Here is a 1,153,433-nt window from a genome sequence, read left to right as displayed (position 1 = left end):
ATAAACTCCCCAACTAGTGTCACCACTCTTCAAAAATGGTACTTTATATTTGTGCAATGACCTTCCCTTCAAAGGGAAGAAAAGACATCATCATAAGGATCCAAACCTTATTCTACACACATAACATTTGATTTTCATGGAGAAAGCTATTTTTTGCATCTAAATAAGCCATATGGACAGTCAGGTCAAAGGGATCACTATAATTATTGAAATCTGATGAGAATTAGCTTTCCAAAATGGTGATTATTGTGCTATGTAAATTATTTTTCAAATGGTGGAAGAGGAATCTATTAAGATTTTCTTGGCTACCAATGTCATTCTAGAATTCCCAAATGATGAGATCAGGGTAATTGTGTAATGATGAATACCCAATATGCATTGCTGCTTGCAGTGTCTTTAAAACATTTTTGTGACAATGAATCATTCTGGGTAAGGAAAGAGGACATAAAGGAGCACAAAATTTGGCAAAAGCAGTGAGATAGAGTGAGAATAAGTAAGCTTTTTCTACTATGACCATTCTATTGTTGAAGAACAGAGATGGATTATAGAATTATATCAGTAAATATTTTGGAAATGAAGTTATATTAGAAGATCATCTATTCCAACTTCTTCAATTTATAGATAAGGAAACTGAGTCTTGGAGATGTAGTTACTTATTTTCTTAATTTTGTGTGTCACTTTTATAAATGCAAAAGCTCTTCCAAGTCCTACCAAAATGGAAAGTCTTTGACCACAAGGCCATGAATAAGCCAGCTAAATTTAGGGAGATCACCAGCTTGACTATGAGGTGATGAATAGCATTGGTATCTCAAAGGTGTTCTACCAATTCAGAGAGAATTAAATCTGTGCAAGTGAAAGAAAAGCCAACACTGATAAACTCTTGGATCCATAATGAGGAAAATTAATGTTGAATTGTATTACTGATTAGAAATATTTTTATGTGAATCCATTCATTTTCTCAAATCCTGACCTGCAAAAGTAAGGTAATTTACTCTCAGGCCTAGGACATCTAACTGGGTTAGGGCCTTTTTCATTTCTTAAAGGCCAAATAAACACCTAACAATAAATAGAAATCCATCCTTTCTAAAGCATTTTGAAGAACAAATCCCTTTGTGCTTGTTGAACATAACATCTAGATTTGGGGAAACCAGGAGAAAGTCTCTGAAAAATTGGTTGAAACAACTTGTATATATATGACCTGTCTAGATTGCTAGAGGAAGCTGAATTTCATAAATTCACTAGCATTCCATTTCTTAAAATATTAAAAAAGGGTGGGTTGACCACATTTCCCTAGTTTAGTAGGGATCCACCTACCTGAAGAGTAATCCTTCACTCCTTTCTATGATTAAGGGATGAAGGAGGAATTGAGATCCTTAAGATTACCTTCCTTTTTAAAATATCCACCAATTGGGAGTGCCAGGGATGGTCCAAAGGATAAGCTGTCAGGCCAATCAGAAGGAAAAAACACCCTTCTTATAAAAGATAATGTAAGGATTTCATTTGGTGTCTTTTCTGTGACATCCATTCTTTAAGAATAAATCATATATCCCTATTAATAAATCATATTATACTTGTTATACTTGGGGAAGTGGCCTACATTTATTTATTGGTTAAAATACTGGTCACTACAAAAAGGAATGGAAATATTTTATTATGGAAATCATATTTGTGTCTTAAAATGGTCATTTAAAAATCTATTTACCAAGATTGTGAGGGGAAATATAATGTGCTATTTCTTAATTGGGAAAAGTAAAGGGAAGAAACAGCTTGAAGTTGTCATTATTTAATCAATGTTTGGTTAGCTAGATTATCAGAATCATTAACCAAATGCTTTAAGAGGTTACCAGATATACATGAAGAATGTCATATCTAAATTTCTAAGAATATTAGTTATCTAGAATAAATTAATAAATTTTATCCAAAATCCTTTCTGTGTATATACATTAGCCATCTGTTAAGATTCTAGTGAAGGCCAGTGAATCCAAGTACTCTTTAAGGGGATCAGCCTTGGAGATCAAGCTAGGGGAACCTGGAGGCATGCTACTGATAGAAATGGAAGTTCCATTATAGATAAATTTATCCAAAAATAGGCCTACCTTATTACTCATATTTTGCCTATCCTACCATTTGGTTGGTGGAGGAGAAGGAACCTAAGTTTTAGACAAAAATAACAAGCCATGTGATATAGATTATTAATTAATTAATCAATCAACAAGCACAGGAACATTCCTATATATTCAATTCAACAAGCATTAGTTAAATAATTACTATTTAACTGTTTGGAGCACTGGTATACAAAAGCAAAACAAAAATCTAAACCTTTTCTCTAGCTGTTTAACAGTGCTCTTCAGAGAGTAAAAAATGAAAGAGTAACTTGAATCCAGGGAAATCTTTTCTAAGGTGGTTTTGAAACTTTGATTTTCTCATAAGGCAAGTATCTCTTGCATCCTCTAGACCAGAATTTTTAAAAATAAACCCCTAAAATTATCTGATTATGACTTTCTTAAACCCCATACTCCATAGGTTTATTATCTTAAGAGATATCATTTATTTTGCTGAAGGTATTCTCTGGCCCTGAAAAGACGTCTATCAATGGTCCCATAACTATTCCTTTATAAATTAAAAAAATTATATTTGTGAGCTAAAAGTAAAAAAAATCCAAAAAACCTTCTTGTGGTATTGTTCAATTGAATCCATTTGCATTTCACACTGATTAGAAGAGGCATTCATTTTATTATTTGTCTATAAAATGAAGAAATCACAGATTTGGGCCTACCAGGGGACTGAGTAGCTAGAGAGCCAGATCTGGATATGGTAGGTCCCAGGCTCAAATCTGGCCTCAGAAACTTCCTAGCTGTGTGATCCTGGGCAAGTCATTTAACCTCAATTTCCTAACCCTTGCACCAATTCTGCCTTGGAATCATTCTATTATTCCAAGGCAAAAAGTAAAGGGTTTTAAAAAAGATAAAGAAAAGAAATTTCAGCTTTAGAGTCAGATAAAACCTTGTCACTCATCAAGTCAACACATCTCATTTTGCAGATGGAGAAACTAAGGTTCTAAGAGGTTAAACATATTGTCCAAGGTTGTACAATAGCAGACTGATCCAGAGCACTTTCCATTTCACTTACTGTCCCCATGAAGTCTTTCAAGTTATAAAGATAATTAGGTATGGAAGAGGCAAGATAAAGAGTAGAATGTCTAGCATGAAATAGATCTACATTTAACTGGTTGATGGACTTTCTGGTAAGAAAATTCAATGCAGTAGGATGCAGTAGGATGTTAGAATTTAATATGTCTTTGTTGAGGTTTGATAAGGATATTGGACAGTACACAGCAGAAGAGAAGAGGGTGGGATTTGGAGTCCAAAGATCTGGGCTTCAACTGTCTAAAATTGGGAAATTTAACTTCTTTGAGGCAGAGTTTCCATTTCTACAAATGGAGAAGTGTTAATTAGATCAGTGTTTTTCAGATTTTTTTTCAGGACCCAGTATTAATTTCTGTGAGGATTCATGGGAGACTAAGAGATTAAACTGGTAACAAAAATGTGTTCTTGAGTAGTGAGGCTTCCAGACCTAGCATCTAGGCTTAGCATGCCTTTGTTTCTGCTATCCCACACTTGCTTCTATATCTTATTTCTTTATTTTTTCAGGAAATTGAAGTTTTGTATTTCTATGGCATGCCAGGAAAAGGTGACAATAACCTGTCTTTGGAGTCTTAGAGAGGGAAAGAAAGATGTGGATGATGCTTTGCCACAGATCCAGCAAACCACTAGTGTATCTCAGCATACTCTTTCAGGAACATAGCACTAAAGAAGCTTTCAGGTCCATTTTAATTCTAGAAGTATTTTCTGCGAAATGTACAAAATGCAGGGAACCAGGTGGTATACTGGATAGTGTGCTGGGCCTAGAGGAAGAAAGACTCATCTTCATGAGGGCAAATCTGGCCTAAATTAGCTGTGTGACCCTAGGCAAATCCCTTAACCTTGTTTATCTCAATTTCCTTATCTATTAAAATGATATGGAGAAGGAAATAATAAATAACTCCAATATCTTTGCCAAGAAAACCCCAATTGGGGTCATGAAGAGTCTGACACAACTGAACAACAAAATGTAGTTTTGATTATAAGCAATTACCTATTTTCTATAATTTAATGAATATAATTACATACAAATTTTATACTTTGATATATTCATAATTTGATGTAATTTGATCTCGTCAATGTGAGTACTCCTTACAACTGGGCAGATCATAGCCCTTGCGTACCATTTCATTCTCACTAACTAAACCTGTGTCCTTGCACAGGTCCTCCACATTGTGTCTGCTCAACATGTTAGACCTTCCTCTAGATCTCTTGTTATTGCAGAGACAACACTGGGGCACAAAAGTTATTTATTAATTATCCTTTCCTTGCACTACATAAATCACTCATTTTCTTTTCAGTCATACATCTTTCCAATGTTGTTTATAGTCTTTTCCACACATTTCTTCATGTCCCTACATGTGCATGAAAACAATCACTTTTTATTTTCCTCTTCCTGAAAATACAACTTGTGAAGATGGGATTAACTCTCCTCTACAACTGGAGCAAAGTAACCTTTCTCTATGTAAATGAATCTCTCATTTCCATGAATATTCTTGAAGTAGTAGGCTATGTCTTGTCCCTCCTGGAAAAGTATAACAAATTCAAGAAAATACTCAATTGCTATATATAAAGGACTAATAACTACACTGCAATCCCATAATACACTATCAGTAAAAATAGTGGACCTAACTAAATTATAGATTTTCCTCCTACTTATCTTTATGAAATTGTTAGAAACGATCTTACAATCATCAGTATAAAGCTGAAAGGACTTCATAGTCCAATCACCTCATTTTAATAGATGAACAGATCGGAAGAGTGTCATTCAATATTATATAGAGAGTAAGCAATAGAGGTGGATTCTGAACTGAGGCAGGAATGCCAGAGCCAGGATAATTTCCACTGTATCAAAATGTTACACTGTCACCATGGGATTATATTTTTCACATTTTTAAAAATTTTCAGAAACTAGCATCAAATGCTACAAAATATAAACTATTTAATAATGTTGTTTGCAAACAGAATTACCACATAATGTATAAGCAAACCATGTTACATGAGGCAATATTTGTTTAGTATACAGAAGGTATCATACTTTGACTACTGCTACACTCAAACCATATACTATTATAAGCTGTATTTTAAGGAGTGCTATTATAATAATTATTGGCTTTAGAAGCAATGAGGTGGTCCAGTGATAGAAGTGCTATGACTAAGACTCAGGAAGATCAACATTTAAATCTAGTCTCAGATAATTACTAGCTATGCTATCTTGGGCAAGTCACCTAACCTCTTTTTACCTCAGTTTCCTCATCTATAAAATGAGAATTATAATAGCACCTACATCCTAAAATTGTAAGAATCAAATGAGATAATTTTTAAACCATTTAAACAAAGTTCTTGGCACATAATAAGTGCTACATAAATGTTAGCTATCAAATTCATTTCATTTCAGATCTAATTACATGCTTTCTGATACCTATCATTATGTATTCAAAATCCCTAAGTTAGGGGGCATATAATGTTTTTTTCAAGGGAAAGAAGTGAGAGAAATGAAGGGGGGGGAATTCAAGTGTTGTCAACAGTCATCAACGAATTGGAATTAAAGACAAAATTAGACCCTCCTGACATATTGTCCCCCACATGTGGGAAAAGAACAATGTGGTGCCTATGGTAAAGCAAGTAGTGTATTTTCTGTCTCCTTAAACCAAAGAAAAGAAAACACTATTACCACAAAATTAAAAAAAGAAACTATAACCATAAATATTTTGATAAATCTCAAATGTTATGCTGAACTTTCAAACATGGATAGAATTTTTAGTTTCCAGTTATGGCAAGACACCCAAGTAGTAATTTATACCCTACATGTCCTCACCCTAAATGAATAAGCTACAACCTTCAAAATAAAGAAATTTTGTTAAATGTAGAATGTGATCTTTTTGGGAGGTTTACTTCTCTACTTAATTTATTCAGAAGTTGTTTACTTTCCTCATAAGCTGAAATGAGCATAGAGAAAGATGAAGATGCTGACAACAGTGGCATTGTGGAGATAGAGAAGCCTCTACATTCCTATTTTCCATACACTTTCAGGTGATGCCTTTGTCTCTGGCTCTTCTGAGGAGATCAAGGGCATATGAAAAAAGTTCCCTCAGTCCCTTTGCTCTTGACCTTTCCAAATTAAAACCTTTTTTTATAATTTCACCCAACCTAGCCTTCTTTTCCAATTTCAAATTTAAGAGGTGGTTGCCCAAAGGGCTATAAAATTTCACATACCCTTTGATCCTGTAATACCATTTTTGTGTCTGTATTCCAAAGGAATTGCCAAAGAAGGGGAAAGCATCTACTTGTACAAAAAATATTTATAATAGCTTCTTTTGTGGTAGCAAAGAATTGGAACTTGAGGAAATGTGCATCAATTGGGAAATGGTTGGACAATTTGAGGTATATATTGGTGATGAAATAGTATTGTGCTATAAGAAACAATGAGCAGGATGCTTTCAGAAGAAGTTGGAAAGATCTACATGAATTGAGGTAGAAAGCAATAAGCAGAACCAAGAGAACATTGTATACCATAAAAGCAGTATTGTACAATGATCAAGAGTGCAAGAAGATGGCAGCATAGAGGCAGAGAAAGTTCAGACCTCTGAATACCCTTCCTTACCAATTAAAAACCAAATGCTCCTAGGGGACTGAAAACCAAACCTAACAACAGGACAAAGCCAAAGAAACCTTTTGCTGGACTCAACTTAAAAGGTATGCCCCCCAAAAGCCTGAATTCAAGAACAATCATGTTTAAGGGAAAGGAAGAAATAAGGTCCCAGGACCTGTCCCCTACCTACAGAACTGAGCCTCCAGCAATGGCTGGAATCTCCGGGCAGGCAAGGGTTCTATTCTGGAGGGAGTACCTTCAGGCAAAGCTGTGCCAGGCTCAAGGCTTGGAACACAGGAGGCTAGGAGGCAGCTGGAGGAGAACCTCAAAGAAGGTAACCCAATCGCAGCTGAGACACTCCATATTGCTTCCCCCCTTCTAAATTCAACTCCGCTAGGCTTAATCTTATCAAGCTTTCAGAGATCAGGGAAGCTCAAGCTGCAAAACCCCTTCCCCACAGTGTTTTCTGAGAGCCTTGTTAAGCTCCAAGGGTGAAGGTTAACAGAAAAATCCAAACTCACAGATCCAGCACATAATGAGAGGAGCAAGACTACAGGCAAATAAAGGGGGGAAAGATGGGGCAAATATGAGTAAACAACAGAAAAAGAAAAAAGAAATTACAATTGATAGCTTCTATCTAGGCAATGAACAAAGAGCAATTTTAACAGGAAGATAAAGGAACACCAACAAAAAACACAGAAACTTCAGCAAATTGGACACAGACTTTGGAAGAACTCAAAATACATTTCAAAACACAATTAAGAAAGGCTGAAGACAACTGGGAAAAGAAATTAAAAAGCAAAATAAGTCATCTGGAAACAGAGGCACTTGAACTAAAATGAAAAAACAATATCTTAAAAGTCAAAATTAATCAGTTTGAAAATGAGGCAAATGAAATGAAAGATGAGGCAAAGAAGATGAAAGATGACTTCCAAAGAAAATCAGAACAGAAGGCAAAGGATGAACAAAAAGCCAGGGATGAAATTTTGTTATTAAAACTGAGAATACAACTATTAGAAGCAAACTACTTCACAAGGCAGGAAGAAACTATAAAACCAAATGAAAAGAATGAAAAAATTGAGGAAAATATGAAATACCTCATTCACAAAACAGAAGATTTAGAAAATTGTTCCAGGAGAAACAACTTAAGAGGCATTGGTCTACCAGAAGATCATGACAAAAGAAAAAGCCAAGACATCATTCTACAGGAAATTATCCAAGAAAACTGCCCCTACATTCTAGAACAAAAGGGAAAAGTGGAGATTAAAAGAATCCACAGATCACCTCCTGTACATAATTCCCAACTGACAACATCCAGGAATGTTATAGCCAAATTCGAGAACTACCAGACCAAGGAAAAAATATTATAAGCTGCCAAGAAGAAGTCATTCAGATACCATGGAATTAAAGTGAGGATAACACAGGATCTGGCTGCATCTACACTGAAGGATCAAAAGGCATGGAATATGATTTTCTGGAAAGCAAGGGAAATAGTTCTACAACCAAGAATCAACTACTCAGCAAAACTGACTATATTCTTGCAGAGGAAAGTATGGCCATTTAATAAAATAGAAGAATTCCAAGCATTCATAAATAAAAGACCAGACCTGAACAGAAAATCTGATGCCCAAACACAAAACTCAAGAGAATCATCAAAAGGTAATTAAGAAAGGGGGGGGGGAAGAAAAACAAAACAAAAAAGTTTTCTTTAAGAGACTCAATAAGTTAAAATGATATGTATCCCTACAAGAAAAAAGAATATTGGAAACTCTTAAAAATTATCATCCTCTGGGTCACAAGAAGAATTATACTTAGATGGAACAGTGATAAACTGTATGAGATGAAATGCAAAGAAATAAATATGTATAGAGATACAAGTATGCATAAATATATATGCAACTAGAGTTTAAAAAGAGCTTAATACTAAGAGAAATGAGAAAGAAACAAAATGGGATAAATTGATATGTCACAAAGAAGTGCATGGTAGGAGGGAAGAGGGAAGAACATCAATACATTGGAAGGCTAAAGATGTTGAACATAGGAAATACTCAATTCTTATGTGCATTGAAATTGACTCAAAGACAGAAGAGCAATCAAATAAATTGGCACAGAGAATTGATTTTCTCCCTACAGGGAAGTAGAAGGGTAACAAATGGACTGGTGGGGAGGGAAGCAATACAAAAGAGGGAGAGGGTGGACGTAGTTTAAAAAGACTGTAAAGAAAATAAGAAAGTAATAAGAAGGAAGGGGGGAAGAAAGGGAAGTAAAATGAGGGGGAGAAATAGGAGGACTGATTAAAAATAAAACACTGGTGTAGAAGGAAATAGTGAAAGAAGAAAGGATAGGACTAGGAGTGGAAATCAAAATGTTGGGAAATATACAGCTGGTCATCATAACTCTGAAGGTGAATGGAATGAACTCACTCATAAAACACAAGCAAATAATAGAGGTTATTAGAAACCAAAAGCCTACCATTTGCTGTTTAGAAGAAACACACATGAGGAAGGTAGACACACATATGGTAAAAGTAAGCATATGGGAGTGAAATCTATTGGGCAACAACTGAAAAAAAGGAGGGAGTCACAATCATGACATCTAACAAAGCCAAAGTAAAAATATATCTAGTCAAAAGAGATAGGGGAGGTAATTACATACTGATAAAAGGCATTATAGACAATGAGGAACTATCAGTACTCAACATGTATGCACCAAATGGCATGGCATCCACATTTCTAAAGGAGAAACTAATGGAGTTCAAGGTTGAAATAGATAGAAAAATTATATTAGTGGGAGACCTGAAACTTCCTCTATCAGAACTAGCTAAATTGAACCAAATAATAACTAAGAAAGAGTTAAGAGTGGTGAAAGAAATCTTAGAAAAATTAGAGTTAGTAGATGTTTGGAGAAAAATAAATAGGGACAAAATGGAATACACCTTCTTTTCAGCAGTGCATGGTACATTCACAAAGATTGACCATGTACTAGGGCATAAAAACATTGCAAACAAGTGCAAAAGAGCAGAAATAATAAATTGTAACCTTCTCAGCTCACAATGCAATAAAATAATAATTATTAAGGGTATATGGAGAGGCAAATAAAAAATTAATTAGAAATTAAATAATATTATTCTCCAAAATCTGTTAAAGAACAAATCATAGAAACAATAATTTCATTGAAGAAAATGACAATGATGAGACATCCTTTCAAAATCTAGGGGATACAGCCAAAGCAGTACTCAAGGGGAAGTTTATATCCTTGAGTTCATATATTAACAAATTAGGGAGGGCAGAGGTCAATAAATTGGGCATGCAAATTAAAAAACAAGAAAGTAAACAAATTAAAAATCCTCAGTTGAAAACTAAATTAGAGATCCTATAAAGCAAAGGAGATATTAATAAAATTGAAGTCAAAGAATTATTGATTTAATAAATAAGACTAGAAACTGATACTTTGAAAAAACAAATAAATAGACAAAGTACTGGTCAATCTAATTAAAAAAGGAAAGAAGTTAACATTATTGACAATTGACAGTATCCAAGATGGAAAGGGAGACGTCACCTCTAATGAAGAGGAAATTAAGGCAATCATTAAAAATTGTTATTCCATGGCAATAAACATGGCAATCTAGGTGATATGAATGAATATTTACAAAAATATAAATTGCCTAGACCAACAGAGGAATGTAAATTTCAAAACTACTCAACCCTGTTTGAACCATTCTTTAGAGGATGGGATTTGTCTATTTCCTGATCAATAACAATAGAGATACTTGGAATGACAGAATCAGGTCTTAGAAATTACAATCTCCACCCTACTCAGGGTAACAGGATTTAGGAAGGGCTGCAGAAAAGCTCAAGATTTAATTATTTGAGAATATGGCCTTCAACAGACATGTGCAAAGGGGACAGACCTCTGGGCAGTCCTAGTTTAAGCTAGAGCCACCATTGGCACAGGTGAGACACAGGAAGTGAGGTAGAGGAGAGCTCAGGAGTGCTGGGATTTCCTGTGAAGGAAGGTGGAGGTTGTTGGAGCCTGGTGCTTGGAGTGGAGGCCCTCAGACTGTTTCTCCATTTTGGTCACGTGAGTGATAGGGACTGATCTCTTTTCTTTGCCTCAGCTATCCAAGACCTTCGGCCTTTAGCCCAGCCTAAGCAGAGTGGGTATTTAAGCCCTATTCCCTTCTCTCTCTCTCTCTCTCTCTCTCTCTCTCTCTCTCTCTCTCTCTCTCTCTCTCTCTCTCTCTCTCTCTCTCTCATACCTTTCTTCCTCCTGTTTGTAATTAAAACTCCATAAAAGGATGACTGCTGACTTGAGTTTTCATTTAGGAATTACATAGCTGAATTCCTTGGTGACCTTAAATTAATATATATCAGTCTTTTAAAGTGATTTCCATATCACAGGAAGAAATAGAATACCTAAACAACCCCATATCAGAAAAAGAAATTGAACAAGCCATCAAAGACCTCTCTAAGAAAAAAAAAACCCAGGACCTGATGGATTTACAAATTAATTCTATCAAACATTCAAAGAAAAACTAATCCCAACATTAATACAAACTCTTTGACAGAATAAGCAAAGAAGGAGTTCTACCAAATTACTTTTATGACACAAATATGTTACTGATTCCAAAGCCAGGCAGGTCAAAAACAGAGAAAGAAAACTACCAACCAATCTCCTTAATAAACATAAATGCAAAAATCTTAAATAGAATACTAGCAAAAAGACTCCAGCAAGTGATCATGAAGTTTATTCATTATCACTGGTAGGATTTATACCAGGAATGCAAGGATGGTTCAATATTAGGAAAACCATCCACATAATTAACCATATTAACAAGAAAATGCACAAAAATCACATGATTATCTCAATACATGCAGAAAAAGCTTGACAAAATATAACACCCATTCCTATTGAAAACAGGAGAAAGCTTAAGAATAGAAGGGTCTTTCTTAAAAATAATAAACAGTATTTATCTAAAACTGACAGCAAACATCATGTGCAATGGGGATAAAGCAGAAGCTTTATCCAGTAAAATCAGGAATGAAACAAGGATGCCCATTATCACCTCTATTATTTAACATTGTCCTAGAAACACCAGCAGTAGCAATTAGAGAAGAAAAAGAAATTGAAGGTATTAAAATAGGGAATGAGGAGACCAAGCTATCACTCTTTGCAGATGATATGATGGTGTACTTAAAGAATCCTATAGAATCAACAAAAAAACTAGCAATCAGTAATAAGTAATCAACTAAAAAGCTAGTAAATAATCAACAACTTTGGTAAAGATTTAGGATATAAAATAAACCCACATAAGTCATCAGCATTTCTACATATTTCAAACACATCTCAGCAACAAGAATTAGAAAAAGAAATTCCATTTAAAATCACCCTAGAAAATATAAAATACTTAGGAATCTATCTGCCAAGACAAACACAGGAAATATATGAATACAACTACAAAACACTCTCCACACAATTAAAAATAGATCTAAACAATTGGAAAAACATCTATTGTTCATGGGTAGGATGAGCTAACAATAAAAATAAAAATCCTACCCAAATTAATTTACTCTTTTTAAAATTAATTAATTCCATACCCATTGAACTTCCAAAACACATTTTTTACTGAATTAGAAAAAAAAAACATAACAATATTCATTTGGAAGAACAAAAGATCAAGGATATCCAGGGAAATAATGAAAAAAAAATGTAAAGGAAGGTGGCCTTGCAGTCCCAGATCTCAAACTATACTATAAAGCAGTGGTCATCAAAACAATTTGGTACTGGCTAAGAGACAGAAAGGAGGATCAGGTGAATAGACTTGGGGTAAGTGACCTCAGCAAGACAGTCTATAGTAAGTCCAAAGATCCCAGCTTTGGGCACTGAAATCCACTATTTGATAAAAACTTCTGGGGAAATTGGAAGAAAGTATGGGAGAGATTAGGTTTGGATCAACATCTCATACCCTACACCAAGATAAACTCAGAATGGGTGAATGACTTGAATATAAAGAAGTATATATAAGTACTATATTTACTATTAGTAAATTAGGTGAACACAGAATAGTATACATGTCATATCTTTGGGAAAGGAAAGATTTTAAGAACAAGCAAGAGTTAGAAAAAATCACAAAATGTAAAATAAATAATTTTGATTACATCAAATTAAAAAGTTTTTGTACAAACAAAACCAAGGCAACCAAAATTAGAAGGGAAGCAACAAACTGAGAAGCAATCTTCATAACAAAGACCTCTGGAAAAGGTCTAATTACTCAAATTAATAGACGAGCTAAATCAATTGTACCAAAATATCAAGCCATTCTCCAATTGATAAATGGGCAATGGACATGAATAGGCAATTTTCACATAAAGAAGTAAAAACTATTAATAAGCATGTGAAAAAGTGTTCTAAATCTCTTATCATCCGAGAGATGCAAATCAAAACAACTCTGAGGTAGTACTTCACACATAGCATATTGGCAAAGGAAAGTAATGAATGCTGGAGGGGATGTGGCAAAGTTGGGACATTAATGCACTGCTGGTGGAGTTGTGAATTAATCCAACCATTATGGAGGGCAATTTGGAACTATGCCCAAAGGGCGATAAAAGACTGTCTGCCCTCTGATCCAGCCATAGCACTGCTGGGTTTGTACCCCAAAGAGAAAATAAGGAAAAAGATTTGTACAAGAATATTCATAGTGCTCTTTGTGGTGGCAAAAAAAAAATTGGAAAATGATGGGATGCCCTTCAATTGGGGAATGGCTAAACAAATTGTGGCATATGTTGGTGATGGAATACTATTGTGTTCAAAGGAATAATAAACTAGAGGAATTCCATGTGAACTGGAACAACCTCCAGGAATTGATGCAGAGTGAGAGGAGCAGAACCAGGAGAACATTATACATAGAGACTGATACACTGTGGTACAATGGAATGAAATGGACTTCTCCATTACTGGCAATGCAGCGATCCTGAACAACTCAGAGGAACAACTTGGAGGGATCTATGAGAAAGAACACTATCCACATTCAGAGGAAAAACTGTGGGAGTAGAAACACTGAAGAAAAATAGCTGCTTGAATACATGGGTTGAGGAGGATATGGTTTAGGATGTTTAAAGGGTGAAATAATGGTTGAAACTGAAAAAAAAATCTAAATTTAAGTGGTCACCAAGGGAAATCCCAAATAAAAAATACTCAAGTCAGCTGCCAAATTTTATTTTGATTTAATTGATATAGTAGAGAAGATTTTAAGAAGAAGGAGGAAGGAAGGGGCTAGTACCAGGCAAGAAGATAGCAGATCTAGAAAGTAAGGTTTTGACTGTGAAGGAGGAAAGAATCAGCCTGACCTCCAAAGAAGCTTAGCTAAGATGCCCGAACCTGAATCATCTCAAGGGCAAAACTCACCACCCAACACTGCAAGATGTTGGAATGCCTAGCACACTCTCAGCCAGAGACACCTCTTCAGGGAAAGACCAAGAGGCAGGAAGTGATGTGCCTTATATGGACATTTTTACATCACTTTTCTGTGACTCATCTGTACCAATGAGGACTTACCTTTACTTAGGACAGCCCAGAGGTCTGTCCTTTTTTCTGCACATGTCTATTGAAGGCCATTTCCTTAGATAATTAAATCTTGAGTTTGATGCTGACCTTCAAAATCTTTTTAAACTGAGTAGGGTGGAGAATGTAGAGTTTCCAAGACCTGATTCTGTTATTCCAAGTATCTCCATTGTTACTGATCAGGAAATAGCTAAATCACATCTTCTAAAGAATAGTCTGATTAGGATGGAATAGTTTTAAAATTCATGGATGGAAGCTCTAAGTGATCATCCTAGTGCAAACATCAACAAATGGAAATAGGTTCTGATCAAGGACCCAGTGAAATTGCATGTCGGCTACATGAAAGGTGTGGGAGGAGGGGAGGGAAGGAAAAAATATGATTCTTGCAACCAAGGAATAATGTTCTAAATTGACTAAATAAAATTTTTGGAAAAAAAGAGTACAAGACTTAGCTATTCTCAGCAATACAATGAGCTGGGGCAGTTCTTTAGAACTTATGAAAAAGAATACTCTCCATCTCCAGAGAAAGAACTATTGAAGTTAGATGCAGATCAAAGCATTCTTTCTTCTGAATTATTTTATTCATAGTTTTATTGGAGTTTTGGTTTTATATGAGTATTCTCTTACAACAATGACCAATATGGAAGTATGTTTTGCATGATGATACATGTATAACCCAGATATAATTGCTTACTATCTCCACGAGGAAGGAGGGAGACAATTTAGATCTTATAATTTTGGAAAACATTTGTGTAAAATTATTATTTCATGTAATTGGGAAAATAAAATATCTTTCAAAACAAAAGTTTAAGAAATAGTTCTTGTTAAGGCTAACATTTTAAAACAAAGGTAAAAGGCTACACATGATGCTTAGCTTATTTATGAATATTACTCTAACATTTATTCTTTCATCTTCATTCTATCCACTCTGGTGGCTTTTTTCTCTCTACCTAGAAACATGGGAAGATTTCCTTCATTTTAAAAAAGTACTCTTACTTTGACTCTTCCATCCTAAAAAAACTACTCTCTAATGTTTGTTACTGTAAATCTTTTTTTTGGAAATTCTTACCCCTTTTAATACTGACATCTGTATCCAGTGTGTTGATTTGATACATTAGAGGCCAACTAATTACCAAATCCAATGGGATTTTTCAGCTTTCTTCTTCCTTGACCATTGTACAATATTTGACACTATTAATGACCCTTTCATTGCACATGCTCTTAGTTTTAATGACACTGAAATCTCTTGATTTTCTTTGTCTATGAACACGTCTCTATATAATTAACTGATATGTAGTTAATCTTCCAAATTCTGTTCCTAGCTTTCTCCTGTTCCTTCACTGAAACTCTTTGTCCATTGTTGGTTTTTACATACTTCCATGATTTTTTAACTATAAACATTAGGAAGAGGACTCCCAAATCAATATCTCTAGTCATACCTCAATCTCCCCTCCACTTTCTGTCTCACCCCAATTCAGTTTATTTACTACTGCTAGATTTACTGTTAAATATCTCTAGGTATTATCAAATGCCTCCATGGCTTAAAGATCAACAATAACAACAACAGAAATGAGCAGGAGCAAGAGATCCTCCAAAGGAAGAAGCAACAGCCATGCTACTTCTCTAGAATTCTAGAAAGCTAGCAGGATCTCTTGCTCCTGCTCATTTCCCTATAATACATCTTATATAGAAATGATTGCCACTGAGTTACAGATCTAGGAGGTGATTTTGTATTATGAACAGAAGAGATTCCCTATGGTTCCAGTAAAAGGTCTACATGTCCTCTTATTTAGGTATTTATCATTGAACCCCTTAGAAGTAAACCATCATCAAACTCTCTTCCATAATAATTCTTTACCTTATATTTTAAAGAACATTATTGGAGATTCTTTTTACATAGAAATAATTTTATAGAGTTGAATGTTTCACTATGCTAGGAAATGTCTCTGCATATGTCTTTGAGAGCTTCTAACATATTGAATTTATAAATTTTGTTATTGATATGATAATTCTATAACTGTTTTGCTGTATGGTTTCCATTAAATAGTTCTCTTGAACAAAACTGTATTTATATTGGGGGATAGTATTTTATTTTAAGGCACTCTAATGACTAGTCTTTACATACTGAGAATACTGGACCCAACACATTTGGATTATAAGCAGTCTCAATCATTGGGGCAGAGAACTTGAGGAGAATCTCTCTCCTCTTTCCCTCTTCTGGCAGGGTCAATAATGCCACACCCCCTGCCAGAATACCATTTTTGCTTCATTTCTTGTCTGGTTAATATGAAAGTTCATATAATCATAGATTTAGAGTTCTAAGGAACCTTAGATATTGTTATTTATTTGTATCTGATTCCATATGACCCCCTAGACCAAGAAAATGGAATTTTCTTGGCAATAATTTTGGAGTAAATTGCCATTTATTTTTCCTATCTGTCTCCATTTTAAAGATGAGTAACTGAGGCAAATAGGGGTTAAGGAACTTGCTCAGTCACACAAATAGTAAGTGTTTGATACTAGATTTGAACTCAGATCATCTTGACTCCGAGCTCAATGATATATCTACTGTACCATCTAGATTCCCAGATCTCTCATTTTGCAGATGAGGAAACTGAAACACAAAGGGGAAAATGATTCAGTCATTGTCCTACAAGTGATAAGTGGTTCACTAAGTGATAGAGTCAAAATTCTAACTTGGGTCCTCCAATATAGGACCATTTTTACCCAGTTATTTGTTGATATTTATTATCTCCTAGAGTATTCTTTAATGTAGGTACCTTGGGAAGATGTGAGAATTTTGTACATTAAGTTCATAATACATATTGTGAGGAAAGGGAGGTATACTTTTAATTATATGCCAGATTTTTTAAGGATAGACACTAAAGAATCCAGAAAAAAATACAGACAAGATCCAGAAATCCTATAAATAACTTTTAGAAGTTTAAAGGACTCTAAACAATCTGATCTAAATCCCTCATTTCTAGGCATGAAAAACTCAGAAAGTTAAAATTATTTAACTTTAGCACTGAACTCATTGGCACTTTCATGAGGAACAAAATTTATTCCGAGAAAAAAAAATCATTTCTCTCATTGCTTCAGGATAGAGCCTGATATGGAGGAGCAAATTCTGATAATATTGATGTTAGAAAATTTAGCAACCATCATCATGCCTTAGAAGATTTTAGAAACTCTTAGAAGAGTTTGGATAAAGTGAAACTACCAGTGAGGAGGAAGTACTTATTTGACCCTAATGCTTGAAGAGCAAGCATTCTCATGACTCCATCACCCCAAAAAAGGATAGTAGAGAAGAAGGGAATGACTTCTGATCTCTGGATAGTAATTCCTGCCTACTCCATCAATTTGACATTCTACCTTTCACCTTTGTGCCTTTGTACAATTATATGCCAATTTTGGAATTCAACCTTGATACATAACCCAGCTGAAAGTATCTTCTGATTTTCTTAAGGTATCTTGCTTGAAAATTTTTGTCCTCCCATCATTTTTACCTCATAATTTTTATAAATGTTCATATAGTATTCCCACCCACGAAGTTTACATTTTACTAAACTTACTAAGGATGGCTGGGAATACTATATGAACATTTATAAAAATTATGAGGTAAAAATGATGGGAGGACAAAAAAAATCAAGCAGCATACTCTACTGTAGTAAAGGGGAAAATATTTTACTTCAACCACTAACACAGCCTAATATGTGTCTGAAAATCCAAGAAAATTGGCATCAAATAAACAGAAATCAATCCCTTCCATCTACACATTGTCTTAAAAAATTAACCACAAATTGACAGTCTATGACTGAGTGTATTTTTAATTTTTTAAATATATTTCTTAATTGCATTTTAATCTTGTTTAGCCATTTTGGGGGTATATGTGGGGATAGTGATGGAGATGAATTAGGAGGAGAAATGGTACTAATGACAGATTTTAAGGGAATACAATATAGTGGCTGACCTAGGTGGAAAGATAATCTGAGTCATAAATGTCCCATTACAATGTTCATGATAGCTGAATGATGTTAACTACTGTAGCATATTGGTGTGAATCAGTCATAAAATTATGTTATCATGGGACAAGTAGGAAGTTACAAAATTTTTTCCAGTCCCCCTTCTTTCCTCTAATATGCTCATTATTAGATTATCTTACACAAATGGACAATCCATTTTAAAATGTTTAGGAAGATGATTCCATTATACCTATTACAGTCATACTTATGACCTTGACCATTAAGAAATTTTTCTGATATCTAAACAAACTTTTGATGCCATTTGCAGAAAAAATATCAAAGTTTACAGAAAATAAATTCTTCCTAATGCTTAAAGAGTAATCAAGAGGCACATAGTTAGAGACACTAACATGAAAAAGAGCAGAAACATGAAAACTATTATTAAAGAAACATTTGCCACCTGGACCTGGAATGCTTTCCTTATCTCATCTCTCTATTTCTGAATACAGAATCCCTTCAAATTTCAGCTCATGGTCTAGAATCAGGAAGACATAAGTTCAAATACTACTTCATACATATACTAGCTGTGTGATTGTGGACAAGTCATTAGCTTCTCTTAACCTCTGTTTCCTAACAGAAATGAGAAAATTGAGTTCCTAAATCTATTTCTCTTCCTCATTCAATAGTCCTTTCTCAATTTCCCACCAAACATTGTTAGTATTTCTCCCAAATGATTGTCCTTTGATTTTTGTACTTAAATTTCTGAAAGTAGTTTTCAGCCCCCTTCCCTCCTCCAAATAAAAGTATGAACCTTTGGGGGCAGGGAACATTTTTGTGTTCTCAGCACCTACCTCAGGCTCTAAGCATAGAGTCCATGGGAGGATGACATCTAGAAGTTGGAATAGACTGCCTTTGAAGGACTTAGAGTAGGACATAGACAAGAATTCTGCATTTTGATCTATACAGAAGGAAAGAATTTATGATGAAACAAGATAGAGAGTACTAGAAGATATAAGACAATTAAATCCATGTACCCAAGATTGGAAGGAAAACACCAAACTGAGTTAATTTTTTTTTAATTTTTTTAATTTTATAATATTTTATTTGATCATTTCCAAGTATTATACATTAAAGACAAAGATCATTTTCTTTTCCTTCCCCCCCACCCCCCGTAGCCAACGCGTGATTCCACTGGGTATTACATGTGTTCTTGATTCGAACCCATTGCTATGTTGTTAATATTTGCATTACGGTTTCCTATAGAGTGTCTCATCAGTCACGTCCTCTCAACCACTGTAGTCAGGCAGTTGCTTTTCCTCGGTGTTTCTACTCCCACAGTTTATCCTCTGCTTATGAATGGTGTTTTTTTCTGCTGGATCCCTGCAGATTGTTCAGGGACATTACACCGCCACTAATGGAGAGGTCCATTACGTTCGATTATACCACAGTGTATTAGTTTCTATGTACAATGTTCTCCTGGTTCAGCTCCTCTCGCTCTGCATCACTTCCTGGAGGTCGTTCCAGTTTCCATGGAATTCCTCCACTTTATTATTCCTTTTAGCACAATAGTATTCCATCACCAACATATACCACAATTTGCTCAGCCATTCCCCAATTGATGGACATCCCCTCGTTTTCCAGTTTTTGGCCACCACAAAGAGTGCAGCTATGAATAGTTTTGTACAAGTCTTTTTGTCCATTGTCTCTTTGGGGTACAGACCCAGCAGTGCTATGGCTGGATCAAAGGGTAGACATTCTTTTATCGCCCTTTGGGCATTGTTCCAAATTGCCCTCCAGAATGGTTGGATCAGTTCACAACTCCACCAGCAATGAATTAATGTCCCTACTTTGCCACATCCCCTCCAGCATTCATTACTTTCCTTTGCTATCATGCTAGCCAGTCTGCTAGGTGTGAGGTGATACCTCAGAGTTGTTTTGATTTGCATCTCTCTGATTATAAGAGATTTATAACAGTTCTTCATGTGCTTAATAATAGTTTTGATTTCTTTGGCTGAGAACTACCTGTTCATGTCCCTTGCCCATTTATCAATTGGAGAATGGCTTGATTTTTTGTACAATTGATTTAGCTCTTTGTAAATTTGAGTAATTAAACCTTTGTCAGAGGTTTCTATGAAGATTTTTTTCCAATTTGTTGTTTCCCTTCTGATTTTAGTTATATTGGTTTTGTTTGTACAAAAGCTTTTTAGTTTGATGTAGTCAAAATTATTTATTTTACATTTTGTGATTCTTTCTATGTCTTGCTTGGTTTTAAAGCCTTTCCCCTCCCAAAGGTCTGACATGTATACTATTCTGTGTTTACCCAATTTACTTATGGTTTCCTTCTTTATGTGTAAGTCACTCACCCATTTTGAATTTATCTTGGTGTAGGGTGTGAGGTGTTGATCTATTCCTAGTCTCTCCCACACTGTCTTCCAATTTTCCCAGCAGTTTTTATCGAATAGTGGATTTTTGTCCCAAAAGCTGGGATCTTTGGGTTTATCGTATACAGTCTTGCTGAGGTCGCTTTCCCCCAGTCTATTCCACTGATCTTCCTTTCTGTTTCTTAGCCAGTACCAAATTGTTTTGATGACTGCTGCTTTGTAATATAGTTTTAGGTCAGGGACTGCAAGGCCCCCATCATATGTGTTTTTTTTCATTATTTCCCTGGGTATCCTTGATCTTTTGTTCTTCCAAATGAACTTTATTATGGTTTTTTCTAAATCAGTGAAGAAGTATTTTGGTAGTTCAATGGGTATGGCACTAAATAGATAAATAAGTTTGGGTAGGATGGTCATTTTTATTATATTGGCTTGTCCTATCCATGAGCAGTTAATGTTTTTCCATTTGTTCAAGTCTAGTTTTAGTTGTGTGGCGAGTGTTTTGTAGTTGTGTTCATATAGTTCCTGTGTTTGTCTTGGGAGGTAGATTCCTAGGTATTTTATTTTGTCTAAGGTGATTTTGAATGGGATTTCTCTTTCTAGTTCTTGCTGCTGAGCTGTGTTGGAGATATATAGAAAAGTTGATGATTTATGTGGATTTATTTTGTATCCTGCAACTTTGCTAAAGTTGTTGATTATTTCAATTAGCTTTTTGGTTGAATCTCTAGGATTCTTTAAGTAGACCATCATGTCATCCGCAAAGAGTGATAACTTGGTCTCCTCCTTGCCTATTTTGATGCCTTCAATTCCTTTATTTTCTCTAATTGCTACTGCTAGTGTTTCTAGTACAATGTCAAATAGTAGAGGTGATAATGGGCATCCTTGTTTCGCTCCTGATCTTATTGGGAATGCATCTAGTTTATCCCCATTGCAGATGATATTAGCTGTTGGTTTTAGATATATACTCTTTATTATTTTTAGGAATGACCCTTCTATTCCTATGCTTTCTAGTGTTTTTAATAGGAATGGGTGTTGTATTTTATTAAAGGCTTTTTCTGCATCTATTGAGATAATCATGTGGTTCTTGCTAGTTTGCTTGTTGATGTGGTCAATTATGTGGATGGTTTTCCTAATGTTGAACCAGCCCTGCATCCCTGGTATGAATCCTACTTGATCATGGTGAATGATCCTTCTGATCACTTGCTGGAGTCTTTTTGCTAGTGTCCTATTTAAGATTTTTGCATCTATATTCATTAGGAAGATTGGCCTATAGTTTTCTTTCTCTGTTTTTGACCTGCCTGGTTTTGGAATCAGTATCATGTTTGTGTCATAAAAGGAGTTTGGTAGAACTTCCTCTTTGCTTATTATGTCAAATAGTTTGTATAGTATTGGGATTAACTGTTCTCTGATTGTTTGATAGAATTCACAGGTGAATCCATCAGGCCCTGGTGAAAGGATTAACCTTAGACTGAGTATGCCCTCAGGCAAGGACCTTCAGTGAGACTCAGATGGAAGGATCTGGTCAGGGGGCTACAGGCTCCTCCTGTCTCTCTCTGTTTCCCTGCTGTCTGGGTGCCCCCTTTACTGGGTCAGGTTGTTTTCAGGATTTGGCCTTCAGCTCCAAGGCCCTTTTGCCAGCCCTGAGGGTTACTGTTGTTTCAGATGACCCTGCACTCTGAGGGGGGAGGTGCCATAGCTTCCTGGAGCTCTGAGGGCTGGTGATAGGATTAACCTCAGACTGAGTATGCCCTCAGGCAGAGACCTTCAGTGAGACCCAGATGGAAGGTTCTGGTCAGGGGGCTATAGGCTCCCCTGTCTCTCTCTGCCTCTCTGCTGTCTGGGTGCCCCTGCGACTGGCTCAGGTTGTTTTCAGGAGGCGGCCCTCAGAACAGCCGGCTCCCGAGGCCCCCCTGCCTGCCCTGAGGTTCCTGCTGCTGCCTCAAACTCTGCACTCTGGGTTGGGGGGGATGGGTCCTGGGAAACTTCCCATTGGGTAAAAATTTTAGAACAAATTTCTCTCATAAAACATTAATTTCTCAAATTTATAGAGAACAAAGTCAAATTTATAAGAATATGCATCATTCCTCAATTGATAAATGGTCAAAGGATATAAACAAGCAATTTTCAGATGAAGAAATCAAAGCTATAAACGATCACATAAAAACATCTTCTAAATCCCTCTGGACTAGAGAAATGCAAATTAAAACAACTCTGAAGTATTGCCTCAAACCTATCAGATTGGCCACTATGACAGTAAAGGCAAGTGATAGATGTTGGAAGGGATGTGGTACAATTGGTCCACCAATGCATTATTGGTGGAATTGTAAACTAATTCAACCATTCTGGAGGAAAACTTGGAACTATATCAAAGGGCTATAAAACTGTGCATACAATTTTATCCTCTAATACCTTTACTAGGTCTGTATACCAAAGAGATTTTTTTTAAAAGGGAAAGGATCTATTTTTATAAAAATATTTATAGTATCTCTTTTTGAGGTGGCAAAGAATTGGAAATTGAAGGGATGGCTGAAAATATTGTAGTATATGTTGATGATGGTATACTGTTTGGCTATGTTACAAGGGAATCACTTTAAAAGACTGATATATATTAATTTAAGGTCGCCAAGGAATCAGCTATGTAATTCCTAAATGAAAACTTAAGTCAGCCATCAATCTTTTATGGAGTTTAATTACAATAGGAGGAAGTAATTAGAGATAGAGAGAGAGAAAAGGGAGAGAAGGAAATAGGGCTTAAATACCCCTTCTGTTTAGGCTGGGCCAAAAGGCCCAAGCCCTTAGATAGCTGGAGCAAAGAAAAGAGATCAGTCCCTATTACTCACGTGACCAAAATGGAGAAACAGTCTCAGAGGCCCCCACCTTCAGCTTCCTTCAGAGCAAGCTTCTCAGAGCCCACACGAACCACACCGACCAACTACTCAACCCTCTCCTCAAGTCTCCAGACCCTCCTATCTTTTAGGAAACCATCCAAGTTCCTCCCCTCAGTTCTCCCATCTACCAATCACTGTTCATCAATTTCCCTGTGCCAATGGAGGCTCTAGCTTAACCCAGGACCTCCCAGAGGTTTCTGGCTTTTGCACATGTCTGTTGAAGGTCATATTTTCAAATGATTAAATCTTTGCTCCTTTGCTACAGCCCTTTCTAAATCCTGTTAACCTGAGTAGGGTAGAGATTGGAATAATTAAATTTTGATCTAGGCTGCAGCCCTTACTCAATCCTGTTAGGACTGAATAGGGTGGAGATTTATTCCAAGTATCTCCATTGTATCAATTCTAAAATCAATCATGACTCAAAGAAATTCCTGTTCTATGCTTAAGCATAGGTCAAAGTCCTTTCCATTGTTCAGCAAAAGGTTTCTGTCTTAAAGTAATCTTAAGAAGGGAAGAGAAGGAACCTCCCATGCCAATGGGGTTCCCATTCCAATAGACTATCAGTAAGAAATTTTCCAAGTATGAAATATCCCAATGGTGAAATTTCCAACATTTATAAGTCTAAGGAATTTTGAGGTTTACAGCTATAAGAAACAATGAGCAGAATGATTTCAGAAAAAGCTGAAAAGTTCTACATGAACTGATGCAGAGCAAAATAAGTGGAACTGAGAGAATGCTATACACAGTGGCAGAAATATTGTACAATGATCAACTGTGAATGTATTTACTCTCAGCAATAAAATTACCAGGAAAATTCTGAGAGACTTATGATAAGAATACCATACACCTTCAGAGAAAGAACTATTAGAATCATATGTAGATAAAAGCATATTATTTTTTACTTTAGTTTATTTGGGTTTTTATTTTGGGGTTTTGGTTTTACATGAGTATTGTCTTACAATATTGATCAATATGGAAGTATGGTTTGCATGATGATACATGTATAAAGATGTAATTGCTTACCATCTATGAGAGGAGGGAGGAAAAGGAGGGAGATAATTTAGTTCTTATAATTGTTGTTGAAATTTGTTATTACATGTAATTGGGAAAATAAAATATCAGAATAAAAAACAAACCAACAAACAAAAATTCTGCATTGTAAGAAAAAATGGCTAGGCTGCTTCTCAGCCCTTTTGACGAAAATACCCACATTGATGCTTAACAAATTTTGTGTCTAATAAAGACATTTCTCATACATTCCAACACTCTTCCTGTGGTTCTTTGTTCTCTTTCTACTCAGTAAATCACTAAAACTTTATCAGGTCCAACTGTTGAAGTATTGAAAGTTACCTTATAAATAAAGGGTTTGCTTTGTTCTATTTGTTCCTAGTGAACAAAATTTGAACTAATTAGGTAGATGTTACAGTGTTGTCTGCTTGATTAAAGAAAATAAATTTTATACCATGGAAGCTATACTAAATTGCCTTTCCCCTATTGATTATTTCCAATTTGTTTTGTACATTGCTTTTTTGTATATAGTTGTTTATATTGTATCTCTACTAGATTACAAGATCCTTGAAGTCAGGGAGCATAAGCTTATTTCTATTTGCTTTTGCCTCTCTTTGTATATCAATTGCTTAGCAAAAAGTTAAACACACCATGGTTACTAAATAAATACTTGTTAATTTCTTCATCCTCAGGAATTCTTGGAAATCTTCTATATTGATGAATGTCAATTTTTCCCCTAAAAGAAATACTCAATTTTGTTGGATAGGTGACTCTGGGTTGTAAACACAAATACTTTTTGCCTTCCTGAATATCATATTCCATGCCTTTTGATCTTTTAATATAGAAGCCACTAGGTCCTGTGTGATTCTGATTGTAGTTCCATGGCATTTGAATAGTTTCTTTCTGGCTGTTTGAAGGATTTTCTCCTTGGCTTAGTGACTCTTGAATTTAGCTATTGTATTCCTGGAAGGTGTCATTTGAGGATTTCTTTCTGGAGGTAAGCTGTGAATTCTTTCAATTTCAATTTTATTATTTTATTTCTTTTTTAAGAATCTTGGGCAATCTTCTTTTATGATTTCTTGTAATATGATGTCCAAAGTTTTTGTTTGTTTGTTTGTTTGTTTGTTTGTTTTTTCTGGGTCACGGCTTTCAGGTAATTTAATAGATCTCAAATTGTCTCTCCTATATCTATTTTCTAGGTCAGCTATTTTATTCAATATGATTGTTTTTTCATTCCTTTGATTTTGTTTCATTGTCTCTTGGTTTCCCATGAAATCATCATATTCTAAAGGGTCAATTCTGATTTTTAAGACCTGATTTTCCTCTGTCAGTTTTTGGGTTTCCTTTAACAATTGACCCATTTCTCCTTGCATCACTTTCATTTCTCTTTCCCTACTTTTCCTATGCCTCTCTTAATTGTCTTTTCTTAAGTCTTTTTTGAGCTCTTCCATAATCAATGTCCAATCTGTATTTTCCTTTGAGACTTTGTTTACGTTTTATTTGTTTTCACTGTCCCCTTCTGTGTATATACCTTGTTTTTTCTCTCCATAAAAAATTCTTGAGTTAGGTGGGTTTTTTTGTTGATTGCTTATTTTTCCTATTTAATTTTATGTAATCTCTGTTTTCTGGGGATTTGGGGTACCCTTCTAAATTTCAGTCCTTCTTTGGTGCTATTTTTAGCTTACTTTCTGGGGCTTTGCCAGATTCATTTCTTGGAGGCTTATGTGATAATATAAGGGCTGAGAGCTCTTAGAACCCCTTCTTCTTGTTGATTCAATTGACCTTTTAGATGCTGATGGCTTAAGGACTTGCCTCAGGCTTGGGCATAAGCTTTTGATCTTACTCTGAACTTGATCAGGTCAAAAGATGATCAAATTCTAGCCCTAGGCTTAGGCTCAATTTTTTTTTTGTCTCACTGTGTCTCACTGATTTAAACAGGCATACCCTTTATTGCTCTGTCCTGGAGTTCTTCCCTTAATGTTGGGCAACAAGAAAGGGGAGCACCCCTTTTCAACTGTGTCCTCACCACAAAGTGTGAACTATGATATAATTCTAGGCCAGACTGGGATTCCTAGCTTTGCTTTGGGCCCATCAGTGATCAACCCACTACTGCCCATACTGCTGTCAGCTGGGATTCTAGACTTCTCCTCAGATTTGAAATTTCAAAGGATGTGAATTGGTTTGTACCACTATTTGCCCTGGTGGGATCTTAGGGTCTGAATTTTGGCATGGACAGCAGATGTAGTGTGTGGAATGTGGCTTGCTCTTCACTCCTTGCTACAGACTCTTGCTGGCTTTGTTATCCTCTCACCCCAGTTCCCCAGATGTTCTCTGTCTTGGGTTTTTCTTTTCTTAAAAGTTATTTCAATTTGGCTTTTTGTTGTTTCTTTCTCTTCTGTTTTTGTTTTGTGGTGATATTTTCATCTTGGTCAGAGAGGATTCTCATGGTGACATGGAGCAGCTCTGGTTCACTCCACAATCTTGGCTCCATATAAATAATATTGAAAGGGGCGAACAGATACAATTTATGCCAGTATTCCTACTCTCTGAGGATAGCACCATCACTAGCCAATACTGTTAATTTCAGTAATTAAACAGGCTAGCATGAAAGGTAGTAAATTCACAGCCATTCATAACCTATTTTCAAGTGAAAGCTAGAAAGTTTCTAAGCAGAAACAAAATGTAGGTTGATAGTGCCCAGGCAAATGATAGTGATGATATGAACTGGGATGCTGGCAAAGAGTATGATAATTAGAAGTAAAAAGAGAGAAATAGTATGGAGGTAGAAGTAGTATTACATAACCATTTATATGAGGACGGGGAGAGGTGAAGACAACCTATTACCTAAGCTTGGTTGATTGAAAGAATGGCATTCGGAAGAAGCAATGATTCAGGTAAATATTGGGTTAGCTGGCCTTTGAGGTCTTTTCTAACTTTTAGATTCTATTATTCTTATAGAAAGGAAACTTCACAGTTTCTCATTTATCTCATTCCTTAGCCCATAGTTTAAAGTTGATGATTGTATTGGTATTCATGAGTACATTGGGAGAAAAAAATTAAGAAATTAAATTACTGTAATTATTTATATAGTAGAGGAACTTCATTGAATTCTTACTCCTACATCCCTTGGGGACATGAGTTCAGTGTATATTGGATGGGTGGGTAGGTGGGCGTATTTGGGATGTATTCAAAGATTAAGGGCGTATTTTTATTATTTTGTTCTTTATATATACTCCCTCAGTACCACTTAAGGGAAAAAAAAAAAACCTTTTTTCTTCCAATAATCATTGTGGAGAGTTTAATCATCAGGCATCCCACTCAAGAGAGAAAGTTGGTGACTACAAACAACCTCTTGATCTTTCTTATTGCTTTTTTCCCTTGTTGATGAATCATCTTAGACATATTAATTTTCACTTAATGTGTAATTGAAAAAGCAATTTGGAAACTTCAGAAACAAATGTATTGAGCTTATCACTTAAAGCTGCTACAGCCTTTTGTATTCAGTCAACAAATATGAAATCATTAGTTTTATTGAGTTATATTGATGAGCATGCCCCAAAGTAACCTTATTTCAGTTTTATTAAGTGTTTTATTTTTCCTGAATGGAAATTGTAATTTCTCAAATGGCAACTGAGTCATCCACTACAAAAGGTAGTGATATTATAAAAAGAAATCCTGGAGTGCTCAAACGTATAAATATAAAGATAGCTTAGGATAAGTTGGCCAATTTGTTTTTTGACAGATGAAAGAGCATCAAAAGCAAATAGGAGGGACCGAGACTCTAAAGACAAAAGTAGAGAAGATATGACTTCTCTACAACCTACCAATGGCTGTTCCCAGAACTTAAACTGCAGTAAGGGGTTTAAGGAGCCATAGATAGGGAGAAAAAAGCTTTTGATAAGGTAGAAAGAATTGTTTCAAAAGGCAGAATACTTGACTTAAAAATGCCTCTTTTACCACTTACTTCCTTTATGATCTTGAGTAAGTGATTTATACTTTCTGGGCCAGTTTTCTCATGTGCAAACTGAATTGAAATAGATTTGCAACTGGAAGGGATCTCAGAAATCATTCAATACAACCTCCTTCATTTTGCAGGTGAGGAAGCTCAGTTGAGAGCAATTATCTCACCACATATCTTTTTGACATCCCCAAATTGCCATAGGTATCACAGACCCAATATGAGCAAAACAGAATTGGCTTCATTGCCTCAAACTCTCTGCTTTTCCCAACTTCTCTACTATAGATCTGGCCATGTCACTTCCCCTTCACTGGTAAATTCCAGTGGCTATTTATTACCTCTGTGATCACATTTAAAATCCTCTATTTGGCACTTAAATTCCTATCTCCCCATGCCTTTTTTTGGAAGATTATTCTTTATATCTGGAATATTCTCTCTCTTCACTTCTATCTCCTAGCATCCCAGGTATCCTTTAATATTAAATTCAAAACCAACCTTCTTTAAGGGGGTTTTCTAACATTTTGTAATTATTTTGCCTTTATTTGTAGGGATTTTTTCATAAATACTTAACTGTCTAAACTGCCCATAGTATTTCATGTTTGAATTAGGATTCACATCTAGTCTCTCATTTAATAGGTACCCTTGCACCATATTGTTTCCCTATTGCCTCATCTACCACTGTATCTATGATCCTATATTTAGATGCAAATCCAGACTGTTCCCAAAGTCTATATAACCCATTTTACACTGAAAAATCATCTCTGGTTACTTTTGCTCCATGACTGCCCTGACATTTCGTCTGAATCTTGCCCACAGCCATAACCACACCTGAGTGTTGGGATATACTCTTAGCCTTCAATCCATTTTTGTTGTTCAATTACTTCAGTCACTTCAGATTTATTGCAGAGATCCTATTTGCTTGACAGAGATACTGGAACTGTTTGCCATTTCCCCAGCTCATTTTACAGATGAAGAACTGAGGCAAACAGGATTAAGTGAACCATGATCACACTGTTAGGAAGTGTCTGAGGCCAGATTTGAACTTGGGAAGATGAATCTTCTTCCCTCCAGGCCTACTACTCTAACCACTGTGTAACCCCTGTCGATCAGCATGGGTGTCCTAAATAGCTCCAAGAGCACACCATCCCAAATAATTTCCCAATTAACGTCACACAATGAGACCTCAATTACATATAATCCTAGAGTATCTTTATTTGTTCTATAATTTAATAGTACACCTATAAAATAATTACATTATACTTATATCTTTTTTTCTTCATTTGTAAAACAAAAACAAAATAACACAAACAATTAAATACAGTTTGAACCATTATAAGGTAAACTTAGCTTTTACATACAATAACCTCCAGAAGGGGCTTCACACTGCAGCATATCCTATTGCTTTCATTGATACCCCTGGAGAGTGTGCACGTTTGTGTTGTGTTTCAGTATAGCTTAATCTGCATCATTTTTTGCTAACTTGGTCACAGGGATTGGCTTTGCAAGAGGAAGTCACTAAAAGATGCCATGTAGGGTCCTCAGAGCTCCTTCTTTGCATCGCCTTTCTGCTGACCTTCATAATTCAGAATCTTACTTTGAATTCATCACTAAGTATAGAATGTCAGTTCTGAAGTGTGGTAGGATGAACCTATCCTCCTCCCCTTGCTGCTCTAACCTGCCCACTTCCACCCCTCAAACCCCTCTAGCTTTCTTCACCAAGACTGTAATTTAGTGCTGCTCCTTGTAGAGCCACCAAGTTTACTTGAGAAGCATGTCAAAGGCAGGTGCTGAAGCCAATTACCTTTACAGTAGCACATTCCCCATCCTCATAAATATGAATCCTGGCTAGAAATTAAATCAATGAGGCTGGAAAAGGAAACAGAATGATTTCAGGATCTCCAAGCCTCACCCTGAAATCCTGTGAAGATGCTACTAAACTCAATAGGTCAATGTTGGAAAGAAATGAATTCTCACAGTTTCTGACAGAGCACTTCTCGCACAAAACAGGAACTGAGCCATTATAAACCTCCTTGGCAAGGAGCTCATAATAACTTAATTGGAGGGGAATCAGGGAGTCACTTCTTGAAAATGACTCCAAATTTTTTCAGAGGATGCTGTCAAATAAACATGCAACTCTTTACCACCTGTAAGATATTTAATAAATCCTTTCCCATAAAGAGAAAGGGCGTATTGTTGCAATCTAAAAAGGATCCTATAGGATATCAGCTCCTTGAGGCCAGGGACTTCATATTTTTAAAATATTATTGATAAAATAGTTTATATTTTTTTGTCTTCCTAACTCTAGTGCCTACCATGGAAACTTATAAGCAAATGGGCACTTATTAAGTACTTGTTGAACTTAAATGAGTCATTTCAGATGCCTAAACTCTTATTAGCCGATTGACTAATATGGAAATTCATATATGTCACTGTGAAAATGAGGGTCTACTTGGGAAAAGTTAAACCTTTGTCTCACTGGAATTCCCAAATATCTCGTCGTCTTTAATACAAGGACTTCTAATCTGGAATCTTGTGGGTAGGTTTCAGGGCATTCCTGAAGATGTGTGTATATATATATATATATATATATATATATATATATATATATATATATATTACTAATATCCAACTGAATTATGTTTCCTTTCATTACAATTAAAAAAAATCTATGCTGAGGATCCATAGGCTTCATTAGACTGCCAAAGAGGTCTACCATATGCGAAAAAAAGTTAAGAATCCCTGATTTAATGGCTTAACTTATTTTTAATTGCATGTATTTCATTGTTCATTTCTCTCTACATAGAAAAATGTCCCAAATCCTTTATCTCTTAAGTTCCCCTTTCTAATTAGCAGGAAAGGTCTTCGCTTAGTGTCATGGCAATGAAAATAACATTCTTTCTTGTATCTAAACACCTTAAAAGTTAAAGGAGTTTTTGTTCTTCAGTTTAACAAATAACCCCATTCATTCTTGCCCTAATTCTCCCCACCCCCAACCCCCACCCTGTGCCAAAATGCTCTAGTACCTTAAGTGAAATTAATGTTTCACCCACCCTGCCCATCCCCAAGCATAGATACTTAGCAATGAATGGCTGTCTGGGAAATATTTCTGAGTGGCAAGCTTCTGCACCTCTAACCACCATGAAGCTTATCTATTTAGGGGGAAGATTCCAACCCCAGCAACTTGGTGTTTGTCATCCAATACCAGTCAAAATTGACACATGAAACAATAAATGGATATGGTGATTATACTTTTAACAGTTATTTACTACAGGTTGATTATAAAAACCAGCGTTAATGTAGAGACCTTTGTGTGTAATAATATTCTAATTGCAGGAACAAAGCATGCAAAACCAAAATCTGTCTCGAATCCATGAATTGTGGGGAAAAACCAAAAAATAAAAAGGTGAGGAAGCTAACACCAACCCATGTACTAGGGTAGGAGGGAGAAGGCAGTATGGTATAGAAAATCTGGAATCAGAAGACCAAGTTCAAATTCTGTTTCTAACACTATTTGTATGACCTTGGCCTAATCACTTTGCCTCTCACTCTCAGTTTCCTCATTTGTCAAATGAAAAGATTGGACTAGATGACCTAAAATGTCCCTTCCAGCTAGCTCTAGAGCTACAAGTTTAAGATCCTATGACTTGAGCAAGGTCCCCTGGGGAAACCAAATCCTTGGTTCAAAGGGCGCCTGGTGTCTTCTTGCAATCAGGCTTGTCAAGAGAGTCCCCATAATTTTGTTTTGTTTTTATTTGAACCATGTGCATGTCTACATCACAGCCTCAGGCAGCAGTGGTGGCATGAAATCCACAAAGTGAAATGCTCCCAGTTGGGAAATCCAGGGACAGTGAGCCATAGAGGCATCCTTCACCTCACGTGGATATGGTTGGAGTATAGGGTTGGGAAGGAGATATATTTCTTTTTCCTTTCTTTTTTTCCCCACACAGTGGAAACATTAATGCTGGATTTAAAACAGTGCATCATCTAAAATATCCTTCCAATATCTTTCTTTCTTTTTGGTTGATGACTATTTTCCATCTTCTTCCTTAGGGCTTGCTTCACAGTCTGGTCTTGGATGCAGGAATCTTGCCAAGGGGCACCTGGGAACAACATAAGCCAAGCTTCTATTTCTGGTCTCGGTGACACAGAAATCTGATTCCCCCGAGAGAAATGCCTGCTGAAAGGGAGGGGATCAGCCAGTGCGTGAATCTGCTCAGAGGAAAGGGATAGAGGCAGCAGCAAATCTGACAGGAGGTGGGGTGAGGGGTCGCCCCAAAAGCTGAGCAGCATTCTGCCACTGAGGCCATTCATTGTTTATCTGAGTCACTGAGGTTCACAGACATGCAGCGGCATTGCTTTACCTTCTGAATCTTTTTGTGTCGGAAAGGTGGGACCAGCCCTGGGCATTCTAGCTCTACTAGTACAGAAGTAACCCGATGCGGCTTACAGAAAGCGCAAGACTGGAAGGACTCTTCATCCTTCTTCACGTGCCGAGGGATGTAGAAGGAATTGCACTGGCCATAACAAAAGCGGTTGAGGATGGTCTTGCTCTTGCAACCCTCTTCACTGACCGTCTGCCTCAGAGGTTGGGTCTTACACCAGTCACTCTTCAGATATTTGCGTTCAGTGACGACTAAGGCTTCCTGGCTAGAAGCCAGCACTTCTTTGATATGATGGTGCCACCTTTCGGAATTGTTGCTGCTGCTGTCCTTGTAAGGGGAGGGTATGGCTCCTGGGGGCCGGTTCTTCCGGGTTTCAGACACCTTCACCAGCATTGCCATCAGGAACAAGGAGAGAGAAAGTTTCCAAAACATCCTGCAATGGGAAAAGAGTGAAAAGCATGGATTAGAAACGACAGAAAGGACACATACTTCCATCATAACCTCTGTAGAGTTCAATGAAAAGCAGCAAGACTTTCAGAGAAATTGTTCAGGACATAAGAGATTTGTAGGTCTGCACTAATATTGGTTTCTCAGTCTGCTAGTAAACAAGAATTTAAGTGTGTCAAGCACTATGTTGAGTACGTTAGAGATTTAATGAAAGGCAGAAATAGTCCCTACTTTCAAGGAGCTCACATGCTAATGGAGTAAACAACTTGCCAATAACTATGTCTGTACAGGATTTATACAGGACAAGTTGGAGGTGACCTCAGAAGGAAATCACTATCACTAAAAAGGAGCTGGAGAAACTTCTTGCAGAAGGTGAAATTTTAGCTGAGATATGAAAGAGGTCAAGAGGTATAAGTTAGGAGAAAGAGAATCCTATGAAAGGAAAAACTCAGAGGTCTACAGGAAAATTCACTTCATTGAATTCATTTGGCTATAACAGAAGTCATGGAACAAGGAAGCACTGATAGAAGGTTGACTGCTGGCAGAACAATTTCAAAATTTGAATGTTCTAGACACTATTATGTAAGAGAAAATCAAAATGTTTCAATAAATGAAAAAAATTAAAGCACTTAACTTCGCTCAAGATTGAGTGCATGGTTCTTGTAAAAATCAACCTCTGTGAAACTCACTTTTCTCACCGATAAAGTCAAATAAATTAGAAACTACCTTAAAGCTTTAATTAAATATAAATTATTAAGTGTTGTTGTTATAGTCTTGGACATTACTTCCATTTCTTTCCACAAACAGAAGCATTATTATTGTTACCTTCTAATGTATTTATTAAGTATAATCATATATTCTGTACTATTCTGGGTGCTACAGGAGGTTAATAGAGTTCTTGCCCTTCAGAAGCTATTAAGGAAGATGCATGGCCTTGATACGCTTGAAGAAACTAGTTGGGGGCAAGGGCAGATATTTTTAGAATGAAGAGATCAGGATCATGGACCTGGATGTAAAAAGACTTCAAAGGCCATCTAGCCCAAACCCTCTCATTTTACAAATGAGGAAACTGAGGTTAGATAAGTTGTCCTAGTTCAGTTACTTAACCCTGTTTGCCTCAGCTTCCTCAATTGTAAAATCAACTGGAGAAGGAAATGACCAACCACTCTAAAAGTCCCAAATGGGCTCACAAAGAGACAGACATGACTGAAATGACTGAAACACAACAGAATGGGGCAGCCTGGGTATAGATTTGTCTCGCAGTCAAGGCAAGGGGAAAAAAAAGCAGGTGGTCACAAGGGAAAACAAGCAGGTGGTCAGGCGAGTTTATATGCTGCACTAAAAATATATAAAGTAGTATTAAAAGTCTTAGAGAATAGCACATGGTATAGACGACTTGTCTCAGAAGCTTTGTAGAGGGTCAATGACAAAGGGAAGGCATAGATATAGGTTATCATCTGTAGCACTAGAGGGATTGCCTACATGATGGTAGAATAAAAATGGTGAAATATTGAAGAGAAGACTGGATTGACAAGGCTAGACAAAGGGGCAGTGTTAACAGTTAGGAGGCTATTACAGCAGTCCAGGCAAGAGGCCATGAAGACCTAGAACAGGGAAGTAATTTTTTCTAGGAGAGAGACAGGTATAAGAAGTGTCCTCAAGGTAGAATCAACAGGACTTAGCAATGTATTTGATATGGTGGCATTGGTAGCTTAAAGGGAAATGATAGGCAAATGATTGGTCTCCCAGGAATGTTTGAAATAGCTACCATCCAGAACAGCAAAGATACTTTATTCTGCCCTCATGTCTTGAATTCAGCTGTTGTCTGGAGAAACTCATAAATAAATTCTGCTAGTTTTATTAACTCTCCTGCTGGTCTTACAATGTTGCCAGTCAGCAGGGGAACCAGGGCTATAAAGGCAGATGGCCTAAGCAGACTGGGATAGACAAAGGTGCTTGTGCAAACAGAAAGACCTTGGGGTCCTTTCATCCTGAGGGTTGCCTTTAGTTCAGGTTATTTAACTACCACAGGGAGGATTGGACAGTACCAAAGTTGCCTTGCCTCTGAAATCAGACTGCCCAGAGTAAAGGAAGCATTTTTCAAGCCTTTGTAATTGTAGTCATTTAAAACATTATCCACCATCAGGAAGTGCCATAGCCCAAGGCAAAAGTCCCCAGGAGCCAGGGACAGTGAGGCAATTCTGATTGAAACCTCTAGGAAAGGAAACAAGAACACTGAGTCATCATTCCTTGACAGGTGTGTATTTCTAGGGACCCCTTCCTTTCCAGAAAATATTGCTGCAACTATGAGATAAATCTTTTGGCACACAGCTCAGAGCGTAGGCATGTCTATGACTTCTCTGCTCTGACCTGAAAGAATAAAGAAAGTATCTATTAAGGACTTACTAGGGGCACATTGCTGTGCTAAGCCCTAGGGATGCAAATAGAAAAGTAAGACAATCTGCTTTCAAGCAGCTCATCATCTAATAGGAAGACAACCAATAAGGAAGGTTTCAGCTGCAAGTTCCTATAGTCCATGTACAGCAGCACAGCAGGTGTTAATATCTACCAAGTTTTCTTTAATGTCATTTCAACAGATAAATTGATATCAATTGCTCATACTGAACCATTTTACAGTGCCATCTTGGCTTATGTGATGGATAAGGGACCTTCTTCTGATACTCTGCACTAAGCTTCTTCTGTGCCATATTGCTCCTTTGTCAGATAAATATTAATCTTCTTGCCAAGTCCTTATTTCTCTAGACATGAATGTATCTGTGTTTTCCTCTTACTGACATTTACATGGTGTTTTTGTGTTTTGCAAAGCACTCTAAATATATTGTATATTATTCTCAAAATAAACTTTAGAGTTAGGTTCTATTATTAATCTCTATTTTATACATGAGAAATTTGAGGCAGATATAAAGTGATTTGACCAGAGTAGTACAATTAGGAAGTATTTGAGGGGGAGTTTGAACTCTTCATTATTCACAGTTTTGGAGTCACTTTGGGAATGAGAAAAGAGATATTTAATGATCAACACCTCTCTCTGAAGGAAAAGGGGGGAAAAGGACACAGGATTTAAATCCTGAGTTTGAGGGTGCTGTGGTTAGCTGAAAAGGAATAGGTAAATTTAACTTTCTCTCATAGAAATAAAAATAACAGGAAATACAAAATGAGAAATATTCATTGTAAATTTATATGATGTGGGAATGACCAGGGTATCCTGCATGACTCAAGAGAAAGAATTGTAAAAATGCATTCATCTACTTTTTCAAGTGATGCTGCCCCAGTGGAATGGGGAGTGTTACTTCCCTGATGGAGAGATTTGATCTCTCCTTGGAAAATGAGGTTATGTTTCCTAAAAGAGCCTCCAGCCACATAAGAATCAAACCCATACAATAACCTTCTGTTTCTGAATATCAGGTGAGCCACCACACTAGTATCTCTCACCTATTGTTGTTGTTATTTTTGAAATAACAATGTTAGGAGTGGAGGAATCCAATAAATATTCATATGCCCTATCTATCTATCTATCTATCTATCTATCTATCTATCTATCTATCTATCTATCTATCTATCCATGTCTCTCACACACGACTGAGTAGAGGAAAGTTAGATGGGCTTCTAAGCAGGATATGATGAAATGCAACAGAAGAAAGAGGTAGGAGAAAAATTTCTATTCTTCCATCTGCCCAATTTTGTGACCTTCTATGAGTCACTTCTCTGCTTCTTGGTTTGCTTCTCTGTAAAACAGTGTTAGTGGTACTTGCTACCACCCTATTCTATGAGGATATGAGGAATGTGGTATTGAATCCTGGGGTAATCCAAGAACTCTGAGGAGAAAAAAGTGTCCTTACTTTTATTTGAAGCAAGAATCACAATGGTGGTAAATTCTCTGAGGAATTTTTTTTGTTGTTGTTAAGGGACATTGTTTTCTGGAGCTGTGGGGCTGTATAATTTTTTCCAATAAAGAGTTTTTAGGATCTTTCCTGAGAGTATAATGCTGTTGAAATAAGAGGGATGGCAGGGGGTATGGGAAAGCTATCCTCTACCAATGTACTCCTTTTTCCTCTAGTATTAGTCTTTGTGCTGAAGACAAGCTTTTGAACAACCATTTCCACTTGGCCTGGAGCAGACAGAGATTTTTCTACATTTGTATATGTAAAAATTATAGAGGCCTGTTTAAAATGTTTTCCACAAAATCAAAAACATCCTACCCATGCACCCTGTCTGACCCACACGGTATGCTCACTGCTTCACGCTGCATTTGCTTTGTATATAGTGTGACCAGTCGTGGAGATGGTGATAAACCAAGGAGTGGCAGAACCATTTCCCCTTTGTACTTTCTCTGCTATACATGAAGAATTCTTTGCCTTGCCTCTTTTTCTTGGTTCAGCACACCCCAGTAAAGTTGACCTTTGTGTCCTTCAAAGCAACTTGCAAGAAAAAAAAATCTAGTGATTTTATCCACTGCCTGACAGCTGTGAACCTTTCTGATAGGTTTTAAAAGATAATAGTATATTATAGGAGACAGCTGTGGTGTCACAGAAAGATCATGAGCTTGGGAGTCAGAAAGGCGTAGGTTCAAATCTCACTTCTAAGGCCAATTGCCTACATGAATGTGGAAATAATAATAATTTCACCCATATTTCTGTAGCACTTTTGTCATAACATGCCTGTGAGACAGGTAATGTAGCCATTATTATTTCAGTTTCATAGATGGGGGCACCAACTCTTAGAGAGGAAGGTACTTAATAAAAGTTTCACATAGTTGAAGGGTGAACAAGAAGAGACTGGAACCACAATCCTTTGATTTTATGTTTAGTGCGCTTTCCAGTAAACTACATGAGCTTCACAACCTTTCATGAATTTGGAGCTGCCAATTACAGATGGCATAACAAGCCCAGAAAGATTAAAAGACACAGTTAAGGTTATAATACTGAATAGATGACTGCAATATGCTAAATTCCATTTATACATCAATAAAGCAGGAATTAATATATCTGCCCTTAGCTACTTCAGGCTTGTTTGGAAGATCAGTTAAATAATATGCATGCAGAGATCCATATGTCTTAAAACACTATGCAAAATGGATTTTCATATTTTTGCTATCCATCTGTTTGGAAAAGACAAACTCAATCATGTACCCCCGACCACTTTTCCCTCAAACAAGACTCAACTGTAAGAATCCAAAGACCCTATTCTTATTCACCATTTACTGATCTCTTTAAACACTATTTTCACACCATAGACATAACAATTTTGTGGAAAAGAGATCATGTTTTTAATACCTCAGTTCCCAAAAACATAGTTACAACTTTAACATTAAGAAGAATCCTGTAACAAAAATGAAATTAAACTCTCGATCCTGATTTAATGTCCCCATACATTGATTTCAGTCTAAATTAAGACCCAGTTCAACTGGTTTATGGATTAAATGAATACCAACAGACCCTTGATTAAAGGAAGTAAAAAGGATATCAATTCAGATGCTTTGAGCTAGTTCTTAGTCTCAGAGGCCAAAGTGAAAATAGCCTAAAGAAACATGGGTTTTTTTTTAAACCCGTACCTTCTATCTTGGAGTCAATACTGTGTATTGGTTCCAAGGCAGAAGAGTGGTAAAGGCTGGCCAATGGGGGTTAAGTAACTTGCCCAGGGTCACACAGCTAGGAAGTGGCTGAGGCCAGATTTGAACCTAGGACCTCCCGTCTCTAGGTCTGGTTCTCAATCCACTGAGCTACCCCTGAAACATGGTTTTAAATGAACATATTGATCAATTATGGTTAGCATGGAAGGTGAATGAGAAATCCTAATGCAAGAGGGCAAATTTGGGTTTACAATAGGTTAAATAGTGGAGGGGTTAGAATAGCATGAAATATTAGGAAAACAGACCAATGAGGAAATCTAGAAACCAGATTTTTTATTTTTGTGGGGGTGAGAATAATGTGTAAAACTTTTGGGTACGGATAAACAAGAGTAGAAACAAAAGTAAAATTGCCACTGTTCAAAGCTACAGGTTTTTATACAGGTATAAAGAATAAGAAAATAGATGGGAAGTTTTGCAAAAAGATCATAAACATGAAGCATGGTTTCAAGATGATGGAGTTCTGCAATTAATCAGTCATTTGTTGACTGTCTCTTTGGTTTTTTCTCTCCCTTTCTGCTGAAAGCAGAGCGGCCAATAATATCTTGAACCTCATTCATGATAATTTAATTCTTCAAAAGGTGGAAAAACTCAACAAAGAGAACTTATATTATAGATCTGATATATGTACAAAAGATGAAATTGATTGCTGGGACAGAAATGGTGGAAATCTCAGAGCCATATAATCTCTGTACCTTGGAATTTGAAATCAAGGAGATCATTAATAGTTTAAAATGATTACAAACTGTTTAGAGATAATTTTGATCTGATAGACAAGATAGCCAAATTCTATTGGGAAAGTAGAAAGAAGGGATAAGAAGCTCAAGAATTAAATTAGGTAGCCATGTGTCAGAATTATCTAAAGAAATTAAGTAGCTGTGTAGGGAAGTGACAGATCAACTTTGATTCCATCTTTTTTTCTACATTATCCAGGTTAATCCCTTCCCTCTCCTCCCTCCTATCATTAAAGAAGGCATCATTTGACAATAAGATATATGTATATATAAAACTATGCTTTCTTTATTTGTATTAATCAGTTTTTTTCTTTGGAGGTGAACATAACAAGCCATTATTCAAACAATATTTCTATTGTATATAATGTTCTCTTGGTTCTATTTGTTTCATTTTTCATAATTTCAGGTAGGTCTTCCCATGTTTTTGTTTTTTATTAACCTACTCATTATTTCTTATGGCACAGAAATATTCCATTACATTCATATGCCCAACTTTTTTAACATGTGTTTTCTTTTTCAACATGGCTAATAAATATATTTTGCATAACTCCTCATTTATTATCAATAGCATATTGCTTGCCTTCTCAATAAGCAGGGTAAGGGCATAAAGGATGGAGAAGTGGGAATTCAGTTTTTTTTTTTTAATGAATGTTTAAAATGTTAATGTAATTGCAAAATACTTAGTGGAATATATTTAAATATATTTCAAAAAAGATAGTAGAAAAGGAGAAAAAGACTATAGGAACAGAGAAGGGCAAATAACTGCCCCAATATTTTTAAAGGTTCTAGAGAATGGATTCTGCAATCTATTAGTAAAAGAAAGATTTTGATTGCCGGCCAATTATAGAATGAACAATTGAAAAGGGAGAAAGGGACAAGTGATTATTAATCATTTACTATGTGTCAGTGTGCCATGCATTCTGGAAAAAAATTGTCATTTGTTCCAATTTAAACAAATGATTCCAAAGAAATGGATGGTGAATATCTAAAAAAGAAAGCCTTGATCACAAAGAAATATGACTTCATTAAGAGCAGGTTAGTCTGACGTAGCTGCTTTCAAATATTCGAAGGGCTGTCTTGTGGAAGAGTGATATATTTAATTGTACTTCTGAGCTCTAGAGCAGAGCTAGGAGCAAAGAGTGGGCATTTGGAGGGGGAAAGACAAATATAGGCTAGATTTAAACAAAAACTTACCCAGTTTTAGAGCTACTCAAAAGTAAAATGAATTGTGTAGGGAGATAGTAGGTTTCACTCACTTGATGTCTTTAAATAAAATGGACAATCATTTCTCAATGTTTTTGAGGACATTATTTTTCTGGCACAAGTTATTCAAAGGGATACCCCAGGCCATTTTCAATTCTAAAATTGTGTTTCTAAATTGGATCCCATGAAGATAACATTCAGGGGATTTGGCTTGCTTGAGACTAATCCATACTTCTAAACACATAAAATAATATATTTGAGTCTTTGGCTCTAATTCAGTCTTACTGACACTAGTAGGACAGGTGATGACCCAGTCCAATAAAGAACACATCCATTGTGAATCATTGTAGATTTTTGAAGCCTAGATTCCTAATCTGCAATCAGATTTGGAGTATAGGAAGTATCCACATGAATTACCTATCTATAGCATAACAAACTCCAGAGATTAAAAAAAAAGACAGAAAAAAGTGAGTTTTTCATCCTTTTCAACCTTTAGTTTCTGTGGCTAGGAAGACCAGTGGAAGTGGTATGGATATATGCAATCAGGCCTCTAGGCTTATCCTATTATGTTGTGTTTCTAGAGATAATGAAGTCACTACAGAGCTTGCATATAGACAAAGGACTGCTAATATGAAGAAATTGAGAAAATCTATTTCTATTGGAAAGAATGTTCTCAGACAAAAAGTGAAAAATACCTGTTCAACTTAAAGTGATTTGTTCTTAGAAGTCCAATCACACCATGTTTCCTATTTACTATTCCTTCGATAATTTCTAAATTTTATATTACTATCCTACCTCCCATTTATCTTTTACCATGCCCAATTTATTATTTGTCTTTTAGATAAAGATCATTAATTGGCTAATCGTACTTCACCAAGAAGAATATGACTATGCAATCTGCTTGACATGAAGGGATTAATCTCTCTTCACCACCCTTGTGTAAACAATAAAAATACCTTAGCTAAGTAGAGGAAATTCAGAGTACTGAATTAATTCTTTGATATATCTGTGCCTCCTATTGTCAGAACTGCCATCTATTGAAATTCAAATATATTTCAATGAAGAAACAATTGAATTTATCATGAAATTAGTATAGTGCTCCTCATAGAGGTAACTGATTAAAACAGGAAGCTGCTTAATGGTATATTTGTTCCTAACACCTGGGTACATTCATTCATTGTTCACCTTCTCCTACTACTCCCTTCCCAAACAGAATTCTTTTCATTTCCTTGGATCCTAGGTGCTGTGGTAAATATGATGAGGTTCCCTTGCCCACTTCAACTGAATTGTCCTAGCCACAAGAGTGCTAGTTACTGCTATGGCTCTTTCATTTCAGGAAATTAGACTAATACACATGTTTAAAAGTGATTAGTAATGTTGATCAGTTCTTGTACTATTTAAGGCCCATCCTTCCTCATAAAGTTCACACTTCAAGTCCAAACTCTTAATAAAGAAGGAAATGACAAATTCTTTCTTATCATTATATCTAATTATCTTCCAGCTATTAAGAACTCTGTTTCTAAGTCTGGTCCCCTTCCTGAGGAGTAAGAATTTCGAAATTCTAGTTTGGTAGTCTGGGAATTGATCATCTGAAGTACACCCAAGGGAGATTAGTCAAATCAAGTACATTTCAAAGAGCCTAGATGAATAAAATGACAAATGCAACAATCCTGTTATTGATGAGGTTTTAAGGTTGTAATCAAAACTATCATTCGATAGAATATTCAATATATAATATCAAGAATAGTCTCATATAATCCAACATGTTTCACTGAAGAAACTGTACTTAGACAAAGCTCGTTGATGGCAAGGATACAGGTTTCTAGATTTGATAGTCTCACCTTAGACTCATTAAAGAGAATCTGGAATCACTATCTGTGTTCTCAGGAGAAGATATTTCCTTTACAATAAAAAGAAATTGGGGGCAGATAGATGTCTCAGTGGATTGAAAACTAGGCAGGAAGTCCTGTGCTCAAATCTGGCCTCAGATACTTCCTAGCTATGTAACCTTGAGTAAGTCATTAATGCCCATTACCTAGTCCTTACGTTCTTCTGCCTTGGAATCAATACACAGTATTAATTGTAAGAGAGAGAAAAGGGTATTTAAAAACAAATAAACAGAAATTTAGCATCAAAATGTCTGAAAGCTTAACCCACCAATGCTCCTAATAAAGCAATAGCTGGTTTATGTTAACACCTTGTTAAGTTGAATTGGCTCTGGCTTTAACATGCTTAGTTACTAAATAGTTCCCTCTTTCCTGCTGGTAACACAACTAGGAGGAGTTTCTTTCCTACTTAATTATTGTAACTGGGTTTCTTGAAAATATTATGACCAGTACTTTCACTTACCACAACATCAATTTCAGACACCACTGCATCTGTTAGCATTAGTATCTGGAATAAATTGTAAAGAATCACAGATAACCCTGAAGCTGAAAAGCCGCACTGGCTAGGACTGTCTCTTTTTGATTTTATGTAGAAATCATAAAGTTTAGAAAATGGGAATCATGGTAGATATTTGTAGGTAAGAGGTCAACCATATTTGCTGTGGTTATGAAGTGAAGAGATTATAGTAGGCATATTTTTTTTTCAAATAGTTTGTCCTAATATTGAAATTAAACAGGAATAATTCCCCAGTTCACTAGAACCAAATAGAAGGATATTCAATGGAACTTGTAATGCTATACAGGCTTTCTGACATAATTTTATTTTATGTTTGCTTACTGGAAAAAAACAAAAAAACAATGGATTTAAATTCATCAGATAGGTGTTCAACTCCAAGCTCTATAACTTAGTCAGTCTGTGAAAGAAATAAGGATAAACACAGTGGCTTTTCCAAATCTTTTCATTCTTTCTCAAAACTCTTATAGCTTCCCTCCCTCCCCATCTATCCTTTGAATTGAAATCTTCATTCCAAATTTCATTGAAACTAGTCATTCAGAGAGGATTCCATTTACTCCCCTCTTGCCCATCTCAGTTCCCTCAGATATCTTCCCCTATTATCTAGTCCTTTACACTTATGTCACAGGAAGAGGTAGCCTTTCTTTTTGAACAAAAGCTCTGATATATCTCTATTTCGAGCAGATTGTCACCCCCACTCTCACTACAACTTTTTACATCTTTCGAGACTACTGGCTGCTTTCCTGTTGCCTAGAAAAATATTAAGCTCTCCCCTATCCTCAAAAAAGAATAGAACAAAACAAAAACCCTCACTCAATCAGTCCAATAACAATATCTATCATTCTATATCATACCTCCCTTATATGACTAAACTATTTGAGAAGGCTATCTGCATTCTGTGCTTCTACTTCCTTTCATCTCACTCTTGTTATTTCTCTCCAGTCTAGCTTTAGACCTCATTATTGTCCAAAGTCGCCAGTGAACTCTTAATCTGTAAATGTAATGTCAGATATTCAATCTTCAGACTTTATCTCTATGTAGCCTTTGACACTATCATCCATTCATTTTGGTCCCCTCCACTCTCCTGTTTCTCCTCCTACTTTTTGGCCACTTCACTTTGCTGGATCCTCATGTAGGTCCTGTCTGCTAACCATGGATGCTCCCCATGTTATTGTCCTGGACTCTCTTTTTTTTCTCCTTTTACACTACTGTCTTTGGTGATCTCATCACTTCCTAAGAATTCAATCAAAGGTAATCTCTACATAAATGATTCTTAGATCCATTTATCTAGCCCTGATCCTTCTCAGACTTCAACTTCCTGTTACACATCTCAAACTGAACTTGGTATATCCAAAACTGAACTCAGTCTTCTCAAAGTCTCAAAGACTTCCCTCTTTCTAACTTTTCTTTCACTGTTGATGATACCATCATCCTTCCCAGGCTTCCAACCTAGCTTTCAACCTCAACTCCTCACTATATCTCACCTGCTGTATCCAGGTGAAAAGTCTTATCAATCCTATCCCATAATAGTTCTGTTATATACCCTCTTATCTCCTCTGACACTATCACCATTCTGGTGCAGGCCCATAATATCTCATACCTGGATTATTTACTGCAATAGCCTTCTGTTTGTTCTCCTTGTCCTAAGTTTCTTCCTGCTTCAGTCTATCCTCCACACAGTTATCAAACTAACAAGTCTGATCATGTCACCTTATTATCCAATTATTTTATGGGATTCCACTACCTCTAGAAGGAAATTGCTCTTGGGATGGCACCACTTTTGGAAGAAACCAGAGATTGGTAGAGGAGAAAGTGAGAAAGAAGAGTATTCCATGCATGAAGAATACTGATACAAAGATATTAGAAAGCCATTGGAATAATCCAAATGAGAACTGATAAAAGCTTCATCTAGGGAAGCAGCCATATAAGTGTAAAATAGGGGATGGGTGATAGGCATATTGCAGATGTGGAATTGGGGTCAAGGAAAGAAAAGAACTCTAAAGGTGAATGCCTAGAAAACTAGAAGAATGGTGAGGTTCTTAATTTTTAAAAAATGGGAAATTTAGTGAAGAGAGATGTCTTGGGATAAAGAAAATGTTTCATTTTGGATGTGGAGAATTTAAGATCTCTATGAGACCTTCAAGGCAGTGATATCCAGCCTGCTGTTGGTGATATGACCAGTTAAAGACAGATCAGGAGAGATGAGATCCATGGGACATGATATAGAGAGATTAGAGTGTTAAGGACAGAACCTTGGGCAATATCCACACTTATGAAGTGGAAGACTCTTGGCAAAATATTTCCAATTGCCTGACTAGTCTGGGATGGTCATTTGAAGTGAATTTCTCCTCTTTTAGAACTATATTAAAAACATTCATCCTAAAATAGCTATCTTTTAATTAAGGTATAAAAACTGATACAGAATGACAACAATTGACAGATCGTTTTGTTCCTGATTGTTTTGTTCCTGATTATTTGTCTTGATGCTAGATCGTTCACATTGTTCTCTCTTCTAGTATTTAAATCATTTTAGGTTTCTTCAAGTTCTGATCTATATTTGCCCTGATCTCTGCTTCTTTCTCATCAGTCATCTGGGTCTTGACCTAGTCCAAGGCACTGCATAACTGAGCCAACATCAATACCTCACAGCTTTAATATGGTGTTGCTTTTATTTTTATTTATGATCATCAAAGTGATATCATCTGCCATCTACTCCCATTTGAAATATCAGTTAGCTAATTTCTATTTTCACAAATCTTCCATTATCCTAATGATCAAACTTTTGAGGTCTTATTTGAATGAGATTGATAAAACAGCCACAATACAATGGAAATGGTTTTCTGGGATGCAAAGCAACAAACACAGTAATGTCACCCTGAGGTTCAGAAGAAAATAAAATATGTGGGCAGACCTGCTTTTCAAGCAGGTGTGACTCTACCCTTGCATTAAAAGGTAGTCTGGTGTTCTGAAAAAAAAAATAATACACGTTCCCAAATACATAGCATAAGATCAGAAATTACATAAGGCACTATAGACAACAGCATAATGTTTAAGAGAGCTTTGGGAGACAGTGTGTGCCAGGAGCCATACAGCGAAGGCACTGCTTTACATCTGTCATATACATAGGAGACCATCTGGAATGTGTGAGGAAAAAGTTTCTCTGCCTTGGAAACTGTAGCAGAATGGATTAAATTGTTTTTGCATGTGATACATTTATTGACTGCCTATGATATGCATATTCTCTAATCCCTAGTGCATATTGAACCCCCTTCCTCTAATCTAAATAAAATGCTTTGCAAACCTTAAAGAACCATATAAATTCTGTTATTGATCCTAATTACCTTTAAAATATTTCCACTGAACAAACTAAATTTTAAATTAGGCAAAATGATGGAAATTATTCTCTTTTTTGAGGGGAAAGGGGTAGAAGGGTGGGCAGGAGTCAGGCCAGCACAGTATGATAGCTCATACCTGTAATCCTTGCCTATGAGGAGGGCTAAGGATGGAGATTTTTCTGAGATCAAAAATTCTGAGCCATAGTGAGGCAAATTTGGCATTAATATGATGAGCTCTAGGATAGGGAGGCTATCAGTCTTGCCCTATTGTCCTATTCCACCTCAATCAAGTTGGAACTGAACATGTGAAGAGCTTTGTACCATATCTTAAAAGAATACAAACACACACAGAAAACAGAAAAAAATTAATTCCATATATTCTCTCTAAATGACATTTGTTTTTTCCTTTGTGTTTGCCACTTTTGTTATAATTTGAATCATTTCTGATTTAATATTATTAGATGAGTTTATTTTATTTGAATATGCTTTAAGTAAACATAAGAGAAAATAGTCGAAAATCTATAACAGAGTATAATATGAACACAAGAAATGATACATTTCTTTAGAAAAACTTTTGTTGAAAACATCTGCCATATGTATTAATTTATTCTCCCTATTATTTTCAATCTAAGATTTAGAAAGGGGAGAATTAACACAATATGTGTATCTTAACTGGCTTTCCCTGGAAACCTTAATTGTTTTTGTTCCCTCTCTATAAGGGACAATGACTCATCTAGTTATGTGGCAATCAGTGACAATTAATTGTGATTTATGACATTTTCCTTCCTTACTCTTTCCTTTCTCTTCCTCATTATTTAGTGAAAAACACTGCATTAACTTATTTTCTAACAAAAATTCAAGGGAAAGGGGAGGATTTGCAAGTGATTAAACTGTACTAATTTAGATTTAAGATTTTTTTCCTCCCAACATTTATATAAATATCCTCAGTTTGGCCAATAGTATTATTTGGATGATTCAAATACTGTAAAAATATCCAATATTCATAAAGTCAGGCCAGGCCCCAGTTATACTCTTTAATTAAGAGAGTTCTTTATATTCTTCATAGCTTTTCTATACAATAACTTATTCAATACTCACAATATCCTTGTGAAACATGCAGGATATGTTTTCAGTCCAACTGTGGAGGCTACTAAGAAAAGCATTAGGGGTAGGTAGGTATTTGGGTGGATAGAGAGCCAGGCCTAGAGGTTCAAATCTATCTTCAGATACTTCCTAACTGTGTGATCTTGGACAAGTCACTTAATCCTAATTGCCTACCCCTTTATGTTCGTCTGCCTTGGAAATAATACTTAGTATCAATTTTAAGACAGAAGGTAAGGTAGGAATTAGGGAAGAAAGGAAGGAATGAGGGAAGGAAGTGAGAGAAGGAGGGATGGAGGGAGAGATAGAGAAAGGAATAGACAGAGACAGAGAGAAAGAGACACAGAGAGAGAAAGAAATTGACAAATGACAACATGACCAGGGTGAGTGGAGTGGTTGGTAACCCAGCTTTACCATAAATTCATAAAGAGTATCGGCACTAAAGGTATTTAACTTCACAAAACAAATAAACAAACAAACAAATAAAATAAATAAATAAAACTAAGGGAAAAAAATTGAAGCTATTTTTACATTGATGATGTGATTTACTCTAGAAGAGGTAGTATCTATTTGGGATTGTAACAAGAGGGATCAGAAAGGGACCAATAATTAGAGGATGTAAGGATACAGATTTCAGATCAATGTAAAGAAGAATTTTCTAACCACAGAATGGGAAACCATGAAACGTACTCTTGTATGGCATAGAGGGAATTAGGCAAAAAGTTCTATTAGTTAAGAATGTTTTTTCCAGATCTGATATTCTATGATTTGGGATTTGGAGTATGTATAGCTCAGGGGAATATGGACCAAAAAAACTTCTGGAGCCTCATATTCTCTGTTGGCATATAACAGAATTAAAGATACATTAGAGGGTCAAAGCACTTGTAACCCAAGCTCAATGGAGGCATTAGGGGAATGAGGTAAAGCAACTGAGCAAAAATGGAGGTATGAATGCTAAGTTCTGTTTCTTTACACACACACACACACACACACACACACACACACACACACACACACACGGAGACAGCTGTTTTAATTTAACTCTGCTGTAGTGGAAACAAAAGATACTCTAAAGACAGGTCTCAGTTGGCAGCAGTGATTGCTTTCTTTAAAATAGAGTAGTATGGAAATGAGGGAATTAATGGAGAAATTTCTTCTAAAAATGGGATGTCATAGGAAAAAGACTTGAGGTAGAGAAAGGGAAAATATGAGTTTAGTGCTCTTTTCATTTTAATGTCAATATAAACTACTAAAGAAATATTTTAGATTAAGACAATTTCTGTAAACCTGCCAGAAAAATATCTCATTATCCAAAAAGAAAAAAAAATCTTTGCCAAGAAATATGTCAAAAAGATGCAAAGTAATCAGATGACATATCTAGATTGCTCAGTAACTCCATAGTAGAAATCAAGCTAGAAATGAAAACTGGGGCACCTCCCTCTATGAATCTACCATTAGTAATCATTAGTCATGCCAGGAATTTTTTCTTTTTTATACTAAGAGAATGAGAATGACTAATGTTAGAAAATAAGTACTTTCATAAGCATATACAAGATCACAGATCTGGAAGAGACCTCAAAGACCAACACTTTCATTTTACAGTTGAACAAACTGAAATCCAACCAGAATTTGAACCCAGGTCCTTTGACTGGAGAGTAATGTTTTTCTACCTTGCCATAACCCTTTCCATGTGAAATAAAGCTGTTTCTTTCTAGTTTACAACTTATCTATTCTCCCCTAAATGTAAAAATGGTTTAATGTCTGAAATATGACTATATTTAGGTGCATATCTAGAAACTGACTCAGAGATTCCCTGATGTGATGAGCAGCATTACTCATTTTATAGATAAACAGAAAAATAAGTTATATTCACATTTTGGTTTGGCCTAAGGTAATGATGGGAGAATGGATGGAATCAATGACACCCCAGGCCCTAGTACTCTTTCCTAAATTCTTCATTTAACTACATTTGTGTCCTTGCTTGAAAATTCCAGAGCATGGAAGGAGTGAAGAGCATATACTTAAGAACATCCTTTATTGCAATATGTAATGTGGTTAAAGAAAACTTGTAAATTCTGTATTTAGGCCATTCTTTTGTGTCTGTCAAGTAGGACTTTCCCTTTTTCTTTTTCTCATTGTCCCACTCCTACTTATTTGAGATGTTTAGATTTATTACTTAAATTTTCTTTTCCTTTGTTACTTCATCTATAAAATAAGAATATTAATGTCTGATGGTTTTCCATTTCAGTAGGATTAGAATTAGCACAGAGAATTCCATATCCCATGGAGAAACACTATATATAAAAATGGTTCCATTATTACCTTTCCTCATTTCCTTTCTCTTCCTGGGAGGGCATTATCAAGATTATATGGGATTGGAATTTATGAGTTAAACAACACACTTAACAATACACATAGTACTGCTTAAGGGAAAAGGGATAGGGGTCATTGCAAAATAACCTAAATTCTGGACCTAACAACTTGGTTTTGTGGGTTTTCTTTCCTGAGGTTATGTTTCAGGGAGGGTAATAAAGGGTAAAACTCATTAGTGCATCATTATCTTTTGTCTGAAGGGAAACAATGTGTGGTTTTTTTAGTCAGCCCACTTAGTGTTTGCATTGGTCCTGGATGGGTTTCAAACCAGCTATATTGTTTGCACAATGTCCCACACCCCCCACTCCCAAACATGAAAAAGCCCACCACTAAACCACACAGTTGATGCTAAATTACTAGGTGATGACTCTTCTGGCTCCTAAAGGTTTCTAAGATCTCAGTCACTGAAATCATGAATCTTTCATATAATGAGAAAAGATCTAAGCCTTTATGGTAGACCTCCCATGGAGATAGAGCCTCCCATCTATTTCATGAGCTCCTTAGAACTGCAGTTTAGATTCAGGTCATGGATGTATCTCCAGTCTTTCACTTAAAAATACAATGTACAAAGGTTATAGGGTCCTCTGATGCCAATATTTCAAGTCCACAATTTTCAGAGGTAACACTGAGGTATTATTGGTAAATTTGTGCATCATACCATGTGCAGTGACCTAATCCATGAGCTCTTTACAAAAATTGTCAGATATCTATGATTTGGGAGTTAAAATGAACAGCTCTCTAAATGCCCTTATCTTTGATTGGGCCTTGAATGTTAGTTTGTTATGCTAACCTAAGTGGGTCATCCACAAGGAAGGCAAATGGAGAATTCTGAAAATTTCCAATTCCAAGATGGATGGATGCATTTTGGAAGTATTTTTTTAATAACAAAAATAATCATTTGCATAGTTCTTTAAGTTTTGACCAGGGCTGTATAAAATTGTTTAACTGAGCCTCACCTGTGAGGTGGGGACTATATTGGTTCCATTGTACAGATGAGGAAGATTTTAACTTAGGTTGTGACTTCAAGAACAGCATTCTACCTACTATGTAGTATTGCTTCTGGTGAAACTTCTTATGAAGCCAATTGTGTATGTGATAAATATTCAAGTCAATTTTACAGGAATTTTGCCTTGATTAATATAGCTTTTGTGGCTTAAAATATTATTTTTGGAAAGCATTACTGATAAAGTTTAAATCTTACCAATGTTGATTAATAGCCTAATTTGAGTAGAAAACCAGTATTCAAAAATAAGAAATGCCAGTTCTTACTTATAATCCAGTTGTTAAGTAGAATGAATGCTACAAGTATATAAGGGACAAATAGAAAATTAAGTAACAAAAATTGTGCTGAAAAAGTAAAAGGAATCTCTGAAAACCTGTCTATTTTTAAATATTATTTGCTTTCAGACAATCCAAGGACTCTTTCTTTTCCTGGGCTCAGATGTTCTCTCTTGATACTTCCCTCAACCTTCATGGGTTCAGTTTTCACATCCATGTAAACAACTCCCAGATCTTTAAAACCAACCCATAATCTTCAAGTCTTGCACTACCAATTGACTGCTATATGTCCCATACATATCCTAAATTCAACATGTCTGAGGCAGAATTCATTGTCTTTTCACCCAACCCTCTCATACTCCCTAAGACCTCCATTTATGTTGAGGCCACCTAAATATCAATCACTCTGTTGCTCAACCTCAGAATCATTCCAAGTTGTTCCACTTATCTCTTATTTCTCACATCCAATGAGTAACTAGGTCTTGTCAATTCTACCTCCTTAAATTTATTCTCTTCTCTCTAGTGATCATCATTTTGGTATGAACTACTACAATAAAACTTCCTATTGACTTGGTCTCCTTATCTTAATTCTCTCTTCCTCAACCAACCCCCCATAATTCCCCATTAAACATCAAATTTGTATCCCCAAAACACAGGTCTAACAACTCAAAGAATCACTTTTCGTTCAAGGTGCTCTCTTGATGCTAACGTACAAATTACTTTGCTTTTAAAGCCCTGAACAATCTGACCCCATCTTTTTCAGGCTCACCAGATACTACACTCCTGAATGTACTCAATGTTCCAGCCAACCTGACCAGCATGCTATTCCCCAGGAAAACAAAAACAAAAAACCATCCTACCTCCTGTCTCTGCTTTTGCACATGCTAGAATGCAGTGGAATGCACTCTGGCTTAAGCTCTGCTTCTTAGCATCCTCAGCTTTCTTCAAAGCTGAGTTCAAGTGTCCTCCTACAGAATGCCCATATTGATCTCCCTTTCCTCTGTTGTTGGTCAAATTGCTCTGTATATATTTGATATTTCTTTTCTCCTCTGAACATGTTGTTCCCCCCCCCCAGAAGGATATAAACAAATGAAGGTAGGGATAGTTTCATCCCTAATGCCTAGCCTAATGCACAACATAAAGAAGTGGGGACATGGTAAATTCTTCTTTTAATTAATTATTTATATTTTTTTATAAATAACCTTTCGATATAACTTTCAATTATTGTTCTCTGACATTTTATGATTTGTAAGTTCTTCTTGAATTAAATTGAAAGATCAAAGACCAAACTCGGGTTTTTCCAAAGCCTAGTTCACATTAAAACTTAATGTTAACACCCTCTTATTAGATTCCATAATAATTAAGCCTAGGAAGCAATAGAAAGGCCCAGGAAGATTCATTTGGTTTCCTCCTCTTCAGTTTTTGAGTGTTTATTTTAGATGAAAAAATTACAACTTCAATCATAATAACACTACACACCCCAATCAGAAAAAAACTCCTCTTACCTAGGCAAAGGTGAGGTTCTCCAGCTAACATCACCTTTATTTTATTTCTAATTAACATTTGGCTTCTGTGGTAGAGGCAAAAATTGATTTACTGGAAATATTTGGAAAATGAAATAGTAGATTAAAAATGATAGTATCTGTGAAGAGAGGTATCAGGAGAGGGAGTTGGGGAAGGATCCAACCTTTTTCTCAGGTCTTCTTTCATCCTGTATCTTCCTCTCTGTGATGCCAAAACTTTGTGAGCCCTGGATTCTTCTGAGTAATTCCTTTCTTTGCTACACTTCTGTCTTCTCTTTTCCCTTGTTTGGCATTCAAAATCTCTTCCCTAATTTTGAAAAGGTATCTTCACACAACATTCTAGAGTGGGATCCAGGCTCTCACTCATGACTGTGATTGATGCAAGGAGATACATAGGTCTTGTTATAATTTGTTTCTGTTTGCTTGAGTCCATCAATAAAAAAGGCTTTGCACCTAGTCAAACATGAAAGCCAAATGGGGTAATGTCCATTACCCTTCCTTTAACATTTGTTATCAAGTTCATAATCTACAGCTGATTTTTCTGCATAAAAAGGGAATTTACTTAAAAATAAAGATAATTTCAATAGACTAGTCAAGAAACTCATGTTTTGGGATTAAAAAATGAATCTAGGGAGGTGGGGGCAGCTGGGTGGCTCAGAGGATTGAGAGCCAGACATAGAGATGGGAGGTTGTAGATTGAAATATGGCCTTAGATACTGCCTAGCTGTGTGACCCTGGGCAAGTCACTTAACCCACATTGCCTATTCCTTACCTCTCTTCTTTCATGAAACCAATATGTAGTATTGATACTAAGATGGAAGGTAAGGGTTTAAAAAATGAGTCCAGGACTTTTTCTCTTCCATAGAACTATGGGGTTACAAGACAAATATAGAAATATATCTCTAGAAACTATTTTTTTATGAATTATGGCTTTTATCTTTCTTGTGATCCTGTTCAAATCATTTAAACTCTCACCTTAGTCAGTGAAACTAAATTCTGAAAATGCATCCAGATATTTATGAAAAACATCAAATGTGTAGAAATATTTAAGTATAAAATTTGAGAACTAAATTATTTTTATTTATTAAAAAAGAGAAAAATCCTGTTTCCTTAGTTTGAATAATTTGATATGCTTCTGATTTGACTGTGTGTGTCTTTATTAGTTGAACTTGAACACTGATAAACCATCTGTCTCCTTGTAGTAACATTTAGTCTAATATTATTTAATCCAGAGTCATGGAGAAGATTGGAGAAAAGCTGCTTTTTGAAATAAGCTTTAAAAAATTCTCAATAACTGTTCTGGAATTGAAAAGCTAAGTCAAGATTTGCTCAAAGAAATGTACTTCTGTTAGAAAGATAAGGTGTGGGATCAGCTACCACTCAGTAGATTGAGAGCCACCTCCAGAGATGGAAAGTCCAGGGTTCAAATCTGACCTCAGACACTTTCTAGCTGTGTGGCCCTGGGCAAGTCACTTGACTACCATTGCTTAGCCCTTACCACTCTTTTCTGCCTTGGAACCAATACCTAGTATTGATTCTAAAACAGAAAGTAAGGATTTAAAAAAAAGAAAGGATAAAGCTTGATGACTTAAAACAAATTTTGTTCACAGGAAGGCAGTCAGATAAAATAGCACTTATCTCAGGATGCTCTAACAAATACTACCAGTTTCTTTGTAATACATTGGAAATCAATGCATTGATGTTTTTAAAAAGATGCTAAAAAGAAAGAAATAAAGTGTGTAGTGATTTAAGGAAAGAATACAATCAAGGCAGCTGGGTTTGCTGACAGCCTACTAGAAACTATGGTCTTAGAGAAATCTCTTGGCTTTGGGGGGTCTTAAGTTTCCCCATCTATAAAATGAGAACCAGAGATGAGATGATATCCCATGCTCCTTCCAGATATAACATTCTGTGAAACACTAACATTTTTGCAGAAAAGCACAACATTCCTTTTCTTTCCAAAGAAATACAAGTTTTGATCAATAAAAAACAAAACTCAAAATAAAACATTGAGCTGTTTTTAATCAGGCCATAGACTTTCAGCATCAGAGCTAGCTTTAATTTAATATTGAATATATCCCAAATAATAAGCCAAATCTATTGCTTGAACATAAGATGGAAATGTGGACCATTTCTTGAGCCAAATATTGCAGTAGGCAAATTGTTTGCACCTGCCATAATTCTCTTGACTTCTCACTCACTTGCATTTCCAATTGGCACATATGACCAAAGATTTTTTACAGTCAGAGAAACAAACTTTTAGGAAATCACCACTACCAGGGGCAGCTAGATGGTTCAGTATATAGCGAGTAAAGCCTGGAGGTGGAAGGACATGGATTCCAATTTGGCCACAGATAATTCATAGCTGGGTGACCCTAGGCAAGTCATTTAACCCTTATTGGCTAGCCTTTACTACTCTTCTGTCTTGGAACCAATACACAGTATCAATTCTAAGACCAGACATAAGACATTAAAAAAAAAAGACCACTACTAATAAGCAGCAGAAGAAGCAGCATTTACAAGCACTTTAAGGTTTGCACAGTACTTTGATAAACATCATCTCATTTTATCATCACATAAAACCCTATGAGTAAGTGCTATTAATGTCCCATTTCACAAATGAACAGACTGAAGCAAACAGTTCACTTGACTGGCTCAAGTTTACACTACAGGTAAGTATCTGAGATTGGACTACATGACACTTGGAGAATCTTCTTCCTATCTTTGCCCTTGCCATTTCAATTCCCTGATGTGACCTTCCTCCTCATCTCTACCTCCTGAAATCCTGCTTTTCTTCAAGAAGTAGCTCAAGAACCTCTTTTTTGCCTGAGACTTTTTCTTGTCTCCTCCCCCCAAAGTAACCTTTATATGTATTTGGTATTATCCTACATATTTAGATGTTGTAGTCCCTTTACAATATATATATATATATATATATATATATATATATATATATGTATTGTATCCCCTGATTTCTGGCAGAGAAGTGCTTAATAAATGTTTGCTTACTTGATAATGGTTCTAAAGTCTTAAGTGAAAACAATGTCAGCAATTACAATTATGTCACTAAGCAAAAGTTAATTAAACATTTCTAGCCTAATAGATAGCAATGTTGTTCCTTTTACAGTATAACTCCTTCCTCTTATGTTGTTATAAATAAACGAGTTCCTTGGTTTCCTTAAGGTTATGGGAGAAATGGTAGCTAAAACGATGATGTTGATATTGATGATGATGAAACAGCCATTAATAAGGCAGTAAGAAATCTTAATGAACATATACTATGCCAACAACAAAAAAGAAAGATATTGACTTTGCTCTTACTCTTTTCCTCTGTTTCTAATGACAAATATTTGAAAGAACACTGGACTAGAATCCTAAATTAGGGTTCCATTCTCAGTTCAGCATTGACTATGATCTTAATTAAGCAAATTGTTTCACCCTTTGTGCATCTCAGGTTTCATACCTGTTAGTACACTTACATGGAAAGTTCCTTCCAGATCAATGAAACAGAGGCACAGACAAGTTAATGATCTTCCCTAGGTTCACACAGCTGGTATACATTTAAGATTGGATTTGATCATACCTCTTTCTGACTTCAAGTCCAGAGTCCTATCCTATGAAGTCCCAATACCTGCTAAGTATTGTAGATATATGATTGCCTTTATGTACTTATTGTATATATCTGGGAATATCAATATTCAATTATTTGATATATCTTTTTATTATTACAGACAATATTTCTCTTTCTAAACATTAATCTGTTTTCTGTTATAGTTGAGAAATGCTTATTTTTATGCTTTTATCATTTATTCCCAATATTCTCTAAAAGCTATTTATTTAATTTTCTTGGTTTTACAAAAAAAGCTTTCATCATCTGAAAACACAGATGATATGAATTCTTCTTAATTTCTGAATAATTACTTATTTTTATTTACTCAATTTTACTAAAATTATAAATATACTCAATTTTTTCATTTAGAGTTGAATTACTGAAATTCATGAAAAAATAATAATGGTGATATGGCCATGCCTTTAGGATCAATGTCTCAAATGTTTCTCTATTACATGCACTGGTAACTGTTGATTTCAAATAAATTATGTTTAGTATGTTTTGATAAACTCAATCATTCCTTAATCTTAAATTTTTAAAAGCATAAATGGATGGTGTATTTTTTCCATCTCATTTCTGCATTTATTTATTTAACTAAAATTAATGTTTTTTATTGACTGAAACTGGGAAATTTTCCAATGTTTTGGATTTTGAGGCAATTAAATTATTTTCTATAAACACATTAATAACCTCATCATCAATACAGAATCCATTTTCTGCTCCTACTCTTCATTGGATGTCTACCCTTGATAGTTTCTCCTAGAAATTTCAAGCAGTGTAAAGGTAAGCATAAAATATCGGCAGTAATTTTTATTTTTTTTATACTCACAATTTTTCTATTATTAAACCATTCCTGTTTTTTGGCATGAAACCTATTTTAAAATAATGCATTGGGAGGGGGGAGGCAACTGGGTAGTTCAGTGGATTGGGAGACTGGCCTAGAGATGGAAGGTCCTAGGTTTAAATCTGACCTCAGACACTTTCTAACTATGTGGTCCTGGACAAGTCACTTAACACCCATTTCCTGGCCCTTACCACTCTTCTCTCTTAGAACCAAATCATAGTATTGATTCTAAAGTGAAAAGGTAAAGGTTTTAAGAAAATAATTAATTAAAGAAATTAATATAAGAAAATTAATTTAAGAAAAAATAAAAATTAATTAATTACATAATACATTTTTGTTATGTTGCTTATTCTACTCACTAGCATTCTATTTAATAGTTTCTTATTTATATTTATGCTTTAACTTTCTCTTAAATATCTTTTCTAAAATTTGGGGATCAGGATCTTTGTATAGTTTTTGAAATAGCCTTCAAAATAAAGGGATTTCTTATTCAAATATTTGATATAATCAGGAACAATAAGAGGCAGCTTGCATGGCACATTAAGTAGAATACTGTCCCAGGGAAGCAGGAAAACCAATGTTCAAATCTGGCTTCAAACACTTTCTAGTTATAGAACCTCGGGCAAGTCCCTTAACTGTTGATTGCCTCAGTTTTCTCAACTGTACAAATAGGGGTCACAGAACTTTTTCACAGAGTATGTTAGGACCATATGAGATAATATTTATAAGGCACTTAGCACCAAGCCTGAAACATAGCAAGACTTAAATAAAAGCTTGGTTCCTTCTCGTTTGGTCCTCATGACTTTTTAGATGGAAGCTTGTCATCTATCTACTCAATTTCTCTCTTTTTCAGATTATATATTATTTATCATGTAGAGATAATACTGGGCTTAGAGTCAACAATAGCTGGGTTAAAATCCTGCCCATGACAACCAATATGTTAATTTGGGCAAGACATTTATCTTGTCTAATTTTTGTTTTCCCCATTTGCCAATAAGGATATTAAATCTGTATATCCTATGTCACATGTATTTAAAATATTTTGAAAACTTAAAAATATTTTAACAAAAGTGATAATCATGATGCTAACATAAGTAATTAATAAGTTTCTGATTGTTCCAGTGAATACATTCATATTTTTATTTATTGCCATATAGTTGACTATATCTACTATCTGTCTGTAACCCCTCTTCCAAAGTTTAGCCAAATTTCAAATGTACAATGGGGGATGAAGGGAGACTATATAACTTAAGAGCTGAAACTCATGGCTGTATATCTATTTTTAGATAAAATTTCAACATTTCCTCTCTCAACCATTGATCATGGCTATTAACAAGGAATGAGGTTTGCTGGCTTCAATTTAAAGTATCTAAGACAAAAAAAGGTTTAAAAACAACCTTCCCCTATTCAGAAGCCTGCAGACAACCTTCCTGTGATGACTTTCTTATTTAATGAGACTGGTCTGGTCCTCATATTATAGACATCCAATCCATTGTGGGCCTTTACCTTATTGTTTCACTTATTGATATTTAAAAAGAGGAAGGATGAAAAAACGTGGACTAACATAGAAATCAGATCAAAGAGGAAAATCAAACTTTCACGCTAAAAACTTTAATATCTACAAGAATCTTTACAATGCTCCTCTTATTACTTGCATCTTCCCTCTGAGATTAGCCCCAATTTATATACATATATAAATATGTAAATATATATTTATATAAATATATATATATATATATAGAAAGAGAGAGAGAGAGTTTATACATAGTTGACTCATCATATTGTCTCCCCCATTAGCCTGGGTACTCCTTTAAAGCAAGGACTGTTTTTTTTGCTTATTTTTGCACCCCTAGAACTTAGTAAAGGATCTGACACATATTAGATGCTTAATAAATGTTTGTTGACTAACTAATCTCACAGAAAGACTAAAGGAGGAATAAATATGAGTATAGTCCAAGATTCAACATAGATAAGAGACAATAGAAATATTGAGGAGAATCAAAATAAATTCACAAAGATAATGGTTTTGTAATACTTACAATTAATGGCAAATCAAATTAAGTTGTCTTAGAATATCAACAAAACAGAGCTAATCAGACAAATTTAATTTCTTAAGGCTATTCTTTAAATTTTAAATGGATCTCAAGCCAGGTGAATTACAATTTATTCCTTTCAGGAATATTTCTTTTTCTTTCATTTATTTCTATTTCTATTTCTTTCATAGTTCACCTTTATTGGTTTCCTAAAGATTCCTTTGTTTCCCCTAGTTAGTCTGGAAACTCTAATACTTGTTTTCTATCACCCTGATGCCTGGTGCAAGACTGATGGCATGTCGGAGGAGCTCAATACATATATACTGGCTTCAGGAGACATCAATTCAATCTATGCGAGAAGAAAAGTTGAGGTGTTTTTTATTAGTTATAGAGTCAGGTATCATTTCTTCTGGTAAGTTAGAAACTCTTCTTTCTCATTGTCCCCGAATCTTCTGAATAATAGTATTTCATTGCTTTCTTTTATAAGATGGACCATAAAAAAATTTAGTGGGGTTGGGGGGTGGGGAAGAGGTCGGAAAGATAGGGTGGAAAGTGGGTTGGCAGCCAGGCCTAGGAGTGACTCAGGGAATTAGCAATAAAATCCCAACTCAGTTTCTCTAGACCTATTCATTTAATTTATGAATGTTTATATTAGAAAATGTTGTCTTTTCAAGAAACTGAAGCTTCCCAAAATTTCCTTTAATAGTATTAAACATTTATTCAACCCAGAAAAAACTGGCACTCTAATGGTGAGTCAGGGAGGGTCCTACAAAAAAAAAATTAAGAAAGATAAATCTTTTCTGTTTTGGAATTTACCTGTCCTTTATTTTTATTTCAGGATAAATAAAGATTTATGGTTCCAGCATTTTTTAAGAGCAGAAGGTTGGAAGAGTGAATAGAGTGAATAGCATTTTGACAACAGCAAAAGAAACAGCCATATTCAGTTTTGGTTGTCAAATTCAGAGAGTTGACTGTAAATAATAATAGAATTGAGGAAAGGTAGAAAGTGAAGCCAAAGGAGGAGATTTCTTCAGAGAGCACTAGAGTCACATAATATAACTGAAATCACCCTCTTTTGGATAGCTAAGTGGCAGACACTGAACAGAAAACTTAATCAGATGGAATCAAACAGAAAAGCAGGCATTGTTATTACCATTAGAAATCCAGCTCTTTCTTTGGAAGTGGTAACAAATTATAGAATTCAAACCTGGAAAGGATGAGAAATCATCTGGCTCAACACTTCATTATACAAATGAGAAGAAATGTAAATGATTTGCATGAAATAGCAAGGGTCCCAATTCACACCAAAGTCCTTTGATGCTAAATCCAAAGCCTCTTTCCCCAACTACACCAACCTAAGCCACAACAATCTGAATCACTATATCAACTAACAGAATTCATCAGTACATATAGACTCCTTCCTGGATCACTGCCCTATTTGTGGTAGAGGTGCTTGTGTAGCTCAATGAAAGTATGAGCTTTGCTGTGTAGGATTACCCAAGACAGAAAGGTCATAATGGGGCATTCTAACAAAAGATGATCCACTGGAGAAGGAAATGGCAAACTCCTCCAGTACATTTGCCAAGAAAAACCCAAAGGCAGTATTGCTTGGATAGATTTTGGGAGATAGTGGAGAACTGAAGGTCTTGTTCTATTATTTATCATGTCACAAAGAGTTGGACAAGACTAAACAACAACAAAAAGTAAAAACAGGAGCTATATAAAAACATAAAAATCAATATAAAAACCCACCCCTTCAGTACAAATGAGGATTGGAAAGGTTAAAAGCTTAAGTTGTGCCCAACTCTTTGTGACCTTGTTTGGGGTTTTCTTGGCAAAAATCCTAGAGTGGTTTGTCATTTTCTTCTCCAGCTCATTTTACAGATAAAAATTCTGAGGCAAACAGTGACTTGCCCAGGGTCATACAGTATGAGGTCTGATTTAACTCATAAATCTTCTTAAAGCAGGTTCTGTATTCTATCCACTAAGCCACCTGGATACCAAGTGGTCTCCCCTACAAATACTAGCCAGGCCCCACCTTGCTTGATTTTCTTGATCAGATGAGATGAAGCAGATTCAGAGTAGAATGGCTATAGGCAGAGAAGAATTTAAATCTGGATATTCTGAAATTCCATAATAACACAATACTTTTCAATGTCCTAAGCAACAACTTCTTACTAGGATTTAAGACAGAAGTAAAGCAGGAGTGTTCCTATTCCAAATGGCAAGGGTTTTGAATATCAATATAATGAGAGTTCTCAAAATTCATTCCTCAAATGCAACACAGATATTATTAAGAACTCCATTGAAGGGATGAAATTTGCTGGCAAGTTTTCTGATTTGTACCTTTTCCTCATGGAAAACACTTAAGGTATTATGACCAGCTAGGGGCCAGCCAAAGGTATCCTTTTCTGGTCATCTCAAATTTTCTCCTTGGGCATCTAATCAAAGGAGATTGGGGAAATGGTGGTACAAAGTTTTGTCGTTTTGTGTTTGAAACATTGTAGGAAATTCAGCCAGGGTACAGAAGAGTTGGCATGCCTCCTCTTGATGAAATTCTTGCCTTAGTTCCCCTTAGTCCCAAATCTCTGACTGGGGTTACATAGATGATACTGATAAGAGACCAAATAGTTTGTAGGAGGTATAAAGTTCTATCTTTTCAAAGGATCATAGCTTCACAGCTAGAAGAGATCTTAGAAATCATTTAGTATAATCTCCTCATTTTAAGCATGAGGAAACTAAGATCTCAAGTTTCTGAATGATCCATGTTTTACTGATAATATATGGTAGAACCCAGGATTAAGCTGCTAATAAAATAATAATAATAATGATAATGATAATAATAAACTGTAATGAGCATTTCTATATCTCTTTAAAATTGGCAAAGTATTTTATTGTATTCAATTCTCAGCACAACTCAGGAGATAGGTGCTATTATTATCCCTATTTTGCAAATGAGGAAACTGTGCCAGACAGAAGTTTAGTGATTTGCCCAGGGTCACTTGCTAGAAATTATTTGAAACTGGATTTGAACTCATTTTCTTGACTCCAGGTCTTTAATTATAACCACAGCATCATCAGTGTATGCTAGATCAGTGAGCTCTTTGTATCATACCATACCTCTTCCTTCCCCATTTCATTTGTTGGTATCATCTCACATAGGAATCTAAGCCAGAAAAAATTTGTAACAAGAAATGCAAATCTTTGACCAAATTGTAAAGGGGAAAGCTGAAACAAAACCACATTAAGTAGGAAAATCATTGATGGACAGATGTGAAGTGAAACTATCAGGCCAGGGTCAACTAAGTACTCTCTGGTATTCAGGGAGCAAACAAAGATTTGGGTGGGTTAGAGTTGGTTTGCTCCATGGCCTTTGCTCATTTATTCACACTAAGGCTTCAAGCTCAAGCAGGTTTTTTTTTTTCAGTTTGTCTATGCCTTGGCTTTGTGAATGCCTATGCCTTTGCTAGCAAGAGACTTGGGCATGGGGAAAAAATCTGACCTCCAAAATATATTATAGTGGGTTTCAAAATACTCAGGGGCAGTTTGATATTATATATTAACAATGTTATTGTGAAAAGACAGATGTATTGCTATTATACCAATATGCTAAATAGTGTAAGCTTAATAAAACTAGAGCCTCTTAAAAGATATAACAGTTTATCTAGATTGCTGAGTGAAATGCAAAATACAATTCAGAATTTATTATTTATTCATGATGATGAAGATAAAGACTCTTAGTCTAGAGCAACATTTAAACATTTGGGTCTCCGAACCTCTTTATATTCCTAAAAATTACTGAGAATCCCCTCCCACCCAACCCTTGAATTGTTGTTAATTTAGGTTAGTCAGGTAATAATAATTTCTGAATGAGCCAGGTACTGTCCTCAGCACTAAGGATACCAAAAAAAAAAAAAAAAGGACACTGCTTTCAAGGGGCTTACAGTCTTTTGGAGAGTGACAATAAACAAATATATTGTACGTATTAACAAGCTTTATAAAGGATAAATAAGAAATAATTAAAAGAGGGAAAGTACTAGAATTGAGAGGGACTGGGAAAGGCTTCCACTAGAAGGTAGAATTTTATGTAGGACTTGAAGAAAATCAAAGAAACAATCAGACCATAAATGCGAAGAGGTCATTACAGGTTGGGGGGAGGGAAGGACAGCCAGAGAAAATGTCTAGAGCTGAAAGATTGACAGTATCTTGTTCCAAGAACATCAAGGAAGCTGAGTACCACTTGATGGAAAAGTATATGGAAGGGAATAAAGTATAAGAAGGCCAGAATGGAGCAGAACTTAAATTATGAAAGGCTTTGAAAATGGAACACAAGACCTTGTATTTGATTCTAGAGAAGATAGGAAACCTCTCGTTTATTGAGTAGAGGAGTAACATGGTCTTAGCAATTTATATTTACCACATTAGAAATTTAAATGTCTCTGTATTGTTATGAAAGTAGTCTTAATGCTGGAAAGTATCCTATAGATACCCAGAGATCCTCAGAGTACAATTTGAGAAACACTCGTCTAGAAAATGGAGGTCATTCTCTCTAACCTATAAAAATCTTTCTTCCTTTTCCTTCCTCACTGCATTCCCCACATCGAAATCCCTCCATGAATATATCATTTTTAGGGAAGGAGAACTACCCTTAATGTTGATCTTGATAGTTTTACTGCCCTCATTGTCCCTCCCCTTAAATACATGGCTCCATAAAACTGTGGAAGTAAATTATAAAAATAATATTATGAGCAAAAATATTTTGGCAAAGATTCCTTATAGAGTATGATAATGTTAGGTAATTACCAGTGAAATTTTCTTTAATCGGTCAGTCAAGTTCAAGGGACTGTTGAGATTACTCTATGTATTTTAAAATATTCTGTGAAAATCTTAAGAATTTTTTGGCAATGAAAATAGTACTAAAATATGAAATGGGACCCCAGAGAACATGTACCTCCTTTATTCCATTGCAGAGTTGAGAGACTAAATACTCCATGTACTGTAAGAAAAGATGGCTATGTAGGTTAGTTTTACTTTTTACTTTTACTTCTATAATTTTTGTTATAAGAAATTACTTTCTTGGTGAGAGGAGGGATATGTTTGAAAATGAATATGGTGGAAAAACAAAAGCATTCATATTTTTAAATAATAGAATAAAAGCAAATAATCAAAATAATAATTTCTAGTTATAAAAACTGGTATTCAGTTTGAAACTGAATCAAGCAAAGATATTGTACCAAGAACTCATTACTCAATAAGGTAGAAATTGTGGTATTTGAAATACTGCTTTCTTCACAGATTGTAATTTTCCCAGTTACCAAACACCCCAATAAATACAGCTTTAATTCAACATTATTTCAATGGAGCTATACATGGTAAAAGGCTCCTTTTAACAACAGGTGTTCCCTGTCAGATATGATGCCAATTTTCTTAATACTGAAAATGTCTCAGTGATTTCTGGAAGTCTTATCAATACTTGTTTTTTCTCATGTACCAAGGAACTGGTTTTATGTATCTTGAGCCCCGTTTTCCCCAGATACATGCTTCCTCAGAGAAATTAAGCCATAATACACTTTTATATTATGGAAAGGAATATGCATTCTTTAAGAAGAGACAGCTAGAATTACTAATGCAGAGACTCTCTTAGAAATTTTAAAATATATCACTACATAAAATATTGTCAGTCAAACAGACTAGGTTAATTAGGTCTATTATAAAGGCCAAATTAAAGAAGAATCAGATCTACTAACTTTTAATTAACTGTATCTTTCTCCTTCTTACAGTAGAGGCAAAGAGTTTTTATTGAAAAACAAGTCTTTGGTAGATATTACAATGAATGTAATGTAGTCATTTTTATATATTATGTATTAAAACCTAGATTTCTATCAATACTAACACTTGTAAAAAATGAGACTTTTAATTAACTATTTGATAGAATTTACATGAGAAAAAAGTCTTTAATTCAATCCCCATGCAGAACATTTCAAGTCAAAACAGAGAAGCCTTTTCAAAAGTCATAGATTACATTCTGTCCTGGTCATCACAAAAATGTCACTGGGGAATTGGGTAAAATGCTTATGGCTCAGTATAGTCTATCATCACTGACAAAACAACTAATCTCTGTATATGAAGACTGACTGAACTGAATTTGTTGACTGATCAATAACCAAAAATGCATATTAGCTCTCAAGTTTAGTATGCTTGAGTTTCAGCAGCAAGTATGGATGTTTTTGTATCTTTTTTTCACATCTCTAAACAGTTTATCTATTTGTAAATCATCTTTTTATACCCCTCTCTCTCTTTCTCCCTACGTCCTCTCTCATCTATTGATCTTTTATTCAAAGGATGGAGATTTAGCATTTTGAGGAAAGAATGAATTTCTCTCTTTTACAAACCATCTTAAAATAAAGATGTATTTTCACTTTATAAAGCATAGATATTCCTAGAAAAGAAAGTGATGTGTAAAGTGTTTTGCAGAGGTTTGCAGGGGAATTGGGGGGTAGGGGTCATAAATTGTTGAAAGGAGTGTAACTAAAGGAAAGTTTTGATGAATTAATAACTTTGAACATGAAAAAGTGACTGCAATAACTTATCAATTTTATAAATATATATATTATATATAAATATGTATCATATAAATATATAGCAATTGAATCTAAAACAAGATATATTATTGGTGTGTATGTAAAAGTTGAATTAAGTTTCTAATGTGAGCTGATGTCTGATGGGGGAGATGTTATTTCAGTTGTGTCTGACTCTTCATGACTACTTTGGGGGTTTTCTAGGCAAAGATAGAGGAGTGGTTTGCCATTTCATTCTTAGAATGTCTTTAGAATGTGTTTCCACATTCTAAATTAATTAAATAAAATTTTTTAAAATGAATGTTTTTTTTTTTTATGGCCCACATGAGAATTACTTTACACCGAGAGTCCTGGTGAATCTTCCTATTATTTCATAGATGTAGCTTATTCACAGCTGTTACTCTAGTCCAGAGTTTGGGTTGTTGTTTTTTTTAACCTTGTACATGGATTTATGCAGCAAGTAAAAGTTAAAAATCCTACCTCCCACCTCTTCCCATTCAAATTCATCATACTGATGTCAGAAAAAAATAATCTTTCCCAAGCATCATTTCTATAACATCATGTCCTCTCAGGGACCTTTCTTCCCTATTGTTGAATCAACCTAAGTATTCCGGGCTCTCTACCAAATCTTTCATACTTCCCATTTTCCTCATTTCAGAAGCCTTCTACTGTCATCCCAATTCATGTCTTTTGCTTCTTTAAAAAAACAAAGAAATCAATGTTGGAGGGGATGTAGCAAAATTGGTACACTAATGCATTGCTGATGGAGTTGTGAATTGATCCAACCATTCTTAAAGGCAATTTGGAACTATGCCCAAAGGGCTTTAAAAAACTGCCTGCCTTTGACCCAGCTATACTGCTGGGTTTGTACCCCAAAGAGATAATAAGGAAAAATACTTGTACAAAAATATCCATAGCTGTGCTCTTTGTGGTGGCAAAAAAAAAAAAAAAAACCTTGAAAATGAGGGGGTGTCCATTGATTGGAGAATGGCTGAACAAATTGTGGTATCTGTTGGTGATGGAATACTATTGTGCTAAAAGGAATAATCAACCAGAGGAATTCCATGTGAACTGGAACGACCTCCAGGAATCCATGCTGAGTGAGAGGAGCAGAACCAGGAGAATGTTGTACACAGATGGATACACTGTGGCACAATCGAACAATGAACTTTACTAGCAGCAATGCAATGATTCAGGAATATTATGAGGGACTTATGAGAAAGAACACTATCCACAGTCAAAGAAAAACCTGTGGGAGTAGAAATGGAGAAGAAAAATATATAATTGATCAAATGGTTCAAAGGGGATATGACTGGGTATATTGACTTTAAATGATCACTATTGAAAATAGTGAAAATATTGAAAATAGGGAAACAAAGCACCAAACTCCAAGCACAGTCTGAGCCTACAGACTATGGTAGTACCAAAATCTCCTTTGATTTTCATGATATATTTGTAGTAATGCAGTCTAAGTTTGCATTAGCACCAGAATACAATCATAAGTTTATAATTATTAAAATACTAATTAAATAATTGACTAACATAATGAAATAAGCTGTAATCAAATATTATCTTAATGTTTATTCCCTAATAGCATAGGAACTGGAATTAGACCTGTGATTTCACTAATATAGAGAACTCCCAGGTGAATAAGCATCCATTATGGGTGTATTTCAAAACATTCTCTACACCTTACATTCTTAGAGAGTTTCCTAGAACATTATGAGGTTAAGAAAATAGCTCAAGGTCACACTACCAGTCTATCTCAGAGACAGAACTTATATCCAGGTCTTCTTAGTTTCAAGGCCAGTTCTCTATTACCCCAATTCCCTCTCATCCCATGTGTCATAGAGCCAATCTTAAGTTCTTAAAGGCTGGTCCAGATAAAATATAAGCTCTTGTGGCTTCTAACTTCCAAGTTCCAAACTGAAAAGACATCAAGAATAGATCTGGTGATGAACCAGATATCTGAAGATAAATAAATCTTGCTGAAGATAGAAAGACTCATCAGTTTAGCCTCTGGGTGATGACTTTTTAAGTAACTATAACTCAACAAGTCATAGAAGGTTATGACCTAAGTTGAAACACATACATTCATTAAATCATATAATTCTTCGATATTCTATCACTTACTACTAACAATATGTTCTTATGGAGTAGAGTAGAAAGAGCATAGAACTTAGATGCAACTTAAATTTGAATCCTCACTCTAAAATTCATCTGCAAAACTTGGATCAAGTCGTTAACCCCTTTGGGCCTCAGTTTGGCCATCTATAAAATGAGGCGGCAGGATTAGATGAACTTGAAGGTTCCTTCCATTTCCAGATCTATTACTTCGTGATTCCTAATATGCTGGATAACTGTTTTCATTCATCAATGCCCTCTCCGTAGCTTGATTATAATCTTTGGATGGAAAAAATTCTTCCAGATTTGCTTTCCACCTTCTCAGAGAGGCTAGTACTATATCCTTTGGCCTTTGCACACTCAAAAGGATTTATACTACATCTCCTGTCACTCTATTTTCCCATTTATATCTAGCAAATGTTGGGTATCTTAAAAGTTTGAGGAATTAAATCATTAGAGGAAGACTATCCCTAGGAAAAACTGTGACTTATTTTTTTTCCCTTTCTGGTACTATTGCTTTCATGATCTTTATCCTGTTCCCAATGAGTAGGAAAATAGCCAATAAACCCATTCCACAATAAGAAATTTAAGATGTTACCTCTTTCTTTTGTTTTTTCTTAAAGAATTATCTGATGTATATCTATGTATAACATCTCTATAATATTATACAATCCATGCAGATAGTTTCCCATTTGCTCTACCATTAAATTTCTGTAAAATCTGTCTTCTTCCTCTTTATTTTCTTTTTCTTTCCTTCTTTTCTTTTTATTGCCATGAAGATATTTCTATGACTAGCACAGTAATTTAAAACATTTTTCTCCCCATTAAGTGTCCTATACAACTCAAAGCAATCCAATTTCCACTATATCTTTATCACTAATACAGAAAGCAGTTATAACTCTAGAGTCCCTGGATTTCTTGACAGTTTGATCAAAGAGTCCAAAGGGTTTTTCAATGCAGCTGCTCATATTATCATCAGTGCCAGGATCATAGATCAGGTTTCTCCTGTCTTCTTTCTCTGACTTGGATTCCTCCCAGAAAGTACTTTGATTTAAATATTCTATTACTGATCTACCAAGTTCACTTTGACCTGGGCCAGGCTCATTTTTGCAGGTCTTCCAAAAAGAAATGCTTGTGTACATATATGTGAAGGGATTCCAGGGAAGATATCAATGTTGCTCTTTCTAATATCTATTGTCCTATTGAAATGTCCCAATTCTTGTATTGAGAGAAAAGCCACGTTGTTGCTACTTTGATTTAAGTTGTCTATTATTTATTTACCAAGCCCTTTTGTACCTGGGCCAGCCTTATTTTGCAATTCTTCCACATGGTATTATTTGTGCATGTGTGTATACACTTGTGTATTGAAGACAGCTGAGAAAGAATATTGACATTGTTCTTTCTTTTGCCAAATAAATCAACTGTCTTATTGAAATAGCTCAATTTTTGCATTGTGAGAAAAGCCACCCAGATGATAGCATCGTGAAAAAAGGCATATTTCAAATTTTTACTTCACTGGGCATTTGCAGATATAGCCCAAGTACCCTGAGAACAGGGGTCAATTACCTTATTACCGCTTTAACCCTAATAGCTGGAATTCTATTAGCTCAGCAATGTCTTTGGGAGCCAAACACAGATTTCAGGCATTAGCAGAAAAGGAATAGAAATAGGGAAGAAGTCAGATTCTACCATTTATTAAGAAAGAAAACTTGGGCAAATTACTACACATTTTTGGGCCTCCTCATCCTTAATATAAGAGAGGCGATCTTAATTATTGGTCAGTTTTCTTTCAGTTTTAAAACTCTGATTCTCTGTGGGAAGGACAGAAGTGAGTAATATTGGGCTCACTAATCATAGATTCAGAATTGGAAGGGATCTTAGAAGTCATGTATCTAGTCCAACCTCCACTTTATAGATGAAGAAATTGGGACCTTTCCAGCCATTTAACACAAATATCTATTTGTTCATCTCTGATATTTCTTCTCAGTGCATTTGAAACCAAAAAGAAGCTAACCCTGTATAAATTTTAAATTATCAAGATGCAGGTAATTATAACCAAGCATTGTCCTTATACTCCTAACTTGAAAATACTCCAATACCTCACTGAGAACCTTTTGAAATGTTCCCTTTTAAAGGATTAGGGAATTTTCATCACTAATAAGGTAGATTCTTATCTGGCTTCTGGCCTTTTGGATAAGTTCAAGGGGGAAGCATCTTTCCACCCTTGCATATTTTAGTAGAGGTACCTTCTATTGGGGATTTATAAGAGAATGAGGGAGGGCAGAATGAGAATGATTTATATTTTTACTTCTTATGTTTCTATTGCAAAAGAGACAAAGGCTGTATAGAAGTGGAATTTTAATAAGATTATTTTTTAAACAGTTCTACCATTTTTCAGGCATGCCCAACACTTTGTGACTGCCCCTTTGGGGTTTTTCTTAGCAAAAACACTGGTGTGTTGTGCCATTTCATTCTTCAGCTCATTTTATAGTTGAGAAAATTGAGGCAAAGATGGTTAAGTGACTTGCCCATGATCATACACTAGTAAATGTCTGAGGTCTACCAATTTAGTTAATCCAGAATGAATACAAAGTAAATACAAAATAATTTCTCTGTATGGGAATAAAGGAAAAAGCACTAAGAAGTGGGGATATTTGGAGGACATTGAAAGCACCAAATGTGGGGTCCTTCTCAGAACAGGCCTTGTTCTAAAACTGGCTTCAGACACTTCCAAGTCACTTAACTCAATTGCATAGCCCTTGCTACTCATCTACATCATCATCATAGAATTGATGCTAAAAGAGAAGGCATGGGTTAAAAAAATTGGAAATACTTTTACATGGCAAGAATATTATTATCATGTAATTTGTAATGATTTGTGAAAGACTCACAGTAAATGAAATTCTGGTTTTAGAGTTCTGAAGACTTGTGTTCAAATCCTGCCTTTTACTCATACTAGCTTTGTGAACATAGGAAAGTCACCCATCTTCAGTGAGACTCATGCCATAAATTAAAAGGAAATGATTTATTGATGCATTATATTTATGAAATATTTACAATAATTTCTAAAGCATTCCTATATGTGATTTAATATTAATTAGAAATTCTATTATTCCTATTTTATTAATGAAGAAACTGACTTTAGAGTTTAAATAACTTTTTCAAGTTTACAGGACTTTTAAGTAGGATAGAACCAGGACTCTAATTTGAATTTTTGGATTCCAATTCCAATTTCTTTTCTCACTATGTCCCAATGTCACTCAATCCTCTGTGCTTTCAGGGAATCACTTCAGCAAATTCCTATTTGCAAATATACCTTGCCAATCTTCTCAGTGCTCATAAAAATATTCCTTTAAAATGAATTGGTCCTCTCTGTGCCAGTTCTTTGAGTTTTGCCAAGGCAATGATAAATTGCAAGACTGCTGGGCTTTTATTACTTTCAAGCCTTACAGTCATCTTTGCATCCACAGTGAGCTTTGAATTTAAGAGTAAGGGTTGCCAAATCAACATTGAGGAAAATCATTTAACCTGAGTTATTTTGATTTTCCTGTGGAATATTGCAAGGGCACCCAGGGTTTTTCTGAAGACAGAAATTGATGGATTCTTGTGTCCAGAGCCCAACAGTGTCTGCAGGTAAATAACAAGTGTAGAGACTTTGAGATCTCAATTTTGCCACTGTTATCTGTCAGGAACCAATGCATACTTTCAATTTCTCCTAAGGCTGTTTAAGGGAAACTGTATTGGGAAAGCAGGAGGAAAATATTGTTGACTAGAAATCAAAAGACCTGAGTTAAAATCTTAGCTTTGCCAATTACCTGTGTGACCTTGGACAAGGTAGGTAAGCTATTTGGGTCTCTTTCCTCATCTGCAAAATAAGGGTTAGATTAGATGGCTCTAAAGTCCCTACCAGTTCTAAATCTATGGTCTTATGAAATCTCTAGTAAGTCTGAGTGCTGACAAATAAATACCCTTGCCTGAAGCTGGGCTAGAATGATGTCAGTCTAGCCATATTTTGCCTACTTGACTAAACGATTAAAAATCCTCTGTGCCTCTCTTTCTCCATCCCTCCAATGATGAGTCTTTCCCCTAGAGAGTGCTAAATTTACAACTGCACATCTGTATCCCAGAATCCAGAGAATAACACTAGGGCATAGAAGGGCAGAGCCTACAACCAGAATTAAAAAAGAAAGACAATTCATTTAACAAAACATTGGCACCAACTCCAGGGCTGTCTTCATTCATGGCCTATGCCAAGACACTGACTACAATGAAACCACATTCACAGTGAGGTCCCTCAGTAACTAAATATCCTTGGATGGAGGCCAAAGCAGACCTGACTCATATGGAATTCCACTCTATAGCAAATACTCCTATAGTGAAATGCTCACATATTTGCCACAGATCTCCATTTATAAAACAACATGGATTTTGCTTTGTCAGAAGAATGGAAAAGACAACTCAGTACCACAGAGGCCTTATCAATTATAAAATTCTAGATTTATTCCTAATTGGCGTTAATTCATTCTTAATACTTCAGAAAAGTGGTCGGTAATAGAGACAGTATGTTGGATTTATAAATAGCTTTCAACAATCAGAGATTGAAAGGTCCAAGTGATATATCTCTCCACTGAATGTCAGTATTTTACTTATTTTGGAATGGTTTCTAGTTTTATTTCTACACACTCTAGAACAGATACATTATCTGATTCCTTCTAGAATCTGTATTTAATAAGCATATTGAAGAATTCAAGCATTCTTGCAGGCATTTAAAATGATTTGTTTTAAGATGGTTCTATGTTCAATTACTAGAATTTTCATTCTGAATATATCAAAAGTATGCAATAAATTAATATCTAGGTCCAAGTAATATATTGGATTGAAAGTGCTTTGAAAAGATCTAAGAATTCTATATATGTCAGCTAATTATTAATGCCTCACTATTTTCATCATTCTGATAAGGTAGAAATAGAAATGGTTCAGAGATAAGTTGTTATCCTGTTATTTTATTTTCAGGCAGCTAGGTGGCACAGTGGATAGAGTGCTAGTCCTGAAATCAAGAAGAGCTCCTGATTTCAAATCTGTCTTCAGACACTAGTTGTGTGACCCTAGGCAAGTCACTTACCCCTATTTGCCTTAGTTTCCTCATCTGTAAAATGAGCTGGAAACAGCAATGGTACACTAATATTTCTACTAAGAGAACTCCAAATGGTGTCATGATGAGTCAGACATGACTGAACAACAATTTTATTTAATTTTCTGCTTAGTCTATAAACTAGGCAGATGAACTGATTTTTGTAGCTGAATACAATTAAGATAATGATTTACTTATGTTGTCTCTTCATATCTAGCTAGCATTTATATAGCACTTTACAAATATTTCATTTAATTCTCGTAAAAAATCTAGGAAATACATGTTATTATTATTCCTATTTTACAGATGATGAAACTGAGACAGAAATTAAGTGATTTTCCCAAGGTCATATAGCAAGTCAGTGTCTGGAGCTATATTTGAACTCAAATCTTCCTGACTCTACATTGTACTATCTATCTGTCTCATTTTTAAAATATGGTTCTGATGGAAGTGGTACTGGGGCAAGTTGCTAAATTGTGGTTATTCCTTGGATAAAATCACTGTGTTAGCAGCTGAATAAAAATACTGGGATACAAGTTCATTTTCTGTATGATCCTGGAGAGTTCTCATGATAGATGGGTGAACCAAGAATCTATATATCTCATCCTGTTCCAACATGATTTGGTTTTGTCATCCTGGTCTCTTTACTTTGAAAGCTTTTAGATTAATGTATCTCAGAGACAGGGTAATTGGGATGATAGTATCTATGAAAAAAGAACATTGTGAAGATTTTGTGAGTAAATATTATATCCAGGTGATAGATGGGTAATAGATTTGTAGAAATGACCTAGTTACAGTATTGGTTAAGTTTATTATTTTGTTTACCTGTTTTTAACTGTTTTTCTTGTACTGAAGGAGGGATGCAACTTCAATATATAACTTTGTATTGGCTTCTTCCCCCCTGCTTAAAAAATATGTTTTTTTATTCTCTAAAAATAAAATTCTTCAATCCTACTTTTCCAAGCAAGCACTCCATCTCCAAATCCTAGTTCACTGAAAAATTTCACCATCAAATTCAACAAACATTTATTAAGTGCCAAATACATGAAAGTCATGATATTAGACACAGTGGATACAGTGAACAATGGCATAGTCACCTTCCTAAAAGAGTTTACATATTAATGGGGTTAAAATATGTAAATAGAACTACCTTCAAGTGAGAAAATTGAGTGTGTATAGGAGATGTCAAACACAGGGATCTGAAAAACAGAAGGAGGGATTACTTCAGTCTAGAAGAAATGAGGAAAGCATCATGGTGGTGACAATAATTTCTCTATGACTTGCAGAAGGATGGGATTGTAAATTAGCCTGGATAAAAAAGGAAATGTATGCAAAAAAGTTCAGAGAGTAATGTTTGGTTGTAACAGAGAATATGTTACAGAGGGGAGAGATGTTAATAGTGGAGATAATATGAAATACAGCTGAAAAGTAGGCTAAAATCAAATTCTGAAGGACCTTGACCAAGACATTTGCATTTTATTTAGTAGCCAAGAAGGAATCACTAAAGTTTTTTGAACATGGCAGTGTTATCTTAACTTCTATTCACTTGAAAGATTACTTTCCCAATGGAGTAAATGATGAATTAGAGTGCAGCCAGTTGAGAACTTATAATAAATTATAAGAGATAGAAATTGGACTGGGGGGCAGCTGTGGGAGTAGGTAGAAAAAGATAATATTTTGGTGGTTAAAATTCACAAGAAAATCAATTACATAGAAGGAAATGATAGGTGATAAGGTAGAGGGAAGGGTTAAGAATTAATTCTTATTTTTTAAGCTTGGGAGAATGTTGGCACCATCAAGAAAAATAGGGACATTTTGAAAAGAGGCTATAGAAGAAAGATGAATATTGTAACTTTGATGTTAAATCTGAGATTCTGGTAGAATATTCAGGTTGAGATATACAAAAATAGTTGAATCTGTGGGACTAGTGATCAAAGTAGAGCTTGTGGACAGAGGAAAGGATGTATTAGTTATCTGCATACAAGTGATAACTCAAAACGTAGCAATTGATAAGGTTTCCAAGGAAGAAAACATAGATGGAAATGAAAAGAGATGAGGACTGAAAACAAGCATATGCTGGGGCAGGCTTGAGATGGTGAGTAAGGAATATTCACACTTTGGAGAGTGATGGAGGAAAAAGAAACTGACCAAAGAGATAATATTTAAATGCATAACTGATTACAGATGCATTGAGAAGTAGAAGAACTAGGGCCAGGGAAAGGAGGGAATAGGATCAGAATATTAAGAGAAAATCTATAATCAAATTTACAGAAAAGGACATAATTCTTACAAAGAAAGATGATTATATATGTTAATGAATTCACTGATGAAAGAGTAATTTCAGTAGAGGTGTGAGGACAAAAGTCAACCTGCTGGAGTTTAAGGAGTGAATAGTATAGAGGTGGTAGAAACTGAGTGTGAAATAATGCTCCTTTAAATTAATATGTGAATGGGAGGAGAGAACATAAAAGCTTGAGATGGTAACAGAGTCAAGGGAATGTGGTTTGCATGACATCTTTCTCAGTCATTGTTGGCTTATCATTCATATCTTCTCTCCTTGTGTGACTGTACCCAAAAGTTCTATCCTGAGTCCTTTTTTCTTATCTATCCATACTTCCCTCCAAGATCCCATCAATCCTCATGACTTCATTTTTATATCTTCTAAACTTTACTTAAGCTTCTTCAGCTGCCTCTTGAATATTTTGAATTGGTTTCCCCACAAAAATTTCAAACTCATCACTGCTCACTCATCTTTTCTATATTTATCTTGAGGACATTACCATCCTTCCATTCACCCTGATTCATAAGCTATGAATTGTCTTTGAGTCTTCCCCTATTCCTTCCCCTTCATATCCAATCAGTTGCAAAATCTTATGGATTCTACTTTTACCACATTTTTATATTCACATCCACTCACCTGGTTACTAACTTATTCAGGTCCTCAATATCTGAACACCTAGATTATCCCCATAATTCAGTCTCCCTATTTCCAGTTTTACCACCCTCCAATTTATTCTCCCCAAAGTTGGTTAAATGTTATTCAAAGATCATTGATCTAACCCTATCATTCCTTTGCTCAAGAGGATAAAGTGGCTCCCTGCTGTATCAAAGATAAAACTCCCAACTCCTCTATATGGCTTCTAAAGTTCTTAACAACCTGACTCTATCCTATTTTTCTAGGTTTATTTCACATTTTTCTTTCTCTCATTCTCTACACCTCTAACAAATGGACCTAACTGCCACCTTTTCAGAATTTCATTGCTTATCTTTATCTTTACATAGAATGCCCTTCATTCTTGGAATGTTCTCCCTCCAAATATCTATTTTTGAACACCCTAATTCCCTCAATTTTCAGCTCAATGGGTACCTTGTACATGCTGTTTTTCTTCACCCTCCCCACCATTATTAGCTCCATATTAAATTATACTGTATTTATATTGTATATCTTTATATCAATTTCTCTTTTTAAATTTTTTCCATTCTAGTAGAAGGGTTGAATATAATTTCTTGAAGGCAGGGAATTTTAATTTGGATTTTTCATTATGAATTTTATTCTTGTACAATGCCTTGTATTCAATAAGCACTTAAAAATACTTGTTAATTGAAGCCCTTAAAGAAAAAAGAGTACTGGCAACCATGTTTCTCTTCTTTTCCCCCTCTCTGCCTGGTATTAATCCTTCTTTTTTTCTTTCACTTTCTCTCTGTTCTGTCTCCACCTCTATTTATAGAAAAGTGGCTTTCTCTAAACTGTAAGAACAATTCAGGAAAATTGATGTTATAAATACAATACTTTTTCTTTTTCTTTTATGAGATGACTCAGGGTGGGGGATAGAAAGGCAGTATAGTTAAAATGAGACAGAAATAGCTGGTAAGATTCATAAACTTCAAACAAGCATACCAAACCTGGGAAATAGAGCCTACGATGTCACTATAATTTTAAATCAGATTTGTGTATAATAGTATTTCATAATTTTCCACTGAGCTATTTTTCCTTTCCTGGGGGAGAAACCTTCCAAACAAAGGAAATTAAGAAACAAAATAGTATAGTGTATTTGGGTATGTGGCAAGGCTTCTCCGCCCATTTGGCATCTTGTCACCTTCTGACTAGGAGTCATAATCTATGTTTTATGGTCTTTCTTAAAATATAATGGCCACATGGGCTTCCCTCCATCATTGTAGTTACAATTACCTACTAAAAACAGGAATACATTCATGTTTATATATATATATGTGTGTGTGTGTATATATATGTATGCATATATAGAGAGAATATATCTATCTATCTATCCATATACATACTCATATATCCAAAACACACACACATCCACAGAGAGAGAAATGAAAAGAAAATATTGATGTTGATTCATATTAATATTTAATATTTATTTGTAGTCTTTATTCATCTTTTTATCATAAACCTCTTTTGCCATCTGATGTATACTTTCCATAAAAATAATTTAAATATATAAAATAAAGTACATAGTGTTACAGCAGAAACCAATCATATTGAAAAATAATTATCAAAATATTTATTTTAAAAACAATACCATGGACCCCAGATTAAGTACTTCTGTTTTAGGAGATGAAAGTATGGTCACATATATACTGGGCAAGAAGGGAAAATAACAGACCTAAGGAAAAAAAAACCTTCTCTTTCCTAGTTTTGGAAGTTGGTCAGTTTTGGGATATCTGTTGGTATATACTAGATTCAGAAAATAAAGGATCTTTAAAGAAGGCAAAGCTAGCCCAAAATATCCCCAGGAAGCTATAATTCCACTCAATTTGAAAAAGAATTTTTTTTTTTGCTTGAGACTATAATGAATTCATGTTATATTTCTAGAGGGGTGCAAGAGGTTCTATAGACAATGAATTAACTGAGGCAGGTGATACAAGTACTATATTGGCCACATGATAAGTAATAAATATTTGATAGTTTGTTCACTATATATAGTTGACAGATTACATGGTATAAATCTGGGCAGTCAGGTCAAATAGCATATACTACTCCATAAATTCTATACTTGTAAATATGCATTTATAAACAGTCAAAAAATGAGTACCTATATTGCATATACCTATATTTATATTTTCAAATGATATACAGGTATCACTATGCCAATAATGAACATTATACAACTTATAAAAATATATGTCAAAAAGATTAGATAAAGAAGAAATAATATTTGATTCTGAAAAAGTTTGTAATGCTTATTGTAACCCATGCAAGCCTGCTCATCCTATGTGTCTTAGTGTATTCTAACCAAGAGAAAAAGTGGGGCAAAAGGGTTCCTTTCCGTTGACCATTGACCCATAACAAAAGCCCTGCTTTCAAGGTATGACTGCCATAGCCAAGAAGTGATCTGGTGGGCAGGGAAGGGTTATTTTCCCAATGGCATCTGTGTAACTGCTACTGTGGACACTCTACTAGTCATATTACAGTTGTCCTGAAAAGCTGACTCCACTATATAAGTAGTAAATTTCTTAGGTTGAGCATCACATAAGAGTTACAGTGGAAGTGAACAGGTAATGAGCAAAAGGTAAGCTCAATTGGCTCTGTGACAAGTTCCATAACTGGCTGTTGCAGGAAGGAAGGGATCTAGCCCATTTTTCCAACCACTAACTGAATGATCGTCATTGCCTTACAGTGATGGTGAAACTTTTAGAGACCGTGTGCTCAAACCCTCTCTCCTACTCACCCCTTACTCCAGACAGATGAAGGAGGAATCATTCCCTTTGGGCTGATGGGTAGAGGGGCAGGTGATGTCCTTAAGTGCATGTAGAGAGGGAGAAGGGAGAAGCATGGCCCCTCCTCCTTCTGACTTTCTAGTAAAGAACTCTGGCAAACTCTATGTTGACACAAAAGTAGGGTCTGGCTGACATGACAAAGGTTCACCACCATGGCCTTAGAGTAATGCTATGATTTTCATTTTGGAGATCACTGGGTTAGGATACAATTTTTTTATTTAAAGAGAGGAATCTGAAAGATCATGAGTACTATTTCCTTCACATTCTATCTTTTTAGTACCAGTATTTTCCTGGTGATACTATATGACTGTGCACCATAAAACACTGATAGGAAAAGATTCAAGATTTCAATAGTTTCATAGTACAAAGTAATGACAAAAAGTAGATATAAGCAGGTGTATTGCAAATAATGACTTGCATGCAAGACAAAAAGATAGCATCATGACAGGCCTAACCAAAAGAAAGGAGTGCTATGACACTGAGTGTAAATGGACAACTTGCAAAGTTACTGGTATTGATTTGATGAAATACATATAGACATAATGTATGTGTTTATGTGTGTTTGTATACATACTAAAGTTAAAAACTAGTCAAATATATAGATTCATGATGGAGTATTTATAGAAAGATGTGAATAAGAATCAAAGACTTTGAGAAGATACAAATGTGGTCTATACTGATGGAGGGAATGTCAATAAAATCATAGAACTAATCTTAGATAAGTATTTTTGATATTTATAGTGACTTGAGATAAATCTTAAAGAATCTTGAGTGATATATTTCAAGTAATATCTTAAACTGCATTTTGTAATTAATTCAACACATATTTATTAGAAACTCACGGGGTAATCAAAATTAAAAATCATCTTTTAGACCTTTATGGAGCTAATGATTCCTTTAAAATGTTCTTCAGTTTCTTTGTGCTCACTTTTATAGGTTTAATGAAGCCCAAAACACAAGAACAGTTTTATTGAAAGCTAAATAACAAAAATTACTTTTGAATATAGCCAAAAATTGTATTACTTCAAACGAATATTCAGAAAAATTATGATCAGAACTGCCATGATATCTGTACTCTATAAGGTTTTACTCCCAACTTTGATCTTCAGTTTCTTGATAATATCTTTAAAAAGGACTGATATTTCCAATATAAACTGAGAGAAAAAATGAATCACAGTGAGTTTCATATGTTTAAAGTGTTATAGTACAAGGAAATCAAGGTCAATAAAATAAAGGGACATGTTGAGGTCAGATTCTAAAAAGCTGAATTTGTTGGCCTCTTTGACATTGACTACCACTACTCTTATTAATTATAGTCTAACCTCAAAGTTCAGAGGTTCAGATTGGGTGTGCCTCCAAAATTTTGTGGTTTTCAGATCAGACTTGACTTTCTTACTTTTTTATCCTTCCTAGTAATCTATCCTTAATTTTTTATTAGTTGATTTCTCCAATTTTGGGGGATGTATCTGTAATAACCTTGACAGTGTGGACTTACATAGTTTTGTTTTTTAAAGAGGCAAAGGTTTATTCTGCCCTCAATATTAATATGGAAAATAAGAATATGAGAAATAAGAAAATATGAATTCTTTTTAGAGCGCAATTAAATGAAAAGAACATTTTCCATGTCCCCTGTTTCAACCAATAAGTATTAATATCCCAAAATTAACATGACTATATCTTGCCTAAAGCAATAACAATACTTTCGGCAAAATCTCAAATGAACAGTTTTGGATGGTTGTATTGTAGGAATAAAATCATAGCATCAGATAATTGGCAGCAAAGTCATTTTCCCAAGTGTAAATGCTGAAATTATGGCAGCCACACATTATGGGTCAGAAGAAGCTAAGACACCATATCATGCATATACAATTTCAGAATTAATGAAATTTGAAGTGGAAAAAGATAGCAATATTTAACAAGCTAAAGTCAAACTATATATATTAAGCTTCTTTCATTACTGTGGTCAGTCCTTCCCTCCAAATTTGCTAGTCTCCCCTAAATTCCTTAGGAAAACTTAAGCCCTGTTAAAAGGACCAAAGTTGAAAATCCTGCTAAAGTTATATGCAGTTATCTTATTTCCTCTTGGTATGGTGATAGCATTTGTATGTATATTTATTTTCCTAGGATTGAAACCAATTTTAAGTCACCTTGGAAAACATTAAGCATGACCTGTGTCATGTCAAGATGAAAAAAAAAATGTACATTCTCCCCCCTCAATCTCTTGAAAAATCAATTCAGGATTCAACAAAATTTCCACAAAGTTTCTCGAGGGAGTTTATCCTTAACCTATAGCTTCTAAAAGAGATAAACCAAATTGTCTCCATTTCTCCTCTTCCCCAAACCCTGTAAGCCACCTAGCTATAGAAGGCTTTCTTTGTGTGGATTTATCTTATTCCAAACTCTGATCTGTGAGTGCATTAGATGACCAGTCTTGTTTTTAAAACAGCAATGGATGACCCAGAAATAAAGAGCATTAAAATGTCTGTTAGAACCCCAAGAATGTTTCAGTGCCTCACTAGAAGCATGTTGTTCAGAGCCACAAGATCATAAACCCTATAGATAGGGTGTAAAGGAAAGCCTGGAACTACCAATGAGCTTTGGAGGGCAAAGGGAAGAAAAGGGCAGTTTTATAATCATTCTAAATCATGGGCAACATGGATGATGCAGTTATTTTTCACTGAAATGTTACTGTAAATTTTCCAGTAATCTAGGTCTCCAACATTGCAAATACTGGAAACCAATTCAGTCTTCCTGCTTCACACTGACAGTGACACTTCGTTAGCCCACATCTGAGATCCTGTGGCTTTTGATTCATTCTGTTTGTTGATGCCTTCTCTCTTGTTTTCTCAGAATGTAAATATTTGTTCTGTCTGCATCCTAATTGGCAGTCTTAGTCTCTTATTGAATATGAGGGCTGCGGTAATTCTAAGGCCTCAGGATCTTTTGCCTGTGCTGGGATTTCATGTTTTATGACATTAGCTTGGCATAGCAGTCATCCTCCCCGGCCCTGTGCCCCTGACTGAATTGTAGTTGTGTCTCTAATTGAAAACCAGGATTATTTTATTCCTCTCTGTAGAGAGGAAAACCAGAACTATCATTCTGAACACACACCAAACCACAGGAGCCTGGGTGAGGGACCATAATGACAGGGCCTCCTACACAGCACATTTACAATCTTTCTGCTAATTAGCTTAATTTTCTTTGTCTAGACTAAGTTAATGCACTGAAGACCTCCACTTTTTTTTAAAGAAGCATCGTTAGTCCTTCGATTCCTGCCAACCAAGGAGGAGAGAAAAACATCAATAGGACCAAAACAACAATAACAACAACAACAACAACAAATAAACAAAACAGAACCACAGCATTTGTCCTTGAAGGAGCTGTTTCCTAGAGCATTTTCTTTTTTACAGGAGAGGGAGAGATCTTTATCTGATGTTGTGGAGTGAGGTGAGGGTGTAAGGCATAAAAGATACCAAAGTATTATTCTAGTAATAATAAAAAGTTGACATTTATATTGACTTTTGCATTTGTAAAGGACTTCATGCAATTTGTTCTTCACAAGAATCCTATGAAGTGAATTCTACAAAAATTGTTATTTCCATTATATATATTAGAAAATAGGCTTAAAGGAAATTTAGCAATTTTCCAGTAATCAGACAGCTGATAACTACCAGAAGTAGAATTTGAATCCATATTGTATTTGTCTCTGATAATAGTTTGAAAAAATAGCACTAATGAGAAAAATATTAAAAAGTGTGAAAGAGAAGGGGTGGCAGTAGCACAACCATTCCTTGCTAAAAGGCATTCATCAAAGGGGAAATAGCAGTAACTTGACTTCTTTCCTATGACTACTCTGGACATTTCCCATCAATATGGATTTTCTTCAGTTGGCTTGCCTTTCTTTGAGACATCTTTATAAATCTGGGTTCCTGGATAATGAAAGAATATGGATTGCATGTAAGATACTCAGGCCTCCCCTTGCCTTTTTGAGCTAAGATGTTAGGGGAAATATAATATTTTCTTGAAAACCATCCCTGGATAAAGGGGTGGGTTCAGCTTGAATCAAATCACATTGTCTCTTAACACTCCTTAGAAGGCTGAGGTTCCATTTAGATTGACCTCAGTGTGAAGATTAGAGCTCAATACTCCACAATGGCCTTGGGGAAAGGGAGGGGATCCACACAAGAGGCGGCAGATTGTCTATGGTAGCTTGAAATGGCTCCTGTGCCAAACTGGCTTCCCAGTATCTGGAGCAGCCACTGTGGCCCAGGGAGCCTCAAAATTGGATAGTGTCCATGGAGACTCTTGCTCACTTGCAGAGCTCTGCTTAGCCAACCCCTACCCCTTAATGCTGTGTTTCACCTTTCTGCTTAACGAGTTCCAATTCCAAAACATTCTAAATTGTTTGCCATGTAAAAAGACTGATTAGTTTGCTAGATGTGATGACAGGTTTCATCTTACCACTGCCTTTTGTCTTAAATATGTTTCTTTTGGTTGATGTCCTTTTAAGTTGAGATGAACTGACTGTAAGTGGGTCAATAAAGTATTGGAAGAATCTCTAAACCCTTTACTTGTACATAGTCAAGACATAGTCCCAAGGCAAATACACTGACTAATCCCCATTATGTTGGTTGAAAAATGGCAAGGATAAGGCTCAAGTTACCATTTATAAACTATAGGAAACTGTAAGTAGCGGGAGTGAGACTAATTTATGTAGCATTATACAGGTGACTCATCCCTTGTGGCCAAGGTTGAGCGTTTCATTAATTTATTTCCTAACAGTTCTTTACATTTTTTTCATCCCTATCAAATGTGATCACAGATTGTTATTCAAGCTTGCTCTGTTTATTTACTGTCTTCAGACTCCTTTATCTCTGGGTTCCTATTAACTATGATATCTAATAAAAAGCAACTGACTGATTTTATTAGAAATCATTTATTTTTGGTATTCAAAAACCTTTATAACCTAACTCCCCACTTCCCATTCCCCTAAATTTTTCAGTATTTTTACTACTCACGGCATCCTCCACACACTTCAAACCAATGATATTGGCTTCCTTGATGTTCCAAGAACAAGATACTCCATTTCTCTTTTTCATCTCTGGGCATTTTCTCTGGCCCTCCTCCAGTTCTCAAATAATCTCCCTCCTCATCTCAGGCTCCTGGCTTCCTTAAGGCTCAACTAAAATTCTTTTTGCAGAAAGCCTTAATTCTAGTGCTTCTCCTCCATTAATAATTTCCTATTTATCCTAAATATAGTTTTGCTTATTGTCTCTTCCATTAGACTGTGAGCTTATTGAGGACAATGACTCTTTTTTTGCCTTTCTTTGTGTTTCTAGCACTTGGCATAGTGTCTTGCCCATAATAGGTGCTTAATATATGCTTATTGACTGAGTGACTCCTTCCAAAAACCTAATCAAATCAATATTTTTCTGATGTTGCTAAAAACCAGACTGGATCGCATCACTCCTACTAGATGCCCCCTGGATCTGACTAGCCTTACCGAATTGGCCAGATGCTTTAGCACTGTATAAACACAGCTTAAACCAATTCCCTCTCTGCTGACCTTTTGCTATGCTTCTGATTCAGACCAAAATATTATTTCTGTGCCCAAATGCCCCCTTTTCTTTATCTTATGCTAAATCTGGTACTGAGTTAAAGTTAATGTTGGGACTGGTTATACTTTCAGGACATTGAGGAAATATATAACTACAAAAAGTGTTAGGATAATCATGTGATGAAAATTAATAATAGTAGAAGGAATTATATATATATATATATATATATATATATCTTGCAATCTTATAGCTTTGGAAGGAACAAAAAGACATCTGATTCAACTAATATGTGAAAAATTACATCTCCTATAACATATAAGATGAATGTTTATCTAAATACAGCTTTGAGTTCTCCAAAAAGGAAAAAGTTGTTGCCTTCAAAACAGACCATTACATTTTCCCATAGTTCTTAAGTTTTCATTATATCAAAACAATTTTTTTGTTCTTTGAAACTTCTATGTCTTACTTCTACTTCTATGGCTAATCCATTTAACAAAAGACGACTATTCAAATATTTGAAATCAGTTACTATATTTTCCATAAATTTTCTATTTTCTAGGCTAAGTATTTCCATTCCTTAAACTGATCTTCTTATAATATCAATTACTTTTTCTCCTAGATGGAATGTTACCTAGTGCAATCTTCCCTGTTCTTATAAATCTTTTACTATACATATATATATATATAAGTTGATTTTGGACTAAGTATAAGAATTCACATTTAATCTTATTGAAATTCATCATATGACAGCTTGATTATTGTACTGGTACCCATAAAATGTAAAAAGGTCTAGAATATGAACCCAACATGCTGGAAAGATGCTCTTGGGAGGATTAGTGGAAGAATATGGACAAAAATGGCACAAGAAGACATAAAGTAAAAAATTAATTAAATTATCAAGGTAAATAAACATACTTCTGAGAGCCACAGGTGGATGGCAAAGTGAATAAATCTCAAGGTCCAGAATCAGGAAGACCTGAGTTCAAATTTGATCTCAGGCACTTACTAACTACGTGAGCATGGACAAATCACTTAACAATGTTTGCTTCAGTTCGTCATCTATACAATGAGCTGGAAAAGAAAATGGCAAACTACTTTGCCAAGAAAATACCAAATAGGATCACAAAGAGTCAGAAATGACTGAAATAACTGAACAACAAAAATACTTCTAAGAACAGAATCTAACTATTTTCTTTGATTTGGAAGGGAAAATCGTATTAGCACCTCTTTATCTTTCATATAAATGTACAGTATACTTATCAGTTTGTCAATACAATTGCAAATTTACATTGATTTTTTTCATTATGAGTGATCAAATTCCAAAAGAATTAATGTAGGTGACTGGCATTTAAAATTAAAAAGTATAAATTCAGTAGCACCTTATACATAAAAAGTTTAACTATATACATATGGGTGTAGTTAAATATAAGTAACATAACTAAAGTTTAAGTATAAACACATAGACTGTCTCTGTCTCTGTCTCTGTCTCTCTGTCTCTCTCTCTCACACACACACACAAACATACAACTCGCCTATATGAAGAAGTTAAATTATAGCAAATGCAGTATGCATTTTAAAATAAGTCCAATAGTGATTTGGAAAGCCCTTACTAATACCTCTTGATACCATTTGTTAACCAGTCAGCTATTTGGGACCAACCTTCCTCTCTTATCATCAAAATGATTTAGTAACCTAAATGAAACCATAATAGAATGTTTAACTGAAATATTTGCCAGAAATTGAATATCCATTCACTATCTCATAAATAAAAGACAATAAACAAACTCATTTATATATATATATATATATATATATATATTTATGTTGTTCTTGTTCAGGTGTTCCAGTCATGTCTGATTCTTTGTAACCTCATCTGGAATTTTTTTTTTTTGGCAAAGATGCTGAAGTGGTTTGGCATTTCCTTCTGCAGCTCATTTTACAGAAGAAGAAACTAAGGTAAACATGGTTTAGTGGCTTGCCTAGGACCACACAGCTATTAAGTGTCTGAGGTCAAATTTGAACTCAGGTCTTTCTAATTACAGACCTCATACTCTAGCCACTGTTCCACCTAGGTGCCCACATATCTTCTAAAAACAGCTCTATTTTCCTGGATATTATATCCCTGTTTATAGTTCCTACACATAAATGATTAGTGGCATTTTGGAAGGTGTGGGGAATACCTCAAAGGGGGAAGGGAGGTTAGAGAGTATCAGAGTTCTTTGTAACAACTCTTTACATCTGTACTGTGACAAGGAAATCACTTTTTTCCAACATTTATAAGTCTAAGAAATTTTGAGGTTTACAGTACACAGCTCTGACTAGACTACAGAAGTGCCTGAGTCCCAAAACCCAGCTATGCCATACTAGGATCTTTTGTAAACAAGAACAAAACCTACATTTTTGGTATCATCAAAATGTCAATATAGTATATTTTTAAAAAGGAAAAAGATGATAATAGTTAACATTTACATAGTCCTTACCATGTTCCAAGCAGTATAAGCAGTTCATAATTATTATTTAATGTGATATTCACTACAACCCTGGGAGGTAGGTGCTATTATTGTCTCCATTATAAATAACATTTATTTAAACTTAAACTGAGGCAGTGCTAAGAATTTTATGAATATTATTTCATTTGCTCTGAGGAGCAATCCTGTAAGGTAAGTGCTATTATTATCTCCACTTTACAGTTGAGAGAAATGAGACAAAGAGAGGTTAAATATAAAGGGTTACATAAGTAGTATATGTTTAAGGCTGAATTTGATTTCAGGTATTTCTGAAACCAAGCACAGTGCCATGTGAACTTCCTCAATTATTCTCTATTTGTTGTAAATAAAACCTCCCCATTTCTGTAGTTATTACTCACATATATGCTTATAATACACTTTTTTTCTCTCTCCAGTGTATATCTCTTCTTCTAAAAATTACAGAGGCACTGTCCATGGTATTTATTTTTTATCTATAGATTGAGAAGTAAGGCAAATCTATAACTCAATGGTGGTAGCCATCATCAGGAAACATTTCTAAAATTTATACTGAGCATAGAGTACTATGAACACATAGGCACAGAAGCCTACCACCTGGGCACATAAGCAGGTCTCAAGGTATGGTTTGTAAAGATGCTTGAAAACTATTAAAAAGACACACTATAGATGCCCAATAATTCAATTCAAAATGTCATTGAGAACCAACAATTTGTGAGGGGAAATGCTTGTGTGTAAAAATACATGTCAACCCATGTAACTTATCACTTGCTTATTTGGATATATGTTTTCAGGTTTTGGTTATATATGATTATCCACCTGCAAAAATGAATAATATGGAAATATGTTTTGTGTGATAAAAAATAAAATTCTGAAATATAAATTGAAACATCATTAATTATTCTAAAAAATAAGTATTAAACCAGATTAATTACCCAATGAATGGTATGTATGACTAGCATTTAAGAGTTCAGAAGTAGAGAAAGATCAACAAGTGCTTTGGAAATTGGGGAAGATGATGGGAGAAAGAGTAATTAAGGAATACATCAAGATGTTAAGTTTTGTTTACTGGGATAAAGATGCTATTGTTATAAATAGGGAAATTAGGAGGAGAACTTGAGTGTATTTTTATGAAGACAAAAAAGATACATTTTGTTTTTGTCATTTTATCTGAGGTGATGGAAGGAGATTTTCATGAGGTTCGAGAAATGAAAACAAATCTGAGAAGAGAATTTAGGCCTGGAAAATAGATGAAAGGCATAATCATAGATTTGATGTATGATGTAATTAATAAATGTTGATGAGGTAGTGAATGAGAAGAGATAGAAGAGAGACAGATAGGCAGAGAATTAGAGATGATCTTGACCAGAAGGAAAAGATTGAGACAGTGTGCTGCCACACACAGAGTATGGGAAAAGGAACTGAACCCAATAAATGATAAAAAGCAAAGGACTTAGATGTAGGCAGTGAACAAGAACAGCATTGTATCTTGAAAGCCAAGGGAAGGAAAAGAGATGTTTCCAGAAGGTGATGATTAAGAATGTTGAATCTTTAGGGAGGTCAGGGAGAATGAATGCTAAGAGAAATAATTTGGAAAAAATGCTCCTTAGTGACCTTAAAGCAAAAGCCAGCTTGCAATGAAGTAAGCAAGGAGCCAGTGATAAGGAAGTTGGGGAAATAAGTTACCAGAGTATTCCAGAAATCTAGCTATTAAAAGAAAGAAAATGGAAAGATGAAGCCTGAGAAGGGAAGAGGGTCAAGGAAAGTTTTTTAAAATTACAAAATAAAACAATCACATACATTTGGGGTTATAAGAGAAGTCAAAAGAGAAGAAAAACTGAAGATTCAGTTAGTCAATTATTAAATAGACATTTATTAAATATTTACCATGTCAGGCACTATGCAAAATATTAGGCATATAAAAATGTAAAAGTATGATTCCTGTCCTCCAGAAGCTTATTTTATGATGCAGGAGATAGAATGCAAATAACTATACACATACAATGAAAAAGGAAAGTAATTGCAGAGGGAAAGCTTTAGCAGTAGGAGACTGAGAAAATTCTAATACAGAAAGGAAAATCTGAGTTTAGTCATGAAGGAAAAAAGGAAAGCCAAAAGGCAGAGGGAAGAAGGAAAACATACATTCTCATTCTTATTCTTTCTTCTTCCCTCCCTACCTCTTCTCTCTCTTTTTTTTTTCTCTCTCTCTCCTTCATTTCTTTCCACTTATTTCTTCTCTTCCCCCACCTCCTTGTCCTCTCTTTTCTTCCCCTATCTCAAATATGGGAAGTAATCAGTGAAAAATCACTGTGTGACGTTTCTTAAGTGAACAACATGTTGGGTAGTAGAGCTAGACTGTAGTTTATGGAGGTGAATATAAGAAAGCTAAAAATATAAGAAGACCATGAAGAGTTTAAAATGCCAATCAGGGTTATTTATATTTTATTCTTGACATAATAGGAAGCCATGCAAATTTATTGAGTATGAAGGTAATACAATTGTCTATGTACTTTAAGAAAATAACTTTGGCATCTGAATGAAAGATGGATTGAGGGACAAGAGATTTGAGGTAGGTATTGGTAAAACAATGATCATATCAACAGGTTTTTCTCTGAGGAATAAGTTAAAACTATCTTTAGTCATTTGAAAAAAAATGGAGAAATTCAAATTAAAACAAAGTATTACCTCACACTTCCCAGTTGGTTAATGTGACTAGAAAAGGTAAATTATAATTATTGGAGGGGATGTGGGAAAATTGAAACACTAATACATTGTTGGTGGAACTGTAAACTGATATAACTATTGTAGAGGGCAATTTGGAACCATGTCCAAGGGTTCATAAAAAACTTTGATCCAGCAATACCACTCTTGGTCTCTATACCAAAGAGTTCAAAGACAGGAGAAAAGAGCCTACTTGTACAAAAATGTTTATGGTAACTCTTTTTGTGGTAGCAAAGAATTAAAAACTGAAGGTATGTCCATTAATTGGGGAATGTCTGAACAAATTATAGTATGTGATTATAGTGGAATACTATCATGCCATAAGGAATAATAGATAGTACAATCACAAAAAATCCTCAAAAGATGTATATGAAATGATGCTAAGTGAAATGAGCAAAACCAGATCATTGTATTTAATAATAACAATAAAGTATGATGATCAACTGTGAATAACTTCACTATTATCAGCAATGCAAGGATTTAAGACAACTGTAAGAGACTCATGATGAAAAAGGCTGTCTGTCATTATAGAAAGAACTAATGGAATCTTAATGCAGATTGAAGCATAACATTCTCCATTTTATTTCCTCCAAGAATTTTCCTATGATAAGCAATGTGTCTTTCTTTCCCAACATGATGATGAACATGGAAATACCTATTGCATGATAACACATGTGCAACTTATATCATATTACCCACTATCTTTGGCTGGGGTGGGAAGAAGGAAGAAAACACCAATCATAAAATGTCAGAAAACAATTACTAAAATTTATCTAGTTGTAATTTGGAAAAAATATAAAATGTAAAAAATACTTCTAAAAAGATTCTTATAGTCATTTCAGTCAAGAGTTGATAAAAACCTGAATTTGGGAGGAAAATGTACAAATGGAGAAAAGATGACATAAACAGGATATATTATAAAGGTCAAAGAACAAGATTTAACAACTGATTGGATATGAGGGGTTAGATGAAGCTAAGGTGAGGAGAGGTGAAATGAGGTGAAGATCACAGGTGAGGTGAAGATGACACTGACTTTTCAAGTTTGTAACTACAGAGGATGTTGGTATCCTTTGTAGTAAAGAAAAGTTGAGAAGAAAGAAAATTAGTGCTGGATAACCAATTCAAGACTATGAGGGAGTAAAGCTGTGTAGTAGGCATAGCACTAGCTAATCCTGGAGTCAGGACAACTGAGTTCAAACCTAATTTGAGACACTGTGTAACCTTGGCCAATTCACTTCTCCTTTGTCTGCCTTAGTTTAATCACTGTAAAATGAGGATAATAGAGGGACCTAACTGCAAAGATTGTTGTGAAGCTAAAGTGAAATAATATTTGTAAAAGTGTTTTGCAAAAAATAGCAGTTGATATAAATGCAACCCAATTTATGATGATGATGATGATGATGATGATGATAATGATGATGTGCTTAAGAAGGACTCTAATCTGTAATCTTTTGTGAAGTTGATGAACAAAGTGTGACCACACTACATAAAAGTTACTGAAGTTGAAAATATTAAGAATTATAAAGGTGTCAGATAAACCTCTTTAAGGATGCTAGAATCACCAAGTTGATTAGGTAGAATAGTAAAACAGAGCAGAAATTCGTTGATAGTATTTAAAAGAAAGTCTAAGAAGAGGGGGCAACTGGGTAGCTCAGTGGATTGAGAGTCAGGCCTAGAGAAGGAGGTCCTAGGTTCAAATCTGACCTCAGACACTTCCCAGCTGTGTGACCCTGGGCAAGTCACTTAACCCCCATTACTGAGCTCTTACCACTCTTCTGCTTTGGACCTTTTCTTTAAAAAAATAAAGTCTAAGAAGAGGTCAGTAAGGATATAAGCAAAGAATCTCAAATCAATGTCATGCAATTAAAAAAAAAAACTTCTGTGAGATTATGATGGATCAGCATTTGGGATCATGAGTCAGATCTATAATTTTTTTCTACAACTAAATCAGAGGGAAGTAGAAATATGTGTAACCTGTTCTATCTTTGCACAGCATTTTAGGGAAGTAGTGTCATGTAGAGAAACACCTTAAATTATCAGTTTATTCTTCCAGTTTTTCTTAGTATTTCAGTACATTTTCCTTTACATATCTAAGTCATAGGATAGCCTTTTGGGGCCAATCTGAAAATCTTTTGGTGATGATGGTCTTTATTGTTAGATGGTCTAGCCCAAGTTAGATTGTTTTTATTAAACATTGTAACATTTGTGTAATAGTAATACTATACTCTAGTGTACAATGTCTGCCAATTTTCAAAACATTTACAGATTACTCACTTTAAAGAAGGTCCTGCATATTTTAACCACATTGCTTTAAATTCAGAGGAGTCAGGAAGGTTAATTGGAATGGAAACTTGGAATTAAAAAAAAGTAATAACTCAAAATAATTCTTTGGTAACCAAATGAAGGAACTAAAAATTGTTCTATAGTGTACAACATCTTTCTTAGTGTTCTAAAGTTTGATTTATATTGTTTTATTCTGAAATAGGAGAAGTTTCTCATCTCTTTCCCTAGAATTCTGTGGAGCTGATCCAAGCACAAAGCCTTCTTAAGTGTTAGAGGTGACTTTGTATTTGGACATCTTCCATGGAGGTTCAAAGCAAGATTAAATATTGGTCTTTGGGAGTTAGGTGGCTTGGAGGTCTTAAATTCCTGATGACTAAAAACACCTCACAGATTTGCGCTAGAAATTGAGTTTAGAGAAGAATGTACATTTCTGGTGAGTGAACCTGATACTTAACAGATTCATTTATAAGAAATGGACCAACTAGTTTACTTAACACACAAGGCTAGCTAAGAACTAAAGAGGAGCTCCTTCTGATTTTTGTCAATTATTAGTTTTCCTATTCTTTTGTACTCCCCAAATACCTAATATGGGTGCTTAATTAAAGTTGCTGAATTTTTTTAAATGGCAGAAAGCAAATGGATTAGATTATTGAGTGATGCATTTAGAGATATAAAGTTTGGTATGGGTTATCTGTTCCAAACTTTAAGCACCAGGAAAACAAATTATTTGTCCATTGTCACATGGTTAACAAGTGAGAAGCCGAGATTAGAATGCAGGCCTGCTGACTTCTATGTCACTAACAATATGGTGAGTTTCAAAATATCACCTAACTTTTTATTTTCTTAAAATTTTGAAGTTCTTTCACATAGTCTAAATTTCTCTTGCTGCAATATCAATGAAATCTAGGACTGAAACTTCAAAAGACCATCTAATCTATTCCTCTGCTTTCAGGAAGGAATACTAAAAAATACCAGATGGTTGAAATTATATGCTGATTTTAAAGATCCACACTGAAGAAAACTAGACACTTAAAAAAATTCAGTATGAGTATCTTTAATTTTGAACAAATGGTTTCTCATAATAAATTAAATTCCTTATGCTTTCATTTAAGCTTGTAATCTCTTAGTTAGTCTTCCATCACCATAAAGAATACCTGACGATCATCACCATATACACTTTTGAATATAACTATTAAGTTATCCAACTACAATGCCAACTTCTTAAGAAGTCTTTCCTAGTCCTTAATTTTATGTCATCCTCTCTCTGAATACCTCCCATTTATCCTAAATGACTATTTGTATGTATTTGTTCCCTGGTTGTCTCCTCCATTAGACTAAACTTCTTGAGATCAGGGGCTGCTTTTTGACTCTTTGTGACACAACGCAGGCACTTAATAAATACTTGTTGACTTGATAGGAAGGCCTTGACCTTCCTTGATTAGAAAATTTCCAATGTAGCAATCCTAAGGAATATTGAAATTTTTTGCTAGTACATTATTTGCCTTTTAGATATTTTTCAAATCAATGAAAACCTGACTTGGCTTGTGCCAATTAAGGTCTCAGAAAACAAAGGGACTTTGCTATTTGATAGTTACATCAGCTACAAAGAGATGCTTATAATGAACTCCTCTACCTTGTTCCACCTCCTAAAGGAAGCCTTCTTGATCTTCTTAGTTCTTAGGGCTCTCTGGCTTCTCTTGAAATTTGCCTTTATATCTTAAGCACTTAACATTGTTACTGGCACGTGGTTATTGTTGTTGTTTGTCCTACATTTTCAAGAGAATCATGGGGTGTCATCTTGACTTCTTTATGAATTGTATTTAAGTGAGGCAGAGTTGCACCATGTCATTGACTTCACTTTCTCTTCCAGCCATTTAAGTTCATTAGCAAGATTCAAAAGTCAGAACAACTATGATGGCCCAGAATACACTGGATCTCCTTAGTGTCTTCGAAGTCTGACCAGGCTCTCAATGGTCCACAGTGCCTGCTTTAGAAGCTTTCAAGGATGTTGGAACAAATTGTTCTCATTTATCCATTCTACCAGGGAAAAGTCCTTTGCTTGGGGTAGACAGCTTCCCCCATCCTCTCATGAACATTTTTGTGACCCACCCGTTACCCGCCATCTTGTTTAGCTCATTTGTTGAGACTGATTACTGGAATGTGGCTGCTGTCATAATATAGTGTCTTAGATCTGCTTAGAGTGCCAGGTAGATGCCAAAGATGGATGAACAACCCTTAAAAGGGCTCAGCAATCCCTCATGCCAGAGGTGCTAGTCTTTCTTGAATGTCAGTAGGCATGGTAAGTGCTTAAGGAATATACTTATACATTTGAATATTGTGTTCCCCTGGTAGAATGCAAAGTCCTCAAGGGCAGAGGCTATTTCATTTTTTTCTCTGAATTCCAGCTCTTAGCCCAACCATTTGCAAACAGTAGGTATTTAATATGTGCCTGTTAAAGTGGGTGGGAACATTTGTAGTAAAGTTTCAAGACCACAAAACAAAGGGCACATTTCCATGCTCTTCAAGAGTCAGACTAAATGAAATTCTCTTTGGGTCCTATTTAGGGCTTGGCCCTTAAAACCTGACAAATGAATAAAAGTCTCCTGAAACCAATCTGAAATGTGGATGTTTACACAGTTTGACAGGCTCCACTTTTAATTATGCACAAGTCCCCAATTAGCAATCACAGACTAGCTTACACAATTTAAACAGTTAACACTTCATGTTTTAATGCAGTGTGAGGTCTTGGGGCTGCCAGAGTTTATTTATATATATCAAATACTTTTGAGACCAATTGAAATGAAAAGTGCAAGGAGACATGGGGGGAAAAGCCACACGTATTTAAACCAGTAATTTAATGCAGGGTTCAAACGCCTCTAAGGATGCCTTCTGAATTCTTATCTTTTCTAGGCCAGCTTTTATTTATTTATTTTTTTGTCTCATATTGTTCCATGGACAAGACTCCACTGATTTATATAACAATCTGGCTTGAGATGCTTTGACAAAAATGTTTAAGTGAATAACCCATTCCAGGCAGTTCTGGATTCAGAGTTGAGCTGTGTTAAAGTTATAGTGAGAAACCTGAAACCAACAGAAAACTTAGCCCTGACTGGTAGAAAATTTTGCCAGATTTCTACTGCCCAGGAGCAACTCTAAATCCTAAGAAGCAGTAATCATCATTTCCCAATCTGGAAATACACACAAGGAAAGAACCCATTCTATCTTTGCCTTAAGTGGTCTGTCTTTGATCCCAAAGGGACCACTGACCCCATTGTCTTTTAGTTCTCTTACTCTAACACTTAGAATAATTTTCTCACCTACCCCCTCAAAGCTGAAGTCCCCCAAGGAATTTTACTTTCTTTCATAGTCAGATCCCTTTCAGGAAAGAGAAGCATTAGTTTCCCATAGATAAAATGCTTCCTTGCAGTCCAGAACTCTGTTTTACAATACAGTAAATTAAGCATAACAAAGTAGATCTGCTGGTTCTCAAAAATCAATTTAATATCGGTGGATATAAAAAGGAAAAGGTAAGACTTTTCAGTTCAGGCTAATTTGCAAAAGAACAACAAGAGCTGAGAAGAGAATCTGGGTTTTTTTGTACCTCACAAACCAGCCAGTTTAGGAAATACTACAGATAAATTGAGCAGTGAGGAGGAAATGCATTAACCCAGATTTGACCCTTCACAAGATTGTGAAGGCAGAAAAATTTGTTTGGGGTACCAATACATCCCTTTAGGAATTTCCTCTCCTTTTCTTTAGCAATACCTCTTCTTGCCAGTACTGGGTGTCTTCCTGATGCCTAAGGCCTTTTCCCTATAGAACTTCTTCTTGGTACCTAGCCTACAATACCAAAAGGAGGCAATATGGTACAATGGAGAGAAGGCTGGCTGTCAGAGGAAGTGAGTTCTAATCTTATCTATGCTATCTAGTAACTAGAATGAACTTGAAGTTCATTCATTCTGCAAACATGAAATTCTCACTACTGTGCTATGTGACAGACACTGTGCTAAATGCCTCATTTCTCTCATCCATAAAATAAGATTGCTGGACCAGATGATTTCTGAGACCCATTTCAGCTGTAAGACTTAATTATCTTTTCCTGTAACCTACTCCCTGTCCCCAAAATACACATACACATACATACACTATATATAACTTCCCTTTTTCTTTTGAAGGACATACCATCCTTCTGGAGCATTATCTTAGACACCTTACTCTTCTTCACCCCCCATACACAGTTAGTTGCCAAATCCTGTATAAATACTTTTACAACACCTCTCCATCAGATCTCTTATCTTCACTCAAATAGAGACCACATTAATTCATGCCTTCATCATCTCTCACCTGTATTATTAAAATAGCCTCCTGAGTGGAGTACATGCCTCAAAGTCTCTCCCTATTCCTGCCCATCCTATACAATGCTATCAAATTAATTTTCCTTAAGCATAGTTGTAACAATGTGATTTCCTTGCCTAATAAAATCCAATAGTTTCCTATAGAATAAGTCTTTTGTTTAGATTTTAATCTCCCTCACAACCTAGACCAAATGTGTTTTTCAGCCTCATTATACATTACTCTTCCTTCCCTCTGAGATCCTGCTTTTCTTCTCTCTGTTCCTCAACCCCGTGCTCCATATTCTCTTTCCATGTCATCACACTGACCATCCCACTTTACCTGTGCCTCAGAGAGTCCTCCCCTTTTTTTTCCTCCAACCTCTTGTGTTCTCTCTCAAACTGCCTTAGATTCTGCCTGCTCCCTGCCCCATGTATATGTTCCCATTTATTCATTAATATTTGCACTGTATTACTTTGTGTGTATATGTTGTCTCCCCCAAATAAAATGTAAGCTCCTTTTGAGAAGGGATTATTTTCTTCTGTGGACTTGTTTCCTCAAAACCTAGTATGATGCCTGGCACATAGCAGGTATAAAAAATTATTAATTGATTGATGATACTATATTCCCTTACACTTTATACTCCTTTCTCCCAAAGGAATAACTAATTAACTGGTCAATTTCTTCCCTTCATATTTAATGTCCTAAATTAAAGAACCAGAAATTAAACCTTTGTTACACATTCCAGGTAGCACACTAACATTATGGGAGAAACAGTGTAGATAATACAAAGGAGAGGCTAATGGATGAAATTTCAAATATTTCAGCAGTGGTGACAACAGTGGTAGATGGGAGGAAAGAGGTCTTCCCCTGCCCTTCAAATCACACCATAATAATCAATCAACTATACTGCCTCTGGGTCAATCCCAAAGAATCCAGAGGTGTGATTCTATGTTATGAAGTCTGAAAAGTATGGGACTGATGAAGAAAAATTGAGGAGGAAAGCAGATTTAAGTTGCAATCTCTGAAAAGTCTTTTACATTAAGATTTCAAAATGAGTTTCAAGTTTTAAAAAAATCTCATATCAGACTATGTTAGTACTAAGGAAAAGTAAAACTCCAGATGAATAATTATTAATCAAAATTTTAAGAATGAGCTACAACCTCCAAAGGGCATGCAATTCTTCCTCTCTACCATAGGCAAATTCATAGGGAGACTGTAGCTTGTTCATTCCAAAGACTAAGCAGTTCCTTTTGTAGAAATTGGCCTAGTTCTAATCATCATCATTACTGGCTGAGTACAGAAACATTAATAGTTCAGTTACTACTAAAGACCAGGATTCCTTTATGTAATCCATAACAATTTCCTGGAGGATCAATTTTAGTTTTAAGTATTACATACATGTGGCTTACTAATTTGACTTCCAAACTTTATGTTTATGTTTATAATCTAGGTCTTCAGGCAAAAATTTGAAAGTAGAACTTAGTAACTATTGTTACAAAAATTCTTGAAAAAATTCTTTCCTTTGATGGCCACCTTTGAAGTATGGAGCTATGCTTCTAGGTAGTCAACCCTACACTGACATATATTAAAATGAGGTCAAATTTAGTTTCCAAAAATTGTTGCATTTTCATTCAAAAGTGAGGAAAAGCGTTTAGGCCCCAGTTAAATCAGCCTGGCATTAATACCAATTTATGGTTGGACAAGATCAAAAGAAACAAATGGTTTAGTTTTGACTTTGTGGCCTTAAGGATTTTGGACACATTCTTCAATGACTGAGTAAAAAAAAAAGGATGCTTTTTAGAGGAAAAAACTATTTATATACAAATTAAGAGTGATGCGTAAAGTGGACCCGGTGAGGGAATTACTAATCCTCAGACATGAGACATTTTTCTCAAATATGAAAAAAGAGGCCTGGAGAATTAACATGTAATGCCTTATCCACCCACCTCAGAAACTACTGAAAGACAGCAGAGCTAAGAAAATCACTGATTATTGGTTACAGATGCAAGAACTACAGCTTTCACTGGATACCATCCTAGCTCTTATAATGTGTAATTTAATTGGCAAGGGAGTTTAGTCACCTTGGCTTTGGGAGCCCGTGGTTCTTATTTTCCCTTATAACATTTATTTTTCTAAGATAAAATTATAGGCAAGAATTTACTCCATGACACTTCCTTGAAGTTCATAGAAGCCCTTCATGTGAAGCCACTCATCATCATGCAAATGTTTTTTGACAATGACAATAGATATATTTCACTCATCATTTATTATGTGTGTTCATTTTTCCCTTTTACTGGCACGCAAATGCCAATATATTTCAAGTGACTTTAAAATGAAGTACTTTAAAATTAGTAATGGCTTTCAAAACAAATAAAATAAAAATGTTTCTACCTTCTAGATAGAATGAAGTAGTAGAAAAGATGTAATAAGATTTAAGATTAAAACTAAATTGCTTTCAATAAGTATCCTGTAGTAATTCATTTATATAAAATTAATGTTTAAAAATAAATCCATATTTGAAGACTTTAAAAATCATGAATTCTAATCTCATTTTGCTTAGATATAAACTCCTTAAGAAATAGGGTTGTCTTTCATTTTCTTGTTTGTATCTTCAAATTAACACAGTACCTGGCACATAGCAGTTACTTAATAAATGTTTTCTTTATTTGAATAGTACATCACTTTTACTTTTATTCATAAAGATTAATGAAAAAATAAAAAAGTAATGATGCAGATAGTTAGATGGCACATATAGCCAGAGAAAAATGAAAGTATAATAAGGAATATATAGTCAAGCCCAGAGTGTATCTGAGATCTGTAGATTTACTTTAAAACTATTTTGATAATTTTAATCAATATAATTTGTCTGCTTGATAATTCTAGATATTTTATGCTATGTATTTATTTTCTTTCTTAAAGCCTTACCTTCTGTGTCAGAATTGATAAGAAATATCCATTCTAAAGCTGAAGAGCTGTAAGGGCTAGGTAACTGGAGTTATGTCTTCCTTGAGGTCACACTAAGAAGTGTCTGAGGCCATATTTGAACCCAGGATTCCCTGTTTTTTGTCTGGCTCTCGGTCCACTGAGCCACCTAGCTGCTACTTATGCTATGCATTTAAAAACATTATTCTGAGAAAGAATTAAAAAAAAGAGTTTGTTATTCACAATCAAGGTTAAGCTCTGTTCCAGACAAAAAGTTTAATTTTATATTTTTCCATTGAATACAGCAAATTCATTAGCCTAACATTAAAGGTCTTTTATAACCTGGAACCAAATTGCTTCTCTAAACCTATATTCCTTTGCTCCTAAAATAAAATTATTTGTCTTTTAAATTAAATCTAATTCTTTTCACTCCCCCACCTTTTATTCATGACAATATTCTGCCTATAACTTTTTTCTCCCTCTAAATGTTATCTGTCCTTTAAAACTTAGCCTAAAGTCCCCCCTCCTCAAAGAAAACTCCCTTGATAACTACTGAATTGTTACTGTTATTATAACTATCATTTCACCCTATCTGGAGAGAAAGCTAGGTATAGGGCCTCAAGGTAATAAAGACCTGGTTTTAAGCCCCTTCTCTGAAAGTTTCTGACTCTATGTCCCATTTGTATTTCATTTAATTCTTCTGAATTATAGGCTTCTAAGACAACAAGTTGCAGAGAAGGTGTCAACTCATTTTAGTAGGGAGTTTCCTCACCTGGAATTTTCTAGTTTCCTATAAATATAATCATAAGTCCAGTCTCTGTCCAGATCACCCCCACTAACCTTTTTGTAACACATCTTTAAACCCCTGATTATACTTTATAATTTATTGTTTCTGTGTTGTCTGATATTCAGACTCTAGTAAAATGAATAGAATGCTGAATTTGATGTGGGAAAATTTTGGATTCAATCTCATCTTTGATACAAAATAGTTGTGGAACCATGGACAAGTCACTTGACCACTCAAGATCTAGACAACTATCAGTATATTAGTTGCTGATCTGCGATTAAATGAAATAATATTTGTGAATCACGTAGCACAGTTTCTGGAACATAGTAGGCATTAAATATATGGTGATTCCCTTCCCTCTTCAGCATTGGTAATTTTGAGATCACATGCCCAAAGTGCAACTTCAAGCTGCCTGTGGGCCCCCCACATCACCCCAGATAGTAGAGGAAGTGAAGTGCTCCCATTGGGCATCTGGACAGAGGGGCAGAGCAGGCAAAAATGTCCTTGGATGCCATAGAGAGGGGGAACAAAGCAATCCTCCCCATGCTGCCCCAGCACCCATGCTAGGGCTTCACCACCCCAAGGAGAAACCTATAGCAATGAAATCCCAAGTATAAACCAATAGAAAAGTGTTCCATGTGTTAATCTTAACTCCCTAAAACATTTATAAATTTCTCAAAGGTGAAGGATTATGAATTATAAAGTGTAACTATAATGGATGAAATTGCTTGTCTCTTTGGCTTGTAAAATGTCTAATTACATTATGATTACATTGCATATATTCATTTAGTAAATAATAGTGCTGGAATATAACTACTCTTTCCATTCTGACTGGTTAACTTAGGTAGGAAAAAGGTTGTTAAAAACTGAGATTATCTACTGAGAGTTCGAGATGAGGGGACATTGATACCAGAGCTCCCTATACTTCCTAGTTCGCAATACCTTAGTGTTTCAGTAATAATTTCACAGCAACGAAAGGCCAAATGAATCCACTAATAGAATTGATTAAGTAGTTAGGTTGAAATAGCTTTTATTTATATCCTAATAACTTAGTAGTCATTAAAAATAATATTTACAAGTTGAAAGAATAAAATAACATAACATTCTTAAACACCTGAAATTGCTTGCAAATGGTCTGTGGGCCATGTAAAACCTCTCAAACCCATGAATCAGATTGGATCCTACCACCCTCATTTCCTGTTTCATACTGCACCTTCTCCTGAAAATCCAGCTTGGTAATAATATGACGTTACAAATGAGAAAGCTTGAGAAGTTAATAGGTGACAATTCAAGTAAAACATAAAATCTCAAACATTCAAGATCAGCATCTTGAATGTCATATGATCTAATGTTGAAACTATGAACTCAAGCTAGTTCTTGCAGTGGTATCAGCAGATATCAAATACTGCACATTTTCCCTCAAAAACTTCAAATATCCCTTTGCTCCCCTGTAAGCTCCCCAAGAGGGGACCCCCTGGGGAATAGTTTGGTAGCCATAGGACTGTATCATTCATCCAAATTTCAGCCTGGCTGAAAATACATATTTCAAAGTTTTAATATGAGAAGTGATATTCTATTTCCTTCCTATTTTCCTATAGTCATAGGCTTATATGAACCAAAGAAAGAGAAAATATGGCTCTGGGTCCTCTTGGATGCATGCATAGATTATATCACAGTGTTCATCTATTTTAATATGGTCAGGTTTCTCAGAATCATACATTTCTATTCCAGTCTCTTTCCAAGAAATATGCATTTCCTCCAAAGCAATTCCTAAAACTTGAGGTTAGATTAACATAATAAAAACTTCCAAAATGAAAAAGGGAAAAAATACTGCTTTAGGGTGTCAAGATTAACAAACAAGCAAACAAAAGCATTACTTTACTATTTGATGAGATATACAAAAAAATCAGACAGTGAATGACTAAATTAAAATGCTTTCTACACATCAAATATTATTGTTAAGGATAAATAATGACCAAAAGAATGTTTCCTACAGGTGGAGGAGGGGTGGAGTTTGAGGGGTTAAACCATTGTTATTAAGATTCAAAGGCTGGGGTGCAAAAAATTACAATTGACTTAGAAAGAGTGAATAATGGAAAATGGAGACAGTCCTAAAACTTTTATCCCTGCCGTAAAACATGGCACACACTAGCTCGGCAAACCTAAAGCAATAGTCCATTTACCATCAAAACCTTTTGCTGTATACCTTGTCAGGGTAATGAAGTTAGTGAAATTGAAAAATTACAAGGTCACTTCTGAACTTTAGAAGCGAGCCCTGTGTCTGAGACGCTGCCGTTCTGTGGCTCACAGGGATTATGATTCTTGCACTAACAGGTGGTGTCAGGAATCAAAACTTAATCCTCCAGGGGCCGTCTTGGTGTTCGATTACCCCTTTCACTGTAGGTGTAATCCTCGCCATTAGTTTAATGTTTCTCTGTGGGAAAGACACCAAGAGACAGGATCCTAGAGAATGCCCTCGGATTTCCAAGATTCCTGCAGGGAATTATTTATAACTGATGTAGGGTTTTTCCTTGGGATTTACTATTCAGTATGCTGGGAACTTTATAATAGGAATGTTGTTTTGTTTTGTTTTCTCACACTCTGTGTGTGTGTGTGTTTAGACATGAAGGAAAAATATTAGATATATAATGCATATATGTATATATAGATGTGTTCTTTATCTGCCACTCAGCAAACACACACATGTGTGTCAATGCACTGTATGTGAATAAAACACACATCCATGCATATATGTAAATACTGACTGGCGGAGATTTGTCTATTTTTCCATGAACTCTGTTTTATCTTGCATAATCTCTCCTGATCATGGCTGGGAAAGGAGACTTTAAGCCAGCCAGGAGAATCTACACACGTGGGTTGACTTTTTGTTAGATAATTAGGTTTGAACTTCTATTTCTTCTAGCTTATTTTCTTTCTACTTCAAGTGATTATTAATTTTTTTATAAAATATAATAGTTGTAGTTATTGGATATTAATTTAAATCTTACATTACATTATATAAACTACAAAGATCATATAGATCTTTAAAGATAGAGACATATTGCTCATTAGAGCTTAACTATATCAATGAAATTGTAGGTCAAATCAACAGCCAAAAATATTGCATAATAATAATAATACTCCTTTCTTACGATTTTCCCTCTCCTATTTTGCTATTATTTCTGGCTGCCTTAGTTTGATCATCTGTAAAATGAGGAGAGTAACACCTCCCTCCCAAGATTGTAGGAAAGACAAAATGAGATAACATTTGTAAAATACTCTGTCAACCTTAATGAACTACATAATAACTATTAATAGCATCTATTATCATTCTGTTATTGTACCTGAACTATGTTATATGTCTAGGGATGCTAGTGAAGAGAACATAAATCTGAATATATCTTTCTGTTACCATGTAATCTATCAATGCCACACCATGACAGTTAGACACATGATCTTTTTAACTCCTAGTTTCACTCCCCTAAAATAGAGGCATAACCTTTAATTCTGAAAATTATGGCAAGATATTTTATTCTCTTTATATATATATATATGTATATATATACACCATATTTATATGAATTTTTACCTTCTGTATTATAGCTCAAATGATGTGAAATTTTAAAATATCCTAGAAATGGAAATAGTTTAAGATAAAAAATATGTTCTAAGTTGTTTAAAACCTAGCAATTATTCGATTGGAGTTCTCAGATAACCTATTTTCAAGAATTAAGAAAATTCTATTGAGGCTTCAGAACAGTCACCTATTTACAACTTCTGTATAGTACAACTTGACAAAGTGAGCTACTTTTTTATTAAGTCAGAACAAGGCCACCCTTCCCACCCCTCTAGAATTTGTTACTAGAAAGGCAGAGGGATTCAGATGGAGCTCCTTCCCTCCTCTCAACCAAGCCTGATGACATTTTCCCCATCCCCTGCCCCTCTGCCCAGCAGCACATTGGGATGTGCAGGAGTAAGGTGGGAGGCTCATAGGAGGCAGAGCTGGAGAGGAGCAGAGTAATCAGGCCATTTTCCTCCCCTTCTCTATACTTTGTGAGGACATTCCTCACTTTACCCACTCCTCCATCCAGCAGCCCCAGCAGTACTTTCTCCTTTCCCATTGTGGGGTCAAAAGGGGGCAGGATGTGGCACAGGTTCTCAGGGGTGGGTCAGGGCACTTGGTCTGGGGGTGTGGTTGGGGGGGGGCTAGTACTCCATCTCTAAAAGGTTCACCATCACCGTTCTTGCCCATAGGTTCTCAATCTGTACTCTCTAAACTTAAAAATATATTGATAACTATATTTCAACATAATTGGTATCATTTGTAATCTATATTCTTTTTGTATTTAAAAACTTTTTCCCCTAAGAAGCACTCCACAGACCTTAATGTACTGACAAAGGAATATATAATTTTAAAAATTGGTTACTATCTCCTGTTCTAGGCCCATAGTATTATCTTCTAAATTTGAATAAATATCAGGATAAATTCTTGGATGAATAGACAGAGATCACAGATAGACAGATAGACAAACTAATAGATAGATAGAGAGATAGAGATAGATAGCTAGATAGCTAGCTAGCTAGCTAGATAGATAGATAGACAGACAGACATATAGATAAATGGTTAGATAGAGATAGATAAAAGTCAAATACCGACAGACAGGTGAAGAAATCAAGATGGATAGAGATAAATAAAGAGAAAGATTAATTGATTAATTGACTGATTTATTGGGAAAAGGCCATTTCAAGTTTCAGAGAGTCTAGAAATCCCCACAAAAATAATATCCAAGGATAACATGCCAGTAGAGCATCCAAGAAATTAATCTTTTTGAGATCCAAGGTGAGAAATCAGTTGAATTAAAATTATTATTGTCTTTTAGACAACTGGACATTTTAGTAATAATGCTCTAGGTGTCATAGTTGGAGGAAATGTCAATGGTTTGACACATTTCAATACTAGAATTTTATATAACTAAGCAAAATGATTCATGTGTAATGATAGTTCCAGCAACTGAAGCAAGGTACTCTTTTCCACCTTCCACTATTTTATATAATTAAAATATGCTTCTGGATCATCCAATTTATAAATGGGTGACATGAATACATTCTCTATTCAACTAGGCCTTTCTGATTCTAGTCCCTCTAATAAATTTCACCTTCCACAGGAAGGTATTATGAAAGAACAGAGAGTACATTGGACTGGGGATTAGGAAAGCTGTTTTATATTTCTACATCTGATACTAACTAACTACATGACTTTGAGCTAGTCACTTAAACCATCTTAATTTCCTCATTTAGAAAATTGGGTAGTTGGACTCTATGAGCTAAGGAGCCCTTCTCCTACGCTAAAAATTAAAGAATTTTGTGAATCCCTGATTATACCTCCTTTCCAATATATTTACATATTATTTAGTGTCCAGTGGGACAATGTAAGTTGGAAGTATATCAGGAAGTATATCATTTTCTTATTTTGTGATCCTGCCACCATAGCACCTAGAACAGCAGACATTTGATAAACATGACTCACAGTGAATCACAGGATATTGCAGTCTCAGAGTAGGAAAGATCTTCAAAGGTCATTGGGTCCTATCTAAATGTAAGCAACATCCAGCTTCCCTTTGAGGATCTACAGTGACAAGGAAGTAAGTACTTCCTGAGACAATTTATTCAACCTTAGGATAGTTCTATTTATTTGGAAGGCTTTTTTCATGCATTAAACTGAAATTTGCCTAGGGAACAACCCATTATTTCTAGTTTTGCCCTTGGCAGCTAAGTAAAACAAGTGAAATTCCTTATATATGTCAGGCCTTCAGATATTGAAATATAGCCTTCATGTGTACGTTTATATAATATGCATCTATAACCACATTCTAAATATAATATGTGTATATATCTATACACACAAGCATATGTAGGGTGTATGTATGCACACATATAGCAAGTATATATATATATATATATATGTACATATATATATACAACATGTATAAGCCTACTCAAAAGTACATATACATATATACTGATATGTTATAAATCTATACATATATACAAGCACATATGTGCACATACATTTAGGTATACATATACTAACATATATGAGGTATCTTTCAAATCTAAGGTTAGAGCAGAATTCGTGTACAAACAAATGGCAGAAGAGAGTATATAAAAGATAAAACTGATAATGCTGATTATATCAAATTATGATATGTTTGCAAAAACAAAATCAATGTAACCAGAATAAGGAGAAAATTGCTGGTGGATAAAATTATTTTCATCTCTAATTTCAGTTAAATGTCTAACATATAGATGAGTTCCAAGAGTCACAAATATATGACTAAGAACTATTGTCCAATAAATAAGGGCTCAAGGATAGGAATAGTTTTCAAAAGGAAAAAAGGCAAATCATCAACAAACAAAAAAGTTTCAAAATACTATTAAGGAGAAAAGTACAAATTGAAATAATTCTGAGATTTCACTTTAAACCCATAAAATTAGCAGAAGAAAAGAATCTGTATGAAGGGACTATTAAAAAACAAACAAATAATGTAACTCTAATACACCAGTAGTTTGGGCTGTTGTTCAAACATTATAGATGCATTCTACCTATTTGGAATTTTGAAAGAAATTATTAAAATCTTTCTTCATTTTGACCTAGCAATCTCACCATTGACTATGTATCCTAGGAAAGAAAAAAAAAACAGAAAGAAATGTTCTAACTAAAACCAAATATCCAAATATAATAAAACTTTCCATGGTAACTGGGAAAATGTGGGTTCCTATCAACTGAAGACTGGTTGAATATATTTTAGTGATAATTAATTTAATAATAATTAGTTTCAGGTGTGGTACTAAGCACTTAACAAATGTCACATTTGGTCCTTATAACAGCTTTGGGAAATGGATGCTTCGTTTTACAATTGAAGAACCTGAGGCATTTTATCTTCATTTCACAATTGAAGAAACTGAGTCATATGGAGGTTAAATGGCTTGCAGGATCACACAGCTAGTTAAATGTCTGGGGCTGGATTTGAATTTAGGTCCTCCTGACCTGAGGCCTGACACACTATCCATCACATAAGCTAGCTATATATCCTTCCATCTTGTTTACAAGCATACTGTGACAGAGTGTGAATACCCTACTAAAATCTGTTATACTATGCATTCTCCTGCTCTACTTGTCAAGTATCATTGTTAAAAAAAGAAATGAGATTAGTTTGGCCTGATTTGTTCTCCCCTAAATCAATGCTGCCTTAAGATGATTACCTCTTCCCCTTTCCAAGGGCTCAAGTGCCATGCCTATATGATATGAACAGTGAATGAGGGGTGGCTACATAATGACATAAAACTTCAGTTTTATGCAGCTCCATGTACAAGTGCTTCATCTTTGTGCATGGAGAGAAGTTCTGTTTTGCTACATGTTGCTGAATGAAACACATGATGAAGAGAATCAGAAAGACTGTAACCAAGTACTCTACTAGTTTTATAATTTCCCAGTATGTGCCATATCCTTTAGCAAATGAATCCATACAATGTTCAAATGGACTATGAAGGACTGATTAGGTAACCTCCCCAAAGCAAACTAGGCAACTTCCTCTGAAGATAGGCTATTTGACCCACACCCCAAGGGCAGCAATCCCTCTATCTTTCCTAGCTCTCTTGAAATATAATAATGATCATGATGAAGATAGCAAATATTTACTTCTACAAAGCACTTAAATATGAATTGGCTCTCATAGGTTATTATCAGAAAAATATGTGATTGTATCTGTGATAAGTGTGCCCTTCCTTTGCCAATGGCCACGTGGAGACTTCTCTCCTTTGACCAGACATAATGATGCCCAATTGAAAGCCTTGAACAGTTGTGAATGTTAGATACCTAAATGAGATATTTGAAATTCAATAAATGATAATTTCTTGGAGAAAGGAAAAGTTTTATATCAGGGGTAAGGTACAATATAGCTATGTTGAGAAATGCATTTGCTTTATAAGAGCAAATAATGACTATTTTTACTTTAGTATTTTTCATTTCCTATTATTTGTATTTCATCCATTCAGAAAAGCAGAAGTACCTCCCCAAAATATTTCTCACAAATTTTCACACAATTTTCATTTTTGTTGATATTCCTATTTCACTAGAAAAACAAAGTATGTCCTGATTGGGAAATCGAATACAAAATTTAGAAGACTGAAAACTCTATGTAATGTTAGAAGGCAGGTTATTTTCCCATCTATTTTTAAAATTCAGTTTCCAGGCCATCATACTGAAACAAAAGTCCACTTTTAAAAGTATATATGTACATCCAATTCAAGCACAAATTATTTGTATGACCTTATGAAAAACACTTAAACTTTACTGAACCTCATTTTTTTCTTTTGTACAAACAGGGAATTAGACTAAGTGTTATTTTAAGGGCTCTTCTACCTCTGAAATTCTATGATTTCTACTAATCTACTGGTATAGGAGGAACAGCTAAATGATGCAGCAGACAAAGAATTGAGTGTGGAGTCAGTAAGATCTGAGTTCAAATCTTACCATGTTTATTAGCTATGTGACCTTGGGCAAATCTCTTAAACCTGTTTGCCTCATTTTCCTCATCTGTAAAATAAATTGGGATAGGAAATAGCCAACCACTCCAGATTACCTTTGCCAAGAAAATCCTAAATGAGTTCTCAAAGAGTCGGGGAACATGATTGAAATAACTGAACAACATAAGAGGAGCCTCATTAAGTAACAGAGGGGTTCATTTCTTGCCCGTTATTCATGAGAAATCTTTCCCTAGAAAGGTTTTTTTGGGAAACAAGTGTAAAAGGGAATCGAATAGTCACTACCAGTGGCTTCTCAGCTTTCTCACTGAAGTCTCCTCATTAGCTTTCTTTGATCCATGAGCAAAATGGTAGCAAATGAGTTAAATGATCTTGCGGACTATCACCTCTGAAGAATCATTATTGACCATTTTGACTGCCAAGACCAGGCGCCATCACTGCTCTGGGGGGATGAATGACTGCAATGGGGGGGATATCTAATTTTGTATCTAATTACATTTTCATAGGGTCCCTTGAGGATTTTGACACCTTTAGATACAGGATGCAACTGAAGCTGAACAGAGGAGAATAAATAAGCATCTTCATCGTCAATTCTTGTGATCTTCCTGAGGTTTTAATTACAGCTGAAATATCTCAATAGAGTTCTCAGGATACAAGGAAGATTATAGCACTTTCTATTTAAAAAAAATGAAAAAAACATAATTATGTATTTGTAGGTGTGGCACCCTGTGCTTCTTTCACTGAAAAAGATATAAAAGCTTTTTCATTTGAAACTAGCATATGCAAATGAATTCCTCTTCTCAATTATGCATACTGGATTCATCTCTGAACCATTGATCTTAGTATATGATCCATGCATGCTTGAGTTTGTTGAGAGATTAAGTAGAAAAGAATAATTTAGCATTGGTATATGTACGGGTTATTTTTTTTTTCTTAAACTAGTATTGTTTCTACCCTAACTTGGAGCTAAAATAAACTACTGGGACCTCAAAATTCCACCTAAAAAGTACCAATTCTTCCCATTTGTTAACAAATTAGATCTCAGCTCTGACAGAGGAAGCACTGTAAATACCAAGTTCAACTTTCTGCTGACTTGCCTTAGAAATGATGTTTTTGGTTCTAGGCTACTGCCTGCCCTTACTCCAACATGTTTAAGTTATTTGGATAAAAGTATTCTACCTGCCCCCATAACTCAGAGGATATACCTACACAGAATACTGAATTAACCATTTTCACTGAACTACCTGGCAATTCCAATCAGTCAATTAACACCTCTAGTCAGACAGATTTTTCTTAAAACAAATTTGATTATTTGTTTTACTGAAATGGGCCAATCATTTTTTTTTTAGAAAAGCAGTAATAATTATGAACTTCAGCATCAATGAAACTAGCTTCTGTGAGTTTGTAGTGTCTTAAGAAATTTGCAATTATGTTGGCCTCAATCAAATAATATGAATTTTACATTGGAACTAGTGACTAATTGAATGTGTCCTCAAAATGAAAGGATATTTGAGGGCAGCTGGGTGTCTCAGGAGACTGAGAGCCAGGCCTAGACACGGGAGGTCCTAGGTTCAAATTTGACCTCAGATACTTCCTAGTTGTGTGACCCTAGGCAATTCATTCAAACCCCATTGCCTAGTCCTTATCACTCTTCTGCCTTGGAACAAATACACAGTATTGATTCTAAGATGGAGGGTAAGGGTTTAAAAAAATGAAAGCACATTTAACAGCTAGGTGGGTAGATAGATAGAAAACCAACAGTGGAGACAGAAGTTCCTGAATTCAAATCTGGCTTTAGATACTTCCCAGTTGTATAACTCTCAGCAATTCACTTAACTCCAACTGCCTAGTCTTTATTGCTTTTCTGCTTTTGTACCAACATTTAGTATTGATTACAGGATAGAAGATATGAATTTTTTAAAAAAAAGATATTTAGATGGTCACTCTCTTTTTCTCCTTTTTAAAAAGTAGTGACAAACTTGGTATTAAACATTAATTAAAAAACTTTTAAATATTTTGTTTAAACTATATGTAAATTAATGAATTTCAGCACATAAAATGTTATAACAATTTTTCAGTCACTGTTATGTCTCTCTGTTAGGATCCTTCATCCAGTCATGATTGCTTTTCCTTTTGTATGGTCATAATTAAACTGTACTCTGCACTCCTTTTTCTTTTTTTTTATGCATTGCATTATTTCTTAAGGCCTTTTCTATATTTCTTTATTTCTTATGCCTATTGATTTTAATTCTTTTCCACTGCATGAATGTGTCATAATTTATTCAATACCTCCCCTTTTGTTGGACTACTATAAAAATCTATGAATAGATATAACTTTAAAAAAACATTCACTTATGTTGGGTCAAAAACATGATTACTTTTTGAACTTGTAATATGTATTACCAGACTGGTCCCCCAAAATATTCCACAAATTTGAATTTCCAAGAATAAAGCATTAATGTACCTATTTCTCTACATTCCTGCTGGCATTTTTTGTTTTTAGTCATTTTTTCTAGTGATGTATATAACCTAAAAGTTGCCTTAATTTGCATCTCTTTAATTATTATTGAAACTAAGTATTTTAATATAATTTACTGGTGAATTTTTTTTTCTCTTTTGGAGACTTTTCATATCAATCACTTATCTATTATGTACTGAAATAGAAAATCACTTTTTTCAATTCAGTCGTCCATTGGAAAACTCATGCAAATGAAATTATGGACCAAAGTGAAAGATCTGGTTTTTCATTAATCTAGTTCAATTCTTCCATGGAAAAAATATTGTTCTATATCTCAGACCAGATAGTCTCTGACCTTGGAAAAGTATCATAGAATTTAGTTGGATAGAAACCTCAGAAGTTTTCTAGTCTCATGCAAATATGAACATGAATTAGCCCTATAACATTTCTGAAGCGACATTATTCAGTTTCAACTTCAAGATTTCTAATGCAGGGAAGCTCACTACTTAATGCAATTTATTATTGTTCTGCCATATAAGATCAAGCACTAAACTCTCTTCAACATAAAAACCATTTAAATATTTGAAGAAAGAAATTGTCTCTCCCTATCTCCATCAACATTACCACCATGTTTTCACTTGAGCCTGTCTTCATTTCTTTCAATTAAATTCATGGCATGATTTATTGCCTCCTCACCATCTTAGGCCTTTCCTTCTCTAGATGCTTCAGAATTTCAATATCCTATATAAAGTGTAGTATCTGGAATGGAATTTGGTACTCCACATGTGTTCTAACCAAAGAATAAAACATCTGGAATATGAGATGGTCATAGACAGGCACTTGCTCCAAGATACTAGAGACTGACCTCAATTTTAAAGGATGGCTAAAGTTGTCTAAAGCTACAGGAGACATCATTGCCAAATAACTTCTTTAATGTACTTTATCTGGACCTTGGAACCACACAATCCAACTCTGGATACACCCAGAAACAACATGAAAAAGCTATAATATAACCATTTAAGTTCAAAATTGTTTTTGTTCTTGTTTCAGTCATTTTTAATACTAATTCATTACGATCCCATTTGGGATGTCATTGGCAAAGATATTGTAGGAATTTGCTATTTTTCTTTTTAGCTCATTTTGATTGAAGAAACTGAGGCAACCATGGTAATGTGATTTACTGAGGGTCACACAGCAAATAAATGAGTTTTGAACTCAGGAAGAGTCTTCCTAACTCCAGGCCTACCATTCTTTCCCCTGGTTTAGTAGTCAGAGTCAAATAAAATTATTACTAATAGAAATGGGAAAGGATATTGGATACCCTAAAATTACCAAACAATTAAAAGTTTATGAGTTATCTGGTCATGTATTTCTACATTCTCCCTCACCAGCCTTGTAAAACACAAAATAGACAAAATTGTCATTTCTTTTTCATAATGTATTGAAATTACTACATATTTTCTCCTCCCTGATTCAAGTGTTAAGCAGAGCCTCTGGAACTTATCTGTAGTGGCTCAAACTTTGATCTTCCTTTAGAAAGATTACAAATGTTATTCTTCCATTTAAGGCCACTCTTCTAAGGAAAAAGGCTTTTTGACTACTTAGTGTTACTGGCAAACATTTCTAACTAATACACAAATAGGCATATCCACCACTTATCCCTATGACTAATCCTCAGAAATATGTTTTTCCTCCCATTATAATGCCTTTCTTATTGTTTACAATAAAGTATATTCTATGCTTCAAATCAATGTGAATAAAGCATTGTCATTCGCTAGTTTACAGTGGGTTCTGGAGTATATGTAAGTTTCAGGCAATGAGTTTCCCAGGATTTACATAATGTTATTGTGCCTGGCAATCAATCAACAAGCATTTATTAACCACCTACTCTTTGCTAAACACTGCATAGGAGAATTGCCTTCTAATTTTCTGAATCCTCATTTACACTATTCAAGAGCCTTGAAGTATACCTGTGCTGGTAAATGCATTTCTGGTCTCCTGGTTCCCATTAGGATAGGGAACCTCTAGTGATAGTTTACTCAGTAAGATCTGCAATCATGGTTTAAGATTAGGCAAAATAGGAGTAGTTCGAAGAATGGTAATTATGGAAGCATTTCTGAAAAGCCCCTATAGAGGCATGTAATATGAAATCAGTAAGAAATCAACATAATTAAATTTTTCCAAAGACAAACAAACTACATTATGTACAGGAGGTGATCCATAAATTTATTTGAATTTATTTAACTTGATACATGTATCATAGGATAGGAGCACAATCCACACTTCATTACATTATATATTTAGGCATGAGATGGACTAAATGGAAATGGAAGTTCCTATTAAAGCTGAAATTTTATAACCACAAAAAGAAATATTGGAGTAAAGTTCTCTCAGTTTTAATCGTGGAATGAAGATCTCTTCATAGCACCAAAAAAATTGCTGTGATCATGAGATTGGGGTAAAATGATAGTAAATATATCATCTTATAGACTGAAAATTGTTATAAAGTTTCAAAGGCATGACAAATGAAAGGAACCTGAAATTGGTGATAACTCCTAGAAAATAAAGGCTATTGTCATAATATAGTTCCTATCATACTGCTAAAATTTGCCCCATTTTAACATGTTTCTCACTGGTTGGGTTTTTTTTTTTTACTTTGGTAGATTTTTTTTAAAAAGTAGGACCAGGTGCAGCTAGGTGGAATACTGAATAGAGTACTAGGTCTGGGGTCAGTAAGACTTAACTTCCTGAGTTCAAATCTGGCCTCAGACATATATTAGCTGTGTGACCCTGGGCAAATCACTTAATTTTGTTTGCTTCAGATTCCTCATTTGTAAAATGACCTGGAGAAGGAAATGGCAAACCACTCCAATAATTTTGGCAGGTAAACTCCAAATGGAGTTTTCCAACAGAGTTAGATATGCCTGAAAAATTACTAAACAAAATATGGACTAGATCTTTTTAATTTTGTAATGGAGGTCACTTGAATACATAATCAAATCAAAAGAATATTATGTTTCAGCCTTGTGTCACATATTTAAAGAGAGATGAAGTAGCAATCGCTAGAATAGTAGGCCTGGAAAAGGAGGAATTGAGTTTAAATCTGGCCTCGGATACCTACCATCTGTGTGAGCCCTGGGCAAGTCATTTAACCTCTGTTTGTCTCAGTTTCCTCAATCATAAAATGGGTAAGTGAGCACTTACACTGCAGAATTGCCATGAGAATCAAATGAAATAATATTTGTAAAAGTGCTTAGCATAGTTTTGGGCACAAAGTATATACTACACTATGTAAGTGCTTATTCCATTTCATGTCATCATCTTCATCATCATTATCATTATTTATTGGACTCTGATATTTAATGGTGTAGGGCACTGGGATACAAAAACCTTAATGAATGAGTTGGAACCCAGGTGTTCTCCCAACTCTATCCATCATGCCACACATGACATTATGAATAAAACATTCAAATAAATCAGCATGAGTGTGATAGTCTCACTTCAAAGAAGTTCTAACATAAAGGCAAAATCATTAATAATGTCAAGATTTAGATTGTTTGTCCACATATGTCGTAGGGAATAAATGAGTAAAGAAAGAGCCTTTTCCAGGCAAATCAATAACATTATCATCAGTGGCAAAAACCCACAATAGGAACCAATATCTGCCAAAATAAACAGAAAAACATAAATCACATTACCATATGTCTCAAGGAAGTAAGCAGCTTTAACATGCCTTGGAACGTGATCCAATGGCACACATCCACACACCTTGTGGAAGAAGAATGCTAGAGTACCTCAGCAATGAAGGGGGAAAAATCATAGACTTGATGACAGACAAACCATTTCAGAGTTAAGACAGCATGGATATTTAGTCTGAAATTGGAAATCACATGCAGTTTGTTTTGCAGGAAGCCAAGCAACTAAATTGGCCATGCTCTGTCCTCACCTTGATTTGCACCTCCGCTTCCTTCCTCCCAAATTTAGTCTCTCATTGAACTTGGAAATGAATCTGCCTTTCCTCTCTAGATAGACTGAACTATTCCTTAACTGAGCTTCCTGGTTTCATTTGGGGATTGTAATGAAACCTTTGTGACAGCTGGACATCACTAGCCCATACTTCCTGTTCACATTTCAGACAAACCCACAAATCCCTTTGAATCGTGGCTTTGGTTCAGTTTCAAAATATTTTTTTTCTTTCTATCTTTAAAAAATAAAAATAAAAACACCATGTAACCACAAGACAAACCTATACCATAAAGATTTCTAGCAATGACTAGTTAGCCTAGTTAGAATATCAGTGAAAACATGTACCATTATGTGAAGAAAAAAGAGATAGAATTATTCTAATAGAATCTTTTCTATAATTAACCCATCACCTCATGGTCAAAAAGTGAAGTAAAAATATTAACAAATGCCAATATTCATATGAAAAAATTTCTATATGAAGTCCTGGATTTGCTGTATAGAACACACTGGAAATTTAATTGGCCAATAATGATATTGATCTCATTGAACTCTTCTCACCTTTGAATCATTTTAACTTTATTTTTCTCATTTGATAAAATAAAATAAAAATATGAAGAGTTGGCAAAAACTTTTTTTTTGCAAGAAATATTTGGAATTCTGATTGGAAGATGTGGGGTTTTTTTTGTTTGTTTGTAGCAAGACTGCTAACATTGAGGTGCTGTCATTCACTCCCAATATAGTCTTCAGGATGATATTCAATAAGCATCATTTTTGAAATGCTTTAATAATTTCCCAAAGAAACTTTCCTTTGTCTCAATTTCTAGTAGGTATTCACAATAGATCCTACATTCAAAGCCCCTACCTTTCTTTTTAATTCTCTTCCAAGATCCATGTAAAATCGAGCTCTCTCCTTTATCCAAACTTAAGAAATATTCCTGGCATTGTCAATATCAAAATAAATAGAAGTTTCTGTCCTAAAAACTAACATGGAACTGAGCCAACTTTAAGTGATGTTGTCGCAACTTATTTCAACAAAGAAAAGTTCTGAAATTAAAAACATGTTTCTTCTGTCATGTGTCATACAAGGAAGAAATGGGAGAAAAGGAAATCTTAGTATGTTCTTAATTTAGAGTCTTCTCCTTTACTATAAACATAACTTTCTCCAACAATGACACATGCATAAAGATGCTGAGCTACTCTGAATATTGAAAATCCTTTTTTTTTTCAGAATTGGTTCCCACCACTTGAATGTTGCTTGAAAAAAAATGAAGTTTAGAGATGCTTATAAACTAGTGATGATGGGAGGCGGATCTTGTATTTACACGCATATTTCTTGAATGTGGATTTCAATGAAGCACATTTCTCTTAAAAGAATAAAGTTGCATGAATTAGACTCACTGTCAAGTTTGCATACAATTTCATCAGATCCTAAATTGTCAAACTATTTAGTTACAAATATTAGTAACTGTTGAAATAAATGTATATTAAAACCACTCCATTCTAAACTTATTATAATATATGGAAGAGATAAACTTTATAATTTTTGATTATATATTCCCTCACAAAGTAAAAGAAGTTGATGTAGACTAAGTTAATATACAGCATGAGACTAATTATGCATAATATGAACTACGGTAAATACCAACACCCCCTACCCCAGATATAACTGCATGCAAGGATGCAGGGTTGCTTTTTTTTTTAAGTGTTATTCACCTTTGTCAATATGAGGTGTAGGTGCAAGTTGCTAAATTCTAGTTTGTTCTAGTCTATAGTCAATTGGATGAATTTTATTTATGCCTTTCCCAATGTCTTACCTTGGAAAATAAAATTCTTTTCCTTATGATTAGTTCATCACTAAAATAAAAATAAAACAGTGTTTTCTACTCTACTTGTTTGATTCATTGGGCACAAATTAGGCTATTAGGTTTGTTAAATCTCCCACCTTTCTATTTAGTTTTTAAATTATTTATATATGCTGGTCCAATCTCTACCGAGTTTAGATGGCTTATATCATGAGAATGATAAAACAAAATATAATGTTTACTATTACCTGGCCATTAATGGAAAAGCTAAGATATTATATTACAAGAAATTATCCAAGAAAACTGCCCTTATATTCTTGAAATAGAGTGTAAAATGGAAATTGAAAGAATCAACAGATCACCTCCTGTAATAAATCCCCAAATGACAAGTCCCAGGAAGGTTATAGCCAAGTTCAAGAGCTTCCAGGTCAAGGAGAAAATACTGGAAGCAATCAGAAATAATCAATTCAAATATAATGGGGTCCAAGACAGGATCATCTAGGATCTGGTAGCTTCTGCACTGAAGGACTAGAAGACTTGGAATATGATATTCCAGAAGACAAGGGAATTGGGTTTATAACTAAGAATCATCTACCCATCAGAACAATATAGTCATTAAGGGTAAAGTCTAGTCATTTAATAAAATATATTTCCAAAGATTCCTGAAGACCAGACTTAAACAGAAAATTTGATTTCCACATACAAAATTCAAAAGAGGCATAAAAAGGTAAATAAGAAAGAGATAAAATTTAAGGCCTTCAATAGGGTTAAATAATTTATATTCCTATATGGAAAGATGAGATCTGTAACTTAAAAATTATTACCACTATCACAGTAACTAGAAAAAAGTATTTATAGACAGAGGATGTTATAGCTATTTATATATAGGATTACATATAAAAATAAAACTTGGGGTGAAAAAGAGCATTGAACTAAGAGAAATGGGAAGAGAAAAGTAAAATAAGGCAAATTATATCACATAAAGAGTTGCAGGGGGTTAGAAAACTATTACAATGGTGGGGGCAATCAAGGTGGTGATAGGTAATACTTAAATCTTAGTCACATTGGAATTGTTTCAGAGAGGAAAGAACAGCCAGATTCATTGGATTATAAAATTCTATTTTATCCTATAGAGAAGTAGATAGGGAATAAGAAAAATAGTGGTGAAGATGGGAATAATATAAGGGAGGGAGAAGTTGGAGGGGATGCTTAGAAGATCCTACAGAAAAGTTAGAGGGAAATAAGAAGGGAGGTGGTAGGAAGGTGGGTAATATAAGGGAAGGAGAAAGGGGGAGTGATTAAAGGCAAAACACTGGTATGGAGGGCAAGAGTGAAAGGAGACAGGGCAGAATCAAAAGAGGAAATCAATTTGGAAAGGAACACACAGATGGCAATCATAACTATGAATGTAAATGGGATAAACTCACCTATAAAATAGAAGCAGATAGTCAAATAGATTAAAAACCAGAATCTCCCCATATGTTGTTTACAAAAAGGTACAAAGCTAGAGCAGAATCTATTGGCCTTCAACAGAGACAAAAACCAACCAAACAAACAGGAATACCAATCATGATATCAGACAGAGCTAAAGCAAAAATAGGTCTGATTAAAAGAGATAAGCAAGGTAATTATATCTTGATAAAAGGTAGTATAGATAAAGAAAAAAATCAGTATTTTAACATATACACACCAAATGATATAGCATCCAGATTTTTAAAGGAGAATGTAAAAAGAGCTTAAGGAATAAATAAATAGTAAAACCATAATAGTGGGGGATATCAACTTTCCCCTATCAGAACTTGATAAATCTAACTAAAAAATAAAAAGGAAAGAAGTAAAGGAAGTAAATGAAATTTTAGAAAAAGTTATATTTCACAGATATCTGGAGAAAATGGAATAGGGATATAAAGGAATATACCTTCTTTTCTGCAGCACATGGTACATATACAAAGATTGACCATATACCAAGGCATAAAAACTTCACAACCTAATGCAGAAAAGCAGAAATAGTAAATGCAACTTTTTCAGATCATAATGCAATAAAGTTATAATCAATGAAGGTTCATGGAGATGCAAATAAAATTAATTGGAAACTAAATAAACTAAGTCTTTAAAACTGGTGGGTCAAAACAAGTCCTAGAAACAAATACTGATTTCATCAAAGAGAATTACAATGAAGAGATGACATATCAAAATTTATGGGATAAAGACAAAGCAGTACTCAGGGGAAAAATTATGTCCCTGAGTGCTTATAACAATAGAGAAAAGACAATCAATGAATTGGGCATGCAACTAAATTTAAGATCCCCAGTTATATATGGAATTAAAAATGAAAATCACAAGAGAAATTAATAAAATTGAAAATAAAAGAACTCTTGAACTAATAAATAAGACTAAAAGCTGGTTCTATGAAAATACAAATAAAACTGAGCATTGGTTAATTTGATTTAAAAAAAGAAAGAAGAGAATCAAATTACCAACATAAAAAATGAAAATGGTGATTTCACCTCTAATGAAGAGAAAATTAAAGCAATTATTAGGAATTATTTAACCTAATTATATGACTATAAATTTTATAACCTAGGTGAAATGGATGAATGTTTACACAAATACAAATTGCTTAGATTATCAAATGATGAATTGGAATACTTAAAGATCAATCTCAGAAAAAGAAACTGAATAAGCTATCAGTGAACTCCTTCCCAAAAATACCCAGGGTCAAATGGATTCACAAGTTAATTCTATCAAACATTTAAAGAACAATTAATCCCAATACTAGGAAGACCAAAAACAGAAAAAGAAAATTACAGGACAATCTCCTTAATGAACATAGATGCAAAAATCTTAAATAAAATACTAGCAAAGAGATTATAGCAATATACCACATGGATTATTTTCTATGACCAGGGGGGATTTATACCAGGAATGCAAGACTGGTTTAATATTAGTAAAACCATCTGCATAATTGACCATATCAATAATCAAACTAATAGAAATCACATGAATATCTCAGTAAATGCAGCAAAGGCCTTTGACAAAATATAACATCCATTCCTATTTGAGAACACTAGGAAGCATAGGAATAAAAGGGCCTTTCTTTAAAAAAAAAAGTAGTATTTACTTAAAACCATCATCAGATAACATCTGCAATGGGAGTAAGTTAGAAGCCTTCCCAATAAGATCAGGAGTGAAACAAAGATGCCTATTATCACCACTCTTATTAAATATCGTATTGGAAATGCTAGCTTTAGCAATAAGAGAAAAAATAAATTGAAGGAATTAAAATAGGCAATAAGGAAATTAAACTATCTCTATTTGTGGATGATATGATGCTAACCTTAAAGAATCCTAGAAAATCAAGTAAAATAGTAGAAATAGTTAATAATTTTAGCAAAGTTCTAGGATATAAAATAAACTGACATAAACCATCAGCATTTTCATAAGTTTCCAATAAGACAGCAGCATGAACTAGAAAGATAAACTCCACTTAAAATCACCCTAGACAATACATAATATTTGAGAATTGATTTCCCAAGACAAAGGAATTATATGAACACAATTACAAAACACTTTTCACAGAAATAAAATTAGATCTAAACATTAGAAGAACTAACTCCTCATGGGTAGGCCAAATTAATATAATAAAAATGATATTCTACTTAAGTTAATTCATTTATTCAGTGTCATACCTATCAAACCACAAAAAATTATAAAACTTGAAAAAATAAAAACAAAATTCATCTTCAAGAACAAAAGTTCAAGAATATCAAAGGAACTCATGTAAAAAATATCCAAGATGGTGTCCAAGCAGTATTGGATCTTAAAAATGTACTATCAAGTAATAACCATCGAAGCATTCTTGTAATGACTAAGAAATAGAAGATCGACCAATGAAATACAATGGAATAGACTAGACATAAATGATCTTAGCAATCTAGTGTTTGATAAACCCAAAGAACTCACAATTTGATAAAAAAAAAACTACTGGAAAATTAGAAAACAATATGGCAAAAATTAAGTTTGGATCAATATCTTACAACATATACCAACCAAGATACAGTCCAAATGGGTAGATGATTTAAATATAAGAATGATATTATAAGTAAATGAAAGGAAAATAGAATTTACCTGTCAGATTTATGGAGAAGAAAAGCATTCATGATAAAACAAAAGATAGATAACATTACAATATGGAAAGTGGATAATTTTGATTATATTAAATCAAAAAGTGTTTGCACAAAAAAACCCAACAATTCAACCAAGATTAAAAGGAAAGCAACAAACTGGGAAAAATTTCTAATTAATTTATCCAATAAATTTCTAATTTCTCAAATATATAAAAAATTAAGTCAACTTTATAAGAATCCAAGTCATTCCCCAAATGATAAATGGCAAAAGGATATAGACAGTTTTCGGATGAAGAAATCAAAGATGTCAATAATTATTTGAAAACATATTCTAAATCCCTCTAGATTACAGAAATGCAAATTAAAACAACTCTTAGGTTTTTTTTAAATTTTCATTTCTTTAATAAAGAAAACTTATGTAGAAATTTGTTATTAAAATAAAATAAAGATAAAACAATGAAAAAAATTAAATGTCCATAAATTTATTGGTTTTACTTACATGGCTATCCTCAAAGATTAATTAATCACCTATAAAAATTCTTGAAAAGACCATAGGGTTAATTCAATTACATGTATAGGGATGAGTGATTGAAGACTTTAGATACTTGGATATCCAACCTAGTTTTCTTATTACCCAAAGCATATCAGTAAAAATTTTTACACTTGATTTAATAATTTCATTCTTCAATAAAAGTAGAGGAAGCAGATTCTGGATCTGATTCTCACCAAACTATCAGAAAGGCTAGAAATCTTAGAAATCTTAAGGGAAAGGAAACTTTCTAAGAATTTGTTCTCAAAGGAAAAGAAAACCTAGCATAGGTTGACATGCATGGTAGATTTTAGGAGAGATTTCAAAGGCTTCAGAGAAAGGATAAATAGGCACAATCACCTATGCAAAAGTTCTATAGGAAAAGTCAACCAAAGAAGAATGGGAAGCTCTTAAGAATGACATTCTAAAGACATGGAGACAAATGATTCTGAAGAAGTAAAGTGACTAATCCCCTGCCTAAACCTCTCATTGAATAGATGAGGAAGCTGAGGGCCATATGAAAATCAGTTGAAGGAAGCTAGTAAGGGTAGTTTGTAGAAAAGAAAATTTGGAGACATCCAAGTCATTCAGATAATTCAAGGGCTGTCACATGAAAAGAGATTAAAATTGCTTGATTGGCTCTGGAGGCCAGAATTGGGAGAAAAGCAAGTATAGACTAGATTGGCCAAAGCTTTATCCCAATACAGGTTTTATATACCTATGTAGTTTAGTATGACTCAAGAGATTTGTAAGTAGGATACTTTTGTTCAGTCCTACAAGGAAATAGACACTCTCTTTCCATCCTGACATAAATCTATAGATAACACAGTCCATAGAGTTTAGTCCACTATCTCTTCACTGCAGATACCTTTATGGAGCAAAGTAATATGCCAAAGCTAAGGGCCAAAGAATGACCCAGAGAACAAACAGATAGTAGATGCATTAATTATGGTTCTATTCACACAGTTTTCAAGACTTGTTTTAAATGTCTTGATTTAATTACACTAATAAGAAACCTTAAACAAATGCTCAATGATAAAAAAAGACTTTTATTGCAGAGCAAGCTTATGGAAGAAATAGTTGGGGGTAGGAAAGGGCTGACATCACATGAACTTCCTGGAAATGAATTTATTAAAAGGATAAGTGTTTTCTAAATAAAACATTAACTATTTCATTTCTTGAGTTTTTCATTTGGAGGTGCATACTTAAGATATAGTGACTTGACCAGAGACATTATATGCAACCCAATTATAACTGATGACACTATTATAAAAGTAAATTACTTCTTCATTTACTAGATTTGACTATGTAATTTTTTAGAAATGTTTTCCTGAAAACCAAATTCACTTATAAATTATGAACATGTAATACTTTTGAGTTTTTAAAAGTTTTTAAAGAATGTGACATAAAATCTAAAGGTACTTGAAAAATAATTTAATTAATTAAGGTCCATGAGACATATAATGGTAGCCTTAACTATTATAACTCTTTTATTTTTCTTTACTTCCATTATAGATTTTCCCTTGTATATGAATGAAATAGTAAGGTAGATCATATATATATATATACATATATATATATAGAGAGAGAGAGGTATTTTTAATTCCTGCTTTTAGTTAAAATTTTTAATTTACCATTTATATTTTTATCATATATATATTATGTATATAATATATTGTAAACCATTTATATTTTAATACACCAAAAAGCAAGAAAGAGGATAGTACAAGAAAGTATGACGGTATCTTTACAACTGATATATATTATAATATATAAAATATCTATATTTACAAAGTGGCCAAAACTTTCTCTATTGCTCCATATCTCATTGTGTACTTTTTTCTATAAATAAACAGTTAAATAAGACCTAGAATGCAAAATCAGTTTGAACAATGAGACCTTGGGAAAAATTCTCAATAAGGAAACATTTTTCTTTTGCTTACCCAGCCTCTTAATTATAAAAAATTTCTTTCTTTGGAAGTAATTCCTTTTCTCCTTCATTACCTTTAACTGTTCAATACTTTCATATTCTCTCAATCAATGCCTTTTTGTAAGACAGGAGCTAGAGTTTATTCACAATAATGTATAAATAACTGATAAAAATTTAAAGCATCATATCCTTTTTCCAGGTACATTTAATTATGTTCTATGAAAGCTTAATATTAAAAAAAAAGCAAAAAAAAGTTCTTACATAGGGGTAGAGGAGTTGGGATAGGCAAGGTTCCTTGAAATTATACCAGGTATAATTCTGAGATAATACTTGATGGAGGAAGAAAAGGAGGGATGGAGAAAAACAGGAAGGAAGAGAGGAGTTGAGAAAGGCAAGGTTCCCTGAAATTATACCAGGTTCAATTCTGAGAATAAAGGGGAGGGAGAGAAAAGAGGAAGATGGATAAAGAGAGGAAAGGAAGGAAGGAAGGAAGGAAGGAAGGAAGGAAGGAAGGAAGGAAGGAAGGAAGGAAGGAAGGAAGGAAGGAAGGAAGGAAGGAAGGAAGGAAAGAAGAAAAGGAAGGAGGGAGGGAGGGAGGAAGGAAGGGAGGGAGGAATTATATCAAGTATCTGGCAGCCAATTTTCTGTATGAATCAATTCAAATGAATTTCAAGTACTGGGAGCTAAGAAACCTTTGAGGAAGGCACTCTCTCATTCAACAGGAATCTGAAAGTCCTGAGTGTGGAATAATAGTTTTAGAAAGGGACCTCAGAGATCCAGACTCTATCCAAGGAACACTCCAGTCTGAGTGCCCCATCCCTTAGAATTTGCTTTAAGGCAATTATACTGCATTTAATGCAGAAGCCACATATTAATGACAACAACAACAACAACCCACACTCAATTAGGCAGAATTTCCAAACCAAAAACTTTTCTTCAGGACTTACTATGACACGGAGAGACTGTCACGCTTCAAGACAGGCTTTAAGGAGAATGCTGTCTCCATTTCAACATAGCATGAATACGAAGATTACTACAGAGTGACAAAGCTAAATCATCTCTAGAGGATAAAGTTACTTGCTCACTAATGACTACCATATGCCAAGACCAGAGATGCTATTAATATTTGTAAAAGCCCACTGGACTTGGAAGTCCATTACTAGCAAAAGGACAGGTTCGTGTTTATACCTCTCCTGGGCTCAAGCAAGCCCTTTTTGGTAGTTATACAAAATCTCCTTCTAGCAGAAATAAAAACTCCTTCCCCACCCCACTTTTCAAATAGAGAATTAGTACAATTTTAGTGATAATCTGCGTTACAGTATTTCTTATCAGGAGTTGGGACTGTATCTTGTTCTATTGGTCCCAGTTTAGTTTTTATAAAAACCTATGAATAGAGGATCATGGACTCTAATAATTCATACCAAAAAGGAAACTTACTCTTTAGAAGTAAAAAAGACTGATTTCCAATTAAAGATATTTAGAGCAAGATAGTTTGTTGCTTCTTTGGGTTTTCCCCAATAGACCTGGAGATTTACAAAATAGAAATTATAATACCTATCACAGTCCCCTAAAAAACATAAATAGCAAATAAAATTACACACACTTTTTATGATTTCCAAATGAAAGGATCCTACTTTATATTTATCGACAATTTAGGTATTTGTGATGATGGCACAATAGAGTTTGCAATAAAAATATTTAATAGTATCATAAACTGTTAAGCAATTATAAAAAAATTACTAGTAGTAATCTAGTGGTTTACTACCATAATAGTTCACATTACATTTGTTGATATAAAAAGGGAGTTCAGGGAAGAAAAAATATTTAGGAACCACTGCCATAGTGAATACTGCCTTTGGATTAATCAGATTGCCAAGTGCATGCCTCTGTTGCTTCTTTCAAAGAGAGCTAAAAGTGCATTTTTCTAGTTCTAAATAAAGTGACTTTTAAAGAACGAAGCTCAGAAGTTTTAGTTTTAGCTTTTTAGAGTACTTTTGACAGAGCATATCCCAAAATATATATGTGAGGTCACATATAAACATGGAGGGACCTAACTATTTTTCCCTCTGAAAGCACATGACACTCAAAGAAGAGTAGGGCATGAAGACAAACTGCTTTATGTGATCCTTGAAACAACTAAAGGGGAGTTATCAGAATACCATAAGATATTTCAAAGATATTGCTGCATCAACCCCCATTTACTCTTGAATCTGTATATTTGCACCCTTGTGTGTGTGTTTTCCTGCAAAGAACTAGGCATCATGATGTTATACGTAGAACAGGTTGAAGGTCATTTGAAGGGAGAAGTGTAGCTCCCTATTTAGACAGATTTAGAGCATGGACCACAGTGGAGAGAGTGTTGGACTTTGGAGTCAGGAAATCCTGGGTTCAAATACTAACCCTGGTACTTACAAATTGGGTGATCCCAGCTAAGATGTTTAATATCTATATACCCCAGGCAATGAGTGTAGGCCACTGCTCTATTATCCCCTAAGGAACTTGACTGCCATTCATATTTTCAATAGTGAATCTGTCAGATTAGTAGTGTGACTATTACTTTCTCTAGTTTATGAACAAGGAAAACTGAGGTCAAAAGATGAAATAATTGCATCAAGGTTACATAAGAAGCAACCATTGGAAATAGGATGCAAATCCATGCCTTTCAACTCTCAATTTTCCAGATAATGTGCCAAAATAACACCCTCTCTATTGCAGATGAGAATGGCACAGGAAACCTAAATTGTGATCACCTGTGAATGAATGTAAATCTTTGGATAGTAAGTATATGCATTATGAATTATTTAAAATTAAGGACAAATATGTAGAGTATTATTTTCTCCACAATGGAGAAATTCCACAATGGTGAAATTCCACAATGATGAAATATTGCAGTATCTTTTATTGACTTACTTGAGAAAAATGACATTTGGATTATATTGTCCCTCTTTAAACCAATGGGATGGAAAGAGAAACATGAACTATGTGTTGCAAACAGGTATCTTCCATAAAATACATTGTTAAAATTTGTCATCACAAAGATTCAATATACTTTCATCAAGACCAGACCGTGCCCTACTAAGCTAATTTCCATTCTGATAGTTTTGTGACAGGACTAAGATATTTTACCTGGTTTTTAATAAACCTTTTTATGAAGTCTCTAATGCCATTATTTTGGAAAATATGCAGAGATGTGAGTTATACACATATATAAATAGGTACATTTAAAATTATTGGTTGAACTAAATGAAAAATTAGAAATAGTTCACTGTAACCTTGAAAAGACATTTCTAGGGATCTGTGTTTGGTCCTGTGCTTCCAGATTGTTTTTATTCATGACTTGAATAAAGGAACAGAGTATCCTTATAAGACTTGTAGAATACACACTTAAGAATTGGACTCAGGATACAAATATATACAGACACACACACACACACACATATAGTTGGTCTAGAATATTGAGATAAATTATTAAGATGAAATTTAATGAGATGATAGAAAGTTTCATATCTGTGTCTAAAAATAATTTTCAAAAGTTAGATATGAAGGAGATATACCTAGAAATCCTGTCATCTGTAAAAAGATGACAATGATAAGTAGTTACATTATACTTTAAAGTTTGCAAGGTACTCTGCATTTCCATTTTATCCAACAACTCTGTTGTGAAATGGTTGATGTTTTCCCTATTTTCTAGACAAAGAAACTGAGGCTCTGGAGACATTAAGTGACTTGCTAGAGTCACACAGCTAGTTTGTGTCTGAGGTAGAATTTGAATTCAGATCTTCTTGACTTCCAGAGCAGTACTCTATCTACCTACCTTGATCTTGGAATTTCATACACTGAAAACTTAGGGTAAATGATAGGGCTGTCATGTTAAAATTGCTCACACAAGTACTTATTAAATGCCGACTGTTCACTGGGAAGTCAGATAAAAATAAAATAATTCCCTACCTTTGAGAAGCTTATAGAGTAGTGAGGGGAAACAACATACATGAAGTACATAGAAAATAAATACAGGAAAACTTTGGGAGGAAGGTTCTGGAAGCTAAGTCATTCAGGAAAAACTTCATGGAGAATATGGTCTTTGAGTTAAGCCCTGAAAAACATGAAGAGATTCTAAGAGGTAAAGATTAGGAGGAAATGCATTCTAAGCAAGGAAGAAAGCCATGGAGGCAGGAAAGGGACCACCAAATGGGAAGAACCAGATTGGCTGTACTACAGTGTGAATGGAGGGGTATGGTGAGTAATAGGACTAGAAAGGTAGGCTAGGGCCAGGTAAGCTAGGGTTTTAAAAAGCATTTCTGAAGGGGTAAAAAAAGCATTTTTGTCTAGATCAGGGGCATAATACTCCCATTATACTCTACGCCCACCAGATTGTCCCTAGATTATTGTGTACAATTCTAAGCATAATAATGGAGGAAGGAAATTAGAGAAGATGCAGAGAAGGACAACTAGAAAGGTGACAGGTGACAGACCTTGATATTCTACCATATTTGAATCAGTTGGAGGGACTGAGAGTGGTTAAAGTGGAGAAAATAATAATTAAGGAGAATAGGATAGCTACCTTCAAGTACCTTAAAGGTTGTAAGGTAGCGAGCAGATGAGACTTGTTCTGTTTAACTCCAGATGTCAGAACCAGAAACAATGGGTAGAAATTTCAAAGATGCCAGCTCAGGTCAATGTCAGGAAAAACTCCCTAATAATGAGAGGTCCTGAAATATGGAAGGAGTTTCTTTAATTAGGTATTAACTTTGTGCTTCATTGGAAGTCTTCAAGAAAAGAAAAGATTAACACTCATGATTTATTTTAGGTCTTTTTGTTTTAATTTGAATAGGATCCAATGGCCTCTGAGATACCTCCAAACCCTCAAGATAATTATTTATAGCATTCTGTATAATTTTTACCCAATAAATAATGAACTTTAAGTGCCCACTATATATTGTGCTATGTGCTGTAAGCAATAAAGTTCAAATTTGACTTGTTCTCAACCACAAGAGGCTTAAACTCTACTAGGGATAAGATACTAATACCAATAGCTATAATGCATAGTAGTACACTAAAAATGCATTAAACCAAATCTCTGATATACTAGTGTGAGGGGCCCTGGAAAAATCATTTAACTTCTCGCTGTTCCCAGATAAAATTCTAAAACTATAAATTGCAAGGTTAAATGCTCATTTTTCCTCCTATAGGAATTTTTCTTTGTCAAGAAGCTTTGATAGACAGTTGGACTTTTAGTCAGCAAGCATGCCTGTTCATTTTCAGTGCAACATGGGATTAAAGGCATCATTGGATCATAATTAAAGGAAGAAAAAGTACAGTAGAGATTCATACAACAAGGGTCCTGTGGAGTCTGAGGAGCAAGGTCATGACTAGTGGCAAGGATCCAGGAAGCCTCCTGGAGTAGGTAGCATTTGAATTGAGCTTTAAAGGATAGGTAGGAATTCAATAGGCAAAGATTGGGGAAAGAGGATATGCTAGACATTAGGGAGAATTTGAGTAGAGACAACATGGAAATCATGAATTCTAATTTTAGTTTTTACCCTGGAACTCCTACATTAGAGATGTTTTCTCAAACTTCAATTTGGAAAAATCACCCCAATCATGAAACCTGAAAAACACATTTTCATTATCCATTGGTGGATAACTTTTGGTAAACATTGACCCAATTCCATCATCTCAGAGGGAAGAGAATAAACTTTATATAAACATGTGTCAATCAACTGCAGCTATCTTATTTGGGGAAAATGGAATAGAAAATGTCTGTCTTCCTTATACACATTCTATATAAATCCTATACTTAACTTTAGAATGAAGTATATTATCCCAGCATTAATAGAAAAAGAATACCTAATAAGCTAAGTTATTCTCTCAGTATATTAGAGGACACATTCTTAATATTTTCTTTGTTTCATTTTTGGTCCCCTATTAGAATAGGAGACATTCATAGGGCCCTATATGTTTAAGACTATTGGAAACATTTTGTCCAATAATCTCTAAAGGAACTGATATCAGTTATTTTCTTCCAATTAAAAAATAATTTGAGTAAACCTTCACACTGAGATTCATTCTCATTCATAATTGTTTAATGAAATACTATGATTCTGGTTAAGCAATTTTTAAACACTAGAGATCTAGTGTGGGAGACATTTAGGGGAAATATCTTCAGTCCTTGTCAGTCACCAAGCACTTATTAGGAACTTACTATATGTCAAGCACTATGCTAAGGATTGAGGATACAAAAAATGGGAAAAATGCCTCTGTACATACTAATGGGAGAGATCAAGAGTAAATAAATTTTTAAAAAAGCAAAACAATACACAGGTGAGATGGAACGAATATAATCTGAAAAGGCAAAAATCAGGAGCTGAGGGGACTCAGAAAGGCCTCCAGTAGAAAGTGGACTTTAAGTTATTAGATAGTTGAAGGCATAAGTGTCAGCCAAGACAAAAGCACGGAGATGGGAGATGATGGAATTTGTGTTGCAGAAACTATAAATAGGTCAATATACCTGGATTATACAGTGTATGACAGAGGGTAAAGTATGAGTAGATAGGAATGAAAAAGGTAGAAAGGGGAGAAGATTTTTAAATGTCTAAGAGTAGACTTTATATTTGATCCTTCCATAAATAGGAAACTACTAGAACTCAATGGGCATGGCATCATAAAACCTCCATTTAAGAAGATGGGTTAAGATAGGGAGAAGCTTAGAACAGGGAGATCATTTATAGAAGTCTATTGCAGTCATCCAGGAGACAAATGATGAGTTCTTGAACTATGTCTATGGATACATAAGTACAGAAAAGTGGATTTATATAAGACATATTATGAAGGTTGAAATTACAAGATTTAATGATATATTGCTTATGTGCAGTATGAGTGAAGAGTTAGATATAAGGCCAAGGGGGAAAACCTGAAGGACTAGGAGAATCATGTTACCTATACAGTAATAGAGAAATTAGAAGAAGTAGGGAGTGTTTGGAAATAATATAAGGAATTCCATTTAGATTTACTGAATTTGAAATGCCTATGACATATTTAGTTTGAGATGTCTAGGAGTCAGTTGAAGATGCATGGCTATATAGCTCAGGAGAGAGAATAGGGTTGAATATAGAAATCTGTGTAGAGATAAAATAGTTATCCTATGGAAAGTGTTGAAACAACTGAATGAAATATGTTTAGAAAAGAAGAAAAAATAATGATAAAAATTTAGGAGATGCTTTCATGGCTTCTTTAAAATAATGCTGCCTATTGTAACCACTGATATCAAGGACTTTCTCTGATCCTCATGACCTCTAAAACCTCTAGAAAATAGGAATTATGCATAAAAGACAAAGTGATTTCCATTATCTCCAGAATAGGGTATGCAAAGATTATTGAGGTTAAAATCTGATGAACTAACAGAAAAGGAGACTAATTCCTAACTCCTAAGATACTAACTCAGCACCACCTCCCCCATTACTCACCATATGCTAGCATGACTGTATAAGCCAACTGATGGGCTTACAACAGATTTTAACTTTACCCCAATCCTCTTGCCAGTACCACAGAAAACCCAAATGCAAAAACTTGTCCTTGCTTGGACAAAAACACAGCAGTGCTTTATGCTATAGCAGAACTCAGCCAAAGAATTGAAGATCAGACAAAACTGACGAGGCACCCACATGGGTAGCCATGTGCCATTCCACTAAGCCCAATGGAAAGAGCCCAAGAAAAGTTCTGTCCCCCTCCTAAGTTCTTTGGGATAGAAACTGAGACTAGTAAAATGAGAATTTCTCAATATAGCAGAAAGTTGAAATAGTTCTTAGGTCCAGTCCCCAGAGAAACCACCATTAAAGGGGAAAGAGTCACAGAGGGAACAATAGGTGAAAATGAAGAACAAAACACAAAAGAAATATAATTTAAAGATCTTGAGCATTAGTAGTTAAAATAACAGGGAAGATATTAGTAACAAGGAGAATATTTCCCCCATATGAATTAAATGTGTCCATATATTTACAAATAAATATTACAAGTTCAAGGAAAATCAATCAACACTTCATGAGACAGAAGAATGTGTGAACTTGCAAGATCATAGGAACACTAATAAGATGTTTATGAATGGTTTAAGAGTAACATAAGAATCATGGAATCAAAATTTATAGTTTGCATAATTGGCAGAATAAAAAAACTAAACATGAATCTACAATGGAAAATATCATCTAGCAATTGTAGTAATAATAATATAATAATTATTATTGCTAACATTTATATAGTACTTCCTATGTGCTAGCTAGTACTCTGAGTATTTAAAATGCCTTACTGTCTCATTCAATCCTCATAACAACCCTGGGAGGTAGGTGATAATATTATCCTCATCTTACAGTTGAGGACCCTGAAGGAAACAAGGATTAAGTGACTTCCCAAGGGTCACACAATCAGTAAATGTCTTAAGCTGTATTTGAACTCAGTTCTTTTTGACTTTAGGCCTGGCACTCTGTCTACTACCCAGCTACCTCCCCTCACCAAAAAAAAAAAAGGATGACTGGGAATAAAAGTAAATAGACATGGAAATCAATTTGAAAGAAAAAAGGCAATAACATTCAAAGACAGCATGATATCGACTCAACCAAAATATATTTTTTTCTTGAAGACAAGATGCATAGAGACAATGTAAGGCTTATAGGTCTACTATAAGAATGTAACAAGTCAAAAAATCTTAGTACCACAATGCAAGAAATAACTCGGGAAAACTTACCAGGACTTCTAAATATGGAAACCAAAATGACCAAATTGAAAGAATCCATAGAATACCTCAAAAACAAAAAATCTGTATGATTTAAATTTGGTTTAATTTAAGAATTTAAATGGCAAGTTCTATAAGGAGTCTGGAGAAAGACTATCGAATACAAAAAAAAAATAAAATTCAAACAACACAAGACTTCTATGAATCCCACAGCAAATGCAGAAAAGAATAGATTCATGAGTTCCAAAGGTGCTGAAAAGAAAACCATGGTTCCCTATTCTACAAACCTGATTCTAAGAATAATGGAAAAGGATGGATGTTCAACATAACATGGGCTTAGAAGCATTCCTGTAAAGCAAATCAAAAGACAAGAAGACACAAGAAAAGAAAACAAATAAAATACCCAAGAATAACAACCAAAAAGAGAGATCATGAGACTATTAAGAGAGATTTATTTTTTAAGCTCACAAAAAGACAAGAGAGAAAGCAGAAATCATAAAAGTGATGGAGAAACAAGCCTGCAACATCATGACACAACAGCCCCTCCTATAGTGAATCAGTGTTTTTGTGGGACTAGATTACAGAATGAGAGGGTGAATTAAAAAAAAGAGAAGAGGAAAAAAATCATTGTCATTCCATTAACAAGCCAAAGATTAATGATTAAGAGAAAATAACTCCTTTAAATTCCTCGGGAAAAAGGGAAGCCACAGAAGAATGGAGAAGGAGGCAATGGGAGGTGAGATTTTTTCATTGACCACATACTAGGGCACAGTGATATTGCAAACAAATATAAAAAGGTGAAATCCTAAGAAACCCCTTGAAGAATATAATGCCAAAATAATTCAGGAAGCAAATGAAAGACAACCAAATGGAAATATAGGAATGAAATACTGGAAAGATAAAAAAAAAAAATCATTGAAACAATTCGTAATTATGTGAAGGAAAATGATAATAATGAAACAACATACCAAATTTCTGAGATAAAGCTAAAACAGTCTTCAAGAAGAAAATTATATTTTATAAACATAAATTAACAAAGTAGAAAAAGAAAAGATTAAAAAATAATATATGCATTTAAAAAAATAGAGAGCCAACAAATAAGCAAACCTAAAATAAGTGTGGAAAAGAAGATATTAAAAATTAGAAAAGAAAGAAACTGACTACCACTCAAAATCTAAAAATTAAAATAATAAATGAACCCCAAACTCATTCTTTGAAAATACTAGTAAAACTTATAAATTTTAACCAATCTGATTACAAGAAAAAGGGCAATTTCCACATAATGAAAATAAGAAAAAAATAACTGTAAAATACTTCTAAAGTTTATTTAAACCTTTAATGCTATTACAATGAAATTATGAAATGGGTACTATATATCTTGATAAACTTTAAAACATTCTAAAATAATAACAAAATTCCCTTGGAAAAATAAAATACCTAGCATTGTAAGGGAAATAATGAAAAATAAAAGTTGAGGATGAAGGAAATGAGCATTGCCAGACCTCAAACTATATTAAAAAGCAGCAGTCATCAAAATCATCTGGTATTAGTTGAAAAGAAGTAGATCAATGGAATAGATTCAGTGAAAGAGAATGAGCAACAATGGAACTCAATAACCCACTGTTTGACAAAGTATGAAACATAAAATACAAATGCCTATGCTATATTCCAGAATATCTTCTAAAAGGAGATATGACCTTCATATTAAATATCAAATTTTTAAAAAATAGATGAGAAAAAGACCACAGATCTTCCATAGCTATAGGTAGGAGATATAGTCTTTTTTTAATTAATTAATTATTTCAGTTATATGTAGACACAATTTTTAACAATTGTTTTCTAACATTTTAACATTAGGTCATTTCCCTCCCTCCCTTCTTCCCTCTCCCTAGAGGAGTAAAAGTCTGATATACATTATACTAGTGCTTTCATGCAAGACATATTTCCATATTGCTCAAGCTGTGACAGAAGAAATGCATCAAACATTCAATAAAAAACTCATGAGGAAATAAAGTGGAAGATAGCATGCTTTGAACTGCAATCAGACTAGATGTATTCTTTTTTTTAAACCCTTCCCTTCCATCTTGGAATCAATACTGTGTATTGGTTCCAAGGCAGAAGAGTGGTAAGGGCTAGGCAATGGGGGTTAAGTGACTTGCCCAGGGTCACACAGCTGGGAAGTATCTGAGGTCAGATTTGAACCTAGGACCTTCTGTCTCTAGGTCTGGCTCTCAATCCACTGAGCTACCCAGCTGCCCCTGAGACTAGATATATTCTTAACTAAACAAGGGCTATAGAAGCAATTGCAAGAAGATAAAATGGGTAATATTATATAAGAATGAACAATTTTTGTAAAAATAAAAGTAATATGTCTAGGGTAAATTGGACGGGAAAAAATATTTCTATTAAATTTATCTGATAAGATTTTAACATATAAGCTGTAAAATAAATTAATATAAATATATGTACATATGCATATTAAACATTTATGCATATATTCTCTAATGTTAATGTGGTCAAAAGATATAAACAAATAATTTTTAAAAGAAGAATTAAAAATTATTGACAAGTAAATGAAATAATACTCAAAACAATAAGAGAAATACAAATAAAAGCATTCCTGAGATTTCACCTAAGATATTTCATATTGGCAAAGATGAAAATGAATTAAATATTCAATGTTAAAAGTATTATAAGACTGAAGTTAATATATTGATGATAGAGTTGAGAATCAATACAACAATTTTGAAAAGCAATATGAAATTATGCAAAATGCTTAAAATGTCCATTCACTAACCTTGGGTTTTAAGACAAGGCCTGTAGCCAAAGGAGGTCACTGATAAGAAAACCCCCATCTATTCCAAAGTCTTTATAATGATATTTTTCTGTATGTGATAACAAATATTTGGAAACAAAAGTAGGTGTCTATGAACTGGGGAACGTGTAAAGAAATTGTGTTAAATGAATGTAATCAATAGTATTCAGCTGAAATAAATGACAAAAGTGATGAATACAGAGAAAGTTCAACATGAACTGATGCAAAATGAAATGAGAGTTCAGAAAACTATGCACAATGACAACAGAATGTTAATAGAAAGAACTAGGAAAAAATCAAAAGCAAATGTTGCAAAATTATAAAAGGTAAGCATAACTTTAAAAATATGAAAATCCCCCTATATACACATACTTCCCAGAGGTAGGAGATCCATAAGTATTACAGACTACACATATTTTCAGACTTTTTGAGTTGCATTTATTAATTATGATGACTTTTTTCTTCTTTTTTTCCCTCTTTGCCTTTAAAAAAATCCCATTTGTTTATGGAATGATTCTTTAGAAAGGAAACAGAAAGGAGAAATTTTGGTGAAAAAAAGGCATAAATAAAAATATACTTAAAATAATGCCATGTAACTTGTTTATACTTATCATTGGGCCTTGATGTATTTAGAGTGTCATCATATGGGTGATTTCTTGTAAAAAGGATGAAAGAGTCAGCAAAGATTTATTAATCACTTAAATATTTTCCAGGAATTATACTAAGCACTGAGGATTCAAAGGACAAAGACATTTATCTTTGTCCTTAAGGAGCTCACAAACCAATGGGAGTCAAAGCTAAAAGGAGCTGCAAAGATCATCTAGTCCAATTTTCTCTTTCTATACATACATGAACTGAGCCTTAGGCAAAAGAATTAAATTGTCCCAGGTCACAGATATAACTGATACTTGAATCCAGTGCTTCCCATTCCAAATGTTCATTCTACTACAACATGCTATTATGTAACATATATCTATATAAAAATTTGAGGATGCTCCCTGTTTTCCATCATTCATCAAATTAGCAGAGAGGTAAGAGCCCCAAATTCATCTAATTCATCCCAGAATTGGAATTCATTTTTCTGTACCAGGTAATTGTTTTCCTTTTGGGTAAAATGATCAGAAGAAAGCTAAATTCACATCAGATGTCACTTGAGGATATTCAGAACAAGCTGAAGCACACTGAGGAAGCCTATGTTAGGAAAGAGAATTTTCAGCTGCATCTAGTCACGTAGATGTACCCACACTTGTGCTCAGATAGAAAAACAAACATTTGGTTATCTCATTTTGCGCACTTGGAAAAAAGAAAAGGATATGACCTTTTGATATTCACTTTCTCCATCTTGCATTCTGGCCAACACACAAGTAAATAAAGCCTGGAAACTACAAGCCTGAACTACCATTCTTTTTCACAGCTTAATATCCTGCCAGGCCCAGATATGAAACCAGAAACATACGGTATGACTCTCCTAGTGCTCATTCCTTTTTTGCAGAACACATTTTCCAAAGAACTACACCTGAGCAGAGCTTGCTTGGATTCCAAAAATCACGTTTTATGACCATAGCTGCAATTCTTGGCTTAAAGAGAAATGCCAGGAATGAAACCAGTCTCTAGAGAGAAACAAGACTTAGAAGCCAGAACTTTGCAGTTTTCTGAGCTGTGTATGTCAGAGGTAGGATTCTGAGCCAGGAGAGACAAAAAAATCAGGAAAATATTTTAGATGCCACAGGTTAGGTCTACTTGTACTCTTAGAAACTAGAAAAACCATAGCAGAAAAATTTCTACTTTAATAAACAAAATATGGGAATGACTGATTTATGTACCTCAATCTATAAGGTTTTCCAAGAGTTTTGGTGCAGTTTTAAACTATTAAAGCTTTGAAATATCTTGTATTTTCTTGCCCAGGGCAATAGATGCTTCATTCCCTACGAAGAAAATCTCTCTTTCAGATTTACATTTTAGCCTTGTTACAGTCAAAATTAGCATCAATTAGTAAAAATATTGCTTAACGTAAAGATATCAGCAAAGGGGACTCTATGTCTCCACAAAGTCTAAAGAAGAATAGAATTGGTAGAGAATAGCATGGCCTCTAACTCATGCTAACAAGCATCTCTGATCTCAGTTTCCCCATATTTAAAGGAGGAAGTGGACTAGAATGTCAAAGACCTTTCTGATCAAAAATTCTATAACCTTATTCACTAAATCAGTATGTCTTCTTATTAGCCATCCACCAGAGTGAACATTTTTTGGTTGATTTGATCACTTTGCACATCTTAAATTGGCAGTCAATCAGATTGCCAATGTTGCATTCCAAACTGGCAACTCAGAAAACCCAAAACACCAGATGGCCAGAATTTTGATTTTACATATAAAGACTAAATTAGCTTTCAAGAAATAATGGGAATGAGTGATATATGATATTTTAATTTCCACAAAATGTTTTTTGTTGTATTATATAAAAGTTTATACTCTCCTTTAGTGACTTTTTAAACCAAAAGATTATTCTAGGGTGTTGAAATTTGGATCTACAAACTCAAATGACTTCTCTACCTTTGATCCTTGTAGTCAGAAGTGGTTAGATTTTGTACACTGAACTGATAATCTGAAAAAATGCACAGTCTCTTTGAAAGTAGATTTTTGTATCAGCTCAAAAATAATAATTTATAGCAAAACCACTGGCCAGGAACATGTGGGAGTATATTATCCTCAAGACAGCAGACAGTATTTTTACATAAAAAATTGTTTTCCTTCTCCATGTATCAATTCATGTACAGATTCAAACTTCAATCTTGAACTACTTGGCTCCATGCTATACTGAGGGCAATAGTCAGAATCCTCAGTTCTAACTCGAGATAAAGGGCACTTTTTATGAGGTGTTAGTATTAGTTTGGAGTTTTATCTTCCATGATCCAGCTACCAAAAATCAGTGGCACATAAACTTAAGCTGATATATAACAGCAGGCCTTAGCTAGTAGCCGTGGCATATGGTTTTTCTGCTTTGGAAACATACTGCTTGTCTATGCTTCTCTATGCCTATCTGTCTCTTACCTGTGTCAGGATCCCTGAGATAACTTTTTGGTAAAATACAGCATCCTCCTAAATAAGGAACAAATAATCCTATAGTGCTTTGCCAATTCTTTCTTTTGGATTTATAAATCATTTCAAAATGGCCACAAAAGGTGAATTAAAAATAATACTTTAATTCTATAGATGTAGAAACTAAAGTTCAGAGAAGTCATATAACCTTCCCAAAGCCATACAACTAGGAAGTATTGGAGCCAGAAATAGAACTCAGTCCTTCTGGTTCTAAGAGCAGTGTTCCTTCCAGTTGGCCATGTTGCAGGATGGCTGGAAACTGGGCTACACTGCTCCCACTAAAAGAAGTGCCATCTTTCCCACAGGGAAGGTCATCCTTTTAAAACATGACTGAGGATTTCAGGAGCCACAGATTCCACCTTCCTAGGGAGTTAAAGTTACTGTCTTAAGTGGTGGCTGAGGCTGGAAAGCGAGGGTAAGATCTGTTCCTCAACTGATAAGTAATCTAAGGCTATGAACAGGTAATTCTCAAAGGAAGAAACCCAAAATATCTGTACCCCATGTAGAAAAAATATTCCAAGTAACTAATAGATAATCGTCAATTAAACAACTCCAGAGTTCTCCTTCACACCCATGAGACTGGCAAATCTGACAAAGAAAAAATAGAACATGACATTTGAGAAAACAGGTACATTGATGCAGTATTAGTGGAATGGTGAACTGTTCCATCCATTCTAGGAAACAATTCAAAATTATTCTCCTAAAGATACTAAACAGTGGGTGCCCATTGACCCTAATTAAAACCCCCTAATAGTTTATACCCCAAAGATATCAAAGAAAAGGGGAAAATTCGATATGTTCAAAAATATTTATAGCTGCTCTTTTTGTTATGGCAAATGCTGGAAAACTAATGGGGTGTCCACTGACTAGGGAATGACTAAAAATGTGGTTTATAAATGTAATGGAATACAATTGTGTTATAAGAAATTAAGAGAAACTTTCAAAGAGGCCCAGGAAGTTTCATATGAGCTGATGTAGAGTAGAGTATAAGAAATAAGGACAATCAGAAAAACAGTCTATGCCAGGATGTCAATCTTATGAAAATGAACAATTTTTAAAGACCTGCCTAAGAACCTTAAATAAATAACTATGCTTGCAGAGGATTGATGAAGAAATATGTTGCCCATTTCATGATAGAGAGATGATAAATGAGTATGACCTTGCATAGATTACTTAATTTTCATGTACCTATTTCTTCATTTATAAAAATAAGGCTAGCCTATATGTTCTCAGATCCCTTCCTGTTATGAAATTCTGCAATTTTAGCCAGATTTCACATGTATATATAAATGAAACTGCCAGTCCTTTGTTCATTTCCTCTTTCTCTGTTTTGGCATAATAATATTAAATGCTAGCTACACCTGTAAATCTCTCTTCCTCCTCATCCATTAGAAAGACTATATAAATCGGGAAGTGAGTATAGAGGAAAAAAAAGTAGTAGAAATAAATAATGTTGCCTCAGACCCTGTATTGGCTATTCAGGCAGCTAAGTATGTGATCTATTGAAAAGAGTTCTAGGTTTAAAGTCAGGAACATCTAATTTTAAATTCAGCTTCAGACCCTTACAAGCTGTATGATCCTGTACAAAACACTTCATTTGCTTACTGTGGGGTTTCTTGACTCAATGCTATAATAATAGCAACCAACTCCCAGGGTTGTTGAAAGGATCAAATGAGATAATATTTGTAAGATGCTGAGCACAGTGAGGTGTAGGAGGTGTTTAGGGAGGACTAACACCACAGATATGAGGGCTCCTTAGGCCCTTTTCAGGAATGCTCATTCATCTTTGGTGTCCTCCTCGCCCCAAACTCTTACCTGTAGCTCCAATAATCTGTAACATGCACAGCAGCTAGTCTCTGGCAAAACTGTTTCAGCAGCAGAAGAAGGTTTTGAGTGTAATGAACAGACCTCAAGCCCACCCAATGAGTTGGGGGGGGTGTCTGTCTCAAGCGTGGGAAGACTTCTCCCAGCAGAATGGGCAGAGAACAATTTATTCCAATAGCCATAAAAGGGGCTGAACAGATATCTTGAAGTCCTTAGAGTTTGATAATATGTGGAAGATGCCAAGATCATCCATTGTGTCTCAGACCATCACTATCATTCTGACTGTCTTGCCACTCTGGAAGAGAGAATGTGGCTGGTGACTGTAACTTTTCTTCACTTAAATACAATTCACATGCAAGTCAAAACATCACCCAAAGATATCATTAGTCCTCTTTGAAAACAAACAGCTAGGTGGCTTAGTGGATTAAGAGTCAGATCTAGAGATGGGAGGTTTGGGATTCAAATCTGACCTCAGACACTTCCTAGTTGTGACCCTGGGCATGTCATTTAACTGCCATTGCCCAGTCTTACTGTTTTACCTTGGAACCAATATACAGTACTGAGTCTCAGACAGAAGATAAAGATTTTTTAAAAAAAGGAAAGGAACAATAAACCAGATCAAAATGAGTGAAAATACCAGAGCATTAATTTCATACAACCTTCTTAATCATGTATACATAATGAATACACTTTCATTTTTACTTAATTATGTTTGGTCTATTCTACACAATTTGAAAAAGAAATTCCCAGCTTCTAATACTGTTCTTGGCACATACTAGATGGTTAAAAAATTGCTGTTCAGTAAAACCATTTACTTTACCTAAGCCTGTCAGGACTGGAGGGGAGCATCCAGCTTCCATGGGTCAGCTATCATTTCTGCTTCTTTCATCCTAGGAGGCTTCTGATCCAACCATACCTCCATCTGAACCAGTTGCTGTACCCAAGCCTATACTTTCTTCCCTTACCCATCTTGACCCTTTGATAAACCAATTCAAGTTTACATTGTCATCTTCTCTCTAGTCTCTTGTCATTTTACCCTATCAGAAATTTTGCCTTTCTAAGCCTCAGTCTTTCATTACTCTCCATCACCCATAGCCATGGTTCCTACTCACATACTGCTGGATACACCAAGATAAAATTACAACACTTTGCTGACTGGGTCCACTACAAATTTATGTTGCTCAATCTCAATTGAGCCCTCATTGCAACAACCCTTTTACAATTTCCTGGTCAATTCACTATTCCTCTTACCAAAACAACTTTCCCAAACCTTTTCATCCCTCTTCAAATGCCCCACATTTTCTCCTCCTACCCCCACAGACTCAGCCCAGAACTTTTGTTCTCATTGTTTACTAAAAAAGTTGAGACCACTTGCAGAGAGCTCCTTCTTCTTTCCCTCTCCTCATCTTTCATTACCCAGATGATTTCACTAGTCATTTCCTCTTCAACCCATCTCACTGGAAGAGGTGGCCCTTTTCCTTGCTAATTCAAACCCCCTCTACATGCATAAGCGACCCACTGCAATTTGTCTTGTCTAATAGATTGTCTTATCGTTCTTACTCTCTCACTAATATTCTACTTCTCCTTGTTTAGTCACTGTTTGCCTATTGCCTATAAACATGCCCATAATAAAAAAAAATCTTTCCCTTCATTCATCTGTTTTACTATTTTTCTATATCTCTCTGCCATTACATGGTTAAACTCCTTGAAAAGGTCATGCACAATTTGTCTCTTTATCTTCTTTTCTTTTATTTTTTTTACTCTTTATGATCTATTACATTTGGGTATGTATTGCACTGAAGTCCTATTAAACTGAAAACCCCATGAAGGAAAATTTTCATCTTTCTATCTCTGAAGCCTGACAAATAGCAGGAACCAAATACACTTCATATCACAGGGATTAGGGATGCAGAACCCTTGAGATCTGGAAAATCTGTGTAGAATTTTTTGGCCTTCCCTTTGTATCAAAGAAGTTTGAACTTTTTTTCTTTTATTGGATATTTACAGTACCTTATGGAAATTTTTAGGTTAAGTGTATATTTCTGAGTTTCTAAGCTTTTCCTTGGTCATCTACTGAACTTCACATGGCATCTTCAACTTCCACAAAACTCTCAAATAATTCCCATTTAATTTCTTATCATGACCTGCAATATATGAAAACCTCAATGGGAAAAACTGTGATGTGGAAAGTCATGATGTGGAAGAGATAACTGCAATTATCTCTTGAATTTAATTGTTATGAATCAATTGGTTAGATTTAGATACTATAACTTAGTTCTTTCTGGGTACTACCTTACCATATGTTACAGACCGAATTAAGAGAAGCCACAGTCTAATAAACATAAACTCATGTCTTCACTTACAGAATTTTATCTTCAAGTTGAAGAAGGGGATGTTATGTTGGGTGCAAAAGTAAAAAGTATACCTCTACTGAGAGGTATATAACTATAAATAAAACCAGTTCTGGAATCACCTCCCTGGATGTACTTTAATTATTTTCTAACTTTTCACCTAGATTACATGAATTCTTCTTGATCTTGCTAGAAAACACTGAAATTTGAAACCCAATGACCCAGGAAAAGAGAACCAAATGACTGATAATTTATAAAGTTAATAAAACTTTTATTCATATAAAAACATGGCTTCTTTTTAAACTTCAATTAGTTTATTAACAGACTTTTTTTGAGCATCTGTAGTATACCAGCATTGTGGTTAGCTGTGTTGATAATATTTTTTAAAAAGAGATGATATTCTTCCTGCCTTTATATAGACTTAAATTTAATAGATTTAGTTACTTTGGGTTTCATAGTTTGTCCTAAAATTGGTACATCACGAAAACCTCTTCTTGTGCAGAAAAGTGATTTATGGAGGATTTAAAGTTCTTATGTTTGAATAATAATTTCTTCAAACAATATTTAAGTCTAGTGGTACATTTTTAAATTCTGGGGCTCAGAACAGTAGAAACTTTCAGGCATTTTCCTTTTAAAGAGGTTGCTTTTGTTGTAATTCTATTGTGTTCAACTTTCTGTGATTCTTTTTGGGGTTTTCTGGGCAGAAATACCAGCGTGCTTTGCCATTTTCTTCTCCAGCTAATTATGCAGATGAGGAAAACGAGGCAAACAGGATTAAATGACTTGACCAGATTCATAGATATATTAAGTGTCTGAGGCCAGATTTGACTTTATGAAGATGAATCTTCCTAATTCTAACCCAAGTGCTTTATCCACTGCGCCACCTAGCTGCCCAGTCGAGCATATCCACAAATATAATCATTCAGAACTTTAAAATGCTTTAGCTATTGAAACAGTCCTGATAATTACTTGGCACAGACAAAAGTCTCTACCAACACAGTTCTGTAATTTATTGTCTTAAAGAGCTTCCTGGGTTACACATTCACTATGTGAATCAATAATGTGATATACTGCCAATATAGAAGAGGTAATTTAATTCTGGGTGCACTATTAAGAGAGATGATTTCCTGAATTAGAAGATAGAGATCCATATACTTTTCCCTGGTCAGACCACACCTGGAGGATTGTGACCATTTTTGGACAACTTTGTTTAGGAAGGACATTGGTGAACTGGAGAATCTCCAGAAAAGAACAACCGGGATACTGAAATAGCAACAAAGATTTAGTTTGGAAAAGGAAAGATACAGAGGGGACCTAATATCTATCTTTAAGTATTTAAAGAATGAAAATACTATTGAGCCATAAGAAATGATAAACAAGATGATCACCAAAAAAAAAAACTTGGAAAGACATATGATGTGGTGCATAGTGAAGTGAGCAGAACAAGTGAGCAGAACCAGGACAATCCCAAAGCATGTAAAGGTCATAGAACTGAGGGGGTACAAATGTAGATTGAAGGATGCTATTTTTAATTTTATTTTCTTCATGAAATTTTCTCTAGTGTAAGCACTATTTCTTTTTTTAGAACATGATCAATATGAAAATATGTATTGTATGATAACATATATACAACATATTTCATATTATATGCCTTCTTGGAGGAAGTGAAGGAATGGGAGGGAGGGAGAAAACATGGATTACAAAATTTCAGAAAACTAGTATTAAAATTTGTATTGATATATAACCTGGAAAAATTAAAATTATGATAAAAATATTTAAAGAACTGTCATCTAAAAGGGGGGAAGAGTTGTTCTATTTGGACTTAGAAGAAGCATGCTTATATATACTAGAAAAGTTTCTAAAAAATAGACCTCATAAAATGTTCAATGAATTGCTTCCCAAGATTGTGGGTTCTCTATCACTGGGGAGTCTTCAAGAATAGGTTCATCATTTTCCAGACATGTTGTAGAGTTTTCATGTATCAAGATACAGCAATCTCTTCCAACTTTGGCATTTTGTGGTTTTGTGACTAAAGTTTTGACTGGATCAATTTGTTGTTAACATATTGATTTCTTCATTGAAGTAACTTTTTCCAGCTGCTTCAGGATTGTATACATAAAGCCAAAATAAATAAAATAATATTCCATAATAATTTTTCAGTATCAAAAAAACCTCAACTATTGAACTGGGCAAATGGCTCTCAGGAATAGCATTAGAGACATGTTGGTTAAGGCTATCTGAAAGTTATATTCTCTCATACTGTATCTAAATTCAAAATATCTGCATCTAAAACTTTCAATTGTGTTAGCATTACTTTAGCATTTTGTCTTTCAGGTGGTTAGAGTGTATCTAAAAGATTTGGCATCTTTAGGGTAGACAAGAAAATGATTTTGATCCAAGAGCCACAATTAGTACTACTATACTAAGTGCATTTAATTTTTCCTTCCCCAGATCAACCTGTCAATATGAATGAAAATTCGCTCAATAGAGTGCTTTTCTAAAGTAGTTTCCCATTCAAATGGATTTAGATCTAGGTGTTTTTTTTCAATTGCTAAAAGAGAAAGAGCCTATTAGAACCATCTCCACAATTTTGGATGAATTTAAAGATTTATTTGCAGAATTTATTATCCTTCTCAAGTTACAAAGAAGTTTAAAATATGCTTATGAATGGATAAGAAAGAATCTGACTTCAGGAGACAAGGTCACCATGGGCAACCCTAATCTGTGGGAATGTTCTTGTGATAAAATTGCATCTATACTCAATTCAGTTCATTCCAGCAAGCACTTATTAAGTACCTATTATGTGTCAAGCACTGCAATATAAGCTGGAGATACGAGGATTAAAAGAAAAAAGAAGATAGTCCTTGGCCTCAAGGAGCCCAGACTATAGGGGAAATAGAATTTGTAAAAATGAGTAAGAGACAAAAAGTAATTTCTGAGAATTGAGTTGGTAAGGGGTGGGGTTAGGGGGCAGGGGGGGGGGTGTGTGCAGAACAGCAGTAACCATTAAACAATTAGGGATATAAGGAAATTCATTGCATATGAAGGCACTCTGTAACCAAGCCTTGAAGGGAGGAAGACATTTCTAGAAGTAGAGGTAGATGAGGAGAGCATTCTAGGTGTGGGAAACAGTCTAAGCACAGAAGCAAGGGATATGCTGCTGTGTACAAGGAATACTGACTGAGATAGATAGTTCAGGTGGATCATGAAGAAATGGTCATGGGAAAAACAGGCAAGATATATAAATTCAAAATAGACCCTGAAGGTCTTTGAATGCCAAAATGGAGGAGTTTGGTGGCTTAGTGTCTCTGTAGAGAGAACACGTGACTTTGAATCGGGGCAAGTCCCTTAACAACTCTGTGGGTCTCAATTTCCTCATCTGCAAAATGAAGATAAAAGCAGCACCTATTTCACTGAGTTATTGTGAGGACCCAACAAGAAAATATGTGCAAAGTACTCTGCAAATTCTGAAGTCCAATATAAATGCCAGCTATTATTATTATTGTTATATTACCTTAACAACAGCAAAAAGCGAAAACAATTTCTTGAGCAGGCTAAACACTTTGGCAGCTAAATCAAAGATAGATTGGATTGAAGGAGAGACTGGAAGAGGTTATAACATCAGTTATTGATGGAGGATGGAGGAAAGCTGGGCACAGGCAAATGTAAGGGCAGGGAGGCTGGGGAAGCAACACACACACACTGTACATAAGTTTAAAACCTTGGCCACTTACTAGCTGTGTCAATCATTCAATCAATTAAACGTTCTATTCCAAATACTTTGCTAAGCTCTGGAGATCAGAAGAAAGGCAAAAGACAATCCTTGCTCTCAGGGAGCTCACATTCTAATGGGGAGAGAGCAACCCAATAGTTCCATAGAAACAAATTTGATGCAGGAATAATGGGAAATCATTCCAAAAAGGTAGATCCTAGAATGACAAATTATTTAGAAGATGGAATTTTAGTTGGATCTTGAAAGGAGGCTGGGAAGCTAGTAGGCAAAGATGAGGAGAGAGAACATTCCAAGCATGGGGAACAGTCAGCAAAAATGCCCAAAGCTTCTGTGAGTTGCTGGGCAAATGACTTAAACTCCCTGAAACTGTTTATTCATTTTTAACCAGATGATTATAATAGCCACACTATTTACTCTTCAGGCCTACTTTTAGTGAAAGCATTATTAATTGGTAAAGTACTATATAAATGTGAACCATTATCAGATATAATAAAGTACGAGAGACAGTTTTTTATGTAAACACTTGGGCCATCTATCTGAACCTTCTCTGTTACTTTAGTCATCCAAGATGCCTTTGGTCCTCTGTTTTAGACAGGGATGCAAACCTTATCCTATTGCTAGAGAAACCACATTTTGAGGGTCTTTGCAAAGGAGAGTGTAGTTAGCATTTCCTCTTACATCCTCCCAGAAACTAGTTCTTACCATCATGCTCTAACCCCTGACCTATAAAAAACAGATGAGCTGGGCTGGCGATCAATCTCTACAAATTTTTTTTGGCTTAGTTCCAGGATAAGCAAGAATATCACACATGAGATGGATGGACCTGGTAGCTGTATCCACAGAGGACTCCCAGGGATAAGTAACACACAATAACACTTGGCACCAGGCAAGAAGGGAATGTCTGTGTGTACCTCCACTTGACATCTATGTAGGAAGCATGAGTGCCAAACCTCTTTACGCTTTTATAAGACTCCCTGGGAGCTCCCTTCTTCTTGTCCCTAACCTGGGCTAAAACTGAAGAAGAGCTTATAGGATTTAAAGCTCAAAGAGGCCATCTAGTTCAGAAGTATCAAACTCAAAAAGAAACAGAAGCCACTAAACCATTACTAAGGTTAACTACTAACCACATAGTGGCTAAGAAAATCACATGTTAACATTATAGATGCTCTTTTGTAGTTTTATTTATTTTTCTAAATATTTCCCAATTCCTTTTTAATTGGGTTTCAGTGCTGGACTTCTCCAATCTAGTCCAACACCCTCATTTTATGGCCAGGTAAACTGAGGTCTAGAGAGGTTACACAACATGCCCAAGCTCATGATTGCATCCAGAGTCTACCGACCTCTTACTAAATGTGAGATCATGGACAAGTCTCTTAACCTGTTTGGTCCTCAATTTCTCTACATGAAAAATTTGGGGGTTGGGGGGGCTTGACATATAAGACATCTTTCTGCTTTAAATCTATGCCTGTGTGAATATACTGAGTGGAAGAGCCAAGATTAACACCCAGATTTTCTGATGTCATATATCTTATACTTTCCCCATATTTTTTAGATTCTCTTTGTGCAGACATGGTATTTTGGCAGTTTTCTACATATGCTTGATACATCATGTTTTGCTCTGTTTTAAAGGGTTTTTTTGTATTTGAATATTTGGTGAGTGTAATACCTTCCTCAAGGTAGACATTCAAAATATCCATATTCAAATGAATTCCTACTTAAAGAATTCTGTAATTTATTTTCTCTTTCTATGAAAGGCTGATACAATCAACTGTATGGGATCCTGGGGAAAAATAGTATCCAAAATCATTATACTCAGGGCAGTTATACTATGATATAAGCAAGGATCTGGGGCCTGATGGTCCAAATTCAAGTTCCAGTTCTGTGATTCACTAGTTGTAAAATCTTAATTAAGACAGGATCTCTCCAAGATACAGTTTCTTCATCCTCATCTGCAAAATGGGAATAAATACTTATACTACCTAGCTCATGAAGTTTTTGCAATAACACACTGAGAAAACTTCTTTAAAACACTTTGTAAACCTTGAGGAGCAGTGTAGATGTAAGTAATTATAATATATTGGAGATTTGTGGAGACGGGTAACTTGCAAGACACCTTCATTCCAGTAAACTGCCAATACTCAAATACCTTTCACACTATGGCAACATTAGGCTAGGTCACTCCTGAACCATAAAATGCCTCATAAAGGGAAAGTATTGCACTACAATCAACTGAGGCTGAAATTCAGAGCAGAAGAAGCTGGAAGGAAATCTCATTTCAGGGCTGCCAAATTTTTATGAGCCTTCAAGAAAAATATTTGACTGCCTACCTTCCTTAAAATGCTGCTGTTATAATAAGAAAATATAATGGATTACCCAGGGTCAGTGTTATAATTGCAAAAAAACAGTGAAAAGCAGCTAGCTTTCCATGGATGATAAGATTAGGTTCCTCCCAGCCCTTTGGAGTCTCAGTCTCAGCGCCAGGTTGAACAATATTTTTCATGCAGACAATGTTTGTACAAGACAAAGTCAACTTAGCATTTCACATGAGCTAGTCAAGTGTTCCCCAGCTCTCTCTCTCTCTGTGTATGTGTGTGTGTTTTTCTCTTTCCCACTGTTTAAATAAATTATGGGAGATGAGGATTTTAGCTTGGCACTGCTGGTAATCCATAACATGAATGTTGTATTCAGGAGTATTTGTATTCTAGGTGTTGTGTCCTTCAAAAATTGTTTTCCAACAGAATTTTTTCCATAAGTCACTGTCTTTGTTTTTGTTTCCTGTAGTCTTTATCCGAGAGTGTGCTCATAGTATTCTATACCTTGAAATAAGTTTCCTGATGAGATTTATGGAATTGGCCAGAACATTATTATCTTATTTACCCTTTTCCCCTTTCAAAGAGATTTATTCTTTAAGAATTAAATAGCTTTCTTGGAAAATATGTTTCAGAAAAGGAAAACTGGTGTTTCTGTCTCTGAAGAACAAACAGTTATTGAAAGGCTTACTTTATGTGCCAAAAATGAGGAGATGCAAGGTCTTTTGTGCACTGTTACTTCTTCAATTCTTCCCAGTTATCCACAACTGTTATTTGCCACATTCCTATTTAAATATCATGCTGTTACTACATTATCTTTGATCTTGTGGTGATGTAGGATAAGTTATTTATATTCAACAGAGCTTTCAGACTATCAGGGCAGTATTTTTTTTTTTACCAATCACTAAATCAGAGATGAAGGGAATGGGAGAAAAATCTTGTCATAAAGAAAGAACAGTGAGATACATCCCTTGCCTTCCCTTTCCTTCTAGATACCCTGAAATAATTTCTTTGTCCCTGAAAAAGTACTCTTTGCCAATTCTCATATGTGAGTGTATGTGTGTGTGTGCATGCACACGTGCACACACACAACAGAGCTCCCAAAAACAAGAGTGCAAAAACAAGTTTCACAGTATTGATCATGTTAACCATTTCAAAAGATTTCTGGACCTTCCAGACTTCTCAGAATTCACCACCCTGTAAGCTTCTAGGACTTGTCTTCTATATATCTTTCTTACATATATATCTGTCTTAGCTCCCTTTTGGGTCAGGAGAAACTCCAACCCTTTCCAACAAAATCTTTATCCTGGGAATTCTAAGACTTTTTAAAGTTTTCTTCTATTGGTCATGTTGGGATCCCCCACTCTATGATATCTGATTTAGAAGTGATAAAAGGAGAAAGAGTGATATTCCCAGCCCTTGGAACTAACCTGTCAGAAGATCTGACTACTTACTGACAGGAGCAGCATAATGTCATAAACATTAATGACAATTATCCTACATTTCAACCCTGATATATCCTAGTTAACTCTGGCTTATGACTGATCTAAGAATGGGAAGGTAAAGAAAGCAAGCAATTATTTTGTCTACCAGGAAGCACAAGAGACTCAGACATTTCTTTTCTGATCTAGTATTAAGACTGGCTACTTATTATCTTTCAGATGCTTGAATCACAACTCCCTAGTATTCACTCTCTAGGGAAAGTATGCTAATGATTCTTAAAGCCACTGTCAAAAACATGCTTCTGCTTATCAGAAACTGAGTACAACAAAACAAGCAGACTACTCAAGGTACTGGTGACTACTGGATGTGCAAAAATACTCAGCATTTCCTCTGCAAATATATATTTTGCCTTGGTCCAGTACTAGGAAGGGTGTTGGTCCATCCCAGCTTGAGACTATCTACTATTGATGGTCAGTATGAGAAGCCCCTTTTTTCTCTTTCCCTTTCCTTCCTTGTTTTCTTTATTTCTCCTCTAAGAGGATAAGAAAAAGACAAAAAGCAAAGCAGCTGGGAGAGACTAAAGCTAAGTATGTGCAAAGCATAAGTAAAGCTAGCTCTATTTTTAGTGTCTCTCACTTTCCTTTTTCTGGCAGACAAGGCTAATACCATTTGGGGAAAAAAAAGAAACTTAACTGCACTTGACATTAAGGAGCAACAGGGGTACATTTACTAGGACAGAAAATATTCAGATTGGCTGGAGACTGAGCTCTTCCTCTACTCTCAATGGCTAACTAGAGAGGCACTCACTTTTGAGAGCTGGAAGACTGCCCTCTTCTGGTCTTTATGTATAGGTGTTATCACAATTTGAGGTATTTATTTAATTGCCTACCTGAGCATGATGGGTAAGTGTATGAATAAAGCATTATAATCTCTAATGTCTCAGAAAATCTTCCAATGTTGTATTCTTTACAGGTGATGGATTTTTTTTACACTCATTAATTCTTTTACCTCTTGCTTTTAGAGTAAAAATACCTATCTTAAATTCCATAAATAAGTGAAACATATTTTATGCAACAGCCCTCTGTGAATACATCTCCTTCAGCAAATGAAGATGGGGCCTGGTTCTTCAAACAAGTGCTAAAGTATGTTTTCTGAATGACACTAATTGGCCAAACACCAATCAATGGTCCCTGTCTTATAGGATTTGGTTCACTAGATAGTGGAAATTCTGTAAATATTCAAGGTATCCAAGAAAGAAAAGTAGAATTCATACAACACAAACATGTAGCACTTTATAAAATGAATAATGGGAGCTAAAAATAACTCAGAGTACATACAAGAACATAAAGCATGCCATTGACTTAACATACTCTCCATGGACTCCAAAACATTTAGAAACTAGTAGTTTAAAATTTAATTAATAAATTGCAGCTAGGATAAGTGAATGAGAGCAATGGTCTTAGTTTAGAGTAAAGAAGATGTAAGTTTAAATCCCCTCTCAGTCATTTACTAGCTATATGACCCTCAGCTATAAAAAGTGATCATAGTAGCACCCACCCTCTCAAGGTTGTTGTAAGAATTAGATGAAATATTATTTGTAGGGTGCTTGGCACCGTGCCTGGTACAGAGTAGGTGCTTAGTAAATGTTTGTTCCTCTTCTCTTCCCATCCCATCCCCATTCATGCATAAGATACATTAAATCATCTCTAGTGAGTAGGGAGTGGGGTGGAATGAATGCACTTTACAGATCACGACGCTAAGGTGTAAATAGGGACACTCACTACCAAAAAAATGAAATTAGGAAAGGAGCCCAAAACAATTTACACTCATATAAATTTTCTCCAATAAACATGATTTTTGTGTTGTCTACCCCTTTTTTTTTCTTTTTTCTCTCCTGTCTCAGGCACAATTTTGTTGCACTTATCCTGGACAAGACAATAAATTATGGCTTTTAACATAAAAAAATTTTTAACAAAACAAATTCTTAAAATGCCCCCAATAAGGAGAAAATGAATATAAATTAGTTTTCCTGCATGTAACAGATTACAAGGTTCAACCTAATCGGAATGTGTACCCACAACTCCACAACCCTTCAGAGTAACTCTGTCCTTGACCCAGGTGTGTCAGTTCTACTCATATCAATAAGAACACCATGCTAAGATTGAGAACCTAATGTTGTTTCTTTGTTCCAGTGGGAGAAAGCTGAGGGAGGAAGTGTTTATTTTATAGCAGATTTCAAGGAGTGTACATTGTTTAAACTTTACCTCACTAGCAATTCAAGGAAGGTAAAAGCTTAAACTGTGGCTGACCAAGAAATAAAACTATAGAAAACTCTGCATTATCTATTCCAATGAAGAACTGTAAAAATAATAGAAAACAACTGGCAATTTGCAGATTATTGGGTTTTAGAGCTTGAATGAGTCTTTTAAATCAACTAGTTCTATCCTCTGCCTTAGACACTTACCAGCTGTGTGGCTCTTGGGGAGAAGGTTGACCTTGACATCCTCTAAGGCTCCTTCCAGCTATAAATATATGATCTTATAATCCTTATTTTACAGATGAGGAAACTGATATCCCAAAAAATTAAGTGACTGATTCAAGGTCATACAAGGTAGTTTCTGGTACACACATTACAAAATACAGGTATGCAGTATTTGTTTTTGTTTTTTGTTTTTTTGGTTTTTTTTGGTCAGAGAAGACTGTCATTCAGTCACTCCCTCTGTGCTCAATCCTGAACATCTTCCAACTTTGTTGCATTGTCAGTAGTCCAAGACCTACTATGTTTTATTGTATAAATTTATTGCATATAATCTATTTATTGTTGAGTTTACTATATGAAAAATGTCCTCTAAATCCAACTGATGATAATTAAGTTGGTCTTAGATACATTTATTTGCATTGTCCCTACCATCTTACCACTGAAGTTTCTTTTAAAAAATCCTAATGGTACATAGAAAGTACAAATAATGAACCAATGCTAGTAACCCCTGAGACAGAATTTATTTTCCATCTATTCCCCCATCCCTCCCTAAGGGAACTTATACTCCTTGTCAAATCAAACTGAGTAGCCATTAATGGAGAATGGAAGCAGCTTTCAGTCAATTTACATAATAGCTCAGCCTGTGTTTTCCTGCATAAAAAGGAGAAGCCTTCATCTGAAGAATCTAGGTCAAGGTAACAACAATACAAATTCTCTATTGTGAATGTGCAAAGACAAATGAAACAAGTATCATTGACAGAACTTGCCTGTCATCCCTGGACAGGCAAGTGGCACTGAATGGAGATGACACCTGAATTAAGCACTGGCTGAAGCTCTAAACAGATGGGAAATTTGCAGTGAATTAAGCATGCAGGGGTGTGGAGGGGTCTGCTATGCAAAGTGCTAATTAGGCCTCAGAGAACATATTTGACTTGCTGCTGCACCTGCTACAAGAACCATTCTCTATAAGACTGTGGAATCAGTACTACCTAATCTGTATTTTTTTCCACTGTAGAAATCACTCTTTCTATAGAGATTCAAAGCAGCTGAGCACGTGTACTTGATAGTTACTCAAAGCATTCAAAGCAGGCTTTTAACTGAGCATTCATTCAGTTTGTTCTGCTTTTGGCTGAGAAACACTAGAATCATAAAGAACTATTAATTTTACCCTGAGAAATTCACAACATTAAATTATATAGTCACCTGATTTAAAATAATATGTGTGTGGATTAGTCATCAGTAAACTGCAATGACAGCAAAAGCCAGACATTCTTCTATTATTAGGATCAAATCAAACAAACCTGTGTCATTTCCTTGGAAGTCTCATATTAATTAGAATGTCCAATCTTCTATTCCTAAAAATAATTAAATGAGCTTCTGGAAGTTATTCACTATGGAGATATGGAATGAAAATCTATCTTAAGTGTTAAATGTTAAAATGTTAAAAATCAAATCAGGTGCACAGAAAGAAAAGGGGGAAATACCTTTTTTTTAATTAAGTGCTATAACAAAAGGAGAGCACTATACTTATTATAGAGTTAATGCATCTTATCACATCCTGTTCTATTCAAATTCAAGCAAAGGACATTCCATTTCCCTGATCAAGAGAATAACAGAGATCTGATATTAACTTGACATATAATAAAATCACGAGGAATGCTAAAAGATTGCTTTACAGAATTCAGACAGCTATTTGCTTCCTATTACACATCATTAAAATGGAGGACATCAATATACCCCCCAAAAATGAGGGTCTCATGACAGCATAGCCCTTGGTTTTATTGGGGTGTGCAGAAGATGCTGCCAAGTTTGCAGGTTTCTAATTCACACTCCTTGAAAATCCAATAGGTGGATGGCAATACCATAAAACACTGGGTGAATAAGATATGAGAGCTATTCTATGTGTTCTCTTCTGAAAAGCTAAGGAAAGGCAAATTCATTACCCAGCAAAACCTCCAAACAAACGAACTAACAAACAAAACTTGCGAGTGAGAAACCACGTCATTGCCAGATGAGTTGTGATGAGCTCCATACCTGCAATGCTGTTGGAGTTCTTTGCCCAGCTCCCTTCTCGCTCTCCCTCCTCTGGGGGTGATATAGTCCAAAGGGGCGCTTAAGTTTGATCTCCTTCGGCCGGGTTCAGTTCTGCCTTAGCTGGGCTGCAGCAGATGCCCATAGGATAGAGCTCGGGCTAAATGAGCTGGAAATGGGAGATCGCGCCTTGCTTCGCACGGTCCCGAGCTGTCTCGGGCTGCAGATGTGAAAGGAGCACTGGAGTCTTAGCTCTGACTCCTCTCAGTCACTGCATGGCTATATTATCACAGTCTAGGCTTTCTATTGGCTCTGATCACCAAACAAATCACACCAGCCACCCCCTGCCCCCCTCCCTTCCTTCCCTGGTTCACTCAGCGCTTGTTTCTCATCTAACCTACAAACATTGCAGCCACACACACTTCAGTCGTTTGCAATGTTTCTCTTTTCCTCCTTCCAGTCTGTGGATTTACAACCTTGTGGTCAGCTAACATTATTTTTTTAGCAGACTTCCAATCCAAACCTTCTTGTTTATGTAGAGAAATTCTCCATCTCCTAACCCGCAAAAACCACTCGTTCCCTTTAGATCTTCTTCCTTCTTTTGTTGATGGGCTTGCAATGCGAAGAATGCTCGAAGAAGATTGTAGCCCGTTGTGTGATAGACCTGACACACACACGCACGCACACACACACGTCGTGGTCCTTTTGTTTTGAATAAGTGAGGCTAGTAAAATTAAAAGGCCAATGAGCCTCCTGACCAAAGTAAGGGCTCCTTCAGTAAAATCTTCAATTTAGGCGTCGCAAAGTGCTCATTGCTTGAGTTTTCCTTTGTGTTTCCAACAGTGATTCGGTCATTATTTTCCCTATTTTTGTTTATTGAATACAGAGGTTTCTAATGCAAATCAGACCCTGCAACATTGAGAGAAACTGGAACAATGACGCCGGACTAATTCTTCTGTTCAGTAAACTCAGTTGGTTATATCAGTGGGGCTAAGAGTGACGCCTGCTTAGTTTCCTTCTGTTATTTTTTCATCTTCTCTGTTCTTGGCTGCCTTTGAGGTGGTACTCTGACCAGAGGAGAGAGTTCAGCCTCAGCTGATATATGCTCCTGGATTCAAATATGTAATACATAGGGATGAAAAGAGATAGACCTTTGGCCTCTGGGTAGAGGAAGAGCCCAAGAAAGAAAAAAGAAAGATCTTTTAAGATTTTCCAAACTTGGCTGGAAAAATTCGGAAGAAATTCACAGTGCTTTGTAATAGACCCTCCCGAAGCCTTTCCCACAACATCAATTTCACTGGAGCTTATGGAAATTTTAATGACAGTTATTCTTGACAAGTAGCCACTGCTACACAAATTACTTTGCCCTATTTTGATTTTTGACTTAGAACAAAGTTTTCAACCTCCTAGTTATGCCTTTGGTACAAAAGTTATGCTGATTTTGTGAGAAGATGTGAGGCAAGTTCATTACCCTCATCATTATCATATATACATACATACATTCATACACAAAGAGTGGCAAGAAAGAAAATAGAAGTGTTCAGAATTGATCATTTTTGTACAGATTATTTGATTTCTTCCTCCAGCTAGGCAAATTCCATGAATCTAATAGAAGTGATTAATCTAAAAGAGACTGGAAGTCATGCAAACATTGCACAGTCAGTTAGCAGCCTTCATACACACCAACTTCATTTGACATTCCTTTATTTAATAATTAATATGAACCTCTTGTCAACATATGTTTTTGAAAAATGACCACTGTAAATCCTCAAATATGAATTTGTAAATATTTTTATGGCATGAATAATTTGGTGAAGGAAATGGGGAAAAAGTATCAATTTTATGTAGAAAAATGTTACAAAATGGTAATGGGAATTCACTTCCAGCTTTTACAAATAGTAGCACCAATCTGAAATGAAAATCTTGTATCTACTAAAAGTGCTTTCCTTCCTTCTTTCCTTCCTTCCTTCTTCCCTCCTTTGGGGCTTCCTTACCTCACTCTTTAGAATTAGCATGCTATATTTGCTATGAAAAGGAAAGGACATTGGAGACAAAGTACTATATATATATATGTATATATATAATTTTGAAGATCAATTGCATTCAAGAAATCATTTAGGCAACTCTGGAAATAATTACTTATGCACTATCCTGGAAATTAGTAGCCAAGAATTTGTCTTAATATTTTTGTCACTTATCCAGAAAGACTGCTCCTAAAAAAAAGGGATCAAGGTCTATTACATTTATTTTTGCATAAAATATGACTCAAATAATAGTTAATAGTAATAAGAATAAGAAGAATGAAGGCAACTCTGAACTTATTAATCACCAATTGAGAGAAATTGACAATCTGAATACTTCCTGGCCAACAAACTGTAACACAGTGTATGAACCCCCTGAATTTTTAATCAGAAGATTCATCTGCTGAGTTCAAATCCTACTTCAGACACCTGGGACCCTGTTCAAGTCACTTAACTTCTGTCAGTCTTAATTTTTGTCATCAGTAAAATGGCAATGACTGTAGAACCTATCTACCAGGGTTGTTGTGAAGATAAAATGAGACACTTTTAAATGCTTTGCAAAACTTTAAGTGCTATATAAATGTTAGCTACTTATAATAACTTAACCTTCATAATTCTCACTTTCCTCATCTAAAAAATACTCATTTATGGAACAAAAATAGACTTATTCTTAGAATCAGAAAATAAATTCCAATTCTGCTATGTAGTAGTTACATTGACAATTTTAACTCTCTTGGTCTGTGAATGGTTTTGGATATTCTATGATTATTTATGAATTAATCTATAAATACTGGTACTGCTTAACTTACTGTATTAATTCAAAAGATTAAACAAAACAGGGTAGATTTTTTTGTGACTGTAGCATACCATATAAATATCAGTAATCATTTGAAGTATTTCTTTATTTTTAACTTCTCCCTGGTTTCTGGAAATGACAACATGGCAGAGAAAATATAAAACTGGCCTTGGGTCCAGGAAGAAAATAAGTTCAAATCCTGCCTCTGACTGACAACTCAGTAGGTTCAAATAGAAAAGGGGTGCTAAAATGTATATAAGAATCCTCACAGGTGTACAATGACTTAAAAACATATGAACACTACATTTTTTATTATATATAATTAAATGTTTTCATATTACATTTTGATCTGGTTCTCAGCACACTAGGGAGTGTTTTGGTCTGCAGGGATCTAATCAGCCTAGCATTTGACAGTTCTGTTTTGGACAATTCTCTAAGATGCAGAGATGGTGCTGACCTATACTGGCAGGAAATTTTCTAATCTGGGAGTACTTGAATGCAATGAGATCCCAAGTCTGTCCTTTAGTCTATTTGATAACAAGAACTAAACAATGGATGACTGGAATCTTTACCATTTTGTATTCCATACTGGCATACATTCTGTAAGATAGTAATACTAAAAATTATCCAAGGTCTATGAAAAAGGGTAAGGAATGTAAGGCTTTGCCTTGTCAGGATGCTTCAGGATTATTAGAAATAACTAGTATTTATTTGACATGTTATGGTTTGCAAAATCATTTACAAATATTATTGTATTTGATCCTTACAACAAAACTGTGAGGTAGGTGCTATCATTATCTACATTTTATACTTGAGGAAACTGAGGTAGAAAGATTAAGTGACTTGCTCAGGGACACAAAGGGCCTTGCAATCATATCATATGAAGATCGATATGTAAATGAGCATTTCTTTTAAGGACCAGAAAAGAAAAGAGAAGGTATTGAGAAAGAGAATAGCACAGCTAACAGCTTCATTCAAGCTTTCATCACTGCTTGGCTGGACTATTCAATGGTCTTTAAATTTATTTCCCTATTTCAAGTCACTGCCCATTCCAATCCATTTTTCACAAAAGTTCCAAGTCACTCACCCACCTAGTAAAGTATAATGGTTCCCAATTATCCCACTCATCTCCAGGATAAAAAAGAATCACTGTTGTTTTAAAACCTTTATAGCTTAGTCTCAGCCTATCTTTTTAGACTTTCTATGAAAAAAAATATGTGTGTGTGGCATATATGTATGTATTTATAGTTTGCTAAATAAACAATTAACTCCAAGAAAACAAGTTCTCCATCAACCAAAACACATCATCCTATGAAGACCCTTTGGTTACAGCAAATGGAGAAATTTTGAATGCTATGGGCAAGTTTACTCACCTTGGCAGTATCCTTTTGCGGGATGTGCACAAGTATGACGAGGTTGTTGCATGCATTGCCAGAGCTAGCTCACTGTTTGGAATGCTCCAAAAGAAAGTGTGAGATAGAAGAGGTATTAAGCCACTGACCAAACTGAAGGTCTACAGAGCTGTTTTGCTGGCCTCATTTTTATATGCCTCTAATATCCGGACAGTCTACCAGTGCCATGCCAGGAAATTGAATTACTTTCATTTAAATTGTCTGAGAAAGGTTCTGAAGATTGGTTGGCACGATAAGATATTGGACACTCAAGCTGAACTGCCAAGCATTCAATTTCTATTGTAGAGAGCACAATTCCAATGGGCCAGTCACATTGTTCCAATGCCAAATGTATGGTTCATGCGGAGAACTCATACAAGGCAAGTGCTCACACAGAAGTCAGAAGAAGTATACAAAGACGCTCTCAAGGTTCTCTAAAGAACTACTGGTTGTGAGAAATGGAAGACATGGGCACAAGAGCTATCAGTAGCATGTGCTCATACTGAGGTGCTATGCTCCATGAGCAAATAAGATTGCAGTAGTTTGACAGAAAAGTGAGATGCACAAGTTTAGAGACATCTCCGTCCTAAATGTTCAAATAGGTTGTACGTGCCCAACCTCTGGTAGAGCTTTATAAACTCACTGGTCTGATCAATCACAGTCAATCAGTCACAGTCAGATACCCTGTATATTGATCCCAAAATAGTAATGTCATTTCTGTCCTCTTCCAGAATAAAGGACAACAACTCACCAACCAACCAACTTTTCCTTCCCATAGTCTACAGTCCAACCAAACTAACCATATCTCTATTACTTACACTCAAAATCTCACTCTCATTTTTTACCTTTACAGAGCCAATACTCATACCTAGAATGTAATTGCTTTTCACCTCTGTCTCACTGAATTCCTTTCTTTCAGAACTTTTATGCCATCATTCAACAAATATTTCTTAGAAAATTTAAACTGCTTTATATATCTATCTACCTATGTTTGTGGGTATATAAATATATACACAAATTTTAAAATTTTGTTGATGCTAATCTCTCATAAAAAGTTTTACTTTTAAAATATTTATATTCTTCAGTATAGGTTCAAGTTACTATACACTATAGACTTTAAAAAATTAAAAATGAGTGTTCTTCAGAGGCCTAGAAATATGTTATATGGTGGTTATAAGCAGGTTGCAACATATAACCAGAAATTAAGAAGTAGAACAAGAGTAAGCATGATCAAAGACATGTATTAGCAACAAAAACAAAACAAACAAACAAAAAGATGAGTTCTTTATCTTTGAAGAGTGAAAGATTGCAAATGTTTATGTGTTCTGCTATATACTCATAATAGCAGAAAGAAGTGAGAAAAGACCCCAGCATGTTGCCTAGACAGCCTTACTCCCAAGCCCTGGTGGTGACATAGAAAGATATTGATAAGAGTATGAGGACTAGAAAGTATTGATGGGTTCTAATCTGCATTATCAATGGTAATATCCATGTCAATAATGTCTCAGATTATTTTGAGTGTTGTATAAATGCTCATTATATGCTTTTTTTCTTTTATAACTATCACCTTCCTAAAGTCTTTTGAAAAAGATGTTTTAAGTAGTTGTGGCTTAATTTCCTTTAGGAGTTCAGAAGACAAACCTGTGATTTCATTTGCATAGAGGACTTGGAAGAAAGAGACTTCCTGTTCAGATCTGTAGCTACTCTGAAATTGATGTATTAGAAAGTTGTCTTCGGAATTGAGAGATTAGTAACATATTACTATTATTTCTCCAGGTTTTCCTAATTTCTCGATCAGCTCTGTATTCATTTTACCAGACTGATTTTCATAGTAGTATATAAGAAAAAATTTTTTTCAATTTCTCATTAAGTCATTAAATACTACCACAGTTTATCAGAAGCAGTTAAGTGGCACAGTAGATAGAACCAGAAAGTTCTCAATTCAATACAGACTTAGGCATTTATTAGTTCTGTGGCCTCGAGCAAGTCTCAACTTTCCCCAGAATGAGTTTCCTCATCTCTAAAATGGGGATGAAAATAGCACCTATCAGGATTGTTGAGAATATAAAATGAGATTTAATTTGTAAATTTCATTAAAAACATGAATGTGCTTTATAAATGTTAGCTGTTGTTACAAATGGGGCAGCAAGGTGGCATAGTGGATGAGGTCAAGAAGAGTGATCTTTCTGATTTTCAACCCAGCCTGAAACACTTACTGGCTGGATGTTCTTGGGCAAGTCACTTAACCTTGCTTGCCTCAGTTCTTCATCTGTAAAATGAGTTGGAGAAGGAAATGGCAAACCACTCAACTAACTTTGCCAAGAAAACCCCAAATGAGGTCACAAAGAGTTGGACACTACCAGAAAACAACTGAACTGAAATGATTATAACTAAATTTTATAGGGAAACATTTTCTCCATGTGCATAAAACTATAGTGTATACAAATGTTCTCTTCTAAAATATAATCATGTTTCATCTATTCTGATAAACAGAAAAATGCTCTTCTTGGGTAACAAAATTTTTGTCTAGAAAGTTTGAAAGTGTTAGGAAGTTACTCAATAAACAATTTTAACATTTTTCTATGATGTAGTCACTCTCCATGGGGATATAATTCCATCTTTTATTTTTATATCATTTCAATAGGACAGAGAGTCTAAACCAGTGCTGTATCAAATTCAAATTGATTCCTACTCAAAGCATATTGACTTGTAAAACCACAAATTAACATTATCTGTGCTATATCATATTTTTATTTATTTTGTTAAACATTAGCATTGAAGTATAAATGACTAGAGGAGTAAGAGTGTCAGACTTATACTTCAGAAAGAACAGTTTGACAGCTAAGTGTAAATGAATGGTAGTGGGGAGAGTGCTGAAGCAGGAAGCCCAAGCAGCAGACTGTTCCAATAATCCAGGAGTGAGGAAACAAGATCCTGCACCCAGGTAGTTGTTGTATCAGAGGGGAGAAAAATGTGAATATGAGAGATGACTTAAAGAGAGAAATGATGAGACTTGACAACTGATGGGCTATAATAGGGTTGGTGGGTAAAAGAAAGTAAGCAGCAGAGGATGACATCTATGTTGCAGTAGTGTCTTGACAGTACTAGGGAAGTTATGAAAAAGGCAGAGTTTGGGGAGGAAATCATGAGTTCATTATACATGTTGAGGTCAAGGTATCTGTGGGAACAGAGGAAGCAGTGTTATGAAAATCCAAAGGGAAGACAGTCTGGAGAAGTAAAAGGTGATCGATAGTGTGTTAAAGTCTACAGAGAGGTCAAGGAGGTTGAGGATTGGGGAAAGTCATTAAACATAAGAGTTAAAAAATAATTAGTAAATTTAGAAAGAGAAGTTTCAGTTGGATGATGTGATCAGAACCCAGGCTACACATAGAATTAAATAAGTGAGGGGAAAGGAAGTAGAAGCACCTATTGTAGACAGTCTTCTCAAGTTTAACCAGAAGAGGGAGGAGAAGTATAGGGTAAAGCTGGAGGAGTTGGACAAATCAAGGGAAGTATATGGATATATCTGTAGACACTAATGGAGTATTCAGTAAGCTGGGAGTATTTGAAGATTAGTGATAGAACATAGATAATAAATGGTGTAATCTGCTGAAGAAGATAGGTGGGAATGGAATCACTTGTGCATATAAGAGAGTTGGCCTTGGTAAGAAGAAGAGCCATCCTGGAGATATGAATGATGTGAAATGAGGAACGGGAGAGAAGAGGGAACTCTGAAAATGGCTCCATTAATTTTTGTAAAATAACAGAACTAAAGGAAGGAAACAAGCATTTATATTTTGTGCCTACTGTATGCCAAGCCCTATGCTAAATGCTTTATAAATATTATCTCAATTGATCCTCACATTAACCCCCAAGGGGTAGGTGTTACTATGGTTATAGCTAGGAAAATGGGGCAAACAGAGTAGCTATTTGAGTGCATCTTCTTAACTCCAGATTCACTTTTCTAGCCTGTGCTACCTGGATGCCCCTCAGAAGAGGCGCAGGTTAATCCAATTCCATAGTACTGCCTTCATTTTAATCTTAGATGTGTTGAGAAGAAATGAAAGAGCAACATGTATGACAAGGAGTACATAGGTTAGAGTTCTGTAGAGGAGAAATACGCATGCATTTATGTGAATATGCATGTAGGTATATGTTCACATAAAAGACACATTTACTAGGGAGAGTGGCCTTGAAGCCAGAAAGAACTGCTTGTCTAAGTCTCACCTCTTGCACATGCCAGCTGTGTGACCCTGGGAAAGTCACCATATCTTGGTGGTCTAGAAATTCTCTAAGAAAATAAATTACTGAGAAGGTACTAGCTTGAATTGATAGAGAAAGTTTCCCCACAGGTCACACACACACACACACACACACACACACACACACACACACACACACACCACTCACAAACATGATTAATGTTTTTGGAGCATCATGTATATATGAACGTACCTATATACGCATACATATTTACATATACACACATATAGGAATATAAATATATTTACATGGAAGCTTTGACTTCAGACTGGATGATAACTTTTGGGACACCCATTACACATATCCCTATCTCCAATAGATTCTAGTAACATAAAAGAATAAATATACCACTGAAAGAAATACATCATTAAAATATAATGATTTGAACATACTTTAAGCAGATATCTACTGGATCTCTTTCCTGGCAAATGGTCAGAGGAAACATGAAGCCAAATTCAAAATAACCATTTGAATTGAAAGAAAAAACTAAGTGCTCATGACAGAAATATCAAGAGTTGATATCTGGGAGACATTTGTAGGTTCAGGAAGTGCTTTATACATGTAAACTTTATAAGAACTCTGGAAGTCCTGGTGCCAACTTTTACTCTCACTTCCCCAAAATGTGAGGCAATCATATTCTTTTCCTTCCCTTCTGTTTGTTCCTCCCTTTCATGAAAGGAAACTTATAGAGAATTTCTTTGGGGAGATTGATAATTGCCTGTTCCCCAGTTTGAAAAATGGTATCTATTATCAATTAGCACTTGCCAAATATTCATATGTTTTATCAACTAATCAATCAAATGATAAGCATTTATTAAGTACTCACTATATGCTATTGGGGTAGCTGAGTGGTAAATTGAATTAAAGTGTCATGTCTAGAGTCAAGAAGACCTGAGTTAAAATTCAGCCTCAGACAGTTACTAGCTGTGTGACTGTGGGCAAGTCACTTAAGGCTGTTTGCCTCAGTTTCCTCATCTGTAAAATGATTTAGAGCAGGAAATGACAAACCACTCCATTATTTTTGCCAAGAAAATCTCAAAAGAGGTCACAAAGAGTCAGACATGAGTGAAAACGACTAAACAACAACAAAATGCCAGACACTATGATAAATACTAGAAATACAAAGAAAGGCAAGAACAGTCTATTCCTGCAAAGAATTTATTACATTCTAATGAGGGAGATGCCACAAATCAAATGGAATATATGAGACAAATACAGAATATTTGGAAGTTAATCTTAGAGGGAATGCCAGTAACAGGCACTGTGGAATCAAGAAAGATCTGGAAGAGGTGATACTTTAGATGAGTCTTAAAGGCAATAAGGAAATCTGTTAGGAGAGCACTAAGCATATGGGGAACAAATAGCCAGTGCTAAATCAGAAAGACAAGAAATGTAACATCATGATGAAGAACAATGAAGTCAGTATGCTTTGATTATTTGTAGGGCAGTGGAAATAATGAAATTGGAACAATAGTAAGGGAGAAAATTGTGAAGAGCTTTAAGTGCCAAATTTTAATTGTGGAGAAAAAATGGAGTGACTACCAAATACATACATAACAAAGATAATTCTAAGTTTCAGGAAGTCACTTAGGCAGATGAGTGGAAAAAGGGGTGATTGAAGGCAAAGAGACCAAATAGGAGACTATTACAATAGTCCAGGAGATGATGAATCTTGAACTAGGGTGATTAAGTGAGTAGAGAGAGAAAGTCATCATCTGTTCTTAGAGATTCACTGGCCAGGTGCCTGAAGTGAAAAACACCACTCACCATTTTGTATGAGTAGAGAATTCTTGCTATTCTGGACAATTTGTTGAATGTTTGGCTGCTTCCATCTATTGGACCTCAAAATAACGTCAGTGTCAGAATGGGAAATTCAAATTTCCCAAGGTATATTTTTGCTGCCTGGGTCTACAAACCATGATGTGCTACATTTTAATTAGTACTTTAAGAATGGTAGTAACCTATAGCGTAGTCATTTCCATTATCCAAATCCAGGACAGTTACTAAAAAACTTAAATCTTGTTTAACCAGTTTGTGAATTGGGGATAAGACATAGCAATTCTCTCTGTTCTTCTCTGTTCCCAAACTTACATTCCTGTTTTCTGTAGGTACCTGAAATAATACTCCCAGTAGATTTGAGAGGGAGCAGAAGGGACTATTTGCTGAATAGTATTCCACCTCTGCCTTGAATTAATGTGGATCTTAGTTTGTCCTGTATGAACTTCTGAAAATGATAGATCTCATTGCTAGATAATGACAGGGGAACAGCTGGCTAGCTTGAATATGAGCTCAGCACATCAGAAGTTTTGGATTACTATCCCATAAGATAATGGAAGCTGTAGGAAATTCCTCTGCAGCATAGAACTTGGTCTGCATTATCTTTTCAAGTGTTACTGTTTTATCCAAATTGGAGTCCTGTGGTCTATACCAGCATGAAGCTATGGTTAAAAAGTCATTTTTAGGGGTTGGTTGGTTAACTCAATAGATTGAGAGTCAGACCTAGAGACGGGAGGTCCTAGGTTCAAATCTGACTTCAGACACTTCCTAGCTGTGTGACCCTGGGCAAGTGACTTAACCCCTATTGCCTAGTCTTTACCACTCTTCTGCCTTGGATTCAATTCAATACAAACTATTGAATCCGAGGCAGAAGGTAAGAGTTGTTGTTTTTTTAAGTTATTTTTTTCTAGTCATGGTCAATATTGTGATTATCTGTAAGCATGATAAAGAGGGAATTAATAGGAATAATCAACCAATAACATTTATTAAAGGGTTAAAATCAAATCTCAAGTCAACAGATCTAGTTTCAAATCTTAACTCTTCTTTTTACTACCTGTATGACTGAATAATTCACTTTACTTTTTGAGAACTAATAATTCTCTTCTACAAAATGAATCATTTGGATCAGATGAACTCTGTAATCTATTTTTTGCCCTAAATCATATGACACTATATATCTGTACCTCATAACTAATCACCTTATAGCATACATTTAATAACTGCAGAGCTTGTCCTGTATGAGTAAGGTAATTTGTGTATGTGTGTTTTCTCATGCACTTATCATATTACTTTTCTATTTTACTTGGTTGTGTATGAGAGGAAATGTGGTATAGTGAATAAAAAGCCAGCCCAGGAACTAAGAAGGCCACAGGTCAAGACTTTTATTGGGACATAAACTACCTTGTGAATCTCCTTAAATTAAGTGCTTACTAGGTGCCAGGCCTTGTGTCAACTAAGACCAAAAGGTCTAGAGAAGTTTCTGACCTAATTTCAAACAGGGATTCCTTTATCCAGGAGTACCCTAGGGGAGTGAAATCAGGTACAATCTCTATCTCTGTCCCTAATTATTTGTGTATGTGATTCATGTCTGTGACTAAATTATAAGCAGGAGCTTTGGCATCATCATAATCATCATTATAATCTCCATCATTATCATCATTATCCTTGTCATCATCATCATCATCATCATCATTGACAACTAGCATTGAGGTTTGCAAAAACACTACAAATATCATATTATTTTATATTCAATAATTTTGGGACATATATACTATCAGTCATTTGTTCATTTTTCAGTCATGTGTAACTCTTTGTGACCCTACTTGGAGTTTTCTTGGCAAAGATATTTGTGTGGTTTACTATTCGTTTCTCCAGCCTTTTTTATAGGTGAGGAAACTGAGGCAAACAGGATTAAGTGATTTGCCCAGAGTCAAACATCTAGTAAGTATCTAAGGCCACATTTGAACTCAGGGACTCTATCTATTTTGCCACCAAACTGCAATAGGTATTATTATTATACCCATTTTATAGACGAGGAAACTGTTAGACAGCGATTAAATAACTAGCCAAAGACTAGAATACTAGTAAATATTTGAGGTTAGTTATGAACTTAGGTCTTCCTTACTCTAGGTCTCGCACTCTATCCATTTGACCAACTACCTATATCCTCCAATATCTTAGGCATTTGAAATTAAATTAAAACTGGGAAGAAGATATTCTTAGAAAACAGAATTACAACAAAATTGGGCATTGGAAATAAATTGAAGCCTGGCAAAGCATCATAGATCTCAGGGTTCAAAGTATGGGGATTTATTAGAGAATATATTCTGTTATTAATGCCTATCTAGCATTTAATAACTCTCAGAGAGGACTTAAGTAAGATCTGTAAAATTTAAATGTATCCTCTGTAATAGTAAATTGAAGTTTCAGAGTATTTATTCATATAATGTATGCAGCATTTGGGGCAAATTTGTCTACCTATTATTTCCAAATATCCCTTAGATTCCTATCTGAAACTTTATATATACATATATGTGTATATAATATGTGCATTTTAACATTATTATTTTTTTAACTTGAGTTCTCTTTTGTCGTCCTTCTCTCCTTCCCACACCAGCAGAGAAGGCAAGCAATATAATGTCAATTACATATGATGCCTTGCAAAATATGTTTCCACATTAGCCACAAAAAAAGAAAAAAATTCTAAATGGGAAAATGGTACTTTAATTTGTACCCAGATTACATCAGTTCTCACTGTGGAGAGAGATAGTATTATTGAATTGTCTTGGATCATTGTACTGATTAAATGAACTAATCTTTCATAGTTGATAATCTTTACAATATTGCTATTACTGCATATAATGTTTTCCTGGTTCTGCTAACTTCATTTTGCATCATTTCATGTAAATTTTCCTCAGTTTTCTGAAATTATCTCCTGGTCATTTCTTAAAAGACATTAATTAATACTCCATATTTCACAGCCTGTTTAGCCGTATCATCTCAATTTCCAATTCTTTGGCACCACAAAAAGGGCAACTACAAATGTTTTTTTTTTAATTTTCTTTTTTCTTTGATCTCTTTGAGCCATAGACCTAACAACAGTGAAAGAAAAAGGAGTTTTAGAGACATGTGGATGTAGTTTCAAATTGTTCTCCAGAATTGTTGAACCATTTCACAATTCCTCCAACAATGCATTAGTGTACCTCTTTTTTTTCACAGTCACTCCAGCATTTATCATTTTCCTTTCCTATCATGTTAGTCAATCTGATAAGTGATAGGTGCTAGTTAAGAGCTATAATTTTCATTTCCTTAATCAGTAGTCATTTAGAGTATTTTATGACTATCGATAACTTTGATTTCATCATCTGAAAACTTCCTGTTCATATCCTTTGATCAATTATCAATTAGCTAAACGCTCCTATTTTTATAAATTTTAGTTACTTCTCTATATATTTGAGAAATAAGACCTTTATCAGAGAAACTTGGTATTAAAATATTTATATTACTTCATTTAGTATGGTACCTTTTTGCAAATTGTAGTTTCCATACTTATTTCTCTTAATTAAGTCCATTTCTGCTTATACTTTCTCTGAGATCATGATCACAATTCCTACTTTTTTTTAACTTCAACTGAGGCATCACAGATTCTACTTTAGCTCCTTATTTTAATTTTATATATGCTTCTTTCTGTTTCAAGTCTGTCTTTTGTAAATATCATATTGTTGAATTCTCATTTCAAATTCAGTCTACTATTTATTTTTGTTTTATGGTGAGCTTATCCCATTAACATTAACAGTTATGATTACTCTGCATTTCCTTCTATCACATTTTCTTCTGTTTATCTTCTTTTTTCTATTTATTCTGTTACTCCTAAAAAATTCAATTTGTTTCTGACTTCTCTCCCTTAATCTGCCAGCCCTTTTTTAAATCTCCCCTCTTTTATCTTATTCCGTTCCTCTCTTATATTCATTTTGGAACTGATTGTGTTTGTGTAGATAGATAACTACAGGTATATCTGGATATTCTTCCCTTTTAAAATTAATTATGATGACTGAGTTTCAAGTATTGCCACCACCCACTCACCTGTTTTACCCTCTATAGTAAAAGTTCTTTCTTGGGTTCTTCATTCATGTGAAACGTTTTCCCCATGTTTCCTCTCCCTCCCCCCCCTTCTCCCTGTGTGTCCCAACCCACTTTCTTAGCCCTTAATTTTTTTAGAGATCATCCTAACATGATCAACTCAAATTTATGACTCTAATGTAAACTCTTCTTTCATTTTCCTAATAATGATGAAGTCCTTAGAAGCTAGATTCATTATATTCCCATATAGAATGTAAACAGCTTAACTTTATTCAGTTGCTTGTGATTTTTCTTCTATGTTTACCTTTTAATGGTTCTCTTGAGTCTTGTTTTTGAATATCAAATTTTCTGTTTCTATTTCTATTCTATTTCTATGGTTGTTTCATCAGTACTATTTGAAAGTCCTTGATTTCATTACATATTCCCCTTTCCCCTGAAGGATTATACTCTCTTTTACTGGATAGGTAATTCTTGTCTGTAATCACAGCTAGTTCATTTGCCTTCCAGAATATCACTTTCCAAGCTCTCTGTCTCATTAACATGGGGGCTTCTAAATCTTGTGTGACAATATCTCCACAATATTTAAATTGTGTTTTTTCTGGCTGCTCATAACATTTTCTCCTTGACCTGAGAACACTAGGATTTGATTATAATATTGTTGGGAATATTCACTTTGTAATCTCTTTCACGAAATTTCAGTAGATTCTTTCAATTTACAGTTTGCCCTCTGGATCCAAGATATCAGGATAGTTTTTCCTGGTAATTTCTTGAAATTAGATTCAAGGCTTTTTTATCATGGATTTCACATTTTCCAATAATTCTTAAATTACCTCGAACTATTTTCCAGGTCACTTGTTTTTATGATGAAACATTTCACATTCACATCTATTTTTCCCCATTCATTTGACTTTCCTTGATTGTTTCTTGATGTTTTGTGTAGTTCTTAGCTTCTACTTGCCTAATTGTACTTTTTTAAATAATTATTTTCTTCAGTGAAATTTTTCCCTTCTTTCCATTTGGCCTATTGTGCTTTTTAAGTTTTTTTTTTTTCTTCAGTGAACTTTTATGTCTTTTTTACCATTAGACTAATTTTGTTTTATAAGATGTTATTTTCTTTGGTATATTTTTGCACCTCTTTTACCAACCTACTAATTCTTTTCATATTTTTTCCATCATGCTCATTTATTTTTCCATTTTTCCTCTACCAATAATCTCTTTGTTTAACTCATTCAGGAATTCTTATTTGACTTATGTCCAATTAGCATTTTTCTTTGAGGCTTTCCTTATAACTGTTTTGGCATTGTTGTCTTCTGAGTTTGTGTCTTAGTCTTTCCTTCCACCATTATAATTTTCATGGTCAAGTTATCTTTTTTTGCTCATTTTTCTAGTCTATTTCTTGACTTCAAACTTTATATTAAATTTTGGCTTTTTCAGTCTATGACAAGCCCAAAGACAGTGTGGGAGAGATTAAGTTTGGATCAATACCTCACACCCTACACCAAGATAATCTCAGAATAGGTGAATGACTTGAACATAAAGAACGAAATTTTAAGTAAATTATGTGAACACAGAATAGTATACATGTCAGACCTTTGGGAAAGGAAAGATTTTAAAATCAAGCAAGACTTAGAAAAAGTCACAACATGTAAAATCAATAATTTTGATTACATCATCAAATTAAAAAGTTTTTATACAAACAAAACCAATGTAACCAAAATTAGAAGGGAAGTAACAAATTGGAAAATAATCTCCATAATAAAAACCTCTGACAAAAGTTTAATTACTCAAATTTACAAAGAACTAAATCTATTGTACAAAAAATCAAGCCATTCTCCAATTGATAAATGGACAAGGCACATGAATAGGCAATTTTCAGTCAAAGAAATCAAAACTATAAGTACATGAAAAAGTGTCCTAAATCTCTTATAATCAGAGAGATACAAATCAAAACAACTCTGAGGTATCACCTTACACCTAGCAGATTGGCTAACATGACAGCAAAGGAAAGTAATGAATGCTGGAGGGGATGTGGCAAAGTGGGGACATTAATTCATTGCTGGTGGAGTTGTGAAGTGATCCAACCATTCTAGAGGGCAATTTGGAACTATGCCCAGAGGGTGATAAAAGACTGTCTGCCCTTTGATCCAGCCATAGCACTGCTGGGTTTGTACCCCAAAGAGATAATAAGGAAAAAGACATGTACAAGAATATTCATAGCTTCACTCTTTGTGGTGGCAAAAAATTGGAAAATGAAGGAATTCCCTTCAATTGAGGAATGGCTGAACAAATTGTGGTATATGTTGGTGATGAAATACTATTGTCCTCAAAGGAATAATAAAGTGGAAGAATTCCATGGGAACTGGAACAACCTCCAGGAAGTGATGCAGAGTGAAAGGAGCAGAGCCAGGAGAACATTGTACACAGAGACTGATATACTGTGGTACAATCGATTGTAATGGACTTCTCTATTAGTGGCAATGCAGTGATCATGAACAACCTGGCTGGATCTATGAGAAAGAACACTATCCACATTCAGAGGAAAAACTGTGGGAGTAAAAACACCAAAGAAAAACAACTTCTTGATTACACAGGTTGAAGGGATATGATTGGGGATATAGACCCTGAAGGAACATTCTAGTGCAAACATCAATAGCATGGAAATAGGCTCTGATCAAGGACACGTGGAATTGAGTGATGAGAAATGGGAAGGGTGAGGGGAGGGGAGGGAGGAATAGAATATGATTTTTGTAACCAAGGAATAATGTTTGAAATTGGCCAAATAAATTAAAAAAAAATAAATTTGGGCTTTTATTGTACTGTCCCGAACTTTGAGTTTCTTTGTGCTGCTGTTTCCAGAGCTACTTCAGGAGTTCTGCTTTTAATATGGTGTGATCTAGAGACAAAGATTGTCAATGCTTTTCTGTCCTGTACTCTAATTTTCTCCCCAGCTATTCCTCTGCTCTCCTGAAATTCTAAGCATTAATGATGCTGTTGGCCATGGAACTATGACCTTTCCCCCTGATATCCAATATGGAAATGTTGGTGCTCCTCTTTTCTTTAGAACTACAACCAGCTCATTTTTCAAATATATAGAATCAAGAAAAAATTAAATATAAATCATTCTCTAATTGATAAATGATCAAAGGATATGAACAGGCAGTTTTGAGATGGAGAAATTAAAACTATCAGTGGTCATATGGAAAAATACTTTAAAGCACTCTTATTCAGAGAAATGTAAATTGAAACAATTCTGATGTGCCACCTTATACCTATAATATTATCCAATGTAACAGAAAAAGAAATTGATGAATGTTGGACAGGATGTGGGCAAATTTGAACACTAATGCATTATTGGTTAAGTTGTATTCTGATACAACCATTACAGAGAATAACTTGAAATTATGCCCAAAGAGTTCTAAAATGTGTGCATGCCTTTTGATCTAGCATTACCATTTTAATGTTTATATCCCAAATAGATTTCTAAAAAGAACAAAATCTATTTGTACAAAAATATTTATTGTGATATTTTTATGGCAACAAAAAGCTGATTGTCCATAAATTGGAAAATGGCTGAATAAGTTGTATTATGTGATTGATGTGAAGAAATGATGAACAAGACTACTTCAGAAAAATTCTGGAAAGACTTGCATGATGTAAAGTGAAGAATTGAATTGATACAAATTGAACAGGGCAAAAAATAAAAGAATTGCACATAGTAACAGCAATATTTTTTGATAAACAACTAGATGACATACTTATTCTCAATAATACAGTGATCCAAGACAATCCCAGAGACTAATGAAGAAAAATGCCCTCTGTCTTCAGAGAAAGAATTGATGTAGTCTGAATACCAACCAAAATACTACTTTTAATTTTTTCTTTCTATTTTTTTTTGTTTTAGATCTCTTCCACAACATGATCAATATGGAAAAATGTTTTATAAGATTGTACATAGAAAATCTATATCAGATTGCTTACTATGTCAGGGAGCAAGAATGGTTAGGAGGAAATGAGGAGTAAGAGTGGGAAAGAGAGAAAGAATTTGGAACTCAATGAATATTAAAATTATTTTTTACATGGAATTGGGGGAAAATAAAATATTATTTAAAAAAAGAATTGCAGCCAGGTCCCTAATCACTTATAACTAACTGACCACAGGAATTTATTTTTGCCTTGGAACTATGACCCAGAACTGTGTATCAGCAATAGACTTGCCAATCAGTGTCAGTGAAAGTCTTTTGTAATTTCTATTTGTTTAACTCCCTTACCATCTTTGGGTGGAGAACTCTCAAAGCTGCTAGTGCTGCTGGTACCTAGCTGTCTCTAAGACCTACTTCTAGTGCTTTCACAGTGTGAGCTCTGGACTAGTTCCCACTCTCATGTCACAGACCTCTCCTGCCAACCTCCGAAGTTGTCTCAGGATAGAAAAATGTCTCACTCTGACCTTTTGTTGGCTCTATTGCTCCAAAATTTAATTTTAGGCATTATTTTAAAGTTGTTTGGAGGAGAATCTTGGGAGAGTTTGGCTGGATTGTTGCCTTTATTCTGACATCTTGGCTCTGCCCCTATCTCAAATTTTGTTGATAGAGTTTTACATTCCTTTCTCTTTTAAAGGATCACAGAATCTATCATCTGCAAGAAATATCAGATATTGTGCCTGTATTTGTATGTGAAGTCCATCCTTTTACTATAAAAAACCTCAAATAAATAGCCAGTCATTCTCTGTTTGAAGATCCTCAATTGAGAGAAATTTGCTCTCTCCTGAATTAGCCCATTTATTTCTCTTTCTTCTTTCCTCTAGAGCCAAGCAGAATCAGTCTCTTCCAAAGCTAGTTCTTCAAATCCTTGAAGACAATTCAAAATCTTCTCTTTCCCAGGCTAAGTATACCAAATTCTTTCAACTTATTCTTATATGACATGTTATCATGTATTTTTCCCACCCTGATTGTCCTTTTCTAGAAAGACTCTAATTTGTCTATATCTTTCCTAAAATCTAGAATCCAAAAATAAAGATAGTATTCTAGAATTGAATCTAAGAAGAAAGGGTACATGAAGAATATTATCTTCCTACTCCTAGGCACTTTGTCTCTCAATGCAACCAAAAGCATTAACTTTTTTTAAACAACTGTGCCACAGTTGATTTTAAATATAGTCCACAAAAATCCCCCAAATTTTCCAAAAAATTGCTTTTTTCCAATAAATTTTTATAACAAAGATGAAAATTTCCACTTAACCCTAATTAATTTGATCATTTTTATGTGACCCACCCTTCTAACCTGTTGTGATCATTCTGCATCCTAAATCTTTCAGACAGTGGATTCATCATGCTTCCATGCTTTGGGTCCTCTATGGTCTAAGGTCATCTGTGTCTTTAATTGATTGGTAAAAGGTTCAGTAACATAAATATGGCTACAGTAGGCTTTGGAGCTCATAGTATGAATAATCTGGTGGCCTCAAGTTGGAGTCCAGAGCCAGAATAACATCTGAGGTGACTACAACCCACCAATCCAAGACTGAGAAGTCCTGTCCTCATAGCAGACTCCCACAGCAATGCTAGTTTCAAATGGTTCCCCAAGGCAGCCTCTACAACAGAATGAATTTCCTGTTGCAGAAGAGAAAATGTATTTTGAGTAATGGAAAATCACTTTTACCAATCATTGTAACTTAGTAACCAAACATTATAACAAATCAGAGCTGTTGGTTACATCTTCAATCTCTTGTGCAAAGCAAGGTACTACACTCTTAATTTTGTGTCAGTATATAGCTGGAAGCACAAAGATTCCACTATGAGCAGCTTTTATCTACATTTTCCTTTTCAGTCTTGCTTAAGCTGAGCAGTTAAATGAAGGCTGATGACAGGGAAGGAAGTAGAATGTGGGAAGAGGACAGTTCTCACAAACATTTACTGGACACCATGTTTACAAGATGAATAAAGAGAAAAGAGAAAGAAAAAGAGATTTTGAAGGAATGTCGGTTAGTTTTAAGACTATCCCCTCATATAATCTTTAGTGGCCATCCCTCTTAAGACATATTTCTGGTAAAGCTTTTATTGTACCATATTTGTTGAACCTAATCTGTGTCATTCAGTTCTCATAGCAAATACTATAAGGCAGATTTAAGAAGAAATGACCCAGGATAGAATTTTGGAAAGCAATAAATGCTCCCAAAACAAGGCTAACTTCTCTTGACTGCCTCCTATCAGATATCCTTAGTCATTCAACAAAAGAACAAGGTGAAGGGAAATTCTCATTCCAAGTTATAGCAGTTTCTCAAAAACATTTTTAATATATCCAATCCCAAGATATTATTTCTGACCTGCCCATGGTTAAATCACTATAAGCTCCAAGAAACCCTCAAAGCAATGTTTGGAAAATTAAGACCTCTCCAGAAAATAAGGAAAACTTTCGTAAGTCATTAGATCAAATATTTGAGACACTGGGGAACAAAAATTCTAATCCTGTAGAAGACTTATTTTCAGATATTAACAATTCTTATTATATCTTGATTTAGTATTAACAGCAATGATGAGAAACACAAAAATGGGACATTGTGATATGCTTGTGAGCTTCTTATCTGAACCCCAATTTCTAATTCAAATTGTAGCCCTAACATGAGTTTGGCCATATTATGGAAATCTTTGTTGAATCTTGAAATAGTTAAATTCTAAGCATGATTCTTTGAATAAATCAAGAACATTTGAAAAAAGACAAGGCTTCAAACAGCTTACTATCAAATGGAAATGTAATCTACATAAAAGATAAAGAGCAAAAACAAAACAAAACATTAGATCTAAGTATTGATCTCTGAGATACTACCTCCAAGGTGATACCATCTCATTTATGTCTTCTATTTGTGTCCAGTCTTTCAATCTATTTCAAAATTACCTCACTGTAATAACATCTAGATCCCAAATCTCCATTTCTTCATAGGAATCACATCTCAAAATGCATTGCTGAACTATTTATATCCTACATCTATGACCAGTCTGGTTATTCTTGTCCAAAAATTCTTATTTGTCTGGTTAAATTCGAGTCATCCTTTAGGGCCTCACTCAAGTTCATCTTTCTCCATAAATCTTTCCTTGATCACTCTAACACATCAAGATCACTCCATCTTACAAACACATAACACTCATTGTCTGTGTTACAGTAATGGGTTCCTTTTCATTTCTCTTATATGTATGGTACCTGACCCTTAATAAGCACTTAAATGCTATGATGATGATGATGATGATATGATTATTATAGTTTTGTTTAATTTTTCCTCTGATGATGCTGTCTATCTAACTATATTAAAGGTTTTTTTTTAATAAGGCACACTCCATTACTACCTTGTGCCACTAAGATATCTTAAAGTGTCTTTCACAAAGAAAATGTTTAATATTAGTATTTGATTTTATAGCTAAAATGAATGTGTGGGTGATATAGACATCAAATACTCAACTGCTATCTGGTAAAGTGCATAGAAATTATAGTAGGTGCTCAAGAAATGTTTATTTTCTTCCTTCTTACTGTTCTTAGATTTATTTTTTATATTTTAATTTAATCCAGAAATTAGTAAAAAAAAATATAAATTTTAGAAACATCTATGTTGGATCTGGAACAAAAAAAATGAGGAGCAAAGTCTTAGGAATATAAAGGGCACTCATTATTATTTGGATGATTGCTAATCAAGTTACACGAAAGTACTGATCTATATAGACCACATTTACTATTAATCCAAAAATCCCTTATCTATTTTCTGCATTAATCCATTGAAGTACTTATTATTTTACAGGCACTAAGCTAAGCAGTTTAAAATTTGATCCTTATAGCAAATCTATAAGGTATAGATTCTATTATGATCGCCATTTTATAACTGGGGAAATAGAGGCAGAGAGAAGTTAAATGACTTGCTTAGGGCCTCAAATAAAAGAATAGCTATAATTGAATTTGAAAATAGGTCTTCCTAGCTTGGGGTCCAGTACTTTCTCCACTGTGCCTTCTACCACTGAAATATTTGATGCTTTCATGAAAAGCTGTTCTTTATGTAGCTTTGAATGTACCATTAATGCAATGACATAGGAAATGTGGCATATTCTGGGAAGACAAATTATCTGCTATGATTCTGCCTAATCTTAAACTCATAATCACACCCCAACAGAACTGAATATGAATTTTAAGTTGAAGAAGGAACTTTACCAAAACACTTCACTAGTTACTTAATGAAAATGGATGACATGTGCCACAGCAAAGCATAATAAAGATCGTTTTCATAGTATGAAAACTTTCTCCAATGATATCAAGTGATCATTTGAACTAAAAAAATATGAAATTCTTAATGTGCACCAAGAAAAAATTTGAGCCTATACTTTGGATGTTTTCGAGAGAAAACAAATCAAACATGATGCTCACAGGAAGAAAACTAAAGACTTGCAAATTAAAGAATGATTAATACTGAAGTCAAAGCTTAATGGAAAGACTTCTTTCAAGACAATTTATATGTAGTCAATATGCATTTTAACATATAGACTTAGCAATATAACAGGGAAGACAACAGATCTAAAAGAAGTGTCCAAACACAAATAATGTTAATGAAATACAGGGTTCATTACACCAGGGTAATTATAAAAAGATTATCAAAAAGGAGAAATATGAATGATAGATATTCTCAGAGCACATGCCAAACTAATTAAATTCCATATAAATAACTTTGAAACCTCATTTCATGAATTAATAATAAAGTTTGATAGTGGGTTCAGGCCACTACATTTATCAAATGTACTCAACATATTTTCATTCTGGATAAAATATAAGAAACCACTTAGATCCAAGATTTGAATAAAAAGCCACTCCATGTGGGACATAAACATAAGCTCCACCAATAGTTTAGCAGCAAAAAGTCTCAGACTATGACAATATATAGTTAATACTTAATCAAGTCAATTTGTTTACAGAAATGAAATGATTTATAAGAGTGATTCAAGACCAGGTCATTACCACTATAAATTACAGAAAGGTTATCCTTAAGGAATCCAGTCTTGTTGAATGATACAGATTGTGTAATGGTGGAAACAGCAACTTTTCATAGTAAGTGTCATAAGTTTAAAATTTCTTAGATATCTAGAAAAACAGAATATGGTGGCTAAAATTATACAGTAGAAATGTGTTATCCTTTATAAGCTAACAGATGATAAATCCTAGATCTATAAATGCAAACTTTAAAATATTCTTAAGAATTTAACAAATAAAACACACTCAAACTGTAGGATCTGTCAGAACTCTTGCCCCAAAGCACATAGATATAATATTAATTCACAAAAATTTAAGAGATAAGAGATGTTAAAGATGAATGGCTAATATAAGGGAGAGACATGGACCAAAGGTGAAGAATGGAAAGCTTGATATTAGAAATCTTGGAAAAGGGCCTTTGTTGACATTTTTACAAGGCTCTTGAGGGCTCTTGGCAGTGCTTCTTGTGACAAGCTAATCTTCCTTCCTAGGAAAAGAAGATTTTCTTCAGTAGACTCTGTTCTATATACTCTATATATCATGCTTTCTGACCTGAATAGGATATATGTTACCTTAATATAGTAAATTATTTCTTCATTCTTTATGGAAACTAATTGTCAAGCAATGACAGAGAGAAATATAGGACTTTTTGAATTCTATGTGTATTGGTCATTCTTATGATGCTATGATAATTCCTCTATATCCTGTTCCTGATTTTCTTCTCTGGCAAGAACACTTTTCTCAGTTTTTGCTAAGTGCATATTTAAATTAATATTTCTTATTCTACTTCCATTTTGCCAAGGTACAACAGCATGTTATTTCACAAAGGAATCAGAAGGATGACAATTGAGGTTTATGAAAAAAAATAAGGGAAGGCTCTGAGAGCAGGAGCAGCTACTCTTTGTCTGCATACAATCTACATTGATTTCTAGGAAAACCTGGAAACAAAATTCTCCATACCAAATCTCATTACTGCTATTAACATTGCCTGGACCACATGTGTGTCTTGCTTGACCATGTGTTGTTTATTATCAAACAATGTCTATGTCTTGCAGGAGGCTGTCCAAATGGATTCACTAGTCTCCCACTTACTTTCTATTTTCTGTATTGTCCTGCTAAAGCTTAGTAGACACATATACAACCAATAGCATTATACTTCTTAGCAACTAAGAATGAAAGATGCTGGTATTCTCTGCCAAAAGTATTGATTCAATGCCAGATCAAAATAGTCATCAGCTCACCATTACCATCAACACCCTTGTCATCAACATGCTCATTATGATCATCATATATGTAAACATGAGTTTTTGATACACCAGAACTCCAATTAATATAATCCAGAAGATCCATATTTCTGGATTGAAATAAGCACTTTAAACTTATAAACAGGGTGCAAATAAGTCTTTGATCAAGTTAGGAAGAATGAAGTGCTTTGGTTGTTAAGAAAAATAAATTGATACTATGCAGGAAATATAGAATTAGCTGAAATGATCAGATAAACCTTTTGGTTTATTTAAATCACAAGAAGCCAGTTCAGAATTATGTATTCTAGCAGCAGGAATCAGTGGTAGTGTTCAGCAGTCAGTATTTTTTTTTTCAGTTACCTCAGAGCAGCAATGGATAATCACAGAATCTTCACTGGAAACTGAGAGATATTTGGAGGACAAATGAACAAAATAAGAAAAATCAGCTTCAGTTCTCTGTTAGGGCACAGAATGTCAGAGCCCAGCAAAGAGATGCAAGGACATAAGAGGGCTTCTTGAATATTCCACACAGAGAGAAGGCTTCTTCCAGTAACAAGGAGTTGTTAATATTTTTTTGACATGTACACAATGTTTGAGCTCAGTATGTGCAATGAGATAGAGTTTCTGATTTAGGGGGATGTTTCTATATTTATTTATTAATTTTTTTTCTAAAGGCTAATGAATTATAGCTAAAAATCAATGGGAACATCGCCTGTAAATGATAGTGTTAAAAACTCCTGCTCCTGATCAGCCCTAGAATCCTGAGGGGAGTAAGCAGAAGTCTTTTGGGCTCTTGGCACACAAATATGAGTGGGAGTTGGTGATGTTGCCCCAAATATGGTGTTACAGTTCTCATCAGTGGGGGAAAGGAGGTAAGAAATGTTCTTTCAGCCTACAAAAAAAAAAAAGAAATAGAATTTGGTTCTAAAGTTAGTCAAGGAATCAGAGGGACCAGAGGAAACATCTACATATACATATAATCTCCTTAGAATTATAGATTACTGGGAATTCTTCTGATTCAACTATTTGTGTTTCTTTTTTATGTGTTTATGTGTATGTTTGTGCTTGTGTGTGTTTCTGTATGTGTATCACATTTCTCCTCCTTATTGAGGTCATATTGAACTCCAGGTCTGTTGTTCAACCTGCCCAGGCCCATACTGTACATAAGTTCATTAAACAGATACTCTATGCTTTATACAGACAAAGGCACTATGAAAGAATGAAAATAATTATATTTAGCCTTTTCCATCAAAGAAGTTATACTCTAATGGTCAATAAAAAATTAACTACACGTGTAATAATTAGAGAAAGGGTAAGGGCTAGCTCTATTTTACGTTATATACTCTAAGTACAAAAGAATTTCAAAGAAAGTCACTATGGCCTAGAAAAGTCAAAAAATGCTTCATAAAGGACAGAATACACATTCTTCAGCTAGCTCCATTAGAGACCCCCTTATAAGTTCTCATCCAGATATCAATGCCTACTTTTGGGGTCTGGCCATTCAAACAATTTCATATCATAATTACTGTTTCATCCATATCCTTCCATTTTGTCTGCAAGAATAACATGAAAACTTTTTTTTAAATGTTTAAGTGAAATCTAGTTGAATTACATCTATAATCAGAAGGATTTCTGTTTTACACAACTAGTCAATCAATCAGAAAATTGAAATGAGTTAATTTTGGCTTAGCCTTTTCTTGATGAACTTTTTTCTTTGCAATCATTGATTTATTTTCAAGACAGTCAGAGATTTTATTTATATAAACTATGTACACATGTATCTATCTATGTATAATAAATGTGTCTGCATATATAGTCAATATCTGTGTCACACACATATTCATCATTAAAGTGTCTTAGCAATTATATCCACCAATTCTGGGAAATGGTTTCTTTGGGATAGGTGATTTGAATTTATCAAGCATGATAGCTGCTCTCTTTTCTTTTTACTTGCATTTGTTGACCTCATTATTTGCCAACTAGATCTCTTCATATCTCTTTCCCCATTCGTGTTAAATTTCTTTCATTTTATTTTGTGATATGCTAGATGGAAATTTCTTTATAGATTTGCAAAAAGCCCACCCAGACATTTTCTGATTTCCATTATTTTAAGTAAATGGTACATTTTTCAATTTCCCTTTGAAGTATACTTCATCAAATTTCCTGGTTGTAGTTTACCACTAAAAACTCCCTGCAGAATAATTTTCATATTCAAATGATAAAGAAAGAAAAGTATTGAAATATTTTCTTACTCTTATACACACTTCGGTTTTCCTCACCTAGATAAATTTATCATAGCCCATGTCTCTGAAACAGGAGAACTAGGCAGCTAGGTGGTGCAGTAGATTGAGTGCCAGGCCTGGAGTCAGGAAGATCTGAGTTCAATCTGGCATTAGATATTTAGTAGCTGTGTGCTCCTGGGAAAGTCACAAAAAACCCAGTTTGCCCCATTTTCCTTATCTGTACAATGACGTGGGTAAGGAAATGATGAACCACTCTACTATCTTTGCTAAGAATATTCCTAATGTAGTCACAAAGTGAGAAAAATGACTAAAATGACTGAACAGCCAACACGGGATCAAAACCAATGATTATTTATTTGAGGCTGTGTCTCCTTCTCTGACCTTGTCTGGAAAAGCAGCAGTTTTACATGAGCCAAATACCACTGCTGATCAACACACAACTTTGTTCAAACTGCTCTGCTTCCAACCTGGGAAAGATTGTCTCTTCCTACAAACCCTATTCATGCCTTTGTCCCCAGGAGCTGAACATTTACTATTTTACCATTTACTAAGGAATGAAGAAGGTTACATTCTAAAGTGGTGGAAAAGGTACCATCACTGATATTATAATTCTTTTGAAACATCAAACAGGCACAATAGAGACCAGTAATATACCTTAATGTTACCTCCTTATGCTTAGACTAAAGTTGTTGTCATGCAAGTGGGATCTGAATCATTCTGATGGACACTTTCAGTTAAGCCTGAAGTGGCTTTTTGTCATGATAAACTCTCTGCAAGCCCTTATCCTAAGCTACCATAGCTTATCAATGTTAACTAGATTACAAGCCATTCTGGAAATATTTTGTCACTCCCAGGAAGAGAGGGCAAAGTCTTTACATGATTGCACCAAGGATTCTTTTTTTAACCCTTACCTTCTGTTTTAGAATCATTACTAAAAATTGGTTCCCAAGCAGAAGAGCTGTAAGGGCTAGGCAACTGGGATGAGGACTTGTCCAAAGTCATATAGGTAGGAATGTCATTGATAAGGCTGGTCTTATATGGTCTGGAGGATGACAAGGGTCTGAAGATTATGCTATTTAGATTGAAGACACTGGAAACAGTGTGAATATATTTCTGAAATACATGATAGCTGTCTTCAATGATCTGAAGGGTTTTCCCATGGAACATGAATTTGACTCATGATTTCTTCTGTTTTGGCTCCAGAAAGCAAGTTCAGGAATACTGTATAAAAATTGCAAAGTAGATTTCTATTGAAGTATGGCAATATTTCTGAAGAATTAGAGTTGTTAAAAAGTGGAATGAACTACTTTAAGAGGTAATGAGTTTCTCTTATTCAAGTAAATACATATTTTTTGAGCATTCTATCACATATCAAGTTCAGTGCCTTGGTGAACATTCTTGATAAATGTTTAATGATTGACTAGATGACCAGGAGTTAGTTGTCATGGAAGAAATCCCAATTCAAGAACCATTTGAACTTTTCTCTGAAGTAAACCCTTTGTTCCTCTGAATGTAGAAGTGTGAGGAGCAAGTCACCCTAATGATAAATTTATTCCAATATATATGTCCAAAATCAGAAGGAAAGAACTAATAAAATATGGGACCATGTTCATGATTTCCAAGGTCCATGCACTGCTCAGGGAAGATGTGGTTAGGCCCTGGGAAAGGAGCTGACCCTCCTATTGTTTAATTTTCAAATTATTCCTCCAAGAGAAGTTTTTTTTTTCTATATTATATAAGGGTAGATTATAAAAAGGAGGGTGAGTAAATTTAATGCCAGAATTACTAGTTGATTGGCTAAAGGATAGAATTTGGTAGGGTGAGGAGGAATAGGACAGGCTCTTTCTTGCTTCATGGTTGGAATGGCATAATGTTAGGATCACATTCAACTGCAAGGGAGAAAAATGGAATGAATGTCTTCCAGGGACATCACCTGTTCCTCCACATCTGTGTGCTATAATCCACTGAAGGCCAGCTGTGCTTCCTTTCCCATTATGAGTGCACTATTAGCCCCATTCACTGTCTTTTATTACACAGCTGCAGCCATTTCCTAGTCTACTACAGTCTTTCCTTCTCTAAATCTGGGTTGCACTAAGCATTCCCTTCCCCACAACTTGTTTCTGTACTTCCATCAGCATCACCACAAGTAAGAAAGTGCTCCCAAACCACAGGCAGTGTGGACACGCCAAGATGGGTTTAAGCACAGACTTTGCCTGAGGTGTGAGGACCATATGGATGCACTTGAGCAGCAGAGCAGCCAAAACAATTCCCAGATGATGCCAGAAAATACTTTTGGAAAAATATTTTGGAAATTCCCAAATAGATGTCCCTGAAGGGAGAAAAGCCTGAGAGTGTGTCCATCTTCAAAGCTCAAGTCTCTCTGAATTGCGTGCTTCAGATCATAAACAGGAGTGTATTATTCCAGATTGACAGTCTCTAAGGGTCTTGTAAATTGCTGTAAACTATATGTACATAACCACAGATTTCTACAAATTTGAGAGCAATTTTCTAAATTAAAAGCTAAAACCAATCAATGTTTTTCTATGGAAATATTGCAATTTCCTTGGATCTACATGTTCTGTTTATAAAATAAGCATTCTACACCATTGTCCCCTGGCAGGAAGTCAGGGGGGCTTATGGTTAGATTCTCAGAAGATTTCTCTGGTTTTCCCACATCTTTAGAGGCAGATCATCCCTCATATCATATTTCTGAATTGGATAGGGCTGATAAGTCCCAGGAAATTTATCTTTTTCACAGATAATTTGTATAGAGATTCATTTAACAAAATTTATACAAAATATGCAAGAAATTGGACTAGGGGCTTTCATGGTTTTTAAAAGGTTTAAAGCAAGATCCCTTCCCTCTGGGAACTTACAGTCTAGTTGGAGACGTGGAATAGGGGTAGAATGAATACCTAAACTTATCAGTGACACTCTCTGACAAAGTGCAAATAAATCTTACTTGTCTGCAACTCAGTTTGCTCATCATAACAGTCCCAAAAGTTTTAGTGAATTTTTTAACTACACTAAGACTTTTGGGACACCCTGTACCAATATTTGCCTGTTTTAGGAACTTTAAACACTATAGGAATATGAGCTATTACTGTTATGTACTATTCTTCTTATTCATATTAAAGTCCTATGACTTGTCATAGTATAATCTTTGGCAGAATCTACCAAGATAGAAAGTTTAGGTCCAGAGATAGAGGCATAATTTTAAAAATTGGAGGCAATCTACCAAGTTATAAGAAGGTTATCATAAGATTATTGCTTACCTCAGATGAATGAGATTTTAGCCATGGCAACCCTCAAAATAGGAAGGAGGGAAAGAAGGAAGGAAAGAAAGAAGGAAGGAATGAAGGAATGAAAGAAGTAATGAAGGAACTAAGGAAACAAGTGATTTTTGAATCACCTACTATAAGCCAGCTACAGATGAACAGTAGCTACTAGAGGATGGACAATATGCAAAATATTTGGAAAAGATCAAAAGCTACATAAAGGTTTGTGTCTTAGTGTCCTTTTAAAGGTTAGGAAAAACCTGAAAGACTTGTCTAAACTGAAGGTGACTTTTGTCCAGTCAGAGAGTAGGAGATGAATTAATAGACAAGATTTCTCATTTTTATCTGATTCTCCAATTATGGATCACATAGGATACAGAGATTACCTACATTAGGTGACTTCATAAGACAAGGAGATGGAAGCAATCATCTGAGCTTTCAAAAGACCCAAAATAAGGCCTAAAGATGCTGAATTATATATCCATAAAATATCTAGGACCTAACTTTTCTTTTTTATTATTTTATTTTTATTTGGTCAATTTCAAACATTATTCCTTGCTTACAAAAATTACATTCTATCCCTCACTCTCCTCCCCCCCCCCCGCCCTTTGTGTAGCCAACGCACAATTCCACTGGGTATTACATGTGACCTTGATCAGAACCTATTTTGTTGTTGATGTTTGCACTAGGATGTTCATTTAGAGTCTATATCCCCAATGATATAGGACCTAACTTTTCAAAAATGACAATAGGTTACTATGGAAGTGCCATGGTTATCTAGCCACTGAAGAAAGCAATTTATAGTGTTTTAGGGGTTACATGTGAATAAGGTTACACATGTAGCCAGAAAATATACATTAGAGGAGTATGTAAGGTATACTATAATCAACTTTGATATGGATATTACATAGCATGTTCCTGAATGTGGCATTAATATAATGGTATGGTAAAAATCTACCTCCTTACCACCATTATCCCATTTAGTCCTGATGCATTTGTATGCATGAGGTGAGAACACATCTCAATTATTTACTAAACAGGAAGAAGGCCTGGTTATTCTTTCTATGCTACAAAAAGTGTCTTCCAATTAAACAAGGAGCATGATAACACTATGTGAGACCTATATAAAGCAAAAAGTTTGTTTAAAACCTGAAAGATTTGACCAAGTAGAGAAGAAAGTATTCTAGCAAAAACCACAGGGAGGAATTGAATCTGAATAGAAGGGAGAACCCTGATCTCAGCATTCTTTCCCCTCCTTTACTGATGTAATACTTTAATTTCGGAGATTCAGATTTTCCCATTGCTATTACAGCAGCTTGGCCAGATCTGCAGACATACTAGGTTCACAATCAAGACTATGAAGAACCCTACACCAAGATAAATTCAGAATGGGTGACAAATATAAAAAAGGAAACTATAAGTGAATTAGGTGAGTATAGAATAATATATCTGTCATATCTATGGGAACGGAAAGAATTTAAGAACAAGCAAGAGATAGAGAATATTAAAAATGCAAAATGAATAATTTTGATTAGTTTAAAGTTAAAAAGTTTTTGCACAAACAAAACCAATGCAACCAAAATAAGAAGGGAAGCAACAAGCTGGGAAAAAAATCTTTATAACCAAAACCTCTGACAAAAGTCTAATTTCTCAATTTCATAAGGAGCTAAATCAATTGTACAAAAAGAAAAAAAAAACAAACAAGCCATTCCTCAATTAACAAATGGGCAAGGGACATGAATAGGCAATTTTCAGATAAAGAAATCAAAACTATCAATAAGCACATGAAAAAGGGTTCTAAATATCTTATAATTAGAGAAATGCAAATCAAAACAGCTCTGAGGTACCACCTTACACATAGCCGGTTGGCTAATATGACAACAAAGGAAAGTAACAAATGTTGGAGAGGATTTGGCAAAGTTGGGACACTGGTGCATTGCTGATGAAGTTGTGAATTGATCCAACCATTCTGGAAGGCTATTTTGAATTATGCCCAAAGGGCATTGAAAGACTGCATATCCTTTGATACAACCATACCACTGCTGGGTTTATACTCCAAAGAGATAATAGGGAAAAATACGTGCACTCTTTGTGGTGGCAAAAACCTGGAAAATGAGGGGTTTTCCTCAATAGGGGAATAGCTGAATAAATTGTGGTATCTGTTGGTGATGGACTTATGCTTAAAGGAATAATGAACTGAAGGATTTCCATGTGAACTGGAAAGACCTTCAAAAGTTGAAAGAGAGTGAAAGGAGCAGAACCAAGAGAACATTGTACACAGAGATTTATACACTATGGCACAGTCAAACATAATGGACTTCTCTACTAGCATCAATGCAATGAATAGTTGGTTGTCTCTCGAACCGACGATGACAATTGTCTTTGTGCGTTTTTGTGCACAAAGACACCTGTGCATGAAGATTTAAGTGGAAAAGTCAATGCACAGAGACAGTCCCACTCTCTCGGCGTTGGAAGCCTGGGTCCATTGGCACAAAAAGTCGTTACACCTGGAAGCTTCCTCAGCTGCATTGGATGGCCATGTTGTCTTTTGTGCTCCATCACACCCTAAGCACTCCACAGTGCCTTGCTGCATCGTCATCTCATCCGTTGAACCTTCTTGTTGGTTTCTTCAGCCTGTTCTGCCGAAATAGTCATCACATGCTGGGTGAGCAAAGCCCTAGTTCACCAGGGGTCGACGTCGACCCGATGGCTACCCTCACAAGGTTTAGCCAGCCTGTCGAAGCCATTGCCCGGGGTGTGGCCGCTACAGCATGCTAGCAGCTACTAGGAGCCACAAGTGAGAACTGGATGCAGGTGAGGGTCAGTGGCTGGAGAGCTGTCCTAGAAGGGCACAACAAGCCCTCCATACCAGAGATATTACTCCTCCCTGAGCACCCCATACATCCCAATGCAATGAATGATTAAAGCTTCCTCAGAGGGGAGAGAAGCTTTAAGGTAGGAAAATAGAGACAGGATAGAAGTTTTAGATACCACGAGGGGGATGACGGAGTCAAATTAGAGATATGAGGTGGCAGGAATGAGTCTTTATTAATTATCCATAAACCACAGCCAAGCTTTGATCAAAGGACCACTCTGAAGGCTTTTACCAGTCCAGAGATCCACATTTAATACCACACAGGTCGGAGAGATGAAAGAGAGATAGAGAACGTTTAAAGATGGAGCTTGGCCAGAGGCCAAGCTCCTGCCAGGACAGCCATCAGCAAGCCTGAAAGAGAGAGAGAGAGAGAGAGAGAGAGAGAGAAAGAGAGAGAGAGAAGCGGAGCTTGCTGGGCTATATATAATCTTTGATATGCAAATATACACAGTACATAGGGATGATCATCATTGGTTAATGAAAAGATATAGGTGTGGTTTCTCTTAAATAGGTGAGCACAAAGAAACCTGTGTTCCTGCCTAACCTGGGGGAAACTGGGGTCAAGGGTCAGAGGCTTTCCCAGCCACGTGCAATACTAAGCATGCTCAAGACTGAGCATGCTCTCTTACATACCAACTGTTCCCCTTGCCCATAGCTAGGGGTGGACTGCTACAATGATACAGGACAATTCTGAAGTACTTATGAGAAAGAATGCTATCCACATCCAAAAAAAGAACTGTGGGAATAGAAACACAGAAGAAAAATATATGGTTGATCACATGGTTCATTGGAGATATAGTTGAGGATGAAAATGCTAAACAACCACTCTATTGCAAATATTAATAATATGGACATAGGTCTTGATCAATGATACATGTAAAACCCAGTGGAACTGCTCATTGGCTAAAGGAGGGGGGAGGGAGGAGGGAAGGGAGAGAACATGAATTGTGTAACTATAGAAAAATATTCTTAATTAATTAATTTTTAAAAAGATTCTATGAAGAGCTGAGTAGAAAATTTCCCTATATCTAAGGGGAAAATCATGAAGAATCTAGCAAAAAAGCTTTCCAACATCTTTGAACCACCTCTTTGTTTCATGTTTTCAAACACTAAATCCTTTTCCCCTGGATTTTGTAGATGTGAAGAAAATATGTCACAGATTTGCTTGGGCATGTTTTATATGAGCTTTTCTTTCTTTTATTATTATTATATTTTCCCCAGTTACATATAGATACAATTTTAATGAATATTTTCTGACATTGTGCAATATATCTTTTCTCTCCCCCAAATGTCAGATAATATGATCTAGGTTATATATGTGCACACATTTCCATGTTCTTCATATTGTGAAAGAAGACATATATCACTTATAAGATAAAGGGAAAAGAACTCATGAAGGAAATAAAGTGAAGAATAGTATGTTTCTATCTGTATTCAGATTCTGTTCCTTCTATGGCGGTGGATTGGCTTCCCATCATGAGTCCTTTGGAGTTGTCTTAGATCCTTGTGCTGTTGATAATAGTTGTTATTCACAATTGATTATCCCACTTTATTGCTGTTACTGTGTACAATATTCTCCTGGTTCTACTCACTTCATTTTGCATAATTTCATATGTCTTTCCAGTTTTTTTGTGCTTATCTTGTTTGTCATTTCTCATGTCACAACAGTATTCCATTACAATCATATATCACAACTTGTTTGGCCATTCCCCAACTAATGGACATTCCTTCAGTTTCTAACTCTTTGCCACTACAAAAAAAAAAAGAGCTGTTATAAATATTTTTTGTACAGGAGGATCCTTTTCCCCTGTCTTTGATCTCTTTGGGATAAAGATGTAGTAGTAGTATTGTTGGTTCAAAGGGTATTCAAAGTTTGATGGCCTTTTAAGCAAAGTTCCAAATTGCTCACCAGAATAGTTATATCAGTTCATAGCTCCATCAACATTGTATTAGTGTCCCAATTTTCCCATTTCCCCTCCAACATTTATCATTTTCCCTTCTTGTCACATTAGCCAGTCTGATATGTGTATAGTGTTTTATTTTTTTTAATCTCTTTGGGATACAAATCTAGTACTGGTATTGCAAAGGATATATACTATTTTATAGCCATTTGGGCATAGTCCAAATTGCTCTCCAGAATGACTGAATTAATTAACAACTCCCCCAACAGTACATTAGTGTCTCAATTTTCACATCCCCTCTACATTTTGTCAATTTTTCTTGTCATAATAGCCAATCTCAAAAGTGTGGAATGGTGCCTCAGAGTTGCTTTAATTTGTATTTATTTAATTAGTAGTAATTTATAGTATTTTTGCATGACTATAGAGAGCTTTAATTACTTTGTCAGAGAATTGCCTGCCAATATATTTTTACCATTTATTCATTTATCATTTATCAATTGTATTTGTATACATTCCATTCATTTCTCTATGTATTTGAGATATGAGGCTGTTATTAGTTTCATAAAAAATATTTTTACCATTATGTTTACCATGTATTACTCTCCATTCTAATTCTTCTGTTTACTTCCTCACCCACTAGATCCCCCAATATGCCCTTTGTTTTATCTGCTCCCTCCTCCACCTTTTTCTTATACCCTTCCCCTCCCACTTTTCTGTAGGGTAAGAGAGATTAATATACACAGTTGATTGTGTATGGTCTTCCCTTATAAAGCCAATTCTGATGAGAATATAGCTCACATGCTACCCCCCCCCAACCACTTCTATCTTCCCCTCCACTGTAAAAGCTCTTTTATGACTTTTTATGTGTGGTAATTTACTCCATTCTATTTTTCCATTCTCCCTTTTCCCCATATATTCCTTTCTCATGCCTTTATTTCATTTTGTTTTTTAGATATCATCCCATCATATTCAACTCACATCCTTGCCCTCTGTCTATATATATATATATATATATATATATATATATATATACTCCTTCTAACTCCCCTAATAATGATAGAGTTTTTAGAATTACAAAAAATTATCTTTTCATATAGGTATGGAAACTATTTAACTTTACTGAGTATATTTTGATTTCTCTTTCTCATTTACCTTTTTGTGATTCTCTTGAGTTTTATGTTTGAGAGTCAAAATCTCTAATCAACTCTGGTCTTTTGATTAAGAATATGTGAAAGTTTTCTATTTTCATTGTCTATCCATGCTCAGCTTTGCTGGATAAATGATTCTTGGTTGAAGGCCTAGGGTTTTTTTTGTTTGTTTTGTTTTGTTTTGTTTTTGCTCTCTAGAGTACTACATTCTAGGACTTCTGGTCCTTTAATGTTGAAGGCCTAAATTTTGTGGTATCCTAATTGTGGCTCCATGATATCTGAATTATTTCTTTCAGGCTGTTTGCATTATTTTTTTTTCTTGACCTGGGAGTTCTGGAATTTGGTTATAATATTCCTGGAAGTTATACTTTTGAGATATTCAGGGGGTGATCAGTGGATTCTTGCCAATTTCTATTTTACCTTCTGGTTCTAGAATACCAGGTCAGTTTCCTTAATAATATCTTTAAATATGTAGCTTAAGTTCAATTTGTTGACCATGGCTTTGAGGTAGTTCCATAATTCTTAGACTATATCTCTTTTATTTATTTTTAGGTCAGTTGTTTTGATTCAATTAGCTATTTTAGATTTTCTTCCCTTTTTTCCCCATGTTTCTTGAATGTCTCATTGAGTCATTAGCCCCCACTTGCCCAATTCTAGTTTTTAAGACATGCTTTTCTTGAGTGAGATTTTGTACCCCCTTTTTCATTTGGCCAATTTCTATTTTGTAGAGTTCTTCCTCAGTGAATTTTTATATCTCCCCCCATATGGACAGTTCTTCCTTTTAAGTTCTTCTCTTTAGTACATTTTGGTATATCTTCTTCTATTTGACTAATTATGATTTTAAGAAGTTATTTTCAATGATTTTTATGACTATTTTACCAATTGGTCCATTCTGTTTTTTAAGATATTAATTTCTTCAGTATTTTTTGAGCCTCCTTTATCAAGCTATTGACTCTTTTCTCATGATTTTCCCTTTTTACTCACATTTCTCTTCCCAATTTTTCTTCTACTTCTCTTATTTTATTTTTAAAGTGTTTTTGAGCTCCTCCATTAGTTCTTTTATATCTTGAAAGCAATTCGTATTTTTAAGGACTTCAGATGCAGCAGTATTGAATTTATTATCTTCTGAGTTTGTCTTTTCGTCATCTCTATCACCACAATAATTTTCTTTGTTGAATTTCTTTTTTTCTTGTTGTTGTTTGCTCATTTTCAAGCTTTTTCATTTCTTTTAATTTAAAATTTTAAAAATTAATTCAAATTTAATGTTACATATTTTAATAGTCATATATAATAAAATAAAATATTAAAATTAATTTATTTTTAACTATTAATGTTGGGCTCTGTAACTGTGGTGAAGGGAGTACAATTCCAAGTTTTAGGTTCTTTGTGAAGCTGCCTTAAGAATTAGCTCTGGGGAATTTATTTGCTTTCACTTCTTCTAAGGTGCTATGATATAAAAAGACATGTATTTAATACTTTCCCATACTGTGCGCTGATCCATGAGAAAACATGAGCAGTCTTTTTCTACCTTGACATGTGGCAAGGGTCCCCTGCTCCCCTGTGTGTACAGTGCTGGTGTATGCTGGTGTTCCTCCTCACCCTTAAATCCATGACGCAGGACTACAACCTGTTTCTGTTTATGGGTAATGTGACATGAGTCTTGTACGCAGAGGGAGCAAAGGGATCCCTGTAATTTCCTTCTGAAGTTGCTCAATTTCTCCTCTTGCTATCTGTGATTGAGAGCTCCAGAAGCATTTGCTGCTGAATGAGTTAACCCCAAAGCCTGTTGGTGAGAGTTCAGCCTTCCTTGGTTTGCTGCTTTGTACTCTACTTCTATTCCTGTACAATCAAAATGTTTGTGCTAGTCTTCTAAGTTGTTTGGAGCTGAAAAAAAAAACAACTATTTCACCCCATTTTTGAGGGTTATAGTACTCAAGAATTTGTTTTGAGGCATATCATAGTTTTTTTGGAGGATAATTTGTTAGAGATCAGGTAGTTCTATCTACCTTCACCATCTTGGCTTTGTTGCCTTCCACGACTCCCACACAGTTGATAACTAAATCATGTATTCATTTTTATTTTAGCTTAGTATATGGTGTGAGATATGAGAGGTCTACACCTCATTTCTGCCAACCTGTTTTAGTCTTCTTCCCAAACCTTGGATTTTTGTTTTTTATCAAATGATAGGTTACTATAGTCTTTTACTACTGCATGTTGAGTGCCTAATCTATTCCACCAATATACTGCACTATTTCTTAGCCAGTACCAGATTGTTTTGTTGGTTGCCATTTTATAATACAATTTGAAATTTGGAACAACTAGACTACCTTCCTTCATGTTTTAAAATTAATTCCCTTAATATTTTTGGCCTTTTGTTCTTCCAGATGGATATTTTTCTAGGTTTATGAAATAATTTTTAGTTGTTTTAAAGCACCTTAAAAATTCTGATTCCTTTAATCATATTATGTGGGATGATGGCAACCTTGATTTCTGACCAAGCTCCAAGTGCTCTATGGAGCCTGCTTCAGCTGCCTTCATGTCCATTGGAACAAATAGTTCTTATCCACCCATTCTGCTTAGGAAAATTTTCACATACCTGAAGTAGACATCTCCCTAACTCACTGAGGCTGGCTGATTACCCTCAATTAGGCTTAGCCCATCGGCTGTGACAGTTTTACTGAGGTGTGGTTGTTGCACTTCACTATAGCCAGATAAGAGTATGTAGACATCAAAGGTGAACAAGCAACTCTGAAAATGACTCAGTTTTATACCAGAGGTGATAGTTCTCTCTGCATACCCCATGTCCATCTATCTATTGATATATCTATATATATCTTTGCTTCTTCTAGATTGTGGTTTTTTATGACAATGAACAAGTTATATTTACTTTTCCAACTTCAGACCCTAAATCAGTGCTTAACACACTAGTTGCCTAATGTGATAGAACAGTAGTTTCCTGATGCATCTTCTCTTCCTATGACTTAGCTCTTTTCCCCACTAAAAACTACCTCAACTTTTGTGTTCAGTTTCCCAAGTGAAACTTCCTCCTCTCCATAAAATCTGATTGATCACAACTTCTCCAAAGTATTTCTTTGCCCAGGGTTAATATATGGCCAAAGCCACAGGATTCCAGGACTCTTAGCCTTGGTGGGTGCTCCATGAGTCACTTTACCTTGATGACTGATTTAGCCCACATGTACCAAAATGCAGACAAGATGGATCACATCCAGAGAAGCTATGTTGCATTGTCTCCTTGTTCTATATCCTCACAGTGTTAGGGGAAAGTAAACCTCCTTCTTTGTTAAATGTTCAGTGACTTTAGGTTGCTTCATTTCCTTTCAACAATAAACTTAAACTAAGCAGTACTGACTTTAATGCCCTGTGCCTAATTACTCTACCAACTAAATGCACATGGCACTGAATTGTCTTTACTTTATCCCCCAAACCAAACATACTATGTTCTAGGGCAGTGATGACTACCTATGGCACTGATGCCAAAGATGGCACTATGCCACCATCCCTCCCCACCCCCACAGTTTGTTATTAGAAAGGCAGAGGGACTCATGTAGAGTTGCTCCTTTCCCCCTCTCCATAACATATGATGACATTTTTTCACATCATTGACCCCTTTGCCCAACAGCCCAATGGGAGGGCACAGGGGGTAAGGTGGGCAGCTCATAGGTGACAGAGCTGGAGGGGAGAGGAGTACTTGGGCCACTCCCCTCCTCCTCTCTGCACTCCCTGAGGACATTCCTCATTTCATCCACTCTTTTGCTCAGTAGCACAATGGGAACCCTTACTCTCTTCCCTGTGTGTGGTGGGGGGGCAGGGAGCACCTGGAGCTCCTGGGGGGTGGAAGGGTATGGCCCTTGGTCTCTGGGGGAGTGGGCATGGTACTTGGTCTGGGGAATGGGGCCCACAATTCCCTTCTCTAAAAGGTTTGACATCACTATTCTAGGGCATCATTTCTCTTCCACAGCTGATGATCTGAGTGTCTCCTAACTTGGTTGGACACTTAGCTACACTCAAAAACACTCTCAAAGATGTTCAAAATATAATCATGTGCAAAGCCAAAACTAGAACCACTCTGACATCACTGTATGAGAAATTCAGAGGGAACTGACTAAAAACAAACTTCTACCCCTACCAGCATCCCCACTCCAGAGGTGATGATAGAAGCTTTCAGAACTTTGTGCAAGATGCTTGCTCTCCCTTCTGAACAAAGAAAACTTGTATCTCAAAGAGAGCTTCCTCCTCTTCAGCTGTTCATGAGTGCATTTATTCTGCATATGTTTAGATAAGTACATGGCATCCTTGAAAAAAAGGGAATCAAGTTTTTATTGTTGTTCTCTGCACCAAAAACATTATCTCATTTTTTTTTTGTAGTAGTCTCTCAGTAACCGAGGATGACGACTGTCTTTGTGCGTTTTTGTGCACAAAAACACTTGTGTGTGAAGATTTAAGTGGAAAAGTCGATGCACAGAGACAGTCCCACTCTCTCGGCGTTGGAAGCCTGGGTCCATTGGCACAAAAAGTCGTTACACCTGGAAGCTTCCTCAGCTGTATTGGATGGCCATGTTGTCTTTTGTGCTCCAACATGCCCTAAGCACTCCATAGTGATTTGCTGCATCACCATCTCATCCATTGAAACTTCTTGTTGGTTTCTTCAGCCTGTTCTGCCAAAATAGTCTTCACATGCTGGGTGAGAAAAGCCTTGGTTCACCAGGGGTCCATGAGGATCCGATGGCTACCCTCACAAGGTTTAGCCAGCCTGTTGAAGCCGTTGCCTGGGGTGTGGCCACTGCCGCATGCTAGCAGCTACTAGGAGCCACTAGTGAGAGCTGGGTGTCAGGTGAGGGTCAGAGGCTGGAGAGCTGTAGACATTTAATAAGTGATTGTTAATCGATTGATTTCATTTCACTGCAAATATTTTGCTATAAAGGAAATCTTTAGAAATTCTCAGGTTAAAGTCTATGTTGTTCCCTTCCATGATTCTGTCACAATGTTTGAAGTTGATCTTCATGAGATAAGTTATAATATTTCTCTTATTTTTTCTTGTTCCAAAGTGTCAGATTTCACCTTCCAGTTGCCTTTTTTTTTGGTGTGTTGCCTTTTGGTGCTCTATTCTAACTTTAAGCATACTTTTAGGAGGTTAGGTTATGACAGGAATAACTTGAATTCTGTTAGACTTGTCATGCTCTATTGATGGCCTTGTATTTTTTTGGCCAACTTTATGTACCTTATGTTAATTTATAAAAAATAAGCCAATCTCCCTCTAACAAATGGCCAAAGTGTGTGAGCTGGCAGTTTTCAGAAGAAGAAATCAAAGTTATCAATAGTCACATGAAAAAAATGGTCTAAATCATTACCAATCTGAGAGCTCCAAATTAAAACAACTCTGAGATATCATCTTATATCCATTATTTTAGCTAATCGATAGAAAAGGAAAATGACAAATGCTGGAGGGCATATTGGGACAGTGATGCCCCCTTGAAGAAATTCTGAATTAGTCCAAATATTCTGGAGAACAATTTGTAACTATGCCCAAAGAGCTATGATACTGTGCAGATGCTTTTACTCAACTAGACTATGATTAGATCTGTATTCCAAAGAAATCAAAGAAGAAAGAAAAGACCTATTTGTGCAAAAATATTTATAGCTGTCCCTTTTTTGTGGTAGCAATGATTCAAAAGAATTCCAAAGGACCCATGATGAAAAATGCTAACCATATCCAGAGTGAAAACTGATGAACTCTGAATGTAGATTGAAGCAGACTTTTAAAAAATATTTTTCCTTGTTATTGTCTTTCTTCCACAACCCAATATTGAAATATGTTTTATATGACTTCACTTGTATAATCACTATCAAACTGGTTGCTTTCTCAAGCAGGAGAGAGAGACTGGAGGTAGGGAAAGAATTTAAAATTTAAAAATTAAAAAAATGTTTTAAATAACTTAAACATATTTGGAAAATAATAAAATAAATAAAAAAATAAAAAATAAATGAAATAAAATTATTCCTTCCTCTTAAGCAATGAAAACCGTCTAGAAAAGTCAGGAAACAGAAAACAGAAACAATTAAAAACCCTTAAATACATATTAAAAATTATTTTAAGTCCAGCATTGATTGTTGACCTATTTAGTAAAACAGAAACTGAAAGTGTATATAAAATTGACGGTGAACTAAGGATCATTTATATTAGGCTGATTTTAATAGATATATTGCTTCCCTCATGTACAGCAGAATATAATTTGTGGGGAAAGGGAGAGAGAACATGTGTAAAGATTTTTGCTTGTTTCTAACAAGATGATTTTAAAATAGAAGTGACTAAACTGACTTCAGTATGGGCTTCTGTGACAATCCCTTAATTGGGTTTAATGATACAGAACCATCATAGAGGTTTAGACAGGCATCATGATGAATTTATAACACTGAATTAGATAGACATGTGAGACAATGGACTGTGATTTAGTCCCAGAAATAAAAAGATCATAATTATAACACTAAAGGGGACCTTAAAGATAAGCTTATCACAAGAAAAAATGACAGACCAGTGCAGTTAAATGGTTTGTTCACAAGTAGCAACTATGAGTCAGACACAACTAAAATGTGCTGAAAATTAAATACCAGTGCCAAAAATCAAACCAATATCCTTCAGCTTCAAATTCATACTCAATCCACTACAGAACATTACCTCTAAGTTAAGATTTAATCTTAGTTTGAAAGGTACTCTTGGCTTATCATGGTAGATACTTAGCAGAGTGTGGTGACCTATAGTCCCCAGATAGGTCTAAAGAGTTGCAAATCTGCTTGAATCAGAGAGAAACTTTATAATTATTGTATATTGACACAAAGGAGCTTACATGACTAGCATAGATGGCTCTGAAGAGATCAAATCTGAATGCTGATACTGGTTTGAATTTATCATATACGTAGTGGAGAGAACCAGATAGAGTGATAAAAAGGTGTGATCAAATAAAAGTAATTTAACAACAGCAAAGACTATGAATGCCTCTAGTAGAGAGTAAAGACAGTCATCAGAGATCAAGAAAAAGTGTCATAATGATGTTCTCCAAGACATCATGAGCATCCCCGGTTCAGAATTTTGAGCTTCTGGGACCATGAATGTTTCTTCACCAGATACGTCCTTCTATGTCCTGTCCAAATGGTATTCTGGAATTGATATTTCCATTAATAACTTCCAGGTATGTGTTTTTGCCATGTGTGACATTAATGTGTCATCCCTTCACATTAACATTTTCTGTAGAAGTGGCTCCCCCTACTAGTGTGGCAACTGGTGGTAAAGTGTATCTCATAAGGGGAAAAAAAAAGAGAAAGATTACCTTAACACTAGCTAACACAATAATAATAATAATAATTAACACATATACATATATTACTTTCTGTGTTCTGTGTATTGTATTAAGTGCTTTACATTTATTATTTCATTGATTCTTCAAACAACTCTGGGTTTTCTTGCTATTATCATCCCCATTTTACAGTTATGTTAAACAGCCACAGTGCATGAAAATATAAAATGGCTTTCTATGACACCAATATAATCTCTTCATATTCCTTTATATTTGTCTCACCCCTATTATTCTAATTTTTTATCTCTTATAACTCTTTTCTTTTCTGTTCTTTCACATGGTTTCACACACATGCCATCCATATATGAAAAGTTTACTCTTCAAAATTGTACTCTACCTCTCAAATTTAACTTTCTTGGATTCATCAACATTCCTGTACTTATATTTTTGATGTATCTAGCAATCAAAATCTTACTCTCACATATTCATGATCTCATAGTCATAATTTCTTACAGATGCTATAAATCTGTTGAATGTATATTCTCTTCCTATTTCATATGCAAGATCTTGCAAAAACTGCCTTGCTTTCAGACTCATTCAAGCTCACACACAAGGATTGGGGGCTTATAAGAGGTAAAACTTAAGTATGAAAACTGAAAGGGTGTGATATACCTAGGATATCAGAGACATAATATCACTGAATTGAATCAGTTTCCTCTGGTATATAAATACAATATAGCCATAATGTCCCTCCCCCTAGATAAAAGAACTAGCAAAAAGCTGAACTTTATAGAATTGATTTTGAGTCATTTTTTTTAGATATAAAATATCCAAAGACTCCATTTCAGGAGATATAGTGACAAGAAGTTATTGTTTCCTCTTCATCATGGCTCTATTGATGTCCAAAAAGACAGCCAATTTCTAATGGTTTGATTGTTATGAAGCCACAATGGAGGGAATGTGTCCAAAGGTATCAAACTGGATATGTCACACCAGAACATCTCTGCTTACGTGATAACCATTGTATAACTATAATTACAGTGGCAAGAACCCACCTGACCTACCTCCATAATTCCTATACAATGATTATTGAAGCTAATAATTAGTGAAAATGGTTATTAGGAGTGAAAAACTCAAGATTGCTATTTTTTCTCCTATTAAGTCCTCACCTCGGAACCATCTTGATAGAAATGCCCATGATAATTATTGATTCATTAATCTTTTAGTGATTTAGCAGGATTAACTCCTGTTTTTGAAATTGGAGTTACTTGTTGAATAATAAAAACATGAGATAATATTTTCCAGCTTTCTATAATCATGTTTTAGCATATACTTTGAAATTTTACTATCTTTCATTTTCTTTCATTCCTTTTACATCTCCTCCTATTCTTCTTTTTCTTTCTTTACCTCTCCTTTCAAAATAGATTTATATTTAAGAAAAACCTGGATTAAAAATTTTCTGAACCTGAAAAGAGGAGTTAGGGGTTGCCACAAGCAACTATGGTTCTAAAGTTAAGAAAGAGACACTGATCCTTTCATTCACCTTGGATTCAATGACTTTGGGAGAATTCAGTTTTGATTTGTTATCAATAATAGAATATGTATAGCACTTCATCATTTGTAAAGAGCTTTAAAATTTTCTCCTTTCATCTTAACAACAACTCTGGGAGGTAGGTACTATCATTATTCCCATTTTTGAAATGAGAAAACTGAAGCATGGAGAAATGAAGTGACTTCCCCAGAGTTATACACTTATTAAGTGTTTGGAGCCAGATTTTAACTCATCTTCCTAGTTCCAATTCTAGTGTTCTATTGTACTACCTAGTAATGCCCTTTCTAGAGAACTTTTCAACATAATGAGCAAATATTTTAAAAATTAAAAAATAATAGATTGTGGGAGAATTAGATTCAGCATTATACTAATAGAGCACAGTATCAGGAAGTATACTATTATATAAAACAATCAAAATGTGGTATCTTATATTTAAAAATATATAAAATAGAAAATTTTGATCATGTGAGATTAAAAAGCTTTAGGATAAACAAAAATAATATAGCTAGGATTACAAAGGAAATGACTAGAGGAAAATTTACATCAAATATTTCTAATATTCATGATAAATAAAGAATTAACAGGAATATAAGACTAAGAGTCATTCCTAGTAACTTTAAAACAATATGAAAATAGATTTCTCTAAACAATTATGAATTTTTAAAAAATATGTTAAAAAATCTTCCCAATCACCAATGATAAAAGAAATGCAATTCAAGAAAGTACTGAGACTTCATTTCATGGCCAATAAATTGAAATGGATGACAAAATTTGGGAAATGTCATTGCTAGAATATTACTAGATACATTCTAATGCATTGTTGTTTGAGCTATGAATTAGTCAAGTAACTAATGATAAATGAAAAATGATTAGAAGATGAATATAATTTTAGAAATGTCAAATATGATAGTTCTTTGGTCATTATAATGCTAATAGAAAGGATTAAGTTTGGGAGCAGCTAAACAAATTGTGCCATATGGATGAATTGTGTTCTGTGAGATAATGAGAAGATGGTTTCAGAGAAACCTGAGAGTATTTGCATGAACCAAATAGAATGAAGTGGATAGAATTAATACAGTAACAGTGTTTTTTTTAATTACTTTGAAAGAATCAAGAACTATAAACAACACACTGATCAAATATGATTCCAGAGGACCAATGATGAAATATGCTAACAATCTTCTGATAGACTCAGAATGGAGAATCAGACATATTTTTTTGGATGTGATCAATTTGGGAATTATTTTTCTTGCAGAAGTTATAAAGAAAGAAAAAATATTGTTCTCCAGAAAAATCAAGTGGATATGAATGGTTCGACTTCAAGGAAAACTTTTTAAAACTATTAGCTTATAACATGGAAGCAAATGGAATGACAATAAACTATACTTAATGCTTCTTCAGTATAGGAAAGGTGGCTCCAAAAGGGACACATTTTCTAGATCAATTATCAATGAATAATAAGTCCAGAAGCTTGGTCCATCATTCTATAGGTAGACAAATCAATAGCAGCTAATCCCACAGAAATCAGAATAAGTCACAAATTAATTAATTAAAAAAAGCAAAGTTTTGACTTATCCACTATCACACCAATTAAATAGCTGATGATTCAAATCCAGCTTCTCTTTCAAATCTACCATCATTCTGATATAGAACTCTGTCCCATTAATCTCTGAATCATCAGTCTCACAATATGGCATAATCATTTTTTTAGCCTGAGAGGTAAGGGGCCTTGCCTCCCTAATTAGCAGCAGGGTCGGAGTACAGAGTGCTTTTAAAGAACCAGTTTAGTGGACCTTTTGATTTTGACCCCTGAGGACTTTATCTTTTACTAATTTCTAACCTTCCCATATCATTAAACTCTCAACTCAAGGCGCCTAGTTTGCTCACTTTCTTCCATCCTTCAGCCTCTTTGGTTCATTGAGTTTAGAGATCTGATATGCTTTCTTAATGTACCTGATACTATTTTCCTTTCTGTCTTCTGGATTATAACTTCATTTCAAAGGATTTATTTACTTTGGAAAAAAAGGAAAAGAGATATAAATGTTGAAATGATACTAAAGGAGAATATAAGTATGAATTAAAGAAACTCTTTAGTCCCAGATTGGTGGATATAGAAATCCTATAACTGTTTCAGTCTGCTAACCATATCGTGATGAGGAATTCTTTTGGATTGACTGTAGAATCAAGACTGAAAATATCTTGAGCCCAAGTCAGTATTACTTCACTCTTCTTGTCCTCTTTTTCTTGTGTTTGGTGCTTGAGGGGATTTTGTTTACTCTCAACTTAGTACTCCAGTAAAAAGACAAGACATAAGGGTAGAGGTTTTTTGTACCAACTTAGACCTTGGTCCTTGGCCTAATCAATTATTCTTTTTCTGTTTTAAATGAAGGGATTGACACTTCCAAATCTGTGATTTTTTTTTAAAGATCAGGAGGATATCTTGGTATCGAGGAATTTCAGAGTTAGGGCTTTTTTAGGTAACATAAACATTAAAGCCCCAAGGAACCAAGAGAGACATTCATGACTACTCATTTCAACCCAATTTAGGAGTACCTAAAAAGAGAATTCATCTGGTCATCACTTATGTACATGAACTTAGAAGTACTAATATTATGTAGGAACTGAACTAAGAATTTCTTCCTGAAGGTGAGTGAGATCTACCTATCTCCATTACATGTGCACATATATGTACATATGTACCTCATTTTTGGGTATATCTTTTAATTATATATACATATATATATATACATATATATCTTTGTAAATGGTAATTAACATTAATTGGAAAAAATGGACTGGGTTGCTAGTCACTGGCCCCTAAAAGTTGAGGGAATATAGCTAGTGGGGGCTCAAAGTTATGAAAGCAGAGAAGAGACAACCCTAAGTCTGCCCAATGTCCTAGAACCTAAAATTTCTAAAGGGCAGATTTTCTAGATTGCTCAAGGACAGTAAGCATTGGAAAAAAATGTTGATAAGCTAAAGAAATACCCATAGGAAGACAAAAAAGATGATGAAGGACCTAGAGTTTAGGCTATATAAGGATTGATCTAAGGACTTCTGGATATTTAACAAGGAAAAAAAAAACCTTTGGGGAACATGATAATTATTTTCAAGTATTTGAAGTACTCTCAGGTTAAAGAGATATTAATTATTTTATTTGTTCTGATATATGAAAGGAAGAACAAATTTGTACAATCTACAAAGAAGGAAATCAAGTAAACATTTTCTGACAATTAGAACCATCTAAAATGGCTATCTTAGTGGAGGTTGTGTGTAATTATCCATATACAGAGAAATTTAAGTAATAGCTGGTCCTGTACTAGTTGGTTTTTATGTTGTAGAGGAGATTGTTTATGAGGAATAGATTGACCTTTAAAGTACCTCGAGAGTCCTAACTTCTGTGATATTTTTGATTAACCAAAATCCTGAGGCCAGGGGATGGGAGCAGTCATGATAGTCCTTGAAATTCTATGTGCTATATTACAAATATTTAAGTTTGCCAGGAATTCTCTTTGTGCTTGTAACCCCTTCTTTCATTGGCAATTTTCTCCTGGAATCTCCATTAGGAGGAAAAATTCAGGTCAGCTAACACTCATGCTGTATTTTTAACTTTCTGGACTTAAAAATCATGCCTTCCCTCAGGCTTATCCTGAAATATCCATTGCCTTTATGATCTCTCCAGAGCTTCTTTTGGCTATGCTTGCCTTCTTGTCCCATTGATACATTTTCCCTGGGGACTCCCTGACTCAAACCAGCCAACCTCTAGTCTCTTTTTGAATTTGAACACTATGTCTTCACACCAGCGACTTTCTCATCTTCCCTTCCTTTTAGTGAATTGTTTCATTTTTGTGACTTATCCCATTAGAAATTGTAAGCTCCTAAAGGACAGGACTTTCTTTTTACTTGTATCTATATCCTCAGTAGCCAGCACAGTAGCTGGTACATAGTTAAGTGCTTAAAAATGTTTTGTTGCTTTACCTTACCTTTCCTTACTTTCCTTTTACTGAGTCTGCAATCCTAAATATGTCCACAGAATGTCATCGAATCAGTCTGCAGTCTTAGCAGTGTTTAGAGTTTGGGAGATGATCTGAAAACCATTTGGGCCTTCTACTTTTTATGTTTTTCAAAGTCTATTATCCAGAATTCCATCCTTACAGTTATCCAAAGCACTGATTAGAAAAGGTGCTCTTCTAATTTCTGTGAAATAGAAAACTTATTTATTTTATTTGTGACCACATCCTACAATGAGAGGATTTAGAAGTCTCTTCACTTTACAAGTGCAAAAATTTACTTGAGAGGCAAATGTCAAATGTGTTTCTAGATTTATTCTATAGTTTTTACTATGAATTCCTTTTTACATCACATAAGTCTGAGATCCTCTCAAAATTTCAATATTTAGATAGATAGCCCATTTCTTGAATAGATGTAGCAATGACCTTACCATTCAATTGATTTTGGACTTAAAATTAAATCTCTGAACTTAGACTGATGATAAGGATGAAAAAGGTTGACATGAGAAGAGTACCAGACTAGGCGTCAAAGAATGACTTTCTTCTGTTTTCTACCTATGTACTTCAGGCCAATTATATAACCTCTTTAGGCCTTAGTTTCCTCATAAAAAATGATGAGGTTTGATTAAATAATTCTGAAGTCTCTTTGAGGTCTAAATCCTAAAGAAGCATTCTTTCAGTAGCATCAGAAAATCAAGTGACTTAATACCAGAAAAAGCCAAATTATGATATTTTTAGGGCATAACCTTGAACCCTCTGGACTATCAGAATTAGAGCTTCTTTCTACTGAGGACTTCCTACTATGTTTGCTTCAAGATAGGATAGTTGCTTTGGAGAAGAATGCTAGAATGCGGGCTGACTGACATCAGCTTGTCCAATAGGTCACAAAGCAATCAGTCTATGTCCAAGCCTGCTCAAATTTCATATTAAATTACAAAGAATTAGCACTTAAGAGTAGATTTCCAGTGACTGCTATTCAAATTTAATACCATCATAGCTTTTTCAGTGAAATTCAATTTTATATGATTCAAAAACATATATTAAGTGCCTACTTTGTTTGGATAAGATATGCAATTTACCCTCCACTAAGGAGATAATTTGCATAGTATGGAGGACAAGGGTAGATTAGAAACTTATGAACTCAGTTCAATAGGCCCATCCTGTACTGATTCCATAACCATGAGAATGGCCATCATGTATCATTCTTACTGAGTTCCTGCCTTCCTCCCAGAGAGATAGGCTAGGCACGTACTTCTCATTCTGAGCCCCTGCTTCCCTCTAAAAATACTCTACCCAAGGTCATCCTGGGGAGGATATCACCTTATAAGACAGTGATAAAATCCCTAGCCAGGGTCATAAGGCTTGGCTATACTTTTCCATCCTGTGGGAAATTCCATATCACATTGACTCCTACAGTGGGGGTGAGGATGAGGGGAAAAGGAGGATGAACACACACACACACACACACACACACACACACACACACACACACAGAAAGACAGATAGACACAGAGACAGAGACAGAGAGTCAGAGACAGACAGACAGAAACAGAGACAGAGACAGACAGAGACACAGAGAGAGACAGAGAGAAATAGAGAGACAGAGAGGCACAGAGAGAGAGACAGAGAGAGAGACAGTGAGAGAGAGAGAGAGTACTTCAAAGTAGTTTCCTACCTGGCTTCTGTAGGTTCCATAATTTTACTTTCCTGGTCTAATTGCGGGTCACTCAGCTTTGGGGAACCAATCCTAACTACCAGAATGCAGTCATAGTTTATATTGGTCAGTAATCTGAGGACTGGGATGGCTAAGAACTAATCTTGCTTCTTTACTAATGTGTACAGAAACTAGGCTGTCAAAAGGACTGCTGATCAGCATGTTCTCCTGTGAATCTTGGCAATGCAACTTCCTTTACTCTGAAACAGTTAATCTCCTAAGTAATCATTGCCTGAACCTCTTAATTTCAACATAAATTCTGATTGACTGGTCTGGCAGATTACTCACATGCATAAATAATTATAATTAATATTCACTGATTCATGATAAATAAATTAAAGAAGTATAAAACTACATTAAGAGGGAAAAGTCTCTTATGGAGATATAAGGAAATTTTTCATGTAGAAGCTTACATTTGAGTTGCTTTGAACATGAAAGGTAAGGTTCAAATAGGGGAAAAAAGGATAGATTCAATAAATAAAGCAAAAAGAGGATAGATTTCAGTATTGACAATGGCATAAGCAAAAGGCACAAAGCAGGAAAACACAGGACATATTTAGAGAATAAAAAGTTTATTTTGGAGAACATAATAAATTTGTAGAGAATTGCATAAGAAAAAGTAGAAGGCAGTAGGTAAGAAGTCAACTATCTGCCCATTTGACAATAGCCTACTATATGCCAGGCAAGGAAGGTATAGGCAGCCTTTCACCTTGAGGTTTTTATTCTAAAGTGTGAGACAACAGCTTTGTACAAGCAAATTAGTCTGAAAGGAAATCTGTCATCCAGTTTGAAGCAGCTTTGAATGGGGAATTGATGAATTAAGACATTACAGTACTCAATGAAGAGTCATTGAAAAATTTTGATTAGAGGGATAATTGCACTTAGTCTATCCATAAAAGAGGGGCAGGAAGATGGCTCACTGGATAGAAAGCCAAGCCTAAAGTCAGGAAGACCTGAGTTCAAATGAGGTCTCAGACATTTATTAGCTGTATGACCCTGGGCAAGTCACTTAAATTTATTTGCCTCAGTTTCCTCATTTGTAAAATGAGCTGGAGAAAGAAATGACTAAGGAAATGACAAAGACACTTCAGTGTCTTTGCCAGGAAAACTCCAATATTTCCATAAAAGAAGTCCTTTCTCTCATAATCATTGAGGTTCCTTGAAGATTTACAATCTATCTTTTTAATAATTGATCAAGTTCATCAAATGCTTTGATAATTAAGAGGAAAGCAGAGAGAACCTTGTCCTCCTATATTTGCAAGTACCAGAGTGGTAATCACTGAGAATCAGTGCAGAATACCTTGGAGTGACATCCAATGCAGCCTAACTTTATAGATTCTGTGAATAGCTGAATCCTTTTCTTCTGTGTGCAGAGGTGATCATAAGGTTAGAATTTTTTTCCTCCAGTAGAATGCAAACTTCCTAGGCATAGAGACCATTTCATTTGTATTATTTAATAGCTGGAGCACCTAGCAGAACATCTGAGACATAGTGCTATTGTTACTGTTGTTGAGTTGTTTCAGTCATTTCCGATTCTTTGTGACTACATTTGAGGTTTTCTTGGCAGATATGGAGTGGTTTGACATTTCCTTCTCCAGCTCATTTTATAGATGAGGAAATGGAGGCAAAAAAGATAAAGTGGCTTACCCAAGGTTGGACAGGCAGGTTGCACAGCTAGTAAGTATCTGAGGTCACATTTGAACTCATATCATCCTGACTCTATCCACTGAGGCACATGGGTCACCACAAATTGGGATGTAGTATGGATTCAACAAATGCTTGTTGAACTAAGCTGAATTTAATTTGAGCACATAAAATGCATTCTTTGAACTCCTAGGTTTCTTCTGTTTTAGTTTATAGATCAGTGGTGGTTGCTTAATATGTTTAGATTTATTCCTGTTATGGTTTTGAGTAAGGAGTTGTATATATCTCCCCAATAGATGCCTCCTCCCTAGCTATTAAGCCTAATATTGTGGCTACCTTCTTTAATAGTGGGTGAACATTTATAATTCCCTCTGGCATACTGTAAGATAAGGAGGAATAATTATACTTCTTGCTCTTCATCTGGCACTTTTTGACTCTCCTTCTTTAGTTGAGAAATTCTCTTTCATTGAATTTCACTCAATTTATTTGTTTCACCCTAACCAGAACATTGCTGAGTATGTCATTTTGTCCCGAGGTCATTCTCATTCCTTCTTATATTGTTTTTTAGTTTTCCTAAATGTTTTTATTGTATTGTATTTTATCCTACTTTCAACACACACACACAAACACACCCACATCAGGATGAATCCCAGTCTAGTACTTCATTTTCTCATTTATTGAATGGCTCACTTATTGAAATGGCTTACTCCAAAACCTACTCTTACACTAGGAATTGGGAGTGTAAGGTAACAAGAAGGAGGCCCTCCATGTAATCTGTAATTGACTCAAAGGATTCTGGTATATTCTGGAAAATTCTGGTATAGTTAAAAAAGATTCCTACTACTCTCTGAGATACCTTTAAACTTCCATCAGTGGACTTCTCATTTATCCATAAAAGAGTCACAATAACACCAATAACTACTAATCATGAGAATCCAGTAAAGTAGAAGGTAAAGGCAACAACAATTTTAAATATCTACAAAATAAAAAGAAAAAAAAAGAAAAATGAGGAATGATAAAAGCATGACAGCCCATCCATGAATATAGGTCAAGACTCCCCATGAATACAAGCAATTCCTGTGGGTTAGAGTGGTCATATATTTATGGAGCATATGAGCTATACAAAAAGGATTAGCACCTCTTCCCTGAGGGCTTGCCAAACCCTTTTCAGGGATACCACTTATCCACTTCTGGTATCCACTTAACACTCAACTTTCACCTCTTGTCTTGATAAACTGTAGCAAGTTCATTAGTCAACCCTAGTAAAACCCTCTCAGCAGATGGGCTAAACCAGGTTGAAGTTAACTAATCTGCCTCAAACCTGTCAGTGACATAAATACGATTGTCTACCACAAGATTGTGAAGACCCCAAGCAGAATAGGTGAATTACAAGAATTGCTTCTGATAGCCATGAAGCATCTGAAGCAGGAACTATGGAGTGCTTAGAACTTGGAAAGACATACAAGGCAACAAGATCATCCACTGCATCCTGGGCCATTGCTAGCCATTCTTACTTTGATCTTGCCATTGAACTTTAATAATTCTGGAAGAAAGTGTGAGGCCAATGACTTTGTACAATTCTGCCTCACCTATGTTATGATTAAAATTCTTTAGAGACCATATAATAATTTATAATTATTCATTAAATTATAGAAAGTGGAATAGAGAAAGAAAAGGCACCAGTCACCTATGGCCAGCTGTTCTCTTAGCTGCCTTCCCCCACTAGGAGTGCTGAGCCAGACCACAATCCCCCTCAGTACTGGATTCCAAGGAAAAAGGCCTACTTATTCCCTCTACTCCAATTTATGCTCTTTATGATGTCCTGTTCCTCTTTGATGGGAGGAATCTGACCTGAGAGGTCAGGTCCATATGTCAGAAGATACCTGTTACTTCGAAAGGCCTCTATCCAGCAGGCATGTCCCATTTTCTTTGCCTAATTTGTTATGCTTATCTTATTTAGTTGCTTCACCTTCTAAGAGGCTTATTTAGAAATAAAAAAGAACTTGACTCCACCCTGATTCAGCAAAGGAAAGAAGCATGTTGTAGCTTCAATCTTAAAATCAAACTTTTTCCCTTTTAAAATGCAAATGTTCTCTTAGAGTGCAAAAAAGGGGTACAGATTAATATTAAATTTCCACAATTAATTCAATTCATGCATGTCATCACCCTGTGATGTCACTAATCCTTTCTAAAATGCAGAATGAACATGTAATTTATAGAAAAATAGCAGTAAGGCAAGAGACAGGCAATTCTATTTATCTATAGCAATTCCCAATGGGTTCCTGTGGGACCTGATATTCTTGATCTCTTTAAGGCACAATCTTCAACATGCCTTGCAAGGCAAAACCATTTCTCTACTTACTGTTCTATGAACAACTGTTCATACTTGCTATAGTGAAAATTTCACCCTTTAAGATTGTTATAATATTAAAACTATGGCCGCCAAGGAATTTACTTATGAAATTCCTAAAATGAAACACTCAAGTCAGAATGGAATTTATGGTGGTTTTAATCACAATGGGAGTAAGAAAAAGGAGAGGGAAAGAAGTAGAGAGGAGAAAAAGGGAAAGGGTTTACTCAACCTCTAGCAGGGAGCCAGAGGGAGTTAGGCCCAAAGGGGCCAAGGTAGAGAAGGAAACAGTCCTTGACTCACGTGACCGATCTGAAGGGAAGCTGTCTGCGGGCCTCCACCTTGCTCAAGCTTCTAGCATGAACTCCTGTCTAGCCCTGTCCACAGGAAGTGAGCGAATTCCAGAGGCTGCTTTCTCCATTACTTCCTGTGCCTCTCAAGTGCCAATGGTGGCTCAAGCTTGGCTTAGGACAGTCCAGGTGGACAGTTAGTTATTTCTGATTTGTCATTGACTAGCACATGCCCATGTAGTATGGATGTGCACAATTTTGGGGTGCTAGACCAAGATGGAGATTTTAAAATTCACAATCCCCCCTGATGATGATTGGGGGACTAGTCTCCCCAATTGATCACTAAACATAAGCGTACTGCACCCAAAAAATTCTAACTGTAAGTGTATACAAAATTTTTACCCACTAAGAAGAAAACTATAATAGTTGTAGATATGGGGAAATAGAGGAGAGAGAAAGACAGCAAACCAATGTTTTGCTGGGCGCATTGACAAAAGCCAATTAGGGGGCAGTCCCCTTTGGCATAAGAGTGTACATTCAAAAAAATGTTCAATCAACCACATCCCAAGGTTCATTCTGGATCTTCCTGTAGTGAAAAGGTTTAGATATCTTTCTCCAAACAGTTCATTCTCTGGATTCAGTTAGTTAGCAAACTTCTTCTCTGAAGATCTATCTCGAACAAAATTTAAATCTTGGATTTTATGAAATACAATCCCCCCTGAAGAAAGTGTTGAAAAAACACTGAGTCCAGTTGAGGATGCAAGTTTTAGTTGTGGGGGTGTGTGAGTTAATCCAACAGGAAAACAAAACAAAATGAAAACAAAAAAAAGAAGAAGAAAAAGGGAAAAATTAAGGGAAAAAATATAGACCCTTTATATATACATATATTTATAATAAAGAAGAATTCAAAATCAGTATCAAAATATCAAAAATCTATGTATACAAAATTTTTTAGAAAGCAAGAATAAAATTTTCTCACAGGCCCCTGTATTAGGGTCCAGTTAAGTAATTTCTAATCCCAAAAATCTGTAGGACAGAATGCATCAAATTTCACTTACCCATTTGTAGCCAAGCCTACAGGAAATTGCCATACTATGGGAGAGAAAAAAAAAAGGACCAGATTTTTATTTTATATCTAGGGAAGTGTCATTCCCTCATCTGATTTTTCTGTCATTCTCAGGGATGGAGGGAGCCAGGATGGTAGCCAACCTTTGGTTATTTGTCTGTAGGTATTTTCACGAAGAGTGTGGATACAAGGAAGGCCTACATCTTAACATCTGTCAAGTGTTGCAACCCCGAGTCTCACACTAGGTTCAAGTCCTTAGTATTGGCTTAGAAGTGCATCAATCCTACCTGTATTGGTCTTTGATTTTTTAGACCTGTGAACTCTTTTGGCATTATCCAGGTCATTTCTGTGCTCCTTTCTTGATCCCTGTTAGATTTAAAATAGTTTTGAGCGTTAAATAGTTGTAGATAAGAGAGTGGTAGCCATAAACTGTGATAATTAAAATGTTTGGGAGCAAGGGAAATATATAACAATTATGACCGCTGAAATATGTTTTCTACTGTGTCTTGGTTTTATATAAATATAAGATGGTCGCCAGGGAATATATTCCCAATTTATGAATATGCCCAAGCTAACTGGGTTTTATAGAGAAATTTAATTTATAATACACTGATTAATCAATAGAAAAAGAGAGAAAGTAAGAAAGGAATAAGAATGAAGAGCCTCAAGCCAATAAGGCCTAGACCTCAGTCCTAAGAGATAAATCAGTCAGTTGGCTTTATCACTCACCCAAGATCTCTCTAGATAAGGCTTCTCATGCCAACCTCAGGCTCCACCTTCAAGAGAGCCTCCTTTCAAGAAATGTTTCCAGAGAATTCTCCTCCTGACTCCTCCTGAGTTCTCCTTCCACAGCCTCCTTCAAGACCTCTCCAGGAGCTCTCCCTCCAAGACCTTTCTCCTCTCAGACCTCCTCCAGAGCATCCCTCCTCTCCGACCTCCTTCAGAGCACACCTCTTCTCTCAGACCTCCTTCAGAGCAAACCTCCCTCAGTCCTCAGACCCCCTATCTCTAAGGAAACAAACTAAGTTCCCTCCCCTCAGTTCTCACATCTACCAATCACTGTCGATGTCTCCCCTGTGCCAATGGTGGCTCTAGCTTAACCCAGGACCTCAGAGGTCTGTCTCTTTTGCACATGTCTGTTGAAGGTCATATTCTCAAATAATTAAATCTTGATCTTTGCTGCAGCCCTTCCTAAATCCTGTTACTCTGAGTAGGGTGGAGATTGTAGTTTCCAATACCTGGTTCTGTCATTCCAAGTATCTCTATTGTATCAATTCTAAAATCAATCATGACTCAAAGAACTTCCTGTTCTATGCTTAAGCATAGGTCAAAGCCCTTTCCATTGTTTAGCAAAATGTTTCTGTCCTAAAGTAGTCTTAAGTAGGGAGGAGAAGGATCCTCCAATGCCAAGGAGTTTCATATTCCAATAGAGTTCTTACTATCAGTAGGAAATTTTTTCAAGTATGAAATTTCCCAATGGGGAAATTTCCAACATTCATAAGTCTAAGAAATTTTAAGGTTTACATCCTGTTCCTAGAATCAGACACAAACATTAATCATAGTCCCAAAACAATTATCAATAAATGGCAGGTTCCCATAGTCTGAAGCTGTTTGGGTGCGTTATGTTTTTATGATCCTTTGGGGAAGGACTTCTTCCCAGAGGATCAAATGGGGGGAATGTAAAATTGAGATTTTAACTCTGGATTCCATTCCCCAGGAGTCCTTGCTAGCTCCCAGAATGCCCTCTAATCTCACTGAATTATCACCTGGAAGGAGAGCAAAATTTTATTTAAAGAGTCTTCCCCATAGGCAGGCTCTCTTTTCTTCCTGTTTCCACTGGCAAACAGACGTGCCTCATGATGTGAGTGAAATTTTGGGTGGGCCTTATGCCCACCCGGCACCTGCCTTTTCTTACTTGTATATTCTTAAATTCTCAACCTTTAATAAACCTCATAAAATGTAATACTCCTTGCAGAGAGAAACTAATTTCCACCTGCCTAAGTCTCCCCTAAATTTTAACTGTTACATAGTCCTCTTCCTAGGGAAAGCCATGCCTCTGTAACTATCAGGACACTGAAATAGGATCAAGTTCTTTTAATATATAATATCCCTCACCAGGGCACTGAGAAAACATTATGCTTTTAAAAAAACATATGAGCATTTTTCTCAGTAAGACAATTTCAAACCATCTTTCCTTTCTCCTTCCTTCTCTCTTAAGTTGTAGAAGGCTGTAAAGGGCATTATATGCATCCCTGACAAGTTTTTCCACTCTCAAATTGGAAATCAATGACAACTCAACCAGATTTTCAGCAGCAAGAGCTCCAGGAAGGTTCCAGTGTTTACTGAGAATAGGAAATACAAATCCTACTGATCTTCAGTCAACTGATCCCAAATACTTGTGCTTATCTTCCAATTCTCATCCATTTGGCTCAGTTTAAGCAGTAGGAGATAATATCATGTGTTGAATTCTCTCTTTAGGTATCTGCTGCCCAATGTTGCTATATGCTCCAGTGGATGAAGGACTAGGGCTAGAGTCAGTAAAAAATCTTCCTGAGTTCAAATTTGGCCTCAGACATTATTGGCATTACCCTGGGCAAGTCAAATGCCTGTTTGCTTCAGTTTCCTCAGTAAAATGATCTGGAGAAGGTAATAGCAAGTCACGTCAGTATCTTTGCCAAAAACACACAAAACAAAAAAGGATCAGAAAAGTCAGACACGACTGAAAAATTATGGAGCAACCATAACTACAAGTACAAAGTTGTGCTGGAACTAGCTTAGGAGATCTCAAAACCTGATTATTAAATTTTTAGTATAAAAATGTATACCTCAGACTCACTTAGCACCACAAATCACAGCTTGGTATACTGTTTTGTTGATTTTCTAAAATTAAGAAAGTGTTAGAAAATGTTAATAATGTGGATTAAATTCTCAAGCTTATCATACATATTTTAGAGAGCTAGTTTGCTAAACATTTTTCAACATACCATTGTTGCTGTAACTTCTCAGGCTTCTGATATCTGACTTTTCATCTATCTTCATATGCTTTTCTATGATTTCCAATATCTCAAATTAAGAAATCCTCATGAATAATGACAATATTTAACTCTAGCTAAACCCCCCAAATTTCATAGTTCTATCATATGTGTGTGCATATGGATATACACATATGTATGTATATATACATATATGTGTTTGTGTTCATTGTTTGGTAATGTCCTACTCTTCGTGATCCCATTAAAAGTTTTCTTGTCAAAGGTACAGGAGCAGTTTGCCATTTCCTTCTCTAGCTCATTTCACACATCAAGAAGTGAGACAAACAGGGTTAAGTGACTTGCCTAACACAGTAAATAAAATGTATGAGGCAAAATTTGAACTCAAGAAGAGTTTCACACTCTATCCAATCCACCAAGCTGCTCTGTAGCAAGTGTAGTGGCCAAATCCCAAAATTATCTTGGTGGATGAGCTAAACCAGGTTGAAAGCAACCAACAGGTCTCATACCTCTCTGTGAGTTAGGTGGGTGTTGTGAAGATTAAATTTAACTCTCCTATGATTGTGAAGATTTAAATTGTAACCCAGGCCTGTTTTTAGATTTTAATCCCCAAAAGTGTAAACACCCTACTTAAAAGTTGAGTATGAAGATCTTCCCATTTTAGATTTAATCACCAAAGGTGCAAACACCCTATTCACACTTGAGTGGGAGAGGTCTGTGACCTATGTGTGTGATAGTGGGTGATGAATCAGAATCAACTGACTGCCCTCTGGGCAGTCCTAGAGCAGAGCTTCTACTCTGATTGGTTGACTTATAATTAGGAAAAGACAAAGGAAGTGTTGCAAAGAGAAAATGTCTTTAAAAGGGAGTGACAACTTCCTGAAGGTGTTCAATTCTTCATGCTTTCGAGTTGAGGCTGGTGAAGAGGGACTGACTGGACTTGAGACCCTGTTCCTTTAGACTGACACATGGTGAGTGAAAAGCTGACTCTTAGCTGCTGGATATTCAGAAGATACTAACCTCAGGAGAGACCTGTCCTCTTGAGAGAGATTCCCTATATCCCCAGGGCCTTGACTACAAGGGCCAAGGCCCCTCCAATTAAGAACTTACTTTCCCTGCCAAGGGGTCAGGAGTAAATTTAGGCTAGATATCTTACCTTATTCTCTCTCTGATTTCTTACTTCATTCTTTCTAGATTTTGTAAATAAATTTTAAATAAAATCTCTTTGGAATTTATTAAATTCCTGGAGACCACACTTTTAAATAATCAAGTCCAACCCTTTTAAAATTAACTTAAGAAGACTGGATTTACCTCTTCCCTGATTATAAGAATGAAGATACTTAGCTCTTTCCTTTATTGTGATGATAAAATTATAATCTCCTGATTGTAACAATGAAGATACTTAGCTCTTGCTTTATATTGAAACTAAAATTGTAACCCACAAAAAGGTGATAACTTAGTATGTAAGTAGATCTACCCATTTTTAACCACAAAAATGTGTTAAGTAACTACAAAAGGTGAACTTGCCAAAAGAAGTATTAAGTAACCCAAAAAGATATAATCTAACCAGAGAAGGTAAGACCTAAAGAGTGGGCAGTCCTGGAGAAAAGCATCTGCTGTGATTAGTATATGTGAAATCTAGGGGAGGTGACACAAGAGAAAAAGGTCTTTAAAAAGAGGACCAAAAGACAGAAGAAGATCATGCATTTGGATTCATACATTCAGACAGTCATTCAGAGATTTGGGCACTGACTTGGAGGAGCTCCTGGAAGACAGACCCTTGAAAAGCGTCCAGGAAGGCAGACACCCAGATTTCTTTTAGACTATCACCATTGGTGAGTGAAAAGCTGACATAATGACCCCGCCTTTCTGGAGACATGAAACCTCCAAGTATGGCCCATTTTCTTGAGACTCTCTTCACCTGGCTGGGGCTTAGAGATTCTAACTGGTATCAGAAGAAGCTAGAGTTCTCTCTCTCTCTCTCTCTCTCTCTCTCTCTCTCTCTCTCTCTCTCTCTCTCTCTCTCTCTCTCTCTCTCTTTTTCTCTCTCTCTCTCTCTCTCTCACATTCTTTAATATCTTCCTTCTATTGTAAATATTGTAAATAAACTACCATAAATTCCATTTACCTTAGTAATTCATTTTGGGATTTAGAAATTAAATCCCTGGCAACTACCTAGTTAATAACATATTTGAGTCCAACCACAAAAAATTTAACATAAACTCCATTTCCCCCTTACAGCGTCTACCCCAAGATGTGAAGATGTAAAGACTTCTGCAAATTACCAGGGTGAATAAACAAAATTTGTTCAGTGGCCACAAAAGTGGCTAAATAAGGTACTATGAAATACTTGGTGAGACATTGAAGATACCAATGTCATCCACTATATCCCAAGCCATCACCAATCATCTTGACTTTTATCTTACTACTGGACTTCAATGATCCTGAAAGAGAGAGTAATACTCACAAATGTTGCAACTGTGCCTCACTTAAATGCAATTCATGCACAACATATTATGCTGGGAGGTCATTTCTCCTCTTCAGAAATAAAGGACAAAAATAATATATGTATATTTATATGTGCATTATATGTATAGATATATGTATCTACATTATGTAATATAATTTTCCCATAGTCTCCAAGAAATTTGTTGACAAAATTCTCATCTCTATATTTTTTTTCAAAATTTTGAAAAGTCACATATAAAATGATCAATGGACAATAATGCATTATAGGATCCTGGTCTTCATAAAGGATTTTTTTCCTGTAAGAGAGACCATTTTTCCTCTAGTCCTTTCATAATAGTTTTTTAGTTCTCCTCAAGGACTTCTATTTGATAAGCAATATTTCCTTACAAATTTTTAACAGTGTTGCACACATTTTTTCTTTTAAAAATAAAAACTCACATATAAAAGAAGGGAAAGCATTACACATGTACAAAAAATTTTTAAGCATTTTTGTGTATGAATCAATGAATCTCTAGTATTAATTAGTTACTTTAAACAAAAGTACATAAAGGGGCAGCTAGGTGGCTCAGTGGATAGATCCAGGTAGGAAGAGGTTCTAGCCTTGGACACTTCCCAATTGTGAGACACTGGGCAAGTCACTTAATCCCCATTGCCTAGTCCTTACATAGCCAATACATGTTATTGATTCTATAGAAAGTAGTGTTTTTTAAAAGTATATATTATATGAAACATGCTACTTTCATAGCTGTCCTGCTTACCTGCACTTTGTTCTGAATTTCACGTTCTCTCTCTCTTTTTTTAATGGCTCTATAACTTTTTACCATCTTTGTTTTTTGTTTGGGAGTGGGATACAACAGTATTGTTCTCTCTCTCTTCACCTGCCTCTCAAATCTCTCCCCACTGAAGAACAGAATAACAAAAGCATTTAGCAAATAAGCAGAGTCTAGCAAAATAAATTGACACATTGTCCAAACCTTAAAAAGTGTGATGACTTGAGTCTATCTTGTATCTGTAAGTAGATGGGTAGATTATCTTTTGGAGTTGTCATTACATTGAGAAGTTTTATATAATTTAAAATTGTTATTGTTTTTCTAATTCTAAGTTTTGAATTCTACTAAATTAAAATTAAATATTTAGAGATGGAAGGGACATTGAAGACTCTTAAGTCTATCCCAAAAACCATTGTTCAGAGGAAAAGACTAGGCACAGAGAACTTAAGTGATTTGGCCAGAGTTGTTTGTCTGTCCTTTTTGAAAGAGACTAGTGACACTATGGAGTAATGTCTTCACTTGTGCTCAAATTGCCTTTTTGAGGCAGTTATTTATAGTCATCAGTCTCACACTTCCTTCCAGAGTCATTAAAATCTCATGGCAAGACAAGTCAGGTGTAAGGATAATTTTAAGGTTGTGACCTAATCTAAATTAATTCAGTCACTAGAGAAAATACCAAATAAAATACCCAAGTCAGTTTGTAAATTTATGGTGATTTTAATTAATATAGTGGGATGGAATTAAGGAGAAGAGAGAGAAAGAGGGTATAGGATTTCTCCTGCTTGGCCTGTGCCAGGAAGAATTCAAATACCTCCACCATGAGACTTTTCTAAGAGAATAGTGTTTGAAAGGCAAAGGAGAAAAGAATCAGCCTAAACTCCGAGAGAGCTCAGTGAAGATGTCTCACCTGATCTAGGTTACTAAACTTCTCTCAGTATAGTATCAAGGAAAACTCACTGCCAAACCTGAACCATGCCACCATGCCAAGAAGCTGAAACACTCAGCCAGAGCCTCCTCTCCACGGAAAGAGACCAGAGAGAGGAAGTGTTGTGAAATATATAGACCGTTTTTACATCTCTTTCCTGTGTCTCACATGTACCAATGGTAGCTTAAGCTTGACTTAGGACTATCCAGGAGTCTGTCAGTTGTTTCTGATTTGTCATTTGCTAGCACATGTCAGTCATAGTCCATCCTCCTAAATACTTAATCCTTAAGTATGAGTGTATTCCTGTTTTTGTTAGATTAAGTAGGGTGGAGTAATCTAAAGTTCACACAGGATACCTCTTATGGCCCACAATCCAGTGGATAACATTGGTGTCTTTGGTGTCTAAACAACTCTAAGTCCTCCCCAGTGTCTATTTGAGCCACTTTCATGGTTGTTGGAACAAATTACTCTAATTCACCCATTCCACTTGAAAAACTCCTAATGTGCTTGGGGTATATTTTCCCTGAATAGGCCTGTTGGTTGTCTTCAACCCCATTTAGCCCATCTGCTGAGATGGTTTTACTGTGGTATGGTTACTGTGCATTCTAAGGCTTCTTAGAGCCACAAGTGAGGATTGAGTGAAAGGTGGACAGAAAAGGTGATTGAACAGCACTGAGAAGGGTTCAGCAAACCTTCTCACCAGAGGTGCTAGTCTTCTCTGAACAGCCCACATAGATATTGTGAATTATAGTTTTACTCCACCCTGCTTAGTCTTTTAAAATCCTAGCCATGAGGAATGTATACACCCCTACTTAAATATTAAGTGTTAAGGAGGATGGCCTTTGACAGACATGTGCTAGCAAGTGACAAATAAGAAACAACTGACAGACCCCATGGACTGTCCTAAGTCAAGCTTAAGCTACCATTGGTACATGTGAGACACAGGAAGTAATATAAAGAATGGTCCATATATTTTGTAGAAGGAAGGAAGGAAGTATATTCCATATACTTCCTCTCTCTGGCCTCTCTCATGGAGATGTTGGGCTCTTTCAGCCTTGGGAGCTCAAGGAGGCATCCTTAGCATGCTTGGTGAATGGTTTAGGCTGATTCCTTTTTTCCTTTACCTCCTAAAATATTATCCTCCTAGGAGGCCCCTCATCTTGGAGGAGGCCTCATGGCTGGAAGCCTAGTTAGTTTGAGAATGCCCCTTGGCCTAGGCCTCTGAACTCCTGTCTGGCTTGCCAGAGCAGTTCAAATTCCTTTTCTCTCTCCTCATCTTAATTTTAATCTCATCTTTCTTCCCTCTATTGTAATTAAAACCATCATAAAAATGTCAAACTGACTTGAGTAATTTATTGGGATTGCATTAATCCCTGGTGAGCACTAATATAATATATTCAGTCAATAACCCCCATTTTTACCCCTTAACAATATACAACTAGTCAATATCTGAGTTTTGAAACTGTCATCTTCATTCAAAGTGAAGTATCCCATTCACTTCACTATACTACATTCTACAGCAGTTAGGGGGGGAAAGGGGTTATTTATATAAAATGGTTGGACTGGATTATATTTAAATATAGGGTCACCAGGAATTTCATTTATTCCAAAGATATTTTTTTTTACAATTTATTTACAAAATATAGAAAGAATGAAGTAGGAAATCAGAGAGAGGATAGAGAAAGCTATCTAGCCTAAGCACTAAACAATTTATTCCTGGCCCCTGGCCCAACCCAGGCAGGGAGAGTTAGTCCTTAGGACCTCAGCAAAGCTGAGGACCTGAGAAGAGGTAGGTCTTTCCTAAGGATAGTTGTTTTCAGTCAATCCAAAAAAGGACTCAGCCTTTTCATTCACCACATTTCAGTCCAGAGGAAGATATTTAAGAACAGCCTCACCAGGAATTGGGCCTCAGGTCCAGTCAGCAGATTCTCCTTCAGCTGAAGATGTCAGATAATTCTCCCATGAATCTCATTCAATTCTCTCTCCAGAGGAAGTTGTAACTCCCTTTTAAAGACACTTTCTTTTGCATCACTTCCTATGCCTTCCCCTAATTTTCTGTCTATCAATCACAGTTTAAGCTTTGCTTTATGATTGCCCAGGGTCAGTCATTTTAATTCTGATTGTTCACCCACTATTGTACATGTGGGTCACAGACCTCCCCCACTCAAGTGAGAATAGGGTGTTTACGCCTTTGATGATTAAATAAAGGCATATCTCTCCACGATTTTAAGTAGTGGGTTTACACTTTTGGTTATTAAGTCTAAAAATGGACAGGGGACTTAATTTAATTTTCACAATCAGGGAAGAGTTAATTAATTTCATTTTCACAATAAGGGGAGAGTTACATTTAATCTTCACAATCCCCCCTGATGATCATTGGTAGACTTGTCTTCCCATTGATCATTTAACATTGTCTTGTACCCCTAATAATTTTGCAATATTTCACCTTCTAAAAGGAAACCACAATAGTTGGAGATAAGAGGGAAATAGAAAAGATAAAAGAAGTAAAACCAATTTTTTGCTAGGTGCATTGACAAAAAGCTAATTAGGGGGCAGTCCCCTTTTGCATAAAAGTATACATTTACAATAAATGTTTAAAGCCCTTTAGTTCAATCAACTATACCTCAAAGTTCATTATGGATATTCTTGATGCAGTGTAGGTTTCTGCAGGTATCTTTCTTCAAACAGTTCATTCTCTGTATTCAAAGAATTAGTAAGTTTCTTTTCCTGACATTTTTCTCAAACAAAATTTCAAATCATGGATTTTTATGAAAATACAATACAGTCCTTCCTGAAGAGGGTGTTCATCAACACCCAGATCAACTCAAAGTGGTTGAATTATGGGGTGCATGAGTCAATTATCAAAAGGGAAAAACAAAAACACAAAAATAAAAAAATATGAGAAAAAATTAAACTTTGGGAGAAATAAAAAATTCAAAATAAAAAATATAAAAAACTATGTATATAAAATTTTTGAATAAAACAAGAATAAATTCATAATAAGCTCTTGTACTAGGGTCCAATTAAATTAAATTTCTGTCTCACAAATCTGTAGGTAAAAAAAATTCAGTAATATTGTATTTATCCATTTTATGTCAGGGCCACAGGAAGTTGCCATACTATAAGAGAGAAAAAAGGACTAGATTTTTGTTTAAAAGGGAAGTGCCATTCCCTGATTTGATCTTTTGTCATTTCTCAGGGATAGGGGAGCCAGAACAGTAAATTATTAGGTACTTTCATAGAAAAAATTTTACAAGGAGTGTGGTTTAAGGAGTCCTGCATCTTAACATATGTCAAGCACCACAACCTCAAATCTTGAACTAGGTTCAAGTCCTTTTGTATTGGCATAAAAGTTCATCAATCCCACCTGGATTGGTTTCTTTTTTGAATTGTGTGCTCTTTTTTGGCACTATTCAGGCACTGTTGAGATAAAGTCTGTGCCCCTTCTTTGATCCCATTTCCTAGAATCTGGCACAAATATTAATCATAGTCCCATTATATTTATCAATGAATGACAGGTTTCCATAGTCTAAAGCTTTTGGGTATGAATTTATATACTAAGAAAATGGATATCTTAGCTCATTCTATTACAAAAATTAAAAAATAGTTAAAAGAAAGCCTCACTACTGGTGACATGTGCTTCAAATGCAAAAAAATAGAAAAAAAATCAAATACCCTATGGCACAAAAAAGTGCCACAAAATAGCACAGATCCATCAATAGGGAAGTCTTATCATAATCAATGATCAAATACAATCAGTACAAGTAATTATTCATTATCAATAGTGGGTACTCCTTTTACCTGACTACAATGAATCCAGGAGTCCCTCTCCCCAATTTAAATGGCTGTCAGAGTAGTTAATAGTACTTGGAATGGTTCATAAGCAGTTTCAGTTGACACAGTATGTTTGAAATTCTTTATATACACACTATAACTGGGGTTAAATCATTAAGTGAGAAGTCTATGGGACCTGTTTGAACAGCAGCTCTAGAGTAGTGGAGTTCTCACAATTTTGTTTGTAATTGTCTGATATATGCAGCAATTGTTGTATCACCTCCTAACAATGAGGTATAGGCAGGGGTTAATGATTGCGCCTGAATAGGTGGAGGTCCCAATAGAATCTCAAATGGTGAGATGTATAAATCACCTCTGGGTCTGCTTCTTAGATAAAATAGGGCCAGAGGTATAATTTCAGGACATTTTAAATGAGTCTCCATGTACAATGTGACAATCATGGTTTTAAGTTCTTTATTCATTTGTTCAACTTTGCCAGAGCTGTGGGGATAATGTGGTGTATGAAATTTAGGAGTTATCCCCAAACATGAATACATTTGAGATAAGACTGAATTGGTAGAATGAGTTCCTCTCTCCAAGTTGGCAGGACAAAATGGGGAATAATTTCTTTTAAAAGGACTTTGGCAACAAAAGAAGATATGGCATGAGCAATAGGGAATGCTTCAGTCCACTTGGTCAGCTGGTCAACTATGACCAGACAAAATTAATACTGTCCAGATTTTGGCATAAAGATAAAATTGATTTGTAAATGTTCAAATGGTGTGCAAGAGAGAGGACATCCACCAAAGGTTTTGCCATGAAAGGCATGTAAATGCCTGGCAGGTAGGGCAGGCTGTACATACTTTAGAAGCTATAGTAGTTATACCAGGGTCTACCCATACTCCTTTAAAAGAGTCCATGATGCCCTAGGTGCCAAAGTAACTATTTTTATGAATAGATTGGAAAATTTGTTGATAAAAACTTCTAGGGATCAGGGGTTTTCCTTCAGATGACACCCATACTCCATTAATCTGTTTCATTTGAAATTTTTACTTTCATTTTCCTACTTCCTTGTCATTATATGAAACAGATAGACCCAATTTATCAGTAATTGTTAGTGGCAAAATTAATTCAGGTCCTTTTAAGGCTGCTAGTTTGGCTGCAATATCTGCTTGGTTATTTCCCCTTTTATTAAATTTATTTGTGTGTGTGTGTAATAGGGATATATTAATCGGTGGTCACCAGGGATTTAATTTCTAAATCCCAAAATGAATTATTAAAGTAAAATGTAATTTGTGGTAGTTTTATTTACAATAGAGGGATGATATTAAGGAATGGGAGAGAAAGAGACAACTCTGGCTTCCTCTGAGCCAGGTAGAAATTCTAAGGCCCTAACCAGGGAAAAAATGTCTCAAGATGTTGGGCCTTTCATGGAGGTTTACACCAGTTCCACAGTCAAGTCTGAGTGTTCATCTTCCAGTCTCTCCTAGTGAGAGTCCTTCAATCTAACTTGAATCAAATCTCTCTTCTTCTGGCCTCTGGTCCTCATTTCAAAGATCTTTTTCTCTTGTATCACCTCCCCTAAATTTCATGTCTGCCAATCACAACAGATGCTCCTCTCTAGGACTTCCCACTCTTTAGTTCACACCTTCTTTGGTTAGATTATACTTTTTTTGTTACTTAACACTTTTTTTGGTTAGCTCACCTTTTGTAATTAGTTAACACCTTTTTGTAGTTAAAATGGGTAGATATACTTCAAATACTGAGGTACCACCTTTTTGTAGATTAAAATATGTGAACTTCAATCTTCCCAATAAAGGAAGAGCTAATTATCTTCATTGTTACAGTCAGAAGATAGCTAAATCCAATCTTCACCCCCTGGAGACTGGGTCATTACCACCTGTGTGTGCAGAGCAGTGAACAACAGTTATGGCTTTGGGGAGATGGATGACAGAAAGAAGTTCAGTAATAAGGTTGGCATTGGCAATACATTTTCTAGCTGATGTTAATAATCCCCTTTAGAGCCATAGCATGCCAACAATGTGACGTATGCCAAAGGCATAGCAGGAGTCTGTGCAAATTGTAATGCTTTTATACTTTGCAATGATACAGGCATGCTTCAACGCTGTGAGTACTTTTCCTTGTTCACTTACATTTGTAAATTTTAAAACTATTCAACCCTAATCAGACAATTCTTTAGAAGATGTGATTTAGCTATTTCCAGATCAGTAACAATGGAAATACTTGGAACAACAGAATCGGGTGGTGGAAACTCTACATTGTCCACCCTACTCAGTTTAACAAGATTTTGAAGGTCTGTGTCAAAATCAAGATTTAATTATCTGAGGAGATGGCCTTCAACAGACATGTGCATAAAAAGGACAGACCTCTGGGCTGTCCTAAGTCAAGCTAAGTCCTCATTGGTACAGATGAGATGCAGAAAAGTGATGTAAATTGTCTATATAAGGCATGTCACTTCCTGCCTCTTTCTCTTTTCCCTGGAGAGGTGACTCTGGCTGGCAGCATGCTAGGAGTTCCTACATCTTGGGAATGGTGGCAGTTATTGTCTGGGTTTTGGCAGTGAGTTTTGTCCTTGACCTGATTCAGGTTCAGGCATCTCAGCTGAGCCCCTTTTGGAGTTCAGGTTGATTGCTTCCTCCTTCACACTCCAAACCCTTACTTTCTAGATCTTCTAATCTTCCCACCTGGTACCAGCCAGGTGGGGGGAGAATCCTTCACCCTTTCCTTCTCCCTTCTTCTTAATCTTCTCTGCTATATCAATTAAATCACCATAAAATCTGACGGCTGACTTGGGTATTTTATTATTTGGGTTTTTCATTAGGATTTTTATAAATAAAATCCTTGGCAACCTAAATTAATTATACATTCAGTCTCAGCCATAATTTCACCCTTTACACATTTGAGGGTAAGGAAGCTGACCAGAGAGTATTAAATTTGATAACTACCACAACTGAGCCAATGGAATTGCAATCTGAATCAGGTATATTCTTTAATACAGACCTGGAAGCTCCAGTGTCCAAAAGACAATCATAATACATGTTACCAACCTTTAAGGTAACATGGGGCTCATCAGTATGGGGGGAAGGCAGTGGATATGGACAACAGGCAGTAAGCCATTGGGGTCCAGAAAATCAAAGATTGTACCCTATGATTCCTGTGCCCCAATCCCCACCCCCTGTACACATTCATGATTTTGGGGAAGTTCCTTGGGCCCCCCTGAGAGGCATTAGCACCCTGAGTATTTTTTGGATGAGCTCCACTTAAGTTATTCTGTTGTGAACTTAGTTGGTTTGAGTTATCATTTTCCCAATTTCTATTCCTAGAATTATTATCATTCCTAAAATTGTGATTCCTATAATAATTATTATAGTTATTTCTATCAGTCCTAAAGTTGTAATTTCTATAATCATTCTTATAGTTATTTCTATAATAGGTATTTCTATAGTTGTTATTAAACTGCATATCATTTTTGAATGCATTGAATAAATTTCTACAGTCCATCATTTTGTGGCCCTTCTCACAGAAGTGGCAGGTAATGGATTGATAGCTAGATTCTTCGAGAAGGGCAAGTGCCATTGGTTGAGTATCATTTCAGGCCACCTTGGGCAATGAGTCTTAAAATAATTCCTGGTCATTTTGCAAGAATTATTGACAAAGTGTCTTCTAATTTGTCTCATGCCATTTTCTTTAGAAAGGTCAAAGTTTAGGGACCAATCCCCAAACTTAATGTGTCTATCCATGAATCTGGACGGTGTCTCATCATCTGATTGCTTAAGTTTTTCAAATAATGTCCATTTATCTATGTTTTCAGAGCAATCTCTCATTGCAGCTAGAATGGCCTCCCTACAACAATATAATTGTAAATAATCTTCAGAGTTGTTATAGTCCCATTCAGGATTGTTATAGAGATTTTATGGAGAAGGGGAAAGGTTTGTAGGAAAGAGAGAACACACAATTAAAAATTATGTTTATTAACAAAGAGGGAATGATGGGGATGGAAAGAGGATAATGGACCAACTTATTAATTAACCTCAGTTACTTAACCCATGATAATTATTTTCTAAGCTTGTCTAAACTAAACTTAACTAAAACTAGCTAAGGATTGGTGCACACAAAAAACCCAGATTCTCACAGAGTCCTTAGTGGGTCAGGCAGCAGAGATTTGGTTGCAGAGTCCTCAGAAGCTTCAGAGAGGGAGAAATCCTCTTCCAAATGTTAGATTTAAAATAGTTTGAGCTTTAAATAGTTGTAGATAAGAGAGTGGTAGCCATAAACTGTGATAATTAAAATGTTTGGGAGCAAGGGAAATATATAACAATTATGACCACTGAAATACGTTTTCTACTGTGTCTTGGTTTTATATAAATATAAGATGGTCGCCAGGGAATATATTCCCAATTTATGAATATGCCCAAGCCAACTGGGTTTTATAGAGAAATTTAATTTATAATACACTGATTAATCAATAGAAAAAGAAAGAAAGTAAGAAAGGAATAAGAATGAAGGGCCTCAAGCCAATAAGGCTTAGACCTCAGTCCTAAGAGATAAATCAGTCAGTTGGTTTTATCACTCACCCAAGATCTCTCTAGGTAAGGCCTTCTCATGCAAACCTCAGGCTCCACCTTCAAGAGAGCCTCCTTTCAAGAAATGTTTCCAGAGAATTCTCCTCCTGACCCCTCCTGAGTTCTCCTTCCACAGCCTCCTTCAAGACCTCTCCAGGAGCTCTCCCTCCAGGACCTCTCTCCTCTCAGCCCTCCTTCAGAGCATCAACTTCCTCCTTCAGTCCTCAGACCCCAATATCTTTAAGCAAATAATCTAAGTTTCCTCCCCTCAGTTCTCACATCTACCAATCACTGTCGATGTCTCCCCTGTGCCAATGGTGGCTCTAGCTTAACCCAGGACCTCCCAGAGGTCTGTCTCCTTTGCACATGTCTGTTGAAGGTCATATTCTCAAATAATTAAATCTTGATCTTTGCTGCAGCCCTTCCTAAATCCTGTTACTCTGAGTAGGGTGGAGATTGTAGTTTCCAATACCTGGTTCTGTCATTCCAAGTATCTCTATTGTATCAATTCTAAAATCAATCATGACTCAAAGAACTTCCTGTTCTATGCTTAAGCATAGGTCAAAGCCCTTTCCATTGTTTAGCAAAATGTTTCTGTCCTAAAGTAGTCTTAAGTAGGGAGGAGAAGGATCCTCCCATGACAAGGAGTTTCATATTCCAATAGAGTTCTTACTATCAGTAGGAAATTTTTTCAAGTATGAAATTTCCCAATGGTGAAATTTCCAACATTCATAAGTCTAAGAAATTTTAAGGTTTACACAAACCACTCTGTCCACCAGAATGAATGGGAAACTTCCTCTTCACCTTTGCTTGATGTTATTATAAGGCAGGCAGCTTGATAGATGGGTTTGTCCAGGGAAAGTCCCAGATCCACACCTTCAGGCTTGAACTCCAGAACCAGACTACCAGTTGGAAACTGCACCTTCCAACAGCTTAGAATGTTGACCCAGTCAGCTCTCTTATAGAAATCTAGCCTTGAGGGCTGTCAATCAATCCACTTTGCACCTTGCCTTGCTACAGGATCCTGTGATGGTCAGTGTTCTGCATTGAGCCTCCAGACTTCATTGACATGAGAAATTATTTTATTTTTCTCATGTTCCATTAGGAAAACCTGGTATAGATTTTCAACATCTTTGTATATGTCAGCCATCTTTTTCATTACCACAAAGGGATCTTCTTCATAAATAGAAACATTGAATGTCAATTCATTAATATCTTGGAGAGTAAAAAGTATATGGTGTCTTAGGGTCACTACATCCCCATTGAAAGCTATTTTAAGCAATTCCCTTAAGAGGAAAAGCACTTTATTTGAATTAGGTAAGGGTGAGGCAGCTTGGGGAGGAACAGTTTTGTTGGAAGGACAAGATTTCCTTGGGGCTGGAATTGGTTGTGGGACGGGAGAAGGAACAGGAGAAGATGGGATTTCAGGAGAAGGATCAGGGGAAATAAGGTTAGTCAAGAGTTGTAGAGCATAAGAGAGGTCATTCTGCAGCTGAGCTCTAGGAGAGGGGTCTTCCATCTCTATTTTGGGGGAAGGATTTTCCTCTCTTAGTAAAACTTGTAAGCTTGTAAAAATCAGACCTGTTTTGGATGGGGTCAGTATTTTCCATTTGACCATGTAATAAATATTTGAAATTGTCCAATTGAATTTGTGTCTCTGCCAGGATTTCATCTTTAATTTTTTGTATGGTAGCATTTCTTGTCACAATATTTAGGGAATAGAAAAATAAAATTACCTAAAAAATAAGGAATAGGAGGCATTCTGAAACCTTTAAGGTTTATAATTGGACAAAAGCCAGAAAACTTTCATGTAGAGTAGCATCCATTTTTATTTATTATATATATTTTATTTGTTAAATTGCTTATAATTCTGGTTATAGTCAGTAGATGGTGCTATTGGCTAGGGGTTAAAGTCAGGGTGTGAAAATGAAAGGATGTCACACCTTGATATGATTAACTTCTTGGTTGGAGGGTGGGAGAGGAAACCTTTTGTTGAAGGATAAGTATAGGGGGGCTGAAGGTAAGTAGCTGATTTCCCCCTCAGGGTGAAAGGCTAGAACTACATGTTTCTACTTCATGTTTTTTTCCAGGAAGCAGCTTCTGGACCACTTTTTTTGTATGGCCTGGGGTAAAAAAATGATGAATTATATTTTTTACCTTATTTGGGCTGTAAAACCTCTTAGGGTAAAAACAACAACAACAGCTTTTTGTTGTTATTGTCATTACTTTAACACTACTTTTCCTGACTGATCTCCCTAGGTTTTATTTCTCACTTAAGTTAATGCTAGAGACAGTGTGGTTTGAAAAAAAGAAAGTAGATTTTCTATTGGGGCAGGAGGAGGACTATTTTACCCCTCTTAAGAGGGAGTGAAATCTTTCCCCCAGGTGTTTGCCCTCACAGCTAATTAAGAAACAACCTATATGCTTCTGTCAAGGCAAACCAGCTAAGTATCTGAAAGACAGAATCCTCCCCAAGATGAAAACCTGAGGGTCTGCTAATTGAGCTGTTTGTGAGATGAGGGATAATTTGGGAACAATTTTCCCTGGAGAGGACTCAGCGTCCAGCTGCTAAGATTAAAAATGGCTGTGTTCTTAGTTATTTTTAAGGGAAAAATGAGAGAAAAAATTGAACTTATCTCTCACAGCTCACCACAGAGTGTGAAATGTAGACTCAAACAAACTATTAAAAGCTGACTTAGAGATAGTAACAAAAGCAAATGGAAAAGTCAAGAAAAGTTAGGAAGATTGAGGGTATTTTGTCACAACCACCCTGGCCAACCAAATAAATGTAAGGGGAAAAAAGGTTAATTATATAAAAAGGTTGGACTGGATTATATTTAAGTACAGGGTCACCAGGAATTTCATTTATTCCAAAGAGATTTATTTACAAAATATAGAAAGAATGAAGTAGGAAATCAAAGAGAGGATAGGGTAAGATACCTAGCCTAAGCACTGAGCAATTTACTCCCAGCCCCTGGCTCAACCCAGCCAGGGAGAGTTAGTCCTTAGGACCTGTAAGGTAAGAAAGAGAGATTGAGGGGGTTACGATGGGAAGCCAAGCAGAAGGAGAGATCAGCTGAAGAGCAGTGGAGGAGGCATTGAAAGAGAGAAGTTCCCACAGTCAATGTTCTTCCAGCTTGGGAGGTGGAGGAGGAAGGGAGGTTTTCCTGGAAGCTGAGAAACAGCCCATCCATATGGGAACTGTTATTCCTTCTGGGACCCAAAAAGCACCACCACTAAGACTCTTCAAGAACAGCTACCAGAATTCTCAAGGGGGGTTTGGATTTGGACTCAAACTGGCCAGAGCCATCTAGAACTTTCCTTGAGATTTCTTTCTCTCCCTCCCTTTTCTAGATTCCTGAATTAAAAACTAGTTAGCTGAGGAATAGGGATCAATCAGCAGCTGGCCAGAGTAGGATTCAAGGTATTTAGTCTTGAACCCTGAGAACTTGGGGGGGCAACCTGCCAGAGGGGACCAGTGTTAGGATTTCCTACTCCCCACTTTAATTTCCAACCTCTCCTTCCCTGTGTGAACCTAAATAAATTGTTTACTACTTTAGAATTAGGTCTGGTTGGTTTCTGATGCTAGGAAAGGGAACAGAAGATTTGGGGAGAATCACATCTCTCCCCAAAAGGGGAAGGTTAGCTCAGGATCCCAGGGATCCAAACTGCCTAACCCAAAGAACAACATCTCTTGATAGTGGAGTGACCCCAGGTTTCTGAAAGAAAGTGACAGTGGGTGTCCTTCATCTCCCAGAACTATTCTCTGAGGAGAAATATTCCCTCTGTCAGGAGGACAAGACTGCTACCTCTCTTCCAGAAAAAGAGAGGGGAAGAAGAATATTCTCACTCCCCATTTCTCTCTCTCCTTCCATTCCCCCGTTCCCCTTCTCAATACTTCCCTCTCAAATCCTTCTATTACAGACCTCAGCAAAGCTGAAGACTTGGGGAAGTTTCTCTCCTGAGGTGGGTCTCTCCTGAGGCTAATTTTTTTCAGTAAATCCAGGAAAGGAGGCAGCCTTTTCACTCACCACATGTCTGTACAAAGGAAGAGATTTAAGAACAGCCTCACCAGGAATAGGGTCTCAGGTCCATTCAGCAGGTTCTTCTTCAGCTGAAGATCTCAGAAGATTCTCCCAAAAATTTCATACAATTCTCTCTCCAGAGGAAGTTGTAACTCCCTTCTAAAGACACTTTCTTTTGCATCACTTCCTGTGCCTTCCCCTAATTTTCTGTCTATCAATCACAGTTTAAGCTTTGCTTTATGATTGCCCAGGGTCAGTCATTTTAATTCTGATTGTTCACCCACTATTGCACATGTGGGTCACAGACCTCCCCAACTCAAGGGTGAATAGGGTGTTTATACCTTTGGTAATTAAATCTAAAAATGGGCAGGGGAATTAATTTAATTTACACAATTAGGGGAGAGTTAAATTTAATCTTCACAATACAAATCTTCCTAGATTTCTTTGATACTCTCCATTTCTGAATATATTAAACTAATAGAATATTAATGATATCTTCTGGTATATATTTTATAAATATATTATAATTTGCCCCTTCATTGTTGAAGTAATAGACACCCCATTATTTTCTAGTTCATTGCCACCACAGGAGCTGCTATAAATATTTTTGTGCACATGAATCCTTTTCCATTGAATCTGATTTCTTTGCCATATAGGCCTGTAATAGTATAATGGACTCAGAGCACACTTTGGAGATTTTAAGGGTATAATTTCAAATTGTTTTCCAGATTGTCAGGATCAATTCAAATCTCAGAATCCTCGCAAGAGTACTTACATATTTGTATCAATATCTATCTACACAAACATAAGTTCAAACATATATGATAATACATGAATCTTAAATATAATTTTAATATATAAAATATGGTAATATTTGTACATATTTCTTGTTTGGCCCCTTCAGCTATGTCTAACTCGTTGTGACCCTATTTGGGATTTTCTTGGCAAAGAGGATTGTAGGGTAGTTTGCCATTTCCTTCTCCAAATATTTGTAAAGATGAGGGAACTGAGGAATATAGGATTAAGTGACCTATGTAGAGGTTATATGGTAAGTCCCTGAGGCTAGATTTGAACTCACAAAGATGACCATCCAGGACCATCACTCTATTCACCATACCATTGAACTGCTCTACTTTTATACATACATGAAAATATATATGTATATATGTAATTATATATCTATATTTTATCTTCCCTGAATCTTCCCAATTACTATAGTTTGCTTTGTTTCGATTATTGAAGGGTCTATTTTTTGCCTTATAAGATAATTATATAGGATGTACAATTATTCTCTCATTAATTTTAATATTTTTCTTCAAAGACCCTTTATTCAAGCAAAATCTTCAAAGTCATTCAGCTGATGGTAAAATAAGGCAAACATATAAATTATGATGTCAGATGAGGCAAAACCAAAATAGACTTAGTTGGAAAAGAGAAATGAGGAAAATACATGAAAAAAAAATAGATATCACAATGAATAGCATTTAAATAAGGGAAAAGTTAAGTGAATTAGAGGGAGAAAGAAATAATAAAATATTTTAGTGGGGTCCCCTAATAAACCCCTTTCAAAGCTAGAAAAATCCTATAACAAATAGACAAGGAAGAAGTTATAGACCTAAATTTAATTTTTAAAATGTTGAATATGATTAGTCTCTGGTGATAATTTTAATGGAAAAAGTGTAGTATGCATATCTGCAATGTGTAACACCTGTACAAAAATATTATCTGCTAGGGTTTCATTGTTGTATGAAATTATATTTATTATTTCCCACTTAGCCATTTATTAATATACTCCCAACAGTGGCTATTCTAAGCCTTCTTTTCTTTCAAGCCTATGCTACTATTTAATTCCCCCTATTGTTTAGTCTTCACTTCACTCCAAAAAAATTTATATTTAATGCCAATGATTTATAGGAGCTCATGAAAATATGAAGAAACATAAAGCTTACAAATAGTGTATCAATTTCCCCTTGAAGGTAGCTAAACATGGAGTAGCTATGGGAGCAAATTATTTTTTTTAATTTTCCCTCCAATTACATGTAAAATAATTTTAGCATTCATTGAAAAAATTGAGTTCCAAATTTTCCCTTTCTTTCCCACTCTTTTTCCCACCTCCCTCTCCCCTCCATGAGAGGATGAGCAATCTAATATAGATTTTACATATGCAATTTATACTCGTCATTGTGAGGAAGAGATCTCCAAAAAAGGAAGAAGTAATAAAATGAAGTATGCTATATTTCAGTCTACATTCAGTTTCCATCAGTTCTTTCTCTGAGGGCAGATGGCATTTTTTAGCATGATTGTCTGTAATTGTCTTGATTTAATATATTGTTTGAATCAGTGTATTGCTATGTCATTCACAGTTGTTCATCAAAAAATATGGCTGTCAGGGCAGCTAGTGGTTCAATGGATAAAGAGCCAAATCTGGCCTTAAGACACTTCCCAGGTGTGTTATCCAGGTAACTTCACCCCAGATGCCTAGCCCTAATAACTCTTCTGCTATGGAACCAATACTTATTATCAATTCTAAAATAGAAGGCAGGGATTTTTAAAAAATTGCTGTCACTATGTACAATATTCTGGTTCTGGTCACTTCACTTCAAACCAATTCATGTAAGTCTTTTCAAATTTTTCTGAAATCATCCTCATCATTTTTATAGCACAATTATATTGTGTCATACTCATATAGCATAAGTTGTTCAGCCATCCCCCAGTTGATAGAAAACTCCTCAATTTCCAATTCTTTGCTACCATAAAAAAAAGAACTGCAATAAATATTTTTGTACAAATAGCTCCTTTTTCTTTAAAAAAATAAACAACTTTACTTACTAGTGGTGCTTCTAGATCAAAGGGCATTAAGGGTTACTATTGGAACAAGTTTTAATCATTTTAATGTATCTTTCCTTTAGCCACAGATAATTTCCTCAAATCATATAGTCTTATCCTATTTTTTAAAAGATTCTCTTTGAAATAAAAATTCTTCTGAAATTGCAAAATAGTAATTCCATTTCTGCTTAACCTCTTTTTGCTTCAGTAACTTACCACCTTTACCTAAGAAAAATTTGGATTACTTTTCCTTATCAAATGAATGCGATTTTTCTAGACACTATAAAACCTAGAAAATCTGATCCAAGAACTTTAAAAATGTTGGGACTCTTGAATTTGAAATTATCCATGAAGCAACTCACAAAACTATTGTGAGCTAGGAACCTTTTTTTTTTTTTGACTGAAAGCTTAAATACCAAGATTTAGAGAATTTATACTATCTTTTTGATGTTAAAGGTTGGGGTGCAGAAAAAGTGTTTTCAAATATCCCTCTCAGGTCAAATAGAAGTATATCTCCACCACTACCACATAGGTTCAGAAGGAACTCTATCAATGCTCTAGTAGTTGTCATTTTTCCTGAGGAACTCAAAACTCTTCCTTATTTTTTGTCAAGAAAATGAAAACTCAAAAAGACAACCAAGAAATTGAATTCCAGACTTTTACCAACCAAGCAACCTGACCAGGCTTTATTGCTTAATGCTTCCTTTTCAAATCATCATGGAATGAAAGTAAACTCTACTATGTATGTATGTGTATGAAAGAGAGACAGAAACAGAGACAGAGGTGGAGACAGAGAGTGACAGTGACAGAGGCAGAGAGAATGGACAAATTAATCTCAAGATGAATTTTCATTTCTAAATTAATGAACTTTTACTCTTCTTCTTTCCTTTTCCTCAGTCTGCCCATCCTGCTGAGACCAGTAAATGATGCTTTCATTTACTCTTTTTGGAAACAAAATTATTTTCCTGGTGTTCCCTTTGTTAATTCCTTATAGTCATTAAAATAGAAACCAACATCTTTATTTTTCTCTAATGTCCGGAGGACTAGTTTTTTTTTTTGGTTTTCTAATTTAAAACTCTTACCTTCCATCTTGGAGTCAATACTGTGTATTGGTTCCAAGGCAGAAGAGTGGTGAGGGCTAGGAAATGGGGGTCAAGTGACTTGCCCAGGGTCACACAGCTGGGAAGTGTCTGAGGCCAGATTTGAACTTAGGACCTCCTGCCTCTAAGCCTGGCTCTCAATCCACTGAGCTACCGAGGTGCCGAGGTGCCCCCAGGACTAGTTCTTGAAGCAATTCTTCCTACTAAATTTAACAAGGTAACCATTTTGGAGTCAGGCCTTTTCTTTGAAAAATAAATCAATTTGTGGGTATGATAGGCATGCTCATCTTCTGTGATGACATCTCCTTAATCACCTCCAAAGACACAATCTCTATATTGCCCATTGATTGGAGAATACTTGAAATTGATTAACGACTGACTCATAGCTTCCCTGAGTTTCTTACTAACTTTAAACATTTTTCATTTTCATGTCTACTAACTTCTGATCTTGAAATAGATTGAATTTATAAGCTAATAGATTCTTTGTCACTATGTTGTCAGCTCATTTTATGTATTAGTAGTGACTATCTCTGAGACACAGCCATGGAGTAGTTTTTCCTCAGAAACTTTCATCTTGTCTCAGATTTGAAAAGCTTATGTTGCACATTCAAAATAAAATCACATTGACAGTTAATCATAAGCTTACACATCTTTTTAGGATACTTTAATTCAGGAACAAGAATATAACTTTCTAACTTCACATAGCAGAAATTATTATTTTTTGCACTAGAATAATGACAGCATGTGTGTATGTATACAATAAAGGGAAATAACATCTTTAAGAGATGAAAATTCACATTTCTCTTGATTTACTTGCATTTGTCTTCTTTTCTATGAAGCCAAATACCCTAAGAGTAAGAACATAAAGAGGAGGAAACAGATGCCAGTCCAGTTTTATTTTGAATGGTAAATATAATTTTATTTTCAAATGTAACTCTAGAAACATTTTAAATAATCCAATTACCATCGATACTATCATGTTAGAGGAGGAAACTCAATTCAGGAACGTTTGACGTAAAACTAGGTTAAGCTTATTTTGTATGCTATAGTTCCTCAAAAGAAATACACATGCACATACACAAACACATGTACAAGCATACACACATGGATATATCCTCAAGCAGTTTTCCTCGTATGCCTACACTCATCGTTGAGTCAACAGAAGGTACTAGGTAAAACACTCAGAGTCCGAAAATGGGTTAGAATCCCAGTTCTTACATTTACTTATGTGACTTTTGCAAGTCACTGATGCTTTCAGGAACACAGTTTTCTCATCTGTAAAATGGAGATCAAAACTACACCTATTTTATGGGCTATTCATGAGTAATAAACCTGTAAAAATTCTCCCATCCTTTTAGGTAAGAAGCAATACTATAAAACCATATTTTTTTCTAGATTGCCTCCCCTACTTCTTTTCCATATCAATGGAAGAAATATGTATGAAAATTATTGATAATAAAACTATTATTATTCTTAACACAGTATAATTTTGATTTTTAATATTCTTCTATAACATTATATTTTCTGTCCAAGCCTTTTCCTTATTCCTTTTTCTTGACATTATTTTATACTTTACATTCCTTGCCCCAAAGCAACGTCTAAAATTGGATATTTAAAATTGAGGATGTGGACTCCATCTTGTCTAGTAAACAAAAGTAGTTTTGGCCAAATTTGTCCATGGGAAGCATGACTGGATCCTTCCTTTTTTACCTTGCTTTCTTCTAGGATGAATAATGAGAGTCAAACTTTACCATACCTAATTTGATTTTTCTAGCTAGATCAGCAAGGTTAATGGAATTCTGTAATCAAGCACGTGATTCCCCTTCTCTTCCCATCATGAGGGATTCAGGGAGGGACAGGAAAATATTAAACTGCCTTTTCATTTGATATCTATGAATTAGAGGTATCTTGGGTTGTCTAGGGAAGGGCTGAATAATGAGCTTTCAGAATTGTATTTAAATGATTCAGGATGCTAAATGAATTGTATTATCCCTGAAGAAGATCATGGACCATTAATTTATTGGTTATTGCTAGACTAATGAATAAATTGATTTTTCTTACCCAGAATCTGATCTCTTGGAATTTTTTCCCTGTCACATTAAACTGAGCAACTTATGAAGCCTCTCTGCCAAGGCAAAAAGCTAAAATCTGTTTATGGATGCTCTATCCACACAAATGATGAAATAATGGATTCTTAAAATTTTAAGTAAATATTTGAGATTAAGACTTAAGTCCTATTGGCAATGTTATTTGCTCTTATTTTGGAATCCTAGCCTAATACCATGCACAATTAGTATTTAATTATTTGTTTCTATAGCCATTGGTAAAACTTTGAAAAATTTCTGTAACAAAATGCTAAATTACTGAAAAGTTGGGGCCCTTAAAGGGCCTCTTAAAACCATTGTGTTTTTAAAAAAATATTAAATCCAATTGGATTGAAAAGAGTGGTGTCTCAATTTTCTCTTTCTAGTTTAAGCCCTTCCCCATTTGTAGCAGTCCGCCCCCTGGCTATGGGCAAGGGGAACACAGTATGTGCAGATTGCTCAGTCTTGGGCATGCTCAGTAGTGCTCATGGCTGGGAAGGCCTCTGACCCTTGACCCCAGCTTCTCCCAGGTTAGGCGGGAAAACAGGTTTCTTTGTTCTCACCTGGTTAAGAGAAACCACACCTATGCCTTCTCATTAACCAATGAGAATCATCCCTATGTACTGTGTATATTTGCATATCAAAAACTATATCTAGCCCAGCAAGCTCCGCCTTCGCTCTCTCTGCTCTCTGCTCTCCTTCTCTTTCAGGCTACCTGATGGCTGTCCTTGCAGGAGCTTGGCCTCTGGCCAAGCTCCATCTTTAATCTTTCTCTATTCACCTCTCTGACCTGTGTGGTATGGATCTCAGGACTGGAAAAGCCTACAGAATTGGTCCTTTGATCAGAGCTTAGCTGTGGCTCATTGATAATTAATAAAGACTCATCCTGACCACCTCATATCTCTATTAGGACTCCGTCACTTCCCTCGTGGTATCAAAAACTTCTATCCTGTCTCTATCTTCCTACCTTGTGGCTTCTCTCACCTCTGAGAGAGCCAACAAATGGCGCCCAGCGTGTCAGGACCTGCCCCCTGGCACTTTCTCGTGGCATTCAAACCTTTTATTTCACACAGCTAATGGGAGAACGCGTTCCAGGACACGAGGCTAAAGAGAGTAGGCAGGTGCCGGAGTTCCAGGAAGGTTGCCGTTCCTCTGGCCAAGGACGGTAAGTCCTCCTCTGCTTGAGGTGGGTCTCCCCTCTGAACCCTGCTCGACTCTTAATGTCGTAGCTTGATGGGGGAGAAATGGAAGTCTCAAGAGCTTAACTGCCTGAGACTGAATCAGGATGAGGGAAGCACACGGTCGGTCAGAGCGGGATTCTTAAACTATCTCTGTGGGGGGAAGTGCAGTTTCCCTCCCCCACCTGGGCCTGCTAGTACAATACTATGCGGAGGCCTCCTCTCTCGGACCTGGATCTCCGGAGGTTAAGAAACACCTGAGGAGCGGTCTGAGGGGGAGGGGAAGGAAATAGAACATTTGACCCAGGGAAACCCTCACTAGGGGCGATTGAGAACTTGAGAAATCTCAGTCTGAAACAAACAGTTGCTAGAGCATAGTGAATTTCAAAAGGAGCAACTGGGAAAAGAAAAAGCAGGAGTTAAAATTTCATCAGGAACGTGCAAAGTCAAATTTACCAGCTCCTGAGACAAAAAGCTGAAAGAGCCAGGCTGCTATTCATAGGCAAAACAGTCAGTTTAGCAAAAGCGGGAAAGGCTAGCGAAGAAGCAAGGTAGAAACTGCTGCAGAATGCTAAGGAGTTCTTTCTTAAGCATTTCTTATTTCAAAAGTTTTGCAGGGAGCAAGCTGATCTTTACAAGAAAATCCCTGTACCTTTTCAGGAGAGGTCGGACTCAGATGCATTTGAAAGGCCTATCAGGAAGTGGTTGCTTTAACTCAAAGCAGGGCATTTAAAAGATCAGAATTACTTGGAAAAAACGGATAAAAAACAAAAAATTTTTCTAATAAAACCGTAGGTCTCAGCAAAATTAAGGAATCAAGGCAATAATCCTGAATTAGGTTAAATTCGGAACAGCCTAAGTTGTAAAAAGATATTGCCATTCTGTAACCAAAGGCAGAAGATTTTTTTTAAAAAAAAGCAAGCCTCCAAACTCATTTAGCATTTGAAAAAGGTCCTAGGAACTCTTTTGTTTGAGGTCTGGCCAGGTAAAGGCAGGCTTTACCTGGGTGCTTGCAAATGATAAAAAGCACAGTGAAGTAAGATCTGGGAATTTGAATCGTTTTAATTTAGGTTGGATATAGGCAAAATTATAAAGGAATGTCTGCTTATATTTTGATAAAGGAAGTTTAAAAAAAGGAGAATTAAAAATCTTTCTCTGACTTTTGTTATATGCCATAGCATATCAGGACTAGAAATGTTTTATCTGTAGAGAAATTTTGGTTTAAATCACAAGGTAATTAAAGTGCAAACAGAAAACTTTTAAGGTTTGGGCTTAAATCTGAAGCAGCTTGAATTTTTTTTTTCTCTACCGGCCACGTGGCCTGAGCCACGTGGAAGATAGCATCAGAGCAACTGAGGTTGCAAGCTTTATCACTAAGGCTGTAATTGGCTAGAAGGAAAACTTTAATACTAAGATATAATAAGCATGAATTGGAATATGATTTAAAGGAATTTATAAAGCTTTCTAATTTTAACCATGGAGGAATTCTTAACACTTTTCTAAGCAGGACATAAAGCAACAGGATGAATCTTGAGCAGAGCTTATTCAAACAGCCTGTATGCAGTTCAGAAACTTTTTTACTGGGCATATTACTATACCTGTATCCAGAAAGCAAATGATTTATAACTAGAATAGCTTTTACTATGGAAAATTAAGACACATGCTCAGCAGAGTAAAAGCATGGTTAGAAGGATTCAATCTGTTTACCAGTGGTTAATTATTAAGGTTATCAGGAACTCTGTTACTCAGTACAGTAATTTATTAAGGATTTGAAAGAGGCACTACTATCATGTATTGAAATTGCAGATATTGAAGCTGATCATGATATTGAAAAGAGACCTATGATAATAATGCAAATTCAAAGGTTACTGGCATAATTTGATTTATTTCTGCAGGGAAGATTTGCAGATTTAGCAGATGAAAGTAATGATTTTAGTCACAGTATTAAGATCTTTTCAGTTATGAAGCTAAGGGCAGTAGTTCAGAAATAACAACTTCTGTGCAATTGTTTGATAATTCTGTGCACATTTTTCTAGCATAGGACAATGCTATAATTTTAATAACTGCACAAGGTGGAAATTTTTCAAAAAGCAAAAATTGGGTGCAGGCAGACAAAGGCTTAAGATCCCAGCACACATGGGTCAATTCACAAGTGATTTATAGAATGATATTTTTATGATTATGGGTTTGAAAAAGCAAATATTTAAGCATCTATACATGCTGCTTTGCAAGATCTATGGTACATCTATATCCTGAACAAGCAGGTGATATCGCTTATCAATGCAAACTGCTGTGGATTAATTTCACCCCTGAGGGATATCCATGCATATTTTGGAGCAAAAGGTGCATTTCAGTTTGCTCCTGGCACAAAGGTTGAACTGTGAAAAATGATGGGAGATACTTACTCTCCTGGTTTATGGGTTCAAGCTCAAATGAAGAAGTGAGCAAAGTGATTGCAGATTTTATGAATAACTGTGCACAACTGTCTATTCCAAACAGCTTGGAATAGCAGGGCTTTTAACAGCAATGCAAAGGCTAAATTGCATAGCTCATGGCTTACATGCAAGCTATGGTAAATAGAGCTCAAAGGAATTCATGAGCCCCAAGGTTCAAAAACTGAAGGTATATATGTTCTGTCACTTTCTAACTTTCTAAGACCCAATGAGGCTTTCATTTGGGGTCGAGGTTTTCTGTTCTATTTTCTCAGATACATGGAGTCCATGGAAGATGATCAAGAGCATCTGATGGCAAGAAAATCTGCCCGGAAGAAGGACAGAAGGCAGAGGTGTCTGGCACAGGACACCAGAAAAGCAGCACATGGACTGTAAAGACTGCCCTATAGGCAGGTTTAACACACTATGCACACACACATGCAATTGTATGAGAAACAATGTACATGCAGAAGAGTATCATTGAGTCACTAACAGATATTCTGTTCTAGGAATATATGGGTATTTGGTAAAAGATCTAACTTTATTACATGCCTGACAATTTTGAATGGTACTGGTACAATGTGTAACTTGAAATCATATTATTGGAATTGTTCCATGTTAGCCAAATTTGATCAAATATCAAAAGGGTATAATTGGGAATATTATGACAGTATAAGGAATGCTGTCCACTTGCAGCACAAATGGGTATTACTATCCAAAATGTAATGATGATTATGATCTTAAAGGGTACATTATATTTGCAAACAACATGTCTCTATTAGAATCAGACTTATCTAGAAGTCAATTTTGTCTAGCTGTGACTGTTCCACTTTCTTAAGGAAAGAGGTGGATATGGTATCACTAATCATCTATCTTTTCTACACCCCAAAAGGAAGATAAGTTAAAGCTTTGTAGTAATCAATATTGAATGTAATGATAAAGATCACATTGTGTGAGATACCTGAATTGGGTTAAATATATCAAGATATTGAGACTGTAAGGGACCCAAGGGGATGATAATGTTGGGTCGAGGTCTCGTTTGTATGTTCACAGATAATGAAAACATCTGGTCACCCACGTCATGCTTCATGCCAGCTGATACAGACCAGGAAGAGAAGCAGACGGAAGGTGATGGCATCAGCTACCTACATGCCAGCCACAATCCAGACACGCTGGAAGGACACTTCTTTGGTGACTAATATCACTCTAGAACAATGACATTACACTATTAGAGACATTGGCTATTAGGCCACTGATGGACACTTGTCATGCTGACATCCGTTGAGATGGGGTACCCAGAGCAACATCAAGTATGCTAATTCAGAAGGACTAAATCACACTTGTGTCTGTACAAGACACCAGATACATCCCACATTCCAAAGACTTTGCGATGGGATTGAGATGAAATAGCTACAAATTGTCTAGCTACTAAAGTATACCTTGTATTTTGTATATGATACTGTCAAAGGGAATTTTGTATGCATTATGAATTGTATGCATTGTAAAGCTACCACTTGTATTGTAAGAAATGCTGTTATCAACAAGGGTATAGACCTTGGTATGACTCTCCAAAGAGTAGGAGATAGAAAACTTTCATTCATAGGATAGATCTGATATTTCTGACATCAAAAATGAGGTGCTAAGCAGAAAATGCTGCACAGCCATGTTTAATGGACAGATGACACTGATGTTACTCTCAAGAAAGGATGAGAGATCAGGGAAAAGACACTAGAAAATCTTTAATCAGGAACCTGAGTTATTGTAAGAGATCATTGACATCCAGGCAAAGATTATGTTCCTGACAATACCAGGATGGACATTAAGGGCTGACTACCAGAGATGTAGTTGAGTGTTAATACCATTGTTAACCATTACTCCTGATACCCTGTCTTTGTGGGTAATATCTTAATAGGAAAAATGTCTTGCTCTCTTCCAACAATCCCAGAATTCAGACGGCCGCTGGATTCGGGATCTATTGGCTTCCCTTTCATATACTGGAAGACGTTCTGGTATATGAAAGTAAGACCTCAGGAGCAAACTGAGGACTCTAGGTTTGACAATTTCTGTGGACGCGCAGTCATTGTCTCTCCTAGGTGGAAAAAATTATTATTGCACAAAAACATGGAGCAAGGGCAAAGTATAATCTAAGTTTTACTGTTTTGAAGTATGGATTGAAAACATGACACAATAGGCACAGATAAGCTTGCAGAAAAAGCACATTGAATATTATTCACTGACGATTAGGAATGAAAAAGCTATGTCAAATGCTGTAGGTACAAGAAACTGTAGAAATTGTTTCTACATGGGAAACAACTTAAGCTTCTATTTACCCAAACATTGGTTTGGTGGAAAGAATTTTGCAAATATTGGTAATGGTATAGGCTTGGTTATCATATTGATGGGTTTATTTATACAAGCAGAGATTTAAAATAAGGAAGACATTAGGAATATGCAGTCAGAACTTGAGATATTACTTCATTATCACCATCATGGTTATTTAAGTTACAATTGAGAATGTAAAATGGATGGGAATATTGGTATTTGTTAAAAATTGCACTGTGATTGATGTATTGATGTTTTTGCAAAGCCTGTAAGGGTGCAAAATTATGTTCATATACAAGGCGAATTTTGATCTATTTAGATCAGGAATTAGAAATCATTGTGTAAAAAATAGACTCGAATACAGGACTACAATCCCCATGAGCCTTTGCTCCACTTCCCCAGAATGCCTTGTAATCTCACCTGGGCCGAGATCGAGAAGATATTTAAGCAAAGGCTTTTGAAGGGCTCGGGCCTTTTTTGGACTTCCGTTTTTTGGAGCAGAGAGGTCTCTTCCATGATGTGAGGTTATTTTGTCTAGGCCTCTGGCCTAGGCACATGTTTCATACTTGTATATTCTTAATCTTTAACCTTTAATAAACCTCTAAAAAATATATATTCCTTGCAGAGAGAAACTAATTTCTACCTGCCTCAGTCTCCCCCTCTCCCCTAAATTTTATTCATTACAGTTATGGCGACCTAATGGGAAAAAGAACTTTCAGTCTTCTGATTTCTTTTCTGATCTTAAATTCAATTTTAATAGCTAGTACCTAGAAAGCGGCCCCGCCGCTTCCTGCCTGCAGCCTGCAGCCCTGATCATCCTCACCTGGTACCTGGTCCCGGCCTTGCCCACCCCTGCAGCCGCTCCTGCTCCTGGCCTCTCACCAGCCGCTGCCTGCCTATTTCTGTGCCCCAGACCCAGGAGCCCGACCCAGCCGGCTCATCACCCAGATCCTTGGAGCAGATCGCTCAGGACTCATTGCGACCAGCTGGTAACAGTATTGGCCACATGGGCGGAGGGGAGAGACCAGAGGGAAAGGAGATTTTCCCTTAGGCTAAGCCTCCACGTGGCTGGGGGTATTGGCTGCAGGGGTATCAGAGAGGGGAAAGAGAGAAAAGACTAGAGAGAAGAAACAGATCTTTTCAAACAGAAACTTAATAGCAATGGGCTGTTTAAAAGGATTTTTGACTCTTCTGACAGTTTCATTGATTTTACCTGCCCGTCTGGGAGCAGACTCAGCCCAAAGATTCAACTTTAACTTTGGGGAGGAAAATGGGTGGCCCAGCGAACTGGAAGCCAGGCCCAGAGAAGGGAGGTCTCTAGCTAAAATCTGGCCTCCGATGCTTCTCAGCTATGGGGCCCTGGATGGATCCCTTGAACCCCATAGCCTAGCCTTTACTACTCTACCTTCGGACAATAGACATTTAAATGGATAAATAAAAACAAACAAAAAAAAAAACCCAAGGAACTTTGAAGAGACTAAAGGCTATATTCTAAGGCATTTCAAACTCCAATGGTTTATAAACATCTCTGTATTCTATTGCATTGTTTTGTTTAAGGTTTAACTTTGTGATTTTAAGTTCATATATTACTGGATTGAATATTATTCTGTGAACTGAAGGTTGATTGAATTTATTTTGAATGTACTGAGTTTTGAAATTCTGTTGTTTTTCCCCTATAACTATTGAACAAATATTGTTGTGAATAAGCCCATATATGAAAAAAAAAACAGCTTTTTTCTATTTTGCTGAGGATAGATGGACTTCAGAACTGGTTATAATTGTATTAACAACCTTTGGAATTTAATGTGCTAAATACCTCAAATGATTTGATTTTAAGGGTTTTTTAAATATGATTTTTGGAATTTTTTTTAACAGTCTGGTTATTTTTGCCTGCCCCTACCACGAGGTAAGGCCCATTCTAGTAGCTGAAGTGAAATGTATTTTATAACCCCCAACCTTCCCACATGTGAATGGAAGTTGGGCAGTTAATTTCAGGGCATTTGTACCCTTGGGAAAAGCCTCCAAGAACAAGGAGCACCCCTTTATTTATGCTCTTCAGCTCACTATTTTACTTCTACCAGGATGATATATAGATTTCTTGATTATGTTCTAAACCCAAGATGAGTTTTACTTTGTTTTAAAATATGTTTAAATACCAAGGTTGAAGGATTGCTCTGTTTGTAAAAATTGTGACAAATGTCCATCAATTCATAGGTTTTAAAAATGTCATACAGCAACTTATGTGAAATGTGAAAGTGTGTTTATTTGCTATTGTAATTAATTGGGCTATTGAGAATTTTGGGGATTTTGGTAACTACATATTTGTACTACTGTATTTTTAAAGATGAAAAAATTGTTAACCTTGTTCAATTCATTTGCCTTCTACTCACAGTGATCATGGCCAGATACAAAGAGGAAATGGATCTCATTTTTTGGTGAGAAAGCCTTGTATTTTATATTTTCTTAACTGACACAGAGTGTCAATGGTTATAAGCTTTATTTTTGAATTTTTTAAAGCTCTTTTATTGTTATATTTTTCTTGCATGTGCAATATACTTTTTCAGTTTTTTAATTATTTTTTCTTTCCTTTTTATATTTGAAGCACATGTCACCAGTATTAAGATTTTCTTTAACCTTTTGATTTTCAGTGCTACAAGTTTAAGATACATTTTCTAATGCATGCCCTAAAAAGCTTGTGACTATGAAAATGATGCCACTAATTATTTAAATAAATTATGGGACTTTGCTTAATGATTCTGTCTGATTCCAGGACAAGATATACACAAAAGAGCCACTGCATAGTGCCAATAGAGCATAAGGTCAAAGAGACCAACCAATCCTGGTGAAATTGATTTCACTTTGAGCCTAGACAAAGAGGGCTTGAACGTGTTTGGGGTTCAAGGTTGCGGCTGTTTAACATGCGTTAAAAGCAGGTCTTCCTTGTTCCACATTCTACCAAGTACCTCAAACTTGGCTCCCGGAACCTTGGTTTATATACTCTGGTCCCCTTTTCTGCCTCTCATAGTGTGGTACCTTTCTGTAGTCCTGGCACTGACTGGGTAAATGCATCATTACTTAGATCATTTTGATTGGGCCCTGATTCAAGGACCTGTTATAGATTTATTTTTCTTCTACTTGGAATTTTTACATATAAGACTTTGATAGTCTATATTTTCATCCAGAAATTTTTCTTTTCTTTTGGATTTTCTGATGTCTTTTTAATATCTCTTGCCAATTGATTCATATACCTCAGCCATGCATCCCTAACTGATTCTGAATCTTTCAATCACCCACAACACGGGGGAATGTAAAAAAATATCATTATTTAAATTGCAAAGTTTAAATTCCCTTTGAGAAGAATTTTAGGTAAAGAAGATGCTACCTCTCTGAATCCAGAACTGAACTGTTGGAGAAGCCACCATGAGGAAGCCTCCAGACCACAAGTTGCAAAAAAAAATTGAACTTTGGGTGTGGTTGATTGAACATTTATTTGTATGTATACTTTTATGCCAAAGGGGACTGCCCCCTAACGGCTTTTTGTCAATGTGTTCAGAAATTATTGGTTTTATTCTTTTTTCTCTTATCCTCACACTATTGTAATCTTTTAAGTTTATTATGTTTTTATGATCCTTTTGGGGAAAAATTAATTTTTCCACAAATGATCACACGGGGGGATGTAAAAAATAGACTCGAATACAGGACTACAATCCCCATGAGCCTTTGCTCCACTTCCCCAGAATGCCTTGTAATCTCACCTGGGCCGAGATCGAGAAGATATTTAAGCAAAGGCTTTTGAAGGGCTCGGGCCTTTTTTGGACTTCCGTTTTTGGAGCAGAGAGGTCTCTTCCATGATGTGAGGTTATTTTGTCTAGGCCTCTGGCCTAGGCACATGTTTCATACTTGTATATTCTTAATCTTTAACCTTTAATAAACCTCTAAAAAATATATATTCCTTGCAGAGAGAAACTAATTTCTACCTGCCTCAGTCTCCCCCTCTCCCCTAAATTTTATTCATTACAATTGGGAATGTAAGTTCTGATATTTTACATTGGCTCAGTTTCAAAGATACCACATAGACAGTGAGCCAAGAGAATCTTGTATTAATTTTGGGATCAGGTTTCCAGGATCGATTTTCTGAGATCATTTGACATGTGATAACATGATCCTCCAGAATTGTTAAGAGAGGATGTTTTTCTTTGAAGGGATCTCTCCCAACACACAAACAAAAAGAAAAGGGAGAGGAATCTCATAGAGATCAGTATGTTCATTTGAGAGAACACTTTTGATTCATTTTCAATTATTCAACTTTGATTTTTCTGTAGCACAATTAAGGCCAGAATTTTTAAGTACAAGGAAAGTACTGTTAATGCTCTGATCCAGAATTATGAAGGTGCAAAGATTTCTAGAATTACAGTCACCTAACAGTCGGTGAACATGAGAACATGACAGCAATTGTTAATTTTCAGATGACCATACTGGAGAGTGATGTCTGATTGCATGTAAGGGGAATCATAATGAATCTTTCATTATGGACCAGACAGCCTCAGCCACGATTATACACTTTCCATGTGAAATGGATGTTTGAGGTTGGGAAATGCAGAGACATGGCGTACTGACACCCTCAGTCGCTGGATGTCCTGGCATCGAGCTACCAACCAGATTCTTAATGTGGCAGGCATCTGGCAGTGAGCACGGAAAGATCCCCAAGATGCAGTATCAGGACGAGAGAAAGGAAGGACTTATCCTTCATCTCCAGGGATAGTATTTTGCTAACTGTTGAAAAGGCTGACAACTTCTGATAGTCCAGACTGTGAATGGTGGCATGTTTGGTTATTGCACCTGTCATGTGAACCATGGAGTTCTACCTCATTAGACCAGGATCAGTAGTGTGGAAATTATTTTCTTAACATTTTTATATCTACTAAGACTGTTGCATTGATCTTGAAATGCAGACAGGCAGATAGAAAGATCAGTTTGGGAATTTTTAAGATTGATCACTGAATCAGTTTATGCTGATGTTCATTCTTGATTGGGACATCTAAGTTATACAATCAGGATGGGTTTTTCATCTCTGTATCAGAATATGATTATGCACCAGAGTGTTTGTATTTGTTAATGCTGTAATGTTGCTACATTTTGATATTACACTATTCATTTGTGTGTAAAACAAAAAGGGGGAGATGTAGCAGTCCGCCCCCTGGCTATGGGCAAGGGGAACACAGTATGTGCAGATTGCTCAGTCTTGGGCATGCTCAGTAGTGCTCATGGCTGGGAAGGCCTCTGACCCTTGACCCCAGCTTCTCCCAGGTTAGGCGGGAAAACAGGTTTCTTTGTTCTCACCTGGTTAAGAGAAACCACACCTATGCCTTCTCATTAACCAATGAGAATCATCCCTATGTACTGTGTATATTTGCATATCAAAAACTATATCTAGCCCAGCAAGCTCCGCCTTCGCTCTCTCTGCTCTCTGCTCTCCTTCTCTTTCAGGCTACCTGATGGCTGTCCTTGCAGGAGCTTGGCCTCTGGCCAAGCTCCATCTTTAATCTTTCTCTATTCACCTCTCTGACCTGCGTGGTATGGATCTCAGGACTGGAAAAGCCTACAGAATTGGTCCTTTGATCAGAGCTTAGCTGTGGCTCATTGATAATTAATAAAGACTCATCCTGACCACCTCATATCTCTATTAGGACTCCGTCACTTCCCTCGTGGTATCAAAAACTTCTATCCTGTCTCTATCTTCCTACCTTGTGGCTTCTCTCACCTCTGAGAGAGCCAACACCATTATACTTTTACTTTCTCTTCAGCCTTATCCTTTCCTCCTGGCTTGCCTTTATCTTTCCAATCCTTTCTTTAATAGCCCTTAATCTCATCACTCAACCACACTACTCCTAAAAGTATAACAGTAAGATACTAAATACTTTCAATTTGATATGGGTGAACCTGCCCACATCTGGAGATTTGATTTAATGTCTTAAAGAACCTTTTTTTTCTCTTTAAATAATTCTGGATTCATTAACACTTCAAATGCATTTTTGTTAAGCAATATCCTTAGGAAACCCACATGTATTTCAGGAGAAATTGTTTCAAAGGTTCTGATTCATTTACACTTCATTCACCTAAATGGTATGATTACTCAATAACCTGTGAGTACTATGGCAAAAGAGAAAGAAAGCTCTATTTTCATAGATATAAATTAATAATAATGATGATATTGATATACATTTGTTCATATATAGTCATAAATGGAAAAATATGGAAGCAAATGCATGGATATCTGTTTCTACTTTCCATAATACTGAAAGATATATTGTCCCTCTGAAAATAGTGCTAGATTTTTTTAAAGACTTGTAAAGATGGCTTTTGGAAGTTGACATCAATAAGAAATAGAATACTTTGGACATTAGAGACCAGATCTATGTTTTTAATTGGTAAATGGAACTCCCAACTTGGCCAGGTTAGCAGGCCAATAAGGGTTATGGTCAATGAAGTTAACTTGAAAAATTACTGTTTCAAGGTGAAATTTTGAAGTAAACAAAGTTGTTTTGGAGTGATGAATCCTTGCATGTCTCCCTTCAAATTCCACTCCTACTTACTTCTCCTAGCAGCCTTGTCCATTCTCTTCAATCCAGTCCTTTTAAAATTTGCTAAGTTGCTTGCTCTCTAACTCTCATGTGTTTATACCTCTAATAAAGTAGTATTATTCCCCAGGAATAAAGTAATGAAAGCATATGCCCTTTGGTCAGAGATAATACAACTGGGTCTATACTCCAAAGAATTCAAAGAGGAAAATGTTGTGTGTGTGTAAAAATGTGTGTATGTGTGTGTGTGTGTGTGTGTGTATGAGAAAGGTGGTCTCAGAGAGACCTAGGAAGACATATGAACTGATGAAAATGAAATGAATAGGACCAGATCAGATTACATCAATTTTAAAACACAGTTTTGAATACTTTAGAATTCTGATCAACTAAATAATTAACCATGATTCAGCTAGCAAAAGTTAAAGAGAACAATAGAATTGGCTATTGACTTTATTCAAGGGTATTGAGGCAATTATTTGTTGATATGATAAAAATAAGTCTATTGTATTCCCGGACTACATATCTAAGATTTAACAGAGAAAAAAATAGCATTTAAGACACAAAAGTTTATAGGTCAACAGAATCCAAAAAGGAAACTATCAATTGCAAATGGCTGCATACAAATTAAACAACTACAAGATACAAGAGTGATCCATGATTGTCTAAATATTTCTCTCTTTCTGTTTTTTTCTGTCTCCTTCCCTCTATCTCTCTTTGCCTTTATGTTTTCCTTTGAAGCTGTCTTTAAAAAAACAAACAAACACCTAATACATTAAATTGGCAAAAAAAATTAAATTCATTCTTTAAGGGTAATTAACAAGAGGAAATCCTATTTCTCTTCTGATTCTCACTAAAATTGTGGGAAAGGACTTGGCCAGTTCTCACAGCAGAGGTCCTAGTCTTCCCTGAACATCCCAGTATCTTTCTGTCACCAGTTCTCATCTGTAGCTCCAAGAAGATGTAGCATGTACAATGTCCACTCTAGTAAACTCTCTTGGCAAACAGGCTAAATCTAGTTGAGTCTCAAACACATCAGTGAGTTAGTGGGGTATATACCCTAGGCATGTAAAGACTTCCCCTGGCAGAAAGGACCAATGAGAACAATTTGTTCCAATGACCATAAAGGCGGTGGAAGGGGCTATAGAACACTCAGATTTTTGTCCAACATTAATGATACCAAGGTGATCCACTGCATCCCGGATCATTGACAGGTACCCTGACTTTTGTCTTACCACTAGACTTTAGTGATATTGTTAGAGAGAGTGAGGCTTATGACTTTGCAAAATTTTGACTCACTTAAATCCAATTTATGCATGAGTTGAGAGACATCAACAGAGTTGTCATTTTGTTTTTGTTTTTTTTTTTTAACATAAAGGACAACCACCAACCACTGATAAGAAGAAGGTAATTTTAGTGGCAGACATGATGGGAACTGTGAGAAGAAGTGACAATACCTCAAATTTATGATAAAGGAGAGAAAATCAGTCATCATCTAATTGAGTATAGATTCTGGGACACGAGATTTCAAAGGGTTCAGAAATACATAAGTAAGATGCCCCAAAATTCTAGAGGGAAATCCAGCCTAGAAAATATGGGATACACTCAAGTATGAAATGCCTTAAGTATTCTATCTCCAGGTTTCCTCCATGTCACAGTTAAATCCTACCTTTTATAGGAAGGTATTTAAGTGTGAAATGCTGGTCATACACAAAGAAAGATTTCTGTTGAAGGAAAAAAACAAAACAGGAGCTGTCCAAAATGACCTATGTGGATGCACAGAGAAGTTACCATCCAAATGATATTTGTCCAGAGAGGAAATTGAAGCAAGGGACAAAAGATGGATACATATGTATGACTTAGTAGTACAGAAAGAATTGAGTCAGAAGTGTTAAGGATCATAGTAAGCAATTGAGGAAAGGAAAGGACAACAAAAAAGCTAGGTTGGTGAGATGGAAGAGCAAAAAAAGAATAGGACTGCTTTTCAGGGTAGATAAAATGACAATATCTGACCATAGATTGAAGACAAAGCTGCTTGTTTCTCAAATTTTCATAATGGCAGGAAAATGAAAAGAGCACTGGGATTGTGTTCAACTTGGAGGTCAGTAGTTATTACCTGTGTTAATTAGTTATGGACTAATTAATAACTTGTCTCTTAATCTCAGTTTTCTCATCTGTAAAATGAGTATTGAATTAGAATGACTTATGAGATATCTTCTATCTCTAAATATATCATTTCACAATAAAAAATAGAAGTAATAGGTAACTGAGTCAGGATTTAATATATCTTGGATAGCTCAAAATGATGTATTAAATCTAAAATGATGAAATTTAATATAGCTCAATCATTCAATGAGCAAATATTTATTAAATGACTGTGTGCCAGGCACTATCCTAGGTCATTATATAGTTAACTAATAAATATAAATTAATATGCTTTTTTTTTGCAGAGTCCTTAACTTTTAAGGTATTGCTAAAAGCCTAAAGGAATTAATAGGTAATTAAAGTGAGTAGGATGTCATCAAAATACCTACTCTAGAAATCCCAAGTGTGTTTCACTTATGGAAAAGTCTCAGCCATTAGTAGAACTTTATAAGGAGGGAGTGAGACTTTGCTTTGATATTCTATGGACACCTATAAGTTATTTGTATCTTGTATCCAAGTTTAAGGACTTACTCAAATACTGAGTACCTTTTACCCACTTCTCTAGTGTATGGTAAATGAGATAAATACTTTGATATTCTCAGGGAAAACTGAGTGGGTAATGAACCAGAGTAATTTGTAAAAAGTCTTCCAATATTAAGACTAGTTTGTATATATATATATATATATGTACATATATATTATGAATATAGAATTTCAAGATATCAATTGCACTTAAATTTTAAAAACCACTTATGCAAGTAAAAACACGAAGTATTGGTTAGAAAGCAGATCATCTGAAAAAGATCTGAGGACTTTAGTCAGCATGAATCATGTCAGTCATTTTTCAGTTGTGTCTGGCTCTTTATGATTCAATTTAGCGTTTGTTGGCAAAGATACTGGAGTGATTTACCATTTCCTTTTCTAATTCATTTTACAAATGAAGAAACTGAGGCAAACGGGTCCAAGATTCACAGAGCTAGTAAATATCTGAAACCATATTTGAACTCAAGTCTCCCTGAATCCAGGCCTAGCATTCTATGCATTCTACCACCTAAATGACTCCTATAATACAGGAAGGGGAAAAAAAAAGCCTGAATGTTATCTTTCAGTTTTATTAAAAGAGGAATAGTTTCCTATTGAAGAAGGTATAAGACTGCTGCATCTAGCCCCATTCAGACTACATCTGAGGTTCTTTGTTCAGTTGTGATTGTTGTATTTTAAGGAAGGAAAATAACATCATAAATTTAGAGCTGAAAGGAACTTTAAAGGTCATTGAGTCCAATCACCTAGTTTTACAGATAAGGAAATTGAAGAACAGAGAAGTTAAGTAACTTACCTAGTCACATAGTGGAATTGATAATGTGGAGAGTGAAAATGGCAGTGAAGCAGCTCAAGATCATGACATTCAAAGTTGGCTAACAAAACTAATATTTAATCTAAAGAAAAGCAATGTGATAGTTGTCTTCAGCTATTTAATTGTCACATTGAAATCGCATTAGACTTTTGTTTGATATGTCAAGTAAAAACTTGGAGCAATGAGTGGAAATTAAATAGAAGCAGATTATGAATGGATGTAAAGAAATTCTTCCTAACAATCAGAGCTATCCCAAAAGTGGCATGAGCTGCCTTGGTAGATAGTGAGTTTTCCCTCAGTTAAGATTTGCAGACAAAGGCTAGATGATCATTTGTTGGGGATGTTGTAGAAGGAATATGGGTTCATACAAGAGTTAGACTAGACACTCTCTGAAGTCTCTTCCAACTCTGATTCTGAAATTCTTTAATCAGTACTTAACCATAAGGAAATTATAATTTTCTACTATTGTTAACTCCCAGCCAACATTTTTGGCTTTACTCCATCTAGTGGTTAAAAGCAGACATTTTTATTTCAAATGTTCTCTCAGCTTCCTTCATTATTGCTATTGCTTATCTCTTTCTTGAACTCCTTTTTCTTGCATCTTATACATGGGTCGTATATCACCATCCCCTATACCCCCAGCCAATTAAGACAGCTATTTAATTTAACTGTAGTTGTGTGGGATTTTTCTTTGAATCATCTTGGAGAAATAAATGCATATACTTTAGAGCTTAAATCTCTATAACATATTCCTAACAGCAGGAAGTTTTTTTACTCATAATTCCATATGTAGCAAGGTATTGCAGTGAGGACCTGGAGTCTGTTATGGGTATATTTTAGCTACTTTGGGTGTTATATTGATATTGATCTCTATCAATTATGTGAGATAACTAATGATTAATTAAACTCAACAAGTCAAAAAGACAAATTTAAATCTAGTCTCATAAACCTACTACTGTTGTGATCCTGGATGAATCATTTAATGTCTGATTGCCTAATTTTCCTTAGTTTTAAAATCAGAATAATAATAGTACCTATCTCCAGGGGGCAGCTGGGTAGCTCAGTGGATTGAGAGTCAGTCCTAGAGACGGGAGGTTCTAGGTTCAAATCTGACCTCAGACACTTCCCAGCTGTGTGACCCTGGGCAAGTCACTTGACCCCCATTGCCTACCCTTACCACTCTTCTGCCTTGGAGTCAATACATGGTATTGACTCCAAGACAGAAGGTAAGGGTTTAAAAAAAATAGCACCTATCTCCTAGGGTTAAGAAAAATTAAACATTATTTATAAAGGATTTTGTAAGCACTGCATAAATTCTATTATTATCATATCCAAAGTGTTAAGAAATGCATTCTTCCCATATTTGTGCTATTTTGTTTTGTTTTGACATTCAGAATCTAGAAAGTATCTAGAGAAGGGCAATGAAATTGATGAAGGACCTTGAGAACATGTCATTGAAACTGAAAGACCTGGGGATGGTTAGCCTCCCATTTACCTTCATGTCACATCTAAAATCCCATCTCCTGTTTAAAAAATCAGTTTTCCCAATCCTGCTTAATTCAATTTTATCATATATGTGTTTTTATAAAGTTATTTGCACTTTGTCTCCACCATTAGATTGTGAGCTCTTCCAAAACAAAAACTGTCTTTTACAATTCTTTCTATCCCCAATTGCCTGGCACCTAGTAGGAGCTTAGTAAGTATTTATTGACTGACTCATTAAATACTAATTTTGTTCTCTTGAAGTATTTGGGGAACTATAAGGACAACAGATTGAACTTTTCCTGCTAGGGTGCAGAGGGAAGAAGTAGGAACAAAGATGGAAAATAGAGGCAGGCAGAATTTGGCTAAATGTCTGGGAGCATTTCCTAACAATGACATCTAAAGTTGAAATAGGGCAGGTAAGAGGGACAGCAGATAGAATGCTAAGTGCAGAGTCATGAAGACTCATCAATTCTAGCTTCAGAGATTAACTGTATGACTCTGGCAAATTACTTAACCTTTTTTTGCCTCAGTTTTCTTATCTGTATGTAAAATGAGCTGTAGAATGAAATGGCAAACCACTCCAGTATCTGCCAAGTAAAACCTCAAATGGGGTCTTATAATCAGACATGAATGAAATGACTGAACAACAACAACAACAGTACAAATTGGAATGTACTTCTGGAGGTAGTTGAGGGGAACCCTCCAGTAGAGGCCTTTTAGCAAAGTCTGGGTGAACATTTGTTAGGGATATTTTAAAAAAGGATTTCCTTTCAGATATGAGTTAAATGGTAAAACTTTTGAGATTCCTTCCAACTTGGGACTTCTATGATTCTGTAATAAGCTACTTCCTCTACATTTGCCCAGCAGAAGACTCTTGGGACCTTCAAAATGATTATAAATTATATTACTAAAAAGAAAGATGTTAAGATATACAGACTTAAATGGGAAAATGGTAATGAGAAGAGAAATATCATATGAATAAAGAATAATTTATGAACACCTTGTCTTATACAATATTGATCCCCTTGACAAAGGTGTAGGTCAGATAATATTGCTCCTTTGATCAAGAAATTTGCACAGTTCCCCATTGACAGCAGGATAAAATACAAACTCTCTTTTGGCATTTAAGTCCTTTTCTTATCTGGCTGCAGTCTACCTTTACAGTTTATTTTTCGTTAACCCATTTTGTTCTCACAATATTCCAGGAAGTATGACTTTCTTGCTATTCCTTATATATGTCATTCTATCTCCTTCCTATGTGCCTTTGAAATAGGCTTCTTCCTATGCCTATAGTTCTTATGATCACCTACCTAGACCTCCACAATCCTTTATGTATAGCCTTCCAACATCAGATATCTGCTCTGCTTTGAAGATTTTAGTTCCCCATTGAAAAATGTTTTTCTCTTCCACATAAAAGCCTACTACTTGGAGCACAGTAGCTCTGGGAATATTTTTTTGGAATGAGGAACTGAAGAAATGAACAGAAGATAGAATCTACATAATGATTAAGTACTGTATCTCATACAATTTACCTATAAATTAGCAGGCAACTTATGTGGGATGAAATTTGAAATATATTGGTGAAAATCAAATTTTATGTCTCAAACATTTTTTAATATATTCACCACATGAGGGAATTCAGTTGGCTCTATAAAATATATTATAATTATTATTGCTATTATCATTAATCTCATTCTACACATCTTTTGATGGAGTTATTGGGTGTTTTTAATGGAAAAATGGCCCTAAAAGTCACCATCTTGCTGTTTTTCTTTGAAAGTTAATATTCTATAGATTATTGCACAGGTAGACAAAGTAAGCATACATCTCAATACTTCCATTTAATCACAAAGAGAATTTACTTTATCCAACTGTGCCCCCCCAAATGATAAATATTAGAAGGGTTGTGTGTTTGAATTTGATCAGTTAGAAGACTACCATGAGCCTGAATATATCTAAGTAAAGAAAAAATGAAGTGGTGTCTAGTGAGATAGTGTGTGCTTGTATTCCAACAGTCCAGCATCATATCTTACTTACAGAAAGTACTTATATATATATATATATATTTCTTGAGTTAAATTGAATCTGCAAAAGGCAGCTGCAGAGATCCAGCCATGGACATATGAAGTGAATAATCTACAGTCACTCAAATACTCTCTGGTGAAGCCAAGAAAAAAATAAATATCTGGAAGGCTTATCCCATGGTGCTATCTACCCAAGTGACTAGACAGCTTCTTAAAGCAAATAAATAAAAGTCCCCTCATCTTCAAAGCATGTCCAATATTTCTCAGCCAGCTTCTCCCTTTGCTATCAGCAGGAATTATATCTCACTTGTTTCCAATCACATTTTGATTGTTCTACTGCTAAATTAGAACAAGTGGTTTGGAGAGGGTAAGCTGCTGTTTTCTTTTGCTCTCACTGAATGTTTGGATTACGCGAGCCATTGTGTTTGCACCATTCTTTGCTCTTCAGTTTGTTTATCCAGTCCCCAATGTGACACCACAATGTTTGCTTTTGTTCATTAAGTTGTTTGAATGTCGGAGAAGCATTATGACTAGAAGAGGTCCTTAGCAGAAGAATAAGGCAACCCAGCAAGTAGATAAAAGTGAAAAGAACATCATTTAATTGGCACAGTTCTTAAAAAATCCCAGGGGGAAAAGATATAATCACTGAGAAATCTTGAGTTCTCAGTAGAAGTTTAGCTTTTGATGTGAATTCATTATCAATTTTAATTATTATCATATCATATCATAGAGTTTTCATGCCAATGACTAAGCAATATGGTATAGTTGGAAAAGCCCTGACAAAAGATGGTCAAGAAAGGAATATCACAAAGATTGGAGAAGCTGTAGAAAAACAGATACATTGATTTACTCTATTTGGAAATGTAAATGCATAAATCTTTACTTTATTTAAAATATATTTAAAATTAGGTTTTAAATTCAACTTCTTTCTTTTTTTTGTAAATCCTTACCTTCTGATGTAGAATCAATACTAAGTGTCAATCCCAAAGCAGAAGAGCAACAAGGGCTAGGTAAAAGGGGTTAAATGATTTGTCCAGGGTCACACAGCTATTAAGTGTCTGAGGTCACATTTGAACTCTGGACTTCTTGTCTCTGGATCTGTTTCTCTATCTACTGAGCCACCTTGCTGCCCCCAACTCCTTTTTTTGTCATCTGAGATAACTAAATAGTAAAAAAAAGAAAACTCATAAAGGACTATATATAAAGCATTTTGAAATGAGGTGTTTTGCTTTACTTCAATCTATTGTTCTATACCTATTAAAAGTTTTGCGTGAAAATAATTTTAAAAGTCTACCAAGGTAAAAAAAATTGGCCTGATACAGGGGCCAAGGGGATATGATTGGGGATGTGGTCTCTAAATGAACATCCTAGTGCAAATACCAACAACATGGAAATGGGTTCTGATCAAGGACACACATGTAATACCCAGTGGAATTGCATGTCGGCTATGGGGGTGGTGGCAGAAGGGGAGGGAGAAAAAGAAAATGATTTTTGTATCCAATGAATAATGTTTGAAATTTACCAAATGAAAATGTTTATTTTTAAAAATTGACCTGATGTAAAGACTCAGATCAAATTTATTACTAGCTCAAATGAAATTCAAGTATATATAAGTTCTTGAGATCAGATCCTGAAGACAAAAGGAGCCAGAATATAGTACTTCAAAGTAATAAAATGGATTAGTAAAACATGTTAGAGTATCCCATAACTCAACTAGATGAACTTGAACCCTTGGGAGTTTGAGTTTTTTTTCTTAATAAAGATATAAAAAATAAAAAGTGTAAAATCAACCAAATTTAGCTCATAGATATATCCCTTTAAGTTACTGGATTTGGAAGAGTCTCCTAATCAGTCAACTAACATTAATTATGTCCCTACTATGTGCCAGGCATTATACTAAGCAATACAGGTGGACTTTAGTTGAGATTTGAAGGAGGGGAGAAGAGAAGAGGAGGCAGAGGATTACAGGTGTGAGAGAAAGCTAGCTAAAAAGCCATTAGACATGGCAATTTTGAAGAGAATAAATTCAATTAAACAAAGAACAGGATCTAAGATCTATGATCTTTAAGGTACCTCAAATCTTTATACATGAAAACCAGTAAAAATAGAACTACAATGTTGTATTCTTTTCAGATCACAAACACTACTACAGGGCAGTGGGAGGAGAGAAGTATTTTCATTTCCTATATCCTGTGGTTTTGTGTATTGATAAAGTAATTCAAAGAAATATGTAAATGGATAAATTGGTTACCTGGCCAAGTAATATCTTATGTAATCATTAAAAAGATGTGCAAATAATTGGATTTCTGGTTTTTTTTTTCACTTTTGAAAGTGATCCCTTTCTAAATGAGCTATTGTGTAAAATGAAGCATAGCCAGGTTAAACTAAGTAATAGAAGCAATTAATTTTATGCAATTTTTTTGAATTACATAAGAAAAATAAAAAATCAGGAAGATATCAATTCAATGAAAATTAATTTAGTTCAATAGGTAGTTATGGAGCACCTGCAATGTGTAGGGCACTGTGCCAGACTTGGTGGAGATACATTATGTAATCCAAAATCTTGGTGTAAGTAGTACAAATAGTATATAATCAGCTCAGGACTCCAAGTTAGAAGATTTGGGTTTAAAACTCACTTCTGCAAAAGTCACTAAGACTTTTCAAGTTCTAGTTCCTCCAGTTTTCTCTCCTGATTGGTTATCTAGAGCAGATTATGTTTATAGTATTCCACCTAAAATAGCATCATGGAGTTTCCCAGAAGGATTAGGAATAAAGACTCAACCTCCAAGTTACAGAATGGATGACAGGTGCTGGATCAACACAACAGATAACTGGAACTACAACTGGAACAACTACAACAACAACAACAAAAATAAAGATATATAGATATAGATATAGATATAGATATAGATATAGATATAGATATAGATATAGATATAGATAAATGAGGCCATGAATGCCCAAGTCATAAAGCCAGAACAGAATAACTTTAAAACAGAAACAAGCAAAAATATAAGGAAAAATGTACCATGACCACAAGATCAATTAACATTTTTCAAAGAAATAATACCAATTTTAAAATGAGTTCTAAACAATATTATAAATGTAATGAGGAGAGAGGGGAAAGAATAAGAAAAGAAAATTAACAGGTTGGTACGAAAGGTATAAAATCTTGCGCAAGTAACTGACCCACTGAAGATTAGAATGGATCAAACAAAAGATAATGACTCCAGGTGACAAGAAGAAATAGTAAAGTTAAAGGATTAAATAATTAGATATGAGTATAAAGTATTTCATTTTAAAAATAACTGGCTTGGGGAAAAGATCAAGGCAAGATCTTTTTGTAAATCACTGGTCTCTCTCAAAAGCATTTCCCAAAAAAGAACCTGAACATTATATTTCAAGAAACTGTGGAAGAAGACTACAAATCTTTAGAATAAAAAGACAAAGTAAAAATAGAAACCCCTATGCATGCATTCCTGAAGAAAACCACCAAATGAAAACTCCTTGGAAGGTCATAGCCAAAATTACAAGTCAAATTAAAAATAATAAATATTACAATCTTCCAGAATAAAAAAATATTCACAATTAGAATTGCTCAAGATTTATCAGCCATCACTCTAAAGTAGTAGAAAGCATGGAATATAATATTCTAATATCTAAAAATAGGTTTATAACCAAAAATCACTCACAATAAAATAGTATAATCCTTCAGAGGGGAAACAAATCTGTAATGAAATAATGGATTATAAAAATTCATAATGAAGAGTCAAGTTTAGTAGAAACTTTGAAATGCAAACACAAGAGTAAGTAGAAACTTTTTTTAAAGTAGCATAAAAAGTGAACAAAAGGAAAACACTATAAGCATAATATCTTTGCACTCTAATGAGGGGAGATGATTCAATCATCACTTGAGAACATTGATATCAGCAGGAGCTATAAAAGTGGTCAAATAAAATAGAGGGCTTGGGAATGATTTTTGTTATTTTTTGATGCTTTGAAAAGGGAAAAGGTATATGGATACAATAGAGAAAAATGTAGAAGAATTGGGGTGGGGGCTTATATCACATACTGAAGGCACACAAATGGAAGTTTGCACACAAATGGGTCAGGAGTAAAGGAGGAAATGTCATTTGAGTATCACTTTGAACTAACACAAAGTAAGTTGAACAGATGCAGGAAGTTTTTTTTTTTAACTACATTAAAACAATGAACAATTTTCAAAGACTTAAGATATCTGACACAATGATTAACCATGAATCCAAATGAACAATGATTTAGAATATTGCCCAACACCTGGAGGTGATGGACTACATATGCAGAGTATGGGACTTTTTTTCAATATGGCCAGTGTAGGAATGTTTTGTTTGATTATATTTATTAATTGCAGGAATTTCCTTTTTTTTTTTTTCATTTTTTCAGAGGAAGAGTTGGAGGGAGGAAGGGCACGTGTTTGTTATTTGAAAAAATATATATACATATCCTTTCAAAATCTTTTAAGTGAAGATCTCTTGAGAGCTCAACAAAGTATAATCTTTCAAGATGCAGTATAGAAGAAACTTGATGACTTGAGAAGTGTCTGTACATAGATATATGTATATTTTATCATGAATTTATTAACTCTCTGGGTAGCAAGGAGGTACAGTGGATAGGTCACTAGACCTGGGGTCAGGAAGACCTAAGTTCTAATCTGTACACAGACATTAACTAGTCAAATCATTTAACCCTACTTACTTTAGTTTCTTTATCTGTGAAATGAACTGGAGAAGGAAGTGACCAACCCACTCCAATATCTTTGCCAAGAACACCCCAAATGGCATCATGAACAATTGGAAACAAATAAAACAATTGAACAATCCCTACCCATTTGGAGGCATTTGATCTTGGATGGAACTTCCTTCTACTGAGAAGTAATGTGGCTGGGACAGAAACCACATGATTAAGACTTAAAGAAGCCATGTAATGAAGATTCAGAAAAAAAAGTTGCATGTTTATGCACCTGAATTGCAAAGAGGCTATATGAAGAGATCCAGAAGTGAGAGAATTAGACATTTCATTGGTGACAGAAAACAGGAGAAGACATGTGGAATCAGAACTATAGTGTCTCAGAATGTGCATGAAGATGAGGAAGGATGCAATTTGAGTAGAAAGTCAATTATGATTGGTGAGACCACCAAAGTATGTCCTGTATTATATCTTCCTACATTGCTGTCTCAGGAAAACACACACATGCATGCACAATTTCCTCTTATCTTTCTGATCACTTCATATTTTTCCCCTCTATTTTGTGAGAGAAGGGTTGGTTTGGAAGAGGTTTATTTTCCTAATTTCAATCATCATAGCTTGAAGTTGGAAGTCTATTCCTATGAATGATTATTTGTATTTCTAAGCTACTTGAAATTGCTGCTGAAGGGTATGGTGATTTACAATATTTTTAGTTCCAGTCTATAAGAGTGTTAACTCAAAAGAGAGTTTCCTCAGCTCTGATTGAGGCGGGAGTGTGGTGGTGAAAGGGAGATGATGAACCAAACAAATAGAAAAATAAACTTTGCCATATATCCCTGAGATATCCATATCCCAGATTCCTTATGAGCACTCAAGAGAGAGCAATCTGTTTCAGTAACCATCTAGCAGGTGGCACCCAGCCAATGGCCTTCTTGGCTTTCAAGAGATAAAGAAAAAATATTTTATTGATCTCTAGTCTGACTTCTGGAATATTTCTGATGAATTTTAAGGAAAAATCTGAAGAAGAGCAAGACAGACATACATGCTCAACACTACCAAATACCACATCCTTGACCAATAGAGTCAAGAAAAAGTAAACACTCTGACATATCTGTACATACCCCTTTGGCATTTGAGACATGTTGCTTGGCATTTATAGACTCTTCATTGTAAAGCTTTTACAGGTGTCTTGATACAAAGTCCTGCTTGCTTTGTTTCTTAGTGTGTGATAGCAAATGCTGATGCCTAGAAGGATGAGGTTTAGTAGAACCTAGAAAGAAAGAGCAGAGCATGAATATATTTTTGTAGTGTTTGATATGTGTTACTCAGGGACAGAAAGAAAACCAATGCCAAGTTGTGAGATTGCTTACAACAGGGCTGGCCAGAGCCAAGTATCTCCAGCTTACAACAATATCTTTATCTCAATGTAGAAAAAAAGCCAAATTCATCCTCTCATTACATGTTCTTTTCATGGCAAGTAGAGGTTCCTGATAATTCTAACAGAAGGAAAAGAATACTCAATTTAGAGTCGGAAGACCTGGCTCAAATCCTGGCTTTACTACTTTACTACATGTATTGCTGGCAAATCCTTTATCCTCTCTGGGCCTCAGTTTCTTCTTCTATAAATTGGGGGAGGGAGATTGTTGGATTATAACTTCCTTCTGTCCCAACAGTTCTAAATATTTGATTCTGGTTTCTTCCAGTCTGAGACAGTTTGAAGAAAGTAGGAGATAAGTATTTAGAAGTTATATGAAAACTTTCTATCTTGTCCTAGGCTGCATCTTATTATTCATTTTTCAACCTTCCTTTCTTTTTTCAAGGACAACAATAAGGGGAGTTACTGTTACTGATAACTCAAGTATATAAATATCTCCCATAAGGCACATAACTACCTATGGGACCTTAGGAGAGTCAGTTTATCTCTGTAGGCCAGTCTTTACAAATTGCCTTTAATGCTGGTGCCTTCCACTTTGAGATTATCTTCAGTTTATCCTGAAAATATCTTGTTTGCACATAGTTGTTTGCATGTTGGTCCTCCCATTAGGATATGAGTTCTTTGAGAGGAAGGACTGTTTTTGTCTTTCTTTTTTATTCCCCAGGGCTCAGCACAGTGCCTGGAAAATTAATGCTCATTGACTTGTCTTATAAAGTGAGAGGGCTAGACAAAGGGATCCTCTTGGGCTCCTTGGATACCCATGCTTCTAGGAGTCTGTAATTCTATGAAGTTAGGAACATTAGAGTGTGACTCAATATTTTAAAATATATAACCAAATGATAGAAATCCAGCTTTGAGTCCCTTCTCTGTTTCCTCACTATGTGATCTTGGATAAATCATTTAACTTTTTTTTGTGATAATTCATTTTTATTACCATCATAATGGTGACTTATTTTTCATGGGTGTTAAGTAATATAGGATAGCAATCTGTTAGTGAAAAGTGCTTTATGCTATTTTATAACCCTGAGATTTCCATTGAATTGATATTGCATTATATTTAGATGGTAGTTTTTAAAAATAAAAAATAACTTTGTTAGCATGTATTTTACTGTTTGGACTATTTCTCCATGAGACCATTGCTTTGGGGACTGTATGGGATGTGTTTGAAATCCCGTGCTTTGGCAAAATCATCAAATTCCTTTGCAGAATATTGAGGCCCATTGTCAGAGATAATCTTTTTCAGGGATTCCGTGATTGGCACACACAACCTTCAATTTGTAGACTGTTGTGGTATTTGTGGTATTGTTCAGTCTTTCCAATTCAAAGAATCTCCTAGAGTAAAGTTCAGTTATAATGTGCCCTTTGTTGTTTCACACAAATGGATTGGTGCCAGTGGTCGGCCATGGTCCTATTGGCATATCATGATGCATTATTGGCTCTTTAGAATTTACTGTACACCTATTAGAACCGATTGGACATTTTGAGATGTCAGTCAATTTGCTGACACAAAACAAACCACAAGAATAGGTCCAGATTGTTGGTTTGCATTTTTCCATGCCCATGGGCTGAGGGTGGATTTGTGCTAACACAGCTAATCTTGATGCATGTGGAATACCATTTTCATCCTGGCATAGAACAAAAGCTCATCTCATAGTATTATAAATTTGTAATGCTAAAAACCTTTCTTGTTAGATCATTATCTAAATTAGCAATCTCCCATAATTAACCCTAATCCCCTTCTTACAGAAAGGAGGGAAAGGGAAGATTCCTGGAATTGCCTAATACACCTATTTGTACCCTGGGCAAAGTGGACCTACAAATAATAATGCCCCACTGGATATATCTCAGAGAGTCTAGCCTAGGGCCATGATCACAGGAACTAAGAACACCATTTCTTTTAAAAAAAGATTGTATAATATAAAACCCAATGAAATTGAGCTTTGGCTACCTGAGAGGGGGTGGCAGGAGGTAAGGGAAAGACCATGAATCATGTAACCATGGAAAAATTCTCTTAATCAATTAAATAAAATAACAAATAAAAAAGACTGTGTACTTGCTGAGATTGATTCTTTGATCAAACCTGATATCAGGATGCTATATATATATATATATATATATATATATATATATGTATGTATGGTTCTTTGTGTTGCTATTATTAGAACTTAATAAGGTGCTTCATACAGAATACTAAGTGCTTAATAAAAGAGATGAGAGAATTTATGCCCTCCTCCAATAGGACAGGAGAGGAAATGCATTTTCTTAAATGGTTTAAAAACTTGAAATGTCCCTGCCTCAGTCATCTCATTTGAAAGGAGAAGAAGAAGAAGAAGAAGAAGAAGAAGAAGAAGAAGAAGAAGAAGAAGAAGAAGAAGAAGAAGAAGAAGAAGAAGAAGAAGAAGAAGAAGAAGAAGAAGAAGAAGAAGAAGAAGAAGAAGAAGAAGAAGAAGAAGAAGAAGAAGAAGAAGAAGAAGAAGAAGAAGAAGAAGAAGAAGAAGAAGAAGAAGAAGAAGAAGAAGAAGAAGAAGAAGAAGAAGAAGAAGAAGAAGAAGAAGAAGAAGAAGAAGAAGAAGAAGAAGAAGAAGAAGAAGAAGAAAAAACCGAGACCTAATAATATCAACTTACATGAAGTAGTGTTGAAGGTTAATATTAGACTATTGGAACCCACATTTCTTGAGTGTCAGGCCCATCATTTTGCATTTAAATTCCATGTCCTCTCCACTCTCCCTTTTTTTAACCTTTTAATATTCTGTTTCAAGTGTTCTCATCACTATGTTTTCCTTGCCTTTTGGAATAAACCAGTAAAAGATCTACCGCCTCCATTCAGAAGGCTGTATCAGCAGTTCCAGACAGCTCAAATCCCACCTTCGGCAAAAGGGCTTTCCTCATTATGCTCGGTCAACATGGAATCTAGAAACCCCATTCTTTTAGCCTAGTAAGATCTGATGAACCCCAAATTTTAGGACTAGCTTACAAGTTGGAGACCCCAAAGCTTGTACCTGTTCCCTTTTCCTCTGAGAATCCACCCAGAAGGGAATCTCAGTACAAGCTTTGGGGTCACCAACTTACAACTAGTCCTAAAACTTGGGGTTCATCAGATCTTACTAGGCTACAAGTGTGCGGTTTCTAGATTCCATGTTGACAGCCCCCCTCCACACAGCTGGTACCTTCTCTCTAAGACTACTTTCCATTTTCATTTATCTATATACGGTCTATATATAGTTGCATGCTATATATATATGTTATATATAGTATATTTTGTATATAGCATATATAAATATATATATTTGTATGCTATATATATATATACACATGTTATATAAAAATATACATAATTGCATCCCCTTTTAGAATTTTAGCTCACTGAGGGCAGGGGCAGTCTTTTACTCTTTTACCTGCCTTTGCATCTTTCATTTAGCATAGTGCCTCGCAAATAATAGGCACTTAATACTTGTCAAATGAATAATAGAAGACAAATGTATCAGAGTACTTTGGGGTCAGTGTCTAAGTAAATAAATTCACTTCTGATATTTAACTCTATGTTGACCTTGGGCAAATGTTTTGACCTGGCCTCTGTTCCTTCATGAAAAATGAAGGAGTATTTAGATGCAATATTTGGACTCTGTGGCTTCTGAGGTCCCTTCCACCTTTACTTCTATGAATATGATGCTTTAAAGTTGAGATCTGACTGAATTATATATACTAAGGTCTCAAATCTTTTTTTTTTCCTACTGTGTGTGTTTGTGTGTGACTGTGTGTGTCGAAAATACCAGGAAGTGTCTCCTCTGAGAAGCGAAACAGATATTCGACGCTGCTCTGCTCTGAGAACTCTTCTCACCATCAAGTCAAACCAGTGTGTGTGGTCCATCTCTCTGGCATCCTTTTGATCAACAGATACCAGGCCCAATAGACTGTTGATTGATTTGCCTGAAATTTGTGGCCACCTTTCACGTAGAAACAGCCCCTGCTGCTTTTAGTTTCAGTCTGAAATCCTTTCCCATGAGGTGCCCTTCCAATGGAAACTGCAGTTGTGCCAACTGGTTTGGGTTCCATTGCCAGCTGCCGGAGCGGGGCCCACGCCCTGCCTCGTGCTGAGCGCTCTCCTCTCTGCAAGCCAGCTGGGCCCGAATTACACTTCTGCTAACAGACTACATGGCAAGGCTGGAGTCCCAGATAAGCTTCATTATTTATCAATTTAGTTGTTTAGTGGCATAGTACAAAGTTGCTTGGACAGGCAAGAAACCACTGTTATAAAATCACAGAGAAGATCATGAGAGGGGATTCTGTCTTGTCTTCTCAGGGGATCTAAAAGCACCAATACGACTTGTGCAAATAATGGGAAATAAATTGGTGTTTCAGTTCATATTCTCAAAGGCATTCATGGCTGAAGTCAATTTGAACACATTATTCTCTGGGGCTGTTAGGTCATGCCCAATTTTTGTTGTTGTTGTTATTCTTAGGTTTTGGATGATACTATTGCCTCCATCTTTGGGTTTAAAAAAAAAAAAAGGATGTGGCATAACTGGCATTCAGAAAAAAAAAATTGTTGCTGGGTTGTAGTTTAGTTACCAGCTAAGTGGTTCTACAGCCTTTTGCTGACTTTTTCATAACATTTGCATCAAAAAAAAAAAAAGATTTGTGCTCAAGGCAGCAACACATGTTTCATATTTACCAAAGAAAGTTTTTAGTACCTTTGCATCTTTTTACTGATCTGATGTGCATCTCTTCCTTTTTCTATCTGAGTAGCAGTAGTAAGTAGCTGCACCCTGCCCCTTCAGATTGTAATCTTCAAATGACCGGGGAATACTGACTTCAGAAGTTGTCTGAATTTTTCTGTGCCTCGGGAATGCTGCCAAGACTTTCAGACCATTCTGAGTGCAAAAAGGCTAAAATAATAATAATAATTATATTAGAGAAGTCTGGGGTTGTAGTCTGACATTAAGGCAACAGGTAACCTTTGGAGTTGTGTATGAATCACATTTGAGAATAATAAGCCCTTGATTCTAGCCTTTAAAGTTGCAAAGGAACATTTTGAAGATGGGTTACAAAGGAAAAATTCCCCTATATAGTCATGGGTTGAAACTCAGGGTTCAAATACTGCCTCTGACACTTTGTGACCTTAAATTAATTACTTAATTTACTTCGACCTCAGTTTCCTTATTTTAAAAATAAGGAGGAGACTGGACAAGATGGACTTTGGGATCTCTTCTAGCTCTAAATTTTTGATTCTATAAATGTACTAGTTAACCAAGTAATATCCATCCTTGGCCAAATTATTCAAACTGTTTGGTCTCGGTTTTCTCATTTGTAAAAGGAGAAGGTTGGAGTAGATGAGATCTGAGGTCTTTTCCTTTTCTAGATCTATGTTCCTATGCCAGTAATGCAAACAAAATACCTCTCCTAAATATAACTCATGGTAGAAGCTCAGATTTTATAACACTTTAAGTTTAAAATCTTATTCACGATAGCCTTTAAAGATTGGCTGTACAAAAGTATTATTAAACCCATTTTGTAGATGAGGGTTTAGAGGCATGGAATGTTGAAAGGACTTGCCCAAGGCTCCATCACTAGGAAATATGAGTCAGATTACACATTACAAAAATTCTTCTGCCTCCAAGTCTACGATTTCTTTCATTACAATGCTTTCCCTCCCTCCTAAAATTTTAGGTCTCACCACAATTGTATTAAGATTTTTCATTCTTCATCTTTCCATTGTATTAATCTCTTTTTATCTTCCATAAAATCATGACTGTTTAAAGTTTTTTCTTTACATGAGTGGTGATGAGCCATCATCACTGACATTTTCTGTAGGGCATAGCTACCTCACAAGTCTTGCTCTACCAGTGCCAGATTTGGAGTCAGGAAAATCTGGGTTCAAATTTGACCACAGATACTTACTAATTGCATGACTACGGAAAATTCATTTAACCTCTGTTTACCTCAGTTTGTTTATCTGTGAAATGACCTACCTCTCAGGATTGTTGTGAGATTCAAAAGAGATAATAATAATTCTGTAATGCTTTACATATATATCACAAAGTGAATGCTAAATAAATGGTAACCATTGTTGTGATTGTTATTACAATTATTACTGTTGTTATACAATCATTTCAGTCACATACAACTTTTCATGACCTCATTTGGGATTTTCTTGGCAAGAGGCTTGAGTGGCTTTGCAAAGTGTAGTTAGAATGTTGTACCCCAAGACTATGTTCCCCAGAGTTCCTTTACTCTCTCCACTGTGTGGCATGCACTCACGTTTTGTATATAATTGAATGTTTTCCCGGCTCTCTCTTCTCCCATGTGTGCAGTCTGAGAAAGCCTGTCTTTATTGTCTTCAACTTCAAGTAATTATTAATAAATCTTATAAAATATATTATTTGGAGTATTGGATATAATCTTAAACCATTTTTTTCTCTAGCTTATTTGACAGATTTGGAAACTGAGGCAAACTGAATTAGGCATCTTGTCCAGGGTCACACATCTGTTAAGTATCTGAGACCAGATTTGGATTCTGGTGTTTCTGATTTCAGGCTTGGCACTTTATCTACCATACCACCTAGCTCCCTATTATTATTATTTTTGCCTATGATATCTATTATTTTACCTATGTTATTATTATTATTATTATTATTACCTCCAAATAGAGATCTATTTTCCTAAGCAGAAAATTTTTTTTTTTACTTATTGACTCTGCCTCTTTTTTTCCCCCCAAACAACAGGTATGGCTTTTATCTCAACTATCAAAATTATTAGTCTTAGCTTCTCTCCTAAACTACCTTCATGCTTTCTTATTCTATAAAATAGGTAAAAGTAGAGTGAACTACCATATTCCCTCTTAGACTTCTTTTCCTGCCCACATTACCATTCTTCTTTTATAAAACCAGAAACTCCGCAGTGCCTGGAATTTCATCTTAATCTTTGAGGGCTGGCTAGAAAGTCTTTGCCCACCCCAGTTTGTTGTTCCAGTATCCTACTGTTATCCATCTCTGGGTGGCTTTCTACTGGCTGGTCTTGTCTACCGCTTTCATACATCTTCCAGCATCCTCAAGTAAGAGGAATTTGTGTAAACAGGAACTACTCCTGGGCTTTCAGACGGATAGGTTCTGGAAATCACATTTCTACTTTCATCTTGTCATTTACAAACATGCATCCTGATTTCTATCTTGATCAAGGAGCATTGACCAGTCTTCCACCTTGGTGGAAATTCTGTATGCCAAGATATAGTAGAATAATTTGTGATTAGAACACTAGATGGGTATTGGGATTTTTTCCCAATTCAATTAGCTTTATTTTCTTGGCCTTGAAGTCTGGATGACCAATGAAGGACCAAGTCCCCTGACCTATTTCCTAAATCTCCATAGACTACTACCCACAAAGCCACCCAGGCAGCCTTCAGCAGGGCTATAGCCACCATAAACTTTGTTTAAACAAAGATTACAAGGCTGGGGCCACACATGGTTTTCCCACCAGGTCTACTGAGGAGACAGTTTTTCAAGAATTTGGCCAGAACAGAATGGTTTGTGCTAAAATTCTGATGGATTCAAAGGTACAGTGTTGCTATTAGAATTTAAAATATTCTTTTAAGAAGTATGAACTGGTCAATGGGAAATCACCTGGGGTATTAGGATTTTTTTCAAAATTTGAAACTGGTTAAAAATATGGATAAGAAATATATTGCTCTGTGATTCTACATAGAGAATTGAAGAAAGAATACTTATTTAGCTAAGACTAATGAATTTCCTTAATAAGTCTTTTATAGCACACATAGGCAATATTCAAGGAACTGGATAAGGGGATACCATAATTGTCTCTTCATAGTCAACTTCATCCTAAATACCTACAGCTTAAAAGTCCCTCAGTTGTGTTAAATTAAAAAAATATTTGGAGGTTTGCTTTCTGTTACCAGAACATTATTTTTCTATCTAATTCTGAAGGTGATGATTTAGAAATGTGCCAAATAGATTCTTTTTTTAAACCCTTAAGTTCCATCTTGGAATCAGTACTGTGTATTGGTTACAATGCAGAAGAGTGGTAAGGGCTAGGCAATGGGGGTTAAGTGACTTGCCCAGGGTCACACAGCTGGGAAATTTCTGAGGCCATATTTGAACCTAGGACCTCCCAACTCTAGGCCTGGCTCTCAATCAACTGAACTACCCAGCTGCCCCCAAATAGATTCTTAATGGAAGAATGGTTCTAAGTGGCATGATGGAAAGAGTCCTAGTTCTTGAGTCTGAAGACATAGGTTCAAATCTTGTCTACCATTTACTTTTACTTCCGGTGATACCTTACACCAAGATAAATCAGGTAAACAACCATTAATCAAATGCTTAATATTTGACAGACAATTTACTAAGTCTTAATATCTCTGGGGATACCCTCAAGAACTCTAATGGGAGAGATGACATGCTAACAGATAGGTACATTCAAAATCATATTATAGGATAAATTAAAAATAAGCTCAGAGGGAAGGCACAATCATTAAAGGGGAATGGAAAATACCTTGCAAAAGATGAGATTGTAGTTGAGACTAGAAGGAAGCCAGGAAAATGAAATGAGGAAGAAGAGACAGATCTCTCAACTTTCCCATGTCTAAACTAAGATCTTCATCTGCCATATGAAGGTTTGACCTGGACTGTGCCTTCCTTTCTTAGCTCTAGATCTGTGTTCTTGCGATGTCCCACAATTATGGTATAAAAGTCCAATTGTATGTAATCCTTAGAAAATCAATCCAAAGACAGACTGGAATATTTGACTTTTAGAGGGGATAATTTCTTTTTATTGAATGAACTTTATTTGATCATAATTTTCTTCATTATCTGAAGAGGAAAGAAACTCAAGAATTACATATTTGAATCCTAACTCCTATAATATAGGAATAGGAGATCCTTTTGGGAATCTGATTTAACTTCAAAAATGACAATACTCCTAAAAAATTTAAGGCTATTCTCCTTTAACAGAGATAAATAGACATATTAATGTCAAAAGGAATTGTGAGTATTCATCCAAAGAATATATATTTGTATTTTAAATTGCAAATTGCATTATCCAGTTCATTCTTAGGATGATAGTGGTTTACCTTTCCAAATTCCAGGCATCTGATTTCACATAAATAGGGAAAATTTAAAGATAAAAGCCACAGTTCATAACCTTTTAACAGATATGATTTTGTCTGCCAAGGCAGAATTAGTAAAACCCATATCCATCTTTGAGAGAGAATGCTGCTGGGGCTACAGGATATGGGTCTTCTGTTTTTCTATATTAATTGAAAGCTTGGAGAATACAGGCCCTAGAAAGCCCTTGCACTTTCTCTAAGCATCATGGAATAGTTCTTCAAATCATATTGTTTGGCCACAGATGAATGTTTGCAGATATGGCTCCAGTACATTGCTCAACAGCTCAACAAAGGCCAAAGAGTATCTGCCATGACATCAGTGCAATTCCTGGATAAGTCATTTCAGGCTTAAGTCCAATTCAATTTGTATGGTCTAACTTGGGGGTTTTCTATCTTCTGAATGTTTCCAATTTGCAGTGCTTCTGTGAAAGAATGTCTTTCTTTATCACTAGGATGAAAATCAAGACAGTGTCAGAATTAGAGTCAGAAATAAGCAGGCTATCACAAATCCACTCTTAACTTGACCACTCTTCAACCACCCTTTTCTTTGCTCACAAACAAGTTGCTAATGATCCTGTAAAAAGTATCACAGCTGCATGCTGCCATCTGCTGTATTCATAGCTTCTAGCAAGCACCTGAGCCAAGGATTGCCTCAAGGAAGAAAGAAAAGTTACCCTGTTGGGCAAATAGGGCTGCACATAGGAACTTTTGGCACCAAGGAAGCAAAACTAATAATGAGTTCTCTAGGGGCCCATACCACACTTCTATCCTTGACCACTCCATGCTGGAGTCATTGTCCACACTTAAGCAGATGGCATGGGTTCATTGGTTCTATATGTAGCATTTCTGATGTAGAAAGATATTTGTGTGTTTATGTAGGAAGAAATATGTTGTACTCATCAAAAAGCAATATGTTCTTCCCTCCAAGAGGGGGGATTTTCATGACTCCATTGATAAGGGCATGCTTCATTGTATTTCCCCCTAGAGATGGTGGAGGAGTTACTTTAAAATGTTCAAAAAGTGCATTTAGGAGCAAAGACTTAGAAAGTTCAAGCTGCTCCATTTCTGGGAAAACCAGCTCTGACCATTTACCTTCCTAACTGCAGTTCTGCTTTTCTTTTCTCACTTAGCATCAAATTTCCTTAATCACCTCTATTTCTTCTTTGTGAACTCATTCATTGTATACTGAAATGTAACTCCAGTTCTTATGCTATGAATTAAATTATTCTCATAAAATTAATGAACCATCTTTTGGGTTTTTTTTTCCCTATCTTTAGGCTCCTATCTTGGATCTGGCCCTGTAAAGTATGATCTCCTTAAGATTCTCCCAATTCATGCACAAGGATTTAGTGATCTCTTCATTCCTTCCTTACTGCTTTGATTTTTCTATGTCCCCCTTGATTCTTTCCTTAATCCTTCCCTTCCCATTAACAGAGGAAATTCCTCTCTTGGACTTGATACTAATCCCTCTGCTTTTCTGTTTTTCAATTTACTGCCTAGAAGAGTTTGGGTCATTGATGTGACTTCAATGATTATGTGTTTTCAGTTGATTAATTCTGAAGATTCCTATTTTCTAACTGGGCTTACATTTTTCACTGCCTTTAGAGGACTTGGTGAAATAAAATTTCTTAATTTTGTGACAGTTGTGTCAATGCATCCTTTTTTAAAAATTGAGTCTAGTGTTTAACGAGTACTATTTTCCTTTACAAAATTTCACTGAGAGTGAAGCAGATTTGACTCGGAGCTTCAGTACTAAGTAGAGACAAGCAGATATTTTCCTGCTCCTGAAAACTTATAGAGATCTATTCTTTGCTAACTCATTAGAGCAGATCATTGACTAAGTTAAACATTAGTATTTCAATGTCTTTATGAGGAATGACTGATTTTAGATTCTAACATCCCATTGTGAAGCTGAAAAGAGGAAACATGTTGCTGCAGTTGTCAGGCATCTAAGTGAATGGAATGATTTTAAAACGAACTATGTGCCATATGCCCATACCCCTGCTGAGAAAAAATGTTGTTTCATTTAATCATTCATCTTTTATCTACGAATGTCATATATTCATAACATTGGAATCTATCTAATTAATTATGAATTCCATATTTTAATAATGAAGGAAAACATAATTTAGACATTGAAAATTTCATATACCAAATAAAGCATTTTAAAATTTTTCATACTCCAAATATTAAATATTTATGATATAAGGAGCACTGTGTAGGCTTTTGGTCTTCTAGGCATTATCCATACCAACATGATACTCATAACAGGATAATTGTGAACTTTTAAAATTCCTACACTAACAAAAATCTCTCTTGAGACCTGGGATGACTGTATTCCACATTCCAAATTCAAGATGAGGAATACATGGCATTCCTTTGGAATTTCACACAGGATCACAGAATTAGAGCTGGAAGGAACCTTATAGACTACTAGATTTAACTCCATCATTTCACTAAGAGGAAAGTGAGGCTGAAAGAGGATTTATAACTTTACCTTTCCAACCATCTTTTACCCCTCTGAAGATGCAAGGTAAGATTAGTGATCAGGTGATGACACATAGCTACTTACAAAAAATATAAGCATATCTTCAAGAAAATGTCACAAATTTTGGAGTGTACATTTGGAAAGAGTTTGAGATCGCTCACATAGAAAATCATATGAAAACTCACTAGTGTGAAATTCTGCCATTTGAAAAATAAGCAAGTAGAAATTCATAATTTGTGTTCTTCATGACTTCCATTCATCTCTAGGTTCTCTACTCTTTGCTCTAACCTTTTCAAAACTGCCAACATATCAATACAGTTAAGGGGTTGTCTTGGAAGTAGATTGATCACCATTCCCAGGGAATTTCAACCAATATCCAGTAAATTTAGCATCAGTGCTAATTAAATCCAGCATTTCTCACATTTTCTCTCTTGACATAGTTTAGGACTTGGTTAAATATTTACCCTAGGATTTCTGTGAAATGTTTGAATGTTGTCCTTCAATTTTCCCAACAGACTAAGTTGTTGACCATTTATTCTTCACTTAATTACAGAGGTTGGAAACACTTATTCCTAGTGAAAATGTGAATTCCATTATCAAGCTTTCATTTAATGATATAACTTTACCTGGTGTTTATATAGTAAAGCCATACAGATGAAAGAAAAAAAGGCATACACACATGCTGCTTTGATGTTCACCAGCTATGTATGGGAGTGGAAAAGGGCCAGAAAATAAGGAGTAGTTGTAGAGGTCAGACTGATGCATCAGTTTACTTTAAAGGAGGCTGAAATGGTGACTAAGAATCAAGAGTTTTCAAAGCAGTAATAAATGGTGGTTAGTTGTTAGAACAATAGTATTTATTCACAAACATCAAGATGAAGTCAATCTTCAAGTCTAAATGCACATTTTTATTGGATTGGTATAGTAGAAAAAGTACAGTGGTCAAGATACCATGAAATGAGTTCTCATGTTGACACTATCATTAATTAGTGATATGACTGAATTAGCTAATCAATCTCTTCTTTAATTTCCTCACTTGTAAAGTATGGAGATTGGATTAGATAAAATCTAAATTTCCTTTCAGTTCTCAAATCCTAAATTTTAGGTAATCCAGATGGCATTAAGGATAACCAACATACAGTGAAATAAGTGAAAGTTAGTATTTCCATTTTGTAAATAAACAAATAATTACTCATAAAGATATAGTAATACCTTTTGAATGAACTGGTGATCTAGCTGTTCCTGAAATCTAGGCTTTTTGTTTCAAAGTCAATATTCTTTGTGTAGACAATCTTTAATTTTCTTTCAAATATAAATCCTTTGACTTTTTTCTTTTTAATAACTAGAAGGCATTTAAATTGATTTTTCATTTAGCATTATTATTAATAATAATACCTAATAAGAGCCAATATCTATATTGTGCCTTACAGTCTGCAAAGCATTTTTAAAAATATGATCTCCCTCAAGTAATGTAACAACTCTTGGAGAGAGGAAACTGAGGCAGACAAAGATTACATGTATTGCCCACAGATGCTCAGTGTGTCTGAGGCCATATCTGAAATTATATCTTTCTGACTCCAGGTAAGGAGCTCTATCCACTCTATTTATTAAGCACCTACCATGTGCCTGGCTATATGTATTGAGGTTACAAAGACAAAACAAAATAGTATCTGTCCTCAAGAAGTATATATTTATCTGGTTCTGTGAGTTTCTTTTTCACTGAATGGAAAATCCATTCACCAGTCAACAGACTAGTTTGCAACAATAGTTGGCTAAATCAGTCACCTGTAGCTCATCTTTTAATGAAACTGCTAAAAATTAGGGTGGGAAATGCCTTTATAGAAAGTCCAGGATTACAAAGAATGTAAATTAGGAATGTGACCCTGAAGGTCCTGTTTAAAAAAAACTATGCTCCCCACATTATTCCAAATAGGTAAGAAAATCTTTAGAACTATACAAGTTTCTTTAAGAATTCAAATCATAATCAAATAGTTAAATCTAACTATGTATAATTTTGAAAATACTAGCATGAAAGTATGTGATTAAAAGTCATTGTGATTAGGCACATAGACGTATATGCTATATTTTCTTTAGCTTGGGAATCCACCTAATTAATTACATATTTTGTGTTTTAACAAGTAAAGTTATTAGTTTAGACACTGAAAATTCATATGCCAAATGACATATTTTAAAATTTATATAAACCAAACCTTGGGTGAATTAGATTTCCTGCAGTCTTTCTCTGCCAAATTTGAGTGCAAAGGAATCTTCTCTTTCAAACTAAGAGGTATAAACTTTTGGAAATGAGTTTTGTTCATAAAAATGCCAAGGGTAGCTTTGTTATAATATGAAGATATCCATGTCACTATTAACATTCTAAGTGTTTACAAAATTCAGATCAGTTTTATATAATTATGTTAATAGCCTTCAAGAATTAGGCTATGAAAAAAGATTTTCTTTTTAGTTAGGACTAACTGTGGAAGTAGAAACCCAGAAGAAAAACATATGATTATTCACGTGGTTCAATGGGAATATGATTGGGGCTTTGGCGTTAAAAGATCACTGTATTCAAGTATGAATAACATGGAAATGGGTTTTGAACAATGATACATGTATAACTCAGTGAAATTCTTTGTCAGCTCCAGGAGGGTGGAGAGAAGAGGGGTGGGAAAAATCATGAATCATGTAACCATGGGAAAATATTCTAAATAAATGAATCAATTTTAATTTTAAAAACGTTTGCCATTCACAATAATCTCCTTCTTTCTATTTATTTATGTCACATACCTCGGATATTGATTCCCATTATCTACTCCTTTACTCCAGTCTCTGAGAAAGATGTATACCTCTTATCTGCCAAGGCCAAAGTTATTCTCCTTGATCTACCCCTCCTGTCTTCTACACCAGATTGCCTTGACCATCATCTTTGATCTCTCACTAATCTTCATCTATCTGCTGGTTCCTTTCCTGCTGCCTACAAACATTTCCAAATCTTCCCCTATCTTTCAAAAGCCCTCATCTGAGCCTCCCATTTCTAACAGTTATCATTCTATAACTTTTTCCCCTTCTTAGCTAAAATTCTTGAAAATGATGTCTATACTCAGCTCTTGTAATCTCCTTTCAGTCTTCCAAACCCTCTACAATCTGGATTCTGACCTCATTACTCAACTGAAATTACTTTATCTTTTTCAAGTTAAATGCCAAATCTAATGGTTTTTTCTCAACCCTCTTCATTCTTAACCTCTCCTTCTGAATGCTTTCTCCCCTCTGGAGTTCTTTGGTATTTCTCTCTGGGTCTTCATTCTAATTGTTTAACAGCTCCTAAGGCTCCTTGGATACATTTTCATCCATGCCTCATTAACTCTGGGTGTATACCAAGCGTCTATCTTAGATCATCTTCTCTTTTATTTCTATATTCTCTTATTTTTTAAACTCATCAATTTCCATGAATTCAATTAACATCTCTAAGCAGATGATGTCCAGATTTATATATTCAGTCCTGATATCTCCTCAGTTTCAGACTTGAATAATGCATTTCCTATTGGAGATTTCAAACTAGATGCCCTTTAGGAAACCACAACCTTTCCAAAATAGAATTTATCTTCCCCCTCAAACTTACCCAAACTTTATTATTGGTCTCGAGGGCACCATCATTTTTCCTAACAGTAAAGTTTATAACTCAAATCCTCTCTTTTACTCAACCCACATTATTCTAATCACTTGCCACATCTTAAAACTTCTATATACAACTTCTCTCATAGAAAGGTAGAAAGACAGACAGATGAAAGACAGACAGACACACACACACACACTCACATATATCCCCTTGTCTCATTTTATAGATGAGCCCTTAAGGCAAACAGGGCTAAGTGTCTTGCCCAGGGTCACATAGATGGCAAGTATCTGAGGCTTGATTTAAACTCAGGTCTTCCTGACTCCTGGCTCAGTGATCTGTCCACTTTGCCACCTAGCTGCCCCTTATATTGCAGCCCCAAATAAGAGTTCATAGATACTAGATTTTAAGGATCATATCCTCTAGTGAAAGAAGATTGTGCATAGAATTCCTGATGAATATCCTGCCTCAAACCAAGAAGACTGACAACATGGCCTCTAAGCTGAAGGAACAAAGAAGTAGACTTATGATTTGGGACCTTGCCATCCATCACTATTACAATGAGTTATGCAAACAATACAGAGTTCAGTTTAAAATACAATTGCTTATTTGGTCCTAAAACAGATTTATCTTTGGGGAAAGTATCTAAATAATTGCTGCCCTTAATCTTAGAAGAGATCTGAACTTGAAGTTGCTAATAAGGAAACCCTTCAATATGTTGGTGAGTCTTTTCCCAAAAAGTTTTTAAAAGCCCACCACCACAATTTGATCCAAGTTATATATGTGCTATACTTCCCCAAAAGGGGGCTACCAAACAATTCCCTTTCAATTAGACTTGGTTTGTATGAATAACTCCTTGTAATATTCAAAGTAGTGCTGGTAAGATCTGGATTTTGTTTTCCCCCTGGCTATGGTACAGCTGAATCCATCAGCTAAAGGGTAAGACTGTTTCTTTAAGAACAATGCTTTTTATTTCCCTAGAATTTTCAGTGACTGAATTCTGAAACCTAAGTTCTTCCATGAAGTAATCACCAAGGTCAGGAGTTTCCTAGAAAGTCCCTTCCTTGGCTAGAAGATTAAATTTCACACTCATACCATCTAGGAAATTTAAAATTCTCTCCACCAATGAAGATTAGCCCCTCTCCTGAAATCACCTTGATAATATTAGAGACCGGATTTGATCCCAGATATTTCTGAGTCCAGTTCTACAACTAATATATTACAGCTTCCTCCATTTTGTTAATAGATGATAAATTAAAAGTGAAATGTTATCTATTCTATCCTTAACAATCACTGTATTAAATTTTTTTGTTTAACCTTTTGTATGCATACTTAACTCTGCATATGTGTGTAAGAATTTTTTAGAGGAAGGGCAGAGTTGTTGACTAGAGAAATAATTAATCTGTCAAAATTAAGTACATGAATAAAAAAATTGACTCCAAACAACGGAGTATTTTCTTTGAATGTGCCATAAATTCCTTTCTTCATTTTTTTATAATCAAACTGTTCCTTCATGAGTGCTATCTATGGATTTTTTTCTTTTTATTTCAACTTATTCTCCAATTATCCATTGATAAAAAGTTTTTCCATTTAATTACTTATGGATCATCTTCATTGCTGCCTTTTAAGATCATATCTTGGAAAATATACAGATAAATAAACTCCACTAGCTTCTTGGCTTAGTCAGAAGCAGAAAACAATTATTCCCAGAACTCTGAGTTCCAAGATTCTGAGAGAAGTCCTAGCATTTAAAAAAAGATTTTAAAAATGGAGGATATGACTTGTTCCTTGTATCCTTTTTGGAATAATCTCTAGAAGGTGACAAAGGCTATTTTTTGTTTTATTTCTTCAGATTCCTACCTGAAAACTATGCAAGAGATCCAAAGAAAAATATGCTTTCCTTGTATGCAAAAAAAATACCCTTCCTGTTTATTCTTCTCAGTTATGACTCCCAGATCTTTGACCCTCTTCATGATCCTTTCATCTTTCCCCTCAGACATGAATATAAGATATTCATGCTCTTATTTTGAAGTAAGTCAAAGTAGTAAAAATGCTATCTTTAATATGTAAATGCCAAGCATAATGTTCATATTCATCTATCTTCCCTTGCCATTAATTGGTTCCTCAAAGATCATATTATACACAGAGCCTGTGCTACCAGAGCCAAATTATATATGGTTTAGGTGAGAAAATGGCTAAGCTTCCTCATAGTAAGGCTTTATAACTTTTTAGTAGAGATGCGATATTGATGCATTAATAATGCTACTTTGAAAAACGTTATTTGCAGTTATATTAATCATTCAATGAATCAAAAAACACCCATTGCCTAAAATTCTTTATAATTAAAGATTGTTTCATGATTTGTATTTCTTTCTGTAGCACATAGTAGACAACAGGGGAGGGAAAGAGAATAAGCATTTCTATAGCACCTACTATATGCCAGACCCTGTGCTAAGTACTTTTTTATATTTTTTAGTTGCTTTTTACACAATGTCATTTGATCCACATGACAACCCTATGAGTTAGGTGCTATTATTATTGACATTATGCAGTTGAGGATACTGAGGATAAATGGTTAAGTGATTTGCCTAGGATTATAGAGCTAGTAAGTGTCTGAAGCTGGATTTAAACTCAGATCTTCTTTACTCTGGGTAGAGGCCCCTATCCATCATACTATCAGCTGCCTCAATAAATTTTAAAAAACGAATGCTACATTGAATGATTTACTAATTAACATTTTCAATTCCTACTATATGATAGACAGCTAGTTGAGAAATTTCTTCTTTCTAAGTTTAAATATGGCCTCAGACACTTACTAGCTGTGTAACCCTGGGCAAGTCACTTTAATCTGTTTGCCTCAGCTTCCTCATCTGTAAAATTAGCTAGAGAATAAAATGGCAAATCACTCCAGTGTTGTTGCCAAGAAAACCCAAAATGGAGTCAAGAAAAGACTGACATGACTGAAAATTTACTGAATACTAGTAACAACTAGGCACTATGCTTGGTGATTAGGATACAAAAAAAAATTAAAAATCTGTCTAATGAGATGTATTCTATTAGGGAAGACAGTATGTGAATACATAAATAGACAAAACAAATTCCAAGTAAGTTTGAATAAATATCCTGAGAATACCTGTACCAAAATATAATCAAGTTTAAATGGACTAGTATACTTATCAAACTGAAATTTAAAGGTTTTTAACTTAAACAAATCAAAGCATTATAGGCTTAGAGCTAGAAGTTTTATCTCAGAAGCAAAATAATGCAACTTCTTCATTTATAGCCAAGGAAACTGAGACCTAGCAGAAGATATTGAAGGATGTCATCAATGAAATGTATGATCAGAAAAAAGATAAGTTGCTCACATACTGAGATTGATGGATTACCAGTAGACAACCCATTTGTTTCTCTAATACAGCAACAATGTCAAGGACCCTAGAATAAGCCTTAAACATCATGTGCTGAACATGGAAGGAAGATATCTGGGAGGACAGAAATGCAAATTGGTCAGGCAAGGCAAGCATGGACTACAATCTGCATGGTTAAGTGTATCCATAGGGATTCATTCACAAATCCATCAAAGTATACAATTATCGAGGCTTCAAAATATTTTATAGTGATTGTAAAGATAGTGATATTATTATTTGTTCTGAGAGAAAGAAAGAGACAGGGAAGAGATACACACAGGGAGGGAGGGAGAGAGAGAGAGAGACAGAGAGAGAGAGAGAGAGACAGAGACAGAGAGAGACAGAGAGAGAGAGAGAGAAAGAGAGAGAGAGAGAGAGAGAGAGAAAGAGAGAGAGAGAGAGAGAGAGAGAGAGAGAAAGAGAGAGAGAGAGAGAGAAAGGAAGCAAGAGAGAAAAGAGAGAGTTAGAAAGAGAAGGAGGGAGAGAGGGGGAGAGACAGAGAGAAAGAGAGACAGAGAATTTAAACACAAAAATGTCTGATTAAGGACTTGGGATAAGGGAAAAAATAAGCTAAGTCAACTCCTTTGATGTAAAGACAGGAGACTACTAGAAAGAAAGATAACTAAAATAATTAAATGGAATTCTAAAATATAGAGAAGAAATTGATGAAAGAATAGAATATTGATGGCAAAGAAATGAATATTGCAGGAAGTAAAGACCACAAAAAAACTCAGTACAATGAGAAGAAAAAGCATGCCTAAGAGATGGAATGAATCCAGTGAAAAAGAGACACATGAAAGAAAAAAGTAACTGGAACAGAATAATTGGAAAAGAACAGGAAAACCAATAAGAAGTCTGGGGCTCAGAGAGAGCCAGCACACCACAAAGATTAGGAAAAAAAATTTTTTTTGCAGCTTTCTGTGCTATTAACATGATGACTTGCCTTTTTAAATGGGATTGGGGAAGAGAAAACATTTTTTCATACTACATTGGCAGAGGTTTTAGTTTCTCAGGATGCATCTAGGGTTCCAATGACCAATGACATCCTGGCAAGAAAACTTAGGCCATTTGGGAGTTCAGCCTTAGACATTATTTCTGCTTGATGTCTTACTATCCAATAGTCAGAGTTCTATAGATGTGTTAATTTACTTTGATAATTTGGATGTTAGTAAAGTTGTGTGAATTGACTCAGATTAACCGAGTCTGACTGCATGTTTGTATTTCACATATTTGTCAAAGTTTTCAGTAGTCCTTGACTGCCAGGAAGAAATACCAGAGCATTCTCCCTGGCTTGGCTCTTCTTTAGCTTCTCCTTCTTCATAGACATAAAGCTGGAAGACAGCCAAGCATGTCAGATATTTGTGTCCATTTCCTCCCAATCCTTGTTTCTCTAACCATCTGATGTAGGAGATTCAATAGCCTGATTGAATTTTTTCTTGGTGTCCTATTAAAGAAAGGAATGGTTTTCCCAAATGAATATACCATGTTGGAACATATCTTTCTTTCTATGATATAACTAAGGTCTTTGTCAAGTGGGATGAGTATTTAGTATTAAGCACCGAAAATCTATGCCTTCATAAAAGACTAACAATTAGATTATTACCATCATCTTTAAATTTGTATGATTTCTTGTGATTTTCAATGAATTTTTACATATGGTTTCTTATATCATCCTCTTGGAAATATTGTTAGGTAGGTGAAACAGGCATTATTATAGTTGTTCCAGTTTTATAAAAGAATCATGGAAAACTTACTCCCATCACTTACCTCTTTTTTGTTATTCATTAGATTAGAATCTTCTTTTTTAACAATGAAAATGTATTTATATCTTCAGGATTTTGTGGTTAGTTATTTATTATGCATAAATACACAGTGGACTTTTCTACTTTGATGTTTTTTTTTATTTCATAGGATTCATAGCTTTCATAGGGTTTAGAGCTAAGAAGGATCATTCAGATCATTTGGCCCAATCCCTTCAGTTACAAAATACAGAAGTTCAGTAAGGGAAAGTGATTTTCTTTTTAAACCCTTACCATATGTCTTACAATTGATATGAAGTATTGTTTCCAAGGCAGAAGAGCGGTAAGGGCTAGACAATTGGATTTAAGCTACTTCCCAGGGTCACACAACTGTTAAGTGTCTATAGTAGAATTTGAACTCAGGACCTCCCATCTCTAGGCCTGGCTTTCTATCCACTGATTTACTTAGCTGTCCTGAGGGGAAGTGTTTTGCCCACATCCTTCAGGTAGCACGTAGATATAGGATTTGAAGGTCAGAGATGGGATTTGGACCCTCATCTTTTAACATGACAATGTGCCAGAGAAGCAACTTGGCATTGTAAAAAATACATTGGACCTGGAGTTCAGGAAAACTGGTTTTGAATCCTGCCTCAGATACAAATTAACTATGGTGACCCTGGGTTAGAAAAGTCATGACAAATCCTTGATAGCCCTAAGTGCCTTAAACTGACTTCTCTATCTTTCTTAGAAAGATTAGATAGCCCTGAAGTCTACCAAGAGATTTACCACAGGAAAAATTATGGAAAGGACACACGATTCTCTGTAGTCATTGTGCTTCCTTGAGATACTTTAAAAAACCCCAAACACCTTACATTTATATAACACTTTCCAGTTTCTAAATACTTTCCTAAGGATAGTCCTGTGAGGTATATAGTAAAAACAATGACAGAGTGGAGATGGGAAAGTGGATAGTGAAAATATTGGCAGGGGTGGCAATGCTATTGTATTGAAAAGAAAACCAAGAAATGTATATTTTGCTTTTGATCACCTAGCAGATGTGTCTGAGTTGGCATTATGCTATGTTGCCCCTTGCTTTCATGATGAAGCCAATATTACAGTCTTTTAAGCCTTTCAAAGAAGTGTTTGAAAAGAGAGAGTGTGTACTGGAAGTGGTGCTATTAAGAGTGATGCAGGTGATGAAGAAGAATGTGAGAGCACTATACACTTTTCAAATTAGACATGTAATTTATTTCCTGTGTAATGCTGAATCTTTTGAGCAGCTATAATAATTTATTTAGCATTTGTAATTTCTAACAGTGAGATATTTAAAAAATAGAAGTGATTTTTCGTGTTCTCTTTTTAAAATCATTATAAAATAAGCCTGAGCCACAGAATTGACTTGATTTATTCAGCTTGAAATCAAAAGAAAATGTTGGGGCTGCAAGAAGTTTGGAAGGCAGAATTATAATCAAAAGATTTGACAATTCTGAAACAGAGGCCCCAAAGGATCAATCTCCATTTGAGGATTACTTGAAGGAAATTAGGGCAACTAGTCCAAAGCGGACTTAGGAGATATTCACCTGGAATTCACTCCTTTCCCTCTTTGGCCTCATAGACTCACTTTCTTCCTTTGAGAACCATCTTTGACACGAAGTCAGATTTTCCTTCTTCTTTCCTTCCTACCAACCATTATTTCCAGTTCTATGACAGAAAAATGGCAAGGGCTAGGCAACTGGAGTTAACTGACTTGTCCAAGGTCACATAGCTAGGAAGTGCCTGAGGTCAGTTTTGAACCCAGGTCCTCCTGAGTCCAGGCCTGGCACTTTATCCTCTCTGTTACCTAGCTGCCCCCGAGAGAATTTTCTTTTTTTTTAATTAATTTATTTTTATTTTAAAATATTTTTCCATGTTTAGATGATTCATTTTCTTTACCTCCCCTTTTCCATCCTCCCTCCCAGAGTTGACAAGCAATTCCACTAGGTTGTACAAATGTTATCATTTGATACCTATCTCCATATTATTAATTTTTGCTATAAAGTAACCTTTAAAAGCCTAAACTGCAAATCACATACCCATAAATACATGTGACAAGTGATGTCAAATGTTTTTTCTTTTGCATTTCTATTCCCATATCTCTTTCTCTCAATGGGGCTAGCATTTTTTCCCATAAGTTCTTCAGAAGTGTCCTGCCTTGTTGCACTGTTACCATTAGTAAAGTCCATTATATTGGTTTGTTCTAAAATGTTCCACTTTCTTTACAGTCTTTTTAAACTACCCTCCACCCTCTCCCTCCCTTGTACTGCTTCCCTCCTCACCAGTCCATTTGTTACCCTTCTACCTCTCTATAGGGCACCAATCAATTCTCTGCCCCAATGAATTGGATTGTTCTTCCCTCTGAGTCAATTTCAATGCATGTAAGAGTTGAGTATTTCCTATCTCCAACCTCTTTACCCTGCCAGTGTATTGATGTTCTCCGCCCTCCTAGCATGAGCTTCTTTGTGACATATAAATTTACCCCTTTTCTTTTCCCATTTCTTTTAGTATTGACCTCTTTATTAGCTCTAGTTGTATATGTATATACATATATATGTATTTATGCATACATATATCTATCTATCTATCTATCTATATTTATATCTTGGCATTTCATCCTATACAGTTTGTCACTATTCCCTCAAATGTAGTTCTTCTAGTTGCCCAGGTGATAATAACAATTTTTAAGAGTCACCAATGACCTCTTTTCTTATAGGGATACATATCATTTTAACTTATTGGGTCTCTTAAAGTTTTTTTCATTTTTTGTTTTGTTTTTCTTTTCCCTCTTTTTTAATTACCTTTTGATGATTCTTTTGAGTTCTGTGTTTGGGCATCAAATTTTCTGTTCAGGTTTGGTCTTTTCTTTTTCTTTACAAATACTTGGAATTCTTCTATTTTGTTAAATGACCATACTTTCCCCTGTAAAAATATAATCAGTTTTGCTGGGTAGTTAATTCTTGGTTGTAGACCTAGTTCCCTTGCTTTCTGGGATATCATATTCCATACCTTTTGGTCCTTCAGTGTAGATGCAGCCAAATTCTGTGTTATCCTCACTGTGGTTCCATGGTATCTGAATGACTTCTTCTTAGCACCTTGTAATATTTTTTCTTTGGTCTTATCATTCTTGAATTTGGCTATAACATTCTTAGGTGTTGTCAGTTGGGGATTAAGTATAGGAGGTGATCTGTGGATTCTTTCAATCTCCACTTTTTCCTCTTGATCTATAATATTGGGACAGTTTTCTTAGATCATTTCCTGTAGTATGATGTCCAGGATTTTTCTTTTGTCATGGTCTTCTGGTAGACCAATGATTCTTAAGTTGTCTCTCTTGGAATGATTTTCGAATTCTTCGGTTTTGTGAATGAGATGTTTCATATTTTCCTTATTTTTCTTCATTCTTTTGATTTTGTTTTATAGTGTCCTGATGCCTTGTGAAGTCACTTGCTTCTAATTGCTGTGTTCTAGTTCTTAATGACTGGATTTCATCCTGGCTTTTTGGTCATCCTTTTCCTTCTGGTCTGATTTTCTTTGGAGGTCATCTTTCATCCTCTTTGCCTCCTCTTTCGTCTTCTTTGCCTCATTTTCAAGCTGATTAATTTTGGCTTTCAAGACACTGTTTTCTCTTTCCAGATGAATTATCTTGATTTTAAAGTTGTCTTCAGCCTCTCTTTATTGTGTTTTGAATTGTATTTTGAGTTCTTCCAGAGCCTGTATCCAATTTGCTGGGTTTTCTGTATTTTTACTTGGAGTTCCCTCATCCTTCTCTGTTTTATTTGCTCTTTGTTCATTGTCTGTATAGAAGCTGTCGATTGTAATTTCTTTTTTCTTTTTCTGTTGTTTGCTCATATTTACCCCTTCTTTACTCCCTGCTGTTGCCTGAGCTCTTGCTCCTCTCATTTGGGGGGGGGGGGGTGTTGGGATTTTCTTTCCACCTTCACCCTTAGAGTTTTGTCAGTAATTCTCTCAGTGCAGTCTGTGGGGGAAGGGTTTTGGAACTTGAGCTTCCCTGTCCTCTGGAGGCTTTGATGGGATTAAGTCTGGCTGGGTTGCTGGATGTGTCCTGGTGCCAAAACCTCAGGAAGGGGGGGAAATATGGAGTGTCTCTGCTGCTGAAACTATACCTCCCCCTCTGAACTCTGTGTTTCTCCCCTATCAGCTTCCCCACTGTCTGTATTGGACACTCTGAGCCTGGCACAGCTTTTCCCACAGGTTACTCCCTCCATACCAGTGCCTTTGCCAACACAGAGGTTCCAGCTACCACTGGAGGCTTAGCCCTCTAGATGGGGAAGGAATCCCAGGACCTTCCTTCTTTCTTCCCCTTAAACCGGAGTATTCTTGAATTCTAGTTTTTGGGGGCATACCTTTTAAGTTTGTATTGGGTCAATAATTTTTCTAAATAGTAGTCTTTTAAAAAATAAACCTTTCTACACAATAATAATAATAATAATAATAATAATAATAATGTAGTGGTTGTAAATTCATGAACTGTATTATGACAGAATATAGAACACTGATGACAAACTGTTTTTGAGACCAAGTGCTCAAACTACTACTGCCACACCATGTGTGAAACCCCCTTTCCCCCACCCACTCCTTACCCCAGACAGGGAAGGGAGGAAGTGTTCCCAATTGGCTGCTGGGCAGAGGGGCTGGTGAAGTGAGAAATGTCCTCAAGTGGGAGTGGAGAAAGGGAAGGGAGCAACCCCCTCCAGCACACATGCCATAGGTTTGGCAACATGGATATAGAAGCAACCTCTGGACATTTTGAACTCATAAGGTCCAGGAAGCTCCAATTTCCTTAGGAAGAAGAAGAAAAGAACAAATGCAAAGTCCAGGGACATGGGCCATTTTCACTGAAATCCCTCCTTATATCATGGACTTTCATTGAATTCTATGGATGAAAAAGCATCAAGATTGCCCAAGAGATAATGAGGCAAAAGAAGAATGAGCTAAAGCTGACAGGCCTTTCTGAGTACCTCTATAATCAATGAAAGAGCATCTCCTGAAGACTTAGGACTTCTGGTCAAGATGGCGGTGTAGAAGCAGTGAAAGTTCAGACCTCGGAAACCCTTCCCTACCGATCGCAGAGTGCTCCTAGGCCACCGAAATTCAAGCTGAACAACAGGATAGACCTGGGGAAACCTCCTCCTGGACCTGGATCAAAAGGTACCACATCCCAAAAGCCAGAATCCTAGATCACTCGGATCTAAGGGGTAGACAGAAAGAAGGTCCCAGGACCCATCCCCCCCAACCCAGAGTGCTGAGCCCACGGCAGCAGCGGGAACCTCAGGGCTCTGAGGACTCACCTTGAAAGCAACCTGAGCCAGTCTCCGGGGCGCCCAACACAGATGGCAGGGAAACATAGAGAGAAGGGGGAAGCCTGTAGCCCCCTGGCTGGGTCCTTCCATCTGAGTCTCAAGGGAGGTCCCAGCTTTAGAGCACCAGCTGAACCCAATCCCATCAGGAGCCCTCAGAGCTACTGAAAGGACAGAAAACTCAGGGCTGGCAAAGGGGTTGCTCAGAAGAGCTTACCTTGAAAGTAACCTGGGCCAGTTTCCGGGCATTCAACACAGACTGTGGAAGAGGAGGTTGCTTCTTTTTTTTTCTTCCTTTTTTTGGCTAATACTAAGACTAATACACTGTGGTATAATCGAACGTAATGGACTTCTCCATTAGTGGCAGTGTAATGTCCCTGAACAATCTGCAGGGATCTAGGAGAAAAAACACCATCCATAAGCAGAAGACAAACTGAGGGAGTAGAAACACCGAGGAAAAGCAACTGCCTGACTACAGTGGCTGAGGGGACATGACAGAGGAGAGACTCTAAACAAACACTTTAATGCAAATATTAACAACATGGCAATGGGTTCGAATCAAGAACACATGTGATACCCAGTGGAATCATGTGTCGGCTACGGGGGGTGGGAGGGAGGAAAAGAAAATGATCTTTGTCTTTAATGAATAATGCATGGAAATGATCAAATAAAATACTATAAAATTTAAAAAATAAAAAAATAAAAAAAAGAAAGAGCATCTCCTTCAACATGTAGGTAGTTAAATGGAACCACTTTCCAAATGTATACATATGTTCTTGACTCTCAGGTCCTTCCATTCTTCTTCATGATTCCCCATGAAGAAAACTTTCCAGGGTGTCCTGTTGAGAAATTACATCAGCCAAGAAAATTAATGTGGTCTATACATGACTTAAATTCCAGTTATACAAACTTTACAAATACTAAAGAATGAGAGCATAAAGGAGAGAAAGGTTTCTAGGATAGTTAATTGTGAACTTAACCATGAAAGGTGTAAATGATAGAGAATATGAGGAGATGAAAACCAGAAAAATCAGAAAATAGGAAAGTAAGACTATTTGCTTATCTGAGGCAAAGAAATCATAGTGGATGCATGGACAAAATAAAAGAAAATCGAGTCTTGATCAGTCTTTTTTTCTGTCTGTCTCTTTCTCTGTCTATGTCTCTCATACACACATACACAGAAAGATTTTAACAGACAGCACTAAACCACAAAAGGTCATTCTTTTTTTTTAAAAAAAAAAAACTGAAATAGTATATTGCACAAGCAAGAAAAATATAATAAAAGAATTTTTAAAAATTAAAAATATAGCTTATAATCATTGACACCCTGTTTCAGCTAAGGAAATATAGAATACAACATTTCTCACCAAAAATGAGATCCATTTCCTCTTCATACCTGACCATGATCACTGTGAGTACAAGCAAATGAATCAAAAGGTCATTCTTATTACTTTGAAGGTTAGCAAGTATGAAGTCATGAGATCTCAGAAGTTCTAAGTTTAAGAATTTTCAGTGAAATGAATGAGGATTGGAGAAAAGTGTCATTGGAACATTAAAGTTATCATTAAAATATTATGACAAAGGCAAATATAAATGCAGAGGAAAATAGTGGGAGGAAACATAAAAAGGACAAATGTGTCCTTAGAAAACCTTAGTCAAACCCTGGTGGCATCATACACATTCTTTGTGACTTTGGAGAAGTCATAAAATGTCTGTACGTCTCAGATTCCTCATTGTTATGGAAATCAAATGAGATGATATATGTAAAGTACTTTGCAAACCCTAAAGACTCTATATAAATACCATCATCATCATCATTAGTGATATTCAGATGTTGGACTAATTAACCTCTATACTCTTTTCTGGCTACAAATCCCATGTGTGATCCTGAATGAGTTCCAAGACATTCACTTTCCTCCCAAAAGAACAACAAAACATTATTCTATCAGCAACTAAAACCCTGAAATAGTTTTTAAAGTCTCCTATGGGAGGGGCAGCCAGGTAACTTGGGAGATAGTGTTGAGCCTGTAGTCTGGAAGACTCGTCCACCAAGGTTGGAATCTGATATTGGACATTTACTTGCTGTGTTACCCTGGGCAAATCACCTAACCCAGTTTGTTTCAGTTTCTTCATCTGTCAAATGAGCTGGAGAAGAAAATGGCAAACCATTTCAGTATCTTTGTCAAGAAAACCCCAAATGGGGTGACAAAGAGTCAGATGACTGAAAATTACTAACAACAAAATGAGCTGTTATCTTTAATTATGAACTGACAGAAATGTTGACTTTTTTTAGAAGAATGTTGACTTTGACCTCTCATTTATGATAACAGATCTCTAACTTCCAAAAGTATAGACAATGTTCAAACTAAAAAGCCCTGATTTATGAATCAGTGAGGTAATTTTCAGGAAGGAGAGTATCCTGAGTTCCATAATAAGGGGGCAGGTACTATTTTTCTTTGAAAGGGCAATTTAGGAATTTTATGTCATGTAACCAGACATGATGTGACATTTCATTGGCAATACCCTTGTCTTTCGAATCACTGAAAATAATGTGCCTCTCCTGTTATCTTTTGAAAATGGCTTGAGGAAAGTATTCAAAATGCCAAGAGAATACTGTTTTTTTTTTCTATTAAAGACAAAATTTCCATTCTATTTCTTTACAGACAGGCTCTCACTGAAAAAAAAATTGATTGTGTTGCCAATAAACTTAAGTTTTTTTCAGCTTTCAAATTAAAAACAAACAAACAAAAAAACTAGCCATCTCCTTTCCATCTTTCCTTTTACCCTTTCCACTAAGGAAATTTAAATATCACATTCTTTCCCAGTAAACCAGGAACAGCATAAATAAGAAATGCTACCAACATTCTTAATAGAAATAAATGAGGCCAAAATAACAATATTTCCTCCTCAACCAACAAAATGTTTTCCATTTTTAAACTAGAAACCCGGCCAAACCCCAGATTTTAAAAGAAAATTTGGTTACATGTTATTAGGATCTCCCCATTTATTTCATAAATCCAACCAATTCTCAGCTTTTTGTGTTGTATCTTTCTTTCCATTGCTTATGTCACTACCCTAGTCTAGTCCCTCATGAACTTTTACCTATAGCTCTATAATTATCCCCTAGTATATCTTCCTATCTCCAGTTTCTCCTTGTCACCCCTAACTTCATCCTGAAAACCTCACCCATAGTATGGTTTTCAAAGTCACAAACTACTTTGTGGGATATATGTAATGATTCCTTTTTCTTATCCTAGAATTAAAAACATTCCATTATCTACCTCACCTTACAAATCCATCTTTATTTTCTTTTAAACATTATCTGTCTTCCTTTCCATTAAGTTCATTCTTGTGTCTCCTTTTACCATCCCTCCAGTCATTTAATTTACACTTCCACCATGATTCACTCATGCTACTCTCCCTACAAAGAATGTGTTCATAATTCTTAACATTGATTCTTCTCAATGAAATCTTCCCTGATGATACTTGCCCTGGCTGATCTATCCCCATTATTCTTCTTCTTACAATCCATAGGAATATAGATACCAAGAATGGAAGCAATTTCCATGATTAAACAGTAAAAACCTTAACTGAAAAAAATGAATCAATAACATTATTGCCAATTGATGATCAGGGCTCCATTTGGAGATCTCCAGCATTAAAAATCCTACAAGATTCCAAAGACAACCATTTCCTTTAAAATAAATGGTGTGAACTTTAGATTACTCCACCCGACTTAGTCTAACAAAATCAGGAATGTCTACACCCATATTTGTGACTGTGAAAATGTGAGTTTCAAGACTGTGAATTGCCAAACCTGTGAAGGTTTTGGCCAAACTGTAAAGATAATTTTTAGTGTCTTGATTTTTTAAATTAAAACTAAGTGGTTGCCATGGGAAAATTCCCAAATATGAAAATACCCAAGTCAGCTGGGTTTTTATGGAGATTTTAATTAATACCAATGAAGGAATTAAGGGAAGGGAGAGAGCCAGAGTAAGAGGAAACAGCTGAGCTTTAAGAGAGACTAGTCAGTCTTTTATCCACTTACCACAAGATTTGTCCCAAGCAAAACTCCAGCCTCCATGGCAAATTTCAACTCCTCCAATTCAATAAGTCCCTTCCTTTTAAAGAAATTTTCTCTTATGTCACCTCCCCTAATTTTTCATTTCTATCAATAACAGTATATGCTTTTTCCCAGGACTGCCCATTCTTAGTTCTCACCACTCTTTAGTTCTCACTTTCTCTGGGTAGATTATACCTTCTGAGTACTTCACCCCTCTTTTGTTAAGCTTGCCTTTTGTAAGTTGCTTGACCTTTTAGTGATTAATTTAACCTTTATAAGTACTTAGCATCCTTTTGTATTAGATCTAAAAATATACCTAGCTTAAGGTTCTAGCTTTACTATAAGTATGAGTTAGGGACTTTTTCATTGTTCCATCAGGAGTTTACAACTTTATCTTCCCCTAAAGTATGCCTAAGTATGGATGGAGTAATGTTAAAATTCTCAAAGATTCCTGATCAAGTACCTCCATTTGTTACAATAAGAGAATAGCCTTAACCAAATGTTCTAAGGTAGAGTCTGTTGACTACATCAAATTAAAAAGTTTTTGTACAAACAAAACCAATGTAACTAAACTCAGAAGGGAAGCAACAAATTGGGAAATAAACTTCATAAAAATATCTGACAAAGGTTTAATTACTCAAATTTACAAAGAGCTAAATCAATTGTACAAAAAATCAAGCCATTCTCCAATTGATAAATGGTCAAGGGACATGAACAGGCAGTTTTCATATAAAGAAATCAAAACTATTAATAGGCAAATGAAAAAGTGTTCTAAATCTCTTATAATCAGAGAGATGCAAATCAAAACAACTCTGAGGTATCACCTCACATCTAGCAGATTGGTTAACATGGCAGCAAAGGAAAGTAATGAATGCTGGAGGGGATGTGGCAAAGTAAGGGCATTAATTCACTGCTAGTGGGGTTGTGAACTGATCCAACCATTCTGGAGGGCAATTTGGAACTATGCCCAAAGGGCGATAAAAGACTTTCTGCCCTTTGATCTAGCCATAGTACTGCTGGGTTTGTACCCCAAAGAGATAATAAGGAAAAAGACTTGTACAAGAATATTCATAGCTGCGCTCTTTGTGGTGGCCAAAAATTGGAAAATGAGGGGATGCCCTTCAATTGGGGAATGACTGAACAAATTGTGGTATATGTTAGTGATGGAATACTATTGTGCTAAAAGGAATAATAAAGTGGAGGAATTCCATGGAGTCTGGAACAACCTCCAGGAAGTGATGCAGAGCGAAAGGAACAGAACCAGGAAATCATTATACACAGAGACTGATACACTGTGGTAAAATCGAAGGTAATGGACTTCTTCATTAGGGACAATGCAATGTCCCTGAAAAATCTGCAGGGATCTAAAAAACACTATCCACAAGCAGAGGATAAACTGTGAGAGTAAAAACACCGAAGCAACTGCTTGACTACAGGGGTGGAGGGGATATGACTGAGGAGAGATACTAAACAAACACTCTAATGCAAATACCAATAACACGGAAATGGGTTCGAGTCAAGAACACATGTGATACCCAGTGGAATCATGCGTCGGCTATGGGAGAGGTGGGGGGGGAGGAAAAGAAAATTATTTTTGTTTCCAATGAATAATGTTTGGAAATGACCAAATAAAACAATGTTTTTTTTTAAAAAAAGAAATTCAATCTAAAAAAATGAGGTTTTTTTTTTTTTTTAAGTTGGACTGGATTATTTAAGGGTTGCCAGGAATTTAATTAATTCCAAAGAGATTTATTTAATATTTATGTATAAAATATAGAAAGAGCGAAAGTAATAAAATCAGAGAGAGGATAAGGTAAGATATCTAGACTATACACTAATTATTTTGCTCTGACCTGTGGCTCAACCCTAGTCCTTAGCCCAGGCGTCCCCAATCTATAGCCCATGGGCCACATGCAGCCCTCTGAGGCCATTTATCTGACTCCCACTGCACTTTTGGAAGGGGCACCTCTTTCATTAGTGGTCAGTGAGAGGAGCACAGGATGAAGATGCTGGAATACTGTATGTGACAGCCATATTGGTTAGGATGGTACTATGGAATAGTTGTCCAAAACCCAGAAAAAGTGCCTTCTAATTTCTGTGATCAGTTTCATGTCTCCTTAAAGTGGCCTAAAGGGTGTCTCCCAGCACAGGGATAGAAGGATCCCAGTACAAAATACCCATTGAGTTCAGATTCCAAACCTGATGCACTTTACCTTTTATTTTGGGTTATGCACTTAAACTTGGTTGGCCTTAAATTGCTCATCTTTAAAATCAAAAGTAAAGACTAGATGACCACTAAGATTTTGGGGTGTCTGTATTCATATTTCTCTGAAAATAGTTAGGGAAGTCAATTACATTACTGCATATTCTTCTATTGCTTCATGTCATTAAGGTAGCCAACACCTCCTTCTCCTGCCCCTCCCCCACCCGTACATCTCTACAGCAGAAGTCCACTGCTCTGGAAGGGCCATCTGAGCTGTAGTAGTCTTGGAAATCAACAAAAAAGGGAACCCATCAATCCCTGTGGCCGTTTTTGCCTTTCGTGGTTCAACAGGGATTAGAATCTGGGAGAAAGCATTTACTCCATACTCTGGAGTTATTATTACCCTCCATTCTTCTCTCAGAAGTGAGGCTGAGAAGAGTCTGATTCTCAGTTCAGGGCTGGCATTGCATCCATTCCAAAGTCAGTGGGCAGACTCCCAGCACATCTATTTCAAAGGAATGGCTGTCAGAGGCAGGGCTGCTGCTGTGTAGGAGACCAAAACACAAAAGGAAGCCACATATTTCAAGATCTAACACAGTCAGAATGCTGTCTCCTCTGTGACAGATGACAAGATTCCACAGCCTGCTAAACAAGGCTTAGCAATGTGTCTCTTACACCCTACTGCTCAGAGATGGGCACTTTGCACACTGTGGGCGGACTTCTGCTTTCTGCCCTCTGAGGATGCCCTGATTGGTGATTAATAGAAGACACAGAAGGATTTAGGAGGTGTGTTGTTATAGGGAAATGGCGTTTTTACTGAGGTCTCCAGGCAAACTGCCTAAACATATTTAATTCAACAAGTTTTCATTGAGCACCTACTCTGCCCAGGACTGTGCCAGAATTACAGAATCTCAGAGTTGAAGGGACCTCTGGAGGCATATAGCCCATCTCGTACCTCTATGAGAATTCATTTTACAACACCCAGCCTGAAGCTGAAGATCTCTCCTGTGGCAGCCCATTTTAATCTTGGATTGCCCTAATTTTTAGACAGTTTTCCTTACCTGAAGCTTGCTACAATTTCTTCCCACTGCTCATAGTTCAGTCCCCTGGGGCAAAACAGAATAAATTTAATTCCCTTTCTACCAGACAACCCTTCAAATACTTACAAGGCAGATATTTTCTCCTGTTTTCTTCCAATTTGCAAAGTAAACATTCCCAGTTCCTTCAAGCAACCCTCACTCTATTTGGAATAGGTCATTTTTTTTGGTTTAATCCCCAATATGCCCCTACCAGGATAAATGCAATCACTTCTAATCTCATTACTATGCTGTTGACTAAAGACTTCTATGCTACATCCTTCAACCTCCTCTCCTCTAATTAAAGGGTCAGAGAAGAGAATACTAAACCCCACCCAATACGTTCCTTTTTAGAGGGGAGAACTTGGACCTCCAACTTATAGGCCAATATGAGAGTGAACAGGTCTTTTCCTTAGGTGAGATGGATGACTGCTAGACCTTAACATCTACCCTGACACTGTCTCCTTATTTTTTCCAGGTTTTGCAGTATGCTCTGCCTCTATATCCTGTGGTTCCTCAGGTATTGTCCTGGGACGTACTTATAGAATGTAAGGATGTTGGGACTCTGCCATCTTCTCTATTGCTAGATTTTTAGTATTTCCAGGTTTTTTCATTTGCCTTACAACTAAACTTTCTTTTCTGTGTTCTTTCCTGCAGTTAGGGCATTAACTCTAAGAGAAGAAACTTGTTTTACTATTTTAAATTTATTAATTTACTAATGCTGAATGCTATGCCTCTCAGAATTTAGTGTGTAATTTCATTTTCTTTTTGGAGGCTATCTTATCAACTATTCTTAGCTTGCAGTCCACACAAAATCTCCAGCTCTTTTGTTTCAGACAAATTGCTTGTGGCTGTCCCAAATAGCTCCAGTCTTTTACTTGTGACATTTAAACCTGATGGGACTGCACATTGATGCAAATACTGTGGCTGATTCACATTTCTATAGCAATTAATGATATTAAAATGACTTAAAATAATTTCTCATTTGAGTTTTACAACTCTCTGGGGCATATAATGAAAGTACTAATTATACCTGTTTTTTACAGATAAGGAAACGGACCCAGAAAATCTAAGGCAATTTATTAAGTTCCTAGAACCAGTATGTGACACAGTTGAGATTTGAATCAAGGTATTTTGACTCCAAGTCTGGAGTTCTATTTCTACTATTTCATGTTGTCATACCAAAGAAATCACTTTTATTGAAGAGGTTATAATCATTTGAGGAGACAGTACTAGAAATATAGGAAACAATTATACTCAAAGGAATGAGAGAATTTAATAAAGTCTTAAAATTAATATAATTAATTTCCAAAATTTATGACATATACAATAAGTACTATGGGGTTGTTAAATTTCCATGTTGTTTTGAGATAGTAATAACTCATGTTTTTATGACTATGAACTGGGTCAGGCCATAGCACAGACACACAGCTTGGGAAAACTCATTTCAGAGGGATGCTCTCTAGCAAAGGTATAGTCAGACAAACTTTTTGATAGGGAAAAGCCTCCTTCCAGTAGATCAGGGTTTCTCTGCCCATTCTGGGGGCTTCTAAAGTCCATTAAATGGGGCTTCTTATATGCATGTATGTGTCACAGGTCAGCATAAGAAATTAAATGAGAATTTTGGGAGTTTTGTGAAAGTCTCCCTTGGCATGCAAAGACTAGCAGAAAACGCCCCCCCAAAATGAGAAACTCGGGAATCCATAAAATATATACATGTAGTCTTGTATAACATCAACATATTTTATCCTTTAATACCACAAATATACATAATTTCTTTTTAAAAATTAAAATAACTTTTTAGTTAAAGTTTGCAAAAATAACATGAAAGCCAGAGGATGACACACAGCTAGAAATGTAGGCATCTCTTAAAAAGTTTAATAATTCATAAATACATATAAGGTACTATAAATGCCCCATTAAAGAAAAATAATAAATTCAGACTTCTCTGGTACAAAAGGAGAATCAAAAATTTTCATGCAGATTTTCCAGATCACAAGAGCTTTGTGTCCCTAAATCTTTTGAGAAGAAAGAGATACCTGTTTTCAAGTTTGCAGAGCTTTTTCCTCCATACAAAAGGAAATCGGTTTTGCTATATTATAAGCTTATAGAACTTATATATCTTATCTTCCTGAGTTCAAATCTGACTTTAGGCATTTACTGGCTGTATGACCCTGGGCAAGTCACTTATGCCTTTTTGCCTCAGTTTCTCCATCTGTAAAATGAGCTGGAGAAAACATTGGGAAATCATTCCATTATCTTTGACAAGAAAACCCCAAATAAGATCATGAAGAGTCAGATATGAATGAAAATGACTGAACAACACCAACAAAATATCCCAAGCTCCATTGAATATAAATGAAACTGAAGCTCAGAAAGCTTTAGAAAGTTATTTTTTGAGACCGATTGTAGCTATAGAATATGTCAGAGCTGGTATTTGATACCAGGATCTTTTTCAAATCTAGTAATATTTCCATTATTCACATGGTCTCCTATGTTAGGGAAGGTTTCATTGTAAAGGAAGGATGAGTCATTTGAAGAAATCTAGAAGAACAGGTACAAAAGAAAGCATTTCAAGGTAGGGAATGCAACTTAATGAAAGGTATAAAGACTTTCAAGTACCTAGATGAATTAATAGTTACCCAGAATTATGAATTATAAGCTTCTTTTTGACCAAGATTATCCTTAGGTAGAAAAAAGCATCAAATTTTATTTGAAAAACTTTTGCTTCTCTTCTTACTTTAAATGAAACTCTCTGAGTGTTGTGAACAGATTCATTATTAAATATTGTTTGGTTAATGTATAGTTAAATGAAAAGAATACTAGATTGTCTGACAAAAACCCCAGGTTTTAATGCTGATTCACTTATGATGTAGTTGTATGACACTGGAAAGGTCACTGGATCACATCAGGTGTTTTCTCATTTCATCTAACAAGTGAAGCACCATAGGATTTCAAACTATAAAGAAGGGGTCTTACAAATTAGCTAATATAATCCCTTCATTCCACATATTTCGGAATTTTAAAGTTTTGAGTAACCATAGTCAACCTATTACTAAAAAGACTCCCCACTCTAATTAATCCACAAATGTTCCACCTACCTCTGCTTAAAGACTTCTACAGAAAAGGAATCTGTCATCTCTCTCTGTGGTTCATTGCCCTTTTGTATGGTTCTAATTCTTAGTAATTTTTTTTCTTGACATTAAGTCTAAATTTATTTCTTTTCAACTTCTACCAATTGTTCTTGGTTTTTCCCTCTGAATCTAACAGAATATGTCAGAGTCCTTCAGGTATTTGAGGACATCTATTATTTTTCATGTGAGTCTTCTTTTCTTCAGGAAAAGCATGCTCAATTCCTTTAATCAGTCCTTATAACTATTTATCATACTAGGGGCTCTTCTTCGGACATTCTATAGTATATCAATACCTATCTTAAACCATTGTACTGAAAGTGAACACAGTCCTCCAGATGAGGTCTGATAAAGACAGAGCCTAGTGAACCCATCACTTCTTTCTTTCTGTAATCTATGCCCAACTTACTACAGTCCAACCAGAGGTTAGCTGTTTTGGTAACCACATAACAGCTGATTCATACTGATTTTATATTCCACTACAACTTTAGATCTTCTACAGATTGCAGTCGAACAATTGTTCTCATCTCATACTTCTGAGGTTGAATGTCCTTGTAATCAACAACAATGCTTTATACTTATCCTTATTAAATTTTCATCTAATTAGATGAAGCCCATCTGTCAAGGTTCTTCTATCATGATTCTGTAATCCACTATACCTATCTGCTTTGTGTCATCTGTAAATTTAATAATACTCTCTATGCTTTCATTTAAATCACTGATAAAATTGTTAGAGTACAAGATCAAGAAGGGCTCTCTGGTGTACTCCACTAAATATGTCCTGTCAGGTTAGCACTGAACCATTAACAGCTTTTTAAAAAATATTATCACCCAGTCGGTTGTAAATTCATCCAATTATATTATAATCTAATACAGATATCTCCCTTTTCTGTATAATTATTATGAAAGAAACTTAATTAAAAGCTTTGCTAAAAGTTTATCTACAGGATTCCACTTATCTACTAAACTTATCCTATCAGAAAAGGAAATGATATTAGTCTGAAATGATATGTTCTTTTTCTTTTACATTAATTAATTAATTATTTTTTCCATGGTTACCTGATTCTTGTTGTCTCCCTTCCCTCTTTCTTCTCCCCTCCTGGAGCTGACAAGCAATTCCACTGGGTTGTACATATATTATCACTCAAAGCCTATTTCCATATAATTCATTTTTGAAAGAATAATCTTTTATAAACAAAACACCAAATCATATAACCATACAAACAAGTGACAAATCATGTGTTCTTTTGCATTTCTACTCCCACATTTATTTTTTTTAGATGTGGATAGCATTCTCTTTCATTAGTTCCTCAGAATTGTCCTGGATCATTGCATTGCTTTTAGTAGCAAAGTCAATTATATTTGATGGTTACAAAATGTTTCAGTTACTTTGTATAATGTTCTTCAAGTTCTGCTTATGTCATTCCAAATCAATTCTTGTACGTCTTTCCATTTCTTATAGAAATCAAGCAGTTTATCATTCCTTATAGCCCAATAGTATTTCATCACCATCATATAGCATAGTCTATTCTTGATGAAACTGTGCTATTTCATTTCTCTTTTTTCCATGTTCACAAACATCTCCTTTATATTTTCTTCCAGATTTTTCCCAGACTTCAAAGAAAAGTCCACTGGCCTATAATTTGGAGATTTTGTCTCTCTGACTCTTATAGATCCTCTTCTATTTTCCATAATATTTCAATATCACTGACTGCAGCTCAACTAATATATCTAGCAGTAATTTCAGGACATGAGGATGTAGTTTTTCAGATGGATAGTTATATGACTAAATAGCCAGATGGACAGATAGATGGATGGAAAGACATAAAGACAGACATCTAGAAGAGAGATAAATAGAAAGATTTAAATAGAAAATAGCAAGATATATGCATTGATTAAATGCTTAATAGGTGTCAGACACTGTACTTAGCACTGAAGATACAAATATAAGGGAGACAGCCTCTGCTTTCAAGAAGCTTGCATTCCAATAGGGGAAGACAATACATAAAAGAGCTGAAAAATAGAATAAGTGGCATTTGTGGCATATAAATGGAGTTATGCATGGTGGTGGCCTATTTTGGGGGCAAATGAGGCAAGAGCTCACTTATAAAAGTCCAGTACGTCAAAGGAGGAGTCCAAAGTTGTGATGGGAGAAGGGTGAAAATAATGGGACGGAGGAATAATACAGAGATGGCTGGGAAGTTGTGTTGAGGCATGGTTCTGACAAAGATGAAACACAATTTTACCTAGTGAGGTACTTGAGGCAGATGTCTTGAATAATGAACAAACTATGACCCCAAAAGATTAATTGAATTGCCTAATGTCATACAGGTAGTGAGAATCAGAGCCAGGATTTGAACTGAGATCTTCTGACTCTTTGTCTAGTGGTTATGACTATACTTTGTCTTCTATTAGACATTCCAAAATCTCTTCTGGCTCTAAAATTCTATTTTTCTACTTTTGTACATAGAAACCAAAAAAAAAAAAAGCATTCTTTGTATACAAAAATTACCTTCAGATATATTTCTAGAAATTACCATCATTAATTTATGACCTCAACAAGTCTTCAAAGTAACTCAAATAACTTTTCTATAAGATGGCTTACTAGGGTCATCTTATAATTTATTAAGTTCTATATGGTCAATTCTGAATTTTAAGACCAGATTTTCCTCAGTCTAATTTTGGTTCTTCTTTTTCAATTGGCTTGTTTCTTCTTCCATCACTTTCATTTCTCTTTCCCATTTTCCTCTGCCTCACTTATTTGGTGTTTGAAGTCTTTTTTGAGTTCTTCCAGAATCTATGTCCAATCCATATTCTTCTTTTGGACTTTGCATGCGTTTCCTTTGCTTTCACTGTCCCCTTCTTTGTCTGTGCCTTGCTCTTTGTCTCCATAAAAATTCTTTATAGTTAAGTGCTTTTTGTTTGTTTGTTTGCTAATTTTTCCTATCTAATTACAGGTAGACTTGGGGGGATGACATGATGATCTGAGGGCTCAGAACTCTGAGAACTCTCTCCAACTGCTGGTTCAATTGACCCTTGAGATGCTGATAGTTTAAAGACTTTCTTCAGGCTTAGTTGTAAACTTTAAATCTCACTCTGATCTTGATCAGGTCAGGGGCTGATCAAATTCTAGTCCCAGGCTTAGGCTCAAGTTTTTGGTCTCACTGTGTACTTTGCCTTATAGAATTCTCTATTTTATACATGATTCTGAAAAAGAATTCATAAGCTTAAGCAGACTAATGTATTGATTTAGAATCTTGAATCCTAGAAGCTACATTTCCCACAATCCCCTTTTCCTTTTCCTGTTTGTGCCTTTAGTGGATAGAGGTTTGGGGTTTCTGTTTTCAGCTTGTTATCTCTCTCTTGCTCTCACTCCCAAAACTCTGGCTGGCATTAGCAGCATGGAGCTAGGCTCGATTGGGCTTTTCTTTAGCGTTTAATTCTCCCTTTTTGCTCTAAGTCGATTTTTAATAAATAGTATTAATGATACTTGGAGTATCAAATTATTAACTTTTAATCTTTACATATTGGCTGACTATGAAGGGACCTGAAATGAGAATTATTTTTAAGAACTCCCTCTGCCAGGAGTTTTCAAACCAGGCTGCTCTTGCAGCCACCCCAGCTGGGGCTCATTCGTCAGTTTAAAACCTGCTACTGGTTTACAGCCAAAGCTGCTTCCTGCCAGCAGCCTAACCCCAGCTAAGGGGCCAGCTTGCGAACCTCCCCCCTTCCCAGCTCACACAGCCTGTCTCCACTCTCTGTTGGCCTCCATGCCCATCAGGGGAGTTTCTGCTGCTACTGCCTTGCCCACTAGTTCTAGCAGTTACTGGAACCCAGCCATGCTCATGTTGGCTTCTCTTGACTGGAGGCCCAACCACTGGCCCAGTGGCCAGGCTGAGAACCTGACCCTTTCCCTGTGGATTTCAAGCCTCTGCTAGGTTGCACAGCTGAAATACCCCAGGGCCACCACCTGTGCTGTTGCTGCCTCTCCCACTCCTGCTGATCCCTGCTCCTGTTGTGCATCTACCTTAGTGCCAGTTAGTGAGTGAAGGGACTCCCTTCCCCATCCCCAGCCCAGCATGGAGGGCCCACCCAGCAGCTAGTTGCCTCCTATCCTCTATAAGAATCCTTGCCTTGGCAATGAGTTCCTGACCTGCTGTCCCCCACCCCAACCTGCCTTATTTCCATCCCTCTCAGCCTCTGCCTGGTTTTGTAGTCATACCCTCTATTTTGTTTTCTGGCAGTCACTAACCACACCCCTTGCCCTGAAACACACCCCTAACCACAACCCTAACCCCTCCCAGTTGTAGTGCTGCCTCTTGGCCACTAGAGGTCAATATTGAGCACTCTTTTTTTCTCTACTTTTTTTCTCGCTTCTTTTTTTTCTCTTTCATTTTTTCTCCTTTTCCTGCTTAGCTACAGTGGTTGTTTGCTGTCACTAGAGGGCACCAACAAATATAATTAAATGATTTCCCCCTTCTTTTTTATGAATAAAAATCCAATGAATCATAAAAAATAAAAGAAAATAAGCTAAATACCCACACATTACTCTACCCTACCCCTTTCAACAATAATAATTTAAAAATAAATTAATAAAAATATATACATTAATCTTTTTTTTTCTTTTTGATCAAAATGCTAAGAAGCATAAATGCTACCATGCATCAAAGTCTTCTGTTTTTTGCCCAATTAGAGGCATGTAAGATTCTGATTTACCTCCTTCTCCTTGTACTTCTAGGAAATTTTAATTTTCTGATCTTCAATATTGTGACAAAAAAATGTGACTATATGAGAGATTAAAGCAGAAATGCTGGCCAACAGGAGATTCCAATCAAAAAATTTCAAACACTTACATGATCTAATGAAAAATACTGATCCCATCAAAAACAAATCTGAATTTTGTGAGCCTGTTCCTGAACTATAAATAGAGCCAATCCTATTTCTCCCGAAATGGAGATGAGACACCCCTCTCCTATACATCAGGTGAAGATCCTCTCTCTCATGCTCTGCAACTCCTGGTTGATCTTACCTCCCCTGATCCTTCTTCTAATCCCCCATTCTCTCCTGTCCTTTCTCCTACCCCACAACCAGCCCCAATTCCAAAGATATCTCATCCTTATACAGTATCTGTTCCTATTCATGTTGCCTCAGCATCCCCACAGTCAACTTCTAAGGAATCACAGTCATCTAATGACTTGTATGAAGTTCTTTTCCCCTTTAGGGAAGTACCCAAAATAGGAAGCAATGGGGATGTAGTAACCCTAAGACACCATATACCTTTCACTCCTAAAGAAATTAGAGAACTGAAATAAAATGTACCTCATTTTGAATGCAAAACACTGGTGGTGCCCAAGAAGATGGCTGATATTTTTCATCAATATGACCTGTCCTTTAATAATGTTGAAGAATTTACTAAATTTTGTTTTAGGGAATGTGAAAAAAACAAGATCATCTCTCATGTTAGCAAGGTCCGGGGGCATGGTGCAGCACACTGGCCAGCTCAGGATCCTGCATGGGATTATAACAATCTCAAGGACCAGTTGCAATTAAATAATTGTAAAGAGGCCATTATAATAGCTGTATGAGAATGCTCTGAGGATATGGAATCATAGTCAAAATTTGAAAGCCTTAGACAATCTGATGATGAGACACCCTCAAAAATCATGGATAAGCTCATTGAGCTTGGGGGTTGGTATCTAGACCTTGATATTTCCAAAGACAAAGATATTAAGCAAATAAAGAGACATTTTGTCAACAACTCTTGCAGGGTGGTCTATGATTATTTTAAGACACATTGACCATGGTGGCCTCAGATAGACCTTGAAGAGTTGAGGAACACTTTTGCTTATGTCTTTAAAGGCCAAAAAGAAAAAAAGGAAGAGGTTAATATCAAAGAAACCTTGGGAAAAGAAATCAAATCTGTATAGGATAGGTTTGATAAATGAGGCAAAGGGCATGATGCTCAACCAATGGTACTAGCCCCTCTCCAAGAATCTATCAGTTCCTTACCTGCCACTTCTGTCAGAAAGGCCACATAATGATGAACTGTAGGAATTTTCCCCTGGAAATGATGAACTATACCAACTGGAGAAATTCTCATAGGAATAATTACAGGAATCATAATTATAATGGTAATTTCAGGAATCAAAATTTTAGGACTGATAATAATTCTAGGGACATAAATCAGGCACCTGACAACTCATACCAAATGACCCCACAGCAATATATCTTGAGAGGAGTTTGTCCCTGAACTACCCAGGGTGCTACTGCCCTTCAGGGGGGGGAGCCTGATGTACTACTCAAAGATTATGAAGGTGTATGGGGGTGGGGATTGGGGCACAGGAATCAGAGGATACAACCTTTGATTTTCCAGACCCTTATGTCTTACTGCCCATTGTCCCTATCCACCCCCCCCATACTGATGAACCCTATGTAACATTAAAGGTTGGTAACAGCTATTATGATTGTCTTTTAGGCACTGGAGCTTCCCAGTCTATATTGAAGAGAAAGCCTAATTCAGATTGCAATTCCATTTGCTCAATAAATATCATGGGAGTATCAGGGACACCCCTAAAGGTTCCCCAAATTTCCCTTTGAATAGTGTCTGTAGGACCCCTTAATGTAGAACACTCTTTCCTCTTAATGCATGGTTCCCCTATAAATTTTCTGGGGAGAGACCTTTTTAGCAAGCTTAGGGCCACAATAACCTACTCTCCAGATGGCTCTATGACACTGAAACTGCCTGAGGAATCCTTAACTTTTCTCCCTATACTTCTTTCAGATGCTCATGAAACTAAGAAGAATCCTATTTTTGAGATCCCAACTGATATACCTGAATCTCTCTGGGCCACATCACCTTCTGATGTTGGCTTACTTAAATCAGCTGTCCCTGTACAAATTCAAACACAATCTAGACCACCTCCTTCCATTCCTCAATACTCTCTTTCTAAGGAGGCAACTGATGACATTACTCCAATAATAAATTCTCTGATTGACCAAGGCATCATATTTCCTTGTAAATCTGAGTATAATATTCCCATCCTGCCTCTTAAAAATCCAAAACGTGGGCCAGTGGCAAGCATCTCTATTGCTTTGTCCAGCAATTGAGAGCTGTGAACAATCACATTATAAAGAGACACCCTGTAGTTTCTAACATAAATACTGTTATTTTTTTTCTATTCCTATCACAGCTACATACTTTACAGTAATAGACTCAGTTTTCTTTTCTATACCCATATATGAGAACTCCAGGCATATCTTTGCTTTCTTCTGGAAAGACTCCCTTGGACCTGGGTTCATTTGCCCCAAGGGTTCATGGACAGCCCGACCCTGTTCACACAATTCTTAACTGCTGGTACAGATGTTAAATATATGGATGATTTCCTCTTGACTTCACCAAACGCTGATGCATGCCAAGAGAATAGCAAATACCTCCTCTTAGAGCTACATAAGAGAGGCCACAAGGTCTCCAAAGACAAAGTTCAGAGGTGTCTCCCCAAGGTACAATATTTAGCATTCATTTTGACTGCTGGGTCCTGTTTAATTTCTCCAAATTAAATTTTGTTGGCAGTGGATCCTTTGCTATGGGGAAATCACTAAGTCCCTTATAGCACTCACAAAAAAACTCAGTCCCTGAACCACTTAAACTGGAAGCAGAACACCTAACAGCTCTTTCAAATTTAAAACAAGCTCTCCTGTCTGCCCCTGCTCTAGGCATCCCAAATTATGATAAACCATTTACCTTATATGTTCATCAACAAAAAGTAGTAGCTTCAGGTGTTCTAACTCAACTTTTTGGACATGTTCAATGCCCAGTAGCCTATTAGTCAGCCCAGCTTGACCCAGTATCTGGCAAAGCACCACCATGTATTAGAGGAGTAGCTGCCACAGCTTTACTAGTAACCAAATCTGCAGATCTGATATTGGGATGCCCTCTGACCATAATATGCCCACATGAGGTCAAGGCATTTCTATTAAGACATATGAAAGAAGTATTTACTGACCATAGGATTACTAGGTATGAGATAACCTTATTGAATAATGAACATATCACACTAAAATGTTGGGGAGTTCTTAATATTTCAACCTTGCTCCCTTATTTGCCAACTTCTAGAGAACCTTTACATGATTGTACATCTTTAGTGTCCACTGTCAATGAACCTTGTAATAATTTACTGGACACCCCTTGGATAATTTATATTTAATATTATTTACAGATGGTTCTTCATTCATGAGAGATGGTCTATGCTATACAGGAGCTGTAGTAGTTACCAAATTTGATACTCTGTGGTCAGCTTCCTTACCTTCAAATGTAGTTACACAAGGGGCAGAACTCATAGCTCTGAAACACACCTGTATCATTGCAAAGGATAAAAGAGTCATAATTTACACAGACTCCCCCTATTTGACATATGTCATGCTGTTGGCATTCTATGGCTTCAGAGGGGATTCTTAACATCAGCTGGAAAATGTATTGCCAATGCAAACCTTATTACTGAACTTATTTCTGCCATCCAATTCCCCAAACCATAGCTTTAGTTCACTGCTCTGCACACACAAGTGGCACTGATCTTGTCTCCAGGGGAAATAGTCAATCAGATATGGCAGCCAAACTAACAACCTTAGTAGGTCCTGAATTAATTATGCCAGTAACAATTACTGATAATTTGGATCTATCCCTTTCTTATAATTACAAGAAAGTGAAAAAATGGAAGCAAAGATTTAAAGCAAAACAGATTAATGGATTATGAGTATCATCAGATGGCAAACCTTTGCTCCCTATCACTTTCTATAACCAGATTTGTCACTCTATTCATAAACATGGTCATTTTGGCACCCAAGATATTGTAGACTCTGTTAAAAGAGTATGGATAGCACCTGGAACAACTAGAATTGCCTCCAAAGTATCTACAGCTTGTCCTACCTGCCAGGCCTTTAATCAACATATCTTTTGAGGGAAAGTCTTTGGTTGACATCCTCTTGCTTACACACCATTTGAGCACCTACAAATTGACTTGATTTCTATGCCACAAGTTGTACTGTATAAATTTTGCCTGGTCATAGTTAATCAACTGACCAGATGGCCTGAAACATTTCCTATTGCTCATGCCACAGAGGCTTTTGTTGCCAAAGTCCCTTTAAAAGAAATCATTTCTCATTTTGGCCTGCCAGCACATATTGATTCAGATAAGGGAACTCATTTTACTGATTTGGTCTTATCTCAGATTTATCCATGTTTTGGGATAACTTCTAAATTTCATACACAATATCATCCCCAGAGCTCTGGCCAAGTTGAATGAATGAATAATGAACTAAAACCATGATTGGCAAATTGTGCATGAAGACTCATTTAAAGTGGCCTGAAATTCTACCTCTGGCCCTATTTTATCTCAGAATCAGACCGAAAGGTGATTTACACATCTCACCATTTGAGATGCTATTGTCACATCCCCCTCTTCAGGCACAACCATTTGCCCCTGCCTATACCTCATTGTTGGGGGGGGGGGGGATACAACCATTGCTACATATATCAGGCAATTACAAACAAAATTGTGAGAACTCCATAACTCTGGAGCTGCTGTTCAGGCAGGCCCCATAGATTTCTCCCTCATGATTTAAACCCAGGTGATAGTATGTACATAAAAATTTTCAAATGGACTGGGTCAACTGAACCTGCTTATGATGGACCATTCCAGGTCCTACTAACTATACCAACAGTCATAAAAATTGGAGTGAGGGACTTTTGGATTCATTGTAGCCATGTAAAATAAGTACCTTCTATTGATGATGAATAATTGCTGGCACTGATTGCATTTGACTATTGATTGTGATAAGACTTCTTTATTGTTGAATTTGTACTATTTTGTTGCATTTTATTTGGTTGATGCATGTATTAGCATAAATTGCCTTGCAGGGCAACACATATACTACCTCATAGAAGAAAATGTGTATTAGTGACCTATATTGACCTGATGTGCCTTTTGTAACATTTTGTGCCTTTATTATTTTTTTGTATTTTCTTGAATGTATTATTGCTTTATCCACCTCATTTGCGCTCACATTGTTTTATCTACCTCATTTGCACTCACACTGCCAGTCATGTTAAGTCTAAGAGGAAATGAATCTTGTTTTTTGAAAACTATTCTCTATACTTTACCTCTGTAATTGTGAAATATAGACAATTTTGATATTTTGTTTTATTCTTACATGTGTCATACAGTATTTGAATTTTTCCCTTTTTTTCTCTTTTTTTCCTTTGAAATACACGTCACTAATTTTGGAAAGTTTGTTTAAATTATTTTTGCTTTTTGCAATTGCTTAAACTAAGATGGCTATTTTTCTATCATATAAAAAGCAGATCCAAAAAAGCTTTGGACTATGGCCACCTGTGACTAGTTTTTTAACTATTATGAGACTTTTGCTTGATGACTATGTCTAGTCCAAGGATAAACAGACCACAAAGGACCACAGAACTTGACTTGCAAAGTGCCAAACAAGCACAAAAAACTGAAAGAAACCAAGCCAATCCTACAGGGATTGATGACATTTGTTATGACAGAATTAAAAGGAAACATAGGGAAAACACATAAGGGATAACATTTAAATAGTAATATTTTATTGGAGGTTGAGTAAAGGATTTTGGGGAGGAGAATGAGTGAGGAGGCCTTATCTTTTAAAACCTTTAATATTGTAACTAACACTTAACAAACCTATCTGACTACGATACAATTCTAAAGGCCAGTCCAACAAAGATCCAGAAATCTTACATAAACAAGTCCTGACAGGAAGTTATTGAGGTTCAGAGTATAGCTGAGGTCTTCCTCTATATTCCCTTTAGTGTAGCTAAAAGAAGTGGGAAGACTTCTACTTTCTCTTGATAGTAGATCTACCTGTCCAAAGTCAAATAGAGTCCAGGAAAGAGGGATATTTACCTGTTAACTCCAACGTCAGCTGGGATTAACTCTCTCTCTCTGTGTAACAGCTTCAGGACCATCACCCTGTCAGCTCAGAAAAGATTCTCTAGGATTCTGTGTCTCATGGCCATGCCTGTGGACATGTGGACATGCCTGTCACTCATTCCCTGACATTAATTCCCATTGCAATGATCCCACCTTTGCACAAAGCCTAAATTGTGTTGAAAACACTATTTTGGCATTTGGGCACAACTAACTTACTGATAGAGTACCTAAACTAAGATATCTCCCCCAAATAACAAACAACCTGCACTCAACTATCTTAATCTAACTAATACTAACCTATTCTAGGGATTTTAATAAACATAAACAAAAGCACAACAAGCAAATAACATCAAAAGCAAAAGATGAACATAACTTCCATGCAAACATCAAACTCACAAATACTACTCTTATCAGCTAATACAGAACATTCTAATACTATTGCAATATATTAACATCAAACTTAGAGAAAAAATTTTGAAAATTATAATAAATACAACCTTGAATAAGTTTTACAGAGAAATTAAACCAAAACATTAAACTCACTTATGCAAACTACATGTAACAATAGATATAACTGAGCTATATACATTATCAACATGCATATATATAGTATACACATATAATATATACATGTATGCTATATATATGCACTTATATACACTTAATATTTATACATATATTAAAATATGGTACATATGTACACATACACTATAATACAATTAATTTATAATCCTATTATACACATTATTTATTTATATATGTATTTATAATTTTGTTTGATATGTGATATCATATGTTATTTGTGTCATGTAATGCATGATGTTATGTATGTTGTAATGCAAGTCAGTATCTAATTTGATCTTATCTACTTAATCTAAACTAATTCCCTAACTTCAAAATTCTTCTGCCTAACTAAATATCTATACTAAAACTAAATATCTAAGTAGCTAAGTTTTGTTAGTAACTAACTAATCTATAGCTAATTATAACATTGTTAGTACCCTAACTATACATTGTTTCACTCATTTAAGGAGTAATTCAGTGTTACCTAACCGTGTTTATATTTTGTGCTTATGTTTTGTTATATTTTTACTTCTGCTATGTTATATTGTTTTGCTAGTGTAATGTTAGTGTTACTGTTTAGTGTTATGTTACTGTTGCATGCAATATACTCACCACTACTTCAGATCTTTCCTTCTTTTCTCATCTCATCTTGCTTGAATAATTCTTCTTCTCCAACTCCATGGTAGTATATATATTTATGTTCATTTGTGTGAATATGCACAAGAAAGCACAATGACTTGATCATGTAAGAGACTCAAGGTTGCAGCTGTTTAACATGTGTTAAATGCAGGACTTCCTTGTACCACACTCTATATCAAGAAAATAACATCACTTAGTCTGGCTCCATTATCCCGAAAAAGTGAAGAAAAGGGTTGAATAGTGGAATTCTATTTCCTATTTGTCTCGAGATCTGGTCTTTTTTTCTATTTTCTCTTATGATTTGACAATTTACTGTAGTCTGGACTGCTAAATTGGGTTAGTGACTGCTTGTTGTTGTACACTTATGAAACATGGATCACTACAAAAACCTGTTGTGAGTTGTGATATTTTTTCTTCTTTTTTTCTTTTTTCCTTCTTCCCAAAATTTTCTTCAAGTTTTCTTTTTATATTTTATATCTGACTCAGAGATTGTTTTTAAAATTTCTTTGACTTTTTTGATGTTTTTGATACTTAATTCATATGCCTTATGACTCGATCATGTATCCCTGTGTAATTCTTACATCTATCCCTGTATCCTCCTCAGGGGGTGGGGGAGAATGTACTATTATTTTCCTCAGGGAGAAACTATGTTATTGTTGTGAACTTTGACTTGAATTTGTGCCTAACTTAGAACAAGAGACTACCTCCCCAAATCTAGAAGGTGCTGTGAAGATGCCTGCAGAGACCCACACACTGTACCAGAAGGTATAGATTAAACTTTGAGATGTGGCAAATTTGAACTTTGGGGCAGTTGAAATGCTTTTGTTTTGAATGTACACCCTTATGCCAAAAGGGGACTGCCCCCAATTGGCTTTTTGTCAATGCACTTATTATTAGTTTTTTTCCTTTCCTTTTTATTTTTCTCTTATCCTCAAATTATTGTAATTTTCCCTTAAAAACTGTAATATTTGTATGTGCCTTTAGTTCAAGTTATGTTAGTTATTTTTTCATGATCCACTGGAAAGACTGGTCTCCCAAAAGATCACAGGGGGATTGTATTTATTTAGAATCTGGAACCTTAGAGACTACATTTCCCACAATCCCCTTTTCCTTTTCCTGTTTGTGTGTCTCCTTAGATGGATGGAGGTTGGGCTTTCCATTTTTGGCCCTCTCTCTCTCTATCTCTTGCTCTCCCTCCCAGAGTCTCTGTCTGGAGATAGTGGCATAGAGCTAGTCTTGGCTGGGCTTTTCTCTGGCATTTAATTCTCCCTTTTTGCTCTAAGTCAATTTTTAATAAATAGTATTAAAATAATACTTGGAATATCAAGTTACTAATTTAATCTTTATAATAACAAATGGATTTAAGAACCCCCAAAATGTTAAGAATCAAGTCTCATAGTGTTTCCTCATGATAAGTGCATAAATGACTTGCTGAGAATGTCATAATTAGATAGAGGCACTTCTTCCAGATTAATCCATTGTCTCACTCATAACACTATTTATTCTTGATGGATTTACTCTGTGTAGTATGTAACGGGAGCATGTTCCAGGATAACTAGAGAAGGATTGGATGGGCAGAGTAAGGGGTGCAGGAAATTCAAAGAATTGAATCTTTTTTTTTCTCATTTGTTTTCTTTGTTATATAGGTATTGAACTGGAGGTCAAAGTCAAGAACCTTTTATTGTATAGCCTGTCAAGTTGATGATACCTGCCATGTGAATTATTCTTTTAATCAAGATCTAGGTCTTACTTTAGGGGAAATTCCTAATGTGGGTCTGAGGTTTGAGGTACATCTTTTGCTCTCTGACTGGGGTAGGAGCTTACTTCTCTGAAAGGAAGAAAAAAACAACTTTTCTTGAATCTCTAAGTTTTTGAGTTACCAAACAAGTATCATTATTATTATTATTATTATTTTGTGATTCCTACATTTAATAAAATCATTACCAAATTTGACTTATTTCAAATCCAGAAAAGAAAAGTTTTAATATTCAGGGTGCTTTGTGTTATAAGATTTTTATGTTAATTTAAAATATTAATATATTTGAAAATAGAATCCTGAAATCTCTAGGAGAGAAAGGGACTTATTTTTAGATGTTCATCATAGCATACTCTCTTTATATATGACAAATGTTAAATAGTAATAAGATTGATATCTTAACCTTTCCAAGCTCTGGGGAGTAATGTTTCCATATGTGTTCACAAAGAAGCAATGACCAGCATGTGCTGAGGACAGTATTGGCAGCTGAAAAAGTCCATGTTTTTGACAACTGTGAAAATAAGTCCCTGGTGCCCTCCCCCACCTCCACATTCTATCTATATCCTGGAGATCTTTAAAAATACTAAAAAGGAGGGGGCGGAGTCAAGATGGCAGCTTAGCAAGCAGCAAAAGTTCAGACCTCGTGGAAGACCCTTCCTTACCGATACAGACTGAATGCTCCTAGGGCACCGAACCTCTGAGCGGGCAAAGGTGCTGGTTTGCAGGATCTACCTTGTGAGCAGCGGGGTGCTGGGCTCGGAGCATCCAGCTTAGACAGCAGGGAGGAAACCAGGGAGAAAAGGGCCATGGCTGGGTCCCTCCATTGGGCTGCAGTCAAACCCTTGCCTCGGGCACATCCAGACCAATCCAGTTGAACTAATCCCATCAGAACTCCTCAGAGTTTAGGGAGGCTGGCAAAGGCACTTGTGACAGAGGAGAAACAGCTGGAGAGAACTGGAGAGAGCCTGGGAGGCCCAGTCTTCCAGGAGTCTTCAGAGCCTCAGTGCTTCATACCACACACAGCCCAACCCAATTGAACCTAATCCAATGAAAAGCCTCCAGAGGACAGGGAAGCTAACATTCCTCTCCTACAGACTGTACCAAGAGATCTGATAAAGCTCCAAAAGGGGAGACTGACAGCCCCAAATACAAAACAAAATGAGAGGAGCAAGGGCACAGCTAAATACAGGGAGCAAAGAAGGGATAAACTGGAGCAAACAACAGAAAAAGAAGAAAGAAATTACAATAGACAGCTTCTGCACAGGTAATGAGCAAAGAGCGAATGAAACAGAGGGGGAGGACCCAGCAATGGAAAAATCAGAAATCCCCGCGAATTGGATACAGGCTTTGGAAGAACTCAAAATGCAATTCAAAACACAATTAAGAGAGGCTGAAGACAATTGGGAAAAGAACTTAAAAACTAAGATAAGTCATCTGGAAACAGAAAATAGTGTCTTGAAAGCCAAAATCAACCAGCTGGAAAATGAGGCAAAGGAGATGAAAGATGATGCAAAGCAGATGAAAGATGAGGTAAAGAAGATGAAAGATGACCTCCAAAGAATATCCGACCAAAAGGAAAAGGATGACCAAAAAACTAAATATGAAATCCAGTCTTTAAGAACCAGAATACAACTTGAATCGAGCAACCTCACCAGGCAGCAAGACACTATAAAACAAAAACAAAAGAATGAAAAAGTTGAGGAAAATATTAAACATCTCATTCACAAAACAGAGGATTTAGAAAATAGTTCAAGGAGAGACAATTTAAGAATTATTGGCCTACCAGAAGATCATGACAAAAGAAAAAGCCTGGACATTATATTACAGGAAATTATTAAAGAAAACTGCCCCGAAATCCTTGAACAAGAGGGAAAAGTGGATATTGATAGAATCCACAGATCACCTCCTGTACTTAATCCCCAACTGACAACACCCAGGAATGTTATAGCCAAATTCAAGAACTATCAGACCAAAGAAAAGATATTACAAGCTGCCAAGAAGAAGTCATTCAGATACCAAGGAACCACAGTGAGGATAACTCAGCATCTGGCTGCATCCACACTGAAAAAAAGAAAGGCATGGAATATGATGTTGCAGAAAGCAAGGGAACTAGGTCTACAACCAAGAATCAACTACCCAGCAAAACTGACTATATTCTTATAGGGGAAAGTATGGTCATTCAACAAAATAGAAGAATTTCAAGAATTCGTAAAGAAAAGACCAGACCTGAACAGAAAATTTGATGTCCAAGCACAGAACTCAAGAGAATCATCAAAAGGTAATTTAAAAAGAGGGGGAAAAAGAAAAACAAAAAAAATTTTAAGAGACTCAATAAGTTAAAATAATATGTATCCCTATAAGAAAAGGGGACATTGGTAACTCTTAAAAACTGTTGTTATTAGCTGGGCAGGAAAAAGAAGTATACTTAGAGGGAATAGCAACAAACTGTATAGGATGAAAGGACAAGACATAAATAGGTATATAGATATACACATGAGTATGCATATATATATATATATATATATATATATATATATATAACTAGAGCTTAAAATAGGTTAATATTAAAAGAAATGGGAAAAGAAACAAATGGGGTTAAATTTATATATCATAAAGAAGCTCATGGTGGGAGGGGGAAGAATATGAATACACTGGAAGGGTAAAGAGGTCAGAGACAAGAAATACTCAACTTTTATGTGCTTTGAAAGTGACTCAAAGAGGGAAAAACAATCCAATCCATTGGGGGCAGAGAATAGATTTGCACCCTATAGGGGAGTAGAAGGGCAACAAACGGTCTGGTGGGGAGGGAAGCAGTACAAGAGAGGGAGGGAGTGGAGGGTTAATTTTAGAAAGTCTACAGGGAAAATAATGGGGGGATAAATAGGGAGGGGGGTAGAAAGGGAAGTAAAATAAGGGTGGGAACAAGGGGGACTGTTCAAAAGCAAACATTGGTGTAGAAGGAAATAGTGAAAGAAGAAAAGGCAGGTAAAGGAGCAGAAATCAAAATCCTGGGAAATAAACAGCTAGTAATCATAACTCTGAATGTGAATGGAATGAACTCACCCATAATACGCAAGCGAATAGCAGAGTGGATTAGAGTCCAAAACCCTACCATATGCTGTCTACAAGAAACACATATGAGAAAGGTAGATACACATAAGATGAAATTAAGAGGGTGGAGCCAAATCTATTGGGCATCAACTGACAAAAAGAAGGCAGGAGTCACAATCATGATATCCAACAAAGCCAAAGTAAAAATAAATCTAGTTAAAAGAGATAAGGAAGGTAATTACATCCTGATAAAAGGCAGTATAGACAGTAAGGAAATATCTGTACTCAACATGTATGCACCAAATGGCATAGCATCCAAATTTCTAAAGAAGAAACTAGAGGAACTCAAGGAAGAAATAGAAAAACTATACTAGTGGGAGATCTGAACCTTCCTCTATCCGAACTAAATAAATCAAACCAAAAAATAAATAAGAAAGAGGTAAGAGAAGTGAATGAAATCTTGGAAAAATTAGAGTTAGTAGACATGTGGAGAAAAATAAATAGGGACAAAAAGGAATATACCTTCTTTTCTGCAGCACATGATACATTTACAAAAATTGACCATGTATTAGGGCATAAAAACATTGCAAACAAGTGCAAAAGAGCAGAAATAATAAATGCAATTTTCTCAGATCACAATGCAATGAAAATAATAATTAGTAAGGGAACATGGAGAGGTAAATCTAAAAATTAATCGGAAATTAAACAATATGATTCTCCAAAACCAGTTAGTTAAAGAAAAAATCATAGAAACAATTAATAACTTCATTGAAGAAAATGACAATAATGAGACATCCTTTCAAAACCTATGGGATGTAGCCAAAGCAGTACTCAGGGGGAAATTTATAAACTTGAGTTCATATATTAACACATTAAGAAGGGCAGAGGTCAATGAATTGGGCATGCAAATTAAAAAATTAGAAAGCGAACAAATTAAAAATCCTCAGATGAAGACTAAATTAGAGATCCTAAAACTCAAAGGAGAAATTAATAAAATTGAAAGTCAAAGAACTATTGATTTAATAAATAAGACTAGAAGCTGGTACTTTGAAAAAACAAATAAAATAAACAAAGCACTAGTCAGTCTAATTAAAAAAAAGGAAAGAAATAAACCAAATTGACAGTATCCAAGATGAAAAAGGAGTCCTCACCTCTAATGAAGAGGAAATTAAGGCAATCATTAAAAACTACTATGCCCAATTAAATGGCAACAAATATGGCAATCTAGGTGATATGGATGAATACTTACAAAAATATAAATTGCCTAGACTAAAAGAGGAAGAAATAAATTACCTTAATAATCCCTTTTCAGAAAAAGAAATTGAACAAGCCATCAAAGAACTCCCTAAGAAAAAATCCCCAGGTCCAGATGGATTCACAAATGAATTCTATCAAACATTCAAAGAACAACTAATCCCAATATTAAACAAACTATTTGACAGAATAGGCCAAGAAGGAGTTCTACAAAATTCATTCTAAGACACAAACATGGTACTGATCCCAAAGCCAGGCAGGTCAAAAACAGAGAAAGAAAACTATAGACCAATTTCCCTAATGAATATAGACACAAAAATCCTAAATAGGATACTAGCAAAAAGACTCCAGCAAGTCATCACAAGGGTCATCCACTATGACCAGGCAGGATTCATACCAGGAATGCAAGGATGGTTCAATATTAGGAAAACCATCCACATAATTGACCATATTAACAAGCAACCTGACAAAAATCACATGATTAACTCAATAGATGCAGAAAAAGCCTTTGATAAAATACAACACCCATTCCTATTGAAAACACTAGAAAGTATAGGAATAGAAGGGCCTTTCCTAAAAATAATAAAAAGTATATATCTAAAGTCATCAGCAAACATCATTTGCAATGGGGATAAACTAGAAGCCTTTCCAATAAGATCAGGAGTGAAATAAGGATGCCCATTATCACCTCTATTATTTAACATTGTACTAGAAACACTAGCAGTAGCAATTAGAGAAGAAAAAGAAATTGAAGGTATTAAAATTGGCAATGAGGAGACCAAGCTATCACTCTTTGCAGATGATATGATGTTTTACTTAAGGAATCCTAGAGAATCCACCAAAAAGTTACTCAAAATAATCAACAACTTTAGCAAAGTTGCAGGATACAAAATAAACCCGCATAAGTCATCAGCATTTCTATATATCTCTAACCCATTTCAGCAGCAAGAATTAGAAAGCGAAATAACATTCAAAATCACCCTAGACAATATAAAATACTTAGGAATCTATCTGCCGAGACAAACACAGGAACTATATGAACACAACTACAAAACACTTTCCACACAGCTAAAACTAGATCTAAACAATTGGAAAAACATTGATTGCTCATGGGTGGGATGAGCTAACATAATAAAAATGACAATCCTACCCAAATTAATTTACTTATTTAGTGCCATACCCATTGTACTACCAAAAAACTTCTTTACTGAATTAGAAAAAACCATAACTAAGTTCATTTGGAAGAACAAAAGATCAAGGATATCCAGGGAAATCATGAAAAAAAAAATGCAAAGGAAGGAGGACTTGCAGTCCCAGATCTCAAACTATACTATAAAGCAGTGGTTATCAAAACAATTTGGTACTGGCTAAGAGACAGAAAGGAGGATCAGTGGAATAGACTTGGCGTAAATGACCTCAGCAAGACAGTCTATGACAAACCCAAAGACCCCAGCTTTTGGGACAAAAATCCACTATTTGATAAAAACTGCTGGAAAAATTGGAAGACAGTGTGGGAGAGATTAGGTTTGGATCAACACCTCAGACCCTACACCAAGATAAATTCAGAATGGGTGAATGACTTGAACATAAAGAAGGAAACTATAAGTAAATTAGGCAAACACAGAATAGTATACTTGTCAGACCTTTCAGAAGGGAAAGACTTTAAAACCAAGCAAGACTTAGAAAGAGTCACAAAATGTAAAATAAATAATTTTGACTACATCAAATTAAAAAGTTTTTGTACAAACAAAACCAATGTAACTAAAATCAGAAGGGTAGCAACAAATTGGGAAACAATCTTCACAAAAACCTCTGACAAAGTTTTAATTACTCAAATTTACAAAGAGCTAAATCAATTGTACAAAAAATCAAGCCATTCTCCAATTGATAAATGGGCAAGGGACACGAACAGGCAGTTCTCAGCCAAAGAAATCAAAACTATTAATAAGCACATGAAGAAGTGTTCTACATCTCTTATAACCAGAGAGATGCAAATCAAAACAACTCTGAGGTATCACCTCACACCTAGCAGATTGGCTAACATAACAGCAAAGGAAAGTAATGAATGCTGGAGGGGATGTGGCAAAGTAGGGACATTAATTCATTGCTGCTGGAGTTGTGAACTGATCCAACCATTCTGGAGGGCAATTTGGAACTATGTCCAAAGGGCGATAAAAGACTTTCTGCCCTTTGATCCAGCCATAGCACTACTGGGCTTGCTCCGCCAAAGAGATAATAAGGAAAAAGACTTGTACAAGAATATTCATAGCTGCACTCTTTGTGGCGGCCAAAAATTGGAAAATGAGGGGATGCCCATCAATTGGGGAATGGCTGAACAAATTGTGGTATATGTTGGTGATGGAATACTATTGTGCTAAAAGGAATAATAAAGTGGAGGAATTCCATGGAGACTGGAACAACCTCCAGGAAGTGATGCAGAGCGAAAGGAGCAGAACCAGGAAAACATTGTACACAGAGACTGAAACACTGTGGTACAATCGAAGGTAATGGACTTCTCCATTAGTGGCAATGCAGTGTCCCTGAACAATCTCCAGGGATCTAAAAAACACTATCCACAAGCAGAAGATAAACTGTGGGAGTAAAAGTACCAATGAAAAGCAACTGCTTGACTACAGGGGTGGAGGGGATATGACTAAGGAGAGACTCTAAATGAATACTCTAATGCAAATATCAACAACATGGAAATGGGTTTGAATCAAGAACACATGTGATACCCAGTGGAATTGTGCATGGGCTATGGGAGAGGTGGTGGGACGGGGGAGGGAAGAAAAGAAAATGATCTTTGTTTCCAATTAATAATGTTTGGAAATGACCAAATAAAAATTAAAAAAGAAATTTTTAAAGGGACTTTGTTGGAAGCAACAAAAAGGGCCCAAACTTTAGCGGGGGAAATCACTCTTCAGTTTGGAGAAGGGAAGAGAAAAAGGAAAAGCTTTTTTTGAAAAGGAAGAAAATTTTTTCTTATACACTTTAGAGAGATAAACAAAAAAATATTTCATAAATAATTAATGTTCCCGAATCTCGTGTGAATGAAGAATTTTGAGAGGGGAAAAATGAAGTTGGAGTCATTTTTGTATTGCTAATTGCTAGTAAAAATATCCAAACTTTGGGTTGAAATTAAACATTAATGTTAGAGAAAATGTACATCGTATGGATTGTAATAAAAATTTGTTGTTCCTCCAGAAATGGTAATACTTCTTTTTTTTTAAGGTGGAGAAAAAGTAAAGTCAGGTACTTTTCAAAGCATTGGTAATACAAAGAAAAGCAAAACAGTCCCAGTTTTTAAGAAGCTTATGCAACAACTATATACAAATGACATAAAGACAGAATAAATTGGAAATAATCTAAATGGGAATGCATTAACATCATAGAGGGTCAAGAATGAAGACTTTAAAAGCCAGAATTATTTGACATTAGAACCTAAAGGTAAATGATGGCTGCTAGAATTTATTGAATAAAGCAATAATGGTGCTTTGGAAGAACCAATTCAAGAACATAAGGGATGATAGACTAGAGTGGTGAAGCTCCTTACATCTCTAACAAGAATACTCCCTGGTGCCTTCTAAGTGAGGAAGAAAAAAATCTGCCATACTCTAGGTAGGGGAGAGGCAAAAGTAGGGGAAACAACAATAGTTTGCTAGTTGACATATCGCTACTTGACAGACATCAGATTATGAATATATGGTGCCTCTTTCCACCCCCACCCCTACTGGATTTACTATTTTCTAATCTTAGGGGAATTAGCAATACGTATACAGAATAGGTCAAGTGATAGCTTCTGAGTTTTGGAAGGTCACAAGAGTCATCAAAAGTCTCCTCAGTTACCAGGGCTAACAGCAGGAATAGCCACCTCTTTGCCTAACAATGAAGCAAACTGGAAAATTCAGAACCATATCTCACAGTGATAGAAATCCAGTGGCTATGATATGCCATAAGGGAACTTCATAGAGATTTCTTAAAGGGAAAAAAGAATTTTGGGGGGCAGGAAGGACCACTCCCTCCTATGAGGGGAGAGGATATTTTGTTTTGAAGGAACTCATTTTAATTAAAATATATCATCCCTAGGTTAGAAATCAATATTTATTATGCATCCATTGGCACCAGGCATGGTGCTAAGAATATGCATCTGAGAGGTTTGTGGTAACAATATAATACTATAAGAAATGAGGACAAGGATGCTGTTGGAAAACCATGGGAAGGCTTACATGAACTGATGCAAACTAAAGTGCTCATAACCAGGATAACATTTTACATAGTAACTAACAATATTACCATTATCATCAACCATGAAAGGCTTAGGTACTTTAATCAATGCAATGACCCAAGACAATTCTAAAAGACTCATGATGAAAAATACTATCCATATATATCAAGAGAACTGATTTACTCTGGATGCAGATTGAAATTCTCCCCCTTCTTTATTTTTCTTGCTATTTTCTTTGAAACATGACTAATATGGAATCTTTTTTTCATAACTTCACATGTATAATTGATAGCATATTACCTATTACCTATTTTCTCAATGGGTAGGGGCAGGGCTGGAAGGAGAGAGAGAGAGAGAGAGAGAGAGAGAGAGAGAGAGAGAATAAATCAATGCTAAATTGATTCCAAAAATTATATATGTGTGTATATACATGCACACACATCATTCATTTAATTTCAAATAACCTGGGAAATAGCTGCGATTATTTTCCCCATTTTTCAGTTGGGGAAACTGAGGCAATGGAGTTGTTTTTTTTTTTTTAGTTATTTGCCCCTAGTCATACAGAAAGTGAGTATGTAATGTTGAATTGGAACCCAAGTCTTCCTGATTCCAGTGCTTTATCTTCAATACCACCAAGCTGCTTGGCAACTAATGTAGTGTAGAGAATAAAACTCAGTTTAAAGGGAGAAGTAAGGACTGTTTATGTACTTTGGTCTTTGCTATACCTTCTTGGTAAATATCCCTTTTTAAGTACAAGGGCCAACCTTGTATTGTGCTTGCCTCATTCCACTCCTCTGTCTGAGACTAACTCTTTTTGCCCTACAAGCTTTTTGGTATACCTTTTTTGCCAGTCTGGGCTAAATATTTAAAAATATTTAAAATTTAATATATTAATATTTAAAATTTAAAATATTTAAAAATGGCACTACTACTATTTCTCTAGCTGCTAGAGAAATAGTAGTAGTGCCATTTTTAAATATTTTAATTGGTATCCAATTTAGTGGTCTTTTATTTTGTGTAGCACAGATATCAGAAGAAGGGAAGACCAGTTCTAGGACCTTAGGCAATATAGATTGAGATTCAGTAGACCTACAATTATATTCAAGTTTTTAGAAGCCATCATAGCATAGCCTTGACCAAAACTAAAACAAAGCCCTGAATCAGGAAATAAAGCTAAGACTACAAATAAACAGAAGAAACTAAAAGTTTTATATATATATATATATATATATATATATACTTGTATGGATTTAGGAATATCTAACACATAATTCTATACAAGATCAGATCTTATTCTTCAGTCACTTTTAGTCATATCTGACTCTTCATGACCCCTTTTCAGGTTTTCTTCCAAATACTAGAGTAATTTGCTATTTCCTTCTCAGGCTCATTTTAAGATGAGGAAACTGAGGCAAACAGGGTTAAATGACATGCTCAATGTTACACAGCTAGTAACTGTCAGAGGATAGATTTGAACTTAGGAAGATAAGTCTTCCTGACTCCAGACCTGTCACTCTATTCACTGTACCATCTAACTGTTGCACTGATGTTTTGAAAAATACTAATTAATAGTATCTAAATACCATATTTAAAAGGAAATGTTAATTGATTTATAGGGACAAATTGTCTTCAAAAATTATATTTTGGGACCTGAATATTCCTCTTTCAGAAGCAGACAAATTTAACAAAAATAAATCAATAAACATTTAATAATTAATTAATTCAATAATAAGTAAGAAATGGTTAGCTATTACATCCTAGATACTGTGCTAGGAACTGGGGATACAAAAAGAAACAATAGATAGTCCCTGTCCTCAAAAAGCTAATCATCTAATGGTAGAGACAATATGCAAAAAAGTATGGGGGGCAGCTAGGTGGCTCAGTGGATTGAGAGCCAGGCCCAGAGAGAGGAAGTGCTAAGTTAAAATCTGACCACAGACACTTCCTAGCTCTGTGACCATGGGCAAGTTACTTAGGCCCATTGCCTAGCCCTTACTATTCTTCTGCCTTGGAACCAATACATAGTATTGATTCTAAGACAGAAGGAAGGGTGTTTTTTTAAGTGTGTATAAATAAGTTATATATAGGACAAAATAGAAAGGCACATGAATTAAGAGTGTTTAGGAAAGCCTTGCTATAAAAGACAGAATAAAGGATCTGTACTTCTGGACACTCACTTTTGGTTGCTGAATGGAAAATGGATTGTAGTGGAAAGAGAATTGCTATTGCTCAGGATATTACTATAGCCTAGATTTGAGGTGATGAGTACTTGTACCAGAATTATGGCAGTGTCAGAGAAGAGAAAGATGTATTTGAGAGATGTTGCAAAGGTGGAATGCCCAAGCCTTGGCACAAGATTAGATATGAGTGGTAAGAGATTATGAGGAGTAGAGAATAGCAACTAGGTTATGAACCTCCGGGACTACTAGGAAAATGATGTTTCTCTCGACAGTAATAGTGAAGTAGAAAGGTGGAAGGGTTTATGGGAAAAGCTAGTGAGTTCCATTTCAGACATATTCAGTTGAAGATGTTTCTTGGAAATTTAGTATATTTCCAAGAAACAGTTAAAGATGTGACCTTGGAAGTCAGCAGAGAGTTTGGAGCAATATAGGTAGTTTTCATTAGCATAGAGATGGCAATCAAATCCATAGAAACTGAAAAAATCATCAAGTAAGGTAAAATAGAGGGAGAAAAGAAGAGGTCCCAATATATAACACTATGGGACACCTATGGTTAGACAGTACAATCTGAATGGAAATACAGCAAAGGAGACTGAGAAAAAAACAGTCAGATAGATAGAGAACCAGGAGAGAATGGTAGATGCCAAACATAGAGACAAGATAAAAAGAAAGAGTTTAATAATAAAACTAACTATAATGGATTTCTGGAAATAACTAAATATGAATAAAAAGAAAAGCACATATATTATAAGCAATGCCTGGCTTCTATACAAAAACTGACTAAGGTATTAAATCCTCATAAACAAATGTGGAGTAGTAAAAATATTAAAAATAATCTTTACTTGCCATAACACAATAAACATTTATTAAAATGCATTTAAAGAAAGAATTGCAATTTAATTGAAGAATAAATAATTCAGTCCTAAAAAATTAGTAGTTAAAAGAACAAGCTATGAAAATAGTAGCTACTTTCATCAAAGGAAATTAAAATGTTGGAAAGAAGAAACAAAACATTTTGGAAGACAGCCACAGTAGCCCTCTGGGGGGGAAAATGTATCACCAAAAATCTACATTTTCAAGAAGAGACAAACTGTATTGATGATTCATTGAATAGCTAAACAAAAAACTAAAATCACAATAAAGAGAAAGACTAAATCAATGATGTATTATACAGCTAAACAAATAACTAAAACCACAATACATAAAAATCTCAATTAATCATCAAAATAAAAATTTGGTGAATGAAAGAAGAAATTTTAAAAATTGAAAGCAAATCACCATAAAACTTACAGCTTTCTTTGTCTAAATATGTGTGTGTGTGTGTGTAAAAAGACAAAAACTGGCTAATCTGATTTTTTTAAAGTTAAACAATTAACTAATTGCCAGTATTAAACTCTCCTCCCCCAGAAAGGAATTTACAATAAATTAAGATGAATTAAATGAAGTTATCAGAAATTATTTTGCTCAATCACATGCTAAGAAAATGGATAAATTAGATGAATAGATGAATAAATAAATTTCACAACTTTCTTACAAGGATTTTGGGAGAGATTCCAGCAAAAAAAAAAAAACGAAACAAACAAAACAACAACAACAACCCAGAAAAATCATAAGAGACATACAAATCTATATACTTTTATAAACACTTCTCTCTTCCAACACTGCCACCACCACTCTGGTATAAATCCTCATTGTATCATACCTGCACCATTGCCTATAGCCTACTGGTTGGTCTCCCTACCTCATCTCTCTTCACTTCAATTCATTCTTAATCCAACTGTCAAATTTATCACCTTAAAACATAAAATCTGACTATGTCACTCTCCTATTCAATAAACTATAATGTCCTCCTCCGGGATAAACTCAATGAACTATATGCACTATTTTACAATTTTTAATGGATATTTAATATATAATATTCAATACTCAGTGCAGTGGATATTCAATAAACTCCCCAGGATACTTCCAGGATCAAGTAGAAAATCCTGTTTGACATTCAAAATCTGATACTTCTCGCTTTTCAATTTTTTTACACCTTACTCTGCCAACCCCATATATCCTTCCATCTAATCACCCCGGCTTCTTTGTTCTTTATATGAGCAAACTGATTTCCAGACTCTGTGAATTATAACCAGCCCTACCTCATACTTAGAATATTCTGTCTCTTCATATCTGTTTACTGGTCCCCCTGACTTCTCTCAAGTTCCAGCTATCCCATATTCTAGAAGAAGCCTTTCTTAATCCTCTTAGTACTAGTAGTATCACTCCTCTGTTATCTACAATTTATCCTGTTTATGTTTTAGTAAATGTAGTTGGGTTTTTCCCCCTCCTTTATCTATTAGTGCATAGTCCTAAATTTTAGTTTTAAGAATGGGATTAAAAAGCTAAATAAATAAACAGAAACCTTTCTCTATAGCTCTAGTGTTTAGCATAGTACCTGGCATGTAGAGCTGCTTAAGTACTAACTAGCACAGGCATGCACATACTTTCTTACACATAAACATTCTTAATTGAGCACACAAAGGATAAGAGAAAGTAAAAACAAAAAGGAAAGAAAAGGAACTCAGATTAGGGGCTCACAGAAAATATGGAGGGGAGTGTAGGTCAGTTTAATGAGAGATGACTCAATAGGTGGAAATGATTAATATGAACCAGGAGGCTGGTTGGGAGCAAAGAGGAAGAGTAGTAGGATAGGAAATGTTATTGGATCAGTCAGTGAGCAACCACAGAATTCTCTCTCTCTCTCTCTCTCTCTCTTTCTCTCTCTCTCTCTCTCTCTCTCTCTCTCTTACTCTGTGTGTGTGTGTGTGTGTGTGAGCAATATAATGCCAAAGCATTGCAAAAAAAAAATAAAAAGAGAAATAATAATAAAAAGAACAGCCTAGATAATAAAAATAACTTGTTCAGACATTTCAGAATGTTTTCTCTAAGTGGCAAAAGCAAGATAAGAAATTAACTATTTGTGATTTCACCAGTGGTTCCAGGAGAACCACTATTTAGCCCCTTGCCTTTTGAAGCTGAAAAACTAGGCAAAAACAAAACAAAATTAACTCTGTCAAACTCTTCAGATCAAGAGAAACAACATGGTATAATGTGAGTGCTGAACTCTGAGTTAAAAGACTTGAATTCTAGACCTGACTATTTTCTTCTAGTCCTGTCTAGTTACTTATATGATCAAAGACAAGTTGCTTTACTATGTTGGACTTTTCATTTTCTCATCTATCAAATGAGAGGGGCTTAATCATTTTGAGATTTTCACTTAAATTAAATAAAAACTTCCTAACATTTGCAGAAGTGGAAATATATTGCCTTCGGGAATAATATGTCTCCTTTGTGCTGGAAGAACACTTTTTGAGTACATAGTAGAGGTTGCTACTGTTGGCCAGCTGCAGCTTAAATTCAATGATCTCTGGCATCCCTTCTATCTCTAACACTGAGACTTCTGGAGGAAAAAGACTAAACTCCCGTTCCAGTTGGATATTATGACATTGTATAGACAAAGCTGATTGTACATTTATTTCCTAAGTTAGCAAAGGTTTCCTTAGTTGGATCTTTAATTTCTCCTATTCTATAAAAATCAAGACATTCCAGATTGTATATTAACTAGAATGAGAGCAAAAAAATAGTGGCTGGTTTTTTTTTTTTATTTTTAATTTGGAGGTAACAAACATGCCAGGCTGCATATAGAAAAAAAAAACAATGATTTTGGAAGCTGGGAAGAACATCAGAGTACATCAACTTATATCTGAAACCTGAATCTCATCTACAATATCTCTGACAAGTAGTTATTTACTCTGAACTTTAAATAATTCAAATGAAAGAAAACTCATTACTTACCAAGGAAGACCTTGATTTTTAGATAACTCTAATGTTGGGAAATACTCTTTTACTGAGTTGAAATATACCTCTCTGCTGCATCAACCCATTGGTCTCAATACTCACTTTGGGAACTATATCCACTCCACATCTATATCCTTTCCATTTATTAACCATTCAGATATATGAAGACAACAACTATGTTCTTCTTCTAAGTCTTCTCCTTTGCAAGCTAAATATACTTACATCAATCATTCCTCATATGACATTGTTTCTAGTACCCTCGTGATAATGAGGACTGGCTTCAATTTGTCAATATCCCCCTTGAAGTGTGGAACTCAGAACTGACTATCATGTTCCATTCTTGATGTGAAGGATGTACAATACAGTGGAAATATCACCTCTTTCCTTCTGGAAAATATACTCCTATGATTGACTATGTGACTAAAACATATTATCCTTTTGCATTATTTCCTTCCCAACTCCGTTCTTGGAGACATGAATTGCAACAATCAAAATATTGATGGATTCCTAGGGTTTTTTTCCCCTTCCTCCATCCTCCCCCACACCTCTTGGTTTGACCCTCATTAAGTTTTCTGACCCTACAAGATATCCCTCATTTGTTCCCTAGAGTATTCCCTTAGATCTGCACATCACTTTGATTGCTCTCACATCTGGGATTCGTCACATGCTTGTGTTAACCGTGACCATCTGCAGTATTACCCAGCAGGATTTAGGAGACACTCAGTCAGAAAAATCATCCCTACTAAGAACAACATATGGAAAAAATTAAGAAAATACATCTTCCATTGAAAACCCTTTAAAATATATATTTATGACAGGCACATCGAGAGAAAGATATTGTCTTTCCTCCACAAGGGTTAAAGGAAAAGTCCTACTTCTGAAGATTACACAATTAATTATGCAAGATAAATGCAAATGTTTGGCATGCTTATGTGTAAACACAGGGATTTTCTCACAAAGTCTTGTTTAGAACCAGGCGTCGCCTCCAATAGAAATGTCTCTCATTTTCCACGGACTCTCCTGATACTTCATATGAGAACAAATGAAGATTTCATAATTAGGGATAGAGGAAGCCGGCCACGTTTTCCTGGGTTGGTTCATTGAACATCGCGAACTATTTTTCCAATCCTTTGGGTTTGGCAAAAGCCAAAATAAGTTTTGCCAAGCATTTTCCCCTTAATTTTTAAATCCATGTGCATTAAGGGAAATTTAATCCGTATGTTTCTGATTCATTTACACTTAACTCATCAAAATGTTGTTTTGTAAGAACCATTTGGTCTCCAACAAGACTTATGAGCCCTGTTGAGAAAAAAAAAAGCACATAAAAATACCCCCCCATCATCTTATATCCAGAGAAAGCTATTCACCAGTTCCAAATGCATAAACTGAATTCCACTGATTTCTTTGCAATGTAGCTGTTAGGCTTCTATTGATTCCTACACTTTAGATTAGCTCTTCTTACATAGATGGATACATCTATGGATTGGAGATTACAAAAATGAAGGGTAATGAAGAACTAATTCCTTCCCTATATACTCTTGCTTTTGGGCTGAGTATTTGACATTACTTTGGTCATATGTGATTGTTCTGACTTTTTGGACCTGGAAGGGTCTTTCTGCAGTATAGTATTATGTTCTTTAAAGAATGGATCAGAAACAAACTCTGACCTAATATTGGATTCTGACATTTATACTTGTGATTGTGGGATCTGGTGAAAAAAAATTCCAATGATGAGAGGATTAAAAGCATAGGAACTGAAGCTGGACCTCCTAAGGCATATAAAGGAACTGAGATCTATCAATAAAACAATTACTATTATTGTATTATGTTTAAGGTAAAGAGATAGAATAATACAGCAGATAGAGAAACTAGTCATAGAGTGAGTGAAATTTGTGTTCAAGTCCTGTCTTTGGTATACACTGGACAAATCATAATCTCCAGGTGTCCTCAGATAATTCTGTGAAGGTCCCATGGAGTAATATGCCAAAATATAGAGTGGAGGGGCAAAAGGAAGTCAATTATTGATTGTTACTAGTTTCACTTATGATTCTTGTTAAGTAGATAATAGATTCAGCTTTTTCTATGCTTCTGAAGAACTATTAGATAGTGTCAACACTCTCTAAAAATCCCCCAGACTAATTTCTAATTTTTTTTATTGGAAGTTTCATACTGTGAGTTACATACACTAGTGAAAAAAGATGTCATACAAAATCACCAACAAAATACAGTATTCAAGGATCTATGCTAGACAATAGGTATACTACGGAAAAAAAATGCCAGCCTTCAAGAAACATTAGGTTCAAACTTCATTTTACAGGTGAGGAGGTTAAAGCCCAAGGAAGTTTTTACTAAAGAGAGGAATTGATTTGTCCAAGGTCATAGATTTTATTTCTATTAGAATGAAGACCTATTTATCTGGACTCTCCAGTTTAGTTTTCACTCCATTTCCCCGTGCAAGAAATTGCTTCTGCAGAATAGAGAAGAATATACTATTTGGGGGGCCTTCCTAATAAATTCCTTCCTAAAAGCAGAAGAACAGATTAGAAACCATTCCAAATCCTTACTAAGTCCTATTGATGACCACCGCTCTCTGTTAGATGAAAAGTTGTAATGAAAAGTTGGATGAAAATATGAAATATGAAAATAATTTAATGAAGACCTATATAGTTTGCATTGAGTAGGGAGAATATGATCGAATTCAGCAAATAGTTATTACTTTTTCACTGTGTACAAGGTGAGAGGTGCAGAGTGAAATGGAAAGCCTGCTGAATCTGGACTCAGGAACATCTGGATTAAAATCTTCCTCTAACTTAAACTAGCTATGAGACCAATAGCAAGTCATTGAATATCCATGAGAAACAACTCTAACAACTCTCTTTAGACTATAAAAGATGGAAGGGTTCTTGATTTTTCTTGATGGAAGTTCTTTCCCATACCAAAAATAATTTATGCATACATATTATATATATGTATGTATATACATATATATATGTATATATATATTACATTTGTGTGTGTGTCCTTGATATTACTTTAGGTAAAGGGTACTGTTGTCAGTTTGTCTAGTTGTTTCAGGCATGTCTGACTCTTCATTATCCAATTGTAGATTTTCTTGACAAAGACACTAGAGTGGTTTGCTATTTTTTTCTCCAGCTTATTTTACCAATGAAGAGACTGAGGCAAAGTCAACTAACTTGCCCAGGGTTACATAGTAAATAAATGTCTGAGGCTGGATTTGAACTCTGGTCTTTCCTGATTCCAGGCCATTAGCTATCCTGGCTGCCCTAGTTTACCTCACTTAATCCTGTTTGCCTCAGTTCTTCATCTGAAAAATGAGCTGGAGAAGGAAATGGCAAACCACTCTAGTATCTTTGCCAAGAAATTCCCCAATGGGATCACATAGATTCAGACACAACTGAAATGATTGAACAACAACAAAAAGCTGACCTCAAAAAGAAATATGGGATGCTTCACAAATTTGCATGTCATCTTTGTGCAGGAGCCTTGCTATTTTTTTCTGCTTTGTTCCAGTTTTAAACGCTTATGTGCTGCTGAAGTGAACACAAAAGGGATTAGGAAACTGGAAAACAAGAATGATTAAAAAAAGCTAAGGTCCTTATTTCAAGGAACTTAAGATTTTGTATCAGAGATAAAGCATATACTCAAATAATTGTAACATAAATTAGAATATGCAGATTCATTCATTACTAGACAGTTTTATACTTGTAGAAAAATGAGAAAAAACAATGCCTCAGGTCAGCTTTTAAGACCAATCCATTTGGTTTGGGAAAAATCTCAAATGCTGTCCAATGAAGGGAAACCCCAAGACATTCAAGGGAGGGGAACCACGGGATTCAATCCATTTGATAGCTTCCTATTTTAAAAAAAACTGATACTTGCTTAGAGACTCAAACTCAGTTGTTATAATGCTACCCAAAAACATGAAATGCTGTCAGCACCCTTTAAATTGTGGTGTTCTGCAAAGAAACACCGATTGCCTCACACCAGTTATATTACAATTGTTTACAGGGCAAGCCTCTAAGAAAATAAGTGCAAAGGAGAAGTTCAAAAAAATACTATTTGGGTATTTGAGGAGGGAGGACTCAGTCTTTGCTGGGGGGGTGGGGTGAGGTGGGAATCAAAGAAGCCTTCATGGAGGAGGTTGCCTCCCTTTCCTCAGAGAGCAAAGACTTCCCTCATGGTGGCATTTGTATTACATGCTGCAGATTTAGCTTGTAAAGATGTGACCATAATTTACTAACTTGTTACATGGCTCTGGAAGGGGGTGGGGAGAGGTTACTAAACTTTTGAAAATCACATCTTTTTTAACCAAAATAAATTGTTTTGTGTATTTCTATCTCTGACCCTTATTAATACAAAGCTTTTTGCTAAAATGACTGTTTTTGATTCTCACTTCTAGAACTGCCTGGGCTTGGAGTGAATGAGTAGCAAACAGATCAGGTTGGAAGTTTCACTAAAATGGTTATTTCCAAATGAAATTATACCAGTTTAATTCTGCCTTGGATCAGATACTGTTTATATTAAAATGGAGTAAAGTGTCCTTTCCAAATCTTTGAAGCAGGCATCACATATAATTGGCCTTATAAAAATAAACTGACTAGCCACTCAGACAATCCATCTAATCTGTTTCAGGGGAAAAAATTAATCTAGTAATGTTCTGGTTTCACCAAACCTCTGTATATTTTGATTTTTTAAAAAGAATTACCAGTTCCTGAAACTTTTCATTTTTCCATGATTCCCCCTCCCACTTAATTATACCCACTATTCTCAAGAGAACTTTAATGAAAAGAAGCTTTTTTTTCCTTCTCACTCAGTGCAAATTTGTAATATTCAGTCAATATTGATGCTTTCCTGAAAATATTTTATGTCCTTATTTCTAGGACAAATGAGGAGCTAAATTAAACAGCAATGAAGATGTTTTTTAGTAATGACATGTAAACAGATCTTATTTCACTAGAATCAAAAATAACGACAGGCTCATACTTTTCAAGCTTGGTTTCAGGTCCCTCAATTCTGAGTTTTTCCGAACTCAAACAATTATTTCTTTCAGTCTTTCAGCCTCAGAAGGCCTTTACTTATTATTGCTTCTCTGTTTTCTTCTTTTCCTCTTTCCCCTCTCTCTTCATAGGCTGCCTTTCTTCCTCTCCTGCACCTTACCATATTCTGGTCTTCTCAACCCTCTGCTCTTCTTTCTTGATGGTCCTCCTTTTGCAATCACATTCATCTCTATATTTCCAATAGTCCCTTATAAGGTGGACTTCCAAAATAAATCTGCAGTTCAGATCTTTTTCTTGAGTGCCAATAAGTATTTCCAACCACAGAGGACATCTCAACATGAATGTCCCATCAGCACACCCAACTCAAAACTGAAATCCTCTTTCTTTCAAAACCAATTCTCTTGGATTCTCTGTTTCTATGTCAGCATCATTCTTACAGTTAGACAGTTGAAAATTCATAGAGGCATCTTTGACTCTTTCCTCAAAGACCAATTTGCAATTTTTCATCTCCTTCCCTACCCTATGCCTACATAGCACAAGCTTTGCCCATAACTGATACTTAATAAATAGTTGCAGAATAAAGGAAAGAACAAATTAATGGCCTCTTTTAATTTTATCGGTGCCTTCCTTGGACAGAGATCTTGTTGCCATTTGTTTTTCCTTTATTTATATACCCAAAGCATTGTTAAATTCTTTTAAAAAATATTTACTTGTCACATATTTCAATAGACAATTAATTTTCCTATAGCTGGCATTTTTGTTCCTACAATGCTTCCTTCAAATCACTGACAGATTAATCTTTCTAGAAGACAGTTTTCCAATATGATTCCACTGGTCAAAAGTATCAGTGGCCCTCCAATGCCTATGAAAGTAAAACTTTAATACTATAAACCTTGTCCTTATTTATCTTAGCAATAATATTCTTTCTCTCACAATCTTCCTATTGTTTATCCCTTATTTCTGAGACAGATCAATGGCATCAACATGAGTGATATATTAACTTGGTCATGGAATTGAATTTTAGTGAGATAGAATTGTGTAGAATCATTAGTTTCACTCTCTTCCAGAATCACTGAAATCCAACAGCACAACAAAAACCAAGCTCTTAATGTTCTACAATGCTTGCTGTAGCTGCATTCATGGCCAATGGTACAAATTGTTCTTGTCCACACATTATCTGCTAGAAGAAGTCTTCACATGCCTGGGGTAAACATCCCCTTAAACCTGTTTTAGCCTGTCTGTTGTGACGGTTATATCTGGGTGTGACCACTGTGCATGCTCTAGTTTCTTTGAGCCACAGGTGAGAGTTGGGTTATAGGTAGAAAGCAAAGATGGATAAGCAACCTTGAACAGACTCAGTAAGAGTCTTACCAGGGGTTCTAGTCTTTCCTAAACATTCATAAATTTCCAAGAGCTACATTATAGTCAAATTAAACTATTTTCTGTTCCCCTAAAACATTGTTCCTACTTCTTCTGCTGTAGAAGCTCCAAAATAGAGTGCTAGATCAGAAGAGGATACCTTTTTCTCAATAACCCCACTATAGCCCTTCCCCCCTTTTTACCTGTCCAGATTTTTACCACTGTGTTCCCAAGGACCATTGGATCATGGAATCTCTTCCCTTAAAACCCCAATCTACCTTCTGATTAGACTCTAGTAGGATCCTCCTTCCATACAATTGTGTGTTCAGCTCTCTTGTGGTTCCTAACTCTGAGGTCTATATGACATTTATATCCTTTGCCATTTGCTCTGCCATTATATCCTAAATACCTCTAGATTTTGTCCTCCAAGCCACTGAGATGTAAGGAATGCTGTGCCTTTCCATTGACTCTATAGCTAAATTGTTCAACATGTGCTGCCTCCATAAGTAGAATGGGAGCTCTTTGTGGCCAAGCACTGTCTTACTCTTATATTTTATATTCCCAAAGCTTAAGACAGTGCTTAGCTCATTGTGAATAGACACTCTCCTATTTAATTCTATTCCTAATAATTGCCATCTAAATGGTTTTCCATCAATTAGAAAATGGTTTTAATGAAATACTATTGTTCCATAAGAAATGGAGAAAAGACAATCACAAAAAAAAAAAAAAACAACAACTGGAAAGACATATAAAATAATGCAAAATGAAGTGAACAGACCTGGGAGAATACTGGACACAGAAATAGCAATAATATATGATGATTGACAGTAAATGTCTTAACTGTTGTCAATAATGTAAAGGTAAATGACAACCCCAAGGGACTCATGATGAAAAAGCTTATCTACTACTCTGATGGAGTTTAAATGCAGATCGAAGCATACTATTCTTCACTTCACTTCCTCCGTAAATTTTTCTCTTGTGTAAGTGATATATGTCTTCTTTCACAACATGATGAACATGGAAATATGTATATTTCCTGTCATCTTGGGGAGTTGGGAAAGAAAAGAGAGGGTGGATCACAAAATGTCAGAAAATTATTAAAAGTTTCATCCACACATAAAAAGTTTTCATTTCATTTTTAAAATCATGAATTGTCATGTTAGCCCTACTCATACACACGGACATCTATCAATTGAGAGCCTATATCTCCTTTAAGGCCCAGTTCAAATACTTCCTCCTCCACGAAGGCCCTCCGGATTCCCAGTTGAAATTCTCTTAACTTCATGTCTGGTAGCATATTATGCCTCTCTTCTGCATTTACTTAATTCATGCTTGAACTACAATTTATTTATCTATCCTACTCTTTCTATCCATGCTCCATATAGGTAGGGACTATTTTTTACTTTTCTTCATATTCTTCTAGCACAATTCTTAGTAAGTACTCATTAAAATGGACAGTTATCAAGTATTACTAGAACAAGATCTTTGAATTTCTTTCACATTTTGAGTGTGTGATCTTTGAATTCATTATTATTATGATTATTACTGTTTTTATAAAAAACTCAAATGACTATAACAGAAATCTGAATGTACTGACCATGTGGCTATTTAGAATGTGAAGAAGGATGAATAAGAGAGATACGACAAAAGAAAGAGAAGAGAGACATAAGAGAGAGGAACACAAATAGGTGACAAAGTAACAGCCTTCAGTGATGCTCTAGCAAAGGATTAATGAAGAAATGAAACAAGTTTTCCATCTGAAGAAGAGGGGAAAAAAAATTGGAGAAAACATGGTGGTGGCATGTGAAACCATTGTAAAGAAGAAGGAGGGCTTTTCCTTCCTTTTTTTTTTTTAATGGAAAGGGTTGTATGGTTTGTTCCACTAGTTAGATGTGATACTAGTGGAGACAGCTGAGTGAATCAAGTGGTGAGAGAGTATGGAAGTTGAGGTAAACCTTGTTGATGGAGGGGAGATGGCAGGATCTCTCCTTCCCTAAGGTGAATTGAAGCAGGGGGTTGAGGCTTTCTCTCTCCCTTTCTTAAGGGATATTTAACAGACTAAATCCCTAGAGCACCCAAAGAGAGCACAAGCTGCTGGAAAGAGATGTCTGTTTTCCCTGTCATCTACCTCTGGGGAAGATTTGTAGTGTATCTTCCTAGATGGAGAATATGTGACAGCCCTAGTTTGGACTTGTCACAGGAGGAAACAGGACTCAAGCTTTGAGTCCTGCCTCAAATTACCCAACACCCCTCCTGCTGAAGAGATAAGCCAAACCCAAATCTGACTTAATCTAAGGATCTATTTGAAAGGAGGGGGGAGAAATAAGGTTGAAGAAAAATGGAAAGAGGTTGCCCTATTAAATTAAGCCCACAGCAGCTAGGTCAAGAGGCTAGTGCCTGAGTCCACAAAATGTCTCATCCCCTCTCCCAGCTGACTGTTCTATTATATCTAAGGTAATATATCAACATTAAATTTTAACCCAGTTCAGAGAAGGCTGGGAGAGACCAAAGGAAATAAGAGGTCTGGGTTTTGTGTAAGTCTCTTTCCAGCTCCTCCTCAGGAACAGAGATCTTGCTGGCAGGTGGAGGAAACAGTAAGATGGATTTCTTGGGGAATACAGCTTCAGGAGCTAAAGGCAGGAAATCCGGGTCCTCTTGTGATTTTGGGCAATCCCTCAGCCACTCAGAACTGAACTTCACAGCTCTTAGTCCTGAATCCAAAGATGCAGGGCTATCCAGAATTCTCCTCAGCCAACACTTCTGCCCCACAATCCTTTGTTGTCAAATTGTCACTGCAGTGCCTTTCAGTCAAAGCATAGGATTCCAAAGGCCTCTCTTTTTTCTAAACCCTACACCATGCTATGATTTTTCCAGAGATGCAGATCACCACACTCTTGTTAGATTCTACTTGTTTCCTCACCCAATGACTTACAATGCCAACACATCTTTTTTTTTTATTTCCCCCAAATTCTTCAGTGGTTTTTGTTGACATATCATTAAGGTATAAGACAAAGCCAGGGGTCCAAATTCATGGATAAAAAGTTAGAAAATCCTCTTTCCTAGTAATCCTGCTAGCCCCTTTCCTCAATGAGGCTCTCTGATGGATATGTAGAGAAGATACCTTCTCTAGTGCATCTAACAGAGCCTGAGAAACTCAGGAACACTAATCTCTTGAATTTACAAAACTGTCCTCAATATCCACCTTAGATTTGCTGATCAGTTACTGATGTTCAAGAATCACGAAATGGAAAAACCAGTCAGTGGTCCTATGGCCCAGGCCCAGCTCACCTAACCAGAGCCCCACTTTAGCTACTGTGAATTTCAAAACTACTCAACCCTATTCAGACCATTCTTTAGAAGATGGGATTTAGTTATTTCCTGATCAATAACAATAGAGATACTTGGAATAACAGAATCAGGTCTTGGAAACTACAATCTCCACCCTACTCAGGGTAACAAGATTAGGAAGGGCTTCAGCAAAACTCAAGATTTAATTATTTGAGAATATGGCCTTCAACAGACATGTGCAAAAAGGAGAGACCTCTGGGCAGTCCTGGGTCAAGCTAGAGCCACCATTGGCACATGTGAGAGACAGGAAGTGAGGTAGAGGACAGCCTCAGGAGTTCTCATGACTTCCTGTGAGGAGGGAGAGAGTGAATTGGAGGTTGGTGCTTGGAGTTGGAGGAGCCCACAGACTGTTTTCTCCAGTTTGGTCACATGAGTGATAGGGACTGATCTCATTCCTTGCCTTGGCTATCCAGGGCCTTGTGCTCCACTTTGGCTCAGCCTGAGCAGAGTGGGTATTTTAAACCCTCTTTCCTTCTCTCCTCTTTCCCTCTTTCTCCCTCTCCCTCTAATACTTTCTTCCTCCTGTTTGTAATTAAAACACCATAAAAAAAATTGGCAGCTGACTTGAGTGTTTCATTTAGGAATTACATAGCTGAATTCCTTGGCAACCTTAAATTAATATATATCAGCCTTTTAAGGTGATTTCAATTATCACACTGCCATGGGTCTATAGCTCTTTTGGAGTGAGGAAATTCAGGTTGCTCTTTCCCTAGGCTCCTCATGAAAAAGTAGAAGGAAGAAAACTAGTTGGAAGTTGTAACCTCTTTTTAAAAATGATGTAGTTGCTCTCCCTCCACCCTCACTGAAGTAAAAGTTGAACACAATGATTGATTTATGATCCCCCAAAGCATATAAATTAATCTCATTGAACCAACACTTTGCCACAAGTAGCTCTGTTTAAATTCCATGAGAAGGCAAAACCATGTCTACAATCCCCTCAGAGTACACCAAGCAATAGGAAGTTCCTGATATGACCATATCTACAATAAAGAAATTGAATAATGATAGTGATATCACTAGAATGAAATTTATGTTATATCTAAGCTATAATGAACAAAAACCAAGAAAGTAAATTTAGCTTTTCCTTGATAATATAACTGCATTATATAGCTAATCGATTGTGTATGTTTCTTTTTTTATAAAGTAGCAATTTCTTTTTAAAAATGGGAAATTAGTCAAGTGAAACTGATTCCATTCAAATTATTTAGCCAGTTACCATAAACTTTGAAATGTATGCTTTTTTGTTTTATTGAGAATTATGGATTTGCACTGCTCTATTTTATTCCTATTACATTGTCTGCTTTGAGACCAAGGGCAAAGATGTGCAAGATTTCTGATCAGAAGAAGAAACATAATCTATGGACATGAAAGAGAGTAAATTGAATTGATTCTTAGTTACAGAACTTCTTACTTTGGCTGGGTTAGTTTCCTACTAACTTGACTTTTTAGTTATAAATCTGGTGAGTCATACGTTTGGGTAACAGAGAGAATATTTCATTTTTTATCTTATAGATATAACCCCATTGGACCCATAAAAAATAAGCTTTGCCTTCATACTTGTATCCAACACCTAAGCAATTAAGTAAAAAAATCAATAGATTCATTTATGGTTGCTGCTGGAACTATCCATCTCTCAGGCTAGCTATTAGAAGTCTCCAATGGCCACTAGATGTCAGGCTTGCAAAATAATTAAATGGACACCATAAGACCATCTCCTGGACTTTAAAATTGTATGTGAGGTTTGCTCATTTGCCTGAGTGGGAAACTGCTACCCTGATGGCTGTAGCACAAGTCACGGGTCTTCACTGATATAGACCTGTGCCATTTGGGAGGTCATTTCCAAATAAAAGTTTCCAAGCCTGAGATTTGTAAAAGTGTGATTGTCCTTTAGGGGAAATTGTTCTAGTGCCAGGGACAGAATTCTGCTTGTTTTGTCTTCTCTTGACCAGCTGTTTGATATCTTTGCTGCCAAGGGAGAAAGTCAATCAACAAGTGTTTATTAAGCAATTACTATAAGGACCAATGTGGCAAAGATATCCTTGTTTTGCCAGGCCAGTGACTTATACATTTTGACCAACTTTCATTAAACATCTAATATGTATAATGGGAGGCAGATATTAAGGTTATCTAAACTGTTACTGTTTTGATGGAGTTAAGATAGCAATATAGCATGTAAAAGATAGGTGTAAAAGAAAGTAATACATAATAAAAGAAGCATAAAAAAAGTGATGTGTGAGCCCCAAGGGAAAAATCCAGGAAGCATGAGCCTTTTCAGTGACAATGCACCCTTTGATCAGAACTTTTAAAACCTCCTCATTCTTTAACCTCTTCAACTCCCATGACCTCAGTCTCCAAGTATCTCAATCATGCTTTAAAATTTTCATATATTTGATATCCATCCAATCCCCTTGATGAGTGAACCTACCACAGAGGCCAGAATTCCTCCTGGGTTATCCCCCAACTTATATTCATGAGTTGGATCTACAGGGGACCACTATCCCAAGTTCAAAGTACACTGTGATCTTCAATCCATGATTCCAGGGTATGAGTCACCATTAGTACATTTACCTTGTCTCTAGTTAACCAGAAGACATAATAAACTGTATGACAATTATTAAAATACTAGAATAAAAACAGTAACGTACAAATTTCTCCCATAAATGAGGCATTCTTTCTCATAAATGTATATCCATGTCAGCAGGGAGAATAGGCACACACAGACTTCATGAATAGGAAACAAACATAGGAAATTCATGTGGCCCATGTACATGAAAAGAGGAGGCACTCACATTTCAGATGCTATTGAAACACTAAGTCCTGTTGATCCTAGTTTCAGTCTTATCTTGATATTATTTCACTCCCTGGCTGAAGTCAGTCACTATAGCCTCCATATTCCATCTCCATTGAAATCTTGGCCTAAGAAATACAAAACTATTTTTCTAGAAAGAGAAAACCTGAGTTCAAATCCTATCTCAGACATTCCTTAGCCATGAGACTTTGGGCCAATCATTTAACCTCTGTTTGCCTTGTTTCCTCATCTGTAAAATGGTAAACAATGGTACCAATGTTCCAAGATTATTGTGAAGATAAAATGCAAAGAACTTGGAAAACTTTTAAGCATCATAGAAATGCTAACAGTATTGTTATCTTACAAATCAGCAGAGACTTCTACAGTTCTCTTTTTTATAGTATCCTTTCCTGGACAATTTGAAAACTCCACTGCTAGACTCTTTAGCCAATCTGGGTACTTTACTATTAAACTCTCCAAAGCACTAACACTCATCCTAGTAAAGAAGCTGATAAGATTCCTGATCTTTTCACATGTAAATAGCCCATTTTAAGTTTCTGGTTCCTTACAAATTTAAAATGGACCACATTACAGGACTAGAATATGCCATTCAAGAAATCTAATGCCTTTATCTGGTACAAATGGACCATTCCCAAGTCCAAAAATCAACTTGCTCCAAAGCTTATACCAGTCATTATTCTGCCTGTAGGGGATAAAGGAGTAGGATGAAGTTCCTTAATGAGGAAAGACAGAGAAATCTTCCTAGAGGTGGTAGCTTTTGAGATGAGGATTAAAGGTTAGGAATTTATCAGAGAGGGAGTTCTCCAGAAATAAGCAATGATATGAGAAAAACTTTGGAGAAGGGAAAGTACAAAGTGTATATGGGGGAGAGTAGGAAAGTACTAGAAAGAACAAAGATAGGATGTTAGATTTGGGATTGTCTTGAAAACCTGGCAAAAATTTATAACTTTTTTAATAGTTTTTATAGCTGGAAATGACCTTTGTGACACAAGTGAAAGTTGGATCCTTGAAAGGTGATGTGGCTTCTCTAAGGCCCTAATTGATGCAAGTGTCCAAGGAAGGCCTAGAACTCACATTTTCTTGACTCCTTCTATTATACTATACTATTGCTGGATGCACAGCTAATAACCTAATAACTCTCTGTTGACCATGGCTCACTTTAGTGGCTATAGTGTTCTTTTCCAGAGCCAAGAATTGCCTCAGGGTGATTACCACTCCCCCATTTTGCAATTTATGGACTTTTGGTTTATTGAATGCAGCAGCTGAGCCATCAGCACCCCTAGCAGCTGAGGACTATCTGTTTCTTTCTCAAAGCCAAGAATTGAGTGAGGGCAAGTACCACTCCCCATCTCCCCAGTCTCCTCCTTTTTGGATGTTTCTCTGGGATGTTTCTATTTTCAGACTGTCATTCTCTCCCCAATCCCTTTCTTCATGGATACCCCAGTGTTCAGGTGCCAGGAGCAACACCAGTTTATCTTTTTACCTCCATGAAAAACCCTTTTATTATTACTTTTTGGTAGTTTTATTTTATTGAGGCTAATCACTTATTACATTAAACAATATATAATCCCTTTTCAAGGCTGTACCTCCCAATTGTATTGAAAATCCATTCCCCATACCCTTTGGGGGTAACCCAGTGCTCTGGTGTATGAAGAACCCTAGATTATAATCTCATCTTGATGAAAGACCCTTTAATTATTTCTCTTGGTAGTTTATTTATTCAGGTTGACACTATGCTGTCATTTATCTTTTCCTCTACCCTTTATAAAGAAACTGTGGCTTCTGTAGTTCAGAAGGAAGTGAGGACAAAAGTGTGCAAATGACTGCTGTACCTGGAGAAAGGCTGGCATATGTAAAGGGATTCCAACAGTTATGCTGTTCTTATGACACTAAAACCAGTAGAGGGATCCTGGGAGATCCCATGTACCACCCATTCTCTGACTGGGGATGAGAGGTCAAAGTGTTAGCTCTCTCTGAGTCTGCGATCAAGGTTCTGGTTCAAAGCTTAAAAGACTGGTCTTTGACCTATGCTGGTGAATTGAAAGAACAGTTATGATTCAATGGAAGAAATAGGCAGGGCTGTATGCTATGACTTGGTCAACGATCCATAACCTAAGAAAATAGAGTCAGAATTCTGATTCAAAGGCTAAAAAATGACACTGTCAATGTGGTGCTTCACCTTTTTGCAGATCACCTCATCTATAAAATGGGCATAATAACACATAATGTAGAATCTATACCTACCTCATAGAGTCCTTGTTAGGAAAATGTAAAATAAGTATTTATTAAGTGCCTAATATGTGCCAGGTCTCAGATATTTATTAACACTATGAATTTAGAGAAGTCACTTAATCTGATTTGCCTTGGAAGGAGCTAAGTGGTTCAGTGGAGATAGCCTTAGAGCTGGAGCCCAGAAGACTTGAATTCAAATCTGGCTTATAACACTGACCAGCTGTGTGACCCTGGATAAGTCACTTAAACTCTGCTTTAATCTACTAGAGAAGGAAATGGCAAACCATTCCAATCTCTTTGCCTAGCTTCCCATGGATAGATAGGATGTCCACAGGGTCACAAAGAGTCAGACTGAAGGATTGAACAACAAAATGTGCTGGACATTGGGCTAAGTGGTATGCAGATATTATCGCAATTGTTTTTTTCAACAACCCTTGAAGTAGGGATTATCCTGATCCCCATTTTCCAACTGAGGACCCTAAGGTATTTAGAGGTTGTGACTTGCCTATATCTGATGTAGGATATGAACTTTCTGACTCTGGGTCACAGAGCTCTCTGCCTTGTGCCAACTAAATGCCTAAAATACTTTGTTAACCTTAAAAAGTTATGAAGTAAGAATCATCTCTTCATTTTGAAAGTGAAGATGAACAATGAAAGAAAGACAAGATGTACGGGGCATTGTTTCTCCTAGGAACTTCCCAAATAATGTGGTACTATCTCTTAATATGACAAATGATGGTTAAAGATACAACTTCAGACAAATCCATTTTATTTTTTAAATTTTATTTAATTAGATGATTTACAATAGTTTTCCATCCTTACAAGACTCGTGTTCTTTCCCTACCCTCCCCCCACCCCTTTCCCATATCAGATAAATCCATTTTAGAGTCAGAAGAACTGGTTGAGTTTAAATCTCAGTTCTTCTGTTCACCCTGTGTGAATCAGACTTAACATTTGTTAGTTTGGACAGGTCCCTTTAACATATCTGGACTTCACTTCTCTTTTCTCTAAAAATGAGGGAATTGCTGTACAATCTTTCAAATCTCTTACCTGTTGAAAATTCCACACTATTTGGAAAGTTCCTAGGAGAAACAATGCCCCGTACATCTTGTCTTTCTTTCATTGTTCATCTTCACTGTTTTTAAATGAAACACAGCTCTGAAATAAATGCAGTCTTAAGTGTAACTACATGAGATGCCTAGAGACAATGCTATTTGAGAAATTATTAAAAGAGCTGGGACTGTTTACTCTGGGGAAAAGACTATTTTAAGGACAGGAGTGGTTCCCACCTACAAGTGTGGTAAGGACTATTATGTGGGAAAAGGATTATATTTATTCTGTGAATTCCAGTGGCAGAAGTATTATTCTCTGAGTGGGAAAGTTAGGGTAGATTTGGGCTCAATGTAGGAAAGAACTTTCTACTAATTCCAATATAAAAATGAAGCCCACTGCCTCCTTTGCTGGTGAATGAATTATTATCTGAAATTGAGTGAAGGCTTGCTGTGTACTTGTCCAAGAATGTGTTAGTGTCTGGCTACCTGATATGCATTTTAGAAATAAATGTAGCACTCCATGAAATATAACTGCATTTTAGGAAAACTTTAATGGAAATGCTCTGTAGGGAGGCTCTATCTTAATTAGAATGTTCAACATATTTCAGAATTTAATCAGTTCTAACACATACATGTTACTAAAAACTGGCAATCAACATGGAGAAAAATATTAGCTTGAACAAAAACTCAAAAAGCCTCTTAGATGAAGTATTTGTTGAAATTCAGTCACAGGAATTTAATACTCCTTCTTTGTTTGATTGAGAAGATTCTCGCATGCAGAAGATATAACTGTGATCTCAAAGCATTCTTGAAACTCCACAATTCTAGACTTGATGTGGTTTATCTGAATTGTTATACATTATTTTTTATTATGAACTCATTGAATAAATTATATTCTCAATTCTATCACTACCTGTGAAATAGAAATGTCTCTTTACCACTCTGAGACTTAATTTCCTCACCTGGCACCTGAGATCTCACTATATAATCCCTAAAATTTTCCAATTTAAAAGAAAAATTGGCTATGATGGCAAAAAGCCACCATTTATCTTACATTGGCCAAGAAGACACTAAGATAGGAGTCGTTGTCAAGTGTCTGGGTAGATAACCAGAAGTCATTCCATCTCATTTGTTCTAGAATGTTCATGTGATATAGATCAACAAGCATAAGAGAGAAATAAGTTCTCTCTTAGTTCATTATCTGGCAACAGCATATTTGCCTTATGTTGTTTACTTGTTTCAATCTTGTCTGACTCTTTGTAACCCAATTTGGGTTTTTTTTTTTTTTTGAGCAAAGATACAAGAGTTGCTTGCCATCTCCTCTTCAGCTCATTTTACAGATAAAGAAACTGAGGCAAATAGCTTGCCCAGGGTCATATAGCTACTAAATGTTCAAGACCAGATATGAACCCATGAAGATGAGTGTTTCTGACTGCAGGTCCAGCACTTTATCCCGTGTACCACCTAGTTGCCCACTCTATATTATGCTACCTTGCTATTCAATGCCTTGCTATTTTCATGGCTGTCATTTGGAAATCAGATAATATTGGAAACATTTTCCTGTGTTTATTGGACTCTAGTTAGATCTTCATTCAATTGATAAATCAAATATCAATTGTACATTAAATGCCAAGGAACATGCTAGGTCCTAGGGATACAAAGATAGAAATGAAATAAAAATTATCCTAGAGGAGCTTGCCATATAAAGCATTAAAGAATTATATATTGAGTCTGGACTCTGGAAAAAGCCAAATGGAGAGAGTGTTTTTGTTTAATTCAATTAAACAAATATTTATGAAGTGCTTCCTATCAATATACTTGTATATCTATATGTTTATATGTATACTATGCCAAATTATATTCAAAACAATTAAACAAACACTTATTGAGCTCCTAGCTACTATGAGAGATACAAAAAAATAAAGCCAGCCATCAGCCTTTCATTTTAGGAGCTCAAAAATCTAGCTGAGCAGAGATGACAATGCAGACACGCAGTACTAAGCGTAGCCACTCTAGACCACTTTCACAAGCCCAACAGGCAAGAGTTAAGATTTCCAGAACCTTGCTACTATTTCATCTCCCCTAAGTTTTCTAGGGGAACCTATAAGTAGGTATGGGTCTTTCTAACACTAATACTATCTGAAACCCCATTCTGATATATTATCCTAATTACCCCTGACAAGGATTAGCACCTCAGTATCATTTGCTAAGGCTTGTTAGCATCTTCTCAGTGTCATTTAAGCAACTGATATCTCGAGCATCAATCAATATAGAATAGATTGTACAAAGAGATGTTTATTGAGAAGATTGGCAAAAACAAAAGTATGGACATATTCTCAAACATAAACTGGCTATTACAAATAATCTTGACCCCAAATTTACTTCCTAATGTGGCATAGACAATGGGGAAATCACTCTTCTTTGCAGAATATGGTGAGTCAGCTGCCAGGTTGATTAACTACAGGGCTGAGTCATGGTGATTGGTCCTCAAGGTTGCTCTGGCTCCTCTTTTGGCTCAGTGATACTGTCATTTTTTTTTAAGCAGTCTTCTGGTGTTTCTTCTTAGCTTCTGAAGTTCATTAGATCATTCTGCTTCCAGTACTCTTCACCTAAGAATGAGAAAGAGTAGATACTACAGAGAAAATAGAAACAAAGCACCACATTTCCAGTCAAACATTATCCTGGAGAAGGATAGGATTATTGCGCGCTCTCTCTCTCTCTCTCTCTCTCTCTCTCTCTCTCTCTCTCTCTCTCTCTCTCCCCCCTACTGAAAGTTTTGTTTTACTTGCCAAAAGAGAAAGAGAAGGGTTGAGTTCCTTTATTGGAATCTTTTGTACCTATCCTCAACTCTAGTTCAGCAATCAGTTCAAAGACATTTCTCAAGTACACAGTGAGAAAAAAAAGGAAATGGTTGTAGGATATAGGAGTATTCTATGAAGTGGAGGGCAGGGTCCTCCTTCATACACAATGATGCATTTCTAGAAAGACTCTCTCAAGCCTCCTTCTGGATTAGCATCAGAACAGAGAATAATAGAAACAGAATAAGAATGGATCTCGGAGAGCAACGAGTTTTGGGCTTGACTGGAAAGAGTGAAAGGTATAGGGGCCAGAACCTGGGGTCAGGAAGACCTGTATTTAAATCCTCAGCTGCAAGATCTGGTCTCTCAGGGCAGTCATTGGATCATGCTTCAGGCATCCTTTCTTGCTACCGGAACTTCATATCAGTGGGTTTACCCGAACGTTCTGGGGTGGGGTGGGGGTTCCTCCTACCCTTCCAATGCTTTGATTAAAATTTCATTCATTCTTTACTAAACTCCATAGCATTAGGCTTACCTTGATTTTTGCATCGTGATCTTGTCATCATCCACAAATGTACCAATTCTATGTTTTTGATCCTGAAATTTCTTTTCTGTTTACAATCTGTTATCATGATTTCAACTCTCCTTCTGCCTTGTAAATCACAAACCTTGGCTACATCCATATAATGACCCCTAATTCTTTATTTCTTTCCTAAACTATCACCTATACCTTCCTACAATCTCCTATTTTCTCTATCTTGGCCTCATGGTGAACTGGTTTAACGATTGACTAGTCTCTTCTTTTGCTTCCTAAACCCTTTAATCTATTGTAGATCTTACCTTTCCTAGGCTTGTCCCTGTATTTTCCCTGTGATCTGTTGCCTTCCCTCTTGGATGCAGTTGGAGGAAATCATGAAATCATACTGACTGAATCAACTACAAACTTAGGTTACATAAATCTCACCCTTCACTGTGGCAAGGCAATTCTTTTACATGTCTCTAATTGATTGATTCACTATCCTACTCACCTAAGCAATTTCTTCAAGCCTTTTCAATTCATTTCAACCCTCAGAGGGTTCCCCATTCTTCTCTTTGCCTCATAACTTTGCCTCATATTTCATTGAAAAAAAAATTGAGGCTATTTGCAAAAGCTCTTTCATAACACTAAGGCACATCCTAACATTTTCTTCTCCTTAGCCCCTGTCTAACATAAAGAGACAATCTTTTTCCTTGCCAAGGCAGACCCCTTTATAAGCACAAGTCATCCCAGCTATTCCATCTGCTTCCCCAACAAATTGCTCTCTCTATCATCCCCACTTGCACTTATCTTCAATCTATCATTGTCTACTGTCTTCAAGATCCTCCATCTTAAATCTATGATTTTATGACTGTTCTCTTTCTGCACACTTTGAACTTAAGGCTATCTCCATTTGTTGTCATATGGATATCCTATGAGGCCATTAGCAGCATTCCCATTGTAACCTGATGGGAAATGATCACTTTCACAGCATGATTTCTTATATTCCTTTGTTGTTAGACTTCATCAAGTAATACTTCACTTAATTTCTCCTGCCTCTAATTCCAAGTGGCTAAGGCATGTAATTCATAGAATCACAGAATGGGAGAAATTTCAGAGGAAGAATTTAATTTAAAAATACTTATTAATCATTTCCTTTAAGCAAAGAGCTGTCTATGCTGGATGTTAGGAATACAAAGAGATTATATATATATATATATATATATATGCATACATATATATATTAATAACCTTTGGATTAAAAGGCTTGCAATCTAATGGAGGAAAGGAAAAGTATATAAATAGCTATAGTATAAATTCAGAGTAGAGATCTAAATTAATTTAATCCAGCCTCAGATATTTATTAGATGTGCCAAGTGATTTAACCTTTCTTTCAATTTCTTCAATAGTAAAATGGGGATAATATTAGCATCTATTTCCCAGGGTTCTTGTGAGACTAAAGCAAGATAATATTTGTAAAGTGCTTAGCATATTCTCTAGGACAGAGTAGATGCAATATAAATGCTAATTATTATTGTTATTATTGTGATTGAAGAGAAAGGGAATAAGCATTTGTATGGCATCTACTAAGTGACACTGTGTTGTGTGTTCTAATTATTATCTCATTTGATTCTCACAACAATCCTGCAAGATGGGCACCATTATTGTTGTGGGAGAGCTTTGAGGTGGTTCAGGACAGGTTGCCCTTTGTAAGAATGTGAGACTCCAAAACTTAGTTTAAAATTAAAAAGAGAAATTTCTTAATTTGGAAGTCATGTTGAAAGGTCAGGAGACAGTGTGCAGGTATAGCACTGCCTTCCCAAGGAGATAGGGATTGGGTTACTCATATACCTTTGACAGCAGGAAAGGGGGATGAGATGAATCAGGACATTGAGGTTGAGGGTATAAGGAATGATCTGTGAAATTCAAAGGATAATCAGATTAGGTACCTCTGATGCTAATCAGAGTAGAACCAGGAAGTGCATATTTATGTTAATTGAAGATCTAGGGGGAAATCTAAAGTGTGTGGGGGTTGGGGGGGGGTAGTGGATGCTCCTAGAAAGAAATTTATATTCTCTTTCACCTAGTTCTGGAGTTTCCGGTGTCCAGAGGGAAACATGTAGCATTATATCATTATACTCATTTTACAGCTGAGGAAACTGATATAAACAAGTAAATGACTTTCCTAGGGTCACATAGCTAGTAAGTGAATAGGGACATATTTGCACTCAAGGCTTCCTAACTCTAAGTCTAGCACTCTATTTTGCCACCTAGCTTACTATAAAGTAGACTGAAACATTTTAAGATGGAAAATGTCATACGTCCAAGGTGGGCAGGGTAGCTTTAATGGTTTAATGAAAGAAGAGAGGATTTTACCTAACGAAATGAAATGAGATTCTCATTCAGATATGATAGTATGAGCAAAGACATAAAAATAGGAAAGAAAAGATTCAAATATGAAATAATAATCATTCAATTTCACTGGAAAGTAAAGTACAGTTAGTTACAATATGACTATGAGAAGGAAAGCTAACTCTTGTTAAATTTCTTAAACTAATACTGTATAAACTAATACTGGGCCGTAATTGGAAATTTTAACTATATCTTTAATTCCATAGGCCAGTGAGGTAGTACAGTAGATAGAGAGTAGATCTGAGTTCAAATTCAGACTTTTTACTAGCTGTGTGACCCTGGGCAAGTCACTTATTCATGTTTGCCTCAGTTTCCTCATCAGTAAAATGACCTGGAGAAGTAAATGGCAAACCACTCTAGTATCTTTGCTAAAAGAATTCCAAAAGGGGTAATGAAGAGTTGTATACAACTGGAACAACTGAATAATTACAATGAATTTCCTAAAGGTCTCTGGTCTTCTGTGGAGCATTAAGCAATTTCCTTTCAAGTTCATCTCAACATAGTCCATATGTCATAAACCCCAGCCTCCCAAATGTCAAATACAAAAAAATCTGACATAGTTTCTTCTGCAGAATTTTTCAGATTGTCGCATAATTATAGTGAGGGTGGTGGCAAGGGCCAGGAGATTGGCCTGGAGATAACTATCATCCCCAAATATAGAGTTATGCAAATTTAACCAGAAATAGTTTGCTTGTTTCTTTTTTTCCCAGTGTATAATGCTTGATTGAAGAGTATATTCACATAGGTCATTCCTTGCTTAAGGGCCATGAGCTATTTAGAATTTAATCTCCAAGGGAGGACAGATCCTAACAGTAAGCAACATTCATCCCTAGTGACATCACAAAAAGCACCAACAGATTGTCATGGAAGCCAACATTGGCTCCCTTCCTTTGTTACCCATCTCTAGCATCGGATCATTCTGTTCCTATCTTGTATACCTACATCAATTTTTCTAAGGTCGACCTTACTCAGGGCAGTTTTCTGATGATTTAGTTTTCATACAGAAATAAAATAAAGATACTTGTAGGTCATTCAATAGTTAACAGAAGGAGCCTGGCTTAACCTTAGCAGGGAAAAAATATTCATTAAGGACATAGAAGTTGACTCAGCTGTGTAAAGCTCCCCTTCCTCTGAGTTGTCCATAGTTGTCTGCCAGCCAAGTCTCAGAGAAAGGCTGGAGCACACAAAAGGAATGGTCACAGTTTAAATCTTGGATCCTCTGAATTAGTCAGAAGAAACCATCAGACAAAGAAAAATATTCAAGATTTTTTTTCCATGACTATGTGCCTCTAGAAAATCCCAAAGAAATTTTCATTTAGCTTGTAAGAAATGGATTCTGTGGTCAACAAGTACTTGTGGGGAAGATAGCACATTTGAATGATTTTATGTTTAAACATCAAGTATTTTTCTTTAGGAGCATGATTGTAATATTACCCCGTGAATAAAATGATGAACTTGAAATCAGAAAGTAAAGGTTTCAATTCTACCTTTGATATTTCCTACTTAAATGTTTCTCTCTGGCCCTCAGTTCCCTTATCTATAAAATAAGTGTTAGAATAGAAAATCTCTAAGATTAAATTAAATTCTAAATCCTAGAATACCTAGGGGAATGGTTTCTATTGCTTGTATTTTATCTCCATTTCCTAGCACAGTGCTTTGAATATAGTAGATAAATAATTATTAATTATTAATCAACTTATTTATGGGCAAATTTGTTTAATTGTATGGCCCATTTGGCTATGTGAAGAAATCAAGATCATATTTTTACATTGTTATGGAAAAAGCAAGTGCCAGGAACATGCATTAGAAATTAATGTTTAATATAATAAAAAATACCCTGGGACCAATTTTCAATTGAATTTTTCTTACCTTAGAAGTAATCAGGACTTTCAGATAAAAGACCTAGTTCAACATGTTAAACAAATGATTATTAAAGCTAATTAATGAATATATGGATATGTAATTAACTTATGGAAGATTAATCTTAAAGGGTTAAATACAACGAATACTACTGCCCACTTATTAATGAGTGCCTGTGCTTTAGTTGGCTAGGTTAAGGAACAGGTATGGCCATTTGAGGCTGTATTCAAAAAGATACAAAGCTATCTATTTTCTTTCAGGAGTTATAATTCAAAACCTCTTGCTGCCCTGGGAGTATAACACTGAATTTAGAAAGGCATAACACTCATAATGATCCTAACATTATTATTATTAGCTTATTGTCTCCAAACTCCATCTTTTGATGAGAAGCTTCTAAAATATTATTTGGTTCATCACAAGAAATGTCAATAAATGATTATCTAAGCTAATGTTTGAATTTCATGTTGAAATCTTAGTTGTACTAATTCCTCAGAGCATATCTGTCAATGGAACAAAATGTCCTTATATTGTTTTGCCCAAAATTGTGTTATCAGGGGAAAAAATGTTGTTGTTGCTATCCAGTCAAGCCCTACTCTTCCTGACCCCATCTGGATTTTTCTTGGGAAAGATACTGAAGTATTTTGCCATTTACTTTTCCATCTCATTTTACAGATGAGGAAACTGAGGTAAACAGTGAAATGGCTTGCCCAGGGGTACAGCTAGTAGATTTCTGAGACCAGATTTAAACCTAAGTCTTCCTGACTGTCTATGTGTTTATATCATTATTTAAGTATGGTACATATACATACCATGAACATTTCTTATTAAAGTGTTTTTTTCATTGCTATCATTATCCAATGATGCCTCTCCTTCCCCCACCCCAAACAATGATCAAATAATGAAGCAGTACAATGAAATAAAACCAGTGAATATCTTGGCCAAGTCCAAACTACTTATACCTTATTTTGTACCTATAGTTCAAGACCTATGCTACTTTTATGAGTTTTACATATGTAGATCATATGGTTAAGGGTATTACTCCTCCAATAGCCCAATTTTAAGAGTTATAGGAACTTTCTTTTCTCTCTCTCCAAGACTGGTTCTAGGATCCATTTCTGCCCTAGAGGCTAGTGCAGTAATGGTGAAACTTTTAGAAATGGAGTGCCCAAACTGCAACCCTCAAGCAGTATGGGCAGAGGGATGGGCCATGTTAGAAATGTCCTCAGGCATGGTGGAAAGTGGGAAGGGAGCACCTTCCTTCAGAAAATTCCAGTACCTATGCCATATCTTCACCAACAGAGGGCTAATACATCAAGTAAAAGCAAGAATTTAGAACAAATGAATTAAATCTGAGACTCCTGATTTCATTTCCTGCTTTTGTTCTTGTACCTAGTTATATTTATATGACAAACTAGAGTATTGGGGGGTGGGATTGATTAAGGAGAGGTGTTTTTTTTTTTTTATTACAGGTAAATACAGTATCTTTATATTATAGTTCAATGGAGTCCTTGATATGTATTGCTAGGATACTATGCCAAGGGGATCTTATCCCCTCCCCCTCCTGAGTAGCCAAACCAGTTGGTCAACATTCTTTACATGCCATTGTTGCTCCAGAATTATGTCCTGAACATCAATAAAAGAAAATGGGTAGCGCTCACCTGGGTCTTTTGGCAGGGACAGCTGGCTGGAAGAGAGAGGTGAGGGAGAGAGAAAAAGTTGCTGATAGAATAGAGACATGTGGTCTGAGAACTTAGAGTAAGGAAGAGATTTAAATCTATGCTTATCTACCTTTTCTATTAATAAACTTTATTAAAAATAACTGGTAGATACATTAATTTTAAGTATAACAGTATATGACAATTAGAGATTTATCAGGAGCTAAAATACATTTTTACAATCTCATGATGGTTAGGCCTAAGAATTTTGAGGATCATTCAGAGAAGGGTCAGTCAGAAGGACAGATCTAATTCTAATCTAGTTGCATCTTCTGGCTTTTGGCAGCTAACAAGACAAGTAAATTTTTCATCATTTCTATTCTGTTGCTGGGATCTGAAGACTTTCCTTGTAATACTTTTACTAGATGCTAGCCCTATAGGTGGTAGCAGAGATAACCAGTAATCTCTAAAGCTAAAGACAAGCAGAGACAGATAATAGAAGCATATATCTGACACTAGTAGAGATGATACCCAGTGGAGAATGGAGAGATGGATAATGACCATTAGAGAGCATCATGAGCCTATCAGTAGAGCATATGAATATTTTTGCACCATCTAAGGTATATATTGCCCTAACCAAAAATGTCCCTGTATGTATGTGTACTTATCTCTCTCCTCAGAATTTCTGATCACATATAATTGTCTCCCCTTGTGCACCTCACCATTCGTAGCATGATGACCTGTAAAAGAGTGTGCCTTTTATGGAAGTAGGGAGATAATTTCTTGTCACTTAATTTGCTATCTTATCTGATTAAATATCTCTGCTTAGAACCAATGTAGTTTATTTTACTCCCTTGTGAAAAGTAAACATATTTGTGGAGGCATTGTGAGCTAATTTTAAGTAAATAGACCTCTCAGTGAGTCTCAGCCCTGGATTAGCTTTCTGAGAGCCTATGTGTGAGGAAGGACTTTTACTGCTGCACATTATTATATACCATAATTTTAGTTGAGTCAGCCTCCAATTATTGGGCACACATTTTGTTCCCAGCTATTACTTGTCAGAAATAATGCAGCAATTAATTGTTAATCAACATTAGTTATTTTCTTTAGATAGTTCATTTATAATTAGCTCAATGTTTCAGAGATTGGATTGTCTAAATGATCTCTTTTATAATTTATTAATGTATTTTATGTAATCAATCAATCAATCAAAATAAATATTTGTTAAGCATCTACTCTGTGCCAGACACTTTGCTAAGCAATCTGGACACATAAGAAAAAGAGACGTCTAGTCCATGTCCTCAAAGAGTTTACAATCTAATAGGGAATTGAACACTCAAAGGAATCTTTAAATAGACATATGAAATTGTATGTTTTTGTAACTATTGCTCTATTTCATTTGATTTTATTCTTTATAAGTAAATTATATAAATTAAGTAATTTCTAAAAATGTATTAATTTCCTTTTCTTTTTTATGTATTTTCAAGTTTTTATTTAGATAATTTGGTTTGACTTTCTGGCTTCCAAAAAGTTGAGAAAGTACTCAGCTTGGAAACTATAGAGGCAAACCAACCCAAACACAATGACTGCCACAGTTAAACTTTTAATTCTCAAATATTAAATGGAAAAGATTAGAGAATCCATGACATGTCTGGTGAGTTTTAGGATGAAAAATGTCGTTAATAAAAGTATAAGTGTTTTCTTCAGAATGCCAGAGATTAAGAGTACAACTTTTCCTGTTGTTATCCAGAGAGCATGTTTAGAAATTCTAGCATCCCAAGCATATTCACATCTATGAAATATAAATGACTGTATATTTACTGTGTCTCCAAGCATAAGGTTATACCAGTGAGGCTTGTGAATGTAACCTCGAACTGGCCATGCGCCCCTTGGCTAAGACAAACTCATTAACATGCTCGGACTCAATTCCCCGGGAAAGCACGGTTTGCAATCTACATGCCCAAAGGTGTTCCCTCTACCTTGCCACCCAATCTTAATTGTCTATACTTTGTGATGTGGTTACTACGTGCTTGGGAGTACTGCCCAAGCAGGACAGGATTAAATTCAGAGGCAAACTCATGAACTTCCTCTTGGCTTTCTCTCCCCTTTCATGGAGCTCCACTCAGCTCCTTAATGACTATGTCTCTCTCTCCTCTTAACCTTCTCCTTCCCCAAGGCTGTAACCATCCTGGCCTGCTTTCCCTATCTTAATCTCCTCATCCACCTCGTGTTCCTTTGTACTCATACTTTCCTATCAAGGGGAGTATCATAGGGGTTGCCTGCCCTATCCAACCACTGACTTGTCCCTGTCTTTCATTCTCCACCCTGGTTCTCGGTTCCTATCTCTCCTCCGGTCCCATCACAAAGGTGAGCCCCTTCCCTTGCGGGACCCTGCTAATCAGGGAAGTCCATTAAGGAAAACCCCACAGAAATAGAGAAGATGGTGATGATTCTACTATAAAATCATGATCACAAAACCTACAAAACAAAGATGAATTCAATGCTGACTACCAGTTTATGTCATCTGGCAAGGCAAAACAGGCAATATCATTTCTTTTGGAAAATTTCATTCTCCTTAAACTTGTCTAACTTTTCCATAGATTCAGATTTCTGTAAACTTTGCATCAAGAGAATCACTTTCTAAATATTCTATATAAATAGCATTGGAGAAATTCTCTGTAAGAGTAGGGCCCAATGCCAGGAGAGGAAATTGTTCTTGTAGTTCTCTTTTTCTTTCTCTCATTATTGACTGTGTTATAGGAGAGCAAAGAATACTAGTAGACAGTGTGTCTAGTTGAGATGAGAAAGATGAGACTAGAAGGAGACATCCAAGGAAAGTTGGCTTTAGACTGTGACTACTAGTATCAGAGAGAAGTATCAGCTAAGGGCTCCTAATGACATTAACCAGCTGAGAACAGAAGTCTACAAAGGTTGAATAGGACTTCTGGTAATTAGGAGTTGTGAAGCATTACTTTGTGACATGTGGTTTCTATATGTACCTTTGTACTTAAAATTTGTGCCCATTCTACCCACAAATCTTATAAATATTTGTGGGACAATGTGCTCCATTCTTTGAGGGAGGATGTTTTTGTAACTTTTGTTCTTGCTCTGCTGTGTGTGTATGTGTGTATATACACATGGGCACATGTGTGTGTATGTTTCCTCTGTACAGTGATTTTGAGATGAATTTTTTTCAGATTGAGAATTAAAGGGTTCCTCATTCAGTGCTGGCTGGTCTATGGGAGTTTGCTCTAGATCTGGAAGTCATCTGCCCAGAAATGATAATTAAACACATGGGAAATGATGAAGTTACCTAGTAAGATTATATAGATAGAAAAGAAGAATATAGATGTGAAAATATCCAAAAGAAAGTATCATTATAAACACCTATTTCTGATGGATATGACTATTGATGAGGAAGTGAGATCAGCATGGCATGTAATTATTAGTTCAAAATGAAGTTATATAATGATTTTAGCAACTTCTCAGTATCAGACTTAAGAAGACTTGGGGCTCATCTTATTTGAAAGAGGCAAGGCCAGATTAAGGGTGAACCTATTTAATCTAGTCCATTGCTTGAAGATCAAATTAGTGATTAAAGTCTTGCTTAAGTCCATAATATTTTATTGTGAATTAGTTTTTAATTTGACTACTTTTTTGTATCATAAAGAAGGGGTTATGCTTTTGAAAGTAAATTCCGAAGATGAGTTAACACCAAATGAAAGCAGAGGTAGATAGTACTGTGTAGGGGGATGGGGTTGGTAGAGAAGTAGAGGAAGAAAAACTTCACAACTCTTCAATTTTCTAGAGTTAACCTTTTCTTAAAGGTCTTCAGAAATTAAGATATCTAGAAAATAAAAACTTTTAGTATTCTAGTCTATTGAAGCTTACCATCAGCAAATCCTTTCATATGTATTTAGCTCAATTCTCTGACTGTGGGGAGAAAATTATTTTATCTACAATATATCTGCCTTCTATGGAGAGGAAGAAGAGATGCTAGTGCTTTTTTTAATAAGATATATCTCTTTTTAAAAAACAGCATTTATAATCCATCTCAATAATTTTTTCTAGATTATAAAAAATTCCCTCAACATCTGCTTATAGTTCTAATTACCCAATCTTTTGTTTTATTTTCTGGAGATATGTCTTATTCACATTCTAACCCAAACTGAAATTTTTGAAATTATTCATATTTTATATGAATACATACCTCTATCAATATTATTATTCCTAATTGTCTTTCTTTTATTTAGCAAGATTACATGTTATCCCACCTGGTTTTGTGACACACACCTGTAGCCATTGCAACTGAGAAGGTTGAAGCTAGTGAATGGCTTTAATTTGGGAGTTCTGAGTTGCAGTGGGCTAAAACCAATTAGATGTCCTCTTTAAAACCTGGCACCAAAGTAGTGAACCCTTGGAGCAGAGGGCTACCATGTTGCCTTAGCTGGGGAGAACCAGTTCTGATAAAAAATGGAGCCCATCAAACCTTCTTTGCTTATCAGCAGTTGAAGAAGACCTATCAGTAGCTTCTTTATTGGTAGTTTAGGAAGACCCAGTCTCCAAATAAACAACAACAATATCATGACTTTGCCAAGATGATTTTGAACATGTTTCCTTCTCCTAAAGAGAAAGTAAATGTGATAGACAAAGTTTAGAAAGATGGTGGATTCCTCTCAACAAATTGAAAGATGAAGTCAGGAAGTCTTTCCATCAACACATGCTAAGTTTTGAGTTCCCAACCTAAGTCTCATTTCATATAGATAGTCTTGAAACAAACTTTTCTATTGATTGATCAAAACTGAATTGAAAAATTAGGGTAATTGGTTTTATAAATTGCTAGTTCCAGAGTTCCAATTAACTAGTTTTCAAGATAAGATTGTAATGCTCAAGTAACCAGTCAATGGTGAAATAGGGGAAGGACCACCTTTGCCTCAGGGACTAGGATAAAAGAAGGCTGCCTGTGCCCATACTTTGTACTTGCTTACTAGCTGTAACACTTGTAACACTGACTCATGAGTACCCATTCTTGCAAGGATGAAATGAAAGAGCCTTTGACACACTGACACTGAGTAGGTGGTCTTTCCTCTCGGAAATCAATAAATAACAACTCTAAAGAAAGTCAGATTTAATTTAATTAAAATTGAATGTATAATATCACAGACACTTGAAACCAATGAGATTATGTAAATATTTGACACCAACAAGCCATATGAAATTATAACCATTTTCATAAATTCAGACACATGAAGATGTTTGATAAATTTCTAGTGCAATAGTTCTCAAAGTATAGTTGAGGGACCTAATTAGTAAGACCCTTTCAGGGGAGTCTGTGTGGTCAAAACTACTTTCATAATGATAAGACATTTTTATTTCTAAAAATGGCAAATGTTGATAGATATAACCCACATAAATGAATGCTCTTTGATGTCCTCAATAATTTTTAAGAATGTAAAGAGGTACTGAGACCCAAAAGTGTGAGAATTGCTATACTAGGGGATATAATTTTCCTAAGAGACTCAAGTAAAAGTCATTTTTTCCCTTTTCCTTCTAAATCAGGGATTCTTAACCAGAGGTCCATAGATAGATTTCAGGAATCTGTTAATTTTTTTAAATTGCATATTTATTTCAATATAATTGCTTTCCTTTGTTAACCCCCGACTTCCCTTTGCATCTTAAAATATTATTCCAAAAAGAGGTCCACTGGCTTCACCAAATTCCAAAGGGGTCCATGATTTAAAAAGAGGTTAAAAACCTCTGCTTTGATCTTCACCCTTTATTGTAACCCATCCATACTGGATCATAGAGTCATTCATTTCTGTATTGCATCAGAGTCTGGGCTTCTTTAAAACCAAGATTTCTCATTCTGTTGTTGTCTTCTGTCTGAGGAAAACAGCCAGATACAGAAATGCATAGCCCAAGATTTGTTAAGAAGGAATGAGGTCCTCAGGTATCCCTAAAGTATAGCAAGTAAAGGTGATTGATGCAACCCTGGTGCTTTGGAGGTGACCCATATGGCTCTAAGAACCAGGGAAATGATACCATAGGGAAGCAATGAGCAGAAGAGATGAAGGTATTGCCTACTACTGGGAGCTAAGAATATCTCCTAATAATATAGGAATGATAAGCATTTTATCTGGGGAAGAGTGTTGTGTGAGGAGAGAAGAGGGCTGAGGCTTTGTGTCTCCTCAAAGTGCACTCTTTCCTTCAACACAAATCCTTTAGGATACTTGTCATCTCTGCTGGATATTTCTTCTCTTCCTGATGTTATTCTTGATGTCCATCTTAACCAAGGTTCATATGTTTAAGAAAAGTATATAAGGGTGGAGGAAGCCAGGAGAAAAGGTGTGAACTATAATTTGCCTTAGGTTCTGTCTTGGATTGGCACTAACAAGACCAATCTTTATTTTTCTCCTCCTTATTTTAGGATCCATGGCCCAGGATAAAGATGACTTTATTTTACTGCTCTTCTGCTTCCAAGAATTCCAACTGTTGTACATTGTAGACTCACTATAAGAAGTTAGACACATTCAGCTTTTTCCTTTGACGTTACTGATTCATTTTGTGTAGTCAATAAGGAGAGAGATTGTCTCAGCAAAAATCTTCTAGTAGGGCCGTCCTCAAACCATCACAAACCTACCCAGCCATTATATGTGAGTATTAAAGTGTGTATCTCACATGAGGTGATCGTAGTTAATTGCATTTTTATTATTATTTATTATTTGGTTTGCTCTTTAGACTCCCAGAGGCAGAGTATTAAGGAGGAGGTTTGCAGTCATGAGGTATCCATTTATGATCCCAGGGCAGAACTTCAGACTCTGGCCATTTCACCTAGAATTTTCCTGAACACTAAACATCTAGAGTGCTTTTTAATTTTTCTCCTGCTCTACTGCCTAACATCAAAGCCTGAAAGAGCCCTTTCTCATCTGCCCTTCTAGTGGGTCTGGACAGGGGAATAAGCTTATTCAAGGACAAAAGCTGATAGTCAGCTCTGCTCGGATGTTTATAGACACCCTAATATTCCCCTTTCCTCTAGACATTTTGACAGAGGTGACTAGAGAAGGACTTAATACCCAAAGGTTGCCATTTATTCTCTTTGAATCTAGAAGTCACCTTTTCTTAACAGCAAACTGATGAAGCTCCCTCTGTTCATCCTGAGAGACTGCTGCCATCCATATGCATGAATTGCTTAATAGATTTCTTGTGGGGCTTGGGGGTAGGGATGGTAGAGCATCTGAATACAAGATTAGAAACTTCAAATAGGCCAGGAGAAATTATGCCAAGGAAACAGGGACAAAATGATTTCCACTCTTCCAGATGATACAGCATTTAATGTTTTGGAGCCTTCTCAAGACTCCCAACTAGCCTAAGAAACCCTCATGACCCTGTCTCATTTTCCAAACTATCCTCTTCCAGCATTCATTCCTTTTTCTGTTTACTCCAGTTAGTAGAATTAGCCAGTTTTGAACCCATGTCTTCAATGAGGAAGAAGTAATAATATGCATCATTAATGCCCTCTCTTTATTCCCATTTTTATTAAGTTGTTTTTTGGTTATGACTGACTTTCCATGACCCCATTTGGGATATTCTTGGCAAAAATAATAGAATTTTTTTGCCATTCCTTTCTCCAGATTATTTTATAGATGAGAAACTGAGGCCAACAGCATTAAGTGACTTGTCCAGAGTCACATAAGTAGTGTCTGAAGTCAGATTTGAACTCAGGAAGATGTCTTCTTATTTATTTATTTTTTAAAACCCTTACCTTCTGTCTTAGAATCAATACTGTGTATTGGTTCCAAGGCAGAAGAGTGGTGAGGGCTAGGCAATGGGGGTCAAGTGACTTGCCCAGGGTCACACAGCTGGGAAGTGTCTGAGGCCAGATTTTTTGAACCTATGACCTCCCTTCTCTAGCCCTGGCTCTCAATCCACTGAGCCACCCAGCTGCCCCCAAGATGAGTCTTCTTGACAGGTTCGTTACTCTATCCACTAAGCCACCAAGTTCCCTGGAACTCAAAACTCCTATCCAACTTATGTATAAAGTAACTTTCTTAATAATTTATCCCAGTTCAACATGGCAAGGTGGAAAGATCAGGTGGATTGGAGTTAGTGACCCGACTTCAAGTCCCAACTCCACCATTTAATAAATGGTAATGACAAGTCACCTAATCTCTGGGGGCCTCAGTTTCCTCCTCTATAATAGGAGATTGTAATATTTGTAGTCTTTACTTCATAGGGTTTCTGGAAGGAAAGTACTTTGTAAATCATGACAAATGTGAATTCTTGTGGCCATCATATGATAAGCATTGCTCAGATATCAAGCTTTAAATAGAAAAGGCAAAGCATAAAATGTTCAGACCTCTGAGTCCATATCTAGGAATTGAGATTTAGTTATTTGTTCATATAATCATAGAAACCCAGATTTAAAGCTGGGATGGACCTTAAAGGGAATTGAGTCTCAACTAATTTTATAGAAGGAAATTATTTGGTCAGGGACACACAGCCAGTAAGTGTCAGAGGTGAGATTTAAAGCCAGATCTTCCTGATTACACATCCAGTGTTCTATCCACTATACTATATTGGCATTAGTCTTTAGCCAAAGATCTGTGAGCTCAGCATTCATTGCTCTGTCTGCACTCTTATCCCAGGTGCCTGACAACATACTGCTAAATATGCCCCATTTCCAGCACCACCCTCCTTCCCTGCCGATTCCTGAGGCACGTTTGAAACAAAAGTAATTCTGGGTCATTTCAGGGCACCACAGAAGCTATACATAAGTTAACATGTCATTTTTCTTTCAAAGCTGAGGCTCCAGTTTCTTGTTGTAAGAAGAGAAAGGAGGATTTTAATTGAACAAAGGCTGATGCTATTACATACACAACTGCCTAAGGATCTTCTAAATGAATCTTTAATCATGGTGAAAAAACAGGAGGGCAAAATACTCTCTTTTCAGTTCTACTACAATTTACTTATCTTCAGAGAGACTAAATTTAATGAGTGACTGACTCTATCCTTTTCTTTCTCCTATCATTAGCTGAAAGAGGTAAACTTTTATCTTCTCCCAGATGAAGAATGATTCTTATTAGTTAATAATGGTGAAGTCTGCCTTCCTTTTGACTTTCTACAACATATCAGGAATGCATTATATTTCAATTCTTTAATTTGGAGTATTTTTCTCTTCCTTCTTTGCTTCCTTGCTCCCTTCTTTGCTTCCTTGCTTCCTTGCTTCCTTCCTCCCTTCCTTCCTTGCTTCCTTCCTCCCTTCCTTCCTTCCTTCCTTCCTTCCTTCTTTTGAAGAAGCTTTGAAAGGCAGACTATAAGTCAAGAAGTTTTAGGTTCATACTTTGCCTTTAATATACATCATAGACTCTATGATCCTGGGCAAGTCACTTAACTTCTCAGGTGCTTCAGACATTCCCTAAGACAATGATTTCAAAAGCAGAGGATGATCTGTAATCTTAGAGGAAATTTTCTTACTGGAAATTCCCTAGTTCAATGAAATCACAGTTCTGCTTGAGAACAAACATGAATATCAGAAATGCATCATAGCCCAGTAGAGAGAAAACCCTGAAATCAGGAAGCCTTCTCTTGCTTTTCACCATGGACAGTTTGTTCAAAATTTTCATGCCCTAAAGAGTTCTCTAAGACTACATAATAGGTCACATGAAAATGCATATTGGTAAAGGGAGTTTCCTCATAGGCAGCTCCCCATCAATTCTTTCCCTAATCCTCCATTACCAAACATAAATAAAAGGAATGCCTGCAAATCTAAAAACCAATTCTAAGTGAGGTCCTTGGAGGCTCAGTTTTTCAGTTAATGAATAGGACTGAGACTTAGTTACTGTCCAAACTAATTATAGTTTTTATAAAACTATTTAAAACAAGTGTCTAGTACAAGGGAATTAATAATAGACTGAAGCAATTCTGTTTCCTCCCTCCCCACTAACATTCATCTTCTAGACAATGTTCTTAGGTTTTCCTATGTCATGAACCTTTTTGGTGGTTTTCTGAAGCCTATGGACCCCTTTCCAAAACAAAGTTTTTAAAGGCATGAAATAATTTTAAAACAAGGTTAAAACAAATAATTTCTATTAAACTACAATAATTAAAATATTTTTTAAAAACAAGTTTTTGGACCTCAGGTTAAGAAACTGTGTTGTTGTAGATGTCAGTTTAACTATATGTAGTCAATCCCTTGTCATCATTTAGGTAAGTTAGCATTTATCATGTAACTATTACCTTGCCAGCCTGAAATGGAGATATTTAATTTATCTTAGGCCAGAGCAACAGAAGTATTAATATTCCATACTATACCATGACTTCCCAAGTGGTTTCCCAGAGAAAGTATGCACCCTTATTATTTGATACACTTACCTGTTCACCTATTAGTTTTAGTCTTTTATCATTTTATAAAAATTCTCTCATGGGATGTATCCAGTATATATTAAATCAATATTTTGTGTAATGGATACTTTTGTGCACACATTGCCTACATATATTAACACATATAAAGATTATGATTAAACTATTCAAAATGTGAATAGTATATTCTCAAGAGAATTAAAGTTCATAGAATTAATTTTATAGAATCAGAAAATGTCAGAAATGGAATAAATTCTAGAGTCCATTTTAGTAAATTATGTATCTATTTTTTAAAAACCCTTTCCTTCCATCTTGGAATCAATACTATATAAATGGGTTCCAATGCAGAAGAGTGGTAAGGGTTAGGCAATAGGGGATGAGTGATTTGCCCAGGGTCACACAGCTATCTACTAGAGCTCATTTAATCAACACCTACTTAATTTTATATTTTAGGAACATGAAGTATGGAAAAAGAAAGTAAATTGCTTAGTCATGATTTGCAAAACTTGGCAACATATGGACTTGAACACGAGTTATTTATATGGAGAACTACTTTGTTTCACAGTGGTGGAAACTCTCTTCCTTATATGATTCTTTAATGCATTAAATTTATTGATTTTGGGTACATTCTCTTTGGATCAAAAGCATCTTAATTTGAGGTTTCTAAATGTTCACTTGCATCGAACTACAAACGACCTTTAAATTAAGCAATCCAATTCAGAAATGCTACTGCTAAAAAACTAGACCATTACAACTGGGAGTCATTGGGGAAGGCACCTGGGAAAGGTAACCTATGAGAACAATTATTCTCTTTTATTACCTGTAGTGCTTTCAAGGGTCATTGAAACCAGATCTAGAGTTTTTTGGGATCTATGGTCTAATTTACAAAGGTTTGCAGCCTAGGTGGACCCCTCAAAGAAGCCCTGAGAACTTCTGTCAGTGCAACTTGTTCAACAGAAACTGTTCTGATAGGTTTTATATGGGAAAATTCCATAAATTTACCTTTTCATTTTAGTTTTTGGCTTATAGACATATATTTGGAGTGATAGCAAAGAATAGCAGGTAGAAGACTTCCTTTGGATTCAGGAAGACCTGGGTTAAAGTACTACCTTTGATACATGTTGTGTGTAACCATTAGCAAATCATTTAACCTCTCATTGCCCCAGATGTTTCTCTATAAATATATATTATAGACATCTTGTTAACTTGCCTAGATGTAGGAGTTTCCATAATAGAAGCACTCTGTTCTTATGAAATCCCGTGTCTGGACACAAAAGGGCCTTATTTTTAAAGATCTTTTTGTATAATCTTAAAGGTATTCTGATTATATTCTCTTGCATTTAAGTGTGAATTCTTTTCAATATAGTTTCTCTCATTGGGTTTAAATTTTTTTTTACTATTCTAAAAGTTTGTGAATAGACTTTATTAATTGAGTTCTAATAATTCTATCTTTTCACCTTTTTTCAAAATCTATATTTTATGTAGGTGACCTTATCTCCACAATTTTCTCTGAACTTATCTCTAGGTCCCAAATGAAGCTGAGTTCCTTCCTGCCTTCCCACCTGAGAAGCAGATTCAACCCTTCTGACTTCCCTCAAGTTCCTATTATATAAGGCTCAACACAACCTAGTTCTAAAATTGAGGCCCATTTTAAGTTCAAAATCAAATAAAAAGGTTCACTAGCATACCATAGATATTTGTATTTAGCCCTTTTGGGAAAAGATTTTCCTTAGGAACAATCTAATGAACAGTTGGAAGAACAATTTGCTTTGTACTATTTCCAGAAAAGAAGAAAAAAATCTTACCAAAAGTGGCCCACTGGGCACTCGCATTCCATGCCCGGCTCCAAGCCAGCGAGCCGGGCTTTTACCCATTTAAAGTTTGAGAATAGGTTGAGATCATTTCATTTTAGTACTCCCAAAGCATTTATTCCTTTCAGGTCTACTGTTAAACCAATGTTTGATCTGGAATATCAATATAGATAGGGGATTCTGTTTTCGGTTTTGTTCAGACTTCAAATTTCATCAGTAGAGTTTCCTATTATGTCCTCTCTATATATGCACATATCTGTATACAAATATCTTACTACTTATGATCTTAAGAGTTTCCTGAGAGTTTATTAAATCAAATGACTTGCCTAGGTCATCCAACAGGTCTCTCTATTAAAGGCAAGACTTGGAACTAGTTCTACCTGGTCTAAGATAAGCCCTCTCTCCACAATATTACATGGTCTCTCTCACAGTCTACATATATTTTGAGTGAAGAATAAACCCACCAAAATTATAGTTTCTAGAAAAGGGCTCGAGAAATCTGGGCACCAGTTTACCATAATGCCAAGAAGTTTCATTATGGTGCCTTGTATGTGGGCAAAAAGTATAGGAAACAATAAAGTAGGTGTTTACCAAACAAGGTGCTCTGCTCCACTTGTGACCAAGAAAAAAAATGCACACTCAAAGAAGGAAAAGACAACAAGGAAGGAGTGAGGAACTGTGAAAGAAAGTAAAAAGTGAGGAAAGTGTGAAAGCATTCTCTGGGTTAGATGACAAAATGACTGATTCTTTCTCACAGCCTATATGCAAGTAATTTTGGATGATGGAAGTGATAGGATGATTTGAGTGGAAATCAGTGAAGTAAGAACTCTGATTCTGATCCTTTCATAATTCTGATTGGAGAAGTTTCATTTGTCATTTCATACAATTTTTCTTCTAAATGCAGATTCACCATCTATAAGGAATAAATAAAATTCCAAAGAACTAAACAGCAAACTACCTCCTTGCTATTCACTATGCATTCTGCTGCATTTTCTGTTTTCATGTATTTTTTGCAGTGGAGGAATTTTCTTATTGACATTTCCCCTCCGTAGGTGTAGAATGTTTTCTCTCTTTAACATCTCACATAGTTGCTCCCTTCAGTCCTCTGCTTAAGAAACACATCCTCAGTGAGATCACTCCAGTTGTTAGTGTTTTCCTTAATCCCTCCATAAATTTCCGTGTTTTTTTTACATTTTTGTATTTATTTATCTGTATACTTGTCCTTCCTCCTCTAAGAGAAACCAACCTCCTTGAAGGAACCACTTTAAAAATTTTGTTTTGTTTATTTGTTTTTCATAATTCTAGCATCTAGCAAAATGTTTGGACTATTGTAGATGGATAATAAGTGATTCTTGAATTCATTTTGAAATGCTAAGAAATTTTCTTTGCTTGTTTATAAGCAAAATCTAATTTACACCATTCACTGAAAGCACATGACATTTTTTACCACTGTCACTGAAACATGAAATCTTGAAAGCTGAAAAATATGTCTGACATCTAAGTTTGAGGGCTTCCTGATCCAATGCAGATTTGCTATGGCCTGGTTGACACCAGGGCTGCCCAGTGAGAGACACAATTAATTATTTAATAACATTTGGTCTGTCAGGTTAAAACTGAAGTCCAAGGTTACAAAAGGAACGAGATTCTGCATCTTTTAATGAAAGATAAAACAACAATATAAACGTACACAAATTTACAGAGAAGGGACCAACTTTAATACATTTGGAGTAAAAGGTATTTCTTTTTTAAATATGGTATAAAAATAAATGCAAGAAACATCAACAGAGAATGTACAGACAACAGACAAAGACGCAGGCTTTTTTCTGACTGTGAATACATAAGTGAAATGAAACCTTCTGTGCTAACTTATTGTTCAATAAATGTGATGCCATATGCATATTTAGTAATATATATTTTTTACAATTCTTCTGGTTTGTGATTTACTGTGTTCTTTAAAATAAACTGTGTCTAGGTGAAGCTTTCAAAAAACGTTTTCACTGTACTTGAACTTGCAGAAAAGTAATAAACAGATCCAGCTTGATATGAAGGAGGAAGTGAACAGACAAGGTTTGAAATGGAAGCAGCGGTGAGAAGGAATAGTCCCTCGGAGTCTGCAATGCTTTCATGTACACAAAAGTGAACAAATCCAGTCCTTTGCTCATGCAACATCTTGGTCTAATGTCCTCTGATCCAGGGAATTAGTGAGCTACAAAGTGTGTATAATGATTCGAGGCTGGGTCCATGCTACAAGTAGATCCTTTTAATAGGACTGAACTAGACTGGTTAACCTCTTTGATGTGAGCGATTTCCCCTGAGGAAAAGATAAGAACACAAACAAAGAAACAGAAAACAGAGGCATGATCACTGAAAACCTGTTCAGTAGCAGCCCTCTGGTGTTGGATGTGACATTGTGAAATCATAGGCAATCAATCCAGTACCAGGGTTGGAATGGAGCCCCTAAGGTTCACCTTTCTTAAATTTTTAGCCACTGGACAAAATTAACCCTCCCTCTCTCCCCGCCTCCCCTTTCCACCAATTGCAAACAGACTGATGGTTTCACAGCACAGATTAGCAAATCATAAAACATGTCCATAAACATTCCATTTATGCATAGCAATGATTCAACATCTAGGCCTGGTTTTGTCATTATTCCTACAAAGTACAACAAATCTAAGATACAAGATTTTTCAGATATGGCATTTTTCAGGATGCTACTCTTTTAGAAGTGAAGGATGAATATGTGTTTTTTCCCCCTAGTATCTAAATCAGTATTTTTCAAAAGCTATGCTTGTTAAGACTAATGGATTTAGTACCTTAAAAGAGTCAGGCTAGCTTTACTAATTTTAAGTGGTGCAAACTGAATTATGTCCATGACTATTCCACAAAATGAAGGGATTATCTATAACTATAGTTTGGGGGAATCTCATCAATTTTTTGTTTCCCATTATATATTTCTTCATCACTAGAAAGAGAAAGAATGCCTGCCTAATCAATTTTATACCTTGCTGGGGTATTTTTTGTTAATTTTTCAGTAACATATATGTAGTTTGTAGGATGGTTATTTTAAAAAGCCTCATATTACACAATATTAATCTAAAATAGAAAATCCTCCAATGTATTCAGATTCCTAGATAATTCATGGGATGGAATTTTCATGTCCTGTAAGGTAGAATTAAGGTTCAAAGCTAAAGCCCAGATAGAAATATTGCATTTTAATCAAATAAAGAAATTGAGATAGAACTCTTGTGAATACATAATGTAATCACCTATGATGTCCTTGCAATATGGTGAGGGAGAACTGACATAGAAGGAATCATCATTCAAAGGGGATCATTTTTGGAACTGAAAACATTTGAACAAAGTATAAGAACATTCAAGTCAGCCAATGCCAACAAATATATTTAACAACAATAACAACCACAACCTGCTAGTATAAGGATTATTTTAAAATCTCTTGCTAATTTTTATAGCAATCATTACCAATGAGTAATAGATTTGGGAAGTTCAACTTAGCATTCAACATGAGAGATGGAAAAAACTAAAGTGTAAAGGAAGGTCTGCCTTATGTGTGATTTTACAGTCATTGTGTGAAAGAGAGAAAAAGAAAAAGAAAAGGAAGAAGGACAACAGGTAATTTGCAGTTGTATGGCTTGATTGACAAAGGAAGGGGACACTTCCTGTTCTAAATGCACTACTCCTTCAGGGTATTGAGGCCCCCAAAACATCCTACTTCTGACCAGAGTAGAAGGTTACTGATATTGAAGATGGCAAAAATTAGCCTGCTTTTTCCAATTCCAAGCACTCTAGTAACCATATAATGCAGGAAGAAAAACTAAAACCAAAAACAAAAAAACCTAGCAAAACTTTCCTATTTCAAGACTGGTGTTTATCCAGGGCTTCCTGATTTCATGGAAGATTCAGTGATTTTGGCAGTGTTTACCCCCTAGAATTTAAGAGATACATATCCTAGGGAACTGGCTGAGGAACATAGAAGTAAAATAACTTGCCCTGGGTCACACATCCAGTAAGAGTCAAAGGCAAGATCTGAACTGTGGTTTTCCTGACTCCAAGCCAGCTGCTATTCACTACCCCATCACCAATATCATTCTGTTCATTTGTATAATAACTAAAAAGTGCTTTATAAATTCATGGCTACAAACAATGACTTTGATGACTTTGTGAATCTGGAAGGTTTCCATCTCTCATAGTGCCACTAGGTTTTAATAAAGCTATGAAATCCACATTTGGGTAAGGAAATCTGCATTTGTGTAAGAACCAAATAGTGGTCTTCTGTTATAGAGTGAGTTGAAAAAAGAGGAAAAGATCAATCATGTGTGTTTGTGTGTGTGTGTGTGTGTGTGTTTCAAATTCTAACTTAACAGGAATTCTTTCAGACAGCTAGGAAAAACTGGGGGATTATTTTTTTAAAACCAAGATTCTGAAGTTGTTTCCAACAGTATTCTTTATATAAAAGGAATGGCTAAATTTGATAATATTCTTGGACCTTTGACTGTTATATAATGTTGCAGGTGACACGTGGAAGACCTTAACCTGAGGAGAACTGGTCATTGGTCTATTCATTATTCATGTGGTCATTCTCCTCAATGATACAAATGATAAACCATTCATTTTTGCCTACCCTATGTGACCCTCATCTTTGTCCTTAATCATTGATCCACAGTTGATCTACCCATAAACTGAGAACCTTCTTTATGTTCTTTTGATGTTGCATAGATACCAGTGGAGCATGTAGGCTAACAGTCTAGTAAATACATTTCTAAAAAATCAATTCAGGGGCAGTTAGCTCACTCAGTGAATAGTAAGCCAGGATGGGAGAGAAGAGGTCCTGGGTTCTAATGTGGCCTCAGATACTTCCTAATTGTGTGATCCTTGACAATTAACCCCAATTGCCTAGTGCTCACTGCACTTCTGCCTTGGATACTCAGTATCAATTCAGAGACACAAGGTAAAAGTTTTGTTATTAATTGATTCAGCATGGAAATTCAAATGTGTATATAGATACACTTAAAAATATCTTAGAGTTGCAATGTTACAAATGCTTGCTAAAGTATTTACAACTCTCATTTTTCTGTGTTATTGCATTTTCAAAGTTTTAATCTCAAAACTCCCTGAGACAAATGTATGAATTTCTATGGACCCAAGAGGACAAATGCTCTTTTGGTATGAAAACAAATATCTTAATTTCAGTCAGCTCCATTTTTTCAAAACTGTTTCCATATATCATAAATATTATAAAAAGGTAAACCCTGTTTTAGGGGAAGAAGAAAGCAAAAAAAGAAGGAAACATATAAAGTATTATGGGTTTGTCAGGCAGTATTCCAGGAACTTTATGAACATTATTTCATTTGTTGTCACAATAATCCTTGGAGGTAGAAGTTGTTTTTATGCTCATTTTACAATCGAGAGTACTGAGGCAGATAGACGTTAAGCAACTTATTTAGGGTCACATAACTAGTAAATGACTGGGATCAAATTTTATCGTAGGTATTCCTGACTCCGGGTCCATCACTCTATCCTCTGAGTTACCTAGCTCCTCTAAGGAGAAGTAGTATATGGATGGTCATTTAAATAAACAGAAACAGGAGCCCTGTGTGCTTTAAGCTATTCATTCTGTTGAAAAAGTTCAAATGGGGAAGGGGGGAGAATCAATTTTGGTTATAGGTCCAAGAGAAACTTTGTGAATTTCAATAATTGGGTAACAATCATTTGTCAGCAAGGTTTCTTAGAAACTGCATGAATTTAGATACTGCCAACAATCTTTCCACAATTTTTCAAAGTTAAAGAATGTGGGGAATTTTTATAGCTAACTTCCAAATTCCAGAGTCCAAGAGCTCGCAAGAAAAATCAACAGCCCTTATTAATAGTGATTTTAACCAAATGCCTCTCGAATTAAACTCCTCATAAGTAAAACAGGTTTTCAGCCAAATGCTTATGCATATGATATATGATTTCTACTTATTCTTTCCTAATACTTAAGGCTGACACTTAAGTGAAAGTAGAAACCTGTTGAACTAGATAAAAAACAGATATGGAAGCTAGATAACAGAAAGGAAACTCAAAACAAAATAGAAAGAAATCAAGATGCTGTGTCCACTGTGCTTGATCCGGGGAAGTGACACAATGACCAATGAATGAACCATATACTTGAAAAAAGCAGCACAAAACCAATTTAAGGACAAAACAAACCTCAGGCTATAACTTGGCATCTGACTGAACATAAAGCATCATTACAACCTACAAAACAATCAGATAAAGACAGACAAGAAAAGTCTTCCAGATCCTCTGAGAGAAACAGTACCACAACCATTTCCTGAATGTAGCAAAGAAAAGACACCTACTATCTAGTAAAACTTTCTGTATTCTGATTTTTTTCTGAACATCTCGTTAAGAGCATTCCTTTTATCTCCTTAAAATAATTAATTACCTCCTAAAACAGATAATTCAGCAGTCAACAGGGTAGGTAGAAATTTAAACTTTGAGAAAATACTACTAAGATGATGCTGATGGAGAATTGTATCAGGTCAGGTTTTAAGCTACAACCTCAGCCAGGAAAAGAAACAGTATTTCACTGCCTCCTTTTTTGAAGCATGAAATGGGCTCTGCAGGAAGAAGTTAGCATTTAGTTAATTAGTTGGCCCCCATTTGTTGGTTTGTTTAGCTACATTGATAAGTAAAAGTGTTTTCCAGATGGGGGAGGCAAGCAGAATGAAGGATGTTAAGGAGTGAAAATAGAGAGGCACTTAAAGATATAGATTAAGAAAGCAGTATGGTGTAGGAGAGAGAGACATTACTTGGAGCTGAGACCTCAGTTTGAAACTTCCTACTTACTACCTATCCACTTTGGGTAAGTTACATTTCTGGGATCTGCTAGTAGACTAAACATTCTTAAGGATAGAGATAATTGTAGTTTTGTCTTCTTATGATCTGTGGCAAACATTGTACTGAGATATAAAAAGTACTTAATGAATTCAAACTGAATTGATTAATTTGATCCATTTTCCTCATCTATAAAACAAAACTAGATGGCCTCTAAGGTCCCTTTCAGCTTTAAATCCTATAATTGCAAAGTTATTAGTATTTTTAAAAATTTTAGTCACCTTCGGATAGCTATAAATATCTCTGCACTTTGCTGAAGGTGTCTTTTACCTTATTTTTTTTTACTCTAACTTTTACCACAGAATTCTATAGTCTAGAAAGTCATCTCAGAAGAGTCTGTTAGCTCCAGACTAGATATAGGAATTCAGAGATCCCAAAACATTTTTTGGTTTCATTTGAGAATTTCCCTAGTCTTACATCACTTAATTAAATGTCACTTTTTCACATTATCATAATATGTTTAAAAAAGCATTAAGCAAAGGATCAAAAATAAACCCCAAAGACTCTACCCATTAATGACATGGTACTGGTCTGGGATGGAAAATCCCCAATTGTATCACCCATTAAAGCACTCATTTGGTCTTCATGGTTGTGTATGATATATCCACATCTTAGTCATTCATCTTATTTTCCACTACTAACAGGGCTTCATAGTTTAGGGGATAGAGTGATTGCTTCTTGAAGTCAGAGAAACTTGAATTTGCAACCTGCCTCAGACACTGCTAGTGAATCACTAGGCAAATTGATCTCACAATACTTCAATTTTAGTATCTCTAAAATAGAGTTCAGGAATCTAGTTCCTTATAGGTTACAGGAAGGAGAAAGGAGGCAAAAATACTCAAGGTACTGAGCAAAGAATCAAGGACGAGACCCAAGCATGTATAGATAAGACAGAGACCTAGTTATTGAAATTGTGACATTTTCCAACCTGACACGTTTTTTAAAGAATGGCAGTAATTCTCTGTGCTGTAATCCCAGAAAAAGATACATTGAATAATTTTTTTTTCACTATCAATGGAAAGTCAATGACACAAAACACCTCATTTGTTCCTTGGATTTTCAAACCTGGATAAGGCAGACTTTAGCAGAAAAATAATTGAGTTGAATCAGTTTTACTCAAAGGAAGAAGCCAATATAATTTAGAAATTTTTAGTTTCCAGGAATTACTATGGCCCCATTTGTTTCTCTTGTTCTCTGATGAAAAATTACCAGAACAATCTAATCTGTTTATTTATTTTTTATTTTTTTGGTGAGTTATGAGGACATTTAGCCATTGGCTCAAAAAACTGAGGAGAGGCCAAAATGGATGACATAAACAAGACAACCTGAATTTAGCATAACAATCTATGGGGCCTGCCAAACTTTGAAAGAACTGGCTTTGGGAGTCTTTCTCTCTCTCTTTCTCTCTCTCTCTCTCTCTGTGTGTGTGTGTGTACATAAATCTATCATATATGAGTTTTTCTCTTGGTAACTTATGCTTTCCATTTTATCAAAAACCTTGTCATTGACTTCTATTTGTTTATTATTCTGTTTTCAAAACATGCCTCAAAATACTAATGTGAAATTAAGCATAAATGATAAAAAAGCAAAAAAACAAACAAACATACCAGTAGATTTAAATAATACCTTTGTATAAAAAACTTATAAAAATGTATTAAAAACAAATCTGATTAATATGTGTTAGAGTGCATGGGATCTTGGAATAGGTAGCTTACATAAGAATCCCTATTAAACATCCAATGGCAACTAACATGACTGAACATATAAAAAAATTTTTAAAAGAAATTGATTTAGAATAGAATAGAAATTTAGTGTAGGAAAGAGGGGTAATGTTAAAATCCAGGAAGACTTGAGTTCAAATTAAATCTCAAACACTTACTAGCTGTGGGATTCTGGAAAAGTCATTATAACTTCTATCTGCCTCATTTTCCTCCAATTGTAAGATAGGGATAATAATAGCACCTACTTCATAAGGTTGATGTGGGAACTGAATGAGATAATATATGTAAAATGCTTAACAGAAGGCACATAATAAGCACATAATAAATACCTATTCACTTCCCTTTCCCAAATCCCTCTCTGCCTAAAATACCAATTAATAATAACTTGATGTCTGTTAAAAACAGTAATAAAAAAGAGCATAGACATTTAGCACTCTTAGATGATTGATGAAAATGTCAAGTGGATAAACTAATCTGCTCAATTTCATTTCATTTCATTTTCTAAAGTATGGGCAGTTAGATCAGTTTGACTATGAAAAGTAAGAGAACTATAGGACAGTAGTTTAAAGAAATGGTAGGATCTACTGAAAGGTAATTTTTTTTTCTTTTTTAAAAAACATAAGATGACAACAGGTTTATAAGCAGAAGGGAAGGGGATATTTTCAAATGAAAATTAAAAAGGGAGACAGGCTGATCAAAGGACTTGGACTAGAAAGGATGAGATGGGACCAAGGGTACGAACAGAGAGACTGCTAATGAAAAGGAATAGGCAAAATAAAGTTGGGACCAGTTTTGGAATAAATAAGATAAGTTCTCACAACATAACCTTAAGAATAGCTTGCTTTGGATTAAAAAAATATTTACCTTTTGCTTTTATTTTTGATACCACTATTTGTTGAATTGAAAAACTGTGATACCATTGTTTGTGGAAGAGTGATAAGGGGAGCAGTTAGGTGACTCAGTAGATCCAGAGAGTCAGATATGGAGATGGGAGATCCTGAGTTCAAATTTGGTCTCAGATACTTCCTATCTGTGTGACCCTGGACAAGTCACTTAACCTCAATTGTCTAGCCCTTATTGTTGTTTTGCCTTGGAACTGATACTCAGAATCAATTCTAAGGGATAAGGTAAGTGTTTTATTTTGTTTTGTTTTAAAAAAGAGAGTCATGGGCTAGAACATGGCTATGAGCATATCTTCCAAGCTTTTGTTGTTTAGTTTTGTTTGATGTTTCCAACTCTTTATGGCCTATTTGGGGTTTTCTTGGGAAAGATTTCTAGAGTGATTTGTCATTTCATTCTCTTTCTCTTTTTTATAGATGAAGAAACTAAGGCAAATAGGATTAACTAACTTGCCCAGCATTACTTAGTATTAGTAATTAGTAAATGTCTGAGGCTGGATTTGAACTTAAGGTATCTTCCTAATTCTAGACCTGGTCCTATTTTCACTGAATCACTTTGCTGTCCTGTTTTCCAAACTAGACACCCTGAAATGGTTCATGTGAGTGGAGGTGGTAATTGATTCTATTGCTACAAACCTAGAATCCCATCCTAGCTTTCCTATGGCTCCATCTGTCATTTCTTTGACTTCTTGCACACATATATTTATTTGGTTGCTATTTCCCTGTATGTGATGTCACTTCTGCTTTGAAGATAGAATCCTTTATGGCAGGGACTCTTTCTTTTCTGTCTTTTTGTCCTTAATTCCTAATGAAGCTTTTTTAACACTTGATTTCTGTTCTAATAACTCTAAGAAAGAAGGGCAAGGGTTAGGCAAAAGGGGTTAAGTGATTTGCTCAGAGTCATATAGCTAGGAAGTATCTGAGGTCATCTTTGAACCCAGGTCCTCTTGACTCTAGATCTGGCTCTCTATCCATTGTGCCATCTTAGTAGCTTAATAAGTGTTTTTCATATATTCATAGTTGTAATCTTGTAAAGTGCTATACTGTTATGTAACAGTAATGGGCAAATATCCCAAAGTAGACCCAGTGCTATGGCAAATTCCTCAGAGCACACCCCAAAGCTATTTTTCATCCAAGGAGACTATAATACCAGTAACATGCAGTCACTATTAGGTCTATAGAATTAACAAAGCAAATAAGATCAAGTTATCAAAAAAAAAAAACAATGGACCTATTGTCTAAGCAGAATCAAACTAGATGTCCACATGTGTCAAAAAGTGATCATCTGATGACATCCCATAGGAAACTTGACATTGTGTGCTTAAACAAGTCATCACCACACCAATATCAATTAATCAAGATGGGCATTTAAATAAGCCCACAATAAAATTATGGATAGGAAGGTTTTGAAATCTCTAACAAAAGAAAGAGGAATGGAAACAAATTCCACTTTGATAAGGCTCTCAATACATATCCTTCCATCTAGGTTTGCCAGTGTTAAGGAAAACAAATAACTACCTTAAAAATCATTTTCCTTTTAGTTTCCTAGTTTTTATAATTAATGCATATCAACCATAATCATATCTTCTCCTCCTGTTCAGTAAACCTCATGGCATCTAATTAGAAAATAGCAGGTACTAAATACCGACTGCATCAACCACTTCCCTTGTGGTGTTTTTCATCTATCACATATTTTGTGCCCATCTTTTGTTATACTTGAAAATATGTAACACCATATGGGACTATATGGGCATACGTATTATTAGACCTTCAACAGTATTAGCAATATAAAATATATCCAGTGGTTTTTTTTTAGGACTCAAAATTTGGCTCTCATTCCCTATAATGGCAATAGATTTTAAAGGAAAATTTTGGCTGGTCTAGCTTTATCATCATGGACATTCTGAGGGTTACCCATACTTTATCTAGAGAAGTCATTAAGCCTATATAATTGTATAAATAATTCTGAGTCAATACAGGCCTTTAAAGGCCATCACCTCTGATCCTCCCCCCACCCCCATTAACAGATGAGAAAACTGAGGCATGGAGAAGTTAAATGAATTTCCTAGTAGTTATATGAGGCAACATGTGAACCTAGGGCTCTCTGATTCTAGGTCAATGATCTGTTCCTTTGGCTATGTTGTTGAGGTCCTGGGTTATTTACTCATGACCCTAAATGAGTTAGTTCATTGAGTGTAGCCCAGGACTACAATCAATCCTTTTCAAAATTTCTTCTGAAATGGGATTCTAGTACCTCCTACAGCAACCTGTTCCATTATCTCACAAGGAAGTACAGAAAAGCTTAATGCTTCTTCTTCATATATACAGTACTGAAAAATGGAAAGTATTTAAGAAAGAAATTTCAAAATGTCTTTCCCTCCAGGTTTTCTAGGTAGGTAGAATAGAAACTGATCTTATTCAGATGATTAAAATCAATTAATCATATAGAAGATGGCTTTTTTAGATTAATTAACAAAATTCCATAATTATTTTCCTCAGGGACAGAATGAATTTATTCCAGTCAATAAGCACTTTTAAGCACCTACTATGTGACAGAAATGGTACTAGGTACTGAATATACAAAAACAAAAATAAAAATGTCCTTGTCCTCAAGGAAATTATATTTGATTATGGAAAAACAACAATAAATTTATATAGATTTCAAGGTTTACAAAGCACTTGGCAAATATTATCTTTATTTTACTGTTACCCAGTTTTACAAATAGGGAAATTGAATGAGAGGCTGAGTAATATGGCCAGGATTACACTCTATACATTGCACTACCTATCTGTCTAAAGATATGAAATAGATAAATATATGATTTCTATATAGACTATATACATTACACGGCAATTTTGGGAGGGAAGTCAATAAGAGCTAAGGTACATTGGGAAAGAATTCATATGATAGTGTTTGACTTTAGTCTTGATGGAAACAAAGGTTTCCAATAGATGGAGGTAAAGGAAATAGTACATCCTAAGTCAATGAGACAACCAAACAAGGTCATAGCATTGGGAGATGAAGTGTAGGGTGTGAAAAATAGCAAGAAGAGCATCTTGGCTATACTGTATGGTATGGGGAGGTGAGTAATGTTTATTGAGGCTGGAAAAGTAACTTGGGATCCATTTGTGAAGGACCTTGAATACCAAAAAATGGAGTTTATACTTTATTTTAGTGGTCTTAAGGAGCTAAGGAATGAATAAAGAATGATTAAACAGTTATCATTGGCTTAATCAGTAACAAAGACTAATACATGCTGTGAGATACAAATACAAACTGCTGGACGATCCGTCTCTGAGGGAATGTATATTCTAATGGGGAAGAATATATATATATATATATATATATATATATATATATATATATATATGTGTGTGTGTGTGTGTGTGTGTGTGTGTGTGTGTGTGTGTGTGTGTGAGAGGTGGCCAGCAAAAGGAGTCAATGTCTGAGAGGTCACAAAGAAAAGAGGATGAATGTCCCAAAAGAGCAGGCAATTTAAATGGTCCTTTTTGAGAGACATTGATAGTACTGATAAGTTTCAATCCAACAGTAACAAGTTGGTTTGACCTGATATTAAAAAAAAAAATCACTTTGGTGCTTTGGTATGGTAGATGGATTTGAGAAGAAAGAGAAAAAATAGTAAGTTAAAATAAAGGGAGCATAATTTCAATGGTTGATGGAGTGAATAGAGATTCACTAGTGCATAAACTCACTCCAAAAGACAATCTCCAAATAAAGTACAGTATATACATTTTATCAGAGATATAAGTTTTGGGGGGTATTCTATCTTTGTCAATTGTTTTTTTTTTCTTTATTACAAGGGAATAATTTGTGGGGATAGAGGAATGCTATATCTAGAAATAGAAAAGAAGGAAAGAAGGAAGAAAGGAAGGAAGGAAGGAAGGAAGGAAGGAAGGAAGGAAGGAAGGAAGGAAGGAAGGAAGGAAGGAAGGAAGGAAGGAAGGAAGGAAGGAAGGAAGGAAGGAAGGAAGGAAGGAAGGAAACTTTTTTTTCTTAACTTCATACCCACCTCTTCCTATTTTCATTAGTATTATTTACAACAAATCTGCAGTATGTGAAAACATTAGTATCTCAATTTTTTTAAAACCCTTCCCTTCCGTCTTGGAATCAATACTGTGTATTGGTTCCAAGGCAGAAGAGTGGTAAGGGCTAGGCAATGGAGGTTAAGTGACTTGCCCAGGGTCACATAGCTAGGAAGTGTCTGAGGCCATATTTGAACCTAGGACCTCCCATCTCTAGGCCTGACTCTCAATGCACTGAGCAACCCAGATGCCCCCTAGTGTCCCTATTTTTAAAATAGGAAAACAGCCTTAAAAGAGTTAAGAGACTTGGATATTGTCATGTGGCTAGAATGAAGCTGGGTGAATGTAAGGATAAGAGAGAAATAGGTAATTAAAAATACATAGGGTTTTGAGGAAATATAATTAGTCTTATCTGGAACAGGTTTTATTTAAGATGACTTTGGAACATCCTGGTTCAATTAAGGATAGTGCTCAACATACAAATTTGGAAATCATATGTGGTCAGTCAATAAACATCTATTATACAGGTACTGTGCTAAGTCTTGGGATACCAATAGAGGCAAAAGATAGTTCCTGCCCTTAAGGAGCTCACAGTCTAATAGAAAGGGATTATATCTGTACTCATATGAACTGTTGAGATCATCAAAGAAAAGAACAAATATTGATAGAAACAGAGAAAGAGGACAGAGTCTTTGAATTCCCACACTTCTATTTTTATCATTCTAAAACACATAGTTTTGTGTTTATTTGTTTTGACTTGACTTGTGATTTTATGGGCGGAGGGTTCTGCATTTTCTCTGCAACTTAGTTTTAGAAAATTATCAAGGGCACTGAAACATCAATAGACTTGACCAGTTACATGCCCAGTCTGCTCAGAGAAAACAATTAGAACTTAGATCTTTCTGACCCACAGGCCAGTTCTCTTTTCAGTGCTAAATATGCATTATTTCATAACATCTCATATCAAAATCATTTCATCATATAGGCTTTAAAATAGTTACATACTATACACATAGGACAATTGTTAACTTTAAAAGTGAATCATGATGGTGAGAAGCAAAGAAAAAACAGAAAAGGAAAGCAATAGAAAGAGGAGGACTGTTGGAGAGAAGGAATACTGGGTTTATGAAGGCAAAAGTAACTTATAATGGAGATAACCTATTTTTTCAATCATTTGTGATAATACATCTTTTACATAGTATACTTTCCTCCTCTAATTCATTTACATATTGTAGGCTGAAGGGTCATACCTAACACCCAATGAAAGCACTATACTTTTTCACATCAAGTTGAAGAAATGGAAAAGAATGTAGTGTTCTCTTATCATCCTGAAAGTCTGCTGTGTACTTCCATTCTAACTAAATGTACAGGGGAAAGCACTGCAGTTTTAACACATTAGACTTTTAGAAAGTCTATAATGTAACCAAAATTCTTTAATCTTCTGGGTAGAAAGAAATTGGTCTTCAACAAGGAAAGAATATTAACATAATTATTGGTTATGCTAACAATCAGGTGGTTAATTTAAATAAAATTAATCAATGTTAGTTGAGGGGACAGTAAGAGATTGTGGTTTCCATTTTTATCTATACCTATTTTAATCATTTGTTCAATTTTAACCTCAAGTTCCAACTACCCAGTTGTTAGTGAGAGTAAACTACTATGAGATATTTCTCTCTCCTCCCTTCTTATTACTTGTTTTCTACCAAAGTCTAAAATATAGAGTGACATGGGTAAGATTTGGTCATGGGTCATGGGTCAGATTTGGGTTTTGTTTATGTGTTGTACAGATATGGAGTAGAAACTATTCTGATCTCTTTTTTGTTCCTTTTCTCCTCACCTGAAGACCTACTGTGACTTTTAATTACTCATGCTAGATTTTTTTCTTAATCAGAATCTCAAAAACAAATTTTACAGGTCATTAGATTAGAAAATGTTTGATATGAAAGTCTTCTTGGACAACACACAAATCACAGTGCAACATGCCATGGCCACACCATCAAGCAAAAACTTGGGGTTTTTGTTTCAAATAGCATTCACTGCTTTGCTTTCAGTCTTTACATCTTCCCCTCACTTAGAGAATCTTTCCTATTCTTACCTTACAATCAGATTATAAAACTCTAGGCCTGAGTCAAGACTTCTATTGGCAGAGATTGAAATTTATATTGTCTCAGAGTACAGGTATCACTAGAACTTCTCAGGTCTTAGGCTACTGGCTTCCCTCCAACATATCATACATAGTCTTACAATTTACCATTTTAAATCTTTTGGATACTCTGAAGACTGGGGACATAGCCAGTAATCCCCAAAAGTAACCTGTCCCCAAACCACCCACTTCCAATTCTTGTTCTCATCCAAGGGAACTAAAAACAAAAACCATGATCTTTGCTGAAGCTGATTAACTTCCATTTCAACACACACACACACACAGAGCTCCATTGAACTGATCATCACAGCAAAAGCCACAACAAGCACACAGCAGCATGGAACTAACTGCACGACTCAACAAACAATGCAGACAAACTCAAGTATAAACCAAGATTGTTCTACCTCTTTTCATAACAGGTTAGTGCTGGCCCTCAGTGTTGGTGTACAGTTTTTATGGCATGGGAAAATAGGGATGTTTCTGCCCTATAAAAATAAATGTGTTCAATGCTTTAGTTTGAGCTTACGTCAGGTCAGAAAGATCCAAAAGCACTGGCACAACAGAAAAAAGAATCCTGAAAATAAGGACATCACCAAAACACATGAGAAAGAATAGGAAAGTGTTGGCAGGAAAGTCACTGACTTCCTGTATGCTTTGATGCAACATTTTCCAACATCCTTCTGTGAAGAAAGAATAAAGGAATCATATCCATGGGGCATTTAAAGTGCTTGTATCCTGCTACCAAACACCATTTATATGATGGTTTTCCACAAGCCATTCCAAAGTTCATTCTTCCCAAAAATGACAAATGGGAAAGATATAAGTGACCCAGACTCTTCTCATTTGTCTAAGTCTCAGCCAGACCAAAATGAGACAGAGTAAAACAGTATAGAAACTTGTGTTCTTTTTAGAAGAGAGTTGTAGACACAACTTTGAGGAAAAAGATAAAGGGAGACCTGTTGGTCTCCAATTTATTTGTTTAAAAAAGAAAGAAAAAAGTTGGTATTCTTCCTTTTTTATGATTATTTCATGCTTCTTTTAAGTATCCAAATATCAAACACACTATCTTCCTTTTGTAGCATCTAGTCCCCACCAGGCAATGGGAGATGGAACAGAAAAGGAAGCTTAGAGGGAAGCATGAAATCCTGAATTTATGTAACCATAACAAATTCATCTGCTATGACATCAATAGAGCAAAGGTGAGGGGTGAAGCTGGGAGTGGAGGATAACTCATTGGACATAGTCATCTTTAATTTCTCATGTTAAAACACTTACCACGTTGTGTGCAAGTTTCTCAAAAGATGTTCTGCGATCCATTGGGCTGCCCAACTTACTTGGGGTATGGGAGGGGCAGGTGGGCAGAGGGAGGGAGAAAAAGGTCAAGAAAGGAATGAAACAAAAAAAAAGAAACAAAGGAAAATAAAAGAAAAAGAACAGAGCAGAAAGAAAATAATGAAATGCAGAGCTGCAAAACAAATGTCATGTAAAAAAACAAGGGGGCACTAGTCAAGAATTATTAATGAAAGATTTTTTTATTCATTTTCCCTGCAATACATAATTTAAAAAAGAGGAGTTTTCTCACATGAATATAATTGGCATGATTAAAATAAAATCAGAATAGCCATAAATAAAATCAGTATCAGATATCACTACACTGTGATGTGTACTTCTGAACTATATAAGGGGCTGTATAGAAGCTTTCAATACTTTGCTATCAAGATTATTTCTGATGGACATTGACAGTATTTATATATGGAATTTATTCTCAGTTGTAAAAGTAGTCCTGATTTCAATGACCTCATACAAAATATTAGCTTCATCTCAAGTGGTACAAAAGGTTTCAGAATCGCCCATTTAATATTTTAAAAAATGAAAGGTGGTATGATGTTCCTAGTCCAAGCCAGACCACAGCGTCCCAAACTTTCCATTGATTTAAAGGGAACTGTAGGCATTTGAACTTTGAGAATGAATACTTAATTTAAATTATTCAGACAGTTCAATTCAACAGTCTCAACATCTATGTGTCCCATTGCCAGCGTATTTATGTTATTTCTTACATTATAAACATTTGGGTCATAGTAGTAACTAACGGGGAAAAAAATCTGACAAAAGAATTTGTAAGAAGGATTACTAAATTTGAGATGATAATGAATTAGAGAAAAAAATTCAGTCAATTTTAAGAGATTCTGCTATGATTTTTAAAGGAAGACATCTAAACAATTTCTCTCAAATAAGCAGCTCCTCATTTTGTTGTTTAAATTACAGAAGATTCATATGAAATAAAAATAAATAAATGAAATTTGGAATGTGTATGCGTACATGCAGCAAAGAAAAGGACAGGAAAGAAAGGAAAGAAAAAAAAAAGGAGAACTCATCTGTTCTTGGAAAAATGGAAAAGACTTTCTTGGCCAAAGTCCATCTACCTACCAGATATCAAGAAGCATGGTCCCTGCAGAGTTGACTGAACTAATTATTAACAAAGTTATGGAAATTTAAAACAAAAAAGGTAAGAAAGACCAATACCTTTTTCTTTGCCTGTAGCAGCTCCTGGTAGGCACTGGATCGTATGAAACGTGGGTATGAATCACTTTTCATCAGTTTGTAAATGTGCTCCTAAAAGGAAAGAATAGCTTAGATGCCATTTTAATAGATGTTTTAGAAAATCTAAAATGAGGAGATTAAAGATGAATAAATACCATCACATGTCATTCAGGCACTAGGAGGAAGGATGGGACAGATCTGATGAGGACTAGATATAATAACAATAAAAATGATGTCAATGGAAAAATGATGTTGGTGACGATGATAAAATTCCTTATATTTCTAGTATATGTCATAGCTTTACCTATATATCTTATCAATGAATTATTTTATGAAATGGCCCATGTAGAGATAGAAAATGTAAATCTGACTTGGGCATTTACAGAAAAGAATATAATGCAAGAGATACAACCTAGCAATTCTACAACCCCATTATTATTATTATTATTATTACAAATAATTCTAAAGGTAAACCTAATTGCCCCAAGTGTCAAAATGTAAATTAGTTTAAGGAATCATGCACATCATTGTGAATCCAATTTGAATAACTCTGGCTCTAAGGTTAACTCTGGGCCCCTGATTGTCCAGCCTGTTTTTGCTTACCTTACTTAGTAGAATGTAAGGTTTCTTAAAGACTAGAACTATTGTTTTTTCTACCTTTGATTCCTAGCATCTAATACTATGCCTTATATAAAGAAAGCACTTAATTAAAACTTATTGTATTGAATTGTCTGGAAAATTTTTTTTCTTAGTATGTTTTGTCCAAAAGTTGACTTCCTAGACCTATTCTGAAGGATTTTCACCTATATATTTATTTAGGAAGGAAGAAAGGAAATAAGGAAGCGAGGGAGTCAGGGAAGAACAGAGGGTAAAAGAAAATAATGGAGGGATAGAAGAAGGAAGAAACTTGGTGATACAAATTTCTTTTAACCTGAGTTGGAAAACTCAGGTTAGATCTCATCTAATACTAGAATGTACAGATTTTAGGGTAACCCCAGAATTCACCTATTGTCTAGGGCTGGGCTCACTCAGACTAACAATGACTTGTAACTAACTTGAACCATCTTAGGTACTCCAGATGAGAGATAAGCCCCAGAAATTTTATCCAAATTGGATCTGTTACTTTAGTGTAAGAGTAGGGGTCTTCCTCACTCTAAATGGATACATAGTGTCTAGATTTCTAATCTGAATCAATTATTTATCTCCTCTATTCCAATTATTTTAATTAACAAGATGCTCTGAGTCCTTATACCTTCATCAGATGAGAATAACTCCTTGATTGCATTATAAAATCAACCAAAGATATGAAATAGATATGAATAATTCCTAGACACCTGAGATTTTCTTCTATTTATAATATATGCATTTTTCTATATATATTTAAGTGCATAAATATTTATATGTATATTTGATTTCAATTGTGTCTAATTCTTTATGATCCAATTTGGGGTTTCCTTGACAAATATATGGGGGTGGTTTGCCATTGTCTGAGCCCAAACTTTAACTGTGTGTGTGTGTGTGTGTGTGTGTGTGTGTGTGTGTGTGTATCCATATATATGTGAGCATATATACATATGGGGCCACTGAGGGCCACAATGGATATAGTCTTGGGCCTGGAGTGAGGAAGATCTGAGCCACATCTGGCCCAGAAACTTACTAGCTGGGCAAGTCACTTAACTGTAATTGCCTCCATTTTTTCATCTGTAAAATGAGCTTGAGAAGGAAATGGCAAACCACTCAAGAATCTCTGCCTAGAAAACTCCAGATGGGATCATGAAGAGTCCAGCTTAACTGAAAAACTACTACTTAACAACAACATACCAGAAAGCAGTACAGGGAAGGGAGTGTGGAAGAGCCTAGAGGTAATGTAATACTTCTTTTCCTACAACATTATCCTTATCCTCTTACAGACTATCTCATCAAAGAGACTGGATCAGAAACAAACATTGCATCTAGCTCTGAGCTCAGAAGTTTAGTGACTTGCCCTCGAGTCAAATGGACCAACTTTATCATTGATGTACTTGAATCCAGGTCTTAACTTCAAGTCCAATTATCTATAGTCTATTCAAAGTATACAATTAGCCCAATTGGGAGATGGGGCAGGGAAGGCAACCCAGTGTCAGGTGGTATCTATATTCTTTGGGAAAATGCTAACAATTGTTTTAGTGAACTTCATATAATCAAGCTTTTGGTGACCCAGAAAAAGAAAAAGAAACATTTCTGGACCTTAGAGAGGTGATTCTCCTCCATCTGACAAATTACTATCTCCATGAAACAAAGCTGGAATACATTGGAATTTCACCCTTTATTTCTAGAAGAAAGCAAATCGGCACTGGAATGGGCATCTCTGTCAGAATTTTCATACCCACTTCTCTATCTCATTCAAATGTTTCCTCATGAGAGAACATGATAGAGTCATTGGTGGAGAGATTGTAATTTAGTTATGTGAATACATGTAGACTTTTTATTTTCATTGCCTCTGTTTTCTCAGTTGAGAAGCCAGAAGAAAACTTGATCTTATATTGACAGAGGATCATAACAAGAACAAAATCTTTCCATGACTACTGCTTTAGTATTAGGACTTCTTTTTGGGAAAAAAAGTGATATATGGATCAGAAATCTATATGGATCAGAAATCATTTTTCTGGGTTACATAATCTTGCAAGACAGCTTGGAAACTATATATGCACATTTTAACATTAAAACTGATCATCTTTAAGGAAACACATTTAAAAAAAATATTATTCCCCTTAAACATCATTATTTAAGGGTTGTATAGCTAGGTAACACAGTTGATAGAGTGCCAGTTTTGGAGTCAGAAAGATTGATCTTCCTGAGTTAAAAATCTGGCCTCAGGCATTCACAAGTTCTATGAACCTATGCAAGCCACTTAACCTTATTTGCCTCAGTTTCCACCTCTGTAAAATGAGTTGGAAACAGAAATGGCAAACCACTTGAATATCTTCACCCAGAACCTCTCCACTTCCCCCATGTGATCTTTAAGAGTCAGATAGGACTGAAAACAATTTAAAAACAACACTTATTTAGGAGTGATGGCATGAGAAAAAATAAATCAGTTTCTGAGGTGGTGTAAACCTCAAAATTCCTTAGACTTATAAATGTTGGAAATTTCACCATTGGGATATTTCATACTTGGAAAATTTCTTACTGATAGTCTATTGGAATGGGAACTCCATTGGCATGGGAGGTTCCTTCTCTTCCCTTCTTAAGATTACTTTAGGACAGAAACCCTTTGCTGAACAATGGAAAGGACTTTGACCTATGCTTGAGCATAGAACAGGAATTTCTTTGAGTCTTGATTGATTTTAGAATTGATACAATGGAGATACTCCACCCTATTCAGTCCTAATAGGATTGAGTAAGGGCTGCAGCCTAGATCAAAATTTAATTATTCCAATCTCTACCATACTCAAGTTAACAGGATTTAGAAAGGGCTGTAACAAAAGAGTAAAGATTTAATCATTTGAAAAATATGACCTTCAACAGACATGTGCAAAAGCCAGAAACCTCTGGGCGGTCCTGGGTTAAGCGAGAGCCTCCATTGACAGGGAAATTGATGAAGAGTGATTGGTAGATGTGAGGACTGAGGGGAGGCAACTTGGATGGTGTCCTTAAAGATAGGAGGGTCTGGAGACTCGGGGGAGAGGATTGAGTTTTGGTCGGTGTGGTTCCTGGGCTCTGAGGAAGCTTGCTCTGAAGGAAGCTGAAGGTGGGGGCCTCTGAGACTGTTTCTCCATTTTGGACACGTGAGTGAAAGGGACTGATCTCTTTTCTTTGCCCCAGCTATCTAAGGGCTTGGGCCTTTTGGCCCAGCCTAAACAGAAGGGGTATTTAAGCCCTATTCCCTTCTCTCCCCTTTCTCTCTCTATATATATCTCTAATTCCTTTCTTGCTCCTATTGTAATTAAACTCCAAAAAAGGCTGACGGCTGACTTGAGTTTTTCATTTAGGAATTACATAGCTGATTCCTTGGCGACCTTAAATTAATATATATCAGTCTTTTAAAGTGATTCCCTTGTAACAGTGGCAAATGGTAATGTATGGGATTGTGACTTAGAACTCCCAGCTTTGCTAGAACTTGGTTTGCTGTTCAAGACTTCTTACTTTTCTACCTCGGTTTCTCTTATATATAAAATTGGGGAATGGGATGTAATGGTCTCTAAGGTCACTTGATTCTATGACAAGATCCTTATTGCCCTGAAAAGGAGACATTTGTACTGGTAAATAAAGCAGAACTCCCTTCCCATCTTCTTTCTCCCGTTATTTTTACAGAAATGGACAAAAAGTATTGAGTAAATAAGTCAGACAAAACTTTCCTTTTTCAATTGTACTTCTAGATATGTAGTAAGTTTGGACTTAATAAAGCACATGGGCTCTATTAAATGTGATTATGTATAAGAATACATATTTCTTTTCTAGCTATATTTTCCAGCTATATTTACTTTTGTTTTCTAATAGGGAAAACAGTTTTTTTTTTTTTTAAGTACATAGTAATCTTCTTTCCCTGACTTACTTGCTATTTCCCATACTGGATAAAACAGAGATACCAACCTCAGCCTCCCATCTCATGCCCCACAAAAAATTCCTAGTGTCTCCAACTAAGAATGTTGGGAATGCCATTGGGAAATGTTTTTTTTAATGGGATATCACATAGATAATGTGAAATTGTGATTTTCTAAGTCAATATTTGACTCTCCTACTGGCAAATAGCATTCTCTTTGTGTAGGAGAGCACAGATTCTCCCCTCAGCCTGAAATCTCCCTTTACCTCTTAAAAACTTTAGCTTCTTTCATGAATCTGTTCAAATGCTGCTTCCTAGTGAGGATTTCACTGACTCTCCTAGGGGATGAAGCTGTTTGATGTCCAAAATTACAAAAATACAAAATACTTTGTATTTACTCACATGTATATATTGTTTCTCTTTTATATAATATAAGCATATTGACTGCAGGGGTTGTTTCTGTTTCATCTTTGTATCCTTATCTCTTAGCAGAATGCTTAAGAAATATTTGTTGAATGATATATGAAATTTAAGACAGACTCAATCAATCAACATGCTTCCTTCTTCTTAATCTCTCTCTAGCCTTTTGGCACCATCATTAAACCTCTTCTCTTTTCTTTGTGTTTTTGTGACATTGTCCTTTCCTGGTTCTCTTCGGACTGCTCTTTCTCATGTTTTGTGAAATAAAATATATAAAGAATCCCCATTCCAGCTTTGATACAACACACTCTAGTCATGGGGCATAGTAGTCACAGTCACATGTCCTATCTATCTATCTGCCTGTTGTGGGCATCTACTGGCATCCCCTGGTGTCAGTGTGAGCATCTGGAGCATCAATGTGCCAGTGCTAGCACAACAGTTGCCGCAGAGGGAGGAGCTAGTGGGGTTTAAAAATCTGGTGCAGGAAGAAGAGTGGTCTTTTTACTTCCACTCTTGACTTCTGTATTGCCTCCTTGGGCTGGTGTTTTTCTCTTGGTTCCTTATCTCTTTTGAAATGTGGAATGGATCTTTCCCAAAAGTTCGAAAGGCTGAGATCTCTCTCTCTCTCTTCCTTATCTGTTCCTCTCTCTTTACTGATAAATATTTATAAATCTGGTAATAAGCCCCTAGATTAATTTTTATTTGTAATGCATTTCTTTTGCTCATTTTTCATTGAAAATTATGTTGGACCCTCTTCTTTTCTCTATATTATTTAGCTTGGTGATCTTATTATATTATAAAAATTTAATTGTCATCTCTATGCTGATGATTCTCAGATCAATTTATCCACCCTTAACCTCTGTCCTGATGTCCAATCTCTTATCTCTAATGGCCTACATCTCAAGCTACATATGCTAAACTCAAAATATCCAAAATGAAACTCATTATCACATCCACCCCTCACATATACCCCAAGCTGTCTTCTCTACTTCCTAACTTTGCTATTACTATTGAGGGCTCTATGATACTACTAGTCACCTAGAGTCACAACCAAGATGTCATCTCTAACTCCTTAATCTTATTCACCACCCCACATATCCAATCAGTTGCCAAGTCCTCTCTAATTTATATGTCTAAATTTTCTTGTGTATGTTCCCTTCCCTCCTCTGACACTGTGACCATCCTAGCACAAACACTCATCATCTTATATCTGGACAACTGCAATAGCTTTTTTACTTCAATTTTTTACCCTCTTTACTTCATCATCTATTTAGCTGTCAAATTGATTTTCCTAAAAACTCAGTGGTGACAATCACTATTTTATAAAGTTCAATGGCTCCCTATTACCTTCAGGATTAAAAACAGATTCTTGATTGGTTTTTAAAACCTTTTATATATTACTTTGCTACTCCCTACCTTTCCAGTCTTTTTACATTTTTATTTCTCTCCACATTTTCTGGATCCAGTGATCTTGGCCTTCTTGCTGTTCCCCACAAAAAAGACTCCACTGACTAACTCCATGTATTTTTCCACTGGCTTTCTCTCATATGATGCCAATTCTCTCTCTTCTCTTTCCATCTCCCAACTTTCCTGTTTTTTTCAGATCCCAGCTAAAATTCCACTTTCTATAAGAAGTATTTCCTGATCTCTCTTAATTCTAGTGTTTTCTTCCTCTGATTATCTCCAAATTATCCTCTACATATCTTGTTTATACATAATGTTCCTTAAGAGCAAGCACTCAATATTTTTAACCATTCTTTTTTGTTTATTTTATTTTATTTTTTGTATCTGTAGCATTTAGCACAGAGCTATTAATCACCTAGCAGGTGCTAATAAATGTTCATTGATTTCTTATTGTTGACTAGATTAAGTTTCTTTGTACACTGGGGATAGAAAGAGAAAGAAAGAAAGAAAGAAAGAAAGAAAGAAAGAAAGAAAGAAAGAAAGAAAGAAAGAAAGAAAGAAAGAAAGAAAGAAAGAAAGAAAGAAAGAAAGAAAGAAAGAAAGAAAGAAAGAAAGAAAGAAAGGAAGGAAGGAAGGAAGGAAGGAAGGAAGGAAGGAAGGAAGGAAGGAAGGAAGAAAGAAAGAAAGAAAGAAAGAAAGAAAGAAAGAAAGAAAGAAAGAAAGAAAGAAAGAAAGAAAGAAAGAAAGAAAGAAAGAAAGAAAGAAAGAAAGAAAGAAAGAAAGAAAGAAAGAAAGAAAGAAAGAAAGAAAGAAAGGAAGAAAGGAAGGAAGGAAGGAAGGAAGGAAGGAAGGAAGGAAGGAAGGAAGGAAGGAAGGAAGGAAGAAAGAAAGAAAGAAAGAAAGAAAGAAAGAAAGAAAGAAAGAAAGAAAGAAAGAAAGAAAATGAAAGGAACAATACCTGCCTCCAAGGGGCTTCTGTTCTATGGAGAAGTAAAGATAGGTAGATGAAGAGACAGACAGACAGACAGACAGACAGACAGATAGAGAAGAGAGGAGAATGAAGCAAATGAACTCCCTTGTTTTAGGGAGAAGGACTAGCAGCTGTGGTGAGGCTTGGAGGAGAATCAGAAGAGGCCTACATTTAGAGATGACCCTGCAGCTGACCTCAGAAATTCAAAACTGATAAATTACAAATATTCAAGTTAGGTAGGAAGAATCTACACCCATTTCATAAAAGGATGGTCTGCTTTATGAAAGATTACACTTGGGAAAAGATACCATCCTTTATTAATTTCTCCTGAGGAACTTCGAGTTCATCACCTGCTGAACCTATAAGGCTTAAAAGAATTTAAAGCCAAAATTGCAGGAACTACTGTCAAATGGGGAATTGAGCTCTCTGAAATTCTGTCCCTAATCAAAGGCAATTGATTGATATTCCTAAACACTGAAACAAAGCTACATAAAGCTAAATCCTCCTGCATACTGACCTGAGCATCTTCAAATGTGTACCGTCCTGGCTCCTTCACATTTTGTGTTGTTTTGTCATAGCTTTTGGAATCCAAATTAATGGCACTGGGTGCACCTGGAGCCAGAAATTCCTGCCATATTTCCTGGACTCGGGTGGGGACTTCCCGAATAGTTCTCTTCTTCAAGTCTTCCACTGCCAGCCAGAACCTATTGGAGATGAAAGGGAAGGCATTTTCTTACTCGCTCATTTCTGAAAATCCCTAATGTGCTACTTAGCCATGACACAAACAGCAGAAAAAAAAGTTTTCAGTTTCTCTTCTTTCATGATATCAGAACTGTCTAGTTTTTCTTCTAGAAATCTTCAGAAGGGTAGGGAAGAGAGATAGGATGAATACTTTTTGCTTTGTAGCTTGTAAGAACAGCTTATAACTCTGTTCAAAAATGACTTTGTTATGCTTCACATGTTGAGAGGGAATAAAAATAACAAAAGCTCCTTTTTTGGAAACACTGCATGCTAAAAGCCATTCTGACAGAGGCCTGCCTTTTAGCACAAGGCTCCAGGACTTAGCAAAGAAGTAACAGGACACTGGGGAACCATTCATCAGAAAGGATGGGGGTGGTGAGAACTAATAAAGGGGAGTTATATACAAGCACTGTGCCTGGGAAATTCTGAGGACTGAAGGCAAAAGGACAGAAATGAACTCCTCTTCCTTAGGATCTTATCTGTTTAAGCCAGTAAGGGAGTGACTATGGCTAGGCTTCCATAAGGCTTTAGCTAGGATATCATATAGTGATTGCTAAAGTGAAGATTCTTGCATATGACAAGAAGTGCAGGACTGATACATGAATCTTCTGCTCAGATCATGTTTGAAAACCCCAAAGCTTGCAGAAGTTTTTAAGTAAGTCTCTAATTCTGAGACAATATTTAAAGTTTGTCATTTACACTGAAGAGAACATCAATTAGATATGAATTCAGTGACCACTTACTCCAACTTTAATGGAATCCCTACCATAACATAGGAGACAAAGAGTAACTCATCCAAACTCTGTTTGAAGACCTCCAAAGTGAAGAGCCCAAGAGGAAGCAGCCCTTTTTCAGGGATATTTTTAATAAGTTTATTCCTGACAACAGGCTTACATTTACCTATTTGCAACTTCCAACTATTGTTACTGGCTCTGCCACCAGGGTCAAACAGAATAAATCCAATTTCTTTTTTTTTTTAAACCATTACATTCTTGCTTAAAATCAATACTGTGTATTGGTTCCCAAGGCAGAAGGGTAGTAAGGGCTAGGCAAAGGGGATTAAATGACTTTCCCAGGGTCACACATCTAGGAAGTATCTGAGGTCAGATTCGAACACAGGATTTCTCATCTCTCGACCTGTCTCTCCATCCACTGAGTCACCCAACTGCCCTCATAAATCTAATTTCTATTCCACTTGAAAGCCATTTAGATACTCTAAGACAACTATTATTTGCACACACAGACACACACACACACACACACACATTTCTTCCCTCTCATGCCAACTTATCTCTAGATTAAACATGTCAGCTCCTTCAACTGATCCTCATATGAGATGAACTCAATGTCCTTTGTCACTCTAATATCCTTCTAATGATCAGATTGTGTTATTAATTTAAAAGCACATATTGGTAATGAACCTCACTAAGTTGTTGATAAGTTTGTAAGTATTGAAAAATATTCATAATATATTTGTATATGTTTATAGTCATCCTATGATTTTGGTATTATTTGTAGTAAACACATAAATGATTTTCAAGTATTTTATTGTGCAGGCTTAGTTTAGTTAAAAATAGTTGTCCTCTCCTCTTCCTTCCTCTGTATGCCCCCATTTATTAAGTATTTACTAGATAAGTACTAGGAACTCTGCTCTAAAGATACAAATAAAAGGGGGGGAGGCAGTTGCTATTTTCACAGAGATTGCACTCTAAAAGAGACAGACAAAAGCTAAAGAGGACCCTGAGAGCTAGAGGAAAATGGGGGGTTGGTCAAGCTTCTGGTGAGGAACATATCCGGAGAATGAACTCAGCTAAGAAATGAAGTGAGCACAGCTGGAGCTCCTCTGGATATGGTGATCCTGGCTAATCCTGGCTAAAAATTTTGGATAATCCAAAAGGGTGAGTAGGCAGTGAATGGCATCACCCAATATTTCTATTTCTGAGGTGCTCAAGAGCTTCCCTTTCCTTTAATCAACTTGAGACACACACATATATACGTACTACTTGCAGGTAGATTTAAGAGATCTTGATAATGGTGGTCAATCAAGAGGAATTAATTCATATCTCTGGAAAACTACAAATTAGACTTCTGCTTCTCCTTATATCATAAAACAAAGTCATCTTGGACTATTTCCTGACAGTCTCAAACAATTATTTTGTGAATGACCCAAAACAGAAGATTCCTTAGTTTTTTTATCTACTGTGAAGCTCATGCAGAATATTTAAGCTGAATGGTGATTAAAGATTTCTGATTACCATTCACAGGGTATGTCTGTGGTTATCCTGGACAGTCTGCGGAATGTTAGGCATGTCCACTCAAAGACAGAGGATGATATGGGGTCAATGGTTTAAAGAAGGGAACACGGAATTTTTATTTGTGAATGACTTGAGTATTTTTCATATTAGGATCTATAAAAAACTTCTTATAGAAGGTGTGACAAGGCCAGTGATTGCTTAGTTCCATTGAAAGGCAGTTGGGGGGGGGAGGTGCAGAGTGAAGGGGACGAGCAATAGAACTTCTAAAAGAGGGAATTTCAATTTTACAAGAATACTTAAGACTGTAAAAAGTTAAAGGGCATATTGAATTTCCAGGAAAAAAATAATGAGGAAGCTGAAAAATTGCTTTTTAATGTGCTAGAAAGTCAGGACTCATGTTAAGGGTCTTAAAACTGTCAAAGAACATAGCAGTGACAGAGAGTAAAACTACAATTCATTTCCAGGTGTCCATTAAGTTATGAGACTCCCAAAATATGTGAAAATAACATTTATACCAGATGTGCAGGCTGAGTGAAATTGTTCACCTGTCACACTCTTAAGTTCAATTGATATCTGTGGTTCCAGTGGCCTCCTTCTTATTTGAAAATTTGAAAGGTAAAATTCTGCCCTTTAGCTTTTCCCCAAAGTATATGGTAGATATGTTTAACCTCATCCCTCCTTGTTTCTTTTCTGTTTCACTATACCCACTTTTGCTTTAAAATTACTAGGCTAATAAATACCTACAAAGGTATTATTTTTTAAATATATGAATACTGTAAAGTATGACTCAAGGTTGCCTCCTGAAGTCAGGAAAACATATTCCCAAGTTCAAATCCAACCTCAGACATTTACCAGCTAAATGACCCTGGGCAAGTCTTTTCACTCTGTTTACATGTTTCCTCATCTGTAAATGAACTAGACAAGGTAATGGCAAAGCACTCTAGTATCTTTGCCAAGAAAACCTCAAAAGGAGTCATTTAGTATGGCATGACTGAAAATGACAGAACAGCAAGAAAAGTATGACTAAGTAGGTTCATTGAGGATTTTTAGCTCCATTATAATTCAGGCTAACAATTACACTTTTTCATTGTATCCATTCCATGTCTAGAAAAAAATGTTGCAAAATAAAATCAAAAGAAGGCAAAGTCAAAATGAAGAATAAATGACACAATTCAATTTCTATATATGAGTGATTCATAGGATGGATAGTCAGGAAGAGTGTGCCATTCTACTTATGAAAAAGTAAGTTTATCAAATACAGAGTCCAAACATATCGTTTGTATGTTCTGAGAAATATTTAAAATTTTTGAAGCACTTAATGGATATTAAACAACAGTATATATGATTGTTTTGTCCATTTTTCTTCTCTGGCAAATGATGGATTGGCATCATTTAATATCAAAGGAAATACAACTTTTTGTTCCTTGAAGCAGGAAAAACCACCACATTTTTATCACAGGTACTTAAGAAAATAATTTATCTTTCACTTATGGTATAAAACCAAGGCATTTAGACTTTTACCTCAAATTTTCTGAACTGAATTCTGATTCCAGAAATTTGAGGAACTGTTCTCTCCCAACTGGATCTTTCAACGCTTCATCCATGCCAAAACCCCATCGTTTAACTCTCTGCTGTCCAGGTTCTTTGCTGTAGGACATGAAACAGATTAATAAAAATAATTCAGTCATGAATCTACTTTTTGAATTTCCTAGTGCTACCACATTTATCCTAGTAAGTCAGACTGATGTTGAAATTTTATCTTTAATTAAGAGTGTTTAAAAACAAATAAAGGTATTACATGTAGTAATATCACAAAAATGTGGGGGATCAGTCAGCAGTAATATGTAATGAAGGCTATTTGGACATTTTCAAAGCAATTTACAGAACAAAGGAGAGGTACCAGGCTGTAGTTCTTGCTACCAGAGCGCCTGAGGCTGATAGATCTCTTCAGTTTGAGGGCTCAGATATTCAACATATTAGACAGATCAAATGTCTAGCATTATATTTAGCCTTATTATGGTGAACCCCCACAAATGGGAGGTATGGCTACCACATTGTTTAAAGAGGGGTGAACTAACCCAGTTCAAAAAATGGGTCAAGTCAATGGATTAGGATTGAGAGTACCTGATGTACTAGCCTGGGCAGGGTATAGAGATAAACAGTGTTAAAAAGAAAATAAAAACTATAGGAATGGAAATTAGGAGATATATGAATTCCAGTCTTTGGGGATCTAAATCTAACTAGGTGGTATTTAACCTCTCTCTCAGGCTTCTCCTCAGCAAGGGAATTTATCAGTGCATGTTTAAGTTTCCTACCAGTTAGAAAACTCTAAAGAATGAAGCTTAAATTTGGCTGACTTTGTTATGACACTTCTAGACCACTGGCTGAATTTAGGAGAGGAAAGAAGGCCATGAAATATATTTAGAGATCTATACAACATTTAAAACCTTATTTTTCAAAGTGAGATACTGTTATCTGGTGGCTTCTATCCATCACTATCTGGTGCTGATATTGGGACAACTTCTCCATCTCTGTACTCATAGATGATTCCTTCTCTAGCCATATGATACAAAGTGCAGAATGAGGAAATTCTAAAGAGATTTTTCAGAGGCTTATCGACAAGAGTAAATATATAACTTCATCTCCAAGTTTTCTCATCCATATTATATATAAACATTAGTTATATACTATACTATGTTATATAAAATATATGTATAATTGTATATATTATGTTACATAATATGCTGCTTCCTCTTTTCCCTCCATTAAAGATTATTGCAATCTAAAATTCATTTTATTCAGATAGAAATTACCATCACACCTTCAAATTGTTACTCATATTATTTGGATTATGCCAAGGGATGACTGGTTCATGTCCTAATTAAATGGGTGTTTATATACTAGGATTTCTGGAAGGTGAGGCAGAGAGTGCTTCAGGGGCTAATAAACTTGTATCAGTTTCCAAAATGGAAATACATCTCCCTATTGTGAGTCTTTAAAACCATTGTGTCTTAAGCCTCTGCAGTAGTATCAGGAAGTAGGTATCAGATATTACATGACCCAGAACAATGCCTTCCAGTTCAAAGCAACAAGAGAAAGAAAAATACATTATTAACTACCAAATTCCTATGGGAAAACTAGCTGTTCTTAAAATGTATGAACTCTGACATTCTCCTCCTTTGGGAACAAACCCTGAGGTGAAGTATAACCTTTTTGAAGGACACCAACCTTGCTTCGAGTTCCCAGAAAGTAGTATCATCTGACATCCATGGATTAGAAGGGTCAGGTGGCACAAGAAAGGGGTCATATTCAACATACTGCTCTGTGTAGCTTAGTAGACTAGGAAAAAGCCAAAGAGGTACATACTTAAAATCGTCTACCTTCTCTAAACAATGCAACATGCCCCAAAGGATTAGGTCTATATAAAAACATTCATTCAATTAAAGAAATTTGACCCAGGAAAATCTCCTTATCCATTACTATTATAAGAAACTAAAATTTCATGCTATTTTTAATACTGCTGCAATTCCATCTTGTATACATGGAGTAATTATATGTGTTAATGAACTCAGAAGCCTGGTAAATAATAGCAATAGAGATATTGAACATCAATAAACAGTTTATAACTAGGGGTATGTTGGTAAATGCCTGATAACTGACACTCCGAAAAAGTATATACATGACACATTGTTTTTTAGTTTAATCTGGATTACTAACATTTCTTTATCACTTCTTTTTGTCTAGCAAACTGACAAAATAATAAATCAAGATCTAAAAAAGATCAATTGGCTCTCCTGAACCAGTGAGAGTTGGGTCCAGCAAACCTATGAAATCATTTTCCTTGTTCACCCACAATATTCCAGCTAAGGAAATGATTGGATCACCAACTGATTAAGAACTAAATACCTTCCATCTATGAGGCAGTAAAAAACAACAACAACAACAACAAACCAAGATGTTGAAGTCTGATCAAAGGATCAAAAAATGTTAAGAGCTGGAAAGGATTTTGAGGTCATTCAATCTAAATTCCTCACTTTATAGATGAGCAAATTATGGCTCAGGAAGATTAAGAAACATACCCAAGTTTACACAAAATAGTAGAGAAAGAATTTGAACTTAGGTCTTCAAATTTCACATCCAACATTCTTTCCTCTAGAGACAGCCAGGTAGAAAAGTGGATAAATTGCTGGGCATGAAGTGAGCAAAACCCAAGTTCAACTCTGGCTTCAGATTTGACCTGATCTGACCAAATGAGGACTCACATTAGGTGCATGACTTAACTCTGGTCTGGTTGTTGTGAGAATAAATTCTATAATAATTTATAAAGCATTTAGCATGATGCTTGGCACATAGTAGGTGCTTTAGAAATGCCTGTTCTGTCTTCTCCCACAATGGAAAAATACAGTACAATTTATGAAATATGAAGAATGGATCTAAATGTGGGAAGGGGAAATATCTAAAATGAAGTCCTTTAGGTCAAATATAGAAAGCCATTTGGTGAAAGCATGACACTATTCATCATTTACAAAAAATAAACCTTCCTCTTTGTTAAATTGAAACTTCACTTCTATATTGAATAAAGAGATCCATATCTCACTTTCTATCATACCTGGAGCTAAATGGAAATGCTGTCCATTCAGGTGGGGATTGAAACAAGGAATTATCATTCTACTCAGGCAAGTTAGCTCCTTTTTCTGCTCTTTCTAAGATGTTTTGAATTATTCACATCAGCTTTATCCTGTAACACCATATTTCCTTGACATCTTTGATACATTTCCGTCCTATCTTTAATTCATGACTTCAAAAGGGCAGCATCTTAAAATTCTTACCTATCAGCAACTTTAGACATTTTTAACCGATGTCTGTCCAACTGTATTTGCCAATATTTTATCTGGAAAAAGAAGAAAACATTTATAGGTCTGATCAATATTTTCTTCCATCCACACAACTTATAATTTCCAAATTCTGAATCTGAGCAGTGAACTGATATTGGATTAATTTAGTAAAAAATTAAATTAACTTAACTTAATAGTATCTAATGGAGGTAATATCCTTTATCAAGAACCCGATTTATTCTCTACTACAATCTAGTTATAAGAACTGAAACCAGCATAATGATGGTAATATCTACTATTTGCTGAATTCTACCTACTTTTAAAAAAAGAAGGTAAATTGTTTTCTCTTAAAATGAAACCTATTTCTTTATTATCCCACTGAGTTAAAAAAGTAAGGTATTCAGTATTTTAACCCATATTTCACTCAAAAAATTAAATTTATTCATCATTTGTAGATTACAAACTTTTGTCCAATTCTGATTCATTACCTCTAAAGGCCAAACAAATAAAACCTCAGGGGCACATGATTAGAAAAATATCTAATCTCCAAGTCCCTTCATTTGTCCTGATTACCTCTCCCTGCTCACAAAAATCTTATGAATAATATTTTTGATTAAAAAGCTTCCCATGAAAATAATTTTGACAATGCTTTGCTTCACATAGATTAGGAATCCATTAGGAAAGGGTTTATAATACTATTGTTTAGTATATAAGACCAAGTCTACTGTATAATCCCTCTATACACTCATGTTCAGGAAAGTATTAAGAGGAAGAGAGCTAAATAGAAACAAAAACAAAATGGAGCTGATGACTGAACAAGCTAAAGGATCTCGTTATTAATGAACTACAGAAATGGAATGTCAACATAAGACAAGAAAAAAGGATGCCAAAGTATTCAAGTTTCTCAGTTTTTATTCAGTATCACAAAGGGGAGACTATATATCTTAGCCTATTTGTCAGATCATATTTGTCAGTTAGTAGAAAGGTATCACCTAGATCAGTCTTCACGGTGAGGCAAATGCAGGAAAAATGCCTTGAGCAGAACCTAAGTCTCTACATTGTCTTCATAGACCTGACAAAGGTGTTCGACACACTGAACAGGGATGCATTGTGGGTGATGCTCAGCAAGCTCAGTTGCCCAGCAGTTAGTCAAACTGATCCAACTCTTTCATGTCGACATGACAGGGGAAGTCCTATCTAGTGGAGAGACTTCCGATCGCTTCAATATCTCCAATGCTGTGAAACAAGGCTATGTCCTCGCTCCAGTACTATTCAACCTATTTTTCACCCAAGTATTACGACATGCTCTGATGGATCTAGACCTGGGTGTCTATATCAAATACCGGCTGGATGGCTCACTATTTGACCTTCGTCGCCTGACTGCAAAAACAAAGACAACAGAGAGACTCATCCTGGAAGCTCTCTTTGCAGATGACTGTGCTCTCATGGCCCACCAAGAAAATCATTTTCAAAATATTGTGGACAGGTTCTCCACCGCAACAAAACTGTTTGGCTTGACTATCAGCCTCAGCAAAACAGAGGTGCTGTTCCAACCTGCACGGGGGGGGGGGGGGGGGGGGGGAGGGCAACTAACCAGCCGTGCATTACAATCGATGGCATTCAGCTTTCTAACGTCAACACTTTCAAGTACCTGGGCAGCACCATCGCCAACGATGGGTCCCTAGACCACGAGATTAATGCCAGGATCCAAAAGGCCAGCCAGGCACTTGGGCGGCTGCGCTGCAAAGTCCTCCAACACAGAGGTGTAAGCACTGCGACAAAGCTCAAAGTGTATAACGCAGTGGTCCTCAGCTTGCTCCTGTACGGTTGTGAGACATGGACACTGTACCGGAAGCACATTAAATAGCTGGAGCAATTCCACCAACGCTCTCTCCGGTCAATCATGAGGATCTGATGGCAGGAAGTTCTCGACAGAGCCAACTCCACCAGCATCGAAGTAATGGTCCTCAAAACCCAGCTACAATGGTCTGGACACGTCATTCACATAGACCCACAGCGAATACCAAGACAGGTATTCTATGGTGAACAACTGTCAGCTGGACTCAGGAAACAAGGTCGACCAAAGAAAAGATTCAAGGATCAGCTAAAGTCCAACTTTGAAGTGGGCTGGCATTACACCAAAGCAACTAGAACTTGCTGCCTCTGACAGAATCAGCTTGCGAACCCACATTAACCATGCCGCTGCCACCACCTTTGAAGATGAACAACGTCGACGCGCGTGAATGCCGACACCAGGCCACAACTGCACCTCCCATAACAACTGGTGTTCCAAGCCCCATGTGCCACAAACTCTGCACCTCAGCCTTTGGACTTCAAAGCCACATGAGGGTACATCAATAGATGATAATGCACAAAGACAATAGTCATTCTCAGTCACCGAGACACTACCACTATACTATACTATACTATACTATCTCCTGTAAAGATTAAATTAAACTCTCCCCTGATTGTAAAAATGAAATTAATTAACTCTTACCCTGATTATGAAGATTTAAATTGTAACATAGGCCTATTTTTAGATTTTAATCACCAGAAATATAAACACTTTACTTAAAAGTTGAGTATGAAGATCTGCCCATTTTACATTTAATCACCAAAGGTGCAAACACACCATTCACACTTGAGTGGGGGAGGTCTGTGACTCATGTGTGCAATAGTCGGTGATGAATCAGAATTGAACTGATTGCCCTCTGGGCAGTCCTAGAGCAGAGCATCAACTGTGACTGGTAGATATAAAATTAGGGGAAGATACAGGAAGTGACACAAAAAAATGTCTTTAAAAGGGAGTGACAACTTCCTAAAGGAGTTCAGTTCTTCATGCTTTGAAGTTGAGGCTGGTAAAGAGGGGCAGAAGGATCTGCTGACTAGACCTGAGACCCTGTTCCTTTAGACTGACATGTGGTAAGTGAAAAACTATTAACTTTTGGATATTCAGAAGAGACTAAGCACAGGAGACATCTATCCTCTTGAGAGAGATTCCCTGCATCCCCAGGGCCTCAGCTAAAATAGCAGAGGACCCTCTGGTTAAGAAATAACTTTCACTGCCCAGGGGTTGGGAGTAAATTACTTAGTGTTTATACTAGATATCTTACCTTACCCTCTCTCTGATTTCTTACTTCACTCTTTCTGCAATTTGTAAATAAATTGTAAATAAATCTCTTTGGAATTGATTAAATTTCTGGTGACCACACTCTTTTTTTTTTTAATTTAATTTTTCTTTTGGTTACAATAATCACTTTATTTCCCTCTCTCCCTTCCACCAACCCTTCCTGCACCCAACACACAATTTCATTGGGTATTACTTGTGTCCTTGATCAGAACCTATTTCCATGTTGTTGTTTGCACTAGAATGTTCATTTAGAGTCTACTACCCCAATCATATCCATTCGACCCATGTATTCAAGCAGTTGTTTTTCTTTGCTGTTTTTACTCCCACAGTGCTTCCTCTGAATGGGGATAGTGGTTTTTCTCATAGATTCCTCCAAGTTGTGCAGGACCACTTCATTGCCATTAATGCAGAAGTCCATTACACTCGATTGTACCACAGTGTATCAGTCTCTGTGTACAATATTTTCCTGGTTCTGCTCCTCCCACTCTGCATCAATTCCTGGAGATTGTTCCAGTTCCCATGGAATTTCTCTACATTATTATTCCTTTGAGCAGAATAATATTCCACCACCAACATATACCACAATTTGTTCAGCCATTCCCCAATTGAAGGACATTCCCTCATTTTCCAATTTTTGCCACCACAAAGATCACAGCTATGAATATTTTTGTACATGGCTTTTTCCTTATTGTCTCTTTGGGGTCCAAACCCAGCAGTGCTATGGCTGGATCAAAGGGCAGACAGTCTTTTATCGACCTTTGGGCATAATTCCAAATTGCCTCCAGAATGGTTGGATCAATTCACAACTCCACCAACAATGCAGTAATGTCCTGATTTTGCCATACCACTCCCAGCATTCATTACTTTCCTTTGCTGTCATGTTAGCCAATCTGCTAGGTGTGAGGTGATACCTCAGAGTTGTTTTGATTTGCATCTCTCAGATTATAAGAGACTTAGAGCACTTTTTATGTGTTTATTAAGAGTTTTGATTTCTTTAATGGAAAATTGCCTATTAATGTGCCCTGCCCATTTATCAATTGGAGAATGGCTTGATTTTTTTGTACAATTGCTTTAGCTCTTTATAAATTTGAGTAATTAGACCTTTGTCAGAAGTTTTTGTAATTAAGATTGTTTTCAAATTTGTTGCTTCCCTTCTAATTTTGGATGCATTAGTTTTGTTTGTAAAAAAAAAAAACTTTTAATTTGATGTAATCAAAATTACTGATTTTGCATTTTAAGATTTTTTCTAGCTCTTCCTTGGTTTCCCAAAGATCTGACAAGTATATTATTCTGTGTTCACCCAATTTGCTTATAGTTTCCTTCTTTATATTCAGGTCATTCACCCATTCTGAGTTTATCTTGGTGTAGGGTATGAGATGTTGATCCAAACCTAATCTCTCCCATACTGTCTTCCAATTTTCCCAGCAGTTTTTATCAAATAGTAGGTTATAGCCCCCAAAACTGGGATCTTGGGTGTATCATAGACTGTCTTGCTGAGGTAATTTACTCCTAGTCTATTCCATTGATCTTCCTTTCTGTCTCTTAGCCAGTACCAAATTGTTTTGATGACCCCTGCTTTATAGTATAATTTGAGATCTGGGACTGCAAGTCCTCCTTCATTTGCATTTTTTAATGATTCCCCTGGATATCCTTGATCTTTTGTTCCTCAAAATGAACATTGTTATGGTTTTTTTTCTAATTCATTAAAAAAGGTTTTTGGTATCAATGGGTATGGCATTAAGTAAGTAAATTAATTTGGGCAGGATTATCATTTTTATTTATGTTAGCCATGACCAAACAATGTTTTTCCAATTGTTTAGATCTAGTTTTAATTGTGTGGAACGTGTTTTGTAGTTGTGTTCATATAGTTCCTGTGTTTGTCCGGCAGATAGATTACTAAGTATTTTATATTGTCTAGGGTGATTTTAAATGGAATTTCTCTTTCTAATTCTTGCTGCTGAAATGGGTTGGAGATATATAGAAATGCTGATGACTAATGTGGGTTTATTTTGTATCCTGCAACTTTGTTAAAGTTGTTGATTATTTTGACTAGCTTTTTGGTTGATTCTCTAGGATTCTTTAAGTAAACCATCATATCATCCTCAAAGAGTGATAGTGTGGTCTCTTCAATGCCAATTTTAATACCTTCAATTTCTTTTTCTTCTCTAATTGCTACTGCTAGTGTTTCTAGTACAATGTTAATTAATAGGGGTGATAATGGGCATCCCTGTTTCACTCCTGATCTTATTGGTAAGGTTTCTAATTTATTCCCATTGCAGATGATGTTTGCTGATGGTTTTAGATATGTACTTTTTTATTATTTTTAGGACAGGCTCTTCTATTCCTATACTTTCTAGTGTTTTCAATAGGAATGGGTGTTGTATTTTATCAAAGGTTTTTTCTGCATCTATTGAGATAATCATGTGATTTTTTAAATTTTGCTTGTTAATATGGTCAATTATGTGGATGGTTTTCCTAATACTGAACCATCCTTGCATTCCTGGTATGAATCCTACCTGCTCATAGTGAATAACCATTGTCATGACTTGCTGGAGTCTTTTTGCTAGTATCCTATTTAATATTTTTGCATCTATATTCATTAAGGAATTTGGTCTAGTTCATTTGTGAATCCATCTGGACCTGGGGATTTTTTCTTAGAGAGTGCTTTGATGGCTTGTTCAATTTCTTTTTCTGATATGGTGTTGTTTAGATAATCTATTTCTTCCTCTTTTATTCTGGGCAATTTATGTTTTTGTAAGTATTCATTCATATCACCTAGATTGCCATATTTGTTGCCATATAATTAGGCATAATAGTTTTTAATGACTGCCTTAATTTCCTCTTCATTAGAGGTGAGGTCTCTCATTTCATCATGAATACTGTCAATTTGGTTTTCTTCTTTCCTTTTTTTAATTAGACTGACCAGTACTTTGTCTATTTTATTTGTTTTTTTCAAAGTACCAGCTCCTATTCTTATTTACTAAATCAATAGTTCTTTGATTTTTAATTCTATTCATTTCTCCTTTGATTTTTTGGATCTCTAATTAAGTTTTCATTGGAGGATTTTTAATTTGTTCACTTTCTAGTTTTTTTTTTAATTTTCATGCCCAATTTATTGAGCTCTGCCCCCCTAATTTGTTAATATATAAACTCAAGGATATAAATTTCCCCCTGAGTACTGCTTTGGCTGCATCCCATAAGTTTTGAAAGAATGTCTCATCATTGTCATTTTCTTCAATGAAATTATTGTTTCTATGATTTGTTCTTTGACTAAAAAGTTTTGAAGAATCATATTGTTTTATTTCCAATTAATTTTTTTTATTTACCTCTCCATGTATACTTACTAATTATTATTTTCATTGCATTGTGATCTGAGAAGGTTGCAATCATTATTTCTGCTCTTTTGCACTTGTTTGCCAAGTTTTTATGCCCTAATACATGGTCAATATTTGTGAATGTACCATGTGCTGCTTAAAAGAAGGTGTATTCCTTTTGTCCCTATTTATTTTTCTCTATATATCTAATAACTAATTTTTCTAAGATTTCATTCGCTTCTCTTACCTCTTTCTTATTTATTTTTTGGTTTCATTTATCTAGTTCAGATAGAGGAAGATTCAGGTCTTTCACTAGTATAGCTTTTCTATCTATTTTATCCTTGAGCTCCACTAGTTTCTTCTTTAGAAATTTGGATGGTATGCCATTTGGAACATACATGTTGAGTACTGATATTTCCTCATTGTCTATACTGCCTTTTATTAGGATGTAATTATCTTCCCTATCTCTTTTAACTAGATTTATTTTTACTTTGGCTTTGTTAGATATCGTGATTGTGTCTCCTATCTTCTTTTCATCAATTGATGCCCAATAGATTTGGCTCCATCCTCTTACTTTCACCTATGCATATCTACCTTCCTTATGTGTGTTTCTTGTAGACAGCATATGGTAGGGTTTTTTATTCTTATCCACTCTGCTATTCACTTGCCCTTTATGGGTGAGTTCATTCCATTCACATTTGGAGTTATGATTACCAGCTGTGTATTTCCCAGCATTTTGATTTCTACTCCTACTCCTGCATTTTCTTCTTTCACTATTTCCTTCTACACCAATGTTTGTTTTTAATCAGTCCCCCTAGTTCCCACCCTTATTTTATTTCCCTTTCTACCCCCTCCCTTCTTATTCCCCCCTTATTTTCTTTGCAGTCTTTTTAAAACTACCCCCCTATACTCTCACTCCCCTATACTGCTTCCCTCCCCACCAATCCATTTGTTACCCTTCTACTCCCCTATAGGGCGTGAATCTATTTTCTGACCCAATTGATTGGATTGTTCTTCCCTCTTTGGGTCAATTTCAATGCATGTAAGAGTTGAGTATTTCTATCGCCAACTTCTTTACCCTTCCAGTGTATTGATTTTCTCCCTGCTCCCACCATGAGCTTCTTTGTGACACAAAAATTTACCCACTTTTGTTTCTTTTCCCATTTCTTTTATTATTAACCTCTTTTTAGCTCTAGTTTTATATATATATGCATATGTATATGTATTTATGCATACATATATCTATATACCTATTTATGTCTTATTATTTCATCCTATTGAGTTTGACACTTTTCCCTCTAAGTGAATTCTTCTAGTTGCCCAGGTGATAACAACAGTTTTTAAGAGTTACCAATGACTTCTTTTCTTGTAGGGATACATATCATTTTAACTTATTGAGTCTCTTTAAAAAAAAAAGGTGTTTTTTATTGTTGTTTTATTTTGTTTTTCTTTTTTCCCTCTTTTTAAATTACCTTTTGATGATTCTTTTGAGTTGTGTGCTTGGACATCAAATGTTCTGTTCAGGTTTGGTCTTTTCTTTATAAATTCTTGGAATTCTTCTATTTTTTAAAATGACCATACTTTCCCCTGTAAGAATATAGCCAGTTTTGCTGGGTAGTTGATTCTTTGTTGTAGACCTAGTTCCCTTGCCGGAGGTCCTTCAGTGTAGATGCAGCCAGATCTTGTGTTATCCTCACTGTCGTTCCATGGTATCCGAATGACTTCTTCTTGGCAGCTTGTAATACCTTTTCTTTGGTCTGATAGTTCTTGAATTTGGCTATAATATTCCTGGGTGTTGTCATTTGGGGATTAAGTAAAGCAGGTGATCTGTGGATTCTTTCAATCTCCACTTTTCCCTCTTGTTATAAAATATCAGGGCAGTTTTCTTGAATAATTTCCTGTAGTATTTTGTCATGGTCTTCTGGTAGGCCAATGATTATTAAATTGTCTCTCCTCAAACAATTTTCTAAATCTTCTGTTTTGTGAATGAGATGCTTCATATTTTCCTCAAAATTTTCATTCTTTTCGTTTTGTTTTATAGTGTCCTGCTGCCTTGTGAGGTAACTTAATTCTGGTTGGTGTATTCTGGTTCTTAAAGACTGGATTTCATCCCTGGCTTTTTGGTCATCCATCTCCTTCTGGTTTGATTTTCTTTGGAGGTCATCTTTCATTCTCTTTACCTCATCTCTCCTCTTTTTTGCATCATTTTCCATCTTCTTTGCCTCATTTTTCATTTCCTTTGCCTCATTTTCAAGCTGGTTGATTTTGAGTTGCAAGACACTATTTTCTGTTTATAGATGACTTATCTTAGTTTTTAAGTTCTTTTCCCAATTGTCTTCAGCCTCTCTTAATTGTGTTTTGAATTGCATTTTGAGTTCTTTCAAAGCATGTATCCAATTTGCTGGGATTTCTGATTTATTGTTTAATGATCCCTCCTTCTTTGTTCCATTTGCTCTTTGTTTTTTTGCCTGTGTAGAACCTGTCTTTTGTAATTTCTTTCTTCTTTTTCTGTTGTTTGCTCATATTTAACTGTTATTTGCTCCCCATATTAGTCTGTGCTCTTGCTCCTCTCATTTTTTTGGTTTTGGGGTTTTTTGTCAGTCTCCCCTCTTGGAACTTTGACAGAAGATCTCTCCGTGCAGTCTGGGGGAGAGGGGTGTTGGAGTTTGAGCTTTCCTGTCCTCTGGATGCTTTTGATTAGATTAAAGTCCAACAGTCTATGGGTGAGGGGTGTTGGAGCTTGGCCTTCCCTGACCTCTGAAGAGTTTTGATGGAATTAAGTTCAGCTGGGTTGGGCTGGATGTGCTCTGAGGCCAAAATATCCTGGGAGGCTAGAGCAATATGGAGGATCTCTGCCTCTGTGACCAGGCTGCCTGCTTTGCGCTCCCTCTCCAGCTCCTTTTCCACTGCCCGTGTTTGATTCTCTGAGTGTGGCACAGCCCTGCCTGTAAGGTACACCTTCTGGACAAGCTCCTTTGCCCGCCCCAAAGTTACCACTACCTCTGGAGGCTTAGCACTCTGGGTGGTGGTGGTGGTGGTGGGGGGTGGTCCTGGGGCCTTCCTTCTGCCTTCTCCTTTAACCCAAGTGTTCTCAAATTCTGGCTTTTGCGGGGCATACCTTTTAGATTGAGTCCAGCAGGATGGTTCCTTGACTCTGTCTTTTTGTTAAGTTTGATTTTCAGTCTCCTAGGAGCATTTAGTTTGTAATTGGTAAGGAAAAGTATTTAGATGTCTGAACTTTTGCTGCTTCTACGCTGCCATCTTGACTCTGCCTCCCCCTGATGACCACACTCTTAAATAATCCAGTCCAACCCTTTTATAATTAGTCCCACTTCCCCCTCACACTCCACAGTCTCTGGATATGCTTTTTTCAAGCAACATTCTGAAAATTAGTTTGCTTTTTCAAGTATTTTGCCACCAGAAATAGGTATGCTTTCCCATTAAATGAGATATTTATAATCTTCCATCCTACTTTCCTTCCTTCTATTTTTTTCTCAGTTTCTTAAGAGTGTGGTCAATAAGAATAAGTTTCCCTGAATCTAATCTCCCCTTATTGACCTGACCAAACTGAATTCCTGAAATTCTGAAATTCTAAATCAGATCCCTGGACAAGTAGTGACTGAGTAACACACCAAGACAACTAATTTTGAAAGACTCAAACACGGTATTATCCTCTTTTTCTTATTTTACTAACTTCTTAACTGTAAGGGTAGGCCTCAAAATCCATGGGGAGACAATAACCTTGCCCTGGGGACAGTATATTCTCTCCATTCCATTTCTCTACCTAATCATCTAAATTAAGGATTTAAGAGGCTTAATTCAATAAATGGACCCCCATTTTTTAAACCTTTTTGTGTCCTGAACCCTTCTGGTGATACAGTGATTCAATGAAGACTTTGACATCTTCTCACATTAATATTTTATAATAATTGAACAAACTGCTAAGTTTCAGTTAAAGATTTTATGTGTGTGTGTAATCCCCCCCTCCCCCTGCCAACATCCAGACAACTTGACATCTACTCATTATTTCAGGACCACAGGTTAAGATCATTAGAATCAGAACTTTGAGAGAAAACCCTAAATTTGAATCTGGAATATGAGTCTGAAGAACAGATGGAGTGTACATGCCCTAGGTAGCTGTTCTTTGTTCTAAGCAGAGTGATACCAGAGTTGAAGATCTCTTGTTATGGAGATGAAAGGTTCCATAGCCAAGAGTCTGAAGAAATAAGATAGAACCTGATGGGAGGACTTTTTTTTTATACAGGTCAAGACTTCTGACTTTTCTGACAGAGCTCAAAAGGTTCTAAACTAAAGCAACACATTGATACCTGTTTTTCCTCAAGGAAATGAAAATCACAGCTTTTCAATGAGAAAATAGCTATAGGGCAGCAGCAGAGAATGCAAGTCCAACTGAGTAGTATTTAGTAGATTAATATATTGGGGAGACTATCAAAGAGAGGCAGCAGTAAAGACTATAAGACCAGTTGGGAACCAGACTGGCAGAGGAAAACTAGTGATATCACACATCAACGGACCTATCTGTGGAGCTGTGAATTGCCCTTCTATGCATGTTCCTTCGCTTTAAGTGTCCTTTATATGTGTTTTTCCTGTGTGAGCTTTGGACACATATATCTCTTGTCTGTACCCACTTTTTCCATTGATATATGCATATGGGCAACAGGTTTTGTTTTTACTTTTCTTATTATGTCATTACATTAAGTGCCTTCATTTTTTAAAAAAGGAACTGGGTCCTCTGTCTGACTATTACAGTCACTTTGGTTGGGCCTTGTGAGCTATGGTTTTATGATTTAAGGGCCCACAGAGTACTTTGAACCCAAGGCAACAGTCCTCCAGGGATACACCCAGCAAATTGGTGGGGGCATTGTGAATTTTAAAACTATTCCACCCTAATCAGACTGTACTTTTGAAGAACTGAGTTAGCTATTTCCTGATCAATAACAATAGAGATACTTGGACAAACAGAATCAGGTTTTGGGAACTCTACATTTCTCCACCCTCCTTAGTTTAAAAAGAATAGGAAAGTCTGCACCAAACTCAAGGATTAAGTATCTGAGAAAAATGGCCTTCAACAGACATGTGCAGAAAAAGTGGACAGACCCTATGATTAGTACAGATGAGATTCAGGAAAGTGACGTAAAACCATCTTTATAAGGCACATCACTGGCTCTCTTCACCCTCTTTCCCTGGAGAGGCGACTCTGGGTGGCAGTGTACTAGGCCTTCCAACATCTTGGAGTGGTGGCACTTATTTGTCTGGGTTTGGCAGTGAGTTTGCCTTTGAGCTGATTCAGGTTCAGGCATCTTGGCTGAGCCTTTTGGAGGTCAGGCTAATTCCTTCCTCCTTCACACTCAAAATCTTACTTTCTAGATCTCCTATTCTTCCCGCCCGGTACTAGCCCTTTCCTTCTTCCTTCTTCTTAATCTCCCCTTCACTGTGTCAGTTAAATCACCATAGAATTTCCAGCTGACTTGGGTATTTTATTATTTGGGATTTTCCCTGGCAACCAAATTAAATTTAGATTTTTAAATCACAACGCTAAAATTATCTTTACAGTATGTGCCATCAAGCTTTACATCTACACCAACAAGAAGAAATTATGGAACCTCTAACATAATGAAATAATAGTTTACTCATACTTTAAGTAGTATTTTTCTCTGGGTGTCAGACACATGTGTGAGTATAGGCACATACATGGTTCTTTCAAGATTTCTCAAGATCTGAGTCAAAGAAACCAGAATTATAGAATTCAGAAAAGACCATATGTGGTAGTGATGTCAAACTGCAGGTTGTACTTCAGTTGTGGCCAAGCCTTCTACATCCCCTCAACCTTGCAGTCTTGGAGATAAATAATGATGATAAAAGGGAGCCTGGATCCCTGAATAAGTATTTCTGGTAATAAAACTGCTTAGGGAATAATATATGATTTTTATTTTTAATAATTAGAGACCTGAGAACAAAGGAAACCATGACTTGAAGAATGAACAAATTATGGAAGTATAAAATAAAATAATGTATATGAAACATTTTGTAAAACTAAGTGCTCTATATTAATAATTATCATTATTATTAACAAAAATAGAACTTTGAACACCATAATTGTATCAGATGTAAATATAGCTTTTGGACCTCATTTTTACTAATTAACAGGCAAGAAATACACAGTAGCAACTTACTAACTAGTTCTCAGTTTTCTTGTATTATGTTACATTATCAAATCATTTAGAAATTTAACAAACCTGTTGATGTAATTCATCTTCTGTTGGAGGCTTAGTTTCTGGAATGGGTGTGTGGGTTGGGCTGTGGCTTCGAATATCATTTTGTAATCCATAGACTGACTAGATTTAAACCAAAACAGGAAATACATTAGTCCTCAGAGAAAATTCATATATTCAGTCTTTCTTTGAACTCTAGCTTTATGCCATCTCTTTAGTTGGGTTTTCTGTCTTCTAAATTATATTTCATATCAAAATTTCTAGGGCAAATATCTTATGTTGAAAAATTGAACTCTTCATTTCTGAATTGTTAAGATCTGATTATAGATAGTGAACATGAAGAACACAATAATAGATTTTTTTAGTGAGGGTAGGAGTATGTAGGAGGTGAGGAGAATATTAAAGATAAAGCTCAGTAACAATTTACTAAGTATAAATTTCAGGGAATAGAAATGGAAATAGAAGAGAAAACACAATAAAGAAGTTTAGGGCAGAGCATGATCCAAACTTTAAACAGAGATTAGAGTACAGTGTCAAAGAGCCTAGTTAACGAGGAGACCTGGATATTCTAATTATTATATGATTAAAGAATTAGAATTTGATAGGATCTTAGATGTCATCTCATCTAACCCCATCATTCACACAAAAGGAGACTGATACCCAAGGACATTTAAATGATTGCCCAAGGTAATATAGGTTTTAAATGTTAAAATCATTGAAGAAACTCAGGTCCAACCATCATCATCGTGTTCCTGCAGAACCAATGTTCTTTTCACTGTTCCATGTCTTTCTAAGGCAGAATTCAGTTTTTGGCTATGTTTACATGGTTCTTTTCAAGCATGTCCTTGACTTCAGTTTTCACCACATGTAATTTAGTGCTACAGAGGGTAGCAAGCTGGTCTTGAAGTCAGGTGGGTCTCAGACACTTTCTTGCTTTGTTACCTGAGGCAAGACACCTAATCATTGTTAGCCTCAGTTTCCTTGATTATAGAATATCAGCTCTAACTTTTAGGGTTGTTGTGAGAACTACTATATTTGAAAATTAAGGCATATTAAGAGACAATAGTCTGAGAATGATTGGCTTATTTGTCAGGCTAGAAGAAATCAGTAAATTAATTCAATGACTTTTATTGATCTTTTGATCAGAAGGAAGAGCTCATCAGCCTTAATATAGTTTTTGGAGAGTACAGTTTGGTGGGTAAGGAAGACAATACTATCAGTTAGTTAATCAGAATCAAATAATATATTCACACAAAGCACTTAGCACAGTGCCTGGTTCTTAGTAGGTGTTCTATAAAAAGTTATTCTCTCCCCAGTCCTCTAAAACTACAAAGTTTGGGAATTATCAGACAAAGATTTAATGGAATGCGTAATATGGTAGCAGGCTTTAAGCACCATTCTGTTGCACTTCAAATGCCTAAAGGTGAACTGCTGTTATTTAAAGACCAGAGTTCATATTCAAGTAATTCCTTAGTACTTTTAAGATGTGTGTTCATAGTATATCTGGTTCTATTTTTATGGGCATTTACTTTGTCTTTTTTTTTTTAAACCCTTACCTTCCGTCTTGGAGTCAATACTGTGTATTGGCTCCAAGGCAGAAGAGTGGTAAGGGCTAGGCAATGGGGGTCAAGTGACTTGCCCAGGGTCACACAGCTGGGAAGTGTCTGAGGCCATATTTGAACCCAGGACCTCCCGTCTCTAGGCCTGACTCTCAATCCACTGAGCCACTCACCTGTCCCCTTTACTTTGTCTTTTGAACTGAAAGTAATGATGCCTGGCTGTTATAAGTTAATGTGTATTTTAAAAATTTGTACCCTGGAGACTTAATTTTCCAACATTCTTTGCTCTTCCTGTGGTTCCCTTGTCTTGCATCCCTTTGTTGCACCCTGGAGTTGTTTGTTTATAAATTTGCTGAAAACCATGCTGTGGGACATTTTGTTTTGGCTCAAATGTGGCAGTTTATTGGGTCTCTGGCTCTTTGCTCTGCTCACTCAGCTGAAGGAACCCCTCTTTCCTTTCTCACTTTGTTGTTATTAAATCCTATAAATTTAAATACTTGGAGTATTCATTCATTTTTGTCTTACATATTTGGCAAGTAGAAGGGACTTCAGAACTTTTAAGTGAGTAGAGAAATTGGGTTTCTTCTCTTGCCATGGGTTCCCCTCTCCCCTCCCCCTTGGAAACTCTCTTCAGAGTTTTCCTGGGCTTGCTGCCTACCCCCACCCACCACAAAAGCTGGGAAGCTATGGCTTCCATACGGTTGCCTGACTACTCCCTCCCATGGCTGAGGCACTGAGTCTCCTGCTCTCTGGGTCATATCTCCATGGAGGAGGTAACTATATATTTCCCCTAGTTGACTGTCCAGCACTACAGCATCCTGCTTTTGTCTGTAGCCAACCCCTCTTCTCACCCAAATGGGTTTTCAAGCCTAAGCACTTTTCAGCAACAGTGAAGCAGCAAATCCATATGGCCCATCCCTGGGCACAGCCAATTCACATTGTCCAACCCTGATTCAGGTCTTAGGTTGAGGCTCTGTACAGTCCCACACCCTGTGCTCCTGGCCTCTGCTACATCCAGCCCCACCTCTAGGTGGTAGCTTCCAGCCACAGTAGTTGTTTAAACCTCCAGTTCCCTCCTCCAACTGCTGCTCAACTCCATCCCTAGACTTAGCATGCACAGGGGTGTCTCCTGTGACAAACTTTGCACCCTAAAACTCTTTGCCTCCAAGCAAATTGTTTTTTTTGTTTTGTTTTGTTTTGTCATTTAGCTAAAGCTGAGAAGACAAGATGTTGCAAACTATACTTGAAATTTTAAAAGAAACGCTTTTGTCCCCAGTGGTTTTTATACAATTGGAAAACCTTAGGGGTTCAGACTGACTCTTTCTTATATTTTCTTTTCATTGGCATTAACATTAAACAACAAAAGGCTAGCCTGCTTGAAATGCAGACCTTAATGGAGACCCTAATGCAGATCTGATTGGATAATTTAGAAAAATCCTTGCCAGATTTCAAGATGTAAAGGGAATATCTCTCACCACCTATACCTCAGAGGGAGGATCCTTCCCCACCCATACCTCAGGCGGAATTTCTCCTCTCTTACTCATACAGCTCCTAGCCACCCTGTCATCCCTTCCCCTTATCCCACTGCCCTGCCATCTCTTGCCCCTTGTCTCAACACCCAGTCCTGCCCATCCCTGGACCCAGCTGCTCCTCCTCCCCTTATTCCACTTATTAATATGCCACTTCTGTGCAAAAAGGAATCACACAATGATGAATTGTAGGAATTAGAAACAAGGAATTCAGAATAATAACTTCAAGAATAATAACACCTTTAGAAATCCTAACACTTATGGCAATAATACTCCTCATCCAGATCCAAATCAGTCAAATGATAACTCACACCAAAATATCCAACAACAATATATCCAAAGTGAAGCTCAACTATGCTATATTCAGGGTAAGACTGCCCCTCAGCCTAAAGGAGTCCAAGAAATCCCTAAAACACATCAAATACCCAAAGATCTTTATAAAGGTGTGCAGAATGGTCAGAGCACTGAAATCAGAGGGTTCAGCCTTTGATTTACCAGACTATGATGTCTTAATGCCAGAAATTGAAAAGGAATATTTCCCTTCCAACAAAATATTGCAAGTATATACAAGAGATTGAAAAGATTCTCTTAGAAAGTTAAGCTCTGACTACTAAGCATAATGAAATATACGAATAACTATTAATTTGGATCATTATTAAAGTTGCAAAAGGACCTTAAAATGTCTTACAGTATATGGAGCCTTACAACAAATACAATCTCTGCATTTTTAAAACAGATACTACATTGTGATTGATATAAACCTTTTGAAGGGAAAATTTGTGGCTCCATATTTAAAGTGTTTATGTTGGTTAATCTATAAGATTGATCCCATGTCAAGAGGATGCCTTCCACTGATGATGACTAATTGTATTGCTCCTATTGTATTGGAAGAATTGTTTGCTTTGAGATATAATTCTGTTTTTTTAAGTACATATATTTATGTTGCTCATAATTTGCATTTTTAACTCTTGTATTTTTGCTACTGGATGTGTATTTTGTTCCACTGTTTTTATTTGTACCATCCTATATTTGACCCCAAGCAAATAATTTTGTAAAACTCTATGAACTAATTGGAGAGAAAGCTTGTATTGATAATTTGAAAGACCTATATTGTGAATTTTGAAAATTTGGTACTTTCTTTGAACATATCTTTACACATTTGCTTATTGTTTTATAAACCTATTACTTTATTTTGAGAAAAATCATTTGCATACACACTGTGGATCATGGATAAGTTAAGAAGGAAGTGGATATCAATTCTTGGGTAAGAAACCTTTATATTCCACCTCTCCTTGAGTGACACTGATTATAATATAAATATTTTTGATTATCACTGATCATAAGATATATTTTTTATTTTTAAAATATTTTGCCATTGTTTTTCCATGCGTGTGGTACTTAGTTTTCTGAAGCACATGTCACCAATACTACTAGAAAAAATTTTTTGATATTACAATATTTTAGGTTTAGAAGGTCCATTATCCCTGACTATAACTGCCTGCCCAACAGCCTTAGACTGTTGAAACTGCCACTATTAAGGGTCTTTGCTTTGTGAATGTGTCTGATTCAAGGAAAAGTTATCAAAGAAGGAGCGCAGATTTCACCTACACAGTGTTGAGAAAGCATGGACTTAAGCTAAATAGAGCCAAAAGAACACAGAGGTCAAAAAGAAGCCAATTCAAGTAGGATTGATGAAATTCTGTACCAATGTGGTTCTTGACATATGTTAATATGCAGGACTCCTTGTACCACACTCCTTGTGAAATATTTTTTCTCAAGTATCTAACAATTGGCTGTTTTGGCTCCTATATCCCTGAGAGAAGACTAAAGATCAGACCAAAGAATAAAAGTCTAGTCCTTTTTCATCTTTCATGCTGAGTGGGTTTACTGTGGTTCTGGCTGCTAAATGGGTAAGTGCCTGATGTTGGACATGGATTGCTTTGATCAGGACATGATTCAGGGACCTGTTGTGATTTTGTTTTTCCTTATTTAGATTTTTTTTCATTTGGAATTTTTGTGATGTTTTTGGTATTTTTATTTGGCAATGATTCATATGCCTCATACCTCAGACATGTGTCCTTTTGTGATTTCTATGTTTCTTTATATACTCCTCAGGGGGGAATGTGTTGTGATGAAAAGTTTGTTATTTTAAAGTAATTTAAAAGGTAAGAAACTTGTTGCCTCCCGGAATCCAGAGATAGAACTCTTTGCACAGGATGCCATGGAGATACCCGCAGAGACCACATGCTACTCCAGGACATCTTGAGCAAACTGTATATATAAGATTGAACTTTGGGGGGGTTGAATACATTTTTTATATGTACTTTTTGTTGTGCCAAAGCAGACTGCCCATGATTGATTTTGTTTCTTTCTCTCTTTTGTTTCCTTTTGTCCCTAGATTATTGTAATTTCCCCTTGGAAACTGCAATATTGTATGTATCTTTTGTTAAAGTTATAAGTTTGGTTATGTTTTCAGGATCCATTGAGGTGACTAGTCTCCCAACAGATCCCAGGGAAGAATGTGTGTTTTAAAAATCTGTACTCCAGGGACTTCATTTCCCAGCATTTTTTACTCTTCCCAGGATTCCCTCGTGTTATGCTCTGGCATGGGTTTGTTTATAAATTTGCTAAAACCCACTATGCAGGCCTTTTTTGCTTTGGCTTGAGTGTGACAGGCTGCTGGGTCTGTGGCTCTTTGCTCTGCTCCCTTGGCTGAAGGAACCCCTTTTCTCTCTCAATTTGTTGTTATTAAATCCTATAAATATAAGTACTTGGAGTTTTCATTCATTTTTAGTCTTACACTAGCAATAAAGTTTTAAAAGAATATAAAAATCATAAAACTTTAGAGGAATCAATAGATAACAATTAAGTGCATGACAAAAGAATAAAAGGATAGCATATAGAACTAGAGAGTCTGATTCATTATTCCAGATCCATTCTAGACAAATCAATCCTTCTGGGATCTTCAGATGGCTGAACTGAATCACCAAACCTTACCCTGGACCTCAGTAGATGTCATCTAAATTGACTATGAGTCATTTTTCCATTATTTCACAAACCCTCTGAACTCTGAAAGGACAATTGATAATGTATAAAGCTTAGACTCTCTTGTTGCTACCCAGCTCAAGCCATTTGTCAGATTAATGATTCTACCATCATTTTCCTTTCAAATGAAAGACTTTCTTTTAGGCTGTCATGTCCTAGGACATAAGTTTTTATTTCCATGACAAATAAAAAGGCTAGATGACTTCAGATTTTTACTTTTGTTTGGACTTTTAATATTTAAAAAAAATTAGGAGATACTTACCAATAAGTCTCTTTATACAGGACAAAAAATGAGAAACACAAAAACTCAAACAAAGGATTATATTCAAACTTTCAAATATGCCTAAGGACAAGGTTGGTGACAGCTTTGATAAAATACTGGATTTAAAGTAGTGAAAACCAGAATTCTATAGAAAATTACACTCTGTAGATGAAGAAAATTTTAGCTCCAAAATTTTATAATGGGGATTTAATGCATGTATGGGCGTCATCAGCTCATTCAATGATAACTCCATATGGAGATCTTTGGGAAGAAGATGACTTCTCTTTCCATGATGAAAGTTTTGAAAAAAATGATAACTGTCCACATAGAGGATTCTAAGGAACTGCTTCCGGGAGAATTGCAATGATGTATAAAGGAAGGGTTTTGGAGGGAATGAAGTATGTATAGACTTTCTGTAATTATTTCCAGTTAAAGACGTGATAAAGAAAGGACTAAAGACTGGTTGCACTGTGATTCACAGAACCTATTGGTCTCAGCCTTCCCCTCTTGGCCCCAGGACTCTTGGGAGTAGGGCCCAAGACCTGAGTTCAAAAGTTCCAGAGGGGTTCTTGCCACCTCAGCATTCCTGAGTTTGGATTTGCAAGCCAATGGATTATTGATGTATTAAGGCACAAAAAGATTGGAGCCTTCAGGGTCCATGTTTCATAGACAGAGCAGCTTTGATGACCTGAGGAGCCAGGAGTAACCTTTTGGAGTGTTTTTCCGGAGCCTGGTCCAGGCATAACTCATTTGGTGGTGATGCAACATTCATATGTGAACTTCATGGGAATAATGTACATGGGAACAATACTATATATAGGAACTAAATAAAATTGTGAGCTTAATCATACCATGCTCTCCCCAAAAAGATCAAAATGGCATAAGGGAGATTAGGGGTGGTATAGGAGTATTAGAGTAAATGTTTGTACCTTTATTTTTACTATAATATTTGAAGAAAGTATTCTTTTGTAAAAAGGTATTTTATCTGGATTGATAAAATGAATCTTAAACACTATTAAGAGTTGGTGGGGGCTTGAGCTTATAGTACAAAGAGAAAAAGAGACCATTTATCAACCTCTCAGTGTATCCTGAAATCCTTAAGGGGGAGACATAGCCAGTATGGATCTAACAGAATGGGGTCACCAGAGCGGAGTGTAAAAGAGAATCACAGTTTTAAATGTCATTTTTGTGTTAAGGACAATTATATTTTGCAATGAGATAATGATGACCTTAAAAAAAAAAAAACCTCTTATCTTCCATGTTAGAATGAATGCTGTGTTTTGGTTTGAAGGTTGAAGAGCAGTAAGGGCTAGACATGAAGAGTTAAGTGACTTGCCCAGGGTCACACAGCTAGGAAGTGTCTGTTGGGTACAGATTTGAACTGAAGACCTGCCATCTCCAGACCTAGCCCTCAGTTCACTGTGCCATCTAACTACTCTCTTAGAATGGACTTTTATAATTATCAACTTGATGCATAGAAAATACTGCTGGATTTGGAATGACAATATCTAGATTCTAACTGTGGCCCATTCTCTTATTACTTTCATGACTTTGGGCATGTCACTTCCCCATTCAAGATCTCTGATTATTTATCTTTAAATAAGACAGATTAAATAATATCTGAAGTTTCTTTTAGCTCTAAATTTATCATCCTACCAATTGTAAATTGATCCAATGTTTCTTGTTTCATAGACATTGGAGACAGAAATTAATTCCTATCTTACTAGGGGTGTTTTGAGACTTATCTCCATTGTAAATGCTTTCAAATCCTCAGGAAAAATCACATGATATGTTGCGGAGCCTATGAGATGTTAAGAGTTGGCTAATTCCAGATAACAAACAAGTACAAATTCAAGTATTTTTGAGTGTCCAGTAATTCATAATCTTACACATATGTATGCATTCATAGTTACATCACAGTATGTTTTAATCATACACACATATGTATATATAATGCAATAGGTTCAAAGTTAATGAAACATATGTACATCCCAGCACCTCAGTTAAAAATAATGCAAAAAGTGTCCAAGTCTCAGGGTTACAGCTTGCAAATGAATTAGTTAAGATGATATGTTTGCATGTCATACATTTATATTTTGAAGTAAGGATCCATGCTCAGCCAAACCTACAGCATGTACAGAATTGCAAAAAGGTAGTCAGAATTCTATATGTGTAATAAAGGGAGATCCAGATTCTAATACCACCCTTAAACACTAGCTGTTTGGAAATGGGCATTTAATCTATGATCTTGGGAATAATACCTGCAAGATTCATCTTACAGAGCTGTTAAGAGCATGAACTGTAATAAAGTGTACATTATATAAGCATGATGATTATTACTTTTATTGTTTAGTCACTTCAGTTGTGTCCAATACTTTGTGACCTCATTTGGGATTTTATTGGCAAAGATCCTGGAGTGGTTTACCATATCTTTTTCCATTTCCTTTTACAGATGAAGAAACTGAAATAAATAGGGTTAAGTGACTTGCTCAGGGTCACAGTCCTAGCAAGTGTCTCAGTTCAGATTTTAAGTTCTGGAAGATGAGTCTTTCTAACTCCAAGCCAGAGGCTCTCTTCACTTTTCACCTACTAGCCTGATGATTATTATAAGAACTGACATTTATATATAACTTAATATGTGCCAGGACTGTGCTAAATATTTTACAAATGTCTCATTTGATCCCTTCAATGTTGAGAGGGAGGTGCTATTACTATCCCCATTCCACAGATAAAGAAGTTGATGCAAACAGAGATAACATGACCATAGTCACAGAGAAAGAGTGTGTAAAGTTAGATTTGGAGTCAAGTCTCTTGGACTCAGGCCCCAATGCTTTATCCTTTGTACTATCTGGCTTACAAACTTTGAGTTCTACATCAATATTAACAATTACTGGGGGCAGCTGGGTGGTTCAGTGGATTGAGAGTCAGACATGGAGATGGGAGGTCCTCGGTTCAAATCTGGCCTCAGATACATCCTAGCTCTATGAACCTGGGCAAGTCACTTAACCCCCCTCCTCCCCCATTCTTTAGCCCTTACTACTCTTCTGCCTTAGAAGAAGAAGGGAAGGGTTTAAAAAACAAAACAATTACTACAAACATATAAATGCATAAATATAGTTTGGAGGTCAGGCTTATTAATTAATAAGGTACTGGATATGGACCAGAAAAGAACAAGGTTCAAATTCTACTTCTGCTACTTATTTGTTGTTGGAGCCCAGACAACATCTCTGAGACATTTTTTCATCTATAAAATGCAGGGATTGAAGTATATTGCTTTCATTACTAGTATTTTAAGTCTCTAAACCTATGATCTTATAAATATACATTTTCTAAAAGGTATTTGATGATTGTTCTTCCCCAAAAGAATAACCTGGAATTTGATTCACAAATCTTTTCATTGTTTTTCATATATATGTAATTAGTTAATGTCTGCTCAAAGTCAGTAACATAATGCTAATATACTTTTGACACAGAAAAGAGAAAAAATAGGGAGGGTCATGGAAAATCACAGCATATTGTTGCTTTAGAAAATGAAGAAACTAGAGAAAGTTGTTGAAATTTCCATGATTGTCATTATCTAACTATGCATACCAGAAAGGCATTTACTTGTGGCTAAGCAATTCCCTAAAGTCACCCTGGCAGAGAATTTGGGAAGAACTATTCATTTCTGAAAAAAAAATTAATCTCCAATTATCCTTGTATTCATAAATCATATTTAAAATTGTATTTATTTATATACAGACTCTGAGTTGTTAATAATATATTCTTTATTAACTTGGGTATATGACAATTAACTTATTCTAAATAGATCAGAAGAGCAACAGAGAAATGAATGAGAGAAGAGGGGAGAGGGAAAGGAAGAGAGAGAGAAGGAAAGGAAAAGGTGAAATAGAGTGATAGAGGAAGGAGAGAAGGAGTGAGAGAGAGAGAGAAAGAGAAAAGGATGGGAAAAGAGAGACTATCAGAAAGAGGCTCAAAATATCTGGGTGCTGTCATGTCATTGGCATTAAAAAAAGAAAAGAAAAATGGGCCATTTTAAAATTACTTCAGTGCCTTAAACATTGGGTTATTGTTTTAAAATAATCCTTTGTTGTTGTTATTGTTGTTTGGCACTAATTCTAATAAATTCAATATGACAGAAATGGTAAAGCCAGATCCATAAAGAGAAGAGAAAATAATTTTTGAACATTCAAAAATGGATATATGCCATAATCATCATGATGCCACTCTTTAAGTCATTTTGGTCAATGGATGACTCATTCAGAAAATAATTTTAAAACTCACACAAAGAACTTGAGGTCAGGTCCCTTTGGCATATCTTATTTCTTTTCCTTCTGTAAAATGGGGCTAAAATTTGTGCAGCAGGGTTTCTTGTCAGTGCTTTTCAATACAACAGAGAAAGCTTTTCTATGCTCTATCGACCAAATACCATTGTGAAGTCTGTTTCTAAAAAAAGATCAACATACATCTGTCTACTTATGTTCAAGTTGGACTCAGCAATTCCAGCAGTGGGACCAAAACTGCAAGGTATATTTTATAGTTGTTTTTTTTCCAAAATGAGCTTATTTCCCCCAAAGTTTCAGTGAAGGAAAATTATCATAAAGGAGAAAACTGTGAATAGGATCTTTTTCCAGTTGCTCAGGGGAGAACTGGAGTTACTTTGCTTAATTTTTTTTTTTGGTAAGCTGTTTTTGTTTTTGTTTTTTTAATCTTGTCCTCCATCAAGACTTAGAGTTCACTCATGCTATTCCTTTGAGGAGAGTTTCAAGGGTGACTGGCAAAAAACAGAGCAATAGTTGTGCCTTTTGTCTTGCTTGGCCTTCTCTCTGAAGTCTCCTAGAGTTAAAATAAAAACCCTTTCTGTCTGCAGCATTTTAATTGGTTTTATGTCACTTCCTGAAGGTGGTTGATTGCTTTTAAACCCAGGTATAGAGAACTGCCTCAAATTAGATCTTATTATGTCAAGGACGTTGGCCTCCTTTTGGGAGACCCTTTAGCTATTGCTGTTTGTCATTCAATTGTTCAGGAGTGTTAGACTCCTCATGACCCTTTGGACCATATGATCCATGGGGTTTTCTTGGCAAAGATACTGGAGTGGAGTGGCTTTTCATTTTCTTCCCTAGTGGAGAATTTCCACAAAGCTACCTCAAAGGCAAACAAAGGTTAAGTGACTTGCCCAGAGGTCACAGAACCAGTAAATGTTTGAGATCATATTTGAACTCAGGTCTTCCTGATTCCAGCCCCAGGGCTCCATCTTTAGCTATATATGAATATGAATAATATGCTCAAAAATTCTATCTGAGGAGCACTCTCTGTTTCAGTCATTAATTTAACTAATTAGCATTAATTAAGCACCTACTTTGTGCTATATACTGTGATAAATGTTGGCTAGACAAACATAAAAAGTGGCATAGTTCTTGGCTTTGAGGGAAATATGAAGACTTAAGGAAGAATCTATGAAAAGAAAAAAAGAGGCTAATAAAATGCCATTAACAAAGTGTCTTATAGTTTTTACTTCATACTCAGAGCTAAAACCTTTTTTTTTCTCTTTGAGGTTACAGAAAATACCTCTTCTCCCATCATTTTCTTCCCACAGTGATTCTGTATCTATTTTTCTCTTAACCTGCCTATGTTTATAACTATAGCAGATCATTCCAAGATTACACTCTTTTCTGAGTGACTGACTGAAGACTTCAGCCCTATTTCCTGCTGTCTGGTGTTCATCCCATTCCAGGTCTTCTTGGAACTGAGGCTATGGTTAAATGAGCTTCACCAGCATTCCTTCTTTCCAGGGACAGTTTTTTCTCAGTAATGTAGTGACTTAGATATTTTTTGAGGCTTTAGAGAGCAGTACTTCAGACTGATCTCAAATTTTTTGCTTATCCAAGGCAACACGGGATGTTGAGTAGGGCCAGGGAAGTAGTGATTAGTAAAGCAAAAAGTATAACTGGGAATTCTGGTCCCTGGTATGAATTTCATTGATTTTTCATTGCATAAGATAAAACCAGGTGATAAAGTATATGTCAAGAACTTTAATAATCTCCTATAGAACCACGATAGATCAGACCAACAACAGTCGTAATGACAACCCCAACGTCTATAAAGGTTGATCAAAGAGATCCATGGTTCCATGCTTCACATGTAAAATTGCATCACACCTATAATGTTGAGTAGCCCTAGGACAATATCAATATCAACAATTGATAGTCCCCCATGAAAACAAAGGAAAGCACATGAGAACACTTGCCACCAGATTAGAGATGAGAGAGCATTGCACATGTTAAAATGACAACAGGAAAGCACCCCTGAACCACAAACAGCCAGTAACACAGACAAAAGGAAAACATTAGCAGCCACAGAAAAAAAAGAAAAAAGCCTCTATATATTTTTATACATAGTCTCTGCCAGCCACAAAATAACAGAACAGAAAGAAACAAGGTTATTACAAATGAATACATTATTCTCTAAATTTTATCTCCAAGAAATAATTACAGTAACCATACAATAAATCTCCTTGTAAAAAGTCACACAGCAAAAATATTAGAAAAAACTTCAAATCAATATTCATAACAAGATCTTGAGAACTTATGCTTACATACACCCATTAAGAACACATGTACAGCTTAATTGCATGCATGAAGATGTACATATACAGATCTTACTCCCATGCATGAAGATGTACACATGGAATGTTTAATTACATACATGAAGAATGATAAATTCTGACAAGCATTCATGAAGATCTCAACTTACTTCCATGCAAAAATAAATTTCAATCTTACGGACACTCACATGTAAAAATCCTTACACACATGCATGTTAGTGTTTGTTCCTGAGTTTGTTACAGAATGGAAGAACACAAGTCTTCAATCAAGACTGGGAGAAGAAGACTGGCATGCTGACCAGACGAAGGACCAGAGATGAAGACAGAGTTTATACAAGCAACATAAAAGGACATGGAAGGACTTTGAAATTTTGGAACTTTTGACCATGAGGATATGTAAGAATGTGCCATACATGTTAACATCAGCATGTACATCCTACATAGAAAAGGAAGATATCTCATGGAATGGGTAAGTATGCGATGTATGGCATAGCTGCAAAACAAGAGACACACTGACAAAATTTCTGTGGAAAATTCAAACAGACTAAGATATTTTTTATCTGCATGAGTTTGCACAGTAATTTAGAGTGGATGTACATATGTAAATCTGTAATAATAAAACTATGTACACATGTAAATACTAATTTACTAACAAACTAACTATATTAGATTACTTTATTAATATTCTAATTAGTAACAGTAGTGACAGCTTAGTGAATTTGTTCAAGTCTTAGGAAAGTAGAGACAGATATAGAACTACTGAAGTATAGAAGTTAGATTGTATCATACTTGTAGGTTAGCATTTGTTAGTGATAGGAAATTCTCTTTGTTGAATTTATAGACATTAGGAAATAGGACAGTTGCATGTTCAAAATGTTATGGAAGTTGTTGGAATGGTTTGATGATAATTGTTACATGATTTGTTATTATGTAATAACCATGTTCATGTAAATCCCTATTACCTAAACCATTTTTCTTACCCATCTTAGCATAGATCTAGGTAAACATGAATAGCTAAGATAAGTTAGGATTTTGTTATTTTGGGAAGTTAAAGGTATATTTAAGGTAGTACAGAGTTAAGAATAGATAGATAGAGTTATATAAAAGGAAAGTATATTGAAATTTGCGAGCACAAAATTTTAAGGGCAAAAAAAGGGAGGAATTGTAAAAGAGAGAATCTGCAGTGCATGCAAAGGACATCATCTGTCAATCAAAAAAGTAATATTCTGTTGGAATGTTCCTAGGAGAAACAGTTGGAGAGCCAAGCCAGCAGCTGAGCTGAGGGACTTGCTTTTGGGGCTAGGCGGAGAGGCTACTGACTGGGCCACTCTTAGCTTCTGTCCTAAGTTGGGGGAGACTTGCTTTTGAGCCAGGCAGAGAGGCTGCTGACTGGACCCCTCTTAGCTTCTGACCTGAATTTGGGAGACCCTGGTGACTTCTGGAACAGGGAGAGAAGCTTTTGAACTAACTTTTGTCTAATGTGGCTGATGGTGGTAGCTGAACCTGAAGAACTAATTGTGTCTTTGGACTTGGATTAATCAAGCTGAGATTATCTGGCTGTCTGGTTAAAAGAAGGAAGAAGAAAAATATTTGTCCTCCAAACTCTTTGAATGTCCCCGTGTCACAGTTGTGACAGAACTGCCATTTTACCAATACCTTCCTAACTCCCTGTATAGATTAGGGAAACCCCCATCCCTCTTATCTTATTCTCCATCCTTGTCCTATCTTCCCCAATAAACTTCCTTACTTGAGAAAAAGAGAAAAAGTATCTTCCCTAAACCTCATAGTTCACCTTTGAATTACTTAGAAGGTGACTGACTGAGGGGGGGAGGGGAAGGGAGGTAGGAGAGAGAAGGGTGGAAAAGGGGGTGGCATTTTGAGGGAGGAGGGTAGGCAAAATATTGATCCATTAGCCATCAGTAGTAATAATCAATTGAAACCCCAGAGTATCCCCTCTAGTATCTTTCTATCTCCAAGTATCTTTTTATTACAATAGACACCCTCTGGTAGTATCTCTCTATCTCCAAGTATCTCTTTTATCACCCAAGTATCTCATTTATTATATTAGGAAGGAGCATTGGTGGTGGTAGTAGTATGGTACAGAATAAAGTATGATTATTTTAGGGCAGGCATACAGGGAAAAGGATTGTCCCACTCGAAAAGGATTGTCCCACTCACTAACAAGGCCAAAAGATGAAGTAAATATTAGGCTTGAGGTTGGTGATGGTGATGAGGCAGGTCTTAGGAAAGGGACACAACTATTGAGAGTGGCATCAAACATTAGAGAGCTCAAGTTAGGACTGTACAAAGGAAGTATTTCCACATCCCACCCTACCCCAAGACTTGGCATTTGAGGACAAAGTCTTGTCTACCTTGCCCTAATTACAGCTCAGGTGAAACATGGGGAAAAAAACAAACAAAACAAAAAACAAAACAAAAAACTCAAAACAAACCCCAATGTGGCTGTAATCCCAGAGTCTTCTTGTAGATAAGAGAACCCATTACCTTTGCCCAGGAAATCAGAACATTTCCTACTTTACCTTCCGAGTTTTATGAGGATTCCTCATTCTGGACGATTTTTTAATATCCACTTCGGTGGTGTTTACACAACCAGGCTAGAAATGGAAAATAGAGAAAATAGCTCTTTGAGAAGAGTTGTTTATCAGTGCATTTCTTTGCATACTAATGATGGCAGTTGGAAACATTGTGCATACACAGTGACAAGGAAAAACACTGGTAGTTCTCCCTAAATTGCCTTAGCAGCCTCTATCAGCCAGAGTCATTACTGAAAGGAAGAGGTTACTCCATTTTACTTTTTCCATTTTGAAACCTCCAATTATCATACAAGATATAACACTCAGAAAAACATAGACTCAAATTTGAGATGTAATTGTAGGGAATTATTTTGATAATTGCTCACCCGGGAAATTCAGGGTGAAAAATCTACATAGTCTTCTAACGGAATGATGCCTTCCTGGTTGATCTTCTGGCACTTTCTTCCCTGGAGTGTAGAGTGTTTACTTGGTCATGTGAGCATTATTATTATTGTTGTTATCATTATTATATGGTTACTTGGCTTATTCATGTTGAAAAAATAAAATGACTGGCCAACTGGAACTCTCCAACTCCAGAGTGAATTTTTACAGTGGTTACAAATTCTAGGAATTGGAGAGTCCGTGATGGAAACATTTGTTCCTAGGAGACAGTATGTGTGTGGCCACTGGAGTCTGTGGCCATGGTGAGGAATATAGAAAAAAGGAACTGGCATACAATATTCTATACACAAAGAAGTCCACAAATCTAACCCCTCTCTTAATTTCCTCTGATATGTCATTCTAATACCAGCATGGGTAGGAAAGAGAAACATGTGACCAGTCAACTGCCATCCTTTGTAAACTTCTTCAATCTTTAAGATTCTTATTCTTTTAATCAATAACAATGAAACTATTAGAGTTGCAAGATAAGTAGTGGCAAAATTAATCAGAATAATGACTAATGAGCATTTTCCCCTTTTGGCAATGTTCCCAGTTTGGGAACTGTGTTGATGAGAGAGTGCTCTAGGTAAAACTATTAAGTATCTTTCTTTTCCTTTTCTTTTCCTTTCTTTAATTTGGAAGAGAAAAGAGGAACAGAGAAAGGAATATTCTTAGATTCATCAGATCTCAGAGTCAGAAAGCACCTTCCCAGTCAACAATGATTTAAAAGCAGTGGAAAGGTGTTATTACATAGGTTTTCCTTCCCTTACTAATTTTTAGTTTCTGCTTATGTATATCAAACAGGGGAAAAGAGGAATAGCTGAGAAAAGAGGTCAAAGAGGCCTAGGTAACTCAAGTCTTTTTAAGTCTCTAAAAGCTTGAAAGTACATTATAAACTCCAAATCCCAACAAAGCATGAGAAAAGTAATAGGGATGATAAGAACCCTTTGTTCTGGTTAAAGAGAATTCCTCTCTCAGATATAGATGTCAGCAAATAGGAGTGCAAGTTTCTTTTTTTAATGTTTATTGATACTTTTATTATAAACATTTACAAATTATTACCAATATTTGAGAGGTCACTTATATAACACCTTGAAATGGTTAAGTAAAATTAATAATACTTAATAATAATAATAATTAATAATAATTGTGTGACATTGGGCAAGTCACTAAACCTATTTTTTTTTCATTTTGTTCATTTGTAAAAAGGAGATAATAATAACCCTATCTTAAAATTATGAGAATCAAGTTAGATAAATATATAGAAAATGATTTTTAAGTCTTAGATTATTATATGAATTTTACTAGTTATTATTATCATCATCATTATTATTATTATTATTATTATTAAGTATTTACTGACATGCAAATGTGAGAATAGGTTTTTAAAATACCCCAAATCCCATACTTAAAATCTTTCATCAAGATCTACTATTATTCTCTTCTTTGAAAAGATACTATCTATGTCTATGATACATTGCAAATACTATCAAATTCAGTTAATGTTATGTGGTATTGTTGCTCCACTCTTTAAATGTTCACTTTCTTTAATCTTTATTAAAAGAGGTATCTCTCTAGGTGGTAGAAGAGGGATATATTTAGGGGGGGAAGAGTATAAAAGTTGACTCGAAGCTTAACTTTAAAAAAAAACCAAGAGACAAACAAACAAGCCCTCTGATCTTGGCAACTGCTTCTATCACTTCCTGGCAGACAGAAGGAAAAGAAATGGAAGCAGGGTCATATATTATATTCTTGGGCTCAAAGATCACTGCAGACAGCAGTTGTAGCCATGAAATTAAAAGACACCTGCACCTTGGAAGGAAGGTTATGGCAAATCTAGACAGTATCCTAAAAAGGGAGATGTTACTTTGCTGACAAAGGTTCACATACTCAAAGTTATGGTTTTTCTATTAGCAATTTATAGCTGTGAGAGTTGGACTATAAGAAAAGCTGAGTGCCACAGAATCAATATTTTTAAATTGTAGTGCTAAAGATTTTTGAGAGTTTCTTAGACAGCAAGGAGATCAAATCAATTAATACTTAAAGAGATTAATTCAAACTATTCACTGGAAGGTCAGATACTGAAGCTGAAGACCAGAATCATTGGAAAAGGCCCTGATGTTGGGAAAGACTGAAGGCAAAAAGAAAAAAGGACATGAAAGGATAAGATGTACAGCTATTGTCATGGAAACAACAAACATGAACTTGAACAGTTTCAAGACATAGTAGTAGGCAGAAGGGACTGGTGGGGTATAATCCGTGGGGTTGGAAAGAATTGGACATGATTAAATGACTGAACAACAACAACAAAAATATAGCTATCAATAATAATTAACACAATTTTTTTTTTAAAAAGAGTTTAAAGGTACTAGAAATGACAAAGATCAAATAACATCAGAAAGAATTGACTATTCTTTCTGGAATATGGCATTATTGACAAGACAGAGGTGTATAATGAAACTATTAGCTTGTTATAGAGAACAACAATTAAAAGAAAGGATAAAAATGAAAAGAAGCAATGGGCTGAAATTAAAACTGATCCCTTCTGGCCTTTTTAAACAAGCCATTTTCTATAGAAATGTAGTCATTGTAATGAAATCACTGTAATGTCAAATGGAAGAATTTGGAAACCACCTCAAACCAACCACTTAATCTCATTCTTTATAAATATGAAGAAATTTACAGCTCTTAATGGTAGACCAGTGGCCTTAACTTTGATATCTGGTCAGTATTTTTAGTGTATTATTAAATAGATAGTAAATATCTAGAAAAGTAAGCAGTTATCACAGAGTTAACATGTAAGAATAAATTTTTTAAAAAAGGTTTTCATAGAGTACTAAACTGATTGTTTGGGAGGTGGGGAATACCACATATGTGCAACTTTCCTAGATTTTGGCAAATTCTTTGATAATGTTTAGTGGTATTCTTGTGGCAAACATAAAGAGGTATAAGATAACTGGTATTTTAATTAGGTATACATTTGCTTTATTGCACAATATACTAAGCATGAATAGTAATCATTATTTGGTCAATATCTGCATGACAGAAGCTAACTGGTAGAATACCCCAGAGAGGTGTGCTTGGCCATGCATGACATAACATATATATTAATGGCTTGGATAAAAGCATAGATGACTTCTTAATCATATTTTCAACTGACTTAAAGCTCAGAGAGACAAGTGAATTCCCATATAATAGCCAATATTTCATCTGATCATGCAGGCAAGATCAATGGGCTTAATCTAATAACATGAAATTTGAGAGGAACAAGTATATTTGTATATCCTATTCTTGGGTTTACATAAAAAGAAAAAAAAAACCAACAACTTTACAAGTATAAGTAGAGGAGACATTGCTAGAGAGCACTTTATCTGGAAAATATATTAATTTTATTGGAATGCCAGTTCAATCTGATATGGCAGTTGGAAAACCAATGTGACCTTAGAATTCATTAAAATAACCATGAATTTCAAGGACTAAGGCTAGTCCTCTAATACTCTTACTTGATCAAACCATATCTGGAGGATTTTGAACAATGTCAGGTACTACATTTTCAAAGGAACATTGATAAGCAGAATAGTTTATATAAGACCTGAAATCCATGCAACAGGAAAACTTATAGAAAAGACTAAGCAACTATTTAGCTAGGAAAAGGGAAGGCTTTGGAGGTAAATGATAGCTGTCTCCATCTATTTAAATAGCTATTAAATAAATAATATAGTAGAATCCTTCTATTTGGTCCCAAATTGCAGAACTGAGAATGATAGCAGGAAGTTGCAAAGAAGACATGGATGAGAATTACATAGGTTAGAAGGCCATAGATGCACTAATGGAAGGAATGCCTTATGTTAATAATATCATCCAACCATTTTAGAGAGCAATCAGAAATTATTCTCATAAAGTTATAAAACTATGCATACCTTTTGACCAAATAATGACACTAAAGTGATCAAGGAAAATGGAAAAGAAAACATATGTTCTAAACTCTGCTCTTTGTGGTGCGAAAGAACTCGAAGGTGATGGGATGCTGATCAATTGGGGAATGGCTAAATTTGTGGCAAATGATTATAATGGAATATTACAATACAGTAAAAATGATGAACAGGCTAATTTTGGAAAATATTGAAAGATCTACATGAAATTGTGGAGAGTTAGATGAACAGAACCAAGAGAACATTACATATAGCAACACAAATATTGTGGGGGTTTTTTTCAAAATGCAAAATGTTAACTTTAGTAGTTTCATCATGTGAGAGCAACATCATGGAAGTTATTGGGTTCAATTAATGAAGAAAGTTCATCGCTCAAGTGGAAGTTGAGTATCACAAGTGAATATGTTATTTCAACAGAGGCAGGCATACAATCATACTCCTTAGGATTAATGATTTAAACTCTGGGATACATTTTCAAAACACATATGGATAGTGGTCAAATTACATTTTACTTATTTCCATGGACCTGAATTTCTCCCCATATTTTATTTCATGACTATAGCATATATGTATATACATTGCTAAATGATATCTTTAATCATTTCAGAGGGAGTGGTGTGCACGGTTTCTAAATGGCCTTCATAGGTAGTCTTTGAATCCATAGCATCCATCTCTGGTATATCATCATGGCATGGAGGTCAACCCTGAGTTCCTGGAGATTATACCATAAGGCCACAAATTCTTCCAGGTTCTCCACAGAGATAATCCAGTATCAAGGCAACACAATTTTGAAAGCATACGATTTCCAAAGGGAAAGAGTGTACCAAATTCTTTGAAAATAGCTCAGGCTTGATTATTATTCAATGAACACAATCAAGAAAAAGAAATATTGTTTTAATAATGTCTTTTGTGTGTCATTCCTAGAGGAAAAACTGATAAATAATATAAGACACAGTTTTATATATACAAACATCTTTTTGTCAAATTCTGCCTTCTCTAATGGGGAGGGGAGAAAGGGAAGGAAGTAACAATAATTAAATTCAATAATTCAATTAATTAATTAATTAATGCTATGAAAAAATTAGATTCATTGATAGAATGAAATAGTGGAAAGAGTAATGGACTAAAGAGTCAGAAGATCCAATCTACTGCAATTTCCCAGGCAGAGAGGTAACACAGTGGGTAAGAACATTGGGGCTTCAGTGAAAGGTATTTGAATTCAAATCCAGCCTGAAAAACTTAATAGCTATGTGCCTCTCGTGAAGATGGGATTAACTCTCCCCTGCTCATTTTTAGATTTAATCACCAGAAGCTTATACACCCCACTTATCCTTAAGTATGGTGAGGTCTGTGACCTACATGTGCTATAGTGAGTGACAAATCAGAATTGACTAACTTCCCCCTGGGCAGTCTTAAGCAAAGCTATAGCTGCAATTGGTCCACGTAAAGTGGAAGAAAGGAATAGGAACTGACAAAAGGAATGGTCTTTAAAAGTGGCAAGAACTTCCTGTTACTAGCTCTTTCACCTTGGAACTTGACCTTGAAGAAGCTCCAGCTTGGGACCTTAGACTGGTCTTCAATCTTCTTTTAAGACAACCACATGGGTGGGTGAAAAAGGCTGATTCCCTTTCCTGGCTTTTCTGGAGGTACTGTCCTCTGGAGAGGCCTTCCTCTTGGAGAAAACCTTGAGGCTAAAATCCTTAATTAATTTACCTCTGGGCCTTCTTTGCTGGAGCCTCTGAGTTCCTGCCAGGTTTGGAGCAGGCAGGAGTAATTATCTAATCTTTCTCATTTCTTTACTTCCACTCTTTCTCCTTTTGTAAATAAATTACCATAAAAAGTCATTCTGACTTGAGATATATTAATTTTGGCAACCACACTCATATATTTAGCCCAACCCTTTAATTTTTAAACCTTATGCTCTGGACAAGTCACTTAACATGTTTTGGACTCAGTTTCCTCAACTATAACTTACAGATAATAATAGTGCCTATCTCCCAGTGTTGTTCTGAAAATATAATGTGATGATACTTTTAAAGCACTTAGCACTGTCCTCTGGCACATAATAGGTTTAATATTATTAATAAATGTTTATTCTCTACCTTTCCTGTCTCCCATTCCCCATCTCTGCTACTAATCAACTATGGTAATTTTGAATTTGTCCCTCAACATTTCTAGGCCTTAGTTTATTTATTTGTATAATAAAGGAATAGTACCATTTGATTTAAGGCCATATTTTTTTAACAGACATTAATTCTAAAATCATAAGCATAGTGTTCTCTTACCAGGTAGAGGATTTATCAATCAGCTCCAGGTATTCCTTTATAACACACCTATAAAATAGTCATTTAACTTCATATTAAAAACTTCTAATGATGAGAAATATGTTGCTTTTTTTAATTAGTCCATTATAGTGGGAAAATAATTTAGAATAAGCACTATTTCCAGTTCCTCTTACCCACTTATTGTTTGGTTGATGCTTATTTCTCTCTACTGGAAGTATGTTTAAGGTAATGTCCTAAGATATATGTCCTCTAAGGCATCTGGTATGAATTTCCAGAAACTAGATCCTTTACTCAACAGAACTACTATAAAAACAGATTTGACTTTGAGTAAAACTTTTTAAAGGAGGGAGAAGAAGAGGAGAAGGAGAAAGGAGAGGAAGGATGAAGAGGAGAAGAAGGAGAAGGAAGACAAAGGAGAAGGAAAAAGTAAAGGAAAAGAAGTATAAAGAAGAGAAGAAGGAAAACAAGGAAGGAGGAAGTAAAGGAAGAGGAAGAAAAGAAGGAATAGAAAGTGGAGGAGGAGGAGGAGGAAGTGAAGAAGGAGGAGGAAGAGGAGGAGGAAGATGAGGAGGAGGAAGAGAAGATGAAGAAGAAGAAGAGAAGAAGAAGAAGAAGAAGAAGAAGAAGAAGAAGAAGAAGAAGAAGAAGAAGAAGAAGAAAAAGAAAAAGAAGTTGTATTAACAACCTACAACTAGTTAGCACCAAAACCATAAGAAACACAAAATAATCTAGGCTATTTTAACTGTCTCTTTCTAAATAGATACAAATGTCTAGAACAGAGTAGATAACCAATAAATATTTGTCCATTAATTGAGATACCTCAATGCACTTGATATATGAAAGTGTAATTGGCACTAATCATAAAAGAAAATACTAAGATGGATTGAGGAATTTAAAAATGAATCAATTGTCATTCACTGTACTATTTTGGAGCAATATTATAATACAGCTAGGAAGTGTCTGAGACCATATTTGAACCTTGAACATCCTATCTCTAAACCTGGTTCTCAATCCACTGAGCCACCTAGCTGCCCTTAAGGATAATTATTAATAATATACACACCAGAGGGATCCCATAATTGACATTCTATTAAAGAAATATACATATATATATATATATTAGTTTCGTTAGATGTTAGTCACTAATTTTATTAATCTAACATATTTTATACCTCTTCGGAGTTTGGGTTGGAGATGCAGTAAAGTACAATCATTGGATGGATTTGCCACTCAGAGATAATAGTTCTCTTCAAATGAAATTGTTAGACTGCATAGAATTTAATCGCATTATGTGTAAAATGATCCCCTTCCCCCTGTGGTCCTTTGGCCAGCGTCCCTGTACTGTGTGACTGGACATTATGTGAACACATAAGTGATGAGTCCCAGCCAAAAGAAAGGATAAAAGAGGGGGTAGGCTCCCTTTGTTTTCCTTGGATGGCAGTGGTGGAAGACTGTGGCTGTGAGAGATAGCCATGTGGAGAGACACATGGTTAGAATTAAATTAGAAATAGGCTTTAATCTCTACCTAACTGCTTTCTCTATATCAAGTGAATATTAATAAACTCTATGGAAACTAAGAACCAGGAGTTTTTCATTTAACTTTAACAATTGTGATGATAGGGGGAGATAGTGCAACTTAGATAATTGATATTAGAGTTAGGAACTCCCATGTTCAAATCCATCCTCTGATCATATTATCTATGTGACCTTAGCAAATCATTTAAATTCTTGGTGCCCCAGATAACTTTCTAAGACTATAGGTGCTTATTTACACTTGTAGAGATAGGTAGTGAGTATTTATTTTAACCAGGAGTATTATTTTCCAATGAAATCATAAGTCTTGACTCCCATTCCACCAAGTAGAATATAATAATAACTGATTTATGTCTAGTTCTTTAAGTTTTATGAAATGCAGAAAATATTTGCTTCTTCAGTAGAACTTAAATTATTGACCACCACCATGATTTCATGCTTTCATTTTTAAATTTAGAATATTTTTCCATAGTTACACGATTCATGATCTCCCCATCCTTCCCTCCCCCTTCCCAGAGCTGACAAGCAATTTCCCTGGGTTATACATGTATCATTGTTCAAAACCTATTTCCATGTTACTCATTTTTTCAGTAGTGATTTTTTAATATCAAAAACCTAATCATATACTCATAGTAGTAGTGGGATTCTAGTTTTTAATCTACTCTGCTATCCACTTCCATTTAATGGGTGAGTTCATCCCATTCACATTCAGCATTATGATTACTGTGTATTGCCTTCCATCATATTATCTCCTTTAAATTTGGCTTTATTCCCTTTCTCTATGTTCCTGATCATCAGTGCTTTGCTTTTTATCACCCTCCTACTTCTGCCTTCCTCCAATTATCTCCCTCTTATGTACAGTTAGAAAATCTTGAACTCCTAAAATTACATTACCCAGAATACTCTTTCCTGTGTGCATGTTTGCATCTTCACATAACTGTTTATAAGTTCTACAGCTCTGCCTGCTCTCTCTCTGATCATGTGACCTAAGCTGTTTGGCAGCTAGCTTTTACTTTAGTTATTATTAATAAACTTTTAAAAATATAATAGTTATTATAAAATAATTTTAATCTTTACATTATAGCTTACCATGAAGAAATAGAATTCTAAAAAAAAATCTTTTTTTAAGGCTTGTGAGAAAAGAATAGACAGATAAATTTTTCTGCTGCTGCTGCTATCTACAAGCTACTATGGTTTTCACCTTTGCTCCTCCCCCACTGCCTAAAAGCCACTGCTGCCTCCTGCCTTGGTCTCCCTACTGTTGAGGAGTGCTGGAAAGTCTATAAGCTGCTCCACTGCCACCTCCCACTATTATCTCTGAGTCGAGTCTCTGTGCATAGGGTGATGTATAAAAAAAAAACCTTTGACCCCCAATCCCTTTCCCCCTTCCCCATGTGGTATTCAAGCCTATCCTAGCTGTGGTTTTCAGCAAAAGGATCACAACATGGAGCAGAGAAAATCCATGCTTTTTAGCTTCATCCCCATTCTAGTTTTCAAGCTCCTGATTAAGACTCATCACTGAAGGATTTTTTTCCTTTTTTTCACAAGGAAGGCAGAGAGAGCACCTCAGAATCAGTAGATTTGAAGTCAGTTTGGGGCAATAAGCCTGCTTTTTCTTTAACTCTCCTGATTCAAAACATCAGTTTTTTTTTTTATAAAGCCAGTCCTACATATGCAAATACTCTATTTGTTCTCCCTCAAAGTTTTGCCCTTCTTTGTGTTTATTCTGTAAATAACTTCCATTTAGCTTTTTTAAGAAATGATTTTTTTTTCCGAACTATTCTTCAGACTCCCAAAGAACAGTTTGAATTGTTTGAGCCAACTAGTACATATTGGCTCTGATTGAATTTTGCTGGCAGTTTGTATATACATTGAGTATTTCCCATTTTGTTTACTTCTTCTCAAGAATATGTGGCAATCTATACTGCTTTAATTACAGATCAAACTGAAATATTTTTACAAAACTTTGAAAATCTTAAATATTCTCAACATGCAGAATGGAAATTCTGCACAGTGTGTGTGTGTATGAGGAATTTAAGAGGGGTGACAAAAGAAACCTAAATGGATGATAAATACTTGGGGAGGGGAAGGAACCTTTAATGAGGTCTGGAAGTTTATTGATATTAAACTTTTTAATTTTATATCTCCTCATTAATAGTGAACAAATCTATTAGAATTGGAGAAAAGGATTTTTGAATTCATTGCCTGTGCCCTGTCATTGCCCACTGTATTTCCTCTTTGTTTTAAGATTTAATTTTCTTTTTAAGTTCATATACGAATCTAATCAATACCATTCAGTTACATATTTTTTTCATCTGTATTTTTCCCCTATACTGGAGAATATCATTGTAAAAGCCCATGAACATCTTGCCCAAACCTTGTCACTAGTTTCATCAAGATCATATATTGTCCTCACAGCCTTTTCTTTCATTTTGCCTTTGTTAATTGTCACATTGGTGATGGATAGCCTTCATCAACAAAACTGGTTACAACTTTTATACAACCTTTAAAGAATTTAATGATCTAAGAATTTACACTAATTTTAAGGGGTCTTGAGAAACTATTTTTAGATAACTAGTGGTTGCTGAATGGATTATATATATATATATATATATATATATATATATATATATATATATATATAATATGAATGTATTAAAGTTAGAGAACAAAATAGAAGTTCCTGCCATAAAAGTTTTATGTAAAGCAGGAAGCCAAAAGGAGCTTCTGTATGTTTGATATTTTAACTCTTCAGTTTAATCTACTTCCACCAGAACAATCTAGATTTCTTGGTGATGTTCTAGACCCAAATAGGTTTTCCTCAACAGTATTGAGGTTTGTGTTTTTTCTAGATTCTTCTGCCAAATTTTGAAATAATGGCAGTGATAGACTTTGTTTAAAAATATCTTTGTCAAAGTTGAAAGATTTACTACATTAAAAATTGTGACAAATATCCATCAGTTTATAGGGTTTTTTTTTAATGTCATACAGGAACTCATGTGAAATCTATATGATAGTGTGTTTGTTTACTATTGTCATTAACTGGGATATTGTGAATTTTGGGGATTTTGGTACTTTTTTAAAATGTGCATTATCTACTGTACTATGATTTTATAAATCTGTTATTTTGTAAAAAAATCATTTGTACTCACACAGTATTTCATGGCCAAGTTAAAAAGTAAACAGATCTCATTTTGGGGTGAGGAACCTTTGTATTCTACATCTTTTTGACTGGCTGACACAATGTGTTACTGAGTGTAAGCTATATATTTTTGATTTTTAAAACTTTTTAATTACTTTTTTCCTTGCATGTGCAATATAGTATTTGAGTTTTATTTTTTCTATCCTTTTTGTGTTTGAAGCACATGTCACCAGTATTTAGATTTTCTTTAATTTTTTGGATTTTTCAGCAATATAATTTTATAATATGTTTGTTCTAATATTAATGCATACCCCAAAAGCTTTATAATATAGAAGAAGGCCATTCATTGTTTAAAAAATAATTGTGGGACTTTTCTTAATGATTCTATCTGATTCTAAGGGAATAGAACAAAAAGAGCTATTGCAGAGTGCCAAAGTAGCACAAAGCTAACCTCTATAGTGCCTAGAGAGCACAAAATTCAAAGAGACCAAATTCAAGTAGGATTGATGAAATTTTGGACCAAGATGAGTATTTGAATTTGTTTGGAGTTCAAGTTGCTACTGTTTTGACATATATCAGAGGCAGGACTTCCCTGAGACCCATCAAGCACCTCATTATGTCTGCCATCCTGGCTCCCATAATCTAGTCCCTTTTCTGTCTTTCAACGTATGGCAATTTTTCTGTAGTCCTAGCTACTGATTGGGTAAGTGCATAATTTCTTAAATCACTTTAATGGGACCATGATTCAAGGATCTATTTTAGGTTTATTGTTCCTTTACTAATATTTTTAGACATAAAACTTTGATATTTTATATTTTATCTACAAGTTATTTTCTTTTTTATTTGGATTTTTAAATTTTTTTTTTTTTTACCAATTGATTCATATACCTCATAATTCAGCCATGCATCCCTGAGTGATACTTGTTTTTGTTATTATCCTTCTCGGGGGGAATGTGTTATTGTTCTCCTCAGGGGGGCTATGTTACTGTTGTGAACTTTGATTTGAATTTGAGCCTAATCTAGGATAAGAAACAAGAGACTACCTCCCAGATTCCAGAAAGTGAACTGTTTGAAGAAGGCACCATGAAGATGCCTGCAGAGACCACACAGTACACCAGAAGATGCAGAGTAAACTTGGGGGAGTTGGATGTATTTGTTTTGAACGTATACTCTTATACCAAAGGGGCCTGACCCCTAATTGCCTTTTTGTCAATGAGTCTAGCAGTCATTGGTTTTGTTCTCTTTTCCTTTTATCCACAAATTATTGAAAATTTTAAGTTAATGTTTCCATGATCCTTTGGAGGAGACTGGTCTCCCAATAGGATCACAGTGGGAATGTATAGCTAGAAAATCTTGAACCCCTAAAATTACATTACCCATAATGCTTTTTCCTTGTTTATTAGTTCTGTAGCCCTGCCAACTTGCTCTCTTCTCTCGTGACCCAAGCTGAGTTAGGAAGCTAGCTTTTAATTTAGTTATTATTAATAAACTTTTAAAATATAATAGTTATTATATATTAATTTTAATCTTTATACTTCCCTTGTCTTATTCTCTGTGGGGAAAAATAGAATTCTATGCCTCATTGAATAGGGTAAGATTGAATTATAAACCGCACTGAGTATACTTCTTTTACCTTCTCTCAACCCTTTACCATGGCAGTAAAGTTTAAGCATTGCCCATCACCACCCTTTTCCTCCTCTCTCTATACTAATTTTTCACTCCTATTTATATTATATAATTTACCTATTTTCTCTCTCTCCTTTCCCTTTTCTCTCAGTGCAACCCTCTAAGCCCTTGATTGATTTTTTACATATCATTCATATACATACATATCATATCATACACATATATATGTCATTCCATGTTATCACATTTACATATATATCATATCATCATAATCAGTTTATTTCTCCACCTTCTTTATGAGTAAATTCCTTCTATATTCTCTACTACTAAGAGTAATTTTTGATAATTACAGAAATTCCCTTTTCATGTAGATATATAAAGATTTTGACCTTAAAGATTCACTTAAATTTTCACTTTCTTATTTACAGTTTTGGGCTTCTTTTGCATCTTGTATTTGGATTTCTTATTTTTTGCTTAGGTCTAACTTATTCCTTAGGAATTCTTGGAAATCTTATATCTTATTGAATGAACATTCCCCCCCACCCCCCGAAAGAATATACTCAGTTTTCCTGGATAGTTGACTCTGGGTTATAAACACAAATCTCTTGCCTTCCTAAATTTCATATTCCATGCCTTCTGATCCTTTAATGTAGAAGCTGTAGGTCCTGTGTGATCCTCATTGTAGCTCCATGGTATTTAAATGGTTTCTTTCTGGCTGTTTGAAGTATTTTTTCCTTGGCTTTGTGGCTCTTGAATTTCACTATTATAGTCCTGAAAGTTATCATTTGAGGATTTCTTTCTGGAGGCGATCTGTGAATTCTTCCAATTTCAATTTTATTTTCTTGTTCGACGATCTCTGGGAAATTATCTTTGATAATTTCCTGTAATATTATATCCATAGTTTTAACTTGATCATGGCTTTCAGGTAGACCAACAATTCTCAAACTGTCCTAGATGTATTTTCTGAGTCAGTTGTTTTATCAATAAGATATTTCATATTTTCCTCTATTTTTTCATTCCTTTGATGCTGCTTTATTGTTTCTTGATTTCTCATGAAATAATTAATTTCTAGATGATCAATTCTGATTTTTAAGACCTGATTTTCCTCTGTCAGTTTTTGGTTCTCCTTTTTCAATTGGCTCATTTCTTCTTGCATTACTTTCATTTCTCCTTCCATCACTTTCATTTCTCTTTCCCACTTTTCCTCTGCCTCTATTAATTGGTTTTTGAAGTCCATTTTGAGTTCTTCCAGAATCTGTGTCCAATCCACATTTTTTTTTTTGGACTTTGGGTGTATTTCCTTTGCTTTCATTGACCCATTTTGTTTCTGTACCTTGCTCTTTGTCTCCATTATAATTCTTTAGAGTTAGGTGCTTTTTTGTTGTTTGCTCATTTTTCCTATCTAATTATAGATAGGCTTGGAGGGATGATGTGATGGTCAGAGGGCTAAGAGCTCTGAGATCATCCTTGAGATGCTGATAGCTTAAAGACTTGCTTCAGGCTTAGCTGTAACCTTTGATCTTACTTTGATCTTGATTATATCAGGGACTGAACGAATTCTAACCTCAGGCTTAGTCTCAAGTTTTTGGTCTCACTATGTATTTCATCCAATCAGGCACATCCTTGATTGCCCTGTCTTAGATATCATCCCTGATTGCCCTGTCTTAGATATCATCCCTGACCTTTAGGCAAAAAGATCAGTACTTAGCATTTCGTATTTAGTACTATCATAAAACCCAAAGTGTGAATTAAATCCTTGTCCTAAGCCCTGCCTAGAATTCCCTGGGATGGGGCTGCAGACTTCTACATAGCTTTGAAATTTCGAGAGGTATATGTTTGATTGTACCTCTATTTTTAGGCATGGTCTCAGGTTCTAGATGTTGGCTCCAGCATAGGTTCCCAAACCTAGGACAGCAGATGTGTTGGGGTGTGTTTCTTGCTCTTCCCTCCTTGCTACAACTTCTAGCTGGATCTTCTCTCCTCTCATCTCTGTGCCCCAAATGTTTGTTGCCTACCTTTTAGGTTTTTATTTTCTTTAAATTTGTTTCAGTCTGTATCTTTCTTGGTTCTTTTACTCCTTTATTATTTTTGTGGTGATATTTTAATCATAGGTTGGAGAGGATTCCTGTGGTGACACAGAGCTTTTGAGCCATCTTGGCTCAACCCCTGCAAGTCTCTTCATGTCTCCTTATCCTGCTGCTTGAGTACCTTTGCTTTCTCCCAAAAGTTCAGATGGGGAGAAATCTCTGTCATCATGGAAATATGGACAATATTTTCTTGCAGGACTGACTTTTCCTTCTTTGATATGACTATATCCAACCATGATGGGTATCATGTGTCAATAATTCTCAAAAAGCCTACTTGTCACATGACTAAGGTGAAGACCAGTGCATTCATAGCAAGTAGGATCTTGAGCCTTTCTAATACTACAAGTGAGCTCCTTCCTAATTTCTCTACCCAGTTGTTTCTCCAGAAGATGGCATTCCCAATAACTGCCTTACCTGCTAGGACTTAAACTTTATATAACTTTATACAAAAAGATTACTTTATATAACTCAATCTCCATGACCCTGCTTCTTGTCTAGAGACCCAATTGGAGGCAACATACATGATTTTTGCTATTGGAATCAACAAACTGTATTCAAATCTTGCCCTTGACATGTACTACTTATTCAAATCCAGGCAAATCTCTTAAAATCTATTAAAAGCTTTTAGGAAGTGGAATAATAATCATTATAGTGTGCATACCATGGGGCTATTATGAGTTTCCAATAAGCTAATATTAATAAATTTTGCAAACTTTAGAAGTCTATATAAATGTTGAAATATAAGTGGCATTAGCTTATTGCTGTGAATCATAGTCTTCCAAATGATAGTTGGCCTAAACCAACAATGATCACCTTTCCCAACAGTATTACTGAGAAGATGTTAATGAGTGAAATTTCCAAATAGCTATTGTCTGTTCACTATTATTAGCTGAAATTCATCCTTGAAGCATCATGTATTTATATAGCTTCAGGTCTAAAACTATTGTGAAAGAGAAAATGACTTTGTGAAAGCTGAATCATTCTTGACTGATATTTTGCTTAGAGTAAAAGCTAAAATGTTTCAGGAAACAAGAACCAAAATGTCTGCAAATTTGCCCATATATAAGGGTAAGCATTTTTTAAAATAATTTTATTTGTATTTGCTTTTTTTAAAGTGCTATTTCAAAATTCTTGAGCCTTAAAAGGAAAAAAAAAGGTGTGCTTTAGGAAGGACAGTGGTATAAAGAAGCAAATGCTGAAGAAGGTGACCTTGATGTTCAGGGAACTGGAGATGATGCCATATGGAGACAAAAAGAGAGAACTGGGCTAAAGTTTTTGGAGAAACATGGAAGATATTTTTAAGTATTTGAAATGCTGTTGTAGGGAAATTGGGGTTACTTGGAGAGTAGTATTAGAAAAAAGAGTCAGGGTTGCAGAGGGGCAAATACGGCTCAAAGTAAGGGATGTTGATGGTGGTGAGGTGTATTGATCACAGTGGATCCTGATCCACATGCTCAGTGAAGCCTTATAGACTGAGCTTTAAAGACAAATACCTGAGCCTCTTGATAATTATGTGATGGAAGACAAACAGTTCTTAGAGGAGCTATTCCTTCTGTTGCCTATAAAAAGGGAGCTATGAACTGATTTGGGTCCTTTCTATGCATTGCCTCAGGCTCCCTTTCTAGAACACCTATTTGGCATTTTCTCTTGTACTAGGATACAAACAAGTGCAGAGAGTATAGGCTTGTCCAATCTCAAATCAACTCCTGTACTGTAATGTTTAATTACAGAAGTACATGGGAATGTGGATATATCCTTATATACAACTTGAAAGGAGAGTTGAAGGGCACTGTCTAGATTGTGATAATGTGATTTGGCTTTTTTTTTTAAACCCTTACCTTCTGTCTTGGAGTCAATACTGTGTATTGATTCCAAGGCAGAAGAGTGGTAAGGGCTAGGCAATGGGGGTCAAATGACTTGCCCAGGGTCACACAGCTGGGAAGTGTCTGAGGCCAGATTTGAACCTAGGACCTCCCATCTCTAGGCCTGGCTCTCAATCCACTGAGCTACCCAGCTGCCCCCGTGATTTGGCTTTTTAGCAAGAAACGATGGATTTCCTTGAAGGCATTATCTTACAAAGTTCAAGACTTCCCCAGTTTGAGTTCATATACCATTTCTTCTAGTAAATTAATGTAAGAGAGTAGGAAGGGCACTGGATTTGGAATCAGGGAAACATGACTTGAAATTTGCTTCAGACATGATAGCTAGGTGGCCATAGTTAATAGACTTAACCCCTCTCTGTCTCTGTTTCCCCTGGGTAAAATGAGGGGGTTGTACTAGATGACATCTAAGGTCATTTCCATCTCTAAATCTACGGTCTTATAGTTTAAATTATATTTCCTTATTTGATGTCCTTCTCAGAGAAAGAGGATAGTTCATAGATTTCAAGTAGCATCTTACTCAAAGAACAAAGCCAATAAGTTACTTAGAAAATGTGAGTCTGGTGGAAAGGGCATTGCTTGTTTAGTAACTTCAACATATCTTTGCCACTGGAATACATTAGTGTTATATGTTCCTGTATTTGTTCTTTGTTTCCTGTGACACATGCATTTTTCTGTTGTGGGTCAAATAAAGTCTATCCCATATCTGAAGGTTACATTATACACTGAGATCTCAAATAGAAATTAGGGGCCCTGCCACCTACATTTTGAAAAAGGTAGGCACACTACATCTAAGTTTGAGTTGAGGAAGTTTCCTGAGAACAAACTCAGGGGTAAGAATGAGTGGGAAATTAGTCATTTTGAGGTCTAGTGTCAAGGAAAGAATTCAATGCTTATAATATCAAAGTATTAGGGAGATCTGGGCTAACTATAAATAATAGCTCATAGTTATATAAATAATACTTTGGGGTTTGCAAAACACTTTACACATTTTATTACATTGTATTCTCATAACCCTTGGAGGTAAATTATATTATTATTCTGGTTTACAGAAAAGGAACCTGAGACAGACAGATGTTTAGTGACTTGTCCAGGTAAACATAGCTAGTAAGTGCCTATGACCAGATTTGAACATAGGTCTTTGTGACTCTAGATCCAGAGTTCTGTATACTGTAACAACCTAGCTGCCTTTTATGGTAACAAGGAAATAGTAAGAGGTAATGTGATTTCATAGAAGAATCCCATTTATCTGGATGATATAAAATGGTCTGGCCCAGTTAAAGATGTGATTGCTGTCACTGTTTGTGATCTTTGGTTTCAGAATCAGGAATACTTATCTAAAATATTGGCTCTAACATTTCACTTAGTGAAAATGGGAAAGTTACTTAGCTAGTCATGAGTTCATTTTCCACATCTGTAAGATATCATATAATAGAGATCTATCCACATTTAGACATCTTGGTGATAATGTCCTTATTTCATCCTACAATGAATAATGCCTAGATGTTGCATGAAGCTTGGTATTTTTTGTTTTAATTTTATTTTGTCTTTTAATAAATGTGATTGGCTCTGAGGAATTTTGTTAATTGAGATGTTGGTAAATTTATATATATATATACGTGTGTGTGTGTGTGTGTGTGTGTTGCCCTCTGGTCTGCACTGTGAAATTGGAGACATATCTCCTTAGAGGAAAAAACTTCTCCCATTACCTGAATTATTAACATCATAACTCAGCATATAGCACATTTAAAAAAATAACTTATCTGAAGAAAAATTAATGTTTATAATGAATATTAATGATGCCCCACAAAATAAATAAGAAAATATGAAAAAAGATCTAGGATTTTTTATGCTTTTTACAGATACTTAAAGTTATAATGAGAAAAGAAAAACAAATTAAATAAAGCAAATATAATGATTCCTGAGTTCAATCAGATAATGTACTATTTCTGTTATCCCCCTTTACATATGTATATATGCAAATAGGAATGCTTATTACAAAAAGCAAGATTTGAGTGGAGTATTAAAAGAAACTAGGGAATTATATTTTATGCAATATATTGATAGGGAATCACTGATGGCTTTTGAGGGAGTGATATGGTCAGACCTATGTTTTGGGAAGAGAAAATGATACTCCAGGATAAAAATTCATTAAATGCCAACTATGTGCCAGACACTGTTTTAAGTGCTGGGGATACAAATAAGAAAGTCTATATTTTCAATGAGCTTACAGTCTAATGAAGGTAAAAGAATACCAAAGGGAAACTGAAAAGGGGAAGAGAGTGCTTGAGAGGACCTAGCTCAAGGGCATGTTAAGATGCTGGTGGAGCTGAAACTCAATAGCAACAGAGAAGGTGATGGCAAATGAAGAGATAGCTGGTATTTTGAGCACTCTATAAAGGGAGGCTATAGGATGAGTTTTTTGTTTCATCCTCCAGTCCTTCAGTCAATGAGATAGAAGCACCTGAGGGTGATGATGAGGTGTGAGAAGCAAAGTGGAAGCATTCTCCATTATGAGGCATTTCCTGTTTACTTGTTCATCTGGTGATGACTTTATACTGAACAGGATATAATGAAGATGATGGTAGAAGCCAATGAAGTAGTATAGCTGGTGAATATTAGTTTAACAGCTGTAGATGAATTGTGGAGGAGAGAGATTAGAAGAACACATTAATCAAGGGCTATTCAGAGATGCTGGATGTGGGACGAGCCCTTAAAAGGCTATTGTAATAGTCTTGGCAAGAAGGGATTAAGCTTGGACAGAGGCAGAGGTGGTATGAGTACAGAGAAGAGAAAAAAGAGAGAAAACTTGCAAAGGAAAAACTGACAGGACTTGGCAATTTGTTAGATAAAATTTTTGAGGAAAGGAAAATAGCCTCCAAGATTGTGAACTTTGGTGAATGGAAAGAGAATAGTGCCTTCAATAGGAAAAGGGAGGTCTGGGTGAGAGAAAAGTTTGGGAGAGAATGTAAATTATCTTTTAGACCTGTTGGTGTTTAAGACTCAATAACATGTCCTACGAGGCATCCATGTTTTCAAAGTCCTTTGGATTCTATCTTCATAATATCTCTTCCATTCATTCCCTCTTTTCCTTTTCTACCTCTACTGCCACCTCTACCACAACCCTATTCTAGACACACATCTACCTCTATTCTGATCCTCAGGTTATTGTTTAACCTGCGTGTTATTTATTTGAGCACTTTTCTTTTTCATTGTACTAGAGTAAGTAGACACTGAACACTTATGAGGGCACTTTGATGTTTTACTTCTCTTTCTACTCCTACAGAAGTTTGTTTCTATACTAAACACTCATAGAACACTTGAATTGAACTGAATTATTGCTATCTTAAACTCAAGAGAATGTTTTCAGAGGATCATTGTATTTAGCATTGGAAGCAACTTAGAGGTTGAGTTATTTGTCTCTGCCCATTTTACAGATGAGAAAACTGAGGCCCAAGCTCACATAGGATAAGTAGCAGACCTAGAATCTGAGTATATCTTCTGACTCCAAAATCGGTTCTCTCCTCATATGCATATGCTTGTACTTGACAAAAATGTAGTTCTAAAATGTCAACTATACCTAGAACTGTTGAGTAAGAAATAGTTATACATATGTTGTTTTTCATTCATGTTTTGACTCTTGTGACCCCATTTGGAGTTTTCTTGGCAGATACATGAATTTGTATTTCTTGGCAGAGATACACAGAATACATGCCATTTCCTTCTCAGCTTCATTTTATAGAGGAGGAAACTGAGGCAAAAAGCTTTGAGTGACTTACTGAGGGTCACACAGCTAGTAAAAGATCTGAGACCAGATATGAACTCATGTCCTCCTGATTCTGGACCTGGTATTCTATCTCCTGAGCCATCTAACTATCTCAGTTATACATATATGCATACACAAATACAGCTGCATGATGTCCCAAAAGTCTTAGTAAGGTTTCCTGGATATACATGCACACATTTATGCCTTCTCCAGATGTATATAAGAATAGATGTTCTAATTGGGTGGATTTTGATTCCCAGTGTAGGAACTATCAATTGAAGCAGATGCCAGGAATTAAACAAAATTCCAGCCCTTCTTAATTTAGACAGCTTGAGTAAAACAACCAAACAGCAAAATCCTCAGTTCCAAACAATCTTCGTTTTCTAGTAAACCAGTGTTTACAAAGGCTGTGAGGGCTTTTATTGATATCTCTTCCAAACCAAACTAAGATAATCCTTTTAGAAATTTCATATGCTTGGTTTTTACTTTCTTAATTTTCACTCTGATTTTCCCTCTTCTTTCAATATCTGCTGCCCATATTAGTAAAAGATCATTATATCTATGCAATTACCCAAACAGAGGTGAGATGATACATCATTCAGATATTCTGGAGATTACTGTGCAAATAGGACTGTTTGTGAGTACAAATATCATTAGCACTGTGCAGCCTATATATATATATATATATATATATATATATATATATATATATATATAGTGGAATTTGAGGCAGAGTATTGAATAAATGTCAACATAGGTATTTAATCTATGTGTATGAAAGAGACGAAAAGTAATTCATTCAGATGTTACAAATCTAAATTTTATACTATGAACCCCTAACATGACTTAAAATTTGAGATTCTTCACTCTTTTTTATGCATTCCATTCATTCAGTTGCCAAGTCTAGTCTTTTTGATCTTCACAACTACATCTGTCCCCAGTGCTGTAAACTATGCCAAGACTTGCCCTTCATGACCTTTTCCCTCTAACTAGGTTAATAGCATTCTAAATGGTCTCTCAGCTTCTACTCTGCTCTTTCCAATTTACAATTCAACAGAGCTTCTAAAGACTTCCTAATCACATATTGGCAAACCTACATTATGTGAGCTGGAGTTTGCCTGAGGGGACTGCTCCCCTCCCCTCCTCATACACACCTGAGGACATTTCTCACATGACCCACCCCTCTGCCCTGCAGTGCAATGGTGTCACTTCCTCTCACCCCATCTGGTTTAAGGTTGGATGGCTCACATGTGGCATGAGGGTTTCAGGTTGGGCACTCGGTTTCTAAAAGGTTCACCATCACTGTATACCTCTGACTATATCACTTTCCTTTAGTGTCTGCCTACCCACTGAAAAATAAAATGCAATATAAATCTACAGTGTGCTAAAGGAACACTGTAGGTACTATGATAAATTGTTTGTCTCAAGTTCAAATCTTTTCTTTGATATCCATGATCAGTTGTGCCACCATAGGCAAATAACCACGTGGTTTCAGTTTCTTCATCTATAAAACAGGGATAATAATATCTGTGGGCAGTGAAGTGGTGTAGTGGATAGAGTGCTGGGTCTGCAGTTAGGAACATAGCTCCCTGAGTTCAAATTCAGCCTCAGTCATTTATTAGCTGTATGACCACTGGCAAGTTACTTAATTCTATTTGCCTCAATTTCCTCATCTCTAAAATAAGCTAGAGCAGAAAATGGTAGACCGCTCCAGGATCTTTGTCAAGAAACTCCAAATGGAATTGCAAAGAAAAAGACACAACTGAAAAATGGTTAAACAATATCAATAACAATATCTGTAATGCTTTCTTCAGCTGGCTATTGTGAGGTCATAATTACATAATATATATAAAACATTTTGTGAACTTGTGATATAAATTACTCTTATGTATCCAATCCACATAAGTAGCCTTATTTCATAAAAACTCTTTTCTAGGACTCCATGTTTCAGGCTAATTGAACTTCTCACAGCAATCTGATCTTTTTCTTCACTTTTATGCATCCATGCATTTTTTCCAGGCCTTCATCCACTCTTGAAACTCTCACATTTCATATCTCTGTCTTGAATTTTTTTCTTCCTTTAAATTACAGCGCATGTGCTATCTTTTCCATGAAGCTTTCTCTGATTCTTAAGCTAAAAGTGATCTCTTCCCCCTCTAATTTTCCCATATCATTTTGTCAAGAATCTTCTTTTACCTCTATCATAATTGATTCTTTGTCATGCTTATCTATGTCCATGCCTTATTTCCCTTTGACTGCACTATTTTTCTTTCTGCAACCTCAGTGCATAGGGCAGTGCATTAAAATATAAATTTAATGAATATTTACTGAATAAATCAAAGCATGCCCAAGTGTGTCTTTGTATATGTATGTATACATGTAAATATATTTCATCATGTCACCTCTATGCCTTACTATGACTCTTGATATGATATTCTGTGCAATCAGCTAGGCTAATTCTCTGATGATAAACTACCTGAGCCAACACTAAAGGAATTTTTTACTTTGAGAGGACCTTCCAGATCTTGGGCTCTGCTGTAACAGTTTTTAGGAATCCAGGGTCATCTCTGTATAGCTATTAGGTGCTGAAGTAGGACTATAGCAGAATACACACACACACACATATGTTTATATATATATACATATTCATATTGCATACACATGCACAAATATATATGCATACATACAAACATGTATAAAAACAGACCTATACTGATATATGTATATATAGCCATACACATATAAATACTTTTAAAAAATACCCTTGACTTCCATCATAATCAATACTATGTATTGGTTCTAAGGCAGAAGAACAGTAAGGGCTAGACAACGGAAGTTAAGTGACTTGTCCAGGGTCACCCAGCTAGAAAGTGTCTGAGGACAGATTTGAAGTCAGAATTTTATGTCTGTAAGGTTGGCTCTCTATCCACATAATCCCTTAGCTGCTTTGATCAGGGAATTTCTTGATTAAATTAATGAGGTCAAAGTATGAGGAAAATCTATTTGAGGCTTTGATAATTTGATTTGTTTGGTCTTCTGGTTAAGTTGAGGGTAATTGATTGACTTGGATTGGTATGGATCATAGTCATTTATTTGTATTATGCAAAAAAATTGAGGTAATTGCAGGATTTGCTCTTTTTGAACCTTATATTCTTTGGAGGTCAGACTATAAAAGTAAGAAATATCTGAGAATAAGCAGTGGTAATGATAGGAAATCCTGTGTAAAACCTCTCTCCATGATTTCCTTGGGAAAGCTTGTCATTAGAGTTGTTTGTGGTCTCATCTATACATCCCAAGAGGGAAGACTTGGAACCTTCTAGACACAGAGTTTCTGGACTCCATGAAGAGGCAGTAGCTCATCTCAACAACAACAACAACAACAAAAAGCTGAAAGCCAGGAAAAGAGAGACTATATGGCTGAGTAGTGGAAATTCCTGCACTCTAACATGATAGAAAAGGGGGATTTCCTGGATATTAGTAAGTTCTTAGGGAGTTTGGGGATACAAACTTCTAGAGAGAAAAGGGGCATTTCTGGGTAGCACTATCACTTATTGAACTAATATGATTGTGAATGTGGCCCAGGAACTGTAAGAATATCAAGTCATAGTAGGGTGGGATGTATTACTGTTTTTGTCCTTCACTATTACCTTGAATTTTTCAGACATTATAGGCCCATTATGAAGTGGGTTGCCTTTTTAGCATTCTCTTCAGCAGTGGTCCACAATGTTGGGATAGTATCATAAGGTTGGAAGTCCTTAAGTATCCCAAGGTGAAAGTAGGACTTATGAGGTTGCCTATAAGAACCCCAACTTATTCCTTTTCCAAGGTGACTGCAAACTATAAGGTAAGTCTAGGGAACTAACTAGTGACTGACAGAAAAGTAGAACTCACAGTAGAGGGAGAAGAATTATATTTTTTGCAAATAAATGAGTTTTTTCTGTATTTTCTTTAGGAATAAAATAAAGCCTGTCTTGTGCCTTCTGTAAATTATTACACTGCATAATGGCATGAGCTTGACATTATCCATATCTTTGTAAACCCAGACAGGAGTAGTATTCTGTGATTTTTCTGAGACAACACAGAGTAATGCCAGAAAGAGATATAATTTGGGATAAAATCTATCCCCAGAAAGGACCTAGTCTAGGCTATGATAGTCTTGAGTTACAGATATATATATATATATATATATATATATATATATATATTACATTACTTAATTGAAAAAGTAAAACATTAATTTAAATCTAAATTATTTTCATTTATTTATTTTATTACTGAAATAAAAATACATATTATGATTATGTAAAACATATTTTAAACATTCATTTCAGAAATTAAAATGCTCTCTAAATGTTATCTTACATATTTCCTTTTATTCACTCATTTTTCTGTTTGTGTAGTTAATTATGTGACTGCAAACTATAGAGAAGTGCTGGACACCTGCCATTTTCTTTGCTTTGATTTTATTATTAGAAAATAAATTTTTGTCAAGAATAACTAAATATTTTATCTTAATGCAATTACTTTTAAATTTTATTTCTACAGATTTTCATTAGTAAAAGCACCAATTAGTTTATTTTTAAAATTTTGTTTCCATCTCTACTCCCAAAAGAATTTTGATAGCCTCATGTTTTCATTTTATAAGCATTTCTCCAAAGGAAGCATTGTGGTATGGTGACTTCTCCTCTTGACCCCCATTGCCTAGCCCTTACCACTCTTCTGCCTTGGAGCCAATACACAGTATATATATATATATATATATATATATATATATATATATATATATATATATATATATATATATACATACATACATCCAAGTCAAACATTGAACCCAATTTTAAAAACAAAACAAACAACTGTATAAAACTTAATATTTGTTTGGTTTAAACCTTATTTCATTTTTTGGTGAGCTATGAACAAATCTGGTTTACTGTTATATCTATGAATAAATGCAAGAAATGGCCCCTGGCTTCTCTCCCCCATTTATTTAAAATAATTTTATATTCCAATAAAACATTATATATAAGGCTACAATAATTAAGGTAAATGCATGGACATCATTAAAGAATGGATATTTCAGACTGCCTTTTGATAGGTGTCTGACAGTAAATAGGCTTTTTGCCATCTGTTTCCCTCCGAAAAACAGCAAGCAACAATTCGAATTGAATTATGGGATTACTGGAACCTTCTACCCAGGAAACTAATTGAGGACGACAAGAGAGGTTCTCAGTGACTGCATCAACAGAATGTATAATCTACCTTCTTTGTCAATAGTCAGTGATTTTTTTATTTTATAGGTTTTAAGAAGTAAACGATTTGGGGGCAGATAGGTGGTAAGGGGATTTATCCCTGGCCAGCCTCAGACATTTCATAACTGTGTGATCTTGGGCAAGTCATTTAACCCCTGTTTCTCTAAATTTCCTCCTCTGTAAAATGAGGATAATATTTATCCACCAGAGTTTTTGTAAGGAACAAAGGAGATTATTATAAAGAACATAATACAGTGCCTGGCATATTATAAAGGGAAGCTAATATTATATGTGAACAAGTTAAATTAGTATTGGTTCATAGACCAGCAGTTAATAAATACTGATTTAGTCTATTCCCTACCCATCTTACCCCTTACATTCAATCAGAATTACTCAGAAACAATCCAAGGAAGAACAGTAGTAGGCAAACAATAATGCTTCAATAAAGCAGGAGCATAGGTTAATTTTGTATAGCATATAAATAAAAATGGCCAATGTGGGAATTTAACTATACATATTTATTGCAAAATTTTAGTTTTTTTTTTTCCAGTGGGGTTGGGTGTGGGTGGGAAGGAGAGATTTTTGTTCATTTCACAAATAATTTATTAGTTAAAAAGAGTATTCAGATAGGTTTTGGAAAATCTTAATGCAGCTTGTGAGATTCCCCACCTCATTAGGTTTCATCATAAGAGTGTATTCAATGTATAATTGTTTTATATTTATTTACAAATATACAATGACTAACCTGTTGGTACTAAATGCCATCTATGCTCATTATTCAAATAAAAGTATGATTTCTTCCACCCTACCTAGCTATCAAACTTTCATAGAGAGGTCCGACCTTAGTATTTTCTAAATCTATCCCACCTGAAGAATATAAAAGTATAATTTTAAAAACTGTCACTATATTTTAATATAATGGAAAGAGAACTTCCCTGGAAATTAAGAGACTTGAGTTCCAGTCCTAGCTCAGTTCCTTACTGCCTTCATCCTTAGGTAAATCCCTTAGTTATTTTGGACCTCAATTATTTCCCAAATCCCAAAGGCTCTCTGCTCTGCTGCTTGCAATCCAGAACTCTGGATATTTTCATCCACCTTGCTGTTGCATCTTAGAAACTCCTGGGCTTTGTCACCTACCCTCTAAGGGTCACTAGGCTTTTACATCTTCCCCACAGTTGAGTCCTTCCCTATGTAAGTCTCTTAATTAGAATAGTAGCTACTCTATGGCAGGGATTGTCATGTTTTCCCATTTATATCTTCAATGCTTAGCATAATTCTGGTAACATAGTATGCAATTAATAAAATACTTTTCTATCTACTTCCATTTCCAATGAGGGGGTTGGACTTTTAGTTTGAACATACTAGGACAATATAATTGTACCCAATAATCTCAAAGTCCTTCTGATTATCACACATAAAAAGAATATATAATCTATTCAGTGACAAAAGAGGCAAAATGAAATGTTTTAGCCAGGAAATTAAAAAGAGCCATTTCCCTTCATGCATTCTTAAAGAGGTATATTTTATTGACACTGTCAAAATATTTTTTTTTTATCCAGAGGGAAAGAGATGAGTAATAAGAATAAATGATATTCTTTGTCATGTCATGAAAGATTCTGTGGCTTTATTGTTTCTAAAGCAGCCAACAGAAATGTCCAATATAAGATAAAAAATTCTTCATAAAAAAAAACATGTGCACACAAAGTATAAGTATAGTTCATATTGGACAATTGCAGGAAAAAACGAGTTGGTATTATAGACTATGAGACATGATTTCTATAAGTACATTGGGATTCATAGCAAGTCTACCATTTCTAGTAACAACATAAATAATTTTCCTATTTCTCCAGTCATCATTCTCTCTCACTCCAATAGCCATTTTCATAGACTTTATGAAAGTGGCAATACACTCTATTAATAAAACATGTAGCTCAGGAAGAAATTTGATACATCAAATGAAATATTCACTAATATTAACAATGTCCAAGACTGAGATTATGCACTTAAAAATACACAAACTGAGCAAGTCTACAAAAGGTAGTTTAGGAAATACAAAAGGGTTTAGGAAATAGATTGATCCATCAGCAATCAGTAGGGATCAATATGCAAACCCCAGAGTAAACCCCAGGGCAGTCCCTTATAAGCAGTCCCCTGAGTACCATCATCTGTGTGTGTGTGTGTGTGTGTGGCGGCATCCCCCAGCATTTATCTGTTCTGCCTCCATTACTATAAGCAGCCTCAGGTCCCATTAGCAGCCTCTCTAGTCAAAGCCAGCCAGAGAATAGAAGAAGAGCCATTGTGAAGAAACAGGTTCCCATCAGTTTATCCTCCGTTAAACGTTGATTTCCAAAATTTGTGGACAATCCTTTTAAAGCTCATAAGGAGCTCAAACGGGCATTCAGAATATTTGATCCTGATTTGGAGGATATTGATTTTCTGTTATCAGAAATATTCAGCCTCAATGAATAAAGGAAATTTGTGGAAAAAACTAGATCTGATAGCACTTTGACAAGTTGGTCTACCCTAGAACAGAGAGAGAATTTTGATTTCGCCAATCCTACCTGTATGTCATATCTTAAATGATGCAGGGAGGATTTGCTCCAAGCAATTAAACAATGCTGCTCCAAACCTGGTGCATGTTCCAAATTTGATAAGGGGAACATCCTGCCACATACATAGACCATCTGTCAGAAATGGCAGACAATCTTAGGTGTAGAAACAGACAATGAAGAGACAGCTGGTCATGTATGTAGACAGTTTCTGAGGGGATGCATATCAAATTTGAGGACATTTTTCAAGAACTATTTCCAAAAGTACGATTCAGTTTCCCTAATAGAATTGAGAGAGGCTGCAGGTTACTTATTTGAAAATAGTTCAGATCAGAGCAAGGAAGTTCAAGACCTTAAGGAAAAGTTAGAGAGGACTAAAAAGGATTTGAAGCAGAAGGAAATTGAGAAAATAAAAAATCTGAACACAGTAAAGACATACATGAAACCTGTTTCCCAGAAACTTAGTTACCAGGCAAGTTCAGTACAAAAGGAAACTAGGGAGTTTTTCTTTTGCCACCGGAAAGGGCACTTGATTAGAGAGTAGAAACAAGATAGTAATAACAGAGAAAAACATGATGCAGGAACTAGGTACAAGAAGTCAACTTGCTGTTCACACTGCAAGTTGAAGTCATCACAATAGGCTCCTGATATGAGGGAAATTCAGAAGGCAATAGAAAATGGAGCTAAGCCAAAGTATCCAGAAATTATTAAATGGAAATTATGAAGCCAGCAACTTGGAGATAGAAGAAATAGTAATAATGGGGCTGCAGATAAAAACAATAGTAAAACATTGGGAAATAGTGTAAAATTGGTGCAAGAACTTTCTTATGTGAATGATAGCCATTGCAATAAGGCAAGAGAAAGGCAGAGCCAGATTAACGAAAATGAGGCAGAAATTAATGAAATAACATCTCAAATTGCTAATGAGATAAGAGACTTTGATGAGACCTATATAGTAACCACACAGGCCTTATAAGCAGTGTCCCCTGTGTATCAGCATCCCTGTATGTGTGTGACCTTCCCCAATTCCGCCTCCATTAACAATAAGCAGCTTCAGATCCCTGTAGCAGCTCTCTCAAGTCAAAGCCAGAGAACAACAGCCATTGTGAAGAAACAGGTTCCCTTCAGTTTATCCTCTCTATCTCAAGAAGTAATAGTTTCAAGTCAGTTTACATTCTTTATTACACCATCTCCAGAGAGAGAACTGATAAACTCTGAAAGCAGATTGAAATATACTTTTTCACCTTTTTTCTCTTTTTTTGATTTTTGTCTGTCTTTTCTTCTACAACATAGCTAAGATGGAAATATGTCTTGCATGAGAACACATGTATAGTTAATATCAAATTGTTTGCTTTTTCAAGGAGGGGTGAATGAGAGAGGGAGGGAGAGAATTTGGGACTCAAAATTTAAAAAAATAATTTTTAACATGTAGTTAGGAAATATTTAACTAAAGAAATGATATATTTAATATATTTATTATATATGCATATATAATAAATATATTTAATAAAATATATTTTAAAATAATTATGCCCATTTGGAACTATGCCCAAAGGGTGACAAAAGAATGTCTACCCTTTGATCCAGCCATAGCACTGCTGGGTCTGTACCCCAAAGAGATAATGGACAAAAAGACTTGTACAAAAATATTCATAGCTGCGCTCTTTGTGGTGACCAAAAACTGGAAAGCAAGGGTATGCCCATCAATTGGGGAATGGCTGAGCAAATTGTGGTATATGTTGGTGATAGAATACTATTGTGCTAAAAGGAATAATAAAGTGGAGGAATTCCATGGGGACTGGAAAGACCTCCAGGAAGTGATGCAGAGTGAGAGGAGCAGAACCAGGAGAACATTGTACACAGAGACTAATACACTGTGGTATAATCGAATGTAATGGACTTCTCCATTGGTGGTGGTGTAATGTCCCAGAACAATCTGCAGGGATCTAGGAGAAAAAACACTATTCATAAGAAAGGATAAACTATGGGAGTGGAAACACTGAGGAAAAGCAACTGCCTGACAACAGCGGTTGAGGGGACATGTCAGAGGAGAAACTCTAAACGAAACTCTAATGCAAATATTGACAACATAGAAATGGGTTCAAATCAAGAACACATGTGACACCCAGTGGAATCACGCGTCGGCTATGGGGGTTGAGGGGGAGGAAAAGAAAATTATCTTTGTCTTTAATGAATAATGCTTGGAAATGATCAAATAAAATATTATTTTTAAAAAATAATAAAATAATTATGCCCATTCAAAAATCTCTTAGGTCAAGGATTGTAAATTGTCTGGCACATGTTGCCTCCTGTTTTTCTTTCAAAGTGCCCTGTTATGGAAATAGGTATTGAGTGATTAATACATGTATAACCCACCACTGGAATTGCTTGTTGGCTCAGGGAAGGGGAAAGGAAAAGGGGAGGCTGAGAACATGAATTATGTAATCTTGGAAACATACTTTAAAATGAACAAATTTTTTTAAAAAGTGCCCTGTTGCTTCAATTAGGCTGGCTTGCCTATCCTGTGGATGAGCTAGGTTGGCAACTTTTGGGATGGTGAACTTCTTCTCTCTGGACTTCTTATCTATTTTCCCTTTCTCAGCAGTTGGTTAGGACTTGTTAATGATAATGAGGAAGACTGACAATGATTTCTCCTCTCAATTGTGATTGAAGGGGTAAACTGGTGTTTTGAGAAACACTGATATTTTGAAGGCTCTTGGATTCCAGAATCTGGTCTATTTCCATTAGGTCCAAGAGTAGAAGGCTGTCAAGGTACTGGTGGTACTTGAAAATATTTAAATAAATGAAAATATAATTAAAAGTTATACATATTCCCAAATCTCTTAGGTTAAGGATCCTAGGTTGTCTTCTGCCTCTCAGAAGAACTAGTTCAAATCTCACTTGAGATCTTTATTGGCTATGCCAACATGGGTAAATTACTTAATCTCTGTGACTTTTAGTTTCCTTAGTTTTAAGATGATGATAATTATACATGCATTGGATCAATTAGTTGGTAAAGGCTAGGTATGTATACTTAAAACTTTCAATGAGATGTTATGCATACCACCACCTAGCAAAGTTTTGGAATTCAATTCAAAATTTATTTCTCTGCCTGCTTTGTGCAAAGCATTCTTCTAGGCACTAGAAGGGTAGAGAATATGATCCTTAAAATAGAGAATACTACCATCTAGAACAAGGAAGAGATATATATGTAGTGATAATTACATAGCATTTTGAAGCTTGCTTTATAAACATTATTTCATTTTATATTTATGATAATCCCAAGAGGTATGTGCTATTATTATTCCCATTTTAGAGATGAGGAAACTGAAGTTAAGTGACTTCCCCAGGGTCACAAAGCTAATAGGTATTTGAGGTTACATTTAAAATCAGGTTGTTCAGATTCCAAATACAAGCACTCTAACCACTGTCATCTCTTGGCTTCTCAGAACCTTAGAGATCATATTATCTAGCATCATTTTGCAGAAAAGCAATTATTGGAGGGAATAGAGGAAAAATAGAAACTTTATTCAGGTTTCAGATAAAATGTTTTGTGTGCTATGTTGCCAAGACTAGTTGAATTCAGGGTTTATATCAGAGGGAATATTACATAGGAAAAGTATGTAATAAAATTCAATAGCATACCAGATTATGTGCTGGTGGTGAAGCTTACCTTTACTAAAGTATGAATAAATTAAAGAATAAAAAATGCCATCTTTAACATTCAAGCTCTATAACAGGCAGCTGTCAGACAGTAGGTTTCAATTTCACCTAGTAAGTTTCAGGAAGTGAAGGAAAGAAGATTGAGTCATAATTGATTTTCAGTCCTGCTTCTCATAATTCGGCTCACTAAATAAAAAAGGTGAAAAAAGAGCTAATGCATGCAAAACATCTTCCTTCTACTTAGTTACATGCCTAATTTATTTGGATGGGGCCACAAATCCCCACCCAAAAATATTGTGAGGCATTTGGAGTTCATCTTAAGTGTTCCAGACCTCTCTTCCATTTTCTTGATCCTTTTTCAGTGTTGAGGACTCTCCCTATAATGTGCTTAGTATTCTCATGCTTCCTATCCTCCCCTCACATCAAAGACTTCTTTGAAATCCTTTATTTTGACTTAGGGACATGTGATTGATGGAGTTTCAGTTCTTACTCCATTAGCAAAATATGTTTGTTTTTTTTTAAGATTTTTGGGCTAAAGCAATCAAAGAATATGACATGGAATTTTAAGCAACAATAACTTGATTTGGGAAGATTTTGTAGAATAACTTTCAGCAAATTCCTTGAATTCATTTCATATAAGCCAGAGACTATATTCTCCAATATTAAGATGAGTTTGAGGGTAATTGTATTTTATGATGCTTTTATTATATCAGTATTGTTATTATTTTATAAATATTCTTTCTCTTCTGTCCAGCAAGGCATTTCTTGTTGGAGAGATTGAAAAAGAAAAGCAAATAGTTTAGTGAAACCAATCAACACAACAACCACATTTAACTGAATAGACAATATTTCTCATCTATAGTTCTTCAATTTGGCATTGAAGGGTTAAAGGACACCAAAGGTCATTCAATAAACCAACTAATATATAGACTTTAGAACTCAGATCAATGCAGTGGCAGTGACAAACTTTAAATCCAGAGAGCTTCAGATGAAACACATCACTCACCTTCTGTAAGTAGGCTATAAACTTAAAATGCAGAGATGTGTTTTCAGACACAATCAATATGAAAATTTGTTTTGCCTATCTATGCCTGTTTGTAATGAGGGCTTTACTTTTCTTTCTTTTTTGTTTTTTAAATGATCATTATGAGAGGAGGTGGAGGAAAAATTGTGAATACTTATTTTATTTATTTATTTTAAAACTTTTACCTTCTGTCTTAGAATTAATACTGAGTATTGGTTCCAAAGCAGAAGAGTGGTAAGGATTAGATAATGGGGGTTAAGTGACTTGCTCAGCGTCACATGGCTAGGAAGTATCTGAGGACAGATTTAACCCCAGGACCTCCAACTCCAGACCTGGCTCTCAACCCACTAAGCCACCTAGCTTCCCCTATATATTTTTTTCAAAAAGCATTCATCTTCCTCTTAAATCTTCAGCTTCTTCTTATTAACATCTTCCCTCTCCTTTCACATACTTTCCCCACTATCTTTAAAAACACTTCACTAGTTCTACTATTTCCTCAAGGTATATTATTTTATATTTCTCTTTGCTTTCAAGAGCAAACTTTTAAAAAGTTGTCCATACTTGCTTCCACTTCAATTCTTTTCACTCATTTCATTCACTTCTCAACCCTTTGAAACTGGGTTTCCAGTATCATCACTCAACTGAAACTATTCTCTCCTATGTTGCTTTGATCTCTTAACTACCAAATTGAATAATCTTTTCCCAGGCCTGATCCTTGTTGATTTATCTCTTCCATTTGATAGTTTGCCATCTTCTCCTCTTGAATGTTCTTTTCTTGTTCAGTTCTTACCCATCTTATGGGAAAACAACATTTAAAAAACTGGCAAAGAAAATTCTTTGAGAGGTGAATTAGAATTATAACAAATGTATATGAAAGATCATAGTTATCTACATATACATGTTGTGAAAAAATTAAGAAAAAACATTATTACACATAATTTCTCCTTTATTTTGTAAACAAAGTGAGCCATTGAATTGCCAGAAGAGACTTCTCCAAAGAAAATATATTTGATCCTTATCAGAGAAACCAAGGGTTATGTTAAAAGTATAGCTGACTTCTTTAGATTAACTAGATTTTAGAGGTAATGGAAGCTATGTGATAGTCACTACTCTAACCCTATCCAGGTATCACCACTATTTCTCTTTCTTATCTTTGTCCTATCTGTTGTGGAGAAATGGGGTTGACTACTCATTCATTCATTCAACCTCTTGAATCAAGGGCAGGCAAGTACAACACTTTCCTTCTTTTCTTAACCAAGTGTTCTTAAGCTGAACCCTAAAACTGAGACATTAAAGAGAAATCACAAAGAATACTAGCTTTATGAATTATAAAGCATCCCTTTCTCTGACACAGATTGCTAATCTACCCTCCAATCTACTAATCATCTTTTGAATGGAGTGTTATGTTTCAAGAATCTGAGAGATACATAGATGAAATTAGTAAGATCATTTTTTCTTTTGTTTTAGCTTTGCTCCACTATTTAACAATGCATGTTTTATTTTTTTATATTTGTCCAGATTACATGTATTTACAATTTTAGCAATCATTTTCTGACATTTTGCTATTCATGTTCTCTCCCTTCCTCACAACCCTTCCTCTTTCCCAAGAGAGCAGGAAGTATAATATGGATTGTAGATGTGTTATCAAACAGCATATATTTCCATTTTTGCTGTGCTATGAAAGAAGACATATATTGCTTACATGAGAGAAAATTTGATGGAGGAAATAAAGCAAAGAAGGCTATATACTTCAATCTTCATTTGGACTCCATGAGTTCTTCATATAGTGGTGGATAGCCCTTTTAGCTTACCTAGATCATTGCATTGCTGATAAAAGTTAATTTGTTTACAGTTGATCATCATATTTTATTACTGCCCCTGTGTACAACATTCTTCTGGTCCTATTCACTTTACTTTGCATCATTTCATATGTCTTTCCAGTTTTTTTGTGATCATCTTGTTTGTTATTTTGTATGGCAGGATTATATTCCATTATAATCATATACCACAACTTATTTAGCCATTTTCCAATTCATGGACATTTCTTAAAGTTTCCAATTCTTTCCAGCCACAAAAAAGAGCTGCTATAAATATTTTTTGAATAAGTAGGTCCTAATTCCTCTTATATTTGGGTTTCCATCAACATTGATATCCATTAATTTTTTCATTGTCTTTTTAGTAAAGGGGACAGTGAGAATCTTAAATATTAGCAAAGGTGGCATTAAGACTATTTTTTGGCAAAAATTCCAGCTAAAAATGGAGGAAAAATACAAATAAATGTGGGAATACAAGCACATGAGTATTCCTGCTATGTTTGAAGAAGCTTCCAGACATTGGCATCACTGAACAAGGCACTAAACATATTTCCTACTGAAGTTGAATATTTCCTGACTTAGAAAATAGACCCAGCTTCGGTGACTTATTGTGAAGTTACAAATTCTATTGTCATCAAGCAATTGGCAGTCAAGTTTCATTACTTCATTTCTGAAGAGTTGTCAAAAATAGCAATAGAATACAACCACAATGAAACAAACATCAGGGTTTGGGAAGTTATTACTCATTCAGATATGCTTTCTGATGGAAATCGTCTAGCCAGCCTGAGTCAGAAAACTATAATATAGTTTTAAAAGTTATACCTCCTGAGGTCAATCAGAGGCAACACCCTGAAGAGATGCCACTAATAGTAGTACTAATAATTGATGGCAATAATTGGAGTCTCTGCTTTGCTAAATGCTCAAACAGATGCTACAGTATCAATGGGCCGATAAAGGTTTGCCAAATTTCAATTTATAAAAGCCATTTAGGTAATGGCAAATATGAGAGCACATGATGCTTATGGCAGTTTCTATAAACATGCTGTTGTGGTCTTAGTGGGCTCACATCTGGAATCTCACTTTTTGGAGTCCCTTCAGAGCAACATCAGATCCATAGCCCTGAGACAGTAAGCTAAGTTGAGACAATTGCTTTCACATGTGTATTACACCCTGTTCTTACCCAAAACAATTTCACTGGCGAAAACCACTGGATTATTAAGGGCACTTGTAAAATAATCTTCAGAGGCTGGAAAAGTGATTCATTTTGAAATTAAAAGGCATGACATTTGCAGGTGTTCATGTGAATAGTTTTTTGACATCTAATTATGCATATATATTTTACTGTACATTCAAAATCAAGATTATCCATATCTGGCAATGGGAAAAAGGAATAAATGTTAATCTGATTTAAAAATAGGCATAAGTTCATGCAATATAACTACATCCTTAAAATGTTATTTCTGGATTTCATTCATTAATCCTGCCATTACCCTGAGGCTGAGAATGCCAGACATTAGTGTCAGAAGGGACTTTTCAGGTAATCTAGTCCATTTTTCCACCCAATACCTTAATTACATCTATAACATCTCTGACAGAAAGTCACTTGGTTTTTCAAACAATTTCATGCAACCTGAGATGGCTCCATTGAGGGAGCAACTCAGTCCATTTTTAGATAGTTTTAATTGCTGTAATCTCTGTTACTTATTAATAATGATAAATAATATTTATAAATCACTTACTATGTGCCAAACACTAAGCGAAGTGTTTTATAATTATTATCTTATTTGGTCCTCCCACAATCCTGGGAATTAGGTATTATTATCTGTTTTACAGTAGTTGAGGAAAATGAAGTAAACAGGGGGTAAGTGACTTGCCCAGGGCCATACTGTTAGCAAGTATCTTAGGGCAAATTTGAAGTCAGATAAATTCTGACTCCAGTCCAAGCACTCCATCCACTATACCACCTAGCTGCACCTTCTACTAATTAGATTTAATACTATTCTCTAGAGTAAGACAGAACAAATCTGTTGTAGTTCAGTCATTTTTCAGTCAGGTCCAACTTTTCATTACCTCATTTGGAGTTTTCTTGGCAAAGATATTAAAGTGGTTTTCCATTTCCTTCTCTAACTAATTTTACAAATGCAGAAATTGAGGCAAATAGGCTTATGTGACTTATCCAGGCCCATGGAACTCATGTCTGAGGACAGATTTGAACTCAGGAATATGAGTCTTCCTGCTCCTAGTCCTGGGACTCCACCTAGTTGCCCAGTCAATAAAATCTACCCCATAGAAGAAAATCTACTCTCCATTTACCAGAGTAGACCTTGAAGACAACTAGGAAGTTCCATTATAAATTGCCTCTTCATCAGGTTAAACATTCTCAAAGCCTTCAATTGTGTAATATGCAACATAATTTCATGACCCTTCACCATCCTTGTGGACACGTTTCAGTTTAGCAGTGTTTCTCAGCACGGTTCTTGGCACACAAGGGCTTAGTAAACCTTTCCCTTCATTTAAGTGAACATAAAATAAACATGAGCTAATTTTAGGAGGGAGGCACGAAGCAACTAAGACAGCATGAAAAGTTTCACATAGAATGTAGTGTCTGTGCTAAGCTTTGAAAAAAAAAGGTTTTTTTTATAATTTGTAATGCTACATATTTATAACTATGTCTATCTATATGTATCTGTACATATTTATACCTACCCCTATATATTGCATAAATATATTTAAATTTTATTTCATTTTTTCTAGTATATCTGTTCCCTCCCTCCTTAATCCAGAAAGCCCATTCCTTATAATAAAAACTTAAAAGGACAGAAAACAATACACTCAGCAAAACCAGCCAGTTCATCAAGTTGAACCTGACAGGATACAAAATATTTTACAAACATATCCTTTTACTTTGCAAAGAAGGGAGAGAGGAGCATTTTTAAAGTGTGTTTTTTTTTCCTCCAGAGCTAAGCTTAGTCATTATAATTACCCAACATTTATTTAGCACTTACTATGTGGCAAGAACTGTGCTAAGCACTGGGAATGGAAATATAAGAGTAAAACACTCTCTAGGCTCAAGGAACTTACTTTCAAATGATATGTAGATGACCAGTGGCAAGAGAATGTATTTTTGAAAAATTGATTTGAAGAGCTATCTTCTTTAGAAATGATTACTTTTCTCACAGCAAGTGTGGAAAATGTATACCTGCAAATGAACTGGGTAAAAAAATGGATGCATGATCCTATGAAGTGTAAGGGCAAGAGGGTTGTGTGAAACAATAAGGAGATAATGGCTGTTTCTCCAATATACCCTCAATTCCAAAGGGTGAAGACAACTTCCAATAATCTACATCATTAGAGAATAATGTTAGCATAGATCCAAAAAAGTCATACAATTAATACGGGGTCCTATGCCTCATTCCTTATTTCAGGAGGGAAATTTGCCACAAATACAGTATCTTTAGCTTCAGACCACCTATTTTGCAGTTGGGCATCAAAAAGTCTTGTTTTAAGAATTATTCTCCATATCATGGAAGCATCATGGGAATATAATGGAAAGAGCAGATACAAAAGAACTAGGCTCCACCCTATGGTATAATGGTCCCTTAAATTTTTGAGTCTAAGTTTTCCCTTCCATAAAATGCCAGATGTAGATTTTGGTCCTTTTCATCTCTAAATCTATACTAGTCACTTAATTATAAAAATAAATTATTGATTTATTAACCAATAACCCCTGAAACAGTCTGATTTCCCATGGGAGAGAAAGGTAAATTACATGGTAAAATCCCTTGATAACTTAGAGGATTCTGTATCCATCTGAGTCCTACATCAATCCCGCATCAATATACATAATTCCTTCCAGAGGCACATGAACAAAAGAAGAAGGCTTACCATTTCTGCCTACTTATATTGTGCACCTGTTATTTTGTTTGTTTTTGTTTTCCAAAATTGAATATGCTCCATGTGAGCAAGTAGAGTTTCATTTTTATCTTTATATCCCCAATGCCAGGCATAGTGTCCATAGTAGGCTATCACATATTATATATATATATATATGTGTGTGTGTGTGTGTGTGTGTGTGTGTGTGTGTGTGTGTGTGTTAACTTTATGATTCCAGAGGGGTGTATGGGGTGTTCAGAGAGGGGTAGTATCTATGGTATGGAGGGCTTGTCGTGCCCTCCTAGGGCAGCTCTCCAGCCTCTGTCAGCCACCTGACACCCAGCTCTCACTTGTGGCTCCCAGTAGCTGCTAGCATGCGGCAGTGGCCACACCCCAGGCAATGGCTTCGATAGGCTGGCTAAATCTTGTGAGGGTAGCCATCAGGTTGACATCGACCCCTGGTGAACCAGGGCCTTGCTCACCCAGCATGTGAAGACTGCTTCAGCTAAACAGACAGAAGAAACTAATAAGAAGGTTCAATGGCTGAGATGGCGACGCAGCAAAGCACTGTGGAGTGCTTAGGGCGTGTTGTAGCACAAAGGACAACACGGTCATCCAATGCAGCTGAGGAAGTCTCCAGGTGTAACGACTTTTCGTATCAATGGACCCAGGCTTCCAACTCTGAGAGAGTGGGACTGTCTCTGTGCATCAACTTTTCCACTTAAATCTCCTTCATGCACAAGTGTCTTTGTGCACACTCATCTATCATAGATGAAAATGCACAAAGACGATCATCATCCTTGGTTACCGAGAGACTACTACTATACTATGATTCCAGAGCAACTCTAGCTGATGTTTAAGAGTGACTGGTTTGGGAGGAACATAACATGGTATAACATGGTTTTTCTTAGTTCACAGAACCCTCAAAATTTTCTTAGCCATCACTATTTTGGATACTAATGGGGTCCTAGATAAGCAAAGACTCCTCTTGATTCTTTTTTTTTTAAACCCTTATCTTCAGTCTTGGATTCAATACTGTGTATTGGCTCCAAGGCAGAAGAGTGGTAAGGGCTAGGCAATGGGGGTCAAGTGACTTGCCCAGGGTCACACAGCTAGGAAGTGACTGAGGTCAGATTTGAACCTAGGACCTCCTGTCTCGAGGCCTGACTCTCAATCCACTGAGCTACCCAGTTTCCCCCTTCCTCTTGATTCTTAAAAGTAAAGTTGTATAATTTATCCTTATCTTCCAAGAGAAAATAAAATGTGTCTGTAACCTAGGAAAAGATACTTGTCTGGAGTCATATCAGGTGGTCATCCAGCATTTTCTTAAAAAAATTCTAATGATGGAAAACTCACTGCATTTCAAGGCAATTTCTTTTATTTAACAATAGCTCTAACTGTCTAAAAAGTTTTCCTAGTAGTGATCCAAGGCCTCTCTCCCCATAAATTCCATCCAACTGATTCTAATTCTCTCCTTTGTGGCCATATAGAATGAAATTAATCCCTTCCCTATATGATGGCCTTTCAAATGTTTGAAGAAAAATATCATATTCCCTGAAACTTTTCTCTTTTCCAAATTAATCACTAGCATCTCCTTAGGGATTATTTTTCACTTTTGTCTTGTTGAAAACAATTTAGTACCATGAATATATATAGGCTCTTCAATTTCTTTTTTCTCTGCTTGGGTTTTCAATGGGAAAACAAAAATGGTACCCAACTTTGGAATGTTTGGCAAAATATGCATTTTGAAAATAGGAAAATGTTTTCACAATATGGTAAGTGTGCAAAAACACATAAAATTTTATATATACCTTAAGTTACAGTACTAAGGAATCTACATGTACAACACTCCTTCAAAATATCCTTGCTAAATAAAGATTCCATTGTCTCTGTCTTGTCTATAGAAGGCTCACTCAATCTTTGGATGGATATCTCTCTGTCCAAAATAAACTGTTGCTAGGATTTCTCAAACTCAACAGCCTTAGGGTAGGATGTATTTTTTTCCTCTCACTCACTTATCCTAAAACTAGTCCTACAGTGAAATCCCCTAAATTCTACAGAACATTTTTACTAGCTTATAATTTTCCCCACTCCTACCTAAACTGATCAGTGTCAGAGATGTGTTTACATGAGGGAAACATATCCAAATACACTGAATCATGTAGTCCAAAATGGTTTATTGTGTTCTGATCCAAGGCCTCATCTGTACAGTGACAATGAACGAGAGAGCAAACAGATGGCTTGCATGGGTGGGCCTGACTTACTGCACACATGCTTCAAAGAAATAATCTTGCTAATTTTAACTTGCTTGTCCCACCTCTCCTCCCACCCCAGTATTACCACAAAGCTCACTAGTATATGTCTAACTGTCCAGAGAAATTTATAGGGATGTTTTTCTGATACAGAGAGGCAATATAATATAGTCACCAGAGAACCAGTCTCATATCCAGGAAGGTATAGGTTCAAGTCTCACCTCTGATGTGCAAACACATTGGCCTTTTAAACTTGTGTGATTCACTCATTTTTAGTGCGCTAAGAAATTCACAGAGATGGTTAATTGCAAAGGAGGTACCAATTTGCTTTGGTAAAGATTTTTTTCCCATTATGGAATTTGCTATACCAAAAAAATCATAGTTCCAAACCCTAACACTTTCCCTAAGGCAACTTTCAGGTTACCATTTTATTTTTGAGCTTGGTTCCTTAAAAAATTTGACTGTTCACCACCTTTTTCATATTATTATTCAGTAAGGTCTTTAAATTTCTTACAACACTTGACCTGATTTTCATTAACCTTGAATTATCCTTATCTACATCTGTATTGTATCTCCCAGTGGAATTTAAGTCCCTTATAACTGGAGCTACCATTCTTTATCTGCATATCAATGGTCCATAGCACAGTTGTCTTGGATGTTTGGTTGGTTGGTTGTTGTCCTTATAAAGGAGCACAATGACATCACTTTGTTGGCATTGATGTACAGTGTTTCCCTCTGGGGCCAATCAGACCAAGACAAGATCAGAAGGCTCTATAACAGGCAAGGTACTACTAACTGTATGAACATTTGGGATAGAGATGCCTTTAAATTTGCTCGTCTCATCTTTTGAGGTACTATAATTCTACTTTGCTCCTAGAGCACTGCATCTTCCTTAATGCAGGTATGTTATGAAGGATGGTCCTGTTCCAGTGTCACCCATATCTCACAACTGATATAAAAGTTCTTTAGAAAAAAACTTTAAAGTCTTCTTGTACTGCTTCTTCTGACCTCTTTGTAAGTACTTGCTTTGTATGAGATCTCTGTAAGATAGACTTTTAGGCAGATATGCATTTGGCATTCAGACAACAAAACCAGCCCATTTGAGTTGGGCTCTCTGCGAAACGCTGTATATTTGGCAGTTCAGGTCGAGAAAGGATCTCAGTGTCCAATAGTTTATCTTGCCAAGTGATCATCAGAATCTTCCTAAGATAATTCAAATGGAAATGATTCAGTTTCTTGGCATGGTGCTGATTTACTCTCTAGGATTCACAGACATTTAACAGTGAGGTCAGCACAGCAGCTCTGTAGACCTTCAATCCATATTGTGTTGCATTTCAGCCTCAGAGGTTGCACTGAGTATATAATCATCTGCAAAGAGAAAGTTGTGCACCAACTCTCCCTCTACTTTAGTATTGGCTTGCAGCCTTTTCGATTTAAATAATTGACTCTCAAGTATAATAGTTAGCTTTAATGATATTTTTGTCCTTGTTAGAGGACTGTAAACATCATGCTAAAAAGTATCAGGGCAAGCACACAATCTTTCACTACTCCTCTGGTGACTGGGAAAGAATGAGACCATTGTCCATCATCTAGAACTCTTGTAAATGTGCGGTCATGAAGTGGTTGTACAATACCAATGAACTACTCCAAGGAACCCAATTTTGCCATGATTTTCTACAAATCCTCAGTACTGACATTATCAACATTAGCAAAGGCTTTGATGAATGTTGTCTACAGACCTCTGTTCTGCTCCTGGCATTTCTCATGGAGTTGTAAGGCAGCAAAGTCCATGGTGACTTTTCCTTAGTCCTTTGTGAAGCTATACTGGCTGATTAGCAAGAATCTTATCAGCATTGATTAAGAGAGAGATCTCCCCTGTGATAGTCACAGAACAACCTATTTCTTTTCCCTTAAAGAGTTGGACTATGGAAGCATCCTTGAAATCCTGGGAGGATAACCTGCACTTGCTATATAAACTAAAAGATTTCAATCAGCTTTTGTATGAGCAGTGGACCTTCTTATTTGTAAATTTGCACAGAATCAGCACCAGGTGCTTTGCATTACAAAAGTTGCCTAATTGCATTCAAAACTTCATCTACAGTTGGAAGTTGGACTAGAGAGGGATTGACTTTAACCTCAGATGTACAATCAGTGGCTTCAACATTGGTTGGTGAAGGTCTATTCAAAACACTATGAAAGTATTCAGCACATTTCTCCAGGATCATGCCCTTATCATCAATCAGGGGGACACCATCAGCACTGAGAAGTTGCACATATCTGTGCCTTATAGATAGCCTTCAGGTCTTCAAAGAAGCTTAGTTTTGGGGAGGATAGGGACTGTTATTTCCTTGTATTTAATTCCCAAGCATTAACATAGTGCCTGAAACATAGTAAGTCCTTAACAAATGCTTTCTCTATCTTTTGATATATCTTAATCATTGAATGTGCTGAAGGTTAGTATAATTTTAGAGTAGTTAAGTGGCATAGTGGATAGACTGATGACTCTAGCTATATGACCTTGGGCAAGTTACTGAACCTTATTTGCCTAAATTTCTTAATCTGTAAAACAAACTAAAGAAGGAAATAGCAACCAGAAAGCATAATTTTATAAGCCAGTAACTAATTTGCATTAGATCTTGACCTAATTAATGTAGTGATAATTTGTCTGAAATCATACCAAAAGAATGGATACACTTTAGAATTAGAGCTAGTTATAGGAAAAAAATACTGTGTAGTCTTCCTATTCTCTATGTCTCAATTCCTCACTCAACTGGTTACAACTGAATAAATATAAAACAGACATGATACAGTTCCATTGCACTAAGAGATAACTGTTTCTAAAGTTAGGAGCTTTTTTTAGGGCTCTGTACATTCAATCATAAGATGTTGCAATGAAGGCCAAATGATCACTTCAGCCTTCAGACAGGAAGATATGGTTCTTGCTTATAGATTTAACAGTCCCTTTTCCCTCACTGGTATTCCTTCCTCATGCTTCTCCGTCCACTGGAATGTCAGCAAAACCACTTACTATCAGCAAAAGAGAAAAGCTTGAATTCAAGTATAAAAAATGGAAAGTGCAACACTTCACATTGCAAATTTTGCAAAGCAAAATCACTACCCTAAAACCTGGTGACAAATTAATATTTGGAGTACCAGATTTTGGGTCTCAACTTAGTTTCTCAGATGTTATTTATAGTGCTTTCTATCTTGTTCCAACTGATACTAATTGACTTTCATTTCTGTTACTATAAATTGAAGCATTTCATTTTAAGAATTTTAATTTCTGCTCAGAATTTAACAAAGAACAGAGAGAAAACATTTTCACATATAGACTAGAACAAATATGTGTAAAGCTAAACATCTCCCTTATATATTGCTTGTATGAAGAGACAGACAGATAGATAGATGGATAGATAATGTTCAACCTGTTATTTTTATTTTATTTATTCATTTTTAAAAAACCTTTACCTTCCATCTTAGAATCAATACTGTGTATTCATTTCAAGGTAGAAGAGTGGAAAGGGCTAGGCAATGGGGAATAAAGTGACTTGCCCAGGGTCAAACAGCTATGAAGTGTCTAAGGCCAAATTTGAACCCAGGACCTCCAAACTCTAGGCCCTGACCACTGAGCCACCCAGCTGCCTCCCAACATGTTACTTTTAAAAGCTGCCAAACATTTCATTTTAATAAATATCAAATATAAATATGAATAAAAACTATATAAGAGAAAGAGGAGATTCTTTTATTAACTAAGATTAGTTGTTGAGTCCAAGAGACTTTCTGGGAAAGGGTCTTATATACCATTGTCCAAACATGCAACAGTAATAGACTTCTTTTTACCTTTTGACTCCCTGAAGAGTGAAGGAGTGGGGAGATCAAAGGCTATCTTGCTGTACTGATGGATACTAAATGGCCTATGTGGAGGAATGGGCTATTTCTTGTTCAGAAAACAAAACAAAACAAAACAAACAAAACACTCACTAGGATGGGTCTCTGGAAAGTCACCTGTGGCACAATGACACTAAAGAGGGTATTTTCCTTGTAGGTCAAGATCTATGGGCCTTCTTATGCTCAGGTGAATGTTTTCCCAGTTAAAGCTCTGTTCTATTTCTTTGTCATGTCTGGCTTTGGAGTCTTATTTCAATATTCCCTCCATGTTCTATCCCCTGGTCCCATGTATCAGAATTTTGAAACAAAAATAAAACAACAGATAACATAAGACTGATTTTTTAGAAAGTATATTCAGATAAATTTTATATCAATTTTATTTACTCTAATTATGTAATGGAAAAAAAAGACAAAGAAACTGGGTTTTAATCATGGCCCAGCAATATAGTACCTATGATTATATTTTTCATTTGTAAAATTGAAGGATTGAACTAAATGACTTTTAAAGTCTCTTCCAATTCTAAATCTTATAATCAAAATATCATTAACCACTTAATTAGTAAGGATATAGTTCTTTGCCATAGATACATCTTATGTAACTGTTTCAAATATTATATTTGATAGATCAGAGAAGTTTCACAATCATTTTCCTTTTCCTTTTTATTTATATAAGCCAGTGTTCAGAGAGACTATTTCAGTTCATCACATTTCTGGGAAAAACAACTGAGTTTTGCTTTAAAATTTGCTGTGCTTTATTTATAAATATCATTGTAATGTTGCCCAAACCTATGAACTATTTTTAAAATTTTTGTTACATAACAAAGAGGCACTATTCATTAGGATCAGGGGAAGTAAGGACAATTAAAGAAAACTATTGTCATATTTGCTTTCTTCAGTCTTTGGGATTGACAAAGGCCTAAAAATGTTCATTTTACTGACTGAGTCTTAGTTGTAGCTCTTCAATTTTCCTGTTTTTTTCCCCAAAAATTCATAATTGGAATTGTGACCAAAAATAGCAAAGCTAAATATATATATATGTATATATATATATATATACTTGCATATGTACTTGACTATTATATGCATGAATGCATATTTTATATAATATATACAATAAAAATGATATTATTTAATAATTAATTATGATTATATACTATATTATATGATCAAGTAAAATATATTCAATGTTTATATAATTTAATCAATGATTATGTTTATATATAATATTTGTTTGTTGTTTTTGTTACTCATTCATTTCAGTCATGTCTGATTCCCTTGTAACCCCATTTAAGGTTATGGTGGCAGGGATACTAAAGTAGTTTGCCATTTCCTTCTTTACAGATGAGGAAACTGAGGAAAATAGAATTAAGTTACTTGCCCAGTGCAACACAGTTAGTAAATGCCTGAGGTCAAATTTGAACCTAGGTCTTCCTATCTCTAAACCTGGATCTCTACCTATTATGTCACCTACCTGATCCAAAAATATACTTATATATAATAATTAATTTATATCATATCTAATTATATGCCAAAATATACATTATGTGAGTTCTATGAATTGTTGTATAAAATACATAATTATATACAATCTGCACTTATATGTATAATCAAATGCATAAATCACATAAAATGTCATTAACAAAGAATTGGAACATTTTTTCTTCCCCAGGCAAGAAAACAGCTTATTAATAGTGACATATTTTCTAAGAAAGGGGGTTCACTTTGGCATAAATATATATAAAGGGTATAAAGAAACCCATATTTATTGAGACACAAGGCAGGAGAGGGTCAGGATAATTAGGAAATCTAATGATTGGCTGCCACAGGAGAAAGTAGGTTGGCTTTGAGGTTTGGCTGATCACGTCCCTTTCTGATCATTAAGGACTTTTACTTGTTTTGGGAGACCCTGATTGCCTTTAGCTATCTTGGTTAGAAAATCAGAACTATCTAAATCAAGACCAGCTGGTTAATCATCCCCTCAGGGAAGATCAAATCAACCCTAGTTTTACTGGGACAGGTAAGGGCTGAATGTTTGGTTAGCAAGTGGAAGGAAGCCTGGAGGGCTAAGAGTGATCACTTTATTCAACCAAGCCTTTATTTCTGACCTAGAGAGACCCTATTCTTCAGTTTAACTGAAAAATGGGATTTGACATAATGGGAAATGAAGTAAATTACAAGGCAGAATCAAGTATTAAATGATACAGTATAATTTAGATTTCAACATATATAATTAAATAATTTTCAATGAACCAGTTATGTGCCATTCATTATAAAAATCAGTTTTATTTATTTATTTATTTATTTTATTTTATTTTCATGATCAGAATGAGGGAAGTGAGAGTTTCTCTAGAGTTTGCCTGGTCAAAACAGATTTTTAGTATTTTACATGGGTACTAAAATTCAGGATGCCTTTCATAATTTGCAATGTTTCCAAAAGAGGATCTGAATTCAGGGAACTTAACAGGAATTGCCTGAAATCAAATATAAGAGAAGCTAGAGGTGGTGGAAAGGAAGTAAAGGTCATTTGAAAGTGCTCAGCAGAAGACTTCCAGTGCCCAATCAGAAATTATTATTAGATTGCCTGCCTGTAGTTGATCAGTATGAGTATGTGTATATCTATGCCTGACTATCTGTCTGTCTGTCTGTCTATCTATCTATCTATCTATCTATCTATCTATCTATCTATCTATCTATCTATCTATCTGTCTGTCTGTCTGTCTGTCTGTCTGTCTGTCTGTCTGTCTGTCTGTCTGTCTGTCTGTCTTTCTATCTGTCTGTCTGTCTGTCTATCTATCTATCTATCTATCTATCTATCTATCTATCTATCTGTCTGTCTGTCTGTCTGTCTGTCTGTCTATCTGTCTATCTGTCTATCTGTCTATCTATCTATCCGTCTATCTATCTGTCTGTCTATCTTTCTATCTACACATACATGTGCATACCCAGAAATGAGAAATCTGTGACCTTTAAAATCTCTCTCCAAAGAAGTTAGATTTAAAGTAAATCCCTACCCCCACCCCCACACATATATGCTCTTCAAGAATTTAGAAATTTGCTTATCCTTAACTGAAAACAACAGTAAGTTCCTAGAGGTCAGTGAGAGGAATTGAGAGCTATTTACTAAAGCTGCTAATGGAACATGAACTAGACATGTGCTTGCATTCCCTTTTCTTTAACTCAAACATTATTCATTCATTCATTCATTCTTTCATTCATTCTTAGTTATTCACAAAGTAGCATTAGAGCAGTACAGAAGGACACAAATTAACATGGGGATCTTTGCCCTGTATCCTCAGAAAGAAATGATTAATTTTCAGCTCTTTATAAGTATATGTTGGTTTAACATTAATGACTATACCTCAGACCTTCAATAAACTTGGCAATATTTGGGGAAACTGAATTAACTACATAAAAGTTTTAACTTATAATGTAGTAGAGTTTCTATTTATTGAGAGCTGATCCCAAAACCTCTTTGTCATTTTAGAATACTAAAAATATTTGTATTCCTCTAAACAACCAGTCTGGTGATACTTGCCTAACTGGTTGAACGTTTGTCTACTCTCAACTTATTTATTTCTCCTTTGGAAAAAAAAAGATTTTGGAAATAAGGGTAAATAACTCTTCTAATTATCAATTAGATAAATTTCTAACTTTTTTGTTGCAAATTTACATTATATTTAATCTTTAGAGTTTTTACCTATTCAAAGACACTTTTATGACCTAGACCTTGTGTTTGAGGTTTATATATATATATATTCCTTGTAATAATAAAAAACCTTCATAGCAGAGAAGGAAAAATACACCTGTAAAGGAATAGGTCTTTATGAAAATCTATAAAGGATTTCTAAGGATTAAATGTTCCCTGTTGTTGAATTATTGATGTTTTTATCAGCAAGATTGTGCAATATAAATAAAATTAAAATGAATGTTCAACAGATGACTTTGTTGAATAACTTCCTTTCTGCTTTTTAATAACCAAGGTAAAAAATTTATAAATTATATTTATGAAGCTAAAATGAATATTATAATTAGATAATATAAAATTTTTTCATTTAAATTGCATCATAAATCTGAACAATTTGAGGCTAAGTTGAAGCTTCTATCTTAATGGAATTATGAAGATAAGAGGTTAAAAAAAACCCTTGAAATCTTTTTCATATGTGCTTTAAAGTAAACTGTTAATATCAGAATGAAATTAAAAAAAAAACATGTTGAAACAAAGATTAAAGGTGTTTAAGAAAACCAATGTATCACTTAATGTAATAAAGTAAATAATTTTTTATAGAGGTAGAAATATGTTCCTGGTTAATATTCCACTAAACAACTAGGCTGGTTATAGTGGAATACTTTCCCAATTGCTTGAGTGACTGCCTATTCTAAACTTAGTTATTTTTCCTTAGCTAAAAATATTTGGGGATGAAGGGTAACACAAGAAAGAGTAAAAGAGTTAACTTATAATCTCTCTCCATAACCCTTACATTAAAAACGCAACATCCTGTTTCCTGAAATCTGTGAGATTTTTCTAGACAGCATCTTAATAAAATTTTTAAAAAAATGAATGAAATGTGGTCTAAAATATATAATACAGTTCATTTCTTGATCATAACTGATATAGGCTTAGAGACATGCAGACTTCTTTTTATATTATATTTACCTTCAAACTAAAGAACTTTTCAGGATAAAACTCATTATATATAAAACCAAACTCTGAAACTACATTATATCATTATTATTTCCATATTCTATTTAATTACAAGGATTAGACAAGGTAATCTTATGAGTTGTTGTGAGAATCAAATGAAAAAATAAAGGCAAAGCACTTTACAAACTGTTAAGCATTGTATAAGTATTAGCCTCTACAATTACTGAATTCTGGGAACTGTGTACATGATCCCCAGGACCATTATGGTAGATAATAGAATGTCAGGTAGTGGAAAGTAAACAGAGACAAGAAAATACTGAAAAATGTAAAAATGGCATATGAGAAAAATGAAATGCTAGTTGAGGACTATAAATCTGAGTACAAAGCATATAAGGGCCAGCAATTCAACCCAAATTTTCAAATTATATTATTGATTTTTTTTCCCTTTAGGAGTACATCTCATTTTCATGAACCATTTTGTGGATATCCATTGTCACTTATCCTTGTACTGAAGTCACAGTCTCACTGAGTCTCCATTCTCTCATCTGTAAAATGAGGATATTGAACTAGAAAGCCTCTGAGGTTCCTTCCAGCTTTGAATTTTTGCTCTGAAGGATAAGAATAAAAATAAATTTTAAAATGAGAATCAGAATGTCATCATGGAAAAAGAGCAGATTTGGGAGTCACTAAGACCTAAAGTCCTTGGATATATATGATCTATGGGATCTAAGTCAAATCATTTAATCTCTTAGTGTTGTGTTCTTGGCAGTTCTCTAAGACTATAAGTTGCAGAGAAGGTATGGACCTGTAATAGTTAAGGAAGTTCCTCACCAGCAGATCCCTACACCAAGAAAATCAGAAGTCCTGTACCTTTCCTTTTAAGGAAAATAAACTGCCTTAATAGTATTTTTTTTAGCCATCTTTGCTGGAAAGCATTTATTGGGGGAGGGGGGGGAGATTCTTCTTTCAATTTATCAAGGATCTGTGATTTTTTTTCCAATATGAGAATCTCTCCCACCATTGCAGATCATAATTCATCTATAAATTGCTGAGGATCCTAGAGGATGAGCAACTGGCTGATGATTACATAGCTAGTGAGTGTCATAGATGGTTTTGATACTTCTATTTAATTTCCTAACTATAGTCAGTATGTCACACTGAATTCTCATAAAAGATTCTTTATGTGAGGGTCAGGGCACAGTCTGGATTTTTTATCTCAGTGGTATAGAAAATTACAAGGAAATATTGCCTTTAATGATGCAGGTCTGCATCTCATCTGGACCTCAAAGATGTCTTAGCAGAGTTTTTTGAGGGCACTGGAAAGTTAAGTAATGCACACTAACTGTCCCCCATCTTTCTAGTCTTCCTATACTTTATGCCCTACCTCCACATATTTTTTTGATCTAATTATACTATCCTTCTTGTTGTTCTTTGGACAGGACAATATGTATCTTGAGTCCTACCATTTCCCCTGATCCCTATGTCTGAAATGCTTTCTCTCCCCATTTCTGCCTCCTGCCTTCCTTTGTTTCGTTCAAGTCCCATCTAAAATTCCATCCTTTACAGGGAGCCTTTCATGTCCATCTTTAATTCTAGTATCTTACCTCTGTTGATTATTTCTAATTCATCCTGTATACAGCTTTTTTGTTTTACATAATTATAACTTGTCTTTGCCATTAGACTGGGAATAGCTTGGGAGGAGAGACTTGTCTTTTGCATTTCTTTATATCCCCAGTGCTTAGGACAATATAGCACATAGTTGTTACTTAACTTTTTATTGACTATTATTGACTAGTTAATGGTCTCATAGTTAGAATATGTCAAAACTGGGATTCAAAACTACATCTTTTGACTCTTTTTTAAAAACTTTTACCTCCTGTCTTAGAATCAATACTTTGCACTGGTTCTGAGACAGAAGAGCAGTAAGGGCTAGGCAATGGGGGTTAAGTGACTACCCAGGGTCACACAGTTAGGTAATGTCTGAGGCCAGAATTGAACCCAGGACCTCCCATATCTGGGCCTGGCTCTCAATCCTCTGAGTAACCTAGCTGCCTCTCTTTTGAATCTTAAGACTCATCATATTTTGTCACTCTATTCATTGTCATGTTGTTTCTCCACAGAGAATAATATACTTTTGAATATTCTACAATATTTACATTACAGATATTTTACATTATCATAATGTAACTATAAAATTACATTAAAGTAATTTTGATGAAGACTCCTATACAGAGTGATATACAAAGAAAATATTAATACCACAAGTATAGACCCCCCAAACTTTTGCACATATTTTGAACTTTTCAACAGTAATGACTGAGAGCTACTCTGATGTAGATATTCATAGTTATTAATTTTACTTATTAAAAATAATAAGAAAGGCACAAAGATGTTATTTCCTTATTTACTTCCAATAAGTGGGAAGCTATGAAATATGAGACTCATTTTCTGACTAAACCATAAAATATCATTTCTGCAGTATTTCATTATATTTCATAGATATACATTATTTCTACCTATGAAATACATTCTAGCTTTCATCAAAGCTTTTATGACTTACAATGTATTTGAATTATTGAATTAATAGTCCTATAAAGAAAAATTATAGAAAACTGAATTGTAAAGTTTTTCAGAACTGGAAGGGCTTTCAGAGATAATGTAGTTCACTATGTGACTAATCTAGTATCTCCTGTATGACCTCTTTTATGGCAGAAGACTCTAGGTTCATGCTGAATAGGTTTTCAAAAATCTTCCCTTCTCTAAACTTGAGTTTGAAGTTCATTAACATTGTTAATAACAACAGATCCTATTGGGTCCAATGGGCACTCATTAACTGTGTCATGTACATTTATCAGTGCCCCAATTGCTCTATCTCTTAGGCTGAGAAAGGGTACTCTCACAATAGCCCTATTCAGTACATCTAGTCCATCTGGGAGTACATAGAATTCTCAAATGCCTCCTCCTCAATGCCTAAGGGAATGCTATCATAGTAGAATATAAACCACTTTGTTTTAGAAAAGTAAAATTGTACAAATTTTTATTTATAAAAAATCATGAGCTTGGATCATCATTTTTTTTAAACCTTTACCTCCCATCTTAGAATCAATATTGTATATTGATTCCAAGGCAAAAGAGAAGTAAGGGCTAGTCAATAGAGTTTAAGTGTACTTGCCAACAACCACGCAGCTGAGGATTGTCTGAGGCCAGACTTAGTCCCAGGGCCTCCTGTCTTTAGACTTGACTCTCAATCCACTGAACCACCACTTTTATTAGAGAAATGCAAATTAATACAACTCTAAAGTACCACCTCATATCTATCAGATTGACCAATAAAGGAAAAATGATAAATGTTGGACTGGTTGTGGGAAAATTGGGACAACAATTGGTAGAGTTGTGAACTGATCCAACCATTCTGGAGAGCAATTTGGAACTATGCCCAACATGCTCTAAAACTGTACAAACTCTTTGATTCATCAATGTCACTGCTAGGTCTGCATCCCAACAAGATATATGTGTAAGAGGCAAAAAGAATCTATTTGTATAAAATATTTATTGCAGTTTTGGTCTGGTAACAGAGTTGGATATCCAGAAGTTTTCATTAATTGTGGAATAGCTGAACAAGTTGTGGCATATGATTATGACATAAAACTACTGTGCTATAAGAAATGACAAGCAGGATGATTTCAGGAAAATATGTAAAGACTTACATGAACTGATGAAAAGTGAAGTGAGCAGAACCAAAAGAGTGCTGTACAAATGACAGCAATATTTTTTGATGGACAGCTGTGAATGACCTAGTTATTCTCAGGAATGATCCAAGACAATCACAGAGACTCATGATAAAAATACACCATCTGCCTTCAGAGAAAAAATCTGATGGAGTCTGAACACAGATTGAAACATATATTTTACTTTCCTCCACCTCCTCGTTTTTTTCATTTGAAATCTCTTCCATAAAATGACTAATGTGGAAAAATGTTTTACAAGATTGCGCATGTAGAATCTATATTAGTTTTCTGTCTCAGGAAAGAAGGAGGTGTGGGAGGGATGGAGGGACAGTTTGGAACTCAAAATAAAAAAAAATAAATGTTGAAAAAATGTTTTTACATGTAATTGGGGAAAAATAAAATTAATTTTAAAAAGCTAGGAGTCACGAAGATACATCCAAATAGACTTATACTCTGTAAATTCCATCAACATAATTTAATTGGGAAATTAATTAAAATAGTTATAGACTTCTCTTATCAATACTTCCTTTATATTCAAATTGATGCGCTAAGTTTTCAGTGCATATTGTATGTCTTTTCTAGACTGTAAACTCCTTTTTTTAGCAGGGATTATATTTAAACTCTGATTTCTTGTAATTCTTAGCACAATGCTCTGCTCTTAATAGTTATGTAATAATAAATAACAACAACAATAGCTAGCATTTACATAGTGCATTAAGGTATACAAAGCATTTTTCAAATATTATCTCATTCCCCATCCCCACCACTGTCTTGGGAGGTGGATGCTTTTTTATCCCCATTTTATAGATGAGAAAACTGAAGCAGACAGAGGTTGTGTCTTACCCATAGTCAAACAGTTAGTGACTGACAAGCTACATTTGAATTTAGGTCTTCTTGATTCCAGGTCTAGAGATCTCTCTACTGTATCACCCAGCTACCTCTAATTAATACTTATTGAATTTGAGAGAACTGAAAATTCCAGAAGGTAAAGAGAAGCATAAAAGATTCAGGTACACTCACAGGTTATTTTAAAACTTAAAAGTATAATCTTTCTCTGAAATGAAGATTAGTCTTTTATATCTAAGACTTAACATTATGTAAAATTGAGATTTGAACTCTGGACTTCAATCCCCACAAGCCCTTGCTCCACTTCCCCAAAATGCTTTGTAATCCCATGGAATTCTGAGGTGGGCGAGATTGAGAAGGTATTTAAGCTAATTACAAAGGCTTTTGAGGTCTCTTTTTGGACTTCCGTTTTGGAGCAGACATGGCTCTTTCCATAATGTAGGTGAGGTTTGTCTAGGCCTCTGGCCTAGGCACGTTTTCCTTATCCTGTATTTTCTTTAATCCTTAATCCTTAATAAACCTCTAAAAAATATAATACTCCTTGCAGAGAGAAACTAAGTTCTACCTGCCTCAGTCTCCCCTAAATTTTAATCTTTACAATTATCATGTGTGACCTCAGACCACATATCTCTTGACCTTTGTACAATAAAGTTTTATAATGCCAAATTATTGAAAATACTGAAAGATGATATGAGAGAGATGTATATTGTTTTAGAAAGACAGTTTCAGTAGAATAACTTCATTAAGGGTGAAAAAACTTAAATATAAAAATAGTAAAAAATTAAATATAAAAAATATCGATGTCTTACAAAGATATGTCTATGTGTGACCATCAACAACCTAGGAACTAAAATGTATGTCCCTAAAACTCTTTTCCTTAACATATTGCATTCAATCCATAGGGTCAAGTTTGACCCTAATTTTGTGACTTTCTCCTCTGAACAATCATGACCTGTTCCTCTTTAGCATCATCTCACATGATTTCATAGAATTCTTTTATAGTAGTAAGTCATTTCATATTCCTCTTCGTCATTATCAGATGTTTCCTCAATTCCAATAACAATGGGAAATTATATTCCCTTTCCCTACTTCCCTACATGCAAATACATTCACACACATGAATATCCTGGAGTTGCAGAAAGATACTACAAACACACATACATCTATATAAATTGATTTATGTTTATATAAGTGGGATACATTTTTGTTATATATGTATAAAATGAGTGAGTAAAATGTACATATACATTGGCACTGATGTACACATATACACTATATGTATATACATATCTATATGTATGAATATGTATGTATACTTTATTTGAAATACTGATTTCATAGAAAAGAAGCCCCCAAGAATAAAACTTTTTGTGCTGTGGTAATCTTGAGGATTGGGCAGTTTTTTCAGGATTAAATATACATGTGTATAATCTTGAACAAAGAAAAGGCTTTGAATCCATCTGTTAGGGACATGATGCATCTCCCATTTGCCAAATAAACTAAATGTTTCAAAATCACCAGGAATATTTTCTTTTCTATAAATAGACAGGCTAATAGGTCATTCTACTATTACCTTGAGATCTAATTTCTAGGTTCATGAATCCTAATAATGTGAATATAGTGTAGTTTTAGTCAAAGGTATGGACCTATTTGTAAACAGGTATTTCCTTCATAGAAACAGAAGTGATTCTGATAAGTCGCATTTATAGAATTCTGCCTTTAGTTAGAACTGTATATGGAATTACGTTGTAAAAGGGCTATTTCCATTTTTTGGACAATACAGGCAAAACCACATGCAATCTAATAAATTTATGTGGGAGTTCATTTAGAATGCAGTCACCTTCCCTCTCCCCTAGGTCAGGAAGCCTACTGAGATGCTACCACAGAATGATGTCTCTGTTCTTCACCTGCAGGTAGACAAGGGAAATAGCCAGATATAGAACTGTGAATATCTTCTTCCTATCTATCCAAGAGAAGGTGAAATGACAAGCAATGAGATAGGAAAAGGAAAGGGAATGACATTTACGTATTGCCTATTATGTAAACTCTTTGAGAAGGCACAGGCATTATGTTGTGCTAAGTGCTTTTTAATCATTAAGTGGAGGACCTGCAGAAGGGGAGTGAGATCAGTGGGCCGGGGCACATGGGGTAGGCATGGCACTTAGTCTGGGGGTGGGAGAGGCGGACCAGGTACTCCATCTCTAAAAGGTTTGCCATCACAGCTGTATCCCTCACCTGAAGAGATGCCAGGTGTAAACCTTAAAATTTCTTAGACTTATGTATGTTGGAAATTTCCCCCATTGGGAAATTTCATACTTGAAAAAATTTCCTACTGATAGTAAGAACTCTATTGGAATATGAAACTCCTTGGTATGGGAGGATCCTTCTCCTCCCTACTTAAGACTACTTTAGGACAGAAACCTTTTGCTAAACAATGGAAAGGGCTTTGACCTATGCTTAAGAATAGAACAGGAAGTTCTTTGAGTCATGATTGATTTTAGAATTGATACAATAGAGATACTTGGAATTACAGAACCAGGTCTTGGAAACTACAATCTCCACCCTACTCAGAGTAACAGGATTTAGGAAGGGCTGCAGCAAAGATCAAGATTTAATTATTTGAGAATATGACCTTCAACAGACATGAGCAAAGGGGACAGACCTCTGGGTGGTCCTGGGTTAAGCTAGAGCCACCATTGGCACAGGGGAGACATCGACAGTGATTGGTAGATGTGAGAACTGAGGGGAGGGAACTTAGATGGTTTCCTTAAAGATAGCAGGGTCTGAGGCCTGGGAGGGAGGTTTTTTGCTCTGAAGGAGGTCTGGGAGGAGGCTTGCTCTGAAGGAGGTCTGAGAAGTTGCTTGCTCTGAAGAAGGACTGAGGAGGTTGCTCTGAAGGAGAACTGAGGAGGTTGCTCTGAAGGAGGACTGAGGAGGTTGCTCTGAAGGAGGACTGAGGAGGTTTGCTTGGAAGGAGGGCTGAGAGGAGAGAGGTCCTGGAGGGAGAGCTCCTGGAGAGGTCTTGAAGGAGGCTGTGGAAGGAGAACTCAGGAGGAGTCAGGAGGAGAATTCTCTGGAAACATTGCTTGAAGGGAGGCTCTCTTGAAGGTGGAGCCTGAGGTTGGCATGAGAAGCCTTACCTAGAGAGATCTTGGGTGAGTGATAAAACCAACTGACTGATTTATCTCTTAGGACTGAGGTCTAGGCCTTATTGGCTTGAGGCCCTTCATTCTTATTCCTTTCTTACTTTCTCTCTTTTTCTATTGATTAATCAGTGTATTATAAATTAAATTTCTCTACAAAACCCAGTTGGCTTGGGCATATTCATAAATTGGGAATATATTCCCTGGCGACCATCTTATATTTATATAAAACCAAGACACAGTAGAAAACATATTTCAGCGGTCATAATTGTTATATATTTCCCTTGCTCCCAAACATTTTAATTATCACAGTTTATGGCTCCCACTCTCTTATCTACAACTATTTAATGCTCAAAACTATTTAAATCTAACACAGGTGAGGAGCAAGGAATGAATGTATACATCTATTATGTACCAGGCACTGAGTTAAATAATTGGGATACAAATACAATAAATGAAAAAGTCCTTAATCTCAAGAAAATTATTTTCTCATTAATGTAATTGTAAGCCAGTTGTCAAATGTCAAGAAATAATGTAACAAATCATGGCATATGATTGTGCTGGAATACTACTGCACTATAAGAAATAAAAAGCAGGTTTATTTTGAAAAAAAAAACATGAAAAGATCTACATGAAATGGTGAAGAATAAAATGAGCAGAGCCAAGAGAACATTACACATACCAAAAGAAACATTGTTTGAAAAATGACTTGGATATGTCCACCTCCAAAGAAAGAACTGATAAATAGAAAATAAGAAAGTTTATATATGTATATATATGTATATATATATATTCCTTTCTCCTGTTTCTCTACATACATATATACATAAACTGTATATATATCCATATTCATACATATAGATATGCATACATATATACATGTTGTATATATATGTATATATATATATATATTTTTTTTTTCCAAATGATGCCTTCTCTAATGGGGGAACAGAGGAAGAGAGAAAGATTTAGCTAGGTACTTTAATGTAACAAACAAATAAATGGTTTAAATTAAGAAAAGAAAGAATATGAGTTCAGATTTAATCTAAATGGCATAGGCTAAAATTTATATGAGAGTCATGGCATAATCTATGCATTAATGAATCATAAGAAATCTGAACAAGACATCAGACAATGGGGTGGTAGTAGTCTCTCGGTAACCGAGGATGACGATTGTCTTTGTGCGTTTTTGTGCACAAAGACACTTGTGCATGAAGATTTAAGTGGAAAAGTCATTGCACAGAGACAATCCCACTCTCTCGGCGTTGCAAGCCTGGGTCCATTGGCACGAAAAGCCATTACACCTGGAGACTTCCTCAGCTGCATTGGATGACCGTGTTGTCTTTTGTGCTCCAACACGCCCTAAGCACTCCACAGTGCCTTGCTGCATCACCATCTCAGCCATTGAACCTTCTTGTTGGTTTCTTCCGTCTGTTTAGCCAAAGCAGTCTTCACATGCTGGGTGAGCAAGGCCCTGGTTCACCAGGGGTCGATGACCTGATGGCTACCCTCACAAGGTTTAGCCAGCCTATCGAAGCCATTGCCCAGGGTGTGGCCGCTGCCACATGCTAGCAGCTACTGGGAGCCACAAGTGAGAGCTGGGTGTCAGGTGAGGGTCAGAGGCTGGAGAGCTGCCCTAGGAGGGCACGACAAGCCCTCTACACCAAAGATATTACTCCTCCCTGAGCACCCCATACACCCCAGACAATGGGGTAAAAATGGCTAAATAGGACATGAGTATTACAAATGAAGTTTTGAAATGTGCCCAGAATTTAGGTTGTCTGTCTAAGGCAGCTGTTCTCAACCTCTCAATTTGTAGCAATGAGAAATACATAATGCATATCAGGTATTTACATTCTGAATCATAACTGTAGCAAAATTACAGTTTTGAAGTAGCCACCAAAATAATTTTTTGGTTTGGGGTCACTGCAACATGAGGAACTGTATTGCGGGGTTAAGGCATTAGAAAGGTTGAGAGCCACTGGGGAGATGGAGGTCCAAAATGGAGTTGTGAATTATAGTCGGAGGGAAGGGAAACTAGTGTCAGTGAATTTGGGTGGCAGGTAATTGTGATCCAGTTACAAATGACAACTCAAGGTACTGACAGATTTTGAAGATGTGATTGCAGAACCAATAGTTAACAATGAGGTGCAGGGGCAGGAAAACACAGTCACTCAGAGACTAGGTCTTTGCCAAGTTTCCTAGTTACTGGCAAAACAGAGTTGAAGATAACATTATTTAATAATTTCTAGAGAAAATCAGGGCATTAAGATTAGAGCTAAACCAGTGAACATCTATAGTTATACCTATATCTATTGTCTAGGGCAGCAGTGATGGCAAACCTTTTAGAGATGGAGTACCTGATCTGCCTCCCCCACTCCCAGATCAAGTGCCATGCCTACTTCATGTGCCCCAGCCCACTGACCTCACTCCCCTTCTGCAGGTCCTCCACTTACTCCAAATAGGGGAGAGAGGGAGCTCTCCCATTGAGCTGCTAGGCAGAAGGGTAGGTGATGAGAGGCCTATGTGGAGAGGGAGAAGAGAGTGTCCCTCAGCACTCTGCTCTCCTCCAGCTATGCCATACTGTGAGCTATGCTCCCCTCAAATTTAGCCCCTCTCCAATCCCACCACAGGAATCATCTTCACCAGAGACTCAACAGGCTGCCTTCTATTCCTCAGCCTCATGCAGCATGTGAGCCACCCCTCCAGTGCCTTACCCAGACAGGGGAGGGAGGAGGTGCTCCCACTGGGCTTCTGGGCAGAGGGTCAGAGAAGTAAAGTATCCTCAGGCTCATGGAGAGGGCAACAGCAATAGCTCCACCCTGAGTCTCTCTGGTTTTCTAGTAATAAACTCTGGCTGGTGACTACAGGTGGGCCCATAGAGAGGGCTCTGTGTGCCCTTTTTGGCATATGTGCTATAGGTTTCCAATCATGGGTATAGGGAATAGAATTGGTCAATAATTAATCAATAAGCATTAACATAAGCATATATGCTTAAACATATACCATGTTCCTAATTAAACTGTTCTTAAGCTTAGGGATATGAAGATTCAATTAAATTAGTCTCTACTCTCAACTAACTTAAATTATAATAGGGAAAATGTACATATATAGTCCATAATTCATAGACATAGAACTAGAAGAGACTGGAGAGGCTATCTAGTTCAAACCCTCATCTCCCTCTATCTCTTCCACTCTTTTCAGAGGTGTTCTTTCAGGTAATTTCTATCTAGTTTCTAGTTTTTCATGGATGCTATCAGTTGAACCAAAAAGAAAGGAAGAATTTACCTTCTGCTTACCTCTTTTGCCTAACAGTAGGAAAAAAAAAGGAACTATTTTAAAGCTACATTTGTAAGGAGAAGAATATAGTGATAAACCCATTCCTTGAGGCAGATAACAATTTTAAGGTAATGGAGAGAATGCATTTTCTCCATTGCAAAGAACAATCTGCAAACTACAAAGGGAGAAGGAAATAATGCCCTAGAAACCTGGAAATCTCTACCACCTGGAGGAGTTAGAAGTTTCTATTAGTGACACTTGTTAACTCACCATATCAAAAAAAAAAGAAGCACTGAGTTCCCAAATGCATGAATATTAGCAATTATAAGAAGTTAAATTAAAAAAAAAAGATAAACTGCTAAAAAACAAAACAAAACCCTGAGGTAATTCTTACAGAGAACAAAGCAAAAGACCTAGAATAGTTCTTAGATCTTGGAGCCTGAATCCATCCCTTAGACCTTCATTTCCAGTTCCTATTCCCACTTCCCACACAGTCTTATGATCCCCATCATTATTGCACTCTTAGGCAATTTCTTAAAAGAAATTAATTCCATGGTAACCTTCTGGGGGTAGATGGGGTTGGTCCTTGATAACAGAGAATGCAAGGGCCTATTTGCCATATTAATTCCCACTTGCTGGATCTTTTCTCCAGTGTTCTCTCTTAGCTGTAGCAATATCAGTCAGGAATATTTAAACAATAGAAGAGTAATCAGTATAATCATCTAAATAACAAAAACAATAAAAAGATTACTTAATATATGGGGAAATCTTTAATAAAACATAAAGCTAATTTATGTAAAAAAACTAAAAAAAGACATGTAAGGAAATTTATTTAATAGGTTCAAAAACATTTATTTCAATTCAAAGTTTTGTACTGTATGCAACACAGAAAGACAAAAACTTTACCTGTTCAGATAAAGCAAAAGAAATTCACTATAATTTGTCAGAATTCTAGAAATACTAGCTATAATAATAAGACAAGAAAACAAAATTAAAACAAAATGAGACAGAACAAAGCACTGAAGTGTTTTGAACTAGCAGTGACAGTCCATAACTATTTTCTCTATTACTAATGCATTCCTTACAGTCCAAATACCTAAGATCTTGTGGTTTTAAACATATACATATTAATTTAATATTAATAACATATTTTCACTTTGATTTTTAAAAATATGACACTTTTTTCCTATCTATATTTAACAGTTACTTTCATCTTTCTCTTGGTCTTTTCTCATTCATAAGGAGTGAAAGTCCATTTTATAAGGTATTTGCTGGTGCTCTAATAGCATCTTTCAGGTCTTTATCAATCAATCCAGCTTTCACTCAGATAGGAGTTAGGAAATATACTATTTCTTTAGTCCTAATATATATTTTAGCATTTGAAGTGGGAAATTTTGAGTTCAGAGTTTCTGACTATATTCTGATTATATTTTATGTATTTTTTATTCTGTTTCATTTTTTGTTTTTAATTTTTTTTCTCCAAATTATGTTGGTACAATTTTCAATAATCATTTTCTGACTTTTTTAGTCATTTTCTTCCCCCTCCTTCCCACCCCTCATCCTTCCTCAAGACAGTAGATAATATGATGTAGGTTGTACATGTGTTATTATACAATTCATATTTCAATGTTCAGCATGTTGTGACTAGTTTATATTCTTTTTAATTGCAGTATGCAATCCATATATATAATACCTATATATTCATATGCATATAGGTATATAAATTATCATTGTACAGATTAAAAAAACACATCCCAAAGATACTATTCAATATAATAATAAGATCACAGTGCCGCATACTGGAAGGGACCATAGAGATATTTAGTTTCAACTTCTCATTTTATAGATGTTTTCCTGTTTCTAGAACAATTACCATGGTGATATTGATTTAATCCTGTTTCTAAAAGACAGAATGATTAAGCAACCTATTCAAGGGCACAGTAATGGATGCAAGATAGAAACCCACATATTCAAACCAATTTATTGTCCATGCTTCTTTGACAAAAGTTTAACCACAATGTGCCTAGCTGAAACCATCAGTCTTATCAGTTTGATAAAAGACTAGGTATAAAACAGAGACTAGTTTTCATAAACATCTGTTAAACTTTGTTCTTAAGATTCTGGTTTCTACATATATTAACAAAGGGTAGAGGACTTCTCTTCAACCCTCAACTATATTTTGTGAATTGCTGAGTAAAACAACTGCAAACTTAAATCAATCAGATAAGTACCATCTTAATCACTTAGAATTTCATATCTCTCTACCAGATAGATCTGTTATCATGCCTCTTTATTTAGTTCTATTATGGATATTTTTCAGTTTTATTCTTCATGATGGAGCTCCTAGTGGAAGAGTTTTAGCCACCCTTTGCCTGTAATAGGAGGAAAGGAAGAAAGAAAGAAAAGAAAGAGAAAGAAAGAAAGAAGAAAGAAAGAAAGAGAGAGAGCGAGAATGAATGAAAGAAAGAGAGAATGAATGAAAGAAACTAGAAAGCTTTTTAAGTAGCATCCTGATGCCAGAATCACTGACAGTATTATCTTTGCACATTAACATTCATGGAGAAATCAAAATACAGAAAAATGTCAGCAGTAGAGCAGCTCCTGTCTGTGAGGAAATAACAATTTGAAGAGTGTTGTCATTTTTGAATAAATAAAATAGTTTCTAAACCTCTGAATTAACCTTCTGTCACTATGTAGAAACCCAGAGAACGACAGTGTTATACAGTGAGAAAAGGCAAATAAATGGGAGAGAAATGATCAAATGAATTGAGGATCTCGCTTAAAAACATACAAAAAAATTGGGAACCTATTTATTTTTCTCTGGAAAATAAAAATGATAGGCACTTTTCCTCCCCATGGACTTTTTGGATAGATATAATCTGATGTATTAACCTGGGTGTCAGGAGATAATTTAATGGTACACATGAAATATTATAAAATGTATGGTCTGGAAGAGAGTTTGTATATCACCTATTCCAGTCATCATATTAAAAGGTGAAATGCCTTTTTCAAAATCCCAAAAGTGATTATTAGAAAATAGACCAAAACAAAGACCTCATCTTTACCAGTCCAATGCCTTTTTCACAAAAAAAAAAAAAACTTACTACTTACAGAGCATTATTAAAAATACAAATCGGTTTTTGGTGCTTTCCCATATCCTTTTTCAAAACTATTCTCCTCCTTCTTTTTCCTCTTCTTCAGTAGACCCCCTTAGCAAGTTGTTTTTGGTCCAAAAATTCCTCCCACTTCAGTAATGTTGTCTTGGACTGTCTTCCTCCCAAATGTCCATACTATAAAATTACTTGTTTTTCTTCCTCCCACTATCAGTTGAATTCTTCCCTCATCCCCTTTATATAAATATGTTGTCTTTTCTCTAGCTATCCTTTATTTTGCTTTTCTCCAGTGACAATTCTGGCTCCTGACTGATTACTTTCATATCTATAATGGAAAAAAGTGGTATGAACTCTCTAGCATATTGGGTTGACCATGCATGTAAGATTTATGGGAGAATATGGACATGCAATATAGAGGATAAGAAGACATATGTCTATTTTAATTGATACTACTAGAGGACATATTCATGTTAATAAGATCTGAAGTATCTTCTTTTCCTGAACCTAAAGTAAAAATCTTTTTAAATATCTGACTGACAATGAAGAAGCACAATGATCAAATTAATAAGTAAAGAAACTTATATTAAGGTCTGGGGCAGCCAGGTGGCACAGTGGATAGAGCACTGGGCTTAGAATAAGGAAAAAATTTATGTGAGTTCAAGTTCAGCTTCAGAAACTTCTGGGCATGTAACATAACTTTGTTTGTCTCATTTCCTCATCTATACGATAAGGAGGAAAAGAAAATGGCAAACTACTCCAGTATCCTTACCAAGAAAGTCTCAAAATGTGGTCTCAAATAGTCAGAGACAAGTAAAACTACTAAAGAACAACAAAAACTAAAGTCTGAAGGGTTTCCTTACTTATTTGGAGCAAAGTAAATGAAGTAGAGGGTTAACTCTCCCAAAGGCTAGTGATATTTTTTTAAGGGAAAACAATTAGCCTAATCTCAAATTGGTGGCAGAGTATCTGTGAATTATATAGTAGAATTGCCAGGTGAAAATTCATAGGATCATAGATTTAGAATTTGATGGGATGTCAAAGATCCTTGAGTTCAAACTCCTTATTTTAGTGATGAAGAAAAGGAGGCCTTAAAAGGTAAAAGGCTTTGCCCAGTCACATGGTAGTTTTCTGAGGTAGGATTTGAAGTTAAATCATTGTGACTACAAGTTCTGTTCTCAGAAAAAAAATGTCTTCTAATAACATATAGCTAGGTAGGAACACTGCTGTATAATTTATATAGGCCAAATTAGCCATGGTCTTAGAAATTTATTTTACCATATTGGCAAAATATATCAAATATATCAAAGGTTACATCTTAATAACCAAATCTTCTTATTTTGTTTGTGACAGTGTAGTTTTCCTTACACATTGAATGATAAAACCAGACCTAATTTTAAAAAAGGGAGCCAGTCAGATAATTTCCAGTTCAGACATTATAAAAATTCAAAAATAGAATCAAATTCAACATAGAATTTAATAGTTCTATTGCTCACAAACATTGAAACTGAATCTATGAAAGTGACATGTTGAATACAGCTTTGATCTGCTCTTTAAGGGTGTTTACAAAGTCACTCTTAAGGTGGTAATTCCCATTAGTCTTGGTATTTGTCTTACTTCTTGTCTATTATAAACTCAGATTACATTAAGAAGTACATCATCCTATAATGATCTGAGCAAGACATTCATAAGATTTTAACTTGCTAAAGAAATAGGCTATATTTTTTTTTCACCAATGCCCTTTCCAACTCTGATATTTGGAAGCCAACCAGGAAAATGTTTCTTACAGTATGGCACTGCTTATTCCAAAAGATATTTCCTTTCCTTTCCTTTCTTTTTTGTTTCCTCTTCTTTCTTTCTCTCCTTCCTTCCTTCCTTCCACCCTCCTTCTCTCCTCTCCTCTTCCTCTGTCTTCCTGTATCCATCTCTGTTTCTTACCTTTCTTTCTCTTGCAGATTAAACTATTAAAGATTTGATGAGTTCCTTTTCTACTGAGATCTGGACCAAAGACAACTAAGTAGGAAATCTTTCAATACAATTAAGTAAGGGGGAGAGTGGAGTGAAAGGAGGAAAAAAGGAGGTAATAGAAAGAAAAACTGGGAGAGGTAGTTTACAGAGAAATGAGACATAGAAAAGCCAAAGAAAGCAAAGAGCAAGTGATGAAAAAAGAAAAGGTAAAAGGAGAACTAAGGGAATAGTAACCTGGAGAAGGAAGGAATGAAGGAAATAAGGATTTATTAAGTGCCTACTCTATACCCTGAATTGTACTAATTGTTTTATAAATATCTCATTTTATTCCCAGAACAACCTTGTGGATATTTTACATTTAATAATATATTTTAGTTGAGGAAACTGAGGCAGAGACAAGATAAACTCCCCAGAGCCATATACCTAGTAAGAATTTGAGGCAGGATTAGATATCAGATCTACCTAACACCAGGCACAGCACTCAATATGACACTTAAATGCCTACAAAAAGAGCAGAAGAGGAGAAATGGAAATATGAGAGGAGGTTGAATAGGAAATAAAAAGGCAGGAAAACAGAGGAAGGAGAGAAGAGGATGGAATTGGGGATGAATTTGAAAAATGAAAAATGAAAAAATCTGAGAATTCAGATGGTTTCCTTAAAAAATATGACTAAAATCTAAAGCATGAGTTCATTTTCCCCCAGTGATTTATTGACAATATGTTGAGTTTCTAAGTCACCTTAATTAGTCTTATCAAAGCCAATAATGTTTTAGCCAAATAAAAAGTATTTTAAAATGAGCTATATTTTTCATTGGTACCATTACTTTTTAGCCATTTCATTACTTATGATCTCTATAAATGAAAGATTACAACTATGCAGGTTCAGAATAAGAATTTGTTGGCATGATGGAATTTAGGGGAAGATTCAGTTTGAGTGATAAATTGAATATGAAATCAGAAAAAGTATAAGTAGGAAATAATCATTTATCATAAGAAGAACTGACATTTCTGGTTAAGTGTTTGCTGTATGTAGGGGATAGTACTGTGTGTACTGTGTGATAGTAGTGCTAAAGATACAAAGAACAAAAACAAAACAGTCTCTGATCTCAAGGAACTTGCATGGGGAAATAAATCATGTTAATGGTTAAATAACCAAGTAAAATTTTTTAAACCCTTACATTCCATCTTAGAATCAATACTGTGTATTGGTTCTAAGGCAGAAGAGCAGTAAGGGCTAGGCATTGGGGGTTAAGTGACTTTTCCAGGTTCACACAGCTAGGAAGTGTCTAAAGCCAGATTTGAACCGAGGACCTCCAGTATGTATTTCTGGCTCTCAATCCACTGAGCCACCTACCTGAGTCACAAATATAATTTTGAGATAGAGAATGTTGTTAATAATGAGTGAGGAAAATGAAAGTAGAAAAAGAAAGGTAAATCTTACACTATTTTTGAAATGTTAAGGATTCTAGAAGGAGGAAGGGAGATTAGAGTATATTATATACTTGGAAGATTATTTGAACGAAGGCATAAAGATGAAACATGGAACAGAAAACAGGTCATGCTAACTGTATCAGAGAGAACATGAAAGTAATTTGAAATAAAATTGGAAAGGTAGGTAGGAGGTCAGATTATGGAGGTCTTTAAATGCCATGCTGAGTATTTTATATTTTCTTAAAATCAATAGGAAACAATTGAAAAAATTTTGAGTAGGGGATGACATAATTGGATTTGTACATTAGGAATGTCAATTTGACAGCTCTTTGAAGGTTGAATGGAGATTGAAATGAAAAAAAATGAAGAATGAAATGGAAAGATAAAAGGTCATCATTGAAGTCAGAAGAAAAAGATCAAAATTATAAAGCTATTGTAAATAGTACATTGGAGTAATGATGAACCTGAACAAGGGTAGAAGTTATAGAACTGTAGACAGGAACTGATATTATAGAAGTAAAATTAATAAAACTTGGTAACTAACTGAGAAAACATGTGAAGAATAAAGGAAACAAAAAGGTCTGAAATAAGAAAGTGAAATTGGAATGGTGGGTAGAGCCATCAATAGAAAGATGGAAGTTTGAATGACAGATTTTGGCTGAAATATGATGTCCAATTTAAACACATTCATTTTGAGAGACCTGTGGGATATCCAGGTAGAGATGTCTAGCAAATAGAGCTGGCAATAAAAGTCTGAGCTCAGGAAAGAGACTGGGAATAAATTTGGAAGACATATGTACATAGATGCTCATTGGATTGTTGGATATGTGATAGAGCTAATGAAGAAGATATCACGTAGCTGATGATATTCTTAAATGAGAGACTGTCAATAGGGAGAAAATAAAAGGGCATGGAACAGAACTTTAATGATAAGGATACTTAACATAGGAGGATGAAAGTCAATACCAACTGAGAAAGGATATTAAAGGCCATTTGATTTATTAAGAGATCATTGGAACTTGAAACAAAAAGAAAGACAGAATTAAAATAAGAGCCTGGAGCAGAATCTATGATACTTTAGATGAGTTTAAAAAAAAAAGCAATGAAGTGATACCAAAATTTTTATAGCAAATTTCTCTTATAGAGGCCTCATTTCTCAAATATGATGAGAGCTGAGTCAAATTTATAAAATAAGAGCTATTCTCCAGTTGATAAATGATCAAAGGATATCAACAGTGTTCAGAAGAAATTAAAGCTCTTTCCAGTCATGAGAAAAAAAATGCTCTAAATCACTGTTGAGTAGAAAAATTGAAATTAAAATAACTCTGAAGTAACACATTATATCTATAACATTGTTCAGTATGGCAGAAAAGGAAAATGACAAATGTTAGAGGGACTGTGGAAAAAATAGATACACTAATGTACTATTGCTGGAAATGTGAAATGCTCGAACTATGTCAGAGAACTCAATTTGGAACTATGACCAAAGGCTTAGAAAACAGTTCATACTCTTTGGACAGAAATACCACTACTAGGTCTATATTCCAAAGAAATCAAAAAAAAAGAAGGAAAAGGTCCTAAATGTCCAAAAATATTTAGAGCAGCACTTTTTTGGTGGCAAGGAATTGTAAATTGAGGGTTGCTCAACAATTGGGGAAAGGTTGAAGAAATAGTGGTATATGATTGTGATGGAACACAATTGTGCTATAAAAAATAATGAACTGGATGGATTCAGAAAACCCTGAGAAGACCTGTATGAACTAATGAGAAGTAAAGTGACCACAAGCAGAACATTGTACATGGTATTGATATTGAAAGACTGAGCTACTCTAAGTAGATACACAATGATACAAAATAATTCTGAAGATCTCATTATGAAAAATGCTCTGCACCTTCAGAAAGAGAACTGATGAATGGTAAAGTTGTCTCACTTTGTTTCATTTTTGTTTGTTATTTGTTTGCAATATGGCTAATATGGAAATTTGTTTTTCATGATTTTGAATGTGTAATTGATATGCTGCTTATTTCTCAGTGAGTGGGGTAGGATGAAGATAGAAATTTGGAGCTCAAACTTTAAAAATATTAAAAATAAATATTTCTTAAAGGGAGCTCACTGTAGACAATTTAAAGAAAATTATCTTAGCCAAATGGTGGAATCAGAAATCAGATTGAGCACTTGAGAAGTGAGTGTAAAGGTATGAAACATAAGCTATTAGTTTAAACATTAAAAAAAGAATAAGGCTATTAGACAAATAAGAAATGTAGGTTGAGGGAATGGTGGGGTAAAGTGACTATTTTTTTAAATAGGGAAATATTTGAGATATCTGCAGATAGTAGTAAAAAGGAACTAGAGGATAAGAAAGATTGAAGATTAGAGAAAGAAAAAAAATATGATTGATGGGGCAAGTCCCCAGAGAAGATGAGGGATAGGAGAGGATTGAATGTATAAGTGGAATAATTAGCTTTTGCAAAGAGAAAGTCCATCTCTTATCAGAGATGTGCAATAGGAAAGAATGAGAGGGGGAAAAAAGCCTTCTGTGCAAAAATAAAAATTCACTTAAATTAGTAGTGTAGCAAGTTGGCATGGCTGGGTTATTTTTGAGGATCACAAAGGATAGTAGGGGTAATCCAGCTTTGGAGTTTGATAAATACAGTTATTTGTAATACAACAAAAGAGCAAGACTTTAAGAGTAGCCACTCGGTCAACAATAAAGGGAAGGAAAGAACAGGAACTGGCCTCTACTGCTTTAAGCTTTGCAAATAATTTTATTATCTTCTTGAGGTTCACAGTAACCTTATGTGATAGGTATGGTACAATTGCTCTTATTTTAGAGTTGTGAAAATTAAGGCTAAGTAATATTAAATGACTTGTCCATAGCTACACAACTAATAAATGTCAGAGGTAAGATTAGATCCCATTTTCTCTTGATTCTAAGGTAAATACTCTTCTTTGCTTAATATAAAAATATATAATAAACATTTAAAATTGGAAATATGGAGATTGAATTAATATCATCAATAACACCTGAACGAAGTAAAATTGTATTTTCTTTTAATAGAATATTGGATACTTTACAACTGAACACTGACTATTTGGGGGAGAGGAAGAACTCATCTTTTGTTTCTCAGAACAAAGTGAGAATCTTCTACATCTCTTGTCTCATTTCAAAATGGCCTCTTACAAAGTTTGAGATGATAGATTTGGAAAATGTTCCATGCCTTTACTTACCACTGGTCTGTGTACATCCCAGAATGCTCTTTCTTGGCTATCGAGAATCTTCCTTTCTATCTTGTCTCTTTTCTTGTCAACTCTGTGAACAAGGTAGCAGTAAAAGAAAACAGCATTAATTATAATGATTCTCTTGGGAAAGAAAAACCTCACCGAGATATACACAAATAAACCTGACACCCAAATACTCACTTTGCTTGAGCTTCTGCTTGCATAAAAATAAATTCCCATTTCCGGGCAAATGCTCGTTGAAGTCTAGCCAAGCTCTCCTGAAAACATATCATAGATTAAGATCTGAGACCACATTTTTCTGCTATAGATTATTTGTAGTTAAGGTTAGCTGAAAAGTCAGATGTAGGCTTATTATACAAATGATGCATGTGTTTATCTAAGAGTTAATATAAGCTGTCTTCTTTTACAGCTATTCAGACATTTAAAAAGTGACTTTTAAAAGTGTAATTAAAATCTTTACCTGCAGAATTTGGAAATTTTGTTTTTGTTTTCAGACTTTTGCTACGAAGTACTATGGAAGTACAATCCATTTATTTGTCGTTGCTCCAACTTTAAACCAAGGCATAGTAAATTAACTCTGACTCTAGTTTAAATTATGAGCAGGGACACCAAATTTCCTGGCATACAATTGAAGGTTGATCTTTGTTTGCTCATACTCTTTTTTTATTTCTTCTCTCTGTATCAATGATCTCTAATTTGCTCATTATCTGGAAAGAAAGAAATTGAGTTCTTGCTCAGGTATTTTCTATTGATAGTGATCATTTCTTCCACCATAATGATCCTTAACTTCAAATTGGCAATGTGGTATAGAGGAAAGAATACTTGATTAGAGTCAGAAGCCCTGGGTTCAAAACTTGTCTTTAACATTTACTAACATCTCTGGGCCTCAGTTTTCTCATCTGTAAATGATGAGGTCAGGCTAGATGCTCTTTAATATCCCTTTTGGCCTTAAATCAATAAACTTGTTAAGCAGCTACTATGTGCCAGGTACTGTGTTAATTCTTGGGATACAAAGAAAGGAAAAAAGCAGTTCTTGCTTTCAAGGAACTTTCTAGCCTAATTTGAAAGACAACATGCAAACCATTATGTACAAACAAGATCTCTCTTTCTCTGTCTCTGTCTCTCTGTCTGTCTCTGTCTCTCTGTCTCACTCTCCATATGTATATATGCATATATATGTATATATACACATACATATATATATATGGATTGATAAATATAAGTTGGGACTTTGATTTCAGACATTCAGCATAATATATGTATTACCTTCTCCATTAGACCCATCCATCCACCCCACTCCCACCCCCACCCAGTCACTTCCATTTGTGTCCTGGAGCTTCATCAGTTTTATGGAAAGGTGTGAGAAATGTCAAGATAGGGGCAGACTGAATAAACTCTTTACATTGCCTGCTCCCAGCAGTCCATGAAGGTGTAAAGTGAAAAGAGTACAAGTTAAAGAAACTGGGTACCATTGCTATTTGTGTAGGGTCTTGATTTATTTGATGCTGTATAAAATGTCCAAGATCTGTTACTTACAGCTTCATAGTCTGCAAGCTCCAGTCGGGCTTTGTTTTGCATTGTTCTCTTGCAGAGGTAAACAGCTGAAAAACAAACACAAGAATCAGTCATTTCCTACCTGCTTTTCAACACCAGGGGCTTATAAATCAAGTCCAAATGGCTTCATCCTTCTTTCTCAGAAATGTAGTCTGTATTTTTTCCTTCCACCAATCAGAGGTAGCTGATGGCGCAGTGAATAAAAGGTCCGCATCCAAAATCAGGAAGGACTGAGTTCCCATTCAGCTGGATACTTAATAAGTGTATGACCCTGGATAAGGGACTTAACCACTGTTTGCCTCAATATCCTCAACTGCAAAATGGAGATAGTAGTGACATACATCTTGTAGGATTGCTGTGAGGATTAAAGGAGATGATATTCATAAAAAGTACCTGGAATAGTGCTCAGTACATAGTAAGTGCTATAGAAATTTTCATCCACTTTTCTTTCTCCAAATATAGTTCTTCATATATTCATTTGTTCACTGTACCTATTATATGCCAAACACTTTGTCAGATACTAGGGATAAAAAATATGAAAATAAAACAGGCCTCCTCCTTCAAGGGGCTTTCATTCTGAGCAACAATTATAATAATATTGATTTACCAGAGGTAAGGCAGAATGATAGTTAATTCATATATTCATTTGATAGATATTTATACAATACTGAAAATTCAAAACAGAACTGATTCATGTATGAATACACATACATATATAGAAAAGCAGTTTGGTTTAGGGGATAGAGAATTAGACTCAAAACCAGGACAGTGTTGGTGACACAGTATCATTGTGAACCTGGACAAATCATTTAATGTCTCAGTGCTCTAAATTATGTTCTAATGTTTAAATTACAAAGAGGATGCCAACCTACATTGGAAGACTTAGTTTCTTCCTTTATTCCAATGAAATGGCAGATCTAGTAGCTAATTCTACATGCACCTTGTAGTCTATGTATACACCCATTAAATGTATACTACATTTGTATATATATACTATGTGTATCACTACACATTTTATATCATGTTACCAATAGCTATATAAATATCTATGATCATTTTCTAAATATTTGTATTCAATTGTCAATTAAAACATTCTGATTAAATGGAGTTTCTTCTTTAGGTACTATCATCCCTGTTGCTTTTCTTTCTTTCTTTCTTTTAAAAAATACTCTTTATCTTCTGTCTTAGAATCAATACTATGTATTGGCTCCAAGGTAGAAGAGTGGTGAGGGCTTGGCAATGGGAGTGACACAGCCAGGAAGTGTCTGAGATTTGGACCCAGAACCTCCTATCTTTGGGCATGGCTCTTAATCCACTGAGCCACCTCACTTCCCCACCCCTCTATTTTTCTAAAATAGAGAGCTCAAAAGACTATTTAAAATTTATCCAGTCAATTCAGTATCCTCAATTACAACTGTTTTTTGGAATGCCAGCTCTCAGGAAAGCACTTCCTTAAGTTATTGAATTACTAAACTTCACAACAGGACTAAAAACAGGATCTTAATTAAACAATTTAGTAACAACTGGTTTCCATTTATCCTTCTCTCTTTACATTTATGACAAGTGGCATATTTCATGAAATTATTCATTTTACTAAACACAAGTCAGTGTTTCCCTTCCTTCTCTCTCTCTATTTTTTAATTCAATAGTCATATTTGAATGTTTCAGCATTCTTGAGACAGAGTTAGCAAGGCTTATTGCCACCAGCTTAAGTATTATAATTCTAGTTTTCCTCCTTTCAGCTGACTTCTCTCTGGGCAACCCTGAGCACCAGGATAGATTGGGATAAAGCCCATTTCTAACTCTTCCATAGCCAGGTTTCTGTAGGTGATGCTGAGATGACAGATGATAAATGATGCTGAGAATATAGAGCACAGTGGTCCCATACAGAATAGACAAAATAAATGTTAGTTGTATTTGTATTGCTACAGATAGGCTAAGATTTTACAGAAGCATTCATGTTGATGAAAGTATCCTTAGTATATGATTTAGCCAGCTTTTTTTTTAACCCCTACCTTCTGTCTGAGAATCAAAAGTGTGCATTGGTTCTGAGAGAGAAGAGTAGTAAGGACTAGGCAATGGGGGTGAAGTGACTTGCTCAGGTTCACACAGCTGGGAAGAGTCTGAGGCCAGATTTGAACCTACCTCTAATCCTGGCTCTCAATCCACTGACCCCCTTAGCCAGCGTTTTAAAAGCAGTATTAGGGATCTTGGTGACAAGGGAAGGAAAGGTCTGTAGAAATTCTGCCACAAAGGATTATTCTTCTTCAGAGATGGTAGAGGAATCAGAGAGTGCTTTTTTTCCCCTAACTCTATCAGTCTCACTCTGCTATAGAGTTTCACATAATATATCAATATCCCTGTAGTTCTTTGAAGCTGTTTCTTTATTTTTTGAGGATTTTGTCAAATGCATTTAAGTTGAAATGTGTATTTTGGCAGCAGTATCTATAGTGAATTTTTCTTTTGTTTCAATATTGAACATTCTTCCTGACAGTGACCACAACTTTGTCAAGTATGCATCTTTCCATTTAATTCCTGAATTGAGTGAGATTCAATAATAATAACTGATAGTATTTATATAGTACTCTAAGATTCACAAAGCCTTTTAAAATATTATCTCAATTTATATTCACAATAAAGCTTTGAGGTAGGTGTTATTGTTATCCAATTTTAAAGATGAAGAAACTGAGACAGATAGAGGTTAAGAGATTTGCTCAGGGTCATACAGCTCATAAGTGTCTTAGGTCAGATTTGAAATCAGGCCTTCTTGACCCCAGGTCCAGTGGTCCTGGCTAATAAAATAATTTAACACTTTTCAAAAGAAAATGATCAATATTGTATCTGTAAAGCAATATTGTATGATTTTAACATATTCATGGGAAACACTTCATTTGTAGAAATCCTTTAAGATGGCATTTTGCTATAATGATTTAAAATAAAAAAAAACAGAAGCACAATGGGTTATTGTATTGTCTGCATGTTTCAGTCCATTGTGTCACTATAAAATTCTGTTTGCTAGAGAATTTCATTCCAAAAAGCTTGCCTTTTCCTTTTTTTTACCTATATAAAGAATGGATACCTTTCATATTCTCACAATAAACTTTGTAGAACAATGAAGTAGGTTTATCTGCCACATTTATTGATTATTCATCTTATTTTGAGGTAATAATTTCTTAGATTTTTCCAAGACTTTAGTAATTTTTCTTCTACATATCATGAGAATTGATCTCTCACTAGTCCTAAAATTGGGTCACTTCTAGCACATACTACCTTTGTGTATAATTTATCTAGTCCAGCTATTCTTGCAATATCTGTTTTCTTTTGTGCCATTTCTACTTTTTTCATGTAGCAAATTGACAATGATGGTATTAAAGTTCAAATAGGGTTTCTATTCAGTAATTTATGGAGAGACTAATCCAATTTTCATGTTTATTTTTCTCCCAATTTCATTCTTAAATGCCTTTAGAAGAATATGATTTATTAGGACACATGATTAGCTTTCTTTAAAAATTTTCTTCCTTCTGTTACTTCATATTTTTCTGAGAATTATATTACCTCTTATTACCTGTCACTATTCTATATAATGATGATTACCAATATATTCTATTTAAAATTGATGTTGCCATTGCTTTTGTTTTCTCTTCTCTTATTAAGGAGATCAGCTACTTTTTGATATTTAGGCTTTTTCTTAACTTTGTTTTGGTGATTGATTTACATCAGTTGAACTCCATTGGAAATGGCATTAGTCTGTGTTAATATCTTTTACTTTATCCTTTCCATAGCTGTCAAAAGTCTCATCTGCTAAAAAGAACTGTTGGTGACTCCTGTCACTTATATGACTAAATAGAAGCACCTCATATTTATATTTAAAGGTCACTATGGCTCTAATGTACCTTGTCAGCCTTTTTTCATATTATTCTCTCTTATGTGTTCCATATTCTAGCCAAAATGGTCTACTTGCTGCCTCCCAAACTCAGTGTTCTATGTCCATGAATTCAGTCTGAAATGAATTCTCTCTTCCTTAGAGCTCCCTAGAATTTTTATTTTCCTCCATGGCTCCCTCCATATGTAACCCTCTTCACAAAAATCTCATCTGATCTCTCCAATTGTAAGTACTCTTTGTGCCTCTTAGTACCTTGTATTTTGTTTCTGCATGTGCTATATCTGCCAAGTAGACTGTAAACTCCTTGGGGGTAGAGCTCAATATCATCTTTGTCTTTATATTACCAGTACCTTGCATTTTGCTTTACATTCACTGTCCTAGGTACTCAATAAATGTTGGAGGAATTAAACTGATAACTGAATAAAACCATGACTCTGTAGAAAATGCATCTCTAATTATATTCCATTTGTGGATTCATGTTGGAATATTTGTTGGTATAATGTGGTCAAGTCCTGACCTTGTATCATCTTCCAACACCTTTTATTTCAGAGCAGTCACCACAAAGTCCAGCTGAAATAACTGAGAAAACAGACCAGAAATGGAATAAATATCTGACAATTTTGTTTATTCTATTTTTATGTGACAGTATCTCATGCATAAAAGGTCAGTAAAAGAAAATACAAATCACTTGATTATGCAGTCTTAAAAGCTCTAGCAACTTGGTTTGGTTTTAAATATGTAACTCTATGTTCCTATTTTACAACTTTCTCGTAATTCCAGTGTAGGTCTATGACTAGACGATATTAAAAAACAAAAACAAAGGAAGGGAATTAGTTCTGTATATTTTTTTTCAAGCAACCTCTTATTCTTGAGGAACCTCAGACAAAGACTCGAGCACCTATGATGGCTACCATACCAAGACATGTTTGATGTCTTCAGTTTTCTGTCCCTTTGGCTAAAGACAATGTTTGTACATGCTCAGATCCTATGAAACTGCAGATTCAAAGAAGAAAAACTGCAGCTTTGTCAATATTTATTTGGATAAATTTTGCTTCTCTGTCTTAAGTTTTGCCTTTAATCATGTTTCTAACACCTGGCTCCTGATATGCTATTTTCAGATGCTTCTTAGATCAGCTCTTATATTTCTCTTCTCTCTCATCACTTGATTAATTTATCCATACATGTAAAAACATGTGTTGGAGCTTCCAAATCTATCTCCTTTAGCTGATTCTGAAATGTTAGGAGATAGAACAAGTGACTGGAGTTCAGTGATTCCTGAGACTTTTGACTATAGAGAAAGTTGAATTTTGCTCTCCATTCTAAAGGTGATTGTCATCTTGCAAGTTTGGAAAGGGTTAAGTAAAAGGAAGGTCTTTCCAGATAAGACATTTTAACATTGAAAGAAATATGAGAGACAAAACCTTCCACTATCCTCAACAATTGATTTGTCAATGGTATAAGGAAAGGGATAAACAGAGACCAGTCTGGCAGGCATGAAAATATAACTGGGTTTCCTAGTTAACTTAACCTACATGTGGCCATTTGGCTGATTTGTCTTTCCGTATAACTTCAGTAATTTGCCCTCTGGTTCTTACATTGAGTCCTGAGACTCAGAATGAAATTGAACATATTTATGTTTTCAGTGTTGAAAGAAGTCAATCTCATGCCTTGTCTATTTTATATTTGGATCAAAAGCAAACAGTATTTTACATAATAACCAATAGACCAAGTGATGTGAACCCATTGGATTCAACCAAAAGTATGAAACAGAGATATGATTTGAATGAACAGGTACCATGTCTGCCCAACTGTCAGATTCACCTAACTTCCTTAGTACACTTTATTTCCCATGATTTATATTAAAAATCATAGTAGGGAACTACAATGGAGTTTTCTATTGTTCCCATATGGCAAAATACATTGTATTTAGAGATATATCAATTTTTCTAACTTGTTTATCTAAATCCTGAGATTTAACATTCTCACTCTCTCCAAATCCTTCTTCTAAAGTTTCTTTTATTTTGACCCTTTCTCATCAAACAAAATAGTGCTTCTTTGTTTTTAAGAGGTAGACTATTGCAAATTATGCCAGTTTTAGAGTCAGAAGACTTGACTGACACAAATATCAGTTTTTGTAACATGAATTTACATTACTTGAACTTCTGCTTTTTTATTTGTAAACAGGGATAAAAATATTTGAACCATGTACCTCACTTAGAAAGTTATTTATAAATGCTATAATTATATATTAATTATCAGGCTTTGTAAGTGACCCATGAAGACATAACAAGGATGAATTTTGAATAAACTAAGCTAGATTATAGAAATATAACAAATTTTCATGTGAAAATAAGATAGTATATTAACCCAAGTATATATGCATATATCATTACAACCATCATCTTTATCATCACCAGAACCAGAATTTATATAGTCCCTTAAGATTTACAATATTCTTTATATATGTTGTTGAATTTAATCTTCACAATGTTCCTGTAAAATAGGTCCTATTATTATTATTATTCCATTTTTAGATGAGAAAACACATTTAGGTGACTGACCTCAGAGGAATAAGAAAGTGTCTAAGGTAGGATTTAAACTCAAGTCTTCATGTTTGTTGAAATCCAGTACTTTATCCACTTCTTCACCTAAAGTATAATCATTGCATTGTTCCCTTATCCTTTGAACTGGCAGAAAATAAGCTTTGACTGATATTCTAAGCACAAGAATAATAACATCTAAACTCACATTTCCCATCATTTTGTCAGTTTGCACACAAAATTGGTCTGTTGCTTCTTAGGAACATTTTTCACTATGCCATCTTTTTGCTTTGGACTAACATTTTGACTTCATAGAAAAAGTCCTAGATCTGTGATTTCACAGCTTCTCTTAGGGGAAGAAACCACTTTGCCAATTCAGGTGCACACTTAATTGTTTTAGAGTTGACTGAGGCACTGAGGTGTAGTGTGACATTATGTGTGTGTATGTGTGTATATACATATACATATGAGGAGGGACATGAACACAATCTTCCAGGATTTGGGGATAGTTCTCCCTTTACGATACTAGTTTCCTCTCTTTGTGTAATAATTACCCTTCCCTGACAGCCTCACTTAAATGTCACCTTCTTTGTGATTCCTTCCTTAATATCCCACTGAAATCCATATCATTTTGTATCTCTTCTAATATACTCTCACATTCATTATAAGGGTGTGTATATGTGTTATCCTATGTGTATAGATATGGAGTCAGTGTGTTTGTGTGTGTATATACACACACATGTGTAAGTAGGCAGTGTGTCTATACCCACATGCTTATATGTACTTAATATGTATATTTGTATAAGTATATATGCATGTATAGTCATTAGATTGATAGATAGGGCACTGCATATGAATATATACATGAGTAGTTAATTTGTATCTATAATGCATATCATTTATTTATATTTAATTATATTTTAATATGTTTAATATGTGTCTATGTATTAATTATATGATATATGTACTAATGCACATAGTCAATATACATATATGTGTGTATGTAGTTAGTGCATGTGTGTATGTACATATGAGTGGTAACAATGTGTGTACAAATAGCTATAACACACATGTGTAGCATCTATGTATGTAACCTGTTTCTATATATGTATATGCATTTATGTGTGTGTGTGAGAGAGAGAGAGACAGAGAGAGAGAGGGAGAGAGAGAGAGAGAGAGAGAGAAAGGGGAGGGGTTCTTGTTTCTTCTACAAGACCAGACATCTTAAAGAACTTGATTCATTTTTGCTCTTGTACTAATATCTATTGAGCCTAGTACAGTGCCTGATGTGTGGTTGGCAATGGATAAAGAAATGAATGAGAGACAAGATAGTGTCTTAGTCATCATTATTAATATCTGTAGTGCCTAGACCAGTTACTTGCATATAGTGAGAACAAAAATATTTGTTGAATGAATAAAACCTCTTTTTTGCCAAGTAAATTTTCCTTGTTCGTTCATTTACATTTCAATAAACATTTCCACTATGTACAGTGCATTATAGATGGCATTAGTAATAGAAACAGATAACAAAAGATGTTACCTCAAAGAGGAAAGCTACCTCTGGATAAATCTTCAAAACAGAGATAGAGACAGAGAGAAAAGGACTGAGACAAAGACTGGGAGCCAGAGATAGAGTTGAAGATTTTTGTTGTTTCTAGGATTATTTCTTTAGATCATAGCAAAGAAGGAATGTAAACTTTGATAATCTCCTCAATGTTTTGGCATTCTGTGATAAAGCTTCAGTTGCCCAGCCCTATGAATGTTTCTTATTTGATTCATTTACTAACATCATAATTTACAAGTCACATTTCAATTAATTCAACTATATAAATTGCTGAGGTAACACAATAGAACAATTTAATAATTTTATATAAAATATTTTTTACAAAATTACATTTTTCTGTGTTTTAAAATATCTTCATATTCATTGTTTCTTTTGAAGGACAGAAAATAAATGGATATTTATTGCAATAAACAAAATTCTATGCAGAATCTGGCAGATTTTACTGATTCATAGCAAAAACTATAGTGCTTTTCTTTTTAAAATATATTTCAATGGCTATTTGAAAATGATTTGGTAACAGTATGAGAAAATTATAATAACATTTGGAAAAGCAAAAGTTTGATACTACCAAAAGAATTCATAAAAAATAATTTAAAGGAAGTAAGTCTAACAATACCATATTTTTAAGTATATTATAAAGCATTAATGATGAAAACTATCTGGTACATTTTCCAATTGATAAATGGTCCAAAGATTTGAACAGACAATTTTTAGATAAAGAAATCAAATACATATGTTTCTATACTTACATATGAATATTATATAGTTATATTTTAAAATAATCTACATCAATATTGATTAGAGAAATGCAAAACAAAACAACTGTGAGATATCTCACCTATCAGATAGGCTAAAGTGAAAAAAGGGCAAGATACAAAAGTTGGAGGGAATGTGGAAAATATGGATATTAATATAACGTTGGTGGAACTGTGAACTGATTAAAATATTGTGGAGAGCAACCTAGAAATATACTCAGAGTTATAAAACTGCATATGCCTTCTGACAATAATATCAATATTAAGTTTATTCCTAAATTGATAAAGAAAAGTAGAAAAGAATCTATATGTTCTAAAATTTTTATAGTAGATTTCTTTGTGGTGGCAAAAACTGTAAATTGAAGGAATACTCATCAATTGGGGAAGAGCTAAACAAGTTGTGACACATAATTGTGATAGAATGCTACTGTGGCATGAGAAATGACAAATTAGTTAATTTGGAAAAAGAAAGATATGGAAGCATGAAGAGTGAAGCAAGCAGAATCAAGAGAGTGTTATATACAGCAACAGAAATATTGTTTGAAAAATGACCTGTGTATGTCTACTTCCAGAGAAAGAATTACTAAAAGTAAGTAAGACACTTTTATATGTATGTATATTTTTTGTCAGATGATGGCTTCTCTAAAGGAGGAAGTAGAGAGAAAGAGGGAGTTAACTGGGCATTTAAAGGTAACAAACAAATAAATTAATTTAATAAAATTTTTTAGGTAAAAGAAAAAATTTATTCTTTATAAATTATTTTTATAATTTTTATTTATAGGAATATGTAATTTTATATATCCTTTGCCTTTCTATTCTTTATTCCTGTGAAATCATAGATCTGGCCAAAAAACCAAAACAGAAAATAACAAAAACAAAACCTTTTTGGTCTATTTCTTTAATCAAATTTGGTAGTAAAGAGTTAACATTAAAATTATTTCTCATATAATATTGCTATTCTTATCCTCTATACACCTACATCAGAAAGACAAATTAAAATTGAAAGATAGGAAAAGGAAAGAAAAGAACCCAGAATTATATTCTCTTGAAGAATCATGTTGACACATATAAGTGGGGCTGGGAAAGAGGGCTTACAGAGTAGATGGAGCCTTAACTGTGTCTTAAAAGAAGGATATTCGAAAAGGTGGAAGTTAGAAATAAGAACATTTCCAGTCATAGAGGATAGCCAGTTCAAAAGCAGAAAGAGAGAGGACAGATATTAGTATGTGGAACTCTGGAAAGAGACAAGGACTGATTAAATGTGCCTGTGAATCATTTAGCATAGAGACAAAATTCAGTCTTAAAGGAGCTGATTATGTCAACAAGTAAGAAAGTATAGAAAGATAAGATAAGAGAGTCAAACAATCAAATGTAATGGACTTCTCTACTAGCAGCAATGCAATAATCCAGGACAATTCAGAGGGATTTATGAGAAAGAATGCTATCCACATCCAGAGAAAGAACTGTGGGAGTAGAAACACAAAAGAAAAACAACTGCCTGATCATAAGGATCGTTGGGGATATGATTGGGGATGTAGACTCTAAATGATCACTCTATTGCATATATTAATAATATGGAAAAGGCCTTGATCAATGACATACAGAAAACCCAGTGGAATTGTTTGTTGGCTGTGGGAGGGGTGTGGGACGAGGGGAGAATAAGAACATGAATATATAATCGTCGAAAAATATTATAAATTAATTAAATAAAAAATTTCAAGCCTAAAAAAAAGATAAAAGAGCCAAAAAGAGAGACTTAGAAAATATCCAAAGTCACTTGGGCTTGATATTGATAAAATATAAACTGAGAAGGAACTGTCTGATGGGTAAGCTGAAAACAAAAAGTAAGGGGGTAACTAGGAAAAGAATGTGATAAATAATGTCAAATGCTTTAGAAATCAAGAAGAATGAAGATTGAGAATATTTATTAGATTTTTATGAATACATTATGGGAAAAGGTGAAAAAAGGGAACTGGAGGCAAGAAATTGAGTATTGAATTGTGTTGTGAATAATTTGAAATTATCTGTTTTTGTTGGTAAGAAGGGCCACATGGCCAAACTTTGTAACAACATTGTTATAGGCTGGGAAGAACAGTGAGGTATAGGGACTGACCCAACTGTGGAGTCAGTAGGTTAAAAAAAAAACAACCAAAAACCTCTATTAATTAAGGTTTATAAGGATTTAAAGGTTTAATGGAAAGGTAAAAGCATATATATATATATACTATATACTAATGGGGTACTAACTCCAACCACAACCAACTCAAGGCCCCTCATGGGGCCCTCTTATGTCTGGTAAAAATCAGACCTGCTCTCTCCTTATCACTACTTTAACCCAATTCCTACCTAACTAAGCTTATTTCTAATAACTATTATTTTTATATATTATAAAATTACTATCTCCTTGTAGTTGTTCAGTTCAATTGTTCCAGTCAGTCAAGGGTTTTGGCCTAGTGGCTTCTGACCTAGAATAGCCTGGAATGGCTGAGCCCAGCCTGGTCCACTCTGAACAAAAACCAGATTTTCTTCTTCTGACTGTTGGTCTTCCTTTCACAGATCTTCCCCAAAATGTCCAACTTCTTTTCTTTCCAAAACTGTCACTCCAGTTCAAGGAATTCCCAAGAGCCAAAGTTTTTGCCTCCTCTCTGGACAGGGAACACCAGAGAGAGACAGATTGACAGTTGGGCTTAACAGAACTTCCCAACATCCCAGGTCTCACAGAATTCCTAAGTAAGACCTTAGCTCAAAGTTCCACCCAAGGAAGTCTGACAGGATTCTCACTCCTGTCACTAACATCAAATTCTTAATTAAAACCCCAAATCTACTTTACCCTTAATAATTACCCCTTGCGATCCTATTGGTAAGAGTAATCTTAGCAAGAGTAATCTTACCAATTCAATTGTAGGTAGTAAACCATGCAACTCCTAATCTTATTCCAAAACTTATCATACTATTCCCCCCACACCACTAAACAGTGCTTATATTAACCTTATTCTAGCACTATTCTAAACCTATTCTAAAGTAAAGTATGCTGAGGGTAAAAAGAGAATTTCAAGAAACAGGAAAAAAAATTAAGGAAAATACTTGCAAACATGCAAGTCCAAACATTACAATTACAAAAATTCAGAATGCAAACATTTGCAAAAATACCATAACAGAACAACAAACTTGCAACCTATGCTGTTACAGAAAATAAAAACCTATCTAAAACAAAACCTATGCAAAACAAATGCAAACTGCATCTTATAAATACTATGGAAGAAATTCAAACCAAACTGTTTAACTCTGTTGAAACACATACTATGCTAATACAGGAAACCAAAAACTGTCTAGAGTAAAACTCAAAAATAACTTGCAATGCTAAGAAAACTAAGAATCTTTAAAGAAACTTAACTATGCACAAATATACAGATGTGTACCAATCTATAGTATTTATATGCTTTGTGCATGCTATTTACATATTTTACATGCTATGTACAAACTGTATGCATATTCTGCTAGAATCCTCTATTAGAAAGATCTGAAATCCCCTTTGAAGTAGGTATAGAAAACCTTAAATATTTTCTCTTACTAAAGATACACAATTTTCTTTGCTATTATTTCATAGGAATATATGAAATCTATCTCTGAGATAAGAATCTACTCTATAATGTTCACACCTATTGCAATACATCTATTATAAGTTGATTAATTCCCATTTATTTATATAATCATGAATTTTAACTACTGAGTTATGTGGTGTCACAAATCATGTTATAAATGCCCTATATGTTGCTGATCATTTTAAACTAAAATATAATCCTTCTATGTTAGAAAAGTCCATCTGTCATTCACTTACAAAGCAACATCTTCAGTCTTCTGTATTCTTGCTCCAACCTGCTTTGCTATCAGTGTTCAATGTTGTATGCAGCTATATGTTCTTAGTGTGTTATGTATGTCAGTGTATACATACAGTTACTATCCATAGCCATTCTGTTATCCTCTTCCCATTGTCATTCACCTTGTCTCCATGCAGTTGTCATCACTGTTGTTGCTATAATGTTGTCATTGCCATTGTCATTGTTGCTGTACTGTTTTCATTGTCCTTGAAATTGTTGCTGTGACATTGTCACCTTGATCCTTATCTCCTCATCCTTGATTAACCTCTTCACCTTGCAGACATATTGTCTGAAGCCTTTTCACCTGTCATCATCTTCTTCACAAGGGAACAGTGAACCCACAATACCTTTTCCTGTACCCTGATCACTGAAGGTGCTGTCATTAGAGCATGGAAAAGCCCCTCCCAAGCTGGTTGTATTGCACTAATTCTACTAAAGTTTTTAATATATATCTCCTGGTTGAATGTTGTGTACAGTGAAGTCTAATGATCCCATTTGTGCTAATGTCCTCATTTCTTACAGTTCTTTGACCCTGCATTGCAATTCCCTCACATACAGAGCAATTTTCATGTCTCCACCTAGCATATATGTGAAAGCTGGTGTGAAAGTCTTTACCTGCATTGGAGAATGTCCATAGAGAATCTCATAAGGTGAAACATGCAAGTCCCCTCTAGGCCTAGTCTATACGTAGAATAAAGTTATTGGCAATATTTCTGGCAACTTTAAATGGGTCTCTGTACACAATTTCCATAGATTAGATTTCTCTTCCCTGTTCATTCTCTCAACCTGTCCAGAACTTTGAGAATGGTAAGGAACATGGAACTTTGGTGTTATACCTAAATTCTCATAGATTACAGAATTCCTAAGCAAGATCTTAGTTCAAAGTTCCACCCAAGGTAGTCTGACAGGATTCCCAGTCCTGTCACTAACTTATCAAACTCTTAATTAAAACCTCAAATTTATTTTACCCTTAGAAATTGGAAGTATAACTTACTTTTTAGAAACCAAATTACAATCATAATGTTGATATTCCTCATCTAAATTCTTAATCTCTACTTATTTGGTGGGTAATAAATGAAAGAAGAGAAAAATAGGTGTATTTATATACAAACTAACACTAGAATTTTGACTCTACACCCTTGCATATATTAGTATTAGGTTTAGAACTATTTGAGGCTATTCTTTACTTGTTCTGTTATCATACTTTCTAAACATATTATATTGTAAATTTTATTAAGCAGGTTGTTAGTCAAAGGAAATTTGTTTTGGGAAATGTAAACCTGCTACATTGAGAATTTTCAAGTGAGGCACACTTATAACATATTTTTTTAAATGCTAAAGCATAATGGGTAAATATATAAAAACCTCTTTTATGTAAGTTTGGTTCATATTACTATGCTTTGGCTATGGAGGAAGACAAATAGAGCTTTGGTCAATATCCTTCTAAAGAAGACAAAAGGAGAACAAAGAGATTGAAAAATAGTAGAGAAGAAAAAAAAATAAAGGTTGTTTGGGTGCATCCTTTTAGGGTGGTAGAGGGTAGGAGAACATTCATTATTTTGGCACTAAAATCCTGATTGAATGATTCTTCTTCTTAATATCAGTTACTTCTATCAGTGAAGGGAGATGTTTTCACCATTTTTTACTCCATTTTCACCTGAATAAAGATGGTAACTATTGTCTCTTGTGAAGCAGCTTCATAACAGACAACACTTACCACAATGAAGCTCTGATACTAGATACCATAATAAAAGTTGTGAATACCTTCAGTATCTTCTGTTTTTCTAAAGAAGAGAAGACTTTGGCTCTAACAAACCATCAAGCCTGAAAGGGACAGGAGGAGGAAGACAGGAGGAATCAACCATATGAGGCTAATGGACAGAAGAAATCTATAGTACCATTATATATTTTTTTGCTCACATCAAAGGGATAATGTTCCTGTCTTCATGATGAATGTGACTTATTCTGCAAGTTGTGCATAAATCTAGCACTGTCATAGAAAGCAAAGAGATTTCCCTAGATTTTTTTAGTAGCTATACTGAACCTCTCACACTTAAAGTTTTAGCATTTTATTTTTTCCAAGGCAAAATAGGCCATAATTTCATTCCCCACCAAGAAAAAATACTTTCAAGTAATTGCAAATTAATCTTACCTAAATCTTTAATCTATCTGTTTGGCCTTGCTATTTAGGTCTACCCTTAGTTCTTCCCAAGGAAGGTCTGAAAATGACTATAATGGGAGAATTTATAGGAGAATAGAATAAAGGATGGTCAATGCAAATGGGGATGAGAAACAAACATCTTGAAATACAAACCTGAATTTAGACAGAAGAGGTTACAAGAGATACATGCAAGTCCTTCTGGTAATTGCTTTAAATGATTAAAAGACAACAATCAGAAATATCTCAGAAGACAAAAATGAACTAAGAAACAGAGCTAAAACCAGAGTGGTTCTAGATCTCTCACCCTGAGAGGTGAATCTACAGGTTGCTAAAAGCATTTGCAGTCCCTTTAACAGGAAAAATAACCTCAAGTATAAGAAAATTTAGTTAAAATATTAATTTTATCAGATGATTAGAAGAACCCTTTTGGTCTTCATATATCCCTCCCTACTCTGGCTCCACCATGTTCTATGCCCCTTCTTTGACTGGCCTCATCATTTCCTAGGGGCTTCAACTCTAAAGATGTCATTTCATGTTATTTTTTTCCTGTGGATTATGTTACCTCATGATAGTTACAGCTCCTTCATCCACTCAAAAATCAAGCTCACTTTCTACTGTGAAATTCTGGAATTCTCCATTTTTATTCTCTCTAAGTTACAAATTGTAAGTAACTTTATGAAGACCTAGATTTGTCATATAAATGTATTCATATCGTAAATCTTCCCACTTTTTACCCTCTTTTTGGGAGGAGATATTTTTGAAAACATGTCATGTAATCTCCATAATGTCAGCACTACTTTTAGAGACTCATTTTATATGAAAGCAGGTTGAAATGGCAATAATTTACACAGAATAGAATATGTCAAGTAAGGACTTTAACCTACTGAAATCAACAATATTTTCTAATTTGAAGATTCTATAATTCCAAAGTAAGGGATTAGCATATTGTTGTCCCTGGTTATCATGGATTAGCATAAAGGTGAAAAAAGATACAAAATAGTCATTTAAAAGCTTTTGAGCTATACTGAAAGGGAACTATCAGTTTTAAAATTTTCCACTACTCTTATGCTGTTGTAAATAGAGATACACTCATGAAAATAGTTTTTGCATAATAAGTAATATGGAACGAGGCCAATATGAAGAGATCTGCTGTAGGGCTGGGGAAGAATGGTGTTGAGCTTGGAATCTTCATTTGTGACAATGAAAACATGTGCAGGTTGGGTTTTTCCTGGAATACTAGAATAAGGAAAAAAGTGACCATGGAAATTGTTTGAGGCTTCAGGGATGAGGAGTTAAACCACTGATAATGTTCCAACATCTGTTGCCATGCACTTATTTTTTTTAAAACCCTAATTTCCATCTTAGAATCAACTGATTCTAAGAAAGAAGCATGGTAAGGGATAAACAATGGGAGTTAAGTAACTTACTCAGGATCACACTACTAATAAGTGTCTGAATACAGATTTGAACTCAGGACCTCCCAACTCTAGGCTTGGCTCTCCATCCACTGAATCACTTAGTTGCACCTTCCATATGGTTTTACTCTAAAAATGTGTTCTACATTTTTGGAACTTCCTCTTGGAACTTGTCTTTAATGATAATTTTATAATGTTTCATATATATCCAAATGCTGATAAGGGACAAAAAAAACAATTATTATTGGATGCAACCTGTCTAGTAATAGCCTTACATAAGTATATCCATTGTAAAGACAAGTGTAAAACATGAGCTATATCAGAAAACTATATCTCCCTAATAAGAAGGAAAAATGGAATCAATAATATCTAACTTTCTTCCTAGCTATGACATTTAAAAAAATTATGATATTTTATAAGTATGGTTTAGAAAAATGGAATAGTTTCCTCATCCTCTTTGTTAATCTAATATAGGATACAGAATAATCTTGTATCAGAATCATAAAATCTTAGATGTGAAAGAGCCTAAAGGAAAGTTACTATAAAATGCTACATAATATATCCTTGTATCCTTGTATCCTTGTATCCTTGTATCCTTGTATCCTTCCTTCCTTGCTTCCTTGCTTCCTTCCTTCCTTCCTTCCTTCCTTCCTTTCTTCCTTCCTTCCTTCCTTCCTTCCTTCCTTCCTTCTTTCCTTCCTCCCTTCCTTCCTATCAACTTGAATATCTATGTAAAAAGGAACTTTCTACCTTAGGAATCAGGAATCAATATATTTTCTTTTAGAATAGCTTTAACATTTAGAAAGATTCCTTACGCTAAACTGAAATGTTTCTATACATTGGTTCTAGCCATTCAGAAGTCAACTTTCTCTTCTTTTTGACAGCCTTTCAAATATGCAGAGATAATATAATATTCACATATGTTCTTTCTCTCTCTGTCTCTTTCTGTCTCTCTCTGTCTCTGTCTCTGTCTCTGTCTGTCTCTCCTTCTCTCTCTGTCTCTCTCTGTCTCTCTCTCTCCCCCCCCCAAAAAAAATTCCATTTCCATCAATTGTTTATTATACTGAGTTCCTTCACTCTTTTGGTTACTCCCTTTTAGACTTACTCATTTGTCAATTACTCTTAAAGTGTGAACACAATATTTCAATGTGTTGCCTGACCAGCACAATCCAGTATTTATTTTACACATTTTATTTTAAAAAGTCCATGAAGGAAAAGAAAAATGGCAAAAGTTGTGATACACACACATTTATATAACAAGTTTAGACTGTTTGTCAAACAGAAGATTCTTTAAATATTTCCCCTTCTGTCATTTAACATCCTCAAAATCACACTTTCTCAAAAGAGGCTTTGATTTGACATGAAAAATTCTAAAAGGCTCAAAGTGTAGTCATAAATAATTCAACCCATGACTTCTTTCATGAAATGCCTTTAGCTGTAGGAAAACTCTCTGGGTTTCCCCCTTGACTTCTTTTGGATGTAGAATCTAATTTGGTCTAAACTCGTACATTATTTGTAATTCTTATTCAAATTGTCCATTGGAAAAATATCTCTAGTATGCTTCCGGACACTGGTGAATCTCCACACAGTGTTGGATGATGATTTATGAACTGATAAACCTTTGTTAATCATTCTGTGGTACTGTCAATGGCTCTCACCTTTCTTAATTCCATGTTAATTAATTAACAGTTCCATTCCTCTACTACCACAAGAAGATATATACAATTTATGATGTTCAAAGATTTCCAGATCATTGAAAGATAAAATATAGATAAATGGAGAGACTAAACATTAAGGAAAATTATAAAATTTCTTGACTTAATTCAATAAAGCGGAAAGGAGTCATCTATTTAATTTCTTTAAACAACTTGTAGAGTATCTTGAAGTAAGACCTTACTCTCAATATTTCAGTGGGCATGAAAGTTAGTTCAATCAAGTTTATATTATGCATAATATCCACATTATTAACAATTACATTAGATGACTCTTACATCCATGTTTTATTTCTGTATTTATTGATATCTCTATTTTGTTTAGAGACATTGGTTGGACACTAGCAAAGTACATGGTCTCTCTGTTGCATAGCTCTTGCTATGTGGTTACCCATATTTTATTACATGATGTATTTTTCTGATATCCTTTATACTATTTCTCCTGAATAACTTATCATTTGAAATATATTTCAGACTGCTTACATCTAAACATATACTTATGAAAGAAAAAAAGCAGTTTTTAAACTACAAGGCTATTCATTTTCCTCCTACTCAATTATAGTCCTAGTTTGCTTTTTATTTACAATAATATATACACAAAATATATACTGGCTGATGAATTTTATGAGTTATCTATCCACCTACATATCACAAATTGGGCAAAAGATGTCATTTGTTCCCATCCATTTTTCCTTTGTGTATAATTAAGTGAACTTCTTTGAGTAATTGTATCTCTCATTTAGGAAATTATAACATTTGGGGCTTGGTGCTATCCACAAAATGTCATGCAAATAAGAGTAATAGGTCAAATCTCTATATGTGTAGGGAATTCTCCTATGTTTTAGAATGTTTATTTTTCATCTGCTATGAAAGTGGCAAATGCCTTCAGTGAACTTATGCCACTTGGTTCTATACCTCCTCTATTATTAATAATTAAAAACTATAAGTAATCTTTATTATATCTTTCAAGGAAATTGTGTATGATATTGACATATGTGAGAGATTTACCTTCGAGGGGAAAAGCCTTTAAGGCTTCATTTTGCTTTGGTGTATAGTTAGCACTTAATAAATGTTAGTAAATTGATAGTTTTACCCAATTAAAAGCTTTCATAGAATCAATAAATAACAAGCACAGTGAGATCTTTTACTAGATACACTTTTCAGTTATTTATGGATTTATGAAGACGGCATATAATGTAGAACATGATTCCCAAAAGCCTAATCCCTGCATTTTCATAACCTTATTAAAAGAAACTAACTGTGCATAGAGGTTATTTTTATTAAATGGAAATTAAATGGGATTTAGGCATATGAGGTTAATAATTATGATATTCTCTCAGTATTGGTATTCTAATGACTCTTCTGATATTAATGTGAATTTTTCACTTTTTAAAAATCTTCCCCTTTTTCATATACCTTGGAAGCTACTGCTCTCAAAATGGTGTTATACCTAATTCAGAAATCTTTTATAAATTCTTGGTAGAGTGATGCATTTCTCAATTTGGTTTGCTTCAGTATCATTTCCACTTCCTCAAAGAACACATTTAAAGCTATGGTGTTAGAGTACAAATGCAATAATCCCACTGCTTTGATTGGTAAAAATGTTTACTATAACATATATTTACAGATCTCTTGTATTTTCCATGTTAATTTCCTTCCTTTCAGCACACAATTCTTCACCACAGGATTTTACAAATAAATATATTCTTTTATGCAATGATGACTTTGATACTACCATCTCTAGATTGGTAGAAATCAAGTACTTATTGGATTAAGCATTTACCAACCTCCTTTGCACTTTTCATTATATGATCTAAATTTCTTCTATTAAATTTCTTTAATAAATTTCCATAATTTATTTGAACATTATTTCCTCTCATTGGTTCTCATTTTTTCAGCATGACTAATTAACTTAAGTCAAGTTGCAGTAGTTTTAAGATGACAACATATTTTTTCTTATTTTTCTTTCAGAATTATATTAATTGTTGTTATTACTCTATAAAAGTTTCTAGTATATTAAAAATAGCTGATTCAGAAATGGTTCCCAAATGAGTAATGAATCATTTCCTATCTAATAAAATAGTCAATTGAATGTTTTATGAATCTTACCCTCATCATATCTATTGCTTCCTGAATCTTTTCTATAATAACATATTCATTATAGACAGATATGAGATTTCTGTGCTATCAACTGATATTTGTTTAACACATTTATTATTCCCAAATACTGGTTTGTAACCTAAATTTTGCTCTTCCCCTTATGTTGTACTTTGAATTGAAGTTGCTGAACATTAATATTCTTTGATTTGAGTTGGAGAGTTGTAAGGGGGAATGGAGCTCTTCTTAGAATTTCTCTATTTCTTCTTCCTCTTTATCAAATTATTGTGCATGAAATGTAATTATTTTATGGAAATATTTTTGCAAACATTTATAGTGAATACCACAAATGGAGATGAATAAATTTTCTTACTTTGCAAATTTGGTTCTGGGATTTCACATATAAATTGCTTCTGGTACTATAACCAAATTATTTTGATCTTGTAGAAGCCCCATAAAGGTCAAAATAATTTATATAAAAATATAAAGACATTATTTGCCTATTAAAATATTCCTTCCTGTACCAAAAATCCATTGTTTAAAGGTCTGATTTTTCATATGCTTCAACTAAAATAGTATGTCACAAATTGAATGAAAAAGCACTGATGAGTAATAAGCTGTCTTCTATTAATCCACATATTGAGGAGATTTTAAAAAGTATAAAACAATGCCGCTATTCTCACTAATTTATTTTTGTTTGGGAATATATACATTTTTACTAAAAATGTTATTTATGTTAACACATAGAAGTTTATTATTTTAAAAATGAATTACTAAATGAATATAAAAATAATAGATGAGTTTTTAATATAGTAAATATTGATAGATATAACTCACATAGAAAAAATCTTTTTGGGGTCCTCAATCATTTTTGAGGCTGCAAAGAGTTCCAGAGACCAAAATTTTTGAGAAATATTCCTCCATACTCTGCTGAGTCTGAAAAGCATTTTAATCCTTACTGAATTTATTTTAATGGAAGCATTTATCCCTCCTCCCATTTTACAGATGGGAAAACTGATATAAACAGAGACCAAGAGGTATTCTCATATAATTTGTTTCCCTTTGGACTATAGTTCAGTGTCTCCATATTTCAGCATTAAAAATTAATTGTCTATATAATGGTTGATATAATTATATTTTAAGAATTATTTCCACATATCTTTTATTAAAGCCTTACTTTCTGTCTTAGGAACAACTATAAAGAAGACAGAAGGGCAACACCTAGGCAAATATGGTAAAGTGACTTGCCCAGAGTCATACAGCTAGAAAGTATTTGAGGTCAGATTTGAACTCAGGTCTTCTGTATTTCAGGTCTAGCCCTCTAACCATTGTGCTACCTAACTGCCTCTCATACTATATATTACAGAAATAGAAAAAATTTTACATTCTTTTCAATAACTAGAAAATTAAGTTTCAGATCCTGCCCTCATCTCACCAGCATTTGAATTAGCATACTATATAGCAATACTGGCAAACCTTTTAGAGACCAAGTGTCCAAACTGCAACCCCCATGCCACATGTGAGCCTCCCTTCCCTGCTTTTCCCCAGACAGGGGAGGAAGGAAGTACTCCCATTGGGCTGCTGAGCAGCGGGGTGGGTGATGGAAGAAATGTCCTCAGTACATGAGGAGAGGGAGATTGGAGCAGCCTCCCACTTCTGGCACATGTGCCATAGGTTTGCAAAGAGATGGGATCAAGTATAATGTCTATCATTAATAGTTTTGTGGCTATCTGTAATTCATTTATTCAAACCTGAGCTTCTTCATCAATAAGATAGGAATAGGGATACCTCTAGAACCCAACCAGTCCTAATCTACCTATTGAGGTCTTTGTGAGGCTCATACAAAGTATTTTGCAAACCTCAAAATTGCAGATATTCTATGACTAATGCCTACTTTGGCCAGGCTATCAAAGAACAGCTTCCTGAGGGAAAGAGAGAAAATAAAATAATATGTAGATTGATTCCGGGGATAGAGGAATTAGAAACCAGTATCAGGGGGAAATATTTTTATCGTCAAGAATCATGAAACCAACTATACTTATTTCCCTAGCATAGATCTAAGTAATAGTTATATGAAAAATTGATCTGAAGATGGTTTAGTGGAGCTAGATATGCTTTAAAAATCTATAACTGGAAAGAAGGAATAAATTACAACATCTTTGAGATAAGTTGTAGATCAAAGACAGAGGGAAAGAAAGAGGAGGAAAGGAAGAGAAAAAGACAAAGGCAGAGGCAGTCAGTAGAAATTGTATATATATTTTTTCTATGAATATACCAGACTCCTCTTGGAGTGTAATATTCCTGTAATTAATCATCAAATTAACATATCTAAAGGATATGTAGATATATAGATATGGATATATAGAGATATGTAAAATAGTAGAGAGTAGAAGTTTTTCTCTTGTTCTTTTTTAATTGACTAAATATTTTAAGTGCATATCTAGCTTATATTTGCTAAATATAATTCAACTCAACAGTTCAGTTACATTAATATTTGTTCTTAAAATTTGTTATTCAAATAATTTAATTTTTTTCTTTATTAGATTTCATTTAGCAAAGAAAAGTGACACAATGGGCCCTTATTTCAATTTAGGTTGTCTTCTCTAAGGTTCAATAGGTACTCAAAAAAGACAAAGGAAAGCTGTACTACCAAGAACTTATTTAATTTTAAGGAATTTCTAATCTTCTAAAATGATTTTCAAACCAAGTCCAAAGATGTTTCTTTCTTGATGGATAGGCCTTTCACAATAATGTCCCATTAGTTCAAGTAAATCTAGCAAGGTATAAAGTCTCAGAAAAACAATCATTTGGGGGCAGCTGAGTAGCTCAGTGGATTGAGAGCCAGGTCTAGAGACGAGAGGTCCTAGATTCAAATCTGACTTCAGACACTTCCCAGCTGTGTGACCCTGGGAAGATCACTTGATCCCCATTGCCTAGCCCTTACCACTCTCCTGTCTTGGAGCCAATACACAGTATTGACTCCATGATGGCAGGTAAGAGTTTAAAAAAAAAGAAAAGAAAAACAATCATTTAAAATTCAAACTATATGGGAGCTAGTAGGGAAACAGAAATCTGATTGTTATTGCTAATTCTAGAGAAGAATACATTTTTCTAAATAATTAATGAAGTGGTTTAAACATCACAGAAGTAATGACTTATAATCAGGAATCTTGTATCTAGGATATAACAATCCTTACCCTGGAAGCCACTGACAAAATTTTTTATCCTTATTCACATCTTGTAATAGAGATAATGAAAAATGCCATTGTAAAGGGAAACTTATTGTTTGGTAAGCTACTAAGGGATCATGCTATTTCATGTCAGAAAATATTAATATTACATCATTTCATAATTCTCTTCCATTGTAAGATTTTAGTGTTATACATTTATCTCTAATTTCCACAATTAATTCTAATGAATAAGAACACGTTATCTTCTTTGAAATGCCACAAGAAAATGGGTCTGAATAGGGTTCAGTGAAATCAGAGATGCTTTAAAAATCTCTAATGGGTAAGAGAGTATTGTTATAAAGTCTTGCAGAAAAATTGTAAATCAAGGACAGAAGGAGAGAGAGGGAGAGGTGAATAAGATAGAACTCCTCTTGGAATGCAATTAATCCTGCAATTCATCAACAAATTAATATATCCATTAAGATGTGCACAAAAAATAGCCTAAAGACAATAGGAGTGATGGGATTCCTTAGCCACACCAATCAATCAACAAATGCTATGTGTCAGGTAATGGGAATATAAGAATAAAAATGAAATAGGTGCTGCCTTCAAGGAGCTTATATTCTATTTGGAGAACTAATACATATATCTACATATGAATGCTAAAAAATAATTGGGGCATGTGGAGGCACTAGAAGACAGGGAAAATATTGAAAGTCTTCATAGGAAGGTAGTGCTTGAGCAAAGTTCTAAGGAAAATTAGAAACTCTAACAATTAGAAAGTAGAGAATTAATTCTAGGAATGAGGGATAGCTTGTGAAAAGGCATAAAGACAGAAAATGGGGTGTGGGCAGCTAGGTGGCTCAGTGAATTGAGAGTCAGGCTTAGAGATGGGAGGTCCTGGGTTTAAATCTGATCTCAGTCACTTCCTAGCTGTGTGACCCTGGGCAAGTCACTTGACCCCCATTGCCTAACCCTTGCCACTCTTTTGTCTTAGAAGCAATACACAGTATTAATTCAAAGATGGAAGGTAAGAGTTAAAAAAAGATGCAAAATGGCATGCCATGGGGTACCTAGTTGGCTCAATGGATAAAACATTGATGGTGAACCTCTTGGAGATAGAGTGCTGGGCTCTGTCCCCCCCCATCCCCCTGCCCCAACCAAGTGCAGTGCCTGATCCACCCCAGTCAAGCATTATGCCCCTTTCTGCCCCATCCTTTACCCTATACAGGGGAGGGGAAAAGAACTCCTATTGGATCTCTGGCCAGAGGGGTGGGGGATGTGAAAAAAATGTCATTAGGCAGAGGGGACCAATTTTACCCAAGAACCTTGTGAAGATTGCATTTGACTATCTCTTGATTGTAACAATGGAGGTATTTAGCTCTTCCTTTACTGTAAAGATTAAATTGTAATCTCCTGTCTATTTTTAGATTTTAATCCCCAAAGTGTTAACTCAGTATTTAAAGTAGATCTACCCAATTTAACTACAAAGAGGTGTTAGCTAACCAAAAAAGGTGTTAACTAACCACAAAAGGTATAACTAACTCCAAAAGATGTGAATATCCATTTCATACATTGAGTGGGCAGTCCTGGAGAGGAGTGTCTGCTGTGATGGGTAGTTGTAAAATTTAGGGGAGGTGACACAAGAGAAAAAGGTCTTTAAATAGAGGAAACAGAAATCATTCAGTCACTCGGAGTTGGACTGGAAGAAGAATCAGTCACTCAGACTTGGAGTGAAGACACTTGGCTGTGGAACTGGACCCATGGGGGAGCTCCTACAGGAGACCTCAGACTGCTTTCCTCTTAGATGGTCACCATGGTTAGTGAAAGATTGAGTTAGTTTCCTTGCCTTTCTGGAGGTGTGAACCTCAGAAAAAGGCCCATCATCTTGAGATTCCTTCCCCCTGGCTGGGACTTAGAATTTCTACCTGGCTCTCTCCCCTTTTCTCTCTTCCTTAATATCTCCCCTCTGTTGTAAAATAACTATCATAAATTATATTTTACTTCAGTAATTCATTTTGGGATTTAGAAATTAAACCCCTGGCAACCACCACCAATTTAATATTAAGTCCAAACATAAAAAAATTAACATCCTTCCCCTTTCTATTAACAAATTCTAGGTGGGTGGAGGGTGCCCATGTACCCACAGAGAGTGCTCTATATGCCATCTTTAGCACATGTGCCATATGTTCGCCATTACCAGGATAGAATATCAGACCTGGAGAAAGGAGGTCCCAGGTTCAAATATGACCTCAGGCACTTGCTAGCTGTGAACAAGTCTGGACAAGTCACTTACTCCCAATTGCTTCTTTCTTACTACTCTTCTGTGGAACTGATACTTAGTATGCATTCCAAGATAAAAATTGATGTATTTTTTAAAGAAAAAATGGAATATCATGTATTAGGAAGAATAAGAAGCTCAGTTTATCTGGATTGTACTTTATATTAAAGCTAGAAGAAGAATTGGTGGCAGGTTGTATATGTCTCTAAATATTATACAGAATAGTCTCTATTTGATCTAATAAAAGTAATTAGAATTATTGAGTAGGAGAAAGGCTTGGTCAGTCTGAGCAGAAAATATGCTTTTTAAAAGCATGTTGAAGATGAAATAGAGATAGGGGAGACTTAAGGCAGCAAAACCAATTAGAGACTTATTGAAATCTTTCAGGTGAGAGGTGATAAGGGTCTGAATTTGGTTGATAGCTGTATGAACAGAGAGATAAGTATATAGATAAAGGAAATATTGATATAGAATTGACTACATTTGGTAAATAATTGGATGAGATGAGGTCAATGCAAGTGGGAAATGGATGATGACTCAAATATTTTGACCAAGGGTGACTGGATGGATGGTACCCTTGTGAGGGTAGAACCCCAGGAGAGAATAATGATAAACTTAGTGGAAAAAAATGAGTTCTGTTTGGGACATATCAAGTTTGAGAAGCTTATGAAAAATTACCACCTCCTCACACCTTTATGCCTGCTCTAGGAAAGTATGTTTTGAATATGTTTTGGCCTCTTTTCCTTCAGAGAAATCATATATTCTCCCTCTGGATCTGCTATGGATGATCAACTGAAATGTAATCACTGAAAATAATGAATTCATATCCCAAAATTAAGCAGCATTTTTCTTTCTCACTAATGGACTCAAGCATGGTATCTGAACCAAGCTATGAGGTTCCCAAAAGAAAATGTTTATATGACTAAAGAGATGCTCCCATAACTCTCATACCTTTCTTCCTCTACACATAAGTAAATCAATGGCTTTTCATGACTTACAGAACAAATCTCTGGCCTTTATAGTTAAAATTTATGTCTGCATACAGTAACAACATGGTGCAGTGGATAGAGTGCTAGACCTGGAGTCAGGAAGTCTCATCTTTATGAGTTCAAATCTGGCCCCAGGTATTTACTAGCTGTGTGACCCTGGGCAAGTCACTCCAGAAAAAGAGATTAAGTGAATTGTTCATGGACATTCAGCTAGTAAGTGTATAAGGCTTGATTTGAATTTAGTTCTTTCTCACTCAAGGTCTAGTTGTCTAGTCACTGTACTACCTTATTTAATCAACTGTTAAGGACAGTACAACATCACACTTTATTCTAATTTTCCTTCCTAATTTAAAATATTTCAAAACTGTTTACTGATTCTAAGCTCTATTTTATTATTAGAGCTCTGGGAAACCTTTTGGGCAGTGGGGCTATACAGATACAAATGAATAGGTAGATAGTGTGTATTTATATGTATATATATATATATATATATGGATATATATATATATATACATATATGTCTACATGAAAGATAGAAGAAAAGAGAGAAGAGAAAGAGGGGAGGGAGAAGAGAGCTAACATCCAGCAAAAGACAAATATGTAATATTAACCTGAGTAAACCAACTATTAAAAGGATATTGCAGCTTCTCAGAATTACAAAATTTCAGAGGTGGAAAAGACTATAGATTCTATCTAGTATAATCTATGTGAGAATAACATCTATAATATCCACAACAAGTAGGAATATGGATCAGGAATTTACTACTACTAGTGACATTAGATGTCATCTAGGCACATTTTACAGATGAACAAAACTGAGACCTCAGAAAGGACAAGTAACTTATCAAAGTGATAAAGGAAGTATTTGGAGGCAGGATTTGAACCCAGGACTTCTGGATTCCAAGTCCAGCACTCTGGATATTCAGCAAGCCTTAGCTGGATGACTTCTGGGAAGGAGAACTTAAGTTATACAGTTATGTCTGGCTCTTTATTACCCCATGCCAATCCTGTCCATGAGCATTTCTTGGGAAGATACTAGAGGATTTTGTTTGTTTGTTTTTTTACCATTTCACTCTCGAGTGGATTAAAGCAAACTGAGGTTAAGTTTTCTTGCTTATGGAGACACAGCTGATAAGTGTCTGAGGCTGTATTTGAACTGTAGTTTTCCTGACCCCAAGATCAGCACTCTATTCACTGAATCACCTACCTGCCTATGGAAAATTCGTTGACTCCTGATAAAAAACCCTTTCATTAAAAATCATGGGGAATTTTGTCTTTATTTTGACCTAAAATCTGCTTTTCTGTATCTACTTTCCCGTTGGTCCTGTGCTCTGTAAAACAATTGAACAAATTTAACCAATGTGAGTTCCTTCAGTTACTTGAAGACAGTTCCCAGGTTCCCATTGTTTCCTTTTCTCAGTGATAAATATCCCCAATTCCTTCAAATATTTATGATATGAGTCTCAAGGCTTCTTCACCATCCTGATTTTCTTCCTCTTTATCTCTAACTTTTGTCTTTCCTAAAATGTGGAATTCAAATTTGACCACAGAATTCTACAATTCTAAAATATTTACCTTGTTGGATTACAGGTAGAATACATCACCACCTGCATATTATTGATATGAAGCATTTTTAGTACAGCCTCATATTATATTCCTTTTTTTCTCATCTCTATGTCACACAGATATATTCAGGGCATTGAAATAGATGCCTATTAAAATAAAAAAAGTATTCAACTATCTCAATATTTGAATTTTACTGCATATTTCAACCAGCATTGGCTGTATTTTAATTGTATTCTAACTTCAAATAATGTAAATTCAATAAGTGCAATAACTTCATGGGATTTATTCTCACTAATTTGGAACTGAGTTGTATTTAAATATCACCTTAAAGGGTTATAAAACATTGACATTTCCTTTTTGTCATATACAGAAAAGGAAATATTACACTGATTGCAAAATAGGATGCATTTTTTTTCTTGTCCAGGCCTATGGTTATATTACTATAAATCCCTAGTATGGAAACTCACTCCATTGATACAGGTTAATAGGCAGAAAGGTAAATGGACTTACCCATGGTAATACAACTACATAAATTAGAGGCAAGATTGGTATCAATATCTTTCTGACACTGATTCGCTCTCTATCCCATATATCATACCATCTCTCTTGATAGACCTTATGGAACGCTAATCATAGGAATTACACATATCAACACTCTATATTCTGGAGAATCTTTACTGACTCAGAAGACTCAGATGACAATTACAGAACAAAAGCCAATTATAAATTATTTTGTTCAGTTGCCTGCAGTTGTGTCTGATTCATAATGTGAACTTATTTGGGGTTTTCTTGGCAAAGATACTACTGTGGTTTGCCATTTCCTTCTTTAACTCATTTTATATATCAGGAAACTGAGGCAAAGATGGTTAAGTGGCTAGTCCTTGGTCACAAGTAGTAAGGGTCTGAAGTCAGACTAGAATTCAGGAAGATGAGTCTTCCTGACTCTAGGCCCGCATTATATCAACTGTACCATCTTGCTGCCCCTCCAGTTATAAATACTTCTTTCTAATGTGATTAAAAGCCTTAAAATCTGTAAGACACATCTTAAAAATCAAATTGATGTTTCCCAGGAAACCAATCAAGACATTTCAATCACAGAACAATATAAGCTGAAAAATCAAAACCCCAGTTAAGGTTGTTATCACAGAATTATGTACTAATTGGTACTTGCAACAGAATATACTTAGAAAGGCAGAAAAAAAATAAGGATTTATGAGAATGCATTTTAACATTAATAAGAATATAAATTCTCTTCTCTCCATACATCTGCTAAGTGGAGATATTGTTTCTGAAATTCAATAATGAGTATGCAGAACTATTCATAATGTTGTAATGCATTATTCAATATGAAGAAAATATAGAGAGAATACCAGAAAAGTAATACGTTCAGTATTCAGGATCAAATTTATGGGTAAAGAGATAGAGGATGCCATAATGTGTTAACTTGACAGAAATCATATGGTTATAGGCTTAATTAGCATCTCTATATTGCTAACTCACATATTTTTATATCTAGACTTAGTTTCTTCTCCAGGCTTGTGACCATTTCAAACTGGAGTCTCCAAAGACTTCTAAAATTCAGCATATCCAAAGAGAACTAATAATCATTTTCTTGTAATATCCCTTTCTAAAATTCCATATTTCTGTTCAAGGCATCACTATTCTTCCAGATACTCAGGTTCATAGTCTCAGCATTATCTCTCACTCTTTGATATCTCTCACCCTGCCTATTCAATACCAGATCTTGATATTTCTTCTTACACATATGAGCCTTTCTCTCTACTCACAATTCCACTATACCTTACTTCTCATCATCTGTTGCCTAAATTATTGCATTGACTTCCTATTTGGTCTTGCTGCTACAACTTTCTCCATACTCCAGTCTATCCTAAAGAGTTAAATAGTTTTTTTCCTTAATTATAAATTCAATCATTTTACTCACCAGGCTCCCTTTTGCTTCCAGGGTAAAATATAAATACCATTATTTTGCTTTTAAAGACCTTTATAACCTGGCCACAACTTAACTTTCAAATATCATTTTATATTACTCTCCCTCCCACACTCCTTGATCCAACCAGACTGGCCTTCCTCTTTTTCTCATTCACAATATCCCATCTCCTCTCTTTTTATGTCCTCATGCTTCTATTGCTCCATGCCACAGACATTTCCTTTTCCTGAAATATACTCCATCCTCATTTTCATTCAATGTCCTCTCTTCTTTCAAGATGTAGTGCTGGGCCTACTTTTTTTTTACAAGAATCTTTTATTTGTTCCTTCAAACTTCTTGTGTTTTTCCTCCCTCCCAAACTAACTTGTATTTAAGCATTTTGTGTTTTTTCTCTATCTACTTTCTCAAGTATTTGGTGTTCACCTCTAATCAGAAAGTAAATTCCATGAAATTAGAGATTTCTCAACCTTTTTAATTAAATTCTTGGTACATAACAGGCATTAAGTAAAAACTCATTGAATGATTTATTGAATGATTGGCAGGTGGGTAGAGACAAATGAAATGAGAATCAATGCTGTTGGAAATGCATGGTGTATTTGACTGGTTGGTGTGTTGGTTACCTGGTTTTGTACTATGAAAAATAATTGATAATTACATATATTTTTATTGAGGTCAAGACTCCAAACTTATTTGGCATGGAATTTAACTTCCTAGTGTATTTAAATCATTTAAATATTGAATCACAGATCACTTAAAGCTGTAAAGGACCTTAGACTTTATGTAGCCCAATGTACTTCAGATGTTAGAACTGAAACTAAGGGAAATGAAATGGCTAATAGGATAATGGACTGGATCTCATTGGGGCCATTTGGTCAAATATTCTAATTTTATAGATGAAAAATTTGAGACCCAAGGAAGTTGTACCTTGATCAAGGTTACACAGGTAATAGATATCAAATTATTTGCATAGTTGAAATTTAGATCTAGGTCTCCAAATTCTCATTGTGTGGACTTGCTCCTACATAGCACTAACTAAACATGCATTGGTAATTAATATCCTCATCTGTGTAGTAGTTACAATTATCTCAATAACATTCATGTTTAGTCCATGTAATCATTTATTTGTAAGCCAATTGTTAATATTATTGAGACCTGTAAAGATGCAAGATATTTGGGGATTAATTCTTCAGTCATAACTTCTGGAAAGTTTAGAGGAGTTGACTGGAAGAGAATTTAAAAAAGCAGTGTATGGGACATTAATACACTGCTATTGGAGCTGTGAACTAATACAGCCATTCTGGAGCCATGCACAAAGGGCCATCAAACTGTACCTGCCCTTTGATCCAGCAATAGCCCTCTTAGATTTATATCACAAAGAGATCAAAGATAGGGGGAAAGGACCTACTTGTACAAAAATATTTATAGCACCTCTTTTTGTGGTGGCAAAAAAACTAGAAAATGAGGGGATGTCCATCAATTGAATAATGGCTGAACTAGTTGTGTTGCAATTATAATTGAATAGTTCTATATCATAAGAAATGACCAACCAGATGATCACAAAAACACCTGGCAAGACTTATGAAGTGAGGCAAAGTGAAGCAAGCAGAATCAGGAGAAAGTTGTACACTATAATAGAAATAAAGTATAATGATCAACTATGAATGGATTAATTATTATCATTAATGCCAATTCAAGGATTCAGGATAACTCCAAGTACTCATGACAAAAGAGACTATGCATTGATTTAGAAGGAAGTGACAAAGTCTGAATATATCTTGAAGCATATCATTCTTCACTTTATTTCCTTCAAGGATTTTTCTACAGTATAAGTAATATGTCTTCCTTCACAGCATGATTAAACATGGATATCTGTATTATATAATAAATAATACATGTACAGCTTACATTACCTGCTGGTTTTGGGAAAATGGGATGGGTGGATGGGAGAGAGATGATGTGGATTGTGAAATATCAGAAAACAATGACTGAAAAGTGTATTGACATGTAATCTGGGTGAAAAAAAGAAAGACTGTACAACCCCCTCTGAGGAAATAATGAGGAAAGAGTTGGGATCTCCAAATCCATCTCCTCTTTTAAAATATCCACTGATTGGGGTTGCCAAATGAGGTCCAAATGTTATACTTCCCAGGCCAATCAGAATGAAGATAAAAATCTGTTAAAAGGATCTGCAACTTTCTATTCCTATCTTTCCATGTGAGAAGCAGACAATGGACTCATCTTTTATTAATAGATTCCATGCTCTTATTAATAAATGATGTTATCCTAGCAGGAAATAAAAGAATCTCTGTAGACTCACACAATCTATATTAATCATTTTTCTTCTTCTAAGGGTAATTTTGCAAAGTTACTTCATGTTTTGAGCTAGTTTTAGACTTGAAAGAATATTCAGATCTTCTTTCACAAAAGAATGAACATGGAAATATGCATAACATAATAATATGTGTATAATCTTGCCTGCCTTCTCAGGGAGGGCAAAGGGTTAAAGGGTTAATGAAAAGAGGGAGAAGGAGAGAGAAAAAGAGAGAGAGAGAAAGAAGAGAAAGAGAGCTTGGATTACAAAATATAAGAAAATTTAATATTAGTAAAATATATTAACATTTTCCAAAGAAAAACTACAATTCATTAAAAAAGAAAAAATGTATCAGTATTGGGCTGGTTAGAAAAACTGACCAAGGTTCAATTTTTGGAATCTTAGACTTTAGGAAACTCTCTTTCCAGATCTTTTGAAACTCATATGGTCTCACAATCTCAATTCAACCTAAAACAAAAGAAATGTAAACCAAGCCCTAAAGTGCTCTATTAAAAGGAGTATATATATATATATATATATATATATATATATATATATATATATACCTATTAGTGGAGATCAATGTTCAATTCCTATATGAAGGGTGTGAAGGAATTGGCAAGGGAAAAAGAAGAGGAGAAGAGGTACATTCCTCTTTGAGCTCAAGATTTTTTTCTAGTTTCTTCAGTCTCTTCAGTTTTGGGGGGTGTTTCTGGCTTCCAACTTCAGGAGAAAAGATCAAAGATGCCAAATTCACTTCAAATTACTAAAGAAAATGAACATAGGAAGAAGCCAACACAAAAGGAACTGGTAGCTTCCATTGTATCCCTGTTTGTAGCTTGCTGTACTAGAAACTTTATAGGATTTCCATTTGTGTGAGATCTAGAACTCTTTCTTGGTTGTTACTTTGCCCCCAGTGGAAGAGTTCCTTTACCCTATATTGTCCAAACTATATTATTCTATGAAAAAAAAGAGAGTATTCAAGCATTGTCTGATGGCTTACAAAATGGAACAAAGCAGAGTAGCTACCTCTGCCTTCCTCATATTCCAAGTTGCCACCTATTCATGAATGAAAAAGTACTTATTAAGTACTTATTATGTGCCAAGAATTAGGGAAAGACACCATAAATCAAAGTTCAATTGGAGGTTGGATGGAAAGTCCCAGAAGTCCTAATGCTATCTCCTTTGCAAGGTGATATTTTTCACTGATAGACCCTTATCTCATTAATATAAATTCATTTTTTACTTTGAATATTTTGTATTAGCTTATCTATATATAAGTTGTCGCCACTCAAAGTAGAAAAAGGGAAAGAAACTGTTTAAATGTTATCTGTGTGTTCCCAGCACCTATCAGTGTCTAGGATACATAAAGTACTTGATGGTTTGTTGGACGAATGATGAACTCATGAAAGTATATACAAAATTAAAATTTTCTGATAATCTATTCCCAGTAATTCCAACTTCTAGAATTTCCTCCTTATTGGTGCAGCCTCAGCATTTGATCTCATAGTAATCTGCATTGCTACTTGAAGGATGGAATCTGGTCCTGTCGCACATATGAGAAAGCACAGTGTCCATCAGTTCACAATGATTCAATAAGCACTTTCCTTATACACAACATTGTACTAAGTATTGAGAACATATTGTCACAAGTATCATTATTAAGAAAGATCCTACTTTCCTATATACTAGGACAATATATCTGATACATCTTTGGCATTATACCTCTCCCTATAGAAATTGTTTTGAATAATAAGACAACATTTGATGAATCCAATGAGTTTGGGTTGTAGTCTTAAAAATGGCAAATCACATATAATCTAAACAATACTTAATTAATTAAGAAATTATTTAGCCCTGGAATTAACAACCTAGAAGGTTAGAAGAATTTCCACTAAACCTATGATCAAAGCGATTAAAGCCAAACTACTATTAAAGTTCAGCTAGATTAAGGCAAATTAGTCTAGTTAGAAGATTCATAAACATTGCTAAACTATACATCTTTGAAAATAAAAATCTCATATTTGTAATCACAGTTCATTTGCTGAAACTTGATTATTACTAGATTGTATTTACCACAAATGAGAGAACTTTTAGGATATTCAAAAGTAATGAAAGTGTTCTCATGCTCTCAGTTTTAATATTAATGCAACATTTTTTTAATGAGGCCATTAGAAGAGATGAGTTAGAAGGCAGTTTGGGGGCTCAGTGGGATAAGAACCCAGATCTGGAAATGAGAGGTAGTGGTTTCAAATCTGTCCTCAGACACTACCTAGGTGTGTGAGCACAGGAAAGTCACTTAACCTACATTGCCTAGCCCTTACCCTTCTACTCTTCTGCCTTACAACCAATACATATTGCTTCTAATAGAAAACATATATGTTAGAATATTTCTCTGATGACTTTGAAGGTAGGAGAACCAATTTTTCCTAGGGCATAAGATCCTATAAATAAATAATCTTGTGTCAGAGTAGACTTTAGTGACCCTATGTGTACTGACTAATTTAGCAGCTAGCTGACTAAACTTTGACATGCTAAGCATATAAAAGTTGCAAGAATTTATCCATTATTATCTAGCAACTCAATATGGATAATTCAATTCATGACAAAGTAGAAATAAATTTCATACTGATGGTTTGTATAATCTTAGTTATAAAATATGACATTCTGTTCTGTCTTTTTCCATATATACTAGAATTCTACACCAAGAAATAGTGATTTAAAAAATACAATCATTGGGAATAGAATGTTTCTGAGGCTTATCCCAGAAGATTAGAATTATGGCACTAAATGGATTGATTTAATACCTTTTTTTCAGCCCTATACTACATGGAGGAAAAAGTAGCAAAAGCCTGTAATAAAAAAGGTCATTAATTGCCTGAAGGTTCTGTTTTCATTTTCATTTTTTTAAACCATTTCAACTCTAAAAGAAAGAAATTTATATTTACTTAACTGTGCTTATGTTGTTTTTCACCAATAGAATTTAAATTTATTGTGGGTAAAAACTGTTTTTTTTGTCTTTTTTATCCTCAAAATTCATCATAGTGAATGACAATCAGTCATCCACCATTTATTAAATGCCTCTTTTGTATTAAGTATCATACTAAATATTGCCATATGCTGGGTACTTAAAATGTTTTGTTGATTTGAATGAGAGTTGTGCTATAAATACAATTTTATTATAGTAGAGGGTAAAGAGTTCCAAATCTATAGTCTGGTGACCTGAATTGAATTCTCAGCTCTGCTAATTACCTCTGATATTATTTAGCTTCTTTGGACCTCAAATACTTATCTTTAAGGGGATAAAAGAGGACAATTGGACCAAGTGATCTCTAATGGTTCCTTCATCTCCAATAAATAAATATGCTAAGCCACTGGGGATATTAAAAAAAAACAACTCCCGCTCTCAAGGGATTTATATTTGTTGTCCAAAGAAACATAACATATTTCCAAATAAGTTTTTAGAAAAGAGATACAGGTGATTTTTGTGAGAAGTATATAAGCAAATATAGGATCAGGAAGGTTTTCTGTAGAAGATGAACCTTGAGTAAAGATAGGAAGATTAGGAATTTTAAGAAGCATAAATCAGAAGAGAGTTTGTTCTCAGTATGAAGAATAGGCAGTAGAAACATACATAGATAAAAAATGGATTCTTTATAGGTGTACAAAAGAAATCTACTTTTACAGGGTACCAGGGTCAGTAAAGTGAAATAATATGTAGTAATCCTGGAATGGCATGTTGGAAACTGTTGCAAATCAGTGGAGAAATAATAGTTGACATTTATATAGAGTTTTCAAGTTTGCAAAGATTATCTATCTATCTATCTATCTATCTATCTATCTATCTATCTATCTATCTATCTATCCATGTATCTCCTGACCAATTGGTATCATTCTCCTCACATTTTTGTATGTTAAATCTAAATCTTAATGGTGTTAAGTAATTTGACCAGAGTAAAACAATATAAAATAAACATTACTTCTGGGCCAAGATGGCCACAGAGTAGAAGGAACTTCATGACTCTCCTTACTACCAATGACAAAAAAGCATCTCAAAAGGACAAAAAAATCTAAATCAGACGAGTGAAGAGGCTCTGCCTTATGACACAGCCTTGAAGGTAGGCAGTGTCTAGGCAATTCTGCATTATAAGGAGGTATAATTATACCTGCCAAAGCTCAAACTGATCACCCTTCCCCTATACCACCTACTATGCCAGAGTCAGAGTGGGGGTTGGGAAATCTCTAAATTCTTCTGAGGGCTGGCTGAGGGCACCACAGTCTTACCCTTGAGGACAGTGCAAAGCCTTGGCTGCAAGACTTGGGACCTGAGGCAGAGGATTGTGGAGTGTGGGAGCAAACATAGCTCAGAGACAGACTGTCCAGAGCAGATGCCATGTAGACTGGAAAAAGTAGCCTCAGGGCAAAATCCACTCACTAGTGCACTACCCCAGGAGCTGCCTATTGTCCTCACTCAGACTTCTGGAACAGAAGGAAAGATAAAACTAACATAGCAATGGTCACCAATACCCAAGAATTGCAATCCACAAGTACCAAAAGAAGTAAAGTACAATAGAAAAAGTCTCTGACATTGGATAATTACTATGGAGAAAAGGAACAGAGTACAGAGGTGAATGCAAAGAGTAACAAACAAGCAAACACATCCAGACTTTTAAAAAAATGGAAATTGATTACAAGCTCTGGAGAAACTCAAAATGGAGTTCAAGAACCAAATAAGAAAGATAGAAGAAACATAAAAAGAAAGGTGGGAAATAAAAATTCAAATAATTAAAAAATAAAATAACAGTTTAAAAGAGAACCTCCCACTAAGAAGAAAGAAACCACATGGAGAAATTAGCAAACTGAAGATCAGATTTGACCTGCAGGAAGCCAAACCAAAAAAGGAAAATAAAAAAAATCATAACTGAAAACCAGTGTTTAAAGACTAGAATTGAGCAAGTAGAAGATAATGATCTCACAAGACAGCAAGAATTAATAAAGAAAATGAATCAATCAATCAAAAGAACGAAAAAAATAGAAGAAAACATGAAATATCTCATTTAAAAAAAACAAATGACCTGGAAAACAGGTCGAGGAGAGACAATTTAAGAATCATTGGTCTACCTGAAAACCTAGGAAAAAACCCAAAAGCCTTCACATCATATTACAAGAAATTATCCAAAAAAAACTGCCCTGATATTCTTTTTTTAAACATTATTTTATTTGGTCATTTACAAACATTATTCATTGGAAACAGTGATCATTTTCTTTTCTTCCCCCCACCCCCCTCCCACCACCTATCCCATGGCCAATGTGCGATTCCACTGGGCATCACATGTGTTCTTGATTTGAACCCATTTCCATGTTGTTGGTATTTGCACTAGAGTGTTCATTTAGTCTCTCCTCAGTCATTTCCCCTCAGCCCCTGTAGTCAAGCAGTTGCTTTTCATCAGTGTTTTTATTCCCACAGTTTATCCTCTGCTTGTGGATAGTGTTTTTTAGATCCCTGCAAGTTGTTCAGGGACATTGCATTGACCCTAATGGAGAAGTCCATTACCTTCGATTGTACCACAGTGTATTAGTCTCTGTTACAATGTTTTCCTGGTTCTGCTCCTTTCACTCTGCATCACTTCCTGGAGGTTGTTCCAGTCTCCACCTTATTATTCCTTTTAGCACAATAGTATTCCATCAGCAACATATACCACAATTTGTTCAGCCATTCCCCAATTGAAGGGCATCCCCTCATTTTCCAATTTTTGGCCATCACAAAGAGCGCCTTTGGGCATAGTTCCAAATTGCCCTCCAGAATGGTTGGATCAGTTCACAACTCCACCAGCAATGAATTAATGTCCCTACTTTGCCCCATCCCCTCCAGCATTCATTACTTTCCATAGCTGTCATGTTAGCCAATCTGCTAGGTGTGAGGTGATACCTCAGAGTTGTTTTGATTTGCATCTCTCTGATTATAAGAGAGGTAGAACACTTTTTCATGTGCTTATTAATAGTTTTGATTTCTTTATCTGAAAACTGCCCATTCATGTCCCTTGCCCATTTATCAATTGGAGAATGGCTTGATTTTTTGTACAATTGATTTGGCTCTTTGTAAATTTGTGCCCTGATATTCTTGAAGAAGATAGCAAAATAGATATTGAAATAGTCCATAGATCAATGTCTAAATTAAATCCTCAAAAGACCATCCCCAGGAATGTAATTGCCAAATTCAAGAGCATCCAAGCTAAGGAAAAATATTGCAAGAAGATAAAAATACACAGTTCAGATATCAATCAGGATTACACATGATTTGGCAGCTTCCATGCTAAAGGGCCTCAAGGCTTATAATATGATATTCAGAAAGAGAATTGGATCTGCAACCAAGGATCACCTGTCCATCAAAACTGATGATACATTTCCAAGGGAAAGTGTGGGTTTTATTAAAATAGAAGATTTCCAAGTATTTGTAAAGAAAAGACCAGAACTAAATGGAAAATTTGATATCCAAATACAAAATTCAAAAGAAACATAAAAAGGTAAACAAGAAAGAGAGGGGGATTTTTTTTTTCTTAAGGGCTTCAGTAATATGAAATTGTTTATATTCCTATATAGAAAAATGACATTTGTAACTCTCAAAAATTGTTTTCACTATCATAGTGGATAGAAGAATTATTCATAGGTAGAGGTTGGGGGTACTAAATGGTTTAAGATATCTAAAAAATGTGGGGGAAAAGAAGATTACACGAAGGGAAACTTGAAGGAATAAGAAAAATAGGATGATTTATGACACATAAACAGACATATGGGAGGGGGAGGGGAAAATACTAATATAAGAAAGAGAGTGCTAATAGGTAATACTTAAATGATACTCTTAGTGAAATAACTTCTGAGAGGGAAGAGCATCTAGCTCCATTGGGGTATAGAATACAATCTTAGCCTACAGGGAAGTTGAGAGGAAAAACCAAGGTGGGGAGTAGGGCATGGAGTGCCAAAATGGAGGGAAACAGAGGGTGAAGGAAATTTAATAGACCTAAAGAAAAATAAAAGGGGAATGAGAAGGGAGGAGGTGAAAAAGGAAGTAAAATAAGGGTGGGGGCTAGGGGGATTGAATAAAAGCAAAACACTGGAGTAGAAGGAAAGCATTAAAGAAGAAATAACAGGAGAGACAATCAAAATGATGGGGAATACACAGGTGGTAAGCATAACTCTGTGAATAGGATGAACTCACTCATAAAACAGAAGCAAATAGCAGAGTGAATTCAAAACAAAAATTCTACTATACACTGTCTACAAGAAACACACATTAGGCAGATAGAAATACACAGAGGAAAGGTAAGAGGATGGAGCAAAATCTATTGGGCATCATCTGAGAAAAAGAAGGCAGGAATCACAATCTTCATATCTGAAAAAGCCAAAGTAAAAATAGTTCTCATTAAAAGAGATAGGGAAGGTAATTGCATCCAGATAAAAGGAAGTATAGACAATGAGGAAATATTAGTACTCAACATGTAAACACCAAATGGTATAGCATCCAAATTTTCAACAGAGAAACTATTGGAGCTTAAGGAGGAAATAGAGAATTAAAATATATTAGTGGGAGACCTGAGCCTTCCTCTATAAGATCTAGATAAATAAAACCAAAAAATAAATGAGAAAGAGGTAAGGGATGTGAATGAAATCTTTGAAAAAATAGAATTAATAGATATATGGGGAAAATGAATAGGGACAAAAAGAAATGCACTTTCTTTTCAGGATATATATATATATATATATGTATGTATGTATATATACTAGGGCATAAAAATATTGCAAAGAAATTCAAAAAAGCAGAAAAAATAAGTACAACATTTCCAGATCATAATACAATAAAATAATAATTAGTAAGGGTACATGGAGAGGAAAATCAAAAATTAATTGTAAATTAAATAATATGATTCTCCAAAACTGCTTGGTTAAAAAACAAATCATAGAAACAATTGATAATTTCATTGAAGAAAATGACAATGTGGAGACATTATATCAAAATCTATGGGATGTAACCAAAGGAGTACTCAGGGGGAAATTTATATCCCTGAGTGCATATACTAACAAATCAGGGAAGGAAAAGGTCAATGAATTTGGTGTGCAAATTAAAAAAAACTAGAAAAAAATCCCCTGATAAAATTAAATTGAAAATCCTAAAAATCAAAGGAGAAATTAATAAAATTAAGTAAATGAACTCTTGCATTAATAAATAAAACTAAAAACTGGTATTTTCAAAAATCAAAATAGACTAAGTACTGGTCAATCTAATAAAAAAAAAGAAAGAAGAAAATCAAATTTACATGATTAAAGATGAAAAGGGAGACTTCACCTCTAATGAATAGGAAATTAAGGTAATTATTAAGAAATATTTTGTTCAATTATATGGTAACAAATACAGCAATCTAGGTAATATGGATGAATATTTACAAAAATATAAACTGCCTAGATTATCAGAAGAGGAAATAGAATATTTAAATAACCCCATAACAATCAGTAATAGAAATTGAACAAGCCACCAAATAACTCCCTCAGAAAAAAAAATCTCCAGGGCCAGAAGGATTCATGAGTGAATTCTATAAAACATTTAAAGAACAACTAATCCCAATGGTATACAAACTATTTGACAAAATAAGCCAAGAAGAAGTTCCACCAAATTCCTTTTATGACATAAATATGGTACTGATGGTACTGATTCCAAATCCAGGCAGACCAGAAATAGAGAAAGAAAACTACAGACCAATCTCCTTAATGAACATAAGTGCAAAAATCTTAAATAGAATAGTAGCAAAAAGATTACAACAAGTGATCACGAGGATTATTGACTATGATAAGTTGGGATTCATACCAGGAATGCAAAGATGGTTCAATATTAGGAAAACCATCCACATAATTAACCACATCAACAACAAATCAACAGAAATCATAAGATTATTTAAATAGATGCAGAAAAAGCCTTTGACAAAATACAACACTCATTTCTATGGAAAACACTACAAAGTATAGAAATAGAAGAACCTTTCCTAAAAATAATAAACAGTTTATATCTAAAACCATCAGCAAGTATCATCTACAATGGGGATAAGTTGGAAGCCTTCCTATTAAGATCAGTAGTGAAACAAGTATGCCCATTATCACCTCTATTATTTGACATTGTACTAGAAATACTAGCAGTAGCAATTAGAGAAGAAAAAGAAATAGAAAGTATTAAAATAGGGAATGAGGAGAACAAGCTATCACTCTTTGCAGGTGATATGATGGTCTGCTTAAGGAATCTTAGAAAATCAATTAAAAAGTTAGTGAAAATAATCAACAGCTTTAGCAAGGTTGCAGGCTAGAAAATAAACATACCTAAATCATTAGCATTTCTAAATATTTCCAACACATCCCAAGAGCAAGAGTTAGAAAGATAAATTCCATTTAAAATCACCCTAAACAATATAAAATACTTAAGAATCTATCTGCAAAGACAAACACATAAATTATATGAACACAACTACAAAACACTTTTCACACAATTAAAACCAGATTAAACAATTGGAAAAACATTAATTGCTTGTGGGTAGGACAAGTTAACATAATAAAAATGACAATCCGACCCCAATTAATTTGCTTATTTAGTGCCATATCTATCAAAGTACCAAGAAAATTTTTTATTGAATTAGGGAAAATTATAACAAAGTTCATTGGGAAGAACAAAAGATAAAGAATATCAAGAGAATTTTTTTTAAATGTGAAAAATGGGGGCCTAGCAGTACCAGATCTTAAACTGTACTATAAAGCAGTGATCATCAAAACAGTGTGATACTGGCTAAGAGACAGAAGGGAGGATCAGTGGAAGAGATTTGGAACAAGTGACCTCAGCAAGATAGTGTATGATAATCCCAAAGACCTTAGTTTTGAGACAAAACCCCACTATTTGACAAAAACTGCTGGGAAAATTGGAAAACAGTATAGGAGAGATTAGGTTTTGATCAATATATCATACTCTACACTAAGATAGATTCAGAATGGGTGAATGACTTAAATATAAAGAAAGAAACTATAAGTAAATTTTTGAACATAGAATAATATATCTATCAGATCTATGGGAAAGGAAAGATTTTAAGTCCAAGGAAGAGATAGAGAATATGACAAAATGTAAAATCAATAATTTTGATTACATTTAATTAAAAAGGCCTTTTTACAAACAATACCAATGCAACCAAAATTAGAAGGGAAGCAACAAATTGGGAAAAAAAATCTTTATTACAAAAACTTTTGACAAAGGTCTAATTACTCAAATTCATAAGGAGCTAAATTAATTGTATAAAAAATCAAGCCATTCCCCAATTGATAAATGGTAAGGGAAATGAATATGCAATGTTCAGATAAAAGAATCAAAACTATCAATAAACACATGAAAAAGTGTTCTAAATCACATCTTGTAGATTGGCTAACAAGACAGCAAAGGAAGATAATAAATGCTGAAGGGGATGTGGAAAAATAGGGACATTAATACATTTCTGGTGGAGTTGTGAATTGATCTAACCATTCTGGTAGGCAATTTGTAACTATGGTGTGGGATGTGGCAATATCTATGTATTAATAAAAAGACCACTCTGAAATTCTATACCACATTAACACCATTTATTAAAAGATGGCAGGAGAAAGTTTGGATACTGAGAAACTTTTAATCATTCAGCAAAATTTATTAAATATTATATGCTAGTCATTATGTTAGGTGCTAGTGAAACTAGGCAGAAACATAGTACTCTCCAATGTGGTTGGAATGAGATAAAAAAGTTATTTGGGAAGTATTTATCTGGAAATAATAGGGGAGAAAGTCCTGCATATGTACTGAAGCCCACAAATTTTAAGGGTCTATTGTGTGTGATTTGAAGAAAAGTGCTCTAACCTCTCTTTCCCAAAGATCCTGTAATGGGAATTTTTACTTTTTTAAGAAAGAGAAGCATGAGATTGGGAGCTGGAGGCCATCATTCCACTTTCCTTAAAGAGATGGGGTTCTTTAAACAAAGTATATCTAATTACTCACTTAAATATTGTTAGTCGAGAGCAGCACTGTCAAATGTTTTCAAGTTTGTATGCCCAGACTGCAATTTCAAGCTGACTGTGAGCCTCTCCCACCCATTACACCAAATAGCTGAGAGTGGAAGTGTTTGCTTTGGGCAGCAGGACAGAGGGGCAGGGCATGCAAAAAATGGGAAGAGGGGGAATGGAGCAGCTCCCTGAATGAGGGCTCTGCAGGTGTGCCAATATTTTGCCAATGCTGGTCTAGAAGATATAATCAGATTCCATCTAACTTCTTAAAAGTTTTGTCATTTCTAGGGGAAAGTGGGTCCCCAAATTCTATATTCAAGCCTCTACCCCTTTCCAACTAAATAGTAATTCCATAAAAATTAAACACAGAAAATAGTAAAGAAATCCATTTATCACAATTGGTAGTAAAAGATAAGTCAGAGAAGATACACATAGGAAAATAAATACCAAATAATACAGAGTGATTGAGAGCAAGATAACTCAGTTCAAGTAAGAGAAAATATCCTGGATCTAACCTAAGGCAGAATTCCCTGCAGTATTTATAGTGGAAATTGGGAATAGAGACATGATCAATTACATGCTCCTCTCATATCTTCCCTAAGGCTTTTCCTTCAGCAACCCAAAATAGAATTGGCCTCTTCCAGCTGGAAGACAGCTTAATGCTTAAAGAAGGATTGAAGATTGATCAGTCTCAAAGAGTCCTGAAAAGGGACTTAAAGAAGACTCTCCACATTCTTGTTGAATTTGAAGTTCCCTCTCTTTGCCAACTCTTCCTTTTCTCTCCCATTCCCTACCATTCTCCACCAATAAAGAGAGTCCCATACCAATGGCCATTGGGACAGGGGTTACATTTAATAAAATAAATAAAAATGCAGATAATATTATAATTTTTATCCAAGTTATGATGTGGCTAAAGAGATCCTTTTGTAAGGATTAGTTTCTTTGATTTCTATTGTAACTTGATAATACTAATCCTAGAGAAAAAGAGCAGAAATAGTTGGTCCAAGGCACTAATTTGATCAGTCCTATATACTTTGATTTCTGAAATAGTTGGTTCTGTGCCTTATACAGAGGAGTGAGCAGATAACTGCATAATACTATAGATATAACCTAGGTAACTTCCATAATCCATGGTATAGTGTAGCAAAAGGAGTCAGTAACATGACTGCTTATAAAATTAGGCTTCTAGGCCCAATAGGACATTGACTTACAATTTGACTGGGCTAGAAATGTTTTCTAAAAGTCTCTTTTTAGGTCTCAAGATTTCCATGACACCATAAGAATGAACATATCTAGGTCAATGTATCTGGGGTCATGGTATGAAAAGGATACTTATTTACTTTATATTCTGTACATAATTATGTATATATATATATATACATATATATCTATAACTTCTAATAGAATATGAGCTTCTTAATAGTTGAGACTGTAACATCTTTGCCTATTTGCTTGCTAATTAATAGCTATCTACTGTTTTCAGGGAAACAAAATTACAACTAAATTAAGTAGGGAAAATATTGAACCTAAAAGACAATAGATTCCATAGTTCCTTCATCTCATTTCATAATAACTGCATAACTTCTCTGGAATATAGGAACAGGAATTGATTATGGATAGTAGTAAAAAGGAATTCAACCAATTCTTAAAAGTGAAGTAGAAGGAAGAATATTCCCTTGGTACACAACTCAATGTAGGTCAGGTTCAAATTTGGTGATATTTGTCAAGAAGAAAATAAGAAAATATTGTGTAAAATAAATAATTGCCCCCAAAAGATATGATTTTTTTCAATCCTTTATCCCACTGAAAAACATGCTTACATTTCACAAGTTAAAGCAAGAGAACTTCTCCTCTCTACCATTATCTGCCTGCTCAAAACTAAACATAGGAGTGATGGATTCATTACAATGGCAGACATTTAAAACTAATTAACTATAACAATTTTCATTAAAATTAGGCAAGAATGGGGGAAGCTGGGTAGCTCAGTGGATTGAGAACCAGGTCTAGAGATGGGAGGTCCTAGGTACAAATCTGGCCTCAGCCACTTCCTAGCTCTGTGACCCTGGGCAAGTCACTTGACCCCCATTGCTTAGCCCTTACCACTCTTCTGCCTTGGAGCCAATACACAGTATTGACTCCATTATTGGCTCCAAGGCAAAAGGTAAGGGTTTAAAAATTTTTTTTTTTAAATTAGGCAAGAATAAGAATCAGTCTGGAAAAATGCACACTATGATAATTGTATTGCACACTAAAAATATTACTTATTGAGTCAAGAAACAAAAGTGAAATCCTATTGAGATGAACAAATCCTACTCTCTTCCCCCCCCTCCCCTTGTAGTAGTAGCTTCCATGGCTCACTATATAAGATTCAATGTTACCAACTCATAAGTTCACAATGGTCCTATATTTTTAGATATTAATTCAAGACTTTGAGGGAATATTCTACACATTTTTATTCCCTCTTATTTATATGTTGCCTAGAAAGCCCTTAAGTTGTTTCTATTTTTTTTCCTCCTTAATTAAGTTATAAATTCTTGCAGGAAAAAGTCAAGTCTTCCTTTTCAATGCTAAACTAGCTCAAAATATGGTAATGTGGCCCATGTCATTGTTGTTGGGTGATTTCAGTTGTATCCACCCCTTTATGACCCCATTTGAGGTTTTCTTGGCAAAACTACTGGATTGGTTTTCCTTTTCCTTCCCCAGCCCATTTTACTGTTGGAGAACTGATACAAATAGGATTAAGTGACTTGCCCAAGGTCACATAGCTAGTAAATATTGTAATAAAGAAATTGTAAGCTGAAGGAAACTACTACTTGAAATGGTGTGGATAAACTGAGGGGAACCTGTTACTTCACAATGGCTGTTGTTCTCTGACTGGCTGTGACTAGAGAGGACTTCTACAGGAACCTAATAAGGAACCACTTATTTATAATGGAGGTAGAACAGAAATTCTGGGGGATGCCACACACAGAGATGCTGGTACACAAGGGACACTGCTAATAAGGGACTGCCCTGGGGTTTCCTCTGGGGTTTCTGCCTATCAATCCCTACTGATTGCTGAGGGATCAACCTACTTCCTAACCCTCTTCCTCCCTCACTCTCTCCTTTGCCTCCCTCACCTCCCCAATCTTCCTTGAAGCCTTTGGCTCCTTCCCTCCCTCCTGAGTGAACTATAATGATACTCTTGTTGCTTTCTCAGTCAAGAGGTTTATTGGGATAACAGGATGGGAAACTGAGGTAAGAGGGATGAGGAATTTCCCTAACCTAAATGAGGTAAAATTGAGGGTTTGGGGGAGTCACAAGTATGTCTCTTAAGCAGTTAGAAAGATGGAGGTCAATGGCTTTTCAAGATCTTCTTTCTTCTTCTTCACAACTGATCCAGATCTCTCAGCTTAACCCCAGAAAAGAAACAAAGTTCAAAGTCTCTAAATTTCTCCTAGACAGCTCAAAAGCCAAATAGATCACCAACTCAAAAGCTTTTCCCTAATCAGCTTCAACTGCCCAGAGACAAAGTCCAAAAGCCAAGTCAGACTCACAAAAGTCTCTCAGCCAGCTTTCAACCTCCAGAGAGCAAGTGTGTGTCCCCCAGTCAGAGACCCAGAGACTAAAAAACCCCAGGTCAACTCCAACTGCTCAGAGCCAGAGACAAAGTTCAAAAGCCCCCCTGGTCAGCTTCAACTCCTCAGAGGCAAAGAGACATAGACCAAGTTCAAAAGCCAAGTTTCTCCTCTCAGAGTGTGACCAGCAAAAACCTCCAGGGAAGAGTGTGGCATTCAGTCAGAGACACAGAGACCAGCCCTGCCCTCAGCTCCAACTGTCAACAACCAGGGACATTCCTTTGGAATCTTCTTTTGCATCTTGGTCCACAGGTCCTGCAAAAAATCTCTCTCTCTTTCATATCTCTATCACAATGTCTGAAGCCACATTTGTACTCAAGAATGTCTTCCTGATTCTCAGTCCAGCATTCTATCCACTGTAACATCTAGCTGCCCTGTACTCCATAAATATCATCTGAAAACTAGTGTCTCCCTGCCTGCAACAAAACCCATTATGTTAAATTTTCATAATATATGCTTATCATAATAAAGTGGTAGAAAGGGTCATGGATATCATTCCCAAACAAGTAGAATACCAGTCTTTGTTTATCTCTTATCACTGTGAAAAAATGCCTTAGGTTCTCTTAGATCCTCTATTGGTTTATTTATTTATTTTAAAAATATTTTTGCCATGTTTTCTTTCCCCCCTTTCCTCCCCCACTCCCAGAGCAGATAAACAATTCCACTGGGTTGTACAAATGTTATCATTTGATACCTATTTCTATATTATTCACTTTTGTTATAGAAAAATTAGATCTTCTATTGGGAGAGTCTTAACTATATTATCTTCTCAGATAGTGGCTATGGCAGTTAAAAGTAAACCCTACCTTTCCAGTCTTCTTACACTTTTACATTTGTTATGCACCCTTTGAGTCAGTGAAACATCTGTTATTTTTGTTTTTCAAACAAGATACTCTATCTCATCTCTGTAGTCAACTCCTAGTGATGTAACTTCCAATTCCTCAAGTTTAAAATGGGGACAACAAAAGCACTGATCTTCCAGGGTTGTTGTGAAGATCAAATAAAATAATATTTATAGAGCACTGTGTGCAATGCCTGGAACATTATAAGTGCTTAAGAAATGCTTGTATATTGGTTTCTTACTAATGCAGATCCTCATCTGACCTAAAACTTGGTGTTTTTGGAGATTTTGGGGGGGAACGGAAATATTAAATTATTTGCTCAATGTCAGAGATAGGATTAGAACCAAAGATATTTTGAGGCCAGCTTCCTATCCACTGTACCCCACTGCTTCCTAACTAGTGAATCATCTACCCACACCTTACCATCTTTCCTATCCTCCTTATGATATATTCATTTTTTCAATGTTCTTCAAATGCAATACCCAGAATTGACCACAATATTCCACATGGTGTTAAACTAGTACAAAGTACAATAGGACTCTATTCTTTCTTTTTCTGAACCCCATATATATCTCAAATTGAACTTGTTATCTCTTTTCTCCAAAATTCTCTCTCCTTCCAAACTTCAAAAATATGGTTATACTGTTAAGAGGTACACCATCTTTCCATTTTCAAAACCTAGATATCATCTTCTACTCCTCACTAACTCTTACCTGACCCCAAATCCAATCTGTTGGCAAAGTCTATTGATTTCACTCTTGCACCGTCTCAAATATGCTTCCAACTTTCTCTCTCTCTCTCTCTCTCTCTCTCTCTCTCTCTCTCTCTCTCTCTCTCTCTCTCTCTCTCTCTCTCTCTCTCTCTCTCTCTCTCTCCCCTCCTCAATATTGCATTCACCATAGAAGAGTCCTTCATTTCCTCATGTCTGAACTTTTGAAATAGTCTATTGGTTTGTCTCCCTCTACAAGTTCCTCCCCACCCTGTCCAAACTTCATTCAGCTTTCAGCTTCTAAAGTGATTGTGAAAGTATTGTGTGCTTATAAAATAATCTCCAGTGATTCCCTATAACCTCCAGGATCATATAGAAAATCTTCTGTTGGGAGTTCAAAGCATTTCATATCTAGTCACCCCTACCTTTCCAATCTTGTTACATTTTTACATTCATCACACACTCTTTGGGTCAATGAAATTGATGTTCTTCTTACTCCTCAAACAAGATGCTCTATCTTTCAGCTTCAGGCATTTTTCACTTAATATCCCTTATGCCTAGAATACTATCATTCTTCATCTCTGCCTGTTGACTTCTTTGGTTTTCTTCAAGTCTCAGCTAAAAAGCTACCTTCTATAGGAGGTCTTTCTTAATTCTCTTAATCCTGATACCTTTTCTCAATTCATTATTTTCTATTTGTTCTGTATATATATATATATATAATTTCTACATAGTTGTTTACATGATATTTTCTTGTTAGATTATTAGCTCCACAAGGGGAAGGGCTATCTTTTGCCTTTGTATCCCTAGTATTTAGCAAACAGAGTTGGTAGTTAATAAATGTCTATTGGACAATCTGGATAAACACGATCTATAAATGTAATTATAAATTTATGCCTAAATTTTTGCAAATCTATTGCCATTCTATGAACTCATATACTTTTTATTTAATTTGTTAATAATTTAGCAAATATTTTAAAAAGTGAATTCTTTTTTAAAAATTCCATTTTATTATATAAATTCCAGCTCAATGTTCATGCCTATTAGTATTTTTAAAAATCTGGATTATGTAAAAAAATCTGTCACATCCAGTTTTATGTCATTGAATAACTTGAAAAATATGTAAAGTGTATTCATCAAAATTGTTGACAAAATTAGTCCCATTGTGTACCAATAGAAACTTCAATACAGGGTGACATTGATTCATTGGACAATACTTTTGAATCAAGATTCTAAGATTCCTTGTTACAGAAAGTATATTTAGCTGCATGACAGATAGAAGGTATCTGAGAGGTCATCTTCAGGGACTCTTAATTTTTATTGTTTCATAGACTCTTCTAATAGGCTAGTAAAGTCCATATTTAGAATATTTTTTAATTCATAAAAATATTAACTTTAAGAAATAAAATTCAAAGAACTAAAACAAAAAGAAATCATGTCAAATATAGGTATTGGCATTTCTATTAAAATAATAAGTTCACTGGCACCAGTTTAAGTACCCCTGAACTCATTCAGTCTCCTAATTTAATAATTCAATGCAAGGTCCTTAGTAGGTAAACATTTTGTTCAGGTTTAAACAATTAATTAATGATAAAAACGGCAACTAGAACTGAGGTTTTCTGATTCCCAATGTAGTTTTTCCTTATACCATTCTAAATCCTTACTCTTACTTTTGAGCTAATACTTATTCCAAAGATTTGAAAGACTATTTTAAATAAATGATTTAAATAATAAATAAATAAATATATATTAAATAAAAATAAATTAATTAATATTAAATTTAAAATGAATTAAATTAATAAACAACTGGATAAACAAAAAGTTAGATAAAAATAATAAAAAAGACAGTCAAACAAATGCAAACTAGCTAGCTAGAAAAATTTGAGGATCAGAGAGAGCTAAGAGGCTCTCATTTTTGTCAAGCAAGATGCTGAACTCTGAAATGGGGCCAGCCCAAAATAATGAGTATTCTATGTGTGCAACTTTTAAAGTCAAATACAAGAACAATATTTTTTTACCCTTCTCTGACCACTCTTTCTTCATCTCCTCAAAGTTCTTCTTTATTCTATATTTCTGTTCTGTCCTAAGATCCTTTATTTTTTTGAAGATCTTCTGTGCTAAGGTGCCTGTAAGAGCCCTAGATAAGACAATGAATATAGGTGTTCTCTGCCATAATCCTGAGAGTTATTCTCATTTGTTTAAATTATGAATGTCCCAATAACATATTTTCCTTGATGAAAATTATCAGTGATCACCTACTTTGAGTTCCATAGCAATGTAAGAATGAGTAAGAAGTAGCTTTAGTACTATACTTTTACCTTATATTTAAGGATGATGGCAGGAATTAAACATTATTGTTTGATTTTCTTCATTTTTTAAAAGGCTGAATGCCATGAAAAAGTCTACCTTTCACTCAACATGACTTTAGGGATTAATTCCTGACCAGTTTTTCCATAAAGAAACATGGGGGTGGAGATGAGGTAGGGGAAAAAGAGCAGATGAAAGACTGCTAAGAGAGTAGAAGAAATAATTTCTTAATAAAGCATATCTGACAAATCATAAAAATAAAGTCAATGTTTTCCAGCCTTAAGCAACTAAGTCCCTTCAGCCCAAAGTTTATTTTAGAGTCCAAATAGCAATGCTTTGTACTTGGATTGCCATAGCCTAACTACATCATATAATCATTCCACCCCACCCCCAAACTAGCTTTCATGTGTTTTAAGACAGTTTTCTGCTGAATAAATGACTATAAGGAAGTTCATAGTTTGATAATTAATGTCATTACAATGTATTTTATGTGTTCCTGACAAGACAATAGCAAATGATAGAACATCACTACCTGGAGATGTAGGGAAGCTTCTAAGATTCCAGAATGTTCTTTTTTTGGAGGGGAAGAAGGGAGAAAAAGATATTTTTTGAGTTTTATTTTATTTTTTCCTTAAACGAATTCCTTTTTCACCCCCAATTCATATATGTTATATGTGGCAATCATCTTTTATAGAAGAGGAGAAAGATTAGGCTTTTTTTAGTTATCATTCAATTAGCTTAGCAGGCAATCAATTGTAGCATAATCTAGTTGGAATCTTAATCTTTTCCACAAGATACTCTGTTAAACTATAGAAGTATTATATCCATAGCATTTAAAATTTTTCTAAAAAAGGGAAATAACTTCTGTTTCTTGAGATCTGCTCTCTATCTAATCATTGTGACTCTTTGTCATCACTGATTTCTTTTTTAAATTTTAGCTAGACATTTCCTGAATATTTTCCCATCCAGACCTATGAGTTTATCTGAGTTTTCTCATACTATAAATATGACTCACAGCTGAGGGGCACAGGTAGCTTATGTAACTCACACAGATAGCCTGTATGGGAGATGGGATTTAAACCCAGATGATCTTGACCATAAGGTTGATTTTTTGTTCAGGACTCCCTATTCCTTTGATTAATTCTTTTTTAGAAATGAAACTTAGGTTCACTAATCTGTAGTTTTAAGACTCTCTATATATAAATTCAAAAGGAGATTACAAATCTCAAAACACTGTTCCTGGAGAGAAGTGATCTTCCAGAAACAGAAATTAAATTAATCACCATAGAATGTATAAGATTCATCTCTAGAAAGCCCTAACAATTTTATAGATGAAAAATCTTTTCAAGGATCCAGAAACCAAAATATAAAGTCGGGAAGAATGAACTGCAATTATGGAAATTATGACATAAAAATGAGAATGGAAAAGTGATGCCTTGCATGGAATCCAGAAAAAGATTTGGAGGATGAAAGTAAATGTTGATCCAGAATTTCCCAAGAGTCAGAGTCCCTTTCTTAGCTGAAGGGAATATTCAAGTCATTTGAAAAGCTCACTCTATAATGGAACAAGAATAGGCTCTGGGACTAATTAAACTCACTCAACTGAAAGGAACATTAGAAATATCTATTTGAACTCATCATTTTTTTGGACAGATAGGAAAAATATCCCACAACACTATCCTACTTTCTTTGCTCTAATCCCACGCTCACCAGACAATATTATTGGAATTATGTTTATGATGTCCTCTATAAAATTGGATAGGAGGTAAACTGGAGAGCAGATAGGGACATCCAGACACTATTAAAGTATATCTCCACAATCAATCAATCAATAAATCAACAAACAAACAAATAAATAAATTAAGAAATACAGTCATCCATCCCTATATCATGGTTCACTTTTCATTGCTTCACTATATTGTGGGTTTAAATATATTTATATATATATTCATATATATATATATATATAAATTCTGTATTGAGGAGTTTTCATTATCTTGGAGGACCAACCACAGATCTATGTTCTGTATTCTTCTGTATCCTGGGAGGTCACTGGCTAAGTGTTTATAAGAGTGTGGGAAAGGTTAATAAGAAGTGGAAAAGGTTTATATGAGAGTGGGAAGGGTTTATTAAGCCTTAAAATATATAAAAACAATAAAATAATTATAATGCTTCTACTTTGCAGGCATTCACCCATCATGGGAGTCTCTAGAGCATAACTCCCATGATAGATGAGGGATCATTGTGGACATATATATTTACGCACACACACACACACACACACACATATATATATATATATATATATATATATATATACACATACACACACTGTATATTTTTCTGTATATTCTTGGTTCAGCTCATATTTATATGTCCATCCTAAGCATAGTATCTACTGTAGTTGAAAACTTAGTAACTATTTTCCTTTTGTCTCTGTCTCTGCCTGTCTGTCTCTAATCTTATTGGTTTATTTCTTGTGAATTTAGTTAGTATAAATTAACAATTCAGAACTGTTTTCTCATTTTTACTCTTCCTTACTAGGTGAAATGTCAAAATAGCTTTCCTAAAAATATTGAGGAACAAATGGATCACTGGTGACCTTAAGAAGGTTTTAATATCTTCAGTAGGTTCTTCTTGAAAGCCCCAAATGACCTTAAGTCTTTTTATCATCTTAACTACAATTATCTTCAATATATTCCTGGGCTGTCAGTGTGACTAGGACTTATTAATTGTTTATTATCTCCTTGATTAAACTTCCTGACAATAGGGACACTGAGCAGGGTTTATTTTAAGTTCAACTGAGTTTGGTTCATCATTTATTTATGAGATTTTTCTTTATGCTTGCTTTCAACTAGGTCTACTATTAGTGTAACAAAATATATCAACTAGAAAAAAAAAGAAATGGTAATCAGTAGTAGTTTTCTCCATTGCTTATATCACTTACTTGAATCTGTTTCACCTTGGCCACTCTGCCTGGGACCTTTTGTTTTTCCATGTTGGATGTAAAGTGAGCCACAGCAGTAAAACACTATCTCTAGTCATAGAAGAATTGCAAAGTTGACCCTATGTTTGGGAAAAATTTTACCAATCAAAACCCCATCACAAATTCAGTGTTAGTAATGTTTGCGATGTTTTCAACAATGCACCTTCCTTTTCCCTTAATGGTGAACAGTGCAGAAAAGTAGAATTGATGTGTCCATCCAGACAACATAGTTCTGTGAATAGTAAAATGAGGAGAGACATCCACACTAACCATAGTCTGTATTTTCCGGTTCCCAACAATTTGATGGCCAAAAATAGGGTGTCTATAGAACAAAAAAAAAAGTATGAATATATGTTAGACAACATGAGTTATACAATTTTTAGCTTTACAGTCTCAAGAAATATTTCTTTGTTTAGAGTCATTTGCTGATGTTAATTTAGTGGTTAATAAATAAATCCTAAAGTGGCATATTTTTGCCACCTTTTCACTGCATACTTTAAACTACAGTCTACAATTCTTGACCAGTTACAGAGTAAATACAGAATGATCTTTGGATTTTCAAAAATATCATTTTACTTCCATGTTGATCTCAACCCCAAATCAAATAATACCTTGTATAGTTGGTATAGTCTCAAAGAGCCTATTAATTTCTTCAACATTCAAACTCAAATTTCTTTTGATTTTTATATTAGCTTCAAAGTATTATGTTAAACAAATGCATATAGCAAGAATATTTATGCAGAACAGCTGCATATATAATTTTAAAAATAATCATAGTATTGGAAATGTGAACCCCAAATAACTGAAAAATGAAACAGACTCTTTCTTGAAATCTTGTTATTTGATTACCTTTGATATTTGTAAAATTAAAATAAACACTTCATAATTGAAATTGGACTCAGATCATTGGGAAACATAGAATTTCAGAACTGGGAAAAATCTTTAAAAATCATCAAGTTCAGGAGTTGAGGACTTTCTTTTATTTCTTTTTTTACTGAGCTTCATTCCCCCCAAATAAATTAATAGTAATAATTATTTACTTTTGTTTTGAGATTCTGTCAAATAAAAGATAAGTGATGACTTTAGGAATTACTTTTAAACCCATAATACATATTATTTCATTAAGAGAGGGCACATCATGAATTTTATGTTACTCTATTATATAGTAATTCAACAAATTTCATGAAAGAAAGAAAAAGGAAATTACAGAATGAATTTCAAACTCAGATAGTATTAACAATTTAAGTAAAAGTATTTTGTTTGGATTCAATAGATAATGTAACAACAATATATTATGCAGAAAGCCAAAATAATAATTATCCAATGTACAGCATGAATATAGTCAAGTTTTGAGGAAGCATATAATTTCTCTATAATATACAAAACCAAAGGAATGTTACTAAAATAAATTTTATAGGAAAAGGACAAAATAAGAATAACATGCTATTAGAGGGATCTTGCTGATCCAAAATTTTAAACATTCTATTATTGGTTGGAATATTTGACTCTCAAGTGACCCTTGAAGCTCAAAGCAAATAGCTCCAGTCTCCTGGGTACCTAGCACATTTCAAACCCCACAAGGAAACTGAGTCCTAACAGAGAGTGCAGCACACTTGAAGTTATCCCAGTAAGTCCCCTTTGACTTTCAATCCAATTCAATCAATTTGCTATATTTCCTATTAAAACCCAAGATGAGGCAGAATTAGCCTGGGGTCACTGCAATCCAAGTCACATAATTTTTGGAGTGTTCTCGTGTAAAGTTTGATTTGGATCTAATTGTTACATCAATAGTCCTGAAGACATCTCATTATTTGGAGGTGAAAGTCAGAGAACTCTGCATCAAAAAAATTCCAATTAGTCTGATAGAAGGTTTAGTGAACCAATAAATACATAATAAATAAAAATAAAGGAAAGGTAAGAAAGAAGAGAAGAGCAAAGAACAGAAAAAAGAATAGCTGTTAGAAAAAAATTTAAACATTTGTGCTGGATTCAGCTATAATATTTATCATGTACTCATATTTAGGTCACTTTTCTGAGTCTCAACTTTCTAATCCATAAAATAAAGGGTTTAAACCAGATACCAGTCCCAGTTTTGATTCTATAGTACTGATTGGAATACTAAATGACTTGTGTACTTAGCAATGTGATTTATGTCTATTACTTGATCCTATAAGGAATGGGTAGGCAAAATGCTTTTCCAAGGTCACTTAAATTTGTAGAAATGATGATATAAAAATTATCCTCAGGATTCTAACTTTTCTTTTTAACTCAGGAATCACCAACTCATTCCAAATTCTTTCTTATTCATAGTTGGTCTGCATTTTATAGTTCTTAATTAGTATAGTTTATGTCTGGAAACTCAATGCATAAAATATCATGATCACAATGAAATGGTTTGGGAATCCTAGTACCAACAACAATAGTAGATCCTTGGCATATAACTATTACAGTTTACTGGGAAACTTCAAATACCATCATTATCAAAAAGCTCTTAATGATTATCCACTTGGTGGAAAATATCATATTAGTTCTAAAAAAAAACATTAATACTTTTGATCTCAAAATATTACAACTGAATATCTCATTTGCCTTCTCATTTGGATGTATGGCATAAACATATACACTTTTGAATCTGGCATATAATATTTTTCTAATTTTAAGTACATCATTTGAAATGTATATAGTTAGTCTACCAGTATGTGAACTACTATGAGCTCAGCCCTCTTCAACTATTGACCTCTTGAAGTTCTGATATTACTAAAAACACCTTTCCCTTACCCCTAACCCCATCTTAATGTTGCCATATTTAACTCATCCAAAGACTTTTAGAACATAGCTTGAATTTAATAAGAAGTATTTCAATTTTTTTCTTTTCCTTTCAGACCACTAATAGTTTTACTTTTGAGCAAGTGAAAATCATTCTGAAATATACTCTTTAATGGTTTTTTCTGTACTTGACAATTTCATGTTCTTCATTCAGCTAAAGTGGATATAAGAGGACTGAATGTAACAATCAAGTGCCAGGAATAGAGAATGAAGAGAATCATTCTACTTCCTAACCACCTTTACCACTTTCACTTATACAAATTTCAAGTTCTAGTTTGGGGAGAATAATTTCTGAAATTATGGGAAATGGGACATAAAATAACTTTATTCTAATGACCAGATTCTGTCTCATTCATTAAAAAAAAAAACTATTAAAAGAAACTAACAGCATCAACAACAACAACAAACCATTCCTTAAGCCCTTGCCCCCAAAGGAAACAGATAACAATGGTTAAATCATGACTTATTATTATGCCCTTGGATTATAAGTGATAGTTTATTTGAGTACTTATGTTTTTTTTTTTCCTGAAGTGCTTCTTCATTTTAATGTCTTAAAAAAGAAGTCACATTGGATAGAAAAGGCTATTCTTTTCTTAGAGTATCTTACTTCTCATTCAAGAACTATCAGTACAAAAACATTTTTGATATAGGAATTATTTTATTTCTTCCTTAGTTAGTACCCTGAGCATTATTAAGAAATTTGGACTTTCAAGTTTTATTGCTATATTGTCTAATTGACAAAAAAAAATGGGATAGCTAAAAATATAGCTAGGAGATCTGGCAGTCAGTCTGTGTCACTTTATGATGCAATGGGATTAAGTTAAAAAGTTACTTTTTCAATAGACTTGGCTGACATTTTACCAAAAGCCCAAAGGAGTGTCTTGTTAAGTGAGCATTGGATAATTCAGTAGGAAAAAGATGCCCTTTGCTTCCATCAAAGAAAGAAAATGCAAATATTTTGAGGTGGTGCCATTCAGAACAATGATGCACCAAATGATTGCCAGCACTTCGAATTTGCAGAAAAAAAAAAAAACTATTTGTCAGAATTGCTATGGGATATTCCTGGATTGTGGCTTTAGAGAAAAGCAACAACCAGATGTCTATTTTGTCTAACAATGTGCTTCAAAATACTAGGATGAGAAGATAATGTTGAGATTTAGGCTAGTAGCTAATAGAGTAAATGTACTCAACATATGGACCAAAGGTGGAAGAAATTCATTTTATCTGTCGTGAACTCATTTTACTTTATTGGTCAATGTCATTAAAAATAAAACAACTATCAACCTCTGGGAAATAGGGACATCTACTGCAATGTCTATTTGATCATTATCCTTTTGTAAATATCTTGTTGATGGCTATCTCAATAAAAAGAGCATGAATGAATTGCCAGACATCATAAGTTCTACTTTATAAACAGATGGATGATTTTTTTTAAAAACTGACATATTATGTAACAGGATAAAGGGGGTGAACTGGCAATAAAAAGGTTGCATAGCATTGTGGTTGTTGAAAGTTGAGTCTCTTTTGAGAACTTCATTAATGAAAAGATGAATAATTCAACCATCATTCTCCATGAAGGAACTAATAGTCCAAATGAAAAGGAAAGCCTCTTAGGTTTTGATCATATACTCCATTCCTGAAGCTCCTCTTTCCTTTCTGAAATTCTATAAATTCTTTAGAAAAATGGGGGCTGGTAAATAATACACTAAAAATTCTTGGAGGCTATAGGTTGATTAGAAAACTACATATAAACATTATCTACATTTTAAAATTTTTATTTATTTCATTAACTATTTCCCAAATATATTTTAATGTGGTACCAGCTACACTTGGTAGTGTTGTGGGCCACCTGTGGCCTCTGGGCTGGGTGTTTGACACCTTTGCTTTGAAAGGTAGCTGAAGTATCACTTCTTTTGTGAAGCATTCTTTGGTTTCCCTCAGTTAGAAAGGCTCTTCCCTCCAAATCTGTAATCAGCGCCTCTTATAATAATTTTTTTGGTATTATTACTAGTACATAATTCATAGTGATTCTGTATTTATTTAAGACATTGCATTTTTATGTATGTATAATTTTCTCTGCTATTCTAAATGTTTCCTTAAGGTAGGTGCCATATCTTAATTATCTTTGCATTCCCTTAATGGCTAGCATAGGGTTAAAAATGTCAATGAATGAACAAATGAATATCATAATGGAAATAGAATGTTCACACATAGTACCAAAAAAAAAACAAAACAAGCCAAACCTATCTTTACAATTCTCTTAAGTCTTAAGGGCATAACAAGGTATGTGTGTAGGGAGCTAAATGTGATTTTTTTTAAAGTTGTGAAAGGGACATGGAATCTTTTTAGGTAGAAATAACATTTAGTTATTATATCAGAGTGCCATCTCTACAATTTGAAGTTTCAAGAAATGCAAATGATACATTATACAATACTCGATTCTTAAGAAATAGAGGGAAAGTTGACACCCTGTGGAAATACAAAGGTATTTCTATAAAGGTTCTGCTCCTATCGTACTCTGAATAAGTTCTTTATGACCTTAATTTTGGCCAGAAGACAGGAGATCCTGTGTTCAAATCACTTCCAAGCTGTTTGAATCTGTGCAAATAACAACCCCCATTACCTAACCCATATCTCTTTTGCCTTGGAACTGATAGTTAATATCCATTCTAAGACAGAAGGTAAGGATTTTAAAACTGTACAATAAAATATAGATAATGTTGCATTTTTAAACTTAAGTGAATATACAACTTACTGAAATTCTTTTGTAAAGATCTGTGACCCCTGTTTCTATTTGAGTTTAATACCTCGCTAGGCTAGATGACCACAGAGGAGCATGATATGGTAGAAATATGCAGGATTTGTAGTTAGTGGACTTCAGTTTACATCTTCCTGTGTGTGTGATTTTAGGCAAGTCACTTAACTTCTATGGGATATCATTTCCTCATTCTTAAATGAGGGGACAATTCTAAAAGGCTCGTAAAATTCCTTCTACTCTTAAATATCAATCAGATATAAAGTTATATGTTCAATGACCTAAACATAATTGGATATTTTGCAACACTTTGAAAATATCACTTATATGTAAACAATTATATGCTAAGTAAAATATTTTAAAATAAGTATTTCAATAGCCCTATTAGAAAATGTTTAATCTATTTTGAATTATGCTTATTTGAACTTAATAAAAATTAATTAAAGAATTGTTTTCCATAGAGAATTCAGATTTTTGAGCAATTAAGCCTGATTTCCTGTAAATTAGTTCAAATTGATTAGGTAAATATCAAGAAATGAGCAGTCATGTTGACTCAACCAGCTACCACTGAAATAAAAAAGAAAAAACATCTTGAATTTCCTTTGCTTGTGTTCCAACTATTCTATGAACAACAGCTACAAAAATCTTATGATGAAAAAATAGGTCCTGAATTTCCTCTCCATTTCTATTTTTGATGCTGGGTTTTCCTAGTCAAGTTGTCCCCAGATTTCTCTTTAGTGATCATCCTAGACACAGTGTTCTGCTTTTCCTGCTTCTCAATACAGCATCATAATGATGTCTGAAATTTGGATGGTGAGGCATAATTTTCTGAAATTTACTGATGAAAGCAGCAAGTTTGACCTTTGGGATTATTGGCATGTTTTATTTTTGCAAACTTCAATTCTTCTAATCAGTGATTCCTGACTCATCATGTCTGACTTTACCATAGAAAATACATCACTTGCTTCAAGTATACTCAAGTGGCAAATATCTACACAATAAATGAAGTTAGGCAGAACATCCATTAGTAGAAAGGAGAAGGACAATGAGCCTGGCTGCTCATTTGAAAGGGGCTTAGGCATGGGGAGGGAGGAAAGAACCATTATCACTTGTCATATTTATAAGTTCAGTTTATATCTCAATGGAATATTCTTTGTAAAGTAAGACAAGAATGTTGTTAATATCAGTTGTGTAGGTTATGCAATTTGCCATGTTCTGTAACTCTAGCCCCTACCCAAAAACACATACCAACATATCTCTCACTTGTCCATCCCCATCCTCTAGCTACATGCCTTGTTTTCATAATAAATTCTGATTGAAAACAGTCAAATATTTCAGCCAAAGCCCATAACTCACAGATGTGCATGGAGATGTTTTTATCTCTTGAAGGTCAGCAAATCACTGTGTTGGCTCATGCTCTTTGTTTAAAGGATAATAGTCATGGTTTTTAACTTTCTTCAAATCACCTTTCTTGCTTCCATGAGTATAATCCATCTTTCTCTGGATCTATGGTAGGTTATATTTTCCCTTTCTGAGATTTAACATTAATTACATCCTTAAATTATCCAAGTCAAAGGTACAGAAAGCAAATGATTATTTTCAAAAGTGCTCTTCTGAATACCCACAAGCCTCCCATAAGCTGATTAAGAGACATTTGGAATATACTTACTTGAAATCGGTAAAATGTGCCATCATCCTTTAATGTGAGAACATGATCTGAGATTGGAAAGAAATATCCATGGGCAGCCATTAATGTCCCCAAATGGAGAGCCTCCACTGTTTCATAAAAAGAAAGAAAAGAATAGACAAAGGCTTTTATATCTTTGATGTTTAGCAGTGTAATAGTTCTTCTCAATCTCTCAAAACACATTGTAGTATCTAAATCCTTGGCATTCTGAAAGCATTGCTTTATGCATATTATGATATCTTTGATTTCATAAAGGAAGTTACTGACATGATTACTGCTTCTATTAATCAGCTTTAAATATTAAGTAACCTTTAAGTGTCCTCTCACTTCATTATAATTTCTCTCTGGGTAGTAAATTCAGTTGACACATTATCTTCCTTTCATTTTTCCTTTTCATCCCTCACCTTCCACATGTGGAAACTATTTAGAATGTCACATTTATTCTAAAGGATGAGTTTCCTAGGGGGGAAAGAGACGCATTTTCCAGATAACAGAATTGCAGCATTTAAAATAAATGAACTTTTTTATTTTAGTTCTTATTTTAGGAAAATATTTTCAAAATATTACAGATGTGTCTGTCCAACTAAATGGAATATATTAAACATAAATGTATTCATTTCTTTATAGTTTAGGATCCTCTACATTGATATCTGTAATTAAACTTTATTATAATATAGTGATGATATGAGATGACTGAAATGTGACTTAAACTGTCATTTCACCACAGAAAACTCTAACTTTGGCTCTTTGGCTCTATCTAGAATGATCTATATATAATATGTGGTTAGGCTTAATGCCAGGTGTAGCATCATCTGGGCTCTACTGATCTTTTTCCTCAACCTGATGCCCAATCCTTTGCTGTTCATCTCTCTATTCCCTGTATATAACATGTTGTAGAGCAGAAAGGTGAGAATGAAAAATAGGTAAATATGTAGACACATATATATATTATACATATATACATATACGTCATTTCTCACTTAGGTGAGCCTCATTATTCATGGACTTTGAATATTAGAATTTTCCTGCTTATTACAATAGATTTGTAATCACAAATCAATATTTTTGGGGCTCTATGATAGCAATTCCTGGGTATGTACAGACCAAAGAAAACTACAAGTTGATGTGCACTTTTGTAGCTATTGTATAAAAAGGGGATATTTGGCTTCTTTTAGCTTTCAGATTGTTTTTCTCAATTTTGTAATTTCTGTTGGTGATTTTGTTGTTTAAAAAGTCAATAACCATAGCGCTGAAGTGTTGTCTGGTGTTCCTAAGTATAAGAAGACCATCATGTGCCTTATGGAGAAAATATGTGTTAGAAAAGTTCAAGTTATAGTGTCGATGGCTATGAGCTCAATGTTGTTGAATCAACAATACAGTTCATCCCAAAAAAGGAAGAGATTTACTGATCTGGACATGAAGCCACTGTGGGAAGTACTGAAATAATTGTTTTGACCAGAAGCTTACAGAAACCTATTCCTGCAATTCCATAAAGAATAAGGGTTCAGTAGTAACTTTTTAGAACATAATTATTGGGATGGAAGTAGGCTTAAGATAGTAAAGAATGGTTCTATTTAGAATTTTCTCATCTAATCTTTCCCTGTTTCTTTTATTTTGTATGTTAGACACAAAGGACCTTGAGGAGGAGATTGAGGAAAAGTGCTACTGGGCCCTAAAATCATGCAACTAAAACTCCTATAAACATGCATATATGTGTATGTCTATGTAGAATCTCTCAATAGAATGTAAACTACTTGAAATAGGAACTGTTTTCTATTTTTATCCTTAGTGCTTAGGGTAGTACTATATGCATAGTAAGTGTAATAAATGTTTTTCATTCATTCATTCACAGGGCCCTGAACAAATGGAGTTGTTGCTCTGTTGGTTGAAATATTAGTCCAAAAAATGCTTCTGAAGTTGGGAGGTTGTCAATCAGGCATCAATGTAGATAAATAATACATGCTAACTCTTAAGTTAGATAGGAGGTTGGACAGAAACCTTGCCCCTGTTTAGATGAAATCAAGTTTCAAAGAAGGATTACAAGTCTGTGGGCTTTAAGTTGCACATATTGTATGTGGGTACAACCTAAGGTAAGCAGACATTTGTGTAATTTGACTTAAGGGTATCTGGTATTCTGGAAAATTGAGGGAACTATCAGATAAGAAAACAATTACTAGATTGAATAAATGGGGAGTTATTTCTGAGTACGAGTATAATGATATTCATAATTATAAAAACTAATGCAAAATCTAAATCCAATCAAAGTATTCTCCAATAAAGGCTACATTTTTATGTCTTCCTTTACTGAAATCCAATTTCAGTCTAACATCACAATCTGAATTTCATGGAACTCTTAAAAGTTATATTATCAAGGCTTCAGAAGGCCCTATCCAATTGGAAAGTCTTTGGATGTGGCCTATCAATGTAGAAAGTATCTAAGGAATAACTATCTACCCAAAGCTTCATTTCTGTAACACTGGTGATGATCTCTTTGAGACAGTAACTATACAAAATAGAAGAATATTTTCTACAATGTGAAGGAGATAGGATCTGGATTGGGGTGGTAATTGCCTAGACTGATTCAATTATAGATTCTTTATGTACTGAAATAAGCTGAACCTACAGATAATTATTTGTATATCAATCCACTGCTTCTTTTGTAAAAGCCTAGCATTAATTTCATATCTTTGGGAACAAAAAGCATTGTATCTACTTTTCTTCATCAATAATCTACCTTAAATGGCAAAATTCCACCTTATGCCCCTGTGGAATTCTTATTTTTTAAAAGTATATCTGATGGAGCTGATCAATCCAAAGTAGTATAAATTTTTAAGAATAGATTGCTCAGAGAGGCCAAAATAGTTATACTACCTTGAACTTCTAATATTGAGGAAGTAGCCTGATCAAGTATGCCAAAGTTTCATGATAGAGGGCAGCTATGTAGCACAATGGATAGAGCAATAGGCCTGGCATTGGTAGGGCCTGGGTTTATATATGACCTCTGATACTTCCTAGCTTTGTGAGCCTAGGCAAATCACTGAACCCTAATGAGTTTGTTGCTCTCCTATCTTTCAACTGATACTAAGAGAATTTAAGAGTTTTATTTAAAAGGAAAAAAATTACGAGAACTGTACCCATAATGTAATAAAGCTTAAGGTCAGTGTCCAAATAAACTGTTCTACTGACTATCTTTGCATAAAGTCAAATGAAATTAAATGCAGTATATTTTTAAAGCTTTAGTGAAGTTTTAAGCTTTAATAGCTTAAAACTAATAATTCCAAAAGATCTGACACCTTCTAATTTCTACAAGTAGAAATTGAGATTCAAGGCATTTGGTTAGGTGCACATAAAAATAGCTATGGTCTAATGACAACCTTGAGATTATATGTGCCTTTTTATTTTCAAAGGAATTATTATCATGTAATCAATGAATTTATAACACCCCCCAAATGTATGTAGCAATATGGTGGAAAGAGTATTTGACCAGGAGTCAGGAAACATGGCTTTTTGGTCCAGTTTGGCTACTACCTAACAGTATGATGATAGAAACTCACTGTCCTGGTCCAACACAGCACTCACAATACTAAATGAGAACTCGACTGTTACTAGCAGGTCATAATTAAAAATGAACCCTTTTTCAACCTGAAACTTTATACATAATTATAAGAAATAATTACCCGAAGTCTTGTGTTATCCCTGTCATAGATACTTCTGTGATCTATTCTCCGGTCACTTCATTTTTTCTTGGCAGAGTTGTTTGGGACTCCATTTAATGACCTCTCAGTTTGAGCAAGATCAGATTTCTCATACATTATTTTTTGCATGTTGAACTTTCTGTTTACCATCTAACATTATGTTTAGCATGTTTACCCGAAGCACCTCAACCTATTCATATGATAAGGACACTTTTAGAAAAAATAAGAATTTGTAACCCAAGAAGCAGATACCCTAACAGGTTGTATAGCTGAGGATATTCCTTATGGTTGTTTAGCCTCAACAGGCTTGGATCAGAACCATCATCAGCAAATATAAACTATTTATACTTAAGCCCAATTGTCTATCCTCTCAAGCTCAAGTATCTCACACCAAAATGAGTCATTCTACAACAAGCATTTATTCCTCTGTTCACACTTTTGAATCTTCCTTAATAATAAATGGCCATCTTAGTCTATTTAGGCCCTTATCTCGAACTCTTGGTTGCCACAAAAATAGCATAATAGCTGTCAGTATATCTAGTCATTAAGTTATAAGCTACTGCAACCTCTGTCATCTTTTCTCTTTCCAAGTATGTATGTTGCTAGATTTCATCTAATGAATTAAGAAACCATAAAGTAAACTATAAGTCACAGCAGAGTTGAATTTCTAAATCCATTTCACTTGAAAGTCTATAATATTGCATATATGTCTGTGTGCTTAGAACTATGTTATATCAGGTTAGAATTCTAGAATGGATATCAACCAGATCACCTATTTTTATATGAGGATATATCAATATTTTGGTTAATCCTACTGTTTTCTTCTCACAAATTGATAACAAAATACAGGGTGTTTCAAGAGTCTTAGTGTAATTTTAATATTAAAGCATCACTTTAATATAGGCCACCAAGATTATTGGACTACCCTTAATATATTGATAAGCAATGGATTTCTTTAAGATCGTTTTGTGCTCTGTTTCAAGACTTAAATAATATTCAAAATAATTCATCTTTTTGAAAAAAAGCTTTTTTTTCTTTTGTTTTAATATATTAACACATTATAATTTTAAATGGAGTTAAAGTTTTGTGACTCTGGATTAGGTTTAGATTTGCCAATGGAGGGATGATTAGGTGATTCAGTGGCTTGAATGTTGGAACTGGAATCAAGAATACTAGTGTTTAAATCTGTACTCAGACCCTTAGTAGTTGTGTGTTACTGGACAAGACTCTTAACATTGTTTGTTTCAGTGTTCCCATCCACAAAATGAGCCAGAGAAGGAAATGGAAAATCATTCCAGTCTCTTTGCCAAAAAAAGCTTAATGGGGTCACAAAGAGTTAGACATAACTGAAGTGACTCTAACATTGCTAATAAAATTCCATCTTATCCGATCCATCAGGAATTAGAAAGTACCTGTGAAGGAACTAGTTTTAAGTAACTAGTGATTGAAATTGTCCTCTCAAAACTGCCTCTAGATCACAATTGAGCAGCAAAAAGGAGATCAGACCCGGAAAGTGTTGAAGTAGTGTGCTCAAAGGCAAATAACAACCAAAAAAGGTGGGGGGTGGGGTTAAAAAAGCCAAGATTTTTCATGTATTACTCTGAAAGTTTTCTTTGGCTTTTTTAACTTTAGGAAACTATAGTTTTTATGGGGGTGGAGGATAAATGAGGTGGGTGTGGTGGTTTAGGTGAATAAGGATCAATTCCTCCTAGACATTTATAACATAATTCAAACTGGATTTGGAAATGATATATGGGCAATCAGATTTACATTTCTGTTACCATCATTCTTAGCTTGATTGCTCTCAACAATAATTTTTGATTATCTTAACTGTTCTTTTGTCTTTCAAAAAAATCTCTGACTTTCATGGCTAATCATATTTAATTAGTTAACTAGCAAGTTGTCCTTTTCAGTTCTAAATCTATGATCCTAATTTCCCTGTTTGATTAAGACAGGTAAAATGCCATCTGTAAATAGGAGAAGTATGTGAGGAGATTTGATTATTTTATGAAAGAGGGGGAAGAACTTCTGAAGCATTTAACCTTTGATCTGGCAAACACTCTATAATACCCTGTGATGCTTCCTCTTTTAAAATTCTATTCTAATGCCTAAGATGGTCCTGGTGGATGTGTGTGAGTGTGTGTTTTGTTTTTGTTGGTTTTTTTAATCTATGTAAGCTACTTTAATGGAGTAACTCCATCAGTGAAGTCATGAGTTATTATAGTATTTTGTGGCTCATCATGAAGGATAAAAAAAAAAACTTAAAAGTTGAAAGAATCCCTGGTCCAAACTGGACCAAATTCTTTATTTTACACTTAAAGCAAAGTAAGACTCAGAAAGATTAAGAAAATTGTTCACCATCATTAGCATAATATATAGTTGAGCTGGAATTCCAACTCAGGTGCTTTGCTCTTTCCACTATTCCATATTCATCTACTCATAGAGAGAATGTAGGTTAGACCACAACTAAAAAGTCACAGAGGTCTGACATCTCTATAGAATTCCAAATCTAATTTTATTTGAGAGTCTAGTACACTGGAAAGATGTGAACCTCTTCCAAATACACTTGAAAACCAGCAAGGCATTTGCATTCTCAGAGAATAGAGGAAATACATGCTGAGGAAAGAGGGATGACTTCCACAGGACATGGGAGCTTGAAGGTACACTTCTAAGTAGGGGATTCCTTGAGGAAGGCCCCAGACTTTAGTAACAACAGATTATTTTGTCTAGGAATTTCACTTAGTTTAAACATAGATAGGTGAAGATGTCTGTGGATTCACGGTTTTACCATGTTGAGTTTAGGGAGATTACCCTTGCCTTAAACTCCAGAACCTTTAGCCCCTTTTATTCTAAGCCAACTAACTATCTACAACCTACCCAAACTCCTTTTTTTGTGCTTGTAAAAGTGGAGCATTATTGAGAAATCTTTCCTCAGAACAACTGAAGGTTATCTGAATATGTTTCAAAAGGCCATTGAGAAGGAGATAAAGCCTCTCCTCCTTCAACTCCAAAACAAAGATACTGTCCTCTGATAACATATATTAAAGGAAAATTTAAATCTAGCTAGCTGAGTGCCTGATTCTGTGCTTAGGCATTGAGGAAGCAAAGACAAAAAGGAAACAATTTTTCCACTAAAGAACATTGAATGGTATTAGAGGAAATGACATGTAAATATATACATGATTACATAATATATTCATAACAAATACAAAGTAATTTGAGGAGTAGGAAATAGTTATATTGAATCGAATGATTTCCAAGACATTGGAAGCTCCATATCAAAGTCAGAAATACAATCTAACCTTAACATTAAAGATGTTAGTCCTTTTAATTTTGTCTTCCTACCTTCAAATTATAGTCCCCTTTCCTATCCCAAGGTCATTTAAAGTATTCGAAATTGAAGCTAATTCATATCCATTAAAAAGAAGTAGTGGGTCAGCTCAGAGGCCTCTGGGTAACAGGAAGTCAAGCTCATGCACAGTGAACCCCTCCTCCTCCACTTTCAAAGATTTTTCTGCCATGGAGCCTCCTGAGAATCCACCAACTGAACATTAAAAAGCATCAATCTGGAAATTTCTGTGTAAACATTGCGGCAGTTTAGACTCAGGACTCTTCCTCTCCTCAAAATCTACCAATATAGACCAAGGCCAAAAGAAACCAGATTCATATGAATGAAGGGACTCCCCAATTGGCTGCAGAATTTAAGGTACATGGGATTTGGGCATTTCCACACTATAAGGAGATGAAATAGCTTCCACTGAAACATGAGCTGATCAACCCTCCCTCACCCCCCCCCCACACACACACAGAGCCAGTGCCCTAGAGTAAGAGTCAATGTTCTAGAATCAGTGAGCAAGTAAGGGGGCTCCTCTAGAGCGAGTAAGGGGGCACCTCTAGGTCCTTTACAGCTGACTAAGACCACCAAAGACTTCAATATTCTAATAGGACTGAAGAGGTTTTAGGGAAGAAACATAGAGGGAACATATAAATATTTTTATTTTATTAAACAAGGAAAGGTAAGGTAAAAAAAAGAAGGGGAAAAGGGAGAGATCTTAATCATTTTACCCTCTAAATTATAAGCTATCTGACTAAATCTATCTTATTTCTAAGTACATTAAAGGCAAAATCTTTAGGGATTAGTAATCTTACAACAGAGTCTTGGTGGGCAAAGTCCAAAATCCCAAGAGAAATATCCAAAGATGCTCTGTTCTCAGGTTGGTCAGCTTCTTCTATCTGTTCAGCAGAAGAATGAAGACTGCCTACTTTTCCATAGCCAAAGATATTTCCAGGCTTGTAATTTGAATGATGGTTTCTCAAGCTGCTCCAGGAAAACAAACTTGCCTCCTCCTTCATCAAGGTCCAGAGAGATTGTGTCTATTGCTGAATTGTTTCTCTGGTATTCTATTCCTCCATGTCCAGGGAAAATTCTAATCCCATGCCTTGTCAATCACTCTTATGTCCTAAGTCTTATTTCCTATTGTAATAAGACCTACCCCTGAGAGCAGCTAGATCTGAGAACCCAGCACGCTAAAGAGAACAGACCTTGGGCATGGAGATAGCACACACAAGGGCGGCAAACAGCAGAAGCTGCAGAGACTCAAGAGGTGGCCTCAGGCAAAAACCACACTCCTTAGCTCCATACACAGAGAGCCTGCTTTCCTCACTCAGATTTCTTACTGGAAAGGGAAGGAAAAATCAGCACAATGGTAACAAACAATGCCCAAGAAAAACAACCTCCCAACACCAAGAAGAACAAATTTTATGGAGGAAAAATCCAGACTAGAGAAGAGATAGCAGAAGAGGACATACAAATAAATGCATCCAAACCTTCCCCCCAAAATGGAAATTGGTAACAAGCTCTTTATGAATTTAAATCAGAGCTTAAAAAAAAGATAGAAGAATTTTGGCAAGACAAGAGGAAAATAGTTCAAAAAGAAAATAACAGTTTAAAGAACTGGAACTCCCAATTGGAGACCAAAATTAAACAGCTGGAAGCCATGAAAAGTAGGATAGACCAAACCGAAAAGGAAAACTAAAATATTATAGCAGAAAATCAGCCTTTAAAGACCCAAATTAGGCATTTGGAAGCCAATGATCTTGCAAAATGGCAAGAATTAATAAAGCCAAGTCAAAAGTTTGACAAAATAGAAGAAAATATAAAATATCTCACTGACAAGATGATAGATGAGGAAAACTGGTCTCATAGAGACAATTTGAGAATCATCGGTCTACCTGAAATCCCAGAAATAAACAAAAATCTTGGCATCATACTACAAAATATTATCCAAAAAACTTCCCTGATGTTCTTGAACAAGAGGGCAAAATGGACATTGAAAGAGTTCATAGAATACCCTCTACACTAAATCCTCAAAAGACAACCCCCAGGAATGTAATTGCCATATTCAGGAGCTTCCAACCTAAGGAGAACATTTTAAAAGAAGCCAAAAAGAGACAATTAAGATATAAAGGAGCACCAATCAGGATTACACAAGATTTGGCAGCTTCCACACTAAAGGACTGACTGTAAAGTTTGGAATATGATATTCAGAAAGGAAAGAGAATTGGGTCTTCAACCAAGGATCACATACCCATTAAAACTGACTATATATTTCCAGGGGAAAGTATGGGCATTCAAAAAAACAGAAGATTTCCAAGTATTGGTAAAGAAAAGACCAGAACTATGTGGAAAGTTTGATATCCAAACATAAAAATCAAGAGAGACATGAAAAGGTAAATAAGAGAGAGGAAAGGGGAAATTTTTTTTTTTAATTTTCTTCCTTAAGGGCTTCAATAAGATCAAATTCTTTATATTAATGTATGTAAATGTTATTTTTAACTCTCAAAAATTATATTGACTAACATAGTAATTAGAAGAATCATTCATAGGTAGAGATGGAGGTAATAAGTGGTTGAAGATTATATGCAAAAAAAAAAGAAAAAGGAAGGAGGAATAGAAGATGGTACCAAGAGAAACTTGAAAGAATAAGATAAATAGGATAATCTATACCACACAAAGAGTCCCATGGGAAGGGGATGGAAAGAATACTATTATAAGAAGGAGAAGAAGAGAGTGCTAATGGGTAATACTTAAACCTTATTGTTAGTGAAATCAATTCTGAGAGGGAAGAGCATCTAGAATCATTAAGTTATCAAGTTCTATCTTACCCGACAGAGAAAATGAGAAGGGAAATACAAAGAGGGGGAGAGAATGGTAGAGAGTACAAAAAAGGAGGGAAAGAGAAGAGGTAGGGAATTTAACAGACCCTAAAAAAATAAGAAGGGAATAAAAAGGGAGGGAGTAGAAAGGGAAGTATACTAAGGGTGGGGAATAGGGGGACTGATTAAAAGCAAACCACTGCTTTTAAAGGATATAATGAAAGAAGAAAGGGCAGAATTAGGAGAGGATAGAAAAATGTTGGGGAAGACACAAGAGGTAATCATAACTTTGAATGTGAATAGGATGAACTCACCCATAAAACAAAAGCAAATAGTATAGTGGTTTAGAAACCAAAATCCTACCAAATGTTGTCTAGAAGAAACACACATGAGGCAGGTAGAAACTCATAGGGTAAGAATTACATGTTGAAGCAAAATCTATTGGGCCTCAACTGAGAAAAAGAAGGTAATCAACATGTTACACCAAATGCTATAGCATCCAAATTTATAAAGAAGGAACTAGTGAAGTTGAAGGAGGAAATAGATGGTAAAACAATACAACTGGGAGACCTGTACTTTCCTTCATCAAATTTCCAAAAATCAAACAAAAAAATAAATGAAAAAGAGGTAAGAGATGTGAATGAAATCTTAGAAAAATTAGAATTAAGAGATATGTGGAGAAAAATACGTAGGGACAAAAAGGAATACACCTTCTTTTTGTCAGCACATGGTACATTCACAAAGATTAACCATAGACTAGGGTATAATAATATTGAAAAGAAATGCAAAAAAGCAGAAATAATAAATTCAACCTTTCTAAATCATAATAAAATAAAAATAATAATTAATAATGACACATGGAGAAGAAAATCAAAAATTAATTGGAAATTAAATAATATGATTTTCCAATACTGGTTGGTTAAAAAACAAACCATAGAAACAATTGATAATTTCACTAAAGAAAATCACAATGTAGGGTTAATTCATCACTAGAGGTGCTAAACTCCTACAATATGTTTTTATTCATATTGAATCTGTCCCTATGACACGATTAAATCTTATATATAAACCATTTTTGAAACAATAAAGTAAAAGTAATAATAACAAGGCAATAACAATACTAATCAAATATCAGTTACTTATTAGAAGAAAAGTAGTAATTAAAACATTATAGTCTACCTATACATCAAATGTTTACCTTCCCACCAATGTATCTAGTATTAATGGGGTTGATGGTGGGTGAGGAAGAATAGTTTAAAGATGAAATTGCAACACAAAAGAGATTTGCAAGAAAAAGCAAGAGAGTTGGAATATGATGAATCACCAATCAACCAGGTGGAGACAAGATTCCAATAGAATCTTGGACAGGGGACAGTTGAGAAACCAAGCAGCTTGAACTGACTTCTCCCTTTCCTCTGACTGTGGGAAGGAAGCGGAAAAATCAATTCCTCTCTTGGTCCATGATTATTTATCTGATTGAGTGCTAAGAAGATTTGGAGCTTAGTTCAGAAGAATCTCTGTTAATTTTTGCTATCAATATCTCCCCATAGAGAAAACAACCTTATTTCTTGAATTGAACACATTGTGGAAATCTTCAATTAACAGGAAATAATAGGAAGTTAGAACCTGTTTTCCTCTTTCCATCTCTCCCTCTTTACTTCCTTTACCTTAAAGAATAAAACTCTCTTAGTTAAAAGATCTAAATTGTAGGATTAGTTATTGGGGAAACCCTTCGAGCTTATCATTCCTGAGAAGAACATTTAGATCAATTGAGAAAAGGACAGGAAGTGGTGTGGGGGGAGGAATGTAAGATCCAGCCTTTCCTTTAGCTGGCTTCCTAGTGTCTCTGCCTTATTACCATAGATCTCCTAATATTACCATCCATTACAAAAGGCAAATTCTTAGAAGTCTAGCAGGGAGGTACATGAGTGTTTAAATCCATACAGATGAACAGAAAAACTCATAACTTCAGTAAATGAAGTTAGAACAATCTGCACCACACAAAGCTTCTTTGTCATTTGTTGCTACCTTTCTGATCCTTACTAACTTCCTACTATGCAGGGTTACTCCTGCTGAAAAATCAATGAAGCAGTGACAACCTCTTTCAATTCCTAACCTCCTTTAACAGGGCACTGAGAAAAGTGTTATGCTCTTTTCATGACAAGCATTTTCTTAAGTCAGAAAAAATGACAAATTCCACAGGTATGCAAATAATAGGGGACTTCCCTTTATCAGTTTCAAGGCTCTTCTCACAGCAAAGCACATCTCACAACAGAATATATACTAATTTTGTTTCTTCCCCTCTCTGTTTTTGTCTCAAACTAGATAGGGCATAAAGTAACATGTGGAACCTCGACAGTTTTCTCTTATCTTGGGTAGCAGATGGCAGTAAAAAGCAATATCCCCAGTAGTCCATCTAGAAGCAGGTTTCTGTTCTCTTCCAATGAGCTTCTATCAACTGCTCCAGCCTTTCCCCAATCAATCAAAAAGGCAACAACTCTTTTCCAATGAATAGTTCCCAACAAATCAGCTGAAGAATTGTTGTCTAAGCTGGAAGGCTTTTGTGCCTTCTGACCTTGATTTCTTATAACTTCTGTGTTTGTTTATTTTTCTAATTTCTTTTTTCCCTGTGTTTGTTTACTTTTCTAATTTCTTTTTTCCCTATTTCTTCCTAGAGATTTTTCACAAATCTCTTATTTCTTAAATTTAATGCCTCAAATCAGAGCCTCTGGGTGGCTAGGGATTTATCTTTTATTTTAAAAAATTTGTCATTCTGTTCAGATATGAACCCAATGGACATTATATAAACTTCCCATAATCCTCCAAAAGTTATTTTGACCATCATTTATAAACTTCAATACTCTAAAAAACTGAATACAAATGATGTACCACAATACTTTGTAGTTATTGCTATCTTAATAATTACTCTCCCTTCAAAGAGATCCTCCCAGTACATTCATCTGAAGTCAATTTTCTATCTACTTCTCAAAAAGCTTGTGCTTCTCCAATCCAAATATCTGAGAGACTATATTTCTTCACAAGTTGATTTATCATTTTTTCTGAAACAAGTGTTCTCACTTCTCACCTGATTGAACTGCTTTGGGGACTTTTTTTTTCTTCTCCATCATGCGAATGGAAATTCATAATTGAAAAAACATTTATCTGACTTTAAGATCCCATTAGTCTTGATATTCCAAATGAGTGTTTTCTATCTTTTTCTTCCGCTAATATTTATATGTAGATATATTGTGTTCCAACTCTTTCTGACCCCATTTTAAGGTTTTATTACCACAGATATTGCAGTGGTTTGTTATTTTCTTTTCTACCTAATTGTACAGATGAGGAACTGAAATAAACAGGGTTGTGTCTTGCTCAAGGTCATATAGTTAGTACCTGAGCCTGAATTTGAACTCAAAAAGATGTCTTCTGGATTCCAGACTTTATCTATTATATCACCTTACTGCCTATATACACACACACACACACACACACACACACACACACATGTACATATCTATCTATGTAAATATATACCCAATACACATTTATACATATGTAGCTGTATTCCAATATATATATGTATTCACATATACATATTTACAAATACACTTCATTTTTATGTATATATATATGTATCTATATATGTATGTATGTATAGGGATACTACTTCTGATTTTATTGGTATTTATATGGGGGACTCCTGGAAGGAAATTCTCTCTACTCATGAAGCTAGCCACTTACAACTTAGAATCTTAAAGAGACACCTAGGTTTTGACAATGTGATCAGAGCCATATAGCCAGTATGAGTTAGAGACTAGATTCCAGTCTAGATATCCTTATTCTATTGATATGAAAAATGGAGCCTAGAAAGTTTAAGTTTTTTGTCCAAAGTCACAGAATTAGGAAATACTACAGTTAATATTTAAACTCAGGTCTTTCCTCACTCTAAATTCAATGTATTTTCTACCAAATTGTCATAGTTCTCCAAAGGACAGAATATCTAGATAAGATAAATATGAATAGTCTGGAGTCCATCCATAATGCCCCAAGATTAACTTCCTGCATAATTTAATACTAGTATACCGAGATCAGGAAACATTTGTTCCAATAATAAATTTCAGACATTTTTTCTTTGAAGGTTAAACATATCAATGAATAATTTTAAGATAGTTTAATCATTTTTATTCTATTTTAAAGAAATTACATGAGCTTCCAAAAAATCCAGGAATACTGTTATCTCTCATGGTAACCACTCTTTTCCTCTCAATTGTGCTATTGCTCCTACAGCTGACCATACTCATTTGTCCTACACAATATGAAGAAAACTTCAGACAGCCTTAGATCAAAATGTAGGAAAGAACAAAATTTAATGAATAATCCATCAAGATTGTCCCCCCAATAATGGCACACCAGATGGCAGGGTAATATTATGCTTCTAAGCAAAATAATCACTAATTAATCTTCCTGTACATTTGTTGTTGTCTTTACCCACACAACTAAATAAAGTGTAGCAACAAATCTACCATCAAATTCAAGCTTCTTTTTGTTGTTCATTTCCAGATTATGAACCTAATACTGATCTAGTAAAATTATCATTTTGTTCCTTCTGTTTTTGAAGCACAAATCCATCCTAAATTTTGAGGCATCAGAATTATTCAAGTTCTTAAATATTCAGACTAAATGATAGATGGAATTTTTTTTGTTTTTATTTTTGGTCACCTAGCCTTAAAAGATGATTAGAATGAGAGAAATAATATAAATAACATTTTTAAAAAGTGGCCTACAAGTTGTAAGTTTCACAATAGAGTAATACTCTATCCAGAAATGTGTTTTCTATCAGCTTCCACCACTGAAAAATTAATGGATTCCATTTTCAAAGGTGATAGAAATAATGTATCTGTAACAATCAGGATTTATTAAGTACCTACTCTTTGCCAAGTATTGTGCTAGTTTATCTACTGGAGGCAAAAATGAAATAATTCCTATTCTCAGAAGCTTACATTTTTTCAAAGAATTTATTTATGTAAGCCCCCAAACCCTTACCTTTAGATGCTGAAATTTACTTTTCTTCACAAAAAAGAGGTAAATTATGAGTGTGTATTTACATTATAATCACACGGAAGTGTAGATGGAAGTAAACTTTATGGAAGGTTGCCTCATAGGAAGGATTGGGCTAGTAATTTTTAATAGTTATAGCTCTCTGGGAGAGGGAGGGGGCACTGCATCCATTATACACTTTTAAATTTAATTTTTACTGTTAACATTTTCTCCATCACTTTCATAAGTCTAGAAAAATAAAAAAATAACTCATGCCCTAATCTGTAGCCTTTGTTTATTTCAAGAAATAAGTTCTCATGATGAAAATTTAAAATTTAGATCTTATAAATTGGTGTGAGCCCACTCTAGCATACCCACAGGGTCACAGATAATCCTGAAAGTGGCAAAGAAAACAGTTGGAGAAGTGGGTTTGATCATATACACAAAAGCTAAAAGAAATAATCTTTTATGGGACATTTGGTGATCATGTATTATATAAATGATACTAATTTGCAAAGATACTACCATTAATATACTTGTAGCTTATGTGCCAACATTAGGTATTGAGGATGAAGTAAAGAAGAAATTTTATTAAAACTTGTATATAATCCTCTGAATAGAATCATAAAATTGATAATTGGTAATTTCAATGAAAAATATGAGAAAAACAAACATCAAGAGAAAGATATGGAAAAGTATAGTTCAAGAGAATGAAATGAAAGAAGCCAAAGACCTGATTCTAAAAACGTTTTATGTCCTTTGCCATATGAACAGTTTTTATTTAAAAACAAACAAACAAAAACTTTGGTAAGCACTGAAAATTAAGATCACTAAACATCACCACAAAGAATAAAATTAGCTACATTGTAATGGATAGGAAAACACAAGGAAATAATTCTTGAATTAGTTTTATGTATACCAGCCAACCATCCTTCATCAGAGCAAAGATCAGAATTTATAATATAGTAAAAAAGAATAGTAATAAGAAAAGGAGATGACATACAATTATGAAGATTTAAACATGAATTAAGTAAGGTATTAAAAATAAAAATGGGAATTAGATAGAAAAAATTACAACAGCATTGATAATCATTTCTACCAGAAGATATAAATTAATTGCCATAAACAAAGAAAACAAATAATCATAGAATGAGTGTTAGTCAGAAAACATACTTGTCCAGAGAAGAGAGATGATTGCTAAAGGCAACATTGGGTTAGGACATAACATCAATTGTAAAATCTTACAAAGAAGTATGATTAGAATTAAGAGCATTAAGATGTTAAATCAATGACTGTTTATAAAACAAGCAAGGCAATATGCTAGATGCTAGGGACATAGTACAAAGAAGGAAATAATCCCTAATATCAAGGAGTTCATATTCTAATTATATAGGACTTTTTATAAATGGATGACAATGTTCTCATTACTTGCTAATGAGTAAATGGCCTATGATTTCCTCTTGCCAGTCATTTTACATATTTGATATATCAAAAAATTAAGTCAAGGGCACTTACTAAAAAGCCAATAGTACATTTACTGGAGAAATCTCAAACTGTGTACAATTTCATATTTTAATTAATAAAAAAAACCTTCTTAATGTGTAGCATACTATTCAGCAATGCCCTATTATACAATGAACAATTTTTTTTTCATTCAAAGTAGAATTTTCAGGAGTCTGACAGAGAATTCTGACCAATGAGCACCTTAAAAGAAATTACATATGAACACAGGAAGATACAACTTTACACACTAGAGAAGTCCTATGGATTTCTATAAAACAATAGCTATGAACAAATCAAGGGGAAAGGAACTCTCAGGATTAGGATAACAATCTGAACAAAGGATGGCTGACCAAGAGGCTAAGCTATACAGAAAACAACAAACATGGCAAACACCTAATGGTGTTAAGCAGAAAACTGCTGTATATCATGACATCATTTGAAAAGGCTTCTTCTCCAAATATCATTTATACCAATTTATAGTTAACAATGCTTAAGGGAAAATTTGCCTAATTTTTTTAATAGGGAACAATAAAAAAATCTTTATAATGTCTTCAGAGAACATGACTAAGGAAGTATAATTAGATGAATAATGATTTATTAAATGCTGTTTACGTGCTTAACCTTGAGTTGTATAAGTATATATGAATTAGCTTAACTGGGTTGCTTTTTAAAATTTCAATTTCCAAATGATTTCCTACTAAGGAACTTTCTCCAACAATATACATTGAGATCTTCTCTGTAACATGTTCTCAGACACTTACCTGAGTTTACCTTAAAGTTTAAGTGACTTCTCCAGTGTTTTAGGTCTGTGATTTCAATAGTGAAGGGAAGTCTTGGAGTGCAAATTGCTACCTTAATTCAGATCAGCAATTTGTCTATAGCTAATATTCTTAGAGAGTTGTCTGAGACAATATGAAGTCAAATGGTTTGCCTATTCTCATAAAGTCTGCATCTGTAACAGGTAGAACTTTAGGTTTTCTTGAATCTGAGACCATTCCATTTTCATCTTTCCTTCCATGTGATACCTTTAATTACATTGTGAATATACTATTTATCTTCTGTATATTAAGTTATATAATACATTAATATTTTAATGTGTATTGTTGTACAAGAAACAGGACATGACTTGTAGTACTACATAAAGAGTATGAGAAGTAATAATAGCTAACATTTACATTATATATACTATTTGCCAGGCATATGCTGAGTGCTTTATAAATATCTTCACTTGATCCTCATAAAAAAACCTATGATATCTATGCTATCATTGTCCCCCCACTTTTAAATTGGGCAAATTTAGACAAACAGAGGTTAGGTAACCCGACTTTGAAGCTAATCATAGTATATGGTCATATTTGGATTCAGTACTTTCTGACTCCCTATCGACTGTGCTTCCCAGCTGTGAATAGTAGTAGTGGCAAGAGCATGGCATAATGAATAGAAAGTCAGTTTTGTAGTGTGAATGATCTGAATTTAAGTCCCTACTGATATATCCTGGTTATATGAGCATGGATGGATCACCTAACATGCTACAGACTTATTAGGTCAATGCACCAGGCAACCCTATAAGAATATTAATCATAGATAAGTTGTTAATCTGCATCAGTTGAAGGAGTTTCCAGTTTCCACACATGGAGTTCCTTACCTTGATGAAAGAGCCCCAAGAGCCACTACATATCTATTTATGTAATAAGGAATCCATCTAATATGAGTTCTAATATCGTTAATGACATTAGAGAAATAAGAGAATTATACTAAATACTTCTAGGTATGGTATAAGGTAGTTCAATAATATTATAATCATGGCCACAGGTAACAATCAATACAATCAATAGTCAAATGATGGACGGCATGAAGTTGGCTTTGCAACAACAAAATGTTTCTGTGGTTCTCTCTCTTCTCTCTTCTCTCTTCTCTCTTCTTCTCTCTTCTCTCTTCTTCTCTCTTCTCTCTTCTCTCTTTCTCTCTCTTCTCTCTTTCTCTCTCTTCTCTCTTCTCTCTTCTCTCTTCTTCTCTTCTTCTCTCTTCTCTCTTCTCTCTTCTCTCTTCTTCTCTCTTCTCTCCTCCTCTCCTCCTCTCCTCCTCTCCTCCTCTCCTCTCTCCTCTCTCCTCTCCTCTCTCCTCTCTCCTCTCTCCTCTCTCCTCTCTCCTCTCTCCTCTCTCCTCTCTCCTCTCTCCTCTCTCCTCTCTCCTCTCCTCCTCTCCTCCTCTCCTCCTCTCCTCCTCTCCTCCTCTCCTCTCCTCTCCTCTCCTCTCCTCTCCTCTCCTCTCCTCTCCTCTCCTCTCCTCTCCTCTCCTCTCCTCTCCTCTCCTCTCCTCTCCTCTCCTCTCCTCTCCTCTCCTCTCCTCTCCTCTCCTCTCTTCTCTCTCTCTCTCTCTCTCTCTCTCTCTCTCTCTCTCTCTCTCTCTCTCTCTCTCTCTCTCTCTCTCTCTCTCTCTCTCTCTCTCTCTCTCTCATCTTTAAATATGGAAGAAATGCACTGAGTGAGACATTTCCTATAGTTCTTCCTCAGACCCTATCATTGCAGTCATTGCCAACATTATACACAAAATGAATAGTTCTATGACCTATGGCAGGAAACAATTTCTGTTTCATTTTTCTTGAATGAAGATAATCCTCATGATCACTGTTGTGTTGCTATAGTAAAGTGGTTTCCACACAGCATGAAATGCTGCATGGATACATGCTTATTTCAAATAGCTCTAAACTGTTTTGGAGATGGGGAGGGAGGTTTCTATTTAGGATATTGCAGAAGATGTATTCTTTTTTTTTGAGATTAGTCATAAAAATATCTATATCACTCTGACTCTGAGTTGGGGGTAGGGAGAGATACTAGGCTCACAAGTATGTCTTAAATATATTTAGTTTCAAAATTCAAGACAGAAAATTTCTTATTGTTATATAGCAGTGTCATCTCTTTTATGAGATGTCACTGATTCTCAATTATGTCTAAAAAGCATTCAGAACTACTCTACTTTGTTTTAGAATCATAACTAGTATGCCCTACTACTTAAACTAAAAAAAAGCAATGACAATAACAACTAAATAGGGTTTCCTTTTATTAGGATTTTGTAAAAATTATTTTATTTTTTGGAATGAGAAATTGGATCAAAAAGGGAAAAACAAACTCTGGGGCAATATGCCAATGTGTGGTTATTTACACAACTGAATAAGCCACACTGCTCATAGGAAATCTCAAGAATAAAGGAACTATCCCACCCATCCAAGAAAGCTAGTTCTTTTTTGTTTTGTTTTAAACCCTTTTCTTCCCCCTTAGAATCCATTTTATGTATTGGTTCCAAGACAGAAGAGTGGTGAGGGCTAAGCAATGGGAGTTAAATGACTTGCCCAGGGTAATGCAGCTAGGAAGTGTCAGGCCAGATTTGAACCTAGAACCTCCCATCTCTAGGCCTGGGTCTTAATCCACTGAGCTACCCAGTTACCTCCAAAGAAAGCTAGTTTTAAAAAAGAAAGGTACATTTAAAGCTAAAAAGGACTTTAAGCATCTTTTGAGTCCCAAAGAGATGATGTGTTTTATCTGAAGTCACTGTCAGAGTTGGAATTCAAACTTAAGGCCAATGACTACAAATATAGTACTCTTTCCATTGTACAAGGTTGCCTACTGAGTTTATTCTTTTAGATTATTTACTGACTCTTTCAGAAATATTGTTCTATCTAGGTTTATCTTAAAATTTTTCTCTTTTATTACTAAAAACTTGATAAAAATGAACAAACATGAACTATTTCACATTCAGAGAACAGAAAAAAGGGGACTATATGAAATTATGAATCTATCACATACATCTTTTAAAACATATTTCAAATTTAACTTGCTAGTTCCAAGACTCTTTGCTTGTCTGGGTCCCATTCTGTATTTTATTTTGTTCTTTTCTATTTTAAAATAATTCATCAATATTTTTTCTTTTTTTAAATAACATCAATCCTAATTCTTCTCTTTTTAAAACATTTTATATACAACAAAATAAGTAACATAACTATATAACACATACACTTGTTATAATATGTAATACATTATACATTATACATAATACATTATATGTATACATTATACATTATACATAATACATGTAATACATTATAATAAATTTGCTTATCAAATTCTCCAATTAGCTTTGTCCAAAAATCTCCACCCCTCACCTATCCCCCCAAAATCATTCAATATTATATAGGTTGTTATATACATTATTATACTACATGTTTTCCTGTCTGTCATGTGAAACAAGGACATATTGCTTACAAAGTCCTAAGCACTTTAACTCTAGTGGATCTTTCTAGCCTCTGGATATCACTCTTCCTCTTTCATTCAGTAATCTAGATAAACTTGCCTTCCTTCTAGTGCTTATACACGACATCCTTTCTCCAGCCTTGAGCTTTTGAATTGGCTCTCTTCCATCCCTTTACCTCCACTTTCCAAGTCCATCTCTTCCTTTAAGATAACCTTACATCTTTTGTATGAAACCTTTCTTGATTCTCACAACTGATAATGCTCACTCTCCCTTATGTGTAATTATAAATAAATATCACATAGAGCTACTTTAGGTATTTTTAGTAATATTAAGTGTATGTTGTTTATATTTTCACATTTACTTAAGTTCAGAGTGAGTATGGATCTATTCATCTTTTGGACTTGCATTTCCAAGACCAATGACAATTCCTAACATACTCACTGATATGCCACTTTATCATTTATAAAGCACTTTATCACAATAGTCCTGTAATAGGTATATAAATATTATTCTTTTTGTACAGATAAAGAGACATTTTCTCATCATCCCATAGACTGGAGAAGATCTGTTCCTGGTCATGTAGATTGTAAACTTCTTGAGGAGCAAACTGTTTTTTGCTTCTTTCATGTAATCTATTTTCTTCCCATGGGTGAATTCATCCCATTCACACTCAATGTTATAGTTATTGGATGTGCATTTCCATTCACTCTGTTCCTCCTCACTGTTTGGCCTCCTCTCCTTTTCTTTCCACCATATCTCTCCTCATGTGTTCAATCTCCTTTTACTACTACATTGCCAATTCTCACTTTCCCAGAAATCCTCCTGTATCCTCTCCCCTTGCAGTCCTACTTCCACCTTTGGTCAATTTTCCCCAAAATCCCTCTCTCTTGTTCCTTCATCTTTACCTTTTAATTCTAATTCTATCCACCTTTCCAAAAACTCCTTCTTTATTCCCCAGTCATGCCGTCCTACTTCTTGATATTAGTTTGGTTCTAAAAATCCTTCCCCTGTTTTGCCCTGAGTCCCTCCCTAATCATCTCACCTTACCTCCCACCTCTTCATATATATCCCCCCTTCTTTCTTTTCTCTTTGCCCTCCTTTCTCTTAGTCATTCAGTCCACTAAGGGACTCCCAGTCTCTCCCTTATCATATATACCTTCCATCCTGTTTTTCTGTATGTCAAGAAGATTTTTACCCTTCTAATTGTGTATGTTGCTCTCTCTTTATCCCAGTTCTGATGAGAGTAGGGTTCTAGTACTACAAGACCTTCACCCCTCCTTCCATTCTCTGTGGCAGTTTCTCAACTCATTCTTCCTCCATATGAGATAGCCATTCCACCCTAACTCCTCCTGCTTTATTCCTCTACCATTCAGCTTATTCCAATGTATTTACCTCTACTTCAAGGCTTCCATCAAGGCAATGATACCATTCCCAGAATCAAACAATCTGACCATTTAGGTTGCTTATGATAAGTCTTTCTTCATTACTTTTGAGTGTTTGTTATAAAGTTTTGCTCAAGTTCTGGGTTTTTCCCCAGGAATAGCTGAAACTCCTTTAGATTATTAAATACCCATTTTTATCATGTCTAATTATGCTCAGCTTTGCAGGGAATGTTACTGTTGATTATAAACCCAATTTTTGCTATACAAAATTATTGTGTTCCATGCCCTGCATTCTTTGAATGTTCTGATTACTGAATCTTATATTATTCTGACTGTAGCTCCAAAGTATTTAAGTTGTTTTTTTTTCTTGTTTGTAGTATTTTTTCCTTAATCTGAGAGCTACAGAATTTAGCAATGGTTAAGATACATTTACATCTTTGAGGTGATGGTTGGTGGATTCTTTCCATTTCTATTTTACCCTATCATCCTTGAATTTCTGGGCTGTTTGCCTAAATAATTTCTTGGAGTATGATGCCTTGTTTTTTGATTATCACTTTCCAGGAGTCAAACTATTTTTATATTGTCTTTCTTTGATCTGTTTTCCCATTTATTTTATTTTTGTTAAGTTGTTTTGTATTCTCATGTTATTTCATTCTTTTAATTTTGCTTTATTATTTCTTGTTTTCTTAGGAAATTGTTAGCTTCACTTTGTCCAATTATAGTTCATAATAAATTGTTTTATTTTCTAAGTTTTCAGATCGATTTTTTCCATTTCAGTGATCTTTCATAATTTTCTGGATTTTCTTGTGGGGCTATATTTTTCCTAATTTTTCCTCAACCCCTATCATCTTGTTTTAAAGGTCTTTTAAAAAGTTATTCCAAAAGCTTTTTGAGCTTGTGGCCAATTTCTGTATTTCTTTGCTATTTTAGAAGTGTTTTTATTTCACTGTTCTCTGAGATTGAACTGAGGTCTTCCCTGTCTGTTTGTGGTTGTGGCAGAATAACTACTTTGTACACATAATAGTTACCAAAAGTTGGGTTCTTTATCAGTTGCCTGCTCATTATAAAAAGATTTGCACTAGACCAATGACTTAATTATTGGCTTCTTCCTGGAATGGCAGGGATCTTAAGGTACTTGGGTATGCTACCTCAAGTTTTAGCTTTTTGTGTGTCCCCCCCCCCCCCCCCCGTACACTCTTATTTATCCTAGTCTTTATAATCTAGGATCAGATAAAATCCTGGATCTGTTCAAGTGCCAAGTTATGAATGACTTTGGGTCCTCTAACCAGAGCAAGCAGATAGTCCACCTCTCCCTGTGGCAGCAACCAGGGACTCCATTCTTCTGGGGGTGACCACAACTGATGGCTCCTGTTCCTCAGCAACCACACTTATTTAAGTCTCTAGTTTGTTAGTATTGAGGCTTGAAGTTCTTCCCTCACAGTCTGATGCCTAAAGGCATCCTTCAATTCTAAACTGTGGGCCTGTGGGACTTTCCAGGACCAAGGCTGTAGCTAACAGTTGCTCCCAGGGCCCTTCACTTATGGATTCCTGTGTTATTTTCCAGGATACAGGCTCTGGGACTAAAAAAAAAGATGAAGTTACTGGTCCTACCCCATGGGGTTGCCTTGTTGATTGCAAGCTATTTTTTCTTGTCCCCCAGTCCAGAGCCTATATCAGTGAGATTGAGGCCAGAAAAGTAAAAAAACCTTCCTCCCTAGTTTTTCCTGGCTGTTCAGCCTCACTCCCAACTCCTGTCTATTTATGCTATTTTTAGTTATTGGTTCTGTGGAGTTTTTGATTGTTTGTGATGGGGTATTAGGAGGTGAGGAAGCTTCATTCTCTACTCCACCAACTTCCCACCCATTCTAGCTCTCTATGAAGAGCATTGTGTAGTTAGTATAAATTTAATCATTAATAAATTTATTCAATTAGAGAGAGAGAGAGAGAGAGAGAGAGAGAGAGAGAGAGAGAGAGAGAGAGAGAGAGAGAGAGAGAGAGAATGTGGATAGAGAGATGCCAGAAAGACCTAGGTTTAAGTCTTAAATCTAAAACGTATAGCTATGGGACCCTAAGCAAGTCACTTACCCAGAGTACTTTAATAGACTCTATAAAATTAGAAGTTTCAAAAGGTAATGTGAAATAGCAAGGTAGAAGGAATTTCCTCACTTGAGTTCCCTTTACCAGGGAAGTCACAGATCTAATCCCTACCCTATTTTAATAAATAAAACTCTTCAGTTATTTGTAACCATTTGTGTTTGGTACACATTAGTTGAATGAATTAATAAATCCAATAAGGGAAAGATAAAAAATAAGGTTAAGTGCAAAGGAGAAATCAAAGTGTTTTCAGTTATTCAAGGAAGAAAAGATCCTCTATAATTAGATATAAGAATAAGATCCTTGAACTGGGTCTTGAAGTGAAAGAAGGATTTGATGTGGCAGAGATGGAAAGAGCACATTTCTGTCATGAGAGGATAACAGGTACAAAGTCACAGAGATGGATAAGAGGAAGACAAAATTAAGAAATAATGAATGACTTCAGAAAAATAATATAAAAGAGGAACAAATTTTGGAAAGTGAGGCTAAATAGGTAAATGGAAACCATGTGAAGAGGACCCTGAAGGTGAAGTTAAGGACTCTATTCTGTATGTTCAATAATGGGTAATTACTAAAGGTTTCTAAGGAGGAGGGTTGTATTTTTGCATTAGAAAGATTACATCAGTGGCCATTTGGAGAGAAAAGTGACTGGTCAGGAAGAGAATCATCATAGAGGCTATTATAATGATAGAGGAGAGAGTAATGAGATTGTGGCAATGGAAGTGAAAAGTTCATTTACCAAAAAACTGCTATGGAAAATGTCTTGCTGAGCAAGGAATTACTCATTTTGTTTTGGATATTTTCTTTCATACTTTGGGAATATCTTGAATTTGTTCATTTGCTTGATATTTTTTCTGAATCCCTCCATCCTTCTTGTCCTTAGATATCAATACCAAAAGAACACTAAAGTGAGGTAAGAAATTCTAGGACATTAAGATTATATTGCAAAGATTCATAGACATGGAACTGAAAAGGAAGCCGAGAGCATCTAATACAAACCGCTCATTTTAAAGTTGGACGAGTCTTTTCCATGAGCAAACTTGGCAGAATTGTTAAGGTTGTGGAAGGGAGTAGTTTGAAATAATGATGATGAAGTACGTTAGATCCAAATTATGGCAAGTCTTGAATATTTAAAGAGTCTACACTTTACCTGATAGGGATGTATTGAAAGGTTTTGAGCTATGATAGGAGCTATGAACTATAAAATGTAATCATATTGTCATAACTGAATATTAGAAATATTACCTAAGCAGAAGTGAAAAGAACCTATTAGAATTTGGGGAGGAGAGACTGAATTAGAGAAGACAGGTTGGCTAAAACATTTATTAAGCAAATATGTGCCAAGTAATGTACTTGGCACAGATTCACCAATTTTCTGAGCAATTAATGAAAATAATGAGAGCACTTGGAAAGAAAATTTAATTAAAAGACAAACATTGACTTTAGAATGGCTTTCTGCTTTCCATAACAAAAAGCTCAATTTTCCATGGCATTGAAAGTAATGTTAAAATGATTTCATTACTTTTAATTTATTACCATTAGTGCATCAGATTATCCTAAGGATCTGAGCCAAAGCAAGGTTTGAAATAGCAGGTGCTCTTCATTTATTATATATGTGTATATATATATATATATATATACACACACACATATTTAAATATGTTTTAGACATTTGAATATATCTTCAACTACAAATATATGCATAAATACACTAAACTAGGATTTGGGAGATAGGACTCTGCCACTAATTTATGAAGTATGACATAAAGGGAAACTTTTATTCATCCCCAGGGCTACCCTCTTCCTTTTCTCTTGTTTCCATTTCATCCATATTTTAAAGTATTTATTTATTTACTATTTATTTTAGATTATACACACACACACACACACACACACACACACACACACACGTGTGTGTATAAATGTATAAGTGTGGGCATCCCAGTAAGACTTCAGCAAAAAAAACCTGGTAGTTTGGAAGGGCTAAAAGATGGATACACTGAAATATAAAAGGGAAGACTTCTAGATTTTAAAAAAAAAGGCATTTTCTACCCTACAAAGAGTCTGAGGCTTGAATTAGCCTCATCACTTTTAAGAAGAGGCCATTAAGACAGTGGACTTGCCCTTAGATCATAGATAATTTTGATATCTTTGCCCCTAACACTCCTCTATATAAGATCTAAAAAGGAGCATGGGAAGTATAACTGACTGAATTGGGACTGATCACCAAAAGGCAGCCCAGTCTGGTAGTAGATGCTTAGTAGCTAAAACTAGTCTGGCAGCATCAATGTCTAGTAGCTAAGCAATCTACCCAAGCTAGTCCAAAATTATTTCAGCCCGAGGAGAAACTAGTGTAGCAGCCAATAGAACTGCTACTATTAGAACTATTAGCCCAGTAGACACACCTGTCTCTAGCTCAGCTAATCCAACATAAACTCTTTGTGCTAAAGTGAAACATATCTGGCTGACCAGGGGAATGAGTTGTCTATCACTAACTACTTACAGTGAACTTCATAAGAATTCTCTGGAGATGAAAAATAGGACATTGAGACACTGATGTTCTGGAGCTGTTTTGCCTTATCACATGTGTTCCCGAATATAAGCTCACTACATCTATGTGTGTATATTTTCAACCTCCCCCATGGACTCTGTGTTTTGGAGGAAGTACTTTTGATTTATGGGAAATCACTTTCTAAGCACTGTCATTGTTATGCCAGTTATGTAAGTCTCTTTGCTGAGTTTACAATTAATTGTTAGGGGGAGGTGTTCACAGTGAAGGTCTGTGAACAAGATTTAGGAAGCTATCCATCCATATATGTCACTTAGAACCAAAGATAATAGCAGCCATCTATCTAGTGACTCAATTAACCAATAAATATCAGAGTGATTTTGAGGAGTCTAGGAGAAAGAAGTGGGGTAGAGTTCCCTGGGGAAAAATATAATCAGAATGTAGTGATGCCTGTATATGTATGAACATATACATACTCACCCACTCATTCATATAGACACAGAATGAGGGTTACAGAGACAGAAAAACAGAGATGTTAACAGACATAAATATAGATAGAGGAGTATCATGGGAGGAAGGAAAAGTTTCCTTTCTTTTCTAGGTTGTTCATAGATCTGCTTAAGTTTTTAAAAAACCACTTATTAAGTGCCTACTATGTGCCAGGCACTGGGCCAAGTGTTCAAGATACAAAGAGAAACAAAAATAGTGCTTGTCAAAGAGTTTACAATTTAATAGAGAAAATAACAATTAAAATGCTTTAAAATGACTTGAGGTCATCAACCTTATAATGAGATTATGATATCGATATTTCATAAATTTGTAAAACGAAGAAGAAATCACTTCACATATCACCTTCTATCTTACATTAACACCCAAGTATGGTACAAAAATGATAATAAAATTTCATCCCTGTGATTCACACCATAATTTTGTGAATATATTTTCAAAATCCTTAAGAAAGGAAAACTAGCAAAAGTATATTATTGTTTATCTTTGTATTTTCTGAAACAGATTCATGAGGAAAAACTATATGAGTAAAAAGTAAGATATACCTTAGAATTCCCAAATTTTAGATTTGTAAAGTTACCTGAGATAATCTAATTCTTCCCATGTATTTTACAAATAAAGGAAATTAGCACTAGAGAGCTTATGGTTTGCCTAAAGTTATTCCTATTCCAGTTCTCCCCAATGAACCACTTTTCTTAATAGTTGTAATAACATTGGAAGTTAAATCAATATTTCCCCAAATTATCATCAAAGATAAAACTAAGGCCAGAAAATGGCCAAAAACAAGAGGAAAACCTTCCTTCCCTTTTGATTCCCCTGCCTCTCGTTCATTAGCTAGCTGCTCCCAGATACTACCATCCACTTTCCCCATTCTCAAAAATAGGAGGATAAAGGGGCAGAAAACAACAAAGACAAAAGACAGAATACTGCACATATTAAGGTAGAAGGTCCCATCCTCATTCCCAGCTACTAACTTGTTATCCCCTGTAGTAGATACCACCATTAGAAGAATTATGGTAAAAGGGAAGGGTTAGAGCAGTAACATCAGGAAGCCAGCTAGGGGAAAGGCTGGATCTTGGTCTCCTCTCCTACACTACTTCCTGTTCCTTTTCAACTGTCTTGAAATGTTTTTTGTTTTTTTTTTTCAGAAAAGATTTCCCCTAATAACTAAATCCCACAATCAAATCTTCTAACTAAGAGGTCTTTTATTCTTTTGGCTAGAGGAGGTAAGGAGAGGGAGGGGTGAGAGGAAAATAGGTCTCCCTAATTTTATAAGTTATCCCTGTTGACTGATGATTCTAAAATGTATTCAAATTCAGGAAATAATGTTATCTTCCTTAAGGGGAGCTGTTGACAGCACAGACTGACAGATTTCTTCTGAGCTAAACCCAAAAGCCTTCTCAGCACTGTCATATGGAAAATCAATGACCAAAGAGAGAGTTTGTCTTCTACCTTTTTTTTTTCCAACAGCCAGAGAAGGAAGCGAAGTTCAAGCAGCTGGGCTTCCTAACTGCTACCTTCAAGATTCCATTGGAACTCTGTCTCCATCTCATTTGATTGGCTTTTTACCAAGTTCTAAGCTTCTTGCTTTTTCTGCAGATCCATTCTGTCACTTCTCAAAATCTTGATTTACACCCCCTAATTCCACACCCAAACTTACCTCAAGCAACATTTCCCCATCATTCTCCCATAGGCATCTTCTGTTCTCTCATTTCCCACTTTTGCTTTTTAGCATCCTCTTGCATTGTCTTTCTGCATTAAAATGTAAGATCCTTCAGGACAGCATTTCTCTCTCTGTCTGAGTCTATTTCTCTCTGTATCTGTCTCTCTCTCTCATTCCTAGTGCTTAGCACAGTGGCTCACCCATAGTAGGTCCTTAAATGTTTATCAATTGACAATAATCCTTGAAGAATTTTTTCAGAGGCCATTACTTTACTGGTTGGCTTCTTCCTCTAATTATGCTGCAAAATTACTGTTTGACCTCTGAGCAAGGTTTAGGAAGTTGCTTTCTTTTAGTCTTCTCATTTAAATTTCTCTGATTTATAATACAAGGTTGACTCATGGGCGTGTAGTTCAATTTGGGATGTACAAAACCACACTGTGCTCTTTCTGACTTTTCAATTATTACATGAAAGGAAAGGACATGGAGTCACTCTCTACTAGGGAAATTACTGCCAAGTCTTGCTATTGTGGGCATGGCAATGTGCTGAAAGTCCCCTTGTAGGAGATTTTTCAAGGTACAAACTGAAATGTTTTCTTGAAGTATACACTTTATGTTTGAAAATAAAAATTAAATAATTTAAAATACAGAACTAAAATGCAAAGGCCTTAAATAGAGTTCATTTCTTTCACATAGAGAAATGTTATTACTAAAGTTTGGCCCAAACTAAAAAATAACTGTCACAGAAAATAATTTTCATTTTTACTACAAAAACAAAGTCTAGATATCAATAAAGAAAAGCTTTAGGGAATTTTTTATTAAACATGGTTCAATGTCAATGTTTTATCCCCAAATTTTAAATGCTACTTTTATTCCTTCTCTATTATGTATTAACTTTTAGAGTTTTTTTTAGTCTTTGTATCCCTAAAACAGTAATGGCCAACATTTTAAAGATGGAGTGCCATGCCCCTCTCCCCCTGTGATTGTCGGGCACAATCCCACCCACCCCCATACCCCACACAAGGGAGAGAGAAATCTCTCTCATTTGCCTGCTGGGAAGAAGGGCAGGAGATCTGAGGAAATGTCATCAGACATGGTGGAGAGGGGGGAGGGAGAATCACTGATCAAGTTCCTCTGCCTTTCTAGTAACAAACTATTGGGAAAGGAAGCTGCATGCCCCCAGAGAATGCTCTGTATGCCATCTTTGGCACCTGTGCCAAAGGTTTGACATTACTGCCTAGAACTTAGCATATTACCTAATATACAATATGCACTTAGTAGGCATTTCTGAAATTAAGTTGATTAGTCAAAAAATATAGGTTGGTGTCAAATTGTCAAGATTGTTAGTAATTTTTAAGTAGATGATTCCCAGGTCAATATATCTAGCCTGATTCTCTCTAGTGAGCTCTGGTCTCAGAACCCCCAATATTTATTATACATTTCCAATTGACCACCTCCCAGAAATATAAAATCATCATGGACAAATTGTAACTAATTTTCATGCCTTTTCCAATCATCCTCCATCAAAATATCCCTCTTCCTGGCACCTGTATTTTTGATGGGGGCAGTAATATCCTTCTTGTCCCTTAGGTTCATCTGAGATATAACTTCTAATCACCTCAACTTTCCATAACTCTTCAGTCTCCCTCAATTCATATATCCAATCAGTTGCTCAATCTTAATGATTCATGTCCATGACTTTTTGAATACTGATCACCATCTTTGCATTCATGAGGCTACCACCTCTGTTCAATTTTTTATCATCTCTCATCTACTCAATTGCAATTGACCATATTGTTCTGTATGTCTCAAATCTCTCTTTTCTCAAATCCATCCTTTACCTAGTTGCCAAACAAATATTACTAAAATGATCATCTAATTTTACCATTCTCCTGTTCAGGAAACTCCAGTGATTCTATCTATATTGCTTCAATGATAACGTATTATGTCCTTTGTTAGGAAAAGATCTCATGCATGTCTTTCCAGGATTATTATACTGTCATTATGTGTAATTATATGTGTTTACATACACATATACAAGAATCAATTTCAGAAATAAAAAAAAATCAGGAGATTGGCACGACAATACTTCATTAAAAATTTTGAAAGGCAACGAGCTTAATATGAATCAAAAAATAACATAATCTTGAGCTATATTGAGAGGTATGATATTTAATACTTGGAAGGAGATAAAACTTTCATACTCTATCTCTTCTGATCAGATGACATCTGTAATACAATGTTCAACTCTGAATACCACATTTTAGAAAAGACTGATTAGTTGGAGAATGTCCAAAAATAGGATGTCTAAAGTGATATTTTTTAAGAGTATGCCATATGATAGAAATATGTTTTACATGATAATACATGTATAACCCAGATCAAATTGCTTGCCAGCTCTGGGAGGAAGGAAGGAAGGGAGAGAGGACAGTTTGGATCATATAACTTTGGGAAATTAATGAGTAAATTTGTTATTCCTGTAATTGGTAAAAAATTTAAATTAATTACATAAAAGTATGCCATATGAGAATTGGTTGAAGGGAGAAAATATATTTAACATGAAGATTAAAACACTCAAATGGCAAACCCCATCCATTATGTCTTTCAAACAATTCATTTGTGATGAATTATTGTCTAGTCAATTTCCTGGGTTTTATTTGTGAATTTGATTCTTGTATGAATATATCTGTGTGTATATTATAATCCACATGCATATGTACATCACATATCTACAAACATGTGTATCTACACATACATACATATATACACACATATACATACAATACACACAGATCAAAGACAGAATTAAACACAATGACTGTGAAATAATACTGGAAAGACATATGGGAGACCAGATTGTGAATGGCTTTAAATGCCTAAAAGAGAAGATTGTATTTTATCACTGCAGCAACGTAGAGTTGCTGGCACTTCCTGAACAGGAGTGACATAATCAGATCTTCACTTCAGGAATATCAATTTGGCACCTGTGTAAGGAATAATTTAGAGGAAAGAGACTAGAAACAAGGACAATAATTGAATCTATTACAATAGAGCAGATGAGGAATGATAAGAAAGCAAACAGAGATGGTAGCTTTGTCAGTGCAAAGAAGGATATCAATATTGAAAATATCTTGGAGATTTATTGCAATAAAGGGGGATTATAGTTATTCTACTTGGCCTCTCTGCATAAAACTTAGAGTAAGGCCTGTAAAATTCAAAAGGTCAAATTTAGGTTTGATCTAAAAAAAACTTTCCAATAATGAGTTGCTTTCAAAAGTAAAATGGACTACTTCAAGGGGTTGTTGAATCCACTGTGGAACACCATCCCTGGACTTCTTCAAGCAAAGACTAAAAGAATGCTTGCCTACTATGCTCTTCAGCATGGTTATCTGGATATAATTTGGATTAGGTCACCTTAGAAGTCTCTTTTAATTTTGAGATTGAGTGGTTCTGGTCATAGATATGGGCAGAGCAGCTTGGGCTGATATGAGAAATGTTGAAAAGACAAATAACACTAAATTTTCTTGGTTTGTGCTTTATTTTCATGATATTCATATATAATCATCATCATCATCATCATCATCATCATCATCATTATCATCATCATCATTATCATCAGCAACAACAGCTCCTTAACATATGATTTTATTCTGAGCCTTTTATCCTTCTCTCTCAAGTCAGGCTTGGCAGAAATCTCTCTCTTACATAGGAAAGAGAAAAGGATCCCCTACAAAAAAGCATCTGGGTATAGTTGGCAGAGATTGGATGAAAAATTAGTATAGCTATTCACAATTATTACAGTATGCCTAAGGGAAAACCAACTAAGGAGATTAACTCTGATAAGAATAAGGATTATAAGGCCAACTGGGTGATTCTGAGACATTATGAAGAGGGTTATATATGTGGGGAGTGTTATAATTAAAATAGTGAAGCCATAAACTGTAATATTTAAAATAGTGGGAGGCATAAACTGTAAGAGTTAAAATGGTAGAAGAACTAAATTGTGATAGATATAAGAGTGGGTGAGTAAATTGGAGACTGCAGAAAATATGTTTCACTACAGTGTCTTGGTTTTAAATCAAATATAAGGTGGTCGCCAGGGAAATATTTCCAATTATGAATATACCCAAGTCAACTGGGTTTTATAGAGAATTTAATTAATAATACAATGAGGGATTAAAGAAAAAAGAGAAAGAGAGAATAAGGGAATAAGTATGAAGGGCCTTAAGCCAACATGGCCTAGACCTGAGTCTTAAGAGAGAGAGATCAGTCAGTCTTTTATCACTCACTATAAGATCTGTACAATCAAGGATTCTAGTGACAGAGTCTCCTCAGAGAGAGTTCCAGCCAGAGTCCTCCTCAAAGAGCCTTCCAGCCAGAGACTGTTTCAAAGGGCCTCTCTCAAGAGCCTCCAGAGGGACAGAGTCCCCTCAGAGGGGCTCCAGCAAGACCTCCTTAGAGATTGTCCTCCAAGAGCTTCCCTTCTCCAGAGCCTCTCCTCAAGTGATTCTCCAAAAGGATTTTTCTCAAGCGATCCTCATAAGAGATTTCTGCTTTTTCTTATATAGGGGGTTTTCTCCTATGTCTCTTCCCCTAAGTACTTACATCTACCAATCACAGTAGATGTTTTTCCAAAGGACAACCCATTCTGAATTCACTGCTGGGTTTACTAATCCCTTTAGTAAGTTTGAACCAGAAAAAAAACTTCTGAATAAGTTTTCACCTCTTTGCTCCTGGCAATTTTACAAGTTGCCTGACCTTTAATAGGTACTTAGCACCCCTTTGTATTTCTTCTAAAAATAGGCATGGCTTAAAGAACTTTTTGCCTTATTATAAGTATGGGTTTAAGTACTTTCATTGTTTAGCAAGGAGTTTTCTCCCCTAAAGCAGTCTTAAGTGGATGGAGTAGAGGTCCTGCCATTTCTGATCCAAGTAGAGTTCTCACATTTTAAATGTGGAATGTTCCCAATAGGGAATTTTTCCAATTGAGAATTCCCCGATGGGGAAATTTTTAACATTCTCAAGTCTGAGAAATTTCAAAATTTACAGGAGTCAGACAAACTGATAAGGCAGAAAATATTCCCTTTAATTTCATAGGACCTGCAGCTGACTATTTTAGTGAGAAGTGGGATAAGAGAAAATTGGTATCACTGAAAGTGATATTTTATAATATACCAAGATCACTGAATATAATGTGAAACATTGGAGCAAAGTTGTCCTGGCATTAGTCAGCCTGCACTATTGCTACTAACAAGGCAGTGAAATTAGGAAAAAGGAAAAACTTTAGGGCTAGTTTAAAATTCATGTTTCAGAATCTATAGTCCAATATAGCAGGAACTTTTATGGAGAATCTGTGATTGGAGACAATTTCAAGGAATTGCTGGTCTAGAGTGATGTGTATGGATTTCTTGGTGGAAGGGGCTTCCCTCAAGCCTAAATGCTTGCATATGACCCCAAATAAAAACCAAAGTCTCTCATATGCCTCTCCTCTACAGAGCTAGGATTGAGCACACAAATCTGGCTTATGATTTCCATGCCACCAATCCACATCTGATTATGATATTTACTCCACATCCATGTGGTCTAATCAAGCTAAAGCTTCCTTTGCTATTTATGCTAGTCACACATTTCCCCTATAATGTAATTTCTATAAATATGAAGGCTTCTCCATAGACATTTATTTTATTAGAAATAAAATTAATAATACTTTCTTTAAAACTCCAAAACAATTGTCTATGCCTTCTAGTGATGTGCAAAACTCAGTATCCTTCCACACTTCTAACCACTATTTTTTGGCACTGATGATCATATGGGCCCAAATGCTTTTTGTAGGTGAGTTTTCTATTTTTTTTCTGTATAAGGGAAAGCTTTTACCCTAACTTAAGTTGATATACTAGCAGAAGATCTAGAATATAATAGGTGTTAAAAATAAACTAGAAATATAAATCTGTCCTGTGTTTTCAAAGTCTCATAAAGAGAAGAGAGATTCATCTCTTTATCATTCAGTCCTAAAAGCTTTCTACCTCTTTCTTTTCTCCTGCTGTTTTAACAGGCAGATCAGTTTCCAGAGTCAAGAGCCATTTTGGTCTTTTTTTCTCTCAATGGTCCCTAGTGTGGACTGATGTTCTTTCTTGCTTCAATTTCACAAAAACAGCTTGTAATCAGATCAATCAGTATCTGCACTGGCCTGTTTCTTATAAAATAAAGGACTGATGCTTTCAAAATTCTGGTAGACATCAAATGGCTTCAAGACACTGTTTTTACATTAAAATGTCCCTACAATTCAACTCTACATTGTTGATCTAATTTGGTGTTTTCAGAATGGGGACAGTTAAAAGAAATACAAAGGAAAAGAAAAAGCAGGCCAAATGGGAGTTATATTTGAAAACTTAAAAATTGGTATTTTCAACCAATGTGATTTTTTCAAAGAAAATCTCATGTTCCAAAGACTATTTCTTGAATCCCTTTTTTCTGTTTTGTAAACCCTTACCATCTGTTTTGGAATCAATATTTGGTATTGATTCCAAGGCAGAAGAATGGTAAGGGCTATGCAATTGAGGTTAAGTGACTAGGGAGTGTCACACAGGTAAAAAGTGTTTATGGGAGATTTGAACTTAAGACTTCCTATATTCCTTGACTCTCCTGTAATTGAGTGTGGGGAACACTCTGAGGAGCTTAAGGAAACCATAAGAGTCAATTTTTTCAGCCTTCTATCTTTATGCCTAGATTCTATAAGCTAATCTTTGTTTAGATCTGGTTTATTCCTCAGGGATGCTTGGAAATCTTCTAACTTATTGAATGACTATTTTCCCCCTGAAAGAATATACTCAGTTTTGTTGGATAGGTGACTCTGGGTTGTAAACTCAAATATTTTGCCTTCCCAAACATCATATTCCATGCCTTTTGATCCTTTAATGTAGAAGCCTGTAGGTGCTGTGTGATCCTTATTGTAGCTCCATGGTATTTGAATGTTTTCTTTCACACTGCTTGAAGTATTTTTTCCTTGGCTTGTTGGCTCTTAAATTTAACTATTACATTCCTAGAATTTGTCATTTGAGGATTTCTTTCTGAGGTGATCTGTGAATTCTTTCAATTTTAATTTTATTTTCTTATTAGAGGATCTCTGGGAAGTTATCTTTGATAATTTCTTGTAATATGATGTACAAGGTTTTTTCTTCACCATGGATTTCAGGTAGCCCAATAATTCTCAAATTGTCTCTCCTAGATGTTTTTTCTAAGTCAGTTTTTTTTTCAGGAAGATAGTTCATGTTTTCCTCTGTTTGTTCATTCCTTTGATTCTGCTTTATTGTTTCTTGATTTCTAATGAAATCACCAGTTTCTAGATGGTCAATTTTGATTTTTAAGACCTGGTTTTCCTCTATCAGTTTTTGTTTCTCCTTTTTCAGTTGTCTCACTTCTTCTTGCATCATTTTCATTTCTCTTTCCCACTTTTCCTCTGCCTCCCTTAATTGGTTTTTGAAGTCTTTTTGAGTTCTTCAAGAATTTGTATCAGTCCATATTTTTCTTTTGTACTTTGCATTTGTTTTCTTTGTTTTCACTGTCCCCTTCTGTATCTATACCTTGCTCTTTATCTCCAAAAAATTCTTTAGTTAGGTACTGTTTTTTTTTTGCTGTGTAAAAGGGAATTCTTTGTTCTCTCTGAGTTTACACTTGTGAAAGGGAATTCTTTATTTACTTTGTCTATTTTGAGTTAACACTAACTTAAGTACCCCTACTTAGATTGTGAAGACAGGATTAATTCTCCTTCATCTACTTTTGAATTGAATCAACAAAATGTTGAACACCCTACTTAGCACTAGATGAGAAAAAAAAACAAGGCACTTAGAGAACTCACAAGTCACTTATTTAGAGAGCTCCACCCTTTTAACCCAGTCCCAAGATTTTGAATCCTATGATCAGAGTTTACATCCTCAGAAATTCAAGCAGCCAGGAATCTGTGAACCCTTTTGATAAGTATTTACCCTTCCAGAAGGTGAGAACTGGTTCCCACAAACAATGCTCCCTGGACAGTGCTAGACAATTTGGAAGCTGTGATTGGTCCCTGGGAAGAGGGGCAGGGACAAGAAGTTGCCATAAAAAGCCATGAATCTTGTGGTTTGAGTCAGTCTTGTGGGGATAGTCTCCTGACTGGAGAGAGTCTTCCAGGGAGCTTAGCTGGAGACTGTGGCTTGGATCATGGGCTTGGAACTGGGCTTCAACTTGGACTCTGACTGCTGGGACTACAATATGGGGTGAGGGAAAGGCTGACTCCCTTCCTAGTTTCTGGAGAGAGTAGCTTCCATATTGAAGAAGACTGTTTGATTACTTACTACTGGCCTTCCTGGATGAGAGCTGATCTAATCTCTGCCTAGATTAATATAGGATAGATAACTTTTCTATCCCCTTCATATTTCTATACTTTACTGCTTCCTCTATATTTTGTAAATACATTTCTGGTTCAAGATATAATAAATATTAGTGACCACATAATTTCATAAAATTATTTTCCAACCATCAATTTTCACCTTTACAGTTGTTTTCTCATTTTCCCTATCTAATTATAGGTAGAATTTGTTTTCTGAAAAGTTTGGGGTACCTTCTTAAACTTCAGTCCCTCCCTGTTGCTATTTTCAGCTTATTTTCAGGGTTTTTACTGGTTTACCAGTCTGAGGGCTGAGAGTTATGAGACCCCCCCCATTTTCCCTCCCCCAGTGTGCTGATTCAATTGACTCTTGAGATGCCTGGGTGTAAGCTTTTGCTCTCACTCTGAACTTGATCAGGTCAGGGGCTGATTAAATTCTAGCCCCAAGGGCTTAGGCTCAAGATTTTGGTCTCACTGTATTCTTGAATCAATCAGGTACACCCTTGATTACCTTGTCCTAGACCTCTGCCCTTAGTTTTGGGCAAAAAGATCTGGTGGGGAAGGGGCCTCCACCTGTGAACTGTATCTTCTCCCCAAGCCCAGACTGTGATTCCTGGCTTCACTCTGGGTCCATATGGTTCAGTCCCCTTCAGCCCAGATTGCCCTGGGCTAGGACTCCAGACTTCTCCACAGGTTTGAAATTTCAAGGCATGTGAGTTGGCTTAGACAACTATTTACCCAGGCAGGTTCTCAGGGTCTAGATGGTAGTTTAGACTCAAGTTTGGAACCTGTGACAGCAGAAGTGGGGTAGGAGGAGGAGTGATTTGCTCTTTGCTTGCTCTTCATTCTTTGATATAACTTCTTACTGACTTTACTCCCTTCTCACCCCAGTTCCCCAGATGGTCTCTGCCTACATTTGGGGTTATTCTTTTCTTGAAAGTTGTTTCACCCTGTTTCCTTATTGGTTCTTTCACTCCTGTACTCATTTTGTGGCAATGTTTTACTCTTGGTTGGAGAGGATTCTTGTGGTTAAATGGAGCTGCTGCTGTAGTTACTCCTCCATCTTGGTTCCTTCAGCCAATTGTTTAAAATATAGGGTAATCTTTACAAACAACCCAATCCAATGTTTAACAATTTTCAAACACTTACCAGCCATGTGACCCTGAGTAAGTCACTTAACCAAGTTTGCTTCAATTCCTTAGGTATAAAATGAACTAAGGAAGTAAATGGCAAACCACTCCAATATCTTTAGCAGGAAAACTCTAAATGGGGCTATAAATGTAATGATATAACAGTTTATTCAGTCTAGCTGAGACAAGTTATTCTATAGGAGGAAGCCATTCACTTCAAATGCATTGCCATTTTACTTTTGCAATGATATTTCCAATTACTGTTTTTTTTTTATCCCATGTATGTTTGGCATCAACCAATCTTGTCTAACCATTGTTATCAGAATGAAGGTCAGAAATACAGATAATAATCCTATCAGATGGAAGAAGCAAGCCTTTTCTCATGGTGAAAAGACAAAAGATTTGTGAAAAACCAAGTCCATCAATTGGGGAATAAGTAAATAAATTCCTACATATGATTTTGATGGAATACTACTGTAGTGTAAGAAATGAGCAGATTAAATTTTAAAAATTTGTAAAGGACTACATGAGATAATGAAGAGTAAAAGAGTAGAGCCAAGAAAATATTATATGCAACTACAAATTTAATATTTGAAGAATTCATGTTAACCTTCAGAGAGTGAACTGAAAAAAATGGAAATGTAAAAGACATTACATATATAATGCCTTTCACACACATATGTGTGTGCCATATATATATTTATATATATATAATGCCTTTTATAGTGTGAGGAAGATAGGGAAGAACTGAGTTACCTAGAAATAAATTCTGTTAATAAAAAAGGGCACTGAGTCCCATGAATACTATAGCCAAAGGGTAAGAAGTTTGTGAATCCAAGCAATCATTTTCCTCAATTGGTATTATTAAAGGTTTATAATGAGAATGTTGTTTTTTTTTTTAACTTTTAACTAGAATTCATTCTTTAGGTTTCCATGAAATATAACTGTGGGTTTTTCAAGAATGGTACACAATTTCAATTGACAAATGATTGGATTGTGACAATAAATCTCCTTTCCTTAGAGAACAAATTTCCCAGAGGTTGGGGAGATTGGTAACTCCATTAGAGATAAATATACTATTTTAAGAAGATTCAAAGAATCTTAGATAGGGAACAACTATAGAAACTATCTAATACAACTCTGATACAATACCTGAATTAGTATCTGCTTTTCAACATTCCTGAAAAATACTCAGCCAGCCTTTGCTTGAAGTCCTCTAGTAAGTGGGAAATAATTTTGAACTAATTCCTTACATTGAACTTGAAAGAGCTGCTTGGCAATTTCTACCTATCTAGAACACATTGTCCAGAACAATCTCTGAAATGTAAAATAAATTATTCTCCATTTATGTTCATTTGTTATCTTGAGTACTTAAATGGTTTGCTTTTGGAGATGGGATATCCTCTTTGGAACTTCCTCTCTTCTTCTGGTTCATATATACCAGAATCTTTTTCTTATTCACTGGTAGCAGAGGTCAACTGATGGGACAAATGCTTGGACATGAACATTTAATCCCCTAAAGTTTTCATTATGGTGGCGGATGTTTAAAAGTATCTCTATTTGTCAACATTCTCCATGTCTTGAGCTAAACTATGACATGCAGGAACCATAATGTGAGTAATAAATGAAGATGAAGCTGTTTCTCATATCTAGGGTAAACATAAATTCTGCATTTAATGTTCCAGGGGAAAATTAACATCATATATTAAACAAATTTGTATCATAAAATAACATTTTAACATGACAAAACTGCATTTCCAAAACAAGTTTAAGATCTATCTCTATTATGAAATGTGTGAAAGGAAATTTAAAATTTTAAAGTCCCTTTGTTTATTTTAACTTAATCAGTCAAGAATTTGGAGTGCCCTTCCTTTCACACTTAGTCAGTTAGACACAGGAAGATCCTTTTATAAGAAAGCTCACACCCACAATGAAAGTAGGTAGAGACCAGAGAGACAGAAAGTGATGTGGGAAAAGGGCTTATAAAAGGTGAGACCTAAGAGTTGAGCATTCATTCTGCTTGGGAACTCATTCTGCACTGGAGATTCTGCATTGAGGGATTCCACATTGGTGATTCTGCATTGGTTGCTCTTGCTGAAAGAGGGATTCTGTGCTGATGACTCTGGTTGAAAGACCCTGCTGAAAGCCAGAGCTACTGGCTTTTTGGTTTTATCCTGTCTTTGGTGGGGCACTCTTCAGTGAGACTCTTGCTGAAGAGACTACCATGACTCCTGGTTGGAGATTGGGAAGTGAGGGAGCATTTGCTGGAGTTGAACTGGATTTCTTTGGATTGGCAATTATAGGGTATTTAGCTATGCAATATTATACCCTTTATTCTTCCTACATTTCCCTCTCTTACTGTATCTCAATATTTCTAGTAAACTAAATTGTTAAAAGCTACTAACAGACACATAGTTTAATGTTTAATCATTATAAATGGCAACCACAACCTTTTTTTAATTCTTACAATTTGGACAAACCCATTTTAATTATTATAATTGCAGGCTGCATCTATATGTCAAAGTACTTCAACAGTTCAATTGATTGAAAAAATCTCCAGACTATTATTGGCTCATTGATTCATTTATCCATTTTAACATGTAATTAGTTGTTTGGGGGAAGTCAAGTAAGCAAGCATTTATTAAGCATTTCCTATGTTTCAGGCACTGTGCTAAGTGCTTGGCATATAAAAATAAGTGAAAAGAAAGACAGTCTGCCATCAAGGAGCTTATACTCTAATGAAGGAAAGCAACATAAGTCAGGCGCAGAGAGAGAAACTCTGGACTTGAACACTGATTCAAAATGGAAGTTCTGAGGGGAAGTTACGAATGGAAGAAGTGGGTCATAGATATCTTCTAGGGTAAGACAGTCAGAAGGAATGAGGGAACCTGCATGATCAAGAGGTAGATGAGATATGGTGGCTAAGACTGAAAAATTTAACTGAAATCAGCTAAAGAAATAATCAAGCTATGTGTCCAAGTCCCTAGCTTAGATACTGGGGATACAAATATAGAGTCTCAAACAGTCTTTGCTCCCCAAAAGTTTATATTTTGCTGGAGAAAGTGCAACATGTTGAAGACAAAAAATTGGAGAGGTCAAACAAAAGCTCTAGAGAAAGAGATATAGAAAAACTTAGAGGGAAGAGAATTCTTTCTCAACTTTTCGGATCAGGAGAGACTATAGGCCAGTGCCACAGTTGAGCTGAACCTAAAAAGAAAATATTTTTTAGGGTGAAAATGAAGAAAGAATGCATTCAAAGCATTAATGTAAACTGTACAAATTCAGGCTATCGACTTTAGAGAATGACTTGTGTAGTCCAAGAAATTGGCAGGAATGGAGTAGCTATGATCTTTCTCACTGGACCTACCTTACTCCCCCAACCTGTTTATTCTGCTAGCAATGAAAGAGATGCTTTAGAATGGAGGGATTTAGAGCTTAAACCTGGAATAATTCTTGGCACCACATAACAGGTAAGTAAAATGCTTTTCGGTTGATTTGATTATATGCTATATTAATCTTCAAAGATGCATAGATGATATGGGGAGAAGGGAATATATAGAAAAATGAATGTGAAAATGAAAAAAGAAAAGTAATGTTTTAAAAAGTAAAATAAGGTGATGCTGGCAAAATTTGAATTCATTTAGTTTGGGGATAAGTACTATAGAAATATATCATTACATATATATATATATATATATATATATATATATATGTTTATCAAGGAATATGGAATTCTAAGCCTAGTGTTGGGAGGATCTGAGTTCAGATCTGTCCTTAGATATTTACTAATTGTATAATCCTCGACAAGCCACTTAACCTATACTGGCCTCAGTTTCTTTCTATATAATTGGGATAATAACAGCACCTACCTCAATGGATTGTTAAGAGAATCAGAAGAGAAAACAATTTTAAAGTTCTTCGCACAATGCCTGGCACTTTGTAAGTGCTATGTAAATAAATGTTAGCTATTGTTGTTGTTATTCCCTCTTTTGCAGCAATAATTCTCATTATGACTAAACCCTGAGAAAGTTAATGGGAATGGGGTGGGAGTAGGGGACCCAAGTACCTGAAATAAAAGAAGCAGCTCTATTTCTTATGATCTTTATTTATATTGTCTAACCACAATGCTTAGAGCCAATTCATACACTGAAATACTGCCTCAATGGACTAGTTGGAAAATTTCATGCCTTAGTCTACATAATATTCATGCATTCACCCCACACACACATTGCTAGATTGGATTGCCTAAGTGATTTCTTTTGAGCAATAATGTATTTCATTGAAGAGTCCTATGTGATATATATATATATATATATATATATATATATATATATATGATATCCTATATCCTTTATTTTTTTAAAAACCCATACCTATCCTAGAATCAATACTGTGTATTGCTTCCAAGGCAGAAGAGCAAACTGGACCAGGGTCACATAGCTAGGAAGTGTCTGAGGCCAAATCTGAACCCAGGACCTCCCATCTCTAAGTCTGGGTCTCAATCAATTGAGCCACCCAGCTGCCCCCTGATATTCTATGTCTTGATGTCACAAGCAAAGTATCATTTACAAAAAGGACCTCAGTAACTTAAAGGTCCTTTTCCATTAAGCTTTACACAAGGAATCCTCCATGATAGAGATCAAGTTTGTCAAGTTTATACTTCCCTGTTTTATGATTTATTTAATATGAAAATATTAAAGAGAACATTGAGCAGTTACATTTGTTAAATCTTATGTGATTTGAATATATTCATGAGAAACAGGATGAAAGCTAATAACTATTTTTTTCTTAGGAACATCCAAGATATAATTAAAGGTCCCATACAGTCCAAAATATTCATTGGCAATACTTTTAGTTTTATCAGAAACACTTGGAAGTAAAGTGGGTCATTGTTGTTTGAGGAATGGCTGAATACATTGTGGTATTTAAAGACAGTAAATATACTGAATGTGATTTGGCTAAAGAACCAACTGATAAAAGGAATGATTTGACACATGAGAAAACATATGTGAACTGATATGACAGGAAAAAAAACTGGAAAACATTACACCCAATTGCTATTATAATACAAAAGCGAAATAATACTAATAATAGGCTTTTCAATTTACATTAAATGATCAATTTGAGCTTTAGAAATCAGATGATAAAACAAAGATCTTCCCTCTTGGTAGAATAGTAGGAGATTCAATAAGTATAAGTTACTGCATTATCAGACATGATTCCTTGTGACAGCTGGTTTTATCTGTTTTTCTTCTGTTACAAGTGGTATTTCTGAGGGATTTGAAAATATTATATCAGTAAGTGACTGAATATGGCAAAGCAAAGAAACAAAAAAGCAGTATTATCAGTAACACAAGGCTCCACAACAACTCCAAAGGATTCATGATGGAAAATGCTATCCACTGCCAGGGAAGGAATTGATGGAATCTCAATACACACTGACATATACCATTTTTCACTTTATTTCTTTCATGAATATATGTTCTTATATAAGGGACATGTGTCTTCTTTTACAGCATGATGAACCTGGAAATATGTATCACAAGATTGCACATCTATAATCTATATCATATTACCTGCTGGCTTGGGTAAGAGAGCAGAGAAGGGAAGATACATATATATAAAAATGGGAGAATATAATTATTAAAATTATTTCAACCTATAATTGTAACATATATAATAGAAAAGAATTTTTAAAAGTTAAATATATTTTGAAGACTTTATTAAAATTTAAATTTAGTAAGGAATGCCTTTCCTAGAATTTAGCAAAAATGATTATTACTTAATGATATAATTAGTGATATTTTAAAGAGCTATAGAAATGTTTGATTTTCTAAATGACTTTGCTGTTGCTTCACTTAGAAGACTAAGGAAAATACAAGTCACTTGTGATGCCTTGTATATATTTCAGCTCTTCATATACAATATCAATTACTTTTTAAATTGAGGGGGGTGGAGTCAAGATGGAGGCTTAGCAAGCAGCAAAAGTTCAGACCTCAGTGGAAGACCCTTCCTTACCTATACAGACTGAATGCTCCTAGGGCGCCGAAACCCAACCTGAACAACAGGACAGAAGCCGGGAGCCCTCCTTCTGGACTCAAATCAAAAGGTATGCCCCCCAAAAGCCAGAATCCAAGAATACTCAGGGCTAAGGGGAAGGCAGAGGGTAGATCCCAGGACCCCTCCCCCACAACCCAGAGCGCTGAGCCCTCAGCAATAGCAGTGGGAACCTTTGAGCGGCCAAAGGTGCTGGCTTGGAGGGTCTACCTTGTGAGCAGCAGGGCGCCGGGCTCAGAGAATCCAGCTTGGACAGCAGGGAGGAGCCAGGGAGAGAGGGGTCCACTGCTGGGTCCCTCCATCGGGCTCCAGCCTCACTTTTGCCTCGGGGCATAGCCAGATCAATCCAGCCAATTCAATCAGAACTCCTCAGAGTTTAGGGTGGAAGGTAAAGGCACTTGTGGACAGTGGAGAAACAGCTAGAGAGAACCGGAGAGAGCCTGGGCAGCCCAGCCTTCCAGGTGTTTTCAGAGCAGCATACAGACCAACCCACTTGAATTCAACCCAAGCAAAAGCCTCCAGAGGACAGGGAAGCTAATATTCCTCCCCTAGAGACTGTACTAAGAGATCTGACAAAGCTCCAAGAGGGGAGACTGACAGCCCCAAAACCAAAACAAAATGAGAGGAGCAAGAGCACAGCCAAATACAGGGAGCAAAGAAGGGGTAAACTCGAGCAAACAACAGAAAAAGAAGAAGGAAATTACAATAGACAGCTTCTGCACAGGTAATGAGCAGAAAGCAAATGAAACAGAGGGGGAGGGAACAGCAAAGGAAAAATCAGAAATCCCAGCGAATTGGATACAGGCTTTGGAAGAACTCAAAATGCAATTCAAAACACAATTAAGAGAGGCTGAAGACAATTGGGAAAAGAACTTAAAAACTAAGATAAGTCATCTAGAAACAGAAAATAGTGTCTTGAAAGCCAAAATCAACCAGCTGGAAAATGAGGCAAAGGAGATGAAAGATGGCCTTCAAAGAAAATCTGACCTAAAGGAAAAGGACAACCAAAAAACTAAGGATGAAATCCAGTCTTTAAGAACCAGAATACAACAATTAGAATCGAGTGACTTCACAAGGCAGCAGGACTTTATAAAACAAAACCAAAAGAATGAAAAAATTGAGGAAAATATGAAGCATCTCATTCACAAAACAGAGGATTTAGAAAATCATTCAAGGAGAGACAATTTAAGAATTATTGGCCTACCAGAAGACCATGACAAAAGAAAAAGCCTGGACATTATATTACAGGAAATTATTAAAGAAAACTGCCCTGAAATCCTTGAACAAGAGGGAAAAGTGGAGACTGATAGAATCCACAGATCACCTCCTGTACTTAATACCCAACTGACAACACCCAGGAATGTTATAGCCAAATTCAATGACTATCAGACCAAAGAAAAGATATTACAAGCTGCCAAGAAGAAGTCATTCAGCTACCAAAGAACCACAGTGAGGATAACTCAGGATCTGGCTGCATCCACACTGAAAAAAAGAAAGGCATGGAAAACGATATTCTGGAAAGCAAGGGAACTAGGTCTACAACCAAGAATCAACTACCCAGCAAAACTGATTATATTCTTACAGGGCAAAGTATGGTCATTCAACAAAATAGAAGAATTCCAAGAATTCGTAAAGAAAAGACCAGACCTGAACAGAAAATTTGATGTCCAAGAAAGAGAATCATCAAAAGGTAATTTAAAAAAAAGAGGGGAAAAAAGAAAAACAAAAAAAATTTTTAAGAGACTCAATAAGTTAAAATGATATGTATCCCTATAAGAAAAGAGGTCATTGGTAACTCTTAAAAACTGTTGTTATTACCTGGGCAGCAAAAGGAAGTATACTTAGAGGGAACAGCAACAAACTGTATAGGATGAAAGGACAAGACATAAATAGGTATATAGATATATGCATGCAAAAAATACATATGCATAAGTATGCATATATATATATAACTAGAGCTTAAAATAGGTGAATATTAAAAGAAATGGGAAAAGAAACAAATGGGGGTAAATTTATGTGTCATAAAGAAGCTTATGGTGGGAGGGGGGAGACCATCAATACACTGGAAAGGTAAAGAGGTCAGAGACAGGAAATACTCAACTTTTACATGATTTGAAAGTGACTCAAAGAGGGAAAACAATCCAATCCATTGGGGGAAGAGAATAGATTTGCACCCTATAGGGGAGTAGAAGGGTAACAAACGGTCTGGTGGGGAGGGAAGCAGTACAAGAGAGGGAGGGAGTGGGGGGTTAATTTTAGAAAGACTATAAGGAAAATAAGGGGGGGATAAATAGGGAGTGGGTAGAAAGGGAAATAAAATAAGGGTGGGAATGAGGGGGTCTGTTCAAAAGCAAACATTGGTGTAGAAGGAAATAGGGAAAGAAGAAAAGGCAGGAAAAGGATCAGAAATTAAAATGTTGGGAAACACACAGCTAGTTATCATAACACTGAATGTGAATGGAATGAACTCACCCATAAAAAGCAAGCTAATAACAGAGTGGATTAGAGTCCAAAGCCCTACCATATGCTGTCTACAAGAAACACATATGAGAAAGGTAGACACACATAGGGTGAAAGTAAGAGGGTGGAGCCAAATCTATTGGGCATCAACTGACAAAAAGAAGGCAGGAGTCACAATCATGATATCCGACAAAGCCAAAGTAAAAATAAATCTATTTAAAAGAGATAGGGAAGGTAATTACATCCTGATAAAAGGGAGTATAGACAATGAGGAAATATCTGTACTCAATATATATGCACCAAATGGCAGAACATCCAAATTTTTAAAGGAGAAACTAGAGGAGCTCAAGGATGAAATAGATAGAAAAACTATACTAGTGGGAGATCTGAACCTTCCCCTATCCGAACTAGATAAATCAAACCAAAAAATAAATAAGAAAGAGGTAAGAGAAGTGAATGAAATCTTAGAAAAATTAGAGTTAGTAGACATGTGGAGAAAAATAAATAGGGACAAAAAGGAATATACCTTCTTTTCTGCAGCACATGGTACATTCACAAAAATTGACCATGTATTAGGGCATAAAAACATTGCAAACAAGTGCAAAAGAGCAGAAATAATAAATGCAATTTACTCAGATCACAATGCAATGAAAATAATAATTAGTAAGGGAACATGGAGAGGTAAATTGAAAATTAATTGGAAATAAAATAATATGATTCTCCAAAACCAGTTAGTTAAAGAACAAATCATAGAAACAATTAATAACTTCATTGAAGAAAATGACAATGGTGAGACATCCTTTCAAAACCTATGGGATACAAAAAGCAGTACTCAGGGGGAAATTTATATCCTTGAGTTCATATATAAACAAATTAAGAAGGGCAGAGGTCAATGAATTGGGCATGCAAATTAAAAAACTAGAAAGCGAACAAATTAAAAATCCTCAGATGAAGACTAAATTAGAGATACTAAAACTCAAAGGAGAAATTAATAAAATCGAAAGTCAAAGAACTATTGATTTAATAAATGAGACTAGAAGCTGGTACTTTGAAAAAACAAATAAAATAGACAAAGTACTAGTCAGTCTAATTAAAAAAAGGAAAGAAATAAACCAAATCGACAGTATCCAAGATGAAAAAGGAGACCTCACCTCTAATGAAGAGGAAATTAAGGCAATCATTAAAAACTACTATGCCCAATTATATGGCAACAAATATGGCAATCTAGGTGATATGGATGAATACTTACAAAAATATAAATTGCCTAGACTAAAAGAGGAAGAAATATATTATCTTAACAACCCCATTTCAGAAAAAGAAATTGAACAAGCCTTCAAAGAACTCCCTAAGAAAAAATCCCCAGGTTCAGATGGATTCACAAATGAATTCTATCAAACATTCAAAGAACAACTAATCCCAATGTTAAACAACTATTTGACAGAATAGGCCAAGAAGGAGTTCTACCAAATTCATTCTATGACACAAACATGGTACTGATCCCAAACGCAGGCAGGTCAAAAACAGAGAAAGAAAACTATAGACCAATCTCCCTAATGAATATAGATGCAAAAATCATCTTAAATAGGATACTAGCAAAAAGACTTCAGCAAGTCATCACAAGGGTTATCCACTATGACCAGGCAGGATTCATACCAGGAATGCAAGGATGGTTCAGTATTAGGAAAACCATCCACATAATTGACCATATTAACAAGCAAACTGACAAAAATCACATGATTATCTCAATGGATGCAGAAAAAGCCTTTGATAAAAAACAACACCCATTCCTATTGAAAACACTAGAAAGTATAGGAATAGAAGGGCCTTTCCTAAAAATAATAAACAGTATATATCTAAAACCATCAGCAAACATCATCTGCAATGGGGATAAACTAGAAGCCTTTCCAATAAGATCAGGAGTAAAACAAGGATGCCCATTATCACCTCTATTATTTAATATTGCACTAGAAACACTAGCAGTAGCAATTAGAGAAGAAAAAGAAATTGAAGGTATTAAAATTGGCAATGAGGAGACCAAGCTATCACTCTTTGCAGATGATATGATGGTTTACTTCAGGAATCCTAGAGCATCAACCAAAAAGTTACTCGAAATAATCAACAACTTTAGCAAAGTTGCAGGATACAAAATAAACCCGCATAAGTCATCAGCATTTCTATATATTTCCAACACATCTCAGCAGCAAGAAATAGAGAGAGAAATTCCATTTAAAATCACCCTACACAATATAAAATACTTAGGAATCTATCTGCTGAAACAAACGCAGGAACTATATGAACACATCTATAAAACACTTTCCACACAGCTAAAACTATATCTAAACAATTGGAAAAACATTGATAGCTCATGGGTAGGACAAGCTAACATAATAAAAATGACAATCCTACCCAAATTAATTCACTTATTTAGTGCCATACCCATTGAACTACCAAAAAACTTCTTTACTAAATTAGAAAAAACCATAACTAAGTTCATTTGGAAGAAAAAAAATCAAGGATATCCAGGGAAATCATGAAAAAAATGCAAAGGGAGGAGGACTTGCAGTCCCAGATCTCAAACTATACTATAAAGCAGTGGTTATCAAAACAATTTGGTACTGGCTAAGAGACAGAAATGAGGATCAGTGGAATAGACTTGGCATAAATGATCTCGGCAAGACAGTTTATGACAAACCCAAAGATCCCAGCTTTTGGGACAAAAATCCATTATTTGATAAAAACTGCTGGGAAAATTGGAAAACAGTGTGGGAAAGACTAGGTTTGGATCAACACCTCACACCCTACACCAAGATAAATTCAGAATGGGTGAATGACTTGAACATCAAGAAGGAAACTATAAATTAATTAGGTGAACACAGAATAGTATACCTGTTACACCTTTTGGAAGGGAAAGGTTTTAAAACCAAGCAAGACTTAGAAAGAGTCACAAAATGTAAAATAAATAATTTTGACTACATCAAATTAAAAAGTTTTTGTACAAACAAAACCAATGTAACTAAAATCAGAAGGGTAGCAACAAATTGGGAAACAATCTTCATAAAAACCTCTGACAAAGGTTTAATTACTCTAATTTACAAAGAGCTAAATCAATTGTACAAAAAACCAAGCCATTCTCCAATTGATAAATGGGCAAGGGACATGAACAGGCAGTTCTCAGCCAAAGAAATCAAAACTATTAATAAGCACATGAAAAAGTGTTCTAAATCTCTTATAATCAGAGAGATGCAAATCAAAACAACTCTGAGGTATCACCTCACACCTAGCAGATTGGCTAACATGACAGCTATGGAAAGTAATGAATGCTGGAGGGGATGTGGCAAAGTGGGGACACTAATTCATTGCTGGTGGAGTTGTGAATTGATCCAGCCATTCTGGAGGGCAATTTGGAACTGTTACAAGGAATCACTTTAAAAGACATCATGATATATATTAATTTACGGTCGCCAAGGAATCAGCTATGTAATTCTAAATGAAAAACTCAAGTCAGCCGTCAGCCTTTTTTTGGAGTTTAATTACAATAGGAGGAAGAAAGGAATTAGAGATAGAGAGAGAGAAAAAGGGAGAGAAGGGAATAGGGCTTAAATTCCCCTTCTGTTTAGGCTGGGCCAAAAGGCCCAAGCCCTTAGATAGCTGGGGCAAAGAAATGAGATCAGTCCCTATTACTCACGTGTCCAAAATGGAGAAACAGTCTCAGAGGCCCCCACCTTCAGCTTCCTTCAGAGCAAGCCTTCTCAGAGTCCACCGCAATCACCCCGACCAAAACTCCTCAACCTCCTTGGAGTCTCCAGACCCCCTATCTTTAAGGAAACCATCCAAGTTCCTCCCCTCAGTTCTCCCATCTACCAATCACTCTTCATCAATTTCCCTGTGCCAATGGAGGCTCTAGCTTAACCCAGGACCGCCCAGAGGTTTCTGGCTTTTGCACATGTCTGTTGAAGTTTATATTTTCAAATGATTAAATCTTTACTCCTTTGCTACAGCCCTTTCTAAATCCTGTTAACTTGAGTATGGTAGAGATTGGAATAATTAAATTTTGATCTAGGCTGCAGCCCTTAATCAATCCTATTAGGACTGACTAGGGTAGAGATTTATTCCAAGTATCTCCATTGTATCAATTCTAAAATCAATCAAGACTCAAAGAAATTCCTGTTCTATGCTTAAGCATAGGTCAAAGTCCTTTCCATTGTTCAGCAAAGGGTTTCTGTCCTAAAGTAATCTTAAGAAGGGAAGAGAAGGAACCTCCCATGCCAATGGGGTTCCCATTCCAATAGACTATCAGTAAGAAATTTTCCAAGTATGAAATATCCCAATGGTGAAATTTCCAACATTTATAAGTCTAAGGAATTTTGAGGTTTACAGAACTATGCCCAAAGGGTGATAAAAGACTGTCTGCCCTTTGATCCAGCCATAGCACTATTGGGCTTGTACCCCAAAGAGATAATAAGGAAAAGACTTGTACAAGAATATTCATAGCAGCACTCTTTGTGGTGGCCAAAAATTGGAAAATGAGGGGATGCTCTTCAATTGGAGAATGGCTGAACAAATTGTGGTATATGTTGGTGATGGAATACTATTGTGCTAAAAGGAATAATAAAGTAGAGGAATTCCATGGAGACTGGAATGACCTCCAGGTAGTAATGCAGAGCGAGAGGAGCAGAACCAGGAAAACATTGTACACAGAGACTGATACATTGTGGTACAATCGAAGGTGATGGACTTCTCCATTAGTGTCAATGCAATGTCCCTGAACAATCTGCAGGGATCTAAAAAACACTATCCACAAGCAGAGGATAAACTGTGGGAGTAAAAACACCGAGGAAAAGCAACTGCTTGACTACAGGGGTGGAGGGGATATGACTGAGGAGAGACTCTAAATGAACACTCTAGTGCAAATACCAACAACATGGAAATGGGTTTGAATCAAGAACACATGTGATACCCATTGGAATTGCATGTCGGCTGTGGGAGAGGTGGAGGGAGTTGGGGAGGGAAGAAAAGAAAATGATCTTTGTTTCCAATGAATAATGTTTGGAAATGACCAAATAAAAATTAAAAAGAAAAAAGAAAAAAAAGAAAAAAAAGAAATGTGTAGCCTCAGTAAACAGCTCCTAAATAGGCAATGTGGAGGAATTAATGTTGAATTGTAATCATTTTTATATCAAATCTTTATTAAATCTTGAGTTTTAAAGGTCAAAAAAATAAATTGAGATTAAATTTAAAAGTCTAGAAATAATGAATAATCAGAAATCTTACATTTGGTGATAATGACAATTTTGATATTTTGTAAGTGTTCAGTTAAGATTATTGAATCAAATGGTTTAACATTCTCTGTCCTATTTCAATAGTGGCAAAAGAATGTGTGTATTAAAAGAGATATCATTGAATTTAAATTAAAAAAGAATTAACATCAAGAGAAATCAAGATTGAAGATAATGCCTATCATTTGGGAAATAGCAGAACTTTGGAAATATGAATGATTGAATATTATTGTTCTGTTAAAAGTTAACAGTGAGGGCTTCTAAAAAATCTGGAAACATAAATCAATGTGGAATAAAGTAAGCAAAAACAAGAGGAGAATTTGTACTATCACAATACTAAAAGGACAAAATACTTTGAAAAATCTAAGAAATTTAATCAATGAATAATCATGATTCCAGGGGACTTGTGGTGAAGGATGCTACTCACCTCTTGTTAGCGAGCAAAGAGAGCAAAGTGGAGATTGAAATGTATTTTTTTCCACATGGTCAATGTGGAAAATTGTTTTCCTTGACTATACATATTTGTAACATGGGTTTTGTTTTTCTTTCTCAATGTGTACAGGAATATGGGGGAAAGAAAAGGTACATTTTTACTTATTGAAAAAATAATTTTAAAATATATTAAAGTAAAAACAAATTTTAATTTAATTTTAAACATGTTCTAACTTCTAACAATGGTAAGCTCAATATATCTATTTATAACTATCTTCAGGATTACTTAGTGTGTTGGTAGAAACTGTAATATAAAATATTATCATAATGGACAAATAAAAATAAGTTTTAATTCTAAGAAAGATCTATAGAAATCTTTATATGGACTAGTTTCTGGGACTGAAGAGTTGGTAAGAAAGTGAACTAAGCATGAAGTTTCAACATTTACTGTGAATTTTAACTCAATGATTGCTTAAGAAAAAATATCATTCAATGATCAATCAACAACATCATCAATCAATGCACAATGTGATTCCAGTCTTTGTTGGCCTTTGTGTTATTCATGTGAAGTAATAAACATACTTTCTAGTAGAAGGCATTGTTATGTGTTGGTTTTCTTTAAAAAAAAAAAAAATAGAAAGTATGGCAGATTTCTTAGGCCCATAACCAGCTAGCAAAATCAACAGCTTAGAGATTCCTAAAATAGCTATGATAGAAAAGAATAAAGATTAGCTCTTATAAAGTGGTAAATATCAAAGAAAACCTCTCTTATCTTCTAATTCTTAGTATAAGAGCTCTGAAAAGGAGCAAAAATTAAGTAAAACATTCCTCTGACCCCTAATAGAAGTGCACCCAACGCCTACTGCCCTTTAACCTGTCTTTTCTTTTCTTTTCTTTTCTTTTTTTTTAAACCCTTACCTTCCACCTTAGAATTAATAAGTTCTAAGGCAGAAGAGTGGGAAGGCAATGGGAGTTAAGTGACTTGCCCAGGGTCATACAGCTAGGAAGTGTTTGAGGTCAGATTTGAACCTAGGACCTCCCATCTCTGGGCCTGGCTCCCCAGTGGAACCCAAACCCATCTTTCTAATACTACCAGCAAGTTTAACACTCCTGAAACAATCCAATACAACAAAAACTTATATATTATGATTAAGTCACTGTTTTAATACAAGAAATATACAGATAAAATAGAAGCTCATTCCTGACCTTCTAAGAGTTTACATACTACTAGGTTAATAAAACATATAAAAATAATTAAGTGATATGAGCAGAACAAGGAGAACATTTTACACAAGCAATAACAACAATATATGATGATCAACTGTAACTGACTTTACTGTTATCCACAAGAAAAAGACTCAGGATAAGTCCAAGTGACTCTTGACAAAAAAAAAAGAAAGAAAGAAAAAAGGATATCCAACACCATAGTAAGAAGAATTCAAATGCAAATTGAAAGGTACTATTTTTTATCTTCTCTGTGATTTTTTTCTAGTGAAAGCAATATGCATCTTCTTTCACAATATGATAAACATGGAAATATGTATTATATGATAAAATGTGTACAACTTATATCATATTACCTGCCTTTTTGGGAAAGGGTGATGGATAAGCAGGAAAAAATGCATTACACAGGACAGAATATTCTATGCAAAGGTAAAAGATGAAATGTGGAGTTCAAGCCACAAGTACAAAAGGACCTGATTGAATAGAAGAGGCTACAAACGAGCATAATCAGAACTAGCTACAACTTAAGTGCCTCCTCCTACCTAAGGTATTTTCTGATCCCCTTAATTATTACTATTGTCCAACCTCATACCCCTAAAAACTGGCAAATATAAAATATTTATGTATGTTCATAGAAATGATTTCCCTTTAGCAAAGTAAAAATTCCTTATGAAACATGAAAAAAGCATTTAGTCCAATCATTCTAGACTTTTCTCTAAATGACATATAGATACATTTTTTCTATTGATTGTTCTTTATTAAATTTTATTTTAATAACAATTTCTACATGAGTTTTCTGAAGTTAGATAAAAATTTTAATAATCATTTTCTGACATTTTGTGATTCCTATTTTCCCCCTCCTTTTTTCTCCCCTCTGTAGAAAACTTGATATAATTTATGCATGTGCCATCATTCAATATTTATTTCCATATTCTTCATATTGTGAAAGAAAACACATCTCATATTAGAAAAGAATCAATGAAGGAAATGGTATGAAATATAGTAGGCTTCAATATGCATTGAGACTCCATCAGCTCCTTCAATAGTGGTGCATAGCCTCTTATGTCATGAGTCCCCTTGCAGTGGTATAGCTTCATATTGATGATAATAGTTAAATCATCTAGCCTTTGCTTTAAATTCCACATTATAAGAGATCTCCAAGGAAGACTTTATACTCTTGAATAACCAATTATTAGTCTTTTTTTTCTGACATTAAGCCTAATTTTACCTCTCTGATACATTTCTCTTAGTTTTTACCTCTAGGGCCAAGAAGAACAAATATAACCCCTTTCCACATGAGAGCCCCTATAATGCTGGAAGAAAACCAACATATCTCTTGTAAATCTTCTTTTTAATTGTTTCTCAAAGTGATCTTATATCCTGCATTATCTTACTGATCTTCCACTATAAGTTTTCTACCTTATCAATGTCTTTATTTGTTAGACTGAATCAAAATCAGTGGGTAAAGCAATGCCCTGTAATCAAGAAGACTTGAGTTCAAATTCCGCCTCAGATAGGCATTAGGTATACAATCCCCGGGCAAGTTACTTAATTTCAATCTGCTTCAGTTTCCTTAAATTTAAAGTGGGGATTATAATATCTATTCTGAAGGGTTGTTGTGAGGATTCAATGAAATAATATCTTTAAAGTAACTAGTATAGTTCTGGGATATAGTAGTTGCTTACAAAATGCTTCTCCCCTTTTACTGGCCTAAATCCTTGTTCCTCTTATAATAGTCTTCACTTTAGCAAAAGTTTGCATTTTATCCCAAAGAAAATAGTGAACCACTGCAGGTGTTTAAGCAGGGGAGTGGCATGGTAAGACTTGTACTTTAGGAAGTTTATTTTTGTCAATTGAGTGGAGGATAGATTGGTGTGTGTGTGTGTGTGTGTGTGTGTGTGTGTGTGTGTGTGTGTGTGTGTGTGTGAGGAAAAAAGGAGGAGCAGGGATTAGATGAACCTCATTCTTAATTGGGACCAACAAAGGATGGTCAACTTGCTTTCTCTTCCCCTGCCTCCACACAGTTCAATTTCAATTAGGGTGAGATGGAGAAACAATTATTTCCTAAACTCCCTGCTGACCTCCAATTTCATATCTCTATCTGCCTTTCAGACATCTAAAATTGGATATCCAATAGACATCTTTAACTCATCATGCCCCGAATTGTACTCATTGTCTTCACTTGTCCCTCTTCCACTCCTAATTTCCCACTCCTAATTATTACTCTTGAGGAGTACTTAAATACTCATTATGTGACCATATATGTATGTGTATGGGGTGCTCAGGGAGGGGTAGTATCTCTGGTATGGAGGGCTTGTCGTGCACTCCTAGGGCAGCTCTCCAGCCTCTGACCCCCACCTGACACCCAGCTCTCACTTGTGGCTCCCAGTAGCTGCTAGCATGTGGCAGTGGCCACACCCCGGGCAACGACTTCGACAGGCCGGCTAAACCTTGTGAGGGTAGCCAGCGGGTCGTCGTGGACCAAGTGAACCCCTGGTGAACTAGGGCTTTACTCACCCAGCATGTGAAGACTGCTTCGGTGGAACAGGCGGAAGAAACCAACAAGAAGATTCAACAGCTGAGATGGCGATGCAGCAAAGCACTGTGGAGTGCTTAGGGCGTGATGGAGCACAAAAGATAACACAGCTATCCAATGCAGCTGAGGAAGTCTCCAGGAGTAATGACTTTTCGTGCCACTGGACCCAGGCTTCCAACGCCGAGGGAGTGGGACTGTCTGTGCATCGACTTTTCCACTTAAATCTCCTTCATGTACAAGTATCTTTGTGCACACTCATCTATCCTGACCCCATCCACCCTCTTCAAGACCTGCGGCGATGGGGGAGTCGCGACGCAACAGGTGGAGGTGACCACTGGCAGTTGTAGTCACGATTCTGCACGTAGGAGGCCCACGGACCAGTGGTCGCTCGGCCCTGTGGGCAGCAGGCATATTTGGCAGCATCCTGGGTGACTGAGCAGCCCTCTCTAGGACAGCACTGCTCACCCTAATCAAGGGAGGGGACTAGAAAAGGTGTCCCAAACATTGCCTGCCCTACAAACACCTAGTCAGCATACCGTGGCTGGCGGTCGAAATCAAAGGAAAAATACAAAGAAACTCCTACTAGGAGCATGGAACATCAGAACATTACTTGACAGAGAGAATACCCCAAGACCTGAGAGAAGAACAGCTCTGATTGGTAAAGAACTGACGCAATATAACATCGACATCTCAGCATTAAGTGAAACATGCTTACCAGAAGAGGGATCACTTAGCGAACCCACCACTGAATACACCTTCTTCTGGAAAGGTAGAGCCTCAAATGAAGACAGAATCCACGGTGTTGGCCTGGCCATCAAGACCAGTTTGCTCAAACAGCTGCCAGACTTGTCTGTGGGCTTCAGCGAGAGGCTCATGAAGATCCTTTTGCCTCTCAGCAAAGACAGGTATGCCACAATCATCAGCGCATATACCCCAACACTGACCAGCACAGAGGAGACCATCGAGCAGTTCTACTCTGACCTGAGTGCCGTCCTGCACTCAATGCCCACAAATGACAAGCTGATACTACTGGGAGACTTCAACGCCCGCATTGGCCAGGACCATGAAAGATGGAAAGGAGTGCTCGGCAATCACAGTGTGGGCAAATGAACAACAACGGCCTACTGCTACTCAGAAAATGCTCAGAGTTTGAACTCACCATCACGAACACTGTGTTCAGAATGGCGAACAAATATAAAACAACGTGGATGCACCCACGATCAAAACAGTGGCATCTCATTAACTACATCATTGTATACCGGCGAGACATCCAGGATGTACAGATCACCAGAGCCAAGAGAGGAGCTGAATGCTGGAGAGACCACCGATTGGTTAGAGCGACTCTTCAAATGCGCATTGCACATCACCATCAAAAACGCGCCCAGACAGTTCGCGCATTTTACAACGTGAGTCGTCTTAGAGATCCATCTTATTTGCAAACATTCCAGTCCTGCCTGGAGGACAAGCTGTCTGCCAAGGGACCACTCACTGGAAGCTCAACCGAGAAATGGAACCAGTTCAGAGATGCAGTGAAGGAAACATCAAAGGCAGTCCTAGGCCCCAAACAACGCAACCACCAGGACTGGTTCGATGAGAACAACACTGCTATTGAAGACCTATTGAGCAAAAAGAACAAAGCCTTTACAGAGTGGCAAAATAATCCAAACTCTGCTCCTAAAAAGGACAGATTCAAGTCTCTCCAAGCCACAGCACAGTGTGAGATCAGGAAGATGCAAGACTGATGGTGGGAAAAGAGGCAGAAGAAATCCAGCTCTTTGCTGATACAAAAAACTACAAACAATTTTTCAGTGCCCTCAAGACTGTCTATGCGCCATTAAAACCCACCACCACTCCCTTGCTATCCTCTGATGGTGACACTCTCATAAAAGATAAAAAAGGCATCAGCAATAGGTGGAAAGAGCACTTCAGTCAGCTTCTCAACTGACCCTCTTCAGTCGACCAAAGCTCCCTTCACCAGATTCCCCAAAATCGCACCATTGAACAACTTGAAGTCCCTCCTTCAATAGAGGAAGTCCAAAAAGCCATTAAACAAATGAGTGCAGGCAAGGCCTTAAATGGAAAGACACTCTAGGCATTCCACATAGTGCTGACCAGCAGATGGGAAGAGGAAGACATGCCCCCAGAACTCAGAGATGCCTCCATTGTAGCCCTATATAAGAACAAAGGCACACGAGTAGCCTGTGACAACGACAGAGGCATCTCACTACTCTCCACTGCTGGAAAGATCCTCGCCCATGTTATACTAAACAGACTCCTGTCATCAGTTTCAGAGCAGAACCTGCCTGAATCACAGTGTGGCTTCCAACCAGATCGCAGCACCATTGACATGGTCTTCACAGTGAGGCAAATGCAGGAGAAATGCCTTGAGCAGAACCTGAGTCTCTACATTGTCTTCATAGACCTGACAAAGGCATTCGACACAGTGAACAGGGATGCATTGTGGGTGATCCCTAGCAAGCTCGGTTGCCCAGCAAAATTCATCAAACTGATCCAGCTCTTTCATGTTGACATGACAGGAGAAGTCCTATCTGGTGGAGAGACTTCTGATCGCTTCAACATCTCCAATGGCATGAAACAAGGCTGTGTTCTCACTCTGGTACTATTCAACCTGTTTTTCACCCAAGTATTATGACATGCTGTGATGGATCTAGACCTGGGCGTCTACATCAAATACCGACTGGATGGCTCACTATTCGACCTTCGCCGCCTGACTGCAAAAACAAAGACAATAGAGAGACTCATCCTGGAAGCTCTCTTCACTAATGACTGTGCTTTCATGGCTCACCAAGAAAATCATCTCCAAACCATTGTGGACAGGTTCTCTACAGCAACAAAATTGTTTGGTTAGACTATCAGCCTCAGCAAAACAGAAGTGCTGTTCCAACCTGCACCAGAGAGGTCAATGAACCAACCATGCATTACAATAGATGGCACACAGCTTTCTAATGTCAACACTTTCAAGTACCTGGGCAGCACCATCACCAACGACGGGTCCCTAGACCACGAGATTAATGCCAGGATCCAAAAGGCCAGCCAGGCACTCTGGCGGCTGTGCTCCAAAGTCCTCCAACACAGAGGTGTAAGCACTGCGACGAAGCTCAAAGTGTATAATGCAGTGGTCCTCAGCTCGCTCCTGTACGGTTGCGAGACATGGACACTGTACCGGAAGCACATGAAACAGCTGGAGCAATTCCACTAATGCTCTCTCCGGTCAATCATGAGGATCCCATGGCAGGACCGAAAAACCAACCAGGAAGTCCTTGACAGAGCCAACTCCACCAGCATCGAAGTAATGGTCCTCAAAACCCAGCTACAGTGGTCTGGATACGTCATCCACATGGTCCCACAGCAAATACCAAGACAGGTATTCTATGGTGAACTGTCAGCTGGACTCAGAAAACAAGGTCGACCAAAGAAAAGATTCAAGGATCAGCTAAAGTCCAACTTGAAGTGGGCTGGCATTACACCAAAGCAACTAGAACTCGCTGCCTCTGTTAGAAGCAGCTGGTGAGCCCACATTAACCATGCCGCCACCACCTTTGAAGATGAGTGACCTCGACGTCTTGCCGCTGTGCATGAACACCGACACCAGGCCACAACCGCACTTCCCATAACAACGGGCATCCCATGCCCCATGTGCCACAAACTTTATGCCTCAGTCTTTGGACTTCAAAGCCACATGAGGGTACATCAATAGATGATAATGCACAACGACAATTGTCATTCTCGGTCACCGAGAGACTACCACTATATGTGACCACCAGAATGCTGGGCACCCAAGCTTACAACCTAGTTCTCCTCATTTCCTCAATATCTTTCATTCCTTGCATTCAATCTCTGGCTGAGATCTGTCCATTTTACCTTTGTAGCATCTCTTGAATATATCCCCTTTTCTCTTCTGACACTGCCATCATTCCTTTATAGCCCCTGGTCACTGTGATTTTTAAAACTATTCCACCCTAATCAGACTGTACTTTAGAAGATCCAATTTAGCTATTTCCTGATCAATAACAATAGAGATACTTGGACTAAAAGAATCAGGTCTTGGGAATCCTGCATTTCTCCACCCTCCTTAGTTTAACAAGATTAGGAAGGTCTGCACCAAACTCAAGGATTAAGTATCTGAGAAAAATGCCCTTCCACAGACATGTGCAAAAAAAGTGGACAGACCCCTGGGCTGTCCTAAGTCAAGCTAAGCTATCATTGGTACAGATGAAATGCAGGAAAGTGACATAAAACCATCTATATAAAGCATGTCACTTCCTCTCTCTTCCTCTTTCCCTGAAAAGGCAACTCTGGCTGGCAGTGTGCTAAGCATTCCAACAATCTTGGAGTGGTGGCAGTTATTTGTCTGGGTTTGGCAGTGAGTTTTGTCCTTGAGCTGATTTAGCTTCAGGCATCTTAGCTGAGCCCCTTTGGAGGTCAGGCTGATTCCTTCCTCCTTTACACTCAAAACCTTACTTTCTAGATCTCCTACTCTTCCTGCCCAGTACTAGCACCTTCCTTTTTCTTAATCTCTTCCATTATATCAATTAAATTACCATAAAATTTCCAGCTGACTTGGGTGTTTCATTAGGATTTTATAAATAAAATCATTTGTGACCAAAATAATTATTACATTCAATCTCAACCATAATTTTAACCTTTACATCCCTGCAGCCTTGAACTACTGCAATAGCCTGCTGGTGAGTTGGCCTGACTCAAGTCTCTCCCTATTCCTAACCATTCTCCACAGAACCACCAAAGACATTTTCCTAAATGCAGAAACAAGCTCCGGTGACTCGCTGTTGTCTCCAGGATAAACACAAAAGATTCTGGTTATCATTCGGTATCCTTCATGGTTCCTTCTTACTTTTCCCATCTTTTAACTCTTTCATCCTTCTTATGTATTCTTCAGTCTAGTAACATGGACCTCTCCTTGCTCTTATATTAATTAGATACTTCAGCTTTTGGCTCTGGGCGTTTTCTTTGTCTGTCCCCCATTCTGAGAATGTTCTCCTTTCTCAAATCTAACTCTTGGCTTCCCAGACTTCCATTAAATTCTAATTAAAATCGATTCCATTTTGAACAGGACACCTTTGCTAGTGCCATCTTTTTCCTATTTATTCAGCATATGACTTGTTTGCACATACTTTGTTTTACTTGTTGTCTCCACATTGGATTTTCAGTTTATTGATGGCAAGGGGCTATTTTTGCCTCTTTTTGTATTTCCAGCAATTAGCACAGTGCCTGATGCTTAATAAATATTTGTTGACTGACTACATCTATATACTTTGTGAATCCCCTTCAATTATTATGTTGCATTCTTCATATATTTATTATATGTTACTGAGAAGTTTCTAGAAATATAGTGCTATTAGTATATACATATATATTTCATATGTTTACATCTTTTAGTATAAAACCTACCACAAATCACAACTATAAATTTTTCAGACTATCAAAATTATCACTATTCAAAAATATAATCTAAATGCTGGATATGGCTAGATTTTTGCCTTTTTGATGAAAATTTATAACTTCATTAGAAGCATTATGCTTCTAGCATAATGTCTAGCACCATTGCAAATCCATCTTTCATGTATAATTATTTCTTATGAGGTTATTATACATGTAGCTACTTTTACCTCCTTATATTTAATATTCCTAAACTCTACCTTCAATCTAAAATTTCCTGAAAACACAAACTGCTTTTAATCCATTTTCCACTTTAAGCTGCAAAATCCTGTAGAAATCGTTAGTGCCAGAATTTCCAATGGCTGTGGCCAATCTTTATATAGCACTTGGATAATCTCTGGTTCTAGAGTTTTATGAATGTGCAAAAGCCCCGTTGTGGCTAAAGCTAAAATGTGTACTTAGTGAGATTGCAGCTTCCTTTTCCTAATATTTTCTTCCTCTTTTCAATAGTAACAATGTGGTGCTGGCACTGGTAGACTTGCCTAGCCTTTACTTAATTGTTTCCATATTTTTTGTCACAAAGAGGCAAGTATTTTAGCATATCTTCCCCAATATACAAACTAAATATGCACAAAACATGGGAAAGAAAAGAAATAGAGATTAATAGGATAGCCAGCTTGTACAGAAAATGTAGCACCAATTTAGACCATCATAAGAACATTGGTTTTTAGTAGAAAGGAAGCTTGGAAGTCATATAATTCAAACTCCACCCCATTTTTCAATCAGTGAGGAAACTGAGGCCCAGAGGTATTAGTGATTTGCCCAAGATCATGAATATACTAAATGATAGAGCTAAGATTTTAACCAACATTCTCTCATCCCAAGTTCTGCCTTCTTTCCATTTTATCGCAAACCTCTACATCCCAATGTTAAGAAGAATAAGTATATATATATATATATATACCTACATCATTATTTTTAAGATAGATTAAGATGATGCAGACAGCAAAGGTGCATGTGAGAGGGGAGAAATGAAGAAGTAGTTTAAATTCTTCTTGAGACTAGGATGATGGTTTTTTAAAAGCTTAATATGCCCACTTCCTTATGTAGGGTATTATTGAAATTTACTGTTGACTTAATTATTTTAGATGTTCTGATCTCTCAGTATCTAACCTAAATGGGTATATTAGTCTTATTTCAAAAGTAAAAGTATGAATGAATGAATGAATGAATGATTAGTTGTTTCCTATCTACAGAGCAGTGGATAGAATCCAGTGCAGTGATGCAGGTCCAGCATTTTCCATTTTTTCAGAGCTCAAATCATTTCCTGGATATTTTGAGGACCAATGATAAAAATATAGGATTTGAAGATGTTCTCAATGATCCATCAGAAAGTGAAATAATGGGAGAAGCACATCTGATGATAGAATACAAACTTGGTTTACTGTAACAGAAATATGTTGCTAATTAAAATAGTATGGTATCCTATTTATAATTATATTTGCATTATGATTTTATGTGTGTTACATTAAAAGTTCTGATATTTTTTTTAATTCAGGAACTGTGGATACACACAGAACAGATAGCTCCTGTTCTCAAGAAACTCTCATTCTAATAAGAGAGAAAACACATGTGGAACATTTCATCTATACGTCAAATGGTAAGAACCTATGGTTCTTAGGGTACAGCACCAATACAGATTTTAGTGGTTCTTTGTTATGCTATTTCCACTGCTAAGATACTTTCTGATATTGATGCATTTCATTGCCAAGGACATTGGTGATAAGAACTTTATTTTTTGTGTCTTGAATAGCTATGGCCATAGATCCTATATGAGAAAATTACCAGGCTATCTCTTGACAATAGTTGCTTCCCAGGATGATGACTGAGTTCACTGGACTTAAAGCAATACTGTTCTCAGGACCCTTGGGTTCAGAGTTCTGGACTGTTTTCACTGCAGTTTGAGGGGGCATAATTGTCAAAATAGTAGTAGCAATTTGACTTACCTGGCACACGATGCTTTCTTTACCCTTCCTTTGGGTGCTTTTGCTGCTATAATTAGTCTGACTAGCTTGCCTTGTGGTTCTGGGACTGGTAATATGTGATGGGATTGACTGGCTCCTTCTCCATACACATTGCCCCCAAGGAAGCAATAGAGGATGATGGCTGTAAGGACTGGCCTGGAAGCAGGTCTGGTGGTTTACTGTGAATTGCTCTTCCTAAGACCATTGGGCTATGTGTTCTATGCTACCAACATCAGGGTCTAAAAATAAATGATGATCAAAGGGGCAGTTGTGGTTTGATTTGAATAGCAAAATTAACATAACTTGATTTTCCTTCAGGTGAAAAATCAGTGCTATAAATAGAGTGATTACTAAAAAGAATCTATTAAGTATCTATAATGTTTGCATCATGAAAGCCATATTCAAAACTCTTCTCCCCAAGACCAAAACCAAACCAAATAACAGATAGGCTTCTAGTTCTCCTTGGGTTCATAATCTATAGTTAATTTAGTTGCAGATTGGTGGAAACCAAAAACACATACTGAATATTCACAAGGAATGGCAAAAGTGATGAATTTGAGAACAGAGGAATTGGGTTCAATTCTTTATTTTCCTAAGTATTACCTGTGTGACCTCCCAGGAAATCACTTCTTCTCTACAAACCTCATTTTTCTCATCTATAGAATAAAGGAACCAGACTAAAGTATCTCCAAAATGTCTTTAAGTTTTTGATCTTATAAGGAGTCATTAAGTCATACTTTTCTTTTGAGTAAGCCAAAAAATGATTTATTGCTTCTCTTTTGATTAGTCAAGGTCCCTTTATAGAGATAGTCAATTTTAGTAGACTATCAAACAGAGCAGATGTCAGAGTTTGGCAATGTAGATGAATGGTAGAAGATCACAAAATTATATATAGACTTAAAAATCCAAAGGGATTTCAGAGTTCTTCTGGGTCAAACCCCTTGTTTTATAAATAAGATTGAGGGTCAGCAAGTTTAAGTGATTTACCTGAGGATACACAGGTGGAACTGTCAACGTTTGAACTTATATCCTCATGTTCTAAATCCATTTCCCTTTTAATTATAACAAATTGCAGTCCTCCAGGCAGGGAGAATGAATCACCCAGAAAAACTGTTTAATATCCTGACTATATAATAGCTAACATTCATATACTGTTTTAAAGTCTGTAAAACACTTTATATGTGACATCTTAGTTCATTCTCATAACACCCTCTAGGTAGGTGATATTATTATTTCAAACTTATAGATAAGGTAACTGAAGTGGGGGAAGGCAAAGTGACTTGCCTAAGACAATGTAGTTAGAGAATATTGGAATTAGGATTTGAATTTAGGTCTTTCTGACTCTAGGACCTTCATTTTAGCCACTGTACAAATTATCTGTACTATGACTATATTATGCAAAACTAATGCTGTTCTTGTATCCTCTAGAGATGAACCAGACAGTACACAACAATCTTGACTTCTCATGTTTTTAAGGTAATGGGGGCAACAGGGGAGAGTGGGATAATGAGAGTAAAAGTATGAACACATCAAAGAAGATCCCATTTTTCTAAAGCTTCTTCTCCTCATCAGACCTTTTTATCACAGCAAATTTTTGCCTGATTAAAAAGACTTCTCTTTTACCCTATTCCTCATGTCAACTCTAATGAGTAGAGAAATAAAACCAGCATGAAGGACACAAATTAAATGATTATTTCTCATGTAACAAGGAGTAAAGTTTAATAGAAAAAACTACCCTTTCCACAAGTGCAAACATTTCCCCCTTTAAAGGGAGTAGGGGCTCTCAGTTAAGCCCATGTGGCCTTATCTACTTTCAATTCTTGCCAACTTGTCCATTTTAGTGGCAACTTAGGTGGCAGGCAGAGTTGTCCCCATGGAAACTCACTGTCACTCTTTTCTTAAAAGGAAAACCAGGCTCCCAATTTCTAATGTCTATTTTATGATGCCTAGAGAGTAAAAAAGCTTTTGAACAAACACACTAGCATATATTTTATCCCTTTTGTCACTGGAGGCTGATGGAAACAGGGAGTCAAAATATACTAATAAAAGAAAATCTTGTTTTGAACTAAACTACGTACACAACTCTGAGTGTGGAGGTGAAATGGACAGGTGCCCACATTTCCAATTTAGAGCTGAGGCTTATTGTAGCTCTGAAGTTATTCATTAAACCAAAAGAACAGCTTTCGACTATTTTTCATTCAATTTCCTTATGCTTCAGGCACTTTATTCCATAAAGATACAGCTTAATAATGTGGCAAGCATACAAGTCTAAATGACATCATTGAACCTAGACCCTAGAGGGACCATAAGCCCAACTAGTACAGTCCATTTTACAGATGATGACACTGGAGCCCATGTTGGTTAAGTGACTTGCCCAGTCACAGTTAGTAAACATTACATAAATAAGTGGAATTTTTACCCAGGTACCCTGATTCTTAAATGAGGGCTTTTGTTCTTGACCATATAACTTCCCATCACTTCCAGCAGATTTCCCTTGCTATCAGCCCCACCTCACTCCTCAAAGCTTCAGTTGCTCTCAATCCCCTATTTCCTCCCCTGATGCTCATAAATAACTACATCTTTCCCATTCATAAGGAAAAAAACCTGACTAGATCCTACAATCTCAACTAGCTATTAGTATATATTTCTCCCCTTCTTCCAAGTATAAATGAATAAGAAAGCTAGTTTGCCTCAATATCTCTTTTCACTCACTTCTATACTCTTTCCAATGTAGCTATTGACCATATCATTCAATTACTCTCTTCAAAGTTACCAATGAACTTCAACTCATTTCAGAAATTGAATGGCCTTTCTCAAGATTATTTATTTACTATGCAATATTTGACATGGCTGACCACCTCCTTCTCTTTAATATTCTCTTCTCACTGGGTTATTATGACAGTTCTCTCTCTCTTGATTTTCCTTTCTCTCTAATCTCTCTTCAGTCTCTTTTGCTGGATCTTCATTCATGTTAAGCCCATTAAGTATGGATTCAGGCTTGGGAGCTCTTCTCTTTTCTCTATTATCTCTCTTAGCAATCTCATTGCCTTCTATGGGTTTAATAACTATTTCTATACTGATAGTTCCCAGATCTACATGGTCAACCCTAGTCTCTCCCCTGAGGCCCAGTCCCACAGAACAACTAAATGCTTATTGAACATTCAATCTAGATGTCCCCTAAGCCTCTCAAAATCAACATGTTCTAAGTAGAAAGCATTACCTTCACCCACAAATCTTCCCCTATTCTGAATTCCCTTACTGCTTACAAGCCCATGTTCCCAGTCAGTTAGCTTGACCTCACTTAAATCCTTGACCCTGTACTATTACTCACTACACATTTTAACCATCAAATAATGTCTTTGCCAGCACAATTTCTCCATTAAACACCTCTTTCTCTCTATTAATACGGTCATTTCTCTAGTTCATGACCTCTTCACCTCTCTCAGACTTCTGTGATAGCTTTCAAAATGGTTTTCCTGTCCCAAGTTTCCTCAATCCAATCCATCCTTCATACAGCTGCCAAAATAGTGTTTCAAAAACATAGGTCTGACCATGAAACTTCCCTGCCCTAAATACTATACAACCAACTCCAATGTTTTCTTATTACCTTTAAACCTAAAAATGAACATCTTGCCATATTTGCTGTTCCCTGCACAAGACACCTCACTATGTTCTTTCCATGCATTTGCACTGGCTGACCCCTAAACCTGGAATGCTATCCTTACCCATTTTTACTTTTTAAAATCTCTGACTTCTTTGAAGATTCAACTGAAATAACACCTTGTACAGGAACCTTTTTTTCCCACTCACCCCAAGTCTTCATGTTTGTAACCCTCTAATGCAAGGGGTCTTTATCTGTAATCCCAAATCCCCAAAGAGCCTATGGATAGTTTTAAGTGGGAAGATTCTGTAAAATCAGATGAAAAAAATAAAATAAAATATTCATGTTAATTGTCCTCTTACACTGTACCTCAACTGATTAGCTAAATTTCTGGCATAGAGTATTTGTCTAATTAATGCTTTTTGATTGAATCTACTCTACAGCAGCCTGAAATGCAAATCTCCATTTTGACATTTATTAGCAAATGGCTTCATTGTCTTGAACCTCCATGATCTTATTTGAAAAATAAAACAATTGAATTAAATTGCTAAAATAGAAAAAAACTATTATTTAAAAATAATATAATTCAATATATTATATTAAATATATTATAAATAATTATAATAAACTATTTCATAAATTTTAGCTATAATTCCCATGTCCTTTTTTTAAAATGAGTATTAATTTTTAAGCTTCTTAGCTTATGGAGTTACCACAGGAATCAGTTCATCACAATGCACTTATGTGTCATTCAATTATCTATGTTTTGGGGATGCTATGATAAAAATGGAAAAATCCTTGAACTCATGGAGCTAAAATTCTCCCTCATAATATGACATATTTCTATGTATACAAGGTATACAAAAGGAGATGCAAGAAAAGCACTTTGTAAATCTTCATAGAATAGAGAAATTTAAGCTATTACTCTGAATGTTCTACCCCACCACCTTACAGATATATGTTTGTTTTCTTTTTTCTTCTTATTGTGAAATATTTGTGACAACCTGGAAAAAGAGGAATTAAAAGGGTAAGGGGAAGTTAGGCATGCTATTGCTTCAGGTAATAAAAGCTGTCATAACAGCTATTGTCTTTAGGAAAAATGGTTGAATACATGAACACATATCACCAAATGTATGATATTTAGACAAGGTAGATGAATGGATTTTAAATCCAAATATTATTGACTATGTCATTGAATAGTCAACAACCCCCTCCTTCCAAAAAAAAAAAGGTATTATAGCAAAAATTTTTAGAAACATAGGTTGGAAGCTTGATATAGAAGAATGGATCCTGGACTTTGGGGCTTTGCTCATGGACTTTTCACTTGTGGCCTTAGGAAAATCATTTAAATAATCTGAGACTCAGTTATCTTATCTAAAAATAATAATAGCAGCACAGGCCAGAGGATCTTTGCAAGGTTCAAAATTGTTATTTGTACATATGTATACATAGGTAAGATTCTATTACATTCTTCACTCCTGATAATAATGATAATACACTATAACCTGTGATCTTTAAAAGGTTGAAAGAGATGTCCATAGTCATCAATCAATAGCAGAGACCGTAAGAGCTTGGCAGTAGTGATGACTGAGACTAGAGAGGGGCCATCTTATTTCAGCAAAGAAGTCACTTAGCCCAGAACTAACTTTTTACTTTTTCAGTCTAGCTTCTGCATTTGCCAGGGAAGAAGAGATAAGTTAATGGTGGAAAAGTCATTCACATGGATAGTTGGATGGGACACTAAGAGGTTAAGTGACTTACTTAGGGTCACATAGCAATTATGTGTCAAGGAGGAAGAACTTGAAACAAGATTGTCCTGGCACCAAGACTAATTCTTTCTTACAGACAAATCATGCAAAAAAGGACAAAAGAATCCAAGGGAGGTTCTGTGCATTGGGTCCAATTTGCTATAGAGATTCAAATGGAGCTATTTTAGTTCATGATATAAAAGATGAAGATTTGTTTCAGAGGGTTAAAAAAACTGTGTCAAGGAATTATGGGAAATGTTGGGAAATTACATGTGTTAATGAGTCTTCATGCTTATCTTATAAATAAGGAAAACAAGGATCAACTATCACTTATTACCTGTTTGATTTTATTAAGTCATTTATACCTTCTGATATTGTTTCTTCATCTCTAAAATGAGGCTAAAATAGGCAAATTTTTAGCTTAAATCCTTTACCCTGAATCTTGCAGTAGGTATAGAATATATAATACCGATAGAATCTATGATGCCTAACTTTTAACTTTTGACATGGGACAGCCTCCTTATTACTTTTTACCAAACCCTGTTTTTCCCTTCACTTGAAGATCTCTTGCTGTGATTCTAATGCCATGTAAATTCCTTAAGAAAAAAGACAATGGAGGCTGCTGCTGTTCTTGTTGAAGTCATTATTGTTTCCTTATTTTGTGCTTAGAAAGTCCAGGACCTAGAACAGTATCTGACAGTACTATTTACTTAATGAATGTTTTATGAATTGATGGATATTGCCTTTTCCATGAACACCTGTGGTGACTCTATTAGATCACAAAGGGAGAACACAGCCATAGTGATAAAGACAGGACACAATCACAGTGATGCATCCCTCAAGGCATACTGCTGCTTGAACCCTTCATGTGAGACTCAAGTCTCTTCCCCACTCTCCAAACAGTTTTGCTGAAGCCTACTCTGCTTTTATTCTTCCTTCACAAGTCCTGCTGGTTACGATATAAGAATAAAGCAAGGAAACATGAAAACAGTGGTCTTTTGGGGAATGTGGAAAAAGACAGGACAGCAAATGGTGCTGCCTTATTGAACTTTAAGTTTCTTGAGAACAAGGTCATCTCTGATCAATTCTGTATGATCCTCAGAATCAAATATAAGGGCAGTGTACCATGTGAGCACTTAATATGTCATTGGTTGATAAATACAGTTCATTCAGAAACATTTCACTATGCCAAGCATTCACCCATTAATACTCCTAGTTTAAAAAAAGGGTAAAAAAGCCTGAAAGCTGAGGTGAGGAGTGGGGTAGGAAATGGTGTTCCTACTTGACAGGCAGCAGGGATCCTGAAGTAATGAAATTAAATCTTTAAAGTCTTCATGTTGCTCCATGTAGAGAACTAAAATACCTGAACAGGTGATAGTTGAGCAAAACCCTGAAGCACTGGACTTCTGATATTTCTCAAGTACTGTCGTTTTTATAACTTTCTTCTATTCAGAATTTTCCTATATATTTCTTATTCTCATCTTCCTCCCTGTATTTTTCTCTCTCTTCCTTTTTTCCCTCTCTCTTTCTATTTTAGTATCTCTGTATCCATATCTGTTTCTCCATTTCTTTCTCCCTCTTCTTTCCTCCCTCATCTTTTCCTTTTTCTCTCTCTCCCTTCTTTCTCTCCCCTTTCCCAAACTTCTAACCACTACAAATTCTGTAGAAACAGATGCAAGACATGTAAATATAAGAATATTTTCCTATGGTGCAATAAATCTGCATGTTTTGATAAGTCAAAACATAATCTCTATTCAGGTGAACCCTAAATGATCATGGAACTTAACCAGTGAAAATCAGAACTTAATTTTCCTTAGGAAGTGTTAGAGTTTATGAAAGTTGAGAAATATGGTTTTGTACCAATCAAAAATATAAGCAGTGGGTACAGCTCAAGGACAACTGAGTTGACTGCTTTCATTTCTGTTTTCCTGTTCAGCTCAGTCCAATTAGCCATGGTTAATAATCACGGTTACAGAAAGCCTTTCAGGACATATTTAGCGCTCCAGGAAACTGAATGTCTTTCCTTTACTTATCTCTCCTTCCCTGACATCTACAGGGGGCCAGATTGTGGGAGGTCAAAAGTTAGCACTGGAATGAGTTTGGAAAATTTTTCATTTTAATGATAACTGTAATGCTTTATGAGACAATTCTGCCACCATAAGAAATCATATGGATTTTCTGCATTACTAGGCAGTTTGTTACCAAAGTGCCCTTAGATTTGGATTTATTTGGAATGAAAAGATAGAAAATGTAAAAACTTCTGACCCCACAGTGGAGATTTTTGCTTATCTATATATACCCTTCAAAATTCAAAGTCACCTTTTCCTGGATCAATCAAATCCTACTATGTTTTTCTAATTGCCAAAAATATTTTAAAAAAATAGAGTGCACATATACTTCTCATTCAAGATGATTCATTGGACATCATTTATGATTCTACATTTTGGCATTTATCTGGAGACAGACATTAATAGCTTCTAAAAACCTTTGAATGCATCAAGTTAAAATACATGCAAAACTCTTCTTTGTTTAGTGTTGACCTATGGATTCAAGTGCTTATCTGGAAATAATACATGTTTAAAGAAGCCTGAGGGATAAACAATTCTAAATCTGGGCATTTAGGTCCTCTGAACAAAATGGATACGAGTCAAAATGATTAAAAAATTGTACATAAGAGGAAAGATTTGTGCATTTAAGTGAGAGATTTACTGTACTTTTCTCTTGAACCCTCTTATATCCTCCTCAATTGAACAGATGCAGCATAAACATGCCAAGATGTTCAAGGTTGAAAATCACTCCAAGTCTATGTGTGCTCAATATACAAAGAGAACAACAAAATCTGTTTCACAATGAATAAAATTTAGCTGGGAATGATAAATTTAGAGTTATTACAGAAAATTCAATCCATAAGCAGGAGTCAATGTGGTCAGTTTGCCATGGAAAGCATTGACCTAATGTTTTTCAAAAACCCTGTGGGCAAATATCCTATTGCCTTCATTTAATGAAATGGGAAGTGTCTCTGGTTTTCTACTGCTTTTACTCTTGAAAATTGTAGAAACATTGGCCCATTTGATGAATTTTTTTCTTTGTTAATAGCTTATGCATGTCTACTTTACTATTCACAATTTTCTGAATTCAAGAAGATAAGGATGAATTAATTTAAGTAAATTCACAATTTTATTTCCTAGTACTTGTTGGAGGCAGGCTATATAGGATCCTTTATAATACAGTTTTATGAATAAAAAATAAAATTAATGGGCAAAGTGAGTGTTCAGATATTTTCAAGTACTGCAGCATGGTTTGCTATCACAATTCATTTATTCAATGAAAAAGTCAAAGTCCTATGTGATAGCTATGAAGTAGCCATATTTTATTAATATAGACTTCATGGGGTTGTTTCTAATTTTAATTGCACCTAATTCCATTATAGCAAATATTTCCTTGAATTAAATTCATTGTGTTAAATCTTGCAGAGATTTCAGGTGTAGAGGAAATTGAATTATGACATGTTATAGTGAACCTTTTAGAGGAATGATATGAGTATGAGAAATGTCCTCAGGTATCTATGGAGAGGGGGAGGGGAACATCTTCCCTTTTGTTTTTTACTAACAAACTCCGACAAACTCTGTGCTGGGGTAGTGAGGTGCATGTCCACAGAGAAAGCTCTGAGTGCCTCTTCTGGCATGTGTGCCATAGATTCACCACCATGGTTCCAGAGAGACCTTCAGAACACACATATACCTGTGATCTATGATCACAAAGTTGTACAACTACATATGATGTGTTGAAATTAATCTCACATACTTTACTGGCAATCAGGCACTCGAGCATTAATTGTCTAATATATGCCAATCATTGTGCAGATCTCAGGATACAAAGAAAACCAAAAGACTGTCTTGCTTTCAAGGAGCTCACAGTCTAATGGGAAAGACAAAATGCAAACTAAAATATACAAACTATACAAAGAATAAATGTGAGAAATCAGTTAAAGGAAATCATAAAAATAAAGAACACTATATAACATAAATCTGCATCTATATATCTATCTATCACATAACTGGGAATATCCAGGAATTTTCTCAAGTATTAGACTTAAAATATTATGTTGAAATATGTGAAATTCACCAAAGTAACAACATTGTATACCCTACATAAAATAATGAAAATATTAAATATTTATTGGCCTATTTCCTTACATTGTTTAGTTGTTATATTCCAATAGAATATTTTTTAAAAAAGAATAACCCTGAAAGAACACAATTTAAAAAAAATGAAAAACAAAGTAATTTCCATAAACAGAAAAAAATTCACTTACCTGGATCTTCTATAGTTAAGTTCTTTGTTAACCATTGTACAATGTCTGACCCTACAACAAAATATAAACAAATATCAACATTTGTCCTTATTTCATGAACTCTAAACTTTAAAATAATATTTTTCCAGTGATTTGTTGTTTTTGGTTGGTTTAACAAATCAATAGTGATATCATTTATAGAACTGAAAAAGCATAAAATCAAATGGGTTTGGGGAGAATGATGATAAATTTATTTTTTATTCAGTTTTCTAATCTAAATCAGTCCCACAATCATATATTAAGTATCTATTTTGTGCAAGGCAATGTGCTGGTTTGCAGAATAATTCATTTTTAAGTAAGAAAGAAAATAGATGATAATTATAGAACCATGACTATTAAGTAGTATTGTGATCTTGGGAATAGTGTTCTATTGGAAAAGTAGGTTCCATTCCAGTCTTTGCCTGGAGGCTTATTCTATGATCATAGTTTTGTTTCTGAACTCATTTACTCTTTTGCCCAACTGAAAAATTGTAAGTCACCAGTAATATGCTGTGGAGCCATAAAAATGATCAAAATAGCAAGTCATAATAAAAATAATTCCAGGTGTTTTGATGAAAAAAGTGCTTTGGTAATATTTCACTAAGAACAACCTTAAAGTTGGGTTCCATCTCTCTGGCCCATCCCCAGAGATATAACCTCAGAGGATCACAGGCACTCTAATGAAAGGTTTTTGTTCTTCACCAGGACTGTTAAATATAACAGGGTCTTGTTAAGAATAGTAGAGATAAACTTATAAGGGTTATGTCTTTAACATTAAAAAATGAGATATCTAATAGTTATCCTTAGCTACTTCTTCAACATAAAAAGAAATAAGAAAAGGAAATTTTGAAACCTTGGGAATACTTTATTTAAACTTTTATCAAACTTCAGATTCAAAGTTAATGTGGCAGAGTACAAAGAATACTACAATTGATGTCAAGAAGTGTTTTAAGGATTTGGTTCTTGAATCCTTAGTCTCAAGCTCTAATCCTTAATGCTTTTCTCTGATTTCCTTATTCTAGAATTCTGTTCTCCTGGAAAGATGATCATTCATTTCTATTCCCTTCATTTGATTTCCCTTTTCTTCCCTTTTTTCACCTCTCCTACCTTCCTTAGAAAAATGCCTGATCAAATCTGAAATTTTTCATTTCAAACTGATCATAAATTTTGAGAAGGAAAGAGTTTGCTCATTTTCCTATCTCAATTCCAAATTATTTTATGGGGTATTTAAGTGGTGTGTGTCTGGGAGCAGGAAAGCTGAAGGTCAAATTTGACCTCAGACAAATCATTAATCTTGTTAACCTGGGTAAATCACTTTAACTTCTGTTTCCCTGATTGTAAAATTGAGATAATAATGGCATCTATCTCACAGGCTTGCAGTGGGAATGAAAGGAGATATTTATGAAGCATTTAGCACAGTACATGGCACACATAGGCACCTGACCAATGCTTGTTCCCTTTCTCCCCTTTCCTCCAGATCCTTTGATTCTTGGTCTTAATCCAAAGGTACTCTCTCCTAAACTCCCACCCTCTTTTCCATTGACTGCCAAATGAAGCAGTGGTTTCTCTCATGGCTTGGTAGATCGACCTCTGAATACATTCATACAATCCTATCTAACCCTATCTTGGTCCCTGATATCTGTAGTAACTGATTTTAAGTTATTTTTGTATCATATTTTGTTGCTTAAGAGAATATCTTCTATTTGTAACATCATTCCAATAGAAGTAACTGCTGCCTGAACCACTGTTTTACCTAAAGTTATAGTTTTGAATTAGGTGGAATATAACTGTGTCTTAATTTCAAAGGAAACTACATTTTTCAAATTTGGCAATCATTTCCTAAATACTATGAAAAATTTAATATCCCATATTGAGTTTAATCTCGAGGAGCTTTTAATAACGCTTTCCATGTGGTTGATCAGCCTATTTTGTCTTTACAAGACTGCTCCCTTTAAAGCTGTCTCTGATTCAAATGCAATTGAGAAGATGGATTTATTCAGACCCTGAAGGAAGTTTTAATGTAACCAGCCGTGAGACTTCAAAACTCCAGCTCTGTAGGAAGGGAGTGAAATCACACACAAAAGCACAATTATTATAAAGTGTGTTCAGCCGTATGCCTTCAATTACCCTGTACAGGCATCTGTACTTCCTAAGGCATGATGTTGCCTTTTAAAAACATATTTCAAATATTTGGAGCTCTGCTTTTCAAATAAATGGATAGTGATGCCTGACCCATGTAGGCTCCCAGGTGCCCAAATATTCAGTACCAATCCATTTCTATCTACCTCGCCACCAAAAAGGCCCATTTTAGGTTACAGAATTCTTTAGGGACTGTTTGTAGGCAGCTATGAAAATTATCTTTGCAGATGGAAGGATCCAAACATTGGTGCCAGGACTATAAATATTTCAAGTTGTGAAACATGCTAACAAATGGCCTCTGGGTAAAGTTAAGGAGTTTTTTTTTCTTACATAGTTAAACACCAAAAGTAAAATAAAAAAAATTAATATGGAGGACAAGAACTTTTCTTCTCATATTATGAATTTAATTATTTCTGACATTTTATCATCTTCAATTCAGTTTTAAAGAGAGTTTTAAATGATATACCCTTCTATAGGACTTGGTATTAGAAGTGGGTATCTGCTTATTATTTGATAACATATACTATATTTAAAGTTGTCTCAGAGGGAAATCATATATAATTAATTGGCACATTACATCGTACTCTTTCATTGCCAAAGATTTTTGAGCATTTCATGCATTTTACACCTGCTGTAGGAAGAACAAGGAGAAGATGAGGAAGGTATGGACATTATCAATAGGAATTTAGCACAAAAATGATCAAGAATACATTTTATCTCTTTGTTTCTTTGTCTCTCTCTCTCTCTCTCTCTCTCTCTCTCTCTCTCTCTTTCTCTCTCTCTCTCTCTCTCTCTCTCTCTTTCTCTCTCTCTCTCTCTCTCTTCTCCACCCCCAACACTGTGTGTGTGTGTGTGTGTGTGTGTGTGTGTGTTTGTGGACAGCAAGATCAAAACAGGTCAATAGCATGATATAGCATCCCCCCAAAAGACATTGCAGTCTTACATATTGATATGATCTTCCTTCAATAAATACCATTTTCTACAAGGTCGAGATATTTTATGTGCTCTATCTGATGTTCTTTATTCTTCTTGACCTCTCTAGCATTTAACCACCCTATTCTCCTGGATGCTCTCTCCTCATTTGGTTTACATGTCACTGTGCTCACTTGGTTCTCCTCTCCTCTCACTCTCCTTCAATGAATCTAAAATCTATTTATCAAAATTTAATTGTAAGTCTCTTCTACTCAAAGGCAACTAGGTTTCTCAATGGATAGAGTGCCAGACCTGGAGTAAGGAAAACTCATCTTTTTGAGATCAAATCTGGCCTCAGATACTTATTGACTGTGTGATCTTAGGTGAGTCACTTAACCCTGTTTTCCTTAGTTTATTCATATATGAATAAATAATAAATAAATGATCTGGGGAAGGAAATAGCAAACTATCCCAGTATCTGTCAAGAAAACCTCAAATGGGGTCACGAAGAACTGGGCACAATTGAACAATAACCTCCACCCTCAAGGCTCTGTCAGTGGTCCAATTCTCTTCTCTCTTGGTGATTTCATCAACTCCTGTGGTTTCAATTATCTCTCTACAGATGATACCTGCATATATTTATCATTTTCAGGACTATTAAATTTCAGTTTCACTTCACCAGCTGATTACTGAACATCCCCAACTAGATATCCCATAGGCATCTCAAATTCAACAAGTATGAAATAAAAATTCATTTTCTTCTCTTTTAAACCTTTTCTTCCTCCAAACTCTTCTCTTTCTTTTCAAGGAATGCATTATATATTCAGTCACCCAGCTTCATGACCTCAGAGTAATCTTTAATTTTCCCTTTTTCTCAATGCTCCTATATAGTAATTTTTCAAGTCTTACCTCACCATTGTCATCTACCTACCACTCACATGGCCATTTACCTAGTTTGCCCCTGATGAACTAATTCGGTCTCTAGATGTTAAATGCATAAATCAGTGGGCCTAAATTCTAGAAGCCAGGAGTACAAATTTACCCTCAGAAACATACTAGTTGTATAATCCTGGGCAGTCACAAAAGTATCATTTGCCTCAGTTTTCCTGTCAGCAAAATGGGATCAAGAATAGTATTTACTTCCTTGGATTGTTGTGAGGTGAAAATATGATAATATTTGTAAGGCATTATATAAATTATTTTTATCTTCACTCTTATCTTTTTCTTCAACACCTCTCACTTGAAGTATTTTTCTTGCATCTACTTTCTACTATCTCCCTTACATGCAAGTTCCTAAACAATTTTCCTAAAGTCTGACCATGACACTCACATTCTGTAAAACCTCAACTGCATTCTGTTGCCTCTAGTAAGAAATTGAAACTCCTTGCCTTGTCATTTAGAGTATATCACAATCTTGTTACAGCACTACTTTTCCATACTTATTTCACATAGTTCTCTCTTGTTCTTTCTCCATTCTAATCTGCTTGTTATTGCTTGATCTCAATATCTCACATCCCACTACACTATTTTTGCACATAGGTGTCACCAATTCTTGGAGTGTTCTCCCTCCTCAATTAAGCCCCTTAGAATTCCTATCTTCCTTTAAGATTTGGCTCAAGGGTTACCTCTTAGAGGAAACCTTGTCTGATCTTCCATATTGTTAGCATTCTCTTCCTTCCCAAATTATCACATACATACCTATTTTCTTAAATGATATCTTCCCAGCTGAATGGAAATTTCTCAATAGACTATTTTTCATTCTATATTTGTATTTCTGTTACATGGATTAGGTAGAAGGCACAGTGGAGGATGTGCTGCATCTGGAGTCAGGAAGACCCATTTTCCTGAGTTCAAATCTGGCCTCAGATACTCACTCGGTATGTGACTCTGGGTAAGTCACAGCCTCTGTTTGCCTTGGTCCACTGGAATTTTTTTTTCAAGAATGGAGGGAGTTAATTGGGTATTTTAATGTAACAAGTAAATTAATTTTTAAAAAAGTAATCTGTGAATATATGAAGAAATATAAATTTGATAATTATTCTTCTTTCATTAAAAACATAACACACATATATTCTTCTTGGTTTCCTTTTTTAGCAATGAAATATAAACAAAGCACAAAAAGGCAACACATTCAAAAAGCAACACAATTTAAAAAATATTTAGGTAGTAAAGCAGTTAAAATATCATACTTGCTTATAAAATGAGTACTAAATAAACTCATTTAAATTGATGAGATTTGTCACTCAGCTATAATACAGAAATATTTGCTATTGAAACTAGTCAGTCACAGAGCCTTAGTCCACTGGAGAAGGAAATGGAAAATCACTTCAGAATCTTTGCCAAGAAAACCTTATGGATCCTAAGGTCATTGGTGTCACAAAAAGTCATAGATGCTTGATTGCATAATAACAATGAAAAAAATGGGTTTCAAGTAATGATTTTGTTAACTGATTAGATTGAATAATGTGTTGGAAAATGCTAATAATGTAGATTAAATTTACAAGTGTCTTGAATATATTTTTATGCAGCCAACTGTAATCTCAGAGGAAATGCACAAGAATTAAGGTGCATTTGGAAAGACTTTCTCCAGAAGGTAGAATTTTAGCTGAGACTTGATGGAAGTGATAAAAGCCAATAGATGGAGGTGGGGAAGAAAAGCATTCTAGGAATGGGGAATATCCAATGAAAAGAACCTGAGCAAAAAGATGGAATATCTTGTACAAGGAATAGCAAGAAGGTCATTGGCTCAGTCCTGGCCCTACTCCTCTCTGCCATTTCTGCCCCAAGGTCTGAGGAGTCCAGGGACATCTGGGAACTGAGGTTAGTGGTTAGAACCAGGGGGAGAAGAAGGAGGAGTGGAGGAAGATGAGAAGAGAAGAGACATGTAAGAGAAGTAGAAAGACCAAGCTATGAATGACTTTAAAAGCTAGAGGATTTTATATTTTATCCCGGAGGCAATTAAAAAAAAACACTGAAGTTTGCTGAGGGATAACATGGTCATATTTATCTTTTAGGAAAATCACTTTGGTAGCTATATAAGGGATGGTAGTATTATTAAGTGTTTACTTTATTCCAAACATATTAAAGAGATAAATTAACATTCTGCTGAAAATCTTCATATATAAGTACTATAAAAACTGCAAAATGTATTTGAGTTTGACATGCTTCAGTGATTCCTAATGGTCTTTGGTGGGTTATCTCCCACCATCTCGCCTGTCAATGAAGAACTGTTGAAACAAAATGGTCCAGATGTGATCTAACTAGGGAAGAACCCGAAGGCCTATGAGCCTCTGTTTATGGACACTAATTCTCTTAAAGCAACTTTAAGATATCATTAACTTATTTGACAACTACATCACATTGTTGACTCCTATTAGCCTTTCAAGAAATGAAATCCTTCCATTATACATGACAATAAATGCATCATTTTGTCTTACTCTAAATATTACTAAATCATACTTAATGCAAAAGATGTCATCATGAAAAATTGCTTCAAGTCAGGGTTTTTGTGAACTGAACCATATTCTAAATGAGTTATGGGTCTCATTTAAAGAAATCATCTGCTGTATTTTTTTGTAAAATGGAGTTAGTTTCTATAAAATGAATGTTAGCACATCTCTATACTTATTTTTATATATTTGCAAATCTAGAATTCTTACAGCAGTAAGTATACATCTCTTGCCTACTTGGTATTCACTAACGATAAAAATGGGACACTCAGATGGCACAGTGGATATAATGCCAGACCTGGAGTGAAATAGACCTGTGATCAAATATGACCTCTGAAACTTACTAGCTGTGTGACACTGAGTTCACAAAGAGTCCAACACAACTGGAAACAACAACAATGAATTCAGAAATATGAAGTAATTTAGTATGACCAACATAATGCAGATAGAAAAGGAGGCAAAATAAATATGCTATGATTCCTGAGGGGAAAGCCACAGCAAATCAATCAAGGATCCCATTAATCAGAGTTGAGGTGACTTAAAAAAATAAATTGCATTTAACAGAAAGGAAGCCTGAGTGATGTCTAGGTAGAAAGTTGAGTACAGGCTATTTGGAATTTTCATTTTACAAATTGTTTTCTAGCTTTTTGTGGATATAGTCTGAATGTTGGTTCTAACAATGCCAAGCGCTATAAATAATGACAAATTACAAATAAAAAAATAGAAATTTGAGTTCATTGTTTGGAAGGGACCATCTGCAGTAAAATGGTGCCATCTTTGAGTTCAAAGGAGGACAATGAACATAAACATAGATATCCCTTTCCCTTCCGATATCTGGGAAAATGCATTACTATATAAAGAGTATAGAATAATGATGAATCTGTCCTCTTTGGTTATTTTTGAATAGTTACTTAATCAATGGCAATTTTAACTAAATTTATTTTTGATATAAAAGGAATACAAATCATAGGATACATTTATTTAATGGGGCTTATAAAAAGGAGGCAGGGAGTACATCTCTGATCTACTAGAGTCTCTTCAAAGCTAATAAAGGTTTATTCAAGTGCTTCAAGAACTGTAAAACATAAGAGCATACGATGCAATGTCAGGTGATTAGATGAAAAAATAAAAATTTAGCAGACTCAATTACATTCTCTATGCCTTCATCTAACTGAGGATCAACATAAACATTTACTTAAATAAAGATCCAGTTCTATATACAACAAAGTATAGCATGATATGTGCTTATTTCTTTTTCATTTCTGTGTGTATACCATCTGTATAAGTATTAGTCATATTCTTGTTATTATTCTAATTTTAGTCTTTGCAAATTCACTGATGTGGGTAATCCCCACCACTGAAGCAAATTAATAGCTCATCTATAATCTTAGAGCATCTGGGACAGATATCTGCCTGACTTCAAATATGACTTATTAGATACTTAATATATTTCCTTGGTCTACTCACATATTGGCATCACTATTAGTTGTTTCCAAAGTTTTAGTGAGGTATTAATGTATTAAAATGAAAAACTACATTGACACTTTCAATATAGACTTTACATCCATTCTAACTGGATAAAGGTGATAGCTATTATTCCTTTCATGGGATATGGTATTATTTCTTCTTTTACAAGAAGATGTTATCAATGAAGATACTTGAGAAATAATTGTGAGATAGATAAAAAGATTTTCACTTATGAATAAAAAGGCACTGCTAGGCAATTGTAGTGCATTGCACTGAATTTTATATTAGACTTCTGGGATGAAACATATTAAGTATTTAAATGTATTGAATATTAACATTTACAACCCCTGTAGTCAGAAAAAGCCCAAACCAAGCAAACTTTGAATATCAAATACCTTGCTACCTCCCTCTACTTCTATAGTATAACCTAGCATTAACTTTATTATACCCTTTAAAAATATCACACAAAATGATAAATACTTTAATCCACTTGGAATAGAGGCTCTCAGTATAATCAGCATAATCATCCAAATTAGTAATTTGTTTTCTGAATGAACTTGTGAAGGTATTCATAAGTCAGATGATTTTTTTTACCTTAACTAGAATCTTCCCCCAACCCCCATCTTGATCAAAGAGATCATCACAGACCAAAATTAAGATAACATGTTTCCTGATATCTATTCTTTTAGGTACCTTGCACATATATCACTTCTATTTGACCACACTTACAAAATTCAACATAACCTTTACCCAGGTCTAATAATAATTATGTATATCACTAAAACCTTTTTTAAACATGAGGATGTGCTTAAATGATTACATAATAAATGGTGCTTTCCTGGAATGCCTGCCCTCTAAATTATATAGTTATCATGTCAAGCTTTTGAAGAGAGAAACCTGTTATCAGCCACAGATCTTCATTCATTGCTCTACAATATTCAATTTTGCAGTCTACGCTTCATTTTTATATACAGTTAGAGTTCAAACATTTACTGTCTTCATGAAAGAGCCACATAAATAAGTAATTTCTGAATGAAGTTTATTTTTCTAACATCTTCTAAGCTAAAATATTGAAGCTGAACTTTGTCTTTCTTTTTAATTAATTAATTTAGAATTTTTTCCATGATTGCATGATTCCTTTTTTTCTTTCCCCTCCTCTCTCCCCTGTCCTAAGGGGAGTTTCTATGAGCAATAAAAGGTATTCTTTGGGGTCTACATGGCACTTATTATAAAAAATGCAGTATTAAATTTCCATTTCAGTACAACCAGTGACAGTGTTGTGTTCAATGGGGTTCTTCAGGGTTATGATGGCTCTCTAGTTCTTGGGCCTCATCCCTAATTATCTGTTTTAGTCTTTTCCCCCTTTGGTTCTTATCTACCTTATACACTTGATGTATAGGACACTAAAAAACTAAGAGTAAGATATCTCCTATAAAGCCAGATCTATAGTCTTCAGGGCTATCGTCATCTTTGAGGGCAACCATCCACTGTGGAAGAGCTAAACATTATGGGATATATAATGTAATGCAATATTAGGGCATCATAAAATTATTAACAAGGCTACAGGAAGTTAATAAATGACCTATATGAATAAAATGCAGAGTGAAACAAGCTGATTGGGGGGGTGAAAACTGCATATACACAGTAAGTACAAAAATATAAATGAGAATGAACCACAAAAATAGAAAATGTATACTATTTAGCAATATGAATCTCCTTCCTTGAAGAAGTGAGGCATCATGGGTATAAAACACTACACATGTCAGATTTAACTGATGGGTGTGAACTGATCTTCCTGAAATATTTTCTCCCATTTTTATTATTTGTTATAAGAGATCCCATCTCTGGATAGGAGAGTGAAGGCTCTATGTAAAGAAATGAAGTGGTGTTAAAAAAAAGACATAAATACTTAAAAAAAGAAGAAAAAGCAGTAAAATAATTGAAGTGGGCAAAAACATCATTTAATGCAACTTTGAAGTGTCTAGAAAGGAAGTGATACCCCACCCCCCCTGAACGCAAGGGAGGGCACACTATATGCTGGGATGATGAAATCACAGCTGAAATAGTTACTTTTTCAAAATCAGAAGTTCCCTTTCATACTGGGATAAATGATTAATCTGCTGATATAGCAAGGGTGCTCAAAGCCAAATGCAAAAGGCAGAATATTAGTTTAGGAATATCTACATCCCTTTGCACAGGTCTCAAGTCTGGTTACGTTCTTGAACCTATCACTTCAAAGCTTTCTCTCTTGAACAGATGTTGGGAGAAGGGAAAAAATATTTGAGAAGAAAGAGTCCTCTGTTGCACAAACCCATCATACATGTCTCTTTGGTGGGGTTTCGGGGGAAATCCATGCCAGGACTTTAGATTGTTCATTGGCTATGTTAAATGTGTATGCCCCAAGGGGGAACACTTATGAGACAAAAGAAATCACAAACAACAATAACAAAATAAACAAGGGACAGAACAGGAGACTGTCAGCATCATCTGACCATTTATACTTATGCTCTACTGCAGTTATAATAACAGCTAGAATTTATAAAGTTCACAATACATCTTTACCATCACCTTATATGGTGGGTGCTATTATCCTCATTTTATAGATTAGTGTTGACATTGAGGAGGTGAAGTGGCTTGCCCAAGGCTATCTAGATTGGGATTGTCTGAGGAAGGATTTGAACCCAAGGTTTCCTGTTGCTGACTCATGTTTTATCTGCTACATTTCCCAGTTGCCTCAGTCTTCTTTCTTTTTCTTAAATAACTGTATGTCTCTGAAATAGGTTTTATAGAGGTTAATCACTAGCAGTGGCAAACCTAATTTTCCTTTCTATACGAGTGATTGAAAGAAGCTTCAATATTTAGGAGGATGGTGCTTTCCCTGGAGCTAGTAGCTTAAACTGTTACCTTTTTTTTATACAAGGAACACATCCCTTGTTGTGCTAATTATTGAGTCAAAAAAGGAAAAAAGAAGGAAAATATAAATTGTTAATTGAGTATTGCCCAGTAACTCTTAAAAACTTGACACAACACAAAATATTCCTGATATAGGTGACAAGTTATACTTTGTAAAGAGGATGATGGATTATGAAACTATCCTGGAGAGGTAAGTTCCATTTTTTTTTAATTTTATGAACCTTCCTAGAAAATAATTTTGGCGTTTAGTTGTTATATAGTTGGCATAAAATATAACTAGTATAAGATGACTATACTAGTTAAAACCATCAGCATAAGATGATTCAAAGTTGTCTTTCAGGGATTCACATTATTAAAATATATGTGGAATTTAAAATTCAAGGCAAAGGAATTCACTAGCATATGTGCTTTTCCAACCTCCAAGTCATGGGGATAGAACTCTCAGACAAATTAAGAAGCTGTTAAATATAGCTCTCATTTTCCTGAGCTATATTTATATATGCTTTCCAGATTCCTGATCTGACCAACATTTAAGTTCCCTCTCCTAGGCTCTTGCTGGAGAGCTTCATTCTCTCTCTTCTAGTCTTAGTTCTAGCATACTTTCAGTACAGGGACGGTAACAACATCTACCTCAGAGAGTTGCTAAGAAGATTCAATAAGGTAATATTTGTAAAAACAAAATCCAAATCAAATGCTCAGTATAGTCCTTGGCATGTTGGAGGCACTTCATCAATATTTTTTCCCTCTTCATCTATTCCCATTCCTATCCTCTTTCTAATTCTACTTCATTTACTACTACCATCCCTTTCCTCTAATAACCATTGCTTCTGACTTCTCTGTACAAAACATTCTTCTCTGGGTACCACTACCTAATATGTGCTGTCTTCCCCTATTAGTTCCTTTAAGGAGAGACATTCCCTAACTTGACTATATTTGTATTATCAGTATTTAGTATTGTGTCTGGCACATAGTAAAGCATTTAATGTATGCTTTTAAATTTGTTTATTCATTTAGCATTTTAAAGTCTGCAAATCAGTTTCCTGAAAATAGGCCTGTGAGACAGGTAACACAATTATCATATTCAATTTAAAGAAGAGGAAATTGAAGCTCAGGGAGTTAAGTGACTTGTCCAAGGTCATGTGCTTGGGAACTGCTAGATTCCAAGTCCAAGTTCTTTCAGTACAAATCCTGTGATCTTTTCAATGCACCTTACTCCACAGAGATTTGAATCATGAACATTAATCTTGTTGACTTCCTTAACTTATTTGTACTTTAGTTGAAGCCTGCAGTGTGGGTTCTAAGAGGAAGTTTTATATACAGTGCTTTTTGCAGTAATAAAGATCAGTCATATTGATTGGTAGTGTTTAAAGCTCATCCCTTGCCTGTCGTTGCCACAACAGAACCCGGCTGAGCCCAGCCTTCCTCAATAGATTACACCTCCCAAATGGAACTGTTGCTGACAGTCTATACTGTAATGCCAAGAATGAAACTGCCATTTAAGATATTTCCTGCTGCTGCCCTCCCTAGAGGCTGAGAGGCAGAAATTAAATTAAAACCCATAGATCAAAAGCTTAACTTCTCTTCCAGCAATGCACCCACACATTAGTTAGCATTTATAATACTGACCCCTTTGTGGCTTTGTGACTTTAAAGTTAATATCTTTTTAAGCCAATACTCAAGTTTCCTGCTGATGCTATCAGCGGGTCTCATTTGGGGATCTTGTCATCTAGAATGACCTAACAAGGAAAATGTGTTGACTGGTTTGTTTGAGAGAAAAGAAGAGATACATCAAAGGCTTGATCCTCTCTTCAGAAATTCTCCCATTACCTTTTGTCATTGTTTCCCCTTCTCTGACTATGGGGCCTTAGTGTCTTTGCCCAATGCAATTATTTTCATAAAGAATGAATAATCAGCAACATAGGTTGGTTGAAGTCTCTTACAAAGGCTATAGGATCTCATTGCTCCTCAAGTAGAAAATTCAAGTTCCATGAAATCTGATGAGATGGTTTTTTGAAAGCTGTAAGTGGACAAAGTAATGTGCTCACACTGAAAGGTAATGGTATTTAGAATTATAGGAGGTGGTGGCAAAAAATTGGAAAATGAAGGGATGCCCTTCAATTGGGGAATGGTTGAACAAATTGTGGTATATGTTGGTGATGGAATACTATTGTGCTAAAAGGAAGAGTGAACTGGAGGAATTCCATTGAGTCTGGAACAACCTCCAGGAAGTGATGCAGAGTGAGAGGAGCAGAACCAGGAGAACATTGTAACCAGAGACAGATACACTGGGGCACAATTGAATGTAATGGGCTTCTCTACTAGCAGCAATGCAATGATCCAGGGCAATTCTAAGGAACTTATGAGAAAGAAAGCTTTCCATCCACATCCAGAGAAAGAAATGTGGAAGCAGAAACACAGAAGAAAAACAACTGCTTGATCACATAGTTAAATGGGGATATAGACTCTGAATGATCACCCTACTGCAAATATTAATAATATGGAAATAGGTCTTGATCAATGATACATGTAAAACCTAGTGGAATTGCTCATTGGCTATGGGAGGGGTAACAGGAGGAGGGGAGGGAAAAAGCATGATTCATGTAACCATGGAAAAATATTCTAAATTAACTAAATAAACTATAAAAAAGAATTAGAGAATGTTGGAATTGAAAGGAACCCAAGAGTTCATTTGGTCCAACCTAAATCTTAACCTAAAAAATGTTTGGGTTTGTTTGTTTTGCTTTTTCTGATCATTACATTTCAAGGAAGCTATTGGATTAATAAAACAAAAGGAAATATATCCCTTTCTTGTCACTCCAGAGTATATAAGTATTCTTTTTTTTTTAAGTTTGCTATAGAAAAAAAAAACTGAGTTAAGAAGTGGTGAAGGGCTGCTCAACTTCCTCACATTGATTCATTGATTTTAAAAAATCATTCATTTTTGTGTGAATGTATGTAAAATCACTTCTTCCAGATCTAAGATTTAAATATAGAGTGCCCAGGCCAGACATTTCTTCATATCCTACTCAGCTGGACTTCTCTGGACTTCATCATTACATGCAAGAACCACATCTTCCTGAAAGATCACATCAACTCTGAAATTCATACCTCATCTGTATCTCCCGCCCTTGGCATCTTTCCTTCCCTATAATTAAAAAAAGGCAAAGGATAACTAGTGGAAAACTCTTCTCAGTGACTCTATTTAAAGAGGGAGTGCAGGTGGGCAATCTCTTCATTTGCCACCTATTTGCTCTTTGGCTTGCCTCTCTAGACACCACCCATGCTTTTTCATTTTTTTAAAATTTCTTATCTTTCCTCATTAGACTATGAACTGCTTGAGGGCATGGGCTCTTTTTTACCTTTCTTTATATCACCAACCCTTAGTATAGTGTCTGGAACATAAGCAATTAATAAGTGTTTATTACTGACTCTTCCTAGCTTTGTGCCCTTGAGCAAGCCACTTAAAATAAATTGCTTGGTCCTTATCACCTTTCTACCTTGGAACCCATACTTAATACCAATTCTAAGACAGAGGGCAAAAGTTTAAAAAATATGTTTATTGTTCACTATGTATATATGCATACACTTATAAATATATATGTAAGATGTCTGTGTATATATGTACATATGAGTATGCGTGTGTCTATTCTTGTGAGACATGACAAAATTAAGTACCTACTGGACAGAAAAATCACTCTTCTTAGAGGGAGAACATGTCCCATGTTTAGCTATTTTTATACACCTGTCTAGCTGTACCTCCTTGATATATATTCCTTCTTAAAAAAGAATTAATATTAATTGGTATTAAAGAGATATTGTTAGTTAATTTCAGGGAAAACAATAAATTGGAACTTTGAAACCAGTGTTAGAAAACCCAATCCTTCGTAGTTATCCCTAGAATTCGTAGGTGAGTAGTAGTCGGGTACCTTCTAATGGCTCAAAGTGCTAGTGTGAAGAACTAGCCCAGAGAGAGTGTTATAAAATATACATTTAAAATCAGAGAACTAGCACCTTGTGGATCTAAAGTTGTGATCTGATATTTGGACAGAATGCCAGGAAGAGGGCAGACTAAAAAGAGAAAGGTGAAATTTCTAGGGCATTTGCCTGGTGGGGCCATTATTTCTTTTGGATTATTGATTGTAAAGGCAGTAATAGATTATTTTTAACATTTGAAATCATTTTGTTCATGAATAGATGGTGCAGTGAATTGAATGCCCAGTCTAAAGTCAGGAAAACTCATCTGCTTGAGTTCAAATCTGGCCGCAGACTTTTACTAACTATATGACTCTGGGCAAATCATTCAATTTCCTCATCTGTAAAATGAGCAAGAGAAGGAAATAATAAATCACTCCAGTACCTTTGCCAAGAAAACCCTGACTATAGGAATCAGACACAATTGAAAAAAGACTGAACACCAAAAAATGGACAATAGATGCAGAATAACATATCTGACTTGGGATATGACCACACTGTTTATTTTGCTTAACTACAATACTTTGTTACAAAGGACAGTTCTATAGGTAGAGGTGGTGGTGGTAGTGAGCCGATTATTGAGAGATAACAGTGTTTTATTTTTAAAAATATTACCAATAATATTTTAAAGATATGAAATGAGGAGGCCTGGATTCAAATGTCAGTTCTAACATTGACAAGTTCCATGAGCTTGGGTGAGCTTTTTTCACTTCTTATAGTATCAGTTCCTTATCTGTAAAACTAATATAATACCTAATGACCTATCTCATAGAATTATTGCAAGTAAATTGCTTTGAATCTTAAAGCACAATTTAATGGGGGATTTCTTTTAGTTTTAGTACCAGTAAGATAAAATTAGTAGATTTTTAAAAGGCCTCAATATACAAATATACTATCTATGCCTCCACAGATCAACTCCATCTTTTCTAGGTCCTTTACTTTTCTTTTGGCACCCAGTGAAAGCAAGAAAAGAGTATAACTATATAATTTGTACAGAAGTCCCCATTGTATAGCACATCTGTAGTAATATATCTGCATTGTTTTCAGTTCATGGAAAAAGCTGATAAAATTTTAAATTAAATTGGGTATGGCAATTAGATTGGGAATTCATTGATTCTTCATGAACACAAAGGGATAAACTTAGCTCTCTGTAGAAATTTGAAAGGGAAACTTTTTCCCCTTTACTTCCATAGCTTACAAAGTTTGGTTTTTGCATCCTTCTGGACTAAGAGAAGGGAATCAAACTTAATGGAAATGGAACTTTCTGGTTACACAGTAGCAACAAGAACATCTTAAATATTAATTTAAAAAATAGATGCTGACTTAGAGAAGAATTATGCTGTTCTTCCCTTGCTTATAGCCAGTTCTTCATTGTATTCACTTGTATAATTGAAATGTTGTGGCTATATCATATCAATGAAAGACACACTGACAGAATGAAATATAGCTCTCTTTCTCTCTTTTGACACTAGGCACATTCAATGTAACCTTCCTGTCCATTCCTTGCCCTTGTCCTGCTAAATCATGTTCACAGTGAAATTCTAGAGGGAAAGGGTACCCCTCTCTAAGATAGCCACTTTTACTTTCATCAGGGACTGGCTTGAGGCATGACAGTGACAGATGGTGGCAGGTTGCTCCTATGTCCCATAAATCCTTCCTGTGTCAGCTGCAGACTTCTTCACAACATAGTAATCTTTGTGAGTAAATTCATACCATAGTATGCAATTGTAATTCCTGACAAATAAGAAATTTAAAAATCTATGGGTTCTAGGAAGAGATATACCAAAAAATAAATATCATGTTCATTAAAGCTAAGAGTTTTCCACTGAATAAAATAATACAATTTTATAATTGACAGGGAGCAAAGTTGCATTTTCCTTAGTTTAATCCTCTTGCATCATTTCTTTATATGTGAGAGATTTTTAAACTTTTTCATATCATAGTCATCCTTGGCACTCTGGTGAGTGTCTAGTCAGTTTTCCAAATAATGCATTTAAATTCAAAACATAATATATGTAGGTTTATGAGGGAATTGAGTTTTATGGAAAAGTTTACACACACATATATTTATATGTAGACATATAATAGTATCATTCATTCATCCTAGGTTAAGAACCTCTAAATCTATATAATTTCAAGTACTTTTCTTTTTTTTTCTTTACTTTTGAAAGTAAACAAAACACACTATATATTAGCCTCTTACCATAATAACTTAGTAAACGATCAAGGTGGTTTTAGTTCTTGAAGACTGATACCTGATAGTTAGTTTTGGCAATTTCTTACAAGCTTGAAATTAGACAAGTTCTATACCCAATAGAATATAAATATGCCATTTAGAGACAAGCCTAAGCCTAAGCTCAAAAAAGGTTGATTTTAGCATACAGTTGGTGGGCAGTTGTACTAGGAGGCTTTTGGTACAGTGGAAAAAGTGATAATTTTGGAATGAGAAACTTTTGGTGCCATTTCAGTCATGTCCAACTTTTTGTGGACTCATTTGTGGGTTTTATTGGCAAAGATACTAGAATGGTTTGCCTTTTCCTTCTCTAGTATACTTTATAAATGAGGAACTGAGGCAAACAAGGATAAATGACTGGCACAGGGTGACAGAGCTGGCAAATATCTAAGGCTGGGTCTGAAGTCAGAAAGATGAGTATTCCTTATCCTAAGCCCATTACTCTATATACTGAGCCACCTGAGTCCAAATCTTACTTCTTACACTTCCTAAAAGAGTATATATGTAAGTTATTGGCCTGTCACTTCAGTTACCTTATCTATAAAGTCAGGGGTTTGAACCACATGATTTCTAAAGTTTTGTCTCACTCTAAATCTAATATCATATTACTTCTTTTGGATACAGAAACTCATGGAGACTTTCTATTAAGATTTTGAATTGTTGTAACATGAAGCAAAAAATAAAATGAGGGGGAAGGGAGAAAGAAAGAAAAAATATCAGTCCTCAAAACAAAACAAAATATAGGTAAGTAAAGTCAATCTTCCAAGGTCAGGGACATTAGTACTAGGACTAGATACGACCTTTCTGAGAAAAGCTAGCCCTTGTGCATTAGATTTATTGTTGTACTTTCCCCTTAATATTTGAGAATCAGAGAAAGTTCTCTCTGTTGTATTGAAGATAATAACCCTTATGAACAATTTGTGGAAATATATGGACAAAAAGAATGTCATAAGATACAAAGATATGAATATGTTTTTAGCTTTAATGATGAAGAAAATACCCACACTGAGGAAATCATGATTAATGTGAAGAAAGACATAGATCCTTTCAATATAAGGTGTCACAATCTTATGTACTTACAATATTAGCCATTTTATAAAATTTCTTTAATTGAGCAATTCTCTTACAAACTCCATTTTATTGACTTCTTACATTTGCCATAGTTTTAATTATACTACTACAAAGCAGAAAACATTTGTGTACTTATAAATTGGATGACCTTACCTCATAGGGTGACAGGGAACAAAATAGGTGTTGTATCATGGATGCACCCTAGATTTTCTGAGAAAAGTCTTATTGATACAAACTTGTATAATATTGGAAGTCTGACCTATTCCAACAGTAGGGTTGTACTTATTGTAATCTGAGTGCACAAAACAGATTTCAGAAAAACAAGGATAGGTATATACACACACACACACACACACACACACACACACACACACACACACACAAACAACTCGACCACATCTTTTGAAGAATGACATAAATTGGCCCTTTTTAGGGAACATTCTGAGGAAACCCTGAAAACATATGCATCATCAGTCTCCTTCAACCTTGCAGGATCATTTAGTTCTAGGCTGTTCTCCCAAATCAGCTTGAATAAAGTTCAACAACAGAAGTCAACTTATTATTACCAATAGAAAACAATAATATTCCTTCTTCTAAATTCTTTTGTTATATGCCTCCCTTGAGTGTAAATAATAATGACATCTATGACCAGCTATCTCTTTCTTTAGGATTGATAACATATGGCTCTGATTTTTTTCACTTACCCTAGCCAAATACAGTCATTTGGACCATAGCTTAAATATTATGCATGGTTTTTAAGATAATTGAAATGATTGGATATATCACAAAATCATCAACTCAACATTTAACAATATTTATTGAATATCAATTACTATGCAAAGAACCAAACTAAGCAGGGTTGAAGATGTAAATATAGTAAAGATATAATGCTGGGAGCCATCAGACCATGATGCCTTGACAGAGTCATGCATGGTAGCTGGGGAGACCACAGAGTGGTCCTTGGTGGGATGTGATTGCCCACCCAATCCCCCTTTATGTGACTTCTTTCATCAATGCCCCTTACCTATGAATTGACATGGTTATTATTCAATGCAAGAACAAAATACCTTAATTCTCTTAAATTCTCTAAAACATCACCAAAAGATCAGATCCTCAAACCCAATCCCCAAAAGAATATCATGGGTTAACTTTTACTTAGGTACATAATCTCCAGTGAAACCACAGCTACAGGTCAAGCCCAAAACTTTCTCATGAAGCCAGAACACAAATCAATCATAGAGACTCATACAATAAGTACAAGTACATCAAGCTTCAATATGCCTCAGTGACTCGACTTCACAAACCAGTAACTTGCCAGTGGGAAATTCTCTAGTAAGAATCCTGAGAAATGACTAGTCTAATACTAAATTTGAATTGTGTTCCCTGTACCCCTCATCCTCAATGATATGATGAATTTTCTCTTAAGAACTGCTGACTAATTATTCCATTTTATTAAAAGTAATAAGTAATTTTCCTTGATTATTTGTAAGCTGAAAACTTCTCACAGGGTAATGAGAAAATTAAGCCACCTGTGACAAAAATCATTTATCTTGTATGCTGTCTGTAATCACAATATAAGAATATAGAATGTTAATCAAGTGATTTGTTAAAAGTTAATGTATCGCTTTTCCAATTAGCTCTCTTTGAACATGTCTGTTAGGTGATGTATTTGAGTACCAAGAAGATGGGTATAAAAATTAAAACCTTGCAACCAACTCACAGTTGTGATTCCAAGATGAAAGGTAAGGAATTTTTTTTAAAAAGGAAAAGAAAAGAAAGTCATTTGGACTACCTTCAGACACCATATCTCTTGTGTTCTTCAGTTTTTTTCACTTTCCATATTCTGGTGTGTTGATATTAACATAAATTTCCCAAAAGTATAGACTTTACCCCTAAATAAGATTTCTTTGAAAGGAAAACTATTCAGATATACTTTGAAAAACACCACTACTTACAAATTCCTGTCAGATTTTGTAGAAGTTATGTTGGAAGAAACAAAGTTATCACTTTTTCCAGATGATCTCATGGTCTACCTAGAGAATTCTAGAGAATCCACAAAAAACCTAATGGAAATAATTAACAACTTTAACAAACTCACAATATGCACAATAAGCACGCAAGAATCATTCCCATTTTTTATGTACTGTAAACCTTAAAATTTCTTAGATTTATAAATGTTGGAAATTTCACCATTGGGAAATTTCATACTTGAAGAATTTCTGACTGATAGTGGGAACTCTATTGGAATGTGAACCCCATTGGCATGGGAGGTTCCTTCTCCTCCCTACTTAAGATTACTTTAGGACAGAAACCTTTTGCTGAACAATGGAAAGGGCTTTGACCTATGCTTAAGCATAGAACAGGAAGTTCTTTGAGTCATGATTGATTTTAGAATTGATACAATCTCCACCCTACTCAGTCCTAACAGGATTTAGGAAGGGCTGCAGCATAGATCAAAATTTAATTATTTGAGAATATGACCTTCAACAGACATGTGCAAAGCCACAGACCTCTGGGCGGTCCTGGGTTAAGCTAGAGCCACCATTGGCACAGGGAAGACATGGACAGTGATTGGTAGATGTGAGAACTGAGGGGAGGGAACTTGGATGGTTTCCTTAAAGATAGCGGGGTCTGAGGACTAGGGAGGTTGGAGTAGTTTTGCTCTGAGAGGTTGTGCTCTGAGAAGCTTGCTCTGAAGGAAGCTGAAGGTGGAGGCCCCTGAGACTGTTTCTCCATTTTGGTCACTTGAGTGATAGGGACTGATCTCTTTTCTTTGCCTCTGCTATCTAAGGGCTTGGGCCTTTTGGCCTAGCCTAAACAGAGGGGGTATTTAAGCCCTATTCCCTTCTCTCTCTCTCTCTCTCTCTCTCTCTCTCTCTCTCTCTCTCTCTCTCTCTCTCTCTCTCTCTCTCTCTCTCTCTCTCTCTCTCATACCTTTCTTCCTCCTGTTTGTAATTAAACTCCATAAACTCCATAAAAGGTTGACTGCTGACTTGAGTTTTCATTAAGGAATTACATAGCGACCTTAAATGAATTACTTGGTGACCTTAAATTAATATATATCAGTCTTTTAAAGTGATTTCCATGTCACAGTACCACCAACAAAATCCAGCAGCAAGATATTGAAATGGCAATTTCAGTCAAAAAAACTCTAGACCATGTAAAATTCCTATAAAATACCTGGGGCTATACATATCAAAACAAACCCAGTCACTATATAAACACAATCACAAAATACTCTTCACACAAATAAAGTCAGACCTAAACAAAACACCTGGAAAACCATTTATTGCTCATGGATAGTCCGAATCAATATAGTGAAAATGACAATCCTACCTAATTAATTCACCTTTTCAGTGCCATACCAATCAAAATACACAGAAATTATTTCATATAACTAGAAAAAATAACAACAAAGTTAATCTCAAAGAACAAAAGGTCAATAATATCAAAGGAAATATGGGTGGGGGCATATGAAGTAAGGAGGCCTGACCATACCAGATCTCAAGCTATAGTATAAAGTTGTAATCAACAAAACAATCTAGTGCTAGCTAAGAAACAGAGTAGTGAATCAACTAAATGGGTTAGATAATCAACACATGGAACATCTTTGAATCATAGAAAGAATTATGCTAACTAGATGTCCAGAAATTATCAAAACCACTGTGATGTTGGGAGGAGTTCTCATCATTTGATTAGAATGTTATTCATATTTTTACATTTTATATTTTTGAAATACATGGTACAAGTGTAAAAACTGGAAACTAGAACATGAAGAAAAATGGTGGTTGGTTGTAGTTTTGAACCTTGGTGTTAATGATACAACTGGAATTCCAGACCAAATTATAGCATATGTTAAAAAAAGACCTTTACTGATGTTGTCAATATATTCTGTAGTTTTTTCATTTTGCTATTTTCTTCCTTGAGTTCAATGGGACTCCCCAGCTGAAAAGGATCTATTTCTTGTTCACATCAGTAAGAATATGCAATTTTCACTTTGATAACTTCTATATCATAATAACTGACATTCAGGACTGTTGATTCTGCTGTGATGAGCAGGATTGCTTTTATCCTTACCTGGTTCTGAAATATATTGAAAAGGTAGCTTTTTTTCTAAATTAATAAAAAGTTTTTTTTGAAGACTCAAGTTCACTTTCCTACTTTCAGAATCCATTATATATTTGACAACTTCCTGCAAATATTTTAATTTTCTTTCTTTTTTATTCTTTTCTCTCTCTCTCTTCTTCCCTTCCTCTCCCTGTTCCCCATCTCTCTCCTTTCTTTCTTTCTTCTTTTTTATTTTTAGCTATTCTTGTTTTGGCTTTGATTTTGAGTGACCATACTGCCAAGTCTATACATAACAACCACATGGAAACAAATGCACTGAGTGGATGTAGTGGATGTACTAACATATTGCATTCTTGAGTTTAAGCCACAAATTAACTGAGTTGCTGATCTGTGAACAACTGTAGGCTAGGACATCAGACCTGATATCTTTTGTGACTAGATTAGAAAAAGGAGAGTAGTTTGGAACAGGACACATGTCAATAATTGGTATTAATGGGAACTTGATTTTTTAATAATACCATTAAAATTCTATCAAAGAAACTCCCTTTACATTTATCAAATAATATATCCATTGTTTATAAGAAGGATGAATAATTTAATCCATTTCCTTAAAACAAGCATTTCCACTTCCTACCTATAGCTCATGTTTTTAGCTATGAGGCTAAACAACGTGTAACTATAGGAAATTATAAAACTGGATGGGTAAATGAAGTTCCACTCTTCAAGAAAAATAAGTAAAACAGGTTATAGTATACTTCTAGTTAGAGGAAAATGAACCATTTGCTTTATGGATTACTTATTTTAATTATGTATTGAAAGACATAAAGATCATAAGCCAGGTATTTTGATCCAAAAAACTAAGACTTGGCATAATGGACCAGGAGTCCACACTAAATCCAGCCTCAATATTGTGAGGCTCTCGGAGCTGATTCAGACCAACATCAGGAGATCAGAATAACATTAGGAGTAAGATTGAGGTAGGAAAGCTTGTCAGGGAAGAAAGACAGAAAAAGGGACGAGCATCAGGTAAATAGCCAGGAAAAGGGCAAGTACCAGAAGGAAACCAAATGTAGGGGAAAAGGTAAGATAAGCATCAAAATTCCAGGGAAATAGTTAGAAATTGAAGTTAGGGTTGTTCAGAAGTTGAAGAGGTAGGAGGAGCTTTGTGATAAAGTGGAAGGATCATCCTTATAGTTGGATATCAGTTTGAATTCTAACCCTGACCCTTGAAAGATATTTATTGGACTTTCAGCAGATCAGTTAACCTCTCCATAACTCAGAAAATTTACATAAAATGAAATGGCTAGTCTACTTGGCCTCAAAAGAACTTCCACTTATAAATCTCTGATCCTATTCTACAGGAGAAGGGGAAGGGAGCAGCCTGCCCTGGCATGTGTGCAGTTCACCAACATGGGTCTAGAAGGTCTTATAAAGGTATAATGATTGTGAGCCCAAGTCAAGAGATAGTATATTGGTTACTGAAATATCAGTCCAGATAAGTTCACAGAAACTCATTCTCATTCTAGCCACAGCAAGATGCATTTTTTTCACCCAAATCAACTCTACTAATGCAAGGAAATATAGCCTGATTAGTGGAAGTACACATACCAAAAAAATCAAAGATTCTTGTAATTTTGAAGGAGTGTTATTCTGTACTTGATGGTTAGTAGATGGTTAAGACAACATGAAATCTAACCAAATTTAACTAATTAACACAACTAATCTCCATGAGCTAGTGAAATTTTCTCTGTTCCAAGACTGCTAAGCCCATTTACTAACCTGACATTTATGACAAGGCTGTGTGAAATGCTGAGTAGACAATAAGATAAGCAGACAAACATTTGAGATTTTGCCTTAGGATTTTCAAATTGACAATATTTCAATAACATTTACATTTCTCCAACAATATAGAAGCAAATGAGATTCATCATCTAGTTTATAAATATAATTAATTAAAATAAGAAGTTCCCAGATAGAGGTTTTTCCTTCACTGCCCTGTTCAGGTAAGCTCTTTCCCTATCTCCTTCCCACAGATGAGTGGCCTTGTTCCCATATGTACTAGAATCTCTGATTCCCTCACAACTGAATTCATTCTTAAATGTAATCAAGGGTATATTTGAGATGCTTCTTATGAGGAATATTTGGTGAAGTTAGCTCCAAGCATTGCTTAAATATAGAAAGCTAGTCGTAGCTCTATGAAAGTAAATGTAAAAGTATCAGTAAAATTATGATCTCTAAAAGGGAGGGAATAAATGCTTAAGAGCAAATATCGAATCTTTTGTTTGGCATTTAAAGTCCTTCATAAAGTTGCTCTTTTGTAGCTTTTGAATTTTCCTAAACTTGATTCCTTCTCTAGTCACTTCATAATTCCCCAAACCCAGCCCACTCACTATTCCATTCATATGATACTCCATCCCTTGACCTCATGTTCTCGCAATGACTCTCCCCCATCCCTAGAATGCTCTCCCTCTCCTCTGACTCCCAGTTTTGCATTCCTTTTAAATCTCAGCTCAAATCCTACTTTCTGCCTGTGACTTTTCCTAGTGTCAACTCTTCCCTCCTCCCATCCCCCAAATATACACTCTTCATTTGCACTATATATTATTAATAATAATACTATTAATATTAATTATTTATATTAGATTGATTATTATGTTTTAATAATTTGATATAAAATTAGTATTACTACATCATCCATACATTAAAATGTGAGTTTCTTATAGGCAGGGATAGTATTTGCCTTTGCTTTGTAACCTCAGCGCTTGGCCCAATGCTGACAGATATTGTGATTAAAAATTGCTTGTTTGACTTAGTGACTGAATGATTTCTATATCCCTTTCTAAATGCTTACAAACCATCCCTTTAATTAGACTCATAATGATCTTGGATATTCTTGAATTAAGATAGCAATGTGTCACTCTAAGTAGGTTATAGACTCTGTTTAATATACTTGTGTATTGTGTTCACAATTGAAAGGCAATTTTTAGTGTTGCCAATAAAACTAATGTGATCCTCCAATCACCAAATGAAGCCAAAGCAGCTGCTGATTACAAATTAAAATGTTAATTCCTATCCATTTTGGTTTTTGACAAAATCTCTATTGACAGCTAAGTTCTTTTAGAAAATGTCAAGTGTTTTCACAGATCACATTCCAGTGAGTCATTATGAGTTATCCCAGGGAACTCATTGATTTTGGTGTCTATTAGGACAAAGAACTTAAGCAATCTCCAGAAGGTAGTTTTAGCTTTTCTGAAAGGAAGATGTTAATTGTGACAAAGTGGGGGGTGGGGAGCACCCTGTTCTAGTGGAAAGAATCAGTCCCTGAAGGCAGAAAGATCTAGGTACTGTCTTGTAAAATGCCTTGGACAAGTCACTAAACCTTTCCTTTAGTCAGGAAACTACCTAAGATTATAAATTAATAGATATTAATTGCATCACTATATAGTTTCTAAACATGGAGTATCCTAGAATAATGCAATTTTAGGCTTAGATCAAATTAAAAGTTAATGGATACATAAAATAATAAAAGGAAATTATATTACCTTAAATATAACTACAAATTAGAATAGTACAGAGAAAATAATTGTACACATAGTTTACTGATAGATGTTTCCATCCTTGGTATGACTAGAGAGCTTATGCTTTCTTGAAATGAATAGCCTTTACCTCTAAACTACATAATTTAGTTGTTGTTGATGCATCATTACAGTTGGTTCACTCATATCTAACTCTTCATTATGATTTGAGGGTTTTTTGGCAAAGACACTGGCGTGATTTTCTATTTCCTTCTACAACTCATTTTATAAATGAGAAAGTATGGCTAACAGAGTCAAGTGACTTGCCCAGGGTCACACAGCTAGTAAATTTCTAAAGCTAGATTTGAGCAAAGAAAGATGAGTCTTCCTGATGCTAAGCCCAGCACTCTATCCTCTGTACCATTTAGCTGTCCCATACCACATAATACTGACAAAGAAATTAGTATAAAACTCTGGAATCTACTGTGGGACAGATTGTAGTAGGCTTACACAGGGAAATGGACTTCACAAAAAGCTAAAATGAAGAAAGAAATTCACTTAAAGATAAAAGGTAAAAAGATAGATTTCTCATGTCCCTTTCTCTCCCTGATCCTCCTTTCTCCCTTTTCCCATCCCTTTCTCCCTATTTCTTTTTGCCCACTCTCCCCCTTCTCTTCTCTCTTTTATTCTCTTTCTCCCTTCTCATTTCTCTCTCCTCTCTCTTAATATTGGTTAAAATCCACTGTAAAAAAAAGAGATCAAATATAGAGGGAAAAGACCTACTTGTACAGAAATATTTATAGTAGCGCTGTTTGGAGGGGCAAAGAATTGGAAACTGAAGGGCTGTCCATCAATGGGGGAACAGCTGAACAAGTTGTGGTATATGCTTGTATAGGAATACTGTTGTTCTATAAGAAATGACAAACCGAATGATGTCCCCAAAGCCTCAAAATACATATGAATTTATGACAAGTGCAGTGAGCAGAGAAAGGAGGACATATATACAATAACAGCAATAATGTGCAATAATTAATGATCACCTGTGAATCATTCAGCTAGTATCAAATGTGCAAGAATCTAAGAAGATTCCAAAGGACTTCAGATGAGGCTATCCACCAACAGGAATCAAACTGATGGAGTCTGAATGAAGATTGAAGAATGCCATTCTTCACTTTATTTCTTTCATGATTTTTTTAATAAACAATATGTATCTTCCACAAAATGAAAAACATGCTTAGGCATTTTGGCAGGGCACTGTACTTATGCAAGGGGAGAAAGAAAACCTTCATATGGGGCTATGCTGGGAATTAAATGCAGTTCATCCTGCAGCTTTATCAGTGATGTTTAATCCAAAGTGCCTAGGAATTTCCATATTGTAAAGTGACAGTTAATGGTGCTTTACACCTTTCTGTTTTAGGAATATTAGAAGAATATGTCATACAAGTTTACGTGAAATACAGAAACATTTAAGAGAAGTGTACTAAGCTGATTAAGGTTTGAATAAAAGACCAAAAAAAAGAGTTTTGAAAAATCTTTCCAGAACACCTGGTTCTACAATGTTTCTACTGTTTCTGGATGCCAGACATAAACACCACAGGGACAGTTTTTTTAACCCTTACCTTCCATCTTGGAGTCAATCTCCAAGGCAGAAGAGTGGTAAGGGCTAGGCAATGGGGGTTAAGTGACTTGCTCAGGGTCACACAGATGGGAAGTGTCTGAGGCCAGATTTGAACCTAGGACCTCCAGTCACTGGGCCTGATTCTCAAGCCATCCAGCTGCCCCCAAGAGGGGCTTTTCTAAACCTACTTACCCATATTTCTGTCTCTTTGTTTATGAGAGCTTTCAACAATATGAATAAAATTTACAGGTAAGAACTTTTGAGGGACAATATTGCTCATCATGAACTATGAATGGAAAATTATGAAAATTTCACTAAAAATGGAATGTGATATAAATGATAAAAGTTTTAAGAGCAGAGCTCTGTGCCATCTTCTGTTTTTGCCCTAGTGAAATTTCTTTTTTAAATAAGTGCTAATACTGGTATTCATAACTACTGTTGAAAAAAATCCCTCTACCAATATATATCCAAGAAATTATCTGAAACTTAGAACCTTAACCTTAGACACTTATAAGAAGCTTTAACTAAATCTTGAAGTTCAAGAGTTCAGTTGGGGCTACTAATATATTAAATGACTTGTCTACTGTAATACAGCCACTGTGTGTCAAAGAAAAGACTCCTGACTGTGAGGCTAGATTTCCATTCATTTGGCCATGCTGCTTCTCATATATTAAAAATGCTAGTAATACTTATGTTAAACACAGATAAGATATGTGGTCACTGAAATCTGTTAAGTGTCTACATTAGAGAACACATAAAATAAAGAGATATGCAATCTCCAAAAATTACCTTAAAGGAGTATTTTTCTGCAGAAAATAAAAATAGAAAAGAGAATTTATGGATAACAAGAATTTCTAGATTATCATGCTTACAACAAAGTTGTAGGACCCTTCACAGAAAAAAATAGGGATATTTCTTTGAGTTACTCAAATGGTACTTCCATGGCTACTCAAAAGGAACCAGGGAACATAATCACTTTTTTTCCATTTGGATAAGTTTATTTAGTCAATTTAGAACATTATTCCTTGGTTACAATAATCACATTATTTCCCTCCTTCCCCTCCACCCAATATTCCCACAGTCATCATGCAATTTCATTGGGTATTACATGTGTTCTTGATCAAAACCTATTTCCATGTTGTTGTTTGCACTAGGATGTTCATTTAGAGTTTACATCCCCAAAAATATGCCTTCAACCCATGTATTCAAGCAGTTGTTTTTCTTTGGTGTTTTTACTCCCACAGTGTTTCCTCTGGATGTGGATAGTGGTTTTTCTCGTAGATTCCTCCAAGTTGTTCACGGTCATTGCATTGCCACTAATGGAGAAGTCCACCATTCGATTGTACCACAGTGTATCAGTTTCTGTGTACAATGTTTTCCTGGTTCTGCTCCTCTCACTCTGCATCAATTCCTGGAGGTTGTTCCAGTCTCCATGGAATTCCTCCAGTTTATTATTCCTTTGAGCACAATAGTACTCCATCACCAACATATACCACAATTTGTTCAGTCATTCCCCAATTGAAGGGCATCCCCTTGTTTTACAATTGTTGGCCACCACAAAGAGCTCAGCTATGAATATTCTTGTACATGTCTTTTTCCTTATTATCTCTTTGGGGTACAAACCCAGCAGTACTATGGCTGGATCAAAGGGCAGAGAGCCTTTTATCACCCTTTGGGCATAGTTCCAAATTGCCCTCCAGAATGGTTGGATCAATTCACAACTCCACCAGCAATGCATTAATGTCCTAACTTTGCCACATCCCCTCCAGCATTCAATACTTTCCTTTGCTGTCATGTTAGCCAATCTGCTAGGTGTGAGGTGATACCTCAGAGTTGTTTTGATTTTCATTTCTCTCATTATAAGAGATTTAGAGCACTTTTTCATGTGCTTATTAATAGTTTTGATTTCTTTAACTGAAAATTGCCTATTCATGTCCCTTGCCCATTTTTCAATTAGAGAATAGCTTGATTTTTTGTACAACTGGTTTAGCTCTTTATAAATTTGAGTAAATAGAACTTTGTCATATGTTTTTGTAATGAAGATTGTTTCCCAATTTATTGTTTCCCTTCTAATTTTGGATGTGTTAGTTTTGTTTGTACAAAAAACTTTTTAATTTGATGTAATCAAAATCATTGATTTTAAATTTTGTGATTTTTTTTCTAGCTCTTGCTTGGTTTTAAAGACTTTCCTTTCCCAAAGACCTGACAATTATACTCTTCTGTGTTCGCCTAATTTGCTTATAGTTTCCTTCTTTATATTCAGGTCATTCACCCATTCTGAGTTTATCTTGGTGTAGGGTGTGAGATGTTGATCCAAATCTAATCTCTCCCAAACTGTTTTCCACTTTTCCCAGCAGTTTTTATCAAAAAGTGTGTTTTGGTCCCCAAAACTGGGATCTTTGGGTTTATCATAGATGGTCCTGCTGAAGTCATTTACCCCAAGTCTATTCCACTGATCCTTCTTTCTGTCTCTTAGCCAGTACCAAATTGTTTTGATAACCACTGCTTTATAGTAGTTTGAGATCTGGGACTGCAAGGCCACCTTCCTTTGCATTTTTTTTCATGATTTCCCTGGATATCCTTGATCTTTTGTTCTTCCAAATGAACATTGTTATGTTTTTTTTTTCTAATTCATTAACAAAGTTTTTTGGTAGTTCAATGGGTATGGCACTAAATAAGTAAATTAATTTGGGTGAGATTGTCAGTTGTGTTATGTTAGCTCATCCCACCCATGAGCAATCAATATTTTTTCCAATTGTTTAGAACTAATTTTAATTGTGTGGAGAGTGTTTTGTAGTTGTGTTCATATAGTTCCTGTGTTTGTCTCGACAGATAGATTACTAAGTTGTCTAGGGTGATTTTAAATGGAATTTCTCTAATTCTTGCTGCTGAGATGGATTGGAGATATATAGAAATGCTGATGACTTATGCGGGTTTATTTGTATCCTGCAACTTTTCTAAAATTGTTGATTATTTTAACTAGGTTTTTGGTTGATTCTCTAGGATTCTTTAAGTATACCTTCATATCATCCACAAAGAGTGATAGCTTGGTCTCCTCATTGCCAATTTTAATTCCTCCAGTTTCTTTTCCTTCTCTAATTGCTACTGCTAGTGTTTCTAGTACAATGTTAAATTAAATAGTAAGGGTGATAATGGGCATCCTTGTTTCGCTCCTGGTCTTATTGGGAAGGCTTCTAGTTTATCACCATTGCAGATGATGTTTGCTGATGGTTTTAGATATATACTGTTTATTATTTTTAGGAAAGGCCCTTCTATTCCTATACTTTCTGGTGTTTTCAATAGGAATGGGTGTTGTATTTTATCAAAGGCTTTTTCTACATCTATAGAGATAATCATGTGATTTTTGTCAGTTTGCTTGTCAATAGTCAATTATGCAGATAGTTTTCCTAATATTGAATTATCCTTTCATTCCTGGTATTAATCCTACCTGTTCATAGTGAACAACCCTTGTGATGATTTGCTAGAGTCTTTTTGCTAGTATCCTATTTAAGATTTTTGCATCTATATTCATTAGGGTGATTGGTCTACAGTTTTCTTTCTCCATTTTTGACCTGCCTGGCTTTGGGATCAGTACCATGTTTGTGTTGTAAAATGAATTTGGTAGAACTCCCTAATTGCTTATTCTGTCAAATAGTTTGTATAATATTGGGATTAGTTGTTCTTTGAATGTTTGATAGAATTCATTTGTGAATCCATTTGGACCTGGGGATTTTTTCTTAGGGAGTTCTTTGATGGCTTGTTCAATTTCTTTTTCTGATATGGGGTTGTTTAGGTAATCTATTTCTTCCTCTTTTAGTCTACGCAATTTATGTTTTTGTAAGTATTTATCCATATCACCTAGATTGCCATATTTGTTGCCATATAATTAGGCATAATAGTTTTTAATAATTGCCTTAATTTCCTCTTCATTGGAGGTGAGGTCTCCCTTTTCATCTTGGATACTGTGAATTTGTTTTTTCTTTCGTTTTTTTAATTAGACTGACTAGTACTTTGTCTATTTTATTTGTTTCTTCAAAGTACCAGAATCTAGTCTTATTTATTAAATCAATAGTTCTTTGACTTTCAATTTTATTAATTTCTCCTTTTATTTTTAGGATCTCTAATTTAGCCTTCATCTGAGGATTTTTAATTTGTTCACTTTCTAGTTTTTATAATTTGCATGCCCAATTCATTGACCTCTGCCCTTCTTAATTTATTTTATTATAATATATATTATATATATTATATTATAATATATTATAATATAATATATAATATGTAATATAATAATTATAATATTAATTTGTTAATATATGAACTCAAGGATATAAATTTGCCCCTGAGTACTGCTTTTGCTGCATCCCAAAAGTTTTGAAAGGATGTCCTTTCCTTGTCATTTTCTTCAATGAAATTATTAATTGCTTCTACGATTTGTTCTTTAACTGGTTTTGGAGAATCTTATTGTTTAATTTCCAATTAATTTTTTACCTCCCCATGTACCCTTACTAATTATTATTTTCATTGCATTATGATCTGAGAAGGTTGCATTTATTATTTCTGCCTTTTGAACTCATTTGCAATGTTTTTATGCCCTGATACATAGTCAATTTTTGTGAATGTACCATGTGCTGCTGAAAAGAAGGTATATTTCTTTTTGTCCCTACTTATTTTTTGCCATATGTCTACTAACTCAAATTTTTCTAAGTTTTCATTCACTTCTCTTACCACTTTCTTATTTATTTTTTGTTTTGATTTATCTATTTCAGATAGAGAAAGGTTCAGGTCTCCCACTAGTATAGTTTTTCTATCTATTTCATCCTTGAGATCCTCTAGTTTCTCCTTTAGAAATTTGGATGATATGCCATTTGGTGCATACATGTTGAGTAGAGATGTTTTCTCATCATCTATACTACCTTTTATCAGGATACAATTACCTTCCCTATCTCTTTTAACTAGATTTATATTTACTTTGGCTTTGTCAGATATCATGATTGCAACTCCTGCCTTCTTTTTATCAGTTGATGCCCAGTACATTTGGCTGCACCTTCTTATTTTCACCCTATGCACATCTATCTTCCTCATGTGTGTTTCTTGTAAACAGCATATGGTAGGGTTTTAGATTCTAATACACTCTGCTATTCAATTGCATTTTATGGGTGAGTTCATTCCATTCACATTCAGAGTTATGATTACCAGCTGTGTATTTCCTAGCATTTTGATTTCTACTCCTGGTCCTGCTTTTTCTTCTTTCACTATTTCCTTCTACACCAATGTTTGTTTATAATCAGTCCCCCTAGTTCCCACCCTTATTTTACTTCCCTTTCTACCCCCCTTCCTTCTTATTCCCCCTTATTTTCCCTGTAGTCTTTATAAAATTAATCCCCTTCCCCCTCCCTCCCTAGTACTGCTTCCCTCCTCACCAGTCCATTTGTTACCCTTCTACTCCCCTATAGGGTGAAAATCTATTCTCTGCCCCAATGGATTGGATTGTTCTCCCCTCTTTGGGTCAGTTTCAAAGAAAGTAAGATTTGAATATTTCCTATCTCCAACCTCTTTACCCTTCCAGTGTATCAATGTTCTCCCCCTTCCATCATGAGCTTCTTTGTGACATATAAATCTATCCCCATTTGTTTCTTTTCCCATTTCTTTTAGTATTAACCTCTTTTTAAAACTCTAGTTATATATATATATATACCCACACACATGAACACACACATGTATATGTATTTATGCTTGCATATATCTATATACCTATTTATGTCTTGTCCTTTCATCCTATATACAGTTTGTCACTGTTCCATCTAAGTATACTTCTTTTGGCTGCCCAGGTAATAACAACAGTTTTTAAGAGTTACCAATGACTTCTTTTCTTATAGAGATACATATCATTTTAACTTCTTGAGTCTCTTAAATTTTTTTTGTTGTTTTGTTTTGTTTTTCTTTTTCCCCTCTTTTTTAATTACATTTTGATAATTCTCTTCAGTTCTCTGCTTGGACATCAAATTTTCTGTTCATATCTGGTCTTTTCTTTACGATTGCTTGGAATTCTATTGTGTTGAATGACCATACTTTCCCCTGTAGGAATATAGTCAGTTTTGCTGGGTAGTTGATTCTTGGTTGTAGACCTAGTTGCCTTGCTTTCTGGAATATCATATTTCTTGCCTTTCAGTCCTTCCGTGTGGATGCAGCCAGATCCTCTGTTATCCTCACTGTGGTTCCATGGTATCTGAATGACTTCTTCTTGGCAGCTTGTAATATCTTTTCTTTGGTCTGATAGTTCTTGAATTTGGCTATAACATTCCTGGGTGTTTTCTATTGGTGATTAAATACAGGAGGTGATCTGTGGATTCTTTCAATCTCCACTTTTCCCTCTTGTTCTAGGATATTGGGACAGTTTTCCTGAATAATTTCCTGTAGTATTATGTCCAAGCTTTTTCTTTTGTCATGGTTTACTGGTATACCAATGATTCTTAAACTGTCTCTTCTTGAACAATTTTCTAAATCATCTGTTTTGTGAATGATATGCTTCATATTTTCCTCAATTTTTTTCATTCTTTCCATTTTTATAGTGTCCTGCTATCTTGTGAGATCATTTAATTCCAGTTGTTGTGTTCTGGTTCTTAAAGACTGGATTTCATCCCTGGCTTTTTGGTCATCCTTTTCCTTCTGATCTGATTTTCTTCAAAGGTCATCTTTCATCCTCTTTACTTTGTCTTTCATCTCCTTCTTCTCATCTTTCATCTCCTTTGCCCCATTTTCCAGCTGGTTGATTTTGGCTTTCAAGACACTATTTTCTCGTTTTAGTTCAAGTGCCTCTGTTTCCGGATGACTTATCTTAATTTTTAAGTTCTTTTCCCAAATTCCTTCACCCTCTTTTAATTGTGTTTTGAGTTATTCCACAGCCTGTATCCAATTCACTGGGATTTCAGCTTAATTGGGCTGGGTGTGCTCTGAGTCCAAAACCTCCTGGAAGGCTGGAGCAAATATGGAGGATCTCCACAGCTTTGGCCAGGCTGCCAGGTCTATGCTCCCTCTCTAGCTCCTTCCCCGCTGTCTGTGTTGGACACTCTGAACTTGGCACAGCCCTGCCCGCAAGGTACACCCTCCAGACAAGCACCTTTGTCTGCCTAGAAGTTCCCGCTGTCTCTGGCGTCTCAGCACTCAAGCTGGGAGGGGGGATGGGTCTTGGGACCTCCCTTCTGTCTTCCCCTTAATCCCAAGTGCTCAGATTCCAGCTTTTCAGGGGGCGTACTTTTTGAATTAATTCCAGCAGGAGGGTTCCTTGGCTCTGTCTTATTATTAAGTTTGATTTTCAGTCCCCCAGGAGTATTCTGTTTGTGATTGAGAGGGAAGGGTATTCAGAGGTCTGAACTTCTGCTCCTTCTAGGCTGCCATCTTGACTCCGCCTCCATAATCACTTTATAAAAACCAAATGGATGAAGAATGTATACTACTGAAATGATAAAATGTGGTTGGTTACATATAATTGAGTAAATTACCTGAATACATAAATAGTCTAAGGGAATAATATAAGTAGATAGGTTACTATAATATGCAATTATACATGAGAGATACATTACAGAGTTTTTTAAAAAAAGTGCTATGCTAATTCCCAAGCAGAATCTGATTGGGTATTCAGGCAAGATATCATGAAGAAGTTGTCGTTGATTTGAAATTTCCAATAATTCAGTACTTAAAGAGGGGGAGGAAAAACATTCTAGCCACATGTGAATAAAATAATTGTATATGATTCAGATAGTCCAATCTCAAATAATTCTTGGAGGACCCTTAGTATATGTTATGGAGGTCTAGGAGATCTGCAGTTTCAAAAGGTTGTCAATTTAGTTTATCAACAGTTCAAAAAATTGCCTCAAGACTTGCATTATTCATATACTCTAACTCACCTTGTATTCTGATATTCATTTCTAGGTCTATATATGCAGACTCCTTTTCTGAATCTATATTCCACATTATAGAGCACTAGACATTTCTGACTTAATGTAGCATATGAATCTTGAACATGTACAAAACAAAACTCATTTTCCCTTCAACTCTTTTGTCACTTAAGCTCCCGCTGCATTAGTTTTCATCTATAAAATTAAAGGATCAGATGGGATTTCAGATTCCTTCATGGCCTAGAATTATGAACATATTTTCATAAATCTTGGCCAGGCTAACACAATCACTAAGTATATGAGGGAAGAAAGCCTTTCTGACTCAGTGTTCAGTCCTTTATCCACTATGTCACCTAAATGAAAATATCCAATTGGTTGCCAACTTCTGTCACTTCTACCTATATCATCGATCTTCCAGCTCAATCCTTCTTTCTATTCATACAATTACCACCCTGATTCAAGCCCTCTTAACCTCCTGCCTGGACTACTAAAATAGTCTTCTAATTTGTCTCTCAGGCTCCAATTTCTCCCCTCCAATACATCCTCCATAGAGATGCAAAATGACATTCTTCAATCATAGGTTTGATGACTGCTCTGCTCAAAAGGTTGTGGTAGCTCCTAGCTATTTCTGGGTCATGATACAAACTTACTTTTATACTGAATAAAAGCTGATCTTACTTCTCTCTGTTGATCTTATTTCCATTCTCTGAGGCCAAATCTAATACATCTCCCCCATGTAAGCTGATGGCTACCACATCTTCTTTAATTCTTTTCTTCTCCAATATATACAACCTCCATTTTCATCAAGAAATTCTAATATGGATACCAATTTCTCACCAATGTGGCCACCCTCTACTCTAGCCTGACAATTTCCTTCCTGAAACTTAGCACCCCAAATTGAACTTAATATTCCAAATGTAGTTTAAACTAGGTCATAGGTCTAAAGTCCATCATCTCATTGTTCTGAGCAGTTAACTTCTGTTAATTTAGACTCTAATAATATTGGGTTTGGGGAAGTGATATTACTCTATTGACTGATACTAAGTTTGGAATTTACAAAAATGCTGAGATTATCTGCACTTGCATTATTAAAGCATACCTTCCCCTTTTATGATTATATAATTGATTTTTATAATCCTATTGTAGGACTCTTATTTATTATTATTTAATATCCTCTCATTAGATTTTAGATTTTAAATCTATTATTCTAGGCTAAAGAGGGAATTTTGGATATTGATTCTGTCAAGCAGCATTTTAGCTATTACTGCAAGTATTATGGCATCTATATATTTAATAAATGCCATCCATGTGTTCTTATAAACCAATCAATGCAAAAATGTTGAAGAACACAAAGTCAAGGCCATTGCATTATATTTTCCACCAATTTTACAACTCTATTTATGATTTATATTTAGATATGATCATTAAACTAGCTCTAATTGATTTATTCATATACTGTCATCCAGCTCGCATCTCTTTATTTTGTCCACAAGTACAATGTGTGAAATATTGTCAAATAATTTCCTGAAATTCAAACATATCTACATTTTTATTCTAAATTATAAATCTAGTAACTGGTAAAAATCAATTTAGATGGGAATGACTATTTTTTGATAAACTCATGCTAGAGTTTTTTAAATCATGTTTCCCTTTTTAAATGACCACATGCTATTACTTTTAAAATATCTTTGACAATTTTGCTAGGAAGAGTATTCAAGCTCTCTCTCACTTAAGATTTTAAGTATACATCTTCTTACCTTTTTAGATAATTATAATAGCCCTTCTCTGATACTAGGTCATTTCTATTCTCTACTATTGTTCAAATATTATTGAGTTGGTAGTCACACTTTTCAGTTCTTTCAGGATCCTGTTTATTCTGGCCTAGTTACTTGAAATCATTTAGGAAAAATAAGTACTCTCAACTGGTTTGGACTTTTAAGACACCATTTTCTTTCTATATTCCCTAATACAAAAAATCCAACTTTTACCTATCATTTATTTTTAATATCTCATTCCCTCCGATGAAGGGCATGCTCCATTCCATTTTTTAAAACTTGTACCCCACAACTTTATATATATATATATATATATATATATATATATATATATATATATATTCTTAACATCATTGCATGTTTTGCTACTTTTGAATTTTCATAGTATCATTATTATTCTTGGAAGACCAGACTATTTTTTTTTTTACTTTTAAGTTACAAGTACATGTTTTTCTCAGATGTAAGTTAGCCAATGTTCCCTCTATAGAAAAAAGTGGTCTCTTTAAATAAGTAGTTCCTCTCCTTTCTCTTGGGTATCATCAGCTTCATCATCATGATCATAATTATTATTGTGGTAATCAGTATGCTGCTTTTAAGAGCATCACCTTTTTATTTTGAGATCTCTTCCCATATGAACTCTTAAATCATGGGATTTTTGTTTTCTCTGAATCCTTTAAAAGTAAAGAATCACACAATCAAGGTATTTGAAAGCTGTAAGGGACCATGGAGATCAGCTAGTTCAAGCCATATATAAAAACAATCCTTTTTTAGCTTCTGGTTGAGCCTCTAAGGAGAAGGAATCCACCAATTCTTGTGGTAGCTTATTATTTTTTAATTATTATTTTAAGGTTAAATTATTAGAAAGGTTTTTTTTTCCCCCAATACCAATTTGACTTTTCAAAAATCTACAGGGTAAGCCAAATTATGGTTGATTTTCCCCTACATATAGCTATAAAAATCTTCAATAATGAATTGATTCTTCTTAAATGCCCTATTAATTTCTATTTTTGCAAGATTATTTCTTCTTCTTGCTTCCTCTAGCTTTTGAAGAATGAATTTATAATCAGGTCAATTAAAAATGTTTCATCTGTTCAACATTTTCTTAAGGGAGAATTCCAGAAAATGTTTAGATAGTTGAAATTCCCTATGTTGCTACTGATTTAAGCCCCTGTGTATTATGAGTTGAATTTGCAAGTAAGCATTAATTTATTTCTTCTTGGAAGGTGGTGTTCTTATTACACTATCACTTCTGTTTCTCCCTCTACTGAACCTATTAGTCCCCAGTAGTGAAAGTAGGCCTCAATAAAATAAAAGCCATGGTCTGGCCAGAATCACTCCTCACATGAGGCCCCAAAGTCTCTCCTCTCCACCCTTCCCTGATGTACTCTGTAATAACTGGTTGTTCTAGACAAATTCACTGAAGCAAATATTTCCCTAAGAATTTGGACTGGATGGTTACATATTCACTTGTGGTTTATTATCCTATAGAAAACTCTGTTTAGAACCAATGAGGAAATCTACATCCATTGTCTCTATCTTGTAAATCATTACTAACCATTGTCCTGCAAAAAGCTTACCTAATCCCTTAGCCTAAGTCATTTTCCCTAAAAAGTGTCTAGCCCAAATCATTAAACTTTGTCACTGATCAGCAAGAGGACTTCGTATTTGTCTGTCGGTCTGTCTTTGACCTTCCTGGATCCCAACTCCATTTCTCTTATCCTGATCCTCAACCTGCGAATAACTTGATTGATATCTGACAGAACCTTATCCAAAAAAATCTCAACATTGTTTCCCTTTCTTTTGGTGATACAAAGAAGTGTTGCATTAAAAAGCTGCTGCCCTTAAAATCTGGTTGAAGGAACAGGGAATAGATAATTAAAATGTAATTAGGAACATAATAAAGCACAGGTTAAATGATAATTGCTTATGTTCAATATATACTGAGAAAAGTCAGACATAAGATCATACACCTAATGTCTAGACAGGGTGATAAAGAGGAAGTACCTTTTCATTTTCTAAATTAAGAAATTGAGGTACTAGTATGTTAAGCTATTTGTCCAAGGTCTCAAAGGTAAAAATGAGTAACTGGGGATACCTTTGTCCTTGGGAGCATAGAAGAGGTGAGAGGGAGAAAACATGAATCATAAAATGTCAGAAAGCAATTATTAAAATTCTGGAGGACTTCATGGAGGAAGTGAAATTTGGGCAGGTTCTTGAATGAGCAAATAAATGGAAAGAAGAAATAGTGTCAGATAAATTAAACATATTCAGGAAATAGCCAGTAGACCACTTTGATTGGAGATTTCAAGTAGGATTATAAAGCTTAAGGAAAAAGCACCTGACTATGGCAATGGGAGTGGGAGAGGTTGTTGGGGGGCAAAGGGGAAGTGGTCCTCTTGAATTCCAAGCAAAGACTTTTGTGGTTTTTCTTGTAGTCAATGTGACCCAGCCTTTGAAGGCTTTTGAGCAACACAGTGATGCATATAAAGTGGAATGAAATGGGAAGAAGTTGAAGTCAGGAAGACAAACTAAGAGGCAGTACAAATCCAATTATTCTCCCACAAATGCTCAATTTAAACAAAAAGAATCCAGCAAGTAAAGGCAGAATCTTTTAAATTTCTATTAAGTTCACTGTCTGATTTTCATTAAGCTTACTCTACTTTGTTTCAGGCACAGACAGGCAAGCCAGTGGTTATTTCCAAAGCTGTTTTATGTATTTCTCTACATACAAACCTATTGCACCTTTCAAAAGATGATTTTTAAGCATGCCACACAAAAAATAACCTATGATCATTTTTTTCTTTCATGAAAAAATCCATGAGGCAGGAAGTCATGGCTTTGTGGTTTAGAGACTTCTGGAGGGAGTCAAACATTTGGAAAGGAGCTTCCCCACATCTGCTTTAGGACCTGTTTTTCACATTTGAACATCATGCTGTTGTTGTAAAGACATGGACAAATGAAGAAATGTAATATTCTAACCCTTCAAGACAACTGTCAAAGCATTTGAACAAGAGTAAAGGCCATGATTATTCAATTACCTAGGATTCTAGTGTCTTATTTACCATCAGTTTATACTAACATGCGGATCTATTTACTGCTAAATTGAATAAGTTCCTCTAAAGGGGATAATATACTCTTAGTGACAACTTGTCCCCAAACTCCCTGATTTCCTGGCACAAATGTACTATATGAGGGATGATTGCATTCCGCAACAAGTTTGATATAAACAGCAGCTAACAAGGGAAACATGGCATTATCTTTGATCTTGCTTAGCTCCTCCTGGGTGGCATTCACCTTTTAGAAGATAATTAGTTGTGGCAATTTTCATAGTGAAATGAAGAGCAGAGCTGATAACATATTCTTATATTATCCCAAAGATGCTTCAACAGCTGATCTAAAGTCTCTCTGAATGATACACAATACAACACTGTAACTTCAGTATTTGTCCAAGAGGATTTGATTAAAGTAGTTGCGATGAGAGCCAGGATTACTTTTCCCAGCTCTGCCACTTGCTAGCTGACTTCTGGCAAATGACTTACAGGGATAAGTTACTTCTAATACTACAGACAACTAAGTAAGCCTGTGGTCTACATGAGGAATAGCAAAACCAGATTCATTAACCACCATGACACATGAGGATGGCCACAAATGGATACTTCTGGGTTTCTACTAGTCAATTAAATTGACCCAACATGCTGGTACTTGATGCATGCAGTAATAAAAATTTGTGCTCTCAGAAAAGATAATAACAAACCATTTATTATGTAGTTATTACATTCAAGGCAAGATGGTAGGACACATGGGGGGAAAATACAGTCCCTGCTCTCAAAGAGCTATTTTCTAATAGGGAAAGGCAGTTCAGAAAGACTTAGGGAAGAGAGGTGGTGATGCATTATGCTGTGGAGGCCGGGTTCCAAAAAGATGGTTTTCCCACGTCTCCCACCACAGAGAGATAAGTGAGATGGATGGGAAGGAGGCAAGGAAATGTTTGAACATAAAAGATAACTGTTTTTTCTTAGTTATCAGTACAGGGAAGAAGAGAATTGGATATCTAATAAATGGAAGAAATGTAATTAATCATTATGGAATAAGCCAAAGAAAATATTGTGAATTCATTGGAACTTTAGTGGACTTGTCTACATGGGCAAGGTTTGGAGTCAGGAAGACCTGAGTTCATATCCTGTCTCAATTACTTTTTAGCTGTGTGACCTTGAACAAGCTATTTAACATCACTTGACCTCAGTTTCCATATCTGTTAAATGGTGATAATGATAGGACCTCTCATCCAAGGATGTTGTGAGATAACACCTGGAAAGACTCTGGGAAACCTTAAGTGCTATATAAAGTCCATTGTATGTTTTTATTCTCATTCAAATAAATATGACTAAATATTTGAAATGCATTCATTTCTGTAGAAGGAACACAAAAGGCTAAACTAACATTGTCAATATTTTCTTTTATGAATTCCACAATTTAATGATATAACCACACCCTTAAGATAATGTAGGGAATGTAGGAGTTTACATTGTTCAAGATAGTCAGATATGACCCTAATAAGAATATGTTGCTGTTACATGTCAAACAAGCAGGACACATACACGCACACACACATCAGCTCATTTTATATCATTTATAGTTCTCCCTTATTCAAAAATAAAACCTTCCCTTAAGCCTACTAACCCCTCAGGCTATTGCCCAATTTCTCCCCTTGCATTTACTGTTCAAATTCTAGAAACAACATTGCATACTCATTGTCTTGACTTCTTCACTACCTACTCATTTCTCAAATTCCTGGAATAGGCTCATCAATTTAATTGCACTATTCTTTCAGACATTAGTAGCTATTTTTTTAAATCAAAAAATGAAATGTTAACTCTGGCATGAGCTATTCTTTTTTTAACTAATATAATTTATTTTCAGATATCTTGCCCTCTCTTTCCCTTCCCTGCATATCAGAAGATATCATCTAGTAAACTGATATTTTTATATAGGTTTTGCCTATTATATTTCCACTTCTTGGTTCATTCTCTGGAGGTGAGCATTCACAAGTTATTCTCAAATATTCAATATATAACTCTCTATAATTTTCTCTTGGTTCTACTTCTTTCACTCTTCATTATCTCATGTAGTTCTTTCCAAATTTTTAAAAAATTGATCTGCTCATTATTTCTTATAATATAGAAGTATTCCATCACAATCATATTTGTTTGTTTAGACATTCTGCAGTTGATGGATGTCCCCCCAATTTTCAGGTCTTTGTCACCACAAAGAGAGCTACTATAAATATTTTGGAACATATAAGTGATCATCATTTTTCTCTGATCTCCTTGAATAATAGGCCCAGAGAGAATATACAGTTTTATAGCTCTCTGGGAATAATTCCAAATTGTTCTCCAAAATGATTGGATAAGTTCACAGTGTCCCCACTTTTTCATATCCCTTCCAACATTCATCATTTTGTCCTTTTGTCACTTTAGCCATTCTGATGTGTTTAAGATGATAGCTCAGAATTATTCTGGTTTGAATTTTCCTCATAAGCAGTGATTTGAGCATTTTTTTTTTCATGTGCCTATATATAGCTTTGATTTCTTCATCAAAAATTATCTATCTGTATCTTTTGCCCATTTATCAATTGAATTATGATTCTTATTCCCATGAATTTTATAAAGTTCTCTATGCATTTTAGATATGAGACTTTTATACTAGAGACTATGAAAGGTTTACCCCAAATTTTCTTATTTCCTTCTAATTTTGACAAAATTTATTTTATTTGTATAAGAGCTTTTCAATTTAATGTACTCAAATTTATTCATTTTACTTCTCATAATGTTCTCCATTTCTTGTTGATTATACTTTCTCTCCTATCCATAAATCTGATAGGTAATATGTTCCTTGTACTATGGTATCTCTTTTTATGTCTAAGTGATGTATTCATTTTGATCTTAGTGAATGTACTTTCTCTTAATTGCCAAATACAATGGAATCTGCTCAAATTTGTTATTTTATATTTATGTAGTATTAGAAGACTTATTTCTCTATTTTGATATTCACTTTTAGTTTGACTTCTGTGATACTTCTCTCTTTGAGCTCTCTAATTCACTAATTCTCTGTTTCTATTGATTCTATTTTCCTATTACCGTCTAACTGGTTAAAAGTGCTAAAAGAATTAGCATATGTAATTGCTAAATTCCATAAAAATTCTCCTTGGAATTTTAGACTACATTATTAAAGAGATGGATCATGAACTTCTAGAAAAGAAAACAGTAATCATATAAAACCAATATACCTCCATAAAGAAAGACCATGATAAACAAACCTAAATTTCTTTTTGAAAAAAAGGTTGCTATACTAGTACCATGATGTTACTAGTTAATCAATTAAATGCTTATTGGATATATAGAAATATAAAGTCAACAATAACTTTCTATAAAGAAAGGAGAATACATGTAATGACCAAAAAATCTTGACAAGAATCTAAGCTCTAGGTATTGTGCAGAGTATTTTAAAATGTTCTTAGGGTATTGTCTACATATGTTATTAAAGTCATCACCATAAGATATTTATTATTTTCCCAAAGGAACTTCCAAATGTCAAACCATTGAAACAATTGAGTTTAAGCAGATCTTTTAGGCCTTCTGTACTAATAGCATCATTGTTGCCATAGTAACTATTATGCAACAAGGGAAAAAGAGGAAGAAAAATCCTAAAAAAGATAAAAATAAAATATAAGGACAGGAAAGAAAATATGTGATAGTACAAGGTTCCACAAATTATCTGCCAGTATTGAGAGATGATGAAATTCATCTGAAGAGGTAGAAGGGAATTTATTATGTGTATCCTCCCCGAAAAAAGGACAGAAAGCCCAACATAATAACCCTCCCCACACACACACGCTCATAATTTGGCTGAATTGTTTACATAACAGAGTAAATTCTATTTTTACAGAGCAGACATTTCTCCACATAACTCTAGTTGGACTATACATACAGTTGCAAAAATACTCTGACAACATTCTAATATTTATTAAGCACCTACTATTTATACTCTGGGTTGTTGTTCATCCTTCCTGTCAAAAAAGACCAACAACATCAGGAAGGTGATGTCTTGACCTGCATGTGAATTGGATTGAAGTGTGCCATAGCTGTACAGTCATCAGTCTCACTCTCTCTTCCAGAGTCATCAAGTCCCATGGCAAGATAAAATACTAGACCACTGTCAGTTTCTCAGGATGCAGGGGATGACCTTGGCATCTTCAATGTCTTACCAAGCTCTAAGCACTCCATAGCACCTCCTTTAGCTGCCTACATGGTCATTAGAACAAATTGTTCTCACCCACCCATTCTGCTAGGGGAAGTCTTCACATTCTTAGGTGAGATATTCCCTTAACTCAATTGATTTGAGGTCTGTTGGTTACCTTCAACCTAGTTTAACCAGACTGTGGCTTCTGGGCATACTACAGGTTCTTGGAGCCTCAGGCAAGAGTTGGGTAAGTGTTAGTTCTCTCTGGACATCCCATAGACCCCTGATCTATGCTAGTCATTGAAGCTAGGAGTCAGTTATTTGGGTGACTCAGTGGATAGAGTGATGGACCTACAGTCAAGAAAATCTAAATTCAAATTCAGCCTCAGATGCTTACTAACTATATGACTCAGGCAAGTCACTTCACCTCCATTTTTCTTAATTCATCAGAGAAAGAAGTGGCAAACCACTCCAGTATCCTTGCCCAAGAAAACCCCATGAATAGTGTGGCCATGGGCAATGTGGTCACAAGGATTTGGACATATCTGAATGACTAAAAATAAATATTTGAGGGAGGATAGAGATATAAAAATGTATAAGCAGAGTTACTACATTAATGAAGTTTGTAAGGCCAAATGGTACACACAAAATTCAACAATTGCAGATGATTTAATTAGAGAAACCTTTATTTAGTAGAGGAGATAGTGTTTGAGCTAGAGTCTGATTTTCAATCAATGACATTATTTTGGTTGGTATAAAAAATATATATAAAAAAAAGCATTACTATGCTTTTGAAAGGCATTCATACTTCCAACTGTCTGTTGACCTGCTGGCCCCCTGAACCCATAGTCAAGACAGTTCTCAGATTATTGTACTATTATAAGTAGTAGGGTAAATATAGTAAAAGGAATAAATTTCAAATGACTCCTAACTTGGGAGTGTAAAAAAGGTTTGAAGTCTTTTTTTCAACCATTCTCCAATTCCCAAGGTTATGACACTTGACCTGGGTATCATAGTCTGCTCCTCACTCTCTCTTACTCTTGCCCCATCTAGTCAATCTAAGATCTGCTGATATTACCTTTTTAACATCTCTTAAAAACATGATGTTGTCTTATACTACCATTGCCCTGATGCAGTTCCTCATTGCCTGGACTATTGCAGTGGTCTGCTAGGTGCCACAAATCTCTATCCACTTTAGGCTATTCTCTATTTATCTATAAAAGTTTTCCTAAGGTACATGTTCAAGGACATCACCTTTATACTCAGTAAACTACAGTTCCAACTTATCACCTCCAAAATCAAATATTAAAATCTTCTAATTGGCTTTTAAAATTTGCTATAATATGACCCTTTCTTCTCCAGTTTTCATAAATCTTATCCCCATGTGCTCTGTGAAATAGCAACACATCTCCTAGCTGTTTCTCATACAAGACTCTCCATCTCCCAATTCCATGCATTTTCATTAGCTATCTTTCATGCATGGAATGCTCTCCCTTCTTGGCCTTCCTTCCTGACTTTCTTTAAGTCCCACCTAATATCTTACCTTCTACTAGAAACCTTTCTCAGTCCTGACTTTCAGTGCCTTTCCTCAGTTGATTATTTCCCATTTATCTAGGAGATAGTTTATTGGTACATTTGCATGCCAAGTCCTTGAAAGAAATAACTGGCTTTTGACTTTCTTTGCATCCCCCACATTTAATAGTTCCTGGTACATAGTAGGTATTGAATAAATGTTTGTCAATTGACTGCAACAGAATAAGTAAGCAAGAAGCACAATGATCATCAACTCTACTTTATAGATGAAATAGCTTCTAAGAAATGTATCTTGTTCAAGGAAACATAGGACCAGGACTTAAATTGAAAGTGATATTATTGCAAGTTAGGCCTAATGGTGATCTAATAAGTTTTGCATATTTTTGCCCTGTGCAAAGCACTTAGCACAGTACTTGGTATATAGTAGGTATTAGATAAATGTTTATTGACTTAAGAACTGACTGTAATCTAACCTAAAGAAACTTTCTGCTTTTACTATTTTGTTTTGGTTTGTTATTATTGTTGAAGTTTTGTTTGTTTGTTTAAACAGCAGATAGATCAATTTTTACTAACTCTTACTATTAGGAAAATTTGAAAAGTGACTTCCAAATGTCATACACTAAGCAGAAATGAGTAAAATCACTCTTGTACTCAGCAGTTGCTTCTTTCCATATGTCTCCCTGAATTTCACACAGTAGCACAACTAACATCACTAAGCAACCATGGAAATATTTTCAAGTCAATCTCCCATATAAAATTACTCAAAAAGAAAAGACTTCAGGGGCAGCTGGGTAGCTTAGTTGATTGAGAGTCAAGCCTAGAGATGGGAAGTCCTAGGTTCAAATCTGGCCTCAGACACTTCCTAGCTGTCTGACCCTGGACAAGTCACGTGACCCCCATTGCCTAGCCCTTACCACTCTTCTGCCTTGGAACCAGTACACAATATTGATACCAAAACAGAAGGTAAGGGAAGAAAGAAGGAAAGAAGGAAAGGAAGAAAGAAAGGAAGAAGGAAAGAAGGAAAGGAAGAAGGAAAGAAAGAAAGAAAGAAAGAAAGAAAGAAAGAAAGAAAGAAAGAAAGAAAGAAAGAAAGAAAGAAAGAAAGAAAGAAAGAAAGAAAGAAAGAAAGAAAGAAAGAAAGAAAGAAAGAAAGAAAGAAAGAAAGAAAGAAAGAAAGAAAGAAAGAAAGAAAGAAAGAAAGAAAGAAAGAAAGAAAGAAAGAAAGAAAGAAAGAAAGAAAGAAAACACTTCACTCCTTTGAGAATTATTTCCTAGGAGCAAAGAATCCATTCTTAAATGTATATGGATAAACTCTAACAAGAATAAGATGTCAGAAAATTCACAAAAAATGCACATCAGGCTCCTACTCTGAGAATAAAGTTCCCTTCCAGAGAACATTATTGATTATGACAAGTTGGCTTCTTGATTTATTTGACATACAAAGGCCCTGGGTGTTGAATGAACAACTTTCTCTACTCAATGTCCTTTTTCCAAGGCTTTTTGACAAACCACATGATATATTTAGGTGATTATGGAAAAATATTCACTCATGTTTTCACTGCCTTTTCATGTCCTCAGTGGTCTCCTTGCATTGATTATTTTAAATCCTCCCTATCTTAAATAGCTTCCTTAGATATTTTAAGCTTCAATAGGGTCATCTCTTTCCTACTTTCTGAGAGGCAGAGTTGATATTTTTATCCTAGAAGACATACATGTTTTTAAAAATCTTCACAAAATCAAGTTTAAGAGATTATAACATAAAAATATCAGATTACAGATGAATTTGTAGATTTAAAATTTAGACTATAATGACCCAGGAAAATATAGGAAGATTTATATTGTTCTAAATGATATCTTTTTTCTGAAGTATAAAAGGAAAAATCTTCATTCATATTGAAAAAATTCAACTCATATATATCTTCCTGCTCAAGTCCTCCGGTGATGTCTTACTATGATTTAGAAGTATCCCTGAGTTCTTAAAGGGTTTTATCACTCAGACACTACCAATGGCAGGTACTCCTCAACTGGAAAGACTCTGAGTCCAAACCTAGCAACAAACTACATGTCTTAAGTCAAACTTCCAATAGCTTATAAATATTCATTTCTATTATAATATCAATTTTACATAGACAGTTATCTAGTCTCATATTTTATCATTTTGTCTATCTATGGACATTTTTTTAGATATTTTAGCTATAAAAAATAAAATGTCTATTACATTATAAGATATCAGAAACCAGAATTTATATAACACATCTACATATGTAAAAGTGAAGATGCATGTTTATATATTTTGCATTTATATTTCTTTTCAAAAATATTAGGCATATATGTTTATATGCCTGATATCTTTCCTTTATTTCTATATCAATCTATAATTTAAGAATGCTGCTTTCAAATCATGTTTGTGTGTATATAGTAATACCTCCTTTCTGAGCAATTTGATATATGAAAACCTTTATTTAAAATGACCACGGCTACACCTCTCCCTTGCCATGCAAGCCTCTCTCCTGACATTGCCACCCTTAGGTATGAAAGCTATTTTGGAGGAAATGCTCATAATCACACCTATACCCCAACTCCATCCCTCAACCCCATCAGTACAGCAGGTAAAAGTATTGCTATTATTTTCCATCCTCACTATATTGTGCCAAAGCCTTCTAACAATGCCTGCATAGAAGCCCCTAATCCACTAACTTCTGATCAATACCAAGTCCCAGATCTTGGCCTCTCTTTTCCTGATTTAGCATCATTGATACTTGTAGCTCAGTCTTTAATGAGGTTTGAGTTCAAGAAAGTTTAATTTCAGGGTGACAATTTATAGCTCAGAGAAATTTAGTGGCAGGGGACTTAGTCATAAGCCTTGGAACACTAACTCATAGGAGAATGGACCACTAGAGCATAAATCATCATATGATAACAAAAAGAACACGTCTCCCTGAACAGACAAGAAACCATAACCCTTCTACATATGTTCAGATTTTTTTTGAGAGGCAAGGGGTACTAAGCAACCTAAAATTCCCTATTTCTGATAGAGCAAGATGAACAAAAATGGAGTTTAAAACCCAGCAAGTTCAAATCAAATAGATAGGGAGCTTTTATCATAATAATATTTTCCTCCCTGGGCATTGACTTGCTTCTGCCTGAAGTCCTTCTCTCCAAATAAACCAAAGTCCTCTATATTTGAGTTTTCTATACATGACCTACTTTCCCTGGCAGCCTTGAAATTTGCCTTCCTGAATGTGAGTACTGCTGATATCAGCTGCCAGGACCAATCTGTACCCTATTTCACCTCATATGTCTGCTGCTTGCCCAAAGCTATGTCTAGCCTGACTTTGTTGCTGTTATTGCAACTTTACTCCAGCTGTGCCCTACACTGGCAGCCCAGGTCTGAAGCTTAATTTATGTCCCTTATTGCCAAGAACTCAGGGTTTCTTAAGACTCCAGGTTAAGGGCCATGCTTAATACTATTTCATATATATATTATGTGTTAAATAAAAGGAAGCATAAGATATAGATTTATGATAAGGAAACTTCCAGATGAATAGATCTTAATAAATGAAGTCAGGAAGTCATGTATTCAAAAACCACTTCCACCAGTTATTAGCTTTACAGCTTTGTAAAGCTAATAAATAATAAATAAAAATTTATCCAGCTTTGGATAAATCACAGCATTTCTGAGTTTCAACTTGCTAAAAGGGATTTTTAATTCTGTAACATTTTCTTCAGAAGGATTTAGTGATACTGAAGTAAGATGATGTATGTAAAGCACTTTGTAAAATCTAAAGCCATATTTAAAAGTCAACAAAGAATAAACATGCAAAAGATATGAACAATGTTCCAAGGGAAAAAAATTTAAGCTATTAAAATCATATTAAAAAACAACCTAAAACTCTGAATAATTAGTGGAGTTGTGCTATTCCCCATATATAGGCTATGGGTGTCATTGTGTAACTCAAAGGGAGACAGAATACATGGATTTGGCCTCTTATATATATCTACTCTTTTCCAAGGGAGACTATTTCATGTCAACATGAGAAGCAGGAAGTATAGCTTTGACCATCTTGACCATTCTACTCTCCTCAGAAAGAAGGAGTAAGAGGCCAGAATTATAGATATCTTCTCCCTTAAATATTATTTGTCTAGAATAGCAATGGATGAAACTTTTAGAGACCAAGTGCCAGGACCTGTCCCCAACACTCCCCCAGACTGAGTCCTATGCCAGCCTCCCCCCAAACTGTGTGCCATGCTCTTGTCCACTACCAACTGTCAGGCATGCCCCTCCCTCCTTTACTCCACAAAGGGAAGGAGAAAGCACTCCCATCATTTGGGCTGCAGGGAGGAAGGGTGGGTGAAGAGAGGATGTACTCAGTGAGTGTAGAGAGGGGGAGGGGAGTGGCCCAGGTTCTCTGGTCCCCTCCATTTCTGCCACTTGTGAGCTGCCCACCTTACCCTCTATGAGCTCCTATTGAACTGCTGAGCAGAGGGATGGGGATGGAGGGGTGAATAAATGTCATCAGGAGTGGTGCAGAGGAGGAGGGAAGCAGCTCCATCAAGTCCTTCTGCCTTTCTAGTAATGACCTCTGTGGGGAGCTGGTAAGGGAGGGCGGCGTATGCCCACGGAGAGTGGTCCCTGTGCTATCTTTGGCACCTGTGCCACAGGTTTACCATCACTGGTCTAGAAGATGTAATTTTCTGTTTCAATCTGACTTCTAATTGTTGATCATTATTGGGAGGAAAGGAGTACCCTGAACCTTATATCTAAGGCTTGATTTCTCTCCAATAAAATACCAGTTTCACAATGAATATACAAACATGTGGTTGAGAAACTCATTCATCAAAGTCAATAGCAAAAGGAAAATCAGAGAAAGTATACCTAGGAGACTATATACCAGACAATTTAGGATGAAAGAACGTTCCCACTGGGAGCAAAGTAACTCAACTCAACCCAAGAAAGTCCTAGATCTCACCCAAGGAGAAATTACCTGAATTTGCTCATGTAGCAAGCTGTAGATACAGATATGATAGACATTGCCTGCTCCATTCATGTCAGCTTCTTTCTAGAGTCTTTTCATTCAGCAATGAAAAAAATGGGTTTGACATCTTCCATCTTCTCTCTTGAAGATGGAAGCCAGAAACTGAAAACATCAGCGGTAAATGCAGAGCTCAAAATAAATGCTGAAAAAATAATTTAAGAGTCTGGAGTTCTCCTCTCTGTTGCTCTCACTAGCTTTCACTAACTGCACTTCACTCTTCAGACAGGCTATGACATTGATCTCCCCTAATGAGGAGAGAGTCCCAACCATCGAGTTTTAGCACTTGGGTTACATTCATAATTAGAGAATGCAAAGAAAGACAACTGGGATTCTGCTTCCTGCCTTTCAGATTGGTAAAATGACAAATGAAGAAAATGACAAATGTTTTACAGGGCTATGGAAAAACAAAAGAGATAAAATGCTTGTAAAAATTAATCAATTTGAAAAAATAAACAACAGACTTTTATTTTCCACATCTTTGCATTATTCTTGTGATGTTAAGTGTGTAGTCTACTGTGAAATATCTTTTTTAAGTCTTTTTATTAATTTAGAATATTTTTTCATGGTTACATGATTCATGATTTCCATCCCCTCCTTTCTTCCCCCTCCCAGAGCCAACAAGCAATTCCTCTAGTTTATACATGAATCATTGTTCAAAACCTATTTCCATGTTATTATATTTACAGCACTATTTTAACATCAAAACTTTAATCATATCCCCATCGAACTACATAATCAGTCAAATGTTTTTCCTATGTGTTTCTTCTCCCACAGTTTTTTCTTTCCCTCAATTTCCTATGGATTGTCCTGGATCATTGCATTGGTTCTACTAGAGAAGTCCATTGCATTCGATTGTGCCACAGTGTATCAGTCTCTGTGTACAACGTTCTCCTGGTTCTGCTCCTCTCACTGTATCAATTCCTGGAGGTCATTACAGTACCCATGGAATTCCTCCAGTTCATTATTCCTTTGAGCACAATAGTATTCCATCACCAATATATGCCACAATTTGTTCAGCCATTCCCCAATGGAAGGATATCCCCTCATTTTCCAATTTTTTGCCACCACAAAAAGCAAGGCTATAAATATTTTTGTACAAGTCTTTTTCCTTATTATCTCTTTGGGGTACAAACGCAGCAGTGATATTCCTAGATCAAAGGGCAGACAGTTTTTTAAAGCCCTTGGAGCATAGTTTGAAATTGTCCTCCAGAATGGTTGAACCAATTCACAACTTCACCAGCAGTGTATTAGTGTCCCAATTTTGCCACATCCCCTCCAACATTTATGTGAAATATCTTTTGTAAAAGCTTTCCTGTTCCTAATACCTTCTTTAATAATAGTCTCTATACATATATAGATATAGTGTTATTAAAATGCATTTAGATGAAAGGAAACTTTTTGTAGGGGAAAAAGCACTGGATTTAGAACTAGGATGACCTGGGTTCACATAATGCCTAAGGCTCTTATTTGCTCTATCATCCTAGGTAAATCAATTAAATCTCTTGGGCTTCAGTTTCCTTAGCTGTTAAAAAAAAAAGTTTTTAAATAAATAAATAAAAGAAGAGGTTGGATATTCCTTCTAGTTCCAAATCTATGATCTATGAAATTAACACATAAATGAGTTATTATGAACAGCCTCTTTTGGCCTTTTTTTTGTGGGGAATGAGAGACAGTGTAATTAAGAATCTTCAATGTTTGTTTCCAAGTCTTTTGTATCTTTATTTTCTTTAGTGCACTTTAAATCTCCTGTATAAGTAGAAGGTTAGAACTGTGAAGTTAGACTGTAAGTGTGGTGACTCCTCAGATTTTGATGAAGAGTTTCTAATGAAAATATTTACAGATCCTTTTCATATTTCCTCTGTTGTAATTCTAATTTCATCTTTAAAACTGCTCACAATGACTGCTTAATGAGGTCATTTGACAATGTTTCTTTTCATCTTTTTTAAAATTCACTTTATAGCTCTCTTTTACAATAAGGAAACTCCCATGCATACATCAAAATTATTTAAAGTATCTTGAATAGAATAACAATAAGGATGAACTTGTTCAGCATCCTTCACATCATTCATTTCCAGCAAAACTTACAAGCAATGTTTACTAAACAAAAGGGTTTGTCATTGTCATGGAGGAAAATCAGCCCAGAATTCAAGTTAAAAGTGGATTCCTTGTAGATGATGACATTTTCCAGATAGCCATTCAGTGCTGGTTCTACCCAGCCCTAAGTCTTTGCAGAGCCTCCCAGACTAAAAACAAACAAAAAAAAACACTCAAAAGAGTGGACTAACCATCAGCATAGGAAAAATTAAGTGCAGAAAAACGCAGATTGTCCAGATTATTAGATGTAGTTAAAAGGATTACCTAGAGAGTTCATCCTCTAATAACTTTATTTTGTGCACACAATTCAAAGGATCAAATTGGACCCAGAATTAAACAGGAAGAAGAAAGTGGCTTGAATTGCCTTTGTGAAACTGCAATGATACTTTAATTATGTTAAGCTTCTTTCTGGGAGAAAAAAAACCTATCTTTTTAATTCCTAAATTTACTAGTGTTGCTGACTTCAGATCCCTAATCATTCTAATTGCTACAAATTTATAAATAAGCATCATTCAGAGAACAATAAAGAAATGCATGGGCATTGGGAACAGATTATAATACTATATTATAATATTATGATATTATAATACCAGATGAACTGGTAATATTTTATAGTTATGATCTATGTAATATAGCTTTTTTTGCTCTTTTTTTTTAAGGCTTTACCTTCTGTCTTTGAATCAGTACTAAGTGTTGGTTCCAAAGTAGTAATATAGTAAGGGTTAGGCTGGTTAATTGGTTTTATAATAATAATATATATATAATAAAAATAATAATATAATATAATAATAATATTAATAAAGGTTAATTGGGATTAAGTGACTAACCCAGGGTCACGCAGATATGTAGAATGTGAGGCCAAATTTGAATCCAGGACCTCCGGTCCCTAAGTCTGGCTCTTTATCCACTGAGCCTCACCATGAAGTTGGTTTTTAAAAGTATTTGGATAACTTTCAATATAATTGGTTTTCTTTATAAACCTACCTATTTTAAGTATTTTAAAACATTATTTGGAGACACAGACTTAACTAGATTTTTAAAGGTCCACTAACATAAAAAAAAGTTAAGGACACTTGTTCTCAATGACTTCTTAGGTCTTTTTATAGATTCTATGATTCTGATCACAGTCAAATCAAGATGTGAATCCCCAGCCATTTCTCAGAATAGCTCACAAGGACTTTCAAAACCAGTCTGGTGTGATCTTCTGTTAGTTTATAACTGACCTCCTCTCTGGAACCTTTATGTTTAAGATGAATTTATTTTCAAGATGATCTAAAAGGAGTCTCTTCCAGCCTTCATATTCAAATAAATATGAATTATCAATTAAAAAATACTCTAAAAAAGAGCCACCCCCCTCATTTGAGAACTATGACTTTCTTTAAAGAACATGAGGATTCTTACAAGTCATATGAAGAAAACACTGAGGGGTGAAAATCATGCCAGACGATAATTGTGCTATGGTAAAATGAAAAGATAAACCAAATGAGTGGCATTGGGATAGAAATATGCAATCAAAATAGAATTAGTCAAAGAAATGATGGAGTCAAAATTGTTTTTCTGACGTATTTAAAACATAATGACAATCTTAACACCAACAAGAAATTAGAAACAATCCTATGAGAAAAAAGGGAGTGAATGCAGAGAATATAGCATATAGCTTTGCCTTTCTATTCTAATCCCTTATGAATTTGATTTCATTCAAATGGGTGTTTTTGGCTAAATAATTTATGGAGTTTGTTGCCAAATTAAGGTTTAGATTAAGAAAAGTAATTAATCTGCCATCAAACAAAAGTTATCCATCCAACAAAAACACATGGTACCTATCTCTGTAGCCAAAGCACTAAGGAGAGCTAGCTTGATTGAGATGATCATTTCTTCCCAAAATTAAGTCCTTCAAGAATTTCACTATTTCTGTCAGTGGAACTATTATTCACATTATCTCCTTTGTTTTAAGTCATCAGATTATCTTTGACTCTTCTTTCTTCATCATCTCTTATTCCCAATCAGTTTCCAAACTCTCATAATGTATATATCAAACCTGGTCATTAATCAATAGATAACATCTATTATTTGTGAAACTGGTTCTTTCCAAGGAAGTGACTGAAAAATTGGGCATGATGTTCTTTAGGCACATCTTGTATATCTCCCCAAATCTAAAGTTAGTTTTCTGTGTATGTCCCTATTAAAATGTTTGTTAAATTATATTGAAAATATTTGGGTAATGGGAAAACTAATAACCCCTAATAATGCCCCCTCTGAATGGGGAAAGCCAGTTTAGTTAACTAGAAGATTTCACAATTAATTGAGTGTCTTATAAATAGAGGATGGCAAAAGAATGATTATTATAGGATTGGTGGCTGGAAATAATCTTAGAAATAGTTGACTCTAATCCTCTCATTTTACGTATAAGTAAAGAGGTTCAGAAAGTTTAAGAAACTTGACAAAGTTATATATAGGTAATAAAGTGGAAGCTAGATGATGTCATGGATAGAGTACTGAGATTGCAATAAGGAAGACCTGATTTCAAATCTAGCCCTGGATGTTTACTGGCTGTGGGACCCTGGGCAACTCCTAATTCAGTTTTCTTGACTATAAAATGGGGCTAATATTAGGACCTACCTCCCAGAAATATTGTGAGGATAAAATAAGATAACATTTTTAAAGGGCTTAGCACTGATGCCAGAACATAGTAGTTACTTAATAAAAAACCTTTATCTTTCCTTAGCAGAAACTATGTTCAATTTCTGGCTCTTTTTGACTCCAAATCCACTTCTCTTCTATCAATTCACACTGCACCCCATATGAACTTGGTTACCTCTTCTATGTTATTTTTATATAAAATTATGCTGTAAGCAGTGAGCAATATGTGTGTGTGTGTGTGTGTCTGTAGTTACTGATCTCTGAACTAATTGACTCTCATCATCAAATCGAATTGACTAAGTGATGTATAACAAGAAGAAGACTGGGCTAAGAATCAATCAATCAAGTGACCTGAGTTGTAGTCAGGGGCAGAAGTCTGAGATGGCACATTAATTTGTCATTCCTTTTTCCTGACTCTATTGCCTCATATTCATTATACTAGAAAATATCTGGCTTCTAATATTGTGCCTTCTTATTGAAAAGCTTTTCTCTAATCTGTTCTCATCAATGTGACATGGAGTCTCTTTCTATCCTTTCTTTTAATATAACCATAGTCATTTACTTCACCTCTATGGTAAAATAATCAATATATCACATTTCCAGATTGTTTTGCTTTGTATTAGCTGATATTTCTTGGTGGGGGGGGAACATAAGGGGGGTAAAGGATGACTCGAAGAGGGTTCTCATTTTCTAATCTTTCCAAAAGCACCCTGGGACTGTGAGATAACATGTTGCCTATATCTGTTTGCTCTGTGCCATGTGTTATCTCAAAATGCCATATGCTTTATTGTAGCATTCTCTTTCATTGTGTCTTTTCTTTAAGGTTTAAATCAGTGGAGTATTTTAAGAAACCAGACATCTCAAAGAAAGTGATGCTGGATTTCAGTATGTTCATCCTGGTGCATTTTCATTTAAATTCTTTAAGGGTTAGAATTTTTTAAAACATTATTTTGAGAACTAAGATTCTACTGACCACAAAACACAGTAATTTGAGAAGATGGTAAGATTTCACTATTAACATGTATATCACTAATTTTATAACCTTCAAAGAAATATATATGTGTGTGTGTGTATATATATATATATCTATATACTTGACCAACATTAATTAATAGACAATTACTTAAATGAACCCATCCATGTTCTCATGCATGATCCAACAATTCAGATTGCAATCCATCCACAGTTTAATCTTGAGTAATTTTTTGCCTGTGGTCTCTGTAAATATGCCAAAGGAAGCCAATCATCAGGTGTGATGTTTGTAATATGTTTGCAATCTTGAGCAATTGAGAGGCAAAAGCTAGCAGATCTCTCAAGCAAGGATTTTGAGCTTTGGTAGGCTATAACAAAGAGGTGTCTGTATTGTATTTGACATTAATATAATGGGCCTCTAGAGGCAGAGGACCATGAATTTATCTAAGTAAAGTTGAACTGATTCACCTCAGAATGTGGCTGGTCAAGCCTTCTGTGCCAATTTATAAAGGAATGGGACCCATAAATTTGTAATAGAATTGGGCTACTGTATTTCTAGCTTGGGCAAGAGAGGGAAACCTAGTCACTTTTAAAAAGCCATACAACAAGAATTTCTTTTTTAAAAAAAGGAAGGCAATTCATTATTCTATAGGACTTCTTCAAATTACCTTGATATTTTGAGGATGCCAGAGAAATATATGGGCAATATTTTGTTTACTTTTTGCTCTTAACACATGCCCTAAATCTTTTCAGTTCATATTTGACCTCCAGAAAAATAGAAAACAGGAAGCACAGCCTTCTGAGAAAGAATATTATTACTGACACCAAAAGTATTCTAGATCTAGTTATTAATATGACTTTAGTTTTTTTAAAATAAAAAAAGAAATGAGGCATTGGCAAGGCTAAAGGCAGGAAAATATACAAATTTGAGAGAAACGGAGACAGACAGAGAGAGAAATACAGAGACAAAGAGAGAGAGAGACAGGAAGAGGGAGAGGGAGATGGAGGGAGGGAGGAGAGAGAGAGAGGAAGAAAGAGACAGAGAAAGAGAGAGGGAGAGATTGTGGTTCTTGAAAGCCAGGCCCAGAGATGAGAAGTTCTGGGTTCAAATCTAGTCTCAGATACTACATAGTACTGTGACTAGACAAATCATTTAACCGACTTTGCCTAGCCCTTCCCACTTTTCTGCCTTGGAAGAAATACACAATATTAATTCTAAGATGAAAGGTAAGAGTTTTTAAAAATATCAATTGCACAGGAAAATCATGAAAGAGATGTATCTGGAAATAAATTATTGTGAAGAAAAAGCCTATATTATTTTAGTGGGCTAAAAATTCAGTCTTATGGTAGAAAAAAATAAAAACTTTGCTATTTGAGGCTACATTAGTACAATATAATGCCATGATTGAGAAAATGATAGTTGTGCTTGAATTACACCGATTCATATCTGAACATTTGTTTATATACCCCATTTGTGGGGGGTGGGGCAGTTAGGTGGCACAATGTATGGAGTACCAGGCCTGGAATCAGAAAGATCTGAATTCAAACCCAGCCTTGGACACTTACAAACTCTGCAACCCTGGGCAAATCATTTAACCTTACTTGTCTCAGTTTCCTAATCTGTAAAATGAGCTGGAGAAGGAAATGGTAAACTGCACTGGTAGCTTTGCCAGGAAAACCCCAAAGGAGGTTATAAAAAGTCAGAAATAACTGAAAACAACTAAACAACAATAATCCCATTTTAGTAAGAACACTGACAAATTGAGGAAAATCCAAAGTAGGTTATAAACAATGTTGAGTTAATTTGAAACCATACCAAATAAGAATGAATTAAAGGTACCAATGCTTTGTTCAGCCTAAGACTGAGGAGGAGGAGCATAGCTATGGCCAAATAATTGAAATGTTTTCATATAGAGGTAATATTAATTTTGTTTTTCATGTAACTTAAGGTCAGACCAGGAGGAATGAATGGAAGTTATAAGAAGCCATATTTTAAATGAATGATAAAAAATAAGAATAATTCAACCTATTTCAAAATTATAAGGGGCCACTTTGTGAAGTAATGGATTTCTTTCATTAGAGGTCTTCGAATGGAGACTGAATAACCACTTACCAGGAATTGTATTAAGTATCTTCCTTTGGGTAGGAGTAGAATTTGATGAGTTCTTAGAGTCCTTCCAATTCTGCTATGATTTTATTCTGGAAGGAGCCACATGGACAGAGAAAGTGGGTTCTAAAGTGAAATTTGCACAAAAATCTGGAAGACTTATATGACGTGAGTAGAATCAGGAGAATGTTATACATGGTGACAGCAAAAATGTATGATGATCAACTGTAATTGACAACTATTAACAGTAATGTAAGAATCAAAGACAACTCTAAGAGATTCATGTTGAAAAAGACCACTCACCACCATAGAAGGAACTGACCAAGTATGATCTCAGATTAAAGAGTACCATTGTTTACTATATTTCCTTCATGGAGTTTTCTCTAGTCAAAGTATAGTGTATTAAAGATTCTACTCGTACCTTTAATTCATGTTTATATAGGGTTTTAAATTGTCCCAACATTTTAGATGTCTCACAACTTGAGAAACATGGAAATATGTGATTCATGATAGCACATGAAAAACCTACATTTTATAGTATTTGGCATCTCAGAGAGGAGGAAGGAATGGTAGGAAAGGGGAGAATGTGGATCACATGTCAGAAAATGATTATTAAGATTGTATCTAGATGTAATTTGGAGAATATAATTTAAAATTTTTTTAAATAAACTGAAGCTTTGTCTGTCACTGATCTCTCACAATATCTTGAGAGAATAGAAAAGATGTGTATTATCATCAGGTCTCTTTTTATAACTTTCATTATTTTGAAAGAACAAACCACTTCAAAGATAATTCACATTAGTCAAATAATCATTTATCACATTGTTTTTAGCATCACTATCTTGAATGAATTGTTTAATTCTGAAAAAGAAATCTAAGCACTTTTTACAGAAAGACAGAGTTTAAAACTAAAGAAATCTATGTCATTTTCTTGAACTCACTGTAGAACTTGAAGAAAGAGGCAATGTGAAAATTGGCAGATTTTCAACCTTGACCCCATGTCCCAAGGTAACATCACCTTACATTTTTGTAACACTTTCCTGCTACCAGCTTATAGGTAGGTAGAGGAAGTATTAATATTCCCATTTTTTTAGAAAATTGACAGAAAGGTGAAGTGATTTACTCATTTTCTTTAATGTCAAATCCTAGACTTAAACCATGTCTCATGAGTCCAAGTCCAGAGCCATTTCTATTATGCCAACTTATGCCTAGTTCAGTTCATCTTAATCTATAATAATCAGTTAACATGCATTTATTAAATACCTACTATATGCAATGCAATGTGCTCTACAGTGAAAATTTAAAGACAAAATGAAATAGTACCTGCCCAAAGTGATTCACATTCTAATGGAGGAAACCACATATACTAATAAAAGATATGTAAAAGCTATCCAAGACAAATGAAAGTAGGGGTGGTATTTGGAGCTTGGCATGGGGATCAGAAAAGACTTCACATACTCTGATGACTGAAAGGATTCACAATGACAGGGCTAGGAGAACTGCAAATTTTGCAAGACAGATAGTGGAAACCTACTTGACTAAGTTTTATGATCATCCTCATGTAAGTAATAAAATCATTCCCCTTCTGATGTCTTTGATCAAGAATGTGTAACTTTCTACTTTAGTTCAAAATTTGCAGGGAGAAGTCTGATATTGCCTCAGGACCCTACTGCAAACTTGACCTAATAAAGACTGAACTCTTAGCAATTCCTAAGAAAAAGAACTCAATCAATTGCTGTTCCCCAAAGCAAAGCAGATCTTTAGGGAAAGATGATATGAAAATCCCAAGCTCTATGATAAACCCGAGCAAAGCCTTTCACAAGGGAACACTGATGTCTTAAAATGATGGGAGAGGAGAAAACAATTTTAAAGGAGACTATAAACTAAATTTATTCATTTCAAAGCTTGTCAGAAGAAAGTAGTTCTCTGGTGCAATTGTTATCTTCATCTTCTGATTGATTAGTTTTAAAGATGTCTGCATATTCTGTATTCATTCTGTTGTACAGAAGGATTGATTCATATTATTATTCCACAATTAAAGGAATATAAATTTTGAAAAAAAAATTTTTTCTAAGGATGGTCACTGAACACACCTTCTGATACATATTTAATTTTATGGTAATAAAGTGAAATTGAGAATAATACTATACAAAACTATTTTTCTCATTAATTTTAAGTGAATAATTATTATATCATGTAACCTTTTATAGATCTCCCAACTTGCAAGTCTAACTGGTATCTCATTCTCCCTCCTTGTCCAGCCAACTCCATTTTCTCATCCTACAACTTCTTTCTACTGACAGCTCTTAAAATTTTTCATACTTCCTTTTCATTTAAATTTATATTCATCTTAGCTTACCTCTAGAAAGGTATGGAGAAAAGGAAAAAGTGACTGGGAGTTACTTTTAATTCATATTGGAAGTTGGTTGGTAACCCAAAATGTGACTCAGACTACATCTCATTTTATTATCAGGAATAAATTATTCATCAGATATTTTTAAAAGGAGATTCTTAATTAGCTGTCAGTTGAATTAGATGACTTCTGGTTGAATTATATGGCTATAGATCTTACATTCTGTGAATCTACTCTCATGGAACTCAATGATGAAGTGTTATATTATCTGTTCTTTTCAACTAATCAATTATATAAGAATACTGGAATAATAATGCATTGTCCAAAGTACAAAACCTAATCTCAAATGCTTAATATAAGATAAAACTAGGAACAGTAGGTTATGTCCCCAAAAGCATGATCTTTCCTTTCTTTGGTGAGTAGCTACTCAAGTTAAACATATGAGGACTCCACTCCCACCTACAACTCCATAGCAGCTTTAATTAGGGAATGTCTCTCTCCATGGACCTCCCACCATTTTAGCTAGATCTTGACTTTGCCACTGACTACCCATTGGGTTGCTGAGAGAGAAGTGATCTTTCCATGGATGCCCTAGGGCTTTGATCTGGATTCTAAGAAAATGTTTGTTGAAACTGTCTTCAGGGTTTCCAATCACATGTCAACCACCTGGACTTGGCTTCAGTCTAAAGTACCAGAATCTAGTAGCTCTCTTTATTAGAGTGCAGTGCTAGAAGGAGGGATGAAGACAGAAAGAGAGGGTTTAAATTGTTCTTTACAGTCTCTCCATTGCAGGAGACACAAAGATAAAAAGACATAGTACTATCCATTTATCTACTTTGAAATACAGTATATGTTAAAAATAACTGAAATACAAAATGCAACATAAGTTTAAATGAATGGATCAGAAAAGAGTTCATGGAGATGAATATTCATGGAACTGGGTTTTAAAGGATGGATTGAATTTCACTGGGTGTAAATGGCTGAAACAAACTATTCCAGGCTAGGAAAAAATATATAAAGATTAGACAGGTTAAATAACCAGTTTGGCTGTAAAGGTAGCACATACAAAACAGATTCATTTGAAATGAAAATGGAGAAGTTAACTGGTACCATATTATAGAGTGCCTAAACAGGCTAAAGTATGATGACATTAATCAAACAATTTTGAATCATTTAATGGTTTTGAGAAATGGAATAATTTCATTCATGCTGTATATTAGGATGATGATCCTTACAGAGGTATTAAGAAAGACTTAAAGCGATAAGATTTCAGGTGCAAAGGTCAACTAGAAGGTTATTATAATACTTAGAGAGGAAATCAATACTAGTAGACATTACTCCAGAGAGCAGCATTGCAATAGCAGGAATATATAAGAGAGAGAGATGTGAAATATGCTTTGGAAATAAATAGTCTTTCAAATGGATTGAATAGAAAAGGGAAGAGAAATGGACGAGGAGGGTATTAAATCCAAGTTTAAAAATGAGCACCTAGTAGAATGATAGTTTCAATAACAGTAGGAATCTAAAAGAAAGAATACATTTGAAGGTTAAATATGAAATTAATTTTGGTCTTACAGAGTTTGAAATTCCAGCAGAAAAAAAATGAGTCATAAGATCATAGGATAATAGACTTGGACCTGGGTGGTAGCATTGAAATCATCCATTCCACCCCCATCATGTTTTTAAGAAGAAACAGACAGAGAGGTATTAAGGGACTTGTTCAAGGTCATACAGGTAGCAAATGAGGGAGCCACATTTTTAACCTAGATCTTTGATCAGCTTGGTTGCACAGTGGATAGACATTGGAATTAGAGTAAGATAACTGAATATAAATCCTACTTCCTATACTTGCTACCTCTGTGGCCCTTGGAAAGCTACTTAACCTCTATTTGTCTGTTTCCTCATAATAAAATAGGGATGTCAATAATAGCATTTGCTTTCCAGAGTTTTGTGAAGATAAAATAATATTTTAAAACACTTTGAAAATAATTAAGCACTATATAAATGCTAGATATTCTTGTTATTGCTTTTCTGACTCCAGATCCCATCATGTTTCCATTGTATCATAGTGGACATGTCTAATACACAGTTGGTTATTTGAATTAGTAACAAAGCTAATAAGATCAGAGCTGTTATTATTTTGAGAGTCATTTACATTGAAGTGATGCAAGAAGCCATATGGTTGGATGTAGTATATACAGGGAATGGAATTCTAAATCCCACCTTGCAGTTTTGTGCTCAGCCCACAAGGTCATTCATTTCAACATGTTAAATTGTTAATTATGTGTTCTGGCTTGTCCTTTCTTTATACGGAAAGGATGAATACTGATATTTAAGTGTCCTTTTACAACAAGGGGCAATTTCTTTCAGGATGATCATTATTAAAATTGCACAGACATCTACATAAGTAAAGATGTTTGTAATTGGAATAGACTAATTCATTTAATGGGCTCCATTTCTTTTCCTACTAACCATTATCTGTACTACCTGCTTTGAAATGTAAAAGTTCTTTTTTCATCCCCTCAATTTTATAGGCTTAGGAAAATATTCATTTTAATTGCTTGGGTGATTACAACAAAAATGTCACTTCTAAATTACTAATAATTCCTTGACTTACAGATCTATTCCAAGTAAAGGAAACTTCCTTCACAAAACAATTGATTGAAATTAGCATGGTTCTAGGTATTGTATTTATTGATTGAGTATTTTGAAAAATGAGCAAAGCACAATGCCAATCTTGCATAATAACAAATCTATGTTCATTGTTTTCTCTTTCCTGGAAAAAGAAATATGATAGGCAAGCAAGCAAGAAGTTGAGTGAGGTAAACTAGTAGTAGACTGAGAAAATGGGGAGGGTTTTCTAGTCCATTGGCATCAAACTCAAAGGGAAATGGGGATGACTAAAGAGACAAATTAACAATTTTTGTATATCATTGTATCTTTATTTAATTTGCTAAACATTTCCCAATTAAATTTTAATTTGCTTCCCAGCAGGCATCTTTGACACCTCTGGGACTCTAGTTCAGCTCTGGAATCTTAAACAATCTCTCTGGCCTTCAGTTTCTTCATTTATAAATTTAGGATAGAGTTCAGAGGGTGGTTAAGGGCAATGTCTTGCAAAAGAATATTAAGGTCCCTTCTAACTCAAAGCCTATGAGAGTCTGAAAAAGGATGATAGCTTAGTCATTCTAGAATATGCCTCCTGTCTTACATTTCTTGTGAAATTATTTTTCAGCCTGATAGAAAGTACCCAATAAAAATGTTTTATGTGCATACTTGCCCTCTCTTTTCAAAGTACATTTCTTGTCCTCCAACTTTTCTCAAATCCAGACAGAATTTAAACTTCATTACTTTCTCTCTACCAGATCTTACAGGCACATGTCCTTTTCTGGCATCCTCCATTTTTATTTTCCTTCTATATTCTCAGATCATGATTCCTCTAAAAATGTCTACAGCAGTCCCCATGGATCTCAGATTCCCAGCCACCAAAATACCTTAGAGAATATATTGATCTATTATCAGTATGCTTTGCTACTTTAGCTATTCTGGCCTTCCTGACATATAGGCACTTGGTAAAGAAGGGTGGTTTCTTTCCACCACTGTTTGTTTTCTAGGATGATGGCTATAAGGATTAGGCTAGAATCTTGGTTGCCTGGGCTCTATATAAAGAATTCTAATTGGGGGGACATAGCACTTCCTGAGATAATCCTTTCCACTTTTGGACAGGCCTAATTCAGAACTGGTTTTCATTTATATCAAGTTTAAGTTTGCTGCACTACAAATTTCACCCATTGTTTGTATTATATTGAATCATTCTACCAAATACCTTATTGAAGAAGTTGGGACATTTTGTATGTGTAACATTGCATATACTGTCTTCCCCAAATTACATGTTTAGTAGTTTTGCTAAACTTTTTTCCTCTCTTTTTTTTCTCTTTAAATTTTTGCTATGGTGGTGGTTACAAAGAATAACTCTTGGGACAACAGAAACAAAGGGGTATATTAAGAACCAAAACTGACATACATGTTCATAAGTTGGTCTTTATTTGGAAGCCTGTTGTAAAAGGAACTAAATTATTGGTACCTCTTAATAGGCATTTTATTAAAAGGGAGAAAATCAGTTAAGGGAAAGATACAATTACAAGTGACAATATTATAGATTTTAGTAACTTTCCTTTATACTTCGCAGTAATATTAGTGTACATGCAGCTTTTCTCATCTAATTGATCTTGACAGGCCAGAACATTGAGCCAAAACTGATGATGAAATTTAATTTAATAAGGATAAATATAAAGTCTTACACTTACGGTTAAAAAAAAACAATTTTTTAAAGTATAGAAGTTGAACTGAATTGAATACAAGATGAGAGTGTTCTGGCACAGAATTAGGTTATCGTAAAAAGTGTCTGGGAGGTTTGTTCATCTGTAGTTTTGATAAGCCAACAGTGAAATGAAGCTATTAAAAACAATACTAACACAATCTTAGCCTATATTCCTATGATATATCATAAGATGTAATTATTCCATTGTACATAACTTTTTTGTTTTTGAATTTGTCATTTTATCATTACAGAGAACTCCTGATGAGGATACAATGCATATGTTTAAGTCATCTCTTCATTATAGTTTTAAGAAGTGACTTGGGGATAAGTGGGAGTCCCTGAGACATTACCCAAATTGTAATCAGTGTATATGTGCTAGAGGCAGGAGAATTTAAACTCATATTCCCCTAACTGCAAGGATAACCCATTACATGCTAAGCTATAATGCCTTTCCATGGTACATTAAGTCAATTTAATTGTGCATCTCGCATTCTCAGAGGAATACTAACAAATTGGGGCAACTAAGTAGATCAGGTGATAGAGCACTGGGCCTGGAATCTGGAAGACCTGAGTTCAAATTTAACCTCAGATACTTCCTAGTTGTGTCATTTTGAGTCAGTCACTTAGCCTCTGTTTTCTTTAATCCAACAGAGAAGAAAGAGGCAAACCACTCCAGTATCAAGTGAATTTTAATGTAACATTCAAATAAATCAGTCAATTAATTTAAAAAGAAAATTTCATGAACAGTATGGTCCATTTGGTAAGATTCATAAGGTCATTAAGAATTAAACATGACTCACCAGTTAAAAAACTAAAGTGAATTGAGATAATGACCATGCTTGTAAGGTACCTGGATACATAGGCATATGAGGAAGATTTGAATGAATTGGGAGAGTTTAGAGAGAAAAAAAATAAGAAAGTAAAGTAAAGGAAGAAAACATACATGATAATTGTCCAGCTCCATGAAGTGCTCTCATATGGAAAAAAAAGTCATTTGCTTTATGTTACCCTGTGCCTTGTAGCTGGAGGGAAATTTTGTTTCAAGTAAAGAGGAATTGTGTAAGGATTAGAGTTGCCCAGGGCCTTCAGAAATGGTGAGCCCTCACAATTTAGCAAATTCCAGTAAGGGTTAAATAACTAAAAGGTCTAGATTTGAGTCTTGGATTTGTCAGTTGTTAGGAATATGACCAGGGACAAAGATTTTTTCATCATCTATAAGACAGGAACAATAATAGTTGTGCAACCTATCTTCTAGGCTAGGAACAAAGAAAGCCCCTTGTAAACATAAAATGTCATCAATTAGGTATTTCATAAAGAAAACACCATTGTATGTTTGTGTATGTCCTATAGGAATAGATTCAAATAATCAAAAGAATAATTTTTACTTTGTATTTCACTAGTAATCTTTCAAGCAAAGCCCTTAGTTCTAGAAAGAAGGTGGGTAAATAATCATCAAGTTCAATCATAACTCCATAAAAATAAAATAACATTACACCCATTTTATATATGGAAGCTACTAAGTGACAAGATCAAGGTCAGTCATCCTTAAATCCTTTAAAAATCCTTTAAAAAAACATTGATTGTTATCTATACTAGAAAAGGACCAAAATGACCTCAAAGATATCATGAATTGTATTTAAGTGAGGCAGAATTGCACAAAATCTTCAGCTTACTCTCCCTTTCAGAGTTTTCCAAGTCCAATGGCAAGACAAAAGTCAGTATGACCAGTGATGGCTTAGGATGCAGTAGATGATTTTGGCTCTTTTGAGGTCTGATCAAACTCTAAGCACTCCAAGTTGCCTACTAGAGCCATCTTCATGAACATTGGAATGAATTATTCCCAACCACCTCTTCCTCTAGGGAAGTCTTCACCTTGACATATCCATGGGTTTGAGGCCTGTCCCTCAAACTGGGTTAGCCTGCCTACCAAGATAGTTTATCAGCACATGGCCACTGTGCATGCTTCAGCTTCTTGGGGCCACAAGTGAGAACTAGGTGGCAGGTAGACAGTGATGGAGGATGAGAAACCCTGAATAGGTTTAAGCAAGCCATCATGCCAGAGATCCCAGTCTTCCTAGAATACTCTGTAAAGACCATTCGACCCAATGTAATATAACAGATAGACACTGAACTCAAGAATTAGTTATACTGGGGTTCTAGTGTTGCCTCTGACATATATGAGCTATATGAACTTATACAAGTCAACTCTCAGTGACCCATGACAATTCTTTGGGACTGTAAATTGCAGTGAGATGCTGATCTGCCTGAGTAGAAGAAGGTTCTCATGAGGATCTCCTTACATTAGTGATATAACTGAGATTGGAGATATAAGATCTTTCAATAGCAAGCTAACCCAGAATCCAGAAAAAAAAGAACCATTACTGTTACCAAAACAAAGTGTTTTTATTATTTCAGACAAAAACTAAAGCCAAACAACAACAAAAATTTGTGACTGCATTCTCTGACATGCTTGAAACCATAATCTGATTAAGACCCTACCCAAGTCTCCCAGTTTCTCTTCTATAGTTACTCATACAACTATAAATTAGGAAGATTGTCTCTGAGGCTGTGGTTGAAAAAGGTACCAGGGGGAAATTGAGAAGCATGATAATTATTCATTTACTTAGTTCTGAAAATGTGAAAAAGTGCTTAGGAAAGCTCCCTTGTTAGCATATTGCACTCATGAACTGTTCCCCTCAAACAAAAATAAATATCAAGAGAACAGCAATTTATCAGCTGAACTCCATATTAATATGCAAAATCTAATCTTCACTACTATCCTGAGAAGCAGGTCAGCAAAACTTAACTTTCTGGCTTTACTTACCAGCACCGAGGGCACAACATCCACAGAGAGGACAGGTCACTGCTTGTTTGATTTTATTTGGGGGTGGGGGTCCTGAATTATTTTATAAGCTCAAACACAATTTCCCATTGATTCAATACTACCACTACCATTGCTTTGGTGTAGAGTTGTTCTAATCAAGGTCCAATTCCAATTGAGCAACTGAAACCATTAGTGATACAAAACATGTCATTTTTAATAGTCAATATATTGATAAAGGTCAGAAACCAGTTGTGATAAGTCTGAGACAGTGCTATATGTAGGAACTTTGTGCCCCAAAAGCACATGCCAATGTTCCATCTTCTAGATAATTGGGGAATGGTGATATATAATTAGGCCATAAAATGGGGCAGCACTTACAAATGCTAGAGCTTGGTATCAAGTCATTGATAATAATTAAGCTCAAAAGATTCTTATTGAATTCTACCTTTTGTCCATTAAACTTTTATTAGAAAATGTGGGGACTGAGGAAAGAGAGATACTTTGATATTTCGAAAGACTAGTGATTTCATTGATGTGATTATAACCTAAATGATACAGATCAAACTTTATTCAAAGTCTCTCACCCTGTGTGATTCCTGCCCACATCTCCATTATATTATTTATAGAGAATCCACTAAATGTGCTTGAGGGAGGATCTCTCTAGCTATCTTGTCAGTATGTGGATATAAATGGTACCTATGGACTGCCCATTGATTAATTATAATCTCCACAACTCCTTTTCTGGTCATTCATCTTTTCATTATTTTTCATAGGTTACTTCTCTTATGTTACTCTTAACTGATGGAATAAATTCACAAATTCTTTTTGTTGCCCATTAAGTGACTTTTAGCTCTAACTCTTAGGTAGCTGTGAGATTCTGGAATTCAGAGTCATATAATCGGCACCAGAAGAATATTATATTATTTTTTAAAGATACGGGCTCTTATTTTGGGGTATAGGGTCATTGAAAACATAGTTCAATATCCCAAAGGCAAGCCAGTCCATTCTGAATTTAGAAAATCAAGCCAGAAGGAGAAAGAATAAAGTAGCTTGAATCATTTAGTCAAATAAAAAGTCAGAGAAGAACAGTTCATTTAAAAGACTACCATGAGCCAGTTAATTTTAAGGATTGTTCCTAACTTCCTATATGCAAGGTAGAGAATACAGGAGAATATATGCCTAGTCATGGCCAAACCATTACTCTAATTTAAAAAAAAACTTCCATTGTTCTTAATTGCAGACCTCAAACTATTCTGCTTGGCATTCAAGGCCCTCTATAGACTAGCATCATTCAATCTTTTTATTTATAAACCTGCTATACACTTGATGCTCTTGATTAGAAGGCTCAAAACATTTTTATCACATTCCTTTATCAGTAAAAAAGCATAATCATGCACCCTTCCTATGTGCATATTTATTTCTAAATATATTCATATGCTATACTTGGCAATGTACTAATAAATATGTATATAATAGAACTTCTTAAATGAAGAGATAAAGATAAATAATATTCAATCTAAGAGTCAATAGAGAGCCATTAGAATTTATTAACTAGGTAAGTGACATGATGAGAATGATGCTTTAGGAAAATCACTTTAGTAGTTGTATGGAAGAGAGAGTACAGTAGGTCTTGGAAAGCCTTGAGGCAAGTGATCCTTTAGAAGTTTATTGCAATAATCCAGATGTCAGATGATGAGTTGAACTTGGCTGAACTAAGATAATGGCTGTGTGAATAGAGAGAAGATAGATAACAGAGATGCAAAGAGAGAAATGACAGGATTTATCATTTGGTTCGATACGTGGAATGAGAAAAACTATGAAGCTGGGAGCTTGGCAGAGTAAAAGGATGGTGATGCCTTTAAAGATAATAGAAAAATTCAGAAGATTAGTGAGCAGTGGAGGATACAGCATAATGAGAACTGCAATATGTGACAATCCATTCATGCTTGCTCATCCTATATGATTCACTCACTTCCATCCAAAATAAAAATGGCAGGTAATTCTCTTACACACTGGTAACTTCCCTGTAGCACAGAGCCAACCTTCCCACTGACAAATGTGTCAGCTATGTCATGCTTAGGACAGACAAGAAGCTGGGTATGCTAGAAAGCAGGTAGGAATTTTCTCAGTGGCACTTTTGTAGCTAATATGCCTGGTACTTATGCAATGGTTAAAACAGCCTCAAGGACCAAAAGTTGGCCTCAAAAGGGTAGAGGTTGATTGTTTCCATAGAAGAGGGAAGCAAAAATGGGGAGAGAGCTGGATTTGAGGTTAAATGACCTACTCTGGTTCTTTCTTATTTCTTTCATATGCCAGAAAAATTTGGACCTCAAACTCAAAACCACACAACTTCCAGCTTACAAATTCAGAGCCTTCTAATAGTTTGGAAACTATTGTTTGAGAATCAGAAATCAGAAGCTATTTCCCCTTCTATAAATAACATTATTTAAAGTCCCTATGCTAGCCTACAAAAGAATATAGTTCTAATAACCATAAGGAACCTTACTACCATTTCCATGAAATTATTATATATTAACCTATAATATGTATATAGAATATATTATAATAGATGATGCATTATAATGAAATATATTGAAATCATATATTATTAAGGTATTAATTATAGCTATATATTATGAAACAATGTTTCAAGTTATACATTGATATCTTGGGAAATTCCAAATCAGAAACATACACACATATACACTCACACACACGCACACATTCCAAATAAGGAATATGTTTATTATCACACTAAATTATTGATAGCAGCTCTCCCCCACCCTGTTTTCCCTAAGAATCTCCATCAATACTAATGCTGGGCAGTTGAGAGTTTGGAATTCATAGCTGAGAAGAAGGTTCAGGGATGAAGATCTAAATTGAGATTAAGAAAGTGTAAGATGTAGTAACTGGAGGTGGGGAGGTCAAATCAAAAAGAAGAAACAAAATGTGAATGGGAAAGAGTCTAGAGACAGGAAAATTAGAAAGTCAAATTCAGATCTTTCCTCTCTAATATCTTCCCATTTCCTTTCCTCTTCTTTCTCCTCTTTGCCCTCAGTAGTATTACTCAGTGCTGTGTAATGGCATAAACCATAGCCTGAGACTTCCATCTACCAAAGGCAGGAAATAGTGATGAAAAAGTTGAGTAGAGAGAAATGGAAAATGACTGAAGAATACACTTTTCTCCCCTCCCTTTTTTTTTGGTTTGTTTTTTTCCCTTTTCTCACCAACAGGAAGGGAGAATGAGGAGTAGTGGAGGCTGCATGCATAAAGGAAAGGGAAAGGGACCATCCAGAAGAGAGAATTTTCCCAGTGTTAGTAAGAGAGGGAAATATACACAGTCTTTGTAGTGAATAGGCTGAGGCAGACATTAGCAACTAGGGACTACTCTGAAAAGGAATTTGTAAATCAAGACTTGATGTATCACAGAAAACTACTAAGCACTACCTCAAGACAAAATGAGCTTGGATACTTCTTTAGAACTTGATGAAATTTTAAAAATATCCCCCAAAGAAGCTAGAAATAACTAGAATGTGTGCAGGGTTGAGTAAAAGAATCAATTAATATTTCTATTATATGTCATTTGCTTGGACCATGAATTGGAAGTTCTGGGAGTGTGGTTGGCACTAGTAAAAATAACTGCTTTTCAAGTTCACTTTCAATTTCTCGTGACCTCCAAAGTACTTAACCAAGCTACAAAGAGAAAAAAATTAGTATTTTTAAAGCACCTACTTTGTAGTACTATGCTAATTACTTTATTAGCATTATCTCATTGGATCTTAATATCAGCCTTATGAGTAATGGGTGCTATTATCTGGATCTTAACTTCCCTGATGGTAAAAACAAAGGGACTGGATCCAGATAATTTTAAGTGGCTTGCCCAGTTTCCAAATGACTTGGAAGTAGAAGGGAGAGGAATCAAAACTAGCCTATCTGACTTCTAATCTAGTTTCACTATTCTTGCATATTCTACAACTTCTACAATTTCCATGCTTTCCATACTTTGCCCATTATGTGCATGACCATGAGCTAGAAAGAAGAAGAAATTGACTGGATGATGTTCTTTTGTTCTTTCCTTTTTTGAGAGGGCAGGGGGGTGTTTTGTTTCTCCCTTTCCTCCCCATTATACAATTCTCATGATCCTGCAATGAAATGCAATGGTGAGGAATTAGTTACATGGGGAAATCAATGCAAAGAACCAAATGAAAGCTATAGCAACTAGGTAGTTCAGTGTATTGAGATCCAGGCCCAGAGATGTGAGATCCTGGGTCCAAATCTGGCCTCAGATACTTCCTAGCTATGTGACCCTGGGCAAGTCATGTAACCCTCATTGCCTAGTCCTTACCACTCTTCTGCCTTAGAACCAATATCCAGTGTAGGAGAAATACAAACTTGTTCTAGAATACACTGAAATATACCAAAAGCATAGAGTAAAATAAAGAGTGAAAGGAAATTGTGAACAAGTGAGGTGTCAAAGAAGATTGTAGAAGGAAAGTACACTCAAAGCAATACAGAAAAGAGAAGTCAGCAAGCAGAATGTCATGAACTAAGCTTTGCTTTTCACAATTCTCAACACACTGGTGTTAAGAAAATTGAATCTCAGTATTCTTTTTCTTATAATAAATGACTATTATATGATCTATAGCTATGCTAGTGTTAGATGGATTTGCTAATAGAGTATTAGAATTCATGGCTGGATTTTATATTTTCCCTGTCACAGCTAGAACCATCTTTTACTCAGCAGCTAAGGACCACAGGGTGAGATTAAAGTTTCACATGTCTCTTTTTAGCAGAGGGGTGCCAAAAGGACTGATTGTGATGTTAAGGAACTCAACAGTAACATGGAGCAAGAAGTACCTTTACAGTTATTTTGCAATTCATCACAAATACACACACTGACAAAAGTTATTTCCCTTTTATGAATCCATTTTTAGACATTCTCTGGATTCTCTGATGGAAGATCTATGAAGAGAAGCCTGGATTAGGATATTGATGGAAGAAATATCTTACAGAATGCAAGTTTTATTAGAGATTTTCACAGTGACCTTGAAGTGGTTCCTTGGTTGTTTTGTGCTTTACAGAATGCATATAAAATCAGAAAAAATAATTCATTTTAAGAGCATTATGTGGTTGACTTCTTAAATCATCTAATAGGGAAGTCTTAAAGATTCATCAAATCTATACCAGAAGTTGTATATTTGGTAATATTCAGGGTTTTTTTTTTTCAATTTTTCTTATCTGATTATACTCTCCTCTATTGTTTGGCATTGCCTGGAAAGGCATAGAGACTATCGGCAGTCAAGTCAAAAACAGTAGGACTACTGGTGAAATTCTAATATCTGACAATGTTCAATAAATTATTTCATTACTTTTCCCCTTAGTTTTCACATTTTTAAAACAGAGCTTTTTTAAAAGCCCTCTGTGATTGCTAAAACATTAAGGCTACAAAATTGATTTTTAAATAGTAGAATTGAAACAATTCTTGAGTATAATTTTTCATTGATTTAGTGATATTTGTCTACTTTTGAAGTACACAAAATACATTTTAATTTCTTTATCAAAGTTATACCTTTAGAAATTAAAATTTATAATTTCCTTTTATATAAACCTACAATATTAAAATATGGTAGATTTTTTAAAATTCTTAATGAAGCACAATAGAAAATTAGCAGTGTGTGTGACAACTTATATCAAATGACTATACATAGAGGGAAAAAATGTTTCTCTGTATAGGTTGCACTGTATAAGTTGCACATGATGTCTAGAAGAAATGACAGCTATTCAAATAAAGAAATAAAAGCTCTTAGTAATCATGTGGGGAAAGGAATCATACACTATGATATAGTTTCCTGAAACCTCTCTGTTTGGTATTCCCAGGAATGTTTATATCTGATGATATTCTACTGATACTTAAGAGAGATGAGCAAGGTTTCCTCTTCAGGTGCTGTTTGAAGATGTAAAAGACAATTCTCTCTCCCTCTCATAGTAGATATTCCAAAGATGTAAACAACTGTATGTCTGTCCTAAGGAAACATCAACAAATGGGAAAATCCTCTTTTTATCATCAGATACTTCACATGGATGCCAGCAGTTGAGATACTTGAAATTTCCTAAGATATTTGCTTAAATTTATACAATAAGAATTGCTCAGTTTTTAGGTGACAATCTCTCATATGTACCTGAATAGTCCAGCAAAACAAATTTCCATATTTGCTGTTTATATCTCTTTATTTTAATTCCTTATATGCTCCTGACTTTGTTTATCTATTTAAAATATTATTTAACATTGTACTGTTGTTATTTAAATACAAAAAATGGAAAATGATATGTATTTCAAGGGATAAAAAAATATAACATGTATTTTGGAGGAAAGAAATATTAGGTAAAAATAGGAATTGTGGAAGAAAGAAAGGATGGTGAAGTTGTAGCCTTGTTTGGATCTTGTTGGCTTAAAAGTAAGGCCATGTTATCATCTTTACAACATTCTTTGGGTTCTAAAATAAGCCAAATTATAGTCAGAAATATTTAGCACTTTGGAGGTGGTAATGGGGGAGTAGGGTGAGGGGAAACTTTTTGAGTGTAGCTATTTTTACATTGTTTACTAATCTTTCCTATACTTGCCCTCAATTCACCACAACATCCATCCATCTTTTGCTAAAAGGCCACCTGACCAGAAAGGTTAAGAGAAATATGCAATCCCCTCTACAACAGGGGCTGAATACTTATTTTTAGCTTTTTGGTATTTGATCCTAAATGCTTTCAGCCTGGAATAACTTCAATAAGATTTGTACATCTGAAAGCAGCCAACAAGGGAAGAGGGGGGAAAAGTCAAATGTTCAAAAAGCTCCCTCACTCCTTCCTAAAAGAGGAAGCTTCTTCAAATGTTTAAAGAAAATGCACATTCTAATTTTAACTTCATTTCTGGGCTTTCTATGGCTTATGCTAAATAGAGGAACAGCATATCAAGAGGCTTGAATAAGAAATAAGATTTGTGTTTAAGGAACACTAATCTCTTTATTAATAATTTTTTAATAAAAAGAAAGAGGGAGAAAGAAAAATGAAGTGTTAGACTCAATAGTCTTACTGAACCTATGCCTTAGCAAACATTTTGAATTAAGGACAGCTTAAAAATATAAATTCAGAAACTCAAGAAATAACTACCATGAAAATACTCCTGCCTTTAAAATTAACTATCTATTTACATTATAATCTGGGTTCAAATTCTACCTGACATATACTAGTTTTCTGTGCACTGACAAATAACTTAACCTATCTAACATTTTCTAAGATTATAAATTACACAGGAGCTGAATCAATGAAAGTAGTTTCCACAGTGTAAGAATTACCTACAATGATGAAACTGTCAATCAAAACTGAAATACAATATAAGGAGAAATAAATGATGACCATTAGCTACTTTTATGTTTATCATAAATATGATTTTATTGTAAACTGAATTTAGATGAATTCTCCTAGAATAGAATGCAGATAAATATATACCAACCAAGCTATATACAGGAAATATTTTACAGCAGAGAGGTACTAAAATTAGAAATGGTTAGGGAAGAGCCCACTTTAGCAGTTAAATAGATTGGATGATTAATGAATGGATTGGAGAGGGGAGAGCCTAGAGCAGTGATGGTGAAACTTTTAGAGACCTCTTGTCCTACCACACCCTCTTAAAGACAAAGTGCTGCCCTCCCCCAGACAGAGGTGGGGAGGCTTGGTAGAGAGGGAGAATGGAACAGCCTTGCCTGAGTCCATTTGCCTTTCTAGTAACTAACTCTGATAGGCAACAGAGTCTGTGCCCGCAGAAAGGTCTCTGCATGCCATCTTTGGCATGCAGTGTTTGCCATCACTGGCCTCACACTAAGTAGACCCTACTATTGGGTTAATGATATAATTCAGGTGTGGTATGAGGCAGATCTGTACTAGAGTGATGGCAGTGTCAAAAGAGAAAAAAGGGCATGTCAGAAATATTGTAAAAGTAAAAATGGACAGGCCTTGCCACAGATTGTATATGGGAGGGTGAAAGAGAGTGAGGAACTGGGATAACTCCTAGGTTTCAAGGTTGGAGGACTAGAAGAATGATATTGCCCTCTACTGAATAGGGAAATTAGGAGCATAAATATAAGGAGTTTTATTTTGGATATCCTGAGTTTAAGATGTTTATAGGATATCCAGTCAAAGAAGTCTAAGAGGAAGTTGGAGATTAGAGATTGGAGATCTGCAGAGAGTTTGGGGAAGGACAGGTATATTTGAGAATCATCAGCATAGAGATGATAATTAAATCCATTGAAGCTGATGAGATCACCAAGTGAAAGAGTATAGAGGGATAAGAGAAGAAATCCTAGGACTGAATGCTGAAGGACACCTGTAGCTAAAGGGCATGATCTGGAAGAGGATACAGTAAAGGAGAGAGAAGGGGTGGTAAGATAGGAAGAATAAGAACCAGGAGAAAGTAGTGTCCCCCCCCAAAAAAACTAGAGAGGAAAATAATAATGAGAAAGCAACCAACAGTAAAAAAGGCTAAAGAGAACTTAAAGAAAATAAGATTTGAGGAAGGACCCTTGAATTTGGAAAGGAAGAGAACATTAGTAACTTTGGAGATAGTTTTGGTGGAATGATAAAGACAGAAATCAGATTGTAAGAGGTTAAAAAGGGAATGAGAAGAGAGAAAGTGGAGGCATTTATTATGGCCTTTGAAGGAGGGGTAATCTAGCTACAAAGGGCAGAAGAGATAAAGGATAATAGTAGGTATGGAAGGATCAAATGAGGGATTTTTTAGGATGGAGGAAATATAGACATGTTTGTAAATGGCATGAAATGATCCAATAGAGAAGATTGAAAATAAGTGAAAGAGTAGGAATGAGAGAGGAGATAATCTGTTGGAGGAGATGGGACTTGATTAAATAAAGACCTTATTAAGGAATAACCATACTTCCTCAGGTGAATCAAGTGTGAAAACTATAGTGAAGGAAGATACCTGAATGATTAGAACCAAGGAAGAAGGGAGAAAAGGAAGCTCATGGTAAAATGGCATATATATATATGTATGTATGTATTTTTTTTTTTAATAAGACTAAGTTGTTAGCTGAAAGAGTAGGGGAAGGGAGTTTCATGGAAGACTTGAGGAAGGAAGAAAACGTTCGGAAGAAGAAAGTGAGTTGCCTAGCAGCAAATAAAGTATTGCCTAGCAGCACCCAATAAAGATTGTGTAACACAGTTTTCTAGTAAATCCACTCAGAATGGTTGTTTGGAATCTCTACTAGATTGTTGTCTTTAAGACAGCAGATATTTTATCTCATATTTTTGTTATTTATGAACAATAAGTTCTTAATAAATGTTGATGAATGAATTGAAAAAATGAAATAAAATAATACTTATTTGTGGGTATGACCTAAAAAAAACAGTCCTTTTATTTTGAACATGCTTTGTGAACATCCACTCAAACATTTAATGAGATCCTTCACGAACCACAGTTAATCATAATCTTAATCTGGGAAATGATTTAATGAAAGAGACTATGGGTTCACTACTCAGTTTGAATCCAAAGATAATGAACTTCGGGGAAGATATTGTAACTAGAAATACAATTTTCAAGACCTCTACATTCTGATCAGGTCTTTGTTGTCATTGTTTCTTCTTCATCATTATCATAGTAATAATTAGAACTCATCTGACAAATATGTTGACAAAGAGTCTTCAAGCAAATAACTTTCTTGTAGTTTGATCTAAAGAAAAAAAGAATTTTTGATGGTTACTCAAGATTAGGTCATTCCAATCCTGAAGGAAGGAAGCTGAACTTGGAAAGGAAGAGGTGTAAACTATGTATCCTGTCACTACAGGACTACACACATTAACACTACCAATGTGTGAACTGTTAGAATTTTAATTATTCATCAGAAATTCTCTACAGTTCATCAACAAACATATGATAGACATTAAATACAATTACATTTATAGTTTTTTAATTACAAAGATAGACTGCAAAATATCATGGATAATTCAATATTTGTATTAGAACTAGACCATTGTCACAGACATAAATATTGCATGCAATCACCTAAACTCGATACCAATTCATCATATTTTAAGAGAAATATTTTAACAGAGATTGCTGTGCCAAAAACTCATAATCTCTAAGCTTCAGTGAATGAAAGTTTTCAATTCTTCTAAACTAGCAGAAGAAATCAAAACATAGGGAAGCAGTCATAATGTTCTCTGCTGCTAGAATTCCCTTAAGGAAACTTTTAATGAACCAACAGAAGGTTACAAACAAATATGTATACTGAATTACAAAATCAATTATTTTATCCACCTGTCCATGAACATTAAATATAAAAGAAAAATAGGATAGTAGTTTATACAGACATTTTCTAATTGAACTCTATCAAATATGAAAAACATCAATAATAAATATATCATAATAGATTTATAAATTTTCCTGACAAAAATTCATATAACATTATTACCTCCCTGCTTGAAAGAGCGTTCTTAGAATACATGAGAAATCATTTTGAAAATCTATCCAAAACTTTAAAAAATACTTTTGAAATAAGCAGACATCACTTCACTGACAATGGGTAAATGGAATTGTCAAATATATTCAAAAGTGATTTGCCTTTGGAGACCTTAAGATGAGAAAGACTTAAGAGTGCAATAAAAAGAGCTTCCATTAGTGACATAAGTATGAATTTAGTTTACAATATGTTAACAATGTGCTGAAGAAATTACTGTCATGTGGATTTGTTTATAGAAATGGATGGAGTTACAATTGCAATTCAAGACCATTATAATTCCTCATCTATATAATGTGTAGCAAGACATGACCTTGTGAGTAGGACAACATGTCAGAAGGTATCAATCTTTCATGAGCTGCCAGATGACAATACCATATACTACAAAGACTTCAACATATTCTTGAGAATTCAACCAATAAAAATTCCTGCACAAGAACAGGATTATCAAACTGTTACCTACAACCACTAAAACAAAAACTCGAGAATCATAAACATAAAAAATTGAGTAGTATTTAAAATTAATTTTGACATGTCAAATAGTAAATTTCTAAGAGATATATAATTAAAAGCTTTTGGAAAAATATATATCTTGCAAAAGAAATCAAAATTATGCAGGAATAGAATGAGGTACATATCAATCTCTCTTTTACTGACTGTATACTAAGGAAACTTTCAGAGAGACTACAGATGAGCTTGAAATCTACTACATTTATTCCACTAAAAATGTAATTATTTTGTCTACTTGTGCTGTAATCTATAGAGCATTCAAAATAAAAGTATAATAGAATAATATATTTGTTCCGGGGTTCTTGTTAACGCAATGTCATAGGAAAAGATGAGATGATAAAAATATGAAATTACAGACCTCTTTTATCTGTAATCTGTCATGATCAGAACTCACTTGGAATATTGGGTTCAACATCCATTATATAAACAAAATTGATAAGATAGGGATTTTTAATAGGACATCAGCTATACAGTAGAGAGTATTAGGTCTATTTCATATAAGAATCATTTAATGGAAGAAGGAATATTTAACTTGGAGAAAAGACAATTTAGGGTGGCAGTTGGGGTGATGGTAGTTTGTCTTCAAGTCCTGGGAGGGGATTCATGTGGAAGAGGAGGGGTTAAACTTATCCTATTGCATCAAGAGACAAGAACTAAAAGCAAAGGACAGAAGTTACAAAAATAAAAAGACAGATTTAGATTTGATCTCGGGGGGTGGGGGGGACCTTTTTTTTAACACTTATAGCTGCCCCAAAGTAGAATGGCATGCCTAAGTAGTAGTAAGTTTTCCCTCAAACACATTTAAAGATCTTTTTATTACATATATTGTGGTCTGGATTTTTTCTTTGAATGAGGGTTTAGATGGTTAAGGTGGTTCATTTTAATTCTGAAATTCAGTATTTCTGGTATAGAAAAAGAGAACATTATAAAGTATACTAAGAAGATTTGAAAAAGAATCTTTGAACCAGGAGGATTAGATGGCCTGTGAACTAGGATTTGAAGGAAATAAGTACAAAAGTATAATTACTACAACATGTGGAGATGAGACAGGAGACCATTTGAGATATTTGGGCACACTTACTCATCTAGTTTTCCTGAAACACAGAGAGAAGAGTAGGGATTAATATGAAATAGTTAGAAAATTTATTTGGGGGCCCCAATGTGGCTCAGTAACATATATCTTTCCCTTATAAGTGAAAAAAAAAAAAACATCGAAGATATGTAAGCAGGGAGTTGATGTTAGAAATATGCATTTAAACATTTATTTTGTCAATTGGTGGAAATAGATTAGAATTGACTGTGGAAAACAAAAATTAGAGCACTGCTGCCAATAAGAACCTTTGAGATCATCTATTCTATCTTTTTACAAATGAAGAAATTGAGGACAAGAAGGAAAATAATTTATCCAGGGTCATACAAGTATTAAGCAACAGAGCAGGAAGTTGAAGTCATATGTTCTGACAAAGAGGCACAGCTAGAAAAATTTGAGTTCAAATCCAACCTCTAATACCTATGAGCAGTGTGACCTTTTTTGTTGAGTCACTCTAACTTTTTGACATAGTTTTCTCAACTATAAAGTGGAATAATATTACCACTTATATTCCCACATTGTTGTGAGAATCAAATGAGTATATATATATATATATATATATATATATATATATATATATATATATATATATAAATCTCAGTGAATGTCAAATAGTAGGGGCTAAATAAATGCTTATTCTAAAAAAAATTACCTTCCATTTTAGAATCAATACTTTGTGTTGGTTATAAGGCAGAAGAGCAGTAAGGGCTAGGCAGTGGGGGTTAAGTGACTTGTTCAGGGTCACACAACTAGGAAGTGTCTGAGTCCATATTTGAACCTAGGACCTCCCATTTGTAGGCCTGGCTCTCAATCCACTGAGGTACCCAGCTGTCCCCAATAAATGCTTATTCTTTTCCCTTCCTCCTGTGACTTCAAATCTATTTCTCTTGTAACTTCACCAAGCTAACAGCATAAGGTTCCTCCTTAGACTTTTCCAGACCAATTAAATTAATTACATATATTTCAATTAATAACATATTTTAAAATAGTTCACCTAAATGAATTGATCCTTTCTCTACATTCTTATATGTATGAGTAATGCTCATTAGCTAAATAAGGACCACTGACTAATGGATATCCATTTGAATATCCATTTGAAACTTTCAAAAGAGAAAATTAGAAGGAATTCACTTCATAAAATGCAGTAAAAAGGATTACTGTGATGAATTTTTAGATCTCTGTAACAAGTGCCACAACTGTTTCCCTGGAAACAGGTCAGAAAGTATAAATGTTCAGTTTTTAGGCAAGAAAAACCTTATTAAAAGAATAAAGTATAAATTAAATTACAGAAACTGTTCATCAGAAGATTTGAGTACTTTCTACAATGACAGGAACAAAAAAAGAAAGCCTAGATACATATTTGCTTCTTGGGTAGAGAATGGAGAACAAATGGGAGATTCTGCCAATATTTCTATGATCTAGTTTGTGTGAAATTAACATAAAATATAAAACTCAATTCACACATGCACATTAAGAAAGAACCCCATCAATGGGGATATGATTGGGGATGTAGACTCTAAATGATTACCCTATTACAAATATTAATAATATGGAAATAGATCTTGATCAATAACACATGTAAAACCCAGTGGAATTGAGCATTGACTATGGGAGGGGGGTGGGAAGAGGGGAGGAAAAGAACATGAATCTTGTAACCATAGAAAGATATTCTAAATTAATTAATTAAATATTTTTTTCAAAAAGAAAAAAAAAAGAGAGAATCCCAAGTAACATGAGGGAGAAGAACATGTGGCCCACTGAAGCCCTGACTTCCTGAAGAGGATGGCAGAAGCCTCTGTGTGGTGGGTGATATACCTGGTTACATGCTGGGACGTCAGAAAGTATGACCCAGACTATTCTATCGGAGAGACTAGTAGGAGTAATGTCATTGGCCATATAAAAGTTGGGACCGAGTAGCAGCAGTTCTCTTTCTTGGCATCAGCATCATCCTGAGCGAGGATTCCCCTTGCACTGCCCAGCAATCTTTGATCATATTTTTCCCTTGCTACCTCTTGTAAACTAAGTGGTCCAAATCTAGGACCTGAAGAAGTGCAGCACTTCCAGGAGACTGTGGTAGTTAAAGGCAACCTGACGATAATTTTCTTTCTCCTTTTCTCTCTTAGTAATAAATAATTATAATTTAATATAAATCTCCAATATTAATTTTAATTCTAACAGTTTGAAATCTTCAGATGCTCTGGTCATTCTCTTAACCATTTCTGGGGGAGAATCAATTCAGTGATGTTTAGAAAGGCCGAGTAATACCTTCCCTCTCCAAACAATAAATTACCAATATTGCCTATAAATTCATCATCTCATTCTGAATCTCTACTTACCACATTATTTATTTTAAGGCTCACTTTAGAAATGTGAATTGGATTTTATCCCTTCCATTTATGGACTACAATCTTTTAGTCTTCTTAGTCGAATAGATTTTCTGTACTATGCCAAAGTGTTCAGATCTTAAAAATGAATTTCAGTCATTTCCTAGATATGGTAATTAATATATTAGGATGAACAATATAATGAATTTGAAGGCAAGAAAGATCCCACAATGTTTAGTGATCATACTAGTAAGGGGTCTGGGGACACCTGCTCAAAGGGTGTCTGAGTATGCCTCTACATTAAATCTCTGGTTCTCTTCTCATAAAGCATTAGGAATATTATCAGATTTGGGGTTAATTAAAGAAGATTAGTGATTAAGGATAGATGAGGAATGCTGTCTCAGGGCCTAAGGCCTTGTTTTGGAATTTGGAGCTAGAGATCTTTTTTTTACATTTTTTTAAATTGATAAATTAAGAAAAATTTTTCCATGTTTACATGATTCATGTGCTTTCCCTCCCCTCTTCCAACCCCTCTCCCATAGCCAACAAGCAATTCCACTAGGTTTTACAGGTGTCATTGATTAATATCTATTTCCATATTATTGATAATTGTACTAGGGTGATCATTTTGAGTCTACATCCCCAATCATATCTCCATCATCCTATGTGATCAAGCAGTTGTTTTTTTCTTCTGTGTTTCTGCTCCCACAGTTCTTTCTCTGGAAATGGATAGGTTCTTTCTCATAGCTCCCTCAGAAATGTCTTGGATCATTGCATTGCTGCTATTAGAGAAGTTGGAGTTAGAGTTCTTGCTAGAATTCTCAGGGGGTGATAAGGGTTGGATTTTCCAACTGTCACTCTCTCAGAATTCTAGCAGGAACTCTAGCTCAAAATTCCAAAACTAGGTCTCAGGCCCTGATAGAAAAGCATTCCTTATCTATTCTTAATCACTAATCTTCTTTAATTAACCCAAATCTTATAATATTCCTAATTGCAAACATATTGTTACTAGTTTCATCAGTTCCCATAGATTCAATAACTACTTCTGTGTATATGACTGCTAAACCTACACATTAAGACATTATCTCTTTCATGGAGCCATGGATCCACATCTCCAACAGCCTACTTGACACCTCCACCTGGATTTTCCATAAGCATCTAAATTTCAGCATGTCCAAAATCAAACTCATTATCTTTCCCTTCTAAAGAAATTTCTTCTCCTCACTTTCCTACTATTGTTGAAGGAATGCTGGTTCATCCTGTGACTCAGAGTTACAACATATATGCCATTCTTGATGCTTCACTTTTACTCATTCTCACTCCCAATATAATTGGTTGCTAGGTCTTGTTAAGTATATCACCTCTAAATCTTTCAGCTCTTTGGCCTTTTACCATCTACTTGCAACAACCCTCCCTCATAATCTCTCACTTGGACTTTTGGAATAGTCTCTGAGTTAGTTTCATTGCACTCAGTCTCTCTCTAATCTGTTCTCTACACACCTACAATTTGATATCTTAAAATAGAAATATGGCCATGTCACTTTTCTACTCAAGAAATTGTCATCCCAGGATAATTACACATTTCTCTCAACACTAGCCAAACTGATATTACTGAAGTTCCTCATGAATAACATTCCTTTACCCAATCTGGGACTTTGCATACCCTAGACCCCAAGTCCATCTTCTGGGACCATTTTCTCTTTTCCTTTTTATCCTTAGCACTTCAGACAATGCCTGTATATCATAATAATTGATTACTGATTAATAAAGTGTTTGATCAGTGCTTATCAGACCCTCTAATACCTTTGAAGTCTCAAGATCTTCTTTTAGAGAATTTTTCCCTGATATCCTCAATGGTTAGTGCCCCCCACATAAATCACTACATATTAATTTTGTGTAAATCCATTATTTATTAATCATAGAAGATATTGTATCCCCTAGTGAAATCCAATATGAGGTCAGAAATGTATTTCTAAGATATGTAAGGGTAAGAGTGGCAAATCAATGCAATACAGAACCAGTAGCAGTGGGAAGAAAGTGGTCCTGCATAGTCCAGATTGATGCAATTCAGTGAGGGTAGCAATGGAAAGAACTCAGCCTAGCAAGGTCCAGCCTCAGCAGGAATGGGCAGAACCCAACTCAAACTAGCTGTACTGAATAGCTGCAAACCTCCACATAGCAGGTCAACCATGTAGCCTCTGCAAAGTGCTTGATCTGAGACTAAAATAGCTGAGGCTATCCCAGGCACTGTTCAAGCACAAGACAGTACTCCTTCAAATTGAGCAAAAGAGTTAAAATTCAGATATAAAAAAATCAAGGGAAGAAATCTGCAGTGTGAGCAAAACACAGAGCAAAGGACTCATGCTAGAAAGATATTTCAAAAAGAAAGATGACCAAAATAAAACCCCAGAAGAAGAAAATAATGCAAAAATGAAAACATATGAACTCACAAAGGAAAATGTAAATGGATGTTTTACAGTTAATGGCAACCATGAAGGAACAAACTCTCAATTAAAAAAAAAAAGATAGCCTAGATAATTATTTTTAAGCCACGTTATTCTGGGCAAGGTTTTTTTTACCCTTGCAAAGCTATTGCTGATTCAGCTTGTTCCAGCCATCTGCTTCGGACCTTCTTGATTCAATATCACTCACCTGGTCCCAGCCCTGCCCAACCTGCCCAGCCCGCCCAACTGCTGCCTGCCTGCTTCTTCACTCCTTCAATCCAGACCTGTTTGACCCAGATCCACTCTCCTGATCCACTCTTCCAGTCCCAAACCACCCAGCCCAAGCAACTCTGTCCTCTGAGAAGATCACTCATTGCCTCAAGCCCAGGACTCACTTCCACCAGCTGGCAAAAAACAGGGGTGATTTTTCTTTAGGCTATGATTAACCTCCACATGGCAAGGGGAAGAGGATAGCAGAGGGGGAGAAAGAGGAGAAGGAAGAGACTTTTCCAAACAGTAAGTTACAAGCATGACTGCTTTAAGAGGATATCTTTTGAGAACACTGATTCTGTTACTTCAGGGGAAAAATTCAGCTCCCTGCCCTCTTTAGTCAAATTTGAGATTCCTAAAATCCACCCTTACTGGGGGTTGGGGGAGCTCAGTGGCTCAGTGGATTAAGAGCCAGGCCTAGAGACAGGAGGTCCTGGGTTGAAATCTGGCCTCAGACAGTTCCTGGCTCTGTGGCCCTGGGCAGGTCATTTAACCCCCATTGCCTACCCCTTACCACTCTTCTGCCTTCTGACAATAGGCATCTAAATGGATAATTTAAAAAAAAGGAACTTTAAAGAGACTGGAGGTTATATTTTTAAGGCATTTCAGACTCCAATGTTTTATAAAAATCTCTGTATTCTATTGCATTTTACTGATTGTTTTGTTTAAGATTTAATCTTGTTGGGTTTAAGTTCATATATTACTGTATTAAATACTATTCTGTTACACTGAATCATTTTAATGTAGTGGGTTTTAACTACTGATAAATTCTGTTGCTTTTCCCCTATAACTATGCTTAACAAATATTATTTAAAAAGCCCATACATAAAAACAGCCTTTTTCTGTTTTGACTTTGTAAATTGACTGGACTCCATATAGATGGACTCCTCAGAACATTGCTACAATTGTATAACAACCTTTGATAAATTTAATGAGCTAAATATCTCCAATTGAATTTAAGGGTTCTTTAGACATGATTTTTAGAATTTTTCTTAACAATCTCTGATCTTTTTGCCTGCCCCTAACAGGAGGTAAGGTCTATTTTAGTAGCTGAAGTAAAATACAATTATAATCCCCACCTCCCACATTTAAAAAATGTTAACAGAAGCTGGGAAGTTAATCCCAGGGCATATAGTACCCCTGGATGGCTCCCCAAAAGAGGAGCATCTCTCATTTATAACTTCAGCTCACTTTACCCAACATCAACAATACAGAGGTTTGGGTTTTTCCTAGACTCCTCTGCCACATTTTTTGTAATGATATATAGATTCCTTGATGATGTTCTAGACCCAAATAAGTTTTACTTTGTTTAAAAATATGTTTACCAAGGTTGAAAGATTTGCTACATTTGTAAAAATTGTGACAAATATCTATCAGTTAATAGGCTTTTTAAAATTCCATGCAGCAACTCAGGTGAAATATGATAGTGGGTTTGTTTTCTATTGTAATTAATTAGGCTATTGTGAATTTTGGGGATATTGATACCTTTATGAATGTGCATTGCATGTGGTACTACTGTCCTTTATAAAAAAAAAACTGTTACTTTGTGAAATTCATTTGCTTGTACTCACAGTGGATCATGGCCAACTATGAATAGGAAATGGAACTCATTTTTGGTGAGAAAGCCTGGAATTCTATATTTTCTTAGCTGACACAGTGTGTCAATGATTATAAGTTATATTTTTATTTTCAAAACTCTTTTATTATTATATTTTTCTTGCATTTGTAATATACTATTTCAGGTTTTTTTTTTATTTTTCTCTTGTTTTTATATTTGAAGCACATGTCACCAGTATTAAGATTTTCTTTAACTTTTTGATTTTGCAGTAATATAAGTTTAAAATACATATGCTATAAAGTCAATGCATGCCCCAAAAGCTTGAGACTATAAAAATGATGCCACTAATTGTTTTAAAAAAATTATGGGACTTTGCCTAATGAGTCTGTCTGATTCCAGGGCAAGACATACAAAAGAGTCATTGTACAGGGCCAAAGAAACCAATCCAGGAAGGATTGATGTACTTCTAAGCCAATAGAAAGGACTTGAACCTAGTGTGAAGACTCAAGGTTGCAATGCTTAACATACGTTAAGATGTAGGCCTTCCTTGTATCCATACTCTTTGTGAAAATACTTATAGACAAGTATCCCAAACTTGGCTCCTAACATGGATCATATAATCTAGTCCCTTTTCTGTCTTTCATAGTGTGGCACACTTTCTGTAGTCCTGGCTACTGACTGGGTAAATGCTTATTTGCTTATATCATTTTAATTGGGCCTGATTCAAGTACCTGTTATAGATTTATTTTTCCTTTAATTAGAATTTTTACACATAAGACTTTGATACTCTATATTTTCATCCAGAAATTATCGTTTTTATTTGGATTTTTCTGATGTCTTTTCAATTTCTCTTGCCAATTGATTCATATTCCTCATAACTCAGCCATGCATCCCTAAATTATCCCTGTGTTTTTTAATCACCCTCTTCAAGGAGGGAATATTAAAATATTATTATTTTAAATTGCAAAATTTAAATTCCTATTGAGAAGAATTTTAGGTTAAGAAATATGATACCTCTCTGAATCCAGAAACTGAACTGTTTGGAGAAGACACCATGAAGATGCCTCCAGACCATAAGCTGCACAAGAAGATCAAGAATCAACTTTGGGTGTGGTTGATTGAACATGTATTTGTATGTATACTCTCATGCCAAAGGGGTCTTCCCCCTAACTAATTTTTTTGTTAATGCATCTAGCAATTATTGGTTTTGTTCTTTTCCTCTTATCTTCAATTTATTTTAATCTTTAAGTTGATTATGTTTTCATGATCCTTTTGGGGGAAACTTTTCCCAATAATGATCAAAGGGAGAGATGTAAAAATGGATATTTGAACCCCAGACTTCAATCCCCAGGAGTCCATGGCACTTCCCAGAATGCCCTATAATCTCACCTGAGTCCTCACCTCAGTGGGAGAACAAAATTTGTATTTAAACTGACTGTACCGCCGACTTGCTCTCTCTCTGCTTCCACTTCTAAGCACACGGGTCCCTCAAGATGTAGAGTAAGTGGCTGTGAATGGGCTATTTAGCCCTAGATAGGCACTTTTCATATTTTATATTTTCTTATTTCCTTGATTTCTAATAATATTTAATAAATCTCTAAAAATATAATAATTTTAGTAGAGAAACTAATTTAACTGTTACAGATGTCAAGACCAAAATGGAAGAACTCCAAAACCTTATAAAAACAAATAATAAGAAACTTAGAAGAATTTTTTAGAAATTAAATCAATAGCCTCAAACAAAAATATACAGAAGAAAAAATCATTCTAAAAAAAAGGAAATACAATATCTCAAACAGGAAAATAGTTCCATAAGAAAGGAAGTACAAAGCCACAAAGAGTAAAATGTCTTCCTAAAAACTGAGAATTGGACAATGTAAGTGAATGACTTCCTGAAAGGGAACAATTTTAAAAAATCAAAAGAATGAAAAAAAGAAAACCTGAAATCTCTCACAGAAAAAGAATAGACTTGGAAAATAAATCCAGGAGAAAGAATTCAAGAATCACAGGATTGCCCAGAGGTCATGTTAAAAACAAAACAAACAAACAAATAATCCTTGATACCTTATTGAAATAAATTATTTAGGGAAAACCACCATAATATTTTTAAACAAAAGAGAAATAGAAATTGAAATAATTTATCCATTAATTCCTGAAAGAAATCTCATACTTAAAAATCCCAAAACAATTGTTTCCAAATTCCTGAAGTCCTAAGTCAAGGAGAAAATAATACATTGAGCCAGGAAAAAATTCAAACAGCAATAGGGAATAGAAAGGAATACACCTTTTTCTCAGTACTGGAGGGCAAGTTCACAAAAAATGATCATATAATAGGACATAAAAGACTCATAACCAAATGAATAAGAGTGGTAATATTAAATGCATCCTTTCCAGATCATAATGTTATAAAAATTATACTGAACAAATGGATGACTAAAAAGATTAAAAATTAATTGGAAACTAAATAGCCTTTTATTAAGAATGAGTGGATCCAAGATCAAATCACATAAGCAATGAACAATTTCATTAAAGAGAATGACAGACAAGGAGACAACATATCAATATTTTTCTTTGTTGCAGTTGAAGCAGTAATTAGGGGACAATTGATATCTCTAAGTGCTTATATCAGTAAAAAATAAAAAGATCAATGAATTGGGTATATTATTAAAAAATTGAATAAATAAAAACCTCCAATTAAACAACAAATTATGAATTCTAAAAATCAAAAGAGATTTATAAAATTAGAAGCAAAAGAACTACTGAACTAATAATTTATTTTAAGAAAAATCAATAAAATATAGAAACCATTGATTAATTTGATAAAAAAGAAAGAAGAAAACCAAACTACCAGTATTAAAAATGAAAATGGCAAGATTACAAGCAATGAAGAGAAAATTAAAGCAATTATTAGAAGTTATTTTGAACAATTATATGCCAATAAGTCTAATAATCTAAGTAAAATAGATAAATATTTAAAGAAACATCAATTGCCCAGATTAATAGATGAAGTAATAGGATACTTAAATGATTCCATATCTAAAAAAGAAATTGAGCAAACAAATAATTAACTCCCTAAGAAAAAAACTCCAGGACCAGATGGATTCACAAACAAATTCTACCAAACATTTAAGAAACAATTAATTCCAATTACATATGAAATTTTAAGAATAGCTGAGGAAGGAACTCTACTAAATTCCTTTTATAATACATATATGGTGTTCATACCTAAATCAGGAAGAACAAAAACAGAGAAACAAACTATAGATCAATATTCTTGATGAATAATTTTCCAAAAATTTCAAACAAAATACTAGCCAGAAGATTATAGCAATATATCATAAGGAGCATAAATTATGAGCAGGTAAGTTTTATACCAAGAATGCAAGACTAGTTCAATCAATATTAGGGAAGCTATCAACACAACTAACCATATCAATAAGAAAGGCAACTGAAACCACATGATTAGCTCAATAGATACTGAAAAATATGCTTTTGACAAAGCATAATACCAACTCCTATTAAAAACACTAAAGACTGGGGGACTTGCTGGCAAACATGGTAGCAGTCTAAATGTAGGACACTTCTTCTCCTCACTAACTAGTGATATAGACTACCTCAAAAAGCAAAAAAAAACCACCAAAGTCATATGAACGAAGGGATTCTACAGTAAGGAGCAGCACTGAAGGTATGTGGGATTTGGGCAATTCCACACTATAAGGGGATGGAAAAGCTTCCACCAAAACAGGATCTGATCCACCTTCCCCCTTCCCACCTACAGAGACAGAGTCAGAGCCAGCTCGCGCTATTATCACTGAGGGATCAAGGGACACTTCTGGAGTGAGTGAGGGACACCTCTGGGTCCTTCACAGCTGACTGAGACCACCGAGGACCTACCCCTGAGAGCAGCTAGACCTGAGGCCCCAGTAGGCTGAGGAGCGCAGACCGTGGGCGCCCGCATTGAGATAGCACAGAGAGGGGCAGAAAAACAGAAGAATCCACAGAGACTCAAAAGCTGGCCTCAGACAAAATCCTTGCTCCTTAGTTCCATACACAGAGAGCCTGCCCATCTCACTCAGATTTCTAACTGGAAATGGAAGGAAAAACCACCACAGTAATGGCAAACAGTGCCCAGGAACAACAACTTCCCAACACCAAGAAAAACAAGAAGAAGGGGATGACCCTGTATAATTTTTACAGAGGAAAAAACCCAGGCTATGGAGGAAATAAAAGAGGAAATACAAATAAATGCAACAAAAATTTCAAAAAAAAAAATGGAAATTGTCCCCAACATCTTGAAGAATTTAAATTGGATCTTACCAAAAAGATGGAAGCCTTCTGGCAAGAAAATTGGGACATAGTTCAAAAAGAAAATAACAGTTTAAAGGACAACAACTCCCAATTGAAGATACAGCTGGAAGCTATGAAAACCAGGATAGGCCAAACCAAAAAGGAAAACCAGTACTTAAAGACCAGAATTAGGCAACTGGAAGACAATGATCTTGCAAAACAACCAGAATTAATAAACCAAAGTCAAAAGATTGAAAAAATAAAAGAAAATGTAAAATATCTCACTGAAAAGATGACGGATCAGTAAAACAGAGCACAAAGAGAAAATTTGAGAGTCATTTGCCTTCCCGAAAACCCAGAAATAAACAGAAATCTTGACATCATATTACAAGAAATCATCCAAGAAAACTGCCTGAATGCTCTTGAACAGGGAGGAAAATAGACAATGAAAGAGTTCATAGAACACCCTCTACACTAAATCCTTGGGATTTGTACCCCAAGGAGATAATAAGGAAAAGCACATGTGTAAGAATATTCATAGCTGTGTTCTTTGTGGTGGCAAAAAAAAATTGGAAAATGAGGGGATGCCCTTCAATTGGGGAATGGTTGAAAAAATTGCGGTATATGTTGGCGATAGAATACTATTGTGCTCAAAGAAATAACAAACTGGAGGAATTTCATGTGAACTGGAATGACCTCCAGGAAATGATGCATAGTGAAAGGAGCTGAACCAAGAGAACATTGTACACAGAGACTGACACAACATGGTACAAATGAATGTAATGGACTTCTCCATTAGTTGCAATGCAGTGATCCTGAACAACCCTGAGGGATATATGAGATAGAACACTATCCACATTCAGAGGAAAATCTGTGGGAGTAGAAACACCTAAGAAAAACAACTGCTTGACTACATGGGTCAAGGCGAATATGATGGGGGATATAGACTCTAAATTATCATCCTAGGGCAAACATCAACAACATGGAAATAGATTCTGATCTATTCTGATGGGCTATGGGAAGGGAAGGGTTAGGGGAGGGAGAGATAGAATATGGTTTTTGTAACCAAGGAATAATGTGGTAAATTGACTAAATAAAAAAATAAAATAAAATAAAAATCAATCAATAAATAAAAACACTAAAGAAGTTGGAATATTCTTTAAATGATAAATAGCATCTAAAATTATCAATTATTATTATATGTAATAGAGATAACCTAGCAGTTTTCCCAATAATATCAGTACTGAAACAAAGATTCCTATAATCACTGTTAGTATTAAATATCATACTAGAACTTCTTGCTATAGCAATGAGAGAAGAAATTGAAGGAATAAGAAAAGGCAATGTGGAAATAGTGCTGTCACTCTCTGTAGATGATATGATGGTATATCTATAAAATCCTGGAGAATCAACCAAAATATTAATTTATTTGGCTCTCCATGTACCCTTACTGATCATTATTTTTATTGTGTTATGATCTGAAAAGGTTGCATTTATTATTTCTGCTTTTCTGCATTTGTTTGCCATGATTTTATGACCTAGTACATGGTCAATCTTCGTGAATGTACCATGTGCTGCTGAAAAGGTGTATTCCTTTTTGTCCCTATTTATTTTTCTCCATGTATCTATTAACTCTAATTTTCCTAAGATTTCATTCCCTTCTTTTACCTCTTTCTTATTTATTTATTTTTTATTTATCTAAACTTGATAGTGGTAGGTTCAGGTCTCCCACTAGTAGTTTTATTATCTATTTTTGTTTAAACACATGTGTTTGTTTTGTACCATACACACATGTCTATACATATATAGAAATACACATATACACAGGCATACAAATATATACTTCATTCTCAAGAACAAATTTAAACCATTTAAAATGTCTCATTAAATCTGCAGAAGCTTGTTTTCTTAAAATTGCAAAATGACTCATTATTAACAAACAAAAGGATTAAACAATTTGTTAAAAATGTCTTGGACATTAATTTTGTATTATCAATATCAACATATTCTTCTAGTGAGTTTACATCACTACAAGTCTCCAATGAATTGAAGCTTTATATTAACCTTAGAGTCACCAGAAAGAACAATGGGAGGCATGGAAGACATATTTGATTTTAAAATATGGCTAGTCATTGGGGCAAAAGGATGTAGGTGGAATGTCATCTACACCAGTAGGAAGAATACTCACATTGATGAGAACACATCTATTGAAATATGGAATTAATAAATGTATGAAAGAAAAGTAGAGTAAGTGTGAAAGTAATAAAATAACTGCTTGAAGGAAGCAAACACACATTAACTGAATGTCTTAAATAAATGGTTTAACTGATTTTTAATGGCTGGTGGACAAAATGTAACCTTGGATCCATAGTCTCTGGGAAGCTTTCCTGAATTATGTTTAACTTTCTAGTCTATAAAAAATATTGCTCAATTTCCCTTACAAAAATACTCAATATTTATGGTCCTAAGAAACACTGATTTACTTTATCTACTAAATTATTAAATCCCCTTAGAAGGAGCTGAGTATTTTTAAACTTGTATTCCAGAAAGCTTTAAATAATTTTAATTGCCTTATTGATTTTTAATTGAATTAATGAAGAAGAAGCTGGAAATTTATTAAACAACAATACAGCTAGTTTTGAGTATGCCCTGCTAGAAACATAATGCCCTGCTTTTCTCTTGAGAAGACAATTGAGGTGTGCATCACTGAACAGGCAGCAGTTTATCAGTGTGCAAAATTTTCTCAGAATATTCAGTGCAGCATTTTTTAATGTTTTCATTAAAACTCATAATGTTCAAGCTTAGAAAATCATTTTACACCTCATTAGTAATTATGCACCTGTCAAGTTTGAAGACAATAAAACAAACCAAAACTTTTGAGTGATATAAATGGGCCCCAAATCACAAATGATGCTCTCACCCACCTCCTGTCACATACACACAAGATAAACATTCATTGCTTTATACACTTAGAAAAATATTTCCCTGAAAACTGTCTTCGGACCAGTTTCAATCGCAAAATATCCATAGTAACATACTTACAAAAATAGACATTTGACACAGGACCAATTCTGTCCCTAACATGGGAAAATATAAAGATTTTTGTTTTATTTCTGAATTCTCACGATTGGATTAGACTTTTGGTGCTCACAAGCCAAATTCAGTCAGTCAGCATTTATTGAATTGTACTAAATCTCATATTCCTGAAATGAACTGAGCAACTATGTCAACACTTTTGTCCAAAATATTGCCATTTATACTACATTTAGTAGAGAATATGTGTGCCTCATATATCCACATAAATTACCCTGTCCAGACATAGCGAGAGATGCAGAAACACAAGGACCAGTGAACAAATTCATAAATCAAAGTCCTGTTTACATTTCTATTACAAAAGCTAATCCTTTGTTGGTTTAAGTAAGACCTTGTTTTGAATCCAGTTGCAAGTAAATTAGAGGGCTGAATCTAGGTCTCTGGTGCTTGTTGTTAAAATAGCATGTGGATTTTATAAAAGGATATTGTTTACTATTATGGAGGTTAAACTGGTTATGGAAGATAAAGGAAACAACTTCAACAAGAGCGCTATGTGAGAAGAGTTCTAGGGAAACGAGTGTGGTGTCTAGTATAGCTGGTGTTAAAAACTCACGTGTACCTATAGAACAGTAGGTGTGATACATTATTCACATAAATGCCTCATTACCTACCTGATAAGCAAGGACATAGTAGGTCAGTCATTCAGTTGCCTTTATTAAGAACAAGACATCAGCCCTGGAGAAACTGGTTGAAGTGATTGATGAACCATTTTCAGTGATCTTTCAAACATTCTAGAGACCCCAAGAAGTAGCAGGATGAAAAGAAAAAAGTTTTGTTCTAATTTTCACCAAAGTGAACAGAGTTTCCCTATACACAATAGGCAAATGAGCTTTAATTCACCTCCTAGGAATGTCCTAGAACACATTGAAGTAATAGGTTGTCAATACGACTTCGATAAATATATTACTTGTTGATATGACTTAATATGGCAAAGGTCATACCAGACTAATATAATTCCCTTTTGTGATATGGTTACCTCATTGGTAGTTTAGACTGTATAGAAATGTTGTATGTAGATTAGTCAATTCAATTACCATTTATTAAGCACATAGTATGTGCCAGAAAATGCATCATATCTCATGACAAAGCAGAATTAAAGAGGTGCAAAGAAAGTGTGAACTACTGAAATTCAACGCCACCAACACCCTAAATGTTCTAACACATCATTTGTGCCTTACCTGTGGTCATACCTTCCCAACTAATATTGAATTTTTCAGCCACAGTCAAACGCACTGTACTCTGACCTCAACATTATATGTCACTGGTCTTTGAAAACAAAGTACTAACAACTATGGACCGGCAGATATGTGCAATTCTGAGGATTCAGGGAAAAACAAAATAAACTTCCTGCTTTGGAAGATTATATTATTATATTATAGTCTAATAAGGAAGACAACATATAAACAATCAAGTACATACAAACAAGATATGTGCAGAATAAATTGGCAGTAATGTCTGAAGGAAAAAACTAAGATTTAGGTCTGGTTAAGGTTTCTTATGCAAATTAATGTTGTTCATCTTTCATTTTTGAAAGAGACCAATGACATCACAATGTTGTAGTCAGAGTACCAAGTGTCCAGTTTTGACTGATGTACCAATACAAGTTTGGAAGGCACTACCAATTGGGCATGAGTGATTTGTTTGCACATTTAAAATGGAAGTGATTTTGTATTTCTGCTAAGACTTGAAGAAAATGTCTAAGAAAAATCTTTTAGCAAAGAATTTGAAAGAGCTATGAAAGGTTTAGTGGACCAGAAGTTTAGCAAGAACAAATATGATAGGGCAAAAAAATGCATGAGTAGTCATACATTTCAGATTATAATAGGGAATAGAGACAAGGTACTCCATCCTGATGATTCTATATTTGGAGGAACATACTCACTGCTAGATGCTACACTTGAGAGGAAACACTGTCAGCATCAAAAATGTCCAAGGAAAGTCAACAGGGATAGAAATAGAACCAGAAAATATGCCATATCAATGTCAATTGAAGACTCTGGGAATGTTTAATCTAGATAGATAAGGGAAGACTGAGGAAACAAAGTGAAGAATGAGGAACCACTGTGGAAGTTTCTGAAGAGAAGATTTTATCTTGATTTAAAGAAAAATGTTCTAATATCTAGAAGGAAGTTGTAAGGTGCCACCTCAGTCTTTGTCTTTAAGATAATACTTGGGGGATATTGTATAAGAGATCTTTAGTTAAATTTGGGTTGGCCTCTGAGTTTGTGTGACCCCAAGCTCACATTATATAACCTGGACCTTATCTTTCATTTCCCCCTTGCATTTGTTTGAAATCTTTACCCAATGTGGTCTTCAGAAGAAACTTCAGATATAACTGCTTTCTGGCCCTTCTAAGTGTGTGATTTGTCACCCTTGTACATGACCTTGGCTTCTGTTTTAGATAATTTTACTTCTCAAGACCTTGTCATTCTAAGACCTGTGCCCTCTGTGACCAACCTCTTTCCATGCTACCATTTTACTTCTTTCAAACCTACAAATATCCCTCATGAGTACATAACAGTTGAAGTTTTCTCTCTACTCCCAAAGTAGGAAAACTCTGACCACCAACATGGAATCTGTGCAATAATACATCCCAACCATAGGATAGAGGCAAAAATTACAAGTGAATTATAAAATTCTTCGAGTTTTTGGAGAAAATAATTCATTTTTATTCACACAATAAATCATGCTAAGAAAACAGAACTACCCTTGCCCCCTCAAATTAATCCTGAATCATGTATATATGACACTGATACTATAAGTTCCTTTGGTTGAAAGAAGAATAATCCATAGAAATTATTATACTGCATTACAAATGTCAGTCATTAAATATATTGTCTTTATTTGTGTATGCTATTAAGCAAATATTTTACAATTTTCTCAAAGAAACTGAATTTTTAAAAAAAACACACATTTCTATTAATCCCTGTATCATTAAATTATCCAAATTTTTCTTATACTATATTTATCTTTAAGCTGTGCAACTTCTTGAAGTTGTAAAGATTAAAATTTAGGGGAACTGATAGAGGTAGAAATTAGTTTCTCTCTGCAAGGAGTGTTATATTTTATGAGGTTTATTGAAGATTAAAATATAAAGAAAACACAAGTAAGAAAAGCACGTGTCTAGGCCCAAAGAGCCTATTCACAACCACTCACATCTTTCCTGCTAGGTGTAGAGCCACGTGTGCTCCGAAGCAGAAGTAAAAAGAAAAAAAAAAAAGAGAGAGACCCCACCTACGGCGGAGAACTTTTAAATAATATTTTGTTCTTGTCCTAGGTGAGAATTAAGTGAGATTACAAAGCATTCTGGGGAAGTGGAGCATGGACTTCTGGGGAATGAAGTCCTGGATTTGAGTCTATTTTTACAAAGTAAAAATTTTTACAAAGTAAAAATTCCAGGAAATTTTCTACAGAATACATAAAAGTATTTTGTTTGGGTTAATATGAACTCTTTCAATGATATTCCTTAATTTACTTTTTTTTCTAATTTACTAAATTATTTTACTATTTTTTTTACTAAATAGATCAATGCCTGTTCTCTTCATGTGTTGAATTATTTTGTTAATATTCATGTTATATCTCTCTCTTTCTAGCCTTTGTTCATCCAAAGTAAAATAAGGATTGGGGGATTGATTAAAAGCAATACACTGATGTAGAAGGAAATAGGAGAAGAAAGAACAGGACTAGTAGAGGAAATAAAAATGATGGGGAATACACGGGTGGTAATCATTACTCTGAATGTTAATGGGATGAATTTACACATAAAACAGAATCAAATAGCAAAGTGGATTAGAAAACAAATTCCTACCATATGTTGTCTACAAGAAACTCACATGAGGCAGGTAGATACTCACAGGGTAAAGATAAAAGTCAGAACCAAAATGTATTGGGTATCAATTGAGAAAAAAGGAGGCAGGAGTCTCAATCATTCTATCTGACTAAGCCAAAGTAAAAATAGATCTGATTAAAAGAGATAGGGAAGTTAAATACATACTGATAAAAAGCAATGCAGACAATGAGGAAATAGCAGTACTCAACATGTATAAACCAAATAGTACACCATCCAAATTTCTAAAGGAGAAACTACTGGAGCTTAAGGAGTAAATAGATAGTAAAATTATACTAGTGGGAGACTTGAACTTTCCAGAACTAGATAAATCAAACCAAAAATAAATAAGAAAGAGGTAAGAGATGTGAATGAAATCTTAGAAAAAATAGTTAATAGATATGTGGAGGAAAAAATTGAGGAAAAATAGGAATACACTTTCTTTTTAGCAGCTCATGGTACATTCAAAAAGATTAACCTGTACTAGGGCATAAAAATATGGAAAGCAAGTGAAAAAAAACAGAAATAATAAATATGACCTTTTCATATCATAATGCAATAAAAATAAGAGGGTATATGGAGAGGTAAATCAATTAATTGGCAATTAAATAATATGATTCTCCAAAATTAAAGAACAAAACAGAAACAATTAATAATTTCATTGAAGAGAATGAAAATGATGAGACATCATATCAAAATCTATGGGATGCAGCCAAAGCAGTACTCAGGGCAAAATTTATATCTCTAAATGCATATATCAACAAATCAAAGAGGAAAGACATCAATCAATTAGGCATAGAAATAAAAAAATAGAAAATGAACAAATTAAAAATCTCCAGATTAAAAACTAAATTGGAAATCCTAAAAATTAATGGAGCAATTAATAAGATTGAAATTAAAAGAAGTATTGAATTAATAAATAAGACTAGGAGCTGGTACTTTGAAAAAGCAAATAAAAAAGATAAAGTACTGTATAATCTAATTAAAAATGGAAAGAAGAAAACCAAATTAACAGTATTAAAGATGAAAAGGGCTACCTTATTTCTAATGAAGAGGAAATTAAGGTAATTATTATGAAGTTTTTTGCACAATTATATGGCAATCTAGATGATATGGATGAATATTTTAAAAAAATATAAACTTCCCAGATTAACAGGGGAATAAATAAAATACTTAAATAATCCTATATCAGAAATAGAAATCAAACAAGCCATCAAAGAACTCCCTAAGAAAAAATCCCCAATGCCAGATGGATTCACAAGAGAATTCTATCAAACATTTCAAGAAGAATTAATCCCAACACTATACAAACTATCTGACAAAATAAGCAAAGAAAGAAATCTACCAAATTCCTCTTATGACACAGATATGGTACTGATTCCAAAGCCAGGCATCTCAGAAACAGAGACAGAAAACTACAGACCAATCTCCCTAATGAACATAGATGGAAAAATCTTAAATAGAATACTAGCATATACTGAGGTGGGATTTATACCAGTAATGCAACTATGGTTTAATATTGGGAAAACCACCCACATAATTGATCATATCAACAAGCAAACCAACAAGACCACATGATTATCTCAAGAGGTGCAGAAAAATCCTTTGACAAAATATAACATTTGTTTCTATTGCAAACACTAGAAAATATAGGAATAGAAAGGCCTTTCCTAAAAATAATAAACAGTATATATCTAAAACCATCAGCAAACATCACGTGCAATGGGGATAAATTAGAAGCTTTCCCAATACGATCAGGAGTGAAACAAGGATGCCCACTATCACCTCTATTATTTAACATTGTACTAGAAAAATTAGCAGTAGCAATTAGAGAAGAAAAAGAAATTGAAGATATTAAATTAGGGAATGAGGAGATTAAACTATCTTTCTTTACAGATGATATTATGGTCTACTTAAAGAATCAACTTAGAAAATCAACTAAAAAGATAGTGGAAATAATCAACAAATTTAGCGAAGTTGCAGGATACAAAATAAACCCACATAAGTAATCACCATTTCTGTATATCTATAACACATCTCAGCAGCAAGTATTAGAAAGAGAAATTAAATTTAAAATCACTCTAGACAATATAAAAACTTGGGAATCTATCTGCCAAGACAAACAAAGGAACTATATCAACACAACTACAAAACACTTTCTTCACAATTAAAACTGGATCTAAATCATTGGTAAAGCATTAATTGCTCATGGGTAGGATTAGCTCACATTATACAAATGACAATCCTACTCAAATTAATTTACTCATTAAGTGCCATACCCATTGAACTACGAAGAAGCTTTTTTACTGTATTAGAAAAAAAATTACAAAGTTCATTTGGAAGTACAAAAGATCAAGAATATCAAGGGAAATAATGAAAAAAAATGTAAAGAATGGAGCCTAGCAGTACCAAATCTTAAACTGTACTATAAAGCAGCGGTCATCAAAACAATATGGTACTAGCTAAGAGACAGAAAGGAGGATCAGTGGAATAGACTTGGGGTAAATAACCTCATCATGAGTGTCTATGATAAACCCAAAGATCCCAGCTTTTGGGACCAAAATCAAGTATTTGACACAAACTTCTGGGAAAATTGAAAGACAGTATGGGAGATATTACGTTTGCATCAACACCTCATACCATACACCAAGATAAATTCAGAATGGGTGAATGACTTGAATATAAAGAAGGAAACTATAAGTAAATTAGATGAACACAGAATAATATACATGTCAGATCTTTTGGAAAGGAAAGATATTAAGACCAAGCAAGAGTTTGAAAAAAATTACAAAATGTAAAATAATTTTGATACATTAAACTAAAATCGGTTTGTACAAACAAAACCAATGCAAACAATATTAGAAGGGAGACAACAAATTGGGGGGAAAATCTTCCTAACAAAAACCTCTAACATAGGTCTAATTGATCAAATTTATGAGGAGCTAAATCAACTGTACAAAAAATCAAACCATTCCACAATTGATAAATGGACAAGGGACATGAATAGGCAATTTTCAAATAAAGAAAACAAAATTATCAATAAGCACATGAAAAAGTTTTCTAAATCTTTTATAATCACAGAGATACAAATCAAAACATCTCTGAGGTACAACCTCACACCTATCAACTTGACATCAAAGGAAAATAATCAGTGTTTGAGTGGATGTGGCAACATTGGGATACTAATGCATTCCTGGTGGAGTTGTGAATTAATCCAACCATTCTGGAAGGCAATTTGAAACTATGCTCAAAGGGCTTTAAAAGACTGTCTGTCTTTTGATCCAGCTATTCCACTGCTGGTTTTATACCCCAAAGAGATAATAAGGAAAAAAGCTTGTACAAAAATATTTAAAGTCAAGCTCTTTGTGGTGGCAAAAAATTGGAACATGAGTAGATGTCCTTTAATTGGGGAATGGCTGAACAAATTGTGGTATCTGTTGATGATAGAATACTATTGTGCTAAAAGAAATTCCATGTGAACTGGAATGACCCCCAGGAACTGATTCAGAGTGAAAGAAGCAAAACCGGGAAAACATTGTACTCAGAAACTGATAAACTGTGACACAATCAAATGTAATAGGCTCCTTTACTAACAGCAGTGCAATGATCCAGGACAATTCTCAGGGACTTATGAGAAAGAACACTATCCACATCCAGAGGGAAAAAAAACCATGGAAGTAGATACACAGAAGTAAAACAAATGCTTGATCATGTGGTTTGATGGGGATATGATTAGAGATGTAGACTCTAAATGATCACCATAGTGCAAATATAAATAATATGGAAATGGGTCTGGATAAATGACACATGTAAAAGCCAATGCAATTGCTTGTTTGCTATGGGAGGGGGTTGGAAGGACTGGAGGGAAAGAACATGAATCACATAAACATGAATGAATATTTAATTAATTAAATCAATAAACTTAATTTTTTAAAATTATGCCCCATTATAATATCCTTGTATTGTAGCTGTATAAAAGTGAAAATAACATGAAGTTTTCTAGGTTCATATTAGTCACAGCTTTATACATTTACATATCATTTATCTTGTAGATCTTAAAAGTTTATTTGTATCTTTAAATCTGAATCTCTCCATTTTACCAATGGCTAGATGTACAAGTCCTACTCATGAGTTTGGTCACTATACTGATCTGAATATGAGATATTAGGGGGGATTTTTCCCTTTGGTAATTTTTTATCCTCTCCCAATCGAATTTAAAACAAATATTGGCATTTCTTTACTAACATTTTGAGTTTCAAATTCTCATCCTCCTCTCTCCTCCTCCCTTCTTGAGATGATAAAAAATTTAATATTGAGTATATATGCCCTATCATACAAAACACATTTCTATATTCATCATTTTATGAAAGAAGACACATATTTTAAAAATGAAAAAAACAAAGTGAAAAATGGTTTCCTTTGATTTGCATCCAGTTCTTTCTTGGGAAGTGGATAAATCCTTATTATCATAATACCTATGGGGTTGTCTTGAATCATTATGTTGCTGAGAATAGCTAAATCAATCAGAATCGTTCATCATACAGTACTATGGTTGCTGTATGTAATATTTTCCTGATGCTGCACCTTTCACTCTGCATCATTTCATGTGAGTCTCTCCAGGCTTCTCTGAAAACATCCTGTTTGTCATTTCTTACAGCACAATCCAGCACAATCATATACCACAATATATTCAGCCATTCTTTAATTGATGGGAATCTCTTCATTTTCAAATTCTTCACCACCATGAAAAGAGATGCTATAAACATTTTTGTATAAACAGACCCTTTTCTCCTTTTGAGAAAACTCTGATAGATAGGCCTAGTATTGGTATTGGTAGATTAAAGGATATGAAGAACTTTATAAACCTTTGTACATAATTCTGAATTGCTCTCTAGAATGTTTGAATCAGTTCATAATTCCATCAACAGTATATTAGTGTTTCTCTTTTCCCACATCTTTTCTAACATTTATTGATTTCCTTTTCTGTTGTATTGGTCAATCAGATAGGTGTAAGATGGTACCTCAGTATTAATTTTTTTATCATTACCTTCTCTCTATTAATAAATCCTAAGGACAAAGGATAGGCGCTGGAGATTAAATGACTTTCTCAGGATCATACAGGTAGAACGAATATGAGGTCACATTTGAACCTAGGTCCTCCCAAGTCCAAGCTTGGTGCTCTATACACTGTGCTACTTAGTTGCCTCTTCAGCTTTGTTTTAATTTGCATTTCTCTAACCAATAATGATTAAGAGCATTTCTATATGACTACAAATAACTTGTATTTCTTCATCTGAAAACTACCTACAACATGAGTTTTGATACACTGTTTCCAACCTGGTGTGGTTTGCCCCTGTTAGGCAATCTGATTGCTCCCCTTATACCTAGAGACTCAACAAATTGAACCCAAACATAATCTACATAGTTCACGCTAGCTGAGAACTCCTAAATTGAACAGATAAGTAAAATTGCCTCTCTGGTAGTAAGGATTACAGGTATGTGCCACATGCCTGGCAGTCAACATCTTTCTTGAACATGATCAGAAATTTTATTTTGTTTTGTTTTTCACTAAAGTACTAACTGGACTGTGTAGAGATAATAGCTTCCCAAGGCTTGTAAATGCCCTAGCACTAGTCAGAACTGACATGTTGGAATTTTATACAATAAGAAGAGCTTATATTTTGGATTGTCACCTTTTCTGCAATGTAGAGCACTTAGGCTCTGAAAGATTTGCTCACAATCACAGATAGTTTTCAACCTAGTTTTCCTGATGACAATCTCAGCCCTTTATCCACTACACTATGCTGCCTCTTAAGATTATTTATCCTTTAAAGAATTATTTTACAACTTCTCATATTGAATTTCACTTGCTATTTTTCTGCCCACTCATAAAGCTTAGTGAAAGCCTCTAATAGTTTTTTTCCCCTCTTGGCATCTCTATATTTGGTTTTGAAATCTCACTCTGAATAGACATTTGTAAATATTAGAATGGGTTGTACCTTGAGAGCAGGAACTTTTTATCACCTTATCTTTGTATCCCCAGCAACTAGCACAGTGACATGCACATAGTGAATACTTGATAAATATTTGTTCATTTAAATTTATCTTGTAGGCAGCATAGAGGCAGCAAAAGTTCAGACCTCTGAAAACCCTTCCTCACCAATTAAAAACAAAATGCAACTAGGGGACTAAAAAGTAAATCTAACAACAGGAGAGAGCTAAGGAACCCTCCTGCTGGATCAACTTAGAAGGTATACCCCCCCCCAAAAGCCTGAATTCGAGATCACTCAGATTTAAGGGGAAGGAAGAAGGAAGGTCTCAGGACCCCTCCACCACCTAAAGTACTGAGCCTCCAGCAGTGGCTGTAATCTCTGGGCAGGCAAGGGTACTAGTCTAGAGGGAGTACCCTGGGGGCAAAGCTGTTCCAGGCTCAGGGATCTGAACACAGACAGAGGGGAGGCAGCCAGAGGAGAATCTCAAATAATGCAGCACAATTGCAGCTGAGACACTCCATATCCCTCCCCCTTCCCAAGGTTTTGACCTCAGGGCACATCCAGCTCTGCAAGATCAACTCAATTGGATTTAATCTTATCAAACCTTCCAAGTGCAGGGAAGCTCAAGCTCCAATACCCCTCCCTCCCAGACTGCTCTGAGTGCCTTGCTAAGCTCCAAGGGTGAAGGTTGACAGAAATGCCCAAACCCACAGATCCAGCACACAATGAGAGGAGCAAGACTATGGGCAAGTACAGGGGAAAAGAAGGGGCATATGTGAGCAAATAACAGAAAAAGAAAAAAAAGAAATTACAGTCGGCAGCTTCTATCCAGGCAGTGAACAAAGAGCAAATTTACCAGAGGAGGATCAAGGAACACCAAGCAAAAACACAGAAACTCCAACAAATTGCACACAGGCTTTGGAACTCAGAATACAATTCAAAACACAATTAAGAGAGGCTGAAGACAACTAGGAGAAGAACTTTAAAAATAAGATAAGTCATCTGGAAATAGAGGCACTTGAATTAAAATGAGAAATAATTGTCCTGAAAGCCAAAATTAATCAGCTTGAAAAGGAGATGAAGAATGAGACAAAGAAAATGAAAGGTGACACAAAGGAGATGACTCCAGAGACTCCAAAGGTGACACAAAGGAGAAAGACTCCAAAGAAAATCATACCAGAAGGAGAGGCTGACCAAAAAGCCAGGGATGAAATTCAGTCTTTAAAAACCAGAATACAACAATTAGAAGCAAGCGAGTTCACAAGGCAGCAGGAAACTATAAAGCAAATCAAAAGAATAAAAAATATTGAGAAAAATATGAAACACCTAATACACAAAAGAGAAGATTTAGAAAATCTTTCCTGAGAGACAACTTAAGAATCACTGGTCTACTGGAAAACCATGACAAAAGAAAAAACCTGAACATCATACTACTGGAAATTATCCAAGAAAAGTGCCCTGCCCCAATATTCTAGAACATGAGGGGAAAAGTGGAGATTGAAAGAATCCACAGATTGCCTCCTGTACTTAATCCCCAACTGGGATGTTATAGCCAAATTCAAGAACTATCACACCAAGGAAAAAATATTACAAGCTGCTAAGAAGTCATTCAGATGTGATGGAACTACAGTGAGGATAACAGAGGATCTGGCTGAAGGACAAAAAGGGATGGAATATCATATTCTGGAAAGCAAGGGAACTAGGTCTCCAACCAAGAACCAACTACCCAGCAAAACTGACTATATTCTTACGGGGAAATTATGGTCATTTAATAAAATAGAAGAATTCCAAGAATTATTAAAGAAAAGACAAGAACAGAGCAGAAAATTTGATGCCCAAAAACAGAACTCAAGAGAATCATCAAAGGGTAATTAAGAAAGGGGAAAGAAACAAAAACAAAAAACAAACAAATAAACTTTTCTTAAGAGACCCAATAAGTTAAAATGATAAGTATCCCTACAAGAAAATAGGATATTGGTAACTCTTAAAAACTGTTATTATCACCTGGGTAGTTAGAAGAATTTTACTTAGAGGAAACAGTGATAAACTGTATAGGATGAAATGCCAAGACATAAATATGTGTATAGATATATGTATGCATAAATATATATGTGTATATAAATATATATAACTAGAGTTTTTTAAAGCGGTTAATATGAAGAGAAATGGGAAAGAAACAAAATGGGATAAAATTTATATGTCACCAAGAAGCTCATGATGGGAGAGGGGGAGAACATCAATACACTGGAAAGGTAAAGAAGTTGGAGATAGGAAATATTCAATTCTTATGTGCATTGAAATTGACTCAAAAAGGCAAGAAAAATCAAATACAATGGGGCAGAGAATTGATTGGTGCCCTATAGGGAAGTAGAAGGAAAACAAATGGATTGGGGGGTTAGGGGGGCAATACAAGGGAGGGTGAAGGTGGGGGGGTGTAGTTTTAAAAGACTGTAAAGAAAATAAGAGGGAAATAAGAATGGAGGGGGATTAAAAGGAAAGATAAATAAGGATGGGAACTAGGGGGACTGATAAAAACAAAGCACTGGTGTAGAAGGAAAAAGTGAAAGAAGAAAGGGCAGGTCTAGAAGTGTAAATCAAAATGGTGGAAAATACCCAGTTGGTGGTAATCATAACTCTGAATGTAAATGGAATGAACTCACCCATAAAAGAGAAGCTAATAGAAATTGAATTAGAAACCAAAACCCTACCATATATCTATCTGTCTATCTATAAGAAACACACAAGAAGAAAGTAGAGACACACAGGGTAAGAGGATGGAGCCAAATCTATTGGGCATCAATGGAGAAAAAAAAAAGGCAGGAGTCACAATCATGATATCTGACAAAGCCAAAGTAAAAATAGATCTAGTCAAAAGAGATAGGGAAGGTAACTACATCCTGATAAAAGGCAGTAAAGACAATGAGGAAATATCAGTACTCAAGATGTATGCACCAAATGGCATAGCATCCAAATTTCTAAAGGAGAAACTAATGGAACTTAAGGATGCAATAAATAGAAAAACTATACTAGTGGGAGACCTGAAACATTCTCTATCAGAATTAGATAAATCAAACCAAAATGTAAATAAGGAAGAAGAGAGGTGAATGAAATCCTAGAAAAATTAGAGTTAGTAAAAAAAAAGTAGTTAGTAAAATAAATAGGGACAAAAAGGAATACACCTTCTTTTCAGTAGCACATGATATTCACAAAGATTGACCAAGTACTAGGACATAAAAATATTGCTAACTAGTCCAAAAGAATAGAAATAATAAATGCAACCTTCTCAGATCATAATGCAATGAAAATAATAATTAGTAAGGGTACATGGAGTGGCAAATCAAAAATTAATTCGAAATTAAGCAATATGATTCTCCAAAATTGATTAGTTAAAGAGAAAAGCATAGAAACAATTAATCATTTCATTGAAGAAAATGACAAGGAAAGGACATACCTTCAAAATCTATGGGATGAAGACAAAGCAGTTGGGGGAAATTTATATCCTTGAATTCATATATAACCAAATTAGGGAGGGCAGAGTTCAATGAATTGGGCATGCAAATTAAAAAAAAATAGAAAGTGAACAAATTAAAATTTGTCAGATAAAGACTAAATTAGAGATCATAAAAATCAAAGGAGAAATTAATAAAATTGACAGAAAAAGAAATATTGATTTAATAAATAAGACTAGAAACTGATACTTTGAAAAAAACAAATAAAATAGACAATTTACTGGTCAATCTAATTTGAAAAAGGAAAGAAGAAAACCAAATTGATAGTATCCAAGACGAAATGGGAGACCTCACCTGTAATAAAGAGGAAATTAAGACAATGATTAAAAACTATTATGCCCAACTGTATGGCAATAAATATGGCAATCTAGGTGATATGGATGACAATTTACAAAAATCCAAATTGCCTAGATTAACAGAGGAAGAAATAGACTACCTAAACAACCCCATATCAGAAAAAGAAATTGAACAAACCATCAAAGAACTTCCTAAGAAAAAATACTCAGAACCAGATGTATTCACAAATGAATTCTATTAAACATTCAAAGAAAAACTAATTCCAATATTATACAAACTATTTAACAGAATAAGCAAAGAAGGAGTTCTACCAAATTCCTTTTATGACACAAATATGATACTGATTCCAAAGCCAGGCAGGTCAAAAAAAGAGAAAGAAAACTACAGACCAATCTCCCTAATGAACATAGATGCAAAAATCTTAAATAGAATACTAGCAAAAGTCTCCAGGAAGTGATCACGATGGTTATTCATTTTGACCAGGTAGGATTTATACTAGGAATGCAAGGATGGTTCAATATTAGGAAAACCATCCACATAATTGACCATATTAACAAGCAAACTGACAAAAATCACATGATTATTTCAATAGATGCATGAAAAGCCTTTGACAAAATAAACACTCATTTCTATTGAAAACACTAGAAAGCATAGAAATAGAATGGCCTTTCCTAAAAATAATAAACAATATATATCTAAAACCATCAGTAAACATCACGTGCAATGGGGATAAATTAGAAGCTTTCCCAATACGATCAGGAGTGAAACAAGCTTTTGGGAACAAAATCCACAATCTGATAAAAACTTCTGGGAAAATTGGAAGACAGTGAGGGAGAGATTAGGTTTAGATCAACATCTCACACCCTACACCAAGATAAACTCAGAATGGATGAATGACTTGAATATAAAGAAGGAAACTATATATAAATTAGGTGAGCACAGAACACTATACATGTCAGATATTTGGGAAAGGAATGATCTTAAGACCAAGCAAGAGTTAGAAAAAATCACAATATGCAAAATACATAATTTTGTTTACATTAAATTAAAAATATTTTGTACAAACAAAACCAATGCAACCAACATTAGAAGGGAAGCAACAAACTGGGAAAAAATCTTCATAACAAAAACCTCTGACAAAGGTCTAATTACTCAATTTCATAAAGAGTTAAATCAATTGTACAAAAAAAAAATCAATCCATTCTCCAATTGATAAATAGGCAAAGGACATGGATAGGCAATTTTCAAATAAAGAATCAAAACTATTAATAAGCACGTGAAAAAGTGTTCCTAATCTCTTATAATCAGAGAGATGGAAATCAAAACAACTCTGAGGTACCACCTCACACCTAGCAGATTGGCTAACATGACAGCAAAGGAAAGTAATGAATGCTGGAGGGGATGTGGCAAATTCGGGGCATTAATGCACTGCTGGTGGAGTTGTGAATTGATCCAACCATTCTGGAGGGCATTTGGAACTATTCCCAAAAGGTGCTAAAAGACTGTCTGCCTTTTGATCCAGTCATAGCACTGTTGTGTTTATACCCCAAAGAGATAATAAGGAAAAAGACCTGTGCAAGAATATTCATAGCTGCATTCTTTGTGGTGGCAAAAAATTGGAAAATGAGGGGATGAGCCTTCAATTGGGGAATGGCTGAAAAAATTGTGGTATATTTTGGTGATGGAATACTTTTGTGCTCAAAGGAATAATGAATTGCAGGAATTCCATGTGAACTAGAATGACCTCCAGGAATTGATGCAGAGCAAAAGGAGCAGAACCAGGAGAGCATTGTACACAGAGACTGTTACACTGTGGTACAATCAAATGAAATAAACTTCTCCTTTAGTAGCAATGTAGTCATCCTGAACAAGTTGGAGGGATCTATGAGAAATAATACTATCCAGATTCAGAGGAAGAGCTGTGGGAGCAGAAACAACAAAGACAAACAACTGCTTGATTTCATGATATGATTGGGGATGTAGACTCTAAATTATCATCCTAGTGCAAACAGTAACAACATGGAAATAGGTTCTGATCAAGGATAGATGTAAAACCCAGTGTAATTGCATGTCGACTACGAGAAGGGGTGGGGGGAGGGATAGATATATGATTATTGTAACCAAGAAATAATGTTCAAAATTAACTAAATAAAAATTTCCTAAATAATAAATAAAATTATCTTTTATATTGGAATCACTCTTACAAATAATATACACGAAACCTTGATCATATAGTTTGTCTTGCTATTGAAAAGAATTATCAAGCATTCTTCTAGTAGAATGTAAGTTCCTGAGATTCTACCAAGATAGAAAAGATTTGAGTATGGACTCAGGAACACATCTGTAAGTTTCATATATTTCCTTCAGTTGTGAAATATTTGCTTATATTTTTGATAGTCCTATACTATATTACAGATTCTATTAGTTAGCAAAATATAAAAAGGGAATATCCAGCATATATTTTCTAGAGTCTTCTCTGGAGATTTTTGTATGAGCAAGATTCATATTGGCAATATGTAAGGCTTCTATCACAGTGTTAATAGATATTTTTGCCACCTGTTTTATGATTTGCTCTTGAGTTGCTTCTAAACCTTAGTTTAGAGTTATTCAAACCCAGTGATTTATTTTTATCTTATTTATCATGGAACAACAATGCTTGGAAGTTACCAAACACTGTAGTCAGAATGATCCAGAACATTAGACCTTGTTAGTAATGATAAAAACGCATTTGCAACCTTCAAGCACATATTTGTCTAATCATCCAGGATTTAATTACACTGCCCCCACAGACCATCACCACCCCCAATGTCCTTGGAGGGTACAAATCACTTTGGATTTGAATACAAATTGGGTAACCTTACTTACTATTGTAAATAGAACACAAATCCGGTTTAATAGTTCACAAAATAACCATGAAAAACTTTAAGTAGTTTATCTTTCTTTAGACTTTTATTGGCCAAGGGACTGGTAGGAAGTTTGGTTTTCCTTAGCTGAACAAATAGACAAAAGTGTTCATGGAAGTGGCTGCCATGGAAAGGACATGGGTTTAAGGAGTATGTGGATATGTGCCAATATCAGTGGCCCACCTCAGATTGCTAAGGAAGGGCACTGCCAGCCTGAATTGAATATAACCCTGTACAATTGATGCTTTCTCTTGCTCACTGACCCACTTAAAGAATGGTCTGCCTGGACAGATTCTCCTGACATGCTAAGACTGGGGGACTTTAACTCCTCTCCATTCCCTGCCTTTTCCACCTTCTCCCTCCTCACCACAACCTGGTGAACTGGCACAGTTTAAATTTCATTTTTATTTGCTATCTATACTTTTACAATAGGTTTTGACTCAGATAATAAGCTGACATTATGGCAATTTTGAGTGAGCATGTGAGAGGATTTTACTACAGTGAAGGACAGAGGCAATCTCTAGATAAATAACTCTCTCTCTCTCTCTCTCTCTCTCTCTCTCTCTCTCTCTCTCTCTCTCTCTCTCTCTCTCTTGCTCTTGCTCTCGCTCTCACACACATACACACACTTCCATTTTAATCACAGAATCTTTTCCATTTAATATCAAATTCAAATATATAAAAGTCCTCCAAAGGGAATGTTTTGCTATCATGTATTCTTACTTTTATAGGAGAATAATAGATCCTATGTATTTTGTCAGAGCCCAATTTGACCAGACCAAATCAATTAGAACTTGGAATAATTTATTTAAATATTTTGAATATGTAAATTCTTATTAACTTCTTTAAAGTTTCATCTTAAAATTATGTTGAAAATAAAAAGATGAAGATCTTGACTTTCCCTTCATACCATGTCAAATTGATCCAACCATAGCCTAAAGTGATTAGCATCTTGATGAATTCACTATCTAATGATTAATTCAAGCATATAATAAATGGCAATTTCACAGTACAATTGCTATTGAATACAATACAGCATATAACTTTTAGCCCAAGTAGTTAGGTTCTAGAAATTTCTTGAAAATCCTAATCTCTTATGGTGATCTTCATGGCTTGAAAATTGTACTGATGGAGAAATCTATTTATATCAAAGTTCATCTAATTGTCTATTTTTTAATCTATATTTTTCTTATACTTATTAGATTGATTGCATAGTTACTATATGTCAACCACTAAGGAATGAATTCTCCTTTGTCATTTTTTAACTGTTTGCATTAGTTTTTCAAGAAGATGGAATAAGAAAGACAACTTCATTCAAAAAACTGACTTTCAATGCTTACTGTTATCACTGTCATCATTATTATAATTAACATAAAACCCACATTTTAACATTAGAAATTTTTGCTATTGTTTACTGGATTGTTTTATTCCTTATTTTAAAAGGTGATATCTTTCCTCCAATTTAACCTAACAAACACATAAGTAACTGTCTTGAACTCAGTGTGTTCAAAACAAATGATTACCTTTATCCAAATCTCTCTGTGGCCACCATCTTTCTAGTTACTCACTTTCATCATTTTGCATTCATCCTTGCCTCTTCACTTTTAACTAACTCACTTACCTAATCAGTTGCTGAGCCTTGTCATTTCTATGACCATATTTCTTTCATCTGTTTGATCTTCACTCACTATATCTTCACTCACTCACTGATCTCCATTACTCATTATCAGTCTACTAGCCTCCAATATTTCCCTAATCAAATCCATCTATTCTAAGAGTATTTTCTTAAGTTGTAGATCTGACCATTTCATTCCTTTTCTAGGTAAACTCCTATGGCTCCTTCTTACCACTAGGATCAAATACAACTTCCTCTTTTTGGTATTTAATATCCTTCATGGCTTGGCTATAATCCAACTTTCCAGCTTTATTATGAATTATTTCCCTTTCCACTCCCTATGAGTCAATAAAATTGGCTTTTGTACAAAGTGCAAATATACCATTTAAGATTCACATTCCTTTGTAGTGAGTGTCTTAACTATCTGGAACGTCCTCTTCTATCATTTCTGCGTCTTGGGTTCCTTAGATAACATCAAGGTTCAGCAAAGGCCCCATATTCTACAAGAATGATCCCTCCACCTTTTCATAGCCTCCTCTTCCCAACCATCTTTCATCTATTTTGTGTGTACATGTGTGTATCTGTACTACATATATATGTAAGTACATATATATTGATATATGTAATACATTAATATGTATACATATATTTTTGAATAAACCTATATATGTTGTATTCTTCCATAATATTTAAGCTTCTGGAGAACCAGGACTGCTTTCACTTTTTTGTTTTTAATCTCCATTTTCACTTAGCATACAGTATAGACAGGTAGGTAGCACTGTGGATAGAGCTCCAGATCAGGTATTTTGTTACTCAAAAGTGGAGCAGATTTTTACTAGCAGTGTGATCTGGTACAAGTCCCTTAACCTCTGTTTGCTTCAGATTCCTCAACCATAAAATGGTGACATAAAAGGCAATTGCTCTTCACAGGGTTATCAAGAGGATGGAATTAGATAATGTCTGTAAAAGTGCTTTGTAGTCCATTTAAGAGCCATGTGAATTTAAAACAGTTAGAAGTGGCAGTGGTGGTATTAGTAGTAGTCGTAGTAGTGGTGGTAATGGTAGTGGTGGTGGTGGTACTGGTGGTGGTAGTAAGTATATAATAATGCCTATTAAATAATTGATTATATACAAACCATTGTGTTAGACTCTGAGGATACAAAGATGAACAAGAAAAAAATACCTAAAGGGAGCATATAATCCCATTAGGAAAATGGGAAATATCTACAAATAACTACAATTTACACTGATGAGCACTTAAGAGTGATACAGAGAGCTCTTTATGAAAGTTTAAAGAAATGAAAGATAGTTTCTGGTTCTGAGGTTCAGATGAGACATTGTTGGTAGGAAGCACAAGAGCGTAGCTCTAAAGAACAGGTAAGAAATCATCAAGTGAAAATGGGGGACAGTGGAGAGTGGGGAAGCTATTGGGAAGAGAGCATTGAAAGAGTGAATTCAAAGTTGTCTAGTTTGAATGGAATATAATTCAAGGAACAAATGTGAGATTAAAAAAATTAAAAAGGTACCCTAAGCTCAGATCATTGAGAGTTTTGAATACATTCAAAAAGAGTTAGAACATGGTACAGTGAAAACACTAGCTTTGCTATTCTTTACCATAGAAGGAACTACCATAGAAGGAACTAGAATATAAATGGAAGCATTCTATTCTTCATTTTATTTCTTCCATGAATTTTTCTCCAGTGTAAGCAACATGTATCTTCTTTCATAGCATGACAAATATGGAAACATACATTTTATGATAACAAATCTATAACCTATTTCATATTAACTTTCTTCTCAGGGAGGAAGGAGGCATGGGAATGAGCAAAAGAATGTGAATCTAAAAATGTCAGAACATAATTATTAAAAATTATATCACTGTATAATCTGAAAAAAAATACCAGTTTTGGAGTCCAAAGTCTCGGTTTAGAATTCTGACTGTTATTTTCACCTTGTGTGATAGAAATTCAGTAAGTCACAACCTCTCTGGATCCAAATTTTCTCATGTGCAAAGTTGAGAATTAAGTGATTTTTAAAAAATCCTTACCTTCCACCTTAGAATCTGTATTGGTGCCAAGGCAGAAGAGTGGTAAAGGCTAAGCAATGGGGTTAAGTGACTTGCCCAGGGTCACACAACTGGGAAGTGTCTGAACTCAGATTTGATCCCAGGACCTCTGTCTGTAGACCTGGCTCTCGACCCACTGAGCTACCCAGCTGCCCCCCAAAAAGTGACTTCTAAGATAGAGCCCTTATAAGGATAAAACACACCATGTTTGAGTTTATACTCTTAAGTTTTACATATACATATAAATAGATGATTTTAATTTTTAAAGTAAATATTATTTGTTGAATATTCCAAAAATTGTGTTTAAGGTCAAATTATTTCCTTTTGCATGTCTATATAACTGACCACTCAGTAATCAATGATTGTGAGTCAATGTTTATTATATATTCTGACACTATACTGAGTCCTAGAGGATTTTTTTAAAGGAGCTCAAAAACATAGTACTTGCTCTCAAAGAACTCACATTTTAAGCAATGAGACAACACATAAGTACCTAGGTAGCTTAAGGTATATATAGTATAAAATAAGGTAATATCAAAGAGAAAACGTTAGGAATGAGGAGGATTAAGAAATTCCTCTTGCAGAAGGTAGGCTATGAGCTGAGTCTTGAAAGGGCCAATGAAATTGGGAAAAGAATGAATGGGACCTTGCATTCTCATAAGAGCAAGTATTGTTGCTCAATCATAGAGTAAATGCAGAAGAGTCAGGAATAAAAAGACAGGTAAGGCAAGAAGCTAGATGGTACAATGGATGAAGTGCCAGGTCTAGAATCATGAAGGTCTGAGTTCAAATCCAGGCTTAGATACATACTAGTTATGTGGCCCTAGGCAAGTGGACCCTGTTTACCTCAGTTTCCTCATCTGTAAAATGAGCTAGAGAAGGAAATGGAAAATCAGCCTAATATCTCTGCCATGAAAATCCCAAATGGAATCATGACTGAACAACAAACCTTGCTATTTAAGGTAGGAAAGGGCTAGGTTGTTAAAGGGTTTTATATTTACATTTTATATTTAATCTTGAAAGTTACAGAGAATCAAAGTCAAAAAGTCTAATGGTTTTTACATGTCTACAATGAAAAACCCCTTCACTGAAGATGAAAAAAAAGGCAGACATCATATCAGGATATGAAAAACAGAATGAAACTTTGTAATTACATACTTTCTCCTACCATTACACACCTCCCGGCCCTCTTTTTCTTCTTTCCTACCTTTTGCAGCACTTGGTAATTAGGGAAGTAGACATTATCTTTTTCATTTCATTTATTCCTTAGTTCCTGTGAATAAATTCGGCAAGTTCAACCTTCATATGTGTTAAATGGCCTGGTTTAAAAGGGAATAGGTTTGATAGTTGCTAACAGGCAGTACTGAAGACTTTTATGCTCTCCACAGGCTGCTTCTGAAGCATGGGCAGGGTTAAGTTTAATGGAAACCTGTGCCACTTAGAAAAAACAAGGGAGAGGATCCTGGTTTTCCTGCTGGGACTTACATAGGTGGCACCAAGTAATTGCACAGTTGTTCCACTGAGGAAAATAGAGCTCTTCCAATAAATGATGTTTAATTCACAATGAACTATAATAATGTAATCACTGGATTGTCCCTGACTGTATAAAAACTCAATGATACTCAGAGGAATTATATTAAATTCTGGATAGGAAAATTTATACTTTTTATATGAGTGCTATTTCTATCAGTGTGACCAGTCTCATCAGTGTTTGAGGCAAAACAAAATAAGAAATTAATTTCATGTAAATTGTCAGTAAGTTTAAGTATTATAATATAACCTTGAGAATGTCCTAAAACAAAAGCAAAGAAAATTGGTAACTATAGAGGCTAAAATGTATGTTTGCTAGATCTTCCCCAGTTCCATGTTTCAAACAAAGCTGCTGCCACTGAATGGCTATTTTTATTACTGCCCAATTCTCAAGATATTGTATGGATTTATTTCATTGTACTCCTCTTCACAAATTTCACATCCTGGTCAAACTGGCTTAATTGCTGTTCTTCCTGTGTAACACCCTTTCTCCCTATTCTGATCTTCTCCACAAGCTGTTCCCAACTCAGCTTCCTTCTCCAGACTTCTGACTGTTGGAATCTCTACCTTATTACTACTTATCAGCAAATTACTTGGAATCTTTATGAGTACCCAAGGGATCTGTCTTGGGTCCTTTCTTCCCTTTCTGCTTTGAGATGACTAAGAAGAACATTATGGCTGAACTTGAAAACAGGGACTAGAATCTTTAATTTATTAAATCAACATAGTTTTCAGCACTTTGTATGCCATACTTTGATGGACCCATGATCTCATCATTGTGGACAATCCTACCAACAGTAAAGATTTTGGCATATTGATGTTATTTCATCCTGTTTTATTCTTGCTCAAGTATTTTGCTAAATCTAAAGCAGCCCCAACTAAAATGTTAGAAGTCATGAAATTTCAGGAACAGGAGCACAGGGAAGAACACATTGCTTATACAGAATGCTTCTTTCATTTGGGCTTTACACAAAACATCCTTTATGTCAGGCACAAATATCTTTGCCAGGTATGCATAATATCTAACAATTATATAACACTTTAAGTTCTCAAAGCTCTCCATATGTCCATTTATTTGATCTTTACAACTCTGGGAAGTAGATGCTATCATTATACCTACCGAGGTAGCTTAATAGAAAGAATATTAGGGTCTAGTGTCTACTAGACATGAGTTCAAATCTAGTCTATAGCTGTGTGATGTTATGCAAGTCACTTAACCTCTATCTACCTATTTTCTGATCTTTAAAATGGGGATCATAATACCAACTAACTCCCTTTCAGAGCTTAGTGGGGAATCAAATGAAATATTATTTCTGAAGAACTTAGAACAATTTAAAGTATAATAAATAATATATATACATATATAAAATGTAACAATATAAAGTAGGCATTACAAAGAAGAAGAAATGTAGGAAGGCTTCTATAGCCCCTTTTACAAGCATCTAGGTATTAATGAGAAGGCTCCCTAGAGAGAGAATTTGAGATTCTGCCTAAATGGGGTTTGAAACAGAAAAAAGATCAGTTAATCATGGAGAGGAAAAAAAATAGAAGGCATCCCTTAGCCACCATGCTTGCTGGCTGAGGGGGAAAGATTGTCATCTACTGATCATGACCTTCCTCTAATCAGCTGCTAAAGTTTCACCTACCTACTAGGAAGAACTAATTTGCTTTCTATTCCATTGATGCATTTTCCTCCTCTTCTTTGATGTCATGACACAACTTCTCTCCAAAAGTTAACTTCAATCCAAAACCCCTCTTTTCCCATTTTTTCTATACTGTCAGAGTTCCAGATGAGAATATTTAATTTATTTCATTTTGCTTTGGGAGGAGATCACTTAAGCAAACCTTAAAATACTTATGGAAAAGTGAAGCAATAGATTGTCAGGCCTGGAGTAAGATTTTATCTTTTGTTCAAATTGATCCTCAGACCTTAGAAGGCTTGTGATCCTGGGCAAGACACTTAACCCCATTTGCCTCAATTTCCACATCTGTAAAATTAATTAGGGAAGGAAAAGGCAAACCACTGCAATATCTATGCCAAGAAAACCTCAAAATGGAGTTGGGAGTTGCACGAGACTGAAAAACAAAAAGCACTTCATGAATGAGAACAATCATTTTATTCTCAATTTTCAGAAGTGTCTTACATGCCTCTGTTGAACCAAGAACTTCTCCAAAAGCACACCAACTCTTTTGTATTTATTATATAGCCCTTTTCCCCAGAGTCAAGCATTGTGATAATTTTAAATAAAAAGTACTTAATGATAAAAGGTTAAATTGAATTGAAATGAACTGAGGATTGGTATGTATTGTTTTTGGAGTGTGAATCATCCTGGCAATATACTTTGCACACCAAATTCTCAAGATCCCAGGAGTTTCTTGATGGGCAAAGGAATAACACTAAATTTCAAATCCCTTCCTACAACAACACTCATAATAGCAGAGGAATCAGGATTTAAACACTGATGTCCAGCAAAGAAGATGGCCAAAAAGTTTTAGGGCCACAGCAAATAAATTCTGAAGAAATAGAACAGGAGAGTGCTGGTAAATATTTAACAATTGTATCTTAAAAATAAAACAAAACCAACAAACAACAGCAAAACCCCAATGTCCAGCATGAAATACTGTTTAATCTGCATCATTAATATTTTTCTCCATTACTCTCAAGTCTAGATAATCAATAAAACAACAAATAGAACCTTGATTTGTGGCATTTCCAAACTTCCAAGCTAGATATGCACTGAAAATTAAATAATCAGGGGCCATTAGGAGCAAACTCCTGCACACCCCTAGTTAGAACCCAGAGTTGTGGCTTCTTGAACTCATTCAGAGAAAACTCCCATATGCTCCTACCAAACATTGTCGTTAACATCAGTTTTTTTTCCTTCAATCTCTAGATATAATTGCTTTAAAATTCTAAGATCATTTCTGAGACTTGTCACACATTAAATTGTAAAAAGTGTTCAGGCAGAACTATGAATAAACTCTTCCTTTAGGTCTTTATTTTGGAAATAAAAGACCAAAGCATAAGTGACCAAAACGTTGTTTATGAGATGACATGGTGCTGCCTTAAGGCCCTAGTCCAGTAGTATTGGATTTACATTTTAAATATGAAAAGGAAACAAAAATTAATTCTCAATTTAGATTTTATAATTTAATTTTAGTTTAGTAGTAGTCTCTCGGTAACTGAGGATGACGATTGTCTTTGTGCACTTTCATCTATATTTTAAATAAAAAGGCTATTTCATTTTTTTTTGCTTCAACAGAAAAGGACTATGTTACTCATACATTGACACACATACCTCAATCTAACAACTCTTGATGCATGTGCTTTATTTTCAGTGTCTTCCTTCTCACTTAGGAAGGAAGCTATATGTAGAGTAGATGGCCTTATATTAAGGGGTCAAAGCTCACTGAAGCTGTATCATATCAAGGGGAAAGAAGGAAGTAGGGAGTATCATCAATATATTCTTCCAGAATAAGTAGATTCCAACATAAAGGTAGTATTAAAAAAGTCAATTCTCTACACAGCTGATGGATCTCAAAATCATTCCCAATTCTGCCCCCCAGTTCATTCCAATTTGCTTTCCTTGGGAACAGTATCTATCTGAAATTTTGGGACATAATATAATCTTCAATTTCATTGACTATCCCTCTTCCTGAAATACTTTACCACTGCATCTCTGTCTCCTGTCATCTTTGGCTTTCTTCATGTAGAAGCTAAACCTCTGCTTTCTTCAAAAAACTCTTACTGATCCACCCTTAATTGTGTCCACTTTATCCTGAATGTCTTTATTGGTCATAGTTGTTTGCATGATGAGCTCCTTGAGAGCAGGGGCTATTTTTTCCCTTTTCTTTTTATCTCCAGTACTTGCCATAGCTCCTGGCACACTGTTGTTCAGTCATTCAGATGTGTCTGAGTCTTCATGACCCTATGGACCATTGTACACCAATACTGTGTTTGGAATTCTTGGCAAAGATACTGTAGTATTTGTCATTTTCTTCTCCAGCAGAGTAAAGTAAAACAGAGGTTAAATGACTTATCCAGAGTGACATAGCTTCTAATTGTCTGAGGCCAAATTTAAACTTGGGTCTTCCTGACACCAAGCCCAGTGCTCTATCCACTAAGCCAACTAGCTGCCTCCTGGTAAGTAATAGATACTTAATAAATACTTGCTGACTGCCTGATTGGATAATACCTAGAAAGTTTGCTTTGCTTCTTTTCTCCATACATCTATGTCTTTACTCTTATTTTTCTAGACTCAGATAAAGATGTAGCTCTTCTTGCTAAGGCTTAAGTTTGACTTCTTCAATTCCAACACTCATTTCTCCTAGGAACTTTGTGCTATGTTCATTCCTTTTCTCATCTTCATTCTGTTACCATCTATTAGCACCTTCTCTTTTGCCTTGATATCCTCTTCCCTTAAAAATCCATAGTTTGATCTTATCACCTCAAGTGATCATATTGCATCTTTTTCCAAACTTTCACTATCCACTTTCTGAAAAGAAACATCTATATTTGATGCTTCCATTCTGTCACCTCACTTTTCAACAGATTGCAGTTTGGCATATATTACTCTACCCCAGAACTGAAACTACTGTCTCAGAAAATTCCAATGATTGTTTAACTATCAAAATCCCAAGACCTTTTTATCACTATTTTTCTTTGATTTCTCTATAACTTTTCATACTTGCAAATATCACATACTGGATATTCTTTCCTCTCTTAACTTCCATAAAGATGCTTTCTTTTGCTTCTGTTGATTTATTTCTGATCCACCTTTGTGAGTATCCTTTGACTTCATTTGTTTTCCAACCAGTGTTGAGTATCCCTTTATTGTAACTATTAGTGATCATCTTATATTTTTCTTCTCGTTTGTGAACATCCCTAGAAAGTATTCTGCCAAGGTAAGTGAATTTATCCACAGAATTCAAAATTTCTCCATTTGCTATAACCAGTGGTTCTGTGTATGAATGACACAGTGCTGACTGGTGGAAAACCTCTGTTTTCTTCATGTTAATTGTCAGGGCAAAATTGGCACATGTAGCAGAAAATTAATCCATATTATGTTATATCTCATTCTCAAAGGCTGGCATGATTGCACAATCATCTGCAAACAGAAATTTGTGCACCGAATATCAGTCTTTTAGGGTTGATTTATAGCTTTCTTAGGTTAAATAATTTATTGACAGTACAGTAAGCTGACCTTAATGCCATATTCATTCTCATCAAAGGAGTCCAATAACATTGCTGAAAAATGTCATACTAATGTCATACTAAGCACTCAGCTCTATTTCATTTCATTGGTGACTGGGAAAGCATGAGAGTAATGTACATTATACAGAATCCTTGAATGCATACCATCATGAACTTTTCTTAGCAACTAATTTTTGCTTTGATTATCCACAAGCCCTAATGACTAACAGTATTAAATCCTATAGCCAGATGGACAAATACTCTATGCATACCTTTGTTCTCCTCCTAACATTTCTCCTGGAGTTGGCAGACAGCAAAAACCATATCTACCATTTGTTGGTCCTTTCCAAAGTCACATCAGCTCTCAGGTAGGTGATCATCTTCCAAGGGTATGATAAGTCTATTAAGGAGGATCCTGTTAAGAATGTTCCCAGAAATGACTGAGAGACGCCCTGAGTTTGTCACAGGATAACCTATTACTTTTTCATTTATAGAGGTGAACAATGGAGGTATTCTTGATTCCTTTGGGGGGGTAACCTCTTGTCATGTAACCTGGAAGATTTGATTCAGCCCACAAATAGCCTTCAAGGAATCATAGAAGCACTTTGGGTGGTTACTAAAAGCATAAAACTCAATTTTACCTGCCTTCTCACTGATCCAAGAATCCTACATCTCTCTAAGCTATATTTGTATTTTACTTTTGATGGTGTTTTGCCTTCTTAGAGAGAAATGAGCTATCATTTACCAGCTAATCATGCTGGTAAACCCTATAGAATTCTTATTTTTTCATTTAGTAGCTTCTGGATTTCCCCATCATTTTCATCAAACCAATATTGATGTTTGTATGTATTCTGGCCCAGATAAATAAATGTAGTGCTATAAAACAAATCTCTGAAAGTTGCCCACTTCTTTGCTTCAGTGTTGCCAATTACATTGTTAGCTCAGCTCTCCCTCCATGTCCACAACAAACTGTTCCCACATTAAGAAGCACTCTAATCTATTGATGCTATCTTCTGGTAGTGGTCTTGCCTTGCTGCCACCACATTTGTGGAATGCAAATGTTTAGCCTTGAGAGGATGAGGCTATGATCAGTCCAGCACTCTGTACCACACATAGTCTTCATCACTCTCACTTCCTGTCTACCACTTCTCTCTACAATGACATAGTCTATTAAATGCCAATATTTACTTTTAGAGTGCATCTACATTTTTTTTTCATTTGGGCAAATGGAAGAGAGTCTTGGTGATGAGGTCAAGAATATACAAATCTTCAGTACTAGAGACTTCAGTAGTAAGTGACTGTTGCTGTTGTTATTTCATACTCCATTATTTCCAAAGACTCTCTGTCATATCTAATAGTCTACTCTACTCTATCATTAAAATCACACAAGAATTACAAGCTTGTATTCTATTGGCACACTGTTGATGTATCTCTACCTCTTCACAAAATTCTTTGACCTCATCTGGTTTTATCATGGTGGGAACATATGCACTGATGATGGTGGTATGTTACTTTCCTGCAAGTGGCAATTGCATTGTCATGAGCCCATTGTTCACTCCTTTTGGAAGGCATACAGCTTGTGGAGTAGATTAGATTTGATTGTTAAACCTATGCCATCTTCACAGCACTCCTCATCACAATGACCCTTCCAAGAAACACATGTATCTAGTTCTGACTTTGGTAAACTGGCCATCACTTGCCAGCCTGCTTTCATTTAAGGCTGCTATTTAGATGAAATACCTGCTGAGTTCTCTTGAAAAAAGAGCTGTTCATCTTTCAGGTATACATGATTTCATGTTGTCCATAAGTACGCACATATTCCATGTAATAGTGATGAATATAATCATCTTTGTAAGAGTTTTTGTATATAGCTTTGCATGTTTTGACCACAAGGAAAAATCCCTGCTTGACACAGGGTAAAACAGGCCAGGGTTAGATGAAATAGTTTCGAGCAGACAATTTTTAGGGTACCTTTTCTTGTCCTTTCCTCATGCCAGGAGGTGATCAATGTGGTCCTTTAATAAGCTACTTAGACTCCCAGAGGACTGCCAAATCCCATTGCTGCTTCCTATAAGAAGACAACTTTGCCTTGGGCCACTTATTGTGACTACAGCTCCCAGTGTATGTACACATGCTGCTTTATCATTTGCCCATCACCAGAGGAATTTTGGGGTAGGAATAAAATAGTAAAATAGTTAGTAAAATAGCAAACTGTAAAAATGATAAAATGGTATGGGTAATGTCTTTTGACTTGTGCATAAATGAGATTTAAGTGAGGCAGAGTTACTTAAAGTCCTAGGCATTACTCTCTCTTCAAGAATCATCAAACTCTAGTGACAAAACCAAAGTCAAGATGACTGGTGATGGCTTGGGAAACAATGAATAATCTTGGCTCCCTCAACGTCCAAACTCTAAAATCCCCTCCATACCTGCGTCTGCTTCCTTCATAGCTGTTGGAACAAATTATTTATATCTACCCATTCTGCCTGGAAGATTTTTACATGCTTAGGGTAGATATCCCCTAACTCATGGAGGGGATTGAGACCTATCATCTATCAATTGATCTGGTTTAGCCTGCCTGCCAACAAGACTATTTTGCTCAGGCGTGGCCACTATGCATGCTCTAGTTTCTTGGAACCACAGGCGACAAATGGATGGTAGGTGGACACAAAAGGAAGAAAGCAGCACTGAATAGAAGGACTTGGCAAGCCCTCAAACCACAGGTACTAAGCATTTGTGAGTATCCCATATAGTCTTATATAAAGATAAAGATGACACAATTTTCTCCCTATCCTTTTTCAATTTAAATACTATTTGGTTGGTGTGTACAGGATGTTTAGGGAAGACTCTGACCTCTGGTTTGAAAGCTTATTTACCAAGCTATTTTCAGGGCTGCTTTCTTCGTTTGATGCCCACCTGCCACCCAGCTCTGAAATGAGGCTCCAAGAAACTGTAGCATGCACAAAGGTCACACTGTATTATGCTCTTCCATTGATCTTTTCTTTTATGGAAACATACACAAGTTTCCCTTGTTTAAATCACTACTACTACTACTTCTGCTATTACTGGTACCATTTCTGCTGCTACACTGATGATGATGATGATGATGATGATGATGATGATGATGAACCTTCATTTAACTCTCTTGCTTTCTCTAGCTATCATTATCCTTTTTTACTGGCAAGCATATTGACTGCATAGTTTATATTCAGAGGTATGTTGGTAAATTTTGAGGCATCAGATCTCCAGGAAAAATAAAAATAAGCACAGCACCCTTTTAAATTTAATTCACAATGGGAGGGGGTTGGGAGGAGGGAAGGAAAAGAACATGAATCATGTAACTATAGAAAAATTTTCTTAATCAATTAAATAAAATTTTAAAAATTAATTTACTTTATATTATTATCATTTTCTTCATCCCTTTCATCATTCTGGACAATCAACAAAGCAATAAGCCATGATTGATAGCACTTGTCAATTTCCAAAATATAGAAACTCATACTTTTATGACTCAAATTTTAATGAGCAACATGAGCCAGTGACTTTCTCATTTATAATTTTCATTAATTTTTCTGACACACCAGAGATTGGTAATCATTATCTCCTTTTAAAATCATTCTCTTCTCTTAGTCTCTAAAGAGCTTTACCCTTCTGATTCATCTATCTCTCTGAAAATTTCTTCTCCATTTCCTTTACTGATTGAACTTCTTAACTGTGGAGATTCCCTAAGGCTCAGTTCTTCTCTAAGTTTATTCTATCCCTGCAAGCATTCAACTATTCTCATGGCTTCAACTATCACTTCCACACTTGTGATTTTCAGATTAATATCTTTATAATTGGCAATTTTCACTTCATTTCTGACAAAGTTACATTTCAAATCTCCCATCCTAACTTAAGTAAAAATAACAAAACTAATATTTAAATAATATTACAAATTTTGGATAGTGCTTTACATATATTATCTAATTTAAGCCTTTCAATGACTTTGAGAGCCTGGTTTTTGTCATCAAATACATTTTCCAGTTAAAGAAGAAATTAAAGTCCAGAGAAGTTATTTCTTGATCATTGAGATGTGCATAGATAGTAAATTTCAGAGGCAAGATGGGAACCTGGGTCTTCCGAATGCAACTTTAATCCCTGAATCATGTTTCCAATATATATTCTAAATGCAATTTCTTTATCCTATTCCTTTCTGACTCTAAATAGGATCTGTTTTTTAAATTTGGCAAACACCTTGCACTGCTGTTTCCCTCCAAGGCATAATCAACCAATCAAGCAATTAACACATATTAAGTGCCTACTCTTTGCCAGACAGTGCCAAGTTCTGAGAACACAAAGAAAGGCCAAAAAGAAAATGTTCCTGCTCTCAAGGAAATCATATTCTAACTCTCCTGGCATTTGAAAAAAAGCATGGTTCACTCACCCTGAATGACCCCTGGCCTGAATTAGTTTTCTGGTAATCAGTCCCTCTTCCTGTCACATGCAGGAAAAGATTTTGCCTTTGTAGGACTATGTCATCTCCTATAACATGTAGAACTCTTCAGCTATGTGATTTCTCCCACATAATGATCTTAGGGCAGTCATCAGTTAACCTTTTCTCTTCTATACCCCCACAGGATCAAAAAACAGTTTCTTATACTTTGGTATCCCATAATATCATTCTGGATATACTTGATCATTTACTTATAGTTAGCAGTTAAGCAAAAAAAAATGCTGAAACATAAACTGAGCAGTATTATGACTGATGCTTAAGAAATGTACAGACAAGTAGACAAAAAAAAAGAGTCTCACCAGAGAAGACACTGGGTATCTTGGAAAGAAAGCTTTTGACAGTCCGAATAGGAATTCCATTTTTTTCATCTTGCATGCGTGCTATAACATCTTCCATCTAGAAACACACAAACAAAGAATGTCGTTACCCTTCAAATACAGAACAATCTCTAGGATAGAAATGTAATTCATATTTATAAAATATTTTAAGATTCACATGTCACTTTTCATATAATGTTACATTTGGTCCTCACAGAAACTCTGTGAAGTAGACATCACAAATATTGTTATACTTAATAGATGGGTGAGTAAAGCAAAAATAGATTAAATGGCATGCATAAGGTTACATAGAGACATCTAGCTGATATGACTTGAACCTAAGTGTTTTGAACTCTAAATCCAATATAATATTCACTAGCCCTTCTGCCTCCCTCTTTTCTACAAAATTACATAAACAACATGAAAAACCAGTGGCTGCATGAGTTTTTCAAGACTCAGAACTATTTCATGTCATGATTATTCTTGACATTTTTGTTTGATGTTTTCAGTTTGATTAGAAAAAAAAAGATAGAAAAAACGGTTAGAGAAAAGGTCCATTTTAAGGATTGCTGCTTTATTAATCAGAGCTTTCTGCTTTGAGTCTCACATCCCTCTCTTGCTCTTTCCAAAGTTATAACTGCTAAGATAAGAGAGTGTTTATTTTTGAAATTGTCATGAACCCTTGTTGAAGTGAAATTCACACTCCATTAATGTTACCACTACTGAGCCCAAAGCAAAAGAAAACAGAAGATTAAAAGGCATCTGCCTGGATTTCTTCTTCCTACAGGGGAATTCCAAGAGAATATCTGTAGTTAAGTCTAATATCTAAGCTGGGAGAGCTTCCTGGAAGCTTAGAGCTGGACAACAGCAACCTTTGTTCCTCTTGTCCAGCACCAATATCAATTTATTGCTGCACGTAGAGATTATTCAACATAGTCAAATTTGAAGTTGGACAATAAATCCATGATGAAGCAGATGTGATTCAGGTGAACATGATCTGATCCGACTCCTTGAAATAATTCTTATCTTACCAGAGACTGATATTCCTATCAAATCTGTAAGTCATCATGCATACATCATCTCAAATTTAAGGGCCAAAGGTATCACCCTCACACCTACAACCTTGGCAGACTGTCTTGCATATATGGGCTATTAAGCATAGGTTGAGGGCAGGAGGATGACTCAGAAGAACTTCATATCACTACTATAAAAAATCAGTCAAAAGACTTCTCTGCTAAAGATGGGTCACTTGTCATTCTCATCTATGTAACAGAAAACATTTTTATTTCAGGAATATTGCAGATTCATCAAGTTTTTGCTAATTCTTGGCCACTTTCACTGCTATATGGAAATAATACCACTTTGAGAAGGGAAATCACAATTTTTCTATTTGGCAGGGTATTCAGAGGATGCAATAATGCTGTTTCTTATCGATTCTATTCAATTTAGTTCAAAGCAATGTGTGTTGTGTTAGCTATATAAAGACAAAACCAACACAAATTCTTCCCTCAAGGAATTTGTAATCTAATAAAGGGTATCTAATAAATTATCAAATAAGCTAGAATATGATAACAACAAAGGAGAGCTACAGACAAAAAGCTCTACTGAAATGTGAGAAAGGAAACACTTTCCTCTGAAGGGAGCAGAGAAGGGAGCATAAGATATATTCATGTCATCTTAACAAGACGAGAAGCATCCTAAAAGGAGGAAAGAACTGAAGATTGAATTCCAGGCATGAATAATGGACCAAGTCAAAGTCTTCAATTAGAAACAAAATCAGTACTTATTCCCTACATTTTTTAAGTGCCCAAGAATTTCCAAATTACCTTCCAACCATTTATCATTTGATCATCCAAACAAAACCCTTGATGAAAATAACCTAAGTATTGTTTCCCTTGTTATAGAAACAAACTTAAATTGCTTCTCTAAAGTCACAGAGTTATAATTTAAACCAAGTTTTCTGATTCCAACATGCCATAATTATTGTGAGACTACCTAGTGTGAGGGTAGGGCCCCAAACACCTCCATTCCACTTAACTCTGATGAATTTATTAGGCAAGTACACATCGTCTTTGTTCACTGATATTATACAAGGGCTTAGATCTGTTTTGGACTCTGTTTGGTCCTTCTATGCCAGTGTATATGCTTTTTTGTCGTGAGTCCCTTGCAGTTCTCCTGAATCTTACTTGTTCATAATAATGAAGTCATTCACACTTGATCATCATATACTTTTGCTTTTGCATTGAACAACATTCTCTTGGTTCTGCTATTTTCACTTTGTATTGCTTCATATGTCTTTTCCAGGTTTTTTTTTTGTGATCATCTTGTTGTCATTTCTTACTATACTGTAGTATTCCATTACAATGTAGGTCCTTTTTCCATACCTTTATCTCTTTAGGTTACAGACCTAGTAGTGAGTGATAGAGCTGGGTCAAAGGGTATGTACAGTTTACTGGCTCTTTGAGAATGGTTCCAGATTACTTTCCAGAATGGCTGTATCAGTTCATAGTTCCATCAACAATGTATTAGTTTTCCTACATCTAATTTTCCTAGATCCTCTCCAATATTTATAATATTTCTCTTTTGTCATGTTAGCCTGTCTCTTGGATGGAACTACTTAGTTCTTCTAAAGGATATCAGAACTTTGTGTATTGATTTACTGGAAGTGAAAACACACACAAAAATGGATTGACAGAAGGGTTTTTCAGTCACCTTATTTGTGTCTACCAAATAATGATAAATCTACAAGAGTGGAATCATTTCATAGTATTTGTTTCTTTCTAGATGAGGCATAACGTTTTGGATAGAAGCATTCGACTTAATCCAATAAATATTTATTAAGTATCTACTATGTGCCAGTAACTGTGCTAGGAACTAGAGATATAAATAATAAAAAACAGACCTTTCCCTCAAGGAACTTATCATCTAATAAGGGAACACATTATATAAAAGGAAGCTGGAAAGTGGAGAGGAAGTAGCAAGAGGAGGGGCATTTTGTTCCATGGAGTTAAAACCAAGCAGAGCTACAGTTGGAAAGTGGAATGAGATGAAAGTTCTTTTCCTTTCCTCTATAAAGATATTTAATGAAAAATTACATTGGAACTATGATATATTAATTTCAATCAAAGCTATATTTTTCTTATATTTATTGTCCTGTGTTTGCCACTGATGTTTTATTCTAATTCCTGTCTGTAATATTCCTGAAGATCATATCTGATCATGACACTTTTCTACTCAATAGATTCCAGTGACTCCTAATCATTTCCAGGGTCAAATATTAATTACTCTGCTTGGCTTTCAAAGTTCTTCACAACCCATCCCACCCTCACTTTCCAGTTTTCTTACACTTTACACACACACACACACACACACACACACACTTCAATTATACTGGTCTTTTGCTGTTACTTGTATAAGACATGCTGGCTGTCCCCCCAGATCTGGAATATTCCCCCTACCATCTCTGCCTCCTGGCTTTTTTAAAGCCCAGTTAAAAGCTCACTTTCTATAGGAAACCTTTTCTAATTTCCCTTAATTCTAGCTCCTTCTCTCTGTTAACTCCAATTTGTACTATATCTTGTTTGTATCTGATTGTTTACATGTTATCCCCTCCCCATTAAACCACAAGTTCTTTGTGAGAAAAAATGCTTTCTACTTTTCTTGGTATCTCTAGGGTTTAACAGGGTACCTGACATAGTAGGTACTTAATAATGGTTTATTATCTGTTTCTAAACTGATGATTATGCTGGGAAGACCCTTTTTGGTTTTTTTGGTAGAGATGTTGGAGTGTTTTGCCATTTCCTTCTTTAGTGCATTTTATAGATGAGGAAATTGTGGCAAATAGAGGGTTAAGTGAGTTGCTCAGGATCACACATCTCATGTTCCAGGTCAGATTTGAACTCAGGAAGATAATTCTTTTTAACTCCAGGACCAGCACTCTATTCACTGTGCCACCTAACTGCTGATGCCAGGCAAATTCAAGCAAGTTTGGTTTTGTTTGGCTTTTAAAGAGGGGAGACATACAACAGAGTTTGTAGGCATCAAGAAAGGAATCAGTATAGAAAAATTGAAATTTAAAGAGAAGTTAGGAATGACAATGTGGGGGTTCTGGTGGAAAAGATGGTGGGGCATGCACTCATGGGTACATATGAGCAGCAAGACTTGGTAAAGAGGAAGCCTGCCTTCTCCAAAGAGAGGAGACTAAAAGTCTATCCAGTTCTATTTTTCCTAAACTCCACGTGGACTATCAACCCTTTGTTGTTTACCTTTGTCAATAACCCCATTGCTTTTACAGACTTTTTCAGTATTAGCATAGTAAGCAGGACACACTTTCAAAATTAATAAAAGAGGTAGGGGGAGGACATAGCTTTCAAAGACTGCATAGAAATTTCCAACATATTAAGGTGGCATTCAGCTAAGAATGGAAAGAACAACAATCTTTGTGTGCCTGTGTGTGTGTGTGTGTGTGTGTGTGTGTGTGTGCTGACACACGTGCAAATGAAGCCTATTAAATCTTGTCTTTCAGGGGACATTGAAAGATGTGATCAGCATTTGTAGTGAAAGGAACAGATACAGGTAAAAATCTAGCACTGAAAATGACTATGGTTGTCAGAGAAAATGAACAGTTTGCCTTCTTTATCCTTTGTTCAAATGTGTTCTTTGCTAATGTGATGATCTCCTGGAATAGTAGCCAAGGGAATGGTTGTGGTGTCAGTATTTTTACCTCCCCTGGGATTCTCTTTTATGGTTTAATGCCCTCACTGGAATCAGAATTAAATCCACCTTAGGGTGAATCTCATGAGGAGATTGCAATAGAAATTCAAGAGCAGATTGTATAGTTGGGCAGTCTTGGAGACTCTTCACCAGGCACTGGGAGTTTGCTTTTAACAAATAACATAATTCAACTCTTAAATTTATAGATTACTTTTGGCTAATATTTTAAGTTTATTTTTACCTAACAAAATCAGGATTACATAAATAGATAACTCCTATATTCTACTGTCACCTACCTTTTAGTGAAAGGCTTCTTGGCTGGTCCCTTGCCTTTAGGCTTATAGTTCCTTTGAATTGTTCCTCTAAATTCCACCCTTGCACCATAAACTCCTTGGTCCTTCTTTTTAGTCTTTGAAGGAAAAAGAGCTTTTCTTGACTTCTCCCTCTCTCCTCTGTCTGGCTGCTGCTGACAGTCCTCCTTAGCATGATGTTCCTCTCATTTTTGTACTTTATATCTGCCTTAGCTTCCTTCTGTAATCAATTCTTCTCTACCTAGTACCAATTATTGTTATAACCTTTTTGAATTACATAGTCATCATGCTCTTATCTTGACATACCCATTGAATGGGAGTAGATTTCAGGTGAGGAGTTTTTCTGGCTTAGAGGAGCAAAGGATCTGACAGTTTAATTAACAAGGGAAAATAGTTTTATGTTTAACAAAGACATTCTCTCAAGAGCAAAACCCATAATCCTTTCCCTTTGGTTTGGTCAGGTTGCCCTTCATTTTCCAGACTTGATTTTTAGCCTAGAAGCATAAGCTGCTTTGCTTCAGTGTTAGCCTCTTAGTTCTCTTTCATTATCTGCTTATTGACTTAGATCAGACCAGCTTAAATAGCAGCAAAAACCTCTTTCACTGACCCTTGAACTACTTTCTCCCTAGGTACCCATAAAGCATTTTGCTTACATTGTTCTTAAGCACTTATTGTGTATTATTCCATACTATTTGTGTATGGCATAAATGGGCAGATGAGAGAGAGGTGTAAGAAGGCTATGGCCTATTTTCAAAGATAATAAATATAAAATCATTAAGGTATATAATTTAGGGAACACCTGAATAGAAAAAGAATATTTTAGTATACAGCACAAGCAAAGGAAAAGCACTTATTAAACAGTTTCTCTTTTCAAGCATTAAACTAAGTCCTGAAAATAAAAATAAAAAATACAGACAAGCCCTGCTTTCAATAAGTTTAGATTCTAATTGAGGAAAAAAGTTGCAGGGTGCATGGAAAGACTTCATGGTCCTTATGTACAGGGGTGGAGCAAAGGAAAAGGCTTAGAGGTCTGTAGTTTTCACTTTGGGACAAAGGAGATAATGACAGTACCTGAACAGGTGAGATGGATGATGGGTTGGTTAGGAGTCATCCTAAGGGTAAAGAGATGGGCAACTTAAATAATTTATTATTACCCAGGAAGAATAAAAATGGCCTAAAGGAAGGCCTCTGATACATTGGGTAGCTCTTCTTTGGAGGAACTATTAGAGAAAATGGACAAAAATCATATAAGATAAGGTGTGTATTGGTTATAATCTATAGCCATGGATGGAAGAGACACAGAGATGGAATTATATGATTCACTACTTTGAAATAATGAGTTAAGTGTTTGTGTCATATCTGCTTACTAGACCATGAGAGTAAGGCAGGATCTCATCCAAAGTTTAACAAAGTGCTGTTCAGATAATAGCCAATTTATATTTTAAAATAAGCTTCAAATTAAAATTTAAATTATATGTTGAGTTGAATTAAGCATATGACTTGACAACACAATGATAAATGGACGAGGAAAACTAAACTGGTTATAGAATGAACAAAACCACACTGTTAACAATAGGAACGCTTATCTCATGTCATTATGCTGTCATGTCTTTAAAGACACAGATTTGGGGATTAAATAATAGAATATCAAAAGTCATCTCTATGACTATCTCCTATAGTATAAGAAAATAAAATCTCTGAACCTTAGTCTCTCCTTTGGAAAAATAAAAATTTATGTAAATGAATATAGATTAAAGGATGTTCTTCTTTTACTTTATTTCTCCCATGAATTTTTCTCTTGTGATGAATATAAAATATATATTATATAATAACACATGTGCCACCTATTTCATATTAACTCCCTACTGTGAACCTTAAAAATTCTCAGACCCTACTTCATAAGGTTTGGTTAAGACCATTCCCCATTTTAAACAATGAATGAATTTAGATCAGGAATGTGAGACCTCTACTCCACCCCTACTTAAGCCGGCTTTAGGGGAAGAAACTCCTTGCTGAACAATGAAAGATACTTAAACCCATACTTATAGTAAGACAAAAGTTCTTAAGCTGTGCCTATTTTTAGATCTAATACAAAAGGGTGCTAAGTAACTATGAAGGTCAGGCAACTTGTGAATTTACAAGGAGCAAAGAGGTGAGAAACTTACTCAGAGGTTTTCTGGTATAAACTTAATAAAAAATTTAAGCCTTCTCTTAGGTGTGAACTAAGAATGGTCTGTCCTTTGAAAAACATCTACTGTGATTGGTAGATGTGAGAACTTAGGGGAGGTGACATAGGAGAAAATTCCCTTTAAAAGGAGACGAAAAGCTCAGTCTCAGGACAGTCTCAGAGTTCTCTCTCGCTGGAACTCCCTCTGAGGAGGCTCTGTCTCTCTCGGGTCTCTCTCGGGAGAGTCAGCTAGGAAAGCTGAATTGGAGGAGGCAACTGGTGTCTCTCTGAACACTAGAATGCTTGCTTGGACAAATCTTGTGGTGAGTGGATAAAAGACTGACTGATCTCTCTCTTAGGGCTTAGGCCTGGGCTGGCCTGGGCTGGCCTATTTTTTCTCATTATTCCCTTTTTCTCTCTTTCTTTAATTCCTCATTTATATTAATTAAAATTATCTATAAAAACCCAGCTGACTTGGGTATATTTAATATTTGGGAATTTTTCCCTGGCGACCACCTTATATTTGATTTAAAAACAAGACACTGTCTTGAAAACATATTTTCTGTGGTCACCATTTACTCATCCACTCTTTTATCTGCCACAATTTAAGTTTTCCACTATTTTAATCATAATACTACTTGGGGAAAATGAGGGATATGAAGGGAGAGAGAATATAGATCAAAAAGTATCAGAAAATAATTATTGAAAATTATACCAACATATAATCTGGGGAAAATATTTTTGAAAATCTATGTAGAATAATCTTAAAAGGCTCTGGACTGCCATACTTACAAGTTGGAGTTAACAATAAAATGTATTCAACCATTGAAATATAGTTATGCTTTACTTACTAGGAAATCTGGACTGTTCAGAAAATAGAGAAGGTAAAATCAAGGAGAAAGATCTCTGAGAAGCCAGTGACCTATTAATGTCCATGTAGTGAAATTCATGCATTTTACTCCCTGGTGAATGGCACAGTGCTCTCCTCTCCTTTACAGGCTTTTTGCACACCTTTTAAGTAGTTTTGACAAAGTTGAACATCTGTTTTCCCAGCTCTGGTATATTAGAAATATTAAATTACCAGGAGGGGAGAATTGTACTCTACTTGACTAGATGCAAACACACTGATGAGAGGAAGCCTGAATATGAGGGAGGTGACAGAAAGGAAAAATATCATATGAAAATAATTATTTTTAATACTGTCTTATTACTGATACAGAAGAAAATGGCAAACCATTCCAGTATCTTTGACAAGAAAACTCCATGGATGGTATTGGTGTGCTATGGTCCATGAGGTTATGCAGAGTCGGTCTCAATGGCACAACAACAACAAATTATTACTGTGAGCTTTCTGTTATCCTTGTATCTTGGCTTTCCCCCCATTTTATCTGATTGTTCCACTGAGATTCACATTTTCACCCTGTCTACAGCATCATTATCAGATTAAGAACTAAACACTAGAGTCAGTGAGTTTGGAGGTTCTCAATAAATATAATTGCCCCTGAGGGCATCAGAGTGTCACAGATTAGTATAACAATGATTGTCCAATACAAGCTTCAATTGACATGGATATGGTTAAATTGTGATCAATGTTCCAGAATGCAAAAGTAGGTCCTATGTTAAAAAAATCCTGATAAAATAAGAAAAGGAAACAACATGATTTAATGGAAAGAATATTGAACCATGAATCAAAAGAAATGATTCTAGCCAAGGGATGCTGCTAACTAAATGCATGACTTTGGGCAACTAATTCAACCACTCGGGATTTCCATTTCTTCACTTGTAAAAGAAGGAATGAGACAATATGATGTTTTAGGTATTTAGGGATACATTACATAAAATGATTTACCCACTTGCACCTAAATCTCCCTAAAAAAAATTTTTAGCACACAAAGAGAAAATCTTAAGTCTTCTGGAACATTCATATGTGTCCTAACTGTGGATTCTTTAACAATATTGACTAAAGAGGAAGTTAATTTTACAAGATAAATCAATAAAAATTGCCAACAAACCTAGTGCCAAAATAAAGGTGATCTCTACTTTAAATTTAATCTAATAAAAAGATAAATATTTATTAGTCATCCATTGTAATCCCAAGGATGGAAGGAAGGAAGGAAGGAAGGAAGGAAGGAAGGAAGGAAGGAAGGAAGGAAGGAAGGAAGGAAGGAAGGAAGGAAGGAAGGGGTGAGGGAGTGAGGGAGAAAAGGAAGGAGAAAGGGAGAGAGAGACAAAAGGATAACACAATGGGGTATATATTTAAATACAAAAGTGTATGTAACAGATACATAAAATAACAGGTCATGTAAAAAGAGTAATAATTTAAAAAAAATATCATTTATATAGCACTTTACACCTTTCAAAGAACTTCACAAATACTTACCCAACAATCCTGGGGAAAAGGAGTTGTTATCTCCATTTTATACATGGAAATTGAGGCTGATAAAAGGTTGTGACTTCCCCAGGGTCACACTGGCAGTAGTATCTGAGGTCAAGTTTGAACTTTCTTTTTAACTCTAGATCTACCACTATCCACTGTACCATTTAGTTTTCTTTAATTAACATGGGGCTACATGCTGTGCTGGAAGGCTTCATATGGAAAATGGCTCTAATCTACATCTTGAAGGCTGTAGAATTTAGAAAAGTTCATAGGCATGGGGAAAGCATTCTTGTATAATCAGTGATTATTCCAGTGAGAAAACAGCATTATCTAGCAGAGAAAGGCATATGAGGTGACATACATTTTCAGTCCTGTAATGAGATATTAGGATTCTAATTTGATCATATTACTTTGTGAATATGTTTTTAGAAGTTCCCTCTAGAACGAAGGGCTACATAAGCAAATACTCTTGGCAAAAATAATGAGTCACTAAATGCAATAATTTCACTTGGGATAAATAAGACAGTTAGACAGATGTTCTTTTCAAAAGAATGCCAAAGCCCAATTCTTCCATGCCCAATCTACTGCAAAGTAAAGGTCTTATGTTTGTAACTTGAAATTTAAATGGCATATTTTGAGCAAGGTATAAATTAGAACAAGATGCAAGATATAGCTTTATTATTCAGTAATATATAGAGTATAGGTAAAATATTCCTGAATATAAGTGTATCTGAGCCATTTCAAAGTATGTTTATTTTACCATGGTGATGGATCAGAACTGCATGGCATTAATAATCCATAATCTTCGGGGAAAGGAAGGAAGGAAGTACCTGCACTAAATGAGAATACAGTTTTGCTGAAGCATAAAGATTTTACTTTAATTTAAATTATGACTGCAATGGTATCCTGGAGTTACTTCACTAATAAGAAATGGAGAAACAGAAAAGCTTATCTACTGAGCTGACTATTGTACCAGAACACACTGCTTTTCTCTGTCAATTACAGTTTAAACAAAGATGATATTAAATGGGGGGGGGGGGTCTTAGTAGTTTAGCGATATAAAACTATGGCCATTACTAAAGTGCCTTGGAACTTGTATTCACAGTTCCCTGTTACTTATGGAATAAAGTCCAAATTCCTGAGTTTGGCATCTATACTTTTCCCTCCTCAATTTGACCCCAACTTGCCCTAACAGTTGCATCTTCATGTTTTCAAATATTCCATATCTTCTAATGTACTCATATTCTACCTCCTATTATTCTATATGTGCACATATCTCCTGTACTCTATTAGATCTCATGAGGTAAAAAATTATCACCATAATAACTGCTACCATTTCTGTGTATTTTAAAGTTAGAAATCAATGAGTTAATGTTGAATATGCAAAGTTGCTTTTTTGAAAAATTCATTTTTCTTCCTTAATATTTGGAATTTACTCAAAGTTTCACAACTTCTGCTTACTTGCTAGTAGGTATCACAAATACATATAAAATAATATGTAAATATTTGGGAGCCTTAGAATCATGGAAGATTGAAAAGAAAGCTATACACTTCTCTTTCCTGATAATGATAACTAAATTTTCTTTGAAATATTTTAGTTGAATTTTTAATATTTCTCAAGTGAAGTAATTGCTCACTGTCATTGGGAAGTACAAAGAAAGAACATACTATGCAATATACTGTTTTAGAAGAGAACGACTATACTGGGCATCAAACATATTATGCCAAATATGATATTTTTACATAATGAGGAAAACAAAATGAATGTTCTCAGCAGCTATGAACATTTATTGGCATTTATATCTAGTTTTATTTTCCTGAACAATGTTATTATTATTGATTTCCTAAAGCTAGAGTTTTCCTACATGTACCCAAGTTGTAGGTGAAACCATATGTAAGAAGCAGAGTTAAAATAGTTTGCATTATATGGTCAGTAGAATACTAATATGTCAATCAGGATTTCAAAGGAAGTTTTCCAATCATTTCTGGTAATACATTATTACTATAACCTCTAGCTTTAGAAATATAAATGAGCCACAAAGTGGCTATATTAAATTTTCTCTTTTCTCTCTTTATACATATTTTCAAATGAGTGCCTGTGGCTTCAAGTTAAGTGCCAGATATGAAAATGGTGAAAAATTATGACTAGAGTACTTCTCGTATTTCATATGACTATTAAGTGTGAGCAGGTATTAGATAATTTAAGCCTGCCCATATTGCTTCTCCTTCAGGAAATATTTCTAAAGGAAAAAAAAGGATTTGCATTTCCAAATTTAGCACTGAAAGCAGCAGAGGAGAAGGCAAAGATTTGAGCCACTAGTGAATGTTATGAAAGAATAATGAGATGATAATTTGCAAACCAATGCCATTTTGTGCTATGAGAATTCAATTAAGGTAACTTGGACAGACATCATTTTCTACATGTTTTTGCTGATGGCTGTCAGTAGCTTAGCTGAGAGTCCCTATTTTCACTTGGCAATGATGTTATTTGGGAATCCAAGACTAACAAAAATATTGTTTGAAGAATGATTTGTGTATGTCCACCTCCCTCCAGAGAAAGACCTAGGAAACAGAAATAAGCAAGACACATTTTTATGTATACAGATATCTTTTGATGATATGATACCTTTTCTAATAGAACATAGAAAGGAGTGTATTACCTGGTAATTTTAACACAACAAAAAAATAAAATTGAAATGTTTAAAAAAGCGTCTAAGAGGAATTATGGCCTAAGATCAGACCGATAAAACCTAGCTTTAAAAAATCACTCTCACTTTATCCAGATCTAGACTTTTTACCCCCCAAAAAATGCTTTTTTATGTTAATCATTTAATGAGCATAGAAAAGTAGTTAAAATATTTATTTTTCTTTATATAGGGATACCAACTCCTAATGGCCAAAAATTATATAAGGAAAACATTTTTTAAATTATAATAATTTAAAGTAATAAGAATGTCTTTGTCTCCAATCTAGAAGAGTAAATATAAAAAATTATGACTTCAAATCAATAAATAAAAATTATAATATGTATTTTGTTATGTTTTGGTAAAGAGAGGTACTATGGTATTGTGGTTGAGACACATTACTTGTAGTCACAATATTGTTTTCAGATTCTGTGCAACAATGTTCTAAGACTATAACAGATATTTGTAATCTGAATTAATAAATAGAGTTCCCACGTCAAGAAAGCACATCAGTTAGGGATACTGCCAAGGTTTTTAGACTGTGGAATTAGTAGAAAAATCATATATCATTGACACAAATTGTAAGGAAATCCATATAGAGGAAATTTGATATGATGATTTAAATTTTGAACAGGTTGTATTCAACATGATGGCAACATCCATATGAAGGTGACCATTTTTTAAAAATTGAAAAAAATAGGAGTGGAACTCACATAATAAATCAATGACAGAGAGTAGATTTGGTGATTATTGGTTTGGTCCAGTGATGATAGTTCATGTCATTTAATGGAAGAAAATTTTTGGAGAAAGATGTTTAAAGGAAAAAGAAGAGGGAAGATAGAGCTATGATGAGATATGAGTATCTGAAATTGTAATTTGGGTGGCAAAAGAGAAACAAAGAAGGGAAAGATAAAGGCAAGCAAAGAACCAGAAAATGAAAATGGATACCATCTAAAGAATAAATTATAAGAGAAAAAGCATAGTTAATATAGAAAATGAAGCAGAAAAATTAAGTAGGATAAACACAGATAAAAGGCCAAATTTTCCTTTTTGTCTTCATGTTCCTAATTTCTAGTACAGAATTGGTATTCAGTAAATGTCAATTTGAACTGGAACTGAAAAGCTAAAGAGGTCACTGACTTTGGAATCAGATTCAAGTGTGAATCCTGATTCAAACACATAACTTGTGTACTTGAGAAATTCACTTAACTTCTCAGCCTGAGTGTCTTCATTTGAAAAATGAGTGTAATAGCATCAACATCACTTATTTATTATAAGGAAATAAGATATATAATATTATTATAAAGTTATATGTAATTATTATATTAAATTATATATAGTTAGCTTACAATGTAATTTGTATATACACTATAAACATTTAACTTTAGTTAACTAGTAATTCAAGGTAGCTTTGGATGAGTGCCAAATGACTAGTACAACTAGAAAATGCTAAAGGTGTTCTTATAGGGAGAGGAAATGGGGGAAATCTGTCACTGAGACTCAAGTACTTAAGGAAATCTCATTTCAGATTACTAAATTTTCAGGCTCTCATAACCAATGACTCCTAGGGTAGAGCAGTTAAAAGGACCTAGTGTCTGATCTATAAAAATCTCTCTTTTAGGAATCAGCATACGCACATATCACAGAGAATGTTTGTGTGTGTATTATATTTCTCAAAGTTTAAATGCTTCATGAAGGTTAAGCATTATTACAATCATAATTATTGGTAACCTTCAAAGAAACATTTTCAGTACAGTGATGGTACAGAAGCTATATAACAAGATATTTAAAGCATGGTGGAGAAAGGAAATGGAAGAAGAAGGTATGATCAATGTCTTTGAAAGATTGCTTTGAAATGTTATCCCCAATTCACATAATTAAAGGGTATTTAATTTCTTAGTACACATGGATCCTTGTCATCAGTAATTCCTACATTTTGCTTTTAGCTATTTATATTAGAGAAGGAATGAAAAACTAATTTGTTTTTACACAGAATAGCTGAATAATAAAAGCAACTGGTAACACTGTAAATAATGCTAGAAATATCTTTCCATTCCCTTCAATTAATATCTGTCTATTGATTAGCCTCTCACCCCCATTAATCTCAAGGTCCATTGAATAAGTCTGCAATATAATGAGTTCATTATCTATAAAGAGTAGGGTTGTATTGAGACCCTAGAATAACATTTACAGTTTGCCCATAACCTTGTTAGTGATGGCAGTCAATTTATAATGGAAGAATAAGGTTGGATAAAACCTTTTAGGTCATCCAGTCCACTTTCTGACCAACTCAAGTTTCACCTCTATCACAGGGTGAAGTGGAGTAAGGGCTTGAAGTAAGGATTCTATCTTTGTTGCTGGCCAATTCAACATTTCTAGGACAGGCTTTACAAGAAAGATTTTTTTCTATTGTACACTGAATCTTTTAATAAATTGTGCTTTTCTATTTAATCACAATCTGCCTCCCTGCAAAATGACTAGAAAATTTCCCAAATTCTATCATTACTAACTTTTTTTTCATGAAACTCCTAGAGGTTGAGAGAACAAAATGCTACCTGTTTAAATGATTTTATTTTTATATTTTCTTATATTTCTATTCCTCCCCTGTCATTGATGCCTTCCCTCCCCAAAAATTGCTTTGTATTTATTGTGAATATATTTAGCCACTATATTTACATAAACAAAATTCCCCCCAAAATTATCAGCTCCTTGAGTACAGAGATTATTTAATTTTGTTGTCATCCCTAGAACATAGCACAGTGCATAGCATGTAGAAGGTGCTTAATAAATACTTCTTTCTTGCTTTTATAACTGCTACTTCAATACATGCAAATAATAGATACCAATGACAGTTCAGTGCCATGATTACATCACAATTTAACTTCTCTCATCAACTTCCTTAATGTTAATACTATGCATTCTTTCATTTAACCTGAGTATGTCAAGTATTTCTATTGTGCAATGACTGCTGCATAGGCAAAATGCTCCTTCTATATCAGATTTAAAAAAAAACACTTTGTATTAATCCCCATCAACAAATATCTGTGAAAGAGTTTTAGGTTAGATGTTCCTAGTCATAATTTCCAATCATCTGAAAGTAAGCAAATATTCTCAATAAAAGTAATTGTGGGAAATACTGAATAGAAGTCAAACAGGGATATTTTACATTTTAAAAAAGATTTTTTCAGTCTTATTTCTCATATATAAGTGGAATTGAGTGAAATGTATAAAAATCAGAACCATTCCCTAGTTGATAAATGGTCAAAGGATATAAACAGTTTTCAAAAGGAGAAATTAAATCTATCAAAAGTCACATAAATATTTTCTAAATCACTTCTGATTAGAAAAATGCAAATTAAAACTCTGAGATTCCACCTTACACCCATAAATTTTGCTACCATGACACTTTATGTGTCTTTATGATCTTTATGATACATGCTGTAGACTATGTGGAAAAATTAGGACTATAAGTCACTGCTGGTGGATTTGTGCATTATTCCAACCATCCTGGAGAATGACTTGGGATTACTCCCAAAGAGTTATAAAATTGTGCATACCAATTAATCTGGCAATGCCTCAATTCTCTCTGTATCATAAAGATCTCAAAGAAAAGGGGAAAGGACCTAGTCATATAAAAATATCTATAGCAGCTCTTATTGTTGTAGAAAAGAACTGGAAATAGAGGAGATGCCAATCAATTTAGGAATATCTGAATAAATCTGGTATGTGTTTCTGATGGAATACTAATATGCTATAAGAAATGATGAGCAAAATGGTTTCAAAAAGAAAATTTATATGATATAATATAAAGTGAAGGGAGTAGAACCAGGAGAATAACATACACAGTAACAGCAGTATTATAAGGATGAACAACTCTGAAACACTTAGCTATTCTCAGCAAAACAATGATCCAAGAAAATTTCAAAGAATTCATGAAGAAAGATGCTATCCACCTCCAAAGAGAGAACTGATGAACTCAGAATGCAGAATGAAGCATACTTTTCAAACTTTATTTTCTTGTTTTATTTTTGTCTTTTTTTTCCAAACTTGACTAATTTGGAAATATGTTTTGCATGACTTCACAAACAGAAATGTTTGCATGACTTAAAAGATGTTACATAGGTATAATATATATTAATTTTTTTCTTTTGGGGGGCAGTGGAGTAGCTCAGTGGATTGAGACCAGGCCTAGAGGTCCTGGGTTCAAATCTGACCTTCCTAGCTGTGTGGCCCTGGACAAGTCACTTAACCCCCTTTGCCTAGCCCTTACCATTCTTTTGCCTTGGAGCCAATACACAGTATTAACTCCAAGACAGAAGATAAGGGTTTTAAAAAAAATTTTTTGCCTTCTCAAAGAGGACCAAGGGGAAAAAAGGGAGATAATTTGGAACCCAAAATTTCTTAAAGTAAGTTAAAAAAATTTACATGTAATAGGTAAATATTAAATTAAATAAATAAAAATGATTCTAAAAAAGAATACGAAGCTCAGTGTTAATAATAGACTCACTTGTTTACACTTTCTTTATTAGTCACACCTCATTATCACCCTGTGAGACCGATCAATAGTCTCATCATCAACCCTGCTTCAGTGTGAAGGGAACAAAATCATTTCAAAGTTAAATGACTCTCCTATGGATTTTCTGAATAATTTAGATTAGTAGATTTTATTATATAAAGGCTTCTTCTGCTTGGCTTCTGGAAGTTAAAAAGGAAGAGCTTGATTTTAGTTAGGATATATCATGTCTTCCTCCTGAGATCAATAAATATTTATGAAAAAAATCATTAAGAAAACTAAGCTTTGTAATAGAAATCCAATATATAAATGAGCAAAAAGAAAGGGTATGCAATATGTATAAAGGCCAGGTGGATGGCCTTCTGGGTTCATAGTAAAAGGACCAATTAGCAAATTTTCTGGTTCTTTTAATTAAAGATTCTGAAACACAAAGGACAATTGTTTATAATCACAGTCACTGAATACAATGAGAAACATAAGAAGTGATACAGTTGGCATCTCCAAGAGTTAAGGGCCAGATACTGCCTAAGGAGGGGAGAATAGTAGCAGGTTGGAAAATAGAGCATCATAAAATTACTCAACTTATCATCCTTTAAGATTCCACTCTACTTTTAAGCTTAGTGAGATGAGGAGAACCTATCTTAAAAATAAAAATAAAATGATAAAGAAACCTATAGTGGTATGTAATCATAAAAAGTGATATGATTGGCTTCTCAATTTTTCTTAGTAGACATTTCCATTTTTGTCATTCAATATTATGCCCAAATCTCTCTTCAATTCATTTCTGTTTCAGAATGCTGATATCCAAAAGAGGTAGTTGTACAACAGTGAAAGGATCATCATACTCCTTAGATTCAAAAGATCTAAGTCAAAATCTTGCTCATATTTATTAATTCCTTGACCATAGTCAAGATATTTCCTGTTTCTGGGTCTTCATTTCTCCATCTATACAATGGGAATAATACTATCTATGCTACTTAGCTCAGAACTATTATGGATAAATTGCTTAAACTTTTAAGTATTATTTAAATGGAAATTATTACTATAAGGATCTATAATTTAATTACTCTTGATATTCCCACTACTGAGGCTGATCACAAGCCCTTTATAACACAAACTATTAATAACTTAATGTGTTGCCTTTACCAAAAATGTATCTTCAACCAGTGTCAGACTTTTTGAAATTTTATCATAGCTGAGCTTTAATTCAAGCAGTAGTTTGTTTCTAGTCCTACTCTCAGGCTTTTGAGATTGGTTGGAACTACCAGGCTTGTACTCCATTGGCACAGTCTGACAACTTAATGACATTGCTATGTAACAATAAGGCAATAGATTAAGACTGTAGAGGAAGAGTCAAACACAATGAAAAAGATGTAGATGTTGCACTGCAAACTGCATAATAATAGAAAAAGCCTGAAATGACAAGCTGATATGTTCAGTAAAGGACTGGTATTTGGAATATTATTATTACCTGGTAGAGGACATGGTATTTCTTCAGACTAAACTTCCTTTTTAAAATTTCAAAAGGTGTCCATCACCTTGTATTATTTATTCAGAATTTATTGAACATCTTTATTCTCTTTTGTCTATTTCATTCATGATTTAGGGATTTTAATACTATTCTCTGTGTTTTAACTATTCTAAGCTACACAATCTCAGACTCCCCAGTTATTCTCTCCATTAAAAAAGAGACATGTGAGGATGGTGGATGAAGGACCTCTGAGGCATATTTCCTCTTCCCTAGATCATTGCCTTATCATGGTGGAGGGGCTTATGTATCTCACTGAAACTGTGAGCTTTGCCATGAAATGTTATTAAAGATGGACTGATCATAGCAGAGAGCTCTGAAAAAAAAAAGAATAATTCACTGGACTTTACCAAGAAAATTCAATGGACTATTAAAATGATACAAAAAAGATATGACATTGGGAGATGAACTTCTCAGGTAGAAAGTTTTCTAACATGCTCAACAAACATAAGCTTAGATAGGCTCTGAGAGATAGTGAAGGAGAGAAAGAGTCAGACAACTAAATACTGTACAACAACAACAATGGCATATTCTCCAACTTCTTGGCAGGCACACCTATCTTTCACATATTCATATGTGGACAGATGTAAATGACTAAAAAACAACAACAAAGTCATTTTAATAGCTTCTCTATGCTAGTTCAGCAGAAATTTGAAAATCATTATCTATCATCTAAACTGTATTAAATGCTTTTCATCATGGCAAAACCTGCCACAGCTTATGTGTATTTATATTATATTATACACACACATATATGTATGTGTATATATATATATATATATATATATAAAACACATTTCTTTCAAGAGTGTTCATAGTATTGACACCTCAACCATGATAAGGCATAAGATATATATTACATATATATATATTGATAATATATATAAGTAGAGAACAAGAGAGATGATAGGTAGACACAGATAGACAAGTGGATAGATAAATGGAGAGAGAGAGAGAGACAGAGAGACAGAGAGAGAGAGAGAGAGAGAGAGAGAGAGAGAGAGAGAGAGAGAGAGAGAGAGAGAGAGAGAGAGAGAGAAATGGATAAATGAATAGATAGAGACAGAATTGACAGGGAATATGCCTGTAATTTTCTTGATACAAGGATTTTCCAGATGAAGAGACTTCCTTTCACAATGTAGATTGACATATCCTTTGTAATTTATATTCACTAAATTCTTAGTTTTTCCAGAGCACTGAAAGTTTCGGTGACTTGCCTCAGGTTATATTTATATGATGGTGTCTCCTTATGGTCCAAAAGGGACCATGGGATATCAAAAGCTGTGTCAATGGAGTCTCAGCTCCAGTAGGTCTTACACATCAATATGTATAAGAGGCACAACTTGATCCCAAGGGATCCAGGAAGCCAGAAGGTAGAGATGAGGAAGGAGAATAATCCATGAATTTGAGATAGGCAGTGAAAATATCTGGAGTCAGGGGCTGAACCAACTTATTTGAGAAAACACAAGGAAATCAATGTCACTGGACAGAAAAGTACCTTTAGGTTTGAGGGCCAGTGTAAGAATACTGGAAAAGAGAGGGAGACACATTATGAAGGGCTTTTTAAAAGAGAATACAAAAGTAATTGCTTATTATATTTAATATTATTATTATTATTTAACATAATATAATTATAATAGTGTAACCACAGTAAAATATTCAAAGCTCTTTTAAAGAGTTTTTAATATATCACATCAATAAATTTAATGCTTAAAATAAAGAGATTGATTTCCAGGCTCTCTCCAAAAATGTTACCCAAATTTCAAGGCTATGTGTGTACAGTGTATACAAACACTGAAGAAGCAGGGAAAACAGAGAAAAGAAGGGTAGAAAGGAGTTGGTGACAGCAGTCTCAGGCTTTGTGACTCTTCCTCATAAATGCTGTTGTCTGGGTAAAATAAAAAATTGTACCAGACCAGGTTTTTGTTCAGTCATTTTTCAGTCATGTCTAACTTTTTGGTACTACTTTTGGCCTTTTCTTGGCAAAGATGCTAGAATGGTTTGCCATTTCCTTCTTTAATTTTTATAGCTGAGGAAACTGAGACCAACAGTGTAAAGTGACTTGCCCAGAGCCACTTAACTCAATTTTTGGCCAGATTTAAAATCAGGGAGATCAGTCTTCCCAACTGCAGATCCAGCACTTTATTCTTTGTACTACCTCGCTGCCCACACCAGGTCAAACCATTTATGAATTTACATGGGTAACAAGGAGAGAATGTACAGAAGAAAAGGAAATGTATTCTCTTGTGATAGGTAAAAATATTACAAAACTCTTTTTGGTTGTGTTGTGTGTATGTGTGTGTATGCCCCCATGTTCTACTCATCACATCCAAGGGGAAGGAGTAGACTCTGAGAAGTCAATTTCTTCAAATAGCTCTAATGTTTAGTTGCTAACTAGTTTTCTGACCACTGGTCTTTACAACCACTTCCATGACAGAGTCATCACTACTATTGATCTTTAAGAGAGTTTCTGAAGAAGCCAGGAAAATGGATTTGCAAATGAAACTCTCCTAGCAGCTTGTGCTAAATGGAACTACTGCTGAGACAAGAATGGATGTAGCTTTAGAAGATTCTGACGTGGGGTTCCTAGAAACTACTGTGCTAATTTCAGGGGAAAATGGAATGGACTATTTCTGCACACCATTAAGGAAATACATGCTCAACTAGTGGAAGGAATCAAATGATCAATAATATTATATTTTCTGTCACATACACTCTCTTTAGTGTTCCAGAAAACAAAATAATGGCTGTACTACTTTTCAATGATTCACCTGCTTAAAAACTAACTATATGATATTAACTAAGAATTGATAGACAACTACTTAAGTACAAGGATCTTTGTTCCTTTTAACACCGAACCCTAGAAAAACAGTTAAGACCTGTAGAGTGAAAGAAAGGTACAGATTGAGTGACTCATTCCTAATTAAGAAAACTTTTGTTCTTCTTCATGAATCTTTGGAATTGTATTGCTGAGAATAGCTATGCCATTCAAATTTCATCAAATGATATTGCTGTTACAGTGTACAATGTTCTTCTGGTTCTGCTCACTTACCTGCCATCAATTCAGATAAGACTTTTGAGGTTTTTCTGAAATCATTCTGTTCATCATTTCTTTGTACATTAAAAATAACAGATTGCTCATTGCCTCAGGGAAGGGGGAAGAGAAGGACGATGGACAGGAGTGAGATAATTTAGAACTCAAAATATTAAAAAAAAGAATGTTAAGATTTGGTTTTACACTTAACTGGGGAAAAATAAAATTTTATTTTAAAAAAGCATTATTCATAAATAATTAGAAGGTAAAATCGTCTTGCTAAGATATCCTATTCAGGAATATTTACTCAGAGTAAGCCCCCTGGTACCTAAACTGGGGGGAAGAACTACATTAGCCTGTTCCCTATTTTGAAAGCAATGCATAATTATAGCATCAACATCAATGGTCTAATGCCAAGAACAAATTCACCTATCAATTTTTAGAATTCTTGGCTTATGAGACTCTAATTTGGAAAGATTCCCCTCATTTAATATAATTTTGCCAGTCTCTTCAAAACTCCATCAATCGACTCTTTTTGATCCCTAAACTGACTTCTTATTAGTCTACGAATTACTTCCTTTAGAAAAATTTTCCTCAAGGGGGGAAGAGCCTGAGAAGGCAGGCTTAAAGATCATAAATCTGAGTCAGGATAGCATTTTGGACCTAAAAGGAACCCATCAATGCCCTGACAGCCCTACATTAATAAATGGCAACAGTACCCAGTCAAATAACTCACATGCAGAGTTATTAAGTTTGGGGGGGAAAATGATAATTCTCAATCTGTAATTTCAGAAAATCCAGTGTTTGGGCTAATTAGCTTATTTACACCCATCAAAACTCCATATGAAGTTCAATTTCAAAAAAGATTTAAGATGTTTTTCCCATCAGACTCTAAAAGATTTTTTTCTTCTGATTACTCTCATTCTCCAAAGAACAGCAAAGCATGCATTTTTCATAGCTTACAAAGAATATTACTCTGAGGATGTTAGATTAGCTTTTAGTGAATTTCAACTAAAGCCTTCAATTAATTTTCTATGGAATCTGAAGTACTTGCCAACTTCTTACTTCTTGACAACTTTCTGATTTTATTAGTTGCTTGTCTTTTTTTTAGTTAAATCAAGTCTATGCCAGATTTTTTTTATCCATTAGTTCATTCAAATACAAACTATAAGAATCACATACATACACACAAGTGACTAAAAAAGTGTATCAATAATCTAATCCCCCCAAAATGGAAAGGAACACTGCCACTCTTAAGAGGAAATGATTTTTAAAATAATTTAGCCCAAGATTAATAAATTATGATGTAATCTGACTAATTTTCTTCTTAAAACACAGTAGTGTTTAAAGTTGAGTAAATGATGTACAAACCATTTTACACCTAAAATTGACTACACAGACTACACCTTTCAGAATAAAACACTTTTAAAAAAAGATGCCTGTATATATACATCATAGTTACACTTTGACATTCTCATCATCACGAAAACTAAAAACCAACATTTCAGTAATAACATGAAATGAGTCCCAAGAGAATATTTACAAAATATCTCATTACATTATAATACAGATGAGATGACTGGCATTTAACATTCTGGATGAAACATTAAACTACTGCCTGCTAAAGACAGACCAGATCCCCTGAAGAGGCTTCCTTGGGTGACACTATTTCCCATGAGGCAAGTTTAACATTACTTTACTGAGTGAATTTAAACAAGGGATACACAATGATATAGGCAGAGTACATCCCTTTTTATATGCATTTATTTTAGAGGTTTGACTCATGATTTCTCTTCACAACTTAAAAAATACATCTGTCCTTTCCCTTACTTTGAATCAGTCATAGTCTATTATTATAAAAGCCATTGGATTACATCTCTTTTTTTTATTAAAGTAAAAACGTCTGCATATTCCATTGTGCTGATGCAAAGATCTGGTAGTAATTTCAGAAAACAAATCAGAGAAATTTCCATAGCTCTAAGAGAGTGCCTACTATTCCAAAACACCCTTTATGCTTTGAAAAAGTTCTTTCAACTACCCCTTTGCCCAATAATCTGAAGCATATGCAAGTCCCATGGAAATGTTATTAATTCATAAAAAGATATGACAAATACCACCTGGTTAATATTCTCATTAAGTGCATATATCCATGATATTAAACCAACATGGTGGTGATAGTGATTATTTTATCCTGCTCTGGTCAGGTTCTCTTTACTTAAAATCTTTTTTTTTCTTCCTTGATCATAATGTTTTCAAAAATAGAAGCTATAGCCCAGTCTGGCAATGTGTATAGTATAATAATTATACATATATTGCTACTATAAAGGATTATTGATATTTAAGGGTTAATTTTTTGCAGTTCATGACAGGTTGCGTGAATACTATGGATATATTCCTACACTTATAATGTCTGCATATAGTTTAGATTTTTAGTCTTTGGATCAACTAGTCAGTGTTTTGCATTGTACTATGTCTACTGCATCTAATAGTAATGTGAATTTGATGTTAACAATATCATGGGATGATTTCATAAAATCATTCCTGTTACAGGAAAACTTAATGTTATCAGAATGTTAACAGAGCACCTTTGCAGATGTCAAGTGTGGCTACAAGTGATTTTTCAGGGGTTTTAAAATTTTGGTTGTGTATTCCAGTGGAATGAAGATCTAGGTTGTTGAGAGACTAGAATGAAGATCTTTTCTGGGATAAACAAAGCATTGGAAGACTTTTCCAGAAAAATCAAGGTTCTTTAGGCTAGACTGTTCATAAGAATTCAATACAGTTGTTTCTTTCCTGTGACTTTGAGGAAAGGACTTCTATACAAGCTCTGAAGAAAGCACAGACACAGTTGGAGAAAAAAATGAGACATTAGTGTTGAGTACATGAATACGACAGTGAAAGAAAGAGAAGAAGGTTTTATGGTAGTTGTGAATTAGACCTGAATTGTAGTTTGGGTAGTTCATAACAGTCAAGCTCACTCCACAGCTGTTATTTTCCCCTTACTCTCTCACATACAATGCTACAGAAAGTTGAATCCACTGCTTAAATTTCAATCTTGTTTTTCACTAACCTTCCTTAGACTAGCTGGGATGATGGCAGAGAAAGGTAAAAAGAGGTAGCCTTGGCTGCAAGTTCCATTTTAGTTTCTTATACCTGTTTAAATGTTTATCTCTGTTTTTGTTACTTGCTAATGAGTTAATAAATCACATAGCCAGTAACGGTTATTTTGTCAAAGTCTAAATTTTCTCACTTCAAGGTTGATAGAGGGGAAATTATCCAGGAGGAAAAGAAATTTCCCCAGGGTGAAGGCCATAACAATTAGAGGATAGGTTTCTGAAATTTGGGCAATTACTGAGACTATTACAAACTAAACCTAGTGTCCTACTTTTGATACCAGATAATTAATCAGAGTCAAGTCAGAAGGAAAAATGAATGTCTTGGAATGATTGTTCCAAATCTCAGCCAATCAGTTAATAAATAATTATTATGTGCCTACTATGTACCAGGCACTGGGGTGAACACCAGGAATACAAAGAAAGGTACACACCTGAAGATCTCTCAATCTAATGGGAGAGAAGCATAGAAATAGTTATATACATACAAGCTACATGAAGGATAAGTTGGAAATAATCAGTGAAGGAAAGGAATTAAAAAGAATAGAACCTAGGAAAAGCTTCATATAAAAGGTAGCATATTACCTGGTATTTTAAGGAAGCCAGGATGTGGAAATAAAGAAGGAGACTATAAAACATGGGAGAAAAAATATTCCATTTAAGGTGAGTGGTTTTTAGCAAGTAAATAAACAAACAATTTTTTTTTATAATACAAGTTCCTATTGGGCAGTGTTTTAAGGGTAATTGGCAACTAATAATGTATCCCATACTGATTAAAATGAAAATGATACTGGTTACTTCCAAGCCAGGTAGAAAAATGTTCACTTAAGTAGTCTAATACTGACAGCAGAAGGAACTAGTTTTTCCCCCATTTCCTTCTTTAATTATATACTGTTTATACAATTACAATTTTTGTGTGAACTTATTTATCAAGCAAGAACATTTCAATATACAAAGAAAAGTAAGAAATAGGATTTATAAGGAGCTAAATTTCTGTTACATACTGTTTCCTTAAACATATCTAATATGCATATATCAAATTTAATATGACTTTCATTTGAGTGTGTCTCCTTCTGCCTTTGTTTTTGTTTTACACATTGAAAGTGGGTTGTGGATGATCCTTTTTTTGCAACAGAATCCCTAACCTACTCTCCACCACACGCAAAGTGCAAAGTCTTTCATAACAAATAAGTGTAGTCCAGAAAACAGATCAATACTCTTGCCATCACTGAGAACGCATATTGCATTATACTCTTCCTGTCCATGTTAGGCTGGCCAGGGCTCTGACTGGGAGGTTAATCTATGCAATCCAATTACTACTTCAGACTCAGAAGGAGAAGAAATAGGCAATAATGTATTTTAGACCTGCCATCTGGGAAGATTATTCCTTACAGAAATTCCAGGCTGTGTCTGACTTTTTGTGTGACCTGGAAAAAGCCACTCATCTTGAGGTACACTGTTTTATATCCTTTGAAGCTGAAGACAATTAATATCTTCCATCAAACCACCAAAAATCTGAGGAATTAAGTGTTCAATGTTAATACATGGTGAATATATATATTTATATAGGTACATATATAATCCTTTTAAGGATTTAAGGATCTAAGAAAAAAGAAAAAAATGGAATTCCATTCATTTTACCTTAGTGAAAGCCACTTTAGAAGGCACTTTCTTTTTTAAAAATTCAAAAGAGTAAAGATGTTGGCATAGAGGAAGCAAAAGGTCAGACCTCTGAAAACCCTTCCTCACCAATTAAAAACAAAATGCTCCTAGGGGACTGAAAACCAAATCTTACAACAGGAGAGAACTAAGAAACCCTCCTGCTGGACTCAACTTAAAAGGTACACCCCCAAAAAGCCTGAATTCTAGAACACTCAGGTTTGAGTGGAAAGAGGAAGAAAAGTCCCAGGACCCCTTCCCCACCCACAGTCCTGAGCCTCCAGCAGTGGCTGGAATCTCAGGGCCAGCAAAGATGCTAACCTGGAGGGTGTACCTTGCAGGCAAAGCTGTGCCAGGCTCAGGGCTCCAAGGAGGGTGGCTGGGAGGCAGCTGGAGAGGCAGCATAGAAGAGGCAGCCTAGTCACAGCAGTGAAGACACTCCATATTGCCCCACCCTGAGGTTTTGGCTACAGGGCACATGCAACTCTGCAAGTTTAGCTCAGTTAGGATTAATCTCATCAAGCCCTCAGAGGGCAGGGAAACTCAAGCTCCAACACTCCTGCCCCACAGACTACTCTGAGTGCCTTGCTAAGCTCCAAGGGTGAATGCTAACAGAAAAGCCCAAACCCACAGATCCAGCACACAATGAGAGGAGCAAGACTACAGGCAACTACAGGGGGGAAATAAGGGGCAAATAGGAGCAAACAACAGTAAAAGAAAAAAGAAAGTACAATTGACAGCTTCTATCCAGGCAATGAACAAAGAGCAAATGTACCAGAGGAAGATCAAGGAACACCAAGCAAAAACACAGAAACTTTAGTGAATTGGACACAAGCTTTGGAAGAACTCAAAATACAATTCAAAACACAATTAAGAGCAGCTGAAGACAACTGGAAAAGAGCTTAAAAAGCAAGATAAGACATCTGGAGGCAAAGAAGATAAAACATGACCTCCAAAGAAAATCAGACCAAAATGAGAAGGATGACCAAAAAGGCAGGGATGAAATTCAGGCTTTAAAAACCAGAACACAACAATTAGAAGAAAGCAAATTTAGAAGGCAGCAAGAAACTATAAAACAAAATCAAAAGAATGAAATAATTGAGGAAAATATGAAACATTTCATTCACAAAACAGAAGATTTAGAAAATCATTCCAGGAGAGACAACTTAAGAAGAAAACTGCCCTGACATTCTAGAACAAGAAGGAAAAGTGGAGATTGAAAGAATCCACAGATCACCTCCTGTACTTAATCCTCAACTGAGAACACCCAGGAATGTATAGCCAAATTCAAGAACTATCAGACCAAGGAAAAAAAATATTATAAGCTGCTAAGAAGAAGTCATTCAGATACCATGGAACTACACTCAGGATACCACAGAATCTGGCTGCATCTACATTGAAGGACTGAAAGGCAAGGACTATGATAGTACAGAAACCAAAGGAACTAGGACTACATCCAAGAATCAACTACCCAGAAAAAACTGACTATATTCTTACAGGGGAAAGTATGGTCATTTAATAAAAATAGAAGAATTCCAAGCATTTGTAAAGAAAAGACAAGACCTGAAGAGAAAATTTGATGCCCAAACACAGAACCCAAGAGAATCATCAAAAAATAATTAAGAAAAAGGTAAAAAACAAAACAAAAAACAAATAAACTTTTCTTAAGAGACCCAGTGAGTTAAAATAATAAGTATCCCTACAAGAAAAGAGGATATTGGCAACTCTTAAAAATTGTTATCATCTGGGTAGCTAGAAGAATTATACTTAGAGGGAACAGTGACAAACTGTATAAAATGAAATGCCAAGACAAAAAATATATATATATAGATATATATGTATGCATAAATATATATACATACATATATATATATAACTAGAGTTAAAAAGAGGTTAATATTAAGAGATATGGGAAAAGAAACAAAATGGGGTGAATTTATAAGTCACAAAGAAGCTCATGGTGGGAGGGGGGAGAACATCAATACACTGGAAGCATAAAGAGGATGGAGATAGGAAATGCTCAACTCTTACATGCATTGAAATTGACTCAAAGAGGGAAGAACAATCAAATACATTGGGGCAGAGAGTTGATTTTCTCCCAATTGGGAAGTTGAAGGGTATCAAATGGATTGGTGGGGAGGGAAGCAGTACAAGGGATAGAGAGGGTGGGAGGTAGTATAAAAAGACTGTAAAGAAAATAAGAGGGCAATAAGAAGGAAGGGGTTAGAATGGGAAGTAAAACTAGAGTAGGAATTTGGGGGACTGAATAAAAACAAAACACTGCTACAGTAGGAAATACTAAAAGAAGAAAGGGCAGAACTAGGAGTGGAAATCAAAATGTTGGAATAACACAGCTGGTTATCATAACTCTGAATGTGAATGGAATGAACTCACCCATAAAAACCAGGTGAATAGCAGGTATTAGAAACCAAAATCATACCATATGCTGTCTACAAGAAATACACATGAGGAATAAAGACACACAGAGGATAAATGTAAGAGGATGGAGACAAATCTATTGGGCATAAACTGATAAAAAGAAAGCAGGAGGCACAATCATGATATCAGATAAAGACAAAGTAAAAATAGATCTAGTCAAAAGAGATGGGGAAGACTTCCGGTCAAGATGGCGGCTTAGAGAAAGCTAAAGTTCAGATCTCCAGAAACCCTTCACTACCGAATTCAAACTATATGTTCCTAAGGCACCGAAATTCAAAATGAACAACAGTATAGACCCCAAGAATCCTCCTCCTGGACCTGGACCTGGACCTGGATCAAAAGGTAAGGCCCCCTCAAAAGCCAGAACACGAGATCACTCTGACCTAAGGGGTAGGCAGAAGGAAGGTCCCAGGACCCATCCCCCCAACCCAGAGTGCTGAGTCTGAGGTAGCAGAGGGAACCTCAGAGCCTCAGTGCCGGCTATCCTGAAAGCCTCTTCCTGAAAACAACATGACCCAGTCGAGGGGGCAACCAGACAGAAGAGAAACAGAGAGAGACAGGGGGAGCCTGTAACCCCCTGACCAGATCCTTCCATCTGAGTCTCACCAAAGTTCCCTGCCTCAGGGCATACTCAGTCTGAGGTTAATCCTATCAGGAGCCCTCAGAGCTCCAGGAAGCCACAACCCCTCCCCACTCAGAAAGCAGGGTCCTCTGAAACAACAATAACCCTCAGGGCTGGCAAAAGGGTCTCGGGAGCTGGCTATTCTGAAGGCCGCTTCCTGAAAACAACCTGACCCAGTCACGGGGGAATCAGAAAGCAGGGAAACAGAGAGAGACGGGGGGAGCCTGCAGCCCCCTGCCTGGATCCTTCTATCCGGGTCTCATGGAAAGTCCCTGCCTCAAAGCATACTCAGTTCAAGGAAGAGAAAGTTAATCTTATCAGGAGCCCTCAGAACTTCAGGAAGCTGCAGCCCCTCCCCCCTCAGAGTGCTGGCTCTCCTGGCCAGCTAAGGCACAGAAACAAACACCCCATGGAAAGGGCCAAGCCAGGCTCAGAGCATGGAAGTAAGGCAACGGAGAAGCATCGGGAGGGAACTGAGGAGGGCAGTTACACAGAAACACCAGCAATTCCTGGTTTCCCCAGGAAGACAGAACAACAACTGCATAGAAAGGACAATCTGCCTAGGGCTAAAACCTCTGAACACCAGACAGAGATAAGAAAAGCTAGACCTCCGCACTCAGATAGAGATGGCAAACAGCACAGAAAAGTCTCAACACTACAAGAAAAACAAAAAGAAGGGGGCAACTTTGGACACATTTTATGGAGCAAAAACACAAAATACAGAGTAGATAGAAGAGGAAACACAAGCAAATACTCTGAAACCTTCCAAAGGAAAAACGAAACTCTCCATATACCCATGAAGAATTTGAATAAGAAACGATCAAAAAGATGGTAATCAGAGGTAAATTCATATCCCTGAGTGCATATATTAACAAACTGGGGAGAGCAGAGATCAATCAATTGGAAATGCAAATAAAAAACTCAAAAGCAATCAAATTAAAAACCCCCAGCAGAAAACCAAACTAGAAATCCTAAAAATTAAGGGGGAAATTCATAAAATAGAAAATGATAAAGTATTGATTTAATAAATAAGACAAGAAGCTGGTACTTTGAAAAAACAAACAAAATAGACAAAGTACTAGTCAATCTAATTAAAAAAAGGAAAGAAGAAAAGCAAATTAACAGCATCAAAGACAAAAAGGGGAACATCAGCTCCAATGAAGAGGAATTTAAGGCAATCATTAAAAAATTACTTTGCCCAATTATATGGCAATAAATACACCAATTTAGGAGAAATGGATGAATATATACAAAAATACAAACTGCCTAGACTAACAGAAGAAGAAATAGATTTCTTAAATAATCCCATATCAGAAAATGAAATCCAAAAAGCCATCAAAGAACTTCCTAAGAAAAAATCCCCAGTGCCTGATGGATTCACCAGTGAATTCTATCAAACATTCAGAGAACAGTTAACCCCAATACTATACAAACTATTTGACATAATAAGCAAAGAGGGAGTTCTTCCAAATTCCTTTTATGACACAAACATGGTACTGATTCCAAAACCAGACAGGTCAAAAACAGAGAAAGAAAACCATAGACCAATCTCCCTAATGAATATAGATGCACAAATCTTAAATAGGAGTCTAGCAAAAAGAATCCAGCAAGTGATCAGAAGGGTCATTCACCATGATCAAATAAGATTTATACCAGGGATGCAGGGCTGGTTCAATATTAGGAAAACCATCCACATAATTGACCACATCAACAAGCAAACCAACAAGAATCACATGATTATCTCAATAGATGCAGAAAAAGCCTTTGATAAAATACAACACCCATTCCTATTGAAAACACTAGAAAGCATAGGAATAGAAGGGTCTTTCCTAAAAATAATAAACAGTATATATCTAAAACCATCAGCTAATATAATCTGCAATGGGGATAAACTAGATGCATTCCCAATAAGATCAGGAGTGAAACAAGGATGCCCATTATCACCTCTACTATTTGACATTGTACTAGAAACACTAGCAGTAGCAATTAGAGAAGAAAAAGAAATTGAAGGCATCAAAATAGGCAAGGAGGAGACTAAGCTATTGCTCTTTGCAGATGACAGGATGGTCTACTTAAAGAATCCTAGAGATTCAACCAAAAAGCTAATTGAAATAATCAACAACTTTAGCAAAGTTGCAGAATACAAAATAAACCCACATAAGTCATCAGCATTTCTATATATCTCCAACACAACTCAGCAGCAAAAACTAGAAAGAGAAATCCCATTCAAAATCACCTTAGACAAAATAAAATACCTAGGAATCTATCTCCAGAGACAAACACAGGAACTATATGAACACAACTACAAAACACTCTTCACACAACTAAAACTAGACTTGAGCAATTGGAATTACATTAACTGCTCATGGATAGGATGAGCCAATATAATAAAAATGAATATCCTACCCAAACTTATTTATCTATTTAGTGCCATACCCATTGAACTCCCAAAAAATTTCTTTACTGATTTAGAAAAAAACATAACAAAGTTCATTTGGAATAACAAAAGATCAAAGATATCCAGGGAAATAATGAAAAAAAAAAACACAAATGATTGAGGCCTTCCAGTCCCAGATCTTAAACTATATTACAAAGCAGCAGTCATGAAAACATTTTGGTACTGTCTAAAAGACAGGAAGGAGGATCAGTGGAATAGACTGGGGGTAAGAGACCTCAGCAAGACAGTATACGATAAACCCAAAGATGCCAGCTTTTGGGACAAAAATCCACTATTCGACAAAAACTGCTGGGAAAATTGGAAGACAGTGTGGGAGAGATTAGGAATTGATCAACACCTCACACCCTACACCAAGATAAATTCAAAATGGGTGAATGACTTAAACATAAAGAAGGAAACCATAAGTAAATTAGGTAAACACATAATAGTATACATGTCAGACCTTTGGGAGGGGAAAGACTTTAAAACCAAGCAAGACATAGAAAGAGTCACAAAATGTAAAATAAATAATTTTGATTACATCAAATTAAAAAGCTTTTGTACAAACAAAACCAATGTAACTAAAATCAGAAGGGAAACAACAAATTGGGGAAAATCTTCATAGAAACCTCTGACAAAGGTTTAATTACTCAAATTTATAAAGAGCTAAATCAATTGTACAAAAAATCAAGCCATTCTCCAATTGATAAATGGGCAAGGGACATGGATAGGCAGTTTTCAAATAAAGAAATCAAAACTATTAATAAGCACATGAAGAAGTGTTCTACATCTCTTATAACCAGAGAGATGCAAATCAAAACAACTCTGAGGTATCACCTCACACCCAGCAGATTGGCTAACATGATAGCAAAGGAAAGTAATGAATGCTGGAGGGGATGTGGCAAAGTAGGTACATTAATTCATTGCTGGTGGAGTTGTGAACTGATCCAACCATTCTGGAGGGCAATTTGGAACTATGCCCAAAGGGCACTAAAAGACTGTCTGCCCTTTGATCCAACCATAGCACTGCTGGGTCTGTACCCCAAAGAGATAATGGAGAAAAAGACACGTACAGGAATATTCATAGCTGCACTCTTTGTGGTGGCCAAAAATTGGAAAACGAGGGGATGCCCATCAATTGGGGAATGGCTGAACAAATTGTGGTGTATGTTGGTGATGGAATACTATTCTGCAAAAAGGAATAATAAAGTGGAGGAATTCCATGGAGACTGGAACGACCTCCAGGAATTGATGCATAGTGAGAGGAGCAGAACCAGGAGAACATTGTACACAGAGACTAATACACTGTGGTATAATCAAACGTAATGGACTTCTCAATTAGTAGTGGTGTAATGTCCCTGAACAATCTGCAGGGATCTAGGAGAAAAAACACTATTCATAAGCAGAGGACAAACTGTGGGAGTAGAAACACAGAGGAAAAGCAACTGCCTGACTACAGCAGTTGGAGGACATGTCAGAAGAGAGACTCTAAAGGAACACTCTAATGCAAATACCAACAACATGGAAATGGGTTCGAATCAAGAACACGTGTAATACCCAGTGGAATCATGCATCGGCTATGGGGTGTGGAGGGGGAGGAAAAAACATGATCTTTGTCTTTAATGAATAATACTTGGATATGATGAAATAAAATATTATAAAATTAAAAAAGAAAAAAAAGAGATGGGGAAGGTAATTATATCCTGATAAAAGGCAGTATAGACAATGAGGAAATATCAATACTCAACAAGTATGCACCAAATGGCATAGCATCCAAATTTCTATAGGAGAAATGAGTGAAGCTCAAGAATGAAATAGATAGAAAAAATTTAACAGTGGGAAATCTGAACCTTACTCTATCAGAACTAGATAAATTGAACCAAAAAAATAAATAAGAATGAGGTAAGAGAAGTAAATGAAATCTTATAAAAATTAGAGTTAGTAGATATATGGAGAAAAATAAATAGGGACAAAAAGGAATGCACATTCTTTTCAGTAGTACATGATAGATTCACAAAGAACTACCATGTACTAGGGCACAAAAACATTGCAAACAAGTGCAAAAGAACAGAAATAATATAAGCAACTTTCTCAGACCACAATGCAATGAAAATAATAATTAGTAAAGGTACATGGAGAGGCAAATCAAAAATTAATTGGAAATTAAACAATACGATTCTCCTAAATTGGTTAGGTAAAGAAAAAATCATAGAAACAATTAATAATTTCATTGAAGTAAAAAACAATGATGACAATCAAAATTACAATTAAAACCTATGGGATGCATCCAAAGCAGTATTCGGTGGAAATTTATATCCTTGAGTTCATATATTAACAAATGAGAGAGGGCAGAGGTCAATGAATTGGGCATGAAAATTAAAAAAAAACCTAGAAAGTGAACAAATTAAAAATCTTCATATGAAGACTAAATTACAGATCCTAAAAATCAGAGGAGGATTTTATAAAATTGAATGTCAAAGAACTATTGATTTAATAAATAAGACCCAAAACTGGTACTTTGAAAAAACAAATAAAATATACAGAGTATTGGTAAATCTAATTAAAAACTGGAAAGAAGGAAACCAAATTGACAGTATCCAAGATGAAAAGGGAGACCTCACCTCTATTGAAGAGGAAATTAAAGCAATCACTAAAAATTATTGTACCCAATTATATGGCAATAAATATGGCAATATATGTGATATGGATGAATACTCACAAAAATATAAATTGCCTAGACTAATGGAGGAAGAAATAGATTACCTAAACATCCCCATATCAGAAAAAGAAATTAAACAAGCCATTAAAGAACTCCCTAAGAAAAAATCCCCAGGACCAGAAGTATTCACAAATGAATTCTATCAAACATTCAAAGAACACCTAATTCCAATATTATATAAACTATTTGACAGAATAAGCAAAGAGGGAGTTCTACCAAATTCCTTTTATGATACAAATATGGTACTGATTCCAAAGCCAGGCAGGTAAAAAACAGAGAAAGAAAATTACAGACCGATCTCCTTAACATAGATGCAAAAATCTTAAATAGAATACTAGCAAAAAGTCTCCAGCAAGTGATCACGAGTGTTATTCATTATGACCAGATATGATTTATTCCACAGTGTATCAGTCTCTGTGTAAAATGTTCTCCTGGTTCTGCTCCTTTCTCTCTGCATCAATTCCTGGAGGTTGTTCCAGTTCACATGGAATTCCTCCACTTCATTATTCTTTTGAGCACAACAGTATTCCATCACCAACAGATACCACAATTTGTTCAGCCATTACCCAATTTAAGGGCATCCCCTCATTTTCCAATTATTTGCCACCACAAAGAGCGCAGCCATGAATATTCTTGTACAAGACTTTTTCCTTATTATTTCTTTGGGGTACAAACCCAGCAGTGCTATGGCTGGATCAAAGGGCAGACAGTCTTTTAGTGCCCTTTGGGCATAGTTCCACATTACCCTCCAGAATTGTTGGATCGATTCTCAACTCCAACAGCAATGCATTCATGTCCCTTCGCCACATACCCTCTTCATTGAAATTTATTGTAAGAGAAATGACAAGCAAATGCACTTTACTTACATTTTGATAGGACAAGAAGGTCTAGATTTATATGGTAGCAGAAAAGACTTGGGAGGAATTTATTGATCCTTCTCTGGAAGTTCTTAAGAGGAGTGAGAACTATCTTTCTGGAATGGTTTCAGTGTGATCCAAAGATGGTAATAGATAAAATTAACTCTCTCAGGTTCCTTCCAGTTTGTTTAAGCATAACATCCTAGTTCTGTATTTCATTGGCTAGAAGATATAGGAACATATAGGGCTTTTGCTTTGAAAGGAGAGATAAAAAAGTATTTCCCTATTCCAAAAGTTCAGACTGCTTTGAGGTACATCTATATCCAACACAGAAAAAAAAATCTAAAGTAATGTTCATAACATGATTTACTCTCTTGTACTATATAGTTTATGCTTTTCAACCTTGTAGAGTGGGATTCCATTGGTAAACTCAACTTTTCTCCATATGATATTCTTTTGTTGACTAATATATACTGAACTGGTATTTGTGCCCCTATCCACTCCTCTGATGCAAATATGTCAAGTATTTTTAAACTATGAGGAAAATAATTACACTTTTAATTCCTGACTCTGTGTTCAATCTTCAGTCTCTTCCTATCAACTGGTTTTTTACCATTTGCCTACAGATACATTCATATTTTCCCCATTAAAAAAAACAAACTCTAATTCGATTTGACTACTCCTAATGCCTACTATAGTATATTTCTGAACCCTTCCTTGACCCAATTCCTTGAAAAAGCTCTTTCCACTTGATTTCTTCCACTCCTCACTATTTTTTTAATCCACTCCAATTTGATTGTCCAACTTGCCATTTTACTGAAACTGTCCTTTCCAGATTTACAATGGTAACCAATATCTTAACAGCCAACTCTAATGACCTATTTTCAGGGATCATCCTTTACCTCTCTGCAGTGTTTGGCATTATTGGTGATCATCTCCTCTTCTTAGATAAAGTTTTCATAGTGCTAAACATTCATTATCTCATTTGAGCCTCGCAACACCCTTGCCCTTCTTTCCAATTCCATAGCCTTATCCAGGCCCTCATTACTTCTCATTTGAAATAATTCAATAACCTTTTACTTATTTAGTTAATTAATTTGGAATATTTTTCCATGGTTACATGATTCATATTCTTTCCCTCCCCCCTCCCATAGCCAACAAGCAATTCTATTGGATTTTATGTGTATCATTATCAAGACCTGTTTTAATATTATTTTAATAGCCTTTTAAATGATTTCTGTGCCTTAAGTCTCGTGCTACTACAATCCACTCAGCTGCCTACAGAATTTCTCTAAAGACTAGATCTGACCATGTTACCATACGCTACATGATTCACTGACTCTTAATGACCTTTAAGATGAGCTATAAACTCCGTTTGGAATTTAAAGTTCGTCATTACTTGGACCCTTCCTACCTGAGTTTTCTTATATTTTACTCCTTTTTTACATTCTACATTACAATTACTGGTCTACTTACTATTTGTCATACACAACAATCCATCTCCCTTATCTGTGTCTTCACAATGACTGTCTCCCATACTTGGAATTCTCCTTCCTGCCTTCCCCCTGTAAGGGTCCCTAGCTGCCTTCAATACTTAGCCTCAAACTCAACTTCTGCAGGAGGTCTTTCCTATTCCTTTTTCCTACATGCCAATGCCTTATTTTCTGAAATTACCTTCCATCTTCATTCTCTCTCTCCACATATATATATATATGTATAAAGATCTCTCTATATCTATATTAGAGAGAAGAGATAGCTAATGTATCCATATATATGATATTTGTGTACCTAGTTACTTACATATTTACACATTGTATATCCCATATCCTTGAGTAATGTGTTTTTTTGTTTGTTTGTTTTTTGAGGTTTGGTTTTTTGTTTATGGTTTAGATATGTATATGTACATGCGTACATATATACACACACATGTGTATATGTTGTGTATACATGTCCATATCTACATTTAATGTATACATGTGCACATATGTATGTATCTGTCCATATATATTTCGCATATATCCTTTCTTTGGGATAGTTCCTGACACAAAAGAAGCACCTTATAAATGCTTTTTAATTGATATACTTTTGTTACTACTGTCAATTATAGTTTTTTTACAATTACAATGCATTCCAATTTCTAAAAATATATTACACCTCGGTTAATATTCTCAATATACCAAAGAGTTGAAGGAAGAAAGTGGAAATGCTTTGAGTTTTATTTTCTTTCTCCTACAATTTACTTCACATCTGCAACACTAGAAAGAATATCACACATCTGAAGCCAGATAAAGCTTCCGCTTCTCCTCTTCCCAATGTATCTATGAGAAAACACAAAGAATCAAACTGAATTTTTCCGATTTTCCATTAGTAGTGAGAGGAATTCCATAGTTTCTTAGAAGACAGGCTTTGAAGGCAGGAAAACATAGGTTTCATGACCATTTCTTTAACAATCCTTACTGTGTAATTCTGAGAAAGTCACTTAACTTCCCAGGATTTTAGGTAATTCTCCAAGACCTGCACTGATTGGAAATTTATCACCTAGGATTTCACTGTACCAACAAACCCACAGGTCCAGGCTCAGTCCTTCTGATGTTAAGATGGCAGTTTTTTTTTTTACAACAATTTTGGATAGATTTTTTTTTTGAGATTTAGAAGGAAAATCCAAGGGGAAACTAGATAAAATACCATAAGGATCCATTAATGTAAAAGGGAATGAGAAAAATCCCAATGTCCCTTAACCATATTTTAAAATTTCAAGGATATATATATATATATATATATATATATATATTCTACCTCACAATGCTCCCCTCTTGAATACAATGCATTACAGTATCATGTGTCATGTGATACACATGTTTCCATGGTGATGACTAGAGATATATGCCAAATAGGGAAAATAGAAATTAACCTCTAGTAAATTACCTAGCTCTGTAAAGTAGGGTGTTTAAAATTACAACACAACATTACTTGTCTAATATCACACATTGCTTTGAATAGAAGAAGCTCTTTAGATGTTGGCAAGATATGCTGTGCTCAGCATAGGAAAACAAAGAGGTACTGGGGGTGAAGTGCCCCCAAATCCTCTACATCTAGGCAGTACAGGGAACCAAGATAAAAAGCATTCCACCCTATATTTTAGATATTTATAATTTTTTTTGCCTCAGAAACTAGTTCATCTTTTTTTTTTTAACATATAACAGTTCAGATATTTCAGGGACAATGAACCTCATTCAATTGTATGCCTTCTGACTTATGTGTAGGTCACATTTAAAACCTCCTTCTATAACTTCTGTGAAAAGACATGGGATATTGCTGGTTTCATTTGAAATAGGTTTATCCTGAACTTCGTCTTTCAACACATTTTATGTTTGCTGTAAAGGGATTATATAGGATAAGTGCCAAGTGTGAAAGTTCCTGGGAAGAGTAGAGGTGGCACAGTGGTTAAATGAAGCTACCTAACAGCAGGAACTAGACACCATTAAGATCATTCAGATTATAATGCTAATAGCAATAATTATATTTATATACTGCTTTAAACTTTGAAAAATGTTTTATAGCAGATAGCTCATTTGATCTTCACAAGAACCCTGAATTAATAGATGATAATATTAATGGCTATTTTTATCACCAATTTATGGATGAGAAAATGAAGCTGAGGGAGATTAAGAGACTTTCCCTGGCTCACACAACTGGCAAATATCTTATTTGGGATTTGAACTCAGGTCTACCTGATTTCAAGTCTAACATTCTTTCATCCACTGGGCCAGCTGACTTCCTCCAGACAAATCTTGGAGATCAATCTGTGAATTCTAATCTACTGGTTAACAAATCCTCTTCTAGAGAAAAGGTATTTACCTTTCCTAATGCCAAAGAAAATAATTCTTTTTAACTTACACATCATGTCTTTTTTAGGCCTACCTCGTGGATTGTAAATGAGAATCATCATCCACATTAAAAAGAAAATGAAGTAAATGATTTGAAGTAAATTGTGAGTTAGCTCTAGCCTCTCTGTTCTCCTTTTCTTTGCCAAGGCACTAGTAACAAAAATGGCCAAAAAAAGCTCTGATAGTTTTTTAAAAATCATTTAGTTGGACATCAAGTTTAATATTTGGTTCTACCAAATGTATGAAGTCAGTAAGTCAGCCAGTTAAGCACCTACTATGTGCTAGACAATGTGGTAAGTTCTTGGGTTACAAAGAAAGGCAAAAAATAGTCTCTTGCCATTAAGGAGTTTGCAATCTAATAGGGGAGTCAACATGAAGACAACTATGTACAAATAAGATAGATATAAATAGCTTCCTATTTTGACAAAATTCATGAGGCAGACAAATCACTTACCTAAAGTTTTGTCTCCTCATCTGTGCAGGATAAATGATGGGGTTGGATATTACTACTGCCTCATATTAAGTCAGTTAAGGTAGAACCAAGGATAATTTAACATTCTAGAAATATAGGGCATTTTTAAGTTTGGGAAATAGAAACAATTTGGTAACTTTTGACCTAATCTTGGTGTCTTGGTTACTAGAAGTACATCTCTGTCAAGTCAAGTCAATTCAACTATATGTAGATCCTGCCCTAGAAAAGTCTGTTTTAAGTAAAGATAGGTGTTCAATTGTTCAATATCAGTGTATTTTCCCCCTTATGTCAAAATGAAGATGATTGTCAGAATTGTGGAAAGACTTCTGGTTTTAAAAGCAGAAGTGGTGGTCATTGGCTCTTCTAATTACCACCCATATGATCACGGTCAATTCAACATTTCTGAGCCTAAATTTTACCACTCATGAAACATTCTTCTGGTTCTGCTCCTTTTGCTCTGCATCAATTCCTGGAGGTCATTCCAGTTCACATGGAATTCCTTTGGTTCACCATTCCTTTTAGCACAATAATTTTCCATCACCACCATATACCAGAATTTGTTCAGACATTCCCCAATCGATGGGCACCCCCTTAAATTCCAGTTTTTGCTACCACAAAGAGCGAGGCTAAAAATATTTTTGTACAAATATTTTTCCTCATTATCTCTTTGGAGTACAAACCCAACAGTGGTATGGATGGATTAAGGGCCATGAAATTTTAATGCCTTTTCGGCATAATTCCAAATTGCTTTCCCGAATGGCTAGATCAATTCACAACTCCACCAGCAATGCATTAGTGTCCCAATTTTGCCACATTTCCTCCAACATTTACCATTTTCCTTTGCTGCCACATTAGCCAATCTGCTAGGTGTGAGGTGGTGCCTCAAAGTTGTTTTTATTTGCATTTCTCTAATCAAAATGAATTTAGAACACTTTTTCATATTCTTATTGATAGTTTTGATTTGTTCATGTGAAGAATGCCTATTATGTCCCTTGAGATTGGCTTGATTTTTTTTTTGTAAATTTGACTTAGTTTCTTATATATTTGGGAAAGCAAACCTTTGTCAGAAAGTTTTGTTATAATTTTTTCCAATGTTTTGCTTTCCTTCTAATTTTGGTTGCATTGGTTTTGTTTGTACAAAAACTTTTTTTAATTTTATGTAATCAAAGTCATACATTTTACATTTCATAATGTTCTCTATCTCTTGGTTGTTCTTAAATTCCTTCCTTTCCCACAGATCAAATAAATAAAAATATAATAAAACAGATATGATTAGGGAATAGTTTTCCAAGTCAATATGAAATCACAGGAATCATTATGTACAATTAGTAGTTCCCATGTCCATTTGAGTTTGACACAATTGTTCTAAATGTTATCACACTAGGAAAAAAAAAAACCAGTTGCATTATACTAATTATATCTTTGTGCAGCCTAGATGAAAAAGCATTATAACAGAAAGTTGTTGATTCTTGAATTCATTTTTATCCTTCAATTATAGATCTATTACCTAACTTTTTTCAAGGTCCCCATTTACATAATATTTTCCCTGGTTTTATGTTGGTTATAAGATATGTAACCATCAGATGCTCCTCAGGAAAAAAAAAACATTAAAAGCCAGTGTAGCAGTAGTGATTTTACACCATTTGTCTTTTCTGAGTCTAAAATGACACAAAGTGAAGCTAGAATAAAATGTAGCTGTGGCAATTTGTCTCCTGGAATTTCAGAAACATTACTGCTGATCTTAACAGATCAAGTGAAGAAAAATTAATATTACTAAAAAAATGATGACTTTAAAAAAGTAGCACTTATTTTTCCTTTGCAAATAAGATAAAACTGTTACTGTAGCACTCCCTGCTCAGGGGAATCTAATGGAAAAATCCTTTACCTCCTAGGGAAATTTTCTCAATTCTTGTGTATAACAATAAAAATATTTGAATGCTTTGTCAAATATTATAAAAGCCTTAAGAGAAATCACCTTGTACACTCCATTTCTTTTCCCTCCTTCTCTTTTTGGGGCTGTGCCCCCCATGTCATAGATTACCCTTCCTCCTTGAAAATGCAGTTCAAGCACTACCTTCTACATCAGCAGTGTCAAACTCAAAAGAAATGGAGACTAATGATTGCACATAAGGACTCCTGTAGGGATAATATTGACAGTTCTTGAATGTAATATTCTTTTTTCTTGCATTTTATTTCATTTGTTAAATATTTTCCAACTGTATTTTAACTTATTTCAGGTATCTCTGGGAAATGTTGTGGGTTACATGGAGCCTGAGAATGTTTAACACTTTTTTTCTACATGAAACTTTTCTTGAGCCCCTCAAATACTAATGCCCTCCCTCTCAAGCTACCTTATATTTATTTACTTTGTAGTACTCTCTTTATATTTATCCAATGTACATTCCTATATGTCCTTATTATCCCCGACATTAGAATGAAAACTTCTGAGAAGGGGTTGTTTTATTCATTAAATTTGCATACTTATTACAGTAATTGGCATATAGAAGATACCCAATAAATACTTCATTGGTGGATTGATTATATAGTAGATATGATAATGGCTTAGTTTTGTTTTCTTTTGAGTGGGGTGGTAAGGCATATTTATTTTTGGAGTTAGATTGTTGAAACAAAAGTGCTGATTTTTACATATGTGTGCATGTGTAAATATATATATATGTATACATATGTACATATATATAATAAAGAGTATAAGTTAAATACCAACCTAGTGTTACAGATAGTGTCAAAAAAGATATGAGGAAGGAACTTGGGAGTCAGGGGAATGGTGTCAAGAAAGATTTGAAAGAGGTCGATTTGAGCTGAACTTGGAAACTAGATAGAATGTAAATGAACAAAGAAGACGGTAAACAACCAGAAGAAAAAATGTAGGTGAAGGTGAGATTACTCAGAGAATATTTACGGGAGAGGGAAAAGTTCTGTTTGGCTAAATCAAGGAATTTATAAAGGCAAATAGTAGGAGATCATTGGATCATAGATATAGAACTAGAAGAGATCTTAGAGAATATCTGACCCACCTTAATAATTTTTTAGATAAGTGTAGGCAGTACTAAGGGCAAAGCTTTTGTGGCTTAGGCCCAGGAATTCTCTTGCCCTTAGTACTGCCTATACATTGATCATTAACTGCTCTGATCAAGTATTTAATACATCAACCATACTTCCATGCCTGGTATGCTACAATAAGAAAACTAGAACACAGAGAGTTTGGGATTTTCCCATGTTCACTCAGTGGTAAGTGGTAGGAGTCAGGTCAGAACCTGGACAGTAACAATATCAGACTGGCCCAAGGTAGAACCAACCAAGAGTTATCCTAAATGAAGCAGGTCAGGAGTTAAGTACGAAAGTTGTAAAAAGTAGGCAGCTTCAATGGGTGTAGGCAAACACAGTGCAGAGTCTAAGAGACCTAGGTGGAGATAAAATCAATTTTGAAGATTTTAGAGAAATGATTATGAGATACAGGAAAGAGAAAGAGTGTTCATATTTTCAAAAATCTTCTGAAGTAGTGATTTCTGACACATTTTTAACCATGGCTAAAACTGATTATGACAGTTGGATCAAGTCAACAAGCATTTCTATATGCCAAGCATTGCCATAAGTTTTAGGTATATAAAACAAACAAAAGAAAAGTAGTTCTTGCCCTCAAGAGTCTTATATTCAAAGGAGGGAAGACAACACCTCAAAAGTGGGTTGGGAGGGAGAAGATAACCACTCTGGGACATAATGGTTAATTCCAGAGAATAAAAATAGCTAGTCTAGACCCTTTCTCAAAATGGAGTTTCCAAGAGGAAATCACCAATGAGATAAAAGAGAAAAGGAGTCAAGGGAGAAGGAAACAGAAGCATGGTGGTAAGGCCAGAGAGTGAAGCATGGCTGACCTGGGCCATTACTTATAATTAAGCTCCTAAGATAAACTTATAATGGGAGAAAAAGGAAAGTCTAGGTGATGGAGGAACAAATAAATGAAGCATGGTGGATGGACAGACTTTGTAGGATAGATACAAGAAAGGTCATCAGCTTGGATTTGGGGAATAAAAGGTTATAGAAGAAAATAATTCTTGATGAAAGACAAATGGAGCCAAGCTGTAGAGGAACTTCTAACCCTCAGTTAAGGGGCTGGATGCCATAATTTTGCAATGAGAAGTCATTGAGATTTAAAAAAAAAACAAACAAACAAGGGGAGTAGCATGATCAAAGCATGATTTGGGGAACATAAACTACTTGTGGTGGCCACAGTAGAAAGAATGATTAGAGGAAAAGAGTCCATATAATCAAGGTTGGAGCTGAATTTCTAATTCTGGGATCAATAGTCTCTCCCCAAACACAGGATATTCCAGATTGTAGCCCAAAATCATCTGTGGTATGCTAGAGGTTATAAGCTTTCCTTACACTATTCTACTTCATCCAACCCTTCATTCACACTCAAAACTTCAATAAGCCTATCATGTAGGGGGTTTAGGATAGGGTAAAACGGAAAAATACATCATAATGGTCATAATAAAGACCCTAAAAGGCAGTAGTTAATATTTCAAATTACATTTTTTGAGGATAGCATAGAACTGATGGAATTATATGTATATTAGAGTCAGCACATCTTAATGGATAAAGAGCCAACTATTGGGAAGAAGAGGAAAAGGAAGCATACATTCATTAAGTTTGAACATACTAGACACTAAGCACTTTATGGATATTATCTCATTTAATCTTCTTAACCCTGGGACATAGGTGCTATTATGATCTATATTTTATGTCTGAAAAAAAAACTGAGGCAGACAGCAGTTGAGTAACTTAAGTCACACAGCTAGTAAGTATCTGAGGTAAGATTTCACTTTAGTGCTGACTTTAAGCATGGTGCTCTATCCACCTAGTTCATCTAGGCAGAACCTGAGGAAGATTCAGTTTACATCTAGCCTCTGTTGTTGTTCAGTAAAATCTGATGCTCAGTGATTTCATGAGACACAGCATGCCAGTATTGTCCATGGGAATTTCATGGCAAAGATACTAGAGTGATTTGTCATTTTTTTCTCCCATGGATTAAGGCAAAAAGAAGTTAAGTGACTTGCCCAGGGTTACACAACTATTAAGAGTCTGGGGATGGATTTGAATTCAGGTCTTCCTGACTCCAGGACCAGTACTCTATCCATTGAAACATCTAGCTTGCTTGGGTGGCTTTGAATAAGTTATTAAATTGTTTGTTACCACAGGCTATTCTCTACTACCAAAAATTGAAGAAATAGTGTTAACCTTCATTGGCAGAGGGAGTTTCCCCATAGAGGAGGAATTCCCTATACCATTAAAATCATAAATCCTTATCCTGGTATATTCATAATCACATATTGCTGGGACTATTGCAATTACCTATTGTTTTTTTTCTCTGAGTCGTCTCTCCACTCATCTGTCCTCCCCATAGGTACAAATTGATCTTTCTAAAGTGAAGGTCTAAACATATAACTTCTGCTTACCTATTCAATAAACTCCAGTGCTCCCTATCATCTCCATGACCAAATATAAAATCCTCTGTTTAGCATATTCAAAGGCTTTCATAACCTGACCTAATCCTATTTTTCTAGTCTTCTTACACTTTCCATGAAGACAGCAACCCATCCTTCCCTTCTAACAGGTACTCTCTGATACAATGGCAATAGCTTCCTTCTTGTTCATCAAACAAGACATTTCATCATCTCCCAACACCATGAATTTTCAGTGGCTTTCTCCTATGCCTAGAAGTCTCTCCCTGCTTATTTCCACCTTCTTCCTTCCCTGACTTCCTTCAAGTCTCAGCTAAGAATATTTCTAGATCTCCATGAGTGCTTGTACTTTCTCTCTATTGATTGTCTCAAGTTTATCCTGCAGATATCTGAACTACAGAATGTTGTTAATCTTTTGTTTTCCCTATTAGACAGCAAATTCCTTGAGAGCAAGAACTCTTTTGTTTTTCTTTGTATCTGCTATACTGACCACAGTGCCTGGTGTATAGTTGGTTGGATGTTGACCTTTGTTTTCTAAGAGAACCAAAATGACATCACTGGAGATGTCTTTTAAATAATCATAAATTGGATTTAAAGGAGGCAAAGTTGCATAAAGTCATTATCATCACTTTCTCTTTCAGTCATCCAAGTCCAGTGGCAAGACAAAACTCAAGGCAACTGGTGATGAATCAGGACACAGTGGATGATCTTGGTTCCTTCCATGTCTAGCCAAGTCCTCAGCACTCCATAGTACCTACTTCTGCCAACTTCATAGCCACGGGAATACATTGTTCTCATCTGACTCTTTCATGAGGGTAAGTCTTCACAGGCTTTGTTAGACACATCCTATCTAACTCACAGCCTGCTGAGAAAGTTTGCTGATTAGACATTAGCTAAAGAAAACATCCCTTGAAAAGGGATCATGAAGCCCTCACATCAGGGGTACAAATCTCTCCTGAACACTTCAAAATCTAGCATATATTAGGCACTTAATAAGTGTTGGTGACTAACTATTCCTATACCTGTCCCTTCAAGAGATGGTTCTGTATCAGGAGAAGCACCAGGAAATGGAGAGAATAATGGGAAATTAAATTGATATGAAAACCTTATTTTAATAATTTTTTTAGAATTATAGTTTGCATTTATAAAGTGCTACTTTTGGAGAACTGTTTTTAAATTATACTTCTTACTACTTTTATTGACTTAGAACAGTGATTTCCCTCTCTTGGTCTCAGTTTCTTCATTTGTAAAATGGTGAAATTTAATTAAATAATGTTCACACCATTTTTCAGGAAATCCTCTGACTATTATTTGTGACTCAGTTGCTAATTTGCCTCAGGATTTTCCTCTAGCAATTCTCTCTACACCAGTGAAATTACAGGGTTGACATAAAAATGTAAGTTATATGAAAGTATAATCCCCCTCCCACACTCACCCTCCTTTCCTGTCCTTGAATATTTCACTTGGCAAAATGCAAGCTGAATAATTACAGAAAATTTGAATAACCTGAATTTTAGGCACCTCCCACTTGTAACTCTAAAGTTTTGAAGGAAAAAAAGATGAAATGCCTGCTTCTTCCATGTTATAATTGCTCATTCCATTATAAATGTAATTACTAAGCTCTCTTCAAGGGTTCTGTTAAGAATGTAGTCTATTGCCTTTCGTGAATATCTGTGTTATGCAAATATGGTGTCACATTCAATGAAAATGATGAGTTGATTCACCATCACATTAAAAGGCTAAGGAAAATAGAAATTCAAGCTTTATTCTTCCTGTTAGATGATCTCCAAACTGGGTCTCAGAGTGCCTAACCCTGGTCCTATAGCAGAAGGCCAGTCGAGATTCTTGCTTGGAGTTAGGACAGTAAAGGCAGAAAAATGTCCATGACCTCCTTATGCAACTGATTATCATGTGTTTAGTTACAAAGGAAAAGGGGAATAAAAATACTGGAAATCTCTTTCTTCTATTTCCCTGAAAGTCCAAACAGCCATTCAAACAGACAATAAGAGAAACTGTTAGGATTCTGTGTGGAATAGTTGTGAATATATTCAAAAAAGCCTTGCAATAACCTATTCTGGGATTTCATCATAACCCCAAGTGGAAATAATTCTTTTAGTCTATCTCAAATGTAACCCCTGTCCCAAAGTTAATTGATACCAGATTTTCTAAAGGTGGAGATGAATGCTTTGCCCTATATATGAAGCCAGAAAGAATTGGTGAAAGACGATGAACGCTAGAATTCTGGCCACTTCTATACACTTCAAGCTTAAAGTCTCTTTGGGTACTTCTGGTTTCCAGCTCTGAAAAAGCAGATATAAAAGGTCTACCCCACTTCACAAAGCTGAAGGTAAAGACTTTGGCAATTTGGAATTATCCCCAAAAGGGCTTTAAAACAATGCATGTCCTTTGATCCAGCCATACCACTACTGGGTTTGTACCCAAAGAGATAATAATGAAAAATGTTTGCACAAAAATATTCATAGCCACACGCCTCAATTAGGGAATGGCTGAACAAATTGTGGCATAGGATGGTGATGGAATACTATTGTGTGATAAGGGATGAATTGCTTGATTTCCATATAAGCTGGAAAGACCTCCATGAACTGATATGGAATGAAAAGAGCAGAACCAAGAGAACATTATACACTGAAACGGAAACACTGTGGAACAGTCAAATACAATCAACTTTGCTACTAGTAGTAATGAAATGAACCAGGTTAATCCTGAGGGATTTATGAGAAAGAATGTTATTCACTTCGAGAGAAGGAACTGTGGGACTAGAAACACAGAACAAAAATATATGATTTATCATTTGTTTATGTGGGTATATGATTTGGGGTTTGGGTTTTAAAAGATTGTTCTATTACAAAAATGAATTCTATGGACATAAGTATCAAATGAGAACACATATATAACTCAGTGCTATTGCTTGTCAGCTTCAGTAGTGGGGAGGTGAGAAGGGAGGGAGAGAATATGAATCATGTGTCCATGGAAAAATATTTAAAAATGAAAATAAAAAAAATAAAGTTATCATCATTAAAAAAGTAAAAAACCCTGGGAAGACATGAATATTGCTGGCTGTCTCCATTCTGTCACATGTTCAGTTTGCTACACCAGAAATTTTGAGGTGTTTCCCTTGGAGGAGATCTAGAACTCTCACTCTTAGTTAAACTGAGTTCTTTCGCTCTCAGTAGAGGAGCTCCTTCACTCAGCATTGCCTGGAATATATTCAATAGACTTTCTTTGATTTCTGTTTTGCTACCCATTTGGATAGATAAATTTATTTGTTATTTGCTGTGTATGTTCATTATGGAATTAGTATTTGGTGAGAAAAAGGGTCAAACTTTAGATATAGAGGTTGAGGTCCTATTCCCTCTGCCAATAATGGAATGAATTTAATGATTGAAAGTAATAGAGCCAGTGCTGCCTCTTACTGGCTGCATATGCTGTCTCGGTATGGAGGCAATGAGACCTGGAACCACAACTTCATACCCCTCCTTGGTAGGAAAACTCACTGCTGGGAGTTTTGCGGGCTCCCACAATGGCTGAGAATGGTGACAGTGAAAAAATGACTGATCTGGAGTCCCAAATTTGTCAACAAATTGCTTGCTATTTTGGTGACTTTAACTTTCCACGGGACAAATTTTTAAAGGAACAGATCAAAATAGACGATGGCTGGGTACCTTTGGAAATAATGATCAAATTCAACAGATTAAGCAAACTAACAAAAGATTTTGATGTAATAAGAAGTGATCTAAAGAAAACAAAGGCAGAACACATGGAAGTTAGTGAGGACAAAACTAAAATCAGAAGATCTCCAAGCAAACCCCTCCCTGAAGTAACAGATGAGTATAAAAATGAAGTGAAAAACAGATCCATCTATGTTAAAGGTTTTCCAACAGATGCAACCCTTGATGACATAAAGGAATGGTTAGAAGGTAAAGGTCAAGTACAAAATATACAGATGAGGCAAACATTACATAAAGCATGTAAGGGATCAATATTTGTTGTGTTTGATAGTGTTGAATCTGCCAAGAAGTTTATAGAAACCCCTGGACAAAATACAAAGATACAGAGCTGCTGATACTCTTTAAGAAAGATTACTTTGCAAAAAAGAATGAAGAAAGGAAGCAAAATAAAGTAGAAGCTAAAGCAAAAGCAAAACAAGAACAAGAAGAAAAACAGAAGCAAGCAGAAGAGGCTGAGCTGAAATCCCTGGATGAAAAAATTGGAAGCTTGCTAAAATTTTCTGGTGATTTAGATGATCAAATCTGTAGAGAAGTTCTTCACACACGTTTCTCTAATTATGGAGAAATAAAATGGATAGACTTCATCAGAGGAGCAAAAGAGGAAATAATCCTTTTTAAAGGAAAGGCAAAAGAAGCACTGGAAAAAGCTAATGAAGCAAATAGTGGATATTTAAAATTGAGAAACAAAGATGTAACATTGGAAGTATTAGAAGGAGTGATGGAGAAAGAAGCTTTGAAAAAAATCATTGAAGATCAGCAGGAATCCCTAAATAAATTGAAATCAAAAGGTCGCAAATTTAAAGGAAAAGGAAGAGGTGGTAAAGCTGTCCAGGGCACCCCCAATAAAGGAAAAATACAATTCCAAGGCAAGAAAACAAAATTTGATAGTGATGTAGAACAGGAAAATGGTGATGCTGGAGGATCCCTTAAAAGGACACGAGAAGAAACTAAAAACGAAGAATCTGCACCAAAACAATTGAAAACAGAAAATGGAGCTGGAGACCAGTAGCTTGATATAAATTTTTATTCATTTTAAATAAGTTTTAAGCTGTTTCCAATTTAGGGTCTTTAAAAAGAAAACTGAATTAAATCCACTTCAATATCCACCTAAAGTAGAAGGAAAGACTATTTTTGTTTAACTTGTTTTTGTTGTCCAGGTATCCTTACACAATCTGGATAGTTTTTTTATATGTATAATTTTGTTCACAGTATATCAAATGTTGGCATTTCAGACATTGATTTGAACATCAGAAGAAAGGGTTCTTTCAGTGAAGCCTGGCTCTGTAATGCTGGAAATACCAACAAATAAAATGTATGCTATATAAAAGGCAAAAAAAGAAGTAATAGTGCCCTCTAAAATAAGATAAGTTCTAGCCCAGTATCTCCTCCCTCTGAAGAGAGCCGAGTGGCTTCTGGCTCTGAATTCTTTCTTTCCCTCCTAGCAGGAATTAAAGTCTCTCTTATAGAAAGGCAGAGGGAGCAGTACTACCTCCCTTCAAGCCATCCCTACATTACAAGTGGACCTAACAGTACACGGGGTCTCTTCTGTCATTATATTTACATTCTCTCATTCTTCTTGCAAATCAATTTGTTGTTCTCCATTATGACATAACTAAGCAATATCTTGACTTGCAAGTGAATTGGATTTAAGTGAGGCAGAGCTGCATGAAGTTGTCAGCCTCATTCTCTTTTCCAGAGTCTTTAAAGTTCAGTGGCCAGACAAATGTGAGGTGAGGATGACTGGTGATCTCCTGGGATGCAAGTGAAAGCTCTGGAAGTCTTACATGTCTGACCAAGCTCTAAGTGCTCCACATCCCTTACTTCAGTCATTTTCATGGCCTTTGGAACAAATTGTCCTCATCTGCCCATTCTTCTGGTAGAAGTCTTCATATAATTAGCATAGACATTTCCCTAAATCATTAACATGTTTGAAGCCAAAAAGTTACCCTCAGCCTGGTTTGTCAGTGTTCTTGGAGCCACAGTTAAGAATTGGGAGAATGTGGACACTACAGATGGATGAGTAGCCCTGAAAAGGTCTTAAAACAGAAGTGTTCATCAAACTTGACCAAAATGTTGGTTAGTAATACTGAGCTCATTTTTTTCTCTTTATTTTTTTAATTCTTTGAGATTAGAGTTAGTATAGTATAGTAAGTAGAGTTGGCTCTGAAATTAGTAAAACATAGATTAAAATCCTACTTCTGACCTGTATTGGCTGAATTACCTTGGATAAGTGACCTACTCTCTCAGTGCTTTAGATAACTAACTCTGTAAGATTATAGGTTGCAGAGGAGGTAGGTGCTAACTTGAATTCGAAGACAGTTTCCTCACTTCAGATTTCCATATCCCAATGAAATCATAATTCTAGTCCTTATCTCTGCCCCAATCTCTATAAGAGAAGTCTCTCCGAGGAGAGGAGAGGGAAGGATATATTTGGAAATTAAGGTGATATAATAACTACATTTCAATAATATAATTGATAATAATATTAATTCATACTTATAAAATGTTATTTGTAGAGGACTAGGAGCTATGTTTGAACATCAACTGTATGACTCCCTGCCTGTTTTGGCATTAGAAAAGTGAACTCACCTTTCTCAACTAAAGTTTCATCTTTAAAATAAGGGGGGTTAATTAGATATTCTCTAAATTCCATCAACTCTAAGCAATATCATGTAAGACTTTACTAATTTGCAATGTCCTTGATTTATAACGAATCAAAAAAGAAATGGTACAAAGCTTGCCATCTCACATTTGACCAAGGAAAGAAAAAAGCAACTGTGGAGCTTCTAAAACCTGACCATAGATCTCCTGACTTAAAATTCTAAGATTCCACAGCACCATTCTGCCTTGTGAAAAAAGGTGTGGTAGGGGGTAAGTTTCTTATCAATAAAAAGGTTTAAATAGAGCCTGGAAGTGAACCTGACAAAATTATTGTAGTCCAGATTCCTGAATTCAGTGGAAATCAGACTAATGAATTCTAAAATATTCAACTTTAAGATAATATATCATTTAAAACAACTATCTTGGACCCATAATGCTCTATTTTTTAAAAAAGATTTAAGTTTTCTTGCAGGTCACATTAAAAACATGGTTTCAATTGATTCCTACAAAAAATCTGTGAAAAACAGTACAACAGGTGGTCTTATACCCCTTTAACAGATGAAGAGACTGAGGCTCAGAGATTAAAAAGCAGCTAGTGAATCAAGTCTCAAACATTTATGAGCTATGTGCCCCTGGACAAGTATTGAACCTCTGCTTACTTCCTTCCACTTCTCATCTGTAAAATAGATATAATAATGGTATCAGTCTCACAGAGTTTTAAGTATCAAATCAGGTAATATTTATAAACATAATTTTTTAAAACTTTAAAGTGCTATATATGTGCTATTATAATAATGATAATCATAAGTTAAAATTAATATATCACATTCTTTTAGTGCATTAATGATAGTATAATTATTCTATTATGATTTTATCAATAATGCTGTAATCATATGTTATATAATATCTTATTCAATAATATTATCTTATCATTATTATAATGCTATTTATTTGCCCATGGTTATAAAATAAATAAAGGTCAGAGGCTGGATTTAAATTCAAGTCTTGCATTCATTTCGGCTGTATTTCTCACTATATCACAATGCTTCATTGGCCGTACAAGACAGATAAAATGTCAGGCTATTATTTTTCTTAATCTATTCCTTTAATAGATGAGCAAATTGAGGCTCAAAGAGTCTCTGGTATTGATTGTAATATATGTTTAAATTAAATTAAAGTAAAGGTAACTGAAGGTGTAAGAGAAGAGCATATTGGTAGTGATAGTGATTGGTAGTGATATTGGTAGAAGAAATAGTATATGCATGACATTTTACAAACTAATCTGCATTTTTATCATTTTTATCACATTCTTTATTCTAAATAATCAGTGAAACAATAAAGCCTCAATTAACAGAATTTATCCATTTTTATGGCATAAATGCTTGAACTAAAAATTTAATAATGGGCTCTCCTGAGCTGGTTCAAGTTTGATTCCAGAACATCCCTAGTATAACAAAGCTCTCTGAGATATGGAATTGAAGATGAAGGTGTCCAAAGGGTTCACTCCATAACATGCAAGCAGTAGCATAGAAATTAGTTGGGAGTCTTCTAGGATAGAAGCCTGGCATTGTGAATTAAACAGAAAATTGAACCTTAAAGAGAGTTCCATGTACTTTTTTTTTTCCAGAAAGGTGCTTCCATAAGGATATATAAATATCAAAAATAATATCTAATAAAAATAATGATTTTTATATAGTACCTACTATGTGTCAGGGACTGAGCTAAGAGATTTATAAATATTAATTATTTTGATCCTCACAATAATCCTGTGAAGTAGGTGCTATTATTATTAATCCCATTTTATAGTTTATGAAATGGAAGGAGATAGCATTTAAGTGACTTGCTAATAAATAACATATAATTAATATCTACATTTTATTTTCCTGACTCCACAACTGGTGCTCTACCTACTGGGCCAACTTGATTACTATTTTCAGGACAATAGACCAAAACATAGCAAACTGAGTCCTAGTTGATTCCCAGTCCAATATTCTTTCTATTCTACTCCATTGCCTCCTGAGGTTACATTGAATGAAAACTTCAAAAGAAGAGCACTTGATAATATAATAATTATAGAATTAATTATCAAGATGATGATATTACATAGCATATTATTAATAAAATTATAATAGCACAATTATCATATTATCAGTACTTGAGTGTCAGATAAGTCCTTTGTGATGGAAAATCTCTTCTGGGTTACAAAGAGTTTTCACTTTGCAGTTCATTTGGCTTATTTCTATCAACTGAGACATTTAACAATAATACCACTATTTTCAAAAATTTTATCATTACCTTCTTTAGCCTTAGAGTAATCACAATAGTAATGGACAAAAAAATCAATGGGGGACACAGGCAGCCTAGAGCATAGAACCAACAATGACCTGAACATAATAAGTGGAATAAAAGGCAGCATCAAAGGCATGTGTGATTGGGGGAAAAGGTTAATTGTTCATGTTGTGAAAGTAATATGAGAGACAACTAAGGTGTCACCTTCCACCTAAATATAAAAAGATACAGAGTCACTTTGATGCTCTGTGGAGTATTTATCAAAGAATACAGGAAAGAAGTACAGAGAATGAGGAAGGATGGATCAGTTGCAAATCTGTCCCAGTGGAGAGATTACAAATGCCCATAAGAATTTGAGGAATTGATTCATTTAGGAAAGGCACATGTAGAGTGAGGCATCATCATGAAAAGAATTATTAGTGATAGCTTATATATAATTGAAACTTAATTTTCATTTATTTACTGTAATGAGATTACACTAATGTATACTGAAACATCTTGTGCTACCATGTGAGTCAAAGCTTAGTTTTATTGGTCATGAGAACTGACAACTAAGGAAAGCATCTGGTACTTATGTGTTCCTTGACTGGAGAAATGTGCTTTAACATTTCTATGAGTGTGTGATCTCACTAAGATACTCTTTCTAGTAATATGGAGAATAATTCATCCTCTACTACTTTATGACTCATCCATGTGCTTCTATAAATCAATCTAACTCAAAATATAATAGGGGCTTTGGGTTCAAAGAAACTGGGTTCAAATCCCATCTCTCCCATTTGTTACTCATGTGTCCTTGGAAAAGTCATTTCATTTATCCTTGACCTTAGTTTCTTCATTATAAAACAAACAAGTTGGACCAGATGGTCTTTGAGGCCCCTACAAGATCTAGGGTTCTAGGATTATGGTTATTCAATTGACATTTATTAAACACCTTTTATTTGGTAGGAATTGTGTTAAGTAAGCCCTGAGGATCTGATAGTCCCTGATCTCAAGAAGTTTATATATATATATATATATATATTTTTTAAACCCTTACCTTCCATCTTGGCATCAATACTTTGTATTGGTTCCAAGACTGAAGAGTGGTAAGGGCTAGGCAATGGGGGTTAAGTGACTTGCCCAGGGTCACACAGCTGGGAAGTGTCTGAGATAAGATTTGAACCTAGGACCTCCTGTCTCTAGGCCTGGTTTTCAATCCACTGAGCTACCCAGCTTCTCCCAAGAAGTTTATACATGAGAAATAGCATGAATATAAAATAGTAAATAAGCTAGATCCTGTTTAGTGCAAAGCATGAATATCTGGAAGTTGTTGCATTATTGAAGTCTGCATTGTATATTTACACTGGAATCAGTCTCCATATTTTATGAAATTATAACTTTGAATAGCACTATTAAAATGCACACAACCAATTCAGGGATCCCATATTCATCTGAACAAAATGATTTCAAGAGGCTTCATTAAGAGCTAAAGGCAGATTTGGAAAGGTAATATCAGGTAATATTTAAGCCATGCCTTGAAGGGAATCAGGGTTTCTAAAAGATAGAGATAAGGAGTATTCCAGAAAGGGAGGATAGTCTATGGAGTGGCCCTATCCAGCATGCTGGGGACCTTCCTCTGGATTTCTTGTTATTGTGCGGACACATGCATCACTAATCAGAGCTAATGGATGCTGCATAGATGCTCTTTTAGGAAATATTTGAATGCTGCTTCTATTCACCATGGGTAGTAATTTTGGCTTAATGCAGAGATAATAGCTAAGATGTTGATTTCTAGGCCCATTGAAATTAACATTCGGAGAGAGCTAGAAATAGTAAGCATGATATGCAATAATAGCCTGGGAAGGATAATGATTATTCTCAGGAGGACATTAATATGAGGAGGATAGAAAGCCACATTTCAGAGATAAGAGTCCAAACACTAGGGGGGTATAACTGATTTAAGTGGCTTTGCTAGAACATGGGGTAATGTGAAAGAAAAGGGAGTTTTGAGATCTCTACTATGGTTTCAAATCCTATCATTCCAAAAATTAGAAGGTTAGCAGTTGTATCAAAAGAACATTTTTTTTTCTCAGACAGATGGGATAGAAACTGGATATTATTACTAATATCCAGTCTATATGGTGCCACAACACTTTAGGGTACACAGAGTGCTTTCTCCATAGAAGCCCTTTTACTGAGATGATATACATACTCTACTTATCATCTTGAGTTAGCCTGCCCTAATGTGTTTGGTTTATTATGTGTAATTAGCTAAATTAGCTATTGACACCAGATCAGACTTCACAATCTATACAAGAATTCTCCCTGGCCATCACCTTGCCATCCGCCATCTAACAAACTTCTCTGTCCACCTACTATCTAAGTCACCCTCTCCACTTACTTCCTCTGTGAACAGTAACCAAATTAATACTGCCCATTGCTTCTGGAAAGAGTAAACCAATAACTATGCAGGCCAGTGACTCATCAGACTAAAACTCCCTTCCCTAGTCCTTATTCTTTAATGGATATTTCCTCCTTCTAGACTGCAAACTCCCTAGAACTGGCTTGCTTTTATATTGGCATCTCCAGTATTTAGCACAATGGCACTTAGAAAATACTTATTGTTTTATCATTCATTCATACTATTTCACAGATGAGGAAATTGATACTTAAAATGTAAGAAGTTGCTTAGGGGTGAGTAGTTAAGGAGAGGTAAGTAGTGCACTGGATAGAGTGTGAGGAAGAGTTCAGATCTGTCCTCAGACCCTTCCTAGCTGTGTGACCCTGGGCAAGTAACTTAACTTATGTCTCAGATTCCTCTATAAAATGGAGGCAATAATTGTTCCTGCAGCACATGATTATTTCCAGGAGCAAGTTGCCTCAGTTTCCTCATCTGTAAAATGAACTAGAGAAGGAAAAATGTCAAACCACTCCAGTATCTTTTCCAAGAAAATCCCAAATGGATTCACAAAGAGTCAGATCTGACTGAAACAATTTACCTTGCCCAGGGTCATGTAGCTAATAAATTTGGGAGTTACAAATTGAATCTAGTTCTCTTGACTTAAAGTCTCAATCTTTTTGCCTTTTTCACTTTCCATAAAGAACATATGATACATTTTCTCATGAGAATAGGATAGGAGGAATTTGTTTTTAGGACAAACACAAAAGTTGCAGAAGTCACAAAGTTAGAGCATTGTATGCATCTTGGAGGAATACACTAGTTGTGGATTTGTGACAATGGTGTAGGCTTATTCAGCTAAAGAAAAATGACAGAAGATAAATGTGGTATTTGTTGTTCATTCTATTCTTTAAGAGTTTTTAAGTGACCAATTTAAGATTTTGTTGGCAAAGATACTGGACTGGTTTGCTATTTCCCTCTCCAGCTCAATTTATAGATGAGGAACTAAGGCAAATAGGATTAAGTGACTTACCCAGAATCACATGCTCTTCCTCATTACCTACAGGGAATTTTCTCTACTGCCTCACCAAGCTACCCATATGTAGCATAGATTACATGAAACCTATTTGGATCGATCAATCAATAAGCATTTAAGGTTTTACTAAAATGTTATTAATATCCAGGCACTGTGACAAGAGTTGGTTCTACAAAAACAACAGTAAAACAGCACCTTCCTTCAATGAATTTCCATTGTACGGAACTCTTCAATATGGTAGCTAGGTAGTACAGTAGATTGATTGATTGTTGCACCAGAAATCAATAAAACCTGAGGTCAAATTGAGCTCTGGTCACTTATTAGCTAGGTGACTCTTGGCTTTTTATTTTAATCAGTTGGTGCCTCTGTTTCCTCATCTGTAAAATGAGGAAAATATTTGTATCTATCTCAGCAGGTTGTTTCAACATTAAAATTCAATGATATTTGTAAAGGTTTACAAACCTTAAAATTCTATATTAGTGTTAACTACCATATACATATATGAAAATATAAAAGACGTATGTAAAGCAAATACAAAAGAACCATTATAAGAAAAGACATCACAAAGGGTGGGCCAGGAAAGTGCCCTGCAGATGTTGATACTAAAACTGATTACTGAAGGAAATGAGGAAATCCATGAGGAATAGAGGAAAGAGAAGATCATTCCAGGCATTTCCCAGAAGAGAGATGAGTTCTCTATGGTTAGAGTTTAGCAGTAATTGAAGAATGAAAATATAATATCATAGAGCCTAGAGAAAGGTGGACACTACAGGTGGATGAGAAGCCCTGAAAAGGGCTTGGCAAACCTTTACAACAGAAGTGTTCATCAAACTTAGTCAAAATATTGGTTAGTAATACTGAGCTCATTTTTTTCTCCTTATTTTTTAATTCTTTGAGATTAGAGTTAGTATAGTATAGTAAGTAGAGTTGGCTCTGAAATCAATAAGACCTAGATTCAAATCCCACTTCTGACCAGTATTGGCTGAATTACTTTGGATAAGTGACCTACTCTCTCAGTGCATTAGATAATTAACTCTATAAGATTATAGGTTGCAAAGGAGGTAGTTACATACTTGAATTAGAAGACAGTTTCCTCACTTCAGATTTCCATATCCCAATGAAATCATAGTTCTAGTCCTTATCTCTGTCCCAAGGCACAAATTAAGTTACTTGCCCAGGGTCACACAGGTAGTAAAAGTCTTAGCTTGGAGGGATGCTAGGTAGCTCAGTGGACAGAAAGCCATATGGCTCAACTCACTTCCTAGCTATGTGGCAAGTCATTTAACTGCAATTGCCTAGCTTTTACCACTCTTCTGCCTTGGAATAGATATTTGGTACTGATTCTAAGACAGAAAAAGGTTAAGGTTTAAAAAATGTTTAAAGTAGGATTAGAATTTGGGTCTTTGGGGCTCTAAATTTTGTGTTCTATCCTCTGTAACAACTAGCTTCTCTTCATAGGAGATTGTTTGGTAAACTACTCATCTAGTCATAAGTCTCCAATCAAAGCATTTTTAGAAGTTCAATAGGAATTAGATTAGAATAACTAGATTAACCTGGATATAATAAAAATATAAACCTATGTCTATGTCCCTAGTCAACAGGAACAGAGTTCAGATTATAAAAGTCAGTATTAAAATTAAAATGGAAATTAGATGATAAAAGGATTCATCGCCTTAGAGATTGCATGCATTCTTTACTAGTTGTATGTTAATAGCACAAGACCATAGGAAGCTATAAGGGTGGATGATGCTGAGACTATTTTGAAGGCACATTCCCTAAAGTCCATTCCTCCCATTTAAATTTAAAAAACAACTAGGACAATAAGGGGGTGATAAGGAAAATATTTCAGATTTCATTACCTTTGTCTATTGACATACTTTATTTTTCCCTGTTAGATTATAAAATTTAAATATATGTATATATATTACTAAAATATGTTATATATACTTAGTAGTTAAAATATTTGAAGAATTGAAAAACTGACTAGATAATCTCTTAAATCCTTTCCATTTCTAAAAATCCATGATGACAATGATGGCTCCTTTCTCTGTTATGCCAGGTTTCTGAAGGAAATGCTTATGAGGAATGGAACCTGTAAACATAAAGAATGGGAGCAAGGGGTCTGGGTAATTCATAAATCAGATCATTCAGTAGCCCTAGAATGATGGAGAGATGAGTATAATCTTTGCTTGCAAGTTCCAGCTATTAATAAACCAACATTATTTGTATTTTAAAGAGATTTCTTGAACTGTAGTTCTAATAATGACGTCTGTGTGACAAATATGATTCATTATTTTTATTGAGCAAAATGTTCACATTAGACTTCATACATTTTGTTGCTAAAACCTTTCTTCAAGAGTCATTCATGAGTCACATAAGTGTTCAAATTGAATCTAATACTAACAGCACACAGGAAGAGAAACGGCAAATAGTTCTTGGAAATGTAAAGGAATCTATATTGGTTTATATTGGTATAATGGTTTATTTTCCTAAATTGAGATGCAGTTTCATTCTTCCTAAATGATGAGATAGGAATAGGGGATAGGATAGAAGAAGGAATTGTTAGGTTTTAGTCCCTGCTGACAAGTAGACCAACAAAAAATGCCTGAAGAAAAAAATAATTCCTTGACAGTTTACTTTATGTCACCATCATTGCCTCTAATTTCTTCTATCTCTGTTCCTGTTTTTGCCTCCATCAGGGTCTGACCCTTGTCTCATTGTGTCTATGACAGTAAGGAAAAGCAGATGATAATTTGAAATCATTTTAGGCATTATTTTTTTAACTTTCCTCCATGGTTTCACAGGGAATACCAAGTTTCCATAAAGATTTATTTAAAATTTCATTTTGTTTCTTTGAAAACCATCAATCAAACAACATGGCACCTAAGCCATGCAGAATCACTGTCCTTTGGTGGAAATCCTCTCAATGAAATGAATAAACAGCAGGAAGCAATTAGATAATTCACCAAATTAATAAGTGACTCCAGGGTGGCTCTCCAGAGGGCTGGTCCTCTTGCCTCAAGTCTCTCTTGTTCCAATCCACCCTCCACTCAGCTTCTAAAATGACTTTCCTAAAGCTTAGGTTTCAACATACCAACTAATTACTCAATGAACTCCAGTGACTCACTATTACCTCCTGGATTATAAATTCCTCTGCTAGGCATTTAAAAGTCACCACCACCTGGCCCCTTCCTACTGCTCAATTCATCTTCCACTTGACATTCCTTCGTGCATTTGATGATTCAGCCATACTGACGTCTTTATTGCTTATCAAATGACATCTGGGCATCTCGTATTTGCTTCTATGCCTGGAATGCTCTGTTTCCACAGCTTTCTCTTAATTTGCCTGGTGGCTTCTTAAAAGACTCACCTGGAATCCCACCTTCTACAGGAAGCTAGCTGTCCTTAACACACACACACACACACACACACACACACACACACACACACACACACACACACACACACACACACCAAAATTGAGCATCTCCATCTCTGAGACGAGCTTCTACCAAATTTAGTAGTCAATTGATTTGGGTAGACTGTAATCTGGAGAGAAAAGGAAGTTTTCATTTGTTTCCACTTTCTTTATTTCCCAGGTACTGTATAAGTGGAAATTTTGAATCCCCCATCTCCAAGAATTCTTTTCTTGTCCCAAGAATCCTTTTTTCTTTGTTCAAGTTTGTGTTTGTTACATTTGTATATAACTTTTTAGGTAACTCCTCCCTTGCTCTCTTTTTCATATGTAAGGTTGGTGAGCTCTCTCTGTTTCCCTAGTCTTTTATTTACTTTGCTTCAAGTTTTATTATTAATAAATCTTACAAATATAATACTTGGAGTATATATATTTTATTTTTAAATGTATAGTACTTAGCAGAGTATCTAGAATATTGTAAGAAAGAGACAGAGACTAGGGACTGGTATTGATTTAGGGATTTTCCAAGTGAGGAAATTCCTTTGACCAAAGCAAGTTAGCACCTCCTCCAAAACTAAAAACCTGAAAAATTTGCTAAAAAGGAAGAAATATTGCAGACCAAGGTCACTTCTCCAGAATGGGTCAGAATAGATGGTGGTATTACTGACTTCAAGGCCAATTTTCTATGCACTATACTACACCAACTCAATTGATTGTTGAATGACTAAGTGAAGTCAAAAAGAAGCAGAAGCAAACACATACTCGAGCCACACTCAGCATCAAGTCTCTGATCTACTGAATTTCCATCTCATCAAACTGGCAGATCTGAAAATGAAACTATGGAAAACATTATTCAAAAAAAAAAAAGAAAGCAAACATGGCTAATGAGTTTAGTGAAGCCCCTTTCAAAATAATTACTTTTATAAACAAGTATTTGGAATAGTTCCACTGTGACACCAATACCAATTTGGTTTCAAAAAGGCCTTTGCATCTTTTGCTAGCAAAGCACACACACACACACACACACACACACACACACACACACACACACACACACAAATTAGATTCAATGTTCATTAGCCAACCTGCTAGAGATCAGAAGGCATTTTGTTAATGTTCTGCCTCATTACATCAGTTTGGGTTTCATTGCCTTTTCTGTTAAGAATAGATCATGCTTAAAAATACAGCAATGGAATATGGCATTATTTGTCACAACTGAAAAAAAATGTGATGAATTAGGCACAAATTAAAAGGAGAGGAGAACCAGTCCATTTTCTTTTCCTTTATTCTAGTCCATTTTCAAAGCAAATCTTTCCTCTGGTCAAAAACTAGAATCCTTTCTTCTCATCATTAATAACACAAACTCATGCACAAAATGAAAATCCCTTTGAAAGCTTGCAGGAATTATTAAAATTGCTCCTACACAAAGAGTCATTATAAGGCTCACAGCTTCTAGGGTTATATGTTATAGTCACCAAATGACACCAATTACAACCAAAAATAAGCCAAAAACAAACAAACAAAAAAAAAACACCACACCCCAATTTTAAGAGGGAAATGAATGGTTCTGTGACTCTCTGAGAGTAAAGTCATAATTTCACAGAGAAGCAAGGAAGTACCAGTAAAGAGATGAAACAAGCAGTCAGTGAAGGATTTAATATATTGGAGGTTTTTCTGTTTGTAAATTAGCTGCCAAAGGACACCATTTGGTATAATAAAAATTATAGGGTTTGAAATTTAGAAATCTGGGTTCAAATTACAACTTTTACTACCACCCCAAATCTTTTAAAGGAGCAAATAAAATGATACATATAGTCTTTTATAACCATAAATGTAATTTAAAAGTACTCCACTGGAGAAGGAAATAGCAAATTACTGTAGTATTCTTGCCAAGAAAACCCCATGGATAATTTTGGTCCATAGAGTCATGAATCAGCCACGACTGAACAACAAAAGACCTCTTTGGAAAACCAAACTGAATTGACAACATTACACATAGGTAAGGTTTACCCAGGCTAGCCATTGACAAAGTAGACTAACAATTTAAATAATTCTTCTGGGAGCTCCTGGGAAGCTAGGAACCCAGACACATGACCCATTGGCACAACAACCTGAAGTGGGAATTGATGAGTGCCAGATTCTTTTTTAATCTGGACAGAGGTCTTTGCTTAGGAATTCTGCTTTTTCATATCTTCCTGCAAAATACTCACTAATTTGGTATATGCAATAAGGATGTACAAATCAACAGGCATCCTGGGATTTATAATTCAGAGATACAAGTACTCTCCTCTCTACACTTAGAACAATTTAGGAATATCACAGTGACAGACAGAAAATAGTCCTACATAATGATGAAGATTTATTAAAGTAGGCACACATAGTCAGAAGGAGTAGGGATTCCAAGAACCTAACTATAGCACCAATGGGCAAAGAATAACCCCAGATCCACCACAGGACCTACTTAAAGGAAGAAAATTGGTGGCAAAAAGAAAAAAAAAAGAGACACAAAGGAGAAACTGAGAGGAAACCTGGGCTGCAGCAGAAATGGGACATAGATGGAGGAATCTCAGAGCAGAATACTCAGACTGAAAATAAAGATTGTACCCAGCTGCCCAGAGTCTAAAGGACGGTTACAAAAAATAATTTTCTTTTCCTCCTGACTTCCCTTTCACATATCTGTCAGATAATAGGAACTATAACATACTCTGCTCATTTTTTCTAATTATTTTCTATGCCCTAATTTTTGTTCAAACATAAGGAAAAATACATATGCATTTAAATTAGATCAGAGAACTATGTTAGGTATATTCCTATCTGGAAGGCTACTTAGTCATGTTACAAACTTTTCATCAGCAAAGGACAGTAGAGAATACCTAGAAGCCTAGAAGGTTTTTTGATTGTCCCCTCAAATAATTGCATATTATTATGGGTTACTGATTGCTAGAAAACAAGCTCATTGTAGAAACAAGAAATAACTCTTAGCTCTCAGACACATAGAATATATATATACACACATTTATATAGACATACTTGTTGCTTGGTCATTTTTCAGTCATAGGTAATGCTTCATGAGCCAATTTGGACCTTGATTAGCAAAACTACTAGTGTGGTTTGCCACCTCCTTTTTTAGCTCATTTTACAGGTGAGGAAATTGAGGCAAACAGGATTAAGTGACTTGCCCTGAGTCACAGAGCTAGTAAGTATCTGAAGCCAGATTTGAATTCAGGTTTTCCTGCCTCCAGACCAAATGCTCTACCCACTATACCACTCAGCTATGTTATTTATTCAAATATACACACCCACATATAAACATGTGTATATGTATTTATATATCTGTATATTTTTTAAAAATGGCTATCAAGATTTAAGTTGAATGTTTCAAGTTTATATGAAAAACTAAGTCAACTAATTGTCATGGATGCTTACAGGATATTATATTTAGAGCTATATGGGATCTTAGAAAAAATATGTCTTTTTAACAAATGAGGAAACTGAGGCAAACAGAGGTTAAGTGAATTGCCTAGGATAATAAACTAGTCAATATTTGAGGCAGGATTTGAAATCAGGCCTTCCTGACTCCAAGACAAGGGTTTTATCCTTTGAGCCATGTAACTATATTTCATCCAAGTTTAATGGAGAGAAATACCTTAATGAAACAATAGGGAAGGTAAGAAAATGTATTCAGTTATAGTTTTTAAATACCTACTGTTACTATCTTGCCCTATCAGCAGCATGGGAAAAAAAATCTAGGAATCCCCTCATCACAAGCTTCTTTAAGTGAAAAGAAAGCATAGGGATCAGAGGAATGTACACATACATTTCATTCCCTACCTGTTTCCCTGATTTTCCCTCAGTTAATGGGTAAGTCTAGTCAGCAATCATTTATTAAGAGTTTCTTGCCATTAGGAACATGAATTGCAATTGATTCTCACATTCAGAATTTTGGGGGTTGTCATATAGCCTCAAACTGAGTGATTTTACTAAATAAAAATACCAAAAAAAATTACAAAATAAAATATTAGTTATTAAAAGAATAATTTTTTTCTCACCCTTCTAGTGCTTTGGCCTCAAATCCAACTTGCTTTCTCAAGCATAAAAAACCTATAGGGGGCCAGCTGGGTAGCTTAGTTGATTGAGAGCCAGGCCTAGAGATGGGAGGTCCTAGGTTCAAATCTGGCCTCAGACACTTCCCAGCTGTGTGACCCTGGGCAAGTCACTTGACCCCCATTGCCTAGCCCTTACCACTCTTCTGCCTTGGAGCCAATATACCGTATTGACTCCAAGTCAGAAGGTAAGGGTTTTAATAAATAAATAAATGAATGAATGAATGAATGAATAAATAAATAAATAAGTAAATAAATGAACAAATGAATGAATGAATGAACACAAACAAATAAATAAATAAATATGAAAAAATAAAAAAATAAAAAACCTATAGAAGTACAGAACCTTAAAGATAGAAGAATTCCCTCCAAAATCACAAAGCAGGATTTTTTTTCAGCCTGATAGCAGGATTTTTTTTCACAAAATCATGCATAGGAAATCATTGCTATTCCATTTTTGGATGATGTAAATTAAAGCAAATGAGCGATTCTCTCAAATACCTAATTTAAAATAAATCTATTTCAAGAAAATGATTAACATTTCAACAAGACTATCAACTTGGCCAAGAACAACTCTGTAGGGACGTACATAGGTTTATGTTGAAAAGCCCACTGGACAAGACCAAAACTTACTATCAGAACCTATTTTCTTCATTTGCTTGAGCAAAATTAAATTTAATTTGATTAAACCATTATTTTTTGAGTCCCATGTATACATGGCTTTGTGTTTTGTGGAATATAAAATAAGTAATAGAACTGAGTTCTGGTCCCAAGAGACTTTTGGTCATTTTTAGTGACATGACTCATTCATGAGGCAGAAATGACATATACTTGTGACCTAAATTAAAAACAAAGTACCAAAAGGAATGGTAAAAGCAATAAATACTAGAAGCTGAAATAAAGCAAAGAAATATATCTAAATAAACTTCATAGAGGAGTAAGGCATTGATGAACTGATCTGATTTATATGAAGGAGAAGAAGGTAGAGAGTATTCTATCTAGCAAGGATACCAAAATGAGCCAATCAGTAGTAAGCATGACACTTGGAGGAGGTAATGAGAGCAACTCTAACCAGATCAATGTATATGTGTATAGGATGTGTATATGTATATATGTGAGTCTAGAGTAATGAAAAACATCTATCCTAGAAGCATGATCAGTTTCTAGTACAGTAAATGCTACCTAGACATTACTATGTAATAGACATAGAGTAAATCACAAATTCTGTAGATGCAGAACTAGGTAGGACTTTAGAAATTAGACAAGGTGAGATGGGAGCCAAAATGAGTTAAATCATTTTATAGCTGAAGGTACTCAAAGCCAGGAGTAGGAAATTACTTCTCTAAAGCCATAGAAGTAATAAGAGTTCAGAATCTATCCAGAATGCTCTGATTTCAAAGCCAGTCCTTCCACTATGTTATTCTGGTGTTAGCTAAATTAAACAATGATAAAGTTATTCCTTTCAATTTCATTTCATGTGCTTCTCCCCCCTCCATATTTGTGTCCTCCACTTAAAGGTAACTACATCCCTTCCAATTGTTTTACTTTTTCAAGCCTTTGTTCTAATATGTAAAGCATTTGAGGCAATATCATTTCCTTTAAATGGTTTTGTTGTTTTGCTATTTCCCCCCATAATGTGCCTTTTTCAAATGGAAAATCTCCATATTCCAGATTTTTTACTAAATAAATATACTTGACATTAAGCATTAACACCAGGTGTTTTCTGTAATGCCCCAGTAGCATTCAACTTGGTCATAAAGAGAAGTAAAATTTCAACAAAGACAACAAATGCTCTATATATGGCTTTAAACTATTTTTAGTACTTAAAACAGCTATGTCTGCAAGAATGAAGGAAAGATTCAGATCTGTATTATGTATCTGATAACTAATAATCACATTACAGTAGGTAAGAAAAGTCATGTAAAATATCTAAATATTTAAATGAGCAGTCTTAATCCATAAACCTGCCCCTAATGGGAATCCATGTTATAATAGAGAATTCTGTGCCTAGATGTCCAGAATTTTCCTTCTTTAGTATTAATCTATTTTATATTAGGAAAGGAGTTCATGGGAGGGGGAAAAGAAAAGAAAAGGAATAAACTTGAGTGTCTACTATGTACCAGGAAAACAGGAAACTGGGGGAAAATGTACATAATTTATCAGATAAAAAATTCATTATTCAAATATGTAGGGTACAAATATGTAGGAGTCAATTTCATAAAAAGTAGGAGAAATTCTCCAAATGATGTGATCAGAGAAGAATGCTCTGTATCCCTACTAGAGAAATACAAATTTAAAAAAATACTGAGGTACCACCTCACATTCAGATTGGCTAACATGACACAAAAGGAAAATGACAAATGTTGGATGGATGTTGCAAATGGGGACATTAATGCACTGTTAGTGGAACTGTAAAATAGTTCAACCATTCTAGAGAACAATTTGTAACTATGCCCAAAGAAAGAGCTATAAAACTGTGCAATGAGTCTGACTCAGCAATTTCATTAATAGGTCTCAGAGATATTAAAGAAAAAGTAAAAGGATCATTTTATACAAACATATTTACAGTAGCTCTTTTTGTGGTGGCAAAAAATTGGAAACTGGGAGAATGTCAATCAATTGGGGAAATGCCTGAACAAGTTATAATATATGATTTGATGGAATATTATTATACTATAAGAAATTATAGGCAGGATAGTTTCAGAAAAAAACTAGGAAGATTTATATGAGCTAATGAAATGTGAAGTGAACAGAACCAGGAGAGCATAGTACACAGTAACAGCAGTGTTGTAAGGATGTTCAATTGTCAATGTCTTAGCTCTGATCAAAAACAATGATCCAAGGTAATTCTAAAGATTCATGAAGAAAAATGACATCCACCTCCAGAGGGAGAACTGATAAACTCTGAATGCAGATTGGAGCATTTTTTTAACTTTCTTATTTTCTTTTCTTTTTTTGTCTATTTTCTTTTGCAACATGGCTAATATGAAAATATGTTTTTTATGACTTCACATATAAAATAAATATCAAATTGCTTGTCTTCTAAAGGGAGAGGGATCAGAGAGGAAGAGAGAATTTGGAATCCCAAGTTTTAAAAAAGAACGTGAAAAAATTGTTTTTACATGCAATTGAAAAATATTTAACTAAATAAATAAAAATATATTTTTAAAAAAGGAAGTACCAGACCCCACTTTGTGCTGCCATTACTATTGAAGCCTCTGCAGTAGCTGTTGGAACTAATATCAGTGGGATTAACAACTTATTCAAAGTCAGAAATTCTCTCATGCCTCAAAGAATAAACCCTACCATGAAAGTGTGCTGGAATTCTCAGCAGTTGTATTCTTGCCCATTTCAAACCATGGAACAATTGTCTGGACCACAGAATCCAATCTCAGTAAAGTCTAGCATGACATATATAAATTTTGTTCCCTGAATATCTCTGATTTTTTTATACTGACTATCTTACTATAAAAAGTTTATTTAGAGAGTATGTACTGCTAAGTGGTGGTGAATACCACTGAACCCCTTAAACCCCAACTCCTAGAAAAAACAAAGCATTATGAAGTGGAAAACAGAATATTTATTTATTCTTGAGGAGGTGCCATTTAAGTTGTTCTTTAAAGAATGAGTAGGTGTTCACCAGGCAAAGGGTGGGAGGGAGGTCATTCCAAGCCTAGGGAACAGTCAGAGACAAAGCACAGAGGGGTGAGAGCAAAATTCTGGTCAGGAAGCAGCATATTGCCTAGTTTGTTCAGAATTAAGAGTATTAGAGGAAATAATAGTTGGAAGGGTAGGGTGATATGATATTGTGGAGAGCTTAACAAGTCAGGAAGAGGAATCTATAGGGAATATCAGAAATATTTTGATCAGAAAAATGACATGACTAGATAGATAAGAAAAATGTTTTTGGCTGCAATGTAAAATATGTAATAGAGGAAGAAGAGACTTAAAGTGGAAAGACATGAAAAGATACTTATTTAATATTTCAATGGGATAATTATAAGGGCTTTATTAAAGTGACAGCAGTGGTCACTTTAGAGAGAAAGAAATGGGTTAAAAAGAGGTGAGGAGAGTTCCGGACAAGATGGCGGCTTAGAGAGAGCTAAAGTTCAGATCTCCAGAAACCCCTTCCTTACCAATCTTAAACTGTATGCTCCTAGGATACCGAAATTCAAAACAAACAACAGGATTGGTCCTGGGAACCCTCCTCCTGGACCTGGATCAAAAGGTACAACCTCCTAAAAGCCAGAACCTGAGATCAATAGGATCTAAGGGATAGGCAGAAGGAAGGTCCCAGGACCCATCCTCCCAACCCAGAGCTCTGAGTCCAAGGCAGCAGAGGGAACCTAAGAGCCAGCAAAAGGACCCCAGTGCCGACTATTCTGAAGGCCGCACCCTGAAAACAACCTGAGCCAGTCATGGGGGCACCCAGACAGCAGGGAAACAGAGAGAGACAGAGGGGAGCCTGTAGCCCCCTGGCTGGATCCTTCTGTCCAAGTCTCAGAAAAGGTCCCTGCTTTAAGACACACTCAATCCAACCCAGGGGAAGTTAATCCTATCAGGAGCACTCGGAGCTCCAGGAAGCCTCAGCCCCTCCCCCTTCAGAGTGCAGGCCTCTCTGGACCACAAATGCTCTAAGATACAAGGACAGTGCAAAGCCAGGCTCAGAGCATGGGAATAAGGCAACAAAGAAGCATCGGGAGGAAACTGAGAGCAGTAACAACCACGAACAAACAATTTGCCTGGGGCTAAAGCCTCTGAACACCAGACAGCTAGACCTCCCCACTCCGATACAGATGGCAAACAGCACAGAAAAGCCTCAACACTCCAAGAAAAACAAGAAGAAGGGGGCGACTTTGGATACATTTTATGGAGCAAAAATACAAAATACAGAGGAGATAGAAGAGGAAACACAAACAAATGCTCCAAAACCTTCCAAAGGAAACTGAAACTCGCCACATACCCATGAAGAATTTGAATCTGAAATGATCAAAAAGATGGAAGCCTTCTGGGAGGAAGAGTGGGAAATAATGCAAAAGAAATTCACGCATCTACAAAACCAGTTTGACCAAAGTGAAAAGGAAAACCAGGCTTTAAAAGTCAGAATCAGCCAACTGGAAGAAAATGAGCAAGAATTAATAAAGCAAAGCCAAAAGACCAAGAAATTAAAAAAGAACATAAAATATATTGCCAACAAGGTCATAGACTTGGAAAATAGACGGAGAAGAGACAATTTAAGAATAATTGGACTACCAGAAAAGCCAGAAATAAACAGCAAACTTGACATCATAATATAAGAGATAATCAAAGAAAATTGCCCAGAGATTCTAGAACAAGGGGGCAATACAGCCACTGAAACAGCTCACAGAACACTCTCTACACTAAATCCCCAAAAGACAACTCCCAGGAATGTAATTGCCAAATTCCAAAGCTTTCAAGCAAAAGAAAAAATCTTACAAGAAGCCAGAAAAAGACAATTTAGATATAAAGGAATGCCAATCAGGGTCACACAAGACCTTGAAAGTTCCACTCTGAATGACCGTAAGGCATGGAACATGATTTTCAGAAAGGCAAGAGAGCTGGGCCTTCAACCAAGAATCAGCTATCCAGCAAAACTGACTATATACTTCCAAGGGAAAGTATGGACATTCAACAAAATAGAAGATTTCCAAGTTCTTACAAAGAAAAGACCAGAGCTCTGTGGAAAGTTCAATATCGAAAAACAAAGAGCATGGAATACCTGAAAAGGTAAATATGAAGGAAAGGGAAAAGGAGAAAAAATGTTATCTTTTTCTATTACTCAAACTCTCTTCTATAAGGACTACATTTATATCAATCTATGTATACTAACATGTGGGGAAAATGTAATGTGTAAATAGGGGGAAAAGAAAGACCAAATAGAATAATCTTTCTCACACAAAGATTCACACGGGAAGGGGAGGGGAAGAAAACTCCTATAAGAAGGAGAGGAAGAGAGTTTTAACTTAAACCTTACTCTCAGGGAAATCAACTCTGAGAGGGAAGAACATCCAGATCCATTGGGATCTTGAATTCTATCTTACCCAACAAGGGAAGGGAGAAGGGAAAACCAAGGGGGGTAGGGCTGAGGGAACACAAAATAGGGAGGGAAGAAGAGGGGTGAGGGGGAGGGAACAAAAAGGGAGGTTTCCCTAGAAAGGGAAACATATCAAGGGAGGGGACAATGGGGACTGATTTAAAGTAAATCACTGGACTAAAAGGTAGAGCTGAAGAAGAAAGGTTAGAATTAGGGAAGGATATCAAAATGCCAGGGAGTACACAAGTGACAGTCATAACTTTGAACGTGAATGGGATGAACTCACCCATAAAACATAGAAGAATAGCAGAATGGATTAGAATCCAAAACCCTACCATATGCAGTCTTCAAGAAACACACATGAAGTGGGTAGACACCCACAAGATCAGAATTAAAGATGGACTAAGACCTTCTGGGCCTCAACTTACAGAAAGAAGGCAGGAGTGGTAATCATGATATCTGATAAAGCCAAAGCAAAAATAGACCTGATTAAAAGGGATAGGGAAGGTAATTACATTCTGTTAAAAGGGACTTTAGATAATGAGGAAATATCACTAATCAACATATATGCACCAAATAATATAGCACCCAAATTTCTAATGGAGAAACTAGGAGAATTGAAGGAATAAATAGAGAGTAAAACCATATCAATGGGAGACTTGAACCAACCATTATCAAATTTAGATAAATCAAATCAAAAAATAAATAAGAAAGAGGTAAAAGAAGTGAATGAAATCTTAGAAAAATTAGAATTAATAGACATATGGAGAAAAATAAATAGGGACAAAAAGGAATATATCTGCTTCTCAGCACCACATGGCACATTCACAAAGATTGACCATATACTAGGTCACAGAAACATGGCATACAAATGCAGAAAAGCAGAAATAATAAATGCAGACTTTTCATTTCACAAGGCAATAAAAATAAAGTTCAATAATGGTACATGGAAAACCAAATCAAAAACTAATTGGAAATTAAACAATATGATACTCCAAAACCTTTTAGTTAGAAAAGAAATCATAGAAACAATTAATAATTTCATCAAGGAAAATGACAATGGTGAGACATCCTTTCAATTCTTCTCAGATGCAGCCAAAGCAGTAATCAGTTGTAAATTCATATCCCTGAGTGCATATATTAACAAACTAGGGAAAGCAGAGATCAATCAATTGGAAATGCAAATAAAAAAACTCGAAAACGATCAAATTAAACCCCCCGAGCAAAAAACCAAACTAGAAATCCTAAAAAGTAAGGGAGAAATTAATAAAATAGAAAGTGATAGAACTATTGATTTAATAAATAAGACAAGAAGCTGGTATTTTAAAAAACAAACAAAATGGACAAAGTACTGGTCAATCTAATTAAAAAAAGGAAAGAAGAAAAGCAAATTAACAGCATCAAAGATGAAAAGGGGGACATCACCTCCAATGAAGAGGAAATTAAGGCAATCATTAAAAATTACTTTGCCCAATTATATGGCAATAAATACACCAATTTAGGTGATATGGATCAATATATACAAAAATACAAATTGCCTAGACTAACAGAAGAAGAAATAGAATTCGTAAATAATCCCATATCAGAAAATAAAATCTAACAGGCCATCAAAGAACTCCCTAAGAAAAAATCCCCAGGGCCCGATGGATTCACAAGTGAATTCTATCAAACATTCAGAGAACATTTAATCCCAATACTATACAAACTATTTGACATAATAAGCAAAGAGGGAGTTCTACCAAACTCCTTTTATGACACAAACATGGTACTGATTCCAAAACCAGGCAGATCAAAAACAGAGAAAGAAAATTATAGACCAATCTCCCTAATGAATATAGATGCAAAAATCTTAAATAGGATACTAGTAAAAAGACTCCAGGAAGTAATCAGAAGGGTCATCTGCTTTGATCAAGTAGGGTTTATACCAGGGATGCAGGGCTGGTTCAATATTGGGAAAACCATCCACATAATTGACCACATCAACAAACAAACCAACAAGAACCACATGATTATCTCAATAGACTCAGAAAAAGCCTTTGATAAAATACAACATCCATTCCTATTAAAACCACTAGAAAGCATAGGAATAGAAGGGTTGTTCCTAAAATTAATAAACAGTATATATCTAAAACCATCAGCTAATATCATCTGCAAGGGGGATAAGCTAGATGCATTCCCAATAAGATCTGGAGTGAAACAAGGATGCCCATTATAACCTCTACTATTTGACATTGTACTAGAAACACTAGCAGTAGCAATTAGAGAAGAAAAAGAAATTGAAGGCATCAAAATAGGCAAGGAGGAGACCAAGTTATCACTCTTTGCAGATGACATTATGGTCTACTTAAAGAATCCTAGAGATTCAACCAAAAAGCTAATTGAAATAATCAACAACTTTAGCAAAGTTGCAGGATACAAAATAAACCCACATAAGTCATCAGCATTTCTATATATCTCCAACACAGCTCAGCAGCAAAAACTAGAAAAAGAAATCCCATTCAAAATCACGTTTGACAAAATAAAATACCTAGGAATCTATCTCCCAAGACACAGGAACTATATGAACACAACTACAAAACACTCTCCACACAACTAAAACTAGACTTGAGCAATTGGAAAAATATTAACTGCTCATGGATAGGACAAGCCAATATAATAAAAATGACCATCCTACCCAAACTTATTTATCTATTTAGTGCCATACCCATGGAACTTCCAAAAATTTTCTTTACCGATTTAGAAAAAAACATAACAAAGTTCATTTGGAATAAAAAAGGATCAAGGATATCCAGGGAAATAATGGAAAAAAAAAACCACAAATGATGGGGGCCTTGCAGTCCCAGATCTCAAACTATATCACAAAGCAGCAGTCATCAAAACAATTTGGTACTGGCTAAGAAACAGAAAGGAAGATCAGTGGAATAGATTCAGGGCAAGTGACCTCAGCAAGACAATATATGATAAACTCAAAGATCCCAGCTTTTGGGTCAAAAATCCACTATTCGATAAAAACTGCTGGGAAAACTGGAAGACAGTGTGGGAGAGATTAGGAATTGATTAACACCTCACACCCTACACCAAGATAAATTCAAAATGGGTGAATGACTTAAACATAAAGAAGGAAACCATAAGTAAATTGGGTAAACACAGAATAGTATACATGTTAGACCTTTGGGAGGGGAAAGACTTTAAAACCAAGCAAGATATAGAAAGAGTCACAAAATGTAAAATAAATAATTTTGACTACATCAAATTAAAAAGCTTTTGTACAAACAAAACCAATGTAACTAAAATCAGAAGGGAAACAACAAATTGGGAAAAAATCTTCATAGAAACCTCTGACAGAGGTTTAATTACTCAAATTTATAAAGAGCTAAATCAACTGTACAAAAAATCAAGCCATTCTCCAATTGATAAATGGGCAAGGGGCATGGATAGGCAGTTTTCAGATAAAAAAATCAAAACTATTAATAAGCACCTGAAGAAGTGTTCTAAATCTCTTCTAATCAGAGAGATGCAAATCAAAACAACTCTGAGGTATCACCTCACACCTATGAGATTGGCTAACATGACAGCAGAGGAAAGCAGTGAATGCTGGATGGGATGTGGCAAAGTAAGGATATTAATTCATTGCTGGTGGAGTTGTGAACTGATCCAACCATTCTGGAGGGCAATTTGGAACTATGCGCAAAGGGCGATAAAATAAAGTCTACCCTTTGATCCAGCCATAGCACTGCTGGGTTTGTACCCCAAAGAGATAATGGGGAAAAAGACTTGTACAAGAATATTCATAGCTGCACTCTTTGTGGTGGCCCAAAATTGGAAAAGGAGGGGATGCCCATCAATTGGGGAATGGCTGAGCAAATTGTGGTATATGTTGGTGATTGAATACTATTGTGCAAAAAGGAATAATAAAGTGGAGGAATTCCATGGAGACTGGAACAACCTCCAGGAAGTGATACAGAGCGAGAGGAGCAGAACCAGGAGAACATTGTATACAGAGACTAATACACTGTGGTATAATCGAACGTAATGGACTTCTCCATTAGTGGCAGTGTAATGTCCCTGAACAATCTGCAGGGATCTAGGAGAAAAGCACTATCCATAAGCAGAGGACAAACTGTGGGAGTAGAAACACCGAGGAAAAGCAACTGCCTGACTACAGCGGTTGTGGGGACATGTCAGAGGAGAGACTCTAAACGAACACTCTAATGCCAATACTAACAACATGGCAATGGGTCCGCATCAAGAACACATGTGAAACCCAGTGGAATCACACATCGGCTATGGGGGGTGGGGGGGAGGAAAAGAAAATGATCTTTGTCTTTAATGAATAATGCTTGGAAATGATCAAATAAAATATTATTTTTTAAAAAAAGAGGTGACGATAGGGAGCAGCTATGTGGCCCAGAGGATTGTGAGTCAGACTTAGAGATGCGAGTCCGGGGTTCAAATTTAGCCTCAGATACTTCATAGTTGTGTGACCTTAAGCAAGTTGCTTACCCCCCACTGCCTAGTCCTTACCACTCTTCTGCCTTGGAATCAATAAGCAATATTGATTCCAAGGCAGAAGGGAATAGATTTTTAAAAAGAGATAAGGATAAAATCAGCAGGAGCTATTAGCTGATTGGCAGTTATAGATTATGCCAACTTTTTGAATATGAGAAATCAGGTGAATGGTGGTGCCACAGGCAGAAACAATAAGCCAGAAAGGCGGCAGGTTAAAGGGGAAATATCAGAGGCTGTATATTATAATGAAAGGAATTGAAACCAGAGAGCTTGTGTTTGAATCGCAGCTCTGCCACTTGTTTACTTGTATGATACTGGGAAAATCATTTTATTTCTCTGGGCTTCAGTTTCCTCATTTATAAAATAATGGGGTTAGGGGAAGACTACATGGATTCTGAAATCTTTCACAGTTCCAAGTTTATAATGATCTAGCTCAGTTTTTAGAATACTGAGTTTGAGATAAGGGTACAACACCCTTTACAATGGAGTCCTATAAAGAGCTAAAACTGGAATCTTGTAGCTTAGGACTAATGGGTAGGACTAGAGACTTAGATTAGGGAAACATCAGCACAGTAGGGTTAGCTGATGCTATGAAAATAAATGAAATTTCCTAAGAAATGAAGAGAAGGCGGCTGTCCTTGGGACCCTTCTCTCTCTTTGGTTCCCATAGCATTGACTTTTGTGAGGACTCATTATTAGTTAAAGAGTCTATCCATGGCCTTCTCTTCTCTCCATAATTCTTGGTAATATAAATAATTATTAACCAGTATGTAGGTCCTTAGATGCTCTATTCTGCAGGGAGCTTCTCTATGTGATCTTCATAGCATCCCCCAGGGTGTCATTTTCAATTTGTGCAGAAGACTGTCAAAATTTACTATGAATGGAGCAGAAGTGGCTCATAATATCTCCTTCCTCTGCCCCAGCCAACTCAACTTGAGCAGCAAAATGTCTGAGATAAAGGATAAGCACATACAGAATCTAAAAGTGGATGGGAATTGGGGACATCTTGGCTCTATCATTGATTTATATCTAAGTGACCTATGCTTAGTTATAAGGATCAGAACTCTCTCTTGGGGGCTAAAGGACAGAGCTGTAGCATCTGCCTTTCTCTGCCCAGAGACATTTGTTACTGTTAGCAAGAATATTTCACTTTCTTACCTAATGTAGCTAACTATTGTTAACCAGCTCTAATGTATATTATGAACTCAAAAGAAACATTGTGCTTAATAATCATATCCCAGACTGCCACAAAGCTAATGAATCTAACACAGGTTTCCACTTTCCATTAAGAGCATCCTCTGGAAACAAATCATTATCTGGCAAGAGACAGGGAGCTTTAGGATATCATGTAAGAATAAGGATGGTCAATGAATAATGCAAGGAAATTGTCTTTTCCTGGGTGTCTTTCCTCCCAGGCTCATTCCTATTTTCCCCAGCTTTCAGTCAGAGACCAGAAAACATTACTGTTTGAAAGACCAAGCTCAAGTCACAGACCTTTAGAGTTGCAAGGGCCTCAGAGAGCATCTACAGCTAGGTTCCCATTAGTCCAAATAATACATCCCATAATTTGATCTGTTGTACAATCATTTCGGTCCTGTGCAACTCTTTAGGACCTTATTTGGGATTTTCTTAGCAAAGATGCTAGAATGTCTTTCCATTTACTTTTTACATTTCATTTTTCAAGTAAGAAACTGAAACAAGCAAGGTTAAATGACCTGCCCAGAATCACAGAATCTGAGGCTGTATTTGAACTCAGGAAGATTAGTCTTCCTGATTCAAAGCCCAGGGCTTTTACCAATTCAAATTAAACTATTCAAAGTTATATGTAAAATGTATAAGTTAGATATATGAAAAATGCAGCAATTGGTTCCAATCCAATGGAGGACAGTATGAATTCTAGTAATGGAATCATTTTTTTGGATTCACTATTCACATTCATCAGGACCTACTTGAGGTATAATTTATACCTGTTCTATAACTTTCCTGACAAACAACCATTCAGGTTCAGATGTGCAACTGCCCATCACCTAGGACAGTTCATTTTTAACTGATTTAGCCATTAGGTTGGGATATTTTTTCTTTTCTTTTTTTTTTTGAGTTAGAAAGGCATTCCAAAGAATTAGTCCATCAATACATCTATTTTGGATTGGTGTTACAGATGCACAATAACCTGGGCTCATATTTTTGTAGAAAGAAGAACGCAAAGGTGAATTGAATTTGGGGAATTCTGAAGCACTTTCAATGACAAACTCAAGCTGTTTAATGCATAAGAACCCTTCACACAAATATTTTCCTAATTTGCAATGGCTAAAAATGCTGTAATATAATTTTCAAAGAAGCAAAACTAAAAGTGTCACAAGAAATAATAAAAAGTCCCAGTGTGGGTATAAGTAGGCTACACTTGATAGTCTTCAAATAAACCATTCCATTTCTTATCTCTAAGTAAACCACACCATCTACTTAGGATGTATTCCATCTTTGCTTTTGCCTCTCAGATCTCTTACTTCCTTCAAAGCTCAGCTCCAATGTTTTATTTAGCCAACAAGAATTTAAGTGCCTACTATATGTTAGGCACTGTGTTAAGTACTGAAGATACAAAGAAAAAGAGAGTCCTGGCTTTCAAGAATCTTACAATGTAATGGGAGGAGACAACATGCAACAATTATGTCCTTAAAATATACACAAGATAAATTGGAGGCATTCTCAAAGGGAAGGTACTGACATGGAAGGGGATTGAAAAAAGGCACTTGAAGAATATATTTGAATAAAGCAATAAAGGAAGCCAAGAGTCAAAGCCAAAAAGGGAGGGAATTTCAGGTATGGGAGATAGCCAGTGAAAAAGCATGGAGTCTGAAGATGAAGAATCTTGTGGGAGGAATAGCAAAGAGGTCAGTGCCCTTAAATTGTAGAGTATATAGATGCTAATAAAATGTAAGACTAGAAATGTAGGAAGGGGGTGTTTATGGAGGGCTTTGAATGACAGAAGATTTTATAGTTTATTCTAGAGGTAACATGGAGCCAGTAGAGTTTACTGAATAGGGAGATAATATAGTCAGATCTTTGCTTTAAGAATATCAATTTGATAACTAAGAGGAGGATGGGGAATGGACTGGATTAGAAAGCCACCTAAAGCCCTATTCACCCATATAGACAGGAAGCATTTTTTAATCCTTCCTGGTTCTGGTTCCCCCTATTAAAATGCAGTACCATATATTTAATATTTATAGATGTAGAGAGGAGAAGATAAAGATATAATACATTAGTATATTGTCATTTCCTACATAGAATTTAAGTTGCTTAAAATATGGATAATTTTATTTTAGTCATTGTAAACAAGTGATTCATGGACACAATAAATATTTCCCATTTGACTGAACATATTACCATTGATGACATACATGCTAGGAATAGATTAAGAAGTGTCATCTAGGACATGGATAACCAAAAAAAAAAGATGTAACAGTCAAGTTCTGAAAGTGAGGTATCAGAGATTTAGCCTAAATGTTGCCCTAGTATTCAGTAAATGTTAAAAGATTTCAAAGGAGACCCCCAGTGTGGGGAGTTTATAATTTTTAAGGAACATGTTTGGGAAAACATGTTCAAGAATTTCACAGAACAAGAGCTATGGCCAGATTATTATCTGTACAGATGGAGATGGTCCTCACATAGAAGGAATCATCATCACTTCTAATAATATACTAATTTGTTATCTCTTTATCTTCTCCCCAGTGGTTGTAGCTGTGTTCTTCATGACCAAGAAAAACTAGGTGAATCAATCCCTTTCCCACAAAACCAACCTTCATGTCTTTGATGTGGTTTACCCAATACATCTTCTCTTCTATAAGCTAGATGCCCCTAGTTTCTTTATGCTAGTTTCAATGGAAACAATACTAGATTAGGATCAGAAGAGCTAAGGTACAAATCTGAAACTTTGGGTTCTTTCTGTGTAAAATGAGGGGCTTGAATCTGAAAATCGTTAAAGTTCATTATAGCTATAAATCTAAATATGTGTTTGTAGATCATAGGGGAAAAGATTTGTACAAAAATATTTATAGCCTCCCTCTTTGAGGTGGCAAAAAAAAAATGGAAAATGAGGGGATGCCCTTCAATTGGGGAATGATTGAACAAATTGTGGTATATGTTGGTGATGGAATACTATTGTGCTCAAAGGAATAATGAAATGGAGGAATCCCATGTGAACTGGAACAACCTCCAGGAATTGATGCAGAGCGAAAGGAGCAGAATCAGGAGAACGTTGTACACAGAGATGGATACATTGTGGTGCAATCGAATATAATGGACTTCTCTACTAGCAGTAATATAACGATCCAGGACAATTCTGAAGGATTTATGAGAAAGAACACTATCCACCTTCAGAGGAAGAACTGTGGGAATTGAAACACAGAAGAAAAATACCTGTTTGATCATATGGTTCAGTGGGGATATGATTGGGGATGTAGATACTAAATGATCAACCTACTGCAAATAGCAATAATATGGAAATATATCTTGATCAATGACACAAGTAAAACCCAATGTAATTGCATATAGGCTACAGGGGGAGGAGTGGTAGGAGGGGAGGGAAAGAACATGAATCTAGAAGAACATGGGAAAATATTCTAAACTAATTAATTAAATAAAACTTTTCAATTCAAAATAAATAAATAAATATGCGCTTGTATGTTCACATTTCTATTCTTTTAATCAACCTATTTACTCTTCTTAGGATATGTTCTCACCTACTAAAGCCTTTCCTAAAAAGGTAAACTCAAATCTCACTGAATACCATACTATGCATGTGGTTTTACTAGGGTAAAGTATAATAGGATGCTCAACTTCTGAATTTAAATACTGTGTTTCTATTAATGCTCACAGATCAAATTGAATTTTTCTCACTGCCATTATTGGCTTATTTTAAACTTGCAACTTACTAAAACCCTAAGTTTTTTCTTATATAAACTTTTGTTCCTGAGTTATCTCCACCCCACTGTATGTCTAGGCAGTTTAATTTTTGAACCCAAAAGATACAAGGAGATTTCATGTTCTTGGATTTGGCAATCTTATCTAGTCTGTTAAAGACATTTTCTATTCTCATTTATATAATCAAAAGTATTTTTTGTGCAGCTAGTTCTTTTCCTCCAAGATCTTTAGGTTACCTAAATATTAAATATGCTTTCTTCAAAGTCAAGGGTATTGAGTCTTTTTGGGGTCATGAAATCCTTTGGCATTTTAATGCAACCTTGGAACTCCTCAGAATAGTGCATTTAAAAGTATAAAATAAAATGCAGATGATTAAAAATCATCATATTAAAATACAGTCATCATTTTTTAAATTAAGGAACCGCAGGTTAATAACCACTGGTTTTAGTCATTGAGAAAAAAGTTGAATTGCATAAGGCTAAGGGCAGAATACTATGGTATTCCACTGGAGACATTCTTTCAAAATGACATGGAATCATTACTCATTATTTTCTAGTTTCATATCTTCTTAAAAACATAAACTCCTATATTTTGTAGGACATATGGTCTAACAGTTATCCACATTAGGAATTCTTTCTACAAACCTCTTCAGGGAGGTGGTAATGTAAACCAAATGGAAAAACCCAATAATTTGGACAGATTTTTTATGCACTAAAATGCAATAATCTACTCCATTTAAATTATGTTTAAAAAAGACAAAAAAAAACCTTTTGTAACAGTTCTGTGACCATTTATAGGTTTTAAGTTCTAGTTATTTGAGCCTGGTCCAAGATAATGGAATAAGAAAATGGATAGGAGAGTTAGACTCCTCATGCCTTGCTACACACACACACACACACACACACACACACACACACACACACACACACTAGCAGATTAAAAGAAGTAATCCCAATACAGAAAAAAAAACTATAAAAGCATAAAAAATGAGCAAAACTCAAGAAAGATGATATAATAAAATATATTACAGTACAAAAGTCAGATCAACTAAATACCAGAAGTAATAGAGGTAGAAAAATAAATGTAAAATATTCTAAGACATATTTTCAGAGGGAACAAATAGTACACAAAGAAATTAAGCAAAATTATAAACAACGTTAAGAAATTAGACAAAACTTAAAAGCCTTGATGAGGAAATCAAAATGTAAAAATGAAGATGATTTTTAATAATGTAGGCAATCAAAAATAAATATATTAAAATAATTAGAGAAATTGTTGAAAAAATTATTGAAAAATTATCAAGATGACAAGTACAAACAGGATATTTTTTAAAATCCATGAAAGCAAAATAAAAACCCCAATCCTATCAGATGTGACAGTTGGAAAGTGAATATACATAATGCATAACAATTAGAATTACAGACTTAAGCATATTGGAAAACATAGAACTTTGACTGACATAACTAGAGAAAAATATTACAATTCAATGACCTTTCAGAGAACAAGGAAAAGCAAGAGTTTGCAAGCCATATTTTAAGAAATTGACACTGTCATACATATTTAACTTCAGATTCATTTTCATTATATTTAAAATAAGGACTATTTTAGCTCTTCAATTCTGATTTTCTTTTTTAATGGCCAGAGCATATTGTGTCTACACAAGGACAAAATAACCTGTTGAAAAGAAAGAAAAATCAAATAATAATCTACTTAACAGATACCTAATCTGAATGTTTTATTTTTTTTTCTGAAATCTAGCAGTTGCTGCTTTTTTATGTTATGCGCATCACTTTGTGAGCCTAGTAATTTGTCTTATTGCTTAGAATTTTTTAAATACTCTTTAAATCTATCTTAGAATAGATACTAAGTATAGGTGTTAAGGACTAGGTAATTGAAGTCAAGTGACGTGCCCAGAGTGACACAGCTAAGAAATGTCTGAAGAGATGTGTCTAAGGCCAGGTTTGAACCCAGGACCTGCTATCTCTGGGCCTGATTCTTTACCCAATGAGCCACCTAGCTACCCCATTGTTTAATTTTTACTTTTTCTCCTATATGCAGTAAATTTATTGTGTTAGAATTCTTATCAATGAGAATTCTAGATTAATTAAAATCATTCCACATCTTTATATGATTATAATTTTTTTCTTTTGAAATGAGAAAACAAGCTGATGGACAAAGTCTGTTGCTCAAGGTGGAGATATGATCAACAAATATATGATAGGAGTACCTTTTTTTCATCTTCTCAAACTCCCACCCCACCCCCATTCGTTCCTGATTTTTGTCACTGAGGAACTAGGTCAAAGATAAAATATTTGTTGACAAGATAAAGAGATCCCCTTTTAAATCACTCACTTAAATACATGGCATAGAATAAATTTTGTGGGAACCTAAACTTCAGAATAAATAGATCTATTGAAAGGAATGAGGTTTTTACTGTAAATATAGGAAACTATAATGACCAAAATAACTATATCAATTGTTGTACTATATGCATATGCTCTATGTACTTATACTTAGGATAGAGAACATAGTGCCAATAACATGAATAAATCTGAGTCTTGAAAAATGAAACCATATTTATAATGATAATACCAAGGCATTGCAATATCCTGGGATGTCATAAATAAAAGAGAAAATTATCTTCAATATAGTTTAAGATAGACGGTGTACATAAGCCTAATCAGAGGGGTAACTGGTACATTGTTAATATATTCCACCAGTACTCACAGTTCCAGGGGGGAAAAAACTGAGGAAGGCTCCTAGCTTGTTGAGTGTCTAATCCTCCAAACTTAATGAAGGTCATAGGCAAGAGTGACAGACAATGATTGGGGAAACAATTCTTTCAGAAGATCTGTAGAACTTATCACTGAAGGAAAATTTATTGATGAGATAACATTGATTTAAGTTTAATTTTGACAATTAAGTTCATTTTATTGCATTATAATTCCTTTAAAAGTAAAAATTGACAAATTATATGTATGTATAGACATATACATATGTGTGTATGTGGTTGTTATTCAGCTTTTCAATAATATCTGACTTTTCGTAACCTCCTCGACCTCTCTGTGGGGTTTTCTTGTCAAAAATACCTAAGTGTTTTGCCATTTCTCCTCTAGTGGATGAAAGCACAGAGATTAGGCAACTTGCTCAGGTCTATACAGGTAGTTAAGTGTCTCGGGGCAAATTGGAACCATCTAGTCTCTCTCTCTCTCTCTCTCTCTCTCTCTCTCTCTCTCTCCATATATATGTATATATATATATCCATATGTATAAATATGATAGAACTACATTATCAATAACACTAACATCTTCATTTTGTGGTATGTTACAGTTAAGAAGGACAATGACATGGCACAGAAATGGGTAAAGGCATAACTAAAGAGAAGAATTAGATTCAAATTTTATCTCTAATATAATATTAGCCATATGACCTTGGGTAAAACTCCCAGTGCCCTAGGAAGCTGTCTAAGACTGCAAGTTGCAAAAGAAGAGTTGGCATTCCTTTGTAGAGCATTTCCTCAACTAGTGTTTGCCTATATCAGTGAAGTCATGGCTGAATACCCATTCTGTAGACATTTTAGCACATGCACACACATTATTTGACCCTTTCTACTACAACCCTGCTCATATAAAAATTATTATCCTGATCTTAAAGATGAGTAAATTGAGACAGAGAGGAATAAATTTGCCCCATGTTCATTCAGCTACTAAAAGATAAAGTGGAACTCAAACCTACTTATTTAGAGAGGATGCAAAGATTTTAGAAAATCCCATTTGTACCTGATAACAAAAAAGATCATGTATTTCAGTATCCCAGAAATTTCAAGTGAGTTGCATACAGGTAATATTCTAACATAAAGAGGAACCTAGTATTGTCAAATTCCCATTTTCAAAATGAAATGCAAAAGTCCATTTAGTGACTTGTAGAGGATCATAGAGTAGAATAGTATCCTAAATTCTGACTTTCTACTCTGCTATTAGACAATGGATATTAGATAAGTAGAATCCAAACATCATTCAAAATCATCAAGTGGATAGAAGATTAATGCATACTTATAGTCTTTTTTGGAGGTTTTGGTTATAGGTTAAAATGAAATTAGTGAGCATTTAAAGATTATTGTTGACTAGAGGGAATGTGTATAATTAATAAGTTCAATATCCTCTTGTGCTAATATTTAGCACCAGTCCCCAACAAAATAAACATCAAACCACTTATTCAGTCATTGACACATCAGCTGTGAATGCAGACAGGAATCACTTAGAAGAGTTGACTCAAACATGGTGATTTGTCAAATATGAAAATGAAAATGACTTCAGTCAGATGCTTTCTTCCTCAGCCCTGAATACTTTATAGGAATAGAAGATATTTCTGCTCCTAGACTACAAGCTCCATGTGGCCAAGTCCAATGTCTTAATTATCTTCATATGTCACTTGTTGTCTACTACAGTGCTTTGTCCATGACATTTCAATATTTAAAGAAGCTGCAATTTCCTCACTATACTGTCACTATCATATCCTTTTATCATACTGAATCCCTTCTCCCATTGATAAGTTCCTTCCAAACCCTAAATTTTGGAGATAGGTCAACACCAGTTACATTCTAATTTCCTTCCTGAATGTACTTTTTAACTCTTTGGATTTTGTCTTTATATCCCTCAGACCTCTCATCCCTACACTTGTATGTATTTCTTCCCCCACTTAAATGTAAGATCTTTAGTGGCATACCTATTAAACTACCAAGAAACTTTTTACTGAATTAGAAAAAACTATAACAAAGTTCATTTGGAAGAACAAAAAATAAAGAATATCAAGGGAAATATTGAAAAAAATGTGAAGGAAGGTGGCCTAGCAGTACCAGACCTCAAACTATACTATAAAGCAGTGGTCATCAAAACAATATGGTACTGGCTAAGAGACAGAAAGGAGGATCAGTGGAATAGACTTGGGGTAAGTGACCACATCAAGGCAATCTATGATGAACCAAAAGATCCCAACTTTTAGGACAAAAATCCATTATTTGATAAAAAAAAAAACTGCTGGGAAAATTGGAAGACAATGTGGGAGAGATTAGGTTTGGATCAACATCTCACACCCTACACCAAGATAAACTCAGAATGGGTGAATGACCTGAACATAAAGAAGGAAACTATAAGTAAATTATGTGAACACAGAATAGTATACATGTCAGACCTTTGGGAAGGGAAAGACTTTAAAACCAAGCAAGACTTAGAAAGAGTCACAAAATGTAAAATAAATAATTTTGATTACATCAAATTAAAAAGGTTTTGTACAAACAAAATTAATGCATCTAAAATTAGAAGGGAAACAACAAATTGGGGGAAAACTTCATGACAAAAACCTCTGACAAAGGTCTAATTGCTCAAATTTATGAAGAGCTAAATCAATTGTACAAAAAAATCAAGCCATTCCTCAATTGATAAATGGGCAAGGGAAATGAATAGGCAATTTTCAGATAAAGAAATCAAAACTATCAATAAACACATGAAGAAATTTTCTAAATCTCTTATAATCAGAGAGATGGAAATCAAAACAACTCTGAGGTACCTACTCACACCAAGCAGATTGGCTAACATGACAGCAAAGGAAAGTAATGAATGCTGGAGGGGATGTGGCAAAGTAGGGACATTAATGCATTGCTGATGGAGTTGTGAATTGATCCAACCATTCTGGAGGGCAATTTGGAACTATGCCCAAAGGGTGATAAAAGACTGTCTGCCCTTTGATCCAGTCATAGCACTGCTGGGTTTTTACCCCAAAGAGATCATAAGGTATAATACTTGTATAAAAATATTTATAGCTGCACTCTTTTTGGTGGCAAAATAATTGGAAAATGAGGGGATGCCCTTTGATTGGGGAATGGATGAACAAATTGTGGTATATGTTGGTGATGGAATATTATTGTGATATGAACTGGAGGAATTCCATGTGAACTGGAATGACCTCCAGGAATTGATGTAGAGTGAGAGGAGTAGAACCAGGAGATCACAGAGACTAATACACTGTGGTAAAATCAAGCATAATGGACTTCTCTATGAATAGCAATGCAATGATTCAGGACAATTCTGAAGGCCTTATGAAAAAGAACACAATCCACTTTCAGAGGAAGATCTGTGGGAGTAGAAAAACAAAAGAAAAACAACTGCTTGATCACATGGGTCAAGGGGGATACGATTAGGATTATAAACCCTAAATGATCACCCTAGTGTGAATATCAATAATATAGAAATAGGTCTTGACCAATGACACATGTAAAACTCAGTAGAATTGTGTGTTGGCTATGGGAGCGGGTTGGGGTGAGGGGAGGGAAAGAACATGACTTTTGTAATCCTAGAAAAATACTCTAAATTAATCAAATAATAAAAAAATTTTAAATTAAGCTCTTTGAGTACAGTAACTCTTCCTTTTTGCTTATACTTACATCCCTAGAATTTAGCACAGTGTTTGTCACAGGGTAAACATTTGATAATTACATTTTACCTTTTGCCTACCACTAATATAGACTGTAACCTCTCTATGATTTGGTTAATGGTCTTCCAGTGCTTCTGTCATGAAAAAATGAAAATAAAAAACATATCTTGATCCTATAAGCTGACTTTTAAAACTTAATTAGGCCAGCCTTCAAACAAGACATACTCCCCATAACAGGAAGACTTTCAGATTGATAAGAGTTAAAAGATGCTTTATTCCATTAATCTAAACTCCCTGCGCTTAGGGTCACCTACATACCTCAAAAAGATATCAAAGTATGACTTCAGGGGAGGCAGTATTTAGAAGGGCTCAATCAATGTTCATTCAGCTACAGAGAAGAATGAGTATGCAGAGTCAAGATCAAAGCAACAGCTTCAGTCACCCAGGCTATCTTTTTTGGTGGCTGATAACAATAACATCATGATATAAAATTGGCAGGCAACCCATGCCCATAAGCAAAACAAATAATTCTACCCTCACCATGAGTCATCCATTGTTATTGTTTGTCCTTCATTTTGAAGAGGACCAGAGTGACATCATGGGGTAATATCTTGACTTGTGCATGAATTAGATTTAAGTGAGGCAGAATTGCACAATGTCATTAGCCACACTCTCGCTTCCAGAGTTATCCAAAACCATTGGTGAGACAAAAGTCAGGAGTGCCAGCAAATCAAGGATGATGTGGATAAGCTTGGAGCCATCAATAGCTGAACAAGCTCTAAGCACTCCACAGAACCTGCTTCAGCTGCCTTCATGATCATCGTAACAAATTGCTCTCATATCCCCAACCCCACAGGTGAAATCTTCACATGCTTGGGGTAGACATCCCCCTAACTCACGTATAGGTTTGAGGACACTTGGTTCCTCTTAACCTAGTTTAGTCAGTTGTCCAAGACAGTTTTACTAGAATGTGGTCGCTGTGCATGCTTAAACTTAATTATCCATATATACTTTATACACACACACACACACACATATATACATATATATATATATGTATATATATATATATATACAACATCTATATCTAGCTCCCATGACTTCCCCAGTTATAGAAACTAATCTCAGAATTCCATGAGGAGGGGAAAAAAATATGTCATTCACTTTTACAATGAACAATGAGAGAGGTCCTATAACTGGAAGGGACCTTGGAGATGTTTCATCTAACCCTCTCATTTTACAGATAAGGAACATGTAGATCTAAATATGATCCTAGACCTAAACATTCTAGAACTAGAAGTACAAAAGACCTCAGAGTCAAATTAATCTAACCCCTCATTTTAGAGACAAGAAAACTGAAGCCTAGGAAAGATGAGTGATTTTTTTTCCAATCAGAGAAGAGATTTGACCTGAGGTTCTTTAACTCCAAGGCCAGAAATTTTCTACAGTACTGTGGTACTCCAAAACATATGAAAGAGAGACTTGGAGTGTTGAAATGTTGCTCATAACAACACAGGTATGAAGTGATATCATGTCACATTAGACTTCATCAACTTCACAGTTAGAAACTCACAAGTCCTATCAAGTAATAGATTAAACAAGAGAGTACTATAGATGTGCTGAATTTTCAGAACTGGAAGATAGCATTTTGTAATCCAAACTCTGCTATAGAAATGAGAAAAAGAAAATCAAATCATTTTCAATCAACTTCAAAACCACATAGCACCTTCCTTTTTTGCTCCTCCTTTACCATTACAATTTTATCAATTATTCTTAGGGGAAAATAGCTTTCAAAGAATTTTCTCTTTGCTAATTAACATTCTGTTTTTTCATCTCATAGTAAACACATGGGAGCTTGGGTGGAAGTGCCATGAATACAACAGTTTTGAGGATCAGACTCTAAGTCTGGGAATGCACAGTGCTATTATTAGGCCTCTCAGAACAATTATCCAGTTCCTCAACGGAGACACCAGTTCAGGACCAAAGGCCAGTTCCACAACTCTAACACGTTTTGACTTATAGCACAGAATAGTTCAGAAACAAACAAAACATACAATTTTCAATTTTTTTGTTTGTTCTGAGTATTCAAAGGGAATTTTAAATACATTCATATTTTTCCTGGCATATGCCAATGTAAAGTCACAATCTGAAGAAAGTTGAGTTCTGCTGAAGCAGAGTATTCAGAATTTTGTCCCATACATAAGGGTATACAACAAATGCTATTTGAAAAACTGAATTTGTGTGGTTGCAAAGTCAAGATTGAGAAGATGTCCTAGCTAGACTAAAATCCTACAATGGGGCAAAATCTCTTAAGGCAACAAAACTAGACCTTCTTTGGGATAATGACTAGGTCTAACTCCTTGTAGAAGTAAGCAAGATGAATCAGTGGATAGAGTCCTGGGTCTGGAGTCAGGAAGACATGGTTTCCAATCCAGTTTCAGAACTGTTCTTGTTTGCTTTCTGTTTACTGCTAAGATTCTGAATTAGACAAAGCGAGGACTGATATAGAGTAGACAGGAGTGGGAGAAACCCTCTGCCAGCCTCTGGGTCTTGGCCTCAGCTCTGAAGCTGAGGGAAAAAACTCCAATCCCAACTAGTTATTAAACTTTATATTATTTGAGTTCGCAGTCAGATAAGTGGACTATCTTTTCTGGGCATAGAGGGAGCTGAACAGCAGTTCAGTCATTCAACAACAAACAGACCTTATTGGACCCCTGCTGCTTCCTCTCAGCAGGGGGCATCTCTCTCCTTTGCCTCACCAAGCAATATTCCCTCTCTCCCCTCACCTCCTCCATACCCCCATACAAACCTTACATTATTCCCTTGTTTTTCATATCCTCCCCATCCTTTCCCATTAAATATTACACTAGCTGTTGCCCCTCATTCCCTCAATAGAAAGGGAGGGGGAAGCATGGGAATGAATGCCAGGGATACCAGAGCAATATATATTTCATGAAATTTTTGGCCAATTTCAAACTTAATCCAGATAAAATCCCAAGTCATAAATATTCACCTACAAAAATGTCTTCTCCTTGGCATAGGTATTTAAAATATGTTCTTTATAAGAAAATATAGAACCACAATATAATATTTAATCAACACTACAAAGCCCTCTCATTATCCAGTGAAAAGGAGAATGGACAAAAGTTCCTTTCTATATTCAGAATGTTTCACATTACACGGAAATCCATAGAATTTTATACATTGAAGCAGAGGACAATTATTTTTTGCAGTGAATATTAACAGAGCCAGAATTTGCTGAAGGAAACCAGGGATTTGTCAAAAGTGCCAACATTCAAAGAAGATGAGACTTACTTCCAAAGCGAGTACAATGCTAATTGTTCAACAAGCCATGTCCCTCCTTCATGAACTGTATGGCTATTCCCCAGGCCTCATGGAAGCTAAGACACATAGTATAGCTATTTTTGGTCTTAGAGTCAAGAAGAGAATTTAAATTCTGCCTTGGGTTCTTGTTAGGTCTGTGATAATATAAAGTACTTTATGAAGTTTAATGTATTATATAAATGCCACCTATTAACTAAATACTGGCAGTTCCAACATGCCACCCCCCCCCCTTCTCACTGAATCTGTTGAATCTGAAGCCAGGACCATTGATGGAGGTAGAATTATACCAACTGCTATCCCATGTAGTCTTTATTTTTTCTCTGTTCTCATTCCATTATATTCTCCAGAAACTTCCTTAATTGGTAACAAACTTCCCATCTTTTTTCTTATGCTCTTTCCATATTTTGATCTTCATGGAAACCTATTTTTTTCTTAAAATGCCATCTCTTGGCACTTTCTTCAAAATGACTCCTTCTTCTCTCTGACCTACAGGGCCAGGAAGAGGAGCTTACATACTACTTCTTGCTATTTTTTCAGACTTTCCCTTTTCCTCCATCACTGTGATCATTTTTCCACCTTTAAAAGTTCACTCTATCCTATCCGGAGCTTTCCTGCTTTCTTCTACAGTCCTCCAAGTAATTCTCCAATTATTCCATTCCTGGGATCAAAGTCATTTCTAACTCAGCTTCTGTGACCTTTGAGCTCCCCGTACTCTATGGTCCCCTGGCTCCTCAACTGCATAACCTTTTGTCTTTCTCTTGTCTCTTCCAATCACAAAAAAAGACTGGTCCTACTAGTTCCCCCAGATGCTGGCTCTAAATCCACCCATTATATTAAGCTTATTATAAAACTTCAGAGAATTCCAACTACACCCAACTCTGCCTGCAGCTTCACAGGGTCTGCGCAAAGGGTTTGTCTTTCTCTAGAGGTACTTGCCAGCTGGGTGCTTGCTGGGATACTATACCTGAGCTATTCAGTTAGGGTATGTTTTGATTTTAAAAGGCCTATGGTTAGTATAATTAAGCCTCAGCTAATTTAGACAATACTTTTCCATTTAAGTGCCACTCAGAATAGAAATCAGCTGATGATGAATATTCATTGTAAGTTTATTCATGAATTCAAAGATGGGTTTTATTCATTTTGTAAGATGAAAATTGGATGCATTTCTCAGCTTTAGAAATGAGAGAAATATCATCTCAGATGACAGGGTTGATAGTGTCAACAACATTTACTATGGACTGCTTAATACTTGCCTAGGTGCTAAAAGGACAAGCAAAGAATTTGAGAGATGCCTCCTTTCAAGGAGCATACAGTCTGCCAGGGGAGTACGCCGATTCAAACATATAGATAGCAGTCATCGCAATATATAAACATATAGAGAAACAATTTAGGCCACACACTGATATGCTTATAATTCAAGTCAATTAAAAAAAAAAATTCTGGCCAGTCTTCTATAGGGCAGGCATTGCCCTGAGTAAGAGAGAGATGAAGATGGAAAGTTCTCAATCAGTGTATAACCTAGGGCTTAAAAAAGGCAATCCAGCCATCATGCAATACAGAATGTAAAAGCAATAAGAGGTAGAAAGTCTTTTGACATTTCAATAGCTATAGAGATTATATCTGGATGGGTGTATCTAGGGGGGAAAAAGACATTTGAGCCTGACCTTAAAGAATAGTTAGAGATTTCACATAAACTGTAGCTCTCACTAGAACCATTATAATAATTTTCTAATTGATTCCCTCATCTCCATTCTTTCCCCATTCCAGTCCATCCTCCACTCAGCTGCCAAAGTGGTTTTCCTGAAGTGAGAGCTTACCAGATCATCCTCCCACCACTCCATAGCCTCCAGTGGTTTCTGAATATTATCTCCAAGATCAAATAGAAACTTCTCTATTGAGCATTTAAAGTTCTTCACAATCTAAAATGTTCCTATCTGCCCTGACTCCTTTCTCACACTTTATAATATAGTCCCAATGGACTATTTACTCATCCTTGCACAAAATGCTCCACTGCCCATCATCATTCACTGGGTTGGTGCCCCATACCTAGAAAACTCTCTCCTCATCCTCCACTCTTAGTTTCCCTGGCTTCCTTCAAGACTCAACTCAAGGAAAAAGGTCAAGAAAAGAATTCTGGGAGATGGAGTCCAAGGGTTCAAGATTTCTAATTATATACTTCCCCACCTACTAATACATCTCCCTCCAAGATCACCTTCCATATGTCGTAGATATCTATATCTATCATCATCTCTCTATGCATATATGTAGATATGTGTAAATATGTGTATATACATATATACAGACATACTCACTCACATTTTTAAAGGTAATTTGACAATGGTAAATAATGGAAAGGGAGGGAAATATGGCATAGTACCAGGTTTATAATCAGGAAGATCCAGATTCAAATCTCCTTTGATGTTTACTAGCTGTGCAAACCTTGGCATATCAATTAACCTCTTAGGTGACTTGAACAACTCTGTAAGGACCAGTATACTAAGTTTGCCTCTTAAGAATGCACTCTTCTGGAGCTCAAGGGATTGTGTTTGCCTTCCTTTCTTTTTCCAGTGTTTAGCACAGTGCCTAAAATGGAGTGCTTAAAGAATGCCTGTGGACTAACTGAGAGGAGATGAAAGGGTAGTCTGGGGACATGAAAGATGTAGGTAGGGATGTGGAATGGAATTTACTGAATCTCCTGACTTTTTTTTTATTAATCTGGAATGGAGGGAAAGACATAATTAAGGAAAGAAGAAGTTTAAAGGTGTTCCAGATAGGAGAATTCCAGCTTTTTCACTTATTGCCTTTTTAGTTTAGGACAATTTGCTTAACCTCACACAGTCTCAGTTTCCTCATTTGTAAAATGAAGGATTGAATTAAATGCCCCCTAAAGTTTCCTTCATATGTTCTGTCACAGGCTTGTGATAATGACTCTGTTGGGAACAGCAAGGTGTGAAAAATATAGTCAGGTGTCAGGCCACTGGACAGATAAGAGGTGGGCAAGGGCCATAGATGCTCAGGAGATTTAAAGTGGTGGAAGAAAAAGTGAGAACCATTGCAAAGTCTTGAGAAGGGGAACAACATGTTTCATAAGCTTTTACATTTTTTAACAGTACTTGGATAAGAGATGATTTTTGATATCTGTATGTATTTGTATATAGGATGAACTAAAATGACTAAAGGCCAGAAGCAGGAAGGCTAAAAACTAGTTTATTTTTCGTGTGAGGTAATTGGATGCTAGCCCAAGGCAGGGCTGTGGGAATAGAAGTAGGGGTTAGATCTAAGATATTTAGTAAGGCAGAATAGGTAGAAGTTGGAGACATACTGGTTGCCTGGGGCAGAGAAAAGAGAGAAATTCAAAATAAGCCCAATGTTCCAAGCCTAATTAATGCTGGACAGTGCTGAGAAGTGAAGAGAGGGATCAAAACACCTCGTGTGAGAAAGATTTCAGGGACAGCAACAGTAGCATGCAAACACATACTGCACAGGCAGCTGTGGTGGAAGGACAACATGGTACAGATGGGGAAGAGAAAGGCAAAACCAGAGCAATACAAATAAATTGTTGTAAACTCACTATTCCCAAGACAAAATGAACAAAGAAGAATCTGTGCCTCAGCCAGGGGACAAAAAAAAAAAAGCTTTCAGCCAGCTAATTGATTCAAGAGGCACAATCATTTTGATTATGCTTTCTCCAAAAAAATGTTAATAGAGATTTGCATAGATTATTCTGTGAGGGGGGGGAAGGAAACACTGCATTTGTCAACAAAACATTAAGTTTTGTTTGTTCTTTTCAGGGCAAAATGAACATAACAATGGGTCTGCCAACAGATATAGAAAGCACTGATAAGCATATTGTCTACAATGGATATCTTTGTGAAGGGAAAATGTAAGTGTTGCAACCTGCTCTGTGCAGTCAATTAGCAAAAATAAACTCAAATCAAGTACCTGGGCATTTAAAATAAGGTTGTTAATTTTTCCCCTCATTCATATCAAACCCTCTAGAGGTTTAGATAGAAATCTATTTATCTTTCTGCAAAACAAAGAAGCATGTCCACTCTAAACTGAGTTTAATTTTCTCAAAAGTAGCAATGTGATTGATCCAAAGAACACTGAATTTGTAACCATATGACTTGAGCTCATATTCTGTCTCTCTTCCTATCTGTGTGACTTTGGTTAAATAATTTCTTCCTTCTCTTCCTCATCTGCAAAATGATGTTAGACTAAATGCCCCCAAAGGTCCTTTCTAATTCCAGATGCAAAGTCCTAAGCATAAAGCTCTGTCTAATTTTAGAAAAGCACCAAAGGCCTAATTGAGGAAAATTAATAATGAATTGTATTATTTATTAGTAATACTTACATCTACAATTAGGTTGAAACAGGTAAGGTTGATCTCAGGCCTAAGTTTTCAAACTGGACTGCTTCTTTTTTTTTTTTTTAACAAGAATTTGGAAGGATTAAAAGCACTCATTCATTTGGAAATAAATTGATCCAGCCAGGTGGCTAGAGAAGGGATATGCTGGCATCTACCTTCAAGACCCATCCCCCCCCATTAAATAATAAGGGAGGTAGGTCTCTCTAAATCCACCCCCTCGTTACCTATTTACCAATTAGAGATGCCTTGAAATGTCCAAGGAGGCAAGGGTTTGGGGGAGGGGGGGGTGGATACAGCTAGATGACTCTGATTGAGAATAAGGTCTAGAGAGGGAGGTCCTGGTTTCAAATCTGTCCTCAGAGACTTCCTAGCTAAGTAACCCTGATAAGTCACTTAACTCCCATTTCCTAGTTCATACTACTATTTTGTCTTGAGATCAATAATCAGTATTGATTCCAAGATAAAAAATAAAGGTTTAAAAAAATGTCCAATGAAGGGACCAAATAATGAGTGCCCAAATGGTATTTTTAGATATATGTGAAGGAACTTTTGGATCTTTGATTCTCAAGAGGATTGTAGACCATCAATTTATTAGTGAGATGTTAGCCAAATCAATAAATTGCTATTCTTACCCCAAAAACCAGTGTCTCCAACATTTTTATTTGTAACATAATCATTAGACAATCTGGGTTGGATTTTCATCTTCCCTGCTCAGTTCCCCATAACTGTATTCATCTGGTCTTTCCAAACTACTTTTTCTAGGTTCTCAGAATTGTAATGAACAATTTCAGTGCACAAGTTAAACATCACAAAATACACCCTCATATGAATCCTATAATTTATAATTAGGAAAATAACATGTTAAAAAAATTCAGTTGAAGAGAAAAAGAAATCCTAAGATATCACTTTTACTTAGTAGGAGAAGAGTCTACTATTTCACTGAGGAAGATTCTGGAACAATTTCCCATGAAAGGAAAGATAGAGAGCACTAAGAAACTTCCCCCAAGGGGGATGATCTCAATACATCACAAACTGGTGGCTGGAATACTACTTTCTAGAATGGAGCTTGATAGGAGTGGGTTAAGGGATTTATCTGGTGTCTGGCTGTTGGAGAAGAAAGCATGCTATCTGGTAGCTTTGTAGTTTAATTATCCTTCCTAAATAGGTAATAAGATCAGTAAATTCTAGGTGGCTAAAAAATCTTAAATGTTATACGAAAGTAACTAACTTGAATTTATATAATATGATAAACTCATTATTCAATATTTTAACCTGTCTTTTGTTTTCAGATAGACAAATAACATTCAACTAATTACCACAACAATGCTATGAGCAAAACAGGCATTTATGGTATTTTAAATCCTCGATTAAGACAATTTCCAAAGATGGCAAATCCTAAAGTACTATATGAATATCCATATTACTATAAGTTCTAGGAGTCAAAAACAAGGCCCATGGGCCACATGTAATCCATAACACTCCAGAGTATGGTTCGAATCGGAAAATCTAATTTGGAAATATTTAATAAAAGATTTTAAAATATAATAAAATACAGATATTACATTTTAAAATTAATGCAACCCTTAGAGATCTTTATCTGTGACTCAATGGCTCCTGTTTCTATATGCATGCTATTACTGTTCTACATGATATTGACATGGGCACTGTACCCCCAGAAACTCGGGCAAACTATTATCAGGGAAAATTCTTTGCTCCCTTACATCCTCCTGACTGAGCCTAAAACATCCAATGACCCCTCTAAGACCCTGAGATGATTGTCTTCCTTTGATCCTCAGAGATGTACCTCCAGGCTATACCTCGATTCTATCAGGCTGTATCTCAGACATTTGTCTGTTCCCTAAAACTAAGAAATCTTTATGAGGGTCATTCCCTATGTCTCCAGGCAGACCCCAGTCAGATGACCACCCCACCCCACTGAATGCCTGAGTGGCTACCACTCTAAAGTCATGTCCACACCGTGACATAGCATCTGTTGTAAAGAGTATAAAATCCCCAGAACTGATGTCTTCTGGGGGACAGCTTTTCCATCCATGCTGTCCTCCCAAGGAGCAGCCTTTCATCTTGCTATTCCACCTGTACCATCTTCCTGGCCATTCTCAACATTACTTTCTAAATTAATAAATTTCTCTTTTTATTTTTAAGTTAAGTTTTGGAGTCTTGCATTCTTGCAAAAGGTATCCTTCCTAAACCCCACCCCAGAGATGCACCTCTTCAGCCCCACAACAATATAATGGAAGGCATGATATTGTTGGAGTCAGGAGGACTAAGTTCAAATACAATTCTGAAATTTACTACTTGTGAGGCAACTTAATTCCCTCTGTACTTTGATTTTCCCATTGTAAAATGGAGGTAAAAGTGTTTGAATGAATTCAACCAGGGAATTAAAATTCATAACTTTGAAGTGTTCTATAACTATGAGCAGTTATTATTGTAATTCACAGAATCATCAGGGTTTATATTATTCTTAGAGAAACACATACATACTATGTGTAACTGTTTGGAGGGGACAGAAGCATCAACCAACACTGGAATTGGTTCTATCATTTCAACTCTACCATATTCCTCTTTCACTTCTCAATTGCTATCTACCCACTGACATATCAACCAATGTCAGATCTAAAGTTTTGTCTTAAAATAAGGGAAAGGAATGTTTTTGAATAAATGTTCATTGGTGGCCATGTGTCCATCCTGATATTCCCCAAGCCCCACCAACCCCTTTCACTAGAATGACTCATCCTGGAGGTGTGGAAGAGGGAAAGGATTTTCCTTTGTTCCCTGTAGGCAGAAAATTGACAGCTGCTAAAAAATATTTGTTGCTAGGGGATGAGAATAATTTCCCCCTATCACTTCAATAAACAACTGGAGCCTAGAGAAGAAAAGCTTTGTGTAACTGCAACTTCTAAGAAAGCACAGAAATCTAATGCAGACGGTTATTCTGGACAAAGAGAGAGTTATCTGCATTATTTTAAATGCCATGGTCTTGAGGTGATGCACATGCCAATGGAGCTGTTAAATAAGGAGAAACCCAGTAGTCTTTGGGATCCCCTATACCAAAAAGAAGGTTAAAAAGATAACCATAATGCTAACTGAAAAATTATTTGATATATAGACATAGCATATTAGAGTTTACAAACCCCTGACTCATGGTAATTCAGTGAGGTAAGTGGTATAAATATTATTGTCCCTATCTTTTAAATGAAAAAATTGAAACCTAGTCATTTATTTCCTTTTGGGCGAGGGAGGAGGGTTATAGAGAGCAGTCATATCTCCTATTCACTTGACTATTATCTGTGATATAGTTGGCCTAGAAACACTCTTTCAGCTACTAAATATATATTAAGAACATTCATTCACTCCACTTCTATTGAGTGTTGACTAAGTAATATATGAGTTATTCTGTTTTTAGTTTGTTTTAAAGCAGAGAATACATTTTTTATTCTAATTTTTAATCAATTCTGCTATCTGCATACATTTTATGGACGAGTTCATCCCATTTATATTAACAGTTAAGATTACCATCTATGTATTCCCCTCTCTTTATACTTCTCCCTTTAATCCTTAATTTTCTCCTTTCATTCTTTCCCTCCCCTCTAGTTTTGCTTTTAGTCAATCTCTCCCCTTCCCTCTCCCTTATATTACTCCACTTACTACCACCTCCCTTCTTATTCCCCTCTTACTACAGGGCCTTTGGTTTACCCCCATGAATCTCTTCCACCCTTGTGTTACTACCCTCCTCACCACCCCATTTCCCATACCTCTTCTACTTCTCTATAGGATAAGATACAATTCTATACCCCAATGAATTTGACTATTAGTCCCTCCCTGAGCCAATTCCAATGAGAGTAAGGTTTAAATATTACCTGTCACCAACCTCTTCCTACTTTCCAATGTATTGGTCTTCTCCCCTACCCTCAACCCCAGGCTTCTTTATGTGACATATTTTACCCCATTTTACTTTTCCCATTTTTCTTAGTATTATCCTCTTTTTCACCATTAGTTTTATATATTTTTTTGATATTTCATTCTAAACAGCTTACTACCACACACTCTAGGTATACTTCTAACTACTATGATAATGATAACAATTTTAAGACATATATATCATCTTTCCACATAGGAATATAAGCCATTTGGCATTATTGAAGCCCTTAATTTTTTTTCTTTCTTATTTACCTTTCTATGCTTCTCTTGGATTTTATATTTGGGCCTCAGATTTTCTGTTTAAGTCTGGTCTTTTCTTCAGAAATGCTTGGAAATCTTCCATTTTATTAAATGACCAAACTTTCCCCTGAATGAATATAGTCAGTTTTATAGGATAGTTGATTCTTGGTTGTAAATCCAGTTCCCTTGCCTTTTGGAATGTCATATTCCAAGCCTTCTGGTCCTTCAATTTGGAGGCTTCCAGATCCTGTGTGATGCTGACTAGGGCTCCATGATAACTGAATTTTTTTTAGCTCCTTGTAGTATTTTCTCCTTGGCCTGGGAGCTCTTGAACTTGGCTATAACACTCTTGGAAGTTGTCATGTGAGGATTTTATACAGGAGGTGATCTGTGGATTCCTTCAATCTCTATTTTACCCTCTATTCAAGAATGTTAGCACAACTGTCTTGGATAATTTTCTTTAGTATAATATGAAGGCTTTTTTTAGGTCATGACTTTTGGGTAGTCCAGTAACTCTTAAATGGTCTCTCCTGAATCTATTTTCCAGGTCAGTTGTTTTTTTCAGTGAGGTATTTCATATTTTCTTCTATTTTTTCACTCTTTTCATTTTGTTTTATTGTTTCTTGATGTCTCATGAGGTCATTAGCTTCTAATTGTCCGACATACTAATTTTTAAAGACTCAATTTTTTCTATGACCTTTTGATTCTCCTTGTCCATTTATCCATTCTTCTTTTCAAGTCAATTTTTTTCATCCTTTGACTTACTTTCCAGATAGTCAATTCTGGCTTTTATGGCATTGTTTTCTTATTTTATTTCATGTACCTCTATTTCCAGATGACCTATTTTGCTTTTTAAGTTGTTGCTTTCCTTTTCCCATTTTTTTCAGCCTGTTTTAAATGATTTTTTAATTTCTTTTTGATACCTTCCAGAGTCTGAGTTCAATTCCTTAGATTTTTTTGTGGTTTTGCTTGAAGTTCCTTGGATCCCATCATCCTCTGTTGGTTCTGTTCTTTGATCTTTCTCCCCATTGAAGTTTTCAGTTGTTATCTCCTTTATTTCCTTTTGTTAATTCATTTTCCCCCTCTATGGACTATAAACTAACCCCTCTGTTGGTTTAATGGACCATGGTGTTTGAGCTGTCTGACCCTGGAGGAAATTTTTAATTTTCTCTCTCCTCTGCTGGTATACTGGAATAGACAGGTTGAGCTAAGCTGCCAAACTAATCTGCCCTATAGCCAAATCTTCACCATAGCTAGCTGCCTAGAGGCTAAGAGTACCCAACATAATGCCCCTCCCAAGTTCCTCCCTGACAGCCACTGTCAGAACCTTGGATCTCTCATGGTGGATCTGAGGTGCTCTGTTGAAGTTGTAGCCCCACCTCAGAATCCCACAGTTAGCCTGTGTCCAATCACAGGTCTCAGTCCAATAGATGGGGGAGGGGAATTTGGGCAGTCCTGTTTTATTTATGATGTCTCCCTTATACCATGGAAATCAACTCTCTCTGCATACTTTTCAAGTTGTATTCAGCAACAGACTATGGCTTTGTCTTGCTGGTTTTGAATTTCTGCCTTTTTTAAAGTTCTTTTTAAAGATTGGTATGGGAGGTTTAGCAGAGATGTTTGGGCTTCTGCTATTCCTCAGCTGCCATCTTGACTCCACCCTGAGAATAACTTTTTTTTAATTTTTTCCCAAGAATAAATTTTAAAAAATTTCAGTTTTTACTATGTGCTATAGGTATTTCACTACGTACTGGGGATATTGTAGCCTCCCGGCCTGCGAGAGGCTGCAAGGGGTGAAAGAGAGGATAGAGATAGAGTAGAAGTATTGATCCCGCGAAGGGCGTGAACGAGCCGACTTTAGAGATGTGAATAACCGAGTCAGTAGACAAATATTATTTGTATGAGCCACAGCTAAGCTCCAACCACTGAGTGTGACTATTCAGGCTAAAACCACCCAATGATCTCAACTTAACACCATACTTGTCAGAGGATAATGCTAGCTCAGATGGAAAGGAGATCAGAAACTGAAGGAGGTAGATAATGCTAGGTAGCATTAGGAGAGAGAGAGGAAGTAAGGCAGGCCTGGCCTAAAGGCCAGGCCTTAGTGAGAAAGATAGAGAAGAGAGAGAGAGAGAGAGACAGGCAGGGGAGAAGATGCCCCTTGCCAAAGCTGGGAATGCTCTTCAAGTGGGCGGAGCTTACTGGGGCTCATTTATTTATAGTCTTGACAGCTCAATACATATTGAACAGTTATATGATACCTCAATACATATGGATGAGTTACCTGGGGTATTCCCATTGGATAATGCAACTTATGACAAGGTGAAGGTGGGGTTATTATCCTCGGGAGAGTGAGACAAAGGAAAGCCAGGTTTCGCACCTAAACTTCAGCCACGCTGGCAATAAAATTTATTGCCCTGCACAGGATGGCCATGAGCTCACTCACATTCCTTGTCTCTCCATAATGCCTATGGTCTGGACTGCTACAGATATAAAGGGAACTAAGCAAGATAAGTAATTCTAAATTGTCCTTAAGAAAGTTACCTTAAAATAGAGTTAGACTATTGGTAGAATTGATCTGACTGGATTGGTTGGTGCCTAAGGGCAAGTTAGGTAGTCCAGTGGAGAGAGTGCTGGCATTAGGAAGACTTTTCTTGGTGAGTTCAAATTTGACCTCAGAACCTTACTAGCTGTGTGACCCTGGGGAAGTCATTTAGCATTATTCACCCCAGTTTCTTTATCTATGAAATGAGCTGAGGAAAAGCATTTCAGTAACTTTGACAAGAAAACCCTAAAGAAGATCATGAAGAGTCAGATATGACTGAAACTTTTAAATAACAAATAGGGAAAGGTGAAGAAGGAAGGGAGTGTAGGTCTATTTTAGAAATGGCAAGGGAAGTATGAAATGGACTGGATTTTAGGCCAGATAAGGCAAATATTCACCTACCAGAGTCTGGGGTCCCCAGCACTGAGCTGAAGTTATATATACATTCATCTGATACATGTGCAAGCATCTGATGCTGGATTTGAACTCAGATTTTCCTAACTCCAGGTTCAAAGGTCTGTCTACTATATCACCTAGCTGTGTCACTAGCCCTCCCCCAACATTTATGTATATGCTACTACACATCAATATGTGTGCATAAAATACACGTATATAATACTATATAGGTATGTGACTATGCATATATATGTATAGATGTATATATATGGGGGTTCATTCATTCATCATGGTTGAACATCTACTATGTGCCCAGTAGTATACAAGATACTCTGAGATACAAAAGATACATACTTTCTGGATTATGACACAAATTTTTCCATGACACAAATTCTGTTTCATAAGAAAAAGGAGGAGACTGGCTGTATCTTTGGAAATTCAAGAGCATCCCATGTCCTGTTAGGCACACAATACATATTCAACAAATGTGTGTTGAGTCGATATTGAATGAATCAGTAAATGAATGAATGTGTTTGATATAAAAGTAATTAAAGTATAGACTATCTGGACTCAGTACATCACAGATGCAGCAAAGTAGAGAAAATGTTTAACTACGGCTATATCCACCCAAAAAAAGAGGTAGCTTACTTTATTTCTATCAGACTCATCTATAAAATAGACACATTCTTTTCTGTAAAATGTACAGGCTTGTTACGAGTCAAGCATTTTATAAATTATTACATGTTACATAAACAGAAACTACTATTATATAACCTGATTTTGTTTCATCTATCCTAATGTGCTGTACAACCCCTTGCCTAGAGGTACCAACCATTCCAGAGAACCCAATTATCTCTTGATACCCGGAGCACTCCATGCATATACTGTCCTCTGCATCTTTACCAATGCTCTCTCCTTAGGAGACCTTTATTGTTCCTTTCTGCCCTCTACCATATCCATGAAACCTGTGGATAATAATACAGTTTATACAGTAGAGTTTTAAGTTTTGAGAAACTATTCATAAATATTTATTATATATAACATATGATATATAGAAATATATATGATATTTAAATATAAGTAAAATAAAATATATAAAAATAAATATAAATAAACAATATAAATATTATCTAATTTTATCCCCCCCAACAACCCTGGAGGAGTTGGTACTATTATTACCCACATTGTACATATAAGGAAACTGAAGTAGATAGAAGTCAAGTGAATTGCTGGGTACTTAGATAATCAGTAAGCGTCAAAGGCTGGATTTGAACTCGTGTTTCCCTAACTCCAGATCCAACACTCTATCTGATATGACCCCAGCTGTCTCAATAACCTCAGCTTACTCTGAAAACTCTTATTTTTTTTTTATCCCCCAAAGGATAACATTATCTGGGCCACCAATTTTTGCATGTAATTGATAATAATTATTATTATTGTTAATAATAATACCTAATATAACTATTTGCCAGGCACAGTGCCAACTACTTTACAATTATTTCTTCTTCACAATAATGGGAATGAGTTATTAGTTGCTATTATTATACCCATTTTATAGATGAGAAAACTGAAGTAAACATTTCAGGATCACATACATCGTTATCTTAAAGTTAAATCTGAACTAAATTTTCCTGACTCAAAGCCCAGCATTCTCTGCCACTACACCATCTAGCTATCCCTAACAATGAGTTTATATTTTTTTCTAATTGCATTATTAGCATTATTATGATATTATCAATTAGAGTCTAAGCGCCTATATATTTCTTTTTTTATTCCCCCATAGTAGTGAGCATAGCCAAGAAAATAAGGTAGGAACACCCACTTCAAAACTCAATCAATATAAATTCATAGCTCTGGAGTAACTTATATTTGATGTAATCCTTTCATTTTAAAAATCTGTGCAAAATTGGTTGACAAAAAACACTAGTTCACCATTTCAACACTGAGAATACATGAAAGTTTTTCTTTTAAATGAAAATTCAAAACAATGCTCATAACATGTCTAGTTTTCATTAAGCAGATAAATGGGGGCAAAGCCTTTAATTTTTGGAGGCTCAGCTTCTAGAAGTCCTAGACAGACAGTGCAGTAGCTCACTAAACCTTGTGTGGCCACATCCAGAAAAGGAAGCTCTCTTTTCTAACATGTACCTTCCCAAAGTGATTGAATTATTTTTCTGTCTGAATTCATCCATCATCATCAAAGAGCAAAAATGACTGAATTTTCTATATCATGGTTTTATATACTGATGATCCTGCTTGCCTGATTATAACTGGCTATGTTTATTTTAAGTTAAAAGTGACCATTTGGGTTGGGGTATAGGTTTACCCCTACCTGTTTGGTGGACTTGGTAAAGAGAAAAGAAGGAAAGGAAGCAAAGCACATTTTCTGATAAGCAAAAAAAGGTCTAAGGACCGCAAAGAGTTGTCTATTCCCAGCTGATGGCTGAAGTATTAAAAGTAAGTGATGGGGGACAGTAGGTGGCACAATAGATTGAAAGCCAGACCTAAAGATGGGAGGTCCTGGGTTCAAATTGAACCTTAGACGGTTCCTCACTCTGTGACCCTGGGCAAGTCACTGAAACCTCATTGCCTAGCCCTTCCCGTTCTTCCGCTTTTAGTCACAATCATTATTCATATTCATAATAAGAATATGATCAGATTCAATCAGGAAACATTCAAGCTAGGATGTCATCATAAAATTAGTCTTCAGAAAAATAGTATGCCATTATCTCTGACTAACTAACTTGTAATACCAGACAGATGACACATCGCTTGGTATTTACAATGTACCTTTCTTCTTATGACTTCCAAGGGCTCAGCTAAGATCTCATTAATCTTCACCAAATCCATGTCAGGCAGATAGGCAATAAATATCATTCTGCTGCCCACTTTTTGGCAATGTTGGTGATTTTTTTTCATTTACTTTCATTCACTACAAAGTATATGGACAAAGAGGAGAAAAGGACAAATAAATAAAGCTTATTAGTGTGAATGAAAAATGCGACAGGTTCTCTGTAGTTTTGAAACATTCATAAAATTCAAGTTCACTCTTAAACCCTCATGCTTTTGTGCCTTCTAACTAAAACCTTTCAAATAAATTCAGCCAGTGTTTTGAAGAGCAACTACTTAACCTATCAAAACCTTCTCCTTGAGTTTTATTTCCATATTTGTATAAATATTCCAGTTTGAGACTTTGCTGAAATGCAATTATTTTTTCTCCAATTTGACAGGTCAAAAAATCATCAGATTTAGAACTAGAAGCAATCTTATAAGGCAAGTCCAATGCCAAATATTATAGATAAGGCAAATGAGGTTCACAGAAGTATATGGCATAAAGGCATATAACTCATAACAATAATCATTAAAAATAATAATAGTTTACATGTGTATAGCTCTACATCTTTGGAAAAGTTTTCCAAAAGCTTTACATCTACTTCCATAGATGGAATAAATGGGAGTTTGAATACAAATTGAAACATATAATTCTTTATTTATCCCAAGAATTTTTCTTTAATGGAAGCATTATGTGTCTTCTTTTACTGCACAGTAAACAGAGAAATATATATTATATGATAGTATACTTGTAACCTTTTTCATATTATCTGTCTTCTTGAGGAGATCCAAGGGTGTGAATAAAAGTGGATTTCCAAATATAAAATGAATAATAAAAATTGTGTTGATGTATAATCTGAAAAAAAATTAAAAGATAATAAAATTTTAAAATGTTTTACACATGTTGTCATGTGAGTAGCAAAGACAATGTTTGGACCAAAATATCTCTCATTAGTCACACTAATTTGAATATTCATGCCATGTCTTCACATAGGAAAGAATTTTCCAAAGTTATTGCATTTTTTTTTCTTAGCTCTTCTGGCTAAGCTCAAGATTCCTCAAAATCGTTGATAAGAGATATACATAAGAAAGGTTATGAATTCATCTCTATGTGGCTCAAAGGCAGCCAACAACAATATTGGGATATGATTGTGGAATGTATCCTATGATCTAACTGCTGTTTAAGGTGAACCCATGATAAATATGTATATAAATCTGGAATTGCCAAACATAAAAAAAATGTCCATTGAACACATTGAATTTGTGGAAGGAATTCAGTTGCTTATTGGACAAAAAGCAATAGTCAGGGTAAAATAACAATGGTTTACCATATGTGCTACTAAAATGAATAAGAACCTAATGCCCCAATTTGATATATCTCTTGTCTCAACAAAATGGTACCTTTATGATGTGAAATAGACCTTTGGATGGTCTACAAATGGAAAGAACTACAACTTTTAAGGTTTTTCCAGCTAGTAACTTTATATTTTCATTATGACAATAAATTATTTGTGCAATGGAGTCAAAGTAGGTCAAATGCCAAGTTTTGATCATAATACTATTCTTTAACAGAGTGCTACCTAGGGCTCAAATCCAGGTTGCTGCTTATTTTTCTACTCCTTCAGAGGTAAGAATAATTTTTACCAATCCCTAATGTAAAAGATGAAATTCTTCATTCTCAATTATTTGACTAGTGCTGCTCTGAAGAGTTGTTGAGGAAAACCACTTAAAAATGAAATGGCATTTTTAGTGAATGGCAAGGAACACATAAGGATTAGGCAGTAGAGAATCAAAGAATTATGGCTCTGTTGGAAATTTCAACTTGATAATCAATTCAGAGCATAACAATTTTTCAGTATTCTGCCTCTTGGAATCAAGGACCTGAGCAAGGTAAAAGAATGAATAGCACAGCAGGGCTCTTAACAACACTCACAGCAGGATTTTGTTAGCTATCTCAAACATCTTGGGGTGGCCCTAACTTACTATACATCACTACCTTTTAATGAAATCTTTTGCACCAAAAGGTTTCACTTTCCTCTGAGCATATTAAAGACAAAAATAATACCTGGAATTCTATACTTCACTAATATTACCTCTTCATCATAATCTTCCTGCAAGAATAGTCTTCATAGAAGTATAGCAAATTACTATCATGGTGCATTTTCCTAAAGTGTTCAACATCCCTTGAAGACAAACAATGCTTACAGCCAGTAAAACAGAGATAATGATATGACTAAGAGTTTTGCATGAACTGAAAAGTTACCGAAAAACTTGCTACATGCAGGCACAGCTATCTATCTACTGAACTTACTTTCTAATAGTAGAGAAAACTATACACGCACAAAACAAATAGTGAATATAAAGATAATAAATACAAGATATTTGAGGCAGGGAAGATGCTAGTATTTTGGGTGAGAGGGATTTGGAAAGATTCATTAAAAAGTAGTATTTAAGCTCCTTCTTAAAGGAGAAGAGGAATACTAGGAGGATAAAATAGAGGGAATACATTACAGACATGAGGCATGGTCTGTGCAAAAGAAGAAAGACAGAAGTTTATGGTGTGTGAGGGAAAGGGAAAAGACTATCTTGTTAGTTTGTAGAGTTGGATGTCAGAGAAAATTTCCAATGTGATTGATAAAATAGGTTGAGATTACTTTGTAAAAGGCTTTAAAATATAAAGAAAGGAGTTTCTATTTTATTCTATAGGAACTAATAAGAGTTGACCAATAACTCATACAATCATGAAATGGAAGGTCTCTGTCACAAAAGCAAAAAGTAGGCATTAATATTTATCTCAGGGATTTCTTTAAGGTTCTGCAAGCAAGGCCCTGCCATCTTCAACAATTCAAATATTTAAACATATGCAGGCATCTCTGGGTTCTTCCTCATAAACTCTTGATATGGGAATCTTCTACCAAGGCAAGCTTAGTAGGCTAGACATAGAATTATACACACCACCTGAAGGTTAATTGACAAGCAAAGGGTCGCACAGCTAGTAAATATAAAACAAGAGCTTGGACCCAGGTCTTCCTGATTATGTCTGGTATTGTTATAAACTGTGCCATACTGTCCTTTCGATTGTTTATTTTGGTAAAATTCCCCTAACTACAAAAGTGTCCCTTTAATTGGCACCAAAGCTATTCTCATGCACAGTAACCATATTAGAAGTAATTTTAAATTATTCTAAGTCTGAATGGCTTGTTATAATATATAATTTATTCATTATTTCTTTTTTATCTATAATTCATATAGATAAGCTGAATATTATTGAGAAATAATGAAAGTACACTGGGTAGAGTTCATCCACACAAACATGGGTTAAGATAGTCACATTAATTTCCCTAGAATATTTTCTATACCAAATTGGATTTGAAAAATAACTTATGTTGTAATTATACCTGCAATTAGCTATTGCAAGCATTTAGGTCAAAAAGGAGAATATAAAATATTTTGTTACATGAAAAATCAAAATTAATTATTGAGTAAGGTAAAAGGAGTATTGTATGTGTGTGAATTAGACTTCCAAAGGTCACATCTCAAAAGACTTAATTTTCTCTTGTATCCTGACACATATGATTGAGTAAAGTTAGCAGTTCTTAAATTACATACTTTATCAGCCCTGAAGCCATGAAAAGGAGGCTGTGACTCTGTTGTCTCCCAATGGTAAGAACAAAATAGTTTGAACCAAATATCCCAAAACGGGTCAAACAGTCCGATAAACAAACTGAGTGAAAATTCCAAGGAAATTATTTCTCTCCTAGAACAAGTATCCAGTCCGGAGTTCTAATGTCATCTGCAGTATTAAAAAAAAAAGACTGATAGTTGGATAGCTTCCACAGAAGATACCCAATCAAATTTACACAAATTGCATCTAGTTTTCTACTTGATCTGCTCTATTCACATAGTGTTAAATGAATAGAATGAATAAATAGAAAGCACTGAAAAACAACTTGTGATGACTAGCAATGTGGTACTCAGAAATGACTTGTGTATCTGGAGTCAAGGGACCTGAGTTTGAATTCCAACTCTATCTGCTCTGTGATGTGGGCAAATCTTTTAAAGTCCTTATACCCCAGCCTTTTCATTTCTAAAGTGACGAGGTTTGAATACATAAATGGCCCCTTTTAACTCAAAATCTGTGATCCAATGACCATTACTTTAGGCACAAACTGTTCCCATAGTGTATTTCCATGCCATCACTCAAACTTCCATTCTTACACTCATGATTGTTTTTCTATCATAGTGACTAATGTTTAGGGTCCCTGAAATGGGACAGAAATCAGCCATTTCACATTACAGGGTGAGATGTTTAAGTGGGGAAACAGAGAGCAAATCCTTGATGTTTTCTGAGTACCTTCACCATAGAATAATTTGTTCATTTGTTTTGAAGTAGACCTATGACTAAACTAGTATAAAGAATTCTTGCAAGTTGTATAGATCAGCAAGCTTTTCTAACTTAGTTTCAGAGAGTTGCCCAGATCACTGAGAGGTAAAGTAACTTGCTCAGGATCTCACAGCCAGTATGAGGAGAAATAGGGCTTGAATGTAGAATGTGTTGAATGCAGGACTATTTTTCTCTCCACTAATCTATGATGCCTCTCGCAGGCTAGGTGCTGTGCCTAAAAGAACTAAATTCAAGAACAACAAAAACTGTAAATAAATAATATTTAATCAAAACATGATCTCTCTCTACTCTCATAAATGCAATACTCTGCCTCTGGTAACTTCCCTTGAGAATCTGAAAGCTCTCTGGAGCAATGGCCCAATTTCTCCTCAAATATCTGTTGATTACAGATGAGGGAAACAAAGGATGAAAAAAAATGAGTTAATATGGATTATTTAAGTGTAGGAAGTGGGTGGTTTAAATATTTTAAGTATAGGTGAGGGTGGTAGAGATAGGTAGAGGGACACATTCACTTCTAGTGTTCCCAGTGATTAAATTCCCTTTATCAATTCAATGCAGCATGGACTCAGCAACTTATTCATGGAGATTGCCTGTGGCATGGAAAGGCTCAGGGATTTGTTTAGGATTACATTAACAATGGGAGAATTTGACAACTGATTTTCCTGAACCCGGTAGCTTTCTATCCAATACACAGCCTTTGCTAATAATAGTTTTCCTATGGATATGTAAGAAAACCAGCCAAGACCTTGCCTAGAGAACCAGGGTTTGATCCAGTTCTGCAGCTAACTGACTCTGTGACTCTAGGCAAATCCCTTAAACTCTCAGTTCCCACCCCTTAAGCCCAAAGTAACTTTCTATTGCTCTAAATTCCAGAGAAAATGAGACTGCTTTGATTAAGTAAATTTCATCAGATTTCCTTATAACAATGAAATTACTGTTCCAGTCCAAAAAAGAGTGGGATCTGTTGCTATGCAATCACAGAGAGCATCTGTATTTTTTCATTGTGGGTACTCCCTCAACTCAGATGGCAATTCTTTTTACAATTTAGTTGAAAGTCTCCAAAAGTTAAAATGGCAGACAAATCCATCACTCTGTAATTCGTGAAACTTGGCTACATTAGTCCTCAGAAAATCAGCCTGAAAATCCAAAATTGAGTCCATACTCAAAGACTCACCATCTTGGAAGAAATTTGCTAGATATTTTAAACTTTGTAGAACGTTGGGTGAATTCCACAATGTGATGAAGGACAAGAATGAGACATTTAGTGGAAGATTAATAATAGTTCTGTAATTGTTTGTTATGTGCCTATGACTAGCCCTTCTGCTAGACACTGGCAAAAATGCCAGAATAATTGACATGGCCTCTGCCCTCCTGTTCTTAAAATCTAGAAGCTACATGTAAGACATGTAAGTAGGATGAAAGAAATTCATCATAACTGCATCAAAGCCTTTCTCAGATGTCTCATCGTAGGTTACAGTGACAGCAGAATACAAGGTCTGACTCATGCTATTGAGCTAGCAATGGTTTCAGATTGAACCCAATGACCTGGCATTCCTGTTTTCTCAGGGCTGACCTAGCTAAGCTCTAGGAGGCTTATAATGCTGTTGCTTTCAGTGAGTTACCAGAGAAATGCTATGATGAATAATATATATTTCTTTCCTTTTTAGTAGGAAGTACATCTAGATTTTTTAAACATTCATTCATTTATTTAAAATCTATTGTTTTAAAACTCAAGCCTCATTTTCTTCTATTAACTTTCAGTACCAAAGATCTAGTTATTAAACTAAAACCAGAGAAAGAAAAGTTCAAGGACCTGCTACAAACACCTAGTTGAGCAGAGAATTCTATAGTTCAGGATCATGTTAGATGAGGATGATAAGAAAGAGATAAATGTCCTCAAAGTGTGAATAGCTTAGATTAAAGATTGATTAATTATTTAGCTACCATAAGGGGGGGTTGAGGGGGGAATAGGATTATCTACTAAAATGCACAGGGGATATGATTTCCATTGATGGAGGAAGTACTCACATAAACAGTATTATATATTACTGAGACACTAAAGGATAACCATATCATAGCTACACATATGCTATTTTGAAGGCAGCTTGGTGGCTCACTGGAAAGAGTACTGGTTTAAAATTCAGTAGACCTCTTCTTTTTTATTAAAATTTTCCCAATTACATATCAATATAAATTTTAATAATCCTCTTTTGAGATTTTGAAAACCATGTTCTTTCTCTCCATCCCATCATTCCCCCTCCCCAAGATGCCAAGTAATAGGATATAAATAGATTATATGCTATCATGCAATATATATTTACATAATCTTTGTATTGTTAAAGAAAACATCACAGTAGAGAAAAATTCATGGAGAAAAGAAAGTGAAGAATGAAACGCTTCAATCTGCTTCCAGACTCCATTGGCTCCTTCTATAACAGTGGATAGCTTTTTTTATTATGGATATCTTGGAGTTGTGGGAGTCTTTGCATTGCTGATAAAGTCGTTCACAGTTGATGATTGTGCATTATTGCTATTAATATATACAATATTCTCCTGTTACTGCTCCCTTCATTTTGCATCACTTCACATAAATCCAAGATTTTTTTATTATTTTATTCATCATTTCTTATAGCACAATAGTACTCCATTATAATCACATACAACTTGATCAGTTAAAAAAGGAAAGGCAGACTACTCTATTATCTTTGCCAAGAAAAACCAAAATGGGGTTCTCTACCTATTTAAGACATAACACCTCACACCTAGCAGATTGGCTAACATAACAGCAAAGGAAAGTAATGAATGCTGGAGGGGATGTGGCAAAGTAGGGACATTAATTCATTGCTGGTGGAGTTGTGAACTGATCCAACCATTCTGGAGGGCAATTTGGAACTATGCCCAAAGGGCGACAAAAGAATATCTACCCTTTGACCCAGCCATAGCACTGCTGGGTCTGTACCCCAAAGAGATAATGGGCACAAAGACTTGTACAAAAATATTCATAGCTGCGCTCTTTGTGGTGGCCCAAAACTGGAAAACGAGGGGATGCCCATCAATTGGGGAATGGCTGAGCAAATTGTGGTATATGTTGGTGATGGAATACTATTGTGCTAAAAGGAATAATAAAGTGGAGGAGTTCCATGGAGACTGGAACAACCTCCAGGAAGTGATGCAGAGCGAGAGGAGCTGAACCAGGAAAACATTGTACACAGAGACTGATACATTGTGGTATAATCGAACGTAATGGACTTCTCCATTAGTGGCGGTGTAATGTCCCTGAACAACTTGCAGGGATCCAGGAGAAAAAAACACCATTCATAAGCAAAGGATAAACTATGGGAGTGGAAACACCGAGAAAAAGCAACTGCCTGAATACAGAGGTTGAGAGGACATGACAGAGGATAGACTCTAAATGAACACTCTAATGCAAATACTATCAACAAAGCAATGGGTTCAAATCAAGAAAACATCTAATGCCCAGTGGACTTACGCGTCGGCTATGGGGGGTTGGGGGGGAGGAAAAGAAAATGATCTATGTCTTTAACGAATAATGCTTGGAAATGATCAAATAAAATATATTTAAAAAAAAAAGAAAAAAATTTAAAAAATGAAAAAATGAAAATTAATAGGAGTATCTAAAAAAAAAGACATAAGACCTTTATTCAAGAAACAGAATAGAGGATTTTTATCATGAAATCTGGGATTTTAACTTTTGTCAAACATGGGGATACTGTATCTTTTATTGCTGTTTGCTGTATATTTGTTCTTTTCCACTAACCTACTTTTCTATTTCTTAGTCAATACCAGATAGTCTTGATAATTACTCCTTTACAAAATAGTTCAAAATCTGCTATTGGTAGACCTTTTTCCTTAATTTTTTTCATTAATTCAGGAAGAGTCAGGCAACATGACTGAAAATAGTTGAACAAAAACAAAAGCTATTTTGATATAGGGAATCCCTAGTAATATATTTTCTACTAGTATTGTTTAATGAGTCAGTCAATAAACATGTATTAAGCACTTATGCATGCCAGAATGTGCTCCTCAAGGAGAAGACAATATATAAAAGGAAGATAAGCAGTGCTTAGGGGATGGGAAGTGGTATCCAGCATGGGATCTGATTGAGAAGTATTGGTTTCATCTTGTAAAAAATGAAGACTGGCTAGACTTCAGGTCAAGATGGCAGCTTAGAGAAAGCTAAAGTTCAGAGCTCCAGAAACCCTTCCTTACCGATCTCAAACTGTATGCTCCTAGGGCACCAAAATTCAAAACAAACAACAGAATAGACCCCAGGAACACTCCTCCTGGACTTGGATCAAAAGGTATGGCCCCCCAAAAGTCAGAACCCGAGATCACTCGGATCTAAGGGGTAGGCAAAAGGAAGCTCCCAGGACCCATCACCCCCAACCCAGAGCGCTGAATCCGAAGCAGCAGCAGGAACCTCAGGGCACGCAAAAGGGCCTCAGGAGCTGGCTTTTCTGAAGGCCCCGCACCCTGAAAACAACCTGAGCCAGTCATGGGGGCACCCAGACAGAAGGGAAACAGAGAGAGACAGGAGTAGCCCCCTGACCAGATCTTTCCATTTGAGTCTCACTTCTCAGGGAAGGTCCCTGCCTCAGGGCATACTCAGTCTGAGGTTAATCCTATCACCAGCCCTTGGAGCTCCAGGAAGCCACAGCCCCTCCCCCTCAGAGTGCAGGCTCCTCTGGCCAGCAAAGGCATTGAAATACATCTGAGAGTGTCAAGCCAGGTGCAGAGCATAGAAGTAAGGCAAGAGAGAAACATCTCGAGGGAACTGAGGAGGGTAGTAACACCGAAACACCAAAACACCAGTAATTCCGGGCTTCCTGGGGAAGACAGACAATTTGCCTGGGGCTAAAGCCACTGAACACCAGACAGATAACAGGAGAGCCAGCCCCTCTCACTCAGATAGAGATGGCAAACAGCACAGAAGCAAAAAAGCCTAAAAACAACAAGAAAAACAAGAAGGGGGCAACTTTGGACACATTTTATGGAGCAAAAATACAAAATACAGAGGAGATAGAAGAGAAAACACAAACAAATGGGCCAAAACCTTCCAAAGGAAATGGAAACTCTCCACAAACTTTTGAAGAATTTGAATCAGAAATGATCAAAAAGATGGAAGCCTTCTGGCAGGAAAAGTAGGAATTAATGCAAAAGAATTTCATGCAACTACAAAACCGGTTTGAACAAGCTGAAAAGGAAAACCAGGCTTTAAAGGTCAGAATTAGCCAACTGGAAGACAAGGGGCAGGTAAAAGAGCAAGAATCAATAAAGCAAAGCCAAAAGATCAAGAAATTAAAAGAGAACATAAAATATCTCACTGACAAAGTGACAGACTTGGAAAATAGAGGAAGAAGAGATCATTTAAGAATATTTGGACTACCAGAAAATCCAGAAATAAACAGCAAACTCGACATCTTAATACAAGATATAATCAAAGAAAATTGCCCAGAGATTCTAGAACAAGGGGGCAGTACAGCCACTGAAAGAGTTCACAGAACACCCTCTACACTAAATCCCCAAAAGACAACTCCCAGGAATGTAATTGCCACATTCCAAAGTTTTCAAGCAAAAGAAAAAATCCTACAAGAAGCCAGGAAAAGACAATTTAGATATAAAGGAATGCCAATCAGGGTCACACAAGACCTTGCAAGTTCCACTCTGAATGACCGTAAGGCATGGAACATGATTTTCAGAAAGGCAAGAGAGCTGGGTCTTCAACCAAGAATCAGCTATCCAGCAAAACTGACTATATTCTTCCAAGAGAAAGTATGGGCATTCAACAAAATAGAAGATTTCCAACTTTTTGCAATGAAAAGACCAGAGCTCTGTGGAAAGTTCAATATCAAAAAACAAAGAGCATGGAATACCTAAAAAGGTAAATATGATGGAAAGGGAAAAGGAGAAAATTGTTATCTTTTCATTTATTCAAACTCTCTTCTACAAGGACTACATTTATATCAATATCAATATATATATATATATATATATATATATATATATATATGGAAAATATAATGTGTAAATAGGGGGAAAGAAAAATCAAATAGAATAATATTTCTCACACAAAGATTCACACGGGAAGGGAAGGGGAAGAAAACTCCTATTAGAAGGAGAGGAAGAGAGTTTTTGCTTAAACCTTAATCTCAGGGAAATCAACTCTGAGAGGGAAAAACATCCAGATCCATTGGGATCTTGAATTCTATCTTACCCAACAAGGGTAGGGAGAAGGGAAAACCAAGGCGGGGTAAGGGGGAAAGGAAAGAGAGGGGGGAGGGGGAGTGAACAAAAAGGGAGGGGCTAGAAAGGGAATCATATCAAGGGAGGGGACCAGGGGGACTGATTTAAAGTAAATCACTGAATTAAAAGGTTAGAGCTAAAGAAGAAAGGTTAGAATTAGTGTAAACCTCAAAATTTCTCAGACTTATGAATGTTAGGGGTTTCCCACATTGGGGAATCTTCTACTTAAAAAAATTCCCTAGCAGATGGTGAGAACTCTACTTGAGTGTGGGGGCTCCTAGCTATGGGAGTGTCCCTGCTCCACCCTACTTAAGACTGCTTTAAGACAGAAAAAGGCTTGCTAAACAATGAAAGTACTTTGATCCATGCTTATGGAAGGGACAGGAAGTTCTTTGAGTCATAACTGTTTTAGAATTGATACAATGGGACACTAAGTACTTATAAAGGTGGGGCAACTTGTAATCTACTTAAACCTAAAAGGGTGATAACTTATTCAGAGGTTTTTTCTTAATGAAATTTGTCGACACAGCAGCATTTTTTCCTGACTTACTAAAGATGTTAAAACTATTCAGCTGTGAATTCAAAATGGGCGGTCCTTTAGAAACATCTACAGTGATTGGTAGATGTAAGGACTTAGGGGAGGTGACAGAGGAAATTTTGCCCTTAAAAATAAGAGCTTGGATCTCATTCGGGGAAGAAAGGATCTCGATTTCTGACTCTCATTCTAAAGGAGAGCTCCTTGAGGAGTTCCTCTGAGGGGCTCTGTCCCTCTGGAGTAGGAGCTCTGGAGGCTCTTGAGAAAGGCCCTTTGAAACAATCTCTGGCTGGAAGACTCTTTGAGGAAGGACGCTGGCCTGGTGTTACTAGAATCCTTGTTTACTCAGACCTTGTGGTGAGTGTTAAAAAACTGACTGATTTCTCTTTTAAGACTCAGGTCTAGGCCATATTGGCTTGAGGCCCTTCATACTTATTCCTTTCTTACTCTCTCTCTCTCTCTGTCTTTGATTACTCATTGTATTGTTAATTAAAATCTCTATAAAATCCAATTGACTTGGGTATTTGAATAATTGGGAACATTTCCCTGGCGACCACCTTATATTTGATTTTAAAACCCAAGACACTGTAGTGAAACATATTTCTGTGGTCAAATTTACTCACCCTCTCTTATATCTATCACAATTTATATCATTTTAACTCACTACAGTTTAAGACCTAAACCATTTTAAATCTCACATTAGGGAAGGATATCAAAATGCCAGAGAATTCACAAGTCACAATCATAACTTTGAACGTGAATGGGATGAACTCACCCATAAAACATAGAGGAATAGCAGAATGGATTAGAATCCAAAACTCTACCACATGTTGTCTTCAAGAAACACACATGAGGCGGGTAGACACCCACAAGGTCAGAATTAAAGGATGGAGTAAGACCTTCTGGGCCTCAACTGATAGAAAGAAGGCAGGAGTTGCAATCATGATATCTGATAAAGCCAAAGCAAAAATAGACCTGATTAAAAGGGATAGGGAAGGTAATTACATTCTGTTAAAAGGGACTTTAGATAAAGAGGAAATATCACTAATCAACATGTATGCACCAAATAATATAGCACCCAAATTTCTAATGAAGAAACTAGGAGAATTGAAGGAAGAAATAGACAGTAAAAGAATATTAGTGGGAGATTTGAACCAACCATTATCAAATTTAGATAAATCAAATCAAAAAATAAATAAAAAAGAGGTAAAAGAAGTGAATGAAATCTTAGAAAAATTAGAGTTAATAGACTCTAATATGGAGAAAAATAAATAGGGACAAAAAGGAATACACCTTCTTCTCAGCACCACATGGCACATTCACAAAGATTGACCATACATTAGGTCACAGAAACATGGCATACAAATGCAGAAAAGCAGAAATAATAAATGCAGCCTTTTCAGATCACAAGGCAATAAAAATAATGATTAGTAACGGTACAAGGAAAACCAAATCAAAAATGAATTGGAAATTAAACAATATGATACTCCAAAATCATTTAGTTAGAGAAGAAATCACAGAAACAATTAATAATTTCATCAAGGAAAATGACAATGGTGAGACATCCTTTCAAACTTTTTGGGATGAAGCCAAAGCAATAATCAGAGGTAAATTCATATCCCTGAGTGCATATATTAACAAACTAGGGAGAGCAGAAATCAATCAATTGGAAATGCAAATAAGAAAACTCGAAAATGATCAAATTAAAACCCCCCAGCAGAAAACCAAACTAGAAATCCTAAAAATTAAGGGAGAAATTAATAAAATCGAAAGTGATAGAACTATTGATTTAATAAATAAGACAAGAAGCTGGTACTTTGAAAAAACAAACAAAATAGACAAAGTACTGGTCAATCTAATTTAAAAAAGGAAAGAAGAAAATCAAATTAATAGCATCAAAGATAAAAAGGGGGACATCACCTCCAATTAAGAGGAAATCAAGGCAATCATTAAAAATTACTTTGCCCAATTATATGGCAATAAATACAGCAATTTAGGCGATATGGATGAATGTATACAAAAATACAAACTGCCTAGACTAACAGAAGAAGAAATAGATTTCTTAAATAATCCCATATCAGAAAATGAAATCCAACAGGCCATCAAAGAACTCCCTAAGAAAAAATCCCCAGGGCCCAACAGATTCACAAGTGAATTCTATCAAACATTCAGAGAACAGTTAATCCCAATACTATACGAACTATTTGACATGATAAGCAAAGAGGGAATTCTGCCAAACTCTTTTTATGAAACAAACATAGTACTGGTTCCAAAACCAGGCAGATCAAAAACAGAGAAAGAAATTATAGACCAATCTCCCTAATGAATATAGATGCAAAAATCTTAAATAGGATACTAGTAAAAAGACTCCAGCAAGTGATCAGAAGGGTCATCCACCATGATCAAGTAGGATTTATACCAGGGATGCAGGGCTGGTTCAATATTAGGAAAACCATCCACATAATTGACCACATCAACAAACAAACCAACAAAAATCACATGATTATTTCAATAGACGCAGAAAAAGCCTTTGATAAAATACAACATCCATTCCTATTAAAAACACTAGAAAGCATAGGAATAGGAGGGTCGTTCCTAAAAAAAATAAACAGTATATATCTAAAACCGTCAGTCAATATCATCTGCAATGGGGATAAACTAAATGCATTCCCAATAAGATCAGGAGTGAAACAAGGATTCCCAGTATCACCTCTACTATTTGACATTGTACTAGAAACACTAGCAGTAGCAATTAGAGAAGAAAAAGAAATTGAAGGCATCAAAATAGGCAAGGAGGAGACTAAGCTATCGCTCTTTGCAGATGACATGATGGTCTACTTAAAGAATCCTAGAGATTCAACCAAAAAGCTAATTGAAATAATCAACAACTTTAGCAAAAGTTGCAGGATACAAAATAAACCTGCATAAGTCATCAGCATTTCTATACATCTCCAACATAGTTCAGCAGCAAAAACTAGAAAGAGAAATCCCATTCAAAATCACCTTTGACAAAATAAAATACCTAGGAATCTATCTTACGAGACAAACACAGGAACTATATGAACACAACTACAAAACACTCTCCACACAACTAAAACTAGACTTGAGCAATTGGAAAAATATTAACTGCTCATGGGTAGGATGAGCCAATATAGTAAAAATGACCATCCTACCCAAACTTATCTATCTATTTAGTGCCATACCCATAGAACTTCCAAAATATTTCTTTACTGATTTAGAAAAACCATAACAAAGTTCATTTGGAATAACAAAAGATCAAGAATATCCAGGGAAATAATGAAAAAAAAATACAAAGGAAGGGGGCCTTGCAGTCCCAGATCTCAAACTATATTACAAAGCAGCAGTCATCAAAACAATTTGGTACTGGCTAAGAGACAGAAAGGAGGATCAGTGGAATAGACTTGGGGCAAGTGATGTCAGCAAGACAATATATGATAAACCCAAAGATCCCAGCCTTTGGGTCAAAAATCCACTATTAGATAAAAACTGCTGGGAAAACTGGAAGACAGTGTGGGAGAGATTAAGATTAGATCAACATCTTACACCCTACACCAAGATAAATTCAAAATGGGTTTACTGACATGAACATAAAGAAGGAAACTATAAGTAAATTAGGTAAACACAGAATAGTATACATGTCAGACCTTTTGGAAGGGAAAGACTTTAAAACCAAGCAAGACATAGAAAGAATCACAAAATGTAAAATAAATAATTTTGACTACATCAAATTAAAAAGCTTTTGTACAAACAAAACCAATATAACTAAAATCAGAAGGAAAGCAACAAATTGGGAAGCAATCTTCATAAAAAACTCTGACAAATGTTTAATTACTCAAATTTATACAGAGATAAATCAATTGTACAAAAAATCAAGCCATTCTCCAATTGATAAATGGGCAAGGGACATGAACAGGCAGTTCTCAGCCAATGAAATCAAAACTATTAATAAGCACATGAAAAAGTGCTCTACATCCCTTATAATCAGAGAGATGCAAATCAAAACAACTCTGAGGTATCACCTCACACCTAGCAGATTGGCTAACATGACAGCTATGGAAAGTAATGAATGCTGGAGGGGATGTGGCAAAGTAGGGACATTAATTCATTGCTGGTGGAGTTGTGAATTGATCCAACCATTCTGGAGGGCAATTTGGAACTATGCCCAAAGGGTGATAAAAGACTGTCTGCCCTTTGATTCAGCCATAGCACTGCTGGGTTTGTACCCCAAAGAGATAATAAGGAAAAAGACATGTACAAGAATATTCATAGCTGCACTCTTTGTGGTGGCCAAAAATTGGAAAATGAGGGGATGCCCTTCAATTGGAGAATGGCTGGACAAATTGTGGTATATGTTGGTGATGGAATACTATTGTGCTAAAAGGAGTTCCATGGAGACTGGAACAACCTCCAGGAAGTGATGCAGAGCGAAAGGAGCAGAACCAGAAAAACATTGTACACAGAGACTGATACACTGTGGTACAATCGAAGGTAAGGACTCCTCCACTAGGGACAATGCAATGTCTCTGAACAATCTGCAGGGATCTAAAAATCACTATCCACAAGCAGAGGATAAACTGTGGCAGTAAAAACAATGATGAAAAGCATCTGATTGACTACAGGGGCTGAGAGGAAATGTCTGACGAGAGACTCTAAATGAACACTCTAGTGCAAATACCAACAACATGGCAATGGTTTCGATCCAAGAACACATGTGAAACACAGTGGAATTATGTGTTGGCTATGGGAGAAGTGGTGGGAGGGTTGGGGAGGGGAGGGCGGAAAAGATAATGATCATTGTTTCCAATGAATAATCTTTGTAAATAACCAAATAAAATAATGTTTAAAAAGTCAAAAAAATGAAGACTGGCTGGTTTAGTTGCCTCACTTAAATGAAAGTTCTGTAAGGAGCCATGGAATCAAAGAAAGGAATCATAGTCTGAGAAAGTTTTTCTGAAATATGAATTGCAGAACTGTTGGGTCATTAATTGCTCTATAATTTAGAGTTTCAGAGAGTTTCCTGAGACACTGAGAGTTTAATAAATTTTTCCAGGGTCATTCATCCAGAAGATATAAGAAACTGGGCTTGAACCCAAGTCTTTTGAGAGTAACTCATTTCTATGAGTTTTCAAAGCTGTGAGTTTGAGTTTCAGGAAAAAGGAGATGACTAAGGACGTAGTTTCATGATTAATTAATATGTTAAAATCTCATGCCCTCAATCAATGTCAATGCAGCAAAAGGAGAACATATTAGATATTATAAAATGCTTAAAAGATGTTGAAATTATTATGGTTTTTCTTTTAGGTCAATATATTCATGTGTGCCCCTTAGCCCAAGTAATTCGCACAACACCATAGGCTTGTAAAATGTTTAGCAGTGTGCATGGAAAATAGCAGGTTCTTCATAAATGCTGATTTCTTTCCCTTTGTTTTTTGTCTTTACATGTTGTCCAGATAGCTAATTAATATCATAAAATAAGGGGAAAAATCAGTCTGGCCACTTTGAATGAGAGTCAGAGTCCCTACCATCAAGGAGCTTGCAATCTAATGGGGAGAAAACACATTAAAAAAAAGGTAAAAGGCCAGAAGGGACAGGTACATGCCTCAGTGATATAATGAAGTCCTGCAACTGAAGTAGAAAATGATATGAGGTAGATGATTTCATCTAGAAAAATAATAAGTTTCTAAAGATCATGAAATCCAGGAAAGTAACTGGGTGGGAAATGATAAGAGAATTCCCTCAGTGCCCTCCTTAAATGGTGGCCAATCAAGGAGGAGTTCCTAGATGTCTACCCATCATTCTTTCCAAAGAGGGAGAGAGGAGCTCCAGGGGCAAGGGTGATGAGTGAGTGTGAATTTTAGAGTTGATTTCAACTTGCAGAATGATGAGTTTCTGGAGATCCCAAAAGTCTAGGAAAGCAGCCAAATATTATAAATTAATTTATAAACTCTCCAGTGGAACATTTACCTCACATTCTAATGGGGGAGAGGGAGAAGGAATGACAACAAATATGCACATACAAGATACATACATAAAAGATGGAAAGTAATCTCAGAGAGAAGGCAATAAAAATGGGGGGAAAAGATGAGGAAGAAGGCTGAGAAAGACTTCTTGCAGAATATAAGATTTCACCTGAGATAGCAAGAGAAGCCACCAGATTAGGCAAGGAAGGAGGGGCAGCTAGGTGGCAGAGTGGATAGAGCATTCAGCTCAGAGTCAGGAAGACCTGAATTCAATTCTGGCATCAGACATTTACTACCTATGTGACCATAGGCAAGTCATTTTATCCTACTTGCCTCCGTTTCCTCATCTATAAAATGAGCTAGAGAAGGAAATAGCAAACCACTCCAGTATCTTTGCCAAGAAAAACCCCAAATGGGGTCATAAAGAATTGGACACATCTCTAATGAATGAACAATAGAAAGGGAAAGAGAAAGGGCATTCTAAGCACGAGGAGATGTCAGTGAAAAGACACTGGAGTTAGAAGATTTAGAAGATGGAATATCATTCAAGAAGAATAGCAAGAAAGTCAGTGTGTGTAGAGTATAGGGTTCATGGAAGAGAGAAAGGAATAAGAACATTGGAATGGGTTGTAATAGTCTTTAAATGACAAACAGGATTTTATATTTGATCTTGGAGATAACAGTGAGTCAACAGTGAGTTTATTGCATCAGCAGGGGGTGACATGGTCAGATATACACTTTGGACAACAATTTTGACAGTTAAATAGAAGATAGTTTTGAGTGGGAGAGAAATATGAGGCAGTGAGAATAACTAAAAGGTATTTTAAAGGAAAGGAAGTCAACTATAGGAGACCTAGATATCAGTCAATTTCCAATTATCTCCAGGGATAACATGGAATAAAGAAACAAATCAAAAGGTGTGATTAATGATTTACTTCCAAATATAGATTTGCTCTCCTATGCAGCTAGAAGTGCTTTGGGCAATGGGTTCTAGGACATTTTTCTGTGTTATGTGTCTTATTCTTGTTGAGCTCTATAAGGCCTGGACCCTTCTTCTTCTACACTTTGTTTTTGTTTTTGTTTTTGTTTTCTTGTCATAACATAGTACGCTGTGAACAGTAGATGGTCAATAAATACTTATTCAGTTGAATAAACTTGATTTGAATAATGTAGAAATAAAAACATTATCATTGAAATTTGAGATAAGAACATCAACAAAGACAGGTTAAATGATTTGATATAGCAAGACCAAAGTAGAATAGGGCTTTTTAGGCTCTCATCAGAGCTCTTCAAATATTGCTTCTTCATTATATTTATTATTTAGAAGATTTCTGTTGAATTGCCAACATATTTACTTTGGTTTCTCCTTTGTTTCTCAATACATAGAACCATCAGAAAAAAGCAGAAAACAGCTACCAAACTATTTCCATAGTTTTTTTCTGACATAAATAATGATGCGATTATATCAATAATTATATGTAAATTACCTCATTTTTTCAAATAGCAAAATATTGACAAAATGAGACTCTACTCATAAATATAAGCCTGTACAAAGAGGGAGGGACGACTAACTGGCCACTTGAATGCTCTGTTGGTATCAAGAAAATACAGAGGGGCAGCTAGGTGGTTCAGTGAGTTGAGAGCCAGGCCTAGAGATGGGAGGTCATAGGTTCAAATCAGGCCTCAGACACTTCCCAGCTGTGTGATCCTGGACCCCATTGTGTGATTCTTAACCCCCAATTGCCTAGCCCTTACCACTCTTCTGCCTTGGAACCAATACACAGTATTGATTCCAAGATGGAACGTAAGGGTCTTTTAATAAAAAAAAAAACAAAAGAAAAACAAAAGAAAATACAGAGAATGTAAGCAAGGACCCAGCATAGTAGGCTGTTCTGCTTTGGCAAGCTTTTGAAGATATACCCAGTCATTGCACACAAAAGGTTGGTATGAGTAGGTTGTAATCCATATAACTGGAGGAAAAAATTTATATTGATCAGATGTACTCTAGATCCACTAGAAAAATTAGGAAATTTTTAGAAATCCACAAAAAATTAAGATGTCATTAGTAAAATTATTAAATTGTTTTTAGTCATATCCAACTCTTAATGACCCTACTTGGGGTTTTCTTGGCAAAAATACAGGAATGGTTTGTCATTTCCTTATCCGGCTCATTTCACAGATAAGGAAAGTAAGGCAACAAGCATCAAGTGACTTTCCAAAAAGCACATCACTATTGTCTGAGGCCAGATTTGAACTCAATAAGAGGAGTTTTCCTCACTCTACGCTCAGCATTCTATCACTGTCACCTACCTACTCCCATCATTAGTCATAATAATTAATAATCTTGGTTTTTTATGACTAAGAATGAGATGTCCATGTGGTTCTTTGTGTATTTTTCCATTCACTAGGAAGCAAATAGGATATTCAGCATAGTGAAAGAACGCTGAACTTGGTTTCAAGTTCTGATTCTAATATATATGTTAGTTGAGCAAGTTCTATTACCTCTTTCAGATTCTAATATGTTGATAGTAATACTTTTTCTACCTCCTTGAAACAGATGGTCCAAGTTAAGACCTTTATATGCTTTATAAAAATCATATGAATACAAACTATTATTTTGTATTCTCACTTAAAGGCCCAGTCTGTACAATGAGCTAATCTGGCTCACGTTGTGATTTAATTAACCTATATTTTGAACTGACTAGTCAATTTACCTCCAAACTGAAATTGGTTTTATGTATAGATGGTGCTTTAGTCATGATATGCCAAAGTTAATTTTCTAGTGACTTTTTAAAACTTTCAATTGTTGCCATCTTCTAGAAACTAGTGAGATGAATCATCTGTTTCTGTCAAACAGAAAAGGACAAAATCAGCAGGGAAGTAACTTTTATTTTCAAAGTGCAGAGAGGGTGTAATAAACAGGGGTAATTACTTCGCAGTAACTGTGCTGCTGGATTATTATTTTTTCTGGCTTTGCAGTGCTCTTTCAAAGACTGTGAAAGTACTGTTGTTTGAAAGAATACATATACTATTCAGGTCACCTTTCCATAAATGTATGCAATAATAGGGACCAAAGAAATTTATTTTGCCTAACTATATCAATATTAAAAAGCCACATCCAGACGGCCACTTCAAATGCTTCTAAATAGTGACAATTAGAGTCTTTGGGATTTCCAGCGTCTGCTCGATCACTCATGCCCCCCTCCCATGCCTCTCTACACTATCATCTATTTCCCCATCCCAAGTCAATGTGAAGTCATTCAGTAAGAGCCATTGATCAGTTCCAAACCTGGAAGGAGAATTTGGTAAACTAAGAGATTTGGATACAGATGAATCCCAAGACCAACTGTCTCTGTAGTTAGCTGCCCAAATTCACAGCTCTCACCTTGTACAAGAACACCATCTTGATTACATCTTAATTGCAAACATGTGGATATCTGGAAAGGCACTTAAAGAGTCACTCTGGGAAATGTGGGGAATGATGGGATGGCATTATCTTCAATTCAAACATGAGTACCTCATCTATCTGAATTATGAGGTAGGTAAGGAACAGTCACTGAAGGAATTCTCCAGCCCAGTGTAGATAAATGCTTTTTTCCCCCTTTTCTTTGCATTGCAGATTACAACTTGCTGGACCTATAACTGATACATCAGATATTAGTTCCAAGATGCCACAGTGCCTTCCCCTTATCCTCAGCTTCCATGGCTCTAAGCAACTGAACAGCACAGTGGCTAGAGTGCTGGATAAGAACTCAGGAAACAAGTTCAAATCTGGTCTGAAATATTTACTAGCTGTGTGACCTTGGGTAAGTTATTTAACTGCTGTTTGCCTCAATTTACCCTACCATAAGAAGGATAATAGTATCTTATATCTCGCAGGGTTGTTGTGATCAAATGATATGTTTGCAAAGTACTTAGAAAATATTAAAGTCCAAAATAAATGTTCACTATCATAAGCATTATTATGCTCCAGTTCTCTTTCAGGTTCAAAGTCAAAATCTTTGCTTTACTCCAACATACTGAGCAGCCCATAACCTTCAATGGTCAATAAGGAAGACTTGACCTGATCCCTCCCAGTTAGTAAAGGTTTAAAAAATTGGAGTTTTCGAGACATATAGAATTGTCAGACTCATCCCAATCTACCTTGAGACAGGTCTAATTTTTTTAGGAAATAGGTTTCTATTGAGTTCCCTCATATTTAGTACCCTTTCCCCTTCTCTTCTGCATCTTAATTTCCCTGGCTGGCTCTAAGACTCAGCTCAAATCTCAGTGTCTACACATGGTCTAAGTCAGTTCTCTCAGTTTCTAATTCATCACCTTCCAAATTACTTTCCATCCATTCCTCATATTCATTGCATACATTATGATATGTTGTTTATCCTTTGTTTTCAAAGAAGACCAACGACATCATGGCATGATGACATGATGTCTTGACTTATGCATGAATTGGATTTATTCAGGACAGAATTGCACAAAGTCCTCAGCCTTAGTCTCTCTTCCAGAGTCATCAAAGTCCAGTGGCAAGACAAGTCAGGAAGGCTGGAAATTGCCTTGGGTGCAGTGGTTGACTTTGGCATCTTTGATGTCAGACCAAGCTCTGAGTGTTCTGCAGCACCTGCTTCCACTGTCTTTGTGGTCATTGGAACAAATTGTTCTGATCTGTTCATTTCACCAGAAAGAGCCTTCCCATGTTTGGAATAGGCACCACCCTAACTCACTGACCTGTGTGAAGGCTGTTGATTACCCTCAACCTGCTTTAGCCTGCCTGCTGAGATGGCTTTACTAAACCAGGAAGCTGTAGTGTCTGTGTGTGTGTGTGTGTGTGTGTGTGTGTGTGTGTGTGTGTGTGTTGGATGCACCTAGTTGTTTAAATGTCTCCAGCATTGACTTGTGAGCTCCTTGAGGGTAGGATCTGTCCTTTACCTTCCTTTGTATCCCCAGAGCTTACTACAGTGCCTGGCTCAGTGTGGTGCTTAGTAAAAGCTTTCTGATTAATCTCCATCAAGACTAACCATGGTAGTCTAGTTCTTGAGACTAGTAGTATCTCAGCAGATATATAGAACACATTTAAGTTTCATTTTAAATGGAGGCTGCCTGCATCTCTGCCTCCTACCCTTCCTTCCTCCCTCCATCATACCCTTGTAACACACACAATATGAGGGAGATCTTTAGCAAGTTATCCACCATGGCGTCTCAGCACTTGTGTCTTTTATGTCAGCATTTACCATAGGATCTAGAGCTGGAAATAATATAGGCTAAGGCATATAGCTGCTAAAGCCATCAGTTTGAGGTGACAGATCACAGATTTAGTCTCAGGCCATGTTTCATAGGACTTCAGATTTAAAGCTAGAAATTTAGAGGCCATCAATTTCAAATTATTGTTATTGACATAGAATTCATATAGCACTTTAATGTTTGTAAATTGTGTATATTTCCTCATTTTACAGGAGAGAAAACTAAAATCCATAGAAGGTAAATGATTTTCTGGGTCATATAGTTGTAAGTATCTGTGGTTGGATTCAAATATTTCTTTGGCATTCAAAGTCCTTCATAACCTATCAGCTCCCCCATACCTTGTCAGTTTTCTTACATCTTATTCTCCCAGTCCAGTACTCTTTTGAAAAATCTTTATTTTCTATCTTAGAATCAGTACCCAGTATTGATTTAATGGCAGAAGAGAGAGAAAATCCAGGCACTGAGGGCTGTGATTTGCCTAGGGTCACACAACTAGGGAGTGCCTGAGGCCACATTTTAAACCAGAACCTCTTGTCTCTAGAATGTTTCCCCTCACTAGGCTCTGAGTCCCTTGAAGGCAGGAATTGTCTTTTGCTTCATTTTGTAAGCCTAATACTCAGCATGGTACTTGGCACATAGTAGGTATTTAATAAATGTTTACTGACTGATTGACCCTATTCCTGATTCCCAATTAAGTGCTCCATTTATCTCCTTGGACTTCAGATTCAGTATATTTTCTACACACAAGTGACTCCTTCAAGTATATAAGCTCCTCACATTTTACCCTCTTCAGTGAAGCATTCACATCTCCTATGTTGAGCCCATCCAGCAAGGGAGAACTGTTAACCCTGAATCATTGTTAAATTAACCTTTAATAAGATGTCCAGAAATGTGCCAAACTGGATAGATATACATTGTCTTCAGGTAGAGGGACTTGCTAAGAATTTTGAGATCTGAAGGGAAAACCAAAGGAGGAAAACTTGAAAATGAAATCTGCACTGTTTCCAATCTTGTTTAATTTGATTGATTTATTGTCCAAGTATATTAACCTGACTCTTCCTTGCCTCAGTATAAATCATGCCCCTAAAATGAGATCTTTATGAAAGGAAAACACACACACATACATAATGAAAAACAAGAGCAATTATAGTACATATAGGTTTTAAACAAGCAAACTTTAGACAAAATTATTGTCTAATTATAGCCTAATCTGAATCATGGTAAAAAATCTTTTCAATTTTTTTTATTAGTTCTCACCACTAGTACTAGGGAACAGAGCCAAGTATTCAGGCAAGATGGACTATAGGGAATAGGGAACACAAACAAAATACAGTAAGTCTCTAGAATCTAGAAATATATATTCCTATTAAGTAGTTTGTACTTCCTAAGTCTGGAGCCCCACTGCTATGCCAGAATTAATAATATGCAAGGTAGGTAGAAGCTTAGTCATCACCTACTTACACCTAGACTAATAGCATGTTAGGGTTCATCGGTCACCTAGAAATCATCTCTTCTAATTCTCTCATTTTATAGGTAAGGAAACTAAAGTATGGGATGACAAGAGAATAGGATCACAATTGTATAGCTGGAAAGAGCCTTGAAGGTCCTCTAATACAGCTATTATGTTTAACACTCATCCTGCCACACTTACACACAGAGAGGATGGTCATATTTTTGATGTTCTCATCACCCCAGGTGTGCCACATCCATATTCATGAATTCTGACATTTATTTATCAGATCAAAATCTATTGTAATTCAAGCTTTCCTTCTGCCTTGAAGCTCCAAACCCTGTTCTGCATCCTCAACAAAACCTCTAGTTCCTCTGCCCCTTAGTTCTTGCCCAGACCATCACCCTTGTGGTAGCTACACTCCCTTTCCTTAAGCATCTTGACTCTTTGGTGAACAATAATGTTCACTATAATGCTCCTCCTTCTCAAATACCCTGTCCCTCAATCCTATCAAAGTTCTTGCCCTGCCAAAACCTAGCCCTGTATTACTCCCACCATCACTACCTTTGCAGCTACTCACACATCATTAAGCAAAGCTGGAGAAAATCACATAACTGTGCTCACTAGATCCACTAAAATTTTGTTTCATAATCTCAACCAGGACCTCAATGTGGCAAAGTAGTCCTTTCATACCTCCCTAATAGATTCACCATCCGAGGCACAGTGTCCCCTTTTTCAAATCTATTCACCCCTGTCAAGTCTCCCATAACTCCACTTTGTTATCTTTCCCTTGAGAACTTTATCTCATGTTATCCTTAAAAAATCGAGGGTATTCTCAGAGTTCCCTATATTTCTCTCCTCTTCATCTCATATCACTCAAATGTCACCTGTAACTATCTCCCCTTAATTCCTGTTTCACATGAAAAGGTGGCCTTCCACATTGACAAAACTTTTTTGGTGTACAAGTGATTCTATTCCATCTCATCTTCTCCATCAGATTGTCTTCTCTACCATCCCTGTTCTTTCACTAATGTTGAACTGTTACCTGAACACTATCTACTTCCCTACTACCTACAAATATGTCCATGCCTCTTCCACTCTCAAAAATCCCTCACTTAATCCTTCCATCCCAATCACCTATCATCCTACATCCCACCTTTTTGCAGTTAAACTCCTTGAGAATACTATCTCAATAGGTGCCTACACTTTCTTCTTACTCTTTGTCTTAAATCTTTGCATTCACCTTTCTTTCAACTAAAACTGTACTCTCCAAAGTAATGATCCTTTGATTGATAAATAATAATGATAATTCCTCTATCATCATCCTTCCTAAACTCTCTGTAGTTAAATTTTTGATCATCTTCTCCTTAATACTCTTTTCTCTCTAGGTGATTTCTTCTTGTTCTCCTTTTTTCCTGATACGTCATTCTCATACATCTTTGCAGAATCATCATCCAGGTTACATATGCTACATATACCCTGACTTTCTCTTCTCTGCTATATTATTACTTGGAGATCTCAAAAAGTCTCATGGATTTAATGATCATTTCTATGTAGATGTCTCTAAGACTTATCTTCTGGCTTCTAGTCTCACATCACCAAATGTCTATTTGAACATCTTAAATTGGATGTGTTATAGACATAATAATTCAGTGTCCAAGACTAACTCACTATCTTTTCTCAAAAAAAACCCTCCCTTCCTTTCAGCCTTCTTGTCATCATCATCCCAGTCAATAAGGTTCAGTCTAGTTATCATAGCTCTCTCACTATCTATATCCAGTTGGTCATGTCCTCTCATTTCTTTTATTTTTATAAATCTCATATATAATTCCTTCTTTCCCCTAACATTACCATAATTCTTATGTAGGTCCTTAATATTTAATGCCTGTACAGCTGAAATGGCCAATGTTTGGTCTTTCTGCCTCAAGAGTCTCCTAACAGGAGCTGGGTGTCACAGGTCATCCTGGATGACTGGTCCTAGAGTTTGAAAGACACAAATTCAAATCAATTTTAAGATGGGAATAATAATAGCACCTACCTCCTAGTATTGTTGTGAGGATAAATAGGGAATATTTGTAATGCACTTAGCACAATACAGAGTTAGTACTTTATATATGTTTGATTAAGATCCCTTCCTTCCTCTAATTCATCCTCCACTTAGCTGGCAAACTGATCTTCCCAATCTAGAGTTTTGTCCTATTCACCTCTCTATTCAATAAACTCTATGGTTTCCTTATTATCTCTAACATCAAATATGGAGGAAGAAGAGGAAGATCCCAAGGAGGAGGAGGATGAACAGGATAAGGAAGAAAATAAGGTAATATGGAAGGAACAGAAACAAAGAATCCCTGCTCTAAGATTTGAAAGCAAGTTTAAAGAAATAGAACCACCTACGTTTTGAAAATGGTACTCTGTTTCTAATTTAAGTTAATTTTAATCATTACTTCATTTAATCCTGATCCTCAACTTCTAAGGCTTATTAGAGATTACATTGAAATTTCTAGGAATTGAAAATGAGCCCTGGGTCTAGGCTTGTGCATTTCCATTATGCTTGATGCTGTCGACTCTAGTCACTAGAGATAATAAGTGTCAGCTTGGTATGAAACTGTTCTTAAATCTTTAATCAATATAGTTACTGTAACTGGTTGGAGTGAATACAATTCAAAGCTAATTAACTTCTGCTCTCACTTCTTCCTTCTGATCAATAATCCATCTACTTTTTTTAAGATAACCAGCTGCTTCAAAATTGTTTCTTATAGTTTTTCTTTATTGAAGCAGCTATTGAAGCTGTTTTAAGATTTGTTCAGAAATGTTTTGCATCCCTCCCCTTTTTGCTCTATAATGCTTTTTTTTTAATATTAGAAAGAAACATTCCAGTGTTTCAACATTGATTCCCTCACAATACATCCCTTCACTAGATGATAAGCCTTTTTAATCACAGAGAAAGTATTAGAATTCCTCTGAAAGTTCACATAGAACTTAGTACAGGGATTTTACCCATCAGATGCACCTAACAAATGTTTGTTGATTGACTTATTTGACATTTTACTGCAGAGTCAGAGCTAGTGGTGGAAACTGACAGCAGCAAACAGATTTGTGTTCTACAGAAAGAGGTTGCACTAAATTTCATATGAAGCATAAGTAGAAAAGGCCAGTAGCAATGAGCTGTCAAATCTTATTTGCCTGCATCAGGAGATGTGTATCAGCATCAACTGTTCCCTCTCCCTTCTCACTGTCTATATTGGCTGAATCATTCCACTTACCTTCTTATCTGCAGGTAAAACTGGAACAAATTATTTGTGTATAACAAAATATATTGTGAAGCCCTGAGCAAGGCTTCAAAATTGTGTCCACCATGTGTTATTGTCCTTAAACATCTTTGAGCATTTAGGATAAGGTATGCAACTTGAATTATCAGAAAGCATGTTATCTTTGTCACACAGAATTGTATTTTCTGGTGTATATTTGGTTAGAAAAGTCAAATGGGGAAAACAACAAACAGCTATTATACAAGTAGGATGAATTTAGGGTAGTTTTGTATGGAAGGTACAAAAATTAATGAGTAAGAAAGATTTCCTGCAGAAGATGCAACTTTAGCTGAAACTTAAGTGAAGCCACAGAACTCAGGAGGCAAAGTTGAAGAGGGAGATGTTCATGACATGATGGGGAAAATGCTAGAAGATGAAAGGTGGAGTGTCTTCTGTAAGAAACAGCAAGGAGATCTGTGTCCCTCCAGTCTTGACTTGCATATGAATTGAATTTAATTGAGACAGTTGCCTAGTCATCAACCTCACTTTTTCTTCCAGAAAAATACGAGTTCATTGGCAAGACAAAAGTCAGGGATGACTGAAGATGCCCCAGATGTAGTGGATGACCTTGGCGTCTCTGATGTCTGATCCAGCTCTAAGTACCCCATGGTGCCTCTTTCAGTCATCTTCATGGCCCTCGGTACCAATTGTTAGCATCTTCCTATGACATTGTGCTTGGTGTAGATATTCCACTAACTCACTGACAGGTTTGGGACCTATCAATTACCCTTGTGGGTTTTTTAAAAAAATATATCCTGTCCTGGAACTTCATTCCCCAGCATGCCCCAGGGGTCCCACCCTCCCACTTCCTAGTGTGGGATTGGTCTTAAATGGACCAATCCTATGCTGGATGATGGACCACGACCCCTACTTCCTGGTGTGGGATTGGTTTTGAATCGGATCAATCCTGTGCTAGGGAGGGACCACGCCTCCCTACTTCCAGGTGCAGGATTGGCTTTATAAAGATCAATCCATGCCCTGGAGGGGCCTTTGAATCAGAGATTGATTTGGGATTTTAGCTGTCAAGTCAGTTGTAGGTTGGCTGGAGCTCGGGTTTTTGGTTTTGATTAAAGTTTACTGAGATATAAGACAAAGAATTTGTTTTCCTTTTTTCACCCTATATCAGGATTAGCCAGTCTTTCAAGACACTTTGGAGGGGTAGCAAGGGGGGACAATCGCTGCTCATGCTACAGCTTGGAGTCACACAGGGGAGAGCTAGATGAGAGGTAGATGGTAGATGACAAACTCTGGAAAGGACTGGACAAGTTCTCATGAATACCAAGTCCTCCCTGAATACCCCACATCCCCCCAGGAAAAGAAAAAGAGGTAACAGGGAGGTCATTCCCTTTTAAAGGTCTCCTGCTCAATGTGTGAATTGCATCATCATTCCCAAAGAGCCTTTTTGCATAGCTATTGAGTCACATATGTCTAGCCAAAAGGCTTTGTCATCTCCCAAGTGCCCAAACTCGGATCTGGTGTGCAGGTGGCAAAAATCAGGCAAAGAAATTCTTCAAACACTCGATATCCCCTGCCATCATGCATACATCACTTTAGAAAAGTTCTTTCCCTTCTTGGGCCTCAGTTTGTAAATCTGTAAAATGAAAAGCTAGGCCTAGAAGATCTCTAAGTTCCCTTTCAGTTCCTGTGACGCTACAGACCAACTGATCACTCAAATGAAGTTGACACTATTTCTGCTGTCATTTTTGGTTAAAGCACTGAAACTGGACTCAAAAACTGGACTTAGTTAAAATCCTGCCTCAGATATTATGACCTTGGGCAAGATCTTTACTGGTCTGAATCTTTTCATCTCTAAAAAGGCAATTACGATAACAACCTCTGTCTTCCAGAACTGTTGTGAGGCCAAATTAAAATAATTTTAAATGTTTCAAAAACCTTAATGCAATAAAATAAAACAAAAATAAATAAATAAATAGAAAACCTTAATGTACAACATAAGTGCTAGTTATTGTTATTATTATTATTATTATTATTATTTCAATCTTGTCTTACTCCTTGGTTAAAGTAAGAAGTTAAATTACATATTTCTTTTAGGCCTTTCTACTCCCTTTCTTGGGCTGTTCTTGCCATATCTTCTGCAGAGTTTTATATAAGAGAGATGCCCAGAAGTCTCTGACTAAGGCTTACAAACTTACATGCAGACTATTAGACATTATGATTTGTATTCACAACATAGAATATGGAACAAGGCATAAGAACTTATGTTCTATGTCAAGAGGCAGAAAGGTTGCTAATTGACAGTCACAGCACAGGCGTTCTGCCTTCTTATTACAGTAAATTGTTGGCTTCAGATATGGCAAATCATAATATTGAGGTTATGGGAAAAATAGAGTCAACGACAATTCAATTCAACATGCTACGGCCATCTGGTGTGAGCAGAGAATGGGAAATGAGGAGACTGGACTCCTAAAAGCCGCCTCTATGGGTCTAGTCACTTCTTTCCTATGTGGAGCAGTCTTTGAGCTGGAAAATGAAAGCAGTTAAGGCTGACACATTTCTTGTCCAAAAGACCATACAGGCCTTTTGATGTCACGCTTATAAAATTCTGCAAACTACTAAAAATAAATATAGGGCCCATGGATTTCAAATTGTATTCATAACACTATTTCAGGCCTCCGCTGAAGTCTGGCATTCTGTTTTTCTTCTCTTTGAAGCACTGCAGTAGTCCTTATTTTCAATGACCATTTCCCAGGTTACACATAAATGATTCTAACATCAAGTCTATTCTGTTATTGGGGAAAAGCACTGAAAATTCAGGTCTGACTATGTTGGCTCCCTATTCAAAAAATTCTAGTAGCTCCCTATTACCTCCAGGATCAAATATAAAAACCTTCGTTTGGCTTGTAAAACTTTCCTAACTTTCTAGTCTTAATAGCCTATTCCATTATGACTCGATGTTTCTCACAAAGACACTCCATCTTCCAAATCCAAGTATTTTTGCTGTCTGTCTTCCATGCCTAGAACTCTCTCCTTCCTCACTTCTAATTCTTCACTTCCCTGTCTTCCTTCAAGACCACTAAAATTCTACTTTCTATAAGAATTCTTTGCTAGTCACCCTTAATGCTATTGCTTTCCTCCTAAGACTACTTCCCATTTATCCTGCATATATTTTGTTTTCACACAGTTGTTTGGATATTGATTTTCCTATTTGATTGTGAACTCTTTGAGGTCAAGGATTTTTTCAAGTGGAAAGTATCTCCATCACATAGCCCAATTTTTTTTATTTTTTTTATTTTTATTTGGTAATTTCCAAACACTATTCATTGGAAACAAAGATCATTTTCTTTTCTTCCCTCCCTCCCTCCCACCACCTCTCCCATAGCCCACACGAGATTCCATTGGGTATCACATGTGTTCTTGATTCAAACCCATTTCCATGTTGTTGGTATTTGCATTAGAGTGTTCATTTAGAGTCTCTCCTCAGTCATATCCCCTCCACCCCTGTATTCAAGCAGTTGCTTTTCATCGGTGTTTTTACTCCCACAGTTTATCTTCTGCTTGTGGATAGTGTTTTTTAGATCCCTGCAGATTGTTCAGGGACATTGCATTGATACTAATGGAGAAGTCCATTACCTTCAATTGTATCACAATGTTTCAGTCTCTGTGTACAATGTTTTCCTGGTTCTGCTCCTTTCACTCTGTGTCACTTCCTGGAGGTTGTTCCAGTCTCCATGGAATTCCTCCACTTTATTATTCCTTTTAGCACAATAGTATTCCATCACCAACATATACCACAATTTGTCCAGCCATTCCCCAATTGAAGGGCATCCCCTCATTTTCCAATTTTTGGCCACCACAAAGAGTGCAGCTATGAATATTCTTGTACAAGTCTTTTTCGTTATTATCTCTTTGGGGTACAAACTCAGCAGTGCTATGGTTGGATCAAAGGGCAGACAGTATTTTATCGCCCTTTGGGCATAGTTCCAAATTGCCCTCCAGAATGGTTGGATCAATTCACAACTCCACCAGCAATGAATTAATGTCCCTACTTTGCCACATCCCCTCCAGCATTCATTACTTTCCATAGCTGTTATGTTAGCCAATCTGCTAGGTGTGAGGTGATACCTCAGAGTTGTTTTGATTTGCATCTCTCTGATTATAAGAGATGTAGAACACTTTTTCATGTGCTTATTAATAGTTTTGATTTCTTTGGCTGAGAACTGCCTGTTCATGTCCCTTGCCCACTTATCAATTGGAGAATGGCTTGATTTTTTGTATAATTGATTTAGCTCTTTGTAAATTTGAGTAATTAAACATTTGTCAGAGGTTTTTATGAAGATTGTTTCCCAATTTGTTGCTACCCTTCTGATTTTAGTTACATTGGTTTTGTTTGTACAAAAACTTTTTAATTTGATGTAGTCAAAATTATTTATTTTACATTTTGTGACTCTTTCTAAATCTTGCTTGGTTTTAAAATATTTCCCTTCCCAATGGTCTGACATGTATACTATTCTGCACTCATCTAATTTACTTATAGTTTCCTTCTTTATGTTCAAGTCATTAGGGTTTTCAAATCCACTCTGCTATTCGCTTGCGTTTTATGGGTGAGTTCATTCCATTCACATTCAGAGTTATGATTACTAGCTGTGTATTTCCCAGGATTTTGATTTCTGCTCCTTTTTCCTGCCTTTTCTTCTTTCACTATTTCCTTCTACACCAATGTTTGCTTTTGAACAGTCCCCCTTGTTTCCACCTTTATTTTACTTCCCTTTCTACCCCCTCCCTATTTATCCCCCCCTTATTTTCCCTATAGTCTTTCTAAAATTAACCCCCCTGCTCCCTCCCTCTCTTGTACTGCTTCCCTCCCCACCAGACCGTTTGTTACCCTTCTACTCCCCTATAGGGTGCAAATCTAATCTCTGCCCCCAATGGATTGGATTGTTTTTCCCTCTTTGAGTCACTTTCAAATCACGTAAAAGTTGAGTATTTCCTGTCTCCGACCTCTTTACCCTTCCAGTGTATTGATGTTCTCCCCCCTCCCACCATGAGCTTTTTTATGACATATAAATTTAACCCCATTTGTTTCTTTTCCCATTTCTTTTAATATTAACCTATTTTTAAGCTCTAGTTATATATATATATATATATATATGCATACTTATGTGTATATATTTTTGCTTGCATATATCTATATACCTATTTATGTCTTGTCCTTTCATCCTATACAGTTTGTTGCTGTTCCCTCTAAGTATACTTCTTTTTGCTGCCCAGGTAATAACAACAGTTTTTAAGAGTTACCAATGACCTCTTTTCTTATAGGGATACATATCATTTTAACTTATTGAGTTTCTTAAAAAATTTTTTTTGTTTGTTTTTCTTTTTCCCCTTCTTTTTTAATTACCTTTTGATGATTCTCTTGAGTTCTGTGCTTGGACATCAAATTTTCTGTTCAGGTCTGGTCTTTTCTTTACGAATTCTTGGAATTCTTTTATTTTGTTGAATGACCATACTTTCCCCTGTAAGAATATAGTCAGTTTTGCTGGGTAGTTGATTCTTGGTTGTAGACCTAGTTCCCTTGCTTTCTGTAATATCGTATTCCATGCCTTTCTTTTTTTCAGTGTGGATGCAGCCAGATCCTTAGTTATCCTCACTGTGGTTCCTTGGTATCTGAACGACTTCTTCTTGGCAGCTTGTAATATCTTTTCTTTGGTCTGATAGTTCTTGAATTTGGCTATAACATTCCTGGGTGTTGTCAGTTGGGGATTAAGTACAGGAGGTGATCTGTGGATTCTATCAATCTCCACTTTCCCCTCTTGTTCAAGGATTTCAGGGCAGTTTTCTTTAATAATTTCCTGTAATATAATGTCCAGGCTTTTTCTTTAGTCATGGTCTTCTGGTAGGCCAATAATTCTTAAATTGTCTCTCCTTGAACGATTTTCTAAATCCTCTGTTTTGTGAATGAGATGCTTCATATTTTCCTCAATTTTTTCATTCTTTTGGTTTTGTTTTATAGAGTCCTGCTGTCTTGTGAAGTTGCTCGATTCTAGTTGTTGTATTCTGGTTCTTAAAGACTGGATTTCGTCCTTAGTTTTTTGGTCGTCCTTTTCCTTTTGGTCGGATTTTCTTTGGAGGTCATCTTTCATCTGCTTTGCCTCATCTTTCATCTCCTTTGCCTCATTTTCCAGCTGATTGATTTTGGCTTTCAAGACACTATTTTCTGTTTCTAGATGACTTATCTTAGTTTTTAAGTTCTTTCTCCAATTGTCTTCAGCCTCTCTTAATTGTGTTTTGAATTGCATTTTGAGTTCTTCCAAAGCCTGTATTCAATTCGCTGGGATTTCTGATTTTTCCTTTGCTGATCCCTCCCCCTCTGTTTCATTCGCTCTTTGCTCATTACCTGTGCAAAAGCTGTCTATTGTAATTTCTTTCTTCTTTTTCTGTTGTTTGCTCGAGTTTACCCCTTCTTTGCTCCCCGTATTTGGCTGTGCTCTTGCTCCTCTCATTTTGTTTTGGTTTTGGGGCTGTCAGTCTCCCCTCTTGGAGCTTTGTCAGATCTCTTGGTGCAGTCTCTAGGGGAGGAATGTTAGCTTCCCTGTCCTCTGGAGGCTTTTGCTTGGATTGAGTTCAAGTGGGTTGGGCTGTATGTGGTATGAAGCTCTGAGGCTCTGAAGACTCCTGGAAGGCTGGGCCGTCCAGGCTCTCTCCAGTTCTCTCCAGCTGCTTCTCAGCTGTCCACAAGTGCCTTTGCCAGCCTCCCTAAACTCTGAGGAGTTCTGATTGAATTAGGTTCAACTGGATTGATCTGGTTGTGCCCAAAGGCAAAGGTGAGGCTGGAGCCCGATGGAGGGCCCCAGCCACGGCCTGGTCTCTCCCTGGCTTCCTCCCCGCTGTCCAAGCTGGATGCTCTGAGCCCGGCGCCCCACTGCTCACAAGGTAGACCCTCCAAACCAGCACCTTTGTCTGCTCAGAGGTTCCCGCTGCTGCCGGGGGCTCAGCGCTCTGGGTTGTGGGGGAGGGGTCCTGGGACCTACCCTCTGCCTTCCCCTTAGCCCTGAGTATTCTCGGATTCCGGCTTTTGGGGGGCGTACCTTTTGATTTGAGTCCAGAAGGAGGGTTCCCCGCTTCTGTCCTGTTGTTCAGCTTGGATTTTGGTGCCCTAGGAGTATTCAGTCTGTATCGGTAAGGAAGGGTCTTCCAAGAGGTCTGAACTTTTTCTGTTTACTAAGCCGCCATCTTGACTCCGCCCAAAATCCACATAGCCCAATTTATAACACATAATAATCACATAATTAAAGCTTGTTGACTCGATTTATTTAAATATAAATATGTGTGATGTACACACATATGTTGATTGATTCATTTTTCCTCTTTTGTCCACTTTTCATTTGAGCATCTTCATGATCACGGATCTAGTTTGTGACAAGCTACTAAATGACACTGTACATATTCAATATCACTGTGCCATGATGAAATATTCCAATTTTGCTTTTCACCATAAAATCCTAACACTGTAGATGTGTCTTCCATCTAGATAAATTCACTAATTTTTTACCTTACAATTTTTTTTCCTCATCTTTGTAAGGTAAGAAAATGGTTATCCTGATAATTTCCATTTTTCATGTCCAAAAAAGCATATAGAAATGAAGGGAAATCTCCTAGGCAAGCAGGAAATTAATAATCCTAAATTCAAGACTCTCTCTAAAATGCTCCTAACTTTAGGAGGCAAAAATACAAAGTGGAGTAAGTACCAAACTAAGGGTGAGGAGATTTGGGTCCTAGATCTACTTCTTTTACTAATTATTCCTTCTGGAATTTTCCATATCTACAAAAAAAAAGGAGTTGGATGAAAGGATGTTGAAGGGTTCTTCTGAAAATACATGGATGGGTCATTCTCAATGATTTGGATAGTAAATGTTCATGTCAAATATAACAATTATAGATAATCTAATCAGTCTAAAAACAATAATAGCAATATCTTCCATTTACATAGAACTTAAAGCTTTGTCAAATGTTTTAAATTCCTATCTAAATTTTTAAAAAGATATTAGTCTATCCACCATCAAATCTTTTTTTTAAACCCCTATTTCTACTTATCAATTTTGGCACCTGTAATTCTTGTATCCTAGGCACCATTAGACACTTTGAAAGCATTAAGTAATTTAAATCAGCACTAAATTCTAAACTTTGAGCAAGAAGGGGTCAAGGAAAGGATCTGTCTTCAGTCTGACCTAAGATACATGGCCAATGATATAACTCTAAATTGCCAGACCAAATAACATACATTTACTGAGTACACATTGTGGACACAGAATTATGCTATTTGTTGAGGGGGATATAAATAAATTAGAGCAATTCCTGTCCTAAGGGATCCCACAATCAAAGTATAAACATATGAAAAATTAATATTAGGGACAGATAGTGGATAAGGCACCAGGCCTAGAGTCAGGACGACATGGGCTCAAATGTAAACTTAGTTCCTAATGTGACCATGGGCAAATCATTTACCCTGATTGCCTATTTCTTTCTTCTTGTCTTTCCTCAAATTGGTACTAAGACAGAAGGTAAGGATTTAAAAGAAGGGTTAATAGCAAACCAAAACTTTTAAAATAATACTTGAATGCAAGGAGAAACAAAGTATCCCAGTAGATAGGAAAGCAAACTTGTAGAGAGTAAATCCAGCTTCTGACATACAACGCCCAAGTCCATGATAGTGAACCTATGGCACATGTGCCAAAAAGGGCATGCAGAGCCCTATCTGAGGGTACACTTGCAGTCATTTTTGTTTGTTTGTTTTTTAATAGAAAGCCAGAGAGACTCAGGGCAGGGCTGTTCCCCTCCCCCTCTCCATGTGCCTGATGACATTCCTCACTTCACCCATGCCTGTGCCCAGAAACCCATTGGGAAAACTTCTTATCTCTCCTGTCTGGGGTAAGGGAAAGGTAAGGTGGAAGGTAAAGGGAGGTGGTGGGGTGCAGAACGTGGATGAGTGGTACACAGCACTGGGCAGGGCACTCGGTCTGGGAGCAGGGTGGAGGTGGGACCCCATACCTCATCTCTAAAAGGTTTGTTAACACTGGTCTATGTGATTTTGACAGGTCATTTAACTTTTTAATATCCTAACCAATTCTCTAAGAGTATAAGCTGCAGAGAAGGTACAGAGTACCATTAGTACATTAGTACATAGAAAAGTGTTACTTAATCTTTCACCCAATAAAATCACAGATAGAGTCCCTAATTAATAGTAATCAATTATTAGCTTGTATTTATAGAATGCTTAAAAGTTTTAAGTGGTTTGCATATGTTAACTCATTGCATCATCATAACAACTCTGAAGGCAGATGCTATAGGTGTGACTATCCCCATTTTCTGATGAAAATTAAGGCTGAGAGATTAAATTATTTTCTCATTAAATTATTTGCTTAGGATTATATAGGTAGTAAATGTCTAAAGCATAATTTGAATTCAACACAAAAGAGAATGCCTTTAAGACTTTCCAAAATTTTGTATCATTCCTCCATTTGAGTCAATTATTCTTTTCTATGTATCTTGGAATCCAGTGAAGTATTTCCTCAATTTCCTCTCTCTATTTCTCCAAAGTTCTCAGCTCTATCCTTCTCTGAATACTTCTTTCAATGATGGTTACTCACCTCCAACTTCACATAGAATATTATTTTTTAATTACCTAATATCCTTATCATGAAATATTTTGAATTGTAGTTATCTGTTTTTGTGTCTAACCATCCTATAAGCTTGATCAGGTCAAGGACCATGTCTAGTTTAAATTTTGAATTTCTCTAGCATACTATATCATAGTTTATGATGAATAAGTATAAATTTTATTTATCTAATGAATTAATGGATTTAGTATTTATTCAATAAGCAGTGCTTTGACCCAAAGCACAAATGACATAAGATAGAACATAAGTGCTAAATGAAATTCATAGCCACCACTATGAGAATCTCAGCTGAATTTTATGGATGCACAATTATAAATGCTAAAAGAATAGATCATGCTGGCCTACTTGCAATGCGCATACTATTCATCTCCAAAATAAGAAGCAAATCTGTTTTTATTTTAAATTACAAATGCACATACATAAACTATAATATGCAAGAATTCAACCTCATCTTAATTTCTGGTGACACAGTAACTATTATCAATTATAGTCTTGCAAAAGAAATTCTTTGAGTATGGTTCATTCAGGACATTAAGTTTTCGAGTAGAGAATGAGTATAATCTCTAATTACTATCTTCTCACACTGAAGTCCTACTCTGGCATCAGAGTGGCCAGACATTCTGAAAAACTACCCTAAAGAAGCCCACCCTGAAAAACTTTCCAAGTATAGGCTCAATGATATACTGAATCTTTATAATACAAGGAGAAGCCTAAAAACATTTGAAGAGGTTTATCATCAGAGAAAAGATCAGGGAAGAATACTAGGGGATAATTTTCACCCTATGACAACCGTTTAAATTCCCCACTAAGGTACAAAGGGATTGTACTCTGCTCTGGTGAAGGTAACACTCACAAAGCTTGAAATCACAGATTCCCCCCCCCCCAGAAGTATTTCTATCAGATTGAACTAAATCCTCATTTGAGAGAAAGTGCAGCAAAAATTGTGAGGAAATCACTAGGTGTTACAATAAATAGAACCCTGGGTTTGGAATTAGAAAGATTATGAACTCAAATCTGGCCTCTTCCCACCAGTTGTGTGACCCTGAGCAACTCACTTAACTCTTATTACCTCAGTTTCCTCCTATGTAAAATAACATGGTAAAGGAAATGGCAAATCACTACAGTATATTTACTAATAAAACCCCCAAATGGGGTCATAATGAATAAAACATGATTGAAAAATTAATGAATTACAATGGAAGGCCAGGATGTGGACACCAAGATGAAATAGTCACTTAAGTGCTTTGTAACCAAATTATTTTGTCAATAAAATTTGACAAAACAACAACTGTCTTGTCTACCTTGAAGGTTTATTGGAAACATCATAAGAGCTAATGTTCATAATTGTATATTTATTATAATATGTTAATGCTTATAAAAAAGTGGTTGTTCTCAGAGCCTCAATTCTCCACAAAACAGGGGAGAATCAAGAATTCATCAATAGTTTTGGTTTCCAATTGGTTAAAACTGATGTCACTAAGTTCACACACTAAAATGCATATCTTTTACTCATAGGACATTTCTTTGGGATCCCATTCAATGTTTATTTACTCTAATTTGAGCCACAATTCTTATAAGCTTCTTTATTTTATTTCCAAGCCTCAGCAGAATAGAAATAACAAATTAGAAAGGGTAAAATGAAAATGCTGGAGGCAAGAGTATTCAAAGCATCAAGAAGTGACAGGTGACAGCCTGACAGTGAGAAAAGAGAAAGAAATCTATAAAAAGCAAATAGGGAGAGTACTCCAAAAGCACAACATTGTGGGGACCATTTACAATAAGGGTGACAGCTCTTCACATCTCCAAAGGCCCTGAAGGTGTCATTTTATTACAGGCTGCAGTTCAAGATGGCCCTGAGTTATTTAGAAAATATTAGGTAATTTTCAGGACTGTCTGTTCAAGAAGGATTAGAAGTATGCTAATACATTTAACAAAGATTGTCATCTAAAATGGCTTTTTAAAAAGTTTTGGAGGCATGATTGTTTAAAATATCAGTTTACTTCTTTTGTTCTCACTTAATTTCCTCATATGTCAAATGAAGATAATCCTTGTCCTACCTACCTTACAAGGTTTTTATGAGGATTAAAGGAGGAAAATATGTAATAGTTTCTTTGAAATACTAAACACAGTGCATAAATATTTTATATTCTTAATCTTTCTCTCCTCAAATTGTGTTTCTTCTACTGTTATTTTCCCCCTAGGGTCAGTGAGGTAACCCAATGGATAGAGCACTGAGCTTAGAATCAAGAATTCATTTTCATGAGGTCAAATCTAGCCTCAAACATGTACCAGCTTTATGATCCTGGGTAAATCACTTAACATTGTTCCCCACAATTTCCACATATGTAAAATGATTTGGAGAAGGAAATGAAAAACCACTCTATGTTTGCCAAGAAAACTCCAAAAGGGGTCATGAGAGTCAGATATAACCAAACAACTGTGGGTTTTTTTTTTTACCTGGCCTCTGACTTCACCAATAAACACTCTTCCATGTATATTGGAAAGCAGACCATAAGTCCAATACTGCTTTATTCCAATTAAGCATCTATCAGAGAACATGACTCGTTTAGATTACACACATTAGGAAGCTGGCTTTCCTTTAAAAGTACAGAAGGGTTTGAAAGCTGGGTGAGACTGCTGAAGGAAACAGGATTCTCTCCAAATATGTGAACTATCTCTCCATTAGTTTCTTGCTCTGATGCTTCACCATCACATGGAATTGACCCTGGTCTCTGGACTACTCTGGACAATCAGTAGAGTACAAGGTCTGACAGTTCTTGCTAAACTAGGAAGGATCTGAGCATGTATTCTATGAAAGACTAAGTGTCAGACATCACCTACTTCAGTCTTAAAATACTCATTCTAAAAAATTGGTTAGCTAGGGGTGAATTTACCATAGCCATTAAGGAGCAGGAGAGTTGTCATCTGTATTGATCACACACTGTACCATGTTTGGAATGCTCTACCCCTCACTTCTTCCTCCTCACATCCTTCAAGACTCAGCTTAGAATCTCCCTTTTTTTCCCTCCCCAAAGCATCTTTCCTTCTGAAATCTCCAGTCTACTCTGCATATAGATCTTGTATGTACATGTATTTTACAAGTAGTTTCCCTTATTGAAATGTGAGTTTCATGATAGCAAGAGCTGCTTTAGCTTTTCTTTGCATACCTTTAGCACATAGTAGTGCTTAATGAATGTTTGACAAAAAAGGCAATCCCTGCTCTCAAGGAGCTTACAGTCTAATGGGGGAGAAAGCATATAAACAACTATGAATAAATAAGTTAAATAAGAAGGAAGTAAATAAAAATTAATTAAGTACCTACTGGGTACATGGCACTAAACTAAGGGCTTTAGAAATATTATTTCATTTAATATTCACAACTATCCTGGAAGGTGGATGCTATTATTATCCTCATTTTAAAGTTGAAGAAACTGAGGCCGACAGAGGTTAAGTGACTTCCCTTGGCATGTCTGAGGCTGAATTTGGACTTAGGTTTTCCTGATTATATAGCCCAGGGCTCTGCCTATCCACCATCTACCTGCCTCTATAAAAAAAAGGATAAATTGGAGATCATCTCAGAGGGAAGGCACTGTGATTAAGGACAATTGGGAAAGACTTTGTTTTCAGAAGGTAGCACTTTTAGCTGAGACTTGAAAGCAGTCAATTAAGTAAGGCTATGAAAGTGAGGAGGGAGAAAGTTCCTGGCCTGGGGGAATGAGAAATGGAGGGTTGTGTGAAAGGGAAATGTTAGCTTTGTCTCTGGAGAACTTTAAAAATCACTTGCTCTGGAAACTGAAGAGGATGTCCAAAATTGGAGAATAGCTAAACAAGTTGTGGTATAGGATTGTAATGGAATAAAATTATACCAGTAAAAATGATGAACAAACAAGGTAAAGGCAAAAAAAAACCTGGGAAATGTATATATGAAGAGATGCAAAGTGATGTGAGCAGAACCAGGAGAACACTGTACACAGTAAGAGTGATAAAGCACAATGATCAACAATGAATGACATTTATACATTTTAATTTTTTATTTGTTTCTTTGAAACACTTAAAATATTAAGATATTCAATAATGAATTTTCTATGTACATAATTTCATGTCCTATGTAAGAATTTCAAAAGATAAACAGTGCAAATAGTATGATCCTCATGTTACATATGAAAATGATGTTCCAAGGTGCTTCCATGAGACCACATAGCTAGTTAATGGTAGATTTAGTGTTTCAGTCTAGGCACGCTGCTCCTTCTATCCCATTACCCTGCCTCTCCAATTCACATTCTTAATCTGGTAGCTGAGAGACATCTGTAAATAGTGAGTGGAATTCTTTCCTTCCTTCCTTCTTTCCTTCTGTTATTTAACAAACAAGTATTTTACACATTGTATACATGGCACTGTTAGAAGGCATGGAGATACAAAGATGAATAGGGAAAGGAATTCAGTACCATCCTCAACCCACTAAAGAAAGAACCCCCAAGAGAAATAATTCCCCTGTGGTTGTCAAAATTAAACTAGCAGTAATGACTGAAAGTCTCTTACCCAAACAAAGAATTTGAATTATCAGCTAACTAGGGTGTAAGTTCAAGGAGGTCTAAAACTTCTACTGTGGGGACTTGCTAAGCTTTTTTTAGGGCTGATCATCTACCTTTGGTATCCATATAATCATTGACTCTCACCTGTGGCTCCAAGAAGTTATTGTATGTGCAGTACCACATGCAGAAAACCATCTAGGCAGAGGGGCTAAACAAGGTTGAGGGTAACTGAGGGGCCGCTAACCTGTCAGTGAGTTAGGGGATGCTAACCACAAGCATGTGAAGGCTTTCCCCGGTGGAATGGGCTTAGTCTGACAACAAAGATTCTAAGGCCATCCTCTATCTCCCAAGCCATCACCAGTTGTCCTGTCTTTTGTCTGGCTGGACATCAATGACTCTAGAGAAAAGTGAGGCTGATGTATTAGTGAAAGTCTGTCCCACTTAAATCCAATTCATGCACAAGTCAAGACATCACCCCATGATATCATTGGTCATCTTTCAACAAACAACTGCCAATTCCCCTGGAGTCTCCTAATCTCCCCTGCCCACAATGGGAATCAACACCAGAACCACTCCCTAGAGACAGGTCCCTCTCTTTCTCTTCTCCACCTCAAGCCTCACCCTCGGCCAAAGCCTAGTACTTCACAACCTAGATAAGACTCCTATAGAAATCTAGAATTTACTGGTTCAGAGGCACACACACAATTCCACCCAGGGTCCAGCAGATTTGATGTATTTTCACTGACCGAAACTGCATTTTTATAAATATGTCACTTCAATAAAGGTGATTTATGATCTCATGTTTTTGTCTGCTCCATGTTTCTTAGTGCTGGACTTTGCAATTCTAAACCTTACTAAGACTATGTTAATATAGCCTGCTGCAGAGATACACGCTTCACACCCTTAAGTATATATAATGCGAAGCAAAACATATAAATAGCACATAAGTGATAAAGACAATGCCTGCTATAAAGCACAGATGATAACAAACATTTCTATGTGGTGGAAAAAGGCTTAAAATTAATCTTAATCTTAAAATATTATAGTAGCCCATTACATTCTCAAGAATCATTGAGCATTCCCAAGAGCTATTATTTATGAGGGTTATATTTATTAATATTTATCATAATAGAATTCAGAATTAATAAAATTTTAATGTATTAAGTCATTGTTAAATTATTGATCTACTATTAAATTAAATATTGTGATTAAATTATTAGTTAACATAAAATAAGTATATTGCATGCTAACAAGTATAATATAATTTTCTTAAAAACTCCATTTTCCAAAAACAGAAAGATATAGTGAAAAGAGAGGTATTTGATGTATTTTTGCAAATATCTTCAATGTCTGGCTTAATAGAAAATAACTAGATCCTCATATTTGCTTCTGTATTCAATCTGTTATGCTGTATTATTTTGGTTGCATTGTATTAATAAAACCCAGCCTCATACAATTAGAAAATAGAGGCATATTTAAATAGGTAGATAATATCTTAGTATTACTATGAAAACATTTTGACCTTGTAAATCCCCTGAAAATGTCTTGGGGACTGCAAGGGGTCTGTGGACCACCTTGGGAATTGTTGTATTATAGTATCCTCCTTTATAAGAACCATGAGATAAGAGCATGATACACTATAGTCAGATGGGTAAATTGTAAAGTAGACAAAATATATTTGATACCCAATTCCCATCTGGATACTAAGCAGCTATGTGAAGAGGATAAAGTATTAGACCTGTAGTCAGGAAGACCCAAGTGTAAATTCAACCTTAGAAATTAGCTGTGTGGCCTCAGGCAAATTATTTAACCTGTCTGCCTCAGTTTCTTCATATGTAAAATGGACTATTGAGAGGATAAAATGAGATGATATTTATAAAGTTTTTTTTTTTACAAAACTCAAAACCATTTTTTAAAATGCTAGCTACTATTATTACTTTAAAAATTTCCAGCCACTGACAATTAAACTTCAAATTTCTACCCACCTCAAGCAATGTCTATGATGGAGGTCTTTTATTCACATTAGCCACTTAGCACATTTTACAATAAAACATTCTAGAGTCTATTATCCTTTGCATTTAGACCCTCCCAGATGATTGCTTATTTTGTTCATTTTCTAATTGTCTCAGCTTCATTGCCTTTTTATTTATTCTCTGGAAGGAAGGGGAAAATGGGGTCAGTTAGAAAGTTTTGAAATCTAACTGATTTTGTTAGAATTACTTAATTTTTCTCAGATCTTTGGAAGTAATCTATTTACTAGGCCACCTGGCATCCCCTGAATAAAAAAGAAATATACTTTTTCTATTATGAGTGGAAGAAAAAAACTTTCAGAAAGACAAGAAGCTAACAGCACCTCTGAGATGATATGTTTCTTGAAAAATAAAGTTTCCACTCATTCCTTAAAGGTCTTTTCTTCTCTGTAAATACATAAATATAGGATTTGAATGTTACATTTGTATTTGCCATCTACACACTCAAAGAAACTCCGGATGCAAGGAAGCTTTGAAGCCTCTCTGTCTGGGGAGATACTCGTTTACAATCTTGAAGGCAGCAAAGAACTTTTCTCCCTTTTCAAGTTTCATTATATAAGCTGAAGAAAAATCACTTAGTGTTCCTCATCACTTGCTTTCCAGAATTCTTGAAAGACTAGTTGGAGATCTCTTTTAAAATGTTATACTTGTAAAAAGTCACTGAGCAAGGCATAACATTTCTTTTAGTGTCTAATTAATAATTCTCTGAGAAAAGACTCTCATCCCAAAAGAAAACAATAACAAATAACCTTTAAAACACAGTTATCATTGTTAATCAGTACACCTGTTGCTGTATAGATAGTTTTACTCACCACACTGGTTAAAAATGCCTGTTCTAGGGAAGTGAGTCATCTCTGACCTTACTCTACCCAAGCAAGACCAGTTAGACCTCCCCTTCAGATTCTGGGGTACTCTTGAGGTGTCAAGGTTTCTTTCCTTAATATCATCACTTTAAGCCCACATCTGTCTTCTCCCCACTCTTAGACACAAGTGACTAACACTTCAATTCCATTTAATAATTAACATCACTTTTTTACCAAAAAAGTGATATGACAAGAACAGAAAAATGAACATTTTTCTCTACCGCTACTCCCAAAGGCACACTCTTTTCTATATCATCTCATCTTTGGGAGGAGTAATCTCAGACCAATTGCAGTTTCTACATAGAATTGACCCCAGCAAGTTCATGGCATTTGTACTAACTGGATCCATTGGGCTGGATTCAAAAGCCTGCTACATTCTTCTCAGGCATTGAAGCAAAGCTGCCTGAAAAAAAAAAAAAAAACTTGACTTGGCCTCAAAAACCAGACCTTCCTTCAGTGGTTCGCTCTCTTGACTTTTCCAGATTCACAAGTTCATGGCCTCCAGATTAAGTTTCTTCACATTAAACAAAAGAAGAAACACCAACACCAAAAATCAAGGCCTCGTGTTAGTTTCTGATAAAAAAAAAAGCTATGGCCTCTCTACGGAGCTGTCATTCTTATCTTACAAGAACATAATTAGGTAGGAATTAATCAAAATCAAGAAAAAAGTCAAAGCAAGAGAGAAGAATACAAGCCCAACTAATGCCTTTTAAAGAGGCCCCAAGTTCCAGTTCTATAAAAGAAGCCAGATATGCTGATCTTTACTACCTGGTTAGCAGATCAGAACTAGTGACATGTGCATGCTCCATATCTCTCAAAGACCCTTCCATGACAACATTGTGATGACTCTACAGAAGCCTCGCCTATGAAGTTAATTTGCATTAGCAGTCTGGTAGGCTCATAAAAACTGGGCTCTAGCATTACAGTTATATAAAGCTACACAAACATATAATATCTCTTTTAGGTATACATTGCTGATTTCCCAAGAAAATTTTCCTGTAACAAAACAAAGGATTAAAATGTCCACCACCAAAATCATAACTTTTTGTAGTTATTCATCTCTATGTGATAGTTTCACTGTCCAATAAGGTAATATTTATCCTGCTGTCTGTAGAACACATCCCTATTTTCTGGATCTGATCAATCTATTTAGCTGTTTTAGAAGTTATATACTATGATAGGTAGATAGAGAGATAGAAAGAGAGAGAGAGAGAGAGAGAGAGAGAGAGAGAGAGAGAGAGAGAGAGAGAGAGAGAGAGAGATGGAGAGATAGATAGGTAGATAGAGAGATAGAGAGATGGAGAGATAGATAGGTAGATAGGTAGGTAGGTAGATAGATAGATAGATAGATAGATAGATAGATAGATAGATAAATGGAGAGATAAATGGATATATATATACACATATGTAGATGGATGGATGATAGATGATAGATAAATGGATAGATAGATAAATATTTAGAGAGAGAGAGAGAGAGAGACTCTCTTATTTTACTTCCTCAGGGTATCTGATATACATGTATGTCTTGCATTACTCCAAGAGTATAACTACATACATAAGTAAGCCTTACATTAACACATAAATACATATATTCAAACAAACATACAAATACACACAATTCAATATGTATGTGTACATATAATTCCAAAACAATTCAACAGTTTATAAAACTCTGTGTCATCTATGTATGTGTAAATAGCTTTACAAACTTTGAACACATCCATAATCAAATCATACACAAATAATAGGACAAATATTTTTAACCATAATGGAAAATAAAATTGTCACACAATAACAAACAGCTATAATGGTGATCTATAAAAGCTATCAATTTTTAGGGTAGCAGTTTTAAATCTTTTTTGTGGGAAAGAAAATTTTTCTCAAGGAATTTTTAATTAGGTACTAAAAGAGTGCCTTATTGAGTGGCTTTTTACAAGTATAACTTTCTTCCTTTTTAAAGATCTCAAGCTAGTCTTTCAAAAATTCTGGAAAGGAACTCATGATGAATGCCAAGTAATTTTTCTTCAGGTTATATAACAAAACTTGTAAAGGGAAAAACTTTATTTTTTTTTCTGCCTTCTATCTCTCCAGGCACACCTAAAATCTCTCAATGTTTGTCTGCCTGCCTATCTGTGTCTGTCTGTCTCTCTCCCTCTGCCTATTTTTCTCCTCCTTCCTTCCCTCTCCTCTGTCTGTGATATATGCACACATAAAAACATGTGTATGTATATGTTTTTCAGTTATGCATGACTCTTCATCATTTTGTGGACCATATTATGAATTTTTCTTATCAAAGTTATTGGAATGGTTTTCCCTTTCCTTCTTCTCCAGGCAAAAAGGGGTTAAGTGATTTCCCCAGGGTCATGTTGTTAGTAAATGTATGAGGTCTAATTTAAACTCAGATTTTCCTGACTCCAGGCCCAGGACTCTATCCTTTGAGTTACCTATTGCCTTTATATATTTACATATATGTGTGTATATATAAGTAAAATTGTGTCTTTATACATATAGATAATATATCTCCCAAAGCAAATATGTGTATATAATGTACAATATATAGAATATGTCTATGTATATGCATATATGTGTATATATACATAGTATCTATTTAAATGCACAGCTAAACACATGCATGTATGTATACAATCAATACTTTACTGCCATGTTGGTGAGCCTATGGTATGTGTCCCAGAGAGGGCTGCCCTCACCCCTCTCCACTTGTTCCTGAAGACATTTCTCATATGACCCATCCCTCTGCCCAGCAACCCAATGGGAGTGCTTCCTCCCTCCCCTATCTCGGGTAAGGGAGCAGCTCACATGTGGTGTGGGGACAGTTTGGTCACTTGGTCTCTAAAAGGTTCACCATCACAGTTTCAGAGTATATGTGATCTCCTCCCATCAACAATGGCAATCACAGAGAATCCATCATTCCTGCTTTCTCATACTATTCATCTCTTATTAATTTCTTCATAGTGAAGTCTACTGGACATATTGAGGGTCTTTTCTGAAATATTTTAATATTACATGGGTATCATAGAATATATAAAATAATTAGTAGTAGTTATAAGAATCTCTACCATCCTTAAAACCCTTTTAAGGTTTGCAAAGAATTTTAGAGATTAAAAAAAATATTTCATTTTATTTTCACAACAATCCTTAAAAAGAATTGATATTATTATCCCTCATTTTACAGATAAAGAAACTGAGACAAGTAGCAATTAACTGATCTGCCCATAATCACAGCTAGTGTCTAAGACAGTACTTGAACATGTACTAGAACCTGACTCTACTTTCAGTATTTGATACACTGAACCACCTCGATGTTGTAAGAGATCCCTGTCATGCAGTACAGCCTCCAATAAGGTAATAGACAAAAGGAAATCCACAAGAAAATCTCAATGGTCCTTGCCACATGGGAGACAGTTCTCTCCATGCAGTATATCATAGTTCCAATGATATTTTAAATATCTGAGAGCTTTCAAATTCTGTAATTAGAGTTTTCTAATTGAGATTTGTCCACCTTTCTATGTCATTACATACAGTGAATATAACACCAGGTCTGGAGTCAGGAAGACTCATCTTCCTGAGTTCAACTCTGAACTCAAATAGCAAAAGCTCTGTAACCATAGGCAAGTCACATGACCTCATATTTGCCTCAGCTGTTTATCTATAAAATGAGCTAGAGAAGGAAATGGCAAACCAGTCTAGTAGCTTTGTCAAAAAAAATACCAATTGAAGTCACAAATAGTTGAATATGACTGAAATGGCTAAAAACAAAATAATTCATCAAACTTTTTAAAAAAACAATCAATTTTACTTAACTTTAGTTAAAATGTGTGTGTGTGTGTGTGTGTGTGTGTGTGTGTGTGTGTGTGTGTGTGTAGATCAAAACCATACTTTTAGGAAGGAGAAAGGATTTGTTAGCAAGTCAAACTGTTCTTTTCCTTGTTTATATTCCATATAGCAGCTGGCATAGGACCTCATATGTGGTAGAAACAAAAACTCCATGAACATTTATTTATTAATTAGTTGATCAAGAAGTCATTTTAACATTGATAAGTTTTGGAATTAATGCTAAAAAACATCAAAAGATTACTTACATCCTAATATTTAATTTTCAGATAATCAGTTATTACACACCTGGAAGATTCAATATTTTAGGAAACAAATTGTTCTAATATAAATCTTAGCTAAAAATGGTAATGTAAACCCATGTCCTGACAGAGTTAGATTTCCTGAATTTAAAGAACTAAATTTTCCCGAAGTCAATAGAATTTCTTCTACTTCCAAGGGACCTAAACTGTAAAGTTTGTCCTACTTTAAACACTCCACTATAAAAACTTTTAAATTTATTAAATAGGTGGCATTCAGTTGCCAAAAACAATTCAATACAGGATTTCTTTAAAATATTGTGTCACCTTGAACCACTTAAAATGTCAGACATTTCACTGAAAGACATCAAACCGATTTACACATTAATTTTTTATGAACACATCTACTTTGAGTTATACTGGGTATGTATATTTCTTTGAAAGGAGAAAGATCTTTTCAATGATAAGAAACACAGGTATTAGCTCCTTTGCCTTCTTGAGAGTAAAAAGGAGATAAATAACATTTGCCTTCATGTTTTGTCATGTATGTGGGCCATAGATTCATAGAATAGAACATATGGAATTCCATCTTAACCTGCTATCTTGACCAACCATTCAATTAATTAAGCATTGATTAAGAAGTCTTCACATAGTAATTGTTCAGTTGTTTCAGTTGTATCCAACTCTTTGCAACTCCACTTGGGGTTTTCCTGGCAAAGATACTGGAGTGGTTTGATCTATAGCTCATTTTACAAATGAGGAACTGAGGCAAACAAGGTTAAGTGACTTGCTTAGGGTCATAAAACTAATAAGTGTATAAGGCCAGATTTGAATCCAGAAAAATGAATCTTTCTGACTCCAGGCCCAGCACTCCATTCATTGCACCACTTACCTGCCCATAATTTACCTATACTAACTATTTGGGACCAGAAGTAAAAAAGTACCTGCCTTCAAGTACAGTCCAACATGTGAATGCTCTGTTAAAACTCCCAAAGTTATCTGGAAGACTTCTTATAACAGGTCATCCAATACCTCCTATCTTGAGAAATATAGGACAATTTCCCCTAATACTAATCCAAAAATCAGCTTCCTTATAACATCTACCTTTTGATCATAATTTTTTTCATTTTGGGGAAATATAACTTGCCTACTGTTTTTCCTTCAGATATTCAAAGATAGTGATTCCTCCAATCTTTTTCTCTCTCTAATTCAAACATTCCTAATTTCTCCAATCAATATCAGGATATATTTTACACTATATTTTACACACATCACAGGTTGTCAATGTCCTTTCTTTCCTCCCCTTTAGGCTATCCTAGCAGCCTATGAGAAAGTAAAATCTCATTTCAAAGCCCAGCAAAGGCTCTTACCCTGGGTAAAAAGTTGCCCCAAAATGGGGACACTTGTTTCCTTACAAATTAAGTGATTAAGAATAAAAAGCTAGCTAGACATGCAAATAGGAACACATTTAACAAGGCAAGTTGAAGGGCCGCAATGTAGAATACAATATTGGATCAAATGAATTCCCATATATAAGACACTACAAGATTTAAAGCATTATATAAATTCTAATTGTTGTTTATTATTCTAACACTGCAAATAGCTCAATTCTTTTCTTATTCCTATAATATATCAATCTGCCAACTAGAAAAATAGCAACTAAAAAGAGTGAACAACCAATTTATGTAGACCATCTCCCAGATGAAAGTCAGAAATGTTTATTTCTATCTAGACTGAGCTTTGTTCTCTAACATTATGGGACCTTGAACAAACAATTTAATCTCTCTGTGCCTAATTTTACACCATATGTATATTGGAGATAGTAATCCCTTCCTTATTCTTCCTTTCCTCTCCTTATCTCAAAGCTGTTATGAGCCTCATCATCTGATAATATTTATTAAGTACCTACTACATGTAGAATAGCACTGTTTGGAATACTGGGGATTGAAACAAGCATATAGCATTGTCTCTGCCTGGAAAGAATTCATTTCGGAGACATAAAAAGAAATAGCAACAACAAAAAGCAAGTGCCTGATGATTGATATTTGTAATATCAATGGCATGAGTTCAAAGGAAGGAGTAATTACTCTGAGTTTGGGTGGTTGGGAAAGAATTCATGGAGAAGTGGGACTTGAGTTAGTCCTCAAAGGAAGAAGAGAACCTAGACAAGGTTTAAAAAGTGGGAAGGACATTGTGAAAAGCAAGAGGATTATAAATGAAGGTACAGAGAATAGAAAGGGGAATGGAAGATCCAGGAGATGGACACATTTGGTTATAGCAGAGAGTATATTGAAGGGTTGTGGCGGGTGATCAATAGATCAATAGGCATTTCTCACACACAAACTATATGTCCCCAGACACTCTGGTAGATGACAAGAATACAAAGACAAAAATGAAATATTTTATGCCCTCAAAGAATTTGAATTGATCTATATGGATATGTTTGTTTAAGATAACAACAAAAAACATAAAGCATTTTTGGAGGAATATATCAGCAACTAAGGAGTTCAAGAAAGGTTTCTTCTTATAAAAGAGAGCATTTGAACTGAATTTTGCAACAAATTTTGGATTCTAAGAGATAAAAGTAAAGAAAGGGTCCATTTCACACACAAAAGACAATCAATACAAAAGCATAGACAGAAGAAAATGGAGTCATTTGTAGAACAATTTGATGAAATAGGTTGGTAGCCAAGTGAGGGTCTTGAATGCCATACAATGAGTTTAAATTTGCTGCTGTTGTTGGCACTAGGAAGCCAGGTAAAAACAGATTTGAAAGTGCTTTTGAAAAAGTAAAAAAAAAACTGCATAAATTCAAGTTGGTAGTATTACCATTGTCAAGGGGGATGGAGAAGATGAAAGGAAAGGTTAATTCAGGTAAGAAATATATTCAGGTATTGCTGCATTCTCTTCTCCCTCTTTCAGAAGAATTAATGGCAGTGGAGTCTGCCAATTTAAAGCAGAAATGTTTAAAAACAAAAGAATCCAATTTACACAGCCCACTTTAATAGTCAGCTAGTTTTATCAACAAAAGAAAAGAGACTATTGTCTCAACCTTCTGTTGTTTTTTTCTTTCCTTCCCCTACTGGAATAGAATGAGGATATTAAAAGAAATGTTAATGGGGCAAACCCTGGAGTTTTCACTAATGTCTTAAATAGGCTTTTATAGAATAGCAATTATGTGAAATATAAAATATACAGTATAGCTAAAAGAATATCAACAATAAAATACTCCATTTGTGGGCTCTCAGCGAACCTAATATTGAACATCCATGTTTTTGCTTCTACTACAAGATTTAATGAGTTCTAAAAAGCTATTTAGCTATATTACAGTCTAGGCCTGTAATGTTATTGCCTTAGAGATCTCTCCTTGAGGAATCTACTTATAACCATTTGGAAACAGCCAGAGAGAACTGGTCACTGAAAGAAAAAAATCACTTTTCTGTGGTCACAGAGCTAGAAAGAGGCAGTCATGAAAGTCAAATCTATTTACTTCACATGTTGCTTAAGGACAGCTCAGTAAATGTTATAGACTACTTACTAATAGTAAATAATACAAGACTATATAAATTAATGAAGGTGGCTCAGAGACTGCTAATAGAGGTCTAGATATTCCAGCCATCATGGTCAGTCCCCTATCCGCTCACTAAATAGTATTTTCTCCATGGTTGAAAGTGCTGGTTGTATAGATAGATAGATAGATAGACAGATAGATAGATATAGATATAAATCTATACACATGTATGTGTGCATGCATATGTATACATAGACCTCCACACACATAAACATGCATGTATATGCAGGCATTGTGTAAATACATATTCCTTTGAAAGTGTATACCTATGTGCAGGTAAATGCATACCTCCTTCATGCTCATATATATAGACAGGAGTGAATGATTATGTATGTTACATACACATATATATATATACATATAAAATAAACATTTTTAAGTGCTAATTGCATTTTAGGCACTGAGCTAAGCTAAGCACGGGCAGATAGAAAAACAGTAAAAGAATAGTTTCTGCCCTTGAGAAGCTCGAATTTATAATTTTAATCAAAAATTTTTATGTAATTAATTTAGAATATTTTCCCATGGTTACATGATTCACGTTCATTCCCTCACCTCTTCCACCCCCTCCCTTAACCAACAAGCAATTCCACTGGGTTTTACATGTGTCATTGATCCAGACCTATTTCCATATTATTGGTATTTGCATTAGGGTGATTGCTTAGAGTCTATATCCCCAATCATATCCCATTGAATCATGTAATCAAACAGTTGTTTTTCTTCTGTGTTTCTACACCCACAGTTCTTTCTCTGGGTGTGGATAGTTCCCTCATAATTCCCTCAGAATTTTCCTGGATTATTGCATTGCTGCCATTACATTCATTATTTTTCATTACATTCAATTGTACCACAGTATATCGGTCTCTGTGTAAAATATTCTCCTGGTTCTGCTCCTTTCACTCTGCATCAATTCCTGTAGGTCGTTCCAGTTTGCATGGAATTCCTCCAGTGCTTTATTCCTTTCAGCACAATAGTATTCCATCACCAACAGATACCACAATTTGTTCAGCCATTTCCCAATTGAAGGGCATCCCTCATTTTCTAATTTTTTGCCACCATAAAGAGCTAGGCTATAAAAAATTTTGTACAAGTCTTTTTCCTTATTATCTCTTTAGGGTATACAACCAGCAATGGTATGGGGATGGATCAAAAGGCAGGCAGTCTTTTAAAGCCCTTTGAGCAGAGTTCCAAATTACCATCCAGAATGATTGGATCATAAATTTATAATTTTTTAATTTCCATATTGCTTATTTTTAAGTGAATAATTATAGAACCCCCCCAAACACAAACACAAATAAACATGTGAAAGTGTTTTGTTTTGATCTGGAATCCTACTCCAACAATTCCTTCTCTGAAAGTGGATAGTATTCTTTGTAATAAGTCACACAGAATAGTCCTGGATCATTACATTGCTAATAATAGTCAAGTCTATCACAGCTGATCATTCTACAATATTGCTGTTACTATGTATAATATTTTCCTGGTTCTGTTTATTTCACTCTGCATCAGTTCACGGAGGTCTTTCCTGCTTTTTCTGAAGTCATCCTGTTCATCATTCCTTAAAGCACCATAGTATTTCATCACCATCATATGTCACAATTTGTTCCACCATTCCCTAGTTGATGCACATCCCTTCAATTTCCAATTCTTTGCTACCATAAAAGGAGCAACTACAAATGGTTTTGTACAAATAGGTCCTTTCTCCTTTTTTTTTTCATTTAAAAAGTAATAGGGTGTAAAATACATAAGTATATACAGAATATATACAAAAAGAATACAAAATAATTTGGGAAGGGAAACTTTATAGAAAACAGAGATTCCAAGTGACAAAGGTGAGAAAAAAATTGAAGAGGAAGGGCAGCTAGTGAAGAGGTGGAAGTTTGAAAATTGTATATTTTGAACAAGTAGGTAACTATGGTGGGTCCACAGTGTATACAGAAGGAACCTAGATGACAAAAGAGTAGGAGACAGAAGGGGATATGTAGTGAGATATTTAAATGCCAAAAAGGAGTTTAAATTTTATTTTAGAGACAGAGAATCATGGGAGCCTTTCTCTTTGCCAAAGTTAACCCCTTCTCTTGTATCCTTCATTTTATCCCCCATTGGGTGGAGTAGAAGGCTGAAGTAAAGGAGTTGTGACATGAAGAAGAGGTGAAAAGAGGGAATGTACCAGGAAAGGTCTTGATTGCTTTCATAAAGCAGAAGGAAATAGTTTTTTAGTTGATAGTAGTAGAGAAATGCTGTGTATACATTGAAAAGATATGTTTATTCCAAAAATATAATAAAGTGATTTTTCTATACATTTAGGTTTTATACTCTCCATGCCAATGGACTTTAGGGCTAGTGTAGAAAATATCCATGTATGTGTGAAATGAAGTTTAGGGAATTAACTTTAAACATTTCCCCCATTTAATCCATTAAGAAGAATTGTTGCCAATGTAATTAGAAATAACCAATCAAGCCAACCTGATATGATCTGCCTAGTATACAACCCATGAGATGTATATAGAGTTGAGTTCTGCTTCCCTGGCCATGATTAAAGCTGCCTATGGAAGGGCTCAGTACTGAACTACTTATGCCACTATATATTAAGAGCCTTTCCGTCTTAAAACAAAGACACAACTTTTGGTCTGGTCTTTTCTTCCTCTCTAGAACACATGGTGGGAAATTCTTCTATGGGATTTCCCATGAAGGGAAGTAAGAGACACTCCCCACTTCCCAACACCTATGGTGACTACCCGTACCACAGAATTAGAGATTGTCTAGATCAGTGGTTCTCAACCTTTCTAATTCTGTGACCCCGCAATACAGTTCCTCATGTTGCAGTGACCCCAAACCAAAAAATTATTTTGGTGGCTCCTTCAAAACTGTAATTTTGCTACAGTTATGATTCGGAATGTAAATACCTGATATACATTATGTATTTTCATTGCTACAAATTGAGAGGTTGAGAACCGCTGGTCTAGATGAACATAGGTTGGAATCTCACAACCATTGCTGCCACTTTTTTTGCTTCATGTTTATTTCCCAGGGGCATGTGACAAAACAATTGAAGTAGTCACCTCCATCCTGGGAAGCAATCTTATGCACTCAAAAATTAGGGCACTCCTGGGTCTCCCAGGAAGTGGGAATTGCAAGAGATTCTCCCTGATCTCATTGGCTTGATTTGCTAAAAGACATGGACTATAGACTCTGAAGGAGTTATTTGGATAATGTAGAGTCTAGGTAAAAGTGAAATGTCAATTTAGTTGTTCTGCAAATAAATGCTAGATTATTATATCGTGGTTTAAAGTCTTTTGTCAGTGCATACAGTTGGGTGTTTTGTGCATTAAGCATTTCTTTTGAGGAGAGAAAATGAATAGCCATCCTATTACTGATCTATACTGTACACTGAGTATATTTCTAGTATTTGGGGAAGAGATCCTACGCATGGGCCAAAACTTTAAGCTTTAAGTAATTTCCCCAGGGTAGGAGTATGAAGAGCCAGGGAATATGAGAAAGAACCTGACTCCTTTTCTTAAGAGACCAGGCTCTCACAGATCCCACTAAACACAGCCTACCTTAGCCCAGAGACAGAGTATCAGTATCTCATTATCCATTGGCCCACCAGGTCAATCTGTTGATATGCTAACAAACAGCAAATCCAACAGTTTTCTGTGGAAATTTTCTGCTGGTCTTTGTAAAGTGTCAATACAATAGAGAAAAGGGGAGACATGAGAGGATGAGATATTTTATTTAAAAAAAAAAGGAGATTCAGGTCCTGAATGAGCAAAAGAAGTTTATATTGAAATCCAACAGCTCTGGCTGACTGGTCACATTCTGTTTGGAGTCCTAGAATATTAGAATTGAAAAGGACTATTGATATCATCTAAACTAGTTCCATTATTTCCTGGAGAGACTGAGGTATAAATAGATGAAAAATAGGCCATAGAACACAGAACTAACTGCTGGTATATCCAGCAATAAAGTCCAAGTCTTTTGACTACCATTTCACTTCTCCTTCAACTGTATTTCAAATCCCCAAGTTGTTGCTGGTAGATTCTGTCTGGATCTCAAATAACATCATATTTCTGGAGGAGAATAGGGATAGTTGAACAGTGTTTATAATAGTTTCCTAGCACTTGGCATAGTACTTAAACATTTTCACTTTATTATTAAGAAAATACAGATATACTATTTTAGGTTTGGGTCTAAATTCTCATTAGTAGAACCTTGTTAATAGCACCTTATGGCAAAGTAATTATCAGAACAAATGCAGAGAATTCCTATTATGTTTCCAGGGAGATAGAGAACAAGTGATCATTTCACATTAAAAATGCTTAGGAGGGTGAAGAATGAAGGAGGGCAACTCTGAAATAGGCTTCTGCTCCCTAGAACTGAGAAATGATTGAAAAACAAAAGTGAAAAGGTGGAAATTTTTCCTTATATTTCTCTTGATCTGATCCTTCTGCAAAAGAGATTTAAGAGAGCCAATCTATCTCTTCAAAAGTGAGGCCTCCTCCCCAATGAAAATTGTTTTCCTTCAGTCCATCCAGAAGGAGAGAGGTAAAAGAGCTACTCTGTGTTCCTCCTTCTCCCCTACCTTGTTTTTAGGCTGTCAGATGGAAGCACTATCATCTTGTCTTTGTATTTCCCTACTCAATGAAAGTTGTTTATAATTCTCAAGTTCATATAACAAAAGAATCTATCTGATATCTCTCCCAAGCATCTAAGTCCACTGGATGTGATAACTTCTTTCAAAATACTATCCTTTCTCTCTTCCTACAATAAGAAGAGATAAATGCTCTCCTAATACTTTAGACTTTCCCTTTTTAGTTTTTATGATAGATCATCATTTAGAATCATTCCATTCAATAGTTAAAAATGAAAGGAACCTTAGAGATCATTTCATCCAACCACTTCATTTTACAGATGAGGAACATGAGAACCAAAGAACTCCAATTAAATAATTTGAAAAAATCAGAATATTCTTTGGAGATTCTATGGAGTCATTTTTTTTCTATCAACATTAAAACAATATAAACTATAGTGGGAAGACTTTAGGAAGAAGATAACAATCATAAAAACTAAAAGATGTTAAACACCTTGTCCAGTAATGTAATATCAATAACTCCTTCTGGAATGTGTGCATGATAGAATAATAGAATGGAAGATTTGTAAAGGTCCTTAAAGTTCATCAAGTTTAATATCCTAATTTTATGGATAAGAAAACTCAGGCTATTCAAGAGGACATGACGTGCTTATTGACAGCTTTGGTGTCATGTTGGTTTATGTGTATCTCTGTGAAGATTCAAGAAAGAACTATATAACCTCTTTGGGACCTAGACACATTGGGTCAAAAGATGGCATAATCCTTGCAATATAAATAAAAAAGAGATGATTCATTTTCATCTACTTACCTTTTCTTTTTAAGGTTGATATGACTTTTTATTCTTCCATTATTCCCTTAGAGTCAATCAATTAGCATTTAAATTTTATTATGTCCCAGACATTCTGCTACATTCCATTCCATGCACTAATTATACTAATCTTCTATAGTATATGTCATGTATAATATATGATGTAATTTATTTATTGCTATATATTTATTAAGCACCTACTATTTGCTAAGCAGTAAGTTAAGCTTCTAAAATGTATGTGTATGTCTAAATGTATACAAATTATATACACACAAATGTTACATAATATATAGTTGTATTTAATTTTCTCCAGAACCATTAAGTAGTCTATTTACTTGAAATCTCCTTCAAGAAAAAAATTTTGTGTGAAAAACACAGAGTAAGCAACCCATTCAACAAACAATAATTTATTATTGTAAATAATTAAACTCTGTTCCACTAAAGTTACAATTGCATATTTGTGCCTCTGGTATTCTTTAAATCCTCCAGAGAACATAGTCCTGTTGAACAAGAAATTTAACTTTACAGTAGAAGTCCTTTAATTTTTTGACTAAAACATACATATTACAGAAAAAAACAAACTGGTTTTTATTGTTGTTTTTTTAAGGGCAGAAGTTTTCTCAGCAATCATTTTCCTTGCACACGGTAAATATTAGACAAATATGTGTCTAATGATAAAATGCATTGCACATTCTTCTGTCAAATACTAGGACTCATAGGAGAAAATACCCTATGCAACATATGTAGCAGTATTCCATTCATATTTGGTAATCGTGTTTGAAGGAAACTATCAAAAACATTGCTTAAAGCTCTTATATGTAACTTAGAAAATGTCACCTTAATGGAGGAAATATGTAAATAACATAAAAATTTCCTTTCTCATTCAGTCAAAAGATCCCTTCAGCCCAACATTCTGTTTCTGAGAATAGCACCAGAGACCATATATAAAGACGTACTCCTTAATGTGAACATTTTCTTATAATTGTACTGTTGCTGGCTGTCATTCAGAAGATGAGACTAAAAAAGATTGTTTAATACACCAATAAGGAAATAATGGCTATATCCTGAATGTTGTGGTGCTCTGGAAAGAGCCCTGAAATTGAATGAAGTTGACAATAGATTTTAGAGCTGAGACCTATGTTCAAATCAAAGCTCTAAAATTTATTTGTGAAAGTTACTTGACTTCTCTAATGCTTAGCTTCCTCATCCACATACAGTGGACATAATACATTACTTCACACGGTTGTTTGAGGACAATGCTGTATGAATGTTACAGGACTACATAAATGTAATTTCTTATTACTCTCTGTTTTCGCATGGTTATCAAAACTGATAATCACAATCTCAAAAGAAGGGCAAATTATTATCAACCATATTCAAGAATGCTCCACATCACTAGTAAGAGGAATATGACAAAGCAACTGTGAGGTTTCTCCCATCCACAACAAATTAGCAAGGTATACAAAAATAAAAAATGGTTCATATTGGAGAGAATATGGTAAGGCAGACCATATAAGTGTTGTGCTTGAAAAGGCAAAGCCAGAATATATCAATAAGACATATAAAATTGATTATTGGGGAAATGCTGAGGACTTCCTAGGAAAGCTAGTCTTCAGGACTGGAAAACTTTTAAAGGGTAGAAGACCTGACCTGCAGACAGTAGGCAAGATGGTTCTCAATGATTGGCAAAGGGGCCGAATTCCTTTCTTCATCAAGCCACCCAATGCAGAGCCCCCATCAACCTTTCAGTTTCCAGCATCCTTGGCTGTTTTACCAGCCTCACCCCATGAAACCAAGGAAGAAGATGAGAAAACTGAAGCTCAAGAAGCCATGCTTGTGGTTGAAAGGAAAGAAGAGGAGAAAGAGAACAATGACACAAGTGCTGAAATGAAAGAGCTCCTGGCATGCATTCTACAGAACTTTGGCAAGATCAATGTGGTGCCTCAGTTTACAGGAGAATATCTTGTCCCTGTGGAGATCTCATATAGTGATGATGGAAAATTTGATGATTCCTTTGGAGAGGAGGATGAGGAAGAACAGTCTAAGGAAGAGCATGAGGAGTTAAACCAGGCATCCCAAGAAGGAGATACAGAAATTGGCACCAAAGCAGTTATTAAAGCTCTGGATGAAAAAATTGCTAAATACAAGAAAGTTCTTAAACAAAGCTAAAGCCAAAAGGATTTCAGCAATTAGAATTCCCAAAGGGCTTAGTGAAAAGGTATTTTCCAAATCTGAGCCCAAATCCAAAGAGCAAGATGATGCAGAAGATAGAGGATATACCAAGAAAGAAAAAAAGAGAAAGGCACATGAAGAAGAACCTGAAAATGAACCTCAAAAGCTTACATCAAAGGCATGAAGGCAAGCAGACTGGCAGAAGAGAACCAAAAAGGTTGGAGTTCAATATTATGACACTCACAATGTGAACAACAAGAATAGGAACAAAAGGAATGACTCAGAGGGACAACAGCAACACCACAAATGGTTCAAACAGAAGCAATAGCTTAATTTGTTTATTAAAATTTACAAAAATATAAAAAAAATAAACTGAGGAATAGAGGGAAATTTTAAAAATCTCATCATAAACAAATTAGAGGAAAAAGAGAGAAATCTTTCAGATCTATAGGGGAAGAGTTGATTACTAAATAAGTGAAAGAGAAGATCCCATAAGATAAATGGACAATTTTGGTTATATAAACAGTATTGCCATTTATTTGATAAGCAAGATATCAAAGTTATAATTGATTTATTTTGTTTTTGCTGTTTTTGTTCTTTTTATTTAATTATAATTTTATCAGAGGAAGATCTTGACAAGAAATATTTTAGATCATTCCAGATCCATATCTTTTCAAATTTAAAAGTCAAAGGTACCTGGGGGAATTAAAAGGTTAATGACTTGTCAAGAGACAAAGTCACACATGCCAGTGGCCAGATATAAATCCAGGTCTCCCAGACCCTGTGGTGAGCTTACTCTTCACTACACTGTGCTGTAATTAGAAAATATTCTTTTTCTTTTCTCCCAAGATTTTTTATTACAAATAAAGAAAATTTGTTGGAGGAAATGAAACTAACATGGATTATCAGTACCAATACTTGAGATTTACTTATAATTACAGAATTACTATAGTGTAGTGGAGGAAATTTTAAAAAGAGATTATATTGGGGAGGTTGTGGCAGGGAAATGGTTAGAGAAGTGAAAGACTCAATTCTGGAAAATTCCTGACACTGTTACATATTAAGTGAAGAAAAATATGGAGATATCCATTGGAGATCCCTAATTCTGGAATTATATTTGAAATAAAAAATTCCATCTAATGCAACTTCTTCATGTACAACTCATTTACATATGAGCAAGCAGAAACTCAAAGACACTAAATGACTTGCTCATGGTCTTACAGTAAGTCAATGACATCACTTAACGTCAGGAAAATAATATTGTCTGGGATAACAGGTGACCATACTAAGAAGATTAATATAAATGAGCAATGCAGTGTTACCAGTTAGAAGTGTCGCTTTTATAATTGACTTTCATTCAGTATAATAGGTTTTACTTTTATAGCTCCATTTCCTATGATACATTTTCTCCCCAAATCATCAGATATCAGCTACAAATTGAGATGGGTTTGATCTTGATGACAATATGTGTATTTTTCACTTTTCCCATATGCCAGTGGAGAAATGTCACCATGGCTAACCTTTACCCCAAAGGAATCTTCTTTCCCATTGTAGCTTTGCTTTTGTACATTCTTGGGGCACAGTATTATTTGTCTAATAAAATTCTTGAAGAACAAGAGTTCATTGATAGATAATATCTTGTTTGTAAGCATATCCTTGGGCTTCAGATGCTGCAGCTTTACTGACAGTAAACCTTAGTTGTGGTTGCAAAGCATCTGAAATGCCCTCCTCTAATCATTTTTATATTCACAGCATACAAATTGCAGTTAATTCTGAAGCTAAATTAGCCTTTTTTTTAAGTTAACTGGCTCTGGGCCTATGAATTCATTTATATTATGTGTGTGTGTGTGTGTTCATTCAGCTGCCAGTCCTACAAACATTAGGTACAGATTATAGTTAAGGCAAAAGGCTACAATATGGTAGAGGAGACAGCAGACTGAACTTGGGGAGTCAGAAAAACCTACCTCTAACACATAATACCTATATGACTATTTGGAAGACACTTAAGCTCCAACTTCTTCAAGCAATTCTCTAAGATTACAAACGTCAAAAAGTTGATCAGCAACATCTGTGTAACAAATTTCTATATAAGTAGTTTCCTGTCCTGAAGAAATCACAAGTCCATATTGGGGGAAATAAACAAAGTCCAGGTTAGTAATGCATATGGTATTAAATTATGTTAATGTTAGGAGTAATTTAAACTCATCTGGAATTATATGTTTTACAGAGTACTCACTTCACCTAACAATCACAAGATAGGTAACACAAATAGTATCATTTCTGATTTACAAATGAGAAATCTAGTTGCAGAGAGATTACATGATTTGCCCAGGATTCTACACATTTATGACATAAATCAAAGATACAATTTGAACATATTTCTCCTGAATCCAATTCCAGCACTCTTTCTATATCTTGCTGCCACCCATAATAATTTGAGCTGTTGCTATTATTTTTATCCCTTACAAAATTCTACTGCAAAATCTCACCATGGCAAAGAGGTAATGCTTAGGATTGTAAAGGCCATGATAAACTGGAACAACTTCCAGGAACTGATGCAGAATGAAAGGAGCAAAACCAAGAGAACATTGTACACAGAGACAGATATACTGTGGTACAATAGAATGTAATGGACTTCTCTAGTAGCAGCAATGCAATGACCCAGGATAATTTGGAGGGACTTATGAGAAAGAATATTATCCACATCCAGAGGGAGAGCTGTGGGAGTAGAAACACAGAGGAAAAACAATTGCTTGATCACATGGATCGATGGGGATATGATTGGGGATGTAGACCCAAAATAATCACCCTAGTGCAAATATCAATAATATGGAAATAGGTCTTGATCAAGGACACATGTAAAACCCAGTGGAATTGCATGTCAGCTATAGGAGGGGGTGGGGGTAGAAGAGGGAAAGAACATGATTCTTGTAACCAAGGAGAAATATTCTAAATTGACTAAATAAAATTTTCAAAAAAGATAAAATAAAAGCTATGAGAATGAAAGGAACCACTAACAGGTACTACCAAGTTCCTAAGTTTCAAAGACGGGTCCATGATATATGCATGTGTATGTGTGTTGATTTTCCTAACTAAATTTAGAGAGACTCATTACCAGGATGGCCAAGAGATTATTATATGTATATATATATATATATATATATATTTTTTTTTTGCTTTGGTATATACTAAGGCATGGATGGGCTGCAAATTGAATTACTCAAAGGAATATTCATGTTTAAGAAATCACAAATCTTTCAAATATTGAAATGCTGTAACTATTGATCATAAAAATAGTTAATAATACCTGAAGATCTTTAAGGTTTCCTCCAGCTTTACAGTATTCTATGACTTCATTCCATGATTCTTTAGATATAACTTTTCTCCTTTATGAATAGTTCAACATCCTCCAGGACTTTGAATCCCACAACACCAGCAATTCTTAGATTGAGTCCTCTTCTACATTTATTTTGGCTTTGGAATGGAGCGGTGATTTTGTTGGTATTGGGAACTCCTCATGAAAAAATCCTGTACCAATATAATTCAAAATCGTCTGGGGGTATCTGGAAGTTGTGTAACTTCCTGAGAGTCATAAAATCAGTATATTTCATAGGCAAAATGACTTAAACCCAAGAAATCCTGACTCCAATGCTGATTTTTATGCACTGTACTTTGATTCCTCTCTCCAGGAACAATCAGCTATTATTAATAATAACAAAAATAGCAGATCATTTGTTTATAAGCATAATGGTGGAGGAGAGGCTATGATTGTCAAACCTCTACCTGGGAATTGTACATGCTCTAAGGACTGGGCTCCCATTGGCCAGTGCTCCCATTAGAGAAAATGTTTTAATTTAGAAGGATTTTTCATCAACAATCTTGGGAAGTAGCTAATACAAATACAAGGTGTTAACAATTAGTTTTAGTGCAGTTTAAAGCTATTTAAGGTTGAAGACATTTAAGACTGTACTAAGAATTTTGCAATACATGGTTTAATTATTATCATTTTATTTTTAAAAATAATAAGGAAACTTGAATTCAGAAATGTTAATTCCCCAAAATCACACAAAGTCAACAGCAGAACAAAAAGAAAAATTATGGTTTAATCACTTCATTACTATAGCATGCTAGGCACATTTCTAATATTTGAATCATTCTCCAGTCTATAGCAGATTGAAATCATAACCAATAAAGCAAATGAGTCCTTTGCCTTTCTGATTTGACTCTTTAATATCATGATTTAGGGAAATTAAGTTATTCAATTGTTCTATTAAATTATTTCATTCACATGAAAAACAAAAGGCAGATTCATATCCTATAGAAATAAACTTACAGTTTTGTGAGAGTTGCAAATAATTTCATGTGGCTAGCACCCTTAAATTAATCAGGAAAGCTCTTTACTTTCAAAAATTTGAAAGTGAGAACTTTCATGTACACAAAAACCACATATAAAAGTTTGACTTTTAAAGGATCATTTATAAAATCATAGTAATTAGAAACAATATTGGCCCATATTTTTAAGATTATGAACTACACTGCATTTGAGAAAATGGAGAAGATAACACCAGATTTGTTTTTTTGGTTTTTTTTAATATTTTATTTGATCATTTCCAAGCATTATTCATTAAAGACATAGATCATTTTCTTTCCCCCCCCCCCCATAGCCGACACGTAAATCCACTGGGCATTACATGTTTTCTTGATTTGAACCCATTGCTATGTTGATGATATTTGCATTAGAGTGTTCATTTAGAATCTCTCCTCTGTCATGTCCCCTCAACCACTGTAGTCAGGCAGTTGCTTTTCCTCAGGGTTTCTACTCCCACAGTTTATCCTCTGATTATGAATGGTGTTTTTTTTTCTCCTAGATCCCTGCAAATTGTTCAGGGACATTACACCGCCACTAATGGAGAAGTCCATTATGTTCGATTATACCACAGTGTATTAGTCTCTGTGTACAATGTTCTCCTGGTTTTGCTCCTCTCGCTCTGCATCACTTCCTGGAGGTTGTTCCAGTCTCCATGGAACTCCTCCACTTTATTATTCCTTTTAGCACAATAGTATTCCATCACCAACATATACCACAATTTGCTCAGCCATCCCCCAATTGATGGGCATCCCCTCGTTTTCCAGTTTTTGGCCACCACAAAGAGCACAGCTATGAATATTTTTGTACAAGTCTTTTTGTCCATTATCTCTTTGGGGTACAGACCCAGCAGTGCTATGGCTGGATCAAAGGGTAGATATTCTTTTGTTGCCCTTTGGGCATAGTTCCAAATTGCCCTCCAGAATGATCGGACCAATTCACAACTCCACCAGCAATGAATTAATGTCCCTACTTTGCCACATCCCCTCCAGCATTCATTACTTTCCTTTGCTGTCATGTTAGCCAATCTGCTAGGTGTGAGGTGATACCTCAGAGTTGTTTTGATTTGCATCTCTCTGATTATAAGAGATGTAGAATAATTTTTCATGTGCTTATTAATAGTTTTGATTTCTTTATCTGAGAACTGCCTATCCATGTCCCTTGCCCATTTATCAATTGGAGAATGGCTTGATTTTTTGTACAGTTGACTTAGCTCTTTATAAATTTGAGTAATTAAACCTTTGCCAGAGGGTTCTATGAAGATTTTTTTCCCAGTTTGTTGTTTCCCTTCTGGTTTTAGTTACATTGGTTTTGTTTGTGCAAAAGCTTTTTAATTTGATGTAGTCAAAATTATTTATTTTACATTTTGTGATTCTTTCTATGTCTTGCTTGGTTTTAAAGTCTTTTCCCTCCCAAAGGTCTGACATGTATACTATTCTGTGTTTACCCAATTTACTTATGGTTTCCTTCTTTATGTTTAAGTCACTCACCCATTTTGAATTTATCTTGGTGTAGGGTGTGAGGTGTTGATCTATTCCTAGTCTCTCCCACACTGTCTTCCAATTTTCCCAGCAGTTTTTATCGAATAGTGGATTTTTGTCCCCAAAGCTGGGATCTTTGGGTTTATCGTATACTGTCTTGCTGAGGTCGCTTTCCCCCAGTCTATTCCACTGATCTTCCTTTCTGTTTCTTAGCCAGTGCCAAATTGTTTTGATGACTGCTGCTTTGTAATATAGTTTGAGATCTGGGACTGTAAGGCCACCTTCCTTTGTATTTTTTTTCATTATTTCCCTGGATATCCTTGATCCTTTGTGCTTCCAAATAAACTTTGTTATGGTTTTTTTCTAAATCAGTGAAGAAGTATTTTGGTAGGTCAATGGGTATGGCACTAAATAGATAAATAAGTCTGGGTAGGATGGTCATTTTTATTATATTGGTTCATCCTATCCATGAGCAGTTAATGTTTTTCCAAATGCTCAAGTCTAGTTTTAGTTGTGTGGAGAGTGTTTTGTAGTTGTGTTCATATAGTTCCTGTGTTTGTCTCAGGAGGTAGATTCCTAGGTATTTTATTTTGCCTAAGGTGATTTTGAATGGTATTTCTCTTTCTAGTTTTTGCTGCTGAGCTGTGTTGGAATTATATAGAAATGCTGATGACTTATGTGGGTTTATTTTGTATCCTGCAACTTTGCTAAAGTTGTTGATTATTTCCATTAGCTTTTTGGTTGAATCTCTAGGATTCTTTAAGTAGACCATCATGTCATCTGCAAACAGTGATAACTTGGTCTCCTCCTTGCCTATTTTGATGCTTTCAATTTCTTTTTATTCTCTAATTGCTACTGCTAGTGTTTCTAGCACAGTGTCAAATAGTAGAGGTGATAATGGGAATCCTTGTTTCACTCCTGATCTTATTGGGAATGCGTCTAGTTTATCCCCATTGCAGATGATATTAGCTGATGGTTTTAGATATATACTGTTTATTATTTTTAAGAATGACCCTTCTATTCCTATGCTTTCTAGTGTTTTTAATAGGAATGGGTGTTATATTTTATCAAATGCTTTTTCTGCGTCTATTGAGATAATCATGTGGTTCTTGTTGGTTTGCTTGTTGATGTGGTCAATTATGAGGATGGTTTTCCTCATATTGAACCAGCCCTGCATCCCTGGTATAAATCCTACTTGATCATGGTGGATGACCCTTCTGATCACTTGCTGGAGTCTTTTTGCTAGTATCCTATTTAAGATTTGTGCATCTATATTCATTAGGGAGATTGGTCTATAGTTTTCTTTCTCTGTTTTTGACCTGCCTGGTTTTGGAATCAGTACCATGTTTATGTCGTAAAAGGAGTTTGGTAGAACTCCCTCTTTGCTTATTATGTCAAATAGTTTGTATAGTATTGGGATTAACTGTTCTCTGATTGTTTGATAGAATTCACTGATGAATCCATCAGGCCCTGGGGATTTTTTCTTAGGGAGTTCTTTGATGGCCTGTTGGATTTCATTTTCTGATATGGGATTATTTAAGAATTCTATTTCTTCTGTTAGTCTAGGCAGTTTGTATTTTTGTATATATTCATCCATATCACCTAAATTGGTGTATTTATTGCCATATAATTGGGCAAAGTAATTTTTAATGATTGCCTTAATTTCCTCTTCATCGGAGGTGCTGTCCCCCTTTTCATCTTTGATGGTGTTAATTTGCTTTTCTTCCTTTTTTTAGTTAGATTGACCAGTACTTTGTCTATTTTGTTTGTTTTTTCAAAGTACCAGCTTCTTGTCTTATTTATTAAATCAATAGTTCTATCACTTTTGATTTTATTAATTTCTCCCTTAATTTTTAGGATTTCTAGTTTGGTTTTCTGCTGGGGGTTTTTAATTTGTTTGCTTTCGAGTTTTTTTCATTTGCATTTCCAATTGATTGATCTCTGCTCTCCCTAGTTTGTTAATATAAACATTCAGGGATATGAATTTACCTCTGATTATTGCTTTGGCTGCATCCCAAAAGGTTTGAAAGGATGTCTCACCATTTTCATTTTCCTCGATGAAATTATTAATTGTTTCTATTATTTCTTCTTTAACTAAATGATTTTGGAGTATCATATTGTTTAATTTCCAATTGGTTTTTGATTTGGTTTTCCATGTACCATTACTAATCATTATTTTTATTGCCTTGTGATCTGAGAAGGCTGCATTCATTATTTCTGCTTTTCTGCATTTGTGTGCTATGTTTTTGTGACCTAATATATGGTCAATTTTTGTGAATGTGCCATGTGGTGCTGAGAAGAAGGTGTATTCCTTTTTATCCTATTTATTTTTCTCCATATGTCTATTAATTCTAATTTTTCTAAGATTTCATTCACTTCTTTTACCTCTTTCTTATTTATTTTTTGATTTGATTTATCTAAATTTGATAATGGTTGGTTTAAGTCTCCCACTAATATGGTTTTACTGTCTATTTCCTCCTTCAATTCTCCTAGTTTCTCCATTAGAAATTTGGGTGCTATATTATTTGGTGCATACATGTTGATTAAGGATATTTCCTCATTGTCTAAAGTCCCTTTTAACAAAATATAATTACCTTCCCTGTCCCTTTTGATCAGGTCTATTTTTGCTTTGGCTTTATCAGATATCATCATTACCACTCCTGCTTTCTTTCTGTCAGTTGAGGCCCAGAAGGTCTTACTCCTTCCTTTAATTCTGACCTTGTGGGTGTCAAACTGCCTCATGTGTGTTTCTTGAAGACAACATATGGTAGGGTTTTGGATTCTAATCCATTCTGCTATTCATCTACGTTTTAGGGGTGAGTTCATCCCATTCACGTTCAAAGTTATGATTGTCATTTGTGGACTCCCTGGCATTTTGATATCCTTCCCTAATTCTAACCTTTTCTTCTTGGGCTCTACCTTTTAGTCCAGTGATTTACTTTGAATCAGTCCCCCTTGTCCCCTACCTTGATGTTTCCCTTTTTAGTCCCTTCTTTTTTGTTCCCTCTCTCCCCCCTCTCTTTCCCTCCCTTTTTGTTTTCCCTCTCCCCCTCCCCGCCTTGGTTTTCCCTTCTCCCTACCCTTGTTGGGTAAGATAGAATTCAAGATCCCAATGGATCTGCATGTTTTTCCCTCTCAGAGTTGATTTCCCTGAGATTAAGGTTTAAGTAAAAAAACCCTCTCTTCCTCTCCTTCTTATAGGAGTTTTCTTCCCCTCTCCTTCCCATGTGAATCTTTGTGTGAGAAAGATTATTCTATTTGGTCTTTCTTTACTCCCTATTTATACATTACTTTTTCCCCACATGTTAGTATACATAGATTGATATAAATGTAGTCCTTATAGAAGAGAGTTTGAATAAAAGAAGAAGATAATATTTTTCTCCTTTCCCCTTTCCTTCATATTTACCTTTTCAGGTATTCCTTGCTCTTTGTTTTTCGGTATAAAACTTTCCACAGGGCTCTGGTCTTTTCTTTGCAAAAAGTTGGAAATCTTCTATTTTGTTGAATGCCCATACTTTCCCTTGGAAGTATATAGTCAGTTTTGCTGGATAGCTGATTCTTGGTTGAAGACCCAGCTCTCTTGCCTTTCTGAAGATCATGTTCCATGCCTTATGATCATTCAGAGTAGAACTTGCAAGGTCTTGTGTGACCCTGATTGGCATTCCTTTATATCTAAATTGTCTTTTTCTGGCTTCCTGTAGGATTTTTTCTTTTGTTTGAGAGCTTTGGAATTTGGCAATTACATTCCTGTGAGTTGTCTTTTGGGGGTTTAGTGTAGAAGGTATTCTGTGAGCTCTGTCAGTAGCTGTATTACCCCCTTATTCTAGAATCTCTGGGCAATTTTCTTTGATTATATCTTGTATCACGATGTCGAGTTTGGTGTTTATTTCTGGCTTTTCTGGAAGTCCAATTATTCTTAAATTATCTCTTCTCCCTCCATTTTCCAGATCTGTCACTTTGTCAGTGAGATATTTTATGTTCTCTTCTAATTTCTTGGTATTTTGGCTTTGTTTTATTAATTCTTGCTCTTTTACACGATCGTTGTCTTCCAGTTGCCTGATTCTGGCCTTTAAAGCCTGTTTTTCCTTTTCAGTTTGGTCACACCGGTTTTGTAGATGCGTGAATTTCTTTTGCATTATTTCCCACTTTTCCTCCCAGAAGGCTTCCATCTTTTTGATCATTTCTGATTCGAATTCTTCATGGGTTTGTGGAGAGTTTCCATTTCCTTTGGAAGGTTTCGGAGCATTTTCTTGTGTATCTTCTTCTATCTCCTCTGTATTTTGTATTTTGGCTCCATAGAATATGTCCAAAGTCTCCCCTTCCTTCTTATTTTTCTTGGGATTTGGGGGCTTCTGTACTTCTATGGAGTTTGCCATCTCTGAATGGGGAGGATTAGCTTTTCTTATCTCTGTCTGGTGTTCAGAGGCTTTAGTCCTGGGCAGATTGTCCATTCTATGAGCTTTCCCTGAGTTGAACTGAGTATGCCTTAAGGCAGTGACTTTCACTGGAACTGGAATGGAAGGATCCGGCCAGGGGTTTTAATTCACCCCTGGCTCTCTCTGTTTCCCTGCTGTTTGGGTGCCCCCTCTACTGGGTTGGGTTGCTTTCCGGAAGTTGCCTTCAGAATAGCTGGCCGTGAGGCTGTCTTGCCAGCCCTGAGGGTTACTGTTGTTTCAAATGACCCTGCTCTCTGAGGGGGGAGGGGCCGCGGCTTCCTGGAGCCTTGGACTCTGAGCTCCTACCCCTTAGGTCCTAGTGTTCTCTGGTTTTGGCTTTTGAGGGGGGCCATACCTTTTGATCCAGGTCCAGGTCCAGAAGGAGGATTCCCAGGGTCTATGCTGTTGATCATTTTGAATTTCAGAGCCCTAGGAGCCTATAGTTTGAGATCGGTTGGGAAGGGTTTCTGGAGATCTGAACTTTAGCTTTCTCTAAGCCACCATCTTGACTGGAAGTCCCCGATTTGTTTGTTTTTTAAGGAATAATGTGCAGTGCAAAAAATATATATATATATATATATAGAGAGAGAGAGAGAGAGAAATATGTTGCTGAAGCACAAAAATCTTATTAATGTATTCATTACAAATTCTATTGATCACTAACCTTCCCTGATTTCTACCTTGAAATCTATCAGATGGAAAAAATAACACCATCAATATCAAATAAACAGGGAGGAAGATAGGTATGGGTATATGGGTAAAAAAAAAAAAAGAGCTACACAGTTAATCCTTCCCTGTTCCTATTCTGGATATAAAAGTATGATATTATTTTTACACTGATTTCTGGAAAGTAGCCTTAATTCTTACATAGTATACTCCCATAGTATACAAACTAAACTCATATAATAAGAGAATGAAAAAATATCTTTAATAATTTGTATACTCTCTTCATTAATGGTGGTACTCTGTCTCAACACAGCATAAGCTGGTACCACTTTGAGTTCACAAATGCTATACCATCAGAACACAAACTCTGGAAGGATCTACCAAGCTTGAAAGGCTTTGAGTTCAATGTATGTCTGCTAACTGAGAATTAGCTCAATTAAATTCAGAAAGATTCATCACCATGTTAGCCTCATGGAGATGACTAAAATAATTTTTGTTATTGTTTTAACCACATGGAGTAACACTCAGAAACATATATTAAGTAAAGAAGGACTTGTGACTTGTGTAGGTGGAGAGAATGCAGAAAATGCCAGTTTCTGAAGAATAAATGAAATATGTTAAAGAAAAACAGGAAAGACTCATGACCCACCAGATGGACAGTTGCCTTAATACCACTCTATATTCCAAATTCCCTAGTCTGTTTCTTCAATAATGGATTATTGGCTTCATAAAATCACCAGAACATTGCTCTTCCCATGATTGGCACCAATTGCTTATATTCTAATTGGACATTTGTTAAGTGTGTCTTCTTTAATTTTTCAAAATGCATTATCCTCAAAAGACAATTTTTTCTTTTTTTTCCAAATCAGGAAAATAGAAATGTCTTCAAATAAGTTTCTATTTCATAGTTTTTGTTATGAAACAAATTTAATTTTCACTCTGTTGCTCAACAAACTTTTGGGGGGCACATTTAAAGAAAGAAATATAAAGCTATATTTTGTATTGCATTCAAACATGCTACCTTAACTTTTATCCCAGTGATCTTCAAAGAATTTTTAAAGGAAACCACTCTTAATTTTCCATGACAACCTGTTTGGACGGAGATGATTCCTGACATATTCCTCTATACATTGTGTGAGCACATTACAGAAAGAATAACATGTTCAATTAAATAATTTATTGAATGAGTTAGCTAAATGTTTCAAGAAAATGAAGCCTAATGAAAATTACCTTCAAGGAGGAAAGGCAACCAAATATTCCAATTTGGCAAGGGTTGTAGTTTCCATTTTTGATGAACTTTACAGAAATGGCAAATGCCCTGTGGAAAATCTCCACCATGCTCTAAGTCTTAGAGTCTATGATGAAGACAGTAAATTTACCTTCAGACAAATTGTTTAGTGTTTCAAGGTGCTTTGTTAACTAGTATATTTAAATTAAGCAATTGTCAAAAATATGATTAAAAAATACTCCTGCTGGTGTTTTATTTTTCTTTGTTACCAAAGGACAACTTATTGGTTAGAGGAACTGTTAAAGGTATATTAAGAAGTGTACTACAAAACAGAAAATATCAATAGACCTTTTAAAAGTATACCTAAAGGCTGGGGTTCAAATTATACTAAATGTAATCAGGACACATGTGAAATTCCAAACAATTTTAATAATATCATAATGAAAGAATGAGAGAGACCTGAATGTTCAGTGCATGTGATAAATTTGTGGATATTTTTGTATTCTGCAAGCATAATATAAATTAACCTCTGAAAAATATATTGCAGCCAAAAAGAACTAATGTTATTTCTCAGGAGAGTATCTGCTGCATGAGAGCAAGCACCATTTTCATTTTTTTCTCTGCATCCTTGTCATCTAATAGATTTTTTACATATTTAATAAATTCTCATGGAATTTGAATGGAATGGAATCCAATGGAATTAGGTTACTTTAATGAGGCATTGTTTCCAGAACACAGAGTTAACAATTCTTTTCTCCTGTGTCCTAATCACATCCCACATGGAGTACTGCATTTATTTCTGGGTATCACATTTTAAAAGGGCAATTGATAAGAGGCAAATGTGTAGAAGTGAGTGATGAAGGTAATAAAGGCTAGGAAATATGTGAAGTGGCTGAATAAACTAAATATGGTCTAGCAAAAGGAAAATGTTGCTCTTTTACACTGTATTTTAATTGATAAATTGCATTTTGAAATTTCATCCACATTACAACAATTAACTCATCCTCTCAACACACGTGTGCAAAAAGAGGCAATATATTCTCAAATCATTAAGACTGTGTAAAAGGTTAACTTTGATTGTTCCACTTAGTTTGGATTAGAATTTCAACAAGAATCTTATTAGAAAATAAGAAAATATATGGAATTCTAAATCTAAAAATTGGATGAGAATCTGAAAATAATGACAGTAGTTCATCTTAACAACCTATTTGATGCATAAAAAATAATTTAAATTTGATTGTCAGCATAAGCTTATGAAGAATATAGTGTTTTAAGTATACTTAATAGTAGGTACTATTATCATTCTTATTTTTTAGATAAGGAAACCAAAGCAGAAATAGATTAGGTGATTTCCCTAGCGTCACATGATTAAAGAGTATCTGAAAGGGATTTTGAATTTGTGTCTTTCTAGTCCACTCCTCTATCTGCTATGCCACACTACCTCTGAAAGCAAAAATATAGAGGAAAAAAACAGTATAAAATTTGAAAGGGACTTTAGCAACCATCTATTTTTAACATCTACACAAAACATGAGTTCCTTCAATCAATACTTCAATAGATATAAAATTTTAGGAAGGGCATGAATAATGAATCATCATCAGGTCACTAAACCTTACCTCAGTCTCAGTTTCTTTATCCATAAAATGAGGAAGTTTGACTAAATTGCCTCCAAGGTCCCTCATAGTTCAAAATGTTATAGCTGGATAAGCTAATTTCAAAGTTCTCTTCTTGTTCTTAATCTATGATCCTACAATATTATTTCTGCATATTTCCCTTATGAATCACCATAACCAAAGATAGAAAAATAATATCTAACACTTTAGAGTCTGAATATACCATGTCTTTAGATTTTTGTTACATGAAGTAGGTAGGACAGGTACTGTCCTTATTTTAAAATTAAGCCATTTTGGCTCAAATAGGTTAAAACATGTGCCTACAGTCACAAAAGTAAAAGTGTGGGAAAGCCAGAATTAAAGGTAGGCCAGAGGGACAGTTAGGTGGCTCAGTGGATAAGAGAACTAGGCATAGAGACAGGAGGTTCTGGGATCAAATTTAGCCTCAGACTTTTCCTGGCTGTATTAACCTGGGCAAGCCAATTACCCCCAGTTTGCTAGCCCTTAGCACTCTTCTGCCCTGAAAGCAATACTAAGATTCTAAGACAGCTAGTAAGGGTTTGGAGGGGGGATGAGGAGGAAGATCAGAATTGCTTCTACTATATGATATGGTCTGACTTGAATTATGGAATAAATCATGGCATATAATGGCTTATCAAATAATCACAGAAGTTCCTAGAACTAGCAAGGCCTGGGTAATAGGAGCAATATCTTAGCCTTTACACCCATGCAAGTTTGGCTTATTTTTCCTTATAAGAGAATGAGGTCTCCTTATATTCTAATTGGCTCAGAGGACTAAAAGTTCAAGCTGTTGTCATCACTTTCTTATCACAGGAATAAAAGCCATCATGAGGAGTGCCAGGAGTTCTCTGAGGATACAAAACAATTTTTATCAAAATAAGTTTTGGTCTGTGCAAAGGGGGGAGGGTGTGGACTGTGAGAGAAAAACACTTTGCAAAAGAAATAGCGATGCAAGAGATTGCAGAGAGGGAACTTGCTACATGCATAGAACTTTTATGGACTCTGTTCTTGAACCTGAGGAAGGAATAAAACTATACAGAAGGAGACAATTGGGAAGCTGTTGTTCTTATCTTTCAAGGGGATTGGAGAAGTTATTTCCTGTGTGGCTTGATTTGTGTGAGCCTAGTGGGAGTTGGCCTATCTGTCCCTGGGAAGCTGTAGGTTCCTGTGTTCCTGCTTTCCTGCTTTCCTTGTTATCCTGAGATCCAGTTAGCCTTGTCTCCACATTTTCAACTACCTAAGTTCCTGTGAGATCCTGTGTCCTGAGGTTTTTCTGACTGCTGAAAAAGAACTACCAAGACCCAGTAAAGTCTGTCTATGTGAAGGGCCAGAAGCCATCTTGGGCTTAGGCCTAGGAGGGTGAATTCATGAAGAGTTCAAAGCTATCATAATTTTGATGAACTATTAACTTGTCTACCATTACTTTAGAGGACCAGTTAGTTCAGAAAGCTAGACAGTGTTGGGTTTAAAGATAGAGAGAGTAGTGAAAGGCAACCAGAAGATCATTGAAAACAGTTTCTTGCAAAACCTGTAGAAAGGGGGTGGAGTATCCAGAGTTTAGAGCTAGGGGCTCCTTGATTCCTGGTCCTTCCTTCATTTTCTATATGAATATTAATAAAATCTCATCTCTATTTTTTTTCCAATTTTCAACTACTCAGATAGTGTTTTGGCCTACACAGGCCCTTTTGGGCCTATCCTCTGAGTGGTGTATCCAAACTTGATATATCACTTATACAACCTTTTCCATACCCATTACCCACTTATTTCAGGATACTTGTTTGGTGGATCACGATGGGCAATTTAGGTAAAGGAACTTCATTCAGCTGAATCAATTTGAGCTGTCCTCAGTGCTAATCCATGTTAAGCATTCTTATAACATGGGTAGTAATTTTTTAATTACCTTTTTGAAATATCTATGAGCAACTCATTTTGTTCTAATATGAAATCTAAACTGTCAGAACGATGGTCTAAATCAGGTCCAACACTGAGTAGAGAGTATCTGGTTTAGCCCTCCGTATTTAGCTATATTCAGAATTGTGCTTCATCCTTATTTATAACTTGAGACCAGTTAACATCAATCTGGGGAAAAAAAAGGAAAACTAATTTTCTGTGGAGAAACATGAGAAGAAAAGAGAGTATCTTTCTCTTATTGCTAAATCCAGCTGACTCAGACCAGGAGAAATGGATAAAAAGAAGAGTAAAGTATTAGGATCTCTGTCCTGTCTATGGCCTAATTCTTCTGACATTTACACTTATTTAGGTCATTATGAAGAAATATGCTTCATCAGAATTTTTGAGACAGAGAAATTATTTAATATATCCTGCCTAGTGATTTACTTTATCATATCATTAGGTTCTATGTTCTCAGTTGTATGTTCCTGAAAATATAGTGCCCTATAGCTCCATTTATTGTTCTAAATTATTATTTCAAGGGGATTTCTGGTGGCTCAGTCAGGATAACCCATTAGTTTAAATGTTATTAATTTTCACAGTGTTAGATAGAAAGAGAATGAACAATCAAAGAGAGTATATGATAGAATACTGAGGAGGTAAAATGGTAGAAAGCTGAATTACTGACTAGCTATAAAAGTTCTATTTAGTTTGGCTTTCATTTGTTTTCACATATGTGTGTATATGCATGTGCAAATATATGTATGTATGTCTATGTATAAATATGTTATACAATCTGAATATATACACATGTATATATGTGAAAATGACAAATTATAAAGAGCTTTTGCTCTCTGAAGGGCTAGAGTCGGTCACTTAGTCTCGATGAATACTCTATAGCACACCATCTTTGACAGTACATATGATTTTTTATATAGACATATATATATAAAATTATATCTATGTGTGCATGTATATATATATATACATATATGTGTGTGTGTGTGTGTGTGTATCTGTACCTTGTTGGTCAAAACATAAAAATGACCTTGAATACCATCAATTCAAAGTTTATAAATGTTTATTATTTGCCAAAAGATTATCTTCATCTATAAATATATTATTTTTCCAGTTTTCTTAAATGCCCAGGTTTGATTTTTGTTTATTTTATTAACTCCACAAAAATCTTAATCTGATGCTTCAGTTTGGCAAACCCTGCCTCCTGGAAGGCACTCAACACCATAAATTCCAACAAGGCCTACCAAGCTGGGAATGTTTTGAGTATGATCTTAGTAAAAGCTATGTATAAAAAAGAGTCCTCAACAGAAAGATAATTACATTTTTTTGGCTGTTACAACACATAAAAGAAATAAAAAGACAAAGTAGCCTTCGGCCTTTGTGACTCCCATCTCCACAGAGCATAATTTGCTTGGAGTAGAACACTGGCTATACACTTGTTAGGAGGTTTCATCCAAATCCTAATGAAAGAAAAGAAATGCTGGACCAGTGGAGCAGAATGCTAGAAGAAAGAAAAAATAGACGTGGAGCCATAATGCTGTCCCACAGCTACATTATTAACTTCTGACTCTTTTTATAAAGGCTTATCTTCTTCCACGTAGGAAGGACAGATGTCAGATATCTTCCCAAATGTTTTTCCAATTCTAATAAGCCAGATTTGCAAGCCCTTAATTGTTTATAGATCTAGTGCTTAGATGCAATGACTTTCAGACTATGAGTTGTCCAAGTTTTGTTATTGGATTACTTTCCTGACCTTTAGATTGTCACTACATGTGGGTTTCCATGTAGTAAACTCAAAAGACCTTTTCTGGGGAGGGTGACTATAGTTTGGAAAATAAGTGGCGATAATTTTCCTTATGTAACTTTTATTTCTATATAAATCTTAGATTCTTCATTAAGCAAATGCATTTATTCTGCATTGCCATAGTGCCAGGAGGCACAGTGGTTAGAGTACCATGCCTAGAGTCAGGAAGATCCCTTTTCCTGACTTAAAATTGGATATCAGACACTCAGTGGCTGTGTGACCTGGACAAGTTTACTTAACACTGTTTGCCTCCATTTTCTTATCTGTAAAATTAGCAGGAGAAAGGAATGGCAAGCAACTCCAGGATCTTTCCCAGGAAAAGCCCCCAAAGGAGTCACAATAAGTTGTGTATGACTGAAAACAACTGGACAAAAACAACTGAAATAGTATCTTGTGAATTCTGCCTTTTTGGGTACTTGAAAGAAAAAATGGGAGTTAGTGAGCAGTGGTTGAATCAATAGTGAATTCAGAATACAGAAATGTGAACATGACAATGATTTGCTACATGTCATTATGGTTTTAGTCTCTAACACAAAGATAATCCATTCACATTTTAACATTGCTTTCTATACTTACAAAAAGCCATTGAAAGCCTACTCTCCACAAGCTGCATGTTAATCCTGGGTTTACAAAACCAGAAAACAACATAATTTCTGTCCTCAAGGAGCTTGCGATCTCAGAGAAGAAATGGAACAAATAATTTTCATACAAGTTAGAATGAGTACGTGAAAATGAAAGGTCAAATTTAGAGGAATGAGCCCATTCAGAGAAAGGGGCACCAATTCATAGTTTAAGCATTAATACTATATTCATTTGTAAGATGAAAGTAATAATAACACCAACCCCTTTCCTACATTTAAAAATCATGGGACAGGGGAAAACTGGGTGGCTCAGTGGATGGAGAGCCAGGCCTAGAGACATGAGGTCCTAGATTCAAATATGCCCTCAGACACATCCCAGTTGTGGGACCCTGGGCAAGTCACTTAACCCCCATTGCCTAACCCTTACCACTCTTCTGCCCTGGAACCAATACATAGTATTCTAAGATGGAAGGTAAGGGTTAAAAAATGGGACAAGGGTAATACAGTGGCTCAGTGGAAAGATAGCCAGACCTAGAGATTAGAGATCCTGGGTTCAAATTTGGCCTCAGCTTCTGTGTGACCCTGGGCAAGTCACTTAACTCAATTGCCTAGTCCTTACTGCTCTTCTACCTTCAAACCAAAACTTAGTATTGATTCTAAGAGAGAAGATAAGGGTTTAAAAAATGAAGAGGACACCATGTTTGAAGCTCCTTTTGAAAAAAGTGCTGTTGACAGTTGAAGAATTATTAAATTCTCATCAAACTTGTCTTTGAAGTATGTGGCACTTTAAGGTTCATGTTGTTAAAGAGTATGACAGCATTAATCCTTTCTTGAGCTAAATTATCTCTGACTTGTTATACGTGGATGTCAGAAGGGATGGCAGTCCAGCTTGAGTAGAAGATAAACAGGAGCTCCATGCTGACATTCCAAAGGTGGTTTCTATATTAAGTTGGCTCTGTTGTGATTCCACTGAGCAAAGAGTATAATTTAGCACTAGAAGAGTAAGGGAAAGCTGATCCACTAGAATTAAACATTTGGGACCATCATATGAAAGTCAGTGTTGGCAAAATACTTGAAAGCTAGGCTTTGAGCCAGCAGTAGAAAGGTTGTCTGTCAGATGGGGAGGTGATTGGTTCCATTGCTCTATGTGAGGGCAGACAGATGGATATCAAACCAGCAAGAGTGGAGGTGATGGCATACCACATGTCTCTAAATCCCCTGAGATGCTTAGCTGTTAGAGAAGGGTGGTTATGAGCATGAATGAGGGCATACTCCCACAAAAAGCGAGAGAGAAGAAACCATAGCTATTAAAGCTGGAAGGTACCTACATCAGTAGTATTAATTTTTACACATTCAGAAACAATGCCAAAGAGGTGATGTCAGTTTCTTCAATGAATAATAAATATTTTTTGAATTATTGAAAGAGACTGGATTAGAACCCAGTCCCTCTGACTTACTCTCTAATTCTCTTTTCACCTGAGCTAATAGTCTCCCAATAGTCTCCCAAAATAAAATAAATAAAATAAGATCTTGTCTATATATAATAGGTAGTTGATAAATGTCCTATTTTTATTAATTTGTTCATTCATTTTACATTCATTTTTCATTCAACTCAAGCTATATTTTATTGACATTATGTGGAAGCATTAGAATCTCCTTTTTAGCCAATTTAAAACATTAAGAAATACATGGGGGGGGGCAACTAGGTAGCTTAGTGGATTGAGAGCCATGTCTACTAGATGTGGGAGGTCCTAGGTTCAAATCTGGCCTCAGACACTTCCCAGCTGTGTGACCCTGGGAAAGTCACTTAACCCCCTTTGCCTAGTCCTTGTCACTCTTCTGCCTTAGAATCAATACACAGTATTGATTCCAAGATGGGAGGTAAGGGTTTAATTTAAAAAAATACACAGGGAGAAGCTGGGTAGATAAGTGGATTAAGAGCTTAGAGATAGGAGGTTCTAGGTTCAAATCTGACCTCAGACACTTCCCAGCTGTTGGACCCTGGGAAAAATCACTTAACCCCCATTGCCTATCCCTTACCACTCTTCTGCCCTGGAACAAATACACAGTATTGACTCCAAGACAGAAAGTAGGGGTTTAAAAAAAAAGAAATACATTATTTATCCAGTCCAAAGTCCTTTCCTGACTTACTTGAAGGAGGAAAACTCCATTAATACTTGAACTCAAGAAACAATAACCTCTACAAAAATTCTCCTATCACCCCATTCATCCTCACTTTCTGTTAGACTATTAAGTATTTTACTCATGAAAATGTGTAAAGTCAAGAATGAAAGCTAAGACCTGGAAGAATAGATTCAGAATAATATCAAAATTTAGAATGAGAAATCCCACCCACTGCTCTAGTTAAAATCCTGGGCTTCTTCCATCCACAGAAGTTATTAGAGCAATAACTCAGCTAACAACAGTCCCTTCTCTATAACTAAAGGGATTAGAATATTGATCAGAGGGAGGAGACACTGGGTTACTCCAATTATCAGTTGAAGAGAAAGAGCCTTTGAAAGGAATGGTTTTAGAAAATTAATTCTTCTAGGCCTTACCTAGTGGAGTAACTATTTTTCTGAATTGATGAAACAAAATATTAATTCTCACTTTATCCTGAATCTCATGACTATTTTTTTTACTATAGTGAAAATTTTCTTATTCAAGTTTCCTATAAATGGTACTTCAAGATTCTTGTGTTACAGAGAGATTTCACGAGGTATGAGTGGACTGTCAGTTTGGGCATTTCAGATCTTGGCCAAGCAGATCAGGACTTGAATTGAGAATAATTAGAAATTTTAAAAAATTGTTTCTGACAGAATTATGCCTATAAGGCAGAGCACAATATTAATATTTCTTTTTCTTGGACAAGTGTTTTGTGATTTACAAAGCAATTTCCTCACAACAATCCCATGAGGTCATGATAATAATACAAATAATGCCATCTTGAGTAGAATTCTTCCAACCCCTTGGGAGAGGCATACCCATGGTAGGGAAGAAGTTGAATCTTATGACTTTTGATCAAAGATTTGAGGCCAAACTGAAAATACAGGCATTTATTAGCATTTTGAGGAGTCTGCTTTCATTAATAGAAAATTCGCATTCCTAGGATACAGATTTGTTTTATGTAACCTTTCAGGCACATTTACAAATCAGTCAATCAGCAGCATTCTATGGTAACAGGATAGAAAAGTCAACCCTAAGGAAGGAGATGTAGAGAAAGAAGAGGATCCATAAAAGGAGAAAATGCACTTTGAAAACATTTGTAAGATTTATTAACAGAATAAGAAAACATTCATTTCCAGTTCAAGGACAGCAGACAAGGAGGAGACCAAATAATAATATAATTGTGAAAGATATTCTTTTAGACAAAACAATAGGGTCTCTCTTCCAAAGATAGCAAATAGTTGTTAGAGCAGTAGATTAGACTATCTGTTTAACATGTCCTTGCATAGGAGATAGGGATTTTTCTAATGTTAGACCACTAGGTGCTTGGTGGATTTTCTACCTGATTAGTCCATCAAGGCATCATGAAATGATTGTAGTTCCCTTTTTTTCTCACACTAGCAAATAGCACTTTATTTTTTGGTTCATAAGCATTAATTCATTCAGTCCTCACAATTGCCCCATGATGGTATTAACATACAAGTGGATGCTATTGTTACTCTCATTTTACAGAAGAGGAAATTGAAAATCACAGAGGTTAAGTGATTTTTTTCCCAGGGTTATGCAGCTCAGATTATAGGGAGGATCAGAGGTTATAGTTGAATTCTTATCTTTCTAATTCCTATTCAGTCATTTTATCCATTACACCACTTTCTTAATATTACTAGCAAACATTATCTCATACTTCAAAGAGATAAATAAAAATAAAATATATCATTTAAAATATAATTTCTGCAACCCTTTCAAAAATGCACACTCATGAAGCTAAATCCCTTTCCCTCATTTCCTCCGTTCAGTAATCATTTTTGGGAAAGGGACCTAAAGGAAGGTTTTCTTCCATGTTTAGAGCCTTGCTTTGTTTAAAGAAGCAAAGTAAATTGATTACACAAATCTCTAAAGTACATAATTTATGTTCATCTTTATAAAATGAAGCAAGGTTCACATTAGGTTCACTCTTGCCATACTCATCTTCAAGCATCGTGCTTTACATGTTAGTTTTTTGTACCAGACGTGTGATTTAATTGGTGTTAGTCACTCCCAGTGAGGAAATTGTTTTTCTTCTTGCAAATCAATATCTATTTGGTTATTTATAGTCTTAGAAACTTGCTTGTAACATGAAGAGGTTAAGTGTCTTGCCCAGAGTCACACATTCAGGGTATGTAGAAGACTTCCTAACTGCTCAGTCAGCTCTCTACTCACTAAGCCACCCTCCCTGTCTAGTTCACTTGAAATTGCTTAAGGTCATGGACCACATCATTTTTCATCTTTGTATCACCAGGGCCTAGAATAATGTCCTGTCTAGAGTAGGCACTCAATAATAGCTTACTTGGTTTTCATTCATTTATTTAATTTGGTATACTTAATTAAGAGTATCTTGTTAATTATAAAGCCCTATACATCCATCATCTCTATGATCAAGGTAAAAATAAATAGAAATATGCTCATTTTAGAGTTAAGGAAATTGGTGCTCAAAAATTAATTGATGCGTGTCAATTATCCTACAGCTAACTAAGGATGGTGCCAGATTTGGGATTTGAACTCATTTCTCCTAAAGTAAATGTCTCCTAAGCAAATGTTCTTTTCTCTTCACTGGACAAATCATTCACTAAGTCAATGAAATTGGAAATAAATTGCCTACTGATTTCAAATCCAGGGTTCTCAGTGAAGAAATAATCTTCATGTTACTCAGATACAGATCCATCACAGCCTCCTATCCATGAAGCATCAGACCTACATTATAAGAAACAACTTCAATGCCAGACACAACACAGCCATAGAATTCCTAAAAGAATTACCTTAAGCAGCAGACAATGAGAAACCTCCCTCAGGACTAAAATATCTAAACCTCTTTTTTGACCTTTGATTTCTTGGCAACCACAGGCTATGTCCTAGCCAAGACTACTCATGCATACAACTTCTAAGCCAACTCTGCCTCATTTAGAGGTTAGCCATTTTCTGTATCATAGTCATCTGATGCCATCTATCTATGGCCAGAAACTAGCAGGAAACTCTATGGAACTTCCAAAGATAATTGAACTGTTCTAAATATTTGAAGAGGCATAAATGGGATTGCACCAGAGATGGTTTAATAAAATATTTACTAGGCTATTTTCTAGTGATGATCTTGGCTACATCTCTTTTCCCCCTCCCTCAGGATATATGATTATCAATAACCAAGAGCATCCAGTCACAGAAATTGACCTCCTACCACAAACAAAAATGAAGAAGCAACTTATGGCCAGAAGGAAATCAAGACAATTTCTCAAAAATTTTGGCATCACAAATGCAAAGATTTTTATCCTAATAAGCAAAGTCTGCCAATTGGGATAGATAATGAAGAAGGATGGAGTGGAAATAAGAATGAGTCTGATCATTTTGTTCTTTGTTTAGGCCACTGGTATTAATAATTTAAAAATGCATTTGTGTGGGTATCTAACAGAAGATAAAAATCCTCAGGAGCTCAATTATATAGGCAACTCAGGAACCAGCATTAAATCTGCAACCAGGGAAATCCTTGCTCATTGAAATATACCAAAATTTACCACAATTTATCTGGTATAGTTAGGTAATCATATTCCAGGTAACTTAACATTCTAGTCAACTAAGATATTATCATATCTATAGACCTATACATATACATACAATATATATATACCTATATACCAAAACACTGTATATTAACAAAAAAATTGGACTTATTGCCATCATCAATATTACTATCATAATTATTAAGAGATCATAAAATAATACAAGTGATAATATTTATGTAGTAATTTACAGTGTTTTCAAATGATTGATATCTCATTTAAATCCCCCCAAATAAAGTAATACCCATATAATCATAAATGGTTTGCCATCTTAGGATGAGGAGGCAGAAGAAGAGACTTTGGAACCCCCAGATTTTAAAATATTAAAAATTGTTTTACATGTACTTGGAAAAATAATCTATATATGCATATGTATATCAAATGGTATTGATAATATAAGAATCATTATCCTCATTTTGTAGATGAGGAAACTGGAATTCAAACTTGTCTGAAGCAGCTCACACCTGTAAAACCTGTAATTTCTAAGGACCATTTCTGCTCTAATACTTTATGATTCTATGATCCATAGTGCTTTCTATAATCTTTTAATTCCCCATAGATTTAGAATTAAATCTCACCTCTATAACTGACTCCTTTAGTGATGTCATACCTATTAGGGGACCCATTTCTTGATCTATAGAAGAAGGATAATGCTACTATAATTTTGCTCTCTTCAAAGACTACTGTACAGCTTAATTAGATTCTACCTCTATAGCGCTATGAGTAAGTACCTTAAGACAAATGCTTTCTATATTTTTAAAGACATTACCATACATAATACATACATAACTTTTATCAGAGCTTGAAAGAGTACCATTAGTTGTAATCCAAACAACCCTTTGCTCTAAGTTCCTGCAAGACGGAAGTATTTTGTGTGGTCAACAAATTTTGACTTTTCTTGTCAACTCTCAACAATATTTATCTCATATTGTACAACCAGCAAGTGAATATACCAAAAATTATCATGGGTTTATGCTTCATTATAAGAAAAATTAGTATTTGACTGAGGATAAAAGACAAGACAGCAAACAAATATTCAAGCTTAGGGAAAAATAAAATGACTTGCATACAAACTTCCTTGGATGCTTTCCAAGTATGTATTTACATTGTCATTTTGCTGAAAACTACAATCTAGCTCTATGTAAAGAAAAAAACACTAATCTAAGAAACAAGAGCTTTGACTTCTAATGAGCTGAATGAACTTCAGAGAAAGTCATTTAACCAGTGAAGACCTCCTTGTTTTTCAAAGCTGAAAAAAAAATGGATTGGTTCATCTCAAAGGGTTGCCCCCTTCTGTTTTGATATTCTGAAATGAGGGGAGAAAAATAAAAATAAATATGGAATATGAATTTGTCATCCTGCTCAACAATTAAGGCCATTACATTAAAGTTTATATTTTTTTTCCTTTCCAGAAAAATGTTAAAATCAGTTATTCTTAGGACATATAGCCTGGCCTTTAAAGAATCTCCAGAATTCATATGTTTAATTTTTATTCAGTTTAGTGTTAATCAAATTGGTTTATTATGGATAGCAAACAAATGTTGATAGCCTCAAGGCTCTGGGCCTATATGACTTACATGTAAGCAAGGCAACCAAAGGGACTTACAGATACAATTGCTGAGTCACTTTTGGTGATCTTGAGGAAAAAATTATGAAGAGTAAAAGTAAAAACTCTAGGACTGTAAATAAACTGATTTTTTTACTGCTTTTCTCAAAAAGTTTAGGAGTTGGAAGGAGGTGAGAGAAAGGTGTTGATTTTCTACACCAGAAGTCACTAAGATTGACTTTGACTTGCAAAATTTTAAGTCAAAGAGATGATTTGTGATCATCTAGAAAAAGAAATCAATGATCCTTATGAGCCATCATAGGTACATCAAGATGAATACATACCACATCGACATCAATTCTATGGGAAAATAATAATTGGATTTCAGGAAGACATTAAAATAGTCTGTAACAAAATCCTTGGGAATGACATAAGAGAACTATAGGCTCAATAATAGCATAGATAGATGGGATTTTTGACACAGATGGACAACTAGAACAAAAGATAGATTTGGCTAAAGAAATTTGTGTTAATATGGTGGTAACTCTCTACCAGGCTGTCCTCAGGGTATATCTTTTACCCTTTTAAAAACACTTATCCTTTATCATGATTTAGACAAATGAATAATGAAATGCTATGTGATAAATACCAAATATCAAAAATGAAACAGCAGCTACCCTAGGACTGACCTTTATCACCTAAAGTCTGGACAACCACAATGGCCCAATGTTGATCTCCCATATTAGTCCATCCTTTAATCAGCTGCCAAAGTGATTGTCCAAAATTATTCCTTAATTCTCTGTTCTCTTTACGTTTTTGTAACATTTCTTTCTCTTGACTTTCTTCTGCATGTCTGACTACTCTTCCTCTGTCTCCTTTGATCAAGATTCATCTATATTATATTTTATTGTCATGGAAGTCCCCTAAGGCTCTGTCTTGGTCTCTCTTCTCTTCACTCTCCATACCATATGGTTATCTTATCCATTTCTATCTTTTCAGTGATCTCTAGGTAGATGGTTGTTGGATCCAGTCATCTAACCTTAACCTCTCTTCTGTCCTCCTTTCAGTCATCTTCAGTTGCCTAATAGACATATCAAACCAGATATTCCCTACACAGCTTTTTCAGTTTACTTTTTAATTGTTTCCTGGAGTATATTTCAATTGTAAGTGATTGTAAAAAATTATAATTTTAGTAACCATTTTCTGACATTTTGTGACCATGCTCTTGCCTTGTCTCCTTCTCTTCTCACCTCCCCAAGAGAGCAGATAATATGATTCATTATACATGTGTTATGATGCAATATATATTTCCATGTTCATCATGTTGTAAAGAAAACATTATTTATATAAGAAAAAACTCATCAGGTAAATAAAGTGAAAATGGTATACTTCAATATGCATTCCAAATCCACCATTTTCTTCTATAGTGATAGATAACTTTTGTTCATAATGGGTCTCTTGGAATTGTCTTAGAACATTGTATTGCTGACAATAGTTATTATTCACAGTTGATTAGAGTACATTATTGCTGTTAGTTTGTATAATGTTCTACTGGTTTGCTCACTTCACTTTTCTATCACTTCATATGAATCCAGACTTTTTATGATAATCTAGTTCATCATTTCTTATGGCAAAATATTATTCCATTATAATCATATGCCCCAACTGATAGACATTCCTTCAAGTTTTCAGTTCTTTCCCATCACAAAAAGAGTTGCTATGATTTTTTTACTAGCCCTTTTGCCCCTATCTTTGATCTTCTGGGGATACAGAAAGCTGGTTCAAAGGGTATGCACAATTTTATCACCCTTTAGGCATGGTACCAAATTGTTCTCCAGAATATTTGTATCAGTTTACAGCTCTGACAATAGTGTAATAGTGTCCCAATTTTTCATTTCCCCTCAAACATTTACCATTTTCCTTTTTATGTAATTAGCAAATCTGAAAGGTGTTGATGTAGTATCTCAGAGTTGTTTTAATTTGCATTTCTCTAATGATGATTTCAAGTATTTTTCAAATTACTAAAGATAGTTTAATTTCTTCATCTGAGAACTGCCTGTCCATATCTTTTGACTATTTATCAATTGGGGAATGACTTGCATTCTTATAAGTTCAACTCAGTTCTCTATATATATGAGAAATGGGGCCTTTGTCAGAGATACTTGCTATAAAATTTTTCCCAGTATGATGTTTCCTTTCTAATATCGGCTGCATTGGTATTGTTTGTGTAAAACCTTTCTAGTTTAATGTCATCCAAGTTATCTATTTTATATTTCTTAATGCTCTCTCTGTCTTGTTTGGTCATTGTTTCATAGACATCTTAAACTCAACATCAATGAAATACAACTCATTCTCTTTCCTACTAAATCCTATTCTCTTAAATTCCTTGTTATTGTAGAGGATCCCACCACATTCTCAGTCATCAAGGTTTGCAAGCTTAGTTTCATACTTGACTTTTTCTCCTATTCACTGCTCCTATCTAAATATCTGTTACATCTCGTCACTTCTATTTTCTTAATGTTTCTTATCCAGACCCTTTTCTTGTCTGTCATTGATGCTATCCTGGTGCAGGCACTCACCAAATCAGGCCGGGACTACTTCACCAGTCTACTGGTTGGCCTCCTTGCCTCATGGCTCTCTCTATTCCACTCTATTCTCCACTCAGTTGTCAATCCGATGTTTATAAAGCACAAACCTGACAATATCACACACACACACACACACACACACACACACACACACACACATTCAGTAAATACCAGAGAACTGCCTATTATCTTCAGAAGCAAATATAAAATACTGTGTTTGGCTCTCAAAACTCTTTGTAACATGTCCCTTTCTATGTTTTCCAAGCTTCTTATGCTCCATTCCCCTGTACCTAGTCTGCAATGCAGTGTCACAGCTCTGTTGCTCCTTGTACATAACACTCCATCTCCCAAAACTTATCCATTTTTTCATTAGCTATACCCCATGCTTGGAACACTCTCCTTCCTTGTCTCTGCCTCCTAGCTTTCCTCTCTTTCTTTATGACTTAGCCAAAATCTTATTTTCTGTAAGAGCCTTTCCTAATCCTCCTTAATCTTAATGTCTTCTCTCTGAGATTAACTAATGTATCCTATAACCACTTTGTACAATTGCATGCATATTGTCTCCCCAATTAGATTATAAACTTGAAAGCAAAGACTTTTTTCTTCTTCCTTTGCATCACTGATGCTTAGTATAGTGTAAGAAGTGTTCAGGGAAGACTAGAACTTCTCGTGTAAGGAGGGCTTGTTGAATCCTTTCCAGGACTGCTAATTAACCTTTGGGTTAACTTTTCCTAATTTTTTCTACCTTTTTCCTTAATATAGCTGTCATTACCCTGATATTACCCATGGCAGGAATTTATCAATTGGAAAACGGTCCCCGTTGGGACAATACAAAACTGATTTGGATATCTGAAGGTTACCTAAACTTTCTTCACATTTAGAAATGGTAGGAATGAATATCAATGACTTGTAACCCATTGGAAATTCACTTTAAATAAATATTTAGAACCAAATACTTGGGAAGGATTGATGTTGCTTTGGGAGACAGAATCTTTATGGAATTTTTTTTAACACCCTTACCTTCTGTCTTGGAGTCAATACTGTGTATCACACAGCTGGGAAGTGTCTGAGGCCAGATTTGAACCTAGGACCTCCCATCTCTAGGCCTGACTCTCAATCCACTGAGTCACCAAGCTTCCCCCTTTTGTGGAATATTTTTAACTTTCACTGTTGAATATTAAGTAAAATCTCTAACTAAAACATAAAATCTTCTGAGAATATCATTAGATGCAAATAGCAAATTAACATTTATTGGAAAGTGCTTTGTACACATGATCTCATTATTTAACTTCAAAACAACCTAGTGGTAAAAGTATTATGCCTATTTTAGAGATGAGGAAATAGAAGCACTGAGAGGATAAATAACTTACCCAGGATTCCCAAAGAAATAAGTGTCTAAGGTGGGGTTTTAATCCCAATCTTTCTGACTCAAAATCCAGCACTCTATCTATTCACTATTCCTCATTTTCTGAGTGGGACACTCTCATAAGATTTCCCTTAAAGTCAAGGATCAAACAGGAGTCCCACCTGTAAAAGCAGGAAAATGCTTTTTCTCTATACAAATTGTAAAAAGAATTATGCTTCAGCAATGAGGACAGAGTACCAGAAATGCATTGGAGTGATATGGTCATATTCATCCAGTTGTGACCATTGAAGCATTAAATGTCCCTAATACATTAGGCTAATTACTTTTGATTCTTAATCCTCATCAGCATTTGAAATGTGGCATTTCAGTTTTGCCTATATTTTCTTCCTTTGAGCTAATTGAAGCATACCATTGAACCAAGCTAACCTTTGAATCCTAGCATTACAGCCTGTCTAGTAATCACACAAGACATAGTTCCTAAACTTAACTTTCCACAGCATTATGTATGTTATAAATATTGTCTAACTATTGTTTACAAATGAGTCTTGACTTGGACCAGATTTAGTATAGTTGAAATACAAAACGATTTGCAATACTCAGGCTTAGTCTTTGATCTAGAACCAATTATCAATTTGATCTTGAGCTAGATACCCAACATTTATTATTTATACTTTCTGAACCTCTTTCTTTATCTTTAAAATAGAAATAATATTACTTCAACAATTTTACAAAATGATTATAATGGGCAACATACTTTGTAAACATTAAAACGTTTCAACAATATTATCATTAGAGGTTAAAATTATAGGTTCAGAGGCTCATAGATTTAAAGTGGTAAAGAATCTTACTAATAATGGATTTTTATGGTCTTTGAACTGTTTTACAACATAACCTCATGTGACACACCCAATCATCCTCTGAGGTTAGTTCCTTAAGCATCATAATCATTTTACAAAATTGGAAACTGAGAATTATAAAGGTTAAGTAAATCTTCTTAGATTTAAGTTCTGTGCTCTAAGCATTATTCCATGCTGCCTCTTGGGAAACTCTTTATTCACACTAAGAATTTAATTTCTTTCATCAGAATATCTTTACTATTAAATGTTTTTCCTGCCAACTTATACAATAAAAACTAGAATCTAATTACAGATGTAAATGAAAGGTGAGCCAAACAATTAATATGAGCAGGGAAACTTTATCAAATCAACTGATTCAAAAGAACCTATCACACTCATATTAACTTTAGACACTTACTTTCTTCATCTTCAGAAAATGTTAGAATCATTTTGACATTATATTTAGACTTCTTTCAAAGTTTTTCTTTTATTAAAGATCAAGTGTATTCCATTTTGAGAATTCCAGACATGATGATCCTTTCCAAGGACAACTCCTGTACTTGTTCAAATGATCCCATGCTATCTTATCTCCTCCCACAGATTGCTGCTTCTGGCATCCCTACTCTTTCACTTATTTTCAATCTTTCCCTATCTACTAGTTCATTCCCTTCTGCATATACTATGTCTATATCTCCCCCATCCTGAAAAAAATGCTCACTTGGTCCTTCCATTTCTGTTAACTATCATCATGTATCTCTTCTGCCTTTTGTAAACTCCTTTAAAAGGCCATCTGTAATAGATGCTTCACTTTTTCTTCCACTCTCTTCTTAACTCCTTCCAATCAAGTTTTTACCTTATCATTCCACCAAAACAGCTCTCTCCAAAGTTACTAATAATCTCTGTTGCTTGATGTAATGGACTTTTTCTCTGTCTTCATTTTCTTTGATCTCTCTGGGGTCCTTAATACTTTCTTCTCTAGGGTTTTCAGGTAATCCCTTTCTCTGAGATCTTATCCTATCTGATCATTCCATTTCTGGATTCTCTTCCAGACTGTGCCCTCTAATAATAGACATCCCTCAGGTTTCTATCCTAGATCCTCTTCTCTTCTCCTTCTCTACTATTTCATTTGATTACCTAATCAGTTTCCAATGATATAATTATCATCTCTAGACAGATGATTCTCAAATCTATCTATCCTGTCCCAAACTCTCTACTGACTTCTAATCTCACATCTCTACCCGCCTTTCAGGCATCTTGAACTGGATATCCACTAAACATTTTAAGTTCAATATGTCCAAAACCAAACTCTTTATCCTTCTAAAATCTTACCACTCCTAATTTCCCTACTACTATGGAGGGCAACACCATCTTCTCACTTCCTCAGGTCTAAAACTTAGTTTTTCTAGACTGCTCACTATCTCTCAATTGTCCCATCTCTTTCCATGACCTATTAATATCACCTTTGAAAAATCTCTTGGGTATTCTAATTTTCTTCTTCTGGCACTGCCACCAATGTAGTGCAAGCCCTCATCACCTTACAACTACACTATTATAATAATAATCTGCCTTAAAAAGTCTTTCCCTGCTCAACTCCATCATCCCTTCTGCCACAAGAGTGATTTCTCTAAAACACAGTACTATGTTACCCCTTTCCCCCACCATACACACACTCAATAAACTTAGTGCCTCCCTATTACTTCTGGGATCACAAAGGCAAGTAGACAGTCTGGGATTTAAATTCAGATCATCTAACTCAGTTGAGATGATATTTGTAGTGTTTCACAATGTGCATTGTCCATGGGTTCATACAAAATGCTGTTTGACATTTGAAAACCATCACAACTTAGTCCTCTCCATACTTTCCAGTCTTCTTATACATTACTCTCAGATATATATTCTTTGATCCAATGACAATGGCTTCCTGAATGTTCCATGAACAAGATATTTCACCTCTAAGCTGGAATACTGAGCTTCCTTCACTCAGCCAAATGACCTGCTTAATTTCCTTTAAGTTCCAACTAATATTTCTTCTTTTACCAGAAACTTTTCCTACATCCTCTTAATTCTATGCCTTCCTTCTATTAATTGCTTTCTATTTAACTTATTTTTAGTTTTCTTCATATATATTTGCTTGCATATTGTCTCTCTAGAGTAGATTGTAAATTCTTTGAGAACAGGGACCTTTTCCCTCTTTTGCATTCCCAGAATTTACCACAGTGACTGACATATAAAGATGCTTAATATAATGATAAATATTGATTGGTTGATTGATAAGGGGTCAAGAAACTCCACATTTATTTTAATATATTTTTAAATTTAAAATTCACTTACATGCCTCTAACAGGAAATGATATATTGTACAGTGTGGTTCTTGCTCTTTGTTAATAGGAACATTTCTATATAATATTTAAGAGTTGCCTACTGCTCTGTGACCCCATGATACTCAAATAGCCCTTAAGTTGCAGAAAGTAGAGTAGAATCTGTGTTAGATTTATCAACAGAGTACTTGGGTTCAAATACTAGTTCTTTCACTAAATAGCTCTATAACATTGGACAAATCACATAACTGTTCTCTACCTCCATGTAGGGAATGCATAGTAGTATAGATTGCAAATGGGAAGGGTTTTTAGGAGTTATTATAATCAATCTTTCATTTTATAGTTAAAGACACTGAGGCAATAACAGGTTAACAATGTACATTTAGCCATGTACATGGTACATAGGATTGTTGGTCAGTCATTTTCAGTCATGTCCAAATCTTCATTGCATCATCTGGGGTTTTCTTGGCAGAGAGGCTGGATAAGTTTGCCCTTTTCTTCTCCAGCTCATTTAAAGAAGAGGAAACTGAGGCAAACATGATTAAATGAGTTTTCCAGAGTCACACCAGTAATAAGTGCCTAAAGTCATATTTGAACTTAGGGAGAAGAGTCTTCCAGACTCCAGGACCAGCACTCTATTCACTGTACCACCCTTGGCACATACTAGGAGCTTAAAAAATGCTTATTCCTTTCCCCCTCATGTCTCTAAATGTATGTTCTGTCTACAGCACCGCATGGGACTTTAAGTCCCTGCCAGCTCTGAGTCCATATTTGATCTTGGGATTTTTTTCCTTCTGTAGCACATATACCTAGTAATAAATATTGGCCTCCCTCTGGATACTGATCCTCTGCTTGTTTCTCATAAAAGTCCAGTTAATCAGGTCAATTTTTAGCAAACATAGACTTCAAGCAGAAATTCACCCTTGAGCTGCATAATAATATTATAAAGCTTTTACTCTGGAGACCTCAGGCTGCCAAAATGACTCTGAATCCAAAAGCTGCTGAGAGAAGGAGAAGGAGAAAAAATTTAGTGAGAAGGAAACAGCCCCTAAGCACCCAGCAACAAATGAATAAAGCTGAGAAGAGCTGAGGCCCCAAAGCTTTCACCTATCCTCACTTGCCCAAGTAGAAGGAAAAAGTGCTTTAATTTGAGAAGCATAAAGAATACCAGCCTTTCTTTACATGTGGGGGAAAAAACATTAAGTATGAGAGAAACAACAGGAAAATAAAAAGAAGAGGAAAGAGATTTTTGCCTAGAGGGGAAAGGGACAGGGGCAGTACAGTGTTTTAGATCAGCTAGTAATAAAAACCTTGGTAGGGATCAATAAATGTTGAACTGAATTTAAATTAGTTCAACTGAATAAAATACTAAGGGCAGAGTCAGAAGTCATGTGTAACATTACAGACCCCAAAAGAATTAGATGATCATACTAAAGGCATATTAGCCAGTACACAATCTGTACCCAAAGTATAATGTAATGATAAGGCAAATTCTTCCACTTTGTCTTTCATAAAACCTACATCCAAAATCTGGATCTTATAGGGACATTAGTAGCAGTCACATGAAACTCATATGATTCCTAAACTGAAAGCATGATATAATGGAATTTATAGATCTATAATTGAGGTTATAAATGATTGTGATAAAGAAAACTACAATAATTTCTGGCATGCTTTACTTAAGAAGTCAGGGGATAATTCTTATTCAAAAGGAGCAAAATTCTAAATTCCTAATGGAAAATATTTATCCTTAGCTATTTGGAAAAATCTGCCTATGCAGAATGATTCATTCTCTAAAGGTTCTGGATATTCAAGGTTCTGAAAAGCATGTCAACATCTATCATCTCAAAGCAATTCTGGGAGTAGACAGCAAAGTGTCATCAGCCTTAATGTATTTGATATAACAATCATTCATTACAACATTACTTTGTAAAAGTCACTGTACAAGGTAGAGGAGTATAAAGATGGATATAGCACAATCTTTGCTTTCAAGAGCTTGCAGTGTAATGGAAGGGAAAAGAAAAGATAATAATTAACAAAGAGACATGGGTGAATGTAATAAGTGTAAAAGATAGAAGAGTCTGGGCAAATGCTGGGGGAAATCTAAGGAGGGAAACATCCCTTTCAACTGACAGTATTAGAAAAGCTACAGGGAGGAAGTAAGGCCTAAAGTGGGCCTTGAGGTAATTTGATATAGGGAGATTGGAAGGGTCCATGGCATGAAGGCCAAAGTGAAAAATACACAGAGATGAGAGAGTGTATAAAGCAGAAAAGAAAAAGGGTATGGAGAGTAATCTAATATGGGAAAAATGTAGAGTATTTGAAGGGGAAGAATAACAGTAATCTCATGAATAGAGATAAACTGTAAATGTCTTGACTCCAGTTTCATTATATAATCCATGTAAATATCTTGCCCTTTAAATCACTAAGGGACAGAACATTGCAAATGAGGGTTCCCTATGAAAGGGAATTTCTATTTCCTTTGTCTATTTTAAGTTAATCAATCAAGAACTTAAAGTACCCAGACTTAACACTTAGTAAGTCACTAACAAAGAAAGTTCTTGCCCTTAAGGGCCACAAGCATTGCCCCACCCCTGGAAGTGATTGGCAAATTGAAAGGCTATGATTGATTCCTGAGATGTGATGAAGACAGCTAATGGACAGAGAAAAATATATATAAGCCAGAGCCTGAGAGAGATTCTGGGCTGTCTCTTTATTCTTGGTGACCTTTAGCCTGGGGAACTTGAGCTCTGGTGGGATTCTTGGTGATCATGGCCTCCTGTGAGCTGAAGGTTCACAGTGGTTTTCAGCCTCTTTTGGCTCTTTGGATTTCGGTTTACTGATCCAAACTTTGGATGCTAGTGAAGATTCGGCTTTCTACATTGAAGACTCAGGCCAAAGAGGGATGCTAACTTGGTTGAGACTCTTACCTCCTTGGCATGAGAGACTGCCCTTTGAGGCTTGGCCTCTCCGGAATCAGTTTTTAGTTGTTGGAAAGCCTGACTATAGACTAAGGGTATTTTTAGCTAGGCAATATTTTCTACCTCCTTCCTATATTTCCTAATTTAATATCTCTACCTTGCTGTAATGAGGATGAGGAGAATTTGAATATTCAGTGAAACCTAGGTGAGATGAGTCCATCTTCTTCAGATGACTATTCTCTTTCTTCCAGTTGGATCCTGAAAACCAATGCACCTGGGACTCTACTGACTGACCCCTGGGCTGAATGAGATTAGTTGTAGCCTTTGCCATAAGGAAAATCTCTTTGCCTTTTGCTCATTCTCCTACTTACTTCTGAACCCAAGAATTTTGTTTTAGGTCTTGAGCATGACATCCTTTTAGGGGTTGAAATGTTTCATACTAAAAGGCCTCTTAAGTTATACAGGCAATATGGTTGAGTATATAGTTAATAGCAGGACCCAAAGTCAGTATGGCCGGATAAAACTCTTGCCTCTAATATATACTGACTGTGTGACAATAAGCAAATTACTCAACCTCTCAGTGGTCTAAGCAACTCTTTAATATTACAACTTGCAGAACAGTTGCCTATCTGCATTAAGTGTTTCTTCACTTTGGAACTATTTATACAAGTCAGATACCCCCCACTAAAAAAAATTAAACATTAGTGATTTATGTGAGCCTTTTATGAAATCTCTTCTCAGTCCTATAACTGTCATTAAAGACTAGGACATGAGTCTAAAAAGCTAGCTTGATGCAAGTTTAGAATTAAGGTTGAATGTAGCAATTAAAAGTTTATGTTTTGACAACCAATGCCAAGCAACTAAGTTTTTGAGTGACTAAATTATTTGCACAAGGCATTAGAAGTATTATGCTGATAATGGTGTTAAAATGACTTTCAGAATACCATTACTAGGCTTGTATCCCAAAGAGATCATGAAAAGAGATGTACAAAAGCATTCATAGCCATGCAGTTTGTGACGACAAATTAAAAAAAAAACTGGAAAATGGGGGGGGGGGGTGTCCCTTGATTGTGGAATGGCTAAACAAGTTGTGGTATGTGATGGTGATGGAATACTATAAGGAAGGATAAACTTCTTGATTTCCATATAAGCTGGAAAGACCTCCTTGAACTGATGTGGAGTGAAATGAACAGAACCAGGAGAACATTGTACAGTAACTGAAACATTGTGGGATGATCAAATGTGATTGACTTTGTTACTAGTAGCAAGCAATGACCCAGGATATCCCTGAGGGCCTTATGAGAAAGAACACTATCCACATTGAGAGAAAGAAGTGTGGGAATAGAAACTTCAAAGAAAGGCATATATGATTTATCACTTGCTGATATAAGTATATGATTTGTGGTTTTGGTTTTCAAAGATTCTTCAATTACAAAAATGAATAATGTGGAATTAGGTATCAAGTGATAATACATGTATTTTGTTTGTCAGCTCTGGGAAAAAATGAATCATGTAACCATGGAAAATATTTTTAAATTAAAAAAAACCTAAAAAATGACTTGCAGAAGAGATTGATATTCTATTACAATAGCCTAACCAAGAAGAGAAAAGCATTTGAACTGAGGTAAGAACAGAAAGGATGAGTTTGCAAGAAATGTGTTAGTATAAACAAGGCAACTTGGAAAAAGAGAAAAAAGTGTCAAAAATGATGTTGAAGTTTTAAGCCCACTTTATTTTAGGATCAATTTAGGAGGGTCGGTGGAGAAATATTAAAGAAAGTGCAAGGGTTGGGGTTACAATAAATTCCATTTTGGACATGTCAGCTTAAGGTACTGACCAAGATGTTGAGGTAGATTTTATCAATCAAGCAATTTAACATATAGTATTTGAGTTCCTGAAATAGAGTGGGTATAGAAATATAGATTTTAATGTTATATGCACAGATTCAAGAGAAAGAAAAAGATAAGATGCTTTCAAGAATGAATTTTGACCACAAGAAGAAATTATTTCAATGTGGAAGAAAATGTGGATTTGTTTAAAGAGATGTGAATTCATAGGAAAGTCATCACCTAATTCAGATTTGTAAAAGATAATGACAGGACAGAAGTAATAGAAGGTATCTGAGAATACATACAGAAGTTTGGCATGATTCTAAAAGAGAATTCTGTAGCCTAGATTGAGCCAAGGTTACTCATATGGGGAAGATCAAAGAACAGAACTCCAGTTTAGGGTAGATTAGATTAGAATATTGAATAACAAAGAAAGTCAGACTTATTCAGCTTCTGTTTTGCTTCTGTTTTTTATTACCAAGGAGAATTAACTTATTATTATTATTTTTTTATTCAAATGAGTTTCTCTATCTGCCCCAGGCTGGAAGTATATTGGACTCTGGGCCTTAGTTGTAAATTACCTGTAATTCCAAAACAGAAATGCAGAGTTAATAAAATATTACATCTATGTGATGCAAATGTATTTTCATAAATATAATGCTGTCAGAAGTGAGGAAAGGAGCAACTGTGAGAAACTACTATGTCTCCAAACCCTCTCTTTCATGTTAAAAGACTCATATGCAGAGGTATACATTCTATTTCACCCTCATTCTGGCAGGTACTTTATTGAAGTCCAAATCTACTCCCCAGGAGACTTTCTAAATTGCCTCTCTGTGTCTTACTCAAACTGGGTGAATGTGCCGTATCACCTGCTACCTTAGTCTAGAGAAGTCTATGTTTTAAGCTGAGGAAAGTCTAAATAATTATAGATTCTACATTTTATAGAAAGAGAAATTGAATGGCAGATTCCAAGTGCCTTATATAAACAGATAACAATCCATTAGTGGCTGAGTCAGGACTAGGAGATAGTTGACCTGAATTACAGCCTGAGGGTCTTTCCACTACCAAAACTGAGAATCCTGGTGTGGTACAGGGGTAGTAATAGTGACAAGGACATTTGAAACTAAATTCTAAGTGGTAACTTTTAAAATACACTTCATTGTTATAATATATTTCAGATGAAAGCTTGTCCCCCAAACCTAACTATGTATAGATGGTTGTTTTTTTTTTTTTATAAGCCTAATATAACACCCTCTAAAATCAGCTGTAAGTTCTCTTTTCTGGCTTTTCTGGCACTGTTTATACTATTTACATTATTTTTAGACAACCATTTCGCTTTGCCTAAAAAGTATCCTTTAGCATCTTTTTTTTTTCCCTTTTTACACTTAGGAAAAGCTTCATTTTCACATATTCTCTCACTTTGACCTCTCTATGGGCCATGCTATATTCCTTGTTTTTGTACTCCTTAGAAAGACCTGAATTTAAAGAAAATTGTCAGAATATGGTGAGTATGAGAACTTAAAAAAATGTTAAACAGTAAGTCTACCGCTTAAATTAAGCAAATATTTTTGCACATTCTGAATTATCTTAAACTGCCATCCATCTAAACATTCACCTGCATGATCTATGTGATTCATTATGCCATCCCATATTCCCACCTGTTGGGGTATTAAACTTGGTGTCTCTTCTTTGTTTCTTAGTCAGTTGAGATATAAGTGCAAATGAAAAGCTATCACTTGGAGTGGATGAGGAATTTTAGAAACATTCATTTAATTGTCTCTGCCTTGATCATCAAGTTTACAAGGACTTTTAAAAAGTTATGCCTGCAAAAATCCTGGCAATGACTTTGTAGAACTTATATGTTAATAATTGATGAAGGAATGGAAATCAGAATATAAAAGGCTCATCAGTAGAAATGCAAACTATTGAAAAACCACACACTATCTTCTGAAGATAGAATGCTTACAAGTCTTAAATTTCTCATTCATTTCAAATGCCATAAAAAGAAAAATACACAATTTTCCTCAATGAATTTTCCTATCTTTAATTTTAGCCCGTGACCAACAACCATGCTGACCATTTTGACTGATTAATTCAGTGGAAAAATGTCAATAGCTTGGTTGAAGCTACCTGTTTTGCAAGCAATTATTATTAATTGTAATGCTAATAAGTCATAGTTCGTGAAATGCATACCTTACTTATCACAAATTTTAAACCTGTAAAACCTTAGAAATTATCTAATGAAACCTCTGATTTTGTAGATGAGGAAATTAATCCCAAAAAAGTGAATGGACTTACCCAAGGTCACAAAGATGGTAAGTAGTAAAGACTGAACTCAAACTCACATATTTTGACTCAGTCTGTTTTGCAAACATGGAATATCAAACTATTTTTTAGGATTTATGTTCAGCCAATCAATAAAAGCCCCAAATTATCTACTATTATATTATAAAAGAAGAATCCAAAATTTTGCATTTTGAACTTCTGTTGTTTATACAATGAACATATCCATTAAATATTTTGATTGATTAAATATATATATGAATATAGCCTTGCCCATGCCATACCATTTGGAACAGGGCTAAAGCTGGCTACCCACTGCTCACAAAAAATTTTTTTTGCAATTGATTTATTCTGGGATTATAGGAATCACAAAACAAAACAATGCTGTGTTTGGTCTATTTCTGAGACCCTGTGATTATTTGTATTTCATAACACATCAACTTTCTGCTCTGGTACTTTTACCTGGGATCTTCAAAATAAGTATTATCTAATAATGCTTTGAGGTTCCATTTGAAATAGCTAGGAGGCTTAAAAGAGCCCCAGGATCTCAGCTGCTGGTTGGCTCTCAACTAGAGATAACCAAAGAATATCATATCAGGTTAGAAAGATCATAGACTGGAGGTCAATTATATTCTAATCCTGGCTCTGCCATTACCTCATTATGTAAACTAAAAACAAATAATTTATCATCTCTCAAGAAGTTTCCTTAGCTTTAAAAGAAGGGATAAGACTAGTTCAATTCTAAGGTACTCTCCAGCACCACTATTCTATGCTCTTCTGAGCAAATGGTATTAAATTGCTTAAATTCTGAGGAACAGTTGTTGTTTTTTAATTTCTTTGGATCTTCAGTGCCTTCCACAGCTCATGCTACATAGTAAACACTTCAAAAATACTTTTAATTTATTTGCTTAAGAAAAGATCCCATGAAAATCCAAGTTCTTGTTGTCAAACTACAATGATAGCAACACACAAAGTATGCTGACCAGTATTATTTAGAGTTATTCCATGATTAAAGTAATGTAGATTATTTCCCTGGTCATGTAGCAAAGAAAATCAGCCAAAGTTGACAATATAAGCATATTGCTCCCAGAATCTTGTGACTGTAAAAAGTTGGAAAACTTGAACAACCCTTATATTGATGTTTTTGATAGCTGGGCTTGATGATATATGAGCCTAGCTGGGTTGTCTTTCTCACTGACCAGAGGCTTTCAAGGGTATGTCCCTGTGATGGAAACTCAATACAGGGAGGGACAGGATCTAGTAGTATTCAAATAAGGACATCGAAAGGGTAAGAATTTGACATTTTGCTTGGACTTAGCAAAAGGCCAAGCACCCATTGATGTTTTTCTAATACTAGTCTGTCAGGCTATAAACAATGGGGGATGACCTTGAGACCTTTTGTGTAACTGGAGTATCTTAGAGCTGACACCATAGAGCACCTATACCCTCTATCTCTTTAAGATATACAATGGGGACTTCCGGGTAATCATGGCTGCAATCTAGATGCCACATGATTCATCTCCCTGGCACCAAATGAAATACACTAAATCAAAGGAGCATAAAATCACCTTTGGAGGAACAGAAGGACTCCCCAGTACTCCCCAGTACCCCACAGAGGCAAAGGTACATGGAGTTTGAATATTTCCACACTATAATAAGAAGGAGGAAAAGCTTGCACAGAAACGTGAACTGAGCCGCCCTCCCCCCCCCCACTTCCCCACCAAACCAGAGTGAGCTACTGGAGCTCTCACTGGGACAGCGAGTGAGGGGGGAATATCTCTGTCGGGGGGGGGCACTCCAGGGTCCTTGGGATCTGGGGACTGCCAGGAAAAAACATCTCAGGGCGGTTTCATGAGAGAATCCTGCCCTGAGCACAGGGGGCCCAGGGAGCATTACTCGGGGTAGTTGTGCTGAGCATCTGGGTGGAGCTAAACACCAGGGGCGGACCATGTGCTGATTATCTGGGCAGAGCTGAACACCTGGGCAGTTTGGCTGTGATCAGGGGCCCAGCTCTCTAAGAAACCTCGAAGGCTGGGAAGAACTAGTCTGAGGCAACCTAAATTCACAGAAAATCCTCCCATATCACCCAGACCCCAGACTAAAAAGGAAAGGGGAATAAAACCATCAAAGGGATGGCTCACATGGCCTAAAATCAAGCCTCCAGGAAGAAAGGGAAAAAGGTGACTATTGAAAACTTTTATGGTGGAAGTACCCAAGGAAAAGAAGAGAATGAGGATGAAATCCAAAAAAAAAAAAAAATCAGAACATGCCTCCCAAAATGGAAACTATCAACAAGCTCTGGAAGATCTCAAACTGGAACTTACCCAAAAGATGGAAACCTGGAAAGAAAAATGGGAGAAAGAGATCAGCAGTCTGACAGATAAGACTGCTCAATTGGAAAAAGAGCTCGAAGCATCCCATAGAAGGGCAGACAAAGCTGAAAAGCAAAACCAGTCCCTAACGACCAGAATTAAGCAACTCGAAGAAAGTGAGATCATAAAACAGCAAGAATCAATAAAGCAAAGCCAAAAAATTAATGAATTAGAAGAAAACATAAAATATCTCACTGAAAAGGTCACAGACTTGGAAAACTGAGGAAGAAGAGACAACCTCCGAATTATCGGTCTCCCAGAAAAATCAGAGATAAACAATAAACTCGATGTTATTCTACAGGAGATTATATTATAAAAGAAAATTGCCACATGTTCTGGAGCAAGGGGGCAAAATAGAAATAGAAAGGGTTCATAGAACACCCTCTATACTAAATCCCCAAAAGACAACCCGTAGGAATGTAATTGCCAAATTCAAAAGCTTCCAAGAAAAGGAGAAAATCCTACAAGAAGCCAAGAAGAGGAGTTGCAGATATAGGGGGGCTCCCATAAGGATCACACATGACTTAGCAGCTAACACACTAAGAGACCGCAAAGCATGGAACATGATATTTAGAAAGGCAAGAGAGCTGGGTCTTCAACCAAGAATCAACTACCCATCAAAACTGACTATATACTTACAGGGGAAAGTATGGGCATTCAACAAAATAGAAGATTTCCAAGCATTTGCTAAGAAAAGACCAGAACTTAGTGGAAAATTTGATATCCAAGCACAGAAAGGAAGAGGAACATGAAAAGGTAAATATGAAAGAAAGGGAAAAGGAGATAAATCTTATCTTTTTCTGTAAGTCAAACTCTCTTCTATAAGGACTACATTTACATCAAATTATATATATATTAATATGTGGGGAAAATGTTTTGTGTAACTCTCAAAAATTGTATGCATCATAAGAGTAGTTAGAAGAAACATGCATAGGGAAAGATTGGGGCATTAAGAAGATTTGGGGAAAGTGGGGGCAAAGAAAGGAAAAGGGAGGGGGGGAACCTTTGATAACACTAAGATTTACTTCAAGAAATAGGGGGGGAATCAATAGAATAATCTTTCCCATATAAAGATACACATGGGAAGGGGAGGGGAAGAACTCTCATATGAGAAGGAGAGGAAGAGAGCGTGAAGTGGAATTACTTAAACCTTACTCTCAGTGAAATCAAATCTGAGAGGGAAGAACATCTAGATCCAGTGGGATCCTGAATTCTATCTTATCCATTAGGGCAAGAAAGAAAGGCAAATTAAGGAGGCGGAGAGGGGAGGGAGTATAAAAAGGGAGGGAAGGAGAGGTGGGGAGGGGAAGGGATCATAAAAAGGGAGGGACTAGAAAGGGAAGCATCTCAAGGGAGGGGACTAGGGGGACTGACCTAAAGTAAATCACTGGCTCAAAAGGTGATAGCTAAAGAAGAAAGGTCAGAACTAGGGGAAGATATCAAAATGCCAGCGAATCCACAAATAACAATCATAACTTTGAACGTGAATGTGATGAACTCACCCATAAAACGTAGAGAAGTAACAGATTGGATTAGAACCCAAAACCCTACCATTTGTTGTCTTCAAGAAACACATATGAGGTGGGTTGACACTCACAAGGTTAGAATTAAAGGTTGGAGTAAGAACTTTTGGGCCTCAACTGATAGAAAGAAGGCAGGAGTTGCAATCATGATATCTGACAAAGCCAATGCAAAAATAGACCTGATCAAAAAGGATAGGGAAGGTAAATATATTCTGTTAAAAGGGAGTATAGACAATGAGGAAATATCACTAATCAACATGTATGCACCAAATGGTATAGCATCCACATTTTTAATAGAGAAACAAGGAGAATTGAAGGAGGAAATAGACAGTAAAACCATATTAGTGGGAGACTTGAACCAACCACTATCAAATTTAAATAAATCAAACCAAAAAATAAACAAGAAAGAGGTAAAAGAGGTGAATGAAATCTTAGAAAAATTAGAGTTAGTAGACATATGGAGAAAAATAAATAGGGACAAAAAGGAATACACCTTCTTCTCAGCACCACATGGCACATTCACAAAGATTGACCATACACTAGGTCACATAAACATGGCATACAAATGCAGAAAAGCAGAAATAATAATTGCAGCCTTTTCAGATCACAAGGCAATAAAAATATGGATCGGTAAGGGTACATGGAAAGCCAAATCAAAAATTAATTGGAAATTAAATAATATGACACTCCAAAATTGGTTAGTTAGAGAAGAAATCATAGAAACAATTAATGATTTTGTTGAGGAAAATGACAATGGTGAGACATCCTTTCAAACCTTATGGGATTCAGCCAAGGCAGTACTTAGAGGAAAATTCATATCCCTGAGTGCATATATTAACAAATTAGGGAGGACAGAGATCAAGGAATTGGAAATGCAAATCAAAAAACTTGAGAACAAACAAATTAAAAACCCCCAGAAGAAAACCAAACTAGAGATCCTAAAATTAAGGGAGAAATTAATAAAATCGAAAGTGACAGAACTATTGAGCTAATAAACAAGACTAGAAGCTGGTACATTGAAAAAACAGACAAAATAGACAAAGTACTGGTCAATCTAATTAAAAAAAGGAAAGAAGAAAGGCAAATTAACAGCATCAAGGATGAAAAGGGGATCTCACCTCCAATGAAGAGGAAATTAAGGCAATCATTAAAAACTACTTTGCCCAACTATATGGCAATAAATATACCAACCTAGGTGATATGGATGAATATTTACAAAAATATAAATTGCCTAGACTAACAGAAGAAGACATAGATTTCTTAAATAATCCCATATCAGAAAAAGAAATCCAACAGGCCATCAAAGAACTTCCTAAGAAAAAATCCCCAGGGCCTGATGGATTCACCAGTGAATTCTATCAAACATTCAAAGAACAGCTAACTCCAATACTATACAAACTATTTGACATAATAAGCAAAGAGGGAGTTCTACCAAACTCCTTTGATGACACAAACATGGTACTAATTCCAAAGCCAGGCAGGCCAAAAACAGAGAAAAAAAATTATAGACTAATCTCCCTAATGAATATAGATGCAAAATTCTTAAATAGGATACTAGCAAAAAGATTCCAGCAAGTGATCAGAAGGGTCATCCACCATGATCAAGTAGGATTTATACCAGGGATGCAGGGCTGGTTCAACATTAGGAAAATTATCCACATAATTGACCACATCAACAAGCAGACCAACAAGAACCACATTATTATCTCAATAGATGCAGAAAAAGTCTTTGATAAAATACAACACCCATTCCTACTAAAAACACTAGAAAGCATAGGAATGAAAGGATCGTTCCTAAAAATAATAAACAGTATATATCTAAAACCATCAACTAATATCATCTGCAATGGGGATAAACTAAATCCATTCCCATTAAGATCAGGAGTGAAACAAGGATGCTCATTACCACCTCTATTATTTGACATTGTATTAGAAACACTAGCAGTAGCAATTAGAGAAGAAAAATAAATTGAAGGCATTCAAATAGGCAAGGAGGAGACCAAATTATCGCTCTTTGCAGATGACATGATGGTCTACTTAAAGAATCCTAGAGATTCAACCAAAAAGCTAATCGAAATAATCAACAACTTTAGCAAAGTTGCAGGATACAAAATAAACCCACATAAGTCATCAGCATTTCTATATAATTCCAACACAGCTCAGCAGCAAGAACTAGAAAGATAAATCCCATTCAAAATTACCTTAGACAAAATAAAATACTTAGGAATCTATCTCCCAAGACAAACACAGGAACTATATGAACACAAACTACAAAACATTTTCACACAACTAAAACTAGACTTGAAGAATTGGAAGAACATTAACTGCTCATGGGTAGGACGAGCCAATATAATAAAAATGACCATTCTACCCAAACTCATCTATCTATTTAGTGCCATACCCATGGAACTTCCAAAATTTTTTTTTTTTACTGATTTAGAAAAAGCCATAACAAAGTTCATTTGGAAGAACAAAGGATCAAGGATATCCAGGGAAATAATGAAAAAAAAATACAAAGGAAGGTGGCCTTGCAGTCCCAGATCTCAGTCTATATTATAAAGCAGCAGTCACCAAAACCAACTGGTATTGGCTAAGAGACAGAAAGGAGGATCAGTGGAATATACTGGGGGCAAGCAACCTCAGCAAGACAGTATATGACAAACCCAAAGATCCCAGCTTTTGGGACAAAAATTCACTATTTCATAAAAACTGCTGGGAAAATTGGAAGACAGTGTGAGAAAGATTAGGTTTAGATCAACACCTCACACCCTACACCAAGATAAATTCAAAATGGGTGAATGACTTGAACATAAAAAGGAAACTATAAGAAAATTAGGTGAACACAGAATAGCATACATGTCAGCCCTTGGGAAGGGAAAGACTTCAAAACTAAGCAAGACTTAGAAAGAATTACAAAATGCAAAATAAATAATCTGGAATACATCAAATTAAAAAGTTTTTGTACAAACAAAACCAATGTAACCAAAATCAGAAGGGTAGCAACAAATTGGGAAACAATCTTCATAAAAACCTCTGACAAAGGTTTAATTACTCAAATTTACAAAGAACTAAATCAATTGTACAAAAAATCAAGCCATTCTCCAATTGACAAATGGGCAAGGGACATGAACAGGCAGTTCGCAGTCAAAGAAATCAAAACTATTAATAAGCACATGAAAAAGTGCTCTACATCTCTTATAATCAGAGAGATGCAAATCAAAACAACTCTGAGGTATCACCTCACACCTAGCAGATTGGCTAACATGACAGCTATGGAAAGTAATGAATGCTGGAGGGGATGTGGCAAAGTGGGGATACTAATGCACTGCTGCTGGAGTTGTGAATTGATCCAGTCATTCTGGAGGGCAATTTGGAACTATGCCCAAAGGATGATAAAAGACTGTCTGCCCTTTGATCCTGCTGGGATTGTACCCCAAAGAAATAATAAGGAAAAAGACTTGTACAAGAATATTCATAGCTGCACTCTTTGTGGTGGCCAAAAATTGGAAAACGAGGGGATGCCCATCAATTGGGGAATGGCTGAACGAATTATGGTAGATGTTGGTGATGGAATACTTGAAGGTAATGGACTTCTCCATTAGTGTCAATGCAATGTCCCTGAACAATCTGCAGGGATCTAAAAAATACTATCCATAAGCAGAGGACAACTGTGGGAGTTAAAACACCAATGAAAAGCAACTGCTTGACTACAGGGGTTTAGGGGATATGATTGAGGAGAGACTCTAAATGAACACTCTAATGCAAATACCAACAACAGGGAAATGGGTTTGAGTCAAGAACACATGTGATAACCAGTGGAATCGTGCATCGGCTATGAGAAAGGGAAAGGTGGTGGGAGGGGGGGTAGGGAGGAAAAGAAAATGATCTTTGTTTCCAGTGAATAATATTTGGAAATGACCAAATAAAATAATTTTTAAAATTAAAAAAAGAATGTAAGTTACTCTAATAAAATATAAAATCCTTCAAGGCAAAAAAAAAAAGGATATACAATGACTTATCTGACTGCAAATAGATGGAACAAAAATGGTTTGTTACTAAAAACAAGTTAGGGAAGGGTATAGGAAAGAGGTTATCAAGATACCCCATGTTATTCCCTTCAGACTGATATTGAGTCTTCAGCTGTGGCCATCAGCTGGGATCAGTGCTACCTGAAATTCTTCTGTTCCTAATCTAAGTATAGCATGCCTCAGCACCTAAGTAAATAGCTGAGTCTAAAGAAGTAGTAGAAATAGTAAAGCTTCTGGTCAGACACACAGACTGCCCTCCTAGGATAAAATCCTATTTGGGTCAATCTCCAAAGTCTTGTCTAACTTCTAATGTTCACAGGAAGATCTCTGAGATGATTCACTTTATATCAGTCATAGCAATCACTTTGGGACACTTCAGGCTATTAGAAGATATTGATTTCACATCAGAGCTCAGGATACCCCTTCCACTCTCTTCCAAGGTTCAAGAGAATCCCTCTTCTCCATCTGTTGAAAACTCTCCCAGCATCCCCTCTATGCATTCTGTGTCTGTCTCTCTATCATCTCTCTTCCTTTATGTTCTATCACTGCTCTTCATTTCCATTCATTCCTACAAGACGTAGGAATATACTACCCTATATGGTAACAGAATCACAGGATTGGGAGGTTCTGTTTTTGTTTTTGTTTACAAATAACAAACTAAAGTAGAAACTTCTTTAAAGGAGCAGATGATATGCTAATACAAGTAACCAATATCAAAAAATGAATTTTCTGTACATAATTTAAACTGATGAGATAAATTCCTAGTTATCAACTAATACAATAAATAACAATCATATATTTATGTAAAACCTGAGCCTTAGACAGTAGAGAAACTATGTCATTTGTTAAGTGCAGTTAATTAATTCTTTTGCTCTGAATAATGACTAAACATATGATACTTTCTGGTTTTATAGTCTTACAAATTCTTAACTTTTTTGATCCTCACAACTCTGTGAGGTTCTGGCATTTGCTGTAAACAAATTTATAATACCAACTTTTAATAGCTTCATTTTATAGATGATAATACAGATTGAAAGAGTTTAAGACCCTTGCTTAAGTTAAAGTAACCAAATACTTCTCTATGAGAGTGTGGGCTCCACAAGAGCAGATTTTATGTCATATTCCCATTTCCCTCCCTACAAGAGTTCTACACATGAAAGTGTATTTATATTAGATCATTATAATTTAATTAATAAAGCACTTGATGACATCGAAGCTATTGAAAAGCTAGGACTTGAATCTAGGTTTTTCTACTGTGAGAGCTTTAGTTTCCAAATTAATGTTTGTAGTTTTTCCTCCCATTGGTATGTCCAGTCTTTTCTGTCAAAATGCTAATAGTTCAAGGTTGACCTCATTCCCTAAAAATCTTATTCTCTAGGAAAGTACAATATATCTATAATAAAGAAAGGAGATAATGTCTTTTGGGGTTGTCTCTCTGGGAAATTATGCCCCAATTCTTGTATATTTACTTTGGAGCTCTAGAAATTATGAGATCAGCACTACTTCTTGTACCAACAGTCTAACTAAGAATTCTCCTGGCTTGGATTCTTGAATTGCATCAACCGTGTATAATAGTAATGGAATAAAAGCAAGGCATAAATAATCTGAATTAATTAATAATTTTAAAAAATTATTTCTACTTGGCTCTGAATTATGTTTAGTAATTTATATGCATATCAGCATGTTGAGGTTCTGAGTATTTGCTTTAAAATAAGTTATAGACCTAATGATGAGAGCCTTGACTAAAATGGAATTGGGAAGACATCCAGTTTCCTAAAAGAGATCCTGTTCGACTATACCTTTTCAATATAGTATATTCTAAGGAAGAAGAAATTCTTTCATATTGATGCCATACAGCGATAAAAAAGTAAACAGGGATTGTGTTCCAAGGCAATCAGAAACAACATTAGATTATGTTTAAAAGTATATCCAGTGACCAAGTACTATCAAGATGAATGAATCAACAGAATATATTCAATGACAGCTAATTATCGATTCCCAATTGTTTGCCATGGACTGTGGACAAATTGCTGACAGTATGTATGGATAGAGCAGATGAAGACAGTAAAAGAAAGGGAGATAGATAGGCAATTCTTAAGGCTAAAAGAAGCCTTAAGTACAGATCATTATTTATTCTCTTCTAAAAGTTTTAAAGCCTAGAGATTCCATTAAAATTTTTAGTAACCCTGGTCATCAAGATATTATTCCTTATATCACTGCCACTGAATAATATACAAGTCTTTCAATTCCTAAAGGCAATGTTAATACCTAAGTAAATCCTACCATTTCAGAACTTGTCAAAAAGATTGGAGAACCTGAGAATAAAGGAGAAGGAACTAGAAATAGAATGGGGAACAAAAGAAAAGTTTACTGGGGATAAAGTAACATCATTGTATCTAGAAATATTTGTGTTGCTATTTTTAAGCCCTTACCTTTTCACTTAAAATCAACACTGCATATTGTTTCCTAGTCAGAAGAATGGTAACGGACAGGTAGTGAGGGTTAAGTGACTTGCCCAGGGTCATAGAACTGGGAAGTATCTGAGACAATATTTGAACCTAGAACCTTCCATTTCTAGACCTGACTCTCAATACACTGAACAACCTAGTTGCCACCTTGTGTTGCTTTTAACAAGCTTTCTCTACCATGGTCAATGTTATATTTTGGTATAAATGAAGAGTTACTTCCAAGAAAGATTTTCTAGTTCCCCAAAGAAAAATCAACCCAAAGAGATAACCCTCTCAGAAGGGGCAATCTGAAAGGATGTAGAAGAGGATTTTGATATTAAAATTTTAAAATTTATAGTATTGAATCACCAATAATATGTTTATTGTTTCTTAAAATTATATCTATCTATGCCAACTTTTCTGAAGGAAATATTGAATACTACTCAATTGGTTATAATGTAAAGTCATATCCAAAATTGAATAGAGGCAAAAGAAAAGAAATGATACGTCTCGGATTCATGACTGACAAACCAATGTAACTGTCTGAAGTCCTAAACTAACTTTGAATGTGATAAATGTTGGGGAAATGGAAGGGGAAAAAATCAATTTATTCTCATTCCAGTTGTCTAAGTTCAAAATCTCTCTCTGCAAGCCATTAGAAAGAGATTTTGTGTGTACAGTAACAATTTCAATATGTAAATTTTGTGGGTAAATTTACTATAATCATGATATATTCAATCTCAAATTTAGACAGCAATATGTGACTAGTGCACTGATGATTGTTCTGCATTTTAATTATAAACAATGTAGTATCTTTTACCACAGGAAAACATACATTCCAGAGATGTTCTAGAGGCACTACCTATCTTCATATTAATAACAAATATATGTGTGTGTGTGTGTGTGTGTGTGTGTGTGTGTGTGTGTGTGTGTGTACTTTCAATTTGTATAATGTTTAGAGCAATGGATTTGGAGTGAGGTATATATGAGTTCAAATCCAGACATTTACTAGCTCTGTAAACCTGGGCAAATTGTTTAACTTCTTTTGGTTTCAATTTCTTCATCTGTAAAATGGGAGTAATAATAGCACTATCTCAAAAAGTAGTTATGAGGATCAAATATGATAGTGTATGTAAAGAGATTTGAAAACTTAAGCTTATCAATTAATCTCTCTTTATCATGATATTCTTTTCCTTTTTAATTTAAATTTATTTATTTTTTTGTTATATTAAAATTCTCAAGTAACTCCCTTTGTCTCTTTCTCTACACTAGAGAAGGCAAAATTTTACAAAAAGATATATATGCATATAGTTTTTCTTATTTCCATTTTTCAGTTATTTCTCTGGATATAGACATACCCAAGAACAAAAAAAAATTGTGGCTGTATATAATGTCTCCTGGTTCTTCTTGTTTCATGTAATTTTTTTCATGTAGCTCATGTAGATTTCATGTCTTCCATTTTTTAAAATTAATTTTCTCATCATTTCTTAGTGTAGCAGTATTCTATCACAATCATATGCCACAACTTACTTAAACATTTTTCCAATGGATGAGAATTCCCTCAATTTCTATTTCTTTGGAAGGCCCTTTCCTAAAAAGCAGAAATATCCTTTATGACAATCAGAGGGCATTCAGCCTGCTTTGGCCTAGGTTGCCTATCCTTAAAGCAAAGCAAAACCCACAGAGACTGTACTAAACCATTTTGATTCATCCTTTAACAAGTCCAAAATTTCTCTAGAACATTGGTTCTTAAAATTTTTGTGCTCAAGACTCTTCTATACCCCTAAAAGTTATTGAGAACCCCAAAGAAATTTTGTTTATATAGTCCATATCTATTTATATTTATTATATTAGAAAATAAAATTGAAAATTTAAGAATGTATTAACAATAATAAATAAACCTATCACATATTAACATAATAGTTTAATGAAAAATAACTTCTTTACAAACAAAAGCTTCATATGATTTGGCAATTCTCTTAATGTCTAGCTAAATACTCATATTTGCTTCTGCATCAACTCTGTTGTGAAATGTTATTTTAGTTGAAGTACATGAAGAAAATCTGGTGCATTCACTCCTCACCTCATGATCACAGACTGAAAGAGGAATTTGTCTCTCCAGCTCAACAGTATATACAGAGTCATAATACTCAGAAATCTCAACACCTCTGATTCCTTTTTCCAAAACTGTGCTAGAGTGTTCAGGAAAGACTAGTACCTCTGTCAGGTCTTGCTGAGCTCTTTTCAGGGCTACTTTCCTCTTTTGGTATCCATCTGCCACCCAGTTCTCATCTGTGGCTCCAAGAAAGTATAGCATGCTTAGAGGCCACACCCTAGTAAATTATCCAAGAAACTAGGCTAAACCCAATTGACGCTAACTTGGACCTCAAATCCATTATAAAGTTAGGAGAGTGTCTAACCCAAGAACATGAAGACTTCCCCTAAAGGAAGGGGGAAGATGTGAACAGTTTGTTCCAACAGCTGGGAAGGTTGTTGAAGTAAGCTCTATGGACTTCTTAAAGCTTGGTTATACATCAAAGAAACCAAGGTCATCCACAGATCCTGAGCCATTACCTGTCATCTTGACTTTGTCTTGTATAGGACATCAGTGACTGGAAGAGAGAATGAGAAGAATAACTGTGTAACTGTGCCTCATTTAAATCTAATTTATGCACGAGTCAAAAGATATCACCAATGATGTCATTTTGGTCCTCTTCCAGTATCAAAGACAATAGCCAACCAACATTGGCTTCCCTAGTAGAGGTCTTATGTTTTAAAGTTCTTCTCAAAGCAGATATACCTAATGAAGATGTCACAACCACACATGTAGTCTCCAATTACTCTTACAATTTAGATTTTATTCTACACCTTCAAAAAGAGAGCAATTTCAAAGAAGAGATCATAATCTAGAGTGTCCTTTTACTTTCTCCAAAGATCTTTGCTGCATGTCAAAGGAGACCACATGCAGTCTCTAGATGGGAGGAGAGGGATAAACACTTTCCTGTGTCAGGACATGAGAGACTTCAACACCCTTCTCCCTCTCCATGAATTGTTTCTTCTAGTCCATATAAAAACAAGAGTTCAAAGAGACAAAGGGACAAAGAAAATTCTTTTTTTTTTTTTTAATATATTTTATTTGATCATTTCCAAGCATTATTCGTTAAAGACATAGATCATTTTCTTTTCCTCCCCCCCACCCCCCATAGCCGACGCGTAAGTCCACTGGGCATTAGATGTTTTCTTGATTTGAACCCATTGCTTTGTTGATAGTATTTGCATTAGAGTGTTCATTTAAAGTCTATCCTCTGTCATGTCCCCTCAACCTCTGTATTCAGGCAGTTGCTTTTTCTCGGTGTTTCCACTCCCATAGTTTATCCTTTGCTTATGAATGGTGTTTTTTTTCTCCTGGATCCCTGAAAGTTGTTCAGGGACATTACACCGCCCCTAATGGAGAAGTCCATTACGTTCGATTATACCACAGTGTATTAGTCTCTGTGTACAATGTTCTCCTGGTTCTGCTCCTCTCGCTCTGCATCACTTCCTGGAGGTTGTTCCAGTCTCCATGGAACTTCTCCACTTTATTATTCCTTTGAGCACAATAGTATTCCATCACCAACATATACCACAGTTTGTTCAGCCATTCCCCAATTGATGGGCATCCCCTCGTTTTCCAGTTTTGGGCCACCACAAAGAGTGCAGCTATGAATATTTTTGTACAAGTCTTTGTGTCCATTATCTCTTTGGGGTACAGACCCAGCAGTGCTATGGCTGGGTCAAAGGGTAGATATTCTTTTGTCGCCCTTTGGGCATAGTTCCAAATTGCCCTCCAGAATGGTTGGATCAGTTCACAACTCCACCAGCAATGAATTAATGTCCCTACTTTGCCACATCCCCTCCAGCATTCATTACTTTCCTTTGCTGTTATGTTAGCCAATCTGCTAGGTGTGAGGTGATACCTCAGAGTTGTTTTGATTTGCATCTCTCTGATTATAAGAGATGTAGAACACTTCTTCATGTGCTTGTTAATAGTTTTGATTTCTTTATCTGAGAACTGCCTATCCATTTCCCTTGCCCATTTATCAATTGGAGAATGGCTTGATTTTTTGTACAATTGATTTAGCTCATTATAAATATGAGTAATTAAACCTTTGTCAGAGGTTTCTATGAAGATTTTTTCCCAATTTGTTGTTTCCCTTCTGATTTTAGTTATATTGGTTTTGTTTGTACAAAAGCTTTTTAGTTTGATGTAGTCAAAATTATTTATTTTACATTTTGTGATTCTTTCTATATCTTGCTTGGTTTTAAAGCCTTTCCCCTCCCAAAGGTCTGACATGTATACTATTCTGTGTTTACCCAATTTACTTATGGTTTCCTTCTTTATGTTTAAGTCACTCACCCATTTTGAATTTATCTTGGTGTAGGGTGTGAGGTGTTGATCTATTCCTAGTCTCTCCCACACTGTCTTCCAATTTTCCCAGCAGTTTTTATCGAATAGTGGATTTTTGTCCCAAAAGCTGGGATCTTTGGGTTTATCGTATACTGTCTTGCTGAGGTCGTTTTCCCCCAGTCTATTCCACTGATCTTCCTTTCTGTTTCTTAGCCAGTACCAAATTGTTTTGATGACTGCTGCTTTGTAATATAGTTTGAGGTCTGGGACTGCAAGGCCCCCATCATATGTGTTTTTTTTCATTATTTCCCTGGATATCCTTGATCTTTTGTTCTTCCAAATGAACTTTGTTATGGTTTTTTCTAAATCAGTGAAGAAGTATTTTGGTAGTTCAATGGGTATGGCACTAAATAGATAAATAAGTTTGGGTAGGATGGTCATTTTTATTATATTGGCTCGTCCTATCCATGAGCAGTTAATGTTTTTCCAATTGTTCAAGTCTAGTTTTAGTTGTGTGGCGAGTGTTTTGTAGTTGTGTTCATATAGTTCCTGTGTTTGTCTTGGGAGATAGATTCCTAGGTATTTTATTTTGTCTAAGGTGATTTTGAATGGGATTTCTCTTTCTAGTTCTTGCTGCTGAGCTGTGTTGGAGATATATAGAAAAGCTGATGATTTATGTGGGTTTATTTTGTATCCTGCAACTTTGCTAAAGTTGTTGATTATTTCAATTAGCTTTTTGGTTGAATCTCTAGGATTCTTTAAGTAGACCATCATGTCATCCGCAAAGAGTGATAACTTGGTCTCCTCCTTGCCTATTCTGATACCTTCAATTTCTTTATCTTCTCTAATTGCTACTGCTAGTGTTTCTAGTACAATGTCAAATAGTAGAGGTGATAATGGGCATCCTTGTTTCACTCCTGATCTTATTGGGAATGCATCTAGTTTATCCCCATTGCAGATGATATTAGCTGTTGGTTTTAGATATATACTGTTTATTATTTTTAGGAATGACCCTTCTATTCCTATGCTTTCTAGTGTTTTTAATAGGAATGGGTGTTGTATTTTATCAAAGGCTTTTTCTGCATCTATTGAGATAATCATGTGGTTCTTGCTAGTTTGCTTGTTGATGTGGTCAATTATGTGGATGGTTTTCCTAATGTTGAACCAGCCCTGCATCCCTGGTATGAATCCTACTTGATCATGGTGAATGATCCTTCTGATCACTTGCTGGAGTCTTTTTGCTAGTATCCTATTTAAAATTTTTGCATCTATATTCATTAGGGAGATTGGTCTATAGTTTTCTTTCTCTGTTTTTGACCTGCCTGGTTTTGGAATCAGTACCATGTTTGTGTCGTAAAAGGAGTTTGGTAGAACTCCCTCTTTGCTTATTATGTCAAATAGTTTGTATAGTATTGGGGTTAACTGTTCTCTGAATGTTTGATAGAATTCACAGGTGAATCCATCAGGCCCTGGGGATTTTTTCTTAGGAAGTTCTTTGATGGCTTGATGGATTTCAATTTCTGATATGGGATTATTTAAGAATTCTATTTCCTCTTCTGTTAGTCTAGGCAGTTTGTATTTTTGTATATATTCATCCATTTCTCCTAAATTGGTGTATTTATTGCCATATAATTGGGCAAAGTAATTTCTAATGATTGCCTTAATTTCCTCCTCATTGGAGGTGCTGTCCCCCTTTTCATCTTTAATGCTGTGAATTTGCTTTTCTTCCTTCCTTTTTTTAATTAGATTGACCAGTACTTTGTCTATTTTGTTTGTTTTTTCAAAGTACCAGCTTCTTGTCTTATTTATTAAATCAATAGTTCTATCACTTTCGATTTTATTAATTTCTCCCTTAATTTTTAGGATTTCTAATTTGGTTTTCTGCTGGGGGTTTTTAATTTGATCGCTTTCGAGTTTTTTCAATTGCATTTCCAATTGATTGATCTCTGCTCTCCCTTGTTTGTTAATATGAGCTTTCAGGGATATGAATTTGCCTCTGATTACCGCTTTGGCTGCATCCCAAAAGGTTTGAAAGGATGTTTCGCCATTGTCATTTTCCTTGATGAAATTATTAATTGTTTCTATGATTTCTTCTTTAGCTAAATGGTTTTGGAGCATCATATTGTTTAATTTCCAATTGGTTTTAGATTTGGTTTTCCATGTACCATTACTAATCATTATTTTTATTGCCTTGTGATCTGAGAAGGCTGCATTCATTATTTCTGCTTTTTTGCATTTGTGTGCTATGTTTCTGTGACCTAATGTATGGTCAATTTTTGTGAATGTGCCATGTGGTGCTGAGAAGAAGGTGTATTCCTTTTTATCCCTATTTATTTTTCTCCATATGTCTATTAATTCTAATTTTTCTAAGATTTCATTCACTTCTTTTACCTCTTTCTTATTTATTTTTTGATTTGATTTATCTAAATTTGATAATGGTTGGTTTAAGTCTCCCACTAGTATGGTTTTATTGTCTATTTCTTCCTTCAATTCTCCTAGTTTCTCCATTAGAAATTTGGGTGCTATATTTTTTGGTGCATACATGTTGATTAATGATATTTCCTCATTGTCTAGAGTCCCTTTTAACAAAATATAATTACCTTCCCTATCCCTTTTGATCAGGTCTATTTTTGCATTGGCTTTATCAGATATCATGATTACCACTCCTGCCTTCTTTCTATCAGTTGAGGCCCAGAAGGTCTTACTCCATCCTTTAATTCTGACCTTGTGGGTGTCAACCCGCCTCATGTGTGTTTCTTGAAGACAACATATGGTAGGGTTTTGGATTCTAAGCCATTCAGCTATTCGTCTACGTTTTATGGGTGAGTTCATCCCATTCACGTTCAAAGTTATGATTGTCATTTGTGGACTCCCTGGCATTTTGATTGCCTTCCCTAATTCTAACCTTTTCTTCTTCGGCTCTACCTTTTAGTCCAGTGATTTACTTTGAATCAGTGCCCCTTGTCCCCTCCCTTGATGTTTCCCTTTTTAGTCCCTCCCTTTTTGTTCCCTCCCCCTCCCCCCTCTCTTTCCCTCCCTTTTTGTTCTCCCTCTCCCCCTCCCCCCCTTGGTTTTCCCTTCTCCTTACCCTTGTTGGGTAAGATAGAATTCAAGATCCCAATGGATCTGGATGTTTTTCCCTCTCAGAGTTGATTTCCCTGAGATTGAGGTTTAAGTAAACCCCCCCCCCCTCTCTTCCTCTCCTTCTTATAGGAGTTTTCTTCCCCTCCCCTTCCCCTGTGAATCTTTGTGTGAGAACCATTATTCTATTTGGTCTTTCTTTACCCCCTATTTATACATTACATTTTCCCCACATATTAGTATACATAGATTGATATAAATGTAGTCCTTATAGAAGAGAGTTTGAGTAAAAGAAGATAACATTTTTCCCCTTTCCTTAATATTTACCTTTTCAGGTATTCCTTGCTCTTTGATTTTCGGTATCAAACTTTCCACAGAGCTCTGGTCTTTTCTTTGCAAAAAGTTGGAAGTCTTCTATTTTGTTGAATGCCCATACTTTCCCTTGGAAGTATATAGTCAGTTTTGCTGGGTAGCTGATTCTTGGTTGGAGACCCAGCTCTCTTGCCTTTCTGAAGATCATGTTCCATGCCTTACGATCATTCAGCGTAGAACTTGCAAGGTCTTGTGTGACCCTGATTGGCATTCCTTTATATCTAAATTGTCTTTTTCTGGCTTCCTGTAGGATTTTTTCTTTTGTTTGATAGCTTTGGAATTTGGCAATTACATTCCTGGGAGTTGTCTTTTGGGGGTTTAGTGTAGAAGGTGTTCTGTGAGCTCTGTCAGTGGATGTATTGCCCCCTTGTTCTAGAATCTCTGGGCAATTTTCTTTGATTATATCTTGTATCACCATGTCCAGTTTGGTGTTTATTTCTGGCTTTTCTGGGAGTCCAATTATTCTTAAATTTTCTCTTCTCCCCCTGTTTTCCAGATCTATCACCTTGTCGGTGAGATATTTTATGTTCTCTTCTAATTTCTTGGTGTTTGGGCTTTGCTTTATTAGTTCTTGCTTTAAAGCCTGGTTTTCTTTTACAGTTTGGTCAAACTGGTTTTGTAGATGCGTGAATTTCTTTTGCATCATTTCCCACTTTTCCTCCCAGAGGGCTTCCATCTTTTTGGTCCTTTCTGATTCAAATTCTTCATGGGTTTGTGGAGAGTTTCTATTTCCTTTGGAAGATTTTGGAGAATTTTCTTGTATATCTTCTTCTATCTGCTCTGTATTTTGTATTTTGGCTCCATAGAATGTGTCCAGAGTCGCCCCTTTCTTCTTATTTTTCTTGGTATTTTGGGGCTTCTGTGCTTCTGTGGAGTTTGTCATCTCTGAACGTGGAGGATTGGCTTTTCTTGTCTTTGTCTGGTGATCAGAGGCTTTAGTCCTGGGCAGATGTTGGTTCTATGAGCGTTCCCTGGGTTAAACTGAATATGCCTCACTGGAACTGGAATGGAAGGGTCGGACCACGAGGCCACACTCTCCCCCTGGCTCGATTTCCGGAAGTTGCCTTCAGAATCGCTGGCCGTGAGGCTGTTTCGTCGGCCTGCGGGGGGATGGGCTGCCGCTTCCCCAAGCTCCGAGAGCACAGACTTTCACTGAGACTTGGATAGCAGGATCCAGCCCGTGAGGCTGTCTTGCCCGCCCTGAGGGTTGCTGTTGTTTTGACCAGCTCTCTGCAGCGGAGGCCCCAGGCAGTAACTTTCACCCGGACTGGGACTTGGGTAGAAGACCCTGAGGGTTGTTGTTCCTCAGACCCTGCTCTCTGAGCCCGGCGCGGCTGCCGCTTCCGGGAGCCTTGGACTCTGCGCTCCTACCCCTGAGGTCCGAGGGATCTCGGGTTCTGGCTTTTAAGGGGAGCCGTACCTTTTGAACCGGGTCCAGGTCCAGGAGGAGGGTTCCCAGGGTCTGTGCTGTTTATCGTTTTGAATTTCGGCACCTTAGGAGCTTCTAGTTTGAGATCGGTCGGGAAGGGTTTTCCGGAGATCTGAACTTCAGCTTTCTCTAAGCCGCCATCTTAACCGGAAGTCTCAGAAAATTCTTAAATGTAAGCAAATGTACTCTGGGAGAAAATGTGAAGAATTTCCTCTCACCATTATAGTAATGAGGAAAAGTAAGATTTTTACCTTTGTCTCAAAAAATGTTAAACTCATATTAAGTTTCACTTTTAGACTTAATAATTGAATTCTCCATGATTAATGCTAAAAATCCACTATTACAGTCATTGGTTTCCTTTCACTTGTACCTCTATTACCATAGCTTTGTAACTGGGGACACTGACTGTCCCAGCTCTAATCCATCCTTCACAAAACTGTCAGGCTAATCTTCCTAACTGATAGATCTCATTGCATTGTTCATTCATCTTATGAAAAGTTTTCAATGGCTCCCTGTTACTTGCCAAATAAAACATGAATTTCTTGGCTTGGCATTCAAAGTTGTTGTTGTTTTATCTGGTTCCAACATGAATATCTACTACTGTTTCATGGTTTTCCCTTTCAATCCGTCAGTGTCCCAGAGGCATAATGGATAGAGCACTCAAATAGGAGGCAGGAAAACCTAAGTGTAAATCCTATCTCAGACACTTATTAGCTATGAGATGCTGGGTGTGCCACTTAACTTGTTAGCATCATTTACTCATTTGTAAAATGGGCATAATAACACCTATCTTATAGATTATTATGAGAAGAGAATAGGATATAAAGCACTTTGCCAAACTTCTATTGCTATATTATTGTGAGCTATTATTAGGAGCATTATTATTATGTCTTTCTTTAGCTATTGACCTTTTCACTCACTTTAAAGACCTAGTTCTTTGCCCCCATTTCCAGGAAATTTTCCTTGATTCCCTTCAGCTAGAAGCAATTGCCAAATCCCTGAAATTTTCATGTTTCTCTGTTCAGCTGCTTCTATGATCTTAGTCATTTTCTAACTCATTTTATAGTTTTGTTTTATTACTCTCTGACAAATTACAAATTCTTCAATTGTAGGAACTATAACACTTTTAATCTTTGTATCTTAGGCACCCAGACATAGTAAATGCAACATGACATAGTAAAGGGCCAGCTTTTGGATTCAAGAAGACAAATTAAAAGCCCACTGATGATTTATACTGACTCTGTGACTCTGGCAAATCACATAGCTCTCATTATCCAAGATAACTCTCTGAAACTTAGAATTTGCACAAGTATCAATCTGCAATGTGTGGAAGAAATTTCCTTACTGGAAGCTTTCAGTGCCAGTGAATTAACAGGTCAGATCCAACTTTACTCCTCACCCCACCCCAAAAAATGTCCTCACGATTTTGTCCATAGTAATAATATTTAGCAAGTTGAGTTGTTGAATGAATTCCTTCAAAGAAAGAAAAACTATATGGCTTCCTAGAAGACAGACTATGAAATCAAGTTATCTTTGTTGATTTTAGAAATAAAATCCTGAAATTTTGATTGGTCATATAGTTTTCATATAAGGTCTTATGGTCACTGTTCTATTCTTTTACTATCTTGCTGAACAGTCAGATGGTGGCTCCAACCCTGAGCTTCCTGAATTATCTCCTGTGAATTTCCAAGAAACTGTAGGACTCAAAAACATCAACCTCCATCAGGAATTTGAAATACAATTGCATGTGCATGACCACAATTCAAGTAAAGAAAAGCAGCCTACCATTCTCTGAAACTCATTGATACAGCCCAAAAGAAGAGACACATTAATGGCTGGAGTCTGAGAAGTACAGTTTTCAAAAGACAATGAGAAAATAATTTGATTTTTTTGTTATTCAAGTGAAATTTTTTACATTGCTTTAAAACATATGAATAATACCAAGATTTATTTTCCCCAAAGGAAAAATAACCAGTAATATTTCAAATATATTTTTCTGCATCTGGCCTATAACTATCAAGGTCATTTTAAATGAAGAACAACTAGCTCAAACACCTTTAAAATTAAATTTTAAATTTTAATTTAAAAAATTATTTATGAGCTCCATCAATCCCAAAGCAAGTATAACATGAGCAAGACAAAATGTGGGGTTTGGGATATGATTTTTTTTTGTGATGATGCTACATGTAGGTTACCATACATATGAATTAGTGTTAGTTAATAAACAAACAAATGTAGCAAATATAAGAGCTTAGACCACAAGAAAGAAATGCAATGGCCAGAGAATTTTAAAATGGTAGAGGCAGCACATTTTGTGAGGATTCAATCTAATTCAACCTAAATGTCAGCTGTTTTACCAATCGAATGCTTATTTAAGGATGACACAAAGTTAATTGTAAGAACTCTGGGAATGTAGCAGCCTCCTGAATGAATGAATTAAATGAATTAATAAATTTAACATTTATTTCATTTAACAAGTGCCAATCTATGCACTAAGGGTTATGGAATCAAAGCAAAGTTAAATCTTTGCCCTCAAGGAGCTCACATTCAAATGGGAGACGTTGTACACATAAGGGAATAGTGGCCCGGTAGGAATGAATATTTAAGAATAGTAGATCAACACATTCTCTCCAAGAACAATGAATGGCATAGTTATAATTGACTCAGTGAGTAAAAGTATTGAACTTAAAGTCAAGAAGACATGAGTTTCTAGGCAATATAAAATACCTGTGAATCTACTTGCCAAAACAAAAGCGGTAATTATATGAACACAATCAGAAAACACTTTTCACACAAATAAAGTCATATATAAATAATTAGAAAAATATTAAATGCTCATAGGTTCATCAATCTAATATAAGAAAAATGACCTTATTTTATTTTATTTTAATAACTAACTTACTTATACCGTGCCATACTAATCAAATTACTAAGTAATTATTTTATAGAACTAGAAAAGACAACAAAATTCATCTGGAATAATAAGAGGTCAAGAATATCAAGGGAATTAATTTAAAAATGGAATAGATTGGACAATATACAAGATTAGCAACCTAGTGTTTGATAAATTCAAAGGCATCAGCTTTTGAGATAAGAAATCACTAACAAAAACTACTGGAAAAACTGGGAAACAGAATGGCAGAAACTAAATATAGACCAGTATCTTACAACCTATACCAAGCTAAGGTCAAAATGTGTATATGATTTAGATATAAAAAGGGATATCATAAGTAAATTAGGGAAACATGGAATAGTTTACAGTCATCCCTCACTATATCACAGTTCACTTATCTTAGTTTCAGTGTATTGCAAATTTTTAAAAAAATATACTTTTAATTTTGTATTGCAGAGTTTTCACTATATCACAGGAACAACCACAGCACTGTGTTCTGTATTCTGGAAAGTGACTCTCTCAGTATTTATAAGAGTATGGGAAAAATTAATAAGAGTGTGGAAAAGGTTTATAGGAGAGTGGAAAGGGTTTATAAATCCTTTAAATATATATAAATAATAAAATAAATATAACATCGCTACTTTGCAGATTTTCACCTATCATGTCTCTGGAATATAACTCCCATAATAGGTGAGGGTTCACTCTAATATATATGAAGTTGGGAAGAATTTATGACAAAAGAAACAGGGAGAATTATAAACCATAAAATGAATAATTTTGATTATTTTAAGTTAAAAAGCTTTTGTACAAAAATTAATATAATCAACATTAGAAGTAAGATGAAAATGGGAAAATATTCATAACAAATATTTCTGACAAAGTTCTGTTTTCTCACAATTAGAGAAAACACAATAATCTGGGACAATTCTGAAGGATTTATAGTAAAGAATGCTATCTATCTCCAGAAGAACTGTTGGAGTCAGCTACAGATCAAAGCATATTATCTTTCACATTAGTTTACTTAAGGTTTTGTTTTGGAGTTTTGGTTTTATATGAGTATTCTCTTATAACAATGATCAATATGGAAGTGTGTTTTGCATGAAAATATGTACATATATATGTATGTATGTATGTATGTATAAAACCCAGATCAAATTGCTTACCATCTCTGAGAGAGAGGGAAGAAAGAAAGGTAGATAATTTGGATCTTATAATTTCAGAAAATGTATATTGAAAACTATGATATGTAATTGTGAAAATGAAATATATTTGAAAAAATGGTTGTTTTTAAAAGAAGGCATGAGTTCAAATCCCAACTTGGGTATGTACTAGCTAAATAAGTGATTGACTACAGACCAAGGGGAAATTGCTTAGCTCATGTAAGCCTCAGGTTTTTTATCTGTAAAATAGGCATAATAATAATGGCACATCGTTCAGAAGATTATTGTGTCAGATAACATATATATAGCATTTTGCAAAGCTTAAAGCATAATATATTCTGATCATTATTATTATTTCTAGAGCTAGAAAGATATGGAAGAGAGGAAAAGAGAAGAAAGGGGAAAGCATTCAAGATAAAGTGACTAGATACCCAAAAAGATGATTTGGAATTTGGAAGTAATAAAGAACATGGTGAGACAAGGAATACCTACTGTCTAGATTATCATATACAAATATATAGACAACCCATTGAGCCAATTCATTAAATCAAGTTTTACTTCACTTTCAGAGGAAAATAAGCTAGATTGAGAATTAAATAGATGAGGATTTGGCACTAGTTAATACATGAACAATAGCGAAGTCTTTTCAGTTTCATTTCCCCTTGAAATGAATGCCCATCTCTTTAATGGTAATAATTCTTCACCTGTAGCTATATGATCAGGAGTTATGGAATACTGTGGTCACCAATTAAAATTTTTTATTAAAGTTTCCATTGCCACAGAGCAATGGGGAGTCATGCTTATGGTAAAACATATTACTGATGAAGAACTGTACAAATAAAACAGTGTAGAGTATATCATTAAGGAAATATGTAACCCAAAAAGTAAATGGGCTACTCATGTAGGTAACAAGAATAAGGGTTAAGTGACCAGACAGTACAGTATCTGTATCTGGGTAACAAAAAGAGATAAAGAACATCATCTGGTCCTCACTCTGCAAGATTTATAGGAGGACATGAACAAAAGTTGTCCATTGTTCTAAGAGTAAAAACATAGAAATTCACTACAATCTGCATTGTTGAGGGCAATACCCACATCAGTGCAATTAAAAATTCATTAAAGTACCAAAGGAAAATGCTATAAGCAAAATGAAAATATTCCAATCAATGCCTTCCATATTCAAAGCATGTCAGATCTCAAAGTGTCTTGGAGGCTATCTAGTTAAACTCCTTCATTAGAAGATGAAGGACCTGAAATCCAGAGGGAATACCTGATTTGCCCAAATTAGTGCCAGAACAAGGGACTAGAACTCAGATATCCTAATTCCTAACTCACTACAATTCTAGGTTCCTTTATGCTAGTCTTGCATATATGGAAGCTAGAGATAATTGCTTTACACTTGATGGGTGTGTGGATTCCTTTTGCAAACAGATATTTGTTAGTTTCCCATATCTGTCATTTAGCTGGAGTCACTGACCAAACAGGCAGTACATAAAAGAACTTAGACCAGAATAAAGGGAAAAAATTGTTAAACCACACATGTGAAATAATACTAATAGTAAAGTCAATATATTTGGTGAGGGCTGAATTGAAACATTTGGGGACTCTTAATAGCATTCTTTTTTTTCCACTTGCTTCCTATTCTTATTTTCTTTCAGTAAACTATTCACTGAAGGAGAGAATTGCCACACTGAGATCACAAATATCCTGAAACACTAAGGGAAAGGCCATTAATCCATGGCTAGAAGACCTCTGAGATCACTTGGAATCGTACAATTCTATGACTTTTTGCTCCTGCCTTACAGTGATGATGCTTTTGAGGTCATCTCACATAGTATATACATGACATCTTTCTAGGGTTTGGGGGTGTGGGCTTTGGAAGCAGAGCACCAGACAATATATCTTTTTGTAAAGCTCTGCTCTTTTGTACAATGTCCAGAAGTATTCATTCAAAGAGCTCCTTAACACTGAAAAATCTTCACCAATGGTGCAGATCAGAATTTGTCTCTGACTGCTCTCAAATAATGCCTGAGTCTATGGCTAATGAAAACATACATGCAGTCTTCAACAATTACCTTGAGTTTCAAAGAAACCCAATTGCTCTCATCTCTTGCCCTCCTTACTGCAATTCAGTGGGACAAGGACATACTTTCAAAATGTTTTGCTATTATTTGCTCATCTTATTGAGAAAAATAGGATTACAGGGAGAAAGGGCATGGTGAAGGGAAGGCAATAATTTTAGAGCTTAACACAAAGGACTATACTTGAATTACAAAGGGGTCTATATTTCCAAAGTTTAGGATGTTCTAAATTTTACCATATGATTTCTGAGCCACATGGACTCTGCAGTCTCTTGTTACTTTGATGTTTTAAAGAGGACATTCTTTTTACCTAGTATGAAACAGATTTTGCAAGCTGTATTTAAAATCACAGTTGATACACATACAGAATTCAGGATCTGAAAAGTTGTGTTTTTAAGTTGTTAAAGAGAACACTACACGAATCTTCTATTTTTCTACTCACCCTAAGCCATGTTATAAAATCTAAAATTCCTCTACTAAAGACTTAATGGGTGACCTTCGGCTGTTTCTTCTATATTCATGATTAGCAGATGATTAATTTTCCAGAAAGACTTATAAAGATTTAGGCTATGACTTAGACTATGTATGTGCCCATTAGACTGATTCAAACCAGTGGTGTGGCCGCCCTCTCCCAATGAATACGTATCTAGAATTCAGGGTATAAAATGTTTAAGGAATGAGACACTATTTTTATCTCTCCTAGGAGATTATACAATATAGGTTGTCAGCTCATCTATCAAGTATCTATGATGTTCTCAGTAGGGCAGTTATCTGGTACAGTGAAGAGAGTGCTCCTCCTGGAGTCAGGAGGACTCATCTTCAAGAGTTCAAATCTGGCCACAAACATTTACTATCTGTGTGACCCTAGGCAAGTCACCTAACCCTTCTGTTTGCCTAGGTTTCCTCACATATAAAATGTTCTAGAAAAGGAATTGGCAAATCACCCTATTTTTGCCAAGAAAACCCCAAAAGGGGTCATGAGGAGTCAGTCACAACTGAAAATGACTGAACCACAAATGTGATGCTATCATGATAGGGCCTAGGAATATAAATAAAAGTCTTTGACCTTATAATCTACTATTGCTTTATAAAATGATCATAGATAAGTATATAGAGGACCTAAAAACACTAGTCAAATCTTCAAAACAAATGTGCAGTGGTGAGAAGAATGGAGAGATTAGACTCACAATTGATCACAGTTCATATGTAGCATCAGACCAATTAAGTTCAAGATTTTAGACTAGTACCTATTTCAACTGTTTATGGGCTGGAGTCTGGGACCCTCTTCCTCAGGGCATACCTGTTAGGGGGTCTATAACACAAGCTTGGATTGCTGGATTCCTAGATTCCTGTGACTAGAGCTATTAGTCCAGATTAGAGATCACTCCCTGACCCTACAAGGGAAAAGAATGAATAAAAACACCAAGGACCCAGGGCAGTTTCTCAGGACTACATGATCTCAGGAATGGAAGGAGGCCCTAAGGTCCTTTTGTCCTTAGCACCAAGGGAGTATTCTTTCTGATGTAAATGCCAAAATGCTAGTGTAGAATGCACAAAAGCTAATGTAGAATGGAGGTGATGTATGGACTCTTAACAGTTCAGATTATGCAACCAATGGAGAAAAAGCTGTTTTCAATCTCATGGCAGGTTAGTAGCAGAATGCTCCAGCCCTCCAGTCTCTGGAAAGAAGCTCCCCAGAGTATAGCATGTAAATGTTATCTTAGATATTCTATGCGTGACAAAATCTCCATTACATCATAACTATGGGAACCAGAAGAGTATCTTGAAAGAAGTGGTATTTCAACTGAACCTGGGAGGAAGGGAGAGATTCAAAGGAGAAGGAGAAGGAAGAAAATTCCAGGTATAACGAGCAGTCTTTACTTGAAAAGACCGAGAGGTAGAACATAGAACGTTAAATGTGAGAAACAGCAAGAAGGCCAGTTTGGCTAAAGCACACTGTATATGTGGGGAAGTGATATATAATCATCGTGGAAATGTAGATGAGAGTCGGATTGAAAAGGGCTTGAAATAGCAAATAGAAGCCCACAGTTACTATAGGAATAAAAATTTGGCAGCTATAAGAAATAGAGAATAGAGAACAGAAAGTCTGGATTCAAGAACATATGAAATAATTTAATAAGAGTTATAATGGTAGCTTACACTAGTTGTGTAATTTAAGATAGTTGTATCTTAAGTAGAGAAGAGAACAAATGGGAAATATTTTAAAGACAATTATTATTTTGCAATTGACAGATGAAGTGGGTAGAGGGATGGAGGGAGTAAAGACAATAATTATTCCTCTGAGAAAACACTCAATGAGTGTTGAGTGAGCAAATTAATTAGTTTAGGTTATCATTGGTTTCCTTGACCATTAAAACAACTTTTAAACTTTATGACAGCCAACAAACTCAAAACTTCTCTTCACTTCCTCTAAGTTGTTTAATATGATCTAGCCAATCCCATTAATGAATAGGATAAATTATTTTATGGAATGCTGACCCTGCTTAGCAACAGAATGGGGCACTTTTCTCTTGAGAAGTTGCTGTGTTTGGGAGATATTATTTCATTCATCTCCACAATTCTTTGATGAGATGATTATCATAAGTTTGAGGAGAAGTATATTGTCACAAAGCTTTTCCAAAACTGGAAAACAAGATCTCCAGACACAAGTATTAATGACATTTAAAACATCCATGCACAAATGGAAAAATTAAGACTAATACAGGTTTGTTCCCATTTTAAGATAATTCATAATTTGAAACACCAAATTTTCAAAGCAGATAAATTGGTAAGCTATCATGCCCATTAACAAGGATTCTTCATTCCTCAGGGTGATTTGTAGAATTTTAGAGTTGGAAGAGATTGCAGAAATTATCTAGTCTAAACTTTCACTTTACAGATCATTGGGTTACTTTAAATAGCATACTCCTCTGTGCTTTTAGCTATGATTCCATCTGATTTACACACTTTTCAACAGCTCATTTCATGATCAGAAGTACATTTACAATGTTAGGACTCATGTGAAAGATTATATCACTGTCTACTGACTTCTCTGGGCAAGCCTTTTGACCTGGGTTTTGAGATTCTGCTTATATAATTCATAATTAATTATAAAATGAAGAATTCCTTCTTTATTTATTTTTGGGAAGAACAGTTAGAAAATAGCAAATAAATATTGATATAGTAAAAATGTATTTTCTGGCATTTAACCAAGTATAAAGCATTAGAAATTTATATCTATAGTATCCTTTTTTATAAAATCTTCAGTTTTATAACTGGAATTGATACCAAAGCTAACTGGAATCTATCAGAATCTAAGCCCTCCCCATCAGCTCTACCACTTACCACATGTATGATCATAGGCAAGCCATTTAATTATCTGGGATCTAACTTTCACCTATAAGAAAGAGGAAACTGAAATATCTTTCCCAAATCTAGTCTTGAAATCTTAATGTTGAATTTGAACACCAGAAGTACTCTTAAGGTTAATGTTCTATCCATTATTCCAAGGTTCCTTTTATTTTGTTGGCAGGGCCACAAAATTTGATAAAATTTTATGAAAAATCAAGCTTAATTAAAGCTAGAATTAACCTTTTGAATGAAATCCAATTATTTATACCTTTAGAGTTCTACTTCAAGCTTTCAGAAATTCTAGATTCATTCCACATTTACCTTAAAAATAAGAGAAAAAAGGGCTCTTCTTTTTCCATGTCTCTGCTAGCAAAATAGCCAAGAGCCATCAAGTATGACACTTCTCAGTGCCCAGAATGGGAAACAAATAGCTCCTAGGGAATATTAATTGGGTTAATTCTGGCAACAATCCTGAGGATTTTCTAAAAGTAGAATTGTTAACAAAAAAAAGAGATTACACAAATGACTTCTTGTGGGCAGGCAGAATATGGAGCAGTTTTCAACTTCCATGACATTTTCTTATCACTATAACTTGAATCTCTAAGGTATCATTTCATCTAGAAAGCAGAAAGAACTAATGTACAACCAGTTTAGCTAACCATGATGCCATATCATTTTGTATGGTGCGGTCACCATGCTGTCTCAGCAAAGACTTTGAAAGGAAACTAGAGCCTAGAGAGATTAAATGATTTAGCTTAGGTTATATAGGTAATAAATGGCATGTATACACACATATATATATATCCATTCATAAAGTATATATATACATATATACATACATATATGATAAACTAATTTTTATACACACAGATATAGACAAATACACAAACACTCTGTGTGTATTTAATGTCAAAACAGGACAGGTGTTACTCTGTGGCAGTGGAATAACAGGAATAGACAGGGATTTGCCTAATAGATCCATGAGCCCTACCTAAGTGTTTTTCTATATATATATATACATATCTTTGTCTAGCCACCTTCTTTAATGCTTCTCTGACCTCCCCCTAATGCATCCTGCTAATTCCCAACACCAATAAAGGTTCTACTGTAACTCTCTCCACTTACCCAGATCCTGTTGGGATCTTTGAAATATCTTCAAAGAGTAAGGAAGAAGGGATGGGAGGAGAGAGCAGAGCTAGTCTAAAAAGGGTTGTTCAAAAATCTTACTCTCATGATGGCATTCCTAGCCTTAGTTTGTAACTTGGATGCAATATATTAAAAGAAAATGAAAGGTCAAGAAGGCTATCTTGAAACATTTGAAGGGTTTCTATGTGGAAGAAGAATCTTATTTGTTCTATATGCCTCAGATGGCTGACAAACAGCAATGGGTAGAAGCTTCAGATTGACAAGTCTAAATTCAATATGGGAAAAAAGATTTACTAATATTTAGAGCTTCTTAAAAGTGGATTTTTTTTAATCTGGCTCCACTACCATTACCTGTATAATCTTACCTAAATCATTTTTATCTCTTTGGCCTTCAGTTCCCTTCAAAGCCTCAGCTAAGGCAACATGACACAGTATACAAAATGACATTGCAATAGACTACTACATAAGAAAAACTAAGTACAAATTCTCACTCTGCTACTTATGATGCATGTGACCTTGGGCAAGTCCTTCATTATATTATTAACCAAGATGTCCTTAGTTTTATTTCAAGAAAGGAAAGGTAAAGACATTTTCTTGGGAAGATGAAAATAAATCTCAATTCAAAAATATTTATTAAATAACTATTTTGTAAGTATCACTGTTATATAAAATTACTTATTTATACCATATGTATCATTTCAAGGAAGAATGGAAAAGGTCTTCTCCATAAAAAACATTGTACAGGAATCAGAAAAGACCTATGAGAAATGAGGCTACAGATCACAAGTATTAAAGTTTTACATTCTGGGCCTCAGAAAGAACTCTGACCTTTGAAGTGACACTATCATGTCCTCTTTGGAGAAAATTCTACATCTTTTCATGAACCAATCAAGCATTTCTTCTTGAGGAGTGATTCTAAATAAATCCCAATGCTATCCTTTTCAGGATGCTTTATTAGGTTCTTTTGAGCCTCTGAGTTCTTAAGGGAACTTCTGGGGAGTAACTATACCTTTACATTTACTTATGTCCCCATTGGCTAATCAAATGAATTAACACCTGCTTTGATATATTTATGTTATTTTTTTGAAAATTTTATTCAATCAATTTAGAACATTATTCCTTGGTTACAAAAATCATATTCTTTCCCTCCCTCCCCACCCACAACCCTTCCCGTAAGCTGATGCACAATTCCACTGGGTTTTACATGTGTCCTTGATTAGAACCTATTTCCATGTTTTTGATGTTTGCACTAGATCATTTAGGAATTACATAGCTGAATTCCTTGGCAACCTTAAATTAATATATATCAGTCTTTTAAAGTGATTTCCTTGTCACAGCTAGGACTTCAACCAAGAATCACTTCACTCAGCAAACCCAAGCATAATTCCTCAGGGGGAAAAATGAGTATTCAATGAAACAGAAAACATTCAAACATTTCTAATTAAAAGATCATAGTGGAATAGAAAATTTGATTTTCAAATGTCAGTCTCAAGAGAAACATAAAAAAGTGTACAAGAAAAAGAAATCAAAAGACATTCAATAATAAGGTTAAATTGTATGTATCCTTATATGGGGAGATGAATCTCAGAACTTCAAAGAACTTTTGTCATTATTAGAGCAGTTAGAAGGAATATATGTAGACAGAGGGCAAAGGTCGGAGTTGATTATGATGAGATGATATAAAAAACAAAACTTACGAAATATGAAAGAGGAATTCATTGAAAGGAGAGGGAAGGGAAAAATAAAACATACAAGCGGCATAAAAGCTTTTACAGTGGAGGAGAAGATGGAGGTCCTGGAGAGGGAAGCATATGAACCTTAATTTCATTGAAATTGGCCTAATGAGAGGGAAACATACAAAATCAATTGTGTTGAGAAAGCTATCTTACCCTACAGGAAAGTATGAAGGAAGGAGATAAGAGAAAGGGGAGTGGGGTCAATAGGAAAAGGGGCAAATTGGAGGAGGTAAAGGTCAGAAACTAAACAAAGGTAAATGAAATAGAGAGTAATACATAGTAATCATAATGGTGCAGATTTTTTTACGTTTCTCTAATAAAGGTCTCGTTTCTCAAATACATAGAGAAATGAATTAAATATATAAGAATACAAACCATTTCCCAACTGATAAATTGTCAAAAGATATGAATAGGCAGTTTTCTGACAAAGTAACTAAAGATCTCTACAATCTTGTAAAAATGCTCTAAAGTACTATTAATTAGAAAAGATGCAAATTAAAATAATTCTGAAATATCACCCCAAACCTATCAGATTGGGTATTAGAACAGAAAAGGAAAATGACAAAACTTGGAGGGCTATAAAACTGTACATACCCTTTGACTAAGTAATACTATTATTTGATTTGATCCTGAAGAGATAAAAAGACAAAGAAAGATTTTTAAAAGCCTACATGTACAAGAGTATTTAAAGCAGCTCCTTTTTTGAGGGGTAAAGAACTAGAAAGTCAAGACATACCCATCAATTCAGGAATGGTTAAGTAAGTTATAGTATATGATTACAATGGAATACTATTGTGATGTAAGAAATAATAAGAAAGAGGAGCTCAGAAAAACCTGGAAAGACTTACATGAACTGAAGCAAAGTGAAATAAGCAGAACGCAGAAAGCATTGTTTACAGTAAGAGAAAATCTGTATAATAAACAACTGTGAATAACAGCTATTCTCAACAATACAATAATCCAAAACTATCCCAAAGATTCATGATTAAAAACTCCATCTGCTTCCAGAGAGAAAGGGCTGATAAAATCTGAATACAGACAAAAGCAAACTTTCACTTTTTTCTTATTTTTTGTTCTATTTGAGTTTCCTTCAACAAAAGGAATAATATGGGGAAATGTTTTACATGATTTGACATGTAAAATCAATATGAGATTGCTAACTAGGTGGAAGGGTAGAAGGAGAAGGAAAGGATATAGGGAGGAAGGGAGAGAATTTGAGACTCACTATTCTTTGAAAAATGTTGGAAACTTTTCTTCATGTAACTGAGGAAAATAAAATTTAATTAAAAAAAGAAAAAAAATAAATTTTTCAAACTGAATTTAATTAAGACATAGAAGACACAATGATGTCAATTTGAAATAGCACAAAAGTATTATATTGGTTAGAAGAATCAACATTCAAAGGCAACTTGATAAACTAGGACAGACCAACATTTATAATACAGTGGAATTAAATTCAAACACTTCTAAAAAACATATCAGTATAGAATTAAAAGCAATGTCTAATTCCTCAACTTTTCAGTTTCCTGTTGTGTACTGTCTTTTTCCATTAAAATAGAAGCTCTTTGAGGGCAAGGATTGATGTTTTGTTCCTCTTTGTATTCCTAGTGTCAGTCACATTGCTTGTTTTTTAATCATTTTCTCCAAGTCTTTGTGATTCCATTTGGGGTTTTCTTGACAAAGGTACTGGAGCAGTTTGCAATTTCCTTCTCCAGTTAATTTTACATATAAGGAAACCTAGGCAAATGGAGTTAAATTACTTGCCTAGGGCTATACAGCCAGTAAGAGTATGAGGCCAGATTTGAACTCAGGAAGATGAGTCTTCTTGACTCCCTCCAGGCCTCCATCCACTACTCCACCTAACAACTCCTTGCATAGTAGCATTTCGATATTTTACACCTGCCTATTATATAGCTAGGAGAAACTTAAAATTACTTTGACCAATCCCTAAATTCTACAGACAAGGAAACTGAGACTCACAGAAGTTAAGTGACTTCACAAAAATTACAATAAAACATAATGGGAGAGTAAAATCTAGAGCCTGCATCTCCCATCCCTCAATCCAGTTAATATTCCTGCTTCTATAACATGCTACCTTGTCATAGAAAGAGTAAAGTATTGAAGCAATTGGCAAATGGATTAGCAAATGTCCAAGAGCTAGTAGGTACTTAATAAATACGTGTTGGCTTGTCATGGAAGAACATTCAAATTGATAATAAATTTGATATGTATTAATGGAGTGAAATGACAGATTTTTAAAAAGATAATTTTAAATTATATCATGTTTAAAAATAGGAATAAATGTCTTGTTTCAGTCTCTACTATTCAATTTGAACCTAAATTACTGAGCATAATTTGTACTATACCTTTGTAAATTCAACATTGACAAGGGGGCAACTGGGTAGCTCAGTGGAAGGAGTCAGTCCTAGAGACAGGAGGTCCTAGGTTTAAATCTGACCTTAGACATTCCCCAGCTGTGTGACCCTGGGCAAGTCACTTGAGCACCATTTGCCTAGCCCTTACCACTCTTCTGCCTTGGAGCCAATACACAGTATTGACTCCAAGATGAAAGGTAAGGGTTAAAAAAAATTCACAAGTCAAAACAGAATAGGTACAAATTAAAATAACCAAGATGGTGATGGTGATGATATCTGGAAATTATGTCAGATGAGGAGTAATTGAAAGTACAATGGATATGTAGCCTGGAAAAGGAAAGGCTAAGTGGAGCAAGTTTGCTGCCTTTAAATAGGTGTAATGGCTAACACGTGAAGTTGGATCAGACATTTTATATGTGGGTCATAATTGCAAAAGTAGGTTTAGTGGGTAGGAATTGAGTTACAGAGTAGCTGATTTTGATTTAGTATAAGGAAGAACTACCTAAGATTTAGAGCTGTTTGAAATTGGAATGTGATACTTGCCTTATGAAATAGTCAGTTCTGCATCATAGGAATCATTCTAGCAGAGGATCATAGGATTTAGAGCTAAAAGGGAATTTACAGGTCATCTAGTCCAACCTTCTCATTTTACATGTAAGCTATGGCCCCAAAGCAAAGCCCTGGGTTTATATAGCCTGGATTTGATCTCAAGAGTTTTTCAATAATCTTTTCGTCCCAGCTATCAAGCTTTCTTTTAAAGGAAAATTTCAAGGTATACCCCTGAATAAATCAGTCTTAGTGGAGTATCAGTGGGGCAACTGTCATAACAAATTCAAACCTTTTCAAGGTGTGAATCTGATTTCATACATTGTTTAAGGAAATGGGTCAGTGATAGAACAAAGTCCTCATCAGTGAGGGCAATGTTGATTCTAGAGAAACATGCTATTTGACCATGAGGAAAATAAATACCTGGAGTGATAAAGTGACTTCTTGGGGTCATGCAGGTAATAAAATAGTAGAATAAATGAAAAGAAGTCTAATTCTGTTTCTCTTTTTACTAAATATTATTTGGTGACTGACCAACTGCAAAGAATATATCCTTAGTCTCATTTCAGCAGAAATTTAAATCTCCTCTAAATTATTATGCATTGTTATCATCTCCACTCAATATGATTCTTCCTACTTCTCATTCCTCATAAATTCAGAGGGAAGGGTGGACATTCTTCTTGCTACCTAATGCTAAGTTGATTTTCTTCTATGGTCTTCCCTTTTCACTATTAAAAACTCATTAATAATCTATGAACTTCATTTTAAGGAACCATGTCTTCTAACCACCATTGTATTCTGAATTGCTTAACTTAGTCAGATTGCAGATTCACTTAAATTTGGTCTTAATTTCATTTTCTGCTCTTTCTGCTCCTGACACTGTAAATAAAAGCCAAATTCTGTCATTTGTTTATAGTTTGACTTTATTACCTATCTCTATACTGTGAAGATTGGATTTAGCTATCTCCTGATTATAATGATGAAGATATTTAGCTCTTCCTTTATTGGGAAGATTGAATTGTAAACCACAATCTATTTTTAGATTTTAATCCCCCAAAAGTGTAAACTCAGTATTTGAATTAGATCTACCCATTTTAATATGCAAAAAGGTGCAACCAAACTACTAAAGTTGTGATCTAAACAAAAAAGGTATAATCTAACCAAAGAAGGTGTGAACTAAAGAGTGGGCAGTCCTGGACAGTGCTGTGATTGGTAGATTTGAAATTTAGGTGAGGTGACACAAGAGAAAAATATCTTTAAAAAGAGGACCACAAAGGCCAGAATTCATTCATTAGGTAGTTGAGCATTTGAGATTCATGATAGAGCGAAGAAGAGTCAATCGGAGGAGAGATTGGAAGATGGACACTTGAACTTGGCTGTGGAACTGGACCCCTGGAGGAGCTCCTACAAGAGACCTCAGACTGCTTTCATTTTAGACAGTCAGCATTAGTGAGTGAAAGGCTGACTTAGTTAACTTTGCCTTTCTAGAGGTGTAAACCTCCGAGAAAGGCCCATTGTCTTGAGTCTCTTTTCCCCGTTTAGGGCCTTAGAATTTCTACCTGGCTCAGAGGAAGCCAGAGTTTCTCTCTCTCTCTCTCTCTCTCTCTCTCTCTCTCTCTCTCTCTCTCTCTCTCTCTCTCTCTCTCTCTCTCATTCCTTAATATCTTCTCTCTATTGTAAATAAACTACCATAAATTCCAATTTTATTTTAATAATTCATTTGGGGATTTAGAAATTAAATCCCTGGTGACCACTATTTTAACCACATATTATAATATCCAGTCCATCCATAATTAAATTTAACAATACTCTCTAGACATATTGTATTTCTGAAGGTTTATTTAGTATGGGAAAATCAAATACTATAAAGAACTTCATAAATAATATTATCATGATATGAAAAAGGGAGAAATTATTTTTCCTAATTAGTTCACACCCAAACTTTCTAAACTATTCTGGGTAGATACAATTACTTGTTTCTAGTTTGGCAATTCATGACAAACTATCACTGTAGGAGAGCAGTTCTTGACTTTTTTTGATGTCATGGCCAACTTGGTAGCATGGTAAAACCTAAACATACATTAGAACAATTATTTAAAATGCATAAAATAAAATGCATAGATTACAATGGAAATTAATCATTTTGAAATAAAGATTTTTTTCTCATGCAAAATCACAGATACCCCCCCCTCCAAATCTATCCTGTGGTCTATGGATCCCAGGGCAAGAACACTATGTCTAAATTATCCTTTCATAAGTGCTATGATTATCAGGCAATGATGTTTTCTTTTGCAACCACATACCTTTTATTTTTATATTTGTAATTTTTTTAGAATTCAGTTAAATAATCACACTTACTCAGCAAATCAAGAAGCATGCTAGGTTTTATGCCTGCACTCCTACTTACTTGTTAGCTATCTCTTCCAGCCTACCTAAACCCTGAGAAAACAAAACAGGTATATACAATTTCCATTACAAAAAAATATCCACATTAATTCAGTTCAATACACAGGTTATTCTCAAATTTTGCACATGCATATACACATACCTGCACATATCTTTTGTTTAAACACTAAGGGAAATAACAATGAATCCTGCATTCAATAAGTTATTTTGTAAAAAATCTCTTCTAAATCTGGGGGCAGGTAGGTGGCTCAATGGATATAAAATCAGGTCTAGAAATGGGAGGTCCTGGATTCAATTCTGCCCTCACATACTTCCTAATTGTGTGACACTGGGGCAAATCACTTAACCCCCATTGCACATCCCTTACTTCTCTTCTGTCTTAGAACCAATACTTAGTATTGATTCTAATGTGGAAGGTAAGTTTTTTTTTTTTTTATCTTCTAACTCTAAAATCTTATGGTTGTGTTTTCTTAACGCAAATTTGAAATATACAATAAGTGTTTGATATCTTATAAAAACTGACTTGTGCCTGTAAAATAACATAATGTTATCAATTAGTACCCATCTCTTTTGCAACCTTCTGGGTAAATAAAATTTTATTTATAATATTCATTTATTTACTTAATATGGCAAAATATTTGGATGATATAAACATAATTTTGTAAATTGTGGGAAAATAAATTCTCAAATACATCTTTTTCTGTGAAGCTTTAAAAAGAATTTCAATGGGAAAAATTTTTTTTAATTTTAGTCATTTCACTAAGCCATGCTTTCTAAGGAAACTTCTCTATTGTAAGCATATGGGGAGTCTGTTGTAACTTTTGCAAATCTTTTCACTTCTTTGCCTCAGTTTTCTCATGAATAAAATAAGGAGTCAAACAGGATGATCTCTAAGCTTATTTTGTTATTCTGTAATTCTATAGATTCAGAATGCCTAACTAAATAAACAACCTCATACTAGGGATGCATATGCATATATTAGTCATATGTATGTATGCAGAGTGAATGCCAATATTAATTAATTGATAGAACACAAATATTATATCCTTATTATGGAGGCCAAATAACTTGAAGTTAAGATTCCTATCTATATCCATCTAAGATACTTACCTTAACCTTTCACTGACAAAATGGAGATAATACCTACCACTTCATTTACAACAAGGGATACTGAGAGAAAAAAAGAGGATAATATAAATGGCATATTTTGAGTTTCTCCGAGTTCTATGTAAGTTGAGGATAGCATTTGTTTGTACCGTAGCATAAAACTATTTTTCCTTCTTGGGATTTGATAGCTCTGGAACTATGTTTTTAATCTTGCCATCATACATCTCTTCTTTCATATTTATCCTGTATGTGTCCAAAGCATTAACACCAGATTTTTAGGATTGAAATTTGCCTGTTTTTTAAAAAAGTTTTTTTTCTAGCAGCTTTTTCCCATATTCTTGGCATCTTGCCAGGTCCCACATGATTTTCAAAATAATTGGAAGTGGCTCATTAAATCTGTTAGCAAAATCCCTGGGAAGCATTTCATATGGGGGTGAGGGAAAGGCAGTCTGTGCATTTGAGTTTTCACAAGTACTCCCTTACCTGATTTTCAAGAGTTGGTTTTACCAGCATCATCTTGGCTTACTAATTGGCCAAGTTCCTCCTTTTTCCTTCTAAATTAATAAAAATGTGTCCACTTTTTAGGTACTCATTAATATCTTGGGCTTTCTCATTTTGTGACAGGTCTGCTTTACCTTCTGTGTCATCTTGTCTCAGTATGTTTGTTAAGGCCTTCCATTAACTTCTAATCTCCTTTCTGTAAAGTTATTATATTCTGAATCTTTTTCAGTTTCCTTCAGACTTTCTCTGAAAGCCTTTACAAATATAACAGTATTCTCCTATGTTTCCTTTTCTTCTTTTTTCTGACATTTCTGGGACAAATTTTCTTTAATTGTCCATCAAACTCTAGTTGTTGTCACCTATGTGGAACGTTACTCTGAAGAGAATTTACTTAAAGTGCCAGGCTTCTTCCAAGTTCCCATTTCCCCAAATTTTACATCATACTTAACCTGGTAATTAATTTACTAGGCTAGTAATTAAGCAAGTTCATAAGATACTAGGATCATGGATCCAAAACTGGAAGGGATGATTGAAGTTATCTAGTCCAATGTCCTAATTTGAGTGATAAGGAAATTGGAGCCAGTTTTATAATAGAACAATTTCTAGGCTTATTCTGTTTCAGAATAAATCATCCAAACTTGCTTTATCCATGGTAACCAAAGATATATCAGTTCAGAAATCTAATTACTATGAACTGGATAAGGCACTAATAAACATAAAAAAATAAACCTTTTGCCCCAAATGCCCCAAATTGCCAGTAGAGGTTCTATTTCCTGAATCATAAAGACACATAAATGTATTAGATATGTCTTGGAATGCCAAAGAAAGACAAGAATTGGCCCATAATTGTTCTTTGTATTACAATAAACTTGCTTTTATAATCTCCAATTATCCTATGCCTATCACCAAATTCCTGTGCCAGACTCATATCTCTGTTGGTCTGGTTGGAGTTCTATCATTCAGGTTCTCATAATTAATTAATAAACTCTCTTTGGCCCATTTGACCCCATGGAAATTTAGGAGTTATGGGAAATATCCTAATTAGCTTATTGCCAATATATTAAGTGGATTTAACAGCTAAAAAGCCAAATATCCCACTGGCATTGAAACATAAAAACACCATTAATCCATAATAGATTTGAAAAGTAAAACAATAGAAAATAATCACATTACATATTCCTAGGAGTGCAATTTCATTATCTCTCCCCACACATACACCAGAAAAAATTGAATTTTAATTTGTTCAAAATACTCAATACTCTAAAAGAAGAAGCCAAGACAAAGTTTCTTTGTAGCTAAATCTCTGGGGTTAGAAACTTTGGTGAAGGTATAGTGCATCTCTCTTTATATTGCCTGACTTTTGCACATGAAAGTCATCTTCAGTCACTTGTTGATAGAGAAGAAGCTTCTTCTTCATCCTCATCACCTTGCTAGCCCCAGGCAAGTTCCTGGTCCATATGGTTGCTATCCTCACTCACATCTTTCTTTACTCTCCTTCCAATAGCCCCTTTCTTGGCCCATGCTTTTGGTTAATATTATTCTGGGAAATGTGGCCTTCCTGTCAATGTCATGTTCTATACTCTTTTCCTGGCTCTGTACAGATGGCCCAAGAAAGATGACACGAAGAAAGTAGGAATATTTCATAGCCTGTCTTTTTCTGCCATTACCTACAAAGAACACCCCCCCCCCGATTATTTAATAATGTTTGTGGGCTATTGGCTATTTTCTTCTTTGTATTTTTCCTTTTTTCTAATTATAAATCAAATCATCAAATTGCAGGGGGAAAATCATTAGAATCAAGACTAGAGTTTGACCTGTCTAATGTATCTCTGGGAACTTCCCAAATAATGTCTTACTAACAAAAAATTTGAAGGTAGATCTTGCATTTTAAATATTTGCTGACTTTTGTTGCTTTTTGCATATTCAAAGAATCTCATGGATTGTCTATTCAAGAGCCTGACATTCCCACACATAGCTAAAAACCTTAGAATCATGACTCTTTCCTTATTTCTTCAGGAGTATCCAACATTATATCCTCTGCATTGCTTTCTCTAAAGAACTAGTTTAATTTTCTAGTATGGTCTAGTTCATCTCATTACTATTCTTGTCATCAGTGATCCAGACATTTTCACTATGCACAAAGATGATTCATACAAATTCCTATTATGGCACACAGATTATCTGGGGTTCTAGAAGGTTATGCCAGTCCCTGATTTTCTTTAAGTACTGGCAAAAATTCCACCTTTTATGAGAAGCCTTTTCTATTACCCCCTTAATCCTAGTCTCTTCACCCTATGGATTATGTCTAATTTATCCTATTTATGGTTTATTTCTACAAAACTGTTTGCATTGTTGTATTCCCCCATTAGATAATATCCAAATTATCCTGCATGTAGTTTACTTCTGCGTAGCTGTTTGCATATTGTCTCCCCTATTTGACTGAGAGGTCCTTGAAAACACAGGCTTTCCTTTGACTTTCTTTATGTCCCCACTACTTAGCAAGGACCCTGGCACATAGTAGGTGCTTAATTAATGATTATTGACTGACTGACTGATGACACATGCTAACCAAATCTCCAAAGATGTAAAGGTTTTGAGTATAGGCACAGAAATGTGTTATATATCTGTCAATTGAAGAACTAATTTAATTTGGTATAGATAGGCCAATGGCCAGAAGGCTGACTATTGAGGGATGGGAGGCCATATGGGGAGACTAATACACTGAAGAGGGTTAATGACTTGCAGCAGTTCCGGGATTATTCAGTCAGATGAAATCATAGATTCCATAAGTTCTGAAGCATTTTTGCTGCATTCATCCTAAAACCTAGAAGTCTAACTATGAAAGCTATCCTGTCACTTTCAATATCCTGTCAATCTCTGCTTCATCCTCTGAGAATGTATCTCTGTGTCTAAATCTCCAAATATTCTAGGGTACAAAATATTCTTTATTGATATGTGTATTGAAACTTACAAGATTTGCTTTAAAAAAAACACATTTACGAAGATTTCATGAGCTTCCTTGCCTCTTTTACTGTACTCCATGGAGTCCAGTAGCAGAACTATATGCAATGAGGCTTGGGGATTCAGGATAAATGGCAAAAAATGAGTTAATTGATGTAAAAATCAGATCACATCCTACCTTTTACAAGCAGCCTTTCTTCCATGACCCTTAATGCTATTTCTTTCCCTCTGGTTAAATAAATCTAACTTCACTTTTATTTATCCATATCTCATTTGTACATAACTTATTTGAAAATTTTCTCACCTATTAATATGTCGTCAACTTCAGAGCAGACTGTTTTTATTTTTTCTTTAAATGTCAGGATTTTGTACAGAAGTTGGCATATAGTACATCCTTAAAATGCCTATTTACTGAATGACTTTTGATATCTCTAGCATTCCAGGAAATCCCTTCAGCAAATTTTGCAAGAATCAGAAGATGCACAGAATTTGTGCCCAGGTCAAATAAAACCATCAAAAATTAGATGAATTTTATAACAAATTTCTCTGTCAAAGACCTCATCTTAAAAACATATAAAGAATTGAATAAAATTTATAAGAAAACCAAGCTTTCCCCAGTTGATAAATGGTCAAAGGATATGAACAGGCCAGTCTCAGATGAAGTTAAAACTATCTTTAGTCACATGAAAAAAAATGGCCCAAATCACTATTGAAGAAATAATGCAAATTAAAACAGGTCTGAGAGACTACCTCACAACCATCAGACAGGGTAATATGACAAAAATGAATAGTGATAAATGTTGAAGGATAAGGAGCAATACTGGGCCACATACATTGGTAGTGGAGTTGTGAATTGATCCAATCATTCTGGAGGGCAATTTTGAACTATGCCTAAAGGGAAATAAAACTGTGTATATTGCTTGATCCAGTATAATAGCACAACTAGCTCTTTACAAAAATAAAAAAAAGTTTAAAAAGAAGGGGAAGGGGATGTGCACCTTCTGATTCTTGCAAAATTTGCTGAAGGGATTTCCTGGAATACTAGAGATATCAAAAGTCATTCAGTAAATAGGCATTTTAAGAATATGCCAACTTCTGTACCAAATACTGGACATTTAAAGAGAAATTAAAAACAGTCTGCTCTGAAGTTGATCACATATTAATAGGTGAGACAATTTTGTACAAAAACGTTTATGGTAACTCTTTTTGTAGTGTCAAATATTTGGAAACTGAGATGTCCTTATTGGGGAATGGCTGAACAAATTGTGGTATATGATTGTAATGGAATACTATTGAACCTTAAGAGATGATGAACAAGACAAACACAAAAATACCTGAAAGAAGTTTTTATGACTGATGCAAAATGAAGTGAGCAGAATCAAGGGAATATTATAACAATAATAACAATAAAATACAATGATTACCTGTGAATAACTTTACTGCTATGAGCATTGCAAGGATCCAGGACAACTCCAAGGAATTAATGATGAAAAAGAATATCCACTGCTATAGAAGGAACTGACAGAGTCTGAATGCAAACTTAACCATGCCCTTTTTCACTTTATTTCCTCCATGAATTTTCCTCGTGTTGTCCTTCACAAATATGATGAACATAGAAATATATATTATATAATAACATATGTTCAATCTATATCATATTACCAGCCATTCTGTGGAGTGTGTAAGAGTGGGAGGGAAAGAGAGAACATGAATGCCCCAAAACAATTATTGAAAGTTGTTTTAACATGTAATATGGAAAAAAGAAAAAAATCTAATTTACAAAAATGAGAAGTGTAGCAGTCCAGCCCATATGTATAATGAAGAGGCAAGGATTGTGTGTGGGCACATGGCCATTCTGCTCATGGCAATGAACTCTGTTCCCAGGGTGGCTAGAGTTAGGGCGTCAAACCTTGCTTCCCTTTGTCTTACTCACCTGGGATAAAACCCCATCTTCACCTTGTCTTAATTTGCAATTATCCAATGGCAATACACTATGTAACTCATCAATATGTATTGAGACACTATGTAACTTATCAATATGTATTGAGTACATTTGCATATCAAAGAGATTAAAAAGGGAGCCCACAGCCATCTCAATCCCTCTCTTGGACAAGATCTCAGGATTGCTGAGCACTATCTTTCCACCCTTCTCTCTCCTCTCTATCTTTACCTGAAACCTGGCCTTTGGCCAGCTGTCTCTTTCTTTTCCAATGCTAATACCTAGTACAAGCCCCTGATCGGGGCTTGGCTGCAGCTCTATGATATTAATAAGACCTGATCTCTCACTCATTTCTGTCATCTCGAACTTGGCTCCCTCACTCCCTTCGCGGTATCCAAAACTTCTATCCTTTTTCTATCTTCCTACCTTGTGGCTTCTCGCAGGTCTGGGAAGTTATAAGAAGAAAATATTCCAAATACCCATCTGTACAAAAATCCATCAGTACTATAAACCTCAAAATTTGTTAGCATTTTGTTATCAACAAAATAATGCCTCATTTTAACACTTTAATTATTTCCTTGTATCTTTTGTGATAGGCAGTTTGTAAGTTCCAGTTTCTTTAATTATTGATTTAATACTGATACTAATACCTGTATTCTTGGTCTTCTGGCAAAATATCATCTTATGACATAGCTGATAATGATAACCATCATGATGAGGATAAAAATGAGAGTTGGCATTACATAGTATTTTAAGACTTGAAAAAAGCCCTTTACAAATAATTTCTCATTTTATATTGCAACAACTGTAGGAGACAGATACTATCATTGTTTCCATTTTTTAAAAATGGAAAAACTAAGAAAGATAGTGCCTAACCTCAGAATCACACAGCTAGCAAGTACCTACAGTCAAATTTGAACACAAATCTTCCTATCTCCACGTTTGGTGCTCTATCCATTGTGCCATCTAGTTGAGATCAGTTTTGAATTGTTATAGGAAGTTGGAGAGAGAGTTTAAGAGAATCCTAGGTCTATTCATTTTCTCTCTTAACCTTCCAATCAATCTAAGCCTAGTACTGTGCAGTTGAAGACTTGGCTATGTATACTATGAAAATTCAGTGGGTGTCATCAGCTATATATCACAGTGCTATATTTTGTTGGAATGTGGGTGGGCATCTCCAGGTGGCTTCAGAGATGCCGGAAAGGTGCCAACAAGTAAAAATAATCCTCAATGAGAGGATGGGGTTCAGATTCAAAATCATTTGTGACACCTTAAGCAAGATTTCACATTGGTTTGTATTTATACTTTTCTATGTGAACAGTTGTTAAGGAAGAGAGAATACATTTACTGCATTATTTTTCTAAAGATAACCACCACAAATATATGGTAAGCTTATGTGGCAGCATGCATATGTACATGTTTAGGAAGACAGAGAAAGCTAACAGGAGAGAAATTCAGAGATTTTGGAGTTGAGGGGTTTAAAAAATTCATTTCAGTATTGAACTGGATCTCAGTAACTATTTACTACAATTTACACCTAAGAATTCCCTCTATAGAATCCCCTAACATGTAGCTAGCCAAGAGTAATGGGGAGGCTGGCCAATGAAAACCCATTTCTCAGGAGCATGCCTAGTGTGCTCTGCCTAAGGCAATCTCTCCTGTGACTATTGATGAGTTCGGTTTGCTACTTCCTATGACCATTTCCTATTTACTGTGAATCTAAGAAGGGATTTGTGATTGGCTACCAGAATAGAATTAAGTATACTTTCAAAAGGTTCCAAACAACTTGACCTCAGTCTCTTTCCCTGGCTACATTCCAGTGAGGAGACAAACTGCTAAAAATCTTCTGCTGGGTTAAGGTCCTTTCTCACCTAGAGCCTCTATGAAACCATTAAGTGCATAAACTACTGGGCAATACCATTTCTGCTACTGGGCCACCTCCTGTTTGGTAGAAGGTCACATGCAAACTCAAAAAACTGGAATTCTGTAACATGATTTTTCAGGAGCTGAATCAAGTGATGTGCCAGCCTTGTCCTCAGAAGCAATTTGCTTAACCCAGTTGAACAGTAGCAAATATTCCATGCTTTTGAGACAAAGAAGGAATTCATCTACTGGTTGTTCCACATAGTGACAAGTGAACTTGGTGGGGTAGATGCTGCAGGGATACTGATTTACTTTTGAACCCACTCTCCCTAGGCACCAAAGTAATAAAGGAGAGATCATGTCCCTGGTAAAGGATTAAATGTTTTGTACTTCTATTCCTTCCATTTCTTCTTAGTAGAATATCTTTTTAAATGTGTTTGTTTGTTACATTAGAACACCCAGTTAACTCACTCCTTCCCTACTCTCCCCCATTGGAGAAGATATCCTTTGCCAAAAAGGTATATGTATAATTTCTATTTATCAGTTCTTTCTTATATATATATATATATATGTATATATATATATATATATATATAACTATTTCTTACTTATTTCTATTTATCAGTTCTTTCTCTGCAGGTGGAATTATACAAGTCATCATTATTCAAACACTATTTCTGTTGCTGTATATAATGTTCTTTTGGTTCCTCTCATTTAACTTTTTCTTAGTTTCACAGTTATTTCCATGTTTTCCTAAAATTAATCTGTTTGTCAATTCTTTTGGTGCAGTAGTGTTCTATCACAATCATATGCCACAACCTGTTTAGCTATTCAACAAATGATGAGCATCCCTTCATCTCACATCTATCACATGGGCAAAAACTATAAAAGGGAAAAATGACAAAAGTTGGAGAGGATGAGGGAAAATGGGAATCCAAATATGATGTTGGTGGAACTCTAACCTGATCCAACCAATTGGAGAACATCCTGGAATTATGCAAAAAGTTATAAAACTGTGTATATACATTTTGACCCAATAGTACTACTATTAGGTTTATTTCCTAAGGTTATCAGGAAAAAAGGAAAATAATCTATGTGTTCGAAAATATTTATAGCACCTCTCTTTGTGGTGGAAAAGAACTGGAAAATGTCTTTTTAAATTTAAAAATTATATTTACTTTAGAAGAATTCAGAATATAAACAAAATAGCTACAATCTTTTGTAATTGAAGTGGTATTTAGTTAACACAATATTTATTTCACGTGCTGCATCAAAGACAACTGAAGATGAAAATGAACTACATCCTCATATATAACTATTTTTTTCTGTGTGCAAACAAGAATCTGCTTTAAATGCCGATGCCCAATACAATGTCCATAGTGTAGCAGGCAAAGTAGGTGACTATTATGATATTATAAAAGGACAGGGCAGTCTAAGGACATATTCAGTAGGGTTGTTAACTATTCAAAAAACACTCTATGGTTCAAAAACAAATCTTACATAGTCATATTTTTTCTTTAAAAGGATTGAGTTGTATTAGGGAGGGTAGGGGGAAGTTAAATATTCTATAGACAAGAAGAAAAGCTGCTCTAGAATCAACTTAAGCATGTTCATTATTTTCTTTGTCCTCATCTTCTTCATCTTCTTTATCTTCTTTGTCTACATCATTTTTCTTATTTTTTCTTGCTCTTCTCAGTTTTGACAACTCCTCCCTTTTTACCTAAATCAGGTTTCCATTTAGTCTGATATGCAGTAGTATTCTTTTCATATTTTCCTCCAGTTTAGCTGCCTTCTTTTCATAAGGTTGCTTGTTATCTGTATCATTATTGTTCTACATTTCTCCTAGTTTTTTGACATATCTCCAATGGAAAGAAAATATTGTTCCCTTTAGATTTAGAGATGATACTCAGAACAGAATAAGATAAATGTGAAAGGACTTCACCAGTGGCAGAGGACCAGTTTCTCTTTCTCCCTACCTCTCTTTCTTCCCCAGAGTGACAAGCTTGGATGTCACAGTAAGCAACACTGTATAAATACACCCAGATGATGAGATGTGTGTGCACATATACACGTGAGAGTAAGTATGTGTGTATAGTCTGCATGTAAGATGGATTTTTAAAAATAATTTATTGTATGAATATATGGAATTATGTTTTGATACATGATTCTTCCCTAGATGTGTTGATCTTCCCCTCTCCTCTTAAGATGTAGTCTGGTCTCAGCTTGGATTCTTTGGTACATTTATTTCTCCCTTCTGAGTGCCATGCAGCTATTTAATTAAATCTCAGTTTACAAGCCAAAAAAAAAAAAAGACTGATACATTGAGTTCCTTAAACATCCTTTTGTTTCTCCTTTAGGTGGTATGTAGGTTTTGATTTCTCTTTCATAAGAATATTATCACCTTTTCCCATGTCCTCAAATTTTACTTTCTCTTTTGCAAACATTGTCTCCCACATTTCTGAGTACATTTTAGAAATTTCTGAGAAGCTCACATAAGCATCCTAGTGTTTCTTGTATTTTTCTCAGCAGGTATGCACAAAGAAGGCACATGAAGACATTTTCTCCCAGTTTCTTAAGCCACTAGTCATCTGCCTCAGATGTGTCACCAGGCAAGAGTAAGAGTGGAAATGAGAAAATGACTCCTTTCCCATGTGTGTGTATGTGAGAGACAAGGACAGAGAGATAGGGAAACACAGAGCAAAAGAGACAGAGACAGACAGAGAGGGAGGGAGAAAGAGACAGAGTGAGGCTGTGGGAGACAGTAAATACCTTTTCTCTAAAAGCTTATGATATCAGTTGTAATGGGACAGTAATCTCTGAGCCAGTCAATGATAAAGAAGAGATGTTAACCATAACTATGCATTTATATATGGGTAAAACACACTAGTGTGAGAACAAGCTGATATCATTAGAACACCATGAATACCTCTTAGTGATACCGCTAATATCCTGAAGAGGACATGTAGCTAGATGCCTGTTAGGGCCCCAAATTGATAGTACAAATAGGAGTTGCAATGAGGACCCCCAGAAATATATACCATCTACAAAGATTTTGCTTGAAGACTTCTAATGAATATCCTACTAGTTCTTACATCCATTCTTCTTTTCCACAGTTCTATCAACTATTATTCCTCATATTGCAACTTCTACCCATGCATACTCCTGATTCTGCTGTCTGGAACCACAAAATATTAGTATATTCATCCTCCCTGTAACAACACTTTAAGGACTCAAAGATAGACATCATTACCTCTAGGGTTTTTTTTTTTCTTCTCTAGGCTAAGAATTCTTAGTTCCTTTAATTCCAATAATGCTGTCTGGAATCCCATCTTCATTCTAGTGATTAAATTATTTGCTCTACAACTTAACAATGTTCTTATAAAAATGAGATGCTTAGAAGTGAAAAAAGCTATAATAAAGAAAAAGAAAACAGTAGAGAGAAATAGAAATTGAAACTGAGAAGGTAAAACCCAAACAGAGGAGAAAAGAGAGCAAGAGATTCTTGGAAGAACGTTTTCTTTAAAACAATAAGTATTGAATATTTGCTAGTATACATTTTTTTCTCTACCTCCAAAATTGGATTTTGTCAATCACTTAAACAAAAATATTTCACCTCTGCTAATGGTTCTGGTGACCAAGAGAACTATTTTTAAAACTATGAAAAATAACCTAAAACTGTAACTCAAATGCTGTGAGTAATCAAAAAAATTAAAAATTAGAGTAAAAACAGCCTAATAATCCAAAGAAAAATCTAAAAGAAAAATAATGATAATGATTGTTATGATAATTCAATCTGAGGTAAATTTTTATTATCTACATAATGGCAAATACTGGCATTCCTAATTATATCTACACTAAACTGAAATGTTAAAATGTAAATTTTTTTTAATGAATTCTCTAGGGAGGCAAATTTGATGCTTGAAAAACAAAGATTGGTTCCCTCCTGTTTTATTCATCACAACCATTTACAGTTTAGGATTCAGCTTAGTTGCCAATCTTTGGGTATTATGAAGCTAAATTAAATAAAAGTCATTCTGCCTAAGCTTCTTTATTTTGGCAGGGTTGGATAACAAATATAGAGGTATCTGTTTTTTAAGAGAAATTCAATGACCTTGAATGCTGTGTAATATTGGTCAATTCTCTTTATCTCTTCAAAACACTCCTTAAAATCTCATCTCTTCTGAAAGTCCTATGCTCTAAGGGCAGATTAATCAATTGTTTCATTTATTTCAGCATATCTTTACCTTTTAGGAACATAGCTATTCATGAATATATTAGTTGGTACTTATGGTAAGTTTTTAAAGTAATTATTGGTATGTACTTTTGTAGGCAACTATAACAATTTTCTTATTAAATCTAAGAAAGTCTTCTATATTTTAAGTATTTCCTAAGTGCTATTTTTTTTACTTTTCCTAATACAACAATTTCTTTATTAAAAACAGAAAAAAATGTGAATGCTAAAAAGTGGTTATAGACTCCTAAAGGGGTTTTCATGAAGTACCAATAAAAACATAAGCTTTTAAATATACATTGTCTTTTGTATATAAAATGGCAGCACAATATCTAAGCTGTTTTTCTAGTTCAGACACTGAGTCATGAAGTACCACTATCATCTCATCCAGTTTGTGTTGGGACCAATAGCACTTATTTTCAATAAAACCAACTTTAGGATGATAGAACAGGAGGAGACGAACTTAGAGATTATCTAGTCTTATTTTACAGAAGAGGAAAATGAGGGACAGAGAGTTAAAGTGATGTATCTAGCATCACTTAGGTAAAAAGTACTTTTTCTAGTCTAGGCTTTTCCTAGTCTAACAAACACATAGGATACTTGACTCTCTTTTTTCTATAAGAGAAAGACATGTTTTCATTTCAAATAGTTTTGCTGAATTATTTAAATTGGATAGGAGTGGAGGGGAAAAAAGATAAAACTTTATTTGATACAAATTAAGTCTATTGCATCTGTCATGAGATTGTTTCTGTCTACTCTGATTTTAGAAGAAGCATGATGATACAAGCTTGGAAGGAACTTTAATAATCTCAGATCCATATTGAGATTGTCAGTTTGTACATAGACAGTTTCAGTAAATAGAATTCAAAGTTAATGAAAATTTGATTATTATGTATAAATGGCAATAAGTATTGTTTTCTTAAACTTTTTTTAGGAAAGATTAAGAGAGTGGTGAACACTCATTCAAGATAATCATTTGAAAAGTTCAGCTTTGCAAATGAATAAATCTATATTCCAAATTGAATATTCTATAATTTTAGAACAAGAAATGATTCCCTCAATTTAGAAAAATGGGGAAATATCTATCCTTATTAAGGTATACTTAATCATTATAAAAAATTCAGTAAGAAATGGAGCCTACTGTTCAAAGTAAGTTCTAAACAATTTATTGGTAAGAGCACTTTTGCTGAGACCTTTTTCACATATATAGAAAGATCACTCTGGACCTGTAGAGTTCAGTTAAATGGTTTATGAAATCATTAATGGAAATAGCATGGCAACAATCTCCTAAAATCTATATCAACTTTGTCCTCTAGAACTAATCCCAAATCTTCTGGTTGAAATCTATTGCAATCTAGACTTTATGAGGAAATGTCCTTGTAAAAGGATATGAACTTCATAATTCTTTGGGGTGACTTCAACTCATCTCTATTTGTGTTACTGATAGATTACTTTGGTAAGGGATCTGGTCATCCTTGTCAAGCAATCAAAAATATGGGATGGTTATGTCTCTGTTTTTCTAAGTAATAGTAATTCAAGGTCCCAGCCTATCTCCACTTTGTTAAATATGTAAAGGGGATTCTTCATCCAAAATGAAAGAACAGTCCTCTTCCATGGAATAGAGCAATAGAAACCAGCCCTAAGAGGGCATTGTGTTCTGACACAATGGAAAGAGACTTAACATGGAGTTTGAATTCTAATTCTGATACTTATTTATCTGTGTGATAGAATCTGGCTCATACTGGCCTTATAAACCTCAGTTTATTTTTATCTTGACAACCAAGATTTAAACATTTATATCATTAAACAGAAGACTGTTAGAAGTAAAGCACTATTCCAACATGAACTATATTTATGCACAAATCAAATGCATGGTTTGAAACATATTTTAACTCACTTGGTTAAGTTCAAAAGGGATAAAAAATAACAATAAAAGGTAACTTTAATTGATTTTTTATTTAGCAAGCTCTGGAAGTTAGGCTTATTAGAAGTTGTCTACAAAGGCAACACTACAACACCGAAGACTCAACTGCTTTTATTCAACTGGCAAAACCTTTATTTTATTGTTTTAATTAAGAGATTGTGAGAAGAAACAAGAAGTTTTTCCTCCAAGTCAATGAACCTGGCAAATCTACATGAAGCTCAGAACTTAAATTATCTATTTTATTAAAACTTTTCCCAAAAAACGAAAATAAATTATAGCCCAATTATTAGTTTGTCATTGTTATTGTCTGCTTGTTTAGAGATATTACAGGAGGCAATATGACACTGAAAATGATGCTGAACCCATATTTAAGAAACTGGTTCAAGATCAAATTCTGAAATTTAAGCTAAGGGATCCAGTGGTATTCCATCACAGTCATATGCCACAATTTGTTCTGTCATTCCCCAACTGATGTACATACCTTCAATTTCCAGTTCTTAGCCATCACAAAAAGAATTGCTATAAACCTTTTTGTACAAATAGGCATTTTCACCATTTTCGATCTCTTTGGGACATAGATCTAGAGGTATTATTACAGGATCCAAGGGTATGCTCATTGGGCATAGTTTCAAATTGATCTCCAGAATGGTTGAATCAACTCACAACTCCACCAACAATGCAGTAGTGTCCCCAGTTTTGCCATATCCCTTCCAACATCTATCATTTTCTTTTACTGTCATATCAGTCAATCTGATAGGTATAAGGTAGTACCTCAGAGTTGCTTTAATTTGCACTTCTCTAATCAAAAGTGATTTAGAATTTTTTTCATATGACTATAAATAGCTTTGACTTCATCTAAAAGTGCCTGTTTCGTGTATTTTGGCCATATGTCAATTAAAGGGTAAGTATTTTTATAAATTTGACTCAATTCTCTATATATTTAAAAAATGAGACATTTATCAGAGTAAATTTTGTAAAATGTTTTCCCAATTTCCTATTTCCCTTCTAATATTGGTTGCATTGGTTTTGTTTATACAAATAAAATTAAATTTAATATAATTAAAATTATTAGTTTCCTATCTTATAGTAGCTATGTATTTATTCCCCTTCATCCTATTTTCTTCTTTTGTTCATGCTCTTTCTCTCTCCTTTCATTCTGTGCCTCCTCACAAGTATATATTCTAACCACTGGGATCTCCAAATTACCCTCCCTTTTATTAGTTCCATATTTCTTATTACCCTCCTACTTCCCTGGATGATAAATTAGATTTCTATACCCAATAGTATGAATGTTACTCTCTCTCTGAGGCAATTTCATTGAGAGTATAGTTTAAGCATTGTTCATCATCATGCTCATTCTCCCCTTCATTTTAACACCTTTTACCTCATTCTACCTCTCCTTTCCATATTCTCTCAATGCCATCCTCTTTCACCCCTTGATGTCTTTTTTTAGATATCATGTCATAATAATCAACTTTTTCCAGCACCTTCTATGTTTACTCCTAACAGCCCTAATAATGATTAAATTCTTAAGAGCTACAAGTACAAGATACAAGTATCTTCCCAAATAGAAATGCAAGCAGACTGACATCATTGAATCTCTTAAATTTGCTCTTTCCTATTTACCTTTTTATGCTCTTCTTGAGTCCTGAATTTGAACATCAGATTTTCTGTTTATGTCTGGTCTTTTCATCAGGAATACATGGAAATCCTCTACTTCATTAAATGACCTTTGTTCTTATTTTTTTTAAACCCTTACCTTCCATCTTGGAGTCAATACTGTGTATTAGCTCCAAGGCAGAAGAGTGGTAAGGGCTAGGCAATGGGGGTCAAGTGACTTGCCCAGGATCACACAGCTGTGAAGTGTCTGAGGTCAGATTTGAACCTAGGACCTCCCATCTCTAGGCCTGGCTCTCAATCCACTGAGCTACCCAGCTGCCCATGTTCTTCATTTTTTGCAAGAGTAAGCATACTATTCATATCAGGGGCTCACCTTGGGCTTCAACTGACTGTTTAGGTCTCACGAGGATCCTTAGTTCAGGCTTGGATGATCAAGGTACATTGAGAGAGCTTGCAATTTGTCTTGGAACTTTGAGGGAAGGGCGTGTGTATGCTCTGCTGTTGTCTTGGGCAGAGAGTCTGCTGTCTCCAGTCTGGCTCACTTTCCACAGCCACCTAGCTGCCCCTATTCAATACATTTTTAAAGTCTTTGATGACCCTCTTTTATTACTTTCTACAACTCTTTCATGAACCGTTGCATTCTCTGTCTTTCAGTTCTCCTCCCCAACTACTTCTCCTCTTTACTTTCTCTCTACTCAAATAAGTGACACCTTAGATTAGCATCTATGACTTCTTTTCAAACATATTGTTATGGCTTCCTAACTGGTTTTTCTGCTTCAAGAATCTCCCCTTTGTAACCTATCCTATTCCCTGCTGCCAAATTTGTTATTGTTGTTTAGTCAATTAGTTGTACTGACTCTAAGTGACCCCATTTGAGGTTTTCTTGGCAAAGATACTGGAGTGGTTTGCCATTTCCTTTTTTAGCTCACTTCATAAATGAAGAAACTACAATAAACAGGGTCAAATGACTTGCTCAGGATTACACAATTAGTATGTGTCTGAGGCTGAATTTGAATTCCGGTCCTCCTGACTCCAGGGTCTGCACTCTATATATGTGCCACTCAGCCACATCTTGTTGACAAATGGAAAAGTACTAAAACATAGGTATGATAATGTCATTTAATTACTTCAGATTATTTACTGGCTAAGAGAAAGGGAAGTCCCATTTATCAAAACTATGGAATGCATAAAATATCTAAAAGTCAAACTACAAAAAACATTTTCTATGTCTCAGGATTAAATTAAAATGCTATTTAAAGAAAACAAAGAGCAACTTGGATGATTAAAAGGATTTTCAAAGCCAATAAGATAACAATGATAATGCTACTGATATTGATTTATTGATTTGGTACTATACCAAACTATCAAAGAGATATTTTATTGAACTCCTCAAAATAAGAAAATTCACTGGAGCAGGGGATGTTCTTTAAGAGAAATTAAAAAAAAAAGAATGAAGACCTCAGATGACATTGAAAATATTAGGAAACAAATTGGTTCTCCAAAATTGGTTTAAAAAATAGAAAACTGGATCAATTACAAAAGGACTAGATAAAGTAAAGTAAAAAGTATTTTAATTCAATAACTTAGTGCTCAATAAAAGCAAACGTAAATTACCTGGGAAGTAACTCCTTATTTGACAAGAATTGATTGTAAAATTGAAAATGAGACTGCCAAAATTAGGGTTAGACAAATATATACAACAAACCACAATAAAGGTCAAAAGAGCTGCAGACCTTCATTATTAAAGATCCTAACACTTTTAAAATTAGAAGAGCTTTTCACAGAAGTTAGAAATTTAATTAATAATGGGGTTAGAGATAGTCATAAAGGTTTTAAAATGTGAATTAAATAGAATAGGAAAGCTTTGACATGAATAAAATTAATGTAACTAAAATAAGAAAAGAAACAGTTAACTGGAACAGCATCTCTCTGTTGAATACCTCTGATTAAGGTCTGATATTTAACGTACATAGCCAATTAACAAATATATATATAATCAAAAGCCATTTTACAATTGGTGTGTTCAAAACTTAAAGGGTTCTTTCAAAATTGAAAAGTATAATCACCAATAGTTTGCACTAAATCATTAATAATAGGGGAGATAATAAAACAATCCTGATAGCTCATCTCACTCTGAGGAAACTGGCAAAGATTATGAATGATGAAAATAGTTGATGTTCAAGGCATCATGGAAAGATAGGAAAACCTGTTTTTGGACTTGTGAACTGTTCAGACCATTCAAGAAAGCAATTTGTAATCATGCTAAGAAAGAGATTAAAATGGCCACACTCTTGCTACTAGGTATATATTTGAAGAAGGCTGATGACTAAAAAGAAACTTCCATATACACCAAAGTATTTATACTGGTACCTTTTGTAGTACTAAAGAACTTGAAATAAAGTAGATATTCTTTGATTAGAAAATGGATAGACAAACTGTAGAATTTAATAGAATATTATTGTGCTATAAAAATGATGAATATGATTGTTCCAGGAAAAAGGTGGGAAAGCATATGAACTAAGGCAAAGTTAAATAACCAAAAACAATATACTCAATGTAAAAAAAAATACAAGACAACTGAAACAAAATGCAGAGAAATTTGTTGTTCAGTCAGTGAAAAAGTTGTCTGACTCTTTATGACCACATTTGGGAATTTCTTGGCAAAGATACTGAAGTGGTTTACCATTTCCTTATCCAGGTAATTTTACAGATTTCAAAATAGAAGCAAAGAGGTTAAGTAACTTGCTCATATTCACACAGCTAATAAGTGTTTGGGGTCAAACGAGCTCAGGAACATGAATCTTCTGGTCCCCAGGTTCAGTAGTATCCTCTGGGCCATCTAGTTGCCATACTGAGAAAATATGAAAACCAAATTTGCCCCAAAGAAAACATATAGAAAAACACTGCAATATACACAAATACAACTACATATATACCACACATACAAACTTTTTCCTTTTTTTTTCAAGAAGTCTTGAGAGTAGGAAACTAATGGAACACTGCATATAATAGCAGACCTTGCTGATATGTTGGCTATTTTGAATATCTTTTTTTAAATTTTTTATTCTAAGGAAAAAGGAGGGGGGAGAGAGAGAGAGAGAGAGAGAGAGAGAGAGAGAGAGAGAGAGAGAGAGAGAGAGAGAGAGAGAGAGAGAGAGAGAGAGAGAGAGAGAGAGAGATACTTTGAGAAGTAAAGGTGATTTTACAATAAAATTTTACCTAAAAAGATACTTAAATGGCTTCCTAATTTTATGACATCCTTCCACAATTATTAATGTTTCAATGTGACTGGCCTATTTGCTACAAATCCTTATTCAAAATTTTATCTTTTGTCTTGGCACTTTGCATGCACAGCTTTGACATCTTGGCTTTAATACTCTCCCTATCACTTCTGTCTCCAGGAAACCTCACACTTCTTGAATTCTCAAATTAAAAACCATTTCTTATACTAGGCCTTTCCTCTCTTTCCTAAAAGTTAATGTTCCCCTCAACATCACAAAGAAATTAGTTTTTTTTTTATTTAACTTACTATATATTTTTTGTCTTTGTCTATCAATACATGTGTTATTCTTCCTGAATAACACATATAGATAAACAAAGGATGCTGCCAATGATGCTGCCAATCTATTTGTAGATTATTATCACAAAATTTTTATAAAAAGGGAGGCAGAAGCACATGGGTTGATAGATACTGACATTCTCTTAGTCACATTTTTCAGGTAATAATAATTTCCTCCAATTCTTTCATGTGACATTCAACCCCTTAATGACTTATTTCCAGCATAGGTCTTCTCTGTCTATACTTAGTCTACTTTAGCTGCTTTCCCCATATTTGTTTCTTTAAGGCTATAATGAAAAGTTTTTTAAATACAAATTTTGGAATTTTTTTTCAAATTTTCACCTATTTACTATTGTCAAACAAAATTGAATATATAAAGTCTGATTCTTTTCAGGATCTGAATCCTTCCTAATATATACTTATGATACATAAGTTTTTACTTCTCCATATTGGTTGATATATATATATATATATATAGAACAAAGGTGAGTAAACTATATCTATCCAGAGGGCTAAATCCAGTCAATGACCTCTTTCTGTATAACCTTCAAACTAAAAATCATTTTTAACTTCTTAAAATAAAATTTTGTTTTAAAATGTAAAAATTGTCTGGTCTTAGCCTTTGTGCTAGATAGTTTGGTGACCTCTCTAGATCTAATCTAGACCTATGAGCTGGATTGGACTTAGAACTCAAAGTGAAAAGAATTCTAGTTCAGCATAGCTATTGGACACTACTACTGATAGACATCATAAATTTCTTCTAAACCAATCTATGCTGAGAAAAGAGCTGGTGAGTCTAACAACTTAAGCAAAAAAAAAAAAAAATCATCAGTCTATATCCATTAACCTAATGGATTACATTGAAGGACTCAGGATAAATTACAATGAGGTCAAGCAGAAAGTTAACATTTAGGCTCTTGGCACAGGTTTTCCCATTTCCGTTTTTTTATGACCTGTAAAATATTATAGTTTGTGATGGAAAATCTCTGAGTGATAAAGGAAAGTGTTCTCCTCACAAATACAACAACATTATTTTGAGCCACAGAAAACTTTCATAAATCATATGAATCAGAATTATTTGTTGTTCAGTCATTTCAATCATATTAGATTATTTGTGACCTCATTTGGGGTTTTCTTGACAAAAGTATTGACGTGGTTTGCATTTCCTTCTCCAGATTATTTTACATTTTGTAGATGAGAAACTGAGGCAAAGAGGGTAAAGTGATTTGCCCAGCATCACACAACTAGTACGTGTTTAAGACCAAATTTAAACTCATGAAGATAAGTCTTCCTGATTCCAAGAACAGTGTTCTATCTACTGTACCACCTAGCTGCCCAGAACTCTTACATTCTTAAAAATTATCAAGGACCCCAAAGACCTTTGGTTTGAGTTATATCTATCAGTAATTTTTGGCATTATAAGTTAAAAACTGGTAAAATTTTAAAATATTAGTTCATTTAAAATAACAAAAATAACACCACTAAGTGTAAACATAAAGAATAGTTTTATGAAAAATCACTTTTTTCAAAAATGGAAAAAATAATTACTGAGAAGAGTGTCATTGTTTTAGATATTGTTGCAAATCTCTTAAATGTTTGGCTTAATAGAAGACAGCTGGACTCTCATTTGGGCTTCTACATCCAATCTGTTGTAATATGTTGCTCTGGTTGAAGTATATGAAGAAAATTAGCTCTCACAGAGATAGATAGTTAGAAAAATGAGGCATATTTTAATGGGAAAATGATGTATTATTATTTTTATGACCATAGTTTTAATCTCACAAACTCCCTAAAATGACCTCAGGAATCCCCAGAGAGCAATAAACCATACTTTGAGAACTGCTCACTTTATCCAATTCTTTCATTTTTTTAGATGAAGAAACTGAAACCCATTTAAGCTGTGATTAGTTCAAAGTTATATCTTATTAATTATAAGCATATATGCCATATCAATGGCATGGATTCAATTCCTATATAAATGTGTGGGCATGTAGAACACTCAGACCAAAAGGAGTTGTTGGTGTCAGACAAGAAGATAGCAAGATAAAATTATTCTTCCTGCTCCTATTTTAAATATAGAAAAATAAAAGTAATGATGAAAATGTCTACAAAATAAACTACTTATAAATATTTAGAAAAACTAAAACTCAATAGATATAGATTACATAGCTCATGTAATCCTTTTATTTCCACCCAGATCTGTTCTTGACTTTCTAGACTTAAAAAAAAATATATGCCTCTGCTGCTGTCTTATCCTGGAACTTCCCTCACACCCTATAGTCTTCTCACCTTTGAACTGTCTACCATCCCTGTGGCCTGCTCATCCAATAATGTACCTTTCCAATTCCCATACCCTTACTCTCAATTATCAATTTCTCTTGGAGTCACCATTTTATGCAGAGGTCCAGTACAATCTGCCTTCATTTATGTCTTCACCCTGTCTTGATTTTCCAGACTTCAAATCTATGCCCAAGGTTGGGTACATTCATAAACTCCCCTCTTTTCAGTTCCATTGTCTGTGTTGTCTTCTCTAATTAGAAATTAAGATCCTTGAAGGCAAGAACCATCTTTTTTTGCTTATATTTGTATCCCTAGCACTTAGTACAGCGCCTGGCACACAGCAATCATTTAAATGCTTTTTTGTTCCTTTCTTTCTTCCCAGCTCCTATTCTGTTCAGAAACAATGAGAAGAATACTTCCAACCTGTTGATATGTTTTGTTTTGTTTTGTTTTTTTATGGGAAAGGATGAACAAGAATTACACAAGAGCAAACTTTATGTAGTTAAGGCAAAAGGGGAAAGTTGTAAGACATTTCACTGAAAGGAGCACCCTTGGTAAATTCATCAAAATATCCAAATGATTCTAGGACAGTGATGGTGAAGCTTTTAGAGATGTTGTGCTGGGTCCTGTCCCCCATCCCCGTTCCCACCTCACTCCCCACCCCTTACTTTGGACAAGGGAGGGAATAATTTCTTCCCCTGGGCTGCTGGACATGAGGGTGGGCGATGAGAGGCATATGTAGAGAGGGGGAGGAGAGTGACCCCAGTGCTCTGCTCACTTCCAGCTATGTGCCACACTGTGAACTATGTTCCCCTTAAATCTAGCTCCTCTCTACCCCCACCACAGGAAACACCTCTTCCACAGACTCAAAAGGCTGGCATCTGTGCCTTACCCTCATGCAACATGTGAGCCTTCCCCCCATTTCCTTACTCCAGACAGGGGAGGGAGGAAATGCTCCCATTGGGCTGTTGGAGAGAGTTGAGGGTGAAGTGAGGAATCCCCTTTGGTGCTTGGAAAAGGGGAGGGGAACAGCTCTGTGTCAAGTCCCTCTGGATTTATAGTAAAAAAGAAAAAAACAAACAACTGCAAATATGTCCACAGAGAGGGCTCTATGTGCACTTTTTGGCATATGTGCCATATGTTCTCTATTATGGGTCTAGGATATATAACCTTAGACATTTCTTTATTTTATTTGCTTGTGCTTTATATTTAATAATTTCTAGAAGAATAGATGACATCACCTAAATTGCCTTTTTAAGAAATTTCAGGGAGGAGATGAATACTCAGAGGATTTCAATTTCTTTTTTACACTTCCCAACCAAATTGTGGTTTTTAGTGTTTTATTGATTTTTTTTATGATGCTAGAACTTCTAAATGACTGGAAACCCCCCATCCCAGTAGAACTTTGTCTTGTTAAAAAAAATTTAGTTAGGCAAGACAAGTAAAAATTATTGGCCATAGCTAACAACATATTTCTTCCATACTATATCCATTATCAGAGTGATTCACTGTCAGGCCACAGAAGTTAATATTTGTTATATTGTATAGAAGTGTCAAGTTATATTCATCAGTATTCTAATGTCTCCCAGTGCTTTTTTCCTTTTATGTCAATTATTTTCTTGGTCCAACTTATTTTTATCTCCATTAGTTCATGTGAGTCTTCCCTAATTTCTCTGAAATCTTTATATCCATTTTCTTTAAAGCAGTGATATCCCATTACCCCACATGCATTCAAATAATACTTTTTTGTGCCACTCTTTAATCAATAAACAACTGTATTGTTTCCAAGTTTTTGCTATCATGGAAAAATTGCAGTTTTAAATATTTTTGAATATGTGGAACCTTTTCCTTTGTCTATATTTAAAACATACTAACTCCAAATATGGACAAAATTATGGTTTGTTATAATTTTATGTCATTATCATGTGCCACAAAAAGGCAAACTACTTTATCTGTCTGTCTGTCTGTCTCTTTCTCTTTGTTACACACACATTCACATACACACAATCAGCATATAAAATAATGGGTCACAAAATCTACCTTCAATAAAATGAAAGCTCTTGACATTAGCAAACTTACACAAAGGAATAAATGCCTTTGGAAAATTACTAACAAACTCTCCTTTGTATCTTGAACAAAGCCCTGAGTAAGAAATTGAAGACTGACAGGGCAGGACTCCCCAAGCTCAGGAAACTATAGTACAATGGCTTTTTTAGAGGGGTGGGACACAGCTAAAGAACTTCCCCCCAATGCTCTCCAAGTCATTCTGAGGTGAATAAAGCCTTTAATGGAGGATTAATCACAGCTATGCATCCCCCAAAACTGTTCTTTCAACACAATCCTTCCAGTCAAACCAAACCAGCCTGCCTGCCTAATGGTTGCATAATTCTGCAGAGCTTTTCCAAAAGCCTGGGCCATTCACTTCCCATTTGTCAAGGTCACATGTCAACACAAAGTCTAATGCTGAAAGTAGGTCACAACTTCTTCCTGTGAGAGATGATAGAACTCTGTGCTGCCAGCTGTGCCAAGTGGGTGTGCAGGTGAGCCTTTCCATCAAATGCTCAGTTATCCATTCTGAATAAATCAATGGAGCCCCATCCATCTTCTCTACAATTGCTCTCTGGACCTCAAGCCTGTAAAGACACACTAAGTACCCCTTATAAGGATTTTCAAGGCAATATGCTTAAGGTTTTTTATTCATTCCTACCTAACATGCCACTTTCCCATGCCTCCCTTCTTCTATATACCTCAATTTGCAAAACTCACTCAATTAGAAAGTTTATCAAGTTTTGTCATACCCAATGCTCCTCTACAAAATGTTTTGCAAGATACTGGCCTTGGGTTCTATAAACACATGTATATCATATACATAGCCAGCCTCTTACTCATTGGAGGGTTCATGCAGTCCTTTCAACAAACACTTAAAAGCAGGAATTTCATGCAAGGCAGTAAGGAAAACTGACTTTGATTCTTAGCTCAAGAAACTTTAAAATCTAATTGGAGTAAAAGGCACTTACACAAATAGCTTCTATTCAAGAGATAAATGCAAAACGGATATCCCAGAAAGGAGTTGTGAAGAATTTTGAGAAGGGGGAAATCACTTTCGCCTAAGTGGACCTAAGGGTCCAATAATGGAAATGTTCAAGGAGGAGGAGGTCACATCTGAGCTGGGCTTCAGAGAAAGAGAATGATAAAGACAGAGTTATTTTAGGCCTGATGTGAATTTGAACAAAGGTAGGGAAATCAGAGGTCAGGAAAAAATGAGTCACCAGAGAACATATAAAATGAATGAGGATTTGAGTAGGTTCGCTGTAGGAAATAAAAAGAAAGGGGGGGATGGAAGAGACAAAAAGACAAATAATGAGTCCAGCAAATAGCCTGTCCAAGCCCTTTGGACCCATCCCTCAGATTGTGTACACAACTAGTTTAGGTACTGAGGCAAGTTCTGACACAAAAATTCTCCCCTCATTCTCTCAGTCCTAGTTCCTGCCAACCTCCTTCACTGGATTGGGCGTAGGGTAAACCCACAATTTCCAGGCACTCCCGGGTCACAGTAGGCCTGAAGTATGATTGTTTATGAGAAAGAGAAAAGGGGAGGGGATGGTTTGGGAAGGGCAGTTGCTATCACCACAGAAGCAGCTTTTGCATAGTGTGGGAAGAGGAAGAGGCACTGCTCATTTGTTTATTTTTAGCTGCTCCTTGAGCTCCTGTATCTGGGGAGGAAAAAGCAAAAGAAAGTAGAAAGGGAAACTGCATAGCTCCTTCCCAGTAAAGATATCCCCCTCTCCAATGGCAAAATATAGGCTGTTCTACTGAGATCTGTACAATGCCCCTCTTTTTTCAACTTCTTGTATGAAATATTATGTTTAATTCTTTATCCTCAAATCAATTGATATATTCTAAAACAATATCTTATGAGGATTTATTCATAAATGCAGATATTTCTAACTTAGATATTTATAATTTGGGGTATGATTTATTATATATGTATACCCTGTCTATGTAGGAATTATGAACATACATACATGTATGTATAATTTAAAAGCACTTTTTTCATCATGGGTAACTCCACTATACATAGAGGAAATATAGGGATTTATCCAGAGTGAAACAAATACTGTCAAAGTGCAATTTGAACCCAGGTTTTCTTGACCCCCAAGTCTAGCACTCTATCCACTATGCAATACTACTTCTATTGGTCTAGATAGATAAATTGATATCTATCTAAATAGATAAAACTACTTCAAAGAAATTTATGAACAATGCTATGCTATTGATAATGCAAAGAAAGGCAAAAGCATAGCCTCTGTCCACAAGAACCATCCATTCTGTTAGGGAGAATAGATTGGCAGTATGGACAGATGTATACATACAATCATAAGAAAACTATTATCTGCTAATATTTTATCACTACAACTCTGTGAAATAGAACATTTGGGACTTAAATGATATTCATGAGTGAATGGTAGGATTAAAGGAATAAATACAGCCACATCCTTCAAGCACTTTGACAAAGATCAAGAAAATATATCAAACAGTTCTGATTGGAAAATAAAAGGGAGGGGGAACCAGTCACATTTCTAGCCCAGTTCAGTAAAGGGAGACAGAGAAATAGGTCTGTGGACACTGGTGATGGGGTCTGGCCAGTAATGTGCCATTTGAAGCCTTCTGGCAGACAGGAAATGAAAGAATCCTCAGGCTGTGCACCAGGGCGAAAAGGTATCCCAGAATAGTGAAGTAGAAAGAACAGGGGAGAGGTTTTGGACATAGTCCTCAACTGGCAATTCTGTCATTGACTATCCAGTTTTAACTTTCAAAAACAGGATAACAGAAGAAGGGACCTGTGCCTATGGATGACACTAAAAGTTGAAAAGCAATCAAAGCCTGTATACTAAGCAAGGAACAAATTTGGAAGCAAAGAGTAACTATTTGTCTTCCACCCTAAGAACAGAGCCATGGTCTAAAGTTTTACTCTCCAATTCATTGTGAAGATTATAGAAAAATAACCAGGTCAAGAACCTCAAAATAAAGGAGAACGAGAGGTTCTGTTAACCTACAAAACTTTCTGGCTGTCTGATAGTGACCAAGTCCAGCAACAGTCCAATGAAACTTTGAATTAGCACCATTCCAGCAGAACTATCACAAATAAACAGTCCCAGGTCAGGGACTTGTAGAGTTCAAATCAGCAGGGAATTGATCAGACTGCCCTAAATTAGAATCATTTGGGGAATACTGAAAGCTTGCAGGACTCCAACCTGAGATTTCTCCACAGCCCAGGAATAATACAATACTCAATAATGTAAGAAAGCAGATGGATACAAGAGGACAAATAATACAATACTCAATAATGTAAGAAAGCAGATGGATACAAGAGGACAAAAGCACTGTACAGACTTTTTTCCACAGAAGAGCACAGAACCTGGTTCTGATGTAAAGTCTGAAGTCAGGTTAAAGAATGAGCAAACAAAGAATCATACTTTATAGAGCTATTATGGTGACAGGGATTCCCAAGACAAAAAAAAAAAACATGTAAAAAATGACCCTAAGATGTCTACAAGTAAAGCTTCAAAAAAAAAAAAAACCCATAGCTTGAGCATAAATTTAACTAGAATTCACAGAGGAGATGAGGCAAGAGTTCTATTAAAAAGAAGAGCTAAAAATTAATTTAAAAAACAAATAAGAACTACAAGAAAAAATCAGGAATGAAATTAGAGAAATAGAACAAAGATTTGAAAAGAGAATTAATAGTTTCTAAAAAGAATTACAAAACATTTTAATAAAAAAATAAAACAAAATAGAAGCTAATGACTCTATGAAACAAAAAATTAAATATTAAAAACAAAGTCAAAGGACTAGAACAAATATAATATATCTCATAGCAAAACAATTTATCTGCAACAAATAGTTAAGGAGAACTCATTTAAGAATCATTGGACTATCTAAAAGCCATGAATTATCTTAAAAGATCATAGATACCATATGTCAAGAAATCTTTTTTAAAAACTGTCTAAAAAACAAAGAGCAGAGTAGAAACAGAATCCATCAGTTAGCTCCTTAAAGAAATTCCCAAATGAAAACTCTAAGGAACACTATAGTAAAAAACCAGAAAGAAAAAAAAATTTCAGGTAGTAAAAAGAAAGAATTGAATACCAAGTAGACAGTTAGGATTACAAAGAATTTAGCAGTCACCACTTTAAAGTAAAAGAGTACTTGAAATATGATATTTCAGAAGGCAAAAGAAATATGCTTACAGTTAAGAATATCTTACCCACAAAACTTAAAGGAATAAATACAGCCAAATCCTTCAAACTCAAATTGAGTATAATCTAACAGGGGGTAAAAAAAATTTTCCATAAAGACTTCTAAACATCCCTGATAATACTAAAATTGAGTAGACACTTTGAAATACAAACACAAAAGTCAAGAGAAACAAAAAAAAATAGTAGATATGATTGAACAATCACAAGAGGGTAAATAAGCATGAACTATTTACATTATGACATGGAGAGATGAAATATATACCACCTCAGAACTCTACCATCATCAGAGAACATGGAAAGAATCTAAATACATAGAAGATCTGGAAATGGTTTTGTTATGTTTTGATTTTTTTTTAAAGGAATGGAAAAGAAAGGTAGGAAGAATACACTTGAAGAAAGGAAAGGAGAAAAACAAAGGATAAAGAAAATTCTTATATAATTAGGGTACACAAGTGGAATTCTGCATAAGCAATAAAGGAGGAATAGAGGAAGCCAAGTGTTACCTGGAACTCACTCATTTGAACTTGTAAAAGGAGGGGGAAACACAGAGAGAAAGAAAAAGAGTTGGGAAATTTCACTCAAATGGGAATACAGAAAAGAGGGAAAAAAAGAAAGAGAAATAAGAGGGATTACTGTCTTTATTATTATTACCAAAAAGGAAGGTATTAGTCTTAAACAAAACAAACGCTAAGGAAAGAGGATCACAAGAGGTTTAAAGGGGTGGGAGTAGGGGTGGAGGATAAAAGTATTATTGGACTCTGCAGAAAGAAAACAGCAGGAGGGCAAAGAAAAGGACTTTGTTTTACCAAAACTAGGGAACTGGTACTAAGCTTACTCCTCTATCACCACTCCACTTTTCTTTTTAAAGAAGCATTAGGAAATAATGAGAAGGAAAAGAATAAGGAAATATGGTGGAGGAAAGTGTAGAGTTAACAATCATAATTGTGAATGTGAACAAAATGAACTCAACCATAAAAGAGAATAATTTTCAGAATAGATTAAGAAGTAGAATCCAACAATGTGCTATTTATAAGAAATATGCTTGAGGCATAAAGATACACATAGAGTTAAAATAAGGAACTGGGTGGAAATCTATTGTCCCTCGGGTGAAGTTAAAAAAAAAATGTAAAAGGAAGAGGTGGTAGTCATGATCTCAGATAAAGCAACCAGGAGAAAAAAATGTATTTGATAGAGATAAATAGGGAAACTACATTTTGCTGAAAGGCATCACAGACAATGAATAAATATCAATACTAAACATATATATGCCAGATGGCATAAGATTTAAATACTTGAAGGAAAAAAAAATAATTACAAGGAGAAATAGACAAAAAGATTGAGTAGTATTAAAAAAAAGCTATATTAACATTTTCTCCAGATGTGCCCTACTAACCACTTTCTGTAAAATCTAAATATCCTACAGGCTGCTCGAGAAACCTGAGCTTCCAGAAGGTGTGGATAACTCCTCTGACAATGACTTCCCAGAATATCACACTGTGTTTGAAAATCAGAACATGTTGGAAATGACCACGATAATCCTCCTACTCTTTTCATGGTCTCTAGAGGAAAAATGGAAACTTTGTTTCTTTGTTATTTATACTGAATAGGAAAGATGAATTCTTTCTATTCAGAGTAATAAGGTCCTTTAAGCAACTGGCATACCACATTTTAAAATTAGCTTTTCTTTCATGAAAACACCTCAAATAAATCTAAGGTCTCATGTGCTATATCTCAAGTAACTACTGATCTATCCAGATGGACTGAAGTTGTCGAATTCCTAAGCAATATACTAGTTTGAACCAATTACCACAGCAACCAACAGAACATTTGGATTTCTTCCTTGCCAATCATTCCCATGAAACCCTCATTCTGGCAATAAAGTTGCTCTCTCAAAGATCCTTGGTATTAAATCTCCATTAGCTACAGGGGTCTCTGTGTGCCACTTGACAGAATATTTTCTATAATTACTAAGATGATGAAAGCTGTCATGAGGCCAGGTAGCAAGCAAGAGAGCAAAATTAAATCCTAGTTTCATGAACTTAAAGTAAAATATTTTGAGAATGATTGGGTTTGGTTTAGTGATTAAAAAAAAAAACTTTAGCAGCTATCTCCTCAAATTGTCTTTTTTCTTTACTTTAAAGTAGAACTTTTTGGTACCTAAGACATCCCTGAAAATGTAGTCTGTGAACAAGGCACATCATCCCTCTAAAAAAGACAAAGATTGAATGTAGCTATTAAACCTATTGCCTTTTTCTTGTATTTTGAATGTTTTTTAGCATTTTTATTAATCAAAAGTATTTAGCAATTAACCTTAATAGTTTAATAAAGTTTTGATCATTATATTAGCGCATATAATACAACCTAGCTCTTTTTTCTCTTTAATTAATTAATTAATTGATTGATTTATAATACTTTTCCATGGTTACATGATTCATGTTTTTACCTCCCTTCTCCTCTCCCCCCTCCTGTAGCCAACATGCAATTCAACTGAGCTTTGCAAGTATCATTGACCAAGACCTATTTCCATATTATTAATATTTGCAATAGAGTAATCATTTAAAGTCAATATCCCAAATCATATCCCCACTGAACTATGTGATCAAGCAAATGTCTTTCTCCTGTGATTCAACTCCCACAGTACTTTCTCTAGATGGGAATAGCATTCTTTTTCATAAATCCCTCAGAATTGTCATGGATCATTGCATTGTTGCTATCAGAGAAGTCCATTACATTCGATTGTGCCATAGTGTATCAGACTCTGTGTACAATGTTCTTTTGGTTCTGCTCCTCTCACTCTGCATCAATTCCTGGAGGCCATTCCAGTCCCCATGGAATTCCTCCACTTTATTATTCCTTTTAGCACAATAGTATTCCATCACCAACATAGACCACAATTTGTTCAGCCATTCCCCAATTGAAGGGCATCCCCTCATTTTCTAATTTTTGCCACCACAAAGAGTGCAGCTATGAATATTCTTGTACATGTCTTTTTCCTTATTATCTCTTTGGGGTACAAACCCAGCAAAATACCACCTAACTCTTGCCTAGAATGATACCAAGATCATAAAATAACCCTTTTAGAGCCAATTTTGGAAAATAGGGAAAATAGCTTTCCCTCTGGAAAATTTTTGCACTGGCAATGACTCTGAGACCACTTATGCCTGCTCATTTTTCCATATGTGAGACTTTCACTATAATACGAGAATTCAAATATGTAGTGTCTTTAAATGCTTTTGAATTCTTGAGAGGTCAAGAAAGGAAGGTCATTACTGAAGTAGATAAGCTCAGTAAAAAAATACTCAGATTTTAAAATAACACCATAAAATGTAAAACATTTTTCTCACATCCTTAAAGGGCTAAACTTGGGAAATTTCAGTCAAGCACCTTAGAGAGAATAACTGGGAGGAAGGGAAGAAGGAGGAAGAAAAAAGAGAAAGAGGGAGAGAAAGTGTTTCTATCTATTCCCCTCCTTTATCAAGAGCATAACTTTGTGAACTTCAGAGTTAGATCTAGACTTCTCCCTAGCACCCTAGAAGCATCTCTGAAACAATAATGATTAACAATAGTATCTACCCTAGAAGCCAATATCAAATTAGAAATACTGAAAAAATTCACTTTCAAACCACAATAAACCCAATGTTACTTATACATTAAGGAAACTTCATGAAGATTACAGAAAAGGGAGAAAAGAACTTTCTTCTGCCCAATAACTGGGAGTTATTGCTTTATTATAGATGCTTTCTAAGTTTGAGGACATTTTCTCCCTAGATTCTATATTTATTTATAAAAAAGTATGCTCGAAGTTTGAGGGATACTTTCAATCACTTTTTTTTTACTATATTACATTAATAAAAGATATTTTTTCTAAATTTTTTAAAAATTCATTGTCTGACTGACTGAAAGGTTTGGGCTTACTGAGTGAGTATTAGAAGAAAAATTCAACTCCTTAAGATTACTTGCAGAATTGAAGATACAAGTAGAATGGAGATTGGGAGAGTGATTCCAGAGCCTGGTATAAGGTTTGAGTCAATTGATCATTACCCTTGGATTTGGGGAGAATAAATTTCAAAACAATACAATGGATATGGTGATATAGATATGGATATGGTAAACAGCAAACAATAGCAGTAAAAATAAAATTGATTCTATTCTAACAAAAAGGAAATGATTCATACAATGAGACCATTAACTTGTTGAAGCAAAGATAAAGACAATTCCAAATTATAATAAAGACTAAAAGTGAGAAAATATGAAGACATTTTAAAATAATTTTAACAAAATAGATAACATATAGTAATTTGCCATTAACTAAGGAAATATGTGGGGTTTTTAACATTTTTCTTGGTGAACACCATTTATTTCATTGGTGTAGGTAAATTCTAGGGAGGAATCTCAGTCATTCAAGGTTGCTATTGTACTACAGTTTGAATTCTTATTGCTTTTCCTGGGGAAAAAACAAGAAATTAAATGACAATTATTATCACATAACCACTGGGTTTCAGATATGGGGATGAACCCAAGTATTTCTTTTTTTTTTATTATTTGAGCATTTCCAAACATTATTCACTGGAGACAAAGATTATTTTCTTTTCCTCCCCCCCCCACCTCTCCCATAGCTGACGCGAGATTCCACTGGGTATCACATGTGTTCTTGATTCAAACCCATTTCCATGTTGTTGGTATTTGCATTAGAGTGTTCATTTAGAGTCTCTCCTCAGACATATCCCCTCCACCCCTGTAGTCAACAGTTGCTTTTCCTCAGTGTTTTTACTCCCACAGTTTATCCTCTGCTTGTGGATAGTGTTTTTCTCCTAGATCCCTGCAGAATGTTCAGGGACACTGCATTGCCACTAATGGAGAAGTCCATTATGTTCGATTGTACCAGTGTATAAGTCTCTGTGTACAATGTTTTCCTGGTTCTGCTCCTCTTGCTCTGCATCACTTCCTGGAGGTTGTTCCAGTCTCCATGGAATTCCTCCACTTTATTATTCCTTTTAGCACAATAGTATTCCATCACCAACATATACCACAATTTGTTCAGCCATTCCCCAATTGAAAGGCATCCCCTCATTTTCCAATTTTTGGCCACCACAAAGAGTGCAGCTATGAATATTCTTGTACAAGACTTTTTCCTTATTATCTCTTTGGGGTACAGACCCAGCAGTGCTATGGCTGGATCAAAGGGCAGACAGTCTTTTATCGCCCTTTGGGCATAGTTCCAAATTGCCCTCCAGAATGGTTGGATCAATTCACAACTCCACCAACAATGAATTAATGTCCCTACTTTGCTACACCTCCTCCAGCATTCACTAATTTCCTCTGCTGTCATGTTAGCCAATCTGCTAGGTGTGAAGTGATACCTCAGAGTTGTTTTGATTTGCATCTCTCTGATTATGAGATGTAGAACAATTTTTCATGTGCTTATTAATAGTTTTGATTTCTTTATCTGAAAACTGCCTATTCATGTCCCTTGCCCATTTATCAATTGGAGAATAGCTTGATTTTTTGTACAATTTGTAATTTTTGTAATCTTTGTAAATTTGAGTAATTAAACCTTTGTCCGAGGTTTTTATGAAGATTGCTTCCCAATTTGTTGCTTCGCTTCTGATTTTAGTTACATTAGTTTTGTTTGTACAAAAACTTTTTAATTTGATGTAGTCAAAATTATTTATTTTACATTTTGTGACTCTTTCTATGTCTTGCTTGGTTTTAAAGTCTTTCCCTTCCCAAAGGTCTGAAATGTATACTATTCTGTTTTTGCCTAATTTACTTATAGTTTCCTTCTTTATGTTCAAGTCATTCACCCATTTTGAATTTATCTTGGTGTAGGGTGTGAGGTGTTGATCCAAACCTAATCTCTCCCACATTGTCTTCCAATTTTCCCAGCAGTTTTTATCGAATAGTGGATTTTTGTCCCCAAAGCTGGGATCTTTGGGTTTATCATATACTGCTTGCTGAGGTCACTTGCCCCAAGTCTATTCCACTGATCCTCCTTTCTGTCTCTTAGCCAGTACCAAATTGTTTTGATGACTGCTGCTTTGTAATATAGTTTGAGATCTGGGACTGCAAGGCCCCCTTCCTTTGTATTTTTTTTCATTATTTCCCTGGATATCCTTGATCCTTTGTTCTTCCAAATAAACTTTGTTATGTTTTTTTTTTCTAAATCAGTAAAGAAATTTTTTGGAAGTGCAATGGGTATGGCACTAAATAGATAAATAAGTTTGGGTAGGATGTTCATTTTTATTATATTGGTTCATCCTACCCATGAGCAGTTAATGTTTTTTTCCAATTGCTCAAGTCTAGTTTTAGTTGTGTGGAGAGTGTTTTGTAGTTGTGTTCATATAGTTCCTGTGTTTGTCTTGGGAGATAGATTCCTATGTATTTTATTTTGTCAAAGGTGATTTTGAATGGGATTTCTCTTTCTAGTTTTTGCTGCTGAGTTGTGTTGGAGATATATAGAAATGCTGATGACTTATGTGGGTTTATTTTGTATCCTGCAACTTTGCTAAAGTTGTTGATTATTTCAATTAGCTTTTTGGTTGAATCTCTAGGGTTCTTCAAGTAGACCATAATGTCATCTGCAAAGAGTGATAACTTGGTCTCCTCCTTGCATATTTTGATGCCTTCAATTTCTTTTTCTTCTCTAATTGCTACTGCTAGTGTTTCTAGTACAATGTCAAATAGTAGACGTGATAATGAGCATCCTTGTTTCACTCCTGATCTTATCGGGAAAGCTTCAAGTTTATCCCCATTGCAGGTATTTGCTGATGGTTTTAGATATATACTGCAAATTATTCTTAGTAAAGACCCTTCTATTCCTGTACTTTCTAATGTTTTCAATAGGAATGAGTATTGTATTTTGTCAAAGGCTTTTTCTGCATTTATTGAATCATGTGGTTTTTGTTGATTTTCTGGTTGATGTAGTCAATTATGTGGAAGGTTTTCCTAATATTGAACCATCCTTGCACTCATGGTATATATCCTACCTGATCATGATGAATAACTCTTGTGATCACTTGCTGGAGTCTTTTTTCTAGTATTCTATTTAAGATTTTTTGCCTTTATGTTTATTAGGGAGATTGTTCTATAGTGTTCTTTGTTTTTGACCTGTCTGGTTTTGGAATCAGTACCACATTTGTATCATAAAAGGAATTTTGTAGAACCCCTTCTTTGCTTATTCTGTGAAATAGTTTGTATAATATTGGGATTAGTTGTTCATTGAATGTCTGATAGAATTTACTTGTGAACCAATTAGATCCTGGGGATTTTTTCTTAGGGAGTTCTTTGATGGCTTGTTCAATTTCTTTTTTCTGATATGGAATTATTTAAGTATTCAATCTCTTCTGTTAATCTAGGCAATTTATATTTTTGTAAATATTCATTCATGTCACCTAGATTGCCATATTTATTGTCCTATAATTGGGCAAAATGGTTTTTAATGATTGACTTTATTATCTCTTCATTACAGGTGAGGTCTCCCTTTTCATGTTGGATACTGTTAATTTGATTTTCTTCTTTCCTTTTTTTTCTTAGATTGACCAGAACTTTGTCTACTTTATTTTGTTTTTATTCAAAATACCAACTCCTAGTCTTATTTATTAATTCAATAGTTCCTTTACTTTTGATTTTGTTAATTTCTCCTTTAATTTTTAGGATCTCTAATTTAGTTTTCATCTGGGGATTTTTAATTTGTCCACTTTATAGTTTTTTTTTAAATTTGAATGCCCAATTCATTGACCTTTGCCATCCCTAATTTGTTAATATATGAACTCAAGGATGTAAATTTCCCCCTGAGTACTGCTTTGGCTACATTCCAGAGATTTTGAAAAGATGTCTCATCATTATCATTTTTTTCAATGAAATTACCAATTGTTTCTATGATTTGATCTCTAACTAACCAATTTTGGAGAATCATATTATTTAATTTCCAATTAATCTTTGATTTGCCTCTTCATGTACCCTTACTAAATGTTATTTTTATTGCATTCTGATCTGAAAAGGTTACATTTTTTATTTCTGATCTTTTGCAGTTATTTACCATGTTTTTATGCCCTAGTACATGGTCAATCTTTGTGAATGTACCATGTGCTACTGAAAAAAGTGTGTTCCTTTTTGTTCCTATTTACTTTTCTCCACATATCTATTAACTCTAATTTTTCTAAGATTTCATTCACATCTCTTACCTCTGTCTTATTTATTTTTTGGTTTGATTCATCTGGATCTGATAGAGGAAGGTTCAAGTCTCCCACTAGTATAGTTTTACTATCTATTTCCTCCTTCAACTCCACTAGTTCCTCCTTTAGAAATGTTGACGCTATACCATTTGGTGCATATATGTTGAGTACTGATATTTCCTCATTGTCTATACTGCCTTTTATCAGGAGTAATTACCTTCCCTATCTCTTTTAATCAGATCTATTTTTACTTTTGCTTTGTCAGATATCCTGATTGCAACTCCTGCCTTCTTTTGCTCAGTTGAGGCCCAATTGATTTTGCTCCAGCCTTTGATCCTCATTCTGTGTGTGTCTACCTGCCTCATATGTGTTTCTTGTAGAAAACATATGATAGGTTTTTGGTTTCTAATCCACTCTGCTATTTGCTTTCATTTTATGGATGCATTCATACCATTCACATTTAGAGTTATGATTGCCACCTCTGTATTCCCCAACATTTTGATATCCTCACCTAGTTCTGCCCTTTCTTCTTTCACTATTTCCTTTTAAACCAGTGGTTTGCTTTTATTCAGTCCCCCTAATCTCCACCCATATTTTACTTCCTTTTCCACCTCTTCTGTTTTTGTTCCCTTATTATTATTTTTTAGGGTCTATTAAATTCCCTCCCTCTCTCTTTCCCTCATTTTTTGTACTTGCAATCCTATTCCCCACCTTCTTTTCCCTTCTTAATTGCCCTGTAGGGTAAGCTAGAATCCAATACCCCGAGGGACATAGATGCTCTTCCCTCTCAGAATTGATTACACTGAGAGTAAGGTTTAAGTACTCCCTATTAGCACTCACTTCCTCTCCTTATAAATAATATTCTTCCCCTCCCCTTCCCATGCACCTCTATGTGTGATATAGATTGTCCCATTTATCTTATTTCTTCAAGTTTCTCTTGGTACAATCTTCTATTCCCCTTCCCCCTTTTTTCTTTTTTTTTTTTTACATATCATCTTAGACCACTTATTACCCCAATCTCTATTTATTAATGATTCTTCTAATTACTATAATAGTGAATATAATTTTTGAGAGTTATAAATAACATTTTCCATATATTAATATAAGCAATTTGATCTTATTGAAGCCCTTAAAGAAGAAAATTTTAATGAAAACTTTTTCTTTCCCCTCTCTTTGTTATTTACTTTTTCATGTTTCTCTTGATTTTTGTGTTTAGATATCAAACTTTCCCCGAAGTTCTGGTCTTTTCATTACAAATACTTGGAAATATTTGGTTGAATGTCCATACTTTTCTCTTGAAATATATAGTCATTTCTGATGCCTTTCTGAATATCATATTCTAAGCTTTGAAGTCCTTTAGTGTGTAAACTGCCAGATCTTGTGTAATCCTGATTGGGTACTCCTTGATATCTGAATTATCTCTTTCTGGCTTCTTGTAAATTTTTCTACTTAGCTTGGAAGCTCTTGCACTTGTCAATTACATTCCTGGGGGTTGTCTTTTGAAGATTTCATGTAGAGGGTATTCTATGAACTCTTTCCATGTCTATTTTGCCCTCTTTTTCAAGAATATCAGGATAATTTCTTGTAATATGATGTCAAATTTTCTGTTTATTTCTGGGTTTTCAGTTAGACCAATGATTCTCAAATTGTCTGTTCTAGACAGGTTTTCATGATCAGTTATGTGCTCAGGAGATATTTCATGTTTCCTTCTATTTTTGTTAGTCTTTGACTTTGCTTTATTAATTCTTGCTGTTTTGCAAGATCATTGGTTTTCAACTACCCAATTCTGGTCTTTAAAGACTGGTTTTCTGCTATAATCTTTTGGTTTGGCACTATAATTTTTTTATTTTTCCCTTTTGGCTTGGTCTATCCTGCTTTTAATGGCTTCCATATGTTAAATTGTGTTCTCCAATTTATTTATTATTTCTTTTGATTTCTGGGCTTCTTTCTCCATTTGGGAGTTCCTGTCTTTTAGATTGCTATTTTCTTTCTGAACTATTTCCAACTTTTTTTTCCAAAACTCCTCCATTTTTCTCAAAATCTCAGATTTAAATTCTTCAAGAGTTTGTGACCAATTTCCTTTTTTGGGGGTAGGAAGGAGGTTTGGATTCATTTAATTGTTCATTGTCCTCTACTGTTTCCTCTGTAATCTGGATTTTTTTTCTCCATAAAATTTATCCAGGATCAAAGCCTTCTCCTTGATCATCTTGGTGGTTGGTGGTTATATTTTCTGGGCATTATTTGCCATTGCTTGCTGGTTTTTCCTTCCCTTTCTAGTCAGGTGTCTGAGTGAGGAGGATGGGCTCTCTGTGTATTGAGCTAAGGAGCATGGTTTTTGCCTGAGGCCACATCTCAAGCCTCTGGAGCTTCTACTGTTTGCAGTCATTCTCTGTGCTATCTTTGTGCCCAAGGTCTGTGCTCTTCTGTCTGTTGGAGTCTCAAGTCTAGTTGCTCTCAGGGGTTGGTCTTTGGTGGTCTTCATCAGCTGCCAAGGACCTAGAGGATCCCCTCTCTCACTCTCTGATTCTAGCATGTCCAGGCTCTGAGTCTAGCCACTGACTCTGTAGGTGGAGTGGGGGAGGGTAGATCAGCTCACATTTTAGTGGAAGCTATTTCAACCCCTTATAGTGTGGAAATGCCCAAATCCCAGGTACCTTCAATGCTGCGCCCTACTGTGGAGTGCCTTCATTTATATGAATTTGGGTTTTTTGGCCTTTTGAGGTAGTCTATATTGGTAGGCAATGAGGAAAGGTAGATTCCTGTGTCTAAACTGCAGCCATGTTTTCCTGGAAGTCCTATACCAGGGTTTCTTCTGGAATTACTTTATATAACATTGTCCTCTACTCATTGTCCTACCTCACCTTTCTCCCATAGTATTAGTCCCCATAGCACAGAAAACTCAACTACTTTATAATATTAAACTTGGTATAATTTCATTCATCAATCGGTGTGAAATCCATGGAGGAAGTCAATCAGTACTTGTTCCAACCCCAACTCATTTTTGTGAGTATCATCAAGAAATCAGACTGCTAGTCATTCATGTAACTAAGATGTGATGACCAGGGCTTTGACCCTAGCATGCAACATTTCAAGGGAAATAAAAGCACCTGCAGTCAAATCATGATAGGATCAGAGAGAGCACTGGAAGGAAATTTCAATATCATTTGCTCTAATTTCCTTACTTTACAAATTAAGAAATTGAGACCCAAAATTTTAACAAGTTTGACTAACAGCACATAGGTAGCAAATGGTAGAACTAGGACTTGTATGAAGTCATCTCACTTCAAATCTAGCATCTTCCCAAATGCCTTTCCTTCAAAGGAATCAGATTAGCAAGGCTATTTAGTTAAAATAGGAAGCTACTAGATGGAGGGCTGGGGTAAAATTCTTCCTTCTCTATCCCATTCCCCAAACTCGAGCAAAATGTGTGTTCATGGCATTTGTCCTGAGCAAAGTTTGTGGCACTTCCTTATATAATAAAATATATAATTTTTCACGTGTAGCTACCAAAGCACAGAAGTCTCCTTTGTTGAGACAAAGCCTAAAATTTACTTTCTTACTACACTCATACAGATATATTTTTTTTTCATTTTTGTTCCCTTTGCCCAATAGATTATCCCCTTAGATTTAATTTTCCACAAACCTTAAGGTCTAATGAAGACAGGGTTTCCATTCAATCAGTGAGAACTAATCATACAAAGTATGAATAAGATTAAGATTTCCTGTAATTGGTAGTTACAAAATTCATTGTATACTGTTTATTTGTTCTCTTCTTGTCATGCTTCTCCCCATAATCAGCAATGTTTGAAATGCTAATCTTTCTGAAAGAATGCTGTGCTTAAAGGGTTCCTTTTCCTAATCCTTATGCTCCTTTCTAAATTGAAGCAAAGAGAAGAAAGTATTATTGATGCTAATAAAACATTAAACAATAGTTAAGGGAAAGAATCTTGGCCATGAAGGAGTAATAGTGAAAATAACTAGATACTTGGAAAGAAGGTACTATCAGAACACAAAATCACCTCATCTTCTTTATGAAGTAATGTGTAAGGTCTTACAGGTTTGCTGTTTTCATTCCCATCATGGCATTTCCATTGTGACATTCTCTCCATGAACAGCATAGACTCTATTCCCATGAGGCAAAATGACTTACTGGAAAAAGCATTGTAGTTAAAGTCAAAGAACCAGGATTTGGACACTAGTTGTACTGCTTATTATCTATATAATATTGTGAAGTCAATTTTTCAGAGATTCAGTTTCCCAAAATATAAAAGGAGGAAATTATAATTGGCCATCTCTAGATCTAGAGCCCTTTCAACATCTTAGAACCTCAGGATTTTTTTTCATTTCTTAAGTAGGGTTAACACTTTTGGTATTTGCCCCCAAAGGTTTATTATGAGGGTGAAATGAGAAAAAGTGCCTTGAAAATTTTGAAATCAAATTTCAGTCAGTCAACAAACAGGTGCAAAATACATATTAAGCCCTGAGAATACAAAGAAACAACAACAAAAAAAGAATAGTCCTTACTTTCAAGGAGGTTGCAATCTAGTGGAAAGGACACCCTGCAACATCTATTTACAGATGTCTGCTTTTTTTCTATCCAATGAAGCTAATACCAATCCTAAGGAGGTTGTAGAGTCCTTTTTTTCTTTTATGGCATTCTATCTCTGTCTGCTATAATTCATCATGGGAGGTGGGGAAGGAGAGGAGAGCAGAAATACTTTGAAAATAGTATATGAAATAAAAAACAACTCACTTGACCATTTTGATGACTTTTTGGCAAATTTCTTCACACAGTGCCTTGCATTAAAATGTCATCATCAGCTCTGGCTACTATGGCAACAAAAAATATTTTAGAAATGATTTTAAGTGAGAATCATTGCCTATCTATAATGTCTCACATTAGAAGGAGCCTAGAGCAAAGTATATGAGATCTATTTCATTTCAAATTTCAAAAAGATGATGCTGATTTTTCATTCCTGAAATCTCCTTAAGTTACTATGTGCAAATCAATAAATATTGAGCAATGCAATTGCCTCTTAGTACTGGGGGGAGCCTTTCATGTTAAGCCCTATCTCAAAAAAAATTTTAACAACACTCAAGCATTCTTCTCCAAGTTTTGTTAGGTCTTTATTTTCTTAACATTAGAAGATATAATTAATACCTCTATATCCCACCTCATGCAGTTTAGTAGTATGAAAACTAGCTTGGCTATGATTTACTGGTGGGAGTTTAAAAAAAGATCTTGTTATTTCTCTCACACTCTGTGCTTCAGAGCTTTGGAAGTGATGACCCCTCTCACAGCAGAAAAATCTAATTCTTCTGTTTGCCAAACAGCAAGGAAGTTCAAGTGAAAGTAAAAACAAATATGACGATTAGACAGTTTAATAGTCATTGAGGTCAAAGTACCCTATCTACTTATTTGGGCAGATGATCAAAAATAAGCTACTGGAGTGAAATACAAATGAAAACCTCCTTGGATGAGCTAAAACATCTTGTAGTTCACATAGTAGGAATTCAAAAGAGACTAGAGAATTTACATTACACCTTTAGTCAAGCCTATCACCACAGTGAAGCAACTCCCCATTTGGAATGGCTTTAGCCCCTACAAGAAGACTATAATTCCATTGTGCCTTAGTTCCTTATATTTTATGTAACTCATAAGTATTTCTGAGACTATAAGTCAAAAGTCCTACATACTCCTATCTATGTCTCTAAAGTCTTGACTTTTGTAAGGTTAAATATAATGATCAAGTTATGTCGATTAGAATACTATATTTAACTTTAACTATGACCAAATAAGGAACATCACAAACATAATTCAAAAGACATGAATAAATGTCATAATCCTTAAGCAGTTAATGCAGCAGCACGTGTACAGATCCGATAAATTTTTCAGCTTTATAAGAATATTTGCCTAATATTTTCCACATGAGTTTTTAGTCTTGGTCTCCAATTTGTTTGATACTGGTTGATACAGCTGGTCTATAAAGTCATAAAGGAAGGGGAGGAAAGTACTATCTGATACTAAAAGGGCTTCTGTAGGGTTAGAATTTTAGAGCCTTATCTTGGTATTTCTGCAAACAAAAGTTTCATTCTCATCCTGTGAACATTTTCATCACTGTATATAAGCTTCCTACAAGAATGTTGGCTAGGACTAGATATGAAATGCATGTACAAAAATCTGTATACCTCTGTCAGGAAAAGGAAGCACCATTTGGTAGAGGCTGGGTAAACTAGCACACAATGACTTTTCTCCTAATTCTAATGTGAAAATTTATCCTAATTGGGATGGGAATGGTAATAAATCCTCATTATAAACCAATTAACACAGTACAATAGTTTCAGAGATTTGGATTTCTAAAATCTAGGTAAATGAGATTATGCTATTCTTCCTCATTGTCTCTCAAAGGAAAAGCTTGAGGTCAAACCACTATAAAGAGATTCATGAATGAAATAATTACAAAGAGCAAGAACAGAGTTCCAATTGCAATAGGTTGCATGAGTTTCCTATATCCAAATGCCATGAAGAGTTATCATATGACTGTGTTTAACTTTTCAAAATGTAATAAAAAATGTAAACTGAGAGGAAACTATTACTTCTTGAAATATAAAGTTAAACCGAGGGGAAACTTACTGCAGCAATGGCTGCTGTTCTCTGGCTTTTGATTAGAGAGGCTGCTACTGGGACCTGATGCTGCTTATTTATAATGGAGGGTAGTAGTAGTCTCTCAGAAGCTGGGAATGACCATTGTCTTTGTGCATTATCATCCATTGATGTACCCTCATGTGGCTTTAAAGTCCAAAGACTGAGGCCCAAAGTTTGTGGCACATGGGGCATGGTACGCCAGTTGTTACCGGAGGTGCGGTTGTGGCCTGGTGTCCGCGTTCACGGGCAGCGGCAAGACGTCGAAGTCGCTCATCTTCAAAGGTGGTGGCGGTATGGTTAATGTGGGTTTGCCAGCTGCTTCTGTCAGAGGCAGCGAGTTCTGGGTAGAACAGAGAAATGCTGAGGTACAGGGATGCCACCACACAGGGATATTGGTACACTGAGGACTGCTTATAAGGGAATGCCCTGTGAGATGCTCTAGATAGATATTGAGGTTTACTCTGGGGTTTGCCTATTGATCCCTACTGATTGCTGATGGATCAATCTATTTCCTAACCCCCTTCCTCCCTCCCTCCCTTGCCTCCCTCACTTCCCCAATCTTCTTGAAGCATTTGGCTCCTTCCCTCCCTCCTGAGTTGAACTATAATGATACTCTAGTTGCTTTCTCAGTCAAGCGGTTTATTGGGATAACAGGATGGGAAACTGAGGTAAGAGGGATGAGGAATTTCCCTAATCAAAATGATGTAAAATTGAGGGTTTGGGGAATCACAAGTGTGACTCTTAGACAGCTATGAAGATGGAGGACAAGAGAAGTTCAAAATCTTCTTCTTCTTCTTCTTCTTCTTCTTCTTCTTCTTCTTCTTCTTCTTCTTCTTCTTCTTCTTCTTCTTCTTCTTCTTCTTCTTCTTCTTCTTCTTCTTCTTCTTCTTCTTCTTCTTCTTCTTCTTCTTCTTCTTCTTCTTCTTCTTCTTCTTCTTCTTCTTCTTCTTCTTCTTCTTCTTCTTCTTCTTCTTCTTCTTCTTCTTCTTCTTCTTCTTCTTCTTCTTCTTCTTCTTCTTCTTCTTCTTCTTCTTCTTCATATATCAGCCAGATCTCTCAGCTTAACCTCAGAAAGAAACAACATTCAAAGTCTCTCCTTTTCTCCTGGCCAGCTCAACTCACTTATAGATTACCAACTCAAAAGCTTCTGCCCTGGTCAACTTCAACTGCTCAGAGCCAGAGAAAACAAAAAATCAAGTCAGTCTCACAAAAGTCTCTCAGCCAGCTTCAAACCTCCAGGGAGAGAGAGTGTGTCTCCCAGTCAGAGACAAAGTTCAAAAGCCAAGTCAGACCCCCCCCCCCCGCCCAGGGTCTTTCAGGCAGCTTCAGACCTCCAGGGAGAGGGTGTGTGTGTCCCCCCAGTCAGAGACAAATTCCACAAGCCAAATTTCTTCTCTCGGAGTGTGGCTAGCAAACCCCCACTGCCCCTCCTGGGGACATTCTGTTACAATCTTGTCTTTTGCATCTTAGTCCACAAGTCCTGCAAAACTTCTCTCTCTCATGTCTCTATCACAATAAGTTTTCAGAAGTCACACAAAGGACAATGCTGAATGAAATTTCACATTTATCAAAGTACTTTTGAACTATTATATTAAAACTGTGCTTGAGGATCAAAGAAATTTCTACTAAAAGCTAAGTGCACATACTGGCACCATACTATGGATTCTCCTACATAATAATTCATATTTATGCAGTACTTTAAAAGTACTTTCTTTACATTATTGTATATGGTTCTATTAGCATTGCTATGTGGTATGCTCCATTTTATAAATGACTTATAAAAGTAAAGAGATTTGTCATTAATCACATATATTACCGGTAAGTGGCTGAAGTGAGATGCAAATTTCTGATCTCTTGCATTCTATCCCAGTAAGTTTTATACTGTCCTATTCTGCTTCCTAAAGTATGATTAAGAAAGGAGCTGAAATAAAGAACTTATAGAGAATAAAATCTTGTGGTACTATATGAATTTACATATTACCATTGTATTCAAAGGTTAATAGTATCATATTTAAACTTACTAAAGAGATATTGCCATGTCCATATTAAAGTAAAATAAGTCCATACTTATATAGAGTCAATGGCTAAGTGAAACCACTTGGACTTACATTGCTTACACTTTGGATATTATTAAATTTTCCCCTTGGATCCTAAAATTATAGTTTTATATAATTCTATAGTTTAATATAATTCCCTTGTTGAGGGAATCAGAATCAAAGTATACTATATCTTTCTGTTTCAAAGCATGGCTTTTTTGGTGCACAAACTTTTCTTCTGAATTTTACACCTAAATAGAGTGCTAATAGTGGTAGTGGCAGTGGTAGTAGCAGTAGTGGCAGTAGGAGGAGGAGGAGGAGGAGGAGAAGGAGGAGGAAAAGGAAGTAGTAGTAATAGCAGTAGTAATCACCATCATTATCTTTGTTGTGGCAAAATATTATCTTTTTATAGGCACTGCTTATTCTATGCTTCTGGACATCCATGAATAAGATCATGCATCATAAACAGAACTGCCACCTACACTAAAAGCCTGAAATGATAATTTTTATTGGCCTATAATTCAAATATTAATCTTATTCCCCTATAATAGGACTTCACTATTTATGTCTTTAGGATTTTCTTAATTATTTACTAAAACAACATTTTGTGGCAGTTTTTTTTAACATCCAACATAGCTATATGGATATGCAAAGTAATAATCATAAAAACTCCAAAATGTATGACATATAATTGGGTTGTATTGGTCAATGTGTGGTTAATCACATACACCCACATATATATACATATTGTTAAACATGTTTGAAGTACAAATCTTATTTCTAGTGATATTTTCAGCATTTTATTTCATAGAACAATAATTTTTAAAATTGTTGAGGGCAATTAGGTAGCACAGTATATAGAATATCAGATCTGGAGTCAGGAGGACCAGGGTTCAAATTTGATCTTAGATACTTCCTAGCCTTGTGACACTGGGTAAGACACTTAAATCTAAACACGTAGCCCTTACCACACTTCTGCATTAAGACCAATACTTAGTAATAACTCTAACTCAGAATATTTTGTTTTATATATATACATATCTGATAAACATATATATATATATATATATATATATATATATATATATATATATAGAGAGAGAGAGAGAGAGAGAGAGAGAGAGAGAGAGAGGTAGAGGCTGAAGGAGGAAGTAGAGCACAAAAGAAATAAAGGCCTTTGACAATTCACTATTTGTTCACCTGCATTAGTATTGTTGGGATTTTTTATTGTTTGAATAGGCACTACTAAAAGGCTCTGTTGTACTTCTCATGATTTAGCTATTATTTTCCTAGTGTGTTTATAAATGGGTTGCCCCATCTCTTATATGCTGTCCTCTTGAGAGAAAGAGAAATAATTTAAAAGATCCTAGAAACATAAACACCAAGGGCAGTACTTTAAAAGTGTTTCCTTATCTATTAAAATAAAAAAGGAAAAATTGATTCCCAGCATTTATGTGTTGAGAATTCCATAATAATTCAAACCCTATTATGCATTCATACCACCATAGTTGTCACAGATCAATAAAAAGATAGCATTACAAATAAATGGTATCTCATTGTGTTTCGTGCAACATTTAACTCTGATAGATCCCATTGGCTAAATATAATGTGTAGGGCTGTTATGAACTTTTATATTTAGTTCCATCTATGACAAATGAGTAAGACTGAAATGATCACCAAACAAGTATTATCCAACACATAGTCATTGCCCTCTAAATTTCCTTTCTGTTTAAGGAGACAACATATAGATATGTGAAACTAGAAAATCATTTGAGGCAATGTATGTGGTGAAAAACTTCAGGGTATGGGGAAATGGTTCTGGGCTGGTATTACCTTGGGAAATTTTTCACAGAAGAGATGTTTATTCCTGTTTCTGCAACTTATTCAATAGGCAGCCTCAATGGAAACCATTGTGCTCTCAGTCATAGTTGACAAATCAGGAAGGCAAAAATTGTATGTTCATAGTACTAGAGTTACAAATTGAAACTTGGAATTACAGTTAGTCCTAATGATTTATTTTGTCCTCATGAATGTTACCTGACCTTCACAATGCAGGCATATAGTTTTAACTGAGAGAAAATTATGAATAACTCCTGACACAATCATCTTTATTCTTCCTCAAACATTTTGCCCTGAGAGTCTTACCCATGAAAAGAATAGCATTGCTGGTTGCTAGGGAGCTGAAGGGAAATCTAGAAGGAAGGGCTGAGTGTTTTCTTTAGTGTACATTCTTTGATGCCTGGGACACTGTGACAAGAATGTAGAAATAAGGTCGAATTGGTCTCCTAGTAAAAGCCCTCACCCATAACTCCAGTTAGGCAATACCATCATCCTCACTTATTAGATATTTAAGATTTCCCCACTTAGAATTGTAGCTCACAACCAAAGGCTATACACTAAAGATCAGAGCTGAGTCCCTTATTGCTAATACCCTCTAATTGAATTTGTCATATCACTAAAGAAATACTGGAAGAGACAAAGCAAGTTGGTAAACTTAACCCTGATGCATTAAGTATCATAGTTAAATTATTCTACATTAGAGATGAGTCTTAATGGTGCAAGCACTAGTACAAAAAGATGCATATAGCAAAGAATCTTGGGTAGACTATCCCCTTTCCTTAGGGACCAATAAAGGATTATATTCAAATTTCTATGTAATTATGAAGCCATGGTCTAGACGGTTTTTTAAGTGTCCTTTTAGCTTGTAACATGACCCCAGGGAGACAAATCCTTAGTCTAATGGATTGGCCCCTCTACTGACTGTTAATTTTCAAAATAACCTGTGCTTTTGGAGGAACTCCAAGGGTAACTTCTAAAGGCACGTATTAATATTCTCTTCACCAATTACACAGACCACAGAAGAAAAAAATAGTAATCAAACAAGTAGGGAAATGGAGATGCTAAAACAAATGTAGAATTTCTTTTTGGCCAAATGGAATGTCCATGGTTTTAAAAAAATTCAATATAAAACAACCAAAGGAACTTCAGAAGGAGGCATAGACAAAAAAAATAATAAATTGATATGATCTGGTTAAAACTGATATAAACTTTCAAGACAAACTGTACATGGTAGAATTATAATTAATTGAAAACATTATCATGTTTTTTGTCCTTTCATATCATCATGTTTATTGATGATTACAAAGTTTATAACCAAAATTATTTTAAAATAAGAACTAAAAAACTTTCACAAATTTTTAAAAATGTTCTAATCACAACCACCTTCTTTTCTCAATTTCTAGACTATTGACATTAATTCTCTATTTCAGACAGAAAATTACTAACAAGGTATTAATTAATCTGCACACAGTAAGTCATTTAGCCATTGCTATCATTCCTCCTTCCAAGTTAAAATTGTTTTAGCTCACAACATTATACTAAAGATCAGAGCTGAGTTCCTTATTACTAATTTTCTCTAGCTGAATTTGTAGATGCTCTTCAAATATCGATTTGATATAATTCTCACATCAAAACTAACATTTAGGAAGTACTGTGATCCAAAAGAAAAATGTCAAAAATACTTAATATCAAACACAAAATTAGAGGAAAAAGACAGAACCAATCCCAGTTACCTCAGTCAAGCAATAAGCATTTGTGAATGAATAGGCATTTAAGAAAGGAAATTCCTTAAGTATACTTAGGTCAAAAATTCTTCCCAGAAGAGGCAACTGGTGCTAGAGTAATAGGCATCTGTCATTCAATATGTCACATTGGAGGCACAAATAATTGGTCCTTTAATAATAATATGATGTATGACAGGATTGTGAAGCTAGAAAAGATTTGGGGAACAAGTATTTATATATTACTATTAATTATTTTATTAAAAGGGGTAATGATTCCTTCCTATTGAAAAACATGAAGATTTTAATAATGAAAACCTGAGAAGTAATCTTAAATTATAATATTCCTTAGGGTTGGAATAAAGGTTGCCTATGACATTGATGCCTATCATATTAAAAGCTGATCCCATGATTCTGAGATCCATATTAATCAAATTTTTAAGAGATTATTATATTGCTCTGGACTTCTATCAAAACACCAGACAGCATTAAAGGCTTGTAAAACAAACATTGGTGATATGCAGAGAAAATAAATCAGGATTTCAGAGCAAGTAAAGAGATGTGTCAGCAAATGAATGGTATTAATTTTCTCCTGTGAATAACAGTTCTTGTATTCTATAAGTCAAGAAGAAATATTTCCAAAGAGTGCAGTATGTTCTTTCTCTTACTGACTGCAAAGTTAAGGGGTTTTTTTTTTTCCTTTTAAGTAGGCAAAGGAGAGCTTGAAATGACGATATTATCATCTGATAAAATGAGCAACTCCTGAAGCTATTAACATCTGAGGTTCTGGATGAGAATTAAAAAAAAAAATACATTCTAGCTTCCCAAGTAAAAGAACTTGAGATGTCAGTTTCCAGTGCTAAATTCAATCATCCAAGTCATTCCAGTTAAAGCCCCTTACTCTATTGTTTTCTTGGCAGGTGGACTCCCATATATTTTATATTGTTTAAAGTTATTTTAAATGGGACTTCTCTATCTCTTGCTTTTGGACTTTACTGGTAACATAGATGAATGCTGGTGATTTATGTGTGCTTATTTTATACATTGTGACTTTGCTAAAGTTGTTAAATTATTCAATAAGCTTTTTCATCTACAAAGAATGATAGCTTTATTTCTTCATTGCCTACTGTAATTCCTTCAATTTCTTCTTCTTTTATTGCTATGGCTAGTATTTCTAGTGTAATTTGAATAGTAGTGGTGATAATGGGCATCTTTGCTTCATCCCAATCTTATTGAAGAGGTTTCTAATTTATCCCCATTACAGATTATGTTTCCTGATGATTTTAGATAGATGTTCTTCATCATTTTGAATAATGTTCCATTTATTCCAATATTCTCTAAAAGAGGGTAAGAGAGTTAGAGAAGAAGAGGGAGAAAGAGAGACGGAAAGGAACAGGAAACATGCATCAGTTGTTTGCCAGTATTATCATTTGCTAATATCAGCTACAAAAATCACTGCCAGTTACATTCCTTTCCTGTGGATATTTTTTTCTACATCCCTTCCCACTTGCAAATGATGGATAACAGAAGTTAGCAACTTTCGTCTCAATAATTTTTCTAAGTCTTTTCCCTCTAGTTCATCCATGGGGAAATGGTATTTCAATGTTCATTTTCTCTATACTAGATAATCTCTAGTATTTTACTTGAAAAGAAAAACAAGGAAACTTTATATTTGCCTAGATTAGAAGAAGAGATAAAAATGCACCTCCTTCCCTTCTTTGCAGAAGAAGAGGAATATGGGTATAAAATATTGCATATAATGTCAGGTGTGTATATATTGGTTAGTTTTGCTGATCTGAAATTTTTCCTCTTTCATTTTTATTCTGTTTTAAGAGATTGATTTCAGGAGAGAGAGGGACATAATAAAAATGAAAGTAATATTAAAACAGAAGATCAGTAAAAATGTAAACAGTGTGATATCTAGTTTTATAATTAAATAATTCTACTTTGTTTGCTAATTGATTTTTTTATGGTTAGATGGCAAAGGAAGTGATCAAATTACTATGCTTCTACCAAGTCTTCCTCTGATGACCCCATCATGGTACAAAGGTTATCTTGGATTCTTGAAGTTTATGTCAATAAAATACAAACTCTAAAAAAAAAAAAGCAAACTCTAAAAGGCCTTACCAACCAAGAGAGGCATTGAGTATGAACGTGCTTTGGGGCTGAATATTTGTTTTAAGAATACTAACCTAGTTAAATGGTGAGAAACTCACCGCAGGGTAATAGTTTTTTGCCCAACGACCTCTTGAACACCACTGTTTTAAGTTATATAAAAAGTGGAATATATATCATAAGAAGAATTACCCAGAACAATGAAATTAAAGTATAAATTTAAAGTTACTTTAACTCAAATTGAATGTCATCCTCCAGCATTATCCTTTCAGAACAGGGAAGCAACAATTATCCCCCAAAAGACAGTTAAGAAAACAACAAAAAAGGTAAAACTTGTAAAGTCACTTTCTCCAAGTCATCAACATTTGAAATATTCTGTGGCTGAATTTCTTTTTACTCACTTTAAACTAAATTATATGTTGTGATATCAACAATATGTGTCTTTTCTGCATGATTTGGCACCATGCCCAAAAGTGTCCTATTTGGAGAAAGATGAGGCTCTTGTGAGAAAAGTAGCTAAACATAGCAGAAGAACTGAAGAGATAAGAAACTCCTTAGATCAGCATTCAGAAATGACTAAAATGGTAACAAGTCACACATTGACAGAAAATACTGGATCAGGGATTTGAGGTTTGTATAAACCTTACAGATTTCCTAGTCCTACCCTGATATTTGTTTTTTGCTTGGTTGTTGTTGTTTTGCAAATGATAAAGCTGATATCTGGATAATACACTCACTTGCCCAAAGAAATGGAAGAAGCAGGTATCAAAGCTAGGATTCAGCCTCAGGTATCTTTTGACTCCCATGCATGAACTCTTTCCCACTATAATAGGAAGTCTCAAAAGTAAAATATTCCCATTTTATAATTACCTCATATAAATACTGATGATATGTGGTCCAACTCCCCCACTCACATATGAATCAGGGCTCCTATAGCAAGGCTATCCCCTTGAAATTCATAGAGTATCCCCCAAGGAGTCAGAAGGGATTTTCTGAAGGCACTGCCCAATTCTGCATTGGTAATGATTTCCCCAAACGATTACTTGAAAAACTATTTAGACAGCCTTAAAGAACTTTTAAGAAGGACAAAAGCATTTGGTACAAAACATTCCCACAAAAGTCTATATGACACACTGTCCTGGGATAAAAGGGTCAAGAGAGACAAGGACTAGGAGAAAGAAGGCTCAATCTTAAAAAGCATGTGTCAAAGAGGGTAATACAGCTCCTGGTTACTGGGTGTGATTTTCTTCCATACATGGGATAGTCAAGAAGTTCTTCTTAGACATTGTATAATATCCTAACAAGGCTACTTTTGGAACCATTTTTGGCTACTGATCTGAAATGAAAATAGGAAAAGTCCAAAATCTTCAAGAACCTTCAAAGATTCCAATGTTCTCCTACAGTTGAGCTGAAGAGGAAAGGAGATCTAGCCAAGATCATCCATGAGCCTCTCCTTCTAGCTCAGGGGTTTGACTGGAAATCCCAGAGTCAAATGACTAAATAGTGTGATTCAAAATAGCTTGATAAATTAGAAACAAGCCTAAGAGAATAACCAACTTTCCTTGTTTATCCAACCATGATCTTTGTGGAACATCATTGTAATTAAAAGGATTTTTCTCACTTGGGTCTAAAGCTCGCTGAACTAATTGATTGAAATGTATTCTCATCTAATTGAGGTATCTAGGTTAAAATGGGATAGAGTAGATTCCATCATACCTTTATATCTGTAGGGAGGCAATCTGGTATAATAGAAAGACTACTTGACATGGAAGATTTATACAACTGGTGCTCAAAAGAGTATATGCCCTGAATTCTACATTCTAAAGTTCATGCATCCTGCTACCAAGGATTTTAATGATCATATCCCCAGGTGTCTAATATGCTAAAGATAGATTCCAGGAAGAAAATCATTCATTAGCAACTTCCACACAAAGGTAAATAATACATTTGAAAATATCAAGAGACATTCTACTGGAAATGAAAAGTGCAAGTATCTCTTTTAATGTTAGAGGAAATCTCTATGTGATTTTTAAGCTCTTAAGTCTCAACTATATCTGACCCTTCCCCTTAATAATACTATATGGAATATTTTAAATTCTGAATGAATTTTTAAAGTACAATAACATCATTATATATCTTTGGCTCAAGAATGAAATCCAACACTGACCATTGAGTCATATGTAATCATTGGTTCTTTTGAAATTAACTTTTCATTGACTTGCACATATACACGTGAGCTGAATTATCCTAATTACCTCAAATGGAACATGCTTCGGTCTTATATATTCCTTTACCTCATTATAAAAGCCTCAATTCACCATCTCACAATCAGAATAACTGAAACATTGTTCTTAAATCATCAAGAAACTGAAATTTACATATGATTTGGCACATGTTTATTTGAGTATGTGACTTGGGGTTTGGATTTTATAAGATTATTCACTTACAAAATGAAGAATATGGAAATATGTTTTGTTTGATGATATACACATAATCCAAATTGAATTACCTCTCAACTCTGGGAGTGAGGATGGAAGAAAGGAGGGAGACAACATGAATCATATAATTTTGGAAAATTTATGTAGAAATTTGCTGTTAAAAGAAATTAAAGATTAGAAATTTAAAAATAAGAAACATAATTATTTAAAGTAAAAAAGACAATCCACTTAAAGGAAAGATAGAAACAAAAATAAAATTATTAATTATTTTGATCAGTTCTGTGTATAATTGACTTTAACTATTTCTACTCAATTTAGTCTAATCAGTAATTTTAATTGATTTTTTCATATAATTGATAGGTTTTATTTTGAATAGATTCCAAAGTCAAAATGGCTATAGATAACCCTGAAAAACAATGCCATACTAGATGAAAACTAGCTGAACAACCTGTGTAAATGAATACAGTTATTATCTTGACATGTTTGAATTGTCATAGTATGTGGGTGATGGAGATGTGTGAGACTAATTCTTTGCTTTTTACATGCCTGAACAGAGTCAAAATGAGAGGTTCATGATCTGAACAAAGTTTGTTCATAAAAAATTTGATCATCTTCAAGAATAATGTATCTAATTGAATCTGGTGCTATGCTCTATAGATATGTTCTCTGTTCAAGAAGTCTGTAGTCTTAGAGGAGCTACACTGATGTTAACAGATATGTAAGTACCATGAGGGAAATAGAACACAAGCATTAAGTCAAGACTTGAATGGACATTTCAATATTTATTTCAGCCATAGATACATTTAATTAAATCTTAGTTGAAAATGGGGATAAAATGGCAGACCAGCATATTTCATTTCAACCTTAGAATCAGTTAACACTTATTAGATACCTCCCTGAGGCATAATAGAGTTCTACACTTTTAAAAACTCAGCTTTTGCATTTTACAATTTGAAAACATCCCCCTTATGTATTTGCATATTTTGCCAGCATTTAGAAGTGCATCTGTCATGGAAAAGCCATTGTACAGGCAGAACTGATCACCATTTATATTCATCTTTATTTTTATTAGGCAATAAGACTTTGATTATTTAATTTTCTGCCACATTTTAAAAGGTTACAAGGGCTTAACCCTTTAGAAATACATGGTATTTTCCTTTACTTTCTACCACATGACATATAAACAGATGATCACATGAAAGGCACTGATCCATGAATTGCTTCTGAAGTGAGACATTTGGGTCATCTGTTGATTTTTAAAATGATTCATCAGATTATTTTAAATGATTAAATGTCTGAGTTGGGCTGCAACAGGAAACCCACAAAGACATCATCATCTGCAGTGGGAGTCCCCAGGCTTCCCAATTAAAAAGGCTTTGCATACTCATGGCACCTCGGACTTGGCAGCTTATGAGGGTTCAATAAAGGTTAATTAATGATGATTTGACTTACATAAAATATGGGATGCAAATCCATCTATTTTTTTACATCTACAATACACAGAGGATTTTATTGAATTATGTAATTAACAAAGAGGTATCTCACTTTATACAATATATTCTTAAAAGTTGTATTTAAGACATTATTTTATTTTTTTAAAAAGGATTAGCCAAAGTGCTCTGTATATGCTTGTGTGTGTACATATGATTTAAATTGTAAGCTTCTTTAGTGCATGTAAATAGGTTCAACTGACCAAATTTTTTATTTAAATAGTTCAAACAACTCTAATCCTCTTCTTTAGTTTTAAAATTTTTAGATTTCCCCATGCACATATCAGATTATCTTTTTGTATGTTTTTTTAAGTTTTAGAAATTCCCCCAAAATGAGAACTCATTCAGAATATCATAACTGGATTCAAAATATTCCAAAATTATTACAACACAGGAGAATTCTTAAAGGTTTTAAGTGGTGTAAAGAATAAAACCTGTAACCTTTTTACTGTAGTTGGTATATATAATTCAATTCAAATATTTATTAAACACATTATTAAGTACAAGGTACCACATAGTCTGTATAATATTTGCCTTACATACTGTGATTCTTCTTCCATGTTAATGTATCCTTGAAATCCAGATACTCCAAGATGCTAACTTTTGCCAATACAATACTTTATTAATCTCTCTCCACCCAGCTCCCAAGAGATGCTAACAGGTAAAATGATTTGTTGATTTCAGTTTTGCCTTCTTTCCCCATTAACAACCTATGAAAGGAGAATAATAATAAGGTTCATGAAAGATCCATAATGAGAACAAATGGTACCTTGAATACCCAAGAAGGCAACATCGACATGTTGTCCCAAAATTTCTAATGTTTTAGAAACCAGTGTTTTGTTTGGTAAAGGAATTTCTTCATATGTTATTGTTATCAAGGGGGGCTTTATATGTAAAAATCAATATTCAGAATTCTAAAACAAAATTGCCTGTGGATAATCACTGCATCAAAAATGTCATGACAAAAAATCCTTTAGTTGATGAATGAGATTTAAATATGTAATACACCTCCTTTTAGCTGTAGGAAGAGTCTTGTTTCTTGCAGGTCCAAAAATTGAGGTTTCAGTTCCCATGCACACAGGTTCTCCACTGTAGAGAAATATTATAGTATCGTTGGTTTCTATCTTCTTAAAATTGGCCTCAAGTTCAGCCAATTTCTTCTATGTACTTTATACAAATATAGAACAGTCATAAAATTTAACCATACTGCTGATTCCTGTTCTAGACTGGCTTAGACAATTCATATATCATAAAAATACCTGTTTCATTATCTTGTTTTATCTATTTGCCATTTGGTTAAATATTTTCCTTATATGGTTACTATAAGGACCAAAGTCCCATTTTCTTTTCAGTGAATATCAAAAATACCTTTAAAATATTCAATTGCCTGATTACTCCATAATGGTGTATTCATTTCAGGTCAGAGATGGAGAAATGTGTGGTTTCTAAGTTAGAAAACTTCATACTGCTTTATAGTATAGTTCTTGCTTGTCAAAGCCTTTCTGAACCCAAAAGCATCATGGAAAATATTAAAATTTCCCAGGCTACCACCATCTTTATATTTTCTTGGATTTATAATGAAAAACTTCTAGGATATCATCATCTTTCATAACTGTTATAGGATAATCACTTATACAGAAAGTATACTGAACCTAACAATAAGAATCTGAAGAAATTCAGCCATCAATGCTGCCAAGGAATACTGCTGCCCAAAGGTGAAGGCAAATCAAAGCAACATCAGGGGCTAGCATGCCTAGCTTCTGCCCTCTCTCTCTTCCTCCCCAGTCCTAGTGCCCATTCACAATGTTGCCACCACCACCAAAACCACCACTAGGGTTTCATAAAGCAATGTGTTCATTTATAATATTCATGTCTATTTAGTCAGGCTAATACTGACTTTAAATATCAAATCTTAAAATTCACCTCTGTTGCCTTATTAAAGAAGACAATGATAACTATCACTTTACCTGAGGGTATTTAATCAAGATATTTTACTGAAATAATTAGTTAATTTAATTAAACAACTGCTTGAACTGTTTTACTCATTATTATTTTGGATACTTTTGTCTTTATTCCAGAAATATGAACAAAATCACATTGGAATAGCTTTATAGCATCAAAGATTGATGAGAATTCATTACATCTAGCCATCTAACCAACAAGAATTTGTATGTGCCAAACATTGTGATGAGAAATGGACATAAAGTACAAAGAATGAAACAACCACCACTACTCTATACCCAAGCCATCTTCCTGCCATGTTGTCAAACTTACCACCCTTTCTACCTCATCTTGAAAAGAGTAACCAAATCAAGACCACAATTCCTTCAACTTACATCATTTTATTGCCCTATAATTCCACACATGGATGGCTACCCATAAAAATATGGGTATGGCTATGACTACCCATAAAAAATAACCTTCTTTAGCTGCCATTCCCATACATACAAAGACACATGTATTATCTTCATATGTATGCATATATATATATATGCATATATGTGTATAGGGAGGTACTCCTTCCTCTATTGGAAATGTAAGCTCTCTAAAGGCAAGGACTGAATTTTTTAAAAATTTTATTCTCAGCACTAAGTACAGTACCTAGTATACAATAATTGCTTAATAAGTAATTATTATTCTTTAAGGATCTTGTGGAGGATGTTTTTAAGGAGACTTCCAATATTAAGGTCCATCTTTCTTCTACATGTGTTTCTTTTATCTGTGTTAGTATTTTCTTTTTTATATGATGATTTTTAAGTAAACATTTTTATGCTATTTTTACCACAATAGTTTTGAGATATACTGCCCCCACCAACACATATTTGGTAAACTAAGAAACTAAGAAAAAGACCTAAGCAAAATCAGCTGTCAGTGTGATCATATCAGACATTCATGCAGCACTCTGAAACCATTGCCACCTAACTATCCAACAAAAGGAGGAAGATTCATCCCCTCATTTCTTTTTGAGGGCCAAGTTTGCTCATAATGACTATACATAATTGCTTGGCTTCCAAACTATTTTTCTTTTTCACTGAAATGACTAATTCTTTAATTCATAACCCAATTAACTGGTTATCATGGAGCCTTTGGAGAGCCAAACCCCTAGTTATCTCTGGTAATTCACTCCCTTATTTCAACAAATTTTTTAAATAGGGCTATAGCTATGTTCATGTAATATGAAGTAAAATAGACCTAGGAAAGTTATTTAGGGGCAGTGAGTACAACAAATTTGGAAGCAGTCAAATAAAAGATGGTCTCAAGTTGACAATAGTTGGGGTCACATCTTGGCTCTACCATTGACAGTTGTGACCTTCAACAAACTACCTGATCTCATTTAGCCTGAACTTTCTCATCTATGAAGCAAAACAGTTGGATTAGATGATTGCTAACTCATTCTCATTTTATGATTCTTTGATCCATAAATAGAGAGAATGAAGGAAAGTGGCATTAGGATATAAACTACAAACTTCCTGCCATACACACAGCTCAGGAAACAACTTCTATAAAAGGATTCCTTATGAGTAATTTATAAGCAAGTCATCTCTAGATCCCATGTATCACTTCCCAAATCTTATTCCAAATGTCAAAATTCTTTTGTGCCAAAAATTGTCCCAAATGTGTTCTACCATAGAATAAAACAGGTTTGTTAATAGATTTATACCCCCATAGGTCAACTCATCTAAGATGTTATAGCCAGAATTTTGAAGAAGTATAATGTAGTGGAATAAATACAAGACTTGAAGCCAAAAAGACTATGCTTAACCCTTGACTGTACCACTTAAATAGTTATGTGATGTTGGGTCATTCTTATTTTTACTAAAAATAATGATAACTATGGGGGCACATGGGTAGCTCAGTGCATCAAGAGTCAGGCCTAGAAACTGGAGGTCCTAGGTTCAAATTTGGCCTCAGACACTTCCTAGCTATGTGATGCTGGGCAAGACACTTAACCCCCATTGCCTAGCCTTTACCACTCTTCTGCCTTGGAACCAATACAGAGTATTCATTCTAAGGTCAAAGATAAGGGATTGGAAAAAATGATAGCTAAAAATTACATAATATGTATTATGCACATGCCCCTAAGCTTAAGTGCTTTGCAATTTCATTTCATTTAAGGATAGTGTCAATATCTCTGAATCTCATTTATAAAGTGATTATCTTATTTGAACTCACTCTCTTAATAAGTTAAAAAACAAATGAATTTTCTAAATAAGACAGAATTTTTTAAGCCTTAAAGATCATCATTTTCAGCACCTAAAATTGAATACAGAAGGAAAAAATACCAATTTGATTTTATCCAGGGCAGGTAGGTGGCATATTGGTAGAGATAAAGCCTATGAGTGAGGAAGATCTGAAACCAAATTCTGCCACAGAAACTTAAAATCTATATGATTCTATGTAAATCATGTAAATTCTTTCAGCTTCAGTTTCTTTATCTGGAAAATGGTGATAATTATAACACTTCAGTGAGTTTTTATGAGGACCAACCAAGATAATATATTTAAAACACTGTACAAACCTAGCTATATGACCTAGGACAAGTTACTCAGTAGCCACATGCTCTTTTATTAAGTCTCAGGCAGCTAGGTGGTGCAAAGGATAGTATGCTAGCCCTGAAATCAGGAAGAGTTCAAATATAATCTCAAGCATTTACTAACTGAGTGACCCCAACCAAGCCACTTTTTCGCAGATATATAATGAGATTATTAACAGCACCTTTCTCAGGGGGTTATTTTGAGGATCGAATGAAATACTATTAAGAAAAGCATTTAGCATAGTACCTGGTCAATAACAGGTCCCATATAAATGTCTCTTCCCTTCTCTTTTGCCCTCACACTGGGCAAACTCCTAAAGGAGGTGAAATGTATTCTAACTTTGTCTAGCAGTTAAAATAAGCATAAAGTCTAATAAAGAAGAGAAACAAGACCTCCTGGGAGCTAAAGGGTATATAAATTTTATTTTATATTAATTGCTACATTTATTTATTTATTTTTATCCTCTATTAAAGTCCTACTCTAATTCCTTGTCATATGATCCCGTAATTGACTGAGTTGCTATAAGGCATGCTAATTGAGTTGAGCTCAATTATCTGTCATCTGATGACCAACTAAAATGAGAGAGACAGAAGTTGGTCATAGGGTGGTAAACTTTTAGGCCCAGAATCTTCAAAGAATATCTACCTAAACTAGTAGTAGTAATACTCACATTGACAAAATCATATAACTGATTTATTTTTTTCCAAATTACTATCAGGGAAGAAATTATCCACACCTTTCTATTTGTAGGAATTGTATGTGTGCAGCACCATAAACCTAAAAAAAGTTTTACTAGTCAGGGGAAATGAGTCATGACACAATTTGGATGGTGCTTTGCAAATATAGTGGGTAAATGTTAGCCAGAAGTTTCAGTAAGGGTAAAAACTTTGCACAGTTTCATGCTTTTCTCGAGCTTTTATCACCATTAGGTATGTATTCCCAACATTCCTGAAACACAGTAAGTGCTTAACAAATGATCATTGATTAAATGATTTATACAAAATGTAATCAATATTAATCAAATTCCAAATATTATTTGTTTTCTGTACCATATATTTTGGTGCTGGATAATCGTGACTGTTGATCACTAATTGTCCTTTATATGTCTTCTCTTCCTAACAAGATTGTAACCTCAGGCAAGTATTATATTTCCCCAAAACAACCTACTGCCTGATCTAAATATAAAATCTCATTCTTCTGACTATTCAGAGAAGAGTATAGTCTGTTTAGTGGATAGCATCATTGATTTTGCTTCAAACCAGAATTGAAAAGAAGGTTGGAGAAAGTGGGTTTGGGGAGTGCAGGGATGCCATCAAATACACTAAAATTATTTGCCATGTAGTTCTAAATTATTCCCTCTCCTATATCTCATAGTTCCTTCACTCTAGGTCTCACTCTAGGTAGAAAGTACACAATAGTAGTTTAGCATGTGATGCATGTCAGCAGGCTCAGTGCTCCTCTTTCAAATAACAAACTTAATTGGGGAATAAACAGCTTCTCTTTCCTACTTTCTTTAGTGCCAGGGATGTTGTTCTTCAGGGGAAAGAAATATTACCTGATGTTGGAACAAACTTTTGATTTTCCTTTGGTATTTTGTTGATTCATCAGATGCACAGATTGATTGAGGCCTCTGTATAATTTAAAAGTGAAATCTACACTATGAACTAAATTGGTGGAGTAAAGGAATAAGCCTTTCTGAACTCTCCCAAATCCATTCCAAACAGTTTTAAAATAATGCCTCAAATCAAACTCTATAGTAGCAGAATGAACAAAAGCAAAGAGTGAAATTTTTTTCCAGTCCAAATAGGTCAGGAGGAAAGGGTTATTTCACCTGGATCATGGTCAGGCCTGGAACATATTGCAGTACATTTCAGGCTGCCTATGACAAACCAGAAGCAGACATTGGAGGTGGCTACATCAGTGGGAGAAGAAGGTTTGAGAACTCTCAGTCCACAGACAGTAGGGGATTAGACAACTGGTCAGAAGGTTCAAACAAGGGACTCTTGCCAACATTGTGTGCAGGACCCTGTTGTGTTGCTTGTGCTCAATTCCCAGTTATATTCCTATTGCAAAGAGGATCACTAGTTAATGTGGCTTCAGGGGAGCATGGGCCTGAGTCATATTTCTAGGAGGATGAGGAGTGATAGCACTTATAGCTACAAAGCAACAGGGACCTTCATTGTAATTGCAGAGTAGAGAAGAGTGCTTATATTTCATCACAGACCAGATCACAGGTAAAGAGAGCAATAACCACATATCTTTTTAGATCATTCTATCTTGATAGAACCAAAAATGTGCAAACCCCAAGAACTAGTTCTGAAAATAGTAGCACAATAAAAACCCAGAAACTTGCTTCTGTTTCCCTCAAATGGGAACAGAGCTCAGCCATAACATGAAGTTAAAAGTCAAGAAATTGGCCAGGAAAATGGACAAATAACAAAAAAGAACTTGACCATAGAATGTCATGATGGCAGGAAAGATCAAGTTACAAACTCAGAAGACAATGAAGTCAAAACTGCTATATGCATGCATAGCCTCCAAGAAAAATAACAATTTGAAATGACTTCCCAAAAGAATTTCTTGAAGAATTCAAAAAGGCTTTTATAAATAAAATAAGAGAAGTAGAGGAAATTTTGGGAAAAGAATTGAGAGTGATATGAGAAAATTATGAGAAGAAAGTCAATAGCTCTATTAAAAAGGCATAAAAGTAATGAAGAAAATAATAACTTTAAAAAATAGAATTGGTAAAGGAGGAACAAAAATCTACCAAAGATAAGAACTCCTTTAAAAGCAGAAATAGCCAAATAAAAAAAGAGTTACAAAATTTCACTGAAGAAAAAAATTAAAAAAAAAAAGTATAATTATCCAGATGGAAAAGGAGGTACAAATACTCACTGAAGAAAATTAAAAATGGGCAAAAGGAAACTAATGACTCCATGAGGCATCAAGAAACAATAAAACAAAATCAAACAAAAAATAGAAGAAAATGCAAACTATCTCATTGGGGAAATAATCTGGAAAGTAGATCCAGGAGAGATCATTTAAGACCTACTTAAAGTCATTAACAAAAAAAAGAATATAGATATCATATCTCAGGAAACTATGAAAGAAAACTATTCTAAAATCCTAGGAGCAGAGGGTAAAATGGAAATTGAAAGACTACACCAATCACTTCCTTAAAGAGATCCCAAAATGAAAGCTCTCAGGAATATTATATCCAAATCATAGGGATCCAAGGGCATGGAGAAAATATTTCAAGCAATCAAAAAGAAACAATTCAAATATCAGGGAGCCACAGGTAGGAGCACACAAGATTTAGCATCTTCACATTAAAGGATTAGAAGCCTTGAAATATGATATTCCATCAGAGAGAAAATCAGATTATCACCAAGAATAGTTAACCAGAAAAACTGAATATAATTCCTCAGGGGTAATTGGATATTTAATGAATTTTAGGAGTTTCAAGCATTCCTGATGAAAAGACAAAAGCTAAATAGAAATTTTGACTTTCAAAAATAAGACTCAAGAGGAGCATAAAAATGTAACTATGAAAGAGAAATCATAAGGGATTCAATAAAATTTAAACAATCAAACCATTTATATTCCTATATGGGAAGGTGATAATATAATAACCTTATCATTATTGGGGCAGTAAGAAGGAGAATGCTTAGGCAGAGGAAGTTTTAAAAGTTAATGGGAGTTAATAGGAAGATTTCAAAAAATAAAATTACAAGGTAAGGAGGGATATACACAATGGCTGAAGAGGGAAGGGAAAGGTTTTGTTGTTGTTCAATGGTTTCAACTATGTCCAACTCTTCCCTACCTTATTTAGGGTTTTCTTGGCAAATCTATTAGATTAGCCAGCCATTTCCTTCTCCAGCTCATTTTATTGAGTAGGAACTAAGGCAAAATGGATTAAATGATTTGCCCAGGATCACACAGTCAATAAATGTCTGAGGACAGATTTGAACTCAGACAGACAAGTGTCTTCCTGATGCCAAATCCAGTGCTCTGTCCACTGTACCACCTAGCTGTTCCAAGGAAGAAGTATAATAGGGAAAATTTTCTCACAAAAGAGGGGAACAAAAGGAAGGACTTTTATGGTGGAGGAAAAGAGATGAGGATGAGGGACAATGCTTGAAGTTCAAATCATAGAAACCAAAATATATCATTAAAGAGAATCACAAGATAACATCAAAATTTATTAGATGCAGCAAAAGCATTATGTAGGCAGACATTTCTATTTTTAAATGCTTACCTCAATAAAAATAGGTAAAATGTAGATCAATTAATTAGTAATGCAAGTAATTTTTTTAAAATTAGAAAAAAAGTAAAAATCTAAAACAACAAATTAAACATGCTGAAAATTAAAAGATAGATGAATGAAATAGAAAATAATATTTCAAAGCTTTGGACAGCAAGGAGATTAAATCAGCCAATAATTAAAGAAATTAATTCAGAATATTCACTAGAAGGTAAAATACTTTAAAAGTAAAATGTAAATATGTTGGCCACATAATTAGATGAGAGGATTCATTTGAAAAGAACCTGAAGTTGGAAAAGATTAAAGGCAAAAGGATATGGGAATGACAAAGGATGAGATGTGTGAATTTTAGTTTTACTCCATCCTGCTTAGTCTTCAGAATTTTAGCAACCAAGGAATGTATACACCCCCACTTAACTGTGAGGAGGATGGCCTAAGACTGAAATGTGCTAGCAAGTGACAAATCAGAAAGAACTGACAGACCCCCTGGGCTGTCCTAAGCCAGGCTTAAGCTACCATTGGTACATGTGAGACACAGGAAGTGATGTAAAGAACTGTCTATATATTTCCTATCACTTCCTCTCTCTGGGCTCTCTCTCAGAGACATTGGGCTCTTGTGCTTGGGCGTTGGGAACTCTTGGTGGCATTCTTGGTGTGCTTGTTGGTTTTTGTTCTGTAGCATGGTTTAGGTGAGGAGTCTTCCCTGAGCAAGTCTGGTGAGTGGTTAGGCTGATTCCTCCTTTCCTTTACCTCCTGAAAGCACTATCCTCCAAGGAAACCCCTCATCTTGGAGAAGGCCTCCTGGCTGAGGTCTCCGAACTTCCCTTAGCTTAGGCTAGCCTGGAGAAATCTTATACCCTTTCCTCTCTCTCTTCATCTTAATTCCTTCCCACTGTTGTAATTAACCCACCATAAACATCCCAAACTAATTTGAGTATTTTATTGGGATTGAATTTAAATCTCTGGCAACCACTAAAATAATTTATTCAGTCAACAACCATTTGCTTTTACCCTTAACAGATGGAAATATAGTGTCATAGCAGCAATGAACAATAAGTATGGACAAACTTTGAGAGATAGTGGAGGATGAAAGAGTCTGACATACTATAGTCAAAGAATTGGAAGTGATTGGATGATGGAATGATAACAACAATCATCAAAAAAATCTGACACTGGCTAAGAAACAGAAGGGTAGATCAGTGTAATTGATTAAGTATACAATACAAAGTAGTAAAAGAGCATAGTAGTTTGTTAAACTCTAAGAGCCAAGCTTTGGGGACAAGAACTCACTAATTAAAATTGCTGAGAAAACTTGAAAGCAGTCTGGGCAAAATTAGATATAAACCTATATCTCTCGTTGTATACCAATATAATGTCAAAATGAGTAAGATTTAGAGAAAAAAATATTATATTACAAGTAAATTAGAAAAGCATTGAATTTTTTTCCCTGTAAAATCTATGGATAAAGGAAGAATTTATGACCAAACAAGAGGCAGAATTACCAGATATAAAATGGATAATTTTTATTACATTAAATTAAAAAGGGGTTGTATAAACAAAATCAATGCTGCCAAGATTAGAAGGAAAGCAGGAGGGGGTAGCTAGGTGGCTCAATGAATTGAGAGTCAGGCCTAGAGAAGGAAGACCCTAGGTTCAAATCTAGCCCTAGATACTTCTTAGCTTTGCGAGTCTGTTTAAGTCATTTAACCCCCTTTGGCTAGCCCTTATCACTCTTCTTCTTTGGAACAAATATACAATATTGATTCTAAAATGGATGGTAAGGGTTTGAAAAAAATCAGGAAACTGGATATGGGATGAGTTACAGAAAGTTTCTCTGATAAAGACCTCATTTCTCAAGTACATAGAGAACTGAGTCAAATTCATATAAATATATGCCCATATATATCATTCTCTAATTGATAAATGGTAAATGGTCAAAGGACATGAACAAGCAACTTTCATATGAAGAAATCAAAGCTATAAAAAGTCATATGAATAAAAATGCTCTAAATCATTATTGATTAAAGAAAGCAAGTTAAAACCCCTTTTAGGTATCACCTCAAACAGAAGAGGAAAATGACAAATGGAGGTAATATGGAAAAAACTGGGACACTAACATACTGTTAGTGGAGTTGTGAACTGATCTAATCAATCTGTAGGATAATTTGTAATTATGACCAAAGATCTTTAAAATTGTTCATACCCTTTGACCCAGAAATACCACTACTATGTCTGTGTCCCAAAGAGAGCAAAGATAAAGGAAAAATACCTTTATATATAAATATATTTATAGCAGGTTTTTTGTGGTGGCAAAGAATTGTCATTGAGATGATATTCATCAGTTGAGGAATAGCTGCAATGAAGTGGTTTTGTGCTATGAGAAATGAGGAGGGAGATGGGTTAAAAAAATCAGGGAAGTCTTACATGAACTAATGCAAAATGAAATGAGCAGAAACAGGAGAACAACATACATGATAACAGCAATATTGTACAATCATCAATTGTGAATGACTTAACTATTCTCAGCAATACAATGACCCAAGTCAATTCTGAAGGACTTATGATGAAAAATGCAATCCAGCTCCAGAAAAAGAAGTGATAACATCATATTACAAAAAATATGATGTTTCTTGGAGTTTTTGTTTATATTTTTTGTAATATGACTAATATTCAACTATGTTTTGCATGACTGGATATGTATAAATATAGCAATTTCCTTATCAAGAATGGAGGAGGTAATGGAGGGAGAGAATTTCTAACTCTGAATTGTTTTTAAATGAATGTGAAAGTTGATTTTATATACAAATGAGAAAAAATGAAAGAAAAAAATATAATATATACATTAAACAGAGTATTAGCAATATTTATTCATTGGTATAAATACCCAGAGAATTCTCAGTTTTTCATATGAGGCTTTGGAAAAGTTAATAATTTTCATAAGTCTAAAAGTATCATTACCCATTGGATAATTGAGGGTGTTATTTATATTGTTATAATAGAAAGTGAAATAGGAGAAAATACTAAGCATCCAAAACTTCCCTAATATTTTAATATGAAAATCACCTTGCATATACACAACTCTATTCTTAATCTCTTCTCCTGCTTATGACCATAGGAACACAATTTTAGCATAAGACATATATCCACAAGGATCATTAGATTGACTGAGGTTAGGGAAAATTTTATAGAATTTCAAAGCCCAGGGCTTGAGTGTTTTGGTCTTTTTTAACTAAACACTACTTTCAATGACATTTTTTCTTGTGCACATAATTTCTGCAGGGTGAATGCAGAGAGAGAAATAGAAAGAAGACTTCAAATTGACTAAAGAACGTAATCAAAGATTTTAGCTCCTTATCAACCAAATAAGGTTATGAAGGTCAAATGGAACACATACTTGTACATCAACATAAGCACACACAAAGTTCCATTTGCTTCATGCTTTGAAATTTGAAGACTTCTCAGCTTAATTCAAAGGAACTAACAGTAAGAGGCAGTTTGGATTCACTAATAATAATATAGAATACTTCCTCCTTCCCCACTCTCATCCAATTGGAACCAGCAAATGGATAACTTCCCCAGCTGCTCCTTTTCTTCCCTAAGGCATTTGTAAGTGAGTCCAGGGTACTGATAATTTCAGTTTCCCCCCTGGGATCCTCGAATGAAGTAAGAGAAAAACCACAAAGAGAAGTATCTCCAATTTCTTCTCCTGTTTCACTGCTAAAAGGAAGTAGCCAATAAAAAAAGAATTACAAAATTCTCACAAAACTTCTGTCTCACCTGGGACCACCCTCAAATGTTTGCATCAGTCTTTGAATAATGAAGTAACATAGTACCTAAAATCATATTTGCTTAACAAACTACCCACCCCATTACACAAATATCATAAATAAAAGAGAAATAAGGATAATATTACATGACTCTCCATGATCCATTTTTGTTTATTATCCTACTAAATACCTGTAGCATACCAGGTATATTAGCATCTTGAAAGTATGATTGGTGTATTGATCTTGTATCTTATGTGTTTGTATACCAGATTCATGGTCATGTAACTTATTGATTATTGTATTTCCAAATCTTCAATCCTAAGGACAAAAGAATTCCTGAGCAGGACATTATTTGCCACAGGGTCCTGGCCCCCACTTTGTTAGACCACATTCCTTACCAAGTTACATGTTTGACTAACCTCCTCCTCTTTGATTACGTGACTGTCAATTGAGGCAATGTTAAGGCCTATGTCATGTCACATGTTCATTAGCTACCTGCCACTCCACATTCCTAAACTCTCCAATAAAAGTTTGAGGGCACATGTAGAGCTTTCTCTCAATTCCATCAGAGGGCATGCACAATGTAGCCTATATTATTTTAACTCCTTGTCTCTGAGTCTTTCTCTCTCTCTCTCTCTCTCTCTCTCTCTCTCTCTCTCTCTCTCACTCACTCACTCTCTCTCTCTCCTCTATCCATTTTCCCTCAGTTTCCAATCTCCTTCTTAGGTGTCGACCCACAAAAATATTAATATGTAACTGCAGGATGTTACAATACCTATTCTCTTATCTATGCAAAATCATTATGAGGGTTACCTATACATTAATTCAGACTCTGGGCTTTCACAAATGAACTTTGAACTTACAATCTGGAACCAAACCTCTACATCACTTCTCACAATTTCCAAATGTCCACTGCATATGCCATCACTATACTTCTACTTCTCATTTATATGTTCTCTCTACCTCCTCACAAATAACATGAAACTCCTTAAGGACAGAGACTATTTTATTTATATCCTTAATACTCAGTACAGAGCCTAGTTCATTCAGTCATTCATTGTATCTTTTCTGACTCCAAATTTTGGTTCTTTAAATCGAATTATGTCTTTGATTATTAGGATTGCTAACCACTTGGTTGTTCTGATCTCCAATCTAAATGCTTATTATTTTACTTCTTTGGTTCTCCTGGTCTGGGTATCTATTTGATAATCCCGGTTCTATGACTGCTCAGGAACATAGTATGTCAATTAGCTAGTTGTATTTTGTCCTCAGAATAAAAATGTTGAGAAATGCTGCTTTCATTAACTACAAAAGCAAGAGTTCTCCAATAGGCACTCTAATATTTCAGTGCAAATCTCACTTTCTTCGTTTGCAATTATACTTTTTAAAACACAGAGGTTTTTTTTGGTTGGTTGGTTTTGGGTGGTGAGGGGATAGCTTTCTCCCTCAATTACATTTAAACACAGGCCTCATTTATCAAGTTCATTGATAAGTACAGGATTAAGCCCATGGTGGATTCCTTCTTTTTCTAGTGTTTTAGTTTTTGTTTTTTTGCTTAACTATATATTTTTTAATTTTAATTTGTTTGTTTGTTTGCTCCATCCAAGTTCCCAGGTATATCTCCTTCCCTCCGCAACCTCCCTGCACTAGAGAAGGCATCATTTAACAACAACAAACAAACAAACAAACAAACAAACAAAAACTATGTCTGCTTTCTATTTATCAGTTCTTTCTCTACAGGTGGACATGCACAAGTTATTTTTCAAACAATATTTCTGTAGCTGTACATAATGTTCTCTTGGTTCTTCTCATTTCACTTCTTTTTAGAATTTCATATAGGTCTTTCCATCTTTTTAAGTTAATTCACTCAGCATTTCTTTTGATGCAACAGTATTCCATTACAATCATATGCCACAACTTGTTTAGCAAATGTTCTTTAAAATACACAATGTGGTGCAACATTATGAGTCTGACAGGACTTTCATCTCATTTCATTACAAAACTAGGAGTAGTAAATTTCATGAGTCATGCAGATCTCCTGAAAATTGGTAAGCAAGAATTTGTTTTTCTTTATACCCAAAGCACCACAGAAGAATGCATACCCTTTGATCCAGTAATCCCAGATCCACTACCAAGTCTGTATTAAAAAGTGATAAAAATGGGACAGGACATGTTTGTACAAAAATATCTATAGCTGTTCTTTTTTTTTGTGGTGGCAAAGAATTGGAAACTAAAGCAATATCCCTCAATAGAAGAATGGCTGAATGAATTGTGGTATATGATAGTGATTCTGCTAAAAGGAATGATGAACAGGATGATTTCAGAAAGAGCTGGAAAGACCCCATGAACTGGTGAAGAGTAAAATAAGCAGAACCAGGAAAACATTGTACACAGTAAAAGCAATATTGTCATATGATTAAATGTGATAGAAGTTACTAATTACTAGATACTGTGATAGAAGTTACTATTACTAATAGCAATACAATGCAATACAATGATCCAGGAAAATTATGAGGAAATTATGAAAAAGAATTCCATTCACCTCCAGAAAAAGAACTGATGGAGTATGAATGCAGATGAAAATATATAATTTATCATTTGTTTATTTGGGTTTATTTGGAGGGGGTGATTTTAAAAGATTATTCACTTGCAAAAATGAATAACATGGAAACGTTTTGTGTGATAATACATGTAAAACTCAGATTGAATTGCTTGCCAGCTCTAGGGGGAGAAGAGAGATAATTTGGATTATGTAACTTCAGAAAATGTATGCAGAAATTTGTTATTAAAATAATGAAATAAAATAAATGAAAAAACAAGAAGTTGTTTTCCCTAAATATTGAAGTTTCAAGCCTCTTCCCAGTTGTCCCTTAAAGAATTCATTAAGATTATTAATATCTGAGTTTCTATTAAGTCTCACCATTCCCAAAGGACCATTAGAGGGTTACAAATGTGATTGGCACGTATGAAAGAAATTGAAGAACCTTTATGAGGCACAAAGCTCATCAATAGTTCCTTTGCAATAGAGAACTATATTGTCATTAGAGAATGGAGAAAATAATAGATTGTGGAAAAGAAGATGTAGAAAAATCATTCTCTCAGGAAAGAATACGACTATAGTCATAAACTTGCTTCAGTATGTGAAATAGTCCTGGACAAAATGGAAGTAAGGTTACCAAATGATTGAGAACACAATGATAACTCAGTAGCTTCATTTTCCCAAACGGATTGTATATCCCTGACAGTGTCAGGCTAGACTCTTTTCCCAATTACCCCCTTTTAGTAGAATTCAAGGTAAAAATCAGCACAGCACCTGATGATTTCAGTATATTATTCATTAATGAGTATTACATAGCTAAATCATCAGTAACTACTAAAGCAGTGGATCCCTGATGTTCCCAGCAGGTCTATAACTTCAGGACTATGAAGTACTATGTTCAGATAAAGAGAAGCAGTTTGTAACTTTGATGAGCTTAAATGAGAGTCAGCAAAAGCCTCTAATAAAATCACCAGATTCTTCCAACAGATTATAAATTCCTAGAGGGCAAGAATGATATTTTATTTAAAACATTTGTTTGTTTTTAAGTATTTCCCCTCCCTCGAAAATCCTCCTCTCTTCCAGACTTCTCTATTTCTTTGGAGAGTGTTAGCATCATTTCAGTCACCCAGATTGGAAACCTCAAAAACATTCTCAACACTTCTCCCTCACTCACACTCTATAATTTATCTGCCATGAAGTCATATTAATTCTACCATCACAGTATCTGTCTTCTTTCCTCATTTACCTGTTGCCTCTCTTGAGGGTAAGGATTATCAATTTTGTTTACATTCCCAGTGTATTATATTAGTATTATATATATAGTATTAGAACATAAACATCACTCAAAAATATTTGTTGACTGATTATGCAAGATTTTGAATAACCAGTATTTGATATAAATAAGCACACTCAGAGTTTCTGTGAGGTCTTTGTGGTTTGTAATGCAGCTTGAATATTCTGCTTCAAGTTATTATTTCCAAATAAGAAACAGCAGCAGAAGTAGAAGAAAGAGAAATTAGTTAGAAATCATGATTAACTGTTATTTGGGTATTCAGTAGAACTGTACTCTCATCTTTCCAAACACTGATGGACTACAAAGAGTGGAATCAAGGGTTGATAACTCAATATCCAGCTAATGTAATTGTTCTGAATTTTTACTGAGTGGCAGAGTTAAGTCCCTTGTGAAATTGTTGGGGGTTTTCCCCCAGACATCACAGACAAATCAAGGGCAGGCTATTTAGGAGTGTCAAAGTCTAGTAGAAAGAGGAAGGTGATAGGGTGAGGAAGGAATCATTTTTGTTTTTCTCCAACTCAAACATACATAGTACAAGTGTGACAGTGATGCAGATATTCTGATTTATTCCCAATGTGACACTGAATCAAACCAAGAAAATCCATCAGTTGTTTAACAAATACTTATAATCTAATATCAGTTGCAACCTACTTGATAGAGGCTAACAGATCTAATAATCATGTTGAGTATAATATTATAAGAAGTTGTTTCCTAAATCAATGCAGAATTATAATTTGAAGGCACATAATCTAACATGGTAAATATGAATTTTATAATAATGAAATATATTTGAAAGGAATTTTAATGCAATCTATTTTAAACTTCTAAGTAGTTGGATGCAAGGTCAGATATTTTGGTGATTGTCAAAGCATCTTAGTTTTGAGTTGTACCATTTAATATTGAACAAATTATTTATTCAAGAGAATGCCTCATTTTACCCATCTACCATGAAAAGATAACAAGCAGTACTCAGAGAAGCATCATGATAAAGTGGATAGGCATATCATCTCAAGACCAGGAAGACCTGAAACATACTATGTGACTGTGACAAGTTATTTAACCTCTCAATTCTATAAGCAACTCATTAAGACTATATTTTGCAGAGAAGATGCCAATTTACAGTGGTAGAGGGAATTTCCTTACCTAAAAATTTTTATAACATTCTTATTTCATTATTTTTAATGAAATTAATCTCATATTCTTATAAGAATGAAATTGCAGGTCCAGTTCCTGTTTCTCTGACAACACTGTTGTGAGGGTTAATGAATGAGAAACACTGAATTGCTTCTCTGTGAAAAGCAATTATCATCACATTATTAGACTCTCAAGCATTGTTTGCTTCATAGTTAAGCTGAAAAATTATTCTATGTTTTAGAAAACAGTGCAATCTGCTCCTAAACCAGGTGTATTTTTCATGAATGAGTAAAGTGTATGTTAACTGAACTCTTGGAAAAGAAAACTTATTATCTACTTCAGAGACAGAAAAAAATGGAGAACAACAGATCAAGCAATGATGGGAGATGAGAGAAAAGAGAAAATAGTATGATGAGATGGAAGAGTAAAAGACTTGCCAGTTACGAACTAAGCTATGTTTAAATACTATCTCAAATTATAAAATAGCTGCTGATTAGTGAGCCAAAATTTATAATTAATATTTAACTGCCCATTCTATATGAAAACAGTTGTTTTATTGAATAGTAAAATTCATCTTGAAATATATAATATTGCAATGGTGCAAAGGGAGAGCAATGCTCTATTTCTGTGGTTGAATCCAAGTTTTCTCATACCCTTTCTCAATGGGCACATGATAAATGAAAAAAAGTTATAAGGTAAATTCAAAAAATAGCCATTCTTCCAGAACAAGTGTGCCAACCTAATTTACAAAATATAGACTTTCTCCTCCAAAACTCTGCATTTGAAAAGAGAAAGTCAGAAAATCCATGTAATTTTCATTTTCTTCAAAACTATTCTGACTAATTATAATAGATGAAGTACTAAAAATGCCCATCACTTTTCTAGGCAAGACACACATCCTCCAGTGACATTAGTCAACTATAGTATCATTTCAAGTAATAGTAGTTGAGAGATGCTGAGACTTTGTTATCTATGCAAATGAAAAATAAAACAAACATTTATTTCCATGATCATTATTGAATTATGACACATTATGAGTCATTAACAATCAGCAGGCAAGGGAACTGGATTTTACCAGTTTAATGCTCCAATCAAAAATAACATCCATAGGGGCAATTAATTTACTGCATATTGTTTGTTACAATTTCTGAGCTAATAAGTAGCACTAGACCAAACAAAATTAAATTGTAAATTAAGAAGCTAAAAGTTAAGCCAATTCATAGGGTGAAGCCTATATCTTTGATAGATAAGATCACTCTTTTAGTCTACTAGATCTATCATTCCACTTAGTATATTTAGGCATAGAACATATACTGTTGAATGTGAGAGCTAGGTGAGACTATAGTCACTGAGGAGCTAGCTGAGACTGAAGAGGCTAGTCTACAGCACCTATTCTAATTAGGCAGACTAGCTAAGAGTTTTTCCCATTTAAAGAGAGAAGTGAGATGTTGCTAGTAGAAGTTAGTTTTAACCCTTTATAGTGGAATATCTATACTTCCTTTCTTGATCATATGGGCCTTGAGATAAAATAAAATTCTAAGATAAATAAGGGCAGTTGTGCTCCCAAGGAACTAGTTTAAAAACGTCCACAAGATACAATTTCCCTCTGATGACCCAGCCTCTATTTTCCAGGCCTTACCAGATGTTTTATGCCTTTTCCTGACTGAGTACCAACATTCCTTGTGCCCTGTCATATCAGAATTGAAGGTAACCCAGAGCCCTGTTTCATTTGGACCTTCAGGTTAACCATCTTTTTCCCCATCATTATTTTTTGGTACATTATCACTCATACAACTCTGATTACCAATCACCAATTACAATCTTTCTGGCATTATAATAGATCACTGGGTCTCACCATCTTTTCTGGTGTTTATTTTTAAGGTCAACAAGACCTCTTAGCATTTCCCCTGATACTTTGCCCTTCAGAACCTCTCCTAGTCATTGCCAGCTGACCTACAACCTAATACTTTTCTAACATAAATTAAATTATAAGCTTCTTGAGAATAGGAACATTGTACTTTTCTACATGGACCTCTAGCACTTAACATGCTATATAGAATGTATTAAATGCTTAATAAATGCATTTCCATTCCATTCCATCTAATCCTGCCTTTCATTTTAGAGATGATAAAATTGAATTATAGAGATAAAACTCCCAATGTCACACAGTGATAGAGTGGAAACAACAGCTTTTATATTATTCCCCAACACCTCCCTAGGATGCAATAAATAGAGTCAAAGATTCTACGTTTTTGGACTAAAAGAAACTCAACAAATCACTTAGTTTGAATGAATAAACTGAGACCTAAACAGGTTAAGGGCCTTAGTTAAAATATTTAATATACAGATAACAAGAAGTAGAGCCAGGATAACTTTGGGCTTAAATGGCTATTTCCTAATTTTTCTCAATGATATAAAGTAATTATTACTGGTTCTAAATAAACCCATAGCATAATTCAAAACTTCCATGGCTGCTAAATTTTAGCTGGGATTCTTTATACATTTTTGTGTCATGAACTTCTTTTTCAATCTGGAAAAACAATGGATCCCTTCTCAGAATCCAATTTTTAGATGCATAAAATACATAGGACTGAAAAGACCAATTTTTTTTGAAATTATCAAAATATTTTTAAAATCATTTCATTAGTCCCAGGTTAAGAATCCCAGTTCCAATATGCCTAATAGGTCAATAGGTAGAACCATGGATGAAAAATTACCTTATTAAAATTAAAATGATGATGACTAATCACTATGAATCATAAATTGATGCTTTTAATATTAGTAGTAGTAGTAACCTACCATTAGCAGTCAGAATACTTTACCATGAAAATATTTGGTATCTTACAAAACTTATATCTGCCTTTTCAGCACCTATCCATGATACTTTCTTTAGACTACACTGATTTTAGGGATAATCCATTTTGTTTTAGACAATAATATGAAAACCCATGTCATTAAACTGAGTAGTTTTAATGGTTATCAGATACTGTTTTGCTCTTCAGATTTTTTAACAAAAGAAAATACCAACATTTGATGGAAATGATTCCTGTGAATAAATGTTTTATTTTTTTCATTGCCCTCATTTGACTTAATCTGTTAAAATCACAATGAAGATAGTCTGTCTTACATCTCTCTATTTAGTAAAACAAACATTCACCAAGAATGAGAACAATTCAAACTAGCTTTCATAAATGCCTATGACCAAAACGCTCCAAAGTGCAAAGTAAGTACCATTTGAAATGATATGTCTTAAAAGTGCCAATTGAATTTCCACAAGGAAACAGAGCCTGAATCAAGTCTACTCAGGTATGAAACATGACCCATGAAAAATAAAATGCAAAGGCAATGAATAAAGATAAAACCTAATAGGAAAAAACACAATTTTTTTCACTACATACACGACTCATTAGGATCTTATTAAGTAATCAAAAGAAAGTATGATGGACAAAAATATCTTAACTGAGTTTAGAAAATAAAGTTTAACCACTTTTTAGAGAGGAAGTAAAATTAATTCAATAGTTGCATGAACATTATATCAATGATGGAACTAGAAAATAAAGGCCAATGTTATGGTTTTATACATGGAAAAATATCCAAGGGAAGGGAGAGAGTGACATGGTCAGATACATATGAGCTAGATGGCACAATGAACAGTGGAATAGACCTTGAATCAGGAAGACTTGATTTCAAAAGTGGTCTATGACATTTAGGAGCTGTGTAACCCTGGATAAAATCACTTAAACCTGTTTGCCTTAATTTCCACTTATATAAAATGACCCAGAGAAGGAAATGAAAAACCTCTCCAATATCCTTGCTAATAAAATTCCAAATGAGGTCACAAAAAGCAGATACAACTGAAAAAAATTAAAGTATGTGTGTACATACACAAAGATATAAATGTGTATATATATTACATTTAAAATATACACATTTATGTATTTGAGTGTGTCCCCACATCTGAACTCCAGTTCAGTATATCCAATTATTGATTGGATATCTTCTCAAGATGTTCCATAGACACCTCAGATTCCACATATACAAAATTTTGTTTACTAATCTTTCATAGTTTTTTTCCCTTCTCCTAACTGCCTTATTTCTGTCAAGTAATCAACACTTCTAGTCATTCAGAATGGCAACATTAGGATCATCCTTGATCCTTTAGTCTCACTAAATTGTCAAATTTTGCTGATTCCACCTCTACAACAATTATCAAATCTATCTTTATCCTTTCACTCACATGGCCACCACCCTCATAGAGGCCCTCATCACCTCTGACCTAATTCCATCTAATTGTTCTTCATGACCCCAGTCTGTCTTCATCTTCAATCCATACTTCCTTCACATTTCAATTTCAAATTGAAATTGCCACAAGGATAAAAAGACAAATTTATTTTCTATTTGAAGTTCTTTAGAATTATTATCTCATTTCATCCTTCTATATATACATTTCTCCTGTAGAGTTCTTGAGAATAGACTTGTCTGGACCAAAATATGACTTCCACCATGAGTTCCACTGTGATAAAGTCTCTGCAGAAACACATGGCAAAGTTTGACAAGTTTGCCCATGGGGCCTGTATTAACTTACAGATAATGTCCTATCTTCTTGTAGTAAGGGGGACTGAAATTTCAGTTACTTATGCAATATGATCCCAGAGTCTAACCTTCTATGCAGAAAAGGAAAACTTCTTATGTAGATGCTGCCATGAAGATTACTTGGGGGGGGGGGGAATTGTACCTTCTAGAGAAGACCATCTCATCTTTGTTTTTTAAAAAAAGGGCCATTCTTGCCCTCAAGGAGTTAATGAGTGAATGACAATACATTGAAAAAACATGAAAGAGGACAGGGAATTGTTATCAAACCAGAAACATGATAGTTTATCTAGTGAAAAATGAAAAGATGACTAACCTTAATTTATGTGAAAGTTCTGGAAGGAACCATTCAATCTGAGAGGAATTTCAGGGCTAAGAGCCCTTCCAAGATTTAAATTCCATTGACTTTTTCAATTTTTGCATTTTGGGTTGGATGACATCAAGTCTGTTCTCTCTTAATTTTTTACATTAAGTGCTTATATATCAGCTGAGGACCCTGTTTCCCGTACATTTGTGGAAATCTAGAAACAAGTTTTATTTGGAGATATTCTTCTTATGTTAAAGCAAAAAGAGAGCCAACAAGAGAATATGACCCTTTGCATAAGCCTCCAGGTTTGGACCAAGTTTCTGTGAGCTCAAAGTATTGTTTGGAACTTGGGCCATGGGCCTAAAAGATTATTAGACCCCACTGCAAGGATGCATTTATTTTACAACAAATTTTATGTTGTAATAAAGGCTCATTGCCTCTGATCAACACCAACGTGATATGGTGAATGAAGGGTTCAATTTTAATATAATAGAGGGTAATTTTTTCAAAACTTCTATAAGATGCACAACTACTTTATATTTTGCAAAAAAACTATATAACCACTTTTAAAAGACTTCTAAGCAAAATATTTCATTATCCCCAAAATGCAAGAAAAATTTATTTTTATTTCTCTTTATATTTTTAAATGCCTTCTGTTGTACTTACACAGTAAAGTGGTGCTATTAAATCATCCCTTGCCATTGAAAAAATGGCAGATATTGAGATGATAAGTGAGGAAATTCAAACAATAGTATGTACATTTACAAGATAATGGTGATGGTCATGATAACATAATTTATAAGATGATATAAGGCTTACAGAGTTTTATTATATATTTTGTAGTTTTATCCTTACAATAACCATGGGTATATTAATGTCCTTATTTTACAAATAATGATATTGAAATTATGATGCACCTAGAGTTATTTAGCAAATAAGGTTCTGAGGCAGGATTTGAACTCACGTCATAACTTCAACTCTAATGCACTAATCATTTCCACTAAAATTCCACCTATAAGCTTATATGAAAATATTTTTGGCACTTAGTAGATCAATTTTCTTTAGAGTCTTTTTTCCCTAAGTAGTACCTAATGATTTTACACACCACCATACCTCATGAAACACAAAACTCTGTGTTTGTGTGTGGGTGGGGGGGTCCATTGTCTGACAGCAAGGATCATCTGTTTGAGTTGCTGGAAATAAGGAACTGCTGAGAGAGATTACTGATGAGGGCACAGTTCTGAGTGGTGAGTATCAGACGTTTTATTTCTCCAAGTATATTTTGGGAAGATTCTTGTCACCTTCAGTGAATTGGACCTTGAAGATGAAGGTCAGTATTACTTTAAATTGTGAATGTAGCCTGTTAAAGCTAAATAATACATTATCCATTTACTTCGAATTTAACTGGAAGTTGGATAGGACTCAAAGGTAGGTTTATGGAAATTTTGAAATGTAATTAATTTTGTGAGTCATCTAGTTTAACTCCTTTATTTTATATATATATCAGGAAAACAGGTTCCAGAAAGAGTAAGTAACTTGCCCAAAACTAGGAGATAGAGGAATAGGCACTGGGATCTGTGTTCTTCATATAGGTAACTTCATATCACATTGCCCTATAGAAATAAACATTGAAAAAGATATTGGAATATTACTGGCAAATGATCTTAAATGTAAGTAGAATAACATTCTGAAGCTTTTACCAAAAGATGTTATTAATAATAAGACATTAGATGTATATGGCCTTTTAAATGTTTTCACATGTACTCTCTTGAAGTGGGTGGAAGCCTAGTGACAAATTTTAGTAGATTCCTGTACTTGACAAGAACTTTCCACCACTTGCTTGAAAAAGGCAAAAGCTATTTTGGGGTTGCAGGAGGCCACATAGATTTACGTTACTCCTGACATTTTCCTTCAACTAGAAAGCAGTAGAAATCATGTCAATTCTGTTCTGTGTGACCTACATCCACGCTGAGAAGCAGTTCTTCAGCTAGCAAGAGGAAATAAGTTAGGAAAATTCTGACAAAGATTATTCTATCAAGGAGCCATTTCTGTCATTTCCACAACTAAACTAGTCTCCTTCTTTCATAAAAATTATGGTATAATGTCTTTTCTACACATCTTGAAACATTCATCAAGTACTCCATCTGTTTCAGAGCTCTGTGTGGTAGAGAGGAAAGAGTATATGGAGATGATGTATTGCTCAAATCCTAGCTCTGGATAGTTTCTCTATTGTTATGATACTTTTATTTTTCTGGACCTCACTTTTCTCTTCTGTGAAAAAAAATTAATTGAAATTATCTCCAATTTTAAATTATATTATTCCATTTTCTTCCCCAATTCTTGATGGTTGTCAAGAAAAGGATCATTTACAAGCTTTTCTCTGAATGAATACTGCACAATAGACCTGAAGAAAGTAGAAACATTCATTTAACACATTTCAAATGAAGTACTTAAAACATATGGTGGCTGCTCTGTCACTGAACAAATGTATGTAATTTGACTTCAAATTAGGATCAGGGAATGAAGTGACAGAGAAGAAAACCCAGGATTATCACCTGGGCAATTTTCCTTTCTTATCTTCATGTGTCCTTGTATATAAAATGAGTGGGTTGGACTAAATGATCTCTAAGTTCCATTTCAACTCTAATATTCTATGATTCTATTTTCAAAGTATTTTAAGCATTTGATGTCATTCAGTTGACATTCTATTCATGACCTTAGCCTACCTTTAGGTGCTTTCACCTGACTTTGAAACTGTTTTACCAAATGTACAAAGGCAATCAATTTCATCAGTCTTATCAAACAAAAAATGGGCAACAATTCTTTCACAAAATCTCCATGAATCTCCAAGTGGGAACATGGCCTAAAATTGACATCAATTCTTAGAGCTCCTAAAGTAATTCCCTCATGAAGGAGCAAGGATGAGAGATAATAATCTAGGCTTGACAAGCAGATTTGGAACCTGGCCTTCTAGCTATCTTTGGTGAATATGAGTTCTTCTCATGCTCCCCAGAGGAGTCTGATAGTCACAGAACCAATGCCACACTCTGATGTAACAGAAACTTGACAATGGTAAGTCCACATTCCTGATATTTAAGAAGAAGAGGCCATTAAGTTATACTCTATCAGTATCTTCTAATACCAATACAAAAGACTTTATCTTCCCCAAATGTGACAATAATTTTAAAATTCAATACATTCATTCACTTTGTTGATTATCCATTATATTCAAATCACTACTGTAGTCACTGTGTAGAATACAAAGATGTATAATATAATACAATGCACATCCATTCAGAAGCTCAAAATCTATTCAAGGACATAGAAAAATTTATGAATAGAAAATAGGATGTGAAAAGTCTCATCAAACATGATATAGACTGGAAGTCTTAGTTTATTTCTCTACACTGTCTACAAAGACAAGTACAACATGGTGGGATTAACTCTTAATTAGTATTAAAACTTTAAGGTTTCTGGTCACTTATTGTGGTATATTGATCTTTGAAAGATCTTTGACACAAATATGCACATGTACACTATGTATATCTAGCGATCCATATATATGTTTACATATACATAAGTACATATGTATGTACATGTAAGTACGCCAATATGTGTATACATACATATTAAGAAGTATGAGGTACTAAATTTAATTAGTTCAGGAGATTCTTTTTAGAATAAAATCAACTCTAAAAAGGCTGGTATTCTTACTGTTAACCTTACCAAAAGTTTCAGTAAATTCTCTTTCAGAAGCTGCTCCTTATTCATTACTGTGTTTCATGTAAAGAAGTAATATCCATGAAGTTGAAACCATAGGTTTAAAACAGAAATCTGGGCAAATGCTATGGAAATTTTCTATCAAAATCCCATTGTCCCAAGATTTTTCAATTGATTGACTTGAACACAAGGGAAAAGGTATTTTTTTTAAAAGATTGCTTAATTTTTAATATTTCCTTAGGCAAATGGCAAATTTAGGACTATTTCTTCTGAGAAACTAGGGCACTAACTATATCATACACAATTATTTTATAATTAGATTGACATTATGTTAAAAGGGAAGTCACTGTAACCCTGACATTCAAATGTCTTTTCGCTAGTGGCGTGAAAATTAGAATGCATGCCAATTATTTGCATTATTATTTTCAACAACTCTATCTTTTTAAAAAGGCACCATAAATTAAGGCACTAAATATTCCAATCCTTATATTTTCAATATTTACATAACTATTATATGCCATTTCCATGCAAACTAAAAATACTGCTTTTGAAAATTCAAAAGAAATTTTAAGGCTATTAAAAGTCAATAAAAACCCTGGAAAGTTTTTTTAAATTTCTATACTTTTCTCTGACCTATTAGAAGGGAAAGATTGGAAGTGGGAAGATAAGTTGATGAAAAGCATCAGGCTATAAATCCTTATCTAAGTCCTACAGATAGCATTGACAAGGAAGGAAATTAATGGCAAGGAAAGAGTGCATTCACTGAAGACCTTCCTGTGCTGAACTCAAGTTAATTATTATCCAATGTTCATCATCATATTATCACTCAGAAAGTATTCCATCTGCTTCCTGGAGCTGCAATGTCACAAACCATTGTCCTATCCTACCACAGTGTAAACATTGACATAAACCATTTCACTAAGGGAAAATCAGGTCTCAAGCAGTATTGTTGAAATGAATTATTTGAAGCAGTTCTTTAGGAACAGAGAAAAAATCAAAGAAGAAAGGTATTACTAAATAATTTAATTTACAATAATAAGCATATTTAGGGTTTTGCCAAGGACAAAAAGAATTCTCCACACAGCCAAATCAATGATTTCCTCCTCCCACCCAAGTCCTCTACTACATAACCCATACCAAACCCTCTATCAAGCACCTTGACTTCCTTCACCTGATTTAGGAAACTGAGAGGTAAAAAATTCAGTCTTTCCAAGTGTAAAAGCTATTTTGATTCTCAAATTAAAAATATTACCAACTTACTAAGTTATCTACATCATTAATACTGGGAAGAGGGCTGCTATTTCTTGTCTTACTAACTCCTGTCTTCATATTTTAGTTTCCCAAATCCTAACAAATCATAGCTGCAAAGGCTTCAAATATGATAAAAGACATATTGAAATATAGAAGAGTAAGTCTAAAGCCTTTCCAATGTGGCTAACTACTTATCTAGGGAAAAGGCTAGAGAAATACAAAAAACTGAACACTTCTAGAAAACATCCAACTATCTCATCCAGGTCCAGGAAGGCTAAAATGACCAATTCTAACTGTAACAATTTTTTGAGAAATTAATGTTAATAATCTTATTTTGCCATTGTCTTTTTCTTCACATACAGGGACAGAATAATTCCAGGAATGAATAGCTCTGACCTTATATAACATATAAAATCAAGCTATTCACAAAGAACTATGTGTTTTTATCCAATGTGTCACTGGATGATACCTAAATTCAGAGGTTGTTTGGTTTGCAAAATTGTGCAAGCAGCCAAAGTCATAAGTAATCTATGAGCTCATCCAATCTACTCCAAGGTTTGGACATTATCACATTCTTCATTTCACAGATGGTGAAGAGGAAGCACTGATTAAACCTGCCTTGCCCAAGATATCACAGAAAATCAGAAATAGGACTAAGCACAGTAGAATAGAACCTTTCAGTTTCAATTATTTATCTATTATTATCCCCTCCAGAAGATTATATATAACAGCAACTCAGGTTGGAAGTGCCTTCACCCTCAAGAGTTGCTGTAGGCACCAATATCAATGGAACTGGAGTCATAACTGTTGAACAAAAGTCTTGATTTTGCTATTAAGATCATAAGAATCTTGATATAGAATCATTTTCTCCTTCAAAATCTACACTTGTGGCACCTCATATAACAGCTAACAGAAAAACTTCATAATCATCTCAAGTTTTAATTGGTGTTTGTTAATAGAGAAAGAAAAGACAAAAAGTATGCTATTGTGAAGTTGGTAGTAATGATGTTACAGAAAAAAAATTAATCCTATTAAAATACTGAATTAAAGAAACATTTTCAACTTGTTTTATAACAGCAGGAGCACAAACAGTTGGTGCAATAATATCAGAAATATATTGTTCATTTCTAGTATGCTTCAAAGAGAAAAAGCTAATGTTTTAACTAATATGAAATCTTGAGATCAAGTTCCCAAAGAAAATCATTCTAGCAAATGCTGAGTTGTCAGCTACTATGCCAGAAGGTGATATGCACTGTCAAGTGTGTAGTCTTTTGACCAAACCATGACATTGGGATCTTTTCTCTATGCTCTAGCTTGGCCGCCATCTTATATAGACAGTGCCACTTTGGGAGGTAGGTTAAAGTCCAGGAAGATCCCAGGAAATAATTCCATTCACATCAAGCTAGAATGGAGCTCCGGAGATTGACATTAGTCCATGTACTTCTGAAAGGCTGTTGTGTTTCCAGGGAAACCCAAGACTGACTGTCTCTCTTTATGAGAAAGTAAATATTACCATTATAACCAGCAGCTTGTCTGAATAGAGGCTCACATGTTTCAAATGCATTTCAGTTTTATAGAATATTCCCATACAATTAATCTTACATTTCCCTACATTACTTTGTATTTTCAAAGAACATTGTATATGTTATTCTATTCCATCCTCAACCATCCTGATAGAGAATATGCATTATTGTGCCCATTTTATACATGAAAAAACTGAGCTTAATAAATATAATTTGATTTTTTTCATGATCACACACTTTACAAGTATCAATGAAAGGATCTGGGTCTATGCTTCCTCTTGTGACCCAATTCTTTCTACTAAACCACACTTCCTCTCAACATGTGTCCAAATAAGTAATATTACATAACCCACATAATTTCCTTACCTAAGTAAAGTCAGCATTAAAGTTGGAGGAAATTAATCAATAAGTCTTTTTTTAAATCATTGGCTGAGATTTTAAAGCTACCTCATATATTTTTCTAGACACAAATATCCATCAAAAAAGCTAAAGACATTATGACCATACATTGTATACTGGTTTGCTAATACCAGTTTGGTTTAGTTTTTTATTGTAATTGCCTTCTGTTGTTTTGTTTTGTTTTTAAAAACTCTTCAGTTTTTTTCCTAGATTGTAGATGATATTCCTCTATTATCTACATTAGGATGATCATAATGGGTAAACTGGTCAAAAGGGAAGCAGCAACTCCAAATATCCAATTACCTGAAATTCTACATGAGGATTTGATTTGTTGCTTCACTTTGTTAACTATCCATTACCTCATTTTCTTCAAGGGAATATTTGTGAGGACCAGTCTTTGACTACAAGCAACAATCAAGATGAAGTATAAATAACACTCACAACATATTGGTATTCTGAGTAGGAATAATTATCACAACACTAAGCTCACTAACCAAAATGTGACATATGGGAGCAAAAATGCACTGTGTGATGCTAGCTGTTTCTTGTTCAAAACATGCTTTCAAGAACTGGGTTGCAACAATGAAATAGAAGTGGAAAATTGATGTGAGTCACTATAACAGCAATTTATCTGTCCATTTCCTCTTAAAATAGAGAATGATGAACTATTGTATCAGACTTCTTTTCCACTTTTGGTTTTATTTCATCATTAATAAGAATTTTCAACATAGAATTTATAAATCTGTGATGGTAAAACAACAGGAAAACTAATTTTTGTGTTCAACTTATGAACTTTCTGAGTATTTCTATTAAGTACACTGAAAAGCTTCTCTGCTGTCAAACAATATAGTTCAATATAAGATAAAAGTATGGTGTAACGACACTTCCTGCTGTATCTTATATATATATATATATATATAATTACCAGTAGATTTTAACCAGAATCTGTCTTTGATTTGCATTATTAAGTATTATTTAACAATTAATTAGAAGTTGTGATGCAAATCACATACAAAACACATACCTCTATACCACTAGACAACTAGAAAATACACAGTAAATATTAATGATTAAAATTAACACATCTGAAATGAGGTTTCTTCTTTGAATATTAAGAAAGAAACACTTATAAAAGAAAATTCTGCAGGCTATTAAATCTCACAATGAATGAAAGAAGCCAGTCAATGAAGGAGGTTTTATTCATGCCTATATTATTTTTGGATAGTTGAAAGAATGACATTTCACTTGACTCTCTCAGAATTCATCAATATCTATTTCCTAACAAAAAGTACCATGTAAAAATATATAAATAACATGTGTAATTTAAAATTAACAATCTAAAAGCACTCAACTAATTTTCAAACTACGTTTGTACTCTTTTAACCATGTAATATTGATATGGGAAACAAATACATATGAGACATTTAGTATCTTTTTTAAATTGATAAACTTTAAATTGCAGAATATTTGGATCTTTAAACATCCAAAGGAAGATTTAAAAAAAAAAACAGAATCTGTCAGTCCTCAAAAAACAACTTAAAAATACAAACAAACTTTGAAACCTTAAGTTTTAAAGTCACTTTGGTACTCTATGCAACTTAATACTTTTGATGATATTGTATAGTTCAGGAACTCTTAAAAGTGAAAGTTCAACCACAAAAAGTAGGAAGTGAGGGAAGGAAGGAAGGAAGGAAGGAAGGAAGGAAGGAAGGAAGGAAGGAAGGAAGGAAAACTATTTCAAAGATGTTCTATAGCACACCTTCAAGAAAGATTTTTATTACCTAAACCATATCTCTATTCAACATTCATTCAAAATGGGTTAAAAGGATGAAAGAGTGCAGTTTTAACTATTTAAAAAGAATTTTTTATTTGATTTATCCAGATAGAAAAAATTACTTCTCAATTTTATCATTTTAACTTTCAAGATTCACCTGTCCTCATTCTCAGCCTAACATATATACAGTAGGTATAAGTTTCAAAGATTAGAAAGTAGTTCATTAACTCTTACATTTGCATTAGAATAACAATAATAATTATTTTCAAAATCTTTCCCTAGACTTTTTATTGGTCACAAACTAAAAGGCAATTTCCAGGGTAGGTAAAATTAGGTCAAATGTATAGATTTCAAATTCTCATTTATATTCAACTTTGATAATGCTGAATAATAATAAACTATGCTTATTCTCTCTTATAATGCTTAGGACCTTTAAGGTTATTCTTATGTTCAACTTAGTTGTATCCCTTTACCTTGTTGGCATAAGTTTAATAACTTAAGACATTTCCCACAGAGCACTCCAAATAAAAAATTTCTGAAATAGCACCAGCATAAACTACAATACTTAACATATTGTATGGAGGAATTAAATACGGTTCCTTTATTTTATTAAGATTGTTGATCATGGTGGAAATGGAGTCAGCTAAGAAACTATTCACAAATATGCATGGTTTTCAACACTTTCATCATTGTAATTCAAGGTCCAGAAGCTTGTTGCTGATATCATTCCTAAAGAATGAGTAGAACTGTCGAATTTATTTTGGCAAACAAAAGTTATTTTTGTTTTTCATAATGGAGTCAGTATCATAAATCAATCTCTACCAACAGGATAAAATAACCACAAGTACAAAATGAACACATGATTCAAGCTAATTTCAAACGAAAGGATTATTTGCCTTAATACATAAAAATAAGTCATCTTTGCATTTACAAAGATGACAGAAAATTTACACCTTCATCTACCACCATAAGACTGCAGTCTAGCCTGTTTATTCCTGGAATTAAGATATACATAATTATTGTATGTGTTATTCATTTACTTAAATTTTGAAAGTAAAGGTTTATCCTGACAGATTAAATAACTGTTCAATGATTATTTAATAATAATCAGAGGTTGTTCCTCAAAAAAGTTGGGATGCAAGAATCTGCAGTTATAATGGTAGCAGATCAGTAGTTCAGTTTATAACAAATATTTAAGAAAACTTATCTAATAAAGAATGAGTGTCTAGCCATATATATTTCATCTTTGTGTTAATAGATAATTGAATAATAACACTTTTTACTCTTACATATGATATTAAATAATATTTTTACATATCTAATAATTAATTTACTCACACTCCTTGCTAGATAGACTAAACAAAAAATAAACATGTTAGAAATCCCTCTTTACACAAAAAGAAAAGAAAAAATCCTTACCTTTCTGTATACAAGCATGTTGGGTGATTCATCAGCCACCCCATTGCTGCTCTGTCCATAATTGTTTCCCTGTGCCATGTCACCCCAAATCAGATAGACTCTTAAATAATGGAATTATCAACTTGCAACTGAAAAAAAGTAAGAGATCCCAATAAGACTTTTTTGATTCACAAGTGGCAGTTATTTGACCCTTTCTATTTTCATTTTTTAAAACATCCAAAAGCTAACTTTAGAATATTTCTACTCTGGAACTATGGTAAAAGAGTCTACATTGAAAACTTATTATACTATAACATCAATATAGCTACAACATACAGAAGCAAGCTTCAAGTAATCATAGGGATTATGAATAGCTACTACCTTTGGATTATACATGTTGAGCTGATTCCTACTTTAATTAAATAAATTAAGTAAGTAAAGAGGAATCATTTGAAGTATTTAATGTTCACATTATAAAAATAAACAAGGCTTCCATCTAAGTGCTGATAAGGAGGATCTTTTTAATCTCACTACAACTAATTGCATTTCAGCTTGATCTTATTTTCCAAAAAGGTCTGTAGGACAATACATAAAACATCATCCTTCAGACTTCCCCCCTCCTCCATACTGTTCTCAGGTGCCTGGTCTCCCCTAGGCATATAAATAAGAGACCTATATTCCTGTGCAATTCACTAGCACGTGTGTTTCCTCTTTTTGCATCTAGGGTTCCTAAAGAAGAGAAATACAGCACATTTCTGCTTGTCCTGGTCACCTAGTTTCACTTTATCTCAGTGTCAGCTATCTGCTCATTTTTCACCCCACATACTTTAAAAGAAGTCGGAGCACAGTTTAGTTCAATCTTTGCAGGAAAACATCAGAATGTGCTTCAGCCACAGTCAGAATTCGGCAACCAAGCAAGAGAAAATAATTCCGATGGCTACCTGGGCAATTATCAGCAAAAACCTAACTGTCTGAGCAATCGGCAAAGGAGAAGATAAACAACCAACCCCCAAATCTCTTTGCTTGACTCGATCTCAGTAGCAGCAAATGGCAGGCAAGTCTGTTTGCCCTGCAATGAAGCCGCCAAAGCCCAAGCCAGTAATTTCAGAACCGTGGACAGTGCCACAGAAGGCGGCAACAGCAGCCCTAGCAAGAAAGCTATAGACTCAGCAGCAGCCGCCTCCCAACGCATTGCCAACGTACACGCTTCACATAGTGTCAGATTGGGGAGAGGGGGAGGGAGAGGAGAACAGGGAGGGCTCCTCTACTTCCTCTCCCTCCTCCCCTCTCACCACCTTCTATTTACCTCCTCGGCCAAGGTCACGGCACCACGGCGTCTCCTCTCTGGTGCGCACTGGGTGCAGTTGAGTGTCAGCTAGCAGCAAACCCAGGAGCAATGCAATGAACCTTCATCACACAGAAAATGCAGAACCGCGCTGCTCCTGATGCTGCGACCTCCTCTTCTAGTGCCCCTCCCTCCTAGCCACCCTCTTCGACTGGCTTTGCAGGAACAGCTTCAGCAGCTCGCTCTCTCTGTTCCTTCGTTCTCTCGCTCTCTGGTTCGCTCGCTCCCTTTTCCCCAGGACTGGTAAACCAAGCGCGTGCAGGAGCTTGAGACGCCCTGGCCTGTGCGCGCGACAGCCCGGGGCAGGGAGGAGGCGAGGAGCGAAGAGAATAGTCACGTGGACAAGCAGATCGTCCAAAGGTGCTGGTTCTGGTTGGCGTGGCTGCTGCTGCCTCTGCCGCCCGCTGCCTGCCTGCCTTTCCTCTCCCACCACCTTTCCCTTTAAGTAGGAGCTGGGCCAGAAACCCATTGAAGCGCTTTTTTTGTTCAGTTCATCTTCTCCAGCTCTTCCTCTTGCCTATCTTTGCTTTTAATATTGTAGGAAGTAATGGAGATCGGTACTGCTGAAAGCAAACAGCAAAGAAAGGAAATGGCTTTAGGCATGGATGGCTCAGTCCAACTGGTAGTTTTTCTCCCTAGTTTCATGTATGCTCAGGTAATCAATTGCATTATTTTTACTATTATTTTAATGTATGCAATTTTACATATAAGATACCATAATTCTTTATGCCAGTCCCCAGATCAGGAGACACCCTGTGAGGGTAGTGGTAGGAAGGACAACGGAGTGATCTAATTCAGATTGCCTGAAGCAATCCAGGCTTCCTAAGAAGTAGGATGAAAGTAAAGTAATTTGGAACAACCTAAGGGAGAAAATCCCTGTCGCCTCTGAACTGTTTTAAAAGGGAGAAAACATTCTAGAATACTTATCTCTTTGACTACAGCTATGCAAAGTAACTTTCTCCCCCACATCCACCTTCTTTCATCCTGACATTCTACCACTTCTATAACCTGCAGGGGGTGAGGGAAGGAAAGACCACGGAATGATTCATCAGGATTCTTTCCAATTAACTATCATTAACTCTCCTGCAAGAGCTACTATAGCATGTATGCCTGCTTTCTTCAGAAAAAAAAAAAAGAAAGTGTATTCTTCAAAACTACAGGCACTGAGCTTAACAGTAATTCCTGGAAATTTTTTAGAAAGGATGATTTAAAGGGATGGTTTGTGATATTGTGACAGGGAAATGATGATTTCAAGGCAATGTAGATTAATCAAGAGTAATGCCAGACTAACCTCATTTTCTTTTTTGATAGGTTTACTAGACTGATGAATCATGGGAATACCATGAACATAGTATGCCCAGATTTTAGTAAGGCACCTGAAAAATCATCATGGAATAATAACAAGTTACATATACCCAAGACTTTAAAAATAATTACTATATGAGACACTCTTCAGAACCCTGTGATGAAGTTAAAAGATGATGAGATGTGTGCTGGATCACAATACAATTCAAGAAATTCCAAACTTGTTCACTCAAGAGTTGGGTTACTAGTAAAAGGCTTTAGGAATCTGTCCTGGTACTGTACTTTTCAACATTCTCATCAATGGTTTGGATGAAAGTATGGATAACATGCCTCTTACATACAGAGGATGCACATATCAAACTCCATTATGAAATTGCATATCTCCTTCAAGAGGTACTACAATGTCTCAGAACTTTATACAGTAGTAGTCTCTCAGAAGCCGAGAATGATGATTGTCTTTGTGCATTATCATCCATTGATGTACCCTCATGTGGCTTTGAAGTCCAAAGACTGAGGCGCAAAGTTTGTGGCACATGAGGCATGGAATGCCAGTTGTTACAGGAGGTGTGGTTGTGGCCTGGTGTCGGCATTCACACGCAGGGGCAAAATGTCCACGTCATCATCTTCAAAGGTGGTGGCATGGTTAATGTGGGTAGGCCAGCTGCTTCTGTCAGAGGCAGCAAGTTCTAGTTGCTTTGGTGTAATGCCAGCCCACTTAAAGTTATACAATTAACAATGTAAACAGGAGGAGCTGGAGGATCTCATCATTCAAAGAAAGTCCATACTCATTTTGGATTCTGTTATGGATCTCCTCCTCCTCAGTGGCAAATACTTTTGATGAGTATACAACTCCCTCTTTTATATCTCACCTGATACTTATCATTAAGTAACTTAAAAGGATTGCTTCTGTGCTTATATTTTCAAGGATTCCTGAATTATTTTTGTATATTCATGAAGGATTATATATTGATGTAAAGGCAGCATTTTGTTCAACTGAGTGGAATGCTTTTGCATAATCCATAAGCAATTAGCAAAATGCAATCTTATATTTTCTATATCTTTTAGTCAATAGTCAAGATGGTAAAAATGTGGTCTATCAGTGAAAATCACTTGCAATTTGTGTGTAGACCACATTTATAAAGATTTTCTATAGATAAGAAAATAAATATATATAAATGATGATAGTTGTTGAAGTTTTCTTGGTCATCGTGTTTTATTAATGAGGTCTGAGCTTTCCCCATGCATGTGCTATCTTCCTTTCCTTTGTAATCAGTGCCTCATTACTTTTATGATCTTCATATCTCCATTTTATAAATCTGATCCAAATCTGTCTTTGTTCTCTTTACTGCCTTTTTTACCTCTTCTGTGAACACCTCAAGGATGGTGATTTCTAAATGGAGTGATTCCACTATCCTTAATGGAGAAAGGAGCTTGTTGAAATTACTTTTGCAAGTCTTACATTTTTCTTCTTTGTGGTTCTTTTTCCATTTACCCTTGGATGCCTTTAGGATTACCTTGCTTAGTTGATATCTTGCTAAGCTTTCTTTACACTGGTTTCACCCTCCACTATTCTCTATTTTATAAAATGATACTGCTCATAATCATATTTCTTTTGTTAGATTTTACAAACAAGTTTATACTCTAACCTGATTGCTTTTGGCAGCCATCTCTATCCATTTGGCAAATAAGTCAAATGTTTGCTGACTTAGGTGTTTTCCGGGTTTGTTTTGTTTTTAATTCTGGTCTTGTAGTAATTAATTCACATTGGTTCAACTTTTGAATTAAATTATTATTATTGCCTAGGTCATTTCTGTTTTCCATTTCCATTTTTTAAAAAAAATTCTTAAGACCTTGTTTCAATAATTCAGGGTTCAATCTTCTTAATTTTATACAATATCCTTTTCTCATTACTTTTTTTCTTCTTGCTTAATATAGATGCTCATCTTATCTCTGAAATCTTAAAACACTGTATAAATAAATATGAGCTACCATGGATTAATAAAAAGGCAGTATTGCATAATGGATAAAGAGATAACCTCAAAGTAAAAAAAAAAAACAAAGATGCAAGTCTCACCTTTCGCATATATAAACTTTATGACCCTGGACAAGTCATTTAATCTCTGAGTGCTTCAATAACCATTATAAAACTATAAATTGAAGACAAATATGGATTTGTACTGATAAAAAGTTTCCTCTTTGAAAACTTCTACCAATGAAATCGGAGGTCTGAAACATCTTCCCATCTTCGAAGGAATTATAATTGTTTTGTAAGAGGTATATTGTGGTGGTGTCAAGCTCAAATAGAAGCATATAATCACAAATTAACACTATCTATTTTAATTAGTCAATCTATAAACATTTATTATGTACCTACTATGTAACAGGCCCTGCTGCTAAGCCCCATAGATACAAAAAGAGGCGAACAATAGGCCCTACCCTCAAGGAACTTATACTCTAAAAAGTAAGAAAGTATGCAAACATATATGAAGTTTTAGCTAGATAAAAAGCTACCCATATATTATATTATATATGTATTATATGTGTATGTGTGTATATATATACATGATAAATAGGAAATAGTTAACTAGAAAGGCACTAGAATTAAGAAGAGGTAAGGAAAGCTTCCAGTGAAAGATGGAACTTTAGTTGAGACTTAAAGGAAGCCAAAAGGTCAGCAGGCAGAATGTAGGAGGGAGAGCATTTCAGGAATGGAGGACAGTTAAAGAAAATGCCCAGAGCTGAGAGATAAAGTATCTTGTCACTTAACCTGTGTCAGCCTGTTGTCACATTTATAAAATAATGAGGATGGATTTCAAAACCTCCAAGGTCCCTTTTAACTCTAAATCTGTATCTCCCTCTAGCACTCTTACCTACCCTACATCTTTTTTTTTTCCTTTTCTTCTTTCTAGGGAGAGAAAAGACCCTCCCTTTTCCTCCAGATTGAATCTTACTCTACAGAAATGGAAAACAATTACACAGAAGTCTTTGATGTAGGGTCTATATCTGACAATGCATACAATCAGACAGTTCTCCTATCTATTTGACTGATCCTTCTCTGCCTCATTTACTAGATGAAGATCCATGTCACTGCTCCTAAACATGAGGGTCCACCAAGCATCTGCCTTGGGTTCTTTTCTCTTCTCCTTCTATACTAATACCATCAGCTACCATGATTTCAATTATTATCTCTGTTTACAATGCACTTATCACTATGCTTAGTAAATACTAGGAGCATAATAAATGGTTGTTGCCTGACTGATACTGTTACCTACTTATCCATCCCTAGCCTTGTGTAGCTTTTATATTTAAATCTCCAACTGCCTACTAGATATCTTAAACTGTATGTCCCATAGACATCTTAAACTCAACATGTCCAGAATCATTATTTTCTCCCCAAAACTTTCTCCCTCTTCCAAACTACCCTATTATTATCAAAAGCTCTGCCATCCTCCCAGTTCTTCAGGATAAAAATCTAGGTGTTATTCTCAATTCTTCATTCTCTCTCATCACCATCCCTATCCAATCAGTTACCAAATTCTCTTAATTTTACCTTCATAATATCTCATGTACATTCCTCTTCTCTTCTCTGACACTACCACTACTGTGGGGCAGGCATCTATCATCTCAGTAACTTGCTGCTTGGTCTCTTTGCCTCAAGTATCTCCCTATTCCAACACATAACCCTCTGTTTAACTTTTAAACCTATCATAACTTTACCCTCTATCTTTCTAATGTTTTTGCTCCTTTTACACACCCACATCCATGTATTCTGTGATTCACTGACACAAGCCTCTTATACTACATCTCCAGACTCCAAGCATTATCATTGTTTCTCATACCTATGATTCTCTCCATTTCCATTTCTGGTTCCTGGATTCCCCTACTTCTTTTGTCTCACCATTAGCAATAAACGTGTCCTAATCTTCCTTAGTATAAGATCCTTCCCTCTGAAATTATCCAAAAATTATCCTATACTTACCTTGTTTATACACAGTTGTTTCCACATTGTTTCCCCCATTATCATCCTTGTGAGCAGGGATTATTTTCTGTCTTTCTTTGTATCCCTGGAATTTAGTACAATGACAAGCATATAGTAAATAATAAATGCTAGTTGAATAAGTAGGTAGTATAATGGAAAGAGTCCTGGGCCTATGAACAATCAAAAAGACCTGAGTTTAAAACCTGTCTCAGACACTTATTTAGTTGTGTTACCTTATACAAAGTCACATAACCTATATCAGTCTCAATTCCTCATCTATAAATTGGGGGGCAATAATAGCACCTACTAAATAGAGTGGTTGTGAGAAACAGATGAGATAACCTCTTTAAGCCATTTTGTGAAACCTAAAGAAGTTGTATAAATGCCAGCTATTATTATTCAACATTCTTCCATAATAGTCCCCATCTCTGCCATGCAAAATAATATATTTTATTATCTGTCATCCAGAACCTTCACTGGTTTTTTGATTATTGGAAGTTCAACTTTCTTTTACTTAATGTTTCATTTTCATTGTTGTAATCATATCTTTTTTATTATGCCTATTTCTCTCTATATCATTTCTAAACCAATCCAATAAGGATTTATTTCATACCTACTATGTGCCAAGCACTGGGCTAATCATTGGGAATACAATTAGCAAAAAATAATATAACTTGCTACTCTCAAGGAGCTTACAATGTAATAGAGGTAGACAACACTCAAAAGGAGGCAAGAAGTGGAGGGAGAAATTGGGGTACTCAATTCGGAGATATCTTGTTCCATAGAGTTGAAACCAGGCAGGAATTTCTCCCCCAAAGCACATGAGTACCATCTCTGCAGTTTATCAATTATAGGCTTAGAGAGCTGTTTAGGACATTGAGAAGTGATTTGCCCCGTTATATATTTAATATGCATCAAAGAAAGGTTCAAATGCAAATATTTCTATATCTAAGGTCAATCCTGAATCCACTATGTCATGCAAGTTTTCAATTATTATATATTGTGATTCAGTCAATGAAGTATCTATTATTTGTGCTAGGTGCTGAGAATACAGACAAAGCACACAAAAAAAGAAAGAAAAGTAGGAAATTTCCATTCTCAAGAAGTTTACATCCTTTTTTATTTGTTTTTGTTTTGTTTTTTACATGTTGATAACAGTTTTTAATAATTGTTTTCTGATTTTTTTGTGATCCATGTTATCTTCCTCCCTCTCACCCTTTACCAATTCCCAAGATAACAGCTAATATGGTAGATATTGAACATATGTTATCATACAATACAGATTTCTATGTTGATCATGTTGTAAAAGAACATACATATACATATACATATACATATACACTAGAGAAAAATTTATGGAGCAAATAAAATAAGAAGCTTACAGTGCATCAGAGAAGACAACATGTACATAATAAGTATAGGGCTAATAAGTAAAACTTGATAATGGAAAGAGGATATTAGCAATTACTGGAATCAGGGAAACCTTTGTGTAAATGTTTGAGTTGAAACTTGAAAGAAGTGGAAGTGGAAGTATGAAGTGGAAGTAAGAGAAAATGATGGATGGCCAGTTCAAGAGGATAAAGATTGGAGATGGAGTGTGCTATGTGTGCGGAACAGAGAGCAGAGTTTGACTGGACCACAATGTGAGAAGTGGTCTAAATAAAACTGGAAAGCTAGGATACAGCCATATTGTGAAGGATTTTACAAAATAAATGGAAGTTTATATTTGATTCTAAAGACAATAAAGCATCACTGGGATTTGTTGAGGAGGGCTGTGACATAGTTAGAATTTCACTTATAAGAAATGACTTCGATGAGTAACATGGAAAATGGATGGAAATGGTAAGAGACAAAGCAAGAAGAACAATTAGGTCATGGCAATAGTTCAGGAATGAGGGTTTAAATTAGGATGAGCTAAAGTATATTCTTCAACTTAATGTCTCTGGCACTCAGCTTCACTTATGAAATACAAGGTTTAAACCCTCTACAATATTTCTTACATATGCCCCCTTCTCTTCAATCACATACCACCTTGAATCAGGCCCTCATCGTCTCTTAACTAGACTATTTGGGCCTCCCTGGAACAAATCTCTCTTGGTTAAAATTGGACTTTCACTTGGGTAGCAGAAGATTTTTTTTCTAACATGCAGTTTAGACCATGTCACAACTTCTTTTAAATTGTTCAAGTGGCTCAATCTTACCTCAAAAAGCAAATATAACTTCTCTGTCATTAAATGTAATTTACTATCTAACTCCAACATCATTTTCCAGTCTTATTACAAATTATTCTCTCTCATGTCCTATGATCTAGTCAAATGAGCTTTCCCACTGTTCTCATCCTTACTGACCCTCCCAATTGTTAATGCCTTCCTCTGCTATATACCTGGAGTACATATATACATATGTGTGTATATATATATATATGTATATTCACATTTATACAAAATGTACATGATATCTATTATGTATTATATGTAGGCACATTATATGCAGGCATGTATATACTTTGGAATTATTTGTGTGAGTGTGTGTATGTCTGTGTGAACATTGTTATTGTAAAATTAGGACTCTGGTCCTTAGAATTTAATAAAGTTTATTAAAATTACTTGGATAGGTAAAAGATAAGAAATGGATAGAAAGATAGAGTAAAGTAGCCTAATTTAGCTCCCACATGGAAATTTCAGCCTGACCTCCAGAAGCAGCTTTCTTGGCAAGACACCAGAGACAAAGAGAGCAAGTACTTCCCCATTTGCCCCTTTTTTCCCCTCTTTTACATCCAGTTCAACTTCAGAGTCATGTCTGGTTCAAGTTTAGTTACATAGCCTATGCTGGAACACAGGGATACAGGGAATCAGGCAGGGCAACATCCCAGCACAACCCCAAGAGAGGCATGTAAATTCCCTTCACACAATCCCTTCCTTTGATTCTTTGGGAGACCAACATGTTAAATATCCTCTCTCGGGTAAGGGGATTAACATGTTGGTTTTCTCCAGTGAATCATTCCACATATATAGCCTGTACATATAATGATTCTCTTAAAATATTGCACCTTACATAAAGGGAATTACAATGATTTGGGGTAAGAGGGAAAGAAAGGAAAGGAAAGGAAAGGAAAGGAAAGGAAAGGAAAGGAAAGGAAAGGAAAGGAAAGGAAAGGAAAGGAAAGGAAAGGAAAGGAAAGGAAAGGAAAGGAAAGGAAAGGAAAGGAAAGGAAAGGAAAGGAAAGGAAAGGAAAGGAAAAGGGAAAGGGAAAGGAAAGGAAAGGGAAAGGGAAAGGGAAAGGGAAAGGGAAAGGGAAAGGGAAAGGGAAAGGGAAAGGGAAAGGGAAAGGGAAAGGGAAAGGGAAAGGGAAAGGGAAAGGGAAAGGGAAAGGGAAAGGGAAGGAAGGGAAGGGAAGGGAAGGGAAGGGAAGGGAAGGGAAGGGAAGGGAAGGGAAGGGAAGGGAAGGGAAGGGAAGGGAAGGGAAGGGAAGGGAAGGGAAGGGAAGGGAAGGGAAGGGAAGGGAAGGGAAGGGAAGGAACAAATGGGTATTCAATTCCCCAAAATGGGATAAATGGGTATTCATTAAAATAAAAGGATGCTGGGAGATGTAGTTCAAGGGTACAAAATTGTCTAATTACACACAAAAATATTTACAGTTCTCTCTTATAAAGGCCTCATTTCTGAAATACAGAGAGAAATGAGAAGAATATAAAAGAATATATGTCATTCTCCAATTGATAAATGGTCAAAGAATATGAACAGGCAGTTCTCAGACAAAGTAATTAAAACTAATTTTATTACTATAGAGTTATGCAAAAATGCTCTAAATCATTATTAATTAGAGAAGTGCAAATTAAAACATCCCTAAGTTAACATCCCAGACCTATCAGATTAACTATTATGATGGAAAAGGAAAATGACAAAACTTGGAGAGGATATGGGAAGACACTGATGCCCTGTTGGGGGAGTTGTGAACTGATTCAACCTTTCTGGAGAGGAATTTGGACCTATACCCTAAAGCCTTTAACAGTATATATCCTTTTACCCAACAATGCCATTGCTAGGTTTGACTACAAAGGATATGAAAAACAAAAAGGATAAGGAGTTACATGTACAAAAATCTTTTTAAAGGAGTTCTTTGAGGGTAGAGGCAAAGAACTGGAAAGTGAAGGGATGCCCATCATTTGGGGAATGGCTGAGTAAGTTATATTATAAAATTATAATGGAATACTATTGTGCTACAAGAAATGACAAGCACAAGGAACTCAAAAAATACTAGAAATTCTTAACATGAACTGAAGCAGAGTAAAATAATCAGAACCAAGAAAACATTAAACAGAATGACAGTAATATTATACAATGAACAACTGTGAATAACAGCTATTCTCAGCAATACAATGATCCAAAACTATCCCAAATGACTCAGGACAAAAAATGCCATCTGCTTCCAGAGAAAAAGAACTGAGAGATTCTAAATTCAGACCAAAGCAAACTTTTTTCACATTCTTGATTTTTTTATTTGAGTTTCCTTCTACAAAAGGATTAATGTGGGAAAATGTATTACATGATTGCACATGTAAAATTGTTTGCCATCTCAACATGGGTTGAGGGTGGAGGAGAAGGGGAGAAAGAGAATTTGAGACTCAATGTTCTTTGAAAAATGTTGCAAACTTTTGTTACATGTAATTGGGGAAAAGTAAAACAATTGATATAATTTTTAAAGGGTTGACATTTCATTTTATTTTTGTATCACTCTCCCAGCACAGTATCTAGCATACAATAGAAACTGTAGAAAGTAGAAAAGTGACTACTGATTATTTAATTATATAAGATACAAAGATGAAAAATATATTTTCTGCCTCCTAGAAGCTTATAATCTTATGAGTGATAAGACAAAGAAATAACTATAATACAATACAGTATTTGTACAGGTGCCAAATGAGTAGCAGGCAAGCATAAGGGCTTGGCTTGTGATTATATTAATGTGTTCATTCTTCATTTGGGGGGACTCTGATTACAGGGACTTCTACTCTCAGGAGAGAAAGGAACTCTGGTCACAGTTCCAAGGGATAAAAAACAGTGACATCAAAGTTATCAGCCTCACTTCCTCCTCCAGAGTCAATTAAGTCAAATGACAAAAGTCAAGATAATCAGCCATGTGTATGACCTAGGCATCTTTAATGTCTGAATAAGCTCCTCCACAGAACCTGCTTCAGCTACCTTCATTATCACTGGAATAAATTGTTCTTATCTGCTGCTGATTTGGCCCATTTTACCATGGAAGTCTTCATATGCCTTGTTTGGGATAGATTCCCCCTAACTTACTGATGGGTATCAGGACTGTTGGAGGGCTAGTTCTATGGTGTGAGGGCTTACAGAGCCCTTTTCAGGGCTTCTCGTCAACCTGTCTTCTTTGGTATCCACCTGTCACCCAAATCTTATCTATGACTACAAAAAGCTACGGTATGAATAGCGGCCATATCCCAGCAGAGAGATTAAACCAGGTTTTGTTAATGTAGGAAACTTCCAAGGATCAACTTTTTTTATTAAGACAAGAAAATAACCTCCTGAAAAATGTATGGTCTTAGAGAGTTACTTATAGTATTTCAAGGTTAAATGGTTTCCCAGGGTCACATAACCAGTATTTGCTATGGGTGGGGCAATTTCAATTTAGATTGCCCTGGTTCAGAGGCTAGCTTTCATTCTACTTTTCCATTCTGCCCCTGAGTAGTTATATGGTGGTAGCCAGAGTGAGAATATGGCCTATGACTCCACAGAGAATATAAATTACCTTGAGTAAATGTAAATAGCAAAATAAACTCCAACTATCATATGGAAAAAATTAAATGTGACCATGGGGCATAGTGGGCCATCAACTATGCCTTCTTTCTTCTTTTTCTATATAATATTTGACCTTGCCTTGGTTTGGGGTGGGGGGGAGGTTGGAGATAAGCCATGTCATATTGTCTTGCTGCCACCTAGAATAACTAACCTTTTATGAACCCAATTAACTTAAATAACTATTAAATTAAATTCTCTAGAGATATTATTATTAAATATATTAAATTTTAAAATATTTCTTAATAAGGCACTCAAGAAAATATAACTAGTCAGTGGGTTCCCTCCAGTATTAATAGATGCCAAAAAAGGTGAGCATCTAGGCAGCTCGTTTGTGAAAGACACTCAAACTTCTTGGACATGCCAATCTATACTCTGCTCTTTGATGTCATCATTCAGTTTCTCCACAGGACATTTCTGATTAGAAAAGAGGCACACAAGAAGTGAAATCGGAGACCTCAACTCCTTCATCACAGGAAGGAGAGTGTCCTAAGGATGGTAAGAGATCCACAATATATTTTGGTGGTGTAGTCCAAAAATGGTTATCAAAATCCTGCTGATTATATTGACTCTTCTCTCAAGAAGGTCAAGGGTCAACTTTAATCCCATTATCTTTAACAAAGATCTTAACAAAAAGGGTGAACCCTACCCAGTCTCAAAGTCTAGGGAGATAAATTGTTTCAGTTTTAAAATCAAATTGTTCTTGGAAGCCAAATTGAATTTCACAATTCAATATGACAATTTAATGTTAATTTTCCACATACCCCTAATAAAACCTAAACCTATTAATAACCAAGCTGGGAAGAATCCTTCTTTCCTTAGTATCTTACCTCAGTATTCTCTCAGTGGGTATGCCACCCTATAATAGGCATAATTGGGGCAGAACAGATCTGCTCCCTTATAGTGATTCAGACAATAAAATCCATAGAAGTTCTAAGTTGGTTTTCATTTAGAGTAATCAGGATAGGTTCCATGAATGAAGTACATTGTAGATTAAGTAATTTTGAAGGACAGTTATGGTTTCCAAAGGTGGCAATAAGGAAGTGTTTGAGAAGTAGAGAATATTTTAGACTATCTCTAACATGATACTTTTACTTTCCTTACCCTAAAACCATTTCCACAGGATCCAAAACCTACATAATATTATTTTACCTCCATTAAATTTCTAAGTGCCTAAAAAGTAGAACATGTCTAATGTGAACTTTAGATTACTCCACCCTACTTAGTCTAAAAAAAAAAAAGGAATGTCTACACCCATACTTAAGGATTAAGTATTTAGGAGGATGGCCTATGACAGACATGTGCTAGCAAATGACAAATCAGAAACAACTGACAGACCCCTGGGCTCTCCTATGTCAAGCTTAAGCTACCATTGGTACATGTAAGATGCAGGAAAGTGATGTAAAAATGATCTATATATTTTGTTTTACTTCCTCTTTCCAGGCTCTTTGGCTCTTTACACAGAAAGGTGGAGTGCTGAGTGTTTCAGCAGGTGGTTGATAGTGAGTTTTTCTTGATACTATACTGGGAGGAGCTTAGTAGCCCAGGTCAGGTGAGGTATCTTAACTGAGCTACCTCAGAGCTGAGGCTGATTCCTTTCTCCTTTACCTTCCAAACATTATCCTCTTAGAAAGTCTCTAATCTTCTTCAGAGACCTCTTGGTGGAAATCTTTGAACTTCCCATGGCACAGGCCAGTCAGGAGAAATACTATACCTTCCTTCTCTCTCTTCTCTTTAATTCCTTCCCTCTATATGAATTAAAATCACCATAAATTTCCAACTGACTTGGGTATTTTATTTGGGATTTCCACTGGCGACCAAAATTAATTTAGATTGAGTCACAACCCTAAAATTACCTTTACAGTCTGGCTAATCCATGAGGGGTGTGACAAGGACCCCAAATTTTGTGGAATCTCTTTCCTTTCTCTCTTTATTACTTCCTGAAGTCAGCTTTTAATAGCTTATTTTGATCAGCTATAGAGGTAAGTAAATTTGTATTTTTCCCTCTCTCCTTAAATTAGATAGAACACAGCTGTTTTATTCTTAGCAACAGGGCCCTAAGTTCCTGGCTAGGAGAGCTGTTTCTAAATCTCCCTTGCCTTAGGGAAAAAACAACCCATTAGCTGATCATCACTGACAATACTAACTGACTGAGTGTTCTTAAGTGGCTGTGAAAAAACCTGGAGAAAAGTAGCCCTGCTAGAGAGAGTGATTGTATGAAGTTTTAGCCTTGTTTTGTTCTGAACTTTTCACACAAAAGACTTAATTGTATTGAAATTTTAAAAAGGATCACACCCAAACACCTAAAAATGTGGCTACAGCCAGCACACAACTTAATTAACAGTTGGCTTTTCAGGCTTTTCAGTAAAATGACCAAAATTGTACAAACATTGTTCATTGTCTATTTTATAATCCCAGAGTATGTATGGCAATGGCTATACTCCACACTGCTCCTGGTTGGGATTTTAATTTTTGGAGCTATAATATTGTATCTATTTTTCTCTAAGAGAAACCTGGAAAATACCATACATAAGCTAGAGAATAAGATAAGAGATTCAGGTCAGTCTCCCCTTGAAAACATGTTTCCCAGCCAAACCAAACAATTGTTCCTTCTACTACTCAACAATATGTGGAACTAAATACTCCACTTGAGCTTGTAGAGGAAAGTTTGGGAGAGCTCATAGCTTCTATAAAAAGCATTAAAAGAAACTTAATAACATCCCATATTAGGAGTGATTTATCTCTCCATACTTCATCATTATCAGAATCCATGTTCCACCCTTCTCTACACAATTTGACTCTTAGTTCTCAAACTGCCCCCTCCTTCCCCTGCACATACCTCCTGCCCCACCCCCTCAGCCCCAGTTCCTCCCCCTACCCATGCTTTCTGCCCCACCCCCTCAGCCCTAGCTCCTCCCCCCACCCATGATGCTTCCATCTCCAACCCCCTTGCCCTGGCTCCCCCACCCACCCATGCTACCTGCCCTGCCCACACTATCTTAACCCCCCCACACTTTTAACCATCCCACCCCTTCCACTTCTCTTTCCCCATTGAAACAGGAGCACCAAATAATTCAGATAGATTATTTATGTTAAGGGATGTACCCACTTTTAATAAAAATGGGAACTTGATATCTTTAAGAGATTATATACCTTTTAACCCTGAAGATTTAAATAAATTCAAGGAAGATCTTCCCTCATTTGAGGAAGAGCCAATATCAATTATAAAAAGATTGGAGAACATATTCAAAACTTTTGACCCCACTTGGATGGATGTTGAAAATTTATTAGAAAAATTTCTGACAAAGAGAAAGAAAAATAATGTCATCTCTCTGGCTAATCAGAAGCAAAGTAGAGGATCAAATTATTGGCCAACTGAAAATCCACAGTAGAACCCCAATGTTGAACTAGATCACACAAAACTAAACAAGGCCAGAGAAGCATTATTGACAGCCAGGAGAGCTTGCTCTGATAAAGCTGAAAAATGGTCAAAATTTGAACAAACCTGACAAGAAATTGATGAGACCCCTTCCCAGTTTATGGACAGATTTATTGACATAGGAAATACAAATATGGACCTTGATTTGTCCAGAGAAAGGGATATTAGGCAAATACATAGGCAATTCATTGAGAATTGTTCTTCAGTGGTAAAAGACTATTTAAAACTAGCTGTCCTAATTCAGACTCTATGGACCTCAAAGAATTGAGGAGATTAGCAGCCTATGTTTTTAAGGGTCATGCAGAAAGGCATGAAGAACACAATACATCAATGGAAGACTTAAAGAAAGAGACTGAAATGTTAAAAGGACAACAGAAAAGTCAGGGAGAAACCATAGCTCCTTTTCAGGAATCCACAGATAAATCATTAAGATGCCTTTACTGTGGGAAGAAAGGACATGTAATGATGGTCTATAGGAGCTGACTTTGGGAAAAAAGAAATAATAACAACTTTAGAAATAATAACTACAGGACTCATAATGCCAATCAAAATAATGACAGTGCTCCAAATGAGGATAATTATAATATTCAACATAATATAAAAAATGGAGCTCATCCACACTATACTTTGGGTAAAAATCCCCATTAGAGTGGGGGATCCCATAAAACTGCCCAAGCATCTTTATGAAGGTGTGAAGGGGGTGAGGGCATTGGAATCAAAGAGAAAAAACTTTGATTTTCCAGATCCTGATATTTTAATGCCAGTAATCTCTACACACCCCTCCCCCACATAGTAAGAAACCTCATGTCATTTTAAAGGTGGGAAATACATACTATGATTGTCTTTTGGACACTGGGGCATGTAAAAATGGAGATTTGAACCCCCAACTCCAATTCCCAGAAGTCCTTGGCCACTTCCCAGAATGCTTTGTAACCTCACCTGAATTCCCACCTGGACCAAGAACAGAAATTGTATTTAAGCTGACTCTCTGCCTACTTAGGGCCCTCTCCCTACTTCCACTTCTTAGCACACACAGCTCTCTACCTAGCAGGCAAGATGTGAGTGGTTGTGAATGGGCTCTCTGGGCCTAGATTGCATGTGCCTTTCCTTATATTTGTATTTTCTTTATTTCTTAATCTTTAATAAACTTCATAAAACTATAATACTTTTATTACTATAAACTAATTTTAATCTTAACAGTATGGCAAACCACGTGGGTTGTGACAAAATACCCTCGAACTTTTTAACTTTCCTAAATCTATACTAAGTTCAGCTTTTAATAGCTAGAGCCTAGATAGTGATTTTTTAAGCCACATTTAGCAAGCCTCTTGACTTATTCCGGCTGCTACCTGCCTGTTTCTGTGACCCTGGCGGCTGCTGTTCCTGATCTTTCTCTCACTCACCTGGCCCAGCTGATTCCCGCACCTCTGGCCTCTGAACCAGATGGCTCATCTCCCCAGGCCCAGCCCAGGACCCAGGCTGCTGATAGCAGACCCAATTTCTTCAGGATCAAAAACCAGCTGGTAAAAAAAAATGGGGTGATTTTTCCTTAGGCTACAATTAGCCTCCACGTGGACTGGGGGCAGGGAATTATGGGCGGGGGGGGGGGGTGAGATAAAGAAGGAAAAGGCTTTTCCAAACAGGAACTTACAAGCATGGGGTGTTTAATAGGATATCTTTTGACTGTACTGATCCTTTCATTTATATCACCTGAGATTCAGGGGGGAAATTCAGCTCCCTGCAACTCTTTAGCCAAATTTGAGATTCCTAACATCCACCCTGACTAATGGGGAGGCAGCTCAATGGCTCAGTGAATTGAGGGTCAGGCCTAGAGACAGGAAGTTCTTGGTTAAAATCTGGCTTCAGACACTTCCTGGCAGTGTGGCCCTGGACAGGTCATTTAAACCACATTGCCTACCCATTGCCAATCTCCTGCCTTCTGACAATAGGCATCTAAATGGATTTTAAAAACCCAAGGAACCTTAAAGAGACTGGAGGTTATATTTTTAAGGCTTTTTGGACTCTAATGTTTTATTTTAAAAATCTCTGTATTTTATTGCATTTTGCTGATTGTTTTGTTTAAGGTTTAACTTTGTGATTTTAAGTTCATATATTACTGCATTCAAATCTATTCTGTTACACTGAATCAGCTGAGTGGTCAGCTTCACTGCCCTCTAATATTAGAGCTCAAGGGGCAGAACTCATAGCTCTGAAACATGTCTGTATAATTGCCAAGGATAAAAAGGCAATAATTTATACAGATTCTAGATATGCTTTTGGTATTTGTCACTCAGTTGGGATGCTATGACTTCAGAGAGGATTTTTAACCTCAGCTGGAAAATCTATAGCTAATGCAGGAATTATTAATGAAGTTCTTTCTGTTATACAGCTGCCTGAAGCCCTAGTTGTAGTTCATTGCTCTGCCCATACATGTGGCACTGACATTGTCTCTATGGGAAATGATTGAGCAGATGCTGCTGCAAAACTAGCATCCATAGAAGGGCCTGAATTAATTTGAACATTAACAACCACTGATGACTTACATTTATCACTTTCCTATAATGAAAAGGAAGTGAAAATGAAACAAAAAGTCAAAGCAAAACAGATTAATGGAGTATGGGTGTCATCTGAAGGAAAACCCCTGCTCCCTAGAAGTTTCTATCACCAAACTTGTCAATCTATTCATAAAAAAAATGGTCAGTTTGGTACCCAGGGCATCATGGACTCTGTTAATAGAGTATGGATAGTCCCTGGTATAACTACTATAGCCTCTAAAGTGTGTACAGCCTGCTCTACCTGCCAAGCATATAACCAACATGCCTTTCATGGCAAAGCCTTTGGTGGGCATCCTCTGGCTTACACACCTTTTGAGCACCTACAGATAGATTTCATAACAATGTCAAAGGCCAGACATTATACATTTTGTCTAGTCATAGTAGATCAACTGATCAGATAGCCAGAAGCATTTCCTGTGACCCGAGCCACAGTGGCTTTTGTTGCTAAGGTGCTTTTAAAAGAGTTTATTCCTTACTTTGGCCTGCCAGCATGTATTGATCCAGATAGAGGAAGTCATTTTACTGATTCTGTCCTAAATCAAATATATTCTTGCTTGGGGATAACTCCCAAATTTCATGTACCATATCATCTCCAGATCTCAGGCCAAGTTGAAAGAATGAACAGAGAACTTAAAACTATGATTGGAAAATTATGCACTGAGACCCATTTAAAGTGACCTGAAATTCTCCCTCTAGCCCTATTTTATCTTAGAAGCAGGCCTCGAGGAGACCTAGACATTTCACCATTTGAGATGCTTTTTGGACATCCACCTAAACAGGCTAAGCCTTTCTCCCCTGCATATACATCACTATTAGGGGGAGATACTACTATTGCTTCTATATACAGGAATTACAACACAAACTGCGTGAACTTCATGAATCCGGAGCTGCAGTACAAGCCAGACCACTAGACTTTTCTCTTCATGACCTGAACCCAGAAGACAAAGTGTATATTAAGAATTTCAAGCATACTGGAACAATTCAGCCTTCCCGGGAAGGGCTATTCCAAATATTGTTAACTACTCCAACATCTATAAAAATTGGAGAGAAAGACTCTTGGATTCATTGCTCACATGTAAAGAGAGCATCTTCTGTTGAGATTAATTGACTGTATCCTATCACATGCATTGGAGATATTAATCCATAGACAAGTGGATACTCTTTTCAGGAACACATTGAATTCCTGTTTTTCCCACTTATTTTTATTATTGCTTTTCTTTTCTTTTCTTTTGACTAGAATATTGTATTATTTTTTCCTTTTTTTCACATTTCTTGTACTAAAGGTACATACAATTAATATTATTTTTTCTGTAGTAATAAAAGTTAAGTGTATATATATATATATATATACTTGCTATAATATTAATATTAATGCATACCCAAAAAGCTTTAAACTGTGGGAACCTGTCATTTATTGATAAAATGTTTTGGGACTGTGATTAATGTTTGTGTCTGATTCTAGGAAATGGAATAAAAACAAAGAGCACAGACTTAACCTGAATAGTGCCAAAAAGAGTACCCAGGTAAAAAACTAGTGTGAGACTTGAGGTTGTGATGCTTGATTTGTGTTGTCATAGGACTTCCTTGTATCTATACTCTTTATGAAGTACTCAGACAAGTACCAAAGTTTGATTATCATCCTGGCTCCCCATATCCCTGAGAATGACAAAAACCAGACCAGGGAATGATACTTCCCTACCAAAATAAAATTCTAGTTCTTTTTCTTTCTTATATTATGGTAACTTCCTGTAGTCTTGCCTGCAAATGGGTAAGTGAAATATTACTGCATTCTGTCCTACAGACTTGTTGGATTAGAAATTACTTTAAATGGACCCTGATACAAGGGCTTGCTAGAAATTTGTTAAACCCAAATTAGGGACTATTTTTGATTTTTTTCCTTTCCCAAAAAAGTTTAACTTTCTTCCATTTTTTCTCTTCTTTATGTTTTTGGTTTTTGTTTTTCTCTTCTTTTGATAATTAACTCATACACCCTCATAACTCAACCATGCATCCTGAGCTGAACTGGATGTTTTTAACACCCACTTTGGGGGGGGTGTTGTATTTTAATAAAAATCCAAGATTTTGAATTTTTGTTTGAGAAAATATCTTCAAAGAAAGAAGCTTGCTAACTCCTAAATCCAGCGAATGAACTATTGCCGAAAGATGCCAGGAAATCTACATTACATCAAGAAGATTCAGAACAAACTTTGGGTGTGCTTGATTGAACTGAAGTTTGAGTGAACATTTATTTGAAAGTATACTCTTATGACAAAAGGGGTCTACCCCCTAATTGGTTTTTGGCAATGTGACCAGCAAATATTGGTTTTGCTGTCTGTTTTTCATCTATTTCCTTCTTCTATGTAACTATTGTAGTTTCCTCTTAGAAGGTGAAATTATGTATGCCCCTGCAGTTAGAAAATTTGGAGGTACAGGATGATTATGTTTAGTGATCAATTGGGGAGACTAATCTCCCAATCATCATCAGGGGGGACTGTGAACTTTACCTTACTCCACCCTACTTAGTTTAAAAAAAACAGGAATGTCTGCACCTATACTTAAGGATTAAGTATTTAGGAGGATGGCCTATGACAGACATGTGCTAGCAAATGACAAATCAGAAACAACTGACAGACCCCTGGGCTGTAGTAAGTCAAGCTTAAGCTACCATTGGTATATGTAAGATGTAGGAAAGTGATGTAAAAATGGTCTATATATTTCATGTTACTTCCTCTCTCCAGGCTCTTTGGCTCTTTCCACGGAGAGGTGGCTCTGGCTGGCAGTGTGCTGAGCATTTTGACAGGTGGTGGCAGCTATTGTCTGGTTTGACAGTGAGTTTTCCTTGATATTATACTGGGAGAAGCTGAATAACCTAGTTTAGGTGAAGCATCTTAACTGAGCTCTCTCAGAGTTTAGGCTGATTCCTTTCTCCTTTACCTTCCAAACATTATCCTCTTAGAAAGCCTCTAATCTTCTTCAGAGACCTCTTGGTGGAAGTCTTTGAACTTCCCAGGGCACAGGCCAGTCAGGAGAAATCCTATACCCTTCTTCTCTCTCTCTTCTAATTCCTTCCCTCTATATTAATTAAAATCACCATAAATTTCCAACTGACTTGGGTATTTTATTTGGGATTTCCTCTGGTGACAAAAATTCATTTAGATTGAGTCACAACCCTAAAATTACCTTTACACTAAGGGCCTGATTTTCTAGAGAGCAAGGAGAACCTAATGAATGTGTTGGTCAATTTAAAACCAGGCTGGTAAGATTTATAGTTATATTGATAGTTTGTTGAGAAATGATATAATTATAGGTACCCCCAGTTTTCTCATAATTACAAATGAGAATTTAAAAAATCATGTCCCTAACATACAACTATTTCATAGGATTTGCTGATAATTAATGAAATTGTAGAGTGGGGGAAACTCTATACATTTCCAGGAGAAAGCACTTTATTAATTGGTCAAAAGAAAAATCCTTTCTTTTTGAGATTTTACCCTAATCAGTGAGGCAAAACTCAGAACAAAGAAAACTAAAAGGAGTTTATTTTTAAAATATGTCAAGGTAAGAACATGTTGGCAGGCTTATCACTGGAGATCAGCAAGCTTTTCAGGGTGGGCCAGTGTTTTAGAACACAAGTTTTGTAATGAGATAAAGACTACTTAGTTATGTTCATATCAGCAAAAGAGGTTGGGCTCTTGAAGCTCAGTTGCTCTCCAAGTACATGACACTGCATAAGTGTTGATGGGTGGTATATTTAACTTGACTACATCCCCTAACACTGATCAGTTTGCAGAGCTGGGAATTATGGGTCACTGAATCAAGCTTTCAATAAAATCAAGGAAGTTATAATCTGAAAGAGCTCCATCAGGCATAAGGGCAAGCACAAAAGCAAGAGCAATATCAATGAGACTCCTATTCACAATGCAACATCATTACTTTCTAACAGGAGGAGTGACTTGGCGTCAATGTGAATGGAAAAAAAAATAAAACAGATTTCCAGAAACCATATCCAAGGAACATAATTTTTCAAGAAATGCTTCCTATCCAACCAGCAATACTCAAAAACTCAAAATTATAGGAGGGTAAAATAATTCACTTCATGGGTCATATAAACATATACACACATAGATGATTCTTTTGCTTTGGTGCTCTCCATTTGATGGCTATTTTCCTCCTTTCTCAGACAGTTGCCACAGAAAAAAGAGAAAATTCATATATGTCCCTTTCAAGAGTCGATTCCTCATTCATGCTCAATGTCATCAATAAACTGAAGTATTTCAACTCATTCTTCTGGATTCCTGAGAATAGTATGTCTAAAGGTGAAGCTAATTCTAGGTTCTCTCAGGCAACAAATACAATTCAATGCAGTTAGCATTTAGTGCCTACTATATGCAGAAAAATATGTTTTATTAGGCACTAGAGATATAAGCTGAATAATGAAATTGTCTTTGCTTGCATTTTACATTTTGGAAAGGGAGAAGTACAATATCTATATAGATACATATAAAAATTATTGAAGACATATTGTTGGTGACTAGTCTAGGGAAAAAATTGAAATTATTTAAAAAAGAATAGTCTTTTGGTTAAACACTTTTGGATAAACCCTTTGGTTTAGAGTTCCAACTGTTAGGTATATCCTCCTAATAAAAGAGAAAGACAGAAAAAAAATGTTCTATATACTCACAAATTTTCATAGCAATAATTCCTGTGTTATCAAAGAAATAAAAACAAAGTAGATGTTCAACAACTGGTGAGAAGAATCAAATTGTAATATATACTTATAACAATTTTACTGTGTATATAAACTTTAGGAGTTTTAATAAACAAAATCAGAAAAAAACAATGTATATGTTGAATAATGCATCATAAATAAAATGAAAATATAAAACTGAATGCCATTCTATTAAAATTAAAAATAAACCTGGCTCTGGAGAAGAGCTGAGAAAACATACCTTCCTGCTTTCAAAGTTGGAGAGTTATGGTAATATTGCATATACTGTTAGACTTGGTTGGTAAGTTGATTTTTTTTTCTTACCTACTCTTTTTTCTCTTTCTTTTTTTGTTCTTTGCTAAAAGTCATTGTTCATTAGGGAAAAGAAATGATATATGTTTAGAAATTATGCTAATATAAAAATTAAAAAGTAATCATTTTCAAAGATATTTGAGGAAGGAGACATCATACTTGCAATTAGTGGTGGATAAAAAGCTTAGGAAAGACTTCCTAAAAACCTCTGGTCTTAATGATATCTGAATGTGAAAAAGAGTACATTCTAAGCATAAAGAAAGATTTATTCAAGTTCAGGAAGGCATGAGATGGAATTCCAAATTAGATAACAATCAATAGTCCAATTTAGTCAGAATATTGGAAAATATGTGAAATAAGCCTGGAAAGATAGTGAGAAGTCAGTTTGTGGACTACTATAATCAATTAATGAACATTTTATTAAGTACCTACTATGTGCCAGGCACTGTACTAAGGGTTAGATTGCAAAGAACATAATGAAATTTAGTTATATCAAAAAGCTAATCAATTTGTTTTTAATTCTAGAGGCACTAGGAAGTCACTGAATATTTCTGGGCTGAGACCATAAGAATAAAGATCATTGAACCCAGTCCACTGGATTCAATTTACATTTAAGAAAGGTAAGGTCCATAAAATTAAGTGATTTATCTAAAATTGCACAGATATAAATAGAGGAGCTGGTATTCTAACAGAGCTCAGATTTTCTTTCTACAAATCCATTGTTCTTTTTACTTTGCCATTCCTATAGTAACATGGTTAGATTTCAACCTTAGGAATATTTTTGTAGCTCTGTGGAGGATAGACTGAGAGATTGGATCAGGCAATTATGGCTGCCAGAATTTGAATTTGGTAATAAATTTGAATTGCATGCATCTCAAAGTAGGAAAGATTGCTGAGCAATGGTGCGGCTGAATCTGAAAGTGAAATTGAGGGAGACAAAAAAGAGAATTCTGGTTCCCTTACTAAGATCTTTGAGTCAGAAGTATAAATAAAAGTGAATCCAGTGCTGGAAAAAGTGACTAGTTATGTAGTGTCTTCTAGGGGAAGTCATTTCTCATTGCCAATAGAAAAATGTGTTAATTATGGAAGTGTTATACATGTTATAGTGGAAAAGTTGTGCAGATCTAGAGAAGGACATTATTGGAGGGGGAAGGCAGAGTAATGGCCTGAAGTGAGGTAGTGACTATATGAGTGGAGGGAAGGAAATTGATGACAGAGTTTTTTTGGAGGTGGGATGTATAGTATTTGACAATTATATGTTGTAGGAATGTAGAAGAGAAAATAGTCCAGATTTATTCTGAAGTTAAAAGGAAAATGATAGTGCCATCAATAACATTTGGGAGCTTTGGTAGAGGGGAAGATAGAGAAAGAAAGAATGTGGTATGTTTGGGATATTTTGAATTTAAGATACCTGATAAAACCAAGTGAAGATGTTCAAGAAGCAGTTGGCAACATGGACCCAATATTTAGGGATGAGATTAAGATGACATAGAGAACAAAGTGTGATCTTTGAAAAGACAATAATTTAACCCATGGGAGAAGTTGCTAAGAATAATATTGTCTTTAGATTGGCAATATTTAGTCACCTATTATACTCTATTTAAATGTCTAATATCTATAAGTATTTTTAAATTGTGGACACTACAAATAGAAAATGAGTTGGATCTTGGAAATGAGGAAAAGGAGAGATTTGGGGGGGGGGAATTTGTAAGATTCTTTCAATAACCCTAGATTTATCCCTGAAATAAAAACCTTCATTTTTAACCAATGTTATTATGATGTTGTATGACTATGAGTCATGGAACACTTTAGTCTTTGTAGGATTGAAGTTGAAGATTACTCAAAAGCAATGTGGAGGTCTATGCTGGTGTAAAAAGACAGCAAAACACTGTCAACTACGAATTATACAAAATAAGTTGTATAAACGGTGAAAAAAAGATAATCTAATTACATAGCAAGAATGAGGAATAATTCCTTGGTTCTTCCACAAGACCCTCTCTTGGTTGGCACTTCAGTGGGATGCTCTCTTGAGCATGAGCTCTGGTGAGATTCTGGGTGATCTTAGCCTCATGTGTGCTGAAGGTTCTTGGCAGAGTTTTCAACTTCTCATGGTTCTTCTGATTTTGGCTTCTTAATTAAGACTTTGGATTCTGAGCCACTCCTCCTCCTGCTGCTAACTGCCTGGGTGGTCCTAGCTGAGCCTCTGCTGCCTCTCCTGCTCTTCCTACTGCTGCTGCTACTACTACTATTACTGCTGTTGCTGTTGCTGCTGCTGATTGCTGCAGACAAGCTGGGAGTCCTTGGAGCTGCTCTCTGTAGGCTAGGAAAGTTACCCTCTTTCCCTTACATTGCCAACAGCTGAGTACTTTCCCTTAGTCTCCTAAAGGGCTTTTACCTGAGGAGACACTTCTGAGGGAAGAAAGCTGCTCCCAGTCATTTTTACCCCTGGGGGCGGGGAAGGAAGGTTACTCTTCCAAACTATAGACAGGAAGTAGAATTGTAAGCATGACGCAGTTTCCTTCCTATCTCAAACAGCTCCCAGTTTTAGGATGTCTTTTCTTCCTACCACTCCTGGGTGCACTGGTCCTTGTGAGGAGAGATTCATCTCTCTACACCCACTTGTCCTTCTGGCCTGCCCAATCTTTACAATACATCCAATATGGGATTCCTCCACACTGTTCAGTGTGGAATTCTCCCTCATTATGGGAGATCCCAGAGGTATGACCAATAGGAACCTAGATGGATGATGATTTTGGGGAGGGGAAGGAATCTTAAAAAGTCTGGAGGTGGATTTTAAGCCATTTCAGACTCCATTGTTTTATGAAAAATCTCTGTATCAAAATTGAAAAAAAAAATTCTTGAATTCAGTACCTGTATCCGGTCACATATATTGTATTTGCTGGCTGCTTGTTTTAGGATTTTATTTATTTGTTAAATTCTGTTACAATGACTCATTTTAAGCTACTGTGTTTGGATATTAGCTATATGTACTGTTACATTGTCTTTATTTGTACCTTTCCCCTATGACTGGACTGGAGAAGATACCATTGTAAAAGCACCTTTGAGTTGTTTGTAACAAGAGATAAGGGTCCATTTAGTAGCTGAAGTGAAGTGCTATAGAACTATTCCCCAATTCCACATTCATAAAAATGTAATGTATGAGACATATAAGGACATGTCTTTTACAAATGTTAAAGTCTCATACCAGAGGAGCTGGGAAGGTTTTGCTAGGGGGTATGGTACCCCTGGATGGCTCCCAAGAGGAAGCATTTCCCATGAAGCCTAGTAGCTTCTGGATGTTTTTTTTTAACTCTTTAGCTTAATCTACCTCCACCAGAATGATCTAGATTCTTAGTGATGTTTTATACCCAAAAGGTTTTCTTGAATTAGCTGCTATACTATAGTAGTAATCTCTTGGTAACAGAGGATGACGATTGTCTTTGTGCGTTTTTGTGCACAAAGACACCTGTGCATGAAAATTTAAGTGGAAAAGTCAATGTACAGAGACAGTCCCACTCTCTCGGCATTGGAAGCCTGGGTCCAGTGGCACAAAAAGTCATTACACCTGGAGACTTCCTCAGCTGCATTGGATGGCCGGGTTGTCTTTTGTGCTCCAACATGCCCTGAGCACTCCACAGTGCTTTGCTGTATCACCATCTCAGCCATTGAACCTTCTTGTTGGTTTCTACTGTTTTTTATAAAGCTGTTTTCTTAGTGAAAATTAATGTACCCTCATTTGATCTGGGTGTTTGTCAGTACCCTCTTCAGGAGGGATTGTATAATTGTCATAAAATTCTAGTTTTATTAAAGTTAAGAAACTTGCTACCTCCCAGAATCCAGGAAATGAACTGCTTGGAGAAGGAGCCATGGAGATGCCTGCAGAAACCTCAAACTGCATCAAAAAAATCCAGAATGAACTTTGGGTTGTAATTAAATTGAACTGTGGGGGGAATGTTACACATTTATATTGTATGTATACTCTTATGCCAAAGGGAACTGCCCTCCCAATTAGCTTTTTGGCAATGTGCCCAGTGTACTCAAGAGAAATGGTCAAAAAGAAGAGAATATATGAAAGGTAATGAAAATGGACCCAAGAGAAGCAGATAGAACAGTCATGAGCCATCAGGAGAAGAATTCTATGGGATTCCAGAGAAGATTCAAAGGAGAAAAACTGTTAGCCAGAACTAGGTCTGGTCACTCTTCTCACTTCTCTGACTGACTCACTCTCTCACCAGAGACTCTGAACAGAGCTAGGGAGCAAAGTTGGTTTTCCATATACCTTTTCCTACCTGGTTTGTGCTGAATAAGTGTTTCTGTTGTTTTTGAAGATCATCCTGAATCATCATTTTACTCTTGAAAGACAGTTTGATCTCCCATCAAATATAGCTTTAGAAAAGATAGGGGTAGGGTCTCCCCAGTCCCTCTATCCTACATTTTCTCCTTTTATCTTTCTTCCCCCAGAAATAAATTAGCCATTTAGTATTCCAAAGACTGTCTCTGAAGTTTGTAATATGAGGGAAGATTAAAAGTTCAAACAGAAGAAAATTTGGAGGGGTTTGACTCACTCTTGGTCAGGTCCAGACTCCATTAAGCTTAGTGGGAAAAGAGGAAGTGGCTACATTTTAATCAGACCCCTGCAGCAGCTGGTTTTTTTGAGGCACCCTCTCTCAATCCTCTCTCAATCCCACTATTACACTAGTAATTATTGGTTTTGTTCTCTTTCCTATTTAACCCCAAATTATTGTAATTTATAAGTTGGTTATGTTTACATGATTCATTGGGGAGACTAGCCTCCTAAAGGATCCCAGGGGGAATTGTGTAATTTAAATGTTACCCTAAAAACTACAATTCCCCAGCAAAACTACAGTTTCCAGCACCTTACTCACTTCCTGTTGTTATGTGCTAACACTGACATGATATCAATTGGGTGTAGTTCTGTCTCTAGCTCTCTTTCCTTCCTTTCTTGGTTTTGGCAGAGTGGGGTTTTATGAGCAGGTAGAAAAACTTAATCACGTGGTTCTATTTTGTCATATAATAAACTTTATAAAAATAATGCTTGAAGTATTGAACATTAATTTTAATCTTACAACAGCCCACATTCTCCATTAGTATTTTCTGATTTGAAGATACACTATACTCTGTATTATAAATCTATATTTTCATTAAATAACTAAATATGTGTATAGTTTAGATAACTACCTATAATCTATACTTTATACTGTGTAAACTATATAATATATAGTTATACACAACAATATAGTTTGTACTTAAATTATTTAACCATAACATTATAGTTATAGACTTTCATATTATACTTTTTATTATTTTTATAAGTATTTTCATGTGTATCTTATCCTCCATCTTAAGTTATAATGTCCTTGTGGGCAGGCGCTGGTTTTCATTTTTTCATAGGCACTTTATATAGACACTCTTCCAGTGCATAATACAATGCCTTACACAGAATAGGTCTTTCCCTCATGAATAGAGAAGAATCTACAGATTCCTACAGAAACTTGTGGTTAAATTTAAAAAGTGAAATGAGACAATATAAATAGTAAGTAAACTGCTCTCTTGCCATCTTCAAGTTATGAATTATGGATTCTTGCCTTCACCTCTGTCCTGGCATCTTAGCTCCTGCCATGTGGCTTTTGGCTTCAGATGGAAAGGTTTGTCATATTCAGACTCACTATGCTGCTCCCCAGCTATCTTCATGCCAAGCCATAACAATTTTATCCCTTTACTAATCCATCCCGCACTCAGATTTCTATCTCTAGTTCTGGGAACAGTAATCAAATCCAAATCTCCATGGAAAGAAGGTACTAGCCACCTGATCTATGTTTCTGCTCACCACTTCTGTAACTTTGCTAATTTACAAGCCCTTCTCTCTGGATCCCATTCTCATGTATATTGTGGAAAGGAAACAAGACTGACAGTTTGTGGGGAAAGGGGCAACTGGGAGTGGCTGTTGGGTCTTGTGACTAGCACTTCCTTCCTGCCGGGTTTGTATGATTGCATAGTGGCTAGATTTTTTTTATTTTTTCAATTTCTTTATATTTACTTGAGCTATTTGCCTCCTTGAGCTAGGCTTTAAGCTCTTTTATTATTTCATCCTTTTCCTCTAGCATTTCTTTATGACCTGAAAATATGTAAGTTGCAGTTTTTCTTAAATCTTCCAGATTTAGTGTTTCCCAATATGGACATTGAAGTTTAAACTATGATCTAATAGGTGTGTTACTGCCTTTCACAAATCGTCTCCTTATGTATTGGAGATTTTGTTCAGTTAAATTTTCAAATCCAAGCACATCCTCTGCTACTTCAGTCACTCTATCAAGGAACTTTGATGGATGTTCCCCACTTTTCTTTCTCAATTTCTCAAATTTTCCCCAAGAATCTGGTCTTTTTGAAAAACTTTTCATTGCCTCTAATAGATCTTCTCCAGCCTTTCTTAGATAACGTAGATTTTCATTATTAGATAACTCTAAGTCTGTTCCTTCGTCTGGCCATGATGTTAAATTTGGATTGTTTCTTGTTTCTTCAATGAGTTGTTGTTTTTCCCGTTTTGAAAATAATTCTGAGAGAAGAATTTCAGTGTCCTGGAAATCAAGATCATAAAGCCTAATTGCTCTTTTAAATTCTTTTAAACATCTCATCAGTTATGAAAACCAGGAAGGCATCCGTCTTTTCAGACTTTCAAGGTCAGCTGTTGTAAATGGTTTATGTGTTTTAATATGAATTATGCCGCTATCTGGTTGTAGGCTTGTTTGATCTCTTAGTGGCAATATTAGTATTCCACCTTCAGCCCCATCTGTATTTTCTTGCTGAACTACATTGTTATTTTTAGGTATGTCTTGTTGTGTATTTATACCTTTGCCACATTGTTTCTCTTTAGTCAGTTGCTTCATCATTTCCTTTAGTTGCATCATCTCCTTTATGGCTAAAATCATCACAGCCATTTCATTATCTTTTGCTTTTTTTCCATAAATTAGATGCACACCTTTTTTAGGGCATAGTATAATTGGGTTAAGAAGAATAATATTCCAGAATATGTGGGAATGAATGAAATCAAGCGATACATACTTATATTCAGCCAGTACAAAGTTTCATAGATGCGAAGCAGAACATAAATATAATCCAGAATTGTGACAAAAAATGAGTTGTAAAACATATAAAAGTAATATCCAATCCATGCTAGACAACCCATGGCAAGTAATAGTTTCTTTGCCATCTTGTATCTTGAAAAGTCTTTTGCACAGAAAAAATGTTTTTAAGTCTGGCACCTTTAAGAGTCGCCTCCTCCCTTCAGGAGGAGTGGTTTCTTTTGGGTGTGGTATCACTAGGCAGATTAGTTGCACTCAACACTGCTCTCAAAATGGTTACTTTTCACAGTCACACAGGCTTTTGAAGTGTATGCAAACCCAACTTCTCTGGCAACTCCAATTGCCTTCTTTTTCCCAAATTCTTGACAAAATAGGTTGGAAAACCTAGCTGGCTCTGCCAAAAAACTGTTATATTTTTTGGGAGAGATGGAGAGGATATGAAAAACCAGGGAATATGGAAGGTTGTAGTAGGGTAAGGAGGAGTTGAGGGGAGAGAGGGAATATTGCTCCGTGAAGCAAAGGAGAGAGATGCCCCCTGCTGAGAGGAAGCAGCAGGGGTCCAATAAGGACTGTTTGTCGTTGAATGACTGAACTGAAGTTCAGCTCCCTCTATGACCAGAAAAGATAGTCCACTTATCTGACTGCGAATTCAAATAATATAAAGTCTAATAACCAGTTGGGATTGGAGTTTTTTCTCAGCTTCAGAGTTGAGGCCAGGCCCCAGAACCTGGCAGAAGGTTTCTCCCACTCCCTTCTACTCTATATCAGTCCTTGCTTATGTAATTCAGAATCTTAGCAGAAAGTAGAAAGCAAACAAGAACAGGTCTGACCTTCAGAAGTGATTGGGCCTGAATCTTCAGGCTGAACTAAGAAGAGGCACACCACACCAGACTGGGCTGAACAAGCTCCTCTCTCCTCCAACACCAGGAAGGAAGACAAATCCATTTTTTCATATGCTCCCCATTTCCTTTCCCAATAAATATTACAATATCATGTCTTAATAGAATGGAAGCTCTTTGAGGGAAGGGATTTCATGCTTCCCATATTTGTGTTCCAAGGGATTAAGTTTCTGGTATATATATTAAATGCTGAATAAGTATTTTACATGGATTAAGCAGCTAAAAGATTAAAAATTCTGCTGAATCGAATTTACCATAGATAACCCCTTTATGTTAAGGTATCCAATGATAATTATGATTTCTGTCATTTACTAAAAAAAACTTTATGGAAATCAAACTCATTTTTGAAGGTCAAATTTTTAAATGATCTCCACAGTATGAAAAGCATAATCATACGTAGTGTATTAAAGTGAATATGTTAGATTACATTTCTTTATTCCTTCTGCTACTGGTTTAGTTTGTCTTTTTTGAGTAAGTTAGTTGAAGAGAGTAAGAAAAGAAATTGGAGCACTGATTATAGTCAGCCTTTTCAAGGACCTAAGCCACAAAATGAAGAAAAGATATGGGACAATGATTAGAGAGTTTATATAGAAATATGCAGTTTCAAAGAAAAATATGAATTGGTCTTGGGTTCTGGAAGAGCTCAAAAAGGATTTCACAAATTAATTAAGAGAAGCAGAAAAAAATGGAGAAGAGAAATAAAAACAATGCAATAAGAAAAAATCAGAATTGGCCAAATGAAAAAGGAGGTTCAAAAGCTCATGGAAGAAAATCATTCCTTTAAAAATGCAAATTGGCAACTGGAAGCTAATGACTTTATAAGACATCAAGAAAAAAACAACATTAAAATAATGAAAAAAGATCAGAGGAAAATCTGAAATATCTCATTGAAAAAACAACTGACCTGGAAACTAGATACAAGAGACACAATTAAGAATTATTACTTGAAATTACCTAAAATTCATAATTAAAAACAAACCCCCCAAAATTGGACATCATCATGCAAGAAATTATCAAAGGAAACTACTCTGCTGTTCTTGAACAATAGAGTAACAGAAATTGAAAGCATCCACAAATCATGTCCAGAAATAAATCCTCAAATGACAACTTCCAGGAATATTATAGCTAAATTCAAGACTTCCTCCCTCCCCCACAAGTCAAGGAAAAAATAATGCAAACATCCAAAAATAAACAATTCAAATACCATGGAAACACCATCAGAATTACACAGGATTTCACAGCCTCTACATTAAAGGATAGGAAGGCTTGGAATTTGATATTCTGGAAGGTGAAAGATCTATGTTTACAACCTAGAATCACCAATACAGCAAAACCAATTATATTTCTTCAGGGGGGGGATATGATAGTTTAATAAAATAAAATATTTCCAAGCATTCCAGATAAAAAGACCAGATCTAAACAAAATTAGATGTCCAAACACAAGACCTAAGAGAAGAATAAAAAAAAAAGAAAAAGAAAAACAAAGGGATTCAAAAAGATCAATATATGTGTATTCCTATGTGGAAAGATGATATTTGTAATTCTTTAAGATTTTTATCAGTATTACAGAAGTTAGAAGAAGTATGCATAGACAAAGGATGTGGGAATAAGGTGATTAGGATGAAAAGATATATGAAAATAAATCAAGGGATGGAAAAGAGGATTACACTGGGAGAAAACAGAAGGGAGAGGTCCTGAATGTGGTAAATTGTCTCACCTAAAGTGTGAAAAAAATATTATGGTGGGGGAGAGGGTGAGGGTAATGTCAGACAGTGTTTAAATCTTATTCTCATTGTAATTGACTCAGAGAGGGAATAACAACCATATTTATTCCAGATAAAGAATCCCATCTTACCCTATAGATATGATGGTGAACCTATGACACGTGTGTCAGCAATGACACCTATAGCCATTTTCAATGACACAAGGCCACATGCAGGGTCAGAGCACCTTAGGGCCATGCCCTGGCCCAGCCTGGGGGTTGAGGGCTGCTCCACTTGCTAGTCAAGAGGGGGGACGGAGGGGAAGAGCAGTGAGCAGCACACCATGTGGTTAGGGCAAGTGGGCCTCCCACAGGGGTGGGGAGGAGGAATATGCAAGCAGAAGAAGTGTTCTCAGGCAGTTAAATATCAAAACCAAAAAAAAAAAGAAAGAAACAGATTGATAGATGACATTAATAGCACTTGCTTGGTCTTGAACTGTACAAAATACCAGTCTTCGATTGAAAATTTAGCCAATGAAATTCAGCAACAAAAAAGTCACTAATAAGTAGGTTAGTTAAAGAATCCCCCCTCCTCCCCCTCACCTATCTTAGTTCACGGCACCCCACACAACGTAAATAATATCAAGTCCAACAAAAGAAACCGGCTGATAGATGAGCAAAGAAGTCATAAGCAGGTAAGTTAAATAATTAGTTTTTGGCTTATCAAATAAAGTTATATATTATAATTACACATTTTTGTTATTTAAACTATAAATATTGTGAAATGTTTTTTTTTTCTCAAAATGACACACCACCTGAGTTATGCTTGGTTTTTTGGTGAATTTTGACAAACCAAGCTCAAAAGGTTGCCCATCACTGTCCTATAGAGAAGTAGGAGGGAATAAGACTAGGGGGGGGGTCAGGATAATTGAAGGGAAAGGGGAGCAGGGGTGGTTATTAAAGCAAAATACCTGTGAGTAGGGACAGAGTGAAAGGAGAAAGAATAGGATCAAAAGGGGAAAATAAAATAGATGGGAATATATAGTTGGTAATCATAACTGAATGTGAATAGGATGAACTCACCCACAAAACAAAAGTAGATAGCAGAATAGATTAAAAACCAGAATTCTACTATATGTCATTTACAGGAAACACATTCGAGGCAGAGAGACACATGGAGTAAAGATAAGGGACTGGAGCAGAATTTATTGTGCAACATCTGAAGTAAAAAATTCAGGAATAGCAGCCATGATCTCAGACAACACTAAAGCCAAAATAGATCTGATTAAAAGAGATAAGGAAGGAAATTATATCTTGCTAAAAGACTATAAACAATGAAGTATGATTGTCCCTTGATATATCATGGTTCGCTGAATCACAGGTTCTTAAAAAAATTATCTAATTCTGTATCTCAAAGTTTTCACTACATCATGGGATTTTATGAATGAATACTGTACTGTAACAATGGAAATGCAGTAAACCACTACCACTTGCATAAGTTTGCCAAAGTGAGATTGTACACGCACACTATTGGCTGATAGAATGAAAGGCAACCAAATATAGAGCTGTGTTCTGTATCCTGGGCACTGATTGACTCAGTTACTGTAGCATTGGTCTGTTTGCTCTCCCCCACTGTGCCCATATGTTCAGCATCTCTCCTTGTCCACTTCACATCAACATCTGATTGCTGCATGTAGTATTGCTCTGGAGTGTTGTGTTTTTGTAAAGTTTTCATAAAAGTTTGAATTTATTTCAAACCTTATGCCATCCAAACATTCTGTGCCTTCTAAGGCTTCTATCAGTGAACCCAAGTGCCAGAGGAAGATGCTTACTATCAAAGAATAATTAAGTATAATGCCACTACTTCACAGATTTTCACCTATTGCAGGAGTCTCTGGAACATAACTCCCAAGATAAGTGAGGGATCACTGTAATATCAATACTAAATATATATGCACCAAACATATATGTCCCAAATTTCTAGAAGAAATAAAGAGTGAAACTATACTGGGAGAAACCTAACTTCCCCTTTTCATATCAAGAAAAATCAAACAAAAAAGAAAGGAAATGAATGAAATTTTAGAAAAGTTAGTTACTAACTTTTTTTAGAAAAGTTAGAACTAATAGATCTCTGGGGGAAATTGAATGGGACTAGAAAGGATTATGCTTTCTTTTTAGCAATACATGACTGCTACACAAAAATTGGGTCATAAAAATATCAGAAACAAATGCAGAAAAGCAGAAATTACAAATGCAACTTTTTCAAATCATAACAAAAAATAAAACAATAAGGGTCCATGGAAAGACAAATAGAAATTAATTGGAAAATAATCTAATGCTAAAAAATGGGTGTATCAGAGAACAAATTAGAGAAACAATAATTCCATTAATGAGAATTATAATAAAGGGACAACATATCAGAATTTATGGAATAGAGGCAAAATAGGATTTAGAGTAAATGTGTATATTTTATTTTATTTCATTTCATTTTTGAAAATTTATATCTTTAAATGCTTACATCAATAAAACAGAGCATGCAGACCAATGAATTGGACATGCAACTAAAGACAAAGAACAAATAAAAAATCCCTAATAAAAGACTAAATTGGAAATCTTAAAAATTATGGGAGAAATTAACAAAATTGTAAGTAAGAGAAACATTAAACTAATAAATAAGACTAGATGTTGATTTTATGAAAACACAAATAAAATAGAGTGAGCATTTGTCAGTTTGTTTTTAAAAAGGAAAGAAGAAAATCAAATAATCAGTATCAAAAATAGAAAGAAGGAGCTCATCAAAACAGAAGAGAAAATTAAAGTGATCATTAGGAGCTATGTTGTCCAAGTATATGCTAAAAAATCTGACAATCTAAGTAAAATAGATACATATTTACAAAAATATAAATTGCCCAGGTTAACAAAAGAGGAAATAAAATACTTAAATAATTTCATCTCAGAAAAAAAAAAAGCTGAAAACACCATTAATGAACTCCCTAAGAAAAAATCCACAGGGTCAGATAGATTCAGATATGAATTCTATCTAATATTTAAAGAATAATTAATCCCAATACCATATAAATTATTTGGGAAAATAGGCAGAGAAGGAATCCTACCAAATTCTTTTTATGATATAAATATGGTACCTAATCCAGGAAGCACAAAAATAGAGAAAGAATATTATAGGCCAATTTCATTACTAAATATAGATGAAAAAAATTTTAAATAAAATAATAGCTAGGAGACTACAACAATATATCACAAGGATCATTCACTATGACCAGGTAGGTTTTATATCAAGAATTCAAGACTGATTTAATATTAGGGAAAATATCAGCATAATTGACTATATGAATAACCAAACCAAACAAAGCCTTTGACAAAATACAATACTAATTCCTATTAAAAGACATTAGAAAGAATAGAAATAAATTGGTCATTCCTTAAAATGATAAGTAGTATCCACCTAAAATCATCAGCAAATATCATCTGAGATGGGGATAAGTTAAAAGTCTTACAAATAAGATTAGGAGTGAAGCAAGAATGCCCATTGTCCCCACCACTATTTAATTATTTAATTTAGTGCCATACCAATTAAACTACCAATTAATTATTTTATAAACTAGAAAAGATAATAAAATTCATCTGGAAAAACAAAAGGTCAAGAATATCAAAGAAACCAATGAAAAAAATGTAAAGGAAGGTGGCCTAACAGTACCAGATATCAAACTGTACTAAAAAGCAATAATCTTTGTAAAAACAGTCTGGTACTGGCAAAGAAACAAAATGGTAAATCAATGGAATAAATTAGATATACAATATTCAGGGGTAAATGACCTTTGCAACCTAGTGTTTGATAAACTCAAAGACCCTAGTTTTTGAAAGAACTCACTGATTAATAAAAACTGCTGGGAAAATTGGAAAACAGTTTGGAGTAAACTAGGTACAGATCAATATCTCACATCCTATAGCAAAATAAAATCAAAATGAATATGTGATTTAAATGTATAGTGATACCATAAGTAAATTAGGGGAACACAGAATTGTTTCCCTAGCAGATTCTTGGATAAAGGATGAATTTATGACCAAACAAGAGCTAGAGAACATTATGACAAAAAATGAATTAATTTTATCATATTAAATTAAAAGGCTTATGTAAACCATGTAAACAATATTAGCAGGGAAACAAAAAACTGGTGGAAAGATTTTATTAAAAAATTCCTAGATAAAGGTTTTATTTCTCAAATTTATAGAAAACTAAGTCAAATTTATAAGAATACAAACCATCCCCCATTTTACAAATGCATGTATGAGGGTATAGATTAGCAATTTTCAGCCAAAGGAAGCAAGGCCATAAATAATCCATATAAAAAAAATTCTAAATCATTCTTGATTAGAGAAATGCAAATTGAAACCACTCTGAGGAAACACCTCATACCTATCAGATTGGTCAATATAAAGTAAAGCAAGTAAGAGAAAAATAAAGTAAATAAAAGAAAGTGAGAAATATTGAAGGGGATGTGTCAAAATTTGATTGCTAATGCATTGTTGGTGAAGTTGTAAACTGATCCTACCATTTGAGAGGGTAATTTGGAACTATGCCCAAAGGACTGTAAAACTGTGCATACTCTTTGATCCTGTAATGCCACTACTGGGTCTTCATTCCAAAGAGATAATAAAAAGGGGAAAGGACCTACTTGTACAAAAATACTTATAACCATTCTTTTTGTAGTGACAAAGAATTGTAAATTGAGGGGATATTCATCAATGGAGGAAATAGCTAGACAAATTGTGGTACATGTTGGTAATAGAATACTATTGTGCTATAAGAAATGATTTCAAAAAATCTGGAAAGATCTGTATGAATGGATGATGCAGAGCAAAATAGACAGAACCAGGAGAACATTGTACAAAGTAACAGCAATATTTTATGATGATCAACTGTGAAAACTTGGCTACTCTCAACAATGCAATGATCTCAGACCTTCCTGAAAGATTTAGGATGGGGAATGCTATCCACCTCCAGAAAAAGAATTGTTGGAGTCAGATGGATGTAGATTAAGGCATACTATCTTTCACAGCAGTGTATTTATGATTTTGTTTTGGAGTTTCAGCTTTATATGAATGTGCTCTTATAACAATGACTAATATGGAGGTGTGTTATGCATGATAATAAAAATAATAATTTAAAAATAAAGAAAACAAACAAAAGAAACAAATTGTTATTTGTCTTATTTCTTTATCAATATCCCTTCTGAAGGAAAAAGAAATGGTTTGATATTCTTGTTCATAATCATTCCAGATTCTGGTTTTTGGCAGGGTTGTACTTTTAAGGTACAACATAAGGTGTGACTGAGTGCAGACCTATCATTTAAAATATGTCCAGGTGGCACATATGCTATATACATCACAAAATCTCATGCCCATTATAGATGTGATCTCTCTTGAATTAGTACTAGAATCATATGATTTTAAACCAAAAGTAGCCTTGGGGATTATTTTGTCTAATCCCAAATGAGGAAATTGAGACCTAGAGTGTTTAAATACTTTGCAAGTTTAAAAAGATGACACCAGTATACTGGCATTTATATAACACTTTTCAAACATTATTTCATTTGTTCTTTTTTAATAAAATACTATGAGATAGGTACTAGAGGTATTATTATGTATATTTTACAGATGAGGAAATTGAACCCAAGAGAGCTTGGATGACTTACTTCTGATCACACAGTTAATAAGGTGAGTTGTGAAATGAAGACTTCCCAACTCCAAAAGGAACTATGATAACATTGTCTTTCTAGGAAGTGAGCAGAAGAATCAGCACGTCCTCTGCAATTACTTTTTTTAATTGCATCATGCTATAATCTCTGAAAGGGCAAGTACCCTCATTGTTTTACCTATAACTGGTCAGTCATTTTTTCAATCATATCTGACATTTTTTTGATACCATTTGGAGTTTTCTTAGTGAAAGGATAACTTAGGGTTGTGACCTAATCTAAATTAATTTGGTTGCCAGAGAAAATCCCAAATAAAATACCCAAGTCAGTTTGCAAATTCATGGCAATTTTAATTAATATAGAGGGAAGGAATTAAGGAGAAGAGAGATAAAGAGAGTATAGGATTTCTCCCGCCTGGCCTGTGCCAGGGGAAGTTGAAAGGCCTCCACCATGAGGTCTTTGAAGAAGATTAGAGACTTTTCTAAGAGGATAGTGTTTGGAAGGTAAAGGAGAAAAGAATCCGCCTAAATTCTGAGAGAGCTCAGTGAAGATGCCTCACCTGAAGTAGGCTACTAAGCTTCTCCTAGTATAGTATCAAGGAAAACTCACCACCAACCCTGAACAATAGCTGCCACCACACCAAGATGCCAAAAGATGCTCAGCAAGTTGCTGCCAGAGCCACCTCTCCACAGAAAAAGGCCAGAGAGAGGAAGTGACACCAAATATATAGTTGGTTTTTACATCACTTTCCTACATCTCACATGTACCAATGGTAGCTTAAGTTTGACTTAGGACAGCCCAGAGGTGTGTCAGTTGTTTCTGATTTGTCATTGGCTAGCACATGTCTTTCATAGACCATCCTCCTAAATACTTAATCTTTAAGTATGGGTGCAGACATTCCTGTTTTTAAAAGACTAAGTAGGGTGGAGTAATCTAAAGTTCACATTGGAAAAGATACTTAAGGGGTTTTCCATTTCCTTCTCCAACTCATTTTACAGATGAGGAAATTGAGGCAAACAGGGTTAACTGACTTGTTTAGGATCATACTGCTAGAAAGTATCTGAGGTGGGATTTGAACTCAGGAAAATGAATCTTTCTAATTCCAAGTCTAGTGCTCTATCCACTAAACTGCCCTTGCCTATAACTAGGGTTTAATAAATATTTAAATTAAGTTGAAATGAAAACATGGTAAAATATCACACTTCAAATTTATAGAAAAAGTAGGAAGAGAGTATAGAGTCCTAAAATCTTCAAATCTGGGGTCATGGGAGCAATCCTATGCCCATATTAGAAGGGCTGAGTGATAGAAGGGAAAAGCTCAAGTCAGGAAAACATGTCCCAGTTCTGAAAATGTTAAGTACTGTTTCTATATAATAGTATTAAACATGATACCAGATTGCCCATCATGTGCCCCCCTACTTTGCCCAAAGTATTTGATTCAGGAAATTGGGGGATCTTCTCCCAGATAATGTTTCCTTGGCTTTATAAGAAAATTAAATTAAAAGAAACTTATTCTACATTCAACTTTGCTGGAATATGTCATTTTGTATAGAGAGGGTTACCTATATTGGAACTTATGTGGAAATTTATGTCTTAGGGACTGGGAAGGCTTAGCAAACATGAACTCTGATTTCTAAGTACATTCCTCAGGTAGGGAAGTAAAAATTATTATTTCCAGATTGAGAAGCTGAAAGGTTAAACTCAAGGACACACAATAAATCAATGAAAGAAGAAGAAATTGAATCTCAGGCCTTCTGACTTTCAGCTCATTTCTCTTTAACCACGACACCAGATATTATCCATTCCAGAACAAAGGCCTCCTCCCTGTTAACCTTGAATCCTTTTTTTGAATCCTGGCATTCAAGAGTAGCTATGAATAATACTGCCTGAGAACAACATAACAGCTGGTTTGAGTGTGAATTTTACAAGGATGACAAATATTTAACATTTCATTTGAGACTTTTAAAGGGTAATCAATTCTCCTTTGTGATGTTAGACAAATACATATGTATACACAAATACATTGTAGTGTTATAAAGGAAGGATAACACATTCAGAGACACAAGGATAGTTCTTTATTCATATCTCTTTCCAGGTTGAAATGACCTGTTGTCAAAATACAAATGATTTATAGTTTCGATACCATGAAAGCCCAGCATTAAATTAATGGCAGTTGTTAGCTATAGGATTGTTTGTCATTTAGAAGACCATTATTGCTTATATAATTCTGGATTTAAAGTGCCTCCTTGGTACCTAATTTGTATATCAGAAAAATAGGATGCATTTTATGTGTGTTTGATAAGTGAATTAGAGAAAATAAGTTAAAGAAATGGGGATAAATTTTCAAATGTACCTTTCCTGCTAGAAAAAAATAAATTTAATTTTGAATCCACTATGTTTATCACTTCCATAGTACAGTGGATATAGAAGACCATAGCTTCAGTCCTAACTCTTTCACTTACTGTCTATTATCTTGGACAAAACACTTCAGCTTTCTGGGTTTTAATTTCCTCATCTGCAAAATAAGGTGTTTGAGCTAAATGAACCTGTGATTTCATGGGTTTAAAGAATCACTGTTTTTAGCAGTAATACATCAGGCATTCTGATACAGTGAATTTTTTGTGAAGAAATGAGTCCTACAGATAAGGGTAACCAATTTTACTTGTATATTCAGGCCCCAGGGATTAGGGAAAATACATAAATTCCTTCTACAGTGCAGGTTAGCATCTTTCACATAGTTTATAATCTTGGAGAGTTGCCTAGGACTGTAGATGATTTGCCTTGCCCAAGGTCACATAGCCAATTATGTATTAGAAATTGAATTTGAACCCTAATCCTCCTGATTCTGAAATATTCTCTCTCTCTCTCTCTCTCCCTCTCCCTTTCTCTCTCTGTCTCTCTCCTTTTCTCTGTCTCTCTCCCCCACATTGTCTGTGTGTGTGTGTGTGTGTGTGAGAGAGAGAGAGAGAGAGAGAGGTATTATCCTTTTCATATGTAAACAGTTTGGTTACTAAAAGAACTTGAAAAATTATGTAGGGAAAATTGATTTTTAAAATGTACTTGTGAAAATATATATTCTTTCAGATAAAATGTTAAAGAGAAACTGATCATCACTGTTTAATTCCTGGTTTATAGGACCAAACAGAGAATTGCCTCTCAGATAAATGCACTAAGGGGACCTGTTTGGGGAAACGTAATAAATGAGGTAACATGTCTACAAGGAATTGTGGTCTATTAATTCATTTACACATGACTTTTTTGGAATTGGAAGTTTATAACAGACAGAATCACTCATTGTTTGGAGATTCTGAGATTACATGAATCTGTTGCATTCCAATCTTATTAATGGATTTATTGAGTTTTATCTCATAAGGAAAAAAAAACAAGTCATTGACTACCAGAATTCTCTGTTTCAATCAGAAGGAGAGCAGATTTGAAAAGCTGAAGGGGAAGAGAGATTAAAGAAGAAAAAAGCTTTCACTTGACACTTTAGATCCTTATAGGAAAGTTGCTAAGTAGAACAGTCATTGATTTGCTAATTGGCTGGGAAAAGACTAAAGCAGCTGGTGGAAGTTCATTGGCTGAGAACTGAATCTCTTCTGTGTAATGAGTTATAGTACTGTTAGGAAAAAAGTAACAGAGCACACAAAAGGTTAAGGGCAAAAAGCTTCTTTATTTCAATGGAGGATAGAAAACTAGACATGGGATCTCCTCTTAGCTCAAAGCCTAAGGCAGCAAGGTTAAGCCTTGAGAGACAGAGATAGAGATATGGATGGATAGAAAATAGATAGACAGACAGATAGATAGATAGATACAGACAGACAGACAGACACAAATAGACAGACAGATAGATAGATAGATAGATAGATAGATAGATAGATAGATAGATAGACAGATAGATAGATAGATCATTATGGCAAAACAAAGTGCACAAAAGTAGAGCACAGCAGCAACAATGGCAAAGTTTACTCAGCAATAGGGCAGTCTGTTCAGCATCCGAGTCTATTCATATCAGGGTCTCACCAGGGAACTGGATGTGATTGATGGGGTTTCAGAGGTGTTTGCCCAACATCAGGGACCATTCAGACTGGTTGGTTTGAACTGATTCAATGGCTTTAACAGTGGTGGATTGACAGCAACAGAGTTCACCCAAAGTGTATGCTTGCCAAGGACTGTTGTTATGCCAATCTCACAGAATATCTGGATTGGTTAAGATACTCAGCTGCTAAGTCTGGGCCTTGAAGGCATGACAACTCAGGAAGAATATGAAAGATGTTAGCAAGGGGTTCATTTAGGGGTCCTGAGATTCCCGAAGGTATCATATACATTTGAGAGAGGGGAAAATTTCTTAAAGGGTCTGTGTTGTCCTCTACTGCCCCCTCTGGTTTGAGAGGTAGAAACAAAATGAGAAAGAGAGATTAATCTGTTTTGTTGACTTATACTTCTTAGTAAGAAAGACTTGCAAATAATTGGGAAAAGCACCCAATTATTTGCATATTTGAGGAACTTGGTAGCTGTCTAGTGTAAGTGAACTGTTTCTCAATAAAGAATATAACACTATCCTCAGGACCTCTTGAGGGGGACTGGAACCAAAAAAGTTTGTCACTGCATTATCAGCATGAGAACATAAGAGAATTGCCTTAGCTCATCAGGAGAATAATGAGGATCCAAAAGGAAACAGCCAGTGGAGGTAAAAATTTATGTGATACAAATTGTTCCTGAAGGGTTTGAGGAAATCAAGGCCCAAATTCACAATTATAAGTTGCCCAAACATGTGGCTTTCTACACTCATGTGCCTTCCTCTTTGGTTTCTATAACTATATATCCCCCCTCTCCCATAGACAATCTCCATTGGAGGGAGAATGGATATAGGTTTCTGAGTGGACTATAATGTTTTGATTTTGCTATCTGTTGAGTAACTATAATGGTTGAGTATCACCCTTTTATGTGCATAGCAAGTAGGTGGCTATGTGAATAGACCAGTGGGCTCAGAGTCAAGAAGACCAGAGTTTAAATGTGGACTCACACACTTAAGAGTACTGTGATCCTGTACAAATCCCTTAACCTCTGTTTACCTTATTAACCCACTTGAGAAGGAAATAGCAAACCACTCCACCACCCTATGGTATGGTCCATGGGTTAAGAAGAGTTGGACACAACCAAGCAACATTAAATTGCTGATTTTATCTTCAAATGAAGAAATGCCAATATTATTCTTTTTTCCCCCTAATCATTAGTAAAGTTTTTATGTTTAAGAATTAGTGATATCTTTAATAGTACTTTTTCTAGTATCAAAAACAAAGTAGATGTCCATAGATTGAATAATAGTTAAACAAATTATAGTATATAAATATCATTAAATATTACAATGCTAAGCATTGAAAGATAACAAGAACTTTTGAAGACTAAATTAAATAGAATGAAGAAAATAATACATAAAATTATAAGGTAAGTGGAAAGAACAATTACAAGATAAATGAAAGTGAAAACTGTAAGAATTACAAAGAACAAGTATGGCCCCAAAGATAAAATATGGAAAGAAGCCTCCAATTACTCTTTTGCATAGTTGAGAAGTCATAAGTATGGAATATTTTAAGTCAATTCTCTTTAATGTTTACTTTGAAAAGCTGGATTTGTTCCAATATAGGGAACAATTTGAGCATGATGAAAATTTTGCATTTATTTATGCATGATTTGAGCCATGAGAAAATGAACCTACTTCCACAAGCAAAGCTTGGGTATTTTTCAAAATAAATTGCCGTATTTATTGTATATCTTATAGTACAATAAGAGGTGTGGGCCGAGGAGGAATGATTTGCCTCAACCTCCCAATCCCACCTTTCTACCTGGCTGAATTCCCCTACCTCAGAGCAACCAACACTCCAGCAGAACCTTGATTCTGCCAGATAGTGGAAAGCAGAGTACAAGCAGATACCATGCTATTTATATATTTCTTAACCATTTAACATATATAAAACTATGTTTCTACTTTTATTGCTTTCCTATCTTTTTCCCATGTGTCACTGAGAAATGATTGAGTGTTGTATCCCTAACCCCATTTTCTTCATAAACTCTGTGGTTTTGTATGATTTTGCAGTGTAACAATTTTTATACATGCATATATTGAGTTATAGCAGAATTGACTGTTTTCAGATTTTTGTGAATATTGATCAATTTTGCTTATTTTTTCTCTTTTTCTTTAAAAAAATTATTTGTTATAAGACAGGGGTCAACAAACTTCAACCTGAAGACTAAGTACTATATGTATAACCCACAAGCTGAGTTTTTTTTTTTTACATTTTAAATAAATTTCTGCTTTATTTAAAAAACATTAAAACCATTCCTAGCACATAGGCCATAAAGATACAGGTTTGTGGGCCATACAAAAATAGACAGCAGGCAGATTTGGCCATCATCCAGAGTTTGCCAACTCTTATTATGAAGAGATTCTGTGAGAGAGAGGAGGAATTCTAGGAGAAATATAGAGTAATGCACAAACCAAATATTTCAAGAAAATCTTTTTTAAAAAGCTATTTCATGGTAACTGGCTTCATATAATTGATAATAACTAGCATTTGTATGATGCCTTACAGTTTTCAAAGTATTTTTGTTAACCCAATTGATCCTCACAAAAACCTTGTGAGATAGGGTTCTTTTTTTAAATTTTTCCTTATAGATGTAGAAACTAAGGCACAAAGATATTAACTGACTTTTCCTGGGCTGCAAAGGTAATAAGTATCTGAGGCAGGATTTGACCACAAGTCTGCCTCTAATTCTCGGTACTCTATCCATTGTGTCACTTAGATTTCACACTAGTGGAAGTTTAAAAGCTACAATGGTAAGTAGTGGTAATGTATTTCCTCCACAAAAAGACTACCATTAGGACCTTGAAAGGTAAGTGTGAATGCTAGCCATCTGGGATGAGACTACTTCTAGGAACTGCCAAAACTGAAAGTATGATTATGTGAGTATATTATATTATATTATATTACATATATATTATATGAGTATAGATTACAATCTGTGAGCGACCTAAAGACCAAGAGTGGGAGAGCATATGATTGTGATAGATAGATGGATAAACAGAAAGAAAGAAAGAAAGAAAGAAAGAAAGAAAGAAAGAAAGAAAGAAAGAAAGAAAGAAAGAAAGAAAGAAAGAAAGAAAGAAAGAAAGAAAGAAAGAAAGAAAGAAAGAAAGAAAGAAAGAAAGAAAGAAAGAAAGAAAGAAAGGTAGATAGATAGATAGATAGATAGATAGATAGATAGATAGATAGATAGGCAGAATATTGTTGTTGATCAGCTATTTAAGTCATGTCTGATTCTCCCTGAACCCATTTAAGGTTTTCTTGGCAAAGATACTAAATTGCCATCTCCTTCTTTGTCTCCTTTTACAGATAAGGAACTGAAGCAAACAGGATTAAATTATTTGTCCAGGGTCACACAGAACTAAGTGTTGAGATCAAATTTTGTATTCAGGAAGAACATTCTTACTGACTCCATGTCCCACACTCTATCCACTGTGCCACCTAGAAGTCTAGATAGATAGATAGGTGTATATCTGATTAGGGATATTCAAATATTTACATTTATACATATATCCATAAATGTAAAGATGGCAGATTCATCAGAATCAAAATAATCCAACCCCCTTATTATGAAACCGAGGAAATTGAAATCTAGAGTGGAAAAGTGCCTTGCTCAAGGTCACAAAACTTTTAAGTCATAGAAGCAGAATTCAAACTCAGGTCTCTGCCTTCAACTCCATCATTTTTCTATGGAATGAATAAATAAGCCAAATTGAATGATTCATCTATTTTAAAACCTTTTTAGGTGACTTTTCAAAGGCATTTCTCTTTCTCCTTTTGACATCTCTGATGTACTTACCAAACACATAGGCAAATATGACTGAAATTAGGTCCTAAAGAAGTACACTAAATTCAGAGAATAAATAAAAAATAATCTTGTGGACTTCAAATAACCTCATAAAAAGCAAATGTTATTAATTAGATGTTAGCTTTCATGGTTTAGAAGCAATATCATTAATATTTTGACCACAAATCATTTCAACTTGGAAGAAAATAGAAAGGGAAGAGAAATATGAATATCATTCATTCATAATACTATTACTATCAAAATACCTAAAGATTTTCACTCAGTTTCAATTTTTTTTCAAGAGGTGCAATTGATTTGTATTGATCCATACTCATTCACTTACTGTTAATGGCATCCATTTACAAAAATTTGTACGGTTAGAGGTATGTTGGGCCTAATAGAGCCAATTCATCCAGAGAAAAAATTAAAGTCACGATCTGAGTTTTATTAGCACAAAATAAATGAACTGGCTACCTCAGCTTTCACTGATCTTAGTTGCATAACTTCAAACACTGTAGATATTAAATATATTACTATCAGTTAGTTTATGGGAATACAATGCATCTTCTCTGGTAGTTTTGTCAATAGCCGTACATCTAGAGACAAGGTGACATTTTACATTCACCTTTCCTCTTAACCAGTTCTTAAGTAGTAAAGTCTGGAAAATTAATCAGTGAGGCATATTTTAATGATGGTTATAGCTTTATTAATCCTTTTGGAGGTCATTTAAAATTCCAAGCTTGGGAGCATATCATAAAGTCATGCTGGCATCAGTAATAACAAAAGGTCACTTGAGTTGATAAAAATGTTAAAAAACAAAATCCCAGCCAAACAATATGGAGGTGGTTTTGCCAAAAATGCCATTTAAAAAAGAAAATAATAAAGAACCAAGGGCCAAATAAAAGCCACAGACCTGAGAAAGCCAATACCTAGAACATTCATTCATTTCTAATTCACTTCATGACCTGAAAAAATAATAGTTACGTCATAAATTGTGTTTTCTTAATGAAAACAAATGTTCCTGGCAAAGATGGTATATTGCACTATGCTGCAAGCTGATTTTTTTTAGCAGCACCTTCAGTTTCACAAATTAATTCCCTAATGACTTCAGTCTCGCAACAGAATAAAGATGGAATCATTAATACAGCAATTAGGTGTGAAATTAAAAATAGAATTCCTCTTACATCAACAACTCTGCATGCCTACAGCCTTCTAACTTTAATCAGACCATTTTAAATAGAACTTTGAGCTTTCCTGTCCTTGGACACGGGTATACTTTACAAGATAACCAATCCACATTCCTTTGCCTTTGACCAGTAGGGGAATAAAGGTGAGGAATCCCTCATTTCTACTTCTTTTGTGATCTGAGTTATGTCATATTATCTTTATCTTTTAGGCCATAGGTAAATGTGGCAGTGCAATAGTGACTTACAACTCTTTGAAAGTTGGTGGTAGTCAAGTGATCCCACTTTCCATAGCATTTCAAACTCAACATGTCCAAAATAACTCATTGTCTTACTCCTCAAAGCCTTCCCTCTTCCAAACTTCCTCCTTATTATTGGAGGTAAAACCATTCTCTAAGTTTTTAAATTCACTACTTCAGCATCTACCCTGATTTCCAACTCTCTCTCACCCTATATATGCAATCACTTACTAAATCTTTTCATTTGTACCACCACAATATTTCTCATATAGGTTCCCTTCTCTCTTCACACAGTTGTCATGCCAGCATAGATCCAAATTAACCTCTCTTAGGGTTACTATAGTAGCCTTTTATTTTTTCCTCCTCCTCAAGCCTCTCCCCACTCTAATCTATCTTCCTTATAGATAGCAATGTGATTGTTCTAAAGTGTAGGTCTATCCATATCATCTCACTACTCAAACACTTCCAGCAATGACCTATTACAGGATCAAATATAAAATTCTCTGTTTGGCATTTAAAGCTCTTCATAACCTGATTCCTCTCTTCACATTTTTCCCCTTCCCACTTTTGACTCCAATCCACATATTCAAAAGCCAATAGTATTGGCTTTTTCATTCTTTCTTACATGCTACACTCAGTCTTCTGCATCCCTATCTTTGAACTGGTTATTCCCCATGTCTAGAATTCCCTATTTCATCACCTGTCACTTGACTTCCCTAGCTTTTTTCAAGAGTTGGCTCAAATGTCTTTTATAGAATTTCTCAGTATCCGAGTTATTTGATTTCTTCTCTCTATATCTATCATCCTTCAACTCTGAATATATCTTATAAGTACCTATTTATGTGCATGCTGTCTACCCTTTAATATATAAGAATCTTGTAGGCAGGAGCTGTTTTTTGCCTTTATTCTCAGGACTTGGCACAGGATCTGGCAAATACTAATAAATGCTTGTTAATTGACTGGTTGATGTTTTAAGTGTTTTTATCTTTATGAAGATTTTATAAATCTTCATCAAAAAACTTGCATGTTTGTCGCTCTTTATGTTACATTTTGAGAAAGGACCTAGACCAGTCATCCTTCCTTCTCTAAACTTCACTAAAATCCCTTAGCTTAATTCTCTCTCAGCTTCTAAGACTCATTTCTCCCACTAGTAAGTTAGAATTCCCATTTTGAAGAAGTGCCCAGATCAGCCATCATTCATTCTCCACTATGCCCACTCTAGAAGCACTTCCATCCCTCTCTTGCTTTTCATTTCTTTTTTATGGGTTTTCTTTCCTCATTAGCAAGTAAGCTTCATGGAAGCAGTCCTCTTTTTTTGTATTTGTTTCCCAAGCACTGAGTACAGTGCCTGACAAATTGTAAGCACTTAATAAATCCTTCTTGACTTGACTATATAGATGTTCCATCTCCAAAATAAAATTCAACCCCATGATTTATCCTAGCTTCTTCTTTTCTGCCAGATTGTTGAGAGATTCCAAGAATCACATTTTATAGACCTATTAACTCTAGGTTTACTTCCAGATATAATGATATAAGGTGAGGCAGGAACAGTTTACCTTAAAGATTTGTGGGAGCAAATATAACTGGATATCATTCTAATGTACACATTCTTAGGAATAGTGGTTGATATTCATATTCATGAAATAGCTCAAAACATTGCTATTCTCCTTTGCTTGTAAACAGAATCCAAATATATTATTAATTCTGCCTTGTATATACTCTGATGAATTACCAATGATTGACAGAATCTTCAAAATAAGCCATGAAGCTGAAATAACCATTCTGGAGAACAATCTGTAATCATGCCCAAAGAGTCATAAAACTGTGTATACCTTTTGAACCAGTAAGATCACTACTAGGTTTGTATCCCAAAGAGATAAAAGATAGGAGGAAAGTACCAACTTATTAAAATTATTTATAGCAGTTCTTTTTGTGGTGGCAAAGAACCAGAAACTGAATGAATGTACATCAGTTGGGGAATGGCTATTGTGTCATAAAAAAATGATGAACAAGACGATCAGAAAAAAATCTGGAAAGACTTACCTGAAGTGTTTCAAAGTGAAGTGAGCAGAACTAGGAGATCATTGTACATAGTAATAGTTAAAAAGTGCAGTGATTAACTGTGAATGAATTAACGACTGTTAACAATGGAATGATCAAGGACAGCTCCAAGAGACTCATGACAACAAAGGCTATCCACTGCCATAAAAGGAAATGATGAAATCTGAATGCACATTAAAGCATAACATTCTTCACTTTATTTCCTCCTTGAATTTTTCTCTAGCATGTGCAGTATTGTCTTCTTTTACAACATGATGACCATTGGAATAATGAGGTGGTATTTTCCACACCAGGGAATATACCACACTGATTAAATCATATGTTTGAGTTAAACAGACAAAAAAATAAATAAGTAGATAAATGAATAAATAAAAATGTAGGAAACACAAATCATAAATATAAGCATAAGTTGAGGAAATTATAATGATAGATGTAATATTATGGATATAGTACTTGGAACTCTGAAGTCTGACTCTTAAAGGATGGCAGGAAGTTTCAAATTGCTTTCAAAGATTCATTGACATGGTTTTTTATGTGAATTACAATGCCATCGCTCACCTTCCCAATGAATTGCTCCCAGTACTTTGGTTGGGGTAGTTGCCAAGCACAGCATCAGACTTCTGGGAAGGAGACACATATGTGTCACAATGCCCCACTAGCTATCTTCCCAATGAATAAACATGCTGGCAGAAAACATAAAACACCAAAATGGAATATTCTCTGAGTTATATTTTCCCCAACACACAGAGGCTATAGTTGCACCTTTCTCAATATGTCAAAAATTTCTCTGCTTCTAAACTAATTGTGAACAAAGGCAACTGAGTTTTGGTGAGTTTTACATCTATCATGAAGAATAACTACCTTGCCTTCTCCTTAAAATATCTCTGCTAAACAAGGTTCCACAACAATGACTTCCCTAGTTTTCCTCACTTTTTCTATTGAGTGGGCAAGGAAAGTAACTCCCTTAATTACCATGTCAATAGCTTGATTCTCCTAAAGGTCCTCCTCTCCTACTACCCTTTCACTCCTACCCAATTTCCATCAGAAAAAGGTGTTCCAGTTTTCTTTTGTTTTTTGGTTGTCTCAAAATCTAATTAAGGAAAGAACACATATCTTCAAATAATTCTCATACACAACTCTATAGGCTATGTCCTTTCCAAAATAGCACTGTTTGCCAGCCTCCTTGCATCTTTTTACCATCCAAAATCTCCTACATTTCATGTTCCTCTCTAGACAACCAGCAAAAAAGTGAGTCATTTTTGTTGTTGCCATGGAAATTTTGGAGCATATACCTGTCTGAGGTATCAGATATGAAAGTATGGGTGAATTTTCAGGTTCAGCCTCAATTCAGAGTTCACAGAATTCTATTTCCAGGAGATGATAAATGTACTCAAATATATCTCATCTAAATTATAGAGGGCCTACATACAGGAAGTTATGTGTAATCTAACTGGATATAGTGTACTTATTTATGGAAAGGAACTTTTGTTATCATCCTTTTGATTTTCTTTCTTATATCTCCTTCAATGTTCATTAAGTATCTCATATTCCCATTTACAGATTTTCCTCATTCATAAGATCTATTTAATGAGTATCTAGCAAGGAGTTTCTTGACTTTTTTCTCTCATGGATCCCATCTCAGAATGTTTTTAAAATATACAAAATATATATTATTACAAAGAAAACTAGTTATGTTGAAATATAATTATTAATACATTTTAAATAAATTCATGGCCCCCAGGTTAAGGAACTCAGATAGATAGACAAGAGAGAGAGAGAGAGAGAGAGAGAGAGAGAGAGAGAGAGAGAGAGAGAGAGAGAGAGAGAGAAAACCATATACTATCCAAAAACAGTGAGTTACCAGGAGCAAAGAACACAAATTTATTTGACCAACCTCCATCAGTGAAATAGTAATAATCACAACAGCTAGCACTTAAATAGTTTTTGCTATATGCCAGGTAATGTGAAAAATTAGGCAAATAGATGACTTGCCCAACATCACTCAACTAATAATTTTCTGAGATGGGATTTGAATTAAGGTCTTCCTGGCTCTAGGTCCAATGTTCTTTCCACTGTTCCACAAAAAATGGTAGTGCTTTATTACTATAGTTATAAACTCAATATCTTGATTGTGGCTTTACTGCAAAAAGCCGAAGAAACCTTCCCATGGCTTCTACCAGGAACTCTTCATAATGGGATCACATATAAACTTGAACATACTACCAGACTTCTTTCACCTAATTTGATCACTAACAGTACTGGCAGATTAGAGCCCTGCTTCTCAATTCCCCTACATGTGCAACTAACAAATTTCAATCCCTCCTCCCAATTGTATGGTGATACACACTGGCAAAAATCATAGCCAGAGCCTTCAATAATTCTTCATGGCTACTGGACATGGGAGTGAGGGGAGTGGAGTGGGTCTTTTTGGGAATTTCCATCCTCATCTTTCAAGCTTTAAGTCATGATGTTTGCTAATACTTTTCTCAGTCTAGCATGTGGAAAACTTTGGGAAGAGAGAGGACTTTAAAAATAACAAAATTCATTGGTAATGTAATGCACATAATATCTGGTCCTCTGTAAACAGACTCCCTTTTCTGTCACATAGCACCATGACTGAGAACCTAGATCCGTCATAAATAATATTATTATGTCATAAAAGAACATATAACAGTTCTTTGGATTTTTTTAAACAATTTAAACATTATTTTATTTGGTCAATTTCAAACATTATTCCTTGGAAACAAAGATCATTTTCTTTTCCTCCCCCCATCCTACCACCCCTCCCATAGCTGATGCTCAATTCCACTGGGTATCACATGTGTCCTTGATTTGAACCCATTTCCATGTTGTTGGTATTTGTATTAGGGTGTTCATTTAGAGTCTCTCCTCAATCATGTCCCCTCAACCCCTGTAGTCAAACAGTTGCTTTTCTTTGGTGTTTTTACTCCTACAATTTGTCCTTTGCTTGTGGATAGTATTTTTTTCTCCTAGATCTCTGCAGAATGTTCAGGGACATTGTATTAACACTAATGGAGAAGTCCATTATGTTCAATAATACCAGTCTCTGTGTACAATGTTCTCCTGGTTCTGCTCCTTTCACTCTGCATCACTTCCTGGAGATTGTTCCAGTCTCCATGGAATTCCTCTACTTTATTATTCCTTTTAGCACAATAGTATTCCATCACCAACAGATAACACAATTTGTTCAGCCATTCCCCAATTGAAGGGCATCCCCTCATTTTCCAATTTTTGGCCACCACAAAGAGCGCAGCTATGAATATTCTTGTACAAGTCTTTTTCCTTATTATCTCTTTGGGGTACAAGCACAGCAGTGCCATGGCTGGACCAAAGGGCAGACAGTCTTTTAGTGCCCTTTGGGCATAGTTCCAAATTGCCATCCTGAATGGTTGGATCAATTCACAACTCCACCAGGAATGAATTAATGTCCCAACTTTGCCACATCCCCTCCAGCATTCATTACTTTCCTTTGCTGTCATGTTAGCCAATCTGCTTGGTGTGAGGTGATACTTCAGAGTTTTTTTGATTTGCATCTCTCTGATTATAAGAGATTTAGAGCACTTTTTCATGTGCTTATTAGTAGTTTTGATTTCTTTATCTGAAAACTGCCTGTTCAAGTCCCTTGCCCATTTATCAATTGGAGAATGGCTTGATTTTTTGTGCTATTTATTTAACTCTTTATAAATTTGAGTAATTAGACCTTTGTCAGAGATTTTTGTTATGAAGATTGTTTCTCAATTTGTTGCTTCCCTTCTCATTTTGGTTACATAGGTTTTGTTTGTACAGAAACTTCTTAACTTCATGTAATCAAAATTGTTTATTTTACATTTTGTGACTCTTTCTAAGTCTTGCTTGGTTTTAAAGTCTTTCCCTTCCCACAGGTCTGACATGTACAGTATTCTGTGTTCACTTAATTTTCTTATAGTTTCCTTCTTTATGTTCAAGTGATTCACCCATTCTGAGTTTATCTTGGTGTAGGGTGTGAGGTGTTGATACAAACCTAATGTCTCCCACACTGTCTTCCAGTTTTCCCAGAAGTTTTTGTCAAATACTGGGTTTTTGTCCCAGAAGCTGGGTTCTTTGGGTTTGTCATATACTTTCTTGCTGAGATCACTTACCCCAAGTCTATTCCACTGATCCTCCTGTCTGTCTCTTAGCCAGTACCATATTTTTTTGATGACCACTGCTTTATAATATAGTTTGAGATCTGGGACTGCAAGGTCACCTTCCTTTCTATTTATTTCATTATTTCCCTAGATATCCTTGATCCTTTGTTCTTCCAAATGAATTTTGTTATGGTTTTCTCTAAGTCAGTAAAAAAAATTTTTGGAAGTTCAATATGTACAGCACTAAATAGATAAATCAGTTTGCGTAAGGTGGTCATTTTTATTATATGGCTTATCCTACCCATGAGAAGTTAACGTTTTTCCAATTAATCAAGTCTAGTTTTAGTTGTGTGGAGAGTGTTTTGTAGTTGTGTTCATATAGTTCCGGGTTTGTCTCAGGAGACAGATTCCTAAGTATTTTATTTTGTCAAAGGTGATTTTGAATGGGATTTCTTTTTCTAATTCTTGCTGCTGAGCTGTGTTGGAGATATATAGAAATGCTGATGAATTATGCGGGTTTATTTTGTAAACTGCAACTTTGCTAAAGTTGTTGATTATTTCGACTAGCTTTTTGGTTGATTCTCTAGGATTCTTTAAGTAGAAAATCATAACATCTGCAAAGAGGGATAACTTGGTCTCCTCCTTGCCTATTTTCTTGCCTCCAATTTCTTTTTCTTCTTTAATTGCTACTTCTAGTGTTTCTAGTACAATGTTAAATAATAGAGGTGATAATGGGCATCCTTGTTTCACTCCTGAATCTTATTGGGAATGCATCTAGTTTATCCCCATTGCAGATGATGTTTGCTGATGGTTTTAGATAGATACTGTTTATTAATTTTAGGAACGACCCTTCTATTCCTATGCTTTCTAGTGCTTTTAATAGGTAAGGGTGTTGTATTTTATCAAAGGCTTTTTCTGCATATATTGAGATAATCATGTGATTTTTGTCTGTTTGTTTGTTGATACGGTCAATTATGTGGATGGTTTTCCTAATATTGAACCAAACCTGCACACCTGGTATAAATCCTACTTGGGCATAGTGAATGACCCTCCTGATCACTTGCTGGAGTCTTTTTGCTAGTATCCTATTTAAGATTTTTGCATCTATGTTCATTAGGGAGATTGGTCTATAGTTTTCTTTCTCCGTTTTTGACCTGCCTGGCTTTGGAATCAGTACCATGTTTGTGTCATAAAAGGAATTTGGAAGAACTCCCTCTTTGCTTATTATGTCAAATAGTTTGTATAATATTGGGATTAGCTGTTCTTTGAATGTTTGATAGAATTCACTTGTGAATCCATCAGGCCCTGGGGATTTTTTTAGGGAGTTCTTTGATGGCCTGTTCAATTTATTTTTCTGATATGGGATTATTTAAGAATTCTATTTCTTCTTCTGTTAGGCTAGGCAATTTATATTTTTGTAAATATTCATCCATATCACCTAGACTGGTATATTTATTGCCATATAATAGAGCAAAGTAGTTTTTAATCATTGCCTTCATTTCCTCTTCATTGGAGGTGAGGTCCCCCTTTTCATCTTTGATGCTGTTAATTTGCTTTTCTTCTTTCCTTTTTTAAATTAGATTAACCAGTACTTTGTCTATTTTGTTTGTTTTTTCAAAGTTGCAGCTTCTAGTCTTGTTTATTAGTTTAATAGTTATATCACTTTCAATTTTATTAATTTCTCCCTTAATTTTTAGGATCTCTAGTTTGGATTTCTTCTGGGAGGAATTATTTTGTTTGCTTTCAAGTTTTTTGATTTGCATTTGCAATTCATTGATCTCTGCCCTCCCTAATGAAATTATTAATTGTTTCTATGATTTGTTCTCTAACCAGTTTTGGAGTATCATATTATTTAATTTCCAATTAATTTTTGATTTGGCTTTCCATGTACCCTTAATGATCATTATTTTTATTGCCTTATGATCTGAAAAGGCTGCATTCATTATTTCTGCTTTTCTGCATTTGAGTGCCATATTTCTGTGACCTAGTGAATGATCAATCTTTGTGAATATGCCATGTGGTGCTGATAAGAAGGTGTATTCCTTTTTGTCCCTATTTATTTTTCTCCATATGTCTATTAACTCTAATTTTTCTAAGATTTTATTCATATCTTTTACCTCTTTCTTATTTATTTTTTGGTTTGATTTATCTAAATTTGATAGTGGTTGGTTCAAGTCTCCCACTAATATAATTTTACTATCTATTTCCTCCTTCAATTCTCCTAGTTTCTCCATTAGAAATTTGGGTGCTATACCATTTGGTGCATACATGTTGATTAGTGATATTTTCTCGTTGTCTATACTTGCTTTTAACAGAATATATTTACCTTCCCTATCCCCTTTAATCTGGTCTGTTTTTGCTTTGGCTTTGTCAGATATCATGATTACTACTCCTGCCTTCTTTCCATCAGTTGAGGCCCAAAAGGTCTTACTCCAACCTTTAATTCAAACCTTGTGAGTATCAACCCACCTCATATGTGTTTCTTGAAGACAACATATGGTATGATTTTGGGTTCTAATTATTCTGCTATTTGTCTACATCTTATGGGTGAGTTCATCCCATTCACGTTCAAAGTTATGAAAGTCACTTGTGGATTCCCTGGCATTTTTATATCCTCCCCTAATTGTGACCTTTCTTCTCTAGCTATAACCTTTTAAACCACTGATTTAATTTAGATCAGTCCCCCTAGTCCCCTCCCTTGATATGCTTCCCTTTCTAGCCCCTCCCTTTGTGTTCCCTTCCCCTCCCCCCTCTCCTCCCCTCCCTTTTTGAACTCCCTCTCCCTATACCCCTCCTTAATTTCCCCTTCTCTCTAACTCTGTTGGATAAGATAGAATTCAAGATCCCAGTGGATCTAGATGTTCTTTCCTCTCAGAGTTGATTTCACTGACAGTAAGATTTAAGTAATACCACTTTGCGCTCTCTTCCTCTCTTTCTTATAGGAGAATTCTTACCCTCCCCTTCCCATGTGTATCTTTGTGTGACAAAGATTATTCTATTTGTTTTTTTTCTTCTATTTCTTGAAGTAAATCTTACTACCATCAATGATTCTCCCCTCCCTTTTTCTTTCTATCCCACCCTTCACCATATCATCTTGATGCCCCAATCTATCCCTATGCGTGATTCTTCTAACTAATCTAATGATACATACAATTTTTGAGAGTTACACATTACATTTTCCACACACACACACACACACATATATATATGTATATATATATATGCATATATATATATGATTTGATAAAAATGTAGTCCTTTTGGAAGAGAGTTTGAATAAAGGAAAAAAGACATTTTTCTCCTTTTCCCTTTCTTTCATATTTACCTTTTCATGTTTCTTTTGCTCTTTGTGTTTGCGTGTCAAACTTTGCACTAAGTTCTGGTCTTTTCCTTGCAAATATTTGGAAATCTTCTATTTTGTTGAATACCCATACTTTCCCCTGGAAGTATATAGTCAGTTTTGATAGGTAGCTGATTCTTGGTTGAAGACCCAGCTTTCTTGCCTTTCTGAATATCGTGTCCAAGCTTTGCGGTCTCTTAGCATGTTCACTGCTAAGTCACGTGTGAACCTTATAGGGGCACCTCTATGTCTGAAGCTCCTCTTCTTGGCTTCTTGTAAGATTTTCTCCTTGGCTTGGAAGCTCTTGAATTTGGCGATTACATTCCTGGGGGTTATCTTTTGGGGATTTAGTATAGAGGGTATTCTATGAACCCTTTCTATTTCTATTTTGCCCCCTTGCTTGAGAACATTAGGGCAATTCTCTTCTACAATTTCCTGTAGTATGTCATCAACATTTTTGTTTATCTCTGGTTATTCAGATAGACCAAAGATTCTCAAGCTGTCTCTCCTTCCTCTGTTTTCCTTGTCTGTCACCTTGTCAGTGAGATATTTTATGTTTTCTTCTAATTCATTAATTTTTTTGACTTTGCTTTATTAATTCTTGCTATTTTGCAAGATCACTGTCTTCCAGTTGCTTAATTCTGATCTTTTAGGACTGGTTTTGCTTTTTAGTTTGGTCTGCCCTTCTGTTTGTGGCCTCCAGCTCTTTTTCCAATTGTGAGGTCTTGTCTGTCAGGCTTCTGATCTCTTTCTGAATTTTTTCCCATTTTTCTTGCCAGATGGTTTCCATCTTTTGGATAAGCTCCATTTTGAGTTCTTCCAGAGCTTGTGGATGATTTGCATTTTGGGGGGCATGTTTTGATTTTGTTTGAATTTCATCATCTTTCTCTTTTGTTCCCTAGTTTTTTTCCCCATAAAATTTCTCAATAGTCACGTTTTTCCTTTCTTCTTGGAGGATTGCTCTTGTTTAGTGTAAGCCATCCCTTTGGTGTTTTTTCCCCTTTCCTTTTTGGTCAGAGGTCTGGGTGATATGGGTGGATTTTCTGTGGATTTAAGTTGCCTTAGACTAGTTCTTCCCAGCTTCTGCAGTTTGTTAGCATGCCCACCCCCTTGCTCTGTGGTCTCTTCTCACTGGTGCACAGGAATCTCCTGTAAAACTGCTCTGAGGGTTAGATCTATGGTAGTCCCTGTCAGTTTCCAGGGAGCCTGGTGTGCCCCCCCTTCACTACAGAGAGGAGCAGAGCTTTGGCCTTAGACAGTTTCTATAGTTTCTCAAGACTCCACACTGTTTGCAGTTTGCAGGGGACCCACGGTCTGAGCACTCTCCAGTGTGCAGCTTTCTCCCCTGAAGCCACCCTGAGCGGTAGTTCCCTAGCAGTCCTTAGATCCCAAGGACACTGGTGTGCCCCCCCCCCAGACAGAGACATTCCTCACTCACTCACTGTCCCAGTGAGCGCTCTGAGACCCTACTCTGGTTCCATTGGGGAAGAGGGGGAAGGCCAGCTTAGTTCACATTTTTGTACAAGCTTTTCCTCCTTTTTATACTGTGGCAGTGTTCAAAGCCCATGTACCTTCATTTCTGTGGGGTACTGGAGAGTCCCTCCATTCTTTCAGAGATGATTTTTATGCTCTTTTGAGGCAGTCTATTTCATTCAATGTCAGGGAGAGGAAGTGATTTGTGTCTAGATTGCAGCCATGTTTACCCAGAAGTCTTGGATTCTTAATAGATGTTGTTATTCATCCTTCATTTTGAAGAGGACCAAAGAAAACAAGCAGTTATTACTTGCTCTTAAATTGTATTTAAGTGAGGCAGAGTTGCACAAAGTCCTCTGGCCACTCTCTTCTAGTCATTGAAGTCCAGTGGCAGGACAAAAATCAAAATAACTGTTGGCAATGGTCTTGGATGCAGTGAACAACCTTGGTATCTTCCATATCTGACCAAGTTCTAAGCACTCCACAGTGGGTGCTTCTGACTATTTTGCTGGTGGAAGTCTTCACTTACTTAGATTAGATATCCCCCTAACTCACTGATGGGTTGGAGACCTTTTGGTTGTACTCAACTTGATTTAGCCAACCTATCTATATGGTTTTACTGGGGGTGTGGCCACTTCACAGGCTATAACCTCTTGGAGCACAGGTAAGAAGTGGACATCAAAGGTAGATAAGCAGTCCTTAAAAGGGTTCATCATATCCTAACTCCAAAGGTATTAATTCTTTCTGAACATCCCATACACCCTTAATAGATATAACCACAGAGATAACTTTGTTCAAAGATCACATGATTATCAATATTAAGCAAAGCATAAAACAGGGAGCTGGGTAGTCTCCAAATGTATTGGAGGATGTCCTATAAAGAGATTGCATAGAAGAAGGATTCCCTTTAAATGGTAAGGAGTGCTCCTATCTGTGTACACTGTTGTTAGTTATTATTCAATTATTTCACAATCTACATGACCACATTTGGGGTTTTCTTAAAGATAATGAAGTGGTTTGCTCTTTGTTTCTCCAGCTCATTTTATAGGAAATCCTGAAGAAAACATGATTAAATGACTTGCCCAGAATTAGTCAGTAGGTATCTGAAGTTGTCAAATTTGAATTTGGGTTTTCCTGATTCTAAACCTGGTGCTCTATCTATTATATCACCTAGTTGCCCTGATTTGTGAATGACATGCTAATTATCCATTCTCAGAGTTAGCTCTAACTTATTCATGTTTCCGTACTTAAATTCACAGGCAGGTTTTAAACCTGCATCTTCCTGATTCAAGGTTTAGCACTCTACCTCTATATAACACTGCCTCTGAAGGAAGCCATTTGTCTTCATACAGCTAATACTAAATCTTTGTCAATGAGAGTATAGGATCATAGATTTAAATCTGGAACAACCTAAGAATTCATCTTCTCAAACCCTTCATTTAACAAATAGGAAAACTGAGGTCCAGACAGCAGAAGAGATTTGTCTGAAGTTGCATAGTTAAATAGCAGAGTCAAGTTTCAAATTCAGGTTCTCCTACTCAAAATCTAATACTCTTTACACTGCAATATGCAGCCTGTGCAACACTTGGAAATAATAATTCCTGTACTGTTAAGCATGGCATAATTCAATATAATTGGACTGATCTTTTAATATTAATATTTCCTAATGATGGTTCATGGATATGAATGAAGGTGTAGCAAGCACCCTATTGGGGATAATTTCCTAATTTGCCCTAGCTTTTGAAGATTTCCCCTCACAACTGTTCTAAGAGCAACTGTTCTAAGTGTGACTGGTTCCCAAACTATTTGAAACCTTGCTAAGTCATGTCCAATGAAGTTGTTCCCTTTAATTCTATCAGAGAAAGATGGCCATATATCATAGATGTATCGATGGGCACTAACTCCTTATTAACAGATTAATAATTTATAATCTCCATTACCTATTCTTTGCTTTCTATCATTATATCAACTATAGGAATCTACTCCTTACATTGGAATATCAGGATTTAAGAAGAATAAAAATTATGGATGACTCATAGGGTAGTAGAGAGATGCATAGTGTACATAAATAGGTTTCAATATATTACAATTGAAGATTTGCAATGCAAGAAGTGACATAAGTTATCAACAGAGAAATATATGATCAGAAGAGTTAATCATGTATCAAAAGGCAGGAACAATAGATGGACAGTTAAAATGGTGTACTGGTATCCAGACAACATTAAAAAGCCAAGAGGAAGATTTCTAGTGTGTTTTGTGTTTAAAAATTTTATGAGAGAATAGAGATAAAATATAGAGAAGGTGAGGATCAGTAGCAATCTTTAGTAAGATAAAGATGCATTGCTATCTGTACTGGTGGATAGAATACTGATTTTGAATATAACCCAGATCCATTAGATTATAAATTCCCAGTTCATTACATTACAATTCATTTCTACTGAACTCAAATAATATGCTACTGGAAAATATAGTATATAGATCTAACCACTCCTCCTCTTTAGCCAAGTTTTGTGATGATAATGTGATAATGATGTGTTGATAATGATAGTAATAAATTTGATGCTTGATCCCACATTTTCTGACAGCAAATATCACCTATTACCAAAAGAAGAAAACCCCAGTATCCCCTATAAACACTGGTCACTTACACTTACACTTACACACATGTGTACTTAAAATATTCACAGCTTATGTATGTAAATACTTTTAAAAAATAGTAAACTATGGTACAGAAGATTTGTCCTGATTATCATAAAGCTATTGAATAGTTTCTGCAGTCATGGAAGAGCCATGAACTATAAATATAAAAATAAACCAGTACTGTTAGAATTCTACAGCATTTGATATCCATGTGGAAAGCATGCCCAAAATACAATATCAATAACAATATTAAGCATGGTTTCAATCAGGGATACAGATTAAACCTGCTATGATTCTGCCCACACATATCCATTAACTTCTCTCCTAAATAGAACTGAATATAGCTTCTGAATCAAAGAGGGATTTTATTCAATGCATCATATTAATCATTTGATATACATAAATGACATCAAGTTATATGATTCCACAAAGACACATATTTAACAGTTACTCCTCTCATAGAACTTTTTTCAATTATGTCAAAATGCTATTTAGACTCTAGAATGCAAATTCCTTAATGTACACCAAGGAAAACTAGAAATTGGAGTTATATTGAATCTGCAGGTAATATTGAACCAGTGTATGAAAGAAATATTTATAGGTGCCTTTTTCAGGGAGGACAGTAAAGTATAAAGCTATCATGAGAAAAACTGTTTGGATATGGCAAGAAATTTACCAGCTTTCCAAAATCAAAGCTCAGTTGGAATATTACATTTACAGCAATTAATAGCTATGCAACATCAGTTTTAAACATTCTCTTTTTGAACATTAAAGTGGACTGGGAAAAAATGTTTATAAAAAGCTTCCCTGATAAAAGTCTCCTTTCTCAAATATATAAAGAACTAGGTCAATTTCACAAGAATACAAGTCATTCCCCAACTGATAAATGGTCAAAGGATATAAATAGGTACTTTTCAGATGAAGACATCAAAGTTACCACTAATCACAGGAAAAAATGTTCTAAATCCCTCTTGATTAGAGAAATGCAAATTAAAACAATTCTGAGGGACCACTGCACACTTATCAGATTGACCAATATGACAGTAAAGGGATATGTGTGGAGGGAATGTGACAAAAATGAGACTCTCATGTATTACTGGGAAAGTTGTGAACTGATCCAAACTTCCTGGAGGGCAGTTTGGAATTGTGCCAAATGGACTATAAAAGAATGTATATCTTTTGATCTAGTAATATCACTACTAGGTCTGTATTCTAAAGAGATTTTTTAAATGGGAAAGGATCTGCTTGTACAAAAATATTTATATCCACTCTTTTTGTAGTGACAAAGAGTTGGAAACTAAAGAATATCTCAGTTGGGGAGTGTTGAAGAAACTGTAGTAATTGATAGTGATGAAATTTTATTTTCTTTTAAGAAATTATGAACAGAATAATTTCACAAAGAGCTATGAATACATACGTGAACTTGTGCAGAGTGAAATAAGCAGAACTGGGAGAACATTATACACAGTAACTGCAATACTGTGGGACAATCAAATGTGATAGACTTTGCTACTAACAACAATACAATGATTGAGGACAATTCTGGGGGACTTATGAAAAAGAATGCTATCCATCTCCAGAGAAAGAACTGTTGGAGTAGGAATGCAAATGAAAATATACAATTTATTTCTTGTGTATTTGGGTATAGGTTTTGGAGTTTGGGTTTTATGAGGTTATCCACTTACAAAAATGAATAATATGAACAGTAAAGTGTATCACAATAAAATTTTAAAGTATGCAAATACAAAATACTAATGAAAAACAAGGTCTATCCCTACAAGGCAACTAAAGGAAGATAAAAATTCCTCATCAAAAAAAATCAAGAGGATCAATAAATATTCTCAGAGCACATATAAGAAACAATTAAATGCTTATGGAAATATTTCTAGAGCAGACATAACTTGACAGAACAGTAGTAACGGCTGACAATTGGTAAACAGAATTTAGTTTGCCAAATGTAATTGAAAGTGGTTTTGCCTACAGATAGAACCTATGAAATGGTTAAGACTCAGAGTTAAACCCTTTGACCTTCTCTGAGAGGAATCTACATGAACTAAACCAAACACATGTTCAAATCATATGGATGTGTTTGGGTAATGGAGAGGTTCATGATATGAGTACAAGACTAAGCCATCGCATCTAGAATTTATGGAAAAGGTAACTTTAAAGGACTTCTTTATTAATTAATGCACACTATTGAAGGAAAGAATACAGAGTGTGCAATAGTTTTACACTCTTATGGAATACTTAGAAAGACATAATCAGATAGGTAAAATTACACATGCTCACTATCTTTCATAAGCAAACCAAAGTCCTGTACTAACAATACTCTAAAATGTCCTGGAGAATTAAACAAATAAACCATACTGGAACCATAGTACTATCACAAAAACAACCGCTTGAAGAAAACATTGATCCACAAAATTTTGTTAACAGTTATTATACTGAAAACTCATAATCTCCAAATCACATTTCTATTTATTGTCATTCTTCCATTGTCACCCTTAGATGCCCTTTAGGTACTTTTTTTTTAGTTGCATGTTTTGCCAAGCTTTATTTTTTATGTTTTTGTTTTGTTTTGTTTTGAACCTGGGCCTTTTAACAGAAATAGCATAGAGAAGATTTCACATGAAACTGCAGCTATTTATTATGTATAATTTGCTTTTCTCCCCAAATATATAGTCATTTTAACAGCTGTAGCTTTAAAAACTATCTTTATTGCCAGTGCTTCTTTCTGGTTTTCCTACTCTTCTCTCTTCTGCATCTTTTTTTAGGATGCTTTAATAACTGTTTTTGGGGTTTTTTTGCAACTCTATAGTTTTTCCACTTGCCCAAAAACTTCCCTCAACTCTGCCACACCCCCAACATTCTCAAAAGAAAACAAAACCCTTTTAATAAATATGCTTGGTCAAGCAAAACATGTATACATTAACTGTACATTAACTGTACAAAATGCATTTCTTCTTCCACATCTTTAGCTTATCTCTTCTTTGATAAAAGATGGAGAGAATGCATCATCAATAATCTTCTGCTATTGTAGATCATTTTATTGTACACATTTTTCAAGTCTTTCAAAGCTTTTTCCTTTGTAATGTGTCATAAATTGTTCAGCTTGTACTGTTCATCTCCCTCATGTGAGTCTTCCAATTTTTCTCTGAAACAATTTGTTTTATCCTTTACAACACAATAATATTACATTTATATGTGAAAGACAGGAAGACATACAGATAGATAGATAGATAGATAGATAGATAGATAGATAGATAGATTGATAGATAGATAGATAGATAGATAGATAGATAGATAGATAGATAGATAGATAGATAGATGGATAGATAGATAATTTAGTGAGTACTGAGTATATTTTGGGCACCATGCTAAATACTAAGCAAAGAAAGATAGTAAAAAAATAGCACTTACTTTCAAAGAGCTTACATTTTAAGAGGAGACAAAATATAATAAAGAAACTGGAAAGGAGGAAAGGACAGAAAAAAAGAAAGGAAAGAAAGTTACCCTCCAAAATGAAAAAAAAAAACAAGAACCAGGTTGTTAACATGGAAGGCAAGTACACAAGAATAAATTGTGACAGAACTTCATGATATGGAGGTTCCAAGCAGATACTTATCGATCATTGCCAACTTCAGGACAGTCACCCCTAGGGGCCAGATGGCTTTAATTTTAGTCATTCTTCAATATATGGGTACTCCCACAGTTTCAAATGATTTGCAATTATAAAAAAGTTGCTCTGAATATTTCTGTACATATGGGTCTTTTTCCTCTTTCTAATAAAAATGCTTGTGTGCCTATTTTCCCAAACCTTACCAACATTTGGTGTTTATCTTTTTTGTCATCTTTCCCAATCTAATGGGGAGCTTTAATTTACATTTCTCTCATTATTAGCAAATTGGAACACTTTTTCACATCCTGTATGATAGCTTGCACTTTTTCATTTGAAAACTACCTGTTCATATTTTTGACCACTCATTATTAGGGAAACAAGTTGTTCTTACACATTTTACTCTGTTCTTTATACAGGTTGGTAATGAGACCTTTTATCAAAGAAAGTTGCTGCAAAAGAAAAACAATCCCAATTACTTATTTCCCTCCTAGTTTTGACTGCATTTGTTTTCTTTGTGTTAAAATACAAATTTAATAAATTCAGAATTATCCATATTTTCTTCTTTAATCCTCTTTTCCTTTTTTGTCCATGGATTCATCCTCATTGATAAATTTGGAAGGTAATTTATTTCTTGTTCTCTTAATTTGTTTATAATGTCACATTTTTTGTCTCAGTCATGTATCTATTTGGAATTTGTTGTGACACTGAATGCAAGTTGGTAACATCTATTTTTCCAAAACAACTTCCAATTTTCATAATAGTTTTTTATCAAATAGTGATTCCTTACCATAGTAATTGGGGAATGTGGGTTTATGACTGTAAGGATAATATAGGGTTGTGACCTAATCTAAATTAATTTTGGTCACCAGGTGTAAAGATTAAAATTTAGGGGAGATGGGGAGACTGAGGCAGGTAGAAATTAGTTTCTCTCTGCAAGGAGTATTATATTTTTTAGAGGTTTATTAAAGGTTAAAGATTAAAGAATATACAAGTAAGAAACATGTGCCTATGCCAGAGGCCTAGAAAAAATAACCTCATATCATGCAAGAGATGTGCCTGCTCCAAAATGGAAGTCCAAAAAGAGCCAAGAGAGAGAGAGACCCCTCAAAAGCCTTTGAATCAGCTTAAATACCTTCTCGATCTCGGCCCAGGTGAGATTACAAGGCATTCTGGGGAAGTGGAGCAAAGGCTCGTGGGGATTGTAGTCCTGTATTTGAGTCTATTTTTTACATTGGGAATATCCCAAATAAAATACCCAAGTCAGTTTGCAAATTTATGGTGGTTTAATTAATATAGAGGAAAGGAATGAAGGAGAATGGAGAGGGAAAAAGTGTTGGATTTCTCCCACCTGGCCTGTGCCAGGGGAGTTCAAAGTCCTCCACCAGGAGGCTTCTGAAGAAGATTTGTGGCTTTCTAAGAGGATAATGTTTGGAAGGTAAAGGAGAAAGAATCAGCTTAAACTCTGAGAGGGCTCAGTAAAGATGCCTCACCTGAACTAGGCTGCTCAGCTTGCTCCAGTATGGTATCAAGGAAAACTCACCACTAAACCTGGACAATAACAGCCACCACCCAAGATGCCCACATGCTCAGCACACTCTACCATCCACCTCTCCGCCTCCAAAGAGGCCAGAGAGAGGAAGTGACGTGAAATATATAGACAGTTTTTACATCACTTTCCTGTATCTCACATGTAACAATGGTAGCTTAAGCTTAACTTAGGACAACCCAGGGGTCTGTCAGTTGTTTCTGATTTGCCATTTGCTAGCACATGTCTGTCATAGACCATCCTACTAAATACTTAATCCTTAAGTATGGGTGTAAACACATTCCTGTTTTTGTTAGACTAAGTAGGGTGGAGTAATCTAAAGTTCACATCAAAAACAAAGCTAGTCATCTGCTTCTGTAGGTTTTATATATATATATATATGATATAAAATTTATATATAATATAAAATTTGCTCCACTCATCAACTTCCCTATTTTTTAATCAATACCAAATAGCAAAAGTGACCACTGCTTTGTAGTATAATTTGATATACAATTCTGCTGAGTCCTCTCCTTCCTCATTGTTTTTCATTATTTCCTTTTAGGTGATTCATCTTTTTTTCTTCTAGATGAGTTTCATTATTTTTCTAGCTCTATAATAATCTTTGGTAGTTTGATTGGGACAGTAAACTAAAAATTAAATTATTTTATATAGTACTATCATCTATTATATTGTTGTGGCCTAATCATAACCAATTAGTATTTTTCCAGTTATTTAAGTATATCAATCATATAAATAAGATTTTGCTGTTGCATTCTTATGGTTTCCATGTATATTTTGGTAGTAGTGCTACCAATATTTTATTCATTCTGTTATTTCTTTAGATATAGGACTTCTTTCTGTCTCTTCTTGGTAAGCATTGTTAGTAATATACAGAAGTACAGAAGATTTATGAGTACTTGTTTAAATTTTTCATTGTTTCTGAAATTTTTTATTTGCCTTAGTTGTTTAGTTAGCTCTCTAGAGTTCTATTGATAGACTATCATATCTTTTTCTTTTTAACCCTTGCCTTCTGACTTAGAATCAGTACTTTATATTGGTTCCAAGGCAGAAAAAGCATAAGGGCTAGAAAATGGGTGTTGTATGATTGGCCCATAATAGCATTTTGCAAAAGGCAATAATTTTGTTCCTTCATTGTCAAATCATTATCTTCTTTCTTGTTTATCTTTTTGTTATAGTTCTAAAATCTAAAAGGGTCACATTGACATTCACCAATATTATACTTTTACTTTCCATTTCTCCCTTCAAAAGGGTATTTCCTTTAAATATTTAGTTGCTAATCTGTTTAGTGGGTACATATTAAATATTGATTTATTATCTATTGTGCCTTTAAGCATAATGAAATTATTTCCCTATTTAACTCTTTTCACTGTAGTCCTTATACTCAAGGCATACTTTTCTTTGAGGCTCTTCTTGAACTTATTCTGGAATTACTCTTTTCTTCTGGGTTTACTCTTTTGGGTTTCTTTCAGTCCATGGTATTTCTTTATTCATTGTTTT

At 35.3% G+C, this 1,153,433-nt stretch overlaps 3 protein-coding genes, 1 non-coding gene and 1 pseudogene across 8 annotated transcripts; 2 read left to right on the top strand and 3 right to left on the bottom strand.

Moving 5' to 3' along the window:
* Positions 1 to 29,676: 29,676 nt before the first annotated feature.
* GREM2 (gremlin 2, DAN family BMP antagonist) lies at positions 29,677 to 155,165 on the bottom strand. 2 transcript variants are annotated; one of them, XM_007481563.3, is made up of 2 exons: positions 154,229 to 155,165; positions 29,677 to 33,304 (listed from the first exon to the last, which is right to left on the bottom strand). In XM_007481563.3, the coding sequence occupies exon 2, from the start codon at positions 33,301 to 33,303 to the stop codon at positions 32,797 to 32,799; it is 507 nt and encodes a 168-aa protein (XP_007481625.1). In that variant the 5' UTR covers position 33,304; positions 154,229 to 155,165; the 3' UTR covers positions 29,677 to 32,796. The 2 variants fall into 2 exon arrangements, with proteins under 2 accessions (XP_007481625.1, XP_001368589.1); XM_001368552.3 differs by lacking the exon at positions 154,229 to 155,165 and adding an exon at positions 124,370 to 124,481.
* Positions 155,166 to 329,495: 174,330 nt separating this feature from the next.
* LOC130457715 (U6 spliceosomal RNA) lies at positions 329,496 to 329,605 on the bottom strand. The gene has a single exon (XR_008917001.1). It is a non-coding gene; the product is annotated as a U6 spliceosomal RNA (small nuclear RNA).
* A 14,531-nt stretch (positions 329,606 to 344,136) lies between these two features.
* On the bottom strand, positions 344,137 to 1,086,856 carry RGS7 (regulator of G protein signaling 7). 4 transcript variants are annotated; one of them, XM_007481558.3, is made up of 18 exons: positions 1,086,264 to 1,086,693; positions 1,084,979 to 1,085,106; positions 757,228 to 757,324; positions 631,245 to 631,295; positions 557,853 to 557,959; positions 550,873 to 550,924; positions 496,805 to 496,869; positions 495,449 to 495,525; positions 495,257 to 495,338; positions 424,880 to 424,954; positions 409,365 to 409,463; positions 396,658 to 396,719; positions 395,057 to 395,167; positions 393,350 to 393,475; positions 389,350 to 389,536; positions 381,499 to 381,588; positions 379,380 to 379,460; positions 364,911 to 365,582 (listed from the first exon to the last, which is right to left on the bottom strand). In XM_007481558.3, the coding sequence occupies exons 2-17, from the start codon at positions 1,085,054 to 1,085,056 to the stop codon at positions 379,386 to 379,388; spliced, it is 1,434 nt and encodes a 477-aa protein (XP_007481620.1). In that variant the 5' UTR covers positions 1,085,057 to 1,085,106; positions 1,086,264 to 1,086,693; the 3' UTR covers positions 364,911 to 365,582; positions 379,380 to 379,385. The 4 variants fall into 4 exon arrangements, with proteins under 4 accessions (XP_007481624.1, XP_007481620.1, XP_007481623.1 ...); XM_007481562.3 differs by lacking the exons at positions 364,911 to 365,582; positions 379,380 to 379,460 and adding an exon at positions 344,137 to 344,468 and having other exon boundaries at positions 1,086,264 to 1,086,856; XM_007481561.3 differs by lacking the exon at positions 379,380 to 379,460 and having other exon boundaries at positions 1,086,264 to 1,086,808.
* Positions 805,787 to 807,349, top strand: LOC100020581 (lupus La protein homolog). The gene is given in 2 exon segments (XM_056816078.1): positions 805,787 to 806,315; positions 806,318 to 807,349. Coding segments are annotated over 2 exon segments (1,215 nt in total). The 5' UTR covers positions 805,787 to 805,801; the 3' UTR covers positions 807,019 to 807,349.
* LOC130457592 (nucleolar GTP-binding protein 2-like) lies at positions 850,899 to 921,209 on the top strand (annotated as a pseudogene).
* Positions 1,086,857 to 1,153,433: the final 66,577 nt, after the last annotated feature.

This window comes from Monodelphis domestica, chromosome 2 (assembly GCF_027887165.1).
Source record: "Monodelphis domestica isolate mMonDom1 chromosome 2, mMonDom1.pri, whole genome shotgun sequence".
Taxonomy (NCBI): Eukaryota; Metazoa; Chordata; class Mammalia; order Didelphimorphia; family Didelphidae; genus Monodelphis; species Monodelphis domestica.
The sequence above is the reverse complement of the archived record's forward strand: the minus strand, read 5'-3'. Positions and strand labels throughout refer to the sequence as shown.

Excerpts from the sequence above, each read along its gene's own strand:
- GREM2 (XM_007481563.3), bottom strand. The coding sequence starts at position 33,303 with ATGTTTTGGAAACTTTCTCTCTCCTTGTTCCTGATGGCAATGCTGGTG.
- RGS7 (XM_007481558.3), bottom strand. The coding sequence starts at position 1,085,056 with ATGGCACAGGGAAACAATTATGGACAGAGCAGCAATGGGGTGGCTGAT. Across the intron at positions 409,464-424,879 it reads ATCCTCATAAAACTCGGAAG|TCAGTCTATGGATTACAAAA; the intron begins GTAAAGTAGGAA and ends GTTTAAATCTAG. Across the intron at positions 396,720-409,364 it reads AAGATGAATTACATCAACAG|ATAAAATATTGGCAAATACA; the intron begins GTTTGTTAAATT and ends TTCTTTTTCCAG.